Source organism: Ambystoma mexicanum, chromosome 10 (genome assembly GCF_040938575.1).
Source record: "Ambystoma mexicanum isolate Mex_15411 chromosome 10, UKY_AmexF1_1, whole genome shotgun sequence".
In the NCBI taxonomy this organism is placed as follows: domain Eukaryota; kingdom Metazoa; phylum Chordata; class Amphibia; order Caudata; family Ambystomatidae; genus Ambystoma; species Ambystoma mexicanum.
The window spans coordinates 1,650,293,239-1,651,446,671 of record NC_090932.1 but is presented as its reverse complement, the minus strand read 5'-3'; the positions used below and the strand labels follow the sequence as shown (position 1 = coordinate 1,651,446,671).

General features: G+C 46.7%; 1 protein-coding gene across 1 annotated transcript; it reads right to left on the bottom strand.

The window, feature by feature from the left end:
- Nucleotides 1-378,938: 378,938 nt before the first annotated feature.
- On the bottom strand, nt 378,939-1,105,691 carry LOC138493088 (uncharacterized). The gene is made up of 6 exons (XM_069620304.1): nt 1,105,358-1,105,691; nt 1,093,616-1,094,011; nt 1,008,288-1,008,569; nt 873,106-873,354; nt 839,074-839,298; nt 378,939-379,534 (listed from the first exon to the last, which is right to left on the bottom strand). The coding sequence occupies exons 1-6, from the start codon at nt 1,105,689-1,105,691 to the stop codon at nt 378,939-378,941; spliced, it is 2,082 nt and encodes a 693-aa protein (XP_069476405.1).
- Between the last annotated feature and the right edge of the window lie 47,742 nt (nt 1,105,692-1,153,433).

Sequence of the window (1,153,433 nt, the reverse complement as noted above, 5' to 3'; positions counted from 1 at the left end):
ATCTACAGCGACTGTCACCAATAGGCAGTGACGTAGGTATCACAGATGTGGGCAGCATTACGCACTCTCCCAGAGGATCTAGGCCTGTGAAATTTGGCAGGAGCGTGCACGGGACCACAAGCAAGAAATGTCCCAAGAATTGGGTTTCCACACTCTAGACGGCAGCAGTCTGCAGGATACCCTGATGCAAAGCTGGAGAGTTCACTGGATGGCCCAGGAACACTTCCGAAGGAGCTCATTCAGTGGGTAAGCAAGGGGCGCCAAGGAGTGGTGAAGCACCTTAGCAGGCCTTCTTGATCGAAAAAAAGAAAGCAGGGGTCCGACGGGACAGCAGAGGGCAAAGGGTGCCAAAACCTTCCAAAGTGTCTCTTGCGGTTTACCAAGTCTGTTTCTTCATGCCGTGGACTTCACTCCTGTAGTTCGGTGAGAACTCGAACGGATGCAGAGCCCCTTCTCTTATTCAAGATTAGCTTTGCACCAAAATCAAGGACTTCCAATCGAAGATCTGCTCTCATGCAGGCATCCCAGTCGTGGACCAATCACGGCCCACAGTGGTCCCAGTCAATCAGGCATTCCAGACATCCTGGCACCAGTAGTGTGGATGGAGTGACCAGACAGTCCCAACCCGGATCCTGGGCACACACACATGACATGCAGAAGCCCAAAAAAAAGAGATCAGTGTTCATGGGAGCCTGGATGCCCAAATAATTCTGGCCACTCATAGGTGGCATAGTCGGTGGTGTCAGCAGCCTCCTCTGCACTGGAATCAACATGTGTGTGTGTGGTTGCTGTGGTGGGGGTAGTGTCTGCCCTCCTGCTGTTGGTCATGCAGGCAACCCGGGTTACTCGACCTGGGTGAAGACATGGGACAAAATGACCATGGGACAGAAGAAAGGACTTTCTGGCTCAGCCATTTTCAGACCCTGGACACAGTCTTGAACCAAACACGGTAAACGTGATGTGATTCATTAAAAATAAGTAAAACACTTATAAAAAGTAACTGCTGCCACCAGCCCGTCCCAGGCACACTTGCACAATCACCCAACAATCCGTTGAGGGTATCCAGGGCCATAAAACAAAAAAGACCCCAGCGCACAGTACTGGAATGTACATAGGGCACTGTTAAAAATTGACCAAGAAATGGCAACATAGTCAAAGAGTAAGGAAAACATAGTTTCCAGTACTGACAGTCGGAAGGGTGTGTCATAAAGTGAGCAAAAGCCCAGGGGAGCATAGCTGAAGGCTGGGCTCCACTGGTAAAAGTTCTGCGTAGGATAGCCAAACAAAAGCAAAATGTTTGCGGGGGCCATCAATGGAGGGAAAATTACAAATAAATATCTTTCCTAACATTGATTTTTACGGTTCGGTCACGTGTATTCTTTTTCAATGTTGACTCTTTCAACTAGCAACCCCCTAATTCCACTTAATCAGAGGGGCCCTCCTTCTGTGATAAAAGGGATTAGTGCCTGGATAAATCAATTGCCATTTGAAGGGCGGCTGCTGGCTCCCGCAGGGACTCCTGCATTACTTCTACCCTTTTCCAACTTCTCAGATGATGCATACGTAGGAAGACCCGCTGAGGTAACAAGTATAATATGTTCTCACCTTATGTCCAAAGGGTCCCACTGGCCAGATATTATGTGGCAAGAGGTGAGAGGAAGGGGGCTGAGCCAAGCCTCGTTGACACCTCTCACACCGAACTGCTTCAGCACACTACGCACACCACCATGCTTGCACGCTGTGCGAGTGTATTTAGTGTTTCAAATCCTCTGGAAAACCATTCTCTGCCTGTAGTTATTGCCTAACCTTCCTTGCAACACTCCTTACACTCCTATCTCTTGTGTACTATTCTCCCCTCAGCTTTGAGTTTATATTTCTTTAGACAATGACCACGACCAGCGATCGAACACAGAGCCCATGTTGAGAGGTTCATGGGGCTGAATTCTGGCCAATCATAGGTGGTTTGGTCGGTGGTGTCCCCTGCATCGTCAGCAGCCTCGTCTGCACTGGAATCAACATGTGTGTGTGGTCGCTGTGGTGGGGGTAGTGTCTGTCCTCCTGCTGTTGGTCATGCAGGCAATTGCACCACCACAGGTGCGGGCAGGGCGGAGGGGGCAGCAGGTTCTGGCAGGGAGGAGGGGGCAGCAGGTGTAGCCACTGCAGGTGCAGCCTGGGTTGGAGTGGCAGTTGTGACCGTTGCAGGGGTTGCTGCAGTGTCATAGGTAGAGGTGGTGATCCATGCAGTTGTCCGCTGTCAGCGTCTGTTGCCCCTTGAGGCACCTGGTTTTACTACGTCGCTGTCAGATGAGGTGCCTGAGGGTGGAAGAAAGGCATCATGTTAGGGACCAGTGTTGGTTCAAGATGCACAGATACCTGCAATGTGTAGGTTGTGAGGCATGCTGTAGAAGCGGCATGCCTTTGAACATGGCATGGTGCACACATGCCTCTGTTGTGTGGACTCAGCTGCAGGTTGTGGGATGCTGGTACATGATACACTGCTGTATTGGGACTACTGGCGTGGTGTCCTGGCATTTGCTGGGGATGGTGGTATGGGGGCTCTGTCGGCATGTGGGGTGTTGGGATGGGGAGGAGGGAGTGGGGGGGTTTGAATGGGGCATGGATGGGTCTGATGGATGACCCAGTTGCAGGGGCAGTATGTGTATTGGGGTGCTTGTCAGGTCTGGCAGGGACGTGGGGGACATGTGTCACTGACATTGTATGGGAGGGTAGCCATGTGTGGGTCGAGCTGAAGTATGACATTGTTGTATCTTGGTGCCAGTGGTGGCACACCAGGCACACATGCAGTACACTTTGGCAGGGTGCTGTGTGTGTTGTGTGGGGGAAGATGCCTCTACACTTGGCAGTACAGCGTGCCTGTGCAGTGTTCATCATGTATTACAGGCATGGGACATTGTGAGGGGGCCATTGTGTATGGCCATGACAGGGCCCTGGGCGATGGTTCAGGTGTGGGTGTGTGTGCTTGCAGGTGTATTCTAGGGTATGGGAACAGTGCAATTCCCATCTCAGTGATGTGGTGGTACGGTGGTGGCGGCAGGGTGGCTAGGGGGGTTGTTCAGTATTTTGGGGCTACGTGTACCCACCGGCCTTGTGGGGTGTCCTGGCTCCAGCCTCTGCAGCACCAACCCCTTGTATGGACTCCATGTGCAGTACACTGATGCACTTCTCCTCCCAGGGCATGAGTCCAATTGGCGAGGAGGGTTCACCACCTGTAGCAATGCTTCGCCTGCAGTGTACTGAGAGGAGGTTCCGGACCCTCAAGCGGAGGTCATCCCACCGCTTGTGGCAATCCCTGACTGTGCTTGGGGTTTTCCCCAATGCAGAGACCTTCTGGGCCACTTCTTTCCATATGGCCATTTTTCTGCTGCTATGTTTAGCAACGCTGGCCAGTTAAAAATAACTCCCCTGCATGCAAAACAATAGTCTCAGAGAGCATGTTCAGCTCTGCATTAGAGAAGCGTGGCTTGCGCTGATGGGTCACATGGATGCTAGTAGACATGTTTCACTATCGATTTATGCAGTTAGGAGGGGTGTATTGCAAGTGGATGCTGCAGATTGGAATGGATTGTGTTTTTATGATGGCTGCCGGACTGTTTCCTGTTCCGGCAAGAACTTTATTTCCGGTCACGGTAATTCCGGTGCCGCTGTTTCTGGTGATGCTGTTTCTGGTGACGCTGGCTCAGGCATGGCATGCCGGAATGCGTGCGCCTGACAACCCGTGATTGTGCATTATTTCGGGTGTCACAGGTTGCCAGAAAAAGTGCGACCGGCATCACGGAAACACCCGTCTTTTACCGCTGTGCTCGTAATGAGGCCCAAAGTGTCTTATTTTGCTCTCTGTATGTGCCAAACGATTACTGTTTCGGATGATTGCAAAATTCTTAGTCCAATTTAATATGTGAATGGCATATTCTTGTAGGTTTAAAGGAAACTCTATCTCACTTGGCCAATTTCTTTTTTGGAATAATCGCAATCATATAATTCAAGAATGCATTGGGATTTTCATAATTCCAAACAATTACCATATTTTGAGAATGTTATAATAATTACCCTAATTTTGAACTTAAGTTCTTGTTACAAGTGCCATGTTTCATCGTTAACATTATGTAAGCATGATCACTGTGATAATTTATCTCTAAAGCATGGAAAATGTATCAAATGCATGCTTTGATGGGAAAAAGAAAAATTAAGTGTCGATTCTGTGGAGGTATTAAATTGTGTAAAATTACTGGAAATGACGCAATGCATTCTACCTTTTAGAATAAATATTCCCCAATGCACAAATGAAATCGGTCCAAATTGACCCAACCTTGTTACCTCTTTTTTGTAACATTTTCAGTGAGGGTATTTATTCAAATGATTCATTTGCCAATTTTATAAAAATCGTTTAAAATCTTTTCTCCCATAACAGCTATTATTAGCCTCCCTTTGGGGCAACCAAATTTACCCTCTTTGGCTGGACATTGGTGTCTCCTCAGCTAGTCCCCGTGGATCTGTCATACAGGTGCCAGGACACGGCCATCGCTATTGAATCCAGTTCATGGCCAGTGAGGAAGGATCACCTGGATGAGGGGTCTTCATGGAGTGGACGTGGGACAGAGACAGTTGAGACGAAGTATCCCCCTTCTTTCAACACCTTTTCCCCATCCTACCATGTAGGATATTCTAAAACACTGCCCCCCCCCTTTTCTGACACGAACACTTTCACACAACATGAAAGACAACGTACTAACACCAGAGCCATTTACCTGACATGTCCCAAAACAAGGGTCAGGCAAAGTCAGGCAATTGACCAGAATCACACACACCTGATGGCCCTTTCCCTTCCCCACAGGCATAAAAGGTGGAGCACGAGAGCACAGGCCAAGCAAGGCAGACTGCACCACGTGGGGGCTAACTCAGCACAGCCGTTCAAGAGGAGGAGAAAGACGGCGCATACCGAGAGGGTGACAAGGAGAAAAGCGGCCTTGCCCTTTCAGACCAAAGAAGCATAAGAACACAAACAATCACCAGCAGGTGTTGCAACAAATGTCAGTGGTACACAAGACCCTCCTCTGCTGATTACCAAGCTTGGAAGAGGCACTTGTCTCTGTGGTACCAACCTTGACTCCAAGAAGAAAGGCAGCCAAGCTGTTCATCACAGCCAGTGAGTCGAGGGGAGAGTCGATAAGAAACCAAGCTGTGTTGAACAAAAAGTAGCAAAAGGCTTATTTGAACTGTGAAAGGCTTAAAGAGCTATTGACAGAAAAAGGGGGAAAACCAGCAACAGAGGAGTCCGGCAACACGCAGGTGCTCACATAGGAAACTCTGGGCGATTACCCGATGGTAGAAACTACCGTAACTAGAAGTCCCTTGGAAAAGGCAAAAGGAGGTCAAAGTGACCATACAGAGGTCTTGTAAAATCCTCTGTACACTCTAAAGTGTTTGACCGACAGATGATTGAGAAGATAATGGAAATGAATCCTGCTTGGTGAAATTAGTGCATGAATAGTGTGTTGCCAAGGTTAACAAGAGTGAACCCTGCAGAGGGATGCTAACAAGACGGGATGAAGCCTGAAGTCCCATGAAAAGTGTGTTGACTGGACCCGAGCCCGACCGAGGGAGATCCAGGGGAGACAAGTCATCACCCACAGTTCACTCAAAAGTTGGCAACAGTGAACATGGCAGAGGGAGGCTGACAAAAAGGGGCGAAGTCTGAGGAGCTGTTTAAAAAGGCTTTAAGACTTGTGAATGCAAGAAGTATTGTAAGACCAGGGGAAGTGGATTGTCCCCCTTCACATTTGGATCCGAGCCCGACCGAGGGAGATCCAGGGGTGAAACGATATCAACCAAAGTCCATTGGAGAGAAACTTTCTGTTTGTTTTCTTGAACGCGTGCAAGGAGGATTGTAAGAACATGGGAAGTGGCTTATCCCCCTTGGAATTGGGATCTGAGTCCAGCAGAGGGAGATCCCGGGGGTGGAAAGTCATAATTCCAACATTCATTTGCAAAGAGACTTTTTGTTTGTTTGTTTTCTTGAATACATCAGGCCCTCGAAGGCAAGAGACTTTCATTGAAAGGAGACTTAACCATCGAAGAACCTGATGCTGGAACAGACTTCCGTGCTCAGGAGATCCACTTTGTCCCATGCTCAAAACGTGGGGGAGACCCCGGCAATCACATTCTGACTTATTATTTGTGAAAACCTTATCCCACACTCTTTCTGTAATTAGTTGTAAGGATTTGGCAAATGTTTTTTTAGTATAGGCCTTTTTACTTTGACGAGACGCCAGAAGGACTGCCTTATTTTTTCATTTGATGGTTGACGCTTGCTCCCATCTTAGATTTAGGTTTAGGTAAGGCGTTTTGCCACCCTGCATTTACATTTTAATAAACACCCTTGAAATGTGATCACTTGTGTCTGTCTTTACTGTTGCCACCATGAGTTCCTTAAAGCCCCAGATAAAGTTGGAGAGGGCTGGTAAATGTGCTTTTAACTTCCTTGCCCATGACCTTTGGAACAAATTGCTGCCTCATTTACGATTGGATACTTGTATCTATCAAGAAAACATTTTATTTTACATAATTCGGCTCGAGAGCTTCGTTTACCACTGGGTCTTGATGTTTTTATATGTAATCTGTTTGAACTTCTAGGTTTTAATGTGAGTGTTTTTTATTCGCTTTCCTTTTTACTCTGTTTTTATCTTATCTATTCTGTGTTCCTTCTTTGTTTCTTTTTGGCATAGTTTTATGGTGTTTATTTTAGCTAGTGTGCATTGTGTTACTTGTCCATGTTTCTTTTGTTTTCACCCATTTACCTATGGGCCTAAGGCGCATTATAAATGTATATATAAATAAATATTTGTAAGCAGCACAGGGCAGCTTAAACAAAATATGGGTTTCCAAAGGAAGCCAGTGAAGCACAGCTAGTATGGGAGAGATAATGTCACACATTTTTACAAAAAACAAACCGGCGGCAGAATCGAGAACTGACTTGAGAGGTTGCAGGATGCATTTAGGTACACCCATAAGAATGGCATTGCTTCCATCCATGTGTGAAAGGACCAAATCCGAAACAACTGTACAAAACAATTCAGCTGGTACAAAAGACTTAGGACCTCATCACAAGTTGGGCATTAATCCAGCAAAATTTCCACCCAGCGGAAATAGCGTTACTGGCGCATTACAAATTGCACTGAAAAATGTGTTTCACGTGCCAATAAACATGGTAGAACAATACCTGACTGAATTCCCTATTATCCCTACAGGCACTCAGGCATCTCCAGAGGCATCGGAGGAGGACAAGGGGGCAGGCGCATTTGGAAATGGTGCCTTCAGGCCCACAAGGGCAGCTACCACCACATCACAAAGGCGCACACAGGCTACGCCTAGGCGCATGGACTGCCGCAAAACACCTTGGCCAGCAAGGCCAAGCCTGCAGGTAGCACTGCAGGCCCCACTGCAATACCACTGGCCACCAGGAGCACCTCTAGGCCCACTGCACCCACTACTGCAGCTGCAGTGTCCCACCCATAAGCCACACCTCCTGGCAGGGCCGATGTTGAGTCAGAGGGGAACATCAGGCCAGTGTCACAGCATGAAAAAGGGGCACAGACCTTCGAGAGCCTTCACTGCCGCCAGCTTACCCAGACACCTGAGCCGGATGTGGACACGCCATCCTATGGTTCACCGGCCTACAGCACTGAGCCACTGCACAGCTCCACTCGCATTCAGCACACTATCCTTCAGAGGCTGGGTGAGATGAAGAGTCGACAAAGGGAGATGGAGGCCATTGGGAACACCCATTCAGAACAACTGCATGGGGGATAGTGTGTGAGGATTTGGTTGTGGGAGGGGAGATAGTGTGTGGGGTTGTTGGTGGTGGGAGGGGGATAGTTGGGGCACTCCATAAAAACCGTAAAAATGAATCAATGCAAGGACATTCCTGATTGTGTCATTGTCCTGTTTATTGATTGGGGTGGTGGTGACCCTTCAGGGCCTGTTTGATTTCTGTTTTGGACTTTGTTTTGATCCCCCAACACTGCCCGCGCCCCTCGCAGTCCCCAGCACCTTTTCTTCGCCCTCTACCTCCCCCCACCTCCTGCCTCCCAGCCCACCCCCGGCGCCTGATTGGGCAGTTTCTGAACATGTGCTGGTGTATTCCACCAGCGGTTGCCTGCACGCTCACTTCCTGATCCAGAGCGAGTGTAGGTGGGTGAATTAGGCCAGTGACCCTTCTGGGTCTGTTTGATTTCTGTTTTGGCCTTTGTTTTGATCCCCCCACTCTGCCCGTGCCCCTCGCAGGCCCCGGCACCTTTTCTTCGCCCTCTTCCTGCCCCCTCCTCCCGCCTCCCAGCCCACACCGGAGCCTAATTGGGCAGTTTTTGAACGTGTGCTGGTGTATTCCACCAGAGGTCACCTACACGTTCATTTCCTGATCCAGAGCGAGTGCAGATGGGTGAATTAGGCCAGTGACCCTACCGGGCCTGTTTGATTTCTGTTTTGGCCTTTGTTTTGATCCCCCCAATCTGCCCACGCCCTAGCAGTCCCTGCCACCTTTTCTTCACCCCCTCATACCCTCCTTCCGCCTCCCAGCCCGCCCCCAGAGCCTGATTGGCCAGGCCAGGACTCAATACACACCAGGCCAGGGCAGCCCCTGCCCGGCAGCCCCCCTGCGGCTAAGAGCCTAAGAGCCCCAAGGCAAAGGGCGGCTCCAACTGAAGCGGCTCCATATTGTGTCTGCAGGTGTGAGCAGGGGAAGCCAGTGGCTAGCCATCAACCAGCAGTGACAAGCACGATAGGGCCAGCCTACGTGGGGAGTCGTACAGAAACTGCTTTGTTAGGTATCTCTTCTTAGTCTTATACACACATTGCATTGTTGGGTAGCTGTGTCTAGTCTTGTACACAAGTTGCATTGATAGGCGTAGGCCTCTCTCCCACTATACAGGACTCTCAAATCTAGCTGTGGTCAGTCTTAAACACAAACTGCATTGTTAGGTCACTGCGTTTAGCCTTGTACACAAATTGCATTGTTAGGTCGCTGTGTTTAGTCTTGTACAAAAAATGCATTGTTAGGTGTAGGCCTCTCTCCCACTATACAGGACTCTCAAATCTAGCTGTGGGCAGTCTTATACACAAACTGCACTTTTAGGTATCTGTGCTTAGTCTTGTACACTAATTGCATTTCTGGGTAGCTGTGGTTAGTCTTGTACAAAGGTCTTGTACACAAGTTGCATTGCTAGGTAGCTGTGTGTTAGTCTTCTACACAAATTGCACTGTTAGGTGTAGTGCTTTCTCCCATTATACAGGACTCCCAAATCTAGCTGTGTTTAGCCTTGTACACAAACTGCATTTTTAGGTAGCCATGGTAAGGCTTGCGCACAAATTGCATTGTCAGGTGTAGGTCCTCTTTTCGCAACATACAGGATGCTCAAATCTAGCTGTGTCTTGTTTCGTAAACAAAGGTAGTCCTGTTCTACCTTGCACTCAAACTCAATCCGTAACACAGTCATCGCGGCACCATGTCATTCACTGGCCACTCCTGTGCAGATCCCTGGCACAACCCTAGCACCACTGAGACCCACCGCAGTCACTCTCTACCCCCACTACCATACAGCCCACCCGCATTCCACAGCACACATCCAACTGGCATCCCTCACACCCCATTTTTCTGCGCTACAACTTTACCCTCCCATTTCAAACTGTCCCTCTCTCCCCTACTCGTAGATCCTGCTCTGCAAAAGTAAGAGCAGCAAGATGGAGAGAAGAATCAGATAGCTCCCACGCACGGAACACACAATTCCTGACACAGCCCACTCACATTCCCCCATCCAACTACAGATCACTCCCACCTCCCACTTCCCAACACTTAGCGCAGCAAGAGAAGCTCTAGCGAACACTCCACTCACCAGAGAACCTCCCAAGACCGCACATAATGCAAGGAAAGGGCGAGAGCGCAGACATCTATTGCCCCTCCTAGCATCTCCCAATCTCCGACAGAGTTCGCAACCACTGCCACTACAATATAGGAGCGAAAACTCACTGCAACACCCAACCCAGTCCTAGCTCTCTCCCCCACCTTCCCCTGTCGACTCACTCCAAGCACCCCTGATCCCCACACTTCACCTTCCCCCTTCCCTTCACCCCCTCACTGCCTTTCCATCAGACCCCGATTCCCCCCAAACACCTCCCACCCTCCACCCACAAACGCGTTCCTCCAAATATCCTGCACCCTCATCAACGCCAGGTCTGTTTCCAAAAACAAACTCCACATCTACGACCTCATCACAGAAGAAAACCCAGACATCCTCTTCATTACTGAGAGCTGGTTCTCGGACGACTACGAACCCTACCCACCTGGTTACACTCTCACTGTTCATAACAGATCTCCTAGGGGAGATGGGCTTGCAATATTACACAAAGACCAATTTAAGCTATTAACCATGGACACCTCCACCAGCACCACCACCTACGAATCCCTACTGTTAAAACATCAACTCGCACCATCCACCTCGCACAGCCTCCTACTCATCTATAGACCCCCTCGGCCATAACAAAAACTTTGCAGACACATTTGGTGAAGCTCTAGCTGCCAACGTCATCCAACACCCAACTCTCACAATCCTAGGAGATTTCAACATATGGTTCGACTCACCATCAAACCACATAACCAGGTCACTTACATACAGTCTAGACCCAATCAATCTGAAACATCACACATCCACTCCCACCCACACCTCACACATATCCATCCAACCCCCGTACCCACTGTCATGGTCTGATCACTCAGCACTCTGCTTCCCCATACCTCTCAGCACTGTGGTCAGCGGCCAAAACCCAACACTTCCTCCACAAACTGCCCCTCCATTTTCCCATTATGGAACAAAGTGATAATCACCCCAGATCTTGAAGTCTCACTCCGCAACTCCCTCAAACCACTCTTCTTAGTGGAAGGACCACTGGCAATTGACTCCTTCGACCTTTGGCTTCCCAATGCCCTCAAACCCCTCACCCCGTCAAAACATTCCTCACAGAGATGTGGACCATCACCGAGCTGGTTCTCCCCAATCTCAAACCCCTCAAAACTCTCAAGCACTGCCTGGAACAGGCCTGACAAGCCAACCCTTCAGCCCAAAATAAAACTGCCCTAGCAAGGACAACCAGAACCTCCAGATCAATAATCAGAAAAAGCAAGAAATCTTTCTATGGGATCTGAATCCAAAATGCTCGCAACCCAAGTAAGGAACTTCACAAAACCATAGCAGAATTCAAATCACCCTCATGTTCTCGCCGGACCATCCCAAGCTCCCAAGCCTTATGCGACACCATCTCGCTCCACTTCTACAACGCTGCCAATGAAAGACACAACGCCATAATCGCCAAATTAAAAATCCTACCACCACCCCGCACCCGCCCGCATCGCCTCATACAAACCCCAGTCCGCTCTCAAACATTTTTCGACTCTTTCCCTCCCATCACACACCAAGAATTCCTGCACCGACGCTTGACCCACTTCTTCACCAAAACTGCCAACCTATCTCCAATACGCATTTCATCGCCAAACTGATTGACCGCGCGGCTTACAACCAGCTTGGCCAATTTGCTGAGTCCAATAACCTCCAAAACCCAGCACAATAAGGTTTCAGACCACTAAGGGTAACGGAAGTCTCCCTAGTCTCCATCTGGGATGACCTAAAAAGAACAGCTAACGCAGACAGCTGCGCAGCTCTCATCCTTCTCGACCTGTCGGCAGCTTTTGATACCATTGATCACGTCATTCTATTAGACAGACTACAGACACTAGGAATCAAAAGCACAGCCCTGTCGTGGATCTCTTCCTTCATCTCTAACCGGTCGCAAATCATGCACCTCGACCAATTCACATCCATATCACATCCAGTTTTCAAAGGTGTTCTCCAAGGAGCATTCACAACACTGCTAATCTTCAACTTCTACATACAACCCATTCCTGTAATCATTTGTTCATACAACCTTACATGCTACAACTACGCAGATGATAGATACCCAGATCATCCTCAAAATCCCAAATTCCGAAGGATCTGGCAGCCCGGACCTATCATAGTGCCTTTCTTATATTGATCACTGGATGACGACCAACCACCTTGTCCTCAACCCTGGGAAAACCGAAATCCTACTGTGTGGGAAAACATCCCTTATTCCCCAACCAATCCATTGGCCTGAATAACTAGGACAAGCACCAGCACCCTCAAACGTGGTTAAAAACCTTGGATGCAAATTAGACTCAGATCTATCCCTCAGCAAACACACCAAAACCTGTTTCTTTCAATTACGTATCCTCAGGCGGATTTTCCCCTACCACACCTATCCCCACCACTTCTGGGCTATAAACTCCATCATCCTCTCCCGCCTTGACTATGCAAACTGCCTCTACCTAGAAGCCCCCATATCCCAACTACGGAAACTCCAAAGAATCCAAAATACGGCAACACCCCTGCTCATTAACCTTCCCGCCAGGGAACACAGGAACCTCAGATCTCGCAGTGCATTTCGCCTAGTGATGCCACCGCACAGCTCCATGAGACTTGGCAGCTCCTCCTTCTCTGTCCAAGCGTCAATCATCTGGAATTCCATCCCCTTACACATTTGTAACATCGAAAACCACCTGAAATTTAGGAAGGCCCTTAAAACCTGGCACTTCCCAATACTCTCCTAAGACACTGCACCCCGTGAATACTCCACTAATAAACTCCACCTTTCGATCATAACTCAGGGGCCGGCAGCTCTTGCAGTGGTGTCACCTGACACACCACCACATACCGCTCAACAACACTGCCTGTCGACTAGAACCCCAAGTAAGCCAGCAGATTTCGTTGTGGCTTTCCTGATCCACCATCAACCCAACCACAACAACATTCCAACCCAACAAGCACCCAAGCTAATTCAGCAGCGTTTGCTGTGACTACACTCGCATCAAACTCACTGCGAAACCCTGCTCACTAGTCAACATGAGAGACAACTAACAATGAGATACCTGGCCCTGGCTAGCACACGCACATCATTAACTATTCACTGCCACTGTTAACATGCAACGTGTCACGCTCACCTGATTCCCACGGAGGCGCAGGTCTGGCTTCGAGTGCTGATGCTTCTTCAATGGTGAAGCGCAGGACTCTGAAGATGGACTCTCTGGCTCGCAGGAATATTCCCCTGTGCCTGAAAAGGGAGTATTACCTACTGACGGAATAATGCTCAAGCCTCCCACTCCCTTCCAACCCTCCACGATACCCTTCCTCGATTCCCTGTGAAGTCTCACCTTAGGGTCTGAAAGGATGAGTTCTCCATCCGGCTTCTGATGCAGGGGCGCGTTGAAACCCAGTTACTTCACTGGATTGAGGTTTGATGGGAGTTCAAATAAGCTTGACTATTCAGGTAAGGTGCTGTAAGAGTTCTGTAGCAAGTTCAAAAGTTCAAGCTTAATAATAATGTTCATTGTCTTATTGCAGCAAGCGCTAACGCTTATGTCTTTTTCCCCTAAGGGGCCGGGGTTCGGAATGCCGGAGATATGGCGCCGACCCGAAGTGAAACGTGCAGTTCCAGTAAATGACAGGTAAGTTCTGGATGAGCGTTCGGGTAATGTCTTTGCATTCGCTCATTCAATGTCTTTGGCCCTCATTACGACCCTGGCGGAGGACCATGGTGCAATTTGCACCATGGTCCATGGCGCAGAGCTGCCAACTCCGCCATGGGGGTTGGCGGACTTACCGCCCCATTCCGACCTTGGCGGGGCGGTAAGTCCCCAATCCCCATTTACCCTTCCCCATTCCCATTTTTGCCCCATAGGGTATAATGGGAGTGGGGAAGGCGTTAATTACGCCACCGCAAATTACGGTGGCGTAATTAACAACAGGTCCTGTAGCGCCATGGATTTTTCCGCCCGGAAAAGCCAGGCGAAAAAACCACCATGGCGCTACAGGAACTCGTAGTAAGGCGGAAAGGTACGCCATGCATTACGCTGGCGTAAAACCCTTTCCGCCAGGGTCGTAATGAGGGCCTTTGTCTTTTTTCCCCATAGGGACCGGGGTCCGGAATGCCAGGAAGCGGCAGGACCCGAAATGAAATGGGAATGACCCAACAGGTAAGTCTTAGAAGGAAACTGAGCTTTTCCTATTCCCTTCCTTCTCTCACCTGTGTTCTTGTCTTTTTCTCTCTAGGCTCTGGGAAGTGGCTGCGGATCTGGATGATCGCTGCTGAAGATGGAGGTGCCCAGGAAAGGTGAGTGAAATGCAGCGCTGCAGCGATCGAAGCGAAATGCCTTTAAAATGATGTCTTCCCTTTCAGGATTGTCGGTGTGATGTCTCCGTGATGCAGCTTTAGCAGGTAAGGTCTTCTTTCTCTCCAATTCTCTCTTAGCAGGTGACCCAGGATGCTGACAGGCATGGCTGAAGTCCAGATGCAGGAGCTGACACGGTGAGCGTCCAGCTGCGAGGAGCAGAACAACGCGAAGCGTGAGTTGCTGATCGGGCGTGGTTTAAATAGCTTTGGAAGAAGTTCCAGGTATGTATCCTTCCACCGATCAGGTATGTATCCTTCCCCGACCACACCCAGGTGGAAAGTAGTCCCACAGGTAAAGTAGTCCCATTCAGGCCTCAAGAGGGCCTGGATGTAGCAGCATGGTCTGCATCTGGTAAGTGCACATTAAAACACTTGAACACATGTCTAGCTTTATGAGCCTGGCGCCTAAGGCGCCAGGTCAGGGGTCCAACATGAGCCTGGCGCCTAAGGCGCCAGGACTGTGTCCAAAGGGCCCCAGCTTGGGCCCGCTGGCACTTCCCTGGGGGGAATGATGCCTGCCTCTGGGGTTGCTGGGTCGGACCTGGCTCCTTGGAGGTAGGCATCATGACAGTACCCCCCCTCAAGGCCCCTCCCAAGGTTGTTCCCTCCGGGGGTTTTGGCTTGTTCGGAAATCTCCGGTGGAACCTTTGTATTAATCGAGGTGCGTGAACATGGTTACTAGGCTCCCACGATCTCTCCTGAGGTCCATATCCCTTCCAGTCAACAAGATAGAAGAGTTTTGACTTTAACACCTTGGAGTCTAAAATGTCTTTAACTTCGAATTCTAATTCCCCTTCAATTTGAACTGGGTCTGGAGGCTTGGACAGTCGGGTCGCTGGTTGTACTGGCTTCAAAAGTGATGCATGAAAAACTGGATGAATACGCATGTTGGACGGTAAATCCAGTTTAAAGGCCACGGGATTGATTATAGCCTTGATGGGATAAGGTCCTATGAATCTGGGATTGAAGGTTCGCGGGCCCTTGAGGGGTAAATGTTTCTTTGCTAGCCATACCTGGTCTCCTACTTGGTAAGGAGGAGTTTTACTTCGGTGCAAATCAGCGTTTTCTTTATACTTTTTCTTGGCTTGCTGTAAATGAGTTGCAGCTTCTTTGAAGGCTCGGGTTATTGTGGAATGCAAATGATTTACTGCGGGCATTTCCAGGGTCAGAGGTGGATCTAGGTCAGAGGTCCGAGGATGGTGACCATACAAAGTATAAAAAAGAGTTTGTCCGGTTCCAGAATGCACTGAATTGTTCTATGCATATTCTGCGATCCAAAGGATGTCTTTCCAATTTAACTCGGATTGGTGTAACATGCACCGAAGATATTGCTCGAGAGTCTGATTGGTTCTCTCGGTTTGTCCGTCGGTCTGGGGGTCGTGGCTGGTGGATAACCGCACATCTATTTGTGCTAGTTGGCAACACTTCTTCCAAAAATGGGAGATAAATTGACTTCCACGATCCGAGACTAATATGGAAGGGAAACCATGTATGCGAACTATATTCTCCAGAAATTCCTTGGCCAAGGTGGAAGCTGAAGGCAAACCTTTTAAAGGGATAAAGTGGGCCATTTTGGAGAATAGATCCACAATTACAAGAATAGTGTTGTAACCAGCACAAGGAGGCACGTCAGTTATAAAGTCCATTGACAAGGTGTGCCATGGTGCCGGTGGAATATCCAAGGGTTGAAGTAGGTCGGCTGGCCTTTTCTTTTGACCCTTGTTTTGGGCGCAAATTCCGCAAGACAATACAAAAGACTTAATGTCTTTTCTCCAAGAAGGCCACCAGAAGTGGCGTTTGATTTTTTCCTCCGTTTTAGCGATACCAGGGTGTCCTTCCATTAATGATTCATGATGATGGGCAATAACAAGTTCTTGCAATTCTTTACTTGGCAGAAACAACCGCTCCTGGAAGTAGGGTAAATCATCCTTAACGGTGTAATGAGGACCCTTTTGACTCCATTCCAGTAAGGCTGAAGAATCTAGAAGTTGTTTTACTTGCGTTTGGATGTCCTCAATAGTTTGCAATGAAGTTAGGCCTAAGATTCTTTGTTCAGGTATGATTGGCACAGGTTCTAAACTCGAATTGGGTTCTTCCATGACAATCCGGGATAAGTCGTCCGCTTTACCATTCTTGCAGCCAGGGCGATAGGTAATTACAAAATCAAATTCCGCAAAGAATAGAGCCCATCGGAGTTGTCGTGAGGATTGAGCTTTGGCCGTCTTTAAATACTGTAAATTTCTGTGATCCGTAATTACGGTGATGGTGTGTCTTGCCCCGAGAAGGTAGTGACGCCAAGCCTTGAAAGCAGATTTAATAGCCAGTAACTCTTTGTCTGTAATTGCGTAGTTGATTTCAGGAGGAGAAAATTTCCTGGACCAAAAGGCCACAGGGTGTAGTTGGTTAGTTTCTGGGTCTCTTTGCGACAGGACAGCTCCCATGGCCGAACTGGATGCGTCGGTTTCCACAATGTAAGGGAGATCTGGGTGCGGGTGCTTCAATACAGGTGCAGAGGTGAATTTGGTTTTCAGGTCCTGAAAGGCTTGTTCGGCCTCAAGAGTCCATTCAAAGCGATTGTTTTTCTTTAGGAGAGCTGTGATGGGTTGGACTGTTCGGGAAAATTCCGGGATGAATCTTCGATAGAAATTGGCGAAGCCGAGCATGCTCTGAACTCCCTTCACCGAGCTAGGAGATGGCCATTTGAGGATGGCGTCCACCTTTCGCGAGTCCATTCGGACTCCTTGTGGTGTCAGGATGAATCCGAGAAACTCAACTTCTGTGGTATGAAAAACGCATTTTTCGAGCTTTGCAAATAGTCTGTGCTGGCGCAATTTCTCAAGAACTGCCCTAACATGTTTTCTGTGATCGGATTCTGAAGAAGAGTACACCAGGATGTCGTCAATATAAACAATGACACAGACATCGATAAGTTCCCGAAGAACATCATTCATAAAGTACTGAAAGGCGGCAGGTGCATTGCACAAACCGAAGGGCATCACCTGATATGCGAAATGCCCAAATTTGGTGCGGAATGCAGTCTTCCATTTGTCGACTTCTTTTATACGCACCAGGTGATAAGCTCCTCGAAGATCTAACTTGGTGTACACACAAGCGTCTTTCACTTGGTCGATAAGCTCAGGGATCAGGGGCAGAGGATAGCGATTCTTAATCGATATTTGATTTAGGGCGCGATAGTCTATACATGTTCTAAGGTCGCCCTCTTTTTTCGGCACGAAGAACAGAGCTGAGGAGACAGGAGACTTGGACGGGCGAATAAAACCATTGGCTAGGTACTGATCTAAATACTGACGCAAATGCAGATTCTCAGGTTCCGTAAGAGCATAAATCCTACTACAAGGTAGTTGAGCATTGGGTACCAGATTGATTTGGCAATCATAAGACCGATGGGGAGGTAACGTGTTAGCCTGTTCCTTCTGAAAAACGTCTTGGAATTCTTGGTATTCTGACGGTAGCTGTACAGGGGTGGAAGTTGCTGAGGCTAGACCCATAACTGGATTTCTTGGATAACAAGTTGGTTCACAATCAGGAAAACTTATCTTCTTTGCTCGCCAGTCAATTCTGGGATTATGTGTTTCTAACCAAGGAATTCCAAGAATTACTTGAAATTGTGGGGCCTTGATCACGTCAAACACGATTGCTTCCCAATGTCCATCCTGACCCACCAGTGTCATTTCAACAGTGGAATGCGTTACAGGCCCTGAGGCTATTTCGGTTCCATCTACTGTAGTAATGACATCTTGGGTTACTTTCGGGCGGAGAGGGAGCTTAATCCTGGAAGCCAATTCACGGTCTATGTAATTTCCAATAGCTCCACTGTCGATGTATGCTTTTATAGCATGCAACAGCTGAGGCTGTTTTGGGTCCACGAGCACCATTGGCATGACAAAATGCGAGGTCAAAGAGTTTGTTTTCAAGCTCGGCAAGCGGACCCCTACGCTTGTCGGGCTAGGTCGTTTCCCGAATCAGGTGTCAAAAAAACGTTATCAGTGGCTCCAACCACCTTCTTAGGTGGTTTAACCAGACAATTTTGAAGAAAGTGACCAGAAGTCCCGCAATACAGACAAAGTTGCATTTGCCGCCTTCTCTCTCGTTCCTTCTGCGTTAATGGTCCTTTAACACCGCCGATTTGCATAGGTTCGGATACGTCGGTACTCTTGGAGTTAGCGTGGGTTTTGATCGGTACTCGGGTTTCGTACTTGAACCGATCTGCTTTTCTATTTTGAAGTCTGTGATCAAGTTGAACCACCAAGTCTATGTAGTCTGCGCAGACCTGGGGTGGATCTACTATCTGAGCTAGAACATCCTTAAGCTCTCCGCGCAGGCCTCGATGAAACAATGTGATCCTTTTGTTTTCTGGCCATCCAGTTTCCACAACCAGTCTATTAAAGGTGGCAAAGTAGGACAGGAGATCCTGATTACCTTGTCGTAAGGATAGCAGTTCGTTATCAAGGGCCTGTACTTGAGAGTGTCGAGCAAACAATCTTTCCATGCTGGCCTGGAAACCCTGAAAATTCTGGAGAATGGGATCATCCTGATCTACCAATGGAATAGACCAATCGGCAGCACTGCCACTGAGGTAAGATAGTGTAAAGGCTACCTTGGTCTGGTCGTTAGGGAAGGCCCCGGGTCTGCATAGAAAGTGTAAACGACATTGGTTCATAAAGACGGCATATTTCTTGGGATCCCCCGCAAAACGTTCAGGCGGGGCCAAAGGCATGTGTCCAGGTAGATTGATTTGTACCGGGTTATTCAAACCCATTGATGTGGAAGTACCTCCGGAATTAGGTAAAGGAGTGTGCCCTGCCTGGGCCTGCAATAACCTTTTGGCCAGGTCATCTGTTCTTTCCTTGGATAGGATCAGTTCTCTTTTGAGAGCGTTAGTCTCCTGGCGGGCTGAGTGCATTTCTGCCCGTAATTCCCCCAAAAGCTGGGCCAGCTGATCTGTCTCGGAAGTCTCTATAGCGCCCGGGTGGGAAATTGTGGGTAGGCTTTGCGTTCTGTCACGCTCACCTGATTCCCACGGAGGCGCAGGTCTGGCTTCGAGTGCTGATGCTTCTTCAATGGTGAAGCGCAGGACTCTGAAGATGGACTCTCTGGCTCGCAGGAATATTCCCCTGTGCGTGAAAAGGGAGTATTACCTACTGACCGAATAATGCTCAAGCCTCCCACTCCCTTCCAACCCTCCACGATACCCTTCCTCGATTCCCCGTGAAGTCTCACCTTAGGGTCTGGAAGGATGAGTTCTCCATCCTGCTTCTGATGCAGGGGCGCGTTGAAACCCAGTTACTTCACTGGATTGAGGTTTGATGGGAGTTCAAATAAGCTTGACTATTCAGGTAAGGCGCTGTAAGAGTTCTGTAGCAAGTTCAAAAGTTCAAGCTTAATAATAATGTTCATTGTCTTATTGCAGCAAGCGCTAACGCTTATGTCTTTTTCCCCTTAGGGGCCGGGGTTCGGAATGCCAGAGATATGGCGCCGACCCGAAGTGAAACGTGCAGTTCCAGTAAATGACAGGTAAGTTCTGGATGAGCGTTCGGGTAATGTCTTTGCATTTGCTCATTCAATGTCTTTGTCTTTTTTCCCCGTAGGGGCCGGGGTCCGGAATGCCAGGAAGCGGCAGGACCCGAAATGAAATGGGAATGACCCAACAGGTAAGTCTTAGAAGGAAACTGAGCTTTTCCTATTCCCTTCCTTCTCTCACCTGTGTTCTTGTCTTTTTCTCTCTAGGCTCTGGGAAGTGGCTGCGGATCCGGATGATCGCTGCTGAAGATGGAGGTGCCCAGGAAAGGTGAGTGAAATGCAGCGCTGCAGCGATCGAAGCGAAATGCTTTTAAAATGATGTCTTCCCTTTCAAGATTGTCGGTGTGATGTCTCCGTGATGCTGCTTTAGCAGGTAAGGTCTTCTTTCTCTCCAATTCTCTCTTAGCAGGTGACCCAGGATGCTGACAGGCGTGGCTGAAGTCCAGATGCAGGAGCTGACACGGTGAGCGTCCAGCTGCGAGGAGCAGAACAACGCGAAGCGTGAGTTGCTGATCGGGCGTGGTTTAAATAGCTTTGGAAGAAGTTCCAGGTATGTATCCTTCCACCGATCATGTATGTATCCTTTCCCGACCACACCCAGGTGGAAAGTAGTCCCACAGGTAAAGTAGTCCCATTCAGGCCTCAAGAGGGCCTGGATGTAGCAGCATGGTCTGCATCAGGTAAGTGCACATTAAAACACTTGAACACATGTCTAGCTTTATGAGCCTGGCGCCTAAGGCGCCAGGACAGGGGTCCAACATGAGCCTGGGGCCTAAGGCGCCAGGACTGTGTCCAAAGGGCCCCAGCTTGGGCCCGCTGGCACTTCCCTGGGGGGAATGATGCCTGCCTCTGGGGTTGCTGGGTCGGACTTGGCTCCTTGGAGGTAGGCATCATGACACAACGCTCATCCTGGGAAGCTCCCAACACTAGCAATCCCCCACCACAAACCTATTCCCAAGCTAGGTACAACAAGCCATCGATGACTGTTACATTACAGATACTTACTATACAATAGGCTGAAACCTATGGCCTTCCTAGCCTAGGCCCCCCTCTGCCCACACAAATCCGTTCCCCTCCATTTGTTTGTAATATATGGTGATCTCCTGCACTGCGAAACCAGGGCCACCTGACCACCATAGAGGATTCTCAATTTAGGAGCAGCATTCGCCTTGGCCTGCTATATGACAAATCATACTGCAGGGGGATACCCGGGCCTCTCCCCCACTTTACAGAATCCTCAAATCTAGGTATAGCCTCTACCCAGGATCACCATATGCTTAAACCATTGGCACTGTGAAACCAAGGCCACTGTACAGGATCCTCTAATCTAGGTTTTTGACTCTGCCTCTGCTTATTATGTGCTGATAGCGGCGGTTACCAGTCATTTGGTTGAAAACCAAATGATCGAATGCCATTTGGTCGAATGCCAGATGGCCGAAAAAATGGTCTATTTTTTTTTTTATTTTTTTTTATGGGGCCGTTCCCCCAACCCCCTTTTTCTTTATTATTTTTATTTTTTACCAACCGAAACGAAAAAAAATATAAATAAATAAATAAAAAAATGCAACCTTTTTTTTTTTCGACCAATTGGTATTCGACCAAATTGTCATTCGATCTTTTATTTTCGACGAAATTACTGGACACCGATAGCGGCTATAGTATGAAACCTAGGCCCTTCGCTATGGGACTCTCAATTCTAGATCCGGACATATAATCCATCTTGCAGGCTACGGTACATATAGCTCACACTACTACAGTGGACACAGACCGCAGGCACGGCCAAACATCCATGCACGATAGAACACATCTATGGATAAGCACATGCGGCCTAGTTTCACACATAGCCGTCCAGACTGAAACACCTGATGTACCCCAATACATCTTCCATTAGCATACAGCGACCTCCTCCTGAAAGGAACCTGGTATAGCTGGCCTCACATAGACTCTCTTGACAACAGCAATCTACCTCTAACCCTCAAAGAGCACCCACCCACCTGCATGAACGCTACTGGGCAGCTTAGTCGAGCCTTGCCAGCCACCTAAGTCTTAGAATGGCAAACATGCACACATGCATCTAAGCTAATCCCCTAGAATCTCTAACCACATCGCCTACAGTCACCAAGGGCGTTCCAACCAAGGAAAAGGCACATTGAGGCCACACAAGTGGGGAAAGAGCACTAAATAAATAATAAAATACAAATACTATATAGAGGCACTGCTTCTCATCCTCTGGGGGTGGCATGTCCACGTCGTGAATAGTGGAACATTTCTCCTCAGGCGGATATTGTGCAACCAGTGGCATTGCCAGGGGGGCCTAGGAGGGCTGCCCCCCCTGTAAACCATGTCCCCCACTTATGCCCCCCCTGCCTAAGACAAGCAGTGACCATGTTCTCCCCTTACATTTGTCTGTGCCCCCCCTACTCTTGTCTTTGGCCCCCTCTGTGCCCCTCCCAAATTTGATTCCTGGTGAGACCACTGTATGCAACATAACACAAAAAAGCACAATTTTTCTAACTTACTCTGGAGCGTACATCAGGGCTCCACTGGTATGGTCGAGGCAGCAGAAACGTGCCTTCATGAGGTCGAAGGTACACTTGATGCAGACCCTGGTCCTGCTGTGAGCATGGTTGGAGGCATTCTCTTGTAGTGTTTGTGGAGCACGCCCAGGGGTCATTAGCCAGGGCAGCTGTGGGTATCTGGGGTCACCTACATGGGTGGAAGCAAAGGCATTAGTTACGGTGTAAGGTGTGGGTGTGGACTTACACAAGATCAGGTCAATGGACTACTTGTGCATGCAGTTCGGCCTTCATTTCACGGCATGTGTCTATTCGATGTCTGTGCATGCAGTGTCTCTCATGCCATGCATTGTTTGTGCTTCGCATGCACCCTGTTCCCTTCCAGCATATGTTTTGTGAGGTGTCTGTCGGTGAAATGTGCAGCGGACATGAGGGCTGTCATGTGGCTGTGCATTTACACCGTGCATGTGCCATGCTGGGTTCCCCATGGGCACTCCCTGGGTGTCTGGCGACAAAGGGTGGGCATTCTGTGCTGGCCGCACATGAGTGCATGGCCTTTGCACTGGCACGGATGTTTTTCTGTGTGGCAATTTGGCTCCATTGCTTTGGTGGGTGCATATTGCATGCTGCATTGTGGTACCTGTCGTCGTTTTGGTGTATTTAATTGATACTGTATGTGTACTACTGCTTCTCCATGCCGGTAAGTCTGAGATGTGCATGCTCCCTGGTCGGTACTGTGACATTGGTGCAGGAGGTGGTAAAGTGCAGGTTTCACATTTGCATGTCAATACATCCTTTGTGTGGTCATTCGCCCCCCCCGGCCCCCTTTGGGCATGTTGTTAGGGAGAATTCTCATTTCATGGCTAATTTCCCTCACCTAGTGAGTCCACCAGCAACTTTGCTGGACTTCTGGAGTTTATTTTTTTCACTTGGTAAGAGTGTCAGCTTTGTCCCCACTCTTACCTGGGTTTTGCTATGTGTTTCTACCTGTTTCTTTATGATTGTGGGCTCTGGAGTACACCACTTCAGTAGCCCCTTCTTTGTGTGTGTCACCCAGCACCTTCTGTGCAGTGGCACAGGGTTGTCGTTCAGACTCCCCCGACTCCATTTCTGAGGCGACTACCGTCCCCCAGAAAAAGGTAAAGTTACCATTAACTTTACTTAGGGCCTCATTACACGGAAGGCGGTGGTCCAGGGTGCTATTAGCACCCTGGACCATGCCGGTAAAATACTGGCACCGCCTTGGCGGAAAGGGGATTTACCGCCCCATTCCAAGGTTGGAGGGGCGGTAAATCCCCTTTCCGCCATTGCCCTTCCCCATTCCCATTTCTGCCCCATAGGGCTCTATGGGACTGGGGAAGGCGCTAATTACGGCACCGCAATTTTGCGGTGCCGTAATTAGCTCCGAGGTCCCTTAGCGGGTTGGTATTTAACGCCTGCAAAAAGCAGGCGTTAAAACTCCAACCCGCTAAGGGACCTCGTAGTACGGCGGTAAGGATTAACGGTCACCGTTGCCATTAACGGTGACCGTTAACCCTTACCGCCGTCCGTGTAATGAGGCCCTTAGTCAATCTACCACAGATCCAGTACACTCCATCTTCCATGGAGTAATGGAAAGGGTTAATTTGTATCCCTTTTTATCTGTACCTCCTAGAGCATTGTTTCGCTCTTTTAACATTTAGACTTGCCTGGTGGCAGTGGTATCTACCCTAACTTTTCTACCGCGATTATATTAGGTAAACGTGGTACTGTTCTTGGCTATTATATTAGCCTCGAACATAACCCTGCTTGACCAAATCGTCTTTCTTTTGGCTCCGGTTGGGTTTATTCGCCATTTCTTTTTGTTAAAGTCCTTCTTGTGTTTTACTTTGCGCGGCAAACTAGGTTCGCCTTCTTTGTTCACTGTCTTTTGGCGGGCTTGTGCTCAGAATCCCTCCTCAAGGCGCCTGGGTGTCTAGGTGGGCTGAATGTGAGGGAGGGGTGTAGTCACCCCCTGCACAGGGTATCCTAGGAAACCCAAGTCACACTTTGTCGTGATTGGCCAGGGTAGTTGTCCGGGCTGGACAACCCCCCTGCTGGGTGATTGACAGCCAGGCTGTGTGAATGGGGGTTTTTCGCATAAAAGGCAGGTCTCTTGGGCTAGAAGTCAGCGAGTCGCCACTGGAACTACAAGGACCCGAAGAGAAGCGGAGAGAGCGACGGCTGCTGCAACTATCCCGTCCCGGTGCAGCCCTTCTGCAGTCCTGAGCTATGTTCCCTTCAACGACTTAGAGAAGATCCAGTCCGGAGTCTTCTTCCATTGAGCTTGGTGGGGATAACCAGCTCATCTTCCACAGCCAGAGGATCCTCTTCCTTGGTCAAAATCGCTGCACGCTGCTGTAGTGGTCCAGATAGCCATCTGAAGAGCCTCTCCTGTTTTTAAGGAGAACATCTTTTATTCCTCGTCGCTGCTGCCGGCCTCATCCCTGTGTGGTGCAGACCCCCTTGAGACGTCCTCCTTCACAACGAAGCTCCAGGAATCGTGGGTCTGCGGGAAACCAACAGGAACAACTGCCAGGGCACCAGCTGCACCTTTGGAACAAGGTACTGTGTTCTGCTTCAGGAAACTGGGTGAACCCCTTTTCTTCATCTCCAAGGCTTGCCCTTGTCTTCCCTCCTTTTATAACTTTTGCTCCCGAACATTGACAATATCGAAGTACTTTTGGCTACGTTAAATCGTGAACTGTTTGACTGTGTGATCTTCGGCAACAGGCCCCAGGTGTCACTCGACCCTGGCTCCGGCCCTTTGACTTTTGAACTCCTGTCTCTGAGTGTTTCTCGATTCTGTCTGCCTAACCAAAATATTGCCTGTGATTTTTGCCTCCAACTCCCTCTGGGTATCTCAGGTGCCAAGTGTTTATTTAATAGACCGAACTGTCAAAAAGTGATCGCAATTGTATTTGCAGTAACATGTTTTGTTCGTAACACCGGTTCATTCAAACACAGGGTACTTACCTTGAGACTTACTGTATAAAGTCAATTGGTTAGTTGCAGTATATTTAACGTGTGATTTTTGTTTAAGTTTAGTAGAAGTGTTGTGTTTATAACGAATGGTTTAAAAATAAATGTACTTATATTTTTCTATCTGAAACCTTGAGTCAGTGTTTGCTTGAGTCACAGTAATTGCGGTTCCTTTGCGTAATCTCTGCTACTGCTCATCTACTCTTGAGATAAGCCTGGCTGCTCTGCCACTGCTACCACTCTAACATAGTAGTACAGGCTTGTACCAAAGGTAAAACTTGTATTGCCACCTGTAGTCTTAATTGTTTGTACTGGTCCCTAAGGGCACTGCACAGGATTCTGCCTAACACATGTGACCCACAGCACATGTGTGCTAGCATTTCTACTTACCCACTATCCAGGTCTGTTGTCCTCTGTGCCTCTCCATGTATCCTGGCATCCAGGTGTGCTGTTCTGTAGGACCATGGCATCGTGGGTGGAACCAGGGTAGCAGGGATAGCAGTGGGTGATGATGAGGTTGGGGTCGCAGGTCACCTGCATATTCTGGGAGTGGTAGTGTTTTTGGTTCCGGTACACTGCTTTGTGGGCCTGGAGGGCCACCAGCGCAACATGGGTACAGTCCAGGGCAGCAATCACATCTGCATTGGGGCTGTGGCATAGAACTGCCACTTTATGGCATTGACCTGTGCTGGGGTGGTATGCAGTGAGATGTGGCATTGCACTTACCACAGGAGGACTTCAAGCACCTGGGACAGCACTGCACAGAATGTGGGCTGTGACATGCCGTGCATCATGGCCACGGAGTGCTGGAAGGTGCAAATTCCAAGGAATTGTAGGACTGACACTACTTTCCACAGATGTTGATCCTGCTCCCTGTGTCATCCTGTATTGTGGTGAGCAGCTCTGTTATGGTCCCCCTGTTGAGGCGGTACAGGGTGACCAACTGGCTGTCAGTGAGGGTCCAAGGTGAGTGCCTGACCCTGGGGATTGGGGCACGCCTTGCTTGGGCTCTCGTCCTCCTGCCCACCGCTCCCCCTCCGCCCCCCTGTACTCACTGTGCCCTGGCCTGGTTGTCCAGCCTCTCTACTTCCAAGTGCACCTTGAGCAGCTTCCTGTCCCACCTTACCCTGGCTAGTGGCAGCATGGTGTTGGAAACAGTGTTTGGGGTAGGGGTATGCCTTATGTAGCCCTCTGGGATGCAATGGGATCACCTGTGGCTTCATTTCAGGCACATGTGTTTATTTACCTCCAGCTGGAGGTATCTGCACCATGTTTTCACCTGTATTAGCACCGGTTTTCAACGTTAATAGCACCAGACATGGGGCCTCATCATGACTTGGGTGGTAACGGTAACGCTATTAGCGTGGGTGGTATTAGCCTTACCGCCGAACTCCCCGGCGCTAATAACGCCGGATCACGGGTTTGGCGGTAATGTAAGTCCCCATTCCTCACTGAGCCCATTCGGGAATGCCCCATTCCCCATTGGGCTCAATGGGGAATCTTCTCGCTAATACCCCTGGCGGATTTCCCGCCGGCGGTAATACTGCAAATTTTCGGCGGATTTCCCCCCAGCTCAGAGCTGGGGCGAAATCCGCCGAAGCCCTGATTCGGCGGACCCTTAAATCCGGCGGTAATAGCGCTACCGCCGGATTTAAGGGTTACTGCCGAAGTCGTGATGAGGCCCATGGACTTGTGATGCGGCTCTGTTTGCGACTCTTCTGGCCAGCTGTAATAGCGCAGGCTGTGGTTGCACCGGCTGTAATAGCACTGGCTGATTTTACAGTCTGCAGTATATGTGCCAGCTCATGATCCGGCGGGGCGGTATTGTCGACGCTAATTCCATTACCGCCACTTTAAAGGGTTAACACCGGAACTGTGATGAGGCCCTTAATCCTACAAACAACAGCAAGTTGGTTGTTAGCTGTCTGGACTTCTTTTTATCAATGTGATATTTCAGATATAATTTTTGAACCACCAAAAAGCTAAACCAGGGAATGCTTTATTTTTCATGCTCAACCCAGTTAGAGAGAACCGTTTTTAGTGAATTAAATGTAAGGTTGGCTAAAGCCATCCAATTCTCTATGTCAACTAGTCAGCCCTTAAGATTACAAATACCATTAGATGATGATGCACAAAGACACAATTGGGTGCCGTCGGTATATTGATTAATGGTAATGATAAACCTGGAGACAATGTCACCCATAGGTTCATCATATAAGTTGTACAAAATCAGAGACAGAATTGAGCCTGGGGGGATACCACAAGTGACCCGTGGGGATACCACAAGTGACAGGAACTGGATAGGACTGGATTACAACACATTGGGACCAAGGTTTCAAAGATGAGAAAAACCAGTCAAGTACGGTACCCTAAAGTCCAATCCGAGAGAATAGAATATAACAACTCATGATTAAAGGTATGAAACAATACAGCTAAATACAATAGGACAACAAGCATGCCCCTCTCAAAATGATTACATTCAGAATATCTTCTAACGCTAAAAGGATAGCAGTTTCCCTGCTATGAGATTGTCAAGAAGGTCAGGTTGCAGGGAAGGTTTCTTAAGTAAAGGAGAGATCAGTCCTGTTTTTAAAAGAAAAGTACCTTCAATTAAAGTTGAAAGAGCAGAAAGTGAAGAAGAACAAAGCCTCTTCTAAAATCTAGCTGGAATCAGGCCACCTAAATAAAATATAGGCTTAAAAAAGGTGAGAATAATTGCAAAACCTTCCTCAGAAGGCAGTAGAAAGGAATTACAAATTGGTAAGTAGTGAGGAGTAAGTAAAGGTAAAGCCAAAGAACACTCCTCTTAAATAAGAATTACATTTTATATACCGAAAAACTATAAACTGGAGAATAAAGTGGTTAAAGACAGTGTTGCACATTTGCAAAAAGGGTTTGAGAATTTTCTACAAGCTATACAGATCGAATTTAGCAATAGAAGAACAAGTTACTTCTTACCTTGTAACATTCTTTCGATGGGATGTGCCTCCGATGTATTCCTTATCTTTATAGATTACATCCCAACTTGCTGGCCTCGGAAATTATTTCAGTAGAGGGCACTCCGCATCGACGTCCCTCGAGCTGGTGTCCCTCGACAGCCTCCGTCTCAGCGCTGACGTCATATTTCGTATAAATAGACTCGCGCAGCGACCGTTGCTCAGTTCCGTTTTGAAGCTTGAAATTAGCTGTGCATGAATTGGTTATTGACCTTGAAGGAGCGTAAGCTGCAACTACAAGGGAAGTTTTACTGGGGGGATGGATGGGAGGGGCGATAAGGAATACGTCGGAGGAACATCCCATCGAAAGAACGTTACAAGGTAAGGAGTAACTTGTTCTTCGAAGGGATTGTGTCCTCCGACGTATTCCTTATCTTGATAGACTTCCATAGCAGTGGTGTGAAAGAGGAGGCGGGAGTAAAATTGGAATATTTCCCTTTAAGAATGAACAGAATGTAACACAGCTTTGCCAAATCTTGTCTCCTGGCTATAGGAGGAATCCAGATTGTAGAATTTTGTAAAGGTATGTGTGGAACGACCATGTGGCAGCCGCACATATGTCCTGAATCGGTACCCCTCTTTGGAGAGCCGAAGAGGCTGCGATACCCCTGGTTGAAAGAGCCCTAAAATGTTGAGGGGGCTCTTTCTCTGCCAATTTGTAACATTCTAGAATGGCAAACATAATCCATCTTGAAATGGTCTGTTTTTTGATTGGCAATCCTAATCTGTGTCCTGCATTACCTATAAACAGTTGGTCTGCTTGCCTTATCCTCGCAAGTCTGCTGATATAATAACTCAAGGCACGCTTTGGATCCAGCCTATGTAGCCTCTCTTCCTCTTTCCCTGGATGGGGAAGGGGATAGAATGAAGGTAAGGTTATCTTCTGAGTGATGTGGAATTCAGAGACCACCTTTGGGAGGAAATTAGGCTTCACTTGTAAGACAACTTTGTCTTTGTGAAAAATTGTATGAGGAGGTTTGCAAGATAGAGCTTGTAATTCACTCACTCTTCTGGTAGATGCTAGAGCCACTAGTAAGACTGTTTTAAGGGTGAGAAATCTTAATGAACAAGAATGGAGTGGTTCAAAAGGAGTCCCCATCAGAAAATGTAAGACTAGATTTAAGTCCCACAAGGGAACTTGGAACGGGTTTGGGAGATAGACATTAGTTAACCGCTTCAGAAATTGGATTACTAGGGGTAATTTGAAATATGATGGCTCCTCCGCAGTGCGCTTAAATATTGACAGCGCTGCGAGGTAGCCCTTGATCGTACCAAATTGAAGACCTGAATTCGCCAAATAGAGCAAAAACGATAACACCATTGAGGTACCGCATTAAAAGGGTTTGATATTTTTTTCTCTGCACAGCTGCAAAATCTGTTCCAATGGCAGCAGTATAAAATCTTTGTTGCTGGCCCTCTAGCCGAAAGCAACACCTTCATGATGTCATCCGGGAGGTCCCAATCCTTGTATCTCCACCTTTGATGTCTGGATGGAGAACCTGGCCTCCCTTCTGCGAGCGAAGATCCTCTCTTGGTGGAAGACGAATCGGAGGACAGATGGACATGTCCAGAAGGTCTGGGTACCACGTTCTCCTGGCCCAGTCCAGGGCAATTAGGATCATAGTCTTCCGGAATCTTCTCAACCTCCTGATCATCTGAGGAATGACAGGGACTGAAGGAAACGCGTATAGAAGTGGGAACTCCTAGTCTACTACAAACGCGTCCCCTAGAGCTCCTCTCAGGGGAAATTCCCTTGAACAAAACTGATCGCACTTCCTGTTGATACTGGTGGCGAACAGATCCACTTGAGGGGTTCCCCAAAGGGCGAAGATCTCTTGAAGGACTTCCTGAGCTAGCTCCCACTCGTGGGAGAATGTGCTCTGCCTGCTCAGAGCGTCCGCTGTCAAGTTCTTCTCTCTGGCTAAGTGAACCGCCGATAGAGAGATTCCTTCCTGAATTGCCCAAAACCAGAGCTGCATCGCCTCTCTGCACAGTGGCAGTGATCCTATGCCTCCTCCTTTGTTGAGGTAGTGCATGGCCACTGTGTTGTCCGTCATTATTAGGACATTTTTTCCTTGTACAGATGGCAGAAAAGCCTTCAGCGCCAGTCTGATGGCTCTGAGCTCCAACAGGTTGATATGTAGTCTGGACTCCGATGGAGACTAGCGACCGCTGATGGTCAAGTCGTTGGCATGGGCTCCCCACCCCGTGAGTGAGGCATCCGTGACTACTGTTATCTCCGGCCATGGTTGCCAAAACTGTTCTCCTTTCAAAATGTTCTCCCGACAGGCCCACCACTGAAGGTCTCAAGCCACTCTGTCCAGGACCTGAAGGAGATCTGTCATTCTTCCTGAGAATTGCGACCATTGGGTTCTTAGTGCCCACTGGAGGGATCTCATTCTCAGGCAAGCCTCTGGCACTAGGAAGATGCAGGATGCCATGAGGCCTAGCAACCTCAAAAAGTCAAAGGCTGGAAGACGTTGGGCATTTTGAAACTTGGTGACCATCTGCAGAATATCCAGAGCCCTCACCTCTGGTGGCGAGGCTTTCCCCAGGGAAGTGTCCAGAACCGCTCCAATGAACTGGAGCCTCTGGGATGGTATCATCTGTGACTTCTTTAAGTTGAGGGAGAAGCCCAGTTTGTGAAGGAAGTGGCAGACATAATCTAGTTGGATCTGAGCTTGTTCCGAAGATACTGCTCTGATCAACCACTCGTCCAAGTAGGGGTAGACGTGGATCCCTTCCCTCCTTAGACTTGCAGCCACTACCAACATTAGCTTGGTGAAGACACTCGGGGCTGAGGTCAGCCCAAATGGCAGAACTCGAAATTGATAGTGAGAGTTGCCAATTGCGAACCTCAGGTATTTCCTGTGTTTCAGATGGATTGGCGCATGGAAATAAGCATCCTGAAGGTCTAGAGATACCAACCAGTCCTGAAGCTGGAGGGCCTGAAGAATCTGAGAGAGAGTTACCATCTTGAACTTGTCGTTCCTGAGGAATTTGTTCAATTCTCGCAAGTCCAAGATGGGTCTCAGTCCTCTGTCCTTCTTCGGTACTAGGAAGTAGGGGGAATACCAACCCTTGTTCCTCTCTGCTGCAGGTACCGGTTCTATGGCACCTTTCTCTAGCAGGTCTAGAATCTCCTGCATAAGGAGCGGATCTGGAAACTTCAAAGAGTTGTTCCCCATTGGATGACTCTGAGAGGTGTGTAGAAAAGGGAGGCAGTAACCTTGGGCAACTGTCTCCAATGCCCAAGCATCTGACATAATAGCCTGCCATTCTGCCAGATGTTGAGTTAACCTGCCCCCTACTGGTGTCTTGTGAGGAGAGACTTCAGAGGGGTTTAAAAGCGGCTGACGCAGATGCCGAGTGTAAAGTGGCACCTGCTGCTGTGGTTTTTGTACCCTTAGCCCGTCCACCACGGGTGAATCGTTTCTGGCCCCTTTGAGCTGGCTGTCCTCTGCTTTTTCCAAATGCGGAGTAAAAGCGAAAGGACCTACCGCTCCAGGATGTTCCTGAGGGGTCATTCGGAGTCTGACGGAATGCAGCCCCAAGAGATTTCGCTGCTGCCTTGGATGTTTGTAACTTCTCCAGGCTATCATCAGCCTTCTTACCAAATAAAGAAGTGCTGTCAAAGGGCATGTTCAAAAGTCTGGCTTGTACATCTGGAGTAAAACCAGACTTCCGCAACCATGCAAATCTGCGGATTGTGGGACTTGCCACCATGGCCCTGCTGATACTGTCAGCAGAATCAATGCCTGTTTGAAGGGATTTGCACATTGCATCTTTCCCATCTTTAATGATGTTTAAAAATGCTTCCCTTTCCTCTCCTTCTGGGAGACAGTCAGCTGCAGATGAGGCACACTCCCAAAGTGTATGGTTGAATCTTGCAAGCGTGCAAGTGGCGTTAATAGATTTAAGCGCCATGCTACATGCCAAAAAATCTTTTTTTGACATAGCATCAAACCTTTTATCATCCCTGTCCTGAGGAATAGTAGGGTATGCAGATCTACTATTTGATGAAGTTGCTGCTTGTACAACCAAACTCTCTGGAGTTGGATGTTTGCTCAAGTATTCAGGATCTTAAGCCGATACCCTGTATTTGGCAGATAGTTTCTTGTTAACTGCAGGGATAACCTCTGGAGTTTCCCAATTAGCAGAGATCTTTCTTTGGAGAGCAGTATGAAAGGGAACAACAGGATCTTCCTGTGGACCCTTAACTAAAATGTCAGTAAGGTCATCCTGCTGAAAAGAAGGTGAAGGTGTAGACCACCCCATGAATTCTATTATTGTAGCCATCAGAACCATATAAGGGGTCTCAGCATGCTCACCCAGGATCTGGTTTAGCAAACTCTACTTCTGGGGAAGTATCTAAACCACTTGCCTCAAGTAAAGAGTCTTGAAGATCTTTTAACCTGTTGTCTTCAGAGATACATTTTTCTAGTATGGGTGTTGTGGTCCTTTGTAAACCAAAAGGTCTCTCATGGTCAGAATCCTCCCCTTCCTCATAAATAGAGGACAAAGCTCTAAAGTAATCAGACCTAAGATATGGTTTAAAACCCATTTCTAGGGCAGAAGGGGCCAAGTTGGTTGTCACCGGTTGAGAAAACGTCGAAGTTGTCGACGTGGAAGTCAAAGGCTTCGACAAACCCGAAAAAGACGTAAAAAAAGTTTGGAGAGACCTCGAAGTACTCGAGAGGATCGGAATCCTACTCGGAGTTGTCAAGGTTGTCGACGTCATCCTCGGGGTTATGGTCAAAGTAGAGATGTAGTGACAGTTGCAGGTCTGTCTTTTATTGGAGTTGACAGTGGCATCGAAGACAGTTTTGATTCAACCGATTTATGCGTCGACAGACCCTTCGACATAGGCGTTGATCACGCAGATTTATTAGTCGAAGAAACCTTCGACGACGGCGTCGATGACGCAGATTTACTGCTTTTACTCGAGGGTTCATGACGCTCTTGGGTAGTTTCTTTCGCCGGGTGCAACGACTCGCAGCGTTTTGACTTTTCGGGTCTTTCACCCAGGGTACCACCTTTAGCCGTCTCCGAGGGGGTCAAGGCCGCTTTCTCGAAGACGCTAAGCATTTTCATACGAAATTCCTCCCACTTAGCTGGAGAGCTGTGTTTGGTGGGGCAAAAGACCCTTTCTGGGGAGACAGAAGAAGATGAAGAAGAGGGAGATCTACGACGCCTCTTCTTTGAGTGTTTCGATCTCAAAGATTGATGGGAACCACTTTGAGACCTTGAACGGGAATGTTTCCTGTGACGGCGAGGAGACGAATGTCTCGACTCTGCTGAAGAAACTTTCGAGGGAGTAGAAGTTTTAAGAGTCTTACCTCTTTCTAGCTTCCCCTTACGCTCTTTCAAGGCTTTCGCCGTCATGGACATACAGTCCTCGCATACCGAAAAGTGATGCTCCGATCCCAAGCACCACAAACAGATCCTGTGAGGATCAGTCAACGACATTTTCTTCCCACAATCACGACACTTTTTGAAGCCGGACCGTGGGGTCGACGGTTCGGATGAGAAAGCCATCGAATAAAGATGATATCTTCGAAGAATAAGGTTAGTCTTCTTGAAGAAAGAACTTAGCAACACGATTCTGAGGCCCACGAAGTGCGGAAAAATGGAACTGAACAACGGTCGCTGCGCAAGTCTATTTATACGCACGATGACATCGGTGCCGAGAAGGAGGCTGTCGAGGGACACCAGCTCGAGGGACGTCGACGCGCAGCGCCCTCTACTGAAAACATTTTCGAGGCCAGCAAGCTGGGATGTAATCTATCAAGATAAGGAATACGTCGGAGGACACAATCCCTTCGAAATCATTGTTTTTGATTCTGTCGGGCTAGCAAAAGCTTGGCAAGGAATCTTTAAGTTGGAGGCATTTCCAATGCTTTTCAAAATGTCCTAAAGCGCCTTTATTTGAAATATGCTCCAGAGAATATCAATGATAATTTGGGCTTGAAGTCTCAGGTACAAGAGAGTTGACTGACACTGGAAAAGAGCAATTAAAAAGTATTAAAGAGAATATTTGTCTCTATCAGTTACTCGTAAGAAACAGCAAGATCAAGCGCATTGTGTTAAAGTGATATGGAGAGCTTGGCAGTATTAGGAGTGATAAATGTGGGAACCGACTGGCCTACTTAGTAAGAACGTTGAGCAAGAAAATGAAAGGGAACCAGGACATGATCAGACCAATTAATCATATTGAAGCAGAGAAGGAGGTATGGGAGTCAAAAACTATAATAAAATGTAAGTAATCACCAAGAGATTTGGTTGGATCTTGTACCTACTGTCACAGATTAAACTGTAGCAAAAGATCATGGAATTCAGCAAGAGAAGAAGCAAATCGAACATTGTTAGGTATATTAAAATCACCAAGAAAAATATTACATGCATGGTCCAACATTCAAATCTGAGAATTAATCTAGAAAGAGCGCAACCTTGCAAGGAGGACTATAAATTAGATGGCAGATATCTGCCACATGTGAGGAAAAGAAGCCTGTCAAGGACAAATAGTCAAAAGAAAACATAGAAGATATGGGGTTTTTACATAAAAAGGTGTTGATTACAAGGTGCGCCTCCCTACCACAAACCACCCATCAACCAGCTCTATCCACATGAAACAGTGAATAGATTTTGGGGACTAATTCATCAAAATGCACCACTGATGAGGGTGAGAATCAGGTCTCAGTTAAAAAGAAGAAATTCAGAGGAAAAAAATGGAACAGTGTCTGAAATGTCAAATAGAGACGACAAGGCAGCTAGACAATTTAAAAGAGAAGTTGAGACTTTCTTTTGTCAGTATGTGTGAAAACAGATGCTCTATAATAAGGCATTGAGATCAAATTAGATTAAACAACCAACTCACAACTGCTCTATTAGGGTGAGAGCACTTGAGGCATTAGAATAAATGACAAAGAAGATAAGGAATTGATTGAGCTTCACATAATATGAATGACTTTGTGGTAATGATCTTGCTCTTCAAGGAAAATTCAGCATTCTGTGCAGAGCAACCATTTTATTTAACAGAGCAAACAGGACTCTGATGGATGTGAGAGACAGAGAAAGCGCTTCCGAGATCACTGACACCAGAAGAATATAAGCCAACAGGTTCAGTGATTGCGGAATTGAGGTTTTGATGAAGATAAAATGAGCAGTCCCCAAAGTGCGATCCAAGGCAGAAGAGGCCAAGATTGTTGAAGACAACAAAAATACCTATTTAAAATGTTTATGGTTTTAACAAAGAGGACATTGGAAGCCATGCAAAAGACAAAAAGCATAACCCAGTATAACAAAAACAGCGTGGCTGACACACAGGTGGCATGATGACTGCTTTAGACTTTTATTTATTCAGGAAAATACTTTCATTTGATTTATTCAGGAAAATAAAGAGAAAACCTAACATTCTCTATCTCTTGAGGGGTTTCCCTGCCTCAACTAAAACGCTTAGGGTTGTGTCAGAATGTCTGTGTAAATCAATAGTCCACCGTCCTGTGTCAAAAACCCTGCTTCTGTCCCTTACACTTAAAATTAACCTAGAGATAAAGTAGACCTTCTTGGTCCAGAAGAATAACTCCCTTCTTCTGGACTCGGGACAAAAGTTCACTTCCAACTCTTAGTTTCTTCTTAGAGGAATGGCTCCATGTCAAAATTGTCTTCCAACATAAAAGGCAAAGTTCAGGCACTTTTCTTTGGCAGACAAACTGCCTATCGTCTAACACTTTGTATCTGAAAGTCTTTATTTTTGGTTACCAGGAGAAGGACTCCCTTCTCCTGGTCTCTCGAGTTCCCAGTTTCACAAAACCAGGGGGAATAACTCCCTTCCTTTGGTCTTTCTTGTTTACCAGTAAAATGCCTCGCTTCTCCTGGTATCTTGGTTTCGGGTTTCAACAGCACCGGGGGGAATGATTCCCGTCCCCTGGCTTCCATTATACTTGGTTTTGGCAGACCTGGCACCAAGATGACTTTGGATGGATCTTCTTTTGTGGGTATGGTCCCAGAGCATATTTTCTCTATGTCTCACTTCACACAGACCAGGTTCACTCTCCTGCCAGGTACTGTACCGAAGAAGAGGGTTTCTCTGACTCTTCTTTTGCAGGTGAGGGCCCAGACCTGTGGATGTGCTGTTCTCCCAGGGTGTCCTTCCTCGTCCCTGCTCGGTGTGTTTGGATTCCTCCATGATTCCCTCACGCCCTCACCAACCGTACCAGCATCCCTGGTACCTTTTGGGTTCTTGCTGACCTCCTCTGGTAGGTCTGGGCTTTGCCATTCCCCCGGTCTCTCTTGTTCTCTGGCAGGCTGTGGCCGCCACGCAGCATATAGCTTCTCTCAGGATGCGTGTCTGCACTTAAGCGCACCATCCAGGCTCCGGCTTGCAGAATTCCTTGTGGTCCTCCCTCGTCAGACCGAACAGAGACATTACTGCTCCCTTGTTTGCGTCCCGATCAATGGTCTCTACTGTGTTCTCCACCAAATGGCTTCCACGCTCATGGTTCCTTTAGGGAGGGCCCAACACACGAATAAGCCCTTCCTTCCTCTTGATTCTGAATGGGCACTGACAACTAAAATATCCTTTCAAGTTTTCTTTATGGCTCTTCATTGTTGCGCACCTCCTCCTCTTCTGAGTAATTGTCAAAGGAGTCATCCCTAGGTAGTCTCTACTCTTCTTCACCTCAGTGGATCTTATGCCACTGGCTCTACACAGGTACATGGGGTGGTTGGGTATGTTTTTGCGGTGTACCACAAGTGTAGGTTGAGGATGGGTAATTGAGAGAGGGGCCATACTGCGTTATCCCTACATGTCCTTCCCTGTTCCCAGAGGGGGACTCTCTCCCCATGAGATCCTCCCACTGTGTACCATCCCCAGGGAGACTATCGGGTAGCAGCCTCAACTCCCTCGTCTCATGGGGAGGGGAAAAGTGACGACATCTAGTGATTCGTCACATACCTTAAAAAGAATCAAAGTGAGTGGCATGCCATGGCCTTCACAGTACCAAACAGTCACATACAGTCTTGCACCACCGCTGATGCTGTTTCTTTTAGCTGCGGGATGCCTAACAATGACGTCCAGGGGCACATGATCCGGTCTGTGCCATTAGGCAAACAATGAAGTGTTCTGGAAAGATGATACATCTGATTGGTGAAGCAGACAAGAATGATTGTGATAGTACCATGGCAGGTGTGTTCGTGAATGGAGTTAAACTGCAAATGATGGCAGATTCTGGGGCCAATGTGTTACTAATATTGAAGCGTGTTGGAACAAAGTCTGGGCACACCCGTTGTGGAACTCTGGGCCTCGAATATATGCCCTGGTGGATATGACAAGACAAGACTGTGATCTTTGGTTACCTTGATACCACCCTGGACTTGAAAGGACGCACCACCACCATTAAAGTGTATGTGACAAAGAATGGTGCATCCCTTTTAGACTGGAGGGAACAGAAGAAGCTGCACATACACTTGTACCTGAATGCAATGAAGCAGATGATGCATGTGGGAGCATGTGCTGACAAGGTCCTACAACTATCGCTCTTATGAGGTGTCTTAACAAGAAACATGCAATGCTTGCATGCTTTTGTGCACTGCATTGTGCTGAAACAAGTATCTTCTCCTCCGATTAGGGAAATGTTCAGATGGGCTTAGGGGACACCATGGAGGTGGAAATGCAGAGGATGTGCAATGCAGGGTTAATTGCAAAAGTGAGTGCTGTTGACTGGGTAGTAGCACACAAGGCCAATAGGGTGTAACGTTGTGTGTGGACCTACAGGAAAGGAACAGTGTGATAGGGTGGCCCGCCACAAAGATTCAAGCCTACTCTCAGAATAATTCCAAGGGTGTTTATTTAAAATAATAGATAGATTGCCGTCTTCTTTGGGTAAAAGTAACTGGGCCTAGTGGGGCAGGAAGTTTGGCGCTAGGGCCAGCCCTCTGTCTCTGGTCTACCCAAGCTATGTCCCTGCTTAAAAAAGGTGAGAATAATTGCAAAACCTTCCTCAGAAGGCAGTAGAAAGGAATTACAAATTGGTAAGTAGTGAGGAGTAAGTAAAGGTAAAGCCAAAGAACACTCCTCTTAAATAAGAATTACATTTTATATACCGAAAAACTATAAACTGGAGAATAAAGTGGTTAAAGACAGTGTTGCACATTTGCAAAAAGGGTTTGAGAATTTTCTACAAGCTATAAAGATCGAATTTAGCAATAGAAGAACAAGTTACTTCTTACCTTGTAACTTTCTTTCGATGGGATGTGCCTCCGATGTATTCCTTATCTTTATAGATTACATCCCAACTTGCTGGCCTCGGAAATTATTTCAGTAGAGGGCACTCCGCATCGACGTCCCTCGAGCTGGTGTCCCTCGACAGCCTCCGTCTCAGCGCTGACGTCATATTGCGTATAAATAGACTCGCGCAGCGACCGTTGCTCAGTTCCGTTTTGAAGCTTGAAATTAGCTGTGCATGAATTGGTTATTGACCTTGAAGGAGCGTAAGCTGCAACTACAAGGGAAGTTTTACTGGGGGGATGGATGGGAGGGGCGATAAGGAATACGTCGGAGGAACATCCCATCGAAAGAACGTTACAAGGTAAGGAGTAACTTGTTCTTCGAAGGGATTGTGTCCTCCGACGTATTCCTTATCTTGATAGACTTCCATAGCAGTGGTGTGAAAGAGGAGGCGGGAGTAAAATTGGAATATTTCCCTTTAAGAATGAACAGAATGTAACACAGCTTTGCCAAATCTTGTCTCCTGGCTATAGGAGGAATCCAGATTGTAGAATTTTGTAAAGGTATGTGTGGAACGACCATGTGGCAGCCGCACATATGTCCTGAATCGGTACCCCTCTTTGGAGAGCCGAAGAGGCTGCGATACCCCTGGTTGAAAGAGCCCTAAAATGTTGAGGGGGCTCTTTCTCTGCCAATTTGTAACATTCTAGAATGGCAAACATAATCCATCTTGAAATGGTCTGTTTTTTGATTGGCAATCCTAATCTGTGTCCTGCATTACCTATAAACAGTTGGTCTGCTTGCCTTATCCTCGCAAGTCTGCTGATATAATAACTCAAGGCACGCTTTGGATCCAGCCTATGTAGCCTCTCTTCCTCTTTCCCTGGATGGGGAAGGGGATAGAATGAAGGTAAGGTTATCTTCTGAGTGATGTGGAATTCAGAGACCACCTTTGGGAGGAAATTAGGCTTCACTTGTAAGACAACTTTGTCTTTGTGAAAAATTGTATGAGGAGGTTTGCAAGATAGAGCTTGTAATTCACTCACTCTTCTGGTAGATGCTAGAGCCACTAGTAAGACTGTTTTAAGGGTGAGAAATCTTAATGAACAAGAATGGAGTGGTTCAAAAGGAGTCCCCATCAGAAAATGTAAGACTAGATTTAAGTCCCACAAGGGAACTTGGAACGGGTTTGGGAGATAGACATTAGTTAACCCCTTCAGAAATTGGATTACTAGGGGTAATTTGAAATATGATGGCTCCTCCGCAGTGCGCTTAAATATTGACAGCGCTGCGAGGTAGCCCTTGATCGTACCAAATTGAAGACCTGAATTCGCCAAATAGAGCAAAAACGATAACACCATTGGGGTACCGCATTAAAAGGGTTTGATATTTTTTTCTCTGCACAGCTGCAAAATCTGTTCCAATGGCAGCAGTATAAAATCTTTGTTGCTGGCCCTCTAGCCGAAAGCAACACCTTCATGATGTCATCCGGGAGGTCCCAATCCTTGTATCTCAACCTTTGATGTCTGGATGGAGAACCTGGCCTCCCTTCTGCGAGCGAAGATCCTCTCTTGGTGGAAGACGAATCGGAGGACAGATGGACATGTCCAGAAGGTCTGGGTACCACGTTCTCCTGGCCCAGTCCAGGGCAATTAGGATCATAGTCTTCCGGAATCTTCTCAACCTCCTGATCATCTGAGGAATGACAGGGACTGAAGGAAACGCGTATAGAAGTGGGAACTCCTAGTCTACTACAAACGCGTCCCCTAGAGCTCCTCTCGGGGGAAATTCCCTTGAACAAAACTGTTCGCACTTCCTGTTGATACTGGTGGCGAACAGATCCACTTGAGGGGTTCCCCAAAGGGCGAAGATCTCTTGAAGGACTTCCTGAGCTAGCTCCCACTCGTGGGAGAATGTGCTCTGCCTGCTCAGAGCGTCCGCTGTCAAGTTCTTCTCTCTGGCTAAGTGAACCGCCGATAGAGAGATTCCTTCCTGAATTGCCCAAAACCAGAGCTGCATCGCCTCTCTGCACAGTGGCAGTGATCCTATGCCTCCTCCTTTGTTGAGGTAGTGCATGGCCACTGTGTTGTCCGTCATTATTAGGACATTTTTTCCTTGTACAGATGGCAGAAAAGCCTTCAGCGCCAGTCTGATGGCTCTGAGCTCCAACAGGTTGATATGTAGTCTGGACTCCGATGGAGACTAGCGACCGCTGATGGTCAAGTCGTTGGCATGGGCTCCCCACCCCGTGAGTGAGGCATCCGTGACTACTGTTATCTCCGGCCATGGTTGCCAAAACTGTTCTCCTTTCAAAATGTTCTCCCGACAGGCCCACCACTGAAGGTCTCAAGCCACTCTGTCCGGGACCTGAAGGAGATCTGTCATTCTTCCTGAGAATTGCGACCATTGGGATCTTAGTGCCCACTGGAGGGATCTCATTCTCAGGCAAGCCTCTGGCACTAGGAAGATGCAGGACACCATGAGGCCTAGCAACCTCAAAAAGTCAAAGGCTGGAAGACGGGCATTTTGAAACTTGGTGACCATCTGCAGAATATCCAGAGCCCTCACCTCTGGTGGCGAGGCTTTCCCCAGGGAAGTGTCCAGAACCGCTCCAATGAACTGGAGCCTCTGGGATGGTATCATCTGTGACTTCTTTAAGTTGAGGGAGAAGACCAGTTTGTGAAGGAAGTGGCAGACATAATCTAGTTGGATCTGAGCTTGTTCCGAAGATACTGCTCTGATCAACCACTCGTCCAAGTAGGGGTAGACGTGGATCCCTTCCCTCCTTAGACTTGCATCCACTACCAACATTAGCTTGGTGAAGACACTCGGGGCTGAGGTCAGCCCAAATGACAGAACTCGAAATTGATAGTGAGAGTTGCCAATTGCGAACCTCAGGTATTTCCTGTGTTTCAGATGGATTGGCACATGGAAATAAGCATCCTGAAGGTCTAGAGATACCAACCAGTCCTGAAGCTGGAGGGCCTGAAGAATCTGAGAGAGAGTTACCATCTTGAACTTGTCGTTCCTGAGGAATTTGTTCAATTCTCGCAAGTCCAAGATGGGTCTCAGTCCTCTGTCCTTCTTCGGTACTAGGAAGTAGGGGGAATACCAACCCTTGTTCCTCTCTGCTGCAGGTACCGGTTCTATGGCACCTTTCTCTAGCAGGTCTAGAATCTCCTGCATAAGGAGCGGATATGGAAACTTCAAAGAGTTGTTCCCCATTGGATGACTCTGAGAGGTGTGTAGAAAAGGGAGGCAGTAACCTTGGGCAACTGTCTCCAATGCCCAAGCATCTGACATAATAGCCTGCCATTCTGCCAGATGTTGAGTTAACCTGCCCCCTACTGGTGTCTTGTGAGGAGAGACTTCAGAGGGGTTTAAAAGCGGCTGACGCAGATGCCGAGTGTAAAGTGGCACCTGCTGCTGTGGTTTTTGTACCCTTAGCCCGTCCACCACGGGTGAATCGTTTCTGGCCCCTTTGAGCTGGCTGTCCTCTGCTTTTTCCAAATGCGGAGTAAAAGCGAAAGGACCTACCGCTCCAGGATGTTCCTGAGGGGTCATTCGGAGTCTGACGGAATGCAGCCCCAAGAGATTTCGCTGCTGCCTTGGATGTTTGTAACTTCTCCAGGCTATCATCAGCCTTCTTACCAAATAAAGAAGTGCTGTCAAAGGGCATGTTCAAAAGTCTGGCTTGTACATCTGGAGTAAAACCAGACTTCCGCAACCATGCAAATCTGCGGATTGTGGGACTTGCCACCATGGCCCTGCTGATACTGTCAGCAGAATCAATGCCTGTTTGAAGGGATTTGCACATTGCATCTTTCCCATCTTTAATGATGTTTAAAAATGCTTCCCTTTCCTCTCCTTCTGGGAGACAGTCAGCTGCAGATGAGGCACACTCCCAAAGTGTATGGCTGAATCTTGCAAGCGTGCAAGTGGCGTTAATAGATTTAAGCGCCATGCTACATGCCAAAAAATCTTTTTTTGACATAGCATCAAACCTTTTATCATCCCTGTCCTGAGGAATAGTAGGGTATGCAGATCTACTATTTGATGAAGTTGCTGCTTGTACAACCAAACTCTCTGGAGTTGGATGTTTGCTCAAGTATTCAGGATTTTAAGCCGATACCCTGTATTTGGCAGATAGTTTCTTGTTAACTGCAGGGATAACCTCTGGAGTTTCCCAATTAGCAGAGATCTTTCATTGGAGAGCAGTATGAAAGGGAACAACAGGATCTTCCTGTGGACCCTTAACTAAAATGTCAGTAAGGTCATCCTGCTGAAAAGAAGGTGAAGGTGTAGACCACCCCATGAATTCTATTATTGTAGCCATCAGAACCATATAAGGGGTCTCAGCATGCTCACCCAGGATCTGGTTTAGCAAACTCTACTTCTGGGGAAGTATCTAAACCACTTGCCTCAAGTAAAGAGTCTTGAAGATCTTTTAACCTGTTGTCTTCAGAGATACATTTTTCTAGTATGGGTGTTGTGGTCCTTTGTAAACCAAAAGGTCTCTCATGGTCAGAATCCTCCCCTTCCTCATAAATAGAGGACAAAGCTCTAAAGTAATCAGACCTAAGATATGGTTTAAAACCCATTTCTAGGGCAGAAGGGGCCAAGTTGGTTGTCACCGGTTGAGAAAACGTCGAAGTTGTCGACGTGGAAGTCAAAGGCTTCGACAAACCCGAAAAAGACATAAAAAAAGTTTGGAGAGACCTCGAAGTACTCGAGAGGATCGGAATCCTACTCGGAGTTGTCAAGGTTGTCGACGTCATCCTCGGGGTTATGGTCAAAGTAGAGATGTAGTGACAGTTGCAGGTCTGTCTTTTATTGGAGTTGACAGTGGCATCGAAGACAGTTTCGATTCAACCGATTTATGCGTCGACAGACCCTTCGACATAGGCGTTGATCACGCAGATTTATTAGTCGAAGAAACCTTCGACGACGGCGTCGATGACGCAGATTTACTGCTTTTACTCGAGGGTTCATGACGCTCTTGGGTAGTTTCTTTCGCCGGGTGCAACGACTCGCAGCGTTTTGACTTTTCGGGTCTTTCACCCAGGGTACCACCTTTAGCCGTCTCCGAGGGGGTCAAGGCCGCTTTCTCGAAGACGCTAAGCATTTTCATACGAAATTCCTCCCACTTAGCTGGAGAGCTGTGTTTGGTGGGGCAAAAGACCCTTTCTGGGGAGACAGAAGAAGATGAAGAAGAGGGAGATCTACGACGCCTCTTCTTTGAGTGTTTCAATCTCAAAGATTGATGGGAACCACTTTGAGACCTTGAACGGGAATGTTTCCTGTGACGGCGAGGAGACGAATGTCTCGACTCTGCTGAAGAAACTTTCGAGGGAGTAGAAGTTTTAAGAGTCTTACCTCTTTCTAGCTTCCCCTTACGCTCTTTCAAGGCTTTCGCCGTCATGGACATACAGTCCTCGCATACCGAAAAGTGATGCTCCGATCCCAAGCACCACAAACAAATCCTGTGAGGATCAGTCAACGACATTTTCTTCCCACAATCACGACACTTTTTGAAGCCGGACCGTGGGGTCGACGGTTCGGATGAGAAAGCCATCGAATAAAGATGATATCTTCGAAGAATAAGGTTAGTCTTCTTGAAGAAAGAACTTAGCAACACGATTCTGAGGCCCACGAAGTGCGGAAAAATGGAACTGAACAACGGTCGCTGCGCAAGTCTATTTATACGCACGATGACATCGGTGCCGAGAAGGAGGCTGTCGAGGGACACCAGCTCGAGGGACGTCGACGCGCAGCGCCCTCTACTGAAAACATTTTCGAGGCCAGCAAGCTGGGATGTAATCTATCAAGATAAGGAATACGTCGGAGGACACAATCCCTTCGAAATCATTGTTTTTGATTCTGTCAGGCTAGCAAAAGCTTGGCAAGGAATCTTTAAGTTGGAGGCATTTCCAATGCTTTTCAAAATGTCCTAAAGCGCCTTTATTTGAAATATGCTCCAGAGAATATCAATGATAATTTGGGCTTGAAGTCTCAGGTACAAGAGAGTTGACTGACACTGGAAAAGAGCAATTAAAAAGTATTAAAGAGAATATTTGTCTCTATCAGTTACTCGTAAGAAACAGCAAGATCAAGCGCATTGTGTTAAAGTGATATGGAGAGCTTGGCAGTATTAGGAGTGATAAATGTGGGAACCGACTGGCCTACTTAGTAAGAACGTTGAGCAAGAAAATGAAAGGGAACCAGGACATGATCAGACCAATTAATCATATTGAAGCAGAGAAGGAGGTATGGGAGTCAAAAACTATAATAAAATGTAAGTAATCACCAAGAGATTTGGTTGGATCTTGTACCTACTGTCACAGATTAAACTGTAGCAAAAGATCATGGAATTCAGCAAGAGAAGAAGCAAATCGAACATTGTTAGGTATATTAAAATCACCAAGAAAAATATTACATGCATGGTCCAACATTCAAATCTGAGAATTAATCTAGAAAGAGCGCAACCTTGCAAGGAGGACTATAAATTAGATGGCAGATATCTGCCACATGTGAGGAAGAAAAGCCTGTCAAGGACAAATAGTCAAAAGAAAACATAGAAGATATGGGGTTTTTACATAAAAAGGTGTTGATTACAAGGTGCGCCTCCCTACCACAAACCACCCATCAACCAGCTCTATCCACATGAAACAGTGAATAGATTTTGGGGACTAATTCATCAAAATGCACCACTGATGAGGGTGAGAATCAGGTCTCAGTTAAAAAGAAGAAATTCAGAGGAAAAAAATGGAACAGTGTCTGAAATGTCAAATAGAGACGACAAGGCAGCTAGACAATTTAAAAGAGAAGTTGAGACTTTCTTTTGTCAGTATGTGTGAAAACAGATGCTCTATAATAGGGCATTGAGATCAAATTAGATTAAACAACCAACTCACAACTGCTCTGTTAGGGTGAGAGCACTTGAGGCATTAGAATAAATGACAAAGAAGATAAGGAATTGATTGAGCTTCACATAATATGAATGACTTTGTGGTAATGATCTTGCTCTTCAAGGAAAATTCAGCATTCTGTGCAGAGCAACCATTTTATTTAACAGAGCAAACAGGACTCTGATGGATGTGAGAGACAGAGAAAGCGCTTCCGAGATCACTGACACCAGAAGAATATAAGCCAACAGGTTCAGTGATTGCGGAATTGAGGTTTTGATGAAGATAAAATGAGCAGTCCCCAAAGTGCGATCCAAGGCAGAAGAGGCCAAGATTGTTGAAGACAACAAAAATACCTATTTAAAATGTTTATGGTTTTAACAAAGAGGACATTGGAAGCCATGCAAAAGACAAAAAGCATAACCCAGTATAACAAAAACAGCGTGGCTGACACACAGGTGGCATGATGACTGCTTTAGACTTTTATTTATTCAGGAAAATACTTTCATTTGATTTATTCAGGAAAATAAAGAGAAAACCTAACATTCTCTATCTCTTGAGGGGTTTCCCTGCCTCAACTAAAACGCTTAGGGTTGTGTCAGAATGTCTGTGTAAATCAATAGTCCACCGTCCTGTGTCAAAAACCCTGCTTCTGTCCCTTACACTTAAAATTAACCTAGAGATAAAGTAGACCTTCTTGGTCCAGAAGAATAACTCCCTTCTTCTGGACTCGGGACAAAAGTTCACTTCCAACTCTTAGTTTCTTCTTAGAGGAATGGCTCCATGTCAAAATTGTCTTCCAACATAAAAGGCAAAGTTCAGGCACTTTTCTTTGGCAGACAAACTGCCTATCGTCTAACACTTTGTATCTGAAAGTCTTTATTTTTGGTTACCAGGAGAAGGACTCCCTTCTCCTGGTCTCTCGAGTTCCCAGTTTCACAAAACCAGGGGGAATAACTCCCTTCCTTTGGTCTTTCTTGTTTACCAGTAAAATGCCTCGCTTCTCCTGGTATCTTGGTTTCAGGTTTCAACAGCACCGGGGGGAATGATTCCCGTCCCCTGGCTTCCATTATACTTGGTTTTGGCAGACCTGGCACCAAGATGACTTTGGATGGATCTTCTTTTGTGGGTATGGTCCCAGAGCATATTTTCTCTATGTCTCACTTCACACAGACCAGGTTCACTCTCCTGCCAGGTACTGTACCGAAGAAGAGGGTTTCTCTGACTCTTCTTTTGCAGGTGAGGGCCCAGACCTGTGGATGTGCTGTTCTCCCAGGGTGTCCTTCCTCGTCCCTGCTCGGTGTGTTTGGATTCCTCCATGATTCCCTCACGCCCTCACCAACCGTACCAGCATCCCTGGTACCTTTTGGGTTCTTGCTGACCTCCTCTGGTAGGTCTGGGCTTCGCCATTCCCCCGGTCTCTCTTGTTCTCTGGCAGGCTGTGGCCGCCACGCAGCATATAGCTTCTCTCAGGATGCGTGTCTGCACTTAAGCGCACCATCCAGGCTCCGGCTTGCAGAATTCCTTGTGGTCCTCCCTCGTCAGACCGAACAGAGACATTACTGCTCCCTTGTTTGCGTCCCGATCAATGGTCTCTACTGTGTTCTCCACCAAATGGCTTCCACGCTCATGGTTCCTTTAGGGAGGGCCCAACACACGAATAAGCCCTTCCTTCCTCTTGATTCTGAATGGGCACTGACAACTAAAATATCCTTTCAAGTTTTCTTTATGGCTCTTCATTGTTGCGCACCTCCTCCTCTTCTGAGTAATTGTCAAAGGAGTCATCCCTAGGTAGTCTCTACTCTTCTTCACCTCAGTGGATCTTATGCCACTGGCTCTACACAGGTACATGGGGTGGTTGGGTATGTTTTTGCGGTGTACCACAAGTGTAGGTTGAGGATGGGTAATTGAGAGAGGGGCCATACTGCGTTATCCCTACATGTCCTTCCCTGTTCCCAGAGGGGGACTCTCTCCCCATGAGATCCTCCCACTGTGTACCATCCCCAGGGAGACTATCGGGTAGCAGCCTCAACTCCCTCGTCTCATGGGGAGGGGAAAAGTGACGACATCTAGTGATTCGTCACATACCTTAAAAAGAATCAAAGTGAGTGGCATGCCATGGCCTTCACAGTACCAAACAGGCACATACAGTCTTGCACCACCGCTGATGCTGTTTCTTTTAGCTGCGGGATGCCTAACAATGACGTCCAGGGGCACATGATCCGGTCTGTGCCATTAGGCAAACAATGAAGTGTTCTGGAAAGATGATACATCTGATTGGTGAAGCAGACAAGGATGATTGTGATAGTACCATGGCAGGTGTGTTCGTGAATGGAGTTAAGCTGCAAATGATGGCAGATTCTGGGGCCAATGTGTTACTAATATTGAAGCGTGTTGGAACAAAGTCCGGGCACACCCGTTGTGGAACTCTGGGCCTCGAATATATGCCCTGGTGGATATGACAAGACAAGACTGTGATCTTTGGTTACCTTGATACCACCCTGGACTTGAAAGGACGCACCACCACCATTAAAGTGTATGTGACAAAGAATGGTGCATCCCTTTTAGACTGGAGGGAACAGAAGAAGCTGCACATACACTTGTACCTGAATGCAATGAAGCAGATGATGCATGTGGGAGCATGTGCTGACAAGGTCCTACAACTATCGCTCTTATGAGGTGTCTTAACAAGAAACATGCAGTGCTTGCATGCTTTTGTGCACTGCATTGTGCTGAAACAAGTATCTTCTCCTCCGATTAGGGAAATGTTCAGATGGGCTTAGGGGACACAATGGAGGTGGAAATGCAGAGGATGTGCAATGCAGGGTTAATTGCAAAAGTGAGTGCTGTTGACTGGGTAGTAGCACACAAGGCCAATAGGGTGTAACGTTGTGTGTGGACCTACAGGAAAGGAACAGTGTGATAGGGTGGCCCGCCACAAAGATTCAAGCCTACTCTCAGAATAATTCCAAGGGTGTTTATTTAAAATAATAGATAGGATTGCCGTCTTCTTTGGGTAAAAGTAACTGGGCCTAGTGGGGCAGGAAGTTTGGCGCTAGGGCCAGCCCTCTGTCTCTGGTCTACCCAAGCTATGTCCCTGCCTTCCTAATGGGGATGTTAATAGCACTGGGATCGATAGCCCCTATCTTTCCCTTCTGGGATTCACATGTTTTCCCTAAATCTTTGACTGCCTGACTCCTTAGGGATCTTCTAACTATCCCTCTACTACCCCGCTTAGTTGCCTCAGGGAATAATGAATGGTGCCTTCTTTCGCCCAGTGTCATGCTCCCTCTTTTCTGACCCTGTTATACCTGGTCCTTCACTATACTGGTCCCTCAAGCTCTTCTCTTCCCACCACGCCACTCTCCTGCCAATCTCTCATTCCGCCTTTCCACCTCCACCCTTTCATCTTACTTCCTTTCTGACTCCTGTTCTTACTAGTGCTTGTAACTCCAACTACCGATCCACCTGTTAGCTATTTTTCCCTCCTTCCCCTCACTCTACTTTCTCACCTCCTTCTATTCTTCTGGTTATATTCTCAATTTCACTCTCTGCCTATAGCAATTCCTATTCTCCCACTAACTATTGCTCTTCCCAATCTCTCTGTTATTGTTCCTACTTTGTTTCTCACACTATCTCCTACCTACCTTTACTTCCACTACTACTACTATCAGTCTGGTTAGCTCGCTACTCACTAGTGGCCACTACCACTCTCTACTACCTGCTACCAATCTACTACCTATTTCTCTCACTCGCTACTCTGCTACTACCTGTACCTACTGTTTTTACTTCCAACTACCACTTCTTTCTCTGCTGCTACTACCACTACCACTTTACTACTTCTGCTCTCACACACAAACACTCCACAGACCCCTCCTTATAATGTTCTCTGCACTCCTTTTGCTCTCGCCTGCTCTGCTCTCTTCGACGTCCTCCACCGCCTTCTGTCCTCACCCATCTAACCCACACTAAAACATTCACACAGGCTTACTTACTACCCCACCCCCTCCCAGGGTTGGATACTCAACCTGTTCAATCACTTACCTGGCTCAAGGGGGTGTGACAGGGAAAGGTCATGGGAGGGTATAAAAGGTCTGGTGAGCCAGACCCCTTTTCCAACATGGACCTTGTTAGTGTCCAAGGACATTGCTTTGCTCAAGGACTGCAGTCCTTTTACAATAATAATATTCCCGGTGGCATAGTGAGTTTAAGGCGGTCTCCAGCTCCTTTCTTGATCCGGCAGGGCTCTACTTCTTGGGTGACTGCCCCACTCCAGCTACGACCAGGCAGCCACCATCTCTACAAGTAAGGTGTGGCGAGGGGGCCTGCATGCATCCAGAAACCCATGTCGGGTTCTCCCTCCCCCCTTGACAGGGCAACAACGTTGGCCCTGTTATAACAGGTATTGGTGATAAAGTGTCATCCCCTTTCCAACATGAGTGAGCTGTTGTGTTCCTTGGAAAAAGGAGGAGTGTTCACTAAATTGGACCTTGAATCTGCCTATCACCAAATAGGGTTACATCCTTGGTCAAGGTGCCTCAGTGACTTGGTTTCTCATGAAAGGTTTTCCCAGTTCAGGAAGATGACGTTTAGTTTGCTGTCAGCCTCTTCAGTTTTTCAGAAGGCCATTTACAGGCTGTTTTGTGACATTCCCTAAATTCAATGTTTTCAGGGCAATATAATAATCAGTGGAAGGACCATGCATGAACACAATAGGGCTCTACAAAAGGTCCTGGACATTTTAAGAGTAAGAGGTCTCACCCTCAGGAGGGGCAAATGTGTGCTTCGAAATAGTGTGGTGAAATAGTTGGACCATGACATTTCAGAGGGTGGGGTGCTGCCAAAGAAAAACCTTGTGGAAGCCATAAAACATGTGGAGACCCTTTGTCCAAAGGTGTGCTGAGGTTGAGATGTGCCCGGAATACTGCAAAGTCTTGTGCTTGAGAGGTTGATAAAGAACAAGAAGTGTGCCCAAGAATTAGAGGCGACAAAGGCAGAAATATTTATTAATGGAGGACATCTTGCCCAGGAGGGACTTGAATTCTTATACTGAGCATGTTCGCATTGAAGAGATCTAGTCCACTAGGCCACGCAGCTTGGTGATCCTTTAGGTTGAAGGCCGCACCCATAGGATATTCGAATCGAAGTCTGCCCACAGAAGCAGAAACTTTTGTGAACGTAAAGTTTTTTTTTTTTTAGGTTCACTAAGAATTAAAGTTTGTTGGTAATAGGGATGCAGTGAGCTCCATTCAGTCAAGGACAGACTTGTGGCTATATCCTTTCAGGATCCAGCCGTCTAGCTATGGGTATACTTCCACTCTGTCCCTTTGAAGGTGTGCAGCCACTGTAGCTAAGCACTTTATAAATTCCCTCTTTGCAGACCTGAGGCCAGCACTCAGAACTGGTAGTGTACTCCATCTGAGGAAGCGTCTGGGGCTTTGATGTATTGGCACTCAGTATGCTTCCTTCAACTAAGTGGCCAGAAATTTCCCAGCTTGCAATCACAGATTGGCCTACTGAATTACGGTCGTTTTGAAGGTTAGCTTTCTGAAGAATTTGTTCAGTTGACATAGGTCTAGATCGGTGCACTCCTCTCCTTTTTCCTTGCCTGCCTGGAAGCAACTAAAACAAAATCCTCTATATCATTGATGCTTTGTCACCTTTTCTATGGCTCTTTGTGTGATGAGCGCTGCAACTGCCTCTTGTAACTAGTCTGCCTGATGATGGACGAGTCTTGTTGTCAGTGATGATTAATTCCAGTATGTGTCAGTTGACCACTATAACTAGTATAACTAGTGTGATGTTACGACTAGGGCTTCCTGTTTTCATACTTCATGAATTTCCAATTCTGGTGGTGTTTTTTGAGGGCTTTCAAAATGTCTCAAAATCTGTGTTCATCAGTTCCCAGCCATTGTTGCCCCCAACTAGAAAATGGCAAACAACTGTATATCTGCATGTATAGTAGGCATAATTTGTTCGAAGCAAAAAAGTCACAAATCATTCTGGCTCAGCCCTTTTTATTCCTTTGCATTTTTGGACCTATAGTCCTGAATTTATAATGGAAAAGGAAAACTACACATGCAAAAATGAAAACAATCAAATAAGGACTTGATGAGAGCTCCAACATCATGGTACGGTGCCACACTAAGGCATGCACTACTCAAGGCTAAAAGAAATCCTGGTACACAGGAGAGAAACAGGAAGGCGCATGGGGAGAGAGGGAGGTTTATCTGTATATTCATGTTCAAAGCTGCATGTAGGACAAAGAAATGAGTAACCCTTTAAAAAAACACTTGATGGGACGCTTCTCATCACACAGATTACAGTGGATGGTCAAATAGGTTCTGGAAGATGTGGATAATTAATTCAATGGGAATTGGGGAATCCAAATCACAGGCATGTCTGTACTATTCTTTAGCCAAACTGGGCAATCAAATGTTGATGAAAGCTCTGCATTATGAGAATAGAACTAACCTTTGCTTGATCCATTCCCCCATCATAGAACTCGAATAGTCTACTGTTTGATGAAGGATAATTTGATTATAATGTGCCATTTGATCAGGTAGTCCATTCAGAGCTTCTCTGGCAAGTGGCTAACTGATGTTTTTCAACCCTGCAGCTTTGGGTATCCAATAACTAACCTCAAATTGCTACTTGTTAAAAAAGACATGGTCCAAACAACAAATAATTATTAAAGAGAACATTTAATATGGCCTATTTCAGTTCGGAGTACGATCCGGTAAGAACATGTCGGAATGTGTCCACAAGATGACAGTGCTGACCATGCTTTTAGTTTTCAATTTAATACAGGAATCCATGAATAGTAAGTCCAGCAATGCCATCCACTGGACATTTTCAAACAAATGTCATGGTCATGAAGTCAGGGGCACAGGCATGGAGGGGCCGCATGCACAGGAGACCTGGGTGCACACTATCCTTGTGCCTTTGGCGCCAGGGTCATGAACAAAAGTAAACAAGAACATCCATTTAACACCAAAAGGCTTTTACATAGCCCTTCAGATGCATCAACCTTGAACATTCCATACATTAAGCAGGATGCATTAACCTTGAACATTCCATCCATTAAGCAGCCCCAAGTGTATTCTTGGGTGTGGCTGCTAATGGATTGCATTTGCACGTGCTCACTCTCTAGGAGTGGCAGGGTGTGGCTGATAAGCCGGCCCTAATGGGCGTGCCCACGATCTCAGCTATATAAGCTGCCCCGATCTTCAAGACAGATGCTTCGCGTTATTCTGCACTTGCAAGCAGCGTAACGCTCACCGTCGCCTGAGGTCAGACTTACCTTTGAAGATCCTGCTTCCTGGACATCCTGCTTCCTGCCAGCATACTTACCAACTGGGGGAAGCTGTTCTTACCTGTACATCTCTGCAGCGGACCAAGTATTCATCTTTACACTTTCCGGAACGCCAAAATCTTCATCTTGGCACCGCAGCACGACACGCTCCATCGTCGACAGTAGCGCCTGCAAGGAAAAACAGAAGACAAGGTTAGACATCGAGAAAACAGTCAGTTCAAGGTTGCACTTCACCATACTTTGCGGTTTCCCTTAAACCATCACTTACCTGCTGTCGAGCATTGCGGTTGCATCCATCTTCCATCCGGCCGCATCTCGCGTCTCACAGCTTCATTGTGGCTGCATTTCCATCTAAGGGACGAAAACAGAAGAGAGACATTATTGCGGGCATAACATAAATAGGAGCAACATATACAGACATTAAAGAGAACGAACAGCATCACAAGAGCTCAAGAAAGACTTACCAATCATAAGGAGAAGCATAGTCGCAGCTGGACTGGACTAATCCTTATCAGGGATCAGGGAAGGAACTAGATCCCATTCGACGCACCCCGGCCAGAAGTAGCAGGACAGAGAGCTTATCTTCCATAATTCACAGATAAGCTTTATGGGCTGGCGTATGCTCACAGAAACCGTACTTTGGGGTGTAGGGTTCGAGAGGTACAACAATCACAGATTGGCGCACTCACACACTCTTTTCTCCACGCAGGAGCAATATCACCACATACCACCGCTCACAGCTTTTCTACTGGGGGAAAGGCCTGAAGGGGGTGATTCAAGTTCAGGGAGGGCTGCAAACGTGCCCCAACGCCTCTACAGAGACCAGGTGAGTGTAACAACAAAGCCCTTGATGGGAACATTATTTATAGGAGGGCAGAAATCAACTTAAATCAGATAATACGAAAATCTAAAAAAAGCCTATTTATGACACATAAGGCCTCAACGTTCCCTTGGATTCGACACCCCCTTTGTGGTGCCTTGTGGGGGGTAGGGGAAACAAGTCACTCTTTCTCTGTTGCTCGAGAGCGGAATGGATCTGATCCACCTTTCCTCTCTGTTGAGCTCTCCCAAATATCAGTGCACGGATGTCTGTATATCTTATTAATTTTCCCCAACACACTGCATAGGAAGGCAATGTACTGTTGGAATGCAAGAATTCACTCACTCGCATTGATTATAAAACTGGCACGTATATGGCTGTTTATTAACTCAAATAAGCATTACAAAATAAAATGCAGAATTAGAAAAAGCATGACATCACCATTGGCATAGTTGTGCACCACTTCATCCCTTCCAACAACTTTACTGGACAACTTCTCAGACTAGGTTGGCATAGAGAAAGACCCTCACAACGGGAATGGACCGGACAAGATATGTCTACCTTCACCGGCCCAGCAGAGGTTTTGTGTGTGTCTCTCTCTCCCTTTCAGCCTAACCCAGTGCCCCCCAACTTGACAGTACATTTCCAGAAGGTTCATTTGCTGATAGCACTCGACTAGCAACCGGCCGGTATGCATGCAGAATACCGCAACAAGTAAACACAATCTGTTTCACATCTGAGCTTTCTGCTCCTCCAGCTTTATCAGATAAAAACTCAAAACAATCCTTGAACATGGCTTGTTTTTCTAGTGAATGCAGACAGTATTCAGAACTCACAATAAACTGAAACCTCGACTGAGGCTTGGAGAAAATGTCCAATGATGCACCCAGAATGCATTTCAAACAGACTCTATGTTTGAGTCACAGATAATACATTTTTTAAAGCATTACACTCTCTGACTGAGTGGAGTATCTGTCTAAGGACTGATGATAAAGTGAAGAAGACTGCATGACCATCTGATGATTGGATCGAGAGGATCTCCAATGGGAGCTATCTAAGTTATTGCACAGGGTCCTCCAGAGATGTTAGCAGGAATGTAAGTAAAGTAGTATTCCCACATGAGAATACCCATTCCACTGGAAGTTTGGCATGGTTCAGACAACTAGCAGCTACAATTGTATGATTACAAGTCATGGTGTTGGTCACTTTGGTGCATGTGCTTGGAGCATGTGCACATTCTTGTTTTTCAAACACAGTCTGGATGATTTCTGTATTCATATTCAATTGCTAACACTTGCCAACCTCCTCTGGCTGACAGGTCTACAAAAAACAGATATCATCTTTAGCAATAGGTGTAGACTTTAGTTAGATTTCTCCATTTGTCATTGATCTCCTGACAGAACTTGAAATATTCATGAACAGAAAACTATTGACAAATATCATTATCCTTCACTGAAGAGTCGCTGAACGTATGTCTCATAGTTGTAGCAGGTGTTGGCTCTGCTACCAGACAGGTTGTCGGTAGATCCATTCCATTAGGTGAATTTGATAAATGACATAAGTGATGTTTAGAATTTCCCGAGCCAGGTAGATCCATATATTCTCTGGGCAATTTATAGTTGGTTCATCCTCAATGCTTTGCAAATCCATTTCTTCGTGCATGCTTGGGCTGGTATGTCGGCGTTAGCATCAAGTGACCCACAAATCTCATTCTCCAACCTCATCAGATTCAAATTGGTTGTTTACACAAATGTGCCATTTGATATTTGCTTCTACTCTGTGGGCCTCATCACGAGTTGGGTGGTATACCGGCAGTATTACTGGCAGGATACCGCCAGGGCCAATATCGTTACCGCCACCTGGTCCGGCACTATTAGTACCAGATCAAGGGTTGGGCGGTAATGGGTATTCCCCATTCCCCATTGGGTCAATTGTGGCATTTTCAGCACAATTAGCACACACTAATAGCGCTGAGCTAATTTTGCCCAAAAATGGGCATCAAATTGGTACATTTACCGCCAGTTTAGAGCTGGGGTAAATGCTGCTAGACTCATGATTGGGTGGGCCCTTCAAAACAGGTAATATCGTTTATCAGTCCACTCGAGATGAGGCCCTGTGTAATTTCCTGCTACCAAATGGAGACCATTCAGAATTATACCCAAACCATCCAGGCACTGAATCTGTAAAGCAAATTAGAAAAAGCATATCAGTGTTGATAATCATTCTCTTAAATAACATTTGTCAGCAGGGACATAGTCCCATTTTTACTTTTCCGGCTCCATTTCAAACACAACTTGGTCTCTGCCTGACGCTATGACATTTGCGGGTACAGGTGGGCCACTAGGCTTCTCCACCCACACTTTTGCATCCGGTACAATGTGGTCTGATGAACCAAATCCACAGTCACCCCCGAGTAGTTAGCACTGTAGGGGGCTCTCCCTTTTTGATCATGGACTGTTTAACAGGTCTGACAATCAATTGGGCTCTCTTATCTCCTACATGGATAGGACATAACTGAGCTCCACTGTTCATTAAAATTACTTTGATTGCTCCTCGATTGTCAGCATCTATCACTCCTCCTAGTACTTGGATGCCCTTCAATGCTAATAGAGGTTAGGGGCAATCAATTCCATATCCTCTAAAGGAATGTGTACTCCGATCCCAGTCTCAATGACTATTATACCCCTGGGTTCTAATCTGACTTCTCTCTGAGCATGCAAGTCTACTCTACGTCAAAGGCGTCTCACACTCAGCCATGAAACTATTATTCAAGATTTTTACAGTATCAAACACACGCTCATGCCAGCCTACCAGGCTACCATTTCCTAACGTACGCAATTGCTCTTTCAACAGCCCATTAATTCTCTCAATCAGGGCCGCCCCTTGTGGATGATACGGGACATGGTAGATTCACTCAACATTGATCTCTTGACAATATGCCTAAATTAACCTTTCTTTGAAATGTGTGCCATTGTCACTCTGAATTTGCAGGAGCACTCCATAATGCAAAATAATCTGATCTAACATCTTAATGGTGTTTAATTGTGTGTCTGTCCTGCATGGTAACACCATCAAATATCCTGAAAAAGTATCCACAATGTTACAGGCATAATGGCGGCCTTTACTGATTGGCGTAGGACCCATATAATCGATCTGCCAGATTTGACTCAGTAACTTGCCTCTTTGCAAAGTGCCCTGGACAATAAGAGGGGTGGGTCTATGCTAATGGTGGTGACACACAGGACATTGCAAAAGAAAGTTTTCACTACCTCTAAAGGGATATTAATCCCTCAAGCTTGTGCCCACCTGCGTGTAGCTTCTTCTTCAAAATGCCCACATTTCTGGTGAGCCCACTTGGCCAGAACCTCCAAATCGTCCTCCTGAACACTCTGCGTCCACACATGAACATCTTGTGTGTCCATCCGCTACAGAATTAAACCAACGTTTTAATTAGTAGTGCAGTGTGCATCCACATGATACACTGTTACTTCACATTGCAATATAATTTCTCCAATATCTTGCCACAGATCCTTTCCTCACAATTTTTCTTAAATCAATTTTCCATCCATTCTTTTGCCATGTTGGCAACCACACAGATAGTCCATTGGCCACTGACCATGGATCTATGTACAAATGACATTGACCAGGTGTCTCTTGTTTCAACGCTTGATAGACTGCAAAGAGTTCTGCAAACAGACTATTCTTCCCTTTCCCTGATGTTTTCAAGATCTTTTTGTTTTAGGGTTATATGACACTACTTTCTAGTAGCACTCAGTTCCAACATAGCGAGCAGAGCCATCAGTAAACCAGACATGCTCTGTCTGCTCCACTGTCAGATCTCCATAAGGTACTCCCCATTTCGCTGGAGACTCATGTACTTCAGTCACTTCTTGTGTTATGTAATCTACAGGAAGTATATTAGCCACTTGCTCATGTAATTTCACAATCCCACCCTTTCCTGATTTGGCTCTGTCTTCAATGTACCATTTCCATTCAATTACACTGGTATCTTGAGCATGACCTATCTTGTGTGTTTTAGGGGAGCTCACCACCCACTGCATAAATGGGATCTCGGGTCTAATCAGTACATCATGACCCACTGTTAATTTTGCGGTATCAATAAGAGCCCAATAACATGCTAGCAATTGCTTCTGAAATGGATTGTACTTATCACCTGCCTTGGGTAATTTGCAACTCCAAAATCCTAAAGGGACTTGCTTATTGTCTTGCTTTTGCCACAGACTCCAGTTAGCATAATTCTCCTATACAGATACAATTAGCTCCACTTCTCCTGACTTCAAAGGTCACAAATCAAGCACATGCTGCACTGTGTCCTTTGCCAGATCAAAGGCTCTCTGCTGCTCTTCACCCCATTCAAATTTATATTTGTTCTGTGTCACTTTGTAAAGTGGGGCCACAATTTGCCCTAAATGTGGTATATGCTGACTCCAAAATCCAAACAGACATGTGAACTGCTGAGCTTGTTTCTTGTTCACTGGAGTGGTAAATTCAAGTCATTTTGTTTGGTTTTCAGCACTATCTCTTGGTGCCCATTGTGCTATTAAATTCCCAAAAATATCAGTCTCAGCTAGTCCTTGAATCTTGTTAGGGTTAATTTCCGAGCCTTCCTTTTTCAATCCATCAACATTGGCTTCCAACTGATTTTGCGCACTGCGCTTAGCTTTGCCCTGTATCAGAATATCATCAATGTAATGTGATATTTGTATATCAGGCTTACTATGTCTTTTGTCTAAGTGTTCAGCCACCAGCCGGTGACAGAGGGTTGGACTATGCAAGTACCCCATAGGCAATCTTGTAAAGGCTTACTGAGGCCCACCCCAAGAAAATGAGAAGTGCTCCTGGCACTCTTCAGTAATTGGCACAGTGAAAAATGCATTTGCCAAATCTAGTACAGTGTACCAAGTTCCCTCAAACTTCTGTATGTTCACAATCAAGGTAATGGTATCCTGCAATGCAAGAACCAAAGGGGGGGTGGGTGTTTATTTAACACCATATAGTCCACAGTAATCCTCCAGCTTCCATCCCCTTTTTTAAGAGGCCAGATAAAATTGTTCCAAGCAGTAGAGACTGGCCTCTGTACTCCTGCCTCTACATATTCTTTAATGGTGTCTGAAATGTTCTCATGCCCACCGGAATGCAGTATTGTTTCATTGACACAAGCTTCATGGACAATGGCACGTGTACCGGAGGGTTCTTCACTTTGCCCACAATGACTGGTGTGCAAGTCAATGCATTTCACCCCAAATTGATACGTTTTTCCTTTTAAACCTAAAGTCAACCCTTCTAAAATGTCAAACACAATGATGTATCCGGCATTGGGACAATCAATACTTGATATTTCTGTTTTTTCAAATTGCCCATCTTCATCTCCACTCCTGTCTGTACTGCGGGTGTCTATTTTCCAACCAGTCCAGTAATGGTAAAGTGTCGACCTTTGAACAGAGGAACAGGAATGATTTCCATGAATCAATGAGGCCTCCGTCACGGTGTCAATCAAAGCTTGGACCTATCGTGTGTTACCAGGCTTCCAAAAGATCTTAACATTAATATAAGGTCATCTATCAACTTTTATGCGAGCTGACACTGCCGGGACTTCACCATAATACTATTTAAATTTGGAATGAGTGTACCCAGACTCTGCCTCCAATTTAGCACTCATTGATTTTCTCAACTCAGCATATGTTGGCGGGTACTGGGAAGGGATCCCAGTGGGGATCCTTCTTCCTGCTCCTCCTGAGGAGGCGCTGAAGGTGTAGCGTCACCTTTCTGCTTGGACAGCACCTGTCTCTTGACTTATTTTTATAGCGCTCTTTCCCAGCAAGCCCTCTCTTTTTGTGTAACTCATGCATCTCCCTAGTTTCAATACCGTCAATTTCATCTTGTGGCACACCATCTTTCAACAATGCCAATTGCAACCCGGGAATCTCTGCTATCTTGTCTCCTGCCTTCTGTTCTCCTCTCACTGTGCCTCTCCCTCTATCGAGGTTTGCCCTCACTTTTGTCCCATTTACCCAGATCTGACAATTGTCGTACAGCATCTACCACTTCATCAGTTGCCTTACCAGTCATGCCTACTAGCAAAGTCATGATGACACTTTTATATGCCGGTGGGGCAGTTCTGATAACCATATTTATGGTTGATACTGACAAAGGCACCACCCCCACATGCACTGCCTCCTTCATAGCATATTCTCTGATCTTTTGAACAGCCTATTTTAAAGTAAACAATTGTTTCTCCTGTTGTAATAAGGTACTTTCTATTACACCCCCGTGCTGCTAGGTGCAGCAAAGATACCAGAGAGACCTGCCCAGGCGCAACAGGCAGCTGTCCAGCTTGCAACACCTCCTGAATATTAGTATCAGTGGACAAAGGCAAGAAGTGTGGGGAGTCAGTGAAATCAGCTAACAAACCTCACGCTCTGCAATCATACATACGCAACATCCAGTCAAGTAAGGGCTCTCCTGACGTCTGCCTCAATCGAGTAATAATTTCCCCCACTTTCTGTTGAGTGTAATCCTCCAGTGTGGTTAAATTCACAACACCGCCACCTGGATTATGCGGATGCAGGCCACCCTACGCCTAGTAACTGGCTTAGCAGTAACCTTCTTCCCATCTTGTTTCAGTGTCGATTCTGCTTCCACTTCAGGGCTAGAACCATCGGAAGTGGAACACCAAATATCAGCACTCCAGGAATCTGGATTCCAATTTGCATCAGTAGTGGCGATGACTTCGCGTTTGTCATCACAGCCTCTGCATTTCCTATATTTATATTTGGCCACCCTAATAGCCGCAGTCTCTACAATTTCATGATACCTCGAGGCCGTGTCACTCCAAATCTTTCATTGCAGCTGTTGCATTAAAGAAACCTGTCTTTTTGCTGCCAATTCCTTTTACAAACTTAAAATGTCTGCTTCGAACTGCACATTTTCTGAGGCATCCTCCAGTAAGCATGGAGAATGATCCAGCCCCTCCTCCCATCACTGCATGGCTCACACAGACCTGACGCACATGCGCATTATTTTGTTAATAAATCATACAGAGCTGCATTCCAACCAGAAACTAATACCCCACAAGATTCTCTACCAACTGAAGAAAGCTCATCCCGCTGTTTAAACAAGAAATGCATAATTACAGCAACTTCACACTAATCTACATATAATGAATAAATCACTGTATTGTCTTCAAAAAGCTAACTTAAAACAATCGAACGCAAAGCGCTTTCAACACGGCAAAGTTTGCACTTGCAAAGAAAGTACAAAATGCAAAATGCAAACACATGGTAATGAAGTCTTGCTTTACAAAGTATAAGCACAGATTATGGGCTGCCTGGCAATTAAACAGCACAGAGCAGCTGCTTGGTGATGCCAATTTGTTTTGCTCTCCCAAATATCAGTGCACGGATGTCTATGTATCTCATTATTTTCCCCAACACACTGCATAGGAAGGCAATGTACTCCTGGAACGCAAGAATTCACCCACTCGAATGATTATAAAACTGGCACTTATAGGGCCGTATATTTACTCAAATAAGCATTACAAAATAAAATGCAGAATTAGAAAAAAGGTTACATCACCGTTGGCATAGTTGTGCACCACTTCGTCCCTACCAAGAACTTCACTGGACAACTTCCCAGATCAAGTTGGCATAGAGGAAGACCTCCAGCCTAGCAGATGTTTTGTGTGTCTCTCTCGCTCCATGCCAGCCTAACCCGGTGCCCTCCAATTTGACAGTGTTTTTCCAGAAGATCCATTTGCTGACAGCACTCTACTAGCAGCTGGCCGGTATGCATGAGGAATACCATAACAAGTAAACACATTCTGTTTCACATGGGATTGTTCTGCTCCTCCAGCTAAAAACTCAAAACAATCCTTGAACATGGATTGTTTTTCTAGTGAATGCAGACAGTATTCAGAACTCACAATAAACTGAAGCCTTGACTGAGGCTTGGAGAAAATGCCCAATGCTGCACCCAGAATGCCTTTGAAACAGACTCCATGTTTGAGTCACAGATAATACATTTTTCAAAAGCATTACACTCTCTGACTGACGGAGTATCTGTCTAAGGACTGATGATAAAGTGAAGAAGACTGATGATTGGATCGAGAGGCTTTCCTGAAATTTCTGCAGAATCTCCAAAGGGATCAAAAAGATCTTCTGTTTCAGTCTGTCAACAAACTGGTGGTTTTAGGGTGTCTGTATCAGACTGAATGTCTTCAAGATGGTTGTTGGTCTTCCCAAAAGCATCCTGACCATCAAAGGGCAAGTCAAGAATTAGGACTTAAATCTCTGGTCGAAAGCTTGTAGCCTATATCCAGGCTTGTTGCTCAAAAACTGCTCTGTGTGCCATCTGAATGAAACTAGAATATGTTGCATTCCCGGCTAATCCTAATACATAGCCCGAGCTCCATCACTTGCCTTGATTAGTGTCTGTGTGCCTTCCTGTGGTTCTGGCAGGATGCACCATTAATATATTAAGTTTGTGCCACAGTGTTCTGTCATTCTGGCCTGTTATCTCCAGGATTTAGCTGTCCTTATTGACATCGACATCAATGATTAAATCTTATGGCATGTGGACTCAAGTTTTCTTCTCTCCTCATTAGGTAGAGCTGTTAAAGGCGATGCAGGGATCACTAACTGATGCCTGCCTGCCGAAGTGTAAACCAAGTATGGTTTTGTGCGTCCCCAGAGACAGAGGTGTGCAATGTCAGGAGCCTTTTATCTGCTTTCCAGCCTAGCTGTGAAGACTAGTACCGATCAAGGAGCCTTAAGTATTGCCTCACATATTTGTTCCAAAGTAGGCATGTAGGTGATTGTGCAAGGCATTAGCCTGCATGCTCATAAAGGACATACCGTTTCTCCTCCGTCGTAACCTAGAGGTCGAAGAACTCTACTACTTTAGAGATCATTGTGTGAAAGGATAATGTATCTTTCGACAGAGACACCCTGCCACTGAGCTTTATTCATTTGGTTTGGAGATGAGGTCATCATCCCATCAGCCTTGCAACGGAGAGTCTGATGGAAGGGTACCATCCTCTGGTGCTTCTTCCATTCCCTTTTCCTACTCCTTTGAAAGTTGGTTCTAAGGATCAGCATGAGGGTCTCCCAAGAGATATAGGTCACCCTAAAATTCCACCTACAACAAGGCACAAGCAAGGGAGTGGCCTTAGGTGGAAGTGGCAATGTGGAGACTTTGTGTGATGGTATGAATTCCTAGAGTGTGTAGATCTGAGAAGGCTTTCTCTACATGAACCTGTTCCAAGTGTCTGTTTTTTTTTACCCTGCAGTGATGTTTTTGTCAAACAGCAATGCATGAGTGCAGGTTCAAAGGGAACATCATCACCATCGGAATTTTCTTCTGCCACTGGAAGAGAAATATACTCTCTGGTGTCCCTTCTACATGGGGAGGGGGTTCGGTGTCTTCATGGTGCTGGGAAAATGCTGAATCCCCTTGTAAGAGAACATCTAGTAAATCAGGTAGTTTTCCTTTTGGTGACACTGTAATTATCAAACCTGTCAATGAACGCTCTCCCAATGAGCCCATTTGGATATAGCCAAAATGTATGACACTGCTGTAATGGTCGTTAACAAGGGTTAATCCATAGACAGGTGTTTTGTTTGTTGATGGCACCCTGCTCTCCAATGAATATCTATCCATCAACACTTTTATGGAATTTAGACTTAAGTTTGGAGGATTTCATATTCCAGGGATAAACTAGTTATTTTTCTGGGGATCCTGGCCTTGGTGGACAATTGGGCCCTATCCAATGAGGAAGCTTTCCTTTTCTAAGGAGCTTACTTCTGAGTTGTTCTGCCATGTTGCCATAAGACTGAAGCCGTTCTCAGTTAAGGACAAGCCTTCATTTTCCAGCAGAAAGAGTAGAATTCTCTTTTGCCTATATACGTTGTTTTTGGGGGTACTGTAAGTAACCTTAAGGTGTCTCCCTTGCTAGTCCCTGGGAATCTGTCATCCAGGTGGCCAGGACACGGCCATCGCTATTGGATACAGGTCTTCGGGGAGTAGAAGTGGGACACCGAAGGGTGAGACACGGTACCCCCTTCCTTATGACACCTTTTGCCCATCCTACCCAGTAGGATATCTCAAAACCCAATCCCCCATTTCTTGACACGAACACTTTCGCATAGACCGATTACTGTGAAAGACAACAGACTAACACCAGAGCTGAATACCTGAAATGTCCCAACACAAGGGTCAGGCAGAGTCAGGTAACTGCTGATAACTATGCATACCTGACTTCCTTTTTGCTGCCCCATAGGGATAAAAGGCGGAGCACAAGAGCACACAGGGAACAAGGCCAAAAGCACGAGAAAGAAGCTATTCCAGGGCGTAAGTTCAAACGGAGGAGAAAGGCTGCAAGACCTGAAAGGACAGCAAGGAGAGGATTGCCCTTGTCCGATTCAACCCAGATCAGCGGAGCCTCTGAGAAGGGAAACGTAAGACCGGAAATCGCAGCTGGTGAATGGTACAAAGGATGTCAGCAGTACATGGGACCCTCCCGCAATGATAGCAAGGACGTGGAGACGAGATTGGCATTGTGGTAATGTCCTTGACTACAGAGGCAAGAGACGACAACAGAGTTTGGCACAGCCTTTGAGTCAGGAATAACTGATAATAGACCCGACTGTGTTGGGCTCAAGGTTGCGAAGAGCAACATTGTATGAAGAAAGAAGACCAAAGTACAAAGGTATTTTGTGAGAAAACCTGGTATTAGAGTTAGAGTGGGCCGGCGCCACGTGGGCACTCATTTGAAGAACTCTGACTGGTACTCCGCTCCTGAACAAGGAGTATGTGTTGTACTGGGAAACCAAAGTGGTCCTGCAGCGGGTTATGTTGTAACCTGTGCATAGCCAAAATTCTTCGGTTGTTGTAGAATCTACAAGTACCAAGAGGCCTTAGGGAAGGCCGGCATGAGGTGTCAAAGTGGTCATACAAGGGTAAAGCCAAACCTCTTGTACAGTCGAACGTCTTTGGTATGTTGTTGAGGGAAATGTGAACCCGACTGAGGGATGCCAAGAGAAAGCTAAGCAAAGTGAACTGTTATTTTGGCAAACTTGAACCCGGCAGAGGGATGTCTGCAAATTAGCGTGAGCAGTTATACACCCATGAACATTGTTGCAACAAGTATGAACCCGACTGAGGGATGTCCACAGTGAGTGAGTGGTCTAAGCCCTACTGAGGGAGGCTAACGTTGAGAGAAGGATCAGAGCTTGGCTGGGTGAGGGGGGCTTCAAGGGTGAAGAGTAATCGCCCGACGTAACTTTTGTTTTGTTGTTTATGGGATATCAGACCCTCTGAAGTAAGATACTTTGCATGAAAGAGACTTGTGTACAGAAGGCCCTGATACTGATGAAAGGAACTGTAACCTTGTGCCGGCGAAGCCCACGAGTATGCAGTGCTCAAGAGTCCTGCCTTGTCCTGTGCTAAAACGTGGGGAAGGGAGACCCCGGCCATAACATCCTGACTTATTCTTTTGTGAACACTTCTTTCTTGTGAACATTATCCAACACTATTTTGTAGCATAGTGGTAAGGATTGGCATTAGGTGTTTTAGTATTGGCCCTTTTTATCTGACTAGACTCCACTAGGATTGTATTATTATTATTATTTGATGGTCGTTGCTTGCTCCCATCTTAGATTTAGGTTGGGATTCAGCGTTTTTCTCTCCCTTTTTGTCCAATTTAATGAACACACTTGAACTCTGATCACTTGTGTCTGTCTTGCTTTGATACCATGCCTTCCTTACAGTACCCGCTGCATATCTTATATTCCATGAGATGTGAGGGTGCCGATTACAAATGCCCTGAAGATGTGGGTACTTCAAATAAGAGTTCTCACACTTGTAACAATCCTTAAACAATGAATTCTTAATTTTAGCATTGACCCCAATCCTACTCCTTTCAGACATCTCACAACAGACGTGAAGGCTGTGGTACATGTAGAAATGTAATGATCGGAGCAAACAGATGTGGACTCTTCTTATGGAATACAGCTATGCATGCGGACCATGGTCCACAGAGACAAAAGATTGCTGAAAAAGCAGCAAAAAACAGAAAGAAGTTGAAAAAGTCCAGGCAGCATCAGAGGAATGCCTAGCACATGATGTGTGGTGCAGGATCTGAGGATGCCTGCCCTGGCTGAACCTACACCTACCAGCTCATTGCTCAAGGACAAAAGGTACAAACATGAAGTTGATAGGCTATCTGTTAACAGCCTTTTCTATGTTTCAAATCTACGTGACGTACGCAGGTGCTTTTATGTATACTGAAGACTCCCAGCTTCATGACAGTGATTTGTTCAAGTATGTGAATCTATGACGATTGAACGCAGAGAGACCTGACTTACTCCTAAAAGTTCAGCTTTAAGTCAGGATTACGTCGGAGTTACTAATAGTAATGTTGGGTGAACTGAATAGCCCTCTCCAGGTCAGTCATGGGTAGGTCAGAGTAACTTCTTTGTGAATCTGCCTCTTTTTTACTGATTCAGTACTAATCCCAGTCGCTACAGGCATTATTGGCAAAAGCCCAACTTAGTCAGTTATATGGGTTTTTGCCCTTTTGCCCTAAAGACAGTTAGTTGTTAGGCTTTTACCCCCCACATCACGAATGGAATCATAAAAAGAGGACCATGTGATTAGACGGACATGCAATCAGTTTTCCCTGCAAAAATGTAACAGGTTCCTGTTCTTTAGCTGGTGAAATCCACGATTTATTATGTTATGCTCTGAACAAGCTTGGGCCAATCATTCATTAAGTGATATTATTTGCTATAAAAGTGGCACCTTGGCGCACAACTTGAGCTGAAAGATGCGCTGTTGACTAAATGTACAATCAACTAAATAAATACACCATAGGAACAAAAACATTATAAAAAAAAACTTTCCACACAGAAACCTTTTTGCACATATTATATTTCAAGAAATAAAACTTTCAAAAACATTCATGGACATCAGAGCATAGAAGGGAACAGTCAGCTGCGATGTGAGTCTTTTTGTAGTGTCACTGTTTCTTCCTCACTGCTGCCGGTACTCAGGGCGTGCCTTCACTTACCCTCCTTTTTTGCTTTGTCTGCCAGGGTTTTGTTTTTAATGTAAATTATGCTAAAAAAAAAAGAGAATAAATGGAGAGAGATGAATGGTTAAAATGACCTGATTTTGGCAAGGAAAAGTACAAGTCATTCCCACTTTTCTCCATGCAGGTTTCCAAGATCAGGAATACATTCAAAGTGCATTCAAAGTGTTGGTTTTCCCCATGCAGAGCAGTACTTTCAAGACCTAATGTTGCATCTGAAATCTATGAGTTGAATAGACGTATGGTATGTTACGGAATGGTATGCAGCACCATGTGCAGGCCCACCAATTGTATTCATAGCATTCCCAAAACAGGCCTGCAATATTTAACGTGTATCTATCTTCCTGGTTTGGCCTGAAAGCGTGGGTATGAGCCTTTGAAATACAACTTAAGTCTATAATTTAACTAAAATTAAGTGAAACTCCAAAATACAGCAAATATTTCACGTTTTTTCTCAATTTGTCATGATAAATAATGGGGGGTATGTTCTACCCTTTCACTAGCAAGGATACTCCATTTTGTAATACTTTGGGCCTCATTACGACCCAGGCGGTAAGTTACCGCCTGGGCCGTGACTTTACCACCATGGCGTAAACTACGTTTACGCCATGGTGGTTGGCGGACTTACCGCCCCATTCCGACCTTGGCGGGGCGGTAAGTCCCCAATCCCCATTTACCCTTCCCCATTCCCATTTTTGCCCCATAGGGCATAATGGGAGTGGGGAAGGCGTTAATTACGCCACCGTAAATTACGGTGGCGTAATTAACTCCATGGTCCCTTAGCGCCATGGATTTTAACACCTGCTAAAAGCAGGTGTTAAAAGCACCATGGCGCTAGGGGACCTCGTAATTGGCGGTAAGGGGTCGGCGCAGCTAACGCTGGCGTAGACCCCTTACCGCCAGGGTCGTAATGAGGCCTTTATCTTTTTCCTGGCTTCACTAACCACAATTTCCCTTGCATGTCCACATACATATACCCTTTGTCTTGTGCCCATTCATCACACTTTCAATATGTAAATAGGCACATTTGGTAATTTTGTGGATTATAAATGTATAATAAAACATTTTAGTGTTATGGTGCAGTTTTAGGTTTTGTCTTTACCTCCACATTTCACTACAACTCTTAATAATTATAAATGTTAAAACGATATCTGGCTTTTAATAATTTGCTCTACATTGTTAAGTACAGAAACCTTTTAAAACGCTGTCACGAGTAAATGAAGGAATATAATTAATAATGCCACATTGATGTAAAGCACATCATGCTGGATTCCTCACCCTTCTAAGCAATGACCTATAGGTGGTGTTGTACCCAGTTTAATGGTACGCAATATGTCCATCCACCTCAGACAAATGAAGGGTTGAATCATCCCCGTTAGGATTTCAACTTGTGTAATAAAGCCTGGCCCCAAGTTCGAGGTGAGTGCCTTACCCCTTGGGCAGTCCAACCCGGATATCCTGTGGATCGATGGCAAGGAAGGGGGGACAGGGTGATAAGGAGGTGGCCAGCAGTGGAAAAACATTCATCTAATGTGATTTTTCGAACTAATAATTTTCACTAAGTTCCCTTTTGTGACAGTTATTTAATAACATAATAATTACTGCGAGTGGAAGGACAGCAACATAATGTATCGTGTTTGATGGTAATCATACAAATAGAGCAATAAACAAGGGTTGATATTTGCAACAGGTTCTGTTAAACTCCCTTGGTTCAGACAAGATAAATGCATCTTGGGAGCATTAGAATTGAGGTAATGCTAGGTCCCTAGGGAGGCAGTTCCTATTAATTTAGCCTCATTGCACAGATCAAAGGGGAGCTGATAAAAAAACAAGGAATGAACCTTTAGAAATTACTAATGGAAAACATATTGGTTTGTTATTGTGGTTGAAAGCTCCCAAACATACTTTTCACTGAGATATGACAAGGGCGATAGTAGACATGTTACATTAGCAAGTTGGGGATACCTGTATTCATCACAATGGCTAGATAAATGGTTTAAAAATCCAGCAACAAGTAACTTGAAATGCTATTGTGATAAGATAGGGGCAGGTTGATAGCCACAAGTTCATTTTATAATCTTCTGGCCTTTGTGCAATGAGCCATGGGTAAGAATTCTTAACACTCAACTGAAGAAACTTAACACCTAGGTCCACACCCTCTCCACTCCCCACCTAAAGTAAGACTGGGAAATCTGCTTCTACCAGTTTCTAGCTGTTTGCTTGTGGATCCCTTTTTGCCAAACTGCCCCTTCGGCTACCCGGTTAGCACCCGGCTTCCTTGTAATGATCGCTTGCAATCTGCTTTCCTCACCATGTACTTTCCCCTCTGATTGTTAAAGGGCTCTGATGCTTCCTGAAGTTAGGTCTGGCCCTCAATAAATACAATAATAAACGGAACTGCAGGTTAGCATGGGGTGGGAGGTCTATAACTGGACCTTTGTGTCCTCTAAAGATATATTCTTAATTTGCTAACAAGCTTAGACTACAATAGGGTGTTTTACATTGCACATAATGTGAATGAAGAACATTGGTTACATGGCCTTCATGAGTCGAATGCAAGGTGGGTGGGCATATATTTGGGTGGTCATTAAAGAAGAGATGCAGGGTCATGGGCATTGCGAGGGATAGTAATAAATGGCTCCATACAATAACACCAGATGAAACAATGAAAACTCAGATCAACAAAGGCTGGCACCCCTTGATTAGATGAACATATCAATATTTATACTAAACTTGCTGTGCATAGGTGTGTTCTATGGAGTACTGCACCTGGCTTATACAATTTGGCTAATGTATCAAAAATGTGGTATCTTTGCAGCTACTACAGGATCAGACAGTTGACTTTGATAAAATGGAATCTAACCCTACCATAGTGTCAATTTTCTAGTGGCCAACATGTGTTTCACACTCCTAAGCTTACTATTTGCCTAACAGGTGGCCTTCTTCAGTGCATCTCATACATCAATCTTCCTTGTCAGAAACTGTTGCCACATATTTCACTATACATTGAATCATTTGTCCATACAAGGAGGACTGCCCTCTTATTCCATAATGTTATCATTTCTAGAGGGGCAAGAGAGTTGGTCCACAAAGGCCTGTTTTGACACTTTGGGGAATATTTCAACCTGGACCTACCTAGGTAGCACTATCATATGGCTCAAAGTGTGCGGTTTTAGATATTTACTTTTCTACCTGAAATACATTTTGGATATAATGTTAAGTCTTTATTTGTGGTTTCATGGATTAACCATCCAACATATTTCAGATCAGTCGGCTGACATCAGTGCCACACCAAACCAACTCTGAGAAAGCTACAAGTTAACTTGGTACCAGATTGATTCGGATAGGTGACAAAGGACTTTGTATGCAACATATTTTTTTATAAAAACAGATCTCATACCCTTCAAAGGGACTATCAGACAGTAGGCAACTTCAATGCATAAAGTCCCTGTTGCTAGAGATGTCGGGATTCCCTAAGAAATTGAGAAAAGAACTACATTTGGAGACATGACAGAGGACCACACTTGCCCTGAGAAGTAGCTACAGATGAAGACCCTTCCTTAGAGCTATGTCGCTAACACATTGTGTTGTTTTTTTGTTTGTTTTTATTTTGGGTTGTTTGGTGATCTAGTCCATTGATCTTGAGTTGGCTCTTCCCAAAGGGAACCTGGGGCTTATTTGTCTGCCTGTAATCGGATGAAGCTCAAAATCTATAACCAATGAGTTCTATCAATACCTATGACTATCTGCACAGATTTGGATTAGAGCACCAACCCTGGAATTAAGGACACTGGATGTCATGGCCGACTCGGGCAGTGAATTGCCTTTTCATACTGTGGCTTGCATGTTTAATGGTAAAGCCGACTGGAGTATGTCCTTATGTGAGGATACTAACATATATTAGTAGAACAAGCGTGCACATGGTTTCTAATAGTATCATTAACTGTTGGACTTTTTATCCAACTTTTCAAACAAGTGTTCTGTAAAACGCACCACTTTAACCCATTATTTAAAAAATGCTCTGGGGAAGAGAACCCCCCCCCCCAACTCCCCTTGATAGGTTTGGGCTCCCTCACTATGCTCGCTAGAGCACATGTGAAGGAAATATTGATGCCCCTTCACTTTGAAAATTCACCAGCTGCCACTGCAAGCTCTGCTACTACCTAATGGAGTTCAACTCTTCATGCTGCAATGGGCCTGTGGGAGTTGCCCAACTGATCACGGTCTTAGAAGTGGAGAAGTGGTAGAATGTTGTGAAATTATCCTTCATCCACCAGTGCAGACTGAACTTGTGCTATTGAAATAGCCTAAAGTGAAGCTGATACTCTTTAGTTCCCGCAGTTATTGTTGAAGCTGGCATACCTCCCGAACATGAAGATTACCATCACCATCACCACCACCATAGAAATATTATGGAAGCATCAAACAGAGCAAATATTACTAGGGTATTCATTGAGCATCGACCTAGCTTCGGGAAGTAACGGACCGCTTTACAATCATATTGCACTTCATTGGGCAAATAGGCACCTGATCCTGATCATCTTTTTATTTCATTGTGGCGACTAGCAGAAGATATGTTCGATGCACCAGAGCTCTAACCTGATGACTGACAGACAAGCAATGTCTGGAACAAGTAATGCAATGAAGATCTACCCATCTCTGTTTCAACATTTATGACTAGTCATTTGTTTTGCAGTGCATAGACTTACATCATCAACTAGAAGTTGTCTACAGTTCTGCATCTGCTCGAAGTATTTTCCTACACTTGAATCGTAACAACTTTGATAGAGATTAAAAAAAGATGTCAGATGAGGAAGGACGTTAGGACTTTGTATAAACTCCCTGCTATGACTTGAGCAGAGAAGGCGAAAGGAAAAAAGGCTCTGAGAAATCATTATAGGAATTGGTGCAGATCTTATCAAATTAAAAATTATATTGTGAAAAACCAAGACTTGTTGCTTAAGATCATCAGGCAGGACACACGTGCCATAAGGTGGACACTCAATAATAAAAGTGAGAAAAAATCTCACGCCCAATCTTCCTGTGTATCTGATGATGCCTGGGTGGAATATTTCACTAACAAATAGGATGCTAACAGTAATAATATTACCGTACCGAACATTAACAGCATAAACAGCTCCGTTTGGTGCCCCTCATTTGACAGATTAGCTATTGAGCTCATAATTAATAACTTAAAGAATTCTAGAGCGAGTGGGCCTGATCGGGTGACGAACGGCATACTTAAGCTTAATACTGTACTTTGGTCGAACATTGTATATCATTTCTTCACACATATCGCCCTATCTCACCGATTGACACCACCTCAAAAATGTTTGCTAGTCTAGTACTTAGAGACCTTACTGTGTGGGCAGAGGAAACTCACCGCTTTAATCCCTTACAAACTGGTTTTAGGACAGGGATAGGCACAGCGTTAAGTGGACTGGCCCTGACTGCCTCTATGTCTGACATTGGATTTAACTCGAGTTGCTCTCTCTTTATTGCGGCAATCGATCTATCCTCCGCCTTTGACAATGTTAATATTTCTATGTTATGGTCAAAATTGTTGAGTAGGGGGATTGATCTGGGCTTGCTGTGGTTGATCCAATTGTTATCCTAACAATTCCACCAGTCATTTAAATACTGTGGGAGAGCTTTCAATGGACATTTATCTGAAGAAGGGAGTACGCCCAGGGTGTGTTTTAGCCCCCACTCTATTTAATCTATACTTAGCTGACCTATGGGCTGAAAATAGGGAGTGAGAGGGTTACGTTCCAAAGTGGTTTGGTCTGAAAGTGAGTTGCATCACTTATGCTGACAACCATATGTGGTTGGCATCTTACTAGATTATACCCTGGCTGTACTCCAATGCCAGCTATCGGGGGTTGAGGATTACCATAATGCAAATCAATTGATGATTAGTTCTGTAAAATCTTATGTTATGATATGAACAACACGCAGAAAAAGTAAAAGTTACACATGGAGGATAAACAATGTGGCAATTCAGAAAGTGAAATCGATCTGTTATTCGGGCTTTGTAATATCGGTCAAAAACCAGTGGGGAAAATATAGACTAAGAATGGAAGAAAAGATGCGTTCTTGTATTTCACTATTGAAACTTATAAAAAGCAAACTGTGCGCATAATCACTGATCCGAAGTCCCAGAGCGAAAGTGTTTGCCATTGTGCCATATGGATGTGAGCTGATGAACGTCTCAAACTGGAAATGTTTCGATGCTCTGGAGGCTAAAATCCTGAAACAAGTGCTGGGGCTCCCGATCTCGGTTCCCGATCTTGGGCTCCCGATCTAGTTAGTGTCATCAGATTGGAACTGGGATTGACGTCATGCTGGTCACAGTACATTAAGAGGAGCTTATCCTTATTTAACAAATGAGAGCAAGAAGAAAAAAAATCTCCTCTTGGGTTCTACCTAAAGGCACAACTATCGAAGGATCTTAATCCTTTTTTGAAAAAATGTAAGAGGAGATGTGAATACATGCTTGCTCGCTTAGACCTGAATGGTGCTGATCCTGATGTCGCTCTGAAAAAGAAGATCAAAAATTGGGACAGATCTATGGATCTTCAGGGCCTAGGTAGATTGAATCTCTACTCAGGAAAGGAATTCCTCTATCTTCCCTCTAATGATTTAAAAGTGTATTTAGTCAAAATTCCTATCCTCCAAATAATGTGACTCGTATTTTAAATTTAGACTGAACTGTCTCTCAACCCTTGCTGCTGTTGGTCCTAAACTGGGTATCCCTAGGGAACTGCAAACTTGTAAATTGTGTAGATATGACTCTTCAGAGACATTATTCCATCTAGTGATGCTTTGGCCATTCTTCCTGAATCACAGACTAGGAAGCTTTGGGCGTTTCATTCAGGGATGTCATTTGGGTGTCACTACGCGTCGCAACCGATGGGGACTCCTTGCAACCCCAACTTTAAAAACAAATATTTTTTTTTGCAAAAGAAATATTTTATTTTGCAAAAATAAAACTGGGTACTCCTAGTGTAGCGGGCTCTCCTGCGGTGTGGGTGCCCCACAACACCAGGTCTGGTGGGTCCCGGACCAGTCCTCACCCATAAGGGTGTTGGAGCTGACCGTGACATGTGGCACGTGTCACATGCCACGTTCAGCTCCAATCCCTTCTCCCTCGGCTTCCTTGTAGCTCACATACAGGAACCAGGAAGCTCTTGTAGCTTCCTGGTTCCTGCTTGTGAGCAGCACGGAATAGCCAAGGGGGCCTGGAAGGACAGACCGAATCTGCAAGAAAAAGGTAATGCTTTTTTTGTAATATGATGTGTGTCTTTCATGTTTGAAGTCCGTGTCAAATGTATGTATGTGAATGGTGGGTGAGTGGGAAGTGATGTGTGTTTTTGAATGTTCTGGGTGGGTGGGTCAATGTGTGCCAGTGTAGAGAATGCAATGATTGGATGTAAGAGAAGATGTGAGTGGCTGGTGGGTGAATGAGATGTGATGTGTGTTTTTAAAAGTTCTGGGTGGGTTGGTGTTTGCCTGTGCAGAGAATGCAATTAGTGGATGTAAGAGAGGGTGTGAGTGACTGGTGTGTGAATGAAAAGTGATGTGATGTGAGTTTTAAATGTTCTGGGTGGGTGGGTGTGTCCCTGTGCACAGAGAATGTAATGGGTGGCGGTAAGAGAAAGTGTGAGTGACTGGCGGGTGAATGAGAAGTGTTGTGATGTGTGTTTATGAATATTCTGGGTGTAAGAGAAGGTGTGAGTGACTGGGTGGTGGGTGAATGAGTGGTGATGTGTGTTTTTGAGTGTTCTGGGTGGGTGAGTGTGTGCCTTTGTAGAGAATGCTATAAGTGGATGTAAGAGAGGGTGTGAGTGACTGGTGGGTGAATGAGATGTGATGCGTGTTTGTGAGTGTTCCTGGTGGGTGTGTGCCTGTGTAGAGAATGCATGCAATGAGTGGATGTAAGAGAGGTTGTGAGTGACTGGTGGTGAATGAGAAGTGATGTCATGTCATGTGTGTTTTTGAATGTTCTGGGTGGGTGGTTACCTGTGTAGAGAATGCAATGAGTGGATGGGTTTGTGCCTGTGTAGAGAATGCAATGATTGGATGTAAGAGAACGTGTGTGTGAGTGACTAGTGGGTGAATGAGTATGAATATGATGGTGTGTTTTAGAATGTTCTGGGTGGGTTGGTGGATGTGTGGCTGTGTAGAGAATGCAATGGGTGGAGGTAAGAAAAGGTCTATGAGTAAGTGACTGGTGGATGAATGAGTATGAATATGATGGTGTGTTTTTGAATGCTCTGGGTGGGTGGGTGTGTGCCTGTGTAGAGAATGCAATGAGCGCATGAAAGAGAAGGTGTGAGTGAGTGACTGGTGGGTAAATAAGCATACATGTGGTAGTGTATGTTTGAAAGTTCTGGGTGGGGTTTGGTGTGTGCCTGTGTGGTGAATCCAGTGTGAGTAAATGTAAGAGGAGATATATGGCAGAGTGACCGGTGAGTGAAAGGGGATGCATGTGTGTGTAAGGCGATGTGGGAGAATGGGGATCACTGGAGCCTTTTTGCCACATCCTTTATTGACTTTGCATGCTTTATTGGTGTTTTGGGCAAAGGCAAGTTCATGTGTGCCATTCCCTGGCTAGACTGGCATTTTGGTGCAGTGAGTCTAGCCATTGCTTACTGTGGCAGGACATTTATTAGTCAGCATCTTTAAAAAAGCAAACATGATAAGTGGTGTTACCTCGCTAGACTGGTGTTTTGGTGCAGCGGACTGTATATTCTTCACTGTAGCGTGACTTTTTATTAACTGAGAATCTATGATGAATCAAGCAAGATAAGTGTTCTTATGGTTCCAGACTGGCTTACATTGGAACCAGTTTGGACAGGATTTCATATTGTGACATGTCACTTTTAATGGCCAAACCAACATGAGTATATACTTACATAGCAGTACTGGCATATATTGGCAGAGCCAGGTCTGTGCCAGTAATGATACTATAGAAAAACGCCTTAAAGCGAGCATAAGTATGGTCTTATATGGGAGTACTAGCATATGTTGGTACAGCCAGAATGGAAATGTATGGGCACAGCCGGCATGGGAATGTTTTTAATACTGGCATACATTGTAGGGACTGAATGATAATGCACTGGGAAATGCTCTGTGCACTTTTGGTGACTTGCATCTATTGTACTTTTTTCATAATTTACCCTACACCCTACAAAACCGATTGTTGGCCTTTTACCCACATTTTCCCAGAAAGTGTGCAGTGTAATGCACAATTGCAACGCATTATTAAAAACATTTACTCTGGGGAGGGAGAAGAATCACCCCGCCCCGTGCCCCCAACCCATTTTCATTTGTTTGGGCTTCCTCGCTATACTCAGTTGCATATACATACTTGTGGCAAATTTTTACACCCTCCAAAGAAACAACTCACCGGCCATCACTTGTGGCTGGTATATTTGTGGACCAGGCATCCCTGTCTTCTCTCTATGTTATGTTACAGATGTAAGCTTTGAAAAAACATATTTACTTCTTTCACTTGCAGTAGTACATGCACCTGCAGCGGCATAATCATCATGGTCATTGCACACTCGTGGTAGTCCGATCCTGCCTGGGGTGTGTTGTGCCCTGTGCTATGTTAAGGAGCTTGGGGGGGCCCCCACAGCATGGCTCGCAGGGGAGCTGCTAAAGTTTGTGCTATGCCATATGGCACCACTGGGTCTGACAAAGGGGTAGTGTGCAGTGCACGCCTTGAAGTCTGCCCGTGAGTCCCTGAGTGAGAAGCAACTCTTGGGTGTTTTCAATTTTAAATAACTGTGTGGTCCTATGGATGTATGTGTGCAGCAATGATATTACATTCAATTGTGTTTTTTTAAGTCATCTGGCACCCAAAATTACGCTTAGATAATAAACACTACGGAACATGGGGGGGTCTTGGGTACATTGAAAAAATCATTTCCAGGTATTATTCTCCAGCAAAAGCTCAACACCTCGAGAGCCTTGGTTCTTACTAGGCTGAACTATTGCAACTTCCTCTTTCTGAGTCTTCCTACTTCTACTCTCCCTCTTCTACAACTCATCCAGAACAGAACTACAAGACTTATCCTTGGCTTCAAGCCCTGGGATCACATCTCTCCGGCACTGAAATTCCTCCACTGGCTCCTCATGGCTGCAAGGTTCAAGTTCAAGATCCTCTGCATAATCCACAAGGCTTTCTGCGGCCGAAGCCTGCACTATCTACAATTCTCTCTTCCTAAATCCTCTCGCTCTAGAGCCCTCCGCTAGTCCTCCTCCAGCTCTCTGCAGGTGAGCCGCTTCCAGAAACAGAGATTTTGGGGTAGATCTTTATTCTCTGCAGGTTCCTCCCTCTGGAACAGCCTCCCCGCCTCTCTCCATCTTGAGCCAGAACATCTTAAGTTCTGGAAACGCCTCAAGACCTTCCTTTTCTCTTTCTCCTCTCTCCCTCGATAAATTCCTTTCCTTTCTCACCCCCCTAACTCTGTTTAGTTTTTGATGACTGGTTTCCTGGTTCACCCCCAGAGCCTAATAGGTCCAAGGACCCCCCTTTTGCATTTGCCTCTTGGCCACTGGACTTTTTTCAGCATTACTGCACTTTCAGCTTACGCTCCATGAGCGGGGAAACCGCTCTGCACTGAACCCAGGGCCCTGCTGCACTGCACTCGTTTTTGTTCCCGCCCCCACTCCCCCGCACCTCTGCATGTACCTATGGATTACCTAAATGTTTTAGGACCAGTTAATTGTCTGTCCTGTCCCTCCTACCCCCCACCGTTTCTCGTCTCCATGTCCCGAGCTTGGTCGCAACTATGACACTTCATGGACTTACACTAGGAGAAATGTTGTCAGGCCTAGTATTCTAGTTTTCTTTCTCTGTTTTGATCATTCGGAATCTTCAAAGCCTAAGAATGATTACTGTATTCCCTTGTTCTCTTACCGCCTTGAATCGCTTTGAAACACTTCACCTGTGTATAAGCACTGTATAAATAAACAATAAAATAAATAAATAAATAACATTATCAGACCAGTCTAATAGGTTTCTTCTATCGAAGTGGTAGCTGACTCATAAATAGATTTATAACCAGGGAATTTTGTTGATACTAAATTCTGGTCAATGATGAATTTTCAGGCCTTGCTCATGCAGCATTCTTCTCCTGGTTAAACAGCAGCGCATGCCACCCCAGGTCAGTGCTTTTCTGTCTTGTTTAACACAGCAACGCCACAGATAAAACATACTTCCATGTCCATTGATCGATAGATGGTTCATACACTAGCTGTAGCCTGTGTTACAGATTTCGGTTACTCTGTTACAAATACTGCATTATGTATGTTTTACATATAGACCCACGTCCAATCTGGAAAATGGCATTCCCCAAACGTGTAATCGTTGACAAATCATGCCTCCCTCTGTGCCTCTGTTCTCATATCTGGCTGAAACGAGAGCACCTGGAAACATGGGTGCTAGATGCATCTGAAAAATCTGAAGGTCATTTGTCATCACTTCCTGTGATTTCACTTGGGGTGGGGTCAAATGACATCACTTCCTGGGATGTCATCACGGGGGGAATGGGTTGTGTAATGTCACTTCTGTTTCCCCTGGCATTTTGGTGAAATGACGTCCCTGGTTTCATTCATTCAACTTCCCAGGTCCTGACTCAAGAGCTAGGGTGTAGGCTTATGACTAGTTCCCAGGTTTTGCTTATTACAGCCTTGCTTAAGATGTTAATGGATATCTATTTAGAACTGAACAAGATAATGGAACAAGGCAAAACAGACCTTATTCGTATATGTGTTCTATATTACCAGAATTATTTAATTAACAATGCACTGATGTAATAAATATTTGTAACATTTTTGGTATTTTTGGATTGAGTTCTATTTTCTATTTTAACCTTACTTATGTTTGTATTAAAGTTGTGTAAATGTGCTTTGTGTACTGAAAACACAATAAATAAATAAATTAAACAGTCCTGCATCTGCCAGAGCCAGCTCTTCACCACAATATATGTGATTTAGCTCTGTAGAAAAAGTTGTTCTTTTGTCTGTGCACTCTTATTTCCATGATTGATAGACATCCTCCACAGCTTGTTCTATTACTCATGGGGGCAGAGGAGGTACGGCAGGGGGGTGCTTTGCATCCTAGCCATGCAATATCCAAAACTGTGTAGTCTTTATGCACAGTAGTGTGTAAATAGTAAAATGCATTGTAATGTATTAATGCAGTGAGTATATATCAACAAGTATGAAAAGGGTTGACCATCTACTTTGAATGTCTGGGCATTGAGCCAGGCTAATCAATTGTTTTGGACATAGTTCCTGGGATGCAATACAATGGTCTGGAATGTGTTTCAATTGTTCTTTCTGTTTTGGTAAATAGTACCTACTGTTCTAAGGAACAATAACAAGGTCCTGGGCTACAATCCAATGGTCTGGGATATGTTCCAAATGCTCTTTTTGTTTTGGTAAATAGTACCAACTGTTCAAATAAACAATAACAAAGTCCTGTAAAACTACAATAGACTACAAGGCTTCTGGGCTATGCCGCATGTGAGGGAGATTGTTGAATGATGGGCTTGGAGATGAAAAAATCTTTTTGCTGTTAGAGATTTAAAAAAAAGGCTTCTTGCCGTTAAAGATTGTTTTTTTTTTATCTCAACAACTGCGTAAGCAACTGTGATAAAGCTATTAAAGGCCAGTTTCTGGGAGGGGACAGTCAGTGCTGTTCATGTCTCTGGAAGAGGCGGCTGGAGGCAGAGCTGAAGGAACCAGGAGCAAGCTGCAACTTCTTCTCTATGATAGCCTATGGCGAGGGGAGGGGAGATCATCCCTCCTTTTTTCTGCTTGCATTTTGAGGCATTGGAAATTCCTTTTTTGGGCTCCAGAGGCTCTGAAGGCTTTTCTTTTTGCGAGAACTATTATTTTGACTAAGTTGCAACCACCCATGGAACTATTTTATTCAGAGTTTACTTTTGTTTGCATCATGGTCAATTCCAATTAACACTAAATCTTTTAAGGCATGTTTACCTTTTTTTGTTGCTTTTTGCTAACAGAGCATGATGATTTTGATAAGTGCTTTTTCCAATTGGATTTTATATTGTTGGACATATTATTTTAACTGTATTTATTGGTTTTACATAAGCCAACAACATCAAAGAAACCTAACATTCAGCGTGTCTGCCCACAAGTGTATTAGACCTTGAGTGAGAGTTTTTTGAATAGCTTATAATGCAAACTGAATCACTTCTAGGGGCAGCTAATTTTAGCAGGCACAGCATAGTAAAATTAAATAATTTGTACAGGATCATTTGAACCCTGCATGAAATTTAGATTCTTGACTACACATCGTCCAAGCTCAAGTTGGTACAACTATGTGTTGAAGTCTGGTTTTGAATGCCTAAAATAATACTCCATTTGATACAGATTACTTAATGCACAAGTCACATGATAAACCAACCTGACAATGTATTCATCATTGTAGAAACATGCTGATGAAAAGATTAAAGGGGCATTTTATTTAGAATCATAAATTACGCAGGAAGGGACCACTCCTGTTTCCACTTTTTTCAAAAGAGACCATTCACTAATGTTAATGTTTCCACCAAGTACTGGAAAAGTAAAGAGTAAAACAGAGGTGAAAATCGACTTTGCTCTTCACTTTTCCACTATATGCCTGGAAAAGTATAAATCACTTACACAATTAATGATTGTGGCAGTCATCCACGATGAATTCCCTTGGAATCTGCATGCTTTTACCAGCTGTAAATGTCAGGCAGGTCCCATAGGAATCCATTGGTTTTCCGCCAACATAAAAATATATGCTGGTGGAAAGCCAATCAGATTTGGTAAGGGAACCTTGTTAACTCCGATCTGCTCTCCAAATTTACCTGCCATATCATACAAAATCTGGCAGCTCATAAAAAGTGCCGAAAAATGCATTGAGCACCATTTCTTCCACTCTGCTGGACTGGACTGGAGTGGACTTGGAAAATTATCCCCTATGATTGTAGCTTGATTTTCCCTATTCTGAATGGAAGCCTACAAGCTCCAACATAGAAATTAATGAGAATTTACAGAACATCTCATACAGACACATATTGAAATTAAAAGCATGACATGGTCATTGTTTCACACAGCTTGTTCTGTATACCCTTAGTTTCTAATCACCCAACAATCACACTTAAATAGCTTCTTAAAAGCCTACACAATTTAAAGAATAAAGTCCTACAGTAATGGTCACTGGCTGTTACCTTTTGGTCTTCTTTGATCACTTTCAGTTGTAAATAATCTGCCTCTGAGACATGTTAAATAGAGAACACATCACTGGGAGGGCCTGTTTAGCTTTGGATGTTTGTATTTGAGGGGCGAGAGGTAAAGCAGTGGAGTATGTGTTCATTTTCCAAATGTTAAATCCGCCTCTGATTGCACCCTTTAAGAAATATTTAAATACTGCTTTTTAGTTTTAAAAGATGTACTCCTTTTTCACTTTTCCTGCATCATTATAGGAAACGCTCTTCTCTCATTTTACAGGTGTTCATGTTTAATTTCCGCCACTGCCTAAACACCCAGCACCCATGATTTACATCATACTTTCCAAACAAGATCCACAATACACATGATGTATTCTGTTTGATTGCAAACTCAAGTCAGTTTGAATCATGAAACATTCCGACAGAGTAGACTAGGCTGCCACACAGACAAAGATACATTTTATTTAGGTCAGACCCCCACTGGAAAGTAATCATGAGAAGTTCTGAAACTGGTCCATACTTGCCATGCTAGCTTTATCATTTTCAGGCAAGGCCTTGTTGGACCAACTCAGTGAGGTGCAGCTTGATTTCCTAGGCGGAGCAAGCAAGTCACCCACATCTGGGCATTTACACGTTCACGTAGGGAGACAAAGTGAAGCCAACATGCATTGGTAGAAGCCAACAGCTTTGGGGTTCGATTAGGCATGGGTAGCATTTGCCAGGCAATGCCATTAGGGTATGTAGCATGATGGAGTAAGGAGACAGACAAGGTGGTATCATGTTGGCTATAGACTTTTATTCAAATAAAGAAAAGAACCTGTCTATCCCTATTTCAAGAGGGGTTTTTCCCTACCTCAACACAAAATAACTTGAGTGCTCGTCAGGACGTAAGTCAAAAGAAACCAATATACCATCCTCTGTCCAAACCAACTACTCTATCCCCTCCACTAACAAACCAAGAAGAAAAGGGTTCAATGAACTTAGGTTGACTTAACCGCAGTCTCTTTTTTTTTTATCAACGTCTGATTTACCAAATGTACCTACACAAGGAGAAGGACTCCCTTTTCCTGGTTTATCTGGAAGAATCTTGGAGACTGTTCCTTGATGGTTCTTTGTACAAGTCTTTAGAAGTCTATTTACTTACTCCCAAGAATTGATGAACAGAGTTAAGACTTTATCAACTCTTCTTATTGCTGAAACTTTTTCAGGACATTTTATATCTTGACTATTGGGGAGATACCTCCTTGCGAGTTCTTGATCCTTTTGGTACCTTTCACATGTGTTGAGTTGGCCATAGTGACAAGGGAGTGGGAGTTCACTGCAGAGGCCCTCTTCAGATTTATGCTTTCTTATGTCATCAATGTGACAAAGGAGATCCCTCCGGAGGAATACTTGACTCTTGGTTCTTTGAGTATCACTACTGTGACGAGGGCGATCATTCCTGAAGAATACTTAACTCTATGTTCTTTGGGTAATGAGGGAGATAACTCCCATGGAATACTTGACTCTTCGGGCTCCCCGTACCCCAGCCAGCTTTCTCGCAACTCCTGTTACCTGCATCTTGACTGGGGAGTACATCCGGTTCTTCCCAGGGTGTCAGGGCACTGTCGGTTCAGCATGTGTTTAGCACGTCTTTCTGCTTTCCTCCTCTTTGGTCTGTGCAGCTCCGCAGCGCTGTTACTGCAGCAGTCTCACTGTGTTTAATGGACCACACAGTCCACGTCGGAGAGTCCACACCACTGCTGGATTCTTCCTGCTTCAGGAGCGAGTAGGATTTGCTCCGGCTCATGTAATTCCTTTCAACTTCTTCTTCGGAGACAAGCTGTCTGTCGACGCTTGGAGCAGCACAAGTTTGAATTTCTCAGACCCTGCAGGATGGACACCAGCTTTCCTCACTTCTCTTTCTGCTCCCGAACACACTTAGTCCTTAGTTGGTCTTTACTTTATATTGCTGGGCCTGCCCCAGTGTAGCATCAATGTTTGTCGTCAATCCCTTTGGAGTTACCTTCATGCCTCCCAGTGGCCACCTCATCATGGCTCTTTGGTCATTTCTTCTACTGTTGTTCTGAATGTTTCTTTGGCTCTTCCTCATCTCAGTCCTTTCTGGTCTTAGAGATGCAATGGTAGAGACTTCACAATAACACACATTAGTAGCTTCAGGCTGGTGGTAGAAAGAGTTAATAGGCCATGGTTGCAGGGAACAAGGGTCGAGGGAGGTCTTTTACGGGATGGGAGTCCTCATCCCCATGAGGGGAGTCTCTCCATATGATGTCCTCCCACTTTTTACCACCTCTTGGGCGACTATTGGATAGCGGCCTCACCTCGCTAGCCTAGTAGGGAAGGGCTACCATCTGGGAAGAAGTGATGAGAACTTGTGAATCAGCACAAGTACCACCTGGTGATAACATGGGAAAAGCTAGAAAATGGTGAGAGTACCTGGGAATATTATACAATGGCATTGCTTGGCAAATGTCTGTCTAATACCTATATGCAAGCCAAAACTGTTGGCTTTGCAATTGCTGTTTAAGACAGGACATGAGTCCAAAGAACAGAGGTATTGACAACAATATTGCTTATAAAATCAACTGGCTGAAGAGAACACATTAGGAGATCTTTATTACATCAGGAACTCATTTACAGAGGCAATTAAGCAATTAAACACTCAAAAGAATTCTTAGCTATAACACTGGATGGCACTATACAGCAAAACGTTTCCTGTTGCTTTGTGAAGGAGCTTGCTCAAAGAGTTCCAGAAGGTTACATTTTGGTGGTGAGGGGCAGGCAGTTGGTGGTAATGCCATAGGCATTATCATAAGCCTGGCTAGTTATTGGGTGGGTAAATGACCAAACTCACCCGTAGGATGTGTGTTTCTCCTCACATTTTATCTCCATCCTATCTGTGTTCCACTGCATGAGTTCTGGCTTGCACCTAATAGGCAAATGTCTCTAAATCAATTATAACTACTTGCATTGCTCTGGCCAGCCATCCATACCATTGTTTTCAAATCAGCCTTGGCCATGTCACTAATCCCAAACGGCAAGACCACATGGCCTAAACATGCATGTGGTTGCTTCTGTTCCAGTGCAGAGGGGACATGGCCAAGCAATTGAGATTTAACTGCACCTTTTGGTGGCAGCACCAAGAGTCATTTGCTAATGGCTTGTCCCCTTATGTAATGGCACAGACATACTACAGAATTATGGCATGGAATGTTGTGTAGAGCAGCGGTAGTGATAATGTTGAATTCAAAGCCTTACATCTATCACTATTTGCTTTTACTGCACTGTCCCCTCCAGAATCACATTTGTGTTACTATCGTCCTTATCTTTTCACTTATACTTAAGTAGCAGAATATATCATTTGAATGTAATTTGTAAGGCCCCCCAGTCAGATGAAGCACCTTCTGCTGAAATCCATGCTCAGGCAACATCACCTTTCATTTTTTGGTTGATATGGTTAACCATTTTATTAAGCATGATGTGAAAAGATGCTGTATACCCACAAACGAGAAATGTGTTTTGAATTACAGAAACCAAAATTGTGATTTTAGATTTGAGAACATAGCATTGGGGCGCCAGCTTCAATAAGTGTGCTGCCTCACTTATAGGTGTGAATGGCCCTCCATCTCCCTGGTCCTTTCATGTTTTGTGGGGCATAAATCATTGTCTAGGGCAAGCGAACAAATCCTGTCCGGGCCTCCTGCAGTTCAGCCTCTCAGAATGATGTCTCCCAGGTTGCTACTGCATGTGTAGAGTGACATCCACCCGCTATACCCCCACTCCCTTGGGTTCCAGTGGTGTGCATGGAAACATTCATAGGGCATATTTCAGCGAATGTCATTGATGATTCCATTTGTGACATTATGTGCCATCTGCATCTGGTAGTCCCATTAAGTTTTAATTGGATTTTAGAGCGTTTCAGTGGATTAGCCATAACCTTCTTACTGGTGCCTTAGCGCCATTATATTACTATCATGAAGATTAAAATGCTTCCTCTATTAGAAATGTAAACTGTATTTTCCTTTGTAAGGTTTGAAATATTCGAGTAATGTTCACTGGTTTTTGCATGCAAAAGTTGACTACATATGGTTTTGTTCATAGGTCTTGGTGAGCGTTGATACTTGAATCCATAGTTTAAAATAGAATGTACATAGGGTCACTTTCAGGGCACATTTTTATGAATTGTCAGAATTCATTTCTTTTCAGTCTCTTTAAATATATTTTTATTGTTCGATGATTACAGTAAATCTAACTTATATTTTGGGCATGCAAACTTGAAACTGGATAATATGGCTCACTAGCCATCAAATGTGATGCAAAAAACCCACAACACTCAACCTTTTGGTATCTCTCCATTCTTACACTCATATGCACTCAACTCACATCACAACAGAAATTGTTTTTGCACTTTCCATTACATAGCCGCTATCATACAGACACAAACTTTCAGTGATTGTGAAGCATACTAGATAGGTGCATTTACTCACTTATGAAATGACGATGTAAAAAGGCTAGAGAATACTTCCATCTGCTCATCTAAACAATTCCTCAGAACCTAATAACCGACATATCCAAAGGCTCTTCCTGCAATAAGGGACACTGCTGGGACAATGACCTCCAGCATGGTCTGGAGCTAGATACAAGTACCAGTCATCTGGTCAGGCTCCAGGCTTCTCCCATTGCCCATTAAGTTGCCAACAGCAGGAAGAGCTGTTAAGACCCAGAAAGAACAGCCCTAGTTCAGATCCAACAACAACATCTCCTATCTATCCAATTTAAGCATTCCCTAAAAGAATACTTAGCAGACGAAAACCCAGGGTCCGACATTGACTCACTCTTTACAATCTCAACATTGTTTAATCTTGCGCACCTCTACCTGGGGCAAAAGCTGTCTCCACAAAAGCAGCTTATTTCTCACAAACACATACTATCAAAAGAAAATGCTGCTGGAAACGACTTAGCAGAAAACCAGGTACCCCCGACCAATCTTCATTTCAAATATGCCAGAATAATGAATGACAAAGCAATCTTCAAACATCAAAAATGATTCTGGTGAAATAATAAATACCATAAACAGCTGTTGAAACTGGTGCCAATCATCTCAGTACAATTTACTGCTTCCACCACCCCACTAGATCTGCAACTCCATAGCCACATTCTTCACATAATTATTTTTTTAATGAGGACATCAATCACACTGACTAAGCAGGGAGAAGACTCTTCCCACCAAGAAACCAACCTAGTAAATCGTGTCTCATTCTGAGATGAACATGCTATTCACATACTTGCACTCCTTCAGGGGCTCAGACCATGCAGTGACTCAGTGGTCCCTGCCCAGCAGCCTTTGTGGCAGCCCATAGCCATATCTTGAGCAAACACATCACTGCATTCACCAACATCTCACTACAGTTAGGACAAAAACCCACCACTCTCAAACACTCCTGGCTGTAGACCCAACAAAACAATGTACACATACCGCTAGAAATACAGCCCCTGACACAGAATAGAAATCCCCCAATGACCTCAATCGACTCAAGCACTGTCTGTCTCGTATCTAAGTCTGAATGTCAAGTGCCTACATAAAGCACAAATACTGAATTCAATCTCCTAAGAAACACTACCTGGCATGCCCAAGACCAGAACTGGCTGGTTGATATGAGGCTCAATAGATCCCTGCCTCAATTCTCAAAGAATCTCTCAGCTTTACCATCAACTATGACCTATCATTCAAAATACTGCTTCACAAAGTGAACCCATCTATCCCTACCCCAAGTTTCACAACAGGTGTCTAAGCCATCGTCAACTTGCACCTGGATAGTGGCAATGCTCTACTTGCAGGAGTCCCAGATGCTACCTGGACCATTCTCAAAGGCGTCCAGCAAGCCCACAACAGCGCTAAGAAAATTCAACCACATCAGTCCCATGTTCTAGGAGCTGCACTGGCTACCCCTTCAAACAAGCATTATGAACAAAGCTACCCGCATCATCTACAAAGCAGTCACAACAAAAACACCACTCTACTTGGCAGGCAAACTGACCATGTCTGGAAGCCAACACACCACGTGAATATACATGGCCAGACTGGGTACAAAGAAATGCCAGAGGGAAAAAAGGAAACAGGACTGTTCCTCTTTGCACCATCTCTCTGGAACAAGTTACCATTGTAGATATGATATGATATGATATGATATGGCATTTATAATGCTCCTATACACAAGTGTTTCAAGGTGTGATGAGGCAAGGGAGGACAGAGACAAAGATCCTGCTAGGCCAGGTGACATTGAGATCACGCAAGTGCAGGGGAAGGGGGAAGGGGAAAGGTGCATGGGGAAGCGGCAGGGGGCAGTGCAGTACATAGGATAACAATAAAATAAATAAAGGCAATAGATAGAAGTGCAGCCAGCTGGTGGCAAGTGCAAGGGTAAGTGCAGACATCAGGTGTCAAGTGTTAGGAGGGGCTGTAGGGATACAGAGACAGTCCCCGAGTGCATGGGTTGCAGGAGATCAGCAGGGGAGAGGAGGAGAGAAAGCAGAAGCAGGGAGGAAGGTCTTGAGGTGCTTCTGGAAACAGAGATGGTTCTCCTCAAGTTTCAGAAAGGCAGGGAGGCTGTTTCAGAGGGAGGCCCCAGCAGAAGAAAGAGATCTATCACCAACTCGCTGCTTGGAGAAGCGACTAAACCTGAGGGAGTTGGAGGGGGATGAGCAAAGCGCTTTTGAAAGAGAGAGTTGAAGGTATTGAGGTCCCAGGCTCCAGAAGGCCTTGTGGAAAATGGGAGCCAGTGCAGAGATTTCAGTCCTGGAGAGATACGGTCCCTGGCCTTGAGGCCAAGGTCAAGTGTCGCAGTCCTGTTTTGGATGAGTTGCAGAGGGCAGAGAGTAGAGGCAGGCTGATTTAGTAAGAGGCTCTTGCAGTAGTCCAGCCTAGAGAGAACCAGAGCTCTGGAGACAGCGAGCTTCTGGAGGAAGGAGAGGAAAGGAAGAATACCGCTGAGGAGGTGCAGCTGGTAGTGTCACTTCTTAGAGACATCAGAGATGTGAGGAGAGAAGGCAAGTGTGGAGTCGAAGATGACACAGAGGTTTTTAGCCTGACAGGTGGGAGCAGGAAGAGGGCCAAGAGAGGCTGGCCAGAGACCGACAGGAAAGGAGGGAGCATGTGTGACGATGAGGAGAATCTCGGTCTTACTGGTATTAAGGCAGAGATCATTGGCGGCACAGCACTCCTGGATGGTGGACAGACAGTCAGAGATGAGAGAAGAAGAAGAGGTGGCTGAAGGGAGCCTAAAATGAGTGTCATCCGCATAGCACTGAAAGTTGTGGCAGAGAGCGGCTATGTGGTGGGCACGAAGTGCCAGGTATTGGTTGAACAGCCAGGGAGAGAGGTTAGACCCCTGGGGAACACCACAGGTAGAGATAGAGATAGAGGAGAGAAAGCACCCACAGGATAAGACTGGCCTCCTCCATTCTACCCATCAGGAAGAACCTTAAGACGCTGCTCTTCAAAGAAGATCTTGCCAATCACTGATCGCTCCACTCAGCCTCTTTCCGTACCTCTGGCATTCTATTTCATCCCTAACTGTGCCCCCTATATCCATTCCAGCTCCTCTGCTATCCCTGTACCCTACCGGCAATCCAGTGGGAGTGGTATATTTGTCCAGTTTGGTTTGTGCTTTATAAATCCCAAACATACATACTGTTCTCGGTGTGGGATCACCTACTAAACCTAGCAGACAAGGCTCCCTCAACATGCTGATCACATTTGACCTATGGGTGGCCTTTAGTAAAATGGACTATACCCTCCTTCCACACAAACTACTAAAGGTCTTTGAGGCAGATTCTCCAATAATTATTGCAAATGAAAGTAGAGCAGAGAATGTGCTTGATTAATTTGCACTACTCTTAGAAAAGCACAGGTCACCTTTTTTTCAAAGATGAACAGTGGATTTCAGGAGGGGCTGGACAGTGGCGCAATGATGCGCTATCCAGCTGGTTTGCTCAGTGAAATGGCACACAAATAAAATCATTCCCATCTCCATTTGGGAGATGGGAATGCAAGTGTGACCGCCATGGTTTAACCTGCGGCCGCCACACTTCACAAACAGATCATGGCAGGGACAGAAATTACCCTGCCATGATTTGCACCTTTCCCTGCTCCTGTTCTGAACAGGTGAAGGGGGAAGACACTTGTTTCTGAGCATTTCAAAGTGCATCCCGTTTGTAAATTTGGGATAGGCTTTAAAATGCCCAGAAACACCCCCTTATATGCGCAAGCACGCAAAGGGGGGAAAAGGGCATCTGAATGAGCACATTTGTGAATCGTGCTGCCACTTTTTCAGAGCAAGTGAGGAGAAGCGCTTGTGTATAATAATTTTAATACATTGACACATGGCGTGATTACAAATGGTCTATTTACTTCAAAACTCAAACTGTTTGAGATAATCCGAGATGAAATAAACAAAGAAACCAATAAGTTGTTGAAAGAGTGGACGGGGAAAAAACCGAGACCTGCGCAAAGAGATTGGAAGCTCTGAAAGAGTGCTCGAAGAAAACCCGAATAAAGTGAAATCCCGTCTAAAAACCTGGGACTGGATACAAACGGTGCAGGACGTGGAGAAAAACAAACTAACTCACCACCTCCCACCGAACCTACAAAAGGTCAACATGACAGTAGAATATCTCGCTAAATTCCCAAATAAAGGTACTAGATCAACCTTCTTAAGAGTCAGATCAAAATTGCTGAAGACTAACAAGCTTTTAGCGATAAGAGGAATCTCACCCACGAACCTGTGCCGCTTTTCCAAGAGAACTGACTCTATGGAAACAGTAAGACACCTACTCTTGTCATGTAAAGGTGCAACTTCAAACAGACAGACCCACATGGGACACTTACTGAAAGGCGCCCACACCCTTGACGAAACACACTGGTGGAACTAAATCAACGAAAACAGTAATTGCAGTGGTGGGCTTTTTCCAAAGTCCAGGACTAGAGACCATGGCCACAGACAGTACACTAAATGGAACGCGAGAAAATAAACTGGAAGGGGAATTACGATAAAGTGAACTCGACTTAACATGAAAATGTGACCTTTTAAAATGAAGAATACAACAAATAAACAAAATCTTGCAAAAATTGTACTACCCAAATAAGACAAGAATAATAAAAGAAAATGGTTTATTTAAACACGTGAATTAACCCTTCCTTTAAAAGTTTGGCGGTACCGCCATACGGATTTACTGTTACTGTATGAGGTATGAATGTGCTACCGGGAAGTGTATGCACAATTTACAGTCATGTGGACCTTTCAGTCACTCCCCGTTTTGGATTGCCATTGAACTACATTGGATCAGTAATTACTGCATGTATTCATGGTTTGGTGTGGAAAGTTTCTCCACAGAAGACCAGGGGGTGGTCCTGAGTTTCAGTAATTTTGGTGTTAGAGTAAAAATGACAGTAATCGCGTTACTACCACCTTTATACCGCACCATCTAACTCTTAATGAGGCCCTTTATGTATGCTTGAAATGTATTGTGGTATATACAATATTTACTACACTTTTTCAAAACCTGAAGGCAGCAAGGCGCTGTTTAAAGGCAAATACAAAAGTATCTGTATTAAATACAAGTAACAAAACAAGGTGAGTCATAAAACTAGAAAACATCAACAAAAAATAGGCATTTACACAGCCTCAATAACATTGGCATTCCCAGTACAGTCAACGCTTGAATGTCACTTAGTAGAGAAAAAAGAGCAGAATTAGAAACCTTTTTTGCATATCATACTCTTTTGTCCCATTTATACTGAACCAAAGGGAAATATATATGATAGTGTTGTTAAGAAATGATAATTTTACATCATTCCACTTGTCTTTTTTATTTTTCCACGTGTTCCTACAAAACATTTTTGTTCATGGTTACTTGAACACTAGGATGGACTAGTAAAATAAGTTCTTATTTTTTTATCGTTATAATTTCTTTTCTTTATTTTAACTTTTGTTTAGCTGTTTTAGATATTAATATCTATTTTTATATTTCATTCACTCGCCTGTTATTTCACAATTGCATGTGTTATTATGCTTTGATGGACATTTTATATCAAATAAAGATAAAGATTAAATAAAAGTAAGCAAATGACAAAACATGGGTTTTAAAGCCTTTCTAAGTTCTAACAAAAAGGGTAACTTGCAAATACAAACAGGTGAATTATTCCAGGCTTGAGGAGCTGCTTCCGAGAAGGTTTGTGCTGACAGACGAGCATGTGCAACATGGGGTATTTCCAACCGTAAAATGTCAGCACTTCTAGAAGAACGCTTCAGCCATCCAAAAATGTGCAATTTATTGGCTAAGCAATTTAGTGGCCCCAACACAAACGCTTCATAGATAATGTAGCGGATCTTTCAAAGTGCTTGCCAGTGAAAGCCAATGAAGAGAAATCAAAGTAGAAATCATGTGTTCAAACCGACATACTCATTATTAAACATGTTGCTGAATGCAAAACAGTTTTCAAAGGGGACAACATTCGAGATGGAAGACCAACTAGAAATGCATTACCATAGCCTTGGTTAAAAAAAAAACAAGGATTGGACATCTGTGCGAAAGTCAGAGTGAGCAATACAATATTTTATCTCACTGAGTAAGGATTACTGGAAAAACATGAATGAGAAATAGCAGAAACATGAGTTTTAAAGATAAGATTAGAATCAAAAGGAAACCTCAATGGTTTATTAGAGGGAACCAAGGGGTGATACCAAGAGCAGAAAGTGTATTTAACCATTCCTAAAAATATGAAGAGGAAGTAGACAAAACCAGGAGAAATACAGTCCTAAATAGATTGAGTTATAGACAGACAGAATACATTGAGCCCTAAAAGACACACTGGCAGTCCATCAAGTGAAGTACATCTGTATGACACAAAACCTGAGCTAGATGTGGATGTCATCAGCATATTGGTGGTTGAGAGTCTCATGCCCACCACCAGATGACATGGGAAACAGAATCGACACCACAACAAACAGGTCGGGTGCCGGGCATGACGGGTCTCACCTCCTCAAACTTCGAACAATTGCATAGAAAGGAGGCGACCAAAAAAGGATCGGTCCAGCCAAACTCATATGAGTGGATACGTTGTTGAAACCTCATGGCTAATTGAATCAAAAGGCGCAGGGGGTAGAGTAGACCAAGCCAACAAGCATCTCCACCATCCAATATATCCATGGTGCCATCCAACACCTGTAATATTGCCACCTCAGTGCTACAAAAAGGAAAGAGTAAGATTGACAAGACCAAAGGAGAGAATAGTTAGAGAAGTGGTGGGCAAGTTGAACTGCTGCACATTCTTCTAAAAATGGACATAAAAAGGATAAAGCTGTGTGTGGTGGAAGGTACTATGAAAAAGCTTAGGGGTCCAGATGACGTTTCTTTTGTAAAAGCAAAACATGTCCCTATTTTAATTAATCAGGAAATATTCCTGAAGAAAAAGAAATATTATGAGGAACGGTCTTGATAATGTGCACTGGAATCAATTCATGTGAGTAGGCAGTAGCCTTCAAAGATAAAATAATTGTTAAAAATTCACCATTAGATTATGGTAAGAAAGAGTCCTAAAAAGCTATTGGGAATCTATTAAAATCTACAATAGAAGTTGCAGTTTGTAAACACATATGTCTTTTTAGACAAAATAAGGACATATGTACTATTACACAGAATGATTTACCAATGGGGAACGTATGTCTTCTCTGTAATTATTATACAGGTATAACACACAACAGGAACATGGAAATATTTATTCATCGATGTATAGCAATGTACAATTAAAAAACTACAACATGTAGGTTTGAGAATGCATATAAATTCATCATTGCATCCAACAATCACAATACAAAGTGCTGAATGTGCTTCAAAGTGCTGTGGCTTGTAAACAACACACACAAAGTGCAAATGCATAAATAAGGACTCCAAACTGGTGGATAAGATGGCTATGCCAGGGGTGCAATCACAAGGGATGGCACCGGCTCATCTAACCATTATGGCCAACTAGTGTTCATTTGTAGCAGTATTTCTAGAACTCGGGCTAGGCTTAAAGGTTACAATGACCCAAAAACAAGCTCCTAGTTTCGATGGACAGAAACAATGAATGTGTCTTCCTCAGGCCCAGAAAGTCTCCAACTGAAATACAAATAGGACAAATATCAGAACGTATATACCCTGAAACATCTTTTTGTATAACCTATCAACTTACATAGTTTGCCTACCTCTTATTTATGAGTGGGCACACATGTATTCATTTTCCTCAAGCTCTGCATTTGGCAGAGTCAAAATCTAGAAAACATGTAGGCTTTCATATTAGGCCTATTTCTACCCTGGCTCTTTCATATCTCAAAGACTCTAAAGACATTATTAATCTTGTGGAGAACATGTTCATTTATTCTACTGAGGATTGGTAGGTTTCTTTAAAAGTAGAATCGTTGTATACCCACATTCCACAACAGGAAGCTATCACAATAATCTCCCAAAGTCTCCATTCACGTGAAGCACCATATGCTTCTCCCTACTGAGTTTATTACAAGTTTGTCCACTAGCTCTAACAGAGAACTGTTTTAGTTACAATGGCACCTTTGGCAAACAAGTACATGGTACTTCGATGGGTGCTGCATTTGCACCAAGTTTGGTGAGTTTATATGTCCAGCACTTTGAAGAGGACAATTTCCCCATTCAATCCATATTGCACACATATTAAAGTATAAAGTCGCTTTATAGATGACATTCGTATTGTGTAGCATGGGGACTTTGCAACTTTGATAGTGTTCACCCTTTGGCTGAATTCACTAAATATAAGCTTAAAACTTACTGTGACGTCAAGCCAGAAAGAGGTTTCCTTTTTGGACCTGTCAATAATGGAGGTCACTAATCACTTGGCGGTGAACTTGTCTAGAAAACCTATGGACAAACACAATTTTACACCACCTTGTTTTTAATTGACATTGAGCCCCGGAGTAGCTCCGGGAGACGAGCGTGTGTATATACATGTTGCACCTGGATGCCGGTATCCAGTTCATGGGAGTTGTGGTCAGCGGACCGAGAACACGTTGTTACACTGTAGCAAGCGAGTTGGAAGCATGGACGTGTGTTTCCAACAAACAATTACCAATTTAGTAAAGTGCCATGTTACATGATTTATCTGAGTGCAGACATTAATATTAGTTTTGGGCATCTCATTTCATGCTTTCGCCAAGTACATGGAGCCGTATGGTGATTATAAAACCATCATTTTGGAACAATTTTGGAACAATTTGGAAGTGGAGGTTCTGACTCTGCATTCAGGTATTCAATTTATATGATATGTTAAGTAATTTACAACATGCCGGTACACAAGTGTTTCTAGGCAAAACAAGACAAGGAAGGGAAGACAAAAAGAGGACAAAACAACAATCTCACTAGGCCTTGTGTCATTCAGACCGTGCAAGTGTGGGGGTTTGGGGTAATGGGAGAAGTGCCAAGGGGGAGGAGGAGAGTGCAAAGGAATTCATAAGGACTGCCATGGAGGTGGTTCATAAGCGCAGATAGTCAGGGGACTGTAGAATTGCAGATACAGTCCATAAGTGGTTGGGAGGCCCGGAGGCAGTGCAAGGGCAACTGATCCTGCAGGTGCCTGGTCCTGTAGGTTCAGTGGGTGGCCAGGACCAGAATGCGCAGCAGACAGAAGCATCAGCAAGGGAGCGTGAGAGAGAAAGCTAAAAGGAATGTCTTGTGTTGCTTCCTGAACCTTAGGTGGTCCTGCTCAAGTTTGAGAGAGGCAGGGAGGTTGTTACACAGGGAGGCCCAAGCCGAGGACAGAGATCTGCCCCCCAATCGCTGCCTGGAGAAGCGTCTGACCCTCAGAGAGTTGGAGGTGGATGAGCCAAGGGCTCAAGAAGGAAGTTGCTCAGGAAGAGAAAGTTGGATATATTGTGGTCCCCCGCCCACGAACGATGGAGACGGTTTTGAACTTGATCCTTGCAGCCACAGGGAGCCAGTGGAGGGATTTCATGGCTGGCGAGATACGATCCCTGGGCTTGAGGCCAAGGACAAGTCTTGCAGTCCTGTTCTGGATAAGTTGTAGAGGGTGAAGAGTTGAGGCAGGCAGATTTAGAACTAGGCTGTTGCAGTAGCCCAGCCTAGAGAGGACCAGTACTTCTGGGGGAAAGTGAGAAAAGGAAGAATACCTCTGAGCAGATGCAGCCGATAGTGTGACTTCTTAGAGCCGTCCAAGATGTGAGGAGAGAAGGAGAGGGTGGAGTTGAAGATGACACCAAAGTTCTTAACTTACAGGAAGGTGCAGGTAGAAGGCCCAGGGTGGGCGGCCAGAGTGAGAGAGGGAAGGCAGGAACAGGTGTCCCAGTTAGGAGGATCTCAGTTTTATTGGCAGAGATTGTTGGAAGCACACCATTTCTGAATTGCGGACAGTCAGGTATGAGAGAAGGAGCCTTCGGGGGCTGAGGGGACCGAGAAGGAGAGCAGGGTGTCATCCGCATAACACTGAAAGTTAGAACAGAAAGTAGAGATGCAGTGGGCCATAGGTGCCAGGTAGTGGTTAAAGAGCCAGGGAGACCCTTGGGGGACAACACATGTAGAGAGAGAGGGATAGAAGAGAGGAAAGACCAAAGTTGGACTTGGGAGGGTCCATCTGAGAGTAAGGAGATCAACAAGGCTAGGGCCTGACCAGAGATGCCTAGGTTGTCACAGAGACGATTGAGCAGGATGGCATGGTTGACAATTTTGAAAGCAGAGGATAGATCAAGGAGAATGAGGTCAGAAGGAAGATTAGAGTCTAGATTAGAGAGCAAGTCTTCACGGGTGTACAGGTGTCAGGATTCGATTGTGGGGTGAACACACCAGACATTCCAGTAGACAGGCTTTGACTACAGTAGAAACCCATAGGTCACCCTTTTCTGTATCTGGGAATACGTACGTACATTCAAGTATTCCATCTTCCCAACTGTCCCCAAAGAATCATGTTCTCATATGCTCCGGAGACCGTGGGCGAGCTGTTTGGGGGTTTCTATGTCGACTGTGGCGTCCGTTGCATTCTCATTGTAACGTACGCCACGTTAGAGGCGGGGCCAGGAAACTCCACGGAAGAGCTATCTAAGCTTCCGGGTTTCATGAAACACTGCTTCTGATTTTGTAAAAATCACGGCTGTATTACATACTCTTGTCTTGCCCATTTCTTGACCCTGTTTTTGCCTTCACCTTGCTTCTTTGTCTAAAGCCCTCTTGTACTCTGAATCCTGTTCTTCAACAAACAAACTCGGAACAAATAACGACCTGCCTCCATCTTGCCGATTTTGTCCTTGGATTGACTCGCACAACAAACAAACAAGGAACTCATAACGACCTGCCTCAGTCTTGCTGATTTAGTCCTTGGATTGCCTTGCATAACAAACAAACTAGGAAAGCATAACAACCAGCTTTATTCTTGCCGATTTTGGCCCTGGATTGACTCGCACAACAAACAAACTCGGAACGCCTACCGACCTGCACCATTCCCGCTGACTTGGCTTTTTGCTTAGCCTCACCGCACAACAACAAACTTGGAACTTTCATCATCTCCCTTCATTACCTGAAATCTACATGACCACCACGCCCTTGGACCTCTCATCCCAAGTTGGAATCAACACAAGTTGTACACCGAAAACTTTGTTTGTGTCCCACGTGTGTTCTAGCCAAATCCAGCGCACAGACTAGAGACTCATCCTGGTTGGCGTCCTCGTTGCGTCGTGACAGGTGGTTCCCTAGAACTAGAGACTTAAAACCACTACAGTATTAGGCGTCCTTGTGCCGTCGTGGTCAGGGCTGATTTGGTAAGCACATTGGGTGCAAACTCTGGACTTCTCCTCTATCCTTGTCGCATGGTAAGTGTTTTCCATTGTACATCCCATCGTGTTCTTCTTGTGTATCCTCCAAGTGATAGTATTCTCATAGGGCTTACCCAGAACTATTCCTCCTGCTCTATTGAGATCAGCAGCACTTACCTAGAAGGGAACTTCTTCTAAAAGGGGATTTTTCTCCAGTTATACTTAGGTTAGCCATTGCACCAAATTCTTTGGATTCTATTGGTCCCATATCTGTATCGCGTATTGATTGTTCTTTGTTCCATTACAGTTCCTGGTGTCCTCTCTCCCAACTGATAGATCTCTCTGTATGTGCATTCATCCAGAGGTTACATTGGTGGGGAGAATTCTTTGCTTATACTACGGGGCAACAACCAGGGTTCTGACATAATCAGAAGCCTCAAAATGGACACCAATGAAACCCTGGCTAAACTTATGCAAATGGTGGCAGAACTCCAATGGGACATGGCCTCGGCCCATGCCTCCACACAGCGTCGAACAGATGACACACAGGTTAGTGCTCAGCTCGGGCTTGTGGCACCACCGCCGGGGCTGGCTTCTGGGTCGGCTGATCCAGTGCCTTCCCCGGTATCGCCTCCTGTCTATTTGACCTCCTAATTCCCTTTGGCCCCACCTGAACGGTTCCATGGCGATCCGAGAGTGTATTGCACCGTTTTGAACCATAGTAGGTTGCACTTCCTGTGCCACCGGAATGCGTTTCCCAACGCCACCACAAAGGCGGCTTTTGTTTTGTCCCATCTCGGGGGTACAGCTGTAGCCTGGGCAAACCCTCTACTTGAGACAGGTAGTCCATTATTATTCGATTGCGATGCCCTGTTGGAGGCCATGAGTCGCGTCTTCTATAAGGGATATAAGACGCAAGTCACAGAACTGGAACTCTTAGGGTTACAACAAGAAGAAGCTTCGCTTCTTGCCTATGTTGCCAAGTTCAACCAGCTTGTGGCCGACACCTTGTTCTATAAAGGTCTATCAGACACCTTGAAAGAAACTCTAGCCATGGTTCCAGTGGTCCCGACAGCGTTTCATGAATTGTTAGATCTAGTATTTCAGATCGATGCCAGAAGGGCAGAAAGGAAATGTAAGCAAAGAGGTGCTGTACCCATCTCTGTTGTACTACAAACCAGCACCCTGGGTAACGTGGAACCAATACAGATCGGCGCAGTTAGAGGGCCATTGACCACTGAAGAGAGAGAAAGGCGGGGACCGCTAATCTATGCTTCTATTGCAGTTCATCAGAACATCTGTTGAAGACCTTTACCAAGAAGCCAAAGAAGTCGGGAAACGCGAAAACTCGGTAGTGGATGGAGTCCAGCTACTGAGTTCCATGTCTGGGCTCCAGTCCCCTCGCAATCAAGGCCAGTTTCCAGTTTGCTTCTGGCTCCTCTTGAAATGGAGAAGCAGTGCTGGACTCGGGTGCCACTGGGTATTATGTTGATCATTCCTACGCCCATGATAATAGCATCCCTGTGGTTTGAAAAGAACATCAAGAGCTTGTCAATGCCGTGGACGGGTCCACGTTGTAGTCTGGTCTGGTTACCGAACACACAGCGTTTTTGGATATAACCACAGATACAGGTCATGCTGAGTCCATACAATTTGATGTTATTGCAGCACCTCAGTACAAGATAATCCTGGGCCTACCTTGGTTGAAGATGCACAACCCAGTTATTGATTGGAAGGCTGGAGAGGTTTTTTTCTGGTCAGAATACTGTGAAAACCACTGCCTGGTTAAGACGGATACAATACAATCGAGAACCCTTCTAGTTCGCTGTTGAATGTTGCACCTACCATAGGAGCACTCACTGCTGTTTCTTTGCCTAAAGAGTACCATGCTTTTCTGGATGTCTTCGACGCCAAAGGAGCCGACATATTGCCTCCACATAGGCCCTATGATTGCCCCATCGATTTAGTCCCTGGGGCAAAGAATCCTACAGGCCGTATCTACTCTTTGACTTTGAAGGAAAATGCCATACTTAAGGAATATATTGATAAGGCATTGGCTACTGGATTCATTCGCCCCTCCACGCTCCCCGGTGCCCTCTCCCATGTTCTTTGTCCCAAAGAAGGAGGGTGACCTCCGTCTGTGTATTGATTACTGCGCCCTCCATGCAGTGACTATTCGCAACCAATATCCCATACCACTACTCATATCTGTCCTTCTGGACCAATTAGGATCCTCTAAGTTTTTTACGAAGTTAGATCTAAGGGGAGTGTACAATTTGGTTCGAATGCATCAGGGCAATAAATGGAAGACAGCGTTCAAGACAAAGTATGGGTTATATGAATATTGTGTGGCGCCCTTCGGCCTATGCAATGCCCCTGCCACGTTTCAACACTTCATAAACAATGTGTTCCCAAGACATGCTGGACAGCTATCTCATAGGTTACCTCAATGACATCCTTGTTTATTCTCCCACTTATGAATCCCATGCCATTCATGTATCTAAGGTCCTGCGACGCCTCCGGGACAACCATTTGTACGCTAAATTGGAAAAATGTGTGTTCCATGATGTTAGGCAGAATTATATGCAGTACCCTTTGGGAACACCATACACAATTAAGACCACACGTGACAGTACAATTCCACCTTTGGTACAAGCCTGTACTACACAGTTAAAGTGGTAGCAGTAGCAGAGCAGCCAGACCTATCTCAAGAGTAAGTGAGCAGTATCAAATAGTTAAACAAAAGACAGCAATTACTATGATTCAGGCAAACACTGACTCAAGGTTTCTAAGTAAAAGAATATATATTTATTTACTCAACATTTGTATAACATTTCACTATTAAAAGCAAGTTAAAAAACACAATCATAAATACACCACACCACTTCCCTTAAATTCCGACAAGTTAAGCTCACAAAATGAAGGGGGAGCAAAATAGCACTCCAGCAATTTAAAAGGGAGGGAAAGATGTGATGCTGGAAATGCATCAGAGGGACAGGGCCTCTGAATCCTTGTCCCTTACTGCTTTTTATCGTGTGTTCTGTCATGTTTTCTGCCCAGGAGTCCATGTGGGACTCCTGGCAGTGCAGCTCTCTCTTTTGGTTTGGTGAACAGACCCATGGGATACCCTTATGGCACCCCTGGGTAGAGGTACAACCCTGTGCCCCTAGTGTATGTTTTTGGGCACCTGTGGGTGGCCCACAGAGCAGGGTATGGGCTGGTGGCAGCTCCATGCTGAATTTGACAGGTGCTCTGGGTGTCCTCCATTTTGGGATACCCAGGCCCTGCCATTGGAGTCAGTTGATTCCTGATAGGAAACAAGATGGCCCCTGTGGCCTCTTGCTTTCTATTGCCTGTTACCTTGTTTTCCCAAAGTCCTGGGAAGCCCTGACTCTGTCCCTTCCCCCTGACTGGCTGTTGGGTGGAAGTTCCATATATGGTGTTGTTGTGAAGGCCCAGCTAGACTGACTGGAGCCTTCCCAGTGACTGTATGTTGTGGGTACCTCCTGTGGGTGGGACCTGGGTGAATGGAGTGTGTGACCAATATACAATCCTTGTTGTGGTTGTCTGGTTTCTGGCATGAGAGACAAAGACTGAGACAGCCCTGCCCGAAACTGGCCTGAATGCAGTGTGTAGTGTTGAATGGCTGGGTACTTGTCCCAATCCACATTCCTTGTTGTGAGTGTCTGAAGGGGAGGAGTGTGGCCTGAATGCACTGTGTGCCTGAATGGCTGACTGACTGCATGAATGCCCCTCTGTATGATTGGCTGCTGAGTGTATGCCAGCAGTGTGGATGAGAGACAGAATAGTATATCTGGGGACCTCTCACCACTGGTAATGGTTCAGGAACGTTCAGGAACGTTCAGAAGCGTTCAGAAGCTGAGTCTCCACTCAAGAGTAACTGGAATTGCTGATCCTCGACGTCCCGCTGGAAGAAGAAGACTTGCTGTTGCATTTGCTTCGACAGATCTGAAGGTTGCCGAATTCGTCGAGGACTGACCCGAGAGAGGACCTGGTAAGGTGCCCTCTTCCCGTGCTCCGAGGGACCATCGAGCACGCTCCATCTTTGCCGAAGCGCCCTGGAAGACAGACCCTCGAAAGGCTGCCGACCCGAGACGGGACCGCCGAGGAGATCGAAGTGAAGCACCCGGACATCGACGCCGTCGAAGTCCATTGCCGTCGACCAGGGTTCGCAGGTTTGTGTAACCGCTGGAGGCCCGTCGAAGTTGTGTTGCCCAGCCGTGGGAACCACTTGACGCCGTGCTGCCGACGACCGGAGCCGTCCGCTCCTTGCCTAAGAACATTTGAATCGAAGGACTCATTCGTCCGCACCGTCGACCGCTTTATCCTGCCGGAGAAAGTCAAGGACGACCAACGCGCCGAGGAGAAACCTGCCGGTGGGTTTCCCGCCACCCGAAGACCACAAAGACTCGAATGACTCGACGCCCTTGCTGGGCCTCCGTCTCCACAATCTTTGCGGTCCAGAACTATTGTCACCGAGGTGCCCCGCACGCCTCTGCCTTGCAGGACGCCGACGCTCCGACGAGCACCGCTCGGACGAAGCTGCCGCCTCATCTACGCCGTTCTACCCTGTTTGTCGACGGACGTTCGACGCCCCGTGTCTCCCGCTTGAAAGGGAAGGCATTCAAGAAGGGCCGTCGATTCCCCGTCGTCGAACATCGAGTTCCTCGACGCTTCTCGACGCCCCTCGACGATCCGTGACTCCCGCTTGAAAGGGGGTCGCTCAAGAAGGATCTGTCGACGCCTCTTCGAAGAACTCGACTCCACCAGGTACATTGGGGGGGTAAAAACATTATAGGAGGGAATAAGACTTGCAGAACAATATATGGACTGGGCTTGTGCAATATCTTTATTTTACAGGTTGCCCAGGTGGGGGGATCTCCACACAGAACTGTGTCTAGTGGTAGGGGCCAGTATTCTGCCTATTGTTCAACCACCTTATTTTCTCTCTTCTCTCTATTGCTGGTTTCATTCTATTGATCTGTGTGACATGATTACAGTATTGTTGATGCACTTTTCATGAGATCTAATACAAAGGGTGGTACCACTTTAGAACTGTATATATTTGCCATTGTTGATTTTCCTAAGTACAAAGTGAGTTATTATGATAAGTGTACATAACCTTGAATATTGATTATATAAAGACTGTGTTCTAACCAATACAGTGTGTGGACATTCCTTTGTGGGGGCTTGGGGACTACACTGTACTTAAGAACCAGCCTGCATCACCTCCTGAGAAGCTAGGCCTTGATTGCTCGTCCATTGCTACCGTAATAGAGAATCTTGGCTGGGGTCTTCTGTGCCTCTCTTCTACCATATAGAGAGCAGAAGGACAGACACCCCCTACCAGTCTTTACAGCTGGTGGCAGCGGTGGGATGCTTATGGTTTTAAGAATCAGTGTATAACCGTGCCACTTACAAAATATCTGCACTTTATTAAATTAAGGTTTAGTTGTGTACAAGATAACTGCATTACAAACAATGGAGTCTATTGCAAATGGCAAATTGACTCGGATGAGCTTGGAGGCTCTCCAGAGTGCTTGTGAAGCCAGGGAGTTAGACTTTGTGGATAAGTCTAGGGCTGAGCTGATAGCTGCCCTGGTGGACTACCAGACGGATAGTGAAACTCTTGAGGAGGGGGGGAATGCAACCAATGAGGACTCTGCCCCTGGGGTTTCTACTGAATCTGTTTCTGGGAATGCCGCCATTCCTGCTGCCTCTGTTCCAAACCCCAGCAATTCCTTGGAGCTTGAGTTATTAAGGATGAAATTGGCCTTTGAATACCGCAAGTTGGAAATAGATGCTGAGCTTAAGAAAGAGGAGTTGGGGCAACAAGTGGAGCTCAAGAATAGGGATCTTGAACTCAAGAGCCAGGACACTGAATGTCAGAGAATCCAGCTAGAAAAAGCTAGAGTGGAGACTTCAGCTAAAACCAGTGAGAGTGTCAGGTCCCCAGCCACCAAGTTTATGAAAGATTTGGTTGGTGTATTTGTGGAGGGTTCAGATATCCTCCAATGGATTGAAGCGTTTGAAATGGCTTGTGCGATTCATGATGTTGATAAAAGAGATTGGGCTAAGTGTTTGTTAAGCAGAGTGCCTCAAACTGGATATGACTGTATTCTGAAGCTGAGTGTGGAAGAAAGGGGTCAGTATGAGTGTATGAAGTCTGCTTTGATTGCCAAGTTTGGCAAGACACCTACCCAATACCTTAGAAGGTTCAGGGATTTTAAGAAAAGAGAGAATGTGTCTTGGGTTGACTGGGTGAGTGCTGCACACATGAACATGATGGGGTGGATCGATGGGTACAAGGTTACGACTTTTGTTGAGTTGTCCCACCTCTTGTTTTTTGAGCATTTTTCTGAAGCCTGTTCACCAGAGCTGCGTCAGTATGTGGCTGACCAGAACATTTTGGACCCCTTTAAGCTGGCTAGGTTGGCTGACAAGTGGGTCTCCCACCGGGTGTCCCCTAAGGACTCCAGTGGGAAGGACAAGGACAAAGAAAAGGGGGCCTCTCAGAAAGCTGAGGAGTCCCAGAAGCATTCACAGTCGGGTAAACCAAAACCTTCCTCTCCTAAGACCCAAAAATCTAGTGGGGATAAGTCATCTGTGGGTGGGAATAAGAGTAGTGGTCCACCTGCTGCAAAGCAGGCTCCCAGTGGTTCCAGTACCGTACCCCGCACTCCTGGCGCTTGTTGGGACTGTGGGGCTCTGGATCACAAAAGGGGTGACTCCAAGTGTAAAGGCAAGGCACTTGGAGTACAGGCTGTAAGCCTGACCTACCCTTACCCCGTGTCTGAGGTGGAGGCCACTGTCCTCCCCTCCTCTACCGGGATCACATTTGGTGCTCCGGTAGAGATTTCCTTAGTGTCCCTTGGGGCCTGGGACCAGTATGCAGAAGTACTGGCGACTATCCCACAGAACACCCGTAGGTTTTTGAGAAGTGTCCTCTTGAATGGCCAGCCTTCTACTGGTTTGAGAGACACTGGGGCAAGCATGACAGTGGTGGACAGGACCCTGCTCAAGCCAGAGGACTATGTAGGTGCTCCTCTGAGAACCACCAGGTTAGCTGGTGGGCCTCCCAAATTATCGCCTGTAGCCTTAGTCACACTCATGATTGGAGACAAGACAGCAAAGCTTCCTGTCCTGGTTCAGGACAATGTCCCTGCTAACATTCTGTTAGGAAATGATCTAGTAGAGTTAGGGTTGATCTCGGATGGTCTTCCCATGACTGCTGCTGCAGTCACTAGGTCACAGGTGACACCGGGTCTGGCTGTGGGTCAGGTACCCGAGCCAAAGGCGAGGCCTAAGGCAAGAAGAAGGAAGACCAAGAAGGCCACCTCTGTGGAGGGAACACCTTCTCTTCCTGCTGTTCCGACAGCACCGATCGGGATCCATGCTCCGGACGGGCTGGGTCCAGTGGAAAACCCAAACTCAACTCCTGTGGGAGAAGAGACAGAAGACTCTCCTGTGGGAGAGGTTCTCAACCCGGAGGATCATCCCGACCTTCAATGCTTGTTAGCTGAAGGGGGACCCTCCCGGGCAGACTTCTGTAAGGGACAGAGAGAGTGCCACTCTCTCGAGGGACTGAGGAAACAGGCCCTGTTCCCAGGCACAAGGAGAAGTGCCTAGGACATTCCGGATTTATTGGGAGGGTGAGCTCCTTGTTAGTGAGCCCACTAAGCCTGAACCTGGTGCCCCCAAGAGGTTGGTGGTACCCCAGGTTTACAGGCCCTTCCTACTGCAGTTGGCGCATGAGGTGCCCTTGGCTGGTCATCTTGGGACCAAGAAGACTAAGCAGAGGCTCTCTGCCCATTTCTACTGGCCACGGATGGGAGTAGAGGTGGAGTCCCACTGCAGGACCTGCCCAACTTGTCAGTTGTCTGGCAAGACTGGAGGCAAGGTCATTGCCCCACTGCAGCCATTGCCAGTGGTTGGCACACCATTTGAGAGGGTGGGCATCGACATCGTCGGTCCCCTTGACCCTCCCACTTCAGGTGGACATCGGTTCATCCTGGTCTTGGTAGATCATGCCACCAGGTACCCTGAGGCAATACCCCTTCGGACTGTTACTGCCAAGGTGGTTGCCAGGGCTCTCCTGGGCATTTTCACCCGTGTTGGATTCCCCAAGGAGGTTGTCTCTGACAGAGGATCCAACTTCATGTCTAGTTACATGAAAACCATGTGGAAAGAGTGCGGGGTAACCTACAAGTTCTCCACCTCTTACCACCCCCAGACCAATGGTCTGGTTGAGAGATTTAATAAAACTCTCAAGGGCATGCTAGGGGCTTTGGAAGAACCCCTAAGGAGGAAATGGGATCTCCTCCTGCCATGCCTGCTGTTTGCTTACAGAGAGGTACCTCAAGAGGGTGTTGGTCTCAGCCCCTTTGAGTTACTCTTTGGACATCCCGTGAGGGGGCCCCTCGCCTTGATCCGAGAAGGCTTGGAAGCCACCCCTCCAGGTCCCGCCAAGCAAGTGGGGGACTATGTGTTAGGCCTCAGACGGAGGATGACACAGATGATGGGTCAGGCGACAGCAAATCTCAAGGCCAGCCAGGAATTGAATAAGTACTGGCATGACCTTAAAGCCTCGCAAGTGGATTGGACTCCGGGACAGGAAATCCTTGTGATGGAGCCTACCAAGCCTAGAGCTTTGGCAGACAAGTGGACTGGACCCTTCAGGATCATCTCCAAGATGGGCGAAGTCAATTATCTGGTTGACATGGGAGCCTCAGGGGTAGACCCTCAGGTATTCCATGTCAACAGGCTCAAGCCTTTCCACCGGCGAGCAGAAGTCTCATGTCTCTTGCTAGCTTCAGGGCAAGAAGAGGATGAGAGTGAGCCCCTTCCTGATTTGCTGCACAGCGACCCTCAGGATGGCTCAGTGGAGGGAGTACATCTCTCTCCGGATTTGACAACAGAGCAACAGAGGGCCTGCAGGGCTTTGCTCCAACAGTATGCCTCTCTGTTTTCACTGACGCCAGGCCTTACACCGTGGTGTAGGCATGAAATTGACACTGGTGACTGTGTGCCTGTCAAAAGCAGGTGCTACGGTATGTCAGATACCGTCAAGAACCACATCCAGGCTGAGGTCGCCAAGATGTTGGATCTGGGTGTTATTGAACCCTCAACCAGTCCCTGGTCCAGTCCAGTGGTCCTTGACCCCAAGGCAAGTTCCCAGGCGGGTACCAAGGATTGGAGGTTCTGTGTGGACTACCGAGGAGTCAATGCCGTCACCAAAACTGACGCGCACCCATTGCCCAGGGCTGATGAGCTCGTGGACACCATAGGTGCTGCCAAATTTGTGAGCACCTTTGACCTTACCTCAGGCTATTGGCAAATAGCTCTGACGGACCATGCCAAGGAAAAGACGGCCTTCTCAACACCTGAGGGACTCTATCAGTTTAGGGTCATGCCTTTTGGGTTGAAGAATGCCCCTGCCACCTTCCAGAGATTGGTCAACCATGCGCTCAGTGGGCTTGAAGCCTTTTGTGTGGCTTACTTAGACGACATTGCCGTCTACAGTTCCACCTGGGAAGAGCATTTGACACATCTGGATAAGGTGTTGCAGCCTTGAAAAGGGCTAACCTCACTATCAAGGCCACCAAGTGCCAGATAGCTCAGGGGAAAGTAACCTATCTTGGTCATGAGGTAGGAGGGGGTCAAATCCAACCTCTCTCCAGTAAAGTACAGGATGTACAGAACTGGGAGACTCCCAGCTGTAAAGACTGGTAGGGGGTGTCTGTACTTCTGCTCTCTATATGGTAGAAGAGAGGCACAGAAGACCCCAGCCAAGATTCTCTATTACGGTAGCAATGGACGAGCAATCAAGGCCTAGCTTCTCAGGAGGTGATGCAGGCTGGTTCTTAAGTACAGTGTAGTCCCCAAGCCCCCACAAAGGAATGTCCACACACTGTATTGGTTAGAACACAGTCTTTATATAATCAATATTCAAGGTTATGTACACTTATCATAATAACTCACTTTGTACTTAGGAAAATCAACAATGGCAAATATATACAGTTCTAAAGTGGTACCACCCTTTGTATTAGATCTCATGAAAAGTGCATCAACAATACTGTAATCATGTCACACAGATCAATAGAGTGAAACCAGCAATAGAGAGAAGAGAGAAAATAAGGTGGTTGAACAATAGGCAGAATACTGGCCCCTACCACTAGACACAGTTCTGTGTGGAGATCCCCCCACCTGGGCAACCTGTAAAATAAAGATATTGCACAAGCCCAGTCCATATATTGTTCTGCAAGTCTTATTCCCTCCTATAATGTTTTTACCCCACCCAATGTACCTGGTGGAGTCGAGTTCTTCGAAGAGGCGTCGACAGATCCTTCTTGAGCGACCCCCTTTCAAGCGGGAGTCACGGATCGTCGAGGGGCGTCGAGAAGCGTCGAGGAACTCGATGTTCGACGACGGGGAATCGACGGCCCTTCTTGAATGCCTTCCCTTTCAAGCAGGAGACACGGGGCGTCGAACGTCCGTCGACAAACAGGGTAGAACGGCGTCGATGAGGCGGCAGCTTCGTCCGAGCGGTGCTCGTCGGCGTCGGAGCGTCGGCGTCCTGCAAGGCAGAGGCGTGCGGGGCACCTCGGTGACAATAGTTCTGGACCGCAAAGATTGTGGAGACGGAGGCCCAGCAAGGGCGTCGAGTCGTTCGAGTCTTTGTGGTCTTCGGGTGGCGGGAAACCCACCGGCAGGTTTCTCCTCGGCGCATTGGTCGTCCTCGACTTTCTCCGGCAGGATAAAGCGGTCGACGGTGCGGACGAGGGAGTCCTTCGATTCAAATGTTCTTAGGCAAGGAGCGGACGGCTCCGGTCGTCGGCGGCACGGCGTCAAGTGGTTCCCACGGCTGGGCAACACAACTTCGACGGGCCTCCAGCGGTTACACAAACCTGCGAACCCTGGTCGACGGCAATGGACTTCGACGGCGTCGATGTCCGGGTGCTTCACTTCGATCTCCTCGGCGGTCCCGCCTTGGTTCGGCAGCCTTTCGAGGGTCTGTCTTCCAGGGCGCTTCGGCGAAGATGGAGCGTGCTCGATGGTCCCTCGGAGCACGGGAAGAGGGCGCCTTACCAGCTCCTCTCTCGGGTCATTCCTCGACGAATTCGGCAACCTTCAGATCTGTCGAAGCAAATGCAACAGCAAGTCTTCTTCTTCCAGCTGGACGTCGAGGATCAGCAATTCCAGTTACTCTTGAGTGGAGACTCAGCTTCTGAACGCTTCTGAACGTTCCTGAACGTTCCTGAACCATTACCAGTGGTGAGAGGTCCCCAGATATACTATTCTGTCTCTCATCCACACTGCTGGCATACACTCAGCAGCCAATCATACAGAGGGGCATTCATGCAGTCAGTCAGCCAATCAGGCACACAGTGCATTCAGGCCACACTCCTCCCCTTCAGACACTCACAACAAGGAATGTGGATTGGGACAAGTACCCAGCCATTCAACACTACACACTGCATTCAGGCCAGTTTCGGGCAGGGCTGTCTCAGTCTTTGTCTCTCATGCCAGAAACCAGACAACCACAACAAGGAGTGTATATTGGTCACACACTCCATTCACCCAGGTCCCACCCACAGGAGGTACCCACAACACACAGTTACTGGGAAGGCTCCAGTCAGTCTAGCTGGGCCTTCACAACAACACCATATATGGAACTTCCACCCAACAGCCAGTCAGGGGGAAGGGACAGAGTCAGGGCTTCCCAGGACTTTGGGAAAACAAGGTAACAGGCAATAGAAAGCAAGAGGCCACAGGGGCCATCTTGTTTCCTATCAGGAATCAACTGACTCCAATGGCAGGGCCTGGGTATCCCAAAATGGAGGACACCCAGAGCACCTGTCAAATTCAGCATGGAGCTGCCACCAGCCCATACCCTGCTCTGGGGGCCACCCACAGGTGCCCAAAAACATACACTAGGGGCACAGGGTTGTACCCCTACCCAGGGGTGCCATAAGGGTATCCCATGGGTCTGTTCACCAAACCAAAAGAGAGAGCTGCACTGCCAGGAGTCCCACATGGACTCCTGGGCAGAAAACATGACAGAACACACGATAAAAAGCAGTAAGGGACAAGGATTCAGAGGCCCTGTCCCTCTGATGCATTTCCAGCATCACAAAAGACAAAGTTATATGAAATTAGGCAAACCAACAGGTAAGTACTCACGGCAATTGAACCAGAGGAACTTCAGTGATGAGATCAGCTAGAAAAGGCTTAGGGCCAAAGTCAATGTGTCAAAAGTCTTTTGCTCAAGATCACACAGTTCAGGGTAGTTCGCGGTAAAGTTTGTGGCACAGATTCCAGACGAGGTTGGTTGGTAGAAAAGTTAGTTCAATGAGAAGAGAAGGACAAGCCCTCGGATTGGCAAAAGATTTAAAACACTTTTACCGCGGTTGAACGAAACGAGCAACCAGATTTACACAGTACTTTGAAACAGAGAGGGAGCTGTAGCTGAGGTGGACGTTCCTGGTGGTTCCTGCAGGCTCACGGTTTCTGAAGCGACCGTCGGACTGACATGAAGTAGGAAGACAGGAGGGTCCTGTGCCACCGAGGGAAGAAACCAGCAGCAGAACAAAACAACAAATAAAAGTTGCGCTCATTAAAACCCAAGCAGGCTCCGACCTTCCTGGCTATCCGGCTCACTGTAGCTCTGTACAGCGAATTCGACTAGAGGAGGGGTCCTGGCTTGTAGTTTGGGCAAACTGGTCGGTCCCACCAGCTCAAGGGAAGATGTTTCCTGGAGGATCTTCTCTGTCGTCGGATTCTGAAGATTCGGACCTGCAGCAAGGCTTCACCGGGTGGTTCAGTCGATGTAGGGGTCCTCTTCTTCCAGTTCCTCATTGGTTCTTTCGTTCCAGTGGTGACTCTGTCTTTCCAGTCCCAGAGACCTGCTTTTTATGCAGTTTTCCCCCATTCATACAGCCTGGCTGTCAATCACACAGCAGGGTGGCTGTCCTGAGAAGGACAGCCCCCTTAGCCAATCAAACAGGAGTGCGACTTGGGTTACCAAGGGAACCCATGGCAGGGGTCCGAAGACCCCTCCCTCACATCCTGCCTACCTAGACGTTCAGGCACCTTAAGGAGGGCTTCTGTGCAAAAGCCAGCGAAAAGACAGCGAACAAAGGAATCAAAAAGAAATGGAGAATAAACCTAGCCAGAACCAAAATAAAATGTATTTGGTCAAGCGGGTTTATGTTTGAGGCTAATATAATAGCTTAAAACATTACCACGTTTATATAAGATAATCGCGGTAGAAAGGTTAGGGTAGTTACCACTGCCACCAGCCAAGACTTAATGTAAAGGGAGCGAAACAAGGCTCCAAGAGACGCAGACAAAAGGGATAAGAGTTAACCCTTTCCAATACTCCATGTAAGATGGGGTGTACTGGGTCTGTGGTTTAATGTAACGCTCACCTGATTCCCACGGAGGCGCAGGTCTGGCTTCGAGTTCTGATGCTTCTTCAATGGTGAAGCGCAGGACTCTGAAGATGGACAGGAAGGGCCCCTCTACTCTGGCTTCTCCGGCTCGCAGGAATATTCCCCTGTGCGTGAAAAGGGAGTATTACCTACTGACTGAGTTATGCTCAAGCCTCCCACTCTCTTCCAACCCTCCACGATACCCTTCTACGATTCCCCGTGAAGTCTCACCTTAGGGTCAGGAAGGATGAGCTCTCCATCCTGCTTCTGATGCAGGGGCGCGTTAAAACCCAGTTACTTCACTGGATTGAGGATTGATGGGAGTTCAGGTAAGCTTGACTATTCAGGTAAGGCTCTGTAAAAGTTCTGTTGCAAGTTCAAAAGTCCAAGCTTAATAATGTTCATTGTCTTTTTCCCCTTAGGGGCCGGGGTTCGGAATGCCGGAGATATGCCGCCGACCCAAAGTGAAATGTGCTGTTCCAGTAAATGACAGGTAAGTTCTGGATGAGCGCTCGGTTAATGTCTTTGCATTCGCTCATTCAATGTCTTTGTCTTTTTTCCCCATAGGGGCCGGGGTCCGGATGCCTGGGAGCGGCAAGACCCGAAATGAAATGGGAATGACCCAACAGGTAAGACTTAGAAGGAAACTGAGCTTTTCCTATTCCCTTCCTTCTCTCACCTTGTTCTTGTCTTTTTCTCTCTAGGCTCTGGGAAGTGGCTGTGGATCCGGATGATCGCTGCTGAAGATGGTGGCGTCCAGGAAAGGTGAGTGAAATGCAGCGCTGCAGCGATCGTAGCGAAATGCTTTTAAAATGATGTCTTCCTTTTTAGGATCGTCGGTGTGATGTCTCTGTGGTGCTGATTTAGCACGTAAGGTCTTTTGTCTCCCTTTGCAGGTAACCCAGGATACTGACAGGCGTGGCTGAGGTCCAGATGCAGGAGCTGACACGGTGAGCGTCCAGCTGCGAGGAGCAGAACAACGCGAAGCTTGAGTTGCTGATCGGGTGTGGTTTAAATAGCTTTGGAAGAAGTTCCAAGTGTGTATCCTTCCTCCGATTAGGTATGTATCCTTCCCCGACCACACCTGGGTGGAAAGTAGTCCCACAGGTAAAGTAGTTCCATTCAGGCCTCAAGAGGGCCTGGATGTGGCAGCATGGTCTGCATCAGGTAAGTGCACATTAAAACACTTGCACACATGTCTAGCTTTATGAGCCTGGCGCTAAGGCGCCAGGACAGAGGTCCAACATGAGCCTGGCGCCTAAGGCGCCAGGACTGTGTCCAAAGGGCCCCAGCTTGGGCCCGCTGGCACTCCCCTGGGGGAAATGATGCCTGCTTCTGGGGTTGCTGGGTCGGACCTGGCTCCTTGGAGGTAGGCATCATGACATTTAAGGTGACTACATAAGGTTAATGGCAACTTTACATGTTTCTGGGGGACAGTAGTCAGCCCCAGAAACATGGAGTCAGGGGGAAGTCTAAAAGACAACTGGTGAGGCTCCAGAGCACAAGAACACACAAATGGTAAAACACACATGGCAAAGAGTGGGAACAAAAGGCTCACACTCTTACCAGGTGAAAAAAATAAATCCTAGAAGAGGGACTCATTAGGTAAGGGAAATCAGCCATTTATGAGAATGCTCCCTAACACTCACCCCCCCCCCCCCAGACTAAGGGACAGGAGGATTTAATCCACTCCTGGATGCATCTCTACCTCTAGCCGGTTATAAACATCCTAGAGAGACCATCAGCATTTTGGTGGTGACATTCTGCTCTGTGCTCAATGGTAAAATCAAACCCTTGCAGGCAGATTGACCATCTTAGTAGTTTTGGGTTTTCCCCTTTCATTTGCATTACCCATCTCAAGGGTTGGTGGTCAGTTTGAATTACAGAAGTAGATCCATACAAGTATGGTCTAAACTTCTTCAAAGACCACACAATGGCAAAACGTTCACGCTCTATGGTTGACCACCTTGTTTGTGGTTCCTTCAGTTTCCTACTGATGAAGCAAATGGGGTGCTCCCTACCTTTCTCATCCAGTTGACTAAGGCCTGCACCTATACCTTTACTGGAGGCATCAGTCTGCACAATGAAGGGTTGGTGATAATCAGGGGCTCTTAGGACTGGAGCTTGACGAAGGGCTTTCTTCAGGCTTTCAAAGGCTTGAGTGTACTCCTCATTCCATCTAACCTTTTTTGGGAATTTTGGGTGGAGAGGAGATCACATTCCACGGAGAAGCTATGGTCCCATAGTTCTCAATGAAATTCCTGTAGTACCCAGTGAGACCTAGGAAAGCTCTCACTTGGGTTTGAGTAGTAGGGGTGGCCCAGTTTTGCACAGCTTGTACTTTGCTGGGCAATGGTCTTATCTCACCTCTTCCTACCTCATGACCAAGGTAGACCACTTTACTCTGACCAATTTGGCATTTGCTTGCCTTTATGGTCAGATGCACCTGCTCAAGAGCCTGCAAAACATATCCCAGGTGATCAATGTGTTCTTTCCATGTAGGGCTGAACACTGCAATGTCATCCAAGTATGCAATGCAGAAGTACTCCATCCCATTCAGAACTTGATTAACCATCCTTTGAAATGTAGCAGGTGCATTCTTTAATCCAAAAGGCATTACCTTAAACTGGTAGAGGCCAGCTGGGGTGGAGATTGCAGTTTTCTCCTTGGCATGGTCTGTCAGGGCTATTTGCCACTAGCCTGAGGTTAGATCAAATGTACTGAGGTACTTGGCTGAGCCAAGTCTATCCCCCAGTTCATATGTCATTGGCAAAGGATGGGCATCAGTCTTAGTGACTGCATTTAGAGCTCTATAGTCCACACAGAATCTCAACTCCTTGGATCCTGCCTTTGGTACCAGAACAAGTGGACTAGACCATGGACATCTAGAGGGCTCTATAACCCCAAGATCAAGCATCTTGTTATCTTGTTGACCTCTCCTTTGATGTGGTATCTCACATGTTCTGACATTCTCTCACATGTTCTGACATTCTGTACCCCCTGCTTTTGACAGGTAAACAGTCACCAGTGAGAATATCATGCTGGCCCCAAGGGGTCAAGCCTGGTGCTAGTGAAAACAGGGAGGCAAACTGATTCAACAGAACTTTGCACTCCTCCTGTTCTTCAGAAGACAGCTGCGAAGAGAGATTAACTCCTTCTATCTGCTCATCTAACGGTTGTCCTCTGAGGAGGTCAGGTAGAGGTTCACTCTCCTCTTCCGCTTGGGCTGAAGCTAGAAGCAAAGCTCCCACTTCTGGTCTCGAGACATACACCTTTAAACGGTTGGTATGAAAGACTCTGGGAGCCTCCTTAGGTCTGCCTAAGTCCACCAAATGTTTCACTTCTCCAAGTTTGCCCACAACCTTGAAGGGTCCTATCCACTTGTACTGCAAGGCCCTCTGCCTGGTTGGCACCATAACTAATACCAGCTGGTCTTGAGTAAACTCAACCATGTTGACCTTCTGGTCATGCCAATACTTGACCAGAGTCTGACCTGCTTTTCATTTCTCACTTGCTTCTGCCATCATGTGTGACATTGTGCTCCGGAGACCTATCACATAGTCACTCTGACTGGCTTGGGGGAAGGAGCACTCTCCAACCCCTCCTTCATCAGGGCCAATGGACCTCTGACTAGATGGCCACAGAGAAGTTCAAAGGGACTGTAACCAACTCCCTCCTGAGGGACTTCTCTATATGCAAAGAGAAGGCATGGTAGAAGAAGGTCCCACTTTTTCTTAAGGAGTTCTTCTAAAGCACTTATCATGCTTGTCATAGTACGATTAAACCTCTCTACCAATCCATTTGTTTGTGGATGGTAGGCTTTAGAGAACTTGTAAGTGACACCACAGTTTTTTCACATGGCTTGCATGTAGTGGGACATAAAGTTGGATCCCCTGTCGGATATCGCTTCCTTAGGAAACCCTATTCTGGTAAAAATACCAAGTAGAGCCTTAGCCACAGCCTGAGCCGTAACAGTTCTCATAGGTATGGCTTCTGGGTATCTTGTAGCATGGGCTACTACAACCAGGATAAACCTGTTCCCTGAAGATGTGAGAGGGTCAAGGGGACCGACAATGTCAATGCCCACCACTGGGAGAGGCACCAGGGGTGCTACCTTCTTGGCTCCACTCTTGCCAGAGGTTTGGCAAGTGTGACAGCTCCTACAGAATGTGTCGACTTGTGAACCCATCTTAGGCCAGTAGAAGTAGAGAAAAAGCCTTTCCTTGGTCTTCTTGAAACTCAAGTGACCAGCCAAAGGTATCTCGTGGGCTAACTGTAGGAACTGGAGTCTGTTAGCAAGGGGCACTACAATTCTTTTGGAGTCCCCAGGGATAGACTCAGTCGGTTCACTGTAGAAGAGGCCATCTTCCCAGCTCAACCTGTGCTTTCCAACTTCTTGCCCATCAAGTTGGTTAGCTGCCGGCTGTCGAAGACCTTCAAGAGTAGGACACTCTCTCTGTCCTTTGCTAAAGTCAGCCCTGTTGGGTCCACCTTCTGCCAGTAAAGACTGCAGATCAGGATGGTCAGCAGGGTCAATATCTCCAACTAAGACAGTGTCTTCTTCCAGATCTGCTTCTTCAGATGCTGGCTAAACCACACAAGGTTGCACTTTACACTCTACCTCAGCAGGGGGAGAAGTCACATGTGTGACTTTGGACAATCTTGGTGATGTCCTTGTTGGTAGCACAGGGGTGCTGTCTGACTCTTTTCCTGGAGGTCTTGGGTTTCCCCTTTGCCTCTGTTTTTCTAGAAATAGCAGTGAGCAACTCCTGTGGAGTGGGAGTGATATTTTCTTCTATTATCTCCTCTGGAGAGCCTCTCAAGGTTCTCTCCCTTGCAGACCTTGTGAGCTTCTGTTTCCTTTTACTGGGAGGCCTGGGGTGCTTGACACAACTCCAAGAGTTTTAAGGTCATTACCTAACAGGACTCTCCCAGGCACTTCACTCTGCACACTAACAGGTATCTTGACAGTCATCATTACACTGGATGAGAGCTGGTAACTGGGGAAGCATTTGCACAGGGCCTCCAGCTAACTTGGTGAGGCGTTTGGGTGCCTTAGCTACATCCTCCACCTTGAAAAATGATTCATCCACCACAGTTATGCTGGCTCCAATGTCTCTGATGGCAGGGGTTTCCTGACTATTCACAAGAACACTATCTCTATAATACTCTTTTGTATTATCTGTGATGGAATTATAGACATCTAAATTCTGTTGTTCCCACAAGCCCAGGGACACTAAAGAAACACTGACTGAAACTCTTGTGGGTTCATCAGCCAGTAGGTGAAAGTTTCCACTTGCCATAGGTGCTTCTTCCTCTGGGGAGAAGGCTAAGGAGACAGTGTGGACTCCTGAAGGTTTACCCTTAAATCTGGTATCCCCTTTCACAAGGTCAGTTGACCCACAAACATAACATTTCCCAAATGGTTTGATGAATGGGGGTTTGTTCTGACCTCCATCTGGTTTGGGTCCAGATGGTACACTAGCCTGATTTGGTTTCCCTTGTGGTTTCCCTTTATTGGCATGCCACCAAATCAAGCACTGGTAACTACAACCACAAAAGGCTACGTGTATGATAAGAAAAAGGATACCTGAAAGATCTTTGTCTTTTCTTCTCTACCTTCAGTGAAGAATCCTCAAAGAAGAATCCTTTCCCCTGATTCTACTCACTGCCTGAAGTAATATACAGCCAGAGTGAAGACTCAATTGAAAGGATGAATAACTATGCACAGTCTCCAATCTGTCATAAGAAAACAAATGGTAAATAACAGAATTTCCACTGGATTAGCCTAATGAGCCACTAAGTTCTGCACTAACCTTAATTGAATGGATGACTTGCTGAATGTGAAGAACCGTGATGCTCCAAATTGAATGCAAGGAAAGGAAAACAATGACAAGGAAGGGATGGTTAGTAGGACGCTAATCCCGAATGAACGAGGGCCGAACTAGAGTCGGGATGGTGCAGTCTGGATAGCGTTCATTGTTCAATGCACAAAACATAATTCGGTATTCTCCAACATGGAATGATGAAGGTTCTCACTCAAGTGCAGTCCTTTATTCACCCTTGAATATTAAAGTATCCAAACTAATCTTCCAATGAAGAACACAGCATAAATTAGGAACTCAAACCCCACTGGGTTGTAAGGCAGTTTCACCCAATGGAGTAAATTATAACAAATACCACTTCCGTACTTCCGAAAGTAACTTGTAGGATCCGATAAGGATATTAATAAATGACATAAAGTCTCGTACCTTTGACCTGCCTCCGCGGTTGGAACAGCCTCTGGGAAGACAGCCGCGTAGAATGATCTGCAGATGGTAGTTAAGTAGTTGCAACAGCCTCTGGAAGACCGCCACGTGGAATGACTTGCAGCGGGTAGTTTAAGAAGGGAAGCTGGAGATGTTCTGCGTTAGCCGAGCAAATGTAACTGAAGCCAACGTGGAAGCCGCCGCAGTAAATAAATGTGCTCTGGAAATGCACGCGACCAGTAGAACCTTTGCGTGGAAGAGGAGTAACAGAAGTAAGCCGCCGGAATGAAATAATCCGAAATAGCTGAACAGGATACTCCGGGAAGATGAAAGACAGCAGTTCGGGAGTGACCGAATGCTCCGAGTTGAAACTTAAATCAGAAGCAGAGAGCGTTCAGAGGAATGGACCTAAATACGTGCCCTAGACACATGACTGGTCATGTGAAACAAAGCAGTTTCTTCAATACCATTTGGCAGGAAGTTTAGTATAAAAGGGTTTGGCTGCCGTTCTAAAGGCATAAGGATTCTTGCTACCATGCCTCATAGTTGAGTGCATGACAGTACCAAACCCCAAAGGCATCTTCACACCCCTTTTTGCATGGAATCTGCGAAGTAACAATGGAGCATTAATGTTGTCCAATGGTTCCCATGTTCGGTCCTCAGGGCCATAACCCTTCCAGTCAAACAAATAGTAAGGTTTGCCCTGACGTATTTTCATGTCCCTGATCGATTTCACCTCATATTCATCGGAACCTTTGACCTTTACCGCTAAAGGTCTAACAGGCAATCTGGTTTTTGCATCACATGGTTTGATCAAGGAAACATGAAATACAGGATGCACTCTCCATCTAGCAGGTAGCTCCAGACCAACCGCTACAGGTTTGATAAGTCTGTTAATGACAAACGGACCAATGAACCGCGGAAGGAGTTTTTTCTTGCCAGGTATCTTCACATTTTTTGCAGATAACCACACTTTCATCCCAACCCAATATACGGGTGCAGATGTCCTCTTGGCATCAGCGTAATGTTTGTTAGTCCGTTGAGAACGGACCAATTGTTGTTGGACCCTTGTATGTAGTAATGTTAAGTCTCTCAGAGTGCAGTTTGACGCTGGATTGTCCGACATCAGGTTAGGATCCAATGGAATAGACCTGCAATGTTGTCCATAAAGAGCAACAAACGGAGTAGTACCAATGGATGAAGAGAAAGGTTGTACGCAAACTCCGCTGCTGGTAACATAGACAACCAATCGGACTGATAGTGCAAACACAGACATTGTAAATAGTGTTCCATGGTATTATTAGTTCTTTTGGTTTGTCCATCCGTTTGAGGATAGAAAGAGCTAGACATTCTGTCATCAATCAGTAGAGCAGGAGTCAGCACCTTCCAGAAATGAGACGCAAACTGTGAGCACCTGTCAGTAATGATGATAGATGGTAGACCGAAAAATCGAAAAACATGTCGCAAAAGCAGATCTGCTAGTACCGCAGCAGTAGGCAGGCCCTTACGTGGTATAAACAGGGCAAGTTTGGTAAAGTAATCCACTACAACCCATATGGTGTTAAAACCACATTCTAGCAGTAATTCAACCACGAAATCCATAGAAATCATATACCATGGTTTATGAGGTACGGGTAGTTTTTGCATCAACCCCACACCATCATTTCAGTAGTTCAACAGTCTTCTTTTGCCCTGGATGAGCTGCCATAAAGGAATTATGTCCCCAACGTATGGCTCTGGAACGAATGTCTTCAGTAGGGAGATACAAGAGTCCTTGCATAAATGGGAGACCCTTTTGGATATCCAAATTCTGTGATTGTACTTCCTGCGGGTGAAGCAATACCCACTCTTGTAAATCATGTTTTAATGAAGAATGGGCAGAACAGGTACAAACAACATGTTTTGCCACTAAAGGATGGGGTTCTGTTCTGACTTTGTCAGTACCCAAACGTGACAATGCATCCGCTTTGATTACTTCACGTGAAGGACGGTAAGTAATCTGGAAGTCAAAATGAGAAAAGAATGCATGCAATCTGGCTTGACGTGCAGTTAAACATTTCATGGTCTTGAAAGCTTGGAGATTCCGATGATCCGAATATATTGTCACCGGATGTTTAGCTCCTAAAAGATGATGGCGCCACTCCTGTAAAGCGTTTTGATTGCTAGGAGTTCTCTTTCCGTCACTGTGTAATTGCGTTCATATGGATTAAGCTTGCGTGAGAAAAAGGCCACAGGGTGCTCTTCCTTACTTTCTGGGCAGATTTGAGAAAGGATGGCCCCTACTGCAATATTAGAAGCGTCTGCCTCTACAAAAAATGGTAGATCGATGTCAGGATGTTGTAAAACAGGAGCAGTGGTAAAGGCCTCCTTCAAGGTTTCAAATTACCTCTCTGCTTCGTTGTTCCAGACAAAAGACATTTTTTTACTGGTGAGGGCTGTTAACGGCACTACCGTCTGTGAGAAGGACTTGATAAAGCGCCGGTAAAAATTGGCGAATCCACAAAAAGAGCAACAAAGCTTTCGTATTGTTGGGTGTTGGCCAGTTCAAAATGGCCTTAACCTTAGAATTACTCATGCGTACCCCAGTACTGGTAATGCCATAACCTAAAAACTCCACCTCATGAGTATGAAATACACACTTTTCAGCCTTCATGAAAAATTTGTGCTCTCGTAGTCTACTTAAGACTTGAGTGACATGACGAATATGCTCTTGGAGTGATGAAGAGTAAATGAGGATATCATCTAAATAGATGACCACAAACTGATCTAAAATATCTCTGAAAGTGTCATTCATAAAGAACTGAAAAGTAGCGGGAGCATTGCATAGTCCGAATGGCATAACAAGATACTCATAGAGTCCATATCGAGTCTTGAAAGTGGTTTTCTATTCGTCACCCTCACGAATGCGTACCAGATTGTATGGCCCTCGGAGATCCAGCTTTGTGAAAATGACTGATGAGCCCAATTGGTCTAACAACACACTGATTAAGGGTAATGGATATTGATTTTTTACAGTGATATTGTTGATGGCTCTGTAGTCAACACATGGTCTAAGATCTCCCTCTTTTTCGGAACAAAAAACAATGGAGAGGATGCCAGAGACTGTGAGGGGCGAATGAAACCCATCTTAAGTGCCTTATCGATGTATTCCTTGAGAACTGCACCTTGCTTCTGAGTTAAAGAATAAACTCATCCTGTGGGAACCTTAGAACCCGGAAGCAGTTCTATTGGACAGTCGTAAGGACGATGGGGTGGTAAATGTTCAGCCCTACCTTTGTCAAAAACATCACAAAAGGTGGGGTACTCTTGTGGAACTTGAATATCAGGTGAAGACACAGCTCCAATAGTGGAAGCTTTGTCTAATAGAGCACCAACAGACGACTCTTGACCAATTCCTTTTCTATGAAGCAATGCTCATTGCAATATGAGGAAGTATATTGTATTTGACCTGACTTCCAATCAATGAAAGGATTATGAAGGCTCAACCAAGTGATGCCAAGAATTAATTTATACTGAGGTGCTGCAATGACATCGAATACTACTTCCTCAGTATGTCCATTGCATTGAATCACCTCAATGGGAATGGTTTCTTTAGTAACCAACCCCAAAATAAGAATAAAACCGTCAACGGTGTTAATGGTTTCAGGTATCTTCTTAGTCACTGTGGGTATGGCAGCTTGTTTCAGAAAAGCCTGATCAATATAAATGTTAGTAGCCCCTGAATCAATCATTGCTTGAGTTTGTGTCTTACCACTGTGGAAGCATAATTCCACTGTGATTGCAATGGGAGCAATCTTACTGGAGTCCACTTTAAAACTCGGTACAGGGACCCCTACTGAGGCCGAGTCTTGGCGTTTCCCAGACACCAATTTGGTTTCTTAGGACATGCGGCCAGCAAATGATCTGCAGAACCACAATACATGCAGAGATTGTTCTTTCGTCTGTTCTCCCTTTCTGCATTTGAAAGATGCCCACGTACGGCCCCTATCTGCATGGGTTCTGGGTCACCAGGAGTCAAAACGGGTGGATCAGACCATGCCATTGAGGGAAAAACGGCTTCTTTTCTCCCTTACGAGCGTTTCTGCAAGCGTCTATTTGGAGGATGAGATCAAGAAGCTCAGTAAGCCCTGCATGTACCACTGGCACAGTGGATATGGTCTTTAAGATCCACAGACAGCCCTTTGTAAAAAACAGCTGCCTTGTTCTCTTCAGGCCAACTGGTTTCAGCAGTTAGCTGATTGAATCTTGCCAGATAGGACAATAAGGGTTGAGTTCCCTGCTGAAGGTTCAATAACTCAAAATCATTAGATTGAGTGGCATATCCTATGTTGAATACCTTACTCATTGCTTCTGATAAAGCGTCACAATCATAAAATAATGGACTGTTATTTTCCAGCAACGGATTCGCCCATGCTGCCGCTGTGTCACCCAAATAAGACAACACAAATGCTGCCTTGGTAGTTAAATCCGGAAATGAACTTGGCCGACACAAGAAATGCAATCGGCACTGGTTAACAAACGTGCAATACGTTTTGGGATCTCCAGTGAACCTCTCGGGTGGAGCGAGAGGAAATTGAGTAGGCATCAGCACTTGTACTGATTCCCTCGCAGGTATAGATGAGCCTGAAGCCGAAGCGCCAGTTGCGGGGATCCCACTACCTTGTTGCGGAGATGCATGCATTGCGTCCTGAAGGACATCCATGCAATGACGCAACGTGTCTTGGGCATGTATCATCTCATTCCGCAGATCTGCTACCAGCCTAGTTAAGGCCTTGAGAGGATATACTACCTCCATTGCTATGGCTTCTGATTCTGACATGCCACCAAATCAAGCCCTGGTAACTACAACCACAAAAGGATAGGTGTATGATAAGGAAAACGATACACGAAAGATCTGTGTCTTTTCTTCTCTACCTTCAGTGAAGAATCCTTAAGGAAGAATCCTTTCCCCTGATTCTGCTCACTGCCTGAAGTAATATACAGCCAGAGTGAAGAATCAATTGAAAGGATTAATAACTATGCACAGTCTCCAATCTGTCATAAGAAAACAAATGGTAAATAACAGCATTTCCACTGGATTATCCTAATTAGCCACTAAGTTCTGCACTAACCTTAATTGAATTGATGACTTGCTGAGTGTGAAGAACTGTTAGCTCCAAATTGAATCCAAGGAAAAGAAAACAACAACAAGGAAGGGAAGGATAGTAGGACGCTAATCCCGAACGGAACGAGGTCCGAACTAGGTCTGGATAGTGTTCATTGTTCAATGCACAAAACATAATTCGGTATTCTCCAACATGGAATGATGGAAGGTTCTCACTCAAGTACAGTCCTTTATTCACCCTTGAATATTAAAGTATCCAAACTAATCTTCCAATGAAGAACACAGCATAAATTAGGAACTCAAACCCCACTGGGTTGTAAGGCAGTTTCACCCAATGGAGTAAATTATAGCAAATAGCACTTCCGTACTTCCGAAAGTAACTTGTAGGATCCGTTAAGGATATCAATAAATGACAAAGTCTCATACCTTCAACCTGCCTCTGCGGTTAGAACAGCCTCTGGGAAGACCGCTGTGTAGAATGATCTGCAGATGGTAGTTAAGTAGTTGCAACAGCCTCTGGAAGACCGCCACGTGGAATGACTTGCAGCGGGTAGTTCAAGAAGAGAAGAAGGAGACGTTCTGTGTTAGCCAAGCAAATGTAACTGAAGCCAACGTGGCCGGCAGGGAAGCCGCCGCGGTAAATAAATGTGCTCTGGAAATGCACGCGACCAGTAGAACCTTTGCGTAGAAGAGGAGTAACAGAAGTAAACCGCCGGAATGAAATAATCTGAAATAGCTGAACAGGATACTCCAGGAAGATGAAAGACAGCAGTTCGGGAGAGGGCTCGAACGCTCCGCGTGGAAACTTCAATCAGAAGCAGAGACACGTGACTGGTCATGTGAAACAAAGCAGTTTCTTCAATACCGTTTGGCAGGAAGTTTAGAGAACAGTCTCCATTTAGTATAAAATGGTTTGGCTGCCATTCTAAAGGCATAAGGATTCTTGCTACCATGCCTCATAGTTGAGTGCATGACACTTATGTTGCTGTTTGTGGCCCTCTTTTGGATTGGAGGTATTAGAATTCTCTTTGTTGTCTTTCTTTGGCTGTTTCACCTAATCCTTCTTCTGAGTAGCCCCAGAATCCTTGTGAGTAGCCCTGTTGGCAACCCACAAGTCAGCAGCCTTAGCAAACTTCTTTAGATCTATCTCCTCAGAATCAGCCAAGTGCTGTCTGAGCGCAGGAGAGCAGACATCAAAAATAGACTCCAACATTACAAGTTTTCTAATTCCTTCCTAAGTGTTTACTCTGTAACCCTTAATCCAACCATTTAAGTTTTTCAAACACTCACATACCCAGGTAGCCCAAGGGGTACCATCATGTTTTTTGAGGGTCCTAAACCTCTTAAGGTACTGGCAAGGGGTCTTCCCAAATCTAGGAAATTAAAGCTAGCTTCACGCACTCATAATCCATCCTATCCACCTCCCCCAACTCCATTACAACATCAGATGCAGCAGTGCGTAGCCTAGAGAAGAGCCAGGGAAGCAATTGATTCCCTGAAAGACCTTGAATACCATGGTTATATTTAAACATCGCCAACCAATCCAAAATATCAAGCTAAACCTCATACATACCCACAATTTCTTTAGGCATACAAGGTCTCTTGGGACTGGAAGACCTAGAAGACTCTGGGAGAGAAGCATTCTCAAGAGACAATTTCTTCATTTCATTTCAAGTTCATGATTCAACTCCATTTCTCTGAGTTTAAGTTCTTGGTGTTTTTGTCCAGTTTGAGCATTTAAAGGTTTGAATTCCAGTTCAAGCCTCATTTTCTCCAGAGCAATGAATTCAGGACTGAGTGTAGGGCCTGTGGGGGTACCAGTGGACAAGGGTTGAGGTTGCTGAGCAGGCAAGGGGCCAGGGAGGCCTACATTAAGAGACACATCTACCTCTTCCAACTCATCATTAAAAGACATAGTATCATCCTCAATACTTTCCACATTTGCTAGAGAGTCAAGCACTTCAGACCCACTCCCCAGACTTTGGTTCTTTAACAACTTTTCAACTAATTCAATCTTTTTGCCTTTGGCAGAGATGAACAAGTTACTTCTTACCTTGTAACGTTCTTTCGACGGGATGTTCCTCCAACGTATTCCTCCTCTTAGATATCTCCCTCCAGCTCTGCTGGCCTCGGAAATTTTTTTCTCTAGAGGGCGCTGCGCGTCGACGTCCTCCGAGTCGATGTCCCTCGACAGCCGCCGTATCGACGTCGACGTCATCCTGCCTATAAAGGCCGCGCGCAGCGTCCGTTGCTCAGTTCCGTTTTGTAGCCCACAATAATACTTTCTGGACTAAACTAATCACCCTGAAGGAGCGTAAGCTGCAACAACAAGGGAAGTAGAACTGCGGGGATGGATGGGAGGGTCGATGAGGAATACGTCGGAGGAACATCCCGTCGAAAGAACGTTACAAGGTAAGAAGTAACTTGTTCTTCGAAGGGATTGTGTCCTCCAACGTATTCCTCATCTTAGATAGGCTCCCATAGCAGTATTCTATTATTGGAGGAGGGAGTACTGACTTCACGCTGTCTTCTATTGATGAATAGAATGCAGTACAGCCCTTCCAAACCTAGTCTCTTGACTGGAGGAGGAATCCAAATTGTAAAATCGTGTAAAGGTATGGACAGACGACCATGTAGCGGCCGCACAGATGTCTTTAACCGGCACGCCTCTTTTGAGGGCCGATGAAGCTGCAATACCTCTGGTCGAATGAGCCCTAAGGTTTTGAGGGGGCTCTTTCCCTGCAAGTTTATAACATTCCAGAATGGCTAGAATGATCCATCTGGAAATGGTCTGCTTAGTTATTGGTAACCCCAGCTTGTGACCTGTGTAACCTACAAACAGCTGGTCTGCCTGTCTTATCCTGGCTAGTCTACTGATGTAAAAACTTAAAGCCCTCCTAGGGTCTAGCCTGTGTAACCTCTCTTCCTCTTTCCCCGGATGAGGAGGAGGATAGAAAGATGGTAGGGTAATCTTCTGAGTGATATGGAATTCAGAAACCACCTTTGGGAGGAAATTAGGCTTCACTTGCAGGAGAACTTTGTCTTTGTGAAATATTGTGTGAGGGGGTTTACAAGAAAGAGCTTGTAATTCGCTCACCCTTCTAGCAGATGTAAGTGCTATTAATAAAACAGTGTTAAGGGTAAGGAATCTTAACGAACAAGAATGGAGTGGTTCGAAAGGTGTGCCCATCAGGAAAGTTAGTACTAAGTTTAAATCCCATAGGGGAACTTGGAATGGTCTTGGGGGATAAACAGTGGTTAACCCCTTTAGAAACTGTATTACCAAGGGTAACTTGAAATAGGATGGTTCTTCCGCAGTGCGCTTAAAGATGGATAGCGCTGCGAGATAGCCATTAATGGTGCCAACTGGAAGGCCTGAATTTACCAAATATAGAAGGAAGGACAAAACCATTGGTGTACCACATGAAAAAGGGTCGATATTCTGTTCTCTACACCAGCTGCAAAATCTGTTCCAACGGCAGCGGTATAAAGACTTTGTTGCTGGACTCCTTGCCGAAAGCAACACCTCCATAACATCATCATGGAGGTCCCAATCCTTGTACCTCAAACTTTCAGAAGCCAAGCGTGAAGGTTGAGGGTTTTGATGTCTGGATGGAGAACCTGACCTCCCTTCTGTGAGAGTAGGTTCTCTCTGAGTGGAAGTCGAATTGGAGGGCAGATGGACAAGTCTAGAAGGTCCGGGTACCACGTTCTCCTGGCCCAATCCGGGGCAATTAGGATCATGGTTCTCCGGAATCTTCTCAACCTCCTGATCATTTGAGGAATGACAGGGATCGGTGGGAACGCGTACAGAAGCGGAAACTCCCAGTCCACTATGAACGCGTCTCCCAGAGCTCCTCTCGGGGGAAATTCCCTTGAGCAGAACAGATCGCATTTCCTGTTTACACTGGTGGCGAACAGATCCACCTGAGGGGTTCCCCAAAGGGCGAAGATTTCTTGAAGGACTTCCTGAGCTAGTTCCCACTCGTGGGAGACTGTGCTCTGCCTGCTCAGAGCGTCCGCTGTCAAGTTCTTCTCTCCGGCTAGGTGAACTGCCGATAGAGAGATTCCTTCTTGGATTGCCCAAAACCAGAGCTGCATGGCCTCTCTGCACAGGGGTAGTGATCCTACGCCTCCTCTTTTGTTGAGGTAATGCATGGCCACTGTGTTGTCCGTCATTATCAGGACGTTTTTCCCTTGTACAGCTGGCAGGAACGCCTTCAGCGCAAGTCTGATGGCTCTCAGCTCTAACAGGTTGATATGTAGTCTGGACTCCGATGGAGACCAACGACCGCTGATGGTCAAGTCGTTGGCGTGGGCTCCCCACCCCGTGAGTGAGGCATCCGTGACTACTGTTATCTCCGGCCAGGGTTGCCAAAACTGTTCTCCTTTCAGAATGTTCTCCTGACAGGCCCACCACTGAAGGTCTCGAGCCACCCTGTCGGGAACCTGAAGAAGATCTGTCATTCTTCCTGAAAATTGTGACCACTGAGTCCTCAGTGTCCACTGGAGGGATCTCATTCTCAGGCGAGCCTCTGGCACTAGGAAAATGCAGGATGCCATGAGGCCTAGCAACCTCAAAAAGTCGAAGGCTGGGAGACGTTGGGCATCTTGGAACTTGGTAACATCTGTAGAATATCTTGAGCCCTCACCTCTGGTGGCGAGGCTTTTCCCAGGGAAGTGTCCAGGATCGCTCCTATGAACTGGAGTCTCTGCGATGGTATCATTTGTGACTTCTTTAAATTGAGGGAGAAGCCCAGTCTGTGAAGGGAGTGGCACACGTGATTTAGCTGGATCTGAGCTTGTTCCGAAGAGACAGCCCTGATCAACCAATCGTCCAGGTAGGGGTAGACGTGAATCCCTTCCCTCCTTAGACTTGCCGCCACTACCGACATTAACTTGGTGAAGACCCTCGGGGCGGAGGTCAGCCCAAATGGCAGCACTCGAAATTGATAGTGAGAGTTGCCAATTGCGAACCTCAGGTATTTCCTGTGTTTGAGATGGATAGGCACATGGAAATAAGCATCCTGAAGGTCCAGAGATACCAACCAGTCCTGGAACTGAAGGGCCTGGAGGATCTGAGAAAGAGTGACCATCTTGAATTTGTCTTTCCTGAGGAATTTGTTCAATTCTCGCAAGTCCAAGATGGGTCTCAGTCCTCCGTCTTTCTTTGGAATGAGAAAATAAGGGGAGTACCAGCCCTTGTTCCTCTCCGCTACAGGTACCGGTTCTATGGCACCTTTCTCTAGCAGGTCCAAAATTTCCTGCAAGAGGAGCGGATCTGGAGCTTTCTGAGAGCTGATCCCCGGTGGATGACTCTGAGGTATGCGTAGGAGAGGCAGGCAGTAACCTTGGGCAACTGTTTCTAATGTCCAAGCATCTGACGTGATAGCCTGCCATTCTGCCAGATGTTGAGTCAACCTGCCTCCTACAGGTGTCCTGTGAGGGAAGTCCTCAGAGTGGTTTTGGGGCGGCTGATGCGGATGCCGATGGTAAAGAGGCACCTGCTGTTGCTGCGGCTTTTGAATATCTACCCCGTCCACCTCGGGTAGTTCTTCTTTGTCCCCTTTGAGCCGGTCGTCCTCTACCTCTTCCGAATGCGGAGTAGAAGCGAAAGGACTTGCCCCTCGCAGAGGTCCCTGTGGGACGAAAAGGTGTCTGACGGATTGCAGCGCCTAGGGATTTTGCTGCTGCTTTTGAAGTTTGCAGTTTCTCTAAACTGTCATCCGCCTTTTTCCCAAACAAAGAAGAGCCATCGAATGGCATGTTCAAGAGCCTGGCTTGCACATCAGGGGCAAAACCAGACTTTCTCAACCAAGCGAATCTCCTGGTTGTTGTACTTGCCGCCATTGCTCTGCTGATACTGTCAGCCGAATCAATGCCCGTCTGGAGGGATTCGCACATAGCGTCTTTACCGTCCTGTATGATATTCAGGAACGCCTCCCTTTCATCTCCCTCCGGGATGCAGTCAGCCGCTGTAGAAGCACGCTCCCAAAGTGTATGGCTGAATCTAGCAAGGGTGCAAGTAGCATTAACAGATTTTAACGCCATGCTACATGCCGAAAAAATTTTCTTTGCCATAGCATCATATTTCTTATCGTCCCTGTCCTGTGGGACGGTAGGATAAGCCGTCTTGACATCGGTAGAAGATGCTGCCTGTACCACCAGACTTTCTGGGGATGGGTGTTTTGACAAAAACTCCGGGTCTGTAGAGGATACCCTGTATTTTGTAGACAGTTTTTTATTTACTGCCGGGACGACATCTGGGGTTTCCCAGTTCGTCATAATCTTCCTCTGAAGAGCTTTATGAAAAGGCACCACAGGATCCTCCTGTGGGCCTTTGTCAAGAATATCCGTGAGGTCATCTTGTTGGAAAGATTGTGAAGGTGCAGACCACCCCATAAACTCTGTGATTCTGGCCAATAAGGCTCTATAGGGGGTTTCAGCATGCTCCCCCGGGTCTGGCCTAGCAAACTCCACCTCAGGGGAAGTGTCTAACCCACTTGCCTCATGTAAGGAATCATGAAGATCCTTTAACCTGCGTTCTTCAGAGGAAAATTCCTCTCTAATTGGGGTTACAGGTCCCTGCAACTCAAATGTGTCTTCCTGTTCAGACAATTCACCCTCTTCCATAATTGAGGACATAGTTCTCAATTGTTCTGAACTCATAAAGGGTGTAAATCCCATTTCCAAGGCAGAGGGTGCCGAACTTGTCATAATCGGCCTCGAAAACGTCGATGTCGTCGACGCCGACGTCGAAGGCTTCGAGCGTGGTGTTGAAAACAAAGGCGGGGGCCTCGATGACCTCGACAGAATAGGGATTCTACTCGACAATCTCGAAGCCATCGTCATCGAGGACCTGGGGATAGTCACTGGGTGTGTCGTGACCGTGACTTTTCTTGGCGTCGACGCCGGTGTCGAAGCTGGCGTCGAGTCGACAGACCCGTGTGTCGAAGGTCCCTTCGACAACGGCGTCGAAGACACCGACCTCGGCGTCGACGGAACCTTCGTCGACGGCGTCGACGGAACCTTCGAGGAAGGTTTGGAGGTCATAGTCCTACTCGAGGGTTCGAGACGCGCTCGAGAGGTTTCCTTCGCCGGGTACTGCGACTCGCGGCGTTTTTGACCTTCGGGTCTTTCGACCAGAGCATCGCTCTCAGCAGTCTTCGAGGGGGTCGAGGCCGCTTTCTCGAAGACGCTCATCATATTTTTGCGGAATTCCTCCCATTCAGCCTGGGAACTATGTTTCGTGGGGCAAGGGATTCTTTTTGGCGAAACAGAGGAAGAGGAAGACGGAGAAGGGGATCTTCGACGTCTCCTCTTCGAGTGCTTCGATCTCGAGCAGTGATGGGACCCACTCCGAGACCTGGAGCGCGAATGGTGACGAGGAGACGAATGTCTCGACTTCGTCGACGAAGAAGAAGCTTTAGAAGTCTTACCTTTCTCCAGCTTCCCCCTACGCTCCTTCAGGGCCTTAGCTGTCATGGACATACAGTCCTCGCACTCCGAACAATGGTGTTCAGCTCCCAAACACCACAGACAAACTCTGTGAGGGTCAGTCAGCGACATCTTTTTCCCACAATCTCGGCATTTCTTGAAGCCGGATCGAGGAGTTGTCGGTTCCGACGAAGAAGCCATCGAGTACGGATCGAATAACTCGAGGTAAATAGGTTTAACCTGACAAAACTGAGCAACGGTATTCCGAGGCACTGAGTAAGCGCGGAAAAACGGAACTGAGCAACAGACGCTGCGCGCGGCCTTTATAGGCAGGATGACGTCGACGTCGATACGGCGGCTGTCGAGGGACATCGACTCGGAGGACGTCGACACGCAGCGCCCTCTAGAGAAAAAAATTTCCGAGGCCAGCAGAGCTGGAGGGAGATATCTAAGATGAGGAATACGTCGGAGTACACAATCCCTTCGAATAATATTGCTTTTTAGTGATGTTAGCATTGTGGTTAGTTGATTCAAGGTAATAGCAGCACTCTAAGTGTAATTACTATACTTTTATCCTCACCGGTGTACACCAGTGTTAGGCAGAATTTGGGAACACCACACACAATTAAGACCACAAGTGACAGTATAATTTCACCTTTGGTACAAGCTTGTACTACACAGTTAAAGTGGTAGCAGTAGCAGAGCAGACACACATATCTCAAGAGTAAGTGAGCAGTATCAAATAGTTACTCCAAGGACAGCAATTATTATGATTCAGGCAAACACTGACTCAAGGCTTCTAAGTAAAAGAATATATATTTATTTACTCAACAGTTGTATAACATTTCACTATTACAAGCAAGTTAAAAATCACAATCATAAATACACCACACCACTTCCCTTAAATTCCAGACAAGTTAAGCTCACAAAATGAAGTGGGAGCAAAATGGCACTCCAGCAATTTAAAAGGGAGAGAAAGACAAAGTTATTAGAAATTAGGCAAACCAACAGGTAAGTACTCAGGGCAATTGAACAAGAGGAATTTCAGTGAGGAGATCAGCTAGAAAAGGCTTAGGGCCAAAGTCAATGGGTCAAAAGTCTTTTGCTCAAGATCACACAGTTCAGGGTAGTTCGCGGTAAAGTTTGTGGCACAGATTCCAGACGAGGTTGGTTGGTAGAAAAGTTAGTTCAAAGAGAAGAGAAGGACAAGCCCTCGGATTGGCAAAAGATTTAAAACTTTTTTACCGCGGTTGAACGAAACGAGCAACTGGATTTGCACAGTACTTTGAAATGGAGAGGGAGCTGTAGCTGAGGCGGACGTTCCTGGTGGTTCCTGCAGGCTCACGTTTCCTGAAGCGACTGTCGGACTGACATGAAGGAGGAAGACTGGAGAGTCCTGCGCCACCCAGAGAAGAAACCAGCAGCAGAGCAAAACAATGAATAAAAGGTGCGCTCCTTAAAAAACAAGCAGGGTCTGACCTTCCTGGCTATCCGGCGCACTGTAGCTCTGTACAGCGAATTCGACCAGAGATGGGGTCCTGGCTTGTTGTTTGGGCAAACTGTTTGGTCCCACCAGCTCAAGGGAAGAAGTTTCCTGGAGGATCTTCTCTGTCGTCGGATTCTGAAGATTTGGACCTGCAGCAGGGCTTCACCGGGCCGTTCAGTCGTTCTAGGGGTCCTCTTCTTCCAGTTCCTCGTTGGTTCTTTCGTTCCAGTGGCGACTCTGCCTTTCCAGTCCCAGAGACCTGCTTTTTATGCAGTTTTCCCCCATTCATACAGCCTGACTGTCAATCACACAGCAGGGTGGCTGTCCTGGCAAGGACAGCCCCTTTAGCCAATCAAACAGGAGTGCGACTTGGGTTACCAAGGGAACCCATTGTAGGGGTCCGAAGACCCCTCCCTCACATCCTGCCTATCTAGACTTTCAGGCGCCTTAAGGAGGGCTTCTGTGCAGAGGCCCGCGAAAAGACAGCGAACAAAGGAATCATCACGGGTTTGGCACGCAGAGAATAACACGAGAAAGACTAACAAAAAGAAATGGCGAATAAACCTAGCCGGAACCAAAATAAAATGTATTTGGTCAAGCGGGTTTATGTTCGAGGCTAATATAATAGCTTAAAACATTACCACGTTTATGTAAGATAATCGCGGTAGAAAAGTTGGGGTAGTTACCACTGCCACCAGCCAAGTCTTAATGTAAAGGGAGCGAAACAAGGCTCCTAGAGACACAGACAAAAAGGGATAAGAGTTAACCCTTTCCAATACGCCATGTAAGATGGGTTATACTGGGTCGGTGGTTTAAGGTGACGACATAAAGTTAATGGCAACTTTACATGTTTCTGGGGGACTTTAGTCAGCCCCAGAAAAATGGAGTCAGGGAGAAGTCTAAAAGACAACCCTGTGTCACTGCACTGAAGGTGCTGTGTAACACACAAAAAAGTGGTGCTCGTGGAGTAGGTGAGGCTCCAGAGCCCAAGAACACACAAATGGTAAAACACACATGGCAAAACACATGTAAGAGTTGGAAAAAAGGCTCACACTCTTACCAGGTGAAAAAAACAAATCCTAGAAATCCAGCAAAGCTGCTGAGAGACTCATTAGGTAAGGCAAATCAGCCATTTATGTGAATTCTCCCTAACACATCAAACCAAGGTCAAATTCCTGGGATACAATATCACAGACAAAGGCATACAGAGGAGCATCTCAAATGTCAAAGCAATACTAGACTGGCCAGCAGTGACTAACCTAAAGAAACTGCAATCAATTTTAGGCTTTGCAAATTACTATCGTCGTTTCATCAGGTCATTCTCAAAGATTGCCACCCCCTTGATCTTCCTTACGAGTACCAAGAAACCTTTCAAGGTTGACCAAGCTGCTCAACAAGCTTTTGGCGTATTGAAGTCAGGTTTTACGACAGCCCTGGTCTTGTTCCTCCCGAATCCTGCCTTGCCCTATGTCCTTGAGGTGGATGCCTCTGATACGGCTGTGGGAGCTATCCTATCACAAAGATGTGGGAACACTGACAACCTACACCCGGTGGCTTTTCATTCCAGAAAGCTGACCTCCTACGAAGCCAACTACACCATCACAGAGAAGAACAAGTTACTTCTTACCTGGTAACGTTCTTTCGATGGGATGTTCCTCCGACGTATTCCTTATCTTGATAGATCATCTCCAGCTTGCTGGCCTCGGAAAATTTTTTCCAGTAGAGGGCGCTGCGCGTCGATGTCCCTCGAGCCGATGTCCCTCGACAGCCTCCGTATCGGTGCTGATGTCATCATGCGTATAAATAGACTCGCGCAGCGTCCGTTGCTCAGTTCCGTTTTGACGTTTAACAGTTGCTTTACATGAATTGGTTATTGACCCTGAAGGAGCGTAAGCTGTAACCACAAGGGAAGTTTTACTGAGGGGATGGATGGGAGGGGCGAAAAGGAATACGTCGGAGGAACATCCCATCAAAAGAACGTTACCAAGTAAGAAGTAACTTGTTCTTCGAAGGGATTGTGTCCTCCGACGTATTCCTTATCTTGATAGACTCCCATAGCAGTGGTGTGTAAATGGAGGTGGGAGTAAAATTGCCATGTTTCCCTTCAAGAATGAACAGCTTTGCCAAATCTAGTCTCTTGGCTAGAGGAGGAATCCAGGTTGTAAAAGTTTGTGAAGGTATGTGCAGACGACCATATGGCAGCCGCACATATGTCTCGAATCGGCACCCCTCTTTGGAGGGCCGAAGAGGCTGCGATACCCCTGCTGAATGAGCCCTAAGATTTTGAGGTGGCTCTTTCTCTGCCAGTTTGTAACATTCCAGAATGGCCAAAATAATCCATCTGGAAATGGTCTGTTTTGTTATCGGTAATCCCAATTTGTGCCCTGAGTAACCTACGAACAGTTGGTCTGCTTGCCTAATCCTAGCAAGTCTGCTGATGTAAAAGCTCAAAGCCCGCCTTGGGTCCAGCCTATGTAGCCTTTCTTCCTTTTTCCCCGGATGGAGAGGAGGATAGAATGAAGGTAAGGTAATCTTCTGAGTGATGTGGAATTCAGAAACCACCTTTGGGAGGAAATTAGGCTTCACTTGTGGGACAACTTTGTCTTTATGAAAAATTGTATGAGGGAGTTTACAAGATAGAGCTTGTTATTCGCTCACCCTCCTAGCAGATGTCAATGCCACTAATAAGACAGTTTTTTTTTTTTTTCAAATTTAGGTTTTATTGACAATAGGCAGAAATAAGGTCGGGCCGAACATCCGACCCGATCAGCAAATAACATCAGAAAAAAAAAAAAAACACATTGTCGGTAACATTTTCAATTACATTTTTCTTAACTTCTTTTCCCGAATCCCCCCCTCCCACCCCACCCCCCCAAACAATTAACAAGCAAAGTTTAGTGGTGTTACAAGTATATGAAATTTCGGGAAGTACAAATGCGAGCCATTCAGTTATTAAGAGTAGCACTGGGAACAGTGGGGTTCATATGAAAGGTAGGTGAGCGGAAGCTAGGCCAGGTCTAAGAGGGGCGAGTGAGGGCCCGCCAATTATATACAATTACACAGGTCTGCGTGACCAACAGTAGAGCGGAGACACAACACTACTCCCAGGTTCTCCAGTTGTTGGTGGGCACAGAGTGGGTCCAGTTCGTGCAACTCAACCATTCAACCCTCAAACATGTATACAGCTTGGAAGTGTAAAACAGGCGGTGTTAGCCGCAATGGTTAACTCAGCAGAGTGCGGTGGGATGAGTGTTACTAAGAGTCAACGGATCAGGCGCACTCTGTTATGAGCCTGTACAATGCCCCTTCTATAAGCGCATGGAGACACAATCATCGTGCAGAAGGACTGCCATCCATTCTTGTACAAAATCTGTCATGGTATCATTCGCTATTGCTGTAAGCTTTTCGTACGAGAATATCATCCTAAGCTTATGAAGCCATTCTTCCTTGGAGGGGGCCTGGCCGCTCTTCCATTTTTGGGCAAGCGCCAGCCTTCCAGCTCGCAGCATGGCACCAATGACTTTGGGGTAAAGATTTGTTTCCGTCTCCGGCAAGGGGATACCCAGCAAGACTTCTAGTGGGTGCAAGGATGGACCGAACCCCTCAATATCTTTGATCCAGCTAAGTAGTTCCGACCAGTAAACCTGTATAATAGGACATCCCCACCACATGTGAAACCAGGTTCCCCTTTGGTGGCAACCCCTGGGGCAGAAAGGAGATACGTCTCGGAACATTTTGGACAGCAGGGATGGAGGGCGATGCCAGGAATGAAGAATTTTGAAGCTGTGTTCCATGGCAGCCGTGTATAGAGAGCCCGCGAAAATACCTTTAAAAACGGCCCTCCAGGTATGGTCATCCAAGGGCATCCCCAGTCTCTCCTCCCATATGCGTTTAAAGGGTTGTCTGCCCTCTAGGTCGGACGTTATCAAGACCATATAAAATTTGGACAGCGCACCCTTACGTGATGTACTCTTGGCCAGGATGGATTCAAATGGGGTGAGGGGGCGGCTCAGCTGTTCGGACCACCGGGGTTGGGACAAAATCCCCTTCAATCGTAAGTATTCAAAAATCGTGGGGGGCTTATCTACCAGGGCCTCAAGCAAGCTGCCATATTCTATGAAGCCCTCCTCTCGTGTCAGCTGGGAGACTCTTTCCAAGCCCAAGTCGGACCAGGCCTGTGTGTCGCGGAAGCCTCTTGTGTCTAGGTCGATAGGGGGCCCCCAGAGTGAGGATAGCGGGGAAGGCCAGGTGGTTAGGGGCTTGTTGGCCCTGCTAGGTTTCCATAGCGCCCACAGGGCTGCCAAGGTGGGGTGCATTTTTAGCTGGAGTGGGAGAACCTTAGGAGAGGCCCAAAAATAATCTCTAACCTTTTTCGGGTGGGCATGGATGTCTTCTATGTACGTCCAGTATGTGCCCATGTCATCTCGCATGTGTTCCAACATCACCCTGAGCTGGGCTGCCTTATAATAGAGTCGGAAGTCGGGGAGGCCAAAACCACCATGTGTCTTTGGGAGGGTTAAGGTGGAGGATTTGATTCTAGGTCTCTTACCATTCCAAATAAACTGAAGGACACGGGACTGCAGTGTTTCAAAGAAAGTCTCGGGTATCACAACAGGAAGTGCTGCGAAGAGGTAGAGGAGGCGGGGCAGGACATTCATCTTGATTGTGACCATGCGACCCAGCCAGGAAAGCGTGAGGGGAGCCCATCTAGTAAGGTCGCTGCTGATACGGGTAAGGATCCCTGGGAAGTTTCACTGGAATAGCTGTGACAGGTCTCTGGGGATGGTAGTGCCCAGATACCTCGTGGATTCTCTTTCGATTCTGACCCCTAGAATATCGGAGTTGCTTCCGACATCCAGGTCGCTCTGGCCGATGGGCATGATGCTTGATTTGGAAGTGTTTATCCTCAACCCGGAGAAAGAGCCAAAGGTGTGTATAAGGTCGAACAATCGGGGTAGGGATATCTGGATATTGGTTAGGTAGCCCAGGATGTCGTCTGCAAATAGAGAGAGTTTGAAGTCGCACTCCCCACATCGTATACCCGTGATTTCTGGGTCGTTCCTGACCGCTATAGCTAAAGGTTCCATTGCCAAGGCATACAATAAGGGTGACAAGGGGCATCCCTGCCGGGTGCCCCTGGTGAGGGAAAAGGGCTCCGAGGTGCCTCCGTTAACTAACACTCTCGCTGTGGGGCTGTTGTAGAGTGCTGCTACCCACCCACAAAAATTGTCCCCCAAGCCCATCTTCCGGAGGACCTTGCCCATGTAGGGCCACTCGACCCGGTCGAATGCCTTTTCTGAGTCGAGTGAAAGGAGGTACCCTTCCACTCCCTGCCTGGATGTCTCGTGCATGAGGTCGAGGGTTTTCCTTATGTTATCGGACCCCTGGCGCCCCGGGATGAAGCCCACCTGGTCTCCGTGCACTAGGGTGGGGAGGAGTTTTGCCAGCCTATTCGCTAGGAGCTTGGCCAGTATCTTAACATCCGTGTTAAGAAGAGATATGGGGCGGTAAGATTGACATTGCGCGGGATCCTTACCCTCCTTAGGCAGAACTACAATCATAGCTGACATCATTGTGGAGGGGAGGGTGCCTTGGTCTAGCGCGGCATTGAACATCTTGGCCATGAATGGAGCGAGTGCTGATCTATAGGTCTTATAAAACTTGACTGTGAAGCCATCATCTCCCGGGGCGGTGCCGCTCTTTAAAGAGGATATAGTGTCGATTATCTCCTCTGGGGAGATGGGGTGTTCTAGTGCCTCGGCTTTCTCAGGGAGAAGGCCCGGTATGGGGAGAGAGTCCAGGAATTGGTCGATGTCTTTCCCATTCCCAGTATATTCTGAACTGTACAATTTTTCATAGTATAACCTAAATTGCTCTGCGATCTTGGCGTCCCTCGCGGTAAGGTTCCCTTCCGTGGTGCGAACCGAATTGACCCTCCTACTATTCCTGAGTTCCCGAAGTCTCCAGGCCAATATCTTGTCCGCCTTTTCCCCCTTTTCCATATATTTTTGTTTCAAAAAAGAAAGCTTCCTTTCCGTTTGTCCCACTTGAAGGTCGGCTAGCTTAGCTCGCAACCCCTGCAATTCCTCCCATTGCCCAGGGAACATCTGCGTTTTCAGTTTTCCCCCTGGTTGGATGGCCGCTATCTTGCCTTTCAGCTGTTTCTCCTCGTGCTCCCTCACCCTCTTCCTTCTGGACCCAATACTTATGAGTGTGCCTCTAATGGTTGCTTTAAATGCCTCCCATACTCCCATGGTCCCTACCTCTCCATTGTCGTTCAGGGCGAAGTAATCTTCTATGGCTACCAGGATGGTTTGGCGTATCTCCCTATCTTGTAAGAGGAGGTCATTGCACTTCCATCGGGTTTCAGCTACCGGGGCGGGGGGGAGGCCAATCTTTATCGTCACCATATCGTGGTCTGTCCAAGGGACAGTCTCTACCCCTGAGCTTGTGACCTCTCCCTGCAACGATGAGTCCACCAGGATGTAATCTATGCGTGAAAAAGCATCGTGAGGCTTGGAGTAGAAAGTGTAGTCGGGGTTCCGGCCCTGTACAGTGACATGTGTATCGCACAACCCCAGCACCCCATTCACTTCCTGAAAGGCCTTCGCCAACTTCCTATGGTGACGGACGTTGGGGCAGGGATTTGCAGACTTCCTGTCCCGCTCGGGGCAAAGCACCATATTAAAGTCCCCCCCCACCAATAGGGTGCCCTCGGAGAATGCCAATATTGTTCCTCTCATACCCTCCCAGAAGGTGTCTTGTGCTTCATTCGGGGCGTATATGCAGACCAGGGTGAACAAGCGGCCCCGCACCTCCCCTTTCACCATGAGATACCGACCCTCTGGGTCTGCTTTCGAGGCTTTAAACCTAAAGTGGGCCCCAGGGGCTACCAACAGGGCAACTCCCCGCTTCTTCGTTTGTGAAGAGGCCGTGAACAAATGCTCTATGGTTTTGGCCTTGAGCTTAGGCTCTTTACCTCGAACCCAATGAGTCTCTTGTACAAAAAGGAAATGAAGACGTAACTTCGCAAACTCCCTTAGGATCAACGACCTCTTTGTAGGCGAGTTGAGCCCACGGACATTTAGTGACCCCACTGTTAAGGATAGGAGTGGATCATCCATGAAAAAAGATGCCAAGGCTCATAACTCCCTTCCCTGAATCGCAAGCGTCGCAGTTCCCACAATGTCTTTGCCGCCCACAACAGGCTCGGAGGAGCCCCCGGGGCGCACGAGTAACCCAAAAACTTAGCGCGCAACAGCAGTAACCCCAACACCCCAACCCCCCCTCGTCCCACCCCCCTCCCGCCTCCCCCCTGATCGCCTGGTTGATTCGTGACATTGTCAGGACAATCCAAACCAGGCCACCGGTGTCTCCCCCTCCGGGCTCATATACTTCTTTTAACTTATGATTCGAGCCCCCCCCTATCCCCGGTTACAATACAATTCACAGACTACTACATCCCCTTCTGTTCACCTAGTCAAGTGTCACTTGCTTCGTGAGGCACCAGCGGCTCGTTTCCACCGTTCAAGGGAGCTGGAGACGTTGGGGCCACTCTCCTGTACTTTCTTTGGCCTCGGACTCTGCGCCTTTCCTTCGGTGCTTTGTTCCCTTTCGGACCTGTCGGGGGTCGCACACAGTTCTGGTCCTCCGTTTCCATACTTGGATTGTCTAATAGTTCGCCCGACACTCTCTGGATATCATCTTACGTGATCAATGCGTACTTGTAGCCCTCGAATTCAAAGGAGAGTGAAAAAGGATACCCCCACCTATACCTGACTCCCCTGGACTGGAGCATCTTCGTCAGGGGAGCACAGAGTCGGCGTCTCGCGAGGGTAAAGGCCGACAAATCCCGATATATCGAGATCCGGGCTCCTTCCCACTCCACCGGCCCCTTCTTGCGAGCTAATTCGATGATCCTGTCTTTTTCCGAGAAGTAGTGAAAGCGGACTAACACCGATCTGGGGCCTCTGGATGGTGCCCCTGCTCTGTGGGCTCTGTCGATGGTGGGTTCGCTGGTGTTAGCCCCTTCAAATAAGATTCCTATTACCACATTAACGGCCTTGATAATGTCTGCCTGCGTTTCGCCGTCGCGTTCTGGGAAGCCCAGGAAACGTAGGTTGCAACGACGTTCTCTATTCTCCAAATCGTCCATTTTTAGGGCGCATTTTTCTTCCCTTCTCTCGAGCTCCGACAAGCGCATGTCAAATTGGGTTTCAACGACGTCGGCTGAGGCTGTGTTGGATTCCAGTGCCTGGACCCTATCGTCCAAGTTATCCACCTTTTTGTCTAGGGTGTCTAATCGTAATGTAATGTCCGCTCTGAAGCCCTTAATTTCTTCCAATAGGGCCGCCATACCTCTGGTGACTGAGTTTGCGTCCATCGGTTCCTGTTGCACCTGGGCCGCCATTACGGGGGGCGTGCGATGAAACTTCTGCAAGGATTCCCTCCAGTTCATAGGCCTTAGCCCCAGTAGGCCCGGGATGCGAATCGCGGTGCTAGAGGCAGCCTCGGAGGTTAAAGCGGCGACTCCGTTCCGCGAGGGACTGGGGGCCAAAGAGCTTCCCTCTGTGGATGGTGGGGGAACTATTCAGGCCACGTAGGTGATAGCCTCCCGTGTCTCGTGCTCTCCGGGCCAAGGGTTTAGCGGAGGTCCGCCCGTTTCCACCCGCGTTGATCCTTTCCGTTGTTACGTTCGGGGGTGTGGGGGGCTCACCTCTTGTGCCCCGAAGGGGCTCACCGGGGTCCGCCTGCTCCTGCGGGTGAATCCCTGCTCCTCTCGGTGCGGGCCCTGTCTTGACCGCCCGTCGTGCTATGCGCCTGTCCTCTTCTCCAAGGAGCGAGCCGCGGGTCACCTTCACCAGAAAGACCCGGGCGGGGGGAGGAATCCACTGGCAAGGGGCGCGCTCAGGCCCGGGCTCGTCGTAGATTTCCGCGGAGCCGCGGCGCCGCGGGGAGGAGGGGCTTCCGTCCCGCAGGGAAGTAAGTGCTCAGAAGTTCGGACTGGTTCCACCTACGAAGCTCAAATTTGGGCTGGGGGTGCCCGACACCTTCCTACAGGCTTGGGTGGTGTCGGTTTCTCACTCCTGGGGCGTCGGGGGGGGCTCAGGTCCCGCGATCTGTGCCCTGTCGAGGAGACGAGCGGAGATGCGTCAGTCCATCTCTGCGCCCCCTGGTGGATCAATAAGACAGTTTTAAGGGTGAGAAATCTTAACGAACAAGAGTGGAGTGGTTCAAAAGGAGTACCCATCAGGAAATTTAAGACTAAATTTAAGTCCCATAAGGGAACTTGGAATGGTCTTGGAGTATAGACATTGGTTAATCCCTTCAGAAATTGTATTACTAAGGGTAACTTGAAATACGATGGCTCCTCTGCAGTGCGCTTGAAGATCGATAGCGCTGCGAGATAGCCCTTTATAGTGCCAACCTGAAGGCCCAAATTTTCCAAATAGAGTAGAAATGATAACACCGTTGGTGTACCACATGAAAAGGGATCGATATTCTTTTCTCTACACCAGCTGCAAAATTTGTTCCAACGGCAGCGGTATAAAGTCTTTGTTGCTGGCCTTCTGGCCGAAAGCAACACCTCCATGACGTCATCTGGGAGGTCCCAATCCTTGTATCCCAACCTTTCAGATACCAAGCGTGAAGGTTGAGGGTTTCTGATGTCTGGATGGAGAACCTGACCTCCCATCTGCGAGAGAAGATTCTCCTTGAGTGGAAGACGAATTGGAGGGCAGATGGACATGTCCAGAAGGTCATGGTACGACGTTCTCCTGGCCCAGTCCAGGGCAATTAGGATCATGGCTTTCCAGAACCTTCTCAACCTCCTGATCATTTGAGGAATGACAGGGACTGGAGGAAACGCGTACAGAAGTGGAAACTCCCAGTCCACTACGAACGCGTCCCCTAGAGCTCCTCTCGGGGGAAATTCCCTTGAACAAAACTGATCGCACTTCCTGTTGATGCTGGTGGCAAACATATCCACTTGAGGGGTTCCCCAAAGGGTGAAGATCTGTTGAAGGACTTCCTGAGCTAGTTCCCACTCGTGGGAGACTGTGCTCTACCTGCTCAGAGTGTCCGCCGTCAAGTTCTTCTCTCCGCCTAAGTGAACTGTCGATAGAGAGATTCCTTCTTGGATTGCCCAAAACCAGAGCTGCATCGCCTCTCTGCACAGAGGCAGTGATCCTACGCCTCCTCTTTTGTTGAGGTAGTGCATGGCCACTGTGTTATCCGTCATTATGAGGACATTTTTCACCTGTACAGATGGCAGAAAAGCCTTCAGCGCTAGTCTGATTGCTCTCAGATCTAACAGGTTGATATGTAGTCTGGACTCCGATGGAGACCAACGACCGCTGATGGTCAAGTCGTTGGCATGGGCTCCCCACCCCGTGAGTGAGGCATCCGTGACTACTGTTATCTCCGGCCATGGTTGCCAAAACAGTTCTCCTTTCACTGAAGGTCTCGAGCCACCTTGTCCGGAGCCTGAAGGAGATCTGTCATTCTCCCTGAGAATTGTGACCTCTGAGTTCTTAGTGCCCACTGAAGAGATCTCATTCTCAGGCGAGCCTCTGGCACAAGGAAGATGCAGGACGCCATGATGCCTAGCAACCTCAAAAAGTCGAAGGCTGGGAGACGTTGGGCATTTTGAAACTTGGTGACCATCTGCAGAATATCTTAAGCCCTCACCTCTGGTGGCGAGGCTTTTCCCAGGGAAGTGTCCAGGACTGCTCCAATGAACTAGAGTCTCTGTGATGGTATCATCTGTGACTTCTTAAAATTGAGGGAGAAGCCCAGTTTGTGAAGGAAGTTGCAGACATAATCTAGCTGGATCTGCGCTTGTTGCGGAGATACAGCTCTGATCTGCCAATCGTCCAGGTAGGGGTAGACGTGGATCCCTTCCCTCCTTAGACTTGCAGCCACTACAGACATTAGCTTGGTGAAGACCCTCGGGGCAGAGGTCAGCCCAAATGGCAGAACTCGAAATTGATAATGAGAGCCGCCAATTGTGAACCTCAGGTATTTCCTGTGTTTGAGATGGATTGGCACATGGAAATAAGCATCCTGAAGGTCCAGGCTTCAGAGCTGCAGGGCCTGAAGGATCTGAGAGAGAGTTAACATCTTGAACTTGTCCTTCCTGAGGAACTTGCTCAATTCTCGTAAGTCCAAGATAGGCCTCAGTCCTCTGTCCTTCTTCGGTATTAGGAAGTAGGGGGAGTACCAGCCCTTGTTCCTCTCCGCTACAGGTAACGGTTCTATGGCACCTTTCTCCAGCAGGTCTACAATTTCCTGCAAGAGAAGCGGATCTGGAACCTTCAGAGAGCTGTTCCCCGGTGGATGACTCTGAGGAATGCGTAGAAACGGCAGGCAGTAACCTTGGGCAACTGTCTCCAATGCCCAAGCATCTGACGTAATAGCCTGCCATTCCGTCAGATGTTGAGTTAGCCTGCCCCCTACTGGTGTCTTGTGAGGAGAGTCCTCAGAGTAATTTAGAGGCGGCTGAAGCAGATGCCGAGGGTAAAGAGGCACCTGCTGCTGCTGCTGCGGCTTTTGTATTTTTACCCCGTCCACCTCGGGTGAATCTTTTTTGACCTCTTTGAACCGACTGTCCTCTGCCTTTTCCGAATGCGGAATAAAAGCGAAAGGACTTACCTCTCCAAGAGGTTCCTGAGGGGCGATATGGCGTTTGACTGATTGCAGCTCCCAGGGATTTTGCTGCTGCTTTGGATGTCTGTAACTTTTCTAGTCTGTCATCCGCCTTCTTACCAAACAAAGAAGAGCCGTCAAAGGGCATATTTAAAAGTCTGGCTTGTACATCTGAAGCGAACCCAGACTTTCGCAACCACGCAAATCTGCGGGTTGTAGTACTTGCCGCCATGGCCCTACTGGTACTGTCAGCAGAATCAATGCCAGTTTGAAGGGACTCGCACATTGCGTCTTTACCATCCTTAATGATGTTTATAAACGCTTCCCTTTCTTCTCCCTCTGGGAGGCAGACAGCCGCTGATGAAGCACACTCCCAAAGTGTATGGCTGAACCTTGCGAGCGCACAAGTAGCGTTAATAGATTGCAACGCCATGCTACATGCAGAAAAGACTTGCTTAGCCATAGAGTCGTATCTCTTATCATCCCTGTCCTGTGGAACAGTAGGGTATGCCGATCTACTGCCTGATGCAGTTGCTGCTTGAACAACCAGACTCTCTGGAGTTGGATGTTTAGACACAAATTCAGGGTCAGTAGCAGATACCCTATATTTGGCTGATAATTTCTTGTTAACCACTGGGATAACCTCAGGAGTTTCCCAGTTAGCCAATATTTTCCTTTGTAATGCAGCATGAAATTGAACCACAGGATCCTCCTGTGGGCCTTCAACTAAAACATCTGTAAGGTCATCTTGTTGAAATGCAGGTGAAGGTGTAGACCAACCCATGAATTCTATAATCCTTGCCATTAAAATTCTGTAAGGGGTCTCGGCATGTTCCCCTGGGTCTGGTTTGGCAAATTCTATTTCTGGGGAAGTATCTAACCCACTTGCCTAATGTAAGGATTCTCGAAGGTCCTTTAACCTATTTTCCTCAGAGGTAAATTCCTCTGGTTCAGGTGCTGTGGTTCTCTGCAACCCAAAGGGTCTTTCTTGATCCGAATCCTCCCCTTCTTCATAAATTGAAGACAAAGGTCTGAAACAATCAGATCTTGGAAATGGCTTAAATCCCATTTCCAGAGCAGAAGGGGCCAAATTTGTCGTAATTGGTTGAGAAAACGTCGACGTCGTCGACGCGGACCTTAAAGGCTTCGAAGACACCGAAAAAGGCGTTGAGAAGATTGGAAGAGGCCTCAAATAGCTCGAGAGCATCAGAATCCTACTCAAGGTTGTCGATGACATTCTCGAGGTCGTGTTAGAGGCCCTGGGTATGACCACTGGTTGTGAGATAGTGACGGCCGTGAGTTTGTTCTTTTTCGGCGTCGACGTCGGCGTCGAAGACGGCGTCGACTCGATCGACCTATGCGTCGATGAGCCCTTCGATAATGGCATTGATGACACAGATTTATGCGTCGAAGGGACTTTCGACGATGGCGTTGATGGCACAGTGTCTTTGCTCGAGGGTTTGTGACTCTCTCGAGTAGTTTCTTTCGCTGGGTGCGGCGTTTCGATTTTTCGGGTCTTTCACCCAGGGTATCACCCTCAGCTGTCTTCGAGGAGGTTGAGGCCGCTCTCGTGAAGACGCTAAGCATCCTTTTACGGAATTCCTCCCACTCAGCCTGAGAGCTATGTTTTGTGGGGCAGGTGACTCTTTCCAGGGAAACAGAAGAAGACGAGGAAGGGGATCTTCGATGTCTCTTACTCAAATGCTTGGATCTCGAAGAGTGGTGGGAACTGCTTCGAGACCTAGAACGAGAATGTTTCCTGTGTCGGCGAGGAGACGAATGTCTCGTCTCTGCCCAGGAAACTTTCGAAGGAGTTTTAACTGTCTTACCTCTCTCAAGCTTCTCTCAAGGACAATGAACTTCAGGTGATCCAGGGTCTTTCTTACCGTCAGGGTTTAATTTACCTTCCTGACGATTCCTCTCACAATATGGTCATACAATGGTCTCATGATTCCAAGTTTTCAATGCACCCTGGAGTTAGAAAGACACTGGATGTATTGCATCGCTGGTGTTGGTGGCCATCCATGGGCAAGGATGTTTCTGAATACATTGTGTCCTGTGCCATTTGCGCCCAATGCAAGACTACCCCTGCGAAACGGGTGGGACTCCAGCATGATTTCATAGTGGAATTACCAGAGAACCAGGGTTACGATTCCATTTGGGTAGTGATTGATAATTTTTCCAAGAAGGCCTTATTTGTTCCCTGCAAGGGTCTCCCTATTGCCCCTGTCTTGGCCAACCTTTATTTAAGGAATGTGTTCTGTTTCTTTGGTCTCCCACACACAATAACATCTGATTGTGGTTCCCAATTTACGTCTCACTTCTGGAGGGCTCTCACAGGTTCCATGGGGACTGATGAGTGGTTTTCGAGTGCATACCACCCTCAAACGGATGGTCAGACCGAACATCTGAATGCTACGCTAGAACAGTTCCTATGTTGTCTTGTCCTGCAACATCAAGATACCTGGTTGTCGCTCTTGGTCATGGCAGAATTTGCCTATAATAATTTGGTTCATACATCCAAGAGGTTCTTCTCCTTACTTCGCTATGTATGGCAGGCTCCCTGGTACCCTACCGTTACATCCTCTGCTGTCACCAACCAGCCCAGTGGCTGATGTCTTTGCCCATGATCTAACCAAGATACGAGATGAGATAGCCTCTCACCTGCGTAGGGAGAAAGCCCGTGATAAGGTCTTTGCGAATGCCCACAGATCACCCGCACCCCTTTACACCGTGGGTTCCAAGGTCTGGTTGTCCACCTGTCTTTGCCCATGATCTAACCAAGATACGAGATGAGATAGCCTCTCACCTGCGTAGGGTGAAAGCCCGTGATAAGGTCTTTGCGAATGCCCACAGATCACCCGCACCCCTTTACACCGTGGGTTCCAAGGTCTGGTTGTCCACCTGTAACTTACGGATTCCTGGTCATACGGCTCTGGTTTCTCACTTTGTGGATCTCTACCCAATCAAGCATGTCATTAATCCAGTTGCTGTACGCCTGAGCCTACCATCTTCCACGTCAAACCTCAAACCTTTCCATCCCTCCACCAGGTTGCCATCCCGTTCTCCTCCAGTCATCGTGCAGGGGTCAGACGAATACGAGGTTAGCCGTATTTTGGATACTCGGGTTTGTAGGGGTGTTCGTCTGTACCTCATCGACTGGAAGGGCTATGGTCCAGAGGATACAACATGGGAACCATCTGGGAACATCCATGCCCCCCCCTTGCTGGCTAAGTTCTGGTCCTCGAGGAGAGTGAGGGCTACTTTAGAGGTGGGTACTGTCAGAGTTTGATTGGGGGGTGAACACACCAGACGTTCCAGCAGACAAGCTTTGACTACAGTAGAAATCCACAGGTCATCCTTTTCTGTATCTGGGAATATGTACATACTTTCAAGTATTCCATCTTCCCAACTGCCCCCAAAGAATCCTGTTCTCATACGCTCCCAATACCGTGGGCAAGCTATTTGGAGTTTTCTATGGCGACTGTGGCGTCCATTGCAATGTACGCCACGTTAGAGGCGGGGCCAGGAAACTCCACAGAAGAGCTACTTAAGCTTCCGGGTTTCATGAAACACTGCTTCTGATTTTGTAAAAATCACGGCTGTTTTACCTACTCTTGTCTTGCCCATTTCATGACCCTGATTTTGCCTTCACCTTACTTCTTTGTCTAAAGCCCTCTTGTACTCCTTCAACAAACAAACTCGGAACGATTAACAACCTTCCTCCTTCTTACCGATTTTGTCCATGGATTGACTCGCATAACAAACAAACTCGGAACGCATAACAAACAACTTTATTCTTGCCGATTTTGTCCCTGGATTGACTCGCACAACAAACAAACTCGGAATGCCTACCGACCTGCACCATTCCCGCTGACTTGGCTTAGTCGCACTGCACAACAACAAAGTTGGAACTTTCATCATCTGCCTTCATTACCTAAAAAAAGCTACATGACCATCACGCCCTTGGACCTCTCATCCTAAGTTGGAATCAACTCAAGTTCTACACCGAAAACTTTGTGCCCCACATGTGTTCTAGCCAAATCTAGCGCACAGACTGGAGACTTCCACCCTTGTCGCTCATCCTGGTTAGGCATCCTTGTTTCATCGTGACAGGTGGTTCCCTGGAACTAGAGACTTAAAACCACTACTGTCTTAGGCGTCCTTGTGCCGTCGCGGTCAGGGCTAATTTATTAAGCACACTGGTTGCAACCTCGGGACTTCTCCTCTATCCTTGTCGCATGGTAAGTGTTTTCCATTGTACATCTCATCGTGTTCTTCTTGTGTATCCTCCAAGTGATAGTATTCTCATAGGGCTTACCCAGAACTATTCCTCCGGCTCTGTTGAGATCAGCGGTGCGTACCTAGAGGGGGACTTCTTCTTTCATTCTAAGAGGGGATTTTTCTCTCTCCAGTTATACTCAGGTTAGCCATTGCACCAAAATCTCTGGATTCTATTGGTCTCATATCTGTATCGCTTATTGATTATTCTTTGTTCCATTACAGTTCCTGGGTTCGAGTGGTGTCCTCTCTCCCAACTGATAGATCCCTCTGTATGTGTATTCATCCAGAGGTTACATTGGTGGGGAGAATTATTCGCCTACACTACGGGGCAACAACCAGGGTTCTGACATCAGGAGAGCAGTTTGTCACTGGTGGTCACAAAGACAACCAACAGATTCAATATGTAGATTGAGCTGGGAGTTTGCCCCGGAAATGAGTGATGGCGATCGGGCAGTAGTTTGCCGGAGAGGAAGGATCGCCAGAGGGATTCTTAAGGATTCGACATCCTTTCATCAACAACCGTTTTAATGAAGGGAGCGAACATGGGGAATAGAGAAGGGCAGACACGCAGGCGGAGGCAGCAAGGGGAACAGGCATGTAGAAGACCGATAATGGGACAGACCGCAAGGTCAGGGAGTTGCGTGGAATGCAGCGAATGCTAAGCTCCCACCCTGCACCTTCTTACCTTGCGGACGCAGTTGGAGGGTGAAATCATCCATGCTCACAATTTGCGCTGCTACCCTTTCGCCGCCAAACATCTGCATGGCACAACACTGCAACCTTGTCCTGCAAGGGCTTTGCCGGAGAGGGCCCGATCCTCGTTCCTTAAAGGCTCGGGAGCGTGGAAAGTTGCGTTGCGTGCTACGTGTCGTCGGGCATCATCTCCTGGGTACCTGTGTCACACAACACTGCTGCCTTGACCTGCAAGGGCTTTGACTTGTTTGTTAAACATAGGGGTCTACGTTTTGGTGGTGCTGTGTGCAGTGGATTCCAACAGTATGACCTAGTGATAATGTATGTAGGAATTTAATTCCTGATAGTTTGTGTCTGCATTTTGTTCTAGATTTTGATTCAGTCATAAGCAGAGCACAGGATAAATGAATATATGTGTGCCCACTCATAAATAAGAGGTAGGCAAACTATGCAAGGTTACAGGTTTTACACACATGTGTTTCACAGGATATAAGTTCTGATATTTGTCCTATTTGTATTTCAGCTGCAGATTTTCTGGCCTTGTGAAAGACTTATTCATTGTTTATATCTGTCAAAACTGGGGGGGCGGGGCTGGCCGTTGGAGCTTGTTTTAGGATCATTGAAACCTTTAGGTCCAGCCAGAGTTCTATAAATACTGCTACAAAGGAACACTAGTTGGCCATAATGGTTCTATGAGTTGGTGCCTTCCCTTGTGATTGAACCCCCGTCATAGCCATCTTGTCTGCCCGTTTGGAGTAATTGTTCATGCATTTGCACTTTGTGGGTGTCACGTTTACAAGCCACAGCACTTTGAAGCCCATTGAGCGCTATATATCGTGGTTGTTGGATGTGATGATGAACTTTTACGCATTCTTAATCTTACATGTTGTTGTTTTTAATTGTAGATTGCTAAACATTGATGAATACATTTTTCCATGTACATGTTGTCTGTTATACCTGTATACTAATTACACAGAGATCATATGTTCTCCATTGGTAAATCATTCTGTGTAATAGTACATGTGTGATTATTTTCTCCAAGAAGACATATGTGTTTACAAATTGCAGTTTTTCCTGGACTTCTTAGGCATTACAGGATCCCTGGTGTTTGATTACATACAATAGAAGTTGCAGCATGCAAAATTGTATCAGCTGTGTTTCCTTGAATAGAAGAAGGGAATAGTTTCTTACCTGTAACTCCATTTCTCCAGCATTGGTATCTTTCATGGATTCACATGCTTAGAATATTCCCCGTTGTCAGGCTGGGAACCCTCGGTACATTTATAAAGACGTTTTCCATAGCAAAAAATTTCAACACTTTTGTGTCCTATCTATGGCGTTTTGGGCAGCTTACGTCTGCCCCAATAGGATGTAGCCGTATAAATATCCCTGCCCCGCGGCTCCCTTCAGATTTTAACCCCCCAAAGTAGTCTGGGGTATAACTGTTTGCATACAGGGGAGGCCTGCGGGCGCATGTGAATCCATGAAAGATACCAATGCTGGAGAAATGGAGTTACAGGTAAGAAACTATTCCCTTCTCCAGCATTGGATCTTTCATGGATTCACATGCTTAGAATAGATCGTATAGCAGTACTCCTGATTTGGAGGTGTGTATGCAAACCAATACCATCATAGCCATACATGCCCTTTGCCCTGGAAAAAACTTTTAGTTATTGTACGTTAACATTAAAAACACACATTAAGATACATTCATAGTATAGGGCTTACCTTACTGAAACAGATGACGTAGGACTGCTCGTCCCATCTGTATATTTTCTGCATTTTGTTGCTCGAGGCAATAATGGCGGGTAAATGTATGTGGTACCGACCAAGATGTCGCATGACAGATATCTCCCAGCGGAATCCCGGACCACAATGCCACCAAAGACGAAGTGGATCTCGTGGAATGGGCTCTTGGACGCTTTTCTAGCGGCTTCCTCACCTTCAAGTGGCAAAAGGCAATCGTCAACGAGACCCAGCGAGCCAGTCCTTGTTTTGAGATTGCTTTTCCGTTTGCCGAAGGGCCATAAGCCACAAATAGTTGTTTTGTATCTCTAAAATCTTGAGTACGATGAAGGTAAAACTTTAGAGCTCTTTTCACATCCAATATATGGAGAGCTTTTTCCGCGACAGATGAAGGAGTTGCCAAGAATGTCGGCAGAACAATAAACAAATGCTTATGAAAGACAGTTGGAACTTTTGGTATGAAATGAGGGTTGGTTGCCAACACCACTTTGTCTTTGAAAAATCTCAAATATGGCGGATCAATGACTAATGCCTGTAGTTCCGAAAGTCGTTGTGCCGAAGTAATAGACACCAAAAAGGCCAATTTCCACGATAAGAATTTTAAAGATGACGACAACATAGGTTCGAAAGGAGCCTTCATTAGTTCTGCCAGTACCAGGTTAAGACTCCAGTTCGGCGGAAACTTTTTAGTTGGGGGAAAAGTACGAAATAAGCCTCTCATGAAGTGTTTAACTAACAGATCACTAAACAGTGGTGTTGAATGTCTTTTACGAATGAACCTTGAAATGGCTGCCAGGTGAACCTTTATCAAACAAAAAGACAAACCCCTGTCTGCTAAGTGCAGCAAGTATGGAAGAAGCTGTTCTGGCGTGATATTCAGGGGTTCCAGTCCTGGTTGATCCTTGCACCACATGCATAATCTCCTCCACTTACATGCATACGAAGTGTTCGTGGACGGAGCCCGCGCGGCTTGTAAAAATCAACGACAGGCCGATGAAATGGTTAGAGTACCAAATTCTGAGAAGTCAGGAGCCAGGCTGTCAGGCTGAGTCCGTCCGGATCGTGATGCCACACTGACCCTTGTCTCGAGATAGAAGGTTCGGAATCTTCTGGAACCTCACTGGTTGCGCTATCGACAGCTGGAGCAGGTCGAGAACCACGACTGTCTCGCCCAATAAGGAGCCACTAAGATCACCCTCCATGGGTATTTGTGAATCCATTGTAGAGTTCGTCGTATGAGTGGAAAAGGGGGAAACACGTACACAAACTTGTCCGTCCACGGGAAGGAGAATGCTTCCCCCAGTGAGTCGGGTTGTGGCCACCTGGTTGCGTACTGTGCGCATTTCTTGTTCTCTCTTGTCACGAAGAGATCCAGGAAAGGTTGGGCCCATTTTTTGAAAACATTTGCCAGCTGTTGGTCGTTCAACTCCCATTCGTGCAGCTGATTCATCTCTCTGCTGAGAGAGTCCGCTTGTACATTTTTTACTCCCGGCAGATGGTAGGCTAATATACTTATCTTCTGTTTGAGAGACCAATGCCATATTTCTTGAGCTTCGGTCGAGAGAGTTCTGGAACGAGTACCTCCCTGCTTTCTCAGATAGAACATTGTCGTTGTATTGTCCTACAATATTCTCACGACCAATCCTTTTATGTGTGGTAAAAAGGACTTCAGGGCCCAACGTACCGCCCTCAATTCCAGCACGTTGATATGAAGGGTTGACTCTTCCAACGACCACAGACCTTGCACTTGCAGGGACTCCAGATGCGCTCCCCATCCAGTCAGAGAAGCATCCGTCACTACCGACATTTCAAACTCTGGTTCCTGCAGGGGCATCCCTCTCGATAGATTTTCGAAGAGTTGCCACCATTGCAGTGCTCGCAGAAGCCCGTTGCTGATGGTCAATTTGTCTGACCAAAGCCCCCGACTCTGGGACCATCGGTCTGCCAGAAATTCTTGAATTGGTCTCATGAAGAGACGACATTTGTTTACAAAGGGGATGCACGATTCCATGGCCCCTAGTAGTGACATATATTTCCTTACCGACACCCTGGTGTTGACTTTCCATTCCTTTGCCTGTAGCCTGAGTTTGTGAACACTCTCTCCACAGATGGTTTCACCAATCCTGACTGCTTTTCGAACTCCACACCCAAAAACACCAAGTTCCTTGAGGGAGTTAAGGAGAACTTCTCGAAGTTGATCGCAAAGCCTAACAGTTGCAGAAGTTGCATGGTGGTCATTAGACTTGCTTGCGCTATTATTGGAGACGACCCCCTTACCAACCAATCGTCCAGATAAGGGTGAACATGATGACCTTGTCTTCTTAACCAAGCTGCTACTGGAGCCAAACACTTTGTGAACATCCTGGGAGATGACTTTAGTCCGAATAGGAGTACTTTTAATTGATAGTGGGTTCGTCCGACTATGAACCTCAGAAATTGTCTGTGTCGTCGACGCATTGGTATATGAAAATATGCGTCCTGCAGATCTAACAACGCCAGAAAATCTACTGGCTGGATAGATCAGATAACTTCCTGAAGCGTAAGCATCTTGAACTTCAGATTTTTTAGTGTCTTGTTGAGATCTCGAAGGTCTAGAATGGGGCGCCACTTGCCGTTGGGTTTTTTGACAACGAAGTACAGGGAGTAAACTCCCTGACCTCTCTCGGCCACCAGGACCAACTCTATAGCCGCTTTTTGTAGCATAAGCACCACTTTTTGTTGTAATATTTGAATATGGGGCTGTGCTGAAAACACAGGTGGAATGTGCGGTGGCATGCTTTTGAACTGCAAAGAGTGGCCTAGTTTCACTGTGCCTAATACCCACCGGTCTGATGTTATCTTCTCCCACTTGTCGACACGGCGAGACACACTGCCTCTCAGGACATCCTGAAGCTTGTCATTGCTGGGTCTTTGACTGCTTGTCCTTCATGGACGATTAATAGCCTCCTCTTTTTCTTGAAGCTTGATAGTCTTGTCCTCTTCGAGTAGTTTGGGTAGCTCGCCTACAGCCTTGAGAGGAGTACGATGGCCTACTGAAGCCCCGGTCCCTGGATGACACAAATTTGTGGATGACACAAATCGGGAATTTCCTGATGTCCCTCTAAAAGGACGAAAAGAACGAAAACTCTGAAGGGCTCCAAGAGAGCGTGCTGTGTCCGAGCCTTCTTTCATGCCTTTCTCCCCAAACAATTGCTCCCCTTCAAAAGGCATATTGAGCACTTTATATTGTACTTCTGGTTGAAAGTTCATGCATTTGAACCAGGCTTGCCTCATCAAAACCACTCCATTGTTTATTTGTTTAAAACCTGATTCCACCAGGTCTACGGCGATGTTTATTGAGTGGTTTGACGCCTCTTCCCCCTCACGCATCAGCAACATAGCAAATTTTCTGTGCTCGTCCTGTAGATGTTCCCGTATGGGGGCTAAACGATGCCACATCTCTCTGTCGTATCTTGCCATAATAGCTAGAGAGTTGGCTGCCTTTACCGTTGTTGCTCCTATCGACACTACCTTCTTGTCAAAGGCATCTTGCCTCCTGGCCTTGTTGTCCGGGAGGGTTGTACATTTATGTTGTGACCTCGCCTTTCTTGCAGCAGCTGCCGATACCACCGATTCCGGAGAAGGTTGAGAAGACAAACATTTTGGAGTAGACTCCTGAGCTTTACATTTCTTTTCCAGACTACCTTTAACCGCAGGCTCCGAAAACGGATGGTGCATGGTTCGTAACCCCTCTTGCCATACGTGATCTCTAAATGGGGACCGAAAACACCAACTTCCTCCTCTTCCCCATATAATCAAACAAGAAAGTCTTTCTTTTCTTCCTCCTGGGCCAGGCCAAACTCGGTACATGCCATACCCATCATTGTGTGGAAGGAACCAATGTCATCCGGTGGTGATGGTTGAGCCGGGCTTTTTGGAGCTTCCATCTCAGCCTCCGACTCCCATGTCAGGTCCCTTGAAGGGGATGATGATATGTCTGATAGAGACTCTCCTCGTTCCGACTCGGACTCTGGTAGTTCTCCTTCCTCCGGGTGTGAGCATGGAGGATCTTCATTAACCGGGAAGGCTGTTGGTACCCTAGTCATTGACCGGGGGGCAGGACCTGGCACGTCGTCGGCTGGCGTAGCATGTACCACTGCTGGAGCACCCACTTGAGGCAACTTCGCGTCCAATCGGCTCAATAGAGTCTGTAATGTGGACAATACTTCCAAGGACAACACCGCCTGGGGATTGAGTAAAGGCGTTGTAACTGGGATACTTCGCCCACTCGAGACCGTCCACGAGCTGACCCCCTGTAATCCAAGCTCCGTTGGCCCAACCACAGGTTCACGATCCTCTTCTACGGATGAAATGGAAAAGGCCGCCTCCTGTTGCAGCAGGGTCTCTGCTAAGATCGGATCGTACACCTCCAGCTCCCAGCCCTCTGGAGGGGCCACTGTCGATGATGCCAACTTCTCAACAGTCGTCATCGTCTGAATCGACAGAGCTACTGCAGAAATGCCCTACGTTGATGCCAATGAGGGCGTCAACGATCGAACTCCCGTCGACGACAACGATGGTTGTGGTGCAGAATCCTGAGGCGTTGGCGCCTTTTTTGAGCTTGACTTATGCTTCGACGAATCTTGACTCAAGGATGACCTATGATGGTCACCTGAGGAGGTCTTTAACATGTCTTTTCTCTCCTTTTTTGACGAGGAGGAAGAAGACAAAGGTTTTGTTTTTGATGACGATTCCCTCGTAGAATGTTTCTCAGAGGAACTTTTCTCCATCGAACGTGACTTCTTTGCCGGCGGCTCTGCAGATACAGAGCGGCGGGGGACCACCGGAGATTTAGCTCTCAAGGCCAAACTATGTGTAGAGTCTACCTCCGAGGGAGGGTACGCTCCCGCTCCGTCATTCAGCCATGTCACCAGACGTCTATTTCAGTCTTTCAGGGTCTTCTGCAAGAAGCCTTTACAAATTTCACAATTGTCAGCCGAATGATGAGGATGGAGACATTACAGCCAGTCCATATGTCCATCTCCTTCGTACACCTTTTTTAATCCGCATGTAGCACACGGACGGAATAACGCCTTCCCAGACATTAGGAAAGAAAATGAAAAAATCAACCTTGTAAAAATAGCAGATGACACGAGGTGATCCCACTACTTTGGAAGACGGTTGAAATCTGAAGGGAGCCGCGGGGCGGGAAATTTATACGGCTACGTCCTATTGGGGCAGACGTAAGCGGCCCAAAACGACGTAGATAGGACACAAAAGTGTTGACATTTTTTCCTATGGAAACGTCTTTATAAATGTACCGAGGGTTCCCAGCCTGACGACGGGGAATATGCTAAGCATGTGAATCCATGAAAGATCCAATGCTGGAGAAATGTTATCAACCAAATATCAAATAAAAGCCTAAACCTGATACATAGAAAAGGATATTGTTTCTTTAAAGAGTGAATTTACACAACATAGTTGAGAAACGTTTGCAAGGATGATTTAAGAAATGTATGAATATTGTGTCTGTGGTTTGTCAGTGGATACACAGGGAAACCAGGTAGGTTTGGGGTTGCTATGCTGATATAAGGGGGCAGACAGGTTCAAAAAGCAAGTAAATCAGAACAATTGAACAGGAAGAAAGGACATACCTTGATGGTGAACTAGAAGTGATGGGACCCATACACTGGACAAACAAAGAGGAATCCCACTATTCGTGTACACACAGGTTGGACTTGAGACTACCCACAGAAATAAGGAAAGCGCAATGCCGCTGTGCAAGTTACTCTTACAGGTGCCACACCAAGCACGCCCATGAGAGGGGGCAGTAAGAGTAGCTTCTGTGTCTGGATTCTAAATCACACACAAGGAGTGTACTTACACAGAACAAGCCGCTGTGTTATTGATATTGATATTGATATTTTATTTATATTGCGCTCATACAGAAGTGTTTCAGAGCGGGAAAAGGCAAGGGAGGGGAACAGGGGAGAACAATGATCTTACTAGGTCCAGTGACATTGAGAACGCACAAGTGCAGGGGAAAGGGAAGAGGGGAAATTGCATGGAAAGGGGGAGAAGTGGAAAAGTGAGGCGCAGTGGAGAAACAGATAAATAATATTAAACAAAGTAAATAAGAAAGGCAGTAAACAGAGGTAGTGCAGCCAACAAGTGGCAAGTGATGGGTTTAGTACACAGGCGTGTCTGATAAGTGCAGAAAGAACAGAAAGTGGGTGGGGGACTGTATGGGTACAGATACAGACCCCAGTGCAATGGGCGGCCCGGAGGCAGTGCAGTAAGGTTGGCAAGATGAGCAGGTACCTGGGCCTGGAGGAAAGAGGGTGACCAGGTCCACAGTGCCGAGAAGAGAAACAGATCAGCAGGGGAGAAGGGAGTGAGGGCAGAAGCAAAGAGGAAGGTCTTGAGGTGCTTCCGGAACCGGAAATGGTTCTCCTCAAGTTGGTCAAGCCAGAACATACAGTGGACGCCTTCTAAGGGTACAGAATGGAAAGCACTGTTGTATTAAAGACACTATAGACTACAAGTAAACAAGACAAAGGAAGGGACAGGGATTGCCTCCTAAGGTATAGGAACCAATCTCTGCACAAAAGAATACACAGATGCACAGGTGCAGGAACCGTACATCGCTTATCAGACACTAAGAGCCCCAAAAGGGAAACAAGAGTTCAGAACGGGAAAGCGGAAACTAGGAAAGCAGAAGACTGTAGCACAGAACTGGTGCAAGGGACAGAGGCATGGCACAGGTACAAGGTAACAGAAGCAAGGAACAGGTACAAGCTAACAGAGACAAGCTACTGATATAAGGTAACAGAACAGGGCACTTGTACAATGTAACAGAGACAACTGAGCAGGATACTGGCACAAGGTAAATGTCACAACCCTCGCCCAAAAACCCCTCAGGCAAACCCATTGGCCAGGTGGAGTCAGGACTCGGGCCTCTAGAGCCTGGCATCCTCTTCAAAAGCCCTCATGGGGCCAGTCCACCATGAACAACAGTGTGCTTGGGAACTACTTTATTGTATTGTCAGTCAACATGGAGGCATCCACATAGCTTGGTTCCTTAGAACCAAGTTATGCGGTCTAGTGTTTTGGGTGTGGCAGGCCTGGAACTACTTTCCCTGGTACTACTTTACCTGGGCTATATAAACCACACCCTGACTGCAGAACATGCTTTGTGTTACTTTGCAGCTTGCAACGTGACGCTCACCATGTCCAGCTATTCCCTCGAACCTCGGAGAAGCAGAACCTGCAAGGAGACAAAAGGAACATCATTAGCAGCAGCATTTTACCTGCAGTCTTCATCTTTAAACACTCACAGCTACTGAGAACAGCTTCCACGAATCTGCACGCCTCCCGGACAGAATGACCTGAAAGAGGAAGATAGAGGCAAGAGACATTTACAAATTACGAACTGCTCAAAAGGCTTACCTGGATGGTCGCCTCTCGGCTGGCACCACTCTGGACATTCCACTCGCGCTGAAGAACATCGCGACCTACAAGGAAGGAAAACAGAGGTTAGCAAAGGCAAGACTTTGCAGCGCTGCGCATAGCGCTTACTTACCGCATCATAGCGCTCTTAATGCGCCATCATTTTCCAGGGGGACTCAACCAAGCCAGTTTGCCGCGCTGCAGCGCCGCATACCTAAGGGAGAAAAAAGAGACATTTTAAACAAAGAAAGACATGCAGGATAGCAACAAAACTAAAGAACAGCAATAAGACCTACCTGAACAATATCAAACGGGCCGTCGTCAGAGAAGTAACTGGACCGCACTCGCCCATGAAAGACAACACGCCCCTACAAAGAAGGAAGGACGGAGAGCACGCCTAATTCTACCACAAGGTGAGGAGAGGGCACCAGAGGGACTGAAAGCATACGGGGGTGGAGGGAGGATACTTACCCTACTCGGTCAGTCTTGAACACAGTCCTCCTGTATTTTCAGGCAGAACCTTCCCCGCAGACCACATCAGGGCAAAGCTGAGAAGCATACTAGCGAGTGTCCCAGCTATGTGGCGTCCCTGTGGATACCAGGTGAGCGTAACAGAACACAAAGCCTACCATAACAAATCCACCTGGATGCCATGGAAACATCAGAAATGGACCAATTGGCCCAATTACTAGGAGAGCTTAGTGCTGAGGTTCATTCTGCCCGACAAGAGACTAATGCCCTCCGGAGAGACCTAATAGTGACCGAAGAACGTACTGAAGAGATTAGCAGGCAATACTTGCAATCACAGGCAGGACAGACGCCTCTCTCTGGAAGCAATCCAACGATGCAAAACCCCTCCATGCCAGCCACTCCAGTACAGATCACGTTACCTGGAACAGTGCCCCTGGCACCACCAGAAAGATTCTCAGGCGACCCACGGAAGTATGCGGCATTCATCAATCAGTGCCGCCTTCATTTTCTTTGTAGGCCTGGAGCATTTCCAAACGACCAAGCTCGGGTAGCTTTTGTCTTATCATACCCAAGTGGTAGTGCAGCAGAGTGGTCCGTGCCGTTGGTAACCCATGACGAACCTCTATTACATGACTTTGGGGGGTTCCAGAGAGAAATGGAAAAACTTTTTGCTCACTATACCCAGGAACAGACAGTAGACAATGAACTCTTGTCCCCCCGACAGGGGAATCGGGACTTGTTAACATACATTGCTACCTTCAACAGACTTGTTGCCGAAGCTAGGTGGCCAGAAAACAAAAGAACCACGTTACTCCATCGAGGCTTACGAAGCGAATTAAAGGACATCTTAGCCCAGGTGGTTGATCCACCCAGAGACTGTGCAGAATTCATAAATCTGGTTGTGAAGCTAGACCACCGGTTGCAGGACCGAAAGGCAGACCGGTCTAAGACGGACCCTCGGACCATGTACGTTCGACCAAGGGAAAACACACCCTGTGTACCTTAAAATGCTGTAGAGCCCATGCAGATTGGAGGGATACGGCCTCCATTAACAAAACAAGAGCGGGACAAATGAAGACGACAGCTTTGTTTGTATTGTGGGAAACCAGGACATTTCCTGAAGGACTGTCCAGTAAAACCCCCAAGAAGAACAGTCAGGGCCACAGAGAAGGATGAAGCAAAGGAATCAGGAAACTACCAAGCTCGCCAAACGTAGAGGTCAGTTTGTCAAGTGAGAAGAAAGAGTTGCTTACCTCGCACTTTGCAATACCAGTGATCTTAATTAACCACCAACAGTCGTCAAGAATGCATGCCGTTGAAGCATACATCGATAGCGGAGCAGTTGGAAATTATATTGATCAAGAACTGGCAGCAGAGATGGGGCTTCCTTTGTGTTCTAAGCCAACTATGGACAAGGTAACCACCGCGAATGGGACAGAAATCGCTTCCGGATCAGTAACCCAGTGCACAGCCAGGGTAACCTTGCTGTGTCAAGACGGACATCGGGAGTCTATTTCATTCGATCTCATCAAGGCACCTCAGTTCAGGCTAATACTAGGGATGCCATGGTTGGTTGCTCACAACCCTTTGATAGACTGGCGGGCACGAAAATTAACCTTCCCTGGTGACTGCTCCCCTGCCTGCTATTACCAAGAGGAGAAACCCGACGTCTGTATCCACACGACTCCCGGAGCGACAATATCAACTCTGGGAGCAACTAATACCGTTCCAAATGAATACCATGATTTCCATGATGTTTTCCGAAAGGACCAAGCCAATACATTGCCGCCGCACAGGCCCTATGACTGTCAGATCGACCTTGTTCCTGGTGCACAAATCCCTTGCGGCAGGATCTACGCTCTCACAGAACCAGAAAACCTTCATTTGAAATCCTATTTAGACAAGTGTCTTGCAAACGGATTTATCCGTCCTTCGAAGTCTCCCACAGCCAGTCCTTTGTTCTTCGTACCGAAAAAGTAAGGAGACTTGAGAAGCTGCATTGACTACCGCGCATTGAACCAGATCACTGTGAAGAACCGCTACCCCTTGCCACTTATCTATGAGATGCTAGACCAAGTTAAAGATGCCCAGATTTATACCAAATTGGACCTTCAAGGAGCGTACCACCTTGTCTGAGTCAGAAAAGGAGATGAATGGAAAACCGCCTTCCGTACTAAGTACGGCTTGTTTGAATATCAAGTCATGCCCTTCGGGTTATGCAACGCTCCTGCAGCAGCCCAATATTTCATGAATGACGTCTTAAGGGAGTTAATTGATGTGTGCGCCTTAGTGTACATAGACGACATCTTAGTATACTCAGCCCCGGAACAAGATCATGTCAGGCACGTTCATTCAGTCCTCGCCAAGCTCCGTCAACATTGCTTGTTTGCAAAGCTTGAAAAATGTTTTTTTCATGTCACCGAAGTAGAATTTCTTGGTTTTATCCTTACTCCAGGAGGCATCAGAATGGACGTGCACAAGGTAGATGCCATTCTGAAATGGCCTTCACCGACGTCTCTGAAAGGGGTACAAAAGTATGCTGGGCTTTGCGAACTTCTACAGCTGGTTCATCCCAGACTTCTCTCAGGTTGTGCACCCAATCACAGTACTTTTTCGAAAAAACAATAAAAGTTTGCTTGGACCGAAGAAGCAGAAGAAGCCTTTCAGGAACTTAAACAAAGGTTTACCTCCGCTCCAATCCTGCGACACCCTCGTCCAGACCTCCCTTATGTCGTTGAAACTGATGCGTCCAGTCTCGCAATGGGGGCTGTCCTTTCACAGAGAGACCCAGAAACCGGCCAGCTACATCCTGTGGCCCTCTGGCTGAAAAAGTTCTCACCTACAGAGATTAATTATGCCAACACAGACAAGGAACTCCTGGCTATCAAATCCGCCTTTAAAGCCTGGAGGCACTACCTTCTGGGGGCCAGACACACCATTACAGTCATCACAGACCACCGATACCTGCACTATCTCAAAACAGCCAAGGCCCAGTCCTCGTGCCAATTACGGTGGGCCCTTTTCTTCGCCGAATATGATTATGTAATCACATTTCAACCAGGAGTCAGAAACAGAAAGGCGGATGCCTTATCTTGCATGGGCATAGATGATATAGTATATACAACTCCAGACCGAGTACCTATTACACCTGAAGACAAACTCTTGGGTATCACGACAGCCTTAACACAAGCAGAACTACGAAAAGAAATCCAACTGACAATGAATCCTGATGCCTACCTCGCAAGGCAAACTCAAGGAGAACAATATACCATCAGGGACCACCTACCCTTTTTTAGGGATCGCCTATATGTACCCAAGAAGGAATTACAACAGCATATTATTTCAAACTATCACGATTCACTGATCGAAGGGCATCCTGGGATCGCCAAAACCCTAGCTAAGGTGAAAGAGAACTTGTGGTGGCCTACCTGGCGTAAGGACATCATTCAGTATATTCAGTCCTGCGGTGTCTGCGTGTCATGATCTCTGCTTCCAAAAGGTCAGGGTTTTCCCAACTCCCTTGGAAGCAGATCCATAACCCAGGTTCCGAGTGCCAACCAGTCCCAATTGGGACCTTTTGGACCCAGTCCTGGCGCCAGTGGCACCAGGCTCATAAATATGCCCAGTCCCAGCGCTGGAAGCGCCGGGCTCATAATGCTTGGGTGGACTTACCTGCAGCAGACCATGCTGCTTACTTGCCTGCCAGTTGAGCCTCTGATCCTCTTCTGTTTGGAACTACTTTTCCTGTTGGGTGGGGCTGGAGCCACTCCCTAGATTCAGAACACTGGAACTCTTCTGGAAGGCAGGAACTCTTTTCTTACCAGGAACTCTTTTCTTACTTAGGCGTGGCTGTGGAAGGAGACACCTAAGCACTACAGGAGGCTATTTAAACCACACCCGGTGGATGAATCTTGCTTTGCGTTATTCTGCACCCTCTGCAGCAGAACGCTCATCGTGTCTTCTGCATCCGGTCCTGGGCCTAAGGAAAAAGGCTTACCATCCTGAATCCAGTCTTCAGCAACACCTATAAAGACAAGAAAGAACAGGTTAGCATTCCGGCATCTGAAAGGCAAAGGCTTACCTAATCTTCGTGCGCTCCGGAGGTCTTCACACTGCATTCCGGCATCTGAAAGACAAAAGCTTACCAACTCTTCGCACGCTCCGGAGGACGTCGGCGCTGCATCCCGCATCTGAAAGACAAAACAAGGTGCGTTTAAAGACATTGGGGAACTTTAATACTCACGTGCCATTACTCCTTTCCACATCTAACCCAGTGGGTATCCCGGCACCCTGCAGCCGCTCCGAACTTGTACCTGCAAAATAAAAAGACAGTTAGAGCGCATCGTGAAGCTGGCAACAAGCGCTTACTTACGTGCTTCCAGGCGCTTCTATCCATCACACGGGCTCCATCTTCAACTCACTTCAGCCCGTCATCCGCCATCGCCGGAACCCTGCAAAACAAGAGACATCATTATTAAAGACTTTAAAGACATTTGAGTTACTCGAAACTTACCGTTCGTGCAGTAAACGACGGACAGCAGTCCTCTGAAGTCAAGAGGCCTGCGCTACCTATCCAGTGAAGAAACTGGTTACAGCACCCTGCCCCGAGGCAGATGGAGAGCTCGGCATTCACTTACCTAAGGTGAGAGCGTTAACCTGTGGGGGTCTACAGGAGAGGAGAAGGGGAAAAAGATAGGGACACCCCAATAACCCCAGTTCATTAACCCCGTATTTTCTATCTGCAGACATCTTACTCTGCACGTCAGGCATACAGGGCACAGAGGTCCAGCCCAAAGAGCCAACCGGGTGCTGCACATCACCTTTGAAGATACGGTAGTCGCCCAGTCAAGACCGGCGCCTCTGCGAGAATCAGGTGAGCGTTACAGAACGCAAAGCCTACCGCAAAACTCTCGCCCAGGCGCTATGGAAACCTCGGATACTGACCACCTAGCCCGGTTACTTGGGGAACTAAGGGCAGAAGTGCATGCAGCTCGTCAGGAAACGAACGCTCTAAGAAGGGAACTAATTATTTCCAAGGAGAGAACAGATGATCTTGCTAGACAATTGCTACAGTCACAAGCCGGACAGACCCCGCTACCCGCATCAGGGGCAAATCTTCCTTCAACATCCTCTATGAATCCAGTGCAGATCAACCTACCTGGGGATGTACCTCTGGCTCCGCCCGAACGATTTTCTGGTGACCCAAAGAGGTTTGCGATATTTATCAATCAGTGCTGGTTGCACTTCTTATGCCGGCCAGCAGCCTTTCCAACTGATCAAGCTAAAGTAGCTTTTGTACTTTCGTACCTTAGTGGCAATGCGGCAGACTGGTCGATCCCTCTAGTTAATCAAGATGATCCGGTTCTCCATGATTTTAAAGCCTTTCAGCTTAGTATGGAAAAACTGTTCGCAAGACATGCACAGGGGCAGGCCTTGGACAATGAGCTTCTTTCGTTGCGACAGGGTAATCAAGACCTTTTGGCTTATATTGCATCTTTCAATAGACTAATAGTGGAAACTCAATGGCCTGAGGACAAAAGGATTACGCTGTTTTATAGAGGTCTACGTGGAGAGCTCAAAGACGTTTTAGCCCAAGTAGTGAATCCCCCACAAGACTGTTCGGATTATATAGACTTGGTCGTTCAAATAGATCACAGACTGCAGAACAGGAAGGCCGATCGTTCCAAGTTTGATGCTCGAGTATTTTCCAAACCGCCAACTCCTTCCAAAGGAGTAGACTCCGGGGAACCCATGCAAATAGGTGGTCTGAAAGGTCCTCTAACACAAAGGGAGCGGGAAAGGAGAAAACAGTTGCAATTATGCCTATATTGCGGAAACTCAGGGCACTTTCTTCGAGACTGTCCGGTGAAACCTGCCAAGAAGGCAGTAGGAGCTGCAGTTACCACAGTTACAAACTCTGAGCAGGGAAACGACCTCGCCCGACAAGAATAGAGGTCCTCTTGCCGAGCGTGAAAACCAGTTCCGTGACCTCGCATTTCGTGATACCTATGGTCCTCATTGGCCCTGATAATCCGGATCGATTACATGCAATTGAAGCTTACGTCGACAGCGGTGCCATCGGCAATTATGTGGATCATGAAATGGTTTTGAGGATGAATCTAACTCTTTGTCCCAAGGCTGTAAAGGACGTCATTACTACGGTGGATGGTACGGAGATAGCCTCCGGGCCAGTAACGCATACCACTCAAGAGGTGACGCTAGTAAGTCAAGATGGACACCATGAGAAGATCGTGTTCGATGTGATCAAGGCCCCTCAGTTCCAGATTATTCTAGGAATACCTTGGTTAGAGAAACACAATCCTCTGATCGATTGGCGAGCAAGAACGGTCCAGTTTCCAGAATGTGTCTCTACTTGTCACCCTCCACCTGGTGTTGCACTGGCAGCAATTTCTTCAGAGACTCCCCAGTTACCTCCCGAATACCTAGAATACCAAGATGTTTTCCGGAAGGAGCAGGCTAACTCTCTACCTCCTCATAGGTCTTATGACTGCCAGATAGACCTGATACCTGGATCTACTCCTCCTTGTAGTAGAATTTATGCCCTCACCGAGCCTGAGAACCTTCACCTTCGACAATACCTGGATCAATACCTGGCAAATGGGTTTATTCGTCCTTCCAAGTCCCCTGCCTCTTCAGCTTTGTTCTTCGTTCCAAAAAAGGAAGGAGACCTTAGAACTTGTATCGATTATCGCTCCCTTAACCAGATCACCGTTAAGAATAGATATCCGTTACCTTTGATCCCTGAACTCCTGGACCAAGTCAGAAAAGCATGCATATATACAAAGCTGGATCTTAGAGGAGCTTACCACTTGGTACGAGTAAAAGAGGGCGATGAATGGAAGACGGCCTTCCGCACCAAGTATGGGCTATTTGAATATCAGGTCATGCCCTTCGGACTTTGCAATGCCCCGGCCGCCTTTCAATATTTTATGAACGATGTCCTCAGAGAGCTCATAGATGTGTGTGTTGTTGTTTACATCGACGACATTCTCGTTTATTCTTCATCGGAATCTGAACATCGGAAACACGTGAAAATGGTCCTCGAAAGATTGCGTCAACACAAACTTTTCGCTAAGTTGGAAAAATGTGTTTTCAACGTGACTGATGTTGAATTCTTGGGATTCATATTATCACCTGGCGGAGTGCGTATGGATTCAAAGAAGGTCGATGCAGTTCTCAAATGGCCATCACCATCCTCCGTAAAAGGTGTGCAAAGCATGTTAGGCTTCGCTAACTTTTACCGCAGGTTTATCCCCGAGTTCTCTCGAATAGTCCAGCCCATCACTGCCTTGTTAAAGAAAAACAAACGTTTTGAATGGTCTACCGAGGCGGAACAAGCTTTCCAGGATTTGAAGACTAAATTTATCTCTGCACCAATCTTAAAACACCCTCGCCCCGAACTCCCCTACATCGTGGAAACTGATGCTTCAAGCCTTGCCATGGGGGCAGTTCTATCACAAAAGGACCCGGTAACCAATCAGTTGCATCCCGTGGCATTTTGGTCCCGCAAATTCTCGCCTCCTGAAGTCAATTACACGATTACTGACAAGGAACTTCTGGCTATCAAGTCTGCCTTTAAGGCTTGGCGGCATTATCTGCTGGGGGCCCGACACACCGTTACTGTGATTACGGATCACCGAAACCTGCAATATGTGAAAACCGCAAAAGCCCAATCCTCTAGACAACTCCGTTGGGCATTATTCTTTGCCGAGTTTGACTTCATAATTACCTATCGACCTGGTACAAAGAACGGTAAAGCCGATGCCCTTTCTCGGATGGGAGTGGAAGAACACTTGATCAACCCTAAACCTGCACCAATCATTCCCGAACAAAGAATTCTGGGTGTAATCGCCACAGAATCCATAGAGGAAGTTAAGGATAAAGCCAGGCAACTTATAACTCCAGCAGACATACAGAATTGGCATCTGCAGGGAAAGGACTTTGCAGTAAAGGACAACTTATTGTATTTCCAAGAACGATTATACCTACCCAGCACAGATTTACAGAAAAAAGTAATCTCTTGTTATCACGACTCTTTAATGGAAGGTCATCCCGGTATAGCCAAGACCTCAGAAAAGATCAAGCGCTACTTCTGGTGGCCGTCTTGGAAAAAAGATATCAGAGACTTTATAATGTCCTGTGGAGTATGCGCCCAAAACAAGAGTCAAAAGGAAAGACCAGCAGGCCTCTTACGCCCTATTGACATCCCACCTCGCCCTTGGCATACGCTTTCTATGGACTTCATCACCGATCTACCTCCATGCTCCGGATACAATACGATTCTAGTAATCGTGGACTTATTCTCCAAGATGGCGCATTTCATTCCGCTCAAAGGCTTGCCAACAGCAGCAACTCTGGCCCGAGAATTTCTCGAAAACATCGTCCGACTGCACGGTTTTCCTTCGGTTCTAATTTCGGATCGAGGTAGTCAATTTATTTCTCATTTTTGGCGAAGTTGCTGTCGGTCGGCTCAAATTGATGTGAGACTATCGACCAGTCACCACCCTCAGACCGACGGACAAACCGCGAGGACCAATCAAACTCTGGAACAGTATTTACGCTGCATGCTGCAACAAACTGAAAAAACTTGGAAAGATATCCTTTGGATAGCCGAGTATGCCTACAATAACTCTGTCCATTCGGGAACTGGGAAAACCCCGTTTTTTCTTTTGTACGGCAGTCACCCTCGAACCTCGGAGTTGGATCCCCTCCAAGATCTTGAAACACCAGCAGTAGACTACCTGCATTCTACAATCACCCAAGCCTTTAAGGAAGCTGTTTCTCACCTTCAAAGGGCTAAAGAACAATACAAGAAAGGAGCAGATCAACATCGGAAGGAAGCCCCTCACTATCAAGTAGGGGATCAAGTCTGGTTATCCACCAAATATCTATCTCTAAAAGGGCCACGCACATTCAACCCAAGATACCTTGGTCCCTATTCCATCACTACCATAGTAAACCCAGTAGCGGTCAAGTTGGACTTGCCCCCGCACATGAAGATACATCCGGTCTTCCACGTCTCTCTATTAAAACCCGTGCAACCTCAAACCCGACTAACCAAATCTCCAAAACCTATCCTAGTTGATGGAGAACTCGAGTTTGAAGTCAAAAGCATTCTGGACTCCAAGATCTCCAAATCTAAACTATTCTACCTAATTGACTGGAAAGGCTACGGCCCCCAAGAGAGATCCTGGGAACCTGCTGAATATGTCCACGCTCCTCGCCTAATCAAAAGATTTCACCGAACATTTCCTGACAAGCCAAAACCCCCGGAGAAGCCCGGTTTGGGAGGGGCCTTGAGGGGGGGTACTGTCATGATCTCTGCTTCCAAAAGGTCAGGGTTTTCCCAACTCCCTTGGAAGCAGATCCATAACCCAGGTTCCGAGTGCCAACCAGTCCCAATTGGGACCTTTTGGACCCAGTCCTGGCGCCAGTGGCACCAGGCTCATAAATATGCCCAGTCCCAGCGCTGGAAGCGCCGGGCTCATAATGCTTGGGTGGACTTACCTGCAGCAGACCATGCTGCTTACTTGCCTGCCAGTTGAGCCTCTGATCCTCTTCTGTTTAGAACTACTTTTCCTGTTGGGTGGGGCTGGAGCCACTCCCTAGATTCAGAACACTGGAACTCTTCTGGAAGGCAGGAACTCTTTTCTTACCAGGAACTCTTTTCTTACTTAGGCGTGGCTGTGGAAGGAGACACCTAAGCACTACAGGAGGCTATTTAAACCACACCCGGTGGATGAATCTTGCTTTGCGTTATTCTGCACCCTCTGCAGCAGAACGCTCATCATGTCTTCTGCATCCGGTCCTGGGCCTAAGGAAAAAGGCTTACCATCCTGAATCCAGTCTTCAGCAACACCTATAAAGACAAGAAAGAACAGGTTAGCATTCCGGCATCTGAAAGGCAAAGGCTTACCTAATCTTCGTGCGCTCCGGAGGTCTTCACACTGCATTCCGGCATCTGAAAGACAAAAGCTTACCAACTCTTCGCACGTTCCGGAGGCCGTCGGCGCTGCATCCCGCATCTGAAAGACAAAACAAGGTGTGTTTAAAGACATTGGGGAACTTTAATACTCACGTGCCATTACTCCTTTCCACATCTAACCCAGTGGGTATCCCGGCACCCTGCAGCCGCTCCGAACTTGTACCTGCAAAATAAAAAGACAGTTAGAGCGCATTGTGAAGCTGGCAACAAGCGCTTACTTACGTGCTTCCAGGCGCTTCTATCCATCACACGGGCTCCATCTTCAACTCACTTCAGCCCGTCATCCGCCATCGCCGGAACCCTGCAAAACAAGAGACATCATTATTAAAGACTTTAAAGACATTTGAGTTACTCGAAACTTACCGTTCGTGCAGTAAACGACGGACAGCAGTCCTCTGAAGTCAAGAGGCCTGCGCTACCTATCCAGTGAAGAAACTGGTTACAGCACCCTGCCCCGAGGCAGATGGAGAGCTCGGCATTCACTTACCTAAGGTGAGAGCGTTAACCTGTGGGGGTCTACAGGAGAGGAGAAGGGGAAAAAGATAGGGACACCCCAATAACCCCAGTTCATTAACCCCGTATTTTCTATCTGCAGACATCTTACTCTGCACGTCAGGCATACAGGGCACAGAGGTCCAGCCCAAAGAGCCAACCGGGTGCTGCACATCACCTTTGAAGATACGGTAGTCGCCCAGTCAAGACCGGCGCCTCTGCGAGAATCAGGTGAGCGTTACACTGCGCACAAAATAAATCACAGAAACAAAAACCATCTGGTCTCCTACAACCATTGGACATTCCTCCAGTTCCATGGCACACTCTTTCCCTTGACTTCATCACTGATCTACCTCCAAGCCAAGGGAACCAATCAGACACTCAAGCAATATTTATGGTGCATGCTGCACCACGAACAAAGCAATTGGAAAGACCTACTATGGATAGCCGAATATGCAAACGCCCTTCTATACCCTTCATGGCAGACATCCACGTACCTCTGAACTAGACCTTCCAGCCAGCTTGGAAATGCCAGCGATAAAGACTCTACACACAACCATTACTCAGGCTTTCAAAAGGGCAAAGGAACACCTTATTCATGCCAAAGAAAAACAAAAGAGATTTGCCAACCAACACCGGAAAGAGGCCCCTGATTATCAAGTAGGAGACAAAGTTTGGTTAGCCGCTAAATTCGTACCCCTCAAGGGAGCTCGGACCTTTCATCCCAGATACTTAGGACCCTATACCATTAAGGCAATTATCAACCCAGCAGCCGTGAAACTGGATTTACCACCTAATCTACACATCCACCCGGTATTCCATGTGTCCCTCCTGAAACCAATGCAACCTGGCACACGTATTGGGACACCACCTAAGCCCATACTTATTGATGGAGAACCAGAATTCGAAGTCAAAGATATCTTGGACTCTAAATACTCTAGGACCAAGCTATATTATCTCGTCGATTGGAAAGGATTTGGACCACAAGATAGATCCTGGGAGCCCAGTGGGAATATCCACGCACCACGTCTAATCAGGAAATTCCATCGGAACTTCCCAACCAAACCTGGGCCAGACAGAAGGAACACCATTGGAGGGGCCTTAGTGGGGAGTGCTGTCACGACCCTTGCCCAAAACACCTTCTGGCAAACCCATTGGCTAGGTGGAGTCAGGACTCGGGCCTCTAGAGCCTGGCATCCTCTTCAAAAGCCCTCATGGGGCCAGTCCTGGTGCCTATGGCGCCAGACTCATACACCATGAACAACAATGTGCTTGGGAACTACTTTATTGTAATGGCAGCCAACATGGAGGCATCCACATAGCTTGGTTCCTAAGAACCAAGCTATGCGGTCTAGTGTTTTGAGTGTGGCAGGCCTGGAACTACTTTCCCTGGTACTACTTTACCTGGGCTATATAAACCACACCCTGACTGCAGAACATGCTTCGTGTTACTTTGCAGCTTGCAACGTGATGCTCACCGTGTCCAGCTATTCCCTCGAACCTCGGAAAAGCAGCACCTGCACAGAGACAAAAGGAACATCATTAGCAGCAGCATCTTACCTGCAGTCTTCATCTTTAAGCACTCGCAGCTACTGAGAACAGCTTCCTCGAATCTGCACACCTCCCGGACAGAACGACCTGAAAAAGGAAGCTAGAGGCAACATTAAAGAAAGCTGTAGAAACATTTACAAATTACGAACTGCTCAAAAGGCTTACCTGGCTGGTCGCCTCTCGGCTGGCACCACTCCGGACATTCCACTCGCGCTGGAGAACACCGCAACCTACAAGGAAGGAAAACACAGGTTAGCAAAGGCAAGACTTTGCAGCGCTGCACATAGCGCTTACTTACCGCATCATAGCGCTCTTAATGCGCCATCATTTACCAGCGGGGCTCAACCAAGCCAGTTCGCCGCACTGCAGCTCTGCATACCTAAGGGAGAAAAAAGAGACATTTTAAACAAAGAAAGGCATGCAGGATAGCAACAAAACTAAAGAACAGCAATAAGATCTACCTGAACACTATCAAACGGGCCGGCGTCAGTGAAGTAACTGGACCGCACTCGCCCATGAAAGACAACGCGCCCCTGCAAAGAAGGCAGGGCGGAGAGCACGCCTAATTCTACCACAAGGTGAGGAGAGGGCGCCAGAGGGACTGAAAGCAATACGGGGTGGAGGGAGGATACTTACCCCAGTCGGTCAGTATTGAACACAGTCCTCCTGTATTTTCAGGCAGAACCTTCCCCGCAGACCACATCGGGGCAAAGCTGAGAAGCATACCAGCGAGTAACCCAGCTGGGTGGCATCCCTGTGGATACCAGGTGAGCGTAACAGTAAATTAATCTAGGTAACAAAAACAGGCTGGAAAACTGGATTGGAAACTCATGAACTATACAAGGTAAGAGTTTGGAAAAGTGGACTAGAACAAAGGGGAAATGGTACAAACAGAAGCAAGATAAAAAAGAACTTACTAATGAGGTAAAGCCTGGAAGTAAATAGACCTGGAAGCAAGGAAATGGCAGAGAAGGGATCAGAGGAGACTGACAGGAACCAGCACAAGTAACAGAGACTGAAAGCTGCAGGAACAGAGTGCAGTGGTTGGGGCTAGGCGCTGCAGGAAATCAGGACAAGAAACAGGGGTAAATTGCTGCAGTGTGCAGCACAAAGGCAAGAAGCAAACACACTGACAGCATGAAGAGGGTGCAGGACAGAGCCTTTAAGATTGGAATAAGGCAGCAGAAGAGCAGGGAAGAGTCACGGGCAAAGCACAAGGCAGAAGTCAGAAAGGCAGAGAGAGATTCCAAATGGGTCAAAGCTGTGTAGTGAAAATGCAAGTTCATCGCAAGAAAAAAGGCATGAACTTATCAACTGCGGGAATAGCCCACTAAAAGGGGAGAGGGGCTCTAGTTCTTGGCGCATAGGGTTATGCATCAGGCTGAGGAATGTCATATTAATGGTGTTTTAAATAATGAACCTACAGGTAATAAGGCTTGAATTATCAGGTGAGTATGTGAGGTGTAACATTAGATTTAGGCATTGCAAATAGGCCTGGGGGCTTACTCCCACTAGAAAATAAATTCACATTTTATTAATTTGCCTAGCAGTGGTAGAAGCTGACAGCAAGTTGCAAACTACATGTTCCCAGGCTATTGGAGAAAGAAATAAACAGCTCTCGATACATTTGAGGTCAGGAAGCTCAGTTCATGGGTGTCAGGGGAAGGCAGTACATGCACAACCATTTTATAATTCTGCATATAAGTTCTGGAAACTGGTCTACTGACAGTTTCAAAATACCCCATGGCGGTTTCAAATCGCCCCTCAGCACATCTCATGTATGTGGCTCAAAGTGCTACTAGGCAGCAACATTAGGTCCATAACTAGTTAACAGTTCAAGGCACTTGTGATGTCATGATCGATTGTGCTCTCATGGGAAATGTGCGGAAATATCCAGCGGCAGATTAATAAAGTTCCGCTGGTCTTCTCAAATGTCTCAATGTTTTGGCACCAGCATGTGGGAACAGTGAGTTGGACTGTGACATTGCAGCGAGGGTCGAGGGTGGTGTGGTAAGACTTGCGGAACCTCATCATCTTTGGATAATGTCCCGCTAAAAGGGAATAACAAAGCTTTGCCAATAGCTTCATTTGGAGGATTGACCTAATGTTGCATGTGTTTTGATGCTAATTAGTTTGTACCATTATAAAAGTTTTCATTTTGCGGAGTAACATTGACAGTGCTTTTCATGCAGTTATGTTCCGCATTATGTTTGAATTTCGCTTTCCCAGCTGTAACTGAGCCCAGAACAAATTGTGTTACTTCTTGCCTGGCGTACACTCTTAGACTACTTTTGTAATTTTTCCTGGTGAGTTCCGCGGCAACCCACAGTACACTTTTGTTGGCCCGTACGGAGCGATTCAGCTTTCCCGACCAAACCTGGGGATTCCAGCCATAATCTTGGAGGAGTGCAGGACAGCGTTCAGACCAGTCTTTAGAGCTCAACACTGAGGAGGCCCAGCAGACGCCGAGTTCGCAAAGGTCGACCTGGTCCGAAAACTCCCTGCACTCAAAAGAGGTACTGGCCTTTAAAGGAAGGCTCCATGGTCAAGAAGACTCAAAAATCTCTGAAAGGGTATACGTGAGTGTACCCGTGCATGAACGTGCAGAGAGAGGGAGAGGTTATATTTATGGTGTATAGGATGCACCCTCAAGAGGTTAAGGGCGATTGGCCATAGTAGTCATAGATTTTAGGTCGACTCACCCGATAGGGAGTGAGTGTGCATTGGCACATCTGTGTAAGAGCAAAGTGTTGCGTAGTAAGTGACAGACCTTCTTAGACGAGAGTTGCTCGTCGTGTAGGCCATTCGTATAGTTGCGTCATTTTGTTATTTTTTATGGGGAAAGAGTATTGAAGATTGTGTAGAAAAAGAGAAAAAGATATGCCTGGGTGTTTTGTTGAAACAGTAGTAGTTGATTGTAGCGAAATATATGTCACTGTAACGCTCACCTGGTATCCACAGGGACGTCATTCAGCCTGTTCTGACCTTTTACGACCTCAAACCCTTCCCTGGAGGCTATTCGACTGGAGACTGGGCCTGAAACACAGGATTGGTAGAGTTTAACTCCCTACTGTCTCTGTGTGCTTGAAACCCTTCTTCCCCGGGGTTCAACCCTTCCCTTTGATCCACAGCTCACCTTGTTTTCTTGGATAGTGTGCTCTCCGTCCTGCTTTCAGCACAGGGCTGCGTTGATTGATGCGGGCTTGTTGCTGCCTAGTTTCTCCACTGGCAAGAGTCTGACAGTTCTCTAACTTTGTTCCATTCCTTCCGGCGTCCAGGGATGGCGGCGTGCTGCTGAGATGAGTGGCGCTGAAGGTGAGTGAGAGCGCAATGCTCTAGATGTTTGCGGCGCCTCTAGATGTTTCCAGGCTAACCTGGAGTGTCTTTTCCCTCTTGCAGATTGATGAGAAGTTCCGGAGACATAGTTCCCCCAGAGCGGATGGGATTCAGGTAAGCGTTTGAGGCTCGTACAGTATTTAAAAATAAGCGAAGATTTGCAGAACGCTTACTAATGCCTTTTTTCTGTTCTTTTCCCTTTTCCTTAGGAAGCAGCGTGCCGGGATGGGAATGACACCGCCGAAGATGCCCGCAGAACAGAAGGAGCGATGAATGATGGGCAGAAGCACCGCAAGGTAAGGCTGTTCCTAATGGTGTTCTTGTTCTTGCAGGAGCTGAGCGCAGAAGAAAGATGCAGGCCTACTGGAGACCGATCCGAACAAGGTGAGTGTCACGCTGCGGGTGCAGAAAACGCAAAGCATGTTTCTCAGCCTGGGTGTGGCTTAAATAGTCTCTGGGTATCCCAGGTGTCTCTGGGCTGAACCACACCCAAAAGACTAGACCGCACATGCAGTTCTGGAAACCGAAATATGTGGGGGCATCCATCTTGTCCCCATCTATGCACTACAAGTCCAATCCCCCATGTTATCCTATGGGAGTGAGTGAGTCTGGTGCCACAAGCGCCAAGTCTGACTCCAAGTGGGTCTTTGGAGGGATGGAGAGGCCCTTGAGGGCCATGTAGGTGATCGTGGCCTGGCTACAGCCTTACATCTTGGAGGGCTGGGGACATGAGGGGCAGGAATCATGACAGCCACGTGTTGTTTAGTTTATTGTGGCTGTGGACGAGATGGAAGGATCATATCCAAACTAACGTGGAAATATTGAAGGAGCTGTTTAGAATGTGCAAGGGGCGCGGTTAAACGAAAGAAGGAGCAACTGAACCCATTGCACACTAACCTAGTGCATAATTGTTAAGCTGGTGGACCTGCAGAGAAGTCCATATGCTGCACTAACCGAACTAACGAGACAGGCCTATGGAGAGGGCTATGGTGTGTGAGTGGTATGAAAGGGCGGGGCCTGAGGAGAAGGCCAGCGTGAATGCAATATAGTGAGCAAGTGTGAATGAGGGAGGGGTGAAGGAGTTTTGTGATATAGGGCAGAGAATAAAAGGGGGCAAAAAGAGTACTCTAAAAGGTTAGGAAAAGGGCGCAATATTGACATAATATTTCATGGATGCCCTCCCCCGATCACATGTGTAAAAAGTTGCCCCAATATCGCGATAAAATATTAAAATATAATTTTCAGTGGGTAAAGGACACAGTGGGAAGTGTTATTGGTCATGGCCCAGGGGGGAACATTTCAGAAGGATATAATAGACAGTATGTACTCATACTTGTCAGCAACATACAAAGGAAGAGGGGGAAGAAAAGAAAGCGAGCGGAGCACCCGCCCTTTTTGTAATTATATACATTATTAAAACCAGCCGCAGGATACACAAACCCCAATCGAGCATCCCAGACAGGGAAAAAACAAAGAAAGATAAAGCAGAGCCATTCATGGGATAAGGAAGAGAAAGGGAGAAAGAAATGCATTAAGAAATTAAGAAAAACACACAAGAACAAATTGGCTCAATGTTCATAGAAGGTAATGGAGAGAGAGAGAGAGAAGAGAGAGAGAGAGAGAGAGGGAGGGAGAGGGAGAGAGATAGAGAGAGAGAGAGAGAGAGAGAGAGAGAGAGAGAGAGAGAGAGAGAGAGAGAGAGAGAGAGAGAGAAGAGAAGTAGCAGGGGAAGAGGGAAGACAAGCATGGATGGACAGCAGGACGCATACAATTTGAAATTGATGACTGGGTAGTGAACATGGAAGAAGATGAACCAGATACAAGGGAGGGCAATTGTACTGCATCATACTGGGAGGATAGTAGCAACAGTGACGGCAAGGATGATGAGTTTGAAACATATGATCTACCGAGTGGGAATAAAGGGAGGAGGAGAAAGAAGGGGATGAAGAGGAAAGAGAGGAGTCCAACGGGGACTGGGGAAATGGGCTTTAAAGCAGGAAAGCAAGGATGGCAGTAGTAAAAAGACCACGACGTCGGGCTAGGCACCAAGCACAAACACAGTTGCCCCTTCTACAGGAGGCAAAAGGAAAAGTGCATTACGTACTCTGGCAAACAATGGATAGGGACAATCGGGTGTTCAGTTTAATTTCTCTAATGGCAGGGCCTAGCAAGTGGATGTACGTATTCGAGAAGGAGACGGCAGGGATACCATTGGCCACAGGGGACATTAAGACCTTATTGGCAATATTGGTGGGGGAAAGGAGTGACAAGATTTGGCAGCAAGCGGGGGGAAGTTAAGATCTAACACACAAGTCTGGGCATCTTTTAATAACTACCGAGCACTTATGGAAGGCTCTGAGAGAGCTGTACCCAGACACATCAGATATGGCATCAATATTAGCACCGAAAATGTAGCCAGATCAGGACCCTGCAGAATAGATACGATCAAATCAAGAAGTGCGCCTATATTCTATCACATTCTATTGTGGGGGATCCCCACAGACGTACAAGCTTCCCTAGAAAAGGTGGTTGGGATTGGAGCAAAGGCATAGCCTGAGATACAAGCGACTATTGTACATTATTGCAAAATGAATCAGGAAAAAGACAAAAGAGGTAGTAGACAGCGCGATAAAAGCAGAAAGCAAACTTGTGCAGAAAAAATGTGCAAAAATAAGCATGGAAGGGGCATGACTCACAGGACCAGTAAGCGTTCCACCTGCCCAACAAGGGGGGCTTCCAGTGACAGCAGCAATGCTACAAGAGGGATACACGCAAGTACCATATAAACTGCAGTGGGGGATGCAGCAGATACAGCAGCAGCCTGTCTTCATAAACACACAACAGCCCTGATTTGCACACGCAGAGTGAATGAGCACGTACATGGGACAATATCAGATGGCAAGGGGGTACTACCCAAGAGGAAGGGGATTGTATGCTATCAATACATTCGATAAAATTAATTCATCTGTGCACCATACAATACAACCGTAAGTATCATATAATAATACCTATTTAAAAAAAAACATATTAAATATACAGCATTCAATATTTAAAATTCCATCAACTGCTTATTACATCCTAATTTTCGAAAAGTGCAAGATCTTTTTCTATGACCCTTAAAAGGTGACCTAATGCAAAAATTAAGGGATAATGAGTTCCATTCATAAGTCTTTCCCATAAAAATAGAGCACAATCAGCAATTTCTGGATTAACACATTTCATCAAGAATAAAGTGCAAGGTAGTTTGAACTATGGGCATTCAAGTACCAAATGCTTCAAGGTTTCATCTGGTTTGTTGCAGTTAGGAAACCTACATTTCAACAGTTGCATAGACAATGGCATATCAGCCCAATATCTGCATCGCTCTTTGGTTCGAAATTGGTTCAATTTGAAACAAATATAGATGACCCTTACAGATGAACATGGAAAAATAGATATATAATGACAGCATGGCAGTCTCTTCCGAGTAAATTTTGTATATTCTGTAAACATAGAGAACTGTTTCAATTGTTCCAATGTACGAATCCAATCATTTTTTAACAGTTTCCTTTTTACAAAAGCTGGTCTAAAGCAGAGGTCATCATGAGTTACGGATAAACTATCCAACACGTCTTGCATACGTTTTTGATAACTGTTAATAGAATAGACTGTTTTTGCTTCCAGAGGAAGGGGATTTGGATATAGGGTAAGGGGGCCCCGGTTTGGAGAATAGTACTTCACTTGTGGGAATTTTGATCACATTGCCGGAACATCCTCACTCATTCCATAAACAGGACAGCAGGAAGGTCTGCAGCCACAGCAGCAGTATACACAGCAGTATATGCAGACGTATGTACAACCACAGCAGGCACAAATGGTGCCGCAAGTACAGATGCAAGCACAGCCCATAAAAACACAGGTCATGCTTGTGCAGGGACAAGGTCTGACCCTAGAAGGAGCAGAAGCACAGGGTATGGTGAGCATATTACAGGCAGACATTTGCACAAGGGAAGGTGGCAAAATTGGGGAAGAATGAGGTGCCTCATTACACAGGAGTGGCAGTGGTGGGAGGATATTAATTTACATGCTCAAGCAATACACTTTCCCAATAGGGGAGCCCGCGGGAAGTACAAGTGTGTCCTGTCCTAGCAGTAACTGAAGAACCCAAAGAGGAGCCCGGGGTAGTAGTTCAAATAGGACAGAGGGATTTTTCCTTTTTAATAGATACAGGAGCCACTAAGTCCTGTATAAAGGAGTTCCCATTATCTAACAAGAAATTAGACACGCAAGTCTTTTCGGGGATCATCCAAGAGGTCCCTCTGACAAAAAATGTACAATTGACATTAGGGATACAGCACATAGTAGCAGCATTATTGTATTCTAAAGACACGCTCATCAACATATTGAGGAGAGATTTGTTTAGCAAATTGAACGCCACAATTTCATTCTCAGAGACAGGGATGGTGTGCACACCTGGGATGTATCCAGCCAGGGTGGCAGTGTTGATACAAGTATACTACGCACACAGCACATTGAGAGGGATACCCAAACACATAGATGTTCCTGCATGAGGTACAAATACTGCTAGGATGGATACCAGAGATACAAGGGAAGGTTTTTCAACTATCAAATGAATTCCTGTTCAGACCACGGTGCCCCTCCATCAGTACAACAGGCACATACACAATGCTATACCTATGAGGAAGTGTCATGATCACTGCTTCCAAGGAGCCAGGACCAGCCCAACGTCCTTGGAAGCAGGCCCCTAACCCTAGGCACCAGCCGGTCCCCACGGGAACCTTTTGGACCTTGTCCTGGCGCCGGTGGCACCATGCTCATCAGAATCATCGGTCCCGGCACTGGAAGCGCCGGGCTCATAATATGTGTGCAGATGCTTGGGTGGACTTACCTGCAGCAGACCATGCTGCTTACTTACCAGCCTATTAGAAGTCCTCTGTGAACAGGAACTACTTTCTTACCTGGGTGGGGCAAGCTCCACTCCCTGGATTCAGCACTGGAAAGCTTCTGGAACTGGAACTCTTTTCTTACCTAGGCGGGGCCGTGGAGGAAGACGCCTCATCACTCCAAGGCTATTTAAACCACACCCGATAGACGAAACGTGCTTCGCGTTATTCTGCATCTGCAGGAGAATGCTCACCGAGTCTGTTCCAGCCTTTCCTCTTACGATCCTGAATCTGCAAGAATCATACTCACCATTCCTGCATCCTGAATCTGCAAGAAGCATACTCACCATTTCTGCATCCTGAATCTGCAAGAAGCATACTCACCATTCCGCATCCAGTCGAGAGCAGCACCTGCAGAGACAAGAAACAGCAGGTTAGCAAGGCAGCCTTAACTCGCAGTGCTACTCACCTGATCCATCGGCTGCGGTCATTTTCGGCACGCTGCACCTCCGCCTGCGCAGATAAAAACATTGTCACTACTCACCGGCACTCAGTGAATTCTGGATTTCTTCACACTGCATCGCCGCCTGCGGAGATAAAAGCATTGTATCTACTTACGGACATTCCGCGGACTCCGGCGCTGCAAACCAACTTCTGAAAGACAAAAGAAGAGACATTAGACAGGTATTTACTTACGCCCATCGCGCTCTTCGCAATAGAACGCCTGCAATACTCCGGCGTCTCTTCGGCACGAACTACGCTGCAAGGGAAAAGACAGTTAGAGCGCTTGCATTTACTCACGCATTTCCAGGCGCTTCACTCCATCTTCCTCAAGAGTCCTGCAAGACAAAAGGGAGAAAAGCATTATACGAAGTCCTGTTCAATGTTAACGTGCCTTGCACCTAAAGACTATAAAGACTAAAAAGGAGTCTGGAAACTCACCGCTCGTGCAGTTAACGACGGTAACGGTCTTCTGAGTCCAAGAGGCCTATGTTTCACCAGTGAAGGAACTGGCAACAGCGCCCTGCGCCCGACGCAGATGGAGAGCCCAGCATTCACCTATCTAAGGTGAGCACGTTGACCTGGGGGTTCTACGGAGAGGGAGAGAGAGGAATAGGGACATTGAACAACCCAGACCATTAACCCCCCATATTCTTTCACCTGCAGAAACCTCACCCTACGAGTTCGACACACAGTGCGAAGAGGTTCGACCCCAGAAGCCCATCGGGTTCTGCACATCCACCTTTCGAGTCACAGACACCTTCCTGCCAAGATCAGCGCCTCCGTGGGAATCAGGTGAGCGTTACAGGAAGTGGTAGTGAGTACAAGACATGGTTATACTGGTTGCAACCAATGACGATAACATAGAATGGTGTTTGGTATTGTGCATTGATCCCACACTAACACTGACAGGAGTGACTGACACGGAGTTGTTTGCCACACTAGATGGAGAGGAGTGGGAGATGGTGTTTCAACTAAGCATACCTTATCCAGTACAGGTAAAAGAAAAAACAGTGCTCCACATAACACAATTGGTGAAAAAAGCGCCAAAGTGTTTGTGAACAACAGACCTCATGGCAAGAATGCTGAAAGGGGCAGCAGTTCACGTTAAGATGAAAGAAGGAGCACTATCACTATGAGTAAAGCAATGTCCCCTTTCACGAGAAGCAGACAAAGGCATGTATGCAACACTGCATGCTTTATGGCAGCAAGGAATAACACAGGAGTCTACATCACCATGTAACACAGTGATCTATCCGATAAAAAAAATCAAAGGGTGGGGCATGGCGTTTTATACAGGATCTACGCCCTCCTAATAATGTTAAAGAGTGCAGGTATCTCACTGCGTTTACGTATCGTGGGACAAGATTTGAACACAAGGGTACTGTGAGGGACCGAGCGCATTTAATAGAGTAATACAAATGGATTTGAGAAATTTGCAAGTAGAGAGCACAGTGATACAATAGGTGGATGACCTTTTGGTGTGGAGCACGACAGTAGACGAGTGCAGAAAAGATTCAGTCACTCTACTGACATTACTGGCTAACAAGGGGTAAAAGGAGACAAAGATACATTTCAGTCAAAAGGAAGAAGTTTACTTGGCGCAGATTGTATAGGCAGATGGGAGGAAAATAACGCCGAAAGTGTGCGGGCAAAACACAAACCACCCCGGCCGAAGACAGTGAAGAAAATGCCAGCTTCTGGGCTTATGCAATTATTGCACAGCATGGGTTTTTGATTAATCTACATACACCAGGCTACTCCTTCATGCACGTAGGGAAGCTCAGAAAACAGAAGAAAAATAAAATGGACAGTAGAGATGAATGAGAATTTTGATGAACTCAAAAATTAAATAGCACATAAACCAGTACTAGCTACACCCAATTACAAGAAACATTTCACTTGTTTTCCATACAGACGGCAAATTAATGACAACTGTGCTGACAAAAAAGAAAGGACATGGTTGCAAGGCGTTGGCCTATTATAGCAAATCACTTGAACTTCTGATGCAGGGACACTTTCCTTTTGAGCAGGCACTTGCTGCAGCTGCGTTCGCAATTGAGAAAGCGGCAACAATAACAATGTGGTGCCCAGTAATTTTGTATGTGGAGTATGCACTGTTCGCAATACTAGAGATGGGAATTATTTATTCTGTTCTCTCCTCTGTTCCACACTTTCCACTTCTCCCCCCTTCCATGAACTTTCCCCCTTTTTCCCTTTCCCATGCACTTGTGCGTTCTCAATGTCACTGGGCCTAGTGAGATCGTTTTTTTTGTTCTCCCCGGTTCCCCTCCCTTTGCTTGGTTGCGCTCTGAAACACTTGTGTATGACCGCGATATAAATAAAATATCATTTCATTTAGAGAGGACCAAATCAACTCTGACAACTCAGAGATCATCAGGGTACGGGATTATACTGACAAACCCTGCAACAGAGGTGGTGAAATGCAGGACGATAAACCCAGCTGAATTCATTGCGGAACCACTCGAGGATGAACATTACATACATGATTGTGTGGCATTTATAGACAGGAATGAAGGGAAATCCCTGGTAAAAGAGGAAGCAATTGAAGGGGGGGCATGATATTCATTGATGGAAGCTCGAGTATTGACCTAAAAACAGGACAGAGGCATTCTGGGTCAGCAGTGGTGGGAACAGACAAGGAATTCACAAAGAAGGAGAATTGATAGTGTTTTTCCAAACATGACTGCCAGCATACCATCCTGCACAAGCAGAATTGGTGGTGTTAATAGAGAAGCTCAACATGTCAGAAGGGCCTGCAGTAAACATCTTCATCAACTCAGCATACGTGACGTCCACCGTACCTTCAGGTCTAGCAAAGTGGGAAAGGAGAAGTGATGGTACACCAGTACAAAACACAGCACATCTGGGTGAAATATTGGAAATGTTGCCACTAATAAAGTGTAAGGCACATACGGGAGGACAAGACTTTAATTCACTGGGTAACGAAAAAGCAGTTGCCTAGCTCAACAGCAAAAGGCCTGAATGCAGTAAAGGAAGAGTTAAGAGCAGTATGTCTAATGGCTCTTCAAAACAGATTTGTTTTGGACCTTCTTACCGGTATTGAAGGAGAAGTATGTGCCAAGTTTGGGAGTAGTTGCTGTACGGCAGTACCTGATGGAGAAGCTTTAAATGGAACTTTGAAAGCAGCAATAAGTGAAATACAAACACTCCACGAGAAGATGACAAATGAAGTTAGTGGGGCGCAGTCAAGAAACAGGCTGGACAGCATTTTCACTTGGGTACTTGCTTGGCTTGCTGGACTATTTGGAGTGACTGTCCCTGTGTTGGTCTTAATGCTCGTCACCGTCTGCATTGGCAAAACCCTGTTCAGACTTTATACTAACCAAAATAGAGGGAAATTGATGTTGCCCCTGAATGTTGATGGGATAAAAGACAAGCTGAGGATTTAGAAAATTACAATGTATTCTGGATTTCATGTGATAAGGATGGGTAGGGCTGTGTAAGAATATTCTTGGAAAATTGGGAAGAGGAAGGGGTAATATGACCAGACTAAAAAGAGTGTGGATACGCAAAACAACATTAACTGAGTGGGGGCTGGTGGTGGAAGAAGGATTTGTTATTGATGGATCAATAAAAGGGGGAATAATGTAGTGGAAATGTAAGTTCAGCGTGGTATAAAGGTGCAAACTTATCAGCTGTGGGAATAGCCCACTAAAATGGGGAGAGGGGCTCTAGTACTAGCAGCATAGGGTTATGCATCAGGCTGAGGAATTCCCATATTTATGGTGTTTTAAATAAATAACCTACACGTAATAAGGCTCAAATTACAGGTGAGGGTGTGGGATGTAACATTAGATTTAGCACTGCAAATAGGCCTGGGGGCTTAATCTCGTTAGAAAATAAATTCACATTTCATTTATTTGCATAGCAGTGGTAGAAGCTGACAGCACATTGCAAACCACACGTTCCCAGGCTATTGCGGAAATAAATAAACAGCTCTAGATACATTCGAGGTCAGAAAGCAAAGGTTGTGGGTGTCGGGGGAAGGCAGCACATTTTTTTTAATTTATGTATCTTTATCTTTATTGATAATATGTATATAACAGTTTAGTTTTACATATTTTGCGTTAAAACATCACATAAGATCACATTATTAAAATCTATATTTCACTTAGGTGTATCTTTTTAAAAAATACATATCACAAGTTCTATACGCGATTAATAATATAAAATGTCCTGAGACAGTTCTTTTAAAATTGCTAAAATCCTCACATAAAATGTCATTAAGTAGAACATCAGATTTGCGTCGTGACCTTCCATTAGCATCACCCATATGTTATTCATATTGCACATAATCATCGAATTATCGTATTTCATTAAAAATTGGGTACGTATTGTTTGTAGACTTTCACACTCACATATAATATGGTATGCTGATTCGATAACGTTCACACCACAGAATCGGCAGAATCTAAGATTGCGCGGTATTCCCAGTCGCGCCCCAAGGATTTCTAAGACCTCACACGAATTGAATTTAAACAACAAATACCATCGAATGGTGGAGCAATTAGGGTAGGATATCTGATATTTTGGTTTGACCATCCTCATTCTGATAGATTCTATGAAAATTCCACTGTTCGACTTAGTTGCCAAATTTACTATTTTTTGTTCTCTGTCTATTTCACAGATCAGTTTTTTCAATTTATTTTTTATCTGAGCTACAGAATATAGCAACCAACAGTGAGTCTCATTTTTAATCAGTTTAAGGTAATTTAGTCTCCATCTATCTATTGTTATGAAATCCATTTTACGATCTAGTCCCTTGTATTGCTCCATCATTCGTACCATAAAGGTATCATTTGTAAGTCGCGTGAGTTTCACATACAAAATCGCTGAGGACAATTGTTTTTTGCTTCTTATACTCAGTATATCACATTCCAGTAACATGTGTTCGTATGGCAATGTTTTCGGCATTCGCAGTAGTATTCTTAGCATCTTGGCTTCAAATTTATCAATGTTGTTGCCATAATTACTGCTCCAGATTTCCGCACTATAAGTCAGACATGAAACAATTTTAGCTGCATATAGTTTCATGACTGTTGCAATAGAATAAGTACCCTGGTTACCTATAAAGTTGCTCAGTGCCATAATTGCAGTCATACATTTCTTTTTAGTTTCTATCCAATGTGTCTTCCATGTAAGCTTGTCGTCTATGACCACACCTAAGTATTTGTATACATGTACTACTTCGATCTGTTGTTTATTTAATTTCCAACCTCTTGTATAGCTCTTCTTCTTAGCTGGTTGTGTTTCGAACTTCATGATTTTAGTCTTGCTAATATTCACAACAAGGTTATTAATATTTGCGTATTTTTCGAGCTCGTTAAGTTTTGCTTGTAGTCCTTTGGGTGTATAATCGAGCAAAATCAGATCGTCAGCATAACCCAGCCATCTTAGCATAAATTTACCTAACTTGATGTCATTCATGTTAGTGCTTGTCACATTTTGGAGGAAATCGGCAAGATATAAATTAAACAGAGTGGCTGCTAAAGTGCACCCTTGCTTTACGCCACGTAAAGTCTGAATATTTTCTGAGAGTTGTCCTTCCGCGTCTAGCCGTATTCTGACTGTAGTATCTTTATATAGTTGTTGGATCATATAAAGAAGGCCTCTTGGTATCTTCCATTGTTCTAATTTGGCCCATAGTTTGCTGCGTGCTATGGTATCGAAGGCAGCAGAGAAATCTATGTATGCAACATACACTGGCAGCTTTCGATTTTTCCAAGAATATTCAACTGCGTTTACTAGGATGGCTATATTGTGAGCTGTGGAGGACCCACATCTGAATCCTGATTGGTGTTCAGGCAAGATTTTACACCTGGTTATCCACTGGTTTAATTCTTTTAGTAAGACTTTACCAAAGATTTTACCAGGAATGTCAAGCATCGCTAGCATCCTGTAATTACTGGGTTCTTTACGATCCCCTTTTTTGTGTATAGTAAGTATGATGCTTTTCTTCCATGAATTGGGGATCATCCCATGTATTCCTATCCATTGATAAACAATGTATAGGACCTTTGCCCAATTTTCAGGTGATTTCTGTAGTAAAGCATTACAGGTGTTATCTGGGCCGGCTGCTCTGGATTTGGGTAATTTTTTTATTATTTTAGTTAGCGATTCAACAGTAAAGTTGCCTTTCCATTCAGTTTTTACAGATTTATAGTCAGTTTCATCTTGTGCTAGTCTACCAATTGTATTAGTGACATAGGTGAGCCACTTGTTTTCAGATACACAATTAATCGGGATGCTCCTGTCTTTTTTCTCATTAATGATATCCCACATCATTTTACTGTTCTTTAGGTTAGCTGCATCAGCAAGCGAGCGCCACGTTATAAATATAATTTATTTATATAGCGCTGGAGCCCGCATGCATTGGAGCGCTACAAACAGAACATAACCAAAAAACAAGAAAGAAGGGATCATAATATGACTATTCTAGACAAGAGAATAAAACCTAAATCTAATTAACTATAAGATTTCGGTTTGCGCAGCCTCTGGGCAGGTATCGACAGATACTGAGAAAGAAAGGTGAATTTCTAGTCCCACATCCTACCAACATACAGCCTTATTTTCTTGGATACACCAGTCATTTATCTCAAGTCTACGCAAGATCTTCAGGTTGGTGCTTCGTACCACTCCTGGCCTAGTTCTTTGCCAAAGCCATGCCAGTACTTTGTTCCGCAGGGGGTCTCTTGGTTCATTCCTGCAAGGCTTCTCGATATCTGTAATAATACAATTCCTCTCGTCCATGACAACATTCCTAGTGGTCTTCTCTGTGGCCACCGGCATGAAGGATTTTCGAATTCGCAGACTTCTGGGCATAGGCTGCAGTATACGTATTTTCACCGGGTTGTAGACCCCTTTAGGGTCGGATTTATCTTTAATTCCAACATCTGAACATGGGGCACCAGCATTCGCTTGCTTGCTTCATAGGGTAAAACAGGTGATTTGGCAATAGGAGGAGACACACTATGAATGATCATACCATCAGGGACACTTAGTATAGATTGTGGGTACAGGTTAGATATTCCTCGTTGACCATCTGTCTGGCAGCAACTATCCACTTCATTCAGATGTGGGGGTTCCCCAGACAGAGGTAAAAAATCTGTTTGACAAGATTAATCCATTTAGACTGGATGGTGATCTTCAGCGCATTTATCGAATTCGTTCAACCATTTACAAAGTCAGAAAAATTGGTACAACTAATCAGTTCTTTGGACATGTTTTTCTTTACTTGTGACCATTGCTCAGTGGTATAGTGTGGCTGTGAGTCATCCTCAGCAACATACAGCAGCGGCACTATAAGAGGCACAGAATTTCCCTTCAACTCCATTTCCCCTGCAGGTGATATACCAGTAAAGGAAGAATTCATTTTCTCCTTCTTACTGTTTAACAAAATTTCAGGATTGTCTGTTCCTACATTTTCTGTTTCAGGCTGTTTTCTGTGGGTAGATCAGCTCATCAGTGCCCTTTAGAAAATATATTGCATCATCAATTTCAAGGTGCAGATCAATTCTCTCAGAGAGAAAATGCACGACCATTTTATAATTCTGCATATTAGTCTGGAAACTTGTCTACTGACAGTTTCAAAATACCCCATGGTGTTTAGAAATTGCCCCAAAGCACATCTCAGCCTGGAATGTGGCTCAAAAAGTACCTAGGCTGCAATATTGGGTCTATAACTTAAGAAAAATTCAAGGCTCTTGTGGTGTCATGATTATCGATTGCGCTCTCATGGAAATATGTGTAGTGTAGATGTCAGGCAGCAGATGAATAAAGTTCTGCTGGTCATCTCAAATCTCTCAATGTTTTGCCAACACGATGTGCGAACCGTGGGTTGGACTGTGACGTCACACCGGGGGTCGAGGGTGGTGTGGTAAGACTTGCGGGACCCAATCATATTTGGATAATGTATGTCCCGCTATAGTGGAATAACATAGCTTTGCCAATAGCTTCATTTGGGGATTGACCTAATGTTGCATGTGTTTTGATGCTAATTAGTTTGTACTATTATAAAAGTTTTCATTTTAGGGTGTAACATTGAACTTGCTTTTCATGCAGTTCTGTTCCGCATTCTGTTTGAATTTCGCTTTCCCAGCTGTAACTGAGCCCAGAATAAATTGCGTTACTTCTTGCCTGGCGTAGACTCCTTTTTTAGACTGCATTTGTAATTTTTGCTTGTGAGTTCCGAGGCAACCTGCTGCATGAAGTTCAGAACGCAATGCAATAACAAGGAAGCTTGAGGGCATGGCACCTTATAAGCAGTGCGAGCAAGCTGGAAAGCCAGGGTGGAGCTGCATGATTGGGCAGAAAACAAGCAGTAACAGGTGTGGTAAATGGAAATCTTTGGCATGGACTTTGGGAGAGGATCCAGTGCTGACAAACACCAGGAGTTTTTGCATGGAAACAAAAGCACAATAATTGTTGTGGCATTTTGAATGTTGCAGTCCACTGAAAGGAGTCTGTTTGCTTCCTTTCACAGTGAGACCAGTGTGCATGCAACTAAGATTCCAAAAGAGTTTCCGGTTTTGGCTGCCGGGTTTACCAGGATTCTTCCAGGCGCATTGTGGGAATTGAAGTCAAAGTTTTGGGAAATACAGATTTATGGAAGCAAATGTTAAATAATGATTCAGGGTCTTCTCTGGATATGGTAGACAACACCCAACAGGACTGCAGACAGCACTACTCAGAGACAAAGATGCAGACACGTGACATATGGTAGTGTAGCGCTTTGACTATAGAAATGTGAGATTGGTAAATACTGCTTACGTTTCGTATCTGAGAGAGTAAATGGTTAGAGGGCGATTTGAGCAATTTCTTTTCAATTTGTCTGAAATGTTTTTTCGCTTCTTTGAATTGGGGCTGCATGGGGCAGACAGAAGAGATTTTTCTCTAAAAGTATTTAAAGCTACCAAGTGCTCAACTGCGTGAGAGATAATAGAATCGATATTCAGAAAACATAGAATTAACATCATGAGCATATTTGATAATACCAAATTATATCACTACTGTTGTTTAAGATTACAATAATCTTACAATTGCAACACAAATAAATAACTTAAGACTATGCTATTTCAATGATAATGCTTTCTTGGTTTGACTTTGTTTTGATTATGGATTTCTGGCTCTCGTATTGACTACGGATTTCTATGGATTCTTCTTTCTCTGCGTGTTGGTGCCTTTTTAGGTTAGCGCATTATAAAATAAATAAATAAATAAATAAATACGTTAGAAAGCCCGAATGCATTTTCTCCCTTATATTTTTAAAACCACAAATAAACCAGCAAATCATGCATGTCAAAGTTTGGCAATATTCTTTTGCACAAGTTTGATTAAATGTATAAAGGTTGCTTTGACGCGATTTTAAGCATTGTGGTTTTAATTGGATAGATTGACCAACATGCAGACAGTACTTTCAAAATGTACCTGGATTTGGAGGTTGGAGGGGGACGCTGGAGAGCTCAACCAAGATGGTCTGTATCTAGGAAAACTCCTCGAGCCTCAGAGCTTCTAAATATTACATGAATGCCACTTGTGTGCTGTCCAGAGCTAGGTAAAAGCTACATGTGCTGCCAGTGCACACTCTGAAGCAGTGACAGGAGTTTGCATACCTGGCCTTCGCAGTTTATGTCTTTTGGGCACGACCATGGAGACGATCATTCAAGCACTGAAGAACTGAGTTGTGGACAACCAGAGGCAGAGCAACAGGGCCTCTTCCTGGATCTTCAGACATCGGTGTGCCCTATGACGGCAGGGAGACAGAGCCATGGACGCCTTCGATGTGCAGTCTCATGCAGATCAGCGACAGTATTGCTGAAGGAGGATGGATTGACGCTAAGTTTTAAACCTTCACTGTCCAAGCCAGGTATGATTGCGCAATATCAAACACCGACTGAGAAGTTTCGGGTGAGTGTCGGATGCTGATGCAGTGGGCATCTAGCTGTAGGAACGGAGGAATCGCTGGATAGTTACACGTCCTGTATCGTGCTGCAAGCGCGTGTGCTTGCAAGGATTTGTTTCTCGCAGGATCCCGCGTTGCGTACACTCAGTAACAGGATGCTGTCGACGGAATTGGCTACTGGCATTTCATTTCAGCAAAACCGAGAGGGCTCCATATAGTCCACAATAACTGCGTTCTGGCTTGCCATTTTGTTAGGTTATCTTGCGTTTGTATCGTGCCTCCTGCCATAGTTTATGACATCGAAGTGCTTTTGCCTGTCAGAGAGGCAAAGCAGGGATATGAGAACATTCAGTAGTGGTAAGAAGGAGCAACGTTGGGTAGATAGTTGGAAACAGGGCGAGGGATAGAGAAGATGCTCAGGAAAGGCATGAGAAGGAAAAGGTGGAGGATCTATGTGTACAGTGGACCGAATGTTTTGTGGGACTCAACTGTATTCTATGGGGCACAACCCCAAAGGGAGGGATAGCTGCAGAAGAGGTGTTCGCTGCACCAGCGAGTATATCTGGAATTTACTGACTGTATGGTGAGCAGTGGGTATGTTGAAGCCATGCCCAAAATAACACAGATGGAAAAGCCCTTCTACTTACTTCCCTAGGCCCCAAACCACATTTGGGAGGGTTTGCATGTCAAAAAATCATAATTTGCCAAGTCTGAAAAGGCACCCTAAAAAGCAAGCAAAAAACGTGCATTTTGCTTGGTTATCTCAGTTATCATGGTTACCAAAACCCTACGGTTGCAGAAACCATGCCCAAGACAACAAATCCCCCTAAGCCACGAACGGCTAAGTTCTATAGTTGCGAAAGTTGGAAGTAAATTTGGGCACAGTTAACTGAGTGCGGGATTTCCACGACTTCCTTGGGGGCAGAAGCCACAATCTGGCCTTCCTGGAGGTTCCTGAGTCCTGCTAGTGCCTTTAAGGTAATGGTTATATTGCTGTGTGAAGCAGGAATCCTCTTAGGATGAGGTTGGGTGCTAATGGGAGTTAATTTACATAATCCAGCCTTTGGCTGGCCTTCTCACCATGGGCTGCAGTTACTGTGTCCCGTTAATAGAGGGCATCAAGCGAGTTTTAGGCGACAACAGTGGTGCATGGTCTAGTTAACAGATTAGATTTCCAAGTCAATCCTTCTAGTTTTAATTTTTTTTCATGTGTGTGTTTAGGGGGTTGCTACCTGCTGTTTTATGGCTGCTTCAAAGGTGCTGGAAAATTAGTCATTTCAAGCAAAACATTATAATGAAACCTCAGCATAATATAACATAGCCTAACCAGCTAGTATAAAAGGACAACGGACATCATATTCTTCCCCACTTTGCCGAAAGGAGTGAATGAGTACATATAGTAGCGCTCAGGTGGATTCTAGATAACGTGCATTTCGCTTTGGAAAAGGATGCAATGATCCCAGCAGACCAAGGCCTCTATCATGAATTGGGTGGTATCCCAGCAGTAACTACGCCCGGATACTGCCAATGCAAAAAGCATTACCGTAACTCGGTTCCGGTGCTATTAGCGCCAGATCATGAGTAGCGGTAAGGCAGTTACTCCCCATTGGACCCAGTGGGGTTGGGCGGGGGGTGATATAAGCGAATAGCGCAGAAAATTGGGCGGACTCTTTAATGTAGCGGTAATAGCGTTACCGTCGCATATTTCACGCATAAAATAGCTCTCGGTGCGCAGGAGTGTTTGTGTTGGAGACTCTAGCAGCTGTACCTCGAATTGCCCACTACACAGAAGATTTTGTGGCCATTTACATTGTTTTGCTGAGGCGAACGTTCAACACTTCTTAAACCCTGCCCCCGTCATGGAGCAACATGGAGTGCGCAGGAGTGGTGTTTGTGTTTGAGACTCTAGAAGCTGTACCGAGAACTGCCCGCTAGACAGAAGATTTTGTGGCCATCGGCATTGTTCAACACTTCTTAAACCCTGCCCCCGTCGTGGAGCGACACGAAGTGCGCAGGAGTGTTGTTTGTGTTGCTTGGGGTGCGCAAGTATTAGCTGCACGGTAATAATCTGGAACTATGACGTGCCGCGCAACAATGAAGAAGGGTGGCCCCACTTCTGAAGCTCCTACGAATAGCAGCTCTCCTGATGTGTTCGGAAGACTCACAAATACGTTACCTACGTCTGGTGCCCTCCTGGATTTTGCCAACTTCGATGGAGAAATGGCATGCACCCATCCCCTGACACGATGCCAGCAACGTTTTCTGGCTGCAAGAACTGAAGAGGTTGTGGTCAGCGGTTCGATTTCTACAGTAAGTCATGCTGCGTCCTGTAGAAGGATCTGTAGCTCTGTCCTGTCTGCGACTAATGATATATTCCTAGACTGTACTGCCAGTAGCCCAGTGTTTTTAACTTTGGAGAAACCACATGAACCATATGAATCCAGTAACGCCTATGATATGTGTGTTGACATGTGTGCAGACGCTAATCCAACTGAGGATTCAACTTTCTTTAAAAAATGTAGTCTGAATGTCAATCTGAACGGTAACACAACGGAATTCCTTTCAAAAGTGATCACTACAGACATTAGCGCGACGTGCCACGCAGCTGACAAACTATCCACTCAAAGAAAAAGAGAGTGAGTTAGGTAGAAGGATGAACACACCTTATGAATATAACTGTGATAGTGCAGCTTTAGTCAAAAGCAAAACCATAACAAAGACCAGTGAAATCGGCAGCTATGTACTACAAAAAGATAAAGTGGATCCCAGTATTAATGGACACCATGGAAACAACACAAGTAAACAATGTACTGATGTAAGAACACTAGAAGGACTTACTGTGAACCTGAGCACGCCTATTTTTACACGTGAAAGTCCATTAAGCAGCGCCGCGAGCTCACGCACACGTAGCTCTATAGCTGCTGTTGATAAAGTCTTGAGCAATTTAATTGCGATAAATGCCAAAATCGGAAAACAACAAAACATAGAGACCGACGGCAAAGTCGTGGAATAAAGAAAAGAAAAGGAGGAGGAATAATATGTTCAACCTCCTGTTGATAGAGGTGAATATCAACTGCCCGTTGCCACGAAGCTCGCACTACGACAATGTGAGCTGGCACTGATACCGCGTTCGAAACGGAAAAGAGTGGAGTCAAGTATGGAACATCATGTGACCCACTCACCAAAAAGACACTCAGTGAAAACATCAATAAGGTCACAAAAAAACTACTCAGCAAGTGAATCTCACTCATCTTCCTCATCTGACAGCTCAATTATGGATCCGCCGTCTGAGAGGTATGAAAATAAGAATTCAAAGAGACGAATATGGTGAGAAAGGAAAGAGCGAAAATCCGACTGAAAAGTTGGCGACAAACCTGTCTGACTTGCTAACTAAAGAAACCCCTTGATAATGGCTGCCATTACAATATCTATGTCACCATTCACAAAACTGTATGAACAACTAAACGAGAATCTAAAAGATCCGAACACATTAATAGCTCTGTTAAACACAAAAATGGCATCGGTAGAACACAAAATGGCAATAAACAAACAAGTCCTGCCAACTGAAAGTATCAGGACTGAAGTGAATTCGAGAGTAATGCTAGAACAAATCAAAAACAGCGCTGCGGATGAGTGCTTGCTGGCTGAAGTAGGACAAGAAGCAATAGCGCTACTGAAAATGAGAACCTATGACTCTGAGAGGCCAGCCAGATGTGATGGTGCCACGACTGCCAGCAACACTGCCCTGCCCCAGTCTGCAGTGTTGACTGGCAAGATAAATCAAAAAGACAGTCCATCATCATTAAATAACAAGGGCATAATTGATCTTAGTGAAAACTTAGACCTGACAGCAGCCGAGCGATACCCTGAATCGACAACAGGAATCCATCAGAGGTTAGGCACCAAGAAAACGGAAAATCAAACTAAAGCAGTTGCCATGATTAAACAGGTAGAGCAATCGAAATCTGGTGAAACTGCTATTAATTTATTGCCAGTTTTAGTAGATGTAGAGACAAGAACAACTGGTGCTGGTAAGAGGCAGATTAATCAAACATCAAACTCCCTTTACAAAAAAGATCTTCAAATCCGTCATGCAGAGAAAGATAAAATGGAATGTGTACCCTCAACCTCAGCTAACGCAGAGGGATTGGTGGGGAATCCTGATGTCATGGGGCAGCCCCTGAATACATCGGAGAGCTCCTCTTAGTACTCTGCGCAAATCAGCATCCAAGCATACAAAGCTACAACTGAAAGTGGAACCTCCTCAATTTTCAACTCCAAAAAGAATGACACAAACAAAAGATATTGGAAAAACCAACTGTGGATAAAAAAACGAAAAACATGAAAAAAAGAAAAATGCTGAAAAGATCTAATGTTTGATCATTCTTGAGGAATATCAAAGCCTTTAACGCCATGGCCTTGTCAGACAACACATGCATAAAAAAAAGAGTATGTCTCCAAGTCTGAAAGTGCCATCAAGTGTAATAACTGGATATAACACAGATGAGAGAGACAGCACATCCCCCAAAGAAAGTACCCCCACTGACCTTATGAACATGTCAACGTATGAGGTAAGTGAGGATGAACAAAATGAAGGAAGTGAGATTTCCGTACCTTTAATGATGGACGAGAAAGAACTGCAAAATCACCCCACAAATCAGGATGCAAGCCTTTTGAACATAAATCACCCTGAAATAAAGGGCAGAAGATGTGTCCTTGTAGATGTCCAAGAAATTAACAACAGCAGCATTAAAACAACAGCAGCATTAAAACAACAGCAATAAAAGTTTCTCACCCTATATGCGAGAAGATCACAAATTGAAGTTGCTAATGCACTGAAACTACAAATGTTAGACACAAATGCTGAAAAGAAGGACTCTAAAAAACAACTTGTACAGGACTGACAAAAAAACATCAAAAGTCCACCTCGATCCAGCAAGATAACTTTCGACTTATACAAATATAACCTCTGGGAAAAAAGACTAATATTAAAACAAGTCCACCAGATGCGAAAACCGACAAGCACAAAACTTAAAACCAGCAGCTAAGTACTTATTATGGTTGGAACGAATAGAGAAAGAGAAGGGCGGCTTGATACTAAATAGGAAAAATGTCCTCACTCTTTTCCATCACATTCCACAACTGAGGACTGTGGTTTTGGAGGACATTCAAACTGTTGAATTCGAGGATGAACATACACATGACTGTGTAGTTCTGCATATTGCTTCCAAAATCATTCGTGATTCGATACTGAATACCATCTCTCTCATAAAATCGTTGGGGTTTGATATCACCGAAATCAACAAGAGAAAGTTGATTGAACCAACCACGAGAAGTGACATAACTCATGTCCACACAACACCTGAAAGACAAGGTTCTGGGAATCCAACAATGGAGAACATGTCTGTCACTAAGATGGAGAGCCAAACAGCAGTGAAAATTACATGAGCTGGACTAAAGACAAGGACAAGATAAGAATTACAGTGACAAAGTCTGATCAGACAAAACTAAACAGCATCAATGACAACAATGATGAGCAAAACTGGAACTGGGTAGCAAAGACACTAAATGGTGTGAATAAGAGATAACGCCAACCTAGTCAACAAGTGGAAAAATTCTGCATTGCATCATGAAACACAAGAGGACACAATCACCTATTTGAAGAACCACCTGTAAAACTTGGTGGCATAGATATCTTATGCGTACAAGAACCATGGCTTTTTAAAATTCCAATTGCAGCAGGATTTGAAACTGCCTCTAATCTGGCCATAAAAGGTCTGAAAGGTCGGCCAATGGCAGGACTCTTAACACTTGTAAAAGTAGAGAGCGGTGCACGTATACGTCACAATGAAAATGTATCACCTTACTTGCAAGTAGTTAATATTCTACTACCAATCCAACTGAAAAAATAGGTAAAATCCTCCTGTTGATGAACATATATTGGCAACATGATGCCACGGGACAGGAAAAATTCATTGACCAGGTTTCACAAACAATAACTGATATTTATGAGAAAGAGGAAAATGTGAACATACTGATCTGTGGAGATCTCAACACAGACTGTCAATATAAAAAGAACACCCACAATCAATAAAACCGATTAGGAAATAGCTATTGAGGTGTGGATGCGTGGCTCAATGAAATGAAGGTATGGAACCTACAGATGTTAAACAGAAATACTCCAGGGGCTGTCCCAGCATATTCGACGTGGCAGAGAAAACAACAAGTGTCAACCATTGACTATATGTTTACATCTGAAAAAGTCAGATGCCAGGTTGAAATGTTACAAGTAATAGAGATGGTGTACAGTCACCATCTTATGCAAAGAAACGACATTGAAACGCAATTGCACAAAAATGGAGGGGCTGTGAAGTGCGAGCAACTGGCAGTTGCACCAGGACGCAATCGATTACGGCTAGAAGGTACTAATATGAGATCCTTGTTAAAATCTCTTGAGAAAAAACAACACGACGAGCGCATCAAATATACAGTCTTACTAGAAACATATCGTGAGACATATGTGATGAAGAACAAGCCAGACTTTAAAAAACTACATACGTGGGACAAAAAAATATCAAAAAAGAAAAAATAACTAAATAAGGCGGTCAGAAAATGCAAAAATCTTGCGTTCGATGAACATGTAAGAATGATAAAACAAGAAAAAGAAAGGTACAAAAATTGCCTCATTAGCCACAGATCCGTAATAATGCAGCGTGATGCTAAACTTATGATGGAAACACTCGCCAAAAGAAGCACAAGTGACTTTTGGAAATACGTGAACGATACAACAGCGCCGCAAGGTGCGCTCATAAACAACATGGTGTCTGAGAAAGTGTGGGTTGACCACTATACAAACATGTTTACAACTACAGATCTAAACGATAACAGCCAGCTAGCATCTGACGGTGAGTGGGCAATCACAATTGAGAAGGATGACATTGTAAGAAACATCATGAGACTCAGCACCTCCAGAGCCCCTGGGCCAGATAGACTTACCAACTACCTGCTGAAACAACAGCCAGAAATCTGGCCAGAATTCTGCTATGTCCTGTTTGAGTCTATTCTGCAAAATTGAAAGATTCCAACGTCTTGGAGGGGCGCAATTCGGTCAGAGCCTAAGAACTATCGACCGATTGCGCTCCTCGACGTGGTGGGTAAGATATTTGCCACACAGCTGCAAGCACACCTGCTAAAGTGGATCCAATAATCCAAAAGATTTGATTCCTGTCAGGCAGGCTTCGTAAAAGGAGTAGGATGTAGCTCAAACTTAACTATCAAACTTTCTGAAGATGGAAGCGATACAACAAAACAAAAAAACTATATAGCCTTTGTTGATTTGTCCAACGCGTTTGATAGTGTGGATCGTGAACTGTTATGGGCAAAGCTGATTAAATGGAAATGTCCTGAAAAGCTACTACAGAAATCAAGATCAGATTAGACAATGTCGGAACGTTAAGTAAGCCAATACCGACTAATCACGGAGTAAAGCAGGAGTGCCCTCTAGCGGCTACCTTGTTTTGTTTATTCCTATCTGACATCGGAGAGACACTCAGAGCCGTTAGCTAATTTCCACCAAAAATCAATGGCACCATAATAAACTGGCTACTTTATGGAGATGACATTGTCCTACTGGACCTGGCACCTATCGGACTGAAACAGAAATTATCAGACCTAAAGAGAGCTATGTGACAAAAAACTAATCAAGAATTATGTCATGATGCCTACCTCCAAGGAGCCAGGTCCGACCCAGCAACCCCAGAGGCAGGCATCATTTCCCCCAGGGGAGTGCCAGCGGGCCCAAGCTGGGGCCCTTTGGACGCAGTCCTGGCACCTTAGGTGCCAGGCCCATGTTGGACCCCTGTCCTGGCGCCTTAGGCGCCAGGCTCATAAAGCTAGACATGTGATCAAGTGTTTTAATGTGCACTTACCTGATGCAGACCATGCTGCTACATCCAGGCCCTCTTGAGGCCTGAATGGACTACTTTACCTGTAGGGCTACTTTCCACCCGGGTGTGGTCGGGGAAGGATACATACCTGATCGGTGGAAGGATACACACTTGGAACTTCTTCCAAAGCTATTTAAACCACACCCGATCAGCAACTCACGCTTCGCGTTGTTCTGCTCCTCGCAGCTGGACGCTCACCGTGTCAGCTCCTGCATCTGGACCTCAGCCACGCCTGTCAGTATCCTGGGTCACCTGCAAAGGGAGACAAAAGACCTTACCTGCTAAATCAGCACCACGGAGACATCACACCCACGATCCTGAAAAGGAAGACATCATTTTTAAAAGCATTTTGCTACGATCGCTGCAGCGCTGCATTTCATTCACCTATCCTGGACGCCTCCATCTTCAGCAGCGACCATCCGGATCCACAGCCACTTCCCAGAGCCTAGAGAGAAAAAGACAAGAACAAGGTGAGAGAAGGAAAGGAATAGGAAAAGCTCAGTTTCCTTCTAAGACTTACCTGTTGGGTCATTCCCATTTCATTTCGGGTCTTGCCGCTTCCAGGCATTTTCCGGACCCCGGCCCCTATGGGGAAAAAAGACAAAGACATTACCTGAGCGCTCATCCAGAACTTACCTGTCATTTACTGGAACTGCACGTTTCACTTCGGGTCGGCGCCATATCTCCGTCATTCAGAACCCCGGCCCCTAAGGGGAAAAAGACATAAGCATTAGCGCTTGCAGCAACAAGTTAATGAACATTATTATTAAGCTTGGACTTTTGAACTTGCAGCAGAACTTTTACAGCGCCTTACCTGAATAGTCAAGCTTACCTGAACTCCCACCAATCCTCAATCCAGTGAAGTAACTGGGTTTCAACGCGCCCCTGCATGAGAAGCAGGATGGAGAGCTCATCCTTCCTAACCCTAAGGGGAATATACCTGCGAGCCAGAGAAGCCAGAGTAGAGGGACCCTTCCTGTCCATCTTCAGAGTCCAGCGCTTCACCATTGAAGAAGCATCAGCAGTCGAAGCCAGACCTGCGCCTCCGTGGGAATCAGGTGAGCGTTACAGAACGCGAAGCCTACCCACAATTTCCCACCCGGGTGCTATGGAGACTTCCGAGACTGACCAGCTGGCCCAGCTTTTGGGGGAATTACGGGCAGAGGTGCACTCAGCCCGCCAGGAGACTAGCGCTCTCAAAAGAGAACTGATCCTATCCAAGGAAAGAACAGACGACCTAGCCAAAAGGTTATTACAGGCCCAGGCAGGGCACACTCCTTTACCTAATTCCGGAGACATTTCCACATCAATGGGTTTGAATAACCCGGTACAAATCAATCTACCTGGACACATGCCTTTGGCCCCGCCTGAACGTTTTGCGGGGGATCCCAAGAAATATGCCGTCTTTATGAACCAATGTCATTTACACTTTCTATGCAGACCCGGAGCCTTCCCTAACGACCAGACCAAGGTAGCCTTTATACTATCTTACCTCAGTGGCAGTGCTGCCGATTCTATTCCATTGGTAAATCAGGATAATCCCATTCTCCAGAATTTTCAGGGCTTCCAGGCCAGCATGGAAAGATTGTTTGCTCGACACTCTCAAGGACAGGCCCTTGATAACGAACTGCTATCCTTACGACAAGGTAATCAGGATCACCTGTCCTACGTTGCCACCTTTAATAGACTCGTTGTGGAAACTGGATGGCCAGAAAACAAAAGGATCACATTGTTTCATCGAGGCCTGCGCGGAGAGCTTAAGGATGTTCTAGCTCAGATAGTAGATCCACCCCACGTCTGCGCAGACTACATAGACTTGGTGGTTCAACTTGATCACAGACTTCAAAATAGAAAAGCAGATCGGTTCAAGTACGAAACCCGAGTACCGATCAAAACCCACGCTAACTCCAAGAGTACCGACGTATCCGAACCTATGCAAATCGGCGGTGTTAAAGGACCATTAACGCAGAAGGAACGAGAGAGAAGGCGGCAAATGCAACTTTGTCTGTATTGCGGGACTTCCGGTCACTTTCTTCGAAATTGTCCAGTTAAACCACCTAAGAAGGTGGTTGGAGCTACTGATAACGAATTATTGACACCTGATTCGGGAAACGACCTAGCTCGACAAGCGTAGGGGTCCGCTTGCCGAGCTTGAATACTAACTCTTTGACCTCGCATTTTGTCATGCCAATGGTGCTCGTGGACCCAAAACAGCCTCAACAGTTGCATGCTATAAAAGCATACATCGACAGTGGAGCTATTGGAAATTACATAGACCATGAATTGGCTTCCAGGATTAGGCTTCCTCTCCGCCCGAAAGTAACCCAAGATGTCATTACTACAGTAGATGGAACCGAAATAGCCTCAGGGCCTGTAACGCATTCCACTGTTGAAGTGACACTGGTGGGTCAGGATGGACATCGGGAAGCAATCGTGTTTGATGTGATCAAGGCCCCACAATTTCAAGTAATTCTTGGAATTCCTTGGTTAGAAACACATAATCCCAGAATTGACTGGCGAGCAAAGAAGATAAGATTTCCAGATTGTGAACCAACTTGTTATCCAAGAAATCCAGCTATGGGTCTAGCCTCAGCAACTTCCATCCCTGTACAGTTACCGTCAGAATACCAAGAATTCCAAGATGTTTTTCAGAAAGAACAGGCTAACACGTTACCTCCCCATCGCTCTTATGATTGCCAAATCGATCTGGTACCCAATGCTCAACTACCTTGTAGTAGGATTTATGCTCTTACGGAACCTGAGAACCTGCATTTGCGTCAGTACTTAGATCAGTACCAAGCCAATGGTTTTATTCGCCCGTCCAAGTCACCTGTTTCTTCAGCTCTGTTCTTCGTGCCGAAAAAAGAGGGCGACCTTAGAACTTGTATAGACTATTGCGCCCTAAATCAAATAACGATTAAGAATCGTTATCCTCTGCCCTTGATCCCTGAGCTTATCGACCAGGTGAAAGACGCTTGTGTGTACACCAAGTTAGATCTCCGAGGAGCTTATCACCTGGTGCGTATAAAAGAAGGCGACGAATGGAAGACTGCATTCCGCACCAAGTTTGGGCTCTTCGAATATCAGGTGATGCCCTTCGGTTTGTGCAATGCACCTGCCGCCTTTCAGTACTTTATGAATGATGTTCTTCGGGAACTTATCGATGTCTGTGTCATGGTTTACATTGACGACATCCTGGTGTACTCTTCTTCAGAATCTGATCACAGAAAACATGTTAGGGCAGTTCTTGAGAAATTGCGCCAGCAGAGACTATTTGCAAAACTCGAAAAATGCGTTTTTCATACCACAGAAGTTGAGTTTCTCGGATTCATCCTGACACCTCAAGGAGTCCGAATGGACTCGCGAAAGGTGGACGCCATCCTCAAATGGCCATCTCCTAGCTCGGTGAAGGGAGTTCAGAGCATGCTCGGCTTTGCCAATTTCTATCGAAGATTCATCCCGGAATTTTCCCGAACAGTCCAACCCATCACAGCTCTCCTAAAGAAAAACAAACGCTTCAAATTGACTCTTGAGGCCGAACAAGCCTTTCAGGACCTGAAAACCAAATTCACCTCTGCACCTGTATTGAAGCACCCGCACCCAGATCTCCCGTACATTGTGGAAACCGACGCATCCAGTTCGGCCATGGGAGCTGTCCTGTCGCAAAGAGACCCAAAAACTAACCAACTACACCCAGTGGCCTTTTGGTCCAGAACATTTTCTCCTCCTGAAATCAACTACGCAATTACCGATAAAGAGTTACTGGCCATCAAATCTGCTTACAAGGCTTGGCATCACTACCTTCTCGGGGCAAGACACACCATCACCGTAATTACGGACCACAGAAATTTACAGTATTTAAAGACGGCCAAAGGGCAATCTTCACGACAACTCCGATGGGCTCTATTCTTTGCGGAATTTGATTTTGTAATTACCTATCGCCCTGGCTACAAGAATGGAAAAGCGGACGCCTTATCCCGGATTGGCATGGAAGAACCTAATTCAAGCATAGAACCTGTGCCCATCATACCTGAGCAAAGAATCTTAGGCTTAACTTCATTGCAAACTATTGAGGACATCCAAACGCAAATAAAACAACTTCTAGACTCCTCAACCTTACTGGAATGGGGTCAAAAGGGTCCTCATTACACCGTTAAGGATGACTTACCTTACTTCCAGGGGCGGTTGTTTCTGCCAAGTAAAGAATTGCAAGAACTTGTTATTGCCCATCATCATGAATCTTTAATGGAAGGACGCCCTGGTATCGCTAAAACGGAGGAAAAAAATCAAACGCCACTTCTGGTGGCCTTCTTGGAGAAAAGACATAAAGTCTTTTGTTCTTTCTTGCGGAATTTGAGCCCAAAACAAAGCTCAAAAGAAAAGGCCAGCCGGCCTACTTCAACCCTTGGATATTCCACCGGCACCAGGGCACACCCTGTCAATGGACTTTATAACCGACCTGCCTCCTTGTGCTGGTTACAACACAATCCTTGTAATTGTGGACCTGTTCTCCAAAATGGCTGACTTTATCCCTTTAAAAGGTTTGCCTTCAGCTTCCACCTTGGCCAAGGAATTCCTGGAGAATATAGTTCGCATACATGGTTTCCCTTCCGTATTAGTCTCGGATCGTGGAAGTCAATTTATCTCCCATTTTTGGAAGAAGTGTTGCCGATTAGCACAAATAGATGTGCGGTTATCCACCAGCCACCAACCCCAGACCGACGGACAAACTGAGAGAACCAATCAGACTCTCGAGCAATATCTTCGGTGCATGTTACACCAATCTGAGTTGAATTGGAAAGACATTCTTTGGATCGCAGAATATGCATACAACAACTCAGTGCATTCTGGAACCGGACAAACCCCTTTTTATACTTTGTATGGTCACCATCCTCGGACCTCTGACCTAGATCCAGTAAATCATCTGCATTCCACAATAACCCGAGCCTTCAAAGAAGCTGCAAGTCATTTACAGCAAGCCAAGAAAAAGTATAAAGAAAACGCTGATTTGCACCGAAGTAAAACTCCTCCTTACCAAGTAGGAGTCCAGGTATGGCTAGCAACTAAACATTTACCCCTCAAGGGCCCGCGAACCTTCAATCCCAGATTCATAGGACCTTACCCCATCAAGGCTATAATCAACCCAGTGGCCTTTAAACTGGATCTACCGTCCAACATGCATATTCATCCAGTTTTTCATGCATCACTTTTGAAGCCAGTACAACCAGGAACCCGATTGTCCAAGCCTCCAGATCCAGTTCAAATTGAAGGGGAATTCGAAGTTAAAGACATTTTAGACTCCAAGGTGGTAAAGTCGAAACTCTTCTATCTTGTTGACTGGAAGGGATATGGACCTCAGGAGAGATCGTGGGAGCCTAGTAACCATGTCCACGCACCTCGATTAGTACAAAGGTTTCACCAGAGATTTCCGAACAAGCCAAAACCCCCGGAGGAAAGAACCTTGGCAGGGGCCTTGAGGGGGGGTACTGTCATGATGCCTACCTCCAAGGAGCCAGGTCCGACCCAGCAACCCCAGAGGCAGGCATCATTTCCCCCAGGGGAGTGCCAGCGGGCCCAACTGGGGCCCTTTGGACGCAGTCCTGGCGCCTTAGGCGCCAGGCCCATGTTGGACCCCTGTCCTGGCGCTTTAGGTGCCAGGCTCATAAAGCTAGACATGTGTTCATGTGTTCAAGTGTTTTAATGTGCACTTACCTGATGCAGACCATGCTGCTACATCCAGGCCCTCTTGAGGCCTGAATGGACTACTTTACCTGTAGGGCTACTTTCCACCCGGGTGTGGTCGGGGAAGGATACATACCTGATCGGTGGAAGGATACACACTTGGAACTTCATCCAAAGCTATTTAAACCACACCCGATCAGCAACTCACGCTTCGCGTTGTCCTGCTCCTCGCAGCTGGACGCTCACCGTGTCAGCTCCTGCATCTGGCCCTCAGCCACGCCTGTCAGTATCCTGGGTCACCTGCAAAAGGAGACAAAAGACCTTACCTGCTAAATCAGCACCACGGAGACATCACACCCACGATCCTGAAAAGGAAGACATCATTTTTATTTGCATTTCGCTACGATCGCTGCAGTGCTGCATTTCACTCACCTATCCTGGACGCCTCCATCTTCAGCAGCGATCATCCGGATCCACAGCCACTTCCCAGAGCCTAGAGAGAAAAAGACAAGAACACGGTGAGAGAAGGAAAGGAATAGGAAAAGCTCAGTTTCCTTCTAAGACTTACCTGTTGGGTCATTCCCATTTCATTTCGGGTCTTGCCGCTTCCAGGCATTTTTCGGATCCCGGCCCCTATGGGGAAAAGACAAAGACATTGAATGAGCGAATGCAAAGACATTACCCGAGCGCTCATCCAGAACTTACCTGTCATTTACTGGAACTGCACGTTTCACTTCGGGTCGGCGCCATATCTCCGGCATTCCGAACCCCGTCCCCTAAGGGGAAAAAGACATAAGCATTAGCGCTTGCAGCAACAAGACAATGAACATTATTATTAAGCTTGGACTTTTGAACTTGCAGCAGAACTTTTACAGCGCCTTACCTGAATAGTCAAGCTTACCTGAACTCCCACCTATCCTCAATCCAGTGAAGTAACTGGGTTTCAACGCGCCCCTGCATCAGAAGCAGGATGGAGAGCTCATCCTTCCTAACCCTAAGGGGAATATACCTGCGAGCCAGAGAAGCCAGAGTAGAGGGACCCTTCCTGTCCATCTTCAGAGTCCAGCGCTTCACCATTGAAGAAGCATCAGCACTCGAAGCCAGACCTGCGCCTCCGTGGGAATCAGGTGAGCGTTACAAATTAATCCAGCAAAGTCTGAAGTTTTGATTCTTCAAGATCTCACTAGAGCAAAAAGATCTAATGAAATCCCTGAGCCAATTTGGAGGCTGACAACGAACAATTGAAATGTGTAAACAAGGTTAAGTACCTTGGCATGTGGATTAACAGTAACCTAAATGACGCTCCTTGGGTTGAAAATTGAAAGCAAAAATGTAAACAGCTGGCATGTCAAGGTGCAATTATAAACAAAAAATACGATAAATTCTCATTGAAGCCGGTGATTGCTCACTACAATCAGAAGGCAGTACCAACATTAATCTATGGAGCAGAATGCGCCCTAGGAGTCCCTTCGATTCTGTGGTCACAACTAGAAATTCAGTACTGGAGATGCATACAAAATCTGCGGAAAGGTTTACCAACTGCCTGCTTGCGATATCAACTAAGTTTGGTGTCGATCAATGTGAGAGTCCTTTGGAATATGCTGTCGGTGTATAGAAAGACCATCATTGACAATCGTATTCCGCAGTTCGATATCCTAGCTGATTTAGCAAGTGGGAGTCCAGAATCAATACCCGCTAGATGTCTGTGAAAACCATCTAAAAGAGCTACTTACAGACTGCGAAACGTTGAAAACCAATACAAACCAGATAAAAAAAAAACGATGGGAGCGAGATTGGTGTACAACGGTAGATGACAGGAATCGCCACAAACTAATGGAAGACGCAGCTAAAGAGGGAAAAAGTCAGAAAAATGTATCCCAATATATGGTGAAAGCTCCAAATTCAAATCATCAAAAGATTTTCCTGAAGTTCAGGCTCAACCTATTCGACACAAAAGTAAGTCTAAATCTAAGATTTAGAAAATGTGTTGTGAACTTGACATGTCGATACTGTGGAAATCATCCAGACACACTAAAGCATCTAACTCTATACTGCCCAAGCTTAAGATCTTTGAGAATGTTGCACTTGGGCCAAGTGGTAAGGCAAAACTCATCACTTAGTGGAGAAGAGCTGTGGATTAAGTTTGCCAACGCAAAAGACAAGGTTGCATATGCCCTGACAAACTTTTTGTGCAAAATTAATTCAATGCTAACAGACCTAAATGAGGCTGAAAGTGATAAGAGAGTGAAGTATGAGTAGTGCATACAAACTAAAAGCGTAAGATGAACGAAATAATGATGGACTGGCACTTATAATGTGACACTGGGCAACGTATGGGAATCACAAAAAAAAGGAGGATGTGTGGCCATGTTTTTTTCTTCTCTTTTTAAAAAGTGTGTTATAAACTAAATGAAATAAAAAATAAAAATAAAAAAAATAGCTCATACATATTCCGTATCTTGAGTCTGTGAGATGGAAAAACCTAACAGTCCATCTGCCCCGATACTTAGCTTGTTTAAGCTTTCACAATACAAAATAAAGTGCTTGACCGTTTCCAGTGAGCTAGTGCCACAGAGTCTACACAGTCTATAGTCCTTGCCTAGGCCCAACTGACACCCTTTAGGCTCACGTGTACTTGTCAGATTACATTTTATCTGCATGTAGGAAGTAAGAATTCTATTATGTGGGTAATCTCGTAGATACCTAGGTATGAGAGTGTTAAAAGCACCTTCTTCAGACTTCTTTAGCTTCTTAGATATACTTTATTGCTTAGTTACATGAAGCTATTTGAAAGACAACCACTGGGTCCGATCACCCAGGCATAACTGACATAAGGTAGAACACTCAAACAACATTCACACATCAACATTCCACATGACATCACAGGGTCACTCATTCACAGGCAAGCGCTTCACAACACATCTCCTTCCTTTCCAATGGCGCACAACCACACGACATTCAACAACAAGCACTTCACAACACACCTCCTTCCTTTCCCACACCACACCAACAAGCACATCACAACACATCCCTTCTCATACAGGACATCCACACCATGCATCTCTTTATAGAGAGATGCAGCTCTAAAGAAAATATCTCAGGGACGCTCTCCCCATATTGCTGCGGGACGCTATCCCTACTCTGCCCAGGGACGCTACCCCTACTCTGCTCAGGGACGCTATCCCTACTCTGATGCGGGACGCTATCCCTATACTGGTGCGGGGTGCTACCCCTACTCTGATGAGGGACGCTATCCCCCCTCTACTCAGGGATGCTATCCCTATACAGATGGGAGACGCTATCCCTACTCTGCTCGGGGACGCTATCCCTATACTGGTGCGGGGCACTATCCCTATTTTTCACACGGGCGCTATCCCTACTTCACATGGGACGCTATCCCTACTTCACACGAGACGCTATCCCTACTTTACTACAGGACGCTATCCCTACTTCACACGGGACGCTATCCCTACTCTGCTCAGGGACACTATCCCCACTTTAATGCAGGACGCTATCCCTACTTCCAATGCAGGGCGCTATCCCTACTTCACACTCTGGACGCTATCCCTACATTCACTTACACACTGGATGGGACGCTATTCCATACCTCACAACATTGGCGACTCACATCACAAGCAATTCAACATTTTACATCATAATATCCATATGATCATAAATCCGCTAATACATGTGGCCCTAAGAGTCCATGCTGCTTTATCACAGCCTAGGTTTACACTTTGCGCATACCTATTCAAACCGCTAAAAAGTCAGTGTTGCTCTGTGCTACATGAACCTGAAATTCCTCAAGGTGTTACTTTTATCTCACGTAAGCCCTGTTTCATGCACCTCCAACATGCACCATGCACTTCCACCTAACCCCCTTAAAGCAATATCTGCATCTTATAAAGTCTGTGAAAGTCCATTTATTCCTGAAAATCCTCAAAATGTGACACTACTCTTAACACAGGTCTCACTAAGCCACATCAACACACCCCCTACTGCTTGGTTGCTTAATGCACATACTTCCTCACCTCTTGCAGTTCCATACCACATCAGAGTATCGCATACTCTTTAAACTGTTATCAGTTCCATAACACATCAGAGCATTACGGAACGTGCACTGCTGACAGGAACAATAACATCATCAAAGGATACATTAACATCCCGCGACACGGGAGCCTCCTCTTCCAAGCCTCGTACAGAGGCACTTAGGTCCTATTTCACCCGACGTATGCAGTGTCAGTCACGGAGCGTTGAGCACAGGATACATATGTTGAACACCACAGACTGCTGTAATCTTCTCCTCTGAGCTCTTCTCCTTCGTTCTACGGCGATCAGTAACCGGGCCTCTTCACCTCTGTTCTTTTTTTTTTTCTTGCTACTGCGTCTTACATACGCAATGCGGATGCCACCATTGCACTCCTAGGCGACAATGGGTTACAAATTGCTCCACTGTTCCAAGCCAAACACTATGGCAGCGTTGGACGTAATAATATGAGCTTCCTACTCACGCCTATACACGCTCTGGGGTCCATTACTCAAGGACTCCTTCTAACGTATGGAGCAGGTTCTTCCTTATTGTTTACTCCACAGCTGCCATGGGGGAATGTTGGTGCTGAGAGTTCTTCGCTAACGCTGACTCCCCTTACCCTCCTGTTACATCATCATTTCTTCTTGGGAGCGGCACAACACACATCTCTGCAGCGCCGCCAATGGTCACAGAAACAGGTACAAAGCCTGCAGAACAACCTGTTTCTTCTTCCACACGCTCTGTCAGTCTTATTGCCCACAGCTGGATTTCTCCTCCTCACATGTATAGTACACTCATGGCATCGTTCAGTGCACGGTCTCTGGTTTGCCGACCAGTTCCTTCTCTCTCACATGAAAGAACAAGTTACTTACCAACTGTAACATTCTTTCGACTGGATGTTCCTCATCTTGTGACAATTCGTTTGCCAGCTTCACTGCATCGGAAATCATTTTTCGGCAGAGGGCGCCGTGCTCGAGGTTGTGGCGTCGAAATATAAATAACTCGAGCCGCGCCCCTTGGCTTCAGTTCTGTTTTTTCGAGGGAATACTTGTGAAATATCCAGGCGTAAGCTGTGACTGATAGGCCCATCGTGAGAGGTAATTGCAAGAAAACATAAACTGTACTGCGGGGTAGGCTGGGAGGGTCGATGAGGAATAAGTGGGAGGACCATCCAGTCGAAAGAACGTTACAGTTGGTAAGTAACTTGTTCTTCGAATGGATTGTGTCCTCCCACGTATTCCTCATCTTGTGATAGACTCCCATAGCAGCAAACAATTTGGAGGTGGGAGTGCTAGTTTTTGTTTTCATGTACAGAGTGAAGTACCGCTCTGGCAAAAAGCCCCTCATTTCAGGATGAGGCATCTAAGCAGTAATGTTTGATAAAAGTATGCATTGATGCCCATGTTGCAGCTGAACAAATATCTTTTGCAGGGACTCCCCTCTTCAAAGCCGCAGAAGTAGCCATTCCCCTTGTGGAGTGAGCACACAGCCCATCCGGTGGGTCTTTTCCTGCTAATCTATAGCATTACAATATGGCTAGAATAATCCAGCGGGATATGGTTTGTTTTGTTACTGCTAACCCCAATTTACGACCTGTGTAGCCCACAAAAAGTTGGTCATGGTCATTTTGACGTAATTTTATCATTCTTGCAACGTAAAAACTGAGAGCCCTTTTGGGGTCCAGCCTATGTAATCTCTCCTCTTCTTTTCCCAAATGAGGAGGATAAAATGTTGGTAAAACAATTTTCTGCGAGAAATGGAAGTCGGGAATAACTTTCAGCAAGAAAGATGGTTTAACTTTCAGAATTACTTTGGCCCTCATTACGACCCTGGCGGAATTCGGAAAACGATGGCGGAAATGCAATACCGCCATCGAATAGCGCTCGGTGCGACTATGACCCGTCACCGCAACGTACGAAGCCATTAGCGACACCGTAGTGAACGCCAACGCTAACTGCACCAAGCACGCGCGCGCGCCATGCCAAACCGTAAACACCACCATGGCGCAAGGGTACGCTAATTCCGACCCTAGCGGACATGTACCTAACGCCATCAAGCATGGCGGAATGTACCATTCCGCCATGGTGAGAAGTACGGCATCGCGAATCAACCGTAAACGGCCCCACTGAGTGCCTGTACACCGCTCCCTGCCCACAAAGTACAACTCCCCGTAGGTGCAATGAAGTCACAATGCAACCAGTGAAATGTACAAGTCACCCATGCATGCCAACGAACAAAAGAAACACAAGAGGGGCCAATGGGAGCTGCAGGGCACAGATGGCACGAATACAGAAGCCAATCCAATGGACATGACCACAGTCCCCCCCCCCCCCCCGAAACGCACGCAAACACAGGCACCTGTGACCAGCAATATTCCGAAAATCACATCATTCCACCAGTCCACCTGGCTGACCGGCATCTGTTACACAAAACCCAATCCCCCGCCCCTGAGCATGACAACATTCAAACAGTCATATTGGCAGCCCCCATCCCTGACCTCACTGGGCTTCGTAGGCAAACGCGCCCAGTACAGTACCACGCAACTAAACTCCGAAGCTGGAACCCAATGCAGATCTCCTCCCAATACATCGCTCCCCAAATAGGAATATGCCACATCACTTGCAAAGAAGAACGCTACACGGGCCAAATCAGAATAGAAATTTAATGCACAACAAAATCACCAAGCCCATACAGCCATTAGGCCATGAACTCCAAAACACATTTCACCATTGTGGGCTGCATCCGCAAGAAATGACCAGCCACTACTCGTGTGACGCCCTGTTCCATCATGGTACACAGAGCCACATTCACGTACGAAAAGGCAACATGGAAGCGCACAGAACCGCAGGGCCGTCCCAATGGGGAGGCACTAGTCCAGCTGAAAGGCCGAAATGTTGCTCCGAGCCACCAGTACTGCGTAAGGGCATGTGGCCCATTGGCGATCGTCCCATAAGATCGTAATGCTGCTCCACTGATTAACACGAAGCAGCAGGTGTCGGGAGTAAAAGCCATCTGCAGGAGTGGCATACAGATGGCAGTGGCAAAAGGGGAGGAGATACCTGTCAACCAAAAGAAAAGAAAAAGAATAGAATGGCCATCAGAACTACATTCGAACAACTCACTTCAATGATCACACTAAATCCACAGCCATATGCATGCTAGCCCACTCCAAAGGATCATCACCACCCAAAAACCACTTGCGACTCATAACTATCTATATCGAGGTGTAAACACCATCACAAACGAGTGTACCTGTGCATGCGTCTGTCAAAACAGAATCCATCAGATGGGATTGGTAACGTGCATGGACACAAGTGTCTGAGGGCGCGTCGAGACAGGGAGGGCTCAACAAGGCCAGATAGACGATGGTCCCACTATGGCAGCCCTGCATCACATAGCGCAGGGGAGGCGGATAGATTCCAAGAAGCCCTGTACATGGCAAACTCTGTATCAAATCACCTGCCCATGCATCCATTCATCATTCCCTCATCCCGGGATTAAAACGCCTGAATATTTACTCACATAACATTAGAAATATCCATTGAGTCTGTGCGTTATGCAGCCTGCAAAATCCACAGTGCCCCAGCCCGTAATTCCAGTGTAGTGAAGTAACATGTATTTGGGAACGTCCGGCCTCATCGCCCACGTCGCTATTGCGCATCCCAAACCATTCATATCAATCATTGCATCCTCGCCATGGCCCCTGTCTCAAGGACATTGAACAATAGAACGTTATATTTGCAGTCAGACCTGTGGGCATTTCCTCGCCGCTAGCTGAAAACCGAAAGCGCCGCCCTTCGAATTCCTCATTTGCAACATCACGTCGAAGAGGCATCTGTGGCCGTTTGAAATCACTAATTAATCCATCTAGTGCGGCTGTGTGTGAAAATGGCAACTGCCTTCACCCACAAATGGGACGCCCCGCCCGTCGTTGCAACTCGGTACAGTGATGCATGAGGGCCCACCGTTACTCGAGTACTACGTACCACTGACCCTTCACAAGTCTGTTAGCGACTGCACAGATAGTATGTGAAACAATGGGACCACAGCAGAATGAACATATCAACCAATGTTACACGGCCATCGGGTACAAATACATGATTGCAATAGCAAGATGCCATTCCTCGAATTGCAGCGTTGTGTGCGGGACGTGCTCGGCCAAAGGGGAGAGCAGTTTGCACAGGTGGAATGAATCACCACAGGTGGAGGCCATACAGCCTGAAAACACATAAATTGCACACCCAGTCTCCTCCCACAACCACACCCACTCCGAAATGCTACCGGCAGGACTCGCGATGTTGGCCCTGGGGGACCTGATAGCACTGCAAGTACTCCAACTCCAAGAAGAAGACGAACACCAACTACAACCGGCCGCACGGAGGAGACGCAGGAGGAGGAGGAGGGCAAGGCAGGGCCAGCAAGGGCCGCCAGCACAGCCACTACCACCACGCAGGCAGCCCGCAATCCCACGCCTCCGAGCACATCCGTTCAACCTCACTGATGAGCAGATCCACACCCTCTACCGTCTGGACCGGGACACCATAGCCGCCATTGTGGACATGACACAGGCTGACCTTGTCAGCATGATAGATAGCCCAACCGCCATCCCACCCCTACTGAAGGTGGTGTCTGTACTCCACTTCCTGGCCACAGGCACCTACCAGCACACAGTCGGACAGTTGTATGGCATTTCTCAGCCACTGTTCTCACGGACACTATTGCAAGTGCTCGATGCCCTCCTGCAGCACGCAGACGACTACATCTCTCTACCACGCTCGGAGCAGGAAATTACAAACACAAAAGTGGGATTCCATGCACTTGCCGGCATACCGGGTTGCATTGGTGCCATCGACTGCACCCATGTGGAATTGGTCGTCCCACATGCCATGGAGGCCCAGTACCGCAACCGAAAACAATTTCATTCCCTGAATGTACAAATGGTGTGTGACTCCAACAGGATCATTACACATTGTTGTGCCCGATTCCCTGGATCAACCCATGATTCTATGGTCTTGAGGAACTCTACAATACCACGCTACATGGAGCGACACGCAGGGAACAGATCCTGGCTACTCGGTGAGTCTCATTACATGCATGATAATGTGGGGTATGTGATTCGGCAATGACCTGGCAGGAAGGGGGGGGGGTGTGCGTACGTAGCAATGGCATTCCACATCATACGTTTATCGTCCACATACAGGTGATGCTGGATATCCACTGAAGAGATGGCTCCTCACACCAGTCCGGAACCCACGGGACCAGCATGAGGAGGACTACAACCATGCCCACTCACATACCCGTGTAGTCATTGAACAGGCATTCGGCCTACTGAAGGGTCGTTTCCGCTGCCTCAGCAGGTCTGGCGGGGCACTCCTGTACCGCCATGAGAAGGTTGCAAAGATGGTGATGGCATGTGTCATGCTCCACAACATGTGCGTACGTAGAAATGTGCCCATGCCCCCTGACGCAGAACTGCAAGCACCTGATGATGGTCATGATGAGGGTGGGGATGTGGCAGCACCTCAAGGAGTCCGCGAGGCACAGGAGGGCCGTGACATTCGTCAGCATCTCATTGATGCATGCTTCTAGCACTCACGCCTGGTGGCTGATACATGGACACGGGACTCGTGGCACTGTGTGTGTCTGGTACATGCACAATATGGACTGTACGCCTATGATGGCCTAGTACACAAAGATCAATGTCCACACATCTCATTGGTTGATCGTGCACTGTTTATGGCATATGTGATATCATGTTGAACACCCTATCGACCCGCCACCCAAGTGAGCCCAACACACCCCCTCCACCCTCCTACCTCCCCCCCGAACACCAGTGTCCAAAGATGCTCATTGTCAGTGGGCAGTCGCTATTGAAAGCCCCCTCTGCGGGTATCAGGGGCACCCCTGCCTGTGGAGCGCAGGTTCCTCCCAGATCTACGTTGGGGGCTGCCCTGGACGGAACTTGCAACGGATGATGTCTCTGCCTGCTCACGTCCATGCATGTCCCTGAGGGTTTGCGAGAGCTCAGTGAGCACACGGCGCACTGCGGCAAGTTCGGCACATACGTCTTTGGACGTCGCATGCAGTTCCCCCCTCAGGCTCTCGGTGCTTCTCTCCATTTGTGCCCTTAGTGTCTCTGTACCTCTCTCCATTTCTGCCCTAAGTGTCTCAGTTGATGTTTCTATGTCTGCCTTAGTGCCCCCACATTCATCGGCATGGTCCTTGAGGAGCGTGGCCAGTTGCTGCTGTTGCACGATTAACTGGTCGAGGGACTGTTGCCTCTGCTGGGCCATGGCCATTTGCGGGGGTGTCACAGAGGGGCTGTGGACCTCATGTTGCCTTGCCACAGGGCTTGTGGGGGATGGCCAGTCGTCGTCTTGTGGGTGCCCCTGCGTGGTATCCTCATGTTGTACGGGATGGGACAGACAGGGGGATTGGGACAGGTCATGGATGGATCTGACTTCGACATCCCCGTCTTCTGTGTCGGAGCATGCTGCCATCAATGGGGTGTCACCTATGGTGCTGCTGCCACCAGAGGCAGTGCCTTCTGTGGCATCCGTTGGGGGGACCTGTGGTGGTGGTGTTGTGGGCATGCTGGCTGCTGGGGTGCCTGTTGATGTTCCCTCCTCTGTGCTGCCACCTGATTTGTGCTGCTGCCGTGTCTTGATGCGTGCAGCTGAGGTGGAGGGTCTTTGGCCGTTGGTCTTGGCCCTCTTTGCAGGTGTGCTGGTAGGGGTGTCCTGATGCTCGTCGTTTGGATCGGACCCTGTGGTGGAGTAAAGGAGGGCGAGGGTTATTGATGGGTCTGTGGGAATTGGAATGGCATTGTATCACATGCATTGGGGTGGTACCTGAGGGTGATTTGGGTCGGGGCCTTGGAGGTGCTTTCATTTGTGTGTGGAGTGAGGGTGCAGTTGTTTGGCAGCCTGCAGTTAGGGTGTGCCTGCTGCACGTGTAGTGCGTGTTTTAGGGGTTTTTAATTAATTATGTATTTATTGTGGGTTTTAACGTGCGCTATCAGGCCGATGTGTGTGGACGTTCTCCTGGACATGTGTTTCTGTTGCACTATGTGGACACATGGTACTTCACATGAATGGACTTTGTGGATTTGGCATTGTTTTATCTGGCCCACCTACCTGAATCTTCGGATGTCTGCACTCCTTTCTCCATCCCTCCGACTCCCTCTATGCTCTCCATTCCGATGGTGGAGGCACAGATTTCTTCCCAGGGGGTCAACTTGATGGGTGATTCAGGACCTCCCCCGGTGGCTGTGGCAATGTTGCGGTTGGCAGAGAGTATGCTGCGGACGCGTATCCGCAGGTCGTCCCATCGCTTTCGGCATTGCTGTGGGTTGCGGGGTGCGGTCCCCACCGCACTTACCCGCTGTGCCACCAGAGCCCATATGGCCTTCTTGTTTGCAAGTGCCGTCCTGGTCATTTGCGTGGAGAAGACGACGGCTGCATTCTCCTGGAGGGTCTCTGTTAGCACGGTGAGTTCCTCACGGGAGAAGTGGACCTGCCGCTTGCGGTCGCACGCTTTCTTCGCTACTTTTCCCATTTTTCTTGGTTTCGCTAGGGTGGATGACGGGTTGGGGTGTGTCTCAGGGTAGTGTTTTTGGTGGTTGTGTGGTTTTAGTGGTTTTATAGGTGTACGGCGGGATGTTTCCCGTTCCGGGCCCATGTTTTTACTTCCGTTTCCGTATATTTCCGGTCACCGTACTTTCCGGTAGGCGCACACTGCGGTGTCCGCTGTGATGGGTGGCGGTATTGCACCTAGGGCGCCGTACGGCGGCGGTGTGGGCCGTTTTGGGGTCATTTCCGCCATCGCGGACTTTGCACTTCCGCCATGCCGTGGTGCTCGTGCCCGATGGGTCGGAATGGGCCGCACTTTGCTCCTTCGTGCAATGGCGGAAACGCTATTTACGCTGTGGCGGTCCGGTCAGTCACTTTCCGCCAGGGTCGTAATGAGGGCCTTTGTCTTTATAAAAAGTGGTGTATGGAGGTTTACATGAGAGAGCCTGTAGTTCACTAACCCTGCGGGTAGATGTTAATGCCACAAGAAGGACAGTTTTTAGTGTTAAAAGCCTCAATGGACATGAGTGCAGAGGCTCAAATGGTATACATGTTAAGAATTTAAGAACTAAATTTAAGTCGCAAGTTGGAACATGAAATGGTATTGGTGGATATACATTTGTAAGTCCTTTCAGGAACTGTATTATTAATGGTATTTTAAAGTAAGAAACCTCTTCCGAGGAGCGCTTAAAAATGGACAGCGCAGCAAGGTATCCTTTGATTGTTCCAATCTGGAACCCCAGATTGGCTAGATGTAATAGAAAAGAAAGCCCCATTGGTGTGCCACATTGAAAAGGGTCCACATCCCTAACCTTGCACCAGTTACTAAACCTATTCCAATAACACTGGTACAAGGATTTAGTTGCTGGTCTTCTGGCCGAAAGCAAAATCTCCATTACGTCATCCGGAAGATCCCAATCCTTGTATCTCAACCTCTCAGGAACCATGCATGAAGGTTGAGTGTGTTGACATATGGATGGAGAACCCGACCTTCCTCTTGCGAGAGAAGATCCTCTCTTTGTGGAAGACGTACTGGAGGGCAGATGGACATGTCCAGAAGGTCCGGGTACCACGTCCTTCTGGCCCAGTCCAGGGAAATTAGGATCATGGTTTTCCTGAACTTTCTCAGCCTCCTCATTACTTGAGGAATCAAAGGGACTGGAGGAAACGCGTACAGCAGGGGAAAATCCCAATCCACTATTAACGCGTCTCCTAGAGCTCCTCTCGGGGGAAATTCCCTTCAGCAATACTGATCGCACTTCCGGTTTATCGTGGTTGCGAACAGATCCACTTGAGGGGTTCCCCAAAGGGCGAAGATCTCCAGAAGGACTTCCTGAGCTAATTCCCACTCGTGGGAGACTGTGCTCTGCCTGCTCACAGCGTCTGCTGCTGTGTTCTGCTCTCCGGCTAAGTGAACTGCCGATAGAGAGATTCCTTCTCGTATTGCCCAGAACCAGAGCTGCATTGCCTCTCTGCACAGAGGTAGCGATCCTATGCCTCCTCTTTTGTTGAGGTAGTGCATGGCCACTGTGTTGTCCGTCATTATCAGGACATTCTTCCCCTGTACGGAGGGCAGGAAGGAGTTCAGCGCTAGTCTGATTGCCCTCAGCTCCAATAAGTTAATGTGTAGTTTGGACTCCGATGGAGACCAACATCTGCTGATTGTCAGATCATTGGTGTGAGCGCCCCACCCCCTGAGTGAGGCATCCGTCACTACTGTTATCTGCGGCCATGGTTGCCAAAAAGATTCTCCCTTGAGGATGTTGTCGTTGCAAGCCCACCATGATAGATCCTGAGCAACTGCGCTCGGGACTTGCAGAAGATCTGACATATTCTCAGAGAATTGGGGCCATTGAGTTCTGAGGGCCCATTGTAGGGATCTCATTCTCAGTCTGGCCTCTGGCACCAGAAAAATGCAGGATGCCATGAGTGTGATGCTGGAAATGCATCGGAGGGACAGGCCCTCTGTATCCTTGTCCTTAACTGCTTTTTATCATGTGTTCTGTCGTGTTTTCCGTGCAGGAGTTCATGTGGGACTCCTGGCGGTGCAGCTCTCTCTCTTTTGGTTTGGTGAACGGACCCGTGGGATACCCTTAAGGCACCCATTGGTGGGAGTACAACCCTGTGCCTCTAGTGTATGTTTTTGGGCAACTGTGGGTGGCCCGCAGAGCAGGGTATGGGCTGGTGGCAGCTCCATGCTGAATTTGACAGGTGCGCAGAGTATCCTCCATTTTGGGATACCCCGGCCCTGCCATTGGGATAATTTGATTCCTGATGGAAAACAAGATGGCCCCGGTGGCCTCTTGCTTTCTATTACCCATTACCTTGTTTTCCCAAAGTCCTGGGAAGCCCTGACTCTGTCCCTTCCCCCTGAGTGGCTGTTGGGTGGAAATGCCATATATGGTGTGGTTGTGAAGGCCCGGCCAGGCTAGCTGGAGCCTTCCCGGTGATGTATGTTGTGGGTACCTCCTGTGGGTGGGACCCGGGTGAATAGAGTGTGTGACGAATATGCATTCTGTGTTGTGGATGTCTCGAATCTGGTGGTTGACACAATGACTGAGACAGCCCTGCCCGAAACTGGCCTGAATGCAGTGTGTAGTGTTGAATGGCTGGGTATTTGTCCCAATACACATAACTTGTTGTGAGTGTCTGGAGAGAAGTGAATGGCCTGAATGCACCGTGTGCCTGATTGGCTGCCTGCCTGCATGAATGACCGTAGTCATGATTGGATGCTTGATTGTGACCCAGCGGAATGAATGGGAGATCAACAGTGTATCTGGGGACCTCTCACTGCTAGGAATCGTGTTCAGAAGCTGAAGTCCACTAGGACGAGTAACTGGAGTAACTGAAGCTTGATCTTGAAGCCCTGCTGGACGAGAAGAATTGCTGTTGCTCTCCTTCACAATCTGAAAGCTGCTGTGCCTTCAAGGACTGACCCAGAGAGGACCTGGTAATGCGCCTTCTTCCCGAGCTACGAGGGACCATCATGCACAGCTGATCTTTGCCAACGCTCTCTGGTAGACAGACCTTCGACAGGCTGCCGACCCGAGACGGGGACTGCTGCGGAATCCCAAAGAGAAGCACCGCCGTCGCCGACCAGAGCCGCCATGCTCCCGTTTGCCTAAGAACTTCATTTGATCATCGGACGCTCTCATCTGCATCGTCGCCCCCTTTATCCCGCTGGAGAAGGCCCGACCGTCGACGTGCCCAGGAACATCCGACGGTGGGCTTCCTGCCACCTAAAGACCACAGAGATGCCGACGACTCAACGCCCTTGCTGGGCCACAGTCTTCATCATCTCTTTGCGGTCCAGAACTCTTGTCACCAAGGTGCCCCGCACGCCTCTTCCTTGCAGGATGCCAATGCTCTGTCGTCGACGAGCACCGCTAGGAACGAAGCTGCCACTTCACGGCCGTAGTTTAACCTGTTCGCTGTCGGACGTTCAACGACCCGTGACTCCTGCCTTAAAGGGAGGGCACTCAAGAAGGGCCGTCGATTCCCCGACACCGAACGCAGAGTTCCTCGACGCCTCTCGACGATCCGTGGCTCCTGCTTTAAAGGGAGTCACTCAAGAAGGATCGGTCGACGCATCTTCGGAGAACTCTACTTCACCAGGTACATTGGGGGGGGGCAAAACCTTGATAGGAGGAAATAAGACTATTGTTTCAACCATCTTACGCTCCTACCTATCTCTATTGCTGGTTTCCTCGTTATTGATCTGTGTGACATGTTAACCGTACAGTTGATGCACTTTAATGAGATTCGATAACCTTAGTGGTACCACTTTAGAATTGTATATATTTATCATTATTGACTTCCGAGTACAAAGTGCGTTATTGTGATCGTGTACATACCTTTGAATATTAATTATATAAAGACTGGGTTTTCAGTAATACAGTGTGTGGGCATTCCTTTGTGGGGGTTCGGGGACTACACTGTACTTAAGAACCAGCCCGCATCACCTCCTGAGAAGCTAGGCCTTGATTGCTCGTCCAATGCTACCAAATAGAGAATCTTGGCTGGGGTCCTCTGTGCCTCTCCTCTACCATATAGAGAGCGGAAGTGCAGACACCCCCTACCAGTCTTTACACTGGTGGCAGCGGTGGGATGCTTATGGTTTTAAGAATCAGTGTATAACCGTGCCACTTACAAAATATCTGCACTTTATTAAATTAAGGTTTGGTTGTGTACAAAATAACTGCATTACAAACAATGGAGTCTTTTGCAAATGTTAAATTGACTAGGATGAGCTTAGAGGTTCTCCAGAGTGCTTGTGAAGCCAGGGAGTTAGATTTTGTGGATATGTCTAGGGCTGAGCTGATAGCTGCCCTGGTGGACTACCAGACTGATGGTGAAACTCTTGATGAGGGGGAGAATGCAACCAATGAGGACTCTGCCCCTGAGGTTTCTGCTGAATCTGTTTCTGGGAATGCCACCATTCCTGCTGCCTCTTTTCCGAACCCCAGCAATTCCATAGAACTTGAGTTATTGAGGATGAAATTGGCCTTTGAATACCGTAAGTTGGAGATAGAAGCTGAGCTTAAGAAAGAGGAGCTGGCACAGCAAGTGGAACTCAAGAATAGGGATCTTGAACTCAAAGACAAGGACACTGAATGTCAGAGAATCCAGCTAGAGAAAGCTAGAGTGGAGACTTCAGCAAAACCCAGTGAGAGTGTCAGGTCCCCAGCCACCAAGTTTATGAAAGATTTTTGGTTGGTGTGTTTGTGGAGGGTTATGATATCCTCCAATGGATTGAAGCATTTGAAATGGCTTGTGAAATTCATGATGTTGACAAAAGAGATTGGGCTAAGTGTTTGTTAAGCAGAGTGCCTCAGACTAGGTATGACTGTATTCTGAAGTTGAGTGTGGAAGAAAGGGGTCAGTATGAGTGTATGAAATCTGCTTTGATTGCCAAGTTTGGCAAGTCACCTGCCCAATACCTTAAAAGGTTCAGGGAATTTAAGAAAAGAGAGAATGTGTCTTGGGTCGACTGGGTGAGTGCTGCGCACTTGAACATGATGGGGTGGATTGATGGTTACAAGGTGAAAACTTTTGTTGAATTGTCCCACCTGTTGGTTTTTGAGCATTTTTCTGAAGCCGATTCACCAGAGCTGCGTCAGTATGTTGCTGACCAAAACATTTTGGATCCCTTTAAGCTGGTTAGGTTGGCTGACAAGGGGGTCTCCCACCGGGTGTCCCCCAAGGACTCCAGTGGGAAGGACAAGGACAAAGAAAAGGGAGCCTCTCAGAAAGCTGAGGAGTCCCAAAAGCAGTCACAGTCGGGTAAACCTAAATCCTCCTCTCCTAACACCCAAAACACTAGTGGGGATAAGTCATCTGTGGGTGGGAATAAGAGTAGTGGTCCACCTGCTGCAAACCAGGCTCCCAGTGGTTCCAGTACCGTACCCCACACTCCCAGCACTTGTTGGGATTGTGGGGCTCTGGATCACAAGAGGGGTGACTCCAAGTGTAAAGGTAAGGCACTTGGAATACAGGCTGTTAGCCTGACCTACACATACCCCATGTCTGAGGTGGAGGCCACTGTCCTCCCCTCCTCTACAGGGATCACATTTGGTGCTCCTGTAGAGATTTCCTTAGTGTCCCTTGGGGCCTGGGACCAGTACGCAGAAGTACTGGCGACTATCCCACAGAACACCCGTAGATTTTTGAGAAGTGTCCTCTTGAATGGCCAGCCTTCTACTGGTTTGAGAGACACTGGGGCAAGCATGACAGTGGTGGACAGGACCCTGCTCAAGCCAGAGGACTATGTAGGTGCTCCTCTGAGAACCACCAGGTCAGCTGGTGGGCCTCCCAAATTATCGCCTGTAGCCTTAGTCACACTCATAATTGGAGACAAGACAGCAAAGCTTCCTGTCCTGGTTCAGGACAATGTCCCTGCTAACATTCTGTTAGGTAATGATCTAGTAGAATTGGGGTTGATCTCGGATGGTCTTCCCATGACTGCTGCTGCATTCACTAGGTCACAGGTGACTCCGGGTCTGGCTGTGAGTCAGGTACCCGAGCCAAAGGCGAGGCCTAAGGCAAGAAGAAGGAAGACCAAGAAGGCCACCTCTGTGCAAGGGGCTCCTTCTCTTCTGTTCCTACAGCACCCATTGGGATCCAAGCTCCGGACAGGCTGGATCCAGTGGTAAACCCCGTCTCAACTCCTGTGGAAGAAGAGCCAGAAGACTCTCCTGTGGGAGAGGTTCTCAACCCAGAGGATCATCCCGACCTTCAATGCTTGTTAGCTGAAGGGGGACCCTCACCGGCAGACTTCTGTAAGGGACAGAGAGAGTGCCACTCTCTCGAGGGTCTGAGGAAACAGGCCCTGTCCCAGGCACAAGGAGAAGTGCCTAGGACATTCTGGATTTATTGGGAGGGTGAGCTCCTTGTTAGTGAGCCCACTAAGCCCAAACCTGGTGCCCTCAAGAGGTTGGTGGTACCCCAGGTTTACAGGCCCTTCCTGCTGCAGTTGGCGCATGAGGTGCCCTTAGCTGGTGATCTTGGGACCAAGAAGACTAAGCAGAGGCTCTCTGCCCATTTCTACTGGCCACGGATGGGAGTAGAAGTGGAGTCCCACTGCCGGACCTGCCCAATTTGTCAGTTGTCTGGCAAGACTGGAGGCAGTGCCATTGCCCCACTGCAAGCATTGCCAGTGGTTGGCACACCATTTGAGAGGGTGGGCATTGACATTGTCCGTGGACACTTCAGGTGGACATCGATTCATCCTGGTTTTGGTAGATCATGCCACCAGGTACCCTGAGGCTATACTCCTAAAGACTGTTACTGCCAAGGTGGTTGCTAGAGCTCTCCTGCGCATTTTCACCCGTGTTGGATTCCCCAAGCAGGTTGTCTCTGACAGAGGATCCAACTTCATGTCTAGTTACATGAAAACCATGTGGAAAGAGTGTGGGGTAGCCTACAAGTTCTCCACCTCTTACCACCCCCAGACCAATGATATGGTTGAGAGATTTAACAAAACTCCCAAGGGCATGCTAGGTGCTTTGGAAGAGCCCCTAAGGAGGAAATTGGATCTCCTCCTGCCATGCCTGCTGTTTGCTTACAGAGATGTACCTCAAGAGGGTGTTGGTTTCAGCCCCTTTGAGTTACTCTTTGGACATCCCGTGAGGGGGCCCCCTCGCCTTGATCAGAGAAGGCTTGGAAGCCACCCCTCCAGGTCCCGCCAAGCAAGTGGGGGACTATGTGTTAGGCCTCAGACAGAGGATGACACGAATGATGGGTCAGGCAACAGCGAATCTCAAGGCCAGCCAGGAATTAAATAAGTACTGGCATGACCTTAAAGCCTTGCAAGTGGATTGGACTCCGGGACAGGAAATCCTTGTGATGGAGCCTACCAAGCCTAGAGCTTATGCAGACAAGTAGACTGGACCCTTCAGGATCATCTCCAAGATGGGCGAAGTCAATTATCTGGTTGACATGGGAATGCCAGGGGTAGCCCCTCAGGTATTCCATGTTAACAGGCTCAAGCCTTTCCACAGGCGAGCAGAAGTATCATGTCTCTTGCTAGCTTCCGAGAAAGAAGAGAATGAGAGTGAGCCCCTTTGCTGCATAGCAACCCTCAGGATGACTCAGTGGAGGGAGTACATCTCTCTCCAGATCTGACAGCAGAGCAGCAGAGGGCCTGCAGGGCTTTGCTCCATCAGTATGCCTCTCTGTTTTCCCCGACACCAGGCCTTACACCTTGGTGTAGGCATGAAATCGACACTGGTGACAGTGTGCCTGTCAAAAGCAGGTGCTACCGTATGTCAGATACAGTTAAGAACCACATCCAGGCTGAGGTCGCCAAGATGTTGGATCTGGGTGTTATTGAACCCTCAACCAGTCCCTGGTCCAGTCCAGTGGTCCTTGTCACCAAGGCAAGTTCCCAGGCAGGTACCAAGGATTGGAGGTTCTGTGTGGACTACAGAGGAGTCAATGCCGTCACCAAAACTGACGCGCACCCATTGCCCAGGGCTGATGAGCTCGTGGACACCATAGGTGCTGCCAAATTTGTGAGCACCTTTGACCTTACCTCAGGCTATTGGCAATTAGCTCTGACGGACCATGCCAAGGAAAAGACAGCGTTCTCAACACCAGAGGGACTCTACAAGTTTAGGGTCATGCCTTTTGGGATGAAGAATGCCCCTGCCACCTTCCAGAGATTGGTCAACCATGCGCTCAGTGGGCTGAAGTCTTTTGTGTGGCTTACTTAGACGACATTGCCGTCTACAGTTCCACCTGGGAAGAGCATTTGACACATCTGGATAAGGTTTTGCAGGCCTTAACAAGGGCTAACCTTACTATCAAGGACACCACGTGCCAGATAGCTCAGGGGAAAGTTACCTATCTTGGTCATGAGGTAGGAGGGGGTCAAATCCAACCTCTCCCCAGTAAGGTACAGGATGTACATGACTGGGAGAATCCCACTACTCAAACCCAGGTGAGAGCCTTTTTGGGCCTCACTGGGTATTATCGCAATTTCATGGCAGACTATGGAACCATAGCTGCACCCCTGACAGCTCTGACTTCACCCAAACAACCTAGGAAGGTTAATTGGACTGAAGACTGTCAGAGGGCCTTTGATGGCTTGAAAGAAAGTCTGTGTCGAGCACCCGTGTTGTGTACGCCTGACTACAGCCGACCCTTTATCGTCCAAACGGATGCCTCCGACACCAGAATTGGAACTCTCTTGTCCCAATTAGATGACAAAGGGAGGGAACATCCTATCATATTCATCAGTAGACAACTCAAGGGTAGAGAACGTAGGTGGGCTACTGTTGAAAAGGAATGTTTTAGTATAGTTTGGAGCCTTAGGCGTTTTAGGCCCTACCTTACGGGGTCTACCTTCAAGGTCCAAACCGATCATAAGCCCCTGAAGTGGCTTATGCAGATGAAGGGTGAGAACCCGAAACTGCTCAGGTGGTCCATTAGCCTGCAAGGGCTAGACTTCACCATAGAGCACAGACCAGGGAAGAGTCACGATAATGCAGATGGCCTTTCCAGAAGGTAGGTTGACCGTCTGGATGAGGGTGTCTATCCCGTGGGAGATTAGGCACCTTCCACCTCAGTCTGGCGGGGCGACTGTGATGCTGGAAATGCATCGGAGGGACAGGGCCTCCGTATCCTTGTCCTTTACTGCTTTTTATCATGTGTTCTGTCGTGTTTTCCATGCAGGAGTTCATGTGGGACTCCTGGCGGTGCAGCTCTCTCTCTTTTGGTTTGGTGAACGGACCCGTGGGATACCCTTATGGCACCCATTGGTGGGGGTACAACCCTGTGCCCCTAGCATATGTTTTTGGGCACCTGTGGGTAGCCCGCAGAGCAGGGTATGGGCCGGTGGCAGCTCCATGCTGAATTTGACAGGTGAGCGGAGTGTCCTCCATTTTGGGATACCCCGGCCCTGCCATTGGGATCATTTGATTCCTGATGGAAAACAAGATGGCCCCGGTGGCCTCTTGCTTTCTATTACCCATTACCTTGTTTTCCCAAAGTCCTGGGAAGCCCTGACTCTGTCCCTTCCCCCTGACTGGCTGTTGGGTGGAAATGCCATATATGGTGTGGTTGTGAAGGCCCGGCCAGACTAGCTGGAGCCTTCCCGGTGATGTATGTTGTGGGTACCTCCTGTGGATGGGACCCGGGTGAATAGAGTGTGTGACGAATATGCATTCTGTGTTGTGGATGTCTCGTATCTGGTGGTTGACACAATGACTGAGACAGCCCTGCCCGAAACTGGCCTGAATGCAGTGTGTAGTGTTGAATGGCTGGGTACTTGTCCCAATATACATAACTTGTTGTGAGTGTCTGGAGAGAAGTGAATGGCCTGAATGCACCGTGTGCCTGATTGGCTGCCTGCCTGCATGAATGATCGTAGTCGTGATTGGATGATTGAGTGTGACCCAGCGGAATGAATGGGAGATCAACAGTATATCTGCGGACCTCTCACTGCTAGGAATCGTGTTCAGAAGCTGAAGTCCACTACAACAAGTAACTGGAGTAACTGAAGCTTGATCTTGAAGCCCTGCTGGACGAGAAGAATTGCTGTTGCTCTCCTTCACAATCTGAAAGCTGCTGTGCCTTCAAGGACTGACCCAGAGAGGACCTGGTAAGGTGCCCTCTTCCCGAGCTACGAGGGACCATCGTGCACAGCTGATCTTTGCCAACGCTCCCTGGTATACAGACCTTCGACAGGCTGCCTCCCCGAGATGGGGACTGCCGCGGAATCCCTAAGAGAAGCACTCGGACTGTTGTCCGCCACGGTCGACGACCGCCATCGCCGACCAGAGCCGCCATGCTCCCGTTTGCCTAAGAACTTCATTTGATCATTGGACGCTCTCGTCTGCATCGTCGCCCGCTTTATCCCGCTGGAGAAGGCCCGACCGTCGACTCGCCGAGGAGCATCCACCGGTGGGTTTCCCGCCACCTAAAGACCACAGAGACGCAGACAACTCGACGCCCTTGCTGGGCCACAGTCTTCATCATCTCTTTGCGGTCCAGAACTATCGTCACCGAGGTGCCCCGCACACCTCTTCCTTGCAGGATGCCAATGCTCTGTCGTTGACGAGCACCGCTAGGAACGAAGCTGCCACTTCATGGCCGTAGTTCAACCTGTTCGCCGTCGGACGTTTGATGACCCATGACTCCTGCCTTAAAGGGAGGGCTCTCAAGAAGGCCCGTCGATTCCCCGACACCGAACGCCGAGTTCCTCGACGCCTCTCGACGATCCGTGGCTCCTGCTTTAAAGGGAGTCACTCAAGAAGGATCGGTCGACGCATCTTCGGAGAACTCTACACCACCAGGTACATTGGGGGGGTAAAACCTTGATCGGAGGAAATAAGACTATTGTTTCAACCATCTTACGCTCCTAACTATCTCTATTGCTGGTTTCCTCGTTATTGATCTGTGTGACATTTTAACCGTACAGTTGATGCACTTTAATGAGATTCGATAACCTTGGTGGTATCACTTTAGAATTGTATATATTTATCATTATTGACTTGCGAGTACAAAGTGCGTTATTGTGATCGTGTACATACCTTTGAATATTAATTATACAAAGACTGGGTTTTCAGTAATACAGTGTGTGAACATTCCTTTGTGGGGGTTCGGGGACTACACTGTACTTAAGAACCAGCCCGCATCACCTCCTGAGAAGCTAGGCCTTGATTACTCGTCCATTGCTACCAAATAGAGAATCATGGCTGGGGTCCTCTGTGCCTCTCCTCTACCATATAGAGAGCGGGAGTGCAGAGACCCCCTACCAGTCTTTACAATGAGGCCGAGCAACCTCAGGAAATCGATATGCTGGGCTTTCTGGAATTTTGTTACCATCTGCTGGATGTGGAGAGCTCTCACCTCGGGCGGCGAGACTTTGCCAGAGGAAGTGTCCAAGACTGCTCTGATAAACAGGAGATGTTGGGATGGTATCATGTGGGACTTCTTGAAATTGAGGGAGAAGCCCAGTTTGTGGAGGAAGTGGCAGGTGATCGACAGGTGTTCCTGAGCCTGTTCTGGAGAACGTGTTCTTATTAGCTAGTCGTCCAGGTAGGGGTAGACATGAATCCCCCCTCTCCTGAGACTCGATGCCACTACCGCAATCAGTTTGGTGAAAACCCTCGGAGTGGAGGTCAGCCCGAATGGCAGAACTCAAAACTGATAGTGAGAACCGCCAAATGCGAACCTCAGGTATTTTCTGTGCTTGGGATGGATTGGCACATGAAAATAAGCATCCTGGAGGTCCAATGATACCAACCAGTCGTGGAGTTGGAGAGCCTGAAGGATCTGAGAAAGGGTTACCATCTTGAAATTGTCCTTTCTGATCAATTTGTTTAATTTTCTGATGTCCAAGATGGGTCTCAATCCTCTGTCCTTTTTGGGGATGAGAAAATAGGGGGAGTACCAGCCCTTGTTCCTCTCCGCCACAAGTATATGTTCTACTGCACCTTTCTCTAGCAGGGTTATAATTTCTTGCCAAAGGAGTGGATCCGGAATCTTGGTAGAGCTGGCTCCTGGTGGATGATCTTGAGGTCTTTTTAGGAAGGGCAGGCAGTAACCTTGGGCTACCATCTCTAGTGCCCATGCATCTGAAGTAATGCCCCGCCACTCTTTCAGATGCTGAGAGATTCTGCCCCCCACTGGTGTTTTGTATGATAAGATCTCAGAGTGATTTGGAGGCAGCTGCAGGAGAGGCTAAGGACATAGATGCCGTTCCTGAAGATGGCTTTGTAGTCTTTCCTCATCCACCACAAGTGACATCCCTTTTGCTCCTTTGAAAAGCCTGTCCTCTTCCTCTACCAACAGAGGAGTAATATTGAAAAGGACGACCCCTCCAGGAAAATGAGCCCGAATAGGGTTTGTGAGGCTGTCGCATGGAGGCACTAAGTGAGTTGGCTGCCGCTTTCGAGGTCTATAGTTTTTCTAGGCTTTCATCAGCCTTACTACCAAATAGCCTCGAGCCATCAAAGGGCATGTTGAGAAGCCTGGTCTGTACATCTGGTGCAAACCCCGACTTCCTCAACCACGCAAATCCGCGTAGCACTGTGCTTGATGCCATGGATCTGCTAATACTATCAGCAGTATCCAGTCCAGACTGGAGACATTCCCCCACTGCCTCCTTACCGTCATTGACTATATTCAGGAAGCCTTCCCTTTCCTCGCCTCCGGAATATGCTCAGCCACCGAAATGCATTCCCACAGGGTATGTGTGAACCTGGCCAGGGTACAGGTGACATTGGTCGATTTCAAGGCCATGCTACCCGAAGTAAATACTTTACAAGCCCAGGCATCAACCTTTTTGTCCTCCCTGTCCGGAAGTATGGTTGGGTATGCTGTTTGCCTGGAGGTAGTAGCTGCCTGAATAAACAAGCTTTCGGGAGTAGGGTGTCTACTCAAGTATTCTGGATCAGAAGTAGAAGTTCTGTACTTCTTTGGGAGATTGCTGTCTACTGCAGCAATGCTATCAGGTTTTTCCCAGTTCTTTTCAACTGTTCTTTTGAGTGCCCTATGAAAGGGGAGAACTGGATCTTTCCGGGGTCCTTGGACTATAATGTCTATATGCCTACCTAGTGTTTGTGGGAATATTTCCTTACCATAGAAGATTGTCGGACGATCAGAAAGGCAAAGATTGAATAGAATAGGTGCAAGAATGCACCCCTGTTTAGTGTGCAGCAGGATAATCACCTGGAGTAGACCCAGAGATATCCCCCAATTACGAAGTTTAGTCCGCAATAACACACGTTGGATAGTGTGAAAGGTGGCACTGAAGTCCATATATGCAGCAAAAACTCTTTGCTTGCGTATCAGCCAAGAAAACTTCACCTCATAAATGAGTTCCGATACGTTTGTAGTAGTACCAAGCCTTTGCGGAACCCTGTCTGGTTGAATGGTATTATATTCTAACTGTTAGCCCAGTTGTTAAGGTCAGCCAATAGGACACAGGTGAATATTTTTGACGGGGATCAAGCATCACCAATATTCAATAGTTTTTAGGATTCTAATGAGTGCCCTTCTTATATACAGGTACAATGATAATACTCGCCCAGGAATCTGACCCAGCCCCACTTAGGCTGATTTTCCTGAAAAGAATATTCAACAGGCTCCCCCAATGTAGTGTGTACATTTTGATAATGGCATTGCACACCCTCCCGGACCCGGTGCCCTGGGGTTTTTAAGGGATCTAATGATCTCACAAATTTGATCGGGACCTCATGTATGGATCCATCTAACTGAGAGGTTGAGGTCAGGGAAGATGGTAATGCTCTGCCTACCAATTGTAAATCTTATATGCTTCTCCCAGTTCTCTTTCGAAGCACCAGCAATAAGGGTGTCCTCCAATGCTTTGGCATTTACAATTCTCCAGAACCCATGACTATAGTTCTGCGCAGCTGAAGTATAAGTGTGCTCCATTGCTGTGTTATGTTGGTTCTGCGATATTCTCTAAGCCAAGATCTGTATGAGGACTTCAAGAGTTTTATGGCAGTACGGCAGCTAGAACGCCTCAGTATGCATTTGGCATTTCTCATTTTCCAGTCAAATGTATGTCTATTTCGTCTGTTAGTATAAGAACTAACTCGGGTAGGGGATATGGATAAAGCTTTTAGAATCAAATTGTTGATATGAGCAATGGCCAAGTTGTAACCCTCAAGGAGAGACTCCCAGACTGCCTGAAGGGGGCCACAGTAAACACATACACTATTGATGCTGTTCAGATTCAAATTGCCATGAGTAAACTCTACACAAGCACTGTTGATAAGTATGTCCAAAGAGGACCATCACACCGAAGTTAGTGTACCAGCCATGAATAAAGCTAGGCTGGAATACATTTTTTGCAAGATTGGTATTATTTCAACTTAATCTTTTGCAGCTATGATTGACAATCAAGTGGCCAACATAGTCATTGGACAAAGTAGGTACCTCAAATCTAAGTAGAGATTAGCGGAAAGCGGTCACTCTGATCACAAGGAATGACAAATAGGTCAGTCTTGACACAGTACAAAGACTGAGATAGAAAAATATCATCAATAGTGGAAGCACTATTATAGCAATTCTAGTGTACTTGCCTGCATGGTCGCTAGCGCCGCACCCATTTAGCATGATCAATTCGTGCAACCCCATTATCTTGTCCCATTCTAAGACCCCTTTGTTGTAAGTGTTTTGCTTAAGAACAGGGGCAGGTATAGCTTTGAATTGAAAAGGAGTGTGGGAGTCCCAGACCAATATACAAATTGATATTTTGCCTCTGTAAAAGGTACAGTGAGCTAAAAATGTGGTTGTAGACCCTCCCAACTTGGCACCATCCCAGAGAACAGGCTATTTGGCTGAGTTTGTTCACGGTAGAGGGGCCCCCAGACCTTGTTTTGAATTTTTTTACAAACCCAGGTTTCCACCCCAAGTTACTCAGGGTAATCCAAATGTGGACCTCTTGCTCACTGTGCTTAGAGAAGTACAACTTCACCTCACTGATGGGGGGCGACTAGGATGAAATATGTGTCTGGGGTTGTTGTTGGTATTCATGTTCAGAGGAGATTTGCCTAGCATTTCGGTGCTGGACTGCACAAGTGGGTGGGACCAGAGAGATATGCAAATTGAAATTTCTCATCTGTGAAAGGTACAGTGAGTTAAAACTTGGTTGTAGACCCTCCTGAGTGGGCACACCTTCCCAGAGAACAGGTTATTTGGCTGAGTTCTTTCTCAATAGAGGGGCTCCCAGAACCTTTTTTAACCTTTTTTTAAATATCTTCGAATAGTTCTGTCAAAATCCTTGAGTTAAGGTTGCCAGTTACAATGCACCCGTCACTACCCAGAGGCTTCCCCAGCAAGCCCCGAAACTGCCTGATTAGCAAAGTACTGTGGCAGTTACAATGAGGGTCATAGATAGTAACGACAAGCAGGGAAATATTAGAGGACTTAGACGAAGGTCAGGAAAGAATGTCGAAAATATGGAGTCAAAAGAAGTGGGTAGCTCAACCAAGTTAAAACAGTTATTGACAATGATTAACTAACCCCCTTAGACTGACCAATGATGCCTTTCCTGGTTTAACTTTGAACGGTACTTCTGCTGTCAAATACGATTTTGTCAGTGAGCCAAGTTTCCTGAAGTGTCAAGATGGTTTTAGAAGTTAAATCAGAAAACAGTCCCTTGTTAGCAAATAAGTGATGTTACCTTGAGTGCTCCAGGATAACCCACTAAACCTATTTGCTATGGACAAGACTGATGGTTGGTCGGAAGAAAAGAAGACGGCCAAGTCCACCCTGGTTCATTAGAGGCAGCAATGGCCAAAGGGGATGTTTTAAGCCGGACACTTCTATTCCCCCGTCATCGAGTGCAATTTTAAGCGAAGTGGCCACATTGTTCATCTGGGATCTAGCAGTCAGAGAAAGACAGAGAGAATTGTCTTTGTGAATACCTCCTCTAACAATATTATGTAGCCCGCGTCCTACAATTGATGACAATGATGTGTTAGATACTTGTTCTAAGGAGAAAATGTAGCCAAACTTGGCAAAAGCTGCTTCGAAACTGTATACAAACTATAATGTTGAGTCTTTAGAAAAATACATCCTGGATGAGATGTTTGTAGTGTTGTCTAATAGCTGAACAGTCTCATGTCATGTGATGTAATAATTCTCAAGAGTAACACTTGATGTAAGAGATAGGAAACAAAAGCACGATTCAGATAATACTTGCCATTCCTGTCAAGATGTTGAACATCTGCATTTCTCTACGTGAGGAAGAAGCAGCCAAGGTCCATGCAGAGCCCTTACAAGAAGGAGCCAAGCTCCCTATTGGACCCTTGCAAGATTGAAAACAGATTCAATTAAGCATCTGCCCGATCAGTGCCATTGGTTTGTGTGAAGGCTTCTATGCGGGAACTCAGAGGTCACAATAGAAGAAAATGTTACTCCAGCCTTCAGATTGGAACAGACTACGTTAGAATAAGATGCAAGGCCACAATAGTTTTTGTAATAATCAATGCCAGAGTAGACAGATATTTCCTTATTTAATAAAGGAAAATATTTGGTCCAAATCATTCGACTAAAGTGGTGCAATGGCTTCAAGAATAGAGGAATTTATCCGTGTTACTGCCCACCCGCATATCCATGGCATACCTGTTATTGGAATTAGCAGAAGGCACAGATCCAAAATGTCCCGATGTCTTCATTGTGATGACCAAAAGCAGAAGTGTGCCCTTTGCGTGGTCGAAAAATACCTGATTTTGAGGGTAAGCTGATTATTTCCGCTTGACATGTAGACATCTCGTTCCTATGAGTCTTATTGTTTTCCAATGGCACAGATGGAGGTCAGTATCAATTGCAGATGCTTTGATCAGAGTAAAGGTGTCTTCAATGGCCTCCAACCTGACTGGCCTCAGAGTTGTGGAACACTGTGCCTTTATTTCTCCTTTTAACTCTCCTGGCAGTTTTAAGCTTCCATTGAGGCTTGTTAGCCACAGAGATGCTCCTAGTATTATATTTGTTCTGAGTAGAAATGGAGCATGTGAAAACGCATTTATTCAGGTTAGCCTTAAGCTCCCCTATTTTGTTTCATGCGCTCAATCCATCTTGCAAAATCTCCTATTTGGAGCTAAAGGGAATTGCTGTACAAGAGTGCAGAGTTTGCTGTTTGCTGTTGCAAAGAAATTAGCTCATTGTTATTACAGCCTTGGCTTGCACAAGCGCGATCAAAATATTTTCGTCTGCAGCTCTTTAATTGCGTGGTTCTCACAAATATACATACTCATAATGAGAATAGCTATTACACAGAAGCTGTTCTGTTCCATTTGTACCAGGAAAGGGTTACCCTAAAAAAACTGTAAAAACATGCTGCTACGCAAGTAATCTTCGATCATAAAAACAAAAGATAATGTTGGTAGGAATGTTTTCCTTTCAGTACGAAAGTCTGTTGTCTTGTAAGGTTGGAAAGTTAGAACGTACAGAACATGGAATCACTCACAGAAATGTATGTTTTCACAGAAAACCCAATTCGTTGCACGGAGCTGTAAAACTTTATATGTCATCTATGACATCACACTTGCAGCAGAACTCATGTAAACTGGATGTATTTTTCTTTCTGTAAATTGCTAATTTCTGCAGCTATTGCTGTGTAGAACCTGAGTCTGCTTGAAGCAAATACAATGTTGTTGTTTATACTCACCTCCGTGTCTGTTGGTCTCTTATTTTGTTTGCAGTGCAGTTACCAGATTTTTGTTTTACAATTGGCGCCCAACGTGGGGCCTCTCGAGGATGATCCATCGTATTTTCGAGGACAGAGTGACCGTGTTGGGATCGCTGAGTACCGGGGATCCCTGCCAAATCTGAAACAAAGTTTCTCGCAGCTGCCACTAGTGAGCTACATTGGTCTCTCTCTGCCCAGCAATCATCTCAGCGAGGGTTCCGGACCGTAGCTGTGTGACTACATTTTGCCTTTTTGGAGACCACCAGCCACAGATTCCGTTTGATGGGGAATGATTATCTTGATTGAAATCAGGTGAGTTGTTTCGAGTTGATTGTAAAAAAAACTATTTTGCAAATTATTTTTCCCTGTTGAGAATTACCATTTTGTGTAACATGCCTGGGTTCAATAAAATGTGCACTTGTTGGGCAATGTTGTGCTGTTGTAGAAAACAACCAACAGGGTTAGAATATGGGCAGCCTGCCCCACCTGAAGATTGTCCCTCATATGAGTTGTACATAAAATATGGGTTAGGAACAATTGTTTTTAATAGTCTTTGGCGATGCCAGACCAGACATGTACTGCATTTGCAATGGCCTGAGTCTGGGTTGTTTGAACTCGAAAGGATACAGCATTTGGAGTCTGTTTTATTGGCTGTGCCAGCTTCTTTGGATTGGGTCGGGGATTGGCACAAAGAGGCAACACTGTGCATCAAATGTAGACAGAAGCAAGCTTGCAAACATATGACCCAAACAGAAAAGGCTTTAGTGCATGACCAAAAGCAACAGGAAGACTGTTATAGGGCAGCAGATAGAGCAATACAGTTAGACATATGCAAAATATATCCATCCAAAGAGTTGCACACAGCTAATACATTAATGGATGCACTATTGAGTGAAAGACGAGAACGTCCAACTGCACCACCTCCCTATGTGCAAGCGGTGCCTCAACCAGTACCGCATTTACCCGAAACCGACTCTTGGCCTGATGCACCTCCCACACCAGAGCTCCTTAAGGCTACGCAACCTAGCTGCCCTACCACTTTCAAATGCGATACGCCTCTATTGCAATATTCACGCCTATTTAGTGATCAGAGAGCTGAGCATCGTGGCACACTGACATAGAATATAAAGGCAATGTTAAAAGTAACAGCAGATGACTATATACTGGAAGGGACTGAACTAGCTGTCTCACATATTTTGACTGACTACCATACCCCTGAACAAAAATATTTGTTAGAACACATGATAAAAAGACTTGCCCGAGAATGGTGCACACTCACTGATACCGCAGTACCCAGAGAATTGCACCATTTAAATTATACAGCATGCACCATCAATACACTATAAGTCACATATCAGCACCTATCTGAGCTGTTCTCACATAAAGAAGAACTACAGATAGCAAAGCTAGATGCTTTAGGAATATATTGTCCTTTAACTCCTTAAGTGCCACCGACGAGCCGGCTCGTCAGTGGCATGCGCTTCAGGTTGCCACCGACGAGCCGGTTTAGGCACTCTGTTTTGCTCAATCCCTCAAATGGTTGGGGGGGACACCTCATGCAGCCCTCCCTGAGCCTCCTAGGAAGGACTGCATGATGTGCCCCCCCCTCCGTTCGGTGTGGGTGAGGAGAGGGCCACCACAAAAGGTGGGGCAGGACCCCCAATAGATGGGGCAGTAGGGTTTGGGTACCCTGGGGCCAGATTGGCACACTAATGTGGCCATCTGCGCCAAGCGAACTTGGGTAAACAAAAAAATAATCCAAAATCGTAGGCTGCATTTTAGGGGGGGGCTGAGGGGCACCCTAAATTGGCAGCGAATGTTGTACTGCAACGGGGGGTGGCACTCACCCCCCCACCCCAAATGGGGGGCCCCACCTCATGCAACCCTCCCTGGGGGCATATATCTGCTCCTAGGAAGGGGCATCTGACCCCAGGGAGGGATGCATGAGGTGGGGCCTCCCCTATCTGACGCCAGGGAGGGATGCATGAGGTGGGGACCTCCATTTGGGGTGGGGGGGAGAGTGCAACCCCCCGTTGCAGTACAACATTCGCTGCTAATTTAGGGTGCCCCTCAGCCCCCCCTAAAAAGCAGCCTACAATTTTGTATTATTTTTTTTGTTTACCCAACTTCGCTTGGCGCAGATGGCCACATTAGTGTGCCAATCCGGCCCCAGGGTGCCCAAACCCTACTGCCCCATCTATTGGGGGTCCTGCCCTACCTTTTGTGGTGGCCCTCTCCCCCCCACCTCAAATGGCTGGGGGAGACACCTCATGCAGCCCTCCCTGAGCCTCCTAGGAAGGACTGCATGATGTGCCCCCCCCCTCCGTTCGGTGTGGGTGAGGAGAGGTGGGGTGTACCTCACACAGCCGTTTGGAGGAGGCCCAGGGAAGCCTGCATGAGGTGTGTCTCCCAGCCATTGGGGGTGGGGGGTGCACCCCAAAAGGTGGGGCAGGACCCCCAATAGATGGGGCAGTAAGGTTTGGGCACCCCGGCGCCAGATTGGCAAACCAATGTGACCCTCTGCACCAACGGGAGTTGGGTTACCAAAGGAAAAAAATGAAAATGGTGGAACGCTTTTTAGGGGGGGCGGTGGGGCACCCCAAAGGGTCAGGGAATTTTCTAATGGGATGGGGCGTTGACCCCCCCCCCACCCGCAATGGAGTGGGTGCCAAGTCATGCAGCCCTCCCTGGGACCAGATATCTGCTCCTAGGAACGGACGCCTGAGCCCAGGGAGGAGTGCAGGACAGCCCCCCTCCTTATCTGCCCACGGGGAGGGCTACATTTTGCTGGTGTGACCATAGGTAACACATGTTCTTTGTTTTGTTTACAGCTTTTTCTACCCGAGCAGCTGCAACGTTATGTGAGTACTGTTTTTTATTATTCTATGGTTAGGGCCCACTGTGAGTGGGGTGGGTGAGACGGGGGCTGGATTGTTGGTGGTGTGGGTGGGAATGGCCCGTCTGGGCAGATCACCTCCAACTGTCCTGGAGTTGCGGCTGGGCTGCATTACAGCTTTTCCCTTCGGGGAGGTATTGGCACACTGCCGAGACTCCTTGGTGGGGAGAAGCTGTAACGCAGGGCAGCCAGGGCTCCAGCAAAGTCGGCGGTAATATCCCTGGCCTTGGGCACCCTTCTCCCATGTGGGTCTTTGCTGGTGGTTCTGGGTATTACATTCTGGGCCCATTTGCGTAAGTCAGACCTCTGTGGATTCCCACGGGTGTCCTCTTTTGGGAAATGCATGGGGTTCCCCGTTTCCCTTGCTGGCTTCACTGATGATGCCCAACAAGGTTGAAACACGTGTATGGGGTTGCTGTGGTACTCTTGTTCAGAGGAGAATTGCCTAGCATTTCGGTGCTGGACTGCCCATGGGCAGGACAAAGACTGATATGTGGGGAAATTTCTTCTCTGTGAAAAGAACAGTGAGCTAAAGACTTGGTTGAGACTCTCCCAGGGGCCATCCACCCAAGAACAAGTCAATGGGCTGTGTTCGTGCTGGTAGAGAGTTTCCCAGACCCCCCTCTGTTTTGCATACTAAGTAACTTTGGGTCTCACCCTAAGTTACCAGGGGAATCCAGACGTGGACCCCTTGCTCACTGTTCTTAGAGGGGCGCAGCTTCACCTCACTGATGATGCCCAACAAGGTTGAAACACGTGTATGGGGTTGCTGTGGTACTCTTGTTCAGAGGAGAATTGCCTAGCATTTCGGTGCTGGACTGCCCCTGGGCAGGACAAAGACTGATATGTGGGGAAATTTCTTCTCTGTGAAAAGAACAGTGAGCTAAAGACTTGGTTGAGACTCTCCCAGGGGCCATCCACCCAAGAACAAGTCAATGGGCTGTGTTCGTGCTGGTAGAGAGTTTCCCAGACCCCCCTCTGTTTTGCATACTAAGTAACTTTGGGTCTCACCCTAAGTTACCAGGGGAATCCAGACGTGGACCCCTTGCTCACTGTTCTTAGAGGGGCGCAGCTTCACCTCACTGATGATGCCCAACAAGGTTGAAACACGTGTATGGGGTTGCTGTGGTACTCTTGTTCAGAGGAGAATTGCCTAGCATTTCGGTGCTGGACTGCCCCAGGGCAGGACAAAGACTGATATGTGGGGAAATTTCTTCTCTGTGAAAAGAACAGTGAGCTAAAGACTTGGTTGAGACTCTCCCAGGGGCCATCCACCCAAGAACAAGTCAATGGGCTATGTTCGTGCTGGTAGAGAGTTTCCCAGACCCCCCTCTGTTTTGCATACTAAGTAACTTTGGGTCTCACCCTAAGTTACCAGGGGAATCCAGACGTGGACCCCTTGCTCACTGTTCTTAGAGGGGCGCAGCTTCACCTCACTGATGATGCCCAACAAGGTTGAAACACGTGTATGGGGTTGCTGTGGTACTCTTGTTCAGAGGAGAATTGCCTAGCATTTCGGTGCTGGACTGCCCGTGGGCAGGACAAAGACTGATATGTGGGGAAATTTCTTCTCTGTGAAAAGAACAGTGAGCTAAAGACTTGGTTGAGACTCTCCCAGGGGCCATCCACCCAAGAACAAGTCAATGGGCTGTGTTCGTGCTGGTAGAGAGTTTCCCAGACCCCCCTCTGTTTTAAAACACAAGTAACCCCAAGTCTGTTTTCAGAGGGAAATCTCAGACATTCTGCCAACCGGCACGACGTACAGATATGGGCCTCGGGTGTCCAAGCCACCAAGGAAAACAGGAAACCCCATGCATTTCCGAAAAGAGGACACCCGTGGGAATCCGCAGAGGTATGATATGCCCAAATCGCCCCAGAATTTATTACCCAGACACCCCCGCAAAGTCCGAAATGTGGGAAAAAATACGCAATTTCCGCACATTTCGCTCGGCTCACCCATCGAAACACGCCCCCAACAACACATGGCCTACCGTCACGCGTTCCCACAGGTGTCCCGATGAAAACGGTACCTTACATGTGTGGGTGCACCTACCTGGCCGCCAAGGGGAAAGCCTAAAACACAAGTAACCCCAAGTCTGTTTTCAGAGCGAAATCTCAGACATTCTGCCGACCGGCACAACGTACAGATATGGGCCTCGGGTGTCCAAGCCACAGAGGAAAACAGGGAACCCCATGCATTTCCAAAAAGAGGACACCCGTGGGAATCCGCAGAGGTATGATTTGCGCACATCGCCCCAGAATTTTTTACCCAGACAGCCCCGCAAAGCCCGAAATGTCGGGAAAAAAACACTTTTTCTGCACATTTCGCTCGACGCACCCATCAAAACACGCCCCCAACAACACATGGCCTACCGTCACGCGTTCCCACAGGTGTCCCGATGAAAACGGTACCTCACATGTGTGGGTGCACCTACCTGGCCGCCAAGGGGAAAGCCTAAAACACAAGTAACCCCAAGTCTGTTTTCACACCGGAAATGTCACACTCTCACATCATACAGATATGGGCCTCGGGTGTCCAAGCCCCCAAGGAAAACAGGGAACCGCATGCATTTCCGAAAAGGGGACACCCGTGGGAATCCGCAGAGGTATGATATGCCCAAATCGCCCCAGAATTTATTACCCAGACACCCCCGCAAAGTCCGAAATGTGGGAAAAAATACGCATTTTACGCACATTTCACTCGGCTCACCCATCGAAACACGCCCCCAACAACACATGGCCTACCGTCCCGCATTCCCACAGGTGTCCTGATGAAAACGGTACCTCACATGTGTGGGTGCACCTACCTGGCCGCCAAGGGGAAAGCCGAAAACACAAGTAACCCCAAGTCTGTTTTCACACCGGAAATGTCACACTCTCACATCATACAGATATGGGCCTCGGGTGTCCAAGCCACCAAGGAAAACAGGGAACCCCATGCATTTCCGAAAAGAGGACACCCGTGGGAATCCGCAGAGGTATGATATGCCCAAATCGCCCCAGAATTTATTACCCAGACACCCCCGCAAAGTCTGAAATGTGGGAAAAAATACGCAATTTCCGCACATTTCGCTCGGCTCACCCATCGAAACACGCCCCCAACAACACATGGCCTACCGTCACACGTTCCCACAAGTGTCCCGATGAAAACGGTACCTTACATGTGTGGGTGCACCTACCTGGCCGCCAAGGGGAAAGCCTAAAACACAAGTAACCCCAAGTCTGTTTTCAGAGGGAAATCTCAGACATTCTGCCGACCGGCACAACGTACAGATATGGGCCTCGGGTGTCCAAGCCACCAAGGAAAACAGGGAACCCCATGCATTTCCGAAAAGAGGACACCCGTGGGAATCCGCAGAGGTATGACATGCCCAAATCGCCCCAGAATTTATTACCCAGACACCCCCGCAAAGTCCGAAATGTGGGAAAAAATACGCAATTTCCGCACATTTCGCTCGGCTCACCCATCGAAACACGCCCCAACAACACATGGCCTACCGTCACGCGTTCCCACAGGTGTCCCGATGAAAACGGTACCTTACATGTGTGGGTGCACCTATCTGGCCGCCAAGGGGAAAGCCTAAAACACAAGTAACCCCAAGTCTGTTTTAAGAGGGAAATCTCAGACATTCTGCCGACCGGCACAACGTACAGATATGGGCCTCGGGTGTCCAAGCCACCGAGGAAAACAGGGAACCCCATGCATTTCCGAAAAGAGGACACCCGTGGGAATCCGCAGAGGTATGATTTGCGCACATCGCCCCAGATTTTATTACCCAGACACCCCTGCAAAGTCCGAAATTTGGGGAAAAAAACGCATTTTCCGCACATTTCGCTTGACGCACCCATCGAAACACGCCCCCAACAACACATGGCCTACCGTCACGCGTTCCCACAGGTGTCCCGATGAAAACGGTACCTCACATGTGTGGGTGCACCTACCTGGCTGCCAAGGGGAAAGCCTAAAACACAAGTAACCCCAAGTCTGTTTTCAGAGGGAAATCTCAGACATTCTGCCGACCGGCACAACGTACAGATATGGGCCTCGGGTGTCCAAGCCACCAAGGAAAACAGGGAGCCCCATGCATTTCCGAAAAGAGGACACCCGTGGGAATCCGCAGAGGTATGATTTGTGCACATCGGCCCAGATTTTATTACCCAGACACCCCTGCAAAGTCCGAAATTTGGGGAAAAAAACGCATTTTCCGCACATTTCGCTTGACGCACCCATCGAAACACGCCCCCAACAACACATGGCCTACTGTCACGCGTTCCCACAGGTGTCCCGATGAAAACGGTACCTCACATGTGTGGGTGCACCTACCGGGGGCGCAAAAGGAAAAGGGTAACCGACTGGGAACCCCAAGCCATTCGCCACTGTCCATTTTGTTCATGTGGGCAACCTACAGATTTGGGCCTAGGGTGTCGAAGCCAGCAAGGGAAACAGGGAACCCCATGCATTTCCGAAAAGAGGCCACCCGTGGGAATCCGCAGAGGTATGATTTGTGCACATCGGCCCCGATTTTATTACCCAGACACCCCTGCAAAGTCCGAAATTTGGGGAAAAAAACGCAATTTCCGCACATTTCGCTCGGCTCACCCATCGAAACACGCCCCCAACAACACATGGCCTACCGTCACGCGTTCCCACAGGTGTCCCGATGAAAACGGTACCTTACATGTGTGGGTGCACCTACCTGGCCGCCAAGGGGAAAGCCTAAAATACAGGGTTTCCCCTTGGCGGCCAGGTAGGTGCACCCGCACATGTAAGGTACCGTTTTCATCGGGACACCTGTGGGAACGCGTGACGGTAGGCCATGTGTTGTTGGGGGCGTGTTTCGATGGGTGAGCCGAGCGAAATGTGCGGAAATTGCGTATTTTTTCCCACATTTCGGACTTTGCGGGGGTGTCTGGGTAATAAATTCTGGGGCGATTTGGGCATATCATACCTCTGCGGATTCCCACGGGTGTCCTCTTTTCGGAAATGCATGGGGTTCCCTGTTTTCCTTGGTGGCTTGGATACCCAAGGCCCATATCTGTATGATGTGAGAGTGTGACATTTCCGGTGTGAAAACAGACTTGGGGTTACTTGTGTTTTCGGCTTTCCCCTTGGCGACCAGGTAGGTGCACCCACACATGTGAGGTACCGTTTTCATCAGGACACCTGTGGGAATGCGGGACGGTAGGCCATGTGTTGTTGGGGGCGTGTTTCGATGGGTGAGCCGAGCGAAATGTGCGGAAAATGCGTATTTTTTCCCACATTTCGGACTTTGCGGGGGTGTCTGGGTAATAAATTCTGGGGCGATTTGGGCATATCATACCTCTGCGGATTCCCACGGGTGTCCCCTTTTCGGAAATGCATGGGGTTCCCTGTTTTCCTTGGGGGCTTGGACACCCGAGGCCCATATCTGTATGATGTGAGAGTGTGACATTTCCGGTGTGAAAACAGACTTGGGGTTACCTGTGTTTTAGGCTTTCCCCTTGGCGGCCAGGTAGGTGCACCCACACATGTGAGGTACCGTTTTCATCGGGACACCTGTGGGAACGCGTGACGGTAGGCCATGTGTTGTTGGGGGCGTGTTTTGATGGGTGCGTCGAGCGAAATGTGCAGAAAAAGTGTTTTTTTCCTGACATTTCGGACTTTGCAGGGCTGTCTGGGTAAAAAATTCTGGGGCGATGTGCGCAAATCATACCTCTGCGGATTCCCACGGGTGTCCTCTTTTTGGAAATGCATGGGGTTCCCTGTTTTCCTCTGTGGCTTGGACACCCGAGGCCCATATCTGTACGTTGTGCCGGTCGGCAGAATGTCTGAGATTTCGCTCTGAAAACAGACTTGGGGTTACTTGTGTTTTAGGCTTTCCCCTTGGCGGCCAGGTAGGTGCACCCACACATGTGGGGTACCGTTTTCATCGGGACACCTGTGGGAACGCGGGACGGTAGGCCATGTGTTGTGTTTGTGTGGTTTTCATAACGTTTTCACCCATTTGCTGGAGCCCTTTGTCTCACAACCCTTTCTTTTCCCAAATGTGACCTACATTTAGTCGCTGCTTTAGCCACCATACACTTTTGTAACCTGCACAAGTCACCTACCCTTGAAAAGGTCTGCCTGTGCTCTTTCAAAAAATGTATGGCTGCCATTCCTCACCACATTGGTTTTCCCAATTTACACATGCTAAGTGCGTCTGGTCAGGCCGTGAGCATAAAACTCCTGTGTACCATGGCTCAGTGTTTGGCTTGTGGTATTGCTTGTTTTGTAAAAACACTACAAAAATGGTATGCTCTCCTAACTGCAAGAGTCGGGGGAATGTAGCGGAGCATTGCTTTTCTCAAAATTCATAGAAGCCATTGCCGTACCAAGCCAACCATGTCCAACACATACCTTTTTTTTCAGTCATTTTCCCGCTTTTCCCCCATTCGATGGCGGTTTCCCCTACCTAGTTGTTGCCTGACCTATGCAAATCACCCCTTCCTAAACTTGGAATTTTGTCTACTTTTCAGAAATATATGCCTTTCTGTCCCCCAATTTGGCTTTCCTGCCCTTTTCTTCCATTCCGTCCATGCATGTCCAATTGGTAAAAATGGCAAAAATCGCCTACCTCTCATAAAACGGTTGATAACCACATCAAAATATTTTTTTTCCATTTCCACTCAACCTGTTCCTGAAAGCCAACACATTGGGGAACTCAGCACAGCAAACCATTTGTTCCTAGCTCTTACAAGGAAAAAACCACAGGCTTCTTTGTACATCATTTTATTGGCATTTTTTGAAAAAACCCAAAATTTTCACACTTTTTCCTTATTTTCTCTCACACCCCTACAGCAACCTGGGATTCCTGGGTGGCGTTACGACCACCTACATGTGGGAAAAAAAGGAGCCAAATTTGGCCGAGATATCTCATGTAACACAAAAGTTACAAGCCATTGAATGGCCACATACCAAAATCACCAAAAAAGGCCGTGGCACTGGGGAGAAATACCCAGGGCACTTAAAGGGTTAATAAACAAAGCATTCATTCAGAAAAGCACTGTCCCCAAACACAGTGAAGATAGTGCAGAGAAACACATCATCTTTAGAGACACTCGTAGATGGATTTTTAATCCATCCCATTCCTCTATGGAAGTCCTTGACACATTTAAGCAATATTCCCCATCCATTCAGAAACAGGTTTTACAAATAATGGCTGAATACCTACAAGACAAATACATTAAAAGGAAATGTTGTTGCACAGCAGATGGTATGAAATTATATAAGTGCACTTTCACAAATGACACTGCACTCCCTTCCCTGTCTCTCAATTTAGCTTTACTGCTCAACAATAGGATTGATAAGGGCACCGCTCAGATGCCCATGAGAGAGGTGCCTCTGACACTTGTCCCACAAATAGAGGAGCCAGCAAATGGTGACGTCCCTGCTAGAACAATTGCTGCACACTATATTGAACAATTTTTATGTGTCCCCTTTTCCAGACAAGAAGTTAACACAATTAAGCTATCCATCCCAGACATAAGGAAGAACCCCATCGGGTTCTATAGGAAGTACAGTCTGTCTTGGCTTCTTCAGTTTCTACCCTAAAAGATATAAGGTCCTCATTACAAGTTTGGCAGTAGCCTTGCCAGTAAAACCGGCAGGCTGCTGCCAAACTTGCACATTTTTCTGGCACCCGCAAATGGGCAATTGCCAGGTCATTACGTCCCCGAACGGAGGGGGGGCACATCATACAGCCCGAATGATGCATGATGTGCCCCCCTCCATTCGGGGTGGGTGAGGAGAGGGCCACCACAAATGGTGGGACAGGCCCCCCAATAGATGGGGCAGTAGGGTTTGGGCACCATGGGGGCAGATTAGCACACTAATATGGCCATCTGCGCCAAGTGAAGTTGGACAAACAAAAAAAATAATACAAAATCATAGACTCCTTTTTAGGGGAGGCTGAGGGGCACCCTACATTGCCGGCAAATGTTCTACTGGAACGGGGGGTGGCCCTCTCCCCACCACCCCAAAGGGAGGGTCCCACCTCATGCAACCCTCCCTGGGGGCAGATATCTGCTCCTAGGAAGGGGCATCTCACCCCAGGGAGGGCTGCATGAGATGCCCCTCTTATCTGCCCCCAGGGAGGGCTGAATGAGATGCCCCCCCTGCATTTGGTGTGGGGGGTAGAGGGTCACCCCCCATTACAATAGAAAATTACCTGGCGGTTTAGGGTGCCCCTCAGCCTGCCCTAACGTGTAGTGTACCTTTTCCATTTTTTTCTTTGTTTACAAAATTTGCCTTGGCGCAGAGGGGCACATAAGTGCGCCAATCTGGCACCAGGGTGCCCAAACCTTACTGCCCCCACCCACTGGGGGGCCTGTCCCATCATTTTTGGGGGCCCTCTCCCCCCACCCAAATGGAGGAGGGGTGTACCTCACACAGCAGTTTGTAGGAGGCCAGGGAGGCCTGCATGAGGTGCCCCACCACCCATTTGGGGTGAGGGGGGAGAGGGCCCCCAGAAATGGTGGGACAGGCCCCCCAGTGCGCGGGGCAGTAAGGTTTGGGCACCCAGCGCCACATTGGCACACCAATGTGCCCCTCTGCGCCAAGGCAGGTATAGTAAACAAAGAACAGAATTCAAAATGGCAGGCTGCCCTTTATTGGGGGCGGACGGGCCCCCTACAAAGCTGTGGAATTTTCTAATGTGAAGGCGGGTTGCACCTCACCACCACCACCCCAATTGGGGGGCGGCCCATCTCATGTAGCCCTCCCCAGGGGCAGAAAAGGGGGGCTGTCCTGCACTCCTCCCTGGGCTCAGGCGTCCGTTCCTAGGAGCAGATATCTGGTCCCAGGGAGGCCTGCATGACATGGTACCCACTCCATTGCGGGTGGGGCGGGGGGATCAACGCCCCATCACATTAGAAAATTCCCAAACCCTTTGGGGTGCCCCACAGCCCCCCATAAAAAGCGTTCCACCATTTTTTCTTTTTTCCTTTAGTAACCCAACTCCCCTTGGTGCAGAGAGGCACATTGATGTGCCAATCTGGCCCCCGGGTGCCCAAACCTTACTGCCCCACCCACTGGGGGGCCTGTCCCACCATTTTTGGGGACCCTCTCCCCCCACCCCAAATGGAGGGGGGGTGTCCCTCACGCAGCCATTTTGTAGGAGGCCCAGGGAGGCCTGCATGAGGTTCCCCCACCACCCATTTGGGGTGAGGGGGGAGAGGGCCCCCAAAAATGGTGGGACAGGCCCCCCAGTGGGTGGGGCAGTAAGGTTTGGACACCCCGGCGCCAGATTGGCACACCAATGTGCCCCTCTGCGCCAAGGCAAGTTTTGTAAACAAAGGAAAAAATGGAAAATGGTGGAACGTATTTTAGGGGGGGCGGTGGGGCACCCAAAAGGGAAGGGGAAATTTCTAATGGGACGTGGCGGTGACCCCGTCTCCCCTACCCGCAATGGAGTGGGTGCCATGTCATGCAGCCCTCCCTGGGACCAGATATCTGCTCCTAGGAACGGACGCCTGAGCCCAGGGAGGAGTGCAAGACAGTCCCCCCCATTATCTGCCCCTGGGGAGGGCTACATGAGATGGGCCGCCCTTCCAATTTGGCCATGGGTGGATTCCCATGGGTGTCCTTTTTTGGGAAATGCATGGGGTTCCCTGTTTCCCTTGCTGGCTTCGAAAACCCTAGGCCCAAATCTGTAGGTTGCCCAAATGAACAAAATGGGCAGTGGCGAAAGACTTGGAGTTACCAGTGAGTTACCCTTTTCCTTTTGCGCCCCCGGTAGGTGCACCCACACATGTGAGGTACCGTTTTCATCGGGACACGTGTGGGGACGCGGGAAGGTAGGCCATGTGTTGGCGATGTGTTTCGGTGTGTGGCTAGAGCGAAATGTCTGAGAATTGTCTTCATTTCCAGCCAATTTCAGAGACATTCCCCTGTGTCCACTCACCGAAACACGTTGCCAACAACAGATGTCATACCTTCTTGCGTTCCCACAGGTGTCCCAACGAAAAAGGTACCTAACATGTGTGGGTGCACCTACCGGGGGGGGCAAAAGGAAAAGGTTAACCCACTAGTAACCCCAAGCCTTCCGGCACACCCCATTTTGTTCATGTGGGCAACCTACAGATTTGGGCCTAGGGTGTCGAAGCCAGCAAGGAAAACAGGGAACCCCATGCATTTTCCAAAAGAGGACACCCGTGGGAATGCGCAGAGGTCTGACTTGCGCGAAGCGGCCCAGAATTTATTACCCAGAACCCCAGACAAAGTGAACATTGTGTTTTTTTCCCACCAAATATCACACTTTGTCGGGGATTGTGGCTAATAAAAACTGGGGCAATTTGCGCAAGGCAGACCTCTGTGTATTACCACGGGTGTCCTCTTTTGGGAAATGCATGGGCTTCCCTGTTTCCCTTGCTGGCTTCGACACCCTAGGCCCAAATCTGTAGGTTGCCCACATGAACAAAATGGGCAGTGGCGAAAGGCTTGGGGTTACCAGTGGGTTACCCTTTTCCTTTTGCGCCCCCGGTAGGTGCACCCACACATGTGAGGTACCAATTTCATCGGGACACGTGTGGGGATGCAGGAAGGTAGGCCATGTGTTGTTGGCGGTGTGTTTCGGTGGGTGGGCAGAGCAAAATGCCTGAGAATTGTCCTCATTTCCAGCCAATTTCAGAGACATTTCCCTGTGTCCACTCACCGAAACACGTCGCCAACAACAGATGTCATACCTTCTCGCATTCCCACAGGTGTCCCGACGAAAAAGGTACCTCACATGTGTGGGTACACCTACCGGGGGCGCAAAAGGAAAAGGGTAACCCACTAGTAACCTCCCTAAGCCTTTCGGCACAGCCCATTTTGTTCATGTGGGCAACCTACAGATTTGGGCCTAGGGCGTCGAAGCCAGCAAGGAAAACAGGGAACCCCACGCATTTTCCAAAAGAGGACACCTGTGGGAATGCGCAGAGGTCTGACTTGCGTGAAGCGGCCCAGAATTTATTACCCAGAACCCCAGACAAAGTGAACATTGTGTTTTTTTCCCACCAAATATCACATTTTGTCGGGGATTGTGGCTTATAAGAACTGGGGCAATTTGCGCAAGGCAGACTTCTGTGGATTCCCATGGGTGTCCTCTTTTGGGAAATGCATGGGGTTCCCTGTTTCCCTTGCTGGCTTCGACACCCTAGGCCCAAATCTGTAGGTTGCCCACATGAACAAAATGGGCAGTGGCGAAAGGCTTGGGCGTACCAGTGGGTTACCCTTTTCCTTTTGTGTCCCCGGTAGGTGCACCCACACGTGTGAGGTACCTTTTTCGTCGAGACACGTGTGGGGACGCGGGAAGGTAGTCCATGTGCTGTTGGCGGTGTGTTTTGGTGGGTGGCCAGAGCGAAATGTCTGAGAATTGTCTTCATTTCCAGCCAATTTCAGAGACATTTCCCTGTGTCCACTCACGGAAACACGTCGCCAACAGCAGATGTCATACCTTCTCGCATTCCCACAGGTGTCCCGATGAAAAAGGTACCTCACATGTATGGGTGCACCTACCAGGGGCGCAAAAGGAAAAGGGTAACCCGCTGGAACCCCAAGCCTTTCACCACAGCACAATTTGTTCATGTGGGCAACCTACAGATTTGGGCCTAGGATGTCGAAGCCAGCAAGGAAAACAGGGAACCCCATGCATTTCCCAAAAGAGGACACCCATGGGAATCCACAGAAGTCTGCCTTATGCAAATTGCGCCAGTTTTTATAAGACACAATCCCCGACAAAGTGTGATATTTGGTGGGGAAAAAACACAATGTTCACTTTGTCTGGGGTTCTGGGTAATAAATCCTGGGCCGCTTTGCGAAAATCATACCTCTGCGGATTCCCACGGGTGTCCTCTTTTCGGAAATGCATGGGGTTCCCTGTTTTCCTTGGTGGCTTGGGAACCCGAGTCCCACTTGGGGTTACTTGTGTTTTAGGCTTTTCCCTTGGCGCCCAGGTAGGTGCACCCACACATGTGAGGTACCTTTTTCATCGGGACACCTGTGGGAGCGCGGGATGGTAGGCCATGTGTTGTGTTTGTGTGGTTTTCATAACTTTTTTACCCATTTGCTGGTGCCCTTTGTCACACAACCCTTTCATTTCCCAAATGTGACCTACATGTAGTTGCTGCTTTAGCCACCATACACTTTTGTAACCTGCACAAGTCACCTACCCTTGAAAAGGTCTACCTGTGCTCTTTCAAAAAATGTATGCTTGCCATTCCTCACCACATTGGTTTTCCCGATTTACACATGCTAAGTGCGTCTGCTCAGGCCGTGAGCGTAAAACTCCTGTGTACCATGGCTCAGTGTTTGGCTTGTGGTATTGCTTGTTTTGGAAAACACTACAAAAAATGTGTGCTTTCCTAACTGCAAGAGTCTGGGGAATGTAGTGGAGTGGAGCATTGCTTTTCTCAAAATTCATAGAAGCCATTGCCGTACCAAGCCAACCATGTCCAACACATACCTTTTTTTCGGTCATTTTCCCGCTTTTCCCCCAATCTATGGCAGTTTCCCCTACCTAGTTGTTGCCTGACCTACGCAAATCACCCCTTCCTAAACTTGGAACTTTGTCTACTTTTCAGAAATATATGCCTTTCTGTCCTCCAATTCAGCTTTCCTACCCTTTTCTCCCATTCCGTCCATGCATGTTCAATTGGCAAAAATGGCCAAAATAGCCTACCTCTCACAAAACGGTTGATTACCACATCAAAATAATGTTTTTTCGTTTCCACTCAACCTGTTCTTGAAAGCCAGGAAATTGGGGAACTCAGCACAGCAAACCATTTGTTCCTAGCTCTTACAAGGAAAAAACCACAGGCTTCTTTGTACATAATTTTATTGGCATTTTTTGAAAAAACCCAAAATGTTCGCCCTTTTTGCTTATTTTCTCTCACCCCCCTACAGCAACCTAGAATTCCTGTGTGGCGTTACGACCGCCTAAATTTGGGAAAAAAAGGAGCCAAATTTGGCCGAAATAGCTCATGTAACAAAAAAGTTACAAGCCATTGAATGGCCACATACCGAAATCACCAAAAAAGGCCATGGCACTGGGGGGAAATACCCATGCCAGTTAAAGGGTTAATTGAGAGACACAACAGCACCCTAAAGAACAAGATAGCAAAGATATATGCACACAGCCAGCTAAACAGGCCTGAAGCCATACCATTAGACTTAATGTGAATGAGAATGACAGCCCAAGCAAAAACAAGCCTGTCCCCATATGGGGAGACCTGCTACTGTGTGTAATGTACTCAGGCTGAAAAAATTGTTCGAGTTTGAGTATCCATTATTGGTAGACTATTGTAACCAGTTGACTCAAAACTTGTGTTTGATTCACCAACAGGTGCGAGAAGCGTTGCCTGATCGATACGTGGGTCCTGAGCCACACCATTCGGCCTGGCGACTACGTTCTGGTGAAATCCAGTCTTGAACCGCTGGAAGGGGCCACTCCAGGTCCTATGGGCCACCCAGACTGCTGTGCGTGCAGACGGGAAGAAGCACTGGGTACATGCAGCACATCTGAAACAACTACCTCTGCCTACGACAAATGGGTAAAGGAGGCGGTAGCTGATTCAGAACAACAAATATGTTCCTCAGCAGGTACCTTTCAGTGACGGGGACTACACTAACCCACATTTTAAGCAGCCAGACGTTTGCCAACCACCAACACATTGTTAAAGGATCACTCTGTGTCCAGGGTGTCCAGATACAATCTTCGACCACGGAAATAGCTAGGGAAGGAGTTCTTGATAGTAGGAAAGTGTGGTATTCTTAAAGTACTGCACACACAAGAAATCAACAATATTCTCTCCATACGCCCCGAAGATGCCCGGAGGTAGAGGGAGGCAGGGAAGAGAAGACACCAAGCAAGATAGGCTACGTGGTCAGGTGCCACCCACGGATGAACTTATAAAGCCTATATCAGTGAGGCTTCTTAACAGACACTGAAAGACTATGGGCCTCATTACAACAGTGCTGGTCCGGAAACAACGGTGCGGGTATGCTTACCAGCACCGTTGTTTCCGAACCAGCACACTACAACTCTGTGGGCGGGTGCTGACCTGCCCGCCAGGTCAGATCTGCCGGGCGGGATGGCACCCGTCTGCACAGTTTTCACAGAAGCAATGGCACTGTTAACAATGGTGCCAGTGGTTCCGTGGCCCCCATTTCCATAGAGTCCTATAGGACTCTGTGGGAATGGGGATTTACAAACATACCAGCGCCTGACTTCCCGGTCGCCGGGATTGTAATCCCCCGGTGTTACCTGGAAGTCAGGCGCCAGTAATACATTACGGGTCTGACGGGTACCTGCCGGTAACACCACCATGGTTACCGCCGACCCCGTAATGAGGCCCTATGCCTCTGTTTGGGGTACGCAGAAGCGATGAAATGGAACGTTTTGCCCCTGGAATGACCAGGTCCAAAGGATTGTGGTCAGCTAGAGATAAATGTGGGATTATAGCTATTGTGGCATGTATCCTACTTATATGAAGGCCTGTTTTATAGTTTGTGGAGAGCTCACACCCCCTTAGCTTACCATTGCCTGCGGTCAGCTCCACTACTATGTCTCCTTTCTATATACTCACATAAACACTTTGTCCCCTTGATCTTGAACACAGAGAAGGATATCTCAATAACACCTTCATAGAGATGAATGAATGATACTCAGACAATACTGAGCAAAACCAATTGTTGGGTATGTTCTCATCTTCCACAAACCAATGAGAAAGGGTTAGGATGATACATATCTCCCCTCCCATTGTCCACTGCCTGCTATGCATCCTTCACGGCCATGTTTTTTGTTAGATGGAATGACAGTACCACAGGTAACTTTGATGGGACAAATATAAATATATACGTTTGATCAGCAAGTGCTACTACCTTTGGGATGCTCTGTGTTTGCTAATAGGAGCACTACCAACACTGCCTCTACCAAACGCTCAGACAGGAATTCTAGGTCATACCAATCAATGATATAATTTCAAATTTCACCAGTAGGGAATAGGGAAGCAACTCCTCCAGAATACACAATTAACAATAAGCCTGCCACAGCACCAATTTTTGTCTAAGTAAGGAAGGTTCTAGGTACATGGGTACATATGACACATGTATGAATACTGCAGTTTTGGTGAACAAAACAAGGCACTTGCACATTGGGGGATCAATTTACTTTGTCAGGGAATGCAAGCATATCAATGGTTACCCAAAGATTGGAAAGGAACATGTTACTTAGGCATATTGTTACCAGCGGTTTACTTGACATCGACTTTAGATGAAAATACAACTGGCCAAATATTGGGGGATGTGTCAGAAGTGATAGTTCCCTTTTGGGGCCCGGCAATAAACACTCGAGACATCAGAAGGCTGGCCCGACTGTTAGAAAGAACGAATAATGAGACAACCAATATACTATTCAATATGACATTACATCGGAGAGCTATTAGGCTGGTTGCACTTCAAAATAGGATGGTACTAGATGCCATGTTGTCTGAAAGAGGAGGGGTTTGCAAAATGGTCGGGTCATCTTGCTGCGTTTACACAGCAGATTCCTCCCTTACTATGTTTCAGGTTATTAAGAGGTTACTGTTAGGGAGAATTCTCATAAATGGCTGATTTCCTTTACCTAATGAGTCCCTCAGCAGCTTTGCTTACATGTGTTTTGCCATGTGTGTTTTTACCATTTTGTGTGTTCTTAGGCTCTGGAGCCTCACCTACTCAATGAGCACCACTTTTTGTGTGTTACACAGCACCCTCAGTGGTGCAGTGACACAGGGTTGTCTTTGAGACTTCCCCCTGACTTCATTTTTCTGGGGCTGACTACTGCCCCCCAGAAACATGTAAAGTTTCCATTAACTTTATAGAGTCACTTTAAACCACAGACCCAGTACACGCCATCTTACATGGAGTATTGGAAAGGGTTAACTCTTATCCCTTTTTCTCTGTGCCTCTTGGAGGCCTGTTTCGCTTCCTTAACATTAATACTTGGCTGATGGCAGTGGTAACTACCCTAACTTTTCTACTGCGATTATCTAATATAAACGTGGTATTGTTTTAGGCTATTATGTTAGCCTCAAACATAAATCCGCTTGACCAAACACATTTTATTTTGGTTCCGGCTGGGGTTATTCGCCATTTCTTTTTGTTAAAGTCTTTCTCGTGTTTTTGTCTGCGCGCCAAACCGGGGATGATTCCTTTGTTCACTGTCTTTTCGCAGGCTTCTGCACAGAAGCCCTCCTTAAGGTGCCTGAAAGTCTAGGTAGGCAGGATGTGAAGGAGGGGTCTTCGGACCCCTGCCACAGGTTCCTTTGGTAACCCAAGTCGCACTCTTGTCTGATTGGCTAAGGGGACAGGCCTTGCCAGGCCAGCCACCCTGCTGACAGCCAGGCTGTATGAATGGGGGAAAACTGCATAAAAAGCAGATCTCTGAGACTGGAAAGGCAGAGTCGCCATTGGAACGAAAGAACCAACGAGGAACTGGAAGAAGAGGACCCCTACCATGACTGAAACGCCCGGTGAAGCCCTGCTGCAGGTCCGAATCTCCGAATCAAACGACATAGAAGATCCTCAAGGAAACATCTTCCCCTGAGCTGGTGGGAACAACCAGTTCCCCAAAACTAAAAGCCAAGATCCCCCCTCTGGTCGAATTCCCTGTACAGAGCTACAGTGGGCCGGATAGCCAGGAAGGTCGGACCCTGCTTGGGTTTTAAGGAACGCACCTTTTATTTGTTGTTTTGCTCGGCTGCTGGTTTCTTCCCTGGGTGGTGCAGGACCCTCCAGTCCTCCTACTTCTTGTCAGTCTGACAGTCACTTCAGGAACCGTGAGCCTGCAGGAACCACCAGGTACGTCCGCCTCAGCTACAGCTTTCTCTCCGTTTTAAGGTACTGTGCAAATTCGGTTGCTTGTTTTGTTCAACCGCGGTAAAAGTGTTTTAAATCTTTTGCCCATCCGAGGGCTTGTCCTTCTCTTCTCTTTGAACTAACTTTTCTGCCAACCAACCACATCCGGAATCTGTGCCATAAACTTTACCGCAAACTACCCTACCCTGAACTGTCTAATCTTGAGCAAAAGACTTTAGACCCACTGACTTTGGCCCTAAGCCTTTTCTAGCTGATCGCCTCACTGTAGTGTCTCTTGTTCAACTGCCCTGACTACTTACCTGTTTGTATGCCTATTTTCTTATAACTTTGTCTTTCCCTCTCTTTTAAATTGCTGGAGTGCCATTTTGCTCCTACTTCATTTTGTGAGCTTAACTTGTCTGGAATTTAAGGGAAGTGATGTGGTGTATTTATGACTGTGATTTCTTATTTGCTTATAATAATGAAATGTTATACAACTGTTGAGTAAATAAATATATATTCTTATACTTAGAACCTTGAATCAGTGTTTGCCTGAATCATAGCATTGCTGTCCTTTGTGTAACTATGTGTACTGCTCACTTACTCGTGAGATAAGTCTGGCTGCCCTGCTACTGCCACCACTTTAACTGTATAGTACGGGCTTGTACCAAAGGTGAAATTGTACTATCACTTGTAGTCTTAATTGTGTGTGTTGTGTTCCCAAAGGGTACTGCATATAATTCTGCCTAACACTGGTGTACAGTGGTGAGGATTAAAGTATAGTAATTACACTTAGAGTGCTGCTATTACATTGGATCAACTAACCACAAGGCTAACATCAATAAAAAGCAATATTAATCATGTCTGATATGGAAAGCCACAATCAGGAGACCCTCCTGAGTTACACTGCTGATCATTTAACAAATCTGTGTAAAGAAAGGACACTCTCTGCTAAAGGCAAAAAGTCAGAATTAGTTGAAAAGTTGTTAAAGAACGAAAGTCTGGGGAGTGGGTCTGAAATGCCTGAATCCTTAGCAAATGTGGAAAGTATTGAGGACGATGCTATGTCTATTAATGATGAGTTGGAAGAGGTAGATATGTCTCTTAATGGAGGCCTCCCTGGCCCCTTGCCTGCTTAGTAACCTCAACCCTTGTCCACTGGGACCCCCACAGGTCCTACACTCAGTCCTGAATTCATAGCTCTAGAGAACATTAGGCTTGAACTGGAATTCAAACATTTAAATGCTCAAACTGAACAAAAACACCAAGAACTTAAGCTCAGAGAAATGGAGTTGAATCATGAACTTAAAATGAAGAAATTATCTCTTGAGACTGCTTCTCTCCCAGAGTCTTCAAGGTTTTCCAGTCCTAAGAGAACCCGTATGCCTAAAGAAACTGTGGGTATGTAGGAGGTTAAGCTTGATATTTTAGATTGGTTGGCCATGTTTGAATATAACCATGGTATTCAAGGTCTTTCAGGGAATCAATTGCTTCCCTGGCTCTTCTCTAGGCAACCCACTGTTGCATCTGATGTTGTGATGGAGTTGGGGAGGTGGATAGGATGGATTATGAGTGTGAAGCTAGTTTTAATTGTTAGATTTGGGAAGACCTCTTCCCAGTACCTTAAGATGTTTAGGACCCTCAAAAAGCATGATGGTACCCCTTGGGCTACCTGGGCATGTGAGTGTTTGAAAAACTTAGATGGTTAGATTAAGGGTGACAGAGTAAACACTTAATAGGAATGAGAAATCTCGTAATGTTGGAGTCTATTTTTGATGTCTGCTCTCCTGCGCTCAGACAGCACTTGGCTGATTCTAAGGAGATAGATCTAAAGAAACTTTGCTTGTGGGTTGCCAACAGGGCTACGCACAATGATTCTGGGGCTACTCAGAAGAAGGATGAGGAGAAACAGCCAAAGAAAGACAACAAAGAGAATTCTAATAGCTCCAATCCAAAAGAGGGCCACAAACAGCAACATAAGGGTAAACCACAAGGGAAACCAAATCAGGCTAGTGTACCATCTGGACCCAAACCAGATGGAGGTCAGAACAATCCCCCATTCATCAAAACATTTGGGAAATGTTATGTTTGTGGGTCAACTGGCCATGTGAAAGTGGATCCCAGATATAAGGGTAAACCTTCAGGGGTCCACGCTGTTTCCTTAGCCTTCTCCCCAGAGAAAGACGTACCAATGGCAAGTGGAAACTTTCACCTACTGGCTGATGAAACCATGAGAGTCTCAGCCAGTGTTTCTTTAGTGTCCCTGGGCTTGTGGGAACAACCGAATTTAGATGTCTATAATTCCATCACAGATAACACTAAAGAGTATTATAAAGATAGTGTTCTTGTAAATGGTCAGGAAACCCTTGCCATCAGAGACACTGGAGCAGCATAACTGTGGTGGATGAATCCATTTTCAAGTTGGAGGATGTTGCCAAGGCACCCAAACACCTCACAAAGTTAGCTGGAGGCCCTGTGCAAATGCTTCCCCAGTTACCAGCTCTCATCCAGAGTAATGATATGACTGTCAAGATACCTGTTAGTGTGCAGAGTGAAGTGCCTGGGAGAGTCCTGTTGGGTAATGACCTTAAAACCCTTGGAGTTGTGTCAAGCACTCCAGGCCTCCCAGCAAGAGGAAACAGGAGCTCACAAGGCCTGCAAGGGAGATAACCTTGAAAGGCTCTCCAGAGGAGATGATGGAAGAACATATCACTCCCCTTGTGCTACCAACCCGGACATCACCAGGATTGTCCAAAGTCACACCTGTGCTTCTCCACCTGCTGAGTCAGAGTGTGAGGTGCAACCTTGTGTGGTTGAGCCAGCATCTGAAGAATCAGATCTGGAAGAAGACACTGGGCCTCATTATGAGGCTAGCGGTAAGGGGTTAACGGCGCTGGTAAGGATGCCGGTGCCATTAACCCCTTACCGCAGCATTACGAGGTCCCTTAGTGGGTCCCACCAGCCGTCCTTAGTGGGAGCCGCTAAGGGACCAGGGAGCTAATAACGGGCCAGTTATTAACGGGCCCGTTATTAGCTCCCTGCCCATTCCCATTGAGCCCTATGGGGGCTCGAATGGGAATGGGGATGGGTATTTTCAATGGGGTCTTACCGGGTCCTCCAAGGTTGGAATGACCCGGTAAGACTCCATTCAAGGAACCCGGACCCAGACACGAGTTTGGAGGCAGCCATGGCGCTAATAGCACCATGGCTACCTCCAAACAAGTAATGACCCCCACTGCCTTAGTTGGAGATCTTGACCCTGTTGACCATCCCGAGCTGCAGTCGTTACTGGCAGAAGGTGGACCCAACAGTGCAGACGTTAGCAAAGGACAGAGAGTGTCCTACTCTTGAAGGTCTTCAACAGCAGGCTGCTAACCAACTTGATGGGCAAGAAGTTGTAAAGCACAGGTTGAGCTGGGAAGATGGCCTCTTCTACAGTGAACCGACTGAGTCTATCCCTGGGGGCTGCAAAAGAATTGTAGTGCCCCTTGCTAACAGACTCCACTTCCTACGGTTAGCCCATGAGATACCTCTGGCTGGTCACTTGAGTTTCAAGAAGACCAAGGAAAGGCTCTCTCTTTACTTCTACTGGCCTAAGATGGGTTCAGAAGTTGACAAATTTTGTAGGAGCTGTCACACTTGCCAAACCTCTGGCAAGAGTGCAGCCAATAATGTGGCACCCCTGGTGCCTCTCCCAGTGGTGGGAGTTCCTTTTGAGAGGGTGGGCATTGACATTGTCGGTACCCTTGACCCTCCCACATCTTCAGGGAGCAGGTTTATCCTGGTTGTAGACCATGCTTCAAGATACCCAGAACCCATACCTATGAGAACTTGTATGGCTCAGGCTGTGGCTAAGGCTCTACTTGGTATTTTTACCAGAGTAGGGTTTCCTAAAGAAGTGATATCTGACAGGGGATCCAATTGTATGTCCCACTACATACAAGCCATGTGGAAAAACTGTGGTGTCACTTACCAGTTCTCTACAGCATACCATCCACAGACAAATGGACTGGTAGAGAGGATTAATCGTACTATGAAGAGCATGAAAGGTGCTTTAGAGGAACCCATTAAGAAAAAGTGGGACCTTCTATTGTCATGCCTTTTCTTTGCATATAGAGAAGTCCCTCAGGAGGGAGTGGGTCACAGTCCCTTTGAACATCTCTATGGCCATCCAGTCAGAGGTCCATTGGCCCTGATCAACGAGGGAATGGAGAGTGCTCCTTGCCCCAAGCCAGTCAGAGTGACTATGTGATAGGTCTCCGGATGAAAATGTCCCATATGATGGCAGAAGCAAGTGTTAACCTCAAAGCAGGTCAGGCGCTGGTCAAATATTTGCATGACCAGAAGGCCAACATGGTTGAGTTTACTCAATACCAGCTTGTACTAGTTATGGTGCCAACAAGGCAGAGGGCCTTGCAGGACAAGTGGATAGGACCCTTCAAGGTTGTGGGCAAACTTTGAGAGGTGAACTATTTGGTGGACTTAGGCAGACCTAAGGAAGCTCCCAGACTCTTTCAAACCAACCGTTTAAAGGCTTATGTCTCGAGACCAGAAGTGGGAGCTTTGCTTCTAGCTTCAGCTCAAGAGGAAGAGGAGAGTGAACCTCTACCTGACCTCCTCAGAGGCCAACCTTTAGATGAACAAATAGAAGGAGTTAATCTCTCTTCTCAGCTGACTTCTGAACAACAGGAGGAGTGCAAAGTTCTGTTAAATCAGTTTGCCTCCCTGTTTTCTCTAGCACCAGGCTTGACCCCTTGGGGCCAGCATGATATTCTCACTGGTGACTGTTTACCTGTAAAAAGCAGGGGTTACAGAATGTCAAAACATGTTAGATCCCACATCAAAGGAGAGGTCAACAAGATGCTTGATCTTGGGGTTATAGAGCCCTCTACCAGTCCATGGTCTAGTCCAATTGTTCTAGTACAAAAGGCAGGATCCTAGGAGTTGAGATTCTGTGTGGACTATAGAGCTGTAAATGCAGTCACTAAGACTGATGCCCATCATTTGCCAAGGAACGATGAACTGGTGGATAGACTTGGTTCAGCCAAGTACCTCAATACATTTGACCTCACTTCAGGCTATTGGCAAATAGCACTGACAGACCATGCCAAGGAGAAAACTGCATTTTCTACCTCAGCAGGCCTCTACCAATTTAAGGTAATGCCTTTTGGACTAAAGAATGCACCTGCTACATTTCAAAGGATGGTTAATCAAGTTCTGAATGGGATGGAGGACTTCGACATGGCATACTTGGATGACATTACAGTGTTCAGCCTTACATGGAAAGAACATATTGATCATCTTGGATATGTTGTCAGGCTCTTGAGCAGGCCCATCTGACCATAAAGGCAAGCAAATGTCAAACTGGTCAGAGTAAAGTGGTCTACCTTGGTCATGAGGTACGAGGAGGTGAGATAAGGCAATTGCGCAGCAAAGTACAAGCTGTGCAAAACTGGGCCACCCCTAATACTCAAACCCAAGTGAGAGCTTTCCTAGGTCTCACTAGGTACTGCAAGAATTTCATTGAGAACTATGGGACCATAGCTTCTCCCTTGAATGTGATCTCCTCTCCAGAATTCCCTAAAAAGGTTAGATGGAATGAGGAGTGCACTGAAGCCTTTGAAAGCCTGAAGAAAGCCCTTTGTCAAGCTCCAGTCCTAAGAGCTCCTGGTTACCACAAACCCTTCATTGTGCAGACAGATGCCTCCAATATAGGTATAGCTGCAGTCCTTAGTCAACTGGATGAGAAAGGTAGGGAGCACCCCATTTGCTTCATCAGCAGGAAACTGAAGGAACCAGAAACAAGGTGGGCAACCATAGAGTGTGAATGCTTTGCCACTGAGTGGTCTTTGAAAAAGTTTAGAACATACTTGTATGGATCTACTTTTATAATTCAAACTGACCACCAACCCTTGAGATGGTTAATGCAAATGAAAGGGGAAAACCCAAAACATCTGAGATGGTCTATCTGCCTGCAAGGGTTTGATTTTACCATTGAGCACAGAGCAGGATGTCACCACTAAAATGCTGATTGTCTCTCTAGGATGTTTATAACCGACTAGAGGTAGAGATTCATCCAGGAGTGGATTAAATCCTCCTGTCCCTTAGTCTGGGGGGGGGGGCGAGTGCTAGGGAGAATTCTTATAAATGGCTGATTTCCCTTACCTAATGAGTCCCTCAGCAGCTTTGCTGGATTTCTAGGATTTATTTTTTCACCTGGTAAGAGTGTGAGCCTTTTTCCCACTCTTACATTTGTTTTGCCATGTGTGTTTTTCCCCCGACTCCATTTCCATTGTGGCTCCTTTCATCGCCATCACACTCTTGGCTTGCATGCGCCTGTTCTTCTTCTGTTTGGCGGCCTTTTCCGTGTTCACGAGTTCCGTCCCGTTAATCCCTCTCCTGCACAGCTGTCCTCCATAGCGCGTTTTCAATTTTTAAATGTCCCGAGCACTGAAGTATGGCAAAACATGTGAAACTTCGAGTTCCTGTTCCTTTGAACAAACTCCTCTTCCATGTCCCAGTAGCTGAGGGATTATGGGAGTTGGAGTCCATGAATAATATTCTATTCTCAACTCTCATCGGGATTTCACATAAGATCATATCAGAAAAAGGTGGTGTGCATGTGTAAACTATTAAGTGGTTTTTCTTAGGGTTCTCACATAAAGGTACATTAGAAAAAGATAGCATGTATGTGTTGACACTTAAGTGGTTTTTCGTAGGGATTTCAGATGATGGTATACTCAAAACAAAGGATGCCATATGTGGGTTGTGGGTTTTGAAGTCAAAAGTGAAGTTTGATTTGATTTGATGCATTTGTATAGCGCACTTAATGAACTCAATCATATCTAGGCGCAGAGTGCAAAGTCTGAAACAAAACAAGAAAAAAAACCTTCAGCGAAGGAAATCAAATTGCTACACACATCTCAACCTTGGGATCTGGCTCCTGTATTGCTTAAACAGGTGGGTTTTTAGGGCCTTATATGATCCAATGAGAGACTGGATGGCACATATCTTCAGGGGGAGACTATAGCACAGCTTTGGTCCATATGCTCCAAATATATGGCCCCTCTGGACCCAAAATTGTAGGAATACATTTCCAGCAACAATTTATAACTTGACCGCAGCCAGCGGGATGGTTCATAACTGGAGATTTTTTTAGATAAGCATGATGGGGCCACATTGATAACACATTTAAAAATTAAGCACTAGACTTTAAAATCAATCCAGTCCTTTACGGAGAGCCAGTGTAACGAATACAGTAGGTTGGATATTGGGGGGAATTCGGTACTCTAAATATGAGTCTCACAACCATGTTTTGTGCTTTCTGCAGTCAGTGGAGTTGGGTAAGTGGAATCAGTTGGGAATTTACCAGCGCTCCGACCACTGCTGAATGTTCAACCGATGGGACAAACGGGAGAACTTGTCACAGGATGCGCAAGGTACCAAAAACTGATTGTACCTTAGCGCCAACCTGGGCTTCGCTCCCCAGATTTTCCTGCCAGATGCATGCCAAGTATTTTACTTTTGGGGCAAACATTAGATCAGAGCCCATAAAACAAGGTGGGTGTGGGCATCTGCTCTTACCGAGGAGATGTTTGGGCCCGAACAAAGCTACTTCTGTATTTCTGCCATTCAATGGAAACCAATTGTATGACATCCACCTCCTGAATTCCTGGGTCTCATTTGCGTAGGAGTGGAAATGAACCTCATGCCTGCTTAATATAGCCATCAACAGGTGCAAGTATATATTAAAGAGAAGAGCGGATAGTGAAGATCCCTGAAGGACGCCACACTTCTGTGGCAGGGGATCAGAAATTAACACTCCCAGCATAACCCATTGTTGCCTGTCTGAAAGAATAGCTTGTTCGGAGATGTTTCCGGTCTCTCTGAGGCAACTAAGTAAGATATAGTTCTTACTGATTGGCCACTTCCACACCGCCATTAGTACCGTCTCTGTGCCGAACCCTGGCTGGAAACCAGACTGTAGAAGGTGCAGCAGAGATTACCTCTTTCCATGGTGCTGCAATTGAGATGTAGCAATTTCTTCCAGTATCTTGCCTGGCCAAGGTTGTCGGCCACTGGCCGATAACTCTGAAACTGTCCTGGATCTAAATTGGACTTCTTTAAATGAGGCGTGACGACAGCGAAAAGTACTTCACTTGTGGGCTTCAGCTTTCCCATTAGGGAAAGCCAAGAAGTTCTGGCCAAAGAAGTTTAGGGTAGAGTTTTCTTAATTTCCTCCATACGGGGGAACTGTTAGCTGACAATAGGCCATTAACAGTCTCTGATGTCAGCTGGTCTTCTTCATGGAGAAGGGGGGAATACTGCGTCTTCTCCAATGGAGTCAAAACGTCCTCCCCGTAGTTGTCCTCTCCCTTGTGATCCTCCTTCATATATCCGCCACCCTACCCCCCCGGGTCGGGAACAGGTAGCGGCTGTCATCCCCTGGCCACATAGGAGAGTGTCACTGCCAGGGAATTTGTGATGAATCCACTGGATTCATAACATTACCCAGCGATTTTCTGCATGCACCATCAAGGTGAATGGCATTTGTGTGCCACACCAGAATCGACGTTGATCTTCCCAAGGCACCACAATCTTATTGCACAGTATGTGACCACTTTCGAGGACATAGAAGGGCCTCATCACATGTTTGGTGGTATCTCGGCTATAAATCCGTTGAGATACCATCAAACAGATTTACTGTTACCACCACTTAGTCCAGCAGAATGACTGCCGGATTACAAGTGGTGGTATGGCGGTGTTAGTCCCCATTCAGGGAGTGCATAGTAATCCATGGGCATTTCCATGGAGTTACCACCAGCAGTAATTCTGCCAAAATGTTTTTTTTGCGGTAAGGTGGTGGAATTAGTGCCAATATTTTGCTGGAGGATTTTCATCAACCCCACCACCAAAACCATAGTTGGGCGGTGCAGTAATGAGGCCGAAGGGGTCCTACAGGATAGCTGCGAAAGGCCCTCAGTGGGAGAGCTGGAATGGGTCCACCTGGAAGAAGGCAAGGGGAAGTTCTAGGTCCAAGCCTGAGGGAAAAGGAAAGACATTGCCCTTTTTCTACACTAAAAGCCACAAGCAAAGTGCTCTGATGGTGTCACTTTCAATAACAACCTTCTGACTGACCTCTCTCACCTTGCCACGGAGAGCGAGGGACAGTGATCGGGTTGCCAGCCTGCGCTGGATTAAGGGGTAATACACGTAGGCTGGCGCGAGCGAAAAACTGGGCATTGAACACATGTCAGGATTAGGCTGAGGTATAGGCAATGGCACAAACAAAGGCAACCACATCCACCCAGCCTGCCACATACCAGGGACACACTAAGGACAGCTCACACCTGTAACGCTCACCTGGTATCCACAGGGACGTCACTCAGCCTGTTCTCACCTCTTATGACCTCGAACCCTTCCCTGGAGTCTACTCGACTGGAGACTGGGCCTAAAACACAGGATTGGTAGAGTTTAACTCCCTATTGTCTCTGTGTGCTTGAACCCCTTCTTCCCCAGGATCCAACCCTTCCCTTTGATCCACAGCTCACCTTGTTTTCTTGGAAAGTGTGCTTTCCGTCCTGCTTTCAGCGCAGGGGCGCTTTTATTGATGCAGGCTCGTTGCTGCCTAGTTACTTCACTGGCAAGAGCCCGACAGGTAAGTATAATGAGTCTTTTGAACAGCTCCCTAACTTCGTTCCTTTCCTTCCTCAGATGATGGCCGGCGTCCGGGGATGGCGGCGTGCTGCTGAGATGAGTAGCACTGAAGGTGAGTGAGAGCGCGATGCGCGATGCACCCCTTTCGTATATGCATTGAACTGAGTTCTTTTTCTGTGTCTTTTAGGTGCCGCAACGTTTCCAGTGTGGATGCCGGTTATGAAAAACAAATGTGGTGGGTAAGCGTAGTATGCGGCGCCTCTAGATGTTTCCACGCTAACCTGGAGTGTCTTTTCCCTCTTGCAGATGGATGAGAAGTTCCGGAGACAGAGTTCCCCCAGAGCGGCTGGGATTCAGGTAAGCTTTTGAAGCTCGTACAGTATTTAAAAATAAGCAAAGATTTGCAGAATGCTTAATAATGCCTTTTTTCTGTTCTTTTCCCTTTTCCTTAGGAAGCAGTGTGCCGGGATGGGAATGACACAGCCGAAGGTGCCCACAGAACAGAAGGAGCGATGAATGATGGGCAGAGCGCCGCAAGGTAAGGCTGTTCCTAACGGTGTTTTGTTCTTGCAGGAGCTGAGCGCAGAAGAAAGATGTAGGCTTCCTGGAGACTGATCCGAACACAGTGAGTGTCACGCTGCAGGTGCAGAAAACGCAAAGCATGTTTCTCAGCCTGGGTGTGGCTTAAATAGTCTCTGGGTATCCCAGGTGCCTCTGGGCTGAACCACACCCAAAAGACTAGACCGCACATGCAGTTCTGGGAACCGAAATATGTGTGGGCATCCATCTTGTCCCCATCAATGCACTACAAGTCCAATCCCCAGTGTTATCCTATGGGAGTGAGTGAGTCTGGTGCCACAAGCACCATGTCTGGCTCCAAGTGGGTCTTTGGAGGGATGGAGAGGCCCTTGAGGGCCATGTAGGTGATCGTGGCCTGGCTCCAGTCTGACATCTTGGAGGGCTGGGGGCATGAGGGGCAGGAATCCTGACAGCTAAACACCACTAAAAGCAATTTTAATCATGTCTTATATGGAAAGCTACAGTGAGGAGACCCTCCTTAGTTACACTGTAGATTATCTGAAAAATCTGTGTAGAGAAAGGAATCTCTTTGTTAAAGGCAAAAAGTCAGAATTAATTGAAAGGTTGTTAGAGAAACGAAGTCTGGAGAGTGGGTCTGAAATACCTAACCCTCCAGCAAATGTGGAAAATAATGAGAATGATAATGTGTCAATTATTATGGATGAGTTAGATGAGGCAGATGTGTCTCACAATATAGGCCCAATTGTTCCTCTACTTGCTCAACAACATCAACCTTTGTCCACTGGGACCCCATCAGGTCCTACACTCAGTCCTGAATTCATTGCTCTAGAAAAGATGAGGCTTGAATTGGAATTCAAACGTATTAATGCTCAAACTGAACAAAAGCATCAAGAGCTCAGAGAACTGGAGATGAACCATGCCTTAGAAATGAAAAAGTTGTCTATTGAAAATGCTTCCCTCCCAGAGTCGTCTAGGTCTTCCAGTCCTAAGAAACCCCATATGCCTAAAGAAATTGTTGGTATGTATGAGGCTAAGCCTGATATTTTGGATTGGTTGGCAATGTTTGAGTATAACCATGGGATTCAAGACAATAATCAGTTGCTTCCTTGGCTCTTCTCTAGGCTACCCACTGTTGCATCTGATGTTCTGATGGAGTTGGGGGACGTGGATAGGATGGATTATGAGTGTGTGAAGCTAGCTTTAATTGCTAGATTTGGGAAGACCCCTTCCCAGTACCTTAAGAGGTTTAGGACCCTCAAAAAGCATGATGGTACCCATCAGGCTACCTGGGTATGTGAATGTTTGAAAAACTTAGATGGTTGGATAAAGGGTTACAGAGTGAACACTTATGAAGGTATGAGAAATGTTATAATGTTGGAGTCAATTTGCGATGCCTGCTCTCCTCATCTCAGACAGCCCTTGGATGATTCTAAGGAGATAGATCCAATTAAGACTACAGTTTTACCTTTGGTACAAGCCTTTACTACTATGTCAGAGTGGTAGCAGTGGCGGAGCAGCCTGGCTTATCTCAAGAGTATATGAGCAGTAGCAGAGATTACACAAAGGGACCACAATTATTGTGAATCAAGCAAACACTGACTCAAGGTTTCAGGTATAAAAATATAAGTACATTTATTTTTAAACCATTTGTTGTAAACACAACACTTCTACTAGACTTAAAACCACACGAACAATATACTACAACTAACCAATTCACTTTGTACAGTAAGTCTCAAGGTAAGTACCATGTGTTTGAATGGACCGGTGTTACAAACAAAACATGTTACCGCGAATACCATTGCGATCACTTTTAGACAGTTTGGTCTAGTAATTAAACGCGTATCCGTGACATGAAATGCTACCGGGGCAAAAACACACTTAGCACCTGAGATACCCAGAGGGAGTTGGAGGCAAAAATCACAGGCAATATTTTGGTTAGGCAGACAGAATCGAGAAACACTCAGAGACAGGAGTTCAAGAGTCAAAGGGCCGTTGCCAGGGTCAAGTAACACCGAGGACCTGTTGTCGAAGATCACACAGGCAAACAGTTCACGATTCAAAGTAGCCAAGAGTACTTCAATATTGTATTCGGAAGCAAAAGTTATAAGAAGGAGGGAAGACAAGGGCAAGCCTTGAAGATGAAGAAAAGGGGGGTTCACCCTGTTTCCTCAAGCAGAACACAGTACCTTATTCCAATGGTGCGGCTGGTGCCCAGGCAGATGTTCATGTTGGTTTCCCGCAGACCCACGGTTCCTGGAGCTTCGAGGTGAAGAAGGACGTCTAAGGTGGTCTGCACCACACAGGAATGAAGCCGGCAGCAGTGATGTGAATAAAAGGTGCGCTCCTTAAAAACAGGAGAGACTCGTCAGATGCCTATCTGGACCACTACAGCAGTGTGCAGCGATTTCGACCAAGGAAGAGGATCCTCTGGCTGTGGAAAATGAGCTGGTTATCCCCACCAGGCTCAAGGGAAGAAGGCTCTGGACTGGATCATCTCTAATCGTCGAAGGGTAGATAGCTCAGGACTGCAGCAGGGCTTCGCCAGGACGAGGTAGTTGCAGCAGTCATCGTTCTCTCCGCTTCTCTTTGGTTCCCTGTAGTTCCAGTGGCGAATCTGACTTCTAGCCCAAGAGACCTGCCTTGTATGCGCAAAACACCCATTCACACAGCCTGGCTGTCAATCACCCAGCAGGGGGTTTGTCCAGCCTGGACAACCACCTCAGCCAATCATGGCAAAGTGCGACTTGGGTTTCCTAGGATACCCTGTGGAGGGGTGACTACACCTCTCCCTCACATTCAGCCCACCTAGACACCCAGGTGCCCGGTGGAGGGCTTCTGGGCAGATGCCCGCCAAAAGACAGTGAACAAAGAAGGCGAACCTAGTTTGCCGCGCAAAGTAAAACACAAGAAGGACTTTAACAAAAAAATAATGGCGAATACACCCGACCGGAGCCAAAAGAAAGACAATTTGGTCAAGCGGTATTATGTTCGAGGCTAATATAATAGCCTAAAACAATACCACATTTATCTAATATAATTGCGGTAGAAAAGTTAGGGTAGATACCACTGCCACCAGCCAAGTCTAAATGTTAAAAGAGCGAAACAGTGCTCAGGGAGGTACACATAAAAAAGGATACGAAGTAACCCTTTCCAGTACTCCATGGAAGATGTTGTGTACTGGATCTTTGGTAGATTGACTAAGAAAAGTTAATGGCAACTTTACCCTTTTCTGGGGGACTGTAGTCAGCCTCAGAAAAGGAGTCAGTGGGAAGTATCAAAGACAACCCTGTGCCACTGCACTGCAGGTGCTGTGTGACACACAAAAGAAGGGGGCTACTGAAGTGGTGTACTCCCAAGTCCACTATCACAAAAACAGAGAAATACACATGGCAAAACCCAGGTAAGAGTGGGGGAAAAGCTCACACTTTTACCAGGTGGAAAAAAAATGAACTCCAGAAGTCCAGCAAAGCTGCTGGGGACTCACTAGGTGAGGGAAATTATCCATCAATGAGAATTCTCCCAAACACTTTCCCCCCCAGACTAAGGGACAGGAGGATTTAATCCACTCCTGGATGGACCTCATACCTCTAGTTGGTTACAAACATCCTAGAGAGACCATCAGCATTTTGGTGGTGACTTCCTGCTCTGTGCTCAATGGAAAAATCAAATCCTTGCAGGCAGATTGACAATCTGAGTAACTTTGGGTTTTCCCCTTTCATTTGCATCAGCCATCTCAAGGGTTAGTGGTCAGTCTGAATAATGAAGGTAGATCCATACAAGCATGGTCTAAACCTCTTCAGTGACCACACAATGACAAAAAGCATTCTCTTTCTATTGTTGCCCATCTTGTCTCAGGATCCTTTAACTTCCTGCTGATTAAACAAATGGGGTGCTCCCTACCTTTCTCATCCAGTTGACTAAGGACTGCACCTATACCTACATTAGAAGCATCAGTCTGTACAATGAAGGGTTGGTGATAGTCAGGAGCTCTTACGACTGGAGCTTGACAAAGGGCTTTCTTTAGACCTTCAAAGGTTTGATTGCACTCTTCATTCCACCTGACCTTTTTAGGAAATTTGGGAGAGGAGATGACATTCCAGGGAGAAGATATGATCCCATAGTTCTCTATGAAGTTCCTATAATACCCAGTGAGACCTAGGAAGGCTCTCGCTTGGGTTTGAGTAGTAGGGGTGGCCCAGTTTTTTACAGCCTGTACTTGGCTAGGCAATGGCCTTATTTCACCTCCTCCTACCTCATGTCCAAGGTAGACCACTGAACTCTGACCAATTTAACATTTGCTTGCCTTTATGGTCAGATGGGCCTGTTCAAGAGCCTGCAATACATAACCTAGGTGCTCAACATGTTCTTTCCATGTAGGGCTGAACACTGTAATGTCATCCAAGTATGCCATGCAGAAGTCCTCCATCCCATTCAGAACTTGATTGACCATCCTCTGAAATGTAGCAGGTGAATTCTTTAATCCAAAAGGCATTACCTTGAATTGGTAGAGGCCAGCTGGGTTGGAGAATGCAGTTTTCTCTTTAGCATGGTCTGTCAGGACTATTTGCCAATAGCCTAACGGTAGGTCAAATGTGCTGAGGTACCTGGCTGCACCAAGTTTGTCCACCAGCTCATCTGTCCTAGGCAAAGGATGGGCATCAATCTTTGTGACTGCATTTAGAGCTCTATAGTCCACGCAGAATCTCAACTCTTTGGATCCTGCCTTTGGTACAAGCACAACTGGGCTAGACCATGGGCTAGTAGAGGGCTCTATAACCCTGAGATCAAGCATCTTGTTGACCTCATTCCTTTTGTGGGATCTGACATTGTCTGACATTCTGTACCCCCTGCCTTTGACAGGCAAATAGTCACCAGTGTGTATGTCATGCTGGCCCCAAGGGGTCAAGCCTGGTGAAAGTGAGAACAGGGAGGCAAACTGATTTAACAGTAACTTGCACTCATCCTGATGGCCAGATGTGAGACTGGAAGAGAGAATAACTCCTTCCACTTGCTCATCTAAAGGTAAGCCTCTGAGGAGGTCGGGCACAGGTTCACTCTCCTCCTCCTCCTGAGCTGAAGCTGGAAGCAGAGCTCCTATGTCAGGTCTAGAGACATATGCCTTTAAACGGTTGGTGTGAAAGGCTCTGGGAGCCTCCTTAGGATTGCCTAAGTCCACCAGATAGTTCACCTCTCCAGGTTTACCCACAACTTTGAAGGGCCCCATCAATTTGTCCTGCAAGGCCCTCTGCCTTGTTGAGACCATAACGAGAACAAGCTGGTCTTGAGTAAACTCAACCATGTTAGCCTTCTGGTCATGCCAATGTTTTGACCAGAGCTTTACCAGCCCTCAAGTTATCACTTGCCTCTGCCATCATGTGTGACATTCTCCTCCGGAGACCTATCATATAGTCAGTCACTCTGACTAACTTGGGGGAAGGAGCACTCTACAACCCCTCCTTAATCAGGGCCAATGGACCTCTGACTGGATGGCCATAGAGAAGTTTGAAGGGACTGAATCCTACTCCCTCCTGAGGGACTTCTCTATATGCAAAGAGAAGGCATGGCAGTAGAAGGTCCCACTTTCTTCTAAGGGGTTCTTCTAAAGCACCTATCATGCTCTTCATAGTTCTGTTAAACCTCTCTACCAATCCATTGGTTTGGAGGTGGTAGGCAGTTGAGAATGTGTAGGTGACTCCACAAGTTTTCCACATGGTTTGCATATAGTGGGACATAAAATTTGATCCCCTGTCAGATATCACCTCCTTAGGAAAACCTACCCTGGTAAATATTACCAAGTAGGGCCTTAGCCACAGCCGGAGCCGTAACAGTCCTCATAGGTATGGCTTCAGGAAATCTAGTGGCATGGTCCACTACAACCAGGATGAAGCTGTTGCCTGAAGATGTGGGAGGGTCAAGAGGACCAACAATGTTAATTCCAACCCTCTCAAAAGGAACTCCCACCATTGTGAGAGGCACTAAGGGTGCCACATTCTTGGCTCCACTCTTACCAGAGGTTTGGCAAGTGTGGCAGCTTCTTCAGAATTTGTCTGCTTCTGTACCCATTTTAGGCCAGTAGAAGTGAAGAGAGAGCCTTTCCTTGGTCTTCTTAAAACTTAAGTGACCAGCCAAAGGTACCTCATGGGCTAACTGCAGAAACTGGAGTCGGTTCAATAGAGGTACTACAAGTCTTTTGTAGTATCAAAGGGGTTGACTAAGTTGGTTCACTGTAGAAGAGGCTATCCTCCCAGTGTAACCTATACTTCCCAGGCTTCGTCCCATTGAGCTGAGAAGCTGCCTGTAGGCGAAGACCTTCCAGGGTAGGACATTCTCTTTGTCCTTTGCTGAAGTCTTCCCTGTTGGGTCCACATTCTGCCAGTAAAGACTGCAGCTCAGGATGGTCAACAGGGTCAAGATCTCCCACCAGGGTAATATCTTCTTCTAGATCTGATTCCTCAGTATCTAGTTGAACCATACAGGGTTGGAACTCACACTCAGCCTCAGCTGGTGGAGGAGTCACAGAGGTGACTTTGGAAAGTCGTGGAGATGTCCTTCTGGGCACAGGAGTGCTTGCTGGTTTCTTGCTGGCAGACTTGGGTTTCCCCTTTGTCTCTTTCTGACCTGCAATAGCAGTAAGTAAGGCCTGTGGACTTGGGGTGATAGTTTCCTCTATTATGTCCCCAGGAGAGCCTCTCATGGTTCTCTCCCTGGCAGACCTGGTGAACTCCTGCTTCCTTCTGCTGGAGGGCCTGGCTGGGGGTACTAGACACAACTCTGAGAGCTCTTCAGAATGGGGGTTTGCTCTGACCTCCAAGGTTTACCTTGGGGCTTACCCTGGTTATGTTTGTGGCCCTCTTTTGGATTGGAATTATTGGAATTCTCTTTGTTGTCTTTCTTTGGCTGCTTCCCCTCATCCTTCTTTTGAATAGCCCCACAGTCCCTGTGAGTAGCCCTGTTGGCAACCCATAAGTCAGCAGCCTTAGCTAGTTTCTTAGGATCTATCTCCTCTGAATCAGCCAAGTGCTGTCTGAGCGCAGGAGAGCAGACATCAAAAATAGACTCAAAATAGACTCAAACATTACAAGATTCCTCAAACCTTCATAAGTGTTCACTTTGTAACCTGTAACCCAACCGTCTAAGTTTTTCAAACATTCACACACCCAGGTAGCCCAAGGGGTACCATCATGCTTTTTGAGGTTTCTAAACCTCTTAAGGTACTGGGAAGGGGTCTTCCCAAATCTAGCTATTAATGCTAGTTTCACACACTCATAATCCGGTTTATCCTCCTCCCCCAACTCCATTACAGCATCACTTGCAACAGTGGGGAGCCTAGAGAAAAGCCAAGGAATCAACTGATTCCCTGAGATACCTTGAATCCCATGATTGTACTCAAACATTGCTAACCAATCCAAAACATCAAGTTTAGTCTCATACATACCTATCATTTCCTTTGCCATACGGGGTCTCTTAGGGCAGGAAGACCTAGAAGACTCTGGGAGAGAAGCATTTTCTAGAGACAGTTTCTTCATTTCTAGTTCATGGTTCAGCTCCATTTCTCTGAGCCTTAACTCTTGATGTTTCATGGCAGTTTGTGCATCAATACGTTTCACTTCCAATTCAAGTCTCATTTTCTCCAGTGCAATAAACTAAGGAGTAAGTGTAGGACCTGTGGGGGTCCCTGTGGACAGAGGTTGTGTAATCTGAGCAGGAAAAGGAGTTGTAGGGTTTCCTAACAAGGACTCATCTACTTCTTCTAAAGTAACACTCTCAGAATCAGAAACATCAAAATCCACATTTGCTGGAGTGGTAGGCCCTTCTGACCCACTCGCCAGACTTTTTCCCATTAACTTTGCAACCAGTTCAGATTTCTTTCCTTTACCAGAGAGATTCTTATCCCTACACATGGTTCTCAGAACCTCAGCAGTATAGAGTAAAAGACTCTCTTCAGTGTAGCTTTCCATATTAGACATGATTTCTTAGTTAAATAGAATAAGTCGTGTTAGCCTTGTGGTTAGCTGAACCCAAGCAATAGCAGCACTCTAAGTGTAATCACTCTACTTCCAAATCCTCACCGCTGTACACCAGTGTTAGGCAGAACCTAGTGCAGTGCCCTTAGGGACCACTACATACAATTAAGACTACAGGTGGCAATACAGGTTTTACCTTTGCTACAAGCCTGTACTACTATGTCAGAGTGGTAGCAGTGGTGGAGCAGCCAGGCTTATCCCAAGAGTATATGAGCAGTAGCAGAGATTACACAAAGGGACCACAATTACTGTGACTCAAGCAAACACTCGCTCAAGGATTCAGGTAGAAAAATATAAGTACATTTATTTTTAAACCATGTGTTGTAAACACAACACTTCTATTAGACTTAAAACCACACGAAAAATATACTACAACTAACCAATTCACTTTGTACAGTAAGTCTCAAGGTAAGTACCCTGTTTTTAAATGGACCGGTGTGACGAACCAAACATGTTACCACGAATACCATTGCGATCGCTTTTTGACAGTTCGGTCTACTAATTAAACGCGTATCTGTGACATGAAATTCTACCGGGGCAAAAACACACTTAGCACCTCAGATACCCAGAGGGAGTTGGAAGCAAAAATCACAGGCAATATTTTGGTAAGGCAGACAGAATCGAGAAACACTCAGAGACAGGAGTTCAAGAGTCAAAGGGCCGTTGCCAGGGTCAAGTGACACCGGGGACCTGTTGTCGAAGATCACACAGTCAGACAGTTCACGATTCAACGTAGCCAAAAGTACTTCGATATTGTCAATGTTCGGAAGCAAAAGTTATAAGAAGGAGGGAAGACAAGGGCAAGCCTTGAAGATGAAGAAAAGGGGGGTTCACCCTGTTTCCTCAAGCAGAACACTGTACCTTATTCCAATGGTGCAGCTGGTGCCTTGGCAGTTGTTCCTGTTGGTTTCCCGCAGACCCACGAATCGTGGAGCTACGAGGTGAAGGAGGACGTCTGAAGGGTTCTGCACCACACAGGGATGAAGCCGGCAGCAGCGACGTGAATAAAAGGTGCGCTCCTTAAAAACAGGAGAGGCTCTTCAGATGGCTATCTGAACTACTACAGCAGTGTGCAGCGATTTCAACCAAGGAAGAGGATCCTCTGGCTGTGGAAGATGAGCTGGTTATCCCCACCAGGCTCAAGGGAAGAAGACTCCGGACTGGATCTTCTCCAGTCGTCGAAGGATAGATAGCTCAGGACTGCAGCAGGGCTTCGCCGGGATGGGGTAGTTGCAGCAGTCGTCGTTCTCTCCGCTTCTCTTCGGTTCCGTGTAGTTCCAGTGGCGACTCTGACTTCTAGCCCAAGAGACCTGCCTTTTATGTGCAAAACCCTCATTCACACAGCCTGGCTGTCAATCACCCAGCAGGGGGTTGTCCAGCCTGGTCAACCACCTCAGCCAATCATGGCAAAGTGCGACTTGGGTTTCCTAGGATACCCTTTGCAGGGGGTGACTACACCCCTCCCTCACATTCAGCCCACCTAGACACCCAGGCACCTGGTGGGGGGCTTCTGGGCAGAAGCCCGCCAAAAGACGGTGAACAAAGAAGGCGAACCTAGTTTGCCGCGCAAAGTAAAACACAAGTCGGACTTTAACAAATAGAAATGCCGAATAAACCCAACCGCAGCCAAAAGAAAGACAATTTGGTCAAGCGGGTTTATGTTCGACCTAAAACAATACCACGTTTATATAATATAATCGCGGTAGAAAAATTAGGGTAGATACCACTGCCACCAGCCAAGTCTAAATGTTAAAAGAGAGAAACAGTGCTCTAGGAGGTACAGATAAAAAGGGATACAAAGTAACCCTTTCCAGTACTCCATGGAAAATGGGGTGTACTGGATCTGTGGTAGATTGACTAGGTAAAGTTAATGGCAACTTTACCCTTTTCTGGGGGACTATAGTTAGCCTCAGAAATTGAGTCGGTGGGAAGTCTCAAAGCCAACCCTGTGCCACTGCACTTAAGGTGCTGCGTGACACAAAAAAGAAGGGGGCTACTGAAGTGGTGTATTCCAGAGTCCACAATCACAGAAACAGAGAAATACACATGGCAAAACCCAGGTAAGAGTGGGAGAAAAGCTCACACTCTTACCAAGTAGAAAAAAATAAACTCCAGAAGTCCAGCAAAGCTGCTGGGGGACTCACTAGGTGAGGGAAATTAGCCATAAATGAGAATTCTCCCTAACACACTTGACAAACCTCTGGCAAGAGTGGAGTCAAGAATGTGGCACCCTTGGTGCCTGTCCCAGTGGTTGGAGTTTCTTTGGAGAGGGTGGGCATCAACATTGTTGATCCCCTTGACCCTCCCACGTTTTCAGGAAACAGGTTTATCCTGGTTGTTGTAGACCATGCTACTAGATATCCTTAGGCAATACCTATGAGGGCTGTAACGGCTCAGGCTGTGGCTAAGGCTCTATTTGGTATTTTTACCTGAGTAGGGTTTCCTAAGGAAGTTATATCCGATAGGAGATCCAATTTTATGTCCCACTACATGCAAGCCATGTGGAAAAACTCTGCTGTCACTTACAAGTTCTCTACAGCCCACCATCAACAGACAAATGGAGTGGTAGAGAGGTTTAATTGTAATATGAAGAGCATGATAGGTGCTTTAGAAGACCCCCTTAAAAGAAAGTGGGACCTTCTACTGCCATGCCTTCTCTTTGCTTATAGAGAAGTCCCTTAGGAGGGAGTTTTATACAGTCCCTTTTAACTTCTCTATGGCCATCCAGTCAGAGGTCCATTGGCCCTGATTAAGGAGGAGTTGGAGAGTACTCCTTCCCCCAAGTCAGTCAGAGTGACTGACTATGTGATAGGTCTCCGGAGTAGAATTTCCCACACAATGGCAGAAGCTAGTGATAACTTGAAAGCAGGACAGGCTCTGGTCAAACATTGGCATGACCAGAAGGCCAACATGGTTGAGTTCGCTCAAGACCAGCTTGTACTAATTATGGTGCCAACAAGGCAGAGGGCCTTGCAGGACAAACGGATTGGACCCTTCAAGGTTGTGGGCAAACTTGGAGAGGTGAACTATCTGGTGGACTTAGACAGACCTAAGGAGGCTCCCAGAGTCTTTCACGCCAACCGTTTGAAGGGAGATGTCTCGAGACCAGAAGTGGGGGCTTTGCTTCTAGCTTCAGCGCAAGAGGAAGAGGAGAGTGAACCTCTACCTGACCTCCTCAGAGGCCAACCTGTAGATGAACAAATAGAAGGAGTTAATCTCTCTTCTCAGCTGACTTCTGAACAAAAGGAGGAGTGCAAAGTTCTGTTAAATCAGTTTGCCTCCCTGTTTTCACTTTCAACAGGCTTGACCCCTTGGGGCCAGCATGAAATTCTAACTGGTGACTGTTTACCTGTGAAAAGCAGAGGTTACAGAATGTCAGACCATGTAAGAACCCACATAAAGGAAGAGGCCAAAAAGATGCTTGATCTCGGGATTATAGAGCCATCTACAAGTCCATGGTCTTGTCCAGTTGGTCTAGTACCAAAGGCAGGATCCAAAGAGTCGAGATTCTGTGACTATAGAGCTCAAAATGCAGTCACTAAGACTGATGCCCATCCTTTACCAAGGACAGATGAACTTGTAGATAAACTTGGTGCAGCCAAGTACCACAGTACATTTGATCTGATGTCAGGCTATTGGCAAATAGCCTTGACAGACCATGCCAATGAGAACACGGCATTTTTAACCCAGCAGGCCTCTACCAGTTTAAGGTTATGCCTTTTGGATTAGGAAATGCACCTGCTACATTCCAAAGGATGGTCAATCAAGTTCTGAATGGGATGGAGGACTTCTGCATGGCATACTTGGATGGCATTGAGGTGTCCAGCCCTACTTGGAAGGAAAATGTTGATCACTTAGGATATGTTTTTCAGGCTCTTGAGCAGGCCCATCTGACCATAAAGGCAAGCAAATGTGAAATTGGACAGAGGTAAGTGGTCTACCTTGGTCATGAAGTAGGAGGAGGTGAAATAAGGCCATTGCATAGCAAAGTACAAGCTGTACAAACCTGGGCCACCCCTACTACTCAAACCCAAGTGAGAGCCTTCCTAGGTCTCACTGGGTACTACAGGAACTTCATAGAGAACTATGGGTCCATAGCTTCTCCATTGAATGTGATCTCCTCTCCAAAATTCCCTAAAAGGTTAGATAGAATGAGGAGTGCACGCAAGTCTTTGAAAACCTGAAGAAAGCCCTTTGTCAAGCTCCAGTCCTAAGAGCTCCTGATTATCACCAACCCTTCATTGTGCAGACAGATGCATCCAATACAGGTATAGGTGCAGTCCTTAGTCAACTGGATATGAAAGGTGGGGAGCACCCCATTTGCTTCCTCAACAGGAAGCTGAAGGAACCAAAATCAAGGTGGGCAACCATAGAGCGTGAATGCTTTGCTATTGTGTGGTCTCTGAAGAAGTTTAGGCCATACTTGTATGGATCTACTTTTGTGATTCAGATAGACCACCAACCCTTGAGATGGTTAATGCAAATGAAAGAAAGGGGAGAACCCAAAACTACTAAGATGGTCTATCTGCCTGCAAGGGTTTGGTTTCACCATTGAGCACATGTCAGGATGTCACCATCAAAATGCTGATGGTCTCTCTAGGATGTTTATAACCGACTAGAGTGAAGAGATTCATCTAGAAGTGGATTCAATCCTCCTGTCCATTAGTCTGGGGGGAGAGGGGCAAGTCCCTCAGCAGCTTTGCTGGATTTCTAGGATTTTTTGTTTTCACCTGGTAAGAGTGTGAGCCTTTTTTCCCACTCTTACATGTGTTTTGCTGTGTGTTTTTCATTTTTGTGTTCATAGACTGTGGAGCCTCACCTACTCCATAGGCGTCATCCTTTTACTGTGTGTTACACAGCACCTTTAGTGCAGTGACACAGGGTTGTCTTTTTCAGGCTTCCCACTTTTAACTCCATTTTTTGGGACTGACTACTGTCTTCCAGAACATGTAAAGTTGCCATTGACTTTATTAGACTTTTTAAATTCACAGACCCAGTATAAACTATCTTCCATAGAGTACTGGAAAGGGTTAATAGTTATCAATGTTTGTCTGTTTCTCATGGAACATTATTTTGTTGCCCTTTCTTTAAGATTTTGCTGGTGGCAGTGGTATCTGCCATTTTATTCCTGCCGCGGACAATGAAAATGGATGTAGTACTGTTTTAGGCTATGTTAGTAGGCTTGAACTTTAATCCGTTGGGCCCCTTTTAATTTTATTTGGTTTTGCCTGGGTTTATTCGCCATTTCTTTTTGTAAAGGTCTTTCCCGTGCTTTACTCTATGCGCCAAAAAAGGTTTGGTTCCTTTGTTCGCTGTCCTTTGGCGGGCTTCTGGTCAGAAGCCCTCCTTAGGCGCTTGAGTGTCTGGGTGGACAGGATGTGAGGGAGGGGTTTTAGGCCCCCTGCACAGGGTCTCCTTGGAGAACCAAGTTGCACTCTTGTTTGATTGGCTAGGTGACTCTCCTGCCAGGACAGCCACCCTGCTGTGTGATCGACAGCCAGGCTGTTTGAATGGGGGAAAACTGCATAAAAAGCAGGTCTCTGGGACTTGGAAGGCAGAGTCACCACTGGATCGAGAGAACTGAAGAGAAACTGAAGGAAGAGGACTACTTCAATTACTGAACCTCCCGGTGAAGCCCTGCTGATGGAACCAAATCTGCTAAACTTCCACGACAGAGAAAATCTGCAAGGAATCTTCTTCCCTTGAGATAGTGGGACCAACCAGTTTGCCAAACACCAAGCAAGGCCTCCCTCCCCTGGTCGAATTTGCAGTGCAACGCTGCAGTGAACCGGATAGCCAGGAGGACCGGACCCACTTTGGGTTTTAAGGAGCGCATCTTTTATTTGTTGCTTTGCTCTGCTGCTGGTTTCTTCCCTGGGCTGTGCAGAACCCTCCAGTCTTCCTCCTTCTTGTCAGTCCGACAGTCGCTTCAGGAAGCGTGAACCTGCAGGACCTGCCAGGAACGTCTGCCACAGCTACAGAATTCTTCTTCTACTAAGGTACTGTTCAAATCCGGTCGTTCGTTCCGTTCGACCACGGTGAAAGTGTTTGAAATCTTTCGCTAATCCGAGGACATTTCTTCCCACCAACTCTTGGCAAAGACTTAAACGTGAATCACTCTGAACTGTGTGATCCTCTGCAAAAGGTCTGACCTATTAACATTGGTCCAGGCCTATTGATTTGAATCCTAGTTGTAGTAAGCCTTTTCTAAATTGCCCTGCCTACTTACTTGTTGTTGTTGCTTGATTTTGAGTAACCTTGTCTTTCACTCCCTTTGTAAATTGCTGGAGTGCCATTTTGCTCACACTTCATTTTGAGCTTAACTTGTCCAGAATTCATTGGGTGGTGTGTAGTGTATTAAGGTTGTGATTTTCTGCTGCTTTATAATAGTGAACTGTTTTATAACTGATGGTGTAAATAAATGTATATTCTTTTACTCAGAAACCTTGAGTCAGTGCTTGTTTGAACCTTGGCAATTGCCGTCCTTTGTGTAACTTCTGATACGACTCATTTTACTCTTGAGATAAGTCTGGCTACTCAGCCATCGCTACCACTTTACTGTGTAGTACAGGCTTGTACCAAAGGTGAATTTGTACTTGCACTTGTAGTCCTAATTGTGTGTGGTGTTCCCAGAGGTTAATCAGGATTTTGCCTAACAAGGCGCAGTCCTGGTTGGACGAACAGGGTCTTCCACAATTGCAAGGCATGAACAATGATGGACCCTGAAGCATGATTGTAGAGGCACGGCTGACTAGAGCTCGGCTCTGCTTGCGAGACCATTGGGACAGATAGTAAAGATGGACGTTGATATGCACAAGTTGGGAGACCCCCAGCAGTGACTATGGACATGAGGGCAGCCTCGCTGGGCAGCTACCGAAGTCCCCCACCTAGGAATCAGATGCCTGTTGGAAGGCATCGAGGTGCAGCACATCACCCAAGGAACGGGAGAGGGAGGAGAGGGTGGGAGAAGCGGCTGAGCCAGAGCTTGAAGTATCCGGCTAGGCCGTTATCCAAGGTTTTGTTAATGGTTTTAGTTTTTTCGAGTTGAGGGGAGGGAAGACAACCAGGTTAAGTGGTCGGCTAGTGGGAAGGGTAAAGTTTACAGGGGAACTAAACTGTGACATGTGCGATGTAAAAAGAAGTGATGGACTGATACAAGGTCAGGATGATGGAAATGATACAACCCTGGGACTCCTCTCTAGATGGAAACAAATGGCCTGGGAATAATCACCTGGAATTTCTGGTGACTGAATAATTATGTTAAGCAACTATGTGTGCATGCGTACTTGAAAAGGATGGGGATACAAATAGCGCTATTGCAGGAAACGCACCTCACAGTGGACAGACAAGCTACGATAGCTAGGAATCGGGGTGGGAAGGAGTACTTCTCTACTTTCGCAGCATACGCAAGGGGAGAACTGGTGTGGATAGCCCCTGGGGTCTCTTTTCAATTACTGGAATTTAAAAAGCATGATGATGGTACGATGTTTCTGGTGCACTGCTTGCTTGAAAACAGAAATATGCTTAATAAATGCATATGCCCGAACCATGACGCAACCGTGTTCTTCAGATCATTATATCCCAAATTAGCCACATACAGAGGGACAACATGGCTCTGGGGAGGAGACTTTAACTGCAACCTCAACCCACGACTAGACAGATACGACGAGAAACATCAGAAGCCAGCGCCACCTGCTAAAATACTGAGTGCCTTCCAGAGTGACTTAAGGCTAGCAGATATTTGGAGAGAGAAACACAGAGGGATGCGTAGATACTTGCATTTCTCGGCTCCCCATGGAACATACACCCAAATTGACTATTTATTCGCGGGGTGGAAACCTTGGGAGAATTCGGAGCGATAGAATACAAAGCTAGAATGTTATCCGACCATGCTCCATTAACTGTACACTGGAAGGCGACCGCCCTGAAGGCAGTGATACCAACCTGGAGACTGAGGAATGAGGCCCTGCTAGATGATGCCTTCAAGAGCCACTTGGGAGATACAATAGAAAAGTATTTTAACACTAGCATGGGCAGTATAGAGAAAACAGGAACACTCTGGGAAGCCTTCAAGGTAGTTGTCTGAGCAGCGGCAATAGGGAAAACGGGTGGCCTCAGGGCAGACATTCAGAAGACCCTGGAAGGTTTGGAGAATGACATAGCATGGGAATAAAACATAATCGCAGGGCGGGACGTAGGGGAAGCAAGACTGTTGGAACTGCCCCAAAAGTGTATAGTGGAATGAGAAAGACTGGATTACATGGGATATTTGCAGAAACTACATGCGGAAGGAGACAAGATTACTGACATGGTTATGCAGGCACGTGGAGCCCAGGGACATGATTAATAGCATTACAGATGAGGACGGGATTGTGGTCAGGACCCAACAAAATTAACAGTACTTTTGCTAGATTTGATCAATCCATGTACTGAAGGGACACTGCGACAAGTGACGCTGACATTAATGAAGCCCTCGGCCAAATAGATCTACCACAGTTAGAGGGTGAGCAGGCAGCCATACTGGATGTGCCCATGACGCTGGAAGAAATCAGTGCAGTGATAGCTGAACTCCCGACCGCTAAAACTCGGGGACCGGACGGCCTCGCCAGGGAATTCTATAAGGCATACAATAATGCATTGGCGCCAAGGTTATTGGAAGTCCATATAGATGCATATGAAGCAGGAATACTGCCCAACAGCCTAAGGGACTCCATCATTGTGCGCATACTTAAACCAGGGGAACCCCTGCAAGAATGTGGATCCTATAGTCCGCTCTCTATGATGAACCAAGCTAGCAAAATCTTAGCGTTGATGCTAGCGAACAGGCTTAAGAGGGTGATGGAAGGCTTGATATAAGCAGACCAAACAGGGTATGTCCCAGGGCGCTGCACCTCATGGAATCTAAGGGGACTTCACCACGTGATAGATAGCACACATTATATAGAGGGAGACTGCCCGGTGGCCTCACTGGACATAGTTTTTTAAAAAAAAAATGCATTAACTTTAACAACAAACAATCAACATAAGAACAAACCCAACAGTGCACGTCATACAACTTCAAGCATCAAATACAATATCATGAAATGTCCACTGTCTTCCCCTTACCCTCCCCCCTAACTCGAGCCTACTCCACTTCACCCTTTGCTGTTGTTTCATCTAGGGGTACCTCCTCCTCTGTACCTCCAGAGGAATCATGTTCACTTAGGCAGGCCTGGGTGGACCCAGACAGTGTGGCCACTAAGTGTCCCCAGGCCATCAAAGTTTCTGCTTCCTCATCTCCCCCACTACTGACTGCTTCGTTCCATACCACCGTTTCTGCTTCTGCCCATTTCTGGAGGTCATGCCACCAAACCTCTACCTCTGGTCTATTGTTTGCTTTCCAACCCATGGCAATTCTGCGCTTGGCAAATATATAGGCCAGGTCTTTGCGTTTACTCACGTGTTTCAGTTTGCGCGGTCTAGCAAACCCTCCAAACATGCATGCCCACACGGATTCCACATCTAGTGTTATTCCTTTCTCGGTTAAGCGGTGGGCTACCTCTCCCCAAAATTATCCAATTTCCGGGCATGCCCAGAACATATGTATCATCCCTGCGTTCACTTCCACACATTTGGGACATGTTTGTGTTCCTGCGTTCTTGAATCGAGCAATCCTCTGGGGGGTCATGTACGCCCTGTGTGTAATATATAGCTGGATCCGTTGCAGCCTCCCATTCCTGGACACTTTTTTGTGGTATCTCTGAACCCTCACCTAAAACCCGTCATTCATGGGTTCCCCGGCTTCCTCTTCCCAGTCCCGTCTCGGCTGGGTCACCTCCTTTCCCACCCTAGACATCAACAGTTCATAGATTCAAGAGACCTCGTGCCCCCCCAGTGAGATATCATAAATTGTTTCTATGGCCGTGTTGGGTTGACCTTCTAGCACTATTTCCGGCCACGTCTCTTTCACCTGCCTCACCAACCTTGTGTAAGTAATATACTGTTCCGAATGTAGACCAGATTCTACTACCAGTTGCTGAATTTCATTATCTTCCCATCTTGCCATACATCTCCCAGCATTGCGATACCCATCGGTTCCCAGTGCTTGCAAATTATCTTCCTCATTTGCTCGTCCCCTCCGGTCAATGCCACTAGCAGCACTTGCGGAGAACACTGTCAGGTTCTCCATGACCTGGCAAGCCTTGAACCACATTTTCCATCTCAATTCCAACAACCTTGTGCACCCTTTTAGCCCAGATTTCGGCAGCCATATCCATTCATTCAAGAAATAAATAAATTGCAGTGCACATTTCTTCATAGGGTGTTTATGCCAAATACGGCTCTGGCAAACATATCCTTTAATAATTGAATGATTAGATGGGAGCCACATAAAGAATGAGCCATGCAAGAGAGTATAATTAGTATGAATCTGGCATTAATTTATGATGTATGGAAATTGGACTTAAATGTTGACACATTTATAGTAACTATAAGTTCATGAAGTCATTGTATGCCAGTATTTTTAGAATTTGCCCTGAAAGTAATACTAATTGAAAACTTGGAGGACTTGATGAAAAATGTTGATCAGTCATCAGGAAGCTTTTGCACTTTGTAAAATATCAGTTGATGGATAAAGCTAGAAAAAGATCTGCCACCTATGAGAAAGATATTTTAACATGTGAACATGCATTAGATGTCTTGGCATGGGAAGAGTTTAGGTTTGCTGTTACTCAAACAAACTCAAAAAGGTTTGGGGAATTCATTAATCACGGACCAAGGCATGTAAATGATGGCACTTGTCTTGAAGTCTGGGTAGATTGCTCATTTTTCTAAATTATGTAATTCTGGGTAGGATAGGTGTTTAATCAAACCATTGGCAAAGGCAGACTGTACTTTATATGCAACATCTACTAGCACATAAACATATTTCACTTTACTTTGGAAGAAACATGTTTGGCTACTTGTTGTCAAGTCTTAGACAAAAGTCCAGACCCTGATGGCAGCCCTTAGAGATCTATTCAGGTCTTCTGAAGAGTTTTGGTTTCCACTCTTGCCCAGTATGTTCCATCATTGCATCCCTTGCTCCAACCTTGGCTGGTTTCTGCAATCACTCAACTCCTGCCACTCCTCACACACTCCCTTCTGCACCCTCTCATCACAAAGCCTTCTGCCGACCCCTCCTGTCCGGCCCATCTCCATTACCTCCCCCCCTTTCCTGGGCAAACTCTTGAAGAAGCTGGTCATCTCCCAGCTGATCCACCACACTGAATCTGTTGGTTGTCTCCACAACCACCAGGCTGGTTTCAGAGCAGCCAGAGGCACGGAAACTGCACTCCTGAACACCCGTGAAGACTTTCTCTCAAATCTCAATTCCAACTCTCCTCCCGTTCTCATCCTTCTTGACCTTTCCATTGTCGTTGCTATGGTCAATCATGTACAAACCGGCTCTGTGATATCCTTGGCATCACTGACTTGGCACTGGACTGGTTACCTCCTTCCACTCTGACCAACCATCCCAACTGGGCCCTTTTCTCTCATCTGTCACACTCTTCACCTGAGGCATCCCTCAGGGCTCTATCCTCTCGCCATGGCACTTTTTAAAATGTATTTATTTTTTTATTTAAAATGTGTATATGGCTTACAAAAGGAAACCTTTACAAACTTTCATACATATTACATCACAAATGACTATTGGAATGAGTTATCGAGTAAAGCATAACAGTACCCTATGAAATCATAAGGAGGGAAAGAACATCCACTATTTAGCTTTACACAAAAGTAACACATTCCCTGTATATGTTTTGCAAACATTAAATTTGCTAGGGTTACATAAATACTATACATGCAAACGTTAAAAAGATCATATATTTAGTCAAGTAATGAAAGGATAATATTATACAGAAAAGCAAGACCATTTAGTTTGGGTACGTAAGTGCCCTATGTCTAAACAACTAAATTGTCCCAACACATAAAGAAAGCATAAATTGCTATCAATGAACCTTCAAATTATGATGGATCAACTTACAGTTGACATTGCTTTCTTGATTCATAAAAATGAAGACTTGACCATTATAAGCCAAGTCATAGAAATTGTGTGTTGTTCAACACTCAACACAATAAGCATTTCTTCAAGTTTTAACAAGTATCTACCCAGTGCCAACAATAAGCGTGTGCTAGTTCCTGACATTGCCCTTTCCCAGAATGACTGCTGGGCAATCAATGTTCGGTTCGGATAGAAATCAGCCAAGAGGTTTTGTCTAATGGTTTCAAAATACGGACAAATTCTGATCACATTTTATATTCATAGTTGGAAACGATGGTGTGGATCCAATCCATTTCTTACAGCCCTCGGCACACCCAGCAGTAGATCGTCTTGAGATGCACTGATGTGTGCCAAGACCTCTTTCATCCGGATGCCATATGAGACCATTGATGGAACCCTTTCATCTGCCAAGAGCTCGCTGAGGTCCTCATACAAAGAATCCTGGGATGGAGCCAACATTTTGGCATATGCTGATAGCTTGCGCCATGTGTGTCTTATTGACAGAGGAAGGAGCCGGAGTTCCTGCCGTATTATTGAATTTGGAACTGCTAGGGCAAATCCCAGTGTCAATTTCCACATCTGACCTTGAATTTTATTTAGAACATCATCCAAGTTGATGAGGCATATGTCCAGACCATAAAGTAGCATGGGCTTCAACCTAAGGAGACAAAAGTCTAAGAGTGGAACTAACAAAAATTTAGCATACTTCCTATAAATGATTTTCATCTGGGAGAGTAACGGATGGACCTTCCCTGATAGGCCCATTTTGCAGGATTTTAGCGAATTGGAGTCAGCTAAATGGTACCCCAAGTAATGTAGCGATTTAACACGTTGAATTAATTGGCCAGAAATGTTCCATTTATAAGTTTTAATACACCTTTTGTTGTTAAAAATTATTATGTTTGATTTCGACAGATTTGCTTGCAAGTTATGGGAAATTGCAAAATTATAGAAAGCGTTAAGTTTTAACTGTAACCCATAAAGGGTTCTGTCCATCAAAATAATATTGTCGGTGAAACATAGCCAGTGCAGGTGTAATTTACCTAATCTCGCCAGATACATTGCAGGGTTGGTCCATAGGGCATCAATGTCACATATGCATAATTGAAAAGCGTGGCTGCTAAGTTGCAGCCCTGCTTAGCCCCGGTCTTAGTAGGAATGTAGTCAGTAATGGCACCTTCCTGATTTACTCAAACCTTGAAGGATGTGTTAGTATGAAGTAAGGAAATAAGCTATACTAATCTCCTGGAAAATCCCATATTCAACATTTTATGCCACAAATATGCCCCTCATCACTGCATCAAATGCGGAGGACAGATCTAATGCTGCCATGTAGATGGGGCCTCTATGGGCAGTCCGAGAAAGTGAGAACAAGTGAGCTATGACCATTACATTGAGTGAGGTGCTCCTATACTTTCTAAAACCAACTTCAAATCTTGAATATATGTCATTTTCAGGAATATATTTTTCCAGATATTTAAGAAGTAAACTAGAGAATATTTTTGTTGCTGAATCCATCTGGGCGATATGGCGAAAGATTGCCGGGTCGTGAGGGTCTCCCTTTTTATGGATTGGGCTAATGATTGCATTTCGGCAAGAAGAAGGAATATGGCTTGATCATAATATATAATCAAATTTGGTATAAAGAATGGGCGCCCAAAAGTTAGGATCAGATTTAATAATGCAGGGCAGTATCCTGTGCGTGCTGGCAGCCTTAGAGTTTTTCAATCGACCTATCACCCACACAATGTCTTCGATGGAAAAGCAATAATCATATGTATATCTGGTAGGTGCAATTTGCAAATGCAAAAATTTAAAAGAAGTTGGACGTTGAAATTTGGTAGCGATGTAGGTTTGCCATTTTTCAGCAGCGATACAAAAGTTCATCAACAAAGTTTCGGAGTGAGCAGTACCTTTGGGAATAGACCAGATATTACAAACATCCCTTTTACAGAGAAGAGTAATTAACCTCTGATTTTTAGCACAATGAGTTTGATGTTTGATCAATTTAAGCGCATTTCTAGCAGCAATTTGGATGCAATGTTTCCGCAGAAAATGCTTAGTTTGGGTAATATTAAGCCACGCTAGAGCTTTTAAATCATAATTCCTCGTACGATTGAGATACTCTATTTGGGGATTATGGGGTTTGTGATGCAAACTGACTTCGTTTGTAGAGGCATTGGCTAGTTTGTGAAGATGATTCTGTATTATGGTAGTTTTCCAAGTTTTCCTTTCTTTAATGATATGTTAGCTGTCTACATAAGTGAGAAGACCAGTGGACAGAGATGGAAGTTCGCTCAGGACAGATTAGTGTCAAACTGGAATTACAAGATAGGACTGACATCTGTGCATTAAGTTGCAAAGAGATAGGGAAGTGATCACTTAAAGAGGTAACCCCAATCAGTACAGTACTCGCCTTCAGTAGCAAATTCCCTGAAACAAAAAAGAAATCTATACAGGAAGATGCAGTACCCCTTTTCCACGTCACCAAAAAGGAGCTAGAACAAAATGTAACCAAATGACAATTCCGTAGCTCAAAGAATTGCACCCATAGTTCACCTCTTTTTAATGCAAAAGAGCGAGAGGCATAATAATAAGGGAATGATTGAGGACCATCACATGTGGCATTAAAATAGCTGCCAAAAATAATTGAAAAGTGAGGATTAGACATCATGGCATCTTCAAGTAGTAGTTCCAATGCGTCACAGAAGTCATCAAAAATATGTTTCAAAGGGTTAAAGTCAATACATATAATTAAAAAAGTAAGATCAGAGACATGCAACTCGGAATATTCAATTGCTAGAATATCATTAGATTTGGAAAATACTCTGGCTTTGCAATGGACCTTGTTGTTCAGTAAGATGGCAAGTCTTCCCGAAGGACGCCCCACCAGCCTGGGTTTAGCCGGGAGGGAAAATGTGGTGAAGCCATCTACACCAATCAAATGAGTGGACATTGTTTCCTGAATGATGAATATTGTGGGCAACTCATCATAGCCGAAAGAATCAAGCCAAGTTTTAAGATTTGAATAACCGCAACAATTCCACGATATAATCGAAAAGTCTGCAGAGCTACGCTTTATTGGCCATTTTCACAATCTCTGATATTGTGGCAAGCAATAGAGCAAACCACGTTAGATTTGCAGCATTAGCTACCAGAGCTGTCAATTGAGGAATTAAATCACTAGATGCCTGGATTTGCGTTGATCGTTCCAGGCAGTGCTACTAAACTCGCTGGTGGAGGATCCAAAAAACATTAGCGTCTTCTCTAGAATGAAACAGACAAAGGGTAAGCCCTTTTTGTTTGAATTCCATCCTGTGTTTCCATAAGAGAAGCCTATATTAGATGAGTGCGTGCCGCAAATCATCTTATAGTTGTTTTGATTAGAAAGGCAAGTCCATTCTATATCATCAGAGATCAAAGTGCAGAGTTGCGGACTACATTTGAATATACTAAAGAGGAATGAGCGGTTTATCCTTTGGTGTCCATTTTTCTCAGGATCACTAGTTGTTAGGGGGAATTCTCATAAATGGCTGATTTCCCTTAGCTAATGAGTCCCCCAGCAGCTTTACTTGATTTGTAGGATTTATTTTTTTCACCTGGTAAGAGTGTGAGCCTTTTTCCCACTCTTACATGTGTTTTGCTGTGTGTGTTTTTACCATTTGTGTGATCTTGGGCTCTGGAGCCTCACCTACTCCATGAGCACCACTTTTGTGTATGTTACACAGCACCTTTAGTGCAGAGACACTGGGTTGTTTTTTAGACTTCCCCCTGACTCAATTTTTCTGGGGCTGACTACTGTCCCCCAGAAACATGTAAAGTTGCCATTAACTTTATGAAGTCTCTTTAAACCACAGAGCCAGTACATCCCATCTTACATGGAGTATTGGAAATGGTTAATTCTTATCCCGTTTTGTCTGTTGCTCTTGGAGCACTGTTTCGCTGCCTTTTCATCAAGACTTGGCTGGTAGCAGTGGTAACTACCCTATTTTTTCTACCGCGGTTATCGTAAATAACCCTGGTATTGTTTTAGGCTATCTTAGTAGCCTCGAACTTAAACCCGCTTGACCATATTGATTTTAATATTACTCCGGCTAGGTTTATTCACCATTTCTTGTTGTAAAAGTCTTTCTCCAGTTTTACTCTGTGCACCAAACCAGGTTTGGGTCCTTTGTTTGCCGTCTTTTCGCGGGCTTCTGCACAGAAGCCCTCCTTAAGGTGCCTGAAAGTCTGGGTAGGCAGGATGTGAGGGAGGGTTCTTAGAACCCCTGCCATGGGTTCCCTTGGTAGCCCAAGTCACACTCCTGTTTGATTGGCTGGGTGACTGTCCTTGCCAGGACAGCTACCCTGCTGTGTGATTGACAGCCAGGCTGTGTGAATGGGGGAAAATTGCATAAAAAGCAGGTCTCTGGGACTGGAAAGGCAGGGTCGCCACTGGAATGAAAGAACCAATGAGGAGCTGATGGAAGAGGACCCCTACAACGACTGAACCATCCGGTGAAGCCCTGCAGCAGGTCCGGATCTTCAGAATCCGATGACAGAGAAGATCCTCCAGGAAACCTCTTCCCTTGAGCTGGTGGGACCAACCAGTTTGCCCAAACTTCAAGCCAGGACCCCTCCTCTGGTCAAATTTGCTGTACAGAGCTACAGTGGGCCAGATAGCCAGGAAGGTTGGACCCTGCTTGGGTTTTAAGGAGCGCACTTTTTATTTGTTGCTTTGCACTGCTGCCGGTTTCTTCCCTGGGTAGTGCAGGACCCTCCAGTCTTCCTACTTCTTGTCAGTCCGACAGTCGCTTCAGGAACCGTGAGCCTGCAGGAACTACCAGGAATGTCCTCCTCAGCTACAGCTCCATCTCCGTTATAAGGTACTGTGCAAACCCGGTTGCTCGTTTCGTTCAGCCGCAGTGAAATTGTGTGAAATCTTTCACCAAACCGAGGGCTTGTCCTTCTCTTCTTTTAACACTAACATTTCTGCCGACCATCTTCCTCGAGAACCTGTGGCACGAACTTTACTGCAAATTACCTTGACCTGTGAATCTTGAGCAAAAGACTTTTGTACCATGGACTTTGTCCCTAAGCCTTTTCTAGCTGAGTCTATCACTGTAGTTCCTCTTGCTTAATTGCCCTGAGTACTTACCTGTTGGTGTGGTTCGATTTCTACCTAACTTTGTCTTTCCCTCCCTTTTAAATTGCTATAGTGCCATTTTGCTCCCACTTCATTTTGTGAGCTTAACTTGTCTGGAACCTATTGAGAGTGGTCTGTGTATATTAAGAGTGTTATTTTTAGACTGCTTATAATAGTGAAATGTAATATAACTGTTGAGTAAATATATATTCTTTTACTCAGAAACCTTGAGTCAGTGTTTGCCTGAATCATAGTAATTGCTGTCCTTTGTGTAACTATTTGATACTGCTCACTTACTCTTGAGATATGTCTGGCTGCTCAGCCACTGCTACCACTGTATCTGTGTAGTACAGGCTTGTACCAAAGGTGAATGTGTACTGTCAGTAGTAGTCCTAATTGTGTGTGGTGTTCCCAAAGGGTACTGCATATAATTCTACCTAACACTAGTCCAACCTAAAATGTTAAGTGTATCAGGAGAGATGTCGGTAGGTTCCATATCCATCTCCTCCTTAGGATGAATAATTGGTTTGGGAAACAGCTAAATCGTTGCAGTTGCTGGAGACACTTGGTAAAGTGCCTTGGGTAGAAGTGTTAGAAAAAGAAGTCAGAGTTTGGTTATCATTACTAATGGGACCGCCAAAGCTGGGTGGTTGGGCAATAAGGTGGCAACCCTCGTTAGATTGGCCCAACCAAACAGAATTGGCAACTGCTTCTTGTATTTCAAATTGGGGCACAGCCTCTCAACTTGAATTAACGTGTTTGCCTTTAGCAGTCAGAGTGGTTCCAGGTTCGATGCCATTGTTATTAGGAACTTCATTATTGGAATTTTGGGCAACCGAATAAGAGCCTTCAACAGATTGCGCCAAACAAGGACATTGCAGAAAAGGCTCTTAATTTGAGAATTGTCCCATGGAAGCATGTTGTGCAAGTGGTTGTTGAAGTAAGGTTTGAGAAATGTTCCCAGACCTTGAATTGGAGATTCTGCCTGCTCCAGTTTTCTTTATAGATGTAATAAGATAAAACTGGAGCAGATGCCTTGGAATTGATGGTACCTTAGATGATGCATTATCTAATAAAGGAGACATTGTTGTAGTCATAACAGTAGAAGTTAGCCCACTAGAGGAAGTAATCGCAAGAATAAGCACAACCTTTTTGGTATTTGTGTTTGGCAGATTGGAAGAGTTTGTTTTTAGTTTATTTGTTTTAGATGGTTCTGTTTTTTTCTCCATATTTAATAACTTTTGATTTGTCATTTAATTGTTCAAGATCTATAATTGCATCGTCTTCTGCAGCTAGACTTGGTTGCTCAGAGGGGAGTTTTATCACAGTGTTTTAGGTCAGGCACATTTTTAGATTTTTTTGTTTGATCCTTTGAAAGGCATTTTTTGGCATTCTTTGCATCATTACTCTGTTTCAAAGCCTGTGCATGCGAGCGCTTGAGCTTCCATGAGTAGAACAAGTTACTTACCAACTGTAACGTTCTTTTGACTGGATGTTCCTCCCACGTATTCCTCATTTTATGATATTCGGATCCTGCCAGCTTCGTTACTTTGGAAAAATAATTCTCGGCAGAGGGCACTGTGCACGAGGTCGTGGCGTTGATGTCCCTCGACGGGCTCCATACCGTGTCGACGTCACCATCAGTATAAATAGCTCATGCCGCGCCCATTGGCTTCAGTTCTGTTTTTTCGAGAAAATATTCAAGGAACACCCAGGCGTGCCTCATGACTGATAGACTCTTCGTGAGAGGAAGTGTAAGAAACGCAAACTGTACTGCGGGGTAGGATGGGATGGGAGATGAGGAATATGTGGGAGGAACATCCAGTCAAAAGAACGTTTCAGTTGGTAAGTAACATGTTCTTCGAATGGATTGGGTCCTCCCACGTATTCCTCATCTTATGATAGACTCCCATAGCAGTGATAATTTTGGAGGTGGGAGTACTAGTTGTTGTTTTCATGGACGGAATGAAGTACCGCCTTGGCAAATAAACCCTCATTGGAGGAAGAGGCATCTAAGCAATAATGCTTGATGAAGTTATGCATTGATGCCCATGTTGCAGCTGAACAAATATCTGCAGCAGGACTCCCCTCTTCAGAGCTGCAGAAGTAGCCATCCCCCTAGTGGAATGGGCTTGAAGCCCATCTGGTGGGCCCTGCCCGCCAATCTGTAGCACTCAATTATAGCCAGAATGATCCAGCGGGATATGTTTTGTTTTGTCACCGCTAATCCCAATTTATGAACTGTATAACCTACAAAAAGATGGTCATTTTGACGTAATCTTGACATTCTTGAAATGTTAAAACAGAGAGCCCTTTTAGGGTCCAGTCTATGAAACCTCTCCTCTTTATTTATTTTATTTATTTTTTACATTTGTATTGCGCACAGGCAGCCCAGGGGCATTGTGGCGCTGTTACTTGCAGCAGGCTTAGTTACATTTTGCATAAGTTACAGCATTGGGTACACAGATGTAACACATGTTATGCATAGAAGCGTACACAGTTCAAATATTCATGTAGGGGATGAACGTAAAGAACAGGGTAGAAATTCAGCAAATAGGGTGGTTTTCAGGGTTTTACGGAAGGCGGTGAGTGAAAGTTCAGCTTGCAGGGCAGTGGGGAGGGCATTCCAGTGTAGGGCCGCTAGGTAGGGGAAGGAGGACAAATGAGGAGGAGGATAGAATGTTGGTAATATGATTTTTTGTGGAAGTCAGAAACTACTTTTGGTAAGAAGGAGGGTTTAACTTTAAGAACCACCTTGTCCTTGTAAAAATATGGAGGTTTACATGAGAGAGCCTGTAGTTCACTAACCCTGCGGGCTGATGTTAAGGCCACAAGAAGGACAGTCTTTAATATTAGAAGCCTCAAGGGACAAGAGTGCAGAGGCTCAAAAGGTGTAACGCTCACCTGACTCCCACGGAGGCGCTGATCTGGTCTGGGTTGCTGTGGCCTCTTCTAGGGTGATGCGCAGAACTCGGAAGACCGACTGGACAGGACCCCCGAATCTTGCCTGTCTAATCCGCAGGAGAGTCCTTCTGCAGATGGAGAAAGGGGGTTAGCTATCTACGGAGTGACGCTTTGGCTTCCCACCTCCCAGTTCACTCTCCGTTGGCCACTTCCTAAAATTCCCCCCGCTAAGTCTCACCTTAGGTTTTGAAAGGATGAACTCTCCATCCTGCTTCTGGTGCAGGGGTGCGTGTATATCCAGTTACTTCACTGGTTAGCTGGAAACGTGAGGTTCAAGTTCACCTGACTTTCCAGGCAAGTGCCGTGAGTATGTAGTTCGTGAAAGTTCAAGAAAATGATCTCCCTTTCATCTGTCTTCTAAATCTGAAGTCCGTTCCTTATTACAGAAACTGCGGGAGTTTTAGGAGTGAAGAATGGAATCGCCGGAAATAACTCAGGTGGATAAGAGGTAAGATGATTCCTTGAAATGTCTTTTAAATACATCCAGTAATGCTTTGTCTTTTTTCCCCTTAGGGGCTGGGGTACGGTAACTACCCAAGAAGCAGCGCCGACCCGAGATGCCGACAGGACCCGCCTAGTACAGACAGGTAAGTATTAAAGATGGAACCCAGGTTTCATCATAACGATCCTGCTGCTCACCTTTTGTCTTTCTTCTTCCCCTAGGTGCAGGTATGCGGTGGACCATGCAGAGGGTCGCGATGAAGAATGAAGATGTTTTGTGGGCAGGTGAGTGAGCGCGGCGCTGCAACGAGCGACACAAAGCGTTTAAAATAAACTCTTCTTCTTCAGGTAGCCGGCGGGACGACTCCAGACACAGGTAAGCAACTGGAAATGTTCTTGTTCTCACCTTCTCTCTTCTCTCCTCTCCTTCTAGGTATTCCAGGATCTAATCGGGCGTGGCTGGAGCTGGGATGCAGGAGCTGACACAGTGAGCTCCCAGCTGCTAGGAGCAGAACAACGCGAAGCGTGAGCTGCTGTCTGGGCGTGGCTTAAATAGCCTCCAAAGAAGTTCCAGGTATGTATCCTTCCCCAACCAGGTATATATCCTTCCCTGACCACGCCCGAGTGGCAAAATAGTCCCACAGGTAAAGTAGTCCCATTCAGGCCTCAAGGAGGCCTGGATGTTGCAGCATGGTCTGCATCAGGTAAGTTTACACCAAATCACTCTTTACATAAGTACACTTGTTATGAGCCTGGCGCCTATGGCGCCAGGACTGTTGTCCAATATGAGCCTGGCGCCAAAGGCGCCAGGACTGAGTCCACAGGGCCCCTACCAGGGGCCGCTGGACCTCCCCCGAGAACATGATGTCTGCTTCCGGGGACGCTGGATCCGAACTGGCTCCTTGGGGGTAGGCATCATGACAGTACCCCCTCCCAAGGCCCCTCCCAAGGTTGTTCTCTGCGGGGGTTTTGGTTTGTTTGGGAAATTCCGGTGGAATTTTGTTACCAACCGAGGCGCATGTACATGGTCGCTAGGTTCCCAAGATCTCTCCTGAGGCCCATATCCTTTCCAATCAATTAGATAGAAGAGTTTTGATTTTGACACCTTGGAATCTAAAATGTCCTTTACTTCGAATTCAGGCTCCCCATCAATTTGAACTGGTTCTGGCGGTTTGATTAGCCTGGTTCCAGGTTGCACTGGTTTCAACAGTGACACGTGAAAAACTGGATGAATCCACATGTTAGCTGGTAGGTCGAGTTTGACGGCCACCGGGTTGATTATAGCTTTGATTGGGTAAAGCCCTACATATCTTGGGTTGAAAGTTTGCGGTCCTTTGAGGGATAAGTGTCTGGTCGCAAGCCACACTTGGTCCCCTATTTGGTATGGAGGTGCCTCACTTCGATGCAAATCAGCATTTTCTTTGTATTTTTTCTTGGCTTGCTGTAAATGAGCAGTTGCTTCTTTGAAGGCTCGAGTTATCATGGAATGCAAATGGTCCACAGCGGGCATTTCGAGACTTAGAGGGAGGTCAAGGTCTGAGGTTCGAGGGTGATGACCATACAAAGTATAAAAAGGAGTTTGCCCCGTTCCAGAATGTACTGAATTGTTATATGCGTATTCGGCGATCCATAGAATATCTTTCCAATTACATTCAGATTGATGCAACATACACCGAAGATACTGTTCAAGGGTCTGGTTGGTTCTCTCCGTCTGACCATCGGTCTGAGGGTGATGACTGGTTGATAATCGTACATCGATTTGTGCCAGTTGACAACACTTTCTCCAAAAATGGGAAATTAATTGGCTTCCTCGGTCAGAGACCAGTATGGATGGGAATCCATGTAAACGAACGATATTCTCAAGGAATTCCTTGGCTAGGATGGAAGCTGAAGGTAACCCCATCAAAGGAATAAAATGAGACATTTTGGAAAATAGGTCCACAATAACAAGGATAGTATTGTATCCATTACAAGGAGGCAGGTCCGTGATAAAATCCAGCGACAAGGTGTGCCAAGGTGCCGGGGGAATGTCTAAGGGTTGTAGAAGACCGGCTGGTATTTTCTTTTGACCTTTATTTTGGGCGCAAACTCCGCAAGACATCACAAAAGATTTAATATCCTTCCGCCAGGATGGCCACCAGAATTGCCGTTTAATCTTTTCTTCTGTCTTGGCAGTACCTGGGTGTCCTTCCATCAGTGTATCATGATAATGGGCAATAACGAGTTCTTGTAATTCTTTATGAGGTAGAAATAATCGCCCTTGGAAGTAAGGTAGACCATCATTGACGGAAAAGTACGAACCCTTTTGAATCCATTCTTGCAAGGCTGTAGGGTTAAGAAGTTGTTTAACTCTAGCTTGAATGTCTTCAATAGTTTGTAAAGGGGTCAAGCCCAAAATTCTCTGCTTAGGTATTATTGGTACTGGTTCTAAGCTTGAATTCGTTTCTCCCAACCCAATTCGGGATAAAGCGTCCGCTTTACCGTTCTTGCAGCCAGGGCGGTAGGTGATTACAAAATCGAACTCAGCAAAGAATAAAGCCCATCGGAGCTGACGTGATGATTGGGCTTTGGCAGTTTTTAAGTATTGTAAATTTCTGTGGTCCGTGATCACCGTGATGGTATGTCTTGCGCCGAGAAGGTAGTGACGCCAAGCCTTGATGGCGGACTTAATAGCTAATAACTCCTTGTCGGTGATTGCATAATTAACTTCAGGCGCCGATAACTTTCTGGACCAAAAGGCTACAGGGTGCAATTGGTTTGTTACAGGATCTCTTTGAGACAGGACAGCTCCCATGGCTAAGCTGGATGCGTCGGTTTCAACTATGTATGGGAGATTTGGACGCGGATGTTTCAAAATAGGTGCGGAGGTAAATTTAGTTTTCAGTTCTTGAAAGGCCTTTTCTGCCTCCTTAGACCATTTGAAGCGTTTATTTTTCCGCAAGAGCGCAGTGATGGGTTGAACCACACGTGAAAATTCTGGGATAAATCTGCGATAGAAATTGGCAAAGCCAAGCATGCTCTGAACACCCTTCACAGAACTAGGTGATGGCCATTTAAGGATGGCATCCACTTTTCGCGAGTCCATTCGGACTCCCTTAGGTGTTAGGATGAATCCAAGAAACTCGACTTCCGTGGCATGAAAAAAACACTTTTCGAGTTTTGCAAACTGTTTGTGCTGGCGCAATTTCTCAAGAACTGCCTTGACACAGGTAAGCAACTGGCAATGTTCTTGTTCTCACCTTCTCTCTTCTCTCCTCTCCTTCTAGGTGTTCCAGGATCTAATCGGGCGTGGCTGGAGCCGGGATGCAGGAGCTGACACGGTGAGCGTCCAGCTACTAGGAGCAGAACAACGCGAAGCGTGAGCTGCTATCTGGGCGTGGCTTAAATAGCCTCCAAAGAAGTTCCAGGTATGTATCCTTCCCCAACCAGGTATGTTTCCTTCCCTGACCACGCCCGAGTGGCAAAATAGTCCCACAGGTAAAGTAGTCCCATTCAGGCCTCAAGGAGGCCTGGATGTTGCAGCATGGTCTGCATCAGGTAAGTTTACACAAAATCACTCTTTACATAAGTTCACTTGTTATGAGCCTGGCACCTATGGCGCCAGGACTGATGTCCAATATGAGCCTGGCGCCAAAGGCGCCAGGACTGAGTCCACAGGGCCCCTACCAGGGGCCGCTGGACCTCCCCCCGAGAACATGATGTCTGCTTCCGGGGACGCTGGATCCGATCTGGCTCCTTGGGGGTAGGCATCATGACAAAAGGTATGCAAGTTAGAAACTTAAGTGCTAGATTTAAATCCCAAGTTGGGACATGAAAGGGGACTGGAGGGTACACATTAGTGAGACCTTTCAGGAAATGAATTATCAATGAAATTTTGAAGTAAGAAACCTCTTCAGAGGAGCGCTTGAAAATGGACAGCGCCGCTAGATTTCCTTTTATTGTTCCAAACTGGAGCCCCAGATTGGCTAGATGCAATAGGAAAGAAAGCACCATTGGGGTGCCACATTGAAAAGGGTCAACATCCTTATCTTTGCACCAGTTACTGAACTTGTTCCAACGACACCGGTACAAGGATTTTGTTGCTGGCCTTCTGGCCGAAAGCAAAATCTCCATTACGTCATATGGAAGATCCCAATCCTTGTATCTCAACCTCTCAGAAACCATGCGTGAAGGTTGAGTGTTTTGACCTCTGGATGGAGAACCTGATCTTCCTCCTGCAAGACAAAATCCTCTCTTAGCGGAAGATGTATTGGAGGGCAGATGGACATGTCCAGAAGGTCCAGGTACCATGTCCTCCTGGCCCAATCCAGGGCAATTAGGATCATGGTTTTCCTGAACTTTCTCAACCTCCTGATTACTTGAGGAATCACGGGGACTGGAGGAAACACGTACAGAAATGGAAACTTCGAGTCCACCACGAACGTGTCTCCTAGAGCTCCTCTCAGAGGAAATTCCCTTGAGCAGTACTGTTCACACTTCCGGTTGATCCACTTGAGGGGTTCCCCAAAGGGCGAACATCTCCAGAAGGACTTCCTGAGCTAGTTCCCACTCGTGGGAGACTTTGCGCTGCCTGCTCAGAGCATCTGCCACCGTGTTCTGCTCTCCAGCTAGGTGAACTGCCAATAGAGAGATTCCTTCTCATACTGCCCAGAACCAGAGCTGCATTGCTTCTCTGCACAGTGGTAGTGACCCTACGCCTCCTCTCTAGTTGAGGTAGTACATGGCCACCTTCTTGTCCGTCATTATCAGGACATTCTTTCCCTGTACAGAGGGCAGGAAGGCTTTCAGCACTAGTCTGATTGCCCTCACCTCCAATACGTTGATGTGTAGTATGGACTTCGATGTAGACCAACAACCGCTGATTGTCAAATCGTTGGTATGGGCTCCCCACCCCGAAAGTGAGGCGCCCATTACTACTGTTATCTCCGGCCATGGTTGCCAAAAAGATTCTCCCTTGAGGATGTTGTCGTTGCAAGTCCACCATATTAGATCCTGAGTAACTGTGCTCCGGACTTGCAGAAGATCTGACATATTCCCAGAGAACTGGAACCACTGAGTTCTGAGGCCCATTGAAGGGATCTCATTCTCAACCTGGCCTCTGGCACCAGAAAAATGCAGGATGCCATGAGGCCGAGCAACCTCAGAAAATCGAAGGCCGGCAGATGCTGGGCATTCTGGAACTTTGTTACCATCTGCAGTATGTGGAGAGCTCTCACCTCAGGAGGCGAGGCTTTGCCCGAGAAAGTGTCCAAAACTGCTCCGATAAATTGAAGCTCTTGGGATGGTATCATGTGGGACTTCTTGAAATTGAGGCAGAAGCCCAGTTTGTGAAGGAAGTGACAGCTGATGGATAGATGTTCCTGAGCTTGTTCGGGAGAACGTGCTCTGATCAACCAAATGTCCAGGTAGGGGTAGACATGAATCCCCTCTCTCCTGAGACTCGCTGCCACAACCGCCATCAATTTGGTGAAAACCCTCGGGGCGGAGGTCAACCCGAATGGCAGAACTTGAAACTGATAGTGAGAATTGCCAATCGCAAACCTCAGGTAATTTCTGTGTTTGGGATGGATTGGCACATGAAAGTAAGCATCCTGAAGGTCCAATGATACCAACCAGTCTTGGAGTTGGAGAGCCTGAAGGATCTGAGAAAGGGTTACCATCTTGAACTTTTCCTTCCTGGGGAACTTGTTCAAGTTTCTTAAGTCCAAGATGGGTGTCAATCCTCCGTCCTTCTTTGGGATGAGAAAGTATGGGAATACCAACCCTTGTTACTCTCCGCTACAGGTACATGATCTATTACAGCTTTCTCCAGCAGGGTTGAAATTTCCTGCACAAGGAGCGATCTGGAATTTTGACAGAGTTGGCTCCCGGTGGATGGTCCTGAGGCCTTTTTAGGAAGTGAAGACAGTAAACTTGAGCTACTGTTTCCAGTGTCCAAGCATCCGAAGTAATGCCCTGCCATTATTTCAGATGCTGAGAGATTCTGCCTCCCACCAGGGTTTTGTGTGATAAGGCCTCAGAGTGATTTGGAGGTGGCTGCAGGAGCGGCTGAGGGCAAAGATGCCGTTCCCGAGGTTGGCTTTGCAGTTTTTCCTCGTCCACCACGAGCAACATTTCTCTTGCCTCTTTGAATGGCCTGTCCTCTTCCTCTACCAAAAGAGGAGTAGTACCAAAAAGAACGACCTCTCCAGAAAGATGAGCCCAAATAGGGTTTCTGAGGCTGTCACATGGAGGCGCTAAGAGATTTAGCTGCCGCTTTCGAGGTCTGTAGTTTTTCTAGGCTTTCATCAGCCTTACTACCAAACAGCCTCAAGCCATCAAAAGGCATGTTGAGTAGTCTGGCCTGCACATCTGGTGCCAACCCTGACTTCCTCAACCACGCAAATCTGCGTAGCACAACGCCTGCAGCCATGGATCTGCTGATACTATCAGCAGTATCCAGTCCAGACTGGAGACATTCGCCCATTGCCTCCTTTCCATCTTTGACCGGCCAGGGTACAGGTGACATTAGTTGACTTGAGAGCCATGCTACCCGAAGTTAAAACTTTACGGGCCCAAGCATCCACCTTCTTATCTTCTATATCCGGAGGGATAGTTGGATATGCAGTCTGCCTTGAGGTAGTTGCAGCTTGAATAACCAGACTTTCCGGAGTGGGATGCCTGTTTAAATACTCGGGATCAGAACTAGAAGTTCTATACTTCTTAGGAAAATTACTGTTTACTTCAGCAATGTTGTCAGGAACTTCCCAATTTTCTTCTACCATTCTCTGAAGTGCCCTATGGAAGGGGAGAACTGGATCCTTCTGGGGGCCCCAATCAAGTATGTCAGTCAGATCATCCTGATCAAAAGTGGGTGAGGCTCTACCCCAGCCCATGTCTTCCAACACTCTATTCATTAAACTCCTGTACCCTGAATCTGCATGTTCTGCAGGGTCAGGTTTTGCAAACTCTAGCTCAGGTGACGTATTAATGCCACTAGCAGAGTGAAGGGTGTCACACAGGTCTCTCATTTTCGATTCTGGATCGATTAATTCTTCTGGGACCTCTCTAGTACCATATTGTATTGTAAAAGGAGAAACCACCTCTTCTTCAGAGCCACTTTCTTCAAATATAGAAGACATGGGGCCTCATCACGAGTTGGGCTGTAGTGCTTAAATGCGGTGGTAACTGTATTACCGCCGCATTTAAGGGCTGGCCCTATCACAAGTTGGGCGCTAAATGGGCTGTTTTACCTCCAGCCTTTCTCTGGAGGTGAAAATCCCCTGTTTTTGGTTGTATTACCGCCGGCTGTATTAGCCCGTATAATTAGCACTGAAAATGCCCCTTTGAATCCAATAGACCCAAAGGTGAATGGGGATTTACCGTTAACACCCAACCCGTGATCCGACTGTAATACCGCTGGACCGGTCGGTGCTAGGGCTATTACAGTGGGCTGTATTACAGCCGGGATACAGCCCAACTTGTGATGAGGCCCATAGACTGAAAGAAGTCTGATTTAGGTAAAGGAGTAAATCTCCTGAATTGTTCATAGGTTTTGGTCAAAGGAATCGAAGGAACCTTCGATGGTATCGAAGGATTCTTCGAGGACACCGATGATGTCTTCGACAAAGGCATCGAAGATGCTTTTGGCTTCGATATCGAAGCCGTCGGCGCCAATGGCGTTGATGAAATCGCAGATGTTTTCAATGACTTTTGTTTTTTATACGGTGTCGGAGAAACACTCGATTCTCGAGGAATCTTCGACGACTTGGCGTCGACTCGAGTTTTACGAGTTTCACCCATACTACTGGGTTTTACCACAGTAGTTCCTGACTTCCCTGTGTCGTCCAATGGAGCAACCAGGGTTTGGCTCTTTTGAGGTTTCTTTGAGGGGGTCGAGGCCGCAGTCTGAAAGACCTCCATCATCTTCCTTCTAAAAACCTCCCATTTTCTTGGGAAATCCGACTTAGTCGGGCATCGTACTAAATCATTAGATGTATCGGATGATGAAGAGGGAGATCTATGTCTCCTTTTAACTTTTTTTGAAGAGGATCGGGATCTCTTAGAGTGTCTATGACGATCTGATTCTTTCGAATCGCTCAATTTTTTATGTCTTTTCAACGAGGCCTTCAGAGGCCTTAGAAGCTTCTCGCCCCATTGCCAGTTTACCTTTCCTCTAACGAAGGGCCTTCTCTGTCTTCGACTGACAGGAACCACAGTCGCCGGTTTGATGGTCTGAACCTAGGCACCAGAGACAAACGTGGTGAGGATCTGTGATCAACATCTTCGATCCGCAGTCGATCCATTTTTTGAACCCCGTCTTGGGAGTATAAGGGGTAGAGGAAGACGACATTTTCAGAGGAAAATTTCGAAGCGCACCGTTTTCGAGAGCTAAGCAATCGGAAAAACGGAACTGAAGCCAACGGGCGCGGCACGAGCTATTTATACTGATGGTGACGGCGACACGGTACGGAGCCCGTCGAGGGACATTGACGCCACGGCCTCGTGCACAGCGCCCTCTGCCGAGAAAAAAATGTCCGAACCAGCAAAGCTGGCAGGATACGAATATCATAAGATGAGGCATTTGTGGGAGGACAGGCTAATATCAGGTTCTACGACAACACTCACGGGAGCACGCTCAAAAGGAGTTGCTGCTGGATTTTCTTTTTTATCGAGTTCAATCATCGCTTCAATAAGGCGCGAAGGGCTGTTGTGATCAGCAACAGCTCCCTCAAAAGTATTTGCTTGGGAAGTAGCTATTGTTTCCATATACCTACATTGCTCATGGTAGAGATTCCTTTCAGTACCAAGAAATCTAAATATGTCGCCTAGCTTCAGTGCATTAAGCTTTAATGCCTCAAGCAATGACTCCGAAAGTAAAAGATGGTAACCACCCAACTCAATAGAACCCCCAGTGGCCACTTGTGCAAAAGATCTGCCTATGTAATTCTCAAATTGGTCTGTGCCCAATGTTTGAGTAGCTTGAGTCAGTAAACACGACTGGGGAGTACTTTGAGCTTTACCAATTTGCGTGTCAAGAGTCACTGGTTTTTCCACTTGGAACTTCGCCTTCGCTAGCATAAACCCTTCCAATCTACTTGTTTTGGCAGCCAACTCACCTATTATATATTTCATGTTCTCCAACTCTGTGTGTGTCCTTTCGTGACCTTTATCTAAAAGATTTAGGATCCGTGAGATTACGGGGAAATCATAAAGTTTGTAAAGTTGGTGCACCCGTGAGTTGGAGGATTGACAAAATCATCCAAATAGGTGTTTTCTTGATTCAAAAGGAGAGATGCAGAGTTATCAAGTGCTTTGTTACCACTAATAGCTTTTGTAGGAGACATGGGAACCAGGGAGGCGGGGGAACTTGTAGATAGAAAATTAGAAGTTGGGATGTTAGGCATTGCAGGAGGTAAAATGTGATGATCAACAGTATCTCCCTGCCTTTTGTGGAGAAAGTTATTGTCTATCACCAGGGGGCGCGTGGGTGCAAAAGAAGGGCGTCCTAATGATTCCTGACATCGCTTATTCCATTCGGCCTGAACAGTAGGCGATAGAATGGATACATCAGAGACAGTGCCCAAAGTGTCCATTCATTCGTGAAGAAAGTTTTTCATTCGGTATAGAGTAAGTGGATGTTGCTCCAGCAGTGTTTGCCTTTGGGGTGTTGAACCCAGACTGCCCGACCTGAAAGCAATCTTTGTCGGCTGATATTTCGATTTGTAATACAGCGTACGGTATCGAGCCAGTACTTGGTTCAACAGCCAGTGATTGAAGACTGTAAGGGACAGTGTCCAAATCCATGACTCTGTCAGTATGGCTGGGAGAGTCTGATATGTGCTGGTCAATCAACTCGTCACCCTCCTCCTCATAGGAAGCGTGAACTGTATGGGAGCAGTCATTGAAATGGTAGAATACAAACGCCTTTCATGTAAACATTTCCTACTTCGTAAGCTCCCAACCATCGTGTCCGGACAAAGACAGAAACAGACAATCTGCCAGACTATCTAGCAAAGAACTGGAGCTTAAAAATAAACACCCAGTTTTGAGAGAGACTGCACTCAAAGTGCTGTTCAAAGCAGAACAACAAAACCAAACTAAAAAAAAACAGAAAAAGAAGTTCCAACTAAACCAATAATAACCAAGAACACACAACAGTGAACTTAGATCAGTGTGAAATAGTGCTTGCCAAAATACAAATAGCTATGTATGGCTTCAGTAACACAATAGCCTTTATCCACACCGCCACACCGCCTAACAGTCCAACATGTCAGATCCCTTCTGAATCACTTCCGGGTGCGTGCGCGAGATGCGCGCGCACAAGGAACATGAAGTGATTCCTGGGTAATGGAGGGCAGGCCAATGGGAGGGGTTTTCGTGGATAAAATGCAGAGTAAAGCAGTGTTTCAACTTCACGTGAGCTTCCTCTTCCAGATGGGGCTCATGACTTGCACAGTGTACCAGTCCAACAGTCAGATCACTTCTGAATCACTTCCGAAGGCGCGCGCGAGATGCGCGCGCACCGGGAACATGAAGTGATTCCTGGGTAATGGAGGGTGGGCCAATGGGAGGGGTTTTCTGCAACAGTCAGATCACTTCCGAATCACTTCCGTAGGCGCCATTCTCTTCAACGTCTACCTTGCCCCTCTAGCCCATCTCATCTCAGTCTTCTCTCCTCACTTCTAGTGTTATACGGACGACACGCAGCTCTCCTTCAAGCCTTCTGTCTTCTAGCTTTAACTCTCTACAGATCAGACGCTTTTCCAAGCAGAGAGTGAGGGGTAGATCTCTCTCTTCCGCAGGTGCCTCCCTCTGGAATGGCCTTGCTGCCCCTCTCAGACTCGAGCCGGATCTTCTTAAGTTGCAGAAGCTCCTTCCTCCTTCCCTCTCCCCCTCCCCTGCTAATGTCCCCCTCTGCCTCATTTAACTGGCTGCCTGGTTCTTCTGATTCATACAGTGCACCAGGCCCTCCTCAACCAGTCTACCCCAACACTTGGTCTCCCCTGACCACCATCCCCCACCTGCACTTTCCCTACTGGGCTCCCTCCCCCTGCACTAGCCTGGCTGGGCCTGCAACCCTATTGAGCCCATCCAGCTTATTCCTTCCCACTTACGTGAACCCTCTTTCCCCTGCACTCTCTGCATTCCCCTGGCACTTGTCCACCGGGCCTCCCCTTGAACTTGCCTAGCCCAGAGCTTCTCTCCCTCCTCCCCAGCATTTGCACGCTCGCTACTCCCACCTGCACTTCCTTTCCCTCCTTGTATTAGCACATTCTGCTCTGACTGACATTTCCCCCTCCTCCAACTTCCCCTGAACGTCTTGTTACTGTAGCACCGGCTGGTTAACGCCAACCTCAGCAATGTGGCCCATTCACTTGGAAGCTCAACCCCCCCGGACCTCTTCAGTCTGAAACTTGGAGTGATCAGTCGGTGGGACTGAGCAGAGAGGGTGGGCCTTGACAGTTGCGATTTTTAAAGTGTTTGCGAGAGGTACCTATGGGCCATTTTCGAGAGGCATTTGTGGGTGACGCCTAGAGTTTTGAAGATGATGTGCTCATGCATCACACATAGCGCATTGCAATTATACAGTCTTGAACCAATCAGCGCCCGGGCAAGGATGGTGTGCAGGCTTTAATTAGATAGGTGGTGTATGCAGCTGAGGATGCAATAGTGTTGACCTGTCTCGTTAGTCACAGTGAGGCATCTAGGTAAATGCCCAGGGTCTTAACCGCACTACATACTGGGAGAGTGATGCCGTCAATGGTGAAGGATATGTACGATTTGTCTAATTGCTGTTGTATCATTATTAAGACAGAGCAGATGGGAGACCAACCCCAGGAACAGATTTTTTGATACACTGACTGCAAGGTGTTTGTGTTGGTAGCACAGTTTCAGTTAAGAGGGAGGAAGATCTGTGTGACGTTGGTGTAGTTGGTGTAGGAAATGCCCAGATTGTCTAGGAGGTCGAATAAGGGTTTGGTAAAAATGTTGTATAGAGTGGGCGAGACATGCGAACCTTGGGGGACACCGCATGTGACTGGGGCAGGATGGGCTAAGGCAATGGCCGTGAAGACTATCATGGATCTTTTAGACAGAAAGGTGGAGATCCAAGCGATAGCTTTGGCAGAAAAGTGCACTGCTGAGGCTAGGTGTTGACACAGCATTTGGTGGTCCTCGAGGTCAAAGGCTGCCGACAGGTCAAGCCGAAGGAGGAGGGCAGAATTACTGTCGTCCTTGATCTGGTCCAGATGTTTTTTAAATCCAATAGTCTGGACAGAAGCGGAACTGGTGCAGTCCCAGGAGTTTGTTGGATTCCAGGTAGAGCTGGATCTGTAAATAAGTCGCACAATCCAGGATTTTAAGGAGGTAGAGGACAGTGGGGATTGGGCAGAAGTTAGTTGGGAAAGCCGGGTCAAGTGTAGGTTTTTCAGCAATGGTAGGACCCAAGCATCCTTTAGGCTGGTTGGCACTGGACAGGTGGAGAATGAGGCGTTGATAAGGGTGGTAATGAAGGAGGCAAGGGGCTCAGCACAGTCTTTGATGTCAGCAGCTGGGCAGATGTTCTCTTAGACAGCGGGAAGGTTTAAGGCCTTTAATGATATGAATAACCTCACTTTCCATGACTAGTTTGAAGTTTAAAAGAAATACGTTTTGCACGGAGGCTGGAGGCCGGCACAAGGGGAGATTGACGAAACGCTGCTCAATATTGTTGAGATTATATGCTTGAAGTATCATCTGTTTGTATTTCCTTGCTGAGGAGGTGAAGCAGGTTTTATTTGATTCAGATGGGTTGTTCCTCCATTTCATTTCCGCCTCATGCTTTTTCAGGAGGAGGGCTTTAATGTCTTTGGAGAACCAAGGCGGATTTGGCTTTTCGTTGGTTAAGCAGAGCCACAATGTTGATAGCCCATGTGAGGGTTTCAGTGTAAATGTCTACCAGAGCGGCAGGGTCACTAGCTGGTAGCTGTGGGAGGGAAAGCTCATCCAGCAATGGCAAGACACTTGTTTTAGTAATGTGGCGCAAGCTTCGTGTTAGCGTAGGAGGCAAGAACATAGCTCTGGTTGGCGAGGGGTTTGCCACAGGAATGGTGAATGACATAACATTGTGATCAGTCCAGGGACAGGGCAGATGAAAGGTGACTTACATGTTACAGTACAGGTACGCTAGCCAGTCCAGGGTGTGGCCTTTAGTGTGCGTAGGGCTAATGATACGTTGTGAGAAGCCTAACGCCTTAAGGGAACTCGCTAAGGATAAGGTGTTGGTGTCAGCCTCATCCTTAAGGCCCAGGTTAAGGTCACCAAGGATTTTATTCTTGGAAGAAGGCTTGGAGATGGAGAAGAGGCGCAGGGGGAGGAGTGGGCCTGGGGCACGATAGACCAAGTGCATAGTTATCGTAGAAGGGTGTGAAAGACTTAGCTTTATGGTCAGTAGCTCCCCTCAATAAATGGGTGCGTAACGGACTTCTCTAATGGGGAGTGAACCTCTAGCACTAAGGCCTACCCCTCTACCTCTTGACTCAGTTCTGTCTCTACGGTAGATGGTATATTTCAACGGAATGGCTAATAATAAGAACAATACAATGTAATACAATATTTCACTGGCTTATACAAGTTTCTTCTTGGTTGTGGTGCTGATACACCTGGATTTAATACTCTTTAAATTGTGAGAATGCCCCAGCCTCTCCAGCATCTAATTGTTAAAGCGATTTTATGAGTAATCTTGATTTAACAGGAAATGTGCTAAAATCTGTAGTTATGGTTTGTACAACTGGAAACAACACCTAAGTGTCACTACTTCTTGCAATTATTTGGGTATTTCTTTTTTTTCTAGACTTAGGGCCTCATCATGGGTTGGGTGGTAGCCCTTAAATGAGGTGGTACTGCTGCATTTAAGGGTCTGGCCAATCCCGAGCATGGCTGCATTTACCGCCAGTTCAGTGCTGGAGGTAAATGTGCTGGCGGGATAGGCATTTTCGGCGCTATAAGCGCAGGCGCTAATAGCGTCCCCTGTCCCATTGGGTCCAAAGGACTCAATGGTGAATGAGAACTTACCGCTGCTCCACTACTCGTGATCTGGCGCTAATCAAAGATGAAGCCTAGTGTGCTAGTATCCAAGCTGCCATGCTACACAAAATTGACCTTCTCCAAAAGAAAATCAAAGACCATTGCAAAGCATTACCTCAACAGACAGGAACCAAGCCTACCAACTCCACACCTGCCTCTTCTAAACCCACCATACCTGACTTCTCCTTCAGGGACGTCACTGAACCAAAAGTTATCAACTTACTAAAAAATTTCAAACCCTCCCCTTTTAAAGGCAATATATGCCCGCCCAAGCTCATCAAAGACTGCGCAGACTGCTTTGCGCCGCTCTTTACGGCCTTCAACAATGCGTCCTTTAAATCAGGCATTATCCCAGCTAGCCCCAAAAAGGCCTGGGTCCGCCCCTCCTAAAAAAAAACCCTACCCTCGAACCCCTTCAAACCCAACAACTACAGACCGATAACTACAGTGCCATTCCTCTTGAAAGTATTGGACATAGCTGCACACTGCCAAATCCAACACTTTCTGGAAACCCACTCCATCCTAGGGACCAGGCAATCATGCTTCCAGAAAGGACACAGCACCGAAACAGCCCTGGTGGATCTAAAGAGTCAGATCACCCAAATCATGGATAAGGGCAAGCCAGCCCTATTGCTCCTTCTAGATCTCTCAGCCGCATTTGATCTGGTTGATCACAAGACCCTCACCTCACACCTCACACACTCAGCCAATTTCTCTAAAGAATCAGCTCTCTGGATCACCTCCTTCCACGAGGGAAGAGCCATCAAAGTCTTCTCGGACATTGCTAACGCCACACCCACTACAATCCATTGTGGGGTCCCTCAAGGATCCTGCATTGCACCCAAACTTTACAACTTGTTCACTAAGCCTCTCTTTGACAAACTCGACTCACATGGTATCATGTACACAAACTACGCGGATGACACACAAGTACTTCTACCTCTCTCAGGATCATACCACGAAGACGCCAAGGCACTCCGCACGATCTACTCCATCATCCAGGCTTGGATGGCAGTTAATGGCCTCTGCCTTAATGGAGACAAGACTGAGATCATGATACTAGGTCAACAGAGCACCCTAGACAAACTGGACAAACTGTACGCCAACTTCTCCATTGACAACCCCATCATCCCCGTATCCACAGCTGTCAAGACACTGGGAGTATACCTAGACTCCTCACTATCAATGACCAGAAAAGTCAGCGCAATCACTTCCTCATCTGCACATTCCACCAAACTTATAAACACCATCAAGCCATACCTCTCACAACCTAACTGCCTTTCAATAGCCAGAGCAACCATTGGAGCCAAACTGGACTATTGCAATGCCCTCCTATCAGGCACATTGGCAAAAAACCTTAACAGACTAAAAGTCACACAGAACAATGCTCTCCGGGCCGCTCGTAACATCCCAAGAAGAGAGCATATCTCCCATGCCAGACACTCAGCCCAATGGCTCCCGGTCAAAGAGCAGATCACACTCAAAATCCTCCCCCTCACACATAAATGCATCTCTCTTTCCACCCCATCCTACCTATCAGAGACCATCTCCAAACCATCCTCCTCATGTCCCACCAGGACGCAATACACCAATTTACGCCATATTCCACGCATCAAAAAATCCAAAGCCGGTGGCCTAAGCTTCCCCTTCATTGCTGCCAAGTCCTGGAACGCTCTACCTGCAGACATTAGAGCAGAGAACTCACTCCCGATTTTTCGTAAGAAACTTAAAACCTCCTTCCTTGCACAATAATATGTGACACTCGCTAACCTATGTAAATATACTGCACTGTAAATTTGTACAAATGTCATACCTGCTCCTGTAAATTATGTATTACTCGTGAATATGCAACTAAGATATGTCTGTAACAAGCACCACGATTCCCCCGGGCTGACGTGCACTCTACAAATCCGAATAAATAATAATAATAATAATAATAAGGCTGTGCTGAGGCCCTTAGTAGTGTAAGCCACTTTAAAAAACAGGCTGCACGATTTAACCGGGCTTTGTAGGGCATATTTTGGTTTGTAAAAATGGTATGAAGCCTACATGATTGCTATGATACTTAGGGTATATATTGCCAAAGCAAAGGCAATTGCTAGATATGGGGCTGGCCTTTCAGTCTTATCGAATATGTTACCACTTCAAGTCAAGGAAAATATAATTTAGAAAACCATACTTGGTCTCCTTGACTCAGTTCTGCTTCAAATTCTCCTGTCCATACTGGCGGGACTTCCTTTTTTAGAGGAAAATTTGAGTATTGAACCAATTGATCCATGGAAAAGTGTATGGTTTATTCAAAAAGCTTTTTTGACACACCACATCTTAAAGCATATTTAGAATTTGTGTTTATTTGAATTTATACTGCACTTTCACCCAACCAATTTAGCAAAGAGGAGACTGGTACAAAAATCTAATGCAAACTTGGCAGTACAAATCAATGTTTTATTGAGGAGACAGAAGAGACAAGTGGTGAACCTTTAGGTGGGTACGGAAAATGTAATATGTAGAGGAAGAGAGGTAGCAAGAGGGACAGAATTCCAGTGAAGCAGATCAAGGAGGGAGAAAGAGCGAAAGAAGCACACGGGGTCATGAGAACAGCGAGGCAATAGGGACTGGGAGCGAAGAGCGCGTGTGAGGGAGTAGAAGGAAGCTAAGGATGCAAGATGGGGGGGCGTGGCTTGGAAGCCATGGGATAAGTGGTGTCTTAGAGGGTCTCCAGCTGATCCTTCATCCTCCTGCTGCATACAGAAGCTAACATTGCTGTATTTATGACGGAAATTATACCACTGATGTTGGAGTACGCTGAGAACAGGCAGACAACATTTTTTGTGTGGACCTGTGGTCCAGAAGTACGATTACGGCGATCGAAAGTCATGGAGCAATCCAGGGCCGACAGGGCGAAAATGGCGGCTGCCCTGAGACAAAGAACTAAGCTATGAGCAGGTGGATCGACAGAACTGGAGTCACAAGCCGTTCTTCTCCAGCTCTCATTGCAGTATACCCACAGCTGGGCACAAACAACATCTTACGAGGAATCGGAGCATGCCTACATTTACAGAATACTGAAGCGCATTACACCTTGGGCACGACAATGGTGAGGAAGTGAAGCCTCCGGCCCTGACAGCGGCGGGATGGAACAGAGATCCGCAGTCTCTCAATACCAGCATATAAGAGCACACAAACGCCCAGTGTGACGGGGAACGTTAAGCGGAGTGGGAACGGATGCAATGTACCCTGCAGTGCAACATAGGGGCAGGAGGCTGGTGCGCAGTGCAGGGCGTGGTGTTGATCGTTACTATTGAATCTGGGAGCTGTCGCAAAACGAGACACGGGCGGAGACCCTGCGATCTTCAGAGCGGCTTGTCTCAGCTGAAAGGCAGTGTGCAGAACAAAGCGTGCATGGATGCCACAGTAGCTGGAGAGGTACTTGTGCCACACAACAAAGGAAACTGATATATAACGGAGACACCACTCCCTGAAAGGATATAAAGTATCAGCCAGGCGGATACATTGACAGACTGAGGACTGCAGCCTGAGCCCTCGGGAGACAGTGCAATGATGCAGATGGGCTCCAAGTGAACACGGACATATACACAGAGGGCCTCATTACACGGAAGGCGGTGAGCCATGGCGCTATTAGCGCCATGGCTCATGCCGGTAAAATACCTGCACCGCCTTGGCGGAAAGGGGATTTACCGCCCCATTCCAAGGTTGGTGGGGCGGTAAATCCCCCTTCCGCCATTGCCCTTCCCCATTCCCATTTCTGCCCCATAGGGCTCTATGGGAATGGGGAAGGCGCTAATTACGGCACCGCAATTTTGCGGTGCCGTAATTAGCTCCGAGGTCCCTTAGCGGGTTGGTTTTTAACGCCTGCAAAAAGCAGGCGTTAAAGCACCTACCCGCTAAGGGACCTCGTAGTAAGGCGGTAATGGTTAACGGCCACCGTTACCATTAACGGTGGCCGTTAACCATTACCGCCTTCCGTGTAATGAGGCCCAGACAGTTAATAAGGAATAAGCACAAACACTAAATTACGAGCGCCCCCGTGGGACGGAAACCTCGCAATAACACCTTCAGGACTTTGATTATCAGCGAACATTCCGTAAGCCAAATTGATACGTGGAGGTCCCCAATGCCCATGACAGGGAAACACCCAAATACTTAGGTAAGCATGGAGCAGTGGCACACAATCAGCGGGCCTGGAGCATAAAATCATCACAGGCACACGAACTGCCGAGGCAGTACCAACTGTTCGGTCTCCCCCATATGAACAGAGCCTGCAGCATGTAAATATCTAGGAGCTGTGTTGGTGGTGAAGGGGTACAAAGCGGCCAGTGCCCGAGATCTGACTGCGGCGGCTTAGGAGCCCAGGACACTACAGCTGCAAAGGCGCCAGAACGAGCACAGCCAGGTGACAGGACTCCTCGAGCTGGTGAAGGGATAGCGGGTACACCTGATCGGACACCAGAAGAGAGGCGTGGAAGGAACACAGCGACCATAACCAGACCCATAACTGTGACACACCACGATCCACAGTAGCAAAAGGCAGAAGCTCTATAATTTCCTGGGCACGGTCAGTACAGCACCTCTGCTAGGCGCGACCGCTGGCCTCAACAGATAAGCAAATTGTGGGGAGGTGGATGCGAGACTGACACCGGAAGGAACAATAGTGAACCCCACGTAGGGAAGTCATGGGTTGCAAATAACTAAGACCGCTGCATGAGACCTCAGCCAATAGACACAGGAAACTATGCAAGGTATTTCAGGGCACGACGAGTAGTCAGGACCAAGCTACCACAGGGCGACAGACAGAGGGACCCACCACCACAGTACTGGCCACGAAGAGTGTGAGTGGACTGAGAAGTAGTTCCAAGGACGGGAAAATTACCTTATATATCAAAAGTGTAAACCTGTCCCAATACAGTATCCAAAGCGGGGAGACTCCTCCTGGAATGGACATGGCCTCTAAGCTGACTAAAGTCAAAGGGAAGCTGCCAACAATTGAGGAGTTTGCTAAATTGCCGCAAACAACAGAAGTCGCTAAAGCCAAGGGACAGAATATGAAAGGGGAAGTAACCCTGACAGGGAATGACCAGCAAATCCTGGAAGCGATTCCAGAACTGAAGGCATCATGGGAGAACAAGCTTGACACCGCTATCGCCGACTTGAAGACCTCACTCGAATTTAAGATAGATGCCCTAAGTGTGGACACATTAATTTGCTGCGACAAGATGTGGATTGGAAAAAGAGGTGAAGGCTAATATAGCCACCTGCACGGTGAATGCCAAAGAAGTTTATACACTACAACAAGTGCGCAACCTAGAGAGCAGGGCGGAAGAGGCAGAAGGACGGGCACGCAGGAACAATTTACAAATTGTGGGGGCTCCCGCAGGAGAGGAAGGATCAGACCCGAAAAACTACATTGAGAACATGCTGCTACAGGAAATAAAGGTGGGGCACTCTCCCAGGGGTTTGCAGTGGAGAGAGCGCACAGAGCCCTGGTCAGGAAGTCACCACCGGGAGACCCCCATGGCCTATCATCGCCAAGATCTTGAATTACAAAGACAGAGAGAAGATCTTGGAGCACTTTCGGAAAGTGGGAACGATAAGTAGAGCGTCCACGACCATCACTGCGTACCCGGACTACACCTTCTTGGTACAGAGGCAGCGACTAAATTATGTGGCAATCAAGAGGAGACTACGTGAAGCAAGCTACAAATATATGCTGATGTACCCTGCGAAATTGAAGGTGTTTTATAAGAACAAGGCCCTTTTTTTTTTAGTCTCCAGAGGACGCGACAGCGTGGTTAGATGCAAGGAAGTGCCCAGCGGGTGCGGAAGGCCAGAGGGAGAGCGGAACGGATAAGTGAACCCGTGGATTACCTGGCGGTAATGTTGTGTAGGTGTCAGATATGCAAATTGTGCAATATACTAACTGACTTTGGGACTTGAATATAACATTACAGATAACGAGATTAGTGAGGTGAACTGAGCAGCATAATTGGTAGCTTAATGAGGGAGGCACAGGTGCTGCAATGGTACAGAAGCACCAGGAGACACACTATCACCCTCCCATAGGTAGTTTAGTTGGGATACAGTTAGAACGGTATCCCCCTGCTGAGCTCCGAGTAACGGTATTACCGGGAAAGTGCTAGATGCGGGATAGCCTGAGATCCAGGGATGGAGCTGGGCGACAGTTGGGTTTAGTTGGGAAGGGAGATGGGGGTTTGGGAAATGGGGGGGAGCGGAGTTGGGGAGGGGGATAAGAAAAGTTGGGGAGCGAGCCTACACCTATAAATCACTGTACATGGAGCGGAAAACAAGGGAGGACAGGAGCGGAACGGGGTATGGATGAGATGGAGGACCTCAAGATAGCGACCTGGAATGTCAGGGGGCTCAATAACTATTTGTAGAGGAATAAGATCATGTTGTATATGAAGAGAAAGAGAATTCATATTGCTTTATTACAAGAAACTCACCTGACTACAGAAAAACAAGAAGTAGTGGGGAGGAAATGGAGAGGGACCACCATAAGAGCAACATATTCGGCGTATGCCAGAGGAGTAATTACATGGATAGCACCGCATGTCCCTTTTAAGCTGTTACAGTCTATCATAGAGCCAGAAGGGAGGATGTTGCTGATAAGAGGACTAGTGGAAAATAAAGAGCTGAGCATTATCAACACGTATGCCCCGAACCAAGATGCTACCGGCTATTTCAGAAAACTGTATAGCATGATCAGCCCATATATTGGGGGGCAGTTATATGGGGAGGGCACTTCAATTGTACGTTAGATCCCAGGGTTGATAGATCAGATGAGAAGATAGAGAAGCCCACCCCGGGAGCTAGAGCCCTGAGCACCCTATTGAGTGATTTTCGACTAGTGGATTTATGAAGGATGCACCACCCAGAGGATAGGCAATATTCTCGACCCTACAAAACTTGCACACCGGAGTTGACGGGGGAACTAACGCAGTCGAAATACAAAGCGAGAGTCCTCTCGGACCACTCACCATTGATTGTAACATGGCAGTACTCGCTGCCCAGAGCACGGATCCCAACATGGAGATTTAGGGCCAAAGCTCTGAAAGACACAGTGTTCAGGGAGGACCTGAAGAAAGAAATAGTGGAATACCTTGAACATAATACCGGGAGCGTAAAATCGGCTGGCACATTATTGGAGGCATTTAAGGTAGTGGTGAGGGGGGTCGCAATATCTAAATCCAAAGGCCTACAAGGTGGGATAATGCATGAGTTACATGAAGCAGAAAAGAAGTTGGAGACAATGATGCGCAAGGGTGGACATTCCCCAGAGGAGTTTGGAACCAAATGACAATTACAACAGGATTGTAGGAAGTATTCGGAGAGATTATGCAACCTGAACTATAAAAAATAAGTTGAAAGGCAACACAGAGAGGGAGATAAGCCAGGCAGATTGTTAGCCTGGTTGCATAAGAGTGAGACACCCAGACAAACGATTAGAGCGTTACAGGGGATGGATGGACAAATACTAGACAGCCAAGAAGGATTGAACAAAGGCTTTTTAGAGTTCTACCAGCCACTGTATATGGATGTTGACGAGGGAGAAGAGATTGATGTGATGGAAACACTGAAGGACATTGGCCTTCCCAAACTAGAGGCAGCGGAGAGGGAGAATTTAGAGGCCCCAATTACGTTAGCGGAATTAGAAGCAGTGATCAAGCTCTTACCTACTAGTAAAGCTCCGGGGGCAGATGTACTCCCGAGCGAGTTCTATAAAACGTACAAGGTGGAGTTGCTCCCCCCACTGCTAGCAATGTTAAATGAGGCGTTACATACAGGGACGCTGCCGGAGTCTCTGAGGGAGGGAATTATCATCCAGCTTCTCATGCCTAATAAACCATGCATGGACTGTGGGTCATATAGGCCGCTATCCATGCTTAATCAGGATAGCAAGATACTTATGGCAATGCTGGTAAATATGCTAAAACCAGTTATCAATAAACTCATACATCCTGACCAGACCGGGTATGTTCCGCGCAGAAACATATCCGACAACCTCAGAAGGCTCCATCATGTCATAGAACAAATGGAAAGGGAACCCGAAGAAGTGGCAATTATTTCATTAGATGAAGTAAAAGCCTTGGACTCTGTCAAGTGGCCCTGGCTAATGGCGGCTTTGAAGCAATATGGTGTTGTGCCCACATACTTGAGGTGGGTCCAATTGCTGTACAGTAAACCACTGGTTAGAGTTAGGACGGAGCGATCATCTCTGATCGATGGCAACGTAGTAGAGATATATTTGAGGCAACAATATGGGGAGTTGGGGATCAGCACTAAGGGGGGGGGCAGCATCTGATATCAATGTATGCTGATGAAATAAATGCTGTTGTATTTGAGATATCCTGAAGAGAACCTACAATATGGAAGTAATGGGGCGATACGCAGTGCTGTCTGGCATAACAGTGAACCCCAAGAAATCATGTATATTTCCCCTAGGTAGATATAAAGGGATACCACGGGAAAAACTGCAGGTATTGCAAATACAATGCGAGACCAGGACCTTTAGATACCTGGGGATTGATGTGTATCACAGTGTTGAGGTTGAATACAAATAAAACACAGAGAAGACGCTGGGTAACATTGAAAACAGTATGAGGTTCTGGGCCAAGCTCCCTTTGAGCATGATGGGGATAGTGGCACTGTTAAAGATGGTGGTGCTGCCTAGGCTGTTGACTACTTTGTCAATATACCATACATGATACCCAAGCGACTCTTTGTTAAAAATCCAAAGCATATGTAGGGGGTTCATATGGCATAACATCAGGAATAGAATAGCGTTATGGAAACTGTAAAACACGTATGACCAAGGGGGCATCAAATTACCCAACTTCAAGATTTACTATCTGGCCAGCCAACTACAGTATGTGGCGAGATGGTTATGGGAGGACTCCACACCAGTATCCAGATTGTTGAGTGCTGAATGTGTCCCTTTTTTCCTGAAAGAATGGATATGGTTGCCGAAATCACGGCAAGACGGGGGGATGAGAATGTTAGAGCTGGGATGGAAGATATGGCGACAGGCCTGCCGGGTTATGGAGAACCTGCTCCCCACAAATGCCACTAGTGGCACTGAAGGGAGTGGATGACCAATTAAGGAACATAGTTCGGAAGCATTGGGAACCGATTGGTATAGCAACGCTGGGAGATGTGTTTCAGGATGGGAAAGTGGTGAGTTTGATACACTGGTGGAAGACACTGGCTTACTCCGGGGACAGTATATCACTTATACTAGGTTGGTGCGGAAGATAAAAGACACTTGTTCAGAAACAGTGCTGGAGAGTCAGCCTGACACGGCAATATAAACAATTTATGATGTGTCAGATGGAGGCCATGAGGTCTCCCGAATTTATGAACTGCTGATGTCCAGGGCAGAGAAGGAGGTGAGTCAGTTGAGACAAGATTTGGGAAAAGGAAGTCGGGGAGGCTATGAGTGATGGGCTGTGGGTGAGGGTGCAGCGATACCACAAAAAAGTGTCCAGGAACGCGAGGTTGCAACAAATCCAATTATATGTCACCCATAGAGAATATATGACCCATAAGAAGATTGCAAAGTTTAAGGACGCAGGAACGCAACATGTCCTAAATGTGGAGAGGAGAATGCGGGACTGGTACATATGTTCTGGGCATGCCCAGAAATAAGGAGATTCTGGGGGGAGGTGGCTCATCGTTTGGCCAAGAAGGGGATTCGTCTGGAGGTGGAATCTCTGTGGGCATGCATGGGGGGGTGCCCTAGGCCACGTAATTTGAAATATGTGAGTAAAAATTCAAAGACCTGGCTTATATACTTGCTAAGAGCAGAATTGCCATGAGCTGGAAAGCAAGTAATAGACGCAAAGCAGAAGTGTGGTGGCATGACCTACAGAAATGGGCAGATGCGGAAATGGTGGTGTGGAGCAAAAAAGTTAATAGAGGGGAAGATGAAGAAGCAGAGACATTGGTAGCTTCTAGGCACTTAGTAGTCACACTGTCTGGGTCTGCCCAGACTTGCCTAGAAGACGATGGTTCCTCGGAGGGAGCAGAAGAAGAGGTGTCCTCAGATAGGGAGGTGGAAGGGGTGATGTGGGATAGGGGAGGGGGATAATGGGAGGCAGTGGACACATCAAGAAAGTAAACATGAGACTTGAAATGTATAATTATTGTTCACTGTCTGGTTCTTTATGGTTGTTTTTGTTTGTTGAAACTAATAAAAAATTGTTTTTTAAAAAAAACACTAAAAAAAAAGGATGTAAGTTGGGGTGGGGTGGGGAAAGGATCATGGAGCCATTTAAAGACAATAGAGAGGAAATTAAACCGAAGATGAGATTCAAATGGTATGATAGAAGCAGACAGATGTGTACAGGAGATCGACACACTGGGAGAAAGACTGAAGAGAAGACGAATAGCAGAGTTATAAATGGAGCAAAGGGTGGTAAGGCGAACCACAGGGAGTCCAATTAAGAAGGAAGAACAATAGTCAATACGTGAAAAAAGTAGAGCAGAGATCCGGGTCTTTAAATCATTATATCAGTTCTGTAGGACACTAAAAATTCACCTATTTAAATAGTTTTTAGGTGGGCTACGGCAAACAAATAAATCAATTTAGTATCTTAGCACTCTCAAGTTGTGGTTGCAGAACCCGTTTGGATGGCAGCTGCTACATCAGGTCATCTGCACCCAGATACGATCAAGTCCGTCGGCCAGATACGATCAAGTTCGTCAAGTGCGTGTTGCAAATATTTCAAAATCTAAATCAGAAGAGAAATTTGAAGGCATGGAAAGAAAGGAAGGGGTAAATATGGCGAAGATTAAAGTGCAGAAAGCGACAATTGCGTGCAGTAAGAGAGATGTGAGAGGAGAAGGAAAGAGAAGCATCAAAGAGGACACTGAGATTCCGAGCAGAGGAAGAAAGGGAGAGCTGAGAGGTGAAAAGAAAGAAATGGAGGGGGGAGTGGTTGGAAGGATGAAACAAACTTCCGTTTTAGATGTTTAAGATGAAGGAAATGGGAGAGCATCCAAGATTGGATGGAAGAAAAACAGGCAGAGACTTGCAAATGAAGAGTATCAGAAAAGTAATAAAAGGATAAGAAGATTTGAGAATCATCAGCATAAAAGTGACAGGAAAGATAGAAAGACGAGATAAGTGAAGAAAGAGGGACAGTGTACAATGAGAACAGAAGTGGGTTCAGAACAGAGCCTTGGGGAACCACCATATGAAAGAGAGAAGGAGAGAGCTGGCCAGCCTAGGATCCAGAGTATGAGCAATCAGATAGATAAGATTCAACCCAGGTGAGAGGAGAGCCAGAAATGCCAAAGGAAGAGAGAAAACATTAAAGTAGGGTGATCCACTGTGTCAAAAGCAGCTAAGAGGTCAAGTAAAATCAGAATGGAAAAAAGTATTGTGAGAAACCTGAAGGTGTCTCACCCGCTAATCCCAGGGGACCTGTCATCCAGGTGGCCAGGACACGGCCATCACTTTTGGATCCAGTTCCTGGGGGTGGGCCAGTTCAAGAGGATAACCTGGGTGAGGGGTCTTGGTGGGAGTGGAAGTGGAACACCGGATGGCGACACACGGTATCCGCTTCCCGGTAACACCTTTACCCCATCCTACCAGGTAGGATATTTAAGAACTAAACCCCTCCCCCCACCACAATCCTTCCCAACACAAACACCTTCTCACGGACAGCTCACTGTGAGAGAAAATGGACTAACACCCAAACTGTATAATGGTCAGGTAGGGTCAGGGAATTAATGACCATCACACACACCTGACTTCCATTACACTTCCCCACATGGATAAAAGGCGGAGCACGGAAGCACACTCTGAATGAGGCAAAGTACACAAGGAGGCAGCAGTTCCAAGATGGTAGTTTAATACAAGGCGAAAGACGAAAGAACCGAAGAGGATTGCAAGGAGGGAAGTTCCCTTGACCTTTTCAACGAAAGCCTGTTACTTTGAGGAGCCCTTGAGAATTGGAAACATAACACCAAGAATCAAGCCTGAGGAATCCTGCATTGTGTGTAAGAGGTACCCGGGGGGTTCTCTTGCGTCGATAGTCAAGGCGGGGAGAATCGTTTGCTGCTGTGGTACTGTCCTTGGCTCCTACAACAAAGTAACACCAGTGCAGTCAGCACAGCCTGTGAGTTGGAGAGACTGATACCAGACCGGTCGGTGTTGAAGGCAAGGTTGCAAGCAGAAACATTGTATAGTGAAAACAAGAGACCAGTGTGTGAAGCGTATGTGGCAAGAGACGCAAACACAATTAACCCGTAGAAGAGTGATTGAACTGTGAAGCCAACATCCGATGCCGTAGACATAGTGGTCCGGCACCACGTGGGTGCTCATTCGAAAGTCTCTGTTGGGCATCCAGCTGAAAGGTGGAAAATGTGAAGAGTGATAAAGAATTGAATTGTGAAGTCGAAGTTGTCCTGCAATGGGTTAAGCCCAAACTCTGTGCACATTTGAATGTCTTCGATAGTTGATGAAAAGATATATGAAGTTTATCTGAGCCCGACTGAGGGGAATCCAGATCTCGGCCCGACTGAGGGGGATCCGGCGTGAACCGCGACTCATCCGAAAAAATATCCTATGAGAAGTTGGAGCTATAAATAGTTACAAATATTGTGTTGAGTGGGTCTGAGCCCGGCAGAGGGAGCACCGGGGTGAAGCGAAAATCACCCGAGAAGGTTTTTGTGTCAAGATGGGGCTGAGTCCGGCAGAGGGGGACCCGAGGTGAATAGTGACTCACCTAAGAATTTATCGTTTGATTGTTTGTTGCATCAGGCCCTCTGAATGAAGAGACTTTGAAAGACTAAGAGACTTGGGCACGGAAGACCCGGATGCAAATGGTTAAACTGTATTCTCGTGCTAGAGAAGCCAGAGACTGTGCTAAACTGGAGTGCACCGCCTTGTCCCGTGCTGAAAACGCAGTGAAAAGAGATCCCAACATATTTTGTGAACACTTCTTTCTTTTTCGTAACATTGTTTCCCACGCAATTTGTATTTAGAGGTAGGGATTGTCAATAAATTTATCAGTATAGGCCCTTTTATTTTGACAAGACACTACTAGGACTGCGTTATTATTTGATGGTCCTAGCTTGCTCCCATCTGTTGATCTAGGATTAGACAGGCATTTTTCAAACCCTCTTTTCTATGTTCAATAAACACCCTTGAACTGTGGTCACTTGTGTCTGTCTTACTGTTGATACCACGCCTTCCTTACAGTATATTGTGATGTGCAGAAAGAAAGGAATTAGAAATATACAAGAGTGCAGTTTCCGTAGAGTGTGCCGACCTAAAGCCGACTGCAGCGGTGGAAGAAGGAAGTGTATATGGAGATAGGAAGAGACTTGAGGGTACCAATTCACTCCAGAAACTTAGATAAGAAAGCGACGAAAGAAATTGGGCGCAAGTTAGCAGGAAGAGAGGGGTCAAGAGAAGGTGTTTTGAGAATGGGGATAGCAGTAGCTTGTTTGAAGGAGTCGGAAAAGACAGAGGAGGAGAGATGGAAGTCAATAAGTATAGTAAGATTGGGGAGGATCTGAGGATAGATCAAAGGATTGAACATAGAGAGAATAGGGTGCGTGGGATGGGCACGAGAAAGAAAATGAGCAGTATCAGAATTAGTGAATGGGGAAATGGTAGAGAAGACAGGGGAGTAAGAGTGGCAAGGGGGAAGGACAGGGGTGAAGAGACAAAGGAAGTATGCAGATTGGATACCTGGTGTCATTGTTCTCACCTCCTGGAAGGAGTGGAAGATGTGGTGTGTGCAAAGCTATTAGCGTTTGTTCATGCTTTCTCTAGACCGTCCCTCCCGTTCTAGTGTTTTTTCCAATATGGCGGCACTCACTCTACTTACTCATTGCTCTGTATCACCACTGTGCGTTGCAACACTTGGAGCATCTTTTGGTTAAGATGCTGTTTTCCCTCTGTGTCCCTTCGCCTTGCACTCTTTCGGCACTGTGCCTGTTTCTCCGTTCTTACTGGATTGCTGCTCCTGTTTCGAGCGGCATTCCGTATGTCTGTTCACAGCGCACAGTTCTTTCCATGCTGTCCGTCCTCCGAGCTTCGGCTGTGCTTTTCTCTGCTTCTGCTCTGCCCCAGGCTCTGTTTTTGTCTACTTAACTTCACAACGCTGCAGTTCATTCTCCTGTGATTCTTTACTCCTCCTCATGTAACGCTGTGTATCCACAGATCATTTTCCTTGGAGCCTGGAACGACAAGATTTGCTACATCTGCTAATTCATTCTTTGAAACGCACATCAGGCTGCTTCTGTTATTCATACCAGACCGGGGCGTCTAATGAAGGCTTGTTTCTGCCAGAAAGGCTTTTCCCTTGTTCCGGTTTAACCGGACGGGGTGCATCTTGCCTTGGCCGGCACTCGGCAGGCATAGTGCCGTCCTCCCGTGATGGGCTCTACCTCTTCAAAGACCGGAAATCCGTGAGAAAGAAGGGTACCACTCCTCCACCAGAAGAATCACTTGAGTCAACATCCAGCAAAAATTCAGATGAGGAGGAACCTGGCATTGGTCACACCTTGGTAGTAAAATAATAAGCTGCAACCGCAGAAAGAGTAGAAGACTGAGAGGGATATTAAGAAGTTGAAAGAGACAGAATGGATGGTGAGATAAAAAGAAGGTGAGTGAGGTGAAGTATTGCTTTTAAGAGGCTAGAATAAGAGAGTCATATGAAGAGTGTGCAGAAGAAAACAGTTCCAGATCAAGGCAGGTTTGAGTATTTTTCCAGCAGTGCTCAACTTTCCGGAAAGAGGGTGAAGGGCAATAAGAGAAGGACTGAGCCAGAGTCGAGGTGGTTTACGAGAAAGGGTGGTCAAGCAGGATGAAGAGAGTCCAGAGTAGAAGAGAAGATTGAAGGGATATGAGTGCAGAGTTAGCAGATAGTTGTGAGAATAGTTGGGGATGAAGAAGAAAAAAAGTGAGAGTAAATAGAAATGCGGAAGTATCAAAGGAGAGAAGATAGTGGCGTATCGCCAAAATTAACTTAGAACTCAGAAGCAAAGTCGCAGTTATTGCTTAATTCACCTTCGCCATTGTTATTCTCTCCTGTTGCCCCGGACTCAAATTGAGTGCCACTTTTAGGCGCAACTACAATCTCAATCTTGAATTATGTTTTGAACTCGTTGGTACGACTATATGAAAATATTAATACCAATTTGAACAAGCAAAGGTCCATGTTAGCTCTCACGAATTCTAAGATGTCCTTTGTAAGGAAGGCATGGTATCAACAGTAGGACAGACACAGTTCAATGATGTTCACTGAGCTTCAATTAGGTTTTAAAAATGCCTATCTAATCCTAAATCTAAAGATGGGAGCAAGCTACAACCATAATAATAATGATAATAATAATGCAGTCCTAGTTGTGTCTTGTCAAAATAAAAAGGCCTATACTAATAAACCTATTGCCAATACTTAGCTCTGAATACAAATAGTCAAGGAAACAATGTTATGCAAAAGAAAAGTGTTCAAAAAATGATATGTCAGGATATTCAAGCCGTTGGCTTCCCTTCCCCACGTTTTCAGCACGGTATAAGGCGGCACACTCAAGCTTAGCAAAGTCTCTGACTTCTCTAGCACGATGGTACAGTTCAAGACTCCAACATCATGGCCTTCTGTGCCAAAGTCTCTTTGCCGTTCAAAGTCTTTTCTTTCAGGTGGCTTGATGCAACAAACAAATATTAAAGTTCCTTTCCTTTCAGGATTCTCATTGGTACACTTTTCTCAGGTGATTTACTGTTCACCTCGGATCCTCCTCCACTGGACTCAGAACCACCTTAACACAAAGAGTGTATTTCACATATACACAATTTTCTTAGGATTTTGTAACCAATTTCTCGGGTGATTCATGCCTCACCCAGGATCCCCTTCTGCCCGGCTTGGGCCAATGTATCTATTGTGATACAAACTTGCTTTAACAAAAAGCTTTCAATTGATCTCCCTCTGCCATGCTCGGACCAACTTTATCTACTTTGCCATCAACTTTCTTTACTGTATCAACATCGAAGACTTTCAATTGTGCACAAGATTTTGCTTTACCCGTTGCAGGACCACTTCGATTCACAATCCTTTGCTACTCTTTCACTTTTGTCAACTCTCAGCTGGACACCTTACAGAGACCTTCGATTGAGCATGCACGCAGTGACGAACCACTCTGTCAAAGGAATTGTATATCTTGTTTTCAAAGTTCAATCGCTCATCCGCAGTTCAACTTTAATCGCATTGATTATCACACATGTTTCATGCAATGTTCGTTCCAGCGCTCACCATACAATGTTGCCGCTTGAAACCTTTGCTTCAACACAAACCTGTCTTGTATCGGTCTGCCCAACTCACCGGCTGTGTTGATTTCACTGACGCTGCTTTGTTGTTAGAGCCAAGGACAGTACCACGGCAGGTGGCGATTCTCCTCGCCTTGATTATCCACACGGGAGGGCACCGGGTACCTCCGACACACAATGGCGGATTCCTTAGGCTGGTTTCCTGGTCTTACGCTTTCTATTCTCGAGACTTCAAGAAAGTAGCGGTTCCTTGTCGAAAAGGTCAAGGGAACTTCCTTCCTTGTGATCCCCTTTAGTTTCGCCGTCTTTCTCCTCGTGTTAAACTGCCATCTTGGAACTGCTGTTTCCTCATGTGCTTTGCCTCGCTCAGAGTGTGCTTTGTGCTCTGTCTTTTATCTGAGTGGGGAAGTGTAATGGAAGTCAGGTGTACGTGATGGTCAGTAATTTCCTGAACCTGCCTCACCATTGTATTGGGACATTTCAGGTATACAGCTTGGGTGTCAGTCTGCTTTCTCTCATTGCGGGCTGTCTGTGAGAAAGTGTTTGTGTTATTAGAGGATGGAGCTGAGTTCCTAAGTATTCTACCTGGTAGGATAGGGTAAAGGTATTACAGAGAAGAGGATATTGCATCTCACCATCCTGTGTCCCACTCCCACTCCCCGAAGACCTCTCATCCAGGTGATCCTGCCGCACTGGTCCACACCCAGGTACTGGATCCAAAAGCGATGGCTGTGTCCTGGCCACCTGGATGACAGATCTCCGGGGACTATTGGGTGGGACACCTCCTGGGTTCTCACGCCTTTTTGGAGGTTTCCTTACAGCCCTCCCGAAATCTGAGCGACGACACATTTTTTTAGCCTCATCACCTTTATAAGTCACTTTTCCAGCCTGAGGAGTAACCAGTATCAAGCTCTATCCACAACTCAATGAGGCCAGAGCAGTATCTCCATGATAACTCTGCTAATAAGTCTGTCGATGCTCACTGCTCTAAAGCATCCGGTCTTGTGATTTCACCAAAGCATCCTGCCACTTCTGATTTTTTGACTATGATATGATATGGCATTTATAACACGCCTATACACAAGTGTTTCAAGGCGCGACGAGGCAAGGGAGGGAAAACAGAGGGAAGACAGGCACCGATCCTACTAGGCCAAATGACATTGAGATCGCGCATGTGCAGGGGCTCTGAACTATTCCATCTTATACCAAAGAAGGAAAAAAGAATGCAATGTACTGCAGTACCAAAAACTAAAAAGCCTAAAAACAAGAAGTTGGCAGGAGCCAATAATAACAGAGGTTCCTGCTAATTTTTGAGGAAATTAAACTTTCCGCCTGAAGAGATGGTGTGCCAGTCGGTTCCTAATAATAAATTGAAACTAAATAAAAAAGAACTTTAACTCCGAGCATTGCATGTGACATGATAACCCTGAGGAATGTCTTCATCAGAAAGATACAGCTCCGTCAAATGGGGTTGCGTTGCATAAGGATCCTGTACAAGATGAAATCTCCAAATGTTTACTTAACCATTTCCACCTATTCTAAGGAGAAAGCCCCTAAACCATCAAATGCAAATCCTACCTCGTTGATTATTTCGAACAATGTAACTAAGTAGTTACCTTGGCGAATCAGTCAAAGCAACTAGCTTCGATCTGCGCTGGAGGAATTACAGCGGTTTCCAAAATGAGTCAAGAGGAAGATGTCTAAAGCCAAATAACTTCAGAGTGTTTTGTCACTGCAAGGAGATTTTCCACTGACCAGGATGAACGGGTGTTAGGCAGAATCCTGTGCAGTTACCTTAGGGAGCACTACAGAAGATTAGGACTACAGGTGAGAGCAATACATCCCATTTGGTATCCGTCTGTACGACAAAGATTTAGTTGGTAGCTGTGGCTGAGGAGTCAGACTTATCTCAAGAGGGAGATGAGCAGTATTCAGGGTTTACACAATAGGTCTTCAGTACTATGGAACAAGGAAACACTGACCAAAGCTTTGTAGTAAAAAGAATATATATTTATTTTATACACTTCTAGTTAAACACATATATCACAGTTCTTAAGCAAGTTAAATTCGGTCAAAGAAAGTATACACAATTCCCTAGTTAAATTGTAGACAAGTTTGAGCAAGAGTGAAAACTGAGCAAAACGGCACAGTGAAAACCAAACACAAATGGCACTCTAGCAATTTCTCACAAGGGAGGGGAAAGTACAAGTGATACAGAAATATCTTCTTACACACCCTAGCAACACTTCCCATAAGTTTGTGAACCAGTTTAAGCAAGGTTGTCCATCAGTATTGACAATACTTAAATGAAAACTGAGCAAAATGGCATTTCACAAGGTTAAAAAGTGGGGAGAAAAGGGTGGTTATAAAACCTAGGTGCACCAACACAGTTCTAGTTGAGAAGCAATCTAGAGAAGGCAGTTCTAACAAATTTAGCCAGAGTCAGTAGGCCTGTGCCAGAGTCAGTGGTACAGGGAAAGGGCCCAAAAGCAAAATGTTCTTGTAGCTGCAGTCAAGTCTTTGGTTAATGATTTTGAAAAGGTGGATGCAGAAGGGGAGAGACAATGTTAAAAGAGAGGGGCGGCCAACCCAACAGGTAGGTAAAGGATTTAAACATGTTTAGCGCTACCACGCAGAAAGGGCGGCCTGGCGGAACAATGTACCTTTAAAATGAAGAAGTGGCTCCTGCGGTGGCGGTTGTTCCTGGTAGTTCCTGCAGTTCGGGGGATCCAGCAGAGGAAGAGAGGCTCTTGTCATGGAGAAAGGTTTGAGTTACTGCACTATCCAGTGATGAAATCAGCTGCGGTGCTGCCAGACGAATAAAAGGTACGTTCCTTTAAATCGCGGTCCGGGTGGACTGGTGCCTGGCTATCCGGCCTCCGAGTACAGGGTACTGAAGATTCGACCAAGGCAGGTCCAGGAAGGCGATTGGCAAACTGGTTGGCCCCACCAGCTCAAGGGAAGTAGGCTCTTGCAGATGAAGATCTTCTCTCATCGTGTGGAGAAAAGTGGTGAGACGCTGCAGCAGGGCTTCACCGGTGGTTCAGACATTGCAGATGTCTTTGGCTTCTCTCCTCTTCGGCTTCTTAGTTCCAGTGGCGATGTCTTGCTCTTCCAGTCCTCAGCACCCTGCTTTTATGCAAAAAGATCCCCATTCATACAGCCTAGCTGTCACTCACACAGTGGAGTGGTCATCTTGGCGGGAGACCCTCCAGCCTACCAGGATAGAGTGTGACATGGGTTGCCGAGGCAACCCTGTCCAGGGGTCCTACTCCCCCTCCCACACAACAGACCCACCCCAGACTCAGTGGCGCCGAAAGGAGGGCTTTTTGGCAGAAGCCCGCCAAAAGGACGAACAAAGGATCTCCGACCTGGGTTAGGAGTTTAGAGAAAGACACAAGAAAGAATTTATATTAAAGTTCTGGCAAATAAAACCTACCGGAGTAGAGTTAATATTAAATAAAATGGTGGTATGTTAGAGGTTGTCAGAAAATGTGGTAGCCTCGAACAATGGGAAAATCCCATAGGGAAATATTTGCGGTCGAATATTTACAGTAGTAACCACTGCCACCAGCCAGAAACTTTGGAGAGAGGGACTGTACGGTACCCTCTCGAAAATGAACCCAAGGGAAAAACTATTAACCCTTCCTAGTACCTCCATAGTAAGATGAGTTGTACTGGTTTAGTTCATAACATTTTACTAGTAAAGTCAATGGGGACTTTACATGCCCTGGGAGACAGTAGTCAGTCCCAGGGTATGGAGTCTATGTTTGGGGGTCGCTACGACACCCCTGGGTCACTGCCCGGAGGGTGCTGTGTAAACCATGTGAATAAAGATGGATCCTATGGAGGTGAGAAAAACCCCATAGAGATTAAACACAAAAATAGCCTAGGACACACATAGCAAAAATGCCTAAGAGTGAGAAGAAGAATCTCACTCTTAGCAGGAGAAAAAAACAAACCCTTCAAATCCAGCAAAGCTGCTGGGGGACTCTATAGGTAAGGGAAATTAGCCATAGAATGAGAATTCTCCCTAACACTCGCCCCATCCCCTCCAGATGAAGTGACAGGATGATCTAATCCACTCCTGGATGAGTCTCATACCTCTAGTCGGTTATAAACATCCTAGAGAGAACATCAGCATTTTGGTGGTGACATCCTGACCTGTGCTCAATGGTAAAATCAAACCCTTGGAGGCAGAATGACCATCTTAGCAGTTTTGGGTTTTCCCCTTTCATTTGCATCAACCATCTCAAGGGTTGGTGGTCTGTTTGAATGATGAAAGTAGATCCATACAAGTATGGTCTAAACTTCTTCAAAGCCCACACAATGGCAAAACATTCTCTCTCAATAGTTGCCCACCTTGTTTCAGGTTCCTTCGGTTTCCTACTGATGAAGCAAATGGGTTGCTCCCTACCTTTCTCATCCAGTTGACTGAGTACTGCACCTATACCTATATTGGAAGCATCTGTTTGTACAATGAAGGGTTGGTGGTAGTCAGGAGCTCTGAGAACTGGAGCATGACAAAGGGCTTTCTTCAGGCTTTCAAAGGCCTGATTGAACTCCTCATTCCATTTGATCTTTTTAGGGAAGTTAGGAGAGATTACATTCAGTGGAGAAGCTATGGGCCCATAGTTCTCAATGAAATTCCTGTAATACCCAGTGAGGCCTAGGAAGGCTCTCACCTGAGTTTGAGTAGAGGGGGTTGTCCAATTTTGCACAGCTTCAATCTTGCTGAGCAAAGGCCTTATTTCACCACCTCCTACCTCATGCCCAAGGTAGACCACTTTACTCTGCCCATTTTGGCATTTACTAGCCTTGATGGTCAGATGGGCCTGTTCAAGAGCCTGCAAAACATATCCTAGGTGGTCAACATGTTCTTTCCAAGTAGGGCTGAACACTGCAATGTCATCCAAGTATGCCATGCAGAAGTCCTCCATCCCATTCAGAACCTGATTAACCATATTTTGGAATGTAGCAGGTGCATTCTTTAATCCAAAAGGCATAACCTTAAACTGGTATAAAACAACGGGGGTGGAGAATGCAGTTTTCTCCTTGGCATGGTCAGTCAGGGCTATTTGCCAATAGCCTGACGTGAGATCAAATGTGCTGAGGCACTTGGCTGAACCAAGTCTATCCACCAGCTCATCTGTCCTTGGCAAAGAATGGGCATCAGTCTCAGTGACTGCATTTAGAGCTCTATTGTCCACACAGAATCTCAACTCCTTGGATCCTGCCTTTGGTACTAACACAACTGGGCTAGACCATGGACTAGTAGAGGGTTCTATTACCCCAATATCAAGCATCTTGTTGACCTCTCCTTTGATGTGGGTTCTTACATTTTCTGACATCCTGTAACCCCTGCTTTTGACAGGTAAACAGTCACCAGTATTGATATCATGCTGGTCCCAAGGGGTCAAGCCTGGTGCCAGAGAAAACAGTGGGGCAAATTGATTTAACAAAACTTTGCACTCCTCCTGTTGCTCAGGTGTCAGATTAGAAGAGAGATTAACTCCTATTTTCTCATCTAAAGTTTTGCCTCTGAGGAGGTCAGGTAGAGGTTCACTCTCCTCCTCCTCTTAAGCTGAAGCTAGAAGCAAAGCTCCCAGTTCTGGTCTCGAGACATAAGCTTTTAGACGGTTGGTGTGAAAGACTCTAGGAGCTTCCTTAGGATTGCCTAAGTCCACCAGAAAGTTCACCTCTCCAAGTTTTCCCACAACCTTGAAGGGTCCCATCAATTTGTCCAGGAAGGCCCTATGCCTTGTTGGGACCATAACAAGAACTAGCTGGTCTTGAGCGAACTCAACCATGTTGGCCTTCTGGTCATGCCAATGCTTAACCAGATCCTGACCTGCTTTCAAGTTATCACTTGCCTCAGCCATCATGTGTGACATTCTCCTCCGGAGTCCTATCCCATAGTCAGTGACTCTGCCTGGTGTGGGGGAAGGAGCACTCTCCATCCCCTCCTTGATCAGGGCCAAAGGACCTCTGACCGGATGGCCATAGAGAAGTTCAAAGGGACTGTAACCCACTCCCTCCTGAGGGACTTCTCTATATGCAAAGAGAAGGCATGGCAGTAGGAGATCACAATTTTTCTTAAGGGGGTCCTCTAAAGCTCCTATCATGCTCTTCATGGTTCTGTTGAACCTTTCTACCAACCCATTTGTCTGAGGGTGGTATGCGTTTGAGAACTTGTAGGTGACTCTACAGTTTTTCCACATGGCCTTCATGTTGTGGGACATACAATTTGACCCCGTCGGATATTACCTCCTTCGGAAACCCAACCCTGGAAGAAATATCAAGGAGGGCCTTAGCTACAGCCTGAGCTGTAACAGTCCTCATAGGAATTGCTTCAGGGTACCTAGTAGCATGGTCTACTGCAACAAGTATAAACCTGTTGCCTGAAGAGGTTGGACGATCAAGGGGACCAACAATGTTGATTCCTACCCTCTCAAATGGTACTCCCACCACAGGGAGAGGCACTAAAGGAGCCACGCTCTTGGAGCCACTTTTACCAGAAGTTTGGCAATTGTGGCAACTCTTGCAATACTTATCTACCTCAGCCCCCATTTTAGGCCAATAGAAGTAGAGAGAGAGCCTTTCCTTGGTCTTCTTGAAACTCAAGTGACCAGCTAAAGGTATCTCATGGGCGAGTTGCAAGAATTGGAGTCTGTTCTCTTGGGGCACTACAAGTCTTTTGTAGTCTCCAGGGATTTACTCTGTCGGTTCACTATAGAAGAGGCCATCTTCCCAGTGTAACCTATACTTCCCAGGCTCTTGCCCTTCAAGCTGAGAAGCTGCCTGGTGGCGAAGACCTTCCAGAGTTGGACAGTCTCTTTGTCCCTTACTGTAGTCTGCCCTGTTGGGGTCACCTTCTGCCAGTAAAGACTGTAGCTCAAGATGGTCTACAGGGTCAAGATCTCCAATGTGTTCTTGGACTCCTACTAGATCTGAATCTTCGGGCTCTAGTTCAACCACACAGGGTTGTACCTCACTCTCAGCCTCAGCTGGAGGAGGAATCACAGGTGTGATTTTTGACAACCTAGGAGATTTCCTGGTTGGCAGCACTGGAGTGCTTTCTGCTGGTTTCTTCTTCGAAGTCTTGGGTTTCCCCTTTGCTTCTGGTTGCTTTGAAATAGCAGTTAGTAACTCCAGTGGAGTAGGAGTGATTTCTTTTTCTATCATCTCCTCCGGAGAGCCTCTCAAGGTCCTCTCCCTTGCAGGTCTGGTAAGCTCCTGTAATCTCTTACTAGGAGATCTGGGAGTACTTGACACTATTCCCAGGTCTTTCAGATCATTGCCTCATTGCCCAACAGCACCCTTCCTGGTACTTCTGATTGTACACTCACAGGTATCCTGACAGTCATTTCATTGCACTGGATGAGAGCTGGTAATTGGGGAAGCATCTGCACAGGCCCTCCAGCTAACTTGGTGAGGCGTTTGGGTGCCTTAGCAACATCCTCCACCTTGAAAAAAGATTTGTCCACCTCCGTTATGCTGGCCCCAGTGTCTCTAATGGCAGGGGTTTCCTGACCATTGACTAGGACACTGTCTTTATATACTCGTTAGTATTAGGAGGGATAGAATTATACACATCTAAATTCTGTTGTTCCCACAACCCTAGGGATACTAAAGATACACTAGCTGAGACTCCAATGGGGTCTTCAGCTAGCAGTTGAAAGTTTCCACTGGCCATATGTACTTCCTCCTCTGGAGCGAAGGCTAAGGAGACAGTGTGGACCCCTGAAGGTTTACCCTTACATCTGGGATCCCCTTTCACATGATCAGTAAAGCCACAAACATAACATTTTCCAAATGTCTTTATGAATGGTGGCTTGTTCTGACCTCCTTCTGGTCTGGGTTGTCTTTCTTAGGCTATGTTCCCTCATCCTTTTTCTGAGTTACCCCTGAATCCTTGTGAGTAGCCCTGATGCCAACCCACAAGTCAGCAGCCTTAGCTCGTTTCTTACAATCTAGTTCTTTTGAATCAGCCAAGTGCTGTCTGAGCACAGGGGAGCAGGCATCATAAATAGACTCCAACATTACAAGATTTGTCATTCATTCATAAGTGTTAACTCTATAACCCTTAATCCATTCCTCTAAGTTCTTCAAACACTCATTCACCCAAGTAGCCCAAGGGGTACTATCATGCTTTTTGAGGGTCCTAAACCTCTTAAGGTACTGGGAAGGAGTCTTCCCAAATCTAGCTATCAAAGCTAGCTTTACACATTCATAATCCATCCTGTCCACCTCCCCCAACTCCATTACCACATCAGATGCAACAGGGGGGAGCCTAGAGAATAACCAGGGGATCAACTGATTCCCTGTGATATCCTGGAGCCCATGATTATATTCAAACATAGCTAGTCAATCTAATACATCCAACTTAGGTTCATACATACCCACAATCTCTTTAGGCATCCGGGGTCTTTTTGGACGGGAAGATCTAGAGGATTCAGGGAGAGAAGCATTTTCCAAAGACAATTTCTTCATCTCAGGCTCATGATTAAGCTCCATTTCTTTGAGCCTTAGTTCTTGACGTCTCTGTTCAGTTTGGGCACTAATTCTTTTGAATTCTAGTTCAAGTCTCATTTTTTCTAGAGAGATAAATTCAGGACTTAATGTGGGACCTGGTAAAGGTCCAGTAGCCACAGGTTGAGGCCTTTGAGCAGGTAGAGGGCTAGAGGGGGTGACACTGTTATCCTCCTCTTCCTCATCTGTTTCAACAATAACATTTTCAACATTATCATCCTCACTGTTTGCTATATTTGCTGGAGTAGTGGGCCCTACAGCACCACTATCCAGACTTTGTTTCTCTAACAGTCTATCAATCATTTCTAATTTCTTGCCTTTGACAGGAAGGCCTTTCTTTCTACACAGATCCCTTAAATAATCAGCAGTATTAGTAAGGAGGGTCTCCTGGCTGTAACTTTCCATATTTTTGACTTTGTTTAAAATAAACTTTTTGTGATAGTTAGCCTTGTGGTTATTTGAACCAAGGTACTAGCAGAACTCTAAAATGTAAATCCAATACTTTTATCCTCACTGCTGTACACCAGTGTTAGGCAGAATCCTGTGCAGTTCCTTTAGGGAGCACTACAGAAGATTAAGACTACAGGTGAGAGCAATACATCCCCTTTGGTATCAGTCTGTACCACAAAGATTTAGTTGGTAGCTGTGGCTGAGCAGTCAGACTTATCTCAAGAGGGAGATGAGCAGTATTCAGGGTTTACACAATAGGCCTTCAGTACTATGGAACAAGGAAACACTGGCCAAAGCTTTGTAGTAAAATGAATATATATATATTTATTTTATACACTTCTAGTTAAACACATATATCACAGTTCTTAAGCAAGTTCAATTTGGTCAAAGAAAGTATACACAACTCCCTAGTTAAATTGTAGACAAGTTTGAGCAAGACTGAAAACTGAGCAAAACGGCACAGTGAAAATCAAACACAAATGGCACTCTAGCAATTTCTCACAAGGGAGGGAAAGTACAAGTTATACAGAAATATCTTCTTACACACCCTAGCAACACTTCCCATAAGTTTGTGAACCAGTTTAAGCAAGGTCGTACATCAGTATTGACAATACTTAAATGAAAACTGAGCAAAATGCCACTTCACAAGGTTAAAAAGTGGGAGGAAAATAGTGGTTATAAGAAGTAGGTGCACTAGCACAGTTCTAGTTGAGAAGCAATCTAGAGAAGGCATTTCTAACAAATTTAGCCATAGTCAGTAGGCCTGTGCCAGAGTCAGTGGTACAGGGCAAGGGCCTAGGAACAAAATGTTCTTGTAGCTGCAGTCAAGTCTTTGGTTAACAATTTTGAAAAGGTGGATGCAGAAGGTGAAGCACAATATTAAAAGAGAGGGGCGGCCAACCCAACAAGTAGGTAAAGGATTTAAAACACCTTTAGCACTAGCATGCAGAAAGGGCGGCCTGGCGGAACAATGTACCTTTAAAATGAAGAAGTGGCTCCTGCGGTGGCAGTTGTTCCTAGTAGTTCCTGCAGTTCAGGGGATCCAGCAGAGGAAGAGAGGCTCTCGTCGTGGAGAAAGGTTTGAGTTACTGCACTATCCAGGGATGAAACCAGCTGCGGTGCTGCCAGACGAATAAAAGGTACGTTCCTTTAAATCATGGTCCGGGTGGACTGGTGCCTGGCTATCCGGCCTCCGAGTACAGGGTACTGGAGATTTGACCAAGGCAGGTCCGGGAAGGCGATTGGCAAACTGGTTGGCCCCACCAGCTCAAGGGAAGAAGGCTCTTGCAGATGAAGATCTTCTCTCATCGTGTGGAGAAAAGTGGTGAGACGCTGCAGCAGGGCTTCACAGGTGGTTCAGACATTGCAGATGTCTTTGGCTTCTCTCCTCTTTGGCTTCTTAGTTCCAGTGGCGACGTCTTGCTCTTCCTTTCCTCAGCACCCTGCTTTTATGCAAAAAGATCCCCATTCATACAGCCTAGCTGTCACTCACACAGTGGAGTTGTCATCTTGGCGGGAGACCCTCCAGCCTATCGGGATAGAGTGCGACATGGGTTGCCGAGGCAACCCTGTCCAGGGGTCCTACACCCCCTTCCACACAATAGACATGTTCTGGCAAAAAAAAACTACCGTAGTAGAGTCAATATTAAAATAAACCGGCGGTATGTTAGAGGCTGTCTGAAAATGTGTTAGCCTCGAACAATGGGAAAATTCCATAGGGAAATATTTGCGGTCAAATATTTATGGTAGTAACCACTGCCACCAGCCTGAAACCTTGGAGAGAGGGACTGTACGGTACCCTCTCGAAAATTAACCTTAGGGAAAACCTATTAACTCTTCCCAGTACCTCCATAGTAAGATGGGTTGTACTGGTTTAGTTCATAGCATTCGACTAGTAAAGTCGATGGGGACTTTACATGCCCTGGGAGACAGTAGTCAATCCCAGGGTATGGAGTCTATGTTGGGGGTCGCTACGACACCCCTGGGTCACTGCACGGAGGGTGCTGTGTAACCCATGTGAATAAAGATGGTTCCAATGGTGGTGAGAAAAACCCCATAGACATTAAACACAACAATAGCATAGGACACACATAGAAAAATGCCTAAGATTGGGAAAAAGAGTCTCACTCTTAGCAGGAGAAAAGAATAAACCCTTCAAATCCAGCAAAGCTGCTGGGGGACTCTATAGGTAAGGGAAATTAGTCATAGAATGAAAATTCTCCCCAACAAGGGGCCAGGTTTACAACATTAGAAAACCAGAGGCTAGAAGTTTTCTGTAAAGCTAACCCACCTCAGAGAACTCTATAATCTTCACAACCATCATCTTGTGGCAGTGAGAACCTGAGGTACAAATTTCTGCTTGGCTTGAAAGGCTTCCCATATCAAAGGACAATATTATTCTGAATCGTCCAACCATATTGTCACTCTATTGAATGTTTGAATGTGATTAGCTTTAAGGATATCAAGCAATTGTAATGTATTAATGACCCTGCTTTACACCGAGTCTTACTCCATATTGACTCTAAACTAATAACTCAGGCATCGCTCCATGCTGCGAACCATCTATTACATGTGTATTTCCCCTCATAGATTTCTCCATGGAGACTGGGCTGATCTCTCTGCGGAGGCCCAATGGCTCTTTAAAATATAAATATACTACACAGAGAAATCAATACTTGTTCTAAAAAGAAAGCAAAGCTGAAAGGCGCTGAATCTAGATCCAACAATGGGCAAGAATCCTGGTTGTGGCTGGCGCAAGCCCTCCCTCCAAATGTTACCCCTCGATTAAGTCTTACCAATGTATCACTGCCTCTCTGTACCTAATGTCTTGGAACACAAGAGGCTTCTCTCAGTTATTTCAGGAGCAGTCATATTTCCTTAATTCTTCTGAATGATTTGCTTTACAGGAAACTTGTCTTCTGGAAAAACTTCTTCCTGATTGTTCTTTAGTATTTCTTAATCCTGCGCTGAAGGGCTTGGTGGGATGCCCCTCTGCAGAACTTTTTGTAGGCCTGCGTAATGGTCTGAACATCTCAGCCAATATTTCGGACCATCCCTAACCTTTTGTTCAAGCGATTGAAATTGTATGGGATACTGATTATCTTGATCCGAATTTCACATTGATTATTAATGTGTATTGTAATCCAGCAGCCTTCCTGACCATCATTGAGCGCCCTGGCTAGTTGGCAAAAAGCTTGCAGTTCCAAAAGTATAATCATTTGTGGAGATCTAAACATTCCTTGTATGACTTCCAAGTCTGTGAACATGAAGTTCTCTCTTGAAAAAGCGACGAGAGAGAGAGAAGTGTAGCGTGGCGCCTTTCAATGCAGTTTTGGGATTTTTTACAACTGAATGGGAAAATTAGTGGAAATATTCCAGCTAATTTTAAATGTATTTGTGGGCAACGAAAGTCAATATTCGATTATATCTTCTGTGAGAAACCTGATGGTATTTTCCCACCTAGTCTCCCGCGATCTTCCATTCAGGTGGCCAGGAAAGGGCCATCGCTTTTGGATCCCGACCCTCGGGCTGGACAAGCGATGGAGGATCACCTGAGTGTAGGGTCACGGGGGATTGGGAGGAGAATACCAAAGGGTGAGGCATGGTATTCCCCCTTTCCCAATTACACCAACCAACACTCCCTCAGCCTTAATGAGGTATTTCTAATCACACCCCATCTCACCCTCCCAATTTCCAATTAGTACTGGGACGAGGAAGAGACAATTGGGAGCAATGATGATTATCTATAGAAACAACATAGGGATACAAAGTGAGGTCTAACAACTAACACCTTTGAATTGTCCCACTAATAGAGTCAGGCAAGGTCAGGCAATTTATTTACTTACTAGTAAGATTGAGCTGGGGGTGCCGACTGGACCAGAGGAGCCAAGGCGCAGGGAGCTGCAGGAAGAGAAGCCTGGAGGATCTGGAGGAGAACAGCATGCGAGACGCTGGCCCAGTGTTCATGAAGGGCTGCAGAGTGGCTAGAGAGCCGTGCCTCCAGGGAGCCGGAGCGAAGCAGCCTTTATCCTGCCGGCAGTGTTCAAGGAAATGCTTGTTCCCTTCGACCTCAACCCAAACCCTTTTGGACCTGCTCGTCAGCGCTGCACTACTGTTGAGTTTTGTGAGATAGAGAGAAACTCAGTAGCATGTGGGTGGCTGGAGCAGGAGCGTTGTTGAAAGTGAACAGCCCAATGAGCGAAAGCGGGAAGAAAGCAAAGCAAAGCAAGACAAATGTCAAAGGAAAGCGAAAGCTGGAAAGCAGGGAAAGAGAGCAAAGCGGAATGACAGAAAAGTGCGCTAGAGGGCCAGCAGTAATGAAAGAAAGCAAAGTGCACTGGTGGCGCAGGAACAGCCAACAATGGGTTGAGGAAGGTGTTACTTACTTCTAGAGGTACGCTATGGTGGATACAGTGCTCCAGATAAGATTTTGAAGTGGGATTATTGTACTCCCTATTTTAAAATTTCGAGTGTAAATGTTATTTTAAGAGAGTAAAAATGACTTTTCTCCTTTGTAAGAGAGTAAAATGTATGTGACATCCAGCAGACATGTGCAAAAACTTATGGAAATCATTACTATGCGGCAGCTTTCTGCATTGTGACAGAATACACCTTTCATTATTTCTCTCAGATCTGCCCATTTGATCTCTCCTGTATATATTTAAATGTTGAAAACACAAAAACCTATCCAATTACATAGTAAAGCAAACATGAATTGTATTGTGTGCTTTGAGGTTCGATAGCAGAATTGTCTTTTGATGTTTAATGAAAGACCTAATTTCCTGGAGCTATTACTACCTAATGGTATGCCAGTGTTATGAAACAACAGTGCAGAGAGGCAAGGACTCCATGCTAAATTCTATATCTAATCTCATGGTCAAAATTGTTACTTATATAGCGCTTTTGGCAAAGCGCTGTAGATAGAACATATTTATCACAATTATCACCAAACTGAAGTAGGTACTCCTTTATCAACCTCGAAAGGATGAAAGGTTGAGTTGGCCTTGCCAGGATTCAAACCTACAGATCAAGCACAGATCGTAGCAACGAGTGCTCAACCGGCTGAGCTATTGTATTGGCTAACATCCTTCAGAGGTCAGTTAACTGAGTATCAACTGGGGTATAATAACAGTGCCTAGATGTTGGACGAACCATGTATGAAGCACTACATAAAGTTAAATTCCTATATGGATTATCACAGGGACATGTTTTGCTGAGTTTCTATTTCAATTACAAATGTAACTTTCATTTGTTTGTTTTTGAATAGTGCTTGCACTGCCTGGAGATTCCGGTTTTGGATGTTTTAATTGTAGTTTTGAAGATTTGAGAGGCTAGAACACCAGTGATTGGTGTAGTGACAACCACTAACCCTTGAGCAAAGACTCTGCTGTCACAGACCATTTATAGAAATGTACCCCATTGACGGCAAGGTTGAATGGATGTAAACTAGACCGTGCATAGCCATTTTACACACTGTTTTTATAATTATTAGACTTTAAAGTCGAAAAATGATCTGCCTCCGCATGATTATGCACACAGCAGAGGAACTCTGAAAAATACAATTGTGTAATACTGGTTTGCTTTCACTGGAATGAAAATCATAATTTGTTACAAAATGTTAAATCTCAATTGCAACTTAGTTTTCGATCTCATTAATGATAGAATCCTAAAATGCTAGGAAAATAAATATGCGCAGTGCTTCCATGAGCATCAACACAGCAGAAGCTGAATGGAAATAAACCATTCCTTTTATCACAGTGGGCAGTTTCTTTTTTTGAAAGGCTTCAGAGAAATACATTCTGTTTCAGAGGCTTTTATCCATGGTTTGCAATTACACCCATGTAGATAAAAATCAAAAGAAGTGTTCTGGTTTGTGTCAAGTAACCTGACCTTTGCACTGCCCTCTGCTCTAAACCTGTATGTAAATGTACACAGTAATATAATAAAGATGTCGTATTTACAAGATTTTAATGCTTAAAAAATAATGCGTAAAAAGGCCTAGTACGCAGCTCATCTAGAGGCCTGGGTGGTACTGAATATTCTTTTAAATAATAAGGCAGATGAAATATTTAATAAATGGCTTAACTATTGCCAGTCCACTCTGAGCACTCTGGAGTCCACTAACGAGTTGCTTACATCGACACCCAACTTGTTAAAAGTACGCTTTGGAGAATGGAGTGGATACTTACTGGTCGACTACAAGAAATACAAACTGTTCTCCTACATAACGAGCATAGAAAAGCCATCGAATGAGATTCCGCAATATTTGAACAAAATCCCTGACCCCCGCCACCTCTCGCACTTTCTCAGATTACGTTTCAACCTTTATCCAATGTATGAAATATGGGGTGCTCGTTATAACATAGAAAGACATAATTGAAGCCGTCGCCTTTGTCAAATTTCTAATGTAGTTGAAGCTTTGTACCACTTATTGATTAAATGTAGGGCTCTAAGGTACCTCAGAACCCAGTGTTTTGGACAACCTTTGGAGCAATTTAGCATACTGGCACTTGAGGTCCTATGGCATAAGAATTTAGTGGGCATGCAAATTTCATGGCAATTAGCGGCTTTGCGATTTGTAAAAGAACTGTTCCCTTGACAGTTTTTACCTACTTAAAACTGTGTAATGAAAATGAGAGACTTTATCTGCTTTTTTTCTTTTTTAACTTTGTATAGCATTTACTGATTTAATTGTTCATTGCCCTTTCCCTTTATTATTTTTAATCTTTTTTTAATTGTTCTTTCATTGACTAACATGTTTTATTATAAAATTGTTTAAGGATTAACAAATGTACAACAAAAAACATTTAAAAATAAAGGAAAACATTGTTATGTGATTTGCCAAATCCATTTGGCCGAACGGTTTTGTCCTTGCATCATAATGCTGAAGGTAGCAGAGATCTTGAAATGAAAAAAAAACATGTGTCCATTTTCTGTTAACACAACATTATGCATACTACCTACCAGCACTATAACCTACAAATGTGCCCTGGAGCTTTAAGCTGCCATGCCGAGACCGATTCCCATAAGCAACATGCAACATTAAAATTCAAGTTGTTTCTTATGCTCATTCAGGCTAGTATGCTGCCCTTTTTCAGAGCCCCTGTTTTATCAGGAAATTGATGACAACAATGGATCAACTGTGGTGAAGGATTAAAACATGCATATTCACCAGATCCATTGATACTAAATAGGCTTTCCAATTAACCAACTATTACAAATAACCCAAACAAATTCTAGCAAATTCTAGCATCGCAAATTTCAGAAACTTTGAACCACTCATGACCATCTACAAGCAAACACAAGGAATTAAACAAAATCACAAAGTGAATATGATCTACATGTTTCAATTGAGAAACATAAAATACTGGATGAACTCTCCAATAACAGAACACAAAGATTAATGGAATTGACAATATGCTCAATAAGACAAAGCCTATAATACCAGTGAGCCAACTTTATTGGTAGAAAACGAAATGGAAGGACCTGGGGAGAGACAACCAAATTGTGTAGCTCATAGAATATTTTGGTGATAGGCTCCTACAAACAGACATGATTCATTTCAAGGATTATTAAGATTTACGAAGGTTCTCGGAAAAAAGGTTTTACACACCATAGTCGCTACTGTATCCCTGGTTCATAGTCCCCCTTTAAATCATATTCATAGGTTATTTCATGCCACAGAGACAGGACTAGAGTGTGATGCTGAACAGCACATTTACAAAAGAAAGGGGTAAAATGCCAGTGCACATACCCCGCTCAGCGCAGGAATGCCCCTTCTGCAAGTGCACGCTCCAGCTATTGGCCCTTTTCTCAGCATGGACGAACAATATGCAACATCCATGGGGATGGTAGGTGGGCCATATGGAGGAAAGGGAACTATGGACGCTAGTCACTAAAGTGAGTAACATTTCCTTTCTCCTATGTCCCATCCCCTTTCCTCCATACGTATGGGAAATTACCAAGTGCCAATAAGCCTTGAGAGGATGACATTTACCACCTCAGATCTAACGTAGAAATAGAACCTGTGTTTGGCCTACTTAGCCATAAACATTCCCAAAGGACTGCCTGCCCAAACATTGCATCAGATCTTGAGCTGGCATCCAGACAGTAATGCCTGCAGAAAGCATGACGGTTCTCCTGAATCACTGCCTTACAGAAGTATTCAAGTTGGACATGACTCTGAAAGGTGGCAGATGGTGCATTAGCCCTCACCAGGTGCGCATGCATACCCTTAGGAGGTGGCAGTCTAGTCAGCGTGTAGCACTTCAAAATACAGTCTACCACCCATCTTGCAATGGTGGCTTTGGATGCTGTAGATACTTATGACAGTCCACTGCAGTTAACAAAAAGGTACTCACACAACCTCAATTGTTTTTTTTTTCCAAATAATGAATGCACTGGCAACATCTATGTTGTGAAGGGCCCTTTCAAGATCTGCACACAGACTCAGAAAGAAAGTCAGAAGGCATATATCCTAAGTTATATGAAAATCAGATGTATTTTTCTACAGAAAGTTAGGATGAGTTTATAAGAATACCTTTTCCTTGCCAAAAACAAGGAAAGAGAGACCGCTAGGGGGCACGGACCTGGATGGACGCCTGAGGATCGCGCTCCGCTCCAAGCCGTTGGGCCTTTAGAGCTTTTTCCTTCCCCCGGCGGAGACGGGGTAACCCAGGCTGACACTTGGACCCCTGGGACATCTGAAGAGCTGAAACCAGTATCCCCCTATGGGCCAGGCCAGCAAAAGCATCTGGGGACACGGAACGGGCTGGGAAGCCCTGTGCGCCATGAGCCGCGTGGCCCTCGTGTCTGGCGGGGGAGTAGCCCAAACCCCCAGCCCGGAGACCATCCTGGTCCAACAAAGGTATCCCGGGCAATCGGCCTCGCGGAAGGGCCCGTCCTGCGGCGCCCAGGCCACAAGGGCAAGAGCAGCTTTTGGCGAGACCGTGAGGCTCCAGACCAAGGGGAGCGCCGGGGGACCTGTGAAGTTGAGCCTCTCGCTGAAGCACTATGGAGGAGACACGAGGCCGGGGCCGACCTCCCTCGGGCTGCAATAAAACACACAGCACAACAGGCCAGGTCGAGGGAGTAGGCACTGCTCCAGATGGCGCACCCTGAGATTGGGAGCCGGGTCGAGGTCCTCAAGCTGGGCTCCCTGAACGTGAAAGGCCTTAACTCACCCACAAAATGCTCCTTAGTGGGAAAAGAAAGGAAAAATTCAGATCTAGATGTACTCCTGGTACAGGAGACCAGAATTGTGGCTGTGGAGGAGAGATGTGTCCCAAGCGCACATAATGCCAAGTATTCTGGGTGTCCAGTCCAGTCAAAAAAGGGGGAGTGGGATTATATTCAACAAAAGGCTCAGACTAACAGAACCGGTGGTCTGGAATCAAATGGATGCAAGGGCATTGGTGTGCTCAGGGAATCTAGAAAATACCAGGTTAACAATACCAACCCTCTATTGCCCGAATGTCGGCCAGATGCTGTTTCTCAATGGAGGACATGGGAGAGATGCTGGATAGGGCAGAAGGTCTCCTCATTGTAGGGGGTGATTTTAACATGTGGGCAGACAGGGAAATGGACCACAGCGGCGGGCTAATACCTTCATGGAGTAGGTGGGTTCATAGACTACATGTGGGATCAAGGGCTTGCCGATGCCTAGAGGGACTCCCACCGACTGACAAGTGGTTACAGATTCTATTCAGCAGTCCACGGCTCCAAAACCAGAATAGACTACATTTTTTGGGAACAACTACACATTAACAGGGTTGGCAACTACGAGCAGCTCCCAATTAGTTGGTCGGACCACGACCTGATAGAGATGGAAATAGCCTTATCTGGGTTGAAATCCAGGGAATCCCTATGGCGTTGTAATGATCTTCTCCTTAGGGACAGGGTCTTCATGGAAGAAATGGGAGAGGCTATTCAGGAATTCTTTGAGCTTAACAACACGGGTGAAGTTGAGAGGGGGATAGTATGGGATGTGGCGAAAGCTACATGGAGGGTTCTCCTTATCAGGGAGGGTGCAGCTAAGAAGAGAAACAGGGCCCTGCTGTCCCGGAATCTCTGGGGAGAGATTCGTCTCCTGGAGAGGGTGGAGGGGAAGGAGGAAGGGGAAAGGCAAATGGATCTAAGGGTGGCAAGAGAGAAACGTCAAGAACTGAAAGAGATTGAAATGGGAAGGGTTCTGTCCAACTTTCAATACTATGAAAACGGGATAAGGCGGATGCCCTACTGGCGGCAAAGTTTAGTGGCCAGAGAGCCGAGAGATGGCGGACCAGGATCCGGGGAGATGGGGGATGCTTAGGAGCTGAGGCAGTGATGGGAGTATTTGCCACATTCTATGAGAATTTTTATGGGAAAGAAGGGGCCTCGGATGAGAACGCATTGAATACATACCTCGAGGGGGTGTCCCTCCCGAAACTTCAAAATCGAGAGTCCTCCATGCTAGACGAGCCCATCACACAGGAAGAGGTGTTGAATGCGATAGCAGGGCTGAAATTGGGGAAAGCACCGGGGGGATGGATATACAGTGGGCTTCAATAAGGTCTTCGCGGGACCCCTTTCGGGATTCTTAGCAGGTTAATTTTTTAACATTATGGCCACAGGGAGGGCCCTCCACCCCCAATCATTCGGGAGGGCGCTGATCACAGTCATCCCTAAGGGCGATAAGGACCCAGAGGACTGTAAGTCCTACCGACCCATCTCCCTACTCAACATAGATGCTAAAACCTTCACTATAATCCTGGCCACGAGAACGGAGGACCTTATGCCGAAACTCATCCACTCGGACCAAGTGGGTTTCATGCAGGGCAGACAAGGGGAGGATACTTTGAAACAATTGCTACACTTAATGAAAGAGGCAATGGGAGACATTGGAAACCCGGTCCTGGTGGCCATAGATGCCGAGAAGGCCTTCAACCGGGTGGACTGGGATTCCTCAGTGGGGTACTCCAAAAATGTGGATTGGGCAAAGGGCTCCAGCTGGCTATTCAGGCCCTATACGAATGCCCCTCAACCAGGGTCACAGTCAACGGGCGGTGGTCCCAGACCGTCCAGCTACAGTGGGGGATGAGACCCTTGCCGACCCTGCTGTTCGCCCTAACGATGGAGATACTGGAGGAATACGTGAGGAGAGCCACTCAAGTGGAGGGCATCAGGGTTGGTGACAGAGAATTCAAACTCTGTTTTTACGTGCAAAATGTCATGCTGCACCTGAGACACTCGGCCCAATCCATTCCCTCAGCCATGAAGGTGATTGAGGAGTTCGGGAGTTTCTCAGGGTTTAAGGTAAACATTGGTAAGTGAGTAGTTTTCCCCTTTGGCCTCGACTCGGTTAGGGAAAGTGGAAGAACTGGAACCCTTCGGTCTCCAAATCCAGGTAGAGGGGATGAAATATCTTGGGATCTATATCGTTAGGCCTGGCATTGACCTGGGAAGTGCCAACTACACCCCCTGTTTCATAGATTAGTCTCAGAGATGGAGATATGGGGTAGGAGGCAGCTATCGTGGATGGGGAGGCTTAATGCGATAAAAATGAATCTTCTGCCAAGAGTTTTGTATTTGTTTCAAATGTTCCCGATTAGGGCACCAGAGGCACACTCGAATGAGGCCAAGCGGCGTATCACGAAATGTTTATGGCAGGGTCGGAAACCCAGGGCGGGATATGAGACGCTGATATGATATGATATGATATGGCATTTGTAATGCGCCTATACACAAGTGTTTCAAGGCACGGCGAGGCAGGGAGGGGTGAACAAGGGGAGACAGACAACGATCCTACTAGGCCAGGTGTCATTCAGATCGCGCAAGTGCATGGGTAGGGGGGACGGGAAAGTTCACAGGGGAAAGGGAGAGGGGAAAGTGCAGTACAGGGTTAGTAATGAACAAGATAAAAAATAAGGGCCAGCTGGTGGCAAGTGCAAGATAAGTGCAGACAAGTGCTGGGAAGGGGGCTGTAGGGATAAAGAGACAGTCCCGCAGTGCATGGGTTGCCAGGAAGGCAGTGCAGGGGAGAGTGGCTGGGCCAAGGACCGAGATTGGAGAGTGTCCCAGTTGCTGATTCAGTACAGTTTCAGTTATTTAGCAGGGGAGAGGGAGAGAGAAAGCAGAAGCAAAGAGGAAGGTTTTGAGGTGCTTCTGGAACCGGAGATGGTTCTCCTCAAGTTTCAGGGAGGTAGGAAGGCTGTTCCAGTGGGAGGCCCCTGCTGCGGAGAGAGATCTCCCCCCAACTCGTTGCTTGGAGAAGCGGCTGACCCTGAGGGAGTTGGAGGCGGAAGAGCGAAGTGCTCGAGAAGGAAGATATTTAGGAAGGGAGAGTTGAAGGTAATTTGGCGCCAGGCCCCAGAAGGCCTTGTGGACAATGCAGAGGGTTTTGAACTTAATCCTCACAGCCACAGGGAGCCAGTGTAGCGATTTCAGTCCTGGAGAGATACGGTTCCTGGGCTTGAGGCCAAGGACAAGTCACGCAGTCCTGTTCTGGATGAGTTGAGGAGGGCGGAGAGTAGAGGCAGGCAGATTTAGATAGAGGCTGTTACAGTAGTCCAGCTTCGAGAGAACCAGGGCTCTGGAGACAGTGAGCTTCTGGGGGAAGGAGAGGAAAGGAAGGATACCTCTGAGGAGGTGCAGCTGGTAGTGTGACTTCTTAGAAATGTCAGAAATGTGAGGAGAGAAGGAGAGTGAGGAGTCGAAGGTGACCCTGAGGTTTTTTGCCTTGCAGATAGGAGCAGGAAGAGGGCCAAGAGAGGCCGGCCAGAGAGCTGCAGGGAAGGAGGGAGTGGGTGTGCCGATGAGTAGAATCTCGGTCTTACTGGCATTAAGGCAGAGGTTGTTGGCGGCACACCATTCCTGGATAGCACAAAGACAGTCAGAGATGAGGGAAGGAGAAGAGGAGGCCGAGGATAGCCTGAAAATGAGCTTGGTATCATCCGCATAGCACTGAAAGTTGGGGCAGAGAGCAGCGATGCGGTGGGAGAGAAGTGCCAGATACTGGTTGAACAGCCAGGGAAAGAGGTTAGAACCCTGGGGGACACCACAGGTAGAGAAAAAGATGTCAGACAGGAAAGACCCCAGTTGGACCTGGGAGGGTCGATTTGAGAGGAAGGAGGTCAGCCAAGCCAGAGCCTGACCAGTGATACCCAGGTTATCACGGAGACGGTTGAGCAGGATGGTATGTTTGACAGTATCAAAGGCAGAAGAGAGATCAAGCAAAATGAGAACACATGAAATGTTAGAGTCAAGGTTCGAGAGCAGGTCCTCATGGATGTTCAGGAGAGCAGTTTCCGTGCTTCTGGCAGCTCTGAAGCCAGACTGGTGGTCATGAAGGGTACCAACAGATTCAGCATGGAGATTAAGCTGGGAGATGGCAAGTTTCTCCAGGAGCTTGCCCAGGAAAGGAGTGATAGAGATAGGGAGATAGTTAGCTGGGCAGGACGGGACGGAGGAGGGTTTCTTAAGAAGGGGGTGCACAAGGGAGTGCTTGAGAGGGGATGGGAAGACTCCAGAGGTGAAGGAGTGATTGCAGAAGTCAGCAAGGGCAGGAGCAAAGGAGTCGATGTGGTCCACAATAGTTTTGGAGGAGCAGGGGTGGACCTGTGATGACGAGACTTTCATAGATCGGACTTGTCCCGAAACCTCATCAGCAGAAAAAAGGGGAAAGGCAGAGAAGGAGAGAGGAGGGGTGGCTGCAGAAGGGCCAAAGGATGGGCAGGGAATAGAGGGGGGAGGTGATGGGTGGAGAGTGAGGACAGGATGTCCTGAGTTTTTGAAATGAAGTGAGAGGCCAGTGCCGTACAGAGGGCCTGGGAGGGAACAGGAGAGATAGAGACTGCAGCAGGGTTGGCCAGCTCCTTGCAGATTTTAAAGAGTTCAGCCGAATTGTTAGATGCCGCAGTGATGCGGGCTTGGATAAGGGCTCTCTTCTTGGTGAGAACGGAGAGCCGGTATTGCCTTTGGGGCAGACGACAGGCCAGTTTGTCAGAGGATGAACATGAAGCACGCCATTTCCTCTCTGACTCCCTGCACAAGCGTTTAAGGGTGACGAGATCCGAGTCATACCAGGAGTTACATTTGGCTTTGGGCTTCAGGCGGATTCTCATAACAGGGCAAGGGTATCAAGAGTATCAGATATAGAAGAGTAGAGAGTGGAGAGGGCTGTGTCAGGGTGGGAGTCAGCCGAGGGGGGAAGAGGGGGTGAGAAGGTGGGAGCGAAAGCCTCAACTGACACACGCTTCATGGATCAGATGACCGAGAAGGAAGATGGCAGTGATGAGGGTGGCTTTGCCTGTGGGGTAGGGAGGGTGAGGTGGGACGAGAGGAGAAAGTGATCACTCCAGGAGAGAGGTGTGGAGAGAGGGACAGAGAGGGGAAGGTCAGAAGCGATCAGGGCATCAAGACTGTGCCCAGCAGAATGGGTTGGCCCAGACGGGAGAATAGAGAGTGAGAGAGAGTCACAGAGGTCGCAAAAGAGTCCAGAGGGGGGACAGGAGGCATCCAGGTGGATGTTGAAGTCTCCAAGAAAGAGGAGTTGAGTGGTTGAGGACAGGAGTGAGGAGGAGAGGTCCGCCCACTCGGAGAGGAAGGAGGAAATTTGACCGGGTGGCCGATAGATAGTAGCCACGGTAAGGGAATGGCTAGGAGAGAGAGAGAGTCGGCAGACAAGACATTCAAAAGAGTAGGTCTGCATGGGAATAGCAGTGGCAGGAGTCCACTCAGGGAAGATAAGGGCCACACCCCCCCTAGCACGGTTGGGCCTGGGCACGGAGAGGATCTTGTAGCCGTCAGGTAGGAGTGTGTCAAAGCTGGTGACAGAGCTGGCCATGAACCATGTCTCAGTAAGACCGAGTACGTCAAGGTCCAGATCCTCAAGAAGGCGGCAGATATCAGAGGAATGTTTGACAGCAGAGCGAGAGTTAAGAGTGGCAATGTGGAGAAGGTTGCCATCTTTGAAGGACTTCCGGGGAGGGGTAAAGATCAGAGGTACGCCCTGCGGAGGAGAAGAAGGAGCACGGGAGGGTTCAAGGAGGGAGGGTAGAGGCAAGGTAGCCAAGGACAGAGGAGGGGGGACAGCAGGAGTGGAAAGGAAGTTGAAGAGGCGTGGGAAGCGTATATCAAAGAGGTGAAGGTTGGCCTGAGGGCCTTGGACCACGACCGTCCCATTAGCGTAGACATTAATGATGGCCTTAGAGGAGTGGAAGGAGGCCAAGAGGACGTCGCAGCGGGTGCCACCATTAATGGGAGAAGAGGAGAAAGGAGAGAGCACAGAGACCATATGAAGGGTCCCTAGGTCAGGTGAAGGCACGACAAACTTTTTCCTACCAGATTTAGTGAGGAGAGCAGGATAGTCAATGGAGAAGCAGTTAGACAAGATAGGTGAGTTAGAGAGCACCATGGGATAGGAGGGAGTGGGGGGGTAGGACAAGCACGAGAGGTCAGGAAGAGAGCAGCAAGCCCTAGTTTACCACAGATTCAGAACACAGTGAACACAGTAATGCATATCAGGTACCCGGTGGAGAGGCCACCTAAGTTTGAAAATCCTCTGAGGGGAGAAAAAACCCTAGTTTACCACAGATTCAGAACACAGTGAACACAGTAATGCATATCAGGTACCCGGTGGAGAGGCCACCTAAGTTTGAAAATCCTGCGAGGGGAGAAAAACCCTAGTTTACCACATTTTGCAAGGCATAGTGAAGACAGGGCACAATGCGAAGGAGGCGACAGGTCTAAATGCGGTGGGCAGAGGGAGCAGGTGGAGCTAACCAAGGTGGACCGGCGCCAAGCGTCCCCTGCAGACACCTGCAGACACACAGGGAGCCGCAACTGTAGGAGTCGCCCTTGGCCATGGGGCCCTTAGCCGCAGGGGGCTGCCGGGCAGAGGGCTGCCCAGGAGGGGGTGGTTATAGGCAGAGGGAGGAGAGGAAGGGGAGGGGGTTGTGGTCGTGCAGGGAGGCGGGAAGGGAGAGGAGGACCAGGAAATGGGAGGGGGGAGCAGGCACAACAACGCGCTCAGAGCGTGGAGCAAAAAATTCAAAATGGAACACAAATCCACTCACGGAGGCCCACAAGGGCCAGGCAGGGCTTCCTTGGCCTGCAGTTCCCTCTGGGCTACCGGCAACCGCTCTCCCACGCTCCGCTGAACATAGAAGTGAGCAGGGGGAGCGGCCATCGAGTAGGCCAGAAGGGAACCAGCCAGAGAGCCAATCAGACGGGGGGTGGGCTTACAGGGAGGCGGGAAGGGAGAGGAGGACCAGGAAATGGGAGGGGGAGCAGGCACAACAACGCGCTCAGAGCGAGGAGCAAAAAATTCAAAATGGAACACAAATCCACTCACGGAGGCCCGCATGGGCCAGGCAGGGCTTCCTTGGCTTGCAGTTCCCTCTGGGCTACCGGTGACCGCTCTCCCACGCTCCGCTGAACAAAGAAGCGAGCAGGGGGAGCGGCCGTCGAGTAGGCCAGAAGGGAACCAGCCAGAGAGCCAATCAGAGGGGGGGGGTGCACGGGCAGGGAGGCGAGAAGGGAGAGGAGGACCAGGAAATGGGAGGGGGGAGCAGGCACAACAATGCGCTCAGAGCGCGGAGCAAAAAATTCAAAATGGAACACAAATCCACTCAAGGAGGCCCGCAAGGGCCAGGTAGGGCTTCCTTGGCCTGCAGTTCCCTCTGGCCAAAGGAGAGGGGGGGCCTCCCGGACCTGATGATGTATTATAGATCAGCCCATCTTAGGGTACTGGCACCCCACCTGCGGAAAAACCCAGACAAACAATGGGTATACCTGGAAAACCAGCATCTGCTCCCAGCAACAGTCAGAGAATGGCTCTGGGTCCCGAGAAGCAGACTCCTGAGACGTATTAGGGAACATCCAATACTGGAGACCCTCTGGGAAGTCCTGGCCAGGGGGGGTAAAGGGGAGGGACCACCACTTGGCCCTCTCCCATGAGTCACATTTGGGCACCACCGGTCGGGACGAGATACCAGAGGTTGAGCATTATCAGTCCTGGTTCGAGGCTGGGCTCCATAGGGTGGGCCAGTTGGTACAAAAGGGGAAATTTATAAGCATCCAGAAACTTGAGGAGACATTGGCTATTGGTAAATTGTCAGTGCTGTTACACCTGAGGTTAAATTGGATATTTATGTCAGAGAATTGGAAACCGTACATTCAGAGGGATCTTACCCCAGGAGGCGGTTGTGTAGGAGGGCCTTTAAAACCTCAATTTCTTGCCAGTATAAATTACATGCAATAAAATTGCTCCATCGATGGCAATATGACCCAATGTCACTCTCCAGAATGTTCCCTGTGGTGGACCCTCACTGTTGGCATGGGTGTCGAGCCAGAGCTGATTAGTGGCACATGTGGTGGACATGCCCCAGGGTCCAGGCGTATTGGACTGAGGTCTTGGGTTGGGTTAGTGACGCAGAGGATGGATCATACAGCTTGGACCCTTTCCTTGTTTTGTTTGGTCTGGAGACGTGTCTGGCGAAGTGTCCAGGCACTCGAAAAGGGGGCTCCTCCCCTCAGTACAGGAATGGTCCGCTACAGCTAAGGACATATACCTTATGGAGAAGATCTCAGCAGCGATCCATGGAAGTAATGCGTAAGTGGAGGCAGAATGGTTGCAATTTCATAATAACTTTTCGGACAATGAAGGGAGATAGGTGAGTGGACTGGGGAAACCGACCCGGCATCTCACTGTATAAAACCATAAGAAGCCTGCCACAGAACTCATGGGGTGAGAACGATGTGATTACAACCCACTTGGTCTAGATTTCATACAGATGTGCACTGCACAAACCCAGGTCTGCCCAACACGAGACTTTATATACAATAGAATGCGGGGGTTTGGGGGAGTTAAAAAAAAAGAAAGTATTAGGACTTGTTGTGAGTTATTTTGCCAAGGGGCTCCGGCCCCTGTGTTGTTTTGTCAGCTTGCCACATGACCTTCCCAAATGCTAATAAAAAAAAATTACAAAAAAAAACACAAACAAGGAAATGAGGATCAGTTCAAAGTGCTTGAAGCTCACTAATTCTTATAGCTGATGTGACCGAAACCAAAAATGCTGTTTCCCACAAGACAAGACTCAGGTCCACTGAGACCATGGGCTCAAAGAGTATCAGGGGGATGTGGGGACCTCACATGCAGATACATGTATGTGACTGTCGGTTTTTCAATGCAGTTCCGTGTGCACCATCATAGGGACCTGCATACAAAACGAAGCTCCCTGGGCCTATATCACCCAGGACTCTGACTGCAAGTATGGGAGCCATCTGGAACACTATGGCTGGAGCCAGAGGTACATGTGACTGTCTGGAAGTTCATTTTTCTTTTTATTTGACCATGTTTCTTTAATAGTTTTCTTTCATAATACAGCTTAACAACAATCCCAACTCCCCGATCCCCTACCCCCCAAATTCCCCTTTCCCCGCTCCTCCCTTCCTGGTGCAGAAATACAGTCTTTATATTGAAATCTTCATGCTTACAGCAGGTCCAAAATTCTTATTTTGTGCAAGCACCATTGTACCATATAATCACTCTCCAAATAGGATAGTACCTGACCCCAGTCTATTCTAAAATCCTCTTGTTGCCCCTGCAGCTTGTTATTTACCCATTCTAGGGCCACAAAGTTACACACTTTTAGGAGCAATTCATATATCATAGGTGCAGACTTTTGTTTCCACCACTGAGCTATTATCAGCCATGCGGCTATCAGTAGCGTCATAACGCCTCTTTTGATTATGTGTAGTTTCCCCTGGCCCTGTTTCCCCCATTCCACACATCCATACTTTATCCTTGGGCTGGGTCAGACCTAGGGCCTCATTACGAGTCAGGCGTTAAGGGGTTAACGGCGCCGTAAACGGCGCCGACCCTTAACGCCTGATTCCGAGGTCCCTTAGCGCCATGGTGAGTTTAACGCCTGCTTTTTGCAGGCGTTAAAATCCATGGCGGTAAGGGACCATGGTGCTAATTACGCCACCGTAATTTACGGTGGCGTAATTAGCGCCTTCCCCACTCCCATTATGCCCTATGGGGCAAAAATGGGAATGGGGAAGGGTAAAATGGGAAATGGGGATTTACCGCCCCACTCACCTTGGAATGGGGCGGTAAATCCGCCAACCACCATGGCGTAAACATAGTTTACGGCATGGCGGTAAAGGTACGACCCAGGCGGTAACTTACCGCCTGGGTCGTAATGAGGCCCCTAGTGTCATCGCCCTCATCTGCTTTCGCACCTCATCCCAAAAGTGTTGTATTGCCGGGCATTCCCACCAAATGTGTCTCCAATCTCCCCTCGTGTCACATCCCCTCCAGCAATTTTCCGAGGAAGACAGGAACATTGCGTGGAGTCTTTGGGCGTGAAGTGCCATTGAAGGAGTATTTTCTGCCACATTTCCTTCAGCTGTATGGATCTGGTTAGCTTCGGAATGATACCTCACGTGTATTCCCACTGTTTCCTGGTTATCTTCTCCAATGGTGTCTTTTCCCACCGCTTCATATAATTCCACTGTATGATTTCCTAATGAGACTTGCTTACATTCTTCAAATGATCTGATGGCCTTTCCTTGATACATATCCTGGATTGTCCTGCAACCAGTCTCCTCCCATTTGTTATATGCTCTTGGTTCCATCCCTGGTTGAAACTCTGGATTCCCTAACATTGGGTAGAACGGGGAGGAATTCACTGTTAGTGCTCCTCTCTTAACTGCCCTATCCCATGTATCAAAACCAACCCCTATCACTTCACTTATTTTAACATTTTAATGTCTATGCTGCCGCTTTAGCAACAATAGTCCTGAGAACCGGGAGCCCACTACTGCCTTATTCTGCCTTGCCCATATGTTCCGTGGACTCTCTGATAGCCATTCCTTCACTACCCGTATCTGGGCAGCTTCATAATATCTGCGAAAATGCCATGCCTCTGCAATGTCTTGTAGCTGTCAAGGAAGACATCGACCCCCTATGTGTCTTGACTTTCCATATGTATGTCATTACCATTTTGTTCAAGGTTCTAAAAAAAGGTATTTGGGACTCGGGTATCACCTAAAATTCATATGACAGTTTCGGGAGTATCATCATTTTAACTGCCACCATTCGTCCCCACCACGTCGTTGTTAAAGGATTCCATTTTGCAAACTCTTGTTTAATTTTCTCCAATAATTGTGGATAATTTGCCCCGTGATCGATTGGGTGATCGATGTTGTCAATGTGATCCCCAGGTATTTTATCCCTCCTCCCGCCTTTGCTAACTGCATTTCATACGCCAACCTGTCAAGGGTGCTAGGTTCCATTGTTAAATTCAATATTTCCAACTTTTGTCTATTTTTAGTCCTGAAATCTTCCCAAACGCATCTAGCTCTTTCATAAGTGTAAATGAGTGTTCCGGATTCGAAAGCACCACCAACATATCATCTGTGAATGCCATTGTTTTATGTTCCCTGTCTGCCATCAGTATACCCTTCACCTGATCTGCCGCTCGAACATGTGCCAATAATATTGCTAAATAGATCACGTACAACAATGGCAATAACGGGCATCCTTGCTTTGTACCCCTTTCTAATATTACTGTTTTGGAGAACGTCCCAGTCACTGCAACCCGGATTGTCGGAAGCCTATAGTTTGCGCTCACCATTTGAGCAAAGCCTGTTCCAAACCCCATATGTTCCATTGTTCTAAATAATTGAGGCCACTCCACCCTATCAAAGGCCTTTTCCACGTCCAGTGACACAAGCACTGCCGGCACCTGATGCATTTCTGTCTTTTCTAAGAGGTGGCACACCCTTAGCGTGTCATCAAAAATGTGCCTTGTCGGCACAAATCCCGACTGGTCTTGGTTAATCAGTAGCAGCAATAGCTGTGTCATTCTATCAGCTAGTATCGTTGTGTATAATTTGACATCTAAATTCAATCAATCAAATCAAATAATTTCCTCTAAAGCGCACTATCACCGAAGGCATCATGGCGCTGACAGAAGATACCGAGAAAGCAAAGGGACTTGGAAAGGAGCCGCCTATGTAAAAAGAAAGGTCTTAAGTTCCTTCCTGAACGATGAAAAATTAATGTTAGTACTTAGATGCAAAGGCAAAGAGTTCCACAGCCTAGGCCCGGCCACAGAGAAGGCTCTTCCACCATGCCGTTCCCTTCTATATCTAGGCACACACAAAAGTGCAGTGTTTGTAGATCTCAGAGTTTGGCTTGGGTTATAGCTATGGAGTTTCTCTTGAATGGCTAGGCCTCCTTTGCCATTTCTTGCTCAATTAATCAAACATAATGATTTAAATTTTACCTCGCTTCGATGGGCAGCCAGTGTAGGGATTGCATGCCCTGGTTACACCACTTCCAAGGGGGACATGTTTCACCAGGCGCACTGCTGCATTTTGCAACATTTGTAAGTGATGGGTAAGATAGGACGGCTGTGCTAAGTAGATTGCGTTGCAGTAGTCAACGCACCGTTGACACCTGCAGCCACAATCTGAGCATGACATTTTTCAGGCACGAAAGGAAGAACTTTCTTCATTTGCTTGAGTTTGAAGAATCCCAGGCCACATACTGCATTCACTTGAGCCTCCACAGACAAAGAATGAGATATTATGATGCCTACGTTTCGGACCATTTTTTGCTGGCTCAGGAAGTGATCCCAATGAATCTGGCCAAAACGTTGAGGTCCAATTACCAGCTGTCTCAACACAATTGATCAGCACAATCGGGCAATAAGATCCTGGGAGTAGTGGGTCCTTACCCTGTTTCGCAAACACAACCAATTTGGCCTCATCCATCATTTGAGTTATTGCCCCACTTGTTTTAAAGTGTTACATAGTTTTGTAAATCTGGGTATTAAAATATCTTGATTTTTTTTATAGAAACAATCCGGATATACGTCTGGGCCTGGAGCCTTATTATTCGAAAGGTTTTTGATTGCTCCTCTTACTTCCTGTTCTCGTATGTCCTCTTCTAGATGCACCCTATCTTCCTCTGAGATTTGGGGGAGGCTTAATTTGTCAAAATACTTCTCTCGTTTATCCATCGATGCATCATCGGACGTGTATAATCTCTGTTAGTATTCCCGCAATATCTCTCCCATGTACTTGTTTCTCGCCCTTGCCCATCTTGCAGTTTCATAATTGTTTTCCTGACCCCTGTTGAAAGCTTGTCTGCCTTATTGGTCTGTAAATAGTATCAATGTTTTATTAATCGTAAAGATTTTTCTACCTGTCTGCTCCGTAGCATCTACAATTGCCACTGCACATGTCTAAATGCAAATCGGACTCTCTTTGTGGGGTTCTGTGTCATTTTGCCTTGTAACATCTTCAGATTCCCCTCCAGTTCCTCCTCCCACCTACGTCTTTGTTTATCCCATTCTGCTTTTAGGGCTATTAGGTTCCCCCTAGACACTGCCTTAAATGCATCCCAAACCATTGCCAGTGATGTGTCTCCGGTATCATTATCATCAGAGAATTGTTGTATCTTGTCTCTTATTGTTTCTGTTATTGCTGGGTCTTGTATAAATTCCCTTGGGAATCTCCATTTCCATAATCCCCCACTTGTACGGCCCAGTATGAAAGTTGCCAACACCGGAGCATGATCCGATAAGGATGTGGATCCCACTTCTATCTCCTGTGTCTTACCCACTAGTCCCGTAGATGCCCAAATATAATCAATCCTTGATTGTGAATTGTCTATGTGCGAGTAATATGTGAACCCCGACTGCTGTCCTCTCACACGCCTCCGTACATCATGTAAAGCCAGCATCCCCATTTTCCTTTTAAGTGCTTTGGAGGGGGTCTCTGAACCCGATGGTGCCTGTGTACTCCTATTAATCTTGGGGTCCCAAGCCACATTAAAATCTCCAGCCAAAATAATTGCCTCTGTGGCAAATCCTTCTAATGCTGCAAGGTACCCCCTCAAGAAGCCATCCTGTCCTGTATTGGGTGCGTATATAGAGGCCATCGTCATCTTCCTGTTTTCCAGTGTTACATTTATAAAGATGATGTATCGCCCCTCCTTATCCACCAGGGATCCTTCCACTCGCACCCCTACCTTATCACTTATCGTTATCATCACCCCGCCTTTGTCTCCCTTGCATTGGACTGATATATCTGAGTGAAACCTCTCATTTTCAAATTGCCCCTATCTGCCCTCCTTATGTGTGTCTTTAGATACATCGATATACATCGATATATCGACCATCAACCCCCTCATATGTTGTTCAGCCCCCTTAAATTATATGTAAGAACTTTCAAGGTTTTCATTCCTTTAGATAGATGAATCCTGCCTGACCACCCTCTGACTCTCCTCCATGGATTCCCTCCCACCCCTCCATATTACCCCCATCCCTATTCCCTTACCATAACTTTTAACCAAAACTCCCTCCTCCACCATCCCCCCCCCCCCTGAGGAGGGACCAAGTTCCTATGTTCGCTCGGGCAACTTGCCCGCCACGCTTGGCCCTCATTCGTACCCAGAGTCCCAGTGATGGGGATTCCTAAACCCCACTCGAGATTCAAATTACTCCCCCCGTCCTCCCTCCCCTGGCCATTATCTGTTCCAAATCGTGTGTGTTCTTTAGCCTTCCACCGGATCTGAATTTCCTTCCCTTATACATTCACTTTCATTCATTATTGCCTCATACCTGTGTGTGCCCCCACGTCCTTGAATTCTCATGTCTTTTGTTCCCCACCACCTTTCTTTGGCACTGTTTTCCATCCTTCCGTCTGTCTGGACCCCTTTTTGTTACCACCAGGTCCTTCTCGCCCGCCCACTTCTCCCTCTTGTAGATTAAACATCTGTTCCCCTTCCTCGCACAACATAATTCTGAATTGTCGTCCTTACCATGTGAACAGTAGTCAGAATGGAAACATCCAATTTTATTTGATCTGTTTTGTGATTGGGAATCTCACCACTGGGCCCATTCCCCTTCTTTTTTGAAGCGTAACCTGCAACAGGTCCTGATACTACTATATTTCTTCCCCATTGATCCACAATTTTCCTGCTGTTCTTGCTTGTCTAAGAATATGTTCTTTCTGAGCATAAGTTGTTACCGCCACTAGGACATCTCGTGGATGTGGGCCCGGGCCCACCACTCTCCTGGGACCCACCTTATAGCATCTGTCCAGCTGCACCAACACCTCTGGGTCTTCTGCCATTACTTCTGCGAAAAGCTACTGCACCATACCTCTCAAGACTTTATCTTCCACCATTTCCGGAAGGTTTTTTAATCTAATATTTGATCTCCCAGAGCAGTTTTCCAAATCTTCGCAATGGATTTCTAAATTGCTTGCAAGACGGAACAAATGTTCAACCGCTTCATCTGTTTTCTGAGTGTCCTCTTCAATGTGCTGGGCCACTTTCTCAAGGGATCCGTCCTCTCCTCTAATTTCGGCAGATCCAGTTTTATTTTCTGGACTGTTTGCTTCATATTTTCCTTTAGAGCTTCAAATTGTGTCTGGAAGGAAGCAAGAAATTGCTCTTGAAATTCTTTAAGCCACCCTTGCATGTCCTCTTTGCAAAGCGCCATGGCTCCCCCTTCTCTCTCTTCCTGTACCTGTGGTGGTGCGTTTTGTGGGGAGTTATTCCCTCCCTGTTGGGGGTCCTCCATGCAGGGTTCCAAATTCTTTGACATTCTTTGCTGGTTTGCCCTGCGGTGTTTGTTGGGTCGCACCTACCCCTTTCGCTCTTGCTTTGGACATATGGGTTTTGCCTATGTCCCACTCTTCACTCTCCCAATCCCCACTGCCGTCCGGGACCTTCTGTGCACTCCTGCCTGGGACCTTGTATAGGGTGCTTGTCCGGTACCTCTGTTTCCCTCCTTATCCGCTTTGGTAGCTTTCACCCTTCCATTAACATTTGAACCGCCCTCACACCCATCTTTCCTCCTTCCTCTCTCTGAAAGCAATCCAATCAATCTTGCTGGGGTTCCATTTATGTTGTAGTCCCGGTAGGGAGGTGGGGGCCCTTCTCACGTATCCCCCACACCCTCTCTAAGTGTGGTGCTGTTTTCTTGGGCAAGCATGCTTCCTGTTGGGCTTGTATTCAGTACCTTATTACACCAACTGACTTGTCCGGGGCTGCTCCGCGCTGATGTCTCTTCCAGCCATCTGTTCCTTCACCAGCCCTGCTACCCGTTCCTTTTGATTCGTTTTTACCGGGCCTTCCTATTCGCACTTGCCGCCTCTCTCGTTGTACACTACTCGCTCACGGGTAAGCATCTCACTACTGTCTCTGCAGGTGCAGCCTCCTACCCAGCCCAATGCTGCTCGGGAGGCCCGCTGAGACCTGTTGGGCCCAACAACTTCCTGGCTCGCCTACATCCAGGCTTGGCCTTCTGCTTCCTGCAGTGTCATCCCCGCTGTGTCCCACCTACTGTGTACCACTTTGGTGCCTTGAAGTTCGCCGCCATTCATGGGGGAAATTAATGCTTGCTCCTCCGTCTCCCAGTCCTTTATGTATTCCGCAGTTGCCACATGATTAGGGTCTTCATTGTCAGCTTATTGCACGGCCGATGGGGAGAGACGCTTACACACGTCTTCCTCTGCCAGCTGCCATCTTGGAATCCTGGAAGTTCATTTTTCAAATAAGATTTTTTTCCGCTGGCCATGTCTGATTTGCCAGAGGACCCTGTGTACAATCTGAGGGCCCAACCTACAAAGCAAAGCTCCCTGGGCCAACAACACCCAGGGCTCTGCCTAAAATGTGTTTAGAAACCACCTGGAATGTTGTGACTGGCACTGCCCCCCTTATTCAGTCTCCCTATGGCGTTCAGCCAGGTGTCTGCAGCCAATGGCCGATCACAGCAAAGGTCATCTCCCTGTTTGGGCCTGTTAGGGTAGTAAAAGGCCTAGGGCCAGAAGCCCTGCTCGAGCCAGGACTTCACCAAGCTCAACCTTTTCCTGACGTCTTCTTCCATTCATATACCAGTTGAATGTAGGGTATCCTGGTGGGTGCGAGACGAGGGATCACTATAGTGGCCAATAATGTCATTGGAGTCAGGGTGGAAATCACTGGGGGCACCCGGTGTACTGCTTCAAGAGACCTGTCTATGAGATGTCCCATGTTGTCGATGGAGACATCATGCCGGGGCAATTTCTCCAAGAAATTCCACCACTGTCGAAGTAGACGAGCTACAGCACAGGAAGCATCAAGCTCCAGAGAAGTGCGTGACTACCTGATTCAAGGAATTGGCCCCTGTGGCAAGGATGACAGTGGAGGCATCCAGTTCAGGGAAGCAGTATAAAAGCTATCTGGTATAGTAAATGCCACCATAAGGCATGGGTGGATAGATCCAGTGCACACACATGGACAGACTGAATCCAGAAGATGTAATGATACCTGAAGAGCCCCTCCCCAGAACATTGTGAGAGGCAATACCCATTAAGGATTAAGAGCCAATGCTGGAGAAACCAAAAGTTCAGAAACAAGCTAGAGATAAATTTGACAGTGACCACGTAGAGCAAAATGTTGCAACGGAAATCCATCCTGTGACTGGCCTAGCAAACAGGGCGTACGCAACATGCCGACCATAATGGAACATAACTAGCTCATGAACACAACATCAGCCATAGCATAATGGGATCATGAAATTGAAAATGCTGAGCATCTTGAATAGAAGAATCTTCACATCAGCTTTCATTTTCCAGACCAAGATAGAGCCCCAAAAAGGGTCCAAAACCATAATCAGTGAAACAGTGCCAGAGTCTGTTCCACCACGCTGGCCCCGACGTCCCATAGAAGCAAGCAAATTCTGATGCCTCCAAGCACTAGCAGGTCTAGACAACCAACAACAAAATGTTTTCATCAACACCCTAACGCCAAATCTAATATGTCTAGAAGGCAAGCAGGTCACAACTCCTAGGGGTGATAGCGTGGCATTATGGGTTGGGGTAAAATATTGTTGTTCCAATGACAGATTTTCGTTGTTGTATATGATCGGTTCCATGTAATAATGCCCCCTCAAAAATAACGCCATGCAACAAAAAAAATCACCGGAAAATGGCTGTTTTTTTGCAGGGACATTATTAGATGGAACATGCAGGGAATACACCCGCAACCACCAATCCCTTTTTTTCCAAGGGAACCGGGGAAGACCCCTGCAAACCCCCGCTGCCCCTGTCCTTATAAATACGGTCACCTATATAATGTCGCCTCTACCTTTTCCCAGCGACATTATATACTGCGACCAGATATATAGGGCTAATATTACCTGATACCATATGATCATGGTCACAATGAGGGTTATAGAACAATGTGCTCTTTTTGCACCTTGCCATACTGCCAATGTTTGGTAAATCTTTCACTCATTCTCCAAAAATCTGAGTTTTCATAGCACAGACCTGCCCTTGATAGACAGAGGTATCTGTTGAAACATTGTGTCTTGCCACAGCTGACACCATTGGCAGGCTTAGAGTCTATGACCAGGTTACAGGAAAGTGGCTGGGGGAGTGGAAGACTGTGGGGGCCAGCAGACCACTGCCAGGTTTGCATTGCTGGCCTCAGACGCGATATACTGGGATCCCTAAGGGCCCCATACCATCCCCAGTCTCATATGTCGCCTACAGGATAGTGCAGAAAGACGCCCAGTGTGGCACAGAAAGTGTAAACCAAAATTGGGAAAAGAAGTGCTGAAGACTTCAGAATGTGCTGGCAATAGTCCTGAGAATGTTGTACTCCACGAGCTACCTGTCGTCACAGATAAATGACACTTAGTTGCTGGGAATGGGTTTGTGAATGTAGCTCATGGGAGCCACCACAAACTCTTCCCACATCATACCCCTGCGAGCAGGACTTAAACCAAGCAATGTCCCATACCATACTGCCAGTATCTTTCAACAGTAGACTACACCTGCATGTAGAGAAATGTTGATTAACTTGAAAATGGCAGATGCCTCTTCTGTAACCTCATTGCGCTGAACCGCAGGATGACACTCTACACAAATGACCTTGGGAGAAGAAACCGTAGTCTGCCCAAGTTTGGTACAATCCCAAAGCATGCTCCAAAATCACACACAGCTGCCATATATGACACTCTTAGCAGATAAATTAGAGGCACCTCTAGTTCGTAAAAACTGGGTATAGCAGACAGGAACTGTGGGCATTTGGAGTTGTTTGACAGTGTGAGAGGCGCAGAGGCGAGAGAGGTCAAAGCAGAGATGGGGGAGAAAGATGATGTAGAAGGAGAGTGCTAGGCAGAGGAAGGTATAAAGAGAGAAAGGAAAAGAGGGGGAGTTCTAACACATGGGAAGGAAGAGGAAGGATAGCGGGAAGAGGAGGTATGGGAAGAAAAAGGAGAGTAAAGAGAAGGAGGTGGAACATTGAATGATGGAGAATGGAAGAGTTAGGAGAGAGACACCACAAACCAAAAGAAAGAAAAAGGGTGAGAAGGATTAGAGAACATCTTGATTTTAAGGGACAGAGAGGAGGTAGAAGTAGAATGTTGGGAGAGACAAACAAATGAAGTGGACGGGCCTTAGTAGAGAACAGATATGGTGAAAACTCAAAGATCAGAGGAAAAGGAATGGGTGGGGAGAGGGAGACGGACAAGAGGAGAAATGAGACAATCAACAGGAAGAGGGTAGCAAAGGGCATAAGGATGATAGGAGGGGAGTACGATTTGGAAGAAAGTAGGAACTGGGAAACAATTAAGATCTTGGAAAAGTGACAGCCCCAAAGCAGGTGGACAAGGGTCTGACCAAGGGCCAAAGTTATCCTGGAGACTAGGACCTAGGGGAGATGATTTCTAGAAAAGCCATCAGTTAAAAGGGAGCTGTTCAGAGCAAACCACGAGGGGAAAGGTTGAAATACCCTGGGGTTCAACTATGAATGCAGTGTCTGATTCCTGATCAACTGCATACATCCAATGGGTGCTGGGTGGTAGTACTTGGAAGAGGAGTCCTAGATGACCAATGCAGGAATCTCATGGCTCCCTGCACGAGCCAAGTGAAACAAAGAGATAAGAAAGAAGCGTTTGGATATTACTACTTGATTTAAAGGGTGAGATGGAAGGAGTAAGGATCGCATTCTACATGGAAGTTAAGGATCTGGCTGGAGCCCAGACAGACTGTTATATAATTTCTAATCCTATTACAGCTGGTTCCCTTCATCCTAAAGCCAGCAATATAAGAAATAAAGCAGTTCACCTTGGTTTCAAGTCGCCTGTTGACACCTTGGGCCATCACACTAACAAAGCCAACTTTCCATGGGTGGCCCCAGCTCTGAGAGTTCCAAAGCCAAAATAATGATAAGTACTTCTTTCTTGAAATATGGCCTGGGATGGTACATAAGGATGGCCAATGAGGATGGAAAACAGGTGTCAACTCTTACTTTCCCTTGCACTTGCTCCCTCTTGAATGAGTGCCGCTAATATCGTCATTAATTGAGCTATACTTGGCTGGTCTCCGAAGTGTGTTCCTGAAGATATCTAAAGTGTGTTCTTTTGTGCCTGGGCTTTTTCCCAAGAAAGGAGTATGGCCATGGGCAGCTGAGCCTATCTCTCCGTTCAGCACAAAAGCGGAAGAGAGGCGTCAGGGATGGGTCACCCATATTTCCATGAAAACCCAATTTCACTTCCATGTAACGTTGTAAAACTCATCCACATTGAATTAAGAGAGACATTTCAGCACAAAAACAATGCCTCTATTCTAGGTTCTCTTATATGTATATCTTTTTCTAATGACACTAACCTAGCCCGGTTTTTAAAAGATCTCCTAACAGAAGATCTCTCATTTCTGTTACACATTTTGAAAAGGCTATTTCCTGAGAATCTAAAAGTGGGTCTTATTTCTTCTCTCCTTAAAAGATTCATTGGAACTCACTATTCTAAGTAACTATAGGGCAATCACCAATCTTCAATTTACTGGTAAAATATTGGAGAAGGCAGTCTTGATACAACTCCAGGCTCACATTGAAAAAAAACCAACAATCAGATGACATCCACCGATCTATTGATGATCGTGGTGCCTGATTGCTCATGCTGCTGCTGCCTGACCTCCTTCTTCTTCTACTAAATTATCGAAAGTGTGGGCGGACCCACGGAGGCGCTTCCCCATCCTAAAGGATGATGCGCACCTAACCCCCCCAATCATTATTTAGCTCACACAAACTCACAGTTCCTCCCACCTCCTGCTGCCTGACCTCGCTGCTCGAATGAGCTCCCCTCCCCTGCAATGCCTGTCAACAGGGTGTGGCCTAGGGTGCATCTAGTTGGCTATTTTGCTTTATATTAACAAGGAAGCACTGAAGGGTCTGGCATGCAGCATGAGTACTGCATTCACCAATATGTGAATGATACGCAGTTGTAGCTGAGGATGTTACTCTACTCACATGAAAAGGGCGTGAATGAATCATGAATGCTGGCTGCTAATTTAAAAGGTTCTGATTTACAATTCTATTAATCAAAAACAGAGATGTTTCTGTGCTCAGACAATACACGAGAGAAACATGTAGTTCAAGATTGGTAAGAATGGCAATAAACAGGGGCATGGCCAGGCGGCAACCAAGGTGGATGTGCCCGCTGTAAATGAAGCTATAGTTCCATATAAACCCTCTTTTTTCATGGTAGCGTATACCCCCCAAGCTCAGCGATCTTGAAACCTGCAGAATACATTGTGCCACAGGGAAATAGTACCTGGCTCCCAACTTGGCCTCATCAGCGGCCAGAAAATGGCAGATGCTCAGGAGTGGAGGGCGGCATAAACAGCATCCCCTACAGACCTTGGGGGCACCTGCAGCAAATGCCTATAGCGGCACAAGGTGGTGGCCTGATCATTAAAGGATACCAGGACCTGCGATCCCCAGTGGCACAGTGCGCAGAGTGCGTGGTGCAACATCCCGACGGTGGGAGATTTTGGGGGATTGGAGGCGGCCCAGGGGGCTTCCTGGAGCCAAAGCCGACAAGGTGATCTTCGCCTCTGGTGTCGGTTGGCTGCAGAACACAGGCCTCTGGCGAGATCCCAGCAGGAAGGCAGCGAGCGGGTGGGTCGGTCCCGTGCCTCCCAAGCTGTGGGAATGAGAGGAAGGGAGTGCGGACCGGCTTGCAGGATAGTCTGTGTGGCTGCCTGATGCCCGGGGCTGGAGGCAGGTGTGCTAGATAGGTGGAGGAAAAAAAGATCAGCAGCGTTGATGAAGTGCTCTGGTGGGGACCACACGTCCTGAACCACAGCTTAAGCACATCACCTCTCCCATCAGTCTGAGCTCTTGCAGTGGCCTGGAACTGGGGGAACAAGTAGGGCTGTGAAACGCTGCAGGCGCCTACAACACAGGCCTGACAGCCTGCACTACCTTTACCACCACATAGAAATTGGACATTCCTGCAACGTGTTGTTGGTTGGAGGGGGTGGCTTGCTCCTAGTGAAGAGTGTGCTCTTTGGCCGGCTGGGAATCCTTGCAGTGGGCGTGTCCCTGATTGCCCACAGTGGAGGGGGGCCTTGCTTGGGTAGTAGGGGGCTGTGCTGACTATTGGCGCACTTGAGATAGATAGTGGTGCCCTGGACAGCGAGCGTGCTAGAAAGGGAAGGTCCACTTTGGCATAGAATCACTTATAGAAAGCCAAACAAAAGAGGTGATGGCTGGAAGGTTTGGAGTTAATCCTAACCTCTGCCATTGCTCTGGGCAACCCTCCAGAACACAGAGGGGCCCCTTCTGATCTGGGATTGATAGCCAGGAGAAATGGTAAAAATCCAAGGAGTGACATATAGACATTATTAAGCACGCACAAAAAGGAAAGGTCAGCTTGAGAGGTCCATGCTGAGGTTTATTCGCCTCCACCCGGAATGGCCCATTCAAATACCTAATTTACTAAGGAGGATCTTATGGAGATGCTCTACACCCTGAAGTAGGATCTCACAGCTGAAATCAAGTCAACGAAAGAGGCATTAGTCAAGACTGTTGCAGACCTCAACTAGGATATGTTAGGGCTGGAGTTGCGTGGGAATGAAGTAAAAAACACGCTATGTGATCAGGCACATTAGCACGCAGAGTTAGCAAACAGGGTGATGGGCACGGAGGAGCAGCTTGAAACGATTTGGGCCAAACAAGAGGATTTGGCGAACAGACCGCAGAGAAACAATGTCCAGATACGCAGCATTCCTTGGCACGTGCAAGTTCAGAACCTGGCAGACTATGTTCGCGATATGTTCCAGTCTTTCCTGGACATCTCAGGCACCACTACCATGGAGCTAGACAGAACGCATTGTGTGTACACCTAATCGAGCAACGGCGCAATCTGGTGCCTGATGTTCTGTCAAGAGTCCTCTATTCTCCGTTGAAGGAGAGGATAATGACGGCGGCCCGAACAAAAGAGCCAATTGAATTCCGAAGAACAAAAGCTCTCATTATACCAGGATCTCCCGCCCAGGATGCTGGCAAATAGGCAGAAGTTGCACATAGTCACGGCTTGGTTACAATCAAGTAACATGAAATACTGCTGGGGGTTCCCATGTAAGCTACTCTTTGTCTATCAAGATCAACGATTCGCTATTGGCTCGGAAGAGGAGGCAGCAGAATGAATGGACTCCGTCCCGGCCTCTTCTTCAGATGATACTGGGATGAGGACCGGATCAAGCTCTGGCCCCAGAAGCAGCACCAGGAGGAGTAACTCAGCGAAATCATCTTCAGAGGCGGGGTGGGGCTGGCCCGGAGAGCTCCCACCTGACACTTTGGCCCGTTGGCTAGTTCTTTGCAGAAACTATTGTTATTTTGTTCTTAAAAGTTATGATTTCCAGTTCAGGCATTTAAGCCACCAGCGGGAAATGTAAATATGAAATGATGATATTTGCATGAAGATTGGAGGGAATTAGTTGTGGGGTGAAGAAGGCACCAGAGGGAATTGCGTCCATGTTTAGGTTACCAGGTACGGATATGGATGTTATAATTCTGTTGCTTTTTGGTAGGGTTATTGTTTATTTTCTGGTCAGACAAGCGAACATAGTTGCAGTATGTCAAGTAGACTCCTTGGAGGAGATTCTCCCATTTCTTGTTCAGGGCCGTTTAGGCAACATCTGCCCAGTTGTGGAGCATGATGGTATCCCCTGTCCTTCCCTGCCTGACCCTAAATGTGCAGGGTCTTAATTCACCAATGAAACAAAAGGCGCTGGTGCCTAGACTCTCCTTTCTGGATGCAGCCTTGGTCTTCCTCCAGGAGACCCACTTAATGGCGGGAGATGAAAAACACCTCTTCAGGAAATTGTACCCTGGAGCTTATTTTGCCATTCGTGGCATTAAAAAGCAGGCAGTCACCATCATGATTCATAGGGGGCTGCCTCTGAAGGTGCTGAGGGTATTGAGGGACAAGAAAAGGAGGTATCTATTCCTCATATCTCGTATAGGGGATCGTGAAATCACTATAGTATTTCTATATGGCCCTAATGACAAATAAAGCATAGTTGCTTGCAAAATTCTCTGATGTCCTAGCTGAATACGCTGAAGGGGAGATTATCTTTGTGGGGGGTGTGGATTTCAATTGTGTCATGGATCCGGTTACGGACAAGTCACTGTCTGCTACCACCAATGACAAGCGAAAGCTCTATGCTATGACAACATTACTGAGGGAACATTCGCACATAGAGGCATGGCGTTTCGTACATCCTGGGGAGAGAGACTATACCTTTTACTCAGTAGTGCATAAAGGCTTCTCAAGGTTAGATATCCCAATACTCTCATCCCGTCGGTTACGGGGATACACATTTTGCCACAAGCGCTATCTGATCACTCCCCTCTTAGGCTTGAACTGGAGCTCATGCAGACTGCCCCTCCATAAAGGCCTCCCTGGAGGCTAAATGATGCTATGATGGTTGATATTGCCCTGAGAGCCCATATGGAGGAGGCAATAACAAATTATTTCTGGGACAACGACACTGGGGAATTGGATTGTCGGTCAGTCTGGGATGCCGGAAAGGCTGTGGGTCATAATAGGTCAAGCTACAGCTTGGGGTAAGGCCCAAAAACAAAAACAAGCCACATTAGAAGGAATAGTTAATGAGAAGCAAAAAGAACACAAAGCAAAACGGAATTGCCGATCCCTTAGGGATCTCCATATAGCTTGACAGGCCCTAGAGACTCATCTGACAGGGAAAGCACAAGAGATACTCCACACTAAACTCTTCTATTGCAGAGGCAATAAGGCCAATAAGTTGCTGGCAGCTAAATTAAAGAAGGCAGCCACCCGCAATTATGTCAGGGCTCTGAGGGACGGTGACGGGAAACAGGTTATCACAGACGTGGGAAAGCTCAAAGTTATTGTGGACCTCTTTCGAAAAGACCTCAACCCCACATCAAGGGAATCCAGTCCAAATCCAAAATTATCTTCACCAAGTGCATCTTCCTCAAGCCCCGAGGAAGTGAGGGAAGCACTGGAGGGGGCCATAACAGCTCAAGAAGTGACGCAGGCAATCCAATCCCTCCTGGCAAGGAAAGCTCCCAGCCCAGGTGGCTTCACCTCTAAATACTATAAAACGTTTGCAGGCTTCCTGATTCCTCAATGTGCTAAGCTCTTCAACTCCTTTCTGGACTCAGGCAGAGTAACAGAGTCCATGGCAGAATCAGCAACAACCTTATTGCTGAAACCCGGGAAGGACCCAGAAGACTGCACCTCTTATCGCCATATAGCCCTCTTAAATACATATGCAAAAATATATAGTAAAATCTTGGATACTAGATTAGGAGAGGTCCTCCTGCAAATAATAAACAGAATATCGGGGAGGTCTGTGCCTTCTCTTTCTGGATGGCCAGCAGGCTTTTGATAGTATGTGTTGTGTTGTGACCTGTTCCATATTGAGGCAGGTAGTTAGAGCTCCCCTGCCTGGGTGATGGGGCCAGTGCTGATTATAGTCCATACTCTATAATATTTATCTTTATGTAAATGTAATTTGAGCTTCCTGTAATAAACCTAAGATGTAACCAAGAAAGCCTGGAAGTCAATTTACAACATTGGCGACGAGTCGGTCTTTAAAGAAGAATCTGCGCAAAAGAAGAAGTAGTTGAAGCCTGAAGGAGCCTGCTGCGGGGGGTGCAGGAGAGAGAAGGACAAAGTGGTGGTCAGCACTGCCCCCACAAGGCAAGTAAGGCCCATCACCCAGGGCTAAGGAAGGGGGAGGAGGAAGAAAGCAAGAAAGCCCCCTTTTCTAGAGGGATCAGCTGCCCACAAGTTAGAGGGAGAGCTGGGTTCAAGGGGGCTGAAGAATGAAGCAGGGTCATTGAGGGAAGCTCAGGAAAGGAGCTATGCCCTTAAGAAGTCAGCAGTTAGAGAGAACTGGCAAGATAAGGGGCCCTTGAAGTGAGAAGTCAGTTGGAGAGGATTGGGACTGTCATCCCATATACTGAAGCTCCCTAGGTGTAAGGAATCCCATGGGCACAACAGAGTGAAGTCTGGTAAAGGGAAGCCATCTCAAGAGGAGTGCTGCGCCTATACTTTTCAGAAGGGATAGATGCTCCATTTAAATGCTCCTTATCCTTATCAGACTAACTGATCGCCGGTTTGATTTGGTAAAGGAAGGAGTGGAATAAAAGTGCCTGTTTCGCTGACGTTTGGACATAGAAGTCTTGGAGTTCTCATTCTTGCAGAAGGAAGGGAGGTGCTTCATAGTCAGGAAGTACAATGTAAAAGTAATGCAGCGTCAGCTTTAACGAGGAGCAGAGACATAGAAGGGAAATTCGCCCGGCAAGCATGTGTGTGAAGGAGCATTGAAAAATGTTACAAAACTTAAGTATTTCATCAACGCAGTGAAGAAATGAGGTGGTAAAGCTTAAGTTGCACAACGCAAGTGGAGAGAAGACGCACTGTATCCTTTTTTTTATGAAGTGAAGTGAAGTAGTGTAAGATACTGTGAGTTAGTTATAGCATGTTAGATGATTTGCAGGTTAAGGGTGTTCACCCATGGACTTCTAGAAAATGTAGTGCTATATTGATGTGCTGATCGATGTTGGGTGTAAGAAGTGTAGTGATTGAGTGTGCCTGTGTTGTTGTAAAATGGATGCATTTTTGGGAGAATGTGATAGTATAATCTTTTGAGGAATTTCAGGAGTTTAGTTGCTATTGCAACATGGACTTTTAGGAGCAAAGTCATGTCTTAGGGTCAAAAGATGACCATGGAATTTTAGGACAAAAGCATTAGATGTTTCAGTATAATGCAGTCATAACATTGCTATTTTTGCTGTGTAAATGCAAATACGTTAATGTGCCTGACTCTATTGAGGTTGGATGTCAATCGGATGCACAAGGATTGGTATGAGATATGGTATGAGTCAGGTTGTCACTGCAGAGGTAACCCCTCTGGTGTGGGGTGACATTGAGGTAGTAGTAAGAAGTAGCGACTCTGGTGTGTGTGTGTCACGATTGTAATTTAAAAGAGGTAGCGCCTCTGGTGTGACTGACACTAGGTAGTGGTGAGAGGTAGCGCCTCTGGTTTGGGTTGCACTAGTGGCATTTGAGAGAGGTAGCGCCTCTTATAAGTGTGTCATTAGTGTATTTTGTGGGAGGTAGTGCCTCCGATGTATGCATCATGATAGAGAGAGGTAGCGCCTCTGGTGAGTATGATGCGAGTGTAGTTGAGGGAGGTAACGCCTCCGGTTTGTGTGGCACAATTGGTATTTGGGAGAGGTTGCGCCTCTTATGTGCATGTTATTGGTGTATTTGAGGGCGGTACCGCCTCCAATATTTGTGTCACTGTTGAGAGAGGTAGCGCCTCTGGTGTGTGTGATGCAAAGACTTTTCAGAGAGGTAGCGCCTCCGGGGTCAGTGGCACGTTTTGTATTCGAGAGAGGTAGCGCCTCCACCAGTATGGAGTAGGAGTGGTAACTTAGTGGGTGTGTGCCACGTCAGATTAGTACCCCTATATTCGAAGGAGGTAGTGCCTTCATTGTTGAGATTTTCTTATATGTGACGTGCTGAAGCCTGTACTTTTTCGAGAGTGTGGGGTTTGGCATGACGGACTCTTGTGATACTGCCATCGGTCGTTAGTGGTCAATTATCAGGTACACAGATGGATTAGGGGATGCCTGTCCAGTGTCTCTTAGTTATTTGCAGTATTTGAATATATTGGCTAAATGGGTTGCACCCGATAGGCTGAGTCTATTTGGTGATTTGAGTTTTGTGTTGTCTTTGTCTCCAGTTTGGATTGTGATATGTTGTTTTGAGACAGGTCCATCAAAGTGTCATGTTGTGACTGTTTTGTGTATGTGTGTGTAGGTCTGGTAAAGGAAGGAGAGGTGTTGTGTGGTGACCTTATGTGTGTGTGTGTGTGCCTGGTAAAGGAAGGAGATGTGTTGTGTTGTGACCTGTTCCATACTGAGGCAGGCAGTTAGAGCTCCCCTGCCTGGGTGATGGGGCCAGTGCTGATTATAGTCCATACTCTATAATATTTATCTTTATGTAAATATAATTTGAGCTTCCTGTAATAAACCTAAGATGTAACCAAGAAAGCCTGGAAGTCAATTTACAACATTTTACCATGAGATGGTGACGGGTTATCTTCTAAGGATTCAAGGAGAAGGGACTTAAGTATCCTTTTGTGATATTATCCTTGTGTGTTGCGCCACTGATATTTGGTGTTTCAAGAGTGGATGGTTAGACTCTGAGGATTTGTAGATACATAGGAGGTGACACTGACGTCTTATTTTAAGCAAATGCATTTCTGTGTAGCTACTTCAGGTAATGGGATGGGTGTTTGCTGCATGGATTTCTCATGATTATTTGTGAGTGGTGTGGGTAATGTTTGAAGACTCGGATTAACCTTTTGGAGGACTGTCAGCATTTAGGCCGCTTTATAGCGACATGGACTTTTAGGATTGGATATGGAAATGTGCTCATGACATTTATTGTACTGTATTAGAATCTAGAACTAACCTTCTTGAGGATTTGCAGCCTTTAGGTCGCTAAGTTGCGACATGGACTATTAGGATTGGATTGGTTCGGAATTCATGAAATATGGTGTTTTTAAAAAAAAATGCATAATTTCAAATGTATAGAGCAATGCAATGTGAACTGTATAATCTCTTATGTGATGCATTGTGTACAATATAGAAAATCTGTATTGGCTCCGGGAATTTAGTGAGATTGGGGGTAGCGCCTTCAATTGTTTCTTGTATAGGTGTGGATATGATTGTTTGGTGAAAGCGCGGGTAGCGCCTCCCATGTGTTTGGTTTTGGGTGAAGCTTATATGTGATATATAAGTATGGTTTTGCTGATGGTGTGAATGCCAGGTCAGCATGTTTGTGCCTTCCAAATGTGATTTCTGGGGGTAGCGCCTTCAGCAATATTTTGAGTATGGGTGTGGAATGATATACACAAGGGCATGTGGGAGGTAGTGCCACGTTATGTGGTGTTTGGGGGTAGCCCCTCCAGTACAGTATGGGCGTGATTGTGATGAGTCACGCATGGTTAAACTGTGTACGTGGGTTTATGGTGGTAGCGCCACCATATATGTCGGGGCATGACTGTAATGAGTTATGCATGGTTATCCCACATATGGCTGTGTGAGGTGGTTGCACCACCAAGTGTTGGAGCTTGACTGTGGTCAGTCATCCGAGGTGAATGGTTTGGTATCTGGGTGGTAGTGCCCCCAGTAAGCATAGAGTTGTGACAGCAGTATAAGTCACGCATGGTTAGGGGTATGTGTGTACGGGTGGTAGCGCCCCGGTTTTGGTTGGTTTGGGCGTGCCTGTGGTATTAGGCATTGCATGGTCACGTATTACTCCGACTTTGTGGTTTATTTACCACAAACAATGTATTGTTCTATTTGTTGTGCATGTGCAGCTGTGTTTGGCTGTACTGTGTGTCCTTCTATGACTCTTTTCACCCCATCAGGGTCCAGAGTGCGACAGTGACATTAGTTGTTGGTCCTGGTGTGCCTGGCCAGCGCATCGGGTATGAGGCGAGTGTTTGAGTGTCAGAGCACATGTTGTGTGCTTGCCCTGATGATGTGAGTCAGTGTGAATGATTTTGATGTGTATGGAGGTGTGTTGTGTAATGTCTGTGTTGTTGTCGGTAGAGGGGAGGTGTGTTGTGTATGCGTTATGTATTGTTGCTCTGTGAAATGTGCCAATGTAAGTGGAGGAGATGTGTTGTGTCTGGCTTAGCTTGGTAGTGGGAATGTTGTGATGTCATGTGGAGTGTTTATGTCTGAGTGTCGGAATGCTTGAGGGAAGGTTCTATGTTGGGCAGGTAGTCAGCCTGAAGCCTGGGTGATGGGCTGCCAGTGTTTCTGTCCTATTAATGTAACTTACTTATGGACTATGTAACTGCTTGTGAAGGTGTCCTGAGAAGCTGTAATAAACCTAGCATGTCATCCTAAGAAGGCTGGGAGCTGCTTCTTAACAGTATGTCATGGATTTGCTAAAGGTTCCCTTACCGGCATATTTTTCTCGGCCCATCCTTCACTAAGCTGATCATGGCAAACTTCCAAATTCCATCTACCAATATTAAAGTTAACCCTCTGAGGTCCACATCCCTGCCACCAAAGCTGTCCGTTATCCCCCTGTTTTTCGCATTAGCAATAGAATCCCTAGCACAGATGATACGTAAGTAATCCTCATATTTTGGGCCCAACTTATGAGAGGGGACATGCTTAAAGTGGCATTATATGCCGATGATATTATCTGCTTCCTGCAAAAGCCTCTATCTTCCCTCTCAGTGCTTCTGGAGCTACTGGAAAAATTTGCCCTGATATCAGGTTTATGTATTAACCATCGGAATTTGTTAGGATTAGTGATTCAGGAGCCTCCTGAAGTCTGTCAAGCTCTGCAAACATCCCTTCCTTTCAAGTGGGCTGATCGAGAGATCACTTATTTGGGAGTCCGTATCGCCAATACTTATGGGTCACTCTTAAGGAACAATATTATCACACTATATAAAGAGACCAAAGAGACTCTTCAACGTTGGGAGATGCAGGAGATCTCCTGGTTGGGGCTAATCAGTGAGGTGAACAGGTTGCTTTGGCTCTCCTCCCCTTTCTCCCGAAAGCATCACAGGGAATTCAGCAAAATGTTTTGGAATCCACCAGCACCACCCTGGGCAATTTGGACAAAGCTTGCTCACACTGGGGTTTAATATTGGCCTGGGTCCTCTATCCCCGGTACTATATAACCCGGAGTTCACCCCAGGCATGGAGGGGAGGGCATTCATACAATGAGAGTCACTAGGGGTATTACGAATGAGCGACCTATATAAGGAGGGAATGCCACTCATGTTTACAGATTACAAGGAGAAGTTCACCTTACCCAAAACAGAGTGTTTTAGGTACTGCCAACTCAGGCACTGGTTGTCCAATAATCAGGTTACACAGGCAGGCAGTAGACCACTGCAGGGATAGAGCCCAGTGTTCTGGTGGGTCGGGAGGCACGCAAGATCTCCAACTGTTACTGACTCCTAGTAAAAGCCTTCAGTGGAGACAACTTACCATATATGACACATTGGGAGGGGGAATTTGCGTTTGGTATATCAGAGGAGTCTTGGGGAAGGATATGGAATCGAATCCATAGGAGTTCCCGATGTACGACAATTAAAGAAGAGGCTATTGAAGTATGTTTTCGGTGGTACATGACTCCTCAAAGATTACATGCGATTCGCCCCGACATCCCGAATCGTCGTTGGCAGGGGTGTGGGAAATTGAGAGATCTTGCACACATGCAGTGGCACTGCCCTATCATGCAAACCTATTGTCAGGAGATCCGTTCCAGAACAAAAGACAGTATAGGCAGCTTACTTCCTATGTGCCCGTTGACTCTGGTCTTGGGGTATGCCCCCGAAGATTGTTCTTTCCCGTTAACTGGGCCTAGAGCAGAGCTGGTTTCGCATTTACTAATGGAAGACTTCAGAAGTCCCTTGCATATCATACTGGTGGGTAAAGATATGGGAAATGAGAGCCATTTAAAAAATTGCTGTGTATATCTCCGATCGAATGGAGAGATTCTCCTGCACTTGGGCTCCCTTCCCTTTCCCAAGGATTTTCTTCAAGGGAAGGAACATATGTTTTTCAGGCCACAGGTCTTGAAACACCTCTTTCAGAATGAGTGATGGTTCAGAAATTGTCTGGGAGTTGGATGGTGAAGGGCAGAGGACTGGTGAAGAAAGGGGGGCAGTGGCGCAGAATACTATGATGCCTAGATGAGCACATGCTTTGGGAACCCAGAAGATGATATGGGAATACTCGTGTGACTATATTAATGTTAGATTTGTTTTCAGTTATTTCATTTTATGTTTTAAAAATATTTATTTATTTTTTCTGGGGAGGTTATTACAAATGTAAAATGGAATTTTGAAAAGTGGCAATAACCCGGAAAATCTACAGAGGGGTAGGATGAGAGGGCGATGAGGAATACGTTGGAGGAACATCCAATAGAAAGAACCTTACCAGTTGGTAAGTAACTTGTTCTTCAAATGGATTGTGTCCTCACACGTAGTCCTCATTTTAGATAGACTCCCAAAGCAGTGTAGAAAACTCTCTGGAGGAGGGAGTAGATTTTTTAAAAACGATTATATGACCGAATATAGCACTGCTTTACCAAAAGCAAGCTCTTTAGACTGGGAAGCATCCAGACTATAGAATGTGTGCAGCGATGACCAAGTTGCTGCCTCACAAATAGATTTTATGGGAATGGGCCCTTAAGACTTCTGGTGGGTCTTTTCCTGTCAATCTGTAGCATTGTGAAATGCAAAGCACAATCCAACGTGATATAGTTTGTATTGACACTGATTGACCCAAGCCTAGAAATGTAAAAGCTTAGAGCTCTTTTCTGGTCCAGCCTGTGCAATCTTTCCTCCTCCTTACTGGGATGAGGTGAAGGGTAGAAGGCGGGTAGAATCATTTTCTGATTTAAATGGAAATCAGACACAACGTTAGGCAAAAATGAGGGTTTAACCCTCAATACCACTCTGTCCTTGTGGAATACAGTATAGGGTGGCCCAGAAGACAGTGCCTGCAATTCACTCACTCTTCTTGCAGATGTTAAAGCAACCAGGAAAGAGGTTTTCAATGTTAATAATCTTAATGGACAAGTGTGCAAGGGTTCAAAAGGGGCACACATTAAAAACTTTAAAACCAGATTAAGGGTAAGGAGGGAACACATTGGTGAGTCCCTTTAAGAATTGTATTATCAATGGAATTTTAAAATAGGAATTCTTCCGAAGAGCGCTTGAAAATGGAAAGCGCTGCAAGATAACCTTTAATGGTCCCAACATTTAGACCTCTATGTGCCAGGGACACGAGGAAGGACAACACTTCCGGGACAGAACATAGAAAAGGATCAACATTCTTTTCTCTGCACCAGTTGCAAAAAAATGTTCCAACGGCAACAGTATAGAGATTTTGTTGCTGGCCTTCTTGCCGAAAGCAACACCTCCATGACGTCATCTGGAAGGTCCCAATCTTTGTATCTCAGCCTTTCAGATACCAAGCATGAAGGTTGAGAGTCTTGACCTCTAGATGGAGAACCTGGCCCTCCATTTGTGAGAGAAGGTCCTCTCTCTGAGGAAGACGTAACGGAGGGCAGATGGACATGTCTAGAAGGTCCGGGTACCACGTTCTCTTGGCCCAATTCAGAGCAATTAGGATCATGCGGTTTCCAAACCGTCTCAATCGCCTGATGACGTGAGGAATGACAGGAATCGGAGGGAACGCGTATAGCAGTGGGAAGTTCCACTCCACCACAAACGAGTCCCCTAGGGCTCCTCTCGGGGGAAATTCCCTTGAGCAATACTTTTCGCACTTTTGGTTGATTCCAGTCACAAACAAGTCTACCTGAGGGGTTCCCCAAAGGGTGAAGATCTCCTGAAGGACTTCCTGAGCCATTTCCGACTTGTGGGACACTGTACTCTGCCTGCTCAGAGTGTTTGCCGTCATATTCACCTCCCCGGCTAGATGAACCTCTGTTAAGGAGATTCCTTCTTGAATTGCCCAATACCAGATTCACATTGCCTCTCCGCACACAGGTAGAGACCCTACACCTCCTCTTTTGTTTAGTTAATGCATTGCCACTGTGTTTTCCGTCATTATCAGGACATTTTTTCCTCTGATAGATGGCAGAAAAGCCTTCAGCGCTAGTCTGATTGCTCTCAGCTCTAAAAGGTTGATGTGCAGTTTGGACTCCGATGGAGACCAACGACCGCTGATTGTCAGATTGTTGGCACGAGCTCCCCACCCCATGAATGAGTGAGGCGTCCGTCACTACTGTAATCTCCTGCCATGGTTGCCAAAAAGGTTCTCCTTTTAGGGTGTTCTCTGTGCAAGTCCACCACAGAAGATCCTGCCGAACCTTGTTCGAAATCTGAAGGAGATCCGTCATCTTTAGAGCCCATTGAAGGGATCTCATCCTCAGGCGTGCTTCTGGCACTAGGAAAATGCAGGATGTCATGAGGCCGAGCAACCTTAAGAAGTCGTAGGCCTGGAGATTTTGGGCATTTTGGAATTTGGAAACCATCTGAGCCCTGGACTTGGGAGGCGAGCTCTTTCCCAAGGATGTGTCTAATACAGCCCCTATGTACTGGAGCTGTTGGGAAGGTGTTACGCTCACCTGGTATCCACAAGGACGCCATTTTACTCGCTGGTATGCTTCTCAGTTTTGCCCAGATGTGGTCTGCGGGGAAGGTTCTGTCTGAAAATACAGGAGGGCTGTGTTCAAGACTGGCAGACCATGGTAAGTATCCTCCCTCCACCCCCGTATGCTTTCAGTCCCTCTGGCGCCCTCTCCTCACCTTGTGGTAGAATTAGGCGTGCTCTCTGCCCTGCCTTCTTTGCAGGGGCGTGTCGTCTTTCATGGGCGAGTGCGGTCCAGTTACTTCACTGACGCCGGCCCGTCTGATATCGTTCAGGTAGGTCTTATTGCTGTTCTTTAGTATTGTTGCTATCCTGCATGCCTCTCTTTGTTTAATAATGTCTCTTTTTCTCTCTTAGGTATGCAGAGCTTCAGCGCGGCGAACTGGCTTGGTTGAGCCCCGCTGGTAAATGATGGCGCTTTAAGAGTGCTATGATGCGGTAAGTAAGCGCTATGCGCAGCGCTGCGATGGCTTGCCTTTGCTAACCTGTTTTGTCTTCTTTCCTTGCAGGTCGCTGTGTTCTTCAGCGCGTGTGGAATTTCCGGAGTGGTGCCAGCCGAGAGGCAACCAGCCTGGTAAGCCTTTTGAGCAGTTCGTAATTTGCAATGTCTCTTCTGCTTTCTTAATGTTGCCTCTATCTTCCTCTTTCAGGTCGTGCAGTCCGGCAGGCGTGCAAATCCAAGGAAAGCTGTTCTCAGGAGCTGTGAGTAACTAAAGATGAAGACTGCAGGTAACATGCTGCTGCTAATGATGTTCCTTTTGTCTCCATGCAGGTTCTGCTTCTCTGAGGTTCGAGGGTATAGCTGGACACAGTGAGCATCACGTTGCAAGCTGCAAAGTAACGCGAAGCGTGTTGTCTTGCTCGGGTGTGGTTTAAATAGCCCCAACAAAATAGTCCAGGTAAAGTATTCCCTAGGCTACCACACCCAAAACACTAGACCGCATAGCTTGGTTCCGAGCAACCAAGCTATGTGGATGCCTCCATGTGGCTGACAACACAATAAAGTAGTTCCCAAGCACATTGTTTTTGATGCTGTATGAGCCTGGTGCCATAGGCACCAGGACTGGCCCCAAGAGGGTTTTGGAAGAGGATGCCAGGCTCTAGAGGCGCAAGTCCTGACTCCACCTGGCCAATGGGTTTGCCAGAGGGGGTTTTGGGTGAGGGTCGTGACAGAAGGTGTCATTTGTGACTTCTTGAAATTGAGTGATAAGCCCAGTTTGTGGAGGAAGTGGCAGCTGATTTTAAGATGATCCAGGGCTTGTTCGGCAGAACGTGCACTAATCAACCAATCGTCCAGGTAGGGGTAGATGTGACTCCCCCCTCTCTTGAGATGTGCTGCCACCACTACCATTAACTTGGTGACGACCCTCTGGGCGGAGGTCAACCCGAATGGCAGGACTCGAAACTGATAGTGTGAGTCGGCAACTACGAACCTCAGGTATTTTCTGTGCTTGAGCTGGATTGGCACATGGAAATAAGCATCCTGGAGGTCCAATGACACCAACCAATTCTGAAGCTTAAGGGCCTGAAGGATCTGAGAAAGAGTGACCATCTTGAACTTGACCTTCCTGAGGAACTTGTTCAAGCCACTTAAGTCCAAGATGGGCCTCAGTCCTGTGTCCTTTTTGGGAATCAAAAAATATGGGGAGTACCAAAAAATATGGGGAGTACCATCCCTTGTTCCTTTCCGCTACAGGTACTGGTTCTATAGAACCTTTCTCCAGCAGAGTTAAGACTTCCTGCTGTAGGGGCGGATCTGGAAACTTCAAAGAGAGTCTCCCTGGTGGATTGCTTTGAGGTTGAGTTGGAAAAGGAAGGCAGTAACCTTGTGCTATTATTTCTAGAGCCCAAACATCTGAAGTAATGGCTCACCATTCTTGCAAATGCTGTGACAGCCTGCCTCCCACAGGTGTCTTCTGTTGCAAGTCCTCAAAGTGGTTTTGTGGCGGTTGCTGCGGCTGCTGATGGTAAAGAGGCTGCAACTGGGGCTGGCTTTGCACGTTTTCCACGTCCACCACAAGTGGCTTTTTTCTGGCCTCTTTGACTGGCCATTCCTCTCACCTTTCCATATGAGGAGTAATACCGATAGGATCGTCCCCTCCAAGATTGTCCTGATGCACGAAAAGGCTGAGGTTGCCTAGTAACAGCTCCTAAAGATTTGGCAGCCACTTTTGAGGACTGCAACTTCTCAAGGCTCTCGTCAGCCTTGTTGCCTAAAAGGTGAGACCCGTCAAAGGGCATGTTCAAAAGACGGTTTTGCACGCCCGGTGCAAAACCTGACTTTCACAAACACGCAAATCTGCGCATTACTGTGCTAGTGGCCATGGACCTGCTCACACTATCTGCAGTGTCCAACCCAGACTGAAGGGATTCCTGCATGGCCTCCTTTCCATCTCTAACAATGCCTAGGAATCCTTCCCTTTCTTTCCCTTCTGGTATGTGCTCCGCCGCCATTGCAATGCACTCCCACAGAGTGTATGAAAATGTTGCCAAGGCACATGTGGAGTTGGCCCATTTTAACGCTATTCTCCAAGCTGAAAATACCTTGCATGCCCAACCGTCCACGTGCTTGTCGTCCCTATCCAGAGGGATGGAGGGGTAAGCCACCTTATTTGAAGCTGTGGCTGCATGGAGCACCAGACTCTCGGGAGTAGGGTGTTTGGACAGATAGCCGGGGTCGCTACTGGCAGGGCGGTATTTTGAAGTGAGGGATTTATTCACCGGAGGAATAGAGTCCGGGGTCTCCCAATTTTTGCCCACCCTATTTTGTAAGGCTACATGGAAGGGTACAATCGGATCTTCGGTGGGACCATGATCCAATGTATCGGTCAAATGATCCTGGATGAACTGAGTTGGTGGTCTAGCCCATCCTAAATATTGTACCACCTTTGCCATTAGCTGCCTGTATGAGGCACTAGCATGTTCCCCTGGTTCTGCCCTGCCAAAATCTGTTTCAGGTGAATTATCAATTCCACTTGCATTATGCAAGGTTTCCACCAGATCCCTCATTCTGCTTTCCTCAGAAATCAGGCATTCTGGGACATTTGGGGTGCCATATTCCAGACCAAAAGGAACATCCTCCTCCTCAGACCTCTCCTGCTCTTCAAAAATTGAAGTTAAGGATTTAAAATATTCTTTCCTTGGAAGAGGTTTAAAAACCCTTTCTGGGAGAGGTGTATCAGTGGAGACTGAAGGCTTTACAGCCTTTGCAGCTTTTTCTTTTGCTGTTATTTTGACAGCTTTTGGCTGAATTGGAGCTTTTGGAACATTTGGCGACGAGGGTTTTGGGGTCGACGTCGACAAAGGCGTCGATGGCACTGACGAAATAGTGGTCGTCGACGGAGCTGGTTTCGAGGGCGTCGAGGCGCTCTTCGAAGGCTCGCCCTTCAAGGTGTGTCGGGTTCCGGACGGTGTCAGTGACCTTGAACGGTCGACTCGACTCGAGCAATCTTTTTTGCTCAGCGTCCTGGAGGGTTCCCGATCCTTTCTCCTTCGATCACCCGGTAACGCTCCCGGCTGGCTTCCGGAGAAGGCGCGGACCGAGGCTTAGCATTTTCAAACACCTCATTCATTTTTATTCTAAATGCTTCCCATTCTTCAGAGGAAGAATGTTTTGTGGAGCATTTCATTATTTTGGGGTATTCATCCGAGGACGAGGTGGAAGGGGACCAGTGGCGTCTTTTTTTGGACTTTCTCATCGAGGACGAAGAGTGGTGTGAACCACTTCGGGACCTAGACCGATGCTTTTGCCTTTCGCATAGAGGAGATTTCTCCTCACGGGACCTAGACTCGACGCTAGAGGCTTTTCGGTCGGGTTTTCGACCTACCTGCAGTTTTTCCTTCCTCTCTCGCAAGGCCTTCCCCGTCATTGCCTGACACTTCATACAGGCCTCCATGTCATGGCCTTCACCGAGGCACCACAGACATTCTCGGTGCGGGTCCATGATGGAAATTTACGAACCGCAGGATTTATGCTTTTTGAACCCCCGAACGCGGGGTTTGTCGGGGTCGACGACGAGGACCTTCTCGCTTTAATATCTACTTCATAACTGCATCAAAGAACTACTCGAGGCGCGTCGAGTCTAAGAAGCAACACGTACTGCAGAAAAACGGAACTGAGGCCAACGGGCGCTGCGCTTGCTACTTGTATACCCAATGACGTCACCCTCAACAGAGGCCTCCAAGGGACATCGATTCGACATCGACGCACGGTGCCCTCTGCCAAGAAAAAATTTCCAAAGCAGCTAAAGCTGGATGGAATACATCTAAGATGAGGAATACATTGGAGGACACAATCCATTCAAAATATATCATCTTGTGTGTCTTTTTAAATTTTCAAATGCAATGTTTTACTCATTTGTATGTTTTTTTAATTGTGTCTGTTATCTTTTTTCATTGTACAGTGCGCTGATTGCCGTTGGAAAGGTTGCGCTTTATCAAATAACTGCAATCAAATATTATATAATAAGTGCTGAGAAGCTTTAGATAATACGATAATTAGTTATTTATAACGCGCTTAATACCCAGAGGTTTCTAAGCACGGACCCGTGGATCGAACCTGTATTGCTCCGTGTCGTCTTGCTTCCAAGGGGAGCGCGTTGCCCCTGAGCTATCCTCCCAAGACTTTGAAGTGATACTGGAAAGACAGTGTGCTAGGAGAAAGATAACCACCCAAAAGAACATTCCCTGAGACACATGTAACCCATTATTCCAGGTGATTGAACAGAGCCGCCAGAGAAGTAAACTTTATGGCCAGAAACAATGATTCTGCCAAGTAATCTCCCTGGTCTGTGGCTATGAATGAGAATGTGCAGCTGCAGTTAAGAATGTTCCTTTTTGGGCAAGGCCATGAATACAGATGCTCTACTTTTCAAAACATTTGAGCACCTCACCAAAAACATGGACATCAGAGGTCTGAATTCTAAATCTCTTCAGACACCAGCATCATCCACACCCCAAAATATCAACATAGTAGTGCACTTCCCCTCTGTGCAGCCGCATATTGTTGGGATGCATGTACAGCGTTCCAGTCAGACAAAAAGGTTCAGGCTGAGAAGGACCTATTAGCGTGAACCACTGTGCGAGCAGGACGGGTTTGTCATGCCAGAAGGTGCACGTATCACTTGTAGTTAGCTTTGACACACATTAGATACCCACTTATAGCAACACAGAAGTAGCAACAAATCACATATTATTGTCGCAGTTGCAGAGGTCATAGATAGGGCAATGTATAGTAAACAATGTTATGTTTGTCAGTGGGGTGCGAGAAAACGAACTGAAGTAGGTTGAAGATGGAGTCAGAAAGATACTGTGGAAGGAGCGAGGTGAGCATGTCACCATTGCAGAAGTACCGCCATATTGGGTACTGAGGCCTCATACGCAAAGAACAGAATAGAAGGAAGCCCTTGTTGTGGAGCTGCGGATCTCTTTAGCTCAGTCCCAAGACAAATCCCTTCATGTTCTCCAGGAGAGAAGCCGAGGTCAGAAACACCTACAGTGCACAGATAACCGCTAATTGTATCCAACTTGCAAGACCTGAACGTGGTGGGAACGGAATGTTAGCTGTAGGAATGGCAGGTAGGGATGCACCCTTTGAAGGACAAATTCATGAGAACAGTGCACGTGGTTTTGTGATGTCAATAGGCCCAGCAAGGATTTAGAGCACTACTGCCCTCACCCCAGGAGTGGCCACGCCATATGAATTACATACAAGCACATGTATAATCAAAGCAAATAAATCCCTGAAATTCAGACTTGAGAGTTGAAGGAGATAAGGGGGGAGTGGTGTCTGGAATATTCTGTGATTTGGGATAGGAGGAGCAGAGGTGATGCCAAGAAATTCAATGCACGGTCCGGGGTGCAGTTTGTGGGTGCCACGGCATCTGGGACAATGAGACGGCCTATTGTCTTATCAAAGCAAAGTTGGCCTTGCCAGTTCACTTTGAATGTGTCTGGATCGGAAGGGTGCACATCACGTGATGGTCACGATTTATTAGTGTGTCAATATTTTAGTAACCAATCCCATACCTGGATTCAATAGTGACGATGTAGTAGACCATGTGTATAGTAAGGTGTGACCATTTGGTTTAGGGATTATAGAGGGACATTAGCATGCTATGTAGCTGGTAACCTATAAGGATGGTGGGATAACATTGTAACTTATGTATGCAGATTTTACAGTTTTCTGCTATATAACATATAACCTCTTGGGGTGTGACGAGCTCTGTGTCAGATCGGTTCCACGGGACCGTGTGAGACCTTTTTGCGTGCAATACACCTTGTTGTCCATTGCAAATTGGTGCAGTGATCTTTTGGTCGCTTTGATTTATTTTTTACTGTTTGGGATTTGGCTTACTATTCTGTTTACAGTATCAACACGTGTATGCTGTTGCTTCACTATCCAGACGTACCAACTCATGAATACATTCTTCCGGAAAAGGATAGCATTTTAACATGTGTACGCTTCCACAACAGACCATTATTACCTTATGTGCTCTCTAAGAAACCAAAAGAGCCAACTACATGGGGGGCTTTTATCATACACTGAGATACAAGCACTTGAAAACTAGACCTTTGGGGGTAAACTCTCGTACACAATTCATGGTAGGGATTCGAAGACAATCTGAGACAAAATCAATGAACATTTACCAGAAAGACCAATGATTGGAATTGTGCATGCAATACCACTGAGCACTCATAATGTTGTCGTTTGAACCCACTAAACCCAAAGGTAGAAACATTGGAGATAACAGTACTATCCCACAAAATACTAGTCAATTCTTAGACTCAATCCTACCCAAACATTGGTTAAAAACCTTTCATCTGAGATATCAGTTAGCAAGGAGCTGTCAAGTGTCTTTGTTTTAGGAAACATGTCTCTATGAAATACCCTGAGTTTTAAACACGGCCTGGGGCAAGGCACTGCTGCCTTTAGTTTAGAACGTGAGCTTCGTCCTATTTAAATGAATTGAAACTAAGACCAAATGGGACCTTAATGGATATTTATGTAGTGGATCGGGCCCTAATTAATGGTTCTCCCCTTTTATTGCTTTTCCAGAGAGGTCTTATATTTTGGGGAACTGGTTAGGATTTTACAAATATGTAAAGCAAATGCAGGTTATCCTCATATTAAGGGAGACTATCATCAAAGAAGAGGCACTTTCATTTTTAGATTGGTTTGGGCAGCACATCGGGACTAACAACACAATAATGTATAAAAAGGCAAGACAGGTCAACATACCATGCAATGCTTCCGATAACACAGCCCACGAAGCTCAGCACCGCGAGGGTCAATGAAACATATGCAACCGTCATTATTGGCACTGCTGGCGGTTTCTTGGACGCTTGCGTTGGGCTGGTGGAGTCCGATGTTTCAATATCAAAACTGTCTGCATTCGGGTAATCTGCTTGTGCTTCAAGACCCTGTTTCTTTTTGTTGGGGAAGCTCTGGGCCCAGCCCGACGCAGTGGTCTGGGAATACCCGCTGGCCTCACCCTTTTCTTCTTTTATTGGCCTGGGCTTAAATTTCTCTTCCTGCATGAGTTTGTAATCCACCACTGTGGGAATGTGCGGAATGATATTTCCTGGCTTGGTGGTGCTCTTCCCTACTTCTGACATTAGCTCCTCCAACCTATATATTGAGCTCTGTACTCTTTTCTCTGACTGGTCCTCATACGGATCGAGGGCTTGAACACGCTCTTCATCGTCCCACATGCTGTCATGATCTTTCTTTAGCTTGCTGACCTTTTCCAAAAAAATCGTTTCTGAATGCATCAAAATGGAAATCTGCCGTTAACATGGCTAACAGTTACTTGGAAAATGCACTGGTATTATGTTCCCTCCCCCACCCACCTACCCATTTAACATCATTGCCAAAGCCTATTACCGCAGTCCTCTATAGCTTACAGTGCAAAGCAAACTGTGCATGGTCAACAAAAGGCCGGGAGCCATTAGCAGGGAACCCTAATGCCCTCATATGAGATACAATGGGATGTGTGAGCGTTCCAAATCCTATCAACTCAGATTAGCACTCTGCCTGGAACTGATACACCAACCATGGTTTTGCCCAGTTTCTCCCTTGTGGTGTTAAATGCCAGTACCTTTTAGTAGAGCTTTAAGGCGACTGCACTGACCCAGTTCAAATTGGTTCAAATGGCAGGAGAGGTCTACTCTTCACTCTAGTCATTCACCTTAATCAGTGGCACTCTTTGTGTATGTTTCTTTATTAATGTTAAGGTTGTTCAATTGAAGCTCCCATATTAATTTGAATGAATACATTTAATTGTTATTTAGGTTAGATTTCTAGCATGCCACAGTAGCACCAGGGCACCTACAGGATACAAGGAATCTGAAGAGATGGACAGGAGATGTGCTGGTGAGAAATGCACATCAGTGCTTCAAGCATTACTAATGAAATGAGAGAATTACATCCAGGAGGCCTTTCAGCCCTACGAAGGAAGATTTAGACAGTTCTGGAGCAGATCTCCATACACTCAAGAGCTTGGAACCACAAGCATAAAAGTGTAAAAAGATGGTAGTTCTGCCCAGCTCCAGGCTGTTCGCTCATACACCCTAATTTGCTCTCCTTCAACTTAGTTATTCAGTTATCTTTTTCTATTTGCTTAGAGTGAAACCAGTTCCACTGTACTTTTATTATGAACAGGTGTCTTCAGTATTGTAGCTTTGCTAGAAATACTCAAGATTTCCGCTTTCTCCTAACCCCTTTTATATTAGTAACTTATGATTCTTAAACTAGGTATTACGATTGTATTAGATTTTAAACGCCTATTTTCGACCTCGGAACCACATATTAACTGGCCACGAATGTGTGTATTCAAATTATCATGTAGTACATGTCTATTTTGGTGCTCCCTTACTCAGTAGAAGCTTCAGCTGGCACGACCACCAGTGGTGCGGTTTGTACAATTACTATGACCACAAATAATCAGGATGGGAAAAGGAGAAATAGGGTGGGTTATTATCTTAAAGAAGCCCCTCCCACATAGAGAGAGGGTGGTTTATTTTCTTAAAGCAGCCGCTTTCCCAAACCCTTGGATCTAGCGCTTTTTATTTCTAGATTGTATTCGGTTTAAAATTCATTTTTCGGAGTCCTCTTCATCAAAAGAGACCACAAGCCTACTTTGGTTCCTCAGACATTGCCTCCTACTCTGGCACACTGCTCGAACACCCCAAGAAACCCATGACATAAACTTTGTGGACCCGTAGCTGTCATTTTGCTGTGACGTATAAAGTGACAGTATTCTTAGACAATCAGATGAGCAAATATATATCAACATCTGGTAAAACTTTACTGCGAACAATCATTCTACTGCCCAGTGGCCAAAGACTCTAACAAACTTCTAACTGACCTAGTTTGCTCATTTTGATCACCAATATTGGTTTCTGTGACCTTAAAATAGGCTCCCTGACATTTCTCAACCAACCACAAGACTTTGAGTAAGGACGTAACTACTTATTTATGTCCCACTTCTGAAATGTATATGCTCTCATTAATGAATCGTGAAAGCAATCATCTCAGAATTTCAATCAAAACATGCATTTTTAAAACGGAAATGGAATCCTGCTACATCCATGATCATGTTCTTTCTGATTTGTAACCTCCATTGGTGTAGCCGTGTCTTGATAGTATGCTATTGAAGAAGCTATGCTTGTGCCTAGATCTTCTTGCCACCACAGCCTCCACTTCCTGATGTTTAACAGCTAGAGGTATTGGTGAATAATTATTTAAATGGTGATCCATGGGAGCCTTGAATGCTGCAGCACCTCAACTTGTTCATGTTCCTTTTCCCCTGCCTGGGCCAGTTATTCGACACCCAACGCCAGAAACCTGGCTACACATCTAAAACTCCCTCCTCCTGCTCCATCAAGCAGCTGCACTGGTTCCAGTTATTTTAGCAGATTTGATTCCCATACCTCACCCCTGTGGGCTTTTGGTGAAGAGCAAAACACTAACACGAATACTGATACAGATGTTGAACCAAACATGATCAATTAAAATGTCCCATGCTATGGTAGAGACATACTTGCATCAAATATTTCTAAAGCGTAGGCTCTCTCACAGGTGCAATAGGTATCTCTACTCCTGTTCATCAGAGGTGCTGAAGTTCAATGCTAATGCAACAGTCTATGGTTTCAGTAGCCATAGACGCATTCAAAAGCTCTCACTCTAAGCATTGATTTTCAAACGCTTTAGAGAACAAGTATAAAGTTCCTCTTGAGGTATAGATAAAACGTTATTCACTACAGTGACTGCTGTAATCCTAGTGCATAGTCCCTGTTCCTCCATATTTATGGGTGTCCAACCCATCAGGACAGGGCCAGTAACGTTGCACAACACAGTTCTTCCAGAATTCCAATTAGGAGGCGAAGAGTGCACTTGCACAGCATGTGATGAAGGCATATGCAGGCGCTGCCCACCTTTTGCGTGCATACGCAGCCAGTCGCACAGTTGAGCACTCTCTGACATGCATCTATTTTTTCCCCACCATTTTAGGTCGGAGATAAAAGTGAGTTTTTCAGTGTTCCAATCATACTTGTGTCATATTTCGTTGTAGGACTCACACTCCTTGTGCTTATGCACTGGGATGCGTGTGCAGCATGAAACTCTCTCTCCCATTGGGTCCTGAAGAAGTTATTAACATGCTGGGAGCAGATCTTTGGAGCAGCTACTCCTGAATGCCTTGAGCACCTTGTATCATCCCAAGGAGTTAAGGTAAGGGAGGTCATTTTTTCTAGGGCACCCCAGTGTGGTGACTACTTCCCAGGGGACGACGGGTCTGGGAGCGAGCATTCCAGTGCTTCTATGGCTACTAGCTTTTCTACCAGGGCCAATCTTGCGGCCATCAAAGCACTTACTGGCGTATGAGCTGAGGACCCCATGGGCTCAGATACTGGTGTAAGCACCAGTTGGCTGGCTGAGGGGCTCCTCAGAGTCTATTTCACTGACTTCTACCGAGGCAATTTGCCTTGAGGGCTTGCTGCCTTCAACCTTTGCTTTCTCTCAGTTCCAAACCATTTCAACCAGGCTTCAGCCAGAGGGTTTCCCAAGGTTACAGCAAGGGCACGGCTAAAAAGACAGGTCTAAAAGCCTTCCACTGTGCCACAAAACACATTATATAAAATGCTGGTATGCAATGATGAGAATTATTTGCACCTAGTCAATCCCAGACAGCTTAGAATATCAATTTGTTTTACAGATTGCATTTGTTTAGGAAGTTGGTTGCGATGACATCATACTTCAAGGGCCAGTTAGAGCAATCCAGAAGTGGGTGGGGGATAATACGCCAAGCCAACAGACAAGTATCCAGAAACAGGTCAACAAGGTAACCTGAGGTCATGATGAAAGAAAGAAACAGTAACAAATAGCGCCACTCTGACTCACCAAGGTGTTGGTTGAGATGCTCCAGGTCCTGTGTGCACCAGCTTTTTCTTCCGCATTGCATAGAGGGGTGGGATGTCAGGTGTTGCTGGGGGTCGGGGAGTTTCTGATGACATTATTATGCTTCTGGAAGCTGTGCATAATTCATGATTGCTAGGAGATGTAGTCTGAGCTGGATCTGGTGTAAAATGTGCCAGGGAAAACGCTAGCTCCACAGCAGCAGCCGTTTCCTGAAGCAGGGGCAAGGTTTCCTGACAGTCCCTCTATCAAGTCATGTCCGCAGGCTCAGCCATGCAGGTCCACATGATGGAAACAGGTCACAAGGTGAGGCGTGTGTACATGACGGTACCTCAGGTCATTAATCAATTCAAGTCAATGAGGTAGTGCAACAAACCCTATCAAATATTGGTGCCCAAGCTCCTCTTTACCGTATACTCTTCTTCTCTGCCTTGCACCTGCACTGTTTCAGGCCAGTTTGTTAGATGGGTGGTAGGAAGGAACAGCTTAGAAAATATTAATTAAGTGGAATAAGCATGCCATTTTCTGGGCAATGCTAATCAAAGGATTACTAGATTGATAATGCATCGGATTCTGTAGAGCCAACTAAACGAGGTATGCGTTTTCGGCTGCCAGATGGATGGCAGAGCTGCTTGTTAACATTGCAAGGATTCCGTTAATCCACCAGTTATTTGTTATGATTTGATATAATGAGTCATTTATAATGTACACAAGTGTTGAGATCTTCCCCCACTCTGGTTGCCAAATATAACAGAGTATGCAAATTGCCTCACAAATATATAGAGGTCTATGCCTCTTGGAAGGGATCCAGGTCCATCACTAGATTGTTCTGTTCAGACTGTATCACACAGTGTTCAATTAGTCCTTTCCTTCCCAACAGACAATGTTCATCTTTTGAACTCTCCCCGGCCCCTGGGCACCCACATATATTTTCTTTACATGCACACAGAATATCCAGAGGGTAGCCGCCTGATATATCCGGTACTGGTCACGGATTGCTTAAGACTGTCCAAACACTCTTCTACTATGCACAGTGAAAGTCAAACTTGATTAGAGAAGATTACTTGTATTCTCAATTAGCAACAGGAATAGCTATTTTTTGTTGTTGTAGTAAGCCATAACCAGAGTTTCCCTTGCAAGACGATTAGTAATTATTAGTTATGAGTGCCAAAATATGCAACCTTTAGTTATTCACAGTTCTCAGTATTCTCCTAGTATATTACCGTCCGATTATTTCTCTTTCTTCCCAGCTTTAAACCTTTGTCCCAACTTGCTTGGTGTCCACCAAGCTCTCATTACTGCTTGGGACCCAGCATAAATACTCACTGTACAGCACAAGAGCTTCAGATCGGGTTCACATCCATTAATAAAAAATAGGCTGTGAAGTGAAGAGAACGTACAACCAAGATTTGCATTTTTGACATTTTGCAAGATTCTGTCTGTTTTGTTCACAGTTCTTGCTTCAAGGGTTTCCAGCCTCTCGCAAATATTCTGTATGCATGTTTGCCTCCAGATTGTCTCCAGAAGTTGTGCCAACAGTTATTCACATGCATACTCTTTCCCATAACCTCAGTAGTATGACTATGATTTCTTATAAAAAGGCACCTACAGAATGCTTCCATATTTCTGTCAACTGGTCTCAGGCCTGAAAGGCTGGTGCTGTGAGCGTTGCCTATTCTAGGGCTAGGTGTTTCTTCTGCTTGACGTGGGAAATATGTGTTTCCTACAGTCACAGTTCCCCTCCACCCGACCCCAAAACACCCTCTTGATGTCCTAGTTTATTGGGGTGTGTCTTATGTTATCATTCAGAAAGTCTGGTGCAGTAACTTGTGGGTCTAGCTACGATGATCTGACTCGGGGACCATAGCCTGTCCAGTCAATAAAATATCTCAATTTCACCCTACAAATTTGAGAGTTAATGATTTCCTTAACTAGGTACTTGGGATTGCCATCTACCCAAACTGGAGGTCATAGTGTTGTGTGTAGTGTTCCACTGTTTAGTGTTTTTAACAATGAAGTATGAAACACTGGGTGGATTTTTAGTGTTTTGGGTAATGTTAACTTCTCAGAAACTAGTGTTTAAGACCTGCTGAATCACATTTAACCCGAATTTACCAGGGTTGCAACTTTCAAGAGCCCCGAAAACTTAATATTATTTGTGGACAACGAGGCTTGGTCTCTCTGGTGGTATTCTAGGGCTGGCCTATGACGTCTGTGGACATATTAGTTATACCTTCTTTTGACCGACTGTAGGTTTGCTAGGATCGTCTGATTAAGTAACCAGTGACTCTAATGTGTTGGCTACAGTTGTTTGTCTCATTTTGGGGGCCACTTGTGCCACTAGTGCAAGTATACTTGGATGAACACTGGCTAAACAGTGGAATGGTGTGTGACCTGGAGAGGAATGCCAAGTGTTATTATAGGCAAACTCTATTAACCACAAAGGGGAGGCACAGTCTGTTCCATCATGATGTAAGGCACAGTGTAACATGTGTTCCACTGATTAATTGAGACATTCTTTTGGCCAATCCATATGGAGATGATAGCTGGATGACAATCTCAGGTCTATGCCTGTGTATAGACAAAATACTTTCCCCATCCTGGATACAAACTGAGATCCCCAGTCGGAAATTACTATTAAGGGAAGACTATGCAGCCGTACAATTTCCTGCAAAAAAGGTTGCAGCCAATTGAGATGCCATGGGAAGCCCTTTCAAGGGAATAAGGTGTCCCATATTACTAAAGTTGTCTGTTCCTTGTCTGTTACCACCAAAACTGTATTTTTAACCTTTCAAAGGCATAATCCATGGTCTTTAGGAGCCTGTAACATTTATAGTTTGTACTAGTTTGGACCAGGTACTTTTCTTAAAGAAACAACCATCACATCCCTATAAATATTGTTTGACATCTGCGCCTTTGAACCAAATCCAGGGTTTTCTGTGGAACGTAATGTCCTGCAATGGAATCACCATGGCACCATGTTAAAACATGTTTTTGCAAGGTTGGGTTAATAAGTTATCTTATTCTCACTTCACTGTGTTATACCCTTTTACAGACCTATTTGGTGTGCACCAGGATGTCCTTACTGTTTTCGGACCCCTGCACAAATACTCAATGTACAGCACACAAGCTCCAGTTCTTGTACACATCCATCCAACAAACGGGTTGTGAACCGCAGAGAATGTGTGAGGCATAGTGTACATGCGCACTTCCAGTATGGCTGCCAAGATTTACATTTAAAATCTTGCATCTCTTTGCAAATCTTGTAAGATTCAGTATGTTTTCTTCACAGTTCACGTGCAACATGTTTTCCAGGCTTCCAGGCATATTTTGTGTGAATGTTTGCCTCTAAATTGTCCCACAAATATGGCTGAATAGTGATTCGCGTGCATGTTTCCTTCCACATAACCTCAGTAGTACGGCTAACCATGAAGGCCCTTGTTTCTTATGAGAAAGGCGCCCATAGAATGCCTCCAGAGTTTATTGTACTGATCCTGAGCACAAATGATTTCTGTCTGATAGTGTTCCCTGTTCTAGGACTAGCTGCTTCTTTGATTTCACTTGGGATATACGCGTGGCACTAGGTACCTAGTATGTTTATGTAATAGGTTAATAACAACAAATACTCATCAAACTTGTAAGCAGAGAGATCCTGCCCATGTTGGTCACCATATCTCTTTGACTGTTCTTCTGATTTTAACAGGTTCTGTTTGACTCTTTCCGGTACCTTATCCTGATGCCAAAGGGATTAATTTACAGCCGGGACTGCTGTAACCCTGGGAACTTTAAGAGGGGTAGCATGGAACATTCTGAGGTGTTAGCATACTACTGCAAACAATGAAGAGAAGCCAGTGGCCATAATGTATGTGAAACCTGCAATATGCAGCAAGAAGAGAGAGGCATCTTGGTGTTACAAACAGAGACAATGCAGGCATTGCTCTTTAGTCTGATGATCTCGTTCTGTTTGGGGGTGTTATGCTGATGACAACCATAAGTCAATTCCTAAATGATTTATCAGCATTTCCTAAAAACAGGTAGATAAATGGGGGCCTCTGACAGATACCACCATGATAGCAGGCAATGCAAGCAGGACATTTGTTGTAAACACATGTCTCCTACATTGGATGCTGTTGGGAGCCCAGCAGGTGAAACGGAATGAGCCATTTTTTAGAAGGTGTCTAGCACATCCCATATGGTGTTCATACCTTCAATCTCTAGAATTTCCACTATGAAGTCCTGGGTGACTATTACCCACGGTTTATGGGGAAAGGGCATCGACCGAAGAAGCCCCACAACCTTTTGCTTTTGATATTTCCCTTCAGCGCCAGTAGCAGAATTCAAGACATGATGACCAAACCTCTTTTCATTTGGGGTGATCAATACCAGTGGCTAAGGAGATCCCATGTTTTCTTTTGTCTTTGCTGGTCTGCCTCCCTGGTGTTGTGAAACCGAGCATAGCTTGCATACGGGACTCAAGAGTAGGCAGATACACCAGACTTGTGTGAAAGGCAATCCTTCTAGGATAACGGCATTACGATGTTCCACATCTTCTGGGTCAGAATGGACAATAGTTTCATCTCTTTTATGATTTATAAAGAAGAGGTGCATGTACGTACATAATACTCAGGAGCTAAGATATTTGTGGTTTGCAAAAGTGACCCTCTTCCTGAGATACGAGAGAAGACTGTATCATCTGTATCGTGCATTGTACCAGGACAGTATTTGAGGATGAAAACAAAATAAGCAAAAAACGGGTGCCATCGGAATTGCCTGGCATTCGGTCGTTTAATTGTGGAAAAAGGTTGTAGATTCCAGTGATCAGATTATACCACAATTTGATGCATATAAACTAAAAGGTGATGCCACGACTCCATAACAGAGGCCTTGATTGCCAACAACTCTTTTTCTGTTACGGTGTACAGTTGTTTAATAGGTACTATCTTTCGGGAATAGAATAATACCGGATCGAGTCGTTGTGGCGAAGGGCATCTTTGTGCATAAGCAGAAGCACCTACTTCTGCTCCATGAGGTAGGTCCGGTGTCGGATGTTATAACACTAGAGCTGTAGAAATGCTTGTTTGAGAGCTTCAAATACATGTTGGACTTCCAGAGAGAAGTGGACAGAGTTTGTAGGATTAGTCAAGGTAGTCAGAAGCAAGGCTTTGGAGGGAAAATCCTGTATAAACCACCTATACAAAATAGCAAACCCAAGAAAGTTCTGCAAGGCCTTGAAGTTAGTGAGTGCAAGGCAATCCAGGATTGCCTGAACCTTGGAAATGCTCAAGTGGACCTACAAATTCCACCTCAGAAATGTGTAAAGCACACCTTTCCAATTTGGCATGGAAGGTGTGCTCTCTTAATCTTTGCAGGACAGCTATAAAATGATCCAAATGGAGTGAAATGGAGGGGGGAGAAAACCTGGATGTCATCCAGGTAAACAATGACGTAATCACAATGGTAAAACGAAGTAAGCACTGACCTGCCCTTCTTTCGATTATACTTGAAGTAATTTGCCCACAGCTCAAAAAACATTGAAATGCCTGAATGGCAACAGGCCTTTGTGTGATCAGCGGGATGTTGCAAAGGGAAACCCTGTGGGGAATAAAACCCTTGAAAGATCTTCTATATTCAACAGTAGGCAATCTGTAACCGCAGCAGTAGAGATGCAGGTAATTGGAAACCGCAGTAGGAGAGATACACGCAATCAAAACCGCAGTATTAGAGAAGCAGGGGAAGGAGGCAAAGCAGGGAAGTAGCATAGAAGGACCAAGGAGGAACAAAGGCAAAGAGGCACTGGGCCAACACCGGGTGCAACAAGCGCCAGTGCTTAAAGAATAAGTGACGCAAAGTCCTTATTGTGAGGGAGACTTATATCCCATTCACAACGTCCTTTGTTGAACACGGATATCGTGGCAACAGTTGGGAGATTTGTGGTCACCATCTTGGATGGGACAAATGCCCCTTTCTACATCGATGCCATAGAGACTAGGAGTGCAGCTTTTTCCGGACAGTATGCCTCCTGACCCCCACAGGGAAAGAGGCCCCAGTTTCTAGGGATGTCTTCTGTGAAAACGTTGAACCAATCGAGGGGCAAGTACTCCTGAAGCAGGTTCCCATGTCCTATCAGAGAGGCCGTAACCTTTCCAGTCCACTGGGTATTGCAATCGTCCTCGAAAACATTGTGAATCACATATTTCTGAAACCTCAAATTCTGGACTGGTTACTGTGTCTATTGGAGGTGGTCAGTCTTTACTATTTCTCTGAAAACTATCTTGTACATGGGATTTCAATTGGGAAATGTGGAAGACTGGATGAATCCTGGACCATGAGGGAGGCAGTTGTAAGTGATAAGCAACTGGTCCTATTGGTTCCTTATTATTGAAGGGTGCAAAGTAACAAGGCGATAACCGGCGTTTTGACAAGAATCGTGAAGACATCTAGACTAGGGGCCTCATTACGAGGAATGCGGAAAGGGGTTAACGGCGCCGGTAAAGGTATCGGAGCCGTCAACCCCTTACCACCTCATTATGAGGTCTGCTCGCAGGTTTAACCAGGCGTCCTTAGCGGGTCCCGCGAGCAGACCAGGATGCTAACAACGGGCCCGTTATTAACGGGCCCGTTGTTAGCATCATCCCCATTCCCATTGAGCCCTATGGGGGCTCGAATGGGAATGGGTATGTACCGGGTCCAGGTTCCTTGAATGAGGAATTACTGGGCCCTCCAAGGTCGGAATGGCCCGGTAATTCCTCATTCAAGGAACCCGGACCCGGTACCCAGTATGGGGGTAGCCATGCTGCTAAAAGCCTCCTCGTAATGAGGCCCTAGAACTCCTGATTGAAAGCCGGTTCCTGGGTGTGTTTCTTGTGCGCATTTCTTTTGGTCTGTTTCGTGATTGCTGGAGTGAGGATAAGACTAGTTCATGAGCTTTTTGGAGGTCGGTTATAAGACACTCCACCTAAGGTAATTTTTGTTGCATAGGGTGTGACTGAAAGTAGGCTTGTCGGATGAAATCTGTACGTAAAAAAAAGGTGTTACACTTATTGCACAATGTAGGGAATTATTGTATGCCAATTCTGCAAACAGAAGTAGATGACTCCAATTGTCTTGGGAGGCCAATACAAAACACCAAAGGTATTGCTCCAATGATTAGTTGACTTAGTTTCTGTCTGTCCGTTAGATTGCAGGTGAAATCCTGGTGTCAAAGCTCAGTGGGCCTCATTATAAGGTTGCCGGTCCAGAAACAACGGTACCGGTAAGCTTGCTGGTACTGTTGTTTCTGGACCGGCAAAGTACGAATTCTGCGGGCACCCGCCCGCAGACACTGATGGTAGCACCGGCACCATTCTAAATGGTGCCGGTGCTACCGTCCTCCCCATTCCCATTGAGTCCTATAGGACTCAAATGGGAAGTCATATTTTCCGGCGGCTGGGAATGGGCAATTACCGGGTCCGCCAGGGCTGTAATGCCCGGTAATTGCTAATTCCCGGGCACCGGAAAATTCATGACTCTGGCAGCAGCCGTGCCGGTATTTACCGCCACGGCTACCGCCAAAATCGTAATGAGCCCCATTGTATTGCCAAGGTTTACAGACATGTGCCTAAAATGTTGATGTATATTGAGGCCTCCAGTCTGATATAATGGTTTTAGGCAATCCATACAATTGAAAAACAGCCATTTGTGTAGCTGAGGGCAGTTGGGGCATGGAGGTAATGCGGGCCATCTTTGCCATGGAATCAATTGTTCCCATGATTGTAGTTTCTCCTGAAGACGGGGCTGTTCCACAATAAAATCCGTGGAAATGTGTTGCCATGGTCATGTTGGTAACGTTGGCTGGACAAGTTTCGCATGCGGATTCCTGCGGGGTGTTTTTGTCTGTAAACAGATGCTACAAGCTGCCCGTAGTCCTGAATGACTTTACTCAACGAGGGCCACCAAACATGACGAGTGATTAACTCTGTAGTGGCACGTATGCCGTGGTGTCCTGCTGCCTTCGTGTCATGACACATATGTAAGCTTTCCTGTCTCAACTTGGGAGTGGGAATATATAGTTGGTGTCCTCTAAACAGGAGATTCTTCCAGAATGCAGTTCATATTTGTTATGAGATATAGAAAATCAACTTTGCCTTAGTGAACAATTTTTCAGATACAGAAATGGTGTCTGTTTCTATTCCTCAGCAAAAAAAGGGCATCTGCCATCTGATTGCATTTTCCTGGAAGGAACGTGAAACAAATGTTATAATGGGAAAAGTAATATGCCCATCGTGCCTGATGGCTGCTCCGGCTTGCGAGTTGCTGTATTAGTTTCAAATTGCGATGGTCAGTGCAAACTTCGATCTGATGTTTCGAGCATAGTAGCAGGTCCCGCCATTCTTGGCAAGCTCTTTTTATAGCTAACAGTTATTTTACAATGAGAGTGTAATTTCTTTCGGAAAGAGTTACAGGTTTGGACATACAGGCAATGGGGTGTTCCTCAGCACCAATAGCCCCAATGGCATTATTGGAGGTATCGGACTCCAGTATGAATGGACGGGTTTGATCTGGCGATCTCAAGATTGGTGCTGTTGTAAAAGCTTCTTTCAGTTCTTGAAAGGCTTTTTTGGCGGTGGCAGTCCATTCCAATTTCCTTCCTTTCTTGAGTAAGGAGGTCAAGGGTTGGATCCTTAAGGAAAACTTGGAAATACATTTCCGGTACACAAAGAAAAACCTAGGAAACTTTAAATGTCCTTAAGTGAGCAGGGGGGTCTTCCATCAGAGCATGTCATAGACCTTAGATGGGTCCATGGATGTTCCTTTTGTGGATAATACAAACCCCAAATAAGAGATGCTAGATTGATGGAAGGAACATTTCTCGAGTTTAGCAAAACGGTGGTTATCTTTTAACCGTCTTAGAACTTCCCTAACATGGAGTTCACAGTCTTTTAAAGTCCTGGAATGGAGTTCACAGTCTTTTAAAGTCCTGGAGAAGATTAATATAATGTCTAGATACAATACAACTGAGTGTAGGAAGAGGCCAGTGAAAATGTGATCAATGAAATGCTGGAAGATTAAGGGAGCATTGGCAAACCCAAATGGCATTGCATGTTATCCATAGTTGACAAAGGGTGTGCGGAATGCTGTCTTCCATTTGTCACTACTACGAATCTAGACCAGGTGGTAAGATGCTCACAAATCCAACTTTGTGAAGACTTTGCTCCCTCTCACAGCTTCCAAAATATATGGAATTAGAGGTATAGGATATTTATCCATATGGGTTATTTTGTTGAGACCTCTATAATCTATACAGGGCCTAAGTTCTTTCGTATCCTTCTTAGGAATAAAAAATAAGGATGCGTCTGCAGACAATTTATTTTGATTCCATTATTAGACCATGATATAAGTTTGTCTGCAGATATTCTCTTATTGCTCCTTTTTCAGGCTCTGACAGGGTGTACCTTCTTCTAAACGGAACTTGACTCTCAGGAGAAGTTCTATGACAAAATCATCTCCCCTATGAGGGGGTAGTTCCTTATACCTTTCATTGGAAAACACCTTTGCAACTTCATGATAGATTTCAGGTAACAAATCGAGGGTGTCTATGGTTGTAGGCCTTTGTTCTTCACTTTCTCTGGTGAGATGCAAGTGTAATCCAATTGCTCCATGACTGAGGCCCTCAGAAAGACAGTGTTCTGAACCTAGAAACAGGGTTCTTGCTTACTAATTGATACATGGGTTAAGTAACCTTAGCCAGAGCAATCCCAAGATCAGTAGGTAATCATCAGCATTTATCAGGTCAAAGGTTATAGCTTCTGTATGGGAGGAAATGGACATGGTTACTCCAGTTGTTTGTTCCTTAATAGGCCCAGAGGATAAAGGGGTTCCATCAACTCCTTCAACAGGAACCAAGACAGGTTTAGAAAACTGTGTAATGTTATGAAGTGTGGCCCATCTATGGACATGAAATTACCAGCAGCCCAACAGTCTAACAGTGCTGGTATTTACGTTATCTTTTCTTTTTCAAACCAAATTACTATTTTAAGTATGACCATGATATTGTCTTGGTTAGTCGTATTAGGGGAATTTGGTACACCATCCCTGATCGTTGTTCCCCTTATGATAGGGGTGGAGCATTTCCCAAACTCCTAGGGGCGAACAACTGGACAATCTCTTACTAGATGTACATTAGAAGCACAATACATGCAGAGTGCTTGGGACCATCTGTGATTTTGTTCTTCCGTGGAGAGTGTCCCTCGGGCGGCCAACGTGCCTATGTTTGTCTTCCGTATTAGTCATGGACACAGGTTTACGGCTGTCCGGAAAGGGACGTGGTATTCTGGATCTTGTTCTTTCTCCAATGGCGCTCTTGTAACCTATATTCTATCTGTAGAACTAATGCAATAATTTCAGTCAAATTCGGAGACCGGGGTACCCTCGCAACATCATCGTTCTACTCTTCGGTAAGACCCCATCTAAATAATGTTAGCTAGGCATTGTCCGACCAACCATGTCTGCGGTCATTTGTTTAAATTGCGCGCATTAAGTTAAAGTGTCCATGGAACCTTGTTTGAAGTCCAAGAAATTCTCCTGGGTAGAAATTGTTAGTTCCATTCGTCCAAGCATTGCCCGGAGTCTGTTTACAAACTCTGGATGCGAATCCAATATTGGATTATTGGTGGTCACGAACAGTGTCGCCCAAGCAAAGGCACTGCCCGACAAAGTGGAAATCATGAAGCCTTCTCTGGACCGATCCGTGGGAAAGAAGGAGGGCTTCAAAGTGAATTGCACAATGAAATGGTGTATGGAAGGACAGGGCCTCCTAGTCCCTGTCCTACCACTTCTCTGAGTGTGTTTCCGGACCGGCAGTTCAACTCTTCATGTTTATCTTTTGGTGAACAACACCCATGGGATGCCCTTATGTAACCCATGGGTGGGGGTACACCCTTGGACCCCTTATGTGTGATTTCGGGCACCTGTGTGTGGCCCACAGAGCAGGGTATGGGCTGATGGCAGCTACATGCTAACTTGGTTGTCGCTCTGGGTGTCCCCCATTTTGGGATACCCAGGCCCTGCTATAGGAATCAATTGATTCCTACACGAAGACAAGATGGTCACTGAGGCCTCTTGGTTTCTATTGCCTTTTACCTTGTTTCCCAAAGTCCTGGGAAGACCCATCTCTGCTCCCTTCTTCCTGAGTGGCTGTTGGGTGGCAACACCATACATGTCTCTGTTCCCTTCCACCCTGACTGGCTGAGGGGTGGAAGTAACATATATGGTTCTGGGGCTGCCTCGTCTCAGACTGACTGGAGCCTTCCCAGGGGCTGTGTGTTGTGGGCGACCCGTGGACCCAAGGAGCAGGACCCGTGTGAATGGAGTTGAGAGTCAACTCACATTCTCGTTTGTGGGTGTCTGGTTTCTGTGTGTGTGACAAAATGAATGAGCCAGCCATGACTGAAACTGAAATGAATGCAGTGTAGTGTGCGGAAAGGCTGGGTTCATATCCCAATCTACATTCCTTGATTTGGGTGTCTGGGTGGAGTGAATGGCCTGAATGCCTGTGAGCCTGATTGGCTATCTGCCTGCATGCATGCCCTTCTGAGTGATTGGCTGGCTGAGCTTGAGCCAGTTCGAATCGTATTGCCCAGAAGATGGATTACCCTATGCAGTTCTGCTTGACGCCCCGAGAAAGTGCCGGAGAAAGTCGAAGGTTGCCGGCTGCTGATGAGAGTCTGATGGTGGGTTTCCCGCCACCAGAAGCCAACAAAGATGTGCCGAGGACACTGATGGAGTGAAGGTTCAAGTTCCAGCCCGTGGTCGAGTCCCGATCGCCGAAGCTATCCCAAGGTACGTGCTGCGGCTGCTGGGCCAGAGGGCTGCCAAACACAAAACCCAACATCTTACGCCCGCTGCCCGGCCTGCGCCCATCACTGCCAAAGGTCTTCCAAGTCCACAGAGTCTTACATGCGGAAACAATCACTTTCCCAGAGGTATGCCGCATGCCTCACCTTCCCAGGACCTTCCCAGGACTTGTACCATCAAGGAAACTTTTCATTCAAAGAGCACTGCCAAGGCCGAAGCTGCTACATCTCCAAAAAGTGTTTTCCCTCGAGGTTCTCAACGCCAAGTGACGCCTTCTTCCAAGGGGGTCCATCCTCGATGAGGGTACCGTCGAAGTGCCGCAGAGAAACCCTCGCACTTCAGGTACGTTGGGGTGGTTGAACCTTTTGACCAGAAAGCAAGGCTTATTGAACATCTATGGACTGGGACTGTTAATTATTTTATTACAGGTTGCCCAGGTGGGGGAATTGTATCTAGTCCAAATAAATCATGCTGCCACTGTTTCATAACCTACCTGTCTTTCTTTCCCCAATCTAAACACCTTAAATATGATTTGTTATGCTTTTTAAACTGCCAGCTGTGGGTGCATTTTAAAGTGAATCTAAACTTATTGTGTGGTACCACCTAGACTGTATATAATTGCCATTCTTTGAATAGAACTGCCTGAGTACAAAGTGTTATTATTTATATGTATATGTTGCTGACCTTATTTTATATAAAGAAACTGTGTGTGGACGTTCCTTTGTGGGGGCTTGGGGACTCACTGTACTTAAGAACCTGCCTGCATCACCTCCTGAGTGCTTAAGCCTTGGTTACTCGTCCAAGCTACCATAATACAGAACCTTGGCTGTGGTTGCTCTGTTCCTTTGTCCCGACCATATAGAGGACAAAAGTACAGATACCCCCTGCAGTCTTTATAATTACCCTCATATTTGCCCCCAGCCAAAGGAGCTGGTGGCAATTCTGAATGATGCAGAACATTACTCATCATCTTCTGTAGTGAGGCATTCTTGGTTTTTAGCATCTGGACCTCTATAGTGAGGGACTGTACAGCTGGCACTAGCTACTGAATCTGGTCCATTCTTTATAGCCGGCGTCGCTTACTATCACAATGGTAAAACAAATTAAGCACTGACCTGCCAATGTTTGGATTCTGCTTGAAGTAATTTGCCCACAGCCCAAAAATCATTCAAATACCTGAATGGCAACAGGTCTCTGTGTGGTCAGTGGGATATTGCAAAGGGAAACCCTCCGGGGAATAAAACCCCTGGCATATCTTCTATTTTCCACAGTAGGTAATCAGTCAACTGCAGCAGTAGAGGTGCAAGTAATTGGAAACCGCAGTAGTGGAAATGAAGGCAAATCGGAACCATTGTGGTAGAGAAGCAGGAGAAGGAGGAAAGGCAGGAAGGTAGCATAGAAGGAATGAGTAGGAAAAAGGGCAAAGAGGCAAAGAGGCACCAGGAGAAACACTGGGTGCAACGGAGCGGTAGTGCTTAAAGAAGACTGAATGTCCTTACCTTTCAGGAGGCTTATTTTCCATTCACAGCATCCTTCGTGTGAGGCTGGGATTCAATGTCTAGCACCATCTTCAAACCCACTAAAACGCAGATATCGTAGCAACAGTTAAGAGATTTGTGGGTGCCATCTTGGGTGGGATAAATGCCGAACCGGGTGCCTGTTTTTCCATCGATGCCATAGACTAGCTTTTTCGTGACAGAGGTAATGGTCCAGCATGCCTATGTAGATATATATTTAATGAAGTCCTGGAATTTTGCTGGATCATTTGAAAGCCCAAAATCCCTTACAAGGTATTTATGTAACCCATAGTTACTTCAGAAGGTGGTTTTCCAATTACCCCTTTCTCGATCCAGGATTAAATTACTACCGCAGACTGAAGTTGATCGAGGAGTACCAAAATTACTGGGAAAGAATGACTGTTCTTGATCGAAAAGTCATTGAATGCCCTGCAATAAAGACATGGTGTTAGGTTCTCTTCCTTCTTGAGTACAAGCAATTAAGAAGAGGGCACTGGCGGAATTGCGATCGGTGTATGAACCCTGTTGGTAGGATCATGGCCAGACACTGTTGTAAAAGTAGTTATTTCTTTTGGATCAATGAATATATCCTATTACATGGCCCTACTGCCCCTTGAACCAGATAAATCTGGCAATCATAGGGTTGCGCGTTGGGTGGCTTTCTGCCGTTCTACTATTGAATACATATGGTATTCTAGGTATTTTCATTGGAGCTTGTTTTCTAACACCACAATGTCATGGAGAACTGCAACCAGAGCTGGATTGAGAGCCGAAGTGACAAGGCCATAGACAGACAATGCTTGATATGATATGAAATTTATAATGCGCCTGTACACAAGTGTTTCTAGGCGTGACAAGACAAGGAGGAGGAAAAAAGGGAAGACAAAAACAACAATCTTACTAGGCCTTGTGTCATTCAGATCGCGCTAGTGCAGGGAAGAGGGAGGGGAGAAGTGCCACGGGGGCGGGGAGGGGAGAAGAGCAGGTAACTCAAAAGTTCAGCCTGTCTTGTGGCTCATAAGCGCTGAAAGAAGGGACTTTAGGGTTGCAGGTACAGACCCTTAACAGAAGCGGGAGCCCGGAGGCAGTGCGAGGGTAACTGGACATGCAGGAGCCTGTGCCCGAGTTCAGAAGGTAGCCAGGTGACCGGTGCATAGAGCAGTCAGGGACATCAGCAAGGGAGAGGAAGAGAGAAAGCGGAAGCTAAAAAGGACAGTCTTGAGTTGCTTCCGGAACCGGAGGTGGTTCTGCTCAAGTTTGAAAGAGGCAGGGAGGCTGTTCCAGAGGGAGGCCACAGCTGAGTAGAGAGATCTGTCCGCCACTTGGAGAAGCGTCTGACCCTCAGACAGTTGGAGGTGGATGAGCGCAGAGCTTGAGAAGGAAGATGTTTAGCAAGAGAAAGCTCGAGGTAGTGCGGTCGCAGGCCTCAGAAAGCCTGGTGGACGATGAAAAGGGTCTTGAACTTGATCCTTCCAGCCACAGGGAGCCAGTGAAGAGATTTCAGAGCTGGAGAGATACGATCCCTTGGCTTGAGGCCAAGGACAGGTCTCGTAGTCTTGTTCTGGATAAGTTGTAAAGGTCAAAGAGTAGAGGCAGGCATATTTACAGATTTAGTAAGATGGAGTAGTCCAGCCTAGAGAGGACCAGAGCTCTGGAGACAGTGAGATTCTGGGGGAAAGTGAGAAAAAGAAGAATACCTCTGAGGAGGTGCAGCTGATAGTTTTCTTTTTTAATTCATATTTTTATTCTTGAGTATTTGGTTGACATGCATCCTTACACAAGTTTTTTTTAAAAGAGGACACCTCATTAATATTTACAGCTTCAGTTTCCAAAATCTTATAAACATCAAAATATCAAATTGCCTTTCGGACACAGATTACTGCTTAAATTTCAAATGAACAGTTGATATGTTTATGATTCCTTACATGATGATTCAAGTTACCCACTATAAATTGCATCATTCATGTTTGCTTATGACCTATTAGCACTTGCCTTTTATATTAGGCAACAGGAAAAGCACCAACAAGAGAGAGAGTGAAGATAAGAATATATGATTCAGTTTTCATCAGTTGGTCATTATTTAGAGTCGAGTTTTAGGGTTAGTAAAAACTGTATGGTTGCCAAATTTAGAGAGACAGAGTTTTAATTGAATATCATGTTCCACATGTCTTTGCTTGCAAGAGTTTTGAAGTGGCCCATGTGTTCAAAGAAATCTTTCTTTTCTTTGCTTTCTCAAGGCTTGGCAATTGACCAGCAAATGCTCTAATGATTCCTTATTAGTAGTGATCTTGCAGAATCTGCACTTTGCTTCTGTTAGCGGAATCATGTTTCGAGAAGCTAGGACTTCATTGGTTGGCCAAAGATTAAAACGCAGCCTCATTAAATTTGCTCTGTTTTTGATATCTAGGAATTTTGATAGGTAGGTACTAATTTGACGCCAATGTTTCACGATGAGCATACCAGATTGGAAGACCTGATAGGGTAAGCATGATTCCAAAACCCCTATCCATTCATTATCTGTACATTTTTTTCTTGCCAGTTTCAGGCCTTTCAAATAGCGTTGGTAAGTCAATGCCGGCTTTCTTCAGCAAATTCTCACAATATTGCTTCCATTTAGCCAATAGTGAGTTTTCTTTGTAAGTAAAGGCTTTAGCAAGAATTGGAAGCAGTGATGGATTGTCTAATTGTGCTAATAAGCATTTTCTATATAGCATCAAAGATTGCCATTCGACCATAGATTGAAGAGGTAGAATTCCAAGTTGAAATCTTATAATCTGAATCGGGAATCCTTTTGGGAGCGCCAATAATGCTTTCCAGTATATACCCTCCAAAGTATTCCAATTGGGTTGATGCATAACTGATTTTGTGTGTGCTCCATAGGTAACTGTTGGAGTTACTTTTTGTTCATAAAACATCATTATCGGTTTACATGAAAATCTCCTGTATTTATGCTGAATTAGTTTGGCTAATGACGTTACATTTTGCATTTTCTGCCTAACTTCCTTTTGATATGGTTTGTCTCTTAGATCGGTGTTCACATTCTGACCTAGATATATATATTCATTTATGTTCATAAGGAACATTCCTCCTAATGACCATTTGTAATGAGGCTTTTTTTCCTTTTTTGGCAATCGTTAGTGTGTTAGATTTTCTGACATTGATTTGTAAGAGGTTTTGATCAGAATACATTTGTAGGGCCGCTAGCTTACGTTACAGACCAATCAGAGTGAAGTCAATCAACACCAAATCATCAGCTTAGAGAAGCCATGATATTGGAGTGTGTCCTACCTTCGGTGGGAAAGATCTGACAGAGTTTAGTGCATTGTTAATGTCCTTTATGAAAAAATTAAATAAGGTGGAAGCAAGGATACATCCCTGTTTAAGTCCTCTAGTTGTTGGGATCTTTTTTGTGAGTAGACCATCTTTATTTAATTTTACTTGGATGGTGGTGTTCATATAAAATTGTTGAATTAAATTGAGCAGGTAATTCGGCCAACCTGCCTGGTGAAGTTTGATACATAGTTGGTTACGCGAGATGGAATCAAACACCTGTTTGAAATCTATGAAGCTGAAGTAGGCCGACTGATTGGATTCAATAATTTGGTATTTTATAGTTGCTATCGTTATTAGGTTGACTGATGTCCCGAGACCAGCCACGAACCCTGATTGAAACTTGTTGGTGTGGAATGCTGTCTTTAGCCATATGTGGAAGTCCCGGAGAATAAACCTTGCAAAGATTTTGCCCAGAGCATCAACCAATGCTATTGGCCTATAATTCTCTGGGTCTTCTCTATTGCCTGTTTTGAATATTGGATTGATTATCGAATTTCTCCACGTAGATGGAATTTGGTTTTGTTTGATTACTTTCTGGAAGATTGCTAGCAAGATAGTGGCCCAGACCTTTGGATGTGTTTTCAAGGTTAAGTTGGTTAGACCATCCGGGCCTGGGGCTCAAGACGAGCTAAGTTTGGCAATGATTATAATGGTATCTAAATGATCACATTTTAGCTGCGATTGGTGTGTTCTAGATATCGAGATAGAAAGCATGGGCTCTTGCTCAGTGAATAATGTTGTAAAATGCTTGCACCATGCTGCTTCTCTAACAACATTTATCATGCTTGCTCCTAATGTGTCATTATAGGCACTCTTTATGGGGTTCCAAATTTGTCCAGTATTTTTCCCTTTTAGCTCATTTAACATATGTTCTGCATCTGTTTGTAGTTTTAACATTTTGTATTGTTTGATCTTGTTTTTATTTTTGTTCCGGATCCCCTTGCAGATTTTCGGGAGACCTAGGTTTTTATTTCTAGAGGCCTGTCTAATTTCAATTCTCATTCTCGTTTTCACTTTCTGAATTTTGTCATCAAATTTAACTTTTCTAGTCTGTGTCACTCGTCCATGTGGAGGTTTCAATTCCGTGAAAAATTGTAATATTTCCTCATAATCATGCATGGATGTTTCACAGGAGGCTTCATCATGATAATAAGATATTAATTTGCATAGATGTAACTTTAATGAGGTTACCATTGGAGGAAACCTGTAACGCATGACTATAATATTTGTTTGAATTAGTCTTGCATAAGCGCTAGGCAATTTCTAGAATATTATGGTCACTTTTGCTGGTGGGAATTATTCTGAAGCTCTCAATTTGGTCTATGTTATTCCTAGATATAAAGATAGTCTATTATTGAAGAGGCTTGATTTCTGTGCTACATTGGGGCTGCCGGAACATCTCCCTTGGTCGTACCATTTAACATGATAAAGCCTCTTGTAGACATCATTACTAACCATCGTTTGGCTCGATTTAACAAGACATCATCCTTTGCAATCAGAAACTTTAAATTAAAATCTCCTGCAATAAGTGTTGTCGTGATGTCAGGATTAGTCAGGCGAGTACAAAGGCAGAGAATATGGCAAGGGAAATGTGCACTAAATAACACAGTGATTAGCTTCGAATTAAACTACGTGCACACAGGAACAACGACTCATGTATGCTAGAACCCAGGAGTGTAAATAGAGTGTGACAACAAAACCAATATATGAAAAGGGATGTGGGGTAAGCACCTGACCGCGAGGAAAGTCGGCAAGCGCCTTACCCCCAATTGCTGTTACAGGTACTGACAGCGCTACACCCACGTGGAGGGCAAGCAATGACAGGATCTGTGAACTAACACTCTTGATGGTATTAAATAAGGGAACTAAAGAACAGTACTCACGAGGACGAGATAAACCTCTTGAATGTCAGCTAGCCCACGAATCCTGTTGATGAAACTGGGACCCAGAAAGGCTATAACAGCAATGGGAGGAAAACTAAATACCTAAGTTGGAATAGTGATTACAAATTAGTGAGGAAAACATAAGCATTCACACAGGAGCTAGCTACAACCGCACACCACACCTAATAATCAAATGGGAAATAAATGCAGAAGTGCAATGGAAAACATGGAATGGATCCCAATAGAAAGTAAGGATCAGGAGCAGGGAAAAACGAAATAACCAATGCAAACTTCTCCCTACCCCTCCAAGGAAAAGACAGGAAGCTAATCTAAGAGGAAGGCTAAGGCATACGGGTTTACAGCAGCAAAGGACAGAGTCAAAGAAATAAAGAACACAGACAAACTGGGCTGCATCTAAAAGGGGAAAGCACTGAGAAATGCTGCCTGCAAACAGAGGAAGAAAAAAAGGGAATGAAGGGAGCAGAAATCAATTAGCGCATGAATCCGAGATTCAGGGCGGAGGAACAAGAAAACAGGAACTAGGAACTAGGTGCAAAGGCAAGGAACAAGGAACACGGGACTAGTCACAACAGGAACACTGCAAACGATGACCAGCGCTGGACTGAAGTAAGACTGAGGCTTTTAAAGCTGCTTAACGAGCACACGCCTCAGGTGTGCTGATTGCTGCACCTGCAGCCACAGGTGTTGCCTATCCTCCACCCAACCTTGTCCTGCAAGGGTGGAGGTGGAGCAGTGGGCCAGGCATTCTGGGAAGCATAGTCATTTGGTTAAAGAAGCATGCTGGCTGCCAAAAACCTGGAATGGATCCGGAAAGGAAGTAGCTTGGAAAATAGGGATTTAGCGCTCCCAATTCATCACAGCACTGTAGCATAAGGTTTGGAGGAAAGGTCCAGTAGGGAATAAACCCCAAATCATGCCCCCAAGTGGTGGGAACGGGAGCGAAGGGAGCGAGTCGTGACACGTGATCAATGTATTACTCAAGATCAAATCCATGGTGTTCAATATTAAATCAAAAAAGACGTTGTTGGTTAGGGCCAGAGAGTTCCAGTAGATATTCAAGATAACTATGGTAGAGCTCAGGCTTTGGCCATTCGTGCGCAAAAATAATTTCGTTAGTTGGATCACCAGGGCTGGAGAGGTCCATGATTCAAGAGAAACGCAAGTGGATAGCTTCACAGCTGTTAGCATCCCCATCAATGGTCTGCCCAATTTACACTTTATTGCTGGAGGATTAGTTTGTAGTTGGCTAAAGCAAAAGAAGCAGCTCTGTCCATTAAATGTTTGTAACGCCTTGCAATTCTCACCTGGCTTGTTATCTGCGGGTTTGGCTATAGATTCTCACTGTGCCTCGGATCAAGTCGTGCAATGTTGACCCAAGACTAATTTGATTTAGGCGGAATGGGAGAAAAGGATTTCAGGGTTACATTCCTTTTCAGCTAACCTGTAATTCCCAAGCAATTTAATATTAGTGTCAGTTAGTGAGAGGTTGCACTATTTGGTACTGACTCCAATGTTTCATCAACCTTGTTCTTTGACGATTGATCAGAGTTGTTGCGATAGCTGGTCACTTTTAATCCACCATTTTCTAATTGTTCTTTGGCATCCAAGATTATCTCTTTAATGATTAATGATGGTACTTTGGTCTCAATTGTGTCCATATATTTATTATTTGTGTTCTTACTGTATGCTATGTCCATTAATTGGCTCAGTTGTAGGCTTGGAATAAGTTTTAAAACTTTGAGTTGCGTAGTTCTCGTGGGAAAGGGATCCTGTCGTTGACTTTCTAGCATTTGTATTTTAGTCAGTCGTTTTTGCGAGCGTAGTGATTGGATTTAACACTGTCTCTCAACGTGTGATGGTTTCTCTGGGAGTTTGAAATTAAGGTTATTTTTATCTGTTTTGAATCGTCAGGATCTGGCCAGTATCTATTTCTTCCCTATCTGGTACAGACGTCTGCGCTGTCACTCACCATCTTTCCTCTTTTCTGTTCCAATGTGCAAAAACTGTGTTCATAGCAGTTCTCTGGGACTTTGTTTAAAGCCTGCGTTATGAAGGATAAGTTCTCCCTTCCTTGATCAGCTAGATTGCATGCATCATCTTGAGTAGATGTTACTGAGTATGTTGATAAGTTCATCAGGGCTTCCATCTGGAAGTTATCGTGGTTAGACTCAGGAAGTTCTTCCGGGTCTTCATCGATAGTATTCGGTTCGCTCGATGTTAGTTCTTTGGGTGAAGCAATCCTTCCTTTCTTTTTCTTTAGATGTCATGACGTTTGTTTGGTTAATATTGGTGTCGTAATGCTACTCAGTAATTGCTTGACTTTAGATGATGTGGGCTTTTGTGAAATGATTTGAGGTTTTGTTTTTTCCTTCTGTTTGTACTTGGGATGTGGCCCCTTCTGGGTCAGCACTGACTGTTTTCTCTTTATTTTTTTGCTATTTTCTTTGATTTTTTTCTTTGAAGTTTTATTCTGAAATACATCATAGAGAGGGCAGGCTATTAAGTCACCGGTGGATGACATGCCTTCAGTGTCTTAACGTTGTACCAATACTGGTGATGAGTCCTCGACAGAGACCAGAGCACTGGGCATAATTGCGCCCTCCACTGGATGTAATGTGTGTTCACTGACATTTGACTGGTGAGGCTTGGTCAGTTCCGGTGATTTATCCCTATCCAGTACAGGCAAGGTAGATGACGACTGGGGGGTTGCGAGGGACGTTGTGATTTATAGCCCATGATTGTGAGTCCACTTTTTTCTCTAAAATGTCGTAATGTTTTAGGAGAGTATTCAGGCCAGTAGTGATAGCGTTCCAGGTGGTTGTGGAAAGAGACCAAAGGAGGGTCTGGCCATTGGCTTAGAGAAAAGAGTGCGATTTGAACGCGTTGAGGTCAAGGAGGCTGAAGGAGAATCCGTGGTGTAATACTGGTGATTGAGACAAAGATGAAAGCAGTATACAAGCAGCGGTGTGGTTCAAATTCTTGTCTTTGAGCCGATGCTGGCGTTGTTTCCAACGGTGACTGTATTCGAGAAGGTGTTCTGGTTGTCGTTGGAATAGACATGGGAGGGCATACTGGATCATGTAATGTGCTAGGACCTGACTCAGCCGCTAGAACCTGAGCATATGATCGTAGTTCATGCTCTTTCGCAAGTTGTATTGCAACTGAAACTGAAGCACAGTGTGTTGTTAGAAGCAGGATGACAGAATTTTGCGAGTGCTGAGTAAATACATCCGCAGCCTCTTGGTAAGTGGCATTAATTATATCATTATGCGAGATGGGCGCAGCATGTGGTGTTAAGTGGCTAGATGATTTTCCATTTGCAGCGCCAGCAGCCCATAGAGTGCGAATGTCAGTGGTTATAGATTTCAATTGTTTTTTATCCTTTGGCTGAATAGCTCTCGGCGGCAGCAAAAATCCAATGCTAGTAGGGCATTAGGCCAGATCCGACTCCAGTTGCAGAAGAGTATTTGCGCTTGTCGGCATTGCCGTCATCAAGAGATAGGTCATCAGATAAGAAGCTTGACGTTTCGAGCAGCGAAAAAAGCAAGATGTGAGAGGGCATGGGAGTGCTGCTCGTTGCACAGCTCATCAGCGAACAGCACACAGCACTCTCAACACTCTCACATTGCGCGCGTGTGATTGCGCGCGACCCACTTCATTTATGGTTTTTCCCAAAAGGGGGCTTGGCCACAGTTCGGTCTATAGGAAAATATCCAATAAAGTCAATTAGAAAGAGCACTAAAGTGATATTAGAGTCAAATCAATCTAGTTACAATGTAACTATACCAATAGAAGTAGTTGAAGCTCAAATCCAGTAAGGAGTCCAAAGCAGTGAATGCAAAATAGCTACACGGAGTGAAGTAGCGGTCCTTCTTCCCAGCAAACAGTGCTCTCTGTGCACTGAACATTGGGTGCGACCCACGTTATTTATGTTTTTTTTCCAAAAGCGGGCGTGGCACAGTTCGGCCAATAGAGGTAGTTGAAGCTCAAATCCAGTAAAGTGTCCAAAGCAGTGAAAGCAAAGTAGCTACACAGAGTGAAGTAGCGGTCCTTCTTCCCAGCAAACAGCACTCTCCATGCACTCCACATTGCGCTGATAGTTTGACTTCTTAGAGGCGTCAGAGATGTGAGGAGAAAAGGAGAGCGTGGAATCGAAGATGACACCAAGGTTCTTAACCTTATAGGAGGGAGTAGGGAGAGGGCCCAGAGTGGGCGGCCAGAGAGAGAGAGAGGAAAGGAGGGAGCAGATGTACCGATGAGGAGGATCTCAGTCTCAGATCATTGGTGGCACACTATTCCTGAATTGCGGCCAGACAGTCTAGTACGAGAGAAGGAGCAGAGGTTGCTGAGGAGAGCCTGAAAAAGAGCTAGGTGTCATCCGCATAACACTCAAAATTGGAGCAGAAAGTAGCGATGAGGTGGGCAGGAGGTGCCAGGTAGTGGTTGAAAAGCCAGGGAGAAAGGGAGAAAGGCTAGACCCCCGGGGAACACAACAAGCAGAGAGAGAGAGAGAAAGAGAGAGATCGAAGAGAGGAGGGTAGGTTGGTGAGAAAGGAGGTCAACCAGGCCACAGCCTGATCGGTGATACTCAGGTTATCACGGAGGCGATTGAGGAAGAGGGCATGATTTTTTTTTATAACACATTTTATTAGTTTTGTTATACATACAACAACTGACTCCTTTTGGAGTCAAACTTCATTAACATTTAGGAGACATTGGATTCGAGCAGACCATTCACAGTACATGTATCATAACATCCTGTACAGCAGCATTACTATCTCTCACATTTACAATATTCAAGCCTAGGAGCTCATATGGTGTCCTCCCATTTCTGCCAGACCTTTCCAGCCTTTTCTGGGCATCCTCGCGCTCTGTATAATCTTTGTTCCATAGCTATGCACATATGAACATCTGTGATCCAATTTTCCACCTGTGGCCGCACCGCAGATCCCCATAGTTTTGCAATGTTCCTCTTAATCAATGCAGTGGCGGTTGAAAAAAGACATTTCTCATATCGTGGCATTTCCCCATCACCCTCCACCCCCAGTAGCATCAACCTGGGTTCTTTAGGACCCGTTCGTCCCAAGACTTTCAACAGTATATCACAGCACTGTTGCCAATAGGGCTGTATATGCGGACAGTCCCATAGAAAATGGAAATAGGTCCCCTCCTCGCTTCGACAGCGCAAGCAATTTGGTTGGGTCATCTTGCCCCATCGGTAGAGGGCCACCCTCGGGTAGTAAATCCTGTGCAGTATCTTTAACTGAACAAGTCGTACTCTAGCCGAGATGGCTGTCTCTTGAGGATACAGCTCCCCAGGACCCTTTCCCCCATTCCATTAAGTGGGAACAGTATTGATTTAGACAAATTTACTCTTAAGCCACTAAAAGCCCCATACAGTTTTAGGAGACAAGTCACTATAGGACATGCAAACTCTGGATTTTCTAGATATATTACCAAGTCGTCCGCGTACAAGGAAACTCTGTCATCCCAACCTGCTGGAACTGGGAAGCCACTCCACGCCTGCGTATCCCTCAGCAGCCTAGCCAAAGGGTCTATCGCTAGCGCAAAAAGTAGCGCAGACAGGGGGCAACCTCCCTTTACCCAGCTTGAAGGACCTTGATGACCAGCCATGTACTCTAATTCCAGCTATTGGGGAGTTGTAGAGAAGTTACACCCAGCTCAGAAACTGTTCGTCAAACCCCATCTGACGCATTATCTCCGACAGTGCCTCCCAGTAAATTGAATCAAATGCTTTCTCAAAATCTATTGCTAACAATTCTAAAGGGTTGTGAAGGGTCTGTGTTCGTTGAGCAGGATGGCATGATTGACCGTATCAAAAGCAGAGGATAGATCAAGGAGAATGAGGACAGAAGGAAGATTAGAGTAAGATTAGAGAGCAGGTCTTCATGTTTGTTCAGGAGTGTAGTTTCCATGCTTCTGGAAGCTCTAAAGCCAGACAGGTGGTTGTAGAGAAAACCAACAGATTCAGTATGCAGATTAAGTTGGGAGATGGACGGCTTTTCCAAGAGTTTGCCCAAAAAAGGAGTGATGGAGATTGGCAATAGTTCGCTGGAGAGGAAGTATCGGCGGAGGGCTTCTTAAGGAGGGGGTGCACAAGGGAGTGCTTGAGGGGGGAGGGGAAGGTTCCAGTGGCAAAGGAGTGATTGCAGAAATTACCAGAGTTGGAGACTGCAGCAGGATTGGCCAGGCAGATTTTGAAAAGATCGGTTTGAGTTGTTAGATGCTGCATAGATGTGGGCTTGGATACAGGCTCCCTTCTTAGAGAGGACAAAGAGTCTGTACTGCCTTTGGAGCAGGCGACAGGCCAGTTTGTCAGGGGGTGCGCCTGATGCCCTCCACTTCCTCTCAATGGAGAGTGGTGGGAGGAAAGTGGTCACTCCAACAGAGAGGAGTGGTGAGAGGGTAAGAGAAGGGGAGGTCTGTGGAGATCAGAACATCCAGGGTGTGCCCTGAAGAGTGAGTCAGGCCAGAGGGAAGGAGAAAGAGAGAGAGAGAGAGAGAGAGAGGGAGAGAGAGAGAGAGAAAGAGAGAGAGAGAGAAATAAAGGGAGAAAGAGAGAAAGTGAGAGAGAGAGGAAGAGAGAGAGAGAGAGAGAGAGAGAGAGACAGAGAGAGACAGACAGACAGAGACGCAGAGGTTGCAAAAGAGTCCCGAAGAAGGGCTAGTAGCAGCCAGGTAGATGTTTAGGTCTCCGAGGAGGAAATCTTGAGAGGTAGAGGTAAGGAGGGAGGAGGAGAGGTCAGCCCACTCAGAGAGGAAGGCCTGTAGATAGTGGCCACTGTGAGAGAGAAGCCAGGAGCGATAGTGAGACTGCAGACTAGGCATTCAAAGGAGGAGTAGTCCTGCATTGGAATGATAGAAGCAGGGATACACTTTCCGGGAAAATCAAGGCTACTCTCCAACCAGGATGGTTGGTTCTGGGTTCGGAGAGGATCTTGTAGCCATCAGGAAGGAGAGTGTCAAAACTTGTGAAAGAGCTGGCTGTGAACCAAGTGTTGGTGAGCTGAGCGAGAGTTGAGAGTAGCGATGTAGAGCAGGTTGCCACTTTTGAAGGACTTCCGCGGAGAGGTACAGGCCTGAGGTATCCCCTGCGGAAGTGTTGGGGGTGCCCGAGGATGGGCACAGGACGAAAGAAGAGAAGGCAGGGTAGTCAAAGAGGAAGAAGAGAGTGTCAAAGGTGTGGCGGAGGAAGGAGGCGGCAAAGGAGCCGGAGAGGGGTAAGAAGGAGTAGCAGGAGAGGAAAGGAAGTTGATAAGGCGCAGGAAGCATCTATCAAAAGGGAGGAGATTGGCCTGAGGGCCCTGGACCAAGACGGTATCATTCAAGTAAACATTAATGATGGTCTTAGAGGAGTTGACTGGGGCCAGGAGGGCTTCCCTCCGGGTGCCACCAGTAATGGGAGAACAGAGACAATATGGAGGAGTCCATTGACCTGGAGAGGGAACGACAAAGAGGATGTCTGTGAGGGTCTGTCTGGAGGAAGCAGTAGTGTTGGTATCAGCGATAGGGAGGCCTGGGTTGGAGACCAGGATGTCCCTTTTGAGCTTCTTCCTACCAGACTTAGTGAGAGGGATAGGATAGTTGATGGAATAGCAGCTAGAGAAGATAGGGGAGACAGAAAGCACCATTGAGGGTGTAGGCGGAAAGAGGGGGACGGAGGGAGAAGGGAGCCCAACTAGGGGACGGGCGTAGCACTGGGCGACGAGGGGGGGTGCACTAAGGGGGACACGAAAGGGAAGGGAGAACAACAAAGAATAAGAACAATGGACCTGGGAAATCAGATGCAATACAGAACCAACAGCAAAGCACAGAGCACAACAGTGAACCTAGAAGTGAAGAAAGCAGACAATGCAATGTAATGCCAAAACCGTAAAGAGCAACACAATATCAAAACCGTAGAGAACCACACAATATCAGAGCCGTGGGGAGCAACACAAAGTCAATACCATCAACAAGGCACAAAACACAACAGGAACCTAGGAGTAAAGAATACAGGTAATGCAATGTAATTCCAAAAACCGTGGAGCACAACACAATGTCAATACTGTACACAATGGATCAAAGAAGGGAAGGGGCTGAGATGCGAGAGGAAGGTGGGAATGCAGGGGTGGGGGAACAAAACAGGATACGGGGACCTATGATGCAAAGAAGCGCACGAGGCAAGAGAAACAAGGGGTGCAAGCAGCCTAAGTCGCTAGGGAATGCACGCGGCCTGGGATTGCAGGGGATTGCACGCAGCCTAAATTGCGATGGAGCACACGCGGCCTAAATTACAAGAGAGCACACGTGGACTAAGTTGCGCGGAGTGCAAGCGGCCTAAGATGCGAGGGAGCACACATAAGCACGGGGGGCGCAAGCGCGTGGGGTTCGATGACTGGTTGCACAGGGAACATCACCTATGCAAGAGGGAGACGGAGCACAGGTCAGGGAGGGTTTTGTGGAATGTAGCAAAGCTAATTCTCAACGGACCTCCTTACCTTGCGGTCACAGACAGGAGGGTGATGTCATCCAAGCACACAGTCTATGCTGCTACCCCATCACTGCCAAACACCTTTGTCACTCAACACCGCAGCCTTGTCCTGCAAGTGCTTTGCCGCCGAGGGTCTGAACATTGGTTCTTATAGGCACGGAAGCGTGGACATAGCGATGCGTGCTACGTATAATCGTCCAGCGTCTCCTGCGCACCTGCGTCGCTATACACTTAGGACCTGTCCTGTAAGGGCTTTGCCACAGAGGTTTCGAACCTCGGTTGTTATAGGGGCGGGAGCGTCAACGTAGCGATGCATGCTATGTATAATCGGGCAGCATCTCCTGCACACCTGCATCGCTGAACAATGTGGCCTTGTCCTGGGAGGGCTTTGCTGCAGAGGGTCTGAACCTCGGTTCTTATAGGCACGGAAGTGTGGACATCGCGAAGCGTGCTACACATAATGGGACAGCATCTCCTGCGCACCTGCGTTGCTCAACACTGAAGTCTTGTCCTGCAAGGGCTTGTAGCAACAGGAAGAGTTGAAAGTTATCGCCTTACGACTCCAGTCAATGAAGGGGTTATGGGTCTGCAACAAGGGAATTCCGAGAATAACCCCATAATGAGGGACCGAAGTCACATTGAATACCAAACTTTCATGACAGTAATTGGGTCTCGTCATCAGTAATTCTGTTGTCTGGTCTTGTACTAGATCCAATTTCAGCGCTGAGGTATCCACTGTGTGTACAGGCGCAGGTATGGGTTTCTTAGTGGCAGGTAGTTAATGGTCACGCACAAAGATGATATCCATTTAACACCCTGGGCCCACTGATCCAATCTTACGGCAAACGTACAATCCGTGGAATCCAATCTGACTATGGGATTGGTACCTGAAAGCTGCAATTCTCCCTTAGGTTCTTCTTATTGAACATTGAGTTGCAGAATCATATCCACAAGGTCAGGATACCGGTTTGAAAAAAGGAAGCGATTGTCAGAGTGCCCTTTAGGGTGTTACTGAGAACTTTGTTGAAGAGTGAGGCCCGAGTCGTCTCAGCTGCTAATTGGTTAAATCAGGCAATATTCTCTAGCCCCTCATTATTTCCTCACTTAGATCCAATAGCTCCTGGGAATTTGCCTGGGCCTCATATCCGGTGTCAAAAGCTCTGATCAGAGCGGTGAACAAGGAGTTCACGTCATATATCACTGAATCATTTGCCTCTAGTAATGGATTAGCCAAAGGAGTGACAAGGCTGCCTAAATGAGAATCAACAAAGGTAGCTTTAGTAGTAGCATGGGGGTAGGTCGTTGGCCAACATAAGACATGTAGTTTGCTTTGATTGATGAATGTCCAAAAATGGTTTGGGATAGCCATGGAAACGTTCCGGGGGGCAGAAGCCAATGAGCCAGATCAAGAAATGAAAGACAGTTGAATTGTGTCGTAGAGTTGTTGTAACTTGGTAGCAGAGCGCGCGTTGTGCTGAGACCAGAAGCAGTGCAACACCGGCAGGGTTAAAACCCTCCCACACCGGCGGAGCGGTGTGGAGTGTGAAGCATGTGCTACAGTTAGACAGTTGGAGACGTACCACGGTCACTGCTGGAGCCTGTGAAGAGTGTCTCGCCCTGGTTGGACAATACGCAGTGAGTAATTGTACATCAGTCTGACTTTTGCTTTATTACATTAACCGGTAGTACTCCACTCTTCGTGTGGTCTCTGAGAACATCTCCTCATGAGCACAATGATACAGAGTTACAATCTACAAAGTAACCCAATGACTGAAGGGTTTGGGGGAGAGGAAGTTATATTGAAGATAAATGAATTGCTGGCACCGGGGAGGGGCGAAGTAGGCCAGCGGAAGTACAAGGAAATCACTTACACACAGTGTTTTGGCCCCAACATTATTTCAATCCGAAGACCATGGCATAGATACTGTATCTACAGTACTGCAATTGCCAGGAACATGCAATTTGAGTGAAGCTTATCTTTCAGTTGAACTGATGGCAGAACAACCTTTATTTGGTAAGGGTGAGGTGCTGACTCTGGGGAATGGGACAATGACTAAGATCCTCCATGAGAGGGTTGACAATCATGACATGTTACCTGGAAATGGTAATGGCGAAGGGGTTGAGTTGGTCTATAATATGGGGCTGGTGGTAAAGAGCGTGTTTGAGATGGCCACTTTATCCAATGTTGAACTTCCACCTTTTGCCAAATGTAACTGTTGCACATTCCCCTATTTTTTTAGCTTTGGAAGCGCCTGGCGTACCTTCAGACGTTATACTTACACTGCAACAAAAAACCATACATATAGTTTCACAGCTAGCTGAAGATAAAAATGAAACTGTTTCCAACGCCACAATTGACTGTCCAACTAACTTGAGTGCGGGTGATGACGACGTACTTTTCCACCAAAATGGCAGAGATTGTGTGGGGATTCTGTCTCGCGAAGAGAGAGGAGCTATTTCTCCCACACTAATGGTCCATCTAGCAAATGTTTTTTTTTTGGGAGGGGAGGAAGAGCCCGACTGCAATAATGGCAGAGGCTGTGCGTGGATGCCATTAGTAGGGGGCCCCCACTGACAACCATCACCTCATCATCATCATTCGAAATGGCCCTGGTAGTGGTTTGGTTGAAGGAGCTCGATTGAATGTTGGTCAAGTGAGAACTCCCTTTAGTCCTGCCCAAACACCTAGCCGAAATCTGAGTTTTAGTAAAAGGCAAGGTGGAGTTTTGAGTACAGAAGTGCCTCAAATAATTGGGAGTAAGAAAATAATATCTGTGGGCCTCATTACACGGAAGGCGGTGAGCCATGGCGCTATTAGTGCCATGGCTCATGCCGGTAAAATACCGGCACCGCCTTGGCGGAAAGGGGATTTACCGCCCCATTCCAAGGTTGGTGGGGCGGTAAATCCCCCTTCCGCCATTGCCCTTCCCCATTCCCATTTCTGCCCCATAGGGCTCTATGGGAATGGGGAAGGCGCTAATTACGGCACCGCAATTTTGCAGTGCCGTAATTAGCTCCGAGGTCCCTTAGCGGGTTGGTTTTTAACCCCTGCAAAAAGCAGGCGTTAAAGCACCAACCCACTAAGGGACCTCATAGTAAGGCGGTAATGGTTAACGGTTACCATTAACGGTGGCCGTTAACCATTACCGCCTTCCGTGTAATGAGGCCCTGTGTGTGTTAAAAAACAGGGCACATCTACAAGTACTGACCTCAGACCTCTACCAATTGCTGGAATAGCAAAAGGAGCAGCGACTCCTGGAATTGAATTTTACAGATTTATCAAAATCCAAATGAGGAAATGGAAATCATTGGAGCAGTGGACTTGAGTGCCACGATTGAGAGTGTGGATATTTTGTCCTTCCTAACATAACATCAAAATAGCTCAATTTCTCTTGACAAAGAGGACTCAGTGGCCAGTCCAACAGTGCACAGCAGAGTTTGCATCACACTCTTAGAGAGTTGGATAATCAGATTAGATTAACAGCCCCCGGGATAACAGCCTTGAAGATGGTTTTGAATTCGTTCTCGGATCTGTATGATAATTTACGACTAGAAGTTAGCCACGCACACTCTTCAACTCAGTGATGTTATGGTCAATTTGGACTGGTGCACAATTTAGTGATTGATCTTTTCGGTCCCATGGGGGCCCTGGGTAAATCTTTAGGTAACATGGCACTCCCCAAAGAACCTGGCATTTAGATTGAGCATCCTACCACCATAAAGGCATTAGTAGAGGGCCCCATTACTGAGAAAACCTGTACAATAGCTAAGAAAGAAAGATAAAAGGCGCAAAAAATAGCTAATTTGAGGCAATCTTCACTTGACGCAACAAGCAGAGGCTTCTGCACAGGAGAAGACCATGCAGGGTAACGTCTTGGAGCAAGCAGGAGGAAATGAAACTGCTGAGCTGGACCTAGCAGAGGCTCAGCATAGGGTGATAAATCTTACTACAGTGATCTAATCCTTGCCTATGTGGCCTTTGGCAAATACCACTACTACGATTCAAGTTTTTGAAGACATTGGCCCTCATTACGACCCTTGCGGAAATCGGAAAACGATGGCGGAAATGCAATACCGCCATCGAATAGCGCTCGGTGCGACTATGACCCGTCACCGCAAAGTACGAAGCCATTTGCGACACCGTAGTGAACGCCAACGCGAACTGCACCAAGCACGCGCGCGCGCGCCATGCGAAACCGCAAACACCACCATGGCGCAACGGTACGCCAATTCCGACCCTAGCGGACATGTACCTAACGCCATCAGGCATGGCGTAATGTACCATTCCGCCATGGTGAGAAGTACGGCATCGCGAATCAACCGTAAACGGCCCCACTGAGTGCCTGTACACCGCTCCCTGCCCACAAAGTACAACTCCCCGTAGGTGCAATTAAGCCACAATGCAACCATTGAAATGTACAAGTCACCCATGCATGGCAACGAACAAAAGAAACACAAGAGGGGCCAATGGGAGCTGCAGGGCACAGATGGCACGAATACAGAAGCCATCCCAATGGACATGACCACAGTCCCCCACCAAGAAACGCACGCAAACACAGGCACCTGTGACCAGCCATATTCCGAGAATCACATCATTCCACCAGTCCACCTGGCTGACCGGCATCTGTTACACAAAACCCAATCCCCCGCCCCTGAGCATGACAACATTCAAACTGTCATATTGGCAGCCCCCATCCCTGACCTCACGGGCTTAGTAGGCAAACGCGCCCAGTACAGTACCACGCAACTAAACTCCGAAGCTGGAACCCAATGCAGATCTCCTCACAATACATCGCCCCCCAAATAGGCATATGCCACATCACTTGCAAAGAAAAACGCTACACGGGCCAAATCAGAATAGAAATTTAATGCACATCAAAGTCACCAAGCCCATACAGCCATCAGGCCATGAACTCCTAAACACCAATCACCATTGTGGGCTGCATCCGCAAGAAATGACCAGCCACTACTTGTGTGTCGTCCTGTTCCCTCATGGTACACAGAGCCACATTCACGTACGAAAAGGCAACATGGAAGCGCACAGAACCGCAGGGCCGTCCCAATGGGGAGGCACTAGTCCAGCTGAAAGGCCGAAATGTTGCTCCGAGCCACCAGTACTGCGTAAGGGCATGTGGGCCATTGGCGATCGTCCCATAAGATCGTAATGCTGCTCCACTGATTAACACGAAGCAGCAGGTGTCGGGAGTAAAACCCATCTGCAGGAGTGGCATACAGATGGCAGTGGCAAAAGGGGAGGAGATACCTGTCAACCAAAAGAAAAGAAAAAGAACAGAATGGCCATCAGAACTACATTCCAACAACTCACTTCAATGATCACACGAAATCCACAGCCATATGCATGCTAGCCCACTCCAAAGGATCATCACCACCCCAAAACCACTTGCGACTCCTAACCATCTATATCGAGGTGCAAACACCATCACAAACGAGTGTACCTGTGCATGCGTCTGTCAAAACAGAATCCATCAGATGGGAATGTTAATGTGCATGGACACAAGTGTCTGAGGGCGTGTCGAGACAGGGAGGGCTCAACAAGGCCAGATAGACGATGGTCCCACCATGGCAGCCCTGCATCACATAGCGTAGGGGAGGCGGATAGATCCCAAGAAGCCCTTTACATGGCAAACTCTGTATCAAATCACCTGCCCATGCATCCATTCATCATTCCCTCATCCCGGAATCAAAACGCCTGAATAATTACTCACATAACATTAGAAACATCCATTGAGTCTGTGCGTTATGCAGCCTGCAAAATCCACAGTGCCCCAGCCCGTAATTCCAGTGTTGTGAAGTAACATGTATGTGGGAACGGCCGGCCTCATCGCCCACGTAGCAATTGGGCATCCCAAACTATTCATATCAATCATTGCTTCCTCGCCATGGGCCCTGTCTCAAGGACATTGAACAACAGAACGTTATATTTGCAGTCAGACCTGTGGGCATCTCCTCGCCGCTAGCTGGAAACCGAAAGCGCCGCCCTTCGAATTCCACATTTGCAACATCACGCCGAAAAGGCATCTGTGGCCGTTTGAAATCACTAATTATTCCATCGAGTGCGGCTGTGTGTGAAAATGGCAACTGCCTTCACCCACAAATGGGACGCCCCGCCCGTCATTGCAACTCGGTACAGTGATGCATGAGGGCCCACCGTTACTCGAGTACTACGTTCCACTGACCCTTCACAAGTCTGTTCGCGACTGCACAGATAGTATGTGCAACAATGGGACCACAGCAGAATGAACATGTCAACCAATGTTACACGGCCATCGGGTACAAATACATGATTGCAATAGCAAGATGCCATTCCCAGATTTGCAGCGTTGTGCGCGGGACGTGCTCGGCCAAAGGGGAGAGCAGCTTGCACAGGTGGAATTAATCACCACAGGTGGAGGCCATACAGCCTGAAAACACATAAATTGCACAGCCAGTCTCCTCCCACAACCACACCGAAATGCTACCGGCAGGACTCGCGATGTTGGCCCTGGGGGACCTGATAGCACTGCAACTACTCCAACTCCAAGAAGAAGACGAACACCAACTGCTACCGGTCGCACGAAGGAGACGCAGGAGGAGGAGGAGGCCAAGGCAGGGCCAGCAAGGGCCGCCAGCACAGCCACTACCACCACGCAGGCAGCCCGCAATCCCACGCCTCCGAGCACATCCGTTCAACCTCACTGATGAGCAGATCCACACCCTCTACCGTCTGGACCGGGACACCATAGCCGCCATTGTGGACATGACACAGGCTGACCTTGTCAGCATGATAGATAGCCCAACCGCCATCCCACCCCTACTGAAGGTGGTGTCTGTACTCCACTTCCTGGCCACAGGCACCTACCAGCACACAGTCGGACAGTTGCATGGCATTTCTCAGCCACTGTTCTCACGGACACTATTGCAAGTGCTCGATGCCCTCCTGCAGCACGCAGACGACTACATCTCTCTACCACGCTCGGAGCAGGAAATTACCAACACAAAAGTGGGATTCCATGCACTTGCCGGCATACCGGGTTGCATTGGTGCCATCGACTGCACCCATGTGGAATTGGTCGTCCCACATGCCATGGAGGCCCAGTACCGCAACAGAAAACAATTTCATTCCCTGAATGTACAAATGGTGTGTGACTCCAACAGGATCATTACACATTGTTGTGCCCGATTCCCTGGATCAACCCATGATTCTATGGTCTTGAGGAACTCTACAATACCACGCTACATGGAGCGACACCCAGGGAACAGATCCTGGCTACTCGGTGAGTCTCATTACATGCATGATTATGTGGGGAATGTGATTTGGCAATGACCTGGCAGGAAGGGGGGGGTGTGCGTACGTAGCAATGGCATTCCACATCATACGTTTCTCGTCCACATACAGGTGATGCTGGATATCCACTGAAGAGATGGCTCCTCACACCAGTCCGGAACCCACGGGACCAGCATGAGGAGGACTACAACCATGCCCACTCACGTACCCGTGTAGTCATTGAACAGGCATTCGGCCTACTGAAGACTCGTTTCCGCTGCCTCAGCAGGTCTGGCGGGGCACTCCTGTACCGCCATGAGAAGGTTGCAAAGATGGTCATGGCATGTGTCATGCTCCACAACATGTGCGTACGTAGAAATGTGCCCATGCCCCCTGACGCAGAACTGCAAGCACATGATGATGGTCATGATGAGGGTGGGGATGTGGCAGCACCTCATGGAGTCTGCGAGGCACCGGAGGCCCGTGACATTCGTCAGCATCTCATTGATGTATGCTTCTAGCACTCACGCCTGGTGGCTGATACATGGACACGGGACTCGTGGCACTGTGCGTGTCTGGGACATGCACAATATGGACTGTACGCCTATGATGGCCTAGTACACAGAAATCAATGTCCACACATCTCATTGGTTGATCGTGCACTTTTTATGGCATATGTGATGTCATGTTGAACACCCTATCGACCCGCCACCCAAGTGAGCCCAACACACCCCCTCCACCCTCCTACCTCCCCCACGAACCCCAGTGTCCAAAGATGCTCATTGTCAGTGGGCTGTCGCTATTGCAAGCCCCCTCTGCGGGTATCAGGGGCACCCCTGCCTGTGGAGCGCAGGTTCCTTCCAGATCTACGTTGGGGGCTGCCCTGGACGGAACTTGCAACGGATGATGTGTCTGCCTGCTCACGTCCATGCATGTCCCTAAGGGTTTGCGAGAGCTCAGTGAGCACACGGCGCACTGCGGCAAGTTCGGCACATACGTCTTTGGACGTCGCATGCAGTTCCCCCCTCAGGCTCTCGGTGCTTCTCTCCATTTGGACTCTCAGGCTCTCGGTGCTACTCTCCATTTGTGCCCTCAGCGTCTCTGTGCCTCTCTCCATTTCTGCCCTAAGTGTCTCAGTTGATGTTTCTATGTCTGCCTTAGTGCCCCCACATTCATCGGCATGGTCCTTGAGGAGCGTGGCCATTTGCTGCTGTTGCACGATTAACTGGTCGAGGGACTGTTGCCTCTGCTGGGCCATGCCCATTTGCGGGGGTGTCACAGAGGGGCTGTTGTCCTCATGTTGCCTTGCCACAGGGCTTGTGGGGGATGGCCAGTCGTTGTCTTGTGGGTGCCCCTGCGTGGTATCCTCATGTTGTACGGGATGGGACAGACAGGGGGATTGGGACAGGTCATGGATGGATCTGACTTCGACATCCCCGTTTTCTGTGTTTCTGTGTCGGAGCATGCTGCCATCAATGGGGTGTCACCTATGGTGCTGCTGCCACCAGAGGCAGTGCCTTCTGTGGCATCCATTGGGGGGACCTGTGGTGGTGGTGTTGTGGGCATGCTGGCTGCTGGGGTGCCTGTTGATGTTCCCTCCTCTGTGCTGCCACCTGATTTGTGCTGCTGCCGTGTCTTGATGCGTGCAGCTGAGGTGGAGGGTCTCTGGCCGTTGGTCTTGGCCCTCTTTGCAGGTGTGCTGGTAGGGCTGTCCTGTAGCTCGTCGTTTGGATCGGACCCTGTGGTGGAGTAAAGGAGGGCGAGGGTTAATGATGGGTCTGTGGGAATTGGAATGGCATTGTATCACATGCTCTGGGGTGGTACCTGAGGGTGATTTGGGTCGGGTCCTTGGAGGTGCTTTGATTTGTGTGTGGAGTGAGGGTGCAGTTGTTTGGCAGCCTGCAGTTAGGGTGTGCCTGCTGCACGTGTAGTGCGTGTATTAGGGGTTTTTAATTATTTATGTATTTATTGTGGGTTTTAACGTGCGCTATCAGGCCGATGTGTGTGGCCGTTCTCCTGGACATGTGTTTCTGTTGCACTATGTGGACGCATGGTACTTCACATGGATGGACTGTGTGGATTTGGCATTGTTTTATCTGGTACACCTACCTGAATCTTCGGATGTCTGCACTCCTTTCTCCATCCCTCCGACTCCCTCTATGCTCTCCATTCCGATGGTGGAGGCACAGATTTCTTCCCAGGGGGTCAACTTGATGGGTGATTCAGGACCTCCCCCGGTGGCTGTGGCAATGTTGCGGTTGGCAGAGAGTATGCTGCGGACGCGTATCCGCAGGTCGTCCCATCGCTTGCGGCATTGCTGTGGGGTGCGGGGTGCGGTCCCCACCGCACTTACCCGCTGTGCCACCAGAGCCCATATGGTCTTCTTGTTTGCAAGTGCCGTTCTGGTCATTTGCGTGGAGAAGACGACGGCAGCATTCTCCTGGAGGGTCTCTGTTAGCACGGTGAGTTCCTCGCGGGAGAAGTGGACCTGCCGCTTGCGGTCGCACGCTTTCTTCGCTACTTTTCCCATTTGTCTTGGTTTCGCTAGGGTGGGTGACGGGTTGGGGTGTGTTTCAGGGTAGTGATTTTAGTGGTTGTGTGGTTTTAGTGGTTTTATAGGTGTACGCCGGGATGTTTCCCGTTCCGGGCCCATGTTTTTACTTCCGTTTCCGTATATTTCCGGTCACCGTACTTTCCGGTAGGCGCACACTGCGGTGACCGCTAAGAGGGGTGGCGGTATTGCACCTAGGGCGCCGTACGGCGGCGGTGTGGGCCGTTTTGGGGTCATTTCCGCCATCGCGGACTTTGCACTTCCGCCGTGGCGTGGTGCTCGTGCCCGATGGGTCGGAATGGGCCGCACTTTGCTCCTTCGTGCAATGGCGGAAACGCTATTTACGCTGTGGCGCTCCGGTCAGTCGCTTTCCGCAAGGGTCGTAATGAGGGCCATTGTGGCGATGCCTGTTGCTGTGTAGAAGTTGGGTACATGAGTAAAGGAGAAGGAAACTCAATGCGCGATTTCCAAGGATAATCAAACAAACGGTGGTGCGAGACGTTTCACCATTTTCACTGCTGGAAGCAAAAATAACACATCAATACGATCGCAACCAGAAAAAGGATGTGGATTCATTCAAAAGGGATATTGGCTTGCCCAGTTCTAATTGAGGTCCCTAAGGTTGTGATCCTGGCAATGCATAAAATAAACACCATTGGGGACTGCAAAAGGGAGTTTGGGACTCAAAAATTGAAAAGGGACATCAGCTTGCAACAATATATATGGCAGAGGAACGATTGTGTGTGTGTGACGAATCAACTTCTGAGTTATCAGTAGTCCAGAGGTGAATATTGGTTTCTAAACCATCAATCAGTCCCACACCTCTAATACACCAGAAGGAATCCCAACAGATTGGAATAACAAGCAAATTATAAACCTCCATGTCCAATTTTGGTAACGTGGACGGAATGACAAGATTATCTCTGAAAGGTTGGTTAGTTGCAACACAGTGAAAATACAATTATTACCCAATGATAAAAGGGACTGTCCAGTCAAGGTTGTATAAAAGATAGTGGGCCGCATTACGGCCCTGGTGGTATGGAGTTCACCGTACCGCCGCATTACGAGATCCCCTCGCGGGACCCGGTAAGCATACCTGGGAAAACCAGGCATGCTTACCGGGTCCCGCGAGGGGAAGAGGGAGCAAACAATGGGCCATCTCGTAATGGCCCATTGTTTGCTCCCTCTCCCATTCCCGTTCAGTCCTATGGGGGCTGAAATGAGAATGGGGAAGGACCGTGTCCGGGTCCTCGGAGAGAGGAATTACCGGGCCTTCTGAACTCGGAATGGCCCGGTAAATCCTCATTCCGAGGACCCGGACCTTGACGCGATTCCGGCGGCAGCCATGCCGCCAATAGCGGCATAGTTACCGCCGAACTCGTAATGAGGGCCATCTACTTTATTTAAATCACAACAGACAGTCTAACAATGTAAGGGAATGCAGAGGACAGACAGTTTCAAAGAAGGAAAAGGGATATGCTCTGCATACTCACAGAAGTGTAGTCTGTATGATTAATAACCACAACAGTTTAACTTTACTTGACTTCAGCACAAAGTGAAAAATGGGTCTTAATTTGTCTCTAGGGGCCTTCTGGGAAGGACCAGTGGGTCAGAACCACCATGTACCTTGTCCTGTGCTCTTGGTGCTCGACAGGGTTGAGTCGGCTTCAGGGCGCCTGGCAGGCTTCTGTGACAGAGTTTGAGATGGGAGTCAGCTGCGGGTATCAGGTGGCAAGACGGTTTGGCGAGCGAAGCTGGACAAACAGCTTCAAGATGACCTACACAGCGGTTTGGGAATTGTTGTCTCAGTGGTGGTCGGCAGTTCTGAATTACTGATTAAGATGTCTCAGATGTCTTTAAACAACTGCAGTTTGACAACAGTCTGCTTTGCGGTCGGTGGCAGCTCGAAGAACCCAACTGGCTAAAAAATATCCTTTAAAGCAGACATCAGTAGATGCTCTTCGAGGCACTTCTCCCAGCTTCTTCAACGGGCTTGTGTCATCCTTTAAGGCAGACGGCCCACAGCTGTGGAGTATGGTGCAGGGAGATGCCTTGTCCTTGGTTATAGATTCAGGGACCTTCTGGCACTTCCTATCCAGGAAGCTTGCTTCAGAGCCTAGCAGGGCACGCTGTGTGCTGGCTGGGTACCGGTTCTGGTGCGGCTGAAGGGTCTTCTGAGTTCTTTATCTCCCTCTGTTCCCTGGTAGATGTTTAGGGGAGGGATCGTGCTTCCCTCTTTGGAAATCCTGGCCATCCTTCCCTGGCAGAAGATGTAAAGCAGACTGTACCTTCAGCCAGGATCCAAGGTTGAGTTGTTCTTCTTTACTTCTGGTGAAGTCATCAGATGATCTGCCAGCCGTCTTTTAAAGCCAAGTGGGCCACAATAATTTCTGAAGTCAAAGCCAAGCTTAATGAACCAATCATGGGGTCCGTACCAACAATCTCCTGTATGCGTGAGGACATAACCATAGTGCTTAGCAAAAGTAAAGGTAAGGGGTGAAAACAGGAACAAGGTGTAGAAACAATTGCAGAAACCTTCTTTCAACAGAAAGTTCTTGGCCACACTCTTGTTATACTAAGTCCCACCCAACTTCCTGTCTGTTGTTGATCAAAGAGTCTCTCTGGTTAATGGTCCACTATGTGGTTCCTGATTAAAGCAGCAGGTCTCCCTTGATGCCGTGGTGAGACAAGACTCTGGCTCATGCAAACCACATTCTCATACCTTAAATAGCAGACCCAGACATGACACTTCACTTGTCATTGATACTGAGGGCGGGACCTGGCTTCAAGTTGACAAAGTTGCATATGAAAGGTTGTTGGGTTTCCTGTCTCCTTTGCTATCCTCTGCAGCCAGGCCATCTCAGTGCCTGTTTGAAGTGCCCTCTATTGGTGTGTTAATCGCTACCACCAGCTGCAGGGCCTCACAAAAGAGCAGGTTGGTTCCATGGATCCTTTGTCAGTTAATCAGGCTGTCCATGGCAGGGGGAAGTTTGGCCCTCGCCTGGCTGGAGATATAATTTTGTACTCCTGGCTGTCACATTCCAACTAAATATAACAGTCCAAGCTGCGCCTCTAGGATGTGTCGATACCATGGTAAACAGGTCTATGCTTTTGTCGTGGTGTGAGCAGAGAAAGATGCATGTGGATTAGCCCCACACATTTTCCTGAGGAAGGTCTAGCATCATTCAATGTAATTAAACACTTCAAAAAAAAGCCCATAAACACTTCAAAAAAAGCCCAGGTGCTCACCCACCGTGTGGATGGTCGAATTCCTCAGTGTGATTGTTCAATTCTAATTGAGGCCCCTAAGGTTGAGGCCCAGGTAACACAGACAACAAACAGCATTGAGGAGCATAAAAGGGAGTTTGGGACTCAATGCTTTTTTGATGTTGTGGATGGTATTGAAGTGTGCATGGGCCTATTTTACATGTTGTATCAAGTGTCACACAGAGTTGACGCCGGGGGAAGGAACCTGTGTGAGCATCAGAATGTATATCAGTCAGAGAATTCTTTGTACAATCTTCATTCAGATGGTCCTATTATGGTCCTCCATTTGTCCCATAAAGAAGTAAGGAGCAATGCCCGAAACCTGTAACTCAGAAGGTTTCTCTGACTTATCCTGTATTGAAAGGGGTAGGTGCTTCGCCCATTAATTTTCCATTATTGGTTACACAGGAACAATCAACACTTAGGAAATCATAATTGTCTGAGAAATCCCTGAGATTGTTCTTGGAGAGACTGGAAAAGGGTAATAAAACCATACTGGTGAATAGATCAAACATGATTAAATTACATGATTAAATTACTTCACGAAATTCCCCAGCTGTGACTTTGTGTGTTGCAAGAAATGGATATGGTTTATTTTCCCCAGAACGACAGGACTAATTTTGTTCAGTTGGATTTTAAATCTCAATCCGTCATACAAATGATAATAGCAGAAATTGACTCTATCAGAATGTTGGGGTATGACCTATTGTTCAGGGATTTTGGGGACTTGGGAGATAATAGACAAGGACCCATTTCTAGCATCTGGTTCGTTTAATCTTGGTTCTCGCCCACCGATGAAAGTAACATGCATAGGGAGGGCAACAAAATAGGAGGGTGGTGAAATTTGTGTTGGCAGAGAAGGCATTATCCAGAAATGGTCAACATGACTGGAAATGGCTGCTGGAAACATTTGCAAAATCTTCTAATAAATTGGGTGAGTATGGAACAGGGCTTTAGCCCCCACTACTTCCTCCAAGAAACTGGCCATATTGAGCTGGAATTTCCAGGGGTTCAACAGTTCCTTGGGCACTGAGTAAATAACTAATATATTATATGTGTATGACAAAATTATCTTACAAGAGGTATGGCTGGCTGAGTTGATTGTTCTGGACGGGTACGCTTTCAACCAGCAAATGTCTTCAAAGGGAGTGAGTGGACGTGCATCAGGAGGCCTTATCATAGCCATCAAGAACACTATATTGTAAAGTCTTGAAGTTGTGTCTAATGCTATGTCTGCTTTGTTTGCCATTAGAGTCAGGTTGTAGGAGACCATTATACTCAAACCCCTTCTCCTTGTTAACATTCATTGGAATCCGGGGTACAGCAATCTGTGTGTTTTCTTAGCTACACTACTTTTTTGAGGGAGGACAATGGTCTGCATGAAATGATGTTCGGAGACTTAAATGCAGATTCTATTTCCAATTGTTATAGTGATAGCCCAATAGTGATAGAGGGACAAAAACTGAAAAGTAGAACAATAGCTGATGGTGAATTGTGGGTTGATTTTTTCAGTTCATAGAACTTAAGGATTGTGAATGGTGCTATTTGTGGCGCTGTTCCACCGAATCTGACCTGGAGTGAAAACATGCTTACTTGATGGTGACGGCAGTGCTATTTGACCTATGTGAGGAAGTTAAGATAAAGGAGGCTCCTATCAGCGACCATAATATGGTCATAGCTTGGATGAAATATGAGGTAACCTCTCGTATGAATGACGGATTTAGTAATATACAAATTAATGTGGATGGTAATAGAATAGCCAGGTATGTAGGAAACATCAACAAGTATAACCTAAGTATGGGAACTTTCATCTTGGCAACGGATTTTGAGGAAAAGAAGGAAGTCATGGCACCATTGACTGGTTTTAGAGGGAAACCTTAAGTGGTGCTTTGGTGGCCAACACAGAAACCTACCATTTTGATTTTGTAATTCAGGAAAAAAAGGTGCTAAGGAGCGATATAAGGTGTTTAGGGGGAATGGGTTTGACCTTTGTGGACTATAAGATAAAAGTCAGACAACTAAGGCAGAAACATACAAACTGTATTAAAGACTACAAATGTATTGTGCTTCAAAATAAGGGGGAGAGAATGCTTCAAATATTGACCAAAAGAAATTTGCGTAGTTTCTGGAATGTAATTAACAGGATGGATATTTCACAAGATCATGTATTAAGAAATCCAACTCCCGAGAACACATGTGTGAAGCACTTTTCTTGTTTATACAGGGAGTCTTACATCAAAATTTCCTTTTATCACCAGGCTATTGCTTGGGATTTGTCATTATCCGTAGAGTTAATTGAGGATACAATTAAGAGGGCCTCTAATTCGAGGGCATCAGGCTCCAATGAGTTTTCTAATGTGGTATTAAAGGATGACTCTGCTGTGGGCCAGGATTCTCTATATATTATTTTCTGCGATAGTATTGACAAGAATAACTCCTCCTTCTTGGACTCTGGCCCTGATAGTTCCCAAATCCGATCCGGTCGGATAGCACAGCGAGTAGTGCGCTCGCTTTGACATCTGTGCAGAGCCTGCTGATGCAGGTTCGAATCCCGGCAGGGCCAAACTCAGCCTTTCATCCTTCTGAGGTCGATAAATGAGCACCACACACCGTGGGTAATAAACAGCAGCGCTCAGATACCTGAGGGTTCGTAGTGCTATATAAATGCCTAATTATTATTATATACAAGAAGATCATCTTCTTACTATCTCCCTTTTTGATTGCAAGAGTAAAATCTTTGCAGCTCTGGGATTAAGGGAACTGGAGGGTTGGGCAGCCTCTTCTGGTCACTTGCAAATGTACCAAACTGGCTTCTGCAGGTGATTAGGCACTGTCTTAAACAGCTTTGTGGTTAACTGTTTGAAAGCAGAGTCGAGAAGAGCTGGTAGTTCGACTATTCTCAGGTTTTCAATTGTATCAATCGTAATTTACTATGGTCAGAATTAAGGGACTGGCAGATCCCCCCTGCTCTTTTGTCTATTTTGGTTAACCTTTATTTATGCTACCTTTCTCCAGTTTCAGTTTAACAAGCATGGAGCTCTGATGGCCCCCTTTCAAACTGGAAGAGGTCTTTGTCAGGGGAACATATTAGCTCCAAGCCTGTTTCACCTTTACCTGTCGGACTTGGGAGAATATTTGTCAAAATGATCTATTGCACCAACAAGGATATCCACCTTGACTGTTCGGAACTTAACTAATGCGGAAAACATGATTCTCCTTGATAGAGCCCCGGTGGGCTTGCAGAGGCAGCTGGACCAGACACTGCAATGCTCTCAAAAAGACACAATGAGTATTACTGAGAATAATACATGTACTATTAGGTTTAATAACATCATCAAAAAGCATATGGGCTAAAGTTGGACCATGGATGGTTTGATGGTGATTCCATCTCAAAGTCTTACCGATCTGGGTTTTAGACTGGACACAGTTGACAACTGTGGCAGTATAATGTCATGTATCATGACTAAGGCAACGCAGCTAGCAGCCCACATGAAGAAAATAAAATGTCAGGTTCTGCAGCTTTTTGTTCTGTCCTTTGGTAACATTACTATAAAATGAAAGTATCGCCAAAGCTATTATATATAGGATATGAAATAGCTCTGAATACTCCAGCTTTAAACTATGATAAAGTGTGATCCAGAGTTTGGAAGTGGGCCTTGAATCTGCCCAATTGCATCCCAATAGTAGCTTTATGCTTCAAATTGGGTTTGACATCACTAAATTGTCAGCTAGAGTGGAAGACTCTGGGCTTATATAGAAAATGATTGCTTCCTCAAGTGGGCTCCTTACATTGTGATCTTGCTGATGCATTGAAACAGGCGACATTTAGACCTTTTCAAAAGATGTTTAGAGCTTTTCAAAAGACGAGAAGAACTGATACTTGGTAGTTGTGAAGCGACCATGGATGACCCCATCTCTAATCCTAATGCTGTATGTTTAAACATGATTGGATGCTCACAATATCGAAGATGAGATATAATTGTTTATTTGTAAAGCGCTTATACACAAGTAAAGTGCTGCAAAGCGCTTCATGGTGGGAAGGGAACAAGGGATTACAGTTGTCATTCTTAGGCCTTGAAGATTCCGAATGATCAAACAATAACTATCATACTAGGCCAGAGGCATATCTACAAGTGTAAGTGTGTGACGAGGAGTGAGAAGAGAGGGGGGGAAGGGAGAGTAAAAGGAACGTACAGTACAATAAACTACAGTACTAGGCCTGGCTAGGGAGGGGAGACAGAGGGAGGACTGGACAGACAGACTTGCAAAGGCCTAGTCGTTTGTGCAAGTGCGCAGAGACAGGAAGTGCGAGGGAGGTGGTGGAGGAGGACAAGGGCGCCCAGTCCAGCAGGGGCCAGTGTTAAGTGCAAAGTGGCTGCACCTCTCATGGAGCATAATGCAGTAGTGCCAGGCAAAGTGCAGGGGCCTGGAAGCAAGTGCAGGACTGGTGGGGGAGCCTGGGACCTGTAGGGATCTGGAGATGCACCAGGCAACCAGTCAGCAATCTGAGCAGGTTGGGGAAGAGAAAGAAGGAGGGAAAGAAGCGAGGAGAGAGGAGGTTAGCAGGGGAGAGGGAGAGGGAAAGAGGAAGAGAAAAGGAAGGCCTTGAGGAGTTTCCAGAACTTAAGGAGGTCCAGTTCAAGACAGAGGGAGGCAGAGAGGCTGTTCCAGAGGGAGGCACCTGCAGAGGATAAGAATCTACCCCCAAATCTCTGTTTGGAAAAACGGCTCACCCGCAGAGAGTTGGAAGAGGCAGAGCGGAGGCTCTAGAAGGAGAGTATTTGGAAGAGAGTGTTGTAGATAGTAGGGACCCTGGCCCCATAATGCCTTGTGGACTATGCAGAGGGACTTGAATCTGATCCTTGGAGCCACAGGGAGCCAGTGTAGTGATTTCAGCGCCGGAGAGATGCAGTCCCTGGTCTTGAGGCCAAGGATAAGTCTTGCGGTTCAGTTCTGGACAAAGAGGTTGGAGAGAAGAGGTAGGAGAAAGAGTCGGTTGCAGTAGTCCAGTCTGGAGAGGACTAGGGTTCTGGAGACAGTGAGCCTTCTGGGGGAAGGTGAGAAAAGGTAGAAGACCTCTGAGGAGGTGCAACTGGTAGTCAGATGATTTTTTGGACATGTCTGAGAGGAGAAGAATAGAGTACAGTCGAAGATGACCCCCAGATTTTTTGCCTCGACTGTTGGTGGGGGCGCAGAACCAAGGGAGGCCGGCAAGAGTGAGAGTGGGAAAGTGGGAGCAGGTGTCCCAGTGTGGACGATCTCTGTTTTGCTGGCATTGAGGGAGAGATCATTAGCAGCACACCAGGACTAAATTGCGGACAGACAGTCTGGGATGAGCAAGGAGGAAGAAGAGGCTGAGGGTAGCCTGAAAGAGAGCTGTGTGTCAGGGAAAGTTGGAGGTGAAGGCAGAGATCATGTGGGCCAAAGGGGCCATGTAGACATTGAAAAATCAGGGGATAAATTAGATTCTTGGGGGACACCACAAGTAGAGAGAGCAAGAGCGGACAGAAAGGAGCCAAGTTCCACATAGGAAGGACGCAAGCCACGCCAGGGCCTGATCTGTGATGCCTAGGGAATCACAGAGAGGGGAGATAAGGATGCTGTGATTTACTGTATCAAAAGCAGAGGAGACATCAAGAAGAATGAGGAGAGATGGAGAGTTAGAGTCAAGGTTTGCGAGCAGGTCTTCACAGTGTTCAGAAGAGCTGTTTCCATGCCTCTGCATGCTCTAAAGCCAGACTGATGGTCATGGAGACAACCAATAGATTTGGTGTGGATGGTAAGCTGAGAGATAGCAAACGTCTCCAGGAGTCAGCCCAGGAAAGGAGTGATGTAGATTGGGTGATAGTTTGCCAGAATAGAAGGGTTGGCTGAGGGTGTACAAGAGAATGCTTGAGAGAAGTGGGGAAAACTCCAGTGGCGAAGGAGAGGTTGCAGAGGTCTGACAAGGCTGTAGCTAGAGAGTCAATGTTGTCCTTGATGGTTTTGGAGGGGCAAGAGTCCACCTGTTTATAAGAGGCTTTCATAGACTAGACTTGTCTAGAAACCTCCTCAGGTGTGACAGGGGAGAGGGAGGAGAGAAGAGGGGGTTGATGAGGGTGGCCAAAGGGGCCCAGGAGATGATGGTGCATGAGTGGTTGCGGAGGAGAGAGACGACAGGATGTCCTGTGTTTTGGCGGTGAAGTGTGATGGCATGGCCTCGCAAAGGGCCAGTCCAGTGTGGGTGCAATAGAGGATGGGGCTGCAGTAGGGTTGGCCAGCTCCTTACAGACTTGGAAAAGTTCAGCCATGTTGTTGGATGCTGTAGAGATGCAGGCTTGAATATGGACTCTTTTCTTGACCCGGATGCAGAGTCTATATTGCCTTTGCAGAAGGCAGCAGGCCAGTTCATCAGAGGGTGCACCTGAAGATTCACATTTCCGTTCTGCTGTCCTGCAATTGCGTTTAAGGTCAGCCAGATCAGAGTCGTGCCAAGAGTTGCACTTTCTGTGGGGCTTCAGTCAGACCCTTGTGACAGGGGCAAGGATGTTGAGAGCATTAGAGATGGAAAGGTGAAAGTTAGAGAGGACTGTGCATGCTGGGAGTCAGCCGCAGGAGTAGGAGCAGGGTAGTAGGGGGAGGCAAAGGCAGCCATTGACACTTTTTTCATGGATCAGAAGACCTTGTAGGTGGGAGACAGTGCAGGGCGTGCCGGTGGTAAAGGAGAAGAAAGCTTCAAGTGAGAGGAGAGAAGAGAGTGATCAGTCCATGAGAGTGAAGTAGTGAGAGGGATAAAGAGTGGGATGTCTTTGGAGATGAGAGCATCCAAGGTGAGGACAGCCGTATGCGTTAGACCAGAGGGGTGAATGTAGAGAGACAGCGAGATCCATCAAATTATATAGGAGTCTGTCCCTGCAAGATACCCCCCTGGGGGAGATGTCAAGGTACCTAAAAAAAACTCCAAATGGGTTTTGGCGTTTTCAGCTTTTGGGATATCTGCTAAACGTACTCCCAATGGGTGAAATCTGCTCAATCAGATCTCTAACTGATGGTGACCTGGGAGGGTGTGCTCTTTGTAAGAATTATGAGTGGTATAGACAAGGGAGCACATCCTGGTTGGTTGTCCTTTTCTGCAAAGTCAGAGAATGTTGTGGTTGGGCTATTTTGTGCACAACCCAGAATATTCAGGGGATTTCTTCAGATGCATTTTCGAGTAGCTACTATTGCAGTGGTGAAGATTCTTCAACAGGCAGGCTTGGTAAAATTAAGTGGTGATCATGAAAGTGGTATCCATCGCTAGAGTGTGTATATTTAGTAACGTTTCAGCATTGAATCTTTCATAGATTCAGATGCTTGAATAGAATACCAAGCAGTTAGGGCATGCCCATAAATTAAGTACATTATGCAGATCCTTCTACTCGCCTTACTATACAACAAGTAACAAGTTACATTACCAGGGAAGGCGGGAAGAGAAGGCTACTCCTACCTTACTCAAAGAGATGGCGGAGCACCGCTTAACCCACTGCTGACTCTTTGCTGGTATCTTCTGCCAGACAGTAATGTTTGGCGAACGTATGCAGAGTGCTCCAGGTTGCGGCTCTGCAGATGTCTTTCAATGGTACTCCAGCGTGAAATGCAACCAAAGCTGCTCTCCCTCTGGTGGAGTGGCTTGAAGGAAGTCTAGCGAGTAGATCGCCTTTAGCCTGGTGGAAGTGACTGATACATTGGGAAACCCAACGCACCAAACTCTGCTTTGAAACGTGTTGTCCTCTGGTCTGGCCAGCAAATGCGATGAAGAATCTAGTCGAGGAGCAGAATTCCTTAGTTCTCTGAATGTAGAACTATGGGACCCTTGCAACATCGAGTGAGTGTAAGGATCTCTCCGCATCAGATGAGTGATTCATGAAGAAGGTTGGGAGTATGATGCGCTTGCTGAGTGTCATTTCTGACAGCACATTGGGTAAAAACTTCCGATGCGTCCTTAGTATGACCCGGTCTCTAAGAAACATGGTGAAAGGAGGTTCTGAAGACAGGGTTTGCAGCTCGCTAATCCACCTGGCTGACGTGATAGCTACTAAGAAAGCTGCTTTCCATGATAAGAATTTTATGTCAAACCTGTAAATTGGTTCGTATGGTGGTTCCATGAGCGCTGCTAGGACCGTGTTCAGGCTCCATGCAGGAACCGGCGTAGGAGTTGGTGGGAAAGTACTCATCAATTATTTTGAAGAATATTTTGATAGCCGGTTTGGTGAGCAAAGATTGTTGCCCTGGTTCAGTCGTTTATGCTGATATGGCAGACAAATGAACCTTGATGGATGAAAGGTAGAGCCCAGCCTTCGTTAGGTGCAATAGGTATGGCAGTATTTGCTCGATGGAAGCAGAGAGCGTATTCACTGAAGATGTTTCGCACCACTTGGTAAAACGAGTCAATTTCCGAATGTAGGTAGTGTTAGGGAGAATTCTCATTTTATGGCTAATTTTCCTTACCTATAGAGTACCCCAGCAGCTTTGCTGGATTTGAAGAGTTTGTTTCTTTTTACCTGCTAAGAGTGAGACTCTTTTTCCCACTCTTAGGCATTTTTGCTATGTGTGTTCTAGGCTATTTTTGTGTTTAATGCCTATGGGATCTTTCTCAACCCCATAGGAACCATCTTTATTCACATGTGTTATACAGCACTCTCAGTGCAGTGACACAGGGGTGTCGTAGAGACCCCCAAACATAGACTCCATACCCTGGGACTGACTACTGTCTCCCAGGGCATGTAAAGTCCCCATTGACTTTACTAGTCAAAACCTATGAACTAAACCAGTACAACACATCTTACTATGGAGGTACTGGAAGGGGTTAATAGTTTTTCCTCTATGTTCATTTTCGAGAGGGTACCCTACAGTCCCTCTCTCAAAAGTTTCTGGCTGGTGGCAGTTGTTACTACCATAAATATTCGACCGCACATATTTCTCTATGGGATTTTCCCATTGTTCGAGGCTATGACATTTTCTGACAGCCTGCAACACAACGCCGGTGTATTATAATATTAACTTTACTCTGGTAGGTTTTATTTGCCAGAACTTTAATATAACTTCTTTCTAGTGTCTTCCTCTAAACTCCTAACCCAGGTTGGGGATCCTTTGTTCGTCCGTTTGGCGGGCTTCTGCCGAGAAGCCCTCCTTTCAGCACTGCTGAGTCTGGGGTGGGTCCATTGTGTGGGAGGGGGAGTAGGACCCCTGGACAGGGTTGCCTCAGCAACCCATGTCGTACTCTTGCAATACTTATCTACCTCAGCCCCCATTTTAGGCCAAGAAAAGTAGAGAGAGAGCCTTTCCTTGGTCTTCTCAAAGCTCAAGTGACCAGCCAAAGGTATCTCATGGGCTAGTTGCAAGAATTGGAGTCGGTTTGCTTGGGGTACTACCAGTCTTTTGTAGTCCCCAGGGAGTGACTCTGTTGGTTCACTATAGAAGAGGCCATCTTCCCAGTGTAACCTATATGTCCCAGGCACTTGCCCTTCAAGCTGAGAGGCTGCCTGATGGTGAAGACCTTCCAGAGTTGGACATTCTCTTTGTCCCTTAATGAAGTCTGCCCTTTGGGGTCCACCTTCTGCCAGTAAAGACTGCAGCTCAGGATGGTCCACAGGGTCGAGACCTCCAATGAGTTCCTGACCTCCTACTAGGTCTGAATCTTCAGGCTCTAGTTCAACCACACAGGGTTGTACCTCACTCTCAGCCTCAGCTGGAGGAGGAATCACAGGTGTGACTTTTGACAACCTAGGAGATTTCCTGGATGGCACCAGTGGAGTGCCTTCTGCTGGTTTCTTCTTTGAAGTCTTGGGTTTCCCCTTTGCTTCTGGTTGCTTTGAAATAGCAGTTAGTAACGCCAGTGGAGTAGGAGTGATTTCTTTTTCTATCATCTCTTCAGGAGATCCCCTCAAGGTCCTCTCCCTTGCAGATCTGGTAAACTCCTGTGATCTGTGAACCACATGGTGCACCTATTTCTTTCAACTACCCTTTCCTTCCCAGTCTTAACCATTGTGAAATGCCATTTTGCTCAGTTTTCATTTAAAGTATTTCTTATACTGATGCACTGTCTTGTTGAACTGGTTCACAAACTAAGGGGAAGTGTTGCGAGGGTGTAGGAGAAACTATTTCTTTATAACATGTGCTTTCCCTCCCTTGTGAGGAATTGTTAGAGGATCCCTTGTGTGTAGTTGTCACTGTGCCGATTTGCTCAGTTTTCACTCTGGTTCACTTGGTCTACAATTTAATTTGGGAGTGTGTATATTTTTCCTTTGACTTAATTTAACTTGCTTGATGACTGTGATATAAGTGTATAAAATAAATATATAACTACTTTTTTAATACCAAGCTTTGGTCAGTATTTCCTTGTGCCATGGTACGGTAGGCCTATTGTGTAAACCCTGAATATTGCTCATCTCCCTCTTGAGATAAGTCTGACTGCTCAGCCACGGCTACCAACTAAATCTATGTGGTACAGACTGATACCAAAGGGGATTTATTGCTCTCACCTGTAGTCCTAATCTGGTGTAGTGCTCCCTAAGGGAACTGCACTGGATTCTGCCTAACAGGTTGTATGCGTAGACAGGCCCTAGAGGCCTTGATTATGTCCCAACATTCTGCAGGAAGGTTCAGATTAAGAAATGTACTCTGCTCAGGAACCACACATGCAGTGACAGGCTCGCTGGGTCGTGATGGAGCACCTTTCGATCCTGTTGCGTTAAGAGGCTCTGATGAACTTTGAGGCGAATCAGGGGCCATAGAGACAGGCGATGCAGGGTTGGATACCAAACTTGGCGAGCTCAATCCGGCACTATCAGAATCATCAAGGAGGCCTGTTCTTTCAGTCTGCGTAGCACTCTCGCTATGAGTGGGATAGGAGGGAAGGCATAAAGGAACCTGCCCGTCCAGTCCACTGAGAAGGCGTCCCTCATGGAGAGGTGTTCCGGATACCTGGAGGCAAAACTGTGGCATTTTCTGTTGGCCTTGGTGGCAAAAAGGTCAATCTGTGGACGTCCCCACATGTGGGAAATCCACCGGGTTTCTGCTTTGTCTAGCTCCCATTCGTGGGATGCTGAATAATTTCTGCTTAACTTGTCTGCCAGGACATTGACCACTCCCGGTAGGTGTTCTGCCTTGATGTGGACCTTGTGATGCAAAGCCCAGGTCCATAGCCTTTGAGATTCTTGAGACAACAAGTCCGACCTTGTTCCCCCTTGTTTGTTCATGTAATGCATCGAGGTTGTGTTGTCTGTTTGAACGGTCACCGCTTGCCCTGCCAGTAGCGGCAGGAAAGCTTTCAGCACCCACCAAATTGCCCTAAGCTCTAACACATTGATGTGCAGTTGGGGTTCTTGGGAGGACCAAGTGCCCTTTGTTTGTAGATCTGCCAAGTGCGCTCCCCAGCCCGATAGCGAAGCATCCGTCCTGAGGAGAAGGGTTGAAGTTGGAGCTTGGAAAGGCAATCCCCATAGCAGGTTTTGAGGTCTGCCCCACCATAGGAGGGCTTTGTGAAAGGCTGCTGGTAGTAATATGGTATCCCCCCATGACCCGATTGCCTGCTTCCATTGGTGGTCCAGGGTCTCTTGGATTGGCCTCATGTAAAGTCTGTAATTTGGTATGAGGAATATGCATGAGGACATCCTGCCCAGAAGAGATTTGAGGGAGCGGACCGTGGTCGTCCCGTTGCTCTGAAACCATGAAGTCAGATGATTTAGTGCAGATATTCTGTCTGCTGACGGTCTTACTCTGGGTATATCGGTGTTGAGTTCTGCTCCCTGAAAAGCACTGTCTTGCTGGCAATGGGCCAGGATTTTTCCTTGTTTATCGAGAAACCTAACTCTTTCAGGAGTTTTACTGTCCTCTCCACTGTGATGCTCGCCAGTTTGAATAAGCTTGCCCTTATGAGCCAATCGTCTAAATACGGAAAGACTTCCGTTCCAGATCTTCTGAGGTACGCTGCCACTGGTTCCAGGCACTTGGTAAACACTCTTGGTGCTGATTTTAGGCCGAATGGTAGGCCACAAAATTGAAAATGTGACTCCCCTATGGCAAACCTGAGGAATTTCCTGTGGGCAGGATGAATGGGAATGTGGAAATAAGCATCCTCTAAGTCGAGGGTGGCCAGGAAGTTGTGTTGGTTGAGCCACATGAGAACGTTCTGAAGGGACGTCATCTTAAATTTGATGCTTTTGATAAACTTGTTGAAAGCTCTCAAATCCAGAATCGGTCTCCACTGACCGCTTTTCTTCTTCACCAGAAAAATAAACAGGAGTAGAAGCCTCTTCCCATTTGCTGGTAAGGTATCAGCTCTATAGCTGCTTTTAGGAGTATCTTGTGAACCTCCAGCATGACTTGCTTAAGATGATGCACTTTGCGTGGAATGGGGGCAAGGAATGGAGGTTGTCATCCAGGCTTGTCTTCTCAAGACTGTACCATGGGCCATTTGTCTGAAGCCTGATTCCGCTATGTCCACCTTTGTGTCGATCATATGGTCGGAGGTAGCCTCACCATCCGATATGATTGCTTTGGCATCTTCTTGCAGATCCGTAGGCAAGTGCTTGTCCGTTTGGACATACGGAGCCACAGCTCACGGTCCAGCTGTGCAGTCATGGCAAGCACTTTCCAGCCCTAATGGTGAGAGAGGCCGACGATGATACCTTCCGGCCCATGGCTCCCAATTTGAGCCCTTCTTTATCAGGCGAAACTGAAAGAGGCGATGATGGATTACCCGGCCTTTTCCTGGCTGCGAGCGTTATGACGGAATCAGGTTTGGTATGCCCCCTTAGGCATAATGGTGCCCTGCCTGGTGCCTTATACTTCTTCTCCAGTCTTGAAACGAGGACTGGTGTGGACAATGGCGTAGCCAAAATGTTCGCTCCATTGTCCCATATCATGTCCAAAAGAGGGATTGTAGTGACTGTCCTTCTACGTTTGTCTCTATGTTCATAGAGCACCGATTCTTTCTCTTCCGATGCAACTTGTAAATTAAAGTGGTCCGCCGCTTTACCAATTATGGTATGAAAAGACACTAGAACATCGGTGGTGAAGTGTCTCCTGGGGAATCCTTCTTGAGCTTTTCTACAATGTAATCATCCCACTCGCTGTGCGCGTCTTGGTTCATGGGTAATCTACAGTGGTCGAAGTGGGCGGGAGCGGTCGGGAGCATTGCTCCTCGACTTCTTTTAATTCAGTTTTACTGTTCCTATACTTTTATTTTAAAAAGAAACCGTTCCGGAATGGTTCCGTTTTAAAATAAAAGTGTAGGAAGAAGCTGAAACGTTCTCTTTCAGTGCACTGCACTGAGCGTTCGCCTAAACAGCAGGAGCATGTGTTTTGCGGTTTGTATTGTGCGTGGGAGAGTGTGTGGCGATGGGATTTGTGGGGAGCGGTGCAGGCCAGTAGGGAACATAGTTCCACTACTTCTTTTCGTACACTTCGAATACTGGTAATCTCCCCTTCTTCAGGGTCTGAAAAATCCCTGGAAGGATGTTCCTGCCAGTCGGAAACGGATGCGGTGGATGAGACTATCTTGGGGTCCCTTGTGGGTGGTCTCATGGGATCCCTTGCGGGTGGTCTCGGCGTAGGCGGTGATCTAGTAGGGGAGACCCTTGTCAGCGAAGCACTGAGCGTCCTGCTCCTGGACCTGCGGGGAGGTTCCGGCGAGCGTGCTCTCTTCTGAGGTCTAGTCCTGTTAGGAGAGCTTCTTGGAGAGTTAAGGGGAGGTGAAAACTGCCTTTGAGGATATCTTTCCATCGGTGTAGAGGAATGATGCCATTGTCTCTGACGCCTATTCAATTCGCTATGATCCACTGCATCGACAGCATACGTTCTGGATCATATGGGTCAGTGGTTTCCTCTGGGGTGAGATGCCAGGGAGGTTTGTTCTCCTTGGGCGTGATGAGCGGTTCCTCAGGAATGAGTTTGGAATCCGAGAAATCCTCCTGTAGGATGATGTCAAGAACTTCTGCCATCTCTATTAAGGGAGACAGTGGGGCTCCTATTGGCAGATTGCAGGATTCCGGTGTATGGAGGTCTGCGTCCATTGGTCTGAACGACTTGCTTTCCTTGGAAGGTGTGTTTGGGATATCCATGGACGGTGCCTTGGATTTATTTTTCTCCGTCGACCAGGGGTCAACAGTCATCGACGGTGCCTTCATCGACGATGACTTGGGCCGCGGCTTGGTTGACGAGGATGCCGTCAACGAGGATTTCGTGGCCAAAGAAGCCTTCGTGGACAGGTAGTGCTCCTTTTCCGTCGACGATACCTTTGTTGATGAGTGGCGAGATTCTTTCATTGACGACTGCTTAGATGTAGCCGATTCCAACGACAATGACTTAGTCGTGGACAACAAGTTTTGACGAGTCGTCGTTGACGTTTTGGGTTTCGCCGCCGGTTTACTCGTCGACGGGCCTCTATCGCCAGTGCTGCTCGTAGACAGCGTTTTCGTTGATGACTGCGCTCCCAGAATTTTTGAAAACGGCTCCTTTCCTTTCGAGGAGGTTTTCTCGTCAGGGTCCTTTTTCTTTTGGTCTCCAGCACCAAGGGAAGGTGATAGAGATGTCAATTCCATCTTTTTCTTGCTTCTATATGAAGGAGAGGAGCTTCTTTCTATAGAAGAGGCCTAGTTTTTTTAAGCTTGCCTCTATGAAGGCTTCACAGACAGGACAGGGCTGTCTTACCCGAATCTTCATCAGAAGAATGTCCTCTAGCTTCCAAATGTAAAAGGAGTCTTCTATGTCTGTCCTGGAGAACTTTGTTAGAAAAGGTCTTACAAATATCCCATTTGTGAATGTCATGTGGATACAGACAGTAAATGCACTGCTCATGAGGATCTTTCATGTAGACCAGCTTCTTCTTGCATCTTACACAGTCCCTGAAAAGGGAAGGTTTCTTGGTAGTAGGTTCCTCTGACACGAAGGGAAGAGAGGATTCACTCGACAAATTTCGAATGGAAACCAGTGTTTTCTGAGCCCAGAAACACTGTACAGTAAGAGATTGAGCAAGGTGTAGCTGTTTTTTGAGAGAAAACATTGAGCTAACAGCAAAGAAAAATCGAAAAGCTCAGAGAGCTGAGGATTCCTTCTAGTCTGTTAGACTGCAGTGAAAAATCAGAAGATGTCTGCCTGGGGCAGAGCTTAAACCCTGCCACCTCATTGGTTAGGGTCATAAAGGACCAAAGTGAGGTGGAGGGACTACACAAGTGAATGGCTTTTAGGCCAAAATGGTCAATCTACATTGTATTTCTATGGAAATAACGTATATATATTATGTTAAGTTAAAGGTACTTATATAGCGCATCGTCTCCAACAGAATTGGTCCCCAGGCGCTCTGGCGGATCTGTAAACAGGAAGGAGGGTGGATATGGTTAGTCGGGGAGAGGGGAGTAGGAGAGTGGGAGAGGTGGTGTGCTGTTGGCGGCTTCAGCTCGGTATACACTGAGTGCTGGGCTTTGGTGCGAGTATCGGATCGGGCAAGACCTCGTGTGCTGTAGGTGCCATTTATGTGTTGTTGATGCGGTGTGGTAAAGTGCTTGTGGATTGCTGGGAGAGAAATAGTTGTGTAAGTTTTATGTGGGTTGAGTATGCAGAAAATTGAGGTTGGGTTAGTGGGGTCTGTATCCTGATCCAGATATTTCTGGTTCACTTTGAGCTGTATGCCTGTGGGTGGGGTTGTTACTGGTTCCTTATAGGCTGTCTCGCTGTGGTTTGTGATGGTGCTGTGCGGATCCGGCTGTATCCTAGTGAGTATTGTATGGAGTGATAGGTGTGTCTGAACCTTTCCTTCAGGTGTGGAACTGGGTTGGTACTATATATTCTCTTGTTATCTAATGTGACAGTGGTTTGTTGGAGCTTTGAATGGTTCAGGGTCAGTGTGCTGTCAATGAAGTGTCCTAGTGCTTCCGTATTGGTCAGCCTGTGTATTCAGTCATTAGTTTCCTCCTATCATGACTATCTTTCAATTAGTTCTTTGGTTTTCAGTGGGGTGACTTCCTTAAGAGCTATTGTTTGTTTGTAGTTTGTGTGTGATAGCGCATTGTGCTTCCCGCTGTATCTTGATGAGCATTGTGTAATGTGGGTGCTTATTTCTGTTTCTCACCCTCTGGTTTGGAGCTAATGGTACGGAGTTCCCTACTCCCTTGCTATCTGCAGTGATTCTTCTAGTCCCGTTTGAGCTGTATCCCTGTGGGTGGGGTTGTTGCTGGTTCCTTATAGGCCATCTCGCTGTGGTGTGTGATGGTGCTGTGCGGATCCGGCTGTATCCTAGTGAGTATTATATGGATGATGTGTGTGTCTAAACCTTTCCTTCAGGTGTGGAACTGGGTTGGTAATATCTATTCTCTTGTTATCTAATGTGACAATGGTTTGTTGGAGCTTTCAATGGTTCAGGGTCAGTGTGCTGTTGATGAAGCGTCCTAGTGCTTCCGTCTTGGTCAGCCTGTGTATTCAGTCGATAGTTTCCTTCTATCATGACTATCTTTCAATTAGCTCTTTGGTTTTCCGTGGGGTGACTTCCTTAAGAGATATTGTTTGGTGGTAGTTTGTGTGTGATGGCGCATTGTGCTTCCCGCTGTATCTTGATGAGCATTGTGTAATGTGGGTGCTTATTTCTGTTTCTCACCCTCCGGTTTGGAGCTAATGGTACATAGTTCCTTATTCCCTCGCTATCTGCCGTGATTAGGTCTGTTGGGGATGGCTATGGTTTAGGGTCAGGGTCCTATTAATGAGTCGTCCTGGTGATTCTGTCTTGGTCTTTCTATGTATTCGGCTCTTTGGTCCTATTATGGCTGTCTCTCGGTTAGTCATTTGGTATGTCGTGGAATATTTTCCTTAGGATTTTTCCCCCCCATTGATTGCTTGGTGTGAATCAGGGTCTGTCTCTTCATTCATCGATGTTTTAGTTGTGTGTGTGCCCTTGTGGCCGGTCTTCTAGTTATGACATGAAGAGCCAAGTTTTGAAAAGTTTCCTGAATAGTAGGTGGTTTCTTGTGTTACGTATGTACTTTGGGAGGTCATTCCAGGTTTTCGGCACTTGGTGAGAGCAAGAAGATCTTCCAAGTTTTCTTTTGTTGTAGGGTTTCGGTTCCAGGCGGATGTCATTGCTTGATGTGAGCGTTCTTGTTGGTTGATGTAGATGCAGTTTGTCTCTCAGGAACCCAGCGGCTTGGTTGTGTACTGCTCTGTGCATGATGCACATTGTTTTGAATTTTATTTGTTGTTTTATTGGTAGCCAATGTAGTGTTTTTAGCGCTGGTGTGGTGTGTTCTCTTCGGGGTAGTTTCAGAAGCAGTCTGGCTGCCACATCATGTATGCGTTGTAGTTTTTTCAGCAGTCATTCAGGCATACCTAAGTATAGGCTGTTGGCGTAGTTTACTCTAGACATGACAAGGGCGATGATGGTGGTTGTTTTGTTGGCGGATGATAGGAATGGTAGGATCCTCTTTGCCGCCTGCTGGAAAAAGAAGCATTTCTTGAGTAGACGTTTACTTGAGGCTCTAGCGTGAGATTATTGTCCATCAGGATTTTTTACAATCAGCGAAGGTGCTGGGGTTGTCCCGAGTTTCCTTGGCCAAGGGATGAAGTGGTTTTCTCCTCCATTTTTTGTGACAATCATTATTTCTGTTTTGCCTTGGTTGATTTTGAGGCAGTTGGAGTTCATCCAGTTGAATACATCACAGAGGCAGTTTTCTAGCGTTGAGTTTATTTCTAGGTTGTCTTGTATTTTGAAGAATATTTGTGTATCGTCGGCGTAGTTGTAGCAGGTGAGGGCGTGACTTTTGATGATTCTAATAGGTAGATGTCGAATAGTAGCGGGGAGAAGGATGATCCTTGTGGTACTCCACAGGTGGAATCTCTCGGGCTGGATTTGAATGGTTTCATCCATACGGTTTCCGTTCTGTTTGGTAGGAAAGATTTGATCCATAGTAGGGCGGTGTCTGTTATTCAGAGTCCTTCTAATCTCTTCATGAGGGTGTCGTGATTAACTGTGTCGAATGCTGCTAATAGGTCTAGAAGTATCAAGACAGTGCTGTTGTCCGAGTCCACATTCATTTTTAGGTTGTCCCATATTGAGAGGAGAGCTGATTCCATTCCTCTCATTGGTCTGAAGCCAACTTGTGCCTGGTCTAGTATGCCGTGCTCTTCTATGAATTCTTGGGTCTTTTTGTATATGTACGTTTTGAGCAGCTTGGCTGTGTATGGGATGTTGGAGATGGGTCTGTAGTTGAAAAGATCCTCTATGTTTCCCGCTGTATCTTTGAGTAGTGGCCTGATGTATGCTGATTTGAAGGCTTGTGGCACTTTCCCACTTGCAATTGAAAGGTTGAGGACATACCTGTGATATTCCATGGGCATTCCTTGTTTAAGGATCGATATGTCTGGCGGGCAGGGGTCTTCGGGAGACCCAGAGTAATTGCTTTGATTCACCAGTTTGACGAATGTCTCCACTGATATTTCTGGAAAACTTCGTAGTTTGTTCAGGTGTTCCTCCTGAGTGTAGGTGGGGGTTGTAGTAAGATCGGGTGGTCTGCTTTGTATGGTTTGTTGGATGTTGGGGATTTTGTTTTTGAAGTGGTCTGCAAGGTCATTGCATAGTTTCGTAGACGGAGTTGGTGTGTTGTTGCCTCCAGGATTCATTTATGATTTTGAAGAGGTTTTTTTGTGTGTTTAGTGATTCAAAGATTCTTTTGTCGTAGTGTTTCCGCTTCTCTTTTTGTATTTCCTTTTTTTATGCGCGGTTGTGTTGTAGGAATTTCAGCTTATTTGCAGCGTTGTTTTGTTTTCTCCAATCTAGCTCTAATCTTTGGTTTTTCCTTTTCATGGTGCCGGGTAGTGAGGTGAACCATTTTGCCATTGCCCGTTTATGAGAAGGAGTGAAAGGTTTTTCTTTGGCGATGTTGTCTATAGTTGTTATAATCCATGAGTGCAGCAGGGCTACTTTTTTGTCCAGGTCACCTTCTTCCATAAATTTTGGGTGTGGGTTTGCTGAGCTCCAGTAGTTATATTAGGTTGGAATTTTTGATGGTTCTCCAGTTTCTTTTCATGGTGTTCAGTGTTTTGTCTGGTCTGGTTGACTGTTTACTGGAGTGGTCATTTTGATTACCAAGGGGATAATGAGGTGGTCGCTCCAGAGTATTTGAATTGGGGGTGCCATGGTAAGGAGTTGTTTGTTCGCGAAGATTGTGCCAAGTGTATGCCCTGCTGAGTGGGTTGCTCCTTAGATTAGTTGTTGTCGATTCATTGCTGCTAATTGGCTGGTTAGAGATTCTTGTATGGTCGTGGTTTCTTCTTCGAACCAGATGTTGAAATCTCCAAGGGCGATCAGGTGATTGTGTTTGATGGCTGTATATCAGTATGAATTTCAGGTTTGTTTTGGGTCTTACTGGTAGACGTATGATTAAAGATTCACATTTATCGATCTTTAGTGGGTCTTCCAGTTTGATATCCAGGTGTTCCTTGTGGATGATTGCCAGTCCTCCCCACCCCCCCTCTTTTAGTTTTTCTGTTTGCTTGGACGCATTTGAAGTATTCAGGAAGGCAGTTGTTGAGGGTGATCTTGTAGTTGTCGTCTAGCCATGTTTCTGTTACAAATAGGATGTCAATCCCTCCTTCGCAGAGCAGATCGTATATTTCGGTGGCATGTTTGGACATTGACCTTGCATTAATTAGGTTGCAGTGCATCTTTATTGGCGTTGGTTGGGGGGAGGATGAGGATCAGTGAAGGCTGCATCTTCATTGAAGCGGTCTGCTAGATTGAAAGCTTGGCTGTTCAATAGCGGTGCTCCTCTATTCATGCCGGTTCGATGGAAATCAGCAAAGGCTTTTTCTTCATTGAATTGGTCAGTTAGGTTGATGTTTGGGTTGATGGTTATTAGAGCTTCGTCGTTTTGTCTGGTTGTCTCGGGCTATATATTTAATTTTTTTTAAATAATTATTTAAATCACTGAGGATTCCCAGTCTGACGACGGGGGAATATTCAAGCATCCAGATGCTGGAGAATAATTTTTATTGTAATTTGTAGATTTTGTTTCTTCATTTATTTGCTCTTTTAATGTATGATATGTAGATTGATTCTCATATTGTTCCTTTTTACATTTTAAAATCTAAGATTGTACTGTTTCTTTGTATGTGTAAAGTTGAGTATTAGCAACATTTAAAAAAAACCCTGAAAGGTCAGGGTCCTAAGCAGGTCATACCCAGGGGGCCAGATGTCACCTGAACTGCTTAGTTGGTGCACCATCAAATTCGGTGTCTGATGGAAAGGGATGCTGCCCTCCTTGAATGGCATCTATCTGTTGATTAATCTGGACATGTTATATTGGCCTACTATGTTGCAATAGCCTGATGTTGCCTGATGTTTCCTCCTTCTTGCTACCCGAGTGAAATTAGGCCTTAATAATGTGTCAGCACTATCAAATAGCGGGAGGCAAGTACTCAAACATAATACGACAAGACCTTGCAGACAGAAAGCAAGTTCTTCCCACCACAGGGCAACCCAAAGGAGGGGTACAGGTGATGAACCTAAGGATGTTCCACAAGCCAGAAGATTAATTCAGAGAGCAAAGGGATGTCCAAGTCAATTCAAAAGTTTAATGTTGTGGCCCAGACGCCAATAAATCTGTCCAGCAAGAATTTTAATAACCAGCCCAAAAGTGCGAAAATGTACTAGTCCGAGCAATCCAGAAGTGGAGTACAGCAGGACAAAGGGGAGGAATTAAGTTAACCCACCAGATGAAAGAGTAAAAAGAAACAGGTCACCAAAGAACGCAGAAGCCAAATGCTGCAAAACAAACAGTAGCAAATAGGTGCGCTCACTCAATAGGGTGCTGTGCACCGTCTTACTTCCTCATCGTGCTGAAGGCTGGGCATCATGCGATGATGTTGTAACACTGTGGATGTGGGGCATCACATGAGGACGATGTGACTCTGCGAGAGGCCGCACAAATTCTGTGTTTGTTGGGAAATATATGCCAGGGCGAAGTTTCCTAATGATTCTATTAGGGTATACCTGCTGCTGTTGGGAAGACTATTTCAGGGCTTACCAGACATAATGCATGGATAACATCTTAATTTCTGATTCAGAACACACAAGAGGTGATACTTGACCTCCTGTTTGATAGGAATGTTCTTTTCTATCATTCCACTGCTGATGTATGTTCTTCAATGCAAACCAGGAGAGCTACCTCCTAAGTAACCTGTTGTTATTTTATCCATACTTTAAGACTTTAAGAAGGATTTGCCTCTTCTATTGCTACTGATTTATCACTTGTGCTCTAGGAAAGTAAAACAGAATGTCACTTCATCAGTTAAGTTAATCTGCCAATTACTGATTAAAGGATTGCTTTCCTTCATTAACTAAATAAACATGAAGCAAAACTAACCCTTTTCAGCTGATGGTACCTCATCCCTTCATCTAAAAGTCTTCAACCCATGTGGCATTCACAGACTCCCAGTTGTTTCAACAGCGGAAACAAATAATAGAAGATTGACTGATGCTGTCAGTGGGTGGGATGATCAAGGGTTTTTCCTCCTATCCTTCCATCGGGCACACCTTTCACAGCATTCAAATAGATCTTCTGCTATTCAAGGTGGCAGGATTTCTTTTCTGTACCCAATAGAGAACTTTTTGTATTATTATTATTGTTATTATCATCATTATGATTAGAAGGGTATTTATTTAGGGCAGACTTAGCAATCGGGAAGCAGGAGCGCTTTATAACCGTAAGGGGAAGAACTCTGTGAGGAAAACAGAGAAACAAGGGAGCAGGGAGCTAACAACACAGGAGGAGGAGGGCAGGCAATTTGGCAGCAAGGGATCTCCAAGCAACAAGGGGGGGAAACAGTTGGTATCAGATCTCCCAGTCTCAGGCAGTGTGGGGAGTGGAGAGAGTGTGGACCTAGGTGTTAGGGAGGAGCCATTCCTCAAAGAAGAGAGTCTTGGGGATCTCCCTGAACTGTAGAAGCAAGAGCAAATATGATGTTCCCGGGGAGGAGGTTCCAGAGTCTTGCAGAGTAGACAGAGAAGGCCTGTCCTCTGGTTCTTTCATTAATGCACCAGCAGGGTGCAAGTCTGCACATGTCTTTACTTCTGGTGGAAAGGGAATATTCCAGACTCTTAGTGATAGACAAGAGAAAATAGGGCTGATAACAATTCTGTACTAGTTAATCTTAAAATGATTCTTCCATTTGCTGTTCAATCCGTCACAACATTGGTTCTAGTCCAAACATTGGAAGATCTCCAACAAGATGCTTAGGGACCCATAATCTTGACTAGCCTAAACCCCAAAATGTACTTTAAAAACATCTAGAAGAAGTCAACCATGTGGACAATCTGATCCGATACCGAGAACAAACACAATCTAAATAACATGCTCTAGCGGATGTAATCCACTCAGGAGGAAGTCAGTGACATCATTTTGGGTCTCAGGACCATACCAGAGTTAATTATTCATCTACTTATTAGTCATATCTCAACCATAAAGGCAGACCAGAAGAGACTTACCTGGTATTTCTGGCTGAACAAAAATACCTCCCCCCAATCCAGACACATGTTTTGGACTCCTTTGAGGTCATCAGTGAGGTAATGATGTGGTGCAGCTGTCGCTTTAAGCCCAGATGGACAGAGAGGAAGGGGGCCTACAACAATGTTCAAACTAATCTATAACTGAAAACCAACTGCGACAAGGTTAGAAAATGAGGAATCGCAGAGAGGGTAGGTGACAGTGTCTCCTACTTGCCGTTTAAGGTGTTTATGGGGGTAATTCTTTTTTTAAAAAAAATATTTATTTATGGTTGTACAACAACCTTTACAAATTAATAACATTTAAAATAGATTAAAAGACTATTGTTTGCTGCATTTAGGTATTGGAGAGAATTTTTCAGTATGACAAAAATACTATGTATTGGCTAATTAGTGACAGGAGTAAAAAAAGAGATTGAGGGAGGAAGGAAACAGATTAGAGAAAATTGAATCAGAGAGGAGATATGTCAGGCATATTTATCAGCTTTAAGTCTTGTATTCGTATTTGTATTTATTCATTTATTAAGCGCCGTACGCCAAAGCGCTGTACAATTGAACAACATGATACATAAACAAACAATATAACAGCTGAAGCAAATACATTATGAATCATTCAACAAAAACAGAGAAAAGAGCAATTAACTGAGGGGGATAGGTAGGGAAGGGGAGAGGGAGAGGATGGGAGTGGAGTGGTGAAGAATGGTAGGAGGAGGGAAGGGGGTAGGTTGAGAGGGGGGAGGTAGGAGAGTGGGGGAGGTAGTAAAAGGTAGTAACTTTTTCATAGCACAAAGTTTTCATTTTCCATTCAGTCCTCCTTTTGCTTCACATTATTTTTCAGAAGATATTCAAGATCTGCTAGTTTGCCCTCTTTGTCTTATTGTCTGATTATTTTCTTAAGTTTCCGGTTGTTGGTCACAGATTATTCCACTCCGTGATAAAACCTGGATGACTGCTATTGTTATAGCTGTATTTTGTCCCGCTATCAGCATATTCCAAACGTTTTCAGAAAGCAGCCATTCTTCTCTCTCCACAAATTTGGAGAAACATTCAACTCTTGTGTCCCATGTGCCCTCAGAGTTCATCAACAAGTGATTCAGGCTTTGATTGGCTGGGTTTTCAAAAACACTGCACAATTTAAATGCATTTTGTCGTTGTCCTCTTATGTTCAGTATTTCCCCAGTGTGAATAATATTGAGGCGCACTCTTAGGAATGTATTTCTAGTTTCCCAGTCTGGACACTTAATCAGGTAGTTTGGTAAAAAGCCTAATTTCTTCTCTACTTCCAGGACACTATTCCAGGGTTTGGCGCGACTTCTATGCAGTTCTAATCCAGTCCCTTGTTTCGATTTCTTTTTTGACTTTCAGTGGATTAGAGATCAGGACTCCAGTGCAGGTGTCAGCCTCTTCCATGGTTTTCTTAATCTTTTGCTCCAAATGGACTAGCATCTTTGATTTGTGGGATGATAGATGTAATTTGATATCCTCATAAAGGGAGTCTTTAAGGGGCAAGATGATGCACCTATACATAGAGAGTAATTTCCAGTCCGCCATTGACCCCCCATGATTTGAGACCGAGTTCAAAACTGAGGCCTGACATTGGAAGGCTTGTTGGCAGCCCAATAGTCCCTTTCCAGATCAAGCCTTCCACCTTTTGCCAGTTCGTATCCCATAATACTGGTACCACCTTTGCTACATAGAATTTGAGAAGAGGCTTAATGGAGAATTTGCAGAGTTTATGATAGATCTTCTTCATCTGTGGCACTAGTCTACCTACTTTTCCCCTTATGCCCCGTTCTGTTTCGCATACTGTGGGTGAGGCATATACTTCCTAGCCCAGATATAGTACCTCCTCCACTCTTGGAATTACTTGATCTTCTAGTGCCCAGCGTGCAAACTTGACTTGTTTCCGTGGGTGTTTGAATACTATTACCGTAGATGTCTTTGGGTTAATAGTTAGGCCATTTAGTTTAGCGTACTCACTCAGCCCATTCAATAGGTGTTGCAAACCCACTGCTGTCCTGTCAAGCAGAATGATGTCTTCGGCGTATGCGAGCCAGTGGACCTTCGTTGTTCCGAAATTTGGACTCCCCAATACCCAGAAGTGCGGAAAGGGGCGCATGTTTGCCAGGTATAGATCGAAGAAGAATGGTGCACCCAGACAGCCCTGTCTTACTCCTTTCTCAGCCTTAATCGGACAGTGAGGTGTCCAGCCTCGTCCAATCGCACCCTCAAAGAGGTGTCTCTGTGTAGTTCAATTAGCATGGACAGTAGACCCCTTGGGACACCCTAATTCCTCAGTTTGGCCCAGAGGTGTTCTCTAATCTCCAGTTCAAAGGCCCTTGAAAAGTCGACCCAGGCTCCATATATTTGCCCATCTCCCATATCTCTTGTGTGCTCATTCAACAGGTTAAGTACCAGCCCGTTGAGAGTGGTAGACATTCCACTTCTAAAGCCTGTTTGGAATTTTGATAGAATTTTATTACTCTTTGTCCCTCCCTCCAGTTCCTTCAGCAGAATTCTCATAAAGATCTTGCTCTCTATGTCAAGGAGGGCGATAGGTCAATAGCATAGTTTTCTGGTTGCGACTGGTCGCACCCCTTGTAAAATGGAATTATTATTGCTAGTTTCCAGGAGGGTGGGTGGGTTGGTGCATCTCACCAAGATCTCTTTGTATAGCCAACATAGTGATTTCGACCAGATTATTTTGTTGTGTTTCGAGACCTGGTAGGTTAGTCCGTTCGGACCTGCTGCCTTTGATGTCGAGGATTTTATTATTAGTTGTTCTATTGTCAGTCCATCAAAGGTTAGTTCCCAATTTGCCTTTTCAGGCCACTTCCCTGGCCTTCCTGATGACTTTGAAAGTTTTTTATAAGATAGTCTATCCATCTCTTATCTGTGACTAAATTGCACTGTGCATTATTTTTGTTCTTTTCCAATTGATTAATAATTGACCTGAAATTTCTAGAGCTGTCCCTGCAGAGTGCCTCCATCATCAGCTCATTATCCTGTTGATGGCGTATGAGTTTCCTTGAGAAGGACCAATGTTTGTATGCTCTTGTCAGTTTTGTTTATCTCTTCTCGTAGGGTATTCTGGTCAAGATTGAGGTTCTTTAGGTGTCTGATTTTTCCTCTGTGTAGTTTTTTTTGAGACCATGTTTTTTCATCGAAGGAGTGGCGATGCTGAGCATTTTTCGACGTTCCTCCTGCACTTGGGGGGCAAACTGACCATATAAACTTTGTAAAATTTGTGGGGTGGCAGTTTTCTTGTTGCTCTCTTAGTGTAATAGCAGAGAGATTGTTGTTTAGTTTTCTCCCCTCTCTTTTGCATTTTACGATGAAGGCTCTGCCCTTTCTTGCTGCCAAGTTATGGGCGTACTTGTCTACTTGGGTAACATTGATGTCAGTTATAGCTGTTTTTTTTTTTAATTTCTTTTTTATTCGTTTTCAGGAAGAAAAACAAAAGGAAAATCAGCAGGCATATATGAACACAAAACGTAACATTAACACAACAATTATAGAGCTAAACCCTCCCTCCCTAAACCCTTCCCCCCAGTGGTACAGCACCTAAAACGCCTCATCCCATTCCCCTCTACCCCCTGAACCCTCCTTAACAGCACAAGTCCAATAGTTTAAGTCTCTGCGGACACCATTGTGCTCTAAAGTCTCCTCTTAGGAATTCCAGAGTCTCCCCCCAGTCCGCATAGAAAGACCCCAGTTTGTTTTCTGCTGCATAGGAGGCCCACTCCAGCGAGACTATATCCCAGAGCTTTCTGAGCAACTCCTGTTCAGTCGGGACCACGGGGCCCTTCCACTTTTCTGCGATGAGGGACAAGGCCGCCAAGATGAATATCGCCGATGCTTTGCTGCAGCCGCGTCCTGCCTCATCCGCCCCCACCCCGTCCCCTAGCCCGCTCCTCCCCAGCAATATCTCTCGCGGGTTTCGGAGGACTCCTCCTCCCAAAGCCTGAGCGGACGCCTTCATAAGATCGTCCCAGAATGGCTGAATAACGGGGCAATCCCACCAAATATGTGAGGCCGTGCCATCCTCCACACACCCTCTCCAGCATTCCCCCGAAACAGCAGGGTTCATAGCATGAAGACGGGCCGGAGTATAATGCCATCCCACCAAGCATTTGTACCACACCTCCCGAACCTGAATGGCCTTCGTAAGCTTAGGGATCCGCGCCCATAATCTCTCCCAATCAGCTTGCCCCATGCGTACCCCTGCGACCTTTTCCCAATTTGCCATGTATGCCCAGTTGGTACCCGGTTTACCTCTCTCGAGTTGTTTGTAAAGATCGGAGATCAGCCCCTTAGTACCCTCATGAGTTGTTAGGAATCTTTCAAAGTGGGTTAGATCTCTAATCGCCGCTTGCCTCATAGTCGGAGACATAACCCAATGCCTAATTTGAAAATACTGATGCCGCTCACTTTCCCCCAAACCAAACTCTTCTTTACATTCCACAAATGTTTTCACCCTCTTCCCAATAAACATATCCCTCAGGGTCCTACACCCCCCCTCCTCCCAAGCCAAGAAAGCTCCCCTCTCCATCCCAGGAGTAAAGTCCCCGTTTCGGAAGATAGGGGTAAATGGCGAGGGAAACGTTGTAATCCCCCATCTTAACACCGACCGATCCCAGGATTCAGCTACACTTTTCGTGATGTCGCTTAGATAAATATGGGCGGGTCGTAACCGTCGCGGGAGCCAGAGGACCTCCCCCAAGTGGTGCCCAGCCACCGCCCTGTCCATCCTCACCCAATGTTTCCTGTACTCATCCGAGAACCATTCTCTAAGTATTCTGAGCTGAGCCGCATCGTGATAGCGACGGAAGTCGGGGAAGGCCAAGCCTCCTCTATCTCTAGAGGCAGTGAGTAGCTGCCTAGACACACGAGATATCTTCCCCCCAGACAAAGTCTCTGACCATTCTATCCAATATCCTGAAGAAGTTCTCCGGGACTCTCAAGGGAATGGCCTGAAAAAGGTAGAGCACCCGAGGTAGTATCACCATCCCAATCATTACCAGAATTTTCTTCTCCAGTCCATCTGGGCATTCTCCCTCCCTTTCCTTGAGGCAAAAGAAAACAGAGATTGTTTTGCCTCTCCCTATTTTCGATGTCGTCCATTTTCTAGTCTCTCAAGGTTCCGAAATCGGGCCTCGATCTGCTCCTTGAGAATGCCTCTAGAAGCCTAATTAGGCTCCACCCCTTTGAGCCTTTCTTCCATCTGACAAGCCTGCTACTTTGGCTCTAATGTCCGTTCTCATCTCTCGGATATCTTCAAGAATCATCTAAGTGTCACTCTTGATGGTCTCTATCTCCATGGAGCGGGGTTGGGGTCCTGTAGCCTCCTTTGCCATCTCCATTTCTACTCTGACATGGCTGTGGTATTGCCATTGGGAGAGCGTCTCTCTACAGGTCATTGACCCCACACCCCTTTGTGTCCGACCCCCACTTGAGGCCCCACTGTTCCCTCTTCCGCAGGTGTCCTTTGCTGCGTAACCCTTTACTAGTTGGCGGGGTCCCCCCCCTCTGGTGCAGTCTGTTGTCTGTCACTTGCCTATTGACTTTCCTCGTTGGCCTTGTCCTCGTCACCAGTCCTTGTCTCTGCACACCCTCTGCTGGTCCCCCTTCCTGTCTCAGGGTTTCTTTCACACCCCTTGCCCCTCCACTCCTCCTCCGCGTCTGTTCATCCTGGTTGGGCCCACTGCACGTTTTATCACCTCCCTAGGGCCTCCACCAGTGCTCTGGCTTTCTGTTATCAGGATGATGTGGGAGGGTTACGCTCTGTGGCAGCCCTTGGTTCCGGGTCCTGGGCGGGCCCCTGGATCGTCATTTCTCAGTTTCCTCTGCTGTGGCCCACCTGGAGGCAGTTCGGGTGAGATTTTATGCCCTTCTTCTCTTTGAGTCTTTCCCTCCTACAGAGTCCCAGAGTGCCTCATTTGTCAGGTTGGCCTGTCCACAGCTCCTCTCTTCCTCCCTGGCCTCTAAGGCCTATCTCAGCTGAGGGGGCGCTCCACTCAGCCCAGCCACATCTCTTCTAAGGCGTCCTGGTGGTTCTCATTCACCCTTGCGCTCTCAGCTGGGGGCAGCACCCTCCCCTCTGTGGCTCAGGAAAGGCTGTGTGCACAATAGGCCTCATTACGACTTTGGAGGTAGCCATGGCGCTATTAGCACCATGGCTGCCTCCAAAATCGTGTCCGGGTCCGATCTGGTGGAGTGGGGACTTACCGGGACATTCCGCCCATGGCGGACTCGGTAAGTCCCCATTCCAAATGCCATTCCCCATTCCCATTTCAGCCCCCATAGTGTTCAATGGGAATGGCTAAGGCGCTAATTACGGCCCTGCTAATAGCAGGCCGTAATTAGTGGCCTGGTCCCCTAACGGGACCCGTAAGGGACGTGTGGTCCGACCACACGTCCCTTGCTGTTCCCGTTAGGGACCTCCTAATTGGGCGGTAAGGGATTATCGGCACCGGTCTCCTTACCGGTGCCCGGTATCCCTTAACCCCCATCTCGGAATGAGGCCCAATGTCTGTGAGCTCCTGCAACCCCTCCGTGGGGTCTTGTGCTCAAATTTGCTTCTATCCTCCTACCCGCTCCTCTTCAGGGGATTATTTCCATGCTGGGCCTCTTCTCACTACCCCCACTTCTTTATCCGTCCCTCACTGGGAACGGTACCTGCAGCCAGCAGGGGGGTGCTCTTCAGAGGAGTACTCCTGCATCAAAGTGCCGGGAGAGAGGGGGTACCTGCCCGCTTGCCTGAGTCCACCACCTCTCCTCACCTCCGTGGCATGCTCCCAATGCCGTTCCGGTGCACGCCAGAGGTGCCGTGGGCGGACCGCTCCTCCATGATGTGGCCTCACAGAGCCCCTCACTCGCGCAGCCCTGTCGTTCCTCTGCTGCTGGTCGCCGCCTTCTGCCTCCAATTTAGCCCCCCCCAGGCATTGCTCAGGTTGCCTCCTGGAGCTGGTGTCTGATACCGGCTCCTCCTCTCCAAGGCTTCACTGTTGCCGCCAATGTCTGCGGTTGTTGGTGCTGATCGCACTGAGTCGTCCTCTCCCCCACTCCTCTCTGGCCCAGGCTCAGCACTTGGTGACTGCGGGCCGGGGGGCGGGCGGCATGAATATGCTCCTTCTCCTTCTCATAGAAGTCTTGCCATGGCGGGCGTTAACTCGTCCCGCCGCGGCCGAAGACCTCTGGTGTGGCAGTGTGCACTTCAGCCTCTCCGTTCCTGGTCTTCCCAGGGGTGCCAGCTCCCGTCAATAGAGCGGATGATGCCCCTCTCGCTCCTGGGCACCACAACCCCTTCTCCACGGGCCTCAGGCTCCATACTTCACTATAACTCCCCTAAACTGCAGTCCGGGGATGGAGTATGATGTTCAGGTAACCATTTTGCTTGCGCCCCTAGGTGGCCTCATATTTGAACTTTTGAGTAAAAATCCTGCTTTGAACTTAGGGAAGGGGAGCAGACCCAGGTTAAAGGATATGCAACTATTAGATCTTTGTTGAACTGTTATTTCTGTTATATTTGAATTGCCATATATGGCTAACGAAAGTTAATGTAGAGGCCAGTAGAATAAGATTGCGGCTAGACGAATCCGAAGTCTCTCACTTTTCAAACCAATTTCGGTTGAGAAGTTTGGCAGTTGAATATGGTCCACTGCTAACACAATTTAAATCTAAAAACATAGGGCTCAGACACTCGACCTTCAAATGGATTCACTGTTTTGACGGACAGGTTTTGAGGCAAAAGCGTATGATGCGATGTGAGATTCGTAAGAACAAACAATTAACAATACAAGTAAGAACAATCAGAACAATCAGAAACCATGCTGTGAAAAAATTTATAAAAACTGGATAACAGGGCACAAACATCTGTTGCTGCAACACGACGCTGAGGAGATGTTGAGGATCTTAAAAAACAAAAACAGTGGTGAATTTTGGCGCATCATTAATAACATCGAGGCGCCTCAATCTGCACTGCAAGCTTGTTTGGTGACCGAGGCAGGGTGGATGGCACATTTTGCGACCTTATACAGTAAAAACAAAGAAATTCCAACTTTATCCGCTTTAAATGAGACATCTTGGACATCGTCAAAGGACGACATTGCAGAGATAATATCAAAAGAAAAACGTTCCAGGGCTCCAGGTGGTCTTGCGAACTTTACTATCAAACAACATCCAGAACATTGGGCCGAAGTGTGTCTGGAATTACTCGGAAGGATAAATATACAACGTCAGACACCAGTCATGGAAATCCGCCATATCGTACCTATTTTTAAAAAAGGTAATAGAGCATGTCCCAAAAATGACCGCCCAGTAGCACTGTTGGATGTTTTGGGCAAAATATATGCAACAGTGTTACAAAAGAAACTGTTCGACTGGTCTATAAAATCTAATCGTGTAGATGTAAGACAAGCTGGCTTTGTTAAAAATGTAGGATGTTCATTAAACCTTTTGATTTTGAATTTGTTAAAAATGGAGGCCCTACATACAAACACAAGTCTATCTTGCATTTATTGACTTTTCTTATGTCTTCGATTCAATCGATTGCGAAATGCTCTTGCAAAAGCTGCGATCCTGGGGTTGCCCCAATGGATTGCTAGATGCTATTAGAGACTTACACACTAAGACTTCGATTAGAATTCGCCTTGACCAGTCCAGCACCTTGTCTGCAGAGATCAAGACCCACAAGGGAGTGAAACAAGGATGTCCTTTGGCAGCAGCTATATTCAGTCTTTTTATATCAAGACATCGGCACTGCCATAGATTCTGTGAGATCGTGTCCCCATAGGCTACATATGTCACATGTCAGCTGCCTTCTCTACGCAGACGATCTAATTGTGTGGATGTAACATAAATTGGGCTGCAGAGAAAGCTCAATGGCGTGCAGAAATATGTGAATTTGAACTACTTGAAGATTAACACCACCAAATGTGAAATCTTGCTGCTCAAAAATCTAAGAACAGCAAGAAGCAGCTTAGACAAAAAGGTTGCCTGGAAGTTGGGTCAAGAATCATTGTGCATTTCAAGCAGCGTAAAATATCTGGGTATCCTGATAAGCGCAAGTATATATGACGATCCTTGGACTACCGAAATCAAGAGAAAGTGTCGACAAATGGCTAGTCAAGCGGTAATTCTGCACAAAAGATTTGGAAAGTTTTCTCTAATGCCGGTGCGGAACTTCTACCAACAAAAAGTGTCCCCGATATTATCTTATGGAGTCGAAAATGTGCTGGGATGTTCATATGCCCTCTGGCCATCATTAGAAAATATTTACTGGTCAAAAGTGCTGGGTTTACGAAAAGGCATATCAACGGCATGTATAAAACATGAGTTAGCACTAACATCCTTACATGCAAGAATTAGCTGGAACTTGCTGTCCTTATATTGCAAAACAAGAGCGTGTGAGAAAATTCCGCAATTCCAAATTTTCCATGGTGCATCTTCCGATGGAACTGATATTGCTTTGATGTGGGTTAAGCGTTGTGAAAGCTTGCTAGTGGAGTTTGCCATCAAACTGGAAATATTACATGAAAATCCCAACTCTGCCAAATTAAAAATCTGGCAGGCGGATTGGGAGACGACCTGTTCCCAGGGAACTGCCAATAGTTTGATGGTTAATACACCGATCGAAACCAGGGGCTTTAACGACCTCCAAAGATATGTACACCTGTTTCCGGACTCGAATGCAAGGAGATTGTTCATGTTTTTTCATTTGAATGCTTTCCAGACCAAAGAGCGCCTTTGTGTATGGTCACATAATGCAGACTTGGACATATCTTTTAGATTCTGTACACGAGAAGTGGAGACCATTAAACATCTAGTATTGTTTTGCTGCGAATTGCGACCTATGAGATTAACTAACTTGGGTCCTTGGAGCGAAAAACACCCCTCCTTGTGTGCTGATGAATAGTGGCAGAAAATGTTAAATGGCACGGACATGAAACTGATAATTCCATTAACGTCACTGTTAGCAGAGATTGAAAGTCTGTTGGAATTAGATATAATACACCCCAAATGAACTAATAATCATGTAGATAGGATTGACTTTGAACTAGTAAGAAGTCGGAGGATGTATTGGGTTAAAGATTGACTTGACTTGTGCTTTGTCATATTTTAAAGGTTTTTGTTTAAACCAATAAAATTAATAAAAATAAAAAAATAAAGTTTGATATATATTTCCCTTATGAGTTTGATGTATGTACAAGTGTGACGGACAAATTCCCTTTGTTTGTTAAAGTGTTTCATTTCGTTTATTTTGATAGCAAGGAAAATCCTCTTTGATTAGGGATAGTGAGGGGTTGATGAAACCCTTTTGAGGTAATAAAATGGCTTTTGTGAAAAACCTTTACCAAGTTGTCAGCCTCACATTTCTCACCCCTCACATCTCCAACTGTCCTCCTTCAATGTCTCTACTTTGCTCTCTCTTGATGTTTTCTATTTTCCCACTTCTTCACCTCTTCAAAGCTCTTCTGCTTTCTCTTCACCTATGTGGTCTTCACCACCTCCAACGTCTCCTGCTTTCTCCCCTCCTCTTCCAGGATAGTCATGTTTTAAATCCATTTCCTCACATGCTCCTGCATCTCCAAATCCACTCGCAGCTCCAACTCCTCCTGCAACTCCAACTACTCCTGCACTGCTAACCGCTCTAACCGCTCTAGTTCTCCACTACAATTCTGGGCCTTGATAGCAGTCCCTTTATTTACTTTGGGCTGGGCTGGCCTTTCGGCAAGATTGGAGCTGGATATGATGTTTCTCCCTATCTTGGGATTGGCTGGCCCAATGCAGATCTGGGCTTACAAGGACCACAGATTTAATTACAGTATTCTGGGTCTGATTTCTTAAGGGGGCAGTAGCCACAGCATGAGCAATGGGACAGTCCACTGCCCTACACGCAAGTACAGTGTGCGAGACCGGGGCATCCTCTGTATCACCTCCAGGCCCACCCTATGTAGCAGTTGGTGGAGCATGGCCCCATGAGTTACCCCCACAAAGAAGTGTCTTTGGGCAGGAGACTCTAACAGACTTCATTCAGCATTTTTGCATCCAGCACATACAGAGTGGACCAGTTCTCTCTCTACTGCTACTGCTACCAGTCTTTCAAATACTGCAAAAAGTCATGGAGCGGCCGCAGAGTCTGCCGAGGAGTCTTTGGGTCTTCTGCTCTTCGGTGCGGCGTGCGACATCAAGACCCAGTCCGTGAAGAGCGAGAACCTGAGAGTTCAGATTGAAGAGGAATTCCAGCAAAGCCGAGTTAAAAGAGGTAAGGAACAACGTGCTCCTCTGAACTGTATTACAACCTTACTCACGGAACTGTTGACTGATTGAACTGTGATTAGTACTTTCCCTACTGGTTGCCGGGGATCCTTGAAAACATTCTCGGGCACATAGTATTTTGGGAAGTATCTAGGAATAGCTTTATTATCTAGCCAGCTCCCCTCAGCTGCCGTTTCTTTGCCGCCTCGCTGACTCATAATCACACAAAACACATTCAAAAGTGTGACCACAGCAGGCAAACTAAGGGAATACAAGAGGGAATTGAACTGAAGGACAAAGCACCCCGTGTTGACCGGAATGTAGGTGGCAGATCTGACATCACCACTACTGAGGATAAAAGGGGAAATAAAAACCGTCCCACTTCTAGAGTGGGCGAGATAAGGACGACTTGAGATAAGAAATCTAAGAGAGTGAGAAAGAAATACAAAAAACAACACTTAATCCCCCGAAAGAAAAGAACCTGCTCTGCCCTCTTTTTTGGGTACCTATAAGAGAACTGTTACACCAACTGTCTTAAACAAATTGAGCAGCATGAAACTGCGCAGCAAGATCTTCCTAGATGATCATGGAAGCCCCGAGTGGGAAGGCTCATATGTGGAAGGAGTGCCGGCACAAGACATAGATATCACAATGCAGAGTACAGCCAATACAACAATTACCCCTCCAACACATACAAGAGCGCAAGTACATGCACTGTGTCCCAGTCAAGCTGGAGCTCCTACTAAAATAGTTATGGAAGCGGGGGCTTGAATATACCACTACAACAAAAAAATAATACAGAAAGAAATTGACGACCACTTTTGCTAAAAAAAAGAACCAAAAGCCTAAATGACCTACTAAAAGAGACCACAGTAACAACAATTGGGGAGTACTATGCCCCCCCCAAGAACTCAGGAGCGAGACCACCAGAGCACAAGAGAAATTGAAAACAACAGAAGTAGAGGTAATGAGACACAAGAAAATGGCAAAGACTTAACGGAGAACGAATTAATACAACTTGAAGCTGGTCAAAGGCAAAAGGGCAGTGAAGAACAGGAAATAAGGCTGGCCTCACAGAATATGTCAGAAACAATGGTCACCGAGGGGCAGCAACCCTTTCAGCGTTGAACTTTGTCCTTAACTGCCTGGTAACAGTTTTGGAACACCTCAAATCAGAGATTCAACTGCAGGTAGGTACCCTCATTGAACTGACAAAAGAGACAGCTAACCTTCAGACAACATTAGTGGGGCTATCCAATACAATTGACTCAGTCATTTTGCCATCTTTAAAAGATCTGAGGCTGGGACAGCAAAGCAGGGACTCAATCTCTCTGCCATTCAAATGGCTCTAGAAAGAAAAAGCAAAGAGGAGGAAAAACAAAACAACCTGCTACACGAAACTCTAACTCTGTTAAAAAAATATTTTTTGGGAAAGAAACGGAGAAGAGAAAGAGCAGAGAAAGGAGGAGTCAGGGAAAAATCTATTTGATTATACCCCCCTGTCCGAATCGGTTTTGGAGGAATTCAGAAGGCTAGCTCAAGTGGTCGATGAAGAAGAAGAAGGAGAAGCCCAACACTTGCAGCTGGGAATAGACGCACCAAATCGGGAACAGAAGGCATCTTCCCCAGCTTGGACGGATGCAGGCAAACATCATTCCAAAGGCAAAATGAAAGCCAAGAAAAGAGCAGTAAAAAGGAAGTGCACAACTGCATTCCCGATAGCGTTCCGAAAAAAACCAGAAAATGTGGAAAAACAAAAACCTCTGAAGTGGGAAAAAAAATCTAATACAGCACCAAAAATCTCAGAAGAAGAAGTGCAGGAAGCCCAGGAGACACAGTTCCCCAAGTCAGGGGTAAGGAGCGCTGTGGGAAAGGCACTACCCCCAAAAGCTAACTAAGAGAAAGAAAATGATGGAAAAAGAGTATGGACCTAACAAATGGCAGGCATGATCCGAAACAGATTGAAGTTACTAGTGCAAGTGTGGGCCAACAAACAGACCCTGAAAATGTACAAATTGAAGATTTGCAGCACCTGGGCGTCGAAGTTAACAACCTCTCAAGTTTACTAAACAAAAGAGGAGACAAGGGAGAGAAAGATACGACTTTGCCAAGTCACTCAGCAAAAGGTCCACCATGGGCACCAATCTTTATGAAAAAGAAGGGCCCAAACGGCCAAATGAAGATGCCTACTGAATCAGTAGCAAAAGCAACCAAGAAAATCGCACCAATCTTCCTGAAACACCTTTCGCAGATGGAACCCATATCTATTATGGATAATGGAAGCAAAAATGGGCAAGGCAAAACAAAGGCTATTCAGGAAGAACTAAATGGCACTGGCAATGCGTACTCACCCGGGATGGAAAGTCAGGAGAACCTTCAGCCCAAGTGATTCCGGTGGAAGAACTGATACTGGATCAAGAAGAACCGGATGGGTTTGATTACGCTCTGCCAAGACTGTGCTTAAAGCAACAGGTAAAATCCCATTGTATACTTCTTTGTGTAGAGGGGCGATACTAGGTTACTTTAAAAAGATACCCAATCTCTATCTGTTTGTGTCAGGAGACATAGAATATGTGAAATTCCCAAACAGAAACAGTATGACCCTGGTAGAAATTGGACTCACATCCGTAAAGGCACAAAAGGCAATTGAAAACAATAAAAAGGAGCTGGGGAAGCATAACTTAAAGGTGCTTATGCGGTCACCAAAGGAAGTAAATTCTGCCAATGATAAAAGTAAGTTTGCTGAATCTGGAACGCGACTACAATCACAAGGAGCCCAAGGCTATACCAACATAATAGTTTCACCAGCCAATATGATTGCGGCCTTACACGAGATTCTAGCCCACGTATTTCAAAAACTCGGACTGGGGTCGCAAAACCTTTAGGCAAAATACTTTGAATATAATAAGCTGGAATATGAGAGGCCCAAGAACATTCACAACGAAGACAATGAGAAATATTCTTTTTTGTAACACCGAAATTGTACTTCTACAAGAAAACTGGTTAATACACCCAATACAGATCAAGGGATATACAGTATTTAAAACCCCATCTCAGCAAAAAGCAAAGGGTCGAACATCAGGTGCACTTCTGTTGGCTATTAGCAACTCCCTGAGCAAGGACGTCACACTAATCTACAACAATGCAAAAGGGATCATGGCTTGTAAAGTTGATATGCGATCACCCACAGGATGCATTCAGTTAATAGTTGTGAACGTTTACTGGAATCCGACCCAGGTTAACCTCCAGAATTTTCATTGCCTCCTATCGCCACTAATGGAAAAGATAGCACTGGATTTTGGGGCTGCGTATATAATCCTGGCAGGGGACCTAAATGCCCAATGAAGTCAAGCCCAAAGACACAAAAATACCGCAAGCTGGGCCGGAATATCTAAGAATGGGAAACAGTGGGTCAATTTCCTGAACTCATGGGGCTTAAAAATGCTGAACGGGGCGGTGACAGGGGATAACCCGCCCGGTATGACGTGGGCACAAGAGAAATCTGCATCCACTTTAGACCAAAAGCCTCTTGGTGAAAAATATACAATTTGAAATCATCTGGGGCGGAGGGAGTGACCATGCATGTTTAAAAACAGCTATAACTGGATTCAAGATGGCCGCCGGCAGCGATTAAACGTGCCGACGGCGGCTCCCGCACCTCGAGACTTCCACCGGGGATCCACCACCCCCTGAGGACATTTAGCACCAGTGGAGGAAGTGTGCGGCGCTGGGAGCCCGGGCGGCCAGGCGAGGCTGATCCTCGGGTACCGCAGACCCGGGGTTTCGCTTGCGGCGGAGGAGGCCTGCTCAGGCGGGCGGCTGGCGGGTGTATCGGCCCGCGGAGCGGAGAGCGAGTGGAGGACTGTGGCCCCGCGAGACGAGCCCGGCGGCGGCCGCTTGCGGGGGGGCGGCATGACACCCTGAGGAGGAGATCCGTTCGTCTGCAGCGGGAGCCGCCGGTGGACTGGTCGTGCGGCGGCTCCCTGAGGAGCGGGAGGGGGGCCCCCCCAGCACATGACAAGGAGGTGAGGAGCGGGCAGGGGGCCGAGGATGGGGGGGTGCCCCCCCCAGGCGTGACTGGACCCGCGGGGCAGAGGCTCGGTCCCGGTGTTGGCATTGAAGGGCCCCGGGGGGGGCTGTTGGTTGACCGGGCCTTTCCGCTTTCCGACCCCCCGCTCTCCCCATCCCAAGGGGGTGAAAGCAGCATCAGGGGAGGTGGGACCTCCCTGGCTCCGCGGTTTGTGGTTGTCCCTCTCCGTGGGGTTGGTGGCTACGCCCGTTTGGGGAGTGGTGGGCGTGCTGGGGGGCGCTGTCCTGCTCTCCCCGATTCCTGGGTCTTTCAGGCCCCCAAGTGAGACCTAATGCCCTCGAGATCCAGTGGTAGGGCCCCGCGCACTGGACAGGGAGAGGGAGCCCCTCTGGGCACCCTTCCCGCCTTGTGGTCTGCAGCAATGGAAGTCAAAGGCAGCAGCAGTGAAGATACTGAGCGCCGCGTGGCATCTAGGGCACCCAGAGAGGCTGAGGATCGGGAGCCCCTGACAAGGAGGGACCTCAAGGGTGAGATGCATACACTAGGAGAAACTCTGGCGAAGGCCTTCCAGGACCAGTTTCAGTTGCTGAGGTCGGACTTAAATATGGCCCTCGGGGAGCTGAAACAGGAGGTTGCCCAATTAGGCGAGAGAACTGACATACTGGAAAGGGGCCTGCAGGAATTGGAAAGAGATGGCACGGCCAATGGAGAAGCGATCGATCGTCTGGACCTAGCGACCCGCAACTTGGAAACCCAACTGGAGGACTTGGAAAACAGGTCGAGACGGGTCAATATCAGAGTGAAACTCCTTCCTGAGTCTGTAACTGACAGGGACTTGAAGGGAGTAGTGCAGAGAATCTTTATGGACCTGCTGGGAGGAGAAGACCCCGAGGCTATAGAGCTTGACAGGGTGCATAGGGTGGGCCGGCTTCTCCGTGGCCCTGGTTCCAAGCCACGGGACGTTTTGGCTGCGTTCACACGGTACGGCCAAAAAGAGGCAGTTCTGCGGGAGGCAAGGCTTCGCGAACCATTACAATACAAGGGCCAGGAGATCTTGCTGTTTCAAGATTTGGCTAACAGTACATTGGTGAAAAGGAGGGCAATGCGCCCGGTTCTTAGAGCTCTTTCGAGGAAGAGTGTCAAATATAAGTGGACCTTCCCGTTTGGGTTGGTGTTTGAATGGAAGGGCCACCAGTGTACAGGAGGCGGCGAACATTATCCACCTGGACCTTGGGGACTTGGAGGGGGAAACTGGAAGTGTCCGGTCTGCTCCAGGAGACGGAGCCAGACCGTGGGTATGGCATACGGTGGGTTCTGACGCAAAGAAGAAGACGCCGCGGAAGAAGCGTCCACAGGAGGGCAGAGAGAGGCGCGCCCAGGGAGGAGATGGGGATCGGTCCTCGGACCGGGGGGGTTCCTGCTGATACGGTTTGCTTTGTATCTTAAAAAGGGGGTGGTGGGACAATGGGCTATCAACGGATTCGGGGAGGGGGTGGGGTTGCACTTCTTGGATCACGCAAGGACGGAAGAGTCCGGAGAATGGGGGGGGGGAATGTGGGATGCCTTCCAAGTTGGGGTTCGGAGGGCAGGGGAGCGGGCAGGTGAGGGGGGTCTGGTGTGGGATAGGGGAGGGGGGATGGGACAGGGGGGATTGGGGGGGTGGGTGGATACAGCACATGTTGAGGATGCATTACCCTAAGAGCCCGGCAGTTAGAGAGCCATCCTGCGGCGAGGTGTGGGGCGGGAGGGGAGGCTCCGGGGCGGGTAGTAGGAGGGGAACTCTAATGGGGCGGTCTATAGATACCCCGGTAGGTGGGCTGCTGATGGCCCGAGATGCTCAGTTGACACTTTCAAGTGGCAAACACATAATGTGAGGGGACTCAATTCCCCCCTCAAACGTACAAAGTTGGAGCACTTCGTTAGATCCCACAAGCCGGATGTGCTGGCCCTGCAGGAGACCCATTTGAGAAAGCGAGATCAAGCCCGGTTGCGGCTCAAGGGCTATCCCCTGATCTATTTCGCGTCGGGCCCCACGAAGAGGGGGGTGTGGCCCTCGCCTTTGGAAGGGGTACGTATTTTCAGCTTCAGGAGGTCCTGCGGGATACCAATGGGAGATACGTGGTGGTAAGGGGGACCATAATGGGCTCGAGCTACACTATTGGGTCAATATATACGCCGAATGTGAGCCAAGACCAGTTCTTGAGGGGAGTCCTAAACATCATCGAGAATTTTGCTAGGGGCCAAGTGGTTCTGATGGGGGACTTTAATCTTGCCTGGGATAGGCTGGGAGACCGCTCCAGAGGGGGTGAGGGGGGGTTTCAGTGGCTTCTCCGCAGCTGAGAGAGAGATGAGCAGGGGCTGGCCTTCGCGATGTCTGGCGGTCTCTGCGGGGGAGCGAGGAGGGTTTTACATTCCTCTCCGATGTCCACCGGACACAATCACGGATTGACTACATCTGGGTATCTGCCAGTCTGGTGGGAGCGGTGGAACCGGTGGAGGTGGGCCCCCTAGGTGTGGCTGATCACAGAGTTGTGGAAATGGTCCTGAGGCTGGGGAGACGTAGACCAGGAGTGTGGGGTTGGAGATTCCCGGGAGAGCTTTTGAGGGACCCCGTGATATGTAGGGAGCTGGAAGACAGGATCCAGGGATTTTTCGGGAATAATGCGTCCTCCGACACGAGTCTGGGCACTAGATGGGACGCCTTTAAGGCGACCCTTAGGGGGGACCTCATCGCCCTTAAGGCGGAGAGAAATAGGCGGTTGAGAGGTCTGGAGGCCCAGCTCGAGGGAGAGGTGGAGGCCGCCAGAGTCCAACTCCGTAATACCCCCACGAGGAGGGCCTTCAGGGCGTATAGGTTGGCGGAGGTCCAACTGGGGATTTTGAGAAACAAGAGGGCCGAAGAAGCTCTGCTCAAAATGAGGCAAACCTTTTATGCCAAGGCCAACAAAGCAGGCTCCATGCTAGCTCGTCTTCTGCGGGGGCAAAGGGAGAGCAGGGTAATTACCGCACTTAAAGACCAGGATGGTAGGCGAGATTCGTGGAATTCTATGAGGCCCTGTATTCCTCTGAGAGCCCCTCCCTTCAATTACAGGAAGATTTCTTGGAGCATTTACGAATCCCGCAGGTCTCTAGGTAAGTGGCAGAGGAATTGGGCCGCCCCATTCTGGAGGACGAGGTGAGAGCAATTATTGCTGCTCTGCCCCGTAATAAGGCGTCGGGCCCCGATGGCTGTCCGCCTCCTTCTATAAGGCGTTCTCCCACCTTTTGGTCCCACAGTTGACCCAGCTTTTTAATTCATTTAGCTCAGAGGGCGGAATTTCCCGGTCGATGGAGGAGGCTAAGATCACCCTTATCCATAAGGCAGGGAAAGACCCGGAGGATTGTACTTCTTATCGCCCTATAGCCCTCATCAACACCGAAGCCAAGGTCTTTACTAAGATTCTGGCTCGGCGTCTGGAAAAACATCTTCCACCTCTGATCCACCAGGATCAATCGGGTTTTGTTTTGGGTCGACAAACAGCGGATAACATCAGGCGGGTGGCTCACCTGGTTGAAAAATCCCGTAAGACGAAAACCCCGGCGATCCTCTTGGCGCTGGACGGCGAGAAGGCGTTTGACCTGGTTGAGTGGTCCTTCTAATTCCGGGTTATGGAGAAGATGGGGCTCGGGGAGGGCTTTATCGGTTTGGTTGCCGCTAATTATAAAAATCCCACATCACGCATTTTGATCAACTGAGAGGTGTCCAGAACTTTTGGGCTCCAGAGGGGGACGAAACAGGGATGTCCCCTCTCCCCTTTGCTATTTGCCATATATCTGGAACCCCTCCTGTTGGCTATCCGTCAGTCAACGGAGATCAAAGGAATCCCATTTGTTGGAGTGCAACACAGTGTTGCGGCCTTTGCCGATGATATGCTGCTCACACTTACAAATCCGAGGGAGTCCCTTCCAGCCTGCATAGCTTTGTTAACTTCTTTTGGCGGGATATCGGGCCTGCGGGTTAACTTCCAGAAATCGGAATTAATGAATCTCTCCTTGGGGGAAGTGGAGGCGAGTGTGGTCAGGGACCTGTCCCCTTTCAAGTGAAGCCCCTCTGGGCTGCGGTATTTGGAGGTAAGGATCACCCCCTCATTAGCGGGTTGGTATGGAGCAAACTATGAACCGATTCTCCCAGCCATCTAGAAAGATTTACGGAGGTGGGGGGCCCTTCCGGTCTCCTCGCTGGGCAGGGGGGCGGTAACCCCGCTCCATGGAGATAGAGACCATCAAGAGTGACACTTAGATGATTCTTGAAGATATCCAAGAGATGAGAATGGACATTAGAGCCAAAGTAGCAGGCTTGTCAGATGGAAGAAAGGCTCAAAGGGGTGGAGCTTAATTAGGCTTCCAGAGGCATTCTCGAGGAGCAGATCGAGGTCCGATTTCGGGACCTTGAGAGACTAGAAAATGGACGACATCGAAAATAGGGAGAGGCAAAACAATCTCTGTTTTCTTTTGCCTCAAGGAAAGGGAGGGAGAATGCCCAGATGGACTGGAGAAGAATATTCTGGTAATGATTGTGTCCTAGGATCAAAATAAGGAACGCACATGATCCTGGAGAGAGTGCACGGCGCAGGAAGAGAACGTAGGGGGCCACGCTTTGTCCTGGCGAGGCTGCACTACTACCGGGACTAAGGAGACATCCTGGAGAAAGCCACATGAATGGGAATCATTGATTATAAGGACTCCGGGGTGGAAATATTCCAGGATCTCTTTTGGCGCAGAACCTCTTGAGGCGAAAAAAGTGTGCCCACTCACAAAATGGTTGCAGGAGAAAGGAGTCCAATATCAGTGGGGATACCCCTTTGCGCTGATATTCGAAAGGGGAAGGCGACAGTCACAAGGTGTCGGAAATAGAAATTGAGAGAGCCACATAAACTCTGATGGGACCCTGGGGAAGGGGGGCCAGCCAGGAAGGAGAAGAAGGGATGTCAGAGAGGCAAGACATCATGGCCCCAGGGGGCAAAGCCATCGAAGAATGTAGGGGGCCAGGAAGTTTTGGATGCTGGACACTCCCTCTCCCAGAAGGTAAGTGAAATGCACCACCTGGCACATGGTTGAATGGCTCTGAGGGGGCAAAGGCGACTGATATTGGATCCCTGCACACCCCGTACATGACCCCCTCTGGAAGGGAGCTCACCGAGAGGGGGCCGGGGGGGATTATGAGGAGCAAATTGGTTTTGGTTAACGAGGTTGGGGACACCCAGTGTTCGGGGGTAGATTGGATAAATTTACAGGCATAAGCGGGGATGGGAGAGGGATACGAGTTATGATTTGAACAGGGGGGAGTTTCTGATGGTCAGCAAGGGGGGAACCGGGTGAGAGTAAGGTACAGGAAGGGCACCGGGGACAGAGGTGATGAGAAAGATTAGAAACATTGTGATAGGGGCAGGAAACAGCATTCCTGGTGGTTCGTCAGGTGTGACCAACATGTTTGGGGCGCACGGTCGGATGCCCGAATGTGGGAATAAAGTGGGGTGGGGGGATGAGGGATGGGGAATGTTTCATGCAGCAGGTCGGGGGAGGGATGATGTGGGGGTACCTCTTGAGTGATGTTCAAGGTGACAGGAGAAGGGTAAAGAAAGGCGATGGCTGAGATTCACATAGCCACGCTGAATGTTAGGCTAAATTCTCAAAACAAGAGATCCCTTACGAGCAATATGTTTCGCAAACAGCGCCTGGCAATTCGCTTTATCCAAGAGACTCACTGAAAAAGGGGGGGGGGAATCAGCTATATTGGGGGAAGGAAATTGATAGAAACTTCTGGGCCTCACATAAAGACCGCAAGAAAGAGGCAGTGGGTATTATATTTGGAACAGCCTTCAAGATGATAGAGACACAGGTTAAAAGCAGGTTCGGGGGTCGATTTCTAGGGATAAAGGAGTTTTACGGGGAAGCGAGGATCACCTTGGCCACCTTATATGCTCCTAACACGGGACAAATAGGTTTGTGCGTCAGGTCTTCAGGTTCCTGGAGGGCCGGGCAGAGGGAGCCACGGCACTGGGAGGGGACTTTAACTTGGTGGTGGACCCAACACTAGACTGGTGGTCGGCTAGGACAAAGGCCAGAGAATGGCAGGCTCAGAGAACACCGCCTTAAAACACCTCCTGCGGGACCATTATTGGGCTGACGTATTGCAGGGACACTTCCCAGGGCTGGGGTCTACACGTTTTTTTCACCCCTGCACAAGACATATACATGGATAGACTTGCTCCTGGTCCCGCTGGACAGGGAAGCCGAGATGGAGGCAATCACCTGGTAAGATAATGAGTTGGTGGTAGGGGAGTGGAGGATAAGGAGCCCTAAACAGCAATTCTGCTTTGCTGAGGGACAAAGTCTTTTGGGACTTTCTGGGGAAAGAGGTACAGGCACACTTTGAGGCTAATGATAAGGATTTATGGCAGACTTCTATAAGCAATAGCAGTCCTCACTCGCTACACTGTTGGCGAAGTTGTTTAATTCAATAGTGGGGGATGCCACGATCCCGCCGACATTCATCCGGGCACTGATCACGGTAATCCCGAAGCCAGGGAAAGACCCGACCAGCTGTGCCTCATATAGACCGATTTCACTGCTGAATGTCGATGCAAAAATATTCACCAGGATCCTTACGTCATGCTAGGAATCCTGCCTCCCATGACTCATTCACCCTGATCATGCAGGTTTTGTGATGCACAGGCAGGGAGGCGACAACATGCGCACGATGCTCCATGTTCTCAATGCCAGGGCGGTGAGGGAGGGGGGCCTGTTGCTGGCTCTAGATGCCGTGAAGGTCTTTGACCGGGTGAGTTAGTCATTCATGGGGGAGGTCCTAGCAACCATAGGAATCGGCCAGAGGTGGATGGGGTGGGGGCAGCCCTATACTCCGGCCCGACGGCGAGGTTAGTGGTTAACGGAAGTATATCGCAGGGTTTCCCACTGCAGCAGGGCATGCAGCAGGAGTGCCCCCTGTCCCCGCTATTATATGCACTAGTTATGGAGCCATGGGCAGGGGCTATCCGGGAAGACAGCCTAATAAACTAATAAAGAGGGTCCAGATGGGGGACATGGAGTGTAAGACATAGCTCTCAACCATTTGTGTTGCAAAAGCGGGTGAAATCACCCGATTTTGTTTTTGGCGGGTGAGACGCCCATTGGAATGAATGGGCGTGCATGAGACATGGCGGGTGAGTCAGCCCTTTACAAGGCGGGTGACACCTGCCAAAAGCGTGTGAGTTGAGAGCTATGATGTAAGATCAGTGTCTTTGCAGATGATGCCCTGCTCTATATTACAGAGTCGGAGCGATCAGTGTCCCCCATTTTGGAGAGCCTGGTGCAATATGGGGAGCTCTCCAGCTTCAAAGGCAACTTGGAAAATTCGGCATCCTTTAAGGTGGGGAGGCTGTCAGGGGCTGAAGTGGCATACATTGGGAACCTACCATTTCTGGCCCAGGAGGACTCTTTTAGGTATTTGGAAATCCAGGTGACACATAATTACACATATCTCTTCTCTAGGAATTTCCTCCCGCTGTGGGTGGCTGTAAGGGACGACATGGAGAGGTGGGCTAGACTGGCGCTCTCATGGATGGCATGCCTGAACGCTATTAAAATGGTGGTATTACCCAAGTTCCTGTTTCTATTCCAGATGCTACGAGTCATGATCCTGTGGACCTTCTTCGCTGAGGGGAAGAAAGGCATGCTAAACTTTCTCTGAGCAGGAGCAAAGCAGAGGGTGGCCTACAGGACACTAAGCCTACCAAGGGAAGAGGCGAGGGGAGGTGGGATTGCCCAACCTAGAAACCTACAACAAAGCAGCCCAGCTCTGGGTTCTGGTAGATCATTTGAACCCACTTTCTGAAAAACAGTGGGTGCCAATGGACAATGCAATGCTGGCCCCCGTCTCACTGGGAGAATGGTTGTGAGTGTCCAAAGCCTGTATCCCGCAGAGGGTGCTGCTTCACCTGGTGTTGGAAGTCCTGTGGGCTATGTGGAGGGAAGCGGGAGGGAGAAACAGGTGGCTCACCTCCTGGCCTTTGCCACTGAATTGCATATGGGTCCCCCCGAGGGACGAGATAGGGGAACCATGGGCGTTCCAACTCTGCTATGAGGGCGGGCTCTCTAGAGTTGGACAAATGTGGAACAGAGGCACCTTTCTCCGGCTGAATAGGTTGGAAGAGGTTCTGAATGTGGGCAGACTGTCGCCATTCCGATACCTCCAGTTGAAGGGCCTCATTGGCCCAAGGGTCTCATTGAGGGATTATACAAGATGATCTTGCTGGCGGAAACAAGGGAACCACTCACAGCCAGGGTCAGGTGGGGGGTGGACCTGGGAGAGAGATTGAAGATGCATTATGGACACAGATCTGTAAAGGGGTTGTATGGTCAACAATCGCCCTGCAATACAGGCACCAAGCAATACAATTGATACACAGGTGGCACTACCCCGCCAGCTATGATAATACAGATGTGCAATGGGATGACCCACACTGTTGGAAGTGTAAACAGGCGAAGGGTGACTACATACACATGTGGTGGTGTTGCCCCAGAGTACAGGCATACTGGAGGAAGGCCCTCTCATGGATTAAGGGGGTGGATAGAATCCACAGGGAACTTTCCCTGTGGCTCCTTCTTTTTGCAGTGTGGGTGGAGGGCATTTGCTGCAAATCATGCTGGTCTCCACCAGATGTTGTCTGGCCCAACTATGGAAGAATCCGCACATGCCAAAGGAAAGGGAATAGGTAGCAAAGATAAGAGCAATTTATGATATGGAATACCTTACTCAAGTGTTTGATGAGTCCCGGTCGAATATTGAGGGCTTATCGCGGGAACTAAGAGGGCATGACAGGGTCTATACCAATGTTTGCCTGACCCCTGGGAGATCTTGGGGGAAGGAAATACATGAAACCTAAGCTGTGGCCCTGAAATAGTCCAGCGAGGCACCTATGTGAATAGCCAACAGGTCAGGTAGACTGTGGAAGGCATATTAACACAGATCTGTGAGCTTGGAAACAGTTTTTTCTATGGAAAAGGGGGTTACCCCCAATTAGAACTCTGTGGACTCAACGAGGACCGGCTGAATGGAGCAGAGAGTTGGGGACGGGGGAGGGTAAAGGTAAAAGGGGGAGGAGGGGTAAGGAACAGGGGCTGGGGGTGTTGAATTACCAATGTTGTTTAGATTGGTGGAGGACATGTAATGACAGTTTGTAACAGTTTTGTGAAAATGCTAATAAAGTTCAATTTGGAGAAACAAAGGTTCAAATAAGCAAAATCCTTCTTTTAGCCAGTTTTGGATCATAAGTTCTTCTTTATCAAAAACGTTTTCCGCTTGGACTTTAACCAATAGTTCAGTTAGCCGACCCATCTTTATCTTTCCATTCATAGCAAAAGATCAATATCACTTCTTCCCTTACAATTCTTTCGGTATCAACAGCACAGTTTTGTCAGGATGATTCCACAACAATTCATGAAACACTTTAGTGACCATGTCACTTCTTCCTCTTGATAAACAAAACACTTTGACTTCTTCCGTAGCGACAGCAAAGCTTTGTCTGGATGGTTCCACAACAATTCATGAAACACTTTAGTGACCTTGTCACTACTTCTTCTCCACAACACAACCTTCAACCACAATGCAGCACTTCAATGGTTTCCTTTCTGGTCCACTAACGTGCCAGGACGACCAAAAAAAGGACCCTGCCCTGGTATACTCCCCTGCCAGGACTTAAAAAACTGCTACTACTACAAGAGTATTCTGCAGTGGTTTTCAAACTTCTTAGAAAACAGTCTTTAACTTTCACGAACATCACAATTCATAACTTTCTCTATCAGGGGGGTGTCCTTCCTGCCACTCTTGTTTTCCCACTTTTACATCAGGAAACTGCTGGCAACGGACCTCATCAGGAGTTTGTTTTGACCCCTACGCTAATTGTGCTGGGATACCGCCCAATACAATTAGCGTTACTGGAACTCCTCCGGTGCAATTTGCACCAGATCCCGAGTTGCAGGGGGTGGGGGTCAAGTCCCTATGCCCATTGAGTCCATTGGGCCCAATGGGGATGGATGGTGCAATTACTGCGGCGCAAACAACGGCCACGGTAATAGTACCAAAAATGTCCATCCAGCTGTTTTTTCCCGCTCCGCCTAACTCCTGATGAGACCCATTGTTAATTTAGCACTAGTGCCATTCTTTGGCTTTGGCAATACTTGTTTATGTCTTGTTCAACTATTTTTATTTTGTATTTTATGTTTGTTTTATTACAAACCTTTCATAAAAATTAAACATGAATTCATCATACACAATAAGAAAATCAAATTACGATCCATCCTTACAATAAAAATCTTAAAATCGTAACAATCTCATAATCCCTCCTCAACACCCAGTAAAAGTAATTTACAATTTTAAACCTTCTTCCAAAAATGTAATTACTGCAAGAATCAACGAGATATTGGGCCTCATTACGGGTCCGACGGTAACTGTGCCGGTGCTACCGGCGGGTTGCTGCTGGACCCGTAAATATTTACCAGCGCCTGACTTCCCGGTGCCACTGGAAGATTACAACCCTGTTGGCCTGGAAAGTTAGGCGCCGGTAAATTGTAAGTTTCCATTCCCATAGAGTCCCATAGGTTTCTATGGGAGTGGGGACACAGAAGCACCCGCAACCCTTTCCAACCTCCTTCATATGCTTCATTCTTAGTACTTCCAAACAAGGACATTCCATTATCAAAGGTTTAGTTGACCTCGTTATTTCAATTCAGGTGCAATATCTTCAAGAACCCTCTGTTTTTCTTATCTGTCCGCGGCAAGAGCCTCTCTAGTAGGCAAAATATTCAATATTAAACGCATAAACAAATCTTGGTATCGGGTGCTGGAAAACTTACTAAGATAATACTGGAAAACTTACTAAGATAACCCGGGAGCTGATTAACTGATCTCCTCTCTGAAACCATGTTTAGGGACAGTTTAAATTTTAACCTACTTTCTTGGGTAGTTCTCCAATCCTGGATCTTTATCTTGTACTTAACCTTATCAGGAGGTTCCAATAAGATTTGGTTTGATAGGCCAGATTTAAGGCTGTCTCCGCTCCCTGGATGGGAAACACCATTTGTTTCTAAAAGGTCACTACAGGTGTTATAGACAATGCACCATACCTCCTCTGGAGCATAGCAGCCTGAGATGTCAGTCTCTTGCATTTGAACTCACTATCTCCATCCACTGGGTCTCGATACCACTAGAATTAATAGACACTCTGAGGTATGTTATTTGATTCACGCATTCTAGAATCTCTCGACCCACAAACCATCTAAATTGAAGAGATCTCTTGCTTCTATCAACCGGGAGTACCATTAACTTAGTCTTCTTTGGATTTATACGCAGAACGTTCTTTCCCAAATATGTTACCAACTGGTTCAATCTTCGTTGCAACCCAATTGGTGTCTGGTCCACAAGAACCAGAACATCCGCGTACTTGCCCGTATATTTGAGGTGGGAAGGCTTGGACTCTGGTTTGGCTCTCTGCCATATCCAAGATGAATACATTAAAAAGAATGGGAGCCAGCAGACATCCTTGCTTCAATCCCCTAAATGTAGGTATTTATTTGGAGACAAGACCGCCATTCATCAACCTAACCTGAATCACTGTCTCTGAATACAGCACTTTGATAGCCTCCACCAAATCGTTTGGACAAGACCAATCTTTCAATTTCTCCCTTAACTTCTCTCTACTTATGCTATCAAAAGCCTGTTCAAGGTCAATAAAAACAATATAGAGCTTAGCTCTGGTTTTCAAAGCCCTTAATTTTAGGGCATTTTATATCAAAAGGTTGATGGAATTACCCACTCCTTTGACAAAACCAGTTTGCCTGGGATATAGCCGTCTTGCTTCATTCGCCCATTGGTTTAAATGGCACAGCAGGATCGAGGCAAACATTTTCACCAATGTGTCCAAGAGGCCGATAGGTCTGTAAGTACACAGATTATCCCTATCACATTTCTTGAATATTGGGACTATAAGGGCACATTTCCATGATGCTGGGATCTCTCTTTCAAAATCTGATAGAATAACAGAAAGCAGAAACCCGCCCAGGCCTCCACATTTTACCCAATCAGATTATTTACTGAACCCATCAAGGCCTGCTTGCTCGCGAGGTATTCTTTATTACATAGACGATTGCTTCTCTATCAAATTCAATATCCCATTTCTCCCTTGGCATCTCACTCCCCATGGGAAAACATGATTTGTCCCATCAAATAATTGAGAGAAATAGGACACCTACGCATCTTCCTGCACTGCTTGAACCATATTAGCTTTTTGATATTCAGCATTATGATTTAACAAATCCATAGATCCTTTTTATTTCTCTTGGATACCACCTTCCACATTACTTCCACGTCTTTCTAAAGACGCAGGCTTTGATGGCTAGAAGCCAATTCGTATATTGTTGTTTTCTTTCCCTTATTATGTCAATTTTAGTTCTTCCATCTAATCGATTAAATCTCCTTAGGTCAGCTCGATACCTCTTCCTTGCCTCAACCAGACCATATCAAAACAATGTAGCCTAATAATTTCGTACCCACTTCTAAGTCTAGGCTGGGTTTTAAACTCCATCAATATACCCAAGAACTCCACACCAAACTCTTCTGCCATTGGTGACTGACCATACACTGAAACAATTGCAGGGACATCAGATGGAAACATTCAGAGTCATTTCCCCTGAGACACTTGGGGCATATGATTAATTTGTACTTGACTAACCACTTCCATGCTAAACTTAACAGACAATGGTCACTCTCATCCATAAGTGTCGCAGTCAATTTATTCACCAAATCAAACATCCCTCTTGAGACAAAGAAATAGTCCAAATGTGATTGCTGAGCGCCTCTGGTCCATGTTGGTTGAGCAGGGATATCCCCTTTTGTCTGTCCATTTAAAATTAAGATATCATGTTCCTTCAGCTCATTAACCCAAGCCCTAGCTTTCTTAGCCATCATTAATAATGGCATTTCAATACCATCTTTCCCAATAAATCTGATGTTGAGATCTCCACAAATCACAATTAAGGGGGCATTTACTTCAACATACACTTCATCAATTAGAGTAGTAACAGTATTCACAAAAGCCAATTAATCAATTCCCCCTGGGTTCCAATAAAGGGTGAACACTGTTATAAACACCTCCTCCTTAAACAATGGCCTTTTCCAACTTAACAAAACCCTATGTATGTAGGGTATTTTACATTCACCACATTTTATCAGGGTCTTCAGGCCTGCTGTCAGCCTTCCTTTTATTTTTTCATGGCCATATTACAACACACCTAGAACCCATCACACACGGGTTTCGTACATAACCAAGTTTCCTGCAGGCAACAGATATCAAAGGTTTTTAGAGCTAACTTTTCATTATTAAATAAATGGAGAAAACCTCTCGTATTTCATGCGACCATAGATAGTGATCGACCAGACAGCCCCGTTTGCTGTTAATTCCCAGTTGTTTTAGCCCGTGAACTCGCTAGCCAAGACCATTTAAGAAGGAAGACATCTATTCCAACCCATTAATGGCCTCGGAGGCAGCCCCCCTGGCCAGATGAGTGGACTCTTTAGCTGGATAAGATTGGTGTTTCACTTGGATCTCTTTTTGACTGTGGGGAGGGATATTAGCCTCTAGCAATCTCTAAATCGCCCTCCTCATCGTTGTTGTCAAACTGGAGGAAGGTGTCATCTCAAAACCCAATGGTAAAAGATCTTCCATTGCTTCCAGTAGATCACTTCTTACCACGCCAGAGTATTAGTGAAGTACAACCCAATCCATCCGTGTTTCCTTAATACATTGTATGATTTGTATGTCTTCTGATTTGATGTTCCACAATTTAGGAGCACAATGAAGAAGTGTTAGGATATTACCCCTGTTTAGAATGAGGCCATCGCTGGACAGGATAATCCTTTCGACAGTTACTAAGTGAGCTGAACTCAAAGGCAGTTGGTTTGTTACAGAAGACTGTTGGTGGACAGCAGTGTCTTTTCTTCTCTCCTTTACCCTGTTCACTGATTTTTTCCTGTGGCTGTCGTCTCATTAGCACCAGTCTTTTTGCTTCTAATATGAGGATCAACTCTTTTGCTAGCTAGAGGGACAAGGACTCTTTATGGAGTTCAGAGTGGGGGCGAGTTTTCCAAAGACGTATCTGAACTATTTGTGTCCATCTGTTCCTCTATCCAGATATATGTCATATTCTCCTTTTCGTCTTCTTCTTCTATCATCTCGGAATAAGCTGACACGTTTTCCAAGGGGATATTGTGAGAAACCTGAAGGTGTCTCACTGTCTGAACCCTGGGGATCTCTTTCTCAGGTGGCCAGGGCACAGCCTTCACCCCTGGGTCCAGAACCTGGGGGTGGACAAGTGCGGGAGGATCACCTGGGAGAGGGTTCCCTTGGAATGGGGGTGAGACATCCAATCGTGAGATGCAGTATTTCCCCCCTTTTGACACTTCCCCCACCTTTATAGGTTATTCTAAATCCTGTCCCGGTACCCTTATCCCCCAATCCCATTAAGTACCAACCCAGCAAGGAGGCGTGGGAGAACCGGGAGAAAGAAATTACAATTACCATCTCATATATTACAACTGCAGGTCTATCCCCCTGTCTCATATGGCCCTACCCGACATTCCTTCAGATGAAATAGAATATTGTCAAACCAGTTCCATTGTGCCCCCATACCTTTCTGTAACACCACACCAAGACATTTATTTACTGTCACATGCTTTTTTAGGGAAAAATGAAGAAGGGTTCGCACCCGGCAGAGGGTGACACTTAAAGCAAGGTGAGAAGGTCTGAGCCCGGAAGAGGGGAACCTGAACTTTAAGATAAATCAGTGAAGGACCAGCAGCAGAGTGGTCTGGTGCATCGTGGGTGCTCATTCGAAGGACTCTGGCTGGTCCCCTTTGTTGAAACTACAAATACCAGAGGCCCTAGGACAGACTGGCATCAGAGGTCGAAGTGGTCATAAAGGGTCGAGCAAAACCCCTTGTACGTGGTCATAAAGGGTCGAGCAAAACCCCTTGTACAATCGAAAATCTTTGACACGCTGAGGAAACAAAGTGTACTGTGTTACTGGGGGAAAATGTGAACCCGACTGAGAGATGCCTATGAATTAGGGTGACCAGTAACAACCCTGAGAACATTGTGTTAATAGAACTGCATGAAGCCTGGTTGAGGGCTTTAAGGAAAGGCTGACTGGGTGCTGAGACCCAGATGAGGTAAGAAGTGAACCTAGGGGGTCTACAGTGTTTTCTTATGAACTGTGGCAAGTGTGAACCCGACGGAAGGATGCCGAATGAAAGCAAGGGAAAAGGAACACTGCTTTCTGATGAGATGGTAGAATGGCTATGTGAACCCGACGGAGGGATGCCAGGAGTAAGGCTAAGGGAAGTGAGTCTCGCATTGGGATAAAGTAAAGTGAACTGTGTATCTGGCCATAGTGAACCCGACTGAAGGAGGCTAACATTAATAAAAAAAAGGATCAGAACCCGGTTGAGGCGGATCCCGGGGTGAAGAGTCATCTCCCAATGTAAAAGATTACGGAAAGGGACATTTGTGTTATTTTTGACACATCAGACCCTCAGAGGCAAAAGACGTTGGCCCTCATTACGACCCTGGCGGATTTCTTCCGCCATCGACGGACTTTCCGGCCATGGCGTAAAGTCCGTTTACGCCATGGCGGATGGTGGACTTACCGCCCCATTCCGAGGTCGGCGGGGCGGTAAGTCCCCATTGACCCATTTACCCTTCCCCATTCCCATTTCGGCCCCATAGGGTATAATGGGAGTGGGGAAGGAGTTAATTACGCCACCGTAAATTACGGTGGCGTAATTAACACCAAGGTCCCATAGCGCCATGGATTTTTACGCCCGCAAAAAGCGGGCGGAAAAATGACCATGGCGCTATGGGAACTCGTAGTTGGCGGTAAGGGGTCGGCGCAGCTAACGCTGGCGCAAACCCCTTACCGCCAGGGTCGTAATGAGGGCCTTTGTATGAAAGAGACATGGCCACGGAAGATCCTGATATCTTTGTTATTGTCTAATATAGTTAACCATCAAACTTTTTACACACGCTTATCATCAAAGTCATTTCACTTTAACCTGTTAAGTGACAAGGATGAGCTACCACGTCCTTGACATTACCCCTGTGTTGCCAATGACGAGATAGCCTGTCCTTTTTGGCACTTCATTTTGTGCGATCGATCGGGGAGACTCTCCCCTTTCCAACAAAACCTTTTTTGAAACATTGCTGGGTGCAGATGGGGTGCAGATCGCTCGATCCACACCAGCTAATCCACTAGACCACCGGGGATCTGTTTGTGACATGGGGGGCAGAGGGGGCTGATTACTATGTAAGCGTACCTCTCCCCACGTCCCCCAAAGCATGGGGGCACACGTAGGGAAGGGGTAACACAAAAATAATAATAATTAGGATTTGGGTGGGGGCCACTAGACCAGCAGGAATTCTTTTCATAATGTAAGGGGTGTGGTGCGATGCTGCACCTGCATTGGAGGGACAGGGCCTCCCTGTCCTTGGCCTGTGGTCCTTTTTGATTTGTGTTCTGTATTGTTTTCTGCCCAGAAGTCCATGTGGGACTCCTGGCAGTGCAGCTCTTCCTGTTTTTGGTTTGGTGTACAGATCCATGGGTTGCCCTTATGGCACCCATGGGTGAGGTTACAACCCTATGACCCTAGTCTATGTTTTTGGACACCTATGTGTGGCCCACAGAGCAGGGTATGGGCTGGTGGCAGCTCCATGCAGAATTTGACAGGTGCTCTGAGTATCTTCCATTCTGGGATACCCAGGCCCTGCCATTGGAATCAGTTGATTCCTGATAGGAAACAAGATGGCCCCTGTGGCCTCTTGCTTCCTATTGCCTGTTACCTTGTTTTCCCAAAGTCCTGGGAAGCCCTGACTCAGTCCCTTCCCCCTGACTGGCTGTTGGGTGGAAGTTCCATATATGGTGTGGTTGTGAAGTCCAGGCCAGACTGGCTGGAGCCTTCCCAGTGACTGTATGTTGTGGGTACACCCTGTGGGTGGGACCTTGGTGAATTGAGTGTGTGACCAATATGCACTTCTTGCTGTGGATGTCTGGTATCTGGTGTTTGACAAAATTACTGAGACAGCCCTGCCCGAAACTGGTATGAATGCATTGTGTAGTGTTGAATGACTGGGTACTTGTACCAATACGTATTCCTTGTTGTGAGTGTCTGAGAGGGAGGAAAATGGCCTGAATGCACTGTATGCCTGCTGAATGCCCTTCTGAATGATTGGTCGCCTGAGTGTGACCCAGCAGAATGAATGGGAGATCAACTAGTGTAACTGGGGGCCTCTCACTGCTAGAAATCGTTCAGAAGCTGGAGTTGAAACTAACATTGAAACTGAAGCTGAATCTCGAAGCCGAGCCTGAAGAAGAAGGTTGTCTGCTGTCTCCCTTCGCCAAAATCCAAAAGCCGCTGAGCCGTCGAGACTGATCCAAGAGAGGACCTGGTTAGGCGCCCTCTTCCTGTGCTCTGAGGGACCATCGAACAACGCTAACCTTCGCCAAAGCTCACTGGAAGTCAGACCTTCGACAGGCTGCCGACCGGAGACGGGGCCCACCGAGGAGAAAGAAGATAAGCACCGGCCATTCCGTCCACCGTCGATGACCAGGGTTCGCAGGTTTGCATTACCACTGGATGCCCGTTAAAGCTGTGTTGCCCAGAATAGGGTACTGCTTGATGCCGTGTCATCGACGACCGGAGCCGCAACGCTCCTTCGCCTAAGACTTTTTGATTCACGCACGCGCTTATCCGCACTGCCGCCCACCTTTTCCCACCGGTCGACGCGCAGAGGAGCATCCGCTGGTAGGTTTCCCACCACCCAAAGACCGTAGAGACGCCGGATGACTCGACGCCCTTGCTGGGCCACAGTTCTTCACAAACTCTTTGCGGTCCTGAACTATCGACATCGAGGTGCCCTGCACGCCTCTTCCTTGCCCGACGTCTTCAAACTGTCATCGACAAGCACCGCCGGGACCGAATCTGCCGCCTTAACGCCATGTTCACATTCTTCGAGGGATCGCGACGATCCGTGGCTCCTGCTTTAAAGGGAGCCGCTCAAGAAGGATCGGTCAACGACCAGTCGGTCGAACTCTGCTATTCCAGATACATTGGGTGGTAGAAACATTGTAGAAGGAAATAAGACTTATAGAACAATATATGGACTGGGCTTGTAGCATATCTTTATTTTACAGGTTGCCCAGGTGGGGGGGATCTCCACACAGAATTGTGTCTAACGTTAGGGGCCAGAATTCTGCCAATTGTTCTAACCAACTGCTTTACTCCTATGTCTAATTGTTGGTTACCTTTATTAAGTGATTTGCGTGACATTTAACCCAAGTACAGATGATGCACTTTAATGAAATCTGATAATAATTGTGGTACCACTTAGAACTGTATATATTTGCCATTGTGGATTAACTGAGCACAAAGTGAGTTATTGTGATTGTGTATATAACCTTGAACCTTAATTACATAAAGACTATGTTTTAACTAATACAGCGTGTGGGCATTCCTTTGTGGCTGCTTGGGGACTACACTGTACTTAAGAACCAGCCTGCATCACCTCATGAGAAGCTAGGCCTTGATTGCTCTACTGCTTTACTAATAATAGAGAATCTTGGCTGGGGTCCTCTGTGCCTCTCCTCTGCCATATAGAGAACAGGAGTACAGACACCCCCCTACAGTCTTTACACTGATGGCAGCGGTGGGATGCTTATGGTTTTAAGAATCAGTGTATAACCTTGCCACTTACAAAATATCTGCACTTTCTTAAATTGAGGTTTAGTTGTGCACAAGATAACTGCATTACAAGCAATGGAGTCTATTACAAATGGTAAATTGACTACGATGAGCTTAGAGGCTCTCCAGAGTGCTTGTGAAGTCAGGGAAATAGACTTTGAGGATAAGGTGAGACTCTTGAAGGGGGGATGCAACCAGTGAGGACTCTGGCCCTGGGGTTGTTGCTGAATCTGATTCTGGGAATGCCACCATCATTCCTGCTGGCTCTCTTCCAAACCCCAGCACTGCTCTTCAGTGGGAAGCCCTGAAGATCGAACTTTTAAAATTGGAGCTACAACGGGACAGTTAGCCTTTCAATAGAAAAAGTTGGAAACAGAAGCTGAGTTAAAGAAAGAGGAGTTGGCACAGCAAGTGACACTGAAAGATAGGGACACTGAGCACCAGAGAATCCAGCTAGCGAAAGTTAGAGTGGAGACTTCAGCTAAACCAATTGAGAGTGGCAGGTCCCCAGCCACCAAGTTTATGAAAGATTTGGTTGGTGTGTATTGTGGAGGGTTCTGATATCCTCCAAAGGATTGAGGAGTTTCAAATGGCTTGTGCAATTCATGATGTTGATGAGAGATTGGGCTAAGGGTTTGCTAAGCAGAGTGCCTCAGACTGGATATGGCTGTATTCTGAAACTGAGTGTGGAAGAAAGGGGTCAGTATGAGTGCATGAAGTCTGCTTTGATTGCCAAGTTTGGCAAGACACCTACCAAATACCTTAAAAGGTTCAGGGATTATAAGAAAAGAGAGAATGGGCCTCATTACGAGTATGGAGGCAGCCATGCCCTTAATAAGGGCATGGCTGCCTCCATACTGGGCTCCAGTACCGGGTTCCTCCAATGAGGACTTACCGGGCTATTCCAACCATGGAGGACCCGGTAAGTCCTCATTGGAAAAACCCATCCCCATTCCGATTTGAGCCCCCATAGGGCTCAATATGGGAATGGGGAGAGAGCCGATAACGGGCCCATTATTTGCTCCTTGGTCCCCTTGCGGGACCCGGAAAGGACGTCTGGTTTTACCAGACGTCTGTTCCGGGTCCCGCAAGGGAACCTTGTAATAGGCGCTCCCGTAATGAAGGGTGCCGGTCCCGTACTGCACCCTTCATCACTGGCGCACCTATGTTATAATGAGGCCCAATTTGTCTTTCCTGGAACTTGTTGGGACTGTGGGGCTCTGGATCACAAGAAGGGTGACCCCAAGTGTAAAGGTAAAACACTTGGAAGTCCATGCTGACAGCCGGACCTACCCTTACCCCATGTCTGAGGTGGAAGCCACTGTCCTCCCCTCCTCTAATGGGATCACATTCAGTGCTCCTGTAGAGATTTCCTTGGTGTCCCTTGGGGCCTGGGACCAGTACGCAGAAGTACTGGCGACAATCCCACAGAGCACCCGTAGGTTTTTGAGAAGTGTCCTCTTGAATGGCCAGCCTTCTACTGGTTTGAAAGACACTGGGGCAGTCATGACAATGGTGGACAGGACCCTGCTCAAACCAGAGGTCTATGTAGGTGCTCCTCTGAGAACCACCAGGTTAGCTGGTGGGCCTCCCAAATTATCGCCTGTAGCCTTAGTCACACTCATTATTGGAGACAAGACAGCAAAGATTCCGGTCCTGGTTCAGGACAATGTCCCTGCTAACATTCTGCTAGGAAATGATCTAGTAGAGTTGGGGTTGATCCCGGATGGTCTACCCATGACTGCTGCTGCAGTTACTAGGTCACAGGTGACACAGGGTCTGGCTGTGAGTCAGGTACCCGAGCCAAAGGCGAGGCCTAAGGCAAGAAGACGGAAGAACAAGAAGGCCACCTCTGTGGAGGGGGCTCCTTCTCTTCCTGCTGTTCCTACAGCACCCACTGGGATCCATGCTCCGACAGGATGGGTCCAGTGGAAAACCCAAACTCAACTCCTGAGGGAGAAGAGGTAGAAGACCCTCCTGTTGGAGAGGTTCTCAACGCGGAGGACCACCCTGACCTTCAATGCCTGTTGGCTGAAGGGGGACCCTCCCGGGTGGACTTCTGTAAGGGACAGAGAGAGTGCCACTCTCTCGAGGGTCTGAGGAAACAAGCCCTGTCCCAGACACAAGGAGAAGTGCCTAGGACATTCCAGATCTAATGGGAGGGTGAGCTCCTTGTTAGTGAGCCAACTAAGCCTGAACCTGCTGCCCTCAAGAGGTTGGTGGTACCCCAGGTTTACAGGCCCTTCCTGCTGCAGTTGGTGCATGAGGTGCCCTTAGCTGGCCATCTTGGTACCAAGAAGACTAAGCAGAGGCTCTCTGCTCATTTCTACTGGCCTCGGATGGGAGTAGAAGTGGAGTCTCACAGCAGGACCTGCCAAACTTGTCAGTTATCTGGCAAGACTGGAGGCAGTGTCATTGCCCCACTGCAACCATTGCCAGTGATTGGCACACCGTTTGAGAGTGTGGGCATCAACACTGTCGGTCCCCTTGATCCTCCCACTTCAGGTGGACATCAGTTCATCCTGGTCTTGGTTGATCATGCCACCAGGTACCCTGAGGCTATACCCCTTCAGACTGTTACTGCCAAGGTGGTTGCCAGGGCACTCCTGGGTATTTTCACCGGTGTTGGATTCCCTAAGGAGGTTGTCTCTGGCAGAGGATCCAACTTCATGTCTAGTTACATGAAAACCATGTGGAACGAGTGCGGGGTAACCTACATGTTCTCCACCTCTTACCATCTGCAGACCAATGGTCTGGTTGAGAGATTTAATAAAACTCTCAATGGCATGCTAGGTGCTTTGGAAGAGCCCCTAAGGAGGAAATGGGATCTCCTCCTGCCATGCCTGCTGCTTGCTTACAGAGAGGTACCTCAAGAGAGTGTTGGTTTCAGCCCCTTTGAGTTACTCTTTGGACATCCTATGAGGAGGCCCCTTGCCTTGATCAGAGAAGGTTTGGAAGCCGCCCCTATAGGTCCCACCAAGCAAGTGGAGGACTATGTGTTAGGCCTCAGATGGAGGATGACACAGATGATGGGTCAGGCTACAGCGAATCGCAAGGCCAGCCAGGAATTGAACAAATACTGGCATGACCTTAAAGCCTCGCAAGTGGATTGGACTCTGGGACAGGAAATCCTTGTGATGGAGCCTACCAGGATGGCTCAGTAGAAGGAGTACATCTCTCTCCAGGTCTGATGACAGAGCAGCAGAGGGCCTGCAGGGCTTTGCTCCGGCAGTATGGCTCTCTGTTTTCACTGACACCAGGCCTTACACTGTGGTGTAGGCACAAAATTGACACTGGTGACAGTGTGCCTGTCAAAACTGGTGCTACCGTATGTCACATACTGGTAAGAACCACATCCAGGCTGAGGTCACCAAGATGTTGGATCTGGGTGTTATTAAATCCTCAACCAGTCCCTGGTCCAGTCCTGTGGTCCTTGTCCCCAAGGCAAGTTCCCAGGCAGGTACCAAGGATTGTAGGTTCTGTGTGGACTACAGAGGAGTCAATGCCGTCACCAAAACTGATGTGCACCCATTGCCCCGTGCTGATGAGCTTGTGGACACCATAGGTGCTGCCAAATTTGCGAGTACCTTTGACCTTACCTCAGGCTATTGGAAAATAGCTCTGACGGACCATGCCAAGGAAAAGACGGCGTTCTCAACACCTGGGGCACTCTACCAGTTTAGGGCCATGCCTTTTGGGTTGAAGAATACCCCTGCCACCTTCCAAAGATTGATCAATCATGCGCTCAGTGGGCTGGAGGCCTTTTGTGTGGCCTACTTAGATGACATTGCCTTCTACAGTTCCACCTGGGGAGAGCATTCAACACATCTGGATAGGGTGTTGCAGGCCTTGAAAAGGGCTAACCTCACTATCAAGACCACCAAATGCCAGATAGCTCAGGGGAAAGTCACGTATCTTGGGCATGAGGTAGGAGGGTGTCAAATCCAACCTCTCCCCAGTAAAGTACAGGATGTACATGACTGGGAGACTCCCACTACTCAAACCCAGGTGAGAGCCATCTTGGGCCTCACTGAGTATTATCGCAATTTCATGGCGGACTATGGAACCATAGCTGCACCACTGACAGTTCTGACTTCACCCAAACAGCATAGGAAGGTTAATTGGACTGAAGACTGTGAGAGGGCCTTTGATGGCTTGAAAGAAAGTCTGTGTAGGGCAACTGTGTTTTGTGCGCCTGACCACAGCAAACCCTTAATCGTCCAGACGGATGCCTGCGACACCGAAATTGGAGCGGTCTTGTCTCAGTTAGGTGACAAAGGGAGGGAACATCTGATCATATTCATCAGTAGACAACTCAAGGGAAGAGAACTTAGGTGGGCTACTGTTGAAAAGGAATGTTTCAGTATAGTTTGGAGCCTTAGGCGTTTTAGGTCCTACCTTACGGGGTCTACCTTTGAGGTCCAAACAGATCATAAGTCCCTGAAGTGACTTATGCAGATGAAGGGTGAAAACCTGAAACTGCTCAGGTGGTCCATTAGCCTGCAAGGGCTAGACTTCACCATAGAGCATATACCAGGGAAGAATCTCGATAATGCAGATGGCCTTTCCAGAAGGTATGTTGACTGTCTGGATGAGGGTGTCTATCTCGTGGGAGATTAAGCAACCTAACCTCAGTCTGAATGGGCACGGGGGAGCGATTGTGATGCTGGAAATGCATTGGAGGGCCAAGGCCTCCCTGTCCTTGTCCTGTAGTCCTTTTTTCATTTGTGTTATGTATTGTTTTCTGCCCAGGAGTCCATGTGGGACTCCTGGCAGTGCAGCTCTTCCTGTTTTCTGGGTTGGTGTACAGACCCATGGGATACCCTTATGGCACCAATGGGTGGGGGGTACAACCCTGTGCCCCTAGTGTATGTGCACCTGTGTGTGGCCCACAGAACAGGGTATGGGCTGGTGGCAGCTCCATGCTGAATTTGACAGGTCCTCTGAGTATCCTCCATTCTGGGATAGCTAGCAATGCTCCTTCGCCTAAGACTTTTTGATTCACGGACGCGCTCGTCCGCACCGCCGCCTGCCTTAACCCATCGGAGAAGGCCAGGCCATCGACACGCCAAGGAGCATCCGCTGGTGGGTTTCTCACCACCCAAAGACCGTAGAGGCGCCGGACGACTCGACGCCCTTGCTGGGCCACAGTTCTTCACAAACTCTTTGTGGTCCTGAACTATCGACATCGAGGTGCCCTGCATGCCTCTTCCTTGCCTGACGTCTTCGAACCGTCGTCGACGAGCACCGCCGGGACCGAAGCTGCCGCATCGACGCAGAGTTCACTTTCTTCGAGGAATCTCGATGATCCGTGGCTCCTGCAATAAAGGGAGTTGTTCAAGAAGGATCCGTCGATGACCCCTCGTCGAACTCTGCTATTCCAGATAGATTGGGGTGGTAAAAACATTATAGAAGGAAATAAGACTTATAGAACAATATATGGACTGGGCTTGTAGCATATCTTTATTTTACAGGTTGCCCAGGCAGGGGGGGGGTGATCGCCACACAGAATTGTGTCTAACTGCAGGGGCCAGTATTCTTCCAATTTTTTAACCAACTGCTTTCCTCGTATGTCTATTGTTGGTTATCTTTATTAAGTGATTTGTGTGGCATTTAACATGAATACAGTTGATGCACTTTAATGAAATCTGATAATAATTGTGGTACCACTTAGAACTGAATATATTTGCCATTGTAGATTAACTGAACACAAGGTGAGCTATTGTGATTGTGTATATAACCTTGAACCTTAATTATATAAAGACTGCGTTTTAACTAATACAGTGTGTGGACATTCCTTTGTGGGTGCTTGGGGACTACACTGTACTTAAGATCCAGCCTGCATCACCTTCTGAGAAGCTAGGCCTTGATTGCTCGACTACGTTACCAATAATAGAGAATCTTGGCTGGGGTCCTCTGCGCCTCTCCTCTGCCATATAGAGAGCAGGGGTACAGTCACCCCCCTCCAGTCTTTACAGGTGGCCCTCTCCCCCCCACCCTAGGTGGATGGGGTGACATCTCATGTAGCCCACCCTGGGGGCAGATTTCTGCCCAGGCAGGGGGGGGGGGGTGATCGCCACACAGAATTGTGTCTAACTGTAGGGGCCAGTATTCTGCCAATTTTTTAACCAACTGCTTTCCTCGTATGTCTATTGTTGGTTATCTTTATTAAGTGATTTGTGTGGCATTTAACATGAATACAGTTGATGCACTTTAATGAAATCTGATAATAATTGTGGTACCACTTAGAACTGAATATATTTGCCATTGTAGATTAACTGAACACAAGGTGAGCTATTGTGATTGTGTATATAACCTTGAACCTTAATTATATAAAGACTGCGTTTTAACTAATACAGTGTGTGGACATTCCTTTGTGGGTGCTTGGGGACTACACTGTACTTAAGATCCAGCCTGCATCACCTTCTGAGAAGCTAGGCCTTGATTGCTCGACTACGTTACCAATAATAGAGAATCTTGGCTGGGGTCCTCTGCGCCTCTCCTCTGCCATATAGAGAGCAGGGGTACAGTCACCCCCCTCCAGTCTTTACAGGTGGCCCTCTCCCCCCCACCCTAGGTGGATGGGGTGACATCTCATGTAGCCCACCCTGGGGGCAGATTTCTGCCCCTAGGAAGGGGCACCTGCCCCCAGGGAGGGCTACATGAGATGCCCAACCATCCATTTGGGGTGGGGGAGAGAGTGTCACCAGAAAACCAGGGACATGCCCCTTAAAGGATGGGGCTGCAGGTTTGCCCCCCCCCCCATGGGGGCAGATGGGTGCCCATCTGCCTATAGGGAAGGCCCCCCCCCAAAAAACATGTTTAGATTTGGTGGGGTGGGGGATCACTAGACCACCAGGATTTATTTTATAATGAAAGGGGGGTGGCCCTCTACCCCCCACCCCAAGTGGATAGGGGAACCTAATGTAGCCCTCCCTGGGGGCAGATTTCTGCCCCTTGGAAGGGGCAAATGTGTTTTTACTGGGGTGTGATGGTCAGTAGACCACCAGGGATGTCTTGAAAGGGGGGCTGTGATCGGAGAGTAGTAGTTATTACTTGTTTTTTGTGAGGTGACCATAGGTAACAAACGTTTTTTGTTTCATTAGCAGCTTTTTCTATGCGAGCAGCTGCAACGTTATGTGAGTACTGTTTCTTATTATTCTATGGTTAGGGCCCATTGTTGGTGGGGTGGGTGGCACTGGGGCTGGATGTTGGTGGTGTGGGTGGGAGAGGACTGTCTGGGGAGGTATTTTGGTGGGCTGTGACACAATTGCAGGATCAGGCCACAAATTGCCCCCAATGCCAGCTTAACATTGGTGTTTCCCTGGGAATGGCTGTCTCCCATGTGGGTTGACCGTCAGCAAGCCGAGGCTGCACCTCTGGCTGTGCTGCATTACAGATGTCACCTCAGAGGAGGAATGGGGATCCTGTCAGGGCTTCCCGGAAATTCTGCTTGACTAGGGGATGGTCGACCCACATGAGAGACAAGGCGGAGGCATCACCTCCGACCATCTTGGTTTTCTGGCTGGCCTGCGTTACAGCTTTTCCCTCTGGGAAAGGACAGGGACCATGCTGAGGCTCCTTGGACCCACTGATGGGTTTAGGGATGGTCAAACCACATGGGAGACAGCCGCCCATGCCAGGGACATCCCCCTGACCATCCTGAAGAGCTGACTGGGCTGTGTTACAGAATTTCCCTCGGGGGAGGGAAGGGGACCCTGCCGGGGCTCATTGAAGCTGACGCTGTGCTTGGGGATGGTACACCCATATGGGCAATGGATGCCCAAAGCCGGGTATATCACCTCCAACCGTTGTGGAGTTCTTGCTGGCCTGTGTTACAGCTTTTTTCCACTAGGGAGTCCTGGCAGTGTACCAATACCACCCCGAAGGGAAAAGCTGTAACGCAGGCCAGCCAGAACTGCAGGATGGGTGGAGGTGTTGTCCCCGGCCTTGGACATCCGTTTACCACGTGGGTGTGCCGTCCCCAAGCACAACGGCAGCTCCAGGAGACCCGGCAGGGTCCCCTTCCCTCCCCCGAGGGTGATTCTGTAACGCAGCCCAGATAGCGCTCCAGGATGGTCGGGTGATGTCCCTGACCTTGGGCGGCTGTCTCCCATGTGGTTTGACCATTCCCAAGCCCTATAGCGGTTCCAGGGAGCCCCGGCAGGGTCCCCGACATTTCCTGGAGGGAGAAGCTGTAACGCAGGCCAGCCAGAACTCCAGGATAGTCGGGGTTAATGTCCCTGGCCTTGGTGGGCTGTCTCTTATATTGGGAGACCATCTCCAAGTGCAGCAGCTGCCCCAGGGAGCCCTGACATAGTCCCCATCCCTTCCCCCGAGGAAAAGTCTGTACCGCATCCCAGCCAGAGCTCCAGGCTGGGCTTGGGGATGGTCGACCCGCACGGGAGACGTGTGCCCAAGTCCAGGGAAATTACCCCGACCATCCTGGAGGTCTGGCTGGGATGCGTTACAAAATGTACCTCTGGGCAGGGAGGGGGATGCTGCCGGAGCTCCCGGGGACTGCCGCTGCACTTGGGGATGGTCAACCCACATGGGAGATGGGTGCCCAAGGCTAGGTCCATGATCCCCAACCATCCTGGTATTCTAACTGGCCTGCGTTACAGCTTCTCTCTCTGGGAAAGGACGGGGAATGTCCCAGGCCTCCCGGGTACCACCGCTGGCCTTGGGGGACGTTTAACCCACATGGGAGGCAGCCCCCCAAGGCCAAGGATATGACCCCCTACCACCCTGGAGCTCTGGCTGGGTTGCATTACAGCTTCTGCCCTCTGGGAAAGGATGGTGACCCTGCCAAGGCTTCCTGGGACTGCCGCTACACTTGGGGATGGTCAACCCACATGGGAGACAGCCGCCCGAGGCCAGGGACATTATCCCCTACAAATCCTAGAGCTCTGGTTTGGCTGCGTTACAGAATTTCCCTCTGGGAAAGGTTGGGGACTCTGCCGGGGCTCCCTGGAACCTCTGCTGGGCTTGGGGATGGTCAAACAACATGGGAGACAGCTGCCCAAGGCCAGGGTCATCACCCCCGACCATCCTGGAGCGCTGACTGGGCTGTGTTACAGAATTTCCCTTGGGGGAGGGAAGAGAGCTTCAAGTATCAACTATAGCTTCTAAACAAATTCTAGCAGTTAGAGGCCCCCAGATATACTAGTTGATCTCTCATTCATTCTGCTGGGTCACACTCAGGCAACCAATCACTCAGAAGGGCATTCAGCAGTCAGTCAGCCAATCAGGCATACAGTGCATTCAGGCCATACTCCTCCCTCTCAGACACTCACAACAAGGAATGTGTATTGGGACAAGTACCCAGCCATTCAACACTACACACTGCATACATACCGGTTTCGGGCAGGACTGTTTCAGTCATTGTGTCAAACACCAGAAACCAGGCATCCACAACAAGAAGTGCATATTGGTCACACACTCCAATCACCCAGGTCCCACTAACAGGGTGTACCCACAACATACAGTCACTGGGAAGGCTCCAGCCAGCCTGGCCTGGACTACACAACAACACCATATATGCAACTTCCACCCAACAGCCAGTCAGGGGGAAGGGACAGAGACAGGGCTTCCCAAGACTTTGGGAAAACAAACTAACAGGCAATAGAAAGCAAGAGGCCACATGGGCCATCTTGTTTCCTATCAGGAATCAACTGATTCCAATGGCACGGCCAGGGTATCCCAAAATGGAGGATACTCAGAGCACCTGTCAAATTCAGCATGGAGCTACCGCCAGCCCATACCCTGCTCTGTGTGCCACACTCAGGTGCCCAAAAACATACACTAGGGGCAAGGGTCTCCCATGGGTCTGTACACCAAACCAAAAACAGAAAGAGCTGCACTGCCAGGAGTCCGACATGGACTCCTGGGCAGAAAACAATACCGAACACAAATGAAAAAGGACTACAGGACAAGGACAGGGAGGCCCTGTCCCTCCAATGCATTTCCAGCATCACAGTCGCCCCCCCCCCCCAGATTGAGGTTAGGGTGCCTAATCTCCCATGAGATAGACACCCTCATCCAGACAGTCAACATACCTCCTGGAAAGGCCATCTGCATTATCATGACTCTTCCCTGTTCTATGCTCTATCGTGAAGTCTAGCACTTGCAGGCTAATGGACCACCTGAGCAGTTTCGGGTTCCCACCCTTCATCTGCATAAGTCACTTCAGGGGCTTATGATCTGTTTGGACCTTGAAGGTAGACCCCGTAAGGTAGGGCCTAAAACACCTAAGGCTCCAAACTATGCTAAAACACTCCTTTTCAACAGTAGCCCACCTAAATTCTCTACCCTTGAGTTGTTGGATGTTTCCTCCCTTTGCCATCTAACTGGGACAAGACAGTTCCAATTCCGGTGTTGCAGGCATCCGTCTGGACGATAAAGCGTTTGCTGTAGTCAGTCGCACACAACACAGGTGCCCTACACAGACTTTCTTTCATGCCATCAAAGGCCCTCTGACAGTCTCCAGTCCAATTAACCTTCCCAGGCTGTTTGGGTGAAGTCAGAGCGGTCAGCGGTGCCGCTATGGTTCCATAGTCTGCCATGAAATTGCGATAATACCCAGTGAGGCCCAAAAAGGCTCTCACCTGGGTTGGAGTATTGGGAGTCTCCCAGTCATGTACATCCTGTACTTTACTGGGGAGAGGTTGGATTCGACCCCCTCCTACCTCATGACCAAGATATGTGACTTTCCCCTGAGCTATCTGGCACTTGGTGGCCTTGATAGTGAGGATACTTTTCAAGGCCTGCAACACCCTATCCAGATGTGTCAAATGCTCTACCCAGGTGGAACTGTAGACAGAAATGTTGTCTAAGTAAGCCACACAAAAGGCCTCCAGCCCACTGAGCGCATGATTGACCAATCTCTGGAAGGTGGCAGGGGCATTCTTCAACCCAAAAGGCATGACCCTAAACTGGTAGAGTCCCTCGGGTGTTGAGAACGCCGTCTTTTCCTTGGCATGGTCCGTCAGAGCTATTTGCCAATAGCCTGAGGTAAGGTCAAAGGTGCTCACAAATTTGGCAGCACCTATGGTGTCCACGAGCTCATCAGCCCTGGGCAATGGGGGCGCATCAGTTTTGGTGACGGCATTTGCTCCTTGGTAGTCCACACAGAACCTCTAATCCTTGGTACCTGCCTGAGAACTTGCCTTGGGGACAAGGACCACGGGACTAGACCAGGGACTGGTTGAAGGTTCAATAACACTCAGATCCAACATCTTGGCAACCTCAGCTTGGATGTGGTTCTTAACGGCATCTGACATACGGTAGCACCTGCTTTTGACAGGCACACTGTCACCAGTGTCAATTTCGTGCCTACACCACGGTGTAAGGCCTGGTGTCAGTGAAAACAGAGAGGCATACTGCCGGAGCAAAGCCCGAGCATGAGACCTCTGCTTGCCTGTGGAAAGGCTTGAGCCTGTTAACATAGAATACTTGAGGGGCTACCCCAGGGACTCCCATGTCAACCAGATAATTGACTTCGCCCATCTTGGAGGTGATCCTGAAGGGTCCAGTCCACTTGTCTGCCAAAGCTCTAGCCTTGGTAGGCTCCATCACAAGAATTTCCTGTCCCGGAGTCCAATCCACCAATCCACTTGCGAGGCTTTAAGGTCATGCCAGTACTTGTTCAATTCCTGGCTGGCCTTGAGATTCGCTGTCGCCTGACCCATCATCTGTGTCATCCTCCGTCTGAGGCCTAACACATAGTCCCCCACTTGCTTGGCGGGACCTGGAGGGGTGGCTTCCAAACCTTCTCTGATCAAGGCACGGGGACCCCACACGGTGAAGGGGCCCCTAGGGGACCCTTGTGTAGTGGAAACAAGGCAAATCACCACACACGAACTGATACGACAGACACAAGGTTGTATTCCCAAAAGCTAGGGTTTATTGCAAAGCAAATAATCTCAGTTGGCCAACTAGGTCTCACGCCCCGCGACGTGTGTCTCCAGACCTCGAGGGACGCAAGAGAGCAAATAACATACATCAGTTACATATATACAAAATGGACATCCTGCAATCAGTCATGACATGTTCATTACGCCCATTGTACAGTTTCTTTGAACTGGGTCTGATGATTGACAATTTCGACGAATATGACACCTTCAAACATCTATTTTAGCAACAATATGAAAAATTGCGAGTCTAGAGACATATTTTTTGTTGAACATAACACAGTGCTTCTGTTCTTGCAGGCAAGCTGCATACAGTGGAAGAGTCGCATTCCAGGCCTTGCTATCTCCTATTTGATATTTGTGTCCTGGGAGTCAGAACGCTCTGCTGGGCTTAGGAAAGGAGGGCCGTAAGAAAAGCATAATTCAAGCCTTTAGCTGTTACTTTCTAGCATTTCTACCATATTAACGAGACTGGCTGGCATCAGTGAAATGATTAAATGCTGTGTTGCTCTCCTCCAAGGCTATATGCAGGAGGGGATTGGGCATTCCTCTCTGGGGCTGCCTACGTTATGTTTCAAGGAATAACTCCCAGCCTCGCGCCCTTGCTCTTTCGCTTTGAACAACAAAGTAATCAGTGAAGCAGAATAAGCAGAATAAGCAGAACAAGCTTTCGGCCTGAACAAAAAGCAATGAGCAAACGTTAGAGAACAAAATGGCGATTCTAGCTAAATCAAAATGGGCCACACATTGGTCAAACTTATGAGTCTGTATTTCTGACGTTTAGTGCATGAGACGGTTGGTCGTCGGCCAATATGATACATTGCCATTGGTCATGAGAGGTATCTATGTTTCTAGACTGACAACGGGATTTCCAAAGAGTAACTCAAAGGGGCTGAAACCAACACCCTCTTGAGGTACCTCTCTGCAAGCGAACAGCAGGCATGGTAGGAGGAGATCCCATTTCCTCCTTAGGGGCTCTTCCAAAGTGCCTAGCATTCCATTGAGAGTTTTATTAAATCTCTCAACCAGACCGTTGGTCTGCAGATGGTAAGAGGTGGAGAACTTGTAGGTTACCCCGCACTCTTCCCACATGGTTTTCATCTAACTAGACATGAAGTTGTATCCTCTGTCAGAGACAAACTCCTTAAGGAATCCAACACGGTGAAAATGCCCAGGAGAGCCCTGGCAACCACCTTGGTAGTAACAGTCCGAAGGGGTATAGCCTCTGGGTACCTGGTCGCATGATCAACCAAGCACAGGATGAACCGATGTGCACCTGAAGTGGGAGGGTCAAGGAGACTGACAATGTCAATGCCCACCCTCTCAAACGGTGTGCCAACCACTGGCAATGGTTGCAGTGGGGCAATGACACTGCCTCCAGTCTTGCCAGATAACTGACAAGTTGGGCAAGTCCTGAAGTGGGACTCCACTTCTACTCCCATCCGGGGCCAGTAGAAATAGGCAGAGAGCCTCTGCTTAGTCTTCTTGGTACCAAGATGACCAGCTAAGGGCACCTCATGCGCCAACTGCAGCAGGAAGGGCCTGTAAAGCTGGGGTACCACCAACCTCTTGAGGACACCAGGTTCAGGCTTAGTGGGCTCACTAACAAGGAGCTCACCCTCCCAACAGATCCAGAACGTCCTAGGCACTTCTCCTTGTGCCTGTGACAAAGTCTGTTTTCTCAGACCCTCGAGAGAGTGGCTCTCTCTCTGTCCCTTACAGAAGTCCACCTGGGAGGGTCCCCCTTCAGCCAACAGGCATTGCAGGTCGAGGTGCCTCCAGGTTAGGAACCACTCCTTCAGGAGGGTCTTCTGCCTCTGCTCCCTCAGGAGTTGAGTTTGGGTTTTCCCCTGGACCCAGCCCGTACAGAGCATGGATCCCAATGGGTGCTGTAGGAACAGCATAAAGAGAAGGAGCCCCCTTCACAGAGGTGGCCTTCTTGTTCTTCCGTCTTCTTGCCTTAGGCCTCGCCTTTGGCTCGGGTACCTGACTCACAGCCAGACCCTGTGTAACCTGTGACCTAGTGACTGCAGCAGCAGTCATGGGTAGACCATCCGAGATCAACCCCAACTCTACTAGATCACTACCTAACAGAATGTTAGCAGGGACATTGTCCTGAACCAGGATAGGAAGCTTTGCTGTCTTGCCTCCAATCATGAGTATGACTAAGACTACAGGCGATAATTTGGGAGACCAGCTGACCTGGTGTTTCTCAGAGGAGCACCTACATAGTCCTCTGGCTTGAGGAGGGTCCTGTCCACCACTGTCATGCTTGCCCCAATGTCTCTCAAACAAGTAGAAGGCTGGCCATTCAAGAGGACACTTCTCAAAAACCTATGGGTGTTCTGTGGGATAGTCGCCAGTACTTCTGCGTACTGGTCCCAGGTCCCAAGAGACACTAAGGAAATCTCTACAGGAGCACCGAATGTGATTCCTGTAGAGGAGGAGAAGACAGTGGACTCCACCTCAGAGTTGAGCAGTGTAGCTCAGACTGACAGCGTGGACTCCAAGTGCCTTTCCTTTACACTTGGGGTCACCCCACTTGTGATCCAGAGCCCCACAGTCCCAACAAGTGCCAGGAATGCGGGGTACGGTACTGGAACCACTAGGAGCCTGCTTTGCAGCAGGTGGACGACTACTCTTATTCCCACCCACAGATGACTTATCCCCTCTAGATTTTTGGGTCTTAGGAGAGGAAGGTTTTGGTTTAACCGTCTGTAATTGGTTTTGGGACTCCTCAGCTTTCTGAGAGGTCCCCTTTTCTTTGTCCTTGTCCTTCCCACTGGAGTCCTTATGGGACACTCTGTGGGAGACCCACTTGTAAGATAGCCTGGCCAGCTTAAAGGGATCTAAAATGTTCTGGTCAGCAACATACTGACGCAGCTCTGGTGAACAGGCTTCAGAAAAATGCTCAAAAAACAAAAGGTGGGACAATTCAACAAACGTTTTCACCTTGTATCCATCAATCCACCACATCATGTTCATGTGCGCAGCACTCACCCAGTCAACCCAAGACACATTCTCTCTTTTCTTAAAATCCGTGAACCTTTTGAGGTATTGAGTAGGTGTCTTGCTAAACTTGGCAATCAAAGCAGACTTCATGCACTCATAATGACCGCTTTCTTCCAGACTCAGTTTCAGAATACAGTCATATCCAGTTTGAGGCACTCTGCTTAGCAAACACTTAGCCCAATCTCTCTTATCAGCATCATGAATCGCACAGGCCATCTCAAACGCTTCAATCCATTGGAGGATATCTGACCCCTCCAAAAACAAACCAACAATATCATTCATAAACTTGGTGGCTGGGGACCTGACACTCTCAACGGGTTTAGCTGAAGTCTCCACTCTACATTCTCTAGCTGGATTCTCTGACATCTGACATTCAGTGTCCTTGTCTTTGAGTTCAAGATCCCTATTCCTGAGTTCCACTTGCTGTGCCAGCTCCTCTTTCTTAAACTCAGCTTCTATTTTCAACTTGCGCGATTCAACGGCCAACTTCATCCTTAATAACTCAAGTTCCACGGAATTGCTAGGGGTCGGAACAGCAGGAATGGTGGCATTCCCAGAAACAGATTCAGCAACAACCACAGGGGCAGAGTCCTCACTGGTTGCATCCCCTCAGTCTGGTAGTCCACCAGGGCAGCTATCACCTCAGCTCTAGAATTATCCACAAAGTCTAACTCCCTGGCTTCACAAGCACTCTGGAGAGCCCCTAAGCTCATCCTATGCAATTTACCATTTACAATATACTCCATTGCTTGTAATGCAGTTATCTTGTACACAACTAAACCTCAATTTAACAGTGGAGATCTGTTGTAAGTGGCACGGTTATACACTGATTCTTAAAACCATAAGCATCCCACGGCAGCCACCAGTGTAAAGACTGGAGGGGGGTGTCTGTACTTCTGCTCTCTATATGGTAGAGGGGGGGGGCACAGAGGATGCCAGCCAAGATTCTCTATTGTTGGTAGCAATGGACGCGCAATCAAGGCCTAGCTTCTCAGGAGGTGATGCAGGCTGGTTCTTAAGTACAGTGTAGTCCCCAAGCCCCCACAAAGGAATGCCCACACACTGTATTAGTTAAAACACAGTGTTTATATAATTAAGGTTCAAGGTGATATACACAATCACAATAACTCACTTTGTGCTTAGTTAATCTACAAAGGCAAATATATTCAGTTCTAAGTGGTACCACAATTATTATTAGATTTCATTAAAGTGCATCAACTGTACTCTGGTTAAATGTCACACAAATCACTTAATAATGGTAACCAAAAATAGACATAGGAGGAAAGCAGCTGGTTAGAACAATTGGCAAAATACTGGCCCCTACCACTAGACACAGTTCTGTGTGGAGATCCCCCTACCTGGGAAACCTGTAAAATAAAGATATCACAAGCCCAGTCCATATATTGTTCTATAAGTCTTATTTCCTTCTATAATGTTTCTACCACCCCAATGTACCTGGAATAGCAGAGTTCCTCGAGGAGGCGTCGAGGGATACTTCTTGAGTGACTCCCTTTAAAGCAGGACCCACGGATTGTCAATGGGCCTCGGAGAAAGTGAACTCAGCGTTGAGAATCCTCGATGGAAGTTCGGTGGCGTTGAGGCAGCAGTTTCGGTCCTGGCGGTGCTCATCGATGACGTCCTGCAAGGGAGAGGCGTGCAGGGCACCTTGGTGTCGATAGTTCAGGACCGCAAAGAGTTTGTGAAGAACTGTGGCCCAGCAAGGGGGTTGAGTCGTCCGGCGTCTTTGGGTGGCGTGAAACCCACCGGCGGATGCTCTTCGGCGCATCGGCGGCCTGGCCTTCTCTGGCGGGTTAAGGCAGGCGGCGTTGTGGACGAGCACGTCCGTGAATCCAAAGTCTTAGGCAAAGGAGCGTGCGGCTCCGGTCATCGATGGCACAGCGTCAAGCGGTCCCCGCTTCTGGGCAACACGGCTTCAACGGGCCTCCAGCAGTTACAGCAAACTTGCGAACCCTGGTCGACGACAGTGGACAGAATGTCCAGTGCTTATCTTCGTTCTCCTCTGGCGGTCCCCGTCTCCGGTCGGCAGCCTGTCGAGGGTCTGACTTCCAGGGAGCTTCGGCAAAGGTTAGCAGTGCTCGATGGTCCCTCGGAGCTTGGGAAGAGGGTGCCTAACCAGGTCCTCTCTCCGATCAGTCCTTGATGAACTCAACAGCTTTCGGATCAGGTCGAAGCAAATGCAGCAGCAAATTTTCTTCTTCCAGCTGGTCTTCAAGGATAAGCTTCAAGTATCAACTTCAGCTTATGAACGAATTCTAGCAGTGAGAGGCTCCCGGATATACTAGTTGATCTCTCATTCATTCTGCTGGGTCACACTCAGGCAACCAATCACTCAGGAGGGCATTCAGCAGTCAGTCAGCCAATCAGGCATAGAGTGCATTCATGGCATACTCCTCCATCACAGACACTCAACACAAGGAATGTGTATTGGGACAAGTACTCAGCCATTCAATACTACACACTGCATTCATACCAGTTTTGGGCAGGGCTGTCTCAGTCATTTTGTCAAACACCAGATACCAGACATCCACAACAAGAAGTGCATATTGTTCATACACTCCATTCACCCAGGTCCCACCCACAAAGTGTACCCACAGCATACAGTCACCTTGCTTCCTATCAGGAATCAACTGATCCCAATGGCAGGGCCTGGGTATCCCAAAATGGAGGATACTCAGAGCACCTGTCAAATTCAGCATGGAGCTGCCACCAGCCCATACCCTGCTCCGTGGGCCACAAATGCGTGCCCAAACACATACAATAGGGGCACAGGGTTGTACCCCCACCCCTGGGTGCCATAAGGGGAGCCCATGGGTCTGTACACCAAACCAAAAACAGGAAGAGCTGCACTGCCAGGAGTCCCACATGGAACAGAACATAAACGAAAAAGAACTACAGGACAAGGATAGGGAGGCCCTGTCCCTCCAATGCATTTCCAGCATCACACCCCATCCCTTCCACAAGGGAAATTCTGAAACACAGCCGAGCCACAGCTCTAGGATTTATCGAGGGTGATGTCCTTGGCCTTGGGTGGCTGTCTCTCATGTGGGTCGACCGTCCACAAGTCCAATGGCAGTTCCGGCAGGGTCCCCATTCTTCCCCGGAAGTAAAGGCTGTAACTCAGAGCTCCAGGCTGGGTTTGGGGAGGGTTGACGCACATGGGAGAAGGGTGCCCAAGGCCAGGGTTATTACCCCTGACTTTCCTGGAGCTCTGGCTGGCCTGCGTTACAGCTTCTCCCCCTGGGAAAGTTCAGGCGGGGACCATGCTGTGGCTCCCTGGACGCACAGCTGGGCTTGGGGACGGTCAAACCACATGGGAGACAGCTGCCCAAGGCCAGGGACATCACACCCGACCATCCTGAAGTGCTGCCTGGGCTGAGTTACATAATTTGCCTCGGGGGAGAGAAGGGGACCCTGCCGGGGCTCCCTGGAACTGGCGCTGTGCTTGTGGATGGTACACCCACATGAGAAACGGATGCCCAAGGCCAGGGACATCACCTGCAACCGTCCTGGAGTTCTGGCTGAGCTGCGTTACAGCATTTCCCTTCAGGGAGGTATTGACACACTGCCAGGGCTCCCTGGTGGGGAAAAGCTGCAACACGTGCCATCCAGAACTCCAGGACGGTTAGAGGTGATATACCGGCCTTAGAGATCCATTTAGCATGTGGGTGTGCCGCCCCCAAACACAGCAGCAGCTCCAGGGAGCCCCGTCAGGGTCCCCTTCCCTCCACCCCAAAGGAAAAAATTCAGCCCAGCCAGCGCTTCCGGATGGATGAGGGTGATGTCCCTGGCTTTGGAGGGCTGTCTCCCATGTGAGTTGACTGTCCCCAAGCCCATCAGCAGGTCCAGGGAGCCCCGGCAGGGTCCTGGACCTTTCCCAGGGGAGAAGCTGTAACGCAGGCCAGCCAGAGCTCCGGGATAGTCGGGGTGATGTCCCTGGCCTTGGGCGGCTGTCCATCCCGAAGCCCAGCCGCGGGTCCAGGGAGCCCCGGCAGGGTTCCCAACCTTTCCTGCAGGGAGAGCTGTAACGCTACCCAGCCAGAGCTCTAGGGTCGTAGGGGGTCATATCCCTGGGCTTGGGCAGCTGACTCCCATGTGGGTTCTACTGTTACGCTCACCTGGCTCCCACAGAGGCCCGATTGGAACTGGACAACTGCGGTCTCCACCAATGTGACGCGTAGGGCCGAGATGACGGACTGGACTGGCCCACCTAGCTTTGTTTGCTTGGCCCGTAGGAATATTCTTCTGCAAATGGAGAAAGGGAATTAACCACCCGTGGAGTTGAGCGTAAATCCCGTCACCCCCGCTGTTCTCCCCACAGATCGCCTTTGATGTCCCCTCTTATAGTCTCACCTGATGGTTTGAACAGATGAGCTCTCCATCCTGCATTGAGGGCAGGGGCGCGTGATAATCAGTTGCTTCACTGGCTCGAAGGAATTGGTGAGTTCCAGAACAATATTGACTCTGAGATTTCCGGCAAGACGCCGTAAGTATAAAGTTCGTAAGAGTTCAAATGCCTGACTTTCACTCTTGTCCGATTCCTTGCAGGTTGCAGCTTGACCCTAATGAAGAGTTCCTCGTGGCAACCGGTAGTATTCTGGTAAGGATTTGTATATTCCAACACAGTTCAATAAAATAATGTCAATATGTAACCAGTTGCTTTCTCCCTTATTCAGGCGCTGAGAGAAAGTATGAAGTCTTGGGGAATAATACCTCTGGCGGTAAAAATAGGTAAGTCTATTGTGGTGAGGAGGGTTCCCCTTGTTACTCCCTTTGTTTCACCTTGCTGTCCTTTTGTTTCCTCTTAGGGGCCAAGGTTCGGCAAAGATGCAGTGGAAGCTGCGCCGACCCGTGAAGAGGAATAGTACCCCCGGTGGTAAAATCAGGTAAGTCTATGGGGGTAACTAATATTCCTCTGTATATTCCCTTGGCTCACCTTGCTGTTCTTGTCTTCTCCTTAGGTGCCGGAGTGCGGCGGGAACATGCAGGAGGATGCGGTGGAATATGAAGATGCTGCGAAGGCCGGTGAGTTCAGCGCGGCGCAGCAGCAGGCGAGGCGACGCGCATAAAATAACTTCCTTCTTCCAGCTCGAAGGCGCGATGGATCGGGAATTCAGGTAAGGATTAAAGGTATTGCTCTTGTTCTAACCTTTTCTACTTCTTTCTCCCTTTTTCTAGTTTTCTAGGAGCTCCAAACTCGAGGCGGGCGTGGCAGAAGGCTGGATGCAGACTTGCAGGCACGGTGAGCGTTACGCTGCTGGATGCAGAATAAAGCGAAGCGTGTGCTGCTCTTCGGGCGTGGTTTAAATAGCCTCCAAAGTAGTCCCAGGTAAGTATTCCTCCCCAGCCCCGCCCGAGTAAAAAATAGTCCCTAAGTAAAGTAGTCCCTTCCAAGCTTCTTTTGGCTTGGAGCTCTTGCAGCATGGTCTGCATCAGGTAAGTTTGCAGCATGGTCTGTATCAGGTAAGTTTTTAATCTATGAGCCTGGCGCCTATGGCGCCAGGACTGACTCTCCATATGAGCCTGGCGCCATAGGCGTCAGGACTGGACCCAAATAGCCCCTAGCAGGGGTTGTTGGGCTTGCTTAGGATAACTTGATGCCTGCTTCCGGGGTTGCTGGACGTGGTCTGGGTCCCCGGGGGTAGGCATCATGACATCTACGTCCCCAAGCCCAGTGTTGGTTCCAGGAAGGTCTTGGACATTCATCATCCTTTCCCGGATGGAGAAGCTGTAACGCAGGCCAGCCAGAGGTCTGGAAAGTCTGGGGTAATGTCCCTGGCCTTAGTTGGCTGTCTCCCATGTGGGTTGGACATCCCCAAGTGCAGTGGCAGTCCCAGGGAGCCCTGGCAGGGTCCCCCTCCCTTCCCGGAGGTAAATTCTGTAACGCATCCCAGCAAGACCTCCAGGATGACAGGGGGGGATGTCCCTGGCCTTGGGCAACCGTCTCCCATGTGGGTTGACAATCCCCAAGCCCAGCAGGGGTTCCAGAGAGCCCCGGCAGGGTCCCCAACCTTTCCTGGAAGGAGAAGCTGTAACACAGCTCAGCCAGAGCTCCAGGCTGGGCTTGGGGATGGTCGACCCATATGGGAGACAGGTGCCCAAGGTCTGGGACATCACCTTGACCATCCTTGTGCTCTGGCTGGGTTGCATTACACCTTCTCCCTCTGGGAAAGGACTGGGAGCCCGCAGAGGCTCCCTGAAACCGCCACTGGACTTGTGGATGGTTAACCCATGTGAGGGACAACCACCCAAGGCCAGGGACATCACCCCCGACCATTCGGGAGCTCTGGCTAGGCAGCATTACAGAATTTCCCTCGGGCAATGAACGGGGGTCCCTCCCGGGGATCCCTGGGACTGCCGTTGGACTTGTGGACGGTGAACACTTTTTCTTGTCCACCCACGTAGGTGCACCCACACATGTGAGGTACTGTTTTCATCCGAACACCTGTGTGAATGTGGGATGGTAGGACATGTGTTGTTGGTGGCGTGTTTCAGTAGTTTCTAGGTGGGAAAAGCCTGAAAGTTGTGTTTTTTTCGCTAAATATGGGACTTTGCCGGGGCTCGTGGGTAATACATTCTGGAGCGATTTGCGCAAGTCAGACCTCTGGCTTCCCAAGGGTGCCTTCTTTTCTGAAATGCATGGGGTTCCCTGTTTTCCTTGGTGGCTGCAACACCCCAGGCCCAAATCTGTGGGTTGGCTCCCCAAACTCCTTGGGGGATAACAGTGGTTTAGCCTTTTCCCTTGTCGCCCAGGTAGGTGCACCCACACATGTGAGGTACTGTTTTCGTCGGCACACCTGTGGGAACGTGGGAAGATAGGACATGTGTTGTTGGTGGCATGTGTCGGTGGGAAAATGTCTGAAAATGTTGTTTTTGCCCCCAAATATCGGACTTTCCCGGGGATTGTGGGTAATACATTCTGGGGCGATTCACGCACGTCTCACCTCTGTGGATTCCCACAGGTGTCTTCTTATCGAAAATGCATGGGGTTTCCTGTTTTCCTAGGTGGCTTTGACGCCCTAGGCCCCAATCTGTAGGTTGTGCACAAGAGAAAAATCCTGCAGAATCTGCTCTGCTGAAAGGCTTGGGGTTACCAGTGGTTTAGCCTTTTCCCTTTGTGCCCAGGTAGGTGCACCCACACATATGAGGTACTGTTTTCATTGGGACACCTGTGGGAATGCGGCAAGGTAAGACATGTGTTGTTGACGGCATGTTTTGGTGGGTGGGCAGAGGGAAATGTCTGAAAATTGTGTTTTTTTCAGACTTTGCCAGGGATTGTGGGTAATAAATTCTGGGGCAATTTGCACATCACAGACCTCTGCATTCCCAGGGGTGCCTTCTTTTCTGAAATGCATGTGGTTACCTGTTTTCCTTGGTGGCTGCGACACCCCAGGCCCAAATCTGGAGGTTGGCTCCCCAAACCCTTTCGGAGATAGCAGTGGTTTAGCTTTTTCCCTTTGCTCCCAGGTAGGTGCACCCATATATGTGAGTTACTGTTTTCGTCGGGACATATGTGGGAACGAGGGAAGGTAGGACATGTGTTGTTGGCAGCGTCTGTCGGTGGGTGGGCACAGGGAAATGTCTAAAAATTGTGTTTTTTCCCCAAAGTTCAGACTTTGCAGGAATGTGGGAAGGTAGGACATGTGTTGTTGGCAGCGTGTTTCAGTAGTTTCCAGGTGGGAAATGTCTGAAAGTCGTGTTTTTTTCCTAATTTTTCGACTTTGCCAGGGATTGTGGGTAAAAATTTCTAGAGCCATTCATGCAAGTCAGACCTCTGTGGATTCCCATGGGTGTCTTCTTTTCAGAAATACATGGGGTTCCCTGTTTTCCTTGGTGGCTGCGACACATTAGGCCCAAATCTGTAGGTTGCCTACAAGAGCAAAATTCCTCAAAATCTGCTCTGCCAAAAGACTTGGGGTTACCAGTGGTTTAGCCTTTTCCCTTTGCGCCCAGGTAGGTGCAACCGAAGAACTGAGGTGCCATTTTTCGTCGGGACACCTGTGGGAACGTGGCAAGGTAGGACATGTGTTGTTGGCGGCGTTTCGGTGGGTTGGCAGAGGGAAATGTCTGAACATTGTGTTTTTTAGCCAAATTTCAGATTTTCCCAGGGTTTGTGGGTAAACAATTCTAGGGCGATTCATGCAAGTCAGACCTCTGTGGATTCCCATAGATGCCTTCTTTTTAGAAATGCAAGCGCTTCCCTGTTTTCCTTGCTGGCTTCGACACCCTATGCCCAAATCTGTCGTTTGTCGACAAGAGCAAATTCCCGCAAAATCTGCTCTGCCAAAACACTTGGGGTTACCAGTGGTTTAGCTTTTTCCCTTTGCGCCCAGTTAGGTGCACCCACAGATGTGAGGTAGCATTTTCGTCGGGATACCTGTGGGAATACGGGAAGGTAGGACATTTGTTGTGTTTGCGTGGTTTTCATAACGTTTTCGATCATTTGCTGCTGCACTTTGTCACATAACCCTTTCATTTCCCAAATGTGACCTACATTTAGTCGCTGCTTTAAGCACTATACACTTTTGTAACCTGCACAAGTCACCTACCCTTCAAAAGGTCTTCCTGTGCTCTTTCAAAAAATGTATGCGTCCCCTTCCTCACCACATTTGTTTTCTTTACTTACACATGCTAAGTAAGTCTTTTTAGGCTGAAAGCATAAAAAACATGTGTACCGTGGCTCAGTTTTTGGCTTGTTGTATTGCTTGTTTTGTGAAACATTACAAAAAATGTGTGATTTTCTAACTGGAAGAGTTTGGGGGAAGCAGGCCATTGCTTGTTTCAAAATTCACAGAAGCCATTGCCGTACCAGGCCAACCATGTCCACCACACACCTTTTTTTCAGTCATTTTCCTGATTTTTCCCCAAATAATGGCATTTTTCCCTACATATTTGTTACCTAACATGCACAAATCACCCTTTCACAAACTTGGAATTGTCTCTACTTTGCAGAAATGTATGCCTTTCCGTCTTCCAATTCAGCTTTCCTACCCGCCTCTTTCATTATGTCCATGCATGTCTTGTTGGAAAAAAGGGCAAAATTGCCTACCTCTCACAAAGCGGCTGGTAACCACATCAACATTTGTTTTTTTGGTTTCTACTCAACCTGTTCTTGAAAGCCTGGAAAATGGTGAATTCAGCACATCAAACCATTTGTCCCTAGCTCTTCCAAGGAAAAAACCACAGGCTTCTTTTTACATCATTTTATTGAAATTTTCTGAAAAAAATCCAAATTTTCTCCCTTTTTGGTTATTTTCTCTCACCCGTCTAAAGCAAACTAGGATTCCTTGGTGGCGTTACAAACTCCTACATGTGGGAAAAAAGGGGCCAAATTTGGCTGAGATATCTCATGTAACAAAAAGGTTACAAGGGATTGAATGGCAAAATACCTAAATCACCAAAAAAGGCTTTGGCACTGTGAGGGGGGAGGGTGACACTTGGCAGTTAAGGGGTTAAAGAAAAGTTAAATTTTAGACATCGCATTTCTCTCGTTCGAACGTCCTTGTTTCATGCTGTTTCCTGCTAACAAACTTGATTTACAATTGTGTCCTAGCAGTGGACAGTCCGCCAATGATCAAAATTCTGCCACTGTCGGAACTGTCTATTTCTCTCCTTAATTTCTCCGGAAAGTCGATCCCCGCACAGACCATTCCTTGTTTGTAACCTTCCAGAAACGACACCCACCATTCGTCAGCTGTGAGCGTTATACAATTTTCAATGTGGCTTGCAAGAAACTGAGATCTCTCATCAGTTACTCTCAGACAGTGCAATAATAGATGTTTCATAGTTTCCAGGCTGTCTTGAGTGTTACAAAACCTGCATTTGCCATTGTTTTCTCTGCGTCTTCCAGTCCTGTGGCAGCATTTGTTTGTTGGATAAATGTTTAATCTTATTCTTAACAGTATACCTCATTACGACCCAGGCGGAGGACCATGGTGCTATTAGCACCATGGTCCATGCCTGTGTCCGCCATGGCGGAATGGGGAATTACCACCCCATTCCGAGGTTGGCGGGGTGGTAATTCCCCATGCCTCCATGGCCCTTCCCCCATTCCCATTTTTGCCCCATAGGGCTCAATGGGAATGGGGAAGGCGCTAAGTATGGTGCCGCAAATTGCGGCACCGTACTTAACACCAAGGTCCCTTTGCGGGTCCCTACTTTAACGGCTGGTAAAACCAGCCTTTAAGGTCGGGTCCCGCAAAGGGACCTCGTAATTAGGCGCTAATAGGTTAACGGCGCCGAAGCCTTTGACGGCGCCGTTAACCCATTAGCGCCTGGGTCGTAATGAGGCCCAGTGTGTGGCAATGGACTTTGCATGGGAACTTTTGCAGGTATGGAGGAAGTGTGTTTCTCAATCGATGGATGTTAGCAGTATTTCTCAAAGATGTCAGATTCATTGTAGTTTCATGAGTGTGAATCCAGTCCATTCTCTTTAGCTTTTCCTTGACTTTTTCAGGATTTTCAATCAGCTGGTTCAGTGATGAGTCTAGGTACATCATATGCTTCACACACTTTAGTTTCCACTCGCTTAATGTCCTTGAGCCTTTACCTTTTTCTTCATGTTTTAAAAAAGTATACCCCAGTGGTGGTTGATCTTCCACTAGTTTTCGTAATAGCCCCAGAGATTTTCAAAGGACTATTGAGTGGATGGACTGTAGACCAAACACTGCACGAATCGCAACCACAGGTAGACCTTTGGGGAGTCTTAGCGTTGTCTTCCAGAATTTGCCTCCTTTCTTGGATTTATCATTATCGTTGGACTTGCTTCCCTGAGTGTTTTTGTTATTTTTGGAGGAAGAATGCGTGATATCTTCCTCCAGTGGGGGCTCGGCGTTGAGGGTGTATAAGTCGTTCTGGACCTCATCCCACTCAATGGCAGGCCTTTCTGATATGCTCCTCCTGAATCTGATATCATATGCTAGCCATGTCTTTCCCCCCTGGGTTACTTTTACTTCCATTATTTTATCAACGTATGCCCAGATTTTCCTGCAATCCATGGGGAATTTTTTCTTCGTATATTGTTGCTAAGATGGCAAAAGCTTGTAACCAGTTGTTCCACCTGGGCATTTCTGGCAATAGCTTTTTCTTCTATCTTTTTGGGATCCCTGAAAGCATCTTTCCCTTTGCGCTGGGCTTCTATTAAAGAAAAGATGTCTATGAATTCCTTGGCCCATATGGCTTCTTTGATTGTGGTATCAATGTTCCATGCCAGGAATCTTTTGTATCTATTTAATATCTCTGTTTGGAAAGATTAAATTTTTTGCTCTAACTGTGCATTACAGATTGTTACAATGGGCCTCATTACACGGTAGGCGGAGAACCATGGCGCTATTAGCGCCATGGTTCATGCCGGTAAAATACCGGCACTGCCTTGGTGGAAAGGGGAATTACCGCCCCATTCCAAGGTTGGCGGGGCGGTAATTCCCCCTTCCACCATTGCCCTTCCCCATTCCCATTTTTGCCCCATAGGGCATAATGGGAATGGGGAAGGTGCTAATTACGGCACCGCAAATTGCGGTACCGTAATTAGCTCCCTGGTCCCTTTGCGGGTTGGTTTTTAATGCCTGCAAAAAGCAGGCGTTAAATTCTCCAACCCGCGAAGGGACCTCGTAGTAAGGCGGTAAGGATTTACTGGTACCGGTAAAATACCGGTACCGGTAAACCCTTACCGCCTACCGTGTAATGAGGCCCAATGTCTGTTGTACTGCTGCCGGACGTCCTTGTCACGCCCGCGTTGTCTGCGATAGGGGTTGCCCATGCTTTTAAAGCACCACTGGGTCTGTTGATGGAGCTGTTGGGGCTGTTGCATTTATTGCTGTGGGTGCTACTGGCACCTGCTGTACCTGTTGTGGCGGGGTTGCTGTAGGTGACATTACCGGGGTGTTGACTATCGTTATTGCAGGTTCTAGTGCCATGGTGGGGTTTGGGGCCCCAGGTTCCCTTGTGGGTGGTGTCTATTTCCCCCTTACTTCTAGCATTAATTGCTGCAATTCCGCTACATTCTCGCATAGTTTTGACAATTTTTTGTTACCTTTTTTGGTGCCTTCTGATAAGTTTTCTCTGTTTTGCTGGTGCAATGCCCTCCTCTTGGCTGGGTGGCCTGGCAATTCCTTCCCTGCATAGGCCGTACATGTTTTCTCTAACCCATGCCCATCCGTAGTGCTCTGCTGCTTCAACTGTGGTGATTTGGGCTTTTGTACCGGTGTTGCGGGTGCCTGCGCTTTCCGTTTGGGCCCCATGCTCCTTTTTGGCCTATTCTGGGGAAAGGAAAAACGTTTTACCAAGGTTTAGGGCTGTTGTTATCGGCGCGCTCTTTTGAGCTTGTTCTATTTGTTGCCCATGTTGGGTAACTGGTGGCTGATGCCCTCGTGTCGCTAGCATATGTTTTCTGCTAGCTCTTTTTGCTAAAGGAAATGTATCTCCATTTGTTAAATCTATGGAGGGTTAAAAAAAATGTCTCCTATTGCCCACCGTGTGTGGTGCTTATTTTAAATAAATGGGCAGCCCCCAGAATTGTTTCCTGTGTCACTGATATTTAAAATAAATGGTTTTGCTGTGGGGGCGCCCATGTAAAATTATAGAAAAATATTTTTTTAGTCTGCAATATTTGTGCCCCGCCGGGATTTAACTTGCATCAGCAGGCTCTGCGTGGATGTCAAAGCGAGCTCTCAGCTCGCCGTGCTACTTGGCTGGCTGTGAATCAGTCTGAATTGATCATTGAGTTGTGTTATCCTGACAGACTGCCTTGCGGTGCGGAGCCTTAGACAAAAAGAAACAAAACAAAATTGTATCTCTTCCCGGACACGAGTGTCTACTTTTCTTCCCTCGGGTGCCTCTCTTTCCTTCGTTCGAATGGATTTAAAGGTTTCACGTGGCACGCGTCCTTTTTTTTGTTTTGGAAATGCTCGCCGCTCGCTTGTCCGTTATGCAGAGATGTTGAAACTGACGCCGTCCGCGCTGGCTGCTCGGATGCCTCTTCTTCCTTCGCTAAGGCTTCAATGCAATGTTTTGAACAGTAACAATGTCCAGGAAGGAAAAAGACGCTGCGGAGTACAGATAACTTTCTTAAGATTTGCTAAAGAAGCAAAAAGGATTTGGAAGACACTGAGTAAACAGTGAACCTCCTGTTTGCTTGGGTCCCGTTCAGGGTCCACAAACAGATTGTGTTTACTCAGAGCATGCTGCTCTTATTTATAGTACCCAGGGAGGCCCTGGGTCTTTGTTATGTATGTAGTGGGGGCTGCTGTTGTTGCAGCCCCCGGCCAGATAGCCGACTGTCTGGCCCCCTGGTGGGGGCAGGTCTTTGAACCTAGGCCCTGTCTGACGGTTGGTTTCCTTATGGTGCTTAGCACCTTGCTGTTTGGAGGAAGGGTGAGGTGACTGATCACACCTCACTCTTCCATGTCTTTGTGCTGCGGAGACTGCGTGTCTCTGTAGCTGGGGGGAAGAGAGGAGCAGGCACAGATAAGGTTGGGGATGCCCCTCTCCCAGCTGCTGATGGTAACAGCAGTTACCCTGCCTCGCCTTTGGGATGCCCTGCAGCATTGCCCAGAATGTCTATAATCACGCTGCCGCCTTCATGTTTCCGCTGATGTAGCCGGGTATTGGGGCGAGATGTTCCATCGCCACCGGGCACCATGTTGGCTGACACTCTGGTTGGTCCTCGTGAGGGACTGGGACTCCTACGGGACTCACGCACAGCGCTATGATCAGTTGTGTCTGTCTTTACTGTTGCCACCACGAGTTCCTTACAATATTCTCAAATTCAATCCCCTCATCCACACCCACCTTATCCTGGCCTTTAGGGATGGAAGACATTTCTTTCTACTTAGAAGCGGAGAACCCCTCCACACCTAGTTTCGGTTGAGTAGATTTATTAACCTCTGTGTTTGGGAGATTCCTTAAAAATGCTTGAGAGCCATTAGACTTCCTCTTTTTCGCTCCTTACTTATTCTTCCATTTCTTTTCCATGTGATGTCTTCCCTTGTGATTATTGAGATTTCGATTGCTATGCTTTTCAAGAATTGAAAAAGGTCTGGTTTCAATAGTTTTCTCATTAGTGTTGTGCAGGCCCAACCTCCCCGGTTCCTCCCCTAATCCTATAGGCAATTTTAAATAGATAAAAGAGTCAGTAACGGCTGTAAGCATCGGGTTATTTGTTCTGCTTTCAGGCCTCTCCTCATTGGAAATTGAATATTTGTGCTCTTACCCTTTGGTTCCAGAGACATCTTCTCAGGCAGAGGCAATCCCTCCTCTATCTCAATAGGATCCTTCCTCCTTAAACTTTGGTCCTCTTTCTCCTTTTCCTGAAGATCTTTTTTCAGTGCTTCTCTCGACTAGAAGGGAGGCCATCATCATTCTCTTGCCGGCTGTCTGTCCTCTGGCCAGGTCAAAGAGCCTCGCTTGCCATCGCTCAGACAATTCAGCTTCTCTATTCAGCCGCAGCTGGATAGCTCCTGAAAGTTATTCTACACCTCCCATTTTTGTAAGGATTGTTGACCAAAGAACTCCCTGACCCTTTACAGTCTCATCCAGGAACTCATGCAGCTTAGTGAAAAGGTTTAACGTCATTGATAATGCACTCATTATAGTATTCTGGATTCCACCCCGGGGTTTTGGCAGTGGAGGCATTGGTGAGTGGCATTTTTGATTGTCACAAGATTCATTAGTCGTGAGTTGAGAAGTGTTTGTAGCTAAGGAAGGGGCAGTGGAGGTTTGCTATGCATCCATAGTCATCCTTGCTTTTTTCTCCTGTTGACAGATCGTCCACGTCCACTGATGCACTGACAGGAGATAGAAGGGGATTAGCTTCTTTCCCCAGCTCGACGGTGTCAGCCATTTTCAGTACAGTGCTACCAATCAGCTGTTTCCTCATAGATGTCACATCAGTGTTAGTAATCACGCATTAGGGGTTGAACAAGTTTTGGAGAAAGAATCACTTGTCCTCCTTTGCCAATCCATAGTAGATTTAATGTCCTGAACATCACGCTGTAAGTGGGCTGCCAGACCAGCATATTGAATTTCAAGAGGATCAGCCTCAACACCAACTTTTGTTGGCTCTGGTCTAAGTTGCTTCGTACTGGACCCAGACCCCTTAAGGCATTCATATACTGGAGACTCCGGATGAGCAAATACCTCTTCAGAAAGACATTATCCTCACCCCAGTCAATAGACCCATTCATTGGAGGCACAACTCTTTCCTCAACCTGCCTCTCTGCCTGGTTACCATCTAAATATTCAGAGTATATTGGCGTCTCTTCAAAATTCCCTCTCCTCGGTGGAACCTCATTGATCAAGTCTTTATTTGGTACCGTTATGAGGGGAGCACTAGGGGTAAGAGGAGCCTCTCTGGTAGTGCTGAGAATCTCCCAAGCCAGTGTGTTTAACCGGCAACACGGAAGCACCCTCCTGTGTTTTTTCACCAGGCCTTGTGACTGGCTGTGAGGGCACCACCCCTCCTGATGCCAATAGTGTATCACTGTTCAATGGAGATAGCCCATAAAGAGCCCCCTGCTGAAATTCAGGCAGTAGTCTCTTTTAGACTGAGCACTTCCTCATCTCTTATCTTGACTTGCTGGAGGTTGCAGGGGCCGTTAGCCATAATTTGGCCTTCCTAGTTACAAAGCCTAATAGGCTGAACAGGTCACGATTGGAATCACAGGGAAGAGACAACCAAGTTAGCTGGCGTTCTGAAACAGAGAGGGCGAGGGAACGGCAATAACCACCCGGGCATGGTCCAAAGTCCAAAGTCAAAAATTTCAGCTGTTCACTTCCAGCATAGCCTTTATTAAAGACTCTTACCTCGCCAAGCTTCAGTCTCCCAGAGTAGCACACCTCGCTGGAGTCCTCCCTTTCGGTCTACACGGACTGCACGGACTGCAGCACACCTCAGCAGCACAGCTCCGTGGGGCGCTCGCGCTAGGCTTTAGGTTTTATAGGGTGACTCTGCCACCTGGAAAAAGACTGAGAGCTAAGACAGACTCTCAGCACAGACTGCAGCACCCCTCAGCAGCACAGCTCTGCTGCGCGATCTGCGATAGGCTGTAGGTTTTGAAGGATGACTCCGCCACCTGGAAAAAGACTGAGAGCAAGGACAGACTCTCAGCACAGACTGCAGCACACCTCAGCAGCACAGATCTGTGGTGCGCTCTGCACTAGGCTTTAGGTTTTGTAGGGTGACTCTGCCACCTGCAAAAAGACTGAGAGCAAGGACAGACTCTCAGCACAGACTGCAACACACCTCCGCAGCACAGCTCCACAGCGCACTCTGCTCTAGGCTGTAGGTTTGGTAGTGTGACTGCACCTCCTGGAAAAAGACTAAGAGCAAGGACAGACTCTCAGCACAGACTGCAGCACACCACAGCAGCACAGCTCCGCGGCATGCTCTGCGCTAGGCTGTAGGTTGTGTAGAGTGACTCCGCCTCCTGTAAAAGACTGAGATACTGACAGTCTACTACCACCTTCACCTCAACGTCATACTCTCGCTGTGACTATGGCGTACGATGACCCTAAACAGACCTGCCATCCCAACTGCTCCATCAGCCCTCTAGAACGGATTCGACAATTTGCCTCACCACCCACACCCTGGAACCCATGCCCAGTGAAGGAAGGAAACCTAAGACTTGGCGCTAGGCTACCTCCTTGTATGTCACGTCATACCAAGATAAAAGGCTCTCATCCTGCACGTCCTAGCCTGTCACATTCCAGCCTAAAACCTAGCGTAGATATAATCGCAAAACCACCACCTAGTCTAGCCACTCGCCCGAGGCGCTCTCATCAACGCTCGGTTCTTGGTCGCCCATGCGCTAGACATCGCAGACCTTATCACCTCCAACGACTTACACTTCCTTGCTATACCCGAAACTTGGCTGCACCAAGCAGCAGGCCCAGCTCTCTCTCTGGCAATTCCTGATGGATATTCAATTACAAGAAATGACAGGGTTTCAGGCAAAGGAGGTGGAGTAGCCTTCATTGCAAAAACTTTCTTAGGCCTCAGAACTACACAATCAGTCAGCCTAACATCCTCTGAACTACTCTCAGTTAAGATCCCGCTCTCAGCATCTCAGACCATCCTCACGCACCTTATCTACAGGCTGCCTGGCCACATCTCCTCCTTCGAGAAAGATATCTCTGACCTCCTTACTAACAATACCAAACCAGGCTCTCAATTATCTTGGTGGGGTTCCTCAATCTAGGCCTGGGTGATCCTAATGAAGCAAAAGCCCTTTCTTTTGAAAACACGCTGTCCCAACTAGGCTTCAAACCTAATGTCACAGACTCAACCCATAATAAAGGTAGAACCCTGGATTGGTTAACAAATCACAACTGCACTATCTCCATCCTGAAAAACGAACCCATTGCTTGGTCCGACCACCATGTCACCTTCTCTTTCCAAAGCAACGCCATTCCTAATGCAACAATCATTGCACCACAAACACTCACCAGTAATAGCCGCAACATAACAATGCAAAACCTTCGCCCACTTATCCAGAACATCCTTGACCCTGCAATCTACACTGACCTAGATGCAAATAAACTAACCAACCTCTATAACGAAACGCTGGAGGCAGCAGTTGACAATATTGCTCCCATCAAACCCACAAAAGCCAAGCCGGTATCCCACCTTAACAAATGGTTTACCCCCGAATTAAAACTCCTTCGGAGCGCTAAACGGACTGCGGAATCCTCTTGGAGAAAAACACCTAACTCTTCCAATAAAGCACTCTTTTCAGCAGCTGCTTCCACCTATAATACAGCCATTCTCACTTCCAAGAAAGAGACTTATGACATCAGAATACTAAATGCGAAATCTAGAACGAAAGAGCTCTTCAATATCCTCAGGGAACTTGAATCTACAGAAAAACCGTCGGCACCCTGCGTGAAAGATGCAGATTGCTGTGTAAAAATACAAAAAGCGCTTGCAGAATAAATAACCTTGCTCCGATATAGAATAGAGCAAAAAAAAGAGTTCCTGGCTCAAAACCTCAACCCCTGTCAACCCCCGAAGCACAAGACTCTCACCTGCCCCCCCTTTTCCTTCTCATCGGTATCGGCCAAGAAGTAGAAAACATTATCAAAGGTCTTAAACCTTCCAGAAGCCAAGGGGATCTTTGCCCCGCCGCAACTATCCAAGAAGGCGCCAACGAATTGGCCCCCTTCATAACAGCCCTAATCAACTTCTCCTTCAAAACTAGCTCAGTACCAAGTAGCCTCAAGGAGGCATGAGTCATGCTCCTACTAAAAAAAAACAAACAACCCTACTAACTATAGACCGACTACTGCTGTCCCATACATCATTAAGATCTTAGACAGACTGGCCTATTTACAAATACAAAAACATTTGGAAGATAACAACCTCTTGGGCCTCAGACAATCAGGCTTTAGGCCGTGGCACGGCACAGAAACTGCCCTTCTGGACGTCAAAATCCAGATGGACGAAGCAAAAGACAATGGCAAATTAGCCATACTTCTGCTGCTCAACCTCTCGGCAGCGTTTGACCTCGTCGACCACCAGATCCTCACTGAGCACCTGGAATCAGCAGCCGCCTTCTCTAGCTGGACCACAAGGGTCTTCTCACCCTCGGCCTCAGAAGACCCTATCCCTATTTTCTGTGGAGTCCCTCAAGGCTCTTGCGTATCACCAACCTTATACAATGGGGGTCATTACGCGTTTGGAGGCAGCCATGGTGCTATTAGCACCATGGCTGCCTCCAAAGTCATGTCCAGGTTCTCAGTATGGGGAAAGTGCATGGTGCTATTAGCACCATGGCTGCCTCCAAAGTCATGTCCGGGTTCTCAGTATGGGGACTTACCGGGTCATTCCAACCTTGGAGGACCCGGTAAGTCTCCATTCTGAAAACCATTCCCCATTCCCATTCGAGCCCCCATAGGGCTCAATGGGAATGGGGAAGGAGCTAATAACGGGCCAGCAAATAGCAGGCCCGTTATCAGCTCCCTGGTCCCTTAGCGTCACCCGCTACGGGCGGCTGGTAAAACCAGCCGGCCTTAGCGGGACCCGCTAAGGGACCTCGGTATGCGGCGGTAAGGGGTTAGCGACACCGGCATCCTTACCGGTGCCGTTAACTCCTTACCGCCGCACTTGTAAGGAGGCACCAATATCTTTACTAAGCTCCTGTTCGACCGCCTTGACAATTTGGGTGTCACATATACAAATTATGCTGACGATACCCAGATTCTCATTACATTGTAAGGATGCTACAAAAAGAACTCCAAATTGATTAACAACCTATACCTAGAAATCCAGGCATGGTTGGCTGAACACAGCCTCTGCCTCAATGACGAGAAAACTGAGCTTCTTCTCGACAGCTTCCAATCTCCCTCAACAAAATGGACCCATGTTATGCATCCATCAACATCAATGGAAACCTGATCAAAGTGGCCAAAGAGATCAAAACACTTGGGGTATACCTGGACTCTACCCTCTCCCTAAAAAAACAAGTGAACGCCACAGCCTTGTCCACAGCCTACACAAACAAGCTTATCAATGCTTGCAAAGCATTCCTCTCACCAACGAGTTGCATCTCACTAGCCAGGGCACTTGTATTATCTAAAATTGACTAGTGTAACACCCTCTTCTTAGGAACCTCAGAGCATAACTTAAACTCCAGGTGATGCAGAACAACGCCCTGAGGGCAGCTCTAAGCATCCCGCGGCATGCTCACATATCGAGTTTCAGGCACGATGCCCACTGGCTCCCAGTACGGTAGAGAATCACCCTAAGATCACTTGTCATCATTCACAAATGTCTATCAAACACTGCCCCCAAATACTTGGCAGACAAATTCAACTTACGACTTTCAAATAGACCTACCAGGTCAATGTACACGCACTGCCTTACCATCACGAAATTCAATCTAAAAAAAGCAGGTGGCTCCAGCTTCCCAACACTAGCGGCCAAACAATGGAATGCTATGCCTCCAACCATAAGAATGGAACCCTTGTTCTGGACCTTTAAAGCTAAAACAAAGTCTTGGCTTGCTAGCAAGAATTGCTCACGTGTCTGACCATTCTCTGTATCTCATGTGCATTGTATGTCTACTTGTACTATCTCTGCGACCATCTTGTAACCTGGTCACATGCACTTATCGCTGTTGTCCATGCCTGCATAATATGTAACTACATGTAACCTGTTGTTTTTGTCTAAGTCTCTGGCACCCAGTTACCTCAGGGTTTGGCACGCGGTATAAATAAACAAAACAACACAAAACAAAGGACAGACTCTCAGGATAGACTGCAGCACACCTCAGATCCGCACTAGGCTGTAGGTTTTGTAGGGTGGCTCCGCCTCCTGGAAAAACACTGAGAGCAAGGACAGACTCTCAGCACAGACTGCAGAAATTCAACTATTGCCTCTTTCTCACTCTGGCAAGAATGTTTAAAATCCCAGTGTAACAATGCTCTCTTGTTGTTTAGCCAATATGATTTGCATGCTGTTTGAGAAATTGCCTCCTCTTTACTTTGGTAATGGTGGTGGTAATTGGCTGGCTTTAATGTTTCCTCTTGTTTACCTTGGCACTTAGGTTTCTTATTAGCCTGATTAAATGTTGCCCTCTCTTTGTCTTGGCAATGGTATTGGCTTAAATATCAATAATTGTAACCTTTCCCTTCTCGTTTGTGTAACAAGATCGGCTTATGCCACTTTAACATCCTTACATCAGTTCGGTATTCAAAATTACTTTCAGTGGCCAGTGGTCGATCACGGAACGTATCAGGATTACCTCTTAATGGTAAACTCATTGGTGTCAGCAAACGTGTGTGCTCGATCCGCCGTCACACTTCTTTCTGCTTCTATGTCTTCTGCCTTCCAAAGGGCAGACTGCTTCTGATTTCCTGTGGCCCGCTCCAACCAGGAAAGGAGCTTCTCTCTCTCCCAACGCACTTTGGTGCTCGCCAGCCACCAGGACACTGTGCGCAATTTGGAGTGCCTCGCTCTCCAGGAGGACAGCTTGTTACCACATTGCTTCCCACTGCATAGCCTCTGCAGTCAAAACCCTCAGTTGTGGAGACCCTCTCAGGACTGACAACCGCATTAACAGTAGCAGTGGCTCCAGCATCTCCCTTCTTCCTCCACTGCAACTGCTGCTGGCGACCTCTGCAACTCCTCCTTGCTGTTATTATGGCCTGCACCTGAGAGGGCCCTATATATTCAAAAGACCAGCTCAGGTGGGTGTGGGTCATTAGAACCACTAGACTGCATTTAATACCACCCCAGGGTTAGGATCAGGAAGCATCTGCCTTTCCCTGGCCAACTGGGAGTAGACCTTAGGCAGGGATTCTGTGAGGTTCTGCAGGCTTCATCAAAGAGGAGAAGAAGAAGCAGGAAGCGAAGGAGGAGAGCCATGGGAAGTTCCTACAAGGCATACAGAAAGTGCCAGATAGAGAGCAAGACAAAACAAGCCTATTTGTTGTGTAGGTGAAAGGGGATATGGAGGTACAAGGCACAAGACAAAGTGATGAGGAGGATAGAGGACAGCTAGTTCAAGGGCTATAGACCATGTCCAGCATAAGATGTGTAAGAAAGAGTTGGGAGGTTGTTGGTTCAGGACACTGAGACAGGAGGGTGCACCAGAATGCAAACAGGCACCTAGAGGGCCTCCTGGACTACCTCACCTCTGGAAGATACAATTGAACCTGTTTAAGAAGGGCTTAAAGCTCCAACAAGAGAATCTGAGATAACATGGTGACAATATGCACCCAGTGGCCTACAGAGAGAGGCCAGTCAGTCACCAAGCAATCATTCATTGGAGCATCTTTGAACGAGAGACTGTAGGTGACAGTGGGGAGGGACCTGGAGGGACATTTAGAGAACTATTTTGAGCTACGACGTTTTCCTATTCTGACCCTTTATGAGTTGCCCAAACGTATACATAGTTCCAAAATGTTCGGAACCTAATTACTGAGTTGCATCTGCTGTGGAGCCCACTTGGTTTAGTGACAGTTGGCGCCAAAAGTGGCATCCACTGCACTGCACTTCCCGACCGCATGTCTTCCTTCCAACTGTAGCCCAACTCTCAGAGTAGACAAATGTTGAGGAATAGCTTAGCTACCCATCCAAGCGGCTGTCTTTGACCTCCTGAGCATAGCCGGTGGGGTTGTTTGTCCTGTATATCAATGATTAATATCTGTAGGTTTATGGTTACAGTTTCCTGAGGGGACAGATCAGAAGATTGGCGGCTAAATCAGGACATCACCTAAAACGTGACATTGATGTTGTATCAGGTGTCGCAGACTATGACTATTGGTGGGAGGTCAAGGTGTAACTATTTAATCACAGTGACCAAATGTCTGAAGTATAAGAAGGGGTCTTGATAACACAAGTAAAACTCTGAGTATGGTTGAGGAAACAACAGATCTCATCCCTACCGAGAGCGGAGATGCTCCACCTACCATTCGCAAAGAAAACAAGTTAGGACCAACTTTATCCAAAGTTATCAAGCAAGGAAAGCTCACTGCAAAACGCCAATGGGGATAGAGAACAACTACACCTTGCCCTGATCTAACAGCCGCCGAACAATAGGATCATACTTTCTGGAACAGAGGCTGGTATTATACAGGGTAGAAAATAACCCTAATGGGAATGGACATTCCAGCACGCACTTAGAACTGTGGCAGATCCAAAATGGCCGACCGATAGTTCTGTCTCTTTTTGGGGGAAAGTCGGTAAAAGTAAAATAAACAGACGTGCAGCCCAGGCAGCCCAGCTAATCCTTTGTAAGGGAAAATTATTATGCCCAATGGCAAGTGCTTCCCAAAAGCATGGCCCAGCATTGGGCAGGGAACCAGTGTAAACAATGATGGCAGTTCATGCAGAATAATAGTGTGGGAGTATGGAGAAGAGAAGCAGCAACGAGATAATAGAAAGTGCAAGAGGATCCAAAGGTACTCGAGGAGTTGGAGGAGTTGTGGGCGTGAGGGGATTTGGAGGTGCAGGAGAATGTGAAAAAATAGAGGTCAGAGGAGGTGTACAACCAGGCGAAAAAAGGGATGAAGATGGATAGTTTGGAGGGAATGACAATCAAAGAGGGGGGAGAAAGCAGGAGAGTGTGCGGGTGGTCAACATCTAGGAGGAGATTAGGAGGCAGAAGAGGTTGCGGGAGCTGAAGAGTGAAAATAGAAAACCACCAGGAGAGAGCATGGTAGACAAGTTGGAAGGAGGGTCGTTGGAGGAGAGGAGATGAAGCAGGAAGTGAGTGAGGTGGACCATGGGAAGACCCTTGGAGGCTTAGAGAAAGTGCCAAAGTGGAAAACAACACAAGCCTATATGTTGCATGGAAAAGGGGTAGGAAGAATAAGCCCATGTGTTGTCACCCATTCTGCCCTCCGGGGAAGCGAGCAACATATAAAACACCATTGGGTTCATTACGAGTTTGGAGGTAGCCATGGTGCTATTAGCGCCATGGCTGCCTCCAAACTCGTGTCCAGGTTCCTTGAATGGGGAGTTACCGGGTCATTCAAACCTTGGAGGACCCGGTAAGTCCCCATTCAAAATACCCATCCCCATTCCCATTCGAGCCCCCATAGAGCTCAATGGGAATGGGGAGGGAGCTAATAACGGGCACGTTAATAACGGGCCCGTTATTAGCTCCCTGGTTCTTTAGCGACTCCCGCTAAGGACGGCTGGTTTTACCTCGTAATGCGGCGGTAAGGGGTTAACGGCACCGGCATCCTTACCGGCGCCATTAACCCCTTACCACCAGCCTCGTAATGAGGCCCAAGGTCCTTCTAGAATTCTCCCTCACATAAGCAAAACCAGTTTTGGCCTAACCAGGTACTGTTGGTAGAATATAGTTCCTAGATGCTATTACATAAGTAATGTGCTAAGTCCTTCAATTAAGATGTATTTAGAATAGCATTATAGTGCCTTCAATGGCAGGAAACACTGAAAGCGCTAGACGCCTGAGCTAACCAGTTTTTGCTTTTACTTTGCGAAAGCAACCTCTCAGTGAGGTGTGTTTTTAATAGTATACTTACATTTATGAATGACTGAGTTATGCACACTTATATATTTCCGCAAGGAGCACCAGCAGCCTCGTTTAAATTCCCCATACAAAGAATGGAATAGCAGTTCTCTGTAGATAGTGTGCGCAAAGGGCCGTCCTTGCCCTTTACACATACAAGCTTTTAGTTGTGGTATGATAACAGGACTAGGATACCAGCCGTCAGAAGTGAAAAGCGAGACACTCATATAGCAAAGAAATAATTGCTTTAGGGCACCATGTCCCTGGAACATTTTTCTGGGCACAGGTAAATGTGGCCTTAGACACGCAAGACACATTGTGCTGCAGACAGATAAGCAGATGCAGGCAGACAATGCAAGCTTTTGGAGTGTGACAGATATGTCACAGAGCACAGAAAATGATGTACCCAAGCGTAAAGCTGTAGGGCTGTAACAACTGTATTGTTGATACACATCATCTTAAGGGCAAGACCTTCACTTCTCTGCAACATAGAACTGCATCTGGGGCATTACACCCAGTGGAACTATCCATTAAGTGATCCGTGACCCGTGAGTGTAATGGCCAGGGGCTTTCCACATAGAAAGTAAATAATGCCATGCAAACCTTGGAGGGGGGCTGGTTAGTTGGATGGTAGAGGAGCTGCTGTTAGAGGGTCCAGTACCAGCTGAACACAGCCACGGGGGATGTCCTGCTTGATTTAGCAAGCAGGCATCTTATAAGTGACATGCACAGGAATATCATGTTTTAAAAACGTGCTTGTGATGGTCATTTTGCATTTTCTGAAATTAGTGTTTGCTTCATTAACATTGTGGTTTCCATTTCTGCATTTTGATACATTGCCCCTGGAGAGACGGGATGGATTCATTGACATTGCATTAATACTGCGTTTTTGCTTTTGATCATTGCTATCTGGAGGTGTGGAACTGATACATTTACATTGTGCTTTTACTATTGCATTTCTCTCCTACAATGATAGGTTACGATTTATGCAATTGTTGAGTTTGAATTTGAATACATAATATTGGTAGGTTTCTTTTAGCCGAGTTTCTATTAAGCTTTTCGGGCTTTCTAAGGATAATTGTGTGATATGCCCATGTGGGTATGAGCAAAACAGTTTTGGTTTTTGAGAAGTGGTTTCTGGCAAACCCCAGCTCATGAATGTGATTTGAGAAATATGAGCTGGACCCTGCAAAGGGTTACTTTGTTCTGATTTAGAAGCGATTCATTAAGAACAGACCTGCAAGAGATTATATTGTAAATAACCCTTTATTCTTTTATACATTAGTCATTTTTGACTACATATGCAAATGTTGTGCTGATGTATTATGCCATTGAATGCTCCGTTTTGTTTTCCTCTATCCCTTCTAACAAGAGGTAACACTTTGTTTAATAAAGTGCAAGGGTTGTGACAATTGTGCTTATCTGATGGGGTTGGAAGAGGGCACCTACTTACAGTTCCCATGAGGCTAACTAACGAACCCAATTAATTAATAAATACCTTTTGTAGCCAGGCATAAAGTGGTGTTGTACTCAGACATGAAGAGACGTCGTTTTGAATCTGAGCCAACGACCGTGTGTAACTGTGTGCATAGAGGGGTTCTAGACTTTTCCTGTAAGCTAAGATACAGGTTGGGGGCTTCCTTATCCTTAAAGCACAGCATTCTTGAGCCCAGCCTGGGAGTTCCAAGGAACTTTGCGACAATGGCTCCCAACTGGTAGGGCATGATAAGCCTCTGGGGGCCATAAATCTTGCTTGGGCTCACGCAAGGTAACTCTTCAACCTATAGCATTGCATTAGCTGTATGCTAACGGCAGAGCCCAGATAACGTCAATATCAATATCGTGCCAAGAGAGTACGTGCTTTGGCGTAGTTAAATAGGCCATTCGTCCTTCATTAGTGAAGAGCAATGAAAGTCAGCTCCACATAACATTGGGCCTCATTACACGGTAGGTGGTGAGCCATGGCGCTATTAGCGCCATGGCTCATGCCGGTAAAATACCGGCACCGCCTTGGCGGAAAGGGGATTTACCGCCCCATTCCAAGGTTGGAGGGGCGGTAAATCCCCCTTTCGCCATTGCCCTTCCCCATTCCCATTTCTGCCCCATAGGGCTCTATGGGAATGGGGAAGGCGCTAATTACGGCACCGCAATTTTGCGGTGCCGTAATTAGCTCCGAGGTCCCTTAGCGGGTTGGATTTTAACGTCTGCAAAAAGCAGGCGTTAAATCCCCCAACCCGCAAAGGGACCTCGTAGTAAGGCGGTAAGGATTTACGGGTACCGGTATTTTACCGGTACCGGTAAATCCCTACCGCCATCCGTGTAATGAGGCCCATTGTCTTTTCTCCTCATTGAAGTGAAGAGCGGTGCAGGAGGTTTTATTTTATGTTATTTTACAGAAAGGCATTTCGTTTATCAATTCTTGAGACATCGAATCCATAAAAAAGACATGAATAAGATAAGCAGCTGCCTAAAGTGTTTTTCTTATCTTAGCTCTTAAGCAAGGCATAGCATTGCGTGAGCAGGTGCATGTACAATCTCACAGGCCACCATGCTACAAGAAGTGTGTTTGGGGTTTGGCCACATTACAGTTAAGTAACCACAAAATGGGCCACCCTTTCTTTTCAGGGCTGTCACAACGTTTGGTGAGACCCCTTATAATTTTTTGCACTGGGCCAGCGTTGCCGCTGCAAACAGGAGATGCAAGAAATCTCCCATTGAGTTTGTGTGGAGGAACCCAAATAGGGTTCATTATTGTGACAGCAAATCAACTACAGCAAAGTTATGTTTCTGTACTGAAGACATGTTCACTCCAGAATAACAATTTTGCCATATGCATAAATATATATAGGATGGCATGACGGCGGGTGATGCTTGACGCCAACTTTAGGGAGGAGCGCCCTGCTCCTTTGTGTGCATTAAAACACACATCATACCCAGTGACAGGTAGATGATGTTCAGTGGCAGCTGATGAATCTTTGAACTGGAGAAGCTTAAAAATGTGCACCAATTATGTGGGACTGCCAGAGCACAGTGAAGGAGACCAAACAAGGGGTGCTTGAGAAGGTTTACCGCCCTCAAAATGGTTTTGAAGCAAATTAAAATGGTGCATTTTACAGCACTTAGTTTATAAATGAGGGTGAAAAGCCATAGAGTTTGCAATTGGTTTTGTATGGTAGCCCACGACAAACCCAGTACATGTAAGTCACGAAACATGCACAGGAGCATTTTCCATTGCATTTAATGCTGCCTTTGCCCACAAGATATGCCAGCATGAAAACATGTCCCTGTAGGCTGCATGAATATATTTTATTTATTTATTTATTTGGCATTTGTAAAGCGCGCCGAACCCAAAGGCATCTGGGCCAGCATTACCATATAAGGACTCACAGCCAGTAAAAAATATTCAATGTAGGCCAGTCTAGCCAAATGATAACACTTATGTTTTCTTTACCTAGGCATGAATGAAGATGAGTTGGGGCCCATTTCAACATGGGCGCATACATTATAATGGAGAGAAAGAAAAACAGCCAGGAGTTAATAGCCACTGATTATCACAAGACGGCCAGCCAGCAGGGAGCTGAAACACTAAATGCCCACTGAAAATCTTAAAATCCCCCTTTGTCAGAAGTTGACTGATGTGGGGGCACCGGTGTTAAAAGGCAATGTGGTGATAACAATTCTGTATACCTCATGGAAGTGACCGCAGAAAGGGCTCCAGCAAATGCAGCTGTAAGACAAGCATTTGAAAGCGCTCATTTTAAGCCCCAGAACGAAAGGAATATAGAAAGGAATATATTGCCATGTTACAAAACTGCTGACTGGCAACATGGGGGCATTTGCTGAGGTCCCCCATAGCCACTTTCAACTGAAAGAGCTGAAAGGCCCTGGCGAGACAGCCAGCTAGCAGGGAGCTAAAACACTAAATGCCCACTGAAAATCTTCAAATACTACTTTGTCAGCAAGTGGGTGATGAGGAGGAACTGGTGTCAAAAGGCAACAAGGTGATAACACTTCTATGTACGCCAGGGAAGTGAAAGCCGGAAGGGGTCCATCAATTGCAGCTTGATGGAGCACCTAGATATGCTGTTTGTTTCATATCCACCATTGGAAAGCCTAATAGTGAGCCTTCTAGGCTCTAAGTGGTGGCTTTCAGCTGGCAGCGGAGCATCTGTGCACGTGGCAGATTCACACAATTGTACATATTATGAGAAAAGTGAATCTAATGATCTTACAGTCGATAGACTGAAAGGTGTTAAACGCGAGCAAAATCAGAGGGCTACATTGGCATTATCATAGCTCTCACGCTTTTGCAGGATGTCACCCTCTTTACAATCAGCTGCCTCACTGGTGTTTTCACCCACCTTGGTACGGTTGAGTGCTATGTAACTATCAGCTGGAAGTTTGGGACAATGAATATGCATATCTATCTTTGTGTTGCATTCTGGGACATATAGTTTACACACTCATGGTGCTGACCACACACAGTCCCCCCCCATCTAAAATGAGAAACATTGAATGTCCTCTTTGAACTTATGTCACCAGGTTTGCAGGCCGGACACTTTACTACTGCACTATAAAAACTGATGAAAAATAACAAACAACTAAAGGTGAAATGTCCCATTTCAGTGCTGCAAATTTAATTGGTTTTGGAGTTTAAATCGTGCACACCTTTTAACATTTTCAAAAACACTATTAAATGAAAATATCCTCTCTTACATTGTACAGTGCCGCTGGCGCCACCTGCCCAGTGCCCACTATATCCCCCGGGGGCCATGGCCCACCCAGCCCCCCCATGCTGTGTGTGGCGTGTAACTTTTTAACTTTTTAAAATTTGTATCCTTTTTTTCCAATCTTAATGACACCTCGCAGCTCGCAAGCTGAAATGCCATCCAGACGTCTGCGAGCCCCCCCCACCCTGAGCTCGAGGCCTGGGACAGTTTGTTCCCCCCCGCACCCTCTTCGTGGTGATGGCCCTGCTTCTTTTATCAAGAGAAAGGACACCTCCCCCTATATGAGAGGAACACTAACGCCACAATCAACAAAGAAAGGGTAGGCAACCTTCCCCTCCGAGGAACGTCCAGTCCTCTACAGTATGTCCAGGAGTCTCAAATTTTGAGGGCACCATTGTTGCATATAATCACTCTGAAGCTAGTCAATAATCATTCCCCAGTCCTGATGGAATTTACCTTTTATTCCCTGTATTCCATAGGTCACCCATTCCATTGCCGTTATACCCCAGATTTTATATATCTATTCAATATTCGTTGGAGGTGCTTTCTGCTTCCACTTCCTCGCAAGTACTAACCAGACCGCTATTGGCAGGATCATGATATGATATGATATGATATGGCATTTGTAACGCGCCTATACACAAGTGTTTCAAGGCGCGACGAGGCGGGGGGGGGGAACAAGGGGAGACAGACAACGATCTTACTAGGCCAGGTGTCATTCAGATCGCGCAAGTGCAAGGGTAGAGGGGAAAGGAAAAGTGCATGGGGGAAAGGGAGAGGGGAAAGTGCAGTACAGGGTTATAAGCATACAGCATACAGGATAAATAACAATGGCCAGCTGGTGGCAAGTGCGAGGTAAGTGCAGACAAGTGCTGGGAAGGGGGGCTGTATGGATACAGACACAGTCCCGTAGTGCAGGGGTTGCCATGGAGGCAGTGCAGGGGAGAGTGGCTGGGCCGAGAACGGTGAATGGCCCAGTTGCAGGTTCAGTGCAGTTTCAGTAGTATTAGCAGGGGAGAGGGGGAGAGAAAGCGGAGGCAAAGAGGAAGGTTTTGAGGTGCTTCCGGAACCGGAGGTGGTTCTCCTCAAGTTTCAGGGAGGTAGGAAGGCTGTTCCAGAGGGAGGCCCCTGCAGTGGAAAGAGATCTGCCCTCAACTCGTTGTTTGGAGAAGCGGCTGACCCTTAGGGAGTTGGAGGCGGATGAGCGAAGAGCTCGAGAAGGAAGATATTTAGGAAGAGAGAGTTGAAGGTATTTTGGCCCAAGGCCCCAGACGGCCTTGTGGACAATGCAGAGGGTTTTGAACTTGATCCTCGCAGTCACTGGGAGCCAGTGTAGTGATTTCAGTCCTGGAGAAATACGGTCCCTGGGCTTGAGGCCAAGGACAAGTCTTGCAGTCCTGTTCTGGATGAGTTGCAAAGGGCGGAGAGTAGAGGCGGGCAGATTAAGATAGAGGCTGTTACAGTAGTCCAGCTTAGAGAGAACCAGGGCTCTAGAGACAGTGAGCTTCTGGGGGAAGGAGAGGAAAGGAAGGATACCTCTGAGGAGGTGTAGCTGGTAGTGTGACTTCTTAGATACGTCGGATATGTGAGGAGAGAAGGAGAGTGGGGAGTCAAAGATGACCCCAAGGTTTTTTGCCTTGCAGGTAGGAGTAGGAAGAGGGCCCAGAGAGGCCGGCCAGAGAGCAGCAGGGAAGGAGGGAGTGGGAGTGCCGATGAGTAGAATCTCAGTCTTACTGGCATTAAGGCAGAGGTCGTTGGCGGCACACCATTCCTGGATAGCAGAAAGACAGTCAGAGATGAGGGAAGGAGAAGAGGAGGCCGAGGGTAGCCTGAAAATGAGTTGGGTATCATCCGCATAGCACTGAAAGTAGGGGCAGAGAGCGGCGATGTGGTGGGCGAGAAGTGCCAGATACTGGTTGAACAGCCAGGGAGAGAGGTTAGATCCCTGGGGGACACCACAGGTAGAGAAGAAGATGTCAGAGAGGAAAGACCCCAGTTGGACCTGGGAGGGTCGATTTGAGAGGAAAGAGGTCAGCCACGCCAGAGCCTGACCAGTGATACCGAGGTTATCACGGAGACGGTTGAGCAGGATGGTATGGTTGAAAGTAACAAAGGCAGAAGAGAGATCAAGCAAAATGAGAACACATGGAATGTTAGAGTCAAGGTTCGAGAGCAGGTCCTCACGGATGTTCAGGAGAGCAGTTTCCGTGCTTCTGGCAGCTCTGAAGCCAGACTGATGGTCATGAAGACTACCAACACATTCAGCATGGAGATTAAGCTGGGAGATGGCCAGTTTCTCCAGGAGCTTGCCCAGGAAGGGAGTGATAGAGATTGGGCGATAGTTAGCTGGGCAGGAAGGGTCGGAAGAGGGTTTCTTAAGAATGGGGTGCACAAGGGAGTGCTTGAGAGGGGATGGGAAGACTCCAGAGGCGAAGGAGTGATTGCAGAAGTCAGCAAGGGCAGGAGCCAAGGAGTCAATGTGGTCCTTGATAGTTTTGGAGGAACAGGGGTGGACCTGTTTTGATGAGACTTTCATAGATCGGACTTGTCTTGAAACCTCGTCAGCAGAAAAAAGGGGAAAGGAAGAGAAGGAGAGAGGAGGGGTGGCTGCAGAAGAGCCAGAGGAAGGGCAGGGAATAGAGGGGGGGAGGTTATAGGAGGAGAGGGAGGACAGGATGTCCTGAGTTTTTGAAATGAAGTGAGAGGCCAGTGCCGTGCAGAGGGCCTGGGAGGGGACAGGAGAGGTAGAGACTGCAGCAGGGTTGGCCAGCTCCTTGCAGATTTTAAAGAGTTCGGCCGAATTGTTAGATGCCGCAGAGATGCGGGCTTGGATAAGGGCTCTCTTCTTGGTGAGAACGGAGAGCCGGTATTGCCTTTGGAGCAGGCGACAGGCCAGTTTGTCAGAGGATGAACATGAAGCACGCCATTTCCTCTCTGCCACCCTGCACTTGCGCTTAAGGGTGACGAGATCCGAGTCATACCAGGAGTTACATTTGGCTTTGGGCTTCAGGCGGATTCTCATGACAGGGGCAAGGATATCAAGAGTATCAGATATAGCGGAGTGGAGAGTGGAGAGGGCTGTGTCAGGGTGGGAGTCAGCCGAAGGGGGAGGAGGGGGCAAGAAGGTGGCAGCGAAAGCCTCAACTGACACGCGCTTCATGGGTCGGATGACCGAGAAGGAAGGTGGCAGTGATGGGGGTGGCTTTGCCTGTGGGGTAGGGAGGGTGAGGTGGGAGGAGAGGAGAAAGTGATCACTCCAGGAGAGAGGAGTGGAGAGAGGGACAGAGAGGGGAAGGTCAGAGGAGATCAGGGCATCAAGAGTGTGCCCTGCAGAATGAGTCGGCCCAGACGGGAGAATAGAGAGTGAGAGAGAGTCGCAGAGGTTGCGAAAGAGTCCAGAGGGGGGACAGGAGGCATCCAGGTGGATGTTGAAGTCTCCAAGAAAGAGGAGTTGAGTGGTTGAGGACAGGAGTGAGGAGGAGAGGTCCGCCCACTCGGAGAAGAAGGAGGAAATTTGACCAGGTGGCCGATAGATAGTAGCCACGGTAAGGGAATGGCTAGGAGAGAGAGAGAGTTGGCAGACAAGACATTCAAAAGAGGAGTAGGTCTGCATGGGAGTAACAGTGGCAGGAATCCACTCAGGGAAGATAAGGGCCACACCTCCCCCCGCACGGTTGGGCCTGGGCACAGAGAGGATCTTGTAACCGTCGGGTAGGAGTGTGTCAAAGCTGGTGACAGAGCTGGCCGTGAACCATGTCTCAGTGAGACCGAGTACGTCAAGGTCAAGTTCCTCAAGAAGGCGGCAGATATCAGAGGAATGTTTGACGGCAGAGCGAGAGTTAAGAGTGGCAATGTGGAGAAGGTTGCCATCTTTGAAGGACTTCCGGGGAGGGGTACAGATCAGAGGTACGCCCTGCGGAGGTGAAGAAGGAGCATGAGAGGGGGTGGGGAGGGAGGGAAGAGGCAAGTTAGTCGAGGAGAGAGGAGGGGGCACAGCAGGAGAGGAGAGGAAGTTGATGAGGCGTGGGAAGCGTCTATCGAAGTGGTGAAGGTTGGCCTGAGGGCCTTGGACCAAGACGGTCCCATTAGCATAGACATTAATGATGGCCTTAGAGGAGTGGAAGGAAGCCAAGAGGACATCCCAACGGGTGCCACCATTAATGGGGGAAGAAAGCCTTACACTGTGCTTTCGTTTGAAGTTGAGATTCCGGATCTAATATACCATATAACCATTCCCTAGGGGAGTATGATAAGGTTCCACCTATCATCTATTGTATCTGACCACTCACCTCCCCCAGAACGGTTTCAACATGGGACAGTCCCACTGCACGTGCCTCCAATCACCCTTCTCTGAACACTATTCCCGGAAACATTGCATGCATTATTTCGGCAGTGTAGTGCCATTGCACCATGACCTTGTGCCAGGCCTCTCTAATTTGTATGGATCTCGTAAGCTTAGGTATATTATCCCAGAGGTTTTCCCAAAAAGCATGCAGTATCTCTTCTCCCAGGAACGTATCCCATTGCTGCATGTGGCCAAATATGGTCTACTCCCTGCCCTTGTAGGATGGAGTACAATTGTGATACTAGTTGCTTCTCCCCTGTATGTGTTGTAAAACATTTCTCAAATCGTCTGAGATCCCTGTGTGCTTTGCTTTTTGATTCTCAGTTGTTTCAACCAGTGCTGTGGCTGATTATATTCCATCCTGTCTCATTCCGTCAGGGCAAGGTGTTTTTTACACTCCTCGAATGCCATGACCTCCCCTTCAACCATCATGTCGCCCACTTTCCTGCATCCTGCCACCTTTCATCTCTTAAAGGATCCCCTGGCCATACCTGGGGTAAACTCAGGGTTCCCAAACATAGGGGTGAATGGGGAAGGACGGGTAGTCAGATGCCCTTGGCCAAGGAGACAGTCCCATATATTACATGTCACGGATAGTACTCTACTAAGTCCCACATTCCGGGGTCTGGCCTGCTTTTCTAACCATAAGAGTCCCTCTAAGGAGGTAGCAGCCACTGCCCGATTCATCCGCACCAATTGGGCGGCCTCATAATATCTATCTAGGGGCCATCCACTGCGCTAAAGCCAGTCTTGATTGCTTATTCTGCCAAATATATTGCCTTATATTTTGTTATTTAATAATTTTGTTGAGTGCCTAGAAAACGAACGTGGACCTCTACGGGAAGTGTCTGAAAGTGATATAATAGTCGAGGGACCGTAACCATTTTAATTGTGGCTAACCTCCCCAGCCAATATATATATGCACGGGGTCCATTTCTGAAGATCTTTTTTTATTTTGGCGAGTAATGCTGGATAGTTTACTCCAAAAATCCCGTAATAGTGGGTGCCAAGTTAACTCCCAGATAGGTTAGCGTATTCTGGGCGTTCTAAAGGGTGATATTAGGGAGAGATCCTCTGTCTAAGAATCTAGGGACCCCAACCCTAATAGTTCTGATTTGAATTGGTTTACTTTCAGTCCGGACACTTTCTCCATAGTGACAAGTTTGCGTACCAGGGCAGGGATTGAAGTGCTTGGCGCAGTCAGGGTCATCAACATATGATCGGCGAAGGCCGCCAACCTATGCTCTTCCTCACCAAACCTAATGCCCTGTATTGCCGGGTTATTTCGGATAGATATTAAAAGAGGTTCTAGATAGATTGCGTATAGAAGCAGTGATAAGGGACAGCCCTGTTTTGTTTCCCGGGTGATTCGCACTGTGTTTGATAATTGATAATTAGCGAGTCACATAGATGTGTCCCTATAATTGGTCTACACCATGTTCAAAAACCTCTGGCCCAACCCCATACCTTTCAATGCCTTGAACAGGAAAAACCACTCGACATGTTCAAAAGCCTTATCGGCATCTAGAGCTATCAATACCCACCTTCTCAATTAAATGTGCCACCTTCCTAGTATTGTCCCAAGTTTGGTGCCCTTTTATTAACCCTGATTATTCCGTTCCGATCAGTACGGGAAGGAGGGGGGTCAATCTGGCTGCCAGCACACCTGTATATATCTTTGCATCCATATTTAAAAGCGCAATAGGGTGGTAAGATCCACACAGCGTTAAATCCTTATTGGGATTCCCAAAGAGTACCACCCTCTCCTCTGTCATCGATTGGGTCACTACCCCCCTTTGTCCAAAGCTGTTAATGAGGCATGGCAGCCTTGAGCTCAATTTGCTGCGAAATGACTGATAAAAAAATGTTGGGAACCCATAAGGTCCCTGAGCTTTGTTACATGGTAGGTTTTTTATTATTGTGTCCACCTCCTCGCAGGTGATATCTTCTTCCAGATGGTCCCTATCAGATGGTGCAATTATATTCAATGTTAGATACCTAAAGAATTTGGTTACTGCTAAATACTCTGGGTTATCCGATGTACACAACTCTGTATAAAATTCCTCAATGGAATTGATTATCCTTCCGGTCTCTGTAGCTAGGGAACCATCTGGCTGTTTTATAGCCACTATTTTTTGCATTTAGATTCAGTCTTCCGTACTTGCTGAGACAGAACTCTACTGGCCTTGTTAGCAGTAACATAATAGAGTTGTCTGGTATATAGTAAGAATTTTCAGCTCTATGAGTACGGATTAGCTCTAGCTGACTCTCTTTTACCCTCTTGTATGTGGTTTTAAATTTTTTATTTGACAGTTACAACATTGCCTTGCTCAGCTGGCCTTCTAAATCTAATTCTACCATCAATCTCTGTTTTCGTTTTTGGGCCTGGAGCATTATAATCTCTCCTCGAATGACCGCTTTGAATGCTTCCCTTATAGTTTCTTGTAATGTTTCTTGATTATCATTATATGCAAAGTATTCCTCTATTTTTCGCCCATAGATTTACAACTGTTACGACTAACCTTAGCTCCTTGGGGAACGTCCAGGTCCACAAAGTCCTTTGTGGTCCCAATCTCTTAAGGGAGACCAATGTTGGAGCATGATCAGAAAGCACAATCGCCCCTACACTTACCTCCTTATACTTTCCCCATAATGCTTGACAACACCCAGATGTAATGAATTCGCGAAAGGGTTTTATGTACATGAGAAAAACATGTGTAACCAGTCTCCTGCCCCCTTAACGACCGCCAAACATACCCGAGGCCTAAATTCCCAAAAGTCTCCTTGAGGAGGTTCGATGGTGATTGTCCCTCTTGGCTACTTCTCCCACTCCTATCAAGATCTGGAACCCATGCCAAATTAAAATCTACTGAAAGAATAATTTCCCTAACCGCAAATCCCTCCAATTTCAACAATGTGTCAATTAGGAACCTCTCATGGCCAGTATTAGGGGCATACACTGTTCCTACTGTCAGCGTCCTATGGCAAAGCTGCGCTTGGACAAATATAAACCTCCCCTGGCGGTCAGCCAGGATCTGCATAACCATCACATAAAGCGAGTCCTTAAAATCAATCAGAAACCCAGCTGTTTTTCCCTGAGCATTCGCCTGGTACAACTGCGTAAAGTATTGAATACTTGGGAGTAACTTATCAGACTTTTTATGTGAGTTTCGTGAAGAAGGATTATGTCCGCTTTACTGCTTCTCACCTGCCCTTCCACTTTTACGTTTCACAGGGGAATTGAATCCCCATACGTTATGGGACAATATAGTAATCGACATCTTCTTCTATAGAAGTTCCTTCCATGGTCAGTATTATGGGTAACATATCCTCCATTACAACCCTCCTCCTCCAGGTGTGAGATTCTCCCCCTCCCCCTCCCTTGTACCCAAACCCTCCATCCTATTCCCCTATCACTACCTCCTCCAACTGTGTGCCCCATAAATTCCCCCCACAACTTTCCCCACTCGCCCTCCAACCCCGGTCTAGGCCTGGGTTCCCAGGAACCACCCCAGATACTGTGCTAGGGCACTGGACCAAATATGACCCTAGGTCACCTCATGTGTGCGCTCCCTAATCCCCCTGATAGATTCCATATGATCCTTCGCCTTCCTTCCCATAAGGCCCATTCTGGTCCCCAAACTTGCCATTCCCTCCTTGCACGTAATCACACGATATTGCCTGCTCTTCCATGAGAATAGAAGCCCAAACGGGAAAGTCCATTTTTAGGGGATTTACTTAGCAGTAAGAGCTTTAGTCACTGGGTACATTGCTCTCTGTTTCTGCAGCGCAGATGATGCCAGGACTTGGAATAATTGTATTTGAATCACATTTATCTTGATGTCTGGGTGGGTACGGGCTGCTCAGAGTTTATCCTGGCTCCGTGTCCGTCAGGAGACTACTGAAACATTGCTGGACAGTATTTTCAGGTCTTCATCCTGGATCGTCTCGCAGAGACCCTTCACCCTGATTTTCGATCTTCGGGAGTGATTTTCTAAGTCCTCAGCCTGCAGTTCGAGATTGTGGGTAGCCCTGGCCGCTTGTTCCAGAAGTTCACTGTTCTGCCTAACTTTTCGGACACCTCTGACAGTCCGCGTTCAGTTGCATCTACTCTGGTGCACAATTCGGTTATTTCCTGACACACTTCCTGTAAAGAACTGCAAAAGTCCTCTTTCATTCTCCCCAGTTGGTCCAAGAAGGAGGTCACCATCCGTTCTTCTAACCCTTTGAGGCACTCCACCAGTTCTTGTTTATTCAAGGTCATGTTGTGGGGGCCCACCTTTCCGTCAGCACTCTTTTTGTGCGCCCCCTCTCCCACAAGTAAATACTCTCCTTGGCACTGGCGCCAACAGCGTTCCAGTTGCCCTCCCTGTGGTTCCATGGGCTGCTTTGACTTTGATAGGGCATTCTTCCCCTTGGGCCCTGGCATCTGGAAGACTCTGTCCGCCCTGTTTATAGTCCCCTCCTAAATACGTCTCTGCTGACTTGATTTTTGTCCCTTAATATCCACCTTGTTATGATGGTATATGCCCACCTCCCATATAGTTCCTAGGACTTCTTTGGGATCACTCTATGTGTATCTGACTTCAATGGTGTGTACAGGCCTTCCTCTTGAATACTTAGGTTAAGAGCCCAGTTGTTCGTGGCACCTCCTGTACCGCTACTCCTTGGAACTGGCAGGTGAAGATGAGCTCAGTCACTAGAATGTCTGCTGATACCCACTAATACTCACTCAGATCAGTGGCTCAGGTGCTACCCGACTTATACCCACTCAGATCAGTGGCTCAGGTGCTACCCGACTAATACCCACTCAGATCAGTGGCTCAGGTGCTACCCGACTAATACCCACTCAGATCAGTGGCTCAGGTGCTACCCGACTAATACCCACTCATATCAGTGGCTCAAGTGCTACCCGACTAATACCCACTCAGATCAGTGGCTCAGGTGCTACCCGACTAATACCCACTCAGATCAGTGGCTCAGGTGCTACCTCACGCCCCTTTATTTGTCCACTTTCGCCCCTTTATTTGTCCACTTTCTCCCCTTTCCCAGGCCCGCTTCACCGGGAGGGGAGGTGCCCTTTGGCCAAGTTCGTACACCACTGTGTGCCCTATAGGCACTGTCACACTGGAGACCCACGGGGGGATGATTCACCCATTCACCGGGAATGCTGCATCAGGGCCGTGAGATGTAGATGGGAGGACCCGGAGTGAGGGGCAAGGGGGGCAGAGCTCACCTCCTTTGTCACCACCGCTCTCTAATGCCTCTTCCAGGCGTGGACCGGGACCAGAGTTCGCTAAAGTCCGTCCGCCGCACCTAGTGCACTTGTGGTTCCTACCTCACATCGACCAGGCGTCCTCCTCCTTCCCATGACATTCACTCTCACGTGGCAGGAACTTTATTGGCCCGAAATCGAGCTTTCAGCGCCCATGTAATGTTATTCTCATAGGTGATCTTACGCATGTTCTGCTTTTCTTCCCTTTATTTTATAACCCAAGGCTGAGGTTTTTAATAACAATTGTAAGGAAATCTAATTGCAGATGCATTAAGGAGGTAATTAAATACACTTACTGCCAACAAGTATATAGGTTTTTAGAAGCAATAAAGCAGCTGATTGCGAAAAACCTTTAGAATATTTATGGTCACAATGGGCTCATTGCTGGTCATTTATGTTGATTTGTTAGCAAATGCATTTTACACATTTATGTATAGAGTCTTAATACTGCATTTTACACATTTATGTATAGAGTCTTAATACTGCATTTTGTACATTTTGCTGTTGCATGTTTTTGATATGCCTTTTATGTCTTTTAATATGCTTATAAATAAAGATTGTGTATATATATATATATATATATATAATACATATTAACACAGCATTACTTCTTTTTTATCGAGGACATTGTTTAAAGCGAAATGAGTTTCTTTAAGCCAAAGAAAGGTGCACGTGCTTCATAATGCATTACACACAAATACAAATAACAATTAGACTAATCAAAGAAGGGACATAGACACATAGACAATGTAGCCAAACATCATTGTGTGTCTCTTAATGTCACTACTTCTAACGTCCGGTAGATGAATGAGTATCTGATGGAAAATAAATTGTCGAACTTAGATATTGGTCTGGCTTAACACTACGAAAAACCCATAATTTACACGAGGGTGCCCATGTTATCCTTGTGGGGCTCATCTATATCCTACCAGAGAATCCACTTGCACGGAGTCTCCCAATTCTCCATGCATGGGACTTCATCAGAACAATCTGACCGTCTGGCTGAAACAGGAGGAAAGGCAGGGAAAACGACTGAAGTAAATAAAGGGTGCACCATGAAGGCACTAACATAAATCATTGAAATTGATGCCTGGTAAACTGTTAAAAGCACTCGTGAAGGAATTATACAACCTGTGTATCAGTGTGCTCAAACAGAACATTCACACAAAGTAAACACGTGCTTTTGAAGAAAAGAGAATTTAATTTCTTTTTATTTATTTATTTATTTATTTACATTGCGCCGGTAGCTTGCAAGCTTCGGGGCACAGAGAAATGTATATGGTGAGGAGACAACATGAGAACATGAATGGCACAATACAATAGACGACCACTGATTGAAGGGGGAGTCACTGGTTGACTTTAGTTGAAGATATGGGATTTCAGTAATTTGCGAAAATGCTAATGATTTGATTCCATCCTTATGTGTGCAGGGAGATTGTTCCATGGGCCAGCGACTATGACAGGGAAAGATTTTCCCACTCCATTTTTGCACTTGTGGGTGGCCACCGCAATCCTGCCTTGATCAGCTTATCTTAGCTTTCTGTTGGGCACATGTAGGAAAAGTTTAGATTTTAGGTATGACAGGGCCTTTCCGAAAATGCATCTGTGCACCAACATCAGAGCCTTGAATTGGACCCTTTCTTCAATGTTTGACCAGTGTAGTTCTTTCCTCGCTTCACTGATGCAGTGGAGAGACTTTGCTGAAAATGTTGGGGGGGACATGACCTCTGAAGAAAAGGTGCCCCATTCAAATGAATGGGGACAAAATAGTATGCCATGAAAGTTGGGGGGGACAAACACCCTGTCTCCCCCTAAAATTACGCCATTGCACTGATGTGCTGGGTTCTGGTTTTTTGTTTGATAATTCTTACTGCGTTGTTTTGGATGACTTGGTAACTATGCAGACATTGTTTGTTGGATCCTAAGATGAGAGCATTGCCATAGTCAAGGTGTGATAATATAGTAGCTCTTGCAATGGTGGCACAGTTGTCTTCTGGTAGGTATGGCCTAATGGCTTTTAACCGTCTGAGGTGGTATGCGCACGTTTTTTTAATATATTGGGCTCATGCTTCGGACCTGAGGGATGCTTCAAGCATCATATCGAGGGTTTTAACCTTACTCAGGGCCTGTATGCACCTATGTAGCATTTACTAATATATTTGCTCTCAGAATTTGAATTTGTCAAGGAATGCACTGGATATAATTCCATTGTCAACTTTGTTGCTCCGTCCTGATTGAGGCCTGTGTACCGAGAATTGGGAGACACTGTGGATAAGTGGATTCCCTTGTAGTGGGCCGAAACAAATAGTGTTGACATTGCTCTATGACACATCGACACAGAAGATACCCATAGCATTCATTTTGGAATGTCTAAGACTTGCCATGAGGGAACAGCTATTTCTGTACAATAAACAACTGTATAAACAGAAGAAAGGAGCCAGCATGGAAGCGACATTCACTCCAGACATGGCACATCTTTTTATGGCAGAGTTTGAGAACAAGTATATTTACTCTGTGAGCAACACTCACAAATCCAAGATGACAGTTTGGATACGCTACATCCACGATATGTTGCTAGTTTAGTCTGGGGACAGTTACAACAATTTCAAACATGGTTCAATGAATGTGATACAAACATAAAATGTACAACCACTTGTGTTACAAAGTGATTCTTAGCCTATCGGGCTTCACCGGAGGTGGAAGCCGGTGCCATCACGACAAAGGCCCTGCAGACTAAGGCCCCCTGTCTGCACCTGTCCGCGGCTGGGCGTGGAACACCGTGATGAAATACGAGGAACATTTGGAACATTTTCCGCATATATGCCAGTGAGTACAACTAACTATGCTATTTATGTCTAGCTTCACGCTCGTACCCACGCATTATGAAATATATGACACCCTGCCTGCATATTACCAACACTATTAATGGTGTATGCCTGCTTTCCGAGTCTTTGATTACTGCTCGTTATACCTGTGTCCTACGCAAGTTAACTCGTAACTGTGACATTCATGAACACGACGTTACACTGTAATTGTTTTATCCCTAGAGCGCATGGCTCTTTATGCCCAAATTTGCGCATAGTCTAATACTAGATGCTACCATCATGCCCTATTGCATTAGCCTGCCACAGTCTTCTTCAATTCTGGGCCATAGTAGATGCAATTACCTCGCTGCTGCAATCTGAGCGTGATCTGCAGGTCGCAGGTTCGAATCCCTACAAGCCCAACTCAGCCTTTCATCCTTCCGAGGTCGATAAATGAGTGCCAATTTCGGTTGGGTGATACTGTATGTAAATATGTGCTCTGTAAAGCGCTTTGGATAAAGGTGCTATATAAATAACACATCATTATCATCATTATCATTACCTAAATTGACTAAACCTAATGCGTTAGCCTATGTTGGACTCACACTCTAAAACGCCACTGTTTATGCTTACATTGGATTAGCTCACAGAGATTAACTGTATATGCATAGAGTTATTATGTATACAGCCTATTGAGCTTCATCGTATTTTAGAGTGGCGCCTATATCGGACTAGCCCACATCATTTAACTGTATTTGTCAATACGCCTATTGCACTATTTTACAATTTATGCTCACTAAGCTTCCATACTGCCCGATTTTATTACCTAATCCTACTGTGTAACTAGAGTAACTACCACCTCACATTACTGTCACACTGTGTCTCTGATCTTATACACTATGTACACCACTTTACTAAACACCATTTCACTAGGGACCCTACTCAGCCTAGTCTTTCAAGCTATCCCACTTATACACCACCTACTCTTCTCATTCCTACCACTATGTCCACATCATTGACTACAACAGTCACTGCACCCCCTCCTTTCATTTTGACACCCAAACCATCACTATATAAGCTTAGTCTACCCCAGGCACAGTCTAACCAACAGATCCCATGCAACATTTCTTACAGAAAATCTAGATTTGTGCACGCTTACCAACATTTTTTGAACTGCCGGCCTAATATACAACCAGCCTAGACTACCAAAGAACCCTGTAAACCAATAACGAAAACAGAAAAGTCTACCTCTAATCTCATAGAGCAGATTAATTCAAAAATACCAAAACCACGCACTGGCACTCATGCAAGTGGGGCTACCTCTAGCACCCTTCCATTGCACTCATCAGATATCCCAATATCTGACCTTAAAGGGGCACTAATTAATGGAAGATCACTAGTCGCACATGCGACAGAGATAGCTGACATCATCCTAGCAGAAAACTACAACTTCCTGGCCATCACAGAATCCTAGCTACATGATGCAGCAGGTCCCGCCTTACCCTCGCAGTCCCTGACGATTACACTATCTTGAGAGCTGATAGACGTGAATCACGAGGAGGAGGCATAGCTATTATCGCCAAAACTAATCTCTCCATGAGAGCCCCTTCGCCCAACATAAAATCTTGCAAATCTCTACCAGTTAAACTACCTATTGCCAACTCCCAAACTTTGAATATCCATCTTATATACAGACCACCTGGCCCGATCGGCACTTTCAACAAAGACACTGTCCTGTCAGATGACCTAAAAAATACCCCACAAACCGTACTGCTGAGAGATCTCAATTTGGGATTTAATGACATTAAAGATCAACATGCCATTTCCGTAGCCAATATACTGACATAATTCGGCTTCACCCACAAAGTAAACTCGCCTACCCATAATAAAGGGCGAATTCTCGATTGGGTTGTGGATTACAATTGTAACGCATCGATCACAACCATCTCTCCTCAAATCTGGACTGACCATCAACTCTTGACATTTACGCTGGCAAGTAAAAGGCCCGCTGCCCAACAAATTATGTAGGGGGGGCAATCAACACCACGTGCCCCCCCCTACATTAACCAGAAACAAAAAGAATATCACACTAGATAAACTGCTTCCCCACATCCTCCCTAATCTGAATTCACTACCTGACAGTATGGACCCTAACCTATTAGTTGACGAATACAACAAAGCCATGACAACCGCTCGACGATATTGCCCCACTAAAACTACGAAACAGTAAACCCAAAAGCCTCCTCAACACCTGGTTCACTCCTCACCTGAAAAGTTTAAGGTTAGACAAGAGAAAATGCGAAACTGTATGTAGACTACTCCCATCCGCAGAAAACAAAAGAAACCTAATTAATATATCAACCCAATACAAGAAAGACATCCTTTTGGCAAAACAGGAAACTTACACTAATAGAATCCTGAAAGCTAACTCTAGCATGAAAGAACTATTCGTAATACTAAAAAAAATTTAGAAACACCTTTCCTAGCACAAGAAAACTGTGTTAAAGACAAAACATGGTGCAATGACATTCAGCACGCCCTAGTCAACAAAGTTTCCAATCTTCAAAATAAGATTGCTCAAAAGAAAGCCTCACTAACACCTTCGACCTCGTCCAATAAAATACCTCTGCCACCCATGAAACAGTCAACCCGCTTTATCTTTTCTAAAGTCTCTACTATTGAGGTTGAGAAGGGCATACTTGCACTCAAACCTTCAAACTGCAAGTGTGACCAATGCCCAGCACAACTAATCAAGGACGCCGCCAGAGATCTAGTACCTTTTATCTCAAAACATATTAACGCTTCATTTGCATCAGGTACCATCCCTTGCAACCTTAAAGAATCTTGGGTACTCCCTCTCCTCAAGAAACAAACCTTAGACCCTACCATACTGACTAATTAAAGGCCCATCAGTACAGTGCTTTTCCTTCAAAAACATTTAGATAAGGTAGCATACATCCAAATTCAGAATTTCCTGGAATCCAACCAACTTTTAGGAGCTCGCCAAACCAGCTTCCGGCCACAACTTGGCACTGAAACAGCACTAATTCATCTCAAGGCCCAAATAGACGAACTCAGAGACAATGGAAAACTAGCACTACTCCTCCCCCTCAACCTCTCGGCTGCATTTGACCTGGTAGACCACAAGGTCTTATGCAGCCACTTGGACTCAGCAGCCCATTTCTCTAAGGAGGCAATAGTATGGATACAGTCCTTCCTCAGCAACAGGACTATGAGAGTCTTCTCTCCATCTGCAGTGGACCCTATCCTCATTACCTGCGGGGTGCCCCAGGGATCATGTGTCTCTCCGACCCTGTACAATGTATTCATCAAGCCTCTTTTTGATGATCTGGACCATCTGAGTATCACCTGCACTAACTGTGCAGATGATACTCAGATTCTCTTACCACTTACTGGGGATTATGATAAGGATTTGGCCTTGGTGAATGGAATCTACAGTATCGTTCAGGCATGGATGGCCACCCATGGACTCTGCCTGAACGATGACAAAACAGAGCTCATCATCCTTGGCACTATCGCCCACTTTACCAGATTAAGCCCTGATTATTCATCCTTCACCATCAATGAGAATTTCATCAAAGTGCCAAAGAGGTGAAAACTCTAGGTTTTTACTTAGGCTCCACTTTAACATTCACTAAACAGGTAAATACTCTGGCCTTATCTACTGCATAGACATGTAAATTAATCATAGCTGGCAAACAATTCCTTTCCCCTAACAGTTGCTTAATTTTAGCCAGAGCTCTCATACTGTCCAAACTGGACTACTGTAACACCCTCTACATTGGTGCTAACAAATAAATCATTAAAAGAATACAGGTACTCCAGAACAATGTCCTGAGAGCGGCACTAAGTATAACAAGGAAACAACATATTTCCGTAACTAGAAGGCAATACAAGTGGTTATCCACACACGATAAAATCTGCCTAAAAACAGCGTCCCTTATCCATGAATGTCTAAATAACAAAGCAGCTTGCTATTTGACAGAAAGAATGATTAGAAAAACTTCAAGCAGACCAATCAGATCAGTCAACTCCAACTGTCTCCTTGTACCATGATTTAAACTCTCCACTATCGGAGGCACTCGCTTCTCAGTCAAGTCAGCACAACTGTGGAATTCCCTGCCACTTTAACTGAGAGTGGACCAAACATTCACCAAATTCAGACAGAATCTTACCAACTGGTTCAAAGAGAATGACAAGTAACTGCTCCAGCCTAGTATCACATTTGTAAATCATCCTGCCTTGCAAACTATACTAACTGGCATTCTGTATCTCTCTTTCGCTATTTGACTGTATCTTCCTCTGCCTGTATATTTTGTATCTTATGTCCTTATATTTTGACCATTACTTACTTGATGTCTGTATATTTTGTATACGTTTTATTTGTATATATATTGTTCTGTACTTATACTATGTATGTAACCAACTTGAACGCCCGCTTATCTTTTGCGCCCTGATACACTCGGGTCTGGCGCGCACTACAAATGAATAAACAATCAAAGTCAATCCATTTCTTAGATCTAAGAATATAAAGATGGGACTCTCTAAAAACTAATTTGTACAAAAAAATCGACTGATTAAAACAGTTTACAGTCTACATTACCAAAGCTTTTATCCACTGGGTCTTAAAACTAACGTACCCGGGAGGGGGGGCGAAAACCTTGGCACCTAGGGAGCACAGGGGAGGAGAAGAGGCAAGGCCCACACAAGTCTTAGCCTGAAGTAAGTTGGAGTCTCACAGGAAGGGAGGTGTGGGGTTGGCCTGGGAGAGAGTCTTGCTTTGGGGTTTGGTACGGCCTTCCTTGCTCTGCAGAGTGCAGCAGTTCCCAGCAGGAGGCTTGGTAGGCTCCTTGGAGCTCAGCAATGGCTAAGCAGCATAATACAAGGGTATGGATATAACCGCTCTTCTGCAGTCCGACGAAAAAGGGCAGAAGGCAGAGACGGTGAGGGCAATGGTGCACACCCTGGAAAGGCCCCGAAACTCCCCAGGGCAACTAGCTACGACAGAGGAGATCCAGTAATGTATGTCTGAGATCAAGACAGAATTCCAAAACTGCATGTCGAAACTCTCGATAAAGATAGGGGAAGTCTAGGACCAGGCATCAGAACAAGCGGGGTGATAGCGTACCTACAGCGCAGCATCCTATTCCTGGAGGGGGGAGTGAGTACATGGCGATGAAGCAGGAAGAATTAGAGAATAGGGCGCTGAGAAATTATTTGCACATCAAAGGGATTCCATCCGCGATTTCGGACCAGGCCCTGGGTGACTACATGGGCAACGTCTTCCAAAGGCTCCTGCCGAATCAGGACGAATCCACCCTACTTCTGGACTGTACTTACCGCCTGCGGGGGCGAAGGAAGTCCTCTGCCTCGGAACCCCTACCCCCCCATCCCTGCTGATGTAATTACGAGGGAACGCTTTTTTTATCACTAAGCAGGTGATAATGATGGCGGTGTGGTGACAATCAGAGATAACATTACAGGGGGCATCCCTCCAGATATATCAAGACCGTTGATGGCTACCCTCCAAGACAAAAAAATCAGCTACAGATGGATCTTCTCAGCAACGCTCCGGTTTATGTTAGCAAGCACGACGAGAACAATCAACTCTCTCAATGAGGCGAAGGACCGTTGAGAACCAAATCGACCCAGAGGGAGCAAAGAGTTCCCTCTGCATGCATTCTGCATCTTTGAGGGTTGAGGATCCCAAACCTCAGCACTTCCCATGGCTGACAGTGGGGAAAAACCGGAAGTCCAGGGCCCTCTCGAAGCGCATATAATCCTGGATCTGTCTCTTACTCTGGCAGATGCCGCCTGTGAAATGACTGCAAGCTAACAGACCTTGGATCAACACAGCAACTGGCTGGCCAAGGCCCTGCATGGCTTTCGCCAGGCCTTTTGAGCAATGTCGCTCAGTGGTCATCAGGGCCATTGGAACATTTTTGTTTGCGCCCAGTTGGCACAGATTCTGTTTTGGTTCTTTGTTGGTAAAAACTGGTTGCACCAGAGGTACAAGAAATACTTCAAGCTTGACGCGGACTGACCGTCCCACCTCGCATCAGAGGGTGGTGGAGGCCACATCCAACACTCCTCCCTCACCAAAACCTGGGATTTGTGACATTGAATGTGAAAGGCCTGAATGTGCGAGCCATGTGGAAATAGATCCTACAGCATCTGAGAAACCTGTGTTGCTCTGTGGCATTCATGTAGGAGACCCACTTGGCCCCACAGGACTCCAGCAGACTGTGGAGCGAGCATTTCCCGAAGCAATCCAGCGGCTCGATGAAGGGGAGGTCTGCCATCCTACTGGCTAGAGGCATCCCATTCACTGAACTAGAGACCCGGCAGGGCCTGGGAAACTGGTATACGAGGATAAAAGGTATGCTATATGGCCAAATGTAAACACTCATGTCGATATACACCCGGAATGAGAAACAGGAGACATTCTTGCAGGAACTGGGGGCTGAACTGGCTCTTTTCATAGAAGGGTAAATAGTTATAGGGGGAGACTTTAATGGGGTACCGGATCGAAATGTGGATAAATCACACCCGCCAATGCCAAGGGACTTCAGAATCGCAGTGGGGATATTGCATCAGTTTAAGAGCTTGGGGTGGTGAACATGTGGAAGGTTGTTACATACAGGGGAACAAGATTACACATATTTCTTGCACGTGCACCGCACCTCATTCCTCATTGACTTGATGCTTGCTTCCTCCCAGTTGGTGCATTATGTGGACAACATACACATACGGGACACTATGGGCCTCATTATGACCCAGGCGGTAAGTTACCGCCTGGGTCGTACCCTTACCACCATGGTGTAAACTACGTTTACACCATGGTGGATGGCGGATTTACCGCCCCATTCCAAGGTGAGTGGGGCGGAAAATCCCCATTTCCAATTTTACCCTTCCCCATTCCCATTTTTGCCCCATAGGGCATAATGGGAGTGGGGAAGGCGCTAATTACGCCACCGTAAATTACGGTGGCGTAATTAGCACCATGGTCCCTTAGCGCCATGGATTTTAACGCCTGCAAAAAGCAGGCGTTAAACTCACCATGGCGCTAAGGGACCTTGTAATCAGGCGTTAAGGGTTGGCGTCGTTTACGGCGCCGTTAACCCCTTAACGCCTGACTCGTAATGAGGCCCTATGTCAGCTGTGCCCCACTCCGTGGATGACCAAAAACGTTGCATTGCAGAAACATTCCTCCCCCACCTTACTGCCACTGATAGAGAGGCCCTGGAACTACCCATTACATTGGAGGAGATAGACGCTGTGATTAGGTCCCTGAAAATAAGAGCCCCGGGCCTGGATGTCTTTACGCCTTACTTTATAAGATCTTTTGGGCGCAGCTGCTGAAGCTCTGAACTGTACTGTTCAATACCTTCCATCAGACGGGACAGGTGACAGCGTCCATGCGGGGCTCCACAACTGTCCTCATACTAAAACCGTGGAAAGACCCTCAAGGCTGTGTCTCCTACAGGCCAAACTCAATACTTAACATTGACGCAAATATTTATTCAAAAGTCCTGGCCAACAGGCTAGCAGCGATTATGCCCAAAGCAATCAAAGTGGACCAAACTGGATTTATTGTGGGTAGAACTACAGAGGATGGTATTTACCAAGCTGTGAACTTAGTGGGAATCACGGCAATGGATTGCTGTAAGATGGTGCTTCTGGCATTGGATGCCACTAATGCATTCAATAAGGTGGACTGGGCCTTTATAAAGCTAACCCTGGAGGCGTTCCGTTTTGGGACAGTTTTCCAGAATATGGTTTTACCAACTATCACTCCCCTACAACATCAAAATCGATGAGGGGTTATACCGCTTACGTGTGGCATGAGGCAGGGATGACACATCTTCCTGCTAATCTTTGTCCTGATAATGGAACCGTTTGCGAAGAGGGTCAGGGATAACCCAGCTATTGAATGGGTAAGGGTCGGCCAGAAAACGTCTCTTCCTAAATATCTTCCTTCTCAAGCTCTTCGCTCATCCGCCTCCAACTCCCTCAGGGCCAGTCGCTTCTCCAAGCAATGAGTTGGTGGTAGATCTCTTTCTTCTGCTGGGCCCTCCCTCTGGAACAGCCTCCTGCCTCTCTGAAACCTGAGGAGAGCCATCTCCGGTTCTGGAAGCCCCTCAAGACTTTCCTCTTTGCTTCTGCTTTCTCTCCTCCCCTGCTGATCTCCTGATCTCCAGGCTGAAACTGCACTGGTTACTGGGCGACCCTCTGATCTCAGGCACTGGTCCCCTCCCTGCCAGTTGCGCACCGGCTCTGCCCCGCTGGGAACCCTGCACTCAGGGACTGTTCTGTATCCCTACAGCCACTACCAGCACTTGACACCCGATCTCTGCACTTATCCTTGCACTTGCCACAAGCTGACCGCACTTTTATTTATTGACTTTATTTTATTTATTGGCTTTACTTATTTTCCTGTTATCCTATGTACTGCACTGCCTCCCCCTTTCCCTCCGCACTTACCCCTCCCCTTCTCCACAGCACTTGCGCAATCTCAATGTCACCTGTTTAGTAAGATTGTTGTCTCTGTATTCCCTCTGTTCCACTTCCCTTGTCTCGTCACGCCTTGAAACACTTGTCTATAGGCGCGTTATAAATGATATATCATATCAAATTATATCATATAAGCTGTCTCTGTATGCAGACAATGTGAGGTTACCCCTCACAAACGTCCAGAACTCCCAATGTCGGCCTCTGGCGGAACTGTACTCTAAAATGCTGTCGGGTTTGTGATTAACAACCAAACGTCTAGTGCTATGGTGGTGGGGTTGACGGGGGTGGAGGATCTCCGCCTGGGTGCCCAATCAAGTGGCTATCTTGGGCATTCCCAAAGGAACTGTATCAATGTAATTTCCCAGGGCTATAAAGGGACCTAGAGGCGGATCTAGAGAGGTGGAAAACACAGGTAATCTCCCTAATGGGGCGCATAATGTCTATCAAGATGAACCTACTGCTGAGGTTCTTATATTTCTGTACATCCGCGGTGAAGGTACCGCCGAAACCCTTAATGAGGCTCAAGCAACAGGTCTTCAAATTCATATGGCGGGGGAAAAGGCCTAGGATTCCGAAAGCAGTGATGATGCGCATCTGGGAGGGATGGGAGATTCCATCCTGCGCCACTACCAGGCAGCTGCACAATTGGTGCACATTTGTGCCTGCAATAGGCCTACAAACCACCCCAAGTGGAAGGAGCTAGAGCAGGCCAAGCTCCCGCTACCACCCTCCAAACCTCTCTCCTCCACAAAAGCAAGAATTAAGGGTTTGAGACTGGTTGAGGAGGTGTTCCATCAGAGCTGGGCCACATTCCCCCATCTTTCACAACCTAGATTTTACCCAGGCCTCCAGCCCTCAGACTTTCGCCGCTGGTTACAGGACGCCTACAATCAGTCTCGGGAGGATAGCTCAGGGGCAAAATGCTCTCCTTGGAAGCAAGATGACACAGAGCACCAAAGGTTCGATCCCTGGGTCCGCGCTTACAAACCTCTGGGTATTAATCGCGTTATAAATAACCTATCATATCATATATCAAATACAATACATCTCACAACTCTTTGAAAATGGGTCATCCTTAACCTTTGTAGATTGCAAAAACAAATTCCGATCACTATAGGTATGCCCAGATCAGACACTGGATAGTACATCCCTCGATTCAGCAGGGGGCATCTCGGGAGCTTGGGACATTGAACACGCTGTAGCAGAGAGATCCGCCCCCGACCAATTTACACAAGATAAAAAGCTCACTAGACCCATCCTGTGGAGCGGATGGGACTTTATTGCATATGTGGAGGGGTGCCTATTGGGCCAGGCCTTTTAGCGACTGGTGGTAGCAACGATTAAATCCGTCACCCATGCCCAACTGCCATTGGAACCCAAGGTATTACTGTTGGGGATCCCTTTCTCCGGAGGTATACCCACGGTCAGGGGTTGACGGTCAAACTGAACATGCACTTCCCGTTTCTGGCAAAAATCACAATAGCTCGAGCTTGGAAGACACCAGAGGGCCTAATTATTCCCTAGTGTTGGCCAAAAATCTAGGATATTCTAGTGGCAGAAAAAATTACAGCAGCAAAGGAACGGGTACTACACTGATTTAAGGAAATGTGGACTCCGATTTTGGAGACTGGCCTGCACTTCCGCACACTGGCACACAATTTTTTTTTACAAGAAACAGAATGACTGGGGGGCAGACTTAAATAACAGGGGCAGTAAGGTGGGCGGGGTGAGAAGATGAAAGGGGTGCAGGGACGTCCCAAGAAACACTATTTGCTGTTCTCTGGGTACTTACTGTTTATTTCTATTGGGGTGTTACAAGACCTAAGAAGGTCAACATTGGAGATCCTTAAAATGTGTGGTAGCGACGAAGATACACTGCTATCAAACCCAATGAAGTCAAAGAAGACCTTAATGACAATGGACTGGATCAAAACATTTGATCAAATGAGGTCCTCTATAGTAGCAGTTTCACTCTCGAAGTGTGATAAAAAAAAGCTGGGTCATCTTCCTAGATACCTCTTAAAATTCCCAGATAAAAGAGTGCGACAGAACTTCCTTAGATTGAGGTTAAATCAGATACATACTGGTTCTGTGTTGTCCAGATGGGGGCGTCAAGAGGAAATTAAGACTCTTTGCCCAGACTGTAAAGATCTGAAAACACAAACAACTGAACATCTGTTAATGTTCTGTGAGGGCACGAGGGCCGTTAGAGAGAAGTATTTGGGTCCCCTAACAATTTCGGGAGAATGGTTATCGTCGGTTATGTTCTGGGTTAGAATGTCAGCTGGTTATGAAACTTCCTTAACAATTAATGTGATAAAAGTATTACAACAGTCTGGCTTTATTCCACTGAAATATTGTTAAAGGTTCATATTTTTCCTTCTGTCTCCCTTCTTCCCCTCTCTCTACTTCAGAGATGTAAAGTTTTGTTTTTATTCATCATAGTTATATTTAGAAGTATAACTTCTCTTTAAACTTCTGTGTATTTAGATTCTGACATATTGATGGGTTTTTTTATGATTATGTTGTTTCAATGTTAATTATTCTTTTACGAAATTTTTGTGGAAACAAACATTTTTTCTTTTTTGGTTAAATCCCAATAAAAAAATAAAAAAGTGTATTTTTATTTTGTTTATTTCTTTATTAGTTTTCTGCATGAGACAATAATCTGTATATGAATGCATTCAAATATTTGAATTCTTAACCGTTGTACAAAGCAGTCTACTACAGCTCTTCTATGTACCATCCATGATGACATTCTGCTTGAAATCAGTACTACAGCTTGGTCAATATAGATTTCAAGTGGGTACCAAACCAGCCATCCCCTTGCGCTGACGTCCTAGCCAATACTAAGGTCTATGTTTGCTCATAAGACCCTCACTTCAGGGTGGACGTAAGTCTGGTGTCGTCATCATTTCATTAAGCATTTATCCCCAGTCTAAACTCTCCTCCTCCCACCAAGGTCTCTCTGCCTCCTCAAGACCTCCAGCTCTGCTCTCCCCCAGCGATGCACGTCCCCCCACCCAGGATTGCACCAACAGACTCCTGGGGCATTTCCATGATATTGCGATCCACCCTTTGGCCAATATCAACAGAAATCAAACCTTCAGAAACCGCAACAGAAATGCAAAGGTAGCATAGCTCAGTGCCAACGCGCTCGTCTTGGAAACAAGAAAACACAGAGCAACACTGGTTTGAATCCCGGGTCCACGCTTAGAAACCTCTTCGGTATTAAGCATGTTATAATTTATAATTTGTTTGGTACCTCTGCCCACAGGTATCAACCTCCATAAGCAGATTTCCGGTGGACAGTCGTATGTGCTAAATGTCCATACATAAGAATTTGCTAAAACCTCTGTCCAGTAAGTTTTAATAACTGGGCAGTCCCAGGTCAAATGCCAAAATCCTGTTGACTCCCCCCTGCATCTTGGACAATAATGGGAAATGTGTGGGTTAATCGCATGAAGTCTGAACGGAGTCATTTAAAATCTATGTAAGAAGTTATATTGAATTAAGCAACACCTTGCATTCATAGATGTTTTTTTGACCTGTTGCCAGATGTGGGTCCATTTGTTTTCCGGAATCTCGCACCCCATGTCTCCCTCCCACTTCACTTTAATCCTGAATTCGGGCCTCTGTCTGTTCCCTTATCCCCATGTACAAACTTGATATCGCTCCTCTTCTCCCAGCCAAGTCTAATACCTGCTGCAACAAACGGTTTGCCACTGCCTCCACAGGAGGTTCCTCCCATAAATCGGCAGCCTCTTTACTAGTCGTGCACATCCAAGAAAGGCACCTTTCGGCATGTCGTATATCTGTCTCCACTGTTCAAATGGCAGATGTTTCCCTCCCGTGTATCGGTCCCTGACCCTGGTGCAGCTTTTTGCGCAGTTTACCATTGTCTAGAATTTTCAGCATATCCCTCATAATCGGATCAAACCCTAATGGTAAATTCGGGCTGTACATCCTGGGCATATCTAATTTCCTCGGGAGAGTGCTCCAAATCCCCTTATGAACCGCGTATGTGACCCACTGTACCCATTCAATCCCATTACAACTCAATTCCTTCCCTATTTCTTGGGAATCCCTGTAGGAGCCTCGACTGATCTACTTCTGGCGAGGCATTCCAGTGGGTGACTGTCTGTAGTTGAGCTGCTATGAAGTAGGCGTCATAATCTGGGAGTGTGAGTTCCCCATCAATTTCAGGGTGGCGCAATGTGTCTAGGGACACTCGTCTGCGACCCGACCACCAAAGCAGTTCCCCTATTTTCACATCCAGTAGTTTAAAAAATACCTTTTTTTTATCTTGTATTATATATTAGTGAAATAGTGTAGCAGTCCCAGCAATACTACCATCTTGCATAAGGCGATTCTCCCCTTTAAGGACAATGGCAAAGCTTTCCAAAATTCCACTGAATCTCCTATTCTAGATAACGCCCGGCCCGTATTGTAAATGAAGGTTTCTTCCACCTCATGGAAAACTGTGATGCGGGGTAGTGGAAGAATTCAAGCTCCCATCTCACCTCCCACTGAGGAAGTGTTTCCCTTGGTCGTCCTTTTAAGTCTGCCATCGGGAATAAAGATTTGTCCTTGTTTACCAGGAAGCCTGAGAGCTGTCTGAAATAGCATAGCACTTCCAGGATTATCGGGATGTTCTCCCTTGGTTTACTAACATATACCAGTGCATCATTCACTAGAGAGATATATTATGGGTGGTACGCGGATCCTGATCCCTGTTTCTGATATGTAGTGTCTTCAGTACCCCGCTAAGGGCTCCAAGGCCATGGCAAACAACAGTGGGAAGACCGGGCATCCTTGTCTAGTACCCCTTTCTAATGTCCATTGTGAAGAGATCCAGTCCCCCGTCTTAACCTGTGCTACTGCGTCCCTATTCAGTATGTGGATCCACTTCTGGATATTGTGGCCCAGACTGAAGGCCTGTAATACCTGGAAAATCTAGGGCCATTCCACAGAATCAAAAGCCTTAGGGCCTCATTACATGGTAGGCGGTAACCATGGCGCTATTAGCGCCATGGATTGCCGCCAGTATTTTACCGTGTCCGCCTTGGTGGATGGTGGAATTACCGCCCTACTCCAAGGTGAGCGGGGTGGTAATTCCCCATTCACCAAGGCCCTTCCCCATTCCCATTTTTGCCCCCATAGGGCATAATGGGAATGGGGAAGGCGCTAATTACGGTACCGCAAATTGCGGTACCGTAATTAGCACCAAGGTCCCTTTGCGGGTTCGTTTTTTAACGCCTGCTAAAGGCAGGCGTTAAAGTACCAGCCCACAAAGGGACCTCGTAATAAGGCGGTAAGGGTTAACGGTCACCGATAGCATTACCGGTGACCGTTAACCCTTACCGCCTTCCGTGTAATGAGGCCTTAGTTGCATCAAGGGCCATTATCTCTAGCTCTTCCATAGAGCCCTGTACCTGCTCCATTACGTAATGTAATCATCTGATATTCATGGCAGCATTTCCCACCCTACAAATCCACATTGATGCCGGTGTCCAGGGACTACCCTAGATAGTCTGGATGCCAGCACCGTTGCTAATATTTTAGCATCTACATTAATGAGAGAGATAGGCCTATACGACTCACAACAATCAGCGCCTCTTGCATAATGTTAGGAAGGGTGTCTTTCTCAAATGCCTCCTTGTACACTTGTTTCAACTGGGGGATCAATATGTATGTGTATGTTAGGTAAAATTCCACTGGCAACCCATCCGTGCCTGGAGATTGGCCCCTTTGCATAGACCGGAGCCCGCTCCTAATCTCCTACTCCTTTATGGGAGCATCCAGTTCCTCCCACTGGTGTGTTGGCAGACAAGGTAACTGTGCTATGTCCCACAAGTCCTCTGCTTCCTCTTCTTTGTTGTGCCTTCACGGGTGTATAACGTTCTATAAAATGCCTGGAATACTTCATTAATACGCTGCTGTGTGACTGGCCATTTCCGTAGTTCATAATAGATCCGTGTAATAGCCCCCTAGGAAATTCCTTCCGTACCAGCCAATAGGCACCCAGCCTTGTCTCCCTTCGCCATGTATCCTCCTCGTCTATTGACTCTTGCCAAAGTTGGACAACCGGTCTTGGCGTTCTCGCTGAGTAAGAAATGCTTCCGCTAGGTCTTTCCTCACTCTGTGCCCACTACTAATGTCATTCTCTAAGCCTCTAAACCATTGTTCAGATTCCTTCAGGGCATTCAACATTGTTCTCCATTTTTCCATTTCCTTTCACATACAGATCCATCTGATTGTTATTTTTAGGTCCTCCCATATGTTACCCACTTCTTCTACCGACCCAACATTGTGCTATAGGAAGGCCATCAATTCCTCCCGTTTAGTAGTTCTAAATGCTGTATCTTCTAGGGAGTCTGCCTTCAACCTCCATGTCGGTATAGCCATGCGTTTGGTAATTCCACCAGTGGGGCGTGATCTGATAGTATTCAGTGTGATCAAATCTTTGTGCATATTCACTACTTACAAATAGATAATCTAGCCTAGAGTGTGACTGGTGAAATGGCGAGTAAAAGGAGTATTCCCTGTCATCCCTTGTGATCCTCTCCATAATTCCACCAGGTCCAACTCAGACACCACTCTATTCAACGATCTCGTGGACCTCCGCCTGAGAGCCGTGTCTGTGCCTGACCGGTCTTTGGTCAGATCCAAGTAACAGTTAAAGTCCCCACCACAAATAAAAATGTCATCCCTTTCCCCGCCTGCTAGAGCCAGCAATGACGGGAAGTATTCCTCATTATCCGAATTGGGTGCATATGAGTTCACTATGCAGAGGCTCTGCCCTTCCAAACTCCCCCTTATCATGAGCGTCCGTTCCTCTGAGCACCCTTTAGTTGATTTGATGTGGAGCAGTATCTTAAACTCCACCCAGATCAAATCCCCTCTAGAATACAATGAGACTGTGGATCCCACCACTGCTCCTCCCCATTTTCTATGAACCTCTCCAGGTCTGGTCCTATTAAATGTGTTTCTTGTAGCAGAGCAGAGCTATATGGACACCATGTTGTTTCAAGAAATTCCATACTTTGGTTTGCTTGGCCCTGTTGGCTAGTCTCCGCACATTCCATGTCCCCATCTTAACTGCCATTCATACCCCTTAGGACATATCCTGGGCTTTGGGCCCTGCTTGGCACCTGAGGATGTTGCCCCCTGTCTCGGGAGGATAGCACAAGGGCAACATTCCCGCCTTGGAAGCAAGACGACACAGAGCAACATAGGTTCTATAACCGGGTCCGCGCTTAGAAACTTCTGGGTATTAAGCACGTTATAAATAACCTATCATATCATATCTGCCTTGACAATTTGACCTCCCAGTGCTGCATGTTAAGGAGCCCTGTTCCATTGCATGATCTGACTGATGTACAAATTTCAATCAGAAATTGCCCCTTCCTCCCCAACCCCACCTACACTTCCCTTCCTTCTTAACCTTCAAGCCAACAAAACATCCCGCCATCTCCCATCTACTCCACCCTACCTATGCCTCCCCCCAACTGCTAAACTCCCCAAATGACATATGTTGCAATAGCTGTTCTCACTCAATTGCGGCTTCCTCAAATTGCATGTCGTTCTTGAAGTTTGTTTTGCAACCATCCAGTCCATCTGCCCCCTTGGTGGCAAACCTCTAGGGTCAATGGAACTATGGTCAGAGGTGTGGCTACACTCCAGCTCGGCCACCGAATCTCTCGCACTCCGGTGTCCCTTCAATTATTATGGGTCCTGTCCCCAAAACAACCTGCCTCCTTCCAGTCTGCATCCTTGTGCAGGTGTCCCATTGGGCTATTCCTGCCGTCCTCGTGTGTCTTGCTCTGCATGCTGATCTTCTGGGCCTCTTACCACGGTATTCCTGGATTCCAGCCATGACCACACTTCCGATGCAGAAAGAACAAAATGTGATTTCCCGTTGGATAGTACCTTCAACTTCGCTGGGAAAAAGATCAACCGCATAGCTTCCGCTTCACCACATCGAAGGACCGCCTTTGTTTCTGTACTTCTTGAGTAAAATCAGGGAAAATAATGATCCTTGCATTCCGTTGTTGTATGCCACTGATCCGTCTTGCCTCCTGTAGGATCACCTCCCGGTCTCGTAAACTAAGGATTTGAGCTATTATTGCCCTGGGGTGTGCGTCTGGTGATGGCGGTCGACCTGGCACTCTATGTACTCTCTCCACCTCTCCACCGTAAACAACTTTGACAGGCCTTGTGGGCGTAAGACTTCCCATACTAGTTTCTCTACAAAGAGTTCAGTGCAGTTGTCCTCCTCTCTTTCAGGCACTCCCACCAATCAATATTACATCTCCAGGAACGGCCTTCTGCATCTTCTGCTGTCTCTTCAAAGACTGTTGTCCCCCCCACTGTTAGGGAGAATTCTCCAGAATTGCTCATTTCCCTTCCCTACTGAGTCCCTCAGCAGCTTTGCTGGATTTCTAGGATTTTTATTTTTTCACCTGGTAGGAGTGTGAGCCTTTTTTCCCACTCTTACATGTGTTTTTCTGTGCGTATTTAACATTTTTGTGTTCATAGACTGTAGATCTTCACCTACTCTACAGGCATCACCTTCTTACTGTGTGTTACACAGCACCCTTAGTGCAGTGACACAGGGTTGTCTTTTGACAGACTTTCCACTTTAAACTCCATATTCTGGGACTGACTACTGTCTCTCAGAACATGAAGTTGCCATTGACTTTATTAGTATTTTTAAAATCACAGACCCAGTACAAACCATCTTCTATAGAGTACTGGAAATAGTTATCCCTTTTTGTCTGTCTCTCATGGAATATCATTTTGTTCCCCTTTCGTTAAGAATTGGCTGGTGGCAGTGGTATCTGCCCTATTTTTCCTACCGCGGTCTATGTAAATAGCCCTGGTACGGTTTTAGGCTAACTTAGTAGCCTCGAAGTTAAATCCGCTAGACCCCAGTTACTTTTATTTGGTTCCGGCTGGGTTTATTCACCATTTCATTTTATAAAGGTCTTTCTCGTGTTTTACTCTGTGCGCCAAACCAGGTTTGGTTCCTTTGTCCGCCGTCCTTTGGCGGGCCTCTGCAGAGAATCCCTCCTTAGGTGCCTGAATGTCTGAGGGGGACAGGATGTGAGGGAGGGGTTTGAGGCTCCCTGCACAGGGTCTCCTTGGAGACCAATGTTGCACTCTGTATGATTGGCTGTAGTGACTGTCCTGCCAGGACAGCCACCCTCTTGTGTGATAGACAGCCAGGCTGTGTGAATGGGGGAAAACTGCATAAAAAGCAGGTCTCTGGGGCTTGGAAGGGAAGGTCGCCACTGGATCGAGAGAACCAAAGAGAAACTGAAAGAAGAGGACCACTATCACGACTGAAACTCCTGGTGAAGCCCTGCTGTGGGTCTGAATCTCCAAACTTCGACAACAGAGAAGATCTGCAAGGAATCTTCTTCCCTTGAGCTGGTGGGACCAACCCACCAAGCAAGACACAGCTGCAGTGAACCGGATGGCCAGGAGGACCGGACCCAGTTTGGGTTTTAAGGAGCCCACCTTATATTCGTTGCTTTGCTCTGCTGCTGGCTTCCTCCATGGGTAGTGCAGGACCCCCAGTCTTCCTACTTCATGTCCGTCCGACAGTCGTTTCAGGAACCGTGAGCCAGCAGGACCTGCCAGAAACTTCTGCCTCAGCTACAGCCTTCTTCTTCATTTAAGGTACTGTTCTAACCCGGTTGTTCGTTCCGTCCGACCACGCTGAAAGTGTTGGAAATTTTCGCCAACCGAGGGCTTGTCCTTCTCTACTCTTTTAAGTAACTTTTCTTCCGACCAACTTCGTTTCGAACTCTTAGCAAAGACTTAAACTTAAACTACTCTGAACTGTGGGATCCTCTGCAAAGACTCTGTACCATTAACATTGTCCCAGGCCTACTGATTTGAATCCTCATTGTAGCAAGCCTTTTCTAGATTGCCCTGCCTGCTTACTTGGTGCTGCTTAATTTTGTATAACCTTGTCTTTCCCTCCCTTTTAAATTGCTGGAGTGCCATTTTGCTCACACTTTATTTTGAGCCTAACTTGTCTAGGACTGATTGGGGGTGGTGTAGTATATTAAGAGTGTGATTTTTCTGCTTCTTCACTTAGTGAATTGTTTTACAACTGATGTGTAAATAAATGTATATTCTTTTACTCAGAAACCTTGAGTCAGTGTTTGTTTGAACAATAGTAATTGCTGTCCTTTGTGTAACTATTGATGCTCACTTTACTCTTGAGATAAGTCTGGCTGCTCAGCCATTGAGTCAGTGTTTGTTTGAACAATAGTAATTGCTGTCCTTTGTGTAACTATTGATACTCACTTTACTCTTGAGATAAGACTGGCTGCTCAGCCATCACTACCACTTTAATGTGTAGTACAGGCCTGTACCAAAGGTGAATTTGTACTGTCACTTGTAGTCTTAATTGTGTGTGGTGTTCCCAAAGGGTACTGGATATGATTCTGCCTAATACTGTTGTACAGCGGTGAGGATCAAGTATAGTGATTACACTTAGAGTGCTGCTATTACCTTGGATCAACTAACCACAAGGCTAAACATCACTTAAAATCATTTTTAATAATGTCTGATTTGGAAAGCTACAGTCAGGAGGCCCTCCTTAATTACACTGTGGATTATCTGAAAAATCTGTGTAGAGAAAGGAATCTCTCTGTGAAAGGCAAAAAGTCAGAATTAATTGAAAGGCTGTTAGAGAAACAAAGTCTGGGGAGTGGGTCTGAAATACCTGCCCCTCCAGCAAATGTGGAAAATGATGAGGATGATAATGTGTCTGTTATTATGGATGAGTTAGATGAGGCAGATGTGTCTCACAATGTATGCCTTACTGCTCTTCTACCCGCTCAGCAACATCAACCTTTGTCCACTTGGAACCCATCAGGTCCTACACTCAGTCTTAAATTCATTGCTCTCAAAAAGATGAAGCTTGAATTGGAATTCAAATGTATAAATGCTCAAACTGAACGAAAACATCAAGAACTTAAGCTCAAAGAAATGGAGATGAACCATGCCTTAGAAACGAAAAAGTTGTCTATTGAAAATGCTTCTCTCCCAGAGTCTTTTAGGTCTTCCAGCCCTAAGAGACCCCGTATGCCTTAAGAAATTGTTGGTATGCATGAGGCTAAGCTTGATATTTTGGATTGGTTGGCAATGTTTGAATATAACCATGGGATTCAAGATATTTGTATTCTTATTGTATTTGTATTTTTATTATGCTTATATAGCGCTTTACGCCAAAGCGCTGCACATTTTAACAACAGGATACATAAACAGTGAACAATATAACAGTAAAACAGTAGAATAGTAGAAGCAATAACAATTAAGAATCAGTCAAACAAAACAGTAAGTAGAGCAATTAAACTAAAGGGAGGAGAGAGAGTAGTACATTAGAACTGAGAGGAGGAGTGAGGGGTGGGGAGAAGAAGGTGGAGGGAGACAGAAGGGGTAAAGGGCAAGAATGGGGAGGAGGGGGTAGGGGAGAAAGATGATCATGGTGAAAGAAAAAGGAGGGAGGGAGGGGGAGTGAGAAGGGGGAAGGGTTCAGGGCAGGGAATGGAGAAAGAGAGATTTAAGGGATGTGCGGAATGAGAAAAAGGTAGGAATAGAGCGGATTGAGAGAGGTAAGCAGTTCCATTGTAGAGGGGCTAAGAGCTGGAAGGAGCGGAAACGGGAGGTGGCACAAGGGGATGGGGAAAGAATAAGGGCGTGGTCAGCAGAGCGAAGGGAGTGGGAGGGTGAGTAGAAAGAGAGGAGGGAGGCGAGATAAGATGGAGCAAGACCATGGAGAGATTTAAAGACTAGGCAGAGAAACTATTACAGGGAATCAGTTGCTTCCTTGGCTCTTCTCTAGGCTACCCACTGTTGCATCTGATGTTGTGATGGAGTTGGGAGAGCTGGATAGGATGGATTATGAGTGTGTGAAGCTAGCTTTCATTGCTAGATTTTGGAAGACCCCTTCCCAGTACCTTAAGAGGTTTAGGACCCTCAAAAAGCATGTTGGTACCCCTTGGGATACCTGGGTATGTGAATGTTTGAAAAACTTAGATGGTTGGGTGAAGGGTTACAGAGTAAACACTTATGAAGGTATGAGAAATCTTGTTATGTTGGAGTCAATTTATGATGCCTGCTCTCCTGAGCCCAGACAGCACTTGGCTGACTCTAAGGAAATAGATCCAAAGAAGTTAGCAAAGGCTGCTGACTTGTGGGTTGCCAACAGGGCTACTCACAAGGATTCTGGGGCAACTCAGAAGAAGGATGAGGGAAAGCAGCCAAAGAAAGATAACAAGGAGCATTTGAATACCTCCAATCCAAAAGAGGGCCGCAAACAAAACAATAAGGGTAAGCCACAAGGCAAAATGAATCAGGCTAGTGTACCATCTGGACCCAAACCAGATGGAGGTCAGAACAAACCCCCGTTCTTCAAAACATTTGGGAAATGTTATGTGTGTCGGTAAACTGACCATGTGAAAGGGGATCCCAAATGTAAGGGTAAACCTTCAGGGGTCAACACTGTCTCCATAGCCTTCTCCTCAGAGGAAGAAGTACCTATGGCAAGTGGAAACTTTCACCTACTGGCTGATGTGCCCATGAGAGTCTCAGGTAGTGTTTCTTTAGTATCCCTGGGTTTGTGGGAACAAAAGAATTTAGATGTCTATAATTCCATCCTAGATAATACTAAAAAGTATTATAAAGATAGTGTTCTTGTGCATGGCCAGGAGACTCCTGCCATCAGAGACACTGGAACCAGCATACCTGTGGTTGATGAATCATTTTTCAAGGTAGAGGATGTTGCTAAGGCACCAAGATACCTAACCAAGTTAGCTGGAGGCCTGTGCAAATGCTTCCCCAATTACCAGCTCTCATCCAGTCTAATGATATGACTGTCAAAATACCTGTTAGTGTGCAGAGTGAAGTGCGTGGGAGAGTCCTGTTGGGTAATGACCTGAAAACTCTTTGAGTTGTGTCTAGTACCCCCAGGCCTCCCAGTAAAAGGAAACAGGAGCTCACGAGGCCTGCAAGGGAGAGGACCCTGAGAGGCTCTCCAGGGGAAGTGATAGAGGAAAATATCACCCCCACCCCACAGGGGTTGCTCACTGCAATTTCAGGAAAGAAAGAGGCAAAGGGGAAACCCAAGACCTCCAAGAGGAAAGCAGATAGCACCCCTGTGCTACCAACAAGTACATCCCTAAGATTGTCCAAAGTCACACCTGTGACTCCTCCATCTGCTGAGGCTGATTGCGAGGTACAACCCTGCGTGGTTAATCCAGTCTCTGAATAGTCAGATCTAGAAGAAGACATAACTTTAGTTGGAGATCTGGATCCTGTTGACATCCTGAGCTGCAGTCTTTACTGGCAGAAGGTGGACCCAACAGGGCAGACTTCAGCAGAGGACAAAGAGATTGTCCTACTCTTGAAGGTCTTCGCCTACAGGCAGCTTCACAGCTCGATGGGCAAGAGCCTGGGAAGCATAGGTTGCACTGGGAAGATGGCCTCTTCTACAGTGAACCGACTGAGCCTTTCCCTGGGGACTGCAAAGGACTTGTAGTGCCCCCTGGAAAACAGACTCCAGTTCGTACAGTTGGCCCATGAGATACCTTTGGCTGGTCATTTGAGTTTCAAATAGACCAAGGAAAGGCTCTCCCTATACTTCTAGTGGCCTAATATGGGTTCAGGAGTTGACAAATTCTGTAGGAGCTGTCACACTTGCCAAACCTTGGCAAGAGTGGAGCCAAAAATGCGGCACCCCTGGTGCCTCTCCCAGTGGTGGTAGTTCCTTTTGAGTGGGTGGGCATTGACATTGTTGGTCCTTTTGACCCTCCCACATCTTCAGGAAACAGATTTATCCTGGTTTCAGTAGACAACGCTACTAGGTATCCTGAAGCAATACCTATGAGGACTGTTACGGCTCAGGCTGTGGCTAAGGGTCTAGTTGGTATTTTTACCAGAGTAGGGTTTCCTAAGGAAGTGATATCCGACAGGGGATCCCATTTTATATCCCACTGCATGCAAGCCATGTGGAAAAACTGTGGTGTCACTTACAAGTTCTCTACAGCCTACTATCCACAGACAAATGGACTGCTAGAGAGGTTTAATTGTACTCTGAAGAGCATGATAGGTGCTTTAGAGGATCCCCTTAAAAGTGGGACCTTCTACTGCCATGCCTTCTCTTTCCTTATAGAGAAGTCCCTCAGGAGGGAGTTTGTTACAGTCCCTTTGAACTTCTCTATGGCCATCCAGTCAGAGGTCCATTTGCCCTGATTATGGAGGGGTTGGAGAGTGCTCCTTCCCCCAAGCCAGTTAGACTGACTGACTATGTGATAGGTCTCCGGAGGAGAAGGTCGCACATGATCAGAAGCTAGTGATAACTTAAAAGCAGGTCAGGCTCTGGTCAAACATTGGCATGACCAAAAGGCCAGCATGGTTGAGTTTACTCGAGACCAGCTTGCACTAGTTATGGTGCCAACAAGGCAGAGGGCCTTGCAGGACAAAAAGATAGGACCCTTCAAGGTTGTGGGAAAACTTGGAGAGATTAACTATTTGGTGGACTAAGGCAGACCTAAGGAGGATCCCAGAGTCTTTCACACCAACCGTTTGAAGGCATGTGTCTCGAGACTAGAAGTGGGAGCTTTGCTTCTAGCTTCAGTTCAAGAGGAGGAGGAGAGTGAACATCTACCTGACCTACTCAGAGGCCAAGCTTTGGATGAGAACATAGAAGGAGTCAATCTCTCTTCTAATCTGACATCTGAACAACAGGAGTATTGCAAGGTTCTGTTAAATCAGTTTGCCTCCCTGTTTTCACTTTCACCAGGCTTGACCCCTTGGGGCCAGCATGATATTCTCACTGGTGACTGTTTACCTGTGAAAAGCAGAGGTTACAGAATGCCAGAACATGTGAGATCCCACATCAAAGGAGAGGTCAACAAGATGCTTGATTGCGGGGTTATAGAGCCATCTATAAATTCATGGTCTAGTCCAGTTTTTCTAGTACCAAAGGCAGGATCCAAGGAGTTGAGATTCTGTGTAGACTAAAGAGCTCTAAATGGAGTCACTAAGACTGATGCCCATCCTTTGCCAAGGGCAGATGAACTGGTTGGATAAACTTGGTGCTGCTAAGTTCCTCAGTACATTTCATCTGACGTCAGGCAAATAGCCCTGACAGACAATGCCAAGGAGAAAACTGCATTCTCAACCCCAGCAGGCCTCTACTAGTTTCAGGTTATGCCTTTTGGATTAAAGAATGCACCTGCTACATTCCAAAGGATGGTCAATCAAGTTCTGAATGGGATGGAGGACTTCTGCATGGCATACTTGGATGACATTGCAATATTCAGCCCTACTTGGAAAGAACACGTTGATCACCTAGGATATGTTTTTCAGGCTCTTCAGCAGGCCCATCTGACCATAAAGGCAAGCAAATATCAAATTGGTCAGAGCAAAGTGGTCTACCTTGGTCATGAGGTAGGAGGAGGTGAAATAAGGCCATTGCCTATCAAAGTACAAGCTGTACAAAACTGGGCCACCCCTACTACTCAAACCCAAGTGAGAGCCTTCATAGGTCTCACGTGGGTACTACTGGAATTTCATTCAGAACTATGGGTCCAAAACTTCTCCTTTCAATGTAATCTCCTCTCCAAAATTCCCTAAAAAGGTTAGCTGGAATGAGGAGTTCGCTCAAGCCTTTGAAAACCTGAAGAAAGCCCTTTGTCAAGCTCCAGTCCTAAGAGCTCCTGATTACCACCAACCCTTCATTGTGCAGACAGATGCATCCAATACAGGTATAGGTGCAGTCCCTAGTCAACTGGATGAGAAATGTAGGGAGCACCCCATTTGCTTCATCAGTAGGAAACTGAAAGAACCAGAAACAAGGTGGGCAACCATAGAGTGTGAGTGTTTTGCCATTGTGTGGTCTCTGAAGAAGTTTCTAACACACTTATATGGATCTACTTTTGTGATTCAGACAGACCACAAACCCTTGAGATGGTTAATGCAAATGAAAGGGGAGAACCCAAAACTTCTAAGATGGTCAATCTGCCGGCAAGGGTTTGATTTCACCATTGAGCACAGGTCAGGGTGAAACCACCAAAATGCTGATGGTCTCTCTAGGATGTTTATAACCGAGTGCAGAGATTCATCCAGTAGTGGATTAAATCCTCCTGTCCCTTAGTCTGGGCGGGTGAGTGTTAGGGAGAATTCTCCAGAATGGCTAATTTCCCTTACCTACTGAGTCCCTCAGCAGCTTTGCTGGATTTCTAGGATTTATATTTTTCACCTGGTAAGAGTGTGAGCCTTTTTCCCACTCTTGGATGTGTTTTGCTGTGTGTGTTTAACATTTTTGTGTTCATAGACTGTGGAGCTTCACCTACTCCATAGGCATCATCTTTTTACTGTGTGTTACACAGCACCCTTAGTGCAGTGACACAGTATTGTCTTTTGTCAGACTTCCCACTTAAACTCCATATTCTGGGACTGACTACTGTCTCTCAGAACATGTAAAGTTGCCATTAACTTTATTAGTCTTTTTAAATTCACCGACCCAGTACAAACTATCTTCTATAGAGTACTGGAAAGGGTTACTAGTTATCCCCTTTTATCTGTCTCTCATGGAACATTATTTTGTTTCCCTTTCGTTAAGATGTGGCTGGTGGAAGTGATATCTACCCTATTTTTCCTACCACAGTCTATGTAAATAGCCTTGGTACTGTTTTAGGCTAAATTAGTAGCCTTAAACTTAAATCCGCTGGACCCCAGTTAATTTTATTTGGTTCTGGCTGGGTTTATTAGCCATTTCTTTTTGTTATGGTCTTTCTCGTGTTTTACTCTGCGCGCCAAACTAGGTTTGGTTCCTTAGTTCGCCGTCCTTTGGCGGTCTTCTGCACAGAAGCCCTGCTTAGTCGCCTGAATGTCTGAAGGGGACAGGATGTGAGGGAGGGGTTTGAGACTGCCTGCACAGGGTCTCCTTGGAGACCCATGTCGCACTCTGTATGATTGCTGTGGCAGGCTGTGTGAATGGTGGAAAACTGCATAAAAAGCAGGTCTCTGGGGCTTGGAAGGCAGAGTCACCACTGGATCGAGAGAACCAAAGAGAAGTTGAAAGAAGAGGACCCCTACCACGACTGAACCGCCCTTTGAAGCCCTGCTGCAGGTCTGAATCTTCGAACTCCAACGACAGAGACAATCCTCCAGGAATCTTCTTCCCCTGAGCTGGTGGAACCAAACAGTTCGCACAAACTGCAAGCCAGACTCCCTCCTCTGGTCGGATTCGCTGAACAGAGCTACAATGGGCCGGATAGCCAGGAAGGTCGGACCCTGCTTGGGTTTTAAGGAGCACACCTTTTATTCGTTGCTTTTCTCTGCTGCTGGTTTCTTCCCTGGGCAGTGCAGGACCCTCCAGTCTTCCTACTTCATGTTAGTCTGACAGTCGCTTCAGAAACCGTGAGCCTGAAGGACCTGCCAGGAACCTCTGCCTCAGCTACAGCCTTCTTCTTAATTGAAGGTACTGTTCAAACCCGGTTCTTCGTTCCGTCCGACCGCAGTGAAAGTGTTGGAAATCTTTCCACACCAGCCAAGTCTTGATGAAAAGGGAGCGAAACAGTGCTCCAAGAGAAACAGACAAAAAGGGATAAATATTAACCCTTTCCAGTACTCCATGTAAGATGGTTTGTACAGGGTCTGTGGATTTAAAAGAATAATAAAGTTAATGGCAACTTTACATGTTCTGGGAGACAGTAGTCAGTGCCAGAAAACGGAGTCTGAGTTGGGAAGTCTAAAAGACAACCCTGTGTCACTGCACTGAAGGTGCTTGTAACACACAGTAAAAACATGATGCCTGTGGAGTAGGTGAGGCTCCACAGTCTATGAACACAAAAAATGTTAAACACACACAACAAAACACATGTAAGAGTGGGAAAAAAGGTTCACACTCTTACCAGGTGAAAAATAAATCCTAGAAATCCAGCAAAGCTGCTGAGGGGACTCAGTAGGTAAGGTAAATTAGCCACTCTGGAGAATTCTCCCTAACACTCACCCATCCCCCAGACTAAGGGACAGGAGGATTTAATCCACACCTGGATGAATCTCTACCTCTAATCGGTTAAAAAACATCCTAGAGAGCCCATCCACATTTTGGTGGTGACATTCTTTATGTGCAGACTAAATGACCTACAAACCTGTTGAGGTACATCACTCTTTTTTAATGTATAATAGGCTTTTTCAAGGGGTCCTTAGAAAGGAATCCCTTAGATCTAGAGGGGCCTCCATGGATGCTCACCACCTCTCTCACAAGAGCAGGTTGGGTCTCAGGTATCTTGTTTGGGTGGGAAGTGGCAAGGTACATGCTGCCACTTACTCTAAGATCTGACCTTACCTATGGTAGAAGTTACTCTCCTAACATTACGATTTATATTGGAGTCTCCAGTAGAAGCTCCAATAGTCTTAAGGTGTTTAGCCTTAGACCTAGTTTTCCACCAGCTTTGAGAATGACCAGTTCTCACAGGCCTACAGAGGGGTCCAATTGGTCTATCCACCTCTTCCTCAGAAGCAGGGGGAGTCAAAGGGCCTCATTACGACCCAGGCGGATTTCGCGGTGCTAAATGCACCGCGAAGCATGGCGGAAAGCCGCCGATAGCGCCATGGGGGTTGGCGGATTTACCGCCCCATTCCGACCTTGGCGGGGCGGTAAATCCCCAATCCCCATTCTGCCCTTCCCCATTCCCATTTTTGCCCCATAGGGTATAATGGGAGTGGGGAAGGAGTTAATTACGCCACCGTAAAATACGGTGGCGTAATTAACAACGAGGTCCCGTAGCGCCATGGTTTTCTCCGCCTGGTAAAACCAGGCGGAAAAGGCCGCCATGGCGCTACGGGAACTCGTAGTATGGCGGAGAGGTACGCCATGCACTACGCTGGCGTAAAACCCTCTCCGCCAGGGTCCTAATGAGGCCCAAAGACTTTACAATTGGGTGGGCAATGATGGAGCTTGGTTGGGTCTCCCATTTCCCTACTATACTAGCCTCCGATTTACATGGGTTAGAGGTCATCTTACTAACACCGGGGCTTGCAGTGGGGTTCTCTGTAGAGGTTGCCACAGGCTCAGAGTGGTCTCTTAAGGTTGCCTCTCTAGCCAACTTGGTTTGGCTCTGTTTTCTCTTACTGGGAGGCCTGGGGTACTGGATACTACTCCTAGAGCTTTTACATGATTCTCCAACAGGACTCTCCCATGCACCTCATTCTGGACACTGACAGGAATCCTCAATGTCATGTTATTACACTGAATGAGAGCTGGCATAATTGGCACCAACTGGACAGGGCCTCCAGAAAATATAGTGGGAACTTTGGGTGCCTTAGCAACATCCTCAGGCTTGAAAAAGCTTTCATCCACTACTGTTCTGCTGGCCCCAGTGTCTCTCCTGGCAGGAGTATCCTGGCCATTGACAAGAACACTGTCCATATAAGACCCTCTAGAGTTTTCTGGAATGGAGGTGTACACATCCATATTCTGTTTATTACCCAGACCCATGGACTCTAAGGATACAGTTGCCTGAAGACTCAAGGGTGCTTCAGCAAATAGTTCAAAGTGGGCACTAGCCATTTGTACTTCTTCCTCTGGGGAGAAGGCTAAGGAGGCAGTGGTAATCCCTGCAGGTTTGCCCTTGTGTCTTGGATCTCCTTTAATATGGTCAGTTGACCCACAGACATAGCATTTACCAAATGCTCTCTGGAATGGGGGCTTCTGCTGACCTCCCTCTGGTTGGGCACCAGAGGATTCACTAGCCCTATTTGGTTTCCCATGTGGCTTACACTGGTTATGTTTGAGGGCCTCTTCTGGATTGGAGGTATTTGAATTCTCCTTGTTATCTTTCTTTGGCTGCTTTCCCTCATCCTTCTCCTGAGTTGCCCCAGAATCCTTGTGAGTAGCCCTGTTGGCAACCCATAAGTCAGCATCCTTGGCTACCTTCTTTAGATCCATCTCCTTAGAATCAGACAAGTGCTGTCTGAGCTCAGGAGAGCAGGCATCATAAAGTGACTCCAACATAAGATTTCTCATACCTTCATCAGTGTTCACTCTGTAACCCTAACCCAACCGTCTACGTTTTTCAAACATTCACATACTCAGGTACCCAAGGGGTACCATCATGCTTTTTGAGGGTCCTAAACCTCTTAATGTACTGGGAAGGGGTCTACATCCTATCCACCTTCCCCAACTCCATCACAACATCAGATGCAACAGTGGGTAGCCTAGAAAAGAGCCAGGGAAGTAACTGGTTCCCTGTAAGACCTTGATTCCCATGGTTATATTCAAACATTGCCAACCAATCCAAAATATCAAGCTTAACCTCATACATACCCACAATTTCTTTAGGCATACAGGATCTCTTAGGACTGGAAGACCTAGAAGACTCTGGGAGACAAGCATTTTTAATGGACAGTTTCTTCATTTCTAAGGCATGATTCAACTCCATTTCTCTGAGCTTTAGTTCTTGATGCTTTTGTTCAGTTTGAGCATTAAAACGTTTAAATTCCAATTCAAGCCTCATCTTTTCTAGAGCTATGAATTCAGGACTGAGTGTAGGACCTGATCATCAAAGAAGCTGATAAAGGTTGTAACGTAGTTATCTTAGACAAAGCTGACTACATATCAATTTACGCAGAATCATTTACAGGCACCAGGTTGGTACACGGTTCTATCATCCAAACCAACAAGTAAGATTGTTACTATTGCAATTCAACTTATTACCAAATGGTACACAAAGGCTTTTCTGTCAGATGCAAACCATTTTTGATTGTGGAACATCCCACTCTCCCAACCATGTACTTCCTTGCAGAAATTCATAAGAAATATGATGATATACCTGAAGGGTATGGCTTCACCCTGGTAACAAGCCTCTTGTCATTGCCCAGCCTTGTGTCTCTGCTTGGTACCCTGCCTTCTGTAAGCAGTTCATTGCACAATCAAGGAACTTTGTCACCCTGACTCTTGGAACCTGTGCTCCGCACCCTCACAGATCTTTGTTATACACTTGAGCAATATAGTTGGACTATCTCAAGACCTTCTCTGCCAGTGCTTGCACTGTCCTGTCATCACACAAATCAGAGAAGAGCCGTCCTGTGGCGTTGGGAGCCAGTCCGCCGGACCTGTTTCAGTCAACCAGGAGGGTGTTGGGTTGGTACCATGCCTTGCTAGTGCATCGCCTCAGCATATGTCGACAGACTGGCTGCCTCTTCACATCACTTACCAGGAAAATCAGGTACTAAGCGCTCACATGATGCTGCATTTAACAGATTGAGATGCCTCCATTCTGGCCCTGTCATGGTGGAGGTCCATGAACTACGGGCTCTTCACCTGGAAATTACCGCTCTACACTAGGAAAACATCTATCTGCCACAATTGGTGGGTCAAGGGGTGGGAGCAGCTCCTTAGGCTGAGAGTGCCATGGCACACACTTCTCCTTTGAAGTACGATGGTGACCCCTGACGAGTGGCTCAATGTTTTAACCATTGCTAGATACATTTCCTCTCTCGGCCCGCTCATTTCAATCAGGACAAAGCCAAGATTGTCTATATCTTAGGCAATTTAACGGGAAATGCGCTTGCCTGGGCCGCCCCTCTGTTTTCTTCTAACAGTCCCACCCTGAACGGATATGCAGCCTTCGAAAAGGCATTTATGGATGTTTTCAAATCACCTAACCTGGCTTCAGCAGCCCAGAACCAGCGGATGGACATCTGACAGTGTTCTGGTGATATTATAGCCTATATCAGCTGATATCGACAGTTGGCAACTGAATCACGACAGCCTGAAATCACTCAGAAGACCCTGTTCCGTTGAGGCCTGAGAGATGAATATAAAGATGAGCTATTGCACATTCCGGAACCAGACTATGTGCACGCTCTTGTGGCCCAGGTACTTTGCATCGACCATACGCTGACAGAAAGAAGTGGAGAACAATGCAGAAATGAGAGACCATATCCCAGGCCTCCAGTGGCTCCGATGGGACTACCAGGCCCTAAGGAATCAGGCACAGAACCTCTGAAACTGGGGACTATAAGGGGTCATTTGTCCGAGACCGGAAAAAAGCGACGACAAACCCACCGTCTATGTTTATACTGTGGTGCCGCTGGTCACTATTTGGGATCTAGCCCTTTACGTCCTCCTAGGAAATCGGAAAACTAACAGGCCTGTCGTGTAAGGGGAAGGCAACGGCAGGCCCTTCTTCTGTTTCAGTCCTTCTACCCATGTTGTCTGTAGCCTTGTTAGGGTTGGCTATCCAGATTGCATGGTAGAACAAAAGCGTAAACACATTGGCCCTTCTGGTTTGTGGTCCTTCGGGCAACTATATTGATTCTATGTTTGTGGCGAACATCGGAATTCCTCTTACTTTCAAAGAACACGCCACGGTAGTGGACGTCATTGATGGAACTCATCTATCTTCCGGTCCCATTCGTCAGCACAAAAGGATGTTGCATTTATGGATCAATGAGTATCAACAGAATATTTCCTTGGATGTCATAAAGTCTCCTTCATACCCATTAGTGATGGGTCTGCCCTGGCTGTTGTAACACAATCCCCACATTAACTGGGAAACACAGACTCTGGTGTTTGCTTGCACACAATATACCCAAGAGTGCTGTTCTTCTGGTGCTTCTCAGTCATTCTCGATTGCTTTTTCTCCCTCCTCTCAAGACTTTCACTCTCGACTCTGTTCCATACAGACAGTTCCTCAAGAGTATTCAGACTTTCTCAGAGTATTTGCTGAACCTGGTGATATCCCTCTATCGCCTCACAGGCATTTTGACTGTTCCATGGACATGTTGCCCAACACATTGATACCCCACAGGAAGATATATATAAGAAAGAGGTTGTGCAATGTTATATCGAGGAATGTCTCAAGAAAGGATACATCGTGCCATCCAAATCTCCAGCAGGCTTCCCATTGTTCTTTGTACAGAAAAAGGAAGGAAACCTCCGTCCATGTATTGACTATCGTCAGTTGAATGATATTATATGCATATTATATGCAAGGAGAGGTATCTCTTGCCCTTAATCTGCAACATCATGTAATCCCTTAGTGCTGCTCAGATTTCCACTAAGTTGGACCTTAGGGGGGCCTATCACCTTGTTCGGATCAAAGAAGGGGATGAGTGGAAGACGGCCTTCAAGACACCATCAGCGCATTTCGAATACCCGGTCATGCTATTCGGCTTATGTAATGGTCCGGTCATCGTCCAACGCTTCATGGATGACATCTTCTCTGATCTGATTGGAGTGACTGTATGGGTTTACCTTGACGACATCCTCATCTTTTCCTCCAGCCTGGAGGAACACAATGGCCATGTTAAAGAAGTACTATGAAGACTATCACATAACCATCTGTTTGCCAAGGCAGAACAATTTGTTTTCCATCAAGAAAGCATGGAATCTTTGGGGTATGTGGTCAGTAGTACAGGAATTCAGATGGATTTGGCCAAATTGCAATCTATTCAAGACAGGAAACAACTTCATGACCTGAAATCTGTGCCGCGGTTTTTGGGATTTGCTCATTTCTACTGTCGCTTTATACCCCATTTTTCGCACCTGGCAGACGTTTTGTCTCACTTAACCAGCAACAAGATACCATGAAGCTTTTAAGGAGCTAAAGAATGCCTTTATGTCGGCACCCATCCTTTGATATCCCTACTATGGTATAATTTAATTTAATTTATTCTAATGTGATACAGATTTATAAAATAAAACTTTACACATTTAAACAAACAATATCATAAATAAAATATTTGTTATAATTAATAGGTAAACAACAATTAATCAAATGATGATCCTTTCATATACATATCTAGTTCATACATAACTAATAACATGTTAATAATAAAACCATACACAGTAAGGAGAAGAAACAGCACTTTACAACATCATTCAGACTTGAATACCATTCTAAGGGTTTCCAGATTAAAGGTTTAAAATGTTCGCAATATTGACTCTATTTGCCAGAACCAGAACCTGCTGGTTCCTCATACTACCCTCAAGTGCACATTTGTTTTTCTGCAATAGACCATATTCTGAAAAGTGCTATGTGCAGCTTAGGGTTAAGTGTGTTGATACAGTAGTACCAAAACTCAATAGACCCCATCTGGTCCCAATTGTGAACAGAACTCCGGAGGTATTTATTAGAATGATTAATGATCTTGGGGCAAAACGTTAACACTTGCCTAGCAGTATTTTGCGGGCTCTGGAATAGCAGAACCCAGTGCTCGGGTCACTAATGTGGGGAGGTGGCTGATACGCATTAGCCGAATGAAGGGAGCGGCTCAGTGCTACGGCGAGGCAAAGATTAAGATACAGTTGGCTCCTTTTAAAGGTACACAGGACATAATACACAAATGTGTAGCTTTTTAAGGTCACCGAGTGTGCATAATTGTTCTGCCAATCCCATAGGGCTATACACTTCTGTAGATGATATAACATATTTGGATTATTTTGACCCCATCGCGGGGTCCAACCATTTGCCTCACATAAAATTGCCATGTCACTCTCCATTTTGGATCGCTTAGTGACTCCCATAGCTTCTTTCACACATCTCAGTAAAGGATTGGACGGATTGTTCTTAATCTTAATATATAGTTCCGTTCTTTTACATAGCAAAACAGATTTGAGAGATATAATTCCTAACTCAAGCCTCAGGATTGCCACAGGAATGCATTGTGGGAGCCCCAGTATGCATCTCCAAAATTTCCCCTCAAGGATCTGTAGCCAATCTAGATTCATGTTGATCAAAGATTCTAAGCCATAGGTGACCATGGGTACAAAGCATTGTATATATAGAGTTGCTGCGCAACCCAGATCGAATAGCCACTCTGGTCTTGCGTAAACCTGGCTATCAAAGCCGTTAGTTGAGCTGTTTTAACTTCACGTGCCTGCATGCAAAGTATATAGTTCCCCCTATTGTCAAACTCTACTCCCAGGTACTTATAGGAGTGTGTGTAGTTAATTTCGAGGATACCTATTTGCATGGAGGTGCGTGCTACCTTACCAGCAGTATACAGAAATAGTTCAGTTTTATCATGGTTGATAACCAATACGTTTACTTCTGCATACTGCCAGAGTATTGCGGACGTCCTCTGGAGTAGACTGAAAGTATGATCGAAAATAAAAATATAATCTGCATGTGCTAATATCACACACTGGGTCTTGCCTACTTTCGGAGGGCAACTCCATGTTCCCCCGAAGGTATTCGGGTGCGTCTGAAACAAAAAGGTTATAGATCAGTGGATCCGTAACGCATCCCTGCTTTACACTTCTCAACTGCATAATTGTATGTGTTAAATTGCCAGCATTGTCCAATCACAGCTGAACCGTGGTGTTTGTATGAAAAATCTCCAGATAGTGAATGAGAGCAGGAGGACAGGACCAGCTTTTGAGTTTACGCCACAGGTAAGCTCTATTGACAGTATCAAAAGCTTCTCTAAAATCGACATAAAGTGCACAGAGACGGGGGTTGTTGAGTTGCAGTGCCTTACTCCTGAGCGAATCCATGATAAGTAAGTTGTGTGCTCTAGAATAGCCGGTCTATTCTATACCAAAGTAAACTATACCATTCTTAGACGAGGCCGATGCATCCGATTTCGCCATTGGAGCACTTTTGCTACAATAAGACCCAGACTCTGGAATCGAACATCCCATAGCCCACTACTCATTCAAACTGTCCCCAAGCAAGCAGAATTATGCACTAATTGAAAAAGAGCTTTTGGCCATAAAAGCTGCATTCGAAGAATGGAGACATCATCTTCTGGGGGGAAGGTTTCCTGTGGAGGTACGCTCTGAACACAGAAATCTACAGTACCTATGCTTGTTGCAGTGTTGAACCTCCCGACAGGCTCGTTGGGTCTTTTTCTTTTCTCATTATGATTTTGTGGTGACGTATATTCCCTGTGCTCAAAACCTGAAGGCTGGTGCATTCTCCCGCTCTTTGGAGAATGATGTTGAAAGAACTGATGTTGGTGCCCGGCTGATAGCCCCAAAACATTTCCTGCATATCCTTGCACCACATCTGCATTCTCTCTTGAAAGACACCCTATCGGATCCAGCCAGACAAGAGCTATTACATCGACCTCAAGTATGTGAAAGTGACAGAATGGTGTTCTTTCGAGATCGTTTATACGTTCCCACTGTCAGCCTTCAGACTGCAATACAACAAGGCTTTCACGATTCCCTCATCAGTGGTCATCCAGGAGTAAAAGTCACTCAGGAATTGATTGCCCAACAGTTCTGGTGGCCGGGATGGGCCAATCAAGCAAAACAATATGTGGAATCCTGTTCTGTTTCCACTCGAGTCAAGTCCCCACGCAAAAGACCTTTAGTACTCCTGCAATCTACCAAAGTACCTCCCTACACTTGAAATACCATTGCTACTGATTTTATCATCTATTTGCCCCCTTCCAATGGGTACACCTGTATCATGGTGGTTGTCGACTGTTTCACCAGTATGGCTCACTTCGTTCTGTTCCCGAAGATCTCTACTGCCCTCCAGATGGCTTGCAGTTTCCTTCATGAGGTGTATCGTCTCAATGGTCTCCTAGCGAAGATACTGTCTGATCGTGGTTCTCAGTTCATCTCTTTATTCTGGAACCAGTTGTGTAACCATTTAGACATTCAGCTGGCACTATTTAGACATTCAGCTGGCATTAAGCTCAGACTATCACCCTCAGACCAACGGACAGACAGAGCAGACTAACCAACCAATGGAGAAGTACTTACGATGTTACGCTAATGCCACACAGGACAACTGGTTTGACCATCTGGAAACTGCAGAGTTGGCGTATAACAACTCTCCACATTCTGCCACTGGTCATAGTCCTTTTTTTGTTTTCCTTTGGACTACATCCCAAGTTGCTGCCTTTCCGCCCAGTGCTACCCAACGCGGTTTCGTCTGCCGATGACATGGTTACTTTCATCCATAACCAGCACAGACTGGCAGCTGATACCCTTGCAGAGGCATAGAAGCACATAAAAACATAGGCTAACAAGAGGCATTAACCTGAACCTATGCTCCGGGTCGGAGACATGGTATGGTTATCCTTAAGAAACCTACCTGTATGCAATTTGTCTACCAAACTGGCACACCTTTATTTTGGGCCCTTTAAGATACCAAGCGCTTGTCTTCCGTGGCGTTCCACCTGCAGTTACCTCCCTTCTGGAGTGTCCACGCTGTGTTCCATGCTTCACTCCTGAAACCCTATGTGCCAGACACCTATGGTCGTTCTTGCTCTCGTCCTGCCTCTATCTGTGTACACAGAGTTGCAGAGTTCGAAGTGCATGAGATCTGTGATTCGTGTATCCGATGTGGGCTAATTCACTTTTTGGTGGATTGGAAAGGCTACCCGGCATGTGATCGCACCTGGGAGCCCCGCAGTTTTGTGCATGCCCCGCGTTTGGTTCATGAGTTTTTTCTCAGGCATCCCTGGAAGCCTAGGGATTCTGGCCTTCCTGGGATGGGGCATGGTGGACCCCAACATGGAGGCTTTACCCCCCCGTGCACTTCTCACGGGACCGTTCGTTCGTGTTCCTAGGCTCCTTTCACGAAGGCATCATCACGGGTCTGCGCATGTGCGGACGTCCGTGCCTGACCTACCGCGAATGCACTGTCCACCTGGCAACAAGTTCCAAGCCTCGTTTTGGATCCAGACGTTTATCTGGGTTCCGCCTGCAGGAACACACTGTGGGCTCATTACACGGACGGCGGTAAGGGTTAACGGTCACCGTTAATGGTACCGGTGACCGTTAACTCTTACCACCTTACTAAGAGGTCCCTTTGCGGGTTGGAGACTTTAACGCCTGCTTTTTGCAGGCGTTAAAAACCAACCCGCAAAGGGACCAGGGAGCTAATTACAGTACCGCAATTTGCGGTGCTGTAATTAGCACCTTCCCCATTCCCATTATGCCCTATGGGGCAAAAATGGGAATGGGGAAGGGCAATGGGGGAAGGGGGAATTACCGCCCCACCAACCTTGGAATAGGGCGGTAATTCCCCTTTTCTTCAAGGCGGTGCCAGTATTTTACCGGCATGGACCAAGGTGCTAATAGCACCTTGGTCCACTGCCGTCCGTGTAATGAGGCCCTGTGTCTCAATGCGAGTAGATCCCTGATCGCGTTTCCTGCTCCGGTCTAGCTCCTTAGTCCTTGCTCTTCGTTACTGCCTTGTTTCATCCTCCTTGTCTCCTGTTTGGTCTATACCTAGTGGATTGGTCCCTGTTAGGGAGAATTCTCCAAAATGGCTAATTTCCCTTCCCTACTGAGTCCCTCAGCAGCTTTGCTGGATTTCTAGGATTTATTTTTTTCACCTGGTAAGAGTGTGAGCCTTTTTTCCCACTCTTACATGTGTTTTGCTGTGTGTGTTTAACATTTTTGTATTCATAGGCTGTGGAGCCTCACCTACTCAATAGGCATCACCTTTTTACTGTGTGTTACACAGCACCTTTAGTGCAGAGACACAGGGTTGTCTTTTTCAGACATCCCACACTAAACTCCATTTTCTAGGACAGACTACTGTATCCCAGGACATATAAAGTTGCCATTGACTTTATTAGTCTTTTTAAAACCACAGACCCAGTACAAACTATCTTACACAGAGTTCTGGAAAGAGTTAATAGTTATCCCTTTTTGTCTGTTTCTCATGGAACATTATTTCGTTCCCTTTTCATTAAGATTTGGTTGGTGGCAGTGGTATCTACCCTAATTTTCCTACCGCTGTTATTTTAAATAGCATTGGTATTGTTTTAGGCTATCTTAGTAGCCTCAAACTTAAACCCGCTGGACCATATATGTTTTTATTTGGTTCCGGCTGGGTTTATTCGCCATTTCTTTTTGGAAAGGTCTTTCTCGTGTTTTACTCTGCGCGCCAAACCAGGTTTGGTTCCTTTGTTCACTGTCCTTTGGCGGTCTTCTGCACAGAAGCCCTCCTTAGGCACCTGAATGTCTGAGGGGGACAGGATGTGAGGGAGGGGTTTGAGACTCCCTGCACAGGGTCTCCCATGTCGCACTCTGTATGATTGGCTGTGGCGGGACAGCCACCTTGCTGTGTGATTGTCAGCCAGGCTGTGTGAATGGGGGAAAACTGCATAAAAAGCAGGTATCTGGACTGAGAAGGCAGAGTAACCACTGGATCGAGAGAACCGAAGAGAAGTTGACAGAAGAGGACCTCTACCACGACTTAACCTCCCGGTGAAGCACTGCTGTGGGTCTGAATCTCCAAACTTTGACGACAGGGAAGATGTGCAAGGAATGTTCTCCCCTTGAGCTGGTGGGAACAACCAGTTTGCCAAACTGCAAGCCAGGCCTCCCTCCTCTGGTCTAATTTGCTGTGCACAACTACAGTGAACCGGATAGAAAGGAGGATCGGACCCTGCTTGCTCCGCTGCTGGTTTCTTCCCTGGGCAGTGCAGGACCCTACAGTCTTCCTCCTTCTTGTCAGTCCGACAATCGCTTCAGGTACCGTGAGCCTGCAGGACCTGCCAGGAACGTCTGCCTCAGCTACAGCAATCTTCGGCTCTAAAGGTACTGTGCTATCCCAGTTGTTTGTTTCGTCCAACCGAGGAGAAAGTGTTTGAAATCTTTTGCCAATCCGAGGGCCTGTCCTTCTCTATTCTTTAAAGTAACTTTTCATCCGACCAACTTCGTTCTGAACTCTTGGCAAACACTTAACCGCAAACTACCCTGAACTGCGTGATCCTCTGCAAAGACTTTGGTCCATTGACATTGGACCAGGCCTCTTGATTTGATTTCCTCACTGTAGTTCCTTTTTCTAGATTGCCCTGCTTACTTACTTGTTGGTGCTGCTCAACTCTTGTCTAACTTTGTCTTTCCCTCCCTTTTAAATTACTGGAGTGCCATTTTGCTCACACTTCATTTTGAGCCTAACTTGTCCAGAATCAATTGGGTGTGGTGTAGTGTATTAAGATTGTGATTTTTCAACTGCTTGATAACAGTGAAATGTTTTATAACTGATGTGTAAATAAATGTATATTCCTTTTCTGAGAAACCTTGAGTCCGTGTTTGTTTGAATCATAGTAATTGCTGTCCCTTGTGTAACTATTGATACTGCTCACATTACTCTTGAGATAAGTCTGGCTGCTCAGCCATCACTACCACTTTATTGTGTAGTACAGGCTTGTACCAAAGGTGAATTTGTACTGTCACTTGTATTCTTAATTGTGTGTGGTGTTCCCAAAGGGTACTGTATATAATTCTGCCTAACAGTCCCTGTTCCTCCCTGAGCCTTGGTCAGGCCCCCCTGCCCTGGATCTCATGGTTGGGCCCTTGCCTTCGGTTTCCTGCTCCTTTCTGGGGTTTCCCCGCTACTCTCTCTGGTTCTCCTGGGTTCCCTCATCATACTCTCTCTGGCTTCACCCTGGTAGCAAGACTCTTGTCATTGCCCTGCCTTGTGTCTCTTCTTGGTAATCTGCTTATGGAACCAGTACATTGCACCATCAAGGAACCTTGTCACCCTGCCTCTTGAAACCTGTGCTCCGCACCCTCATGGATCTTTGTTATACACTTGGGCCTTCTCTACCAGTGCTTGCACTGTCCTGACATCTTGCAAATCAGAGAAGAGCCATCCTGTGGCGGTGAGAGCAGGTGCAGCCCTGACCTGTTTCTGTCAACCAGGAGGGTGTTGGATTGGTACCCCACATTGCTAGTTCATTGTCAACAGACTGGCTGCTTCTTCACATCACTCACCAGGAAAATCAGGTAATCAGTGCTCACACAATGCTGCATTTAACAAAGGGAGGACAATAATGAGTGGGAAAGGTTGGGTAACAGAACACATGTCACAATATATGAATTAATTATTGAGGAAGGAAGTCATATACACAACAACATTTTTACGGGACACCATGCATGGGCTACAAATATTAAATGACTTGGGTACTGAAACTGGATATCTATTGGTTACTTTGGATGTCAAATCAATTTACACTTCAATTAGACATGATTTAGCGATTGGAAGTGTTGATTACTTTTTTAGACAAAAGTCAGCGTTATTTTTTGAACACAGAGATGGAGAAGGAGTTTCCGTCATTTGCACTCGATAACACCATATTTCTGTTTAATGGTAGTTTCTATAAACAACAGGTGGGTATTACCATGGGGACAAGCTTTGCGCCGAATTTGAACACACATATGCTCAAGTTAATGCCGCATTTGCGCAACATATACGTTTATGGCGACGTAATACTGATGACATTCTTTTGATATGGAAACTTCAGAAAATGATCTGAGTTTTGTGGAATTTCTGAATTCCAACCGTTAGGGGTTAAGCTTTACCTGCACAGCTAGCCAGCCCAGTATAGATTGTCTGGGTCTAAGAATCACTCTGACCCCCAATGGTTACATTACTAATAATTTCAGGAAGGAAACAGCAGTAAATGCAATTTTACATGCGACCAGTTGCCATAGAAAATCAGTTATTGCCAACATGCCAAAAGGCAAATTGATCAGGGCCAAAAGGAACTGCAGTCGTTACAGAGGCTACATAGCTGAATCTGAAAACATCTGCAACAGGTTTTTGGCCAGAGGCTGAGCTGTTGCAAACCAAACCTAAAAATCATGATTCTAACTCCCAACCCATTAGACTCATCACACGTTATAATGCCCACAGCTAGCATCTATCACATACTACATAAGCATTGGCATCTACCGCAACTAGATAAAGACCTTAACAAGCATATAGAGGTGGATATTAGTATTACATACAGCATGGCGCCTACATTGTAAGGAATTACTCTGCCCCTCATTCATAAGAGATTCTCCCAAACCAGCAAATTGCCTGTCTAAAATGAAGAAAAGAGGATTTCATAAATGCAGAGCTTGCTCCATGTGTCGACATGCACTTGACACCAATGACGTTACATTTGGCAACTTAGGGACACACCGGAGGAACACATTCATTAATTGTAATACAAAATATGTGATTTATTGTATCACATGTGTCTCACTACACTGGCAGCACAATACGTGCATTAAGGGTACAAATGAAGGAACACATGAGCACCATCTCTAGCCAAAAGGCAAAATACAAATTGGCTACACACTGGCAGCGTTGTCACCAGCTAGATGAGACTAAAGACTTGCAGTTTGTAGGACTAATGCAGGTTACTCTACCACCAAGAGGTGGTGAGCGTACACTCAAATTAAGACCACTGGAATCACGGATGATCTGTAAATATCTAACTGTACATCAAGGTTTAAATACGGACCAGGAATTTTCAGTATTTCTTTGATTATGCAACGGTCCCTGATAGTGTCTAAAACTGGTGATGATTCAGGTTGACCTATTGCCTTCATCGCTAATTATTTGTGTAACCCGGTATAGAAGTTACCAAGTATAACATGTACATGTGCGCGTCAATCTGTGCATTAGAGACGGAGGTCTAGGTCATTTACAACCTTAGGATATGAGAACTCTGTTTATATGCTCTACATTCCAGTTACACCATGGCAATAGTTTGCAGGTGTTCATATATTTTTCATATTGTGGTTCCGATTTGGAACATATCAGTATAAACAGTTCAAGTTAAGTGTTATTGATCACATGCCAAATTTAGAGACTCCTTATGTTTGCTGTGACAATGCATTGACTAACATCGGAAACAAGCAGGTCTGTTGGAGAGTAGTGAATGGTATGAAACAAACACTGTACCAACATGAAAGACAGAGGTTACTGACTACCGACTCTTGCCAGCATGCAGCAGCTCATTATCAAGATTACTGTCATAAACTAGGCTTTCTATTACAATCTGGAGTCCTCTTTAATATTACAGGGCAACCAGACGACTAATAATATTAAATTGGTTCCTCAATATTTTAACAAATACATATCAGAACTGGTGAAGAACATACCATGTGAGAATGGACATCAGTATTAAGTGGCACGGGAATAGAAAGCAGGCAAATCATGCAGGGTAAAGGTAAAGTATGTTACAATGCTTGAGTCAAATGGGATATAGATGAACACAAAACTATTGTCAATAAGAGTCTGCCTTAAGATGGTGGTCTTAGATCCCACAACACATCCGGCTATAGACGGCGTTCTGATAAGCAACAGGAAACCGTAGTGGTTAGGGGATTCAGTTATGGTCAGGACACCAGGCACGAGACGAGAGGTAAGCCAACAGTGCTTAATCGAATACGTGATCCACTGCTTTCTGCTATACATACACAGAACGCACCACAATACATGGCTAATAATCAATTCTTCTTGGTAGATCCATACTGCAATGTCGGCATAACGCAGAAAAAATCAGGTAGACTTTTAATCTAACTCATGTGCACACAATCGTGTTAACAAAAATAGCGGTCTGAATTTAACCCAGGCAGTTATGAATTCTCCACAGTTCTTTCCTTCTTTTTCCACCAAACCGGGCCAGTTGTTGATGAGCAAGTTCAGGTAGGCACCATTCACCTTTAAATGATACCACAAGCACACCTTGAGGCATGTATGGGTATTTCAATACATATTTAATCAAGACTCTGGTACAGTGGCGTTTTCACATAACACTGGTGACTGAGATAAGAGGGTGACACATGCACAAATTGGTGCTGTATGAGACTCAGACCATCTTGGTCCGGCTGTTACTCAAGGCATAGTGGAATCAGTATTCATATTAATGACACCACAATACATTAGTATTTGTTAAAACATGATGATATAGAGATTGGTAATTGCTATTTTTGCATTACATATGTTTTTTGTCTCTGTTTCCAAATTCTTTTACATGAAATTAGCTGGGACCTATTGGTATCCTTTTCTGTAATATTATTTGTATTTCATTGGTTAATTGCTTTAATTGATGATGTAGTCACTTGTTTATCCTGTCTTGTTGCCCCTGGTGTATTGTGCATGGCAACATGTATTGAATGGCTAACTCCAAATGTTGAAACTCACATGGTTGTACTTACCTATATATGATTTATGTCTGTTTGCAAAATGAGGGATATGTAATTTCACTAACAGCCTAGAGGAAGACACAAGGTCGAAACACATGTCGACACATTTTCCTGGCTTCAGAAAGATACAGAGATGCGTTACTCCGAGTGGACTCTTCCTGTCATTCCCTCTTTCCTGTTCTAAGAATGCTCGGAAATCAGCCCAAATGTCTCGTGGCCTGCTCATTGACACCTGCAAATGAACATATGTTTCTTCCATGTCATTGGCCCATACAACGTCATGCAACCAGTCCATTAGTGACGGTGCTTCCTTCCGTGTTCATCGCATAAGTATGGCCCTTCTTGCAAGCAGGAGCCCCAGGTTGATACATTTACACTTCAATATATTCAATTTCCCAATGTAACCCAATACACAATCAGCGGGCAGAACTCTCCTCCTTCCTCTTTCCCTCAACCACTCAACTCCTCCTCCTTGGTGACTTCAACATCCACCTCGATTCTCCCTGTTCCTTTTCTGTGCTCTTTTGCGACCTCTATGATGCCCTCTCCCTTTCTATCCTCCCCTCTGGCCAGACTCACCCTGCAGGTCACACACTTGATGTCTTGATCTCCTCTGGCCTCCCCTTCTCTATAGCTCTGACCACTCCTCTCTCCTGGAGTGACCACTGCCTCCTCTCCTCTCATCTCTCCCTCACTTCCCCCAAGCCAAGCCTACATTGCCACCTAAGTTCTCGGACATCTGGCCCATGAAGCATGTGTCAGTTGAGGCTTTCGCTGCTACCTTTTCTACCCCACCTCTGGCTGACTCACACCCAGGCACAGCCATATCCCTGCTCTACTCTTCTATTTCTGATACTCTTGATGCTTTTGCCCCTGTCATGAGGATCTGTTTCAAGTCTAAAGCCAAGTGCAATTCCTGGTATGACTCTGACCTAGCTACACTTAAATGTAAATGTAGGGCAGCTGAGAGGAAATGGAGGGCTTCTTGTCCATCCTCTGACAAACTGGCCTGTCACCTGCTCCAAAGACAATACTGACTCTCTGTCCTCACCAAGAAGAGAGTCCACATTCAAGCCGTGTCTCTGCGGCATTTAACAACTCGGCCAAACTCTTAAAAATCTGCAAGGAGCTGGCCAACCCTGCTGCAGTCTCTACCCCTCCTCTTGCCTCCCAGGTTCTTTGCAATGCCCTTGCCTCTTATATTATCTCAGAAATCCAGCACATCCTGTTCACCCTCTCCTATGTACCGCTCCTCTCACCTCTCTGTCTGTGCTTGCTGACCCTCCTTCAGCCACCCCCCACCCTTTTTCTCATCCTTTCCTCTTTTCTCCCCTGATGAGGTTGCTAGATAAGTCTATTCTATGAAAGTCTCATCAAAACAGGTTCATCCCTGTTCCTCTAAATCCAAAAGGACCACATTGTTACCCTCGCCCTGGCCCTTGCCAATTTTTGCAACCTTTCCTTTGCCTCTGGTTCCTTCCCCTCGTCTCTAAAGCACTCCCTTGTGCATCCTCTTCTCAAGAAGCCCCCAACTGATCCTTCTTGTCCGGCTAACTATCGCCCAATTTCCATTACTCCCTTTTTTGAAAAACTCTTGGGAAAGCTGGCCATCTCTCAGCTTAACCTTCATTCCGATTCTGTTGGCTCTCTCTATGACAACCAGACTGGTTTCAGAGCTGTCGGAAGAACGGAAACTGTTCTCTTGAACATCTGTGAAGATCTGCTCTCCAACCTTGACTCTAACATTCTCTCTGTCCTCATCCTACTCGATCTCTCTTCTGTCTTCGACACGATAACCTGTGTATCACCGATCAGGCTCTGGCCTGGCTAACCTCTTTCCTCTCTGATCAACCCTCCCAGGTCCAACTTGGATCCCTTCTACCATCTACCACCCTTTCTACCTGTGGTGTTCCCCAGGGGTCTAACCTCTCGCCCTAGCTTTTCAACCAATACCTGATAACTCTTGCCTACTGCATTGCCATTTTCTGCTCAAATTTCCAGTGCTACGCTGATGACACTCAACTCATTTTCAGGCTGCCCTCGGCCACCTCCTCTCCTTCTCTCATTTCTGATTGCTTAACTGGCATTCAATATTGGTGTGCTGCCAACAAGACTGAGATCCTCCTCATCAGCACACCTTCACCATCCTTTCCCCTCACTCTCGGGCCAGCCTCCCTTGGCCCTCCTCCTACCCTCCATCTGTGAGGCTAAGAACCTTGGGGTCACCTTTGATTCCACACTTTCCTTCTCCGCCCACATCTCTCAAGTCTCTAAAAAGTCAAACTTCCTACTGCACCTCCTCAGAGGTACTCTACCTTTCCTCTCCTTCCCCCAGAAGCTCATGGTATCCCAAGCTCTGGTTCTCTCTAGCTTGGACTATTGTAACAGCCTCTTTCTAAATCTACCTGCCTCTACTCGTCGCCCTCTGCAACTAATCCAGAACAGGACTGCAAGACTTGTCTTTGACCTCAAGCCCTGGGATCGTATCTCTTCAGCTCTGGAATCCCTTCATTGGCTCCCATTGGATGCAAGGATTAAATTCAAAACCCTCTTCATTGTCCACAAAGCTTTCTGGGGCCTGGGTCCAAAATACCTTCAACTATATCTCTGTAAATAGCCCCCTCTCGAGTTCTTCGCTCCTTGCCGTCTAACTCCCTCAGGGTCAGTCGTTTTTCAAAGAAACAAGCTGAGGGTAGATCTCTGTCTTCGGTTGGTGCCTCACTTTGGAACAGCTTCCCTGCCACTCTGAAACTTGTGGGGAACCATGTATCTGTCATAATTCATGCTTTTTGTCACAGAGATGGTGCATGCTGTCTCTATCACCAAATACCTAACATTCTATGGTGACCATCTAATACCACATGTATCTGCTGGCTTCCGGGTGCTGTCTGTCAGGGGAAATATTGAAATATAAGCCTGAGTGTCTGCCAAATTCAACTTCTGTGTTTATTATTCAACACAGTTTACAGTTCCAGAAGCACCTCAAGACCTACCTCTTATGACTTCACCCCCATCTCCCCTGCTGATTTGTTTCTCTCTCTGCACTGTTCACCTGGCAACCCTCTTTCCTCCGGGCCCAGGTACTTGCCCACCCTGCCACCCTCCTGCACTGCCATTGGGCCACCCCTTGCACTGTGGTCTGTATTTGCACCCATACAGTCCCCCACCCTTTTCTTTTCTTTCTGCACTTATCAGACATACCCTGTCTGCTGCCTTAAACCCAGCACTTGCCACTTGTTGGAAGCACTACCACCGTTTATTGCCTTTATTATTTATGTATTTTATTTATTATTATTTATCTGTTTCTCCTCTGCTCTGCCCTTTCCACTTCTCCCCCCTTCTCCTTTCCCATTCACTTGTGCGTTCTCAATGCCACTGGGCCTAGTAAGATCGTTGTTTTGTTCTCCCTTGTTCTCCTCCCTTGCCTTATCAGGCTCTGAAACACTTATGTACGAGCGCAATATAAATAAAATATGAAATATCAATCGCACTCTGGACCAAGGGCAGGCCCACTACATCTTCTAGCGTGCAGAACACTGCTTTCCAGTACGCATTCAGAGCGGGGCAATCCCACAGCATATGGAGGAGGTGGCCATTTGTGCCTCGGCACTTGGGGCATTCCCGCTCTGACTTAGGAAACACTTTTAGAAGCCCTGCTGGTGTATGATATGTTCTGTTTAGGACTTTTAACTGTATCAGCCTGTAGCTGGAATTTAGTGATACCTGCTTCGTGAGTGTGCAAATTTGTGTCCAGTGAGTATCATGAAAGGGTGCGTAAAAGTCTTTTTCCCCATTTACCCCTAATATCTACTGTCTGTGGGATTGGGACTGTTGAGCTATTTTATACAGAGCCGATATGGATTTCTTCCCACCTTGTTATGACAATATCTATGTGAGACATGGGTGGGAAGTCGGTTCCACTGGGAAAATTGGCCAGCTAGATGCCACTGCTGAGCGGATCCGGTGGTACTGGAACCAATGTAAGGGTGTATCTCCTATATGTTCCTTTATCGTGACCCATGTAATAAAATTACCTGCAATAAACAGGTCACCTACAACCTTTATGCCTGCAGCTTCCTAATGGGCCGATAGCAACTTCTCTAGAGTGGGGTTCAGTCCAGTGAGTCCCCAAAGAGGTATTACTTTATGATACAGTGTGGTGTCGCCAGAACAGAGTGTTAATTTGTGCCGTGCCACTCAGGTGGCGCCCTCTGGATCTAGTTGATGTGCGTGGCGGTAGCTGTTGCCTACCATTAGCTGCATCAATGGTCCAGGGTTCACCTGTAGTTTCTCTAATCTCACATGTGGGAGGCTTGTAACTTGATCCCGCCAGTATGTGGCACAGTGTGTTTGTGCCAGCAGGTAGTATAATTCAAAGTCCTGAGTGGAGAGATCTACTGATCCATAAGTTAATGTGAGAAACCACCCTTTGGCCCTAACCTGTCCGTTCTATACAAATGAGGCGCACAACCTGGCTAGATTAGTAAAGAATGTCATTGGCAGGCCACATAGGTATGTTATGAAAAGAATACAGCAATTTAGGGAGGAGTATCATTTTTATTAGAGCAACACGGCCCGCCAGTGATATGGGGAGGTGTCTGCATCTTTTGAATTTGACAGCCAGTTTAGTCATGTATCTGTCATAATTCATGCTTTTTGTCACAGAGATGGTGCATGCTGTCTCTATCACCAAATACCTAACATTCTATGGTGACCATCTAAGACCACATGTATCTGCTGGCTTCCGGGTGCTGTCTGTCAGGGGAAATATTGAAATATAAGCCTGAGTGTCTGCCAAATTCAACTTCTGTGTTTATTATTCAACACAGTTTACACTCTGGTTCACTCACATATAGCATGACATCATCAGCGTAGAGTGTAATTAATTCTGGCCGACGGCCGATTTGCATACCGGCAATCCGGAACAGGGTGCAAATTAAATCAGCCAGTGGTTCTATTATTAAAGCGAAGTGTAAGGGTGACAATGGGCAACCTTACCTGGTGCCGCCGTTCGACTGAAGTATAGATGACAGTGGGCCATTCGTACATACCTTGGCGTATGGCTGCAAATATAATATCTGTATCCATCTTATGAAGTTTGGACCAAATCCATCATTCCCCCAGTACCCTAAAGAGCAGTGGCCAGGAGACAGTAATGAATGCCTTTTGCATATCCAGGGCCACCGCTACCGCCCGGCTGTCTTGTGGCACTTGCGCGATAATATTATACATTCTGCGTAGAATCTGTCAGGTATGAATCCCGCTTGATCTTCATGTATCAAATATGACATCAGCAGAGTCAGTCGTGTTGTCAGGATTTTCGCAAATATTTTGGTGTGTTTATTAGCGATAGGGGTCTGTATGACCCACATTCGTTAGCAGCCTTATCAGGTTTAAGTAGCAGTATAATGATTGCCTCTTGCATTGAGTCAGGTAGCGTCCCTGATACCAGGGCTTCCGACCGTACTTACATTAAGCGGGGCCGATGGGGTGAATTCTTCTGTGTACTTTTTGTAGAATTCATCGCCAAGCCCGTCTGATCCCAGCGCTTTCCTATTAGGCAAATCTTTAATAGATGTTTTTACCTCAGCCATACATTTAGGTTAATCTAGTGACATTCATGCGTCTTCCGATATGTGTGTTGTGGGTATCTTCCCCAGATACTCATCTATTGCTGAACCCTCAGTTTCCCCTTTCAGGGAATGCAATACGGTATAATAGTCATAGAACACCTTGTTCACATCTCTATCTGAATTTGCCACTGTGCATCTATACGTGTTATGCTTGAGATGTGAGGACATCCCCTGTCAATCCTGACTGCGTGAGTTCATCACACTCTGTAGATCGATAGGTGCCACATCATGGGGCTCCTTTGTAAGCGTGTGGTCGCTAGGTGTTCCTTCCGTCCTTTCCGTGGGCTTATGGGTGTTCTTTATAAAGCTATCAATAGCGCCACCTTTTTTATTCCCTGCCCCCTTTGTCATGGTCCTCTTGTTCATGTTGTGTGGTATATTTGAGGTACAGGTATGTCCGGCCCAGCTTCTTCACAACTGAGTCAACCCTGTGGCTCTAGTATCAGTTGTATGAGACCCACCTGTTTCCACAGTTTTAGCTGCACAGTTAGTCTATGAGTGCAGTGGGGTTGCACTGCTGATGGGGTTCACCAACTCAGTAGGAACGTGAACACCTCTTAAAAATCAGTGGGTGCAAGTTTTGCTGCTGTCTGCTGCTGGTCGAAAAATGATCATGAATTGATCCACCCGGGGGAGGTCCCAGGATCAGTAAGAGCGGGCCGCGTGACCTCTCAAGGAAGTGGCGCCGTTGCAATGCTCAATGTGGATCTCCCATGTGCGCCACAGCATTTGGGCCACTTGCACGATCGATGGGCCCTTAGATTGATATGAAGTCCCTCACATGGGGAAGCGGTGTCTCTGTGGGCCAAGAGGGGTCGTACTTACTTCTCCACTGCTGCCGGGGACATGCAGGAGATTTCACTGCCGACGTAGTGCGTATCACAGTGTCCTCCATTTAGCAGTCAGCTAGGCCACTCTTTCTGGTCACCCCCAGATCCTGATGTCTCAAGAACTTTCTGCCGCTGAGGTTACTCTGCCTTCATACTGTAGTGAGCTTCTGGGCGGGCTTCCCCGACAAGTTCTCCTGCCGTCCCTCATGTTCTGCGCGGGTCAGGGTCGCAGGCCTCTTCAAAACTGTTTTGTGTCCCCCACTCAATGAGGATCTCAGTCATGGTCCACCATCTTGGCTCGCCGTGCAAAAGAGCCCCCATGTTGGCTGTTTTGGAGCGCATAATTAAATAATCAAAATTTAGCAGTTGTGGTTAGGTGTCCTAGTGTTTGTTCTGTTTAGTGACACGGGGGATAAGTGTCGGTTTAGTGCCACTCAAGGGATGATGGTTGCCGCGAGTGAACGGGTATGGCGGCAGTCCCCTAGGGCGGTTAAATTTAAATGAAGGGGGTCTTCCGATGAAGGGGCAGTGTCCGAGGACTTGGTTTATAGTCTAATGTATTACGTTTTGCAGAATATTTGCTAAGGGCCAATGACGGCCATCCGAATGTATGAAATATGGGAATTATGGCAGCAATGCCCGACGGCTGTTAGTTATTTTAATTCATAGGGCTTCCAAACTATGGAGACAGTGGCTGGCTTGCCTGGGTTATCCGACGTGTACGGTGGCAGGGTGCAGCGGCATTCAGGCAGATTTGTATTTTAGCAGGGGACTGCCGCTTAAAGCCAGATAGGTCATCTGAGCTCTAGGAACGAATCGGATAACAAAGCGCTACACTGCACTGGGAGCAGATATCTCTCTGACGCACATGGGTCAGATGGTCAACACGCGCCCAGTACTCATATATAGCTTTATAGACCTACAGCGAGGGCCGTACTGGGTGTTATGGGCCCTGAAGACCTTTAACGATGTATGAGGGACCATAATGCCCGGTACGGCCCTCTGCAGGTCTATAAAGCTATTAGAGCACCTTCAGTGTTTAATTAAATTAAAGTACAATAATTAAGCTTATTTCAGGTGTGCTTTCTTTTCTTCCCCCACTACACAAATATAGGGTACCAATTACTTCACAAAAAACATGTAGTTACTAAACATCTGCAAGCGGCATCTGCACATAAATTCAATTAACAGGCAATTCACTTTACATCTGATGTAAATTCGATGTATAGGCTTACATTTTGCACCGTATGATGCTCACACTATGCATATCTGCGAATTCTGTTTTCATTGCTGTACATCTTTATAATCTATCTGTATTTTCATGACATGTAAGATTAGCTCCCAGTTGCCTAAGGGCTCGGTGTGCTCTATAAATAAATAAACTAAACTAAACTTTGCCCTTCTTCTCCATTGCCATTTCCAGAGGTGCGCACAAGATTCTATTTCAAGACCGGAGGCTCCCATTATGCTTCTCTTTCTTTATTTATATATTAAAAGACAGTGCTCAGCAGCAAAATATTTTCACGTAACAGAAAAATATTTATATAGTTTAACAATAAAACAGTAAGAAAAAAGGTTTTCCACATAGTAAACAAACTACATTTCCCAGAGCCAGAGAAAAAGTCCAGTGTAGTGTCAATAACATGTGACTAATGTCCACCAATCAGCTAACAGTTCCTCCCACAAACAGCCTTGAATACGATGCACTTCCTCTTTCTTTGCTGCTCACAGCATGAGATAAGTGCCTCATATTCAATCTGTTTGTTCATTGCTATTAGTATATTGTCTGATACGTTTTCTCTTGATACTTTAGGAATTTAACGTGTCCTTGTGCTTAACCGCTACGTGCGCCATGACTTTTCTTTTCCCTGAAGGGTTAATTTAGAATCACTGACGCACTACGCGCCGGCCCATCAGAGTATTCCATCCGACGCCAGCTAGTTCCTGCTGGCGTCGAAGATCGTACTCCGGCTTCATTCCTTATGTTTTGCGACTTTACTGTGCCGCGTGACCTCACAGACAAGGATTCGCTTTTCCTTGTCCTCAGACGCTTCTTTCGCCGTGTCCTCAACTAAGATTGAGCTTTCCGTGTCGGGGAGCGGCGGATCCAGCATCCGCGGGAGTGCGGTGACCCCTGCAGGCGCTAGAGGGCGCTCCCGCCCTGCCAGATGCCTTCTTCTGTTGTCTGGCACTCGTGAACAGATTTTTCGTTCCGTTTAGAACGAGATTGCGATCGCGAGCGCCAGAAACAGATTCAACCACGTCCAGCTAAGCAATTATCTTTGCAACCATAAAAAAAAAAGGACGAACGATAGAACAGCAGAAGTGGGACACTTGGAGAATTTTCCAAATGACTGAAGCCCTATTCAGGGTTAAATATATATATATATATATATATATTCTGAATACTCATACTGTGGGCTTAGAGAGAAAGCAGTCTGAGGCTTCAGACATAAAAAAAAGACAGAGGTGAACCATGGAGTAGAGAGGTGCAATCTGAAGCATGGCAGCCCAATACTTTGTTCAAGAGGACCAGGAATGGCCCGAATATGAAGATGAAACATATGAGTTTGATGAAGTGGCAATGGCAAGTAGTTTGGAGAAGGTTCTTAGTTCCTCGGTGGGGACTAGCATTAAGAAAGCTATTTCTGATATGCTCCTACCTATACAGCAACGGCTGGATGACGTAGAGGAGCAGCTGCATGACAACTCCCTGCCAAAGACAAGAACACAAAAAAGAAAACATCTCTTAGGGGGATGTATTCCGGCTCGCCTGAGTAGAGACTCTACGACCCCCCCGAGCCAGCAAGAGTATGCCCCTACCGTAATTTCAGACACTTTCTCAATGCTGAAGAAGGCCTTCTTGGATAGGAAGGAGACCCCTTCCGCAGATGGACCCTCTTGTCCTGAGGAAGCAAACAGGGACATAAGACCCTCGAGCCCGGAGGAAGACCAACAGGGTGTTGAACAAGTCGATGACGACGAAAACAGTTTGTCTCCCCTTTCTGCTGATGAGGAGGTTCAATCCGTATGGTTGCGACCCTCTTCTGCAGGGATTGTGGCAGCCCCCATCCCTAAAAAATCTCGTAAAGAACAGTATTCCTCGGAAGGGGTGTTTTCCCCAGAAGATCTTGTGCATCCCAGATCTTCGGATTGGGAGCCATCACCGAGGACTCTGACTTACATCAAAGACAGGCTTCGTAAACCTATAGATAAAGAAGTCCGAGCAAGACTTAAGGCAGAGTGCCCACGCCCGGTAATCCCTCGCTCTAACACCAGAATTGGATTCCAAAATGATAACTTTCCTCAGCAAGAATGCCAAAGATCCAAGGAAAGGCATAGATCGAGCCTGGAGATCTTGCCAGGAAGAGTGCTGGATGTATTATGTCCATTAGCGAAGATGATGGATTTGGCCGAAGCAGTCATAGCCACAGGGGACTCCATCGATCCAGTCATTCTGTCAGGATGGGCCCAACAAACTATCTGCCTCCTAGGTAGTGCCAGCAGTGCCATCTCAGCCGAGCGCCGCAAAGGCATCCTCCATAGGATCGACGTGAAATTGGTTGAGTTGGCAGACACCGAGTCCAGAGCCTCCGCCCAAGGCCTACTGTTCGGCGATTCCTTTGTCAAGGAAAAGGCAAAATTTGTAGGCACTTTTACTGCACTGGACAAGGCTCAAGCCTCTATCAAACGAGTCTTCTCATCGAAGATTTTTGCCAGGGCCGGTCGAGACAGAGGTCGCTCGTCCAGCCGATATTTCTTTGACTGCAGACCTCAACAGACCAGGGAACATCAGGTCTGGCAAGATCGCGCGGACACCTTCTTTCCATCGAGAGGCCGAGGAAGAGGTCGCAGTTGGAGCAGAGCCCCCCGGTATCCGGCACAACAACAGACCTCAGGTCAGTCTGCTCACTGCAGCGCCCGCGTCTTTAGCGCCTATAGGAGGGAGGCTGGCTCTTTTTGCGCATGCATGGGATTACTTATCAGGGGACGCTTGGGTCAAAGACACAGTGCAGGCACAGGTTTGCCCACCTATCGCAATCAGCATCCATCCGCTGACGGAAGAGCCACCCAAGAGAAAGAGGGTTGTGCCAAGGGTAAGGCAGCCGCAGCAAAGGAAGTCCCAAGAACAGCTTGAGATACAGGTTATGATGGACCCCACACAAAACAGCAGTGAAGGGCAGCAGGGTTAGCAGCCAGCAGGTAAAGCATTGTAGAACGGGGTAATAACAAGAGCATTAGAAGAAATGCTGAAGTTCAATAGTGAGAGTGCAAGGAGAGTATTAGAGGGCCCCTAGGGGAGCTCCACAATCGTGGAGGCCACAGGGCACCAACCACCCTTCCTGCGGTGGGGCTCTCAGGCGCCACCAAGAGCATGGCAGCACCATTGCAGCAGCAGATCCAGACAGGACTGGGTGATTAGCCCACTTGTTTTCCCTCTGCAGCAGGTAAATGCGATGGTAGCGGGGAACAAGTCCGCAGTGAGTGTCGAGAGGGAGACAAGTGCTGTTGCGCTGACCGGTTGCTTACACAGTATTTCTTCAGCAGAGAGCCACGAGGGACTCACCTATTAGTGCATGACAAGGGATCCCACCTGACAATTTTCCCATTTTTCAAGGTTTTATATGCCACACTGGGGGAGGCTGGCTTCCACAGGAAGGGATGGTCCTCCTACAGCTTCAGGATAGGGGCTGCTATAACAGCTTTTCAACAAGGGATGCCTGGACAAGCAATAAAGAAGATAGGGAGATGAGATTCTGAAAGTTATCGGTTGTATGTGAGGCCAGGTGTGACCCATCCCCAACCCTCCCACCCCCCACAGCCCATGAAGGCCATGAACTCACAGCCGGACAGAGGGACCAACAGGGACTGGTAGCAGGTTTTAGGGTACAATGACGACCTGCGCTTTATCGCAGGAGGTGTTTAGGGTGTTGGTCTTGTTCTTTTGTTTCGACACATTTCATTGTACCGGCAGGTGTCACCGTGTGGCTCATGGGACATTCATTTTGTCGCACACAGAGAAGAGAGTGGATCAGTGGAGGAGAGGCGGCAGCCTGGGGCTGTGGAGCACAGAGTGGTTTGGCTGAGCACACCAGGCATGAGATGGCATTCATGGCTGCCCGCGGTGCACAGGCAGCTGAGTAGGATGTTGGCGTCTCGCATTTTGGTTATGCACTTCCGTGGTAATGACCTTGCCACTCTAGGAAGGGGACGCCTACTAGCCCAGATAAAGGTGGCACTAAGGATTCTGGGTCAGCAGCTGCCAGTCACAGACATATTTTGGTCTGAGATCGTACATAATCGGGTGCATTTCCAACGCTGCCGTGGAAAAGATCAGGGAAAAGGGTAAACAGGAGCCTGGAAAAGTTTACGAAAGCAGACTGCATCGAATTTGTCAGACACAGGACGCTCGGACAAGTGTTTAGTTACAAAAACCTTTAACACTATTGATATCATTTACAATATTCGTATAAATCACAATACATATTTAACCTATAAAAACAATTATAAATCAGTTTAAGATTCATTTTCACTATAAAAGTTAAGCAGATTACAATATAAACTATATAAAACTGGAGACAAATATTTCATATCTTTATTTTCAAATTTCCAATAATTTCTCCATTTCCAACCATATGTAATAGTTCAGTACTAAACGGGTACCTGAATAAAGAAAAGCCCAAGTTTGGTCAGTGTGCAAATTGTCTAGGGGGAATCGCATAAGACAGTATCCCGGTTTATAATATGAGTAACCGCTGTGCATTGAGTTAATAAATGTCTTTCTGTCTCCACTTCCAAATTGCACAGTCTACAAATCCATTCAGCATATGGAATTTTCATCCAAGTTCGACGTCTTGACATAGTAGTGAAAAAGACCCAAGGGTAATAACAACATAAATCGTTGTTTTTTTCATCTCTGACCGTTTTCAAATATCTGAACGGTGCATTTAACATCTGGAATACATATTTCTTGTATGAAGTTCTAGCAGATAATTCTATAAATTTGTTATCTCTGTCCCATACACCAACTTTTTCTTTCATTTCTTTAATAGGTAACCCAATGTCATTAAAAGATCCCACGTCACATCCAATCTGGTCTAAAAAGATAAAACACGCTTTTAGCCAACATTATAGACCAATTTTAGGACAGTGCTCATGCATAAGATATATAAAATGACAGAACATTGTATCTACTTATTTTGATCTGCTGGGACTTGTACAAATAACACAGCCCTATTTATTTTCTTTGAAGTGCTAAGAGCAATAATGCCTAATTCACTGCAGATGGCTTCTGCAGGGGTTGAGTTTGGTAAACCCAAAGTGCATCTCCAAAATGTCCCTTCCGGGATATCCAGCAATGAGGTCTCCTTGTCAGTAAACATCTCCAGGCCATACAATATGCTAACTACAATGCTAGCGTTATAGACTTTCAACAGACCCTGAACGGAATGACCTTCACATTTTACATAATTTCTTATGGAATTGAATTGAGTGTTTTAGAAATAATGGATTTTCCCAATTTTTCTCCATAATCAATTTTAAAGAAAGGAATGCCTAAGTATGTATATCAGTCCACTCTCTCAATAGTTTCATTCCCAATTTTCCAGTTATAGATTTTTATTTTCCTATTTCTTTTATGGAATATCATTACTTTCGTTTTCTTGTAATTGATTTCCAGTCCGTTTTCTAGGGAGAAACTCTGAAGGGCCATGAATGTGCGTTGTAATCCTAAGGGGTCGATCTAATTGTAAAGTATCGCTGCATAAGATAGCCAGGATACTAATTGGAAACCTATGGGGATCACAGGGGGCGGGATTCTGGCATTTCATTACATTTTCATTAGATCCGGAAAATATAGGTTATAAAGAAATAAGAAATAGGGCCAATGCTCAACACTGCTGTAGTCCATGGTTAGTTGGGATGATATCGCTGATGAGTCCATCTTGGTTAATGCAAGCTCTCATAGAGGTATTAGTGTACTTTTCTCTCACAAAATGGAGGAAGGCAGTATTAAGCCCCTAAGAATCCAATTTTTTCCAGAGGCGAGTTGTAATTATCAGATTGATCACTGAGTTTATTTGGAATCAACGTAAAGTCACACATTTTCACAAATACCTCCCTCGGTATCAAAAGATAATCTATCCAAGTGTACACTCGGCCATTGGTCCAAGTGTATGCAGAGACACTAGGATTTGGGGTACATTTAATGCCTAAAGAGGAACACCACTACAACAAAAACTGCATTTTAGCAGTTACCCAAAAATGGCTGTGCTTTTGTCTGCTGAGCACATATGGGGCGAGTGTTAATGACCTGCATGTAAAAGAGCATTGCATAGGTGCTACTTTCATTTTTAACATTACACAGTTTGGTTCTATTAAAACACAGCCCTGTCAGTGTATTTCATTTGAACACCATCAATTAAGGCCATCCCTCCCAGAACGGCATTGTTTCATCAGTAAAGTCCATGAAAAGCAAAATAATTCTGCTTCAAGTCCGCATGTCTTGGATTTACTTTTTGAAATAAACCAACACACGCAAAGTACTTCAAAGGAAAGATGCTCTCTCTTGCTTCGTGTCAACTACCAAGAAACCATTTTCAAGCATATCTCTGTGTCCAGAAACTGACCAGATCTATAAAAAGCCTTTCAGAATGTAAATGCAAAGGAAACTTTGTGCAGAGAAAAAAACGCATCTGGTGAAATCAACATGTAAAAAAATAATGAACATGTGTAATTCTGCTTTTGCAAAAGCAGAAAAAGACCTTGGGAAAGTTAAAATGTGAAATAAAACAGTAGCTCGCACAGAAACAGAATTTTACATGGGGAGAGGGGCTGCAAAGATATGTGTATTGTGCTCTGATTCTCCCCCCAAAAGACAAATCATGCTGGCTGAGGCCCAGGAATTGCTGTCAAACCAGTTTGCCAGCAAGGCTAATTTCACCCCTACTAGTGACTAAGGCTGCAAGGACATGTGCCCTGTTCACATGGACCGGACCGTGTGAAAAATACAGGTTCTCCCAGACTGCCAGGCAGAACTGCTCCCAAGGACAAAAGATGGGGTAAAGCCATGTGTTTTGCCTCATAGGTGTGATTTCCTCTCCATTCATTCCCAGTATCCACTGGAGGACTTCAAAGGGGAGTCATGGAAACCCTTGTGCAAGCTTGCTCAGGGGAGACAATTTGGATTGTGGGGGTGGCAGTGCCACCCACATCTTTGGCAAAATTCACCTCATTGACAATGCAGGATATTTATACTTTAAGACATTTTTCCTCGCAAACTGAATAAGCAGTAATGTGATATTGTGACAGTTTGAATGTGATTTTTTGGACAAACACAATAAGACTAGGTGCATCTTTCCGGCATGTGGCAAACTGAAAGGGCAGGAAAAATGCAGTTCTGGGGGAAGCATAAATTGCACAGGTATTAAACTTGGGGAAAATATGCCAAATACTATTATATATATGTGTAACCATTTGCAGAATTTTAAATAATATGTTTCTTCTGAAAACTGCAAAACCTTGCCCAAGGACGAGGCAACATCGCACAAATTGGTGTTCGAACCAGCATATTCCTTGTGAAATATGAGATCTGCCTATCTGATTTTTATGACGGTGACTATTGTTAATATGAGCTTGTCGTTCCATAACATATTTTGGTAAAAAGTAACCAAGGTGAGACAAAGCAAGTCATAAAACACACACACACTTAAACTGATGCCACTTCCCCGGAATCAATCAGCTCAGAGGGAGATGGGAGGACTGATGGGCCAGACTATCCTAGGATAGGACTAATTCTTAGGTGCTTCCGGCCATTTTGTAAAATTCTATGTCGCTCTGGCTATATAAGGGGTAGATAGGGAGACACATGGAGATTCAACATTCAAAATTCACCCTGCAAGATTCCAAGACTCCAGAACCAAGTCCAGAGGCAGCAGATCTCATCCAGGCACAACCTCCTATCTGGGACCACATTAATCCCAATAATCCAGGGAGAAAGGAGGAAAGGTCGCTGATCCTATCAGGAGAATCCAGTGACCAGACTCTTTGCCCAGCTGTTGCCCACCTAGAGAGCCCAGCTGACCCAGTAACCAGATCTCTTGACCCCGCTGCCCATGACCAGATCTGTGGCCCTGCCGTCTAGAGACTTGCTGGCTGTCCAAATTACCAAACCCAAGCTTACCTCATAAGTATCCCTAAAAAATGTCATTAGACTAAACCACGCTCAGCTTAATTATAATTCGCAAAAATGTATGCAGTGGTGGTATTGTATTCCTATATGAAGAGTCACATAAAATAGTGAATATTTCAGATCCTATTTATTATGAACAGCTGACACGTGTTTCGACCCTTCTGGTCGTCTTCAAGGCCCGCATCGATTATGGTATCCTTGTATCTCTCAGGGATAGTTAAATCCCAGTTCCGGTCCTGTTAAGTGTTGTCTACAGATGTTTGGATGTGCTTATATTAATGTGCGTTTACTCGGGTATTCCGTTCTGGTTTTCCAAAGCTCTAATGCCTGGATTCCAATCCTAGAAGAACATTTTGGGATAAATCTCCTGCAGAGATGCCGTCACGTAACAGTTAATATTACCTTATAAGTATCCTGTCACCTAGTGCCCAAAAACTGCATATCCCGCTATTTTACCTTGCATCCTGTTCAAACCCTATTAAAATCCCATAACAACCCTAGTAATTTCCCAAATTACCAGTATCCTCTGTTCACCCTTTCCTTAGAAGAATCTGTGCAGGTCGATATCTGTTAGCATATTTGTTCTTTATTTCCTTCAGTTATCTGTGTAAGTCCCTAGTATCATTTGGAATAACTAAATTATTTCTTTATAAAGACATTCAAAGTGAGTTGGTTGTAATTGGAACTCAACCTCCTCATGACAAGTGCCTTTCTTCAACAATTATACTCCTACGTCCCGTCCCCTTTCCTCCATACTTATGGGACATTCCTCCGTCCTGTGGACGGGACCGGAGCACTTTGTAAAAAGCATCATATTTTTACGAGGGGTACCGCACGCGGCGGTACCCCTGCCCTCCTTAGCTCCGCCCAGCGCATCGCGCATCAGTCCTTTACTCTGGACGGTCGGGTCTGGACGCACTTGCATCTTCAGAGGATTTTTTCCTTCCAGTGTCCTTCTCTCCTGCTCCGGTTTAGCAGTCGCGTAGTAGTCCGTCTATGCCGGTTCGGTTAGATTTTCCTTCTTCTTCTTGCGAGCGAAGCTTCACTAGGGCGGATCCCCATCCTCTTTGTTTAGAGTGTTTGGGTCCGGAACACCGGTGGGACCCCTGCTTCTACTGCGATTCCCTTTCGATCCGGGCACTTCAACGTCGTCTGGAGCGGTGGGAGGAGGTGTTTCAGCACATACCTCCCCTGCATTTTCAGAGTTTCATCGACGAGAAGAAGAGACACCCGGTAAATTCTTTCGTTTTTAGGGCACCCGGACCGGGGGACTCCTTCCCGGGGTCTTCCCGATCCGGGAGGGGCTTCAAAAGCTCTGTTTCCCCTGAGGTGCCGTTCAGGCCTGAAAAAGGTACCAGAGTTTTCTCCAAGGGCCTCCGTGAGGGGCCTGCCTACACCAGTTTACAATCTGAGGCCCCTCTTGTGGGGGCTATTCAACGGCCCAGTTATACTGAGGCTGGGGGTACCGGAGCTTGCTTCGAGGTCTTCTTGTCTGGAGCGTCCCATACAGACACCGGGGCGCGCCCTGAGGCCTCGGTAGAGGCTTTCTGTACCGAACCAAGGTTTGAGGCCCCTCGTGAGGCAGCTGTTACCGACTCGGGGCCGAGGTTTCTCTGTCTGAGGCTAAGGTGACCGACAGAACTGAGAGGCCTGTTTAGGTCTTGTCTGTGAGGTGGATTCCTCAGAGTTCCCGCCCTGGTGGTGATATTGGTTCTGTCGAGGGGGCACAGAGTGAGGTTGCTGACCGTATTTCCTCTGTTACCGGTGTGGCCGAGGTCCCTCTTTTAGAGGCTAATTTGGGTGATAGTATGTCTCAGAAACATCCTAGGCCACACAGTACCAGCTCTGCCGAGGTTCCTTGTGTCAAGGCTAAAGTCAAGACCCCTGACCCATCTGTGGAGGCCCCTGCCTCACTCACACATGTGACGCAGTTCTCCTCAGGCACTGACAAAATGGTGGCCGTTCCCGCGTGAACTACGGTGGCCATTTTGGACTCTTCCCTTACACCTATGCCAACGGCGATGGGTGCTGGGAGCATTTTGTTAGGTGAAAATCATTTTCCTTGTGCGCCGATTCGTCCAGTTTATGACTGGAACGCTTGGATGCCATTACTGCACCAGGCTCGCTTCCTGTGGCATCTATGCCACTGATCTATATTAATCCGTCTGGAGAGGGCCTTTCTTGGCAGGCCTCTCCCTTGCAGCCCTGGAGCTACTCCTTGATGACAGGCCTCCACCCGCCCCAGTGTCTAAGCCTTCGGCGCAGGATGCTTTTTTCGGAAATTTCAGCAGCTCATGCATCTGACCCCTTGAAGAAGTATTTTAAAGGTATTTTTAAGGAAATCTGCCCTCCAGTGCCGAATTCTGTGCCGACGGTTCCTGTCATAGCACCAGTTGTTTCGGCAGCTGTTCCACCTCTACCGGTTGGCCCACCTCCAGCCCTTCCGCCCCTGCCTCCCTTGACTCCAATAGACAAGTCTTCAGCGGAACCAGATGTGACCCAGGTTGATCCGGACGTGTTGGATGACACGTAAGGGGATCAGGATGGCGATGACCAGCCCCGCTCTGTTAGGGCATTCCATGACCGCGTACTGGGCATGATGGCTCTTCTGGATGTTCCAGTATCTGAGGCACCCCCTCCGCAAGAAGGGGTGCTTTCTGGGGCGTTCACCTTGTTTCCTCAGGAGCACACCGGCTTGTTCTTCCAGAAGGACGTTTTGGCCGAGGTCTGCAAGGTCTGGGATGAGCCACACTCTGGACTGCACGTTAACAAAAAGATTGACGCTCGTTACAGGCTTCATACTTCGGAGGAGGCAGCCTTAGCGTCTTGCCTGCTCCCTTCCTCCACAGTGGTGGCAGCCACCACGCTACAAACCAGACCGGCTTCAGTGTCATCTACAGCGGCGGCTCAGGTTCTGGCCAAAGAGGACAAGCTGCTTGACTCTTTGGGGAGGAAGATTGTTGCTAATTCGCTATTAGTGGGGGCGAATATGAAAATGTGGAAAGGTCTGACGGAACTTGAGGAGTTCATTCCTACGGAGAAGCTGGCCGATTTTAAGGCTGGCTTGTCAGATGCCAGAGTCCTGGTGCAGGATATGCTTGAGGCTGCGGTGCATCATGTCGACACCTCGGCTCGGGCCTCATGCTTGGCGTGGACACCTCTCGTCAGGCTTGGCTTCATGCCACAAAGTTTTCCAAGGAGCGTCAGGATAAAGTTCTGGACCTGCCCTTTGACGGCAAAGAACTGTTCCATTTGTCAACGGATGTAGAGCTGACTAAGACTAAGGACAGCACCCAGACAGCCTAAAACTTCCTTTTAGGGCTCAGAGAACGCCCTCGCATCATCGGTCCTCCTCTGGTTTTCGGGGGTTTCTGGATCGAAAGACACGTAGAGTCGATCTTCCAGCTGGACACTCCCGTTGGCATCAGCAGCAAGGCCGATTTTTCTCGGTCCTCTGCCGCCTCCTCAGGATCTGGGGGTCTCGCCACCGAGAATCCTGCTAAATGAGGTTTTTCAGCGCTCGCACAAGACCCCGGAGGGAGGGCGCATTATGTCTCACTGGGAGGCGTGGCAGAACATCACCAAGGATCGGTGGGTCTTTTCCCATGCTCGGGCGGGCTTCCACTTGCCCCTTCCTCCTACCCCACCCTTCAATCCTCCCTTCCAGCAGTCGGGGATGCCCTCCCTCAGAGCCGAAGTCCAGAAGCTTCTGGATCTCAAGGCGGTGGAACTTGTTCCCCTAGGGGAGCGAGGGGAGGGCTTCTACTCCCAGCTGTTTACGGTGCCCAAACCCAACCAGGCTGGCCTGCGCACCATCCTAGACCTTTCTTCACTTCAACCTTTCTCTCCCATAAGAGAAATTCAAGATGATCACCCTCTGTCACATAAAGTCCTCTCTACAGAAGGCCGACTGGCTCAGCGTGGTGGACCTTCAGGATGCTTATATGCGTATCCTCATTTGGAGCCCGCATTGGAAATACCTATGGTTTTCCTTGGGTGAGGAGCATTTCCAGTTTTGTATGCTCCTGTTTGGCCTCAGCTCGGCACCGCGTGTCTTTACGAAGATGATGTCGGTCATCGCAGCTTATCTTCGGCTACAGGGTATCCATCTGTATCCGGATTTGGACGATTGGCTGCTGCGCAGTCCTTGTCCACTGAAAGCCTCGAGCAACCTTCAGTCTCTCCTCCAGCTCCTGTTCCACCTTGGGGTGTCGGTGAACTGGCGGAAATCCTCCATGACGGTCTCTCAAGACTTCATCTTCCTGGGTTTTCCTTGGAACACGATCGATTGCAGAGTCTACCTGACTGGGGACAGAATGGCAGATCTGTTGGCCACGTGTCAGGTGTTTCTGCAGTCGGAGAGCATGTCGGCCTGGTGGTTCCAGAGGCTTCTGGGCCTCATGGCTTTGTGCGTGCTGGCTCTTCCTCTTGCTCGTCTCAAGATGAGGCGATCACAGATGGCTCTTTAGAGCTCATGGTTTCAAGCAGTGGACTCAGATTCCAAAATGATACTGGTTCCCTTTCATGAGGGTGGACCTCTTGTGGTGGTCATCTCTCGGCAATCTGTCGATGGGTGCTCCCTTACAGGACCTTTGCCCACTTTTGACTGTCACGACGGATTCTTCCCTTCTGGTTTGGGGTGCGATGCTGGATCATCTTCAGGTTTTCGATCTTTGGTCGCCACAGGACAGACAGCTTCATATACATTATCTGGAGCTCTTGGCGATATTCCTAGCGCTGAAAGCGTTCAAACCAGGCATTGTCAACAAGGTGATCCGAGTCCATGCAGACAATGCAGTGTCCATGTTCTATATCAACAAGGAGGGGGGTACCAGGTCTCCTCCTCTTGTGGGTCTTGCCATTCAGATTTGGGAATGGACCATTCAGCATTTATTTATTTATTTAAATTTATATAGCGCGCAAGCAGCCCAGGGGCATTGAGGCGCTGTTACTTGCAATAACTTAGTTACATGGTACATATGATAGCGATTGTTGACACATTATGAGTAGTACAGGAAATCATACTGTTGTTACAAATATAGCATTTGGGCTATAATTACAAACCTAAATGATAAGTATTTGTGCTGATGTGTCGGTCCTTATGTGAAGAGGGTAGTTTTCAGTGTTTTGCGGAAGGTGGTGAGGGAGTCCTCGACACGGATGGTGGGAGGTAGGGCATTCCAGAGGGTGGGCGCGAGGTAGGGGAAGCTGGACCCACCCGCTTTTACTCTTTTCACTAGTGGCACAGAGAGCATGTTGGTGTACGGGGATCTGGTTGGCCTGGTGGTGGAGACAGGGTGGATCCTTTGAGAAAGGTAGGCAGGAGCAGTGAAGTGAATGCACTTGTGGGTCAGTGTCAGGGCTTTGAATGCGATCCTTTCCTTTATTGGGAGCCAGTGGGCTAGTTTCCTGGCTTCAGAGATGTGTTCTCTTTTAGCAATGCCTTGGGCTGCCCGGAGAGCATTGTTCTGTATTACTTGTAGTCTCGCTAAGTTTTTGTTGGAGGTTCCAAGAAAGAGAACATTGCAGTAGTCTAGCCTGGAGCCGGTGATGGCTCTGGCTATGTTGGTGCAGTTCTCTTTGGATAGAAAGGGCCTGATTGCGTTGCGTTGATAAGTTTAGCATGATATGCAGCTGCGGATGCTATTGCGTTGACTTGTCTATCCATGGATAGGCTGGAGTCCAGGTAGACAGAGTTTTGACAGAATCGGAGACCGGGATTTTAATGGAGTCAATGGTGAAGTGGCTAAATTGGACAGCTAGGTTTTTTTAGAGTGTCGGGGGGAACCTACCAGGAGGAGTTCCGTCTTGTCAGAGTATGGTATCTGGCTGGTAGAAGTACACATCCCGGGCCAGCTGAATGTCACTGCAGATGCCCTCAGCCGACGGGCCAGCTGAATGTCAACTACGAGTGGGAACTTAACACGGAGATCCTCTCGGGTATTTTTTGCTGTTGGGGCACTCCAGAAGTGGACCTCTTTGCAACATCTACAAACAGGAAGCTTCCCCTGTATGCCTCCAGGAACGGGCTCGGAGCCTCCTCACTGGGGAATGCTCTCGAGCTAACATGGCACAACATGCAGGCCTACGCTTTTCCACCCCTTCCGCTGATCCATTGGACACTTTGCAAGCTAAGCAACACAGTGAATTGCTCCCTGCTGTTCATAGTCCCTTGGTGGCCGGCCAGGTTTTGGTTTTCAGAGGTTCAGCATCTATCGGTGTGCCCGCCGCTCAAGCTTCCGCTGGTCCCCGATCTGCTTCATCACAGCGATCAGCAGCTGTGGCACCCCTCCTCACAATCGTTTAGCTTGGCGGCCTGGTGCCCGAGTTCAGATCTTTAAAGCGTTTCAATTTGTCCGCGGATAACATGCGCCTCATTCAGGCAGCCAGGAAACCCTCTGCAAGATCTCAGTATAGAAGTAAATGGCTTTGGTTCTGCCACTGGTGTTTGGCTAAGCAGCTGGACCCCAGGGAGGCTACTATCGACATGGTCCTGTCTTGTGTTTCACATTTGGCAGAGTCTGGCATCCATGTCTTGTCCTGCAGGACTTATTTTTAGGCTGTTTCCGCTTATTTGCCCACTGACCAGTGCTCATTTTCACTGTCTAATCGAGTCATTAAAAGTAATTTTGCAGTCCTGATGCATCTTTATCCTCCTGTTCGCAACCTGCATCCAATTTGGGATTTGAATGTGGTCCTTACAGCCTCATGTCATAAGCCTTTTGAGCCCATGTTTATTGTCAATTTTAAGTACCTTTCGTGGAAAGTGTCCTTTTTGATCGCTGTGACTTCGGCAAGGCGTGTAAGTGAGCTTCATGCCTTGTCGGTGGAGCATCATTCCTTACTTTTCATAAGGATAAGGTTGTCCTGCGGATGAAAACCGCCTTTCTTCTGAAGGTGGTCTCTGATTTTCATTTGAATCAGTCAATTTAATTGCCTGACTTCTTCCCAGACCCGGCCTCAGAGGACAAAAGGGTTCTGCACTGCCTGGACGTTAGAAGAGCCCTTAAATTCTATCTGGACAGAGCATCTGAATTTAGGAACCCTTCCAGCTTTTTGTGACCTTTGGAAATCCGCAAGGAAAGCCAGCCTCGAAAGCGACTATCTCCCGATGGATCGCTGCCTGTATTTCTGTTGCCGCTTATTTGTCCACTGACCAGTGCTCATTTTCACTGTCTAATCAAGTCATTAAAAGTTACTTGGCGGGCCTGATGCATCTTTATCCTCCTGTTCGCAACATGCATCCAAGGTGGGATTTGAATGTGGCCCTTACGGCCTCATGTCATAAGCCTTTTGAGCCCATGGTTATTGTCGATTTTAAGTACCTTTCGTGGAAAGTGTCTTTTTTGATCGCTGTGATTTCAGCAAGGCGTGTAAGTGAGCGTCATGCCTTGTTGGTGGAGCATCCATTCCTTACTTTTCATAAGGATAAGGTTGTCCTGCGGATGAAAACCGCCTTTCTTCCGAAGGTGGTCTCTGATTTTCATTTGAATAAGTCAATTTCATTGCCTGCCTTCTTCCCAGACCCGGCCTCAGAGGACGAAAGGGTTCCGCACTGCCTGGACGTTAGAAGAGCCCTTAAGTTCTATCTGGACAGAGTATCTGAGTTTAGGAACCCTTTGCAGCTTTTTGTGACCTTCGGATATTCGGAAAGCCAGCATCGAAAGCAACTATCTCCCGATGGATCGCTGCCTGTATTTCTGAGGCGTATACCATTCAGGGTCTTCGGGGCCCAAAGGGAATTCATGCTCATCTTGTGCGGGGCAAGGCGGCTGCCATTGCCTTCCAAAAATATGTTCCCTGGGAGACCATTGCGAAAGCGGCTACGTGTGCCTCCCCATCAGCTTTTTGTAAGCATTACTGTCTGGACCTGAGCTCCAGGGCTGATGCTCAGTTCGGTCAAGCTGCCCTTAGGAACCTGTTTCAGTACAGAGTTTCCATCCACCAGTAATTCCTGTGAGGAGTGCTTGGGAATCTCCCATAAGTATGGAGGCAAGGGGACGGGACGTATGAGTATAATAAAGTTACTCACGGTAGTGACTACCTTACTCCTAGTCCATAGTCCCCTTTCCTCCATACGCCCGCCCGCCGTCCCCTCCAAAAAGTTTCCCCTGTTATTGCTTAAAGGTCATAGACCTGGCGATAGAAAAGGACTGATGGGCGATGCGCTGGGCAGATGCGCTGGGCAGAGCTAAGGAGGGCAGGGTTACGGCCGCATACGGTACCCCACGTAAAAAGAGAGGAAGGACACATTTTTGAAAATAGTTATGCTTTTTACAAAGTTCTCCGGTCCCGTCCCACAGGACGGAGGAATGTCCCATAAGTATGGAGGAACGGGGAATATGGACTAGGAGTAAAGTAGTCACTAAGGTGAGTAACTTTATTATAGTCTTTGAAATATAGTCTCAGTAGAACTAATCATTGTGCTAACAAAACCGTTTTGCCCATGTATTTTGCTTTTCTTTAAAATCTGACTTGCAATTCACCTAATAAAAACCCATAACATCATCCCATAAGAGTCATCCCTTACCCTCAGCATCCTATTTGTTCTGTACCTTTGTTTCCCATCGAAAACCGATTTCCGATTTTGAGTGCTAGGCCCATTTTCTTACCTGTCTGCCAATTTAAAGCCTGTGTGAAATAAGAAATTGCAATTCTGCCGTGTGTGATTTTTGTTGCTTTGTCTTCCTCCCAAAATCGGTCTTCTCACCTGTGTTCACGTTGGTTTAGTACCCTGCTCAGTAGCCTGTGAGCTTCCTTGTGTCTTTAGTGCAACCACACACAATTCTATCCTAACTATCCTACCGCAACTGTAACTGATCTATAAGTATCAAGTGCAATCCGAGTATGCTATTTTGCTCATTTTGAAGGTTTTCATTTTTCGATTTTGGCCTCCCATTATGGGGTGGTGCGTCAAATTTTAAAAACGATTTTCCCTCTTCTTGCTGACTCTTTTGGACAGCTTTCCATCCATACATTTAGTTGGCAGGTGTTTGGGGGAGTGCTGCAGGGGGAGTGCATAAACTATGTGCCATCTATGATTGTGAAAAAGAGTGATTTTGCTTCCATTTCTATTTAAGGTTTATGTAGATGATGTCAGGAAGTTGAATTAACAGTATTATAAGATTGTGCATTTATATTGTCACCACACTGGTGATTGCTGCCATAAAATTGGTTTTGCTCTGAATTTTCATTTGAATTGTAAAATAAATAAATATTTTTGTGTTACACACCGGCCTGGTTCATGGTCCATTGCGACACGGGGTGTTTGTTAAGGTGGGTGTGAGACAGGTTGTGTAACGCTCACCTGATTCTCGCAGAGGCGCCGGTCTTGACTGGGCAACTACCGTATCTTCAAAAGTGATGTGCAGCACCCGGTTGGCTCTTTGGGCTGGACCTCTGTGCACTGTATGCCTGACTCGAAGAGTAAGATGTCTTAGGTAAGTGAACGCCAAGCTCTCCATCTGCCTCGGGGCAGGGTGCTGTAACCAGTTTCTTCACTGGATAGGTAGCGCAGGCCTCTTGACTTCAGAGGACTGTTGTCCGTCGTTTACTTCACGAACGGTGAGTTCTAAGTATTTCAAATGTCTTTAAAAGTCTTTTGTAATGCTGTCTCTTATTTTGCAGGGTTCCGGCGATGGCGGTTGACTGGCTGAAGTGAGTTGAGGATGGACCCGTATGCGGAATAGAAGTGCCTGGAAGCGCGTAAGTAAGCGCTTGTTGCTTGCTTCACGATGCGCACTAACTGTCCTTTTATTTTGCAGGTACCAGTTCGGAGCTGCTGAAGGATGCCGGAATGCCCATTGAGTTCGGCATGGATGGAGTAATGGCACATGAGTATTTAACGTTACCCAATGTCTTTAAACGCACCTTCTTTTGTCTTACAGATGTGGGATGCAGCGCCGAAGGCCTCCGGAGCGTGCGAAGAGTTGGTAAGCTTTTGTCTTTCAGATGCCGGAATGCAGTGCGATGACCACCGGAGCGCGTGAAGAGTAGGTAAGCCTTTGTCTTTCAGATGCAGGAATGCTGCGCGAGGCGTTGATAACAGCCGATGGACCAGGTAAGAGATGCGCTGTCACTGAAGACCGTAGTGCTAACCTGTTCTTTCTTGTCTTTATAGATGTTGCTGAAGACTGGATTCAGGATGGTAAGCCTTTTTCCTTTAGGCCCAGGATCAGATGCAGAAGACACGATGAGCGTTCTGCTGCAGAGGATGCAGAATAACGCAAAGCAAGATTCATCCATCGGGTGTGGTTTAAATAGCCTCCTGTAGTGCTTAGGTGTCTCCTTCCACAGCCACACCTAGGTAAGAAAAGAGTTCCTGCTTTCCAGAAGAGTTCCAGTGTTCTGAACCTAGGGAGTGGCTCCTGCCCCACCCAACAGGAAAAGTAGTCCCAAACAGAAGAGGATCAGGGGTTCAACTGGCAGGTAAGTAAGCAGCATGGTCTGCTGCAGGTAAGTCCACCCAAGCATTATGAGCCCGGCGCTTGCAGCGCTGGGACTGGGCATATTTATGAGCCTGGCGCCACTGGCGCCAGGACAGGGTCCAAAAGGTCCCAATTGGGACTGGCTGGCACTCGGAACCTGGGTTATGGGTCTGCTTCCAAGGGAGTTGGGTAAGTCCTGGCCTTTTGGAAGCAGAGATCATGACAGTACCCCCCTCAAGGCCCCTCCCAAACCGGGCTTCCCCAGGGGTTTTGGCTTGTCAGGAAATGTTTGATGAAATCTTTTGATTAGACGAGGAGCGTGGACATATTCTGCAGGTTCCCAGGATCTTTCTTGAGGGCCGTAGCCTTTCCAGTCAATTAGGTAAAATAGCTTAGATTTGGAGATCTTGGAGTCCAGGATGCTTTTGACTTCAAACTCGAGTTCTCCATCAACTAGGATAGGTTTTGGGGATTTAGTTAGTCGGGTTTGAGGTTGCACGGGTTTTAAAAGAGAGACGTGGAAGACCGGATGTATCTTCATGTGAGGGGGCAAGTCCAACTTGACCGCTACTGGGTTTACTATGGTAGTGATGGAATAGGGACCAAGGTATCTTGGGTTGAATGTGCGTGGTCCTTTTAGAGGTAGATATTTGGTGGATAACCAGACTTGATCTCCTACTTGATATTGGGGGGCTTCCTTCCGATGTTGATCTGCTCCTTTCTTATATTGTTCCTTAGCCCTTTGAAGGTGAGAAACGGCTTCCTTAAAAGCTTGGGTGATTGTAGAGTGCAGGTAGTCTACTGCTGGTGTTCCAAGATCTTGGGGTGGATCCAACTCTGAGGTTCGAGGGTGACAGCCGTATAAAAGAAAAAACAGGGTTTTCCCAGTTCCTGAGTTTGATTGGTCCTCTCGGTTTGCCCGTCGGTTTGAGGGTGGTGACTGGTCGATAATCTCACATCAATTTGAGCTGACCGACAACAACTTCGCCAAAAATGAGAAATAAATTGACTACCTCGATCCGAAATTAGCACTGAAGGAAAACCGTGCAGTCGGACGATGTTTTCGAGAAATTCTCGGGCCAGAGTTGTTGCTGTTGGTAAGCCTTTGAGTGGAATGAAATGCGCCATCTTGGAGAATAAGTCCACGATTACCAGGATCGTATTGTATCCGAAGCATGGAGGTAGGTCGGTGATGAAGTCCATAGAAAGCGTATGCCAAGGGCGAGGTGGGATGTCAATAGGGCGTAAGAGGCCGGCTGGTCTTTCCTTTTGACTCTTGTTTTGGGCGCATACTCCACAGGACATTATAAAGTCTCTGATATCTTTTTTCCAAGACGGCCACCAGAAGTAGCGCTTGATCTTTTCTGAGGTTTTGGCCATACCGGGATGTCCTTCCATTAGAGACTCGTGATAACAAGAGATCACCTTTTTCTGTAAATCTGTGCTGGGCAGGTATAATCGTTCTTGGAAATACAATAAGTTGTCCTTTACTGCAAAGTCCTTTCCTTGCAGCTGCCAATTCTGTATTTCTGCTGGAGTTATAAGTTGCCTGGTTTTATCCTTAATTTCCTCTATGGATTGTGTGGTTATTACACCCAGAATTCTTTGTTCGGGAATGATAGGTACAGGTTTAGGGTTGGTCAAGTGTTCCTCCACTCCCATCCGATAAAGGGCATCAGCTTTACCGTTTTTTGTACCAGGTCGATAGGTAATTATGAAGTCAAACTCGGCAAAGAATAGTGCCCAACGGAGTTGTCTAGAGGATTGGGCTTTTGCGGTTTTCAAATATTGCAGGTTTCGGTGATCCGTAATCACAGTAACGGTGTGTCGGGCCCCCAGAAGATAATGCTGCCAAGCCTTAAAGGCAGACTTGATAGCCAGAAGTTCCTTTTCAGTAATAGTATAATTGATCTCAGGAGGTGAGAATTTGCGAGACCAGAATGCCACGGGATGTAACTGATTGGTTACTGGGTCCTTCTGTGATAGAACTGCCCCCATGGCAAGGCTCGAAGCATCAGTTTCAACGATGTAGGGGAGTTCGGGGCGAGGATGTTTTAGAATTGGTGCAGAGATAAATTTTGTCTTCAAATTCTGGAAAGCTTGTTCCGCCTCGGCAGACCATTCAAAACGTTTGTTTTTCTTTAACAAGGCGGTGATGGGCTGGACTTTTCGAGAGAATTCGGGGATAAACCTGCGGTAAAAGTTGGCGAAGCCTAACATGCTTTGAACCCCTTTTACGGAGGATGGTGATGGCCGTTTGAGAATTGCATCGACCTTCCTTAAATCCATACGCACTCCGCTAGGTGATAATATGAATCCCAAGAATACAACTTCAGTCACGTTGAAAACACATTTTTCCAACTTAGCGAAAAGTCTGTGTTGACACAACCTCTCGAGGACCATTTTCACATGTTTCCGATGTTCAGATTCCGATGAAGAATAAACGAGGATGTCCACCGGAGCGCGTGAAGAGTAGGTAAGCCTTTGTCTTTCAGATGCAGGAATGCTGCGCGAGGCGTTGATGACAGCCGATGGACCAGGTAAGAGATGCGCTGTCACTGAAGACCGTAGTGCTAACCTGTTCTTTCTTGTCTTTATAGATGTTGCTGAAGACTGGATTCAGGATGGTAAGCCTTTTTCCTTTAGGCCCAGGATCAGATGCAGAAGACACGATGAGCGTTCTGCTGCAGAGGATGCAGAATAACGCAAAGCAAGATTCATCCATCGGGTGTGGTTTAAATAGCCTCCCGTAGTGCTTAGGTGTCTCCTTCCACAGCCACGCCTAGGTAAGAAAAGAGTTCCTGCTTTCCAGAAGAGTTCCAGTGTTCTGAACCTAGGGAGTGGCTCCTGCCCCACCCAACAGGAAAAGTAGTCCCAAACAGAAGAGGATCAGGGGTTCAACTGGCAGGTAAGTAAGCAGCATGGTCTGCTGCAGGTAAGTCCACCCAAGCATTATGAGCCCGGCGCTTGCAGCGCTGGGACTGGGCATATTTATGAGCCTGGCGCCACTGGCGCCAGGACAGGGTCCAAAAGGTCCCAATTGGGACTGGCTGGCACTCGGAACCTGGGTTATGGGACTGCTTCCAAGGGAGTTGGGTAAGTCCTTGCCTTTTGGAAGCAGAGATCATGACAGGTTGGGTGCCTCTTCAAGAAAGAATCCAGGGTTCAAATAAAAATAAAAATGCGTGTTTTTTTGTGCACCACCTTCAGGGTCAGTGGAACAAGTTTCTGGCTGGAGGGCACCGTGTCATAAAATCTGTTACACGTTGGGAGCTCGTGCTGTGATTGAAGTGTTTCCACCCATGAAAGCTTAACACAGCAGGATAACTCAGCAAAGGTAGTGATACTTTTGGTGGTTAGAAAACTGTGTTACACTATAAAAGCGCCAACCCAAAACTTAAACCCTAGGTATCAGGCCTGTGTGTAAAAATAAAATAAAGTTAACCCTCAACTAGAAACGCAGAGTATAGATATGTCCTTGCATAGATAATTAAATAAAGGAAGAACACTCTTCATAATGATCACCATAGAGATTGATATAGCTAGGCAGCACCTTCTGTCCAAACTATTTGTTAGAGAGGAATGGGCAGAACAGGAGCAGGGAGCCTGGCTAACGAACATGAAGCAACAGTTCACCCCAATGAAAAGTGGATGTGTGGCAGGACTGTGGCCTGTAAGATCAATCATTGACTGAGTTTTACATGACTCAGAATATTAAAGAGGAACATCTTAAAATAGTCTGACTCGCAGCCTACATATACCTACACATGGGGGTTATGGAAGAGAAATACCAAGAAAGTATAACCCTTGCACAAAACCAGTCTGAGCTCTTAAACCAAACCCAGAGTAAATTAAAACAGGTATAAGAACAATTGCAAAAGAGCCAAAATTCTGAGGTAGAATTTGAAAACCACATCAAGCAGCTCAAAGAGGAGTTGGCTGTACAATGACAAAACAATTTAGAGCAAAAGGCCCGATTAGCTACATTAAAAGAAGAGTGTCCGGAAAAGGTTGATTCTCTGAAAGAGAATCAGCTCAAACTAAACCAACAGGTATCGTACAACAGAACCTGCTTAGGGGACATGATGGCATTACAAAATCAGATCAAAAAGTTGGAAGAGGATAATAATAAGTTAATCATTAAAGAACTCCACTCTCAAACAGAATTTGATCAAGAACGCCAGAAATTGCTATCAAGCAACAGAGGGATGACCTGGCTGAACAGAGGGGCACCTTGTAGCAGGAAAGAGAAGCCCTATATCAGGAAGTGTGAAAATTAAAAACAGACCTACAGCAAAGAGAGTTACACCTCCAGGAACTGAATGAACCAAAAGTAGAATCTGAAAAATTATTGGGGCAAACAGACAAGTAGAAGGTGATCTAGAAAAGACCATCCAAGCCAGAAATGAGCAAAGTCAGGAGATGTATCTCCTGCAACAAAAATGGTGTCAGGGTACCTAGTCAATACAGGCAGCACAAAAAGACAATGAGGTCCTATGTGATGAGAACAGGGGACTCCAGAGCAAGGTAGCAGCCCAAGGGAAGGTAATAGAGGCACATCAAGCCCTGATAGCAGAGTAAAAGGCTCAGACCTTTGCCTATTATCAGCAGCTAGGGACTGAGAAGGAGAAACTTGGGAAGTTAGAAAAAGAGTGTGCTAGGCTGAATCAAAACTTGAGGGACCCCGAACAAGTAGAGATTGGCAGGGCAACCGCTGATCACGGCATGACCCCCTCTGTACCAAGGGACTCAAACCCATTCTCCACTTTGTATGCACAAGGCACTGCGCACTTCATGCCCACAGGTTCACATGAACCAGAAACGATGAGGCAGCCAGACTTAAATAGGCCTAGCATGATTGAGCTGACAGGTCAGTGTCCATCAGAGACTGATGGGCGGGCATCCCTGTTAAGGTACAAAAATATTATGACTGAGGGATCTGACCAGGATAGCTCCTATGATGAGAAAATCAGGGAGCTAGACTTGCAGAAACATTACCTACAAAGGAACCACTTGATTCGCTTTACAGAGAAAAAGGATTATGAGTTGAGGCCTTAAAAGAGTATTCTAAAAACCTCCACCAAATCAGGGCAGTGGGGGGATTCTCCACCAACCCTAGAAGAGGGAGAAGTCAGAAGACTACTCTCCTGTGCGAAAGAGGGAGGGCAAGGGGAGTGACCCAGAGAGCTCAAGGCACAACAGGGGAGGTGAGACTAGGCCCCATTATTCTGGGAGAAACTCACAAGCTCAAAGAATCAGGGAGCGTCTAGAGGATAACGAGGAGACCTCAAATAACAGCAGCTCTGAGCTGGAAGGTGAATAAACTCAGGTACAGTGGCAAAAGAAGGCTAACAAGCAAAAGAGAGCTCTGGTGAAAGACCCCATTAAACAGATTAAAGCTATTAGGCGTTTCATGACCTTGTATCACAAGAATGCCAAATATTCTGTCTGGGAGCATCTGGAGCTTTATGAACAGATGATGACCTCTTTTGACATTAAAAATAATCAGAAATGCATAGAATTTTCCAAATGGACGTTTTCTCCAGAGTACTCCAGCTTCTTTGCTGGGCTGGAAGACCAGAACCATTCAAGGTGGTCCACCTACAAGGCGGCCATCTTGAAGCACTTCTCCACACACAGAAACCCCCAGGAGGCCCACAAGGCAGCCTACGATCTGCAGTGTGGAGAGGATCAAGCCCCAAGAGAATTTGTTCAGGAGCTATGGGGGGGGTCTAAAAATACACCTTCACAAAACCAACCAAATCAGAGGCAAAGAAGACTCTCTGATCAATCACAAGCAGGTGGTAGTCAGGTAGGTACTCCACAAATGTGCACCCTAACTATGCCAATTACATCAGCCCTAGGTATAAGGGCAACAGACAGATCTTGGGGTACGTGTGGACTCCCCCGGCCCAGGAGGGGGGTCCAAACAGGTGAGTACGGTCCCAGGTAACTTCCCTCCAAACTTTCCTCAGGAGGGCAGTAATCCTCCAAATCCTGGTTTAAGTTTATTCCCCCGGTACCTTCAAAATCCCAACATGCAGGACAACTCTCCTTACCCTCCCCGCATTCAGGAATCTACGCCACCCAATCCGGGAGAGGGGAGGTCAAGGGTGGAGGGCTACACGGGGATCCCCCAGTACCCAGGTTACTCCGGGAGAAGGGACAGTTACCCTTCCCGAGAGAAACCCAGAGTTGATTTGGAGACGCCCGTACCAGCCGGAGTGGGTGTCTCAACTGGAGCGCCATGTCCAGAAACGTACTCAAGATCTGTGTCGCATGTTGAGGACCGTCAAATGAACATGGCGGCTCAGAATAACCTCAAACAAGGGTCTGGCACCACGGAACAATGACGGGGAGAGAACCCTGATAACCCACTGGTTCCAGAGGAGGAGGCACGGGAAGAGGGGTGCAAAGCCCTAGAGGAAGCTTCCTTCCTCACTTGTGAAAAGCCCCAAGACACCCGGAACCGGAACTGAAATCTCCTGCCCACGAAAATCTGCAACCCAGGCAACAGAGGGTTGGTAGGAGAAACCAAGAGACCAAAAAGGCCCCTTTTGTGGAGGAAGTCAGTGTCCTCCAGTTTGAAGGGGAAGATTAATTGGAGGAATCTGGGAAAAAAGTCTTCTCCTTCAAGGATAGGGGAATTCCTCCCAAAGAAAAGTGGGTCCCAAGAGACCATAACCCGACTGAGTAGAGGTGGGGACTGATTCAGATTCGCCCATCCCTGAACCTCAGAAATGTCATCCTGTGAATGTAACAATAACTGAGGGATCCTCCCCACAAACCGGTTCTAGTGACTGTCTCCAGGTAAGGGGGGGCAGCAAGGAGCTAAGGGAAAAAGGGGATTCCGAAATCCCACCTATTTCAAGATGCCAAATTTTTTTGACAGATTCACGACACCGACACAGAAAACTGTCCAAAACCCCACTGTGTCGGAGTCCAAAATAAAGAAATTGACTGTCCAGCTTGCCAAAAATGCCCATTTCCTTTGCCCCTTGGAGGAGCAAGAAGGGAGTTTCTATGCCCCCGTCCGAGTGCAAGGGCAATGTGCATTTTTGCACTGGTGGACACCGGATCCCAAGCCACTTTTCTGTCCAAAAGGGCCTTTGACCAGCTAATTTAAGGAAGGGGGAGAGACACCAGATCACTCTCAATGCTCTTCCTGGACAACTCCAGAACATTGACAGGAATGAAATTCCTTTCAAGGGGACTTTGGATCTGGAAATAAAAATTGCTCGACACAAGGTGAAGCACCCGGTCATCGTCGTGACTCCAGAGAGAACCCCATGTCTATTAGGAAATGACCTTTGGAGGTTATCACCCCTGATAGACTGTGTGAACAAGGTACTCTGGACTAGGGGTGTAACGGTATAACGGTACACCGTTATAGATACCGTGAACAGCTTAATTGAACTATAATAACTGTCACGTTGTTTATACAGGTATGCCATTTTAGGGCCTGCAGCTATTAAGTGAGCTTTTCAATCTGATTTGGAAAGGCTGCAGTACGCAAGTGCTGCACATTCTGGATTTTGCACTGTGGGATGTAGCGTTTGGCAGACAAGAGCATAGGGAAAGTGAGACCACATTAGTAAATGCAGCTTTGATGCTGTGACCGCTCTTTCTCTGTGATCAGTAGAGTTGGGTTAAAGACTAGCTGTAGTTTTCGCACCAATTTGAAAGATAGGAAACTACACATCCCAGAATTCAAAGGGGGGAATGAACTGGATGCCCTTCTGATGCATGTCCACAAAAAATGTTAGCTCTGTAGACTGTATGAACACTGGGCCTATCAGTGTTTTGTGCTAGTATATAAACTGTGCCCCCCACTGTTCTCTGTGTAGATTTACACATTGGCACTAGAGTTTTTGCTTCGCTTGATCCTTCACCTCCCTTCTGCATATGGCACTGGACTCAAGCAGGCAGGACAGATTCTACATTCAATCATAAGTATCCAGAGCAATGGGGGTGAGATATTTCTCAGGTCCATTCGCGATTTGTGACACCAGCCATGAACGCATTCCTCCATCTCAACTCACATGACAAGGGTCATAATGCGCTCAGACCTGGGGAAAATGGTAATGATGGGGCTGTGATGATGTGGTGGTCTAGGTCATATTTGTGCCAATATGTATTTAAACTTTGTCATTTTCAAAAAGTTTTTGTGCCACTATCTTTAAGAAGGTATATGAACATGTATTGCAAGAATCAAGAAAGAAATCAACAGCGCCCACTGAACGCTGTCCTGTTAGGATTACATGCTCAGTGGTGACTCCAACATCAAACCTTTATAATGCACCTGGCAGATGGTAAACAAGCTATAGCGATTTGATCAATATGCAACCTTTCAGTGAGTGTGTTTTGGCTATGACATTTTGACAAAAGAAACACAATGACATGGGCTTTCAGATCTCACATGAGTGACTTTTCTCCCTTTAATGGAATAGAGCGTTATCAAAACAAACTTTTATGATTGATCGCAGCGAGGGGTCATGATGCCCATGCCATGTGGTTCCAAAATAATGCAAGTCGAGGCCGATTTTCAAAGCGATGACCTGTGACTGAGCAGCAAGCTCATTGCTCAAAATGTGCATTTTAACACTTCCACTAGTCATTCTTTCATTCAAGGCGATGAACGAGTGAGCGTCATGAAAGACCAAATCTGCAGCTGCCTTAAGGTTCCTGGAGGATCAGCAAAAAATGTGCAGAGACAACTTTCAAAATGCTGACAATTTATGACCTTTAAGAAAATATTTGGTAAGATTAGTTAACTCCACCTGCTACACCGTGATAACCATGATATACTGTCATTTGGCAAGAAGGTTATCATACCGCCATAAAACCAACACACTGACACCCCTACTCTGGACTCAGGCTAACCGGCCAATAAAATTAAACCAAAGCATCAACTATGTCAGTTTAAATGGCACATGCCACATGGTGGAACAAAAATCTGACCAAATTGAGTTCCGTTTCCAAAACAATCAAATACCTGACATTACAGTAATTGCTGTAGGACAACAAACTGGTGATGGGAGCTCCTCTCCATTCCTGAAAATCAACCTTCCTTCCAGTTTCAAGTGGTATTACACACTGGAAGGAAATACCTTGACATTTTATACCGAACCCCAATCTTAAAATCCAAGTCCTGTGGTCAAAAGTGATGAAAAACCAGCTCAAAGCTTGGCTGATATTCAGAAAATGAGAGAACAGCTGTTCCTCCCGGTGTCCAGTCATAATCTCGAAAACAAAATGTCGAATTACAATAATGTCGAAGCAATAATGTTGAAAACAAAAATGTCGATTTTTTTTTTTAAATTAACATGTTTTTTTGGGGTTCCGGTAGTAAAAAAAAAAGGTAAAACATAAAAAAAAAATAAAAAAGGGGGGTTTCGAATAAAAATCAACAAAAAAAAAAGAAATTCAACATTTTTGTTTTCGACTTTATTTTTTCGACATTATGACTTTCGACATATTTGTATTCGAGATTATGACTATAAACCGTTCCTCCCTATTCAGTTAAATGAGGGGAGGGAGCCTGTTCTTGTCAGAGTGTGCCTGAATAGTGGAAAAAGCTTCATCAGCGAAGCGTTGTTCAGGAAACTCCCAAAAGATCCGACCATTCCCACATTTAAATTGATTGATAAGTGGGAAATGGGCATGGAAACTCCCAATTCCAAACTTCTCCTGCCTAGCAGGTGTATGATAAAAAGGTCCATAGGTGATAAAAGCATAGAGCATAATTGTTGGGTCGTGCGAGATGTCCCTGCTGCATTCTAATACTATTTAGGCAGTGACATTCTCAATCGGTTTGCAATTAATTTGGACCTTATAAATTACAAGGTCTGGTCCCGACTGGGGGGCAATCCCATGGCCATTGATGATTCTGAAAAGGCATTTTGGTCAGCTCAATTGCTGCCGTATGCGGTTGAAGTTCAAATTGGAGAGGAGGTCACCATCCTAGGACGGGCCCGACAATTCCCACTGGACCTAATTAAGAAAGGACAGAAACTTCAAAATCCAGACGCTTATGTACACCTCAATGCCCATCTTCAACAGCATGGGTTGGGGTTAAAACCAACACCATTAGTTAACGTAGAACACAACACCATTCCAATATTGGTGGATAACAGTGACCCTAGGAGTATCACTATGGGCGGAGGCACCGATATTACAATGGTGGTTGATGACCAGCATTTTTCCATGGACTTAAAATAAATTATAGGACCAATCCCCAATGGCTGCTATGACTGTGACAATGACACGCCGCCAAAAAAGATCTTCACCCAGCAAGGGTGGAAGGATGAGGTGATATTCCAGGTCCACAATGACTACTCCTCCTACATGAAACCCTCTATCCAGGTCAACACCCTCACTAGATATCTCTCCACACAGCTGGAGGAGGCCACTGAGATCGCGAAACCCGAGGTCTTTCCAGGATTCAGACAGATGTTTGAAGAACGAGTCAACCACGATGATGCCTGTGAGACTGAGGAACAAAAGCAAAAGTTGAAACATGTGTTTTTAGACTTTCAAGATATCTTTGCTGTGGACCTGTACGAATGCGGTCGCACCGAGATACACCTCCATTCCCTCGGACCCTGGAATGACGCCTGTATTCGTGAAGCAATATCACTCGCACCTCGCGTCTATGAGTCCCTTAGAGAAAATATAGAAAACACAGAGTCCCGTGGGATCATTCGTCCAGTCCACAGTACCTCTAATAATCCGGTACTGGGGATTTTAAAACCAAATGGTCAATGGAGACTGTGCACAGACCTTAGGGAGCTGAACAAACGGGTCCACATGTCCCGATGGCCTCTTCCCTACATTAACTAGGGAATGGCCCAGATCCAGGGGTCAAAGGTGTACACCGCCATTAACCTGATCAACGGAAGGATACTGGACAGTACCCGTCAGTAGGGAGGACCAGTACAAGCTGGCCTTTACCTTCGGGGGCAGCAGTACACATGGGCCCGGACTCTCTTCGGATAAATAAACTGAGAAAATGAATTCCACATCTTCCTACACAAAGCCATGTCTGACTTGGGTGAAAGGGGTAACCTGGCGTATGTGGATGATATCCTGATTAAAAGCCCAACTGTAGAGGAACACATAGCAGAAAACCGCTCTGTTATGACACAGTTGAGGGTTGCCGGAGCAAAACTGTCCTTCCAGAAGGCACAGTGGTATAGGACCGTGTAAACTTCTTGGGACATGAAATCACCCCTGAGGGTCTCTATCCCCAGGTGAAGAAAGTGGAAGCACTACTAAAACTGAAAGACCCCACAACTCTACGTGAACTAAGGAGCCTTCTTGGACTGACCAATTAGAGTAGGAAGTTCATTAACGATAACGCAGAGGTCACAAGACCCCTGGTCCACCTGTTAAAGGAGGGATCAAGTGGGAATGGGGTCTAGTACAAGACGAGGCGGTGAAACAACTCAAAAGAAGTCTCTCACAAACGCCTTGTCTAGCTTACCCCATCAAAAACAAGGAGTTCTTCTTGGAGACAGGGTTCTCGGATACAGGCTTAACAGCAGTATTATATCAAAAGCATTTCAAGGTCAATAAGGTCATCTCCTATGCACGCAAGACTTTATCCTCTGTGGCGGAAAAATTCAACGATTGTGAGAAGGCACTCATCGCAATGGTGTGGGCATTGAAAAACTACTGCACGTTCATCCAGGGGGAGCACATCATTGTGGAGACTCCGCAGCAGCCTTTGCAATACCTCCAAAGTGACAGAATCCGGGCAGGAAATGTATGTAATTCCAGAATTACTTCCTGGATCCTGTCCATGCAAGGCTTTCCTGTGGAGGTCAGATATGGCCAAAACAAGAAGAGTCCCCTCGCACAAGGATTGGCTGACTTGCCAAGTCTCAAAACCCAAGACAACATGGAGGCGTACCTGAATTCCCCGCAAAAGGTCTATGAGGAAGACACGTGCAAGGGGATGCCCACAGTTTATGTGGACGGGTGCTCCTACCATGTTGACAACAATGGTAAAAAGGAACTGGTGGCCGGTGTTGAGAATGCTTGGGTGGATGATGCCCCAGAGCCCTCCGCTGGGTACAAAATTGGTCCCACAGTAATCAGGTGGGGGAGTTGATGGCAGTTCATCAGTCTATCCTCATGGCCGTGCAACACCGACTCCACAAACTTGTCATAATCACTGATTCATATTATGTCCGGAACAGGTTTGTGGAGCACCTGATCAACTGGAGAACCAGAGGCATGCTGAGTGCCAATAATGAACCACTTAAACATGGCAAGATCATACACAATATTGATGATCTGGTCACCTCTAATGGGATAACCATCTATTGGAAAAAGATTAAGGGTCATTCCAGAATAGAGGGACCAGACAAAACTGGGAACCACCTGGCTGATCAGTTGGCCAAAACCGGAGCCATGCAGGGGGATCTCATTGAGATCGAGTCCCTATCGGAGGATATCCAGGTCACTGCTGTCACCAGGTCCCAGACACTTGCTCACAATGAACTCTCAACTGCCCAGTGGTGTAAGGAGACCCAAGATACTGATTTTTTTATGGCACAAAAAGGGGATCCGATTATTGGGAAATTTTACCAACACATTGAGTAACCTGTGAACTTTCTGCTGACAGATACCGATTACATGGGGAAAGAGGATCTCAGGGCGTTGATGAAGTTTCCCAAAATGTTCCGAATCCAATACGGTTTGTTGGTAAGGAGATCCATCTCTGGATGTGACCAGTGGGCGGTGCCTACCTCATTCCGGAGCCTAATGTTAAGTCATGCCCATGACGCGGCCACAGTCGGTCATCAGGGGTTTCACACTACTTCAGAAATCTTGTGGGAAGTCGCATACTGGCCACATATGGGGCAGGACCTCGACCAATATTTGAAGGAGTTTCTTGTGTGTGCACAATTTCAGTCAAGTTCACTCACACACCGATCTCCTCTCCAGAAGATTTACAAGTAGAATTCATCGGGCCGATGATGAGCTCCTCTAGGGGGAACAAGTACATGTTAATAGTAACATGCTTGTTTACCAAATGGGTGGAATGTCTCCCGGACCCAAATTACAAGGCAGAAACAGCAGCTGCCCTGATGATCAACAACATCTTCTCAAGCTTTGGCCTTCACCAAAGGATTGAGTCAGACCGAGGAAGTCACTTCACCAGCAAAGTGATGCCAAAGATGTGGGAGATACTTAGGGTAAAAAGGAAATTCCATATTGCATACCGGCTTCCTCTAGTGGGGGAGTTGGAAGTTACAATAAAACCATTGTGAGCATTCTCAAGAAGTTTGTGGCAGATTCTGGGCCAAGTTGGGACATCCGATTACCACTTGTCCTGATGCCCATCAGATCTACACCATCTTCTGAGACCAAAATGTCTCAATTTGAGCTAATGACTGGGCTAAAATGGTGCTACTTCAGCAGCTACTCTATAGAACACAAGAGCAGACACTGATAAACGCCTTCACAACACATGAATATGTTGAGAATCTAAGAAAACCCTTTCAGCATGCTTTTGCGTACGCTCAGCAGAATCTGGAGAAATCAGCAGAGGGGATGACAACCCACTACGACTTAAAAACAACTAAAAAAGAATACCAAGTAGGAGACAGGGTCTACTTGTACAATGTTCAGAGGAACCAGACTAAGGAGAGAAAATTCCTCACCTGCTGGGACCGCTCCCTTTGAAATTGTAGACACCTGTCGACAACAGAATCTGCATCCCCAAAGGAGAGCTGTCAGAAGAGAAATGGGTCCACATCAATCAGTTAAAAAGTTGTCACCCCAGGCACACTTTGCAGCTGATTGATGAGACAAAGGAAAATCAAACAGAGGAACCATTGGAAGAAATAGAAGAAATAAAAAGAAAAAGCAGAAGGACATATGTAGGTGCATAGGTATATTAATGTAACAGGGAGTATTTTACTTTAGTATTACTGTAATAATGAAAAGAAATGTGTTTTAAAAATCAAATAGTTGTTCTTGTCCGGTTAAGTAATCTACTTGGTGTGATGGTAAAGATGAGAAATGTTTATGTCCTAGAAAATTGTAACTGTAAGCATTGTTCCGCTGTTGTAAAACTTCTGGGAAGACTGCCATTTAAATATCCTAAAACCTGTTCTTAGCTATCTCCTATTAGATAATTAACTTCATTACCTCTTAGTCAAGCGAGGACATCCCGGGGAACCTGGAAAGAGAAGGAAGGAAAGGGGGTGCCGCTCCATACCCTCCATCCGAAAGACGGAAGGAAATCCGGGTGTGCCTCTCCTTGATGAAAGAGAACTCCGTCAAATGAACCCCACTCTGCCCTACTCTCCCTCAACAAGAAGCCGCGACAGAGCAGGAGGGGGGATCTGTGGGGTACATTTAAGGCATAAGACAGAATCCCCTTACAACACAAACTGCATTTCAGCAGTTACCCAAAAATGACTGTGCTTTTGTCTGCTGAGCACATATGGGGGGAGAGTTGAACACAGCCACCCCAAGAATGGCTGCATTTTGTTTTCATTCATGTAAATCCAGAGAAAATTTAGAATGGCTGTGCATTGCTGTTCTGTCATTTATACATTCATGGCTGCACAGGAAAATGACCTGCATGTAAAACAGCATCACACTGGTGCTAGTTTCATTTTTTACCTTCATACAGTTTGGTTCTATTAAGACGCAGCCCTGTCGGTGTATTGCATTTGAACACCATCAAATAAGGCCATCCATCCCAGAATGCATTGTTTCATCAGCATGTCCATGAAAAGCAAAAGAATTCTGCTTCTAGTCCGCAGGGCTTGGATTTACTTTTTGATATAAACCAACACATGCAAAGTACTCCAAAGGAAAGATACTTTCTCTTGCTTCGTGTCAATTACCAAGAAACCATTTTCAAGCATATCTCTGTCTCCAGAAAATGACCAGATCTATAAAAAGCCTTTCAGAAATTAAATGCAGTCATGCAGTCACAGATCATGCAGTCTTATGCAATCACCTAAGCTCAGCCGCTCATTTCTCAAGTGATGCCATAACCTGGGTACAATCCTTCCTTGCAAACCGGACAATGAGAGTCTTCTCCCCCTCAGCAGCCGCTGATCCCATACAAGTTTCATGCGGTGTCCCCCAAGGATCATGTGCTTCTCCAACGATGTATAACATCTTTACTAAGTCCCTGTTTGATAAGCTGGACAGACTGGGTGTTGTCTACACTAATTACGCAGATGACACTCAGATTCTAATCCCCCTTTCGGGTAACTTCTTAGAAGACACGGACTTAGTAAATAAGATATATCTCCTCATTCAGGCTTGGATGGCATCCGATGGCCTCTGCCTGAACGATGACAAGACTGAGCTACTGATCATTGGCTCAGCGTTGGCTATCAAAAAACTTGACCCTAACTATGCCTCATTTAACATCGACAATAACGTCATCAAAGTGATGCCTGCAGTCAAAACCCTCGGGGTTTATCTTGACTCAACGCTCACCTTCAAAAAACAAACGAACTCTCTAGCATCCTCCACGGCATATACTTGCAAATTGATCCGAGCATGTAGACCTTTTCTAACTGAGACTAGCTGCATCACATTAGCCAATGCTCTCATCATATCCAAGCTGGATTACTGCAATGCCCTCTATGCAGGCTCTAACAAGTATATCCTTGACAAACTACAAACTCTCCAAAATAACGCTATCAGAGTAGCTTTAAATATTCCTAACAGAGCCCACATCTCCACCTTTAGGAAAAATATCCATTGGCTAAAAATCAAAGACAGGATCACCCTCAAAATACTCTCCCTCACATCCAAATGTCTTAACAACATTGCCCCCCCGTATCTGGCCAATAGAATCCACAGGAGAACCTCAAACCGTCCCACTAGACTGACCAACGCCTTCACCTTAGTGATGCCTAGATACAAAAAGAGTACAGCCGGCGGCTCTAGTTTCCCAATCACAGCTGCGCAAACTTGGAACAAACTCCCTTTGGATCTCAGAATGGACCAACCTTACTCTAGTTTCAGGCGAAAAGTCCTCACTTGGATCCATGCCAATGACACTTAGCTTGACCTTCCCCTCCCACATAGACACTAGACGTCTGCAACCAGCTGAATGACATCCGATCAACTAGACTGAACCGTAGTTCCGCATTTTTTCTTCTTTTCCTTCTGCTTTCCCTCTATACTTACCTTTGATCTAACGTGAACTGTATAAACTGCACTTTTCTTGATTTAACTGCGAACTGCATAAATTGTATTTCTCCTGTAACTAAGTTCTTAAGTAATCTTGTACTGTTTGCGCCCAGCTACCCCTTCGGGTTTTGTTCTGCGCTATACCAAATAAACAAACAAACAAACAAACAAACAAATGCAAAGGAAACTGTGTGCGGAGAAAAACTGAATCTGGTGAAATCAACATGTAAAAAAAGAAAAAACACGTGTAAATCTGCTTTTCCAAAGCAGAAAATGACATTGGGAAATCTAAAATGTGAAATAATACTGTATCTTGCACAGAAACACAATTGTACATGGGGAGAGGGGCTGCAAAGATATATATATATATTGTGCTCGGTTTGTCCCCCCAAAAGACAAATCATCCTGGCTGAGGCCCAGGAAGGGAATAGTTTCTTACCTGTAACTCCATTTCTCCAGCATTGGTATCTTTCATGGATTCACATGCTTAGAATATTCCCCGTCGTCAGGCTGGGAATCCCCGGTACATTATATAGACCCTTTCCCGTAGGAAAACTTTTTCGACGCTTATGCGTCCTATCCACCTCGTTTTGTATCATGCGTGCCCGCGCCGTCCGGACGCCATGATATAAATACAGGACCCTCCCCCGCGCTCCCTCAGATTTCGGCCCCCAAAGTCGGGGGGGAACCAGTTTGCATGGCCAGGGGAGGCAGGCGGGCGCATGTGAATCCATGAAAGATACCAATGCTGGAGAAATGGAGTTACAGGTAAGAAACTATTCCCTTCTCCAGCATTGGATCTTTCATGGATTCACATGCTTAGAATAGATTACATAGCAGTACCATCCCAAAGAGAGGAGGCGTGCATGCAAACTCACATACTTTCCTCACAATGCCAGTTCTCTATGGTCGTGTACCCATCGGCAATAGTTAACATAGAGAACGAACAATATTCAATCATAATTGCAACCAGAATTAACCCCTCAACCGGGGCTTACCTTATTGGAATAGGTGTCGAAGCACCGCCTGTCCCATCCGAGTATCTTCGGCATGTTGTTGTGACAGGCAGTAATGGCGGGTAAAAGTGTGTGTAGCCGCCCAGGTAGCCGCCATGCAGATGTCCCCCAGAGGGACTCCAGACCACAGCGCCGTTGACGATGCCGCCGCTCTAGTGGAATGAGCTCTTGGGCGTCGCAAAAGAGGCTTCCCAGCCTTGGAATGGCAGTACGAAATGGTAGACGATACCCATCTTGACAGTCCTTGCTTTGAAATGGCTTTGCCTTTAGCACCCAGACCATAGGCCACGAACAATTGCCTCGTTTCCCTGAAAGGTTGCGTGCGATGAAGATAAAACTTGAGAGCCCTCTTCACGTCTAATGTGTGTAACGTGCGCTCCGCTCCCGAACATGGCTCTGGAAAAAACGTAGGTAAGACAATAGAGGAATGTTTATGGAACACTGAAGGCGCCTTCGGTATGAACTGTGGGTTAGTGGCCAGGACCACCTTGTTCTTAAAAAATCTTAAGTATGGTGGGTCTACCATTAGAGCTTGGATTTCCGAAATACGTCGGGCTGAAGTGATGGCCACCAGGAAGGCCAATTTCCAGGACAAAAACTTTAGAGACGACGATGACATTGGTTCAAAAGGAGGTTTCATAAGAGACGCTAACACCAGATTGAGGCTCCACACTGGAGGAAATCTCTTCTCGGGAGGGAAGCTCCTGAACAACCCTTTAAGGAAGTGCTTAATCAGGCGGTCGCTGAATAATGGTGCGGAATGTCGTTGACGTGTAAACCTGGAGATGGAGGCCAGGTGTACTTTTATCGACGACACCGATAAGCCCTTTTGAGCTAAGAACAGCAAGTATGGAAGGAGCTGTTCCGGCATAATCAACTGCGGATCCAAACCTGGTTGATCCCCACACCACTGACAGAAACTCCTCCATTTGTACGAGTATGAAGTGTTTGTGGAAGGTGCTCTTGCCGCTTGCAGAATACGACGACACTCCTCCGGAATCGTTAGCTGGCCAAATTCGGCGAAGTCAGGAGCCAGGCCGTCAACTTGAGGCTGTCCGGGTCGTGATGCCAGATGATACCCTCCTGTCGAGACAGAAGGTTGGGGATCTTCCTGAACCTCATTGGCTCTGCCGCAGCCAAGTGCAGCAGGTCTGAGAACCACACCTGTCTGGCCCAATACGGGGCTACCAAAATCACCCGACATGGGTACTTGAGGATCCATTGCAACGTCCTCCGGATAAGAGGAAAAGGAGGGAATGCGTACAGGAATTTGTTCGTCCATGGGAAGGAGAACGCATCTCCCAGTGAGCCCTGCTGAGGCCATCTGCTTGCGTACTGCGGGCATTTTCTGTTGTCCTTCGTCGCGAACAGATCGATGGAAGGATGTCCCCACTTCTTGAATGCATGTTGTAGTTGCTGGTCGTTCAGCACCCATTCGTGAACCTCGTTCATTTCCCTGCTGAGGGCATCTGCCTCCACATTTCTCACGCCTGGTAGGTGGAACGCCAAGATTACCATGTTGTGTTGCAGGGCCCAATGCCAGATTTTCTGTGCCTCCGTCGACAGGGACCTGGAACGTGTTCCTCCTTGTTTCCTTAAGTAAAACATTGTAGTCGTGTTGTCCGTCATGACACGCACCACAGAGTCTCTCAGTTGAGGAAGAAAAGATTTTAGAGCCCACCGCACTGCTCTCAGTTCTAGCAGGTTGATATGCAGGGAGGACTCTTGTAACGACCACCGGCCTTGTACTTGTAACGTCTCCAGATGAGCTCCCCATCCGCTCAGTGATGCATCCGTCACCACCATCTTCTGGAACTCCGGTTCCAACAGAGGCATTCCTTTCGTTAGATGAGTAGAAACTCTCCACCAGCGGAGTGCTTGTACCAGTTGTTCGTCGATGACCAATCTGTCGGACCAGTGACCTTGCCTCTGCATCCAACGGTCCGCTAGAAATTCCTGGCACGGTCTCATAAACAGTCGGCAGTTGTTTATCAACGGAATGCAAGACGACATGGTCTCTAGCAGGGACATGTATTTGCGCACCGACACCCTGGTACCGCATTTCCATTCCGAAGCCTTGCTTTGTAGCTTCTGTATTCTTTCACTGGATGGTCTTACAAGGCCTGTGTGCGTATGAAACTCCGCTCCTAGAAAGACCAAGGTCCTCGAGGGCTCTACGGAGGACTTGCTGAAGTTTATCGCGAAACCCAGTTCCTGTAAAAGGGACATCGTGGCCCCCAGACTGTTTCGTGTTTGTTCCATGGACGAGCCTCTGACCAGCCAGTCGTCTAAATATGGATAGACATGGTGACCGTCCTTCCTTAAATGGGCCGCTATGGGGGCCAAGCACTTGGTGAACGTCCTTGGGGAGGACTTGAGACCGAACGGGAGGACCTTGAACTGAAAATGCTTTTGGCCGACGACGAACCTTAAATATCTCCTGTGTCGTGGACGTATTGGGATATGAAAATATGCGTCCTGAAGATCTAGCGACGACAGATAATCCATGGGTTGCACTGACCTGATAACCTCCTGGAGCTTTAGCATTTTGAATTTTGAGCCCTTTATCCATTTGTTGAGTACCCTCAGGTCGAGAATGGGTCCCCATTTTCCATTCGGCTTCTTGACGACGAAGAACCGGTAATAAACCCCTTGTCCTTCCTGTGCCACAGGAACCCGTTCTACCGCTCCTTTTTGTAGCATAAGCGCCACCTCTTGTCTTAGAACTCGAAGGTAGGGCTGGGCCGAAAACACTGGCGGAAGACTCGGAGGCTTGTTTTTGAATTGCAGCGCATGACCCATGCGAACCGTGTCCAGAACCCATCGATCTGTGGTGATGCATTTCCATTGGTCGATATGATGAGAGACTCGACCCCCCAGGACGTTCCGAAGGCCGTCATTGGTTGCTGGTTTGCTTGTCCTTCGTCGACGAGGGACCCGAGCCTCGTCGTCTGGAGGCTTGATAATCTCTGCCTCTACGTGCCGCCTGGGATGCCCGTCTGTAGCCTTGTGAAGAGTATGAGGGCCTGTTAAATCCACGGTCCCTAGAGGCTCCAAAGCGGGAGTTTCCGGAGGCGCCCCTGAAGGGGCGAAAAGAGCGAAAACTTCTACCTGTCTGGAGGGCGCCAAGAGACCTAGCGGTATCCGTGTCTTCCTTCATCCCCTTCAAGGCTTCATCAACCTTATCTCCAAACAGATGTTCTCCTTCACATGGCATGTCTAGAACTTTGTACTGGAGTTCAGGTCTAAAAGTAGTACATTTGAGCCACGCTTGCCGACGAAGTACTACGCCATGATTGATTTGTTTGAACCCCGACTCTGCTAGGTCCACCGCAATATTAATTGCATGGTTCGAGGCCTCCTCACCATCCCGTACTAGTAACATGGCTGCTTTGCGATGTTCTTCCGGCAGGTGTTCTAGGATAGGGGCTATTTTATGCCACATCTCCCTATCGTAACGCGATACAATCGCCAAGGAGTTGGCTGCTCTCACCGTCGTGGTGCCGACTGAGAGCACCTTTTTCCCGAAGGCGTCCTGTCTCCTTGCCTCGCTTTCTGGAGGGGTTGAACATTTTTGCTGTACTCTGGCCTTCTTAGCCGCTGCCGCCGATACCACAGAGTCTGACAGTGGCTGTGATGTTAGACATTTTGGAGTGGACTCTGGAGCTTTAAACTTTTTCTCAATACGCCCCTTAATAGCCGGTTCCGAGAACGGATGACGCATCGTCTTGAGGCCTTCTTGCCATACGTGGTCCAGGATTGGGATGGCAAATACCGATTTCCTCCTTTGACCCATGTGATCAAAAAGAAAGCAATCTTTCTTCTGCTCCTCAGGAATTAAGCCGAACTCGGAACACGCTTTTCCCATCATTGCATGGAAGGCTCCCACATCATCCGGAGGAGATGGTTGTGCCTGACTCCTCGTAGACTCTACCTCTACATCCGAATTCCATGTTGGGTCTCTCGACGGTGACAGGGAAATGTCCGACCCTGAGTCACCTCGTATAGAATCGGACTCCGATAGCTCACCCTCCTCCTGCACTCGAGGACGATCCTTCGCCACCTGGGAGGCCGAAGGGCTTTTGGTCGTCGTGCGAGCTGCTTGAGCTTGTTCGTCGACGGAAGGTGCAGAAAATATCGACGATGAAGTGCCAGGCTGAGGGATCTGCGTATCCAGACGCTGCAGGAGCTTCTGAAGTGTATTAAGCACATCCAGAGACAAAACCGTCTGGGGGGTCAGCAACGTCGAGGATAGAGGGACCACACCCCCACTCGCACTCGTCGTCGACGTATTGGAAGGCCGTAGGCCCAAGTCCGACGGCTGCATAACCATGTCACCTTCTCCTTCCACCGACGACCCCGGCAAGGCCGTGTCTTGCAGCAGGACCTCAGGGGGGGCCGGTTCACAGACCTCTGGCTGCCAGGCCATAAATTGAGTCCCCGTCGACGAAGGAATCCCCACCGCTGCTGCCTGAATAGTAATCGGCATCGCCAGCGATACCGGGGTCGACGAGCCAGTCGCCGGCACCGAGCCTTTTGACTTCGTAGCCGATTTAGTTGCCGACTTCCCTGCTGAAACATCTCGACTCACGGAAGACCTAGGACGGTCCCCTGAGGAGGATTTTGATGCCGCTTGCCTCTCCGTCTTGGAGGATGAGGAGGAGGAGGACTTTTTGTGTGATGAGGAAGACCCAGCATGCTTTCCAGCATGCTTGTCCGCAGGGCATTTTTCGACAGGCCTCGCCTTCTTCGAGGGAGGTTCCGACTTGCTCCTGGAGGCCGTGGAGCCAACTTCTGGTGCCGGATAGGCACCCGCTCCGTCGTTAAGCCAGTCGACCAACCTTCTTTTCCGATCTTTAAGGGTTTTTTGGGAGAAACCCTGGCATATCTCCCATGTATCCGTCGTGTGGTGCGGGTGGAGACAGTAGATACAATCCATGTGGGCATCACCTTCATAGACTTTTTTTAAGTCCACATGTCGCACAAGGACGGAATAAAGCTTTTCCGGACATATTTTCTTCAGAACGGAATTTCGCCGAAGCGAAAAACACAACCTAACTTCAATTAGCAGTAACCGCGAGGATCCCACTACTTTGAAAGACGGTTGAAATCTGAGGGAGCGCGGGGGCGGGTCCTGTATTTATATCATGGCGTCCGGACGGCGCGGGCACGCATGATACAAAACGAGGTGGATAGGACGCATAAGCGTCGAAAAAGTTTTCCTACGGGAAAGGGTCTATATAATGTACCGGGGATTCCCAGCCTGACGGCGGAGAATATTCTAAGCATGTGAATCCATGAAAGATCCAATGCTGGAGAATTGCTGTTAAACCAGTTTTGCAGCAAGGCTAATTTCACACCTACCAGTGACTAAGGCTGCAAGGGCATGTGCCCTTTCCTCATGGACTTGACCGTGTGATAATTACAGGTTCTTCCATACTGCCAGGCAGAACTGCTCCCAAACACAAAGGATGGGGGTGAAGACCTGTGTTTTACCTCGTAGGTGTGATGTCCTCTCCATTCATTCCCAGTATCCACTGGAGGACTTCAAAGGGGAGTCATGGAAACCCCTGTAAAAGCTGACCCAGGGGAGACAATTTGGATTGTAGGGGTGGCAGCGCCACCCACATATTAGGCAAAATTCACCTCATTGTGTTAGGCAGAAGTATATGCAGTACCCTTTGGGTACACCACACACAATTAAGACTACAAGTGACAGTACAAATTCACCTTTGGTACAAGCCTGTACTACACAGTAAAGTGGTAGCGATGGCTGAGCAGCCAGACTTATCTCAAGAGTAAAGTGAGCAGTATCAATAGTTACACAAAGGACAGCAATTACTATGATTCAAACAAACACTGACTCAAGGTTTCTGAGTAAAAGAATATACATTTAATTACACATCAGTAATTAAACATTTCACTATTATCAAGCAGTTGAAAAATCAAATTTCTAATACACTACACCACACCCAATAGATTCTGGACAAGGTGGCTCAAAATGAAGTGTGAGTAAAATGGCACTCCAGTAATAAAAAGGGATGGAAATACAAAGTTAGACAGAAGTTGAGCTGCACCAACAAGTAAGTAAGCAGGGCAATCAAAAAGAAATTACAGTGAGGAAATCAAATTAAGAGGCCAGGGCCAAAGTCAATGGACCAAAGTCTTTGCAGAGGATCACACAGTTCAGGGTAGTTTGCGGTTAAGTCTTTGCCAAGAGTTCAGAACGAAGTTGGTCAGACGAAAAGCTATGTTAAAGAATAGAGAAGGACAAGCCCTCGGATTTGCGAAAGATTTCACACACTTTCATCGCGGCTGAATGAAACGAACAAACGGGTTAGCACAGTACCTTTAGAGCAGAAGAATGCTGTAGCTGAGGCAGACGTTCCGGCAGGTCCTGCAGGCTCACGGTTCCTGAAGCGACTGTCAGACTGACAGGAAGGAGGAAGACTGGAGGGTCCTGCACTGCCCAGGGAAGAAACCAGCAGCAGAGCAAAGCGATGAATAAAAGGTGCGCTCCTTAAAACGCAAGCAGGATCTATTCCTCCTGGCTATCCGGTTCACTGTAGCTCTGTACAGCAAATTCGACCAGAGGAGGGAGGCCTGGCTACCAGTTTTGCGAACTGGTTGTTCCCACCAGCTCAAGGGGAGAAGATTCTTTGCAGATCTTCCCTGTCGTCAAAGTTGGAGATTCGGACCCGCAGCAGGGCTTCACTGAGAGATTCAGTCGTGGTAGAGGTCCTCTTCTGTTAGCTTCTCTTCGGTTCTCTCGATCCAGTGGCGACTTTGCCTTTCCAGCTCCAGAGACCTGCTTTTTATGCAGTTTTCCCCCATTCACACAGCCTGTCTGTCAATCGCACAGCAGGGTGGCTGTCCCGCTGGGACAGTTACCAGAGCCAATCATATCAGAGTGCGACATGGGTCTCCAAGGAGACCCTGTGCAGGAAGTCCTAAACCCCTCCTTCACATCCTGTCCCCCTCAGACATTCAGGCGCCTAAGGAGGGCTTCTGAGCAGAAGCCCATGAAAGTACAGTGAACAAAGGAACCAAACCTGGTTTGGCGCGCAGAGTAAAACAAGAGAAAGACCTTTACAAAACGAAATGGCGAATAAACCCAGCCGGAACCGTATACAAACGTATATGGTCCAGCGGGTGTAAGTTCAAGGCTACCAAGATAGCGATAACCGCGGTATGAACAATAGGGTAGATACCACTGCCACCAGCCAAGTCTTAATGGAAAGGGAACAGAACAATGTTCCAAGAGAAACAGACAAAAAGGGATAACTATTAACCCTTTCCAGTTCTCTATGTAAGATAGTTTGTACTGGGTCTGTGGTTTTAAAAAGACTAACTAAAGTCAATGGCAACTTTACATGTTCGGGGAGACAGTAGTCAGTCCCAGAAAATGGAGTTTAGTGTGGGAAGTCTGAAAAAGACAACCCTGTGTCACTGCACTAAAGGTGCTGTGTAACACACATTAAAAATTGATGCCTATGGAGTAGGTGAGGCTCCACAGTCTATGAACACAAAAATGTTAAACACACACAGCAGAACACAGGTAAGAGTGGGAAAAAAGGCTCACACTCTTGCCAGGTAAAAAAAATAAATCCTAGAAATCCAGTAAAGCTGCTGAGGGACTCAGTAGGTAAGGGAAATTAGCCATTCTGGAGAATTCTTTCTAACACATTGACAATGCAGGCCATTCATACTTTAAGCATTTTCCCCACAATCTGAATAAGCAGTAATGTGATATTGTGACAGTTTGAATGTGGTGATTTTTTGGACAAGCATAATAAAACTAGGTGCGTCTTTCTGGCACGTGACGAACTGAAAGGGCAGGAAAAATGCATTTCTGGGGGAACCATAAATGGTACAGATATTAAACTTGGGGAAACTATGCCAAATACTATTATACATATGTGTAGCCCTTTGCAGAATTTTAGATAATAGGTTTCTTCTGAAAATGGCGAAATTGTACCCAAGGATGAGGCAACATCGCACAGAATTGGTGTTCGAACCAGCATATTCCTTGTGAAATATGGGATCTGCCTATCTGATTTTTAGGATGGTGACTATTGTTAATATGAGGTTGTTATTCCATAACTTATTTTGGTAAAGAGTAACTGTGGTGAGACAAAGCAAGTCATAAAACACACACAATTAAACTGATGCCACATCCCCGGAATCAATCAGCTCAGAGGGAGGTGGGAGGACTGAAAGGCCAGACTATATTAGGATAGGACTAATTCTTGGGTGCTTCCACCCATTTTGTAAAATTCTATGATGTCACTCTGGCTATATAAGGGGTAGACAGGGAGACACGGGGAGATTCAACATTCAAAATTCACTCTGCAAGATTCCAAGACTCCAGAACCAGGTCCACAGGCAGCTGATCCCATCCAGGCAGAACCACCTATCTAGAACCACATTCATCCCAACAATCCAGGGAGAAAGGATGAAAGGCTGCTGATCCCTTTTAGGAGAATCCAGTGACCAGACTCTTTGGCCAGCTATTACCCACAAGGAGAGCCCAGCTAACCCAGTAAGCAGATCTCTTGACCCCGCTGCCTGTGACCAGATCCGTGGCCCCACCATCTAGAGACCCTGCTGGCTGTCCAAATTACTAAACCCAAGTTTGCCTTGCATCCTGTTCAAATCCTATTAAAATTCCATAACAACCCTAGTCATTTCCCAAATTGCCAGTATCCTCTGTTCACCCTTTCCTTAGAAGAATCTGTGCAAGTCGATATCTGTTAGCATATTTGTTCTTTATTTCCTTCAGTTACCTGTGTAAGTCCCTAGTATAATTTGGAATAACTAAATTAATTTCCCTATAAAGACATTCACAGGTTGTAATTCAAATTTATCCCCCTCATGACAAGTGCCTTTCTTTAACAATTATAGTCTTTAAAATATAGTCTCAGTAGAATTAATCATTGTGCTAACAAAACAGATTTTGCCCACGTATTTTGCTTTTCTTTAAAATCTGACTTGCATTTCACCTAATAAAAACCCATAACATCATCCCATAAGAGTCATCCCTTCCCCTCTGCATTCTATCTGTTCTGTGCCCTTGTTTCCCATCCCAAAACCGATTTTGATTGCTAAGCCCATTTTCTTAGCTGTTTGCCAATTTAAAGCACTTCTGCGTGTGATTTTTGTTGCATTGTTTTCCCAAAATCCATCTTCTCACCTGTGCTCACGTTGCTTTAGTTCCCTGCTCAGTAGCCTGTGAGCTTCCTTGTCTCTTTAGTGCAGCCACACGAACTTCTGTCCTAACTATCCTACCACAACTGTAACTGATCTATAAGTAACAAGTGCAATCCAAGTATGCTATTTTGCTCATTTTGAAGGTTTTCATTTTTTGTTTTTTGGCCTCCCATTCTGGGGTGGTGGGTCAAATTTAAAAAAGGGAAATATTTTTCCCTCTTCTTGCTGACTCCTTGCCACTGCTTTTCATCCATACAGAATTTAGTTAGTAGGTGTTTTGGGGTGTGTTGCAGGGGAATTGCATAACCTATGTGCCATCTATGATTGTGAAAAAGTGATTTTGTTTCCATTTCTATTTAAGGTTTATGTAGATGATGTCAGAAAGTTGAATTGACAGTATTATAAGATTTTGCATTTATATTGTCACCACACTGGTGATTGCTGCCCATAAATTTGTTTTGCCCTGAAGTTTCATTTGAATTCTAAAAATAAATAAATATTTCTGTGTACCACACCGACCTAGTTCATTGTCCATTGCGACACGGGGTGTTTGTTAAGGTGGGTGTGAGACGGGTTGGGTGCCTCTTCAAGAAAGAATTCAGGGTTCAAATAAAAAGGCATGTTTTATTGTGCGCCACCGTGTTTACAAATATTGGTGTGCCCCTGCCTGTATCTCCAACAGACAGTGCAGACAAACCAGTCTAATGTGGATGTCTGATTTTAATTCCCTTAAAGTCCAGGCTTCTTATTTGTGGGTCTGAGGACTATTAATCTGAAAGAGGAGACTCATTTCACTTTAAATGTGCAAACATTGATAATCAACAAAAAGGAAATCCAAACAAGAGTAAATTAATCTTTAATTCTTCATCTGGTTCCCAAAAAATAAAAAATGATAAAAAATACAAAATATACAGCTTGTTCTAAATCTAGTGTCAAAAGAGAACAAACAAAAACACATAGAAGGTCACATGTAAATCAAATCCAATATACAACACAACATAAATTAATGTCAGAGGTATCCCATCAAGTAGGATTCATTGATGTTTCTGGTACATATCTCAATGCACCTTGATTCAAAAAATGGTATACCATTCAAAAAATGGTATATGGCTGGGTGATTAATTTCTGTATTCATGTTTCATTCTTACATCCAACACTACTCCAAGTTGATGCTTCAAGGTGACATAGAATCAAAAGTTCAACAGTTTCAAGGATTATTCTAATGTATAGAATGCTCATTGATAGTTAGAGGATTTACTAAATTATCCTCCTAGTCCTGTAGCTGCATAAATCCTATGTCTGGGTCTTTGGGTAAAATATATCTTCAGGGTCTCTGGCTGGAGGGTGCTGTGTCATAGAATCTGTTACAAGGTTCTATATGGCTCATAAACAGTTTGTAAAGACCATGAAGTCACTCCAGGGCTCGGGAGGTGTAAGTATGAAAGTTTCATTCGGGCTGATGGCTCTCCCACCAAATTTCTTAGCAGTTATATTATCTACGTCCTTGGAGGAGGGCCTTTGGTAATTTAGATCACCCATGACAATGTATAATCCTTCTTTATTCTGAGTAAGCCAATCATTGATTAAAACTTCAATCATTTCTATGATATGAGCTACGCATCCATTACTAGGGGTGTTGTAGATGTTAATAAGTAATACCTGAAAAGTTTCAAGGTGCGTTTTTATCTTAACAACTGCTGGTAGAATATAAGGGCTTTGGATGTTAGTGTATTCTTTTAACATTAGGTCATTTCTCGCACCTATTACGAGGCCACCAAAGGGCTTACCTGCCGTATTATGTCTAGCGGGTCTGTGGATGATATGGTAACCATCAATATTTATTTGTTGCTGCGGTTCCTGCTACAAGTGTTACCCACTGGCCGTATGAGCCAGGTTCGAGTGTTAGACGGGCACTGACTCCGTTACGGACAGTTGAGACTCTGTGATCTGTTTGTTCCAAAAAATATTACTGTCTCTGTGGTCTATTTTTGTGAATACATATGGTCTGTGGTTTGGCACATGGGAGCCAAAATAGGGGATGGCCCTGATAAATGGATAGCCAACCCCAGGTGAGGGCGCTAGGCGGACAGCCAGCATAGCAGGCTGCCCCGTTGGCCCCCGCAAGGGATCAATCGCCTTGCCTCTCCCGAGGGAGGACATCCGGAAATGAATCGGGGCACAGGGGGACGCTTAAAGGTCTGGGACTGCAGAGACTCGGACTCATTGAACCACCTGACTAACATCCGCCCACCCACTCCCCTAAGACATTGCAGACTAGTGTTTTGTTATGGTTCAATCAGCTGGAGTATGGATATTATATACCAAGGGAGTGACCTCAGAGGTGATATTGTCTCTTTCTGCATGTAAAATGTTGATGCTTAATTACTATGTGCTAACAATTTTTATGTTCCCTAAGCGGTGTAGGTTTTGTTGCTAATTTTCTTTTCTGTCACAGGCAGAGTGTAGCGGTTTTATAACATGGCACACTCCAGCCGGGGACTTCTTCCACTGACACTTAAGGTGGCCTACTATAAAAATGTTTTTATTATTATTTGATTTGATTCCTGGATTCTTGGGATTGAGTAGAGCCCAACCCTTCTCACACCCACTTTAACAAATACCCCATGTCGCAATGGACTATGAACCCGGCCCATGTGTGTAACAAAGAAATATTTATTTATTTTTAGAATTCAAGTATAAATCAGAGCAAAACAGAAATGAGGGCAGCAGTCATCATGGTGTGGCAATACAAATGCAAAATATTAGAATACAGTTAATTCAACTTTCTAACATCTACATAAACCTTTAATAGAAATGGAAACAAAATCACTTTTCCTCACAATCACAGATGGCACATTGGTAAAGCACTACCCCTGCAACACTTCCCCAAACACCTGCTGACTAAATTCTTCGTAAAAGGAAAGCAGTGGCAAGAAGTCAGAAAGAAGAGGGAAAAATCAGATTTAAGATACAGCCCACCACCCCAGAATGGGAGACCAGAAATGGGAGAAACGAAAATGGAAACCCTCAAACGGAGCAAAATGGCATACTTGGATTTCACTTGTTACTTATAGATCAGTTACAGTTGCGGTAGGATAGCTAGGACAGAACTTTGTGTGGCTGCACTAAAGAGACAAGGAAGCTTACAGGCTAAGGAGCAGAGCACCAAAGCAACATGAAAACAGGTGAGAAAATCGATTTTGGGAGGAAAACAATGTACAGGAAAACACACAGGGCAGAATAGCGATTTCTTATTTTACACAAGCTTTAGATTAGGATGACAAGCAGTTTAAGAAAATGGGCTTAGTTGGCAAAATCGGAAATCATTTTTTAAGATCAGAGATGCCGGTACAGAACAGATAAGATAATGAAGGGAAGGGATGACTCTCTATAGGATGATAGCATGGGTTTTTCTATGGGAAACGCAAATTGGATTTTTAAAGGAAAAGCAAAATTCATGGGCAAATTCGGTTTTGTTAGCACAATGACTAGTTATACTGAGACTATGGGCCTCATTACGGCTTTGGAGGTAGCCATGCCGCTATTGGCGGCATGGCTGCCACCAAAACAGGGTCCGGGTTCCCTGAATGGGGAATTACCGGGCCATTCCAAGTTTGGATTACGACCGGCCCGTTGTTAGCTCCCTGGTCCCCTCGCGGGACCCGGTAAGGACGCCTGGTTTCCAGGCGTCCTTACCGAGTTCCGCGAGGGGACCTCGTAATCAGGCCGAATGGATTTAACGGGTCCACATCCTTTAGCGGCACCCGTTAACCCATTCCACCTGACTCGTAATGAGGCCTTATATTTTAAGGACTATAAGGATTAAAGAAAGTGTAACGCTCACCTGATTCCCGCAGAGGCGCCGGTCTTGACTGGGTGAATGCCGTATCTTCAAAGGTGATGTGTAACACACGGTTGGCTCTTTGGGCTGGACCTCTGTGCACTGTATGTCTGACTCGAAGAGTAAGATGTCTGCAGATAGAAAATATGGGATTAATGAACTGGGGTTATTGGGTGCCTCTCTCCTCTTCCCTTTCTCTTCTCCTGTAGAACCCCAAAGGTTAACACCCTCACCTTAGGTAAGTGAACGCCAAGCTCTCCATCTGCCTCGGGGCAGGGTGCCGTAACCAGTTTCTTCACTGGATAAGGGTGCAGGCCTCTTGACCTCAGAGGACTGCTGTCCGTCGTTAACTGCACGAACAGTAAGTTCTGGGCACTTCAAATGTCTTAAAAGTCTTTTGTAATGATATCTCTTGTTTTGCAGGGTTCCGGCGATGGCGGATGGCGGGCTGATGAGAGTTGAGGATCGAACCCGCGTGAGGAATAGAAGCGCCTGGAAGCACGTAAGTAAGCGCTTGTAGCCTGCTTCACGATGCGCACTAACTGTCCCTTTTATCTTGCAGGTACAAGTTCGGAGCTTTAGAGAAGCTGAAGGGTGCTGGAATACCTACTGGATTCGGCGTGGGAAGGAGTAATGGCACGTGAGTAATAAAGTTGCCCAATGTCTTTAAACTCACCTTCTTTTGTCTTTCAGATGCGGGATGCAGCGCCGAAGGCCTCCGGAGCGTGCGAAGAGCTGGTAAGCTTTTGTCTTTCAGATGCCGGAATGCAGTGCGAAGACCTCCGGAGCATGCGAATAGTAGGTAAGCCTTTGTCTTTCAGATGCCGGAATGCAGCGCGAGGCGTTGGTGACAGCCGATGGAACAGGTAAGAGATGCGCTGCCACTGAAGACAGTAGTGCTAACCTGTTCTTTCTTTGTCTTTACAGGTGCTGCTGAAGACTGGATTCCAGGATGGTAAGCCTTTGTTCCCTTAGGCCCAGGATCAGAAGCAGAAGACACGATGAGCGTTCTGCTGCAGAGAATGCAGAATAACGCAAAGCAAGATTCATCCATCGGGTGTGGGTTAAATAGCCTCCTGTAGTGCTTAGGTGTCTCCTTCCACAGCCACGCCTAGGTAAGAAAAGAGTTCCTGCTTTCCAGAAGAGTTCCAGTGTTCTGAACCTAGGGAGTGGCTCCTGCCCCACCCAACAGGAAAAGTAGTCCCAAACAGAAGAGGATCAGGGGTTCAACTGGCAGGTAAGTAAGCAGCATGGTCTGCTGCAGGTAAGTCCACCCAAGCTTTATGAGCCCGGCGCTTCCAGCGCTGGGACTGGACATCTTTATGAGCCTGGTGCCACTGGCGCCAGGACAGGGTCCAAAAGGTCCCAATTGGGACTGGCTGGCACTCGGAACCGGGGTTATGGGTCTGCTTCCAAGGGAGTCGGGCAAGTCCTGATCTTTTGGAATCAGAGATCATGACAGCACCCCCCCTCAAGGCCCCTCCCAAACCGGGCTTCTCCGGGGGTTTGGGCTTGTTAGGAAATGTTCGATGAAATCTTTTCATTAGACGAGGCGCGTGGACATATTCTGCAGGTTCCCAGGATCTTTCTTGGGGACCGTAGCCTTTCCAGTCAATCAGGTAAAATAGTTTAGATTTGGAGATCTTGGAATCCAGGATGCTTTTGACTTCAAACTCGAGTTCTCCATCAACTAGAATAGGTTTTGGAGATGTAGTTAGTCGGGTTTGAGGTTGCACGGGTTTTAATAGAGAGACGTGGAAGACCGGATGTATCTTCATGTGAGGGGGCAAGTCCAACTTGACCGCTACTGGATTTACTATGGTAGTGATGGAATAGGGACCAAGGTATCTTGGGTTGAATATGCGTGGTCCTTTTAGAGGTAGATATTTGGTGGATAACCAGACTTGATCTCCTACTTGATATTGGGGGGCTTCCTTCCGATGTTGGTCTGCTCCTTTCTTGTATTGTTCTTTAGACCTTTGAAGGTGAGAAACTGCTTCCTTAAAGGTTTGGGTGATTGTAGAATGCAGGTGGTCTACTGCTGGTGTTCCAAGATCTTGGAGTGGATCCAACTCCGAGGTTCGAGGGTGACTACCGTATAAAAGAAAAAACGGGGTCTTCCCAGTTCCCGAGTGGACAGAGTTATTGTAGGCATATTCGGCTATCCAAAGGATATCTTTCCAAGTTTTTTCAGTTTGTTGTAGCATGCAGCGCAAATACTGTTCCAGTGTTTGATTGGTCCTCTCGGTTTGTCCGTCGGTTTGAGGGTGGTGGCTGGTCGAAAGTCTCACATCAATTTGAGCCGACCGACAGCAACTTCGCCAAAAATGAGAAATAAATTGACTACCTCGATCCGAAATTAGAACTGAAGGAAAACCGTGCAGTCGGACGATGTTTTCGAGAAATTCTCTGGCCAGAGTTGCTGCTGTTGGTAAGCCTTTGAGTGGAATGAAATGCGCCATCTTGGAGAATAGGTCCACGATTACTAGGATCGTATTGTATCCGGAGCATGGAGGTAGATCGGTGATGAAGTCCATAGAAAGCGTATGCCAAGGGCGAGGCGGGATGTCAATAGGGCATGTAAGAGGCCGGCTGGTTTTTCCTTTTGACTCTTGTTTTGGGCGCATACTCCACAGGACATTATAAAGTCTCTGATATATTTTTTCCAAGACGGCCACCAGAAGTAGCGCTTGATCTTTTCCGAGGTCTTGGTCATACCGGGATGTCCTTCCATTAAAGAATCGTGATAACAAGAGATTACCTTTTTCTGTAAATCTGTGCTGGGCAGGTATAACCGTTCTTGGAAATATAATAGGTTGTCCTTCACCGTAAAGTCCTTTCCCTGCAGATGCCAATTCTGTATGTCTGCTGCAGTTACCAGTAGCCTGGCTTTATCCTTAACTTCCTCTATGGATTGTGTGGCGATTACACCTAGAATTCTTTGTTCGGGAATGATAGGTACAGGTTTAGGATTGATAAAATGTTCTTCCACTCCCATCCGAGAAAGGGCATCAGCTTTACCGTTTTTTGTACCAGGTCGATAGGTAATTATGAAGTCAAACTCGGCAAAGAATAGTGCCCAACGGAGTTGCCTAGAGGATTGAGCTTTTGCGGTTTTCAAATATTGCAGGTTTCGGTGATCTGTAATCACAGTAATGGTGTGTCGGGCCCCCAGAAGATAATGCCGCCAAGCCTTAAAGGCGGACTTGATAGCTAGAAGTTCCTTATCAGTAATAGTGTAATTGATTTAAGGAGGCGAGAATTTGCGGGACCAAAATGCCACGGGATGCAACTGATTGGTTACTGGGTCCTTTTGTGATAGAACTGCCCCCATAGCAAGGCTCGAAGCATCAGTTTCAACGATGTAGGGGAGTTCTGGGCGAGGATGTTTTAAGATCGGTGCAGAGATAAATCTAGTCTTCAAATTCTGGAAAGCTTGTTCCGCCTCTGTAGACCATTCAAAACGTTTGTTTTTCTTTAACAAGGCGGTGATGGGCTGGACTATTCGAGAGAATTCGGGGATAAACCTGCGGTAAAAGTTAGCGAAGCCTAACATGCTTTGAACACCTTTTACGGAGAATGGCGATGGCCATTTGAGAATTGCATCGACCTTCTTTGAATCCATACGCACTCCGCTAGGTGATAATATGAATCCCAAGAATTCAACTTCAGTCACGTTGAAAACACATTTTTCCAACTTAGCGAAAAGTTTGTGTTGACGCAATCTCTCGAGGACCATTTTCACGTGTTTCCGATGTTCAGTTTCCGATGAAGAATAAACGAGGATGTCGTCAATGTAAACAACAACACACACATCTATGAGCTCTCTGAGGACATCGTTCATAAAATATTGAAAGGCGGCCGGGGCATTGCAAAGTCCGAAGGGCATGACCTGATATTCAAATAGCCCATACTTGGTGCGGAAGGCCGTCTTCCATTCATCGCCCTCTTTTACTCGTACCAAGTGGTAGGCTCCTCTAAGATCCAGCTTTGTATATATGCATGCTTTTCTGACTTGGTCCAGGAGTTCAGGGATCAAAGGTAACGGATATCTATTCTTAACAGTGATCTGGTTCAGGGCGCGATAATCTATACAAGTTCTAAGGTCCCCTTCTTTTTTTGGAACGAAGAACAAAGCTGAGGAAGCAGAGGACTTGGAAGGACGAATAAACCCATTCGCTAGGTATTGATCCAGGTATTGTCGGAGGTGAAGATTCTCAGGCTCGGTGAGGCCATAAATTCTACTACAAGGAGGAGTAGATCCAGGTATCAGGTCTATCTGGCAGTCATAAGACCTATGAGGAGGTAGAGAGTTAGCCTGATCCTTCCGGAAAACATCTTGGAATTCTAGGTATTCAGGAGGTAACTGAGGAGCCTCCGAAGAAATTGCTGCCAGTGCAACACCAGGTCGAGGGTGACAAGTAGAGACACATTCTGGAAACTGAACCGTTCTTGCTCGCCAATCGATCTGAGGATTGTGCTTCTCTAACCAAGGAATTCCTAGAATAATCTGGAACTGAGGGGCCTTGATCACATCGAACACGATCTTCTCATGGTGTCCATCTTGACTTACTAGCGTCACTTCTTGGGTGGTATGCGTTACTGGTCCGGAGGCTATCTCCGTACCATCCACCGTAGTAATGACGTCCTTTACAGCCTTTGGACAAAGAGTCAGATTCATCCTCAAAACCATTTCATGATCCACATAATTGCCGATGGCACCGCTGTCGACGTAAGCTTCAATCGCATGTAATCGATCCGGATGTTCAGGGCTAATGAGGACCATAGGTATCACGAAATGCGAGGTCACGGAACTGGTTTTAACGCTCGGCAAGAGGACCTCTATTCTTGTCGGGCGAGGTCGTTTCCCTGCTCAGAGTTTGTGACCCTGGTAACTGCAGCTCCTACTGCCTTCTTGGCTGGTTTCACCGGACAGTCTCGAAGAAAGTGCCCCGAGTTTCCGCAATAGAGGCATAATTGCAGCTGTTTTCTCCTTTCCCGCTCCTTTTGTGTTAGTGGTCCTTTCAGGCCCCCTATTTGCATGGGTTCCCCAGAGTCTACTCCTTTGGTAGGAGTTGGTGGTTTGGAAAATACTCGAGCATCAAACTTGGAACGATCGGCCTTCCTGTTCTGCAGTCTGTGGTCAATTTGAACGACTAAGTCAATATAGTCAGAACAGTCTTGCGGGGGATTCACTACTTGGGCTAACACATCTTTGAGCTCTCCACGTAGACCTCTATAAAACAGCGTAATCCTTTTGTCCTCAGGCCATCGAGTTTCCACTATCAGTCTGTTGAAAGACGCAATATAAGCCAAAAGGTCTTGATTACCCTGTTGCAATGAAAGGAGCTCATTGTCCAAGGCCTGCCCCTGTGAATGTCTTGCAAACAGTTTTTCCATACTGAGCTGAAAAGCTTGAAAATCATGGAGAACCGGATCATCTTGATTAACTAGAGGGATCGACCAGTCTGCCGCATTGCCACTAAGGTACGAAAGCATGAAAGCTACCTTAGCTTGATCAGTTGGAAAGGCTGCTGGCCGGCATAAGAAGTGCAACCGGCACTGATTAATAAATACTGCAAACCTCTTTGGGTCACCAGAAAATCTTTCGGGCGGAGCCAGAGGTACATTCCCAGGTAGGTTGATCTGCACTGGGTTCGTAGAGGATGTTGAAGGAAGATTTGCCCCTGATGCGGGTAACAGAGTTTGTCCGGCTTGTGACTGTAGCAATTGTCTAGCGAGATCGTCTGTTCGCTCCTTGGAAATAATCAGTTCCCTTCTTAGAGCATTCGTTTCCTGACGGGCTGCATGCACTTCTGCCCTTAGTTCCCCAAGTAACTGGGCTAGCTGGTCGGTATCCGAGGTTTCCATAGCGCCTGGGTGGGAGTTTTGCGATGGGCTTTGCGTTCTGTAACGCTCACCTGATTCCCGCAGAGGCGCCGGTCTTGACTGGGTGAATGCTGTATCTTCAAAGGTGATGTGTAACACACGGTTGGCTCTTTGGGCTGGACCTCTGTGCACTGTATGTCTGACTCGAAGAGTAAGATGTCTGCAGATAGAAAATATGGGATTAATGAACTCGGGTTATTGGGTGCCTCTCTCCTCTTCCCTTTCTCTTCTCCTGTAGAACCCCAAAGGTTAACACCCTCACCTTAGGTAAGTGAACGCCGAGCTCTCCATCTGCCTCGGGGCAGGGTGCCGTAACCAGTTTCTTCACTGGATAAGGGTGCAGGCCTCTTGACCTCAGAGGACTGCTGTCCGTCGTTAACTGCACAAACGGTAAGTTCTGGGCACTTCAAATGTCTTAAAAGTCTTTTGTAATGATATCTCTTGTTTTGCAGGGTTCCGGCGATGGCGGATGGCGGGCTGATGAGAGTTGAGGATCGAACCCGCGTGAGGAATAGAAGCGCCTGGAAGCACGTAAGTAAGCGCTTGTAGCCTGCTTCACGATGCGCACTAACTGTCCCTTTTATCTTGCAGGTACAAGTTCGGAGCTTTAGAGAAGCTGAAGGGTGCTGGAATACCCACTGGATTCGGCGTGGGAAGGAGTAATGGCACGTGAGTAATAAAGTTGCCCAATGTCTTTAAACGCACCTTCTTTTGTCTTTCAGATGCGGGATGCAGCGCCGAAGGCCTCCGGAGCGTGCGAAGAGCTGGTAAGCTTTTGTCTTTCAGATGCCGGAATGCATTGCGAAGACCTCCGGAGCATGCGAAGAGTAGGTAAGCCTTTGTCTTTCAGATGCCGGAATGCAGCGCGAGGCGTTGGTGACAGCCGATGGACCAGGTAAGAGATGCGCTGCCACTGAAGACCGTAGTGCTAACCTGTTCTTTCTTTGTCTTTACAGGTGCTGCTGAAGACTGGATTCCAGGATGGTAAGCCTTTGTTCCCTTAGGCCCAGGATCAGAAGCAGAAGACACGATGAGCGTTCTGCTGCAGAGAATGCAGAATAACACAAAGCAAGATTCATCCATCGGGTGTGGTTTAAATAGCCTCCTGTAGTGCTTAGATGTCTCCTTCCACAGCCACGCCTTGGTAAGAAAAGAGTTCCTGCTTTCCAGAAGAGTTCCAGTGTTCTGAACCTAGGGAGTGGCTCCTGCCCCACCCAACAGGAAAAGTAGTCCCAAACAGAAGAGGATCAGGGGTTCAACTGGCAGGTAAGTAAGCAGCATGGTCTGCTACAGGTAAGTCCACCCAAGCATTACGAGCCCGGCGCTTCCAGCGCTGGGACTGGGCATCTTTATGAGCCTGGTGCCACTGGTGCCAGGACAGGGTCCAAAAGGTCCCAATTGGGACTGGCTGGCACTCGGAACCGGGGTTATGGGTCTGCTTCCAAGGGAGTCGGGCAAGTCCTGATCTTTTGGAAGCAGAGATCATGACAGAAAGGCACTCGACATGAGATGGTTGGGTTCGAATTGCAACAAGCTAACCGGGAATCTCTTTATAGAGGAATTAATTAATTTAATTCAAATGATACTAAGGACTTACATAGATAACGGAAATAATTATAAAAAGGAATATTCTAACAGATATGGACTAACACAGATTCTTCTAAGAAAAGGGTGACAGATGATACTGGCAATTGGGGATTATGTATGGGATGTTTATAGGGTTTGAATAGGATGCAAGGGTAGAAGAGCGGGATATAAAGTTTTTGGGTACTGGGTGAGGTGATACTTACAAGGTATGCTTGAGTTTGGGGATTTGGACAGCCAGCAAGGTCTCTGGACAGTGGGCATAGGAATCTGGTCACTGGACTCTCCAGAATGGGATCAGCTGGTCAAGGTCTGGTTACAGTGGACAGCAGGATGGGTCAGATGGGCAAGGGTCTGGTTACTAGGCTCTCATAAATGGGATCAGCTGGCTCTCCTCCTTTCTCGCTGGGTTATTGGGTATGCCTGGATATGGATGGTCCTGCCTGGATGGTATCAGCTGCCTCTGGATTTGGGTTTTTTGAGTCTTTGAATCTTGAATATTGAATATCCGTTGTGACTCCCTGTCTCCCCCTCATAGAACTTTACAATCTGGGGGGAAGTACTCTGGACATACCCATCTACTGGGCTAGGCCAAGCTACTGGTGTCCTCTCCTCCCTCCGGGTTGATTGGTTCAGGGGCAGCAGCATCATTTTATCTGTCTGCATTTTATGACTTCCTTTGTCTAACAAGCCTATTTTTTACCAAAATGAGTTATGGAGTAAAACTTCAAATCTATACTAGTCATCAGATATGCAGATCCCATATTTCATAAGGAATTGGCCAGTCCGTATGCCAATTCTGTGTGATGTTGCATCGCCCTTTTGCACAATTACGCCATTTCTAGGAGATACATATCATTCACAATTCTGCAAATAGCTACACATATGCCCACTACTTCACTGCATTTATTCTCCATCTTTTATGTCTGTATAATTTATACTTCACCCAGAAATGTATTTTTCCTGCCATTCCAGTCCACCACATGCCAGAAAGATGCACATGGTCTCATTGTACTTGTTTAAAAATCACATGAAAATTGTCATAATATCACATTTCTGCTTATTCAGATTGCGGAGAAAAATGTCTTAAAGTATAAATGTCCTTGATTGTCACTGATGTACATTTGTCATAGATGTGGGTGTTACTACAAATCCCCACAGCAACTGTCTCTGCCAAGCTTGGCTGGCAACAAAGGGCTTTTATGATATCTTTTGAAGTTGTTGCCAGTTCTCCCTTCAGAGTGATGCTGGAGGAGATCGCACCTCACTGTTATGCCCAGACCAACTGCCCTCCTTTGTTCATTCTGGCAGGGCTGCCGGCAAGTCCGAGGAGGCCGCAAACTTCCCCATGGGGGCTGGTTCACTTGGGGAGGTAATTCTGTTCCCATGGGAGGCAGGGCACCTTTGAAGTAAATGCCTGGGCCAAACCTGTTCTGCTGCTTTCCCAAGTTTTTCTTTCTTTCAACATAATCCAAGTCTTTTTGGGAATAAATATAATATACATTTCAGGTAGCCATGTCACTGCAAAACCCCCATACATTCAATACTGTTTCTGGACCAACAAGGCTGAAACACGTGTACGGGGTTGCTTTTGGTACTCTAGTTCAGAAGGGAATTGCCATAGCATTTCGGTGCTGGACTGCTCATTTGGGCGGGACAAAGACTGATATGCAAATGGATATTTCACATCTGTGAAAGGTACAGTGAGCAAAAGACGATAGCTGCGAACTCTCAAAGTGGGAAAAACCCACAGAACAGGTTATCATGCCATGTTCTCTCTGGAGAGGGGCGCCTGCTACCTCTTTTCAAACTGTTTCTATGTGAGCAACACTGTCATTTGTCCTCTTACTTTCAAACAGCATTTTCCTGACTTTCATAAGAGCAAGTTCACGCGTGTGTTTATTTCAGTTCCTTTTGAGTTTACCAATGTGGTTTTTGCAGCACACAGTTCCTTATTAATTAACCTTCTGGAGTGCTTTTACAGATATGGTTAGTTTCTGGACACAGAGAGATATATTGACAAGCATTTCTTTGAAATTGACATGAGAAAAAAAACACACTTTGTTATTTCTTTCATTTACAGCAGTTTGTGCGCAATGGTTTATAGAAAAAGAAACACAAGCCGTTTTTACATGGAATACCAAATTCTTTGCCTCTCAGGTAATTTCCCAGTACATCAGCTTTTCTGGAAATGTATTGCCTCACATCTTGGTACTCAGCAGAAGTAAAGCATGCCAGGGTGGGTTTCCATGAAGGGCACCACTTTATGATGTTTTAAAATGTACTCGAGCAAATTGCAAAGCCGTCTTGGATGTCATGTGTGCAGCTTTAGTATTTAGAAAATAGAACAGCAAATGTGGTGCCAAGCTGTATGTAGGTTATTTTCAGATGATTTCAAATGGAGGTAAAACAATGCAGAGCACATCTGTTGGTGGCATTCTTGTGTTTAGTGCTCGCCACAAATATGCGCCACGGAAAGAAAAGGGCTGCTGTTTTTCTGCATTATTTCCATGCAGTTTTTTGTTTGGAGGGGCTTCTGCCAGGGCTTTAAATGAACCCCACAAAATTCCCCCCGTGCTCTCCCGTGACTTTTTTGTTGAGGGAGGGTAGGGCAGAGTGGGGTTCATTCAATGGAATTCTCCATCATCAGGGTGCGGCACTCCAGGATTCCCTCCCGTCTTTGAGTTGGAGGGTATGGAGGGGCACCCTCTTTCCTTCCTTTCCTTTCCAGGTCCCTGGGAGGTCCTCACCAGGCTAGGAGGTAATGGAGTTAATTATCTAATAGATATACCTATGCACCAACACTTCCTTCTGCTTTTTCTTTTTCTTTCTTCTCATTCTTCTGATGGTTCCTCTGTTTGATTTTCCTTTGGCACATCAATCAGCTGCAAAGTGTGCCTGGGGTGACAACTTTTTAACTGATTGATGTGGTCCCATTTCTCTTCTGACAGCTCTCCTTTGTGGATGCAAATCCTGTACGCGACAGGTGAAATTATGCCTTCAATTTCAAAGGGACCGCACCAGCAGGTGAGGACTTTTCTCTCCTTGGTCTGGTTCCTCTGAAAATTGTACAAGTAGACCCTGTCTCCTACTTGGTATTCTTTTTTAGTTGTTTTTAAGTTTTAGTGGGTTTTCATCCCTTCTGCCGATTTCTCCAAATTCCGCTGGCATACGCATAAGCATGCTGAAGGGGTTTTCTTAGATTCTCAACATATTCATGTGTTGTGGAGGCGTTTATCAGTGTCTGCTCTTGTGTTCTATATAGCAGATGCTGGGGTAGAACCATTGTTCGTCCAGTCATTAGCTCAAATGGAGACAGACGATGGTGTACAATGCTCACAATGGTTTTATTGTACCTCTCTCCTTCCGCACTAGAGGATGGTGGTATGAAATATGAAGTTTCCTATCTCCCACATCTTTGTCATCACTTCGCTGGTGAAGTGACTTCCTCGGTCTGACTTGATCCTTTGGGGAAGGCCAAAATGCAAGAAGATGTGGTTGATCATCAGGGAAGCCTCTGTTTCTGCCTTGCAATTTGGGTCCGGGAGACATTCCACCCATTTGGTAAACAAGCATGTTACTCTTAACATGTACTTGTTCCCCCTAGAGGAGCAAATCACGGGACAGATGAAATCGACTTGTAAATCTAACCAAGGCAGTGTCATCCCCCTCTTCTGGAGGGGAACTCAGTGTGTGAGTGAACTTGGCTGAAATTGGGCACACACAAGACACCCCTTGGTACTTCCGGTGTTAACTGTAAGAGAGGAAAGGTAATTCAGGCCCCCTCCCCTCCATTCCAGTCCCCGCACGAACACTATGCTCATTCCAGTGCTGACCATGTGCCTCTGGCCAAATGCGGGACAGCCTCAGGACGACACATACAGGTGCAACATCTACAAGAAGGCTGATTACTGACTCCATTTTGTACGAACACCGACTCCATTTTGTATCTAGTAGGCCTCACAGAAATGCCAGCCTGCAGGCCTGCACCCCTCCACTAAGTTGGCGCACAGTTAGCCAACTACTCCCCCCTCCACCTGTGTCTCTGCAACTGTCCTGTTCTCACAGAAAGCTGGGCATGAAAGGCTACAAACAAAACACTGTATCTCTCGCCTTCCTCCTTACATCACTGCCCTGTGAATGACCGGGCCAAGACCTGGTCTTGGAAAAAACCCACCCATCTCCACAAACCTGCTCTGCACTCACAGACCTCACTCGGAGGACATACTACTCACACCACCTCTAACCTCACCTCTTATTTGATGTAACAGATGCCTGCCCCACAACTGTGTGCCACTCAGATTCACCCCTATCACTAATCCTGTGTGTGACCATATATCCTTCTTTGTACTGAAAACATAATAAAGTAGCCTTGATGAGTTCTAAACGAACGCTTGATAAATAGGTTAGCTGATTGATTGTAGTAGATAAAAGATTTGGGCACAGGCGCCCCTGCCCCAGAGTTTAGGTCAATTGCTGTCAACATAATGTACGCATAGGTAGGATGTTAGAAGAACCATGTGACATAATGTAAATCACGTGGCCCCAAGGGCGGTAACAACCAAAAATGTATCTTGCTATAAATTGGACATGGCCAGGGTCGTGTAACGTAATGCATGTAAAAGTACAAATTTAGCTTGAACCAAACCCCTCACCGTTCATATGTAGAGATGGCACTTGCGAAACTCACTCAAGACCCATTACGTGTATTTCCAATTACATTGTTTTGACCAGGCCATATTCTAGTAACTGCCAGGCCTCCTCTCCCTGCTGCAGCGCCGCGCAACACGAGCGCTGATGACCCCCACCTTTTTCGCCCTCCCGCGCCTGTGTTGCCTAAGCTCATGTCCCATGGATGTCTCGATGTTAAAAATGGATCCTTTTCAGCCTTCCACTGAGTCCGCGCTCCCATGCCCCCTGAAAGATATGACCCCCACACCTGTCACCTGGTCAACGATTTGCAGTGAACTAATAAAAGTGTACATATGAAATATATGGTTTTCTCCCTAAATGCCAAGATGTAGATGGTAATTGTTTATTGCATACTTTGAAGTAATGTGTAGATTAGAGAGTTAGTACAGCCGCCTCACCCAGAACCAACATGACCTTCACCTCGCACCGACCAGCCCAGCTGATGCACATGATGTCCGACGTCGCGCCAAGCCATCATCCAATCACATGGAGCCGGTCCATACATATCCATACTGGGCCAACTGCCCAACCAATTGTAATGTAACTTTTGTATTATATGTATTTCGTCATCAATGACGCTGTAACCCTTATAAAATGTACTGACATTGTATTGTTTGGCAAAGCGCTCTCAGAGTGTGCAGTGTCCCTGCGTGTCCTATTTGATTTTGATCAACTTTGGTGGTCATTACAAGGTTTGAGGTAGCCATGGCGCTATTAGAGCTATTAGCGCCATGGCTACCCCCATACCCCATACCTGGTCCGGGTTTCCTGAATGGGGAAATACCGGGCCATTCCAACCTTGGAGGGCCCGGTATTTCCCCATTCAGGGAACCCGGACCCAATACTTCCCCATTCCCATTTGAGCCCACATAGAGCCCCCAAAACCAGCGCCAGCTGAGGGATATAGTGATCCAGTGTATGTGTCACAGCCCACATCCGGCCCCGTTAAACCCCTACCGCCAACCTCGTAATGACCCCCTTTATCTCTTAACTTCACCCACACTTGGTCCTGGTCTTATTCCCTACCAGGGTGTGTCAGTTATTGACTCTCATAGGGGAGTTTGTATTGTATTTTGGGGGACTGTTCACTTTCATTTGGTGACCCTGACGTGATAGCGATCTTTCCATTCCTTCTGACACGAGACGTCCCCCAGCCACAGCGGAGACCCAGGGCGCGCCCCCTCAAGAGCTGCCCGCCTACGGCAACCGGTGTCCCTTAAACGTGCACACGTAATAGGACGAGAGGGTCAACGGGTCCCGGCTTTGCAAATACCCATCGTACCGTTCGCCGAGCCGGGTGCGTCCATTGGGTGTGGGGCGGCACCTTAACAGACCGGGTCCTGAGGGTCTCGCATCAAGACGGACGCGTGAATATCAAGTGCGAGCGACATAAAAAGACAGTAGGGAGAGAGAAACAGTATTACAGGGAGTCAGATAAAAGAACATTTGGGATTGAACGGAGGGAACATAGAGGGGAGAAGGTTCACATAGTATAGGGGGAATTCTTGTTTTAACGCTATTCTTTCTGCATATGGCCATTAGGACAGCTAAGGAGATTACGAGGTGAAAAGAGGTACGGGAACCCAGCTCTGTGAGGGGGTAGAAAGTGGCGCCGCATAGTACTTTCTCGACTAGTACAGGGTATAACGAAGAAAATAAGTGGAAATAGTAGGAGTCTTACATAAGGAGAAGATTCAGAATAGTATTTAGAAACGCTTCTTCTTTTTCCTCTTTCTTTAGTAAAGGGACACTCATAGACAGGAGGGGCGGTCCATAAGGGACAAGGATAGGTGGACGTGCTGGGGTAGCAGGAGGGATTATTGTAAGAGGGGAGAGGGACAAGTAGGGGGGGATTTGTGTTTAAATGTTAAATGTGGTATGTTTAAGTCCTGTGTGTATAATATATGTTGTTTGTGTCTGTGGTGCGCTGGTTTTTGTGAATAATTAATGAAAACAAAAAATTGTACTTACATAAGTGATTTGAAAAATGCATTGTTAAAGAAAGAGTGACAGGCTGCGTTTAATCAAAGGTATTGTCACAGAGGGTGACATAAGAGGTGGTGAAGTATTGTAGCCTATTGATTGATTGTTTTGATTTGACCCACGAAGAGAGACAAGTATTGCTAGAATCAACATGGGTGCAGCAAGGCCACTCTCACACATCTGTTAAAGTTTGGCAGGATATGCAGACAGAATTAATAAGTACCATGATTAGTGGAGCACAGAATTGAAGGGGGAAGGTTTGACAATAGTGTTTTGGATATGATAGCAACAAGCTTGTCCGTAAAGTACAAAGGAAAACATCTCCAAAACAGGAGAGAAATATTGGATTTGTGGAGGTTGTTTGCAGAAATACCCCCGAACAAAAACAAAGGGCAGGGCCTGTCTCCCCTGGCAACAAGTAGAAGTGAGGGAAAAGGGGAAAACAAGGAGAGAGGCATAGAGGTAGCAAGGCTGTACCCGCTCCTGCCAAAACCAGCGCCAGCTGAGCGATATAGAAATCCAGTGTATGTGTGAAAGCCCATGTCACCCCCTGCACCCATACCAACAGACCCAACAGCCCCAGCACCACCGCAATTTGATCTTTGAGGAGCAGGTGGACAGGTGAGTGCCCCAACTACAGACATAGAGCAGTTTACCCAAGACTTAGACTCAAGATTAACAATGGCCCGAACAGAATTGTCATGTTAAGAAGTATATGTGAACAGAGCTGCTTGCCCACACCCAGAGCAGAACAGACACAAATGCTCCAAACACCTGATAGGTCAAAGGAGGAAGGTTAGAAAAAGGGAGAAGAACAAGTTACTTACTAACTGTGACGTTCTTTCGACTGGATGTTCCTCCCATGTATTCCTCATCTTGTGATATTCATATTCGCCAGCTTCGCTGCTTCAGAATTTTTTTTTTCAGCAGAGGGCGCTGTGCACGAGGGCGTGGCGTCAATGTCCCTCAACAGGATACGTACTGTGTCGATGTCACCATTAGTATAAATAGCTCGTGCCGTGCCCATTGGCTTCAGTTCTGTTTTTTCGAGGAAATATTTGAGGAACACCCAGGCGTGCTTCGTCACAGATAGACGCTTCGCGAGAGGAAAGTGTAAGAAACGCAAACTGTACTGCGGGGTAGGATGGGAGGGTCGATGAGGAATACGTGGGAGGAACATCCAGTCGAAAGAATGTTACAGTTGGTAAGTAACTTGTTCTTGGAATGGATTGTGTCCTCCCACGTATTCCTCATCTTGTGATAGACTCCCATAGCAGTGGTAAATTTGGAGGTGGGAGTACTAGTTACTGTTGTCATGGACGGAATGAAGTACCGCCTTGGCAAACAAACCCTCATTGGAGGAGGAGGCATCTAAGCAATAATGCTTGATGAAGGTATGCATTGATGCCCATGTTGCAGCTGAACAAATATCTGCTGCAGGGACTCCCCTCTTCAAAGCCGCAGAAATAGCCATTGCCCTAGTGGAATGGGCTCGTAGCCCATCCGGTGGGTCTTTTCCCGCTAATCTGTAACACTCAATTATAGCCAGAATGATCCAGCGGGATATAGTTTGTTTTGTCACCGCTAATCCCAATTTATGACCTGTATAACCTACAAAAAGTTGGTCATCTTGACGTAACTTTGACATTCTTGAAATGTAAAAACTGAGGGCCCTTTTGGGGTCCAGTCTATGCAGTGTCTCCTCTTCTTTGCCCAAATGAGGAGGATAGAATGTTGGTAAAATGATTTTTTGTGACAAATGGAAGTCAGAAACTACTTTTGGTAAGAAAGATGGTTTAACTTTAAGAACGACCTTGTCCTTGTAAAAAGTAGTATATGGGGTTTTACATGAGAGAGCCTGTAGTTCACTAACCCTGTGGGCTGATGTTAAGGCTACAAGAAGGACAGTCTTCAGTGTTAGAAGCCTCAAGGGTCAGGAGTGCACAGGCTCAAAGGGTATACACGTTAGAAACTTAAGTACTAGATTTAAATCCCAAGTTGGGATATGAAAAGGTCCTGAAGGGTATACACTAGTAAGCCCTTTCAGGAATTGAATGATTAATGGAATTTTGAGTAGGAAACCTCTTCCGAGGAGCGCTTGAAAATGGACAGCGCAGCAAGATATTCTTTAATTGTTCCGATCTGGAGACCCAGATTGGCTAGATGCAATAGGAAAGAAAGCACCATTGAGATGCCACATTGAAAAGGGTCCACATCCCTATCTTTGCACCAGCTACTGAACTTGTTCAAAAGACATTGGTACAAAGATTTTTTTGCTGGCCTTCTGGCCGAAAGCAAAATCTCCATAACGTCATCTGGAAGATCCCAATCCTTGTATCTCAACCTCTCAGAAACAATGCGTGACGGTTGATTGTCTTGACTTCTGGATGGAGAACCCGACCTTCCTCTTGCGAGAGAAGATCCTCTCTTTGCGGAAGATGTATTGGAGGGAAGATGGACATGTCCAGAAGGTCTGGGTACCACGTCCTCCTGGCCAAATCCGGGGCAATTAGGATCATGGTTTTCCTGAACTTTCCCAACCTCCTGATTAGGAATCACGGGACTGGAGGAAACACATCCAGAAGTGGAAACTTCCAGTCCACCACAAACGCGTCTCCTAGAGCTCCTCTCGGAGAAAATTCCCTTGAGCAGTACTGTTCGCACTTCTGGATTACGGTGGTTGCGAACAGATCCACTTGAGGGGTTCCCCAAAGGGCTTCCTGAGCTAGCTATCATTTGTGAGAGACTATGCTTTGCCTGCTCAGAGCGTCTGCCGCCGTGTTCCACTCTTCGGTTAGGTGAACTGCCGATATAGAGATTCCTTCTCGTATTGCCCAGAACCAGAGCTGCATTGCCTCTCTGCACAGTGGTAGTGAGCCTACGCCTTCTCTCTTGTTGAGGTAGTACATGGCCACCGTGTTGTCTGTCATTATCAGGACATTCTTACCCTGTACAGAGGGCAGGAAGGCCTTCAGCGCTAGTCTGATTTCCCTCAGCTCCAATAGATTGATGTGTAGTTTGGACTCCGATGGAGACCAGCGACCGCTGATTGTCAGATCGTTGGTATGGGCTCCCCACCCCGTGAGTGAGGGCAAAGATGATGTTCCTGAGGATGGCTTTGCCGTCTTTCCTCGTCCACCATGAGTGACATTTCTTTTGCCTCTTTGAAAGGCCTGTCCTCTTCCTCTACCAAAAGAAGAGTCGTACCGAAAGGGAATAGTTTCTTACCTGTAACTCCATTTCTCCAGCATTGGTATCTTTGATGGATTCACATGCTTAGAATATTCCCCGTCGTCAGACTGGGACGCTCGGTACACATATATAGCCTTTTCCTATAGGAAAACATCCGACACTTTTGTGTCCTATCTACGTCCTTTTAGGACCCGCATGCGTAGGCCGTCCCAGTATAAGAGGCCCGCCCCCGCGGCTCCCCTTCAGATTTCGGCCCCTCCAAAGTAGGAAGGGTTAAACTTATCATGCAAATACATTGCATTCCGGGGAGGTTGGCGGGCGCATGTGAATCCATGAAAGATACCAATGCTGGAGAAATGGAGTTACAGGTAAGAAACTATTCCCTTCTCCAGCATTGGATCTTTCATGGATTCACATGCTTAGAATAGATTGTATAGCAGTAACACCTGAAACGGCAGTGAGAATGTAATGTAATATACCCTCACCATAATACACAATGCATATGTACAGCAGGAATAAGTTTACTCATATAACCTTACCCACATAATGTATACTGTCATCAAAAGGTAGAAAACAGACTCTCCACAGCGTGGAGCTTACCTTACTGAAACAGATGGCGCAGGACAGCTCTTCCCATCTGCACCTCGCCCGCATGCTGCCTGGCAAGGCAGTAGTGGCGGGTAAACGTGTGGGGCACTGACCATGCCGCAGCCTGGCATATATCCGTTAGCAGAATTCCTGCCCATAATGCCGCTGAGGAGGACGTTGATCTTGTAGAATGGGCTCTAGGATGCCCTTGCAGCGGCCTTCCGGCCTTGGAGTGGCAAAACGCAATCGTCGATGAGACCCATCGAGCCCATCCTTGTTTAGAGATCGCTTTTCCCCTCGTTGACGGACCATATGCGATGAACAGTTGTCGAGTAGACCTGAGTTCCTGTGTACGATGTAGGTAAAATTTCAGAGCCCTCTTAACGTCCAAGGTATGAAGAGCTTTTTCTGCTGCCGATGATGGGGTCGCGAAGAAAGTAGGTAGAACAATGGACGAGTGTTTGTGATACACTGTCGGAACTTTTGGGACGAACGTAGGATTAGTTGCCAGGACCACCTTGTCCTTAAAGAATCTTAAGTATGGCGGGTCTACGACCAGCGCTTGGAGTTCCGAGATTCTCCTGGCTGATGTGATAGCAATTAAGAATGCCATTTTCCACGATATGAATTTCATGTCCGATGTGGCCATAGGCTCAAAGGGCGGTTTCATTAAGCCTGCCAACACTGTGTTGAGACTCCAAGTTAGAGGGAAACGTTTTACCGGGGGAAAAGTTCGAAATAAACCCCTCATGAAGTGTTTCACAAGGCTGTCGCTGAATAGAGGAGACGACTGTCTCTTCCTCGTGAACCTCGAGATGGCCGCCAGGTGCACCTTTATCGATGTGAAGGATAAACCCCTCTCCGCCAAGAGAAGCAGGTAAGGTAGAACTTGTTCCGGTGTCACCGTCAACGGTTGTAGGCCTTGCTGTCCTCGACACCATTCACAGAACCTCTGCCACTTATAGGTGTAAGATTTGTTGGTAGAAGGGGCTCGAGCCGCCTGCAGAATTTTTTGACAATCCTCCGAAACGTCTAAAGCACCGAACTCCGAAAAGTCAGGAGCCAGGCTGCAAGGTTGAGACTGTCCGGGTCGTGATGCCACACCATGCCTTTGTCCCGGGATAGTAGGTTCGGGACTCTCGGAAACGCTATTGGATGTTCCAGCGACAGGTGAAGCAGGTCGGAGAACCACGGTTGCCGCGGCCAGTACGGTGCCACTAGAAATACCCGGCAACTGTATCTGCGTATCCACTGTACTGTCCTCCGTATGAGGGGGAACGGAGGAAAAGCATAAAGGAACATGTCCGTCCATGGGAAGGAGAATGCCTCCCCCATGGAACCCTCCTGAGGCCATCTGCTTGCGAATTGCTCGCATTTCTTGTTGTCCTTGGTTTGCGAAAGCGTCCAGAGGGGGGTGACCCCATTTCGCGAACACTTTCATCAGCTGAACTGTGTCCATTTCCCATTCGTGTATCTGGGCCATGCTTCCGCTGAGGGAATCTGCTTGCAAATTCCTCACTCCCGGGAGATGGTGAGCCACGATGAAAATCTTCTTTAATGCCCAATGCCATGTTTTCTGGGCCTGTATGGAAAGAGTTCTTGATCGCGTCCCTCCTTGTTTTCTCAAATAAAACATGGCCGTCGTATTGTCGGTCAGTACTCGTACTCACGATCCCTTGATGTGTGGTAGGAATGCCTTCAAGGCCCATCGTACTGCTCTGAGCTCTAACACGTTTATGTGTAGGAGTGACTCCGTTGGAGACCAGCGACCTTGCGTTTGAAGAGTCTCATGTGAGCTCCCCATCCGGTTAGGGACGCATCCGTGACTATGGTTCGCTGAAACTCCGGTTCCTGTAGGGGTACACCGTTGTTCAGATTGTGGAAACTCTGCCACCACTGAAGGGTCCGAAGCAGCTTGTTGTCGTCGATGGTTATCTTGTCTGACCACGATCCTTGGGCCTGCGTCCATCGGTCCGCGAGGAATTCCTGGACTGGCCTCATGAATAGGCGACAGTTTGCCACTAGATGGATTTCCTCACTGAGAGCCTGTTGGTTTGTCGTAATCGGCTCGCCAGCTGATTGAGTTTTGAGGTCCTGTCAAGAGAAGGCTTCACTAGCCCTAACTGGGTCTCGAACTGTGCCCACAGGAACACCAACGTTCTTGATGGCCGCAGAGAGGATTTTTCGAAGTTTATGGCAAATCCCAGCTGTTGTAGAAGCTGCATGGTGGCTTGCAAACTTGTGTTGGTCGACGCTGGGGAGGATCCCCTTACCAGCCAGTCGTCGAGGTATGGGTATAGGTGGTGGCCTTGCTTCCTTAGCCAGGCCGCTACTGGGGCCAGGCATTTTGTGAAAGTTCTGGGGGAGGTCTTGAGCCCAAAGGGAAGAACCATGAACTGGTAGTGAGTCCGCCCTATTACAAATCTCAGGAATTTCCTGTGTTTCCGACACATTGGAATATGGAAGTATGCGTCCTATAAATCCAGGGATGCTAGAAAATCCTCTTCTTGAACGGCGCGGATCACTTCCTGCAGCGTGAGCATTTTGAATTTTAGGCTCTTTAAAGACTTGTTGAGATCGCGTAAGACTAAAATGGGACGCCATTTGCCGTTCGGCTTTTTTACGACGAAGTATCTTGAGTAGACTCCTTGAACTCTGTGATGTTGGAACTAATTCTATCACGCCCTTTGCTAACATGAGAGTTACCTCTTGTTGCAGTATCCTCAGATGGGAATGAGCGGTGAACGCAGGTGGAATGTGCGGAGGGCTGTGCTTGAATTGTAGAGAGTGCCCGTTCCTTGTAGTGTCCAGCACCCATTGATCCGTCGTTATTCGTTCCCATTCGTCGACATATGCTGACACTCTTCCCCCTAGAACGGTGTGTTGTCTGTCACTGCTGATCTTTATTTTGCTTGTCTCTCGACGACGACGGATAGGATGGTCTCTTCCTGGACGTCTGGAAGTTCCGGCGTCGGTTTGCCGTTTGGGAAGCACGCCTGTATCCCTGGGAGGGGTAAGCCGACCTGCCAAAGGATCTGTCTCCAGACGCAGAGAATCTGGAATTACCTGAAGCCCCTCTAAAGGGACGAAAAGACTTGTAGCTTCGGCCACTTTGGAGGGCACCCAATGAACGTGCCGTGTCCGAGTCCTCTTTCATTCCCTTTAGGGCCTCGTCTACCTTCTCTCCGAATAGGTGGTCTCCCTCAAAAGGCATATCTAATACTTTGTATTGTACCTCTGGTCTGAAGTAGGTGGATGATGAGATATCCGACATGGCTCCCATGTCAGACTCCGAATCTGGCAGCTCACCTTCCTCTTGGGGTGCCAGTGCTGAGATTGGCGTGCGTAAGTGCGTCGGTGGACGGGACGGGCCCGGCTCGTCGCCGGGTGACTGTGGCAGGTTTGCCTGAGGTAGTCTCTGGTCCAACGACTGTACCAAAGACTGAAGCGTGGACAGGATTTCCAACGACAAAACAGATTGAGGATTGAGAAGAGGGGCAGATACCGGTATACCGGATCCCCTCGTCGATGACTTGTCAACCACTCGTAGCCCTAGGTCTGCCGGGCCAGCTATTCTCCCGCTCTCGTCCCCCCCCGAGGACAGCGACACAGCCTGTTCTTGTAGTAAAGTATCCGGGGGGATCGGATCAAAAACTTCAGGCCTCCAGGCTTCCTGTAGAACCCCCTGTCATGATCTCTGCTTCCAAAAGGTCAGGACTTACCCAACTCCCTTGGAAGCAGACCCATAACCCAGGTTCCGAGTGCCAACCAGTCCCAATTGGGACCTTTTGGACCCTGTCCTGGCGCCAGTGGCACCAGGCTCATAAATATGCCCAGTCCCAGCGCTGGAAGCGCCGGGCTCATAATGCTTGGGTGGACTTACCTGCAGCAGACCATGCTGCTTACTTACCTGCCAGTTGAGCCTTTAATCCTCTTCTGTTTGGGACTACTTTTCCTGTTGGGTGGGGCAGGAGCCACTCCCTAGGTTCAGAACACTGGAACTCTTCTGGAAAGCAGGAACTCTTTTCTTACCTAGGCGAGGCTGTGGAAGGAGACACCTAAGCACCACAGGAGGCTATTTAAACCACACCCGATGGATGAATCTTGCTTTGCGTTATTCTGCATCCTCTGCAGCAGAACGCTCATCGTGTCTTCTGCATCTGATCCTGGGCCTAAGGGAAAAAGGCTTACCATCCTGAATCCAGTCTTCAGCAACACCTATAAAGACAAGAAAGAACAGGTTAGCATTACGGTCTTCAGTGACAGCGCTTCTCTTACCTGGTCCATCGGCTGTCACCAACGCCTCGCGCTGCATTCGGCATCTGAAAGACAAAGGCTTACCTACTCTTCGCGTGCTCCGGAGGTCTTCGCACTGCATTCCGGCATCTGAAAGACAAAAGCTTACCAACTCTTCGCACGCTCCGGAGGCCTTCGGCGCTGCATCCCGCATCTGAAAGACAAAAGAAGGTGCGTTTAAAGACATTGGGTAACTTTATTACTCACGTGCCATTACTCCTTCCCACGCCGAACCCAGTGGGTATTCCGGCACCCTTCAGCAGCTCCAAACTTGTACCTGCAAGATAAAAGGACAGTTAGTGCGCATCGTGAAGAAGGCAACAAGCGCTTACTTACGTGCTTCCAGGCGCTTCTATTCCTCACACGGGTTCCATCCTCAACTCACTTCAGCCCGTCATCCGCCATCGCCGGAACCCTGCAAAACAAGAGACATCATTACAAAAGACTTTTAAAGACATTTGAAATACTCAGAATTTACTGTTCGTGCAGTAAACGACGGACAGCAGTCCTCTGAGGTCAAGAGGCCTGCACCCTTATCCAGTGAAGAAACTGGTTATGGCACCCTGCCCCGAGGTAGATGGAGAGCTCGGCGTTCACTTACCTAAGGTGAGAGCGTTAACCTTTGGGGTTCTACAGGAGAAGAGAAGGGGAAGAAGAGAGAGACACCCAATAACCCCAGTTCATTAATCCCATATTTTCTATCTGCAGACATCTTACTCTTCGAGTCAGACATACAGTGCACAGAGGTCCAGCCCAAAGAGCCAACCGTGTGTTACACATCACCTTTGAAGATACGGTATTCGCCCAGTCAAGACCGGCGCCTCTGCGGGAATCAGGTGAGCGTTACAGAACGCAAAGCCTACCGCAAAACTCCCGCCCAGGCGCTATGGAAACCTCGGATACCGATCAGCTAGCCCAGTTACTTGGGGAACTAAGAGCAGGAGTGCATGCAGCCCGTCAGGAAACAAACGCTCTAAGAAGGGAACTGATCATTTCCAAGGAGCGAACAGACGATCTCGCTAGACAATTGCTACAGTCACAAGCCGGACAGACCCCATTACCCGCATCAGGGGCAAATCTTCCTTCAACATCCTCTATGAATCCAGTGCAAATCAACCTACCTGGGAACGTACCTCTGGCTCCGCCCGAACGATTTTCTGGTGACCCAAAGAGGTTTGCAGTATTTATTAATCAGTGCCGGTTGCATTTCTTATGCCGGCCAGCAGCCTTTCCAACTGATCAAGCTAAAGTAGCTTTCGTGCTTTCGTACCTTAGTGGCAATGCGGCAGACTGGTCGATCCCTCTAGTTAATCAAGATGATCCGGTTCTCCATGATTTTCAAGCTTTTCAGCTCAGTATGGAAAAACTGTTCGCAAGACATTCACAGGGGCAGGCCTTGGACAATGAGCTTCTTTCGTTGCGACAGGGTAATCAAGACCTTTTGGCTTATATTGCGTCTTTCAACAGACTGATAGTGGAAACTCAATGGCCTGAGGACAAAAGGATTACGCTGTTTTATAGAGGTCTACGTGGAGAGCTCAAAGATGTGTTAGCCCAAGTAGTGAATCCCCCGCAAGACTGTTCGGACTATATAGACTTAGTCGTTCAAATAGATCACAGACTGCAGAACAGGAAGGCCGATCGTTCCAAGTTTGATGCTCGAGTATTTTCCAAACCACCAACTCCTTCCAAAGGAGTAGACTCCGGGGAACCCAAGCAAATAGGGGGCCTGAAAGGACCACTCACACAAAAGGAGCGGGAAAGGAGAAAACAGTTGCAATTATGCCTCTATTGCGGAAACTCAGGGCACTTTCTTCGAGACTGTCCGGTGAAACCAGCCAAGAAGGCAGTAGGAGCTGCAGTTACCAAGGTCACAAACTCTGAGCAGGGAAACGACCTCGCCCGACAAGAATAGAGGTCCTCTTGCCGAGCGTTAAAACCAGTTCCGTGACCTCGCATTTCGTGATACCTATGGTCCTCATTAGCCCTGATCATCCGGATCGATTACATGCGATTGAAGCTTACGTCGACAGCGGTGCCATCGGCAATTATGTGGATCATGAAATGGTTTTGAGGATGAATCTAACTCTTTGTCCCAAGGCTGTAAAGGACTTCATTACTACGGTGGATGGTACGGAGATAGCCTCCGGATCAGTAACGCATACCACTCAAGAAGTGACGCTAGTAAGTCAAGATGGACACCATGAGAAGATCGTGTTCGATGTGATCAAGGCCCCTCAGTTCCAGATTATTCTAGGAATACCTTGGTTAGAGAAACACAATCCTCAGATCGATTGGCGAGCAAGAACGGTTCGGTTTCCAGAATGTGTCTCTACTTGTCACCCTCCACCTGGTGTTGCACTGGCAGCAATTTCTTCGGAGACTCCCCAGTTACCTCCCGAATACCTAGAATTCCAAGATGTTTTCCGGAAGGATCAGGCTAACTCTCTACCTCCTCATAGGTCTTATGACTGCCAGATAGACCTGATACCTGGATCTACTCCTCCTTGTAGTAGAATTTATGCCCTCACCAAGCCTGAGAACCTTCACCTCCGACAATACCTGGATCAATACCTAGCGAATGGGTTTATTCGTCCTTCCAAGTCCCCTGCTTCTTCAGCTTTGTTCTTCGTTCCAAAAAAAGAAGGGGACCTTAGAACTTGTATAGATTATCGCGCCCTTAACCAGATCACCGTTAAGAATAGATATCCGTTACCTTTGATCCCTGAACTCCTGGACCAAGTCAGAAAAGCATGCATGTATACAAAGCTGGATCTTAGAGGAGCTTACCACTTGGTACGAGTAAAAGAGGGCGATGAATGGAAGACGGCCTTCCGCACCAAGTATGGGCTATTTGAATATCAGGTCATGCCCTTCGGACTTTGCAATGCCCCAGCCGCCTTTCAATATTTTATGAACGATGTCCTCAGAGAGCTCATAGATGTGTGTGTTGTTGTTTACATTGACAACATCGTCGTTTATTCTTCATCGGAATCTGAACATCGGAAACACGTGAAAATGGTCCTCGAGAGATTGCGTCAACACAAACTTTTCGCCAAGTTGGAAAAATGTGTTTTCAACGTGACTGAAGTTGAGTTCTTGGAATTCATATTATCACCTAGCGGAGTGCGTATGGATTCTAAGAAGGTCGATGCAATTCTCAAATGGCCATCACCATCCTCCGTAAAAGGTGTTCAAAGCATGTTAGGCTTCGCTAACTTTTACCGCAGGTTTATCCCCGAATTCTCTCGAATAGTCCAGCCCATCACCGCCTTGTTAAAGAAAAACAAACGTTTTGAATGGTCTACCGAGGCGGAGTAAGCTTTCCAGAATTTGAAGACTAAATTTATCTCTGCACCAATTTTAAAACATCCTCGCCCTGAACTCCCCTACATCGTTGAAACCGATGCTTCGAGCCTTGCCATGGGGGCAGTTCTATCACAAAAGGACCCAGTAACCAATCAGTTGCATCCCGTGGCATTTTGGTCCCGCAAATTCTCGCCTCCTGAAATCAATTACACTATTACTGATAAGGAACTTCTGGCTATCAAGTCTGCCTTTAAGGCTTGGCGGCATTATCTTCTGGGGGCCCGACACACCGTTTCTGTGATTACGGATCACCGAAACCTGCAATATTTGAAAACCGCAAAAGCCCAATCCTCTAGACAACTCCGTTGGGCACTATTCTTTGCCGAGTTTGACTTCATAATTACCTATCGACCTGGTACAAAAAACGGTAAAGCTGATGCCCTTTCTCGGATGGGAGTGGAAGAACACTTGATCAACCCTAAACCTGTACCTATCATTCCCGAACAAAGAATTCTGGGTGTAATCGCCACACAATCCATAGAGGAAGTTAAGGATAAAGCCAGGCAACTTGTAACTCCAGCAGACATACAGAATTGGCATCTGCAGGGAAAGGACTTTGCAGTGAAGGACAACTTATTGTATTTCCAAGAACGATTATACCTGCCCAGCACAGATTTACAGAAAAAGGTAATCTCTTGTTATCACGATTCCTTAATGGAAGGACATCCCGGTATGGCAAAAACCTCAGAAAAGATCAAGCGCTACTTCTGGTGGCCGTCTTGGAAAAAAGATATCAGAGACTTTATAATGTCCTGTGGAGTATGCGCCCAAAACAAGAGTCAAAAGGAAAAACCAGCCGGCCTCTTATGCCTTATTGACATCCCACCTTGCCCTTGGCATACGCTTTCTATGGACTTCATCACCGATCTACCTCCATGCTCCGGATACAATACGATCCTAGTAATCGTGGACTTATTCTCCAAGATGGCGCATTTCATTCCACTCAAAGGCTTGCCAACAGCAACAACTCTGGCCCGAGAATTTCTCGAAAACATCGTCCGACTGCACGGTTTTCCTTCAGTTCTAATTTCGGATCGAGGTAGTCAATTCATTTCTCATTTTTGGCGAAGTTGCTGTCGGTCGGCTCAAATTGATGTGAGACTATCGACCAGTCACCACCCTCAAACCGACGGACAAACCGAGAGGACCAATCAAACTCTGGAACAGTATTTACGCTGCATGCTGCAACAAACTGAAAAAACCTGGAAAGATATCCTTTGAATAGACGAATATGCCTACAATAACTCTGTCCACTCGGGAACTGGGAAAACCCCGTTTTTTCTTCTATACGGCAGTCACCCTCGAACCTCGGAGTTGGATCCACTCCAAGAACTTGGAACACCAGCAGTAGACTACCTGCATTCTACAATCACCCAAGCCTTTAAGGAAGCCGTTTCTCACCTTCAAAGGGCTAAGGAACAATACAAGAAAGGAGCAGATCAACATCGGAAGGAAGCCCCCCAATATCAAGTAGGAGATCAAGTCTGGTTATCCACCAAATATCTACCTCTAAAAGGACCACGCACATTCAACCCAAGATACCTTGGTCCCTATTCCATCACTACCATAGTAAACCCAGTAGCGGTCAAGTTGGACTTGCCCCCTCACATGAAGATACATCCGGTCTTCCACGTCTCTCTATTAAAACCCGTGCAACCTCAAACCCGACTAACTAAATCTCCAAAACCTATCCTAGTTGATGGAGAACTCGAGTTTGAAGTCAAAAGCATCCTGGACTCCAAGATCTCCAAATCTAAACTATTTTACCTAATTGACTGGAAAGGCTACGGCCCCCAAGAAAGATCCTGGGAACCTGCAGAATATGTCCACGCTCCTCGTCTAATCAAAAGATTCCATCGAACATTTCCTGACAAGCCCAAACCCCCGGAGAAGCCCGGTTTGGGAGGGGCCTTGAGGGGGGGTGCTGTCATGATCTCTGCTTCCAAAAGGTCAGGACTTACCCAACTCCCTTGGAAGCAGACCCATAACCCAGGTTCCGAGTGCCAACCAGTCCCAATTGGGACCTTTTGGACCCTGTCCTGGCGCCAGTGGCACCAGGCTCATAAATATGCCCAGTGCCAGCGCTGGAAGCGCCGGGCTCATAATGCTTGGGTGGACTTACCTGCAGCAGACCATGCTGCTTACCTACCTGCCAGTTGAGCCTCTAATCCTCTTCTGTTTGGGACTACTTTTCCTGTTGGGTGGGGCAGGAGCCACTCCCTAGGTTCAGAACACTGGAACTCTTCTGGAAAGCAGGAACTCTTTTCTTACCTAGGCGAGGCTGTGGAAGGAGACACCTAAGCACCACAGGAGGCTATTTAAACCACACCTGATGGATGAATCTTGCTTTGCGTTATTCTGCATCCTCTGCAGCAGAACGCTCATCGTGTCTTCTGCATCTGATCCTGGGCCTAAGGGAAAAAGGCTTACCATCCTGAATCCAGTCTTCAGCAACACCTATAAAGACAAGAGAGAACAGGTTAGCATTACGGTCTTCAGTGACAGCGCTTCTCTTACCTGGTCCATCGGCTGTCACCAACGCCTCGCGCTGCATTCCGGCATCTGAAAGACAAAGGCTTACCTACTCTTCGCGTGCTCCGGAGGTCTTCGCACTGCATTCCGGCATCTGAAAGACAAAAGCTTACCAACTCTTCGCACGCTCCGGAGGCCTTCGGCGCTGCATCCCGCATCTGAAAGACAAAAGAAGGTGCGTTTAAAGACATTGGGTAACTTTATTACTCACGTGCCATTACTCCTTCCCACGCCGAACCCAGTGGGTATTCCGGCACCCTTCAGCAGCTCCGAACTTGTACCTGCAAGATAAAAGGACAGTTAGTGCGCATCGTGAAGCAGGCAACAAGCGCTTACTTACGTGCTTCCAGGCGCTTCTATTCCTCACACGGGTTCCATCCTCAACTCACTTCAGCCCGTCATCCGCCATCGCCGGAACCCTGCAAAACAAGAGACATCATTACAAAAGACTTTTAAAGACATTTGAAATACTCAGAACTTACCGTTCGTGCAGTAAACGACGGACAGCAGTCCTCTGAGGTCAAGAGGCCTGCACCCTTATCCAGTGAATAAACTGGTTACGGCACCCTGCCCCGAGGCAGATGGAGAGCTCGGCGTTCACTTACCTAAGGTGAGAGCGTTAACCTTTGGGGTTCTACAGGAGAAGAGAAGGGGAAGAAGAGAGAGACACCCAATAACCCCAGTTCATTAATCCCATATTTTCTATCTGCAGACATCTTACTCTTCGAGTCAGACATACAGTGCACAGAGGTCCAGCCCAAAGAGCCAACCGTGTGTTACACATCACCTTTGAAGATACGGTATTCGCCCAGTCAAGACCGGCGCCTCTGCGGGAATCAGGTGAGCGTTACACCCCCGTTGACGAGGCCACCGTCGCAGTCGTTGACGGTGGGACGGTGGATACCACATGCGTCAGTGGCAGGGTGGCCGATGACTGGAACGCCGTCGACAACGGTGACTTAGCAGGTGGTTTAGGCGGTCCCGCCTTTTCCACACTTGGCCTGCCTTTACTCGACTCTCGACTCAAAGTCGATCTATGGTGATCGCCCGAGGAGGATTTCGGCCTTTCCTTGTCATACTTTTTTGATGAAGATGACGATTTTTTCAACGAGGACTCTCTAGCTGAATGACTCAGAGATGACTCTTTTTCCGTCGGTCGAGATTTCTTCGCCGGTGGTTCCGACGAGGCAGCGCGGTGTGATGTTTTCGCCGATTGTGTGGAGCCTACCTCCGAAGGGGGGTATGCCCCCGCTCCATCATTCAGCCATGCCACCAGCCGACGATTTCGGTCTTTGAGGGTCTTTTGAGAAAACCCTTTGCATATGTCGCAGTGATCAGCCGAATGATGAGGGTGGAGGCAGTATATACAATCCATATGTCCGTCCCCCTCGTAAACTTTTTTCAAGCCGCACGTCGCGCATGGACGGAACATCGCTTTTCCTGCCATGGAGGAAAAATTTCCTCGAACACCAACTCCAGGTACACAACCTTGTACAAAATAGTAAGACGACGCGAGGAGATCCCACTACTTTGGAGACGGTTGAAATCTGAAGGGGAGCCGCGGGGGCGGTCCTCTTATACTGGGACGGCCTACGGAGCATGTGTAGGCTGGTCCTAAAAGGACATAGATAGGACACAAAAGTGTTGGAGGTTTTCCTATAGGAAAAGGCTATATATGTGTACCGAGGGTCCCAGTCTGACGACGGGGAATATTCTAAGCATGTGAATCCATGAAAGATCCAATGCTGGAGAAAGGACGACCCCTCCAGGAAGATGAACCCGAATAGAGTTTCTGAGGCTGTTGCATGGAGGCGCTAAGAGATTTAGCTGCCGCTTTTGAGGTCTGTAGTCTTTCTAGGCTTTCATCAGCCTTACTACCAAACAGCCTCAAGCCATCAAAAGGCAGGTTGAGAAGTCTGGCCTGCACATCTGGTGCAAATCCTGACTTTCTCAACCACGCAAATCGGCGTAGCACTGTGCTTGTAGCCATGGACCTACTGATTCTTTCAGCAGTGTCCAATCCAGACTGGAGACATTCCCCCATTGTCTCCTTTCCATCTTTGACAATATTCAGGAAGCCTTCCCTTTCCTCGCCTCCCGGAATATGTTCAGCCGCTGCCGAAATACAGTCCCAGAGGGTATGGGTGAACCCGGCGAGGGTACAGGTGATGTTAGTTGACTTTAAAGCCATGCTACCCGAAGTAAAAACTTCACGGGCCCAAGCATCTACCTTCTTATCCTCTCTATCTGGAGGGATAGCTGGATATGCAGTCTGTCTTGAAGTAGTGGCAGCCTGAATAACCAAACTTTCTGGAGTCGGATGCCTGTTCAAATACTCAGGATCAGAAGTAGAAGTTCTATACTTCTTAGGAAAATTACTGTTTACTGCAGCAATGTTGTCAGGAGCTTCCCTGTTCTTTTCTACTGTTCTCTGAAGTGCCCTATGGAAGGGGAGAACTGGATCCTTCTGGGGGCCCCGATCTATTATGTCTGTCATGTCATCCTGATCAGAGGTGGGTGAGGCTCTACCCCAACCCATAAATTCCACCACTCTATTCATTAAACTCTTGTACCCTGAATCTGCATGTTCTGCAGGGTGAGGTCTCGCAAACTCTAGCTCAGGTGACGCAAAATTACTGTTTACTGCAACAATGTTGTCAGGAGCTTCCCTGTTCTTTTCTACTGTTCTCTGATGTGCCCTTTTGAAACCACTGGCAGAGTGAAGAGTCTCACACAGGTCTCTCATTTTTGATTCTGGATCTATTAGTTCGTCTGGAACCTGTCTAGTGCCATATGGCACTCCAAAGGGAGAAACCTCCTCATCTTCAGAGCCACTTTCTTCAAATATCGAAGACATAGACTTAAAAAAGTCTGATTTTGGTAATGGAGTAAATCTCCTGTCTTGTTCATTAGTTTTAGTCGAAAGAATGGAAGGATCCTTCGACAGTATCGAAGGAATCTTAGACGACACCGATGGCGTCTTTGACAAAGGCATCGAAGACGCTCTAGGCTTCTATGTCGAAGCTGTCGTGCCGTTGTGGATGTTTTCAACAACTTCTGTTTTTTATGCGGTGTCGGGGAAAACACTCGACTCTCGAGGATTCCTTGACGACTTGACGTGGACTCGAGTCTTACAAGTTTCACCCTTACTACTGGGTTTTACCGCAGTAGTTGCTGATTTCCCTGTGTCGTCCGATGGAGCGACTGGGGTCTGGCTCTTTTGAGGCTTCTTTGAGGGGGTCGAGGCCGTATTCTCAAAGACCTCCATTATCCTTCTTCTAAAATCTTCCCATTTTCTCAGGGAATCCGACTTAGTCAGGCATCGTACCAATTCGGTAGAAGTATCAGATGATGACGAGTGAGATCTATGTCTCCTTTTAACTCTTTTTGAAGAGGAAGATGAAGAGCGCCTCGATCTACTACAAGATCGGGATCTCTTAGAGTGTTTTATGTGACGCTCTGATTCTTTCGAATCAGATGATTTTTCATGCCTTAGACGAGGCCTTCGAGGAGGCCTTAGAAGCATCCCGCCCCACCGCCAGTTTACCTTTCCTCTCACGAAGGGCCTTCTCTGTCATCGACTGACAGGAGCCACAGTCACCGGTTCGGTGATCTGAACCCAGGCACCAAAGACAAATGCAGTGAGGATCTGTTATCGACATCTTCGAACCGCAGTCGATACATTTTTTGAACCCCGTTTTGGGTGTAGAAGGGGTAGATGAAGACGACATTTTCTGAAGAAAATTTCGAAGCACACCGTTCTCAAGAGCGAAGCAATTGGAAAAACGGAACTGAAGCCAACGGGCGCGGCACTAGCTATTTATACTAATGGTGACGTCGACACGGTACGGAGCCCGTCGAGGGACATCGACGCCACGACCTCATGCACAGCGCCCTCTGCCGAAAAAACATTTCTGAAGCAGCAAAGCTGGCGAATATGAATATCACAAGGTGAAGAATACGTGGGAGGACACAATCCATTCGAAATACTGTTCCGAATTAATGACAACCCACGAGAATAACAGAAAAGAACAAGTGGCTAGTCACCGCCCTTGGGGCCACGTGATTTACATTATGTCACATGGTTCTTCTAACAATAATAAGCAAGTGAGTGCACCTCCACAACCCAACAATCCCAGCATCTTACCTTGCTGCAACACCCACTTTGGAAGTCACACCAATTAGTTATATTACAAAATATGTCATTCGTGAAAGTTGTAACGGTTACTACGACCAAAGCAGAAACTTTAGCTTTCTCACAAGAAGAAGCAGCCAGAATATTAAAATTGATTAAAAGCACAGATCATGGTCTGAGTTCGACAGCAAAACCTGAAGAATTAGTATACCAACTTGAGAGACTAATAAGACAAGAAATAAGTTAAAAACTACACGGCACCACCCTATCGCAATATTATAGATCCCAAGGAATTCTATGATGACTGAGGATAGACTTAGAACCGACACTCTGTAAAGAGAACCCAGAGTTCGTCAAAAGGTTGTGGCTCATATTAAACAAATGCTCTTTGGATCTCATCATTCTAACACTTGAAGAATTATCGAAATCTCTCACAACGATTGACGTCAATCTGGAAACCACAAAAAAAGCACTATCATCTCTCATAACAAAAGAGGAACTGTCTTCACTACTCAAGGTTGTCAACACCAAACTTGACGACTACAAGAAAGAAATTGAATCTAAAAAGATAAGAAAATTCAGAAGGGATACTTTAGATTATAAGCTTGAGATAGTTTATAGTTGGAAGGAATATTATCTACAGAGAGATAATGGAAAAGGAGAAAGACCCACATTCAATAAGAACAAAAGAACACCAAATCAAATACCGCCTTCGTCAGAGGCTTCAAGTGGAGAAATTGAAAGTCCAGAAGTCGTACCTGAAAACGAAGCTGAATCCAGTAGAGAAACAAGAAGTACCAGCCATCTTCAAGGCACCTCTAAATCAACAACAGGCACACTAGCATTAACTTACTCATCAGAGCCGAAGAAGCAAAAAGAAAAAACCCGACAAGGAAGGTGAACCATCGGCAAAAGAAAACTTAGTGGTAAAAAACTCCAGCTATTTACTGACCAAGTTTGAACAATTGACACTACAAAAGGGGATTTTCTTTGTCCTTCAATATAACAGCAGCTTACTAAAAGAGAAGATAGATTTCTTCAAATTAACGCGCAAAATGAAATTAAAACTTTTCTTTGATTCCATGGAGCTGAATGAAAACAGACCCATCAGATTACTTGGAGATGAAACCCAAAGGCATATTCTCACCACCAGTCCAAAACTCAGTACTAGAGGCAGTTCAGGAACCTGTCTTGAAAGACATGCAAAAAATCTAATTCCAGAATAGGTCACCGTCTAACCTAACAAACAGGGAGAAACAAGCTTTGGAAAAACTGTCAGAATCCGGACATAATCTTTAAACTAGCAGAAAAAGGGGGAGCCCAAATTATTCTAGACACCATTAAGTACAAAGCCGAGGTTGAAAAACAAGTGAGTGATCAAGACACCTCTCTCGAAATATTAAATTATCCAACTGAACAAGTTCGAGAAATTATCAAGAAGACATTGGACAAAGCAGAATCAGATTAAATTATCTCACATAAAACTAAGGCGTTCCTTACCAACCTAAATCCCATGATGCCAGTTATATACATCCTGCAAAGATCCATACGAATTTGGAAGAGCCAACAGTTTGTCAGTTCGTAGCAGCAAACAACATTTTATTGGAGCCATTAGCCCAATACATCAATAAGATCATTCAACCCCTGACACACAAGTCCACAACATACATCAAAGAGACTAACCATTTTTTAAGAAAACAGGACTCGCTAACATTTTACGAAAGTACAGACATCCTATTCACAATGGATGTGACTAGTCTATATACTAACATTACCCACCATGCAGGGTTTGAAGCATATGGAGTGGATGCTACTAAACACAGAAGAAGCAGTAAAAGGAGACCGGCTACTGATTCTTCAACTTCTAAGCATTGTACTTTACAACAACTCCTTTGTATTTGAGGACCGTTATTTCGTGCAAATATCTGGAACTTCTATGGGGCAGCGATGGCTCCCATCTACGCAAATGTTTACATTGCCTACATAGAAGAGACACAAGTGATCCAAAACCAGAGATGGGAGAATAAATTAAAGTGCTTTGTTAGGTAAATAGATGACCTGTTTGGAGTCTGGAGTGGTACTGAATACGAATTGAGTGAATTCTTTCAATTTATGGACAGCCACTCACAAATGGAGCAGAACATCCATAGAATTTCTAGATGTCCTAGTCCATCTCAAATTTAACAAACTGGAGACAATGATCTTCACCAAATCCACAGACAGAAACAGTCTTCTTTTGGCCTCCAGCTTTAATCCTAAAAAAACATAGAGAGTATCCCACTGAGTCAGTTCCTCAGATATAGGAGAATTATATCTGATGAAGGGGAATTTGAGATCAAAGCCAATGAACTTACAAACACATTTGTGAAAAGAGGATATGATAAGGAGACAGTGTTGAAACATGCCATTAAAGTTAAGAACACAAAGAGACTAGAGGCATTGAAACCAAGTACCAAGAGTACCAAGAGTGACCTATTATACGTTACCACCTACTCTCAACAAAGTAGTAGGATAAAGAAAATAGTGATGAAAAATTGGAGAATGCTATCTCTAGACTCCACACTAGCAAATTTGTTTCCTACGCCACCAATGTTTGCTTACAGTAAGAGCAGATCGTTTTGAGACCACCTTATCAAATCAGACTTCAGTAACAAAAGATTGAAAAAGAAAACGTACAGTGGAACTATCCTCTGCAACAACTGTAATTGTTGTAATAATGTGTTTCAAGGTAACCACATCAATCATCCACATAAAGGATGATCTCACTTATGCATACATCTACTTGTGATACAAGAAACGTTATATATGGGATAAAATGCCCATGTGGGTTGTATTACGTCGGACTGACAGGCAGAAAGGCAAAAATCAGATGGGGAAAACATAAGTCAAACATCCGAAACCTTTCAATTAAATCACCAGAAGCCCAACATTTCAATGAACAAAAACACACAATTGCACAAATTAAGTTTGTTATCTTGGAACATGTGACTCTACCAAGAAGGGGGGGGGATCTTAACAGGTTGCTCCAACAAAGATACATTTATTGGATGGAGAAGCTAGATACAATATATCCTCACAGAATGAACATGGATTGGGACTTACATTGTTATCTTTAAATCACCTATGTGGTGGACCACCATGACTGTCACATTAGAAAATGCAGTTGATGTTCTGAATGACTGTGCTAAACATGTACTCTGAAGGTTCTTTTATTTAACTCATTTCGTAATCTCTGATGAATGATCTGAAAATGCATTGTAATGTTCAGTAACCATTGATGTAACGTCAATGTACTAACCCTATTTAGAAAAGGTACGATAACGGTATCAATAATCATTTAACTAGTCCACTCAGTATAATGGAAGGTTTCCTTTATTATGGAGATGGAGTAACAGAACGTAAACCTTGACGGACCGAGTGATCCATGTATGTTCAATACACCTAAGATGAAGTCTCCATGTCACCGATAGGGAAACTAGAGCTCAATAATAAAAGCAGACTAACAATGAGGTTGCTTAGCAATGCAACAAAGCCAAGTCTGATTGTAGCCATTTTGCGCAACCCACAGCCGGAGCTCTCCATGCTGGATTGTATCCGAGGTATGTTAAACCCCAATCCCCAGGTTAAGGCATATGCAGTATTATTATTCTATTACTAACATAGAACCTACCTCGTATATAAAGAGAGGATTTTGTTAGAAGAACGCACTTCTATCCGTCGATCCTTCGAATTCAAAACGCCATTACGCAGTGAAATTTCTTTGGCAACAGAGCAAAGAAACCAGGGTACATTCTGAATGTTCTGCGTTTGAAGGTATGGCCTGATGTATTAGAGGGAAAAGCACACGTTTGCTATCGGCACTTACCAGACTTTGTTTAAAACTGAAGAAGTGTTGATGAAATTGAACCAGGTCCTATCTTCATGACTGTGTTCTTAAGTTCAATTCTGGGTAAAAGTTTGTTTAAAATACATATGGCAATGTATATTATATTTAGCGGTCCTTCTTTTGTTGTAAATTGCATGGTAGTAAGGGAGAAGATGTGGTCTTAGCGGGTTTATCAGCTGAGCACAAATGCTGCTACCTATTTAAATTGTTGACTTGATCCCAATGGATGTCCTGGAGGGTCGTATTTGTCCTTTGACTTGGTATTTACAGTACGCTTTACTGCACAGTTGTTATTTGGTGAATGTCTGCTCAAAAAGCTTGTTTTAGTTAAAATGTATGATGCGACGACAAATGCACCCAGATGAGGTATGTTTCACCTATGATGACGCCTATGCTTATTGAGCTGAATCAAAGGGGTGATGCTTTTGATATGGCAAGTCTCTGTAGTGCAATTGTTGATGTTTTTTTATTAAGGAATTTGTTAACGTGTTTCTGTAATGTGTCTTTTTTCATTTTTATTTTTCATTTATGCTTTTAGCTGTTAGGCGCATATGCATTTTAAGAATGTTTTATGTAATATTAGTTAACTGTTGTTGAAATATGGATTGATGTTTCTTTGTAAACCACTTACAAATGATAATAATAAAAAATAAATAAATAAAAAGAAGGTATGGCCAGTTAACAAGTTATCACAATAACATTAGAAAATGAAAAGCTCTGTACCATTATAACAAGCATGTGACTGATACATACAACTAATTACAGCTATCGCAGACCTAACGCAATCTGCCACTGATTGAGCCTGCTTGAAGAATAATATGCCTTACGTTCAGCAGGAAACACATTATGTGAGTGAACTTAACTCCATTAGGAAAGCATCTTATTAACATTTAAGCACATGGGTCTCGCTGAGGAACCCATCGCCTTACCCGTGCCTTGTCCCTCAGGAGACCCACATATTCTATGACAACACTACAAATAATGTAATGGTATTTTTACCAAAAGAAACAGAAATTTATCTGACTATTTAAGAAGTGCAACAACAATATGCTGCCCTTGAGCTTTGAGAATTGATTTAATTGCTGTCTAGATCTAAGAAGAAACCTATATAATCCATGAGTAAACATATCTAAAATGGAATCTTTCATTTATTTCTAGGAAAACATTTAAAGCCTGAGGACAAAGAAGCCCCAAAATGCATAGTCTGAGGATAGGATACACAGCGCTGAGTGCTTTCAGTGCAACTTATCATTAACTCCTATCAAGATATCTGGATATACTAAAACACACGAGGATTTGTAAATTTGATGCATATGTGAACACAGTTGGAACCATATTGTCACAATGTGATGTACACCTTGAAATATCTATGTGAATGGCACAGAAAGGGATCTGCTTTCCAGATACAGTTATTGAAAATTGGAACGGTACATGCTTATTTGTTTATTTAATTGGGTTATATCCTTATTGTGGAAAAACATTCATTTAAAATAAATTCTTTGAGCATAAGACATTTTACAGAATGATTCATATGTACTGATCATTTACAATAGTATTCTTATAAGTTTGCCCACCGTTCTTTTTTGAGGGACAACATTCCTCAGCATTTTCTGGTTCTGCTAGCACAGTTCCAACTGAGAGCACCCAAGAGTCTCCGTCAAAATCAATTTAACTAAGTACTTCCGGTATTAACCAATAAGCAAGTTTATGCACCTCCACAAACTAACGATCCCAGTATCTTACTGCCCACCTTACCTGTGGCGCTTTATTTGGAATCACGCTACTTAGTGTTCCGGAAGCAATTAAAAACACACCTATTTGACAGACCTTTCTTTGAGCTTTAGTCGATTGGCCACCTATCCCCTCCTAGAAGTTTACATTTTTGTCCCATCTTCGCAAGTCCTTTTGTGTATATGTAGCGCCCTGATGCTTGGGAGCTACGGTGCTTTTAAAATAAAGAAAGAAACTAAAAATAGCAATTCTGGAGAACAACCAGAATTACAGTTAAGTAACTTATTCCATCTACAGCATTGAATCTTTCATGGATTCACATGCTGTGAATAGATTACAAAGCAGTATTACAACAATACCTATGGGCGGAGGCATGCTCCCAGCATAACTTACCCTGGAGACTTACTAACCTCACACAAAAAGGTTCTGCAGAACCGACTGTCCGACTCTAGACTTTTCTCCGGAATCTCTGTCGACACAGTAGAACCTGGTGAATGCATGCACCGATCTCCAGGTGATTGCACGACAGGAGTCAGGCAGCAGGATTCCAGAGATGAAAGTAGCGGTTGCAGCCACTGCCCTGGTGGGGGGCGCCCAGGGGCTGCCAGAAAGCAGCCTGCCGGCCTGATGATGGCAGAATGAGATGCATGCAGCAATCCATATTGAAATGGAGGACTTTAAGAGCGCCTTCCCGGGCCCAGAAGGCCCAAATGAAACAAACAGTTGATATGTTGTATGGAATGACTTAGCACTAGGCACATATTACTTGAGGGCGTGCCTTACATCCATACATGAATAGCCTTGACCTTGTGAAACATCAAATAGGGCGGTTTTGAGGAAACACCTTGATTTCACCCACTCACCTGGCTGAAGTTATTGCCACCGCTGTTTTCCAGGAAAGATGTTTAGTGGATGCTTGGTGCATGGGCTCGAAAAGGCGGCTTCATGAGTCTTGCGAGTAGCACATTTAGCTCCCACTCTGGCGCTGAGCGATGGACAGGTGGAAAAAGATCGGAACATCCCACGCAAGAACTCCTTCACCAGCCGGTAAGACCACAGGGATAGGACCCGTCTGGATCGGTTGTACCTGGAGATCGCCGCCAGGTGCACCTTAATAAAGGAATGCGTCAAGACAGACTGCGACAGGGACAACAGATAAGGAAACAGATCCTCCGGCCGGATGGTCTGAGGTTGCTGAAGTTGATGGATCCTGCACCATACTTGAAACCGTTTCCACTTGCTCTTGTAGCACTTTAAGGTAGACAAAGCTCTTGGCCGGGTCAGGACCTCCTGGCAGTCTTGCGGAAGGGACAGAGCTCCGAATTCTAACAACACAGGAGCCAGATCATCAGATTGAGTGAGGCTGGGTTGTGGTGCAGCACTGCCCCCTGGTTCCTGGACATCAGCGATTGGTGCGGGCAAAGCTTGATTGGCGCTACTGACGAGGGGCAAAGAGGTCGGAGTACCAAAACTGTCTTGCCCACGCAGGGGCCACTAATATCAGTTTGAACCACACAGTCTGAAGCTGTGCACCAGAGGAAATGGGGGAATGCATACAGAAACTTCCCATGGAAACACAAAGGCGTCCCCAAAGCTCCCCAGAAGGGGGAGGCAGCAGGCAAAGGTCTTGCAGCGACTTTTCCCATAGGTGGCAAAAATGTAAATCTCCGGAGTGACCCACGTCTGAAACAGGTGAAGCTGGTTGACGTGCAGTTACCACTTCTGACAATAGTGCAACTCCCTGCTGAGGGAGTCCACCAGAGTGTTCTGAATCCCTGGCAGATGAAGGGGAATGAAAAACATTTTGTGCTGTACAGCCCAATGCTACTGGGCTTGGGACTCCTTGTAAAGCTGCGGGGAACTCGTCCCTCCTTGCTTGTGGACATAAAACATAGATGCTGTGTTGTCTGTGTAAATCTGTACTACATTTCCCCTCAGGAAGGGTAGGAAAGACTTCAGGGCCCAAAAAATTGCCCATTGCTCCAGCAGATTGATGTGCTGGCTCTTTTCCTCCTCCGACCAAAGGCCTCTGGTATGTTGGTTCTGACAGTGGATGCCCCAGCCCTGAAGTGAAGCATCCGTTGTGACGGTGGCCTGATGGTCCGGCCACATGAAGGGGGTGCCTTGCACCAGATGTTTCCTCACTGACCACCAGCGAATGCTTGCCTGAAAACCAGTGTCAGAGCAATGAGGTTGTCCCAGGACCCTGAGGCTTGGATCCAGCAGGCATCCAGCAATTCCTGCACCAGCCTCATGTGTAACTGGCAGTTGTTGATCAATGGAATGCATGATGAAAACATCTCCAGCAGGGATTTGTAGTTGCGGACTGACGTTTCCTGGGCGCCTTCGTGACAGCGCACATTTTCCAGAAGAGCCGTCACCCTTTCGTCCGAGGGCCTGGCGGTGCAGGTCTGGGTGTCAAGTGGCTGTTACGATGGAACAAGGCAGGACTTTGGGAAATTGGAGAAACCTATCCGCTGTAGATACTGGATGGTGGTGGTGGTTTTGGTTTCTGCCAGCAGATAGGAGGGGGCTCTCACCAACCAGTCGTCTACATACAGGTAGACGTGACCTCCCCTCTGCCGCAGATACGCCACCACTGGTGCAAGACATTTGGTAAACACCCACAGAGCTGACCACAGGCCGAATGGAAGGGCCTTGAACTGATAATGTAATCCTGCCCCCACAAAGTGTAGGTAGCTCCAGTGTGAGCGGTGAATAGGGATGTGAAAGTAGGTGTCCTCGAGGTCGAGGGATGCCAAGAAGTCTCCTTTTTTGTAGCAGGGACAACACCTATTGCAGCGTGACCATGCGGAACGTTTGTGCCTTTAGGAATTTGTTGAGCACCCTTAGATCTAGTATGGGCCTATAACCCCCTGACTTGTTGTGCAGTGACTTTTTCCTTACCAGGAAGTAGTGGGAGTAAACTCCTCTGCCGAGCTCCTCCTTTGGAATCTTCTCCACTGCACCCTTCAGCTGCAGAGCTGTATCAAGAGGTGCCACAACGTTTCTGGTTTTGTGTGCGGGAGAAATGTCAGGTGGATAGGCCACGAACTCCAGCGAGTGACCCTGCTGAAAGAGGTGTAGCACCCATTTGTCAGTTGTGATGTCTTCCCATTCTTCGACGAATCTTTACAGTTGTCCTTCCACAAGGGTGCTGAAGCGGGAGGACTTGGCCCTGGGCTGGTCATGTGTTTGCTGGACTGGCCCCTACATTGGGAGGAGTCACAGCACTGCTGCAATCCCATGTAGGACTGGGACATTTTTCTGTACTGGTCCCCTGATGAGTACAGGGTCTTGTAAGAGGAGGAAGACTGGTACGTGGAAAGGTTATCCCGCGCTAAGTCCTGCCATAAGGCCCTTTTCCCGAATGAAAGGACTGGCGCCTTTGCTGTAGCATGCAAAAGGAGCAAGTGGTTTCTGTGTCTGCTTTAATGGACTGTAAGGCTTCATCCACCTTCTTCCCAAAAAGGGCAGATCTGTCAAAAGGCATATCAACGACCCTAGACTGGACATCGGGTCTAAAGTCTGTGTCCTTGAGCCAACCCTGCCTGCATAGAACCGCTTCATTTTCAAGTTGCCAAAACCCAGTATCGGCGATGTCCACAGAGACCGTAATGAAAATGGTCTGACGCCAATTCGCCCTTATGGAAGATGTCCATGGCCTCTTTTTTCTTGTCATCCGGCGGAATCTCTAGCAGGGGACCCATCTTGTACCACAGCTCGCGATCCTAGGGTGAGAGTATGGCCATTGGATTTGCCGCCTTGATAGTTGTGGCCACGGCTCTAATGATATTTTTACAGAACGCATCAAGACGCTTGCCTTCCTTGTCTGGAGGGACAGAGCAGGATGACGATGGGTTAGCTGACGTTTTGTTGGCAGCAGCAGAGACAACAGAGTCTGGCGTGGGTTGGGTGTGGACACAGCGCTCTCTGAGGCTCTGTACTTTTTGTAGAACCAGTCTTTCTTAGCCGGGGCAGTTGCAGGGTGTGACCTGTTCATCCTCCCAGACGTCTTCCAAAAGAGGGATGAACATGAAAGATTTACTGCGTTGTTCTCTGCGTTGTTATAGCAAACTTTCCTTGTGCTGTTCCTATGGTGCAAGGCCAAAAATCTTGGCCGCCCTAGACATGAGCGCTTGGAAAGCTCCTACCTCATCAGGGGGTGACTCCCTGAGTGGAATGTCATCTGGTTCCCCATCACCTGCAATGAAATTGTCAAATTCGTCAGTGTGGAAGTGTGAGTGGAAACCACGTCACACAAATGGTTGGGATAAGTGTCTGTTCCAGTATCGGACTGCCTTTGCGGTACTGACAGGTGTTCGCCCCTCCTGGGAGGGTGAGGGATGCCATCTAACATCTGTGTGCTGTCGCCTAGGAGGCACCGGCTGTAACGCTCACCTGACTCCCACGGAGGCGCTGGCCTGGTTCGTGCTGCTGTGACCTCTTCTAAGGTGATGCGCAGGGTTCGGAAGACGGACTGGACCGCGCCCCCAAATCTGGCTTGTCTGGCTCGCAGAAGTATCCTTCTGTAGACGAAAATAGGGGATTAACTGTCTGCGGGGTAATGCAATCAGCATCCCACTTTCCCCTCTCACCCTCCTCGAAACCCTTCTGTGATTCCTCGTAGCGTCTCACCTTAGGGTCTGGAAGGACGAGTTCTCCATCCTACTTCTGATGCAGGGTCGCGTTGGTATCCAGTTACTTCACTGGATTTTCGGATTGGTGAGAACCAAACTTGCTTGGCTTCCAGGTAAGTTTTTTGATAAGAGGTTCCCCTTGTGTCCATGCATTAATGTACTAATGCTAGGGTCTTTTTCCCCATAGGGGCGGGGTACGGAATGCCGGGGAACAGGCACCGACCCGAGATGAGAGGTGAAATCCTTGTAGAAATCAGGTAAGTCTTTAATGAGCATTTTTTGGTAATGTCTTTTCATTCGCTCATTAACGCTGATGTCTCTTTTTCCCCTTAGGGGCCGGGGTCCGGAAATGCCAGAATGCGGCGCGGACCCGAAATGAAGAGGGAATGAATCAACAGGTAAGTCTTAACATGGAGATTTAGCTTTCCTTATTCCCTTCTCTCTCTCACCTTTTGTTCTGGTCTTTTTCTCCCTAGGTGCTGGGGCGTGACTGCGAATCCGGATGATCGCTGCTGAACATGGAGGTGCCCAGTAAAGGTGAGTGGAATGCGGCGCTGCAGCGATCGACGCAATGAGCTTTTAAATAAAAGTCTTCCTTTTCTGGATTGTCGGCAAGATATCTCCGGGATGCGGATTTAGCAGGTAAGGACTTTTCCTTCTTCTGTTCTCTTCTTCTCTTCCTTTGCAGGTGATCCAGGTTGCTGGCAGGCGTGGCAGAAGTCAGGATGCAGGAGCAGACACGGTGAGCGTCCAGCTGCTAGATGCAGAACAACGCGAAGCACGTGTGGCTGTTCGGGTGGGGTTTAAATAGCCTTGGAAGAAGTTCCAGGTATGTAGCCTTCCTCCAATCAGGTATGTATCCTTCCCCGGATGGTAAATTAGTTCCACAGGTAAAGTAGTTCCTTTCAGGCCTCAAGGAGGCCGGGATCCTGCAGCATGGTCTGCATCAGGCAAGTGCACCCAAGCACATCCATAATGAGCCTGGCGCCTGTGGCGCCAGGACTGATGTCTTTTATGAGCCTGGTGCCATAGGCGCCAGGACACTGTCCACAGGGCCCCTATATGGGGTTGCTGGGTCCTTCCTTGGGGACTGGATGTCCGCTTTCGGGGACGCAGGGCTTGAACCGGCTCCCCGGGAGCAGGCATCATGACACCGGCACCGTGGCTGGCATAGGCAGCCGTTGTTGCAAGGCTGCAACCAGAGTGGTTAATGTGTATAAAATGTCCAGCAACGTGTTTCCCTGTGGATGCAGCAATGGAGCTGACTGCAATAAAGGCAAACTGTCCTATGTCTGAGATTAATGCAAATGAGGTAACGGTGGTAGTCGGATCAGGCTTGCTAATCCTGTGGTGAGTTGAATTTCCTTCTGGGAGGCGATATCCTGCATGCTGGAGACGACGGTGGTGACATGATGGCCTCCTCATGTATTTCCTCTACCGATTGGGAAGGACTTGGCTCTGAGACAACAATACCTCCCGGTAGAAGGGCCACTCAAAGGTTGGGGAATGATGCCTGTGGCTGGCCTTGAATGCAGACACTGTGCTGGCCTGGGTGTCGGCGATGCCAGTTACAATGGCGATGGTAACAGTCTTGTGGGAAGATGCACTTATTCCCATCAACAGGGTTGTCGACAGTGCCCTCGACGAGGCTATCACAGCCATTGACGTAGATGCCGTTGATGAGCTTCTCCATGATGCAGCAGCTGTGGTTGTGGCTGTTGATGGTTTCGTCGTTGACAAGGTCATAGCCGTTGATGGTTTTGTCAATGACGCACTAGTCGTGGTCGATGTGGTGGACGAACTTGAGGTAGACGACCCATGGGGAGGCTTGGTCATCGACGATGGCATACAAGGAGCTGATCTAGATGACAAGCCAATTTTCGACGCTGATGGCGAAGAGTGGCCAACATATTTAGACGTGGACTTAGATGAAGACGTCTCCTTGGGGTGAAGGAAAGGACACTGGCTCTCCTTCCCTTCTGACTGACCTTTGGTAAAGACCGGTCCTTGTGAGAGGATCTGGGCTAGTCGCCGGAGGTGTCCTATGCCTCTTCTTGCTGGTGGCCTGGACTTCGTGTGATCTTGACCTCTTACTAGAGGTGGTTCGCTGGGCTGTCCTGCCCTGCTGTAGCAAAGCATGACTCAGTACCAACGCAGAGTCAGAGGCCCCACCGGCATCCTCGAGCCATGCAACAAGATGATAATGTTGATCCCTCACCGTCTTGTTGGAGAACGTCTGGCAGATCTCACAGTCTTGGATGACATGGTGAGGGTGAAGGCAGCAGAGGTAGACATTCTTCAGTCCACAGCAGGCACAGGCCTTGAACAGGCTCTTCCTCGTGGACTCAGCCATGAATGAGGGCTCAACTGTGCAAATGAAGCTTCGTCGAAGATTAACGGCGGCAGGAATGGCCTACGGAGCTAGCATTGTCGCCGCTAACGCTTGACGTCGAGTCGAGGTCGAAAAATATAAATGTTTTGTGGAAATGATATTAAATCCAAAATTATTTATGGAAATGTTGAAGAGATGATTTCTGAGGACTCCTTATACTAAAGCGCACTAAAGAAATCTGAAGATGACCGACAGGTGAGGAATTAGGAAGGTGTTCCTGTTGGCTGTGGGCAGTATGACCCAAAATTACTGTAATAGGGCACAAAAGTGACTGAAAGCTTTCTGTTTTAGTTTAAACTGCTCCATGTTACTGAGGATTCCCAGCCTGATGACGGGAAATATTCACGGCATGTGATTCCATTAAAGATCCAAAGCTGGAGAAGAAGGAAATATCTGCATGTTTTTATAACCACTGAATCTGGTTTTGTGTGGCCCTTAAGACAAAATATTGAAGAATCAGATCCTTATATTATGCTGGCGATGGTGTCAAGAGTGAGCAGTGTCTTCAACAGGCACTTATCCAACTACCTAGATCTCGTCTAGGATTAGGACAGCTGCCATGACCATTTGTCTTTCTCTGATTTGTCAGAGGTGGGGTTTTTTATCTTTACCTGTGACCTGGCATTTACTGTTTGATGGAATGTGGTTATGTCATCTGGAGACTGTGAAGGCATCACGAAGTAGACTCAGACAACTGAATGAAGTTTGGGCTACAAACTGTAATTTCAAATAAAAAGAAGGTTTGAAGAAGGCCTAACTTGCCCTATGCTAAGGTGGGATTTCCCTACCTAACTGAAACTAATGATAGTCTGTTTCAGGAAGTCCAACGCAAATGCCTGCCTTTGTCCAAAATCTATACTTGCCCTCAAATCTAATAGTATACAATGTGTAGGGATGTCAGCGTCAAATAAGAAGTGTTCAATATAAAAGTTCAAAGCTTCTTCCAGCTCTAAAGTGGAAAAGGGTTCTCCCTTCCCAAAGGTTCAAACTGTTCTCATTTTAAAATGAGGGGTTCCCTTCCCCATGCTTTCAAGTCTTTCAATGATTCACAATACCAAATTCCTTGGTATCTTCAATGTTCCAAAATATAAAGTCCAATTCCTCAATTTCAGTTCAGTCGGATTTTCTTCCTTTATTCGTTCACAAAAATCACAAAGTGGCTTGTCCTTAGGTGGATGTGCTTGGTCTAGGCACAGTTCTCGGAGCACACTGTCCACCCAATACGGGTCACGCAACCGACACATCTTACTTGCATCTGCTTCATAAATATCTTGCCACAGTTGCAGCTTCACAGTGAGGCTTCTTTCAAGGGCCCTTGAAGCTTTATCCTCACTTATTTTGTCATCATTTGCTTATTTAGCAGCTTTCACTTGAAAACTCAACGTAGGCTTCCCGGTGCCCCCTCCTGCTAGGAACCTCAATGACTCTTGCAGTTCTTTTGTACAATCCATCATAAGCTTCTGTAAGGAAGGCATGGTATCAAACAGTGAAGACAGACACAAGTGTTGTGGCACCACTTACTGAATCACATACTCACGACACTTCAGAATATGGATTCCTAATTCGTCATTTGACCGCAAAACTCTCTAACCGGGGTCTCCTGAAAAAGGGTGACCTTTTTCTCTAAACAACCCTCTGTCTGTTTGAGATTACAGACAAAATTGTGGTTAGGGCAAAAGAGCAGGATGTAAAGAAGGGTAAGAAAGATTTAGTATCGTAAAGTGGTAAAGATAATATAAACAAATAGCAGTAATTGGACAAACCTGATAGCGTGAAAGTTGTGCCTGTATTCTATTAATGGTATGTAATACTCTAAAAGGATCCCTCTTGATTTGCAGAGAATGGAATCCCAATAGGTACTTGTACAAACAGAAATAACAATCCAGAACGTGGAGGAAAAAATAAACAAAAGGAAGGTTAGTAAGGACCTACCCGGCCGGAACGAAGACGCTCTAACGGCTCTATAGCAGGATCCGATAGCGACAGCGTTTCCCTGGCCCCCTGGGAGGAGGATATAATAAGGAAAGATGTGAGGACGCCCTCAGATTCCTCACAAGTCATCCCATTCATCCTTGTATTGCGGGATTGCACCCTTCTTGGGTGTGAATGGGTCGTCCTGTTCCTGGGGTGGTTCCTCCCCATTTGGCCTGAAACCTCAATGCCCTTGTCTTCACGGATCTCCTAATCTTGAAGATCTTTACCAGGGACTATGAGTGACAGTTGAGCATCTTTCCATGGGCAAGTACCACTCAGAACCTTTTGAAGTAGTGCCAAAGGGTGAAAGCCCATGCATGCCTGTTGATGGCCATGATTTGGTAATCGGGCCATCTCTTCGCCTACAGATGAATTTCTCCCAGATTTGATGGGTAGGCCATAACCCATTGCTGCTAAGGAGGTGTCACTACTACCTTCCTTAAACGATCATACTGAGCAACAACTCTATGTAAAGATTGTAGAAGTGCTGGTGGCATTTGTTCGGGAGGGAGGGGAGTGGTCATCTCACTCCCCAGCAGACGTTTTTCATTGTTCTCCTAGCAAGTCTTTCATTTCCACTTCTGAGAAAATGTTGTCCATCCCAGCCATTATCCATTTCAGGACAACCAGCATTTTGTTTATATGGTTAATGTGAGCTTCCCATCTATGGAAACACCAGCCCAGCTTGGCAATTCAATAGAAGCAGTAACTCTGTGATCTGTTAGGGAATGATGAAGTGTTATTAATGCATTATGTGTGATCGTTGCCAATGACAAGAGTTTTTTACCTGTCAACAGGAAGCCTCCTAGTAACCAATTTGCCCAATTTGCTGATGGTATAAGAAGGAAATTCAAAAGGCAAAGAAAAGGCATTATGATGGCAGAATCACTAAAGCCACCAACACCCAAAAAGAAATGTTGAACATCATAAACGAAATGAGAAACCCACAACACTCCAATACCCTAGCAGAAACTACGCAACAACCTGGCAGACCATTTCAAAAACAAAATCAACGACAACCGACAAATCATACAAAACAGGCCGACCAACCCTAACACTCAACCAATCAGACCCGGCAAGGACCCAGAGCACAGCACCGGAAATATCAGTAGAGACATTGGTCAAGGTGGTAAATCATAGCAAGAAAGCGGGATCGCCCATGGATCCCTGCCCCCCCGACATCTACGAATCAATCCTCACACAAGGAACGCCATCTGAATATTACAGAAATCTCCTGAATCTGTCGCAAGCAACAGGGACCGTACCACGATCCTTCAAATTAGCATATATTAAACCTCTTCTAAAGAACACAAGTGGCGACGTGGACAACCTCTCCAACTACAGGCCGATTTCAAACATTCCCTACCCGGCAAAACTCATAGAAACATACATATACAAAATAACAGAAGAACACAGAGAAAAACACCAGTTGCTAGTCCAAGCACAAGCCGGCTTCAGACCCGCAAGAGGAACACAATCGGCGCTGTTTTACATTTGGGACGACCTAAAAACAAACGTAGTCTCCAACACAACCTCACCCCTGATTCTGCTCAACTTCTCTGCAGCTTTCGTCACAGTAAGCCATAACATCCTGATCAAAAGATTAGAAGATATAGGTATAACAGACATGGCACTACTCTGGATTAAATCATTCCTAGCAAGGATCCTCACTATCACCACTATACTTCAACATCCACCAGACACTGTTAATCAAGATTTTCTAAAAATTCAACATTACATGCTACAACTACGCAAACAACACTCAAATCAACTACCAAATCGAAGACAAACAAGCAGATCACTCAACTCTAGTAGAATGGCTAAAAGAAATCTACGACTGGATGAATGCCAACAACCAAAAATCAACTGATGAAAGACAGAAATCATGATTATATCCAAAAACCAAGAGAACAACACCTACATTCCCAGGCCGATTGAATTGGGAACCGCGCCCACACCATCAAAGGTAGTAAAAAACCTGGGAGTCCTAATGGAGTCCTTAGAACCACAAGTAAACACGAGAATTAAGAAAAGCTTCTTCCTCCTTCACTCAAGAAAAATAATCCTACCTTTCCTCTCCTTCAGCAACAAAACAGTGAAAATTGCCCTCATCATGTCAAGAATCGACTATGAAAACAGCCGCTACCTCAAGATGCCGGAATACCTCCTCAAGAAATTACAATGCATCCAAAATGCAGCAGCTAGTCTACTCCCGAAACTGTCAAGACAAGATCACTTCACTCCAGTGCTAGCAATGTTACATTGGCTTCCAAACAAACATTGTAGCACATTCAAAACAATTTGCATAACACACAGGGCAATCAATGGACAGGGAGCAGAGTTTCTACAAAAGAAAATAAATGTCAGAAAAAAACTAGGAGGCTCCTCTTTCTCCCACCTAGCGGCAAACACCTGGAACAACCTTCCGAAAGGAATAAGAAATACTAAAGATCATCTACATTTTTGAAAACTACTAAAAACCTGGCTCTTGAACACCTCGGAACGAGACTGAAACAACTGAAACAATCAAACAGGAAATACAAAAGAACAGGCTGACAGAATATAGGACTGCACAGACAACCCCTAGGACTGACTAAAGGAAACTCCTACAAGAACAAGAGAGACAACGCCAGGTGGAATAGACCACGAACAACAACCCCATCCGGACAGAACAATTGCAAACGTGCCTAACACAAAGACACAACCACCAACCTCACCCACTCAGACAGGGCATAGGGTAGGGGCACAGGTCACAAGCAGAACAATCCAAAAGGACTAGTTTGCACCAACCACAAACTGGGATGTAGGGGCTGGCAGAAATGCAAAGACTAGCTAACTTAACATAATGACAGATAGATGAGACAGCCTTATCATGCGGAAACGTAATCACTGAAAGGAAGACAACCGTTTCTAAATCGCCCAAGACACACAATAGTAGTGTGCATTTCTATGAATTACAAGGCTACTAACCAACCCCACAAAAAACTTCTAAAAACCTCACCACTCCTCACACACCTCTCACACTCCAACTAAACACAACCACACCTCTTAAACTTCAGCAACCCGCACACACTACACCACACCGCAACAACAAACACACCACACAGACCTTCACACAACAGCACACAATGGACTCAGACCGGATACCACACCAAAAAGCTCAGCAAACTGTGCTAACCGAACTGAAGCTGCCAACATTATATCACAGCTCCCTTGCCCCTCTCCAAGCTTTGTCCTACTAACACGTTCCTAAGCCCTAACCTATCCCACTTTTCTTTCATATTCACCAGAGCGCCAGGGCACCACTCCGATGGTGATAGTGTGCGGTATAAATATCCTTTAACATTAACATTAACATGGACGTCGTTTTGGTCAAGGACGGCATATTCTTTGTTGACAGTGCCTTTCATGTGCATGTTACTTTCTCCCTGGACAGGTGAAATGTCGAGTTTCCCATCTGGCAGATGCACTATGGGTAGGTTGTACTGCATTGACAAATGATGCTTGTTTGACACCTTAAACGAAGTATCCCTCATTGATGGCCATTGGTTTTCGTAGCCCTCCATTGAAAAGCATGTTGACAAATAAGGTCATCCTCTGACAGCTTGGCTGTGGACACTAAATAAGTGGGGTATTCTTAGAGCTCTTCATTTTAGCACATTTAAGGAATAATGTCTTTTATTTAGGTGAGGATGGTCCTTGCTCATCTGAAGCTTACTATTGGCGTCTCACTTTGGCCTTTATTTCTTGTGGTGTCTTTATTTTAAGTGAGCTCTATTTCTAGTATGATTAAAACATTCCTTAGAGTGTTTAGGAACTGCCCTGAGGGACTCATCTCCTGATGATACCACAACTTCACACAAATACAAGAGGAGTCTTCTGTTATGGTCCTTTAAAGTCTTTTGAGTGAATGACCAGCAAAACTCACACATTCCTTTAGCGCATGACCAGGATGCAAGTGATAAATACATTTCTCATGGCGATCCTTGAGAAAAGTATCTTACTCCCATGTCTTGGAGTCCCTAAATAATCACTTATTTACCTGACGTCACAAACTAAGATGAGCAAAATGTAGTGTAGAGTAACAACTGGAAGAAAGGAAAGGTTTCCTTTACTCTATCATTGTTAGAAAAAAGTTAAGATGGCTTCCTGGGGAGGGGCTTTGCCTACAAAACCTGATTTCCTCGTTAGTGCTATTATAATAGCAACCAGCCAATGGGAAATTATTCAAAGTATGCGAATCTATGAAAATTATAAAATGCTGGATAACTGATCCATTTTCATGCTCTGTTTTTGTAGGTGTTCTTCATACTTTGATATCAGTGACTCTTTCCAGACGCCATATTGTCGCCTCCATAGCGGCGTGCTTAGCACTGTCGTGGAAAAATGTAACTTGAAATGAAGAATCACTAGCAAGTTAAGATGAATAAGTGTGTTAAGATGCAGACCTTACCTGAAGGATGATTCTGTTTGTTGATAGTTATTGTTTACATAACAATATAGGTGGCGTTTCAGCAGGTTATACAGTATGTACCACACATGAGGTTCTGGAAGCTTATTAGCTACCTGATGTCCGTCATGCAAAGTTAGCAGAATTGATAACCCTCACGAGTGCTTACGTCCTGGCAAAAGGTAAAACTGCTAAAATTGATACAGATGTGAAGTACATCCATGGTGTGGTGCTATTTTCTGATATTCTCTGGAAACAGAGGGGCTATTTGACTTCTACTGGCCCCCCTATACTTAATGGAGCTCATGATTCTGTCCTGTTGAATGCTCCCTTGCTTCCCTTTGCTTTGGTCAATGTCAAGTGTCGTAGTGATGATCCATCACAAACCTTTACAGTGGTGGGCAATGATCTGGCTGATTGGTCAGTCCGAAATGCAGCACACTGGCTCCGCCCAATGTCCTTGTGTGTGTGTTTCAGTGAGACAATCACCAATTGCAACTCTTGCCAGTCTGGCTCTGCTGCATGACCTGGCACCCTAGTCTGAGAAGGAGTTGTGGTCCAAGAAGCACTGTTAGTTATGGACAGATTCTTTGTGGCACTTCCTAGATGGTTGCCTGGTAGCAACTAGTCCTGCCAGATTGGAACATTCTGTAGCACACTCCAGGAAAGGAGGAATGATTCCTATTGTGGAACTGGATTGGCGTGCTCCTTACTTGCCCACAGTGGCTCTGAATTACTGCAACAACCGTTCTGTGTGTCTGGCACTGTGACAAGGTCAATAACCTGACCTTGTGAAAAGGAGGTAAGGATTCCAGTTGGCCAGGGGGGGAGACCTAGCACGTTGAAACACAGAGCCAGTCCTAACACCTAGGGGGCGGTGGCAGCTGGGAGGGACATTTTCCTTACCTCTCCCCTTGGTGCCAGAACAATGTGGCGCAGTATACCTTTGTCTCATGCGAAACCTCTTAGGTCGGATACTTGTCAATTTTCTCTCATCTCTCCTAGTATCATCCTGCAACGAGAGGGGAAGTTCCTACAGCCTGCTAAGACCAGAGAACACGCACCATATACCAGTTGCCATGACACCCAACCACCAGCAGGCAGCCAGAAGTGGAGTAAAACTATCTGGACCTCAGAAAGAAACCAGCACAGTGAGAGGGACGCAGCAGTGGTGCACAAAAGCAATGCAGGACTGCGGATCGGCCTCGAAAAGACATCCAAGGCAGAGACCAGGACACTAGACCACCAGGGACAATTGGCAAAATAATACAATCCAGAAATGATGTCAGAACTTACCCTTGGGGCAAGGGACAAAGCTACGGATATGAACTGGAAAGCCCAGCTTACTGAGCCACCATTACTGTTACAAGTGGACCTGTGCTGAGCCAGGGGATTGGTCCCACTTCAAAGCTCTTAGATGCACATACTCTTCCCGTGGCAGAGATAGAACCCCAGATTGGCCAGACAGAGGGGGGTATTTTGAAGAAGGAACAGGAAAGAGGAAATATGGTTTGTTTGTGTGAAGTCAGAGGAGAAGGAGGACCAAGCGACTAGCAGGACAAAGCAGGAAGGAGTGTGGAGGATAATTTTGGGAAGGTGAGGTGTTGGTAGTGAGAGCAAGGGTACTGCTGTTTAATTGTGTGCATGTGTGTGTGTGAAGTGAATGAAGATAATTGATGTGGTGTAAGATGTGTTTGTGAAACAGTTGTGTGTGTGAAAGATAGTTGTGTTGTAGAAAGTTGTTGGATTGATAGGTTGAGATGTAGTAGGACGAGGAGAGTAGTAGTGGGAGGAGGATAGTAGTTTTGGGAGGAGGAAAGTCATGAAAGGTTGCAGTCTGCACATCCGAATCCGGATGGTCTTTCCTTAATGTGCAAATTGACTGTGCAGCTCCCCAAATGACTTAATTTTACATTTTGTTAAGTCATGGTAGACTTATTTACAGGCTACCCCTGTCAGAAAGCGGACTGTACTATTGTGGCTAAGAAGCTCGTTACATATCTGATATCCTGGCTTGGCATCCCCTGATAATGAAACAGGCTTCCACATCACTGGGCATGTGCTTAGGGATATCTCTAAGGCTCTTAACATTACTCAGTAATTCTATTGTGATTACTACCTCTAATCTAGTTGAACAGTTGAACACTGTAATGGGGATATTACACTCTGCCTTCCCACATTGTGCTAAGAGACTTGACTCAGATGCCCTCGGGCTCCGCACTTAGTACTACTACATATACACAATAATCCTACCAACAGGTATGTACTGTCGCCTCATGAAATTCTGACAGGATGCCTTATGCATCTGTGTACTGTGAGAGATCAGAAATGCGAGACAGATCCGTAGATAGAGTTTTATCAAAAGTAGCCATTTTCTTAAACAAAAAGGGTGAGACAAATGCCTATCTTTCCCTAACCTAACAAGGGTTTCCCTACCTATCAAACTAAGGCTAACGGAAAATGACCTAATTTCCAAAGATCTCAGTATCTCACACTCATAGATATAACAGGGATTATCTGGCTGTTCAAACTCATAAAACAACATTGAAATTCCCACAGTGATATTCAAAACACCCATACAACACATTCATACAGGATTCTCTTGCTGTTCAAACACATAAAATAACATTTAAATTCACACAAAGTATAAACATAAATCCTTGTAACCTGGGTTGAATCACCTTCCCCTGGATCAATTCAGGATGTTTCCAACCAAAGTTTAAAATAAAAAAAGTTCTTTCAATAGCTACGTTCCACTTGAAATATAGCACAAAGTTCTGTTCACTCCATATGTCATTCACTTGGCAATATAATTGGCTTATTTTCAAATAACAATTCTCACTCTTCAACTGCGGTTCGACGTACTAAAAAATATGTTATCTTCATATTTCAAGTCTGTGTGCAATGTAATAATTATCCTATCTGAAGACCAATCATCTTTCATTAATCAAAGTTCTTCTTCATAAGCAACACATTTTTGTCAGGATGATTTCACAACAGTTCATCAGTACACATCAATGGATATAGCACTATCTTTCCATCACACCCGCCTACAACACTGTAGTACTTCAATTGCTTCTTCCTGGTCCACTTGCTTGCCAAGACTAACCACTAAATGTCCATATCCTGATATGCTCTCCTGTCAGGATAAAAACTCCTACTACTACTACCCATACTTTGTGGTGAGGATTGGTACAAACTATCCACATTCACATCCTCAATGGGGAAAGTTAAATTAACAACTGCTTCATGAATGATTCTTTTGACTTTCAACAGCCAGAAGATCGTTATAAATTCTTCTATAAGGATACAGTACACACTGACAATGTCTCTCACACTGATGTCTTTGCCCCAGGCATGTCGATTATAGCCCTCTCCCTCTCGATGATTTCTACAATTGTGCCATCTTTTATTTTATTTAATTTCCTTTCCATGGCTTGGGCAATGCTTGTTACAGTCTCATGTTATAAATGCTCTTTCTTTGTGTGAATCGCATTCACATTGTTTGAATATTGTTACCTTTGGGCTTTGGTGATAGTGGTTACAATATTCTGTTTCACTCTGATTAAATACTGTCCCTGTTTACTTTGACAATGGTGGTTCCAATATTCTTTTTCACTGTGGTTAAATATTGTGCCCTTTTGGCTTTGACAATGGTGGTTCCAATATTCTTTTTCACTGTGGTTAAATAGTGTGCCCTTTTGGCTTTGACAATGGTGGTTACAATATTTCTTTTAACTCTGTCTCTTAAGGTAAGAGATGTGCCCCAATTGTTTTAATTCATTTGTTCGGTATTCAATTTTTTTTTTTCTGAGCCAACAGTTACCTAACCAAGACCAACTCACTGGTGTTTCCGCGCGTCTCAGTTGGACCCGCTGCTCCTATTTCTTCTTTTGTCGGGGGAACACAGGCGTCTGAAAGCTCCGGCAATGTTTCCATTGCACGTACCTCCTGTAGTTGGATATGCCTCTGCTCTACTGGCACGCTGGGGAATACCACACACCGGAGTTGCACGCAGGACCAGGAAAGCTTCTCTCTCCCACGGGACAGCTAGTATCCATACTGCTTCCCGCTGCACACTCTCTGCAACTCACAGGGCTCCAGACCTCTGCCACAATTTGGACACAGTGTCCCGCTTCCAAAACAGCAGCGTATCCGTCTCCTACTGCTTCCTCATGCTTCTGCTTCATCCACTGCTTCTCTTTTCTTTATGGCCCGCACCTGAAGGGGCTTTAAATGTGTAAAGGTCCCACTCAGGTGTGGGTCATCATAACCACTAGACTGCACATTACAGTTCTGTAACTCTGAGCTCCTCTTCCTCGTCTCATTCCTCAAAGCATTATGGGACTTGATGTCCATAAAGTTCATATGCCATTTTGTCCCAAAATTTCCAACTTTTCAATATGCCATTAATACGGTTTGATCACTAGGGACATTGGACCTCACAATGAGTCCTGCGGTAGCCGTGCCGGTAAAAACAGTACGGCTGTCGCCGGAGTCATTTCTTCCCCGGCGCCCGGCAATGGGAATTTACCGGGGCATTACAGCCCCAGCGGTCCCGGTAATTCCCTATTGCCGGGCGCCGGTAAAAATTACCCTCCATTCCCATTCGGGTCCCATTATACTCAATGAGAATGGGGAGGATGGATGCACCATCACCATTCATGAATGGTGCCGGTGCATCCGTCAAGCTCTTGCCAGCGGGTGCCGTTCCGCCAGCCAGGTCAGACCTGGCGGGCTCAAAGGCACCCGCTTGCACAGAACTTGTAGTTTGCCAGTCCGGAAACAATGGTGCCGGCAAGCTTACCGGCACAGTTGTTTCTGGACCGGCAACCTTATAATGAGGCCCATTTAAGTATTTTCCCATTCTTCCTGACTGGAACGTCTCCTCATGTGATCCTCCCACATTATACCGCCACCAGGGTCAGGATCGGGTAGTGATTGCCTTCGCCCTGTGCCACATTAGAAGGGACCCAGGCCACGGTTTATGGGATGATCATCTCTGATTCATCACATATCCTTCCCCTAATGTTACTGGTTTTTACAGCCTCCAGTGGAAATTGGCAAAGGAAATCAACATTCCCTTGTTCCTTTTCGTTTCAATGCTCGACTGAAAAACAATAAGGCTGTAAATCCAAAAACCAGTGCATAACCTTAGCGTTGATATCTTTCCTTAGACTTAATCATTTTAGGGGGGCATGATCAGGCGCAATCTTCTCCCTGTAAGGTATTACTTTCAATAAGTCACAGCCCACTGAATGGCTAGGGCCTCTAGTTCTAAAGTGGCATAATTCTTCTCTCTAGGTAATAGTTTTCTGCTAATGTAAAAAATGAGATGTTCTGTACCATTATGGATTTGTGATAACATAGCCCCCAGACGAGTATGTGATGCATCTGTTTGCAGAATAAATGGTATATTGAAACCTGCCAATTTCAATACAGGTTCACTATATAGTATACGTTTTAACTTATTAAAACGTACTTGGTCTTTGGGATTCCATTTAAGGTTTTGAGGCTCCAAATTTCTAAGCTTGTCTGTGAGAATGGAAGTGATGGAAGCAAAGTAAGGAATGCATTATCAGTAATGTCCAGCTAGGCCCAGAAAGGCCTATAGTTCTTTCTTGGTTTAAGAGGCCTGTGTTTCTTCCACAGCCCTACTTTATCCGTTTGAGGCTGTAGCATTCCATTTCTCACAAAGAATCCTAGATATTTGACCGCAGATCTAGCAGGATGACATTTTTTGGGATTAACAGTAAGTACAACTTTTCTCAGAGACCTGGTTACCATACATAGATGGAATATATATTTCCTTGCCATGATTTACTATGTATGATGATATTGTCGATGTAAGCCCCACAAAATGAACCATATTTACTAAGAACTTGATCCACTAATCTCTGTAAGGTAGCTGGGGCACCATGTAAACCAAAGGCCAACACTTTGAATTGAAATAAGCCTATTGGGGTGGAAAAGGCTGTCTTTGGTTTATCTATGGGATTAACCAGCACTTACCAATACCCATTTGTCAAGTCAACTGTTGAAAGATATAGTGTGTCTCTGAAACTGACCTAGACAGGAAAGTGGAGCTTCTACACAAATGGATCGCTGCTACAATTGAAAAGATTGCCTGGGAAAAACCACTCATTCCATCAAAAAAAAGAGCAATAACAAAATACAACCCAAACAAAACAATTCTGTTCCAGAAACAAATCTGAGCATACAAGAAGGAAAGACAAAAGGCAAAGAGAAGACATTATGACAACAGAATCACCAATGCGACAAATACACAAAAAGAAATGTGCAACATCATTAAAGAAATGAGAAACCCACCAGGCTGCAACACCATCCCCATCCTACTCATAAATTTTGCAACGACATGGCAGACCACTTCAAGACCAAAATCAAAAACATCTGACAAATCATACAAAACAGACCAACCAACCGGACCTAACAAAGAACCACAACACACACTCCAAAACTTTCCCGAACTATCAGCAGAGGCTTTCGTCTTGCTGGTGAAACACAGCAAGAAAGCAGGATCACCCATGGATCTGTGGCGACATAGAAGAGCTCTCCAACTACAGGCTGATCTCAAACATTCCCTACCCAGCAAAACTCCTGGAAACCTACGTATACAATTAACCCAAGAACACATGGAAAAACACAATCTGTTAGACCAAGCACAAGTCGGCTTCAGACCCGCAAGAGGAACAGAAACAGCACTACTATCCATTTGGGACTACCTAAAAACAAACGCAGACTCCAACACAACCTCAGCCCTGATTCTGCTTGACCTCTCCGCAGCAGTCGACACAGATAGCAATGACACCCTAACCAAAAGACTAGAAGACATAGGCATAACGGACATGGCACTGATCTGTATTAAATCTTTCCTAGCAGACAGAACAGATACCTTATGGATAAAGCCCTTCAAATCCACCCCATGAGTTAACGACTGTGGAGTACCACAAGGGTCCTCACTATCATCACTGTACTTCAACATCTCCCAAACTCCAGTAATCAGAATCTTCAAAAAATACAAAATTACATGCTACAACTACGCAGTTGACACTCAAATCATCTACAAAATCAAAGACACTCAAGCCGATCACTCAACCCTAATTGAGTGTCTAAATGAAGTCTTAAATTGGATGAACGCCAACAACTTGAAAATCAACCCAGAAAAGACAAATCATGATTATATCCAAAAACCAAGCGAACAACACCTATATTCCATGGCCAACGGAAATGGGAGCCGCACCAATTCCATCTAAGGTAGTAAAAAATCTGGGAGTCCTGATGGACAACACCCTACCCTTAGAACCACAAATAAATGCAATAATCAAGAAATGCGTCTTCCTCCTTCACACGGCAAGAAGAATCTTACCTTTCCTCTCCTTCACCCACACAAGACTCAATCGTCGCCCTCATCATGTCAAGAATTGACTATGCAAACAGCCTCTATCTCGGGATACCAAAATACCTCCTGAAGAAACTACAACAGATCCAAAATACAGAAGCAAGACTGCTCCTCAAACTATCCAGAAGAGACCACATCACTTCAGCCCTAAAAACACTGCATTGGCTCCCAGTCAAACAGCGCATCACCTTCAAAACAATGTGCATAACACACAGGGCAATCAGCAGAGAAGGAACTGAATTCCTACAAAAGAAATTAACAATCTACAGCCAACGAGACTCCTCAGATCAATCAACAAAATCTGTCTGGAACAAACACCATACCTTAAAAATGAACGTGGGGGCTCCCATTTAGCTGCAAAAACCTGAAACAACATCCCGAAAGAAATAAGAAACACCAAAGACCACCTACAATTCAGAAAATTACTAAAAACCTGGCTCTTCAACATCACAGATTCAAACTGAAAAACCCAAACCACCGAAATGGAAACACAAAGAAAAGGAAGAGAAATCTAGGACGACACAGACAACATCTAGACCCGAATAAAGAAACTCCTACTACAACAAGAGAGGCGACGTTAAGTCGAATAGGACACAAGCAACACCCATGAGGACAGAATTCAGCATCCCGAGCCAACACCCAGCGAACAATCTCACCCGCTCGATAAATGGTACTAGAGATCATACCTCCACACTCGAACTAAGCTGTGGATATTGGCTGGGGCATTGACTGTAGGGAGTTGTGAATGAAGGCAGATGCCGCCCCTGGACATAATTGCAAGCGTTGGCATTTGCCACGTTCCAAAGGGGATGGGAGCGATAACATGCACGAGCAACTGAATAGGATGCTGAATGCTGAGCAGCCACCACATATGGAGGGAGTAACCCTGGCTGACCGATGCCGCTCACCTACTAGATTGAGAATGCTTTCTGGGCTAGACTTCAAGGGATGCACAAACGCCTGTCCACCCAGCATACAAACAGGTGTTACATAGGCGGACGGTGCCCAACTTGGGCAAGGTTATGCATGTGAATGGATGCCATGTGGGAAAGGGACTGTGAGGTTCGGACAGCCCCTGATCTGGACGTAGACGCGGAGATGCCCACACACCCCACCTGAATGGAAATATGAAAGTTTAGCGCCTCACTTCCAGACAGCAATGCCAATTAACCAACCCACAAACCTAAAACACATCAATCTGCACAAACTTTACTACACTACACTGCAACAACAAAACAACGCACACATAGACCCGCACAAGAGCATACAACGTCTACCAACAGTATAATACCCCAAGCTCAGCCAACGGAATTCTGGGCTGAGGCCGCCAACAGCAAATCACTGTTCTCTTGCACTTTTCCAGTTTATCCCCACTAACTCAGCCCCCACCCATCCCTTTTTCAGAGCCGCCAGAGCGCCAGGGAACCACTCCGGTGGTGATAGTGCACGGTACAAATATCCTTTAACATTAACAATACGATTGTCTATCCTGGGCATGGAGTAGCTATCAAACTGTGAAACTTCATTGACCTTTCTGAAATCAATAAAGAATCTCCACGAATTCTCAGGTTTAGCAACTAATACAATAGGGGAAGACCAAGGGCCCAATAATATCTGCTTTCAACATAACCTCTATTAATTTATTTTATTTATTGTGCATTTGTAAGGCGCTTATACATCAAGCAAATTGGGCTTGAAAGCGCCCACAGGGCAACAGAAGGGAACATGGGACAGAAGCAAATATAATAATGAAAGATAGAGGCGGACCTACTAGGTCTTGTGAGCATTCAGAACGTGCAAGTGCAGAGAGAGAAGGGATGAGGAAGTGGGTGGTAAGTGCTAGGTGTAACAAAGAGGGAAGTGCTAGGGAGTAAGCAGCTTTTAGTGGCTTGGTGAGAGTGGTCAGCTGCAAATGAATAATTAAGTGCAGGCTTGTGGTGGCATAGGCCAGTGAGTGCCAAGGCAATTGATGGGAGCGGATGGAGGCTGAAGGTGATTGGGTGTGTGAGGCTAGGACCCAGGGGGACACATAAGGGCCCTAGTCATCAATCTCAGAGCAACTGTGCGGTTTAGCAGAGGAGGGAGGAAGGGAAGGAGGAGGTGAAAAGAAAGGCCTTGAAGAACTTCTGGAAGGAGATCCGGCTAAAGACGAAGAGGAAGGTGGAGGCTGTTCGATAGGAGGGAGCCATCCAAGAAAAGAGATTGGCCACCAGGTCTCTGTTTAGCGAAGTGCTTAAAATACAGACAGTTGGTGCCGGAGGACCATAAATATCTGGAGGGAGAGAGTATTTAGTGAGAGCCAGTTGTAGATAGCACGGCCCCTGCCCTGGCCACAGACAGCCTTATGGGTGATGCAGAGGGATTTGAATTTGATCCTTGGAGCAACCAGGAGCTAGTGGAGAGATTTTAGGGCTGGAGAGATGTGGTCCCTGGGCTTGAGGCCAAGGATAAGCCTTGCAGTCTGTTGCGAAGACACTCTGGACACAGGAACGTCTTCAGGGTAAGTATTCTATTAGGATAACAAGGGTAGAGACCCCCTGAAACAACAGAGGACCCCTCATCTCTCAAAGGTAACTCCAACTGACAACTTTAGAACTTCATGAACACAAGAACACATACAGGTTAAATGACGTCACCAGAACCTGATGCTATGAACATTCCAGCATAGCCTCCCATACGGCTAATGCCCTCAGATAAAAGAACAACATAACACATCTCCCATTCTTTTATGAAAGTTATACATCTCCTAACAGACCATCACGCCTTATCTCTTCTCACGGTAGCAACTCTACCTTTGTTCCAAACTTGACCGCCTTCGACACGCACCGCACCTTTCATCACAGCAATCTCTCTGACTGGATCTGAATACATCGGCTCTACCTTCTTTTTCACCACAGGTTGGTTGGTTTTAGAGTTGGCCCCAGTTGGCAACTTGGACGTTTAGGTCTCATTTAAAGTCGGTTTCCACATTTGTGTTGTGACAGGGGTTGTGTGTGAGTGGCACACATGAGGTTGATTGAGGTGGACAATCAAAGGGTGTTGATCCTATTCTGCTTAGTATAACGTTTCAACTTATTTTAGCATATTAGGTTGCCTGTTTAATGGCGACATGGACGTTTAGAAAATGTGACTTGGATGTACTATGTTTCAATGTTCTGATCATCCTAACACTATGTTTTGCTTGTGTGTGTGTGGTGTGAGAGTTCTGATCTTAAAGCACAATAAGAGGGATGTTGTTAATTAATGGTTACCACAATCTTTGACGCATTTCAGCATTTAGAGTGCTAGAGTGACTGCAGCTCTCCTTAGCAGTTAACATTCTATGTGGGGGTTGTCTGTATTTTGAGCATCCTGTATTTCATGTGTGTGTTGGAGTAGTATGTGAATGTTTTAGTGTTGGTGCATGACCAGTGTTTGGTTTTGAAATCTTTTGGGCCTTTTTGGAATGTGTTTTAATTGATGTACATGACCAGGGTTGGTCAGGGGACTCTGCGGAGTTAGAGGTGTTTGGTGTTTTGAGGCCCTGCGGGGTCAGTGATGTTACTAGTGGTAGGCTAGTATAGAAGCTTGTTGGAGCTTTGATGAATTGGTTTGTGACCCTGAGGGGTCCAGAGCTATCTAGTAGGAGACTAGTACCACAAGCTTTGCAAAGCTGTGTATGTTGTGATGATTTTTGACTCTGCGGAGTTCACGTGAAGCTTTGTGAAGCTTTAATGTTGTTTTGGTTGTGGCTCTGCGGAGCCCAGAGGCATCTAGCAGGGGACTAGTGCCTGAAGCTGTGTGAAGCTTCCATGTTGTTTTTGGTGATGTGTGGCTCTGCGGAGTTCACGTGAAGCTCTGGGAAGCTTTTATGTTTTTTTGGTGACCTTATGGAGTTGTTAAGGTCCAGGGATTTCTTCGAATTCTGAAGATGCAGGTGACATTGCATCCTGTTTTTTTTTTTTTTTTTTTTTACTTTAGGTGACTTCTGGAATTGTTCTTGAGTCCGCTCTTGATTAATTTCAGAAGCCTGGCAACGTTTCATCTGCAGCTGTGGTGATTTTGGGGCTGTGATTGTTTGATGGGCACGTTTGTCTGGCCAACATTTGTAGCGTTATGCTGGTGGTGGTTGTTTAGTGATGGCTGGTTGCCTTGCCTTTATTGGTGTGATGAGGTGAGTGATTGGTGTTTTGGAGTGTCTGTGTTGCTTGAATTTCGGATTGGATTTGACAGAGGTATGAGTTGTGACTGTGGTTTCTTCGTGACCCGGGTAGATTGTTGGGTTGTTAGTGAGTATCTCACCTTGTTACGAGAGTACGTGGTTTTTCCCGGTTTTGGGAGTTAGTGCTCGGAAGTGGCAGTTCGAGGTTCCTTTGTGGCAGGGAGGAACGGAAGGAGCTTTGTGTTTGGTTGGTCTTGGTAGTGTTTTGGTTTATTTGCCGAGGTGGGCGGTTAGTGCTCGAAAGTGGCAGTTCGAGGTTCCTTTGTGGCAGGGGGGAACGGAAGATGAATTGTGATGTTTTGATTGGTTAAGACTATTAGTTGTGGCGGCTAGGACTGTCGTAGGATGTTAGTTACGCCGGTTTGTTCAATCCCTGGGTTTAGCGGAACTCTGCTGAGAGTGAAGTGTGTTTTGTTGTTTTGAAAGAGTGTGTTCTTTATGCAAGAGGAGGAGGTGTTAGGGTTGCTTCCTCCATGTGAGTTCCTCCATGTGTGTTTGAGGTGTGTTTGTTGTAAGAAAGGAGGTGTTAGGGTTGGCTCTTAATAATAATAATAATAATATTTTAATGTGATACAGATTGAAAAAAATTCAAACTTTACACATATTACATTTACATAACCAAAGAGAGAAAGGAAAAGAGAATAAAATTTCACTTTATACATTTGTGTAGATAAAAGAAAAGGTGAAGAAAAAATACCGTAAAAAAAAAAAAAAAAGAGGAGACAGAGTGAAATATAAAAATAAATATATCTAAGACCATACATCTTTAGCGAAATCCAAAATCTTAATAAAACCTTCATATAAAAACACTTTTAGTCATTTTAGATCATAATGCCCAGCACTTTTTCAATTTGTAGCCATACATTGTATAATGCAATAAAAAGGTGCATATTAGATGTATTAGTGCAATATAACCAAAATTGATTTTCGGGTATAGATTCCAGGTTGTGAGCAAATTCTCCAAGATATTTAGCAATTGAGGGTCTCATAATAGAGCATTCTGTCAGTAGGTGCTTGGCCGTCTCCAGGCATTCCGAAAGAGCACATAGACGACATATTCTATCAACAGTTGCAATTTTTTCCCTCGATCCCACATTATAAAAGGTTGGTAATTGCTCTAAACGGAAAAGAATAATAAACCGTCTAAGCCTTACCGAGGGGCATAAATGCAGATAGGCCTGAGGTTTCAAATAGCTATACAGTCGATACTTTACAAAAGCACATGACTTTAAACATCCTAGATGAGAAAAGTTCTCCAACCAATCCCATAAATCTACCTTTTTCCCCAGGGCTACTAAAGCCTCCTGGGAAACGGTCGACCCTCTATTTATCCAACCAATATCTCTCAATAATTGGATCATACTTTTCTGAAGAGGGGAAGAAGTATCTTTTTTACTTACTTCTAAATATATGGTAGCCAATAGAGGATTGGGAGAGCTGCTCTTCATCTTGAGATAGAAGCTCACCCTTTTTTTAAGCACCATTGCTTTAAGTGAAGGTAAACCCAATTCAAGTCTTATCAAGGCCATAGGGACACTCGGGGGTAACCCCAGTATGCGCCGCCAAAATTTTACCTCCACCACTTGAAGCCAGGCTAGGTCAAATGAGGTCAGGGCTTCCAGCCCATACGTGATCATCGGTGCAAACACCTGTATGTACAGGTGTCTCGTCCCCCATAATGTGAAACCAGCCTGTCTACGGGTAAATGACGCAATGAAAGCTGTTACTTGCTGCGCCCTTATTCTCCTGCCTTGTCTACACAGGGAATAATCACCCCGTGGTTCAATTTCAACTCCGAGGTAACGATAGGAGGGGGAATATAGTATGTTGTTATTCTGCACCCAGAGCTCAACACGTGAGACTTTTTTCTTCGTGAATCTTATAACTTTAGTCTTATCCAGGTTAATCGTTAACCCATTGATCTTGGCATATTCCCATAGTGCCACCGCTGAGCGCCTAATGCCAGCAACAGTGTTGTCAAAGATGACTAGATCGTCTGCATATGCCAACACTGCGCACGGTACATCCCCTATTTTAGGGGGGCAGTTATTCACCTCGGCCAGCATTATTGGAATATCATGTACATAAAGATTATACACAAGTGGCGCTGTAACGCATCCCTGTTTTACCCCTCTATCTTGTCTCACTTGTCTAGTCAGGGAGCCCTCTTGATTTAGCCTGAGGCATACCATGGTATTATAATGCAGCTGTCTAAGATAGTACAGGAGACTAGGCGGACAACCCAAAGCTTCAAGTTTCTTCCATAGCCTGGCTCTTGGAATAGAGTCGAATGCAGCCTTAAAGTCAATATAGAGGGCGTAGAGCGGGGGTTGTCCCTTATTGAACGCCTGAGTTCGTAGTGTATCTATCACCCACAAATTGTGCGTGGTAGAGAAACCCCGACGAAATCCACATTGGAACCTGCTAAGAATATTCGCCTGATCAGCCCAGTTTTGCAATTCTGTAAGCAAAAGCGCTGCAAAAAGTTTTCCCGTAATATCCAACATGGAAAGAAGTCTATAATTGTTTGGGTCCAAACGACATCCTTTTTTATACACCGGCACCAATATCGCCGTTTGCCATGTGCAAGGAATCTTCCCCTGTGCTAAAACCTTTTTAAAGAGTATGGAGAGGAGAGAAGCCCAAAATGTAGGATGGTTCTTAATGACAACATTCGCTAGGCCATTAGGGCCAGGAGCTCTGGAAGCTTTCAAGGTTGTTATTTTATTGAGAATGGCCTCCTCAGAGGGCTCAAAAGGCGGGGGATAGTAATTCTTCCTGGTTGTAGTTATTGGTACATCTGCTTCTCCTGAATTACGATCCAGAAGAAATCTTACCCAGGTTTCCTCTCCAATAGGATTATCCAGCTGGCCCTTGACCTTCTCTTTGTTCTCTTTCAGTAACTGCCATATGTTACGCGAGTTTCCAGAGCAGATGGTTTTTACCAGCCTCAGGTTTCTCACGTTCCTCTCTGTATTTCTAATATTTCTAATGCTAGCTCTATATTTGTTTTTAGCTTTTCTGACTTTATCATAATAGATAGTGCACGCTATATTTTGTCCCCTGAGCCCCCGCATCTCTGCTCTAAGCCTTCTATTGGCGTCGCGAATTTCCTTACTGTAAGGCATAATCGTACCTCCAAGCTTTAACATATAATTTTTCCTAGAGGTGGCATGTAATCCTGAGAATCCCAGGATCCATTCTTCTATTTCATTAACGTTCAACTGTTCAAAATAGGGAAGAGGACCCTGGGCCGGATATGAGAGAGCTTCCGTAGCCTTATTAATGTTTCTCTCTGACCAGATAATTCTAGAGCCTGCATGATTAGTTTGGATAGTGCCCGTGTTACACTTGTTAGCAGGAGAGAGAGGGAGTTGTAGAGAGCACATCAGAGCCGCATGGTCACTCCATTGATTGGCTATAACCCTCATATTAGTTACTGTGGACAACATTTCAGGACACATAAATATATAATCTAAAGTACTGAATGATGTCCCATTAGACCAAGTGTGTTTCCCCGGCCTGTCCCCCATTGTTCGACCATTGATCATGGATAATTCCCATGACTCCAACAATTGTAGCCATCCCATCCCTTCATTATCTCTTTTATCGTGTGTCATCAAGCAACTTTCATTCAAGGCAGCGTGGGGGGCGACAAGCTGGTCATCCTTCATATGACAATTAAAATCACCCATCACCACTACCGCCAAATTTCCAGGTCTTTGAGTCCAAAAGGTCAGTAACTCATGAATAGCTTCTTGTAGAGCTTCCCTTATCAGTGCTCCAGGGGGATTATAGAGGTTAATCAGTAAAAATCTGCTGTGCCCATTGTCATTGGGATAATCGACCTCGACCGCCAAGTGGTAATCAGTGGCGTTAACCTGGATCTGCCGCGAATTGACCGTATTGGCCACCCCTATAAGAAGTCCCCCGTACGGACGACCTTTGTCCCCTCTTTTGGCAAATGACTGATGCACCACAAAACCATCCAGCAGTAAAGGATTCATTGCCAAGTTTCCTGGAGACATATACAACTGTTTTGCAGTAATAAGTCCATAGACTCATCTGGTCTTAAAAGGTGGGCAAATCCCCGACAATTCCATGAAACAAATGAGAAACTTCAGAGATTCTGTGCCATTCGTGGGAGAGCTTCCAGCAATATTTTAAGAGCTTGCTGTATTTCGGACATCGCTGTATTTTTTGGTGCCATTGTATTGGCCATATTTTCTGACACCACTAGACTGGCCAAAGGGGTTTGTGACTTCTCAGTCGTAGCTACCTCAGGTTCTTCAGTAAGGTCTCTCTCCTGAGGATCTACATCGATGGCAATATCTACAGTTATCAGTTCTTGTTTAAATTTTCTGATCAACTGTGCTGAAGCTAAGAAAGTACAGTGTATTGCGGAAACATGAGGATTAGGAACCTGTAAGGGTTCAATAAACGCGAAGTCGTCAGATTTCATAACTCTCAATTGGGGAATGTAATGCAGTCGAGTTAAGAATTCTGAACGCGCCAGCCAGGGATTTTTACCACTAGGGTACAGATTCTTAATATAACAAATGCAATTCAAATTCCTTTCCTCTTCCGAGCCAATTTGCACGGGCCGTGACGGCTTAGGTGTTTCGTCTGTACCAACTAGGTCGGTGTGATCGTCTGGGTCAGCTATAACACTTTCATCTTGATCAGTGTCTTCCTGTGTAACTTCATCTGTGTCAGCCAATTCATACTTTTCTCCTGGCACTAACCAATCTGCCAATGGCCCCTTTGATTTTGCGGCTCGTGCTACTGTTCGCGCCTTTCTTTTTCTGATTTTTTTGGAGAAAGGTTCCATGGCTGCTTTAGGTCTCACGCTGGGAGGTATAGAGTTGGATACTACTTTGTTGTTTTTCAGAGCGCTTTTAGCCAATCTACGTTGTTTCCGCGTAAGATATATCCCAGGACTCTGTAGAATTTCTAAATCCTCTACTGTTATTGCTGACAGGTCTTCCACTGGGGGGTTGCCCTCCGGGACCATATTCAGAGGAGCATCTTCGGTGGCTTCTTCCATTATCTCTTCAGCTTCTTTCATCTCCTCCATAGTTTGAAGGGCATCCGATAGGTTCGCTTCTGTCTCATCCCGCGGGACATCCTTCCGCTCTAATGTCCTCGTGATGATATTAGTGAAGCTACAGATGATTGAAGCTCGCTTATTGCCATATTGTTGGTATGCGGACTTAATTCTTCATTGTCCTCCTTTTCCGGGTCATCCTCCATAGAGGCCATCGCAAGATTCGGAGATGCCGAGAGACGTCCACTACTGGACACAAGATTGGCTTCTTCCAGTGAAGTATTAATACTATCTGTATGGTGGATAGGATTGTTAATAGCCTTTGCCGGATTCTGTGTTGACATCCCTCTCTGGATACTCAGACAGAGGTCCAGTAATGAATTATTGTCTATGTCCCCGTAGTTTGTAGAATTTAGTGAGACACTCTCCTTATTCCCTGATTCAGCAATTTCCTCGTTTATTGTTGAGTTAATCTCTAGTGGTGGATTCACTCCAAAGAAATCTGTGATGGCTCCTTGTACCACTGGCATTGTTTTTAAATTCTTTTTGCCTTTATTGCCTTTCTTCCTATTTTCCTTGCCGTCACTCAATGGCATAGTCTTGCCTTTCCGCAAATTATAGATTGTCTGGGGTACTTTTCTCCCTCGCTGCATGTCCTCAGTGTATTAATTCCGCACGAGGGCGTATGCTAGATTACCAGGTTAAGGTCCTCCTTCAGGTGTGAGGAATACTAGACTGTGCGCTACCCCAGGTAGGACGCCACTACACTGGGACTGAAAGAGTGCACTAGGACTGTTGAGGCTTTAAAATTTACCTTTGGGGGCTCAGTGGGTACGACTATAACTCGCGCCTGCTGATCGCACCTTGTTAGCCGTCACCAGCCGTCACCAGCCTGAGCGAGGCCCTCAGCCCCAGCCCCCGACCCCCCCAGTCAGAGCTCAGCCCTCACCCCTACTGCATTACATAGTACCGCAAACCGGCACGTAGGGTACTGGGGTCGGGGATCTAGCTGTGCCAGCTAGCTGTGCCGACTCCCGCTCCAGTCCTGTCACCCAGTTCTCCGATAACCTACTTGTGTAGTTTCCGGAGTGGCCCCACGTCTCCACACGTCTCCACAGTCCGTGTTCCGGAAGCTTCGGGATGCTGCCTCCGTGCTCCGTCCTGCGTTCGCGGGGCCTCGGAGCCTCGGAGCCAAATGCCCTGCACTCCACTGCGCTCCTCTGCGTGGCCCGTGCCTCCTGTGCTTCCTGCACCTGCACCGCCAACGGCCAGCCGCCCGCAGCACAGTCCGCGGCCCGTAGCCCGCAGCCACTGGATCTGAGGAAAGGACCTACAGACTATAGAGTCCACCAAGTCAAGCCGCACTGTCGTCCTGTCTCGTCCTGCCTCCAACCTCAGGACTCGTAACACAGCCGCTTCCGACTCGAATTGCTCGCCATTTGGTTGGCTCTTATACTTGCATGTGTGCTGAGCCAGGATTAATGTCACCATCAGAATGTAGGCTGTGAGGGTGGAGTGTGAGATTAGAATGTTTAGAGTTGAATGAATTCCAATCGAAGCAGTTAGATTATGTGAGCCTGGGTGGTGGGAGCCGGTGGGCTCCTTCTCCTGTCCCTGCTCCTGTCCCTTTCCTCTTTATCTCCTAATAACTATGATGACATCTGATCCTTGTAACAGAAGAACCCTAATAAAGCAACCACTATGCGTACCTGGCCTGTGTATCCTGAGTGTCCCTTGGAGTGAACCCTATGACCAAGAGCCGGTCATAACAATTGCGTAAAGCCCACATTCTATTTTGAATGGTCACAAGTTTATTAAATCCACATTGCTCTCCCATGCGGATGCTCTCCATCACGCATCTATTCATCCTTTCCACTACCCCGTTCGTTTCAGGCTGATAAAGAGCTGCCCTCTTATGACCTATTCCACATTTCTTCAAATATGCGGGAAACAGTCCACCAGTGAACTGAGTTCCATTATCAGTAAGGACACTCTCCGGCAATCCCTCACTCGCAAATGTGTCTTGCAACACCTTCACCATACTTTCTCCCGATATTTCACGCACAACCTTGAAATCAACCCATCTGGAAAACAAACCCACCACCAAAACCACATACTTTCCTCGGCCATACCCAAGGTCAACAGGACCCAAAATGTCCATTGCTACATCACACCAAATCCTTCTCGGAACTCCACATCGATAAGGGGTTGTTTTCTCGCTTCACTTCCCTTTCCACTCTTGTTACAGAATTGACATTCAGCAAGACAGCCCTCAACCTCCCTATCAAATCCCGGCCACCAGTAATCAGGTCTCAACATCCCCTTGGTCTTGGTGACTCCAATATGACCATCATGTGCCAGGTTTATAATCCTCCTGCGAATACCCGCCAGAGCAACAGCCCTCTCCCACCCAAACAATATCTCACCTGCAACCGACAATTCATCTTTGACCTCCCAATAAGGCCTCTCACCCTCACTCAATTCAGATTTACACGGCCAGGCCGAAGTCGCCACATATCCGATCACTTTACTAATAATCACATCCCTTCCTAACTCTTCTAACCACTCTTCTCTGGGTACAATTCCCTCTGTGTTCACAAACACCATTTCCATTTCCCTCTCCTCATCTTCTAATCCTTCCACAGACGTAACCCTCATCCTTGAAAGATTATCAGCAAGCATGTTCTCTTTCCCAGGTATGACCTCCATCGTGAAATTGTGCGCCTGCATCCTAGTAACCCACCCGGCTACTCTGCGCGAAATCTTATCCAAGCCTTTAGTTTCAAAAATAAATTTCAAAGGTTTGTGATCCGTCCGTATGACAAATTCCATACCCCACACAAAATTTCTGAACCGCTCAACAGCCCAATAACACGCCAGAGGTTCCTTCTCAAGGACAGAATATCTCAACTCTGCACCTTTCAAGGTACGAGAAGCATGCACTATCACCTCTTCTAACCCATCACTTTGTTTCTGCGAGAGGACTGCACCCAGTTTACTCTCGCTAGCATCAACAGTGATAGTAGATAGTTTCCTCGTGTCAAAACACCCTAATAGGCGATCCATATCAATCTCTCGTTTGAGTCTTGTAAATTCCAATTCACATTCACGATTCCATGTGAATTCTACCCCTTTCTTCAGAATTTGCCTCATTTCCAACACCTTTGACACATAGTTCATTAGAAATTTTTGGTAAAATTCCGTCATACCTAAAAAGGAACGCAATTCACCCTTATTAGTTGGCCTTTCAATTACTTTTATGGAATTCACAATGCTCTCTTTAGGCTTCACCCCCTCATGTGATACTTCGTGCCCTAGGTAACCCACCTTAGAAACGGCAAATTTACATTTTTCTTGTTTCAGGGAGATTCCCCTATCTTCAAATATTTTCAACACCTTATATAAACGTTCGTCATGTTTTTCAAGGGTTTCCCCACAAATCAGCACGTCGTCTTGGAAACAAAACACCCCTTTGACCCCCTTGAGTAACCGGTCCATGATCTTTTGAAATATGGATGAGGCCGGCGCCAACCCAAAAGGCATCCTCCTGAACTGAAACACACCCTCATGGGTGATAAAAGCATTACTTTTTCTTCACTCTTTCTCCAATTCAACTTGGTGATAAGCCGACGCCATATCGAGTTTTGAAAAAAACTTGCCTTGCCCAACCATGGTCAACATCTCACACATATTAGGCAATGGGTGCCTGTCAACCATCACACATTTATTCAGCTCATATCTACGCACAACCTTAGATCACCAGCACTCTTTTTGACAATCACCACCGGAGATACCCACTCAACTCCGCCTGCTTTCTCAATGACACCTGAGTGCAACAACTTCATCAACTCTTTCTTGACCCTTTCTCGTAAGGATAACGGCACTGTTCTAAGCTTCGCAGCAACAGGTATGCTATTCCTTTTCAATATGATTTGGTGCATAAAGCCTTTCACCTTCCCCATACTTCCATCGGACACTCCACTGTTTCCTGTCACATACTTGCAAGAACCATTGCATGGTGATGACACCTGATACACTTGTTCTATTCGATTAGGATCTAATCTGATGGCAAGCCCTTTCTGCTCCCTCCAACCCAGTAAAGATTGGCCCCTTTTTGTGATGTATACCTTTCCATCACATTTCCGACCCTTGAATTCAAACTTGCACCATGCATACCCCAACAGATTAATTTTATCCCGATTGTATCCTCCAGGATTTACATCCGGTCCCAACAATTCAGATACCTGCCATGCATGTCCTTCTCAAACACTCTTTTAGACACCAATGTAATTTTAGACACAGAATCCGCCATCATGGATACCTCATGGCCATTCACACTCACCACTGCATACGGACGCTCACAATCATCCATGTTTTCACCCTCTCCAACAACATTAACAGTATTGATAACAACATTCTGTATCGGAGGTATTAACTACTCCTCAGACGATCTTCCATCATCTTCTTCATTGACATAAAGGACCTTCCTTTGCCCAAATTGTCTAAATTTAAAGTTTTTGCAGCAGTTTGCATAATGCCCCTTCCTTTTACACTTCGCACATGTAGCTCTTCGACCAGGGCACACGATAGAAGACGCAAAGTGCGTACTGCTCACGCATCGGAAACACAGTCTCTCATCCTTTTTATCAGCTTTCTGCGGTGTCTCTTGACTTCTTCTCTCTTCTGGCGCAACTCCATTAGACTGGCGATTCCTGGATTTCTTTTGCTCTTTCCATCCAACACATTTAAAACTTCTGGCTTAGCTTCCTTTTGCTCCCCCGCTTCATTCCTGCATAGCTTGGCCACACATGCTAGGGAATGTTCCACCCGCCTAGCAATGTCCAGCACCTCGTCCAGGTTTGGCTCATCCCTCAGCCACAGTTCTTTGCAAATTTTGTTGGATCTACAATGAGTCATAAACTGATCACGTATGTGTTCGTCAAAAGCATCTTGAAATTTGCAAGACAAAGCGAGATGTCGCAATGCTGTCACATACTTCTCCACAGATTCACCAGCAGCCTGTACACGCATGCGGAAATTGTAACGTTCCAATATCGTACTGGTCTTGGGATTAAAATGCTTATCTAGCTTCATCAAAGACAAGTCAAATTCATTCACAACATCCCCACTCCTCTCCCAAACAGGTTGAGGGAGTGTTTCATATATTCTTTGGCCCTTGTAGCCTAGAAAGTGTAAAAGCAACGCTAGTTTCCTTTCACTGGAATAAGAGGTTCTGCCGGCAACTGTGCCCACAAGACCTTTGCTGGTCCGGGAACTGGCATAAAGATCGGTGGCCCAGCTATGCCAGGTAGACCCTCCATGGCGCAGGGTCGTGTGGTTTAGGGATCCTTGATTCCTCTTTTGACAGGAACAACAGTGTGGATGTCACTTGCCAATCCCAAAAGCACCCCGAAAGAAAATCAATACTGAAAAGTTCTCCTCGGACTCCAAGTGCTCTACACGCTGCCTCCTCGCTAACCCCGCAATCCGTGGGTCGAAGCATGGTCTTGGCAGAGAATTATTAGTCTTAGACTGGGCGGCCCTCAGCCAATGTACATCAAAGCTTTCTTCAAAGCTTTTTCCGTTAAGTTCAGTTCAACTGCACACCTACTGCCAAGTTTACGGTAGCGCCCTCTGCTCTGCCTACGCCCCCTGATTCACTTTCATGCCGCGCACCTCCTGCCGGCTGCAAGGTAATATGCTCAGGATTGGCTCCGGCCGCTCGATCGTTCATGCACTGCGCACTTCTTAGCAGACGTACGGTAGTACTTCGCTCTGCTTCTGGGCCGCTCACCCCTCCCCTTCAGGAAACACGAACCTGATGACGAAACGCAACGTTCTGGATATGCGACACGGGCCTTCAATTAGGGATCAAAGCGTCTTGGATGGCTCCGTCTCTGCGCAGGGGTCTACGAGCGGCGCAAGCACTTACTTGCTGGGGACACAGCAGGTCCCGAAGGGCGGCGGATTCACTGGGTACAGCCATGCTTCTCTCGGGGGCCGCTACAATGCTGGGCAAGCGGAGCAGCCCTGAGCGTGAAGCAGCTCACGGCGGTCTCTCTCTCTTCCTGAAAACAGTCAGTGGAAAGCTTGGGTATCAAAACGTCGTCGCTGGGGGTCTCCAGTTATCCCATCCTTGTCGCCATTGTTGCAAAGACACTCTGGTCACAGGAACGTCTTTAGGGTAAGTATTTTATTAGGATAACAAGGGTAGAGACCCCCTGCAACAACAGAGGACCCCTCCTCTCTCAAAGGTAACTCCAACTGACAACTTTAGAACTTCATGAACACAAGAACACATACAGGTTCCATGACGTCACCAGAACCTGATGCTATGAACATTCCAGCATAGCTTCCTATACGGCTAATGCCCTCAGATAAAAGAACAACATAACACAGTCCTATTCTGGATTAGCTGGAGGGGTCATAGAGAAGAGGAGGGTAGATTGTGGAAGAGGCTATTGCAGTACTATAGCCTATAGAAACAAGAGCTCTAGAGACATCAAGCTTCTCAGGGAAAGGGAGGTAAGGAAGAATTTTTTTGAGGAAGTTGAAAGTGGGCCTTCTTGGCGAGGTCATGAATGGGAGGGCGGAAGGAAAGAGAGGGGTCAAAGATGACCCCAAGGTGCCTGGCTTCAGATGTAGGATAAGAGCCCACAGAAGATGGCCAGAGTGAGGGGAAGAAAGAGGGAGCAGGAGTCCCAATAGGAAGGATCTCAGTCTTGCTGGTGTTGAGGCAGAGATAATTGGAAGTACACCAGGACTGGATGGCAGATAGGCAGTCGGGGATAATGGGGGAAGTAAGGAGAGGATCAGAGGAAAGATTGAATAAAAGTTGTGTGTCATCTGCATAACACTGGAAATTGGGGGAGAAGGTGGAAATGAGGTGTACAAGCGGAGCAAGATAGGTGTTAAAGAGCAAGGGATAAAGGTTGGAGCCCTGTGGGACACAACAGGTGGAGACAGAGGTGGGGCAGGAGAAAGAAACCTGAATAACCTGGGCAGCCGATCTATCTCTTCCTGAATAATCTTTTCCCTACTCTCAGCAATTCTATAGGTTTTCTGATGAATAACATTTCCCAGAGGGGTAAGAATGTCATATGTCCCTTTAACTCTTCCAGGTTCTGTTCTAAATACATCTGAAAATTGTTGTAGGCGGTCCATTATGTCTTGCTTTTGGTTTTGTGACAAGTCAGAAGAAATTCATTTGCTGGTATAATTTTCTTCAGTTAATAAACTAATAGAAATTAAGTGTTTTTAATAGTGTCCTCTCTCCACTCCTTAAGGAGGATAACATGATAAATATGGATTTTAATCTTTTGGTCCGGTTGGGACATTTAAAAGGTCCCATCTGTTCTTTGATTTCATAACGACCATGCCACCTGAAAAGCATTTTGTTTTCAAAAGATATAAGTAAAACCAATACCTTTTGAACTACGGAAAAATATCTCATCACTTCCTTTTTGTCATAATGCTCCTTTTGATGTTCCTGAGCTTGTGCCATATAGGTTTGAACTATATTTCAAATGGCTGCTATATGTTCTTTCAAGCATTGAACTGTTTGGGATAATGGGATAGTAGCTCTCTCTCTCCTCTCTCATGTTTCACACACCATGTCCAATATATCTCTTGGTTCTCGTCCATATAACAGTTCAAAGAGGGAAACTCCAGTGGAAGACTGAGGAGTCTTTCTAATGGCAAATAGGGCCCAGGATATAATAATGTACCAATTCTTCACATCTGCTTCCACTAATTCCTTCAGGATATGTTTTAATGTCTGGTTAAATCTGTCCACCAATCCATCCATCTGAGGGTGACATATGGATGTGCATAAAGTTTTAATCTGAGGAATCTCCTTAACTTCTGCCATGAGTTTACTCATAAATTTGGATCCTTGATCTATTAACATTTCTTGAGGGAATCCAATTCCAGTGAAGACAGGGAGTAAATGTTTCAAGATCTGCTGTGAAGTGTTATTTCTTAGAGGAAAGGCCTCGGGCTGCTTAGTCTAGGATCGCCAATATATATTTGTTCCGAAGGTTTGAAGTTTCTAGAGGAACTACTATATCCATTCCTACTCGTGAAAAGGGGATAGGTATAATAGGTAAAGGGATGTAAGGGAACTGGAGGAGGGATTTGAGCACTAGTCTTCTGGATAAGGCACAAGTATTGATACAATTCTTTATGTCTACATAAATACCAGGCTAATAGAATCTGTTTACAATTTGTGCCGGAGTTTTTGCAGTACGTAAATGGCCTCACGTCAAATGGGAATGAGCTATTTCTAGAACAATATTTGTATGACTTTTAGATACTACAATTTGTGAACAGGGTATACCTGTTGGTCCCATATCTCCTCTATACAATATTCCAGATTTAAAGAAAAATAATTGTCCAGATTTTTTCTGCCATCATCTTCTGATATTGTCTGCAAAAATGGATCTGCTAATAAGGGATCATTTCTTTGTGCAAAACTGAAGTCAGGAATAATTTCATCTTCTTCAACATTGGATTTTAATATAGGCTCTAAAGGGGGTTCCATATCTGTTTCATCAAAACCCTAAGTTCATCTCTGAGTTTGACCTTTAGTCTTAATTTCTTAGGGTTTTGAAAACAGAGCTTTCGCCAGTATTCCTTGAGCTATTCTTTCTCTGCCTTGACTCGATAGGGTTTTTCTCCATTATTTTGTATCAATACGTTGACATCCCCCGTGATATCAGGATCAGTTACTCCTGCCAATACGTCTAGGCAATAAAGCCAGGCTAGGCCCGACTTAGAGGCGAGTCTGATATAAGTGCCAACAGGGAGGAATAAGCAATAAGTTTGTGGATATTAAGCCTCTATCACTAGGTTGGATTAATTCTCCTCTACTACTATAGATATCAAATCCTATAGACTGTTCAGTAGCAATGGTAGGATCAGAGGCTCTTTTACTTAGCTTTTCAAATTTAAGGGTTCCCCAATTTGTGTCAATTGATCCCGATCCCACTTCTCACACCATGTAACAGGAGTCAGAAACGTGAGACCGACAAGTAGATAGAGTTTTCTCCAAGTATCCATTTTATTAAACAATACGGGTGAGACAAAGACCTATCTTAACCTAACCTAACAAGGGTTTCCCTACCTATCAAACAAAGGCTAAAGGAAAATGACCTAATATCCAAAGATCTCTGTCCCTCACACTCATACATACAACACATTCATACAGGATTATCCTGCTGTTCAAACACATAAAATAACATTTAAATTCACACAAAGTATGAACATAAATCCTTGTACCCAGGATTGAATCCCCTTCCCCTGGATCAATTGAGAATGTTTCCAACCAAAGTTCAAAATCAATCACGAAAGGTCTTTCAATAGACACGTTCCACTTGAAATATAGCACAAAGTTCATTCCATATGACCTTCACTTGGCAATATAATTGGCTTATTCCTTACTGCTGTTCGATGGACCAAAAGGAAACTTTATCTTCATATATTAAAGTCTGTATACAGTGTAATTATTCTGCTCTCTAAAGACCATTCTTCTTTCATTAAATCACATTTGTTCTTCATAAGCAACACAGTTGTGTCAGGATGATTCCACAACAGTTCATCAGTACACATCAACTGTTATACCACGTCTTTCCATCACAACCTTCTACCACACTGTAATACTTCAATTTCTTCTTCTTGGTCCACTTGCCTGCCAGGACTAACCACTAAATGTCCCTTTCCTGGTATATTCGACTGCCAGGATAAAAACTCCTACTGCTACTATCAGTAACTTGTGGAGATGATTGCTTTGAACCTTCCACATTCACATCCTCAATGGGGAAAGTTAAATCAACAACTACTTCATGAATGATTAATTTGACCTTCAATGACCACAAGATGGTTATAACTTCTTCTATAAGGATAAAGTACACATTGACAATGTCTCTCACAGCGAGTTGTTTGCCCCAGGCAATGCAGATTATATTTCTCTCCCCTTTGATGATTTCAACAAGTAGGGCTTCTATTCTGCCATCTTTGGGTTTCTTTCATTTCCTTTCATTGGAATAGGCAGTGCTTGTTACAGTCTCCATTTATAAATTATCTTTCTTTCTGTGAATCACATTCACTTTGTTTGAATATTGCTCTCTTTGGGCTTTCGGAATAGTGGTTACAATATTCTGTATCACTCTGGTTAAATATTGTCCCCTTTTGGCTTTGGCAATGGTGGTTACACTATTTCTTTTCACTCTGACTCTTAAGATAAGAGTTGTGTCCAAATTGCCTTGATTCATTAGTTTGGTATTGAAAACGTCCTTTCTATGCCAGTGGTCTTTTTTGGAATGCCCCGGGGTCACCAAACCAAGGCCAAATCACCAGTCTTTCCAAACACCTCCACTGGACCCGCTGCTCCTATTTCTTCTTTTGCCGGGGGAACACAAGCGTCTGACAGCTCTGGTAATGTTTCAGTTGCTCGTGTTTCCTGTAGTTGGTGCTGCATCTGATCTGCTCCTTCTCTGGTGAACGTCACACAGCGGGAACAGCACACAGGACCAGGAGAGCTTCTCTTTCCCGCGGGACAGCTGGTTTCCGTAGCGCTTCCCGCTGCACACTCTGTGCATCCCACAGGGCTCCCGACCTCTGCCACAACTTCGATGCAGCGTCCCACTTCCAAAACAGCAGCGTCTCCATCTCCTTCTGCTTCCTCATGGTTTAGTTCCACTGCTTCTATTTCTTTATGGCCTGCACCTGAAAGGCTTTTAAATGCATAAAGGTCCCACTCAGGTTTGGGCCATCATAACCACTACACTGCACACTACAGTTATGTAACTCTGAGCTCCTCTGCCCCATCTCAGTTCTCAAAGCCTTATGGGACTTGAAGTCCATAATGTCCATATTCCTTTCTGTCTCGACATTTCCAGCATTACAATATGCCAAATAATACAGTATGATCAGTAGGGAAATTATTGAAAGTATTTTCCCATTCTTCCTGACCTGACCCTCCCCTCATGTGATCCTCCTATATAATACTGTACCCAGAGCCAGGATCAGGTAGTGATTGCCTTTCCCTAGCCACATAAGAAGGGGTCCAGGCCAGGGTTTCTGGGATGATCATCCCTGAGTCATCACAGTACATCCCACCCTGTGGCACCATGTTTGAACATTCAGTTGGAGTATGAAAAGATCCCAAAATACTGCCTTGTGAATGCCATTGAATTTCTCCTTGCATAGGTTAAAGAGACAATGCCAGAACCAGCTGTTGGTCGCTATCATTCTTTACAAATGGGGGACTTTGTGTATCTGACAATCCACCAAAGGAAGTAATCTCTGCAACCCTGCTGGTGAGGACCCTATCAGGTCATCCTAAATAACTGAAATGCCATCCATGTCCTATCCTCCACTCAATATGGAAGAATAGATATCAGCCGTCTCCTCCAAGTCCTCCATTGTGCATGTTTACAGTGACTCTGAGACAAATCGAGAGCTGCTCCTACTCTACAAGATAATTTCTGCTCCTTCAGAGGAGACTTTCTGGGCAGCTCCAGCAAATTGTGGATACACACTACTAGAAAGTGCTGATATAAGCTTAGTAGGTCACCAGCTACAGCCTGTTTCTGTTCCCAAAGATCTGCTTCACCATTCATAGTAGATACAACTTCCCTCCATCCATAGGATGATATAGAGACTGAACTATATATCGCCAAAATGTTAGCTATATTTTGTACACAGTGTCTCAATGTATTATGACACAAGATCATGAGGGAATTGGAGGGAACTTTCAGAAAAAACTTCAAAAAGATTGTTAGTTAAACGTTTTTCTGGCTTTATATTTACAACCTGTTTAATGGATTATTTTTATTTATGGTTGTGTACTGGGGAGACACCAGGCCGGCCCATGGAGTCGGGGTTTGCTCTGAAGTACTTTAAGACGAGATAGCTGTAGCTTGAGATGGATGGGGGTGCAGATTTATTACTCCAATACCAATCAATAAGGACAGCTCAATGGTTTGGCAAAGGGGAGTCCGATTAATGACAAGTACAAAAAACGGGGAGTCATGGCAATCAGCGGTGATGTGATAGTCTGTCTCGCTCCAACTCCTCGAACTTCATACAAAACATAACTTTTATACTAAAAAGGCATCATAATCTGACGTGTAACACTCAACAGTTAACATGCAATTTTATTGGTCAGGAAAAGGTCACTTTAATATAGGTGCTATATCTGTATATGGTAACGGAGTGAGGGGATTGGGTGAACACTATCAGGTGGGCAACTAAGCCCTTCCTTCAAAAATGACTACTGTAGACGTCACTAAAAGTACGACGTCACATTGGTTCTACTAACTATAGGACCTTAGATTACTTGGTCCATTGTGATTCGGTTGGCATCAACCCCATGCATAAATCCCCACTTTGCTTAGCAGCATGCAGAACGGTCAGCCAGGTGCAGGGTGTCCCCCAATTCACCCCGCCTTCCTTCAATCATCACTTTATGGGCTATGTGTCAATTAGTTCACTGTGGTTGGCCTTGAAACTGCATCTTCTTGTCTTGAGAAAGTTCTGATGTCTTTGTCTGGGCGGATGCCAAGCGTAGGTGTGAACCCGTGCCTCTTCTCGCTCGGATGGTCACATGATACCACACTGTGAATTTTTCTTGTTTCTCTCAATTTGTGTATTTGATTTTCGTTTCACCCGCCACCTGCCTTCGCCTTCTTATCTCGATCCTTCAGAGGCAGGATATTCTGTTCTTAACTTCAATTAAAAGTAGCTACTGTTCATAGCTTCCATTGGTATGACCTTGGCTTCCCCGGCACAAGCTGCCTCTGCCGAGTTTCGATTCAGCCTCTTTCCTCGTGTTGCTAGAATACAAAACTTCTTGCGTTTGGCCTTTAATAACCTGGGTTGGTTCTGCTTTTCATGCAAAGTGGACTTGCACTCATATAACATACTTCGTTTTGAGGTAGATTGTGTACAATGGCGCTTGCTGCTCTATTCTACTAATTAGCATAGCAAGCCACACTGTTTTCTTAGCTTTCTTGTGGTTACAAGCATATTTACAGGTGTTAGCTAGTTGAATATCTTCATCCTGCTTACTGCTTAAGCTCCCTTGTATTTCAACAACATTCTCTTCTTTCAGTTTCACGATATCTTTATTCATGGCATTTCGTCTTTTTACATCATCCTTGGATCGTCACCATTCATCTTCCATTAAGGACCTTTTGGTTTCTTCCTGTACAGTACTTAAGCAATCTTCATTTCGTCTCCTTTGCTGGTAGGGTTTTCTCAATGAATACTTTACTGTCCATGGTTGTCTGGTTATGGGTACTTCAATAGGTATTGTTCATCTGATAGGTACTGGTCAGAGTCCTACTGCGGCTCTCTGCTGGTTTATCTGCTCATCATATGTCACATATTTTGGTGTGAGTGTTCCTGGCACTTCAAAATGGGCGACTTGAGTGCAGGCTTTATTTGGAACCTCCTCTACACTCCCCCCTGTGGGCGATTCATCAACCACTTTCACTTCCTCCTTTGGATTCATCTTACTTGGTTCCTCTGTATTCGGTGTGCAGTAATAATGTCCCAAAAATAATATTGAATTGCAAAAATGTTGAAACAATAATGTCGAAAAAAAATTTCACATTTTTTATTTTTTAATTTACATGTTTTCTTGGGTTCCGGGGGTAAAAAAGGGGTAAAACAAAAAAAAGGGGGGTTTGGGGAGAACCCCCCCATTTCAAACAAAAAACAACCAAAAAAGAAATTCGACATTTTTTTTAGACTTTTTTTTTAGACATTATGACTTTCGTTATTATTTCGTTCGACTTTATGACTATAAACCTCTGTATTCATCTTCACTTCGTTGTCTGGGTCCATCCCTTTTACATCTTCTGCATCTGTACATGATGGTTTGAAGAAGTGTCTCTTTGGAGTCCATATTTTTATTACTCCCTTCAGGCTTCCTGCTGTCCTTACATGTTCGTCTTTTTTCCATGTCATCAGCTGACATTGTCCATTTGGGCTGCAGTAAATCCATCTACCCACATAATATCTGCGTTTCCTGGTATAAAGAAATGTTGTACCTTCTGGTGTGTGCTTGCTGGCCTTCACAAAGTCTCTTATTTGTTCATCAGTCAGATCTCTGGGCTTCCATCCTGGTTTGACATCAATCATGATCTTCATCCCTATGGCTTTCTTCGCAGTCTTTTGGCATTGTGAGATTATTATCTTGATAACGCAAAATCCTAGTAATATCATCACTAGCAAGGCTCCCAGGAACTTCAATGCATCCACCATCCATTGTGGAACCCACGAAAACAGTGATCCGAGCCAGCTGTCATCATCAACTTCATCAGTTTTGTTGACATCTGGTTCTGTAGGTTTGTCAGCATACCTATAGCTTCTGTTAAAGTTCCATTTTCCTCGTCATGAGAAGGTATAAATGTGCAACATGATTCTCCTATTGTTGCACAAACTCCTCCATCCATAGATGTGATCATGCCAAGTACATATCTGTTCTGGAGAGTCATCAGTCGGATTGCTCTTAACTCTTCCTTGATTGCATTGAATCCTTTTATTGTCGTGTTGATGGTTTGCAGTAACTCCCATCTGGTTATCTGCAACCATTTAGTATTTACTCCAACTTGGATTTGTGGCATGAAAATCGTTGTGAACACTGATGAGGTGAGGCTGAACAGCCTGTGTTCATATGGGATTGCATGAAATGCTTCTTCTGATTTAGCGGAGAAGTAATTCTCTCTCTTCATTCGTGTTATCAGTTCTACAGATCTCTTCTTCCTCAGGTGAGCATCTGCTTTCGGAAAACTGTCAATATTCAGGTCACATTTTGGGATCACTAATACTGGAAAGTGGACGTTCACTATTGTGCAAATACCTCCCCAGTTTTTCAGCAGTCTAATGTATGCTTTGGATCCACATGCCCAATAATGATCCATGATCACTGCAGTCCCATGAATCATTCCTGGAGCTTCAAAAATGTGTCTGCAGTTGTGATTCTCCCCCATTTTCCTTGTGCCATTGTTCTGCCATTGTTCCTGAAGCATCTTGGGTTTTCTAGTGGCACTTTCTGCAAGGGTCCTCCTCTGTCTTCGACCCAAGTTAGTAGTTTTGTAAGTTTAGGCCATAGTGGTTTGCACAGTCTTGGTGAGTTTTCAATTGCTTCCTTGCAGGCTCCGAGGACCATCCATGCTCTGCAGATCACTACTCCTTTCTCCCATCCGTCTGGTGAAAGCACTGTTCCCCAAATTTGCATTTGCCTCTGTTTTTCCATATTTGAACCTCTGCTGGAGTTTTCCCTTGGACATTTAGTCTTGGGTTCACTTCCCATCTTATTCCTGCTCCTTTAACTCCAGGCTTCTCATACCTGATCACATGATTCCTAGTATGAGCTCTGTTTCTTGTTTTAATGTCTTTGACATAATCATCTTCATCAGGGTAAACTGGTTCAGTTGCCCATATCAACGAGGCATCACTTCCCATGAACTGGCCTCTGGTATTGCACATTGCTATTTGTGAGAGACAGTGTGCTGTCGGGACATCGATTTCTACAGCCACAAAGATCTTGGACTTCCCCATGCTGTATGGTAGGAGTGTGCAAACGAAGCATTCCCCTTCGGAATTTCGTCTTCCAACTTCCTTTATGTGCTGGTACCAAATGTTACCTAGGTGTGCTGTGCTATCCAGGTAATCGTTCAGTTCATTGTCGTCTTCATGAATACTCCTCTTGATTCTTAATGTTTTCATGTAGTTTTCTATTACTACATCCCTGAATGCATCTGTATGGCTCTTTCTTGCTGGAGGGTTGTCAGGTATCCTGGTCCATGGTGCAGGCTTCCTCATCTGTGCCATTTGAGTGGACAAGAGTCTGGCAGCTCTTTCCTTTTCTTCATAATTATTTTTCCTGCTGGATGCAAGTGCCCATACCCACCAGCCTGGCACTGGTCCGGTACATGGCTGCACTGTGGAACTGGTACTTGTCCCTTGTGTTGGAACATGTATGCTGGGTAATGCGGTCTCTGTGGTTTTGTTTTTCAGTTCCTCATGCAGTTTCCTCGCTCTGGCTTTGTGTGGGAATAGTAAGTCTACTAACATTTGTGTCCATGCAGAGAGATTCTCAGTGTTGAGTTTCTGATATGACTGCTTCTGTTGGCTTTTCTTTTAACTCGTCTTGTTTTCTCATGACAGCTTCTGTGACGTTTCTTATGGCAGACAGACTCTTCCTTTCTGCTACTTTGGTTTGCGGTTCCGCAGTCAGGCTTGTTTCATGTACATTCAGAATTTGCATGTGTGTAGTCGTCAGTGATGTTACTACATTCAGCTCTTGCCGATCCTGTCTCTGGCTTTTCTTTTCATTCGCTACCACAAGTGTGTGTGTATCGTTGCTAATTACATCCATTTCGAGTTCATTTGCCCCACCATCAGATCTTCTAGGGACTGGAATGACTATGTAAGGTCTGGGTGCTTTTGTGGCTTTCATGCGTTCATCATTAAGTGGGTGAAATTGAAACGCTTTGTGCACCAATAAAGAATGCAGTTCTAATCGGTAATGACAGTAAAATAATGATGAAAATGATACTTAGGTACATTATAGTTTTATAAGTTACGCGGCAGCATTTCCTTCCAGAGAAACGGCGATGTCTCTCTTCTTGTGGGAGGACCAGGTTGCTGCTCTGGACCTCCATCTCGATCATTCACCAAATGTCAATGTTATTATTCCCTTCATCAATATCGTCTTTCGAGTCCAGTGTTTAGGAGTGTCTGGTGCTCCAAAAGTGTCCCCTCTTTTGCGAGTGACAATCGTCTCTTATTTCAGGATACAGTTCTTTTGCTAGACTATAGAAAAAATCAAATTAAGTAATACTTCAGTGAGTCCCTTTACTGTGCATGTTCAAAGTAGGTAAACTCCCAGTCCACCCCTCGAATCTGCTTTAGTCCTGCGGACATATTGGACACTGACAAGTATGCGAAGAATAGGAAGGAAAAATAACAACAGGTACAACAAGTGAAGTTCTTAACTCTGCTTCCTCGATCTGGTCCTCGGCGGAAAGGTTTACTGTCTCCTCAGATAGCTCCTCTGATATTTGGAAAGTTGCACTTGAAGCATGATTCCATGCAGTAGCATTCCCATTTGTGCAACATTAGCTGGATCTGTGATGAATGTGAGGACGTCAACATCGATTGGTCTCCACCACTACCTCTGGAAAGTCAGTTACTAGGTGAAAAAGAACATTACGTGCCAACCTGCTGTCCTCTGGTGACAGGGACATCTGTCTTGTCTTTGTTGAGATTCAGGATCATAGGTTTTTTTCCTTGATGTAAACAGTGTCTGCACTGTCCGTTTGCGTGGAGTGCGACCAGAATCATGGTCTTATCTTAAAGATGGCTTAAATGTTCAGTGTTTGCTGGGTCTCGGGGAAATGCACGTGTGTCTGTCGTTCTTCCGACAATGGTAGGACAGTCTTCAATTATGCGAAGGAACAAAGTGATGATAAGCTCATATGTTTTTGCCTGTGTCAGGAACATTTGATTCTTTCTCGCTGTACTCAGGGAGTATAATAAATTGTTTGGCAATGACAGTAAGCTGTTGTATTATTATTTTTTCGTTTTCAGGATCTTGGAGAAAGTGTGTGACACTTGTGAGCCTCCCCACCAATGACGGGTATGTTCTTAGCACTAGATTGAACTAGGTGACCACGTCCTTTGTGATATCTCTACTATGGGATGCCATAAGTGATTCCAAATAGGGTCTCGGTATGGAAGTAATCTGGATACTGTGTTTTCTTCCAATTTATGTGACCTCGATCAAAATTTGGCATATTCTTTCTAATCAAGGCTTCAGCGTGCCTCAGTCCAAAGTTCAAAGTCAAGAGACTATGTTGTGGCTTATACGTGCAATTGTCTTCTTCACCCTGCAACTAGGATGCACAGAGTGTTCGCTTTTATGTCCTTATCCCCATTTCTGCTTAGAGGAATGTCCAAAATGAAGCCACAACTTTTCCACAAAAGTTCTTTGTCTTTGTCTAGCTGGTCATGCATCCTTCTTCCTCATCATGGATCTCGTCTGCACGTGCTGTGGTTCTTCCCCGTTGCTTGTTGATTCCTATTGTTGGGGTGCAGGCAGGGGGCCTTCTCCAATGTAGGGTTTGATATCACCGAGAAGAATCCACGCTCTCCTGCCCTGTAGCTTCACAGCAGACGAAGTGCAGTCCTCTATGATAAAGGGACCATTGAATCTTGGCTCGTCCCACCTTTTCTTTGTATGATTTTTCACAAGGACGGCGTCTCCAGGGAAGACGAGTGGAACACGTAGACCTTGAACTGAGTCTGATGCAGTGTCTCCTTCTGTGTTCTGTGCTGCACTGCACCCTTTTTGTCGTCGCTGCAGCTTGTCTGAAATTACAGTAAGGCAGTAAGGCAAGATATCATATAGTTCAGATAGTTTTGCATTTCAGACCCTAAGATCTCTCCTGTTGAATGGCTATCACATCTAGCTCTATGTCAGGGTATTAGGAGAGTTTTCATTCTTCTTCCGTGTGGCGTAAGATGTGGCCGCACAGGTGGAGTTTGGGTGTGTACATGGACCTGCCTCTATCCATCTAGAGAATGGACACACCACAACAATTAAGTATCTATAACCATTACTTACTTGAATCATGTCGACGCAATCGACATGCAAGTGCTGAAAAGGCCCATTTGGCCTGGGGATGACTCCTCTTGTAACTTTTAATGTGTGCCCAGCGGTGAATTGCTGGCAGATTAAGCAGATCACCATAAAGAATGCAAAATGCTCAGCTAAATTCGGTATGAACCAGTCTTCCGCGAGCGTTGCTGCTAGATTCTCTTTTGTCATGTAGGCTGGGTAATGTAGTTGCTCCAGCACTATTTTTAATAGGGCTACAGGCATTACTGATTTACCAGTGCTGTCTTGTCGCCACAAGCTGTCAGAGGGGTTTAAAGAACACCCTTGATGTTTCCACAGGTTCTTCTCTTCCTGCGTTGCCACCCCTTGGAGTTCCATTAACTGTGTTTGCCCCAAATTGCTCTAGCCCTCAGGTGCGGTTTGTGTAAACACATTAGTCCATTGGCATGGATATCTTCCACTGCTATAATCGTCTCACTTTTTGATGCCATACGCTTGGCTTCTGTGTCTGCCGCTTGATTCCAGTGTGAGATAAAATCTGTCCCCTTGGTGTGGGCAGTGCATTTCACGATCGCTATGCCCTCTGGGAGCTGTAGTGCCTTAATCAGCCTGTCCAATAAGGCTGTGTGTTGCAGTGGCGTGCCGTCTGCTCAGAGGTAGCCCCTCCTTTTCCAGCGCGCTAAGCCTGCGTGCACTGTTGACGTGACATAGGCGGAGTCACTGAACACTGTTACTTCCTGGTCTGCTTGATTCTCAATAGCGAATATCAACACCAATAATTCTGCAGCTTGTGCTGAATAATGAGATGGTATTCGTGCACTAAGAAGCACTCGAAATTCTCCATTTGGTGTGTGTTTCATCACAGCAACGCCTGTGTATCTTTGCCCATCACTTTGATTGATTCTCGAAGACCCGTCAATAAAGACGATCTCTCCTCCTGCCAATGCATTTTCTTTTACTCTGGGAATTTCATCACAGAATTCTTCATAATTTGTGCAGTCATGTATCGGCTCTCCCTCAGTGACTGGCTCTGCGATGAACATAGCTGGGTTTACTATCTTACATAGGACTATTTTAATTGATGGGTTTGATATGATCACTTCATAAGCAGAAGCTTTCTGAGATGTCAATGTGCCCTTTGGTTTCTCTAGAATGGCAAATAATGAGTGCTCGGCGTACAACGTCATGGAGCATCCCATTACAATGGTTGTAGCTTTCTCTATGGCGAACGCAGCAGCAGCTAAACTTTGTTTGCAGGGAAAATGACCTCTCATTACTGGGTCCAGATTCCCACTGTAATATGCCAGGGGCTTATACCCCAACAAGGTTCTTTGAGCAAGCACTGTCGTCATAACGCTGCCATCTGTGTGTGAAAACAGGTAAAATTCCTCTGCATAATTGGGAATTCCGAGAACTGGAGTTGTACAAATAGCCCTTTTGAGTTTAGCAAACCCTTTCTCGATTGTTTCAGACCATTCAATCTTTTCTTTCATCACTTGGGCCTTCTTTAGGGCCTGCAGTAAAGGCTTAGTATAAGAGCTGTAGTCGAAGACCCATACCCTGACATAGTTGCATAGGCCAAGAAAGCTCTGCATCTGCTTTACCGTGTGAGGTTTAGCCGTGTTCAATATGGCTTGAGCACTTTCTGGGGTCGCTTTCTTTTCTTCATGTGGGATCAGCTGGCCTATGTACAGCACTTCTTGTTGACAATATTGTAACTTTTCCTTGTCAACCTTATATGCTTTCTCAGCCAGTATAGTCAATAGCTGAACAGAATCGTGCCTGCATTGCTCTTCTGTGGTGCTGCAAATTAGGATGTCATCCACACATTGTATGACAACACTTTCTAATGCAATATTGCTCAAATCCATCTGCAGGACTGAAAATAGACGGAGACTCACAGTACCCTTGTGGCAGCCTTGTGCTTTTCAGATGCATTTGTCTGAATATGAATGACGTCAGATTGTGTGTGTCACGGTGCAACGGGATTGAGAAAAATGCATTTTTCAAGTCAATCACCGTGAAATATTTTGCCTCAACGGGTATATTACATAGGATCGTAGACGGGTTAGGAACTAGAAGGAACTCGGCCTCGACAATGTCATTTATTGGGTGTAAATCCTGGATTAAATGCCAAGACCCCCTCTTTGATTTTTTGATCGGATAAACCGTTGTATTGCATGACAACTCTGACATAACTAAAATGCCCTGGTCCATTAGGCAGAAATTGACTTAAAAATCCCTCCATCTGCCTCTCTGGACATGGAATATTGCCGTGCCTTGGGCAGAATTGCTCCTGGTTTAAGTTTAATTTTCACTTCTCCCACCCCCTTCAAGAGGCCTACGTCATAGGGTCCTGTATTCCATACTGGGATGGGTACCTGGGCCATGTCGTCTTCAAAATATTCAGGACGATTTAATGCTAGCATCATTTTCTGAGGTACCTACCTCTTGATCATCTTTACCAAAAAGGGGAGACTTACTTCTACCATTGTCTCTCCTATATCTGTTTGTTCGACAAATAGATCGTCATCGGTGATGTCAGTCACTCGATATCCTTTTTTATCGCGCACCATTGTCTGCCCTCGTTATCGTAACCATCAACCAAAACCACCTTCCCTCGCACTGCAGCTGCGTGTATCATCAAGGGAAATACTTGTCCCTCCTCCTCATGCATCGGTATTCTTGGTCTGAATAGGAACTCATCAGGCTTTCTCAGGGTTTTGTCTGCAAGGCCTGGCAATCCCAACAAAAGCACACACATGCCATATGAGAACATTTCTGGCTCCAATGGTATAGCCCTCATGGCTATGGGTCCTGAGTATGCTCTAATCATTTCGCATATATTTGAATAATGCATTCCTGCAGTGCATTCCTGGAGTGGGACATACAATGCCCTCCTCCGTGAATGAGATTGTCATGATTAACTTTGTCATTAAGTCTCGACCCAAAATGTTTACTGGGGGTCTGACGTGAATATAATAAAGGTACATTAATTTCGCACTCTCCTATGGCGACTGGGAGTGCGTTTGTAAAGGGTACTCGACTGTGAGCTCCTGTAAAACTCTGACTATCTATGGCCTCACCGGACAAGGAAAACTTTCCTTCACGTATGCATGAGCGGGTTGCACCCATGTCCTCTAGAAAGGAATATTCTTTATCCCGTATAATGACATCCACCCTAGGTTCCCTATGAGGGTCTTGTGTCACTAATAGGATAGAGCACATCAGGGTCCCCAGTGAGCTATCCTAGTTCATATACAAATTTGGCCCACTGTGCATTTGTGGATTTTCCCCATTACCATTGTTACTTCCCCTTCCAGGGTTTGGCGTCTGCCCTGTGCTCATTACCTGTGACACTTGCAACGGTGCCTGATGGGATTGTCCTTGTGGAAAATTGCCCCTGCTCTGAGGGTCGACCCCTTGTCGTGCTCCTGGCACGTGTTGTTGCACCGTGTGATTCTGTGCAACGCCCTGTTGTAAAACTGCAGGTGGATTCGCCATGCCTGCTCCCATTCCTTGGCCGTTCTGTATCATGCCTTGATTTCTGCATGTGCGTGCCAAATGCCCTGCCATTCCACACAGCCAACATACTGGCAGTGGTCGGATTGCTTGCCCATTCGGCATATCCGGGTTTCCATTTTGGAAGCCTTCTTGATTATTTTAGAAAACCTTCCTGATTGCTCTGCCATCCTCTTCCCTTAAATCCTCTTCCCCGTGGGTAAAACCCTACGTTAGCCTGGTTATTCTGTTGTAGACTAGCCACCTGCTGCATGCTTGATTCAGCTGCGCTAGTTAGCATGGTTCCTTCAAGAGCATACTTTGATAGTTTCTTCTGCACCAATTTTGCTTCCTCACCCTTTCGAGTTGCTTCCTTTTTGCGATTCTTTTCCTGCAGCAGTCTACAATAATGTGCGAAAGTCAACTGTATTTCAACCCAAGGTTTAGCCTCAACTACCAATTTCTTGAGTTGTTTCGGCAACCCTTGACACAATATATGGTAAAACACAGGTATTGATTACGTGCAAGGTTCATGCGTTTCGAGCACCCACGCGTCTTGGAAATTCTGTATATAAATTAACAGATCCTCAGAATCCTTCATTTTGTGAGTCATTATGGTTCCCATATCGGAAGTATCTGGATACAGCACTCGTAGCACTTTCCATACTGCGGTTCTACAATTGTTAAATGGGGCTCCGCATGTGAGGTATTAATTGTGGTTACACCAGCGTAGCCTGCTAGTGCCTGCTCTCTCACCAAGTATGGCGACTAGGAGACCCCAAATGTCCCCTATAGCTAACGTGTTTCCTCCTGTCATTGTTTTTCTAACTCATGTATCCATTTTCCGGCTCCCGATGTCAACATTGGAAGGTTGTTTTTCAAGTTTTCCTGATCCATGTGTGGCCATGGAATATATTGTGGTCTTACTCACCACTTCTCTAGTAGCTGAAATTGAAATGCGTAAACCTCTTTCTCTTCTCTCATTGTTCTCCTGTCTATTGCGGTGGTAATATTCCTGCATCGCCGTCTACCTGGCAATTTCCTTAATATGTCTACACAGGGCGGTGAAGACACCCCCCTCTGACCATGAGATACTCCTTCATGTCGGTCAGACTGCGTGGCTGACAACGATGCCCTCAGTGCAGACTCGCTAGTGTCTGACCATCGTATCCCTTTTTCCCTTCGGACGTCTTTTGCTCCGTCTCTCTTCTTCATTTTCCTTGCTCTCCTCCCTTTCGGAGTCGGACCCTGTTTGTCCCCAATTCACGCAACTTCTCGTATCCTCTTTATTCCTACTTATTTCTAGCCTATCCAGGGATAGGCCTCTATTTCCAATACTTCGGCAGACATCCTCTGTGTCGTACGGCTGAGTGCTCTCCAGGCGCTCGTCTTTCCCCTCCCCTTGGGGTGTTTGTTCCAGCCCCATTTTATCATATATTCTATCAATCGTTTCCACGATGCTTCTGGTGGCAAAGTCATCTTCCATATTTTCCCTAGACGTGCCTGGTACTGAATCGTATGCAGGAAATAATTCTTTGATGTCTTCTCAGTCTAAAACTGGATCAGGTTTTTTAACCTCTCTCCCCAGATATTCAAGATTGCGTGCTCTCTGTCTTTGCTTCCGTTCTATATCGCCATCAGATTCTTTGCGCTTTCTCGCCTCTTCTATGACCCTATCTTCTTCCTTTTTCTTTTAATTTCTATGTTCCTCTGCCCTTTGAATTTCCTCATCTCTTCGTCTTCTTATTCTTTTCTCACGTGTTCTTTGCTCTTCCTCAAACCTTTGCTGTTTCTGTCTGCCTTGATCATTGGCTGCTCTTGGGTTGCGATCGAGCTGTTTTTCTTGCTCTTCACGATATAGCCGTTCTCGCCTTTGTCTGTCTTTTCTTCTTATCCTCTCGTCTCTTAACTCCTTCTCTTTCCCCTTTCTCTGTGTCTCATCTAACCTCTCTTTTTGTTTTGCATCATCAATGCCTTTGGCATCGAGTTTCAATTAGATTTGTCCTCCCGTCCATTCATCTTTTGCAAATGCTATCTCATCAGTTCTACCTTCGCTTCCCTTCCATCTCTTCCCTTCTCTTTCCTTTTCGAGAAACGCACTTGTCTGTGACTGAGCTCTTCTTTCGTCATCACGTCTCTCCTTGTCCTTTGGGACTATGGAGGTAACATTTGTGTCCTTATCTATCCCTTGATTTTTGTCACTACTATGTGTAGGTGACTCATATGCGGGTTTGCTGTACCCCGTGGCTGCTTTAAGTTTTCTCAGTGGGTATAGGCCCTCGTCATTACTTTCTTCGACTTTCACTTCGGGTGGGGCAGGTGGCACGGTAGGCGTCACACCGTCCTCTGTGCATACATTAATTATCCAATCTGCTGGTGGCTCTTCCTCCTTTCCCTGTTCGTACATTTTCCACAACTCGAGAACAGCAAGGCGTTTTTCGAACTTCTTGCCTGTATATGTGGCATGCAAATATGTTATGTTGTAAGGCGGCTTTAAATAAAGACCCATTGTGTGGCCATGGCATAAACTTCTTGTGAGCGAAACCTTTAACCCACTCGGTACTATACTTCTTTAGCTTGGGTGCGTGTTTTGGCAACTGCTTGCATAAGTCTGCTAATGGAGTCATGTCCTCCATGCTTAAATCTGTTCCCTTTCCTCTTCTACAACACTTGTCAATGCTTTCGTGTGGTTTAAACAACTTCTGACAATAGGAGCGAGCACCAACACTGCAAGCTCCAATCCAAATTTTCACAAAATTTGATATATTCTAATCTACTCAAAAACCATCACTTCATGTGCGATTCTATCTCAGCTATTAAATCGCAATTTTTTAAAAATCTGTTCTCTTAAAAAAATATTTTACATATGACGTCACAACAAAACATGTAAGACAGACGCTTGATAGACCAGACGGATACCAGCTGGACACAGATATCTTTGCCTCTAATCATTACCCCTTCATGGAGTGTAAACGTATCCCTTTCACGACGTCTTTAAACCTTGTGGTAGCCTATTCATTCCCCATTATGTGGGACTTTGGGTACACGTTTCTTCTAGCCGCTATATTAAGCGTAGGAATAAGGCGAATCCTCTCACTTCTCGGATGGGTACCCTGGTAACCTCTCCTTTCTCGGGTGTCCTCCCCGGTAGCTTTTATCTTCTCAGGTGTCCTCCTTGGTAACTTCTATTTATTTAATTATTCTCGAGTCATTATCCCATTATATGTGTATACAGTCTTCTCTACTTCTGACTATTTTTGTTTACCCTCCTCCCTCCGTTACCTTTTCCCTTTATTTGTTCTAAGGCATGCACTATTTGCCAAAGCATTCCATTTTTTGCTTCACTCACTGTTCGCATGGTTCGTCTCTGGACCCTCGGGATCACTGCCTTTGTTACCGCCTTCTTCAGCTTTTCGCCCAATCAGCTGCCCGTAGGAATGGTAAGGGAAGTGTGGGGAACATGGGCCCTTCAGGCCCTGACCGCAGTCTCTTCTTTATCTACCACTGTCTACGGGGAGCTTCACGGTCTACTCAGGCGAATGGCATAGGACTCGTGATATTGCCGAGGACCCAGAGTTACTTTATGTCGGAGGTCAATAGGTGTCTTATTTTAATCAATAATCGATAGTCGATAAACCATTCAATCTTGGTACCAAGTGTACTGGGGAGACCCACGGCCGGCCCCTAGAGTCGGGCTATGCTCCGAAGTACTTTAAGACGAGATAGCTGCACTTTAAGATGGATGGGGGTGCAAATGTATTACTCCAACACCAATCAATATGGACAACTCAATGGTTTGGCAAAGGGGAGTCTGTTTAATGACAAGTACAAAAAACGGGGAGTCATGGCAATCAGCAGTGATGCGATAGTCCATCTCGCTCCAACTCCTCGAACTTCATACAAAACATAACTTTTATACTAAAAACGCGTCATAATCTGACGTGTAACACTCAACAGTTAACATGCACTTCTATTGGTCAGGAAAAGGTAACTTTAATATAGATGCTATATCTGTATATGGTAACAGAGTGAGGGGATTGGGTGAACACTATCAGGTGGGCAACTAAGCCCTTCCTCCAAAAATGACTACTGTAGACATCACTAAAAGTATGACGTCCCATTGGTTCTACTAACTATAGGACCCTAGATGACTTGGTCCATTGTGATTGGGTTGGCATCAACCCCATGCATAAATTTCCACTTTGCTTAGCAGCACGCCGAATGGTCAGTCAGGTGCAGGGTGTCCCCCAATTCACCCTGCCTTCCTTCAATCATTCATCACTTTATGGGCTATGTGTCAATTAGTTCACTGTGGCTGGCCTCGAAACTGCAACTTCTTGTCTCGAAAAAGTTCTGATATCTCTGTTGGGCGGATGCCAAGCGTAGGTGTGAACCCGTGCGCTCAGATGGTCACATGCTACCACACTGTGAATTTTCCTCATTTCTCTTAATTTGTGTATTTGATTTTCGTTTCACCCGCCACCTGCCTTCGCCTTCTTATCTCGATCCTTCAGAGGCAGGGTATTCTGTTCTTAGCTTCAATTAAAAGTTGCTACTGTTCATAGCTTCCATTGGTATGACCTTGGCTTCCCCGGCAAAAGCTTCCTCTGCCGAGTTTCGATTCAGCCTCTTTCCTCGGGTTGCTAGAATATGAAACCTCTTGCGTTTGGCCTATAATAACCTGGGTTGGTTGTGCTTTTCATGCAAAGTGGACTCATATAATATACTTCGTTTTGAGGTAGATTGTGTACAATGGTGCTTGCCGCTCTATTCTTCTACTTAGCATAGCAAGGCACACTGTTTTCTTAGCTTACTTGCAGTTACAGGCATATGTACAGGCATTAGCTGGTTGAATATCTTCATCCTGCTTACTGCTTAAGCTCCCTTGTATTTCAACAACGTTCTCTTCTTTCAGTTTCACAATATCTTTATTCATGGCATTTCGTCTCTTTACGTCATCCTTGGATCGTCATATCTTCTATGGGTGTGTTCGTCCCGGCCCTCGTGACGTCATCATTCGTCTTCCATTAAGGACCTTTTCGTTTCTTCCTGTACAGTAATCTTCATTTCATCTCATTTGCTGGTAGGGTTTTCTCAATGGATACTTTACTGTCCATGGTTGTCTGGTTATGGGTACTTCAATAGGTATTGTTCTTCTGATAGGTACTGGGCAGAGTCCTACTGCGGCTCTCTGCTGGTTTATCTGCTCATCATACGTCATATATTTTGGTGTGAACGTTCCTGGCACTTCAAAATGGGCGACTGGAGTGCAGTCTTTATTTGGGACCTCCTCTACAGTTGGCCTTCCCATTTTGATTTGGGTATATGGCCTTCTGTGGCTCTGCCAGAACTGAACAATCTTTCATCCTCGACTGTTAGCTAATCCAGCTAACAACCTTTGTTGTATTCTGGCCTCGCTGGTACCTACCCAGTTAGCTCTAACTTAGTGCACCCAGTCTTCAAGAACTTTTGAAAACTGATTGACTTTTGAACTTTGCCCGGTAGCATTTAATATTCTGAGAACTATCAGCTGAGACAATCATTATATTCATGAACTGGTCAAAGAACATCAAAGCTATTTAAACTTTTTGATACTATCTTTTAGATATGAGTTAAACAGTGAAAACAAAGAGTCCAATCTTTGGACTAGCCTGTCCCCTGCACACTTTAATACTGAAAATCAGTCAAACTCTAAACTGTATATTCCTTAAGCAAGTCATAGTAGATTCAATAATGTAGCACAATTGTTCAAATAATAGCAGGCAATGTATTCAATCAAGTATCCTGCGGAGGCCAAACAGTGAAATTTGTGCTCAATGCGGTTCAGGGATAACTAAGATCCAAATGAATATTGTAAGTTTAAAACTCAGCAACATACATACATGTACAGTCTCGAATTAGGGACAACATAACAAGGGGTGTACAAAGGAATCTAATGGTATATCAGTGAACCAACAACCTGTGTATAGCTAATTGTCAAATCAGACATTTAAAAGTGCCTCAAAACCTTGGCCCCTCCTCTGTGTCACATTCTCAGTTCAGGTGTAAAAGTCGTAAACCCCAAAATTATCCTTGCAGGCTCCTGACTCCCTTAATAAAACACCGTCTGGATCTGAGCCGCACCTACAATTGAAATAAGATATAAACCCGTCCTCTAAACTATGTGGAATTCTCATAAAACATCTCATATAACGAATAACCAATAGTTAGTAAGTTTAACAAATAGAGCATATCGTTGCATCTACCTTAATCACGAACGTAGGGCCCCCTTCTGTTGAACACCACATACTCGGAGAAAAGAAACACTTGCACCATAAGTGGAAAGTATTTAAAGAGAGAATCAGAGCGCGAAATAAGTCACGTGAGTTTAACTAGAACGTGACCATTACCTGCCGCCGCATTGCGCAGCCATAATGAGAATACCCAATGGCGAACGCAGCGATTTGCAGGCTCCCCAAATTATTCTTCCACAGGTAATCTTCTGAAGAAACCTGTTACAATAAATGTATCATCTCCTACTACAGGCCTACTCTGCTCCACTTAAAAGGTTCTACATTTATGTGTAAGAGCCGATGCAGATATTACCTATCAACCAGTACTAGTACAGTTATAGACAATGTTAGTTTTTCCTTTGACAAAGAGTTCTCATTTATTAATTCTGGGTATTTTACCTATCACAGAACTTATTTCATCTATGGGGTCAATGCTTATGCCGGGTTACCCATGGATTAGAGTGGGAGATGTTACGTAGGATATATTTTACCTGCCATCAGACAGAAAATCTGTGGCCATATAACACCAAGAGAACTCCAGAGCAGTCAGGTCCCTGTGGTCCTGGTTGAAAAATGTGATTGGCTCATTTGGGCTTTCATACTACATGGGATATTGATGATCTTTGTAGTCCTGTTGCGATTTTTCTGTTTATTTCTATTGGCCAAACGTCTATAAAATGTTCGGAAAAGAGGGCTAAGAATGCTTTGTAAGTTCGACAGAAAATATTGCTGGGGAAAACCTCAGAAGAGAAATTCAGTGAAACGTTAACATATTTGAGTTGTTTGCACAGAATGTTTGAAGGAATTAGGCTAGTAATACTGGTCGCAAAAGGGTAGGATTGCCATGGAAAAGTTTAAGTTGAAATTAGGAGTCACAAGTTTGTTAAGATACAGTGTTTAAAGAAACATAAATGGACGAGAAAAATAAAATGATGAATTACAGTACTACTTCCAGACTAGGCTACATATTCTGTTCACCAGCCTAGTTTAATTAAAGAAACCCATCTTGAAATTGCATGCTTGCTTGTAAGATGGAATTTCATCCTGGTAAATCAAAACTTGAAAATGCTTTCCACTTATGAGCAGTCACACAAAGTTTTGTTTATGTAACCTTGCTCAAGACGTTAATTTCCAGTTCAGTGCTAGCTGACTCTGCTTCAAATGGAGCCTTAGTAGGAGCTGTAAATTTAATTATAATTAATGCACATAGCTGCACTGGTAATGTAGAGCAGGTTTCAGAGTGTCCAGTAAACTATGATGGATGGCTTACTTGAGTGGATTGTGTGGCGGTAATTGGGAAGCAAGAGAACCCCCTATAAATAAAGACATACATTCTATATTGTGCACAATGTGTTCAAAGTATTAGGAACAAAGTATTAGAAAACCTATATAAAGTGACACACAAGTGGGGGATACAGAGGTCTCTATGAAGGTGCCTTTCTCAATGTATGTACCTTTCCCATTATCTGCCATGGAACTGGACATCCAGGTATGAGTCCTTTCCATATCTGCACTCCAGGGGTATATAAACTCGCTAGGGAAAGAAAAACACTGGGAAAAATTATCATGATAAGCTATAGCTTATCTGGACCATAGTTCAGAGACCAACACGCAGAAGACCAAGCAATTAATAATAAAGTAGAATGCAGAGTAATTAGAAGAGTTGCATTGTGTCTTCCCCTGCATGTTATATCTCTTCAGAGAATTGTGACATTAAGCCAGTTCCTACACCCTATTAGTTTGGGAAAACACTGTCTGAGACCTCTGTAAAGGAATAAGATGAGACGACATCTTGGAATGGACTACCAATGGAGCCTACCATACTGCAATAACGCGCACTGCTTGGGCCGGCCAAGAATACGTTGACTAGGGCACAATGACAAAATTGCATTCAACTCTGCCAAGCTACCCTTCATGCCAAAGGCTGGTAACAACCAGAACAACTAAGTGGACTGGATGCTCACTGATATATACAATTATTTTCTTAGGTTTCAATCCCCTTGTTGGAGACACTATGATCATTTCAGGAAGGTAAGAAACAAAGGGTGACTTCAGGAACGATAGCTGTGGTCCAAGCTGATCCTGACAAGATCCAAGCTCTTGTAGTTCTAGGGCACATGCACCAGAAGTCTTAGTTACTTACCTGTAACTATATTTCTCCACATGCTTCAATATTCCCCATCGTCAGACTGTGAAAAGCCAGTAATTGTACAATTTTCCATAGGTAAAACATTGTACATTGCCAATGAAGAGTAAAGGGCATTCACTTTTGTAGTCCCTGCATCTCACATCGGTCCCTTTTGTCCCAACCAATGAGGTTTCAGGGCTTATGCTCCACCCCAGGCAGTCATCTTCAGATTTTGAGCCGTAAAATAGTGACAGATAGATTGATGACTGCCTTCATAGGGAGCAGCCTCACCAGGGAGGTGGCTGGTTGCATGTGAATCTATGAGAGATACCAATGCTGGAGAAATACAGTTACTGGTAAGTAACGAAGACTTCTCCAGCATTGGATCTTTCATAGATTCACATGCTTGAGTAGAATACCTAGCAGCGGACGCGTACCCCTTACTTCACTGAATCACACAGTAGTTCCATAATAATGCCCGGAGAGACTACCCAGAACACATCATGCATGCTTGAAAATGAAGGAAAGGAGGGAAGGAACAAGGGCTGCTCCCCCCTAACACAAACAGGTGTTGCAGGAATGCTTGTCTGACAGCTAACTCCTTTCCGGTGTCCTCTTTCAAACAATAGTACTTGGCAAACGTATGGAGCGTCCTCCAGCTAGCCGCCGTGCATATGTCCTTCATGGTGACTGCCGCCTGGAATGCTGCTGTAACTGCCCTCCTTCTGGTTGAATGGGCAGTGGCTGGATGGGTAAGTGGGTTGCTCTTGGTCTTGTGGCAAGCGGGTAATGCACTTTAATTACCATCGTGCAATGCCTTGTTTAGAGATGGCTTGGCGCTTGTGAGGGCCTACAAAGGAAATGAATAACTTGGAGGACGTGCGAAAAGAGCTAGTGCATTGCAAGTGGAATTTTAGGACTAGCGACAGGTCTAGCGAGTGTAGGACGCACTCAGCACTGGAAGTATCATTGTTGAAAAAAGTTGGAAGTACGATAGCCTCTGACAGACAAGGTGCGGCCTGAGAATTACCCTATTCTTCAGGAAGACTGTAAATAAAGGATCTGTGGATAAAGCTTGTAGTTCGCTGATCCGTCTTGCTGATGTAATCGCTACCAGGAATGCAACCTTTGGTGAGCACAATTCGAGATCGCATTTGTGGATGGGTTTGTTCTAGGGGGGGGTACTGAAATTCGGCTTTGAGTAAGAATTCGGCTGAATTACAGCAGAAAATTAGGTATTCGCTTTGGCAGAATACTTAATGGAATGCTTAGTCGAAGCCAAAGTTACACCTGTATGATTTAAACATTTTTATTGCAGATTGTGTACTTTTCCTTACCGGAATGCTTGCAACAGCTCATTTTGACCACTAGATAGCGTTCACAGCTCACTCCTACTGTGGTTGCTGTTTCTAGTCCCCTGCTGTGGATCTCCAGCTGGATAACTGCAGGATTTACTGAGCAGGGAAAGGGAAGAGGTGACAGAAACACCACCACAGAATAATCGGGTTGACCGCAAACAAATCTAAACTATGCGCATTGAACACATCAAACTACGCACATCAAAACACACCAATAGCGTTAGAGAAAGACTTCACATCTTTAGGTGGCAGGCACCAGACAGACTGCATATGGTGCCAGCCATCTAGTGCCCACACAGAAGCGAGGCAGAGAGAGAAGTCAGAGATCCTGCAAACCGAAAAGTGCACTTCACACACACAGGAAGGAAAGCTTCCTACAGCCTTACACTGCAGAGTCAATCCTTAGAGATGTTCCATAGAGAGAATGCACATGGTATACAGACACATTGCTTGCACACTTAGACACTACAAACACCAATACACACTGCGGAGCAGAGCCATAGAGGTGCTGTGCAAAGACATACAGCAAACAGTGCTATACATTCTTTTTTTTATAGAAAATGCTAATTGGAGAGTGAAGCAAACTGAACATATGTAGAACATTCTACTGCGCAGGCAGATGTAGACTGTACATGCAAACTACACACCTTGTATACAAACACACACACAGCCCAGATATAAGTGTTGCTGCACAAAGTTATACTGCAGAGGGTGCTACAGAACAAGCAAGTACATTATGCAGGACAAAGGCGTCTTTGACCCGATATAGCAGTGCTAGGGGGAAACACAGAAATTTCCTCTCAGCCGCGTCTAGCGATGCCCCATGAACATCAAAAAGGTGGTGGGGGTTTATCATCCTTGACAACCGCCTCTGAATACTGATGAAGTGTAAAGCCAGAGACAATGAGGGTGATGGGCTGCGCTGAGGGTGCACAATTGATAGCACCATTGTGTTACCCAAACCCTGCACATTATAATCTGTGGCTGCCTTTTAATGTTCCCAGTGTCTCTCACACAGAGCTGCGGTCAAACTGCAGTTAAGTTTGCTGCTTCGGGGCAATGTTTACATACACTGCAGGAAACAAACAGGAAATTGGAGGCCTTTCAGAAACCTCTGTGACAAGTATTCACTGCGTCTCTCACACTGACCTGTGGTCAGACTGCAGCCCGTTTGCAGAATATGGACATGGTTTACATATGCCACAGGAAACAACCAGTTTGTCAGAGGCTTTTCAGAAATCTCTGATTAGTTTGCAGTACGGAATAGGTGCTGCTTTCACTAGGGGAGATATAGGGCCTCATCACGACTTCGGCGGTAACCCTTAAAATCAGCGGTAACGTTATTAGCGCCGATTGTAAGTCTGTCGGATCACAAGTCCAAATACCGCCGGTGCCATTACAGCCGGCGCAAGTACAGCTGGCTGTACAAGTGCTGGCCATAACAGTGCCAGGAACCATTCGCGCTAAAACATCCGCAATCATGAGTCCGGCGTAGGCGCTATTAGCGCCAGAAAAGCGGCAGACAATCTGCTGAAAATACCTCCAGCAAAAAGCTGGAGGTAACAGAACACAGGCCACAGCAATAAGGGCCCAGGTGGAACCACTGCAAATCAGAGGCCTACAAAGGAGCCACTCATGCACAACACACCCTCCCCAACACCATGCTGCCATTTGGAGCCGGGAGCCTTGATGTTGACTTCTACCTGCTGCGCCTGGAGCTACAGAGGCCAGCCAACCAGGCCAGGGCCCTGGGAGTGCAGGGGGCAGTGGGGATGAGGAGAAGGAGGAGGAGAGCAGCACCAGCAAGGCGGCCAGCCATCCCCCGCATAGCCGCCAGCACGGCAGTACCTCCCCTAGTGAAGCTTGTGTCTGTGCTTCAATTTCTTGGGACTGGCAGCTACCAACATACTGTTGCCATGATGCATGGAATGGTCCAGTCCACATTCAGTGCCATGCAGGGACAGGTGCTTGATGCACTGTTGAATCATGTGAACGAACACATTGCATTGCCAGCCACACAGGCACAGGTGCACCAGCTGAAGGGTCAATTCTATTCCATTGTCCAAGTCCCGAATGTTATATCAGCCCTGGACTGCACACATGTGGCACTCGTACCACCCCAGGCACATGAGGCTGCCTACAGAAACCGGAAACAGTACCATTCCCTCAACATGCAGGTGACATGTGGCCCTGACCTCACCTTCAGCCACTGCTGTGCCCGCTACCCAGGATCCACCCATGACTCCATGGTCCTGCGCAACAGTACCCTGCCAGAGTACATGGAAAGGCATCGAGGCCAAAACACATGGCTACTGGGTGAGTACTAATGTATACCATAAAGCATGTCAATCCACAACAGATGGTGCCTGTCACAGAATCCATTATTCCCAATAGGCAGCAGCATTACTGCAGCATTCACATTCAAGCACCTTGCATGATAAACATTGGACATGTCCAACACAGCAGAACACACCCATGCAGGATGTAAGACATGTGGCAGCACAGTGACACATGGAAGCCCCACCACAATTAAGCCTCCTGTGTGAGTGGCACCATGGCCCCCAACACTGACACAGTACAGAAATCCCACCCTGCCCACCCTACAGTAATGGAATTCCAAACCATAACCTGGCACATCCACAAATGCACCACACATAAGTAGGCCGAGTAATGACAATGTAAATCACACGAAAACTGTTCCCCAAATGGCCAGGGAAATGCATGGGAAACAGTACAGAATAGTGACGACCAGCAAATGCAACATTAGCCAAATGGATTTGCAATGACACATGAGGCAGCCACTTCTGTCATGCGGAAGTAGATGGAAGGGCCCCCTTATTCTGCGACAAGTGAATGAGTACTGTTACATACAGAAACCTAGGTGTACCAAGTGGAGAGTACCCCATTGATTCATTCGTGCCCGTAGGACAACACAATCCACAATGTTATAGGCCAAATGCTAAAAATGGCAAAATGACACTGATTACAGAGCTCTGTACACCCACTGGACTTACCTTGTCCCCATACCAGCTTTCTGTCCCCTGCAGGTGATTCTGGATATCCCCAGTACACTTGGCTCATGACCCCTGTGTGTCACCCACACACGGCGGCGGAGCGGGCATACAACCTTGACCATGCCCGTACACGGATCTGCGTGGAGAGGGCATTTGGACTGCTGAAGGCATGCTTCCAGTGCCTCGACCGCACGGGAGGGGCATTGATGCATGCACCAGAAAAAGTTGGCAAAATTATACTGACATGTGCCATGCTGCACAACATCTGCTGTCGCAGAAATGTGCCACTGCCCCCTGATGCTCATGTGCAGCCACCTGAGGATGGGAGTGAGGGCGATGAAGTGCCAGAAGGTGTTGCACATGCACAGAGGATTGGGCTGAGGGTGAGGGAGGGGAGGTTGGCCAGACAGGGATTGATTGATGGATTCTTTTAGAAATGGGTAATGGGTAAATTGGAAATATGTCACCTCAACATTGAATTGCATCAGTAACAATCACTACTGTCCATGCATTGTGAATTTTCTAACGTGATTTATTTACCATCCAACAAACCCCCCTCCCACCAGTGAACACCCAGCACACTAACCCCACTCCCACCAGTGAACACCCAGCACACTAACCCCCTTCCCCCAGTAAACACCCAGCACACTAACCCCCCTCCCCCAGTAAACACCCAGCACACTAACCCCCCTCCCCCAGTAAACTACCCCCAACTGTGCAGATAGGCACATGTGTCTCATCAGGGCACCAACAACGATTCCATGCACCACTAGGATGGTCGCGGGTGGTTCCCTTTTCTGGGCCCCTCTGGTGTGCGTGCCCTTAGGTGGCACATAGACCGGCGCCTAGGAGTTGGCTCTAGGGAACCCTCCGTGGGTGTGGTCGATGTCGAAGGGACTGAAGCGGTGGCCATCATGTGCTGTCGCATGAGGTTGTTTCCCTCTGTGTCTGTTCAGCAAGTGCTTAGACTGCCTCCGTCAACTCCCTCACTCGTTGGCCGAAGCCTGTCAGGGCAGCGGTACATTGTTCAACAACTCGGCGTGTACATGCATTGTCCCGCGCTATGTACTTGCACCCATGCCTTATTGATGCACTGACAGCCTTGATGTGCCGGCTCTGCACCTTGGCCATCGATTCCACCCTGGCTTGTTTGGTCTCAATGATGTCAAGTCGGCCCATCACTGCTGCCCCAGTGACGAAGGGCTCCCCTGGTGTGTCACGTGGTGGGCTGCGACTTGTGTGCTGTCGGGGGAGAGAGGGGTGCTGCATGGCGACATGGCGCCAGCATGGACTGGGCTGCCTGTCTCAGAGTGCCGGTCTTCTGGGCTCCCATATGATGGCGTGTCCACGTCCGGCTGCGGTGTGCGGACACGGCAAGCAGGCACATTGTCCTACAGCATGATGGCCACGTGGAGGTGTTGCTCCCACGTCGGGCTCTGATGCAGATCTCTCTCCCTCAGCATCGGGGCTGTGACTGGTGGCTTGGGGCGAGCTGGCGATCGCCTCCCTCCGGCCATGTGGCTGCTGCTGCTGTCTGGTGGGGCTGCGTTGGGGTGAAGTGAGCGTTGGCCTGGGTCGTCTCTCTTCGGTGCGGCCTCTTTGTGGGGTGCTGGTGCTGGTGGAGGCGCGCTGCCGTGGAGGCTGTGTTGGTGTGGCCTCCTCCCCATCATCTTCTTCCCGTTGGGATCGACGTGTGCCTGTGGGGTACATAGGGTGTGGTTTGAGTTCAATGCTACATATATTTGTGTGATGCAGTGTTAGGCAGAACCTGTGCAGTTCCCTTAGGGACCACTGCAAAAGATTTAAGACTACAGGCGTTTGGCAGTAAACCCACTTGGTAGCAGTCTGCACCACACAGATTCACTTGGTAGCTGTGGCTGAGCAGTCAGACTTCCCTCAAGAAGAGTTAGGCAGTATGTATAGTATACACAATAGGTACATAGACACAGTAGCACAAGCAAACACTGACCAGAGCTTTGGTGTAAAAGTATATAATTATTTATTTAAAGACACACTTGTAAATTACACTAGCAAAAAAAAGAGGTAAGTAAATTCAGCACACAGTCACTATCATATATATACAACCCTAATTACTTATTAGACAAGTCTTATTGAGAAACACCACTTATTTTCAGACAGAGGCGAGCGCTTAACATAAGATGGCACTCTAATAAGTTATGAAAAAGGGAGGGAAAAAGGCAGTTATGGAAGCACACAAGTTTCAATACTTTACAAGAACCGCAGTAAGTCAGCACAGGCAAAGTTCTACTGGAGAGCAAGGAAGTCAATTGCAAGGCCCACTCTTGGAGAGAGCAAGCAGAAGGGGTCCAGGTTCACACAGTGGGGTTATGCCCAAAGAGTCTTGTAGATAGTTTGCACAAAAAGGATGAAATTAAAGTCAGGAAAATTTAGCTAGGTTGTCCCAGGCCAGCCCAGGTTAGAAAGTCGAGGCTTTACTGTCACCCCGAACAATCTGTTTCAAGGGAAGCCCGGCGGGACACAGTACCTTAAGTGTGAAGGAAGCTCCAGCGGGGGCAGTTGTTCCTGGCAGCGGGTGCAAGTCAGTGTTTCGTCCAGAGGAAGAGGAGGTCTCGCCGTGGAGGAAAGATGAAGGTTGTTGCACTGCCAGGGAAGAAACCAGCCGCTGAGTTCTTTCGGGTAAAAGGTACTACCCTTCTCTTCGCGGTAGTGGTAAACTGTGGTGTTCTGGTTGACGGGGTGCTTGGCACGGGCAAGGCGGCCACAAGATGCTCCAGGAAGGTGAAAGAAGGCAAAACTGGTAATCCCCACCAGTCAAAGGAAGAAGACTCTCCGGACTGGAGATCTCCTCTGTTGTCGGGAAAAGTGGTGAGACGGTTCAGCAGGGCTCCACCGGTGGTGTCGTTGTTGCAGGTCGGCTCAGCTTCTCCTTCCTCGGATTCTTAGGTCCTGTGGCGACTTCTGAAGTTCCAGTCCCCAAAGCGCTGCTTTTATGCAGCAAACCCCCATTCATTCAGCCTAGCTGTCAATCAAACATGCTAAGTGGTGAGCCGGCTGGCTCACCACTTGGGCCAATCACACAAGAGTGCGACTTGAGTTACCAAGGTAACTCAGTCCAGGGTGCCTAAACCCCCTCCCACACCTCCTGTGGTACCCAGACAGAGTGGCACCACTTTTGGAGGCTTCTGTGGAGAAGCCCGCCAAAAAGTGGAACAAAGGGCTCGACTTGGGTTGGAGTCACAGAAGAGAACACAAACGCCATTTTAGAATCGGGTTCTGGCAAAAAATACCAACCGGTAAATTAATATTAAATAAATAAACCGGCGGTATGTTCGAGGCTATAAGAATTAAATAATTAAAGTTGGTAGCCTCGAAGAATGGGAAAATCCCATAGAGATATATTTGCGGTCGAATATAAAAAGTAGTATCCACTGCCACCAGCCAAAACTCGATCAGGGGGGCCGGTGACGTGCCCCCTCGAACAACAGACAATCACATTGCCCTGACCAGTACGTCCACAATATGATGGTTTGTACTGGTTTCTGTTCATAACTTGGGACTAGTAAAGCCAATGGTGACTTTACATGCTCTGGGAGACAGTAGTCAGTCCCAGGGTATGGAGTCTTTGTTGGGGGGTCGCTACGACACCCCTGGGTTACTGCACGGAGGGTGCTGTGTAACCCACATCAAAAAACACATGAGACCCTATGGAGTAAAAGACCCCATAACCAATTAAACACATGGAAAGATAAAGCAACACCTCAAATCGTGCCTAAGAGTGGGAGTAAAAGAGTCTCACTCTTAGCAGGAGAAAAAAATAAACCCCAAAAATCCAGCAAAGCTGCTCAGGGACTCACTAGGTTTGGGAAATTAGCCTTTTCAGAGAATTCTCCCTAACATGCAGGTCATGCCAACAAGTGTGATTGAAGACAGTAACAATCACGCATTATACTTGCATTCTGTTCAGTCACCATATGGTGCTTGTTGTGAATGTGTATGGAGGTACACTGCATGGGAATGTCGGAGTGACAAGATTGCATGCGTGGTTGGGGTGCACTGCGCTCTGGTTTTTGGGGGTGTATTCATGCACACTCCAACTCTACGTGGCTGTCCTATGGCTATGGAAGTCTATCCCCTGCCCCTGTCATTCATGCACTGCATGTACAGGGTCGTCTAGGCAGCACTACGGTTCTATGGATGTAGGCCTCACTTATGGGTGTATGCAGTACCTCAGACACATGTCTTCGCATTCATTCCCTCAGGGTCTGCATGTGTGGTACTTTCAGCTGCATGTATTTGGGGATGGGACTCACCTGCCGTTGGGTCGATGCCAGTGCCTGCCTCCGCTCCACCAATGCCCTTGATGGTGCCAACATCTATCAGGGCTGTCATTTTCTCCTCCCAAGGTGTGAGTTCGGCTGAGGGTGGGCCTCCTCCAGTGGCCCTGCTTGCACTCCTGTGCTGTGACAGGATGCCACAGGCTCGCACACGCAGGTCGTTCAGGTGCTTGCAGCAATCCTCCCCATCCTGGGGCACGCGCCCCACAGCACTGACCCTTTGGCTGATGGTTCGCCATATTTGGGCTCTGCGCTGGCCACTTGTTTTGCGCTGCTGCAGCTCCTCGTGGTGTATCTCAGCCTCCTCGACCAGTACTGCTAGCTCCTGGTCACTGAATTTGGGGTTTCTCACCCTGTCCAGGGCGGACTTGCGCCTAGTGCGCTCCTGAAACATGTTTTGGGCTTGGATCACGTGGATGGCTTCCAGGGGCTGTGATATCCGACGGATTGTGATTTCCAAGATGGTCGCCGCTTTATTTCCTGTTCCTGCGGTGACGCGTTTCCCGCGTGCTCCTCAAAGCGCGCTATGAGCGCGACATGGCGGTAGCGCATGGTGCACCGGATTTAAAGGTTTGCGCTATTCACGCTTACGCCATGGACCGGGGCGCGTGCACGATAACTCGTGATCTGGCGGATTATCCGCCGGGGGGCTTGGCGTTAGCACTAATTACGTCTGGCGGATAATCCGCCGCATTACCGCCAAAGTCGTGATGAGGCCCATAGTCTTCTGCGCTCACGTTTCTGAATGCCTTCTTTTAAAATATTTACAGATTTACACTGTGCAAACATTTATTCACCAAACAACACAGTTTCTTGCCTGCAGATGACCTGCTGCATGCTTCACTTAACGTATACTTGTATACTTATATATTTATTAAACTCAAGCCATTCCACTGCCTGCAGTCCCTGGAACTGACCTTAACTATTTATAAGCATGTCCTGCACTGAAGTCCTGTTAAAACAAGCTTTGGCAAAGCCAACTGTTTTGGCTTGTTACGCATATATTGACACATTTCCAGTAGTAATCTACTATTCAGTAACTATTCGGCGGCAGCTGAATACTTAGGTAAACGATTCAGTATTCGCCCGAATAGTAAATTTACTATTCAGTACACCCCTAGTTTGTACAAAGAAGTCATTAATTCTGTTAGTACCGTGTTGAGACTCCAGCTTGCAGTAGGAGAAGGCACTGGCAAAAAAGTCCTGACCAAACCTTTCATAAAGGTTTTCACTGCAGGATCTGAGACAAAAGATGTAACTCCAGGACCCCTGGTGTGATAGCAGATTCCATTGCGTTAACAATGCCTGATGCCCCCTGAGACTTATGGGCATGGCGAATGTCATCTGTAGGAGAATAGGATACCATACTTGCCAGGCTCAGGCTTGTGCTATTAAAATCATCCTATCCTGCAAGGTTGTTCTCTCACCCGTATCAAGACCCTGGCGAGCAGTGGAGTCAGCGGGAAGGCATGTAGGAACTCGCCAGTCCATGTCAGTGAAAAGACATCCACCAGTGAATCCCTTAACTATGATTCGTTAGGCAGATGGTCTTACCCATGGGATGCGGGTGTCTAGTTTATCGGTGTGGTGGAGAAACAGAGAATTCCTGATGGTTTCCTTTGTTTGCCAGACAGCTATGGAAGTTTGCTTCTTTGATTTGCTTTTATGAGCCAGTCATCTAGGTATGGGAAGACTTCTACTCCGGCTCTTCTTAAGTGTGATGCCACCAGAGATAGACATTTGGTGAATGCACTTGGGGCCATCTGCAGAACAAAGGGGAGCATGCAGAACTGGTAATGCTAAATAGCCCAGGGTAATGCAGACGTGGACTCATTGTGCCCCAAGTACCCAGGGTAATCCATGCGTGGACTCCTTGCTCACTGTGCTTAGAGAGGCATAGGTTCACCTCACTGAGGAGGCCCAAGGTGTCTGGGGTAGCTGTCGGTACTCTTGTTCAGAGGAGAATTACCTAGCATTTAATGCTGGACTGCCACCATGGGTAGGACCACACTGATATGCATTTGGATATTTCTCTTCTGTGAAAGGTACAATGAGCTGAACCTGGTGTAGACCTTCCTGAGTGGGAAACCTCCCATAGAACAGGTTATTTTAACTGTGTTTGTTCTAAGTAGAGGGGAATCCCACATTTTTGTATAGCCATGTATATCTGGACTTTCACTTCACAGGGTCTGATAAGGGTTGCTAAGGGGTGACTGCAGATGTTGAAGAGGATAGATAACACAGCTATGGTCTAATGGACATTGCTTTATAGAGTGATAGGGTGACTGTTAAACACTCTCTGACACAGAGACACACGTGATAAATTATAGTATATAAATAAATGTGATGATTACATTTGATGCACTGATGAACTATGAATAATTTCACTGACTTCTACATAAAAATCCATATAAAACAACACACATCATATTAAAGGAAAGAAATACAGAAGAACACATAAGAAACATTGGGCCTCATTACGGGTCCGGCGGGAACCATGCTGGTGCTACCGGCAGGTTGCTGCCGGACCCGTAAACAATTACCAGCGTCTGACTTCCTGGTGCCACCAGGCTATTACAAGTCTGGCGGGCGGGAAGTCAGGCACCGGTAATTTTGTTAATCCCCATTCACATAGAGTCCCATAGGACTCTATGAGAGTGGGGACACAGAAGCACGGCACCGTGACCGCTGTGCCAATCAGGGTAAGACCTTTCGGGGCACAGCTGCTCTGGCAGGCAAACCCGTAGTTTGCCAGTTCAGAAACAAGGGTGCCAGTGAGCTTACCGGCACCCTTATTTTGGGACCGGCAAACTCAGCATGAGGCCCATTGTCTAATTTCACTGATTTCATTGTTTACAGAAAGCTCTAGAGCGTGCTAAAGATCTCTGTATGTTTAAGATTATTTGTTTAATGTTTTTATAGATATTGCATGCACAAAACTAGTCTGCCTAGCGCATAGCGATGATGAGCGATGAGAGGTTGACTGTGGTGGATGTTGTTAAGTTTACAACCCTGTTAAAAGACGTGCAGATACTGTAGTTTCGAAATAGAAACAAAGTAAATATGTACTCCATAAAATGGCGGGCATGTCTATGAGTCATTGCCCACTCTGAAATTCAAACCTACAGGGTACAGGCTTATTCGATTTGGAGTGAAGCAGAGAGGGAAGAATCAGCAGTGCCACAGGACTCCCTATGCAACTTTCAATTTGCAGAACTGCATGCACCCTCAAAATGTTTCAGTCTATCCAAGCGCAGACTTGGTAGATCATTATGAATTGGCTTGTCTAATCGCAGGTTTCCTGTTCATGATGGAGTACGTTTGGTGAGTATTGGTAGGGTGAAATTCACGTGAGCTGGGATGATTCAGAGTAGAGACAATTCTGTAAGTCACGTTTTGATGACGTTGCTAGTGGTGTCCTGATTAAGAGGCCTGTTGCTTGAGTGGGATACTGTGTCTGGATGGCACTGTCGATGTGAAATTGGCATCTGCGACTATAACCCATTATTTGAGCATTGAAAGGTTAGAATCAAGTGGTAAGCCTTCTTAGGATTTGGAAGCGAGTGCCCAGCATAGACGTGGTTACATATACCATAAAATTATCCAGGAGAAGTGGATGTCGCAACAACAGTTGGATCAGTGGATTGTATCTCTTTGGAGAACGACGCAGCAGAAGAGGGTAGCTTTCTGACTAGGATTCTCTAGCTGGAAGGATTCACAAAACCCAGAAATGCATCATGAACTTTTGCAAGCACCAGACCACACTTCGGGGGTCAATATCATTGAGGGAGCTGATGTGCATGGCCAGAAGGTGATATACCGGCAAACCAATCATAGAAGTGGGTGAAAACGATATAAGAAGTGTGAGGTTGTGTGGGGCTGTCAGGTGTAGACACAGGTAGTTTGGCAATAAGCCAGGGCGGTGGAGGCATTTTTTGCCAATAAAAAGAAGTTGGGTCTGCAACTCCCATGATGCCTGGCGGCACGCTCTGGGGGGCACCTGCCCATGCCGCGTTCGCTGCTCGTTGAAGAATCTATGGCACAGAAAGGAAGCGGCATGGACCGGCCGACGTGGGGGTGATTTTCCTTTTGATAAGAAGCCCGGCGGCGCAGCGGTGAGCTCTACATTTTAAGTCCCAGCAGTATGACGGTAAGCCCAGCGCTTTCAGTGCATTCAGGGTGGGCGGAGGAGATTTTGCCAGCAATTCAATGCTCGGAGACGCCGGGGGGCTCCGTGAGCATAAGATAAGTACTCTGCCATAATGCAGCGCTTTTCCTGTATATATAGTTCTCCATTTTGTGTTCACACGCTAGGAGCGTGGATTAACTGGTGCTGGGAGAGAAGCATGATACAAAGAGCTGATTGATTGATTGAGACCATCTGGTTGCGGACTCGAAATGCGTACTGGAAGGCAGTGTCTTGCAGGAAGAGACGGTATGTTCCACTAAATATGCTGTGCGATTGAAGGGCAACAGAACTGCCTGCAGGGTCAGAGAGAAAGCTAGGTCGCCAGATTGTCTCTCGACCATGCATCTGTGTGACTACGTAGGGTTACATGTGTAGCAACCATTTGTGTCCTTGTGGTCCATTGTTACAAGTGTACCCGTGCCATTTTTATGTGTTCATCATGTTTTAATTTCATTGTTCACAGTGATGCTTGTTAATGTAGGAACTGGGGTAGACAAGAGTGTATAACAGGTGGGCAGAAGATAAGTGCATGCAAGTCAAAGTTCAACAGGCACTATTAAGGGAGTTTCTGAATTTCAGTTATCAGACGAATTTCAATTGTATGAAGCATTACAAGGTTTATTTCTTTCCCTAAACTCCCTCATACCAATCCATTACGCTTCCCTCCTCCTCTTTCTGGTTTTCCTTTTTTCCTACCCATTAACAACCTCTGCCTAGCCCTCGTCCCCCATTGGCTTTCTTGTGGTGACCTGTTGCTTTAGAATCAGGGACTGTGTCAACTGTGAGAAACCTGAAGGTGTCTCCCTAGCTAGCCCCAGGGGATCTGTCATCCAGGTGGCCAGGACACGGCCATCTCTATTGGATCCAGTTCCTGGGGTTGGACCAGTGCAGGAGTATCACCTGGATGGGGAGTTCTCAGGGAGTAGGAGTGGGATACCGACAAGTGAGACGCAGTATCCACCTTCCTTTAACACCTTTTCCCCATCCTCTCACGTAGGACATTCCAAATCACTGCCCCCCCTCCTACACAAACACTTTTGCACAACACAAAGGATAAAGGACTAACACTACAGCCATTTACCTGACATGTCCCAATACTAGGTTCAGGCAAAGTCAGGCAATTGATCAGAATCACACACACACCTTACGGCCCTTCCCCACAGGGATAAAAGGTGGAGCCAGAGAGCACATTACGAGAAAGGCGAGCACGGAAGACAGCATGACGGGGCTAAGCAGGCATGGCACTTTAAAAGAAGGAGAAAAGCAGCAGGAATCGAGAGGGTGGTGAGGAGAGAAGTGACCTTGCTTTTATCGTCCCAGACCTGCAGAATCTTCGTGGAAGAGAGCCTAAGACCGTGAGCAATTGCACAACTATCTTGCAGCAGATGTCAATGGTACACAGGGCCATCTTACGCCGATACGCATGAGCGAGGGAAGGTCCCGTGCCCGTGGTACCGGCCTTGACTCCAGGAAAGCCAAAAGCCAAGTGGTTCATCACAGCCGGTGAGTCGAGGGGAGAATTGATATGAACCAGGCTGTGTTGAATGAGAAGCACAAAGTGGCAAGTGTAAACCAAGTTTGATGAACTGGTTAAAGAACTGTAAACAGTGTTAAGGAGAGGCCAGCTGCAGAAGAAGGGGCCAGCTGAAGAGGGAAAACCGGCACCATGCGGGTGCTAATTCAAGAGACTCTGGTCGATCCCAATCTGAGCGAAACTACGGGACCAGAAGGCTGTAGAAGAGTCACTGAAGAGATCAAAGTGGTCATACAGGAAGTCTAGTAAAAAATCACTGTACAATCGAAAGACTTTGATCTACAAACTGAGCGAAAGAAAAGGAAGAGAATCCTGCAGTAAGAAGAAACAAGGGATGCAAATCCCAGGAGGGCCAAGGTCTAAAGTCCCAAGAAACAGTGCGTTTCGAACTGTTTAAAAAGACATTAAGATTTTGTGGAATACGATGCAAGAAGGGTCAGCGCCCAGAAGATGGGGAAGCTATCACCCTACGTGAAACTGTGATAAAATAGTGAGGGGTCAGTGTCCAGAAGAGGGGGACTTAGGGGTGAACCCATCACCCAGTGAACATTGGAAACAAACATTTCATTTGTTAAAAGAACTTTAGTTTGGTATTTGAATACATCAGGTCCTTGAAGCAAGAGAATTTCAAGTGAAACAAGTCTTAGCCATCGATGGCCCTGATAGCTGGAAGCTCCAGAGTGTGTCCCGAGGGCTGCCATTAGAATTGCCGTCTCATGCTGGAGAAGCCCAAGACTGTGCTGTGCTCCAAGCTCCCATCCTACCCTGTGCTAAAACATCGGGAAGGAGGACCCAAGCTATTGCATCCTGACATATTATTTGAGAACACTTTTTTCTTTTCTTGAGTACTATCCCACAACCCTTTTTTTTATTATTAGTTGTGAGGTTTGGCAATAGGTTTTCTTAGTATACACCCTTTGATTTGACATAACACCACTAGGACTGTCTTATTTTTCATTTGATGGTTGACGCTTGCTCCCATTTTATATTTAGGCTTAGATTAGGCGTTTTTCCAACCTGCATACAACAATTCATTGTTCAATAAACACCCTTGAACAGTGATCACTTGTGTCTGTCTTCCTTGTTGCCACCATGAGTACCTCACACAACCAAGGTGAGAGGGTTGTACTCCATTCGGCTTCCATGGTTGGGGAGGGGGTGTGGATCCCCCCTTCAGGCCTGACATAACAATCAGCCCTCAATCGGGAAGATGAGCCACCCAAGTCAAATGGAGTCCACCTCCACGCCATTAGCAGATGTGCTAAAGGTGTTACAGGACATACAAGTACAACGTGCTCAGTCTAGGCGAGAGATACAAGCATTAAGTGTAGGTGAATGGATTGTTAGGGCAGGGAACAGCCTTGCGAGGAACCGCCTCATCCTCCACCAATAAGCCAACAACCGTGGTAGTGAACTAGCCCTTAAATGAACCACTAGCAACACCTGAGCGTTTCTCTGGGGATCCTCTGAAGTATGTAACTTTCCTCACTCAATATCAACTACACTTTTTGTGTGAACCCATGGCTTTTGATACCACGCAGGCAAGGACAGCTTTTGTCATCTTACATTTACTGTGGATGCTGCTGCTTGGGCAATTCCAGTGGTTCAGAAAGCTGATCCTCTCTTGTATAATTGGGACCAGTTCACTACCGAGTCTGGGCGGTTGTTTAATCGCAAAAATGTATCGCTGGCACAAGACAAAGAATAACTTGCACTCAAGCAGGGAACAAGATATTTGGTAACCTAAATTTCACAGTTTAACTGGCTCATTATTGAAACGGAATGACCGGAAGCCAAACAAACAGTACTGTGTTATTAGGGTTTAAAGGAAGAATTAAAGGAAGCCATAGCCCAGGTGGAGCCTCAGCTGGCCACCTGTACAGCTTTAATTGACCTGGCGTTAAGGTTGGATCATAGAATCAATGAACGGAAGGGAGAAAAGAGAAAACCTGAGATTCCATTTGTACAGTTGGCCAAGAGTAGAGAGGGAAGTACATGACACTCAGAGGGAGAAACTATGCAGATAAGCAGCATACAGGGTCCCCTAACAACAGAAGAAAAGGAGAAGAGGCGAAAGGTCAATCACTGCCTTTATTGTGGAAAAGGAGGCCATTTCAAGTGCAACTGTCCCAATACACACAAACAGAGGGGAGGTTCTAAACAAAAGCCGGAGGTGGGAAAAGAACAGACTCGCTGGACTGATGACTCTAAAGAGTGAAGGGTTCACAAATTGTATTGCTAATACCGTTGAGAACAAGGCCTCTCATTTGCATATACTGGTGATGCTTTTTTTGTTCCACAAAAAAAGGTAACTGTTTTGGCCATGATCAATTCTGGAGCTGCTGGTAATTTTGTAAATGTTTTGTTAGCGGACAATTTGAAATTGCCCACACAAGTCAAGGGGGTGACAGAACCAGTACGATCTGTGGATGGTTCTGTTAACTTCAGGTCCCATTACAACTCAAACCCAGCCTATGTGAATGATATGTCTGCTGGGGCATGAGTAGGTAGTTAGAATTGATCTAATTGCCGCTTCTTAGTCTGGAGTGATTTTGGGAATGCCCTGTTTAGTGGCTCATAATCCCACTATAGACTGGGTAGGACACACATTATTCTTTAATGCATTGCAATGCATAGAACATGTACAAGACATAACTGGGCTGCCAACCTATTTGGTGGAAGGTATGGCATGACAAGAAGGTATTGGTGCAGTTGAGACAGTGCTTCCTGAGGTTTATGCAGATTATGCCAACGTATTTGAAAAAGAAAAGGCAGAGCTATTTCCACCACATAGGCCATATGACTGTGTAATTGATTTAGAAGCCAATGCAAAACTTCCATGCAGTCACATCTATGCTCTCACCGAACAAGAAAATCTACTTTTACGCAAATATATTGATATGTTTGCTTGTGGTTTCACAAGGGCATCCAAGTCATTATCTCGCCTGTCTTTGTCCTGAAGAAAGAAGGCAATTTGAGGACCTGTATTGATTAGTGGGCCTTGAACAAAGTAACCGTTAAGAACAGGTTTCCTTTGCTCCTGATATCGGTCCTTTTCTATCAGGTGAAGTCCGCAATGGTGTATACCAAGCTGGACTTAAGCGGGCATATAATAGAGTTAAGACTGGAGACGAATGGAAGACTGCATTCCGAACCAAGTTTGGCCTGTTTGAGTATCTGATAATGCCGTTTGGAATATGTAATGCTCCAGCGGCATTCCAAAACTTTATGCAGGACATTCTCCGAGACTGCATCGACCTCTTTGTAACAGCATACATCGGTGACATTCTGATTTACTTGGAATGAAAGGAACAACATGTGCAACATGTGCGAGAAGTATTACAATGGCTCAAGGAGCATCGGCTGGATGCTAAGTTGCAAAAGTGTGTATTCCAAGCTTCCAGGGTGGAGCTCCTGTGGTTTATCCTGACACCCAAGGGGTTTCAGATGGATCAAAAGAAGGTTCAGGCAGTCACAGAGTGGTAGTCCCCAGAGAATGTGAACGATGTGCCGTCCTTTTTGCACATTTTTATCGCGGATTAATTACAAATTTCTCTCAAATCATTACACCAGTCACGCGGTTGCTCAGAAAAGCAAGTCAGTTCACATGGGATGGGGAGGCTGGACAGGCTTTTCAGGAGTTGAAGAAGGCTTTTACTAGGGCCCACATTTAACAGCAAACAAATGAGCAATATTTCCAGGTAGAGACGGAAGCTTCAAATGTGGCATTAGGGGCAGTGCTTTCTCAGATTGATCAGGCAGGAGCTATGCACCCTGTGGCATTTTGTTCATGGAAATTGACAAATTGTGAGTAAAATTACACCATTATGGATAAGGAGCTGCTGGCCATCAGGGCAGCTTTTCATGAATGGAGGCATTATCTGATGGGCGCACGTCACCTAGTAACCATGTTAACAGAATATAAGAATTTGCAGTATTTGAGAACAGCAAAACCCCTGAGGCCCATGCAGTTGTGTTGGGTGCAATATTTTGGAGAATTTGATTTCATCATCACGTACAGACCAGTTGGAAGAATGGCAAGGCAGATGCATTCACCAGGCGGCAGAATCCAGAAACTGTAGTACAGGAATCCTGTTCCATAATCCCAGTTGATAGGATTGTGGATGCAGTTACACAGGGGTTGCTGGAAGACATTAGGAAGAACATTACAGGGGAGGAGTTGCAGTCTTGGAGGTCCTTGCGCAAGCTGAAGACAGCTCAGGATGGGCTACCTTATCTTGTGAACAAATTGTTTCTCCCTACTTCGCAGTTAAGAGATGAAGCATTGCTGTGGTGCCACAAGTCTCCTCTAGCAGGGCATATGGGGGAATGCAAGACTCAACAGCTGTTAGGAAGATAGTTTTGGTGGCCTGGCATGCAAAAAGAAGTACATGCTTACGTACAACAATGCGACATCTGCATGAGAAATAAGGCTGACCATTCAAGAAAGAAGGGCTTGTTACATCCATTGCCCATGCCAGATGGGCCTAGGTCCCATATATCGATGGCCTTTGTTACAGATTTACCAGAAGACAACAAACATGACACCAGTATGGTAATAGTTAACTACATCTCCAAACAGGTGCATTTTGTTTCATGCATTGGCATTCCAAGTGCAAAAAAGCTTGCAGAATTATCACTTCAGCATATAGTAGGCCTACATGGGTTGCCTCGTACTATTGTCTCTGACCGAGGTTCACAATTCACACCACGAGTATGGCCTGCCTTTTGTGGACTTTTAGGAATCAACTGTGCGCTATCGACCAGTTACCACCCGCAGAAAGATGGCCAAACGGAGCGAGTGAACCAAACCATGAAACAATATCTGCGCTGTTTCTTGGCAGAAGACTTGGGGTCATGGTTAAAAACTCTCTGGCTAGTGGAATTGACGTAGTAGAACTCTGAACATGCTTCATTTGGTGTGTCACCCAGCATGTACTTGTATGGCCAGAGCATATTCCTTCATTGAACCACTTACCCTTAGTAACAAAATGCAAACAGATGCTTTAGGACATCAGGCATAAGGCACGCCAAAACCTGGAAAGGGCAAAAGAAAGCTACAAACGTTATGCAGATAAAAGGTGACAGGAATCTCCTAAATACAGGGTGGGAGACAAGGTGTGCAGAACATCAAAATGGTGGGTGCATGTAAACGAATGCCCAGATTCATTGGACCATATGCGATAATAAAATGTTTATCAGACACAGCTGTGAAGTTGAAATTGCCTGGAACTTTAAAGCTGCATCCAGTATTTCACGTATCTCTAATTAAACCCACAGCAGTTGGTGTTCAAACCAAGAAGCCACCGGTATGATATGATATTTTATTTGTATCACACTCATAGACAAGTGTTTTAGAGCCTGAATCATCATGGAAGATGGACGAAAAGAATATGAGGCACAGAGGATCTTGGATTCAAGAAGGCGGCAATAACGGTTATGGTATTTGATGGAATGGACAGGTTATTTACTGGAGGATTGTTCCTGGGATCAGCAAAAGCAATAAATGCACCAAGGCTGGTAAAACAGTTTAATAAAAGATATCCTGGTAAACCCGTCCTTTTGGAGGGTCCTGGGAGAGGAGGTAATGTAAGGTTGTGTGGGGCTGTCAAGTGTGGACAGAGGCAGTTTGGCAATAAGCCAGGGTGCTGCAGGCATGCTTTGCCTCTGAAATGAAATTGGGACTGAAACTCCCATGATGGTCAGCGGCATGTTCGGTGCATGCATGCCGCCGGATTTTGATAAGCCGCACCAGCCTGTGCTGCGTTTGCTAATCGTTGAAGAATATGTGGCATGGACAGGAAGCAGCATGGACCGGGCGACGTGCCAGTGATTTTCCTTTTGATAAGAAGCCTGGTGGTGCACTCTACCTTTTAAGTAACAGCAGCATGACGGTGAGACCACCACTTTCAGGGCATTCAGGCTGGGCAGAGGAGATTTTGCCTGCAATTCAACGCTGAGGGACGCCAGGCGGCTTCCTGAGCATAAAGTAAGTACTCCGCCATAATGCACGCCGCAGCAGCGTCTGTCTTGCATATATAGTTCTCCATTTTGTGTTCACACGCTAGTAGCGTGGATTAAATTGAACTTGCTGAAAAGCATGATGCCAAGGGGAGGTTGATTGAGGCCATCTGGTCGCAGACTGGAATGTGTACTGGAAGGCACTGTGCAGCAACATTGTGTTGCAGGAAGAGACTGTATGTTCCATGAAATATGCTGTGGAGAGAACAGTGCGATTGAAGGGCAACAGAACTGCATGCAGGGTCAGAGAGAAAGCTAGGTCTTTACATTGTCTCTTGACCATGCTTCTGAGTTACTACGTAGGGTTATATGTGTAGCAACCATTTGTGTCCTTGTGATCCATTGTTACAAGTGTACACATGCCATTTTTATGTGTGCCATCATATTTTCATTTAATTGCTCATAGTGATGCTTGTTAATGTAGGAACTGGGGTAGACAAGTGGCCAGGCAATGAAGAGTGTATGACAGGAGGGCAGGAGATAGGTGCATGCAAGTAAAGAGTTCAACAGACGCTATTAATGGAGTGTCAGAATTTCAGTTATCAGAGGAATTTCAATTGTATGAAGCATTAGGTTTCTTTCTTTTTCTCTAAACTCACTCATGCCCATCCATTACATTTCCCTCATCCTTTCAGGTGTTTCTTTTTCCCCCCTACCCATCCACAATTTCTACTTAACCCTCTTCCCCTCATTGGCTGTCGAGTAGTGACCTGTTGCTTCAGAATCAGGGACCCGTGCCCACCAAGGTGGGAGGGTCGTACTCCATTAGTCTTCCGTGGTTGGGGAGGGGGTGCGGATCATCCCTTCATGTTTGACATGAATACAGTAGAATATGATAAGGGCAGTGCTGATAATACAGAGAAAACCCAGCAAAACCAGACATACGCTAAGAGGAGGAAAGTTATAGATGGATGAATGTTATAGTTGGAATTGGCTTGAAAGAGATCCTAGCCTGGATGTGCAAACGCACAAATTCGCAAATCAAAGAAGAAATATTCTCCACCTGCCTCTATCACTTAGCAGCAAAGCAGACACAGTCAACAAGAAGCTAATATGCATAAAATTCACCATCTATCAGACTACAGATGATACCCATAAGCAATGAGTTTCTGCTTAAAATAAAACCATCAGGGTCGGCAGCTGAAGCATCAAAGTACTGTTATGGAAGCATTATAGAAGTTCTCAGTATCTGGATAGTCATTTTATTTATGGTACATGACACCGTTTTCTTTCATGGATTACAGTGAATCATTAAAAATCATTAGTGGCACTATTTTCAAAGTGCATGTTTTATACATCTAACCTATGGGGGGAGTAATAATGTAGGAGACCCAATGGGCTGTTTATTACTACAGTTTAAGTAAACTGTATAACTGTTCCATTATATTTTATATGAAACATTGTTCCAATATAACGGTGCATGGAAGTAAACTAAGAGGTTATATATTTATTAGTATAAGTTACCCACTGTAAGGATTACTGTAGTTCTAAGCCATAGTCCCCTTTCCTCCATACCCGGGAACGTCACCTGAACATGTATCGGACTAGAGCATGTTGCACATCAGCATTATAATTCAAAAAAGAAAGTGGTTGTAGTCAATTGGGCCCGAGGCCCCCCACATATAGCCTCCCACTTGTATACTCCCCATCCTGTCGAATTCCTCTATCCGACTGTGAGGACTAAAAACGTATTAGCAGCAAATAATGGAGGGCCATATGGGGGAAAGGGGACTAGGTCTAGGAGTGCAATAGTCACTACAGTGGGCAACTTGTACTTACTCCCATGTCCCTGTCCCCTTTCCTTCATATTTATGGGTCACTGATAAGTACCTAACCCTAAAGGGAGGAGGTATTTGTATTTTATTGGTTTTATAAAGTGTGTTTGCCAAAGCACTACATACAAAATAATAACGGCACAATTAACGAAGCAGGCAAAAAATAGCAGCAGGAATCAGGTAAACGAGTAAGACAGAGTGGCAAGGGGGAGCCAAGATTATGGATCAGTGTTGAGAAAAAGAAGGCTTTAAGACGAGAACGGAAAAGATGGAGGGTTAGGGAAGATCTGATTTCGATGGCTGAGTTCCAGTATTTAGGGGCAAGGAAAAAGAAAGAACGGTAGCGAGATTATGGCTTCAGGACAGAGAGGAGGAACTGAGATCCTGATCTGGGTGTAAAAAGAAAGTAAAGAGGAAAGATAGTGAGGGGCTAGAGCATGGCTGTTTTTTTCGAAAAGTAACCAATGTTCAAATGATAGCCAGGAGAGAGACTAGAGAGAAGGAGTGAACGAAGTACCAGGGGAAAGACTGCAAAGTGTAAGGAAAACAGAATTAAAGATGGCGCAGAGAGGGGCAGGTTGATAAGTAGGAAGACCAATAAGAAAGGAGGAGCAATAATCGAGGCGGGAAAAGACAAGTGTAGAAGAACAAGGTACTTATCAACTATAACATTCTTTCGATTGTATGTTCCTCCCACGTATTCCTCATCTTAGATATTCGTATCTTCCAGCTTTGCTGATTCGGAAATTCTTTTTCGCCAGTGGGCTCTGTGCTCGAGGTTGCAGCGTCGATGTCCCTCAAGGGCTGCCGTCAAGCGTCAACATCATCTGTACTATAAAGGGCTCGAGCCGCGCCCATTGGCTTCATTTCTGTTTTTACGATATGTTGAAGTGCATCAGGTGACAAGGCATTCCTTGACCTCCAGCTCTTAAGGAATTTAGAGAGCAACTAGCGTAAACTGTACGGTGGGGTAGGCTGGGAGCGTCAACGTTACAGTTGGTAAGTAACTTGTCCTTCGAATGGATTGTGTCCTCCCACGTATTCCTCATCTTAGATAGGCTCCAAAAGTAGTATGAATTCAGCGGAGGGATTACCAGAAATATTATTCATGAACTGTGTGAAGGACGGCTTTTGCAAAAAGACCACCTTGAGATGATGTTGAGTCCAAGCAGTAGTGCTACACGAAGGTGTGCATTGACGACCAGGTGGCTGCTGCACACATATCTTGCACCGGGACACCCCTTTGAAGAGCCATTGAAGTCGCCATGCCCCTAGTTGAATGGGCCCATCTAGAGGCTTATTTATAGCATTCAGTAATTGCCAAGATTATCCATCTGGACAGCGTCTGCTTTGTTACCACTAAACCCAATTTGTGTCCAGTATATCCGACAAAGGGCCTCATTACAACCCTGGTGTTGGACCATGGTGCTATTAGCACCATGGTCCATTCCGGATTCCGCCATGGTGGATGGCGGATTTACCGCCCCATTCTAAGGTTGGCGGGGCAGTAAATCCCCATTCACCATGGCCCCTTCCCCATTCCCATTTTTGGCCCATAGGGCTCAATGGGAATGGGGAAGGCGCTAATTACGGCACCGTAAATTACGGTGCCGTAATTAGCACCAAGGTCCCTTAGCGGGTTGGACTTAAAACGCCTGCAAAAAGAAGGCGTTAATGTGTGAATCTGTCATTAAGGGTTTAATGGCGCCGCAACCTTTTACGGCACCGTTAACCCCTTAACGCCAGGGTTGTAATGAGGCCCAAATAGTTGGTCACTTTGTCCAAATTTAGCCAATATGGAGATATAGAAACTGAGAGCCCTTTTCGTGTCCAGTCTGTGTAGCCTTTCTTCCTCCTTACTTGCATGCGGAGGAGGATAGAAAGAAGGTAATTTTCTGTGACAGGTGGAAGTCCGAGACTATTTTTGGTAAAAAAGAAGGTTTGACCCTAAGAGTACCTTTGTCCCTATGGAAAATGGTCTGAGGAGGCTTACAAGAGCGCGCCAGCAACCCACTCACCCTGCTGGCTGATATAATTGCAACTAGCAGAATTGTCTTCAAAGTGAGGATGAATGTAATGGCGCCAAAGGGATATATGTGAGACATTTTACAATTAAATTTAAATCCCAGATGGGATCCTGAAAGGGTGTTGGAGGGTAAGCATTTGTGAGCCCTTTCAGAAATTGAATAACCAAGGGCATTTTGAAGTAAGACACTTCTTCTAATGAGCGCTTAAAAATAGATAGTGTTGCTAAATATCCTTTTATTGTACCAACTTGGAGCCCCAAATTGGCCAAGTGTAAAAGGAAAGAAAGTACTGCAGGAGTATTACATAAGAATGGATCCACATTCTTATCCCGGCACCAGTTACTGAACCTGTTCCAACGACACCGGTACAAGGATTTTGTTGCTGGCCTTCTGGCCGAATGCAACATCTCCATTACATCATCCGGGAGGTCCCAATCCTCATATATTAGCCTCTCAGAACCCATGCGTGAAGGCTGAGTGTTTTGACCTCTGGAAGGAGAACCCGACCTTCCTCTTGCGAGAGAAGATCCTCTCTTTGGGAAAGACATATTGGAAGGTAGCTGGACATGTCCAGAAGGTCCGGGTACCATGTCCTCCTCTTGGCCCAATCTGGGGCAAATAGGATCATGGATTTCCTGAACTTTCTCAACCTCCTGATTCCTCATTTAATCATGGGGACTGGAGGAAACGTGTATAGGAGTGGAAATTCCCAGTCCACCACGCACGCGTTCCCTAGAGCTCCTCTCGGAGGAAATTCCTTTAAGCAGTACAGTTCGCACTTCTGTTCACATTGATCGCAAACTGATCCACTTGAGGGGTTCCCCAAAGGGCGAAAATCTCTTGAGGGACTTACTGAGCTAGTTCCCATTCATGAGAAACTGTGCTCTGCCTGCTCAGAGCGTCCACCGCCGTGTTCTGCTCTCCGGCTAGGTAAATTTCTCCGATGGAGACCAACGGCCGCTGATTGTCAGATCGTTGCTATGAGCTCTCCACCCCGTGAGTGAGGCGTCCGTCACTACTGTTATCTCCGGCCATGATTGCCAAAAAGATTCTCCCTTGAGGATATTTTCCTTGAAAGCCCAATATAGAAGATCTTGAGCCACTCTGGCCCGGACTTGCAGAAGATCTGACATATCCCCGAAAATTGGGACCATTGAGTCCTGAGGGCCTTTGAAGGGAACTCCTTCTCAATCTGGCCTCTGGCACCATGAAAATGCAGGATGCCAGGAGACCGAGCAACCTCAGACAATCGATGCCGGCAGATGCTGGGCATTCTGGAACTTTGTTACCATCTGCAGAATGTGGTGAGCTCTCTCCTCGGGAGGCGAGGCTTTGCCCAAGGAAGTATCCAGGACTGCTCCGATGAATTGGAGCTTTTGGAGTGGAATCATTTGTTACTTCTTGTAATTGAGGGAGAAGCCCAGTCCGTGCAAAAAGTGGCAGGTCATGGTCAGATGTTCCTGGGCTCGTTCGGGTGAACTTGCCCTTATTAGCCAATCGTCCAGGTAAGGGTAGACGTGAATCTCCCCTATCCTGAGACTCGCTGCCACCACAGCCATCAGCTTGGTGAAAACCCTCGGGCGGAGGTCAGCCCAAATGGCAGAACTCGAAACTGATAATGAGAACCACCAATCGCGAACCTCAGGTACTTTTTGTGCTTGAGATGGATAGGCCCATGAAAGTAAGCATCCTGAAGGCCCAATGAAACCAACCAGTCTTGGAGTTGGAGAGCCTGAAGGATCAGAGAAGGGCCATCTTGAACTTGTCCGTCCTGAGGAATTTGTTCAAATTTCTTAATTCCAAGATGGGTCTCTATCCTCCGTCCTTCTTGGGAATGAGAAAATAAGAGGAGTACCAACCCTTGTCCTCTCCGCTACAGGTACATGTTCTATTGCACCTTTCTCTAGCAAGGTTACAATCTCCTGCACAAGGAGCGGGTCTGGAATTTTGACAGAGGTGGCTCCCGGTGGATGGTCCTGAGGCCTTTGTTGAAATGGAAGATAGTAACCATGGGCTACTGTTTCTAGTGCTCAGACATCTGAAGTAATGCCCTGCCATTCGTTCAGATACCGAGTGATCCTGCCTCCCACCGGGGTCTTGTGGGTCAAGGCATCACAGTGGCTTTGCAGCGGCTGCAGCAGCGACTGAAGGGACAGTTGCCGCTGCTGGGGCTGATCTAACACTCTTTCCTCTTCCACCACAAGGACATTTTCTTTTTGTCCTTTTTGAATGGCCTGTCCTTTCCCTCTCCCAAATGAGGAGTAGAATTGAAAAGAACGGTTCCTCCAGGAAGATGACCCTGAGTAGGAGTGTTTTTGAGGCTGTTTTATAGAGGTGCCAAGTGATTTAGCCGCTGCTTTCGAGGTCTGCAGCTTTTCTAAACTTTTGTCCGTCTTGCCACCAAACAACCTCAAGCCATCAAAAGGCATCAAAAGGCATATTGAGTAATCTGGATTGCACATCAGGTGCAAAACCTGACTTCCTCAGCCATGCAAATCTGTGCAGGACTGTGCTAGACACCATGGATCTGCTTATGCTGTCAGCATTGTCCATTCCTGATTGGAGGCTTCCCCCATAGCCTCCTTTTCATCTTTGATTATCTGAAGGAAACCCTTCCGTTCCTCGCCTTAAGGAATGTGTTCAGCCGCTGCCGGCATACAATCCCACAGGGTGTGAGTGAACCTTGCAAGGGTGCAAGTCACATTCGTCGATTTTAAGGCCATACTGCCCAAAGAAAAAACCTTCCGGGCCCAGGCATCAATCCTTTGTCGTCACTATCTAGGGGGATTGAAGGGTAGGCCGAATGCCTAGTAGATGTGGCCGCCTGCACCACTAAGCTCTCATATGTGGGATGTTTTGCTGGGTCATAAGAGGAAGGCCTTTACTTCCCTACACATATTTTATTTATAGCTGGGTCAGAATCTGGGGTTTCCCACTTGGCCATGACCCTTTTTTGTAATGCTTTATGAAAGGGGAGGACAGGGTCCTTTTGAGGGCCCTCATTAAGGATGTCCGTCATGTCATCTTGATCAAAATTAAGGGAACTAGATTTCCATCCCATAAACTCAATGACTCTATTCATCACATTTCTGTACCCAGAGTCTGCATGGTCTACAGGGTCGGGTCTATCAAAATCTACTTAAGGAGAAGTATCCAGGCCACTGGCTGTTTGTAGGCATTCATACAGGTCGGCCATCTTAGATCTAGGCTCTATTAATTCTTCAGGGGCATCTCAAGTTCTAAATTTCACTCCAGCTGGAGTAATTACCTCTTCGGAGGAATGCTCCTCATAAATGGGCGACATAGACCTGAAAAAGTCTTGTCTAGGTTGTGGTTGGTATTTCTTTCTGGGTGACTCAGTAGGCATCGACCTCAGCTTCGACAAAGGTGTCGATTTTGGCACCGGAATTAAAGTTGGCCTCGACAATGGCGTAGAAGGCGTCAATGTTATCGTCACTGGCTTCGATAACGGCAAATGAGCATTCGATACAGTCAAGGAAGGCATCAATGCCATCTTCGAAGTCGGCTTCGAGAGCGCTTTCGACTGCATTGAAGTATCCTTCGACAACAATTTCGATGGTGGGTGGATTCCCGGCGCCATCTTATTAGTTGTCACCTCTGATTTATGCATGAAATTTCTTCCGACGACACCTCCGATGACTTGCCGTCGGTCTCCACATGGCTTTTTCGAGGGGGTCCGGGCCGCGTTCTCGAAAATGTTCATCATCAAAGCCATAAAGGCCTCCCATTTTCTGGGGGGAATCATGTTTTGAAGGGTATGGATGACTCTTGTGTCAGCCGACGTGGAAGAGGACGAAGGAGATTGGTGTTGTCTTTTCTTTCATTTTTTCGCGAAAAAGAGGAAGATTTCCCTCGAACGACTTCTCGATCTCACTTTCCTCGACCTACGCCAGGATTTTTCACTCAATTCTCTCGATTCTTTTTTCTTTCTCGAAGAAGACTTTGAGGATTCCACCCCCACAGCCAGTTTACCTCTACGTTCCTTACGACCCTTGTTGGTCATAGCCTGACAGGAACCGCACTCGCCCGACCCGATGATCCGGGCCCAAACACCAGAGGCAATTTCGATGGGGGGCGGTGATCGACATCTTCTTCCCACACTTCTGACATTTCTTAAAGCCAGATTTGGGCGTGGAAGGATTCGACGAGGAAGACATTGCAGTAAAACTGAAGCACCGTTTCGTGACACGAATCAGTAGCTATCGGCAAAATGGAACTAAAGCCAACGGGCCTGGCTTGAGCCCTTTATACTACAGATGACGTTGACGCTAGACTGCAGCCCTCGAGGGACATTGACGCTGAGACCTTGGGCACAGCGCCCTCTGGTGAATTTTTTTTTACAAATCCGCAAAGCTGGAAGATACAAATATCTAAGATGAGGAATACGTGGGAGGACACAATCCATTCGAAATAAGTAATTTAGTGGCGTGGATCATTAAGAAGGGGCCAGCTTTGTGGGTGTTATAAAGCTGAAAACTACAGGAGCTGGTAATGTAAGAAATGTGTGGCATGAAGGAAAGTGAAGAGTCAAAGACCCAGATTAGGAGCAGTAGGAGACAACAAGAGAGATGAATGGGGAAAATGAAATAAAAAAAAGTGTAAGATGGGGGGATAGAAGTAGAAGGAAAAAATGGATTCTGTTTTCAAGGTGTTTAGATGCAAAAAGTGAGAGTCCATCCAGGAATGCATTGCAGTGAGACAAGAAGAGATAGTTGCATGGAGAGAGCTAGTGAAAGTAGAGAAAGGCAGAAAGATCTTAGATTTGTCCGCATCAAAAAGTTAATGAAATGAAATATAGCATAGAGAAGGAAGATATAGAGGAAGTAAGGAAGGGGGCCCATCACAGAACCTTGAGGGACCCCATGCAGTAAAGGGGAGGCAGGGGAGTGATTACCAGCCCAGGAGACAGTAAAGGAGACACTATCATGGTATGAGTGGAACCATTTTTACACATAGCCAGAAACACTAAAGGAATTGAGGATAGAGAGAAAAGTAGGGTGGTCAACCGTGTCAAAGGCAGCTGATAGATCAAGGAGGATAAGAATAGAAGATAGTTTAGAGTAACAAGCTGAGGGAAGGGAATTATAGACAATAACAAGAGCATTTCCTGTTGAGCGGAGAGGGTGAAAGCCCCATTGAGCTGGGGGAACTAGAGAATTAGGGTCAAGGTAGGATTGCAAATACAAGACACGTTCAAGTACTTTTGAAATAAATGGGAGAAGAGGGATAGGGTAACAGTTAGCCGGAGAGGACGGATCAAGTGAGTATAATAACGGTTCATTTAAAGTAAAAAGAGGATGGTGGCTTTGAGAAGGGGTGACTTAAAGAAAGAAAAAGTAAGACAAGGAAATAGCAAGGGATAGCCTTTAGGAATAAGAGCAGAGGGGAAGGCTTTAGGGGGAGCAATAGGGCAGGCTTGGGCACGATAAGGAGCTGTATCTAAATCAGAGAGAAGGGAGAAGGAAGACATAGACGAGGTAGATAGAGAAGAAGTAAGAGAGGATACGTTTGGAGTCAAGGATGAGCTAAATAATGTAACTTTGTTTTTTAAAGATGGCAGCAAAGTCAGCAGGAGATAGAGAAGCAATACAGTGATCCGGGGCACCAGGGACAGAATTTGTTTGGAAGTGTAAAGAGGCAACATGGTGGTGGGAGTAAGACAGAATGAGGTCAGAGAAATATGTTTTTTTTGCTATTGATGGAGAGGAATCATGGGAGGAGGGTAGAGAGGAGAGTAGAGGGAGTTTGACCCAAGTTCTTTTTTCCATTGCCGTTCAGCCCGACGTATGGATGAGCGAAGAAAAAGAGGAATAGGGGTAAGTCAGGGTTGTGGAGGTTTATGGGAAGGGTGGGAAAGCCGAGCAGGGTAGGGAGAGCCCATAGTTGTAGTAAGAATGGAATTCAAGGAAAATAATTCATTGATGGTAGAAAGAAGAGGAAAGTTCGTAGAGATGGAAGCAAGGCTAGGAGAGAAGAGATAAAGATGGTAGTGTTGAAGGTGGAGAGGTATATACTACCACACAACATGGTTGTTTTGGGCAACCTACCCGAATTGAGTATCAGAGCTAGAGCTTGTGCTTGTAAATAAAATGCAGGTTATGCCAGGTATCTGCCTTGCAGATGTTCTTCTAGGGAACGGGACTTTGTAAGGCCACTAACGCCACCTTAAAGCGGACCACATGGGCATGAGTAGAGCAGGTAACATTCCAGGATGCAAGCCCCCAGAAAATGTGCAATGGCAGCCATGTCCACTTTAGTGCCAGCGGAAGGACTGCCAAAAGTGACAAAAAGATGTTCAGAGGATTTAACATTTCTTTTTGCTGTTGCACCACACCGCAGAGTATAAAAATTATGTTCAGCCTCTGAACATCTCTTGTTTGAGGTTAAAAGATGATGGCAACTTAAAGACAAAACGAGGAGCGAGTCCTCAGATACACCCTACCCTTGTAAATGAACAGGTAAGGCTTTGAGGCGCATAGAGCTTAAAGCTTACTAATTCTCCAAGCTTAGGTGACAGTGGTAAAGCTGTCTTCAAGGATACCAACCATATGCCAGCTAGAACCATAGGTTTGAATGGCTTATTAGCTGAATGTGATTGAATCTTGAGGTGGCCATTAAAATGCCTCTTGACTACCAGAATAGCCAGAAACAGATAAGTACCTCACAACACTTAAGCAGCGATTGACGAAAGAAATATGCAACAGCAATCTAGTGAGATCCTTGTATCTGACAGGTGGAACATGAACAAAAAAACAAGATCAATAGAGTCAGAAAGGTGGTCTATTCCATTGTCCAGGCTTCAATAATGGAAAAATACCCATCTATGATTCTAAAGCCGACAGCACTAAATGTGACAGCAAAAATGCAGACCTTCTGCCCCCAACTCTTAGATCCACACAGGACACTGGAAGCAAACACTAGTAAGACTTTCCTCCACGGGTGAATTAAAGTGAAACAGGAAATGTTCTACCCATCCAAAAGGAGCAAGGGAGAATTTGTGGTAAAGGACCGAGAGGACAAAAATGTCTTTGAAGTCAGATATTTCTGACAATATCATGGGCATTAAAGTTGAAACAGGGAGAATTCGATTGATAATAGCCCAGATCCAATCTTCTTTGGGTAGCCTCACTCCTGTACTTCAGAATGGGCAGCAGTCTCTAAGGGAGAGGAAAGATTTATGCTCTGGCTGGGCAAGTGAAGGCCAAAACCTTCTAATTGGAGCAGGCTAATGAAAACATTTATGAGCAGTGGAATTTAACCACATATCTGACTGCACCCTGGTCTGGTAGTAAAACCTAGAAAGCATTCATCATAAAAAAACAATACTTAAGTCATTATATATGAAATATATACCTTAAGTATTGCTAAATTCCCCATTCTTTCTATGTTTTTACATCCACTTTAGTGCATAAGTGGTTCATTGATTGTTCACCTACTAACATGTTGAACCGAGTATTCCATAAGGGAATAGTTTCTTACCTGTAACACCATTTCTCCAGCATTTGTATCTTTCATGGATTCACATGCTTAGAATATTCCCCGTCGACAGATTGGGAACCCTCGGTACACTTATAAAGCCGTTTCCCTTCCGACACTTTTGCATCCTATCTACATCGTTTTTGGGGCCGCCCACGCATGCCCCACTAGGACGTAGCGGTATAAATGCCCCGCCCCCGCTGCTCCCTTCAGATTTCGACCCCTCCAAAGCAGAATGGGGTGAAAACCTAGTTATACAAGTAAATTGCATTCCAGGGAGGCTGGCGGGCGCATTTGAATCCATGAAAGATACCAATGCTGGGGAAATGGAGTTACAGGTAAGAAACTATTCCCTTCTCCAGCATTGGATCTTTCATGGATTCACATGCTTAGAATAGAATATACAGCAGTGATCCTGAAAAGGGGAGGTGTGAATGCAATCCAGCACCCTCCTAAGCATACGTATACCGAACCATGCTTACGTAAAACTGCCATGTTATAAATACACAAAAGTACATGCACACACACACATATATATATATATATATATATATATATATATATATATATATATATATATATATATACGTCCATATGTACACATGCTAAAATAAGTACAGACCCTTCTTGAAAAGGGCTTACCTTATTGAAACAGATGGCATAAGACTGCTCCTCCCATTTGTATCTCGTCCGCATGCTGCCGTTCGAGGAAGTAATGGTGGGTAAACGTGTGAGGCACTGACCATGTCGCCGCCTGGCAAATGTCTGCCAGTGGGATGCCTGCCCACAACGCCGTCGAGACGAAGTTGCCCTCGTGGAATGAGCTCTCGGACGCCCTTGCAGCGGTTTTCCCGCTTTGGAATGACAGAAGGCAATCGTCGACGTGACCCATCGGGCCAGTTCCTGCTTTGAAATTGCTTTTCCTCTCGCCGACGGTGTCACGCTCACCTGATTCCCACGGAGGCGCAGGTCTGGCTTCGAGTGCTGATGCTTCTTCAATGGTGAAGCGCAGGACTCTGAAGATGGACTCTCTGGCTTGCAGGAATATTCCCGTGTGCGTGAAAAGGGAGTATTACCTACTGACAGAATAATGCTCAAGCCTCCCACTCCCTTCCAACCCTCCACGATACCCTTCCACGATTCCCCGTGAAGTCTCACCTTAGGGTCTGGAAGGATGAGTTCTCCATCCTGCTTCTGATGCAGGGGCGCGTTGAAACCCAGTTACTTCACTGGATTGAGGTTTGATGGGAGTTCAAATAAGCTTGACTATTCAGGTAAGGCGCTGTAAGGGTTCTGTAGCAAGTTCAAAAGTTCAAGCTTAATAATAATGTTCATAGTCTTATTGCAGCAAGCGCTAACGTTTATGTCTTTTTCCCCTTAGGGGCCGGGGTTCGGAATGCCGGAGATATGGCGCCGACCCGAAGTGAAACGTGCAGATCCAGTAAATGACAGATAAGTTCTGGATGAGCGTTCGGGTAATGTCTTTGCATTCGCTCATTCAATGTCCGGAATGCCAGGAAGCGGCAGGACCCGAAATGAAATGGGAATGATGACCCAACAGGTAAGTCTTAGAATGAAACTGAGCTTTTCCTATTCCCTTCCTTCTCTCACCTTGTTTTTTTGTCTTTTTCTCTCTAGGCTCTGGGAAGTGGCTGCGGATCCGGATGATCGCTGCTGAAGATGGAGGTGCCCAGGAAAGGTGAGTGAAATGCAGCGCTGCAGCGATCGAAGCGAAATGCTTTTTTAAAAAATGATGTCTTCTCTTTCAGGATCGTCGGTGTGATGTCTCTGTGATGCAGCTTTAGCAGGTAAGGTCTTCTTTCTCTCCAATTCCCTCTTAGCAGGTGACCCAGGATGCTGACAGGCGTGGCTGAAGTCCAGATGCAGGAGCTGACACGGTGAGCGTCCAGCTGCGAGGAGCAGAACAACGCGAAGCGTGAGTTGCTGATCGGGCGTGGTTTAAATAGCTTTTGAAGAAGTTCCAGGTATGTATCCTTCCACCGATCAGGTATGTATCCTTCCCCGACCACACCCAGGGGAAAGTAGTCCCACAGGTAAAGTAGTTCCATTCAGGCCTCAAGAGGACCTGGATGTAGCAGCATGGTCTGCATCAGGTAAGTGCACATTAAAACACTTGAACACATGTCTAGCTTTATGAGCATGGCGCCTAAGGCGCCAGGACAGGGGTCCAACATGAGCCTGGCGCCTAAGGCGCCAGGACTGTGTCCAAAGGGCCCCAGCTTGGGCCCGCTGGCACTTCCCTGGGGGGAATGATGCCTGTCTCTGGGGTTGCTGGGTCGGACCGGGCTCCTTGGAGGTAGGCATCATGACAGTACCCCCCCTCAAGGCCCCTCCCAAGGTTGTTCCCTCCGGGGGTTTTGGCTTGTTCGGAAATCTCAGGTGGAACCTTTGTATTAATCGAGGTGCGTGAACATGGTTAGTAGGCTCCCACGATCTCTCCTTAGGTCCATATCCCTTCCAGTCAACAAGATAGAAGAGTTTGGACTTTAACACCTTGGAGTCTAAAATGTCTTTAACTTCGAATTCTAATTCCCCTTCAATTTGAACTGGGTCTGGAGGCTTGGACAGTCGGGTCCCTGGTTGTACTGGCTTCAAAAGTGATGCATGAAAAACTGGATGAATACGCATGTTAGACGGTAAATCCAGTTTAAAGGCCACGGGATTGATTATAGTCTTGATGGGATAAGGTCCTATGAATCTGGGATTGAAGGTTTGCGGGCCCTTGAGGGGTAAATGTTTCGTTGCTAGCCATACCTGGTCTCCTACTTGGTAAGGAGGAGTTTTACTTCGGTGCAAATCAGCGTTTTCTTTATACTTTTTCTTGGCTTGCTGTAAATGAGTTGCAGCTTCTTTGAAGGCTCGGGTTATTGTGGAATGCAGATGATTTACTGCGGGCATTTCCAGGGTCAGAGGTGGATCTAGATCAGAGGTCCGAGGATGGTGACCATACAAAGTATAAAAAGGAGTTTGTCCGGTTCCAGAATGCACTGAATTGTTGTATGCATATTCTGCGATCCAAAGGATGTCTTTCCAATTTAACTCGGATTGGTGTAACATGCACCGAAGATATTGCTCGAGAGTCTGATTGGTTCTCTCGGTTTGTCCATCGGTCTGGGGGTGGTGGCTGGTGGATAACCGCACATCTATTTATGCTAGTTGGCAACACTTCTTCCAAAAATGGGAGATAAATTGACTTCCACGATCCGAGACTAATATGGAAGGGAAACCATGTATGCGAACTATATTCTCCAGAAATTCCTTGGCCAAGGTGGAAGCTGAAGGCAAACCTTTTAAAGGGATAAAGTGGGCCATTTTGGAGAATAGATCCACAATTACAAGGATAGTGTTGTAACCAGCACAAGGAGGCAGGTCAGTTATAAAGTCCATTGACAAGGTGTGCCATGGTGCCGGTGGAATATCCAAGGGTTGAAGTAGGCCGGCTGGCCTTTTCTTTTGACCCTTGTTTTGGGCGCAAATTCCGCAAGACAATACAAAAGACTTTATGTCTTTTCTCCAAGAAGGCCACCAGAAGTGGCGTTTGATTTTTTCCTCCGTTTTAGCGATAACAGGGTGTCCTTCCATTAATGATTCATGATGATGGGCAATAACAAGTTCTTGCAATTCTTTACTTGGCAGAAACAACCGCTCCTGGAAGTAGGGTAAATCATCCTTAACGGTGTAATGAGGACCCTTTTGACTCCATTCCAGTAAGGCTGAAGAGTCTAGAAGTTGTTTTACTTGCGTTTGGATGTCCTCAATAGTTTGCAATGAAGTTAGGCCTAAGATTCTTTGTTCAGGTATGATTGGCACAGGTTCTAAACTCGAATTGGGTTCTTCCATGCCAATCCGGGATAAGGCGTCCGTCCGCTTTACCATTCTTGCAGCCAGGGCGATAGGTAATTACAAAATCAAATTCCGCAAAGAATAGAGCCCATCGGAGTTGTCGTGAAGATTGAGCTTTGGCCGTCTTTAAATACTGTAAATTTCTGTGGTCCGTAATTACGGTGATGGTGTGTCTTGCCCCGAGAAGTAGTGACGCCAAGCCTTGAAAGCAGATTTAATAGCCAGTAACTCTTTGTCGGTAATTGCGTAGTTGATTTCAGGAGGAGAGAATTTCCTGGACCAAAAGGCCACTTGGTGTAGTTGGTTAGTTTCTGGGTCTCTTTGCGACAGGACAGCTCCCATGGCCGAACTGGATGCGTCGGTTTCCACAATATAAGGGAGATCTTGGTGCGGGTGCTTTAATATAGGTGCAGAGGTGAATTTGGTTTTCAGGTCCTGAAAGGCTTGTTCGGCCTCAAGAGTCCATTCAAAGCGTTTGTTTTTCTTTAGGAGAGCTGTGATGGGTTGGACTGTTCGGGAAAATTCCGGGATGAATCTTCGATAGAAATTGGCGAAGCCGAGCATGCTCTGAACTCCCTTCACCGAGCTAGGAGATGGCCATTTAAGGATGGCGTCCACCTTTCGCGAGTCCATTCGGACTCTTTGAGGTGTCAGGATGAATCCGAGAAACTCCACTTCTGTGGTATGAAAAACGCATTTTTCGAGCTTTGCAAATAGTCTGTGCTGGCGCAATTTCTCAAGAACTGCCCTAACATGTTTTCTGTGATCGGATTCTGAAGAAGAGTACACCAGGATGTCGTCAATATAAACAATGACACAGACATCGATAAGTTCCCGAAGAACATCATTCATAAAGTACTGAAAGGCGGAAGGTGCATTGCACAAACCGAAGGGCATCACCTGATATTCGAAGAGCCCAAATTTGGTGCGGAATGCAGTCTTCCATTCGTCGCCTTCTTTTATACGCACCAGGTGATAAGCTCCTCGGAGATCTAACTTGGTGTACACCCAAGCGTCTTTCACCTGGTCGATAAGCTCAGGGATCAGGGGCAGAGGATAACGATTCTTAATCGTTATTTGATTTAGGGCGCGATAGTCTATACATGGTCTAAGGTCGCCCTCTTTTTTCGGCACGAAGAACAGAGCTGAGGAGACAGGAGACTTGGACGGGCGAATAAAACCATTGGCTAGGTACTGATCTAAAATACTGACGCAAATGCAGGTTCTCAGGTTCCGTAAGAGCATAAATCCTACTACAAGGTAGTTGAGCATTGGGTACCAGATCGATTTGGCAATCATAAGACCGATGGGGAGGTAACGTGTTAGCCTGTTCTTTCTGAAAAACGTCTTGGAATTCTTGGTATTCTGACGGTAGCTGTACAGGGGTGGAAGTTGCTGAGCTAGACCCATAACTGGATTTCTTGGGTAACAAGTTGGTTCACAATCAGGAAAACTTATCTTCTTTGCTCGCCAGTCAATTCTGGGATTATGTGTTTCTAACCAAGGAATTCCAAGAATTACTTGAAATTGTGGGGCCTTGATCACATCAAACACGATTGCTTCCCGATGTCCATCCTGACCCACCAGTGTCATTTCAACAGTGGAATGCGTTACAGGCCCTGAGGCTATTTCGGTTCCATCTACTGTAGTAATGACATCTTGGGTTACTTTCGGGCGGAGAGGGAGCTTAATCCTGGAAGCCAATTCACGGTCTATGTAATTTCCAATAGCTCCACTGTCGATGTATGCTTTTATAGCATGCAACAGCTGAGGCTGTTTTGGGTCCACGAGCACCATTGGCATGACAAAATGCGAGGTCAAAGAGTTTGTTTTCAAGCTCGGCAAGCGGATCCCTACGCTTGTCGGGCTAGGTCGTTTCCCGAATCAGGTGTCAATAAATCGTTATCAGTGGCTCCAACCACCTTCACCTTCTTAGGTGGTTTAACTGGACAATTTCGAAGAAAGTGACCAGAAGTCCTGCAATACAGACAAAGTTGCATTTGCCGCCTTCTCTCTCGTTCCTTCTGCGTTAATGGTCCTTTAACACCGCCGATTTGCATAGGTTCGGATACGTCGGCACTCTTGGAGTTAGCGTGGATTTTGATCGGTACTCGGGTTTCGTACTTGAACCGATCTGCTTTTCTATTTTGAAGTATGTGATCAAGTTGAACCACCAAGTCTATGTAGTCTGCGCAGACCTGGGGTGGATCTACTATCTGAGCTAGAACATCCTTAAGCTCTCCGCGCAGGCGTCGATGAAACAATGTGATCCTTTTGTTTTCTGGCCATCCAGTTTCCACTACCAGTCTATTAAAGGTGGCAACGTAGGACAGGAGATCCTGATTACCTTGTCGTAAGGATAGCAGTTCGTTATCAAGGGCCTGTCCTTGAAAGTGTCGAGCAAACAATCTTTCCATGCTGGCCTGGAAACCCTGAAAATTTTGGAGAATGGGATCATCCTGATTTACCAATGGAATAGACCAATCGGCAGCACTGCCACTGAGGTAAGATAGTATAAAGGCTACCTTGGTCTGGTCGTTAGGGAAGGCCCCGGGTCTGCATAGAAAGTGTAAACGACATTGGTTCATAAAGACGGCATATTTCTTGGGATCCCCCGCAAAACGTTCAGGCGGGGCCAAAGGCATGTGTCCAGGTAGATTGATTTGTACCGGGTTATTCAAACCCATTGATGTGGAAGTACCTCCGGAATTAGGTAAAGGAGTGTGCCCTGCCTGGGCCTGCAATAACCTTGTGGCCAGGTCATCTGTTCTTTCCTTGGATAGGATCAGTTCTCTTTTGAGAGCGTTAGTCTCCTGACGGGCTGAGTGCACTTCTGCCCGTAATTCCCCCAAAAGCTGGGCCAGCTGATCTGTCTCGGAAGTCTCCATAGCGCCCGGGTGGGAAATTGTGGATAGGCTTCGCGTTCTGTCACGCTCACCTGATTCCCACAGAGGCGCTGGTCTGGCTTCGAGTGGTGATGCTTCTTCAATGGTGAAGCGCAGGACTCTGAAGATGGACTCTCTGGCTTGCAGGAATATTCCCCTGTGCGTGAAAAGGGAGTATTACCTACTGACGGAATAATGCTCAAGCCTCCCACTCCCTTCCAACCCTCCACGATACCCTTCCACGATTCCCCGTGAAGTCTCACCTTAAGGTCTGGAAGGATGAGTTCTCCATCCTGCTTCTGATGCAGGGGCGCGTTGAAACCCAGTTACTTCACTGGATTGAGGTTTGATGGGCGTTCAAATAAGCTTGACTATTCAGGTAAGGCGCTATAAGAGTTCTGTAGCAAGTTCAAAAGTTCAAGCTTAATAATAATGTTCATAGTCATATTGCAGCAAGCGCTAACGCTTATGTCTTTTTCCCCTTAAGGGCCGGGGTTCGGAATGCTGGAGATATGGCGCCGACCCGAAGTGAAACATGCAGTTCCAGTAAATGACAGGTAAGTTCTGGATGAGCGTTCGGGTATTGTCTTTGCATTCACTCATTCAATGTCTTTGTCTTTTTTCCCCATAGGGGCCGGGGTCCGGAATGCCAGGAAGCGGCAGGACCCGAAATGAAATGGGAATGATGACCCAACAGGTAAGTCTTAGAAGGAAACTGAGCTTTTCCTATTCCTTTCCTTCTCTCACCTTGTGTTCTTGTCTTTTTCTCTCTAGGCTCTGGGAAGTGGCTGCGGATCCGGATGATCGCTGCTGAAGATGGAGGTGCCCAGGAAAGGTGAGTGAAATGCAGCGCTGCAGCGATTGAAGCGAAATGCTTTTTTAAAAAATGATGTCTTCTCTTTCAGGATCGTCGGTGTGATGTCTCCGTGATGCAGCTTTAGCAGGTAAGGTCTTCTTTCTCTCCAATTCCCTCTTAGCAGGTGACCCAGGATGCTGACAGGCGTGGCTGAAGTCCAGATGCAGGAGCTGACACGGTGAGCGTCCAGCTGCGAGGAGCAGAACAACGCGAAGCGTGAGTTGCTGATTGGGCGTGGTTTAAATAGCTTTGGAAGAAGTTCCAGGTATGTATCCTTCCACCGATCAGGTATGTATCCTTCCCCGACCACACCCAGGGGAAAGTAGTCCCACAGGTAAAGTAGTTCCATTCAGGCCTCAAGAGGGCCTGGATGTAGCAGCATGGTCTGCATCAGGTAAGTGCACATTAAAACACTTGAACACATGTCTAGCTTTATGAGCCTGGCGCCTAAGGCGCCAGGACAGGGGTCCAACATGAGCCTGGCACCTAAGGCGCCAGGACTGTGTCCAAAGGGCCCCAGCTTGGGCCCGCTGGCACTTCCCAGGGGGGAATGATGCCTGCCTCTGGGGTTGCTGGGTCGGACCTGGCTCCTTGGAGGTAGGCATCATGACAGACGGACCATATGCAATGAAGAGTTGGTGCGTAGATCTAAGTTGCTGAGTCCGATGAAGGTAACATTTTAGAGCTCTCTTCACGTCCAAGGTATGGAGGACTTTGTCCGCAGCCGATGAGGGGGTCGTGAAAAAGGTAGGCAGGACAAGGGATGAGTGTTTATGATAAGCCGTAGGAACTTTTGGAATGAAACGAGGATTAGTTGACAGAACCACTTTGTCCTTAAAGAACCTTAGGTACGGCGGGTCTACAACCAATGCTTGCAATTCTGAGAGCCGCCTAGCTGATGTTATAGCTATTAGAAAAGCCAATTTCCATGACAAGATCTTCATCGACGATGTGACCATTGGTTTAAAGGGTGCTTTCATTAACCCTGCTAGCACCACATTAAGACTCCACGTTGGTGGAAACGTTTAACCGGCGGGAATGTTCGGAACAGACCCCTCATGAAGTGTTTCACCAGCCTGTCACTAAACAAGGGAGACGACTGCCTCCTCCTCGTGAACCTAGAGATGGCCGCCAGGTGTACCTTTATTGATGAAGAAGATAATCCGCTCTTCGCCAAGTGTAACAGATACGGTAAAGTTGCTCTGGAGTTACCCTTGAGGTTGCACTCCCGGCTGTCCTTGACACCACGGACAGAACCTTCTCCACTTACACGCGTACGACTTGTTGGTGGAAAGGGCCCGTGCTGCTTGCAGGATTCTCCGACAATCCGACGAAATGCTCAAGGCACCAAATTCCGAAAAGTCAGGAGCCAAGCTGTGAGATTGAGACTGTCTGGATTGTGATGCCACACTGTTCCTTCGTCCCGGGACAGGAGATTGGGAACATTTGGGAATGTTATTGGTTGATCCACTGACAGGTGAAGCAGGTCGTAAAACCACAGCTGCCTCGGCCAACACGGTGCCACTAGGATGACCCGGCACCTGTACCTGCGTATCCACTGCAGAGTTCTCCTTATAAGAGGGAACGGAGGGAAGGCATAGAGGTACTTGTCCATCCACGGGAAGGAGAATGCTTCCCCCAGAGAACCTTCCTGTGGCCATCTGCTGGCATACATCTCGCACTTCTTGTTCCTCTTTGTTGCGAAGAGATCCAGCGGAGGCCGTCCCCATTTCTCGAAGCCTTTCGACAACTTAACGCTGTCTATCTCCCATTCGTGTATTTGGTCAATTTTTCTGCTGAGTGAGTCCGCTTGCTCGTTCCTTACTCCCGGAAGATGATGAGCTACGATGGATATATCGTGTTTCAGAGCCCAATGCCACACCTTCTGAGCCTCGGTGGAAAGGGTTCTGGACCTATTGCCCCCTTGCTTCCTTAAGTAAAACATCGCTGTCATGTTGTCTGTCAATATTCTCACTATGGACCCCCTGATGTGCGGCAGGAAAGACTTCAAGGCCCAGCGCACTACTCTCAGTTCCAGAACGTTGATGTGCAGGAGTGACTCCCTCCGAGACCAACGACCTTGCGTTTGTAGAGTGCCCATGTGTGCTCCCCAGCCTGTCAGGTATGCGCCGGTCACTACGGTTAGCCGAAACTCCGGCTCCTGTAGGGGTACCCCTCTGGATAGATTCTGAAAGCTCTGCCACCACCGAAGAGCTAGTAGGAGCTCGTCGTCGTCGACGGTCAGTTTGTCCGACCAGAGCCCTTGGGCTTGCATCCACCGGTCCGCCAGAAACTCTTGAACCGGCCTCATGAACAGGAGGCAGTTGCCCACCAGAGGAATGCCGGACGCCATAGCGCCCAGAATCGACACATATTTTCTCACTGATAGTCTGGTATTGATTCTCAGCCGACCTGCCAATCGATTTGAGTTTGGTGATTCTGTCGAGGGATGGCTTCACTAACCCTGACTGGGTCTCGAATTGCGTGCCCAGCAACACCAAGCTTCTCGACGGCATCAACAAAGATTTCTCGAAGTTTAACGCAAACCCCAGCCGTTGTAAGAGTTGCATGGTGGCCTGCAAACCTGTGTGAGTCGACATAGGGGAGGACCCCCTCACCAACCAGTCGTCGAGATGCGGGTACACATGATGGCCTTGCCTTCTCAGCCAGGCCGCCACCGGGGCCAAACATTTCGTGAACGTTCTGGGAGAGGATTTCATCCCAAAAGGAAGTACTGTGAACTGGTAGTGAGTCTGTCCTACCACAAACCTTAGGAACTTTCCGTATCGCCGACACATTGGTATGTGGAAGTACGCGTCCTGCAGGTCCAGAGACGCCAGAAAGTCCCCTTCCTGAACTGACCGGATCACTTCCTGGAGTGTGAGCATCTTGAATTTTAGGCTTTTCAACGTCTTGTTTAGATTGCGCAGGTCTAGAATGGGACGACACTTTCCGTTTGGTTTTTTCACCACAAAGTATCAGGAATAAACCCCTTGACCCTTCTGCGACGACGGAACCAATTCTATAGCACCTTTTTGTAGCATAAGTGCTACTTACTGTTTAAACACGCTCAGATGGGGTTGAGCTACAAACGCTGGTGGAATGTGCGAGGGTTGCTTTTGAATTGCAGGGAATGTCCGTATCTTACTGTGTCCAACACCCACTGATCTGTTGTTATTTGCTCCCATTCGTCGATGTAGCACGATACTCTGCCTCCTAGAACGTTCCGATGCCCGTCATTGCTGGTCCTTGGTCTGCTTATCTCTCGTCGACGACGAGTAACCTGCTCTCTTCCTGGGGGTCTGGTAGTCCCGGCGTCGCTTTGCCGCTTGAGAAGCCCGTCTGTATCCCTGGGAGGGGTATGCCGGCCTAATGAAGGATCTGTCTCTCGATGCCGAGAATCTGGAGTTTCCCGATGCTCCCCTAAATGGACGAAAATACCTGAAATTTCGACCACTCTGGAGGGCACCCAAGGAATGCCCCATGTCCGAGTCCTCCTTCATGCCCTTCAGGGCCTCGTCCACCTTCTCGCCGAACAGAAGGTCTCCCTCAAAAGGCATATCCAGCACCTTGTATTGCACCTCTGGTCTAAAGTTGGTGCATTTTAGCCATGCTTGCCTTCGGAGAACCACACCGTTATTCACCTGTTTAAACGCCGATTCTGTGAGGTCCACCGCAATGTTTATGGCATGATTGGAGGCCTCTTCACCTTCCCTGGCCAGTAACATCGCTTCCTTATGATGTTCTTCCGGAAGATGCTCCAGCATAGGTGCCAGTCGGTGCCACATCTCTCTGTCGTATCTGGCTACTATAGCCAGAGAGTTGGCCGCTTTCACTGTGGTTGCTCCTACCAACAGCACTTTTTTGCCAAAGGCATCCTGTCTTGTGGCCTCACTTTCCAGGGGGGTCATGCACTTGTGCTGGACCCTCGCCTTTCTAGCTGCCGCCGCTGACATCACCGAGTCAGGGGTTGGTTGGGAGGACAGACACTTGGGGGTAGCTTCTGGGGCCTTACATTTTTTCTCCAGGCAACCTTTTATTGCCGATTCCGAGAAAGGGTGATGCATGGTCTGTAACCCCTCCTGCCACACATGATCCAGAATGGGTACCGAGAACACCGACCTTCTCTTTCCCATGTGGTCGAAAAGAAAACAGTCCTTTTTCTCCTCTTCCTGGGCCAACCCGAATTCTGTATAGGCTTTGGCCATCATGGCGTGAAATTACCCAATGTCGTCCGGGGGAGACGGCTGAGCCGGGCTTCTTGGGGTTTCTAATTCCACCTCAGACTCCCAGGTTGGATCCCTGGAGGGGGAAAGTGAGACATCCGATAAGGTTCTCCTGTCCGAGTCAGAATCTATCAGTTCTCCCTCCTCGTGTCGTGCAGCTGAGAGGTCTCCACCCGCTGGCACTGCCGTGGGGGTTGACGGAGGTGGCCGACGAGCCGGCCTGGTTCGTCGATGGCCGGAGTTGCTTGAGGTGGCCTCTCGTCCAGTGTCTTCAGCAAAGTTTGTAACGTGGATAAGACCTCCAGCGACAAGAGTGTCTGCGGATTGAGAAGAGGGGTAGACCCCGGAATGCTGGCTCCCCCGGAGAGAGGCCTGGTAATTCCTCGTAACCCGAGATCTGCAGGGCCAGCTACTGTCACATCCTCATCTCACATCCTCATCTACCGAGGACACCGACAAGGCCTCTTGCTGCAGTAGGGTCTCCGGCAAAACCGGGTCGAATACTTCTGGTCGCCAGGCCTCTTGCGGGATCTCCGTTGACGAGGTTAAAGCTGGCCCCGTCGTCACCGTCTGCGGCCCAAGAACAGTTCAGACCAATTGTGTCAGTGGCAGAGAAGGGGTCGACGACTGCCCTGCCGTCGACGACGGTGGTTGTGTAGGTCCCTGAGGCGTTCCTGCCTTTTCTGAACTTGACATACGCTTCTCCGCGTCTCGACTCGAGGTTGATCTATGGTGATCGCCCAAGGAGGATTTCGACTTTTCCTTTCTGTCTTTCTTCGTCGAAGATTAGGATGACGAACTTTCTTTGACAAAGACTCCTTAGAATGGCTTCTCGATGATTCCTTCTCCGCCGGTCGTGATTTCATCACCGGGGGTTCCGACGATGTCGAGCGGCGCAGGGCCCCGGAAGATTTTGACGCTGAGGCCACGCTGCGCGTGGAGCCTACCTCTGAAGGCGTGTATGCCCCCGCTCCATCGTTTAACCATGCCACTAGTCGTCGACTTCTAAGAGTCTTCTGGGAGAAGCCCTTACATATGTCGCACTTGTCTGGCGAAAGATGAGGGTGTAGACAATATATGCAATCCATATGTCCCCCCCTCATACACCTTCTTGAACCCGCACGTAGCGCACGGGCGGAACAGCGCTTTTCCCGACATCAGGACAAAACTCCAACAGCACAACCTAGACAAACTAGTAGACTACACAAGGTGTTCCCACTACTTTGGAGACGGTTGAAATCTGAAGGGAGCCGCGGGGGCGGGGCATTTATACCGCTATGTCCTAGTGGGGCATGCGTGGGCGGCCCCAAAAACGACGTAGATGGGACACAAAAGTCGGAAGTTTTCCCATGAGAAACGGCTTCATAAGTGTACCGAGGGTTTCCAGTCTGTCGACGGAGAATATTCTAAGCATGTGAATCCATGAAAGATCCAATGCTGGAGAATTAATGATTGTACACAAAGGTTGTGCCAGCTCACGCTAGTCTTTCTTTTATGTTTAACATTTCTGAGCAAAACTACTTAAGGAGGAATAATGTCTGCATATCTGATATCCAGGGTAATTCTGTGGTCTTTTTGTGAAGGATGCTCCATAAGGTATCTGGCCATCTCCCAGCTTAATCTGCACACTGAATCTGTTGGTTGTCTCCACGACCACCAGTCTGGCTTCAGAGCTGCCAGAAGCATGAGAACTGCTCTCCTGAACACCCGTGAAGACCTGCTCTCTAATCTTCATTCTAACCTTCCTTCTGTCCTCATTCTCCTTGATCTCTCTTCTGCCTTTGATACGGTCAACCATGCCATCCTGCTCAATCGCCTCCATGATAACCTGGGCATCACTGATGAGGCCCTGGCCTGGCTGACTTTCTCACTGACTGACCCTCTCAGGTCCAACAGGGGTTTTCCTCTCCTCTATCTCTTTCTCTCTACTTGTGGTGTTCCCCAGGGGTCTAAACTCTCTCCCTGGCTGTTCAGCTAATACCTGGCACCTCTTGCCCAACGCATCACTTCCTTCTGCTCCAACTTTCAGTGTTAGGCGGATGACACCAAGGTGTCCTTCAGACTCCCCACAGCCGCCTCTTCTCCTCTCATTCCAGATTGTCTGACCGCAATTCAGGAATGGTGTGCCGCCAATGACCTCTACCTTAATGCCAGTAAGACCGAGATCCTCCTCATCGGAACACCAGCTCCCTCCTTTCCTTTCTCTCTCTGGCCGCCCACTCTGGGCCCTATTCCTGCTCCTACCTGTGAGGTTAAGAACTTTGGGGTCATCTACGACTCCACCCTCTCCACACATCTCTGACGTCTCTAAGAAGTCATACTATCAGCTGCACCTCCTCAGAGGTATTCTACCTTTCTTAACTTTCCCACAAAAGCTCAGTCTCTGGCTACTCTCAGACCGGGAATTGTGGGAGGGGGGGGCTGGTGGAGGCGGTGAGGTTTTGGGGTGCATTACTTGTTTGCTTGTTTGACATGAAAATGCCAATAACATCTATAATCAAAAAAAAAAAAGCTCAGTCTCAAGAGCTCTGGTCCACTCTAGCCTGGACTACTTGACACAATCTCTTTCTAATTCTTCCTGCCTCTACCCTCGGACCTCTACAACTTATCCAGAACAGGACTGCGAGACCTGTCCTTGGCCTCAAGCCCAGGGATCATATCTCTCCAGCTCTGAAGTCTCTTCACCGGCTCCCAGTAGCAGGAAGGATCAAGTTCAAGACCTTCTGGGGCCTGGGATGGCACTATTTCAAACTCTATCTTCCTAAACATCTCCCTTCTCGAGCTCTCTGCTCATCCACCTCCAACTCTCTGAGGTCAGTTGCTTTTCCAAGCAGAGGGTTGGAGGCAGATCTCTACCTATGGCGGGGGCCTCCCTCTGGAACAGCCTTCCCGTTAGGGAGAATTCTCCAGAATGGCTAATTTTCCTTACCTACTGACCCTCAGCAGCTTTGTTGGATTTCTGGGATTTATTTTTTTCACCTGGTATGAGTGTGAGCCTTTTTCCCCACTCTTACATGTGTTTTAGGCTATGTGTTGTACATTTTTGTGTTCATAGACCATGGAGTCTCACCTACTCCATAGGCATCATCTTTTTACTGTGTGTCACACAACACCTTTAGTGCAGCGACACAGGGTTGTCTTTTAGACTTCCCTCTTTAAACTCCATTTTCTGGGACTGACTACCGACTCCCAGAAAATGTAAAGTTGCCATTGACTTCACTAGTCTTTTTAAATTCACAGACGCAGTACACGCTATCTTCCCATAGAGTACTGGAAGGGTTAATAGTTATCCCTTTTTGTCTGTTTCTCATGGAACATTAGTTTGTTCCCCTTTCTCTAAGATTTGGCTGGTGGCAGTGGTAAATACCATTTTTATTTTACTGCGAGCTATGAAAATAGCCTCGGTACTGTTAGAGGCTATGGTTGTAGCCTCGAACTTTAATCCGCTGGCTCTGGTTGGGTTTATTCACATTTTCATTTTGTAAAGGTCTTTCTCATGTTTTACACTGTGCGCCAAACCAGGTTTGGTTCCTTTGTTCGCCATCCTTTGGTGGGCTTCACAGAAGCCCTCCTTAGGCCCCTGAGTGTCTGGGTCGACAGGATGTGAGGGAGGGGTTTGAGGCCCTCTGCTCAGGGTCTCCTTGGAGACCAGAGTCACACTCTAGTTTGATTGTCTAGGTCACTGTCCTGCCAGGACAGCCAACCTGCTGTGTGATTGACAGCCAGTCTGTGTGAATGGGGGAAAACTGCTTAAAAGTAGGTCTCTGGGACTTGGAAGGCAGAGTCACCAATGGATCAAGAAAACCGAAGAGAAGCTGAAGGAAGAGGACTGCTGCAACTACTGAACCTCCCGGTGAAGCCCTGCTGTGGGTCCGAATCACCTGAAACTTAGACGACATGGAAGATCTGCAAGGAATCTTCTCCCCTTGAGCTGGTGGGACCAACAAGTTCGCCAAACACCAAGCACAGCCTCCCTCTCCTGGTCGAATTTGCTGTGCATCGCTGCAGTGAACCGGATAGCCTGGAGGACCGGACCCTGTTTGGGTTTTAAGGAGTGCACCTTTTATTTGTCGCTTTGCTCTGCTGCTGGTTTCTTCCCTGCACAGTGCAGGACCCTCCAGTCTTCCACAGTCTTGTCAGTCCGACAGTTGCTTCAGGAACCGTGAGCCTGCAGGACCTGCCAGGAACTTCTGCCTCAGCTACAGCATTCTTCTTCTACTAAGGTACTGTGCAAATCCGGTCGTTCGTTCCGTCCAACCGCGGTGAAAGTGTCTGAAATCTTTCGCCAATCCGAGGGCTTGTCCTTCTCTACTCTTTTAAATAACTTTTCTTCCGACCAACTTCGTTCTGAACTCTTGGCAAAGACTTAACCGCAAACTACTCTGAACTGTGTGATCCTCTGCAAAGACACTGAACCGCTAACATTTGCCCAGACCTATTGATTTGAATCCTAGTTGTAGTAAGCCTTTTCTAGATTGCCCTGCCTATTACTTGTTGGTGCTGCTTGATTTTGAATAACCTTGTCTTTCCCTCCCTTTTTTAATTGCTGGAGTGCCATTTTGCTCACACTTCATTTTTTAGCTTAACTTGTCCAGAATTGATTGGGTGGTGTGTAGTATATTAGGATTGTGATGTTCTGCTGCTTTATAACTGATGGTGTAAATAAACGTGTATTCTTTTACTCAGAAACCTTGAGTCAGTGTTTGTTTGAACCATAGCAATTGCTGCCCTTTGTGTAACTTCTGATACTGCTCACTTTACTCTTGAGGTAAGTCTGACTGCTCATCCATTGCTACCACTTTACTGTGTAGTACAGACTTGTACCAAAGGTGAATTTGTACTTGTACTTGTAATCTTAATTGTGTGTGGTGTTTCCAAAGGGTACTGTATATGATTCTGCCTAACACTCCCTGCCTCTCTCAAACTTGAGCAGAGCCACCTCCGGTTCCGGAAGCGACTCAAGAACATAATCTTTGTTCCTGCTTTCGCTCTTCCTCTCCCCTGCTGATGTCCGACTGTTCCACGCACTGGTTACCTGGGCACTGTCTGAACTTGGGCCCAGGCTCCTGCATGTCCAGTTGCACTTCGCACTGCCTCCCGGCTACCCTAGAACTTGTGGTCTTTATCTGTAACCCTACAGTCCCTTCTCTTTGCACTTATGAGCCACCCATTGGCTGTACTTTTTTGAGTTACCTACACTTAGTCACACTCTGGCTGCACTCTTGTTTTACCTGTACCTCCCCTGTCCCCAGCGCTTCTCCACTTCGCTTCCCTGCACTTGCGCGATCTGAGTGACGCAGGGCCTATTAAGATTGTTGTTTTGTCCTCCCTATGTTTCCCCCTACTTGTCTTGTCGCGCCTAGAAAAACTTGTGTACAGGTGCGTTATAAATGCCATATCATATCATAGATCATATCATATGATATCATATTAAGGTACTCTGACTACAAGATCAGAGACCCCTGGAGTTTGAAAGAGCACACCACACTGATAACCAAGGCCACAGGAGGGTGGGAGGACCTGCCAAAGGATAGTTTCCCACGCTTCCCAGTGAAAGAGATGGAGATGTGAAGGGAGAGGGAAATGAGGGAGGTGCACTTCGGAGAGCGCAGATAGATTTTCTTTAATGACTTGAGAAAGGGAGGGATGGAACAAAGAAGGACGTTCAGTGACATGAATATGCTGGCGAATCAGAAATATGTACCTACTACATGGTCTATTCAGCAGTCTTTAAAGTTTGTATTCGTGGCAATGTATCTACATTCACTGACCCACTTCAAGCCAAGGAATTCATTAAATCTGTCTCACCAGATACAATGGAGAATGAATGCGCTGCTTCCCAAGGTAAATAATCCCTGTCTCTTATACCGGTGCTCCCCAACCCCTTCGATACATATGTGTATTTATTTATTTTGCTACTGGTACTGAAAGTTCTATATAAAGTGTATTTTGTTTGGTACAAAGTGCCACACATATTGACAATTACATTATGACCACCCTGGCATTTCAGCACAAGAACATGATGACGCAAAGCCTGCGATGTTGCAACAAAGATCACAGGTATGGGGTGCAATACAGAACAACGAAACCCGAGGTTGCAGAAGGATTGCCAGGGTTCAAAGAGCCCCAGCAGGGGGTCGTGAGAGTTACTCCCCCAGTGGGTGGCCCCTGACTCTGATGGCCCTGTCCACCTGGCACGAATCACTTGTTCTATACTGCTTGGAGCAGGATGCAGGAGGTACATTCCCTGTGTTGTGCAAGAGACACGAGTCCATAAGGTTTTTTATTTATTTTTATTTTACTTGTTACAATTTACAAAAAGTTTTTACAAGAAAAGAAAAAGAAAAAGAGAATATAGTACAATTCTCAACTCCAGCTATCCCATCACTTCATCTGTCAAATTACATCAATAGTTTCAAATAGTCCATAGACAGGTCTTTTTCAAGTCCCAAACCCGAAATGATTCCGCCTTGTACTCTTAGAGTTTCAAGTTCATGAAGAACTGGGAGATCGCTATTACGTGACTGATGTTATCTCCCTCAATTAAGCGGTTCCACCAGTCCTCCTCATTACACGTTCTTGACTCCTTGAGTAAATGTCCCAAGTGTGCCATTCTCAGCCTTACTAGAGCACTACACACTAAAAGTAAATGCCAAGTGTCTCTGGTTGCATCTTATTTTTACAAAATCGGCAACTGTTGTCAGATGTTAATTTCCTGATTGCTCTGATCTCATTTGTTGGCAAGAGATTCATTCGCACTCTTAGGAAGGTTTCACCTAGTGTTTTACTTGGAAATTTCTTAAAATAGTTTGGTAGGTCGTTTAAGCCTCTCGTTATCGGTGGCAAGTGGCTTATCAATTTACTTCTTTGATCCAGAGATATAGTCTGTATCCAGTCGTAGTCCTGTAGTTTTTGTTTTACTTTATTCGGGTTCCAAATGAGTTCTTCCTCAGAGCTGTTTATTTCTACAAAGGTTTTTTTCGTGTTCTTTCATCCAACACATCAGAATTTTAGTTTTCTGTTCTTCAGTTTCCGTGTGTATGATGACCATTACATTCGGGCAGGTGCTAGTCAGGGACTTCCTGTATAGCATTAATGAATTTCTAGCAACCATCGATTCCAATGATTGCAGACAGAGTTCCTGGTGTATGGTCTTTGCAGGTGTAGATTGCGGTAGGCTCAGAGCATGTTTCCAAAACAAACCTTCTAGTCGTTTCCAGAAATCTGGGGGAATCGCCAGTAGTGCATATGCACCGTAGATCAAAGACGGGACCACCTTCCCTTTGTAAAATTGAATCAAGGGAATTGCTGAATTGCTGTAAATTGGCCAAATCTTCTGTAGATTATTTTTGCTTGACATGCCAATTTTTTTGCCTTCTCTAAAAGGTGGAGTTGCATGGGGTGCTCTTGTTTGTTATTACTGAGGATTACTCCCAGATATTTGAATTGTACCACTTGTTCTATTTTCTCACCTTCCAGGGTCCAGCTAAAGTTCTCTGTGCGGGTAGTTTGTTTCTCCATGATCATAACTTTGGTTTTGGCCTTGTTGATCTCGAAGTTATTCTTCTCTATATATAGCGCCAATGCATTTAATTGGCGCTGAAGACCAATCAGAGTGTAGTCCATTAAGATAAGATCATCCGCATAGAGTAATCTTGGGATCTTAACCTTCCCTACTGTAGGTGGAAAGGACTGTATCTCCTGACCGCTTTCTTCGATATCCCAAAGATAAGAATTGAACAGTGTTGGTGCAAGAGGGCACCCTTGCTTCACTCCTCTCGCCGTAGGAATTAACTCAGATAACATCCCTCCTTGGTTTAGACGCACTCTAATAGAGGTGTTCTGATGTAGGGCTCTAATAGACCCTAAGATGTTTTCCGGACAGTTTCTCGCTGTTAATTTTCCCCAAAGTGTTTCACGATTGACCTGGTCGAAAGCCTAGACCAGGTCAATAAAAGCAAGGTAGATCTTTTGATTTCCTTCTTGAATCTTGCTTTAAAGGGTGGTTAATAGGAGAATATTAGGTGCCGTTCCCCCATCTTTAACAAACCCTGATTGTAGGGGGTCCTCATGTCCTGATTTCCTGGACCATTTTTGAAAATGTTCTAACAGCAGTGAGCCAAACACTTTCCCAACGACATCTAATAATGCAATTGGTCGGTAGTTCTTAGGTTGGTCTCTAAGCCCCGACTTGTAAATTGGAACAATTGTTGCTGTAGTCCATGACACGGGTATCAATATTGTTTCATTGAAGTTTTTAATTACCTCATATATAAAGTTTGAACATTCTACAGCATGTTACTTCAGGTCTGCATTAGTAATGCCATCGTGCCCGGGGGCTCTTGAGTTGTTCAGTTGGACAAGGTTTCTTCTTATGTCCTCCAAATCCCATGCGTTTTCCCATGATGAATTTGACAGTTCTTGATTGTGACACAAAAATCCTTGTTCTTTGTTGGGAAGATCGGGATAACCCTTTTTCCGGAATACTTTTGTGAAGTAGGTTGACCATGCTTCTTCTCCCACAAAATTATTCATCAAATTATTTTGTGACACTGACGTAGTTCTAATTAGGGTCCAAAAATCTCTGGTTTTCCTGCTACATATTGTCTTCAGCATACCTACTGCGTCGGCTTGGTTCATGCTTTCTGTGTATTGTCCTAGACAATTTTTATAGGTCTTGTTACTATTTTCAATTCAGTAACTAATTCAGGAGTAGGTGATTTCTTTACTTGTCGCTTTAGTTTCCTCAGTTTTTTTCCTTTCTTCAACAATTCTTTTGTTGAATTCATGTTGATGGATTTTTCATTTATCGTTTGGCCCAAATTTTATTTTAACTTCATAGACTTTTTTAACAAAGGTCGGTAATCAATATTATTTTCCATGGTTACTCGCTTATTTGCTCTACTGATGTTTATGTATGAGTCTGTTAGCTCCACAACTGCACTGACCGACAATCTTAACTTTGTGCCACTACTACAGACCTCAATTTTTGCTTCCATGTTTGGTTTTGTTTTTCTTATGCAGGCCCATTTTACCTTTAATAGTTTGTGGTCACTGTTGGCCGTTCTCACAACCTCATACTCAGTTATGATTTTAAAGGAATGGTTCGCCCAAAATTTTTAATTTCAAAAATAGATATTAAAAAAAAAGATTGCCATTTTTTTTTTCTCGAAGTCCCTATGTAAAAGTTTGAACAATTCAAGCTCAAAAATGTGCAAAAGCAAGCACATGGGCGCTTCCATTTTGTGAAATGGATGCCTGCCTGTGCTGGCTTTTGCTTTTGCAGCACTAATGAAGGAAAAGCAAGCCAGCTGTAGTAAACAAAAGATATCACTGGGTGGCTTTTCCTTCATTGGTGCCGGGACTCGGAGGACGCGGACTGGAGACTACAGGCAGAAAAGCTACAGCTGCATCTCAGTAAGTGCTATTTATTTTTTTTTTTAAATAAGCACTAGCTGCGTTTTTTTTCTAAGTTTTCCAGGCTGGAGGAGCCCGGAAAACTTAGAAATAAAACCGCAGCTTTAAAAACGTTGTATTTATGTTTGCGGTAGCTTTTGAAGCGACCACAAACATAAATACAACGTTATTGTGTTTGAAAACGCTGCGGAGCCTGAGAAACTTAGAAAGAAAAACCACAGCGTTTTCAAACACAACCGCATTGTGTTTCTGCCTAAATCTGCTTTCCCTTTATGGCTCCCCGTGGGGAGCCCTAAAGCCCCAAATGGGAAAGCAGATTTAGGCAGAAACGGGGTGCACCGGAGACCCAAAGTGATAGCCACGGCAGGCAGAAACACAACGCGGTTGTGTTTGAAAACGCTGCAGTTTTTCTTTCTATGTTTCTCAGACTCGGAGGAGTCTGCTTTCCCATTTGGGCAGAAACACTGCAGCATTTAGCATTTCCCATTTGGGGCTCTCCGGCCCCCCGTGGGGAGCCCGAGAGCCCCAAATGGGAAATCAGCTGTAGGCAGAAACACAGCGGCATGTAAACACAACCGTGTTGTGTTTCTGCCTGCCTTGGCTTTCTCTTTGGGTCTCCGGTGCTCCCCTCCCCCTGATTTCCCATTTGGGGCTCTCGGGCTCCCTGCGGTGATCCCTTACCGCCATACTCCGAGTTCCCTTTGCGCCCTCGCCCTTAACGCCTGCTTTGAGCAGGTGTTAAAGTCGAGGGCGCAAAGGGGCCTCCAAGCCAATAACGGTGACCGTAATGAACGGTCACCGTTATTTGCATCTTCCCCATTCCCATTGAGCCCTATGGGGGCTCATTTGGGAATGGGGAAGAGCCCTGGTGAATGGGGAATTACCGCCCCGCCAACCTTGGAATGGGGCGGTAATTCCGCCATCCACCAAGGCGCTGCCGGTCCGGGTACGGCGTCAACCAAGGCGTTAATAGCGCCATTGGTTAGCGCCGTACTCGGAATGAGGCCCATTGCCTTAATCCAGAGATGCCCACGTACCATGTTCAATGACACCTTCTCACCAGTCCCGTATTTCGAGTTGGGTTTTGGGCAGATCGCGTTAAGGTCTCCACATAAAATGACAAATTTCGGTGTCCATTCAAGATGTATTCTTTCCAAGATATTGTCTGCCATTTCCAGGTAGTCCTCGTTTTTGATCACTGCGGGATTCCAATATGTGTTCAACACAATTATTTCTTCTTCCTTTGCAGTGTTTTGACTGTTTACTGACAGCTGGTTCGACTAATTCAAAAGAGACCCCTGGAAATGGCTATTTGAGATCACTGATTCGACATAATGTAATCCCGATCCAGATCTAATGGCAGTCAGCAGGCCTGAAGAGGGGGGCCCTTTATTCGAACGATCCGCGGGGCCTAGGTAGGTTTCATATCCCTCCAAAAATGGCTTCTTAGTTAGCCACGTCTCCTGCAGACAAATGACGTCGAACTCTCCCAAGTTGACGTCACTCTCTGCCAAGAGGTGGCTAAACCCCCGAGTGTTCCAACATGCCATAATGATGTTATCCTCTCCCAAGGTCCTCGCGACATCAGTCCCAGATCCTGCCTTGCTGTCCTTCCATGTCTTGCGTGGCTAACTTCTTTTTCCTGGTGCTTTTGTGGCGGCCTTCTTAAGCTCCAGATCTTCTCCATCTCCAGAATTGTTACTTGCTACTAATTTATCGTTGACCATTTCACTAACTTCTTGAACAAATGTGATTTTTTTTATCTTCCGCAAGGGACCTTTGGATATCTATCACTGTTCACAGCATCCTGGTAAATATTTCCGTCTTCATTCACTTTATTTGATTTTACTCTTTGATCATCTCTATCTAGGATGCTTGACTGCTTCTCGATCTTAGTTCCTTCCTTTCTCTGTGTCCGCTCTTTAATTGAACGGAAAGTAGTCTCATCCTGACAGCTAGATGAATCCTTTTGACTTGATCTCAGATTATCATGTTGTGACTGTTGTAATTTCGCACCAGTTGTTCGACAGTCCAACAAGTCATAGCCCAACATTTGGAAGCTTTCTTGTTCTGAAATCAGCATTAGTCTGATTACCGGGGAGGGAATATGTAAGTAGACACAATCTATTTTACCTGTGGTACTAAACTCCACGATCTTTATACCTTCCGTATTGATCTGCCTTAATTTTGGAATGCAGTTCATTAGGGCCATGATGTTTTTCCGATTCAGAATCAGATTATCTCTGTTCTCCCCTACCCGTTCCAGTTTAAAAGTTCTTTCACTGCCTAACTTTTCGCTGTACGGAATGTGGGTATCTTGTTCTTTAACTAGAGCTTGTGAGCTTTGTTTTCTGTCAGCTCTTACATAGCGTCCCTTAATTTGATCAGATATTAATCTGTTTTCCTCTTTGTTATTATAAGTTGCAGGGCGCAGCTTCTCCCCTGTCCGGGCATTCGTCTCTCCCTTGGTGTATAAGGCTGTAGGCTTTGGATTTACTGCTGCGACTGTCCTAGTGCTCCTTTTGTGATCGTAGTCAGAGTTCACACATTCTAGAGGATGTGGATTCGAAAGTTGTTTTCCTCCATAGGCCTTAACTACTTTTTCCTGTCTTTCTGCCAAAGTAAGGAAAGGGCTCAGTTGTTGAGCATCTACTTGTACTTCATTTCTGCAGTCTTTTCCCAAAACTCTCACTTGTTGACTCTCTGTTGGGGATTCTAATTCTGAGCTTTCAACCGAGTATACCGACAGGTCCAATAAGTCGATACTCTCTTCAGACTCGTCGATGATCTGCTACTTCTTAACTGGGTTATCGGCCAGTCTCATTTCTTCTATATTAGATGGTTCTGTGGCCTGGAACACAACCAAACTATTTTTTGCCTCTTTGTTTTCCCGGGCTTTTATTTTCTGGTTTTCACTTTGATCCTTTCCTGCTATTGACTTAGAGGGTTGGAATTCCTCAGTTGCTACATTTTCCCCTCTCTTGTTCGCTGATCTGTTTCCCTTTGCAAAAAGCAGGTATAGTTTCGCGGTCTTCCCTCGATTGTCAAGTTCTTTTTGGTCACTAGATCCTGGATTGTTTGATCTCCGGGATTTACTTTGTGGCTCTATTTACGGTTCCTCCACAATCTCATCTATAGTAAATGTGCTGTTTTCTACAGACGTAGCACACAGCCATTTCATGGTTGCTTCTTAGATGTAGACGGGGCGGGGCCCTCTGTTCTTTACATGTTTTTGTTCACTGTGCTTTTTTCAAGGTTTCGTTAAATTCCCCTAAGGGATTTCATTTGACTATTTCGTTCTGATGTTCACTCAGTAGCTGTGCGTCTTCTGCCACAATTATGTCTAAGGCTACTTTTGTGAGTGTCTCCATTTGTACAGCAGGTGGGGCTTTCTCTGATGTCATCTCGTTCTGCGCTACCACAGCTAGGTTCTCCGGGTTTCCTATAGTATCACCCTGTGGTTTATTAGATGGCATATGCCTCCCGTCTCTCGTTTCTAGTGCCGTAATGTACCCTTCGATATATGTCATTTTTGTATAAAGCATTGCCACCAGAGTTGTCTGATCCTTTAATGCCTCGTGGATGGATTCATATTATTTACAATACGGTGTCAAAGCAATAGTTATTGCTGACATTACTGTTAAGATGACTACTTGTTTTGTGGAAGTTTCTTTCTCATTTTTAGAGTCCAGAGTTGAAAATCTCCTATTTCTCAACGGGGATTGTAGATGGATATTGGGCAGGATGTTCGACCCCTGTTCTGTGTTCTTTGTGTACTTCTCAGCATCACTGGTCACGCCCCATGGGACTCTTGGTGGATCCTTCCTTCGTTCCTCGCCTGTCCTTGGCGATTCCTTCGAGCTGGGCCTCGAGTTTGTTTCTCTTAAAGGGGGATCTTTATCAGATATCATTGTGTGAGTTGCTTCTTGTCTAGGGGTTGAGTCCAAGCTCTTATCTATGTTTGCCTTAGTAGTTTCACACAGGCCCAAAACACGGCCATTTGCCGTGTGATTTTTACTCGTCCCCGAGCTGACTATCCGGGACTTCATTGATTCCTCCTGTAATTGCTTAGTTATTGACCATCTAGATTGTTGGTTCCCTTCCAGTTGTGATTCCGGGTCCTTAAAATACTGAATTCCTGTTTTTAAGGATGTACAGGGGGGGAACACTTTAGTTCCTGGCCAAACACACTCCCCCCCCAAGTGGAGTTTCATTTATGGGCACGCTGGTCCCATCCATTAAATCCGCGTCAGACACTTCCTCCATCATCGTTTGGTCATTCCTTAACGTTTTTTTGAAAAATCTTGCCATTGGATTTGAGGCTGCAATCTCTGTTCCCCGTCCCAAGGTGGTTTTGTGGATTACTCTCCTATTACTTAGCTTGGAAGATTCATGAAGGGACATTTTGTACAGCAATTTAGTTGGTCTTTTTATACTGCCTTTTCTGGCAGGGTTTTCCCTGATGTGTTTATCTTTGGGATCCAAAGTCATTGGTTTATCCTCTGATGGAAGGGGGTTGTTACTTTGGTCTACCTTTTCGTTTTCACCCCTGTTGCGGTCTCCTAGTCCATTTTCTTTGTCTATATTTATTCCCTTCTCGTCGGTGAACTTTGGGACTTGAATGTCCCCTGGTGATGTTAGATTTTCTTTTCTGGATTCTTCACATGGGCTGATTAAATCTTGCCCTGTCGTTTGATGGTGGATCTGAATAATAACATTTGTCACGTTATTCGAATTCACTTTGACTGCACTGGCACTTTGGACTCTCTTAGGTGTTTCCATGCCTAAGTCCGTTGCCACCCCCTCCACGGGCTGTCCCAGTGAAGTCGTCTCCTGGGCCACGCCCCCCCCCGACTCCCAACGATGTCGGTCCATGGAGCTCTGCCCCTCCCACCTCGTCAGGCAGCTCCACATCGCCCACTGTTTGTTCCGGGCTCCTCTCTCCCTCCATGACCCCTCCCGTCGGAAACCGCAGCTCCGGCAACGGCTCCCGCGGTGAGGACGAAAACGACTGCTTGCCCACACCAGGGAGTTCCGGAGGTCCTCCTCCCGCTCCAGCAGGGAGCAAGCCGGCCCCCACGACCCCCACGCCCCAAGCCCCCTCTCCGAGCCCACCACTCGGTAGGAGGGATTCTAGGGTTGGGAGGGAGGGTTGAGGGGATGTTTGGGGATGTTTGGGGGATGTTTGTGTTTTCACAGGGGAGGAGGAGGAGGGAGAGGCAGGGGAGGAGGGAGAGACTGGTTTGTGAGCATTGTCCGTATTCTCCTTCTCCTCCTCCTCGTTCCCAATCACAGGACTTTCAAGTGTTTTAAATGTTTCAAATATTTCATCCAAATGTGGTGAGGAAACAGAAAGGCCTGGATTGTGAAAAGTCGATTTTGGAAAGAGAAAAATGTTTTGTTGCGTACCTGTCTCCACCTGTATGCTTATAGGTGACGCTGATGCCAATCGTCGCTGGCGCAGTCGGGGGTAACTGCTTCAATGGGCTTCTCTTGTCCAACCCAGAGTCCTCACGACTAGGTCGTTTTCTCCGCATACTGCGGCCTGTGTCCTCCATATTTTGGACACAGACAGACGGGCAGGCTGCCCCGTGCAGCCCCAGACTGCACCAGACTGCTTCCACCTCAGCTTCCAACTCCGCACCTGCTCTGTGGTGTGTGGTGGTTTTTCAAGGGTGGGCTCCTCCTCCAGGCACCAATAGCAATGGACAACAGACTGCACAGCACAGCAGCACAGGGGGACTGCACCAGACTGCTTCCACCTCAGCTTCCAACTCCGCGTCCGCTTCGCGGTGTGTGGTGGTTTTTCAAGGGTGGGCTCCTCCTCCAGGCACCAATAGCAATGGACAACAGACTGCACAGCACAGGGGGACTGCACCAGACTGCTTCCACCTCAGCTTCCAGCTCTGTGAGGGAGATGACCGTCTTGAACAGGGGCTGACTAAACTAGGGTTATAGAGAGGTGGTGGGGGGTCGGCCATTTATGGTAGAGCTGGCTTGAACCCTGCTACCCATCACCCCTCCTCACTGAGGCAATCTGTGACAGGTGGGGAGGGGTTTTGCCTATAGTGGGGCCGGATAATGCATTGGCATGGGGTTGTCAAAGATGGAGGGGAATCCCAGCTCGAGGTTTAGGAAGTAATCAAACTAGTGCTGAAAATTTGCATCGACTCTCTTTCCCCTCAGCCCATTTGGTGGAAAAAAGTCAGCACTAGATGCTCAGCTTTGACAAGATGGTACGTGGGAAAAGGACGACATGAAAATGATGGGAAGGGCTGATTTGGGATGTTCCCCTTTGGTTGCAAATAATTCAGTGTTGACTTAATATAGGTGCTTATTGGTGTCATTATGGACCAGGGAAAACCTTTGTGTTTTCCTGTGTGTTCCATCCTAATGTGTCACGGTTTTGTTGCTGAATTTCCTGTCTATGTGGTTATCTTGAGGCTGGACATATCTGTGATGAGAAAGTGAGTTTTCTTATCAGCCTTTGAGATTGGTTTGAGGGTGTGACTGGACAATAGTAAACCATTGACTATGGTATCCTGGAATGCTCAAGGGTGGAATAGCCGGTAGAAGAGAAAGACATTCCTCAACTACATCGCCAAAAGGAATGCAGAGGTGGTGTTTCTAGAGGAAACACATTTACAAGAGGGTGAATAGAAAATGCAACTTTGTTCCCTCTATCTGCAATCATGCAAAGCCTAAGGGTATGCCATCATGTTTAGAAAGATGTTGAGATATTCAGTAGGTACAATGGTGCAGAGTACAGGGGGTGTGTTATGTTCTGGCTAAGGTTACAATAGAAAGCACTTCCTTTGTCTTAGGAAGTATCTTAACAGATATGTTTTATGAAACTCTGATTTCTGTAAAACTCTGTACTAACTTTGAAGAGGGGGGCACTACTACTGGGAGGCGACTTCAATGATGTATGCGACAAGGAATTGGATAGATCAGTGTCTAGCAGAGGAAGTGAGAGAGGTACTGCAGGCATATATGCCGTTAGAGATACAATGGGTTTGGTGGATGTGTGGAGAGAGCGCCATCCAGTTGTGAGAGATTATACATACTATTCCCTGGCACACCATAGATACTCACGTATACAATTCTTGTTATTATCACGTGACATATTAGACAGGTTGCTTACATCTGATATTATGGTAATCATTGGATTAGAATATGGAGATGTGAGACTAACATTGGCACCGGGAGATCGGGAGAGTTGCAGGGAGTGTTGGAAATTTGACACATCTTTGAACCCTTTGTATCGTAGATTAAGAAAGAGATTCATTTCCTCCATGCAGACAACATGGGCTCTGCGCCAGATAGGTTTGTAGTATGGGATGCAATGAAGGCAATATTACGGGGGAAGATTATTATTTTATTTTTTTATTTTTATTTGTGTATGTTCCAAAAAGGTTCTTTGCAAAAAAATATTTTTCTTGTATTTCCGAAGTTACTGAGGGCGTCAGCCCAGCATTTTCATAGTTTCTTGTAGAATCTTCACCAAAGCGATTTGCCAAGTTGTTCTGTCTCCTCCGATCATTCTGTGCCACCATTGGTCGTCCGTGAAGTATCCGTTGAACCGAAAATGGTCGAGGTAAGCTGATCTTATCGAATGATTTTTTGGGCAGGATAGAAGAAAGTGACGGATAGTTTCTTTACCTGCACCACAGAGACGACACTCACTTGTGCCCGAGATACCTCGTATTTGGCGAATCTCGTTGGTTTCGATTAAGTTCAATCTTATCCTGAGAAGGTAGTTCCTAGAAGGTCTGCTTGGAAAAAATGTTATGTATCGCTGATGTTTGTTGACTTTGCACAATGTTTGTGGTAGATGTGCTAAAAGTTTGTTTGCGGCCGCTTCCTCTTGTGTTTGTGACCAGTCGAGAGTTTTCAGTTTCTCGGTCACTCTGACCGGGTTTCTAATCAGGTCATCTTCTGTGCAAGCCACTGAGCTCAGTAGGGCTAAGTTGTCCTTCTTCCAACTTGTTAGCATTTTCACTTTGTCTGCTTGCATTTCTTCACCTATCAGTGAGTTCATTTCTTGTCTGCCTTGAATAATACACTTGCGGTAAAGAAGAATCGAATTGATGTTTATTGTGCCCAATAAAGAGAGGAGACTGAGTTTGCGCCGAATTGCAGGCATCGAAGTTGAGCTGGGAAGGGACAGAACTGTCCTCCAGAAATTGCCTTCTAGCCTTGGATAAACTTTCTTTGGTATCAATGGCATTGCTTCTGCCCCATATGTGATTGAAGGCACAACTTTTTTCTTGTAAAATTTGATTGCTGGAATAGTCGAAAATTTACCAAATTTCAAATCTACTGCTGTGCCTTGTGCTGCTAGCGTCTTGATTTTGATTTTCAGGGTTTCTTGTATCGCAATTGTTTGTCTGGAGCTGTCAATAGTTACACCGCGATATTTGAACTTTTTTGTTTTTTCTATCTCCGTATCTTCTAAGTACCATTTGTATTTGTCAGATCTTTTTGACACAGACTCCAGAATCAGTATTTTTGTTTTATCTTTGTTGATTTGCAGGTTGTTTTCTGCAGTGTAATGAAGTAGGCTTGCTAACTGTCTCTGGAGCCCTATCTGGGTCTGGTCGAAGAGGATGAGGTTGTCGGCGTACATGAATCAACTGATTTGTGCATTGGCCAGTTTTGGAGGAAAAGTTCTGGTGAGGTCCTTTGATTCACAATAGTCGCCCATGTAGCCAAGAATAGGGCAGGAGCAAGGGGGAATCCCTGTTTAACCCCTCTTCCAGTAGGGATTTCTACCGAAAGACGACCTTGAGGGGTTAAACGCACCCTAAGTGTGGTGTTTGTGTGCAAAGCTTTTATTGGCAGAAGAATCTCCTTGGGGCATTTCCACCCTTCGAGTTTTGACCAAAGGCGCGACCTGTCCACTAGATCAAAAGCTTGAGAGAGGTCGATAAAGGCCACAAATGTTCTTGGTTTCCCCTCAAGGACCTTATTCTTTAGAGTGCTGATGGTTAAGATGTTAGCAGTCGCGCCTACATTTTTCTTGAATCCTGTTTGGAATCTATCACGACATGGGGCAGATTTAGCCCAGACTTGAAATCTTTTCAGCAATAGGGCACCAAAGACCTTTCCAATGCAGTATAAAAGGGCTATTGGATGGAAATTTGACGGATCACTGACTTCCCCCTTCTTATAGATCGGAACAATGGTTGCCTTAGTCCATGAAGGTGGGATAGATTTTGATTGTGCACATCTCACAAAGATCTTTTTTAATAGGTTTGTGCACTCGGTCGGGTTGTTTTTGAGGTCCATGTTGGATATCCCGTCCGGGCCGACTGCTCAGGAGTTTTTTTGTTTTTTTAGGAGCTCGAAAATGTCTTCTTGGTCGTCGAGGAGAAGCCATCTCGAGGAATCTTTGTCTTTTCGACTGGGGTCCGACTGTGTTGGAGGTTCGAAAAGAAATTAAAATGGTCAATCCATTTCTGCTCCCCCCATAGAGTTAATGATCGAGTTTTTCCTCAAAGGCGTTGTGATTTTTATGAGCGACCAAAATTCCCTAGCTTTGTTGCTGCAAATCGCTTTCAAGACGTTTTCCGAATCTTGCTGGTAGAGGAGGAAGCAATGGTTTTTTACCCAGTTCCTGTAGATTTTGGCCTCCGTTTGACTAGAAGGCATTTGCTTCAGTTTTCTTTTGATTTTTCGCAGTTCACGTCTTTTTGTAGCCAACTGAGCATCATAAGTATGTTTATGGGAGACACCGGCGATAAGAGTTGTTTTCTTTTTCTTAGAAAATGGCAGAAGGAGGGACACATAGGGCCTCATCACGAGTTTGGCAGTTACCCTTAAATCCGGAAGTAGCGCTGTTACCGCCGGATTTCTCCCCAGCTCTGAGCTGGGGGGAAATCCACTGAAAATTCGCGCTCATACTGCCGGCGGGAAATCCGCCGGCGGTATGAGCGTGAAATTTCCCCATTGAGCTCAATGGGGAATGGGGCATTCCCGAATGGGCTCAATGGGGAATGGGGATTTCCAAATCCGCCAAACCCGTGATCCGGCGGTAATAGTGCCGGTGGGTTTGGCGGTAGGGCAGATGGCGCCAGCGCTATTAGCGCCGGCGTTACCGCCCAACTTGTGATGATGCCCATAGTCTGGTTCAGGGGTTGCTTCCGACTAACCTCTTTCAGAATATCTTGGTGTCTGTTTTTTGACTGCAGCTGCCGTGAGTTTTAGTCGGTTTCCCTGGTTGCTTACTCTGACTCCATAAGACTCATCATTCGGGGTGTTAAGTGTGGTCGACCATGCTGTTGTTAGTTGGTTGTGGCCACTGTCTGTCGCCTTATGCACCTCGAAAGCTGTTATCATTTCCAAGAAGGGACGAGAGACATAAATGTAGTCTATTGTTGCTCTCAGGGCTCCCTGTTCCAATGTGAGTGGACGGTCTTTTTCTTTAAAGAAGGAATCGAGATTTAGCACATGTCTGGAGGACATTAGCTTGGACCAAAGATTTCCACTCTGGGCTGCTGCCATTGGTTTAAGAACTTTCCCGGCTGATACGCACAACTTTTTGCATGTTGTGTTGAGGTCTCTGCAAATTATAAGGTAAGACACCTGGCGCGTTGCCTGTATATCTTCAATTGCTTTTTCCATCTTGGATATGTAGGTGTTTGGATCTATGGTTGCTGGGTTCCAATATGTGTTTAAGATTGCTATTTCTGTGTTTTGGGCCTTTGGGAGACCTTCCCAGTCTAAAAGAACTGCCGGGATTGATAGATTTGTCTGCAAAATTTCTTTTATTTTCAAGCCTATTCCATTTCTGCAGGCCATGACAAGGCCAGAAAAGGGACGGCCTAACGGGCCTTTTTTGGCGGGAGCCAGAACCAGATCGTAGCCATCCAAGATGGGTTTGTCTGTTAGCCAGGTTTCTTGTAGGCAAATCATGTCGCACACTGCCAAGTCTGCGTCTCCCTGAGTGGTCAAGTGGAGGTGTCCACGGGTGTTCCAAGAACAGAGTTTTAATACAGTTGAGATGAGGTCGGCTGGCGAGATGTCTCTGTCATAGATCTGCTGACCTTCGAATTGCTATTTATTGTGATATTTGGAGAGAGCTTTTTTTGGAAGCCAAGACCAAATACCCTGAAGATTGTCTTTTAGTCGCGAGTTAACTAGTGACTTTTTTGCCTCTCTAATGTCATTTTGCAACGTGCGAGTTGCTGGCTTTTTTGGAGAGGCCTTTTTAGTTGGTTTACATATGTTTCTGTTAGATTCTGAGTCTGTATTTTTTCCGATTGTTGGGCCCTTTTCACTCCCCCTTCGGGTTTGAGCAGAGTCCTGTTTGGATTTTGGGTGGGCAGAGGAGTCAATTTTGTTTCTACGTTTTTCATTTGGAAGGTCGGTGTCTCTCTTTTTATTTGGGTGTAATGGTTGTCCTTATATGTGAGTACTCCTCATGCTTGTTTCTGGTGGTAGCTGAGAGTGAGGGCCATGTGGAGGTATTGGTGCGTGTTTCTCTGTGCCCGCTGGGAGGTGGCATTTTACCTGTCACCACGTAGCCTAGTTTGAATAATTTGTCTGCCTCTTCAGATACTCGAATCTGAGTCCTCTTTAATGGAATGTGCAGATCGGTCTTGGCTCTTCGATTGGAGTGCTAGGGGTCCACTATCTTCAGGGCTTCTGATTTAATCTGTCTAAGAGCAGGGATGAGACCGAACAGAGTTAGAACTCCTCCTCTATTGAGGATGATTTAATCGCGATTTTCTGCACATTGTTCTATTTTTAAAGTCCAAATGGGATTTTCAATGGAATTTCGTTGGTAGTGGTAACTTTCCGTCCTAGATTTGTAATGGACAGTTTGAGGTTTTACTTTTTCCCGGACTGGATGTTCTTTTGAGCAGTTTCGATTAGGAACCCGTGAGGAAACCTCTTTTCTGGGATTTTTACCGCTTTCTCTATGTTCGGACTGGTGTCCCGATTCAATGGACCTGTGAGTTGGAGAGAGTGAATTTGTCCTTGAGGAAAGCGATACTTTCCATAAGCCATCGTTGGTTGATTTTCTTTTTGAGGTACGATGGAGGTTTTTCCTTTGTTCTTCCAGAGTGCGGAAGGGAGGGCTTTCTGACTATCGGGACGGGGAAGGATTGAACATCTTCTCCGTCGGATGTTCATTTCTGGTGGATAAGCTGATTGCCGAGTCATTGTCAAGGTGTTGGCTGGTGTTCATTAGTTGGTCGTCAGCTAAGAAGTCTTCCATTGTTTTTGGGGATTGTTGGTTCCCTTTTGAGTTGGCAATCTGGAGGACGAGGCTAGAGTCCTGATGAAGGGTAGAGCAGCCCTTTTTGGTTGTGCGTTTCTTTAACTGCTGCGGTGGGGAACATTTTCCACCTGGTTGATATTTTCGGCCTGCATCTCAGTTGGTGCAGAGAATATCGGGTATGCTCGATCTTTGTCATTGCATTGTGGTTGATTTCAGATATTTCTGGGTGCTGTGTCCTCGCTGATATGGATGACATCACTTTGCTCACAATTTGCGACTTCGTCCGTGGGCTCAATCGGAAAGTCCCTATCTCCTGGAGGGTCCGTCAAAGGTGCAATTATTCGTGTTTGCGTTTTTGGACCATAGGAGGCTGTTTCTTGAATACGGAGCGCTACTGAGTTTAGTTGTTCATTTGGGGATATGGTGTTTGTTTTTAGACATTCGTCCAAGGCTGTGATATAGCCTTCTAGAAAGATCAGTTTGGTATGCATCATTGCCTGTATGGTTGTATGGTCTTTCAAGTTGTCATTGATTGACTCATATAACTTTGTAAATGGTGCCAGGGCTATTGTCACCGCACACATGATGGATAGAATATCCAGTTTTTTATTGTTGCAGGTGAGTCATTTGGAGTTCCTGGAGGGTTTTTATGGGAAGAATTGTTTAGGTTTGACTCGTTTACTGTCAGCTTTCTTGCTGGGGAATTAGTGAAGAAGTCTATGGAGTCGCGCCTGGCCCAACTTTGTTTGCCGATTGGAGTTTCTCTCATGTCACCCCCCTGAGAATGGCCTCCTACCCGCTTTTTGCTCCTGTACTTTTGACCAGTCTCGAGGTTGTTAGGCTGGGGTATTTCTGAAGGTATCGTACCTGCTTCGACAGTCTTTTCTGGGGCTTGTAGAGGTTGTAGGAGTTTTAATTGCCTGAGATCGACTAAGGGCAATACCAAGTGGGCGGGTGGTGAGGCTCTCTGAGCTGGGGGATGCTCACCATTGAGGGGTAGTTTTTTTAACGGTGATAAGGGGGCCGAAGGCGTCTCACCTAGGTTTGCGTGATGTTGAGCAGCTGGACTCAATGAGGGAATTTGTTGTTTACGCGGGTCCAGTCCGGGAGCGCTGACTTGTGGCTGGGAAAGTGTGTTCTGCACTAGGGACCTAACACTAGCGTTGAGGGCCGAGGCATGTGTGGGACTTGTATCTTATTGAAAGTTTTGATTTTCGTGGGAGGTCCAGTAGGCAAGTCAGTTTTTCTAGTTTTTTGAGGCGGTTGGCAAGAATTGATTGCCTCTAATATTTCGTCATCTTTGAGGTCCTCCTGGACACCCCTGGCCTGTGGGGCAAAGGCGTTGAAAAAGTCAGTTACCAGGCTCGCTGCTGGTATTTTGCCAGAGTCCAGCGCCCACATTTGTTTTGATGGTCTGGCCCCAAAGATTTTGATGGTGGGGGACAGTTGGAAGGGCGGCGTTTTCTTTTTTTGCAGCTTGATCTTTGTGTTTTCTTTTGCTTTTTGTCAACGCTTTTTGCCCTTCTTAGGCTAAATAGTCTGACTCCAATGTCGCTTCTTTTTGTTTTTGTAAGTTCCAGACTTTGTGGTATTTGAAATGTCTGTTACCTGGGACACGAGAAATGGCTCAGCCTCGTGCAGCGGGGCCAAATTTGTGGACGTTTGGTTAGACACCAAAATCTTTTCGCATGATGCTGTTGACTCTGATTGGCTTGGATGCATATGGATGATTGCAATAGTCTTTGTTGTATTTTCCAAACCATTGATGGTTGGAAGCACTTTGCTTGAAGTAACTGCTAGCAGCATCGTTGCCGGGACTGGTGTATTTGGAGGGAGCGGTCGCATATGAGGAGCCGCTGTAGGGCTTAGGGAGAATGCGGTGATCTCACTCTGCCGGTCTCTGTCATTCCTTGGCCCAGTTTGACTTGCGCCGCTCCTCGCAGCTCCCAACCCATCTTGTGGGAGGCATCCTGGCTCAGAAGAGCACACGCCACTCCCCCTTTGCTCACGCACTCGCCCCTCCCTCCGGAGGAACTCGGGAGCCGGAGCGAGGAGGAGGCGGGAGGAACCGTTGAGCGGCCCATCGGTGTCTCTATGGAGGGGCGGCGGAATCACAGGGGACTACAGGACCCCCCCCCGAACCCGTGGTACCACTGATCAGCTGCTCTTCCGAGGGACTATCCTCAGACAAAGGTAAGGTTGGTCCCTCCTCCATGGGGACTAGAAACTCTTTAGATTTTTGGACTGTAGACGCCTCTATGCTTTTGGAAAGGTGGGGAGGACTATCTCTTTAAAAAAACAATTTCCCAATTTGGAGCTGTTAGGAGGGACGCGTGGATGCGCGCTGCGCAGCAGACGACCCTCTTCAATTCCAGGAGTCGGCGCCTCATGTTCGGTGGATTTAGCGGAGTCGGCAGTCTTTGCAGCCATGACAGCCAAGACTGCAAAACTGCCACTCTTCGCCACTCCGCGTAGGACATGGTATTTTGTAGTGAAGTGAGGCTGCAATAGGGACATGCCTTCAGGTATGTAAACATGGGAAACAGACTCACAAACTGAGTAGCAAGACTGACGGTCTTCGCCACTCCGGGGGAAGAATATTAGATATGTGCCCCACAGGACAGGAATCAGGCAAAGTAAGATCCCAGGGCTGTAACAAAACTTGAGGAATATAGAAAAAGGTTTTGCAGCGCCTCAAAAGGGAGAAGACTTGGTAAAACTTAGAGGCCAAATCGAAGCTATAGGCAGTATTGGACAACCAAGTTGAGAGGGATGTATACTTCACAAGGCAACTATTTCAGGAGCTGGGGGGAAAAGGCTGCATTTTGTCAATAGATTTAAGAGGCTTGAGAGTACAAGGATGATTGCCTCACCTAGGAACAGCATGGGTACGGTTGTGACATCTAGTGAAGATATTAACAGAGTTAGGAAATACAATGAAGGGCTTTATAAATTGGAGGTGGCCACGACAGACGAAACATGTTACTCTTTTTTGCGAACTTAGTGCTGCGGTGTTTGGAAACCTAGGATAGGAATACGCTGGAATTTAGGGTCGCTTTTGATGAGGTTAAACAAGAAATACAAAGAATGAGGAAGGGCAGGCCACAAGGGTTGGATGGGTTCTCTGTTGCATTCTATCAGTGCTTCTCTGACAACATTTCTTATTTGCTGTGCAAACTATTTAATGAAATGTTGGAGAAGAAGGCAAGCCCTAAATAAATGCACACTGCGTTGATTACTCTGATCTCTAAACAGGGTAAAGAGAATAGGAAATGCGCCAGCTATTCGATCGATCTGAATCTTTATTGTAAACATTAAGGTCTTGGCTAAAATCTTTGCGCTGCATCTGGAAAATGCAGTAGGTATACTAGTGCACACCAGGCACTGTGGGTTTATGAAAAGCTGGCTTGGGTGTAATAATGTTAGGGCATTATTGAACATTGTGCAGGCTGATGAGAATAGGAGGAGGTGGCTTCAGTCCTGTTCATTGATGCAGAGAAAGTATTTGATTGTGTGGATTGACATTTTTGAAAGCACTCTTTGAAGATGAACAAGTTAGTTACCCCTGGTAACGTTCTTTCGACCGGATGTTCCTCCCACAATATCTTCATGTCCAGCTTTAGCTGCTTCTGAAAAAATGTTCTCACGGCAGAAGGCAGTGTGCGTCGAGAAGGTTGACTCGATGTCCCTCGAGGGTTTCCATTTCGGCTGACGTCATCACCGAAATGACGAATTAACGGCCTTGATAAGTGCCTTTAAATTATCAGACCTTAAAAGAGCACAAGGTCCAAAGCTCGGAAATTGTACAGTGGGGTAGGATGGGAGGGCAATGAGGAATACATGGGAGGAACATCCAATCCAAAGAACGTTACCAGGGGTAAGTAACTTGTTCTTCGAATGGATTGTGTCCTCCGACATATTACTCATCTATGATAGACTCCCAAAGCAGTATTAGGTTCTTTTGGAGGAGGGAGTACGAATTGAGAGTTGTTTGTCCACAATGGAGCATAGTACTGCATTCCCAAATCTTCCTCATCATTGTCAGAAGTGTCCAAAAAGTCATGTTTTGTGAACGTGTAGAAGTTAAACCATGTGGCTGTCTTGCAGATGTCCTTTATCGGAACTCCCCTCTGAAGAGCAGGGGATGTTGCTATGCCCCTAGTGGAATGAGCCCTTACACCTTCTGGGGATCATTCCCGCTAGCCTGTAGCACACCCAAAAAAGCCAGTATGATCCATCTGGATAAGGTCTGTTTGGTGAATGACAGACCTAGTTTGTGTCCTGTATATCCAATAAAAAGTTGGTTGTGCTGTCGCATCTTTGCCACCCTCAAAATTTACCAGGTTACTCACCGTAGTGACCACCTTACTCCTAGTCCATAGTCCCCTTTCCTCCATACTTATGGGACATCTCTCCGTCCTGTGGGACGGGACCGGAGCACTTTGTAAAAAGCATCCACATTTTTCCAAAAATGTGTCCTTCCTCTCTTTCCTGCGTGGGGCCCGGCACGCGGCCGTAACCCCGCCCACCTTGGCTCTGCCCCGCGCATCGCCCCTCAGTCCTTTTCTTTGCCAGGTCAGAGACCCATTACCAATAACAGAGGAACCTTATTAGAGGGGACGGCAGGCGGGCGTATGGAGGAAAGGGGACTATGGACTAGGAGTAAGGTGGTCACTACGGTGAGTAACCTGGTAATACTCCTACGTCCCGTCCCCTTTCCTCCATACTTATGTGAGATTCCCAAGCACTCCTTACAGGAACTACGGGTGGATGGAAATACCCCTTACTGAAAAAGGTTCTTCAGCACAACCTGACCAAACTGAGCGTCAGCTCTAGAACTCATAATGAGGCCGTAATGCTTACAGAAAGCAGATGGAGAGGCCCAAGTAGCTGCCCTAGCGATGGACTCCCAGGGAACATACTTCTGAAAAGCAACCGCAGCTTCCTTGCCCCGCACCAGGTGTGCATGAGTACCTTTAGGAGGTTTCAGCTTTTGGATAGAGAAAGACTCCATGATGCAGACGGCAATCCACCTAGAAATAGTTGCCTTAGACGCCTGCTTGCCTTGAGGGTTGCCGAAAGTCACAAAAATTTGAGAAGAGCTTCTAAGCTCGGAGGTCCTATCCAGGTAGAACTTAAGAGCTCTTCGGACACCAATACAGTGTAGAACCCTCTCCGCCTCCTAGGTGGGGTTCGGAAAAAAGACCAGTAGGGAGATCGATTGATTCAAATGGAATTCGGTCACTCCCTTCGGCAAAAAAGCCGGATTAGTTTGAAGGACTACCTTGTCCTTGTGAAAGACCAAGAAAGGATGCTCACCGACAATGCCTGGAGCTCACTCACTCTCCTTGCGATGTGACGGCGACCAAAAAAGACACTTTCCAAGACAAGTACTTGAGGTCCACAGTAGCCATTGGCTCAAAGTGTTTATGGCACAGCGCTGTCAGGACAACATTCACGTCCCATGGCGGGTGCGGATTACGAACTGGAGGGTAAAGGCGTATTAAACCAGAAAAATGCCTCTTTACCACTGGGTTAGTCAGAGAAAACGAACACTGATCCGTAGAAAGATAAGCGGATACCGTGAAAAGTAAGTCCTGCATGACAGAACATGAACCCCTGACTCCGCTAGGGAGGACACGAAGGACAACACCGTGTCAACCGTGGCCCCCCTTGGATCCAATTTCTTCTCTAGACACCAATGACAGAACCTGAGCCATTTACTCTTGTACTGAAATCTGGTCAAGGGTTTTCTGGCTGCCTGGATAATACGCATGTTATCCGCAGACAAATTCAGATGCTCTAAAGACCTGAACTCAGGCACCATGCCGCCAAGCTGAGCGATTGTGGGGAGGGGTGCCACATCTGCTGTTCCCCTTGGTGAAGAAGATTGGGAGTTACTGGTAACCTGATCGGCGGACACACCGACAGGTGTTGAAGTTCTGAGAACCAAAACCTGGCCGGCCACCAGGTTTTGGAAGAAGTAGAAGAGAACAGTTGACAGAACTCTTTAACTTCCAAATTGCTCGATGAACCAGAGGAAGAGGCGGGAAGGCGTAAGCTCTCATGTTGTGCCATGGGATCTCGAGTGCGTCCCCCAGAGAGGAGGCTCCCAGCCCCCCTCTGGAGGCGTACTGAGGAAGCTTCTTGTTCATCGCTGTGGCGAAGAGGTCCACCTCCAGTGTGCCCAACGCGAGAAAATCCAAGATAGGATCTCCGCCTTCAACTCCCACTCGTAGCTGACCACTGTCCGCCGGCTGAGGGCATTCGCGGTGACATTCGGACGGCCCGGAATGTGCACTGCAATCAGCCAGACCCCATGAAGCGCGGCCAGATCTGAATGGCCAGATCCATTAGAGGGGGAGACTTTGTTCCCCCCTGCTTGTTTATGTAGTACATTGACACCACATTGTCCGTTCTTATGCGGACCACCTTGTTGACAATGAGAGGTCTGAACGCCTTGAGCGCCAGAAAAATCGCCAGAAGCTCCAAATGATTTATGTGCAGGAGCTTGTCCTGAGGCGACCAGAGGTCCGAGACCTGAAAGAGATCCAAAGTCGCACCCCACCCGAGGAGGGAGGAGTCAGTCGTGATTGTCACCATAGGGACCGGGTCCTGAAACCCCACGCCCCCAGACAGATTGCTGAGAGATGACCACCAGTCCAGGTCCACTCTCATGGAATCCGTAATCATTATCCGCATGGAGTCTGAGTCCACTGCCTGACGCCATGAATTCCGAAGGGCCATCTGAGTCTGTCTCATTTTGAGACGAGCAAGAGGAAGAGCCAGCACACACGAGGCCCAGAAGCCCCTGGGACCACCAGGCCGACATACTCTCCGACTGCGCAAACATCTGACACGTGGCCAATAGATCCGCCATTCTGTCCCCGGTCAGGTATACTCTGCAGTCGATCGTGTTCCAACGAAAACCCAGAAAAATCAGGTCCTGGGAGACCGTCATGGAGGATTTCCGCCAGTTCACCGACAGCCCAAGATGGAACAGGAGCTGAAGGAGAGACTGGAGGTTGCCCGCTGCCGCCAGAGGACAAGGGCTGCGTAAAAGCCAATCGTCCAAATAAGGATACACATGGATACCCTGAAGACGAAGATAGGCTGCAATCACCGACATCATCTTCGTGAAGACACGCGGCACCGAGCTGAGGCCAAAAGGAAGCACCCGAAACTGGAAGTGGAAGAGAAACGAAGGTACCTCCTGTGTGGAGCCCAAATCAGGATATGCATGTACGCATCCTGAAGATCCACTACGCTGAGCCAGTCACCCATCTGCAAAGAGGAGCGTATCTGGCTGGGTGTGATCATCTTGAATTTCTCTTGGGGTAGAAAGAGGTTGAACTGGGAAAGGTCTAGGATGGTGCGCAGGCCAGCCTGGTTGGGTTTGGGCACCGTAAACAGCCAGGAGTAGAAGCCCTACCCTTGCTCCCCAAAGGGAACGGGTTCCACAGCCCTGAGGTCCAGGAGTTTCCGAACCTCGGCGTTGAGGGAGGCCGAGCCCAACAGCTGAAAAGGAGCGTTGAGGGGTGGGGTAGGGGGTAAAGGTAAGCGGAAGCCCTCCCGAGCGACTGACAAGACCCATCTGCCTTCTGTGATGGTCTGCCACGCCTCCCAATGAGACGCAATGCGCCCTCCCACCGGGGTCTCGTGCGAGCGCAGAAAACCCTCATTTGGCAGGTTTATCGGTGGCGGTGCCACCTGAACCTGATGAGGAGGTTGAGGAGCGGGAGAAATACCGCGTACGCTGTTGTCTACGGCGGTTATTCCCCGCAGGAGTATCCACCCTGCGATTCTTGCAGTCGAGGAATCCCCTAAAACCAGAGGAAGGTCGCCCTTGCGACAACGGCCTTTGAGCCTTGAAGGGAGGCTTAACCAGAACAGACAATGATTTAGCCGTCTGAGTGCTATCCTTGGTTTTGGTGAGCTCTACATCAGTAGAAGAATGAAAAAGCTCCTTACCATCGAACGGAAGGTCCAATACTTTGCCTTGCACTTCCTTCAAAAACTTAGTGGCATGCAACCACGCTTGCCTCGGGGTATTAACCCCAAGCATTATGCCCCGAGCCGAGGTGTTTACGTGATGAGCCGCAGCCTCCAGGAGATCCTGGGACAAGACCCTGGCATCGGAAAGGCCACCTCTGAAGACTTCTCGACCGGAATGTGCTACTCAAACTCGGACAGACCTCTCCACATTCGCATGTTAGCTCCCGCCAAAATCAATTCGGCATTGGCCTGCCTGAGCTGCAAGGCCGAATTGGCAAAGATCTTCCTCCCTAGGGAGTCCAGGAGCTTGTCCTCCTTTCCCAAGACCTGAGTAGCCGTCACGCAGAGGATGCTGCAGGTCTGGACTGCAACGTGGCCACAGCCACCACTGTGGAGGAGGGAGGTGGACAAGACGACAAGGCCACTTCCTCCGAAGTGTGTAGCCTATACCTCGCGTCAATCTTTTTTATTGGCAAAAAGTCCTGAGTGTGGCTTCTCCCAGACTCTTCGGACTTCGGCCAAAACATCCTTCTGCAGGAAAAGGCCGGTACGCTCCAAAGGAGACAGGGTGAACGCCCCAGAAAGCACGCCCTCCTGTGGAGCAGGTGCCTCGGGAAATGGAACATCTAAGAAATTCATCATGTCCAGTACCCGGTCATGAAAAGCTCTAACAGAGCGGGGAAGGTACTCGTTGTCCTGCTCGCCTTGAGGGTCATCTGACAGGTCAGAATCCTGCTGAACCGTGTCAGGCACTGCCTTGTCCACTGGGGACAACGGTGGCAAAGGTGGAAGAGCAGGGGCAGGCACCACGGGCAATGGAGCCGCCGGCGGAACCACCAGAGGAATGGGTAGAGCCGGGGGCGCTGGTGGACAAATTTCATTAAAAAGCCCTTTGAAATACTCCCTCATGGGGTCGGTGCACATAAGCGCTTGAAATTTACCGAAAAAAGCATCCTCAGGAGATTGCTTCAGAACCTGAGGAGGCCTCTCATGAGGTGGACAAACCCAGGGACATAACGGAGAAGGGTGCCATGCCGGGCCCTCCGCCGACGTATCCACATAAATCAAAGTGGCCTCCCCTGCAGGCAACGAAACATTGTGCAGAAGAGGCATCCGGGCGTTCCAATCATAAACGGGCCGGTAAGGATACGCACAAGTGACCTTAGGTTCACCCAAAGGACCGAACCCTACACCAGGGGCCGATGGCGTAGTTGTAGGGGTAGTACCTAAAATGGCTGCCGTGGTGGGAACGGCCGCCATTTTGTCTTCTTCTGAGGGGAACTGCGGCACGTGAGGAAGTGAGGCAGGGGTCCCCGTCGATGGATCAGGGGTCTTAATTTTAGCCTTAACAAAAGGAACCTCGGCAGAGCTGGTACTGTGAGGCCTGGAATGTTTCTGCGACATACCAACCGCCAACTGAGCCTTCGAAGGAAGGACCGCGGCACTGCCTGTAAAACAAGAACCTTGCTTCTTTGCCCCCTCAACAGATCTGGTATCACCACAAGAGCGGGAACGGTGAGAAACCGCTTTCACCGACAGGGCCCTGACCGGCCCCTCAGAACTGGTGGTAGCCTTAGCCTCTGTACGAGGGACCTCGGGCCTAGGCCCGGTAATAGCCTTATCGGCACGGGCCTCGAACATCTGTTCGGTAAACACAAGGGCTCGGGGCGCACACAGTCTTGTTTTTGAGGGAAGCCGAAAGAGAGGTCTCAGAGAAACTCCGGTACCCTGTGACTCAGCAGAACTGGGTCTACACACAGCCGCCACAGGAGGGGCCTCGGAAGTTACTCCGGTGTACACAGGCCCCTTACGGAGACCCTCAGAGAAAACTCAGGTAGAATTATTAGGCCCAACAGGCACTTCAGGGCGATCCCCGGTGATAGAGCGATCAACGCCCCTCCCGGCTCGAGAGGAACCGGGAAAGGTATCCCCCGGCCGGGGTGCTCTGAAAAGTAAAGAAGTTACCTGGCGTTTCTTCTTCTCGTCGATGAATGCCTGAAAATGAGATGGGGGAGTGCATCGGAACACCTCCTCCCACCGTTCCAACCGACGTTGAAGAGCCCGGACCGAAAGGGAGTCACAGTAAAAACAGGAGTCCCAACGGTGTTCCGGACCCAAACACTCTAAACAAAGAGGATGGGGATCCACCCTCGCGAAGCGACGATGACACGAAGAACAGTCTGGAAAGTCTAATTTAAAAGACATAGACAGACTAGAAGATGAACGCTAGCGAGAGCCAGAGAGGAAAACAGGGAAGAAAGTCTTCCGAGGATGCAAGTGCGTCCGGCCCTGATCGAGCGGAGAAAAGGACTGAGGGGCGATGCGTGGGGCGGAGCCAAGGTGGGCGGGGTTAGGGCCGCATGCCGGGCCCCGCACAGGAAAGAGAGGAAGGACACATTTTTGGAAAAATGTGGATGCTTTTTACAAAGTGCTCCGGTCCCGTCCCACAGGACGGAGAGATGTCCCATAAGTATGGAGGAAAGGGGACGGGACGTAGGAGTAATAAAAGTTTAGAGGTCTCCTTGGATCGAGTCTATGGAATCTTTCCTCGTCCTTGCCAGGATGGGGTGGAGGATAGAAAGCCGGAAGCACAATTTTCTGTGCTAAATAGTAATCTGACACAATCTTCGGTAGAAAGGAGGGTTTGACCTTAAGGACAACATTATCCTTCTAAAAAGTGGTAAACAGAGGTTTCCAGGATGATGCCTGCAACTCATCGCTACTAACAAAATGTAAGTTAGCAGCCTTAAAGAGCAGGAATGTAGTGGCTTGAAAGGAGCGCACGTCAAAAACTTAAAAACCAAGTTAAGGCCTCAAGTTGGTACTTGGAATAGTGTTGGAGGAAACGCATTTGAGAGTCCTTGAAGAAATTGAATTATTAAGAGTATTTTGAAATAGGATGCCTCTTCCGAGCTGGACTTGAATATGGAAAGCGCTGCTAGATAACCCTGGGTTGTTCCAATCTGGAGCCCAAGATTTGCCAAATGGAGCAGAAAAGATAACACCGTAGGTGTATCGCATTGAAAAGGGTCCACCTCCTTTTCCCTACACCAGCTGCAGAACTTGTTACAACAGCAATGGTGTAAGGATTTTGTTGCTGGCCTTCTGGCTGAAAGAAAAATCTCCCTTACGCCATCCAGGACTCCTTGTACCTGACCCTCTCAGAAACCATGCGTGAAGGCTGAGTGTCTTGACCTCTGGATACAGAACCCAACCCTCCTCTCGCGAGAGAAGGTCCTCTCTTTGTGGAAGATTATCTGAGGGCAAATGGGCATGTCCAGAAAGTCTGGGTACCACGTCTTCCTGGCCCGATCTAGGGCAATTAGGATCATGTATTTCCCAATCTTTCTCAACCTCCTGATCATGTGAGGAATGACGGGGACTGTATGAAACGCATACATAATTGGAAATTCCCAGTCCACTACAAACCTGTCCCTTAGATCTCCTCTTGGAGGAAATTCCCTGGAGCCAAATACTTCAAACTTCCGGTTGACCATGGTCGCGTACAGATCCACTTGAGGGGTTCCCCAAAAGGTGAACATTTCTTGAAGGACTTCCTGAGCTAGTTCCCACTCGTGGGAGATTGTGTTCTGCCTACTCCGAGCATCTACCGCTGTGTTCTCCTCTTTGGCTAGGTGAACTGCTCATAGAGAGAATCCTTCTTGAATTTCCCAGAAGCAGAGCTGCATTGCTTTTCTGCACAGTGGTAGTGAGCCTACGCCTCTTCTCTTGGTGAGGTAGTACATGGCCACTGTGTTGTTCGTCATTATCAGGACATTTGTTCCCTGTACAGAGGGCTGAAAGGTCTTCAGCGCTAGTCTGATTGCCACCAGCTCCAAAAGGTTGAATGGTACTTAAGACTCCAATGGAAACCAATGACCGATGATTGTCAGATCGTTGGCGTAGGCTGCCCACCCCATGAGTGAGGCACCCGTCACTACTGTTATCTCTAGCCATTTTTGCCAAAAATGTTCTCCTTTCAGAATTTTGGGTCTGACATCCTTCCTGAGAATTGGGCCCACTGTGCTCATAAACCCCACTGAAGGGATCTCATTCTCAGATGAACCTCTGGCACCAGGAAAATGCAGGATGCCATGAGACTGAGCAACCTCATAAATTTGAAGGCCGGAAGACACTGGGACCTCTGAAACTTGGTGACCATCTGCAAAATGTCTTGAGCCCTCACCTTGGGTGGCGAGGCTTTTCCCAAGGATGCATCCAGGACTACTCCAATAAACTGGAGCCTCTGAGATGGTATCATGTGTGACTTCTAGTAAGTGAGGGAGAATCCAAGTTTGTGGAGGGAGTTCTAGGTGATACTGAGATGTTCTTGGGTCTGTTCGGATGAACGTGCCCTGATCAGCCAATTGTCCAGGTAGGGGAAGACGTGAATCCCCACTCTCCTGAGACTTGCTGCCACCACTGCCATTAACTTGGTGAAAACCCTTGGGAGGAGGCCAGCCCGAATGGTGTAACTCGAAACTGATAATGAGAACCACCAATGGCGAACCTCATGTACTGCGTGTGCTTGTGATGGATTGCCACATGAAAGTAAGCCTCCTAAAGGTCCAACGATACCATTCACTTCTGGAGCTCGAGGGCCTGAAGGATCTGAGAAAGTGTGACCATCTTGAACTTGTCCTTTCTGAGGAACTTGTTCGAGTATCTCAAGTCCAAGATAGGTCTCAGTCCTCCGTCCTTCTTGGGTATTAGGAAATCGGGAGAATACCATCCTCTGTTCCTCTCCACCACAGGTACTGGTTCTATAGTACCTTTCTCTAGCAGGGTCCACATTTCCTGCAACAGGAATGGATCTTGAACATTTAGTAAATGGTTTCCCAATTGATGATCCTGAGGTCTCTGTATAAAGGGGAGGCAGTAACCCTGGGCTACTGTTTCCAGCGCCCATGCATCCGAAGTAATAACCTCACCATTCTTTCAGTCGCAGTGACAGGCTGCCTCCCACCTGTGTTTTAGGGAGTCAAGACCTCAGACTGGTTTTGAGGCAGCTGAAGCAGTGGCTGAAGGTAAAGATGTCGCTGCTTGGGCGGGCTTAGAACCTCTCCCTCGTCCACCACAAGGGAATCTTCTCTGTCCTCTGACTAGCCTGTACTTTCACTCTTCCGGCTGAGGAGTATTAGCGAAAAGGCCTACCCCTCCAAGATGATCCGCTGGGGTGAACAAAGCTGACCGACTGTTAGGCAGAATTATATGCAGTACCCTTTGGGAACACCACACACAATTAGGACTACAAGTGACTTTATTAGTCTTTTTAAACTCACAGACCCAGTACAAACTACCTTACATAGTGTTCAGGAAAGGGTTAATACATATCTCTTTTTGTCCGTTTCTCTTGGAGCGTTGTTTCATTCCCTTTTTATTAAGACTTGGCTGGTGGCAGCAGTAACTACCCTATTTTTTCTACCGCGGTTATCTTAAATAGTTCTGGTATTGTTTTAGGCTATCTTGGTAGCCTTGAACTTAAACCTGCTAGACCATATACATTTTTATACGGTTCCGGCTGGGTTTTTTCGCTATTTCTTTTTGTAAAAGTCTTTCTCATGTTTTACTCTGCGTGCCAAACCAGGTTTGGTTCCTTTGTTTGCTGTCCTTTCGCGGACTTCTGCACAGAAGCCCTACTTAAGCGCCTGTATGTCTGAGGGGGACAGCATGTGAGGGAGGGGTTTAGGACTCCCTGCACAGGGTCTCCTTGGAGACCCATGTCGCACTCTGATATGATTGGCTGTGGTGGCTGTCCCGGTGGTGTAATTGACAGCCAGTGAATTGGGGAGGGAAAACTGCATATAAAAGCAGGTCTCTGGGACTGAGAAGGCAGAGTCGCCAATGGATCGAGAGAGCCGACGAAAAGCTGACAGAAGAGGACCTCTGCCACGACTGAACCTCCTGGTGAAGCCCTGTTGCGGGTCCGAATCTTCAAACTTCGACGACAGGGAAGATCTAGAAGGAATCTTCTCCCCTTGGGCTGGTGGGAACAACCAGTTTGCCAAACTGCTAGCCAGGCCTCCCTCCTCTGGTCGAATTTGCTGTACAGAGCTACAGTGAACCGGATAGCCAGGAGGAACGGACCCTGCTTGCATTATAAGGAGTGCACCTTTTATTCATCGCTTTGCTACGTTTCTGGTTGCTTCCCTGGGCAGTGCAGGACCCTCCAGTCTTCCACCTTCTTGTCAGTCTGCAGGACCTGCCAGGAATGGCTGCCGCAGCTACAGCATTCTTCTGCGTTAAAGGTACTGTGCTAACCTGGTTGTTCGTTTCATTCAGCCGTGGTGAAAGTGTGTGAAATCTTTCGCCAATCCAAGGGCTTGTCCTTCTCTATTCTTTAACATAACTTTTTGTCCAACCAACTTCATTCTGAACTCTTGGCAAAGACTTAACCGTGAACTACCCTGAACTATGTGATCCTCTGCAAAGACCTGGTCCATTGACTTTGACCCTGGCCTCTTGATTTGATTTCCTCAATGTAGTTCCTTTATCTAGATTGCCCTGCTTACTTGCTTGTTGGTGCTGCTCAACTTTTGTCTAACTTTGTCTTTCCCTCCCTTTTTATTACTGGAGTGCCATTTTGCTCACACTTCATTTTGAGCCTAACTTGTCCAGAATCTATTGGATGTGGTGTAGTGTATTAGAATCGTGATTTTTCAACTGCTTGATAATAGTGAAATGTTCAATAACTGATGTGTAAATAAATGTATATTCTTTTACTCAGAAACCTTGAGTCAGTGTTTGTTTGAATCATACTAATTGCTGTCCTTTGTGTAACTATTGATACTGCTCACTTTACTCTTGAGATAATTCTGGCTGCTCAGCCATCGCTAGCACTTTACTTTATAGTACAGGCTTGTACCAAAGGTGAATTTGTACTGTCACTTGTTGTCCTAATTGTGTGTGGTGTTCCCAAAGGGTACCGCATATAATACTGCCTAACATCAACTGCAGCACTAAAGGACTTGGGTGCTGCATTTGAGGTCTGCTGCTTTTCAAGGCTTTCATCAGCCTTATTTTCAAATAAATGGGACACGTCAAAGGGCATGTTAAGGAGTCTGAATTGCACATCTGGTGCAAAACCTGACTTCCTCAACCACGCAAATTTGCGTATGACAGTGCTTGCCGCCATGGCCCTTCTGACACTGTCATTAGTGTCCAGTTCTGATTGCAGAGAATCACACATGGCCTCTCTGCCATCCCTTATCAGGTTCAGGAAGCTGTCTCTTTACTCACCCTTAGGGATGTGATCAGCCGCCATTGCTATGTAGTCACACAGGGTGAATGTAAACTTTCCCAGGGCACATGTGGAATTAGCAGACTTTAAAGCCATGCTGCTAGCAGAAAAGACTTTCTTAGCCCAAGAGTCAAAGCGTTTGTCATCCCTATCAGGGGGTATGGTTGGGTATGCCGCTTGTTTGGAGGCAGATGTAGCTGCCTGTACTACTAGGCTTTCCACAGTAGAATGAATTCACAGGTAGCCAGGATCGCTACTGGATGGCCTGTATTTTTTGGGCACATTTTTGTTTACTGCATGGCTGGGTTCTGGAGCCTCCCAGTTTGCTGCAACCCTTTTTTGCAGTGCCACATGGAATGGTACAATAGGGTCATTTTGAGGACAGGTCGTCCTGTTCAAATGAAGGAGCTGGTCCACTCCATCCCAGGAATTCCAACACTGTAGTCATTAGGGTCCGTAGGATGCATCTGCATGATCAGCTGTGTCTGGTCTCGCAAAATCTAGCTCTGGGGAGGTGTCTACCCCACTAGCAGTCTGTAGGGTGTCATGTAGTTCACTAACCCTGGTCTCTTCTCAAATAAAGCATTCAGGCATATTTGTATTCTTCTGAATGCTAGGAATATCCAATTGGGGACCACATGGAGGGGTATCATCAGAGGTTCATAGCCCTCATATAGACCTGAAAAAATGCTTTTTAGGTAAAGGTTTAAAAATCTTTGCCTGCCTTTTTTGATGTAAAGGCACCGAAGAATGAACAATCGGTGTCAATGTTTTTTGTATCGACTTTGAAGGAGTCAATGGTGGCGACGTCAGTGGCGTTGATGGTGTCGCCAGCTTGACCTTTGTCTTGTGCTTTGAGGGACTTTGCCCACGACTCAACATTTTCTTAGACGATTTGTCATCTTATCGATTACTTGAAGACTCGCGATTAGTCTTAGGCGTATGACCCGGGCTCGAGGGCATGCAGGTTTTCGCCCCTGGCGTCATGCTTGTCTTTGACCATAGCATGGCCACTTTTCACGTGTTTGGAGGAGCTCAGGGCCTGATACTTCAAGATTTTGCACATTTTCCTCCTAAAAGAGTTTTCACTCCTCTTTAGAGGAAGATTTAGTTGGGCAGACTACACTCCTTTCTGAGGAAGAAGACGAGGAAGAAGATGATCTGGGCCTTTTCTTCGATTTTTTTCGAAGACGACGAGTGTGACAGTTTAGGGGATTTGAGGACAATCCTACCAACTGCAAGTTTAGATGTGCGCTCTTTTCAGACCTTACCTGTCATCGACTGACAGGATCGACAGTCATTCGTTAAATGCTCGAGGCCCAGGCACCAGAGGCATATCTTATGCAAGTCCGTGATCGACATCTTGGCGCTGCATTTTATATACTTTTTGAAGCCTGTCTTCAGAGTATTCGGTGCAGAAGACAAGGCCATTTTCGAAGTAAACTGAAGTATGCTGTTAATCTGAAAACAATAGCATTTGCAGAAAAACAAAACTAAAGCCAAAGGGCACTGTGCGTTGTACATGTACTCGACAATGACGCCAGCCGAGATCGAAACCCTTGAGGGACATCAAGTCGACCCTCTCGATGCACAGCGCCCTCTGCCGAGAGAACCTTTTTACCAAAGCAGCTAAAGCTGGAAATGAAGATATTATGTGAAATAGATGGGAGGACACAATCCTTTCGAAATGTGGTTTTGGAAACCGTTTTTTGCGACTGTTGGGTCAGCTGTACTTCAGACGCATAAGCCTGCATTAATACTAATGTGGTCCACTCGGAAGGATCCGTCTTGCGGAGAGGCCTGTACATCCTACTTCTGACACAGCCTTATTTTGGCACGGGTAGTATAGCTCAGTGGCAACGTGCTCATCTTGGAAACAAGACAACACAAAGCAACAGAGATTCGAATCCCGGGTCCGCGCTCAGAACCTCTTTGGTATTAAGTGCGTTATCAAAAACCAATTATAATTATTACCAGGGCTGCCGCCTCTCCCCACTACTGTTTAACATGTCCCTGGAACCCCCTGCTGATGTGGATCCCGCAACATCAAGGGCTCTGACATAAAAGTACTAGTTTAGGCTGACAATGTTGTCATGATCATATCTGAGCCAGAGGCCTCATTGGCACCCTTGTAAAGGTTACTGTCTGCATACAGTAGGATTACTGGTTACAAGGTGAAGCTGAGTAAAAGTGAAATATTGCTGCTGTCAAATGGCGTTCCTCAAAGGCTACGTCTGGAAGGTTGGGATGAATTGGGCAGAAGAGGGCTACCTCAGAGTGAAAGTAACTAGGGAAATTAAGAAGATAATGCTGAGCAATGTTAAAATTATAATGGATGGCGTTCAGAAAGACATCCAAAGGTTGCAACACCTGAATCTGACACTTTGTGGGAAATGTAGTGCTGTGAAAATTGTCATTCTGCCTATGTTGGTATAAGTCATTGGGACCCTACATTTGGCTTTGTTGGAAATGGATTTGAAAGCTGTTTTTCAGATTGTGGGTGATTCCCCCAGGTGGTCTATTCAATAGAAATGTGTCTCAAAAAGGTGTTTTAGTTTCAAAACCTTAGGAACTACCACACAGCCATCTGGGTAGGGGACAAGATAAAAACTGTTACATTTCTTAAGTTCAAATATAAGCTGCAGGTTATGGAGTAAGGGAGAAACCTTCCTTTGAAGGGCAGCCTTGAGATCTCTGGCACTTTGATGGCAATGGACACACCCAAAATCTATAAGCTACTGCACCCGGGAGTGACAAGGGTGGATAGGCTTCAGAGGATTTTGGCTAATGCTCAGGACCCATTAGGGCTGTGGCACAAACACAGGGAAACCTGGTAGGCTGATTTGACAGTGAGAATGAATGTGACTGTCTGGGAGGCCATTTGTGGAGAAAGGAATAAAGGTGGCCGTGATTTGATTCTGAGATATGCAATGCAACAGGTGGGAATGCACTGCTACTGGACATTGGAGAAACTATTGGAAAGAGGTGTTCAAGTGGGTGTGTCTGCTATCGGTTAGAGACCTACCTACCTCTGAAATCACTAGCAACAGTGTTTTAACTACTTCCCAGGATCTGTGGTGCAATCAACCCGTAAGCGAAGATGGTTGCATAGAGCACTTATATGAGAACCTGAAGATTTGGAAGACTGAGAGGTGTTGGATGAGAGAAGACTGGATTGGGTCTTTCAGGTTATGAGAAGATTATGTTTTCAAGAAGGGATAGTAAACATGTCCCTGAGCTCAAATGGGGCTGATTTACTGATGCCTACTGCCCTGCACTAAAACAAAGTGTGTGACCCCCACCCCAAAGCTTATCTTGAAATTCAACTGGCACTACTCGTTTGTTGTCCCTTCACACTTTTTAAATTTGTGTGGCATTTGTGGTTTCATGCATTCATGACTTCCCTCTTGTGCTGTATCCCTAGATCCTACATGCACAGAGGAGGACCATGATGGTGGGAATGTTGGTGTTTGACATTATTATATTGTTGGATGGGTGATGGGGAAGTATTGAGGATATGCCTAGACTGATGTTAAACACCACTATCTTTTTGTAGTTGCTGTTTTTTAGCATATTGTTGTATTGGCCAATACATAAAAAAGGTGATGTATTCCTTTGGCTAGGCTCCAATAACAGCAAACCATTCATTCGCTCAAATACTGGCAAAGAGTGGAATCTTCAATTGCTGTGTTTATCACATCCAGGTTTTCTTGATGTAAGCCGAGCCTTATAAATACGAGATACTCAAGGACCAAGCCGCCAGGGAAAGCAATTGATGGGAAGGGTGAACCACTTTACTTGTTATGACAGAAGACCCTGTCTCCAAGGCAGGACCCATGGAGGATTGAAGTTCAATTCCAGAAGGAACATAAACCTGATTCCAGTGGACCAGTGAGGGCTATCAATAAAAGAGGACAAATCCAACAACATTTCATTATTTGAAGAACCTATGGGATCGTAGGAAGGGAGGGTGAATGCCCTTCCAAAGGAATACGGAATGCAGTGGGCACAGCTCCAACCAGCAGAGAGGTGGACAGTGAGAACTGCCATGCTTGTTCACATAGAATGTACATGTTCTGTATGAATCAGGATTCTGTTCGCTGTGTGGGGATCTGGAAAGAGCTAAGAAAGATGGCTTTGAGTTTGAGGACACTTGTGTGCATATTTTTCTCGTATTGAGTCAGTCATGAGTTACCACATGCTCCATTACTGCTCCCTATCCCAGGATAGAAAGGTCTGCGGCCTTACTCTTAGTTGGAGAAGAGGTTGTGAAGGGGACACTCACCAGTAGAAGACTAGCCTTCTCCCTCCACTAGTGGAAAGCCATCTTGACCTGAGGAGGGATAAGAGATTCTAAGCAACAAAAGTTGATGTTCCTTAGCCCGCAAAGACCGACGTAATCTTACTATTATACAGCCTGGACTATCACGATACAGGAACCCATCAGGCCTAGTCACCTCTGAAAAAGGAAGGAGGACTGGTCCCACAGCTCCCAATTGACCCAAAACCTTTACATGGGAGAGGAAGTTCTGCTTTGACTGAACTTTTTGGTAAGGAATCAACAAAGACTTCTTGTGGTTTTCCAACATGGAAAATGCAAAAACAGATCCAGAGTGATCCACATAGAAAGAAGTGTCCAAGTAAGGGTACATTTGAATGTCCCTTTGGCACAGAGAAGATACTACTGTCAATAGCACCTTTGTATAGACTCGTGGGGCAAGAATTCAACCCGAAAAGGAGACATCTTAATTGATAAGACGGGCAGGCAGGTGGTGGCAAACCAAAAATATTGTTGATGGGGACCATGATTTGAATATGTAAATAGGCATTGTATAGATCAGGGACGTAACATCACTCCCACTGTTTGAGTGAAGCTTAAAACTATGCTGGGATGACCATCTTGCATTTCTTTGCCAGAAGGAAGAGGTTGAACTATAAGAGATCTAGAATAGTCTGCCAACCCCCCTGGTCTTTCTTCAGTACTGCATAGATACATGAAGATACATGAGAAATAGACCCTCTCACCCCACTCCCAAGTTATTCATGTAGGAACTGGCTCTGTCGCCAAAAGGAAAAGCATCTTCTGAATCTCATTCCGATGATCTGATGAAAGTTGTTTGGAGTTGGGAAGAAGGAGGAGGAGGAAGGAGCGGAGGGCGATAACCTTAGTGGATCACAGAAAGGGTCCAGGGTCCTGGGGGACAGTGACAGCCAGGCAGCTAGATAAAAGGTGACTGGACACCCCCACTGGAGACCGATGCCACTGGTTCTAAAGGCTGTTAAACCGTAGGCTTTTCTTTGGTGGAGGAGCTAGTGCCTTTAAAGAACATCTCTTGGTTCTCTAATCTTTTCTGGGAGTGCCTGAGGATGTCACTTTAATCACGTTTTTGAGCCTGTCCTGGCCTGGAAGGCTTTAAAGACTGGAGAACTGCAGTGACTTAGGGAGTAGGTATTGATATTGATATTTTATTTCTATCGCGCTGGTACCCAAGTGTTTCAGAGCGCAACAAGGCAAGGGAGGGGAACAGGGGAGAACAAAACACTGATGTTACTAGGCCCAGTGACGGATGTTACTAGGCCCAGTGACATTGAGAATGTGCAAGTGCATGGGAGAGGGGGAGGGGAACAGTGCATGGAAGGGTGAGAAGTGGAAGGTGTGGAGCAAAGGAGAAACAGATAATTAATCATAAATAAATAAATAATAAAGGCAACAAAACGTGATAATGCAGCCAGCAAGTGGGAAGTGCTGGGTTTAAGGCAGCAGAACTGGGTAGGTCTGATAAGTGCAGGAAGAAAAAAGGTGATGACTGTATGGGTACAGACCCCAGTGCAAGGGGTGGCCCGGAGGCAGTGCGGAAGGGTAGCAGGGTGAGCAGGTACCTGGTCCCAGAGGACAGAGGGTGGCCAGGTGCACAGTGCCAAGAGAGAACAAATCAGCAGGGGAGAGGGGGAGCGAAGGCAGAAGAAAAGAGGAAGGTCTTGAGGTGCTTTCGGAAGTTTTAGAGTGAGGCTATTCCAAAGGGAGGCCCCTTAGAGGGAGGTGTCACCTCAGCTAGTGGACAGCTTACTTTAATCTGTGTCCGATGACGGGGAACAATCACAACGGCTCAGCACAGGCCAGTCCTCGGAGCCTCAATGCTTCCCACTGCATCAGGCTATTAGTGCAGCTCAGCTCGAAAAGAACTTGCAGGGCCATTATAATGTACCCCCTTATCAACAGAAAGAGCCAGAAGCTCTCTCTGAGCAGGCCTGAAGCTCAAGCATAGAAAAATATACCTTTCCCTTTAAGAGAGATAATTTGTCTACACCAGACAATCATAGACACTGATAGAATATGTTTCGATATAGTTTGAGCTTCACATGAAATGTCAAAGAAGTAATTTCACAGAGTTTGCGGGACCTGTAATGAACTCCGAAGCTCTTTGGCTACAATGTTACAATTATACAACTTTACACATGCTGCAAATACATAGCGATAAGCAAAACTACTGAAGCATTGTTCTCCGGCAAAAGATTCTCACACTGGGAATAAAGTGTTTCATGCCACATCGTGCACATCATGAAAACAAAAACAAAGTGTCTACAGAGCTTACACAGTGTGTTTCCAGCATCGAACTGACATGCAAAAAGTACAGGAGACCTCGGCTTTAGAGGCAGAACCAGGGAGGGACCGGGAAAAGCGAACTTGTCTAATGGACATACCAATTACAAGCTTCGTACAGACCGCTAAACTCAACTGAGTCATGGGTGAACTCAGGAACAACAACCAATTCCAGTTTTTACGTAATTTGAAGGCACAGGTGCAAACGCTCAATAAGAATTAAGTCCATGAGGAAGAGAGAACACAGTATATTAGCACACAGGCCCAGTTGCTTATTGTGGGTTGAGGACGCAGGAGACTGCAGAGTGATGGAAGAAGCAAAGCCTCAGGAGTGACACAGAGGAAGAAACCTCATGGGGAGAGAATGGCAAAGAGGAGGTGGAAGAGGTAACATCAAAAGCTAGAGGTGGTAGTAAGGATGATGCAGCAATGTTTTACATTAAGGTTGATACCCTGGAAAAGACAAATCCCACAGGAACAGAAGGTCTGGAGGTGGTAATCACAGCGGGGTGAGGGACCAAGACATAACCACTGATAAGAAGCCAAGGGGAGGAGGATATGGTACATCAAAAGTGTAAGGTGGACAAATAGAAGCAGAGCAACCTCAACATCCCCCAATTCCGATGCACATTTTAGCAATCATGTACCGACATTAGTGCCAGCATTTGCCTGGTGTAAGTGCAATGAGCTGATGGAATAAACCGTTCTCTCAAGGACCTTCATGGCATTGTCGTCCTTGGAGGATGGAGACAAAACTGTCTGCCCAGAGGCTGGCAACAAGGAGGGGGGTTGACCATATGATAAGGCTTGTGAAACCAAAGTCTACAAAACCAGTGTAAAAAATAACAGAGTTTTTTCCTCAGGCAGCAGACAGAACTTTGCATCCAGCCTATAGTTAACAGGATTCACAGAATGGGGATGAGGGGAGAGGGGTACCATAGCCTTTTACCATCTTCTAAGACACCCGGTTATCTATCTTATTAGACCTGGAGCCTAACTCCTTTTGCCAAAACTCTTTCCTCTGCTGGGGAAGCTGAATGCGCAAGCCCAAGGATTCCATAACATGGCACAGTTTGAGTGAATTGATTTTGATGACGAATGGGAGATAGTTAGTGTGGAGCTCTGACTGTTTGACAGCATAGGTGACTTAGGTGGCTAAGCGAGATGAGTTAGTAACTCCATGGAGGACGATGGATCCTACAGGGCTGGAGTTGCTGGTCGGAGCTAACACTGGCAGATGGGACATACTGTCAGGACAGTACAATGAGACTGGCAGCCATGCAGGTGAATGTGAGACAATTTGGGAGAGGTCATTAACGGATGGAACCTTGCCAGGAGGGTCTCATCTTAGTGGTGGAGGGAGAATGGGTCTGGGGGAAAGTGGGGACTGGCCTAACAAAGGTTATGCAAAATTCCAGTAACCTCAAGAGTATGGGGATGTGAAGCAGAAAACATTGTTGCCAGAAACAGACTGACCACTCATTGCGTAGATGAGTAGTGTGACAAATCGAGTGAATGTATCCCTTATGCCCAAAGGGGAGTCCCCTGCCACTTGTGAGGCTAGGCAGGTGAGCCCACTTTGCAATACCCTTCCTAAGGGTAGAAGCAAGTTGCATCTCACCGGCAGAGACTCCCATTGCAGTGAGGAACTCCCTAACGCTGCACGCACTGTAGCACACATGGGATGCTCTCATTACCAGAAACTTAATAGTATCAAGACTGGCATGAAACAGCTCCGCAGAGATACCATTATTTTACAGGAAAAGAACATGTCCCTTTAAATGTGTCAAATACCTGATCACTTGGGGGACAGGACCGGGGTGTCTTGACTAATAATAATAATAAAATAATAATAATAATTTAGCATTTATATAGCGCTACGAACCCTCAGGCATCTGAACACTGCTTATTATTACCCACGGTGTGTGGTGCTCATTTATCGACCTCAGAAGGATGAAAAGCTGAGTTTGGCCCTGCCAGTATTCGAACCTGCATCAGCAGGCTCAGCACAGATGTCAAAGCGAGCGCTCTACTTGCTATGCTACCGGACCGGCAGATTGACTGACTTACGAGCCAGGTTTCGTAATAAAGAGTGTGCAGTAAGAGAAATGACTGGACACCGGTTACCCAAACCACAGGGTCACCTTCTGGTATTTCCGTGGTGTGAAGACAGTGCCGACACTGAACCAGAAGGTTTCAGCGACTCTGGCAGGGTATCCAATGGAGCCAAGAGAGGATACACTAAAGGCCAGATCAAGAGGGAAATAAGGTAAGGGATCAGTCTTGGTAAAACACTATTAATTTATTTATACAGTAATTAAGAAAACATTCCACTATCAATAAGCAGCTCAATATCACACTATAATACACTCCAGTAACAAACCAATACGTTTCTGAACAAGTTAGGCTCCTATAGGCAAATGGCACTTCAGTTACTTTAAAAGGGGGTAAAAAGACACAGGTTATAAAAATTTAACACAAATACTTTCTCAGGCAGGGCAAATAGTTTCAGTTCGCTACAAGAGGCAATTCAATTCAATAGGCCTGGGCCAAAGTCAATGGATCAGTGTCCTGGATCGGATAGCACAGTTCTGGTAGTAAACGGTTAAGTCTTTGGCAATGTTCTTAGAAGTAGTTTGCATGAAAAAGAGTTCTATGTCGGATTAGATGCGAACAAGGCTCCAAAGTTGGGAAAGTTTCACAAACTTTCACCGCAGCAGAGAGGATTTCTCGACCGCGTTTGCATAGTACCTTTGTAATGAAGCAAAGCTGTAGCTGAGGCAATTGTTCCTGACAGTTCCTGCAAATCTCGCTGTTCCAGAGCCTCAGTCGAGGGGACAAGAGGGAGGACGTCGGGAGGTTCATGCAGTGCACGGGGAAGGATCCACAAGCTTGGCAAAAAGTCGGTTTAAGGTGTGAGTGCCTTAAAGTCCACAAACTGGTATCCTTCTCACTGGCTATCCGGTTTTCAACAGCACTCTGAAGAAAATTCGACTAGTATGAAGATGGTTTCCAGGTGGCTTGCTAGTTGGTTGTTCCCACCAGCTCAAGGGAAGAAGTCGTCCTTGAAGGGGCTTCTCTGTCGAGGGAGTTTCAGGCTATTCGGACCTGTAGCAGGGCTTCATCGGGCAAACCAACGGTCCAGGAGTTGCAGCAGTCATCTTCCTTCAGCTTGTTTTCGGTTCTTTCGTTCCACTGGTCGACTCGGCCTTCCGAGTCCCAGAGACCTGCTTTTAAACAGTTTGCTCCCATTCATTCCACCCTGGCTGCCACTCATCCAGCAGGGTGGCTGTCCTTGCCGGACAGTCAGCCAGCCAATCACGCCAGAGTGCATTCAGGTCACCTAGGAGACTAAGCACAGGGAGTTTCGGGCAACCCCCTCACATCCTGTCCACCCCAGACACTCAGGTGCCAGAGGGGGCCTTCAGTACTGAAGCCCGCCAAAGGCAAACGAACAAAGGGACCAAATCCGGTTTGGCGCGCAGAGACAAAAACTAGAAAGACCATTCCAAAAAGAAATGGAGAAAAAAAGTCGATCAGAAACTGTTTTTACAGAGGGGGCTCAGACGCAATCTTGAAAACATGGCTCCGGTGGATTTTAGCTACCAGAGCATTTAAACGGGTCGAGGTCAGGAAAATCATGGTAATATCACTTCCACCAGCCATTCTGAGAGGAAAGGGTAGCTTTTGAGGGCTATGTGAGTTTTCTAGGCATAGGGAATACTAGGTATTCCCTCCAACACTGTGCTTTAAGGCAGTGGGTGCTGGGTCTAGCAATTTAAAAAGACTAGCAAAGTCAATTTAACTTTACATTCACTGGGGGGACAGTAGTCAGTCCCAGAGAAAGTATTTAAACCTTTGGCAGTCTGAAAGACATCCCTGTGCCACTGCACCGAGAGTGCTGTATGACACACAAGAAAAAGATGATGCCTGTGGAGTTGTCTAAAACTCCATATCCAAAGAATACAAAAGTAAAACACACATCAAAATACATGAAAGAGTGGGAAAAAAAAGGATCACACTCCTTCCAGGTAAAAATTAAAGTCCTAGAAATCCAGACAATTTACTGGGGGTCTCAAAAGGTAAGGGAAATTAGCACATTTATGAGAATTCTCCCTAACATTGGTGGATCGGGGGTCCATAAAATATTGCTGATACCACCGCCAGGTGAGAACCACAGGGTGTCCGGTCACTCCTTCAAGCACCGGGACACTGCGAGGAGATGAGAAACCACAAGGAACCCGAATCCAGAAGACGTTCCCTAATAAAGTAAAGGTAATGGGGAGAACAGGAGTCATAGGAGGCCTCCGGGAGGGAATCATTATAATTTACAGCCAACTTGTCTCAGTAACAATTGTGAGATAAGGTTAAGCTTGAAGCAAGTTAACTTAACACGTGGTGAACAAAGAGAAAGGATCACTGAAAACCTGAATGAAGAAATAGGAGGACAGGGGTTAATTATTCCCTGGGAAAATGGGAGGATACCAAGTTCGACTTGAACCCCATGAACTTAAATTATGATAATACAAAAGTGCACATTTTTGAAAAGCTGAACAAATAGAAAGGAGAAAATACCCTGGGAAAAGGGAAAATTAAAACCGCAAATAAAAGACCCAAATGAACTGAATAATAATAGAGCCGGTGGGAATGTCCACCGGAGAAACAATCCCATTCAGGGATATGTTGAGAACCACGACCAGGAGAACAAAACGTGGAGTCAATTCCTGAAGGGGATTCCCAAAGAGGAAGGACAATTTACTAAATCATTTGAAGAGCTACAGAGACTGATCCAAGAAATCACAAGAAGCTATTTACGGAACATATACAAATCAAAGAAGGTATTCTCCAAGCCCAAGTTAGTTTGCATAGTGGTAGGGTCAGTGTAAGGAAGGCATGGTACCAAACTGTGAAGACAGACACAAATGATCACAGCTCAAGGGTGTTTATTGAACTTCAATGGGTTGGTAGAACGCATATCTCAACCTAATTTTAAAGATGGGAGCAAGCTACGACCATCAAATAATAATCACAGAGTCCAGTAGAGTCTGTCAAAATAAAAGGGCCTATACTTATAAACCTATTGACAATCCTTACTTCTAAATACAAAATAGTGTGGGATAACAATGTATGCAAAAGACAAGTGTTCAAGAAATGATATGTAAGGATAGTTAAGCAGTTGCTTTCCCTTCCCCACGTTTTCAGCTCAGGACAAGGGGGCATGTGCGGGCTTCCCATACACTTTGGCTTCTTGGCCACGAGGTAATAGTTCAACACATAGGCATCAGGGCCTTCTGTCAAAGTCTCTTATTTGCAGAGGGCCAGATGTAACAAACAAAACACAAAAGGTCCTTTCCTTTGTCAGGGTTTTCACTTTCAAAAATTCAAGACTGGTCTCCCTCCTTCGGGCTCACAGGTCCCCTTTGTCTGGGCTTAGACCCCTTTTCTACAATGTTCACAATTTGGTCTCCCACGAGTGGGAACTATGCCAGGATCAAGTGGATCGACTCTTCCGTCGATGGGGCGAACCCCAGATCGATCTCTTCGCGATGGTGATGAACTCCAAGTGCCGGAGTTTCACCAGCAGGTTCCCCCCAGCCGAGGAGCATGGGCGATGCTTTCTCGTTCCCCTGGGATGGCCTATTTCTTTATGCGTTCCCTCAGTTGCCGTTGCTGCTCCGGCTCATCAACCAGCTCAAGAGGTCCCGGTGCAGGATGATCCTCGTCGCACCGGCGTGGCCGAGACAGATCTGGTTCACGGACCTTCTGGACTTGATGGCTTTTCTCGTGGCCATCACCTCCGCACGACGAGTGGGAGAGATCCAGGCCCTATCTTGCAAGCCACCATACTTGACTTTTCACTACACGAGGGTGGTGCTGAGGACGCACCACTCCTTCATGCTCAAGGTGCCGTCGGACTTCCACCTCAACGAACCCTTGGTGTTGCCAGTTTTCTTCCCATTGCCTTTGTCGCCGGCTGAGAGGACTCTGCACTTGCTGGACGTAGCTAGAGCGCTGAAGTTCTACGTGGACCGCACGAAGAGTTTTCGGAAGACATCACAGCTGTTTCTAAACTTTGGACCTGTGAATCAAGGGAAGGCTCTCTCGAAGGCTTCCATTTCCAGATGGCTCTCCGGCTGCATCATGCACTGTCAACGGTTGGCAAACCGACCGCTGCCCGGCCGTCCGAGAGTCCACTCGACCAGAGTGATCGCTGCTACCACGGCGTTCCTTTCTGGTGTGCCCCTGCTCGACATCTGCAGGGCTGCGACGTGGAGGTCGACACACACCTTCACGAGATTCTACTGCGTCGATCGGGACTCTAGGGAGGAGTCCAGGGTCGGCCAAGCAGTGCTGCGCAACCTGTTCGCTTAAGGTGAGCCTGGCGAGGAGGTAAGAGATGCTTAATGTTGAGTGTTTTGGTATTGCTTAATGTTGAGCCTGTTGCCACCTCTTGTGGTTGTGCATGTGTATACTGCTATGTATTCTTATATTCATGAGCATGTGAATCCATGCCAGACCACATGCTGGAGAAGGAACAAGTTACTTACCTGTAACTGTTGTTCTCCAGCATGGGTCTGGCATGGATTCACATGTGGACCCTCCCACCTATCCCTCTGCGGCTCTTCACTTGGTCATACTGCCACTTTACATGCTACCAAATCTGAAGATGACTGCCAGAGGCGGGGCTTAGGGAGGGGGCAGTCATTGGCTGGGGGCAGTATGACCCAGAGACCAGTGATTGGTTAATGCTAAGAAAGACAGATCAGAAACGAAACTGATACTGATTTTTTCTATACCGAGGATTCCCGGCCTGACGAAGGGGAATATTCATGAGCATGTGAATCCATGCCAGACCCCATGCTGGAGAAGTTAAATAAAGTACACTCGACGATGAGTCAGAGAGAGGAAGGAGAGAAAGAGAGAGGAACGCAGACGTCGGCCCGGGCAAGCCCACAGATGTGTAACACCTACAGGAAGCAGAAACCAAGGAGCCCGCGAGTTCCGATCTTGCTTGATGTTGCAGTGCGGGTTGCAAGAGCTATGGCGAATCCGAAAAACGATAACCTGACAGAGCAGGAGCCTGGGGAAACGTGGTGGCGAGACCACGGAGGAGGATCCGTGGTGGACCGGGGGTCTGCAAAACATTACCAATACCATTCACAGGGGCGAACCAGGGTGTGTGTTGTCACTCCTTCGAGCACCAGGACACTACGAGGAGACGAGAGACCATAAGGAGATGAGATACCGTAAGCAAGAGAACGCCAACGAAGAGAAGGCGTCAGCACTCCAGGGAGAGGGAGAAGGAAATCGAGAAGGGAATCATTATAAGGTACAGCCAACTCATCTCAGTAACAATTATGAGATAAAGTGAAGCAAGTGAATTTAACAGATGGTGAACAAAGAGAAAGGATCACTTAAAACCTGAATAAACAAATAAGAGAACATGGGGTAATAATAACCCGAGAAAGGGGGGAGGAGACAAAGTTCCACTTGAGACCCATGAATTTAAAATATGATGATACACAAGTGCAAATTATTGAAAAGCTGAAGAGAAAGAGAGGTGAACCAGTGATAACAATACCCTGGGAAAAGGGAAAATGAATGCACAAATAAAAGTTTATGTAGACCCAAGTGAACTGAATAATAATAGCCAGGTGGGAAAGTCTGCCTGAGCAAGAACCACATTCAGAGATACTTTGAGAACCACAACCAGGAGAACAAAGCGAGGAAGAGATTCATGAAGGGGATTCCCAAAGAAGAAGGAGAATTCACTAACCCATTTGAAGAGTTACAGAAACTGATCCTAGAAATCACAAGGAGCTAATTACAGATCATATACTAATCAAAGACTGATACAGACTGGTACAAGTACCCTAAGGGGAAAGGAAGTTCGTCTCTGAGCCTGAGTTAGTGTGCATAGTGGTATGGACAGATAGAATAGTTTTGGACAGCAGACTTATTCATTTGGACTTTCACGAAGGACTGACCAGCACCTTAATAAGATAGGTAGGGACCACCCATGGTCATACGGAAGTTTAGGCCTTACACTTCTTACTTTAATAGAATATTGTGAACCATGTCCTATGAGTGTCCATATTCTTCTTCTGGCTTGCCACAGTAGGCTTGCCTGAAAGATGGGCCGAGCCACCTATGTCCTGCTCTGCGTCTTGCAAGTGCTCATAGAACAGGACTGGGCTGCGTATCCTCTCCTGTTGTCACTGAGGAGTGTGACTCAGGACAGAGTCCAGATTATGAGGACCAGGGCTCCTGCCCTCCACCATATAGGGTTTCATCTTGCAAATTGGCTTCCCTCTGTTAGGCTGCAGCACACCCTGACATGCATGGAATAGGGGCCAGGAAGGTGCAGTGACCAAGGTCTGCCTCGAGGTGGCAATGATGTGCACCCTGTGAGCAAGAGCTTGGCAGAGAGTGGGAGAGCCACCTCCTCACTTGGAAGGATGGACTGTCGTAGAGGGTACAGGAAAAGGACTGTGACACAAACTTTCCAGCCTAGAACCTGTGGAAGAGTGTCCCTCCAAAGTTCCTGTTGGACCCGAGTTTCAAACCCGGTAGAACTGGTGGAGAATCCCCCAAAAAGAGATAAGAATCCCCACAAAAAAGATAAAATTCTCTCCCAGATAAACCTGACAGAGGTGATGGGTGACTTCTGTATGGAGCCTCTGGTGTGTGTCCGGTGAGAGGAACTGCGTTCAAGCCAATCCCTGAAGAGGCTTCAGGCCCAATACTTCTGGTACAGGCCTGCAGCCCTCAAAACCTCACCAAAAGTGCTTTGTTGGCCGTTCTCCAGAGGTGGAGGCCTTGCAGCCGAGTGAAGGGCCACAAGAACCCATTCCAATGGTTGTACATGTGTGAAATGTATTCTTTCTTCGGTGACCTTACAGAACAGTGGACTTGCATGTAACCAGACACCCACAAAGTCATTGACATCTGCCAGTTGAGTTTGCAAAATGTGCTAACATGACTTCAGATGCTTAAGAAGAAATAGGAATAGGTTGTTTAGAAATCCCAGCTGTGGTCTGTCCCAAGACACTCAAACCACAGCATTGACATTGGGTATCCTGGGAATAAATGCGAGAGGCTTCAAAATAGATTTTTTTTTAAAAATCACTGAAATTGTTTGCGGGAAGCCTGCAGCTTCTACGCAGGGTCCAGACTCTGCCTGCATTGAGGTAAGAAAAAAACGACGGGGCGAGGAGCATGCGCGTGGGAGGATCAGTGCTGGGGGTTTGTCTGCTGGGTGCATGAGCGCCCGGACGCTTTAAAAAAAAAAAAAAAAGATTAAACTGCTGCTGCATGGAGAGCAAGATGGCCCAGGAAGGGGAGAGGACGTGGAGTATATCTCTTCTTCTGGGTCCTGCTGAAGCATGGCAAATATAAAATTGGAACACCTCTCCTAAGTGCCGATCAACAGTGGCAAGGAGCGGGACTGCCCAGTAACAGGTCAAGGGCGCACCCACAGTGAAGACAATCGCAATAGGGGACGAAGCGCTGTGAATTGGCGGACAGCAAAGGACCGGCTCCATACAGGAGGCGCTTAATGGTGGGTTGCCAAACCGGCAGGAAGTTTGGGCTCCCCAGAGGGGCTAAACCCTTAATTATACTTGCGAGCAGGCAGTAGGGGTTAGGTGCTGCGGGGAGGGTGTTTGCACAGCGGGCCAGCGCACTGGGGAAATACTGGAGAAGTGCTGCTGGCAAGGCCTGGGGAGAAGCAGGAGGGACCTTGCCGTCCCGGACGAAGAGACCCTTCCCCACATGCCCACAGGGGTTAATTCAAGTAAAGGGTAAGGACAGATCTGCGCGCAGGATGCTAAAAACAAGGCCCTGCATAGCCCAGCTCACCCCCCCAGGCGTTGAAGACGGCAGTGAGACAGGAGCAGCGAGGGTGGCTCAACTAGGCAATACGATCATTGTGGCATAGCATTGCACGGGACTGGCACGTGAGGAACACATAGAAAGCCTGAGACGGATAGGCGACTGGTTGATGCTGCATACAAAAGGGCAGACACCCCAGGGGAGGCCGAACGCACCCTGTTCGCAGCCCCAAACCTACAGAAGGGGGGTGAGGAGTGGACTACAGCCGTGCTGGCGACAGAAGGTACAGGTGAAGGGGCCAAGAGTGGACTGAATTAATCTGGGAAGCAACCCCGAGATGCAGGGGACGACAATATGGCTGCTAGTAGAGAAGAGTTAATCCAGTGCCTGAAAAAGTTCCAAGACCGGCTTACATCCTCATTCCAGGAGCAATTTTTAGCACTCAAGGAGGAGAGTAAACAGTCCACTAGGGAGGTGAAAGCCGAGATAGGAAAACTGGAGGAAAGAATGGACACGACAGTACAGGCACTGCAGGACCTGGCGGACGACGCTAAGAAGACTGTTGAAGTAGTGGATCAACTGGCTACGCTCTCGCAAAAACGGGAGCTCCAGTGCGAGAACTTAGAAAACAGATCAAGACGGGGGCCTCATAGAGGACATGGCGGACAGAGACCTGAAGGACACGATGCAGCAATGCTGCTGCGGATTGGTTACAGATCTTCCTCATGAAAGAATGGGAATCAACAGAATACATTTGGTGGGCCCTAAGCATGCAGAGCCGGGAGCCAGGCCGCGGGAGTTGCTGGCTGCAATGGAGACCATTTTGAGAGCAGCCAGACTGCAGCAGTGCCTCGAGATCAATGGGGAAGGAAATCTGTCTTTCAATATCTGGCTCAATCCACACTTCAAAACAAGGTGAGCTATGGTCCCAATCACAAAGGCCCTTGCGTTGAAAGGAGCAAAGTATCGTTGGCCATTCTTTGGACTCCTATTTGCATGGAAGGGGAGGCAGAGGTGAATAACAACATTGGAGGAAGGGGAAAGCATCCTGCGGCTCACTGATGAGGGGGTGAAACCTAAATCGCCCTGTAAACCGGCGGGGAGGAGCAAGAGTGGCTGGGAATGGGAAGAAGTCTTTGGGAAGATCGGTGGTGGAGGCAACAGGGTGGTATGAGAAGCAGTGGATGGAACAGTGGGGTCTTACCGTACCCAGTGGGCACAGGGTGGTCGGAATAGCTTGGAGAAGAGACAGCAGGCAGGCACATTCAGGGGAGGGAATTGTGGGGAAGGGTGCCTTGGCAGGGCGCAAAAGGGGAGAAAGATGGCATGAGGGAAAGGGTTACTCTGAGGAGAGAAGACAGGGGCCTGGAGGAAGGGGGGGTGGCAGAGGAAGGCTTTCTTGGTTTCTACATGAGGGCCTGTGTATATAACACGGTCACGTCCAGGGAGCATGGACCCCCGGGATCCAGCAGATTAGTAATTCGGCCTGGGAAAGTTGATGAGGGGGTTGGGGGGCCAGGAGGGCAGAACCAGGGGTGACAGAGGGGAGAATGAGGCGATTCAAAGGTCAGGGGCATGGGAGCGAGGATGGGTTGACATGGAAAGATTGTTTAATGCTGTAACATACAAAGTCAGGGCGATGAACTCGCCAGTTAAGCGGAAGAAACTAATGATGTATATAAAGGCAGAGAAGATAGATGTGATAATGCAACAAGAGACGCATATACGAAAACGGGACAGATCGGTGGGGAGGCTACCACGCTTATCCTGCATCTATCAGGCTAACACACAGGGGAAGGTGAGTGGGGTGATGGTGGCCTTTAAGGACTCCCTGGCGTGCAGGTTGTAGAGACACAAGGGGACAAGAAGGGGCAGTATTTGTTCGTCAGAGTTCACATAGGCCTCCGGTGCTAGCGGCGGGTTGCCGCCGGACTTGCAATATTTACTGGCGCCTGGCTTGCCAGTAACAAGGGGTTGATTACAACCCTGGCTTTCTGGGAAATCAGGCACCAGTAAACTGTAAATCCCCATTCCCATTGAGTCCTTTGGACTATAAGGAGCCAGGCCACGGGAGTTGCTGGCTGCAATGGAGACCATTTTGAGAGCAGCCAGACTGCAGCAGTGCCTCGAGATCAATGGGGAAGGAAATCTGTCTTTCAATATCTGGCTCAATCCACACTTCAAAAAAAGGTGAGGACTATAGGACTCAATGGGAATGAGGACCACGGAAGAACCGGCACCGTTAATAACGGTGCCGGTGCGTCTGTGAAACTCTGCAGGCAGGTGCTGTCCCGCCTGCCAGGTCCGACACTGGCGGGTGGGACGGCACCCACCCGCAGAGTCGTACTGTGCCAGTCCAGTAACAGTGCCGGTAGGCTTACTGGCACCATTGTTACCGGACCAGCACAGTCTTAATGATGCCCAATGACACGCCCGAGGTTAGCCGAGCGACATTGTGGGATGCCTTCAAAGCGGTGATGAGGGGGGGGGAACCTATGGCTACAAAGGCCAGGCGGGAGAAGCAACAGGCCCAGTTGGAAAAGGAGCTTGATGATCGCTTGTGTAAGAGTAGGCAGGCATTGGTGGAGAAGCAGATAAGAGGGCTGCACAGGGAATGTCAGCATATGCAGGGCCAGCTGAACTTATTCCGTACCCGTAAAGCGGAGAAAGCCCTTTGGCACGCGCAACAGAAGTATTTTGTGAGGGCGAACAAGGCAGGCCACTTGCTGGCCCTCCAGCTTAAAGGCAAGAGGGCTCCGCAGATGGTGTTGAAGGTGGCGTCGGGGGACACGGTCACAGAAAACGGGGCAATAATGGAAGCGTTTACATCATTTTATGAGCGGCTTTAAACCTTGGACTGTCCGGATGAAATGGGGCAGGAGGCCTACTTGCACAGCTAACTGCAGGGAAAATGAACGATTTATAAGGGGGCATGCAGAAGGAGGTGGTTGAAGAGGTGATTAAGTCTCTCCCTCTTAAGAAAGCGCCAGGGCCAGATGGGTATAAGGCCCTATTCTATAGAAAATATAGGGCTAAACTTGCACCCTGGTTAACCCATTTATTTAACTCATTTAGGGAGACAGGGGCAGTCACATGGTCCATGGCAGAGGCAAAAACTGTCCTTTTGCCTAAGCCGGGTAAGGACCACACTAGATGCAGGGCATACAGACCCATAACGCTAATGAACCTGGATGCCAAAATGTACACCAATGTTTTGGTGGGGAGGCTGGCCACGCTGGTGCTCAAATTAGTGACCCCGACCAAACAGGATTTGTCCCGGGGAGGCAGACCTTTGGAAACATCAGGCGTGTCTGCCATATTATAGAGAAAATTGGGATTAAGCAGACGCCTGCTGTCGTCGTAGTTTAGGACGACGAAAAGACATTTGACCGCATGGAGTGGTCTTTTCGTTTTAAAGCCCTCACACGTATTGGAGTCAGACCACAATTTCTACAGTCCATACAGGCTAACTACAGCTCGCCTTCAAAAACCTTGGCAATTAATGGAAAGCTGTCTTGGCATGTACCCCTTGCACAGGGAACGAAGCAAGGGTGCCCTCTATTCCCCCCCTCTTTATGCCCTGTTTCTTGAACCTTTTCTAACAAAGATTCGCATGACGGAAGGGGTATGTGGGGTTTGGTTTGGTAGGGAGAGGCATAAAATGATGGCCTATGAGATGACATGCTGTTGACCCTTCCGGAGCCGAGGGCGTCCCTACAGGTACTGGGGGTGGGGTTAGAAGTATTTGGTGTAGACGTTGGGCTGAAAGTAAACAAAGAGAAGTCCGAGATTCTGAATCTCTTGGTGGGGGTGGAGGAAAGAGGTGGGATAGTGGGGAAGCTACCGTTTAAATGGGCTTCGGGGGGTCTGAAGTACCTGGGTGTAGTCATCACTGGACCAATTATATGTTGCAAAAAGGCAAGGAAGAGGTGGCATGGCGGAATCCCCTGCATGGAGGGAATAGCTCCAGTAAAGATGGTAATCCTTCCCCGGGTCCTTCACTATTTCCAAGCACTCCCTATGGCCCTAGCAACCTCTTTCTTCAGAGCCCTCAGGAGAACAGTGATGGCGTTTCTATGGCGTAACTAACGCCCAAGAGTAGACGTGAGAATGATGATGCCCACTAGGAAGGTGGGAGGTATGGGGGCTCCGGACTTCCAGAAGTACTATCAGGCAGTCCAACTGAGGGTCATCAGGGAATGGCTACCCAGAGACCACGCCAAGCGGTGGGCGCACATGGATAGAGCTGTAGCGGCTACCCCGCTGAAAGGAGTGTTGTGGTTAGACAAGGATGGAAAGGCCACCGAATATGCACGCAAGTCATTTACTCTGAGTGGTGGGGGACGTATGGGACTCCTTTCTAGTTTGCGAACGGTTGTGGCCCTTACCATCGCCTTTCATGCTGCTCTTAGGCAATATGCAGTTTGCGCCGGGATGGAGTCGGGCGCATTCATGCAGCGGAAGAGGGCTGGCTGCACAAAAGTAGGCAATATGTATGACGGCCCGGATATAAGAACTATCGAGCAATGTAAAATGAGTTTTGGGGTGTAGGAAAAGGACAGACACAGGTATTATCAGCATAGGCACTGGTTGGCCATTAGAGCGCTTAAGGAGGCAGCAACTAGACCCCTCACTCCCTTTGAGAAGTTTAGAACAACTCAAGACAATTCCAAAAAGCGGATTACCTCACTGTACAAGCTAATGCAGGGTCACACCGTCACACCACATGAGGCAGTATATGGCGAGGTGGGAACTGCCCTGGGGGAGGAAGTATCAGAAGACTACTGGGAGGGCATCTGGCAGAATATACCCAAACTAACGCGCTTGATTCAGGTAAGAGAAGCCTGGTATAGGGTAATGCTACAGTGGCACTTTACCCCAGAGATGCTACATAGGATGTTCTCGAATACATTGCCCTATTGCTGGCGGGGATGTAAGGAGGAGGGCATGTGGATACATGTATAGTGGAACGGTCCGGGGATCCGACACATCTGGGTAGAAGTTATTAGACAAATGGAAGAGATTTTGGGATTGGCACTACACAGGGACCCAAGGAGTGTTTGCTGGAATTGGGGGTCTCAATAGATGGGCTTGGGTCAAAGGCGCAAAGGAAAGCATTTATGGTTCTCCTGGTGGCGGTGCGGCTAGTGGTGGTGCGAAAATTGGAAGAAGGAACGCACACGGACAGACATTGAGTGGATTCAGAAAGTATGGAGGTTTCTAGCCATGGAATGGATCACGTACAGAATCAAAGGGGGCCGAAGCGGATGTCAGGCAGTACTGGGTTGTGGCTTTAGTGTACTTGCAAAGTGACTTTAAGTTCCAATGGTGACCGCAAAATTTGAAAATAATGGACTTCCTCTGAACAAAGTGGAGGATGGGTGCTGGGTGATGGATGGTTGGGAAGGCCTCATCTTGAATGTGCAAGAGGGTGGACGGAAAGGGGGCCAGGGGGTTGAGGGGGGAGGAGTTTCAGGTTTATATTGTGTTCATTATGATATATGATATGATATGGCATTTATAACGCGCTTATACACAAGTGTTTCAACGAGCGACGAGGCAAGGGGGGGGGAAACAAAGGGAGGACAGACAACGATCTTACTAGGCCAGGTGTCATTCAGATCGCGCAAGTGCATGGGAAGGGGGGAAAGGAAGAGTGCAAGGGGGGGAAAGGGAGAGGGGAAAGTGCAGTACATGGGAAGTGGAATAAATAAGATAAATAAAACACATAAAAAACAGGCAAGTGCAGGAAGTGCGGACAAAGTGCTGGAAAGGGGACTGAAGGGATACAGAAATAGTGCCCGAGTGCAGGGTTGCCAGGGAGACAGTGCAGGTGGCCAGTTGACAGGGCCTGGGCCAGAGATCAGAAGGGTGGCCAGGTAACCAGTGCAATTTCAGTCAGGAGTTCAGCAAGGGAGGGGAGGAGAGAAAGTAGAAGCAAAGATGAAGGTTTTGAGGTGTTTCCGGAACCGGAGGTGGTTCTCCTCGAGTTTCAGGGAGGCAGGAAGGCTGTTCCAGAGAGAGGCCCCTGCCGAAGAGAGTGATCTGCCACCAACTCGTTGCTTGGAGAAGCGACTGACCCTGAGGGAGTTGGAGGCAGATGAGGGAAGAGCTCGAGAAGGAAGGTATTTAGGAAGTGAGAGTTGAAGGTATTTCGGCTCCAGACCCCAGAAGGCCTTGTGTACAATGCAGAGGGTTTTGAATTTAATCCTCGCAGCCACTGCAGAGATTTCAGTCCGGGAGAGATACGATCCTTGGGCTTGAGGCCAAGGACAAGTCTCGCAGTCCTGTTCTGGATAAGTTGCAGAGGGTGGAGAGTGGAGGCAGGAAGATTTAGATAGAGGCTGTTACAGTAGTCCAGCTTGGAGAAGACCAGGGCTCTGGAGACAGTGAGCTTCTGGGGGAAGGATAGGAAAGGAAGAATACCTCTAAGGAGGTGTAGCTGGTAGTGTGACCTCTATGAGACGTCAGAGATGTGAGGGGAGAAGGAGAGTGCAGAGTCGAAGATGACCCCAAGGTTTTTTGCCTTGCAGGTGGGAGTGGGAGGAGGGCCAAGAGAGGCCGGCAGAAAGCTGCAGGGAAGGAGGGAGGGGGTGTGCCGATGAGTAGAATCTCAGTGTTACTGGCATTAAGGCAGTGGTCGTTGGGGGTACACCAATCCTGGATGGCAGACAGACAGTCAGAGATGAGGGAAGGAGAGGAGGAGGAGGCCGAGGGTAGCCTGAAAATGAGTAGGGTCTCATCCGCATAGCACTGAAAGTTGGGACAGAGAGTGGCGATGCGGTGGGCAAGGAGTGCCAGGTATTGGTTGAACAGCCAGGGAGAGAGGTTAGATCCCTGGGGGACACCACAGGTAGAGAAAAAGATGTCGGAGAGGAAGGACCCAAGTTGGACCTGGGAGGGTTGGTCGGACAGGAAAGAAGTCAGCCACGCCAGAGTCAGACCAGTGATACCCAGGTTGTCACGGAGACGGTTGAGCAGGATGGCATGATTGACAGTGTCAAAGGCAGAAGAGAGATCAAGTAGGATAAGAACGCAAGGGGTGTTAGAGTCGAGGTTGGAGAGCAGGTCTTAACAGATGTTCAGGAGAGCAGTTTCCATGCTTCTGGCAGCTCTGAAGCCAGACTGATGGTCATGAAGACAACCAGATTGAGTTAGGAGATGGCCAGTTTCTCCAGGAGCTTGCCCAGGAAGGGAGTTATGGAGATTGGGCGATAGTTAGCCGGGCAGGAGGGGACAGCAGAGGGTTTCTTAAGGAGAGGGTGAACAAGGGAGTGCTTCAGGTGGGAAGGAAAGACTCCAGTGGCGAAGGAGTGATTGCAGAAATCCGCCTGGGCAGGAGCTAGGGAGTCGATGTGATCCTTAATAGTTTTGGAGGAACAGGGGTGAACCTGTTTCGACGAGACTTTCATAGATCAGACTTGTCTGGAAACCTCATCTGGAGAGAAAAGGGGAAAGATAGCGAAGGAGGGAGGAGGGGTGGCAGCAGAAGGGCCAGAGGAAGAGCAGGGAATAGCGGGAGGGGGGTGAGAGGAGGAGAGTGAGGACAGGATGTTCTGAGTTTTAGAAATGAAGTGAGAGGCCAGTGCCGTGCAGAGGGCCTGGGAAGGGACAGGAGAGGTAGAAACTGCGACGGGATTGGCCAGTTCCTTGCAGATTTTAAGGAGTTCAGCCAAGTTGTTAGATGCCGCAGAGACGCGGGCTTGAATATGAGCTCTCTTCTTGGTGAGGACTTGCGAAAAAGTTAATAAAAAAACATCTTTTTAAATGCTGCTGCACAAAATGCTCTGGTGCCTCCCATTATGGAAGATGTCCAATTAGTTTGGAGGAATTGGGACATGACATAGCAGTACTATCAATTTTGTTGCATGAATTTGGTGCAGAGGTACAATGCCAGAGTTTTGCTTTCTGGATTTATGTAAAAGTTTTTTACTGAAAGCCCTGATGTTTCCTTTTTATGATTTTAATGTACTCATTTTAAATAGTGGTTTTGATTGTCAAGTAGGTTTAGTCTATATTACACTAATTCTTCAGCAAGGAATCCTCAAAAATATAGTACTATGAAATTAAAATGGTTGTGACAGCAAATGTTCTATATGTTTTATTCAATTTAAATTTGAGTTTAGCTGAGGATCGTTTGAGGGTGTTTAACCCTGGAACCATTGCCCTATTTGTTGTTTCAGATCTTTCCTTGAGATGTTAGACAGATTTTAAATTTGTTGGAAATTTCTTCTCTATTTCTTAAAGCCATGGCTCCACCCTTTGAAGTTTTCTATTCAGTTTTCTATTCAGTGTAACAGCAAGAAAGTTATTACGCATTTAAGATCTGTGTTTTGCCTGCCATTCCAGAATGGTACTGTTTGCAGGCATTTCAGAAAGTAAAATCCTAGACCTTTCAAGGAACTGGGAATGAATAGGAGTGTTTTAGGTCTGGGCACACTTCAAAGAATAGACAAGCTGTCACGTGTGACCTGTTGTGAATCTAAGATTAATTCCATCCCTCAAAAGACACTCCACAGGACCCATCTCCACCCTTCATGTCTCAAATTGCTTGCCACTATCCCACCTTATGCTGAGGTTGCTGCCAGCCCAGCTCCCAATTCCCTTTAGTGTCTCCAAACCAGAGTTCCCATTCGACGCCAAGAGGCCTGACAACTCAAAGAGCAGTTTCAATGCTGATGTCAGCATGTCATAGTTCTCAGTCAGGAACTGCTCAATGTAAAAGGTCATGTGGGCGTCGAAAGAGCATTCTGTGCCATTCAGGACCCACTTCATTTAGTGCCCTGGGTCTAATACAATGTTCTCACCTGATAGGTCCTTTGATGGAAAGGTTTTTGAATCATCTTCCGTTAAGAGACGATAGTCCACCGTAACCTCAGATCTTTGGTTGTTTTTCTTTGGCTTGGTAAAGGGCTTTGTTACTTTTACAGTCTGTTCTCGTTCCTCCTGCAAGTCATCATACCAATCTGGTGGTGGGAATTCGTCTTTAACCTTCACCATCCTTTTTGTCGGAACAAATTTTTCGGACACTTCTGAAAGTATAAAAATGAAAAATACACTATTAACAGAAAAGAGGGGTAATTGCAAAATGTGTTGGCCATGTACATGGATGTAGTCTCGCTCCCCATAAAGCCTTCCTCCTTACATCATGGGCATCCTTTCTAACTGAATATGTATAGACCAAAGGCCACAAAGCATACATTGGCTTGTGGACCCAGTGTGTTTCCTAAACGTTACGTAAACCCAATTTTCTGATCAGATGTCCGGGGTCTGAGTATTCAACTAAAATCAGCCCTAAGAAACTGAGAACACCATGTCGGTGCAGCCCAGGGTTTTCTTTTGCAGTGGTGAATGATGGCCTTGCCTATCTAGGTTGTGGAGAGTCAGCACTTGCATGTCTCAATTTGGTGAAAAAGCAAAATGGGAATCTTATCCTTAACTATACCCTGGAAGCAGACTCAGGCATGGAAATGTGTCTACATTTCTTTGCTCAGTGTTAATGGATTTAATACAATCCAGTGCTAATGAATGAATATGTACCAATTTATGTCAGGCAGATGTTAAATGTGTACTATGCCAACATGTACCTCAGGGTGATGCTAGGTGCCGGAAATCAGAAGAAAGTTGGTTAGAAATGGGTGAGAGGAAAAATGGCCGTTGGTACTGCATACATCTAGACAGTGATGGAAAGTATTTATTTTATTACTTATAGCACAAACCTAGCCCAAGAGCAGCGGAGCGCTTCACAAAAGGATTGTGCCAGAGTTGGGCTTAGCATTTTACACAGTAACGCTGTACTGCTGGTGGAGAGAGAGAGGGAACATGATGTTAGAAAAGGATTACTGAATATAGGGAATGTTTTAAGCCACAGTGAGTGAGCAATGTATTCAGTTAAGAGTGCAGTCTTTGTAAATGTATGCAGTAAGATGTCAAACGCATGGGCAATATTGAGGTTGCCTGAAAGGTTATGTACTTGAAAGAGTTTTTGACGATAGGTGGGGATTGTATCCTGGACTGCTGTGCAAATGAGTTTCAATATTTTAAATAGGAAGCACATGTAAGTGAAGTGAAGTTAAGTTTCAGGGTAGAGCTGACATGTTCTGAGTACTGGATTTAAGAGAGGCAGGGAATCCAATTGATTAGAGAAGAAGACAAGTAACAACATGTCCTGGTTCAAATTAAAGGAACATATACAATTCGGAAGACATTTGGAGTGGGTGCTGAGCAGTAACTTGTCCGTAGGAACTATGGTGAAAGGCTCTGATGTGAGAGAGCTTAGATTGCGCTGATACGCCTAGCAAAGATCAATGCCACAAAAAAGGCTACTTTCCACGAAACAAGGTTAATGTCAGCTGGCTCGATTGGTTTATGTGAAATAGGGAACAAGTTACTTACTTGTAACTATTGTTCTCCAGCATGGTTCTGGCATGGATTCACATGCTCGTGAATATTCCCAGTCGTCAGGCTGGGAATCTTCTGTAAAAGAAAAACAGTTTCACTTTCACTTACAAACTGTATTTCTCCCATAAACCAATCATTGTCCTCTGGGTCATACTGCCCCCATCCAATGACAGTCCTCTATCTAAGCCCCTCCTCTGGCAGCCATCCTCAGATTTGGTAAGCACATAAAAAAGTGGCAGTATGACCAAGAAGAGCAGCAGAGGGGACGGAGGGAGGATGTGCATGTGAATCCATGCCAAACCCATGCTGGAGAACAATAGTTACAGGTAAGTAACTTGTTTCTTCTCCAGCATGGCGTCTGGCATGGATTCACATGCTCATGAATAGCAAATACACAGCAGTACAACATTACACAACCACAAGAGGTGGCAAGGCTCAACAGAAGCAATTCAACTCATCTCAGGCAAACAGGTTGCGTAGCGCTACTTGGCTGACTCTGGACTCCTCCCTGGAATCCCTGTCAAGGCAAAAGAACTTCTTGAAGGTGTGCGTGGACCTCATTGTAGCAGCCCTGCAGATTTCCAGCAGGGGCACACCAGCCAGGAACGCTGTCGACGCAGCGATCGCTCTGGTGGAGTTGGCTCTTGAACTGCCAGGCAGCGGTCAGTTCGCCAACGGATGATAGTGATTGATGCAGCTGGAGAGCCACCTTGAGATGGAAGCCTTGGACAAGGCCTTGCCATGGTTCACAGGATCAAAGTTCACAAACAGATGTGAAGTCTTTCGAAAACTCTTAGTGCATGCCACGTAGAACTTCAGGGCATGAACAACGTCCATCAAGTTCAAGGCCCTCTCAGCCAGAGATGAAGGTTTTGGTAAAAAAAAGGTAACATCAAAGGTTTGTTGATGTGGAATTCCGACAGAACCTTCGGCATGAAAGAGGGGTGCGTCCGCAGCACCACCCTCGAATCGTGGAAAGTCAGGTATGGCTGTTTCCAGGATAGGCCTGTATCTCACCCACCCCCCTGGCAGAGGTGATGGCCACAAGGAAAGCCGTTTTCCATGAGAGGAACTTGAGAGGGAACTGATGCATAGGCTCGAAGGGGCCCCCCGAGCCTCGCCAGAACCACATTGAGTTTCTACGCCGGGGCAGGAGCCTTCACCTGTGGGAAAGATTGAAAAAGTCCTTTGAGGAACTCCTTGATGAGTCGATGAGACCAAAGTGAAGACCTTCTTGGAGACCTGGTATAGCGGGAGATAGCCACCAGATGTACTTTGATCGAGGCGTGCGCCAGCCCAGCCTTGGCCAAGGATAGCAAGTATGGAAGAATGTGTAGGGCCGTGACCCTCAGAGGGGTAATCTTCTGCAACCGGCACCACGTAGCGAAACGCTTCCACTTGTAACCGTAGCACTTCAAAGCCGACGATGCCCTGGCTTTTGCAAGCTCCTCCCTGAAGTCTGCAGGCAACTCAAATCCTCAAAACTCTAGGGCTGCACGAGGCAAGCCCTCAGGTTCAGAGATGCTGGGTCGTGATGCAGGATTGCGCCTCCTTCTCCGGTGAGAAGATCTGGGACCGCTGGTAGCTTGAGCAGAGGTGACGCTGACAGGCTGAGAAGGTCTGGGTACCAAATCTGCCTCGGCCACGCCAGGGTGTTTCGTATCATCCTGCACTGACATTGTCTGAGTGTGTTGATGATTGAGAGGCAACGGAGGAAACGCATACAGAAACATCCCTTCACACAGGAAGGAGAACGCATCCCCCGGTCTCCTCGGTTGGTGGAATCTAATGGTGAACTTCTAGCATTTGGAGTTTGCCGTCGTCGCAAACAGATCAATCGGGGCCTGCCCCTCTTGGTGAAGATGCAGTCCACCTGGTTCTGCCGAAGTTCCCACTCGTGGCAGGAGCGCAACTCCCTGCTGAGGGAGTCCGCAATGGTGTTCTTGACTCCCGCTGGGTGAAGCGGGACGAGGAACATGTCTTGTCCGACGGCCCAGCGCCATAAGTCCTGCGCTTCCCTGGAGAGCCCTGGGGAAACAGTGCCCCCCCTGTTTCCTGAAGAGACGAAAAGAATGACTTGAGGGCCCAGAACAATCCCCGTAGCTCCTTGATAGTTGATATGGAGATCGTTCTCCTCCCGAAGCCACAGGCTTCTCGCAGTGTGGGTTCCCCAGCCTTCCATGGAAGCGTCTGTGGCAACCGTTTCCTGGAATGGAGGGTTCTGAGACCCCATGCCTTGGGCGATGTTGGAGAGTGATCTTGTCCATGAACATTCCAGACACTTGTATCCAGGGAGCGTCCAGGAACTCCTGAAGCGGTTGCATCTGTAACCTGAAGAGCCTGATCAGGTAGATGCAGGATGACATCATACTGAGCAACTTAATGAACAACAGCTGATGTACCTTCCCCTGAATGGCCGCTACCCTCTCCTCCGAGGGTGATGCCAGGCATCTGACTCCCTGGAACAGCGCGTTCTGCGATGGTGTCAAGCAGAACTTTGGATAATTGATGGAGTATCCTTGATCCATCAGCAGCTTGATGGACTGCCTCCATGTGTCCGAGGGTCATCTCTTGTGAGCTGGCCCAGATGAGCCAGTTGGCAAGGTACGGGTACACGTGTATCCCCCGTAGACGCAGGTGAGCCGCCACCGGTGCCAGGCACTTCCTGAACACTCCGAAGGGTAGGGCCTTCAACTGGCAGTGCTGCCCCTGCACAACGAAGCGCAGAAACTTTCGGTGCTGCCTGTTAATGGGTACATGGAAGTAGGCGTCTTCCAGGTCCAGCCATGCCAAGAAATTCTCTTTCCAGTTGGCCGAGCACATGTTGCAGTGTGACCATCCTAAATGTCTGAGACTTGAGGTACTTGTTCAGACGTCATAGGTCTAGAATGGGCCTCCAGCATCTTTTTTCTGACCACAAATTATCTGTATACTCCAGAGTCCCGGAGTTGCTGGGGAACCTGCTCTATCACCCCCTTTCTGTAGCATTTCCTGTACCTCCTCTAAGAGCTGAGGGATGTACTGCTCCTGACGGGCCACTGGATGGATCCGTGGACACCTGTGCTGAAATTCCAAGGCATGTCCTTGGGCAAGAGCGTCCAGCACCCCTCTGTTGGTGGTGATCTTTTCACACTCGCTGACGAACGTCATCAGCAGGCCTCCCACCGGGATGCTTGGGTGGGGGCCCTACATCCTGGTCGGTTCAAGCTTGCTTTGGCGCTCTGCCCTGCAGGCAACGGTGATGCTGTCCTACTCCTCGGTAGGCCCGGGAACTGCTTCTGTAGGCTTCTTGAGTTGTTGATCTGGAAGGCTGATGGTACGGGGAGGAGAAAGCTTTTGAAGACCTGCCTGAGTTTCCTAGGAAGGAGCGAAAAGAAGAGCAGTGCTTTTGGAGGGTCTCCAGGGAACAGGCCGTCTCTGTATCCGCCTTGATGGCCTGTAGGGACTCAACGACCTTCTCGAAAAGTTTATCTGCATCGAAAGGAATGTTCAGTACCTTTGGTTGGACCTCTTGGTGGAAATTCGTGGCTTTCATCCAGCCTTGGTGACGAAGGCAGACACTGTTCCCCATCTGACGGAACCCTGTGTCAGCAACGTCCAGCGCCACTGTGATGGCATGATCCGATGCTACCTTTCCCTCCTGGAAGAGGGCGATCGCCTCCATCCTCTTGCTGTCTTGGAGGAACGCCAAAATCGGACCCAGCTTGTACCACTGCTCCCCTAGGATCGCCAGTGTGTTGGCCATCTTGATGGTGGATGCTGCGGTCTAAATCACCTTCCTCCTCATGGTGTCCATCTTCTTACCCTCGCTGTCCGGAGGGCCTGAAGACGACGAGGATGGGTTAGCTGACCGCTTCCTCGCAGCCGCCGAAACCACCAAATCCGGTGATGGTTGCGACCTCAGGCACTTGGGCACGGGTTCCGGTACCCGGTACTTCTTCTCCAGCCTATCCCGTTTGGCTGGAGCCATGCAAGGGTTCTTCAAGAGGGCCAGGCCCTCCTCCTACACGTTGTCCAAATGGGGCACTTCCATGATTGTCTTCCTCTTGGCCTCGCTCCTCTGGTACAGGAAACCCTCCTTCCTGGTTAGTCCGGGCACAAGCTGGAACAGCTCGGAGGCTCTGGCGATCATGGAATGAAACAACCCCACCTCGTCCGGTGGGGATGCCCTAGGCTGCAGGGCCCTGCCGCCAGCTGCGACGGTATCGTCGTCGTCCCTCATTGTGGCCGTATCTGTCCCTGTACCCGTATCTGGGTCTGCTGGGGGAGAGTGGGCCTGACGTGGCGGCTGAAATCGGGGCATTGGTTGGTGCTTCTTCTTCTTCGTTGGTGGTTGGTCAGGGGGCTGGGGGACCATTGGAACCAGCCTTTGTGGCATCCTCTTCTGGATCTCCGACACCAAGGTGTGGAGGGTTGATAAGATGTCCAGAAACACATCCCTCGGCGGAACAGGCGTAATCGGAAAACTAGGCCCACGCCGTCTTCGCAGTCGTCGTCCTCCTCTTCCACATCCTTATGGACCGTGTGTAAAGACTCCAGGTCCTCGTCTTACATGGATGAAATTTCCATGGCTTGGCCCACCGATCCAGGGCCTCCTTGCCCCCCCTTTCCACCCTGAGGTGTGGAACCGGGTACTAAGACGGTGTCCCCTTCTCAGTAGACCTTGTCAAAGTCACCATGGCGGCCGCAGAGGGGGGGGGATACCTTCAGCGCTGTAGGTGCTACATTCTCAAGGTCTGCCCCCTAAGCTTTCGAGAGAGCAGCCACCACTAGCTCTATCATCGACAAAGAACTATCCTGTGTCATCTGGGCCTTCTTGGGCAGTTCAGCCTTCTTTTCCTCCATCGCAGCTTCTCTTGCTTCTCCTGCAGTTTACCCTGGTTGGACAGCTTTAACTTTGAGGAGGAGCTTGATTACCAGCTGGCAGTGAAGGCGAAAGGTGATGTCGATCGCGCCCTGTCTGCCGTGGGACTGCAGCGACCCCAGTGGACCCGGACTTGCGGTTCTTGGCCTTATCTTGGGCCCCCATGGATGGGCAGCCCTCAAAGGACTTAAAAGATCGCTCCTCAGACCGACCGACCTTGGGTGAGGCATGTCCCTGCTCGGAGCACGGGGCAGAGGCCTTAGCGTTCAGCCACACCACCAGTCTGCTGTGCCTGTCCTTTGTCGTCTTCTTGGAGAATCCATGGCATATCTCGCAATCTATTTTCTTGTGGTCCGGATGTAGGCAGTAGAGGCATTGCAGGTGCTTGTCCTCCACAGACACATTTCGAAGCCTGCACTTGGAGCAGGGCTTGAAGAGGGACCTTCCTTCCTTCTTCTCCTCCGCCATGGTTGGAGAGCACGGAGTAGGCCCGATGGCCTTCTGGTAACTTCGACGATATTCACCCTTGGGGGGTGCTGAACTTCACCGACAACGGATCCGTGCTGTCGGCAGATGGAGAGAAGAGCACACAGCATCTTTCGGAACAAAAATAGAACGTTTTCCTGAGGAAATACGAAAAAACATATAAGTAGCTCGCAGAGCAAACTCAAAGACTCCCAACACTGAAGTGTGCGGTAAAAATCTGTAGATGGCTGCCAGAGGAGGGGCTTAGGGAGGGGACTGTCATTGGATTGGTTTATGGGAGAAATACAGTGTGTAGGTGAAAGTGAAACTGTTTTTCTTTTACTGAGGATTCCCAGCCTGACAACGGGGAATATTCATGAGCATGTGAATCCATGCCAGACACAATGCTGGAGAACAAATAATAGCACACTGAGGTCCCACACAGTGTGCAGAAACTTAACCAGTAGGAAGAGATAAAAAAAGACCATCACGTTGACAGATGACAAAATAAGAGGTGGAAATATGTATGGGTACTGTAAGATATTGTGTCTGCAAATATGAATATATTAATAACTACTCATGGGCAAACCAAATCCTCAGACATTCGAGGGTTAAATGCCAAAATACCATATTGTACACTTGGTTACTATCCTTATAATAATTACTGTTGTTTAAGCTTTCTTTATTTCCTGTTTCCTATCTACGTCAAACTTCACTGGGAAGTACCAACTCCCATACAGAATATTAGGAACACTTCAAGTATGAGAACGCTCAACCATGTGGATATCTTTATGATAATTAGGTACAAAAAATATATTCCATGGAATCAAGTTTATTTAACTAATTTACTAAATTACGACTCAACAGATATTATGTTAATTAACATAATTAATTTTGTTTTCAGATTCTGAACTGACATATCAATAATTAAAAGTCCAATAAATTATGATACAAACAATCAATTGTTTTCGGATGTTATGCAAGATAGACACCAGACAAACACAAGGAGTTTATTATTTTGATTTTTACTTTCAAGTGTTGTATAATATGTTGAAGCATGTTCAGTATCTCAATGCCCCTGAACACTTTTCTGTACCAAGACTGTATTATGGATCATGGATCATATAAAGATCAAATAATCTATGTTGGAATGTATATTGCCATGATAAAGAGCAGCTAGCCTGAACAAAGTACCAATTCACATATTGAAAATTAAGACCACTTAAAAGTACGAGACCACTCAACAATGCGGATGTCTTTGTGATAATAAGATTCTGAAAAAATATATAATTAAGTACATTGTGATCAAAACTATTGGTTGCAATCTATGCAAGATCATGAATCATACTAAGAGCAAATAATCTATGCTGCAATATGTTTTCCTTGTTAAAGAACATCTAGTCCAAAATATATGTTGACAAGCAGGTACATTAGATATAAAAATTAAGAGGCAAGTTAGAAAATAGTTCTTTTAATTTTAAACAGTTGTATATAGACATGACTATATCAGAAAGAAGAATATATCAAAATGGAAAGCATTGTTTTTCCAGAGGAAGCTGCTTTCCCCCTCATTTTCAGCCCGCCAAAGGGTACTGACAAGATGCCTGATGCCACAAGTCCCAGAAGCTTCTGAAGTCGCATGTCCGACTCCTGCCTCTTGGCTAGAAATAACCTCACAGTTGTCCTGATATCCAACACTGTGTCCACGATGGAAAGGACTAGAACGGCTCTGGTTGAATCCCAGCGGAAGGAACTGAACTGGATGAATTGCTTGGGAACCAGATCTGACATCTACTGGTTTACTGAAAGAGCTAAACTCAAGAGCACATCAATATCTGAATTGATACTTAAGCCTCACTCAGTGAGTTAGGCCGGAGCAGCCACTCATGTAGGTACTGGTAAATGTGAATGCCTTTCAGATGAAGTCGAGCTCCGGAAACAAACTCAAGGTTAGCAACCACCCATGGTGATACATTTAAGCTGAAGGACTGTACTGGAGGTGCAATTCTCCAAGCCACAAGCGAAGCAACCTTCTGTGAGGAAACCAAATAATACATGAAGATAGGTCCACTGAAATCAGCCAGTCTCCTCATGCCAGGGGGAAGGATCTGAGCATGCATGGTCATTTTGAATTTTACTGAGGTAAGGAAGGAGTTAGGGTCGGGAGAATGAGGTACTGCCTTGTACTTTTTTGGGAAAAGTGAAAAGCCTAAAATAAATAAAAGCCTTGACCTTTCTTTATCTGGGGACAGACTTTAAGGCCTTCATATCTAAAAGGCTGTGGAGCCTGAAGATGGTGTACCTCCCGTGGAAGAGAGGTGGAACCAATCTGACAGAGTTGGGTGGGTGAGGGATGGACAGAAGGTCGGGTCAGTCTGTAACCCCTTGTGACCACAGGCAGTAACCAGGGATCCATAGAAATAGACACCCAGCATACTAATCTGAAATTCCCCCTACAACAGTTGGCCTGAATGCAACCATCATTTCTGTTTTGTACAGAGATGTGGGAGCTCCTCTACTGAGGACGCACATGGTTCAAATAATGTTCTCCATGGGGCGAACCCCACTCTCGAGGGCCTACAATCAGATGTTAGCTCTCTACGCCCTTCATAGAGGAGAACTAGCCATTTGCATATTAGTCTAGGCCCACCCCATGTTTTACAAAATGTACAGTGGAGTACAGTACATCCAGGAGGAATTGTCTTTTTGACCAGCAAGTACTTCGCAACAGTTTTGCTTGAATCCTGGGTGGGCATATGCTGTCTCCTCCACCTATTTAATGGATCTGCACAGTCTGGGTTCCCAACCATTTGAAGGGGTTGGAGGGGAAGCAGGATGCTGGAATATGAACAAATGAGCTTCAAGGGGAGTCTGGCACTCCTAGTCCTTTCCCCACTCCTTTACAATGGCCACACAGCCATGCGCATATGCAGTACCACACAACCTCTACAGTGCAAAAAAAAAACAGCACTAAGAGGTGTTGTTGGTGACGCACAATGGGGGCAGAGCCGGGGGCGCAGAGGGGCACTTCCGCCTGAGCCCCATTCTAAAAGCCATAAGGTGGCAGCACCTTTTTTTCGAGATTTACCCTGCCCTGCCTGTGGTGCGGGCTATCCAACACAGTTGGGAAGGAGGAAGAGCAGCTAGAGTACTAAGCTAAGCAGTTTGGGTTCTCTGTAATACCTAAGCCCAGGTGGTCGTGTCTATGATGTAGGTGGATCTATTTTGGTAATTTGCTATGATCCTATCTCGTAATATTTCTTTTGGGATTCTCTGTTGGAAAAGGTAAAACTCCTATAATTGTTGGATCGATTCACCTGTCTCCGTGGGCTCATGATTTCCAAATACCAATGCAAAAGTAGAGGCTGAGCCGTACCGTTCACAAGCTTTCTGTATCATTCCAACTAGAATGACGGTATTAAGTCTTGATGATGGGAAGAGCATGGTATCTAGGTATACTTGAGCCAGCATGGTGTTCAGGGATATTGAGACCAACTTTGCACCAGGTGTTAGCATCAGTGTGATGCTTGGATGTGTGGCCCTCAGCATGGAGTAAAAGGGAATTAGTACGAGAAACTTGGTGTGGGATCACGTGTTAGGTCAGGCAGTCAAAGAAGCACTTGAGTATCTGCTAACCTTTCAGAAATTATTGTTCCATGATGGTCAAAACAGTAGATTTGTCTTGCTCTGACCTGCTCCAGTATGAATTATCATTGCAAACATACTCTTCTCACCGCTATCTAGCACTTGGTATATAAATGGCTGCTGACAGAATGGAGCTCAACACTTCCACTCTAGATTCTTGCCATGGATTCCAGGTCTCCTCGCTGCAAAGTATTGCCAGATTTCAGAGCAGGAAAAGGTGGTTTTATGCCTTTGGTGTTTTACTCCTATGAAGAACACTTAAGGTCAAACATTTTTTGTTGAGCCAGCAGTATGACTTTAGAAAAGGGTTTTCCCTTTCTTCCGAGAATAAATAAAATGCAATACCGGGGCATCCAGACATTGATGGTGGTTTTATGCTCAGGTTGTAGTTCTTTGATTAGCACCTAGGGAGAAGAGATTACTCTCAGCTGTGGCAATTTACAGTGTGCATTGTTTGATAAGGAGTATGTTCATTACCTGTAACTCCAGTTCTCCAGCATTGGCATCATTCATGGATTCACATGCTTTGAATATTCCTGATCGTCAGGCTGGGAACCCTCTGTAACCTCAGTATCACAATATATAATACACATTTTGTAGCCAATAACTGTCGTTTTGGGTGTATTGTGCCCCAGCCAGTGGGCCACACAGCATGGAGCTCCATCCAAGAGTCCATCTTCAGATTCTAACCCCGGAGAGTTGAGCGCTACAATATTATAGCCTTGCTCCTCTCAGGTGGACGGTGGGCGCATGTGAATCCATGAAAGATGTCGATACTGGAGAACTGACGTTACAGGTAAGCAACATACTCCTTCTCCAGCATTGGATTTTTCATGGATTCACATGCTTTGGATAGAGTACACTGCAGTAATTAGAAGTGAACAGGAGCTGTAAGGGGAGAAAGGCATACCTTATTGAAAAAGGCCTTGCAGCACTGCTATCCCGACTCTTTCCTCAGTTTCACCTTGTCCTTCCATGCAGTAGTGCTTCAAAAACGTGTGCAGCACTGCCCAATTAGCCGCTCTGCGGATGTTGTTCAGCAGAATTCCTGCCCACAACGCTGCCGATGATCCCATTGCTCTTGTAGAATGCGCCTGCACAGGACCCTACAGGGGCTTATTCGCCTGTATTTGAGCTGTGGTAATAGCCGATATTACCCATCAGGCAATGTATTGATTGGAAATAGGCTGGACCTTGTTCATAGGGCCAAAAGCTACGAACAGGTGTAAGGTCCGTGGAAAGCTTTTCGTTCTGTCCAGATAAAACTTTAAAGCTCTATGAAGGTCCAATGAGTGCAGTGCTGGCTCTGCTTGAGTAGAAGGCTTGGAAAATACATTTGGCAATACTATCTATGATTGAAAATAGAATTCTGAGAGCACTTTAGGAACGAAACCTTGATTAGCTTTTGATATTACCCTCTTAGTTTCAAAGTGAAGGTACAGCGGTTTTATTAACAGTGCCTGTATCTCTGATGTCTGCCTGAATGACGTCACTGCCAATCGGAAAGCCATTTTACAAGACACATACTTAATATGAGACTTAGCCATAGGCTTGAATGATGTTTTCATTAGCGCTATGAGGACAGTAATCAAACTCCATTGCAGCCGAATTTTCCTTTGAGGCGCGTAAGTGTGAAAAAGTCCTCTCATGAAATGCTTCACAATTCTTGCACTATAGAGAGGGCCTTTGCCCTCCCTTCTGTTATTTCCTGTGAGTGCTGCCAAGTGTACTTTAATTGACGAGTGTGAAAGGCCATCTTTTACTAGCTTCAACAAACACGGCAATAGTTGATGTGGTGCAATATTGAGAGGATCTTGCTGCTGTTGAATGCACCACTTACAGAAACGATCCTATTTGCACTTGTATGGCTTGTTTGTAGAGTCTGTTCTAGCTGCTGCAAGGATCTCTCTATAGTCTTGTGAAATTGGGACGTGGCCAAATTCTAGGAAGTTAGGAGCCATGCTTTTAGGTTGAGGGACCCTGGATTGTGGTGGAGAACCTGTTAGTTGTACAGTGAGAACAGGTCTGGATCCTTACCTAGAGGGATCAGTTGCTCTTGAGCTAAGTGATTGAGATCTGAGACCCGGGGCTGCTTTGGCCACACAGGCGCTAATCATCTTGTATTTGTATATTGTTAGGAGTTTGCATATCACTGGAATCAGTGGAAATGCGTAAACAAACATTAATTCCCATGATAGTGTGAAGGCGTCCCCTAGTGTCCTCTTCTGTGGGTATCTGCTGGCGAACTGGGGACACCTCTTGTTCTCCCTCAGTGCAAATAGGTTGACGGACAATGCTCCCCTCAGTTTGAATACAGTGTTGTGCTGTTTGTCCACTAGTTGCCATTTGTGGTACTGATTGACGGCACTGATGAGTTGACATGCCATTTAGTTTTGCCTTTCTGATAGATGGAAAGCTAGTAGCATTATTTGGCTGTGGTTCGCCTAATGCCACAATTGCTGTACTTCTTGGGATAATGTTATGAGTAACTTGTCGTTCCAGGAACAACTTATCTTAGACAACTGGTATGCCAGAAATTCTTGCAAAGGTAATTGTAATTGGTTATTTATTACGCGCTTAATACCGAAGGGGATTCTAAGCGCGGACCCGGGATTCGAACTTGTGTTGCTCTGCATCATCTTGCTTCGAATACGAGCGCGTTGCCCCTAAGCTATCGTCCCGGCCTCATGTCGCATGTGAAGCATGCATTGAGGAATCAACGGAATACAGGAGGACACTGTCCTCAACAGATGCAGGCATGTTCTAAATGAAGTGTTTCCTGGACGGAACTTTGTTAGCAGATGGGGGATTGAGAGTGCCCTTTCTTGAGAGGGACGGAACCTAGCCCTAGTTTGTGTTGAACTGTGCCCCAAAACACCAAGTTGCTGGATGGCTCACTACAGGATTTCTCAGAGTTGATTGTGAAGCCGAGATATGTTAGGATGTGTGTAACACACCTGATTGCTTCTTGCGCCCTTGACTTTGAGGATGCTCTCATAAACCAATAGTCGAAGTAGGGTATGCGTGATACTCCTCCCTCCTCACGAACGCTTTCACTGGGGCCAGTCATTTTGTGACTGTCCTTGGTGCTGAACGCAGCCCTAATGGTAGAACCATGAATTGATAATGGTTGTTTCCCACAAAAGACCTTAGAAACCGCATGTGAGCCTTGTGGATTGGTATGTTAAGTATGCATCTTTCAGATCCAGAGATGCTAAGTAATCCCCTTTTATTATGTCGGATAGGGTGACCATTTTGAATTTCTGTTTCGTGATGGACTTGTTGAGCCCTCGCAGGTCTAGGATTGGTCTCCACGATTTGTCTGGCGTTTGCACGACAAAGAAACAGGCGTACGCTCCCTTGCACTGTTGGTTCCTCTGTACCTTTCCTATGGCCTGCTTGATGAGAATGTTCTCTACCCCATGTTGTAGGACCCACAAGTGTGGTTGTTTTTGCGTGCTTGGTGGGATCTAGAGTTTTGTTCTGTTGAACTCCAAAACATGACCTTTTTTAATCATGTCTATGACCCATCTGTCATTTGTAACTTGCTTCCATTATTACAGGTGAAACCTTAGATTGCCTTCCACTTCTCCCCTTCTGGGAGGTTGGTCCTTGATGCCTTCTTTGCAGCGCCTTGTAACCCTTTTGTTTGTAGGAGTACAATTTTCTGTACCCCTGGGAATATCCTTGCTAATAGGATCATCCCCTCTGGTAGGATCTTTTACTCCTTCCCGAAGTTGCTGGGCACCCTGAAGTCCCCGAAAGGGCTGAAATGTGCACCTTAACTGACGGGAAGTCAGAGATCTTGCTGTCTCTGTATCAGATTTATTTGCCTTTAGAGCCTCATCAATTTTTGACCCAAAAAGCTGATCGCCTTCAAAGGTATATTGATAACCTTTGCTTGTACATCTGGTCTGAAGTCTGTGCACTTCAGCCATGCCTGTCTCCACAATACCAGCCCATTCCCAATCTGCTTCCAATCACGTTTCTGCTAAGTCCACTGCAATGTTGACTGCGTCAATTCATTCCTCCTCTCCATCACGTAAGATGGCCATAACTTCTTTGCGCTTATCGCTCGGGAGACGTTCCAACAGTGGCACCATTCTATTCCACATCTTTCGATCACACCTAGGTATGATCGCTAAAGAATTTGCTGCCTTGACCATGGTTGCCCCTATAGCTATGACCTTTTTCCCAAAGGCACCATTTTTCCTGCTCTCATTCTCCAGCAGGACAGAGCATTTCGACCCCTGGGTGTTCGACTTTCGTCCTGCCGTTGACGACTCCCCTGACTCGGGGTAGGGCTAAGATGTAAGGCACTTAGGGGACACGTCCAGCACTTTAAACTTCTTTTCCAGTCTCACTTTCAGCGCTGCCTCAGGGAACGGCTTTTTTATCAGCAGCAAGCCTTACCAGACATGGGCTAATATAGGCGTCGAAATGACTGTCTTTCATCATTTGTGCATCAGATCAAAAAGGAAACAATCCTTTTTCTTCTGTGATCGTGCTAAGTGGAATTCTTCACATACCTTCGCCATTATGGCATGAAAGGCGGCCACTTTGTCAGGAGGAGACTGCTTAGTGAGCTCCTCCACTAATGGGTACATACCTCTATCGCCCTCATCCCAGTCATCTTGGGGTGGGGTTTGGGTGATTGTAGAAGCTGTATATGGGTTATCCCCATCTGTATCTGTTGTTTGTATTTCCCATTCTTCTTGTTCACGAGATGGAGAATCAGCCGGCCTCCACTGTGAATTTCCTGGGGAGCCTTATGGTTCCTTTAACAGACTCCTTGGTGCAGCCCTGTACCGGGGTGCCAATGGCCAGAGAGCTGACTTCCTGTGAGGCAATCTTCCCCTCATTGGAGAACGTATACCTCTGTGCCCAGAATCCTCTTTATGTAAAACCTTTACTTTCCCATGATGAGAATTCTGATGACTCCTCGGCGGACTTGGAAGATCTTCGTATTAGGTATCCTGACCTCTTTGCTCTTGAGTGGGAGGTACCCTCCTATCTAGTTTTTCCACTAGCGATTGTAGTGAGGGTAAGACCTGAAGGGTCAGAATCGATTATGGATTGGCTCTGGAAGTATTTGCAGGGTCGGTAATTGTGGTATTGGCGCCATTGGAAGTGTTGATAGGGCTGGTAGGATGGGTGAGTTTAATATTGGGTTTCTTTTGTGATGAATGAGGATTGGGGTCTGAAAAATAATTTTCAGAGAATTCGGGCAAATAACCCTGTTGAAACCCAGAGTCTATTTGGTGCTCAAGGGTTAGTTGCGTTAGCACCGATGAGACAGGTGAAATAGGTGGTGATTTCTTGCTGGTCGTCAGGGTTTTCTCCCTGACCAGCTGTTGTTCCCTGACCAGCTGTTGTTCCCTGACTGGCTGTTGTTCCCCGATAGGCTGTTTTTCCCTAACAGGCTGATGTTCCCTGACAGGTTGTTATTCCCTGGCAGGCTGTTGCAAAGTTGTTAGGGGAATCTTCATCACTATTGGTAGACGGTTGTGTCTTGGATGTTTTATGTGATTTGTTTATGGTCCGTCTATGGTTTTGTCAACGGGGGGATCAATAGCATTTTTTATTGATGCAGCGTTTCTCTTGCAGACTGTTGTTACTGTGTCCTTGCCTGCGGTGGACGAGTGTCCTTTCGGCGACCGTATCTTCGTCGGCGATCGTATCTACGTCTGCGATGTGCCATGCATGGGGGACAATAAATAATCTTAGCCGTAGTGCCACTCATTATCTTCGCCGTCTACGAGGTTTTTCCTTTCCTTGTTGACAAAGTTGTTAATGTCTGCTTTATGTGGCTTCTGCCCTCGACAAGCCCATCGATGGTGGGATGACTCTCTTTGACTGAGGTTTTGCCACAACCTCTGTTTGCTTTGTTTTGCCTTTAGACAGTGTTTTCTTCATGGACGAGTTCAGCAGTGATGTCGTTGACGACGGCTGGAAGGATTTTATGGTGAAGATTGATTTTTTTCCCCCATTTTCTTCTTAGAGAGAGAAATAGTAGTCTCCCCTCAAACCTGGCCCTTTTAGGCGATTGGGGTTGGTCAATCTTGGCAGCCACCACATTTCTGGAAGACTCTGCCTCAGAAGGGGCTATTTATCCTCATTTAACCAGCACATTAGGCACCTATTTGTGCTAAAAGAAGCACCCATGTCACAATCTTCTTTTGCGTGTTTAGAGTACAGGCAATAAACACTCTGAGTGCTTATCCCCTTCATAAATGTTTTTAATGCCGCATGAGTGACATAATTTAAAAGGGATTTTCCTTGCCTTTTCCTCCATAACTATTTGACACCCCTCTTATCTTTGTATGAGAAGTAGTTTGAGTGAAGATAATTCTTCTGTAGAATGAAGATTTCTCACAGGAGAAATGGTTGAGAGGACTCCTCAGCATGAAATGTGGATAGAATCTGAAGATGGTCTCTGTGTGGAGCTACACAATCGACGGCCAATTGGCTGCGGCAAAATACACCCAAAAGGTGGCATACAAAATACAGAGCTCCAGGTGCTCGGAGAATGGATCAGGGGAATGCCATTTTGATGAACTGGTCATGTGTTTTTCTTCATGCATTTTCTCCAATCCCACTTTTGCCCAAAATAATCATCAAGGTCAAGAAGTCCACAAGGAGGATGAGCCACAAAGCTTAGGACTGTCATTGCCAAATGGTACTCAGACCTGATCTACCCATTTGTGGCCCTTCAGTAGACTCTGATATACAGGTCGGATCTGACTGCAGGGCTCCAAAACACTTGCACAATGGACAGCTGAATTTGCCAGACAACTGTATGGAGATATTTATGAGAAGCCAGCAGACTTGCACAAAGTCATCTTACACCTTCATGTGGAAAAGGTTTTCCTCAGTGGAGGGAAAGGGGAGAAGATTATATGACCTGTCACAAATAAATGCTACTATCTTACCTTCTTTCTTTGGCTATACCAGGATTGCAATTTATCGCCACAGAAGTACACCTTTCTGCCATTGAAACATGCAGGAAAATTCCCTATCAGCAATCCTTCCTCGAAAACCCTGGTGATTAAGATTTCTTAGCAAGACTTAAGAAAGTTTATCCTCCTATAAGGAGATTTTTTACTCCATAGGAGTTAAATGTTGCTCTGCTTCCTTCTTAAAGTGATTTCAGAGTTTCATGTGAGATCAGTCAATGTCCTTTCCGTTTTATCCTCTAACACTTCGGTTCTAGTAGCGTTGTCCTTGCATATGTTGGACATTAAGAGGGCACTCATGTACTATTTGGACGAAACTAAGGATTTGGCAAATTTCAAGCAATTTTTGGTCAATTATCGGGTATACAACGCAGGCTCCCCAGTGCCCAGAAGACCATTACCAAATCTGCATTCAAGCAAACACCTGCCGGATAAAGTTGGAGCCCACCAGAGGAAAAGCAGCTACTGCAGCTTTTATGAGGAACACTCCTCTTACACACATGTCTAAGGCAGCTATTTCAAAATCAGGCCCTCGTGTGTGAAGGGCGAGTGCATATTTACAGCGGCTGTTTGGCGTTTGCGTGACTAATTCCCAGTCACTGCTGTTCCTCGACGCTTTGCATTCCTGGTTGCCTGGTTGCCGTGGAGCAAGTCGGCGTGCGGCGTGGATCTAGCCCCGCCCCCTCCAGGAGGAAATCTACAAAATCAACACCCAAGCGCCCTCGCGGCGTTAAGCCCTCGTGTGTGAAGGGCGAGTGCATATTTACAGCGGCTGTTTGGCGTTTGCGTGACTAATTCCCAGTCACTGCTGTTCCTCGACGCTTTGCATTCCTGGTTGCCTGGTTGCCGTGGAGCAAGTCGGCGTGCGGCGTGGATCTAGCCCCGCCCCCTCCAGGAGGAAACCTACAAAATCAACACCCAAGCGCCCTCGCGGCGTTAAGCCCTCGTGTGTGAAGGGCGAGTGCATATTTACAGCGGCTGTTTGGCGTTTGCGTGACTAATTCCCAGTCACTGCTGTTCCTCGATGCTTTGCATTCCTGGTTGCCTGGTTGCCGTGGAGCAAGTCGGCGTGCGGCGTGGATCTAGCCCCGCCCCCTCCAGGAGGAAACCTACAAAATCAACACCCAAGCGCCCTCGCGGCGTTAAGCCCTCGTGTGTGAAGGGCGAGTGCATATTTACAGCGGCTGTTTGGCTGTTTGCTGGTTCGCTGGTACGCCGCTGGAACATGGTCGACTCCCCAAAGGTAGCGGCGCCCTCTCCGGCTCGTGGCCCTCAGACAAGACTCAATACATTACAACAGCGACGAATGTTGAACCCCTGGAATGCCTTCCAGGAAAAATTAAGACTTGTGCAAAGGTAAGCAAGCAAGTTGTTGATCTACTTGCACCTGTTGTTTCTCACAATATAACCGCTCAAGTACATCTTGCAGAAAACCATGACCTTGTCCTCGGTGATTCAATTCCCTCAACTATCGATACCCCACGGAGTAATACGCAGAGTGATGCAATCCAAGAAAAGGTATTACGCCCAATACCGCTACTCTCTCTCGCAAATTTAAATCCAGCCCCGCCTGTGGAGGAAGGCCCGGAAGATGCACTCCCCTCTATGCAAATTGTTTCTAGCGACATCCCCCTTTTCCCTTTCGACTTAACGGATGCGGAAATCATGTGTGCAGATACTTAAGTCCAGGAACAACCATCTACTGCTCCTTTTCTTGCCCCTTCTCGAGCTGTGAAATCGAACGAAGTTATCCTTCCGACAAAACATGCAGAAGATATTGAAGCGTCATCCTCCATCACGCTCTGTCCACAGAATTCTGCTCTTCACCTTGAAGGTCCACGTGCAAAAGACGACTCAACCCAAGAGTCGAGAATGCTCTCGCAAGCTTCCGCCTCCAATATTCACTGGAAGCCACAGCCAGATCCACGTTGTGACACAATCATTTCGGTAAACTCTAACTGTGCAGACTCACTCACTGACAGCTCTGGCTTTGCCCGCTCATCTCAACATGAGTGCCCGGAGAGGCCCAATGCTCCTCATATAAGCCACACTCCTAAAGTGCCTCCAAAAACCTTCCCTACCAACAGTTCCGATGCATCTCTGCAAGCTCCCCTGATGAAGGACACACCCAGTCTAACAGTGCGGATCCCAGCACTGAACTTGAGTGGTCAGCCCTTAGATCCTGACATTAGTGCACTCTCAGTTTCGGCACGACTGTCGACGCAGTTTTCGCCTCAGAAGGGTCAGCAAAAGAAATCTCATATACTGCAACAAGCGGGCACCTGTTTAGATGGAAAATTGAGTAAAAAAAGAGTGAGTGCTAGTACGACTCCTGTGTCTTTACCTGCACTCCACACTCCAAGCAAGGACTTATTACATGACTCAAGCCTTGCCAATGAATCCTGCAAAACTCCAAATCCAGTCTATCTGTTGCCGCAGCAATTCAAATTCACAACAACGTGCTTGCTGCTTCCTCGCAAGCAATGATTCCTTTTGTAAAACTGTATGAGTCTGTAAATGAAACCATTCGCGATCAAGGAGCGATGCTATCGAACCTTATGTCAAAACTTGAAAGAATTGATAACTTCATCACATTTTCAAAAGATCAAATGCAAGCTGAAAAAGGCTTAAGAGTTCGTTGGCAATCGCATATCAGCGAGGTCATCTCAACTAATCAAAAGAGGAATGAAACCCTGTTGACAGATCTCAAGGATGTAACTGCAGATATAGCCAATAGCTTATCACCACCTACCACAATCGGAAAAGCTAATGTGTGTAAGCACACTTGTTCATTGGCTAAGAATACTCATTTGATGCCTCCTTCTTTGGCTGTAAGCTCACAGAACTCTGACTCAAAAGACGCAGCAAATACTTCTATATCCAGTGCACGTACAGCAAATTCAAGCACAAATGACTTGGCAAAGGTAATCCCACAACCTTCATTTGATGCAAGTCAACCTTCACTAGAAACTGAGTCATCTGTAGTTATCGACGCAGGCCCTCTAAAGGACATTGACTCTTCAAAGCCTCCAGTGTTTCAATTAGCTCCACATAATAACCCATTTTCATCATTCGGCATTTTCTCAGGTCCAGCCAAAACAGGTGATCTGGGTGCGGTGCCAAAAAGGAATGTTGGCACGCAGAATGCAAAATCTACAGTCCCTTTGAGAAAGGGAAAAACCATGACATCATGCCCTAATCCAAAGCAAGCCATACATTCATCCACCAAAAGCTTCATCAGGAACTTATCCACTCCACCTAGAGTAGGCCTATTTAAGCGTAACATGAAATCTTGCACTGAAAATGTACAGATACAACGCATTGGCCAACCCTCTTCCTTGAAACTTGGAGTGAAGCGGCGGCGTATAATTTCGGAGGACCGTTCTTGTGCCGCATCAGTTAATTCTCCTTCGATTGACCTATGTGACTTGTCAACTTACTCGATATCAGGTGATGACGAAAGGTCTAAATTGCGCGGCGAGGCAAGCTTGCCTTCGCCTCAGCCTCCACGCCATAAGTCTTTTCCGGCTAAGAGTGTTATATCCAATCGGCGAAATGTTGAGCTCTCTTCAAGGCGGAGTGCGACGGAAGGAGGGCCTGCCGACTCTGCCCTAACGAGTCTCAGTCTCAACCCAAAACTAACGCTAAATCAGCGCAAACTGCAGCTCACTTATAATTTCAAGGATGCTGAGAAAAGTTCCCGGCAAACATCAAAAAGTAATCATAAATTGAGATTACAAAACATTCTGGGTGATGACAACGAGTTAAATTTGAACCGGACTAATGTGCTAAGGTTGTTCAAACACATTCCTCCTCTGCGGCTGATTGTCACTGAGGACATCCAAATAGTTGAATATGTAACAGAGCAATGCTCTGATTCCGTCCTGTTACACATCGCTTCATGGGGAGTTCGTAATACTCTATTGAAAGCTGCAGACGACCTCTTGATGTTTGGCTTCGAAATTTCAAGTGAACGTGAGATTGACATCGTAAATAATTCCGATAAGAAGTCCGACAAGCAACTGCTCGCTAAACAAGTTGAAGACGTTGCAAACTTCCGAAAGCATCTAACTACAGTAGGTACCCACGGCCACATAAAGCACCAAAAGAAGAACTATGTAAGCCGTTCGAGAGTACATGCTCAAGTTTAGCCATGATTGACAACAGTGGAGGTTCCTCATTCAATTCTCTCTTGGAACACTCGAGGGTTCAGCCACTTATTTAATGACTTTGAATTTCCACTCGAAAAGGTGTTTGCCATCTGTTTACAGGAGACTTGGTTGTCTGAGGCCCCCCTGAGAGATGGCTTTACTACCTTAATCAATCCAGCCATCAAAAATGCCCATGGGCGCCCAAGCGCAGGACTTATAACTATGGTTCGCCTGTCACAAAACTGGTCCACACCAGAAGCATTTAATCCCAATCCTTTTATTCAAGGTACACTTATGCACGCAATGTGCGACAATGCTGACTTAATAAGGACATCGCTTCTAATCATAAACTGCTACTGGAATGCGGCTAATATCAGCTCGAAGGTACTCATAGATGCTGTATGCTCTCTAATGGATAACGCAATTTTAAAACACAGCAATTTAACAATTATTTGCTGCGGAGACTTAAACTGCACCTGGTTTAAATATGCTCCAAAGGATCAGACTTACCATCTGATTCCTAAAGATCAGATTGGAGTCAGAGCTCAACAATGGTCAAAGGCAATGAAAATACGTGATTGTATAATGGTTAATGGTGCGGTCAAAGGTGATAATCCAGCACAACCAACTTGGCATAGAGAGCACCTACATAGTATCATCGATTATTTTTGGATTTCAAGAGTGTTTGAGCCAAAGATTAACTCACTGCACGTCCAACAAATGTCCAATAGTGACCATAGACTATTAAACCTCGAATGTCTCGTCAACTGCCATTCCTACAGATTTATATAACTTGCCCGTCGAAACAAACAGGAGCGGAAATCGGCTGCGGATTAGTCTTAACCAGATTGGCTGCTTAACTGAGAAGCTCATGAGATTGCCTATTGGGATAGATTACACACCCCTTCTATCGATACATACAACCGATCCTAATGGTTCGAAAACACAACAAAAAAGTCACAAACATCTGTTCTGCAAGCTCTTGCATGAGAAAAAACAAGAGCTAAGAAGAGACTTGAGGTGTCTAAAAAAAAAAAAAAGAAACATATCAAAGCAAAAATTATCAGTGGAAGTGAGAAACAGACGTACGCTGTTTAGAAATTGGGTTACTTCCAATCGTATGATAATAGAGCAAGACCGCGCCGAATTAATGATGAAATATATGCTGACTAAAAACACACGCGACATATGGCAAATTTTAAACATAGGCCAGGCAAACAGCATGAATTCGACACAGAACATCATTTCAGCTGACGTCTGGTGCGAACATTTCTCTAAAGTTTTTAACAGCCAGACTTTTGAACCGGAACTACAGTCTAGGTCCAAAGGTGAGCCATGGAACACAGAAATGTCGCTTGATGACATAACCCACGCTATTAAATTACTAAAGAACTCGCGTGCAGCCGGCCCAGATTTGATCAGTAACGTAATGCTAAAAAAAAACACGCAGCAATGGGCGCCTTTCATTGAATGTCTGTTCAAGAATATCACCAAACATAAATCATTGCCTGAGTCCTGGTTAACTGCAATTGTTGTTCCCATCCACAAAAAGGGGCGTTGGGATTCTCCTGAAAACTATCGCCCGATCGCCCTACTTGATTCGATCGGTAAAATCTTCGGATCAAATCTGAGATCAAAATTGGCAGCCTGGGCTTGTGAGGTTGGCATTCTAGATGACCGTCAAACTGGATTCTCAAAGGGCGTTGGCGTTGATGTAAACATCTCAATATTAACCATCCTGAAATTAGAAGCCTTAAAAGCAAATACCAAGTTACATCTGGCCTTCATTGATATGAAGCAAGCCTTTGATGGTATAAATCGTAATCTGCTGTGGCTAAAATTATTAAGATGGAAATGTCCAGCTGGTATACTCAATCCTATCATGGCCCTACATTCTAATACTTCAATTCGAGTACGTCTAAATAAGGCTGGGGAACTATCTGATAAAATCACAACAACAAGAGGTGTAAAGCAAGGGTGCCCATTGGCAGCTGATCTGTTTAAATTATTTTTAGCAGATCTACAGCCCCACTTAGATCAAGCCCACTGCTTCCCTCCGAAATTACATAGGACTTCAGTACGATACATCGCATATGCTGATGACCTAGTGCTGCTGGATCGAACACAAGTTGGACTGCAGCGACTACTTCACTGTCTGTACGATTACTTATCGTCTAATGAACTTCAAATAAACACTGAAAAAACAAAAATCCTGACAATTGGCCATGTGAGAAGCAAGAAAGATAAAGCCTTTAACTGGGCGGTCGGTGGCCAGCGCTTGTCATCAGTAAACTCAATACGGTACCTTGGAGTGCAATTCAATAATTCGCTCTGCGAAAAGTTATGGGTGGATGCCCTGAAAGTAAAATGTCTAGGACTGGCTCTTCAAGCGGCCAAAATAAACAAAAACTTCGGCAAATTTTCACTAACTCCGATCATAATGTTCTACCTACAAAAGGTGGTACCGATTCTGACCTTTGATGCAGAAGCGAGCTGGCACATAAATGAAAACACCTGGAACCAGCTTGAAGGTTGCTTCTGGAAACGTGCATTAAACCTTCCGAAGTGTGTCCCTGTTATCACTTTAAGACATGAACTGTCCTTGAACTCTCTTTATAGCCATATGATCTGGAAATCAATTGCACTGATGCGAAAGATGAAAGAAAACAGCAAACCAGCGGCCTACTGTATCTTCTCAGGTGAGGACGACTCCACCGGGGCCTGCTTACTAGACCATTGGCGTTCAAGAGTCCAACATTGGGTTGATGTTGCAGAAATTGGCAATTTCGATCTGTTCAAACGACCACTACATGCGAAACGAAAATTTGATATCTGGGCATGGACTATCAACCTGGAAGCACACGAGAAATTGGCCTCTTCAAAATGGCTGAGTCCTGATCACAAAAAATTAAACGTACAATCTTCCTATCTTTTGCGTTGCTACTCGAGACATTATCGCGAGCAATTCCTAAGATTTCGTTTAAATATTTTGAGAACAAAGGAAATTCTATGGCAAAGAAAGGATGCCTCGCTGAAGGACAATTTATGCCGTTTTTGCCGAGGGTCCACTGAAACCTTAAAACATCTAATTCTTGATTGTCTAGCCATCTGCGACTTACGCTCAAAGCACCTGAGCCAATTTGCGCCTTTAGATGGAGATATGGAGGCTTGGTGGCGACTAATTTCCAGTGGCAATAACGTTAAACACGTATGTGCCATCGTAAATTACTTAAATATATTGCTTCAGTCTCCATGCTAACTGTGCTTGCAAGTTAGGCGTGCCCCACGAGGGCTTGTGGCGTGACTTCGTCACTTTCTGACTTGAATCTGTTGAGAGCATTTGTGCTTAGGCTTTTAATAGATCAGAAATCGGTCTGTTGGCAGTTTGAGACAAAGCTTGTTTATGTTGCATTTGAATTTTGCTCTTCATCCTTGTATCTTCCTTCTGTCGTCCTTAGTCTACTCACGAATGAAGAATCGTGCTAGCTTTAGTTCTAGCAAATTCAAATTAATCACCTCAAAGAAATTTCTGAACCTTTGAACCTTGAACTAATTGTGATGAATCTTTGGGATGCTGTTTTGTTTTTTCTCAATCTTCGAAGTGACCATTTGAAACAAAAGTTTTCTCTATATGTTAAAACTGTAGTTTTCATAAAAAATAAAAAAAAAAATGTCAAAATCTAGCCATTCTTTACCAGGCACTATTGCCTAGACTCTGATGCTATAACAGAAGCCTAAGTGGGGCAGCCTTTTTACAAAATATGTTTGGTTAGTTGTCATACTCTCGTGTTATAGAGGGCCTGATGCACGTATTAGTTGGGTGATCAGGCACTGTTTTTTATACTACATAAAATTTTGTATTTGTTCTTTCACTGACAGGATCTTACTGATTGCCTTACTCCATGCCAATGAACTTGGCGTTCTATTCAGTGTTCATGAATATCACTGAAGATCGCAGGATAAAGAAGAAATAGTTACCTGTCATCTCCCTTCTTCAATCAGGGGTGGTGTAGGACTGTGGGAATGTGAGAAGGAACAAGTTACCTGTAACTGTTGTTCTCCAGCGTGGGTCTGGCATGGATTCACATGCTCATCAATATTACCCGTCTTCCGGCTGGGAATTCTCGGTAAAGAAAAAAATCAGCATCAGTTTCGTTTCTGATCTGTATTTCTTAGTAGTAACCAATCACTGGTCTCTGGGGCATACTGCCCCAGCCAATGACTGCCCTCTCCTTAAGCCACGCCCCTGGCAGCCATCCTCAGATTTGGTAGCACGTAAAGTGGCAGTATGACCAAGTGAAGAGCCGCAGAGGGGTGGGACGGAGGGTTCGCATGTGAATCTATGCCAGACCCACGCTGGAGAACAACAGTTACAGGTAAGTAACTTGTTTCTTCTCCAGCATGGGGTCTGGCATGGATTCACATGCTCATGAATAGAAGAATACATAGCAGTACACACATGCACAACCACAGGAGGTGGCAAGGCTCAACATTAAGCATTACATAAACTCAACATTAAGCAACTCTTACCTCCCCACCAGGCTCACCTTCAGCGAACAGGTTGCGCAGCACTGACCGGCCGACTCTGGACTCCTCCTTGGAATCCCGGTCGACGCAGTAGAATCTTGTGAAGGTGTGCGTCGGCCTCCACGTAGCAGCCCTGCAGATGTCCAGCAGGGGCACACCAGACAAGAACGCTGTGGTAGCAGCGATCGCTCTGGTCGAGTGGGCTCTCGGATGGCCGGGCAACGGTCGGTTTGCCAACCGGTGACAGTGCATGATGCAGCCGGAGAGCCATCTGGAAATGGAAGCCTTCGAGAGAGCCTTCCCTTGATTCACAGGTCCAAAGTTTACAAACAGCTGTGATGTCTTTCGAAAACTCTTCGTGTGGTCCACGTAGAACTTCAGCGCTCTAGCTACGTCCAGCGAGTGCAGAGTCCTCTCAGCCGGCGACAAAGGCGATGGGAAGAAAACTGGCAACACCAAGGGTTCGTTGAGGTGGAAGTCCGATGGCACCTTGGGCATGAAGGAGTGGTGCGTCCTCAGCACCACCCTCGTGTCGTGAAAACTCGTATGGAGGCTTGCAGGATAGGGCCTGGATCTCTCCCACCCATCGTGCGGAGGTGATGGCCACAAGAAATGCTGTCTTCCACAACAGGAACTTCAACGGTGCCGAATGCAGAGGCTCGAATGGTGCCCCCATGAGCCTGGTCAGCACCACGTTGAGCTCCCACACCGGGGCTGGAGCCTGTACCGGCGGGAACGATCGGAACAGTCCTTTCATAAATTCCTTCACCAGGCGATGAGACCACAGGGATGGACGCCCTGTAGTTCTGGTGTATCGGGAAATCGCTGCCAGGTGTATCTTGATGGAAGCATGTGCCAGTCCCGCCTTGGCCAGCGACAGTAGGTACGGTAGCACTTGAGGGGCCGTAATCCGTAGAGGGTTAATCTTCTGTGCACGGCACCAGACAGAGAACCTCTTCCACTTGTGTCTGTAGCACTTGAGTTGAGGATGCCCTGGCCTTTGCAAGGACCTCTTTGCAGTCCGCTGGGATATCGTACCCTCCAAACTCTAGTGCTGCAGGAGCCAGGCCTGCAAGTTCAGCGACCCCGGGTCGTGATGAATGATGGCGCCTCCTTCTCTGGAGAGAAGATCTGCGTCCGTCGACAGTTTGATCGGTGGGGACGCTGACAAGTCCAGAAGGTCCGGGAACCAGATCTGTCTCAGCCACGCCGGTGTGACGAGGATCATCCTGCACCGGGACCTCTTGAGTTGATTGATGAGTCGGAGCCGCAACGGCAAAGGAGGGAACGCATACAGGAACAGGCCGTCCCATGGGAACGAGAAAGCATCGCCCATGCTCCTCGGCTGGGGAACCTGCTGGCGAACCTCTGGCACTTGGAGTTGGTTGCCGTCATGAACAGGTCGATCTGGGGTTTGCTCCATCGCTGGAAGAGTCGATCCACTTGATCCTGGCATAGTTCCCACTCGTGGCACGAGCGCAGCTCCCTGCTGAGTGAGTCGGCGATGGTGTTTTTTATTCCTGCCAGGTGGAAGGGTACCAGAAACATCCCCTGCCACAGATCCTGGGCCTCCTTGGATAGGGCTGGGGATCTGGTTCCTCCCTCCTCCCTGCTTCCGGATGTAGAACATTGTGGTGGCGTTCTACCACCGAATTGCTTGGCAGTGCCCCACCACCGAATTGCTTGGCGGAAGCCCTCGTCGAGCGAGATCTTGTCCTCGAAACTGCCCGCCGCTTGTATCCAACGGTCGTCGAGGAACTCCTGTAGAGGACGCATCCGAAGCCTGCACAGGCACACCAGATAGATGCAAGAGGACATCATCCCGAGAAGGGACTTGATGGCCCTCACCCTGGCCACATCAGTGGCCAGCAGACGCTGCACCTTGCTCAGGATGGCCTTCGTCCTTTCCTCCGACAGCGAGGCCAGTCACGCTACTGTATCGAGCTTGGCTCCCAGAAACAGTGCGACCTGTGACAGAACCAGGTGGGATTTGGGGAAGTTGATGGAGAATCCCAGGTCCGTGAGCAGCCGGACGGTCTTCACTGTGTGTGCGACGGTGAGTTCCCTTGTTCCTGCTCGGATGAGCCAATCGTCCAGGTAGGGGTAGACATGGATCCCCTGCAGGTGCAGCCGCGCCGCCACTGGAGCTAGGCACTTGGTGAATACCCTGGGCGCCAACTTCAATCCGAATGGGAGGCCCTTGAACTGGTAGTGCCGCCCTTGGAATACGAACCTGAGAAACTTTCGGTGTCTTTTTAGGATGGGGATGTGAAAGTACGCAACCTCCAAATCCAACGACGATAGGAAGTCTCCTTCCTCCAGCTGGCCCAGTACGTGCTGGAGGGTGACCATCCGGAAATTCTGTGCCTTGATGTATTTGTTTAGCCGACGCAGGTCCAGGATGGGATGCCATCCTCCTGTCTTCTTTCTGACGAGGAAGTATCTTGAGTACACTCCGGAGCCCCGGAGACCCTTTGGGACGAGCTTGATGGCTCCCTTCTTGAGCATCGCCCTTAACTCCAACAGCAGTTGAGGGATGTGATTTTCCTTCCTGGCCACGGGAGGAATGCGGGGGCACTTTTTTAGAAATTCCAGAGTGTGTTCGTGGACCAGGTCATCCAGCACCAATGCTCGGTGGAGATGGACTCCCACACGCTGACAAACTTCGTCAGCTGGCCTCCCACCGGGGTGCTTCGGTGGGGGCCCGACGCAACGGCCGGTACAGTCTTGCTTGGCAGCGGCCTTGCCGCCTTGGCCTCCCTGGCGACGACGGCGAGATCCCCCTGACTTGCCTCGTCCCCTGTAGGCTTCTTGCGACGAGGAACGGGCCGCCTGATGGTATGTCAAGGAGCCGCCGCCAAACCCTTTGGAGGCACCTTGCTTGCCTCCGGAGTTCCGAAAGGGCGGCCGTCGTTGCTGCAGAACTCCCAAGGCCCGAGCCGTCTCCATGTCGGCCTTGATGGCCTGAAGGGACTCATCCACTGTCTTCCCAAAACAGATTGTTCCTGCCGAAGGGCATGTGCAAAACTTTGGCTTGTACGTCTTGGCGGAAATCTGTCGCCTTGAGCCACCCCCGCCGTCGAAGGCAAATGCCATTGCTCAACTGGCAGAAACCGGTGTCGGCAATGTCCATGGCCCCCGTTATGGCGTGGTCCGACGCCACCTCACCCTCCTGTAGGATCGCCAGGGCCTCTGCCGTCTTGTCATCCGGGAGGAAGTCCAACAGGGGAGCGATCTTGTACCACAACTCCCTGTCGTAGCGGGCCACAATCGCTAGGGCGTTAGCCGCCTTAATCGTCATCGCCGCAGACGAGATGACTTGTCGTCCCATGGCATCTAGTTTCTTTCCCTCGCCGTCCGGCGGGGAAGTTGAAGTTGAAGCCGATGCCCCCCCCTGCTTTCTTCTTGGCCGCTGCCGAGACGACCGAATCCGGGGTCGGTTGTGCCATAAGGCACAAAGAGGCGTGCCGTCGGGGACCCGGTACTTCTTCTCGTACCGGTCCCTCTTGGCAGGCGACGTGGATGGGTTCTTGAGGAGAGCAAGTCCTTCATCCCAGATGTCATCCAGCAGCGGCACCTCTTGGCCTCGCACCTTTGGTAGAGGAAGCCTTCCTTCTTCTTTTCTTCGGGGCAGAGCTGGAAAGCTCGGACGACCTGGCAATCATGGCGTGGAAGGAGCCAATTTCATTGGGCGGCGATGCCTGAGGAATCAGCGATGGGAGGTCAGTCCCGTCATCACCACCGTCGTCATCCGTCCCTGTCATGGCCGTATCTGTTCCCGTGTCATCCCTCGGGACCGGGGAAGGAGACAAAGGCTGAGAGGGCCGTGATGGCTGAAAGGGCGGGGCTGGATGAATCCTCCTCCTTTTGTTTGGAGGGCTCCCCGACGGACCAGGTTCAGTTGGGTCGTCCGTCGGGGGTAGGGGCAATCTCGTCCTTATTTCCGTGCATAAGGCTTGGATTGCCGTCAAAATGGCCGCCAAGTTGTCCTGTGGCTCAGGCTGCGACGGGCGCGATGGTTGCTCCTCCTCCACAGGAGCCTCGTCGTCGCCACCCTCGCTCTCGTCGTCCCCCTCGTCGGGCTCCCTCCCGTGGGACCGGGCCTCTTCCAAATTCTTGTTGAGTCCCTCTTCGACTTCGACCAGCTCCTCCTCAGAGGCTGTGCCCGTGTCTGTAACGGCCACCGGCCCCCCCTTTTTTTCCACCAGGGTCTTCACGGGGGTCTTCTCGATGGGCTTAAAAGAGAATTCCCTCTGCGGAGGCAGGGAAACTCTGGGCCCCGAGGCCGCCTCCACTGGGGTAGCCTCCACAGGCTTCGCCAGGGCCGCAGCGACTCCCTCAATAGAGGCTTTGGCCGGTTGAATCAAGGCCTTCACCACCTTGGCCGCGCTTGGGGCCTTCACCTTAGGGGGAGGGACACCGCATCGCTCCCCTTCGGCCGGTTCCTTCGCGATCGACCGGGGCCTCTCCAGAAGCTTAGCCGGGTTCTCGGATTTTCTGTTCCGCGAGCCAGATCGTTGGCTCGTGGTTGATGGCGTCGGTGAAGGTGCGCCCTGCCTGGCAGCCGAGGAGCCCGACTGTTCAGCGCTCCCGGTCCGCGGACTTGCAGTGCTTTGCCTTCTGTTGGGCCCCCGTCGCCGGGGCGCCCTCACAGGGCTTAGAAGACCGCTCAGACTTCTTCTTCTTCTCACCTGCTGGGCTCTTGCCTTCCAGCCAGTTGGCGAGACGGGTCCGGCGATCCCTCATAGTCCGATCCGCCATGTTCATGCAAAACGCACAGTCCTTCTCCACGTGCGTTTTGTCCCCATGAAGACAGTAGAGGCACCTCGAGTGCTCGTCCTCCTTGAACACATTCTGTAATCCGCACCCAGGACAGTTCCGAAACAGCTTGGATCCGGGTGTCGAGCTTCCTTTCTCCTGGGCCATGTCCGCGGGGTAGGCCTCAGAAACAAACTTCTGGAATCCTCCAAGAAGCATAACTCGACGAAAACTTCATCCTTGAGGGGCGTAGAAAATTCCGAAACGGGTCTCCGTTGATCGGAAGTAGAAACGGTGGAGCTTGAGGCTCGATTGACCGAAAAAATTAGATTAAACTCTTTGAAAAATAGCAAAACGCAGTAAAAGCTCGAGAGCTATAGCACAAGGACTCCCAACACTTGAACGTGCGGTAAAAATCTGAGGATGGCTGCCAGGGGCAGGGCTTAGGGAGAGGGCAGTCATAGGCTGGGGGCAGTATGACCCAGAGACCAGTGATTGGTTACTAAGAAAGACATATCGGAAACGAAACTGATACTGATTTTTTTCTTTACCGAGGATTCCCAGCCTGACAATGGGGAATATTCATAAGCATGTGAATCCATGCCAGACCCCATGCTGGCGAAATGATAGCTAAATTAATGCTTATGTCTCTTTATTATCTTAAAAAAGAACTGACTTCAACTGCCAGTGCAGTGCATAATGGGAGGCTGCACACTCTGACTTTAAAGGGGTAGTGTTTTGGTCACATGTTTAGTTTAAGCTACTCATCTGTCCATTGTCTCCTTTTCTTTCTCTATGGATGGGCCCTGGGTAAAGCAGTTTTAGTACTATTTTTATTTTATGGAGTGTAAATTGACGTTAATTATAAATATATGTTATGGCTATATGCTTACGTGATATATTGTTGCATGACAGTTTATCAAACCTGTCTACTATAAAGAGTTTTCGCTCCAGTTTTGAAAGTGTTCTGGGATTCCCCACATGGGAGAAGATAATCAGCGTTTATTAATTCAACGAAGATATAGGAACTGGATTTGCAAGTAAGTAACTATTCCACATTCACTATGGAGATGTGGCTTTCATCCAATTTTGCAGTGCCATTTTACCAATGCAATGAAGTGTTAGTAGCTCTACCTTATTATGCATGTTAATCTTTCAACAGTTTGAGATCTAATGCACTCTTACAGATGGCGCATGTCAGGAAGTTTCCTGTGTCAAAGCAAAAATCGAAATTCACCAGTACCCACATGTAGGAGACATCCACCACATTTAAGTCAGAATCCGGCGTGACTCATGAGATTCTAAGAGGAAGATATGCACTGGGTCTCGCTGCAGTCTACCGTTACACATAAATCAACAGATAGATATCGGGACAGAATATCACTAGTCCCTCTGTATTAGAATTAGTTCTGCATTGGTATCAAATTGGAAGAGGTCCCAGCAAGTGGAAGAGAGTAGGAAATGTAACTATGAAAGAGAATAACTAGGCAGGGTTTTGGAATCTTTGGAGAGAGCACCAGAAGATGCCTGCTTTGCTGCAAAGAGTGGGTTGCTGTTTGAACATCTACACACCATGTGGCTAGATGGTAATAAACAAAGCCCTGGAATATAAGAAAAAGTCACACAAGTGTATTTAGAACTCAGAATTATATTGCAGATTGAGACAGAGGGTGAATGAGTCCATGAATTGAGCTTGGGAAGAGTTCAATTGCCTTGATAAAATAGAGATAGGCCACCTACGTGACATCCATCCTCTGAGACAGACCATATCATTCTACATTCTACCTTATAGTAATTGACATGGAAGATATCCTGATACCAATGCTCAGAATCCCAAATCAAGGATGAAAGATTGTCTACTAACCTTCTTTAGTGAGGAATATCAGCCAGCACCCCACAGCAATGAACTGGTAAATGTGACCTTGTATCTGAATCCAGCTCTGACGCATAAGTAATGGATATCTGACCAAAGGAGAGCCATCAGTGCTTGCAGCTGAAGCATCAAATCACCTTTTGAGAAAGAGAAACGGGATCCCAGTAACTGGAAATAGATTTTCTTTACTGGACTTAAAACAGGTTTCTTTCACAGATTGCACCAAATAATAGAAAACAATGAGAATAAATCAATGAAATAATTTTTTACATTTCATATTCGTACTGCATTTACAAAAAAATACATTTCTCTATCTGATTGTAAGCCACCTGGAGTCAGATTTAGAGAAATCATTTTACTGAAATGTATGATCCCTAATGTTTCCTGTTAATATTGCTTAGATACTCATTGTGTTATAGATAATAGTGTTAGATATGTGACCGTCTTTAAAATATGTTTATTCTGATTATGGTCAGCTCCAAGACAGTCTTAAAATTTAAGTTTTCCACCCCATTGAGGTAGAGCCTGTGAACACACTCTCTCTCTTTAAGAGATATTTAATCTATTTTGGGGACTTGGGAGATAGGTTTTCTTCAAGTATGAAAGGCATGTTTTATTTCCCTCTGTTTTAAGACGCATGGCTCCTTCATTCAAGCTCTGCAACCGTGCAAGATAGCAGATGTAGCACAATCCAAATGTATGCTTTGTTTCCCTTCACTGATTAACACTACTGATTGCAGGCATTGGAGGACGCCAACAAATACAGCCCGCAATAGTGAATGAAGAATGAAGAATCTGGCTGGACTCAAAGATGATGGTTACAGGCCTCGGAGCTATTCATGACAGTGACCTTAGTTGTTAGTGGTAATCCAAACTGGACTCCACTTACAAGAGATTCCAGACCTTGGAAAATATCCAGGAAACACACCAAGATTCTTCTGCCACTTTGGGAATATCATGCCTCATTCCGAGGATGATGTTCACTTTGCTCCTGCTTTCGCAGATTGTCTCCTAACAGCTGTGCCCACTCAGCATCGAAGGGCTCGATAACAATGATAGTTTCAAAAATGATCTCAGTGTGGACTGTCTCATCAATTAATGGTCATTCAATGTCACCGGTCATTTCGATGTTGAGAGGGCGCTCGATACCATTCCGAACCTACAAAATATGGTGCCCTAAAATCAACTTGTAACCGCACCCTTTGTTTCTTTTACTGAAACAGTCTTTGGTTCATCATCGTCCACCTCTATGTACTGTTTTCTTTTCTTCGGCTTAGGGGTCTTCCAAATTTTTACAATCTCATCTCGTTCTTCGGGCCCTCCCTCTTCGTTTGGTTCTACTTTTCTCTCCAAGACTTCCTCATACCACTCAAAAGGAGGTGCCTTCGAATCATCATCATATTTCCTCGCTTTCTTTGGCAGCATACCTTTCCCTTTGGTGATTAGTTCTGTAAAGAGTAAAACAGAAATTTGTTAACATGGTTGTTTCAAATGCAATTTTTAAGTACACTTTGCTAGCCCTGCCTCACTCCCCTGCCACCTTCTGTGATGGGCAAGCTTTACCATGGTATTTCTCTAGGATATATTGCAAAAACATACTTTAATAAGTAACAAACCCATGGAGAAGAAGGTAAACCCCAAGTTCAATGATGCTTAGGGTTTTGTCTCACAGCTATAATGATTATTACTCTCAACAAGTGTGTGGCAAGGCAGCACTGGTATTCCTCAATTTGTTTCAAAAGTAAAAAAAAAAAGAATTGGTATCGGTGTTTCTAAAGGAGGAACCAGGACACAAATGTGAATTTCGTTGCTCTGTGCCTAATGTGCATGAAATTTGAAAATCATAGATGAACATGCATCAATCTATTTCCCTTTATGTTTAATTCAAAACACTCTACCAAATCTCCAGGGTTTCGGGGGAGGGAATTCAGAAAAGCTTCAACAGAGATAGGATTTTGGGAAATACCCATCGTTATTATATACATTCCGAAAAGAAACTGAGGGGAATATGGGGCTTGAAGGGGTTTATACCGTTTAGCTGATTCTTAAAATTGGAGAGGGGGACCTGTTATGGTGGGCATGAAGAGTGCAGGTTATTTCAAAAGCAGACCCATGTACCCATGTGAAGTGTGCCACGTCTGCAGGTCTCCCCAAATGTAGGCAGCAAGAGGAAGAAATAGAATGTTGCTCACCGTAGTGACTAGAGTCCTCCTAATTCATGGTACCCTTTTCCCCCCATACTGTATGGGCGTCTGTGGATTGGAAGGAGACTAGAACCTTCTTGCCCGCAAAAACTTGCAATTTACATTTACATATTGAAGCGTTAAGAGGTGTAGCTACGGGCGCGACCACACAGCGGTAGCCCAGCCCTCTGGCGCCTCACCTCAGTCAAATTTTATGTGTCAGACACCAGGCTACTTCCTAGTAACTTTTTAGAGGGATGCATGATGGGTCATATGGAGGAAATGGGACTAGGAGTACTCCAGTCACAACAGTAACTTTTTATTACTCCTATATTCCGTCCGCTTTCCTACATACTGTATGGCGAATTCAAAGCACCACCTACACTGGGAGGAGGATCATTGGTTTGCTACTGGAAGCCATAATGCTGCTTTTCTGAAAGCAGCATCTAACCTGTTACTGACATCTAAGCAAACATGCTTTCAGAAGGTGGACTGTGAGGCCCATGTAACTGACATGTTGATAACGTCCAAGGATACTTGTCTTTGGAAAGCTATCGCTGTGGCTTTTGCAATGGCAACATGCGCATGCATCCCCGCAGGTGGGTCCTCTTTTGTAATCTGTATGCCTCTTAGATGGCAGAAACCATCTATCTGGCCATGGAGGCTTTTGATGCTTGACTGCCCATAGATGAACCCCTGAATGTAATGAAGTGTGTCTGACTTTCTGAAGGACTTTGTTCTGCTGATGTAAAATGTTAGCAGCAGATGCAAGTCTAGTGAATGTACTGTTGTTTATATCTAAATCGGGATTAGGGAAAAAGACTGGCGGTACAATCTCCTAATTAATATGGGAGGCCGACTGGATTGGCCACCAGGGGGCGCGTGGATGGAGACTACCGGTTAGAGCTCCTCCGTCACCCAGGACCCCTGTATAGAGTGTGCCCCCACTCAGAACCCCGGGCGAGGAAACGTGCATTGTGGTGGAGAGAGGACCCGATAAGGAGCATAAGGCTCCAAAAACCGAGTGAATTGATGGAGATGGAGTGGAGAACCACTGTCTTGCTCCTCCGTGGGAAAGCGAAAGTGTTCTCTCTGGCATGCGCCGTCCCCTGGGGGAGGCTTTCTTGTGGGGCTGCGCCAGGCCCCTGGAGGAGCTGCCCCCACATCCACCTCTGCAAGGAGCTGAAAAAGGGTGCGAGCCCCCCCCGCAAATCCAGGCACGGGAGAAAGCAATTTGCCCCCCACCCATTGGAACAGCAGGAGGTTGGATTCATGGAGCCCGGGAGCAAAGCAAGACCTAATTGAGACCCAGGCACCCTGAGCAGAAAGTGAGTGGGGCGAACAGGACACACCGGGCAAGTTGGGAGCTGTGGGTCTTGCTGGGATCTGGAGGGGGTGTATCAGAGAGGCACTGGGCCCACATGGAAGTTCTGGCCCCCCAGTCCAGTGGTGGAGCCCAGAGGCTGCAGTGAAAAAGTGGACTGGAGTCCTCTGTGGGCAATGCCTGGGAGTTGTGGGCCCCCAGCCCTGGCACATATGCCCGCCTCCCTGGGGACGGGGTGCAGAACAGCCTTTACAGCGCTGAAGGACAGACTGGTGCACGGGGGGGGCGTGCAGAGTCCACCGGGAGCTACTGAGTGCTCCGGCGGAATCCAGAGGAGACATTGTGCAGAACTTGGACATAGCGCAACACCTTAAAACCACCAGTACACACTGGTGTCCCACTACTTGGATCTGTACCCTGGGGTTTGTGGGAGAGATGAGGACCCCCGGTATCGGGGTGTGTGTCCGCCTTGCCCACGAGGGACTGTCCTGCGGCCCCCCACCTGGTGGCAGAGAGCAATTCTTTTCCAGGACGATAATCAGGTAGGATGTTCTCACAATGAAGGTGATCCTGTGGACACATGAGTGTCCAGACGAATCCTCTCCCTGGGTGAAGAGGACGTATGGGACGAGGGGCTCTGGAGTATTCCAAACTTCTCAAATGTCGTATGGAGGTTAAAGCAAAGCTAGCCAAATTTGCATACCCAGGTAGAACAGACCCCAAGGATCATCACGACCTACGGAAGATGGAGAACGAAGGGGAGAATTAAATGGTGACCAAGAAAGATGTTGCCTCACTTCACTAGGAGATTCGGAACATGAGGGCTGACATCGGGGCAAAGTCGACAAGATTAATGTGCGGATCGACAAAATGGAGGAGAGACTAAAAGCGGTTGAATACAATCAATCCTCTTTGGACACTCTGGAGACCCAAATTGTTGAGGATGGGCGAAATTGAGAGGAGAGAAGCAGAGATCGTACTGAAGATGGATGACTTTGAGAACCGCAAACAGAGGAATAACCTACTTTTTTTGGGACCAGAGGGGGAATCTGAAAGGGCTCTTAGGAGAAGATACATGTCATCATTAAGCTCCTCTTTGAAGATGACTCTACTGATGACACGAAAATCGAAAGAGTTCATAGGGCTGGGGGCTCGGGGAGAGGCCAGAGGTCGGTCCTGGCCCGTTTCCACAATTACCCAGACAAACTCAAAATACTGGAAAGGGCAAGGGCCAAAGGCCCCATAATGATGGGTACGGCCAGGATTACAATTTGTCAGGATCTGTCCTCTCTCACCCTTACGAAGAGAAGATGTGTCTCCCCTTGATGAAATGGCTAAATGAAAAGGGAGTTCGATACAGATGGGTATTTCCGTTCTCTACTTCCTTCGAGCTGGAGGGCCTGAAGTACAGACTGGCTACGGAGGAAGAAATAAACAGAGCAATGGGGGAGTTGGTTGTGGGGGGGATGAAGTGCCCTTTGGCTCACAAGGAGAAGATAGTGCAGACAGACAATGGCGTATCAAGGGTCCCAAAAGGAGGCGGATCCCCGGATCAAGGACATTTCAGAAGTTGAACACTCCCCCGGCCGGAACGTCCTCAATGGATAGCTGGGTGAAGTCATAAATTGGCTGTTGCTGGTTGAGGGGATGGATGGGCCTGTGCGCCTGTCGTTAGAGGAGTAAAGGGAGGTGACGTTGTGTGGGACAGGAGTTCTGCATTCCGCCACTACAACTTGGAGAGAAAGGACCGAGGGGTCCGTAAGCAGTTGTAGTTGGGTTAGGCCAAAATGACTGAGGTCAAAAGGACTGAATAACAAAAGTCGGGGAGGGCAGCGAGGGGAGTACAAAGTTGATACAAAATGTATAGGCGTAAGGTGGGGGGCTGTGTGGGATCTCCCCCCATATATATATATATATATATGCAAAGAAATGGGGGGCTACAGACTTTTGGTAGTCAGACTTTTCAACTCGGTCATTTCACGCAGATCCATTTTAGTTTGCTACGTTGGTTGAAGTTGGAGGCATGGGGGGGCGTTTGAGATTGAGGCGCCACGAGTTGGGGCTTGGGTTTTGGGCCTGTTTGGTGGTTCGGTACTCTCCTAGTGAAAGTAACTTGGAGGGACCGGGTGCCTAGCCCAAGAGGATGGGGGCAAGGCGGAGGGGGATTGGGCCCTTAAATGACACAGGGGGTTTGGAACTTCTTGATCTGACGTTGACAAATGCACACTTACGGTCTGACATGTCGCAATGTGGTGGGTTTGGCTCCTCCACAGATAACTGGGCAGGAAACAAGATTTGGGTATGGCTGACTTAGTGAGAGGTCATAGGGGGGACGACCTGAGGGTATGCATGCTGAATGTGAAAGGGCTCAACTCCCTGACCAAACAGTCTCTGGTAGCGAGGGAATTCAGAAGATCTGGGATTGACGTCCTATTCCCCCAGGAGACTAAATATTTGAGAGGTGAGGAACGTAGGATCCCCTGTGGCCTGGTCGGGGGGAGTACTGAGGTTTGGGGATAACAAGAAAGGCTGGGGTTGGGATTTTGGTCCGTAGGTGTCTCTGGATGGAGGTAACTAAGGTGTGGTCTGACGTGGAGGGAAGGGCGGTCTTGGTCTCATGATTGATTAAAAAAATCAGGTTTACATTTGCCACTATGTATTCCCCCAATCAGGGTCAACAGAGATTCCTGTAGAGAACCCTGGGAAAGGTAATGAATGAAGAAATGGGAAGCCTCATACTGGTGGGAGATTTCAACATCTGGAGCAACGTCAGCTTGGAAAGACAGTCCAGGCATTCCGAGGAACATGCACCCCAGAATCACATGGGCAGGAACTGAGCACGGCCAAGGAGCTTTATGGGATGCGAGACATATGACGGCACCTACATCTATGGGACAGGGGGTTCACCTACTATCCCGCCCCACATGGAACCTTAACGAGAATAGATTAAATATACATTTCAAGAGACCTATGGGATTCGGCAGTGGGATCTGCAATCCACCCTATTAGTTGGTCAGATCACGACATGGTGTCAGTTGATATTGAATGGAGGGGCCTTTGTCTGAGGAGCTGAAAGTGGAGGAGCAATGAGTCTCTGCGGGAGGACCCAGTCTTCAGGGGAGAGAAGGAGGAGGGTATCACAGAATTTATTTTACTTAATGACACAGGGGAGATCCGAAAGGGCACTGTATGGGATGCAACAAAGGCCACGTGCAGAGGGATGCTGATCAGAGAGGGGGCTCGCAAGATAACAGAACAAACCCTCATTGAGAGAGGTCTGAAAGACAAGATAGGTGCTCTGGAGAAGCGGGTGCAGTTGTCCACTAATGGTAGGGAAGACCACATTCTGGAGGTTAGGGGTGCTAAGGAGGAGTTGAGACTCCTTGAAGAAGGAAAGAAAGTCCACAACTTAACATTTCTGAAACAGAAATTTTATGAGAAAGGGGACAAGACGGACGGTCTCCTGACAGCTAGGCTACGGCGTGCAGGAAGATCGGTAATGGAGGTAGAGGGAGGCGAGAGGGCTTCTGAGGTTTCAGCTGAAGGGATTCAGGAGGCATTTGCCATTTTTTATGAGGGTCTGTACAGGAGTGAAGAGACGGCTGGTGAAGAAGAAATTGGGAAATACCTGGCAGATTCCCACCTCCCCTGGCTCATGAGAACGGAATCGGAAATCCTAGAAGCTCCAATTACTGGGGATGAAATGAAGGGTGCCATAGGACGTTTGAAGTTAGGTAAGGCTCCGGGGGAGGAGGGCTTTACAAATAGGAGTTTACAGGTCCTTCCTGCCGACTTTGCTTCCCTTCTTAACAACATTGTTTAATGACATCATGGCCACAGGGAAAGCACCAGAATATTTGTTACGGGCTCTCATTACTGTAATACTGTCATGCCTCTGGGGAGATGGCGCGTATGGATTAGATGGAGACGTAGCCTCCATTGATATTCCCTCTACGCTCCTTTCACGCAGTTCACTTTTCGGTCTAGTTGTTTGCAACATGGCCTCCGCCGAGTGTTTTTCTTTCAGCCTCTATCCGGCGGCAGACGCGTTGCAACGTTCCTGGATTTCTCATTTGTTGCCGACGGTCTGTGGTAATTTTTCTTAGCGGTGCTCCGCTCCTTTCACTCTCTCTTTTCTCAGCTTTGGCTCCTCCTTATTTCTTCCGTGTTCCACCTGTCTTTTTTTTCTGCGTAGTTTCTCTCTGCTTTAGCTACCCTCTCTGCAGTATTTCTATTCAGTCAGATCTTTCCTTCACGCTTCTCTTTTCTTGCATTCCCTGCTTACCTGCTCTTCCGTGCGGACATTCGGGCTCGCCCTCCTCGCCAATACTCTTGTCGGTTTATATTTCCGCTGCTCTCACTTTCTGTGACAGCCCGTGTATGGCACACACTAGCCCTATAGCATTTCCTTCTACTTTGGACCTACCTTGCACGCCATAGCACCCCCGAGTGACAATACATCGCAGCATCGCCGATTCTACTACAGACTTACCATTCATCATTGGGGTTTTTGATGCCAGGAGGCTTCTTCCCCATATCGAGGCTACTACAGGAGAGAGGCCACCGAACAACTGAGACTTAGTGGTCACGGTGGATTCCTTCCGGGGCAGGCCGTATCTTCACAAAAAAAAGGACCATCCGCTCTGAAGAAGGAATAAAATTGTGGATCCGAAATTGGTATCTTCAGGTGAGGAGGAAGGGGCGGAAGGGGAGACTGTGCCTTGAGAATTAGAGGAAGACATATCTGACCGTTGTGACAGTTTGCAACGCTCAGAAATTAGGATGGCTACCGCCCAACAAATACAAGTTGGTAGCAGCGATTCAGAATCTAAACCTTGAAGTACAAAATCTAAAGAATGAAAATGCAGCCCTCCAACAAAGGATGGCTGCGAAAGAGCAACAATCTGCGGATCTCCCTTCCATGGCCTTGGTATCAGGGAAATTTGATGGCTCGCTCAAGAAGGTCAAAGAATTTCTAGAGGCTGGTAACATCCACTTTGCGTTCAGAGCTAGTGCCTTTGCCTCTGATCACGCTAAGGTAGGATTTCAATCACTCATATGACAGGCAATTCCCTGGCATGGGCGACTCCTTTGGTTTCACAGACAGACCCTGTCCTCCAAGATTACAGTGCCTTTAAGACCCTCCTTCAGCAGACTTTTCTGAGAACCGAGAATACCTTTATGGCGTCCAAAGACCTTTTGGATGTCTGCCAAGGAAGCTCTGATTTATTATCATACATCACTTCCTTTAAACAATTGGCTGCAGAAGCAGATTGGCCTGAACAGGCTCAATATACCATATTCCGCAGAGAGTTAAGAGAAGATTTGAAATATGAGCTTGCTCGCATTGCCCGACCCACGCCATTTGCTGATCTCTTAACTGCTGTGCTTCGCATAGATTTTTGAATGGCAGAACAACGGATGGAGAAGAAAAAGGTACAAGGTTTTTTAGCCTCCTCTGAGCTGAATCCACTGCCATCCTCACCGGTTTCTCGCCAGACCAAGGAAGAACCTATGCAGATTGGGACAACCAGAGCTCCGCTTACACCAGAAGAAAGAAAGAGGCGAAGAGATGGAAGTCTCTTTATGTATTGCAGGGCTGCCACGCATTTACTCGGAGACTGTCCAGATGTTCCGCCAAGAAGATCGGGAAACGAGCACCCTCGATAGTTGGTAGGGCAGACTACCGAGGGGCTTCTTTAAGTCCTTACACCTCTCTTTCTGTGACCTCTTCTAAGACAGCAGATGACTCCCGTCTTATGGTTTTGGCTGTGAAGATAAAGTTTGGTGACAAAGAAGTGGACTCTCAAGCCTTACTGGATTGTGGGGCAGCCGGAAACTTTATCGATACTCTTTCGGCTGACAAGATAGGACTACTGAGTGTGGCCAAGAAGGAAGATCAGAAAGTGGAAGGTGTTGATTGCGAACCATTGAGCTCGGGCCTCATTACACATACCACCGATGAATTAACGGTTATCATACAGCAACACACTGAGAGATTGTCTTTTGACATAATTTGTGCTGCTCACTTGCCTATAATTTTGGGTATAGGGTGGCTTCGGAAGCACAATCCCACAATCAACTGGACGGAGATTCTGTTTTTTCACTCTACCTATTGCAAGTCCAGTTGTCTTCCGGAACCCACATTTGAAACCATCAAGACGGTGGGTAGTGCCGAAACCAATGCTATACATTGTTTACCAAGCTATCTTGCAGAATTCTCTGGGGTGATAGAAGAAAAGGACCCCTTAGAACTTCCTCCACACAGAGCCGAGGATTGCAGCATAGATTTGACACCAGGGGCCTTGGTTCCTTTTGGCACAATGTATCCCCTGTCTATGGGGGAAAAGAAGTTGCTCAGATGACAATCTTGCCAACGGCCTGATAAGACCTTCACAGTCCCCGGCTGGGGCTTCTCTGTTTTTTATTCCTAAAAAAGACTCTAAGGAATTAAGACCATGCATAGATTACTGAGGGTTTAAACAAGGTAACCATACGAGACCATTGCCCAATGCCACTCATAGCGGAGATCTTGGAAACTGTTCAGGGATCTACCATATTTACTAAATTAGACCTACGTAATGCATAACATCTGCATACCATCTGCTCCGGGTCAGAGCTGGTGACGAGTGGAAGACGGCATTTTGCACACCATTCAGACTTTTTGAATACCAGGTAATGCCGTTTGGACTTGTTAATGCTCCATCAATTTTTCAGAGATTTATGGACCGTCTATTCTCTGACCTTCTTTGCCAATCCACAATAATTTATCTCGATGATATACTCATCTTTTCACGCAACCCTGTAGAACACAAGAAACACGTTAAGGAAGTCTTTCAAGCAAATCGTCTATTGGTTAAACCAGAAAAATGTGTTTTCTCGGTGTCCACCCTCTCCTACCTCGGCTTTATCCTTTCTGATCAAGGCATCACTATGGATCCCAAGAAGGTAGCCACCATTCTTGAATGGCCCTCCCCTTCCACGGTAAAAGAAGTCCAAAAGTTCCTTGGGCTGGCAATTTTTTACCAGACGTTCATACCCAAATTCTCTCAGTTGGTATTACCTATCACCTCTTTGCTTAAGAAGTCTTCCTCTCCTTTCCATTGGTCACAAGCAGCCGAAGACAGCTTCTCGCGACTCAAACAATATTTTTGTACTGCACCTATTTTACATCAACCAGACCAATCCCAACCATTTTTTAGAAACGGATGCTTCTTCTGCTGCAGTGGGGGCTGCTCTTCTTCAACTGCATGAAGGCAAGGAGTATCCCATTGCATACTTCTCCAAGACGCTCAATCCGAGTCAAAGAAACTACTCTGTAATAGAAAGGGAACTGTTGGCTATGAAGCTAGCTTGCCTGCAATGGAGCATTTACTCCAAGGAGGAGAACATCCGTTCACTATTCGAACGGACCACAAGAATCTGCAGGTGTTGCAACAACTTGAGTGTTATAACTCCTGTCAGGCTAGATGGGCTCATTTTTTTGCTCAATTCGATTTTAGCATCACCTATATCCCTGGTTCTCAAAATCGGTTGGCTGATGCTTTATCTCGTCGCAGTGACTACAGTACCAACGAAGACTCTGGGAAAGAAATCATGTTCCCCCAGACCAGTATAATCTCTTTACTTTCTTCTTTTCTGCAGCAAGTTAAGGAGGCTTCTCTTGGACCTATGGGGATACAGGCACTACCCAAAGGTGACAGATATGGAAAGAAGGATGGACTTTACTTTGTCCAAGGAAGATTATTCCTTCCCACTTGCAAGTTGCAAAGAGCTGTGCTTTTTTGGTGTCATGATTCCAAGACTTCAGGACATTGCGGCCAAAAGCGAACTATAGATCTCCTTAGACGATCCTTCTATTGGCCAAAGATAAAGGAGGACACAGTTCAATATCTCCAATCCTGTCCTACGTGTCTTCGGAGCAAGCATCAAACACAGAAACCGTTGGGTCTGTTGGAACAAGGTCCGGTACCACCAGGCCCATGGAGCCACATGTCTACCGACTTCATAGTTGATTTGCCAGTTTCTCAGGGGTGTTCCTGCATAATGGTTATTGTAGACTCGTTTACCAAGCTAGCTCATTTTTCTCCCTTGGCTGCTGTTCCCACAGTCGCGGAAATGGCAGAGGTCTTTCTTAAGGACATTTTTTGTCTCCACGGTCTTCCAAAAAAGATGATCTCTGATCGGGGAAGCCAGTACACTTCACAGTTCTGGAGGGCGATGTGTGAAAGTTTGGGCATAGAAAGGGCCTTATCATCGGGATTTCATCCCCAGACTAATGTTCAAACTGAGCGGCTTAATGGCACCCTCGAACATTAGCTCAGTTGTTATAACAACCATCAACAAGACAACTGGGTGGCTTTGCTGCCTACAGCCGAGTTTGCCTACAATAATTCTATTCACACAGCTCTAAGGATGAGTCACTTTTTCTGTACTCATGGCTTTCACCCCAATCCATCTTACCTTCTCTGAGTCAGTTCCAACATACCATTCATAGAAGCCTCTCTCACTCAAATCCAAGAAGCCCATAGTCTAGCCAAGTTAAGCCTACAGGAGGCGTGTGACTGTTATAAGATGCAGGCTGACAAACATTGTAGACCGGTGCCGGAATGGAGGGTAGGATCTAAGGTAATGCTCTCCACTAAATATCTTCCTGGCTGGGTGCATCCTTCCAAGTTGTCTCCTCGGTATATAAGACATTATGAGATAACTTTTAAGGTTAATCCGGTGACCTTCCGTCTTAAACTTCCTGACAGTCTACGTCGCATACATCCTGTATTTCACACTTCCCAGTTACGCACATACCAACCGGACTTGTGGGGCCGGACCACTCACAAAACACGGATACCTCCTAACCCTTCTCTGGACCAGTATGAAGTTGCGCAGATCTGTGATTCCAGATATCGGAGAGGACGACTGGAATATTTGGTTCATTGAAAGGGGTACCCCTGGTCTGAAAACTCATGGGAACCCTACTCTAACGTTCATGCTGCTCTCCGGGTGAGAAGATTTCACAAAAGCCACCCAGGCAAGCCAAGGGGGGTAGGTCTCCAGAGGGGGCATACTATCATGCCTCTGGGGAGGTGGCGCGTATGGAATAGATGGAGACGTAGCCTCCATTGATATTCCCTCTATGCTCCTTTCACGCAGTTCACTTGTCGGTCGTTGTTTGCAACATGGCCGCCGCCAGGTGTTTTTCTTTCAGCCTCTATCCGGCTGCGGACGCATTGCAACGTTCCTGAATTTAGCCTTTGTTGCCGACGCTCTGTGGTGGTTTCTCTTAGCGGTGCTCTGCCTCTTTCGCTCTCTCTTTTCTCTGCTTTGGCTCCTCCTTATTTCTTCCGTGTTCCACATGTCTTTTTTTCCGCGTAGTTTCTCTCTGCTTTCGCTCCCCACATCTGCATTATTTCTATTCAACCAGATCTTTCCTTCACGCTTCTCTTTTCTTGCATTCCCTGCTTACCTGCTCTTCCGTGCGGACCTTCGGGCTCACCCTCCTCGCCGATACTCTTGTTGGTTTATATTTCCACTGCTTTCACTTTCTGTGACAGCCTGTGTACAGAACACACTAGCCCTATAGCATTTCCTTCTACTTTGGACCTACCTTGTACGCCACAGCACCCCTGAGTGACAATATGATATGATATGGCATTTGTAACGCGCCTATACACAAGTGTTTCAAGGCGCGAGAAACATTGCAGCATCGCCGATTCTACTACGAACTTACCATACATCATTGGGATTTTTTATGCCAGGAGGCTTTTTCCTCATATCGAGGCTGCTACGGGAGAGAGGCCACCGAACCACTGAGACTTAGTGGTCGCGGTGGCTTCCTTCCGAGGCAGGCCATAGCTTCACAAAAAAAAGGAGCATCCGCTCCGAAGAAGGAATAAAAAGGCAGATCCGAAGTTGTTATCTTCAGGTGAGGAGGAAGGGGCGGAATGGGAGGCTGTGTCTTCAGAATTAGAGGAAGACATATCTGACCATTGTGACAAATAACAAAAGAGGGCAGGGACCCCCGGGTGTGTGGCTTCTACCTCCCGATCTCTCTCCTGAACATAGATGCGAATATTTATGCCGCAAGGTTAGAAGGACACCTACTGAGACTGGTTCACTCGGACCAGGTGGGGTTTGTTAAAGGGCAACAGGGGGCCGATACCATGAGGAAGACGCTACAGTTGATCAACGAGGTACAGGGTCGGCAGGGCGACCCCACTCTTCACTCCATTGGCACCGAGAAGGTCTTTGACAGGATGGAGTGGAACTTTTTAGAGGCGGTGGTTATCAAGTTAGGTGTAAGGGACTCATAATGGATAATGGCACTCTTCTCTTCCCCGAGGGCATGTGTGGAGAGGAACGGGGGGTATTCGCGCTGGTTTGACTTGGAAAGAGGTACAAGGCAGGGGTGCCCGCCTTCCTTGGCCCTATTTGTGCTCTCATTGGAGCTGTTGGCCCACGGATTGAGAGAAGAGCATAGGTTTGAAGGGATAAAGGTGTGTGAGCACAAAGTGGGTTTTTACAATGACAATATGCTCCAGCATCTGGTAAAACCATTGACACCAGTTATTTAAAAAAAAAATTTAATTTGTTTATTTGTAGAGTGCCAGTAGCTTGCAAGCATTGGGTCGCTAACAGAAACACAAGGTTAGGCTTGTAGTGGACAGATACAAGTTACCGGACATACACAGACAGGCTCTCATTTACTCAGATGTGCGAAAGGTGCACGGTTTTATTTGAAAATAAGTGTTTTCAGTCTTTTTCTGAAGCGTAGGTAGTTTGCTTCTAGGCGCAGGTTGACTGGGAGATTATTCCACTTTCCTGCAGCCACTGTCGGAAAGGCTTTTCCCAAGCCAAAAGTGCGCTTGTGAGGGGAGATCGCAATCATACCCAGGTCAGCAGACCTTAAGGCATGCTTTGGAACATGGAGATGGATTTTTGATTTTAGGTAGGCTGGTGCCTTCCTGTAAATACATCTGTGCACTAGCGTCAGGGCCTTGAAGTGCACTCTATCCTCAATTTTCAGCCAATGAAGATCTCTTCTGGCCTTGCTGATGTGATCAAATCTAGACTTTTGTTTGGGGATTCTCACTGCGTTATTCTGGATGCGTTGGTAACTGGCGACGCTTTGCTTATTAGCAAGGATGACAGCATTGCTGTAGTTAAGGCGTGAGAGTATAGTTGCCCTTGTGATGATGGTGCAGTTGTCCTCAGACAAGTAGGGTTTAATAGCTTTTAGCAATCTAAGGTAATAGGAGCAATTTTTTTCTGCGTGTTGTGCTTGGGCTTCAATGCCCAGTGAGGCTTCTAGCATCATGCCTAGTGTTTTGACTTTGCTTAATACCTGGATAGTGGTATCTTGTATCTGGAAAGTGTCGTAAGCAGGTGGTAGTTTATCTCCGGCTTGATGTGACCCAAATACCATAAGCTCTGTTTTTTTGCTATTCAGACACATCCAGTTTGCGTCCATCCATGAATCGACTGTTTTGTAAATTGTGGATAGTGATTCACTATCCTTTGTGTAGTCACCACTTGGATCTATCACCAGCTGAGTATCGTAAGCATAATTGATGAAGAAGATGTTAATGTGGTCAAGGAATAGGCAGCGGTATCTCAGGTAGAGATTGAACAACAGAGGCGACATACTGGCTCATTGTGGGACGCCGCAAGTGATATCTTTTTCAAGGACATTTTGTCCCCCCAATGTACTCCTGATTTTCTATTGTTAAGGAATGAAGATATCCAGCCGATGGCCTTTTTAGAGCAGTTGGGGTTTTCTCTTAGGCAAGTTTAAAGAGGTTGTGATCCAAGAGATCAAACACTGCACTTAAGTCAAGAAGTATTAGTAGAACAGTCCTGCCTCTATCCATTGTACTGAGCATTATAGTTTGAAGGTCAAGCATGGCCGTCTTAGTGCTGTGGGCTGGACGAAACCCTGACTGTTGATGGTGTAGGGATTTAGAGTCTTCAACATGGGCTTGTAATTGCATGGTAGCTATCTTGTCCATGATTTTTAGTATGAAATTTCAATTTGCAATGGGCCTAAGGTTGTTGGGATCCCTTTGATCCAAGTTAGGCTTTTTTACCAGAGGTTTACAATTACCTTTTTTATTGAACTGGGTACTACCTGGTCACAAAATGATGCATTGATAACTTTCGTCAGAATAGATGCGAAGATATCTATGTGGTCCAGTATTATTTTGGGTGGTAGTGCATTTTCTGCACATGAGGTAGGTTTCATTGACGCGAGCACTTTTGCCATTTCTGTGTTGGTGATTTCAGTGCACTTGAAGAGTTCTATACCCATGATACTAATCTCAGGTGGTAGGGTGTTTAGCTCTCCTTTGTTGGATTGAGCTTTTACCATTAGTTCCCTGGCATTAGCAATTGTTTGGAAGAAAGCTGTCTGAGTTTTATTGCATTATCTTTTGATGGGTTGAATGGCAGTGCGGTTGCTCTTGGTTTTTCTTGTGATTTCAGAATATTAAACAGTTTTCTGGTGTTGTTTTGTGCAATCAGTGCCTGCAGCAGTGAGTCTGATAGATCAATATGGGCGCATGGCAGGGTTTAAAATTAATAAGGGCAAGTTAGTGCTGTTTTCCCAAGATAGAAGCAAGGATGATGATGTGGGGTGCTTCTCCTCATTGGGCATGGAAGTCCACGTGGGCTCACTACGGTAGTTGGGTATTAATCTCACAAGAGAGCTTGGGGGATTATATGATGCCAACTTTCCCGCCCTGATGACTGCCCTGAAGAAAGACTTGGGTAAATGGAATGAGTTGACCATCTTGTGGATGGGAAGGTTGAATGCGATTAAAATGGTGGTTCTCCCCAAGATCTTGTACCTGTACCAGATGCTACCCATTTGGATTCCTGACCTCTATTTCAAAGTTACCAAAGGGACTCTTTCACGGTTCTTGTGGCGGGTGAAGAAACCGACTGTTTCCAGCGATGTTCTAAGTCTTCCTAAGGAGAGTGGGGGAGTTGTGCTCCCCGACATACATCTGTACTATGAGACTACCAACCTTAGGGTAGTGATTTCACACCTTAGAGGACAGAGGGACCTTCATTGGATGGGACTAGACAATCACCACTAGTGGCCGGCCACGGTGGGAGAGTGGCTGTGGATGCCCAGGGCAAAGTTACTTCACAGGATGCGTGAGCACCCAATCCTAGGCACTATTTGGAGTATCTGTTGACAGGAGATAGGGATGAGCGGGGTCACATTCTAGCCCTCACCTTTGGGACATCTATGGGTGCCAGGAGCTAGAGAGGAACTTCTGGATCCCTCCAGGTTCCAGGGATGGTACGAGGCAGGTTTGGAAAGGATCAGACAAATGTGGAAAGGCGGAAGGTTCATCACGGTACTGGAGCGGGAAGAGTCCCTTGGGATAGGTACACTTTCCGTTTTCTCGTATTTACAGCTAAAAGGGGTCCTGACCAGCGAAGCATGGAAGACTAAGATTCAGAGGGAACTCACACCCTTTGAGAAACTCCTCGAGACATTAACAGAGTCCAGGGGATTGATCGGGGCACTGTATAGGACCTTGGTGAAGATGAAGAAGGGGACCGTGGATAGGTTGAGGCAGAAATGGGAATGAGACATGGGGCTCGACTTCGACCCACAAACATGGCAAAGGATGTGTCGCAGGGCCTACAAGATGTCAATTTCCTGTCAGTGTAAGCTACATGCCATCTAGCTACTGCACAGATGGCAGTATGACCTGGTTAGGCTTTCATGAATATACCAGATCGTGAGCCTGTTGTGTTGGCATGAGTGTGGATCAAGAGCCGACTATTGGCATATATGGTTGGGATGCTCTGTGGTGCAGTCCTACTGGGACGAGGTGTTGAGCAGGATCAGGAACCTGGATGTGGTTCCTAGAGTGAAAGCACCTATGCTGGTTCTCTTTGGGGTGAAGGAATGTGATGGAGAATACATAAGGTTGCAGAAAATAGTCCACTGCCTTCTCCTGGCGGGAAGGTGTTAGACAGAATTATATGCAGTACCCTTTAGGAACACCACACACAATTAGGACTACAAGTGACAGTACAAATTCACCTTTGGTAAAAGCATGTGCTACACAGTAAAGTGGTAGCGATGGTTGAGCAGCCAGACTTATCTCAAGAGTAAAGTGAGCAGTATCAATAGTTAAACAAAGGACAGCAATTACTATGATTCAAACAAACAATGACGCAAGGTTTCAGAGTAAAAGAATATACATTTATTTACACATCAGTTATTAAACATTTCACTATTATAAAGCAGTTGAAAAATCAAGTTTCTAATACACTACACCGCACCAAATAGATTGTGGACATGTTAGGCTCAAAATGAAGTGTGAGCAAAATGGCACTCCAGTAATTCAAAAGGGAGGGAAAGACAAAGTTAGACAGAGGTTGAGCAGCACCAACAAGTAAGTAAGCAGGGCAGTATAGAAAAGGAACTACAGTGAGGAAATCAAATCAAGAGGCCAGGGCCAAAGTCAATGGAACAAAGTCTTTGCAGAGGATCACACAGTTCAGGGTAGTTCACGGTTAAGTCTTTGCCAATAGTTCAGAACGAAGTTGGTCAGGCGAAAAGGTACTTTAAAGAACGAAGCAGGACAAGCCCTTGGATTGGCGAAAGATTTCACACTCTTTCGCCGCGGCTGGATGAAATGAACAACCGGTTTAGCACAGTACCTTTAGAGCAGTAGAATGCTGTAGCTGAGGCAGAAGTTCCTGGCAGGTCATACAGGCTAACGGTTCCTGAAGCGACTGTCGGACTGACAAGAAGGAGGAAGACTGGAGGATCCTGCACTGCCCAGGAAAGAAACCAGCAGCAGAGCAAAGCGACAAATAAAAGGTGCGCTCCTTAAAACGCAAGCAGGGTCAGGTCCTCCTGGCTATCCGGTTCACTGTTGCTCTGTACAGCAAATTCGACCAGAGAAGGGAGGCCTGGCGTGCAGTTTGGCAAACTGGTTGTTCCCACCAGCTCAAGAGGAGAAGGTTCCTTGCAGATCTTCCCTGTCGTCGAAGTTTGAAGATTCGGACCCGCAGCAGGGCTGCACTGGGAGGTTCAGTCATGGTAGAGGTCCTCTTCTGTTCGCTTCTCTTCGGTTTTCACAATCCAGTGATGACTCTGCTTTTCCAGCCCCAGAGACCTGCTTTCTATGCAGTTTTCACCCATTCACACAGCTTGCCCGTCAATCACACAGCAGGGTGGCTGTCCCGCCGGGACAGTCACCATAGCCAATCATATGAGAGTGCGACAGGGGTCTCCAAGAGGACCCTGTGCAGGGAGTCCTAAAACTCTCCCTCACATCCTATCCCCCTCAGACATTCAGGCGCCTAAGAAGGGCTTCTGTGCAGAAGCCCGCGAAAGGACAGTGAAGAAAGGAACCAAACCTGGTTTGGCGCGCAGAGTAAAACACGAGAAAGACTGTTACAAAAGAAATGGCGAATAAGCCCAGCCGGAACTGTATAAAAATGTATATGGTCCAGCGGGTTTAAGTTCGAGGCTACCAAGATAGCCTAAAACAATACCAAGGCTATTTAAAATAACCACGGTCGGAAAAATAGGGTAGTTACCACTGCCACCAGCCAAGTCTTAATGAAAAGGGAACTAAACAATGTTCCATGAAAAACAGACAAAAAGGGATAACTAGTAACCCTTTCCAGTACTCTATGTAAGATAGTTTGAACTGGGTCTGTGGTTTTAAAAAGACTAATAAAGTCAATGGCAACTTTACATGTTCTAGGAGACAGTCAGTCCCAGAAAATGGGGTCTGAGTTGGGAAGTCGAAAAGTCAACCCTGTGTCACTGCACTGAAGGTTCTGTGTAACACACAGTAAAAAGATGCCTATGGAGTAGGTGAGGCTCCACAGTCTATGAACACAAGAAAATGTTAAACACACACAGCAAAACACACGTAAGAGTGGGGAAAAAAGGCTCACACTCTTACTAGGTGAAACAAATAAATCCTAGAAATCCAGCAAAGCTGCTGAGGGACTCAGTAGGTAAGGGAAATTAGCCATTCTGGAGAATTCTCCCTAACACTCGCCCCCTCAACCCCAGACTAAAGGACAGGAGGATTTAATCCACTCCTGGATGAATCTCTTCACTCTAATCCATTAAAAACATCCTAGAAAGACCATCAGGATTTTGGTGGTAACATCCTGTTCTGTGCTCAGCGGTGAAATCAAACCCTTGCAGGCAGACTGACCATCTTAGAAGTTTTGGGTTTTCCCCTTTCATTTGCATTAACCATCTCAAGGGTTGGTGGTAAGTTTGAATCACAAAAGTAGATCCATACAAGTATGGTCTAAACCTCTTCAAAGACCACCCAATGGCAAAACATTCACTCTCTATGGTTGCCCACCTTGTTTCTGGTTCCTTCAGTTTCCTACTGATGAAGCAAATGTGGTTCTCCATACATGTCTCATCCAGTTGACTAAGGACTGCACCTATACCTGTACTGGATGCATCTTTCCGCACAACGAAGGGTCGGTGATAATCAGGAGCTCTTAGGACTGGAGCTTGACAAAGGGCTTTCTTCAGGCTTTCAAAGGCTTGAGTGCACTCCTCATTCCATCTAACCTCTTTAGGGAATTTTGGAGAGGAGATTACATTCAAGGGAGAAGCTATGGTCCCATAGTTCTCTATGAAATTCCTGTAGTACCCAATGAGACGTAGGAAAGCTCTCAATTGGGTTTGAGTAGTAGGGGGGGCCAAGTTTTGTACAGCTTGTACCTTGCTAGGTAATGGCCTTATTTCACCTCCTTCTACATCATGACCAATGTAGACCACTTTGCTCTGACCATTTTGACATTTGCTTGCCTTTATGGTCAGATGGGCCTGCTCCAGAGCCTGAAAACATATCCTAAGTGATCAACATGTTCTTTCCTAGTAGGGCTGACCGCTGCAATGTTTTCCGAGTAGGCCATGCAGAAGTCCTCCATTCCATTCAGAACCTGATTGACCGTCCTTTGGAATGAAGCAGGTGCATTCTTTAGTCCAAAAGGCATAACCTTAAACTGGTAGGCCTGCTGGTATTGAGAATGCAGTTCTCTCCTTGGCATGGTCTGTCAGGGCTATTTACCAATAGCCTGACGTTAGATCAAATGTACTGAGGTACTTGGCTGAACCAAGTCTATCCACCAGTTCATCTGTCCTTGGCAAAGGAAGCGCATCAGTCTTAGTGACTGCGTTTAGAGCTCTAAGTCCACACAGAATCTCAACTCCTTGGATCCTGCCTTTGGTACTATAACAACTGGACTAGACCATGGACTTGTAGATGGCCCATAACCCTGAGATCAAGCATCTTGTTGACCTCTCCTTTGATGTGGGATCTCACATGTTCTGACATTCTGTAACCTCTGCTTTTCACAGGTAAACAGTCACCAGTGACAATATCATGCTGGCCCCAAGGGGTCAAGCCTGGTGAAAGTGAAAATAGGGAGGCAAACTGATTTAACAGAACTTTGCACGCCTCCTGTTGTTCAGAAGTCAGTTGAGAAGAGAGATTGACTCCTTCTATGTTCTCATCCAAAGGATGGCCTCTGAGGAGGTCGGGTAGAAGTTCACTCTCCTCTTCCTCTTGAGCAGAAGCTAGAAGCAAGCTCCCACTTTTGGTCTCGAGACATAAACCTTCAAACGGTTGGTGTGAAAGACTCTGGGAGCCTCCTTAGATCTGCCTAAGTCCACCAAATAGTTCACCTCTCCAAGTTTGCCCACAACCTTGAAGGGTCCTATCCATTTGTCCTGCAAGGCCCTATGCCTTGTTGGCACCATAACTAATACAAACTGGTCTTGGGTAAACTCAACGATGACGGCCTTCTGGTCATGCCAATGTTTGACCAGAGCCTGACCTGCTTTTAAGTTATCACTAGCTTCTGCCATCATGTGTGACATTCTCCTCCAAAGACCTATCACATAGTCAGTCACTCTGACTGGCTTGGGGGAAGGAGGACTCTCCAACCCCTCCTTAATCAGGGCCAAGGGTCCTCTGACTGGATGGCCATAGGGAAGTTCAAAGGGTCAAAGGGACTGTAACCTACTCCCTCCTGAGGGACTTCTCTATAAGCAAAGAGAAGGCATGGCAGTAGAAGGTCCCACTTTCGTTTAAAGGGTTCCTCTAAAGCACCTAACCTGTTCTTCATAGTACCATTAAACCTCTCTACGAGTCCGTTTGTCTGTGTAAGGTAGGCTGTAGAGAACTTGTAAGTGACACCACAGGTTTTCCACATGGCTTGCATATAGTGAGACATAAAACTGGATCCTCTGTCGGATATCACTTACTTAGGAAACCCTACTCTGGTAAAAATACCAAGTAGAGCCTTAGCCACAGCCTGAGCTGTAACAGTCCTCCTAGGTATTGCTTCTGGGTATCTAGTAGCATGGTCTACTACAACCAGGATAAACCTGTTCCCTGAAGATGTGGGAGGGTCAAGGGGACCAACAATGTTGATGCCCACCCTCTCAAAAGGAACTCCCACCACTGGGAGAGGCACCAGGGGTGCCACATTCTTGGCTCCACTCTTGCCAGAGGTTTGGCAAGTGTGACAGCTCCTACTGAATTTGTCAACTTCTACTGAATTTGTCAACTTCTGAACCCATCTCAGGCCAGTAGAAGTATATGGAGAGCCTATCCTTTGTCTTTTTGAAACTCAAATGACCAGCCAAAGGTATCTCATGGGCCAACTGTAGGAACTGGACTCTGTTTGCAAGGGGCACTACAATTCTTTTGCAGTCCCCAGGGATAGACTCAGTCGGTTCACTGTAGAAGATGCCATCTTCTCAGCTCACCCTATGCTTTCCAACTTCTTGCTAATCGAGTTGAGAAGCAGCCTGTTGTCGAAGACCTTCGAGAGTAGGACACCCTCTTTGTTCTATGCTGAAGTCTGTTGGGTCCATCTTCTGCCAGTAAAGACTGCAGCTCAGGATGGCCAACAGGGTCAATATATCCTACCAGAACAGTGTCTTCTTCCAGATCAGATTCTTCAAAAACTGGCTCAACCACACAAGGTTGTAGCTCACACTCTGTCTCAGCAGGTGGAGGAGTCACAGGTGTGACTTTGGACAATCTTGGGGATGTAATTGTTGGTAGCACAGGGGTGCTTTCTGTCTTTTTCCTTGAGGTCTTGGGTTTCCCCTTTGCCTCTTACTTTCCAGAAATAGCAGTGAGCAACTCCTGTGGAGTGGGAGTGATAGTTTCCTCTATCAACTCCTCTGGAGAGCCTCTCAAGGTCCTCTCCCTTGCAGGCCTAGTGAGCTCCTGTTTCCTTTTACTGGGAGGCCTGGGAGTGCTTGACACAACTCCAAGAGTTTTTAGGTCGTTACCCAACAGGACTCTACCAGGCACTTCACTCTGCACACTAGCATGTATCTTGACAGTCATATCATTACACTGGATGAGAGCTGGTAACTGGGGAAGCATTTGCACAGGGCCTGCAGCTAACCTGGTGAGGCATTTGGGTGCCTTAGCAACATCCTCCACCTTGAAAAATGATTCATCCACCACAGTTATGCTGGCTCTAGTGTCTCTGATGGCAGGAGTCTCCTGGCCATTGACAAGAACATTATCTTTATAATACTCTTTAGTATCATCTGGGATGGAATTATAGACATCTAATTTCTGTTGTTCCCACAAGCCCAGGGACACTAAAGAAACACTAGCTGAGACTCTCTTGGGTTCATCAGCCAGTAGGTGAAAGTTTCCACTTGCCATAGGTACTTCTTCCTCTGTGGAGAAGGCTAAGGAGACAGTGTGAGCCCCTGAAGGTTTACCCTTACATCTGGGATCCACTTTCACATAGTCAGGTGACCCACAAATATAACATTTCCAAAATATCTTGATGAATGGGGGTTTGTTCTGGCCTCCATCTGGTTTGGGTCCAGATGGTGCACTAGCCTGATTCGGTTTCCCTTGTGGTTTACCCTTATGTTGCTGTTTGTGGCCCTCTTTTGGATTGGAGGTATTATAATTCTCCTTGTGTTCTTTTTTGGCTGCTTTCCCTCATCCTTCTTCTGAGTTGCCCCAGGATCCTTGTGAGTAGCCCTCTTGGCCACCAACAAGTCAGCAGCCTTAGCTAACTTCTTTGGATCGATATCCTTAGAATCAGCCAAGTGCTGTCTGAGCTCAGGAGAGCAGGCATCATAAATTGACTCCACCATAACAAGATTGCTCATACCTTCATAAGTGTTCACTCTGTAACCCTTAACCCAATCATCTAAGTTTTTCAAACAGTCATACACCCAGGTAGCCCAAGGGGCACCATCATGCTTTTTGAGGGTCCTAAACCTCTTAAGGTACTGGGAAGGGGTCCTCCCAAATCTAACAATTAAAGCTAGCTTCACACACTCATATTCCACTCTACCCACCTCCGTCAACTCCATCACAACATCAGATGCAACAGTGGGTAGTCTACAGAAGAGCCAAGGAAGCAACGGATTCCCTGTAATGTCTTGAATCCTATGGTTATATTCAAACATTGCCAACCAATCCAAAATATCAAGCTTCACCTTATCGAACCCACAACTTCTTTAGGCATACAGGGTCTCTTAGGGCTGGAAGACCTAGAAGACTCTGGGAGCGAAGCATTTTCAACAGACAACTTTTTCATTTCTAAGGCATAGTTCATCTCCATTTCTCTGAGCGTAAGTTCTTGATGCTTTTGTTCAGTTTGAGCATTTAAACGTTTAAATTCCAATTCAAGCCTCATTCTTTCTAGAGCAATGAATTCAGGACTGAGTGTAGGACCTGTGGGGGTCCCAGTGGACAAAGGTTGAGGTTGCTGAGCAGGCAAGGGAGAAGTGAGGACTACATTGTGAGACACATCTACTTCCTCTAACTCATCAATAATAGACACATTATCATCCTCATTATTTTCCATATTTGCTGAGGGGTCAGGTATTTCAGACCCACCCTCCAGACTTTGTTTCTCTAACAACCTTTCAATCAATTCGGACTTTTTGCCTTTAACAGAGAGATTCCTTTCTATACACAGATTTTTCAGATAATCCACAGTGTAACTAAGGAGCGTTTCCTGACTTTAGCTTTCCATATCAGAAATGATTAATATTGCTTTTTAGTGATGGTTAGCCTTGTGGTTAGTTGATCCAAGGTAATAGCAGCACTGTAAGTGTAATCACTATACTTGGTCCTCACCGCTGTACACCAGTGTTAGGCAGAATTATATGCAGTATCCTTTGGGAACACCAGACACAATTAGGACTACAGGTGACAGTACAAATTCACCTTTGGTACAGGCCTGTAAAACACAGTAAAGTGGTAGCGATGACTGAGCAGTCAGACTTATCTCAAGAGTAAAGTGAGCAGTATCAATGTTTACACAAAGGACAGCAATTACTATGATTCAAACAAACACTGACTCAAGGTTTCAGAGTAAAAGAATATACATTTATTTACACACAAGCAGTTGAAAAATCACATTTCTAATACACTACACCGCACCCAATAGATTCTGGACAAGTTACGCTCAAAATGAATTGTGAGCAAAATGGTACTCCAGTAATTCAAAAGGGAGGGAAAGACAAAGTTAGACAGAGGATGAGCAGCACCAGCAAGTAAGTAAGCAGGGCAATTTAGAAAAAGGAACTACAGTGAGGAAATCAAATCAAGAGGCCAGGGCAAAGTCAATGGACCAAAGTCTTTGCAGAGGATCACACAGTTCAGGGTAGTTCGCGGTTAAGTCTTTGCCAAGAGTTCAGAATGAAGTTGGTCATACGAAAAGTTACTTTAAAGAATGAAGAAGGACAAGCCCTAGGATTGGCAAAAGATTTCACACACTTTCACCGCGGCTGGACGAAACGAACAACCGGGTTAGCACAGTAGCTTTAGAGCAGAAGAATGCTCTAGCTGAGGCAGACGTTCCTGGCAGGTCCTGCAGGCTCACGGTTCCTGAAGCAACTGCCGGACTGACAAGAAGGAGGAAGACAGGAGGGTCCTGCAATGAACAGGGAAGAAACCAGTAGCAGATTAAAGCGACGAATAAAAGGTGCGCTCCTTAAAACGCAAGCAGGGTCCGTTTCTCCTGGCTATCCGGTTCACTGTAGCTCTGTACAGCAAATTCGACCAGAGAATGGAGGCCTGGCAATCAGTTTCGCGAACTGGTTGTTCCCACCAGCTCAAACATAGAAGATTCCTTGCTGATCTTCCCTGTCGTCGAAGTTTGAAGATTCAGACCCGCAGCAGGGCTTCACCGGGAGGTTCAGTCACGGTAGAGGTCCTCTTGTTTTAGCTTCTCTTCAGTTCTCTCGATCCAGTGGCAACTCTGCCTTTCCAGCCCCAGAGACCTGCTTTTTATGCAGTTTTCCCCCATTCACACAGCCTGGCTGTCAATCACACAACAGGGTGGCTGTCCCACCGGGACAGTCACCACAGCCAATCATATCAGAGAGCGACATGGGTCTCTAAGGAGGCCCTGTGCAGGGAGTCATAAACCCCTCCCTCACATCCAGTCCCCCTCAGACATTCAGGCACCTAAGGAGGGCTTCTGTGCAGACGCCCGCAAAAGGACGGTGAACAAAGGAACCAAACCTGGTTTGGCACGCAGAGTAAAACACAAGAAAGACTTTTACAAAAAGAAATGGTGAATAAACCCAGCCGGAAAACGTATATGGTCCAGCGGGTTTAAGTTCGAGGCTACCAAGATAGCCTAAAACAATACCAAGTCTATTTAAAATAACCACAGTAGGAAAAATAGGGTAGTTACTACTGCCACCAGCCAAGTCTTAATGAAAAGGGAACAAAACAATGTTCCATGAGAAACAGACAAAAAGGGATAACTAGTAATCCTTTCCAGTACTCTATGTAAGATAGTTTGTACTGGGTCTGTGGTTTTAAAAAGACTAATAAAGTCAATGGCAACTTTACATTTTCTGGCAGACAGTAGTCAGTCCCAGAAAATGGAGTCTGAGTTGGGAAGTCGAAAAGACAACCCTGTGTCACTGCACTGAAGGTGCTCTGTAACACACAGTAAAACGATGATGCCTATGGAGTAGGTGAGGCTCCACAGTCTATGAACACAAGAAAATGTTAAACACACACAGCAAAACACATGTAAGAGTCGGAAAAAAGGCTCACACTCTTACCAGGTGAAAAAAATAAATCCTAGAAATCCAGCAAAGCTACTGAGGGACTCAGTAGGCAAGGGAAAATAGCCATTCTGGAGAATTCTCCCTAACAGAAGGGCTTGCCGAGCAGCACACTGGAAGAGAGCTCAGTTACCTGGGAAAAAGGAGTGGATTAACATAGCCCAGAATATATATGTAATGGAACGCATAACAGCGGCACTCCATGGTGACCCCGGATTGGTCGAAATTGAATGGTCAGACCTCTGTTCTGAATATATTAACCAGGTCTGAAGAGAAACTGGTGGGGAGTAGGGCAAAGTGGGGAAGGATGGCACACCGACCACTGAGGACGAAGAGACCCTATACTCGAACTGGAACCGAAAAGTAATTAAATGGTATAAGGGAAATTGTGAGTGACAACGTGTGGGACTAAAAAGGGAAGAGCCAGTTGGATCAGGAAGATGGTGGAGTGGGAGAGTGGGAGGAAGGGTTGCAGGGGGGGGACGGAGGTTAAAGGCTCTCAAGATTTGACATGCTTTGTTAGGATGTCAAAGTTCTATATTCTTGATTTGCCGAATAAGTTCTGAGATATGAACTGTGTTTGTTCAGCCCTGTTTTTGTTATGCTTTTGGAAAATTCAATAAAGCAGAAATTAAAAAAATAAATAAATGGGAGGCCGTCACAATTTTAGGCAGAAATTTAGGATGTGTGGGAAGGAACACTTATGCCTGAATTCCGCTCACTCTTTGAGCAGATGCCAGTGCTACTAACAATACTGTTTTCCATGTGACCCATTTTATGTGTACATATGCCATTTGGTCAAATGGCTTACATGCTAAAGCTACTAACACCACATTAGTGTCACCTAATGGGAGGCTCCACTTAACTGGATGATACAATATTGCAAGAAACCCTGCAATTACAGCAGATCTGAGTATTTGTATGCACCAATAGCCACCAAATAAGTACAGCATGGCTCCCTTGCACACTGTCTGCACCAGGGAGGCAGAAAAGGACAGGACGTCATTCAGAGAACATGCTAAAGAGTCAATATTATTGTTTCAGAAGCAGAAACGCAAACACTTGCTATTATACTGGGCTCTCGTAGAATACTTTCTTGCCCTGTGTATAATCTGCAAGTTTTGATCGGATAGCCCAAGATGTCCCAGAGTCAGTTGCTCAGGAAACATGCAGCTAGGACCAATGTCTCCAGAGTTGGATGAATCACTGCTCCCTCTTGCTGTGTCAGAAGATGCTGGGAGGTCATCATTAATGTTACCTGTCCTCAATGCGCCAGATGAAATAGGTCTGAGAACCACACCCTGTACAGCTGGTGATGAGACACCAGAATCATCCTGCACCCTGTTGACGACCTGAACTTGTAAATCACTTTCTGCAGAAGGTGAGTCGGGAACACATAGCACCAAATGTTGTTCCAAGGGATCTGGAATGCATCCCCCAGAGAACCTCTGCCCTGGCCCTGCTAAGTGGCAAAGTAACGTCACTTGGTGTTCACTTCGAATGAAAATAGATCTACTTCCGGATGCCACCACTCCTGGAATACATGGTTGAGGGCCTCCTGATGTACTTCCCACTCATATGTGTTTGTCCCTGCTCTGCGTAGCCTGTCTGCTTTGGTATTGCTCATTTCCATTTCTGTATCACAAACTCTTGCAAAGCAATCAAGACCTGGTCCCTCTTTCCTTGTTGATGTAAAACATGGACGTTGAGCTGTCTGATCTGATTAAGACCAATCTGCCCTGAATGAGGGTGGAAAGACTTCAGAGCCAGCCAATCCAATAGCCTTGGGTTCCAGAAATTGTTTGTGATTCTGTCTGCCCGGCTGAGACTCAATCTCATGGGTCAAATAAGCGCCCAGAGTGGCCCCCACCCATCTAACGAGGAAATGAAGAGTCCATTGTGACTATTGCCGAGTGCTCGGACTCGCAGACAAGGGATCCACGCATTACATTGCCACCACCAAAGAATTGTTACGCTGTCTGTTTGGGACCCATTTTCTTGGTTCCATGTGTTAAAATTGCTGCGAAAATAGCCGTTTACACAAAACATCACGGCAAACAGGCATGGTTTTGCCGCAAAATACTTTTAAAGGATGCGGGGGAAACCCCTGCAAACCCCAGACCCATTATACCATTTAAGGGGAGCAAGGGACACCCTCGCAACCCTTAAATGGTATAATGGGGTACACATTTACTGGGTCAAACCACAGCATTTTTGCTGCGATTTTTTGTAAAGGCGAAATTGACCACGATTTTATTACTGTTTCCTTGGTCCCACAATTATGCCAGGTGAAGCTGGATAAGTCTCATCCTCTATGTGGCAAGCGGGACTGTGGATCTGCAAGAAGCTCAGACATCTAGTAGGTGCTGGTACCACCAAACCATGTGTCTACATACTGAGGCAATGTTTGACTCCTAAGACTATATCTTGACAGGGAATTAACTCTGACTTCTTTATATTGTGGGAGAAGCCCAAGTCGTAAAGGACATCCATTAGCCTCTGGCCCCTTCTGGCGATCTGGCCCCACCAGCCAGTCATCCAGGTACAGGCAAAGATGGTAGCCCTCAAATCTGAGAAGGGCTGCAATTGCATTCATCAACTTTGTGAAAAAACGAGGTCCCACATTGAGACCAAAGGGCAGAACTGTGTACTGGAAATGGTGCTCCTTGAGTGAAAAGCATAGGAATTTTCTGTGCGCATGACAAATGGGAATGTGTAACTACGTGTCCTTCAGGTCCAGGGAGCACATCCAATTCCCCCATGTGAGAAGACATCACCATCTTGAATCTTTCTAGGGAAAGAAAAAGGTTCTGATAGCATAAGTTCAGCACCACCCTCAGGCAGACTGGTACTTTTTTTAAATTATGAACATTCTGGAAAATAATCCATTGCCCCAGTCCGAGCGTGGGAATGGTTCTACCACTTGATCCTGGAGCAAATGCGTGATTTCCATGAGCAGGGCTGGTGAACCTATCTGCAATACAGGGTAGAAGTAGGTGCTTGGGGTGGATAGGCAGTCGAAACCCCATATAAACGATTGCCAGAATCCACGGGTCTCGGAAGAAGTAACACCAGAAACTCCCATAATGAGTCAATCTGCCCCCACGATGGGTGCTGTAGACCGGACCTTCATAGCATTGTTTCTTGGCGCCCGAGGCTGGCGAGGAGGAGGGAGAGAAAAACACTTTTGTGGCCTATGCTGTGAGTACTCTCCTGGAACCGCCTGAAACCATCAAAAGATCTTGCTCTTTGATTCAATCTTTGATCCAATCTCGATTGGGAATGAGCATAGGGCTTTGATGTTGGCTTCAACAGGATTGCTAAGGATTTCACTGTCGGCGTACTGGTCTTCTTTTTTGTAAATTCTTCATCTGTTGATGGGTTGAAGAACTCTCTACTCCCGAAGGGCAAATGAAGAATTATGCCCTGCATATCAATCGAGAACTTGGTAACATTCATCCAAGCAGAATGATGCATATCCATCCGTTCCTATATAAAAGCCCCTATTGGCAGTGTCCGTGTGGGTGACCGAGGATTCTCGCTTCAGAAAGGCTCACTTTGAAGGCTGCTTGGCAGTCGACTGGAAGGTCCAGAATAAAGTCTCCTATCTCCCTGAAGAGGTTCTGGTTGGTGGCTGCCAGCATAGCATCTGTTATGGCTTGTTTGAAGTTAAACCCAGCATTGAGGGTTACCTTTTTTGCGTATGACTGCAGGAGTATGTCGTCTTTGGAAAGACACAGAGGCCATTGAGGAAGATCTGGAGTAAAGAGAGCCTCCTGCCACTACTGAAGAATGTGGCCGAGGATGAGCTGACGGCAGCAAAGACTCACCTTCTACTTGCCTGAACCTTTTGTGGAGACGCCTATTGACTAGTTTGGCAGAGTGTGGTTTCTGACAGACTCTTTACCAGCAATTCCTTTTGGATACAAATCCCCAAGTTACTGGACGCCCTGAGGGGTAGTATTTTAGACAGGGGGCTCGTTACAAATGACACCAGGACCTCCATTCTGTCATAGAATGCCTCTGCAGAGGAAGGGGTATACTTCTCTTCTTCCTCATCAGTATCCTACTGGCGGTCTGCATGTCTCTAATTGTGCCACCTGAGGCGGTGGTGCTTCTGGCCCCTAAATACCTTGCAGTGGCGCCTGTGGAGGTAAAAGGTCCTGTAGCTGTGCAGGCAGAGGCGGCGCTGGTAGTGGCTGCTGCTGTTCCTGAATCTGAGGAATGACTTCCTTGATCATTCCCTTCAGTATTACACTCATTTGCTCAGATTTCATCAAGTTCATATGCCTGCTGGAAAGTCTATCCTTACAGGCCGCTTGAGAGACCTGTTGCATCTGTGTTGCCACCGCAGAGTTCCATATAGATGAGGCAGGCCTCATGGGTGCCTGCCTTCACAGATTTGGTGCATCTAAGTACCTAGAAGAAGAAGGGTACAAGATATACTATTTGGTGCATCTAAGTACCTAGAAGAAGAAGGGTACAAGATGTACTATTATGCGTGCACCAGTGACCAGTCATCAGCTCTTGACATGGGTTGTGCGAAATATTGTCTGCACGTTTGCCTAGCCCATTCTGAGATGAAACCCTGAGGGAGACTCCCCTTCAGTTGTTGGCGCAGAAGCACTGAGTGTTGTCGTTATCTTGCCTCCTTTTTATAAGTGACAGGGAATGCACAGGCAACTGGTGTCTGAGACAGAGCTCTGACTGTTAGACCTGTGAGGACCCTCGAGCAATGACTCTGTGACGTTGCAGACCTCAGAGGAAACTCCGGGAGGTGCACTGCCTCTGTTGTAGCACTGGTAGTCTGACTGCATTTAGGTGCCCCCTCAGTCTCTTGCCTGTTATCAGGGCTTGTTAGCCCCTCAGACGTCCATCTGGTACTTGGGCCAGAAGGCCCCTCAGCATTAGTCCCAGTAGAGTCTGTCAACCCCTCAGCAGGTACGATGGTAGCTTTGGAAGCCTCTGTATTGGCGCTGGTATTAGGATTCACTGGAACCCTCCGAGAAAGGTAACTCTTTGGGAAGGAGTTCCCCTTCTGGGGTGTTCTGGAAAAGAGAGGACTTAACTTTTTCTGTGACTTTGAGCTTCGATGTACAAAGGACTTGAGATGATCTGGCATGGGCCTGGAGAAGATTGGGAACCTGTTGAGATACGTTGGTGTCAGAGCGCTGCAGGCTTCTACCGGTGAGAGGCCCACACGCACTCCAGGCAGATCAGATGCGGGAAACAATCCCTCACAGGAAGCACATCTACAAAATTCACCCGCGAGCGACATGTGCTGAAGGAGCAAGGCACCGGAGATCGAGTGAACTGACAAACCAAAAGTGAGGGGAAAGCTGAAAAAATCACGCGCTCGCACAGGCAGCTGCATTCACGTTCCTGTAGAAAAGAGGACGGAGGTGAGGTGCCGGAGGGTGGGGCTAGCGGAGCCCTTAAGTATTGAAAGGGGAACTGTGCATTTTTGCAGGCAAAAAGGTTCCGGTCCCATCCCAATCCAGGGACGCCCAAGCAGTATGGAGGAAAGAGGACAGGCATCATACTTGCCAACCCTACCAATTTAGGCGGTAGGATACCGCTTTTTAAGCAGTCCTACCGCCTACCGACTTTCGTCCGTACTACGGATTCGCAGGCCTGTGCCTGAGGCCCCAGAGCACTGGGGGCGTGACTGCCCATCTCAGATTTTGATTGATGACAGAGGCGTGCGCCAGGCGCACGCCCAATCAAAATCTGAGATGGCCCGTCACGTGACTCCAGCTCTGCCCTGCGCACCGAGTGTCTGCCTCAGCCTGCCAGCGTCAGCGTGAAGTGCTGTGAACCTTTGGGCAGTGGTACTGGTGCCTCTGCTAAGTTGAGTCTCCACTCAGGTAAGTACACTTTTAAACTTGTTCTTGTGTGTCAGCGCCCTGCTGCAAATAGCGCTAAAAGGCACGCACTTCTGGGCGCCGGAATGTCATTTTCTCCCAGGTGCCATTTAATTTAAAAAAAAACACAACTTTTCTGGACTTAAACGCAGCTGCCGTCTTACTGGGGATAAACAGGCTCTTAATTGTCAGCCTTTTGATTATCTGTGAGCAAGAAAGTCGATTTGCATGTTTTTGCCTTAATTGCATTAAGCCAAATTTCTTTTTAGCTGCATTTTACCACTTTTTTAATGCAAATGTTTAGGTGGGTGGTTTGGGTAATGTATTTGAGAAGCGGTGTGTGGGGAGAGGGATAAAGGGAGAAGGTCCCTCTGTTCCGATAAAACCCCTGGCCTGTTGTTCTGGTAAACATATTTGGCTAAAAGCAATTCGGTAAAAAAAATCATCTAACCCTTTATCTGCACACCCAGCTTTGCCAAGTGATCTTAAGTCGTTATTTCAGCATGCACTATAACACCCACGAAAGAGAATGCATACACATACTGAACGGCACATTTGAGCTTGCTTTGAAAGGAAATGGTTTGCTAGCTCTTCATGTAGTACACAAGGACAAAAACAAGTCAAAATGATCGCAGAAACAATTATGTTCGGCCTGTATTTTACGTTATAAGCCGATATTCAACCGAGCCATAGGAGACTTGCACATTTTGCTCTTACGAATGCACTCTGGGGTGTCCTGCATTCATGTGGCGCAGTACAAAGCACAGAATAAGTAAAATAATATAAATACGAATACTTGCCAACATTCTGTGACCACGATGTAGGATTTTTCAAGTTTCAAAAATAATACAGAGCATAACAATGACATCACAGGACATTACAAAACATACATTTTTGGCACCACTGAAGCATTCTAAAATGCACAACTCATCCAACAGCACAACATGGAAAGACGCTCAAATGTTTAAAATGTATAATTGTGAATGGTAAGTTGACACGAAATTCAGTTACCTAACTTCACAGAAAATAATCACACAGAGCTGGTAGGCAATGTTTGCCACTGCTCTGTAGCAGCAGCCTGGGCAGTATATATTTATTTCTGCAATGCAGGTTGAACACTGAACAACATAGAGACTGATACCCACCTCAGTCACTTGCCTTCAGGGGTGGTTCACCTAAGGTCTGCCTCAGCAAGAGTGCAGGAGACAGTCATGTAGCTGTCGGGTCAGTGGATGGATCTGAGTCCATCACTCAAATGTATCACTTACCAGCCCACTGCACAGACAGATACATTTCCTTAGAGTCACATAAATTACCTGCCACTGTAAAAAGCAGTAGGATCTGTACCCAAATCTGTACGCGGTAGGACTGCTTAAAAAGCAGTAGCCTACTGCCTAAATCAGTAGAGTTGGCAAGTACGCCTTCCAGGCCCCCTGGGCTGAAAATGTTGCTGTGTAAATGTCATTCAATGACGTTGCCCTAATTACTAGAGTCAGTCATTTGATTTCTATGTTAATTATTATTAGGGAAGCACACCACAAAGAGGCTTGTGGTTTAAAAATCAAATAACAGCGATGTGCGTATAAGCCACAGTTAAGAAGGCGCAAAAAACAAAGGCACACTGCAAAACACACCAAGCATGTGTACCATTTTAAAAAACACTGTCCCCTGTGTGTCAAAAACAAAAGGGAAAGGTGCTGCTGCTGACTGCACTGGGAAAGGTAAAACATTTACTCACAAAATGACAATTTTCTGAAAAATCATTGATATACCTCTGTGCAGGTCTTAATTGCACTTTAAACGGAAAATGTCTGGCATGCGTTAGCTGTCAATCAGCTCTTACGCTCCATCCAGCCTCAGCCAATTGCATCCTTGCACCCCGTATTGCCCGTCCCTGAAGTGCAGCTCATTAAAATAAAAATGTTACGGTCTGTGTTGCGCTTTGCACTTTGCCCTTTATAAAATACCAGGCATTTTGGGCTCTCTATGCAGTACAGACTGAAAGTGGATCCCCGCACAGCTTCAGTTTATTAAATAGGCCTCTTTGTGTCTGTGAGTGCATGCAGGAACACAAGCTGCACGTAAAATGTGGTGGCCACACCATCATTATGGTGTCTGTTTGACACCATCACACTAGGTGGCGACATCTGTGTGGCCCATGTCTACAGAAGGAAAAATAATAGAGAGCACAGCAAGTCCTGCATTGCTCCACCTGAGGGGAAATCATCATAGGATGTACAGAACATAGCTTCACGGAGGGTGTGGGGGGTGCCATCATTTGCTACTTACTATTTCTGAACGTTTAAGATTCCTACAGATTTTTGGTCACAGAATGTTGGCATGTATGAGGCATAGGAGTAATTATGTGGAGATTTGCGTTTTCTACAAAGGTTTACTTGGAGGAGATTTTGTGACGATGGCTCAGGCAGCATTTTGGGGTATAATGAATAATCTGAAGAGCATTTTACACTTAATACCAGAGTTGGAGCATATGTAAAGTTTATTGTCCGTAAGAAAAGTTTTCTATACTTCTTTTTAAAACTTGTTTTCTTTGGTGTGCAAAGGAGAGATCTTGAACAAGAACGTTATTTAATTTATAACTTTACACACTGGCATTGAAAGTAGGAGGGAGGCGGAGGTCAGAAGGCGTAGTTCATTTATTTAGACCTATTGAGTAAAAGCCATTTGGATTCTTCTACTCTGAAATCATTTCGGAACACAGACCAAATGCAATATGAGATACAGAACTTGCTTGCAGAATGACGTTATTCTGAGAGTAGCTTCATGCATCAAGTACCCTAAAAATGAAGAGGTAAAAATGTGTTTTCGTGAAAATAAATAAGCTAATAGTGAACAAATAAAAAGTAACCTTAGAGTTATAATGAAAATAAATAAGCTAATAGTGAACAAACAAAAAGTAACCTTACATTTATAATGAAAATAAATAAGCTAATAGTGAAGAAATAAAACATAACCTTAACATATTTAAAAAAGACACAAAATACCTTAAAAGGAATGAAAAGCCACTGCTGATGTGGAACAGTAGTGTTTAGTGCAGGTGAGGGGCTAGAGAAGGTTGTTAAGTATGCGTTCTGGTAATGAGGGGGGGTTCCCCTGTGTTGAAAGAATACCTCCACCGATGGAAATAGATATGTGCAGAAGAAGGAATCCTGTGTTGTGTTCATTGGTGGAATCAGGGTGTTCCCCTGTACTACTAAATGAAGAAACCAAAAACACATGCTTAAAACAGATGAACCCATTACTTACCCTTGGTAATGTTCTTTCAGCTGGATGTTCCTCCCACATATTCCTCATCTTTAATATGTTCCCATTCAGCGCTAGCTGCTTCGGAATGTTTTCACAGCAGAGATTGCCGCGCGTTATCATGTCATCGATCACATGTCCCTGGGAGGTCTCCATCCGCTCTCGAGTATGATGTCGACGTTAGTATATATAGCACGCACCATGCTGCTACTTCAGTTCTTTGTTTGTCCCCTCTCATATGCACAGACGTCCCTAAGGCCATTAGTTGACCTGACATTGGAAGAGTGTATGGTGGAAAAACACAGAAATTCTCCCGAATGTAGAGGGACAGGTTGGGAGGGTGATGAGGAATATGTGTCATGCCTGTCAGCCTCATCAAGCCCGGCCGCTCTCATATACCTACTCACACAGCCCAGAGAACAGCCAGACCGTTTTATACACAGTGGCGGCTCTGGGGGAAACCTCTTGGCAGATGTCTTTGTTAATGTTATCAAATGTTGCCTCCCTCTTAATGTGACCACGCATTTCCTTCACCCTACCTCATTGAAGGTAACATTCCATCATGCGCGTAGTTCCGATCGTGTATAATAATTTTTTGGTTACACGATTGTCACATGACCTGACGTCATTCCGCGTTAGGCGCACAAATCAGCTGATCTGTATTTAAATCAAAAGCCTTCCGGGACACGGCACTGCTGATCGTTGTTCTTTACAGTCTTCGTTCCGGAGCTTGGATTATTCAAGCTTCTTACCGCTTTTCCCAGCGGTGCCTAATTCCAGATGATTAACTCCTTGTCTAGCGGTAGCAGCTGGATCCTCGCCGCACCTTCAGCGACATCTTCTTTCAGCTAAAAGCAGTTCCAGCTATACTACCGGAACAGCGTCCTCTCTGCTTCCTTACTGCATTCGCTTGCGGCGCCACCCATCTTCATCCGCCGCTCCTGTCCAGGTATTACCACGGCTGGGTGTCACAGTCAGTACGCCTTGCCCTGCAACGCTGCCAACCTTCCTTCAGCCACTCCAGTCCAGCTGTTCCCACAAGGGGGTGCTTCATTCAGCCTGCAAAGGTGAGAGCGGATCCTGTAGTTGTGTTCTGATTTCTTCTTTGCCTTGTTGGTCACAGTTAACCCATATCTCAGTACACATAAAGGGCTCTGCCAGTCTCTGCCTAATCTGGACACCTTTGACCCACGGATTACCCTAGGATAAGACATTGGTCACTATACCCGGATCTTTAATCTCCACTTTCTCTGTTCAAGACTACAGGAATAGTGCACTGAACTTTATGGATGCTACCCTGTGTGCACCAACCCGTATCTAGTGTGGCCCTCGTTCCGTTCGGGTTAGTTCCCCTACTAACTTCCTTTCCCTGTCGTTGGTCCTTGACTTTTCCTTGGATTATCCTGGGTGACAGTCCTATTGAGAAGGTTAGTGTATTTCAGATAGACCTATTCCTATTTCACTCATTCTGCATCGGTTCCTAAAACTCCTTTTGTGCTTCTTTCAGCAGGCTGGTGGTACGCCTTCTTTTGCACGCCCTTTCCACTAATTACTCCCTTTGTTAAAGCCAACTAGTCAAAGAGTGACATTAGTTGGAAGGTCTGAATTCGACAGACGGCGATGTGCTCCGAGTCATCTAAAGAGACGCTACATGTATCCTTTGTATACTGTGGTATCCTTTTTGATGTTCTAGTATTCCTGATATCATAACAATATGTGAGAGGAAAATCCAGTCGAAAGAACATTACATGGGTTAAGTAATTTGTTCTTTGAATGGATTGTGTCCTCCAATGTATTCCTCATCTTTGATAGAGGAACAAGTGGTCACGCAAAGGTACTCGAGCAATGGTTCCTGAGCTTTGGGGATAGGATGGCGAACACCATCCAATCCCAACTGGGCAAGATGAGGGAGGATTTGTCCGGTGAAGTAAAGGAAATAAAGGGAGACATACATATGCTGGAAGCTAGAGTGGACACAAACGAGAAGGCCCTGCAGGAGATGGGCAACGACTCTCACAAAATGGAAGACCTGATGGAGAACTTGGCTAGGGCCACCCACAACTTGGAGATTCCGACCGAGGCTCTCGAAAACAGATCAAGGAGAGCAAACATAAGGGTCAAGGCAATCCCCGAAGCTGTGGGGGACGCAGAACTGTCCCAAACAGTACGGCAAATCTTTGCAGACCTAGCAGATGCAATGGAGCTGGCAGAAATCTTGATAGATTGGATACCTATCTGAGGAAAGAATAAGATTTGGCAGATACTACAAGATCTACGAACAAACAATGATAACAGAGGAAAGATGGACGGAGATATTGAACGGCAGATCGCGAAAACTCATCCTGACAATATGCCACTTTTTACAAGAAATTCTCAATCTAGAAAAACCGCCACATAATATCTAAAACAAAAGAGAAACTAATTCCTTCCTATTTTAAACTGGCAGATAAATGAAAAGTTTAAAGAAATTAAACTATATCATTTAAAAAAAAAATAGATTGGATACATAGAGTGGGCTCTAAAAGAAACAAACCGGGAGCAAGGCCATGGGACACCCTAGTTGCCATGCATGAATACGCCCAGAAAGAAAAGATCCTGGCCGCCTCAAGAAGAGCAAAGGACCTCAACTTTAATGGCTCGGCCATCCAACTCTACAAGACCTCTCCCAAGTCACACTCACCAAGAGAAGAATAATCTGCCCAGTGGTGCAGGAAAATATGAGAGACATCAGATATAGGGGGACCTTCCCCTTTGATCTTCTTTTCGATCACAAGGGCAGACAGAGATGAATCACAACGGTGGAAGAGGAGGCAAATATTCTGGGAATAGAATGTAACCAAACCAATAGCGAAACCCATGGCACAATAAAAGATCAGTCGAAAAGGAAGGCGTGGGAGTGGTCCACACAGGAATCAAAAACAAAAGCAAGGAAAAAGAGGACCTTCATCAGAGGGAACCCCACAGGACAATGACTCCCCAGAAAGGAAACCTTCCACCTAACCGCAGGAGTGAATGAAGAAAAGACAATCAGCAAAACACCCGGGGAGGGGACACGCACAGCAATAGCAGAAGGGGAGCGGAGGTAGAGGGGAATTCTTGGGTCCAAGACATGGGTTGGGGTAGACCCACAAGGGGAGATGCTGGGAAAGGAGGGGATCTCAACCCCTGAGGAGGAGACTCTGGAGGGGCCTGAGGCTGGTTGAGCCCACCCAGCAAGGGGGGGAGGGAAGGGGAGAGGTAGGGTGTTTGGGGGAGCAGAAAGCGGGGTCCCAGGTCTGGATCCAATCAATCACTCCCGCAAAGTAAGGCTTGCACTCACAATACCCTCAAAAATGGCTAACGAGAAGACACTAAAAGTCATATAATTACATACTCACCAATAAAAAGGAAAATATTTGAGCACTTCATATCAATAGAAAACCCAGACCTGATCAAACTGCAAGAAACCCACATACAGGCGAAGGATCCACATAAGATTTGATTGCGAGGTTATACTCAGATCCAACAATCCAACACTGCTGGGAAGAAAGGGGGAGTAATGATAGCGGTGCGGAGCAACTGAGAGCTCAAAATGATTGATGTCAACAGAGACACCAATGGGAGGTTTGTTGCCGTTCACCTGCAGGGTCAGGGAGAGTACATCACTCTAGCCACGAAATATGAACCTAACACAAGATAAGACCATTTCATCCAAGCAACACTATAAAAATTGGAGTGCTTTGCAAAGGGAAGAATGATCCTCACAGAAGATTTTAACTTGGCAAGGGACCCTGAAAGGGACAGGAGTGCTAGAATCTCATACTTCCAGAACAAACCCTTGAAAGAACTGTGGGAAAAAATTGGCAATCTCTCACTAGTAGACGCATGGAGGGAAAGGAGAGTTGAAAGTAGGGGATGTACATTCTACTCACACGTACACAGATCAGCATTTAGAATAGATTATATCTGGGTCTCGAGATCCCTACTAGGGCAAATAGCGGACATAGAAGTGGGAGCAATAGCAATATCCAACCATGCACCTATCAAACTGAAATCTAGAAGGAAACTACACCCAGTGGGTCTATGGAAATAGAAATACCCAGCACACATATTCAAAGACGAGATCCTGAAGGGGGAGCTACAGGGGGGGGGATAGAGAACTTCTTCCAAACCAATGACAGCCAGGAAGTAAGCCGACTTATGATATGGGATGCATTTAAGGCCTCGATAAGGGGAAGGATAATAGCAATAAAGGTTTGAAGGGACAGGGAACGCAGACTCCTAGAGGAGGAATTAGAAGCCAAAAAGAAGTCATGCTGGCAGCGGGAACGACAGGGGAAACCAGAATGGAATACAGGGCAATCAGGGGCCAGCTCAAAATAATACAGGCCAGCAGAGCAGAGTGCTCTCTCATGTACCTGAGACAGAGATATTACTTGAAAGCGAACAAGGCAGATAAGCTTCTAGACAAAATTCTGAGAAAAGAGGAGAAAGATAGGACCATCCTAAAAATCAGGACATCAGAGAGGAAGAAGGCACCGATCATTCATTTATTTGGACGGCATTCACTGAATACTACTCAACCCTATAAAAGTTGGATGGGCCCACGCACTAGGCTCAACTGGACTACTTGGGAAAATGTAACCTACCAAAAATCGCGGACCAAGACAGGGCAGAAAAAGACAAAGATGTCACCACAGATGATGTCCACAAAGCGATCACGGCGCTCCCACATAATAAAGCCTCAAGCCCGGACAGACACACAATCGATTTCTAAAAACATTTCAGGGAAGTGTTGGCCCCACGCCTAACTGCTCTCTTCAACAAGTTCGGGCAGGGGGGAGGGTTCTTGCCCTCAATGGAAGAGGCAAAACTAGTGCTGCTACCTAAGCAAGGGAAAGACCCGACATTATGTCCTTCATACAGGCAAATAGCGCTCATTAACAAAGATGCCAAGATCTATGCCAAAATCCTGGCAGCACGACTACAGAACCTCCTCCCCAGGTTGATAGACCCAGACCAGTCAGGCTTCATAAAAGGCAGACAGACACACGACAATACTCGTAGGATCGCCCACATAATTGAAAAGGTCAGCAAAACACGCACACCAGCTCTACTGGTCGGGCTAGATGTGCAAAAGGCCTTCGACAGGGTGGAATGGGGGTTCCTATTCCATACCATACTCAAAATGGGGCTTGGGGAAGCCTTTATTGCCAAATTCACTGCCAACTACTGCACTCCCTCTCTATGCCTGTTAATTAACAGAGGCCTCTCGGACACAATAGCAGTAACGGAAAGAACAAAACAGGTTTGCCCTCTTTCCCCTATCTTATATGTCATCCACTCGGAGGTAAGAAACACAAAGTGGCAGCGTTAGCCGACGACTTGCTACTAATGATCACTAAGCTGGGGAAATCCCCCCAAGCATTAGATGAACCCTTAGCCCGATTCAGAGATGTGGCAGGCCTAAAAGTGATCAGAAATAATGAACCTAGCTGTACCGCTGGAAGAGGAAAAGGAGTTAAAATCTAGCTTCCCATACTGCTGGGCCCCAAATGCAATAAAATACCTGGGTATCCACATCACATGAACTACAAGCCAACTATTCACGGCCAACTATCCCCCCTTCCTGGTATCCACAAGGACCATGTTGCACAATTGGAGCCCTCTGACCATTTCCTGGATGGGTAGAATCAATATACGTAAAATGGTCCTTCTTCCAAAGCTGCTATATGTATTCATGGCAATCCCCATAAAAGTCCCCATGCAATTATTTTGGGCTCTCCGGAAGCTCACACAGGGGTTTCGTCTGGTCCATAAAAAAACAAGGATCTCAAACAAAATAATGCAGTCACCCAGGAATAAAGGCGGCATGGGAGAGCCAGACCTGTTAGCTTACTACCACTCTGCACAAATCAGAATTATCAGGGATTGGTTTAGGAACGATCAGGGGAGAAAATGGAGAGAGATGGATGGCACACAGTGGTGTGGGGGGGGGCAAACAGAGGAAGTCTTATGGTTGCCCAGGGAGGACAGGCCCCGCAACATGTTCTGCAGCTAAATCGAATCCCAGGTAGGGATCTCCTGGGATACGGTGGCTAAGAAATCCAGGACGACAACCTTCCCGTCACCCCTCACTCGGATCTTTGGGAACCCACAGTTCATGCCAGGTCTGACTGGGAAGGGGTTTGTCAAATGGCAGGACACGGGATGCCAAAAGATACAAGACTTGTTCGAAGGAGGGGGGATAGGATCCTTCCCTCAGTGCAAACTCGACTTTGGAGTGGGGAGAAGGAGAGATTCCACTATGCCCAGTTGAGACACTGGCTCCAGGACCCTAAAGTAAAAGAAACGGCAACAAGAGCTGTGACCCCCATTCGAGAAATTCATCACCACCAACACAGGAGACAAACACTTAGTGGGGGCAATATATTGCCTAAGCAAGGAAGGGGAAAAAGCAGCAAGCAGGCGCTTTATGACAAACTGGAGAAGAGAAATGGACCAACCAATAGAAGAGGAACAGTGGGTGGAACTGTGGTCAACTATTGCCAAGGTAGCACAGTCTCTGCAGATTCAAGAAATATGGCTCAAGATGATGTTCCAATGGCACCTTACTCCCACGAGACTGTCAACATTTTTCCAAACCACATCTAGACTTTGCTGGAGGGAATGCGGGGAGGAGGGTACCTGGAGCCATTTCTGGTGGCAATGCCCCAAGGTTCAACCATTCTGGCTAATGGTTTAGGAGGCAGCCAAGGAAATACTGGGGATGGAAGAGAAGGGCAACCTGGGTCTGTTCATTCTGGGCTTGGGGGGAGAACTAGAGAGCCTACCCTCAAAAGCACAACACAAAGTCTACACGATAATGACCTTGGCCAAAGCTCTGCTAGTAGCCCTCAAGTGGAAATCCAAAGGAGGTACCCACAGAACACGAGTGGGTGGCAAAGATATGCTAATTAGTAGCTATGGGGTGGGTTGTCACGACTCGCTCCCTTCACTCCCGTTCCCACCACTTGGGGGCATGATTTGGGGTTTATTCCCTACTGGACTTTTCCTCCGAACCTTATGCTACAGTGCTGTGATGAATGGGGCGCGCTAAATCCCTATTTTCCAAGCTACTTCCCTTCCGGATCCATTCCAGGTTTTTGGCAGCCAGCATGCTTCTTTAACCAAATGACTATGCTTCCCAGAATGCCTGGCCCACTGCTCCACCTCCACCCTTGCAAGACAAGGTTGGGTGGAGGATAGGTAACAGCTGTGGCTGCAGGTGCAGCAATCAGCACACCCGAGGCGTGTGCTCGTTAAGCAGCTTTAAAAGCCTCAGTCTTACTTCAGTCCAGCGCTGTTCATCGTTTGCAGTGTTCCTGTTGTGACTAGTCCCTTGTTCCTTGTTCCTTGCCTTTGTACCTAGTTCCTAGTTCCTGTTTTCTTGTTCCTCCGCCCTGAATCTCGGATTCATCCGCTAATTGATTTCTGCTCCCTTGATTTCCCTTTTTGTCTTCCTCTGTTTGCAGGCAGCATTTCTCAGTGCTTTCCCCTTTTAGATGCAGCCCAGTTTGTCTGTGTTCTATATTTCTTTGACTCTGTCCTTTGCTGCTGTAAACCAGTTTGCCTTAGCCTTCCTCTTAGTTTAGCTTCCTGTCTCTTCCTTGGAGGGGTAGGGAGAAGTTTGCATTGGTTATTTCGTTTTTTCCCTGTTCCTGATCCTTACTTTCTAGTGGGATCCATTCCATGTTTTCCATTGCACTTCTGCATTTATTTCCCCTTTGATTATTAGGTGTGGTGTGCGGTTGTAGCTAGCTCCTGTGTGAATGCTTATGTTTTCCTCACTATTTTGTAATCACTATTCCAACTTAGGTATTTAGTTTTCCTCCCATTGCTGTTCTAGCCTTTCGGGGTCCCAGTTTCATCTACAGGATTCGTGGGCTAGCTGACATTCAAGAGGTTTATCTCGTCCTCCTGAGTACAGTTCTTTAGTTCCCTTATTTAATACCATCAAGAGTGTTAGTACACAGATCCTGTCATTGCTTGCCCTCCACGTGGGTTTAGCGCTGTCAGTACCTGTAACAGCAATTGGGGGTAAGGCGCTTGCCGACTTTCCTCGCGGTCAGGTGCTTACCCCACATCCCTTTTCATATATTAGTTTTGATGTCACACTCTATTTGCACTCCTGGGTTCTAGCATACATGAGTCGTTGTTCCTGGGTGCACATTTCCCTTGCCATATTCGCTGCCTTTGTACTCGCCTGACTAATCCTGACATGGGTATCCTACTCCCTCCTAGAAGACCACCAGAAATTTCTCATGGACTGGGAACTAGTGATGAAATTCCTTATGAAGGACTCCAGATGGGCATGGTGCCAAGGAGCTAGTGGGAGTAATCTGAAGCCCTTCCCCCGACCGGGGATCAGAAAAGTCAACAAACTACCAAAGGGAGAGGTGGGGGACGGGAGGAGGGGCGTTAGTCTCAGAACTTTTGAACACCAAAGAGGGGGCCTCACTCACACGACACTGGAAGGGTAGCCCAATACCCAGCAGAAGAGTAAAGGAACCTACCGTGACCTGGGTAGGGGAGGAGGGGGTTGGGGGGAAGGGAGTTTATTTTTGTTGTACTGTTGTAACAAAAACGCCAATAAAATACACATGGAACAATCATAACGGAATTATATGGTGGTTTAAACTTCACAAAACAACATGCAAATTCAAACACAAAAGATATAAACAGGAATCCTTGTGACCAGGATTGGATCCCCTTCCCCTGAATCAATTCAGGATGGTTCAAACCAAAGTTCAATTATCAGGAAAGTTTCTTTCACTAGCCAAGTTCCACTCCAGGTAGATTATAAAAGTTCTTTCCATTCAATATTTCCTTGACTTGGCAAAGTGACTCAGTTCAAAAGGTTTTTACACAGTTAAAGTTTCCCCAACCTTCTGCTTGGCAAACCAAAAAGCATCTTAGTCAGGATGATCCAACACCTTCATCAGGATAGTTCGCTTAAAAAGATACACTTTAGTCAGGATGATTATGCAACAGTTCATACTTTAGTCATATTGGAATTGCCACTTCCTTCTACCACAACAGTTTATCAAAACACAGCAGTGTAATTGCCACTTTTCTTCCACCACAACCTTCTACCACATTCACAATACTTCAAGTTATTTTCTTCCTAGTCCCTCATCTGCCAGGCCTAACCACTATTTGTCAATTTCTTGGTTTACTCTCCTGCCAAGATGAAAACTCATACTACTACAACTTGTACTTATTTATTCATGTATTTTCCCATTTATATAACGCACTAAGGCAAAGGGCATCCAGGCGCTGTAACAGAACAAGTTAAGGTCACGCAGACGCTGTTTACAGTTCAAGTGCTGTCCTCTGTGAAGAGCCAAGTTTTCAGGCGTGTGCGGAAGGCCCAGTAGGATTGATCCACCCTTAGTTCATACGGGAGGGCATTCCGAAGTTTAGTAGCCATGACAGGGAAGCTGGAGCAAGTCTGAATTTTGGCGTGGGCAAACGGTTGGTGTGCACAGTTCTCATTGGTCTCCTCGATTGGGCAATCACAATCTTCTTCGAAAGGAGTGGTGGTGCCGAGTTGCAAAGGTACTTGTGAGTAATCGCAAGCGTTTTGAAGGTGATCTGGTCTCTTATGGGTAGCTGGTGGGCGTTTCATCTAACCTCTGAGATGTGAGCTTGCCTAGGGATGTTAAGGGCAGCGCGTAAGGCATTGTTCTGCATGACTTGCATTTTCCGTATGTTGCGGGTGGTGGTTCCTACGAATAACGTGTTAAAAGTAATCAAGCCTGGAGCCAATGATTGCTCGGGCGATGGTTAGTCAACTTTCAGGGGAAGGAATGGTCTGGATGTGTTGATGGGTATAGGGGTGAACACTGCTGAGTAGGCGATGGTGTTAACTTGCCGATTGAGAGAGAGAGAGGCGTCCATGTAAACTCCCAGTGTCTTTACTGATGTTGAGACTGGGATAATGAAGTCATCAATAGTAAAAGATGCGTATCGGGAGTCAAGGTTTTTTAGTTTGGCTGGTGATCCCACAAGAAGTATTTCCGTCTTGTCGTCATTAAGACACAAACGGTGCGTGGCCATCAAGGCCTGGGTGGATTGGTAGACTGCATTTAGGGCGGCGGAGTCAGTATCATGATTCCCAATGAGTGGTAGGAGAATTTGGGTATCCTTTGCGTAGTTGTTGTAGGAAATTCCTATTGAATCTAAGAGGGGGTTTATAAAGATGTTGTATAGGGTAGGGGAGAGTCAGGACCCTTGGGGAACACATCAAGAGATTGGTGCAGGGGGGACGCATACACTATCTGCACAGGCTTTCATTGACCCGCCTTTCAGGAAGGAAGTTTCCCAATTTGTTGCTTCCGGTGAGAAGCTCACTGCTGACGTGATGTGTTGGCATAGGATCTTGTGGTCGACCAGGCCGAACGCAACTGAGGGATCCAAGAGTTCCCAGCATCTCTGATGTTGTCTAGCTGTGCAGATGTCCCCTTTACATCTGGATGGTTTTAGCACTTTCAGGATGGACGAGACTTCGGTTTGGGTGACCAAGTTGAAGTGAAAAGCAAGGCTATCCAGCTTGATCACAGGGGGATAAGGTGGGGGGTGGGGGGTTGCAGGTTAATATTGATAGTGGCTTGTGAGAGACAGACATGGTATCAAGAGAGAAACAGACTCAAAATGGTTTAGTTCAAAAACCTTTATTTACTGAAGCTTTAGGGTTGGTGTAATGCCTAACTGGCCCTGACACTAAAGGGGCAGTTCCCTTAACTGATGTTTTTAATGGCCATTGTTGTCTAGGATTCCAAATAAAAAGTCTGTTTGTGTCTGAACCTATGCTTGCCTTCACTCTATGCAAAAATGTGATACAGAGTCTTTCAAAGGTAAAAAAAAACGTTGGTTCAACAAAAATAGGAACCATGGTGTTCTTCTTACCAGGAGCTGCTTGGTCAATGCCAAACAATAGTGCTGTTCGTAGGACCTTCCTCTTAGGCCCTTTGCAGTTATCAAAGTTTTTAAGTTCTCTGGGGTTCCTTTCCCCACATTTCAGTTTTGTCAAACTCCAAAATACCATAAAAGAAAATGTATCACAGTTCCTTCTGTAAACATTTTGGTGTTCCCTTTCCCAAGCTTCAAGTCTCTTAATAACACAACAAAAATTTCAAGTCTTCGGGCCACCTGAGGTTCCCTTCCACAAGCTTAGGCCCCTTTCAACTCTTGAACACAAAGTCACTCTTTATCGGGTTGTATTCTGATTTCTTAAAGTTCCAATTGTTAAACATACATCAATCAAACATACATCAGTCTTGGAATACGTTTTACTCAACAGTTCTTTCATACACTGGTTCTTTTGGGATTTCGAGAACACCAGACTTTTGACTTTTCCTAGTCGCGATGACTCTGAACCTTGGCTTTTGTTTCTCTCACTTAATCCTATTGCCTCTTGCACCTTCTTGCTTTGCTTGTGCGCCTGAACATTTCGTTTCATTCACTTCTCTCTTCCCGAGTCCTCTCGTGACTCTCTCATGCACTCTTGCACTTTCCTTTCTTTTACTTTGCTTCGTTCTATCTGCTTTGCTCCTTTTAGGGCCACTTCCCCTAGCTTTACTGTCAACTTGCTTTTTACTTTTATTTTGGGATGCTTACCCACTTTTAATTCTGCTTGCTTTCTGTCCTCTTTTTTTCCACGCTGCTCTGCACATTGCTTTCTTCCTTTTACTTTCTTAATTTTTATATCTGCTTTCTACTTTTCGCTACATCTTTCCTTTCTTTCTTTACTTGTCTTTCTCTCTGTGCTATCTGACACTTTTACAATACTGTTATCCCGCTTCAGCCGCACGCACGCCACTGGGTCTCTGTTTCTTACCCCATGTAGCACAGCGCTGGTGGGATCTTCCTCAGGGATGCGGCTGGAGGTCAGGGTCTCACCACCTGCCCCTCAGACACCTCTGGGACTGGCCAGCGTCCCAGAGGAACGAGCACTCGCACGGACTGTGCCAGCAGGGTCTCAGCTGCCTTCCTCTGGCTTGCAGGAGGCACAGCTCCTTCCACACGGTACAGTCCGCTCTGCACACCGGGTCAGCATTCCAGCATGTCACACTCCTCCGGATCCTTCTTCCTGCAGTTCCCAGCTTCTTGGCTTCTCGGGTCCTCTGTGCTTCCCCAGCTCGCTCATTCACCTGATCACGACCACACCTTATATAGGGAACCAGCTTCTTGAGTGGAGTAAGGTGGAAACAGTCAGTAATGGGTACCTAAGGCTCCTTGACTGTATCAATGGAACAGTATCAGTATTTGCTACAGTTGGTTGTCCTTGCTTTCCCCATTTTATTACCTATGGGTAATCGTCATGGATCTCAGCGGCCTCCTCCTCGTCTGAGTATTTATCGAGATTCGGGAGGGGGGAGATGAGGTGTGACTGCAAACACCCACAAAGACAGAGGGAGAGTAGGTTAAGGTGTCTTTTGGACTGGGAAAATACTGTGTCTCACCTGAGGGCATTCTCCCCCCGATCCCCCGTGACCCTCCACCCAGGGGATACTCCCTCGCTTGTCCACCGCTTGTCCATATACAAGATGGGGCCTGATGTGGCATGGTGCCAGGTCTCTGTGATGGGTAAAAGGCCCAGGTTGTTGGCTATTATGAGGTCATGGATATCCAGGGGATGAACCTGGATGGATCCAGTGTTGACTAGGGCACAAATCAGGTGCGTAGCTGGCGTGGTTGGTGGTGACAATTGGTTGGATTTACAATTAGGTTCATTGATATGCAAGTCGGATGCGGATGTGACCATACAGGAGTTAGGCGTGACTGCGTTCATGGAGTCAAGGCTGTTACCGGGTGCTAGCTCGTGGGTATGTTGCTTCAGGTGGCCATTAGTGGACATGGTGCGAGCCTTGGTTGCCTTAGGCCGTTTGGTTAGGTATATGTGCCTTTGGAGTTGGTAAATTCTGTGTGGTACGCTACAGCACATGCCCCATGGGAGCAGCATCTCAGTCATTTTTGTTGTGGGAGTAGGGATAAGAAAGGATTTTGCACAGGGCCGAGAGCATGTGCACAGACTAGAGCATGTGCAAAAATGTGTTGATCGTGGAGAGGCTTATGCCTGGTAGCATAGTTGTGCCTTAATGTCTGAGACAAAGGAATGGCATATTTCATGTGTATACAGGGCAGTGGGGAATGGGGTGAGGGGTATGCAGAGGATTTGGCGGTCCTGTTCAAGTGGTGGTGATGCGTGGCGGCGTTATTTCAGTGGTTTTAGTGGCGCTTGGGGTGCCTGGGCATTAGGAGTAGGAGATCTAGTCTTAGTGGTGAGGTGCTGCTTTCCTTCTGAGGTATTAAAGAAGTTGTGCAGCTCGATTTTAAGCTGTATGGAGGGTGTTGCAGGCAGACGCTCATGGCCAGGTGTGACAGCCTTGTGTGAGTTTGCGAGGTCCCTGATGAGGGCGGGATGTGGACAGGCTGGGGACTGGAACTTAAGCTTGGACGGTGCATGGGGCGTCTCATTGTGGGCGGTTTGGGGTAGTCCTTCAAGGCAGCGGTGAGGCATATAGTGAGGATGGGCATATTATGGGATTATCCCAAAGTTTGGAGCGGTATGTGATTTTGGCGCCGCAGCCGGAAATGGTAGGAGGTGGCAGAGACGGAGGATATTGTCTGGCGCTCAGAGTAACAAAGGTGGGGAATTTAGCATAGCCGTCCGGGTGGTTTTCCGGGACCTGGGCTGTGGTCAGGCTATGGCTAGTAGGTCATGGGCTGACAAGAATGAATGTGTGACATCTTTCAGTTTGGCCTGTTTGCATACTAGCGAAATTGAGTGGCGAAAGAGAGGGAGAGGGAAGGGGTATTTTGCTGCTGCTTTCTTTCGACACGCACCTGGTAGGTCTTCAAACATTTAAAGGTTCCACTCAGGTGTGGGTCATTACAACAACTAGACTGCTCACTACGGTTTAGCAACTCTGAATCCCTCTTCATTGTCTAAGTACTAAGAGCATTATCAGACATGAAGTCCATAATGTTCTCATCTGTTTTTACATTCTTTTCTTTATCGATATAGTTGATATACAACTTTTCAATAGATTTCTTATTTAGGCATTTCATTATACAGTGTAGGAAAAAGAAAAACAGATAAAGAGGAAAGTAAAAGTGCTACAAAATATATCATTCATTTCATATCAAACTTAAAAAGGATAAAACAAGAAAGAAAGAAAAAAGGTAAGTCAAATGAAAAGATAAATCAGTTTCAAAAGTTCAAAATCAGAAACTGTTTCATAATTACAACATGAGTTTTAAAACGAGCGAATAGTATGATCAGGTAGTCTAACAATATACCATACTTAAAATTCTAACAACATTAATTCATTACACTACGTGTCAGAACTCTTGATTCTTGTAAATCAGGTTATACCATTAATCATAGCCCTTAGGCATAGACTCATCCAAGTGGCATAAGATTTAAAGTGCCTGTTATGAGTCATACATTAAATAGCAATGTTTATATGCAGTGTAAAGCTTGGCTTAATTTTTGTTGAGATAACTAAGGCTCGAGATCAAGTAAAAGTAGATATTTCACAATTGCAATTTGTAAACGAACAGATTTTGCATGGAAAACTCTCTTCCAGAGATCCTCTGAAGTGAGAATTGTCTGACCTTTAAAATGTGTCTGGAATAGAAGAATTTGTTGATTTAGCAAAGAAGGGCACTCACTCATTACATGCTGTAGGGTCTCCTGAATTGATGTATTAGCACAGAATCTACAGAAATTCTCTTGTCTGGTCAACTGCTTTCTGGGGGCACATACAACTCTAGTGAGACAAAGGTTTAAGCAAAATCGTAGGAATTTATTTCTTAAGTTTTGCTGTGGAAATTTTAGTAAATATATTTCAGTTGTATTGAATTTCTTTACTTGAAAGGGATTATTCCAAAAATCTTTATATGGTTTACAACCAGCCATAGTACTACTCCAATCAGACCATCATAGCTTTAATTTTGCTTGTATGGGATTTTGTTTCAGGAGAATTTCAGAGATGCTTGCTGTAACCATCAAGGAGTTTACATGATTGCACCATGATCGAGGGTATGCATGAGAAGATTCCAACATGTACTTCGCAAGTTTTGATATTAGTAAGTCAGAATTAAGGTCAGGTATGAGTATAAACTTACGACATAAGGCAAGTAGTTTCCAATTGGCCATACTGTATAAGAACGGAAGACCTAGTTCATGTCTTAAAAGACACATTGGTAGACTCTTGGGCAAATTTAGGGCTTTTTTCCAGTAAATTCCCTCAAGTTTGGTCCAGAATAGCAGATTCCTTATTGGTTTAGTTTCACTCCCATACAAAATTATTGCAGGCACTTTCTGCATGTAAAAGGTGATTGCTGGTTGATAGGAAAACTTCCCATATTTACCTTGTATGCGAATCGCTTGCGAAGCACAAGTGGATGTTTTTCTCTTTAGCTGGCTGACATATGAGTCATCATTCAAATCGTTGTTAATGCTGACACCTAGATATCTGTATTTGTTGACAGTTTCAAATGAATTACTATCTAGCTGCCATTTATAAACTGATGATCTAGATGTTTTTTTATTTGACAGGCGTAACACCTTAGTTTTATTTGTGTTTATTTGTAAGCCATTAGTTTGGGCATATTGCTCTAGGGCAAAGAGTAGTTTTTGAAGACCAATTGGGGTCTTAGACAACAAGCCGAGGTCGTCCGCATAAAGGAGCAAGGAGACTTCCTTAGTGCCTAAACGCGGGGGGTCCGATGAAAGAAGTTTGCTGCAAGTACGCTGCCTTGTTTTAGGCCGTGATACGCCCATCTTGGAGCAGACAAAAAACCTTGCATGTTTAGTCTTACACAAATTGATGTGTGAAGTTGAGTGATCAAGTCCACAAGAGTCATGGGGCATTGTGCGGCAATTAACTTATCTAGGAGAAGTTTGCGACTAACTGAGTCAAACGCGGACTTAAAGTCCACGAAGGCAAGGTACATACTTTGTTTCGCGGACCAGCTCGTCTGTTGTATCACAATTATTGCTGTCAAATTTATTGCAATCCCAATGCCAGGAATGAAACCCGTTTGGTGTGGATCATTTAAGTCATTTTGAGCAGTCCACTGGGTGAAATCGCGTAGAATAAATTGAGAAAAGATGTTTCCAGGCACGTCCAGGAGCGCAATTGGACGATAGCTCTGCGGTTGGTGTCGGTCTCCTTTCTTAAAAATAGGGACTATCACAGATTTATGCCAAGAGAGGGGAATTTATCCGGTATTAAGGACATCTGTAAATATGATATTCAAGGTCATGGCCCACAGCCTGGGATTTGATTTGACTCTGCAGGACTCATCACATTCCTCTCTGGCGAGCCGCTCAGCACTGCCACAGCGGTTCGTGCTTCCAAGCTCCACAAGCCTCACGGAGAGTTGCAACGTCTTCTCCCAAACAGCAGCAGCCTCTAAGAGCTTGCTTTCGATCTTTAAATGTCCAGTGCACAGGTATGATATGATAAGATATGGCATTTGTAATGAGCCTATACACAAGTGTTTCAAGGCGCAACGAGGCGGGGGGGGACAAGGGGAAGACAGACAACGATCCTACAATGCCAGGTATCATTCAGACCGCGCAAGTGCAGGGGTAGGGGAAGGGAAAAAGTGCAAGGGGAAGGGGAGGGGGAAGTGAAGTACAAGTAAAAAGAATAAAATAAATAAATAAATAGGGCCAGCTGGTGGCATGTGCAAGGTAGGTGCAGGCAAGTGCTGGGAAGGGGGGCTGTAGGGATACAGAGATAGTCCCATAGTGCAGGGGACGCGATGCCAGGGAGGCAGTGCAAGTGGAGAGTGGCTGGGCCCAGGACCGAGGTCGGTGAGAGTGGCCCAGTTGCAGATTCAGTGCAATTTCAGTGTAGAATTTAGCAGGGGAGGGGGACAGAGAAGGCAGAGGCAAAGAGGAAGGTTTTGAGGTGCTTCCGGAACCGGAGATGGTTCTCCTCAAGTTTCAGGGAGGCAGGAAGGCTGTTCCAGAGAGAGGCCCCTGCCGCGGAGAGAGATCTACCCCTAGCTCGTTGCTTTGAGAAGCGGCTGACCCTGAGGGAGTTGGAGACGGATGAGCGAAGGGCTCGGGAAGGAAGATATTTAGGGAGAGAGAGTTGAAGGTATTTTGGCCCCAGGCCCCAGAAGGCCTTGTGGATAATGCAGAGGGTTTTGAACTTAATCCTCGCAGCCACTGGGAGCCAGTGTAGAGATTTCAGTCCTGGAGAGATACGTTCCCTGGGCTTGAGGCCAAGGACAAGTCTCGCAGTTCTGTTCTGGATGAGTTGCAGTGGGCGGAGAGTGGAGGCAGGCAGATTAAGATAGAGGCTGTTACAGTAGTCCAGCTTCGAGAGAACCATGGCTCGGGAGACAGTGAGCTTCTGGGGGAAGGAGAGGAAGGGAAGAATACCTCTGAGGTGCATTTCGAACACTCATTGAGTTTGAGCCTCCCTCTGCATTGCTCTTTCCTTCTTCCTCATCCCATTACTTGGGTGATTGTGGGAAAAGGAGTCCATTGATGTTGATTGATACAGGTTTCTTGGAAAATCACTTTCAACAGTTCTGAATGAGCCAGTTCTATATGGTGGATAACAGAACTGAAAAAGGTAGTTTGGGGGTTTTTACATTCTAGACCAGGAATGAAAGTGTGGTCTATATGGATTTGGGAAATGGTTTCTCTATTTTCCCTAGAGGGGGGTGTAGATGACTGGCAATAAACCGGTAAGGTATTGGGTATGAAGGGATTTCTTCATGAGCAAATGAATACCATGTCACATTCAATGAAGCCATGACATCTCCCCAGAGGCTGTGTTCTCCCTTGTGATCCTCCCTCATGCAGCTGGCCCCAGGATCATGTAGCGACTGCAGTCCCCTGGGCACATGGGAGGAGGTTACCGCTGGGGGATCAGTGAGGACTCCAGTGGATTCATCACACCCCTTTGTGAGCTCTGGAACCCTTGTCCTTCCTACTGATTGAAAATAGTGAAAGGACCGTTGTGTCCAACCTTGAGAAGCCATGTACGTCTGCTGCGATTGCCAGACTAATGCAACAAGGCAAATCTCTGTGAGAGAGTTCTGGCTGCCATTGCTCGACTAACACTGTCAGCTGAATCCAATCCACATTGGAGCGACTGACACATTGCATCCTTGCCATCTTTAACAATACTCAAAAATCCATCCCTTTCATCACCATGATATGATATATGATATGATAGTTTATTTATATAGCGCCTATACACCATCTGGGATATGCTCAGCAGCTATAGCCACCACCTTCCACAATATGTAAGTAAATGGGGACAATGCACACGTGACATTGATGGATTTTGAGGCCATACAACTGGCAGAGAAAACTCTTTGCTGGAGTGTCAAATCTCTTATCGTCCCTATCGGGGGAAATTGTAGGATAGGCGGCTGCCCTTGATGCTGAGGTGGCCAACTGAACCACTAGACTCCCAAATGTTTTGATAAGAACTCCGGGTTAATACTTGAAGGCCTGTATTTCTTGGTGAAATCCTTATTAACGGCAGGATTTGCAATCTGGACTCAGAAATCAAAGGGCCTCATTACACGGACGGCGGTGGACCAAGGTGCTAGTAGCACCTTGGTCCATGCCGGTAAAATACCGTCACCGCCTTGGTGGAAAGGGAAATTACTGCCCTATTCCAAGGTTGGTGGGGCGGTAATTCCCCCTTCCCCCATTGCCCTTCCTCATTCCCATTTTTGCCCCATAGGGCATAATGGGAATGGGGAAGGTGCTAATTACGGCACCGCAAATTGCGGTACCGTAATTAGCTCCCTGGTCCCTTTGCGGGTTGGTTTTTAACGCCTGCAAAAAGCAGGCGTTAAAGTCTCCAACCCGCAAAGGGACCTCGTAGTAAGGCAGTAAGGGTTAACCGTCACCGGTACCATTAACGGTCACCGTTAACCCTTACCGCCGTCCGTGTAATGAGGCCCAAAGTCTCTGGAACATTGGGAGTCGCAAATTCTAGGCCAAAGAGAGGAGTGTCCTTATCAGTTACCTCCGCCTCTTCAAAAATGGAAGATATAGGGCCTCATTATAGGTTTGGTGGTGGGATCCCAGAATTAACGGCAGCTAGGAGCTGCAGGTAAATCCAGCCACCCCACCCCCAAACTTGTAGTTTGCCACTCCGGAAGCGTGCCGGTAAACAAATTTACTGGCACGTAAATTCCAGACTGACAATGAGGCCCATACACTTGAAAAAGTCTGTTCTAGGCAGAGGTTTGAAAACCTTTGTCGAAGAAGTTGACGTTGATAGTCTCGACGTTGAGGAACTCGAGTCCTGTCGAACTGGTGGAGGTTTAACCTTCGGCTTTTCTTGAGACTTTGAGGGCTCCAAAGTGCCACGAAGAAGCTTCGAAGGATTCTTTCCCAGACTCGAGGGCATGCAAGCATCCACCTTTTTAGACCCTTTATCAGCCTTACGAGGCACAATAGGGTTGGAAGTATCCTTTACCTTCTTCGAAGGGGTAGGAAACAGCTGCCTTCTCAAAGACCTTCATCGTCTGGTGGCGAAAGTCATCCCATTTGGCTTTGGTAGCCGCCTTACCTGGAAGCTCACTCTGCGATGGGGCAATGAGTCCGAAGATGAAGAACGCGAACGGTGTCGCCTCATCTTCAAGCTTTTGCAGGAGGCCGAAGACGACAAATGGTGAGAGCTGCTACTGGAATGAAAGAGTTTGGAATGTTTTGATTGCTTACAGGTAAGTAAAACACCCCTCAAACCTATCTCATCTGCAGATCTCTTGTTGGAAGGAGTGGTTGAATAGGATTTCGACGGGGGCCTACCCAGGACGAGTTTCCCCTTCCTCTCTTTCAAGGCCTTTCTCGCCACAGACTGACAGGAACCGCAGTCATCGACTTTGTGGTCAACACCAATGCACCAAAGGCAAATATGGTGTGGGTCAGTGATAGACATCTTCGACCCACAGTACGCACACCTTTTGAAACCATTTTCAAAGTACACATTCTGAAAGAAACTGTTACTATTGTGAGAAAACCAGAAGGTGTCTGACTTACCAGTCTGTCATCCAGGTGGCAGGGGCACGGCCATCGCTATTGGATCCAGACCAGTGCAGGAGGATCACCTGGATGGGGGAATCCTTGGGGAGTGGGTATAGGACACATAAGGGTGAGACGCAGTATCCCCCTCCCTTTAAAACCTTTACTCCCTCTTTCCCGATCAAGTACATGAGTTCTGTAACAACCCCCTCTTCTCTGCATGAACACTTATGCCCTTTACACACTGGGGAAAGACGCTCGAACATGTCCCGGTGCCATGGTCAGGCAGAGTCAGGCAATTGCCTGGAACAACTCACACCTGAATACCCTTTACCTTCCCCACCTGGATAAAAGGCAGAGCACGTGTACACACTTTGAGCATGGCAAGGAACGAGACAGAGCACATGAAGGAGCGGCCTATTCCAAACCGCAGCTGAATCGAGGAAGCCAGGCGGAAATTCGCGGAACGAAACCAAGAAGGGAGAAGCCCTTGGGCTGTTTGACAAGTAATCGCAGGGCTGTTGAAATCTCGGAAGCAGCACATTTGAGCCAGAGAAGTGAGGCCAGAGAATCCTCTAATGCGTGTCCGAGATACCAGGGGCCCTCCACGCTGACTAGTCGAGTCGGGGAAGAAGTGCCACCGCTGTGGTATCACCCTTGACTCTATGATCAAAGCTGCGAGCCAACCTTTGTATACAGCCGGTGAGTTGAAGGCAACTGTGTGAAACCGGGCTGCGTATGAACGAAGGTTACGGGCAGCAACCAAGTGTTTATGAAGTCAAATGGAAAAGGCGTTTGATGAAAGACACAAATGAAAAGGCAAAGCTGATAATTGTTTTCTTAACTTTGAGAAGTGAACGCACATTACTAAGTAGCAGAGTGGTCAGGCACTGCGTGTGTGCCCAATCGAAAGGTCTCTGCCTGAATGTATCCCACAAACAGAACTTATGAACTCTGAAAGAAATAGGAGTCTGAGCTCGACGGGGGGAGACTCAAAGTGAAAGGATTATGAGGAAGAGAATCGAAGTGGTTCTGCAAGGGTTTATATCAAATCCTTAGCACAATCGACCTTCGGTTTGTAGTGAACCGGGAAAGTGAAATAGGAGTCTGAGCCCGACGGAGGGGGACTCAAAGAGAAAGGTGAAAGTGGTGTGAATTGAGAATGTAACTAGTCAAACGGAGAAAGGCCTGTGGTAAATTGTAAAGTGAAAAGGGAGTCTGAGCCCGGTTGAGGGGGACTCAAAGTGGAAGTAAAAGACTTTTGTTGCTTTGAAAGTAAACTCCTCAGGAAAGGAACTTTGAACAATCTTTGTTGAACTTTTATCTTGCGAGGGAGAAACCTTCCTTGAATGAGCAAGAGACTTTTCGTTGCAGAGAGCTGATTTATGAACTGGAACCGTGCTCTTGTGCTTAGCCAAACTGAAGTGTGCCGCCGTGTCCCTTGGTGAAAAACATGGGGAAGGGGAACCAACTAGCCGGTCATCCTGACCTATTGTTTCATGACATAGTTTTTGTTATCTACATCATTTCCCACACTGTTTATTGTTTAGAAGTAGGGATTGGCAATATTTTGGTTTTTTAGTATAGGCCCTTTTATTTTGACAGACAGTACTAGGACTGTGCTATCTTTATTTTGATGGTCGTAGGTTGCTCCCATCCTTAGATTTATGGTTTAGATAGGCATTTTTCCAACCCCCTTGAAGTTCAATAAACACCCTTGGACTGCGAGCACCTGTGTCTGTCTTCACTCTTTGATACTATGCCTTCCTTATACTGTGAATACGGAAAAATGGAAGAAATGGGCGTGGTGCGTGCTATATATACCAACGTCATACTCGAGAGCAGACGGAGGCTGTCGAGGGACACTAGATTGATGACGCGACGATGCATGAAGCCCTTTGCTGTGGAAAAATCTCTGAAGCAGCTGCCGCTGGAAGGGAATATAACAAAATTGAGGAATACGTGGTGGGACACAATCCATTTGAAGTATGTATTTGGACACAATCTTTTTACTTTTTTATAAAAACAACTAAAATAATTGAACTTCTTTTTTAAAAATGTAAGTTTTATTTTTTACTGTATATCATCAGTGAGAAATTCGTTATTTTCACGTCTTTATTTTTTACACCTTCAATGTATTCTTGGCCTTTTAGTAAAACAAATGCAAATGGGTCTTCAAGTCACATGGGCGAATGGGAGTTCCAGTGCTGCCGGCGGGTTGCAGCTAACCCCAAAATACTGAATCTGCTGCCTGACTTCCCAGTGGCACCGGGACATTAAAAGTCCCGGCTGTACGGGAACTCAGGTGGCAGATTTGGTAACTCCCCATTCCTATGGAGTCCCATCGGACTCCATGGGAGTGGGGAGACAGAAGCATCAGCACCGTGGCTAACGGTGCTGGTGCTTCTGTGACGACTCTGCCTACCGGGGCCGATGCACCCGGCAGGGTCTGACTGCCGGGCGCTATGGCCCCTGCAGGCAGACTCGTAGTGTGGCAGTCCAGAAAACAAGGGTTGCGGTAAGCTTACCGACACCCTTGTTTCCGTAACACCACATTTGGAATGAGGTTCAATGTATCTTTAAGTGAATAGTTATTTATACGGTTAAAAAAGAATCATCAGAGTATAATATTAAAGTAAAAACATTTCATCATAATCATAAGACAAAAAAGAAAAAACAGTTATCGAAATATGAAGACTCTTTATGTAAAAGGTTAAAAAAAATTAAGATATATTACAAAAAGTAAATACTTGCCTTGCAAATTCCGAAATTTCCCACTAAATCTGCAAGGAGAGCTCTTTAGTTTACATACTCAACCTAAGAGAAATGTACTCGCCCCATGGTGACGGGTGACAAAATATTTATCAGTGCTTTCTGTAAAATGGTGCATGTCACCAAAAAAAACACTTCATATTTGATGCACTGTTGTCACACAAAGCCCAGCGATGCACAATGAAACTTTTATTTGACATTTACCTCAAACATCATTTGTTTGTAGTAAATGTCAAATAAAAGTTTCAAACATCCTCAAACTCGCCAGCATGGATGAGTACCAGGTAAATGGTGCTTGTCCTTCATAATATCTATTTGCCAATGTGAGTGGGATAGTAGATTTTCAGAGCCCTGAAATACCATTTTAAATCTGAGCTTTGTCAGTATTTTATTACTTTCAAATCGGTTTGTTTTATTTACTAATTACGGTAGAACTACTTCTAAAACGTTTGAAATGCTGAAGCAATCTGTTTTTTATTGATAGCATAAATGTACATGCTAATTTATACTGTATGAAATCGTTAGATTTCAAAATTGGTACGATGGCGTGCCGTGCACCACCTCTGGCAGAAGAAAACAAGATAGACTATATTTTCTTCTACTTATTGGCAAAACTATTCAACCGTGCTGAATCATCCCCACACAACCATTTGCCTATTGTTATGTTTATTGGTAACATATTTAGTCTCAAGTGGTCCAGTCATTTTATAGTCATAGGATCTGCAATTCCTGATAGGAACCTTCCACTCTTGCCAGGTGAATTCAGCAGATAGTGTTCTCTATTTAGACACTTGGTGAGTTCAACTTCCTCTCCCTGACTGGCCAATTGTAGAAGTCATTTTACCTGGGCTTACATTTTTTGTTATCAAAGAGGGTTGTAAAAACTATTTCAAGCAGCCAATAATATCAAGTTATTTTATGATATATGTCAGCTATTGCAATTTAAAGGGTGAATTGCTTGGGCAAATATCAGTTAATATTTCTTGGATAAGAACTACTTTGGGGTTGCTCCAAATAGATACTCATGCCTTTACCAGTGTGGTGTGCAGCATATCTGCAATGAAAACTCGATTTAGCTCATTATGGGATGCAATGTAATATAAATAGCCTCTCAAGAAAAGTATTTGTTATGGTTTGCAGACTATTGGCGTTCTCACCTCTGCACAATTCGCCCCCATAACAAACAATAGCACAGGACTTTGTGTGATCATAAAAACCTAAAGTAGTTGCTGTCTCAAGCAATAAGCAAAATGAGTAATTGGCCTATTTGCCTGGCCAGTTTTGCAGCTTCTTTCTTAGTGTAAGCTGAGCCCCTGATGTTTTATGTAAATGTCACTCTGAGATTGGCAAATTGGTTACTCTCAAGGCAGTCTCTGTCGAGGTAAAATGTGGGAGTGGTGTTATATTTTGCACCTATAATTAAGATTTCACTTTTGGACCATTATTGGTAGATAAGGGTCAGCAATTCAACTCGCTTACAGATCAATGAGCCGTTGGAGAGCGCAGGCAGTTCTTGCAAGCAACAAGCTATCACCTGTGTAGCTCAGTACTTGAATTGGCACAGAACCGATGGTTGCAAGTTGGCACCAGTTGCAAAGTAAGGGTTATCCACAAAGGCAGTGTGAAATGTGGGGGAGAATATAGGGAAGATCACATGTTTTATAACCTTTATATGTTTCTTTTGGTAAGTGACCTTGATTAATGTTTCTAGCACTTTCTACTAAGGGTTCTGCAGACACGGGAAGTCATCCAGATTTAATGGGAACCTAACAAGTGGGTTTTCATAGGGTTCAGGGTTATTTTACAGTGATTCTACTTTGTTATATATCTCTTCTCTTCAGGCCTGCTTTTCCATAGGGTGACCATTGTAATTTTTCCAGTCTCCCCAACCTGTGGAAATATGGCAAAGCCCCTATTGTCGGTCACTCGCACTCATGTCTACTTCGCTCCCCTGGAAAACATACCTCCTAATACTCTCCCGCGGAAACCAAATTTCATAATACTCTACCCTGCCTTCTCCAAATCTAATGATGACACAGCTTAACCCAGTTTGCAGCTGTTTGTTGTATTGTCTTATGGTTTTCCAATGCACAGAGCACAGCCTTGTGAACTGCCTTTTTATTTGGAGGCTTTTTGTTAGTTTCCCTGTGCAACCGTGAAGGCGATACTCCTTTCGACCTTGTTTATCAGCCTGTACTGTCCAACCCAGCAGTCAAACACTGCATTCAAACAAAGTACGTGAGAACAAGGACCGCAGAGAATCAGTTGCTTTAAGATGACCAGTTACCATTCCAAGATTCGATTTTTAAACTTTCTTCATGGTTGGGAAAGTGAAAACTGCCTTTCTTCTTTGTTAGAAAGTGGGATTTTCATGGTAAGCAGTTGCATATATTCCTTAAATGTTTCTCTGAGACAGGAGATAAGGTAGGACTTGATCAATGGTGGAAATTGGCCATTCTTTAACTATGGCTTTGTTGGAAGCTTTGGCAATTTTGCATAATCTATATGTTCTACCAGTGAATGAAAGCATTACAAGCCCATAGGCTTCGGCATAGGCGGAGGAAAAGAAATTACTGCGGAACCAAGGCAGGAAGACAAATCGAAGGACAGGAAGCAGGGTGACAAAGAAGCCCAGCATATGCTGTCAGAACTTCGTGTGAACCAAAGCGTTGTTTTGTTCCTCTTATCCGGAAGTCAACCCAACAAAGGTCTCCTCATTTGAGTGTGACCTTCCCTATGAAACAAAGTCTCTCCAATACAACACTACCGAGGAGACTTTGGTTCAAATGGAAGAGCGAAAAAGGACCACCAAGGTTCACCAGGCTGGAATGAAGAAAGAACAGGACTGTACATTTCAGTCGGTATGTTACTATAGTACGAAATGTTCAGGTATAAAAGGGACTTGCCTCAAAATCCTGAATGCAATTTTATACAAATGAACTCTGGTGGTCCAAAAAAGCCTGCCATTCTCTGCTCAGGTGTCTTGTGAACAACACAGAATATTATGGGGCTGAGGTACCCAAAGCATTTACATAAAAGTATTACCATGAAAGAGTTCTTACCTATATTGAACATCAGGAAGATTAGCCATGGATCAGCCGAGAGACAGCATTTCACAGTAAGCCCAGGATCAAAGGTTAGTAATCTTAACCATTGCAAAGGAGCCAGTCCGAGTACCAGAGGGTCGGAAAGCGTCCACAAGAGTTACTTTTTCACCGAAAAAACATCCCAGGAAGAATCCAGGGGGTAAAAGCAGAGGACAGAACGTCTCAACAGCAGACAAGGAATTCCGAATTCAAATCCGTATAAACAAAGTCCATGGGTTTGTTACCTGTGACAGTATCAAGCAACAGTATCAAAAGGAGAACCCAGGAGACAGTCGGTAAGGCTGGCTGGGTCAGACAACACAGAAATCAAGGACAGGAAAACAAAAGCGCAACGGATAGCGTACTTACTTCAATAAGAATCGCCATTGCCGTGGTGGAGAAGGTGGAGGATAAGGCTTTTGTTTCCAGCTGGATCGTCTCCGTTGGTTACAGCAGTGAGCTGATGTCAGCCGCGTGTCCATGACAACGCGCGATACACAACGTGGTGGCCAGGGAGCGTGAGCCGTGTGCCGCCACTGTCACTGGTGTTGGCCGATGCTGCGGGCTAGCCGCAGAGAACGCAAAATGGAGGTAGGACGGAAGACAAGTCTTGACACTAAGCGCTGTGAGAAACCTGAGGGTGTCCTACTCCCCCTGGATCCTCTTCTCAGGTGGCTGAGGAAAGGCCCTCATTTTCGGATGCTGACCCTGGGAGTGGAGAAGCGAGGGAGGGCCACTTGGGTGGAGAGTCGTTGGGGATTGGGGTGCCCACAGGGGGGACATGGAATCCCCCTTTCCCTACTGAAGACCAACCTAACCCTCCCCCAGACTTTATAGGCCTCTGTAAGCCAGCTCCCCATATTTTACCTCTGACAGTACTGGGATGAGGGAGAGGTGACTGAGAGGAATGAACACTCAAAAACTATTTCACCACTCTGGTACTGGGGCGAGGAAGATGCCTGCAGAGTACTGTGAGGCAGGCATGTCCCTTTAATCATAATCAGGCAAGACCAATTGAGAATCCACACCTGAAACCTGTCAAGTGGCTGCAGGGGTATAAATGGAGAGCCAGAGAAAAGCAAAGAGAGCAACATGGAGGCCTCTGTGGGAGTGATCAGCAGGGGAACCTTTTCCTAAGTAGGCAGCCATGGTGGGACCTGAAGAGGAGTCAGGACGCCGGCCGACGTCCCAGAGGACCTGTAGAGCCCAAGTCGAGTTTGGCCGTTAGGCCTCCACAGGTATGGGAGCCTCTGTGTGTGTGTGTGTGTGTGTGTGTGTGTGATGGAGATGCAAGCAAGTAGGACAGAGGAGAGGACGCCGTCTGCATCCGTGCAGAAGCAGGGCAATTGCCGGAGTGAGCAAGACTGCACCCGGCGTGCGAATGGGCCTCGTAGAAGCCAGCCCGCCGACCTGAGAAGCTGAAAGAAGCCGCAGGAGCAGCGGCGGCGGAACTCCGAGGACCGGTGAGTGCAAATGAAAGCTCCTCAAAAGCCGGGATGCTCCTAGCGGGTTGCGCGTAGGTAACAAAGTACCGAATTGAATGAAAACTTGAAATCAAGTTGAAGGTTTAAGTTACTTACCTGTAACTATTGTTCTCCAGCATGGGTCTGGCATGGATTCACATGCTCATGAATATTCCCTGTCGTCAGGCTGGGAATCCTCGGTAAAAGAACAAACAATTTAACTTTAAAACTGTATTTCTCCTCTAAACCAATCACTGTCCTCTGGGTCATACTACCCCCATCCAATGACAGTCCTCTCCCTAAACCCTGCCTCTGGCAGCCATATTCAGATTTGGTAAGGACTTAAAGTGACAGTATGACCAAGAGCCAGAGGGAGTTTTTGCATGTGAATCCACGCCAGACCCATGGTGGAGAAAAATAGTTACAGGTAAGTAACCTAAATCTTCTCTAGCATGGGGTCTGACATGGATTCACAAGCTCATGAATAACGAAATCGCAGCAGTACAACATTACACAACCACTGGAGGTGGCAAGGCTCAACAGAAGCAATTAACACTTACCCCTGGAACCGACTCACCTCAAGCAAACAGGTTGCGTATCACTGCCTGGCCGACTCTGGACTCCTCCCTGGAATCCCTGTCGACACAGTAGAATTTTGTGAGGGTATGCGTAGACCTCTACATTGCAGCCCTGAAATGAAAGCCGTCGTAGCAGCGATCGCTTTGGTGGAGTGGGCTCTGATAGAGTGGGCCGATGACAGTGCATGATGCAGCCAGAGCGCCATCTTGAGATTGAAGCCTTGTACAAGGCCTTCCCATGATTCACAGGTCCAAAGTTCACAAATAACTGCGAAGTCTTCCGAAAACTCTTTGTGCGTGTCACATAGAACTTCAAGGCACGAGCAACATCCAGCGAATCCAAGGCCCTCTCTGCCGGCGACAAAGGGTTTGGGAAGAACACAGGCAACACCAAAGGCTCGTTGAAGTGGTTTTCCGACAGAACCTTCGGCATTAACGTGGGTTGCGTATGCAATATCACCCTTGATTTGTGAAAAGTCAGGTACGGCTGCTTGCAGGATAGGGCCTGGACTCACCCCCACGTCTGGCTGAGGCGATGGCCACAAGGAATGTCGTCTTCCACGAGAGAAACTTGAAGGAGGCTTGAAGCATAGGTTTGAAAGGTGCCCCCATGAGTCTTGTCAGGACCACGTCGAGTTCCCATGCCGGGGCAGGCGCCTTCACCTGAGGGAAAGATCGAAAAAGCCCCTTGAGGAACTCCTTGACAAATCTGCAGGACCACAGCGAGGATCTTCCCAGGGATCTGGTGTAGCGTGAGATGGCCACCAGGTGCACCTTGATGGATGCGTGAGCCAGCCCAGCTTTTAACAAGGACAGCAAGCATGGAAGAATCTGTGGAGCCGTGACCCGCAGAGGGGTAATCTTCTGCAACCGGCACCACATAGCAAAACACTTCCCCTTATGGCCATAGCACTTTAGAGTTGACAACGCCGTGGCTTTGGCGAGGACCTCCCTGCAGTCGGCTGGCCACTAATAACCTTCCAACTCTAAGGATGCACGAACCATGCCTTCAGGTTGAGGGATCCTGGGTCGTGACTAAGGATTGTGCCTCCCTCCCTGGTGAGCAGATCCGGAAGTACCAGCAACTTGACTAGAGGCGACACTGACAGGCTAAGTAGGTCCAGATACCAAATCTGCCTCGGCCATGCTGGGAAGATTAATATCATCTTGCACTGACACTGTCTGAGTGTGCTGATCACACATAGCAGGAGAGGAAACGGGGGAAAGGCATACAGAAACAGACATTCCCACGGGAAGGAGAATGCGTCCCCAATGCTCCTCAGTTGGTGGAACCTGCTGGCGAACTTCTGGCATTTTGAGTTTGCCGCCGTGGCTGTAATAACATGGATATAATAAAGACTTCATAACAGTTTGGACCCACGTTAATTATGACCTGGAACTGAGGCAGCAGCAAGTGGATGGGAGAAATCCCCCCAGTAACCCTATGCCCCTGCACCTATAAACAGTAGCATATGTACAGGGCCCCCAGGAAACCCGCTGGGGAAAAAAACTCTGTGCCTCTTCACCGGACGCTTCAATACCTTCTATTGGCTGGAGATCTGTACTCAGGATGTGTACTGGAAACCTCAATGTGCATCTGTGGTGCGTGGGTACTGCAAGGGGATGAAAGGGAAGGATAGATTTAATCAAGATTGCAGAGCGGAAAGTAGGAAGGGCCCTATCTGAAAGAAGGAACAAGTTACTTACCTGTAACTGTTGTTCTCCAGCATGGGTCTGGCATGGATTCACATGCTCATGAATATTCCCCGTCGTCAGGCTGGGAATCCTCGGTAAAGAAAAAACCAGTATCAGTTTCGTTTCTGATCTGTCTTTCGTAGTAATAACCAATCACTGGTCTCTGCGTCATACTGACCACAGCCAATGAGTGCCCTCTACCTAAGCACCGCCTCTGGCAGCCATCTTCAGATTTGGAAGCACGTGAAGTGGCAGTATGACCAAGTGAAGAGCCGCAGAGGGGTAGGCGGGAGGGTTCGCATGTGAATCCATGCCAGACCCATGCTGGAGAACAACAGTTACAGGTAAGTAACTTGTTCCTTCTCCAGCATGGGGTCTGGCATGGATTCACATGCTCATGAATAAAGAATACATAGCAGTACACACATGCACAACCACGGGAGGTGGCAAAGGCTCAACATTAAGCATTACATCAAACTCAACATTAAGCATCTTACCTCCTCACCAGGCTCACCTCAGGCGAACAGGTTGCGCAGCACTGCTTGGCCGACCCTGGACTCCTCCCTGGAATCCCGGTCGACGCAGTAGAATTTGTGTGCGTCGACCTCCACGTAGCAGCCCTGCATATGTCCAGCAGGGGCACACCAGAAAGGAACGCCGTGGTAGCTGCGATCGCTCTGGTGGAATGGGCTCTCGGACGGCCAGGCAGCGGTCGGTTTGCCAACCGATGACAGTACATGATACAGCCGGAGAGCCATCTGGAAATGGAAGCCTTCGAGAGAGCCTTCCCATGATTGACAGGTCCAAAGTTCACAAAGAGTTGTGACGTCTTCCGAAAACACTTTGTGCGGTCCACGTAGAACTTCAGCGCTCTAGCCACATCCAGCGAGTGCAAAGTCCTCTCAGCCGGCGACTAAGGCGACGGGAAGAACACAGGCAACACCAAGGGTTCGTTGAGATGGAAGTCCGACGGTACCTTGGGCATGAAGGAGGGGTGCGTCCTGTGCACTACCCTCGTGTCGTGAAAAGTCAAGTACGGGGCCTTGCAGGAAAGGGCCTGGATCTCTCCCACCCGTCGTGCGGAGGTAATGGCCACAAGAAACGCTGTTTTCCACGACAGAAACTTCAATGGGGCCGAGTGCAGAGGCTCGAACGGAGGTCCCATGAGCTTGGTCAGCACCACGTTGAGCTCCCACGCCGGGGCCGGAGCCTTCACCGGCGGGAACGATCTGAACAGTCCCTTCATGAACTCTTTCACCAGACGATGAGACCACAAGGACGTCCGCCCCGTGGTTCTGGTGTATCGGGAGATCGCAGCAAGATGAATCTTGATGGACGCGTGTGCCAGTCCAGCTTTGGCCAGCGTCAGCAGGTACGGCAGTACCTGGGGAGCCGTAATCCGTAGAGGGTTAATCTTCTGTGCGTGGCACCAGACAGAGAACCTCTTCCATTTGTGTCCGTAGCATTTAAGAGTCGAGGACGCCCTGGCCTTTGCAAGAACCTCTCTGCAGTCGGCCGGTATGTCGTATCCTCCAAACTCTAGCGCTGCAGGAGCCAGGCCTGCAAGTTCAGCGATTTCGGGTCGTGGTGGAGGATGGCGCCTCCTTCCCTGGAGAGTAGATCCGCGTCCACCGGCAGCTTGATTGGCGGGGACGCTGACAAGTCCAGAAGGTCCGGGAACCATATCTGCCTCGGCCACGCAGGTGCGACAAGGATCATCCTGCACCGTGACCTCTTGAGCTGGTTGACGAGCCGGATTAGCAGTGGCAAAGGAGGGAACGCGTAGAGGAACAGGCCCTCCCAGGGGAACGAGAAAGCATCGCCCATGCTCCTCGCCTGGGGAAACCTGCTGGCGAACCTCCGGCACTTGGAGTTCGTCGCCGTCGCGAACAGGTCGATCTGGGGTGTGCCCCACTGTCGGAAGAGGCGATCCACTAGATCCTGCCGTAGTTCCCACTCGTGGCACGAGCGCAGCTCCCTGCTGAGTGAGTCAGCGATGGTGTTTTTTATCCCTGCCAGATGAAACGGCACCAGAAACATCCTTTGGGCGACGGCCCAATGCCACAGGTCCTGCGCCTCCTTGGACAGTGCTGGGGACCTGGTTCCGCCCTGTTTCCTGATGTAAAACATGGTGGTGGTGTTGTCGGTGAAGATCCTCACCACCTTGCCCTTGAGGGACGGAAGGAAGGACCTGAGGGCCCAGAACACTGCACGGAGCTCCAGGACGTTGATATGGAGGGACTTCTCCGTCGGGAGCCAAAGGCCTCTCGCGTGCAGATTTTCGGTGTGCGCTCCCCACCCTTCCAGGGAGGCATCCGTGGTCACTGTCTCCTGGTGGTCTGGGGTCTGGAAGTCCATGCCCGCCGTCAGATGCGCGCGGATGCCCCACCACCGGACCGCTCGGCGGAAACTATCGTCGAGTGTGATCCTCTCCTCGAAGCCGCCCGTCGTTTGGATCCAGTGCGCGTCCAGGAACTCCTGCAACGGGCGCATCCGGAGCCTGCACATGGGAATGAGGTAGATGCAAGAAGACATCATTCCGAGGAGGGACTTGATGGACCTCACCTTGGCCGCGTCGGAAACCAACATCCGCTGTACCTTGCCCAGGATGGACCTGGTCCTTTCCTCCGACGGGGAGGCCAGAAGGGACACTGTGTCGAGCTTCGCTCCCAGAAACAGTGCGTTTTGCGCGGGTACCAGGTGGGACTTGGCGTAGTTCACGGAGAATCCCAGGTCCGTGAGAAGTTGGACGGTCCTTGCCGTGTGATCCACGGCGAGCTCCCTCGTCTTGGCTCGGATGAGCCAGTCGTCCAGGTAGGGGTAGACGTGGATCCCCTCGCGGCGCAGCTGCGCCGCCACCGGTGCAAGGCACTTGGTGAATACCCTGGGTGCCGACCGTAGTCCGAAGGGGAGGGCTTTGAACTGGTAGTGACGCCCTTGGACCACAAACCTGAGGAATTTTCGGTGCCCCTTTAGGATGGGAATATGGAAGTAGGCATCCTCCAAATCCAACGACGACCGGAAGTCTCCTTCCTCCAGCTGACCCAGGACGTGCTGGAGGGTGACCACCCGGAACTTTTGCGCCTTGATGAACTTGTTCAGACGTCGCAGGTCCAGGATGGGGCGCCATCCCCCCGTCTTCTTCTTCACGAGGAAGTATCTCGAGTAAACTCCGGAGCCCCGAAGCCTCTTTGGGACGAGTTCGATGGCGCCCTTCCTGAGCATCGCCTTTACCTCCAGGAGAAGTTGAGGGACGTGAAGTTCTTTCCTGGCCACGGGGGGGACGCGCGGACACCTTCTTTGAAACTCGAGCGTGTGGCCCCGGGCCAACGCGTCCAGCACCCAACGGTCGGTGGAGATGGACTCCCACACGCTGACGAAGCTCGCCAGCCGGCCTCCCACCGGGGTGCTTCGGTGGGGGCCCGACCCCACGGCCGGTTCAATCCTGCTTCGACGAGGCTTTGCCGCCTTGACCTCCTTGGCGACGACGGCGGGGTCCGCCAGACTTGCCTCGTCCTCTGTAGGCCTCCTGAGCCGACGAGCGGGCCGCTTGACGGTAGGTGGAGAAACCGCCGCCGGAACTTTTGGAGGCGCCCTTGCCTCCGCTGCTCCGAAAGGGCGTCCGTCGTTGTTGCAGAACTCCAAAGGCCCGGGCCGTCTCGGTGTCCGCTTTAATGGCCTGAAGGGAATCGTCCACTGTTTTCCCAAACAGGTTGTTCCCATCGAAGGGCATGTCCAGGACTCTGGTCTGAACGTCTTGACAGAAGTCCGTAGCCTTGAGCCATCCACGCCGCCTAAGGCAAACGCCGTTGCCCAACTGGCGGAACCCAGTGTCGGCGATGTCCGTCGCAACGGTAATGGCGTGGTCCGAAGCCACCTCACCTTCCTGCAGGATCTCCAGGGCCTCTGCCCTCTTGTCGTCCGGCAAGAAGTCCAGCAGGGGAGCCAGTTTGTACCAGAGCTCCCAGTCGTAGCGGGCCACGATAGCCAAGGCGTTGGCCGCTTTAATCGTCGTCGCCGCAGACGAGATGACTCTGCGTCCCATAGCGTCCAATTTCTTTCCCTCGCCGTCCGGTGGGGAAGTCGATGTGGAGGCCGCACCCCCCCCCGCCTTTTTCCTGGCCGCCGCGGAGACGACGGAGTCCGGGGTGGGCTGCGCCCGGAAGCACAGGGGGGCCGTGTCCGGGACCCGGTACTTCTTCTCGTACCGGTCTCTTCTAGCTGGCGTCGTGGAAGGGTTCTTGAGGAGGGTGAGGCCCTCATCCCAAATGTCGTCCAATAGAGGCACTGAGAGGACCGTCTTCCTCTTGGCCTCGCGCCGCTGATAAAGGAAGCCTTCCTTCTTCTTCTCCTCAGGGCAGAGTTGGAAAAGCTCGGATGCCCTGGTGATCATGGAGTGGAACCATCCAATCTCATCGGGCGGAGAAGCCCTGGTGGGAGGCGACGACGGTACATCCTCGTCGTGTACCTCGTCGTCCGTACCCGTCGCTGCCGTGTCAGTCCCCGTATCATCCCCTCGGGTGGACGGGGAGGAGGGCAGGAAGGGGCGCGACGGCTGAAAAGGAGGCGGAGGGTGGATCCTTCTTTTCTTGGTAGGGGGAACACCAGAAGGTCCCGGTTCTGGGTCCCCCGACGGGAGAGGTTCCGTCGGCAACGGTAGTCTCGTCCTTATCTCTGAGCATAAGGACTGTATAGCCAACAAAATGGCTGCCGAGTTGTCTCGCGGCGCTGGCAGAGGGGAATCCGACGGGCGATCAGGGGCCCCGTCGGTACCCTCGACGATGTCGTCGTCACCTGCGTCGGGATCCATCCCGACGGGTCGGTCTTCTTCCACGCCGAGGCCGTGGCTTAAGACTTCGACCAGCTCCTCCTCCGAGGTTGAGGCCGAATCTACGACGACGCCCTGCCCCCCCTTTTTCTTCCCCACGGGGGATTTCACGGGGGTCCTATCGATGGGCACAAAAGAGGACTCCCTCTGAGGTGGCAGGGAGACTCTGAGCCCCGAGGTCACCACCACTGGTGTAGCCTCCACAGGCTGAGCCAGGGCCGCCGCGACAGTTTCGATAGAGGGCTTGGCCGGATGGATTAAGGCCTTCACCACCTTAGGTGCGCTCACCGCCTTATCCTTGAGGGGGGGGACACTGCCTCGCTCCCCCTCCGCCTTCGAGCTCGACCGGGGCCTCTCCAGGAGCTTCGCCGGGTGCTCGGCCTTCCTCTTACCCGACCCCGAGCGTTGGCTCGTGGTTGATGGTGCCGGGGAGGGTGCGCCCTGCCTGGCGCCCGTAGAGCCCGACCGTTCGGCGCTCCCGGTGCCAGCGGACTCGCGGTGCTTGGCCTTATGTTGGACCCCCGTCGCTGGGGCGTCCTCAAAGGTCTTAGAAGACCGCTTGGCTTTCTTCCTCTTCTTCTCGCCGGACGGGCTCTTCCCTTCCAGCCAGTTGGCGAGACGTTGATGGCGGTCCTTCATGGTCCGCTCCGACATGTTGCCGCAAAACGCACAGTCCTTCTCCACGTGCGTCTTGTCCTCATGTAGGCAGTAAAGACAAAAAGAGTGTTCGTCCTCCTTGAAGACGTTCTGCAGCTGGCATCCAGGGCAGACCCTGAACAGCTTTCCGGGCGTCGAGCTTCCCTTCTCCTGGGCCATGACCGGGCCTGAGAAACTTCTGGAGTCCTCCAAAAGCATAGCTCGACGAAATCTTCACCCTTGAGGGGCGCAGACGAATCCGACACGGGTCCCCGTTGATCGGATGGAGAATCGGTGGAGCTTGAGGCTCTTTTTGACCGAAAAAACGAAGTTTTGAGAAAAAACGTGAAAAAAATAGCACTAACGCTCGAGAGCAATAGCACGAGGATCCCAACACATGAACGTGCGGTAAAAATCTGAAGATGGCTGCCAGAGGCGGTGCTTAGGTAGAGGGCAGTCATTGGCTGTGGTCAGTATGACGCAGAGACCAGTGATTGGTTATTACTACGAAAGACAGATCAGAAACGAAACTGATACTGGTTTTTTCTTTACCGAGGATTCCCAGCCTGACGACGGGGAATATTCATGAGCATGTGAATCCATGCCAGACCCCATGCTGGAGAAGCATGTATACATGAGCGGTGTACCTCTGCCTGTGCCCACGGGGAGAGAAACGAACATGCAATCCGTAGTCGAGTCAGAGGAAGGTCTGAAAAGGCCTGTAATTGTACGAAAAACGGAAAATGTAGAACCTAATGACAGAGAATGGAATGTTAGGATCCCGCAGCCCTACCTACCCAATTGTTGAGTAGCGTTATATCAGATCGTAGTGATCGCGGCGGCGTTGTGTTCCTTGCTGTGTGTCGGTCGTCTTACAAAAGGGGGAGAGGTGATCCCAGATGCTCGTGTAGTTAAGTTCCACGCAGCAACCTGCAGGATAGCTGCGATAGAGAGACCATACGGTTTCAGTATGCGAAAGCGAAACCAACCGTTGCTAGGGTAACTAGGCAATGACTTCCTATCCAGAAGCAGAGGAACGGTCCAAGGCGCTTGCATGAAGGGGAATCGCTGCAATGTGGGCAAAGTGTTTCTAAGGGAGAAAAAGGGTATATATCACAAGGCAAGATAGGCAAAGGATTTGAAGATTCAAGACAGATAGATGAACAAGTTACTTACCAACTGTAACTTTCTTTCAATCGGATGTTCCTCCCACGTATTCCTCATCTTATGATATTCGTATCCTAGCTTCAGCTGCTTTGGAAAAAAATTTCACCAGGGGGCGCTGTGTTCGAGACCGCAGAGTCGAAGTCCCTCGGGGGCCGCCGGTGGGCGTCGACGTCATCCGCCGTATAAAGGGCACGAGCAGCGCCCGTTACTGTCACAAGTCTCTCCCCTTCTCACCTGCTTTTGTTGTTTGCTTGCAACCTTCTGGGATGTCTTCTTTCTCACGGTCCGGGATTTGTACAAACCCGAACGCTGGTCCTCGGATTCCAGCGTGAGGTTCGCTATTCAGTTTTCGGGAGCGTTCAGAAGTCCAGGATGGATACCAGGATGTAATGAAGTTACGCTCGGAGGCATGGAATGCCGTGACCCGAGCACGGAAGAATTCCAGGAAGATAGGTAGAGGAATGGGAGGAAGGACGGAGTTTCAAGGAACTGGGAACAAGGATTCAAATGGGAGCCCCGAACAAACTCCGGCAACACATGTCCGACTACAACAAGCGGTAGCATTGAGAAGCGCAGAGCCGCAGGGGCGTGTCTCTTTTGTAAAGTGTGCCGCATGGAACGTAGAGACTGACCAGGAGCGTGCCGTTCCGAGCGGCCATGTTGGAAGGATCACTGCATTCAATCCCCTATGGGTCAGGGACCAGGAGGTCCAGAAGGGGCGCAGACGACGGTTCATGACAGTTACCTCAGTTCTGTTTTTACGGTGTTCATGGTCGCATCAGCTGATCAGGTTTAAAGTCTTCAGGCTCTTAAGGAAGTTAGAGTGCAACTGGCGTAAACTGTACAGAGGGGTAGGTTGGGAGGGTCGATGAGGAATACGTGGGAGCAACATCCAATCGAAAGAACGTTACAGTTGGTAAGTAACTTGTTCTTCGAATGGATTGTGTCCTCCCACGTATTCGTCATCTTATGATAGACTCCCATAGCAGTGGTAATTTTTGAAGGTGGGAGTACAAGAAATTTTAATTATGGACTGAATGAAGGACATATTTTGCAAACAGTCCTCCTTGATATGAAGTCGAGTCCAAGCAGTAATGCTTTACAAAAGTGTGCATTGACGACCAGGTGGCCGCAGCACACAGATTTTGCACCAGGACACCCCTCTGAAGAGCCGTGGAAGTTGCCATGCCTCTGGTTGAATGAGCCCTTAATCCATCTGGAGGCTCTTTCCCTGCAAGTTTATAGCATTCAGAAATGTATAGAAGTATCCATCTGGATAGATTTTGTTTAGATACTGCAAGGCCCAATTTGTGCCCAGTATATCCAACGAATAGTTGGTCACATTGTCGGAGATTTGCCAATCTGGAAATATAGAAACTGAGAGCCCTTTTAGGTCCAGTCTATGCAACCTTTCCTCTTCCTTACTAGCATGAGGGGCAGGATAAAAGGAAGGTAAAACAATCTTTTGTGACGGATGAAAATCAGACACCATTTTAGGCAAGCAAGATGGTTTGACTTTTAAAATAACCTTGTCTCTATGGAAGATGGTGTGAGGAGGCTTACAAGACAGTGCCTGCAACTCACTTACCCTGCGGGCTGATGTTATAGCCACTAACAGAATTGTCTTAAGAGTGAGCAGTCTTAATGGACAAGAAGAACAAGTTACTTCTTACCTTGTAACGTTCTTTCGACGGGATGTTCCTCCGACGTATTCCTCATCTTAGATATCGCCTTCCAGCTCTGCTGGCCTCGGAAAATTTTTCTCTAGAGGGCGCTGCGCGTCGACGTCCTCCGAGTCGATGTCCCTCGACAGCCGCCGTATCGACGTCGATGTCATCCTTCCTATAAAGGCAGCGTGCAGCGTCCGTTGCTCAGTTCCGTTTTGTAGCCCACAATAATACTTTCTGGACTAGACTAATCACCCTGAAGGAGCGTAAGCTGCAACAACAAGGGAAGTAGAACTGCGTGGATGGATGGGAGGGTCGATGAGGAATATGTCGGAGGAACATCCCGTCGAAAGAACGTTACAAGGTAAGAAGTAACTTGTTCTTCGAAGGGATTGTGTCCTCCGACGTATTCCTCATCTTAGATAGGCTCCAATAGCAGTATTCTATTATTGGAGGAGGGAGTACTGACTTCACACTGTCTTCTATTGATGAATAGAATGCAGTACAGCCCTTCCAAACCTAGTCTCTTGACTGGAGGAGGAATCCAAATTGTAAAATCGTGTAAAGGTATGGACAGACGACCATGTAGCGGCCGCACAGATGTCTTTAACCGGCACGCCTCTTTTGAGGGCCGATGAAGCTGCAATACCTCTGGTCGAATGAGCCCTAAGGTTTTGAGGGGGCTCTTTCCCTGCCAGTTTATCACATTCCAGAATGGCTAGAATGATCCATCTGGAAATGGTCTGCTTAGTTATTGGTAACCCCAGCTTGAGACCTGTGTAACCTACAAACAGCTGGTCTGCCTGTCTTATCCTGGCTAGTCTACTGATGTAAAAACTTAAAGCCCTTCTAGGGTCTAGCCTGTGTAACCTCTCTTCCTCTCCTCTTTCCCGGGATGAGGAGGAGGATAGAAAGATGATAGGGTAATCTTCTGAGTGATATGGAATTCAGAAACCACCTTTGGGAGGAAAATAGGCTTCACTTGCAGGACAACTTTGTCTTTGTGAAATATTGTGTGAGGGGATTTACAAGAAAGAGCCTGTAATTCGCTCACCCTTCTAGCAGATGTAAGTGCTATTAATAAAACAGTTTTAAGGGTAAGGAACCTTAGCGAACAAGAATGGAGTGGTTCGAAAGGTGTGCCCATCAGGAAAGTTAGTACTAAGTTTAAATCCCATAGGGGAACTTGGAATGGTCTTGGGGGATAAACATTGGATAACCCCTTTATAAACTGTATTACCAAGGGTAACTTGAAATAGGATGGTTCTTCCGCAGTGCGCTTAAAGATGGATAGCGCTGCGAGATAGCCCTTAATGGTGCCAACTGAAGGCCTGAATTCGCCAAATATAGAAGGAAGGACAAAACCATTGGTGTACCACATGAAAAAGGGTCGATATTCTGTTCTCTACACCAGCTGCAAAATCTGTTCCAACGGCAGCTGTATAAAGACTTTGTTGCTGGTCTCCTTGCCGAAAGCAACACCTCCATAACATCATCAGGGAGGTCCCAATCCTTGTACCTCAACCTTTCAGAAGCCAAGCGTGAAGGTTGAGGGTTTTGATGTCTGGATGGAGAACCTGACCTCCCTTCTGTGAGAGTAGGTTCTCTCTGAGTGGAAGTCGAATTGGAGGGCAGATGGACAAGTCTAGAAGGTCCGGGTACCACGTTCTCCTGGCCCAATCCGGGGCAATTAGGATCATGGTTCTCCGGAATCTTCTCAACCTCCTGATCATTTGAGGAATGACAGGGACCGGTGGGAACGCATACAGAAGCGGAAACTCCCAGTCCACTATGAACGCGTCTCCCAGAGCTCCTCTCGGGGGAAATTCCCTTGAGCAGAACAGATCGCATTTCCTGTTGACGCTGGTGGCGAACAGATCCACCTGAGGGGTTCCCCAAAGGGCGAAGATCTCTTGAAGGACTTCCTGAGCTAGTTCCCACTCGTGGGAGACTGTGCTCTGCCTGCTCAGAGCGTCCGCTGTCAAGTTCTTCTCTCCGGCTAGGTGAACTGCCGATAGAGAGATTCCTTCTTGGATTGCCCAAAACCAGAGCTGCATCGCCTCTCTGCACAGGGGTAGTGATCCTACGCCTCCTCTTTTGTTGAGGTAATGCATGGCCACTGTGTTGTCCGTCATTATCAGGACGTTTTTCCCTTGTACAGCTGGCAGGAACGCCTTCAGTGCTAGTCTGATTGCTCTCAGCTCCAAAAGGTTGATGTTTAGTTTGGACTCTGATGGAGACCAACGACTACTGATTGTCAGATCATTGATGTGAGCTCCCCACACCGTGAGTGAGGTGTCCGTCACTACCGTTATCTCCGGCCATGGTTGCCAAAAAGGTTCCCCCTTGAGGATATTCTCCTTGCAAGCCCACCATAGGAGATCTTGAATCACTTTGGTGGAGACTTGTAGAAGATCTGACATCTCCCCCGAAAACTGGGACCATTGAGTCCTGAGGGCACATTGAAGGGATCTCATCCTCAATCTGGTCTCTGGCACCAGAAAAATGAAGGATGCCATGAGGCCTAGCAACCTAAGAAAGTTGAATGCCGGTAGATGTTGGGCATCTTGAAACTTTGTTACCATCTGCAGAATGTGCTGAGCTCTCTCCTCGGGAGGTGAGGCTTTCCCTGAGGAAGTGTCCAGGATCGCTCCGATGAATGGGAGTTTTTGGCTTGTAATCATTTGTGACTTCTTGTAATTGAGGGAGAAGCCCAGACTGTGCAAGAAGTGGCAGGTCAAGGCCAGATGTTCATGTGCTCATTCGGATGAACTCGCCCTGATTAGTCAATCGTCCAGATAAGGGTAGACGTGAATCCCCCTTCTTCTGATACTCGCTGCCACCACCGCCATCAGTTTGGTTAAAACCCTTAGGGCGTAGGCCACCCCAATTGGTAGACCCCGAAACTGATAATGAAAACCACCAATGACAACCTCAGGTACTGTCTGTGCTTGAGATGGATTGGAACATGAAAGTAAGCATCCTGAAGGTCCAATGAAACCAGCCAGTCCTGAAGCTGAAGAGCCTGAAGGATCTGAGAAAGGTACACCATCTTGAACTTGTCCTTCCTGAGGAACATGTTCAAGTTTCTTAAGTCCAAGATGGGTCTCAATCCTCTGTCCTTCTTGAGGATGAGAAACCAACCCTTGTTCCTCTCCGCTACAGGTACATGTTCTATTGCACCTTTCTCTAGAAAGGTTAAAATCTCCTGCACAAGGAGCGGGTCTGGAATTTTTACAGAGTTGGCTCCCGGTGGATGATCTTGAGGTCTTTGATGAAAAGGAAGACAGTAACTATGGGCCACTATCTCTAGTCCCCAGGCATCTGACGTAATGCCCTGCCATTTATCCAGATACCGAGTGATTCTGCTTCCCACCAGGGTTTTGTGGGTTAAGACCTCAAAGTGGCTTTGCAGCGGCTGCAGCAGAGGCTGAGGATGTAGTAGCCACTGCTGTGGCTGATCTAGTACCTCTCCCTTTTCCACCACGAAAGGGTTTTCTCTGTTGGCCTCTCTGACTGGCCTGCCCTCTCCCTTTTCCAAAAGAGGAATAGAAGCGAAAAGGGCGACTCTCCAGGAAGATGAGCCTGCGTAAGAGTGTTGCTGAGGTTGTCTTATAGTGGCGCTGAGTGATTTCGCTGCAGCTTTCGAAGTCTTCAGCTTCTCCAAGCTCTCGTCCGCCTTTCTGCCAAACAACCTCAAGCCGTCAAAAAGGCATATTAAGTAATCTAGACTGCACATCGGGTGCAAAACCAGATTTCCTTAGCCATGCGAATCTGCGCAAGACTGTGCTAGAAGCCATGGACCTGCTTATACTATCCGCATTGTCCAATCCTGACTGAAGGCATTCCTCCATAGCTTCTTTACCATCCTTCACTATAGCCAGGAAACCATCCCATTCTTCACCTTCCAGGATGCGTTCAGCCACTGAGGTCATGCAGTCCCACGGGGTATAAGTAAATCTTGCTAATGTGCAAGTGACATTAGTCGATTTAAGAGCCATGCTGCCCGAAGTAAAAGCTTTCTGGGCCCAAGCATCAACCTTTTTATCGTCCCTATCTGGTGGTATTGATGGGTAAGCTGATTGCCTAGTGAAGGTTAGAGCTTGCACCACTAGACTTTCAGGAGATGGATGTTTGGATAAATATTCTGGATCTGACAAGGCTGGTCGATATTTAGGTACCAGTTTCTTATTTACTGCTGCAATCGAATCAGGAGTATTACAATTTTCCATTACTCTTTTTTGTAGTGCTTTGTGGAATGGGAGAACAGGATATTTTAAAGGACCCTCACTCAGGATGTCAGTCATGTCATCCTGGTCAAAATCCGGGGAAGCTGCTTTACGACCCATAAAATCAATGACCCTTCCCATAAGATTTCTATAACTGGGATTAGCATGATCTGTAGGGTCTGGCCTTTCAAAATCCACTTCATGTCTAAGCCACTTGCATTTTGGAGACAGTCATAAAGGTCTGCTATTTTTGACTGTGGGTCCACTAGTTCTTCAGGAAATTCTCTGGCTCCAAATCTAACTCCAGTTGGAGAGACATCCTCTTCAGAGGAATGTTCTTCATATATAGACGACATGGATCTAAAAAATTCCTGTCTTGGTTGTGGGTGGAAAGTCTTTTCAGGCAAAGAAGGTGAAATTTGCCTAGGCATAGATAATGGCGTCGACTTGGGTCTTGGTATCAAAGAAGGCCTCGATAAAGGCATCCATAGGGTAGCCACTGGCTTCGACGGTTTCGAAGGAGGCTTCAATGCTGTCGAAGGAGGCTTTGATACAGCTAAAGGTGTCGATGTGATTTTTGGCAGCGGTTTCGATGCTATGGTCGTCGACGGTGTCGAGTCGAGTTTTGGTTTCAACTTCGACACTGATTCTGTTAGCCCCGATTTATGCACCGGAGGCTAAGACTTAATGCGAGGTGTCGGGGAACTTTCCCTTGAAGATAGATACTCTTGACACCTTTTCAACCATTGCGTGTTTGGATTTTGATTTTCCTCTGTCACTTTCAGAGTGAGTAGAGGCATGATCACCACGTGGCAACTTCGAGGGGGACTGGCCCGCTTTCTTGAATATTTTCAGCATCGGAGCCCAGAAGGCCTCCCATTTTTCTGGGGAATCGTGCTTTGAAGGGTAGGCTACTCTCCTCTCAGAAGAGGACGAGGAGGAAGAACACCTAGGACGTCGCTTTCTTGACTTTTTTGTCGAAGACCAGGAAGATTTCCTCGAGCGACTTTCCGATCTGGATCTCCTCGACTCGTGCCAAGATTTTCTACCGGATTCATCCGAATCCTTTTGTCTTTTTGAAGACTTATATTTCTCCTCCCCCACCGCCAGCTTACCTCTGCGTTCCTTAAGAGCCTTACTTGACATGGCCTGACAGGACCCGCACTCATCCACCCGATGGTCTGGGCTGAGGCACCAGAGGCAATTCCGATGGGGGTCGGTTACAGACATTTTCCTGCCACACTTCAGACATTTTTTAACCCTGTCTTGAGTGTGGAGGGAGTTGAAGACGAAGACATCGTCGAAGAAATTCTTGATGCGCCGTTTGGAACACGAAGCAGTTGCGTTGGAAAAACAGAACTGAGGTAACGGGCGCTGCTCGTGCCCTTTATACAGCGGATGACGTAGACGCCCGATGGGGCCCTCGAGGGACCTCGACTCCGCGGTCTCGAACACAGCACCCCCTGGTGAAAATGTTTTCCAAAGCAGCTGAAGCTAGGATACGAATATCGTAAGAGGAGGAATACGTGGGAGGACGCAATCCATTTGAAATGAACTTACGGAGCGTTCGCTAGAAGCAGTAGCAACGCAGTGAGTTCCGATTCCTGCAGCCAGAAAAGCATTCCCCTGGTCGGGGGCGGATTCAAGTGACGACATGGCTCCTGAATGTCTGAAATGCTGCATTCACCTAAAGACGCCCTTTTAGGAGGATTCTGCAGGGAAGAACTTATCTGTTTCTATCGATGCCATAACGACCAGCAGAACCTGTTCCGCATGACCGCGGCAAAAAGATTGATCAGAGGTCTGCCTCATTTGACGAACAGACGGTCCACCTGATCCTGACAAAGTTCCAACTTGTGGCAGGAGCACAGCTCCCTGCTGAGCGAGTAAGTGATGGTGTTCTTGACGCCTGCCAGGTGGAACGGGACAAGGAACATCCCCTGTCTGATGGCCCGATGCCACAAGTCCTGAGCTTCCTTGGAGAGCGCCGGGGATCGAGTTCCTCCTTGTTTCCTGATGTAGAACATGGTGGTGGTGTTGTCCATGAAGACTCTCTCCAGCTTGCCTTTCAGAGACGGTAGAAACACTGCTGTAACTCCAGGATGTCGATGTGCAGATCCTTCTCCTCTGAAAGCCATAGACCTCTGGTGTGTAGACGTCCGGTGTGAGCTCCCCAACCTTCTAGAGAGGCGTCTGTGGAGACCGTCTCCTGGTATGGCAGGTTTTGAAATCCCGTCCCCTTGACGACGTGGGGGATACCCTCACCACTCTACCGCCCACCAGAACTCGTCGTTGAGGGCGATATTGTCCGCAAAATTCTCAAACACTTGTATCCAACGTGCATCCAAGAATTCCTGTAGAGGTCACATCTGCAACCTGCAGAGACGGACGAGGTAGATGCAGGACGACATCATGTCCAGCAAAGACTTGATGGCCCGAACCATGCCTGTCTTCGCTGACGATAGCTGCTGTACCTTCCCTTGAATGGCCATTAGCCTCAGCTCTGAGTGCGACGCCAGGCAAGCCACGTGTTGAGTCTGGTGCTGAGGAACAGCTTGTTCTGTAATGGTGTTAAACAGGACTTCAGATAGAACCCCAGCTCAGTCAGTAGCCGGACGGTCTCCTTCGTTTGCTCGTCAGTCAGTTGCCGAGAGCGGGCTCGTATCAGCCAATTGTCCAGGTACCGGTATATGTGTACTCCCTACAGACGCAGCCGGGCGGCCACCATTTCATTTTGTGAATAACCTTGGGGCCGACTTTAGGCCGGAGGATAAGGCCTTAAACCCGTAGTGTTGGCCTTGAACCACAAACCATAGGAACTTCCGATATTTCCTGTGGATGGGGACATGAAAGTATGCATCCTCTAGGTCCAACAATGTCAAGAAATCCCCTTCCTCCAGTTGGCCGAGCATGTGCTGCAACGTGACCATCCTGAATTGTTCGGATTTCAAGTACTTGTTTAGACGTTGCAGGCCCAGGATGGGTCTCCAACCCCCTGTCTTCTTCTGACCAGAAGGTATCTGGAATAGACTCCGGAGCCGTTGGAGAACTAGCTATATTGCCCCTTTCCGTAACATGGCTCATACGTCTTGCAGAAGCTGAGGAATGTGCTGCTCCTGACAGGGAACCAGTGGAATACGAGGTCATCTGCTTTGGAACTCCAAGGTGTGTCCCTAGGCGAGAGCGTCCAGCACCCATCTGTCAGTTGTGATGATCTTCCACTTGCTGACGAACCTCGCCAGCCAGCCTCCCACCGGGGTGCAATATTGTGGTCTGGGTGCAGGCAGTATAGACATTCCGTAGCCCGCATTTGGTGCAGGCCCTGAAGAAGGTCCTTCCTTCCTTTTTCTCCTCTGACATGATCGGAGTCCGTGAAGTAGGCCCAACATGGCCTTCCAGAAACTTCGACGAATAATCATCCTTGAGGGGTGTGCAACTTTACAGACAACGGATCCCGGTTCCCGGCTGATGGAGATAGTAGCACAGGAGCTCTGATGGAACAAAAATAGAACTTTTACGCTAAAGAATTTGGGAAAAAGTACAAAATAGCTCGGAGAGCAACTCAAAGACTCCCAACAGTGAAGCGTGCAGCAAAAATCTGAGGATGGCTGACAGAGGCGGGGCTTAGGGAGAGGACTGCCATTTGATGGGGGCAGTATGACCCAGGGGACAGTGATTGGTTTAGAGGAGAAATACAGTTTCAAAATGAAACTGTTTTTTTCTTTTACTAACGTTTCCCAGCCTGATGACTGGGAATATTCATGAGCATTTCAATCCATGCCAGACCCCATGCTGGAGAATTATGCATACTTGAAATATCGAAGTTCGAAGTATCGAACTGAATGAAATTAGGCATATTGAATACTGAATTTAATATAACTTTATGGGCAAAGCAAATAGCAAATAACAGCCAAAGGGAAAGTGCCCATGTGAAAGCAACTCATAGAAAAGAGGGCAAATGTGAAAGAGTGCGATAGAAAGGTGGGGCATGAGCAAAACCACCACAAAGTGAACTTTATGAATAGATGTAGTGCAACAAGGACAAAGAATGGCAAGAGGTGTGTGACACGTTATGGCAAAGTGTGGCAGCTAACCAGGAGAAGCTGGAAGAGTGTCAAACTGCACATAGAGCCAAGAGGCCAACAAGGAGGAACTAAGTGAATGTGACTCTACACAGGGACAAGTACAGAAGAACCTGTGTGGGCTGAAGAGCCTAGGGATCCTTGTTGTGTGACCTGTGATGGGTGGACTGTATAGTCTGATAACTGCGCCTAGACCAGTGAGCCCTAAATTGTGAAAACCAAAGACATTGTGAAACAAGCCATGGAGAAGCAATGTAAGCGGACTGGTTATGCAATCCAGAAGGAGAGTCAGGTTGACCTAGAGTTGTGTTGAACTTTTTTTTTTTTAAAGAAACATTTACAAGTGGCTGAGTTAAAGTCTTGGGGAAGGGAACCCCGAGACTTGAGGAACTACAAGTGTTGTCTTCAGAACAAAGCCTCAAGACCCTTTTATTTTGAACTGTGTTAGGGAAGGGAACCAGAGGATTATGTGGAACTGTATTGCCTTGAACTTGAGAAAGATAATCTTGAGACTTTTGTGGAACTTTCTTGAACTTGGGCACAGGAGCTGAAAAGGGAGCTTAGAGCTTGAAGAAGCTCAGAATTGTGGGTTAATCACCATTTATTTTATTATTGACATCCCTACACATTGGTTAGCTTTAGGTGTGAGGACAACAATAAAAAGGGACAATATTCTCTGGATGCTACCAAAAACTGCTCTGGTCCCATCCCGAGGGGTGGAATATCCCGCGAGTATGGCGGAAAGGGGACGGGCTGTAGGAGTATGAAAGCAGTGTAAACCTTGGTAGGAATCAAGCACAGTTATTTGTCAACTGGAGGCTGGGATGTTCTCCACTGTCATACAGAGATTCTGGTCTTGGGAGTTAAATATCATTTAGGTTGCAGCTTTGAACTAAGGACTGGGGTCTTTCTATTCCCTGCTTAAATCTGAGTTAATTAATGTTATGTTAAGTGCATTACTTTTTGTATTTTATGCATTGATGAGTTGAGAATCAGTGGCAAGGTTGTCTTTCGGAGGAAGCTGTTTTGGGTAGGTTTCTTTAAAGTGCTAGATGACGAGTCTTGAAAAATGTGGTGGTTCTGACAGAGGGTTTAGGTATTTTGCATTAAGGTGTTGACTTTTCAATATAAAGTATACAACAAAGAAGTCACCAGAAAAGCACTGAATGATCTGTGTTTCATTATATATATCTGGAGGATAGCGGCACAAAAGATCAGCCAAGGAGAATGAGACATTATAAAGATTGACTGAACACTTCCAGATGAGTGAGCAGAGCTATACCATCAAGGTTGGTGTGATGCCTCTCAAATATTGAAATCAACAAGAACTTTATTATACAATAAGCATTAGCTGAGTGGTAAAAGTGTTAACCTCAACACAGAATTCAGAGTGATTGTAGGAGGTGGGTTTTGGGGGGCATGCAGGATTATTCTGATGATATTTGGCTTGTTCTACTTAAAACCTGAAGGTTGCTGAGCACTATTCACAATGCAAGAATTATTTCTTACAAACTAATACTAAAATGATGTAAAAAGAGGGTGAAAATCGCATTTTAAAAAATATAAATAATTCCTTAACAAACCTGCCCAGACTCTTTTTGAGGAGGCCTGAGCGCTACTCTCCTGATGCACAAAGGAGCTTGTTATGAGTTATCTTATTCACAAGAATAAGAAGTTGTTAAATTGAAGCATTACTGAGACAGGCCTCACTTTATGTATTGTTGTTGTGTGATGAATTTGAGGATGCTGTCCCTTCTCCCCTAAGGGGAGGCCTTTCCCATGGGGCCAGGGCGGTGCGTCCACAGTACAATAGTCCTGCTGAGGGTGGTGCACTGAGGGAGGATCACAAGGGAGAAGAACCCACTTATGGGATTAGGCATGACCATGTTCAGAGAACACGATATTCCCCCGAGTTAGTAAACCTAAACTATTCCCCAACGTTAAATCCTCCATCCCCTTCTTTTGAAAGCACCAATGTCTGCTAATGTCAATTTATTCAACCTAATATACCTGACAACTTTAAAACATCAGAATATGCAAAACATGCAGCATGTGGCTCTACTTCAAGCATTGGAAAACTAAATTCACTTCACAAGACTGAAATATTAGAGAATTCAAAGGCCTTCATAAGTTTGCTGGTTTCCCGCTGGTATTAACGGTGGGATACTGGCAAACTGGACTACCCTTTCCGCCACTTGGTCTGCCGGAATTATCGGCAGATTCCAAGTGGCAGAAACAGCGGTAAATCCTCATTCCATGGAGTCCCACAGTACTCCATGGGGGGGATTTAGCTCCATTAGTGGCACCGGTATTACCGGGCCGGTAACACTGGCAGTTTTTTGCTGGTAGGGTTGTGGATATATCTCCAGCTGTTAGCTGGAGGTAAATCCTTCACCCTACTGGAAAACTTATAGTTGGCCATTCTGGCAAAGTGCTGGTACAGGTTATTACAGCATTTTATTTCCGGATCGACCAACTTAAAATGGTTCCATGTGTTAATATCCCCGCAAAAATATCGTCATATTTTTGCAGCAATATTGACCCATGACCCCTGTGGGAGACACCCCTGCAATCCCTGCATTATTTTAAAATGTGCATGGGACACCCCCGCAACCCCCAAAATATCCTCCTCAAAAATATTGCCTATGGTGAGACAAACGGCCATATGTACGGCTATATTTTTGGTGGGATATTTTGTAGGTATATCCTTAAAATGAGGCCCAAAGTAAGTTACATCTGACTTTATTCTATACACTGAGAAGAAGAAGATAGCCAGGAGTCCAAGTACCATTTTTGAGAAGCAGAGTCAGAGCTCTAGCTTCTCAACGAATGTGGGAAAAAGTTGTGCTAGAACCCTGTTAATCTTGGCGTAGGTCGGATATAGTGGTTCTCACTCATTTCTGTGGTGCCCCCATGGTTGGCAAATGATGAGTCTGGAAACAGAATAGTGCTTGTAGTCTTGATTTTAAAGAGCAAGTGATTGCCACAGTCTTAAGAGCCATTGTTGCCATTTACATGAAAAAAAAAGCCAACACGTGTTTCGACCATTCGGTCTTTATCAAGGCTGTGATGTTGAGTGAGGGTTATGCTACAACTCCTCATAGAACACGCCGACAGAGAACACAAGAGACTGGTACTGGAAATTGACAACCTTAAGCAACAGATCAAAGCAACCAATGCGCCAGCTACTACTAAGGACAAGAACTACAAGACGATGTATGAAATACTCAAGAACCATCAAGACGAAGTCAAACTCAGGAAATGCAGTAAATTCTCAAGGGATGAAAGGGACTATAGAGATGACTGGGTATTTACATTCCAACCCAAATTTGATGAACATTATAGGAACACATCACGAGAAAGCACACCCAACAGCTCGCCGGCAAGCTCAGAGATCGATAGCGTTACAGAACTTAAACCAAGGGAACCAATCACCACGGAGAAACCATCAAATGAAGTCACAACCAGTATCAACACCAGCGGAGACAAAGGATACCATTTTTTAGATCAGATAAAGAGATACAAAAAAGGAATGAGAACTACAAACCCCAAACGAGTACGTTTTCAGGACCCTTTAGAGAAAATACCACCAAGAAGAGAAACAAGAGAGACAGATTTCAGAAACACGATCACAGAGTATGAAATCGCTATAAGGCTTACAAGAACGCAAACACAATTGCAACAAAGGGAGCCGAGATGCTAAACTTGGTCCTAAATCTATCCAGTTACCCTCTAAATCCAGCAGAGACCAGTATGCTCGACAAACATCTATCTTTCGCGCCAACTGCAACAGCTGATCTCATTGAATCACATATAGAACTGCTTAAATACACCAGGAAATTGGAATTAAAAAAATTCTTCGCTAAGAAGGTTGTCTGGCATCCGGCAAGAATGACTAAACCAACAATCAGTGAAATCAGTATGGAAAATCTAGAACTCATACATCTCCTTGTCAACTTGGAGAATGACGAAGTCGCTCCAACCCACTCCAAAAGAGATATCCTAAAAGACCTGTACATAGAAGAACTCAATCTGAACAAACCGGAAATTTAGAGAAAATCGAAATTCACGTCCAATATACAGGGGTACAACGCGATAGGTATCTTCCAACAAGCTGTCACCCGTTACCTCCATTTTCTTGAGGACAAAATGAGACACAAAAAAGAAAAGAGATCAGGCAACGTCAACACCGAAGAACTGAAAGCCGTTAGAGCCCTCAGATAGAACACAAAAATCATAATCAAAGCAGCGGACATGGGTGGCAATATAGTTATACTAGACAGAATACACTATATTGAGATGGCCACCACACACCTGTCAACCCCAGGTTGTTATGAACCACTATCAACCAATTCCTGCGACACCATTGTAAAACAAGCAAAGGAGCTTCTTACAAAAAGGCATAAATGCGGGTTAATTACCAATCAGGAACACAAATACCTACAACCTAAACATCCAATGATGCCGACGATATACTTTCTCCCCAAAATACATAAGACATTTACTAAAATACCAGAAAGGAGACCAATCCTCAGCCCCATCGCTTGGGTTACCAAGCCAATTGCGAAGCATCTAAACAATATACTTGCCTCCAAGGTCCCTAAAATTCCAACTTACCTGAGAGACATGATGCACACCCTACTTATTCTTAAGGAAGTGATCTGGGAATCCCATTACCTTTTGTTGACCTTGGATGTTAAGGCACTAAATACAGCAATCGACCACACCCTGGCACTTAAAGCTGTTGACTTTAGATATGCGAAAGCCTTGGCATCCTTTTATTCCCATTTGGAACTTGTCAAGGGTTTTGACCCATGTTGAATCCTTAGACTGGGTAGATGTGGGGATGAGCTGTCGTCGCCCATTATTCTATCCCAGAACAAACTAAATCACAAGACTGGGTGGATGTGGGGATGAGCTGTCGCCGCCCACATTCACGCCAGAATCCAGGAGAACTGCGCAGTTGGCACAAGACCACTCCAAAGATACAACCTTCTTGTGGGGGGTTCCACATCACCACTCTACTGTAAGGATGCCATCAAAACAATGTTAAGCAAGGGTACTATAGTATCAAGCAAAAGACCACTCTATTGAAATGTAGTAATTCAAGACAGATCCCAAAAATGGATGCAATACCGGTACTCACCACTATCAGAAAGCCGACGTTTTAAAACCACCAGACTTTTGTGTAAAACTGAACAGAGGAACCCAAACCAGGCCAAGGAAAGACTTGCTAAGAGGTGGATACAATGTAAAACTATATTCTGAAATGACTTGAAGGAAGTAATTATTTAATGTATATGTAAAAATTGTAAGTTTTAATTTAAACTGGGAACTAAAGTGACATTTAGCTGAATTCTGCCTGACAACAACCCCCGACTGGAGTTGAAACTTGATCAACTGCATTCCCAGGCCTGGCTGCCTCCTGCTTCCACACCAAAAGGAGATGACACCTCTCTGATTATATTAGGGGAGGGGCACCTGCAGGAGGTTGAACAAAGCCTTGTCCTGGACTCAGGCAAATGTTATATTAGGGGGACCGTAAAGTGGCTTCCTCTTGGGAGAAGTGGGAGGAGAAGTGCCTCTGGGAGCCACCCGAGCTGGAGGCTGGGGCAGACAGAAGCTTCCCCCATGTGCTTTGGAACCTAAACCACACCCATCTGGGCCAGAGCATAATTTAAAAAAAAGATGGATAATTCATAGTACGGACTTGTCAGAATTATATAAGTAATATCATTATTCTGGTGATTTTTTTGTGCACGGTTTAAGAGGTGTTAGGACCCTGTGGTGTATTCTGGGGGGTTGCTAGCGGAAAATAGGGCCTTACTCCAAATGTCTGCATGTAAAAAATCTGACACTTCATCAATTAATGTCCATACTCCTTGCGCACATTTGTGTAATTTTTGGTAAATGTCCGATATTGGTAAAACAGTCAAAAAGCGCAAAATGTTGTCATTTTTGAATGCAAGCCCCCAGGAAGATCAGAGGCGGACAAGCATGGACCATAAGGAATATATAATGTGTACATGTAATTTCAACAAATTGTGTATCTAGGGAAATATGTATTTGGATCAGAAATAGATTTGTGTGCACATTGACAAGGGGAGTGTCTTTCTGTAAGCCATAAAGATGACACACAACCCAGCTCCCCAATCAAGGGAGAGGGGAGAACTGGGCCAATGACAAGTAGAGAGGGGCAGGCTCAGTTATGCCACGCACACACCCACTTCCAAAACACATAAAAAGAGACTGCTGGGACAGGTAGGCATTCATTTTCCATTTCTGCGGAGCATTTTGACGGCCGACATCCAATCCAGACAGAGACCAGAACCAGAGACCCATAGACTACAGAACTTTGAACCTAGAAGGCCCACTGCAAGCAAAAGTATTCTCAGCAGGCCTTCAGAATCCAGCAAACCTAACCAAACTATTCAAGAGCCGGGCGAGCTGTTTGAATTCTTTGCCAAGAACTTGTGCCGGAACCGCAGACCAGACCCAGACCGCTGGGAGCAGAACCAGAGATCCAGATCGCTGTGAGCAGAACCGGTGCCCGATTGACCCGCCGAGCAGAGAGAACCACCGCCGGACGTGTTGACCAGATCCGTGACGAGGCCTATTTCAAATTTATATTGTGAGTACCTAGCAGAACTGTGCAGAACCAATTTCTTAGTTAAAATAATATAATTCAAGCTATTTTAACCTAAGTAGAACTGCCTCCTAGAAATCGTGTCATCTGTCATTTTAAAGCTGCGAGCTGTCATCTGTCATTCTAAAGCTGTCATTTGAGTTTTACTTTAAATCCGAAAATCTACCTTTATTAAATCATCCGTATCTCTGGAACCGTTTGTCCTAGGAACGAGATTTAACTTTCCTCTGGAAGCTTAGAATCATCTAAGCTTTCCAACAAGCCTAGAACCGACTTCCTACTCCTTATACTTTTACCGCAATCGCGATTTACACACTCGCAAAATTTACTGCGATTTGCGATTTGGCCTGATTTCGTCATCTGTAAAAAGATAGCCGCTTTTGCCTGAACTGCTAAAATTCGTTTGCAACCTAATAACCATCCCTGAACCATTGTTAGGGCTGACCTGAACTGATTTAAAGTGTCTACCACTCACTCTGAACCTCCTATAGGGAATTAAAAGCAATTTTAGCATTTTTCACTTCCTTGCCACCACATTACAAAGCAGTCTTGCCCGTGTTTGAAAAAGCATACCTGTTGTCTAAGCTTGCTGGGGGGGGGGACTGAATTCTGTATTGTATTTGATTGTATTCCTGAACACTGTGTGTGTTACTTCCATCTCCTTGCATTGCATACAAGGGGGGGGGGGGTGAATTGCCAGAGAAAAAGTGAACATATTGGGCCTCATTACACGGTAGGCGCTAAAAAATGTGATTTACCGTCATGGCGCCATTAGCGTGTCCGCCATCGTAGGAGACCGCTAATAGCGTCACATTACGAGTTAGCGGACACGCGCATAGGGCCATGACGGTAAATGACCCCACCGCCATGGCGGAAAAGCACCTTACCGGCTCCGACCAAAGTGCTGATAGCACCTCCGCCCTCATGCTGCACGCTATTAGCGGCCACCGCTGTTAGCGGTCACTGCTATTAGCGGTCACTGCTATTAGCGGTCACCGTAAAACACCGGAACCGGAAATAGCGTCATCGCACCGGAACGGGAAAGAGCCCGGCGGCCATCTTCAAAAACACAATCCATTGCCATCCCCTGCACTCAGGACCTGCAGCAACACCACGACTGGCAAAACCACATCCCAGAAGAACAAACAATGCCCAAGGCCCTAAAGAAAGCCGATGCGCGCCAGCGCAAAGAACGCTTCTCAAACGAGGAATTGAAAATGCTGGCAGACACCCTGGCTGCAAATGCAGAGGTAGTGTTCGCTAGCGACATGCGGCGCCCGGCACTCCTGAGAAAAAAGGAAATCTGGGCTGAGGTGGCGCAGAAAGTCAGTGCGGTGGGCTCCACCCCCGCACCGTAAAGGACGTGCGCAAGCGGTGGGATGATCTGCGCCTCCGTGTACGCAGCATTTTATCGGCCAACAGGAATCTGGCCATGGGCACAGGAGGCGGAGGTGGATCCCCGATGAAGATGCAGGAGTGGGAGGAGACATGTGCCAGCACCATTGGCATAGAATCCATCGAGGGAGTGGGCCGAATGGAGTGTGGTGTGGCAACAACGTCAGACGGAGGTGAGTGACCACGCAAGACACAGCAATGCCAAGCATGAGTCCCTCCCCTAAATGTGAAATGGGAATCAGCTAATGGATGGGGTCATCACACACACATGTACACAACCCTGCATATATGCCCTGCACATCCCCACACAACCACATGCATGCAGCACCTCACACACGTGTCACCCTGACACATGTCCGGATGACCCACCCATCTGGCCAACAACCTGCAGGCCCAAAGTAGATGTCCAAATCCAAAGAACTGCAGCAACAACAACATATGCATGATGCACGTTGACCCATCACTGATGTTATCCCTGTCTTGCTCCCCCACAGGGTCACAATCTGACAGTGAGGAGCTGGACGCTGCAACGCAGGCCCCACCACCCAAAAAGCAGGCCAAGGGAAAGGATGCAGGCACCAGGCCCAGTACATCGAGGGGCACTGGGATATCTGGAGTGGCCCAGCGTACAAAAGCCACCCACGCAACGACCACACCAAGGGTCGAAATGCCATCCGACACTGTGGCAGCACCCCCACCACCCCCCCCCCACCACTCAGGAGCCAGTGCCAGAAGGCACGCCGTCCGCAGCCAATAGCTCCGTTGGGGAAGCAGCAGCCACGGCACCTATGAGTGATGTGGACGACCCATGTCCGACACCGGAAGGGCAGCGTACACCCAGCCCCCAGCTGTCCCCACTCCACAGCCCATGCAACACATCCAATGGCAACATCCATGAGGTGCATGCCGGAGATGCAATGGATGGGTCATTCAGTCCCGTGGCGAGCTCACCTGATGTCGGCCACATGCAGCAAGCTGCGCCGAGGAGTAACAGGGGCAGGGCCGCAGACGACACCATGAGCCTGATACGCCAGCGCCAGGAGGAGCTCAATGCCCTGGTTGCCCGGCAAGTGAGCGAGGCTGCCTCGACCAGGGAGGAGATCCGGGGGTTGTCAAGGGACATGAAAGCTGCCATGGACAGCAACACGACGCGCCTATGTGAGGAGATGGCCGCTGTGAGGCAGGTCCTAACGCGCATTGCTGAGGCGATGGAGAGCATGCGTCACTCACAGGGAGCAGATCAACCAGCCACGCCCTCGTCTACTAGCTCCGACCAGACAACCATCCTGCGCAGGTCCAGCCGGTCCTTGCGGCGGTCAGACTCACAACCCCCCAATGGTGGTAGTGGAGGAGGGAAGTAGGGCCAGCCTGTCCCTGTTGACACTTGGGAACTAATGCAGCACTGATGTGCACACCATGTTCGGTGGAGTTGTGGGGGAAGGGGGGTGAGGGTGTTTTGGGGAGTTGTGGGGGGAGGGGGGTGAGGGTGTTTGGGGGAGTTGTGGGGGGAGGGGGGTGAGGGTGTTTGGGGGAGTTGTGGGGGGAGGGGGGTGAGGGTGTTTTGGGTGGAGGGTACATGCACGTTTGAATGTCATAATGCTCAATACAGACGTAATGGCATGGACAATCACATGACTGGACATTGATAATTGTGTATGTGTGTTTTATTGTTGAAGGGTGCACTGTGATTATGTCCTCCATACACCCCGTGCCCTGAGCTGAACACCAATTGCACCCCCCTAATCCATGTGCATCAGAAACAATGGTCTATCAGGTGCTGCCGCACAGCACGTCCCTCATGGGCATCGCCACCTGCATGACCTGCAGCCCCCTCTCCTCCATCCTCATCCCCGTCATCATCCTCAGACGGTGGTCGCAGTTCTATGTCAGGGGGCATTGGCACATGCCGTCTGATACACATATTGTGAAGCATGACACATGCCATGGTGATCTTGGCCACCTTCTCATGCCCGTACAGGAGTGCCCCGCCCGACCTGCTGAGGCACCGGAAGCGTTCCTTCAATAGGCCGAATGTCTGCTCGATCACCACGCGGGTACGGGTGTGTGCATGATTGTAGTCCTCTTCGTGCCTGTTCTGTGGGTTCCGCACAGGGGTAAGGAGCCACCTCTTCAGGGGATAACCTGCATCACCTGCATGGGTGCAACAATGGGTATGTGTAAGTGTCTACATAATGTGGAGCGTGCACATGTCACACAAACAAACATTGCATATTCAACGACACCCACTGATCCAAGCACGCATGGCAATCAGGGTAACTGCAATGTGGGAAGGTGAGGTGGTCCTTGCAAGTGGACATGCACCATGCATGCATACAGCAGGGATTGCCATGTCCCGCCAGAGTTTAAGTGATTTGTGTTTCCTGGCCCTGGCAACGTTAGTGCCACACTGCTAGTACACTGCCATTCCTTAGTTGATGTCCCCATGCTGTTTGATGGCAATTCTGTGGTGGGGTACGGGTGTGCCTCACCACAATGGCTACAGGGGATCCATTTGTATGCACTCATGTGCGCGGACCATTTCTGATGTAGTTCAGCGTACATTTCAGTTGTGATTTTGATATGCATGTTGCTGATTTGTGTAATGGGGGAATGGTGTGTTGTGCGGTGTGCATGTTGTTTTGAATGGCCTGTTTGGCGTAATGGATTGATATGTTTGCCGTGGCACTCACTTCCGGCATGTGGTTTTGTCTCTGGTCCATTGTGGGCTGCCTCACTGTACAGTGATGCAAATATGTATGTCCATTCTTCTCATGACACAAGTTCACGCCCAGTTGGAGTATGGATCTCCCCCCCCCCCCATTCACGCCCAGTTGGAGTATGCATCTCCCCCCCCCCCATTCACGGCCAGTTGGAGTATGCATCTCCCCCCCCCACTCACAATCCACATCACACTGACATGTGGTCGGCCTGCTACTCACCAAGTAGCCACGAACGTTGTCCAGCATGTCGCTCCATGTATCGTGGTATTGTCGAGTTCCGCAGGACCATTGCATCATGGGTTGAACCGGGATATCGGGCACAGCAATGTGTGATGATCTTATTGGAGTCACATACCATTTGGACGTTGATGGAGTGGTATTGCTTTCTGTTACGGTACACTACCTCATTGGCATGTGGGACCACCAGTTCTACATGGGTACAGTCGATGGCCCCAATGCAACTTGGGATGCCTGCCAGTGTATGGAAGCCTACTTTGGTGTTGGAGATCTCCTGGGCAGTCCGTGGCATGTATATGTGTTGACTTGTGTGCTGCAGGAGGGCATCGAGCACCTGGTTCAGTGTGCGTGAGAATACTGGTTGTGATATGCCATGCATCTGACCTACCGTATGCTGGTAGGTGCCTGTGGCCAAGAAGTGGAGCACTGTTACTACCTTCAGTAGAGGGGGGATGGCAGTACGGATGTCAATGAGACTCACAATGTCGTTGTATATCATGTCTACTATGGTGGTGATGGTATCCCAGTCCAGACGGTACAGGGTGTGTATCTGCTCAGGGGTTAGGTTGACTGGACTGGCTCTGATCCTGGGAATTGTTGGCTGCCTCTGTGGTATCACTAGGTGCACTGGTGGTGCTTGCTGCGCCTGTCTTGCCCTCCTCCTCCTCCTCCTGCGTCTCCTCTGTGCTGCCTGTTGTTGTAGCTGCTGCACAGCAATCATGTCCTCTAGCCCATGTAATGCTGCTAGTATTGCATCCATCTTGGTGTGGGAATGGGTGTGGGGAGGGGTGTGGTGTGCTCTTTTGTGCTGCCAGTCTCCATTGCCTCCACCTGTGCTGATTTTGTCCACCTGTGGCAGGTTGGAACTCTGCTGTGCTCTTTTAACGTGTGGTTCGCGATGCCGGTATTAGCGCCTTGCCGGTAAGGGTTCTTTGGGTCTAGTACATGCCGGTATTGCCATGTACGCATGGCTCGTGATGCCGTGATATTAGCGCTATGCCGCTATTTCCGGTCTGAGGGGCCGCGCGCTCACGGACTTGCCGCTAATAGTTCCACCGTACTTTGCGGTGCCGCTAATAGCGGTATGTCCGGGTCGTGATTGGGGAGGGGATTTACCGATATCGGTAATCCCTTACCGGTAACGGTATGTCCCTACCGCCTACCGTGTAATGAGGCCCATTATCTCTTGTGAAACCATATCAGTTTATTTTCTGTACTGCATTTATTCCACCTTGCATTTCCTTGAAACCATAAATTATTTCAGCTACCTCATCCTCTATACTACTTCTAAGTAACCAAATCAGTTTACCAGTAGAACATTATCCATTGTGGATCACTGTCATATTTTAAGTGTGATATCCAATATTAATTTATTATAAAAGTGTGATAGATATATATTGTTATATTTCTCAAATAAACCTTTTAAATTTGCAAAATAGACCTACTTCTTGGCTCAGTGGGGTCAGGGGGATTCTAAGAGAGGGGTGTTATATAAGGGTTATCATCCAGAGTACATGAACTGGACCTAAAAATATATCAATAAGGGTTTCCCTCAGCATCCCAGACTAGGCATTGACTTAGCTGTAGTGTTGAAGTGAAGCCGCTTAACAAACTAACCAAAGAATTATTGGAGTTCTCATCAACAAATATTGTTTTCATCTTCAACCAAGTTTACTACCAACAAACCAAAGGAATTGCCATGGGAGCCACATATGCACCAGCTATGGAAAATCTTTTCATGAACCAATATGAACAGGTACATGCCCTTTCCAATCCAGACTTCAACAATCTGATCTATAAATGGTATCAGTAAATCGATGATGTATTGATGATATGGTCTGGAACAACAGACCAACTCGATGCCTACAAAGAATACCTGAATACTAATCCGTTCGGAATCGAACTCGCAGAGACACAAATTGATCGTTCAATTGACTTCCTAGACATAAATATCACTGTAGATAATCATGGATTGAATACCACCACCTACAGAAAGCCCACTGAGGTCAACTCAGTGCATTTTGCAACCAGCTGCCACCGTAGGTTCATAATTGACTACATCCCCAAAGGAGAATTTATCTGAGCGAGAAGAAATTTCAGCACAAGGAAGGCATTCGATGCAGAGTGCAACCTAATTGTTACGCTCACTTGGTTCCCACAGGGGCGTCGATCGGACCCGGACAGCTGCGGTCTCCACCAACGTGATGCGTAGTGAAGAGATGACAGTCTGGACTGGCCCTCCTAATCTTGTCTGCTGGACTCGTAGAAGTATTCTCCTGCAAGTGGAGAAAGGGATTTAGCCACCCGTGGACTTTAGTGATGGCCTCCCCAACTGTTCTCGTTCTCCCCACTAATCACCTCCGATATCCCCTCTTGGTAACCTCACCTTATGTTTTTAAATGATGAGCTCTCCATCCTGCATGGCATGCATGGGAACGTAGATACCAGTTACTTCACTGATTTGAAGGTACTGGAGGAGTTCCGGAGGAATATTGACTCCAGTGTCTATAAAGTTCAAAGAGTTCAATATGTCCAATGTTCACTCTTGTTCCATTCCCTCGTTAGGTTGCAACTGGGTCCAAAAGAATATTGCCTGGAGGCAGCTGATGGCGTTCAGGTAAGAGTCTGTATTACCAAACACTGTCCGGTAAAAGTTGCATGAGTTTAACTTGCTGTTTTCACTCCCTTTATAGGTGCGGCATAGAAAGATGCAGCAAATTAAAGGATAATACCTCCGATGGTAAAGCAGGTAAGCCTATGGTGGCAAATAGATTGTCTTTGTCGGTTTTCTCGGCTCACCTTGTTATTCCTTTTGTTTTCCCCCCAGGTGCTGGGTTTCGACGATGAAAATGATGGAGGCAGCGGCGAGTTGAAAGATCCGGTGGACTGGTGAGTATAACGCTGCGCTGCTGCTGGCGAAGCGACGTGTGCTGAAATCATGTCCTTTCCAGGCTCGGAGATGTGCTGGGTCCGGAATCAGGTAAGGAATCAAATAATGTCCGTGATCTAACCTCTTCTCGTTTCTATTCCTTTTGTCTAGGAGCTCCGGATTCGAGGCGGGCGTGGCAGAAGACTGGATGCTGACTTGCAGACACTGTGAGCGTTACGCTGCTGGATGCAGAAAAACACGAAGCATGAGCTCCTGTTCGGGCGTGGTTTAAATAGCCTGCAAAGTAGTCCCAGGTAAGAAGTTCCCCAGAACCACACCCAAGTTAAAAATGGTCCCTGTAATAAAATAGTCCCATCCAGGCCTCACGTTGGCTTGGACAAATTTGCAGCATGGTCTGCATAAGGTAAGTAAAGTCTATGAGCCTGGCGCCTATGGTGCCAGGACTGATTTGTATGATGAGCCTGGCGCCTAAGGCGCCAGGACTGAATCCAAACAGCCCCTAGCCGGGGCTGTTGGGGTTTTAATGAGTATCTGGATGCCTGCTCCTGGGGCTGATGGACTCGATCCGGATGCCCGGGGGTAGGTAGGCATCATGACACTACTATGCAACAGATTCTCTGAGAGAGGATACACGGATGAGGCAATTGAATCAGCTATCAGCCGAGCAACGAACAGGGCTTGCGAAACACTATTGACTCCTAAAACCAGAGCCCCACCAAAGGATGATGTCATTTGATACGTGTCAAGATTTCACAGGGACAGCTACCAGGTGCAGAAAATACCCAGTAAACACTGGCACCTCCTCGGTATTGACAGAAACATCCAACAATGGATACCAGCCAAACCCCAAATGTAATACACTAAAGCATCCACCCTGCGCACCATGCTTAGCCCATCATACATGGCACCTGCAGCTACAGTGAGACACAAATGGCTCTCATCAACAAAAGCAGCGGGTTTCCACCAATGTGGCACTTGCTCCATGTGCTACCATGCAATGAATACCAACTCAATAAACTTTGTTGGCACTCACAATCACAAAGTCACCCAATTCATTAATTGCAAATCCAAATTTGTCATCTATGTCATTATTTGCACTTGTAATCTCAAATACATTGTAAGCACAATCAGGGAACCAATAACCAGGATCGAAGAACACCTGGTTCTACTAAAATCATAGGATACAAGATACCCACTGCCGCTACACTGGCAGGAGAAACATCAAATGGACAAAAAAGAGGATATCCGATTCATGGGTCTTGAAATTATCAAATGTGATTTCAGAGGTGGTGACAGAGAATTCAGACTACGACAACAAGTTTAGGGGGTGTGAGAGTGACAGGGTGGCAAGAGAGGTGGTGCAGGTGAGGGCGGCAGAAAGTTTGTCATATCCGGAGGCAGTGGCAAAGGTGAAACCGGTACGAGTAGTGAACGAGGTGTGTGGGAGAGAGTCAGTGGTGGATGAGGCTGCGGGAAGGAAGAGAGTGGTGGGAGAGGTGAAAGGCATAGAAATGATGGTTGTCCCGAAAACTGAGTTTATGTGCTTTATAGTGAGTGTACTGGAGCTGGTTCAGGGGATTTTGTCAGTCAGTGTGTCAGATCTTACGAAAGGAGTGGTGGAAGCAGGGAGAAGGTTTTTGAATGTTGTGGATGTGTTGGAACTTGAAGTGTTTAAGAAGGTTGCTAAAGTGCGGAAACAGAGTGGGGTGTCGGCCTGAGAATTTTGCAGTGGAATGCGAGGAGCTTGTTGAGGAATGGGCAGGAGTTGAAAGCGGTGTTGTGTGGGAAATTGAATGTTGATGTGGTTTATTTCCAGGAAACGTGGTTAAGGGGTGATCTGAGGTTTGTGATTCCGGGTTTTGAGTTGTTTCGTAAGGGTAGGATGGAGGGGAGAGGGGGCGGTGTAGCTCTGGAAGTTCGGAAGGGGTTGGTTGCAAGTGAGATTGTGGTAGATGGAACTGTGGAGGTTATCGGGGCGGGGATTCGGGTAAGGGGATCGGAAGTTTTGGTGTTGAATTATTATAATCCGTGTGAGGTGGTGGAGGTGGATGTGCTGTCTGGAGTGATAAGGGGACATGTGGGAGCTTGTGTTTTATGTGGCGATTTCAACAGTGCCAATACGTTGTGGGGTAGTGATCGGACAGATGCGAATGGGGAATTGCTGGAGGGTATGGCGGATGAATTGAGTCTGTTTTTGCTGAATGACGGTTCGGGCACGCGGTTGGATGTGAGGACTGGGAAGTTGTCATGTTTAGATCTGACCTGGGTGTCTGCTGCGATTGCGGGTGAATGTGACTGGACGGTGCGTGAGGATGGGGATATGGGGAGTGATCATTCTGGCATTTTGGTGACTGTGAGGGGTGAGGTAGGGGTCAGGTCTCGGATGCTTGGGAGTCGATTGAATTTTAGGAAGGCTGATTGGGAGTTGTATAAAAGATTATGTCAGGAATTGATTGTTCCTCGAGATAGAGATGGGGGGTGGATGAATGGAATGAGCATTTGGTGCAGGGAATGAGAGCGGCGTCAGTGGCAGCAGTTCCGGAGGGTGAGAAGGGGAAGGGTGGGAAGGTGGAGGTTCCTTGGTGGTCAGTGGAATGTTCACGGGCTGTGGCAGCGCGTAAGAAGGCGAGGGCCAGGGCGGTGAGAACGGGAAGGTTGGAGGATTTGTTAGCATATAAGAAGGCGAAGGCGGTGGTACAGAGGGTGACTAGGGAAAGAAAGTGTGGATATTTGAGGGGCTATTGTGGGTCTCTGGGGAGTAATTCTGGTGTGGGTGAGGTTTGGAAGCAGTTCAAGCAGATGTCTGGGTTGATGAGGCCGCAGGGTGGTATGTCTGTGTTGTTGAAAGGGGTGGAGGTGGTCAGTGAAGATGGGGAGAAGGCGAATTTGTTGGGGGAGCATTTTGCGGGAGTGCACAGTTCAGAGAACTTCCCGGAGGTGGTGAGACTAAGTATAGGAGTGGTTGAGGAGGAGAAGCGGAAGTTGTTGGCGAATGTTAGGCCTTGGGAAGAGCAGTATGAGGTTCCGTTTTCTATTGAGGAGTTGGATGGGGCAATTCGGAAAGGGAAGTGGTCTAGCCCAGGGGTGGATGGGGTCCTGTATGTATTTTTGGAGAAGTTGTCAGTGGAATGTTAGCATTGTTCAATGAGATCTGGAAGAGTGGAGTTTTACCGAGGTTGTGGAAGAGAGCGATTGTGGTAGCGATTTTGAAGAATGGCAAGGTCCCGACAGAGTGTAAGTCTTATAGGCCGATTGCGCTGACTGTTGTGTTGTGTAAGGTTATGGAACGGATGGTAGTTGAGCGTTTGGGGTTTTATTTGGAGTCAAATAGGTGTTTGAGTGATTTTCAGAGTGGGTTCAGGAAGAATCGGTCGGTGGCAGATCCGTTAGTGAGGTTGGTGACTGGAGTGGAGGAGGCGTTGTGTGATGGGGAGATGGTGGGGGCGTTCTTTTTGGATTTGGAGAAGGCGTATGATGTGGTGTGGAAGAACGGGTTACTGGTGAGACTGTTGGAGAAGGGGAGGATGTTTCGGTGGATTAAGGCGTTTTTGGCTAACAGGACCTTTCAGGTGAGAGTGAGGGGGGTGTTGTCTGAGGTTTGGAAGATGGAGAATGGGACGCCGCAGGGGAGTGTGATTAGTGCGATGTTGTTTAATGTGATGGTGGATGGGTTGATTCGAGCTTTGGCGGGTTTCAGGTGTCAGGTGGATTTCTTCGCAGATGATGGTGTGGTATGGGTAAGAGGGCGGAGTTTGTTGTTGGTGCAGAGTCGGCTGCAAGCTGCGATAGTGCGTATGGAGGAGTGGTGTGGGAAATGGGGCTTTTCGGTGTCTGTAGATAAAAGTGTGAGTATGGTTTTCTCAAGGAGAAGAGTGCAGCAAGGGTTGGACTTGGTTTTGAAAGGTGAGAGGGTGAAAAGCGTGGAAGAGTTTCGGTACTTGGGGGTGATTTTGGATAGGAAGTTAAATTGGAATTTGCAGGTGAATGGCATGGTGGATACGTGTAAACATAGGTTGAATTTGTTGCGGGCGGTGACTGGGAAAGAGTGGGGTGCGCAGCAGAAGTGTCTACGAATGTTGTATAAGGGGTTGATTTTGAGTGTGATGGATTTTGGATGCCAGGTGTCAGTGGGTTTCACGGCGAGTCAGAAGTTGCGGTTGGATAGGGTACAGGCGAGGACATTGAGGGTGTGTTCGGGTGTGATGAGGTCCTCTCCAGTGGATGCGGTTCAGGTGCTTGTGGGAGAGATGCAGTTGGGGTTGAGGAGGGATGAATTGAATATGAGATGGTGGGTGAAAAGCAGTGCGAAGAGTGTGGCTCATCCGGTGGGTGAATGTTTGAAGTATAATTGGAGGTTTGACTATTATAGGGACCGGTGGAGGAGGAAGAGGGGCACTTTTGGGTTTCACATGTGGGAAAAGGGAGTGCACATTTCCCACATGTGATGACTGTGACGGGTACAGATTTGGAGAGATGGCCGAGGTGGATGATGGGGTCTCCAAAGGTGTGTTTGGAGTTGGCGAATGTGGTGTCGAAGAAGAGAGGATTGCGGGGTGAGATCAAAGCTTTGGATCAGGCGTATGTGGCAGGAAAGGAAGGAAGCAAGGTGTTCACGGATGGTTCAAAGGATCCTGTGTCTGGGAGAGTGGGCATGGCGTATTATCTGGAAAGCACTGGGGAGTATAAAGTGGGACGATTGACAAATGATGTGTCGATTTGTATGGCTGAGTTGGTGGCGATTGCATTGGCGATTGATAGGGTGTGCGAGTTGGGGTTAGAGAAGGTGGTGATGTTTTCAGATTCATTGAGTGGGTTGCAGGCGATTGTGGCAGGGGATGGTGATAGGAAGGATGTGATTATGGACATCAGGAGGAAGATTGATTGGTGTGTGCGTGGGGGAATGGATTTGGAGTTGGCGTGGGTTCCCAGTCACAGTGGCATTTTGGGTAATGAGTTGGTGGATCGGGTGGCGGGTGAGGGTATGAGAAGGGGAGCGGTTGATGTGAGGTTGCCTTTGAGTGTGGTTGAGGTAAAGGCTGTGGTGGTGAGACGGGTCATGGAAGAGTGGCAGGAGAGGTGGGTGAGTGGGGTGAAGGGCAGGTGGATGTTTGGTGTTTGTGGGAAAGTGTCAGTGAAGGTGGATGCGGGGAGCCTGGAATGGAGGAGGGGGGAGGAGGTGATGCTGAATCGGTTGAGGATAGGACATGTGGGGGTGAATGACTGTCTGTTTCGAGAAGGGAAGCGTGAGTCGAGGCATTGTGCGGTGTGTGGGGTGCCTGAGACTGTGGGACATGTTCTGCTTAGGTGTAAGAGACATGTTGAGGAGAGAGAATTGATGAGGGTTCGGTTGTCTGCGCTGGGTGTGGCTGAGCTGAGTGGGAAGGCTCTGCTGGGAGGTGACGGGCTGAGAGGCAGGAGGAGGAACAGTGTGATGTTGGATTTTGTGAGGCAGACTGGGCGGTGGGAGGAGTTTTGAGTTTATGGGAGCTAAGTACTGATTGGTGGGTCTGGTGCACATCATCCTTTAGGATGGGGAAGCGCCTGCGTGGGTCCGCCCACGCATCTGATAATTAAGAAGAAGAAGAAGATCGCCATGACCGGCCATCTTGTACACAGGGGCCTCAGTGGCACCAAAGGTAAGCCTCCCCCTCGTACGTCCCCGCTCGCCATTATGATCCCAGCTTCCCTCATGTAAACTGTTGACTTCCTTACTCATTAAACGGGCGTACCCCACTCCACTTGTCTCCCAGAGCGCGCTTTGATAGCACCTCTGCCCTAACTGGGATGAATGGGCTGGGATCCCCACCACCTGCCCACCCTGCCGCTCGCACCCCCAATTCCCCTCACTCTCGACCATCCCGCCCACACAACAAATCAGATGCCGGGGCCCTTTTCTACACAGCGCGACCGCTACACTAAGACATCTGACTAGACCCATCGGGCAGCCACATACTGCTGCATGACCCAATCCATACAGACCCCACCCAGAACCATCCTGCGGCATGCCAGACCAACACTGACCGCTCCTTCACCTGGTAAATTGTTAACTCGTATCTCCCCTCTACATCTGCTACTCCTAATAGCATTCGGGTGCACTATATGCGCTCTCACACCCAATCACACGCCTATGCAAGCCCAATACTAGGGGAACTGCCAGCCCTCAGCATGAAACTAAATAGGGCTCTGCAACACTAGACGGGCAACGAGTGGTCGCTGCAATTACCCTATACAATGCACCTGGCACCTTGGCTCTTCACAGCCCCTAATCAGCAGGCCGCATGTGCCACCAGACACTGACACCATGGAATTTCTTCTTCTACTTAGATGCTATCCAGCACCTTATCCAAGGACCATTCTCAGCATTATACCGCTCTGGTAAGACCCCCCAAATTCAATAATATTGATTTAAGGTATTATGCCCACACTATCTAACCCATTATTTTTCCTTTCTCTCGCCGTTGGTGCAATCTCTCCCTATGGCAATATCTACCCACCCGGGTCATCTTACAATTGAACACCTATTCATATCGAACCGTTTACATGTACATGTATATGGATGTCACCCCACATTCACCAAACACACCGAGGGGTGGACTGGCCTATAGGGAACTCTGGAGATTTCCCGGTGGGCCTCTGCACCCTGGGCCTCTTTTGTGTGGTATCTCCAAATGTTCTCATAGGAAAAGCATTGGGCTAGCTGATAATGTGTCATATGGGGCCACTTTGAACTTTATTTCCAGAGCCTCTTTTGATCCCCAGTAATTAACTCCAGGGCCTCTTTTAGTTCCCAGTCCACCCCTGATACACACCACCTTACTATGGCAATTGTATGTAAGCATGTGACTTGACAATGTATGACTTTACTACCAACTATGTTTTTAATCACCACATGACCAATCACAGCAATTCACCACTGTTAGGCAGAAACCTGTGCAGTTCCCTTAGGGAACACTGCAAAAAGATTAAGACTACAGGAGTAAGCAGTAAATGCAATTGGTAGCAGTCTGCACCACCCAGATTTACCTGGTAGCTGTGGCTGAGCAGTCAGACCTCTCTCAAGAAGAGTAGGGCAGTATATATAGTATACACAATAGGGCTAAAAACACAGTAGAGGAAACAAACACTGACCAGAGCTTTGTATAAAAAGTATATAATTATTCATTTAAAACACACTTTAGGCAATATACTAGCACACTAAATCAAATGCAAGTTAAAACACAGTCAGGTAAAGTATACACACCTCCCTTGATAACTATCAGACAAGTCAGAGTTAAAACACCACGATTTGTTAAGCAGATGTGAGCGCATAACCTGATGGCACTCCAATAGTTCATTTAAGGGGAGAGAAAAAGGCAGAGCATAGAAATAAAACAGGTCCCAACACTTTTAGGAGTTCTCAGCAAAGGCATAAAGGCAGTAAATACTGTAGAGCCAAAGGTCATAGGCCAGGTCCACTTTAAAGGGAGCAAAGCGAAATGTGCCCAGGATCACACGGTTTAAAATGCACGAAAAGTCTTTGTAGAGTGTTCAAAAGAGGTTGGGGTGATTCAAGAAGGTAAAGTTAGAAGGTCTGGGGCCAACCCAGTTGGCAAGCCATGGATTTATGGGTCACAGTACCTTAAACAGAGAGGAGGCTCCAGCGGTGGCAGTTGTTCCTGGCAGTGGTTGCAGTTTGTTGTTTCGACCAGGGGAAGAGAGGATCTCGTCGAGAAGGAAATGTGGAGTCGTTGCACTGCACAGGGATAAATCAGCCACGGAGTTCGTCAATAAAAGGTGTGTTCCTTTTATTCGCGGTCAAAGTGGTGAAGCTTGGCTATCCGGCCGCTGGGGTGCTTGGCACGAGCGATTCGACCAAGAGACGTCTTTGGAAGGCGAAAAGGGCGGACTGGTTGGTCCCACAAGCTCAGAGGAAGAAGACTCGTCCAGCAGAAGATCTTCTCTTGTCGTCGGGAAAGTGGTGAGGTAGTTGCAGCAGGGCTTCACCGGTGGTGTCGTTGTTGCAGATGGCTCAGCTTCTTCCCTCTTCGGATTCTTATGTCCTGTAGCGACTTCTGAAGTTTTATGCAGAAAAACCCCCATTCATCAGCCTAGCTGTCAATCTCATATGCTAAGTACTGGGCCAATCGGAGTACGGTGCGACTTGGGTTGCTGAGGCAATGCAGTCCAGGGTGCCAATTCCCCCCTTCACCCTTCCTGTGGAACCCAGACAGAGTGGCACCATTTGGAGGGCTTCTGTGCAGAAGCCTGCCAAAAAGTGGAACAAAGGGCTTGACCTTGGTCAGAGTTACAGAGACGGACACAAACGCCATTTTAGAAAAGAGTTCTGGCAAAAAGACCTAACCGTTAATTTAATATTAAATAAATAAACCGGCAGTATCTTTAACATTGCACCAAAAAGTGGTGCGTTTAAAATCAAGGGGAAAATCCCATAGAGAATATTCCGGTGGAATATTTCGCGTGGTAACCACTGCCACCAGCCAGAAACTCAACAAGGGGGGACTGGACAGTGCCCCCTTGAAAACAGACCCAGGGACAATATAATTAGCCCCTTCCAGTACTTCCACAATATGATGGTTTGTACTGGTTCTCTTCACAATTTAGGAATAGTAAAGTCAATGGTGACTTTACATGCCCAGGGAGACAGTAGTCAGTCCCAGGGTATGGAGTCTTTGTTTGGGGGTCACTATGACACCCCTGTGTTACTGCACTGAGGGTGCTGTGTAACACACACATAAAAAATAGATGATACCCTATGGAGCAGAAAGAAAACCCCATAGCCCATAAGTACAAAAAAAGTCAGACATACCTCAAATCACGCCTAAGAGTGGGAGGAAAAGGGTCTTACTCTTAGCAGGAAAAAAAAACAAACCCCAAAATCCAGCAAAGCTGCTGGGGGACGCACTAGGTTTGGGAAATTAGCCTTATAAGAGAATTCTTCCTAACAACCACATCACCAATTATCACTCCCACCCTCACAAAACATCACAGCCTTGATAAACACCCAATGGTTGAAACACATGTTGGCTTTTTTGTCAAGTAAATGGCAAAATTAGTGCTCTTAGACTGTGGCAATCACTTGCCCATTAAAATGAAGACTGCACGCTCTAATCACTTTCCAGACTCATCATTTGCCCACCATGGAGGCACCACAGAAATGAGTGAAAACCAATATATCCAGCGACAATATTAATGGGGTTCCAGCACAACGTTTTCCCCTATCTCAACCCAAAGCAATTCCTTTTTCCAAAGCAGGAGTTTAAATATTCCACCGCTGATATGCGCATGGAGAGCTATGCTCCATGGAGGAATTAAGCGAGCCGTGGAGCAGTGAAAGGGATGAGAGCCAGCAGGAGGGAAGCAGAGAACAGAGGAGGAGATCCCGAGCAAGGTCTAGGAAGCAAGAATGGCTGGGGCTGCTGCCTTGTGAAACCTCCGGAAATCCAGAGCACCAGCGTAGCGTTCATGAGAGAGGATGCACCGCTGGGTAGAAGCAAATGCCTGCATAGCCGCTGCAGACCGACAAGAAGCCCCTAACTGTACAGTAGCTGCCAGAGACGCTGAAGCGCCTCAGGAAACGCTGGTACCTGCCACGAGGAAGAAAACAGATACATGGGTTACCCGAGAGGTGCTGGAGGTCTGGAGGGAGCTACTAGGTGAAGCTGGAAGCTGGGACAAGAGGGTCTGGGACACTGGGAACGAAGTGCAAGGCTGGGACCAGCACCTATATGAAAAACAGAATCAAAAGCTAAGCAGAATATTGCAAGTCTGGGACTCGCACCCAAAGAGTGACAGTCCATCAGAGGTCGAAGGCTTTGCAGGAGAGTGAACCAAGCAGTTATAAAAATTGGGACTCACACCAAAAAGGACAGTCCATGAGAGGACAATTGCTTTGCAGGGGTGTAAACCATGCTATTCTAAATACTTTGAGTCTGGGATCGACACTCAAAACAAGTGAAGAATATATAGTAAAAGGAATCCTACACTTTATAAAAGGGTTGTGCCAAGTTGCTGGGATAAACGGTGGAAATACAAAAAGCATATTCTTGTGAACTACCTACTGACCATTGTATAAGACAGTTCAGGCCTGAGAGACCCCAAAAGGAGAAAAATACTACAATAAGGAATCTAGGGAAAAGGATTACAACCCTAAACTTGGAGTCCTATAGTTTTGAACATTTATTTATTTCACTTGTGATCACGAGACTGGGAACTTTTCTGTTGGTTCAATCTACAAAGATCACTTTACTTTGGGAAGAGGTCATCCTTACACAGATGGGGTAACTTATTAGTGTAAGGCACAGATGTGGGCTTTTTGAGACACAACAGTGACAGACTTAATAGTTTTGAACATTCTGACAATTTCATTTTTTTGCTTAGAGGCAGGGAAACCCCTCTTAGTTTTAGGGAGAGAGAGAGAGGCATTTTTCCAACCCTTTTCCATATAATAAAGGTTTCTGCCCAAATACAGGCCACAATTGTGCCTGAGCCTTACTTCTGCACCCTCACAGTTGATATGAGATTGCTTTAATTAATTCTTGAATCTCATTAAAGATTTCTGAAAGGTGTCTTGATGGCTGGCATGCACTCCACCACCACATGACATTGATCAACTATGTGCAATTGGGAACGACATGAAACATGAATGCCTTCACCCCCTGTAGGTAAAGCAGGCATTCAACAGAGTAGACTGAGGATGACTAATGGAAATATACAAGTTTGTTGAATAGATAAGGATTCAATATAGAGCTTGGAAGGTGCCATTCGTAATGAATGGGTTGCTGGGCGAGCAAATCATATTAGGCAAGGGTATAAGGCAGGAGTTTTTACTGTCTATGCTAATCTTTGCTGTAGCTATAAGATCGTTGGTAGAGTGATTCTGGCTAATTGCACATTATAGAAGGCTTAGACATGGGTGGAAGATCCACCACAGTGGTCCTGGTTACAGATCATACATAACCTTTTCTCTGTTAGGCATCAGGATGACGCCCTTGAGACCATCATGCAGTTACTGCCGCTCAATGTCTTGGTGATGGGGGAGGTGAAAGACAATGATCTCTCAAGTCTTCAGACACAATAACCCACGCCTACCGAATTTAGTGCCAGCAAATATAGATCCTCGAATGGTGAGAATTGAAGTTAATGAACCTAGATAGGTGTAGCTATACTTGACTTCACTGGTTAAGATAGCACAACTGAGTATGGTACCATGAAACCATGGATATTCACCTATTTTGTTCAGTTCTACAATGTTTCTGACTAGATACTTTATTCTATGAGTCAGAAGGAATGCAAGAATACGCCTGGCCCACCTGCAGTATATAATGGTGGAGAGAGTACTGTCTATTTAATATCCAAAATGCTTTATGTCAGCATTTCACCAAGCAAAACTGGCTAAATTTGAGGCATATGGGGATGAACTCCAATTATGGGTAGACACTAAAAACCAGCTCCTGTGCCCTTTTTGTATTTCTATTTATTTGAAGAACAACGGATATCAATTTCAATCAGAAATGACTTACAATATGACATTTACAGATGGAGAGAGGATTTCCAGGAAGGGGGACTAAGCAATAGCATAAAGATCAGAACATTTGGTGGAACAATTTATCAAGGTTTAAAAAATTATAAATAAGAAAACAGGTGACTTATAAATGTAAAATTAACCTGAAGGGTCAAGTGCTTCAAACTAAAGAGAAGTACATCAACACCTCAAGTATTTGCTTACCTTTTCCACTTTTCCCATCTATCAGGTATAAAATATTATGTTAAGCCCTATGCAAATTTGGACAAAACTTATAGAAACAGTCTAAAAACTACCCGCTCAGTATATTGGGTGTGGTGAGTAGATGTAATCCTGCATACCCCCATATCCTTAGTGACTAACCTTTGGAATAGAACATAGCAATCAAACGAAACAGATTTTAAGTAAGGATCATTTACTATGCTTAACTATTCCACAGATTTTCAGAAGAAAGATTGAAATACATTTATAAAGTGGATGAAAAGTACAACCATAAAAGTTAAGAAAGCAGCTACGAGGGTGAGTGTATGTCCTCTTCATTACAGATAAGAATCTTTTCGCTAAAGTTGACCTAACAAATTAGCAAATGCCACAAAAATATCTGTCTACATTTTTTCTGTTTGTTTAGAATCTCTCCTGAGGAACCATAGCTAAAGCTGTGGAGAAACACGTGTCGGGAGATTATTGGGAGACTATTTGTGATATAAGGACAGAATAAATGACCTGAATGCATGGATCAAATACATGAAGAAATGGTGAATATTGGGAGATTACTTATGTTATAATGATCTGAGTGTATGAATTCAATACATGAAGAAATAAACAAATATACAAAATAAATAAACCAAAATACACTGAAAAATTGACTGTGAATTCTGTCTGGGAATCGCACCTTTTAGGAGTGCCAACTGCTTTACCTACAAATACTAATTAAATACACAAAATATGAATACATTTTTGTTTACTATTGAACAGCACGAAGAGATCTAGGGAGTCTGTGTTATAATATTGTATGATTCTGGCATTTCACCAAGCCTAACTGGCTAAATTTGAGGCATATGCGGATGAACTCCAATTATGGGCAGACACTAAAAACCAGCTCCTGTGCCCTTTTTGTATTTGTATTTATCTGAAGGACAAGGGATGCCAATTTCAATCAGAAATGACTTACAATAACACATGCACAGATGGAGGAAGCATGCACAGGACGGGTGCCTATGCAATAGCATAAAGATGGGAACAAGTGGTGAGACAATCTATGAGGGTTTAAAAAATATAATATTAACCTAAAGGGGCATGTGCTTCAAACTAAAGAGGAGTAATAATTAAATACACAAAATATGAATGTATTTTTATTTACTATTGAAGAACAGAGATATATCTGGGGAGTCTGTTTTATAATATTGTATGATTCTGTATTTGGATGAGGCTTTGTTTATACTCATATTACTATGTATAATTTATTTCTGTTTCTTTCATGTATTTTTGTAAAGGTTTCTAACAAACCATAAAGAAAAACGAAAACAATATACTAAATTCAATTATTAAGCATCACTGGAGGCAGTGGTGGGGTCAGGTAGGAGGATGAGGGAGAGGGCAGGTAGGGCTCCCTCTTTAGCATGTTAGTGAATTTTAAGCTGAACGTTGAAGTGATCTGCAGTGTAGATGGCTTTGATTGTTTTGGGCGGGGGTTCCAATGGAGCGGGCGAGAATGGAGAACGTGCAGAAGTGAGAGGAGGTACAGGAAGGATATGAGACAGTGAGGTTGAGTGCAACGGAGGATCGAAGGTAACAAGATGGTGAGTAAACTGAGATACAATCAGACAGGTACAAGGCCATTGATGGGTTTGTGGAGTGGTTGCATGGAGAGTCAACCGGCAAGTTGACAGTAGGTAGAAGTGGGGGGAGGGTTGATCTGGGTAGGTTGTAGCGAGTATGGTCAGCAAAGTTGAGGACTTTGTCTAGAGGGAGGATGGAGTAGAGAGGAAAACCAGGCATTAGGTTTCAGCTCTAGTACAGTTTGCTGAGCACAAGTGGAGACTTGAATTTTTGTAGATTAGTTAATATGAAAAGGGCGCCGTTTCTGAATATTGAGGAGGTTAATACGAGAAGCAGAGGCAGTGCTAGTGATGAATTGTTGCAGTCGTAGGTCACTAACAAAGAGGAACCCAAGATTGTGAGCCGTTGGTGAGGGAGCAAGATGGTCAGGCAGGGAGGAGGTAGGAGAGGAGAAAGGAAGAGGTGGCCTTGGAAGCCGGAAGAAAGATGGCTTCTGTTTTTGAAGAGTTAAACATGAGGCAGCAGTGAGCTATCCAGTGACGAATTGCAGTGAGACAGTTTGCAATCTGTTCCCGGGTTGGCTGGGGTCAAGAAGAGAAAGGAGAAAATATTGAGTGTCATCAGCAAAAAGGTGATAGTGAAAGCCAAATGAGGAGCTATGTCTTCCTGCGGCAGAGGTACACAGCAGAGGTCCAAGGACTGATCCTTGGGGGATGCTGATAGGGGTGGGGTCAGAGGTTTGCGAGTACAAGAAATTTTAAAGGATCGACCTTGCAGGTAGGAAGCAATCCAGGCAAGAGCAGATTTGTGAGACTCATGTCCTAGAGAGTGAGGAGAAGAGAGGAGTGGTCGACAGTGTCAAAAGCGACTGAAAAGTCCAATAGGATAACTATAGAGGAGAGTTTGAAGTGGTGAGCTTTAGAGAAAGTTGGTGATATACATGAGTGAAGTCTCAGTGGAATGTTTACTACAGAAGCCAGATTGAAGTGGATCCACAAAGCCATTATCCTCAAGGTACTTAGTGATCCTGTCGAAGAACACCCACACAACGACTTTTGCATAATGGGGAAGGAAAATAACTGGGTGATAATTTGCTGGGAACATTGGGTCATGTGAAAAACCTGAAGGTGTTTCACAACTCAGTCCCCGGGGATCCCTTATTCAGGTGGCCAGGGAAGGGCCATAGCTATTGGATCAAGACCCTGGGGGGGACAAGCGAGGGAGGACCACCTGGGTAAGGGGTATTTGGAGAGTGGGGAGGAGACACCAGTCATGAGACATGGTATCCCCCATTTCATGACAATTATTTACCCCATCATCCTTCTAACTTTATGGGATACCCCTAACTCCCCTCCTTTCCTTATCAGCCCAACTACTGAGACGAAGAAGAGGAAGACTGAGGGCCTCATTACAGGTAGGCGGTAGGGGTTTACCGGTACCAGTAAGGGCACCGGTACCGGTAAACCCCTACCGCCTTACTACGAGTTCCCTTTGCGGGACCTTGGAGCTAATTACGGTACCGCAATTTGTGGTACCGTAATTAGCACCTTCCCCATTCCCATTATGCCCTATGGGGGCAAAAATGGGAATGGGAAGAGCCTTGGTGAATGGGGAATTACTGCCCCTGCTCACCTTGGAGTAGGGCGGTAATTCCGCCATCCACCAAGGCGGACACAGTAAAATACCGGCGGCAACCATTTACTGCCTACCGTGTAATGAGGCCCTGAGACTATGAAAATTACCACTAGTAACATGTAACATCCCACTAATAAGGTCAGGCAGGGTCAGGTCCTCAGTCACAATCACACACACACCTGAAACTCATAGACCGTTTTCAAACTATAGAAGGTGGAGCACAGAAAGACATGGGGAGGGAGAGCGAGACAGGGGCCTAGAAGGAAGGCAAGCTGGATGGCGAGGTGGAGGAGAAGCTGAGAGAGAGCTGCCGAGAACCAGGCCATGGAGAATGGGACGCAGAGACTCTGACAGGCTGCAAGTTGAAGCGGGAGAAAGCATGGCGAGGGAGCCGTGTCTCCAAGAAGCCAGGAGAGTTCAGGTGAAGGCAGCGAGGGGCCTGGCTAGTCCCTTCCCACTATGCACCAGCACACTGCTCATTTCCTCCCCTGGGCCGCCAAGGCATTTCTGAGGGGCAGGTGGGCAAGACCCTGACCTCGACGAGTTGAAAGCAGAAGGGTGCGCAAAAGCATTCACAGCCGGTGAGTTCAGAGGAAGGGAAAGCCCGGTTTGTGACACGCGCGATTGTGGAAACATACAGTGCAATGCACAAGGCTACGCATTGAAGGATAAAGACATTGAATTGAACGTTTCAATGTATTTAGCCGGCGAGGGAGCCCAGGAGAAACAAAGTAATGGAGCGGTGCTGCGTGAGAAGGCACGTTGTGAAAACGCTTCTTGAAAGATAACAGAACAGTGAATAATGAAAAGTGAAATGTGTTGAATGCCAATGAAGGGAAGGGCACGAGAGAAAGAGAGCGTGCAGAGATCCTGAAAGGCTAATGTGAAAGTGAATGGATATTTTTTTGAAACAAGGAACAGAGTAACCGTGGGCCCATTCTAACGAACTATAGGAACTATATGCTTTTGTCAAATAAGGAGCAGAGTGGCCGAGGGCCCGTTCTGTGAAATGAGATGCAAGAGACAAAGATATTAAGAAACCAAACCTATTGTCAGAGTGGTCACACATAGGGGTGAGAATACTGTGCGATTGCGATGGTCTCTGGCAAGGTAATAATAAGGAGGACCCTGCTGTCGGAGTGCTCACATATGGGGGTGATAATACTAAGTGGTTGCGAAGGTCTCTGACAGGTGAACATTGTGAAGAGAAGAACAAAGGTTGGGGAAGGGAGTATTCCCCCAGCTCTATGAAGTGGAGCTGTTTAGCTGGAAAGTGTTTCAGCAATGTAAATTGTTTGAAGAAAGTCAAGGGACGCCTGTGAAAGTGATTGAGAAGGAACTTTGTGAATATCTGTTTGTTTGACAAGTGTGAAACTGGGTGAGGTAAGCCCGAAAGAATCCATTGAAGAGAACTGTAATGCATATTGAACTGACATTGATATAGGCGAGAGAAGCCTAACAGATTTATAAGAATTCTTTGAACTATGCATACTACCCATCTTGAAATAACTTTGTAAGAACCCCATTGAAATGAACTTGGGGAAGGGAGTGGTCAGCCACTTTCATTGCCATTCTGACATTCTTGTGATACACTCTTTTATTTTCATACATTTTCCCACACTTAGTTATTGTGAAACGTGAGGGCAACTATAGGTTTCTGACACAGACTTTTCCCTTTGTTTGACTGACTGACTTGGACCATTTTATTTTACTTTTATGGTAGAGACTACTCCCATTATAGAATTAGGGCCAGTTAGGAAGTCTCCAACCCCAGTCAAACATAATAAAGGTGTTAAAACTTGTATCTTTGTGAGTGTGTCCTTACTTGTGATACCATGCCAGCCGCACTGTCAGCAGAGGGTTTCTTCAATATTTGAAGGCGGCAGGAAGAGTCCAGGAGAGAGAGAGGGGTTAAAAAGTTCAGAGGGATAAGGGCAAGTGATTGAGAGTAAGTCTTTGACCATTTCGGTAGCAAAAGGGTCGATAGGAGCACAAGATGCGTTGGCACTGTGGAGCAGGTGTGCTAATTCAATAGGAGAGTAGTTAAGCGTAGAAGAGGTAGGGGGAGAGGAGGTGGACAGAAGGAGGGCTGGTGAGGGAGAGAGAGGAGGGCTGTGAGATCTCCATTTCTCCAGCGTTGGTATCTTTCATGGACTCACATGCTTAGAATATTCCCCATTGTCGGTCTTTTTTATAAAAGCGTTTTCCCTTGGAAAACGTCGACACTTAGTGTCCTATCGACATCCTTTTGGGGCGCTTACGCACCACCCAATAGGACGTAGGGTATAAATAGACCCGCCCCTGTGGCTTCTCCTCAGATTTTAACCTCCAAAGTAGAGACCCCAACCAGGTTTGCATGCAGGGGAGGCCGGCAGGTGCATGTGAATCCATGAAAGATACCAACGCTGGAGAAATGGAGTTACTCCCTTCTCCAGCATTGGATCTTTCATGGATTCACATGCTTATAATAGATTACATAGCAGTATTCATCATAGACGGTGGCGTGTAATGCAAACCAATACATTAGGAACGCAACATATACGACCAGCAAGAAGACATTAGCCGTAGTAACATTGTAACAGATACCCCACGCTTTGGGGGCTTACCTTACTGAAACAGGTGTTGCAGGATGGCACGTCCCATCTGTACATCTGCACCATGTTGTTGCTCCAGGCAATAATGCAGAGTAAATGTATGCAGCACCGAGCAGGAGGCCGCCTGACAGATGTCCACCAGCGGAATCCCCAACCATAATGCCGCTGATTACGTGGGGGATCTTGTCGAGTGTGCCATCGGGCGCCTCTCCAAAGGCTTTCCCGCCTTAGAGTGACAGCAGGAAATAGCTGATGAGACCCAGCGAGATATAACTTGTTTGGAGATGGCTCTTTCCTTGACTGAGGGTCCATAAGCCACAAACAGTTGTCTTGAACGTCTGAATGCCAGTGTATGCAGCGCCTTTTCTGCCGATGAGGAAGCAGAAGCAAAGAATGATGGTAGCACAATAAAAGAGAGTTCATGAAACGTAGTTGGCACCTTTGGAATAAAGTGCGGGTTTGTAGCTAACACTACCTTGTCTTTGAAGAAACGTAAATAGGGAGGATCAATTACTAGAGCCTGCAACTCAGATATTCCTCTTGCCGAAGTAATGGCCACTAAAAACGCCACTTTCCATGACAAAAACTGCAGGGGCGTCGACGACATAGGTACAAACGGGGCCTTCATCAGACCCGACAGCTCCAGATTCAGACTCCAACCAGGGGGGAATTTCTTGGCCGGAGGAAAAGTCGAAAACAATCCTTAGAAAATGTTTAACAAGATGATCACTGAACAAAGGGGTAGCGTGTCTCTTCCGAGTGAATCTAGGAATGGCCGCCAGGTGAACCTTTATGGAGGAGAACGCCAAACCTTTCTTTGCCAAGTGTAATAAGGAGGAAGCAAAAAGGGGACAGTACTGCTACACAGGGGTTCTACCCAAATACATAGTCAAGTAAGGAAAAAATTGTTGTATCGGGGAACCCTTTTTGTTTACTAATGGAACATATCCCAAAGTTAGTGGCCCACGAAATTGTCAAGGAAGAAAAACACAAAAGAGGGGCTGCATGGTGAATATAATTGGTTGTATTAAAGCAAAAATAAATTCTTATATACACTTGCACATATAACAAAGCTAAAGACAGAAAAATATATTATTGTCATAAACAAAACAACATAAACCATACACTGGTCCCTAAACTGATGTGGTTCTAGAGGAAAATCAAATCAAGACATATAAGAAAAAAAAGCACATTGAATGCATCTATATATTCATAGTGGTTTGAAACCTATAATTTGAGAACTACCCAGATGCCAAGTATCTGGTGCATAGAGACCTCTAACGTGCATATGTCATCATGAATTGTTCATGCCTAGTGAATTTGGCAGAAAGAAATAGTTCTGATAACCATATGCCTGCCTAGTGAATTTGGCAGAAAGAAATAGTTCTGATAGCCAATAAGTCGGGCAGCGTTTGGTCTATCCCAGGCTGATCCTTGCATGTATAGGAGACATTTGTGGACGGAGCTCTAGCCGCCTCCAAAATGCGGCGACAGTCACTAGGAATGTTTAGTAATCCAAACTCTGAGAAGTCAGGAGCCAAGCCGTCAGGCTGAGAGAGCCCGGCTTGTGGTGCCAAACTGCACCCTTGTCCTGAAATAGAAGGTCCGGCATCACTTGTAACCGCACTGGTTCTGCTACGGATAGATGGAGTAGGTCTGAGAACCATGGATGCCTGGGCCAGTACGGGGCCACCAGAATCACACGGCATGGGTATTTCTGAATCCACTGGAGGGTCAGCCGAATGAGTAGAAACTGAGGGAATGCGTACGCGAACCGGTCCGTCCACGGGAAAGAGAACGCATCCCCCAGAGACTCGGGCTGAGGCCATCTGCTGGCAAACTGCTTGCACTTTCTGTTCTCTCGGTGGCGAAGAGATCCAGTGAAGGACGACCCCATCTCCTGAAAATGCTCGAGACCTGCTGATCCTTCAGCTGCCACTCGTGGAGCTGGTTCATTTCTCTGCTGAGAGAGTCTGCTTGCACGTTCATCACTCCTGGTAGATGAAACGCCACAATATTGATGTCTTGTTTGAGGGCCCAATGCCATAGTTCCTGAGCCTCTCTCTCGGAATGCGTGCCCCCCCTGCTTCCTGAGGTAAAACATTGTGGTTGTATTGTCCATCAACACTCTCACGACAGAGCCTCGTATGCGCGGCAAAAACGATTTTAGAGCCCAATGAACCGCTCTCAGCTCCAGCACATTGATGTGAAGACTCGATTCGACTGTAGACCACCGACTTTGAACTTGGAAGGATCCAAGATGCGCTCCCCACCCTGTTTGAGAGGCATCCGTCACAATTGTAGTTTGAAATTCCGGCTCCAGTAATGGCATTCCTCGAATCAGATTGTCTGAGAGCTGCCACCATCGAAGAGCTTCCTGTATGTCGCTGTTGACCACCACCTTGTCGGACCATAACAGTGACTTTGAGCCCACCGGTCCGCCAGAAATTCTTGCACTGGCCTCATGAAAAGACGACAGTCCTTCACCAACGGAATACACAACGCCATAGCTCACAGCAGCGACATGTACTTTCTGACTTGACACTCTCGTTCCGACTCTCCACTCTGCCACTTTCTGCTTGAGTTTTTGAATACTCTCGACAGAAGGCTTCACCAGACATGACCGAGTCTGGAATTCCGCGCCCAAAAACACCAAGCTCCTGGAGGGAGACAGAAATGACTTTTCAAAGTTGACCGCAAAGCCGAATCGTTGCAACAGCTGCATGGTAACGTCGAGACTTGCCTGCGTCACTGCCAGAGACGAGCCCCATGTCAGCCAGTCATCCAGGTAAGGGTAGATGTGATGACCTTCTCGTCGGAGCCATGCCGCCACCGGTGCAAAACATTTCGTAAATGTCCTGGGAGACGATTTTAGACCGAATGGGAGAACTCGGAATTGTTAATGATTCTGACCCACCACAAACCGCAGGAATTTTCTGTGTCGTCGACACATAGGTATATGGAAATATGCGTCCTGCAAATCCAATAACGACAGAAACTCTCCTGGCTGCACCGACCGGATGACTTGCTGAAGTGTGAGCATCTTGAACTTCAGGCGTTGCAGAGTCTTGTTCAGGGCCCGAAGGTCCAGAATGGGTCGCCACTTGCCGTTGGGTTTTTTTACTGCGAAGTAACGGGAGTAAACCCCCTGACCTCTCTCGGCCACTAGAACCAATTCTATAGCCCCTTTCTGCAGCATAAGTACAACCTCCAGCTGTAAGATGTGAAGATGAGGTTTCACAGAATACACAGGAGGAATGGGAAATGGTGGATCCTTGAATTCTAGAGAGTGGCCCAGCCTCACCCTGTCCAATACCCTACGGTCTGATGTAATTTTCTCCCATTTGTTGACGTGTAGGGCCACTCTGCCTCCCAGGACATTTACTTGAAGACTGTCATTGCTGTGATTTTGTTGTTTATACTTGGTGGAAGAGGGCTGTCCTCCCCTCCTTCTGGATGCTTGAAAATCACGGCTTCTTCGTGTAGTCTGATCTGCCCGTCTGTATCCTTGTGAGGAGTATCCAGACTGATTGTAGTTCCAGTCTCTGGATGCAGCAAATTGAGTGTTCCCCGAAGGTCCACTGAAGGGTCGAAAGGGACGAAACAACCTCCCGCTCTTGCATGCCTTTGAGGGCTACATCTATTTTTAGACCTATTCGCTATTAGTAGTACTGGTTGCGAACAGGTCTACCTGAGGGGTTCCCCAAAGGGCGAAGATCTCTTGAATGACTTCCTGAGCCAATTCCCATTCGTGGGATACCGTGCTCTGCCTGCTCAGAGCATCTGCCATCATATTCTCTGCCCCGGCTAGATGAATTGCCGTTAAAGAGATTCCTTCTTGAATCGCCCAATACCAGAGCTGCATTGCCTCTCTGCACAGGGGTAGTGAACCCACACCTCCTCTTTTGTTTAGGTAGTGCATAGCCACTATGTTGTCCGTCATTATCAGGACATTCTTTCCCCTGACAGATGGCAGGAAGGCCTTCAGCGCTAGTCTGATTGCCCTCAGCTCCAAAAGGTTGATATGTAGTTTGGACTCCAATGTTGACCAACGACCGTTTATTGTCAAATCGTTGGCATGTGCTCCCCACCCCAGGAGTGAGGTGTCCGTCACTACTGTGATCTCCGGCCATGGTTGCCAAAAAGGTTCTCCCTTTAGGATGTTCTCTGCACAGGTCCACCAAAGAAGGTCTTGTATGACCTTGTTCGGAATCTGAAGAAGATCCAGCATTTGACCCAAGAACTGGGACCAATGAGTCTTTAGGGCCCATTGAAGGGATCTCATCCTCAAGCGTGCCTCTGGCACCAGAAAGATGCAGGATGCCAAGAGGCCGAGCAACCTTAAAAAGTCATAAGCCTGGAGATTTTGGGCATTTTGGAATTTGGAAACCATCTGACGAATGTCTTGAGCCCTCGTCTTGGGAGGCGAGCTCTTTCCTAAGGATGTGTCTAATGCAGCTCCTATGTACTGAAGCTGTTGGGAAGGTGTCATTTGAGACTTCTTTAAATTGAGGGAGAAGCCCAGTTTGTGGAGGAAGTGGCAGGTGACTTTCAGATGATCCAGTGCTTGCTCGGCAGAGCGCGCTCTGATCAACCAATCGTTCAGGTAGGGGTAGACATGAATCCCCCCTCTCCTGAGGTGCGCTGCCACCACTACCATTAACTTGGTGAAGACCCTCAGGGCGGAGGTCAAGCCGAATGGCATGACTTGAAACTGATAGTGTGAGTCGCCAACTACGAACCTCAGGTATTTTCTGTGTTTGAGATGAATCGGCACATGAAAATAAGCATCCTGGAGGTCCAATGACACCAACCAGTCCTGGAGTTGAAGGGCCTGAAGGATCTGAGAAAGGGTAACCATCTTGAACACGTCCTTCCTGAGGAACTTGTTCAAGTTTCTTAAGTCCAAGATGGGTCTCAGTCCTCCGTCCTTTTTGGGGATCAAAAACGGGGAGTACCAACCCTTCTTCCTCTCCGCTACAGGTACTGGTTCTATCGCACCTTTCTCCAGCAGGGTTAGAAATTCCTGCTGTAGGAGCGGGTTTGAAAGTTTCAACGGGTGTCTCCCTGGTGGATTGCTTTGAGGTTGCTTTAGAAACGGAAGGCACTAGCCTTGGGCTATTATTTCTAGAGCCCAAACATCTGAAGTAATGGCTCGCCATTCTTGCAGATGCTGCGACAGCCTGCCTCCTACAGGTGTTTTGTGGTGCAAGTCCTCAAAGTGGTTTTGTGGCGGATGTTGCAGCTGCTGATGGCAAAGAGGCTGCAGCTGGAGCTGGCTTAGCACATTTTCCTCGTCCACCACGAGTGGCCTTTCTTTGGCCCCTTTGACTGGCCATTCCTCTCGTCTTCCGTATGAGGTGTAATAACGATAGGATCGTCCCCTCCATGATTGCCCTTGCGCACGAAAAGGCTGAGGTTGCCTAATAGCAGCTCCTAAAGATTTTGCCACTGCTTTTGAGGTCTGCAACCTCTCAAGCCTCTCGTCAGCCTTGTTGCCAAAAAGGTGAGACCCGTCAAAAGGCATGTTCAGGAGGCGGTTCTGTACGTCTGGTGCAAAACCCGACTTCCGTAACCACACAAACCTGCACATTACCGTGCTACTGTCCATGGACCTGCTTACACTATCCGCAGTGTCCAATCCAGATTGAAGGGATTCCTGCATGGCCTCCTTTCCATCTCTAACGATGGCTAGGAAACCTTCCCTTTATTCCCCTTCTGGTATGTGCTCCGCCGCCATTACGATGCACTCCCACAGAGTGTACAAAAAATGTTTCAAAGGCACACGTGGAGTTGGCAGATTTTAGTGCCATGCTCCCGGCTGAAAATACCTTCCGTGCCCAACCATCCACACGCTTATCGTCCCTGTCTGAAGGGATAGACGGGTACGCAAGTTTGTTGGAAGCTGTGGCTGCCTGTATGACCAAACTCTCAGGAGTTGGATGTTTTGACAGATAGGCGGGGTCGCTACTGGCTGGGCGGTATTTTGATGCGAGGGATTTATTTACAGGAGGAATAGAATCTGGAGTTTCCCAATTCTTGGCCACCCTGTTTTGTAAGGCTGCATGAAAAGGTAATACAGGGTCTTCAGTGGGACCATGGTCCAATATGTCTGTTAAATCGTCCTGGACGAATTGGGCTGGTGGTCTAGCCCATCCCAAGTAATCTACCACCTTGGTCATTAACTGACAGTAAAATGGACTGGCATGCTCTCCTGGATCTGGTCTACCAAAGTCATTCTCAGGAGAGGTGTCAATGCCACTTGCATTATGTAATGACTCCACCAAATCCCTCATTCTGCTTTCCTCTTATATCAAACATTCTGGGACATTTTGGGTGCCATATTCCAGTCCAAAAGGTACATCTTCCTCCTCGGATCTCTCCTGTTCCTCAAAAATTGAGGTCAAGGATTTGAAAAACTCCTTCCTAGGGCGAGGCTTGAAAACCTTCTCTGGGAGAGGAGGAGGAAGAGGTGTAGTACCAGGTTTTGAAGAAGATACATGTTTTGTAGTTTTCTCCTTCTCTTTTTCTGGCTGCCCTGGCTTGGTTGGAGCCTTTGGCGCCGAAGGTTTCGGCGTCGACGTCGATAAAGGCGTCGACGGCATAGTGGTCGTCAACATGGTCTGCTTCGAGGGCGTCGAGGCGGCTTTCGACGGTTTCCTCTTCGAGGTGTGATAGGTCTCGGACGGCATCGGTGACCTCGAGCGGTCGACTTGACTCGAGCGTTTATCGCTCGGCGTCCTGGAAGGTTCCCTATCCTTCCTTTTATGATCACCTGGGCTCGAGGGCGCGCAAGTGTCGGAGCGATGACGCTCCCGGCCAGCTTCCGAAGAAGGTGCGGACCGAGGCTTCGCCTTCTCAAACACCTCCATCATTTTGACCCTGAATGCTTCCCACTCTTCAGTAGACAAATGATTTGTGGGGCATTTCATTTTCAGAGACTCGTCTGACGATGAGGTGGAGGGAGACCTATGGCGTTGTTTCTTCGACTTTTTCGACGAATGATGAGAATCGTTTCGGGATCTAGATCGATGCCTTTCGCGTCGAGGAGATTTTTCCCCATGGGGTCTCGACTCGACGCTAGAGGCTTTTCGATCCTTCCGACCTACCTGCAGCTTTCCTCTCCTTTCTTGCAAGGCCTTCCCCGTCATCGCCTGACACTCCGAACAGGCCTCCATGTCGTGGCCTACCCCGAGACAACACAAACACTCGTGGTGCGGGTCCGTGATCGACATTTTTGAGCCGCACGACTTGCATTTCTTAAAACGCGATCTCGGGTCGTGGTCGGCGTCGATGACGAGGACATAATTACTTCTCGTTATATTATATTTCTTGACAGAACTCGAGGCGCGCCAAATGTCCGAAGCAACGTAACTGCGGAAAAACGGAACTGAGGCCAATGGGCGCCGCGCGTGCTACTTATACACCCGATGACGTCACCCGTGACGGATGCCTTCGAGGGACCATCGACTCGACGACATTGATGCACGGCGCCCTCTGCCGAAAAAATTTCCGAAGAGCAGCAAAGCTGGATGGAATACATCTAAGATGAGGAATACGTTGGAGGACACAATCCACTCGAAAATGCTTTTATAAAAAGACCAAGGGTTCCCAGCCTGATGACAGGGAATATTCTAAGCATGTGAATCCATGAAAGATCCAATGCTGGAGAAAGTCACAGATTTTATATATTTTAGAGGAAAAGTAGTGAGAAAAGTCATAAGCAGAAAGGAGCTCATGGATATTGGCTTGGGAGGTGTGAGCAAGATTGGTGGGTGGATGAAAGTTTGCAGGGGTGATTGTGAAGGGAGGAGATTAGGTTTATGAAGCAGGAGGACTTGGCGGAGTCCAGTTCAGAGGTTAAGGTAGCAAGGGAATCTTTGTAGACTAAGAGTATGGAAGTTGTATGCAATGTGCACCAGCTTTGTAGGTCACGGCACATGTTTATTTTGAGCGTCTGAATTTCAGAGATGATCCAGGGCTAAGGATGGGGACGGGAAGGGGAATGTGAGAGCAGGGTAGTATTGGCCAAATTGAGTCATAAGTGCATAGAGAAAGCACAGTTCATGGAAGAGGAATGAATAGGGGAAAGAGACAGAATGGAGGCCCTCAAGGTAAGGGGCAAGACAGCCCTGCCTGAATTTCCTCTCAGTCATTGAAGAGGGGGGATGAGAAGAAGGTGGAGCTACCTAGATGTTAAAGTGAACAATGGAGTGATCATAGGGAGAGGGGTAAATGGAGAAGCCATATGAGGCAAGTGAATTATTAAGACAAGGATAATAGAGTTCCCACCAGAGTGGATAGGTTGGTCATGGGGGGAGTGGTCAGTTAGGAGGGATTCAAGTTCAAGGCAGATGGCTGCAGGCAGAGGGCCTGAGAAGGTTACAGTCCCCCAGCATGATAATGGGATTGTCAGTAGGAAGCGACTCAAGGAGAAGGGTTAGATCACGAAAAAGAGAAAGAACAGTGAGAGGAGTAGGAGGGAGGAGTTGAATGCTGGCATAGTCATAAGAGGAAGAGTGGATGTCAGATGGAGGTAGATCGGCAGTGTTGAGAGCCTTACTAATAAGGAACCCCACACAGCTGTCCTTCCCAACAGGCCGGTGAGTGGGAGAAGGTATTACAGTCAGTGTGAAGAGCTGCTAGTGTAGCAGTTATGAGGGGAGATGCAGGTTTCTGTGACAGCAAGAAGTAGAGGGTGATAAGAGCCGAAGTAGTCAGTGATGTAGGAAGGCTTGTTGCAGCGGGATTGTGCATTCCAGAGGCCAAGTGAAAGAGTAACAGGAGATGGGGGAGAGGAGCAGGTTTTGTGCAGTAGGCGAGGGAGATAGATGAGGTTTCTAGTACCCTGGAGTGCAGGAACATCTTATTTGAAGGGTGTGGGTGCAGAAGGAAGGAGGAGGGTGGGATGGGGGGGTGGAGAGTGATGCAGAGGTTAAACCAAGTTGAGGTGCAAGGATATGAGAGTGAGTAGAAGGAGGAATGGTGCAAGACGCATGATGGAGGGTAGAAGAAATAGGTGAGTGAAGACAATGAGGAAAGGGTGCAGCCCAAGAGAGAGGGAGGGTAGGTGGGTAAGCAGAAAGGAAAGGGGGGGATGGCTGGCTGAGAAGAAGAAGGTGTAAGTTCAGAGTTGGGCTGGAATGGGGCAATGGATAACCAAATGACAGCTAAAAGACGCAAAGCAGCAATTTTCTTTGGTCCTGTGAGGTAGCAGAAACTCTGCGCTGAATTCTGGAGGATTCAGTGTGAGGCGAGATTCTGGCTGGTTGGTGAGAACATGTGAGAAAAGACAAATATCCAGTAACACCTTACAATGTGATCAAAAGTGTATACTGGAGACCAGAAAGACAGAAGATAGCGGTGGATGGGTTATACTGAAGGGATTGGGGCAAAGAGGGGACAATCAATTAAACACTTGTGGTGGGGCTGCTGTAAATTAAGGCCCATGAGGGATTCTGCCCTTTCTCTTGCAAAGAACGTTCTATGAGTGCACATAGAGGAAGAGCTGGGGAGACTCTGACAAACCCCAAGTGAAAATGGTGGGCCTATGTAAGTGAATACAAACTGTGAAGAGCTCTAAAGCATTGGAAATTGGAGTAGGTCCAGTCAGTAGCTTCCAGGGTATGGTCATTAGACTGTCTTTTCAATTAGGGCCTCATCACGAGTTTGACTGTAACCCTTAAATCCGGCGGTAACGCTATTAGCGCCGCATTTAAGGGTCCGCCGGATCACGAGTACAAATACCGCTGGCGCTATTACAGCCGGCGCAAATACAGCGGCTGTAAAAGCGCCAGCTGTAAAAGCGCCAGTATTCATTTGCGCTATTACAAAGCAATCATAAGTCCGGCGTAGGCGCTATTAGCACCAGAAAAGCAGCAGATAATCCGCCGAAAAAACCCTTTGCCAAATGCTGGAGGTAAAAGAACACAGGACACATTAATAAGGGCCCAGGTGAAACCTATTGCAAATCAGAGGCCTACAAAGGACCCACCCATGCACAACACACACTTTCAAACACCATGCTGCCATTTGGAGCGGGAGCCTTGATATGGACATCTACCAGCTGTGCCTGGAGCTACAGAGGCCAGCCAACCAGGTCAGGGCCCCTGGAGCGCAGGCGGTGGTGGGGATGGGGAGAAGGAGGAGGAGAGCAGCACCTGCAAGGCGGCCAGCCATCCCGAGGGTCAGGCCAACACCCTGGGCCCTGACTGATGGGCAGTTGTTAACCGAGTATAGGCTGGACAGGGCAACCATCACCCAGTTGCTGGACACAATCCAGGCTGACATTGGCAGCCGTATAGCTATCAGGACTGCAGTGCCCCTGCTTGTGAAGCATGTGTCTGTGCTACAATACCGCGGGACTGGCAGCTACCAACATACTGTTGCCATGATGCATGGCATGGCCCAGTCCACCTTCAGTGCCATGCTTGGACAGGTGCTGGATACTCTGCTGCTCCATGTGAATGAGCACATTGCATTGCCAGCCACACAGGCACAGGAATGTCATAGCAGCCCTGGATTGCACACATGTAGCACAAGTACCACCCCAGACACATGAGGCAGCCTACCGAAACCGTGCAGATGACCTATAGCCCTGACCTCACCATCAGCCACTGCTGTGCCCGCTTTCCAGGATCCACCCACACCTCCATGGTCCTGCGCAATAGTACCCTGCCAGCGTACATGGATAGGCATTGAGCCCAAAACACATGGATGCTGGGTGAGTACAAATGTAGTCCGAAATGCATGTTAAATGACATCTGATGGGGCTGGACATACACAGTGAAATCCCTGCCTGCCAGCAGGAGACATAGGCAGCACCAGCACTGCAACATTTCCATGCATGTACCTCGCACGAGAACCCTTGGACAGGTTCAACACGGCAGAACACACCCAGCCTGAATGGCAAAGACATGTGCCAGCACAGTCACATATGGAAGGCCAACTACCACAAAGCCTCCTGTATGTCGCTGTTTTGCTTCTCACCCTGACACAGCAGAGACATCCCACCCTGGCCACCCGACAGTCATTCCAAAGGTGCGCAAAGGTAGGCACATCCACAAAAGCACTACACACAACTAGTTTGATTAACGACAATGTACATCCCAGAAACACTGACCCCTGATTGTCCAATCACATGCCTGGAGAACTGTACATAATTGTGCCAATCAGCAAACGCAACAGCAGCCAAAGGGATTGACAATTACACAGGGGCTAACAACATGTCGCATTCACAAGCAGATGGAAGCGTCCCCTCCTCCAGTGACAAGGGACAGAGTACTGTTACATTTGGCAACAGGGGTGTTGCAGTTAGTAAGTACTCTATTGAATCAATGCTGCCCCTAGCACCGCACACACCACAATGTAAGTAACCATGTGATAGCTAGCCCACATGTGACACATGAGTGTGATGCACATAACAACTCACATATACATAGATACACAGCTGCATGGCAACCTCACACCATGCATGTCCCTGAAGGCAAAGGGTGGATGCCAGTATTGCAATAAGACAGCATGACCTCTTCAACACAAACGTGATCCTGCTGCCAATGTTACTGATGACTGAGCCTTGTGCACCCACTGAACTAAACTTGTCCTCATACCTGTATTCTCACCCCTGCAGGTGAATTTGGATATCCCCAGTACACATGGCCGATGTCCCCTGTGCTTCATCCACACACTGCAGCTGAGGGGGCATGCAACATTGCCCATGGACGTACATGCATCTGTGTGGAGAGGGCATTTGAATTGCTGAAGGCATGCTTCCGGTGCCTAGACCGTACGGGAGGGGCATTGATGTATGCCCGTGAAAAAGCTCGCAAAATCGTACTTACATGTGCCATGCTGCACAACATTTGCTGTTGCAGGAATGTGCCACTGCCCCCCGATGCTAATGCGGCCACCTGAGGATGGGAGTGAAGATCATGATGTGCCAGAAGGTGTTGTACGTGCAGACAGGAATGGGGTAAGGGAGGGGAGGTTGGCCAGACAGGGCTTGATTGACAATTATTCTTGGAACAGCTGATGGCTACATTTTACACATATCACTTGAACATTAAAGAGCACCTTATCACAATCATGACTGTCCATGCTTTGTATGAATTTTTAACATTATTTATTTAATGATTGACAAACCCCCTCCCCCATTGAACACCCAGCACACAATCCCCCTACCCCCCAGTGAACACCCAGCACACAATTCCCCCTCCCCCAGTGAACAACTAGAACACAATCCCCCTCCCCCCAGTGAACACCCAGCACACAATCCACCCTCCCCCAGTGAAAACCCAGTACACAATCCCTCCTCCCCCAGTGAACACCCATCACACAATCCCTCCTGTCCCCAGTGAACACCCAGCACACAATCCCTCCTCCCCCCAGTTAACTCCCCACAACAGTGCAGGTAGGTGCATGTTCTCAGGGCAGCCACAACAATGCCATGTGCATCTATGATGGTCGCGGGCGCTTTCCATATCCTGGCCCCTCTGGTGTGTGGGATCTCAGGTGGTGCAATGAATGGGGCCTAGGTGAAGGCTCAAGGGATCCCTCCGTGGGTGTAGTGGAGGTTGATGGGACTGACCCGATGACCTGCAGCTGCTGACAGAGAAGGTTGTTTGATTCCCTTGTCTGCTCTGCAAGTGCAGGTACTGCCTCGCACAACTCCTGTACACTTTGGCCGAAACCTGTCATGGCTGCGCTGCATTGCTCCACCACTCTTCGGGGGCACGTGTTGTCTCGGGCCATGTACTTGCAGCCATGCCGTATGGATCCGCTGATGGCCTTGATGTGCCGGCTGTGCACTTTGTCCATGGGCTCCACTTTTGCCTGTTTGGCCTCAATTATGTCCAGACGTCCCATCACAGCAACTCCCGTGACGAAAGGTACCCCTGGTGTGGCGGTTACCCGCCTGGCAGCTGTGCACTGCCGGGGGGGGCTGCATGGGGACATGTTGGCAGCTTGGATGGGGCTGCTGTGGTCTGAGTACCTGTATTCTGGGGTGCCATATGATGGTGTGTCAACATCAGGCTCTGGTGTACGGACACGACGCACATGCACACGTGGGGTTTGTGCTACCTGTGTGACTGGTTCTGGGCTCCCCTGTGGTGTGGCCATCCCTTCGGTGACGCTGCATCTGGGGGAATGCAACAGTCCTGGCTGAGGCGCAGCTGGAGGTGTCTGTCCCTCATCGGCCTCTGACCCACAGGTGACTCCCTCTGCATCGAGAGTCTGCATGATGGGTTGGGGTGAGGTAGGCACTGACACCCTGCGGCCATGTGGGTGCTGCAGCAGTCTGGTTGAGCTGCGGTGTGGTGATGTGCGATGAGTCCGGTGTCGGTTTGCTTCTGCGCGGCCCCTTTGCGGGGTGGTGGTGCTAGTTGGGGTGCGCTGCCTCAGGCGCTGTGATGCAGTGGCCTCCTCATCCTCATCGTCGTCCCATGGTGATCACTGTGTGCCTGTGGGGTACATAGGGTGTGGATTGAGTTCAGGGCGGCCTACATTAGTATCATGTAGTTCCTGCCATCAAGTGGGATTGTAGCCAGTAGAAATTATGCATAGCACTTGCATTGTGTTCAATCCCCATGTCGTGATTGGTGGAATGTGTCAGTGTGGAGGGACACTTGCATGGAAATTTTTGTGTGTCATCATCACATGCGTGATGAGGATGCACAATGCACATGGTGCTGGGGGTTTATTCATGCACACTCACACTCTACGTATCAGTGCCATGGCAATGGATGTCTCTCCCCTGGCTCTTGTATTGATGCAGTGCACATACAGGGGAGTCTAGGGGGCGCTACGGTACGGTGGTACAAAGGCTCAGTTATGGGTGTCTGCAGTGCCTCACACACATTTCATGCACATTCATTCACTCAGGGTCTGCATGTGTGGTCCTTTCAGATTCATGCATTTGGGGGGGCGCTCACCAGCAGCTGGCTGGATACCAGTGCCAGCCTCCGCTCCGCCAACTCCCTCTATGGTGCCCATGTCGATTAGCAAAGTCATCTTCTCCTCCCAGGGCGTGAGCTCGGGTGGTGGGGGTGGTGGTTGTGGCCCTCCTCCAGTGACCCTGCTTAGACTCCTGTGCTGGGAGAGTATGCCACGTACTCTGACAAGCAAGTAATTGAGGCGCTTGCAACAGTCCTCCCCATTCCGGGGCACGCGCCCCAATGCAGACACCCTCTGGCTGATGTGCCGCCAGATCTGTGCACGATGCTGCCCGCTTGCCTTGCGCTGCTGTAATTCATCATGGTGGGTCTCTGCCTCCTCCACAAGTACGGCCACCTCCTGTTCACTGAATTTGGGTTTCCTGATCCTGTCCAGGGCTGACTTGCCCCTAGTGCGCTCCTGTGACATTTTTCACTCTTCCCGGGGGTGGATGGCTTGCAGGGGCTGTGATATTCGATGGATTGTGATTTCCAAAATGTCCGCCGCTTTATTTCCTGTTCCGGCATTGACACGTTTCCCATGCGCTAATAGCGCACGCTATTAGTGTGCGATATTGACACAGCGGAAGGGCACCGTGCGCTGGATTTACGGGTTCTTGAGCCATTTCTACGTCGAGAGCTATTTGTGCTAACACCATGTCCCAGTGCGCGTGCACGCAAACTCGTGATTTGGTGGACTATCCGCTCGGGGGCTTGGCGTTGGCGCTAATACTGCTCGACAGGAAATATGCCGGATTACCGCCAAACTCGTGATGAGGCCCTAGTCGAGAGATAGTTCCAGCTGGTTCCAGTGCTGTACATGTCTAAACACTGGTTTTTACTAGTACTAGATGAGTTTGGTGAGTACTGAGTACGGAAAGGTTAATATAAATTGTTGACATTTAATGTGAATGGAGTATACTAAGCCCTGATTTTCAACTTTATGTTGAATCAACTGCTCTTCGTTCTTTGGGGATCCTAATTAATATCTATGAGGATAAAGCAGGATATCCAGTTTGCATAAAACACATGAGAAATCTGACTAAAATAGATCTTCCGTTTATGTTGCATAAATAATGAGTGTGTTATGGGAGAGCCGGTGAAGGCATGTTTGTTGGATTAGCAAAGAAGCCCTTCTGAAGTCTCAGGGCTACCACTATAGGTTGTTACTCATGGACACTCTACATAGTTAAACTATAGAAGACAGACAAAGAAAAAGCAGAGCTGAACTACTTGCATCCAGAAGAGCATTAACATTTTTTTCCAATTCACCTCTGCATCATAACCTCCTGATTAAAGTGCTGGTAGGCACAGCCTTGGATGTGCTTGGATTTCGTATCAGTTAAGACCCTATATAATGATAGTTTGCACCTGGAGGTGTCTTGTTCCTGTGTTGAAGCAGAAATCTATTTCACTAGTACCAGCATGTTTGAAATATTCACTGCATTTAAGACTGAATCAAGTGTGCCTCTCAGATCCTATAGGGGTGAGATGCACTGGTCCTCACCACACAGTACCATCACACACAAATCAACACTTTCATAGGAGAATACATAGACACATATGTGACCCATCTGCTTTTTGTATCTTGGTCAAATGGGGAGTCATCTTTGGATGGGGAAGACAGTGCTTATGGCAGAGGTGGAAACGTCACTAAGATGGAGACTAGGCCAACAATAGTTTTGGGGGCTGAGGAGAGTGCTGCAGCAGCAGATGTCAGCGTTGCTGCAGCAACTGACTCGTTAACGTTGGGATCTGCACACTGTGCCACCAGGTGATGATTAGCAAACTCCAGAAATACAAGATGAGATTACACGAGGACTAACAGAACGTAGCAGTGTACTATCGAATTTCACTGTGGTGCCTAATGTCAGCGAGGCTTCAGGTGAGCCAGAGCGGAAAGGACTAGATGAGAGAAACACAATGAGACAGAAGGTGAATTCTTTCATGAATTCATTGCAAGAAGAATTCAACAAGGCTGATGGCAGAAACAGAGACAGACCAGCCATACTAAACTGATCTTCAGAGGAGGAAAGTTATGAATAGTGATATGACCATCATTGGCTTGGAAGGAATCCTAATGACGATGCTCTGCTTCTCAAATCAAGGAAAAAAGATCCTCCACCTACCATCATTAGGCAACAAAGTCAATCAGGAAAATACACCTTATGACTCGAGTTGACTCGAGCTGTTATGCACAAGCAATGAGTGTGTGGCAAAAAGGAAAGCAGCCATGTGTCGGCAGTTGAAGCATCAAAGCATTTTTAGTGAAGCAGAATGAGCATGTTCAGTAATTGAAACGTAAAACACAATGTTCGTTTACGATTATAAAGAAACTTTGAGAAACAGTTAGTAGAACTATTTAACGTTGCACGCTTATGATTTCTAATACAATCACACACAAACAAACACACACACAAAGACCTTTCTATCCTTGCTGTTGCATTAATGTGCTCTAAAGTTGAAAAGCCAAGAGAGACGACGTGGCTTTCATTTTATAAAAAAAAAATCTGAAATTCCACATTCTTTTAGCGTATTTAAGGTACTCAAATTGAAAATCTTTTATATAATTTCAAGCTGTATTAGTAACGCCAGTGAGCTTCCTTATCGTGGTCCCTGGGTGCTGATAGAAGTCACGAAAATGAGGGGATGCTTTGCCAGGGATGGGTTGCGCTCACGGAAGATTTTCCCAGGGTGAAAGCAGTTGGGCTACATCCCCAATACCGTAAGAGTCTTTGGCTAAGGGGTAGTTCAGCTTTGAGCCACCTGCAAAACCAGGGTGCTACTGTGGGTGTGTTGAAACAATGCACGGGAGAAATGAGTGCAAACACCCTCCTGCTCACTCACTACACGCTAGGTGGCCAAAAATAGCCAGACTGGACTGGACGAACCTACGTGCAAAACAAGGATGGGATTTGAAATGTGGATCCCCTGGGAGAAATTTCTTGATGCCTGCTAGCAGCTTTACGGGAGTGACAGTAGTGGTGCTGGAGGCTGGTGCCCTCTTGGTCTGTGGCTGGACTTTTCAATTAGTTATTTACAAGCCCCAGTTTATCATTCCTCTCTTAGCCAGGCTTTCTGTTCTAAATATTGGACACAAATGCTTAAATGATCGTCTTTAAGGAATAGTTACTCGGCTTAAAGCTAAGTTACATGAACAGTCGGATGTTTTTGATTCTAGACTGTATTGCCTCATCTGTTTTTTCTGTTATTGTACTCAGATTTTCACAGGGGGTGGGGGGCTGAGTTGTAAAGAAGTATTTGTTACTTACCTGTAACTGTATTTCTCCAGAATTGGTATCTTTCATAGATTCAGATGCTTCAATGTCCCCTGTCGTCAGACTGGCAATCCTCGGTAATTTAAATAATAGTATACTTAATTAAAATTATCCTACAGGAAAATGCTTAACAGCAAGCCCCATAGTCCCTCCACCTCCTTTGGTCTTTTTGGACCATAACCAATGAGATGGCAGGGATTAGGCTCCACCCCAGGCAACCATCTTCAGATTCTGAAACGTGTAGGCTGACAAGTGATGACTGATAGGATACAGAGCAGCCACTCCCCAGGGGAGGAGGACGGACGCATGTGAATCTATGAAAGAAACCAATGCTGGAGAAATACAGTTACAGGTATGTAACAAATACTTCTCCAGCATTGGATCTTTCATAGATTCACATGCTTGAATAGAATACCAAGCAGTCAAACGACTATGAATGTGTCAGTGAGCAAAATGTGTCCATATATATATATATATATATATATATATATATATATATATATATATCTATATATATATATATGAGACTCAGTCTGCATAAGTGAGCAGTGCTCAGAACACTTAAGTAGAGACAAAACAGTATTGGGAAGGAGGGATACATATACATATTATAAGCATACCTAGGCTACTCCTACCTTAACCAAATAGGTATTGAAGCACTGCCTGTCCAACTGCCGTTTCCCTTCTGATGTCCTCCAGGCAGTAATGCTGGGCAAACGTGTGGAGCGTGCTCCAAGTGGCCGCACAACATATATCTCTTAAAGACACTCCCGCTTGGAATGCTGCCGAAGCTGCTCTTCCCCTGGTGGAGTGTGCTGTAGGCAGAGACGGTAGCGGATTGCCTCTCATCTGGTGGCATAAGTTGATAAAGCTCGGGATGCAGCGCACCACGCCCTGTTTGGAGATACATCGGCCCTTGCTACGTCCTGCTAATGCGACAAAGTCTTTTTGAGGTTCTGAAGTCTTTTGTCCTACGTATGTAGAATTTTTGTGTTCCAGCAACGTCCAATGAATGCAGTGTATGTTCAGCTGCAGTTGTACGATTGCCGAAAAAGGCAGGTAATACTATCTGCTCCAACAATGTATACCCAGAAAAAACCTTTGGGATGAATCTTGGGTGAGGTCGAAGAATGACTTTATCCTTCTGAAAGATGGTAAATGGTGGTTCGACAGAAAGTTCTGGTAGCTCCCCAATGCACCTGACTGACATGATGGCTCCTAAAAAGGCTATCTTCCAAGACAGAATTTTCAGGTCGCACCTATGAATAGACTCGTAGGGTGCTCTCATTAGTGCTGCCAAAACAGTGTAAATACTCCAGGAAGGGATAGGTTTCCATTCCATGGGAAAGATGTGCATCAAACCTTTCAGGAAGGCTTTAACTGCCGGGCCGGAGACTAGAGACTCTGGATGCGGTTTTGTGGTGTAAGCAGAAATGGCTGGAAGGTGAACCTTAATCAATGAAAGCGCTAAACCACTCTTTTCCAATTGAGATGGCTAGATGCTGAGAATGGGTCTGTGTTCGATGTGACACAGCACACCTTGAAGCGCTTCCACTTCTTGGCGTATGTCTGTCACGTGGACGGAGCCCTGGCCGCCCTGCATATGCCCAAGCGCTGAGTCTAGCATGAGGTTGTGGAATCTTTGCTGCCGAGAAACCAGCCCCTGGCAGATATACTGGCGGGGTTGTGGTGGAGAAACTTGCCCTTGTGTTGCGACAGCATGCAGATGTGGTTGGAGGTGGATGGAGGTCTCCTGCGACAGTTGTAGAAGTGCAGTGCACCATACTTGACGTGCCCACGCTGGGGCTATCATGATCATGGTGCATGGTTGTTTCCCAAGTGGACACCCCACCCAGAGAGTGAGGCTTTCCTCCTTAGAAGTAGGGTGGGCGTGGGTGTTTGAAAAGGCATGCGCTGCAGTAGATTGGTGGCCTTCGCCCAACATAGCAAAGCCCTGTGGAATGTCGGTGTGAGTTGCACAATGTTCTCCCATGATCTGCTGTACTGGAACCATTGCTTGTCCAGCTCCTCTTGAAGCGGTCTCATCTTCAGTCTGCAATTAGGCATGAGGAAGATACAGGAGGACACCAGGCCCAGGAGGGACTTGTATTGTTGTACAGTGGAGTATGTCTTCTTCTGAAACCATACGACGAGGCATTGTATTGTCGCCACTCTGTCTGGGGGCTCAAGTATCCAGATCTGCCCTCAGGATGATTGATGTTTGCGCTAGTATGGGAGATGATTTGTCCTTGTTGATAGGAAATCCTGTTGATAGGAAATCCTAGGTTTTGAAGCAGAACTGTCATCTTTTCCACCGCCTCTGACGCTGCTCTCAGGGACACCCGCTTTATGAGCCAGTCATCCGGGTATGGAAAAACCTGTACTCCCAACTGTCTGAGATAGGCGGCCACTGGTGCCAGACATTTTGGGAAGATTGTCTGTCCTGACTTGAGCCCGAAGAGGAGCACCTTGAACTGGAAATGATGTTTGCCCACGAGAACCGAAGGAACTGCCTATGAGAGCAGTGGATAGGAATATGAAAATAGGCGTCTTCTAGGTCTAGGGTGGCCAGAAAGGCGCCCTTGTTGATTCATTGGAGGACCATCTGGAGAGATGTCATTTTGAACTTGAGTCGGCGCACAAATGTGTTGAGGGCCCTTAGATCCAGTATTGGGTGCCACTGCCCATTCTTTTTCTTTATTAGGAAGAAGTGCTAATAAACCCCCTTTCCTTATTGTTGGAACGGGGCCTGCAGCCTTTAGCATTAGTTTGTCGACTTCGACCCACAGCTGTTTCAATAGGTGTGTGTTCCTTGATCGGGGAGGTCACAACGGAGGTTGCTGTATGAAATCTATGGTTTGGCCCCCTTGTACCAGCTTTAACACCCACCTGTCTGAAGTGACAGTGCCCCAGTGTCGCAGGTGTTGGGTTATGCGTCCTCCCACCAGGGTGCGATGCGGGAGGCGCTGCATCGTGGTGTCAATTTTTCTTGGCCTGGGCTCTGCCCTGGCTGAATCCCCTTTTTTCTCTTTGGTTTTGGTGACCTGATGGTACCTGCCCGCTGTTTGATAGGAGCTTGACGATGACGTCTGTCCTTGAAAAGACCTGCCATACGCTCTGTATCTAGAACTGGAGCATCGAAAAGAGCAAAAAGGACGCTGCGCCTTATCTTTGTCTCAGAGGGACCTGATTGTTTCTTCTGCTTCTCGATGACAACAGTGTCCCAATCATACCGTTCTGTGTCAGGCGTATCTCGCAGCAACTCACTCTCCTTCGGCTCATCCCCATGTGTGCCAGTGTCAGAAAACTCCCTGTAGGGGTCGTCAGGTTCCTTCGAATCCCCAACGGGTCTTCATGCCATTCAGAGACTGTGATGTTAGATGGTGCTCTGGTCTCTCGCATCCTTTGTGGTGAGGACCGTGGTGGGGAGGGAGAATGCCTCCATCTTTCCAGTCTGGGCTACTTACTATAATGTGATCACTGCCTCTGGTGATTGCTAACAGACGGTGAAGGGCGTTGAAGCTCGGGCCACAGAGGACTTGCTTTGTGATGGTCTACCCTCTCTGTGACTTGGCAGAGCAGTAAGCAGTCTAGCTCTTTGTCTCCTCTGAAATTCCTCCATCATTCCATGCATGGATTGTATTAGGTCCTTCCATGAGTGGTTGCCAGTGTGGCCTGTGTTCTTTAGGCTGATCTGGCTGTAACTCCTCCCCTTCTGAATACTCTTCCTGCAGAATGAGGTCTGGCAATTCTGCTATTTCTGTTATTGGGGGTAGCTGTGCTGCCCCTTCAAAGCTCCCTAATGGTGGAGTTTGATTCCAGGGCAACTAGCTCCTTCTCCTGGTGAATTAACTGTACATGAGACTTCTCAACGATGTCCGCTGCCGTGTACGATGGAGTGCCAGTCAACGGGGTCCATCGACGAAAGTGGCCTCATCGTCGAGTGTTGTTTCGTGGATGAATGCTTAGTTGACGAGTCTTTCGACAATGAGGTCTTCGTCGACGAGGTTGTGGTTTTCTTGGTGGACAATGATTTGTCCATCGACAGGCCAGGTATCTTGGACGGAGCGAGTCTGCTCGTGCACGGCGGCAAAGGTTTTGGCATGAATGGCGACCCCGTGGACGATCATTCTGCCGATGAAGAGGAAGATAATAATTCTTTACCTTTCTTGTGATGATCCCCCTTCTGCAGGGCTTTGGAGACTTTCTCTGACCCCAGGGTGGTTTTCACACTCTTTTTCTTCCCCTTGGGAGGTGGAGACTCCATCCAGTCCACTGATGAAGCTTTCCTCTTAATAATCTTATGTTATAAAATTATAAGTGCTTTTTTATAACACGCTTAATACCGAAGAGGTTTCTAAGCAAGGACCTGGTATTCGAACCTGTGTTGCTCTGCATCATCTTGCTTCCAAGACAAGCGCGTTGCCACTGACCTATACTACATGTTGTCTTTGAAGCTTGCTTCTCACTCTGCCTGGTTAAAGATAAAAGCGCAGCTTTTGAAGATTCCTTGTCAGAGGACATTTGCCTGCTTTCTAAATGTAGCAGGAGTCTTCTATGCTTGTCGTCCGTTGTCTTTTTAGAGAAGGTCGGGCACATTTTGCAGGACTGTGTCTCAAGAGGATAGAGGCAATAAATACAATATTTATGAGGGTCTCTAATAAAAATCACCCTCTTGCTACATTTGCTGCAGTCCCTGAATAGGGAGGTTTTCTCCTTGGCAGTGTGCATTTCTGGCTCTGCCATGAGGTAACAGAGAGGCAGCCAAAAACTTGATGTTTTAGGGGAAAACAAAAATGCCCTAAGCCCAGGAACACTATGGCCAGTGAAGGCACAATCCCATTAATGAGACACTACCTTTGGGTAGAATATAAAATAGGTTTAGAAAGATGAAAGTGAAAAAAACTCTGAGAGCTCAAGAGAATTCCCCTGTTCAGTTAGACCACTGTGACGATGGCTTCGTGGGGTGGAGCCAAAGCCTTGCCAACGCATTGAACAGGTGCTAAAAGGACCAAAGGATGTGGAGGGACTGCACAAGTGAAGGGTTACACAGGGCCTATGGGGCTTGCTGTTTAGCATGTTCCTATAGGGAAAGTTTAATATAGTATAAAATTATTTAAATTACAGAGGATTCCCAGTCTGACGACGAGGAATATTCAAGCATGTGAATCTATGAAAGATCCAATGCTGGAGAACTATGTTTCTGGAATCTATTGTTTTCAAGCGATGCAAGATGTTTATCAGCAAGATGGCCGCTATTGGTGGGCATGCTAAATGTATGTTCTGTCTGCCATTTCTATATGGCACTGTGCATCTTGTATGTAATGCATGCTGCTAAGGCTTTTTCCCCTCAAGGAACCGAGGATGATGCTTCTATCTAGCCACCAAGGGGAGGTTTGCAGGCCCATGGACGCTTTGAAGAATAGCTATAAACTCTCAGCCATGAACAGGCTGCTCAGAGTAAATTGGGTCCCTAGGACCGATACCCTACAGCAAACCTGGCTAGAAGCAACTCCTTGACTTCTGACATGTTGATGTGGCACTACAACTCATTCTGATGGTATCCCCAGTCTCTCTCAATCTCCCCCAATCCATATCCCCTCTATGTCAAAAAGTAAGATGACACTGAAGGCAGCTTTGACACCAATCTCGGCATTGAATGCCTTGGCATAGAGGAGCTGCTCAACGCCACATGACATGTTGATGTAGAAAGTGCCTTCAATGCCATTCTGGACTAACTAGGTATGGGTCGCTGTGAACAACCATTGGCCGCACCCTTTGCTTCTTTTAATGACATGGTCTTTGTGTCGTCGTCCTCCGTGAGCTGGTAATTCACAAAAACTGTCGTTGGGGGACTTCTTTTCTTGGGCTTGGTCGAGACCTTAGATTTTGAAAGTTGTTCTCTTTCTTCCGCCATGTTCTCATACATTCGATCTATGGAATTCTGTATTCTTTTCTCTGGGAGGTCGTCATACCAATCGATTGGTAGAAACTCGTCCTTTCCCTCTAGCTTCTTCGACAATTTCGGCAGTTTCAATTTCTCCATGCCCATCCCATCTAAAAAAAATAAGCATTTTGTTAACATGACAAATTATTAATTAGAAAGTAATTGATCAATACATATGTGCAGTTTTTCCCACAACACCTCTACCGCCTTACATCATTGACTACATTTAAAATGGTGAGTCTCTATGCTAGTCAGATTGAGCACAAACATACAGCCTGTGAGCAGGGAAAACCCAACGCCCATATTTGATGTGCAGTGTTCAAATGTTTCACTCACATGATATGAACTCAGATCAAACCTCTGAGAATAAGTAATACTCAGCATTTGGCGACATTCCTCAAATTGATTTAAAGGCAGAAGAAGAGGTTAGTGCTAAGCTCTTCTCCTGAAGCAGGCTTGGTTCACCATTGTGTAGGTTTCCTTGCTCAGGTAAGGATGAGATCTGAAGCTCAAAGATTAATATGCATCAATGTGTTTCACTCTTAAGTTACATGACTACAAGATTAGTTTAGGACTAGAGTGCCTTTTGTGGTACAACAATTCAAACAAGAGATTGCTGGAGAAAGGGGAAGTGAAAAAACGGATTGGTGTTTCATACATAAAGAAGGCAACATGGGGCTAGACTAAAGTTTGATGGATACATTGATATCAGCTCGTTAAAAGTAAGTGATGGACAGTAATGATTAATATAGGGAAGGACATTTAACAGGAGGATGTCAAATGTGTAAGAAATCATACAACCCCATCTGCTGCTGCTTTTGTGAAGATTCTGGGCTTGCCCATGTGGAGATTGACTCTTCTGAACACTACACCTTCTTTAGTTCACAGGCCTATCACTAATCCCTGTTTCCACTTTCCTATGGGGTAAAGAAGATAATGCACACAAAGTCATCAATATATGAACCACAACATAGTTGTGCCACCCTGAAATGTGACATTTCTCTATAGAGCTATATCCAATCTGACGATGACCCCACAACGATCTATCAGTACAGGGCATGGGCCGGGAAAGTAAGATCACAATCTGAGTTCATATATTACACGGCCTGCAGTAGCGGCCGTGTAGTTATGGTCAAATTGCTCAACTCATAGAAAGAACACTTTTTGGGCGGCTTATAGCTTTGACCCCCCGGATGAATCCTCACCAAACTTTGCAAGAAAAGTATATGGCCCCTGAGGAATGAATCTGCCAAGTTTAGTGTGGTTTCGTTCAGGGGGGGAAGTTATAAGGGGATCCCAAAATGTGTGGAAATCCTCATAGATGCAATGGAAAAGGATTTTTGCTCACGCCTACAGCCCAACCCGCTGGATGGATTTTCACCAAATTTGCGGCAGGAGCGGCGGCCAGGTCCCTGGACCAATCAGGATCCAGCATGAGTCCGCGGACATCGGACACGCCAGCTGATTGGATGGTGAAAAAAGTGAGCTGCGTCATATCTTTGCAAACAGTCGCTATGTTGGATTTGTGGACGCTCCTGACCGCGGACAGCGCAGTGGGGAAAACGTCTGGAAAACACAGTTGGGATTATTTGGTGGCTGAACGAGGGTATGGAAAGGGTGGGGGAGTGGAAGTGGAATAAAGTTAACATGGAGATGTTTTTATAGGTGAAAAAGGGGTTTGCAGGTGCTGCGGAGTCCGCGGACAAAGCCTCAGACCGTGGACAGCGCAGTAGGAAAAAAGTCTGGAAAACACATTTGGGGTTAATTGGTGGCTGAAAGAGGGTGTAGAAAGGGTGGGGGAGTGGAAGTGCAATAAAGTTAACATGGAGCTGTTTTTATAGGTGAAAAAGGGGTTTGCGGGCGCTGCGGAGTCCGCGGACAAAGCCTCAGACCGTGGACAGTGCAGTAGGAAAAAAGTCTGGAAAACACATTTGGGGTTAATTGGTGGCGGAAAGAGGGTGTAGAAAGGGTGGGGGATTGGAAGTGGAATAAAGTTAACATGGAGCTGCTTTTATAGGTGAAAAAGGGGTTTGCGGGTGCTGCGGAGTCCACGGATAAAGCCTCAGACCGTGGACAGCGCAGTAGGAAAAAAGTCTGGAAAACACATTTGGGGTTAATTGGTGGGTGAAAGAGGATGTAGAAAGGGTAGGGGAGAGTAAAAAAGAGGATATGGAGCGGTTTATAAGGGTGAAAAAAGGCCTTGCAGATGCCGCTGAGTCCGCAGTCACCTCTTACGGTCCACAGACATCATATGGCTGGCAGGGGGAGTCTGGGTGAGATTTGTTATTTGAAGGTGTATTGTATGAACTTGTTATATGGTTTAATTTTATTGTGCGGGTTGTGGTCACTGGCAACACACACTACAGTGTGAGAAACCAGAGGGTGTTTTCACTTGTAGGCCCTGGGGATCCTTTGTTCAGGAGGCCAGGGAAGGGCCATCGAGCTTGGATCTCAACCCTGGGGGTGGACAAGCGAGGGAGGATCACCTGGGCAGGGTTCCTTTGGGACTGCAGGAGGAGTGCCATTGGGAGAGACACGGTATCCCTCCCTTTCCGGAACACCCCTATCCGACATCCCCTCAGTCTTCAGGGGATATTCTAAACCAAGTCCCATCATACCCCAGCACTTTCCCTTAAAGGAAAGAAGGCCAGAGCCTTATGGGAAACCAAAATCCATGTTTCCAGTACCATACATCTATCCTCCCCGACCTGACATCATTTCACCCAATTTTCACATTATTACCTGGGAACAGTACAACTTCCACAATCCCCCACCACTGCTCTTTTCCAAAACCACTGGGATGAGGACAAAGCAAAAGGGAGAAATGAGGATTACTCATAGGAACCTATTCACCAGGTATTCCTATGGGCAGTTGCCATTTTGTCCCGGTAATGTGGCCAGGCAAGGTCAGGCCTCCCTTAACCATCATTCCCACGAGAAAACTGTTCAGCCTCCCAGACAGTATAAACAACAGCACACAGGCATACTCTGAGCTAGCTGTGGATGCTAGAGGAAGCATGGACACCAGGAAGGAAAAGCCAGAGCAGAAAGAACCCTGGAGAAATTGGAGGGAGGCCTACCCCAGCACTGCGCCTGTGAGTACAGGGAAGGCGGCAGTATGGCAAGGGAGTTCTGACTCCAGGGAGCCAAACCAGGGGCAGCTGGGGCAACCTGGAAGTGCTCAAACCAGAGCTCCTCCCCTGGGCCAGACAATCAAGGCCCAGGCCTCTGAGGGGCAGGTGGTAAGACCCTGACCTCAGAAAGATATCCTCTTTAAAATCCTGCAGCTCCCAAAACCTCATGGATGGCATTTGGGGAAGTTGGCGAAATGGGAGCAAAACTCACTGTTGCATTCTGGAACGTGAAGTCCAAAGACATATATTTTCGTAAATCAAGAGGGGTCCAAGCACTGCGAAGAGAAGCCCCTGAGAAGTCAAGAATGCAAGGCTGGTCACGAGAAAGGAAAGCACTTTCTGAATGGCTGTGAATAGAATTCAGGAAAGCTATGGGGAGCCACAGAGCAGAAGGCAGAACCAAAGATCCTTCTCAGCCCAGAACTGACTGGTGGAGAGACGGGTGTGAAGCAAAGCAGGAGCTCCCGTCAAGGTCTGCTTAGGCAGCAGTAGAAGTGGAGGCAAAGCGTGGAGGTTTCAAACCCCCCTCCCACATCGAACTGTGTTTGTTCTCCCGCCATAGGTGCCTGGAGGCTGCCTGGTTTCCTGTCAGTTGAACAATGGTGTTGGGGAGGAGTAAGACCGGCACCGGCACCCGAGGCCCCAGCCTAATCAAGGCAAAGACTGATGAGAAAGAAGGAGAAGACAACTGGTGAGGTCTCATGCACAATGGGAGAGAGCCGGTTTATGACATTTCAAGTGATAACTGTGGCAAGTGACTTTTGCATTATGGAACTTGTAGTTCGAGGAAACAGCGACCGAGAAAAGCTAGTGAACCCTCCCGGGTTAACAAATGTGTTGGGGAGGAGCAACAGAAGCATCATTACTCTGGTGAGAACAAAGGTCGTCTCCCGGGTGAACAACAGAGTTGGGGAGGAAGAGAAAGAGTCAAATATATAAAGTGATACTATATAATAGATTGGTCTGGCACAGCGAAGGTGCCCAATCAAAGGTCTCTGTCTAGTGTATCCGAAATGGTGAAAGAAAGTAAATGGAAATCTAAGTGGTCATGCAGAGGTATTTGTAAAACCCCTCGCACATTCAAAAGTCTTCGATTGGAAAAGTCTTTGTGAATGGAAGGTCCGAGCCCGACAGAGGGAGACCTGAAATGAAGTATGAGAAAATGTGAGTGAAAGGTAAGAGCCCGACCGAGGGAGACCTATTGTGAACTTGTGTTTAAAGGGGGTCTGAGCTTGGTTGAGGGAGGCCCATGGTGAACAGTGAGAAATTGTGAAACAAAGAGAAATTGTGATTGCAAGGTCCGAACCCGACGGAGGGGATGCCTATTGTGAACTTGCGTTTGAAGGGGTCTGAGCCTGGCTGAGTGAGGCCCATTATAAACAATGAACCTGCAAACTTATGAACTTTACACTCCTGAAGAGAAGGAACTTTGTTTTATATGTACCTAAGGCATTCTTTGAATAAGAGACTTTGGGCCTCATTCAAAGTGTGGCGGCCAGGAAACAAGGGTGCCGGTAAGCTTACCGGCACCCTTGTTTCTGGACCGCCACACTACGAGTCTACCTGCAGGGGCCGTTGATCTTCCACTTTTCATGGAAGCACCGGCACCATTTGTAATGCTTCTGTCTCTCCACTCCTATGGGACTCCACGAGAAAGGGGAGTTAACGAATCTGAAGCCTGAATTCCCACGCTGCCAGGACTTGTAATGTCCCAGAATCACCGGGAAGTCAAGCAGCGGATTCAGTGTTCAATGAGGCCCTTTGTAGGGAAAAGAGACTTTGTTGCGGAAGGCCTTGACTTGTGTCCCGAACTGCATCCTCGTGCCAAAAAATCCAGAGTGTGTTCCAAAGCCCAAGTGTGCCACCTTGTCCCGTGCTGAAAACCTGGGGAAGGGAACCTCACTGTTCAGTCATCCTGATATATTACTTTTGAACACTCATTTTCTTTGCATACACCATTTTCCCGCACATATTTGTAACAGCGTAAGGGCAGGCAACAGGTTTATTTAGTATAGGCCATTTTGTTTTGACAGACTCAACTAGGACTCTTTTATTTACTATTTGTTGGTAGAGCGTGCTCCCATCTTTCACACGGTCAACAATTGTATCCTCGTTAAACGGTTACATGATTGCATTAGCATCATGGAGCGGTCACTGGCATGGCTGATTTACTCACTAACTGCCCTTACCATCTGCAACAGGGCTGTTTGTACTCCATTACCTCACTATGTACCTGTGGAGTACCCCTGGGTTTTATCCTATAATTGTTCCATATCTATTTCGTCCCTCTGGCTCAATTGATGTCCTTCTTCTTTTCTCATTTCCAGTGTTATGTTAATGACACACAGGTTTCTTTAAACTTCCCTGAACTAATTTGTTGTCCTCGTTTTTTATCTCTAATTGTCTGCCCGCCATCGAGACATTGTGTGTGGCTAACAATCTGTGTCTGAATGCCAAGAAGATGGAGATATTTTTTACGGTGACACCCGCGCCCTGATCTTCTCCTGCCCTCTGGCCGCTGTCTTTGGGCCCTCTACTCTCACCATCCTGTGCGGCCAAAAACCTTGGGGTTATCTTTAAGTTTACTCTCTCCTTTACACGTTGGAGCTTTCAGCTTGACCTTCTTACAGGCATTGTATTGTTCCTCACCTTCCCCCAGAAGCTCAAAGTCTGTAGAGCCCTGATCCTGTGTCCTGGTCCTGACTACTGCAACAACCTCTTCCTTAACCTCCCACTTTGTTGTCTATGCCCCCGTCGGCTAATCTAGAATAGGGCTGCAAGACTTATCCTTGGCCTCAAGCCCAGGGCTCGTTTCTCTGCAGCCCTAAAATGTGTACATTGGCTCCTGCCAATTGCAAGGGCTACAATAAGTCGAACTTTGTTTCCCTAAATACTGCCCTGCCAGAGCCCTCCACTGCTATGACTCCAATACTCTGCTTGTCAAACGCTTTTTGAAACAGAGAGAAGGAGGCATGTCTCTGTCTTCAACCAGTGCTTGTCTTTGTAACAGCCTTCCTACTCCTCTTATACTTGATCTGGATGTCTGAAAACTCTCCTTTTGTGTACCTGTTTTACTCAATGCCTTCCCTGCTAACTCATACCAATGCCACTAAGACTGGTGGCCTCGTCCCTCAAGAACATCACAGGTTCCAGGCCCTATATTCAGTACACCCCCCCCCCCTTCAGCACTGCCCTTGCTGGTCTACAGTCTGGCAGATGTGTACCACACCCTTGAGACTCCTCTGCCTACAGCAGGTAGCTAGTGGCCTCCCAGTTTGGCATGTCTTGCCACTTTCCTTCTGGGCTTGTATGAGCACTTGGTAATCCCTACTCCTCTTTCCATTCATGCACTTCTTTTACTGCACAATGCATATGTGCATTTATAGCAGCAGCGTGTACATTTTTTTGGGATAAGCAAGTGAAATGCATATGTAAAATATTTGTAGAAAATTTTTAAGTGGCAGTTGGTGTGTAGAAGTTTAATATGTTGATAGGATTATATGCAGAGTTTTTTTTAACTAATTGATGGATATATGTGTGACTGTTTCAAACCATGCTATGAGGGAGTGCTACAAACATAACAGTAAAAACGGTAGAAAGGCTATCTTGCGCAATAGTGTGCAGTTACAATCCAGGTTTTTTAATAATGCATGGCCTAGAGAAGCAACTGCGGAGACCGCGGATAGTCATGAAGGGCCATGGATCATTTATGCTAGAGAAAAGTATCTGGGTCAGAAATTTCTTCTGTGCTTTTTTCTTTTTTTGTAGCATACAAAATTGCCCATTGTTTCCATTAGCATAGTAGAACATGCTAATGGGGATGTTGGAGAATCTTATTGAGTCTAACTACTTTTTGTTTTGGTGTTTTTTCATTTTAATATTATAATTTTTTTGCTGCTGAGACCAGGAAGTAAGGTGGGGAGGGAAGTAAGGGAAGGGGCAGCAAGCACAGCTATGGAGTGGAAGGTGAACAGGGGAAGATGTTGTGCGTGCATTACATATAAGGTAGGGGACAGTGTTTCTCATGCTACTCGATTACAACCGCGAAAGCACGTACAAACTGCTCCCTCCTGCAGAGTGGTGTGTTGCAGTATATACAGAGTACTGTTGACTTTAAAAGATATGGATCAACAGCCTCTTTTATGGCTTGCAAGGTAGCTGGTGGAATTTTGTGCCCCACAGGAGTAGCCTGTGTGGTCGCAGTATTGGTTGAGGATGATGAGGTAAAGGCAGAGATAGCCTACTACTTCCTGAGAAAGAAACAGCCTTTCTTAGAGCATCCCAGTAGTTGAATTTGTTATGGCGGCGCCTGGAAGTGGTCTTGTAGGAGTACTTTGGGTCTGGAAGAGTTGGTTCTGGTGAATGTTTGGGATAGGTAAGGTGGTGCATCGTTAGCCAAGCATCTGTGCGTAATGGATAGTGTCATGAAGTTAATCCGCTCTCAAATCGGGAGCCAGTGGGCTTTTTTTCTCGCTGCAGTGATGTGATCTTTTTTCGGGATGTTCAATGCAACTTAAAGTGCATTATTCTGAATAACCTGCATTTTTCGAATGCTGTGATCATCAGTGCCACAAATAGGGCATTGCAGTAGTCGAGCTTGGACCCTATAGTAGCTCGGGCTGTGGTGACACAACTGTCCGGGGAGAGAAACGGTCTGGATGCATTGATTAGTTTAGTGGAGTAGGCTGTGGACGAGGCTATGGCACTGACTTGTCCTGAGAGGGGCAGGGAGACATCTAGGTATACACCTAATGTTTTCACGAAAGGTGAGACAGGTATAGGACGTCCATCAATATTGAAGGTGTAGTATTGGGGTTAGAGTCTTTTTACAACTGAGGGTGGACCCACGAAGACTACCTATGTTTTTTCGTCATTCAGGCAGAGACTATGTGTGGCCATAAATAATTAGTGGCACATACAGGGAAACTAAAGTAAGGAAGTAAGAAAGAACATTACCATAAAATGACAATAACATTACAGTTGATCATCATGTAAACAAATTAATTGTTTGTATGAGTGCTGCCCATTGCCCCATGGATGTGCATCATGCGCTCAGATCAAATTCTAAGGAAAGTACTTTAAGAACATATGAGAAGGTTAATGTCTAGATATATAGCACCTTTTGAATTTTTGAAATTCTCATTGTCAGTAAAGAAAACTAGCCAAGACATCTCAGTGAACAAAAAAAAGTGGCCCATATATGGGATGTTATGTTATGTTACTGTTACTTCTTAAGTGCACGGCCACCAGAGGTATCTTGGCGCTGGAGAGGCAGGCAGGATCCAAGGCAGAAGCTGCTAGAAGGAGAGCGATCCGTGCTAAAATAAATAAAGGTTTTAACAGCTTTCCTGAATGCTAAATGGTTTGAGAGATTTTTTATTGAGGGGGGAAGTTTGTTCCACAGTCTAGCACCGGCTATAGAGAAAGCCCTGCCTCCGATCCTCATACGATGGAAAGGAGGGATGGTAAGTAAGTTTGCAGAGACTGAGCGCAGCTGACGACTGGTGACATATTGTGAAAATGTAGTTTGCAAGAACTCTGCACCCTGTTCATGTATGGCGCAATGGACTATGCATAGTGCCTTGAAACTAATCCGCTGACTTACAGGGAGTCAGTGTAGTGAACGCAGCACAGGAGATATGTGAGCTCCATAAGGGGTGCCCGTATCTACCCAGGCCACCATGTTCTGCAGGCGTTGTAAACACTGGATACGACCCTTGGGTTGGGCCAGATAGAGTGAATTACAGTAGTCCAGCCGTGATAAAATCAGGTTTCAAAAACTGGAGGGCAGAGAGACGCAGGAATCAGAGGAAGAACTCTCTTTAAAACTTTCAACCGAAACATGATTTGCCACAGACAGGGAAGCCGAAAGAATGACACCTAGGTTCTTCACCTTGCTTACATGGGAGGGAAGGACACCAAGGGAGGAAGGCCAGACCAAGGAAACTCAGAGTGAGGGATCAGGGGGACACCCTACCAAATGTCATCAGTGATGTAATCAATGACATTTGTAATGTCATCTTTCATGTCCTGGGTGTTAGTCTTAGCAGTGCACGGTGGTGGTGCGAGTTATGGTTGCTTAGCTTACCATAACTGTTGAATTTCTGAGGTTTTTCGGTTTTACTTGTAACAATAACGTCCCTTTAACAACGTTTTTTCATTGATATGAAAAACCCACGTCCAGTTTCAAAAAAGTGTAGAAAATCTGTTTTGATTGCGAAAAACTGCAGTCTTGTTAAAACACATAAAAAGCAGGTGTAAAGACTGGTGGGGGTGTCTTTACTTCTGCCCTCTGTATGGTTTGGACAAAGACACAGAGCACCCCAGCCAAGGTTCTCTAAATGATAGCTTGGACAAGCAGCCAAAGCTTGAGCTCTCAGGAGGTGATAGAGGCTGGTTCCTAAGCACAGTGAGTCTCCAAGCCCCCACAAAGGAATGTCCACTCACTATGTTAGGTGATAACACAGCATTATATGAAATAAGGGTCAGTAAACTATATACATATAAACAATAACACTTTGTAATTTGGTAATCCTATTCTAATAATGGCAAAAATATAAATACTCTATGGTGTATCACACAATACATTTAGATTCAATTTAAAATGGTCCTGCGCTTTGCTCTACTCTGCTACAGTTCTACATTGGATACACTTTACTCAGTTACTTTATTTGGAGAAACGTGACTGTGCAAAGTGTTTTGAAGTTTTGGGGTCTGGGGACGGTGTGCTTTAAACAGCTGTCTACGGATCCATCAGACTCAATTGTACACTGAGCCTCTCAGCCATAAAGGGTAAAAACAAGAGATAACCCCTAAGAAGTGAGAACAAAACCCTGGCTCCTGAGGGTGCTGAGGCTAGCGGGGTTATAATGGTCATCAAGGCCCCTGCAACAGAACAGGGTTAATTACAATTGTATTCCCACAATGCCAGCCCAAAACATATAGGCCGGTCGTATCACAGGAAAATGCTATTATTGATTTGTTAACTGGTGAACCTGGAATACCTGAAGAAACTGCCTGTGAAATCTCTGGACATGTGCTCAGAGAGGTGGAACACAGGCTGAGTTTAGCCCAGCCTATTCCCTCAGTAAATTTGGATAATGAAATAGCAGAGCAAAATAATATAACTGAAAGGCTGAGTATGTCACCAGGCTTGTTTAATACTCAAGCTCCTAGCTTTTCTGGAGACTACTATGATTCAAACTGGGCTTGGAAGCCTCTATGAGGGCTATCCACCCCTCTTTACCTTTTTCAGGGGAGGAATTGGCAGATGTAGACGCCACAAATACAAGTCTTGGCTTGTTGGGTGCCTTAAACATGGTCCTTCAATCCTTTATTCTTCTCTACGATACTGTGGCTTATGAGGTGAGAGCCAACTCGGCGATTCTGGCTGAATTAGGGCTCTACTATTGGCCTCACCAACAACCCCTTTGTCAACCAGAAGTGGTATCTCCACAGTGCAGTCTAAGGAGGGAGTCTCTGGTATAGTGTGTTTGAGGGTCCCTGAAACGACTTCTATCCCAATAACTTTGCCTCCTGCACCAGCCTCTGGAATCTGCGATTTGTCAGAATCCATAATTACAATCACGGACAATCAGCCCTGCAAATAACGTGCGTATCGAGCCTTTTTACGCATCAAATTATGACAAATACACATGATTTCATTTTCTACTGTGTACCGTGTACGCTTTGATTTATTCATAAAAAAACATACTTTCCACCACTAGACGGCACTGCAGCGTTTCTTTTGTCAGCAGCATAGCCTTTCTTACAAATGATGGTGAATTTCCAACTGAAAGACCAAATCTGTGACAGCTAAGCGAGGAACACAATAAAGCATGCATCCTTTTAAAATGTGTTCATACCCATAACATCTAATAGCTTGATATGCTAAAAAGTAAAGTTTGCTTTGATGTCCTAAATTGAATATTCTTTAATAACCATACATAACACGGTGGAAGTTTGTGACGAATCTCCAAACCTAAGTGAGTTTGTAGCACAACTTAAAGCGCTGAAAATGAAGTGGGTAAATCCAGGATGTTTTGCCTTTTGCATCTTCTAGTTTCCCATGCAGGATGTGGAAAGTAAAGGTACAGTGATATTAATGCTGCTATAAAGATTTACATGTTATGATGCTTTACTATGCAAGTAAACTCTATAGGACATTGTTATTGTAGGTCTTGACAAAAAGTTTTGTTCCAAGTAAAGCGCAGAAGAAGGTGGCGGGTTAAAATCCCGGCTTCGCTGTTTAGCGTAAGTGTGTGATGCTGGGCAAATAATGTAATCTCACCCTGACTTCAATTGCAAAAATTGGAGTGCATATAGGTTTACACCCTTACAAAAGGACAGTTTTAATAAGTGTAGGGACACATTGATGTGTACCGGTGCTCCTCTGCTAGTGGCTCCAATACTGCTGGATAGAATTGCATTATTGCTGCACTGGCCCTCCCCCATTCTTGTAACACTGCATTTGATAGGCAGACATAGTGTCACCAGCCAGTCAGTGCACCAGAGATTCTAGTATAGCGGACTGTGGTAGAACCAACCTTACATTTTCTCCCCTGTTGCTCCCAGCCACTGAAGGTGCTTGGGCCGTCCAGAGTACTGCCCCACACTCTGCAATGCCCCATTATGCTAGGAAATTGAGTCTTTCATTGAACACCATCTGCCATTTTCACACTTTCTTCAGGTTCTGCAAGAAGTGGGTGTTTCAAACTCAAAGGAGACAGCAGTTAACTGATTGTAACATTGAAGCTGCACTAGAATATTCTTATTACAATGAGTAATGAAGTTAGATGCCTCTACACAAGTAAGTTTGCCATTCCTCCACAGTCTCCGAAGTTAGTGCCTCTCCTAACATTTGAAGTGTTAGCCCCAGCCTACATTTTAGCCTAGGTATAGCCCTGGATGTGCACACTTGCATTTTGAAAGGCAGGGAGGTGAGGGAAGTCTTTCCCCCAAACTGGCGGTGTTAAAGGTTTACTGTGTGTGCTCAAAAAAATGTACTTGAACAAACGCAGTAAAACTTTAAAGCTGTTACTTTCATGAAAGTCTTCCATCACCTGTGCATATTGCGCTTTAAAATATACTATTCAATAGTTCTTCCCCACACCAGACCATGGGAGGAGTTGGGTAGAACAGTGGGGGCAGAGCCTCCAAGTTTGCGCTGCCTATTTTCTGAATTGGCCCCTCCCATCACGACTTAATTCTCCCCCATCCTGCCCCCGAAATGTAAGTTTTGTTGTGCCCCTGCATGGGAGAGAGGTCAGGTAGGTCGGCTTACTCTCACAAGCCACCAGCCACCCCCAACTCTCCCCTCAAAGTACTGAAATAAAGGAGCGGGAGTCAACACATCTGCAATTATTCCTTTACTTGCTGCCTGTTGTAAGCCTGCTCTGTAAGGTATAATTTATAAAGTTATGCTGGCTGTAGTAAGATGTGCGCTTGCTGTTGGGCTATACCACGGGGGATGGGCCATTACCCCATGCAGGGATGAACGGTTCCATTAGCCTGAACTGAATACATTTGCCAATAGCACATGCAGGGAGGCCATGTGCCACTGGCGAATGCAGAAAAGAGATGCTCAGTTAGCATGTGCAGAGAGTAGATGTGCTGCTGCATGTGTAAGGAAGCTATGCCAATAACAGGTTGAAAGGAGTATGTGTTCTTACATAGGGCTTTTAGCCAAATTCTTTCTGCTTATATGCACTGTGGTGACAGTTATTATCCCATTTCGAATGTTACTTAATTTATTACAGCAAAACACAGCAGAATGCCAAGGGAGCACTGTTGGGCATTGTGGTGGGGGCTGGCGAGGACATGGTCGAGTCAGGCTGAATAAGGAAAGGGGAGGGGGAAAACCAGGTACATTTGGCCCCAGTACATTTTGTCAAATTCCAGCACTGATAGTAACTTGTATGAACGGTCATTCTTCATTATTGCATTTCTTTTAAGAAAGAAGCGACTCCTCTGCGGTCTTCGCTCTGCGCCACACCCATCAAGGCTGCGTCACGTAATTGGAGCTTGGGAAGTGCAGGCCGCCCTCCTGCCCAGTAGCTTTCCACCCTTTCTTTGGATGCAACGCTTTAACCTGTGCAAAAGGGAGCCCTGCCGTTAAAGGCATGGTCTAGTAAAAAATGTTATTGTCCCTACGGGTCGGCCATGTTTTTTAAGCCTAAGTGGCTCGATTTTAGAAAACTTTCCTATGGACCTTACCCGAGTTTTCGTCCATTAAACGCACGCGAAAACAGGCACCAGGGAGCCGCCATTTTGTGATAATCCTATCACTTGCCGCATCGCCCTGGGTGACCTGCTTCTGCGGCACTAAATCAATTCCCCCGATTCTCAGCCTGTCATCAGCAGACTCGTACCGCTCATTTCCCAACGCCAAAGCACGTCTTGTGTCAACATTCGCTGCGCTTCAGCTAATGACGTGTCGCCATGGAAATGGCAGGACGCCTCTTTCCTCAATAAGTATAAACAGACCGTTTCACAACACACAGCAGCAGATTTTCGATTCCATTCCTCTCTCTGTGTTACTTAGAGTATTTTGTGACTCGTTTCTGTGCTCTGGTCAGCTACCTTCGCCGCTTGTAGCCCGTGTGAACACCTGTACCATCTTGGTAAATTATTTTACTTTGTTTACCACACAATGGCTACAATAATGCCCTACATGTACGAGCCCGAGTATACCGAGGAGGAACTACTGGAAAAGGAAGCACGCGAAAACGATGGGGATTCAGACGGCTGTTGGCAGGACGAATCAACAGATGAAGAGCCTGGGCCTAGTCGCATGGATGGCGTCTCCACCTGGTGCACATGCAATCGGTGCGAGCTAATGCCAACCGAGGAGGAGAACTGCTGCTGCCGAGAAAACTCAGGATGCCTGGCCTACATTTCGCAAGGCGAGCCACGACCGCAATGCATCACCGAGCTGCCAGACTTCAGGGCAGCCAGCCTCACACGGGCCGTGTTGAGAATAATGATGGTGCTTATGCACGAATTTCGCGCAACTGTTCCTCCTCGTAATCCGAGTAACGAGTAAGTATACCCTGCTTGTCATGCCACTCCTATTTCATGTTCTTCTACTATATCCAAAATTATATATTCATATCATAGTAACGCATGAAAGTCGTTCAATAGTGTGCATTGTCTAGATAGCATTTGTCCGTGCAGAATGCCATTAGTTACAAGAATTGTCATTGACAACAAACGTTTATTAAACTTATCTTGTACATTTAAAAACAATTTGTTTCATTCCTTTTCACAGGTGGTACAGGCTGGTGGCCTATCGTTACTTTACATGGTGGCTCCTCGGGAGGCTTGGACACCGCGTTCGAAGAGTGATACCCGCCTGTGCCGTTCGTGCCATAAGAGAAACGTTCCCGAGTGACAGCGGTCAGTACAGGGGATTTTCTCTCGCTGTGCTGCAACCTGACCTGTATAATCTTTAAAGTCTTGTATTTATGTGTCATGAAAATAAGATACAAAATAAAACACCACATATATTTTAACAACGGTTGTTCCGATTTTTTAAATGAATCAAGTGTGTCTTCATTCAAGGATGGACGTCAGACATCTGTGCTCCGAATGGGTGAAGGTCTGGTCACTGTGAAGCAGGGTGGTCACTATCTATCTAAGCTAACATAACATATTCTCGATAATGCATGCACTAAATAACACTTGTTCAAAGTTTTTCAGTAGGTTATGTCTCTATAAAAGTCACACATATATCTATACTAACAATTAACATTTGATTATACAGGCCTTAGGTTAAGGGTCTTGACCACTGTAATACACCGGTTGAAGTGTGGGTCTGTGCTCACAAGAATCTCTGGTATGTGGCATTTGTTATTGATAAAGCAAAAACAAAGAGGTGATGGCTGGAAGGTTTAGAATGAATCTTAACCACTGGCATTGCTCTGGGCAACCCTCCAGACCACCGTTCTTCGCCTGCCAAGCCATTACAGAAGGGGAAAGACCATATGCAAATCAGGCTTGGCCCCACCCCAAAAGGGGCAGTCCAGCCCGAACTGCTAGGTCACATCCCTTCTGCACGAGACCACAAGCATCCCCAAACATGTTTCGCCCTTGTTGGGGCTCATCAGTGAGGAGTAGCTTGGGTCTCTAGGCCCAGCAGGCACGGGACCCACGTCTGGGCATACCCGTCCCACTCGGGGTGACAAAGCAAAGACAAAGAGGTGATGGCTGGAAGGTTTAGAATGAATCTTAACCACTGGCATTGCTCTGGGCAACCCTCCAGACCACCGTTCTTCGCCTGCCAAGCCATTACAGAAGGGGAAAGACCATATGCAAATCAGGCTTGGCCCCACCCCAAAAGGGGCAGTCCAGCCCGAACTGCTAGGTCACATCCCTTCTGCACGAGACCACAAGCATCCCCAAACATGTTTCGCCCTTGTTGGGGCTCATCAGTGAGGAGTAGCTTGGGTCTCTAGGCCCAGCAGGCACGGGACCCACGTCTGGGCATACCCGTCCCACTCGGGGTGACAAAGCAAAAACAAAGAGGTGATGGCTGGAAGGTTTAGAATGAATCTTAACCACTGGCATTGCTCTGGGCAACCCTCCAGACCACCGTTCTTCGCCTGCCAAGCCATTACAGAAGGGGAAAGACCATATGCAAATCAGGCTTGGCCCCACCCCAAAAGGGGCAGTCCAGCCCGAACTGCTAGGTCACATCCCTTCTGCACGAGACCACAAGCATCCCCAAACATGTTTCGCCCTTGTTGGGGCTCATCAGTGAGGAGTAGCTTGGGTCTCTAGGCCCAGCAGGCACGGGACCCTCGTCTGGGCATACCCGTCCCACTCGGGGTGACAAAGCAAAAACAAAGAGGTGATGGCTGGAAGGTTTAGAATGAATCTTAACCACTGGCATTGCTCTGGGCAACCCTCCAGACCACCGTTCTTCGCCTGCCAAGCCATTACAGAAAGGGAAAGACCATATGCAAATCAGGCTTGGCCCCACCCCAAAAGGGGCAGTCCAGCCCGAACTGCTAGGTCACATCCCTTCTGCACGAGACCACAAGCATCCCCAAACATGTTTCGCCCTTGTTGGGGCTCATCAGTGAGGAGTAGCTTGGGTCTCTAGGCCCAGCAGGCACGGGACCCACGTCTGGGCATACCCGTCCCACTCGGGGTGACAAAGCAAAAACAAAGAGGTGATGGCTGGAAGGTTTAGAATGAATCTTAACCACTGGCATTGCTCTGGGCAACCCTCCAGACCACCGTTCTTCGCCTGCCAAGCCATTACAGAAGGGGAAAGACCATATGCAAATCAGGCTTGGCCCCACCCCAAAAGGGGCAGTCCAGCCCGAACTGCTAGGTCACATCCCTTCTGCACGAGACCACAAGCATCCCCAAACATGTTTCGCCCTTGTTGGGGCTCATCAGTGAGGAGTAGCTTGGGTCTCTAGGCCCAGCAGGCACGGGACCCACGTCTGGGCATACCCGTCCCACTCGGGGTGACAAAGCAAAAACAAAGAGGTGATGGCTGGAAGGTTTAGAATGAATCTTAACCACTGGCATTGCTCTGGGCAACCCTCCAGACCACCGTTCTTCGCCTGCCAAGCCATTACAGAAGGGGAAAGACCATATGCAAATCAGGCTTGGCCCCACCCCAAAAGGGGCAGTCCAGCCCGAACTGCTAGGTCACATCCCTTCTGTTTTTGCATTTGTTATTGATAAGCAACGATATACTGCAGTAGGGGTCTAATGTTAATTGGGGATCTGCTAGGCGGGCATCATGTCGTGGTCAGTGGTCTGGCACTTGAAGAGAATACCTTGCAGGTACACAGGGTCACAATGGCAGTAAGTTTCCACTGGCGAGGGTGTGTGGGCAAGGACACGTTTATGGAGATGAACGAGCGATGTGCTTAGTTCAGGCTGGTTCACATGCAGGACAGTGATCTCAGAGAAAGAGTCATGCTCAGTGGTCACATCTACGCGATTGTCAACCAAAGTTATCACATAAGGGCAAGGGGTGAACCCACTACTGGAGGCACTTGGTCCAAGTTTCTACTGAGAAGTAAAGCATGAGAGGGGCCATCGAGAGGGGCCTGATGGCCCCTTGTTCCCACACACTTATCTGCATGCCCACCGGCCCATCCATCAACCCCCCCTATCAAAGGCAGTTCGCACCCGTGGATGAGCGCTGGCATGTGGGGCTGTCTGGGGCGCAAATGGCCAAGGTGCCAAACAACATGTACACTTCAAAAGGTATCTTACGCCCAGGGGCCATTGTTCACATGGTCTCCTCAGACCCCGTGTCTCCAGGCAGGCCTCCTCCGAGGTAGGCCGCCCCCCTGCAATCCACATAAGTGTGTCTCCATTCAGCAGTCTTCCTGTGCCTTATCTGCACGCCCCAGGCCCATCCAGCCCACCCCCTCTATCAAAGGAGGTTCGCGCCAGTGGATGCATGCTGTCAGGGGCGCGAAAGGCCAAGGTGCCAAACAACATGTACACTTCAAAAGGTATCTTACGCCCTGGGGCCATCGTTCACATGGTCTCCTCAGACCCCGTGTCTCCATGCATGCCTCCCCTGAGGCAGGCCGCCCCCCTGCAATCCACATAAGTGTGTCTCCATTCAGCAGTCTTCCTGTGCCTTATCTGCATGCCCCAGGCCCATCCAGCCCACCCCCCTCTATCAAAGGCGGTTCGCGCCAGTGGATGCGCGCTGTCAGGGGCGCGAAAGGCCAAGGTGCCAAACTACATGTACACTTCAAAAGGTATCCCACGCCAAGGGGCCATCGTTCACATGGTCTCCTCAGACCCCGTGTCTCCAGGCAGGCCTCCCCCGACGTAGGCCGCCCCCCTGCAATCCACATAAGTGTGTCTCCATTCAGCAGTCTTCCTGTGCCTTATCTGCACGCCCCAGGCCCATCCAGCCCACCCCCCTCTATCAAAGGCGGTTCGCGCCAGTGGATGCGCGCTGTCAGGGGTGCGAAAGGCCAAGGTGCCAAACAACATGTACACTTCAAAAGGTATCCCACGCCAAGGGGCCATCGGTCACATGGCCTCCTCAGACCCCGTGTCTCCAGCCAGGCCTCCCCTTGAAGCAGGCCGCCCCTCTAATACTACGACATACATACGTCATTCATTCACAAACACACCCCTGTTTCTAATACTTTATAAACCACTTGATATGTGTCATGAGAACATCTTTGTGCTTTGCAAGTCAACTCCTGAACGTGCTACCTGACAACCACTGAGATCTACGCTAATCTACTCGTCGTCGTGCTATCCGTGAACTTCTGTGACCGCTTAGAGCAAACCCATCAGTGTGCTGCTACCTGTGGCCACCCACCTATTCTCCTGCAACATACTGCTCTGCTTGCTGAATCCAACTGTTTGTTGGTCAAGGTAAGGCCATGTATCCTAGTCATATTTCGCAGATGTTTAAATTTCTATCTATTTGCGAGTAGAGTACACAATAGTGCTATGTTCATTGGTCTCATTGCTATTGACTTGAGTTTCCATTGCTTTGCTATCAATAGATCTATTTATTTTCATCTTTGTCTATTGTCATCGAATTGCATCCTTCGGGGGTCCAGTCTATAATGTAAGCATGTTTCATTCTCGTGCAAGACAGAACATCCAACGGACGAGTCACATGTTCAGATTTTAGTCACATCATTTATACATTTCCGCAACTTATGCAAATACTTAGCCGCACATAATGAGCTGGTATAGTTCCTGCGACCAAAACAAACCTTGCATTGATCATTGTATGATTCATTTACTTTTGTATCAAATCTTTATTCATGAAGATTGTATAATAATGTCGATATTTACTTTTCAGATTTATCAACAATGCCTGCCTGTTCGATTAGCGGTTTCCCATTCGAAGACCCATGCGAAATCTGAAGGCACTACAATGCATGTATTCCCAAAAACTGTTGATCGAATAAGAGAATGGGTCAGACATTGCGGATATCCACTGGATGAGCTGGAAAGTAGAGTCCAACAAGTCTTACAGGACAAGAGGGGTGATCGATACCGCATCTGCAGCCGGCACTTTTCCTTGGACATGTACACAACATCTTGGGTAACAAAGAAAAATAAACGGCGAACGACACGGAAATTGATCGAAAACGCTATTCCCACTCTATTCGTTCACATTCCCCCACTGGTGAGTCAAGTGTCCGGATTTAGCTTTAGGCCTTGTGGTAGTGTGTAGGTAGCCGAATGGATGAATTGATATTGTAGGTGTTCTATCCTTTGTAATAATTTCGATATAGATATGAGTGTATAGTTTTTTGATTAATGACATTTATCATATATTCTTTTTCGATTTCATAACCCACAAACGCAATGTATATATATATGGGAACAGGGACTGTGCTGTATTGAGCATTTTTCAAGTATTCGGTCGCCTTACATGGCTATTTTTAATATTGGCATTTCATTATCAATCATTAATTTACCTTTACAACTTCTTGACTATCCCTTGAATCTGAAGCAAGAACATTCTACATCCTTGAGGTGGTCGCAGTTATCAACCACTTCTAGCGCGTATCAGGTAATCTTACTAGGCTAATCCGCTACATACTTGTTTTATGCATGTCAAGTAATAGTTTTATTCTATCGTGTAATTATTTTACCGAATGTTTGGTTAGTGCTTTCCAATTGATATACACCTTAGTTATCGTCCACTGGTGTTTGTTTTCAGTTATAATTAGTGTTATCCATACTAATGCAAGTACTGTCTTTCAGGGAGATGCTGAAGCGTCTGTCACATCTACAACATTTCTAGATGTTCTTCACCAGCAGGAGGAATGGATACTGACAGCTCCATCGAGCGTCATCATCAGAGCTGGAATTCTTGCCGTTTGATTGTTCTACACAATGTTTCATTCGTGGTTAGTCGTTGATATGTACCTGTGCTGTCGACCCCAGGTGTGTGTTATGTTTTCACTATTGTAATCCTCACTAATGCAAGTACTATGTTTCAGGCAGTTGATGGAGCGTCAACCTCTGCACTTGATGCAGAGCCTGACATTCAAGAAATTCCAGGGGAAGTGGAAGCGGGACCATGCGTATACGAATCGGCGCAACAGCTTTCGGAAGTGCGCACTACATTTGCAACATCCATAGATATTCTTCAGCAGCACGAGGTATGGATACTGACAGCTCCATCATGCGTGATCATATAACGTGATTCCATTTGCTATACTTTCTTCCCTATTAACGCAAGTGCTGTGTTTCAGGGAGACGACAAAGCTTCCACTACAATCACAACATCCAATTTAGATGATGCAGATGTAAATAAATCGGAGAAATAAGTCGATGAAATGTGATCATATTTAGATTTTCCTTGATTCTTTTAGACAATGCATCATTTGTGGTTATCTCTTTATATGTACCTGTGCGTTCGACCCCAAGTGTGTGTTATGTTTCCAATATTGAAAACCATACTAATGCAAGTAATGTGTTTCAGGGAGACGAAGGAGCTTCCGCTACAATCACAACATCCCATTTTGATGATGCAGATGTAAAGGAATTGGAGAAATACGTCGATGAACTCTGCATACTTATATTTTCCTTGATTGTTTTAGACAATGCATCATTTGTGGTTATCTCTTTATATGTACCTGTGCCGTCGACCCCAAGTGTGTGTTATGTTTCCAATATTGAAAACCATACCAATGCAAGTACTGTGTTTCAGGGAGATGCGGATGCCTCCTCTCCAATACAACCATTCATGGCAGTCCATGCAGAGCCAGAGGTATCGATACTGACAGCTCCATCGAAATAGATCATCACTGGTCGAATACTTGTAGTTTGATTGTTGAACACAATGTTTAAATCGTGTTTGGCTATTGAGATGTACCTGTGTGTTTGTTCTCACGTGTGTTTTATGCGAACAATATTTTGATACATAGTAATGAAAGTACTATGTTTCAGGGAGACGATGGAGCCTCATTCCGTGCTGTCTATGCGGATACAGAAAATATAGTCGTTGCAGCGCAAGAGGAAGGGAGGACATGCGGAAACGAATCGGAGCTACAGCGTACAGATGTTGAAGGTCGAATCAAAAAAGTTGCAAAGAAAAAAAACAAAAAAAGGTTAGTTACAGTTCATAATTTTAAAAAAATGTTTGTGCTGGGGACTATTTTATGTTTTTTTTCCAGTCAATTGGACTACACTTTATCTTGTGTTTAAACTGAACATCCCTTTTCCAATCTCTCCTCCAGATACCCGTGGGTGTCAGAACTATACATACACAGACAGTAAAGCGAATGAGAGATGTTGCTTGCCAGACCATGTACACTATGGAGGAACTATTAATTGAGGCGAGGCGTGTTCAGGCTCGAGATGCTCATGTCCAATGGCCAGAACATGAATTAACTGTGTTTGGAGAATACAGCAAAGTTGCATTGGACCATTGCTACAGTGCGACCGCACCACCACAAGAAGATGTTATTGAATGTATTGAAGATAGCTCTGAAGTAGTTGCAGATCAATTCACACAATCTACACCCGCCAAAAATTTGCTACCCAAAAACCTGTCGACATTGTTGTGTTCTCCCATCAATGTTGAAGTAATAGATGTCGAAATGACAGAGAATGAACCAGCCGCAGCATCCATAGACGCGTCAGAACTTGATATCAGTGATATTACTTTCCAATGTGTTGAAATCTCCACAACGTCACAAGCCGAAACAACGTTGACGCAGGATGACAGTCTAATGAAAGAGAGCAAATACATTGTATTCGACAGTTGTTTGATGGAAATTATAAGTATGCTGAAATGTGTGCATTCCGTTAGAGGGAAAGTATGTGGGAAGCCATTGATTAATGTGACTCGTCAAATAAAAGGCAGTAACGTCAAAATAAATGCCGCCTGTAGATTATATCATAGGTTCTCATGGTCTGCACAAACGATGCTGGGGAAAATGCCAGCAGGCAATCTACTGTGTGCAGTTGCATCACTTTTTAGTGGCTCCAGTTTTAGAAAGTTAGAGGCTTTCTTTCAGTTTGTGGGACTCCATTTCATTTCTAAATCGCTGTACTACATATACCAACGTGATTATCTGTTTCCGGCCATTAGTGATGCTTGGAAAATTGAACAATTGTCTCTAGCAAGTACATTCGAAGGCAAACAATTCAGGCTAGCTGGCGATGGACAGTGCGACAGCCCTGGATTTTCTGCCAAGTACTGCACCTACCACTTTCAGGACATGGATAGTAAGAAAATTGTGAGTTCGGTGGTCGTGCAGGTAACACAACGTACATCGTCAGTGGCCATGGAGAAACTAGGATTTATAAAATCAGTGGAATATCTACAATCAAGGGGAATGCACATCGACCTCATAGCCACGGACAGACACGTTTCAATTGCCAAGACAATTAGAGAGCAGTTCCCGCATATTAATCATCAATTTGACATATGGCATCTTGCTAAATCAATCAGTAAGAAAATCTCGGCTGCAGGAAAAAAAAAAGGTTTTGAAAGTATTTTGCAGTGGTCCCATTCTATCACCAACCATCTTTGGTGGAGCTCAAAAACTTGTGAAGGGTCAGTGGAAATACTACTTGAAAAATGGCGGTCACTGATGCATCACTGTACCAACGTTCACTGCTGGACAGCAAATCAACATTTCCACCAATGTGAACATGGCCCTTTGTCCCCAGAGGAGGCACGGAAGAAGTGGTTGATTCCATCTTCACTGACACACAAAGCCATTGAGAAGATTGTTTTCGACAAAACTCTATCAAGAGATTTGAGAGGACTGACAGAATTCTGTCACACAGGAGATTTGGAGGTGTTCCACAATATGTGCCTAAAGTACAGGCCAAAGCGCTTGCATTTTAGCTTTCAGGGCATGAAACATCGCACTCTACTAGCGGTCTTGGCCCATAACAGCAATGTTGGACGTGAACAATCTAGGACTAGGGGTAAAGTAAGGATGCCTCGCTACACTAAGGTGTTTTCAAAACGAAGTAAGCAATGGGTGATCAAATGAGTCTATGATGAAATGCAGTTCGACTTTGTGAAAGGCCTTATTGTTGCTGTGTTAGAGAAGCACAGATATGGAATTTTGGACATTTCTGTGCAGAGCAGTGATCCATTGCCACCGAACATTGCGACTGTGCAATGCCCACCCGAATCACAGCTGGTTGTGAAGTACAAATCCAGGTTTAAATAATTGCAATACGATTGTCTTTTTGTAAATAAATGTTATTGTATAGTGTACCTGTAACCCTAATGTAACGCTCACCTGGCTCCCACGGAGACGCTGGTCTGGTCTGGGTTGCTGTGGCCTCTTCAAGCGTGATGCGCAGAATTCGGACCACCGATTGAACAAATCTTGCTTGTCGGGCCCGTAGGAATATCCTTCTGCAGATGAGAAAGGGGATTAACTGTCTGCTGAATAGTGTGCTTGCTCCCCCCTTCGTTCTTCTCTGATTCCTCCAAAACCCCCGGTTTAAGCTCACCTTATGGTTTGGAAGGATGAACTCTCCATCCTGCTTCTGGTGCAGGGGCACGCGTTCGTCCAGTTACTTCACTGGTTTTCAGAATGGCGCTGGCACATCCACTTGACTTTTCTGAGCAATACGCCGTAAGTATGAAGATGCAAAAGTTCAAGTGTGAGCCTCCTTTTATGTTGTCTTTTTTGTCCTTTATTTCAGGTGCAGAACAAAGGCGATGCGTTGAGGGGTTAAATTGCCGGTGGTAAAATCAGGTGAGTTAGTGATGAGGGCGACCCCTCTAAATGTCTTTATAATTCCCCAGTAATGTCTTTTGTCCTTTCCCCATAGGGGCCGGGGTGCGGTACCTGCCAAAGATGCGGCGCCGACCCGAGATGTGGAATGGTTCACCAAGAAAAGCCGGTAAGTAATATGGCTGAAAATGTCCTTTCCCCATAGGGGCCGGGGTGCGGTACCTGCCAAAGATGCGGCGCCGACCCGAGATGTGGAATGGTTCACCAACAAAAGCCGGTAAGTAATATGGCTGAAAATTCGGCTTTCCTCTTGTGTTCCCTTGCTCACCTTTTGTCTCTTCTTCTCTCCCCTAGGTGCAGAGATGTGGCGACCGGTGCTGAGAGCCGCGATGGAGCCGGGCGGCGTCTCGGGAACAGGTGAGTGAAGCACGGCGCTGCAGCGAGCAACGCGGTGCTTTTAAATGGAAGTCTTCCTTCAGGAATGCTGGCATGAAGATTCCGGATGCAGGTAAGAAGGTTGAAAAAGTTCTTGGTTTTCACCTTTCTCTTCTCTTATTCCCTTACAGGTGTTCCAGGTTCGAGGCGGGCGTGGCTGGAGTCCAGGTGCAGGAGCAGACATGGTGAGCGTTCAGCTGCTGGGATGCAGAACAACGCGAAGCACGTGTGGCTGTCCGGGCGTGGCTTAAATAGCTTTGGAAGAAGTTCCAGGTGAGTATTCTTCCACAGCCCCACCCCAGTAACAAAATAGTTCCTTCAGAAAAATAGTCCCTCCTAAGCCTCATTTGGCTTGGTTCTTCATGCAGCATGGTCTGCATCAGGTGAGTGTGCAGCATTGTCTGCTTCAGGTAAGTGCACCAAACACTTCCCCTTATGAGCCTGGCGCCTATGGCGACAGGACTGATGTCCAACATTAGCCTGGCGCCAACGGCGCCAGGACAGAGTCCAAAGAGCCCCTACAAAGGGCCGCTGGGTTTTTACCCGGGGGCGTGATGCCTGCTCCCGGGGGTGCTGGGCCTGGCCTGGTGCTCCGGGGGTAGGCATCATGACAGCACTCCCCCCCAAGGCCCGTGCCAAGGTCTTTTCCCCAGGAGGTTTCGGTTTGTTCGGGAAATTCCGATGGAACCTTTTTACTAGCCGAGGTGCATGTACGTGGTCGATGGGTTCCCAAGATCTTTCCTGAGGCCCGTACCCCTTCCAATCAATTAGATAGAAAAGTTTTGATTTTGAGATCTTAGAGTCCAAAATGTTCTTCACCTCGAATTCAGGCTCCCCATCTATCTGGATTGGTTCTGGTGGCTTTATTAATCTGGTTCCTGGTTGCACTGGTTTCAAAAGCGACACATGAAAAACGGGGTGAATCCGCATGTTAGCTGATAGATCTAGCTTGACTGCCACTGGGTTAATTATAGCTTTGATCGAGTAAGGGCCTAAATACCTTGGATTAAAAGTCTGAGGTCCCTTGAGCGATAAGTGTTTGGTAGCCAACCATACTTGATCCCCTATTTGGTATGGAGGCGCCTCCTTTCGATGTAGATCTGCATTCTTTTTGTATTTCCCTTTCGCATGTTGTAAGTGTGTAGTAGCATCCTTGAAGGCTTGAGTAATCGTAGAATGCAAATGGTCCACTGCGGGCATTTCGAGGCTCAAAGGTGAGTCCAAGTCTGAAGTACGAGGGTGATGTCCATATAGGGTATAAAAGGGGCTCTGACCAGTTCCAGAGTGTATCGAGTTATTGTATGCATATTCAGCCACCCATAAAATATCCTTCCAATTACCCTCCGATTGGTGCAACATAGATCGTAGATATTGTTCAAGGGTCTGGTTCGTTCTCTCCGTTTGACCATCGGTCTGTGGGTGGTGGCTGGTTGAGAGTCTTACGTCGATTTGTGCCAGTTGACAACACTTTTTCCAAAAATGAGAAATAAACTGGCTTCCCCGATCGGAGATTAGTATGGACGGGAATCCATGCAGACGGATGATATTTTCGAGGAATTCCTTGGCAAAAACAAAAGCTGAAGGTAATCCTTTCAACTGAATAAAATGGGCCATCTTGGAAAATAAATCCACCACAACCAGAATAGTATTGTATCCATTACAAGTGGGCAGGTCCGTGATCAAATCTAGTGACAAGGTGTGCCAAGGTGCTGGTGGAATGTCTAAGGGTTGAAGAAGACCGGCGGGTTTCGTTTTTTGACCTTTGTTTTGGGCGCAAACTCCACAGGACATCACGAAAGATTTATTATCCTTTCGCAAGGATGGCCACCAGAATTGTCGTTTAATTTTTTCCTCTGTTTTGGCAATGCCAGGATGTCCTTCCATCAGAGTATCGTGATGACGGGAAATAGCCAGTTCTTGCAATTCCTTTTCTGGCAAAAATAAACGTCCTTGGAAGTAAGGTAAGCCATTGTTGATTGAAAAGGCAGATCCCCTTTTGATCCAATCCTGCAATGCTGAAGAGTCCAGGAATAGTTTTACCCGTACTTGAATGTCTTCAAGGGTTTGTAAAGTGGTTATCCCCAAGATTCTTTGTTTGGGAATTATCGGCACAGGTTCTGAGTTTGTGTCCATTTCTCCCATTCCAATTTGAGATAGCGCGTCCGATTTGCCATTCTTACAGCCGGGACGGTAGGTGATTACAAAATCGAACTCAGCAAAGAATAAAGCCCATCGGAGCTGTCGTGAAGACTGAGCCTTGGCAGTTTTTAAATATTATAAATTTCGGTGATCAGTGATCACAGTGATGGTATGCCTGGCGCCAAGAAGATAATGCCGCCAAGCCTTAAAGGCGGACTTAATGGCTAATAATTCCTTATCGGTGATTGCATAATTTATCTCCGGTGGCGAGAACTTTCTGGACCAAAATGCTATGGGGTGCAGTTGGTTGGTTTCGGGATCTCTCTGAGACAGGACAGCTCCCATGGCTAAGCTGGATGCGTCAGTTTCGACTATATATGGGAGATCAGGACGCGAGTGTTTCAAAATAGATGCAGACGTAAATTTAGCTTTTAATTCCTGAAAGGCTTGTTCAGCTTCCTCGGTCCATTCAAAACGTTTATTCTTCCGCAGTGGTGCAGTGATGGGTTGCACCACCCGTGAAAATTCCGGGATAAACCTGCGATAAAAATTGGCAAAACCAAGCATGCTTTGGACACCTTTCACCGAACTAGGTGATGGCCATTTGAGGATGGCATCCACTTTCCGTGAGTCCATTCGGACCCCTTTAGGTGTCAGGATGAATCCAAGAAACTCAACCTCGGTGGTATGGAAAACGCATTTTTCCAGCTTTGCAAACAGTTTGTGTTGGCGCAATTTCTCAAGGACGGCCCTGACATGTTTTCTGTGATCAGATTCCGAAGAGGAGTACACCAGAATGTCATCGATATACACGACAACACAGACATCGATGAGTTCCCGAAGGACATCATTCATGAAGAATTGGAAGGCAGCAGGCGTGTTGCACAACCCGAAAGGCATCACCTGTAATTCGAATAGTCCATATTTTGTACGGAAGGCCGTTTTCCATTCGTCGCCTTCTTTTACTCGTACCAGATGATAAGCCCCCCGGAGATCTAACTTGGTGTATATGCAAGCGTCCTTCACCTGGTCAAGGAGTTCAGGGATCAAAGGCAGAGGGTAACGATTTTTTACAGTTATCTGGTTCAATGCGCGGTAATCGATACAAGTTCTAAGGTCGCCTTCTTTTTTTGACACGAAGAACAAAGCCGAGGATGCCGGAGACTTTGACGGGCGAATGAAACCATTGGCTAGGTATTGGTCTAAATATTGTCTCAAATGCAGATTCTCTGGCTCAGTAAGGGCATAAATCCTGCTACAAGGGGGTTGTGCACCGGGCACCAGATCGATTTGGCAATCGTACGATCTGTGAGGAGGTAACGTGTTGGCCTGTTCCTTTTGGAAGACGTCCTGAAAGTCTTGGTATTCCGGAGGTAGTTGCATGGAGACAGAGGTTACTGATGCTAGACTGATCTTCAGATTTTCTGGGTAGCAGGTTCGTGCACACTCCGGAAAGGTTATTCTCTTCGCTCGCCAATCAATTCGAGGATTATGTGTCTCTAACCAAGGGATTCCGAGAATAACCTGAAACTGTGGAGCCTTGATTACATCAAACACAACTGCCTCCCGATGGCCGTCCGGACCTATAAGTGTCACCTCAGCTGTGGAATGTGTTACCGGTCCCAAGGCAATTTCGGTTCCATCAACTGTGGTGATGACATCTTTGCTGGTTTTAAGACGCAGGGGAAGGTTAATCCTGGAGACCAATTCACGATCCACGTAGTTTCCTACAGCCCCACTATCGATGTATGCCTTTATTGCATGCAACCGCTTAGGCTGTTTCGGATCTACGAGGACCATTGGCACAGTGAAATGCGAGGTCTGAGAGTTCGTTTTCAAGCTCGGCAAGCGGACCCCTACGCTTGTCGGGCGGGGTCGTTTCCCGATACAGAGGTTTCAGGGATTTTATCAGCGGCTCCTACCGCCTTCCTGGGTGGCCTTGCCGGGCAATCTCGTAGAAAGTGTCCAGAGGATCCACAATAAAGACATAAGTGCATCTGCTGTCTTCTTTCACGTTCCTTTTGCGTTAAAGGTCCTTTAACTCCTCCGATTTGCATTGGCTCAGAGGCTTCAGCCCCCTTGAGGTTAGCGTGGGTCTTGACTAACACCCGGGTCTCAAACTTGGACCGATCAGCTTTTCTGTTTTGCAGTCTGTGATCCAATTGGACCACTAAGTCTATATATTCTGAGCATTCTTAGGGCGGATTTACAACTTGGGCCAGGACATCTTTAAGTTCTCCGCGTAGACCTCGATAAAATAACGTGATTCTTTTATCCTCTGGCCACCCAGTTTCCACAATTAGTCTATTAAAGGTTGCAATGTAGGAAAGGAGGTCTTGATTGCCCTGTCGCAGAGATAGAAGTTCGTCATCTAGAGCCTGCCCCTGGGAGTGACGAGCAAATAACCTTTCCATGCTTGCTTGAAATCCTTGAAAATCATAAAGAATCGGGTCATCTTGAGTTACCAGGAGAACTGACCAATCGGCAGCACTGCCGCTGAGTTATGACAATACAAAGGCTACCTTGGTCTGGTCATTAGGGAAGGCCCCAGGTCTGCACAGGAAATGCAAACGACACTGATTCATGAATACGGCGAATCGTTTGGGGTCCCCAATAAAGCGTTTGGGTGGGGCCAGCGGCATGTTTCCAGGTAGATTAATCTGCACCGGGTTACTGGAAAGCACAGGAGCGGGGTTCCCTCCGTAACCGGGTAAAGGGGTTTGTCCAGCTTGACCTTGCAAAAGCTGTCTAGCCAGGTCATCAGCTCTTTCCTTTGTTACAATCACTTCCCTCCTGAGAGCATTAGTCTCTTGACGAGCGGCGTGTACTTCGGCCTGTAATTCCCCCAGTAGCTGGGCCAACTGGTCAGTCTCAGAAGTTTCCATAGCGCCTGGGTGGGAATTTGTAGGAAGTCTTCGCGTTCTGTAACGCTCACCTGGCTCCCACAGAGTCGCTGGTCTGGTCTGGGTTGCTGTGGCCTCTTCAAGCATGATGCGCAGAATTCGGACCACCGATTGAACAGGACCCCCAAATCTTGCTTGTCGGGCCCGTAGGAATATCCTTCTGCAGATGAGAAAGGGGATTAACTGTCTGCTGAATAGTGTGCTTGCTCCCCCCTTCCCCTCTTCGTTCTTCTCTGATTCCTCCAAAACCCCCGGTTTAAGCTCACCTTATGGTTTGGAAGGATGAACTCTCCATCCTGCTTCTGGTGCAGGGGCGCGCGTTCGTCCAGTTACTTCACTGGTTTTCAGAATGGCGCTGGCACATCCTCTTGACTTTTCTGAGCAATACGCCGTAAGTATGAAGATGCAAAAGTTCAAGTGTGAGCCTCCTTTTATGTTGTCTTTTCTGTCCTTTATTTCAGGTGCAGAACAAAGGCGATGCGTTGAGGGGTTAAATTGCCGGTGGTAAAATCATGTGAGTTAGTGATGAGGGCGACCCCTCTAAATGTCTTTATAATTCCCCAGTAATGTCTTTTGTCCTTTCCCCATAGGGGCCGGGGTGCGGTACCTGCCAAAGATGCGGCGCCGACCCGAGATGTGGAATGGTTCACCAAGAAAAGCCGGTAAGTAATATGGCTGAAAATTCGGCTTTCCTCTTGTGTTCCCTTGCTCACGTTTTGTCTCTTTTTCTCTCCCCTAGGTGCAGAGATGTGGCGACCGGTACTGAGAGCCGCGATGGAGCCGGGCGGCGTCTCGGGAACAGGTGAGTGAATCGCGGCGCTGCAGCGAGCAACGCGGTGCTTTTAAATGGAAGTCTTCCTTCAGGAATGCTGGCGTGAAGATTCCGGATGCAGGTAAGAACGTTGAATAAGTTCTTGATTTTCACCTTTCTCTTCTCTTATTCCCTTACAGGTGTTCCAGGTTCGAGGCGGGCGTGGCTGGAGTCCAGGTGCAGGAGCAGACACAGTGAGCGTTCAGCTGCTGGGATGCAGAACAACGCGAAGCACGTGTGGCTGTCCTGGCGTGGCTTAAATAGCTTTGGAAGAAGTTCCAGGTGAGTATTCTTCCACAGCCCCACCCCAGTAACAAAATAGTTCCTTCAGAAAAATAGTCCCTCCTAAGCCTCATTTGGCTTGGTTCTTCATGCAGCATGGGCTGTATCAGGTGAGTGTGCAGCATGGTCTGCTTCAGGTAAGTGCACTAAACACTTCCCCTTATGAGCCTGGCGCCTATGGCGCCAGGACTGATGTCCAACATGAGCCTGGCGCCAATGGCGCCAGGACATAGTCCAAAGAGCCCCTATAAAGGGCCGCTGGGCTTTTACCCGGGGGCCTGATGCCTGCACCCGGGGGTGGTGGGCCTGGCCTGGTGCTCCGGGGGTAGGCATCATGACACCTAACCCCTACCTTCACCATCATGGGTGGCGAACAAGCTGGGTTTTATCTTTGAATTCTCTCTATTCACCTCATATATGTGAATGTATATATTTTTCTCATGTCTCATCTCATGTAAATGTAAATGCTGCACACTGTTGCGCACTGTTAACGGAGGGGAGGCTTGCGTATTGCAAATAATAAAACAAACAAACAATAAATCTCACTTTTAACTCAACTCCTGTGGTACTTTATACTTTCCCTGACCTTCCGCCAAAATTTAATGTCTCAATTTGGGCTGCAAAGCTCACAGACAACGGGGACAAAATTGGGGCACTTAGAACGCGCCAAGCGTGCCATGGCATTTGGGAGAGAAGCCAGTTTGCATTTGCACAGTGAGGCGCACTACATAGAGGGATTCTAAACTTCAAGTTCTCACAGATGCCTTTACTACGTGATGTTGCAAATAAAGAATGCGAAGGACAGCGGCTTTGATTTCCAGCTCGCGCCCAGATGAGGCCCACAAGTCGCACTGGAAGTATAAGGGTCTATTGTTTTTTGACCTTGAGACAGGGAACATGCCGAAATAACTACATTTGAAGGGGGTGCGCAATAACGTAAGAGACGATAAGGCAGAAAATTCAGAAACTAGACCGAGTTTCATTTGAGTTCAGTATACGAAAAATCGTTGTCAAGAGCACGGTCCGTTTTACAGACTGCATTACGAAGAGACACAATGGAAATTTCAAATACAATGTGAGTAAATCTTTACACGCTTTTATACCGGAATGAAGATTTAATGAATGGATGCATGAATAAATGAATGAATGAAGAGCTAGTAAAAGCAAGGAAAACTTGTTCGTAGTGGGCACATGGGCATGCAGGACCACTGGTCTCACCGATCTCGGTCCTTGGCCCAGCCACTTTTCCCTGCACTGCCTACCTGCACTACGGGACTGTCTCTGTATCCTTCAGCCCCTTCTCCCGGTATTTACCTTGCACTTGCCAACAGCTGGCCCGATTATTTAATTTGTATTCAACTAACCATGTACAGCACTTTTACACCCTCCTCCCCCCTTCCCCATGCGCGATCAGAAAGACACCTGGCCTAGTAGATTCGTTGTCTGTCTGCCCTTGTTCCCCACCTGCCTCGTCGCGCCTTGAAACTCTTGAGTATAGGCGTGTTACAAATGCCATATCATATATCATATCATTCCTCACGCATGTAGACTAACTGTCGTTTATCATTGTGTGTTGGCCTCGATTTATTTCGTTACTTTTCGCATTGATTTTAGAGCCGTACATACTCCATTGAACTATCCTTGCAAGCAAATAGTTTCTGATCGGATGTAATAAATAAAATGAGTAATATTAATGAAGATCGGCTGGCGAGACTAATTATAATTTTTTTGTTTTCATAACAGGTATTTGCTCCCCTTCTGCTACTGCCATCGGTTTGAGACACCAGCAGACGGTTTCTTCGTGAGACACCTGCAGCTTCGTGTGAACAACTGGAGCACACTGACAATTTTATGGGACGATCGCCAAGGGCCCACATGCCCTTACGCTGTACTAGTGGCTAGAAGCAACATATCAACCTTTACGATGGACTAGTGCCTAGTTGATGGAACAGCCTTGCGGTTCATCGTGCTTCCAAACTGCTTCTTTTAACAAAAAGCAACACCCTATGTACCATTGCGGATACAGATAAAAGAAAATAAATGGCTTTCGGAGTTCATATGGCAATTGCTGAATATTCTCTAAACATTGAATGTCAAATAAATGTACTTTACCAAATGTACCGTGTTGCTGTTTGATTTTAAAGTACAGTTTCATATTCCGAATTGTGGCGCGCTGTGTTGTGAGATGGTCTGTGTTGGTTTCCGGGTTCTGTGTGGAGTCGCGTAGAAGACGACTGGGCGCGTTTGCCACGCAGCAGAGTAACGTCACGGAGAGAGGTAGGGAATATGAATGTTTTGATAATGTCAGGCTCAGGGGCGGGGGAATTGATTTAGTGCCGCAGAAGCAGGTCAGCCAGGGCGATGCGGCAAGTGATAGGATTATCACAAAATGGCGGCTCCCTGGTGCCTGTTTTCGCGTGCGTTTAATGGACGAAAACTCGGGTAAGGTCCATAGGAAAGTTTTCTAAAATTGAGCCACTTAGGCTTAAAAAAACATGGCCGACAATAAAAATGTTTACTAGACCATGCCTTTAAGACTGGCAGAGAGGAGATGTGATGTTATAGCATGGGCCGAGGAGATGCTACGTTAGCACTCACAGAGAAGAAATGTCCCCATAGTATGTACTTAGTAAAGATGTGTCCTTTGCACGTGCCGTGGAACAGAAGGGCAATTAGCATGCAGAGCCGAGATGTGCTGTTAGCATCTGCATAGACAGGATGTGGAGTTTACACATCCCGTCTCTGTGCAGGATGTGCAGTTAGCATGTGCAGGCATGGGATGTGCAGTTAGCATGTGCAGAGAGGATACGTCCCATTAGTATGTGCGTAGAAGGCATGTCGTTAGCATGCACATCTCATCTGTGCACATGGGCACAGTTATCACACATGTACAGAGAGTTGTCCCACTAGTATGTGCGCAGAGAAGATGCACCATTAGCAGACGAGAAGAGATGTGCCAATAGCATGCGCAGAGAAGGGATTGGAGGCCACTATGGGTAGAGATATGTCCTGTTAACGTGTACAAATATCAGGCTTGCTAAATAGAACATGTTCTATTAATACGTGAAAACAATGTCTGCCATTAGCATATGCATAGAGATGTGCTGTTAGCATGCGCACAGTATAAAGGTGCAATTTACACGTGCAAATGACACACATTTGCTCTTCAAATGCTAACAGCACAGCTCTGAAAATGCTGAAAGATGTGCCTTTACCATGTGCACGGAGTATGTGGCATACTCGTTAGTATGTGTCAAGAGGAGATGCGTAGCTAGCATGTTCAGGGAGGATATATGCCATTATCAAGTGGAGAGATGTGCTGTTACTATGTGCCCAGACGAGATGTGCTGTTTGCATGTGGAGTGACGGACTCTGCACAAGGCTTTTGGTCTATGGGTCTGATTTTACGTATGCATTGGGTGTATGTGTTGGATAAGTTTTACTCTATTGCAGAGTAGAAAACTAATTTTTACTCTCTTGAAATTGAATATACTCTCTAATTTGAAAAATCATGCGTAAAATACTCCCACCTCAAAATATTATCTGGAGCACTGCGGGCAATGATGACACTCAACGAAATGTGCCCAGGAAAAAAAAAAACTATTAAAGGAGACAAAAAGCAGACCAACAAAGGTTCTGGGAAATTCTTGCACAAGATTGTATTAGCGGCAAAGCAAGAAAAACTAAGAGACCTAGAAAAAGGAGGCTGCTTATCAACTAGGACAACTAATGAGAGCAAGTCATTGACGGGCGATCTGTTGATCTTGCGCCCCGAGTTTGGAATACTTTGCCTAAATCTGTTCATACTGAGCAATGAAAATTGATCCAGGTTCTGAGTCAGAAGCAGCCTGGTTGTCAATCCCGTAAGGAGGCTCAATCTGATCATTTGAGAGTGGGTGTCCCCACATCGGATAGTGCGAGATGTTGGTCTCAGGAAGGTGGTGGCTCTGGGCTGGGGCTCCTGGCTCGGGAAGAACCTATGGCTTACACTTCCTCTGAGGCTGGGGAGGTCTTTGATTCGAGAAACTCAGGTGCCCGGGGTGGCTCCACTCAGGCTGAGAATGGGCACAAAAGGGAAGAAGGGCCTCCTAGCAGGCAACCGGGCCGTTACCTTTGGCCCGATCAGAAACCATTGTTGATGAAGAAAGATGGTTTCCATTAAAACGATGCAGGATTCTAACTTTGCTTTCTTTAGTGCCCGAACTGGACTCCATTTCATCGTCGGATTTAACATTTGTTCATCTGTTTGACAAAGAGTGCTTGGGGAAATGTTCTGTTTATTTTGGCTCAAACTGGAAAATCTTGTATAGCTCCATCAAGAGGATATTTTGTTAAAAGAGTTTGAGAGCTATCCAGGGACACAGCCTGAACACATTTTGGAAATGGAGCCAAGAAGAAATCTAACTGTAACACGTCACTTCGATACTGATTAACGCAGTCTCCCTTACAGGAACCAGTCTTCTTTCGGGTGGGAATGGCTTTCAAGTACCTTACTGGGAATCGGAACATCCAGACCGGGATTCTAAAATTGGGTTTGTGAACTGGAACTCATGAGGTTTATTTCCTTTTTGCAGAACATACAAGCAATAAGTAAATATGACTATGGGGGTCATTGCGAGGTTGGAGGTAATGGAAAAACGATGCCGGTAAAGGATTACCGGCACCGCATACCGCTCCGGGCTATTCCGACTCAAGAACCCGGTATTAGAGGCACCGCCAATAACGTTGTCGCTAATAGCGGCATGGGCGCGGACACGCGGCCCTTCAGGCCGGCAATACTGGGATGCCGCTAACAGGAAGACATCACAAGTCAGGCGTAAATGCAAATACCGGCATCATGAAGGCGCTAATATGGGATACCGGCATGCCGCCAATACCGGCATCGCAAACCACCCGTAAACTGCTATGTGCAGTGTTCCCAACTGCCACAGGTGCACACAATCAGCACAGGTGGAAGCAATGGAGTATGGGCCAGCACAAAAGGAGCACACCAACACACCACACCCCTTCCCACACCAAAATGATTCCACTAGTAGTAGCAATACTGGGGCTGGAGGAGACATAGGAGGAGAAGGAGGGTGAGACAGGCCCAGCAAGCCCAACCAGTGCAGCCAGTGGTACCACAGAGGCAGCCCCCAATCCCTCGCATCAGAGACAGTCCATTGAACCTAACCCCTAGCAGATCCACACCCTGTACCGTCTGGACCGGGACACCATCCCCACCATTGTGGATATGATACACGACAACATTGTCAGCCTCGTTGAAATAGGCACCGCCATCCCCCCTCTACTGAAGGTTGTGTCAGTGCTGCAATTCCTGGCCACAGGAACCTACCAGTACACAGTGGGGCACATGCATGGCATATCACAACCCTTATAATCTTGCATGCTTGAAGATGCAAACCACACCATAAGTCCATGGCACAGAACACATTGACGGAAGGAAAAATGTGCATACTACCAGGGACATGTGCATGTGACCAACAAATATCTGCAGGCATGTGTAACAAGTACAGCTGTCCATCATGAATTGACTAACATATACCTTTGTTTCCTCACATGCAGGTGATAGTGGCTATCCCTTGAAGCAGTGGCTCCTCACCCCTATACGAAACCTGCAGAACAGGCACGAGGAGGACTACAATCGTTCCCATACCCGTACCCGTGTGGTCATAGAGCAGACCTTTGGCCTGTTGAAGGCACGGTTTCGCTGCCTTAGCCGGTCAGGTGTGGCATTCCTCTACAGGCATGAGAAGGTGGCCAAGATCATCATGGCATGTGTCATGCTGCACAACATGTGTATCCGACGGAACATGCTCCTGCCCCCTGACATTGAAATGCAACCCCCTGGTGATGATGAAGGGGATGAAGAAGATGTGGGTGCACATCATCGCGGTGCAGATGCACAGGAGGGACGTGCTGTGCGTCAGTCAGTGATTGCACAATATTTCTAACACACGTGGGTGCAGAGGGTGACATGAAAGTGGGACAGAGGGCACTGGGTGTGGGAGTACATGTACACTATGCACTGTATATCAATAAATGACACATTTGCAATAAAGAATGTCCATGCAAGTATTTTTTCTGCTACACAACGGGTGTATTTAACTGCTCAATAGTACAAAGTGCTCCAACCCTTCACCTCACACACCCTCTCCCTTTTCCCCCTCCCCCCCACAACTCCCCCACACACCCTTTCCTCCCTCCCCCACCCCCTACAACTCCCAAACACATGGTGTCCAAGGAAATGCAAAAGGTGTCTGCATCTATTGTCTTAATCAGGCTGCCACATCTACATACGTCCACTTCCTGCACCTGGTGGCGGCATGTCAGATCTCCGCAAGGTGCGCGCTGACCTGCGAAGGGGGCTGGTTTGAGTGGAGCTGGATGATGATGGGGTGCCAGCTTGCTCCAGTCTGGGGGCCGGATGCTCAGCCTCCAAGAAATCCGCTATGCGGGAGAGGACCTGCCTCAGAGCAGACACCTCCTCGCATATGCGCGTAGTGCTGGCCTCAATGGCCTGCCTCAGGGACGCAGTGTTGTCACGCCCTTCCTACCTTGCCTGGGCACTGTCTGACACAAACTGCCTAACTAGGGCAGTCAGCTCCTCCTGGCGCAGCACTGTGTGTTTGATCTGCTGCACCCCTGCCCAAACACCGGTGGAGGTGGATGGTGCATGTGTCACATCCCCAGATCCGTGTGCCTCCTCTGTGGGGCTCATGCTCCCTTTAACTGTCTCCCTTCCAGACTGCTCCGCTGTGGTGTTATGCTAGGAGTACATAGGTGTGACCTGGGTGATGGTGTGGGACTGGGTGTGGCAGGTGAGTCCGAGGAGTCATCCTCCATGGGGACACACACCTGGCTCTGCGCGTCCTCGTCTGTCTGGGGTGCCGTAGCTGCCGCCTCCCCAACAGAGCTGGTCGCAGCTGAAAGGGCCCCATTGGCCATTGTCTCCTGTGCAAGGGACACAGGTGTTGTGGGGACTGTAGCAGTGACCCTTAGCAGCAGCAGTGCCGTGGCATCCGGTGGTGTTTGCCCCTTCTGTGCCTGTCGTGGCATGGCTGGCCCTTTCAATGTCGAAGGCCTGTTGCCTTCTTCCCTGGCCCTCTTCTGGGGAGTTTTTGCTTGTGGGGAAGAGTCCTGGGCAGCGCTGTCAGGAAAAGAGCCTGTGGGGGACCGAGAGACGAACGGCATCAGTGATGTTTCCACAAGCATCATGCATACATTGGTAATATTGCTGTTCAACACATTAGAGGCGATTAGGTATTGGAGTTTTGATAATCACGTTGCTTGCTATATGGGTGGAGCATGCAGGCATCCGTCAGGGTCACTCATGTTGGAGCTGGCGTATGCTGTGTGACATGCATTTCTGTTGTGGACTGTGTGCAGTGTGACTTATGCCGTTTTCATATATGTGTGGTGTGTGTCAGGTATGGCATTGCCATGCTGCATGCATGTGCATGTGTCTGTGCTGCGGACGGCATCTAGGCAGGGATGTGTCAATGTGTATGTAATGGGCCATGCATTTCCTCTTTGGACGGACAAATTGGTGGACTGTCATCATACTTTGCATTACAGTGTTTTCTTAGGACACTCACCTCCATCCGCCGATGAGGTGGCGCCACGTTCCATCTCGCCCACACCTTCTATTGCCCCAATGACGGCGCAGATTTCCTCCCACCGGCTTAGCTTGATGGGTGAGCTGAGACCACCGCCAGTAGCCATGGCCTGGCTCCGGTTTGCTGACATTATAATCCTGACTCTCAGGCGCAGGTCGTCCCATCGCTTGCGGACGTCCTTGATTGTGCGGGGGGTGTTCCCTACAGCACTGACTTTTTGGGCAACAATCTGTGCCTCTCTCTTGAGGCTGTTGGCAAAGACAACCTCTGCATTATCTGCCAGTGTCTCTGCCAGCATAGCCAGCTCGTCCTCATTAAATCGCTCTTTGTGCTGCCGGGATACGTTTTTTTTTACAGCCTTAGGCAAGATGCTGGTGCTGAAGGTTGATTTCTGCAGTCGGAAATAGGCACCAGGTCCTGTGTGGTGAGGGTGGCAATGGATTGTGTTTTTCAAGATGGCCGCCGTGCTCTTTCCCGTTCCTGTGCGATGACGCTACTTCCGGTTCAGCTTAATAACAGTCACCGCTAATAGCGGTGCCCGCTAATGCCACATCCATTGATGCTGGTCACGTTATTTGGAGGAGGACGGCAGCGGTAGTGCTGTCTGCGCATTCCAAGATGCCGCTAATGGGCATTTTTGAGACTTTAGCGGCATGCCGGTACTGTCGTTACGGCATGCCGCTAAGCTCGTGCAGACAAACTCATAATAGCCCACTGTTAGCGGGCTCTTTCCTACATGGAGACAGTATTTGCTCCATGCGGTAAGAACTGTTTCTTACCTCCAACCTCATAATGACCCCCTATGTATTGTTACAATAAACATGGCTGACTAGCTGTTCAGTGTTTGATGGGTTTATGCTAAATGTGAAGTGGGCAAAAGAGAGTGAAAGAGGACGCCCTATGGGAGGGCTACTAACTGCCATTGGAATTACTAAGGGTCGCCATGTTAGTAATTGTCCCTGTAGATCTGAGGCTGTACTAGTAACAGAGACTACAGACAATAGCAATGGCGTTCTCTCCCACACTCTAGTTTTGAACATCTATTTTAACCCGGTTTGCATAGAATTAGATACCCTAATCTTAGAAATTGACAACATCTTGGCGAAATGGCAGAACCTCTACCCTCAGAGTCCGATTATTATGGGAGGGGACTTTAATTGTAAGTGTTATATAGAGGATGATGACGTGACACTGGATGAAGTTAAAAAAGCCATTATGGCAGATCCTTCTGACGGCTCTAAAAGAAGTTTGTATGGTAGAGCTTGGTCCTCGTTATTTAAGAGATGGGATTTTCTTCAGACATACCTTCTGTTTGAGGCAAAGTGGATAGACACCCAACATGTGGCAGAACTTGGGAGGGACTATCTGTTTGTGGGTAACAAATACTCCTGTAATGTTCGTAGTTTTGAAATATTTCCTATCAAATGGAGTGATCACGCAAAGTTCCTATTCTCTCTGTATTTGGGGATTACAAAAACAGTGGATTCCAGGGGTGCAAAAGATCTCGTGATAAGGGAGAACAACTATAGGGTTGGGCAAATTAGTGACAACAACAAATCAAATTACAGGTTGAGCAAGTGATGGGATTCGCTTCCAGAGGCGGATACAAATGCTCATACTTATCCTAATGAGTTCCAATTGATATTGCTTAAACTGGGAACTACTAAGACTGCCCAAGTACAACTGCCAGGGGCATTCATCCGAGGTCATCGTAATCGGTTTGATATTCTGATAAATGAGAGAAAGAAATCCTTGCGGCAACATATTAAGGCTTTGGCAGGTTGCAACCCAACTCTATCTAGGACCGAACGGCTCAGATTTCATAAAATGGCACTACTTATTGACAAAAATCAGGTAGTTTTTAAGAAAGTCATCAGGAAAGATACGCGGGCCATCTGGCGTACCCTAAATGGTATCGATGACCAGCAGCCAACCTTGCAAAATTGGGCTGTGACCAGCGAGCGTACGATGAGGACGTGATTCCTCAGTGCTCCCGGGGCCGCCAGCTAAATCCTGCATTCATCCTGCAATATTGGGTTGTCATACCCATGAAAACGACACCCACAAGCGGCGGAACCCTTCCACAATGGGTCGATGAAGTCTGGGTCTGAACCGGCGTGTGATTTGGGAGATATGCGCTGTGGAAGAAGGACGCAGCCGACTGTGTGTGTTAAACAAGATGGCTGCCGGGAATGCGAGATAGAGAAGTGCGCGCACTACGAGAGGGACTTCGCCAAGGCAAACACCCTGCAACATCAGCTCTGTGTTGCCGTGAGACTGGGGAGAGCGAATCCTGCTACAAGCTGACAACATCCCTGTGCATGGGTGTTGTGTGCGCCCGCTGAAGCAGGTAAGCGTCATCACCCTCCACTCCAAGGCGAAACGGTGCAGACTTGTTCAGAGACACCAGCGAGGGCTCTCCCGGACTGTGATCTCTGCCACTAAAGAGGTAGGGAGCGGCTTGTCTGAGCCTCCCCCAGCACACTATCACAGAGCCAGCAAGAAACAAAACTTGCCTGCTGCAGATCCAGATAATTGCAACAACACAACAAAGGCTCAGACGGCTGCCACTATGAGACCCCTGGAACTACACGAAACACGAGACACGCGGGCAGAGGTGCGCTGCCTGTAAGCTGTGCTGTTACAAGGGGGTTATACCGGCAGCGACACGGGCGGATCTTGAGATAGAGATTTATTGGTAGAAATTGAAATTAATGCAGAAACCGTCTCCCCTGAAGGAAGAAAGTAGTGAAACTAGCATTATTAATAACGACGTAACACAGCAGTGACATCTCTAACCCTGGAAAACACAATATTCTGTCAAGAGCATCCATTGCGTGACTCCGGAAGTGTAACTGATACTACGGACTGCAATGCATGATTTGAAACTGAACTGAAACAGAAGGTAAGCAGCCTGCAGGGATAGGGAAATTGGTGCAAGGTGAATGCATCCAGTGCACTGTCCTTGCATTGCACCATACTGGGAGTGAGACTGTGATGTGACTGAGTGCTGGATCTTTAATGAGTATACCGTAAGGCAGGCACCCTGCAAATGTATCCCCAGGGCGGCGCAGCACTCAGCATCACATGCTGACTGCCTATCTGGAATCGATGTAGGCCCTGAACATTAATACGTGCAACCACTTGCTCGCAGGCGAGTCTCTAGGGCAGTCTGAATTTCACTCTGATTATGGCATGCAACGCAGAGACTACATGCTCAAGTGTAACGAGTGGAACTAAACACCTCAGGATACCAACCGCTAAAACTAGCTCTTCCTCCATGAAGATTCATAACCCTAATGCACTAAAGTCAAATTCACTGCGCCTGGTAGCCTGGCTGTAAACTCCCTAATAGGAGGTATAAGTGGAAATATATCACTGCCTAGTGCATCTACAGGAAGCAACAGTAAAGCAGGATAGAGCGAGATACACGATTAATAAGGACCAACGAAAGCATCTCCCTCTCGAGTGAAGGGGTGATGGCTGGACCCATATTCATGATGATACACCCACATTTCAAATAACAGTATACGATAAACATCCCCAAAACACAAGCTTGTTTTGGTATTGCCGGTCTCGATCACGAGCTGCAAGTCACGCCGTTGTCTGCCCCACAGAAACAGATCACATTCGTTATCATACAACAAATCCTGGCGTGGGTAAAGGCAAGGCCAAGAAAGCTACCACACAGAGCACGATGGAACAGTATAAGACATCCACTCCGACCCCTCCAGTAGAACAAACCAGTTCAGGTGATGCACAGGACACAGAGGATATCTCTCTCAAGGACGTGATGAATGCCATATCCAGCTCACAGACCTCCATGGAGAAAACAATTGACAGCATTAGCACAGAAGTGTCCCTCCTGCGCCATGATCTGCAGAAAGACAGAAGATAGTCTTCGGAGCATGGGTCAACAGATGAATGGAGTAATTGAATGCATCAAGACACTGGAGGAGCGAGTGGAGGAGGGAGAGGGATGATCGAGGCTAAATAATATTCGGATCCTCGGTCTGCCCAAAAAAACTGAAGGGCCAAGTATGGAACTATTTCTCGAGCAATGGTTATCTGACTTGTTTTCCGTTGAACAAGACTATCGTCTACCGACTGGCAGACCAATTCCTGGAGCACTACCACGCACAGTGATTGCCAAAATCCTGAACTACAGAGACCGCAATACTGTGCTCTGGATGGCAAGGACCAAAGGTTCCATAACCTACAATGGCTCAAAAATTGCGTTCTTCCCAGACTTTACTAGGGAAGTACAATAGGCACGACAATCCTTTGATCCACTCAAAAAACGACTACAGACGCTGAATGTGAAATACAGATTATTATTCCCTGCACAATTGAAAATATACCACAATGGCACGACCATACATCTCACGGATCCCAAGGAGGCATGGAACTGGCCGGAATGCCACCTGCAAGGAGTCTGGGGACCGCAGAGAACACAAGAATATAGACAAAATAGACAGCGTCCAGATAGATCGCCTCGTGCACGACCACAACAACAGCCGGAGGAGATGCCTCAAATGGTCAATGAATAATGTCGACAACTGATTTATAACAATTTCTGACTATCTCGTGCAAGGAACTGCTGTACTGCCACCACCACGTCGACAATATGTGATTGAGCTATCCTGTATCTATGATAGCTGGCGGCCCACAACAACCCGCCAACAAACCGCCCCCAACGCTTCTTTGCGAGGTAAGGTACAAGAAGGTACAAGAAAATTGTGCGCCTGTCCCCCTACAGTGTCATAGATGCTGTGTTGACAGGATTCCACGAGAATTTGTTCTTTTGTTATAAGGTTCTGGAGTTTGATGGGGCAACAGATGCTTCAATTTGGGATGGAGTATAGCGAGGAGGGGGTGGGATATGTATTCTTTGTTCTTTGTTTTAATACACATGGGTTTGATAGCTACACTAGATATCTGCAAGATGATGAAAGCTCACGGAATAGCATCCACGAAGCACACTTCTCCTAAGACACACAGTTGCAAACAATGGCACCTATACAATCAATGTTACCCGCAACCCTGGCTACTACTAAACATCTGAGACTCCAGACATGGAATGTCAATGGATTGGGGTCTGGTATCAAAAGACACCTGGCGACACAATTCATAAAAAGACATACACCTGATAGTGTGCTTCTTACTGAAACACATTTAGCAGTCACAGTATGTAATCTCTTCAAGAGAACCAACTACCATGCAGCAGTGCATGCAGGGTTTTCCATCGGCTCCAGAGGGGTGTTGATCCTACTGCACAAAAGACTCCCACTCACAATCTCTAATGTGACCCAGGATACAGGGGGGAGATATGTACATATAAATGCCACAATATGGAACCAAACCCTCGCAATAATGGCAATATATTCCCCGACAGCACTCATGTCTGCCCTAATAGAAGATATCACGCCTATTCTGTCCACAAATGTAGCGTATACCTGGATAATAGGGGGGACTTCAATGACGTCATGAATGTTGAAATAGATTGCACGCATATAAAGAGGAAGAAACCCTGCAACTTCCACAAAATTGGCAAGCTTTGCTTCTGCATTGGGACTGGGAGATGTGTAGCGAGATGTGCATCCAGATGCGCGAAAGTACTCGTATCACTCAGGCATGCATGCTTCACTCTCCAGAATAGATTACTTCTTTCTGCCGATACAAGATATTCACAAGGCGATTAGTGCAGCATTGCTCCCACAGGGCATTTCGGATCACTCCCCACTCCTAATGGATATCGAAACTAAAAGGCTCCGCCCCCTCCAACTTGGCGCCTCAATAATTATTATTCGGGATTCCATGATCAATTATGAAAAATATGCTTACAGCCTTAGACACCATTGCACCCTCGAAACTGAGAAAATCTAAACCTCGAGCCCACCTAAACTCCTGGTTTACTCCCCATCTCAGAGCACTACGCAAAGAAAAACGAATTGCAGAATCCCACTGGAGAAACAATCACTCTCTAGCTAACAAATCTTGCGTACTCCTGGCCACCCTTAACTACAAGGAAGCTATATTCCAGGCAAAAAAAGACACATATAACAAACGCATCGAGCAAGCCAAATCTAACACCAAAGAATTGTTTAAAATTCTAAAAGAACTTGAAACTCCTGTTACCCCACCTGACACATGTACCAAAGATAGCACCTGGTGCTCCAAAATCCAAGAAGCTCTCCTAGGTAAGATTGCCACTCTCCAAATTAAAATTAACAACAAACAATCTAGCCTTCAATCCAACCCTCTACAGATCCCTATACCTACCACAAACCCCTCTATCACAGACTCTCTGACTCCTTTTAGCTTCTCTCCACTCTCCATTCTCGAAGTGGAAAAGATTATCACTAGCCTTAAACCGTCCAATTGTCAGGGTGACCTCTGTCCTGCACCTATTATCAAGGAAGCTGCTCACGACCTAGCACCTTTCATCACTACGCTCATCAACTCCTCCTTTAGCTCTGGGATTGTACCGGACAATCTTAAGGATGCATGGGTCATCCCGCTTCTGAAAAAACCTACCCTCGATCCCAGTATACCCACAAACTACAGACCAATTACCACTGTACCTTTTTTACTAAAAATCCTCGACCGCGCGGCCTACCTACAAATTCAGGAATACCTTGAATCTAATAACCTTCTGGGACTCAGGCAATCAGGCTTCCGGCCTCGCCATGGCACTGAGACCGCCCTTATTGACTTAAAAACGCAGATCGAAGATCTCAAAGACAAAGGCAAACTGGCATTATTACTTCTCCTGGACTTCTCTGCTGCTTTTGATCTCGTCAATCACAAAATTCTCTGCCATCACCTCAAATCAGCCGCACACTTCTCAGAAAATGCCGCCACTTGGATCAGATCCTTCCTGGATAATAGATCTATGCGTGTATTCTCCCCACTTGCGGCCGCACCACCCGCTCCGGTCGCCTGTGGTGTGCCTCAAGGGTCTTGTATCTCGCCCACGTTATATAACGTGTTTACCAAACCCCTTTTCGATATTTTGGATCACTTGGGCGTCACGTATACCAATTACGCTGATGACACACAGATACTCATCCCCATCACAGGCGATTACACAACTGACTCCCTTGCCATCAACGCCATCTACCAGGTCATCCAAGCGTGGATGGCCCAGCACGGCCTCTGCCTAAATGATGAAAAGACAGAGCTCCTCATTCTTGGTTCACCACAAAAACTCACTAAACTTAACCCTGCCTTCAAGTCTTTCACCATCGATGGGAATACCATCCCGATTGCTAAGGACACGAAAACCCTTGGGATTTACATCGACTCAACCCTATCCTTGACTAGACAATCCAACGCAGTCTCATCTGCAGCAGCGCTTACTTGCAAGCTCATCACCGCCTGTCGCCCGTTCCTAACCACTGCCAACTGCGTAACCTTGGCCAGGACCCTTGTTCTATCCAAGGTTGACTACTGTAATGCCCTCTATCTAGGTACTAATCTCCGCAACTTAAATAAGCTACAAATTGTCCAAAACAATGCGATCAGAGCGGCCCTTAACATTCCTAGGCGCCAGCATATATCTGACACCAGGCGCAACCTGCACTGGCTCTCTATCCCACAGCGCATCTCCTTGAAGTCCTTGGCTCTCACACACAAATGCCTCCACAACCAAGCCCCTCGCTACCTGGCAAACAGATTCTCTTTCCACAATTCCACCAGACCTCGCAGAGCGGCCCAAGCCAACTGCCTTGTCATCCCGCGCTTTAATCTCCTAAGATCTGGTGGAACCAGCTTCCCCATCCTGGCAGCCAAACTTTGGAACTCACTCCCCAATGACCTTAGAGCAGAACCTTCCTTCCTGAAATTCAAATACCTTACCAAAGCATGGCTATCCGCCCAAGACTGCTAACATCAGCTTACTGCCCTACTTGCACTTTGACCTACTCGGCATCCCTTATTAACTATCCTGTAAATCACTGCCTTATCGATATTCATTTGAATGTATATGTTGTAAATTTTGTAAATCTTCCTGTAATAATCTTGTAATACTCTGTCACATTGCCTTGTCATGCTTTCATCTTGTTGTAACTAAGTTAAGCGCCCGGATGCCCCTGGGCCTGGTGCGCTATAGAAATAAATAAAATACTAAATACTAAAAATACTACAAGCTCCACACACTTTGAGCTGAACACAGGATCTGTTGATAGTCCTGGAACTCTCTGGGAGGCATATAAACCAATCCTACGAGGGGACATCAGCACACAAAAAAGCACACCGGAAAGATGTGGAAGACATACTGAGGCACATTATGTAGGCAGCAACTCACCCGAGGTGAATAGGGCCTTGATATTGGAACAAAGAAGGCTGTACAACATAACATTAAATTGTGCCAAGAAGGCACATAGGGCTATGAGAGCGAGACAGTATGAGAGGGGCGATAAGGTGGGAAAACTGCTGGCCTGGTTAGAGAAAAGAGATGAGGTACACCAGCAAGTCAGGAATATTATAACTCTGAATATTATATCTGCGAATGCAGAATTAGTGTCAACTGATCGCGACATTGCAGAAAGCTTTGCGTCCTACTAGGCGGAGCTCTATAGTGCCCCAACCGCTCCCATAAACACCACAGCATTAGATGAAGTTACTCTCCCCTCACTAGATACTAGTCAAAAAGCCTTGCTTGAAGAGAATATCATGGAGGAAGAACTATTAACTGCAGTCTCGCAACTTCAAACTGGCAAGACCCCGAGCCAAAATGGTCTCCAGATGGAAGTTTGGAAAAAATTGGAAGGAGACAGCATAGCCCAACACCTGCTCCATATGTTTAAACACTCGAAGGAAAGGGGGATACTCCCATTAGATTTACGTAAAGCCAGCATAATAGTAATACCAAAATGTAAACCACCAAACAAATGCATTTCTTACAGACCGATCTCTTTGATCAATAGCGAGACTAAAATTCTGGCCAAGATACTCGCCAGTAGACTCCAAGGTGTAATCACGTCCCTGATCCACCCGGATAAAAGAGGTATCGCCACTGCTACTGCTACAGTTCATCCAAAGAATATACTCACTGTTGGGTGCCTAGTTGTGGGTCAGCGCTGGGAGCTTGCTGAACTCACGCCACCCGCACGGCCGCTCGCTTCCTGGAGGAGGCGGAGCTTCGGGCCGCTCACGTGATCGGTCACGTGACATCCGACGACCACAAAAGCACTCATAGTGCAGCAGAGCGGCGAGAGGTATCGCCACTGCTACTGCTACAGTTCATCCAAAGAATATACTCACTGTTGGGTGCCTAGTTGTGGGTCAGCGCTGGGAGCTTGCTGAACTCGCGCCACCCGCACGGCCGCTCGCTTCCTGGAGGAGGCGGAGCTTCGGGCCGCTCACGTGATCGGTCACGTGACATCCGACGACCACAAAAGCACTCACAGTGCAGCCGAGCGGCGAGAGGTATCGCCACTGCTACTGCTACAGTTCATCCAAAGAATATACTCACTGTTGGGTGCCTAGTTGTGGGTCAGCGCTGGGAGCTTGCTGAACTCGCGCCACCCGCACGGCCGCTCGCTTCCTGGAGGAGGCGGAGCTTCGGGCCGCTCACGTGATCGGTCACGTGACATCCGACGACCACAAAAGCACTCACAGTGTACCCTTGCGGCGTTAAGCCCTGCAGGGTAAAGTCCGGAGTCTGACTGTTAAGCGGCTGTTAGGCGCAGAGGCGCACAATACAGGTAACCCATAATCCACTTATTCTCTTGTTGTGGGGGGACATCGTCAAACTCTGCAACCATCATAACTAGAAAGAAAAGTAGTAAATGAGGCTCCGAAGTTCACCGCCATCGGAAGAGATGGTGGATCAAGAAGGTTCATACCTGGGAGGGGAGGGCAGAACTACACCCGATGCAGTGCCCCCTACTCTTCCAGGAACATCTTACTTACCTAATCAGGCCAGTCAAGTCATTACCCATGCGGTCTGTCACTCGGCTCCTGAGCCACAAGTCTCTCTTCCACTCATTCAGGAAGGGTGGAAGAGAGGACTAGAATACACTCTAACAACTAAAAAAATACAAAGCAGAATTAATGACCACTTCGCAAGAAAAAGAAACAAGAGCACCAACGACCTAGCTGAACTAAGGGCCATATCTGGCCAGACTTCCAGTCCAACTCAGGAGAGTGACGGTATCCGTCAATCACCCTCGTCCTTAGACTGTCTCTTTCATCTTAAAAATGGTCCTGCCCCAGTAGGCTCACAGGACGAACAGGAATTACAGGAAGTGCCGCTCACAACCAGCGAGAATACGCTGACAGCATTGAGCTTCGTTTTGAACTCTCTGGTCTCTGTATTTGAACTTCTGAAAGCAGAGGTCCAAACACAAGCAGGCATTCTATTAGAGCTTGCAAATGAAGTATCAAAGAATGAGTCGACGACAACGGCACTCAATAACATCATGAACACGATCCTGATTCCAACAATAAAAGACTCACAAATCGAGGGAATAAAACAAGGTTTGGATCTCACTCAAATTTACTCCATGTTGAAAGAAGAAGCAAGGAACAATCTTATAACACAAGATCTTATAAGAAACCTCTCCATGGAAACTCGAGACACTACAAATAAGATCCTTCCGCAGCTAGAAGAGGATCCTGTGGACTGCTTTGATGATACACCACTATCAAATTCAGTTCTAGAAGAATTCCGCAGACTTGCGAACGTTGAAATAGAGCCTTTGGTAGAGATCTCGGAGAGCCCAAATAAAATCATAGTTGTAAACGCTCAAGACTCTCCGCACAATGAAGTCAATCTAGATTTGGTTACCCCAAGTCATCCGAAAAGAAGGAGAGGAAAGAAGCAGAAAGAGAGGCCTCCGGCTCACCCACAAACTCAAAAAAAACAAAAAAACAAAAAAAAAAACAAGTCCCAAATAAATCGGGAACAAATGCCTTTTTTAAAAACCTATCCCTGACTGAGGAAAAGTCCCCAGACCTAGAAGTTGATGCATCTCCAGTCGTTGCTTCCTCTCAGAACAAAAGCCAGAAGTCCTCAAGATCCCTCAAAAGAGGAAAGGGCCCAAACAGACACATAGCGGATCCCGTGAAGTCAAGGAAAGCCCATAGCGACACAACGCTTCAAACTACAAACACGGGCATGCAAACTGAGCCCATGATTCCTGTGAATGGAGCCTCTAATCAATCGAACCCAATTATGCCTAACTCGAACATCAAAATAGCCCCTATTTTTCTAAAAAAGGGTCCCAAAAAAAATGCTATCAGTAGCATGGCCCTCCAAACAAGTATAAGTAACATCAGACTGGCACCCATCTCCCTAAAAGCAACTCCAAAACCTGCGACAGTAATCGCAATGGCATCACCCCTTGAGCTTCAATTGACCAACGGCAATGCTCTAACTGGGTCTCTGGCCTGTGAAGCAGACTGTCGGAATGGCCTGGGAAAATCGAGAAATTTAGAGTGTCTTCCACAAATTAGCTCAGTGGAAGAGGAGGCAGATGGCCCCTTCTACACTCATCCGGAGTGGGAGATAGAGCAGGAAATTGCTGACTTCACAATTCCAAGGATTTGGCTAAGACTGGAAAGACCAACCGGGTACATGTCTCTCTGCAGATCAGTCCTTCTAACAGAAATCAGAAAAAACTATAAGTTGTTTCTCTTCTCATCAGAAGACATTGAATACGTCAAATTTCCAGTAGCTAATGACAAGTTCTTTGTGGAGGTCGGCCTCAGCTCAAAAAGAGCCTTTCAGGCATTAATTGGGAACAAAGACGAATTAGCAAGAGAAGGCCTGTGGATATTTGAGCAGGAGGAGGAAGATGGTTTCAGGAACTATTCTAGAACATATACAAATAAAGAGGATACACCAAGATTGAGAGGACCAGTAGGTCCACCGACTGAATACTCAAGGAATTCTATTTCCGGCCCCAAATTTAATGAGAACCTCATCATAAAATTACCCGAGATTATATCGCAGGTTCTTCTGAATCTCGGTGAGGAGCAAATGAGCCTTTAAACAAAATAGTCTCGGTCTCGTCTCCTGGAATACAAGAGGCTCTAGCTTTCTAAAAAAAAAGCTATTAAAAAATAAACTATTAAAAGAATTTGATATTCTACTTTTCCAGGAGACATGGCTCGTAAACCCCATAGAGATCGAGGGTTTCACAGTCAAAAATCTCGGGGCCTTACAAAAATCTAAAGGGAGACCGGCAGGTGGACTCTTAATGGTCCTCAAAAACTCAAGCATCCATCAAATCATTTCCCTCTGCAATAATGTCGCAGGCATTCAGGCCTGCAAAGTAGAGCTAGTCTCAGTCAACACAAGAGTTAATCTAGTTCTCATCAACATATACTGGAACCCAGCCATCATAAAGTTACAAGATTTTCTGGAACTCCTACAGTGCATACTAATAGGAGTGAAGATCAACTTCCAGGGAGTACACATTATAATAGCAGGCGATTTTAATGCCGATTATATCACCCCAAAAAATAGCCGGCCTCCACACCTTAAGCCGAGTTTATTACGAAATGGTAAATTATGGGGGGACTTTTTTTCCTCCTGGGACCTGGAAAGGATCACTAATCAAAATGGGGCCAACGAGCTAGGAAATCACACCTGGTGCCGGGGCTCTTCGAAATCCACGTTGGATTATATTTTCGTAACCTCAGGTCTTGCATCTTACCGCCCGATCCTAACCCTTAATTGGGAAGGAGGCAGCGACCACGCAAGCCTTGAACTTCGATTCTCGGCACTAGAGAGAGCCCTCAACCCACCACGTCCGCAGGATTTAGTCGGACTCAAGAACAAATTGAGAGTGGTAAAATACAAATTTGGTGGGGAAAAACTAAATCAACTCCTAGAAACAATACCGGGACCGTTATGGATCGAGGAATTTCATCCCGAAAAATTTGGAAACTTCATTTGGTCAATTTGTCCACCACAAGAGATGAAAGTGGCAGGGAAGCAAACACACTTTCATTATTTCGATGAGGAAACACACAAGCAAAAAAGGTCTCTCCGCCGTCTCATTCGTAGTCTAAAGAAAAAGGGGGGAGGAGACCAACGAGAAACCTCACAAAAAATCAGGACAGCTAAGCAATCTTACAGAAACTGGTCTCGCAACCATAAACATCAAATACAGCAAGAAGACGGGGAAAAGATGCTCCACTTACTCAATGCCAATAACTGCAGAAGCTTCTGGGCCGCACTCAGCCAACTGGAGACAGGCCTCAATAGCTCCCTCTGCAACTTAGTTCCAGAGCAATCTTGGATTGACTATTTAACCAAGAATTTTGAACATCCAGGCACCAGAGACTTTATTGGACCCCCAACGACCTGGTCATTGTCATTTAACCAACAAGACATCCTCGACCTCATTCTCTCAGCATCTACATCAAAGGCAGCAGGACCTAACGGCCTAACCTATCAAGTCCTAAAAAATCAACCTATAATGTGGGCAAAGCTATTATATCATCTCTTTCGGGAAATCGTAAAGTCTGGCTCCTTTCCACCTTCCTGGAAGAATGCACTTATCATCCCATTCTTCAAGGGAGGCGATAGACTTAAGCCTGCTAGTTACCGACCAATCGCCCTGCTTGACATCGATAGCAAACTGTTTATGCGACTTCTCCTGAAAGAACTCACTCACTGGGCTGATACCAACGAGATTCTTTCCCGGCACCAAACGGGTTTTAGGAAAGGTCTATCTACCAGTTTAAATGGCCTTATCCTAAACCTACTTAGTGAAGGTTCCAACGAGAAGGATGGCTCCCCACTCTTCGGTGCATGGGTGGACCTATCCAAAGCATTTGATTTGGCGGACAGGGCTCACCTCTGGCGCAAACTTCAAAACTGGGGGATTCCAGCACCTCTTTTGGCTATGCTCATAGAGTTACACAGAAACACCACCATCAGGGTAAGACTGGACGAAACCGGCAATTTATCAGAAGCCATAGAGGTTTTCAGGGGAGTCCGGCAGGGCTGTCTAGGCGCTCCGTTATTTTTCAACCTTTTTCTAGCAGACCTGGGGAATTACCTTGAATCGGCCTCCATGATAGCACCTAGGATAAATGGGAGAAGGATACATTGGCTGGCCTATGCAGATGATATTGTCCTCCTGGACGGCTCGGCCCGAGGATTGCAGCAGCTCCTTCTCAAACTAAGTGACTATGTCAAGATCAACGGTCTAATAATCAATCCCTCGAAATCTAGAATCCTGGTATTCAAACATCCGAGAAAAAACCTACCATCCAGGAAATGGATCCTCGAAGAAACGGAAATTCCCAGAGTTGAAGAACTTACTTACCTGGGCTATGAAGTTTTCGCATCTCCATCCATGAGTAAGATGCTACCAATTATCCTCGGTAAAACTGTAAAAATCACGGCCCAGATGAAGAACCTGATGGGGAAGTTCTGCAAATTTTCGATATTGCCGCTTCTAAAATTTTACATTGGTAAAGCTGTGCCAATCCTCTTGTACGGCCTGGAAGTAAAACCTATGCTCTGGAACTACAATTGGAGCAAAATAGAGGGTAGGCTATGGAAAGCAACATTAAATCTGCCGATATGCACACCTCTCAGTAGTCTGCGATATGAACTGGGTCTTATCTCCTTAGGCTGTCGAGCGGACTGGAAGCTTCTGTCACTATATCGGAACATTATCACCGCTGGACCCTCCACTCTACTCTTCGACGTAATGGGACACCATAAAAAGGAAAAATCGAAACATCTCCTCACCCTCGAAAGAAAAGCGGGGGACATCCTACTCAGGCTGAACTCAACACTAGAACTACTGATTGCTAATCCTGTGAAAATAAAAAAACAACTCGAAATTCATGATTGGATCTGCACGATTGAAGGAGTTAGGCTGTTAAACCCACCGAACCTCTTCCTAACAGCAGAGAGAAAAGTGGGTACTCTACCACGCTATCTCCAAAAATTTCCCGACAAGAGTATTCGAAACAACTTTCTAAGACTGAGACTAAATCTGGCTCACACCGGAGAAATTTTGGCCAAAAGACAGCAGGGCGAAAAAACCTTAAAGCTCTGTAGGTTCTGTGACCCACCGAACCAACAATCATTGAGACATCTGCTGTTAGAGTGCGAGGGGACTTGGTCCGCAAGACGGCAGCTGCTGGGAAGATTCGTCGCCAGAGAAGAGACCCTCTCACAAGATTCCTTCTGGGATAGATTGATCTCCGGTCAGGAAGTTATGCTCACCACGGCAAAGGTAAAGGTTTTAGAAAACTGTTTGATACTCACAAAGTATAGTCAAAATGCCGAACAAGGGGTGAGCTTTTCTTGACCGACCTGCAAAACCAAGTTTTTAAGCTTTTAACGACCCTTTTCCTCCTTTGTATTCGACTTTGTAAAGGTTCTCTTCGGAAAGCCATAAACAAATAAATAATAAAAAAATAATAAATAAATAAATGCGGCTTTATACCAAAGAGGTCCACGCGGATGAACATCCATAGGCTTCACTTGGCGTTTGAAAGGGCACCAGCCCTACAGGAGTCTCTGGCACTGTTGGAAATTGACTTCGAAAAGGCTTTCTACTCAGTATATCGGGAGGCACTGTGGGTAAAAATGAGGAAAATGGGCTTTGGAAAACAATTTATAGGCTGGATCCAGCTTTTATATAATTCCCCTGAGGCGGAGGTGAGAGTGAACGGTTGGCCTTCACGTAGCATCAAGCTGGGATAAGGGTGCCCCTTATCAGCCATGTTATTTGCACTAATAATTGAGCCCCTGGCAATAATGTTGAGAAGCGCACAGACAAGGTCAGGCTTCCGCTGGGCCCATGACTGGGAAGACAATGTCTCCCTGTATGCTGATGACCTACTGATCTACCCAGGTAACCCGTCTGTCTCTTGTCTCATAGTTACACAGATAATTGTGGGGTATGGAAGATTCAGCGGCCTGAGAGTAAACTGGCACACATCGATACTGTTTCCAATCAAAGGAATAGACTGCATACCTCCTGAGGGCTCCCTATATAGGGTTGAACTTGAACAATTCAGATATTTAGGCATCAAAATTACACCCTAAACTTGAGGACTATGTGACCAGAAACGTACACATGATTATGAACAGATTTACACAAGATGTGAGCCACTGGGTAACGCTGCCACTGACCTTACTGGGAAGAGCAGCGCTCTTCAAGATGTTAGCTCTCCCTCATTTCCTATACATCTTACAAAATGCTCCGCTACACATTCCCATAACTGAATTCCAAAAATAGATAGGACACTGCGGAGATTGCTGTGGGGAGGTAGACACCCAAGAATAGCTCTACGCACCCTCCAATGCTCAGTGTGGGAAGGAGGGATCGGGCTTCCACATATGCAAACGTATTACTGGGAGAATCAGATGGCGGTTGTAAATGATATGCTACATGGTAACTTAGAACTACCACATATCCGAGCGGAAAAGGCTGTGACACCCGACATATCCCTACTCAAAAGTCTGTACCAGGTCATGAGCCGCCCTCCTCCTTGCACAATGGCGACCCGCATAACACAAATCTGGGTGGAGGCACATAAACACATAGATGGAGCAACAATATCACTCCGATACAGCCTCTATGGAGGAACACATTTCTGCTCGAGCTCCAGAAACTTCCAAGATAGCCAAACTGGGAATCGGCTGGTATATCAAAAATTAGTGATGTGATAAAGAAAGGCAAACTTGTACCCTTTACTGACCTGTCGACCCGTTTTGGCCTCCCAGCGACTGAGCAGTATCATCACACGAAGTTGTCCCACGCAATTAGGACACATATGCCAGATCTCTACAAATTACCTAAATGTACACCCATAGAGAGAAACATTGTTCTGGACAGTGTGAATGTTAAAACTACTTCTATTATTTACAATGCAATCTCCTCTTTTGCCAAGAAAGAACTTTGTAGCTTGAAATCGAAATGGGAAAGAGATGTTGGTCTACTGCTGCATGAGGACTGGACCACGACTTTAATGTATCCCCAGGAAACTGCAATTTCAGCTAGGATCAGGCTTACACAACTAAAGGTGCTACACAGGGTATATTATCCGAGAGTGACACTCTATCACTGGGTAAAGATCACGGACACTAAAGGCCTACGCTACAAGCAGGCGGAAGGCACCTTCTTCCACATTTTGTGGGAATGCCCGCACATTCAACCATTCTGGCAGAGATGCTGTGATAGACTCTCGAGGGTCTTGGGTCAACCAATCCCTAATTAACCTAAATTGTTGATATTGGGATTGAAGAGGTGGGGGACCTGACTCGCTTTGAGAAGATCTTGCTCTCGAAAACTACTGGACTAGCCAAGAGGAACATCGCACAATTGTGGGGCTCAGAGATCACCCGTAATATGAGCAATGGGTAGCAGACGTGGATGCCTGTACAGCAATGGAGCTCCGAGTATACACAGCTAGAGGTTGTCCCGTGAAGGCCCATAAAATCTTGAAAAAATGGGAACAGACTTCATGACAAACAAACCATGTTGTGATAGACAATGTTGTGTGCAAATGAACAGTGTGTTGCACAATTCAAGTAATGACTCAGAGGGTTGAGCAGCTAAATTCAAAATCGTGTAGCAGACTGTAATACTGGTGTTGCATGTATGTGTACTTCTCGTATTCTATGTTGTTGGTTTCAATTAATAAGAAAATACAATAAAATGTGTTATTAAAAAAGGGGCTGAAAGTGTGCTATAGGTGGCACATAACTCCTGAACTATTAAACAAAAGTAACCTGGCGATCCCACCCCAGTGTTGGAAAGGATGCCCAACCACTGGCTCCTTATTTCATTTGCTATGGTCCTGCCCAAAGTGTAATCAGTTCTGGCAAGAGGTGCTGGAACAAATTTAGCTGATCAAGGACTGACCATCCCATGAGACCCGGGCATAGTGCTGTTGGTGGACCCCGGGGAAGGACCTTATCCACTGACCGGACACATATCAAACGTATGTACCCAATTGCTTACTGCGGCTAGAATCACCATAGCACGCTTGTGGAAGCATCCTGATGCACCGACGCTCCCCATGTGGTGGGCGGAATTATGGACATAGTAGTTGCTGAGAAAATCACTGCCAACCGCCTGGAGAACATGAATCAATTCCACAGTACTTGGGCTCCCTTCCTGGACTACTCGGAGCAATTTCTGGGATAACTCGCCGACCCCCCCATAACCCGATGGCTCAAGTAGCACTACTAACAGGGTCGACCCAAAACCACAGGCCTTACGCAACTCCCATAACGTAAGAACTCTCATCAGTGCAACAAACTAATTAAAGGCCTGTAAACAGTTCATGGATGCCTGCTACCAAACACACTAGGATTTGCAACAGCATTGAAAAGTTAAGCAGCACTATCCCTCTGTCATGTCATTGGAACGAACACCTGCACCCATTAGTACGCTCCCTATCTTTATTTATTTATTTAGCATTTTTAAAGCGCTCACACAGCCCGCGGGCATCGAGGCACTGTTACAGGAATAGTTTTTTTTGTTGCGTAATTGTTTTTTTTCCCCTTAGTTGTGTATTTATAACACGTTTAAATACCCAGTGGTTTCTAAGCGCGGACCCAGGGATCAAACCTGTGTTGATTCGTGTCGTCTTGCTTCCAAGGCGAACATGTTGCCGCTGAGCTATCCTCCCGAGACAAATGTATATATGTATGTCTAACAGCTATGTTGATGTAAACAATGTGAAAATGCTCAATAAAATGTTTTGTTGAAAAAAGAAAATACTTAAGTAACTGAAGAAACAAGAGTAAATACACATCCAAACAAGAAGAAACTATATATCTATATCTATCTATCTATCTATCTATCTATCTATCTATCTATCTATCTATCTATCTATCTATCTATCTATCTATCTATATATCTATATATATATATAAAGAAGATAAGTAACCAGATGAGTAGTGAATTTATATACACAGAAACGCAAAGTAGATGAGCAATATAGAAGTTTGCTGCAGTAGAAAACATAACACGGATGAAGCGGCCATGTTGAAAAGATGGACGCCGGCCTCTCAATGATAGTAAGCGAAGAGCTTGAAGGAGAGAGATCAGAGCTGCAGAGATGACCGAGGTTGGAAATACAAATTCCTGCATGAACAAAGAATAGCTGCTAGCCAGAGATTAATGATGCCACAGCAAGAAGCTACTGAAGGGTGCAAGGGGAGTTGCAGAGGATAAGCAATGTACGTAGGACATATTTCTCTTAGATTAAGTAAATGAGGGAACATTTAGGTGTGCCAAGTATTGACAGTAAAGATGCAGAAAAGCATATGTGAGACGGAGCAACCAAGTCTCCAGAGGCCAAGAGACGTAATGAGTCCCAGCTTAATTGAAAGGTCAAAATGGACAAAATTGTGGTCTCATGACACGTGGCTCAGAACTCAAAAACAAGGCCTATTCATTACACTCCAGATGAAGATAGTGGTGTACCTACACTCCCTTAAAAATCCCAGAGAAAAGAACAGTCTGCAAGGTCAACTACAAAGAAGAGGCCTTGGCTGAAGGCTTGGCTGATGAGAGATGGTAGAACTAATTGGACAAGTGGGCAGTAGTCTCACGTTGTTCTCTGCACCAGAATTTCGTTTTGCTTACGGTGCTGCTAGTGAGCTGAGTGTCCAAGGTTGAGAGGGGGTGCCAACCTATCAGAAGGGCCTATGCAACAATGAGAATACAGTGCTCGCGTGCCAATCTGCTACTGTTATACTGATACAATCTGTATTATACATAGTTAGAAGGACGTTTGAGGCCTGCCTACCGAAGATGAGTGGCCAATAAAGTTACTAACACTTAGGGCCTCATTACGAGTCCGGCGGTATACCTGCCAGTGCTACCGGCAGGTTGCCGCCGGGATCGATCGTAATATTTTACGGGCGCCTGACTTCACGGTGCCACTGGGAGATTACAGGTCTGGCAGCCCGGGAAGTCAGGGCCGGTAAAATGTAAGTCCCCACTCCCATAGAGTCCCATAGGACTCTATGGGAGTGGGGACTCAGAAGCGCTGGCACCATTGCTAACAGTGCCGGTGCTTCAGTGAACGGTCTGCCTATCGTGGCCACTGCACTAGGCAGGATCAGACCTGTCGGACACAGCAGCCCAGGCAGGCAGACTCCTAGTTTGCCGGTCCGGAAACAAGGGTGCCGGGGAGCTTACCAGTACCCTTGTTTCCATACCGGCAAACTTAAAATGAGGCCCTTAGACACTATAAGTAGATAAGCTCCCAATCCCCAAGTCTGATAGGTTTTATTATTTGTCACGTAGGCTGACTTCATAGCTGATGCACTTTGAGGGCTAAAGCCTTTGAACAACAAATCTGCAGTGTGAACGTGTGGACTAGAAACCGTTGTTCGCCAGATTGCCCTACTTTATTGAATTGATAATAAAGTAATACTTTGCCATATTCTTTGAGTCTGTCTTGTTATTTGGGTCCAAGATTATTTGTTATGGCAATTCCATTCTGCGCATAGATATTCCCAAAAAAGTGCTACTGCACAGCTGCGCAGGCAGTGGTCTTGTTTTGATTTTCTTGGTTTGTCGAAGTAGTGAAGGGAAACTTCCCGTAGTCAGGAAAAGACAGTTTTGTAGTAGAGAAGGCTATACTAGTAAAGAAGAGAGCGAGAGCAGTGGTGCTGTAGTGAAAAGCATTGTGCTTCTCTTATGTTTGAGTAGGGTAGATATTGACCGGCAGGTGTTGCTGTCTTTTGTGTAAGAGTGAGATATATAATTAAAGCAAGAAGCGAAGTGACGTAATTGCGAGATAAAAGAGTGAGATGAGTGATTGTGGGAAACAACTAAGAAACAAGGTAAGGGTAAAAGGTAATTTTTTGGGTGAACATTTTTTGTGATACAGACTCAGCTCTGTATCAGGTTTTTGTGAAATTATTTTTGCTAATTTAGGGTGGAGTATGGAGACTCTGTTGAATCACTTGTGCCAGGAGTTGCCCGGCTATAAAGCAAAAATACTAAAGTACCATAGGGAATGGTTGCGGGAAAGTAAGGGTAAAACTATAACATTCATGGCCTATCGAGGGAACCTGTGATACTGGGATATTGGAGAATCTGCATACCTTTTTGACTACAAGGTACAAGGGCTCGAAACTAGAGAAGCGGCTAAATATCTTAGAACTCTGGAGGATGTACGAAAAAAGGGATATAGTGTTAAAATTGTGGAAGAGTGGCCAAAACAGGAAGGTGCAGAAATGTCTTCTGCACCGTCCCCATATGAGTGCTATCCTTTATCGCCCACAGAGCGGTATAAAGACCCTGAGTTCGTACCTCCATTTTCCAGTGGCCGCTCCAGTGGTTGTGAGATGGACACAGGTAACACCTCCATCAGTTACAGTTTCAAAAAATTGGGATCTCGAGAGAAGCGGAAGAGTAACTCCTTCAATGATTAGGGCTGCAGAGAGGTTGAGAACAGAGAGGGGGAAGGGGATAACTCCCCCAACTGCTAGATTAGCAATCAGATTAAAGGTTGAAGAGTGAGAGAAAGTGAGCCTGGTAGCTATAAGCGCAGAGGAAGGATCGAGAACGAGGAAAGTTAGGCCTTTCCCTAATAGGATAGGAGATAGGTTATGAAGAGCGGTAGAGACACAAGAGCGAAAAAACATGAAAGAAAAGCTGAGGATGATGGAGGAAGAGGTAGTGCTGCTAAGGCGGCAAAGATATAAAGAGCGGTAAGAAGAGAGAAGACAGGTAAGGGATGTAGAAGAAGGAAGGTGGAGGCATGGGCAGGTTCTTGTAAGGTTGGATCCATCAGTTATCAAAATGGTTGCGGTGGATGTGGAGGACAGACACACTGGGGTTGAGCTGGGAGGACGGGAGACATCATCCTATGGAAGTGTTGAGTATGCTTCTGTGCCTGTAGAAGGGTCAGGGGATGCGGTATCTGCAGTGGAAGATGAAGAGGGATTGGAATCAGATGTCGACAAGGGAGAGCAGGGAGAAGGCGCCCTACCTCTTGCTCCAGTAGCAGCGATAGAGAGCATACCATGGAGTCATAGGACATGCCAGGATAGTCGCATGGCCGTAGCAGGTAGTAGAGTAGAGATGAGGGAATCCCTAGTGCAAAACTGGTGTAACTCTGTTTGCATTACTCTGGAAGGGTCAAGGAAGGGCTTATTATGTCCCGTGGTTACACATGGACCGGAATAACTTGATGAAGACACTCCTTTTGCTCACTGCAGGGGCGGGAAGTGGGTTTATGCATTGGAGAAACATACTGCCGTTGTCTTGTTGGCCATAGGGGATATGAAAAGCCTATTTGCGGCACTGATGGGGGAACAGTCAGATGAGCTTTGGAAAAGAGCAGGGTATCTGGGAGTTCAGGTAGATATGAATATCCACGATGGAGCACACGTTTGGGGGGCCCTGCAAATTATGTATCCGGAAACGATGGATACACATTCGATTTTAACGAAAACAATGAGATTGGATGATGATCCTGCCACACACATCCAATGAATTAAGGAGATGTGGAGGGCAGAGACGGGAGAAGCGTGGGACAAACACATGGCAATCCTTTACCACATGTTAAAGACAGGACTCCCCAAGAAAGTATTTAGATAAGGTAGTAGGAATGGAGGACACGAGCTGGCCGGAAATCCAAGCACATTTTGTGCAATTTTGTAAAAGAAGACAAGAAAAAGAGAAGGAGAGGATAGAACAGACACAGAAAAACAAGTGACTTACCCCTGGTGATGTTCTTTCGACTGGATGTTCCTCCCACGTATTCCTCATCTTATGATAACTTCGTTTCCAGCTTCAGCTGCTTCGGAAAATTGTTTCTCTCTTGGAAGAGGGTGCTGTGCGTTGAGACGATCATCTCCATGTCCCTCGAGGGCTTCCATCTTGGCAGACGTCACTGTCGAGTATATATACCACGTGCAGTGCCCGTTAGCTTCAGTTCTGTTTTATTGTCACCCATATGCCGAATTACCAGCCTTGATAAGTGCCTTTACATTTTAGGACCTTAAAAGAGCGCAAGGTCTAAAGCTTGGAATTTCTACATTGGGGTAGGTTGGGAGAGCGATGAGGAATACGTGGGAGGAACATCCAGTCGAAAGAACATTACCAGGGGTAAGTAACTTGTTCTTCGAATGGATTGTGTTCTCCCACGTATTCCTCATCTTATGATAGACTCCCAAAGCAGTATTAGGTTATTTTGGAGGAGGGAGTAAGAATTGAGTTATTGTTTGTCCAGAATTGAGCATAGAACTGCCTTCCCAAATCTTCCTTCATTGTTAGAAGTGTCTAAATAATAATGTTTTATGAACGGGTGGAAGGTGGACCAGTTAGCTGCCTCACAGATGTCCTTTATCGGAACTCCCCCTTGAAGGGCAGAGGAAGTTGCCATGCCCCTAGTGGAATGAGCCCTTAAACCTTCAGGGAGATATTTCCCATCTAGCCTGGAGCACTGTCACGCTCACCGGATTCCCACGGAGGCGCAGATATGGCTTCGAGTGCTGATGCTTCTTCAATGGTGAAGCGCAGGACTCTGAAGATGGACAGGTAGGGCCCCTCTACTCTGGCTTCTCTGACTCGCAGGAATAGTCCCCTGTGCGTGAAAAGGGAGTATTACCTACTGACGGAATAATGCTCAAGCCTCCCACTCCCTTCCAACCCTCCACGATTCCCTTCCACGATTCCCCGTGAAGTCTCACCTTAGGGTCTGGAAGGATGAGTTCTCCATCCTGCTTCTGATGCAGGGGCGGGTTGAAACCCAGTTACTTCTCTGGATTGAGATTTGTTGGAAGTTCAAATAAGCTTGACTATTCAGGTAAGGCGCTGTAAGAGTTATGTTTCAAGTTCAAAAGTTCAAGCCTTATAATAATGTTCATAGTCTTATTGCAGCAAGCGCTAACGCTTATGTCTTTTTCCCCTTAGGGGCCGGGGTTCGGAATGCCGGAGATATGGCGCCGACCCGAAGTGAAACGTGCAGTTCCAAATAATGACACGTAAGTTCTGGATGAGCGTTCGGGTAATGTCTTTGCACTCGCGCATTCAATGTCTTTGTCTTTTTTCCCCATAGGGGCCGGGGTCCGGAGTGCCTGGAAGCGGCAGGACCCGAAATGAAATGGGAATGACCCAACAGGTAAGTCTTAGAAGGAAACTGAGATTTTCCTATTCCCTTCCTTCTCTCATCTTGTGTTCTTGTCTTTTTCTCTCTAGGCTCTGGGAAGTGGCTGCGGATCAGGATGTTCGCTGCTGAAGATGGAGGTGCCCAGGAAAGGTGAGTGAAATGCAGCGCTGCAGCGATCGAAGCGAAACGCTTTTAAAAATGATATCTTCCCTTTCAGGATCGTCGGTGTGATGTCTCTGTGATACAGCTTTAGCAGGCAAGGTCTTCTTTCTCTCCAATTCTCTCTTATCTCCCTTTGCAGGTGACCCAGGATGCTGACAGGCGTGGCTGAAGTCCAGATGCAGGAGCTGACACGGTGAGCGTCCAGCTGCGAGGAGCAGAACAACGCGAAGCGTGAGTTGCTGATCGGGCGTGGTTTAAATAGCTTTGGAAGAAGTTCCAGGTATGTATCCTTCCACCGATCAGGTATGTATCCTTCCCCAACCACACCCAGGTGGAAAGTAGTCCCACAGGTAAAGTAGTTCCATTCAGGCCTCAAGAGGGCCTGGATGTAGCAGCATGGTCTGCATCAGGTAAGTGCACATTAAAACACTTGAACACATGTCTAGCTTTATGAGCCTGGCGCCTAAGGCGCCAGGACAGGGGTCCAACATGAGCCTGGCGCCTAAGGCGCCAGGACTGTGTCCAAAGGGCCCCAGCTTGGGCCCGCTGGCACTTCCCTGGGGGGAATGATGCCTGCCTCTGGGGTTGCTGGGTCGGACCTGGCTCCTTGGAGGTAGGCATCATGACAAGCACCCCGAAATGTACAGTATGATCCATCTGGATAGGGTCTGTTTGGTGACTGACAGACCTAGTTTGTGTCCTGTGCATCTAATGAAAAGTTGGCTGTGTTGTCATCCTTGAAATATAAAAGCTTAGAGCTCTCCTCGATCGAGTCTATGGAATTTTTCCTCTTCCTTGCTAGGATGAGGTGGAGGATAGAAGGCCGGAAGCACCATTTTCTGTGCTAAATGGTGATCTGATACTTAGGTAGAAAATAGGGTCTGACCTTAAGGACAACCTTACCCTTGTAAAAAAGTGGTAAACTGAGGTTTACAGGACAATGCCTGCAACTCACTGCGGGCTGATGTTATTGCTACTAACAAAATGGTTTTGTAAGTTAGCAGCCTTAAAGGGCAGATATGGAGTGGCTTGAAAGGAGCGCACGTCAAAACCCTTAAAACCAAGTTAAGGTCCCAAGTTGGAATTTGGGATGGTCTAGGAGGAAACACAATTGTGAGTCCTTTAAAAAATGTAATTATAAAGGGTATTTTGAAAGAGGATGCCTCTTCTGAGGTGCGCTTGAATATGGAAAGTGCTGCTAGATAACCCATCATTGTTCCAATCTGGAGCCCCAGATGTGCCAAATGAAATAGAAAATAAAATACTGTAAGTGTATCGCATTGAAACGGGTTCACAACCTTCTCCCTACACAAGCTGCAGAACATGTTCCAACGGCAGCGGTATTAGAATTGTGTTGCTGGCCTTCTGGCCGAAAGCAAAATCCCCATTACGTCATCCGGGAGGTCACAATCCTGGTAGCTCACCCTCTCAGAAACCACGTATGAAGGCTGAGTGTCGTGACTTCTGGATGGAGAACCAGACCCTCCTCTCGCGAGAGAAGGTCCTCTCTTTGTGGAAGACGTATTGGAGGGCAGATAGACATTTCCAGAAGGTCCGGGTACCACGTTCTCTTGGCTCAATCCGGGAAAATTAGTAACATGGATTTCCCGAACTTTCTCAACCTTCTGATCAGGTGAGGAATGACAGGGACTGGAGGAAACACGTGCATGAGTGGAAACTCCCAGTCCACTGCGAACGCGTCCCCTAGAGCTCCTCTTGGAGGAAATTCCCTGGATCAAAACAGTTTGCACCTCCGATTGACACTGGTTGCGAACAGATCCCCTTGAGGGGTTCCCCAAAGTGTAAAGATCTCTTGAAGGACTTCATGAGCTAGTTCCCACACATGGGAGATTGTGCTCTACCCGCTCAGAGCATCTGCGCCATGTTCTCCTCTACGGCTAGGTGAACTGCCGACAGGGAGATTCCTTCTTGAATGTCCCAGAACCAGAGCTGCATTGCTTCTCTGTACAGTGATAGGGACCCTGCGCCTCCTCTTTTGTTGAGGTAGTACATGGCCACTGTGTTGTCCGTCATTATCAGGACATTCTTTCCCCATACCGAGGGCAGAAACACTTTCAGCGCTGGTTTGATTGCCCTTGGCTCTAAAAGGTTGATGTGTAGTTTGGACTCCGATGGAGACAAACGACTGCTGATTGTCAGATGGTTGGTATGGGCTCCCACCCCATGAGTGAGCAGTCCGTCACTACTGTTATTCTGCCCATGGTTGCCAAAAAGGTTGTCCTTTCAGAATGTTGTCCTTGCAGGCCCACCACAGAAGGTCCGGTGTGGCTCGGAATCTGAAGGAGGTCTGACATCCTGCCTGAGAATTGGGACCACTGTGTTCTGAGAGGCAGGATGTCATTCGCAGGCGAGCCTTTGGCACCAGGAAAATGCAGGATGCTATGATGCAGAGAAACATCAAAAAGACGAAGACTGGAAAATGCTGGGCACTCTGAAATTTGGTGACCATCTGCAAAATGACTTGAGCCCTCACCTCGGGTGGTGAGGCTTTTACCAAGGATGCATCCAGGACTGCTCCAATAAACTGGAGTCTCTGAGATGGGATCATGTGAGACTTCTTGTAAATGAGGGAGAAGCCCAGTCTGTGGAGGGAGTGGCAGGTGATACTGAGATGTTCTTGGACCTGTTCGGGTGAAAGTGGCCTGATTAGCCAATCGTCCAGGTAGGGGTAGACGTGAATTCCCCCTACCCCCGAGACTTGATGCCACCACTGCCATTAACTTAGTGAAAAACCTTGGGGCGGAGGTCAGCCCGACTGGCGAAACTCGAAACTGATAATGAGAACCGCCAATGGCGACACCAGGTACTTCCTGTGCTTGTGATGGATTGGCACATGAAAGCAAGCATCCTGAAGGTCCAACCATACCATCCAATCCTGGAGCGGAGGGCCTAAAGGATCTGAGAAAGTGTGACCATCTGGAACTTGTCCTTCCTGAGGAACTTGTTCAAGTATCTCAAGTCCATGATAGGTCTCAGTCCTCCACCCTTCTTGAGGATGAGGAAATAGGGAGAATACCATCTTCTGTTCCTCTGGTCCACAGGTAATGGTTCTATAGCACCTTTCTCTAGCAGGATCAAGCTTTTCTGCAACAGGAATGGATCTGGAACATTTAGCGAATGGTTTCCCGGTGGATGATCCTGGGGTCTTTGTATAAAGTGGAGGCAATAACCCTGGGCTACTGTTTCCAGTGCCCATGCATCCAAAGTAATATCTCGCCATTCTTTCGGATGCTGTGATAGTCTGCCTCCCAAAGGGGTGTCATCAGTCAAGACCTCAGAGTGGTTTTGAAGTGGCTGATTGTAAAGATGTCACTGCTTGGGCGGACATTGCACCTCTCCCTTGTCCACCACGAGGGGATCTACTCTGTCCCCTTTGACCAGCTCGGTCTCTCAATCTTCCAACTGAGGAGTAGTAGCAAAAAGACCTACCCCTCCAAGATAATCAGCTGGGGTGAAAAGGCTGTGGTTGCCTGACTGTGGAACTTATGGACTTGGCTGCCGCCTATGAGGTCTGCAGCTTTTGAAGGCTTTCATCAGCCTTATTTCCAAATAAATGGGACCCATCAAAGGGCATGTTAAGGAGTCTGGATTGTACATCAGGTGCAAATCCTGACTTCCTCAACCTCACAAATCTGCGTATGACAGTGCTTTCCGCCATGTCCTTTACTGCCTTTTTATTGTGTGTTCTGTTGTGTTTTCTGCGCAGGAGTTCCTGTGGGACTCCTGGCAGTGCAGCTCTCTCTCTTTTGGTTTGGTGAGCAGACCCATGGGATACCCTTACGGCACCCATGGGTCAGGGTACAACCCTGTGCCCCTAGTGTATGTTTTTGGGCACCTGTGGGTGGCCCGCAGAGCAGGGTATGGGCTGGTGGCAGCTGCATGCTGAATTTGACAGGTGCTCTGAGTATCCTCCATTTTGGGATACCCAGGCTCTGCCACTGGAATCAGTTAATTCCTGATAGAAAACAAGATGGCCCCTGTGGCCTCTTGCTTTCTATTGCCGGTTACCTTGTTTTCCCAAAGTCCACACCATTTGAGAGGGTGGGCATCGACATTGTCAGTCCCCTGGACCCTCTCACTTCAGGTGGACATCGGTTCATCCTGGTCTTGGTAGATCATGCCACCAGGTACCCTGAGGCTATACCCCTTCGGACTGTAACTGCCAAAGTGGTTGCCAGGGCTCTCCTGGGCATTTTCACCCGTGTTGGATTCCCTAAGGAGGTTGTGTCTGACAGAGGATCCAACTTCATGTCTAGTTACATGTGGAAAGAGCGCGGGGTAACTATAAGTTCTCCACCTCTTACCATCCCCAGACCAATGGTCTGGTTGAGAGATTTAAAAATACTCTCAAGGGCATGATAGGTGCTTTGGAAGAGGCCCTAAGGAGGACATGGGATCTCCTCCTGCCATGCCTGCTGTTTGCTTACAGAGATGTACCTCAAGAGGGTGTTTGTTTCAGCCCCTTTGAGTTACTCTTTGGACATCCCATGAGGGGGCCCCCTGCCTTGATCCAAGAAGGTTTGGAATCCACCCCTCCCAGTCCCGCCAAGCAAGTGGGGGACTATGTGTTAGGCCTCAGATGGAGGATGACACAGATTATGGGTCAGGCAACAGCGAATCTCAAGGCCAGCCAGGAATTGAACAAGTACTGGCATGACCTTAAAGTATCACAAGTGGATTGGACTCCGGTACAGGAGGTCCTCGTGATGGAGCCCACCAAGCCTCGGGCATTGGAAGATAAATGGGCTGGACCCTTCAGGATAATCTCCAAGATGGGTGAGGTCAATTATCTGGTTGATATGGGAGCCTCGGGGGTAGCCCCCCAGGTGTTCCATGTTAATAGGCTCAAGCCTCTCCACAGGCGAGTAGAGGTCTCATGTCTCTTGCTAGCTTCAGAGCAAGAAGAGGTTGAGAGTGAGCCCCTTCCTGATTTGCTGTATAGGAACCCTCAGAATGTCTCAGTGGAGGGAGTGTATCTCTCTCCAGATTTGACAACCGAGCAGCAGAGGGACTGCAGGACTTTGCTCCAGCAGTATGCCTCTCTGTTTTCACTGACACCGGGCCTTACACCGTGGTGTAAGCACGAGATTGACACTGGTGACAGCGTGCCTGTCAAAAGCAGGAGCTACCGTATGTCAGATACTGTTAAGAACCACATCCAGGCTGAGGTCGAAAAGATGTTGGATCTGGGTGTTATTGAACCCTCAACCAGTCCCTGGTCCAGTCCCGTGGTCCTTGTCCCCAAGGCAAGTTCCCAGGCAGGTACCAAGGATTGGAGGTTCTGTGTGGACTACAGAGGAGTCAATGCCGTCACCAAAACTGACGTGCACCCATTGCCCCGGGCTGATGAGCTCGTGGACACCATAGGTGCTGCCAAATTTGTGAGCACCTTTGACCTTACCTCAGGCTATTGGCAAATAGCTCTGACTGACCATGCCAAGGAAAAAACAGCGGTCTCAACACCAGAGGGACTCTACAAGTTTAGGGTCATGCTTTTTGGGCTGAAGAATGCCCCTGCCACCTTCCAGAGATTGGTCAACCATGCGCTCAGTGGGCTGGAAGCCTTTTGTATGGCTTACTTAGACGACATCGCAGTCTACAGTTCCACTTGGGAAGAGCATTTGACACATCTGGGTAAGGTGTTGCAGGCCTTGAAAAGGGCTAACCTCGCTATCAAGGCCACCAAGTGCCAGATAGCTCAGGGGAAAGTCACATATCTTGGTCATGAGGTAGGAGGGGGTCAAATCCAACCTCTCCCCAGTAAGGTACAGGGTGTACAGGACTGGGAGACTCTCACTACTCAAACCCAGGTGAGATCCTTTTTGGGCCTCACTGGTATTATCGCAATTTCATGGTGGACTATGGAACCATAGCTGCACCCCTGACAGCTCTGACTTCACCCAAACAACCTAGGAAGGTTAATTGGACTGAAGACGGTCAGAGGGCCTTTGATGGCTTGAAAGAAAGTCTGTGTAGGGCTCCGGTGTTGTGTGCGCCTTACTACAGCCGACCCTTTATCGTCCAGACGGATGCCTGCGACACCGGAATTGGAGCTGTCTTGTCCCAGTTAGATGACAAACGGAGAGAACATCCTATCATATTCATCGGTAGACAACTCAAGGGTAGAGAACTTAGGTGGGCTACTATTGAGAAGGAATGTTTCAGTATAGTTTGGAGGCTTAGGCGTTTTAGGCCCTACCTTACGGGGTCTACCTTCAAGGTCCAAACAGATCATAAGCCCCTGAAGTGGCTTACGCAGATGAAGGGTGAAAACCTGAACTGCTCAGGTGGTCCATTAGCCTGCAAGGGCTAGATTTCACCATCGAGCACAGACCAGGGAAGAGTCACGATAATGCAGATGGCCTTTCCAGAAGGTATGTTGACCGTCTGGATGAGGGTGTCTATCCCGCGGGAGATTAGGCACCCTCCACCTCAGGCTGAGGGGGGGGGCGATTGTGATGCTGGAAATCCATCGGAGGGACAGGGCCTCCGTATCCTTGTCCTTTACTGCCTTTTTATTGTGTGTTCTGACGTGTTTTCCGCGCAGGAGTTCTTGTGGGACTCCTGGCGGTGTAGCTCTCTCTCTTTTGGTTGGGTGAACAGACCCATGGGATACCCTTACAACACCCATGGGTGGGGGTACAACCCTGTGCCCCTAGTGTATGTTTTTGGGCACCTGTGGGTGGCCAGCAGTATAGGGTATGGGCTAGTGGCAGCTCCATGCTGAATTTGACAGGTGCTCTGAGTATCCTCCATTTTGGGATACCCAGGCCCTGCCACTGGAATCAGTTGATTCCTGATAGAAAACAAGATGGCCCCTGTGGCCTCTTTCTTTCTATTGCCGGTTACCTTGTTTTCCCAAAGTCCTGGGAAGCCCTGACTCTGTCCCTTCCCCCTGACTGGCTGTTGGGTGGAAGTAGCATATATGGTGTTGTTGAGAAGTCCAGTCCAGACTGGCTGGAGCCTTCCCAGTGACTCTATGTTGTGGTTACACCCTGTGGGTGGGACCTGGGTGAATGGAGTGTGTGACCAATATGCACTTCTTGTTGTGGCTGTCTGGTTTCTGGTATGAGAGACAAAGACTGAGACAGCCCTGCCCGAAACTGGCCTGAATGCAGTGTATAGTGTTGAATGGCTGGGTACTTGTCCCAATCCACAATCCTTGTTGTGAGTGTCTGAGAGGGAGGAGGATGGCCTGAATGCACTGTGTGCCTGATTGGCTGACTGACTGCATGAATGCCCTTCTGTATGATTGGCTGCTGCGTGTGACCCAACAGTGTGGATGAGAGACAGGATAGTATATCTGGGGGCCTCTCACCACTAGAAATAGTTCAGAAGCTGTGTCTACACTTGAAGAGTAACTGGAACTGTTGATCCTCGATGCCCAGCTGGAAGAAGAAGACTTGCTGTTGCATTTGCTTTGACCTGTTCTGAAAGCTGCCGAAGCTCCCTGGAAGTCAGAACCTCGAAAGGCCGCCGACCTGAGATGGGACTGCCGAGGAGAACGAAGCAAAGCACCCGGACTTCGCTGCTGTCGAAGTCTATTGCCGTCGACCAGGGTTCGCAGGTTTGTGTAACCGCTGGAGGCTGTCGAAGTTGTGTTGCCCAGCCGTGGGGACCACTTGATGCCGTGCCGCCGACGACCGGAGCCGCCCGCTCCTTTGCCTAAGAACATTTGAATCTAAGGACTCCCTTGTCCGCAACGTCGACCGCTTTGTCCAGCCGGAGAAAGTCGAGGACGACCAACGCGCCGAGGAGAATCCGCCGGTGGGTTTCCCGCCACCTGAAGGCCACAAAGACTTCGACGACTCAACGCCCTTGTTGGGCCACAGTTCTTCTGGAACTCTTTGCGGTCCTGAACAATCCATCGCCGAGGTGCCCCGCACACCTCATCCTCGCAGGACGTCGCTGACGTGCACCGCCTGGAACGACGTCGTGGTCTCGGCACCCTTGAACTGCTCATTGACGCCGTCGATGCCAAGTTCACTATCTTCGACGCCTCTCGACGATCCGTGGCTCCTGCTTTAAAGGGAGTCACTCAAGAAGGATCCTCTGACGCGTCTTCGAAGAACTCTACTCCACCAGGTACATTGGGGGGGGGGTAAAACATAGGAGGAAATACGACTATTTCCTATATAGGGAAACAATATAGAAAAATATAGGGACTGGGCTTGTGCTATATATCTTTATTTTACAGGTTGCCCAGATGGGGGATCTCCACGCAGAACTGTGTCTATCAGTAGGGGCCAGTATTCTGCCTATTGTTTCAACCATCTTGCTTTCCTTCCTATCTCTATTGCTGGTTTCCTCATTATTGATCTGGGTGACATTTTAACCGTATAGTTGATGCCCTTTAATGAGATTTGATAACATTGGTGGTACCACTTTAGAATTGTATATATTTATCATTGTTGATTTCCGAGTACAAAGTGCGTTATTGTGATCGTGTACATACCTTTAAATATTAATGATATAAAGACTGTGTTTTTAGTAATACAGTGTGTGGACATTTCTTTGTGGGAGTTCGGGGACTACACCGTACTTAAGAACCAGCCCGCATCACCTCCTGAGAAGCTAGGCATGGATTGCTCGTCCATTGCTACCACAATAGAGAATCTTGGCTGGGGTCCTCTGTGCCTCTCCTCTACCATATAGAGAGCGGAAGTACAGGCACCCCCCACCAGTATCTTTACAGTCCCACAGGGGGAATGTAAACTTTGCAAGGGCACCTGTGGAATTAGCAGACTTTAAAGCCATGCTGCTAGCAGAAAATACTTACTTTGCCAGAGAATCAATGCGTTTGTCATACCTATCAGGGGTTATGGTTGGGTACGCAGCTTGTTTGGAGGCAGATGTGGCTGCTTGTACTACAAGGCTTTCCAGAGTAGGATGTATTGAAAGGTAGCCAGGGTCGCTACTGGATGGCCTGCATTTCTTTGTCAGATTTTTGTTAACTGCTGGGCTGGACTCTGGAGCCTCCCAGTTTGCAGCAACCCTTTTTTACAGTGCCCTATGGAATGGATGGTAATATGGACTCAACGGCTTCTTCAACGATTTCTCGTCTCGTCGAGTACACGAAGATTCTCGAGTAGTCTTAGGCTTATGACCCGAGCTCGGGGGCACGCAGGTTTTTGTCTTGGCCTCATGCTCGTCAACGACCTTAGCATGGCTATTTTTCTTGTGCTTCGAGGAGGATGGGACCTGATCCTCGAAGATTTTGCACATCTTCCTAAAGATTTCCCACTACTCTTTGGAGGAAGATTTAGTTGGGCAGACTATGCTCCTTTCCGAGGAAAAAGATGAGGAAGAAGAAGGTGATCTGTGCCTTGTCTTTGATTTTTTCGGTGACGACAAGGAGTGTCTGCACCTCAAGTGGGACCGTTTTTTAAATCATTTTTTGTCGGGAGAAGAATCTCTCAATTTATGGGATGACCCAAACTTAGATGGAGTGGACAGGGATTTGGGGACAATCCTACCCACCAAAAGTTTAGCTTTTCGCTTTTTCAAGTCCTTACCTGTCATTCATTGACAGGATCGACAGTCGTCGGTTACAAGGCACCAGATACATATCTTATGCAGATCCGTGATGGACATTTTGGTGCCACATTTTAGGCACTTTTTTAAGCCTGTCTTCAGAGTGTTCGGAGCTGAAGACGAGGTCATTTATGACACGTTTTCAAAGAAAACAGGAGCACGCTGTAATGCTCGAAGCAATCACATTCGCGGAAAAACAGACCTGAAGCAAACGGGCGGTGCACGTGGTATACATACTCAACGGTTATGCCAGCCGAGATGGAAGCCCTCGAGGGTCATTGAGTCGACCATCTCGACGAACAGCACCCTCTGCCAAGCGAGAACACGTTTTCCAAAGCAGCCAAAGCTGGAAACGAAGATATCATAAGATGATATCTCATACGTGAGAGGACACAATCCATTCGAAAGCAGAGGCTAAAGATATTGGCAAAGATTTGTTTGGAAGGGCCGTAATTACAGACTCTATGGAGGGACAGCAGGAGCAATTGGGACAAAAGGGACAGGGTGTACCGGGTATGACACAGAGGTGGATGGACGGGTATGCTCCCGGTCTAAGGCAAATGTGAGGGATTCCGAGGACAGGGGAGGATTTCCGCGAGGAAGTGTGGCTGCCTCATATCCTCCAACTGCAGATAATTGCACGGATGCTGGAAACTTGATGTTGTTTTGATAGTTTTGGTAAAAACAAAGAATGCATTTTTTTCTGTTTTCCTCAGCAAGGCACAAGCACTTAATTGTGCTGTCCAAGACATATATACATTTGTTTTGTCCATGGTAAGCCCTTCTTTTTATTTGCGAGTATAAAGATACACACTTTGTAAAATCTAATTCTAGTTGCAGATTTGTTGAATTAATTTGATGTAACTGTCTGGTATATTTGACAATTATCACATATAAAATAGCAACAAATAAGGCCATAGAGTGAAAAGTACATCTATTTATAGGACAAGTAGATTTGTCTAACATCGTGTCACTTGGAAAAGTAGATTTTCATAAATTCTAACTCCCTCCTCCAAAAGAACCTAATACTGCTTTGGGAGTCTCCCTGTCAGGTTTCCTTCCTTCATTCAGGCTATTTTCCCTTATTCAAGTTTCTTTCCCATTATTTCTCTTTTATTATCCTTTTTAGATTAGCCTTGTGTGGGTGGGAAGTTTTCTATTGTAGTTGGTTTGGCCTTAACTTCCTGATTCAGGATCCTGGTTCTGACCCAAGGCAAAATGGAGTTTCACAGTGACAGCTCTGATTGGTTAGGAAACACTGCTGAACAACAATGAACATTCTAAACTGTCACTCTTTGCCTTTCATCATCTAAACCCCAGCTGAGAGGACGTGTTTAGTGGCTGCTCCTGCTTTAGACTTGGGCCTGGTGGATTTTATCCTTCAGGCGTTAGCAGTTGAGCGGCTACTTTCTTGGGGGTTTCAGGAGAAGCTATCAGCTGTCAGGAATTCGTTTTGTACACAGGAAACTCTGAAGATCTTTAAGAAATCGTTCTGGGGATAAGTGACTTTGTTTTAACTGCAGCTCTGTTTATCTTAATGACATTTAAGTGAGAACTCGTAAAATGTTACCTTTGAATTTATATTTTTGAACTTTCTGAGTGTGCTTGAACGCTATTTGTAAAACGCGTACTACGTGTAATCTGAAACTAACCGTTGAACCTTTGCGCGTGCGAGAGAATTCAACTGCGCGTGTGTTTTCCAGCGTGTGTGCTAACTAGTGCGAGAAAACTGTTTGTCGCGTGAGAACTCTATAGCGCGTGTGTTTTCCAGCGCGTGTGATTCCTAGCGCGAGAATCGGCTCGCCACGTGAGAACTCTATAGCGCGTGTGTTTTCCAGCGCGTGTGATTCCTAGCGCGAGAATCGGCTCGCCGCGTGAGAACTTATAGCGCGTGTGTTTTCCAGCGCGGTTGCTTCCTAGCGCGAGAATCGGTTTGTCGCGTGAGAACTCTATAGCGCGTGTGTTTTCTTAGCGCGTGTGCTTCCAAGTGCGAGGATCTGTTTGTCGCGTGAGAACTCTATTGTGCGTGTGTTTTTAAGCGCGTGTGCTTCTGCGCGAGAACTCAATTGCGCGTGTGGTTACCAGCGCGTGTGTATTTTAACGCGTGTACGCAACCGCGTGTGAACTCTTTGGCGTGTGGGTTATGAGGCGCGTGTGAATAGGCGCGGAAATTCATCAGCGCGGGAGTTTACAAGCGCGTGTGTTATCTGCGCGTGATTCCGTTTGCGCGTGAATTCTGCTTCGCGTGTTTTTACAAGCGCGTGTGTTTTCTGCGCGTGGACTTTTCTTACAGTGCGCGTGTTCTTCAACGCAGGAAGTTTTCAACGTGCAAATCTTCTGGATTGAGATAATTCCGCGTGTGTGTTTAGCACGTGTTTCTTCAAGAATTCACAAACTTTATTGAATTGTAAAAAGTTTGAAAACTAAAGAAAAGTTTGAAAGAAAAAGAAAGAAAAAATAAAGACTATTTAACTAGACAACTAGTGAATTTTGAAAAAAAGGCAAAGAGCAAAACTTTCCAGGTTTGCCCAAGTTAAGAAGTTGCTGTGAATTTCAAGAATCTCAAGTAAGAGAGATTTTCAACTTCTTTACAAGCTTCTCTAAGAAAATTCAAGAGAAGAACCAGGTATGATTCTTAATTATTAGTTAAGGATTTAAAGTCTTTCCCACTCTAAAGGTTAAGGAAGTAATAAAAGGATTTGTATCTGCTTTTCTTATATCCTCTGCAGGTTCAGCTTTGGTTAGCCTTGACGCAGTCAGCCTGGTGTTGTTTTGTTATCCACTTCCCCCTTTCCCTTTGGGGTGTAGTTTGCAGAGCTGAATTGAAATCTAGTTCTGGGAATTACATTTCAGGGGGATTGTCGGGGGTTCAGCAGCTTCCGCGGACACAGGACCTCTCAGCCTGACACTCCCCCAACCCCCTGCGAGTTGGTTGCCGCATTAAATTGTGCTTACTGACCTGCTGGAGGAAAACGCTGTATTGAGAAGCACTGCTGCTTTAAGAGAGATTGGAAACATCAACTGCAGCCACCTACATATACTACCAGGGGGAACGCAGCGCCGGCGCGCGAGTCTCTCCTGTGTTAGGACTGGGCACAGATTCTCTCTGTAAAGATGTTCCTCCCACCCCATCCTCAGTACTAGAGCAACACTCACACTCCCGGTACAAAGCCCCTCTGCGATTACGGTCTGTGTTGGAGCAAGTAACAACAGAGCGAACTCGCTGAATTCACATAATTACAGAGAGACGAACGCTGCAGTCTCGTTACCAGCGTCGGACTTGTTAAAATCCATTCCATATATATTACCACTTTATGGAAGCCTTGCAACCATTCAAGAACAGCCTGCAATATGCACACACCAGCTGTTCAATTCAAACACCGACGAAAGGCTTACAGCTTCATTCCCTAACCTGATGTCAACACCAGTAAACTCGAACGTAAATAGAAAGCGAAAGCAACTGTGTCCCAATAAATTGTCCTTGGCTGACGAAATTAAGGAATACAAAGACGGAAAAAAGGCTCTAAGGGACAACAGAGTGTGTGCACACAAAATGAAAAAATGCTGTTTAGATGAGCCTCTCAGACAATCTAATGAAATCTTCACAAATAATTATTTAGAAGCAGAATCGGGAAACACAACGGCAATTTCTACTTGTAAAGGTATACCATCGAGGAAAGCAGACACGGAAGGAAAGCAGACACCAACGACTATTAACACAGAAATGTATCTGCCTTCTTCTGAATCATTAAACACTCAGCAAATATTTGAACAAGTATGTTGTGTTATTAAAACTTGTTAATCGCTTGGTCACCAAAAGGCATCATGGCGCTGGAGGAGAGACAGGAAGGAGAACCAGATATAAGGAGTGCACTGAAACAGATACATTTTTATCAACTTCCTAAATGCCAAATGGTTTGACGAACATTTCAGGAAAAGCGGGATACTATTCCAAAACTGAGAGGAGGCAACTGAGAAAGCTCTGCCTCCAAAGCGGGATCGGTGGAAAGGGGGAACAACAATTCAACCCACGGTGGCCGATCGTAGCTGCCTCGCAGGGAGATAGCGAGTAAACTTGCTACAAAGGTATTCGCCCCTTGATCATGCAGGGTACAGTGAACCAGGCACATGGATTTAAAGACAATGCGCTGGGTAACTGGTAGCCAATGTAAGGACTCCAGCACCGGCGAAATATGAGCCCCATATGGGGGAACTAGTGGCCACCCTGGCAGCCATGTTCTGTAGGCGCTGAAGTCGTTGAACTAGAGCTTGAGGCTGGGTCAGGTATAATGAGTTGCAGTAATCTAAGTGGCTGAGTACCAAGGTTGCAACCACATGAGGGTGAAGGTGCGGGAAAATCACTGGAAGCACCTTCTGTAGTATTTTAAGGTGGAAATGGCCAGCCTGGCAAACTGAGGCCACTTGCGCCTCCATAGATGGGGAGGCCGAGACAACTACAACTAGATTCTTCACCTTAGCTGCCGGGACTGGAAGGGCACCAAGGGAAGAGGGCCAAAAGAAGGACACCCACAGTGACGGATCGGGGGAGAACCCACCACCAGCACCTCCGTCTTGTCTTCATTCAATTTCAGCCAATTGTGGTTCATCCATGCCCCCAGGGCAGTCAGCCACATCTCAGCCTGATCTTCGATCCAACCGGATCAGTATCTAGGCGTCGTCGGCATATGAGTAGCACCTGATGCGGAATGAGTGGATGAGATACACAAGAGGCCAGATGCAAATATTGAAGAGAATAGGAGACAAGGCGGAGCCCTGCGGGACACAATAGAAAGCAAACAAGCCAGAAAGAAACAGAGGGAGTGAGTGTTACGCTCACCTGGACCCCACAGGGGTGTCGATCGGACCCGGACAGCTGCGGTCTCCGTCAACGTGATGCGTAGTGCAGAGATGACTGTCTGGACTGGCCCGCCTAGTCTTGTCTGCTGGACCCGAAGAAGTATTTTCCTGCAAGTGGAGACAGGGATTAGCCACCTGTGGGTTTTAGTGATCCCAACTGTTCTCGCTCTCCCCCACTAATCACCTTCGATATCCCCTTAGTAACCTCACCTTATGTTTGTAAAAGATGAGCTCTCCATCCTGCGTGTCTTGCAGGGGCGCGTAGATACCAGTTACTTCACTGGTTTGAAGGCGTTGGGAGAGTTCCGGTAAGCATTGACTCTGAAGTCCCAGGCGGGAGTTTGTGAGACGAAGGTCTCGTAGCTGCTGCTGCCGTTCAGTTAAGAGTCTGTGTTACCCAACGCTGTCCGTTAACTATTGCATACGTTAACGTGCTGTTTTTCTCCCTCTTTACAGATGCGGCATATGAAGATATAGAGAATAATACCGCCGGTGGTAAATCAGGTAAGTCTATGGTGGTAAGAGGTATTTGTAGATTCCCTTGGCTCACCTTGTTATTCTTGTGCCCCTAGGTGCTGGAGTACGGCGAAGAAATGATGGAGACAGTGCCGGATCGAAATATGCTGTGAGAACTGGTGAGTATGGCGCCGTGCTGGAGCTGGCGAAGCGACGCGTATTTTCCAGGTCGGGAGATGAAATGGATCCGGAATCAGGTGAGGAATTTGAAATAAGTTTGTTTTCTAACCTTGTCCTTGTCTTCCTCTTTATTCTAGGAGCTCCGGATTTGAGGCGGGCGTGGCAGAAGACTGGATGCTGGCTGCAGGCACGAGGGCGTTGCAGAAGAATGGATGCTGGCTGCAGGCACGGTGAGAGTCACACTGCTGGATGCAGAATAACACGAAGCATGTGCTGCTGTTCGGGCGTGGTTTAAATAGCCTCCAAAGTAGTCCCAGGAAAGAAGTTCCCCAGGACCGCACCCGAGTAAAAAATAGTCCATGTAGTAAAATAGTCCCATCCAGGCCTCACGTTGGCTTGGATTTATTTGCAGCATGGTCTGCATGAGGTAAGTAATGTCTATGAGCCTGGCGCCTATGGCGCCAGGACTGATTTTTATTATGAGCCTGGTGCCTACGGCGCCAGGACTGAACCCAGACAGCCCCTAGCTGGGGCTGCTGGGGTTTTTGTAAATGTCTGGATGCCTGCTCCCGGGGCTGATGGGCTTGATCCGGATGCCCGGGGGTAGGCATCATGACAGTGAGAGGGTCTGATTTCTGTCGGTCAGGAATGAGGTGAGCCAGTCCAGAACCTGACCTGATATGCCAACTTGGGCCAAGTGGGCGAGCAGGATGGGGTGATCAATGGTGTCAAATGCTGCCGAGAGTCTAATAAAATCAGGGTGCCTACTCCTCCTGCATGCACCAGTCTGGCCATGTTGTCCTGAACAGAAACCAAGACGCTCTCATTGCCCGGACCTGGTCTGAAGCCAGATTGGGAGGGGTCAAAAAGCCCAGTGTATTCCATAAATGAGGAAAGCAAAGGGGAAACCAGTGCTTCGAGAGGTTTCATTAGAAACAGCAAGTGTGAGATCGGCCGATAGTTAGAAGGTTGCAGGGGCTCAAGCAAGGGTTTTTTAAGAAGGGGAATCACTGTGGCCGCCTTAAGCTCAGATGGAATACTGCCAGACTGGCAGGATGCATTAAATGCCTGCGTTATCTCACACAACAGCTCGGAAGAAATTTCTTTCATCACCGCCAGGGGGATAACATCAGAGGGGGCCCCTGATTTAATATGCTGGATTGCAGAGGATACGTCAGTCTCAGAAAAGACAAGGAAGGAAAATCACCCATCTGATGCAATATTGGCACATATTGTTTCACCTTTTGAGACAAAAAACTGTGCCAATGAATCGCAGAGATCCTGCGTGGGGCTAACAGACGGGGTCAGTCTGGCTGGAGAAGAGAGGGATCTAACCATAGAGAGGAGAGCCCTACGTTAACAGAGCGAGGACTCAATTTTCTGGGACTGGAAAGCCTTCTTAGCTAGCATAATCGTTGCAGAGTAAGCTGCAGCCCAGCATATATATTGCTGTCTGAGGCTAGGGTCATATGCTCTCCGCCACTTGCGTTCAGCCTGCCTCAAAACGAGACATAGTGACCTAAGATTCTCTCAAAACCACGGTTCCGAGGGCAACCTCCATGGCTGAATAAGCTGTGGGGGTGCCACCCTGTCGGCGACCTCAAGAAGTGCTTGAGTGAGTCCAGGTAGGGTCTTTGAAGGGGCTACACTACATTTACCTTTGACTAATGAGACAAAGTCCAGAAGGTCAGCTAAGCGCCAACAGCGTTGCCATTTCTTCAAAGGTGCAGCCTTTTGTTGCATTTTGACCACCTTAAGCAGACAGGTTACCAAATAATGGTCAGACCATAGAACGGGCGGAAGAATAGTCAAAAAAGCTTCATGAGCCAGAACCAGAACCAAAGTATTGCCCAGCTTGTGGGTAGGGCTTGAGACCAATTGAGTCAATCCCAGATCAGCCAAACTATCAGAGAAAAGGCTGAGCACAGGAGTTTGCGGATTATTATATTTCAAATTAGGATCTCCCAACACCACAAGATGAGAACATTGGGTGTGTAGATCAGCCACCAGATCCAGAAAGGGGTCAAGAAAGCCGACATATGAACCAGGCGGGCGATAGAAAATCAAAAAGTGGCCTATATAGGAGGGGGAGAAAACGCAGCAAAGTGACAGAGCTTCCATTGACCGTATAATACAATCTAATGCACAGAAAGCAGACGCGCCTAGCCCCACATACAGTCCACGTTGTTTGAGCAATTCAAATGACACAACCAAGTTGTCTGGAAGTTACAGGAGGCGTAGCCAGTCAGAGCCACCTAAGGAAAAAAGCCAATTGTCGAAAGCCGCAGGGATCCAAATGCACAATAATGTAATGGCTGACATGACTATCTCAATGGCACCTTTTACAAAGTTTTACGAGGCAATTAATGAGAACATTAAGGACAGTGCAACATTGCTGGCTATGATGCACTCCAAATTAATTTATTTGGAAGCGTTTACTACAAAGGTGCAAGAAAGACTGGATCACGAAGCTGAACTATCAGCAACATAGCAAGAGCACCTTTGCGCATTGGTGAGTGGAGAGCAAGGGGAAAGATCTACCATGATATCTGCACTCCTCGAGTCAACAAAATGGCTGAGGACATTACTAACTGAAAGGTAGTCACTGCTGGTGTACGGCGCCAAAGAAAAAATTGTCTTGGCTCCAGTTCGTCCGGCCTGACATTAATCAGAAATCTATCCCACAGGTCTGCACACTGAAGGAGCTGATAATCTAAAGCCAGGAACCACTGTGCGAAACAACCACAAATCAGTACTCAGCAGTGCTCTAGGCAAAACGCAACAACTGCGGCCTGCAAGGTCCATAAGTCTGAACTGCCCTAAAACAGGCGCATTCTTTACTTCACAGACAGAGGCTGTCCCGCAACTAGGTGACGACCAATCAACAATTGATGCAACGTCAAACAACACAACATTCATTATAGATGACCACCATAGGAACGTCCGGAACCATGAAGATGTTTTCCCCACTGTCAAGCGTCCTACTCATTCTGTGGATTTATGTCCTGCAGTTCAACCAAAAAAGACTGTCGGGAAAATAAAACATCGAAAAGGCAAATAATGAGAAGAAACCGAACAATATCAAAAATGACCCGAGGTTCAAAGCACATGGCTCACGAGAAATTGACAACACCCCCGTATCGACCAGCAGTGAGGACGATTAGGCAAGCTCATGCTGAGCCAGAAAGTCCACATATCATCTTCAAATTAATCGGGTAGCCGGTGCACGAATAGGATCGTCACACCACTATGAACTACTAAATAGCTCTTGCACCACAGATGCGGACGAGGTTCAGAATATAGAGGGACGGGATCTAATAGAGGACATCTCATTTTACATCGAAGAGAATGAAGTGGTCCCAGTGAGTTCCATACCGTGTGAACACACACACGCGCTTCAAAGCCATGTGGCTCCCAGTTTCAGCAAAATGCACCACTTAGATTATTGGGAACGCCAGAAAAAAGGAACATTAACTCAACAAATCAACACTCTACATTCTTAACACTATCCCAAAAACGGCAAAAGATGGAGGTTAATGCCACGTCTGCCCCTTAGTCCCTACCACGCATAATGTAATGCGTTCATGTGATTTGAATCCAAAGGGCCTCTGCGTACACCCAACCTCGACAACCACACTGGGACAAACTGATGCATCGTCTCACTCTCCCAACATCAGAATAGAGAAGATTCAGTTAGAGAACATAGTGTCCGACAGAAATGAAGTGAATCTAAATAGAGAGAATGTAATGCGGCTATTGCAGTGTGTACCCGCGCTGTGGACCATTTCCTCAGATGACATCATAGTTGTCGAGTACGTAGACGAGTCCAGAACAGACTGGGTGATCCTTCATATAAAATCACATGCGATAAAGGTACCTTTAATGGAGGCAACCCTAGGAATCTTGCCATATGGATTCAAACTACGAGATCATACTACAGCTAAACAAACGGCAGTCGATAATAGGGCCAAGCGATCTTTCTTTCGGTATGAAGCAAATGGGCCAGAATGCAATACTGAGCCTCTAAAATAGGGGTCCACTAGGCAGCCATCCCACCTAAAAGTAAAATGTTTCAACTTGGGGCAATGCACGACCGCAGGAACAAGCAATTACCCCAAAGCCAACATATAAAATGACATTGAGGATTGGTCTTAGTTAACCAAAGCCCTGATAAACCAGGAAGCACATTAGCCAAAAGCATCATCAATTCCTAGATATATCACTCTAATATTCTAGAACACACAAGGATTTAAACATTTGTTCAACAAATCCATTTTGAAGTTGAAAGGAGCAATATTTATATGTTTACAGGAAACATGGTTACGCTGTCCCCCACTGTGCGAAGGATATGAGACACTTATAAACCTTGCTGAAAAGGGAGCCCAAGGCAGACTGTACGCAGGGCTTCTAACATTGGTCAAGCAGAACCCTAACTTAAAAGTGATCAAGACCGGCAATCCTAGCCGTTTATACAGTGGACTTGATTACGATACCGTCATCCTGAGATCCTGGACCCCTCACATCTGGTATTAATGAATCTCTACTGGAATCCTGTGAAATCACTTAACATCGTCTTTCTAAGAGAAGTAAATAATATCATTGATGATGCATATATAGATTTACACAATCCACACATACTTATCTGTGGTGACCTGAATATCAAATGTTTGGACAAAAATGGCCTACCGTTCAACGACGATTTAGCAGAAGGTAAAAGCGTAGATAACTCATATGGTCCAGTACTGGCAACATATAAAGTGGTGAAAACCGGATTCAAATGCCCTCTTTGGCTCCAAGACACCTTTACACCTCACGAGTTGTGGCAGAGCGAAAGAACTTACAACGCGACTTAATAATTAAGAAAAACTAACTATGCTCTCCCACCGTATGAAAGAGAAAGCATTAAAATTAAACCAAAGAAAACAACACTATAAGAATTGGTTGATTAGCTTTAGAAATCAACGAGTACAAGAGCAAGGGGAAACAATGCTAAAAGCACTATCAAATACGAACTCCAGAGATATGTGGGCAATTATTAATTACACAATTTTCAATCAAGTAATTGTGTATCGGAAGACTAGTGGGTTAATTATTATGCTAAGGTTTTTGACAATGTTTCAAACTCAGAATCACCAACCAACTGCTTTCCAGCGAAATCGTGGAACCTGGCAATAACCCCCCAGGATATCGAAGAGAAAATCACAAAATTGAAGCAGTCACATGCAGCTGGGCCTGACGGGCTAACTAATTCAATGCTTAAAGCATCTCCGGAAGAATGGTCAAAGTTCATAGCAGTTCTGTTCAATACACATCTCGAACTGCGTAACACTACAAACCTCATGGACTTCTGCCATTGTCGTTCCAATCTTCAAGAAAGGCCCAAGAGACGATCCTGTCAACTATAGATCAAAAGCACTGTTGGACGTTATAGGAAAACTCTTTGCATCCGACTTACAAAAAAGGATAGTAGAATTTGCCAAACTTGATCGACATACTTGACCCATGACAAAGCGGTTTCACCAAGGGAGTAGGCACCGAGCTTAATTTAATCATCCTGAGCCTTCTGAAACTCGAGTCAATGAAGATGGAACACAACCTGTCCCTGGCCTTTGTAGACCTAAAACAAGCTTTAGACGCCTTAGACAGAAATTACTGGCAAAATTACGGGCCTTGGCTGTCCAAGAGAGCTGTAGCAACCCATTGAAGCGCTCCATACCAACATGTCAATGCTTGTCCGCTTAAACAACGAGGGCGCTCTTTCATCTCAAATAAACATCAAGAGAGGAGTAAAACAAGGTTGCCCGCTCGCTGCCACTTTATTCAACTTATACTTGGCAGATCTCCCTGAAGACCTAATGAAAAAATCACACTTCCCGCCCAGGTTAAATAATCAATCAATTTCTGCTGTGATATATGCTGACTATTTCGTCCTACTGGACCAAACCCAGATCAGACTACAACGGCTAGTCAACTCGCAACAAATCTATATGTCAGCTAGCAACTTGACTATAAACATTGATAAATCGGAAATAATTTCTTTCGGCCGCAAACTTGGATCAAAACGCAACTGCTTCAAGTGGAAGGTGGGCCATGAACAACTTCAGGTCATCGAATCAATGGAGTTTTCCTATAGTTGCCATCCGAGCCGAATTCGGGCTCAAATCACTGCACTCCATTGTAATATGGAAACCATTATTTCTTCTGAGGAAAATATCAATGGACAAACCACTAATTTCATATAGGATCTTAAAGACAACTTCAAGAAACCATGGCTTCCTTTTAGACCTATGGAAAGACAAATGCTCAAAGCATTTAGAACAATTGGAGGCGTCCATGGACTCGCTTGTCAGTAATCCATGTGGAGTAAAACAAAAACTCAAAAGAGCAGACTGGATCAACATCTTAGAACTGAGAGAGCAATACAAATCACTTATAAATGCAGCGAAAAGATGACCGGAGTCTTGTTTTTACAGATAGGTCTGGGGCACCATATTGAAAAACGTGGCTGACCCGATTTTTAGCCACCATTGTTAGCGGTCGGGAAAAATCACGGTAGTTGATCTAAACCACTGCCACCAGCCATTTAAAGTAGGAAAGGTAACATTTGACTGTTACATGAGTGTTTTGACTGAGGGGAAGCTAAGCAACCCTTCCAGCACTCTATAGTAAGATAGTGTGTGCTGGGTCAGTAAATCTAAAGAAACTAGTAAAGTTATTTAACTTTACATGCTCTGGGAGACAGTAGTCAGTCCCAGAGAACATATTTAAACCTTGGGAAGTCTGAAAGACATCCCTGTGTCACTGCACTGAAGGTGCTGTGTGACACACAGAAAAAGATTATGCCTATGGAGTTGTTTTAAAACTCCATAACCAAAGAACACAAAAGTAAAACACACATCAAAATACATGGAAGAGTGGAAAAAAAGGCTCACACTCTTCCCCGGTGAAAAAAATAAAATCCTAGAAATCCAGCAAAGTTGCTGGGGGTCTCAAAAGGTAAGGGAAATTAGCACATTTTGAGAATTCTCCCTAACACCGCTCACTGTATCTCTTGCAACATGTATAAAATGCTAGATCACTGACTGCACATGAATGGTGGAATATGGTTTGTTATAGTGAAAAACCAGCACTGGTCTGTGCAGGAATAGACTTTTTAGACAACATAATGAACACATCCTCGCAGAATGTGAACCAGGACACGAACAAGGACTACAGAGATACATCAAGTGTCTGTGTGTATTTCAATATGTAAAGAGTGACGTTGAAGCGAGTCTGGATAGGATGTATGAAGACTGATGTTTTAATGTATAAAAGGTTTGTAATAAACTAATTCACAATAAAAAATAATAATAAAAAACAAAGTGTCCACACCCATGGTGTTGCATCATGGAGCAGATGGCTTCACCATGCCTCCAGATTTATCCAGCCCCACTCTACAGGTGTCAAACAGGTGACCCCAAGTCACAGTGTACAAAGCAGAGTCTTTTATTTGAATTCAATAAGAGTAATTTTTCAGTCATGCCCCGAGGCTGATGAGAGCGCACAAAAATGTTGCAGTCACATCTAAGCTCCATTCCTTAATGTTTAAATACAACAAATACTAGAACGAAAAAAGCGGTCTTCATTTTTTGCCAATGTGATATTTTATAACATTTTACCGTTGAAATATTTAAATACAATGCTTGTGAGAGGCCATTTTGTACAAAGTGCGGAATTACAGTTTCCATTTAGCGAATCCCTCCAATGCTAGGCTAATGATTGCCTGTAGGCAAGATTAATGAAGAAAAATAGAAAAACCTTAATTTATTATTATAAAATGTTGCTACCCAATTCATTTATTAAAGCCATCTAAATGTGTGTTTTTTACCTTTTTCCTCCTCGTTTTTGATGACCTGGACACGGACTGTTGGAGACTTTTCGTACAGCTGACCATCAAAATACATCTTGACCTGGTACGTACCGCTGTCATGCATGAAAATTGGGTTGAGGACAAGTGAACAGTTGCCCCTGGGTATAAGGGACAGAAACATCTGAGCTCTGTCTGCATAAGAGTTAGGCTCCGGCAACGGCTCCACAAACGAGTCTAGAACCCGAATCACAGGAGAGTACCATCTGTTGAAGGCCTTGACAACGCCCCACTCCACCTGCAGCTCGCTAGGGTGGGCACCGTTTTCCATCTCATAACGACAAGGGATGAGAAGTCTCGAACCCCGCTTAGCATTTATTACATCCTTCTCCAGATTAATTGACTTGATTTTCAAAGCTGTAAAATAAACAAAGATTCTGTCAGTGCTCCTTGGGACGCTCTTGAGAGATTTATAATGATCAACTAGCTGTACCCAGCATATAGTATGCCAATCAAGTGTTCTCTCTCGCTCTCCCTCAGTCACTCTATGTCTCTCTCTTTCTCACTCTGTGTCTGTCTCCCTCTCTGTGACCACCAGCTGCACTGTCAGGTGAGCGTTTGTTAGAGCCTTCCCAGCTGTTGCTGCCTGCTTCCCGACCAGATTAATAAGCACAGATATCTTGACGAGTGGGAGCAGTGTGTTTATTTATGGTTAAAAGCACAATGAGGGCAGCAGTGACAAAGGCATCCAGTGAGGTGTGGACCAGCATGGTATTTGGAGACATATATTGTCACTGTGTGTGTCCTTCAAAAATATGTTCATCACGCTGAGGGTGCATTGTCCATGCAGGGTAGGTAAAGGGGACACGGATAACTCTAGAGGTGGTGCTAGGGTTCTGTCAGACATTATAAGGGACCAAACGGCCAGGCTCCAGAGTCCACATATGTATTTGCCATTTTCTATTTTTGTTAATTATTAGTTTTCTGCATACTGTAATAAATGTACAGGCTCAGCAGAACTGCCAAACAATCAGTGGTCAGCACATACAATTAAGCTTTGCCTTGGTGCTCACAGAAGAAACAAATGAAACACATAATTGGTTTTAATCTGAGTGCAACCTATTCCAAGAAGGAAGGACATTTTGAGAGAAAGATTGTGCACGTTTGCTGGAAAATAATCTATACAGAAAGGACATTATTTAATTTTACTAAGACTGTAAACTGGCTCTTTGACATTTTACAATGTTCATTTATAATGGTCACTTCCTGCTTACACATATATTGTAGTCACACTAAGAATGTTGCACTGGTCATACTGAGCAAAACACATTATCTAAACCTAGAATAACCATCTGAATTATTTTCTAATAGGATATTATCTTTCCAAGAGGAAGAGTGTGGAACAATCGTTAATTTATCTCTCAAAATATTCCTATGAGTAAATGAGTAAAGAGAAGGGGATACATAGCATCACCAATGAGGTTGCCTGGCTGCTTTGCATAAGCTCTAATTACATTTTGTGAACATAAGAATGACCAAACAGCTTTGTATTTGACAAATACTTCTGTAATAAATGTGTTGTATGCTTGAAGCACTATGTTCACAATACACACTGGGCTTGGTGACAATTTTGTATGTTTACAACACTCATCCTAATGTTAAAATGTTTGTAACCATGGAGTGTATCTACTCATTCTGACAGACTCAGAATTTGGATGTAAGGATAAAATGGTTGTGAGCTGTGACATCTGTCACTCCTTTGGCGGCCCAAAGCCCATCCTGTTTCTGGCTGCCAAGACAGAGGGTCCAATTGAACCAGACATGTACAAGAGGAATGCCTGGGAGGGGACGGTGTGACTCAAAGACATTTGTACATTATGGGGCTATGAACATCTCCAGTCTCCAATGTACACATCAACCTCAGTAAAATATATATTCGAGATGTACAAGAAAAGGTGACCTGTTACTGTGTCCAGTATCTTCTTCACATGCCTAGATTTTCAGAGAGTCAGCTGGATAGCATCCCATTGCTATACCACAAGCATCCCTCATTATGCTACATTGCAGAAGAAGCTATAACCCTGATGTGAAAAATGAAAGCACTGGCAACACTACCCCACCTTTGTCTGGTCTCAGTCAACCGAAACCAAAGCCTAACACTAGCTTTCCATAACACTCGGCTCTGAAATGCCTCTTTCTGAAAAAGAACTGTTGCAGAGCCCTTAAAACAAGTACAGATTACTGCACTGATGAAGAAACAAAACTCAGACCATTCTGACCCAGCACATTTCAGACCCATCTCCAATTTATCTCAAGAAAATACTTGAAAGGCTGGCTACAAAGCAGCTACAATCTTAATGCAATGCTAATAAAATATTTCACGACAGACAGTCTGGCCTACAACCTGATAGGAGCACTAAACAGCACTTCTCCATATCAAACAAAAACTAGTGGGTTAAATGGATAGTATTCTAAGTGCAGTACTACTGCAACGTGACCTTACTGCAGCCTACAACACAGTCACCACACAATACAGATCGATGCAATCAACCACCTACTAAGTCTAGAAAGCACAGCCATTAGCAGAGCCAAGTTCTTCCTATGTATGTACCATTGCATACAAGTAAGAATTGCTCAATTTGTTTCCACAGACAGCTGTCAAGCGCAAAGTACCCCTGGTATCATCCAATTCAGAATGGGATTTTAATGCAGACATATTAACTAAAATTCTAGAAGAACATATCAATTCAGTCCAAATGTATGCTGATGATTTTAGCAATGACCCAAACTCCTCAGTAAGATGTTAGGAGTGCTTATGCACGGTACAAAGGAGGTTGACAACCAAAAGATGGTTTCAACTCTATCAAGACAGAGATCATTAACAGTTGGCTGTCCGCTCTCACAAGCTTTACGTTCCACTGGCCCTGGTCTTGGGAACCACACTACCCCATCAGGCAAAGCCATGAAACTCAGTATAGCATTCAACTCATCACTGCCATTTACACACCAAAACATTCACTCAAAGTACCCATTGCAAACGTGGGGGCCACTTGATAAGGCTGAGCTAGCCAGGTGCATTCCGTCAGCTTCTGCATCAACATTAAAATAAGTATGTTAAAAGCATGATTACTGTCTGCTCTATGAAAGTCTCCTCGAAACATGTGATCCCCTGAGACCTCCAGAACTATCAAGGACAACATCTCTCTCTCTCTCCTGGCTTAGCAGATTTCTGTAACCACTCCTTTGCCATTGGTTCCTTTCCTCTACTCCTTAAGCACTCCTTTGTGCACCTTTTCCTAAAAAGCCATCTGCTACCCCTGCTGCCCCGCCAACTATCGCCCTATCTCTACCACCCCCTTTGTGGGCATACTCTTTGAGAAATTGGTCATCTCCCAAGGGATCCCCCACACTGAACTTGTTGGCTGTCTCCATGACCACCATTCTGGCTTTAGAACATCCAGAGGCACGGAAATGGCTCCCCTGAACACCTGTGAAGATCTGCTCTCTAACCTTGATTCCATCTTTCGTGCCGTTCTTATTCACCTTGATCTTTCCTCTGCCTTTGGCACAGTCAATCACTCCATCCTCATAAAACAGCTCTGTGATACCCTTGGCATCATGGGCCGGGCACTAGACTGGCTGATCTCCTTCCTTTCCAATCGTCCTTCCCAGGTGCAGCTGGGCGCTTTCATCTCCTCCACCTCACTCTCTACCTGCAGCATTCCTCACAGCACTATCCTATTGCTGTGGTTCTTCAACATCTACCTTGCCCCTCTTGCCCACTTGATCTCCTCCTTCTCTCCTCATTCGCAGTATTATGCTGATGAGACACAGCTCTCCTCCAAGCTCCCCTCTGCTTCCTCCCCTTTCCCCTCTCTCATTCCCGACTGTCTGTCCGCTTTTCAGGTATGGTGCTCTGCTAACGATCTCTGTCTTAATGCCTTCACATAGGGACCCCTGCTTCCTCCCCACTCTCTGGCCCCCCTTCTTGGGTCCTCTCCCCTCACCATCTTGCAAGGCTAAAATCCTTGCTGTCATCTTCAACTCCTCTCTCTGCTTCTCTCCTCACATCATGGACCTCGCCAAGAAGGCCCACTTTCAGCTTGTGAAGCAAGCTCTTACCTTCTAAGAGGTATTCTTCCCTTCCTCACCTTTTCCCAGAAGCACAATATCTCTAGAGCGCTGGTCCTCTGTAGGCTGGACTACTGTAACAGCCTCTTCCTCAATCTACCTCTCTCCTCCCTTCACCCCTTCAACTAATCCAGAATAGGACTGCAAGACATATCCTTGGCCTCAAGCCCACAGACTGCATCTCTCCAGCTCTAAAATCTCTCCACTGGGTCTTAGTTGTTGCGAGGATCAAATTGAAGACCCTCTGCATCATCCACAATGCTTTCTGGGGCCTGGGACCCAGCTATCTCCGACTCTCTCTCCCTAAGTACCTCCCTGCTAGAGTCCTTCAGTCATCTAGCTCCAACTCTCTGCAGATCAGACGTTTCTCCGAGCAGAGAGTGGGGGTAGATCTCTCTCTTCGGCAGGTGCCTTCCTCTGGAATAGCCTCCCTGCCCCTCCCAGACGTGAGCCGGACCTCCTTATGTTTTGGAAACTTCTCAAGACCCTGTTATTCTCTACCTCTTTCCCTCTCTCCCTCTCTTGCTGACTCCTCTTCTGCCACTGTGACTGGTGGGCTTGTCCCCCATGAATCCTACAGGCTACCAGGCCTTCCTTGACTGGTCCAATCCAGCATTCCCCCTGGACTGGTCCAATCCAGCATCCCCCCTATCAGTACTGCCCTTTGGGCCCCCCTCCCCGATTAGCACCCCCCTCCAGTCTAATCCACCCCCTTCCTTGCACTTAGTCGGTAGCCCTCCCCCAGCACCCCCTTGCACTCCCCTCCTGCACCCACCTTAGCACTTGCCTAGCCCCATGGCCAACCCAACCCCTTTCTTGCAGTTCTTGTTACTGCACTTCTGAATGTCACAAGGCCTAGTAGGTTCGTTATTGTTGTTTATTTCGCTTGTTCCCTCCCCTTTTTGCCTTGTGGCGCCTGGAAACACTCCTTGATGTATAGGTGCCTTACAAATGGACAAAAGTACCCCAAAGAAGGAGGTGGCGCCCAACACATGTCCTGCTCTGAGCTCTGTCCCACCAGAATTGCTTGAAGGACGAGCCAGGGAATACAGGCCAGAAGTGACCATAAGTCTTGCAAGAGTTTTGAAAGAGTTGAGGGAAGCCCTCGGAAGGCTGCTTGCTAAAGTCGACAGCGTGCCCATTAAATTAGATCTTATGCAGCAACAAATAAAGAGATGGCTATCAGGATTGTGGTGGCTGATTGAAGAATTGGAATCTCGGCACTAGATGACACACAAGGAAGCGGAAGAGGTAAGAGTAAGACAAAGTAATGTCCGTATTTTTGAGATCCCAATGTCATACAATGGGGGTGCTATGCAGCATATATTGCAAAACTGATAAGAGAAACATTACCGTTGGCATCACTCTCTCAGTTTTTCCCGATCAAGAGAACACACAGGTCTCTGCACCCTTGCACCTCACCAGGAGATCAGCCAAGACCAATAGTCACAAAAGTGTGAAACTGCAGGTATGGAGCCAACATTTTAGGACAGTGACGATTGCTGGCCGTATAACGTAAACATGGAGCAAGAATCTGATATTCGGACCTCATCAGCATGGTGCCAAAACATCAAAGGAGTGTACGCATGTTAAAGCCCAATCAGAGAGAGAAACATCAGACAAACAATGATGCACATGGCCAAATTCAAAATGATAGCACATGAGTAGGCGCACTTTTTTATAGCCCCTCCCCAGACCCCCCAGCAGCATTACTATACATGGAGAATCTGAAAGCAATGACTGGGGGCCCTATGGCCCTGACAAAGGTCCTTGGGTGCCTGTGATCTGGCTGAAGAGGACCCTGTTAGTTCAACAGTGGGTGGAGATGAACGAGGGGAGAGATTTAGGCAGCAGAAATAACCAACATCCCCCCTGAGATGCCCACTTGGACAAGGGCTCTCACGTGTGACAGATGAGAGTTTCAGCACAAGAGGTATCCACTGGATACTGCGAACACTCCATCAGTTTAAGTGGGATTCTATTGATGTTTAGCTTGTGAGCCCGGTACTTTATAAGGAATTGGTACATGTTCTGGAAACACTCAGTGCAACCAATAGGCACTCATACTGGTACAATCTATGACTTATTAATTGCAAAAATTCTACCTTTCGTCACCTACGTGCATCCGTCTTATAAGTGAAGAAACAGAAAAAGTATAATTTGCAATAATGCTGAATGTCACATCGTCAAGTCTGAACGTCTAAAAATGCAACAAACCTAGACTGTAAAGAGCGAAAAGAGTGCAAGATTTTATACATTGAAAGAAGAAAAATCTTTAAGTGCGTACATAGGAAATCTTGATATCTGCGGTTAATATGGGCAACTCCAAAGATTTTTGAAGAATTGTACCGGGGGTTGGAGGGCTGCCCCAGATATGACATTTTGGAGGTACAATATTGATAGGACAGGCTGGTATATCATATTATGCTTCACGAAACAAGGACGCCCATGTAATGCTAGGAGCAGCGGTTCTCCTTGTCATTGTGCCCTTTGAGATATTCACTGCTATTACAGAGCAAAAAGGGGAAAGGCACCAGTTCCAGATAAAATAATGAAGATGTATTCTTTAGGGATTTAGAGAAATGGGCACCTGTACTATCTGACCTCTATAATGCCATCAGGATTCATGGAGAGGTACCCCTCTCCCTCAGTTGGTTGTTGGCAGAGATAGGACCAATTTACAAGAAATGGGATGGACTACTGCTGGCAATTATGGGCCAACCATCCTTCTTGACAGCTTGGGGAAAACACTAGGCAAGATCTGCAGGACGAAATCAGGAAACTAGTCCAGAATGATAAATGCTATCACTGACCTCCAAGCAGGCTTCAATAGGGGCATCAGCACAATAGATCAGGTTTTCCGCGCCTACTTTTTGATGTTATTCTATTCAGTGCATTCGACACTGTACCTTGCTTGCCTACAAAGTAGTGGAATAATTACATGGTTTATGTGGCTTGGCAGACCTCCTAGATGGTATTCACTTTTTATATGTAGGGCTCCTTCAAGATGCGGGCCACTGCCTAAGGGAGTCTGACAGGGTAGCGTTTCACCCCCTCTACTATTTATCAATCCTCTGACACAGACCATACAGACCCTTGATGCAGATTCGCCAGTGTTGGATGGTCATAGTCCACACAGAACCTTAAGGAGGATGCCCAAGTATTGGATTGGCGTGAAACTGGCATTCTTATATTTGTCAATGAGTTCTAGAACTCCCCAGGCCTACAAATCCAGCTAGATGTCTTTCACCAAGAATACTTACCCAAGGGTCTCGAGACAGGCATCTAGATGGGCAAGAAACCCAAAATCAAGATTGTTCTTTGTAACAAACTATTGGATCAGGTTTAATTTTTTGATCTTTTTGGGGACAGGACTGATGCTAACACTAAATAGTTTAAGGCGATTGAGAAGAGATCTATTACTTTGTCAATGCAAGGAGGTGTTGTAAGTGCCTTTTCTAGACCGTTTTGGTGCTAACGTCTTTACACCCACCATGGAGGTACAAAACAAAGTCAATTGCGACTGCACTAAATGGCACAGCAATCTGGGGTTATAGTGATGTTACAGCAGTGGTTAGAGCTGAAAATATAGTTTGCTAAACTCTCATGGGATTAACACAAAGCACTTCAACTAACTTCATAAAGTTACAAATGGGTTTGAAGGATATCCAACATACAGTAAATCTTTGCACACTACTCTATTGGGCTGCATATGGCCCTCTACAAATATTGCCCATTACAGAGCGGCCCGTATATGGTACCTGAAGTGCCCAAATGTCTGACTACTTGGTTTATACATGTTTTTATTTTGTACAAAGATCAACTGAGATGACCAAAGTTTAATTGATAAAGGCTGTAAAATAATAGGATGTTCAAAGAAAGTTTACCTCAAGAGCCAGCAACAATTCATTTAATGGTTTTTCTGCTTTAAAAACACCCATGTTTAGAAATCTATATAGACAATGCCAAGGCATCTCTCAGAACAAATGTGTACATTCGTCTGAGACCGGGAATTTTCTCTACCAACATTTGACTTGTTAGTCGAGTCACCCACAGATGGTAAGCCCTGTCTATTCATTCTGCTCAGATGAAGTAGAGGTAGAGATAAAGCATTTTCATTTTTTGTTATCGATATAATAGATAAAGGGGAATTATGGCTTGAAACTTTAGTCTGGTGTGCCATTTCTACATTTATAGAAGCAATATTCCTTTGTAAATTAACTGAGGGTGATATTATCATAAAGAATGTAATCAATTTTATATCAAGTGGGCGTAAAGTTATAGTTCCTTTCATGGATGAAGGGCTGAGTGGACCTGCTGGAATTCGAACCTGTGACCATGAGGTCAAACACAGGTCCCAGTAGTGGATGCATCAGTCCACTGAGCCACAGACCCGGCTGTGCAGGTTGTGCTCTATACTGATGGGTACAGGACTATTAAAATTGTTGCCACACTGATCCACTGCACAGGGTGGTTAATCCCGTTGATCAGATTAGAACAGCATCTTGATAAGTGGGCAGAGCTTAAAACGATGCAGGGCAGTGTGGGGCAATCTATGGTCAGGATTGCACATGACCACTTCTGATGTATGTTATGGTGATTTGTACCATATACCGCTAACACCCTAGAGTAGTCTCCGGGCACTCGCGTGGCTCTGCAAGAGAGGGGGGTGGAGGGTTAGTGAGGAACAGGGTGAGAGGATTGATTCTGAACCAGGAGGAACTGGCATCTGTGAGTGTTTTTTTGCATGTGGAAGGCCTCATGCGTTGTATCTGTATGACTAACATTCCGTGCCTCGGGTGTGTGGTAGTGCTTCGTGTTGGCATTGGTGTGTTGTGTGGTTATGATGGGTTGGTCATGTGCACTGGTTAGATAATGTCGATAAGGGATCCAGAGTCACAGGTGGTCGTACCTGTAAAATAATCCGGCATCTTGGTGTGTAGTTGCATGGTTCATGGTTTTCTGGACTATGTGGATGGTTCACCTTAGGTGTGGACATATTAATGGTTTTCTGTTTGTTTATGTGGAGTGTGGCAAGTCCAAGTTCTGGTGTAGTGGCGTCAGTTATGTAGAAGGGGCAGAAAGGGAAAAGGGTTAGTAAAGTTGCTCAGTTTGTTGGGTCCTCTGGTGTAGCCCTTTGGATGCAGCTTGACAGTATCTAGCCAGGTTCTTGTTTGTTGTTCTTTTTTGGCCCACCTTGTCTCCTCTCTATGTTGTTTCTGTGGTGTTGTTGTTGCTGCCGGTTTCCCTTCTAGGCTCTCATTGTCTGTTGAATAGCCAGGTTTTGAGTAGTTTCCTGAAGGCGATGTGGTCATCTGTGGTTCTAATTACTTTGGACATGTTGTTCCAGATGTTAGCAATTAAACGCGAGAACGCTGTTCCGCCGAGTGTCCTTTTTTCGTAGTGTTTTGCCTCTATTTGTAGGTCGTTGCTGGATCTATGTTCCCCTCCAGGGCGTTACCGGCTAATCTTGTCCTGGAGGAATTCCGCTCCTTGTCTGTGCAAGGCTTTGTGGGTGATGCAGAGTGCTTTCAATTTGATGCATTTTTTAACCAGTGTAGGCTTTTCAGTGCTGGAGTGATGTGGTCTCGTACGTTTACTCATAATAGGAACCTGGCTGCTGTATTTTGCACTCTTTGGAGTTTCTTGGTAAGTCTTTCCGGCATTCCTAGGTAGAGGCTGTTTGCGTAGTCAATTCTTGTGAGTATCAGGGAGAGGGCTCTGTGGGGAAAGGTGCGAGAAACCTGAAGGTGTCTCACCCGCCAGTCCCCGGGAATCTGTCATCCAGGTGGCCAGGACACGGCCATAGCTTTTGGATCCAGTTCCTGGGAGTGGACAAGTGCAGGAGGATCACCTGGATGAGGGGTCCTCGGGGCCTGGAAGTGGGACACCGGAGAGTGAGACAGGGTATCCCCTTACCAATAACACTGTTTCCCCATGCTACCAGGTAGGATACCTAAGAACTCAACCCCCCGCCCATCCTCTTTCCCCCTTTCCCAACACAAACACTTTTTCACGGACAGCTCACTGTGAGACAAAACGGCCTAACACCTGAGCTGTATACCTGACATGTCCCAACACAAGGGTCAGGCAGAGTCTGGAAAATTACTGATAATTACACACACCTGACTTCCATCACACTTCCCCACACGGATAAAAGGCGGAGCACAAAAGCAAACTCTGAGCAAGGCGAAACACACGAGGAAGCAGCAGTTCCGAGAGATGGCAGTTTAATATGAGGAGAAAGACGGCAAGACCAAAAAGAGCTGCAAGGAGGAAATTGCCCTCTGCCTTTTCGGAGGAAAACCGCTACTTTCACCGTTACTTTCACGAAATATAAGACAGGGAATTGAAGCTGAAGAAAGGTGCATTGCGTGTCGAAGGTACCCGGAGCTCTCCTGCATCGATAGCCAAGGCGGGGAGGAGCGATTGCTGCCATGGTACTGTCCTTGGCTCCCACAACAAAGCAGCACCAATAAACTCAGCACAGCCGGTGAGTTTGCAAGACTGATAGCAATGGAACTGTGTTAGGACCAAGGTTGCAAGCGCAACTTTGTGTAAAGAGAACCGTGTGTGAGGTGTTTGTGACAAGTATAATTGGAACCAAAGAAGTAATTCAACTATTTTTTATTTTTTTATTATTTATTTATATTTGGTTAAATGAAAACCTTTTACAAAACTTTCTAATTCAATGTAATTGAACTTTGTGATTGAACTTTGGGAGTCAACACAGGATACCATATACAGAGTGGTCTGGCACCACGTGGGTGCTTATTCGAAGGTCTCTGTTAGGTATACAACTGAGAGTGTAAAATTGTGAACTGTGAAATCGAAGTGGTCCTGCAGCGGGTCAAGTCTTTATTAGCTAATACGAACTGTAATTGGTCCGAGCGCAGCTGAGGGAGACTAACTGTGAAAAGAAGATCTGAGCTGACTAAGGGCAATCCGGGGTGAACCGTGAGTCACCCGAGAAAAGTTATACAAACTGTAATTGGTCTGAGCATGGCTGAGGGAGGCTAATTGTGTAGAAGGAATCTGAGCCCAACCGAGGGGGATCCGGGGTGAGCCGAGTCACCCGACAAAAGATGGTGGTACAAAAGGGATCTGAGCCCGGCTGAGGGGGATCCAGTGCGAAGAGTGAATCGCCCTACTTGAGTACTTGGAAAGTAACTTTTTCATTTGTTTGATACATCAGGCCCTCTGAATCAAAAGATTTTTTTGCTAACTTAAGAGACTTGGGCATAGAAGGCCCTGATGCTTGTAATGGAACTGTGTCCTCGTGCCAAAGAAGCTCAAGAGTGTGCTATGCTCGAGTGAACCGCCTTGTCCCGTGCTGAAAACGTGGGGAAGGGAGGCCAACGGCCCGAACATCCTGACTTATCATTTTGTGAACACTTCTTTCTTTTTTATGAACATTACCCCACACTTTTTGTAACTTAACAGTAAGGATTGGCAAAAGGTTTTTTAATATAGGGCCTTTTATTTTGACGAGACTCCACGAGGACTGCATTATTATTATTTGATGGTCGTATCTTGCTCCCATCTTACATTGAGGTTTAGATAGGCATTTATCAGACCCTTGATGAAGTTCAATAAACACCCTTTAACTGTGGTCACTTGTGTCTGTCTTACTTTGATGCCATGCCTTCCTTACAAAGGAGAGGTAGACCAGTCGTAGGAGGAAGAAGCATCTTTTGGTGCTTGCGTTGACTTGCGGTTCCAGCGATAGTCCGTTGTCCATGACTAGTCCTATGTTATTTACTACTTCAGTAGTCTCTGGTTGTGTTCCCACACCGATCGGCCAGTCCAGTATTGGGTTGCCTCTGTCAAATCCTGCGGGTGAGAGCATTATTTCAATTTTTGCCAGGTTCGGGTTGAGATTGTTCCTTGTCATCCAGTCGTAGATGTCTGTGAGGCAGTTGTTGAGGCTGTCATTTCGTTCCTGTGTTCTGTTTGTTTTCACCATGAGTTGTGTGTCCTCTGTGTAGTTGTAGGCGGTAAGTCTGTGGGTTCAAATGATTTTCATCAGTGCGAATGGCCTGAAGCTACATATCAAAAATATGTTTGCAGGATAGAAAGACTGCGGTTATTAGTGTCGATGTAAATATGCAAAGCATGATACTGCCAGACAACTGAGAAAACACAGTCAAGGAACATTTGGGTAATTAGACTGCTGAATAGCCGAGATATGAAAGAGATGTCACCAACTTCAATAACTGGGTCAATAGTGGAATTAAAAAAAAGGTCACATCTGGCAAATCTCTTGTATTAATAGTGCTACTAAAGCACTACAACAACAAGTTAATATCAATGGAGATCAGGATTTCATGACAATGGAAGCAGTGTACTGAGGGATGTAGGTTTCTACTAGTTTTTGGGAAGTGAATGTAAGGGTGGTCACATTTCACTGTGGCCCCTGGTGTGCAGCTCTTTGATATCCCAGAAGATAGGAAAGGGAGAAATGGGGAAATAGATACGAATTCATCTATGTGTTGGGGTGCCAGTTGTGTGTGGGAGAGGCATAAGGAGTTTCAGATGTGGGCTGTGGGGGAGTTTGGTATCTATGTTTGTTGTATTTCTGTAAGTCGCGCAGAGTGGGAAGATGTTCCAGTTAAGATAAATACATCTAGAGGGATAAAGGCACTGCTGTTGGCATATATAAACAGGTTACGGGGCAGTGAAATGGCTATTGCTAATGCCATGATACCAGTCACATTTGTTATATGATTGTTAAAATTGACTCTGAATACTATTGAAAGCATGTCATGGAATGTCAGAGGTTTGCAGAGTTGGATCCAGAAGAGAAATGTGTTGGCAGGCCGTAACAGAATAGGGGCTGCAAGAGTGTCATTTGCTGTCAACGCTGTGTAAAAAATGGGATCCTAGCTGGGGTAAATGGCATTTCATGTATCTTTCACATCAAATGCCAGAGAAAGGTTATCACATGATAGATAAGGCAGCACAGTTTAAATGAATAAGTACATCGGCCACAAGAGAAGGTAGGGGAGTTAAGTAATGGTCAAAGGAGCCCATCATCCATAAGGTGGCCATTGATAATGTGCATGGCCCTAATTTTGACAATCCAGAATTCTTCTTGAAACTCTTTCAAAAGTGTCATGCAACCATAGAAGATATATATGGAGGGGGAGTGGGGCGGCATTTTAATACCAGCCTAGAAAATTCGTGCAGACAGACCAACAGATAAGCCTCATCCTCCACCCAAAGCGACAAGCATAATAAGGGAATCTATGGGCATATATAGGTTGGTGAACATCAGCAGAATTGTACACCCAACAACCAGACAAAAAAACATATTATATTGGGTGCAAGACACAGCCTCACATATTGACTAGATCCCTGTATTCAGAGAACGTGAGGCATTGAACACAAAGTGTGAGATCATTGCCTGCACACTTTCAGATAATAGCAAGCAAGTACTGGAGAAGCAGCTAGCAATGAACCAACAAGCTAGGCAAACGCGTTGGCTCAAGGTAGAAGTTTTAGGGGATGTGCCTTTCTCATTCAACTAAGAGTAGAAAATCAAGCTCTACCTGAAGGAAAACAAGACGGAATATACAAGGAAAGAATGCGTGTGGGAGGCATGCAAATGCTAAATAAGATGAAACTGCACGGCAACAAGAACAGGCATCCTTAAGGCCATTCAGGCAGAACATAGGACAACAGATGATGAGATAGACAGACTGGAACAAGAATACAAGCATACTAAAGTGAAGGCTAATCTGGTGAGTGTTTGCTAATTTAAACCTATGGTTGATGACACAGGGCACTGCACAAAGAGAAATACAGTTGTAATCTAAGAACATGATGGGAAGAAAGTATGGTGAGGGAGAGGGAACAGGACAGACACTACCCAGATTACTTAGGCAAGAGGTTAGACCCACATGTGTTGAACACATTCAGAATGCACAAGGGACATTTTGACACAAACAAACAGATTTATGAAGTCTTCTTGGAATGTTACCAAATCTGGCTCTCACAGACCATATCAGTCTGTGAAGATGAAGTTGACACATACATGCAAGACCACTATGATGGTGATTTGTCTTGGTATAAAAGCCTACTAACATATAACCTGCCAATGATCAGTTTACCGTATGCAGAGGGTAGTTAGGGCAGGTGAATAATGGTACACCCAAATACCAGCCTTCAAATCTTTCAATGAGAGCAAAGCATCTAATCGGAGGTGCCCATCTTAGGGTTTTGCAATTAAATTTCGCCACTACTGGCATTGATCCTTGCTGTACTATATAACGCACCACTAGAGAAAGTATTGCTCTCTAGAACACTATGTATAATTTTGTTACTATATCTGGGCGGCACACACCTCACTGTGGTTCACTCCAACCATTGCCTTTGCTTAACTTTGTTGGCAAGATTATTGCAATGAGAATGACTAACCTGATGACAAAAAAAGGAACAAATGGACCAGTTATGATTTGTCCACGGCAGAGTTTGGTGGATATAATTGGCAATGTGTTTAATGTTATGCGTGGTGCAGCCCAGAAGACATCAGCAAGTCATAGCACGTTGGATGCAGAGAAAGCTTTCAATTATGTACTGGGACAACCTACCGCGGGTACTCCAGACCATGGGGTTCAGCCCCCAAATTTTGTCAAGTAACTGTACACAGATCCAGAACAAGGATATATTCATTGAATACAATCTGCCCCGTTTGTGCTGCATAGAGGTGCATAACAGATTTAAACATTGTTGCTGTTGTTGTTTTCTTTATCAGGGGAGCCATTAGCACAGAGAATACAAAATGATTTTGGAGCAATAGGATCCCTATGTTCTTATGTGCATCACAGAAGCCGACACTGCCAGGTTCCATAATGTATTATGTATTTATGCATTACATGATATTATGTAAAGCCTGGAAATATATCAACGCAAAATATTCTAAACTTACTAGATCAAACTGATTTGAAAATATCACAGTGGACAACGCTACCTTTATCTATGACAGGACCATGTGGCGATTACTTAAATGATAGTGTTGCCAAAGCTACTAAATGTTTTCCATAATTTGCCATGCAAACCGTTTTAGGAGCTATTTAAAAAATGGATATTCATTGAGCAGACTGATATTGAACAAACTGATATGGGTGGGGTGAAAAACATGCATCAAAGTAGAGACACAAACTAGACTGAAGGAGGCATGGCAGTCCCAGTTCTGTATGCTTACTTTCTGGCAGCATAAATGCCACATGTTGTACATTGAGGGGATCATAATAATGTCAACCGACATGTAAGAATTGAAGTGCCCAGTGTTCTCCATTTGAACATGCGTCATTTCTCGCTTTTCCAGATGAGTGAGGTGGTACAACATGGAACCCAATAAACAACACAATCAAGGTTTGTTCTCTCTTTGCTATTGAGGGGATTCCCCTGTCTTGCAGCATACCAATTGGAACATGCCAGCAGGAGCTGCTGCAGGTACTTTTCAAAGAGTGAGAGTATATTGATTTGCAACAGTTTAAGACTGAAAGCCACTATTGGGCGTGGATTTGGTCAACTATAGAGAGGCGCTAAGGGACTTGATGTTGCAGGATAGAGGGAAAACAATACCCTGGCTCGTCCACATTAAATTTGACCTTCTTGACCTTGGGATGAGCGAGTTTTAACCCAGCCGTGAAGGTATGAATAGAAATTGCAAGATAATCATCAGGGAAGCACTCAAATCCAAATATGAACCAGATATTTTAGTCCATCCCACTGCTTCGTTATTGGGGCCTGAAGTCCTCCTTCAAATATGAATCATACTTGGACTATATAAATCCCAAACATACTAGAGATTTATATCTTAAGCTACGGCTTGGTACCTTGCCGCTTCCTGGTCTTTGTAATAAGTGAAACCTGAGGGTTACGGTGTGGCATGTCATTTTTGTGGGTACTCATCCAAGACTGTAACACCTTTTATTTTAATTTGTCCTGCCTACTTGGACCTTAGAACAAGGTTTTTAAGGCCCTTTGAAGAAAGAAGCAGTCTAGAACTACTGCAGAAGCAATGTTATTATGTTGTTGCCCCACTGATCTGTTTGCTGGCTACTGCACCTCCAAGTATCGTACTTGGCCATGGAACCGGAGGCAGATTAAATTGGCTATCTGAACAACAACTGTTTAGTGTGGGACTATGTCTTGTGGCAGGATGTAGAACTTATGTATGTGCTGTTGTCGGGGGTATTTCTAATGTACAACATACGACAGCATGGACCGACACTGCACGCCATCCATTGCGAGCTTACATTTACTCTATTTTCTTCCACTAATATATTCCTGTAATTGCCATGCAATATGGATTTCAATTCATTGGATACCACTCAAATGTCTTATAATTTGTACTGTTTAATTTTGTCTTCTTATCGAAGGAATTGTGATTCAGTTGCTTATGCAACCAGCTTTTATCTTTTGAATATTTATTTGTAAAATGCTATTTTGTGATTGTTTGTATCCTTTGGTATTTGAATGGTACAGCTTTACTGTGTATAATTCCGGTTTATTGTATAAGGATTGTGATTTTGATGCTTCTGCTTTTATGATAGATTTGATCTAAATAAAGCTGAACTGACTGGTACACCCCATTGCTATCAATTACACGAACACGATACAAAGATTTCCCAATTGCCCTTATTGTTAAAGATTTACTATAATGTATACTGACAGCTGCAGGATGGAAAGATCTACAGTGAAATCATGAAATGTTGAAGGCGGGTGCCCATCACAGCAAAAGGGAAGTGGTAAACTGAAATGGACACTGACATCACGGATGACCAGTGGTTAGATGCATGTAAACAAACACGGAACCTGACCGTGAATGCAAGGTATAGGCTAATTCAGTACAAACATGTATCACAATATTATGGGACGCAAATGACACTGAAATCCATTTAGCTGAATATCGACCCAGCTGTACCAAATGTGGTCACCAAGAAGCCACGTGGATACCCCTGCTGTGGAACAGTCCAGTGGCAGTGCAATTGTGGGATACAGGTCTTAAAGAAATTAAAACCATACTGGGTGCAAACATATAGAAGGATCTGATGCACATTCAACTGTCATGCTACAAACTGGCCTTGCACAGTTCTACCAGTCTGACAATTGTGCTGGCTAAAATGCTAATTTTGCTGAAATGGAGACCTACTGCTCATATATAAAGTACTGATTGAAAGATCTCGTCTTCGTAACGATCAGGAAGAAACATCCAGATTAGTAGCCCATTCGAAGTCCTTCCTCAAAGAAATGTGGTTGGAAATTAGGACCAATTTAGTGAGATGATGCAATGTAGAGGACGAGCTGTATAGTATTGAAGAGGACATGGGTATGCAAAATCCTCATATATGTTGACTACGATGAGGGAGGGCTGATATGAGAGAATACATGGGGAGGGAATGTAGATTGCTGAAGTGGCAAGTCAGAAATGTTACAGAATATCACTCTTAGGTAAGGCATAACATGCTATAGAATGTAAAATGTGTTACCTACAAACTTAAAGGAAATGATGATGGCGCTATTGGTCTCTGCTCAGGATATAGATACCAATGACCGCTCGTTGTTTAATTCTAGACTGAACTGTTTGCTATGTGTTATGCTGTGTACTAATAAACAAAATCATAAAAGATGTTTACAAATACATTCTCACTTTTCTGTGATCGCCAATACAGATTACAGATGACCCAAGCACCTGTCTTGAGAAAAACTGTTTAATACAAAGTGATTTAACTTGGACTACAAAAGCCTTTACCAGACAATTGCAGCTTGTCCAGAATGGTCAAAGTATTGCTCCCAGGCGAAGATACAAAAATATGCCCCCCTTTCATCTTGTCTTTTAACAAATTGTCTCTATGTTTCTGTTCACTTCTCAGTCTTTCCTCAAACCTTATGTATCTCTCCCTTCTCTTTCTGTTCTCACACCTCAACCTTCCAGTCTTTCCCTAAAATTGCTAAGTTCATCGTTTTCCCGCTTGTCACCGATGGCCACAATAACATCCAAACTCCCAGAGCTAATTCAAGTTTTTTAAAAAAGTTTTGAAGAATGGGCTCTAACTGCCAACCTGTCTCTCTCTCTCTCTCTCTCTCTCTCTCTCTCTCTTTCTCTCTCGCTCTCTCTCGTCTAAAGAAAGCAAGAAACTCCCTAACTCAGGTATCCCTACTCCACAGGTTAGCAGTGTTTGCTTGATTACCCCTACTATCTAGTTCGGACTTGATGTCTGTGAGTGCCTAAAGGCAATCACCTTATCTAACTACCCTCCCTCTGGGACTGCTAGGTGGGACCTACAATATTGTTGAGTTACATCTACGGGGGTTGTGGGGTTGCACACTCTAGACACTCAAGCCCAATCTATTGTCTTCCCTTCATGCCCTGATTTTCCTCTACCTGTCCCTCACCTCTATTCTACCCTCCCCCACTACTCTCATCCTTCTTACTCCACCCACCTTCATTCCTAGTTCCTCCTCTGTCCCTCCGATGTCTCCCTCTCTCTTTCTGCACTCTCCTTCCAAACTTCAATATTACACTTTGCTATTATATCCCCTCTCTTCTCCACTTCTACTGTCTCCTCTCCAAAGCTACTCTTCCCTCTTCACTCCATTACTACTCTCCTTCTCCACCACTACTCTCCATTCTCCAATCCACTACTACTATGAACTCGGGGGCGTGGCCAACTGCCATGTAAGGAAGTCGTGCTTCGTGACAGCTCAGTCGATCCGTCCAACATACTGCCGCCAATCTGTACCTTTGCCGTGGTAAAACTGCAGCAGCAACCCACGAACCAAGAATAGAGTGCCCCGAGACCCATCGACCGAAGTTTCAGACTCCTGCGAGCCCCGACCGAAGAGAAACACCGAGAGAAAGGAGAAGGAGCGAGCCCGAAAATGGCACCCTCGTGCTAACTGCCTGGGAGCCGAGCTCCGCATCCGGCACTGAGGTGCTGCGTGAGCAAAGGGACTTCCCTCGGCTGCAATCGATTGGGCCAAAGACAACCTGAGCCATGCTGCTAACCCTGTTGCCGGCCGGCGTGCACACTGTGCCGCGACCAACAGACCGGTGCCGGGACCTGCACCCGAGGGTCCTCCTCCTGTGCGGGACCTGTAGTGCAGATAGAGGTGTGGAGCCGGCAGACCGAGGGCGCCAATAAGCGGCATCGAGACAAGAGGTAAGGAGCGGGAGGCGGGGGCTGGGAGGATAGCCCGCTACAGTGCCACACTACGGAGCCCCACCGCCCGCTCCTTCATAGAGGCTCCGCTGGTGGACCTGCACCCCGAGGGGGCAGCACATACAAATCAGCCTAAGGCAGCAGGCGGAACCCACACTACCCCGCTAGGCAGGCTGCAACTGGCCCGCAAGGAGGCTGTGGAGACATAACCGCACAGGACCGCAGAAGTACGGCGCCCTGGACCGACTTCTTCCATGCTGTTCCCATACAACAAAACTAGCTTTACCCACAGTCATTGATGGACTGGACATAACAATCCTCACGGGACAGCTTCCATCTGGGTAAGCTGAGATGGAGGGCGAAAAACGACAGGAAACCACCCACGGCCAGGCACTCGGCGTGATAGCTCAGGATAGCAGCCAGCGACCGGGCCGGGTACAGCCAACACAAGAGCAACCAGCCCGGCATACCAAGCAGACCCCTCTTGGGCACCATCAGCTCGGCGCCCTACCAGGGATGAAATGGGGCCACACCACTGTACCCTGTAGGGCAGATCCCGCGCACACCACAAGATAAAAGCTACACAAGCTTGTGCCACGGAGATCATAATTGTCCAAAAGTAGCATTGATACAAGCAAACTACTGACATCATCGCACAGCTGAAATAGGGCAGGGAAAGCTTGCCAGCACAGAAGGGGATGTCCGTAAAAAGGCGCTAGAGGCAAGCACAGGCAGACAACCATGGAGACCTTCGCAGCCACAGGCGTCACCAAACCAGATGCCATATCCACATCCTCACCTGCTGCCGGGGAAGGGCCTCCCGAAACTGCAACTCGCAGCTCCTAGAAGCCATCATGGCACTTCAAAAAACAATGGAGAGCAAAATAGACGCTGTGGCTATCGACTTAAATTTGCTCAGACAAGACGTGTGTTCCATTGCAGGCAGAACGGAGGCACTGGAGTCCCAGGTAAAGGAGAACACCGAGGCCAAAACCCACCCCTTGAAAGAGGTAGACGCCTTAGCCCAAAAAGTAGAGAACCTCAAAGACAGGGCAGATGAGGCAGAAGGGCGGGCACGCCGGAACAACATTAGAATTATTGGACTGCCGGAGGGAATTGAAGGAAATGACCCCACTAACTACATAGAGAGTCTGTTATTGCAAGAAGTCGGAGCCGGGAAACTATCACAGGGTTTCACTATCGAAAGGGCGCATCGATCCCTCACCAAACGACCACCACCAGGAAATCCGCCAAGGCCAATAATTGCCAAAGTCCTCAATTATAAAGATAGAGAGACGATTTTAGCCCATTCAAGATCAGGTGGCCACATAGAAAAAGACCCTGCAAAAATTGCCATCTATCCGGACTATACCCTCCAGGTCCAAAGAAGCAGAGCCCAATACTCCCACATCAAGGCCAGACTGAAAAATGCGGGCTTGCGATACATGCTATTATACCCGGCAAGATTGAAGGTCATCCTAAATAATAAGACTCGCCTCTTCGATACACCTGCAGAAGTATCGAAGAGGCGAGTCTTCGATACTTCTGATCCCAGACAAAGAAGGAAGACAACGTAAAACACGGTAAAATGGCACCCCCAGAAAAACCAACCACTACCACCCTCTGATAAGGTAACAGAAAGTAGCTACACCTTGCAGATTGAGGCAACACTGAACTACTCGAGCTGGCCGAACATGTCCTGCCCGGTAACAGACACTACTGAGGCAGTCTTTCCTGCACCCCCAGAATCTCTTTGGGTAGTTAACCCGCCTGTAGGGCACCAAGAGACCGTTGGTCGAATGGAGCGGAAACGGGATAGTCAGAACGGGGGGAACCCCGCTAGACTAGTTTTGTTAGTTGTGAGTTCAAAGTTTAGTGTCCAATGGGAAGGGAACCCGCATGTTGAAATCCCGATTTGAGTTTTTAATGGGGAAAATCAAGACCACCAAGAACACCACATGCTATTAGATCAAATGAGAGTCGCTATAACCATGACCACTCACCGCGCCATAGATTGATAGATCAGGAGATGGAGCCACCACGCAACCCACCCATGAACCCATACCCATGCCATATTCATGGATAATAAAGTCAAAGTCATGTCATGGAATGTTAGAGGCTTGAACAGCTGCATTAAGCAACACAGAGTCCACACCTTTCTCAAACGCCACAAAATAGGAATCGCCTTACTGCAAGAGACCCATCTGAATGCACAAAAGCTAGCAGCGATGGTGAAAGTTTGGAGAGGAACCCTGATAGGCACCAAGTATTCCAACTATGCTCGCGGAGTACTAATATGGATCGCCCCTTCCATTCCCATCAACCTGACCCACACTAACACTGACAATGAAGGTAGAATGGCCCTGTTAAGAGGTACCATTGAAGGAAGAGAACTTTGCCTAGTGAATACATACGCCCCCAACCACGATGCAACAGTCTTCTTCTGTTCGTTGTACTCCCGGCTGAGCCCGTGTAGAAATGGCATGTTAATATGGGGGGGAGACAACAACTGCACCTTAGATCCACGCTTGGACAGATCGGACAGCAAACACTCCCGCCCTTCCCCTCCCACTAAAATATTAAATGCCCTCATACAACAATACGCCCTGCGAGATCTCTGGAGGGCCCAGCACCCAGAAGGCAGAACCTATTCCTTTTACTCACCTCCACATACAGTATATGCCCGAATTGACAGTATACTAGTGAGCGAGGAACACTTAGATGCATTTGAGGATACACAATACCTGACCAGAGTACTATCGGATCATTCCCCCTTGGTAACCTCATGGACAATAATGGCACCCAGACCCCCTATACCCACATGGAGACTCAGAAGCGGAGCGCTGTTATACAAGGCATTTTGCGAGCAAATTAGACAATGTACAACAAACTACTGGCAGACGAATATAGACAGTGTCCAGCACATCAGTACGGCATGGGAGGCATATAAAGAGGTGATTATAGGGGAAATGATAGCCACCACTGGGGGAGTCCAAAAATCCATCACGTCAAAGTTAGCGTGCGCTGAGGACGAGCTGAAACAATTAGAAACCATAGCCTCTTCAGACCCTGCCCATATACGCAGAATAGTCGAACTAAAGCAGGCTTGCTTGTAACATTGGGAGGCTCTCGGGAAACTTAGCTACGTGAAACACATTGAAAGAAGTCACGCCCTAGGAGATAAACCAGGGAAGCTGCTAGCGTGGCTTTATAAACAAGAAGCCCCTAGAAATCCCATCTGCCTTATCTGCGATACAGACGGCGTAGACACGCACTCACAAGCAGGCATAAACCACACATTCGCAAAAGTACACCAGGCCCTCTACACCGATTCCTCACCACCAACTGACACAGAGATAGAGGATGTACTGGACATCATTAGGCCACCACACCTAGAGGAACAAACGGCAGAGTTCCTAGAAGGCCCTGTCACCCCTGAGGAGGCTGCAGCCGCCATCAGATCACTACCCTCTGGGAAAGCACCAGGACCTACGAGGACATATTAGCTCCGTTACTTTCCCAAGTGTTCAATGAGGCAAACGATTCAGGCCACCTCCCAGATACCATGAGGGAAGCAGTCATCATCCCACTGTTAAAACTCAACAAAGACAGCACAGAGTGCGGCTCATATAGACCCTTGTCCTTACTAAATGCAGACAACAAGATTCTGACGGAATATTGGCTATCCGCACTTGATCCTATTAGGAACTCACATATGGAGAAGAGCCTGCAAGGCTGCTAAGCTAATAGATCCCTACTCCCTGCAGTTCCCAATTGCTGCAATCATAGCAAACAGACCGGGGAGCCACAAGACAATAAGAGACATATGGGAGCCAAGTGGCGTTGCCACCCTAGGAGATCTGGTGGACGATCAGAGTATCTTAAACTTTGCTGATCTGCAGGAATCCTCTGGGATACACACGGGACAGTTCCTACTGCACAACGCGGTAGTGAAAAGACTAGCAGCCCGTTGGCCCACAAAAGAAAACCTAGACACCGGACACAAATACATCGAGAGCCTGCTGGGGGCAGCGGAGGGGGGGCACGAGACCTCCAGAATATACGAAACGCTGCTTGACAGCACCACCCAGCACAGCCTCAAGTGTAAGGAGAAGTGGGAACTGGAACTCGGCCTACAGTTCGAAGATGCAGAGTGGGAGGACATAACAAGATACCACAAGAAAGTATCTAGAAACGCCAGGTTTCAGCTTATACAATTCTACATTATGAATAGAACAGACCTCACCCCAGACATCATCTCTAGATTCAGCGGGGGCGATGCCACGAGATGCCCCAAATGCAATGAACACCAGGCTGGGATGACTATTATGTTCTGGGGATGCCCTGCAATACAGACCTTCTGGGCACAAATCAAAGCCAAGGCGGCCAAGGCCGACATCACCCTGGAGGTGCACACGCCAAAAGCATGTATCCTGGGAAGATATCCTAGGAACAAAAAGAATAAACCACTAAATAGATTTAAAGACCTAATGTACATACTTGCAAAAAGACGCATCGCCATGTGCTGGAAGAGTCCCCAGGCTCCGTTCTTATCAACGTGGTGGGAAGACCTTTGCAAATGGATGACGGCCGAAACGGGTGCCTGGGAGACTGCCCACAGCCAACAAAGACTGGACACTTCTGATGACCTACTCCAATGGGTGGCACTAACAGTGACGCTGTTCAGCCCAAAGGCGGAAGGATCCTCAAGTGACGACAAAAATAACTCACAATAATCACAGTGCACGGAACTTGTGGTGCAGAACGTTATGGTCTTGATAGTTGGGAGGGAGGGAGGGAGGGAGAGAGAGGAGGGTGTTATCGGATTGTTAAGTGACCACATTATGGTCACTGTTGTTGTATTGTTAAAAATAATAAAAACAAATTAAAAAAAAAACTATGAACTCTCAAATCAACTAATATGCTTCCTTTTCCATTCCCCTACTACTCCTCCTCACCTTCTACTCAGTTACCCTTTCACTCTCTCAACGACCTTCCACTTACCCCCTACTCCATCATTCTCACTCAGCCAGCTTCAACACACACCCACAACAGTGTCACTTGCTCTCACCAACCTTTACCTCACCTTCTCTGCAAATAACCTCCACACTTCTGTTCACCATCCTAGTCCATCTGGTCTCTTGTTCTGCCACCTCCTCCTCCTCTGACCTCACCCGAACAACCCATCTTTTCCTTTTTCCACTCTCCCTTCTCAACCTCCCCCTCCTTCTCCCATTGCTCTTCTTCAATGGACAATCTCGGCCTGTCGTCTCTTCCTGGGAGGTGTCAGAGATGCCAGAATAGATAAAAAAGGGGCTAAGCACTTCCCTCTTTGGCCTCATGGGTCCACTGTGCCAAGATAATGGTAGCCTGAGTTGGAAAGCATTCCAGTACATTTCAGGGAGCCACACCTTGGTTATATCCATGATAAGTATTGGAATGTATCTATATTTCTTGCCAGGATTTGCAATAGTCCAGGTTAAGGAGCTCAGTCATAGCTTCTTGATTGTGGCGTGGGCTGATCTCAGGTGGCAGCGTGCAGCGTTCCCTGCAGTCATGCTGGCTCTGCGTTGCTCCAAATAGCAGCTCCCTCTCTTCCAGCTGGTTGAAGGGATCTGGTATCTGGAGTAGTCTGTCTGTATGTTCTGGCGGGCTGTTGTGTTGCGGGCAGTCTTAGTCAAGTTATTTTCTGAGTAATGTGGAATTCAGAAACCACCTTTGGGAGAAAATTAGGCTTCACTTGTAAAACAACCTTGTCTTTGTGAAAGATTGTATGAGGAGGTTTGCAAGTTAAAACTTGTAATTCGCTCACTCTTCTGGCAGATGTTAGAGCCACTAGGAAGACTGTTTTAAGAGTTTGAAATCTTAATGAACAAGAATGGAGCGGTTCAAAAGGAGTACCCATCAGAAAATTTAAGACTAGATTTAGGTCCCACGATGGAACTTGAAAAAGCTTTGGGGGATAAACATTTGTTAACCCTTTCAGAAATTGGATTACCAGGGCTATTTTGAAATGTGAAGGGTCCTCCGCAGCACTGCGAGGTAGCCCTTGATCGTACCAACTTGAAGACCTGAATTTGCTAAATAGAGTAAGAAAGATAACACCATTGGTGTACTGCATGAAAAGGGTTCAATATTCTTTTCTGTACACCAGCTGCAAAATTTGTTCCAACGGCAGCGGTATAAAGTCTTTGTTGCTGGCCTTCTGGCTGAAAGCAACACCTCCATGACGTCATCTGGGAGATCCCAATCCTTGTATCTCAACCTTTCAAAAACCAAGCGTGAAGGTTGAGGGTTCTGATGTCTGGATGGAGAACCTGACCTCCCTTCTGCGAGAGAAGATCCTCTCTTTGCGGAAGACAAATTGGAGGGCAGATGGACATGTCCTGAAGGTCCGGGTTCTACGATCTCCTGGCCCAATCCGGGGCAATATGGATCATGGTTTTCCGGAATCTTCTCAACCTCCTGATCATTTGAGGAATGACAGGGACTGGAGGAAAAGTGTACAGGAGTGAAAACTCCCAGTCCACTACGAATGCGTCTCCTAAAGCTCCTCTCGGGGGAAATTCTCTTGAACAAAACTGATCGCACTTCCTGTTGATGCTGGTGGCGATCAGATCCACTTAAGGGGTTCTCCAAAGGGTGAAGATCTCTTGCAGGACTTCCTGAGCTAGCTGTCATGATGCCTACCTCCAAGGAGCCAGGTCCGACCCAGCAACCCCAGAGGCAGGCATCATTTCCCCCAGGGAAGTGCCAGCGGGCCCAAGCTGGGGCCCTTTGGACACAGTCCTGGCGCCTTAGGCGCCAGGCTCATGTTGGACCCCTGTCCTTGTGTCTTAGGCGCCAGGCTCATGTAGCTAGACATGTGTTCAAGTGTTTTAATGTGTACTTACCTGATGCAGACCATGCTGCTACATCCAGGCCCTCTTGAGGCCTGAATGGAACTACTTTACCTGTGGGACTACTTTCCCTGGGTGTGGTCAGGGAAGGATACATACCTGATCGGTGGAAGGATACATACCTGGAACTTCTTCCAAAGCTATTTAAACCACACCCGATCAGCAACTCACGCTTCGCGTTGTTCTGCTCCTCGCAGCTGGACGCTCACCGTGTCAGCTTCTGCTTCTGGACTTCAGCCACGCCTGTCAGCATCCTGGGTCACCTGCTAAGAGAGAATTGGAGAGAAAGAAGACCTTACCTGCTAAAGCAGAATCACGGAGACATCACACCGACAATCCTGAAAGGGAAGACATCATTTTAAAAGCATTTCGCTTCGATCGCTGCAGCGCTGCATTTCACTCACCTTTCCTGGGCACCTCCATCTTCAGCAGCGATCATCCAGATCCGCAGCCACTTCCCAGAGCCTAGAGAGAAAAAGACAAGAACACAAGGTGATAGAAGGAAGGGAATAGGAAAAGCTCAGTTTCCTTCTAAGACTTACCTGTTGGGTAATTCCCATTTCATTTCGGGTCCTGCCGCTTCCTGGCATTCCGGACCCCGGCCCCTATGGGGAAAAAAGACAGACATTGAATGAGCGAATGCAAAGACATTACCCGAACGCTCATCCAGAACTTACCTGTCATTTACTGGAACTGCACGTTTCACTTCGGGTCAGCGCCATATCTCCGGCATTCCGAACCCCGGCCCCTAAAGGGAAAAAGACATAAGCGTTAGCGCTTGCTGCAATAAGACAATGAACATTATTATTAAGCTTGAACTTTTGAACTTGCTACAGAACTCTTACAGCGCCTTACCTGAATAGTCAAGCTTATTTGAACTCCCATTAAACCTCAATCCAGTGAAGTAACTGGGTTTCAACACGCCCCTGCATCAGAAGCAGGATGGAGAGCTCATCCTTCCTGACCCTAAGATGAGACTTCACGGGGAATCGAGGAAGGGTATCGTGGAGGGTTGGAAGGGAGTGGGAGGCTTGAGCATTATTCCGTCAGTAGGTAATACTCCCTTTTCACGCACAGGGGAATATTCTTGCGAGCCAGTGAGTCCATCTTCAGAGTCCTGCGCTTCACCATTGAAGAAGCATCAGCACTCGAAGTCAGACCTGCGCCTCCGTGGGAATCAAGTGAGCGTGACAGAACGCGAAGACTACCCACAATTTCCCACCCGGGCGCTATGGAGATTTCCGAGACAGATCAGCTGGCCCAGCTTTTGGGGGAATTACGGGCAGAAGTGCACTCAGCCCGCCAGGAGACTAACACTCTCAAAAGAGAACTGATCCTATCCAAGGAAAGAACAGATGACCTGGCCAAAAGGTTATTGCAGGCCCAGGCAGGGCACACTCCTTTACCTAATTCCGGAGGTACTTCCACATCAATGGGTTTGAATAACCCGGTACAAATCAATCTACCTGGACACATGCCCCGCCTGAACGTTTTGCGGGGGATCCCAAGAAATATGCCGTCTTTATGAACCAATGTCGTTTACACTTTCTATGCAGACCTGGGGCCTTCCCTAACGACCAGACCAAGGTAGCCTTTATACTATCTTACCTCAGTGGCAGTGCTGCCGATTGGTCTATTCCATTGGTAAATCAGGATGATCCCATTCTCCAGAATTTTCAGGGTTTCCAGGCCAGCATGGAAAGATTGTTTGCTCGACACTCTCAAGGACAGGCCTTTGATAACGAACTGCTATCCTTACGACAAGGTAATCAGGATCTCCTGTCCTACATTGCCACCTTTAATAGACTGGTTGTGGAAACTGGATGGCCAGAAAACAAAAGGATCACATTGTTTCATCGAGGCCTGCGCAGAGAGCTTAAGGATGTTCTAGCTCAGATAGTAGATCCACCCCAGGTCTGCGCAGACTACATAGACTTGGTGGTTCAACTTGATCACAGACTTCAAAATAGAAAAGCAGATCGGTTCAAGTACGAAACCAGAGTACCGATCAAAACCCACGCCAACTTCAAGAGTACCGACGTATCCGAACCTATGCAAATCGGCGGTGTTAAAGGACCATTAACGCAGAAGGAACGAGAGAGAAGACGGCAAATGCAACTTTGTCTGTATTGCGGGACTTCCGGTCACTTTCTTCGAAATTGTCCGGTTAAACCACCTAAGAAGGTGGTTGGAGCCACTGATAACGATTTATTGACACCTGATTCGGGAAACGACCTAGCCCGACAAGCGTAGGGGTCCGCTTGCCGAGCTTGAAAACAGATTCTTTGACCTCGCATTTTGTCATGCCAATGGTGCTCGTGGACCCAAAACAGCCTCAGCAGTTGCATGCTATAAAAGCATACATCGACAGTGGAGCTATTGGAAATTACATAGACCGTGAATTGGCTTCCAGGATTAAGCTCCCTCTCCGCCCGAAAGTAACCCAAGATGTCATTACTACAGTAGGTGGAACCGAAATAGCCTCAGGGCCTGTAACGCATTCCACTGTTGAAATGACACTGGTGGGTCAGGATGGACATAGGGAAACAATCGTGTTTGATGTGATCAAGGCCCCACAATTTCAAGTAATTCTTGGAATTCCTTGGTTAGAAACACATAATCCCAGAATTGACTGGCGAGCAAAGAAGATAAGTTTTCCTGATTGTGAACCAACTTGTTATCCAAGAAATCCAGTTATGGGTCTAGCCTCAGCAACTTCCACCCCTGTACAGCTACCGTCAGAATACCAAGAATTCCAAGACGTTTTTCAGAAGGAATAGGCTAACACGTTACCTCCCCATCGGTCTTATGATTGCCAAATCGATCTGGTACCCAATGCTCAACTACCTTGTAGTAGGATTTATGCTCTTACGGAACCTGAGAACCTGCATTTGCGTCAGTATTTAGATCAGTACCTAGCCAATGATTTTATTCGCCCGTCCAAGTCTCCTGTCTCCTCAGCTTTGTTCTTCGTGCCGAAAAAAAGAGGGCGACCTTAGAACATGTATAGACTATTGCGCCCTAAATCAAATAACGATTAAGAATCGTTATCCTCTGCCCCTGATCCCTGAGCTTATCGACCAGGTGAAAGACGCTTGTGTGTACACCAAGTTAGATCTTCGAGGAGCTTATCACCTGGTGCGTATAAAAGAAGGCGACGAATGGAAGACTGCATTCCGTACCAAATTTGGGCTCTTTGAATATCAGGTGATGCCCTTCGGTTTGTGCAATGCACCTGCCGGCTTTCAGTACTTTATGAATGATGTTCTTCGGGAACTTATCGATGTCTGTGTCATTGTTTATATTGACGACATCCTGGTGTACTCTTCTTCAGAATCCGATCACAGAAAACATGTTAGGGCAGTTCTTGAGAAATTGCGCCAGCACAGACTATTTGCTAAGCTCGAAAAATGCATTTTTCATACCACAGAAGTTGAGTTTCTCGGATTCATCCTGACACCACAAGGAGTCCGAATGGACTCGCGAAAGGTGGACGCCATCCTCAAATGGCCATCTCCTAGCTCGGTGAAGGGAGTTCAGAGCATGCTCGGCTTCGCCAATTTCTATCGAAGATTCATCCCGGAATTTTCCCGAACAGTCCAACCCATCACAGCTCTCCTAAAGAAAAACAAACGCTTTGAATGGACTCTTGAGGCCGAACAAGCCTTTCAGGACCTGAAAACCAAATTCACCTCTGCACCTCTATTAAAGCAACCGCACCCAGATCTCCCTTATATTGTGGAAACCGACGCATCCAGTTCGGCCATGGGAGCTGTCCTGTCGCAAAGAGACCCAGAAACTAACCAACTACACCCAGTGGCCTTTTGGTCCAGGAAATGTTCTCCTCCTGAAATCAACTATGCAATTACTGACAAAGAGTTACTGGCTATTATATCTGCTTTCAAGGCTTGGCGTCACTACCTTCTCGGGGCAAGACAACCCATCACCGTAATTACGGACCACAGAAATTTACAGTATTTAAAGACGGCCAAAGCTCAATCTTCACGACAACACCGATGGGCTCTATTCTTTGCGGAATTTGATTTTGTAATTACCTATCGCCCTGGCTGCAAGAATGGTAAAGCGGACGCCTTATCCCGGATTGGCATGGAAGAACCCAATTCGAGTTTAGAACCTGTGCCAATCATACCTGAACAAAGAATCTTAGGCCTAACTTCATTGCAAACTATTGAGGACATCCAAACGCAAGTAAAACAACTTCTAGACTCTTCAGCCTTACTGGAATGGAGTCAAAAGGGTCCTCATTACACCATTAAGGATGATTTACCCTACTTCCAGGAGCGGTTGTTTCTGCCAAGTAAAGAATTGCAAGAACTTGTTATTGCCCATCATCATGAATCATTAATGGAAGGACACCCTGGTATCGCTAAAACGGAGGAAAAAATCAAACGTCACTTCTGGTGGCCTTCTTGGAGAAAAGACATAAAGTCTTTTGTATTGTCTTGCGGAATTTGCGCCCAAAACAAGGGTCAAAAGAAAAGGCCAGCCAGCCTACTTCAACCCTTGGATATTCCACCGGCACCATGGCACACCTTGTCAATGGACTTTATAACTGACCTGCCTCCTTGTGCTGGTTACAACACTATTCTTGTAATTGTGGATCTATTCTCCAAAATGGCCCACTTTATCCCTTTAAAAGGTTTGCCTTCAGCTTCCACCTTGGCCAAGGAATTTCTGGAGAATATAGTTCGCATACATGGTTTCCCTTCCATATTAGTCTCGGATCGTGGAAGTCAATTTATCTCCCATTTTTGGAAGAAGTGTTGCCAACTAGCACAAATAGATGTGCGGTTATCCACCAGCCACCACCCCCAGACGGACGGACAAACCGAGAGAACCAATCAGACTCTCGAGCAATATCTTCGTGCATGTTACACCAATCCGAGTTAAATTGGAAAGACATCCTTTGGATCGCAGAATATGCATACAACAATTCAGTGCATTCTAGAACCGGACAAACTCCTTTTTATACTTTGTATGGTCACCATCCTCGGACCTCTGACCTAGATCCACCTCTGACCCTGGAAATGCCCACAGTAAATCATTTGCATTCCACAATAACCCGAGCCTTCAAAGAAGCTGCAACTCATTTACAGCAAGTCAAGAAAAAGTATAAAGAAAACGCTGATTTGCACCGAAGTAAAACTCCTGCTTACCAAGTAGGAGACCAGGTATGGCTAGCAACGAAACATTTACCCCTCAAGGGCCCGCGAACCTTCAATCCCAGATTCATAGGACCTTATCCCATCAAGGCTATAATCAATCCCGTGGCCTTTAAACTGGATTTACCGTCCAACATGCGTATTCATCCAGTTTTTCATGCATCACTTTTGAAGCCAATACAACCAGGGACCCGACTGTCCAAGCCTCCAGACCCAGTTCAAATTGAAGGGGAATTAGAATTCGAAGTTAAAAATATTTTAGACTCCAAGGTGTTAAAGTCCAAACTCTTCTATCTTGTTGACAGGAAGGGATATGGACCTCAGGAGAGATCGTGGGAGCCTAGTAACCATGTTCACGCACCTCGATTAATACAAAGGTTCCACCGGAGATTTCCGAACAAGCCAAAACTCCCGGAGGGAACAACCTTGGGAGGGGCCTTGAGGGGGGGTACTGTCATGATGCCTACCTCAAAGGAGCCAGGTCCGACCCAGCAACCCCAGAGGCAGGCATCATTTCCCCCAGGGAAGTGCCAGCGGGCCCAAGCTGGGGCCCTTTGAACACAGTCCTGGCGCCTTAGGCGCCAGGCTCATGTTGGACCCCTGTCCTGGCGCCTTAGGCGCCAGGCTCATGTAGCTAGACATGTGTTCAAGTGTTTTAATGTGCACTTACCTGATGCAGACCATGCTGCTACATCCAGGCCCTCTTGAGGCCTGAATGGAACTACTTTACCTGTGGGACTACTTTCCCTGGGTGTGGTCAGGGAAGGATACATACCTGATCGGTGGAAGGATACATACCTGGAACTCCTTCCAAAGCTATTTAAATCACACCCGATCAACAACTCACGCTTCGCGCTGTTCTTCTCCTCGTAGCTGGATGCTCACCGTGTCAGCTCCTGCTTCTGGACTTCAGCCACGCCTGTCAGCATCCTGGGTCACCTGCTAAGAGAGAATTGGAGAGAAAGAAGACCTTACCTGCTAAAGCAGCATCACGGAGACATCACACCGACAATCCTGAAAGGAAAGACATCATTTTAAAAGCATTTCGCTTCGATCGCTGCAGCGCTGCATTTCACTCACCTTTCCTGGGCACCTCCATCTTCAGCAGCGATCATCCAGATCCGCAGCCACTTCCCAGAGCCTAGAGAGAAAAAGACAAGAACACAAGGTGAGAGAAGGAAGGGAATAGGAAAAGCTCAGTTTCCTTCTAAGACTTACCTGTTGGGTAATTCCCATTTCATTTCGGGACCTGCCGCTTCCTGGCATTCCAGACCCCGGCCCCTATGGGGAAAAAAGACAAAGACATTGAATGAGCGAATGCAAAGACATTACCCGAACGCTCATCCAGAACTTACCTGTCATTTACTGGAACTGCACGTTTCACTTCGGGTCGGCGCCATATCTCCGGCATTCCGAACCCCGGCCCCTAAGGGGAAAAAGACATAAGCGTTAGCGCTTGCTGCAATAAGACAATGAACATTATTATTAAGCTTGAACTTTTGAACTTGCTACAGAACTCTTACAGCGTCTTACCTGAATAGTCAAGCTTATTTGAACTCCCATCAAACCTCAATCCAGTGAAGTAACTGGGTTTCAACGCGCCCCTGCATCAGAAGCAGGATGGAGAGCTCATCCTTCCTGACCCTAAGGTGAGACTTCACAGGGAATCGAGGAAGGGTATCGTGGATGGTTGGAAGGGAGTGGGAGGCTTGAGCATTATTCCGTAAGTAGGTAATACTCCCTTTTCACGCACAGGGGAATATTCCTGCGAGCCAGTGAGTCCATTTTCAGAGTCCTGTGCTTCACCATTGAAGAAGCATCAGCACTCGAAGCCAGACCTGCGCCTCCGTGGGAATCAGGTGAGCGTGACACTAGCTCCCACTCGTGGGAAACTGTAATCTGCTTGCTCAGAGCGTCCGCCGTCAAGTTCTTCTCTCCGGCTAGGTGAACTGCTGATAGAGAGATTCCTTCTTGAATTGCCCAAAACCATGCATTTCCTCTTTGCACAGTGGCAGTGACCCTACGCCTCCTCTTTTGTTGAAGTAGTGCATGGACACTGTGTTGTCCGTCATTATCAGGACATTTTTTCCCTGTACTGATGGCAGAAAAGCTTTCAGCGCTAGTCTGATCGCTCTAATAGGTTGATGTGTAGTCTGGACTCCGATGGAGACCAACGACTGCTGATGGTCAAGTCGTTGGCATGGGCTCCCCACCCTGTTAGTGAGGCATCCGTGATTACTGTTATCTACGGCCATGGTTGCCAAAAGTGTTCTCCTTTCAAGATGTTCTCCAGACAGGCCCACCACTGAAGGTCTCAAGCCACTCTGTCCGGGACTTGAAGGATATCTGACATTCTTCCTGAGAATTGCGACCATTGGGTTCTTAGTGCCCACTGGAGGGATCTCATTCTCAGGCGAGCCTCTGGCACTAGGAAGATGCAGGATGCCATGAGGCCTAGCAACCTCAAGTCGAAGGTTGGTAGACGTTGGGCATTTTGAAACTTGGTGACCATCTGTAGTGAGGCTTTCCCCAGGGAAGTGTCCAGGACTGCTCCAATGAACTGGAGTCTCTGTGATGGTATCATCTGTGACTTCTTTAAGTTGAGGGAGAAGCCCAGCTTGTGAAGGAGGTGGCAGACATAATCTAGCTGGATCTGAGCTTGTTCCGGAGATACTGCTCTGATCAACCAATCGTCCAGGTAGGGGTAGACGTGGATCCCTTCCCTCCTTAGACTTGCAGCCACTACCTACATAGCTTGGTGAAGATCCTCGGGGCGGAGGTCAGCCCAAATGGCAGAACTCGAAATTGATAGTGCAAGTTGCCAATTGTGAACCTCAGGTATTTCCTGTGTTTGAGATGGATTGGCACATGGAAATAAGCATCCTGAAGGTCCAGAGATACCAACCAGTCCTGAAGCTGGAGGGCCTGGGGGATCTGGGAAAGGGTTACCATCTTGAACTTGTCTTTCCTGAGGAATTTGTTCAATTCCCGCAAGTCCAAGATGGGTCTCAGTCCTCTGTCCTTTTTTGGTACTAGGAAGTAGGGGGAATACCAACCCTTGTTCCTCTCCGCTGCAGGTACCGGTTCTATGGCACCTTTCTCTAGCAGGTCTACAATCTCCTGCATAAGGAGCGGGTCTGGAAACTTCAAAGAGTTGTTCCCCGGTGGATGACTCTGAGGGGTGTGTAGGAAGGGCAGGCAGTAACCTTGGGCAACTGTTTCCAATGCCCAAGCATCTGACGTAATAGCCTGCCATTCTGCCAGATGTTGAGTTAACCTGCCCCCTACTGGTGACTTGTGAGGGGAGACCTCAGAGGGGTTTAGAAGTGGCTGACGCAGATGCCAAGGGTAAAGTGGCACCTGCTGCTGCGGCTTTTGTACTTTTGACCTGGAGGCTCCTGAGGGGCGATTCGGAGTCTGCCGGATTGCAGCCCCAAGAGATTTTGCTGCTGCCTTGGATGTTTGTAATCTCACCAGGCTGTCATCAGCCCACTTACCAAATAAAGAAGTGCCATCAAAGGGCATGTTCAAAAGTCTGGCTTGTACATCTGGAGCAAATCCAGACTTCCGCAACCACGCAAATCTGCGGATTGTGGTACTAGCCGCCATGGCCCTGCTGATACTGTCAGCAGAATCAATGCCTGTTTGAAGGGACTAGCACATTGCATCCTTTCCATCCCTGATGATGTTTACGAATGCTTCCCTTTCTTCTCCTTCTGGGAGACAGTAAGCCGCTCATGAAGCACACTCCCAAAGTGTATGGCTGAATCTTGCTAGTGTGCAAGTGGCACTGATAGATTTAAGCGCCATGCTACATGCCGAAAATACTTTTTTTGACATGGCATCAAATCTTTTGTCATCCCTGTCCTGTGTAATAGTAGCGTATGCAGACCTACTGTTTGATGAAGTTGCTGCCTGTACAACTGAACTCTCTGGAGTTGGAGGCTTGCTCAAATATTCAGGATCTGAAGCAGATACCCTGTATTTAGCAGAAAGTTTCTTGTTTACTGCAGGGATAACTTCAGGAGTTTCCCAATTTACAGAAATGTTTCTTTGTAGAGCCGTATGAAAAGGAACAACAGGATCCTCCTGTGAACCTTTATCTAAAATATCAGTAAGGTCATCCTGCGGAAAAGAAGGTGCAGGTGTAGACCACCCCATGAATTCAATTATTCTGGCCATCAGAATCCTATAAGGGGTCTCAGCATGCTCTCCAGGGTCTGGTTTAGTAAACTCTACTTCTGGAGAAGTATCTAAACCACTTGCCTCATGTAGAGAGTCTTGAAGGTCTTTTAACCTGTTCTCTTCATAGATTATTTCCTCTGGCGTGGGTGTTGTAGTCCTTTGTAAACCAAAGGGTCTTTCATGGTCGGAATCCTCCCCTTCCTCATATATAGAGGACAAGGCTCTGAAATAGTCAGACGTAGGATATGGTTTGAAACCCATTTCTAGAGCAGAAGCCAAATTGGTTGTCACTGGCTGAGAAAACGTCGAGGTTGTCGACGTGGAAGTCAAAGGCTTTGACAATCTCGAAAAGGGCATCAAAAAAGTTTGAAAAGACCTCGATGTACTTGAGAGGATCGGGATCCTACTCGGTGTTGTCAAGATTGTTGACGGCATCCTCTACTGTCTGTCTGAGACGTAGTGACAGTTGTTGGTCTGTCTTTTATCGGAGTCGACAGTGGCGTCGAAGACGGCATCGATGCAACCGATTTATGCATCGAAGGGCCTTCGACAAAGGCGTCGATGACGCAGATTTGTGAGTCGAAGAAACCTTTGACTATGTCGTCGAAGATGCAGTCTTACTGCCTTCACTCAGGGGTTCATGATGCTCTCGGGTAGTTTCTCTTGCCGGGTTCAACGACTCGCGGCGTTTAGATTTTTGGGTGTTTCACCCAGGGTATCACCTTTAGATGTCTCCGAGGGGGTCGAGGCCGCTTTCTCGAAGAGGCTAAGCATTTTCTTAAGGAATTCCTCCCACTTAACTGGAGAGCTGTGTTTCGTGGGGCAGGTGACCCTTTCCGGAGAGGTAGAGGAAGAAGAAGAAGAGGGAGATCTACAACGCCTCTTCTTGATCTTGAAGACTGATGAGAACCACTTCGAGACCTTGAACAAGAATGTTTCTTTTGTCGACGAGGAGACGAATGTCTCAACTCAGCCGAAGAAACTTTCGAGGGAGTAGAAGTTTTAAAGCTCTTACCTCTTTCTAACTTCCCCTTATGCTCCTTCAAGGCTTTCGCCATCATGGACATACAGTCCTCGCATTCTAAACAGTGATGCTCCAATCCCAGGCACCACAAGCAGATCCTGTGAGGATCCGTTAATGACATTTTCTTCCCACAGTCACGACACGTTTTGAAACCGTGGAGTCGATGGTTCGGATGAAGAAGCCATCGTATTTAGATAATATCATCGAAGAATAAATAGAATCTTCCTGAAGAAAGGAACTGAGCGTCACGTTTCCGAGGCCCACGAAGCACAGAAAAACGGAACTGAGCAACGGACGCTGCGCAAGTCTATTTATACGCACAATGACGTTGGCGCCGATACGGAGGCTGTCGAGGGACACGGATTCGAGGGACGTGGACACGCAGCGCCCTCTACCAAAACAAATTCCAGGGCTAGCAAGCTGGAATGGATAACATGAAAGATAAGGAATACGTCGGAGGACACAATCCCTTCGAAAGTGTGTAGTGATGACCAAGTAGCAGCCTTGTAGCATTACAAATGTGCTACAGTGGAGCACCTCTTTGAAGAGCTGAAGTGGTAGTTACTTCTCTGTTTGAATGGGCACCTAGGTTTTCAGGGACATCATTTCCTGCAATAGAGTAGCACTCCAAAATGCATAGTATGATCCAACGGGATAAGGTTTGTTTGTTCACGGTTTGCCCTAGCGTGTGCCCTGTATAACCAATAAATAATTGGTCATTTTGCCTGACATTGGCCATCCTAGAAGTGTAGACACTAAGAGCTCTTTTTGGGTGTAACCTATGTATCCTCTCTTCATCCTTAGAACGGTAAGGAGGTGGATACAAAGCCGGTACTATTATTTTCTGTGTCAAATGGAATTCAGACACCACCTTGGGAAGGAAGGAGGGATGAACCATCAAGACTACCTTCTCCTTGGAAAATATTGTAAAAGGAAGTTTACATGACAGGGCTTGTAGCTCACTCACCTGGCGAGCAGAAGTGATTGCTATTCAAAAAGATTGTTTTCAAGGTTAACAACCTGAGTCTACAAGAATGGAGAGGTTCAAATGGAGCTCCCATTAAGAAAGTTAATACCAGGTTCAAATCCCAGGACGGGACCAGAAAGGGGACTGGTGGGCAAGTATTTGGCAGTATTTGGCAATCCCTTGAGGAATTGAATGACACTTGACATCTTAAATTAAGAGCCTTTCTCTTGCATGTTTTTAAAGTTTTTAAAGATGCATAATGCAGCCAGCCGACTTCTCCCTTGACGTTATCCACCTGCAGGCCCTAATGGGATAGGTGCAGAAAAAAAGAAAGCACTGCAGGTGTACTGCAATTTAAAAGATCAATATCTTTAGCTCCATGCCAGCTGCAAAACATGTTCCAACGGCAGCAATATAATGCTTTTGTTGCTGGTCTTCTGCACGAAAGCAACACCTCGATCACATCTTCCGGGAGGTCCCAATCTTTGTATCTTAACCTCTCAGAAACCAGGAGTGAAGCTGTGGCCTCCCTCTTGTGAGACTAGGTCCACTCTCTGTAGAAGACAGAATGGAGGGCAGGTGGACATGTCTAGGAGGTCCAGGAACCACGTCCTAATGGCCCAATCCGGAGCAATCAAGATCATGAGCACCCCGAACTTCCTCAACCTCCTGATATCAAGAGGAATGACAGAGACTGGTAGGAACGCGTACATGAGTGAAAATTCCCAGTCTACTACGAATGCATCCCCCAGAACTCCTCTCTGAGGAAATTCCCTGGAGCAGAACAGGTTGCACTTCCTGTTTATACTGGAGCAAACAGATGCACTTGAGGGGTTGCCGAAAGGGAGATGATCTCTACAAGAACTTCCTGAGCAAACGCCCACTCATGGGCGATCGTGCTCTGCCTGCTCAGAGCACCCGCTGTTGTATTCTATTCTGCGGCTAGGTGATCAGCCGACGGACAGATCCCGTTTTGTATTGCCCAAAACCATAGCTGCATTTCCTCCCTGCACAGTGGTAGTGACCCTACACCTCCCCCTTTGTTGAGGTAATGCATGGCCACTGTGTTGTCCACCATTATCAGGACCTTCTTCCCCTGCATGGAAGGCAAAAAGGCCATCAGTGCCAGTCTGAGTTTGTGGCTGTGGCAGAGGGCAGTCGGGAGGTGGCTGCCTAGACAGTCTTGCCTAGAGACGCACGTGTGACCCTCCTTTATCCCCTCTATATAGCTTGGCCTCTTTGTCACAAGTCTCTCCCCTTCTCACCTGTCTTTCCTGTTTGCTTGCGACCAGCGTGCTCGTTCAAATTGTCCAGGACGGAACCAGGAAGGAACAATGTCCGCGAGCGGAGGCACAGGAACAATGTCCGCGAGCGGAGGCACAGAAACAGTGGCTCGAGCGCGGGAGAAAATCCAGGAAGGTTCGGTAAGTTTGAGGGATGAAAGGAAAGGAGGAGGAATCATGGAACCGGGAATAGAGAGATCAGGAAAATAACCCAGAGCGAACTCCGGCAGCACACGTCCAGCTACCAGTAGCGTTGAGACGCGCAGAGCCGCAGGGGTGTGTCTGTTTTGTAGAACGTAGAGCGTGTAACGCGGAGACTAGCAAGCAGTGTTCTGCATCAAGCGACCATGTTGGAAGGATTACTGAATTCAATCCCCTATGTGTAAGGGACCACGAAGTCCAGAAGGGACGCAGACGGCGGTTCATGACACTCTTCTTCTTTGTCCAAAAGATGAGCAATACTGAAAGAAACGCTCTTTACAAGGCGGTGAAGGCACGTGTTGCTGTTGGTGGATGGCCACCTCCAAAGATTTTGCAGCAGCTTTAGAAGCTTACAGCTTCTCTAAACTATCATCTGCCTTTGGGCCAAACAGTTTGGACCCATGAAAGGACATATCTAGTAGCCTTGATAGGACGTCAGGGGCAAAGCCAGATTTGTGTAGTCATGCACATTTTCTGATTACCACACTGGAGCCCATACAACTGCCAATGCAGTCTTATGCATCAAGCCCTGATTGGAGGGACTAGCAGAAATCCTCCTTGTCGTCATTGATGATGTTATTAAAACCATCCCTCATCTCAGCCTTTGGAATGTTCTCCGCTGCCTGGGAAATTGCATTCCATAGAGTATATGTATACTTTGCCAGGACACAAGATGCATTCATTTTTTTATTTTATTTATTTATTGCATTTAAATTGTAAAAACAATTTTTTAGCAATGTATCTCATATAACAGAATGAAGAAAATAAAAAGAGAATCAAAATTAGAAACAAGTTAACTACTAAAAGCCAACAAAATGAAAATTCAAGGGTTAAATAAAGTCAATGTGCCGGTCTCAAAACATATTCTTTCAAGGAATTGAACGAGTGCAATTACATTTTTAGTGCTCAGTCCGTCTATCAGCAGGTTCCACCAAACCAAAGTGTCTGAGGCTGTGAAATCAGAGAAGAGGGGTCTAAGATAAGTTGTACGAAGGTCTCTCAGCCCTGCGCATCTCGTCACGATGTGGACCAATGTTTCAATCTTGTCAGTGTTTCGGCAAAACCGACAGTGGTTTTCTTTGGACAATCCCCGGATCACTTGAATTTTGTTCGTAAAAAATAGGTTCAAACGAGCCCGAAGGAATTGGTCCCTTACTTTCTTGTCTGGAAATTGGGCAAGTGCATCAACAATTTGTAACCACTTGCTGCTTCCAGGGTTTGAATTGAGTCAGAAGTTTTCAGTTTTGTTTTCACTCGTGTAGGGTTTGTCACCAGTTGCTCAAATCGACTGCCGATAACGTTCTGATAGCTGGTCATGTCTTGGAACCAGACCCGCAGGAATGGATTATCGTTCTGCTTTGTTTCATTGTGGATCAGGTCTAAGATTGACAGTCTTGAGGTGGCAAAGCATTTGCCAAAGAAGGCCAGTCTATTCCAGGTGACTGAACACATCAAGGATGAGTGGCCCAGTTCTCGGCAGAGGATAGCAATCTGTGTGGATTGTGGGACTCCCAGCACTCGCTTCCATTGCATTAATGGCTTTCGGTGTCATGCTTCCTGCAGAAAATACCCTCTTGATTAATGGATCATATTTATTATCATTCTTATCTGGTGGGATGGTTGCATAGGATGCAGATCTTGAGGTGGAAGTATACACCTGCACCACCGAACACTTTGGAGTAGGGTGTCTGGAAATAAAGTCAGGGTGAATATATGAAGACCTGTACTTTTTCACCACCTCCTTGTTCACAGCAGGAGTGGTGTCGGGTTTTTGCCATTTTTCTAAAATTGGGTGTTTCAGAGATGTGTAGAAAGGTGGCACATGCTTCAATTTGGTGTATCAAAATCCACCTCAGAGGAGGTATCTAGACCACAGGCCTCCTTAAAGCAAGAAACTTGGTCTTCTAGATGAGATTGATCAGATATCAATTCATCTGGAACATTAGGTGACGCAGCACATTCATACCCAAAGGGAATGACATTGTCATCTTCTTCGTCTTCCTCAAAGATAGACCTAAAGGACTTGAAAACATTATTTTTAGATAACAGTTTAAAACTTGCAATAGGATCTGAGGTCCAGGTCAACGTCCAAGGGCCCTAGGACGTGAACTCCTTTGACAAACAAGTCTCTGAAGTCTTTAGCTTCGATTAAGTCTCTGTGGTCGACACCTTCAAAGCTACTCAAGATGACATCCCTGAGGTCTTCTGACTCTGGCTTTTGGGCACGCGGGTCAAAGCCTTTGACGACTGCCTGCCTGACTTGGAAAATGCAGTGGGATCGCTAACCTTCTTTCAAGGGACCAGGAGGGGCTGCCTTCGAAAATATGTCCTTATTTTTTGACTGAACCTTTCTCACTCGGCCGCCGGCCGGTCTTATTGGGGGAAACGTACATGGTGCTTGTCGGGTGAGGAATCGAAAGATGAAGAACGATGGCATTGTTTCTTTGACTTCTTTTGTGACAACGAAGAATGACAGGAATCGCTCCTAGATCTCAACCGCTTGCAATGTTTGGAGAACTTCTTGGGCCATACTGGAGACTTGTCTCCGGTAGAACTCCTACCTTCGAAAGATTTTTTCGTTGAAGGACTGGAGGATGGAAACTTTGAAACCGACCGACCTAGGGTGAGTTTCGACCTTCTCTCTTTTAAGGCCTTGCTAGTTATTGACTGGCAGGGGCCACACTTGATGACTTTGTGCTCTTTGCCAAGGCACCAGAGACACATTATGTGCGGATCTGTGATTGACATTTTCGAGTCACAGTCCGCACATCTCTTAAAGCCTGTTATTGGCATAGACATTACTGAGAAAGCAAAAAGAATTATAAAAGATAGAACCGCTGAGGCGAGTCGAACCGTTCTGAGAGTGTGCTGTTCTTGTGGAAAAACGGAACTGAAGCAACGGGCAAAGTGCATGCTATTTATACTACCATCGACTTCACGTCCGTACGTGGCAATGATAACCGTTAAGGGACATTGACACAATGCTGCACAGCACCCTCTGCTATCAAAAACTTTTCAGAGATGGCAAAGCAGGATATGGATACATCATGGGAGGACAGAATCAATTAGAAACACCTGCCACCCTACCACAACTGACTGGACTGAATCTTCTTGTTGTGGGAACCACCCTCTTCAAATATTTGCAGTACATCCAAGTCAGACTATAGATTCCACAGGAGGTAGCAGGAGTCAATACCCCCATCAAAAGCCTAGCTCTGAACTGCAAGAGCTGCAGCAAATATTCTGAAACACCTGTGGTCATAGGCACAAACTCCTCCATGTTCAACGCCTTGTCTGCTCTGTGCTGAGAGATTGCAGGATCCTGTTACCCCATCATGTGGTCCATTCACCCCCACGTGGCAACAGGTGTTCTTACAAAGGGGACAACAGTTAAGTGCACCACCCCATGGACCAGTTGGCAAAGGCTGCATCACACAGTTGGGCTAATTGTCATCCCAGCATAAACAACCATAATGGTTCCTGGCAGAGTTTGTCTTGATGGAGGTCATTAGCAAAGATGTCTAGTGATGGAGGCACCAGAGAAAGAATCACTTGCAGACAGGTTACATGTACAGTGGACCCCTGTGATGGATGACAGTTTGGATGTCAAGTAATTTAAAAAAAAAAACATCACCAGTCTGCAAGGATGTACAGTAATTGCCCAGTTTAAATTGACTTCTTCAGTGCTTTCAGCAAGTGTCACCAATCACCCTGCAATGAGATTTTGAACCAATGAATTGCAACTTTGGAGAGTAACCACACTCTGGGGGAAACACAGACTTGCTATGTGAGCAAATATCTCAACAAACCAACATGTTTTACACCATTCCCGGGGACCTCAGCGAGGCACATGGTATGGAACATCAGATCTGCGCTAAAAACGGGATACAATTCTGGTCAAGATCCAAAAGGTTATCCCCTGGAGACTTTGAGGATGTCCGATGTCAACTGGATGACACGCTACTGGCTGGAATCATGAAGGAATCACAGAGTGCCTATGCTTTTCTTATCACCACTGACTGGAAGAAGAATGGAGAAGTCAGGATATGTTTTGGCTACAAACACCTTAACAACCACACCATCCCTTGGTAGACAAGGCTTTGGTTTTCAGACAGAGAGTGGTTCTCAGTCCTGGATCCCAAGAGTGGGTATTATCAGATCGTGATGTACCCTGATGATTGTGAGAAAAACGTTTTTATATGCGTGTGAGGAATTGCCATATGGCAAGGGTGCAAAGCCCAGGCTTTACAAAATATTTATTAGTACATAAAATGATGCGGGTGATTCCTTCTCCAAAAGGGTAATCTGCTAACCAGATGGCTCTTTGTCGCAACTCCATGTCAAAAGCATAGCGCACTTATGCCCTGCTGCACCAGTAGCCTGATCCGCAGCACCTGCTCACCTGGTGGCGCAGAGCAAATTCAAAGGTCACAAGATGCCCACTTGACTGTAGCAGCAACTGCAAAGTAACCACAGAACAGGGGTGACATTTAAGATATGCCCCCTGTACTCAAACTACGATGATCATGAGTACCCCATGCTGGTGACAGGGTAATCTCTAAGAATAGTCTATGCCTGAGTTTAGGCATAGTGCATGGCAAAACGAATGGACATGGCCGCCACATCCCAATTGATATTGTACATGTGTCAGCTCCTGGGAGTCAGCTCTGCTGTGGAAGGGAATGTGTATTCGGGTCAGACGGACCGATACTGCCACACGACAGGACCGAATCCCAGAGGACCCAGTCTCTCTTTGATTCTCTTTGAGAGGGTGCAGTAACCCCCTACCCCAAAGAGAGCCGCACAGCAGGCAGCTGTCCTGGATCCAGGTATCAAAGGAGCACACCCATATAGGAGGAATAGCCACACACTAGGATGCTACATATCCAAAGGTCTTTGTTGTCGGTAGGAGTGAAGGGGGCGGGAGTAGGATAGGCAGGAGTGCTCTGGACACTGGAAGAAGCCTTCCATCATATTGTTTCCCACTGTGTCTCGTTCCCTTTCCTGTCTCTTCCTCTTACTCTGGAGCAAAATACTTTGGGTGCAAAATCAACAGGGTAAGGTCCACTCCAGCCAGGAGCAGGCATTGGTCCCCTAAAGCAGGCTAGCTTTTGACCAATCACCTGAGGAATTGTGCCCTTAAAAGGAGTCTCGCACCCCTACAATATAATTCCCTCAAGGATCTTTTAAGGCCAAAGAGACATTCTGAACATTCTCACTTGGACTTCCTTGGGGTCAGTTGCACTGTCCAAAACCCTCATTGAACATTGGGAGTGATCACTGCTGTGGACAAGGACCAAACATTCTGCAACAGATCTTCCATGCCAGAAGACCAGACCCTGAACTGGAGTAGCCTATCCTCAAGTCATTTGGGAAGGCCTTGCTGAGGTTCCCTGTTCTCCCGCAGCAAAACGGGTCGCTCCATGTTCCCCGCATCTTGAACAATAGGCAAGGTGCTGGTATCTGCGTTCCTACAACCATCCAAACTATTGCACTGCATCTAAAGCAGCTTGACACTGCATCATGTCCTAGCAAAGCATGTCACCTGCTTGGTCTGAAGCATCTGCTGAATGCCAGAATCTGAACCAAATCTTTGGAGGGTCATTCGCCGACTCTAGCCGGGTTTACAACCACGGCTCTGCCCAGCTAACCCAAGAACCGCGGCCTCATTGATTGCACATTGATGTACCCTCGATCACATCTTCAATGACCGTCACCCGCCAACTCGATCGGCTGGAGTGTCTCTCGCTGACCACTCACCAAAGCCCAACTCAGCCTGACCAACTGCAAAGCGTTCTTGGGACCACCCTGACGTGCATCATTTGAACTGCCACCATTCGAATGCACAGAGCACCCACATTCGGCCTTACTCGACGCCTGCTTGCTGCCAGGAAATCCACGATCCCACATGCCTGAATTTAGCTGGATAAGTTTGCATCATCGTTCGACGCTGTGTTTGATGCGCCAGCCCATCAAGAACTGAATCCAGGTACACTAACAGCACTAAACAGCCCCCTAGAGACTGGCCCCGATCGCTCCCATTTTCAATCAACCCAATATTCTTTTTATGGTAGTACCTTACCTACCACCCCGGGAACTATGCTCAGAGTGCTACTTTCTCCAGTATGTCGCATCATCTCTGTTCTTTCCTTTGTGGTGGGTTTTTGTACAGTAATCTCTTTTCGTTCTACTTGCAGATGGTGTGTTTTATTCACACGTTTATATTATTATAGAACCTTGATTGGACATTCCCTTTATTTTGGACTGTGATACTGTGTTATTTTATGTCACTACTGATTCACCTTCACACCCTTCTTGAGCGTATAGCCTTCCCTCAGCCTGCGTTACCACAAAGGGCAAAGGAGGTATATCTCGTGTTATCTTTATGATTGTATTGTGTTTTGGCTTGTAGAAGTCTGAGGGCTTAGTGGGCCATTTTACCCTTAGTAAACCTTGTACTTGTGCGAGGCAGAATTCAATTTGTCACAATGCCCTCTGGAGTATTATGAATTCATCAGAATGCACATCACAGTTATGAACCTCCTGGAGGTACTTGTATACCTCAATGACACTATTCTGTTCTGGAGGACGTTGGTGCAATGCAGCAGAAGGGTCATCAAGGTTCCTGACTGCCTGCTGACCCCAGACTTTGAGGTGAATGCAAAGGTTTTTAGGGTTCTGTCATAACTACCAGTGCTTTGAGATTGATCCTCCTGTGTACTGTAACATCGCCAGCCTGCTGGCACCAGAGCAACCTCGTGTGACCCGAGCAGCGATTCTCTTGTTTCAGCTTCTGGATCCAGGCATCACTCTATTTAAAGGTCAACTGAAGATTCTGCCCATCCTGCCCTGTTGAGAAAGTTGAAGTCACTGGTACAGAAATGAGGAATTCTCGATATGGAGAGTTACGTTAGCGACAGAGTAGTACACTGGCTAGGCTGTACTATTACCCTCCAGGACTAGCATGACCGAACCATCAAACTGGACCGAACCATCAAACTGGACCGCTCAAGGTTTCACTAGCCACAAAAGTGTAAACCTATTGCCATCATACAGTAGGTCACCAGGAAAATAGCTGTTCACCCTGTCACCTACCTCCAACATCTGCAAAGCTCAGATCCCACAAACCGTGTCTACATAGAGTAGGAAAGGTGCGTCTGGAAATGGACCAACAAGGAATATAGAAGATCTTGGTGGATCAAGCACTCTCTCCTCCTCAACACCTAAACTGCCACCCGGTACAACTATACCCCTCCTCTGTGCCTCTCTGTATCCTATCCCCAGCTGTATATCTGTTCTGTTGTAAACTTTGAAAAGCACTGAGTTTTGGATCTGTAATGTTGTACACCTCTGTAAATCACTCTGTTTTGTATATGTACTGGTGTATACCTCTGTAAAGCACTCCGTTGCTTCTCAAAGCTAGGTCCGCGCTTAATAAATACCATATAATAATAATAATAATAATAATTGGTGGTGACTGACCCTTTTACCTGCGATGTGAAGGGTTTTCCCATCAAAATCCAGACATCCATCACAGCTGCACATGTAGGAGATGTTTTCGTGCACTATGACAGGCCCTCAATGACCCACAAAGGTACCCAAGTCCAGATTTCCAATCACAACTAATTAAGCAGATGCTGGAGCTGACGGGCACCAACAAGATAAATAATAACTATACCAACCGCAAAGGGACTCCCAGTTGGAGAGGTTCAATCATACTCCTCTGGCCTTGCTGGGCACCCTGAGATCAGAGAAGAGCAGATGGAGCCAGCATGTTATGACCCTCACGAATGCTTACAACTACACTAAGAATGACAGCACAAATTTAAAAACATATCTAATGTTTGGCCGTGTGTGGACCTGTGCTTTGGAGGTTTATCAGATGGAGCTGGTGGTGAAACTTATGCCAGCTATGTGGGGCAGCTCCAAGATCAGCTAGAGCAAGCCAAAAGCTTGCACAGGCAGCTGCACAGAGCAACTAATGCTGCTCAGACTCCAAGGTCATGTTCCACTCATTGCAGCCAGGTGATTGTCTACTTGTCTGCTGCCTAGGCAGCAGAGGCTGGGACAGGCTCTGCCATAAGTGGATGTCATAATTCTTCTTTGTAGAACATAAGTTAGGAGATCCCCTGTGCTCTGACTGCCGGATCTTCCAGTATGGGATAAAACATAGCTTCCCCTTCAGAGGGCTGGAGAATCGCAGCCACCTACTAGACTTTCAACGAAGCAGTGCTTGAGTGTTGCAGAATCATCAAGTTCAAACGATTCCCAAGACTCTAATGTCCCAGAAAACACAATGAACTTGTCATAATATGCTTCAGATTATGTTGGTGAATAGAATGAAGTTTTCTTTATTCCTTCTTTGGACTGTCACATATGTGGTCTCCCATTTCACACTCACGAGACGCAAGTCCTTTTGCCCTGATGCTCTTGAACCTTGCCCAGAAGCCCTTGTTGGGGTAGATGGCAGTGGAAGATAAATCACCCCTAATACTTCCACTGGAGTTAGCAGCCATAAACTGCCATTCTTCCAGGGAGTGTAGTCCCAACCTTAAACCACGTTATCAATCCTCTGCGGTCCAGTACAAGGTTCCAATTGCTGCAGCATTTCAACCTCCTTTCCTGTCTTCAAGCATCCAGGTTCCCAGTATTCCCAGGGTGCCATGGGAGGTTTCTCTGATTCCAGGTAGTCGGTGGCAACCTGTGTTTGCTAAAATATAATCTGTGCTGGCATGTTTCACACAGCATGCACAGTGTATCCTTGAGAACAAGGATATTTAAATGAGAGATTGTAACCCTCTAGTAAATTCAGGTGTTACTAATCAAGCTGCAGTGAGATAATGGCAACGTTGTCCAGGCGCCCCTATATTGTGTTCTGTGAATCATAGAATATGTGAACAGACTTGCTAGCTAAAATCATAATAATGATGTTAAGATAGCACATCTTGTGTGCTTCATTCAAATTAACGTTAAACAGAGAATATGAGGGGCCCATTTCTGACTGCACATGATGTTTCAGTCAAGACAATGGCCCTCAATGTGAGTTTGCTGCTATCCTGGGGGTAATTCCTCTAGGACACCGACAAACTGTATCACTATTACCGGCACTCATTCTGGTGGAATGACCACTGTATTCCGAGTGCCGGGTGACCTTGTAACTCCCCATTCCATGGAGTCCCATAGGACAAGTTTACTGGTGATTTATGCCGGTTAGATATCAGAATGACCTCCAGTTTTTAACTGGACGTCATTCCGGCCACCTCACTGGCAAACTCGTAGTAATGAGGGCCTTTTATCATACTTAGTCATTGGTGTGGCAGAGAATGGTTATTTATTGTACGATATTCCATGTTTTTGGCATGTGTCAAACTTTACATGCATGTTTAATTGCCTTTGTTATGACAATAAGTGCCTTGCCTGGGACTGTCGAGGACTGGCGGCGGAATGTTCTAGGAGGAAAACACCACAGTTGAAAGATGTCAATTGCTGGGGTCCCTAGCCTGAAGGAGACTCTCTGCCACTGAGTGGCTGAAGTTTTCTGTAGGCCTAATATTTGTGCGTGCTATCCAAAGGATGTAAAGTCAGAACAGAAACTCGCCTAGTAGCAGTCGTCAAGGTTTGTGTGGTGGGACGCGTGGTGGGTCGCTGTTGGCTGGGATGTCACCCAATCCAACGCAGGCGTTTGTGGTTCACTGACACGGCTGCAGGCACTGAGGTTGAGTGAGTAGTTCTGGGGATTTTGGCAATTAGACGGGGCTGCAGTTTGTTCATGTACTCTGCTACATTGCTCCCTCCATGTCCAGGACATCTGGCAATTGGGTTTTTGATTGATGGCACATGAGATCCCTCAGTTTTACCTCTCGATCAGCCATGAGCAGTCAAAAAATGTCCATGCAGCTCATGCAAATGCTGCAAAGTTGCATATTAATCAAGCAAGTTTCACTTGGCTTAAAACAGCGCACATTACATTTGATTTGTTTACTTTGCCCTTTCTGTGGTAGGCTGCAACTGACACATGGAACTGAAAAGAACAGGGTACATTCTGGCACCAGTTAACCACAGCATGGATGCCACCTCCAGCAAGAGAGCGGTGTGGCAGTTAAGGGAGGGAGTGGACATTTAGAAATGCAGAACCTGAGCTGATCAAGCCAAAATGGGCGGATAGGAAGAGAAAGGGAAGCAGAGGAAGTCTGAGATGACCAAGCCAAAGGGGCAGATAGTAAAAGACAAGAAGAATAATCAGCAAAGCAGAACCTGGGTCAAGCCAAAATGGCCAGATAGCAAGAAACAAACAGTGGAAGAAGCAAAAAAGCAGAACACGTGTTGGCCAAGAGAAGAGGGTCAACCCAAGACACGAGTGCGAAAGGGAGTTGGCTATGCCAGTGGAGCCAAAGTGCAGGAGAAGCCAGGTTGAAGGCACTCGCTTTAGTGAGAGGCATTCTGACCCCGACCCAGAGACTAGCAATAGCTGCCTTGTGAAATGAGAACTGAAGCCCAGAACCTGGAGAGTAGTAAGGCCTTCAGTTCAAATAAAGAAGTTTTTCTAAATCCCAATAGGAGGAGAAAATCCTAACGGCAAGAACACTGACAGGAGCGGTGTGATGCTGGAAATGCATCGGAGGTACAGGGCCTCCGTATCGTTGTCCTTTACTGCTTTTTATCGTGTGTTCTGTCATGTTTTACGCACAGGAGTTTGTGTGGGACTCATGGCGGTGCAGCTCTCTTTTGGTTTGGTGTACAGACCCATGGGATACCCTTATGACACCCATGGGTGGGTTTGCAACCTAGTGCCCCTAGTATATGTTTTTGGGCACCTATGTGTGGCCCACAGAGAAGGGTGCGGGCTGGTGGCAGCTCTGTGCTGAATTTACAGGTGCCCTGAGCGTCCTCCATTTTGGGATGCCCACGACCTGTCATTGGAATCAGTAGATACCTGATGGAAACAAGATGGCCCCCGTGGCCTCTTGCCTTCCATCGCTTGTTACCTTGTTTTACCAAAGTCCTGGGAAGCCCTGACTCGGTCCCTTCCCCCGGACTGGCTGTTGGGTGGAAGTTCCATATATGGTGTTGTTGTGAAGTCCAGGCCAGACTGGCTGGAGCCTCCCCAGTGACTCTATGTTGTGGGTACACCATGTGGGTGGGACCTGGGTGAATGAAGTGTGTGACTAATATGCACTTCTTGTTGTGGATGTCTGGTTTCTGGTGTTTGACAAAATGACTGAGACAGCCCTGCCCGAAACTGGTATGAATGCAGTGTGGAGTGTTGAATGGCTGGGTACTTGTCCCAATGCACATAACATGTGGTTTCTGGAGAGAAGTGAATGGCCTGAATGCACTATGCACCTCATTGGCTGCCTGACTGCATGAATGCCCTTCTGACCGATTGGTTGCCTGAGTGTGACCCAGCAGAATGAATGGGAGATCAACTAGTATATCTGCGGGCCTCTCACTGCTAGAATTTGTGTTCAGAAGCTGAAGAGAAACTGGAGTTGAAAGTGAAGCTTAACCTTGGAGCCCTTTTGGAAGAGAAGTCTTGCTGCTGTTCTACTTCGTCGATTTGAAAGTTGCTGTGTCTCCAAGGACTGACCCAGAGAGGACCTGGTTAGGCACCCTCTTCCAGAGCTGCGAGGGACCATCGTGCACTGCTAATCTTTGCCAGCGCTCCATGGTAGACAGACCTACAAAAGGCTGCCGACCGGAGACAGGGACGGCCACGGAATCCCAAGGAGAAGCGCCTGGATACTGTTGTCCATCACTGTTGACGACCGCTCTCGCATACCGGAGCCGATGTGCTCCCTTTGCCTAAGTAACCTTTGATCCAAGGACGCTCTTGTCTGCATCGTCAACCGATTTGTCCCGCCTGAGAAAGTCGAGGCCGCCAACGCGCGGAGGAGCATCCGCCAGTGCGTTTCCCGCCACCTGACGACCGCAGAGTCTCCTATGACCTGACGCCCTTGCTGGGCCAACGTTGTTCAAACTCTTTGCGGTCCAGAACTATCATCACTGAGGTGCCCCGCACGCCTCTTCCTTGCAGGACACCAACGCTCCGTAGTCAATGAGCACCGCTAGGAATGAAGCTGCCACCTCACCGTCGTCGTTCAACCCTTTTCTTCGTGGAATCTCGCCGATCCATACTCCTGTCTTAAAAGGAGCCGCGCAAAAAGGATCCGTCAACGACCCAACTTAGAACTCTGCTATTCCAGGTACATTGGGGTGTAGAACTATTTTAGAAGGAACTAAGACTCTTGTGAACAATATATGGACTGGGATTGTACGATATATCTTTATTTACAGGTTGCCCAGGTGGGGGGGTCTCCACACAGAACTGTGTCTAGTGGTAGGGGCCAGTATTCTGCCAATTGTTCTAGACCAACTGCTTTCCTCCTATATCTATTGTTGGTTACCTTTATTAATTGATATGTGTCACATTTGACCAGAGTATAGTTGATGCACTTTAATGAGATCTGATAATAATTGTGGTACCACTTAGGGCTGTGTATATTTGCCATTATAGATTAACTAAGCACAACGTGAGTTATTGTGATTGTATATAACTTTGAACTTAATTATATAAAGACTGTGTTTTAATTAATACAGTGTGTGGACATTCCTTTGTGGTGGCTTGGGGACTACACTGTACTTAAGAACCAGCTTGCATCACCTCCTCAGAAGCTAGGCCTTGATTGCTCGAACAGCGCTACCCTAAATAGCATCTTGGCTGGGGTCCTCTGTGCCTCTCAAATGCCATATAGAGAGCAGGAGTACAGACCCCTCCTCCAGTCTTTACAAGCGGCGAATACCATCTACTAAACGCTTAAGACCCATATGGGAAATTCCGTAAATACAGGTTGTGTTTAGTAAAGCAGTGGAGGAAACCCTTGAGGACATGAGGGGTACAACAGCAGCTCATATGCTGACCCACCACCGAAGGGGCAAGGCACGGCCAAGGCAAAGAGAGAGACCAATGCAAGAACTAAGACCACTTCGGATAGCTGGACCAAGAAAAAGATCAAAGACATGTGTGAGGCACTGTAAACACACTCAAGACTGTGAATGACTTGATGAATATTGGCCTGGAAGTGGAACCCCAGAGATTTGGAAATTTAGACTACAGAATGGACTTTGGACTCAGGCTTGCCGGTATCCCGCAGGTAAACCCTTAGCTTATCCCCCCCCTTGATGTGGGCCCCTTTTCCCACTCTCTCCCTTCTCCTTTCCTCTTCGATGCCTTGTCATGTTCTTCTCCTTCACTCATCTCTCTTATGTGAGCCTCTCAACATGTCCTCCACTTCCCTAAATATTACCGCCAGCTATCCTCCTCTCCTTTCCTTTAAATTCTTGCCATTACCACATTACTGTTGTTTGTACTCTTCGCCAGCTCCTAATTTTGCGTTTTCTCCACTTTTACCTTGTACCGCCTACACCCACTTTTTCCTCCTTATTTGTTTCCACCTCCTCATTCTCTCCTTCACTGCCATGTCTTCCCTGTCTCCTCCTCATAGCCCCTTTCTCCAGCTAAAACTCCTAATCCTTAAAGCTCCTTTCATCTCCTCCTTAGATGGTGTCCCCACAACTTTCTAGTTGCTTCCACCACCTCTTCTATCCCCGTTCTAGCCCTGTTCACCCTCCTTCGTCTCCTCTCTGTGCCCCAGCTCAGACTCCACTATTTCCTTTTCAATCTCTGCCAACTCCTTTTCTCTCTTCACCACATGGCCCTTTTTATAGCCCAGCAGGCGTAGCTGTTGATATCAGGATTGTGTAAAGCACTTCAGGTGGGGTTTTGTTACGTGCACGTCACTGAAGGACTAAAAAACGCTCAGCTGGCTCCAACTGCTAAGCATGCTGCAACACAGGCTTGCTACCTCTTACTTGTAGTCTAAATGTGCCTGGGTATCTTACCATTAACTGTTAACTAGAACTATTTTTGCTTCCCAGGCCAACTGGTGCCTTGCAAACATATCCATCTGGCATTAACTCAGTGCATTTGGGAAAGGGTATATGGGTGCATTAAGACACATCTAGAGGACATTTAAAGCAAACTGAATCATATTTAATGGTCAAAAGTTATGGACTGAATCTTATATGAAGGGTAGGTTTGCATTACACGTCCTATCACCCTTCCTCCGGCACGGGTCTTTGTCACACCCCCCAGTGTTATTTGTTGTTCTTAATGCAGTACTGTGACACAAGAAGCTGGGAAGAGGAGAGAGGTTCTAGGGAATCCCCCATTTAGCACCACCAGGGGTCACATCAAAAAGATAGGGAATTGCTATGGTCCACAGAGCTTCCTGGGTACCTTTTCCTGTGTCTGATAGGTGGTTTTCTTGCTTCCCCCACTTCTAAATAGTCCTCCTCTAAAGGAGGGGTGATGCTTTGTAAGTCCATAATGGTCTAAAGTTACCCTTCCCGTGTTCCACAGGGAATATTTAAGTGTAAGAAAGCATTATACAACACCATAGACAACCTCATGATAGACGACAATCCATTTGGCCAAATCAATGAACCATCACAGTAGTCTCACAATATCAATGTACCTGGTCTGCACCAAAGTATTTGTCATCTGCACATACTGCCAGGAAGACAAAACACCAATATCATAGTGGGCATAAGAACTATGATGTTCTTTTACAAACACAGTTTGCCGCAAGAACCCCTTTTCCCATCTGTGGTGTATTGGACTCACCCACATCACGTGTCACGGGATCAAGGGAAGTGACACCAAGGGAGGGCGAGAGGAGTTCCTGCCGGAAGGCAGGACGTTGCAAAGGTTGTGAGCTTGAATAAAGTCACGGTCCAACAAGCTCCTGGTTTCTGCTCTTCATTACGTGTGGGAGAGCCCTGTGGGGCTCTGTGCTAGCTGGCGCATGCATAATCCCGTGAGGGCTAAATTTGAATCCAGGAAGCAAACGATACGATTTTTTGGTCATGTATTCTCTGCCCAATGCATGACCTCGGACCCTGAAAAAGTAGCCGCGATCACTGAAGTAGACCCACCCACCAATATATCCGACTTGCGCTTCTTCCTATGTCTCGCCAGCTATTGCACCCAGATTATCCAGGATTTCGCATCAGTGAGTGAGGCCTTACAAAACAACAAGCAACGTTTGAATGGTCAGAAACGTGACAACAAGTATTCAAAACCATTCGACAAGGTATCGCTGATGCCTTAAAACATGGCTTGCTTCAACACAGCGAGAAAGACATAATTGGTGGTGGACGTAAGCTCGGTAGGTCTGGCCGCCATACTCACACAGATTCACCACGCCGATGGTGGAAAACGTTACATTTTCTCATTTGCCAGCAGGAGCCTCTCGAGAACAGAACAAGCCTACTCAAAAGCAGAAAAAGAAGGACTAGCAGCGGTGTGGGCTTGCAAACACTTTCACTTATTTTTCTATGGGAACGGCTATTCTTATACAGGAACCCCCAAGCGAAACTGCCCCCAGGATTGCGAGATGGTGCCTGAGACTCCAAGACTACAGCTTCCGCATCATTCATCGCCCTGGGAAAGAGGACAATCCAGCCGATTTCCTGCCACAATATCCTTGCAAGAGTTCTACATCGCCACCCGCGATAGCGGATCAATACATACACTATGGGACTCATTACAAGTCTGGCGGTAACCCTGCCAGTGATACCAGCGGGTTTACGCCGGTCTCGTAATAATGTACCGGCTCCCCATTCCCATAGAGTCTGTTAGGACTCTATGGGAGTGGGAACACGGAAGTAACAGCACCCTTGCTAACAAACAATGCCGGTGCTTGCATGATGGCGTGCCTACCGTGGCCGATCAGACCTGTCGGGCACAGCGGCCACGGCAGGCAGATTCAGAGTTTGCAGATCTGGAGACAAGAGTTCCGGTGAGCTTACCGGCATCCTTGTTTTCGGACTGGTAAACTCCTAATGAGGCCCTATGTCATACAAGCAGACGCACCAACAGGAGTCACTTCTTTTCTTTGGTTTGAGGAGCTTTTTGTGATATCACTGTGAAACCCCCGCGACCAGTATTTTAATTTAGATTTGTAGGTGTCGCATTGGTGTGTGAAAGACGGAGACTAAGAGATCCCCACTCTGTTTGTTTGTAAGGAAATGTGTATTTTCCACACACCTTCTTGCTGTGCCACAATTATGTATGAACAAAGTTCCAAAATCACATGTGTTGGTGATCCAATTAGTTTTGTTTATTTGCCCTTTCCGATTACACGTGTTTCAGCATTGACTATGCCTTTTTCAAATCAGGGCATATCCTTCAGCGTTATTCACATGTGCATGTTTGTAAGATAGTACTGGGGTAAATCCCATCTGCTGAAAATGTTTGTTTCTTGCAGCTCGCGTCGTGTGTAATGGCCAAACCAACAGGAGTCAGCCTGACCCTCATCGCACAAGAGAGAAAATGATCAAGCCATCCGGATCATCATCAAATGCATCAAATCGGGCCGGTGGAAGCAGGCCAGACAGATGGGAGAGTGTGACAGCGCAGACACCCAGCTGGATCTTGGCAGTCTAATGGCAGTGGGGGAAGAGCTGGCCAGGTCAGAGGGAGGGTTGCTACTTAAGAGCACCAAGATGGTCATTCCTCGGACGCTGCAAAAGAGAGTTCTCAAACTTGCACATGAAGGACACCAGGGGAATTGTATCCACCAAAAGGATGTTAAGACAAGTTTGGTTTCCGCACTTGAATGCACAGGTGGAAACACTCCTCAAACAGGGTGCCACATGTGCGGTAAAAGGGCCCCTCACCCGACCAGAACTCTTACGCATGACGGAACTACCTGAAAAGGTGTGGAATGAAATAGCAATTGACTTTTTCGGTCCCACTGAGGGGGGAGAATACATACTAGTGGTGATGGATGAGTGCTCAAGGTTCCAAGATGTACAGTTAATACCCTACACAGCTGCATACCATACCATACTGGCACTGGACAGAATGTTTGCCGCATATGCGATACCCAGGGCAGTCAAGTCGGACAATGGGCCCCCATTCACAGGGCAAGACTTCAAAGCCTTCGCAGAATACATGGGATTTACACACCGACGAGTTACCCTCCCCTGTGGCCTCAGGCCAATGGGACAGTAGAAATATTCATGAGCAACATAAAAAGAAATGTCCAGATCACACGCCTGACCGGAGAACCCGCGGAAAAGATATTGTATCAACTATTAAGAGACCAGAGAAACACCCCTCACAGCACCATGGGAAAGGCACCGTCAGAAGTACTGTTCGGGAGGAACATTCGCACACGGATCCCACATGTCGCGAGCCCAGGAGAAGGCTATGAAGGAGACACTGAGATGCAGAGACAAGACATGAGTGCCAAGGAAAGCATGAAGGCGCGAGCCGACGAAGTCAGGAAGGCGCACACAAATGATCTCAAAGTAGAAGACATGGTGATATTATGTCAACCCCAGACCCACAAGCAACTATGGCTTTCCACAGTGAGCCACTAATGGTCACCCAGGTGAAAGGGCACCTCATCACGGCCGGAAGGTAAAAGAAGGAAAGTTTCTCCTCGCACTTTAAGAGGATGCCAGGACTCATTGTGACTCAAGACACACGAGGAAGACTCTGATCCAAGGGAATGGGATGCTCCTTATGAAGCAGATGAAGAAGACTCCAGCGAAGAACAGGACGTGTCACCTGTGCTGCTGGGTCATGGTCCCCGACAGATGAGTATGACAGGAAGACCTCAACAGGTAAGTGTACGGCCCCAGCGACTCATAGAAGAGATGGACAGAAGGGTTGTGGTGTATTGGACTCACCCACATCACATGTCACGGGCTCAAGGGAAGTGACACCAAGAGAGGGTGAAAGGAGTTCCTGACGGAAGGCAGGCGGTTACAAAGGTTGTGAGCTTGAATAAAGTCACGGTTCAACAAGCTCCTGGTTTCTGCTCTTCATGGGGGCCTGTAAGGGTGGGAGAGCCCTGTTGGCGACCGTGTTAGATGACGCATGATCCTGTGAGGGATATCAAACCATCAGGGAGCAAAACCAGCAAGAATGGAACAAAAGCAAACACAGACGGCCAGCTGAACCACATATACCATTATACCCTTTGCAAAAAGGCATGCAGAAGGCCACCTTGAGTAGGTCCTCTTTACTTAAGCCACCCCTTTCCGATACACAAACCAAGCTCAGAGTGCTCACACTCCCTTCTGAACCTTTTTCTGCTGCCAGCCTGTGTGTGTTCGTGTCCTGCAGTCAGTGCGCCTCCAAGGTAACTTCGGGGACATGCCCCTCAGCACAGCAACTCCGGTCCTCGTAGAAAAGCAAACCAGGCAGACAACACTGGCAGGGTCAAATCGAGGCAGCCCGGTAGCCACAGATAAGTGCCTCTTGCCTCACTAACGCGCTTTAATTTTCAGTTGTGATTAGGTGACTTTACTTTTAATTTTCCAGCAAGAGTATGTGAACCTTGAAGACTAATCAGGCAGGAAGACTTTGAACCCGCACCACGGCGCAGTAAGTATCCGCTGCAGACAGTAACGCATGCTATATGGTGCAAACCGGCATTGGAATTAAACCATGCATCACTTGCCTAAAATGAATCTGTGTTTGCATTGAAAACGATGAAAGCGTGTGCTTTAGGGAAATAGTGTGCAATACAGAGATATAAATGAGTGACAGTTAAATCTCAGCAGAGCGAGAAGGATACATTTCCCTACTTCGCCCCCCCCTAATCATTCAAATAATAATTAAAAATCCTAAATCTCTTTCTGGTGTCCCTACCTACAACTAGCCGGCCATTCATGCATCCTAACCCTCTTCTTTTGTGAGGGCTGCAGAGCAAGTTGTTGGTTTCACCACTCTCAAAACCTTTCTAAGAGAGATTGGGTGCTTGGAATCCACCCCCTACATAAGTCCAAAAGGTTTCCCTCTACATAGGCTTCACATCTTGACGTTACGAACCATTGCATGACCTGTGGGCTGCTGTCTTTTGTTACTGTTCAACCACATCAGGCCAGGATGGTCTATAATCAGATGAAACTTGCATCATTGTAAATAGTATTTAAGGGGTTCAACGATATGTTTAGACAGATACACTAAGGTCGTTTCGTATTACATTATAACACAAATTTCAAACAACAAGGAGAAATCTGTGTCACACGACTCCACTCTAATACAGGAATGCAGCCACACCCAATTTAGGACGTTATTAGCACCTATGACTGGGTACGCAGATATATTTTCACAAACTGTCTGTAAACCCTATTCAGGGCTTAAAAAAGCATCCTCTGCAAAACACGTTTTGGTCCTGTTTATGGATTGAGTTGCAATATATTTGCCAGACATTCACATTTTGGATATTTAATTATGTTGCACCATCAAATACAGATCCCAGATTGATGAGCATTTGAGGGAGTCTGTGGTCCATTTAACAGCGGAGAACTCAACATGAATGAAGATTGCCTATGCACAGGGAACGGTTTTGGACTAATATAGAGGATGGATTATGCTATACCTTTTAGTTTTTGCTGTAATACGTTCCCTCAAAACATTTTGGATGCACCTGTCTGTAGCAGAAAAGGTTGAGAGAAGTTAGGCATGACCAGCAACTGAGAGTTGAGGGCTCCAAAACGTGTTTTTAGGGATTGAAATGCCCTTGATTCCATGTTAGCTGGGAGGGTTGTACAGCTAATTTATTTTTAAGGGTCCCAGTCATTGTGGACGTTAGGGATGAGCACCCACTAATGTACGACTAGCACATTAAACGTTTCTTGGCACATAAGAGAGGGATCTTTTGGACAGCTTACACCTTCCCTGCCTGTAGTTGGAGTAACATGTTCCCTACAGAAGACCACATAATAGTATTTAGATTTCGGGAGATAGCATGTGGCAGGAATGGAAGTTAATCTTGCTCGACATAGGGTCTAGCCTACTAAGTGTAAATTGCACAATTGTTTCCACACAGGATCGACTGTGAATTGGTATACAGTCTTTTCAACGAAAAAAGATTCAGACTCTTTTTCCATCGAAATTTATTTTCAGAAATGCTTATTCATTGCATTTTTTTCATTGCATTTCCAACTCAAACATACCTTAAAAATGCTTTCTTCAACCAATTTCAACCTTTTAAATATAATTAAAAAAATAGATGTTTGGATGGGGGGAAGGGTTACATTTTGAAAACAGGGGCTTGGGGGGAACTCCCCTCTCAATTAAAAAAATAAACACCACACAAGTTAGAGGGAGCTGTCCACTGCAGAAATACATTGTAACTGTACTGAATGGATTTAAGCGCTGGACAGCTCCCTCTGACTTGTGTAGTATTAGCGAGCTATTTCAGGACTGTGGACTTTTATTTTAATGGGCGGTTGGGGGTTCACCCCCATTAAAAAATAAAATAAAAGTGTCAAGTGCACTCGCTGACACTACACATGTTAGAGGGAGCTGTCAAGTGCTGGATTAGCTCCCTGTAATATTATACCATTATGCATGTTTCAGCGCCTTTCCATGCAAAAATGTAAAGTGTTTATATAAAACGAAACTCTATATGATGAAAGGGTTTCAATGTATAAACACTTTATGTATGGCAATCCGATGAAACATCTTTCAATAAAAAAAGATTTGATGTACATCTTTTGATGGAAAGACATGTAACCCTGTGAATTACAATATTGTCAATGTAAGTCTCTGCAAGTTTCCACACTGTGGTCCAGATAGGGAATCCATGAGCCTGTGGAATGTGGCATATGTCCTTTGTAACCAGTGAGAGGGAAACTGTGAGCTTAAACAGTCCTATAGGGGTGGAAAAAGTGATCTTCTCCATGTCTTTTGGTGCCAAACGAACCAGC

Bases quoted from the DNA above. Each gene is read 5' to 3' on its own strand.
- LOC138493088 (XM_069620304.1), bottom strand. From the start codon at position 1,105,691: ATGGTGAAAACAAACAGAACACAGGAACGAAATGACAGCCTCAACAAC. The intron at 1,094,012-1,105,357 runs GTAAGACAGACA...TTTATTTTACAG, and splicing joins AAGGAAGGCATGGCATCAAA to CTTTGAAAATCAAGTCAATT. The intron at 379,535-839,073 runs GTGAGAACATTG...TGATGCATTCAG, and splicing joins TCCATCAAAGGACCTATCAG to AAACGATTTTTTTGGAAAAG.